Raw genomic sequence first — 1135130 nt, 5'->3', positions numbered from 1 at the left:
CATAGCTTCTGGACTGGGCGAGATGGTCAAGCCATCTGCCGTGGAATAAGGCAGATTCCTTGGAACAGGACAAAGGGTCTGTCAAAGAATCTGACTGCTCAGTCGGTGGAGCAAGAGACTCTCAATCTCGGGATTGTGGGTTCAAACCCCATCTTTGGAACAGATTCCTGCATTGTAGGAGGTTGGAATAGATGACCCTCGTGGTCTCTTCCAGCTCTACAATTCTATGATTCTGTGAAAAGAAGATAACCACAAAACCACAGCAATATAGGAGCTGGGACTCAGCTACATTAGTGAAGAAAATGTGCTTTATATGAGTTATAGCACTGGGACACCAGGTGGCTCTGTGGAGTCCTGTCTTTCGCCAGCGTGATTTCCCTTAATGAAGTTTACAACGCGTTTCCTGAAACGCATATTTTTATGGGTCTAGATCCAGCCTTACAGTTGATTCCAAGGTCCTTCTCTGCACAAAGGGAAACCTAAAAAGGAACTGAAGTTTATATGTCCCTGCACCCTAAAATAAGCTTTAATCTATCTCAATAACACAAACATCCCATGCCCAGTCAAACTGGGGGGGCTACAACACCAATTGGTACATGATGAGCCCAAATGACACTTACAAAGAAGGAGGGTGCACCTCATGATAAGCTTTGGGCCACCCCATAAACCTTAGTTCCTTTCAAAAAGTTTACTGACTGAGCTCTTTTTGAACATTTGTGCAAGTACGGAACTGGGAACTAGTAACCAAACTCATAATAGCACACATAGCTAGGTAGGGATAGGAAACCTGTGGCCATTGAGAGGTTAAAAAAGGGTAAAGGTAAAGGACCCCTGACAGTTAAGTCCAGTCGCGAATGACTCTGGGGTTGCGGTTCTCATCTTGCTTTACTGGCCAAAGGAGCTGATGTTTGTCCGCAGACAGTTTTTCCGGGTCATGTGGCCAGCATGACCATGCCGCTTCTGGCGAACCAGAGCAGCACACGGAAACGCCATTTACCTTCATGCCAGAGTGGTACCTATTTATCTACTTGCACTTTGACGTGCTTTTGAACTGCTAAGTGGGCAGGAGATGAGACCGAGCAATGGGAACTCACCCCGTCGCGGGGATTCGAACTGCCAACCTTCCGATCGGCAAGCCCTAGGCTCACCATCCCTAGCTATTGGCCCTAGTGACTACGGCTGATAGGAGCAGGAATCTAACCACATCTGGAGAGGCAGAAGGATCCCACACCCCTGCAGTAAACCTGCCCTCTAGCACCTGCCACCCAAACCACTCAGTCACTCCCCAAACCAACATGGCATCCTCTGGAATGAACAGGCTATGGAGGCAGATTCTCCCAGTTCAAGGCCTCCACAAGGCTGGCATCCCTGCCTAGCCTCCTCCAGCTAACCTTATCTTTTTTTCTGGTTTAAGAGGTTTCAGCCTTCCAGCAGGCCAACAGCAAAGATTCAAAACCAGTTCCGGGGTTCCAGAATGCTGACTCCGCTGCAAGGGAGGGGGATGTAGAAGATGGGGAGATTGCCAGCAGGTGGAGCCAGAGCCAATGGCACACAGAACCAGCTCATTGTCAGAAGCGAGCCTGCAGCAAATCACACAGAGTGGGTGAAATTAACTCCTTATTAGAAATGCAGGATCCACACAGGCATACTGGGCCTAATGAGCAGGTAGGTCTTGCCCCCCCCCCCATAGGAGGCAGTTGCAGAAACTAAAGTTCCCCACCTTCCCACAGCCGCCTAAGTCTATTCCCCTCCAGGGTTTTTCCCAAGCAATATGAGACTATGCCAGCATACCTGCCTTTGCTCCTTCCGCTTCATGCCTCTCCTGGTCCCGGGGGACCAGGAGGGAGGCGAGCTTGTTGCAGCAGGAGGGGAGATCCCCGTGCTCCTTCAGCAGCCTCTTGGCCTCTCACCTTCCCTGCTTCTGTTTCTGCTTCTGGACTTTAGTTTACCGCAGATTCTCCCCGTTACCTCTTTTTTTTAAAGATTTTTATTAAGTTTTCAAAAGTTATATAAAAACAAAACAAAACAATTATAAAAACAGACAAAAAAAAAACCAAGTATAATTTCAATCCCTTTTTTTTTCTTATAACTTACTTCCCCGACTTCCTCATACCTCCCCTCTCTGTATTCCAATTTCTATTTTATTAATTCAGCAAATCCTTTCCCTTAATTTTCATTTAATTTTTGGCCTTTCTTTTCTTTTTACTTATCCATTACGGCTGGAAACCACATAATTTCTAAACCAACGTCATTCTAACATTCATTAATTTTGCAATGTTTCTTAAGATAATCCTTAAATTTCTTCCAATCTTCTTCCGCTGTCTCTCTCCCCTAGTCTCGGATTCTGCCAGTCATTTCAGCCAGTCCCATATAGTCTATCACCTTCATCTGCCATTCTTCCAAGGTGGGTAGATCTTGTGTCTTCCAATATTTTGCGGTAAGTATTCTTGCTGCTGTTGTAGCCTCCCCGTTACCTCTTCAGTTTCCAACTCCTCCTCCCAGTCTTCTCCCTCTGACCACTTATTGACGTCCTACCACCAATTCCCTGGTATTGAGCCTTCTTCCCTTGGGGGTTCCCCAGCTGCTTCCATTCTTCTGTATCCATCGTCCAACCAGTCAACGTTGTCGTTAGTCCTGTTGACATTTCCATTCCACCTTAAGGAACAGACATGGAATTGTCATGTGTCACATGTCTGTTTACATTCCAGCACAGTATGCTGGGAACGTCCACTGGGTGTATAGTTTTTGCTTTTAGCTGTTCTCTCTGAGACGACATGAGAGACGACATGTTTCTTTGTCCTGATTTATGATTAATAAATCTGTAGTTGTAGTATGCTTCCACAAGCCTCACGCCTATTCTGTGTGCACAGTTCGAACTGCTGATAGTGTGCCTGGCTCTCAAACCCGGGTCGCTGATTTACATCGGAGCTGTGGCAGGTGTCTTCGCAGCGGGACGGCTGGAAGGGAATGGCCCAGCAGAGGCTTGCCTCCCGGCCCTCTGCATGTTGACAAGTCCAACCCACTGATGTAGTTAGGTTACGCTGTGTTGTTTAGTCGTTTAGTCGTGTCCGACTCTTCGTGACCCCATGGGCCAGAGCACGCCAGGCACTCTTGTCTTCCACTGCCTCCCGCAGTTTGGTCAAACTCATGCTGGTAGCTTCAAGAACACTGTCCAACCATCTCGTCCTCTGTTGTCCCCTTCTCCTTGTGCCCTCCATCTTTCCCAACATCAGGGTCTTTTCCAGGGAGTCTTCTTTTCTCATGAAGTGGCCAAAGTACTGGAGCCTCAGCTTCAGGATCTGTCCTTCCAGTGAGCACTCAGGGCTGATTTCCTTCAGAATGAATAGGTTTGATCTTCTTGCAGTCCATGGGACTCTCAAGAGTCTCCTTCAGCACCATAATTCAAAAGCATCAATTCTTCAGCGATCAGCCTTCTTTATGGTCCAGCTCTCACTTCCATTAGGTTAGGCTATATAGACTTAAATATCTTACAGGAGAGAGGCTCTTCAGAGGATGCTGAATCTTACTTTGCTTACTTCAGAAGCCAGCCCCACTGCATTTGGGGGTCCACCAGCTCATTCTGCTTAGTGGAGCCTGGGGCCTTCCCCCCCCCCTGCAGTCCTACCCTGCCGGCTCCCTCTTTCAGTAGCACACGCAGCCCTTCAGTGAACCACATGCAAGGTAAATGCCATTCCCTGTCCTGCCATTAACAAGAAAACTGCAGAGGTTTTAATTAAGTTGCCTCTTTGGAAGGGTCTCTGGCTCTGCAGCATCTCTCCCATTTATGCTGAGATGCAGAATAGACAGAGAGCTATTTGGAGACCCCGGTAATATTTGCAGTTCCATTTGCCAATCACCTTGTTGCAGAGTGCCAAAGATTAGCTAGCATCCTGGGGGAAAAATTAAGTTACTGAAAGTCCCGAGGAGTGAATTGCTTTTCCAAATAGCCATTAAAACGTGTTTCAGAGCGCTTAGTTGTTTTCATAATGGTTTTTTTCGGGATATTCCCCAAAAGCCCTCTACCTCCATCCAAAAGATTGCCCTTCCCAATGTTCTGTGACCTTGAAATGCATTGAGATGGCCAGGGAGACTGACCCAATACCTGTATATAGGGATTGGGAGTAAATCTCTTTCAGATTGCTTTCATAGGTGATCCTACCTAATTCACACTTTGCATACCGAAACGGTACAGTGGTACCTCTGGTTAAGAACTTAATTAGTTCTGGAGGTCCGTTCTTAACCTGAAACTGTTCTTAACCTGAGGTACCACTTTAGCTAATGGGGCCTCCTGCTGCCGCTGTGCGATTTCTGTTCTCATCCTGAAGCAAAGTTCTTAACCTGAGGTACTATTTCTGGGTTAGTGGAGTCTATAACCTGAAGCATCTGTAACCCGAGGTACCACTGAATTTGAAATTTGCACTTCTCTGAATTTTGCAATTCGGTTCTCTAGGCAAGTAATGTGTACAAAAATATATATGCTAGGGCACTAGTCTCTGGCCATTTCAGACCACTTTTAACCCAAACATGCACTTAGGGTCCCATGTCTTAATCTTTTACCATATTTTGCATGGTGGTAGTGCTCCTGTTGCAACTCACCTTGGATCAGGCCATGACCCCACTAGTGGGTCTCAACCTACAAGCTGAAGCCCAGTGTACCAGGGACAGTGGGCTTAAACATGCATATTCTGGCATACTACCCTGGACACGCCTGATCTCGTCTGACCTCAGAAGCTAAGCAGAGTCAAGCGTGGTTAGTACTTGGATGGGAGACCGCCTGGGAATTCTGGGTGCCATCAGCTTGAGCATAAGATAGCTCAGTCAGTACGTAGTGCATGAGATTATTAATCTCAGGGTTGTGGGTTTGAGCCCCACCTTGGGCAAGAGATTTCTGCATTGCAGGGGGTTGGACTAGATAACCCTCAGGTTCCCTTCCAACTCTACAGTTCTATGATTAGCAAATATATGTTTCATATATGCATATATGAAAATACATAATATACAGAGCAATTGTTTGATAACGTAAATATAAATTAGGAGAAATTGCATAGACACATGTATGTGCATATTCTATGATTAGTAAATGTATAACGTGTTTCATATATGCATATATGAAAAGACATAATATAAGGAGAAATTGTTTGATAACATAAATATAATTTAGGGGAGATTGCATAGACACGTGTATGTGCATATTCTATGATTAGTAAATGTATAACGTGTTTCATATATGCATATATGAAAATACATTATATAGGGAGAAATTGCTTGATAACATAAATATAAATTTGGGGAAATTGCACAGACACATGTATGCGTTTATTGGAAGGAATCCTCACTGAAAAGCTAATGAATGTTAATTTTCTAATTGCTAACTGATGTGGAACTATGGAGAACTGAATTTAAGATTGGGGAGAAGATGGGAAATGGAGGGAAACCAACACTGACAGATTCACCCACCCTGAATGAAACATCAGTACCCCACGGTCAATTGCAGGCTTGACTCAGCTCAGCTCGGTTCATTCTTTGGCAGCAAAGCTCTGCTCTCAAGACACGGTAAACAAGACGGGACGATGGCACAGTTGGTTGCCAACGCTAGGTTCTCCTGGTAGACAGGTTGGGCCTCTCCACCCTGGGTGACCTGCGCCTAGTCGCTCTAATCAGTGTGCCAGTGTGGTGTAGTGGTTAAGAGCGGTGGACTCGTAATCCGGTGAACCAGGTTCGATTCCCGGCTCCTCCACATGCAGCTGCTGGGTGACCTTAGGCTAGTCACACTTCTCTGAAGTCTCTCAGCCCCACTCACCTCACAGAGTGTTTGTTGTGGGGGAGGAAGGGAAAGGAGAATGTTAGCCGCTTTGAGACTCCTTCAGGTAGTGATAAAGCGGGATATCAAATCCAAACTCTTATTTTCTTCTTCTTCTTCTAATCTGTCCAACAAACCTACCTCACAAGGTTGTTGTGAGGAAATAAAAGGGGGAAGAATTGTGAGCTCCTTGGAGGAAAGGGAGACTCAAACATAATAATAAAAAAAAAACATTGAACGCTCAAGTTAAAGCCTTTTTATTCTCTCAGGCTTTTGGCGAGCGCTGACATGATCCTTCTGTCATCTGTCGCCTGCCCACTTTGCTGCTGCCTGTTCTTTTCCTATTGTGTGTGAGGGGGTGGGGTGTGTAGGGTTATCATTTCACCTTATATGGCTTTCCATTGTCATTCTTTTATTTTGGGATTCTAAGGCATGTGGTATGGTTCTCAGAGTACTGGCCTAAGGCTGGGAAGAGTTGGGTTCAAATCCCTGTTCAGCCACAAAGCTTGCTGGTTGATTTTAGGCCAGGCACAATCTCTAGGGATAAAATGAAATGGAGGAGGACAACGTTGGTGCCTTCAGTTCCTTAGAGGAAGGAATCCAAATAAAGCATATTGCATTCACAAGGCTACAATTCCCAGAGTTCCCTGTGAGGAATCATTAAACCACTATGTCAACTGGAACTCTATGAAGGGAATGGGAGTCTCCTAATAACTATCAGCACCCTTAAGAAACTGCATCTCTCACAGTTCTTTGGGGGAAACTGTGACTGTTCAAATTAGTATCATAGTATTTAAAATGTATGGAGTGAATGTGAGCAATGTTGAGACAGAGGAACTAATAAGTCTGACTTGGTCTAAGGCAACTTCCTATGGCTAATCAGATGACTTTGTCTGCCAGCACGGAGGACCAAGGATGGCTGATTCCCATTGGGGCTGGTAGGGCAGAATGTGTTGGTTTTCGTATTTTTGTTTGGTTAAAAGAACAAAGCACTAGGTAGAAAAATAAAAAAGAGAATTTCCTGGAAGCCTAAATCCAGGTTAGGGGCAAGTACTCTTTGGTGAGAGAGTCCCAGCAGAGATTTAAAATCACAAGCCATGCAGCAAAGTAAATGTGAGTGGACATATAGGCTTAGACCTTTAAAATATTCCCTACTAAGTTGCTTCCAAAATTCCCCACCTCCCTTAGCAAAGAAAGAGACCGCACATTTGGTAAGTTAAAAATGGTTTACTTGCAAATAAATAAGTAATTTTAATTTATATCCCGCCCATCTGGTTGGGTTGCCCCAGATACTCTGGGCGGCTTCCAACACATATAAAAACATAATAAAACATCAAACGTTAACAATAACCATCTGATCCAATAGAAAAAGTCACAATGACTTTAAACAACTTATATCAAATATAACAAATATTAAATAATCCATTAGAATTTCAAACGCTTCAAAGGCCAGATTCATGTTCTTTTCCATACAGTAGCAAGATAGGCAGAAAAACTTAGGTCAGTTCCAGAGTGATAAATGTTTCTAAATTGTTGGTACAGAAACACGAAGGTGGCTTGCTTAAACCATGTGGTCTAGATTTGGAGCATCGAGCTTAGACCTCCTACTGGTAGGGTTCACATAGTAGAAGTGAGATTGGTAACCCTTCCTCCCAAGGAAGGAAGTGTGACTTACGTAGGCCTGGCAGAACAGCTTACTCTATGGTCTTAACCCCTTCATGTATTAATTAGAATTAAGCATGCTGATTTATCCCAAAAAATTCCATTCTCCCTCCCTCCCACCTAGTTTTCTGCTTCCCCTGCCTGCCCCAACAGCCGGCCAGTATCCCACATCCACTGAGCATGCTCAGTGTGTTCCCCCTTCCGTTCCTAGGATTTCTCCTTGGAGTCTTAAGATTATTTACTAATTTACTTTCAGAGCACATTTATATCACTCAAGGGCCCCATAAGAGCAATTTACATAAAAGAACCAAGCAACAAAACAAAACAAAACCCCAAACCCCCGCTCCCATTAATTAACAAGAATGAAAAGGAAAAACCTTAAAATCAAATGGAGCGGAGCTAAAACCTTCACTCCTATATTAAAAGCCATTAAGAACCACACAGAATAAGAGTATTTTTACTGCCCACTGAAATGCTAGCAGGCTTCGGCCTAGCCTCACCACTTAACAGATTAAAGGCATTAAAAACTTCCCTAGACAGAATTGCCTTCAGACAGCTTGGGGGGTTGGACAACTCCATACCCTCCAGCATTTCTCTAGTGAAATCAGGGACATCCTAAAGAAAAGTGGGACATTCTGGGATCAAATCAGAAACCAGGACGGCTTCTCTAAATCTTGTGTCTGGGTTTTCACTTTTCGAAATATGGCAACCCTAGTTACTATGCAACCCAGCCCTCTCTATTAAGCCCTCCATTCAGGCAAGCAAGAGGAATTATCAGAGGAACCTGCAGCCAGGCAGAGGAAGGCCAGCAGACTAAGGTCTGGAGAGGGAGATTTTGGCTGGGGAGGGGTGTGTGGCCTGGAAAGAGACCCAAGAACAAAGCACAGGAGGGCTGCATTTGGCAACTGTTAAGTTGTGGGTGAACCTACCAGATGACACAGCGATTCTTCAAACAGCTCTTGTTTATTCACAGGCCAAGACAGAACTGAACTGAAGGGTTCAGCCAGCCTGCTTATATAGAGCTCCGCTAGAATGCAACAGTAACCATTTTCTGTAACTATCCAATCACTGAACGTCACTTTCGATCCCTTATTTGCATATGTGGACCTGAACTATCTACAGCAGGGGTGTCAAACTCAAATTCATTGGGGGCAGCATCAGCAGTTTGGTCACCCTCAAAGGGCCGGTTGTATCTGTAGGAATGCATGTAAAGTGGAGGTTTCCTGCGTAGAATGGCCGGTGCCGCTAGAGGGCAGACGTTCTCTGGCTTGTAGGCTGCCGCGCATGCACTGAAGAGGCGGCTTTCTTGTGTCAAAAAAAAAAAGCGAGAATAAAAGGTGAAGGCTGGTGGCCGGCGGCAGCTACACGGGCCACATGACAAGGTCTGGCGGGCCGGATTCAGCCTGCGGGCCTTGTGTTTGACACCCGTGATCTACAGTATCCCCCTGCTGGCCCAGGGTGAGAACTTCAGTACATAACACCCCTCCCCACCGTGATAAGTTGTTAGTTACAATGGTAATGGTTTCCTTATATACAGCACTACACGTAATGGTTCAATTAGGCACAAAAACATATCGGTTACATTTCACCTACTTCCATTAGACCAACAGTATTACATGTCCAACAACATAGTCCTTTAAATAAGTTGGGCACTTGGAAACCCTGCCAGACTGCCGGGGAGCGATACCCAGGTCCGGGGGGGGGGCGCCCGATTCTTGCTGAGGCTGTGGTGCAACCCTAGTTGGCGTTGAAACCAAGTCCCCTGGATCCGCTGCTGTGGGTGGAACAGTACATAACAGCAACTGTGGCTCCCCACTGCCAGCATGTAAGGTCTGGCCTACACCAAAGACACACGGCTGCCCGAAGCTTCTACATACAGAAACTGACTGGACTGGTATTCAAACCTTCCTTCAAAACTTGCAGTGGAACAGCTACTGCACCCAAACGCAGCATGGCAGCTTGCAGGGCCCTGTGCTCTGTCCTTCCATGCCTTGACTCCCTCCCCAACATCCTCTGCTGCCCGAGGCGGTTGCCTCCCTCTGCCTAATGACAGAGCCGGCCCCGTGTTCCTACATGGATGCTCCATTAGCAATAATGTCTAAAAGCTGTTTTTCAGGCCCCCTTTTCCAAAAGCCGTCGGGGCTAATGGCTGCCTTCAACCGCACCCTGTGGTGGTGCGCATTCCTCGTGCTAATTGTGCATTCTGTAACCGACTTTCATGGGGTTCTGGTACAATGAGACAGAAGAGGGGAAATCTTCCCGATCCGTGGATGGCAGCCAGAGATCTTGGTTGTAGCCCAAGTTCTGCAGAGAGTCTTTAGGAAAACCAGCATTCACTGCTCTTGACATAAACTACAAATAGAATCAGAGAAGGGAGATGCAATTCTGCTGCAGACAGAGCAAGACTTTTTTCCTTCACAGACTGCTGAGCTGAAGGACTGCCTGCTTCCCCTTGGGTGGATCAGAACCTCCCAACTGGATGGAGCTGCTTCTTTCATCCTGGCCCAAGCAACAGCTTTCCTATTGATAAAGTATCATTTCCTGGAACCAAATTCTTTCCCCGCTGCCAACTTTGTTCTCTTCGCCACCGACGTTTTCGAGCCAACTCGCAGATCAGAATAAGCACAGCGCAAGTGTGGCCTCTCTTTGTGGAGGTGTGCAGAGATGCCACATGAAGCAAAAAATAAATGGTGCATCTCTTTCTCTCTGTGCCGCAACTCAGCCCACGTTTGCCGGGACACAACTGTCTGCTTTGCAAAGTAAGCCTTGCTGTGGTGTAGTGAAACCCGATGATATTTGCCAAGCAAGGCAGGCAGAGGAACTACTGGTTAAATCAGATGTGATGTCAAGTAAAGGTGCGGCTGCCATTGCCATAGGAGCAAGCTCCTAGGGGCCAAGGTACCTTCAGCCTCCCGCCCCCCATAAAAATAATCTAGGGAGATGGACTCCCCCAAGTTGATGGACATTTCCAGGTTGTTGTGTTTTTAAAGCAGGAACTTGGGGATACTTACCATTTTAAAATTACATATATATTTGTTGTTGTTTAGTCGTTTAGTCGTGTCCGACTCTTCGTGACCCCATGGACCAGAGCACGCCAGGCACTCCTGTCTTCCACTGCCTCCCACAGTTTGGTCAAACTCATGCTGGTAGCTTCGAGAACACTGTCCAACCATCTCGGCCTCCTTCTGGTCTCCCACCACACCATCAGCCAGATGTGGAAGGGAAGTGATTGACTGGTTGGCCCATTGCCATGGATACAGTTGCCATGGAAATAATGGTCCATGTTGCTGCCCTAGCCCCTTTCCTCCGTAGAGCTCTCCCAAGCATGGGTTCAGTGGCTACAAGTGGTGGAGGCTGGGGCAGCTGGGAATTCCAGCTTCTCCGAGAGTCGCAAATGAGTTATTGCATGCTGCTGGGAGAAAAGGCTGGAAACGTAGAATTTCATGTTCTCAGCAGGAAGAAGATCAATGAGTCACTATACATCAAGGGGAAGGGGAGGGGGAGATGAGAGAATTGGGACTCCCGAGTTCTCTGAGTGTGGAAGGAAAGCAACCTAAGGAATTTCCTCAGAAGGGATTGCAAGTTGTAGGTCTGGGAGAAGAAAGAGGGAGAGAATAGGTGGAAGGCAGAGAAAAGGTTCAGGACAATTTCCCCAGGGTAGGCGTTTGATCGATAACCTCCAAGTGTCCTGATTTTCCAGGGGTAGTCCCGGAATTACGAAAACCATCCCGGCTTCTGATTTGATCCTAGAATATTCCTATTTTCTCTGCCAGTGCTGCTGCAGCAGAGCTCAGGGAAGAGGATGAGCTGGTACTTGTCCCCAGTGGTGGCGGCAAGGGAACGTCCTGTTGCCTCTCTGTGGTTGCTGCTGCTAGCCTCCTCACCTGGGCAGCTTGTAGTGGCTGCTGGAGAGCAGGAGAGGAGCAGGAGCATAGCTGTCAACTTACAGATTTGAAAATAAGGGACCAGCTGCTTAGAAAATAAGGGATAAGCAGCCAAAATAAGGGATTTGAGTCAACCAGCAGCCAAACAAAGCCTCAAGTGGTGGTTCCCATAGCGCAGCAACCCAGCAAAGGGGATGCAGCAAAGAAAACCACCGCCACCTCTCCGCTGGGAAGCGCTGAGCAAAGGCGAGTCCCCAGGCAACGCGGCCGATTTGATCGGCACAAGGCATGCAAGCTCCACCCCCCAGTTGTTCTTAGACTCTTATTGGGTGAGCAACAAGGCCAAGCAACACAGTTGGAGCCTTCCTCCTCCCTGGCCAGCAGGGAAGGAGGGAGAGGAGCTGCTTCCTTTGAAACCCGAGAAATTTAAGGGACATCATCAATAAGGGACAGCAGCGGGACACTGGGATAAGGGACTTTCCTGCCAAATAAGGGACACCTGACAGCTATGAGCAGGAGAGGCTGCCATTGCTGAGGCCCAGCTCCATGTGATGCCCTGTCTCTGAGGTGCAGGCAGAGAGCAGGGTCACCCTGGGCAGGAAGAAAGGGGGAGTGGAACAGAACATAAAGAGTTTAATTTTTTTAAAAAAATGCTTTGTGCATCCGTGTCTAATCTTGACCCTTTCAAAAAGTTATTTATTGGTGTGTGTTTTTCTTGTTGTAAATCTGCCAAAGGACAAAACTAAAATGCGATAATCTTTATTGTCATTGTCCCATACAGAACAACGAAACTGAAAAAAATCTACATTAGACATTCAAAAACCAACAAGCCTGCTATCCCAGCTATCCCAGCCTGGTTAACCCCCTAAAAACTCTGATACCCCATAATTAAATACAATATACTCCCACAGGGACTACCTTACACTGCGTTTAAAACCAAAATCGCATTTGGATAGAAACTGTTTCTCAGGCGGCTAGTCCTAGTCTTTATAACCCTGTACCTTCTTCCAGAAGGCAGAAGCTGAAAGAGATCATTTCCGGGGTGCGTACTATCCTGCAGGATTATATACTATCAGGATTATTATTATTATTAATCATTTTAATTTGATTTTACAAATATAAAATTTTCACAATCCAAATGCATATCCATATATTGAGATTACTCTGAATCTCGCGACTTTCCCCCACCCCCTCCATGGGGTCTATTCTCAACATTTACAACTGCATATGATTGGTTTATATCAATCCATATTATCCATGGTATTTGTTACAAAACAAGCCAAATTAAAATCCTGCTAATGTTTCCATCTGCTTAGAGTGGCCTCCTAGGCAACTTATAATTTTTTCCCATTCTTTTTTTGAACATTTTTGTCCTCTTGGTTCCTGAGTTTTTCCAGTCAGCTTTGCCATTTTGGCTTGGCTTGCCATTCCTCTCTGGTAGGGTCTTTGTCTTCTTTCCATCTCTGGGCTAGTAACACGGATTCTGAGCGGCTCTTGTCCCATACATAAAAAGTCTTTTCTGCTCCTTTGGGATGTCGGTACCTATAATACCTAATAAGAAAGCTTATGGGTTTTTTTTGTAACAAAGGTTATTGTAAACATTTTTTCCCCATTTCATTATATTTAATCTCCCAGGCTGCTTTTATTACCTTACAAGTCCGCCACATATGATAAAAGGTACCTTCTTTTTCTTTACATTTCCAGCAGGTTTTTGTACTAACATAGAATAACATCAGGATTAAGGGGTTTTCTCAGGACGGTGGAGGGTGTGTATTCTGCGTCTTGTCGGTGTAACTCACCCTTCTTCTGATAGGGAATGCTCTGCAGTGAGATTAGAGGGACAAAAATTGGAGGTCGAGGAATCCAGTTGCAGTGAAGTGACCATCAGCTATCCTACGCGGGGGCTGTTGATGGGAGCTGGAGAAGAACAACAGCTACAGAAACGCAAATCTCCCAGCCCTGATCTACTAGGGGAGAATGGAAGTGGATGGAAGCCTGGATTTTCTGGAAGGCATTTTAATCAGGAGTGGGTGGCCCTCCAGACGGTTTTTGGACTCCAAATCCCATCATCCCCAACCAGCATGGTTGACGATGGTGGAGTTGGTGCTGTTGAATAGGATCCAAATTGCAGCAGTCTGATTGGTCCTAGAACAATAGGTTCCAGAATGCAGCAGTTTGATTGGTCCGCAGGAGCCACCCAATCCAACTTGAGGTGGAAGTGAATCTGCAACCTGATTGGCCTACAGGAGAATCCCAGAATTAGCCAATCACGTGGGAACCATTGTGTAAATAATGTATATAAAGCAGACAGTTCGGGGAAACTTCCATTCCTCACTACCATGAGCTGAATAAAGAGCATGAAATCCACACTCAACTCCGAGTATATTTCAGGTGCCTAGCAATGTATGGAAGGCTGCAGTTTCCCCTCCCGATCTAAAGCTTCGGAGGGACAGCCCCATGCTCGAAATGGCTTTTGCGGCCTGCAGCCATCTGAAGATGTCCAGTTGAGCTCCTCTTCGCCATCACCCCCGCTGCCCCTTCGCTCCTCCCAGAGTTCCCATGCGTGCTTAGAGTAATTGCTCTTTCCTGTGGTAACCTTGCCTGCCAGGCCTGTTTGTCGGCCAGGATTAGCCTGCGATGTGCTGACATGTGCCACAGGGCGGCGGCGTGACAGCAAGGGACAGTGACAGGCAGGTGCCTGTAGCCAAAGAGCTGCCCTCTCGTCTTCCTGACATAATGGCTCCATGCAATTTCCTGCTTGTAATAGTTATGCACGGGCGCATGTATACCCAATATGTATATTCACATGGGGCAGGTTGTGGCGTTTGCCTCCTAGGTGGGTCATAAGGAAAGGGTTAAAATGAGTGTGATGTGATTGGCCAGTGGGAATGCAAGGGGGGAGTAAAAGTTAGAGTGGGAGGTTTAGAAAGTCAGTTGAGGTTTGGGAGATGAAGAAGGAAGAGGGAGGATTAGGTGTGGGTTGGTAGAGTTGTATTGTGAGAGAGTGAGAGGAATGGTTAGTTAGGTGGAGTCAGATAGATAGTTTGAAGTTGTTAGGAACTAAGATTTAAGAAACTGACAAGAAAAACTAACTGAAACAATAAGCTTGTTCCTGCATTTAAAAATAAACTTGATTATTTGTTTATGTTAACATCTGTCTGGACTCGGTGTCCCCCCGTGAGAAGCGGGGTGGTGGCAGCGGAAAAAGCAATTTCAGTGGTGGCACAGGGTCAATAGACCGTCAAACGTCCGGTGGCCCTGTGTGATCGCCACACAGATCTTCAAAATGCAGGCAAGCCGGTTGAGTCAATTTATAATCCGTTTATCATGAATCAAAGGACTCCGTTATCCCAAATCCTGAGTTTTATAATTCTGCAGAGAAAAAGGGCTTCCAAAATGGCAAAACCAGTTTCTTGATTCAACAAATAGACTAGTCAGGTCTGTTAAGCATCTGCTTTGCTAAGTAAACTTGGACCAAAGTGTTAGCAGGGGCGGAGGAAGGGGGTGAGGTGGGTGCGGACCGCCCCAGGTGTCACCACTGAGGGGGGTGACACAATGCCGGACAGCACTCACCACGAGGCCTGCAGTGCGCCCAAGCCATGCATCTCTTCTGGGAGAGACATGGTCGCTTGGGCATGTGCAGGCTCCACACTACCCAAACCATGGGTAGGCAAACTAAGGCCCGGGGGCTGGATTCGGCCCAATCGCCTTCTAAATCCGGCCTGCAGATGGTCCAGAAATCAGCGTGTTTTTTACATGAGTAGAATGTGTCCTTCTATTTAAAATGCATCTCTGGATTATTTCTGGGGGCCTGCCTGGTGTTTTTACATGAGTAGAATGTGTGCTGATCGCCGAAGAATTGATGCTTTTGAATTATGGTGCTGGTGGAGACTCTTGAGAGTCCCATGGACTGCAAGAAGATCAAACCTATCCATTCTGAAGGAAATCAGCCCTGATTGCTCACTGGAAGGACAGATCGTGAAGCTGAGGCTCCAATACTTTGGACACCTCATGAGGAGAGAAGACTCCCTGGAAAAGACCCTGGTGTTGGGAAAGATGGAGGGCACAAGGAGAAGGGGAAAGCAGAGTACGAGATGGTTGGACAGTGTTCTCGAAGCTACCAGCATGAGTTTGACCAAACTACGGGAGGCCATGGAAGACAGGAGTGCCTAGCGTGCTCTGGCCCATGGGGTCACAAAGAGTCGGACACGACTAAACGACTAAACAAAAACAGAATGTGTGCTTTTATTTAAAATACATCTCTGGGTTATTTGTGGGGCATAGAAATTTGTTCATATTTTTTAAAAAAGGTATAGTCCGGCGCCCCACAAGGTCTGAGGGACAGTGGACCGGCCCCCTGCTGAAAACATTGCTGACCCCTTGCCCAAACGGTCCGCCCATTGCCTCCCTCCCAGCTGTAGGGAGGCTGAGTTCCCAGGCAGATTCCAGAGGCCCCACCCTCACCCCACCCCTATGTGCGGCTTGCCCCACCCCTGGGCGCACCATCCCAGGCACCCAAGTGCTTTCCTCCACCGCTGAGTTTTAGCATGGGTGTACATCTGTAAATAAGCTTTGCGACCAGGGGAAAAACAGGACTCCATTACCTCAGTCTACCTTAAAACAATATTGCCTGCACCTTTCTGGATGACCTGACTAAGCATTCATCTTGCTTTGTTTGCAGGGAGGTTAGACAGTGTTCACAATTTATTGAGCATTTATCCTGGTTTGTCATCGGGGAAGTCAGGTGACATGGCGTCAAGCGTAATCCTACAGTTTCCAGGGCATTTTCCTTATCACAACAAAATCAAGTTTTGGGGAGGAAGGAAGTATTAACTTTAATTGTGCGACCTGAATCTGCCAATATGTGGCTGAATTGCACCCCCAAAAATAGTGGCAGTCTGGAAGTACCCTGATAGGATTATCATACTGATATTGTTGATGGGAGTGTGAGGCTTTGGGAGACTGGCTTGCCTAAACCCAGCTATTCAGCATATGGCAGAAGTGGGATTTGAATTGAGGAATTCCTGACTTGCAGCTCAGTCTCCCGTTGCTTGGTCCCAGCTCCTGCCCACCTAGCAGTTCGAAAGCACGCAGTGCAAGTAGATAAATAGGTACCACTCCGGCAGGAAGGTAAACTGCGTTTCCATGTGCTGCTCTGGTTCGCCAGAAGCGGCTTAGTCATGCTGGCCACATGACCCAGAAGCTGTACGCCGGCTCCCTCGGCCAGTAAAGCGAGATGAGCGCCGCAACCTCAGAGTCGTCTGCGACTGGACCTAACAGTCAGGGGTCCCTTTACCTTTACTCTTAGTTGCTACATGCACAGAATGTGTGTGACTCCAGTAATGGGCTAATGTGTCCCTTGAAAGAAATTGGGGCTGCATACACACCATAAACCTAAAGCATGTGCCTTCCCCCAAATTTCTTTGGAACTGTAGTTCACCCTCAGAGACCTACAGTTCCCAGTACCCTTAACAAACTAAAATTCCCAGAATTCCTTGGAAGGCATGTGCTTTAAATGTATGGTATGTATGCAGCCTGAGAGTTGTATCCTACTCAAAAAGTTGATCCATTGAAAATTAATGGCTCTGCATTCGCCATGCCCATTAAATTCAGTGGGTCTACTTTGAGTCTACTTTGACTGCAACCCAGTGTGGAACCAGAATTTTTCAGGCAGCATTTGATCCATCAAAATCCTCTGTGAAGCAAGGAATGGGGGCCGAGGAGCTAGAACTCACTCAGCCAGTTATGAAAGCAGCCATCCCTTACTGGTTGCTGGCAGGCGCCGGGTCCTCTGAGCATGCACAAAACGTTTCACATTCCAGAAAAAGTAAACACAGCTGGCCTCATAATCTGGGTGTTGGAGCATCAGAAAAAGCAACTTCTAAACAGACATGTGTCCTTGGTTCCTTTTATTTTAGAACTGGCATGTAAGTGCATACGAAAGAACAGCTTGTGGAGATGTGAGTTGATCACAGTGTCCTCTCTCTCCCTGCTTCATGTTAGACTCTGTCCTCTGGACGCCAGAAACCACATGGCCACAGAGAGTGGCCGGGCAAGAGCAAAGACATATGTTTCAAGTCAGCATAGCCCAAGGGCTGTCTCTGCACAGAGCAAGCTCAGAGAGACAAGGCGATCAGGAGCGAGAGACTTCTCTGGTGAGCCTAGGCATGCTGAGAAATGAGTGGCAGGTGGTGCATGCAGTTTGTGGCTGCAAAGGCGCACGCCAGCCGAGCATGTGTGCGATGGGTGCACTACGGGGGGGGGGGGACGACACACAGAGCTGAACCCTCATTTTGGAAAACGAGATTCCAAAGACTGCCTGCTAAAATCAGAACAGTCACAAAACTTTCATCTGGAGGGCCCAACTTCCAGAGCTGAAAATTATTTTTTGCTCTATAAGACTCACTTTTTCCCTCCTAAAGAGTAAGGGGAAATGTGTGTACGTCTTATGGGGCGAATGCAGGCTGTGCAGCTATCACAGAAGCCAGAACAGCAAGAGGGATTGCTGCTTTCACTGCACAGCGATCCCTCTTGCTGTTCTGCCTTCTTGTGATCTGGTGCGTCTTATAGAGTGAAAAATATGGTAATTGTTGAGTGTGTGTACACGTAAGAAGACCTGCGCCTGGGAGGGTTGAGCTGGGGTTTGAACTTGAAGTGTAGAATTGTGTCCTGGACATGCACACCAACCTTCCCTGTGATATCACAGTCTTCACAACATAATCTGCATGACAATGTGTTCTGTATTTTCCTCCTTACACCCTTTGAAACGTAAAGTGTTTATGACCAAACTTGAAATGGGTAATGAAATTCATAAACAAGCATATACTGAGCTCTCAATCTTTCAGTTGAAAATTGGGTTGTAGCTTTTTTACAGTTTCCTGCCTCCCCTTGAAAATGGACACGAAGCTGGGAGGGCTGGTGAATTTGAAGCATGCAGTCGTGTTCCCAATGTACACACCAAGATTTGTTCAAATGTCCCAGGAGTTCAAAGGAGACACCAGGTGTTAGGGGAGGGGCAGTGCAAGGGGGAACGTCATGCTCCTTGTGGGGTAGTTTGTCCACTTTTTCTCCCTATCCTGCACTCAGCTCTCACTCATGGCTCCTAGAAGCTATCAGCATGTGACAGCAGCAACACTCTGGGAATGGCTTCGACTGCCCAGCTAAACCAGGTGAGGGTGTCAGGAGCTCGTCCTACACTTGAGTAGGACCCTGGCAGAGACACATGCCCGACTGGCATGTTCTCTCCCTCCTGGTTGTTCGTTTGGGAGCTTTAAAAGCTTTCTTCTGCCTGAACATCACAGTGACCGATGCCAAGAGACATCGGCACACTTAGGGATCCGCAGAGTCTTCGTAGTTATGTAACAGACCTCAGCAACTCAGCATTTTGGCTAATCTACTTTATTTACACACGGAGCACTGCAACATGGCTCCCTCTCTCTCTCTCTAGCATCAGACAGCAAAGAGAAAAAGAACAAGGCACAATAGTCCACATCACGGAACACAGTAACACAAACATCCTGTCTCCGTCACTTCCCACTCTGTGGAATCAAAACACACACCGTCATGTCATAGACAAAAATCCCATGACTGCAATCATGGAGCAGGAATTCTAACAGAGGGTTGGCTGATGGGTCTCAAAGGCTCAGTGAGTTAGCGACTTACCCTTGCATGCAAAGACAGGCTCTGGCAGATTGAGCAGACAGGACCAATAGTGGGTTCAACAGTCAATGAGGCGGTTTCTGCATGTGCTGTAGAGGAAAGCGAGGGGCAGATCTGCCGCAGATGGGGTTCATCAACCTGGGAAGGTAAGCAGCCCATCTAGGAGAAAGAAAACTCTGATCCTGATTCTTGCACTAAGCCTGGCCTGATCTAATAATAATAATAATAATAATAATAATGTTGTTGCTGTTGTTGTTTAGTCTTTTAGTCGTGTCCGACTCTTCGTGACCCCATGGACCAGAGCATGCCAGGCACTCCTGTCTTCCACTGCCTCCCGCAGTTTGGTCAGACTCATGTTTGTAGCTTCGAGAACACTGCCCAACCATCTCGTCCTCTGTCGTACCCTTCTCCTTGTGATGATGATGATGATGATGATGATTTATACCCCACCCTCCTCAGCCAAGACCGGGCTCAGAAGCGCTGAGTGTATGTTGACATTCCTGAGAGCATTTTAAAAAAATAAATACTGGAAGCAATACTTGAGTGTTCATGGGTTTGGTTTTTTAAAGGAAGTTTCTAGTTCATAAGAATGCCAAGATTGGCTTGGAAGCAAGCAAGAAATACATGTTAAAACTGCAGAAGCCAAACAAATGTCTCAATGAATCAATTTTAACACTCATTGGGCACAGCCTCAGTGTCTCACAAACACTCGCAACTTGTGCAGAATCATTTTTTTAAATTCAAAATTCTGACAATGAGAGATTATACAAACATATGTGTCATGCCGGTTGCAGAATCCAGCTTATGTCGATGCAGAATTTTATTTCTGCGTGTGGACACACCCCTCTTTCCAGTAAAGATGAACCACAATGCAACTATTTCTGGGGGGAGCTGCGCACACTTTTATTTTTTGATATCCTAGCTTTCCTCCTCCTGCCAACCTAGCAGTTCGAAAGCACATCAAAGTGCAAGTAGATAAATAGGTACCGCTCTGGCGGGAAGGTAAACGGCGTTTCCATGTGCTGCTCTAGTTTGCCGGAAGCGGCTTAGTCATGCTGGCCACAAGACCAGGAAGCTGTACGCCAGCTTCCTTGGCCAATAAAGTGAGATGAGCGCCACAACCCCAGAGTCGGCCACGACTGGACCTAATGGTCATTGGTCCCTTTACCTTTACCTTTCCTCCAAGGAGCTCAAGCTGGTAAACATGGTTTGCGCCTCCCCCATTATGCCTCCACAACAACCCTGCAATGTAGGTTGTGCTAAGTGTCGCCCAATGAGCTTCGTAGCCGAGTCAGGATTTGAACCCTGGTTCTTCTGAGTCCTGGTCCAACACCAACCACTACACCACAGTGGCTTTGGTGCAGAGATGCACTTTTTCTTGAGGTTGGGCCACTGGGACAGTTTGCTCAGCAATGCTTGGTCAAGTTTCCCACATTCACCCTTGATCTGGTTCCTGTGACACTACTGGGGTGCCCAATGTAGTGCCATTCAGGTGAGGGGAGAGGGACTTTGCGCTGGCCATCAGTCAATGGCTTTCCCCACCTGTCTTGCCCCATCTTCCAGCCCTAGGAGTCTCTGTAAGGGAGAATGTTAGAAAAATGTTGGAATGAAGTTATATGGCTTTAGCAAAAATGTTATAAGGAACTAAGTACAAATAGATTGTTAATGCATTAAAGGGAAAAATAAGGTTAGAACATGTTAAGATAAATTTCAGGACAGAAAACAGAGGAAGATGGAAAGGAATTGCTGAAACAGTTAATTGAAGTGGAATACAAAAAGGGAGGTATGAGGAGGTCGCTGAAACAAGTGATGAAAGATAAGTTATCGAAATTACTGGATGTGTTTTTAATTGTTTTGTTTTGTTTTGTTAATTTAATGTCTTTTGTTAATTTAATGTCTTTTGTAGTGTTTTTTGTTTTTGTAATGTATTGTTTTGTCTTGTTTAATTTTCTTCTTCTTTTTGTAATCTTTAAATTGTTAATAAATATTATTTTTTTAAAATATATATATATATAAGGGAGCTGTTTCCAGAGGAAAAACTGAGGGGAGGAGAAAGGAACTTTCAGAATAGAATTGCTGCCACAGAGTGCAAGATTATGGCCCAGGGAAAGGGGGAGTATGTGTGTGTGTGCACAAATTCAATTGTGCTTATTTTAGGGTTGCCATACACCTGGAATTTTCCCAGATATATCTGGAATACCGTGGTACCTCAGGTTAAGAACTTAATTCGTTCCGGAGGTCCGTTCTTAACCTGAAACTGTTCTTAACCTGAAGCACCACTTTAGCGAATGGGGCCTCCTGCTGCCGCTGCTGCGCGATTTCTGTTCTCTTCTCATCCTGAAGCAAAGTTCTTAACCCGAGGTACTATTTCTGGGTTAGTGGAGTCTGTAACCTGAAGTGTCTGTAACCTGAGGTACCACTGTACTGCAGTTGGTAGCAGTGTCCTGGCAGAAAACAACATATGGCAACTTTCCCATAAAAAATAGCTCAAAAACGTCTACTTTTTAATGTGATTTTGCTCAACAACTTTGGCAAAAAACAAACAAACAGTGAAACATATTTCACTGTTTGAAATATGGCAACCCTAGTTGGGTTGCTATTTTGTCGTTAGTATTGTTTTATAGATTAAAACAAACTAAGGCGGGGAGCACAGAAGGGGCAAGGTGAATTTCTGGTGAGACAACCCTCTCCCTACATGTTAGATTTCTGAAATAGAGAGATGAGTCCATTATTATTATTAATATACAGTAGTACCTCAGGTTACAGACACTTCAGGTTACAGACTCCGCTAACCCAGAAATAGTACCTCGGGTTAAAAACTTCAGGATGAGAACAGAAATCGTGCTCTGGTGGCGCGGCAGCAGCAGGAGGCCCCATTAGCTAAAGTGGTGCTTCAGGTTAATAACTGTTTCAGGTTAAGAACGGACCTCCAGAACGAATAAAGTTCTTAACCCGAAGTACCACTGTACTGCCCTATACCCGCAGGTCTCACTTCAGAACCCCAATCCTGATATCTCTTCTCTGAAGTCGTGGAAGCACGTTTAGGATTATAGTAGCCTGTGTTTAACCTCCAATTAAATGATTCGGTTATAATGAGCTATGATGGAAATTAATAAATCCTCCCTTCCAGTAACCACAAACGTCCAGCCACGGGGCAGGTATGGGGCGAGTTATTGGCGAGTTATTGTTGTCGTCACCCCCTACCTACCCTTTAACTCTCCTGTGGCACCAGCAATGCAGAAATTAAGGAATCATGCTGAAATTAAGCGCATGAATCTCCTTCCCATCAACGATAGCAGGAAGGGCTCGCAAAGCTCAGTTCCTGCACATGAAACCGCTTGTTAAAAGCAGGAGGCGAGGGCGAGGGAAGAAAGGTCCGCTCCCCAAATGCGCAAAGCTCTCTTTGCGCACGTCGGGGGTGCAAACTGGGGGAAGGAGCAGAGAAGCAACCTGCTTGGCCTATTACGCGCTTCACAGCAAATAAAAATAAAAATAACCAGGCAGCAGCGTAAAGGCTGTCTTGGCCCTGCTAATTCTTTCCCCAGACCCAAAGGCACCGCTGTGGGGACCTCTTGCAAAGTTGGCAATCCCCGGGGCACCTTCTGCCTTGCCGGACTCCCCTTCCTCGACCCTCCCCGTAAGGGCACCCACCACCTGCGCCCATCTGCACACCCAGCGCTTCCAAGATGCTTTTGCAAAACCGGGGGCTGCCCCAGTTCCCGCCCCGGAACCCAGAAAATGCACCGCCGCTCCTAGAGCCTTGCTGGGCGTGCGCGCGCACGCTGGGCCATGCACACCGGCGATGCACAGCCCGTGTACACGCGCAAGGCACCAGCGCCGCCGTCCAGCCTCCGCTTGCAGCCTTTCCACGCGGGGACCCCCCCTTCCCGCCACCCCTTGACCCACCCGGGTTTGGGGAAGAGGGCTGCCTGCTGCAGCTCTCTTTGCCCACCACCGCCCCACCTCTCCTCTTTCCTCTCCTTCCTTCCTTCCATCTAGCCATCCATCCCTCCCTTTCCAGGACGCGCGCCCTCTAGCGCCGCCGCTTCGGCCGGCAGCGCCAGCTCCCGGGCAGCCGGGCGAGGGAGGCGGCGGTCGTGGAGCTCAACAAGGCGCCCGCCCTTCGCGCAGCAAGCAGCGGCTACTCCGCTGCCGCCTCTGTCCTGCAGGTAAGGGAAAGGCGACTCCGGACGGGCGCTGCTGCTGCTGCTGCTGCTGCTGCCGCCGCCGCCGCCCCTACCGCGGAGACAGGGCGCAGGGCCGGGCGATGCGGTCGGGGGTTGGTTGCTTTGCTTTCCCCATCGGAGGAGGAGGTGGTGTTGGGAGAAGAGAATAAGGGGTGCGCTGAGAAGAGGGAGGTTGCATGGTCGAGGGGACCCCCCCCGACCCACGGACATCGCTGCAGAGAGGAGGAGGAAAGTGCGGTACAGGTGGGCCGGGTGTAGGGCGAGAGCAGAAAGGGGTGGTCCGTAGGGAGAAAAGAGGGGTGCACTTTGGGGGGCAGCGGGGGGGGGGGCTGTGGAGGCATGCAGGGGGCTGGAACGCGAGAGGGGGTGGGGCCAGGGAGCATTTGATTGAGGGGTGCATCTGGAAAGGCGGGGGGCGGGCTGCAGGCTTGGGGGCGAGGCACAGGTGGGGGTAAGATGAGAAGGGTTAGGGTCTCGGTGGGGAAGCCTAAGAGCTGAGGGTGGGAGGAGGGAAGAGAGAAGGGGGCAATGTCTGGGGTGCAGTGGAACAGGGGTGCAAGTGTTTTAGGGCCAGGTTAAAACGCTTTGCTTCTTTTTTTGCGTGGGGGGGGGAAGGGAGGAGGAACGTGGATGCGCTGCAGCTGCATGCAGCCAGGCAGCAATGTATGGATACTGGGCCCCTGCTGGTGCTTGGCGGTGGGGGCGGGTGATGGGGGCAGCACCCATCAGGCTTGCACGGGCCTCCCCCGCATGCATGCACACAGACACACACACCCCTGCCTGGCATAGGGTGTAATTAGGAGGCGGTTGGCAGGGCTCGGCACGTCAGGGCACAGACAATGGGCCAGCCTCCCCGGGGCGGCTGTTGTGCCAACACGCTGCTAATGTGATTAAGGGAGCATTTCGGCAGCCAGAGCTGGCCTCCTGTGTATGTGTGCAAGCTCGTGTGCAGGGGGGAGGCAGCGTGGGTGCGAGGCAAGGCGAAGGCTTGGGTGCGAGGAGGAGAAGGGCTGCGAGGCAGGGAGGAAGGTCAGTGAAGGCCGCGTCCCCTGGAGCAGAAGAGGGCAGTGAGAACAGGCGTGATAGCCAGAGGCGTTCCGTAGAGCTCGAGAACAGAGGGAGCTCACACGCGTGTGCACGCATGTGCATGTGCCTGCCCCGACGAGGCAGAGGGTGTGATTTGCACAAGGGTACCTGAAGCACTGGTCCCATGCAGCGTCCTCCCCTCTCCCCCAGCCTTTTGCGTGAAACACGTGTGTCAACAGCCATCCCGTGACCGGGCGTGTGTAACACCACCATAGCTCGCGCTTGGTTTGTGAACGCACCAAGGGTGCGAGTGCGATAGAGCAGCTGTTTTTCTGTGTGCAATAAATAGGATTCTAGTAACACCCTGTGCGTTTGCGCTGCAGCTTCGCAACTCACGTTAGAGATGGGAGATGTTAACGTGTGCGTGCGTGTGTGTTTGTGTAGCTGAATGGGGAAAACGTGCCTGGGAGATTGGGGATACTTTTATTCAAGCCATGAGTAGTTGGGGATCATCAATCAAAAATTTTCACACTTTACCTGCATGCATTCTGTTGGAAACTGTGATGGACATGCATGTCTGTTTTGCCTTGTGCATATTGGGCCTAATAGACTCGTGTGCCTATCATGCATGTTACAGGTGTTCATGCAGAGTAAATGTAACTTTCTGTATCAGGCCGTGGAAAACTAGGTCCTGGTAAAAGTTGCTGGACTCCAACTCCCATCTTCCCCAGTCTGTGCGGCCAGGGATGATGGGAGTTGTAGTCCAGCAACTTCCAGAGGGCCACAGGTTTCCCACCCCGGTCCCGCAGAAAAGCAGTATCCACGTGGGGAATTTGTCATGCATTAAACAAAAATGAATGCATCCACAATATTTGTCTCGCGAACTACAGCATTATGCTATTTGCTTGGTGTGTGTCCTTTGTATGTATATATGCATGTGTGAAGTGCATCGTGTGCTAGTTTGAGGAAAGTATGAACTGTTTTCTCCTATGGGGGAGCCTGTGGCCCTCCAGATATTCTCATAGAATTGTAGACTTTGGAGGAACCATGAGGGTCATCTAATCTAACCCCCTGCAATGCAGGAATCTTTTGCCCAATGTGGGGCTTGGAACCCGTGAACCTGAGAGTCAGAGTCTCATGATCTACCAACTGAGCTATTGCGGGACTCCTACTCCCATCATCCCTGGCCACTGGCCCTGCTGGCTGGGGATGATGGGAAATGGAGTCCCAACAGAATCACCTGCCTTGCTCCATCTTTGCTTCTTGATTTCAGATGCTTTGCTTTGGACCAAGTATGGCCTGTTAGCCGCCAGGTGTTGCTGAGGCTCCAACTCCCATCAGCCACAAGCAGTACTGCCAATGGTCAGGGATTATGGGATTTGCAGTCTTCTCTGCCCTGCTTGTGAATATTAGAGCTCTCACTCACCCCACTAGGCCCCACCCCTGCCTGCTAAAAAATCCTGCCTCCCAGCTCCCCACCCACCATCCCAAAACCTCCTGGAAGAATTTCAGGAGTTCTGATTTGCAACTCCTTTCCCCCCCCTCCTAGGAATTCTGTTCCCATTTTGGAGAAACGCAGCAGTCGTTCCCCACTCCCGCTCACCCATTAATGAAATTAGAAGGAAACCAGTATTAAGAATCAGGGGGGAGGGGATATATGGATTCCACACACCCCTCCACCAATAGGCAAATCGAATGGCAATCACTTCCGTCAAGGGGGTTGCGGGAAAAGTTTGCGGGACGGTGTTAGGATTCCTCTTTCTGGCAGCGACAAGGTGTCCTATCGACCCGACACGGCTGTGGATGCAACAGGGGTGGGTCATGTTACCCGGAGATGCAAGCTCTGGGAAAGGCAGACTTGGGGAGGGGAGGGACTCATCGCTTTATATATGTGCAGGGTTGGGGCCTACCAGGCGAGAGCGAATGAGGGCAGCTGGACTCCTGGGAGGCCGGATTCCTGGGTTCACTGGACGACGCATGAACAAGCCAGCAGGTGAAAGAAGCCCGTGGTGGTTAGGTCATTTTAGACTCTCCACGACTGTTTCTCCACTGTTGGAGGGGAAAGTACAGTTGCTCTCAGGTCCTGCTCTGTGAGAGCAGGATCCTCAGTTAGATGTGCCTGATCATAGAATTGTAGAGCTGGAAGGGATCACAAGGGGGCATCTAGTCCAGCCCCCGCCAATGCAGGATCTTCTGCCCAAGGTGAGTCTCGAACCCACAACCTTGAGATAAGAGTCTTGTGCTCTTCCTATGCCCCCTTGGTGTTATGAAGATGTGGGTGGCTGTTTAGATAGCGATGTGTATTACTTGTTTTTAAATTGCAGTCTCCCCACCTTTTGACTGCAAGGTAAACAGTGCAAATATGACGAAGGGCTGCATCTCACAGGTAGGTCATCAGCTTTGTGTGCAAAAAGTCTCTGATCCATCCAATCACTGACATCTTTGGGCAGGCCTGGGAGTGACTCCTGCCTGAAATCCTGTGAGCCCCTGATATTACTGAGCTATTGGGACCAGTGGTCTGGTTCCTATGTGTATGTCTGCACTTATCTTCAAAATATGGTAAGCCAGCATTGCTGCATATGGGGAATGGGGGGCTGCACTTTCTGTTGGGTGGGACCTGGACCTCTGCCCCAGGGTCCTGCCCTGATAGCATTACTTGAGAGGAGGAGGAGAGGGGAAAGTCGTGACTCTCGAGTTCACAGGGTATGGTTCTAGGTCTGATTCTGGGTAGGGCTGGGTGATATATCGCCCCAAACTGGTTTGACGTCCGTATCGTGTTATCGGTTTCGTAATTTTTGACCTGGCAATATATCACAAATCATGATGCGTATGCATGTGTGCTATGCAAAAAATCACGATGCGGGGAAAACCGTGAAGCCAGCCAATGTCTCTGCGTAGCTCCATCCTTAATTCAGATATCGTGAAATATTGGTATTGCAATGTTTAGCTGGTGATATATCACAGTGTTGGAAACCAGGTGTTTCCCAGCCATGGCTTTTTTCCAGCTGGACTCAGTTCCGGCACCTCTCAGGTGGGCACTATTGCCATTCAAAGAGAAATGAGCGAGGTGTTCATGGTGAGTTAAAGGTAAAGGGACCCCTGACCATTAGGTCCAGTCGCGGACAACTCTGGGGTTGCGGCGCTCATCTCGCTTTATTGGCCGAGGGAGCCGGCGTACAGCTTCCGGGTCATGTGGCTAGCATGACTAAGCCACTTCTGGCGAACCAGAGCAGCGCACGGAAATGCCATTTACCTTCCCGCCGGAGTGGTACCTATTTATCTACTTGCACTTTGAGGTGCTTTTGAACTGCTAGGTTGGCAGGAGCAGGGACTGAGCAACTGGAGCTCACCCCGTTGCGGGGATTCGAACCGCTGACCTTCTGATCGGCAAGTCCTAGGCTCTGTGGTTTAACCCACGGCGCCACCCGCGTCCCCTTCATGGTGAGTTACGGCACCTCTTTTCCTAGAAAAATAGCACTGCTCCTAGCCATAATGCTAGGTTGTGAAAGCCTGCTTCCCTCCAATTGTTACTGGGACTACAACTCCCATCAGTCCTGGCCATTGGCCATGCTGGCTGGGATTGATGAGAGCTGCAGGCCCTGGATTATAACACAAGCAAAGTGGAGCAAAGGGTGTGCAGAAACAGTCTCCACCATCACCCCAAGATGCCAGGAAGGGATGTGTTCCAGTGGGGCTGGTCCTCATGAATCGTAGCAGGTGAGAACTGCTGCATTGGGGAAAGAGGCTAGGCCGGAGTTGCGGGATCTGCGGCCCCAGCCCTCATGACTAGTGGTCAGGGATGATGGAGGTTGTAGTCCACCAGTATATGAAGGGCTACAGGCTTCCCTAATCCCTCAGTTAAGCTGAGGTAAACTTGAGGAGCCAGGGCCCAAGGCGTATTGCTGCCTGAGGCAGAACAGCAAGTGGCAGTCGATCCCCCGCATCCTCCCAGCTGCCAAAAAAAGAAGAAGTCATGGTGCCCGGCTGGCCAAGTTATTTTGGCACCTGGGGCTGAAAATCTCACAAGCACCTCTATTCCTCCCTGGCAGCAAGAATGATAATAGTTTTAATTAACAGATTACTTGCATGATGCTCAAAACCGGCTGCTTGAAGACATGGCAAATGGTAGGGCCTTCTCTGCGAAGTCGGGAGGAGTCCTATGATTTGGCGGGAGTGAGGGGTGGGTTCACGCACCTTCATTTTCTTGCCCCTGCTGGGTGAAAGAAAGCACTACCTCGCACTGCGCCTTGTTAAAAGTCTGGAATGCTCTCCCACAAGACACCATGATGGCTTGAAAAGAGAACCGGGCAGATTTGTGGTGGGCAAGGCTGTTTGTGGCTGTTCCTGTTAACTGCTGCTTCCTCCGCTGAGGGAGGCAACATGCCTCTGAATCAGTGTTAGGAACTCAGATATATAAGCTAGGTGCCAAATGGCTCCTTAAACCAGGGTTACAGTCACCAAAACGGAATATCTAGTTGCCATTTTGACGCCGAATGGCTTGAAAGTCGTATTTTCAAAATACTACTTTTTGGTTCCTGAAATTCATTCTGATTGTGTGGATAAAATATAACCGATAGAATTCCAAAGGATGTGTTACTAGTGTGTGAAAATAGTCAGGATCCAAGGATCCCCCAAATAGTGGAGACATCCTAGGCATCTTCACATGTTCTTAAGTAGCCAATAAGGTAAAGGTAAAGGGACCCCTGACCATTAGGTCCAGTCGTGGCCGACTCTGGGGTTGCGGCGCTCATCTCGCTTTATTGGCCGAGGGAGCCGGCGTACAGCGTCTGGGTCATGTGGCCAGCATGACTAAGCCGCTTCTGGCGAACCAGAGCAGTGCACGGAAACGCCGTTTACCTTCCCACCGAAGCGGTACCTATTTATCTACTTGCACTTTGAGGTGCTTTCGAACTGCTAGGTTGGCAGGAGCAGGGACTGAGCAATGGGAGCTCACCCTGTCATGGGGATTCAAACCGCCGACCTTCTGATCGGCAAGTCCTAGGCTCTGTGGTTTAACACACAGCGCTACCCACTAGGTGTAAAATGCGCCTGGCGAATTTCGAACCCTGACCTGAATTCCAGCTGCTCAAAACCGCAGGAGGGGAGAGCACCATTGCCCTTGGGTCCTGCATGCAGGCTCCCAGCAGGCATCTGGTCAGTGTCTGTGAGAAACAGGATGCTGGGCTATGCTGTGCCATTGGCCTGATCCAAAACACCCTTACGTCTTGCCCGCCTGCCTTCCCCTCTTCCCATGTGAGCAGATGGTGGCAGATTCCTGCCTGGGTTATGCCGGCTATTGTTCACCTGCCCGGGCCTCATTAGCACTGCTGCCATGTCTCTCTCTCCCTCTCTCTTCTCTCTCTCTCTCTCTCTCTCTCTCTCTCTCTCTCTCTCTCTCTCTCTCTTTCTCTCTCTCTCTCTGCTACCTTGCCAGAGATGCTCTGCTTTTTCTCTGCTCCTCCTCCAGCAGACACAGACACATAGGGGAGCCCTGTCTGGAATCGCAGCAGCCCCAATTAGTCAAGGCCTTTTTGTGTACAACACAACAGTGCCCCACAAGCTCTCTCCACGCAGCCGAAGGAGGGAGCAGCGTGGAGCTGAAGGAAACAGCTTTCATGTTCAGTTGTGCGCGTCGTGTAAACTGCAAGGACTCCTGGACGGGGACGGGGGCCTTAAAAAAAAGAGTGCTGTTTCTGGCGCACAGTTGGGGCTGGAGATGTGCTAAATCGCAGCATTGGCCGTGGCTCCTTCCTCCCGTCTCCCCCAACCCTTCCTTGCTGCGCTGTGTTCTCTTTTTAAAAAAATGTATAGAGCTGCCTTCATGTCGGTTTGGGTTCCCACACCTGCCTTCTTTCCCGTTCCCTTCCACCCCCAGCCTTGGAGACCCTGTAGAGGAGGAGTCTTCTTCCTGTCCCCTGTGCACTTCTGCACTGACGTGGGGGCGGTGGCACTAGCACACTGCTCCAAACCACCTTTGTGGAGGTTCCCTCGAAAATCCCCGGTTCTCTTGTTCCTCCTCCTCATCTCCTTCACACACAGCACAGTGACTCATTGCATGCGGGGGTGGGGAGTGGCGAGTGATTGAAGCAGTCTGATGTGGGAGCTGGGGAGCTGAAATCCCCGTGTCTCCCCCTGAGAGCGTGCGCACGGCGCTCGGACACACGCTTTCACGCACGGACACATCTCTCTCTCCTGGCTTCCTTCCTTCCTTCTGCGTGGCATCCAACCGGCGGTGAGCAAGACAGCAGATGAGCGCCTGCCGAGCGTGCCACAGGTGTGTGTGTGTGTGTGTGTCCTTGCACATTTGCAACATGCCCATGCTGGGTGGGTGTTCGACATTTGCAGGAGGGTTGGGTGACATGCTTTCCTGAGTCTCAGCGTATGTGCTCAGCAGGGGGTGGCGGCGGGCTATTGTGAATTTCTCTCGAAAGCAGCAGGCCCTGTGCTAATTGTCGCCCTGGTGGAGTTCCGTGTGCCAGTTCTGTGCGCGGTGAGCACTAAGTGAGGTGGGCGTCGGCGTTCAAAGTGCTTCAAAGCAGGTGCTTTGCCCGTGCGCTTAACGCCAAGGCAGGTTTCGAGGGCTGGGTGTTATCGGTGGAAGTCCCAGTTGGATGCTGGGCAGTGGACCAAGTGGAGCGGAATTAGACTGTTGCTGCATCCTTTTTTTGCCCAGCCAATGAGCATGTGCGTAATGAGCGAGGGATGATGTGCAACAGGTTGGTGGAGGTGTGTCCGGTGCTGGGGACAAACTGTAGAGGATGGCTGTTGCTTCCATGCTCCGCTTATGTGCTTGCAGAGGCATCTGTTGGAAATTGAATGCTTAGCTAGACAGACCTCAGTCTGCTCCAGCTCGGCAGCTTGCAGGATCTCAGGTGAGGCGTGGGAAATATTTCAGCAACAGGGAGGGTACTGCGACCTGCATGGATGTCTGCATGCTGCTGGGTCTGCGTGTGGATGCGTGCAATTCAGCGGCGCATGTACATGCAATGACAGGAAGGGTCCCGCGACAAAATGCTGCAATTCGGAGTGCTTCTGTACAGGATCCCAGGCATGCCAATTTCCTCCAGCTCTGCCCCATTTCCCTTTCTCTCTCTTTCCCACAACCAGGCAGCATTCTGTGCCCACTGAACACACTCAATATTCATTGGACTTGCTTCTTATATTGACGGCGAGGGCAGAGATCAATTTTAGATGAAGAAGCAAGGTGGGGGTGGGGGTGGGACGTTCTTGTGCCTGATTCCCGAGGGCAGAGATCAATTTTAGATGAAGAAGCAGGGTGGGGGTGGGGGTGGGACGTTCTCGTGCCTGATTCCAGGTATATTAAAATCTTGGATTTCTCCATTGGTTTCTATGGGCAGCTTTCACTGCCATCCCTGGAGACGTTGAAAAATAGTTTGCCAGTGTGAACCAGGAACCTACCTATCCAAGGCAATGAGAGGATTCTCTACACCTTTTTTATGTCTATGGTTCTTTCTTCCTTCTTGTCCAGCTGCTCCATTCCATCCTCCCTCCCCCTTGGTTGCCTTTTCTCTCAGCATTGGGCTGTTTGGGATTCCCCCCACCCAGGTTTGTGTGTGTTCACTTCTGCAGACACCAGGTATACCTTGAGCCTGCTGATACCTTTCTCTTTCTTGTGGGTGAGTGGTGCTGATTGGCTACATTTATGCAAGCACACAAAGACTCAGAGGCAGAAGGAAGGTTGCATTGACATGCTCCTAATTTGCACTTAAGTTTGTGCAGTGGAGGTGAGTTTTTGTAAAATTCCACATGGAGCACTGCAACGGCTTGGAAGAATACAAGAGCTGGATCAAGGGACACTTTCTTGGCCTTAACCTGCCTGTCTCTGAAATGGGGATATTCCTGATCTTTGCCAGGTGCAAATGAACCAAAGAAATACAGGGACACTCTCTCTCACACACACACAAACATGTTTCCTGTTATAGGGCTTTCAAAAGGATGATGATGATGATAAAAGAAAACGAGAAGAGATCCATATGCCAAAACCTCACAATTAAAAATAGAAAGGATATGGAAATTTGCCAGCACAAATGGTCCTATTGTTCTGTCTGCTCTTGGAGCTGATACTTAAATTGCTTGAAAGAAGTATGTTCCAGAAAGACAAACTGCATTAGTCGGTTGCCTTCCCACCGCCCCAAAGAAAGGAACTCGGAAGAGTTGTTCTTTAACACCTTTTAATGTGGCATAAACAGGAGCCTGTTTCATCAGATGCAGAGATGCCATCAGGGCTGAGCAAAAGGACCCCAAACCCAGCAGGGCTGGGTTGCTACATTTTAAAGTGAGTGAACTAATACGTGAAAAGAGGCCCGCCCTTGCCTAGAGGCCATTAAGCCTCGAGTCTAAAATTACTTAAGTGCACCATCTGGTCTGATGCTGCGTGTTTACGAAAGTTCGTGCCATAGTATGACTGCAATCCTGTACCTAGGAGTAGTGGATGGGGGAAGAAATTCTGTTCCGTTTGCTCTTGAAGGCAAATCGGTCAGATGTGCACTTTTGAAAAACTGTATGAGGCCCGTAGCAACGGCTTTCCTTCAAAATTTGCACTTGTCCAAATTTTGTGATGTTGTTGTTTGACCAAACTGTGCTTACAAAGTTGCATATATAAGGGGGTGGGGAAAGTGTGTGTTAAAATGAATATGTTCCCAAAAACAACATACCAAAAAGCATTGCATTATGAGAAACTGCTTACAAGAATAAGTACATCACTCAAAACTGCATACAAAGATGTGTTTATTGGGAGAAATTTGCAAAAGTGCTGATGAATTTTCTTGAAATTACAAATTTCAAGAACGGAATTCAAGGTTGGAAAAGTGAGAACCGAGGGGACCAAAATTGGCAGATCCTGGGAGCAGGTCCCGTTGAGTACAGTAGGACTTACTTCTGAGTAAACATGTGTAGGACTGCGCTATTAAATGTGTGAGCCTTTTAAAAAAAATTATTCAAAGTTATAACAAAACATATTATCCAAAAACATATCCTTATTTCGCCCGCATTTTTCCTCCCCCCCACAGAACCCATCCCCCCACCCCACCCCCTGACTTCCCTCAGTTCCAGTCTTTGGTTTCTCCAATAATGCTATTTTCTGCATGTTACAAAATTGTATAGATCCTCAAACTGTTTAGCTGATTATTATCAGTAAAAAAAATGTGAATCTTTATTCAGAGCCTGCCAAGGAGTCCAGAAATGTGTGAGCCTTAAGGTGCCTCATGACTCTTGAAAGTTAGGAGGCATTCCTATTTATCTTCCTGCGGAAACGTGAAACAAACAAGCATCAGACATGTTGCCTTACTAGGAAGTTTCCTGAAGGCTTGGAATGCCCAGACACAAACAGAGGTGAAAAAAATCAATGTCCCTTTCAGATATTTTATCTGTGACATGCTTGATCCATATCTGGCTTATGCTGAGAAAAGATGATGATGATCACAATTCTCATCACAGGCTAAAACTGGCCATAAACTGTGGCACAGAAAAGACTGCTTTGCAAAAGGCTGAGGAGTGCTAACTTAAGCAAATACAGTGGTACCTCGGGTTAAGAACTTAATTCGTCCTGGAGGTTTGTTCTTAACCTGAAACTGTTCTTAAACTGAGGTACCACTTTTGGTAATGGGGCCTCCCGCTGTCGCTGCACGATTTCTGTTCTCATCCTGAAGCAAAGTTCTTAACCCGAGGTACTATTTCTGGGCTAGCGGCGTCTGTAACCAGAAGCACCTGTAACCCGAGGTACCACTGTATGCATAATGCAACTGGCCAACCTGCCGAGGGTTCCAGGCTATTCCAAGAACTAGGGTGGCCGTGTGCCCTATTTCACAGAGACAGTTCTCTATTTGAAGGAGTCCTCTCTAGTCCAGTTTCTAGCTAAAGACCAAAAACCATAAGAAGGGAGCCACAGAGGTCATGAAACTGCCCACCAGCAGTTAGTGCGCCCTCAACCACTGACTGAACAGGACTGCAGATCACAGTCCTCCCCGCAACATTCAGATATATAGTTCTATTTAAATTGGCGAATGGGGAACCTGTAGCGTTTCCAGCAAACGCACCTCACTAGGGACAGTCCCTCCAAGTGTCTCTGTTTTCCAGGGACAGTCTTGGATTTACAGAAGCCGTCCCGGTTTCTGATTTGATCCCGGAATGTCCCGGTTTCCCTTAGGACGTCCCTCTTTTCCTCGGAGAAATGTTGGAGGAGGATGTCTCTATTTTCATCAGAGAAATGTTTGAGGGTATGTAGGATAGGGTGGGGTATCTCACAATCACGGAGCCACCAATGAAAGGCTCTGTCGAGGGCCAATGCCAGCTGGGCAACTAACCAAGCCGGGTGATGGCTTCAGTGCCCCATTGGTCTGACATTGCAGGGCTGTTCCTCCATCCTTATGAGCTTCTCAAATCCTCCAGGCCTCCTAAGTGGGGCCACAGTTCTTTTCGCGGTCAAACTGCATTATATGTTGGCCTAGTCCAAGTCAGGTACAGTGGTACCTCGGGTTAAGTACTTAATTCGTTCCAGAGGTCCGTTCTTAACCTGAAACTGTTCTTAACCTGAAGCACCACTTTAGCTAATGGGGCCTCCCGCTGCCGCTGCACTGCCACCGCACAATTTCTGTTCTCATCCTGAAGCAAAGTTCTTAACCCGAGGTACTATTTCTGGGTTAGCGGAGTCTGTAACCTGAAGCGTATGTAACCTGAAGCGTCTGTAACCCGAGGTACCACCGTACCATGATTCATTTTTAAAAGCAATAGTCTGCCACAAAAGAATGCACCTACCCTATTTTGTATCCTACTTAGAGCCAACCTTCGGTTCCCAGTACACCTTGCAGTTTAAAAGAATAAAATGGTATAATAAAAATTCATTAATCTGAAATGCAAAAAACAAAACAAACCACAACTCCTGGCAGCATCAATTTAATTAAATCAGACTGGACAATAAAGCAACACTTAAAACCAGTGCTTTTTCTGGGGGGGCGGGCGCAGAGGGACGCATACCCCTAAACATTTTGTATATCTAAGTTTGGCCTCATTGAGGGGAAGTATTTCAGTATGAGTAGGAAAATGAGAGTACCCCATAACATTTATTTTTATTTTTTAAAGAAAAAAAGCACTGCTTAAAACTAGCTGTATAACACACTGGAATGTCTGGATATTATTATTATTATTATTATTATTATTATTATTATTGAAAAGCTATAAGAGCAGGGGCCAGGCAGGCTTCTTCGAAGTGAGCACTCCAAAAGTGAAGCGCCATGACTTAGAAGAACCTCCTTGCGGTCAACAGCCACCTAACCACAGATAGGGACATAGAATTGTAGAATTGGAATGGGACCCCAAGGGTCATCTAGTCCAACCCCCTGCAATGCAGGAATCTTTCACCCAACGTGGGGCTCAAACCCACAACCCTGGGATTAAGAGTCTCCTGCCCTACCAACTGAGCTATCCAGCAGGAGATTGTAAGGTTTGGTACAGACTCAGATAGTGTGGTTAGAATATGGTTCTAAAGAGGTCCCTGGCCATTCGTTATGCATTCCCCGCCGCTGTCTTTCATTATATTTTTCATTTATATTTTTAATTCTCTTTGAGGAGTCTGTATTTGAGCATGTGCAGACTGGCATTCCCTTGCCACTAAATCCTCCTCCTCTTTTGTTTGTTCATTGCCTTTTAAAAAATTAAGCACATCACAAAAATTAAATAGTGTATACGGCTCACTGGCACTGTTCACCCGCAATCCTCCCAGTTTGTAAAATCGCTTTCTCTCAGAATTCGGCCATCTTTTCCAAGCCAGCCCATGTTGAAGTTTTGTTATTTGTTACATTTTTATCCCGGCCCTTCCCCCGAAAACCTTGGGATGGCATATGTAATTCTCTCTTTCCCCCACTTTCCCTCCAATTTTATCCTCGCAACAGCCCTGTGACGTAGATGAGGCTGAGAGCTGAGGTAATTCAGTAAGTGTTGCGGCTGAGTAGGGACCGGAACTCAGTCCCCGCCCCCCAATGTAAGTCTGACCATTGCACCATACTGCCCTTCTGTGGACATCTGCCGTGACTTGTAGGGCCCGGCTCCTGAGAAAGGGAACACGGGTTCATAGGTAAGATGAGTGCTGGAACTTCCCTTTTCGCGAAATTAAGCATTTCTGCTCCCACAAGCATGTCAGAATTAATTAGCTCCTTTTAAGCAGCTTTGCGTCAGAGACATGGCGGCACCAGCGCGCTTTTGGTGTTCTCCCAGGTTGTGTGACATATTCGGGGCAAAGCAGCGTGGCTGTGCTTGGAGAAAAGGAAGCTGGCTTCTACCGAATCAGACTCTTTGACCATCAAGCCTAATATTGTCAGCTCTGGCAGGCAGCCGTTCTCCCAGCTCTCTAGCAGATAGGGGGTTTTCCCCGCTTAACTGCTGCCAGATCTTTTAAACTGGCGATGCCAGGGACTTAAACCTTTGCGCATGCAGATAAGGTGCTCTGCTATCGTTCCCCAAGGAGTCCTTTCATCACTCGGGAGAACGGCGGGCATTTGATTTGCTAAACAGAGGCATGAGCGCGTGGGCCAGCTTCTCAAAGAAAAACGTGCTTGAGCAAATATGTGCGCGGACCCCGGAGCCACGCACACGGGCACGGATTGTACCGCATCTGGGCTGGCGCTGCAGACAGCTGGGTGCTTTGCGTATGTTTTCCACACGCTCCCTCTGCCCTGCCTTCATCCCCAAGCGGACTGGCAGAAGGCTTGGGCTGGCTGTGGCCTTGTTTGCAAAGGTTTCCCTAACGTGATGTGGCAGGGACCATCTGGGCGCCTGGCATTGATGGGGTCTTCCTGCTAACACTTTGACCCGGAGCGCCAGGGGAGAGGATTTTCCGGAGTGGGTCACCGTCCCAGCCCTTGAACTGTGGCTGCCTACACAAGGTGTGCTTTGCTTTTACTCCTCAGAGAACCACAGTCCCTGGGATTTTTTGGGGGGGGGGAGTGGTGTGTGTTAAATGTAGACTACGTAAGCAGCCTCTGCCAGCCGGTCCAATGGTGTGAACACCTTCTCAGGCTTGTCCTCACTCCCTGTCATGGACTGGCTGGATGCAGAGGGGTGGGGCAGGAGTCAGTTGGGGAACCCCCCAAGGGAACCCCCAGGGGAAGAAGGCTCAGAGCCAAGAGATTGGTGGTAGGACGACAATGAGTGGTCAGAGGGAGAAGAGGGAGGAGACTGGGAGCAGGAGCAGTGTTCAAAATTAGCCAGGCGCGTTTTGCGACTGGCATGGGTCCAATTGCGACCACGTGGAGGTCTCTGGAAGTCAGGTTGGTGACTATGGAAAGCAAAATGCCACTTAGAGGAGGATCTGAAATATTTTCCTTAAAGCCTGAGTTGTGTTTTACAGTGGTACCTTGGTTCTCGAACTTAATCCGTTCTGGGAGTCCGTTCGACTCCCGAAACGGTTCAAAAACCAAGGCACAGCTACAGGAGCTTCTTGCACTCAATCGGAAGCCATGTCAGATGTCCGGCTTCCAAAAAAACGTTCGCAGACCAGAACACTCACTTCCGGGTTTGCAGCGTACGGGAGCTGATTTGTTCGGCAGCCAAGCCGTTCGGGAACCAAGGTACCACTGTATTCTGGATTGTTTTATTTGATGTTTTAATGTGTTGTAAATCGCTTTCAGATTTGTTCTTTAATATATATATAGAGAGAGAGAGAGAGAGAGAGAGAAATGAAATTAAGAATAAGAATAAGAGGTTTCATTGCAAAAACAAAAAATGTGGCACCTAGAGGTTCCGTTGTGGCGACCATAACCTATATACCTGAATTTCTAACACTGAGGAGGTGTCAGAAGCTGAAGAGGTAACAGGGTTTAGTGAGCAGGAAGAAGCTGTGTCAGAGAGCGGTCTAGAACCAGAGGCAGAAGCAGAAGCAGAGGCTGGAGAGGAGTCAAGAGGCAGAGTGGAGGCAGGTTGCTGAAGAAGTTAGGGGTCTCCTCCTCCTGTGGCACTCAGCTCCCTGCTCCCCAGTCTCCAAGAACCCAAAGAGGAATGAAGAGGGCAGAGCAAAGAGAGACAAGATGAAGGAGCCTCAGGTTGCTTGGAGAGAAGGAGACTTGGGCAACTGTGGGAAGGCAGTCCTCACAACTGCCACATTGGGGCAAGATCTACTCACTCGGCCTGAGCTGCTTTTGGTTTCTTTGAATAAAGAGTTAACTTCGCCAACACCTTGTTCATCACTGCTGACCTTACACCGACACCCGCCCTGACACTCACTTCCACATGGCGAAGGGAAAGGTTTAGGGTGTCTCCTAAGTGAGGGGGCCTGTGAAGAACCCAACATTTTGGGGCAGTTCGCTTCAGAGAGATTTGGGCGCACGGATGCGCTTTCACCCCAGAGGCCTTTGGGATCTGTTCTTCCCCATCTCCTCCTCCCCGTAGCTGAGTGATTCCTTCTGGAGCTGATAAATGAAGGCTCGGGTGGCAAAGCAGGGTGTTGCAGGGTGGCGGGAAGAATTGAGGAAAACTGGGAGGGCGGAGATGGTAAAGATGTGTGGCAATTAGCCGTTCGACCGGGGAAGGTGCGAAAGGTGCATGTGTAGCAGCAGAAATCCTGTAGATAAGGCTGGGGGGCTAGACAGGAAGATATTATCAACAACAATAATAATTAGATTAGCTTTGGCCCAGAGGAAGCTACTTAGCTGGGCAGGAGAGCAAGAAATAAATTGAGGGAGGCAGGAAAGGGCATGGGGGGAGACCCCAGGTCTGTCTGATAAGGATGCCAAAAATAATTATTAATGATTTGTGACGATCCTGGAAAAACCAAGAGGACAGGGGGTGAGATAATGAAATGGCTGAAACCTGCTAATTTGGGGTCTGCCGAGGGCAAGGCTGTTGCCAGACATGTGCCTTTCTTTCTCGCCTCAGCCCCCGCCACCTGGTCGAAACGCTGTCATGTTTACCTGCCTTTTTGAAAAGAAATGTTTATAAATGGTGGCAGCAGTACGGAAAGAAGAACCGGCTGTTTTGGGGGGTGGAGAGGAGCTGCCAAAGATGGGGTTGCACGGGGGGTGATTTTGGTCCGGGTGTGTGGGCGAGGCAGGCCGAGGGCCGAGAAAGATTGAGATCACAGCTGTAAAGACTGGGGAGGAGGGGGGCAAGGGGGGGATATGCTGTACTATCATCACCCAGCCCTTGGTACTTGTTATTCTGGGCAGGAGCGGACGCTGGCGACTCCAGCAGAGATGCAGAGGAAGAAGCTGCAGCGGTATTGGCGGGGTGGGGGAAAGCTGAGGACCTGGATATCATATCCCCACCCTCATGACTCACTATTTTCCGGGAGAAAAGGACTCTCCCATGGTTAGCCCTCTATAGAAAAGGGACAAAGGTGGAGAATGAGAAAAATTGCTTTGTGTTCTCTCTCTCTCTCTTGCACACAAAAACCATTGTGCTTTCCAACCTTCCAGTCTCTAATTAGGCCACACACAATCACACACTGTTCCTCAGTCTGGAAAGGCAGGGAATTCTGTGATGGAATTTATATTTGGGGGAGACCCCCCCCCCACATTTTTCTCAAGAGCGCAGTGGCACAGATTATCAGCAGGTGCCTAATATACCCCATTCCTCGCACCCGTAGGGCGTCTCAGATTCCCTCGCCTGAATACGCTACATCACACCCAGGGGTGTTGATAGCGGGTGGCCTAGGGGAGAGCCAACCTCTTGTGTGTGTGTGTGTGTGTGTTTAGCCCCATCTCTCTCTTCCCCACCCCCAAAATTTATTTACTTAATTATTTGCGCTTTGTTTACGGGCCGGCCCAGCACACTGCAAAGTGCCCTGCCGCTCAGGGTTCCAGGCTACCCACCATCTTCATTGACTTTTTGGCCGTGGCTCCGATTGTGTTGATCTGTGGTTGCTGGGCATCCCGTGTGGATGGTATTGACGGGCGACAGGTGACTTGCAAGCACTGGAAGATGCGGGTGGCACTGTGGTCTAAACCACTGAGCCTCTTGGGCTTGCCAATCAGAAGGTCAGTGGTTCAAATCCCCGTGACTGGGTGAGCTTCCACTGCTCTGTCCCAGCTCCTGCCAACCTAGCAGTTCAAAAGCATGCAAGTGCTAGTAGATAAATAGGTATCGCTGTGGTGGGAAGGTAAACGGCGTTTCCTTGCACTCTGGTTTCCGTCACGGTGTTCTGTTGCGCTAGAAGCGGTTTAGTCATGCTGGCCACATGAGCCGGAAAGCTGACTGTGGTCAAACGCCAGCTCCCTTGGCCTGAAAGCAAGGTGAGCACCGCAACCCCATAGCCGCCTTTGACTGGACTTAACCGTCCAGGAGTCCTTTACCTTTTCTTTTACCTGCAAGCGCTGGACAGGGTGGAAAGGGGAAATGGGTGCCTGTGAGTAGGTGCGGGAGAGAAGTTGCATTAGAGGTTCGATGAGACTTCAAAGTTTTAATTCTAATATGTACCTAAGCAGCAGCTCTTACCAATAGATCGCAGGTGGGGCAGAGGTCCCACTTAATGTATAGTGAGCCCAGAAAATGCTGCCGGCACTCAATAATGTAATACAGGCTTCCCCAACCTGCGACCCTCCAGATATTTTGGCCTACAACTCCCATAATCCCTAGCTAACAGGACCAGTGGTCAGGGATGATGGGAACTGTAGTCCAAAACATCTGGAGGGCCGAAGGTTGGGGCTGCCTGATGTAATAGAGTAATCTTTGACAGTGAGAACCTAAGTTGTCTTCCCCCTCCCTCGGAAACTCTGCACCTGTATAAATGGATGGACTGTATCCAACCAAGTCCTACTCACAGTAAACCTGTGTGGAACCCAAAAGGATCCAAGTCAGCAGTTTCCATTAATTTCAGTGGGCCTGCTCTGAGCTTGACTGACGTTGGTTACAGCCCTATAGCTGCCCACTCACCTTTAAAGAACATTCAAAGCACATTCTCTACCCTCGAAGAATTATGGGCACTGTCATCTGTTGAGAGTTGCTGCGAATTGTGACTCCGTGAGGGGCAAACTACAATGCCCAGAATTCTTTGAGGAACATAATGGGCTTTGAATGCGTCTTACAGTGTGTATACAGCCTATATCTTGGAAGCAGGCCCCAAGTCTTGTGTGTACTTAGCCCTGATCACACTCTTGGCTTAGAGAATCTGGACATTAATGCCTTTCACTGACTGCCACCTCTTAATTCTTCTAAAATGTTGCCAGCGTTTTTTTAGGCCCGTGAATATGCTCCAGTTTTTGAGTGAGAGCTGTAGGTCCCTCCCCCTCTGATCATTTCCTTTCTCCATCCCACAACTGAGACCCGTAACACACAAACACGCTGCCTCCTCAAGAGACAGAAAGGGAGAAAATGTGTGAGCATTTCGCTTTTCCAAGGGATCTGGGTAAAAGGTGGATGGTAGAACCATATATTTGTAGAGTTGGAGGGGGCCGCGAGGGTCAGGAATCTTTCACCCAGTGGGGGGCTCGAACCCACAACCCCTGGATCAATAGTCTTGTGCTGTACTGGCTGAGGTATATCGATGCGAGCCTCGAAAAGCACATCTAGCTGAAAGAGGAAGTGGGAAAGAAAGGCACTCCTCCAACTTCCTCCTTCTGCTTGATGAAGAAAAAGGTAAGCACCTTCCCTATCTGATTGCCAGGGGGGCAGTGAAGGGCGTGGCGGGGCCTCAGAGGCTTTGTGGGCACCAGGAGGGCACCATTGTGCCCATGGGCACCACACAAACAGTGTTTCTTTTGTGAGAATCCTGGCATAACCAATTCCCAGCACTAGAATTTGGATTTCTCTTACTCTGCGACTGCCCAATCCCACCAGACAGCTCTCAAGAAACCCGGGTGTCCTGGCTTCCACTATTCTTCTTTTCAGCCTGTTGGAAGAAGATGATGTGCCAGCTCCAGCAGAGGAAGAAACTTAAACACGATGCAGAGTTTTATAACATAGACCAGGGGCAATTGTACTTCATCCAGCAGAGCTTTACTGAAGGCAAATGAGCATAATGGTCACGGATCCCACACATTCAGGATTGGCACAGTCCGTGAAAAATCCAGTTCCAGCACTTACAATGAAACTTGCAATACTTATAATAAGGCCAAACCTTAACATTATAGCATACAGAACACCAGACTAGAACAAAGAGACAGAAAAGAGAAAATAAGTGAAACTCAGGCTCCTTCTGGCCTCCCTATTATAGTCAGCATGACCTTGACAGAAAGATAACAGAACGAGTTTAAGCCAGCTGTACTCAGCTTCACAGAAGGAAATAACCCAAACAACAAAAACCTTCCTGCTTCTTTCACATACAAACTTCTTGAACCTTCTTGTATTAAGTAGAACAGGAAAGATCTCCACACATCAGATCAATACTTTCTGTACTAAGAAATGCAAACTGACAGAAGAAGCTGTCTTTGGGCTTACAAAAATGATGTTGGCGTGGTGGGGGCACTAGAGATCCATGTGCTCTGTTCCATCTGATGTGGCTGGGGGTGGCCATGGGAAGAATGGGAGCAACAGGAAGAGGGAATGAGCCCACCCCAAATAACTAGCCTTTGTCTCCATTCAGGTACCTACGGAACTAAAGAGGGTGGCAACTGCAGCGGTGCAATTTCGCTAAGGACTTAAGACAACAGCCCCCTCCCGCCATGAAGAAGCCCCCCAAGGACAGCTGGGGACTGGGCACGCCACCCAGGCATAGCAAAGCCAGCCAGGACTACTGACCCTCTTCGCCTCTGCAGATTGTTCCCTCGTGCATCTAGCAGAGGGCGCAACCCCTCTCACCCTGCCGCTTCCCCACTTGGCGACCCATGGACCCAGCAGCTCGCCGGATGGCAGATTGGGTGCCCTGCTTCCGGCTTGCAGCTGCTTCCACGCGGACTCGGATCCCCAGGGACTTGGTATTGGCGTCTTGCTGGCATTGACCTGGACCAGTTGGCATCCTGGATCCGGCAACACGGAAGCAACCTGACAGCCATCCCCTGAACCAGTTTGCTGACCAGGTGAGAGCGCAGAGCGCCAACGTTCATTTTCCAAAAGGGCGGTTCCTGCCTCCCATCTCCTTACTTCCCTGTTTCCCCCTGTGTTGAATGTTTGGTTGTAAGTTCCTTGGTGGGTAGGGACCTGCCAGTCATCTTGCGCTCTGCAAAGCAAAGAAAAAAAATGTGCATAGACACCAACTGCACTTATGGGACCAGAAGTACTGAAACAACTGTTTTTAATGCTTAAAATTAGATCCAGTGGTGATCTAACCTTGAGGGAAAGCCCGTAGGCCTATATCTGTAGGGAAATGTTCCACTGTCTTTCCTCAACGTGATGTCCATCAGCTCCACACACGGTCCTGGGATGTGGGGCAGCCATTGGCTTTTCTCCTCCAGGGCCAATCTCCCCATCTTTCTTTCTTTCTTTCTTTCTTTCTTTCTTTCGCGATTACTCGTAGCTGAGTAAGATTGTCTTCCATAAAGACGGTTTTAACAGTGAGTCCGTAAGTGGCTGTGGAGGCCAATTCTGGATCCACACGTCCTTCCACAGTGGGGACATTGGTTTCCAGGCAGGAGTTGATCATGGTGTGGATTTGCCAAGTGTGCCTTCCTCTTGGCATATTTCTCCCTTGCGTCCTGAGTTCGATACCTGAACCACATAACAGCAGCGGTTGGGGAACAGGAAGTGATGTTTAGCGAATCCTTTTCTTCTCCCCTTCTTTATACATTTATTTATCTGGTTTTTCAAATAAAAGTTTTGCAATCACATATCCAACATACATCATAAAAACAAGATTCCAAATAATCGTCCCTCCTCCCTTTTGTGGGTCCTGTTTTTAGTCATTTCCTCTTGCATCTTTTATAATAATCCAAATCTTTTACATCTCCATTATATCCAAAATCCACCATTAAACTCCTTTGCTTCCTTAGCAACTGGCCATGTCCCTTTTGGAAAGGCCTAACATGCTCTCCATTTTATATGCCTTGTTGACTGTGTTTCACCTCAGTGCCCCATCTGGCTGAGGAGAGCCCTTCAAGTCGAACTTACCTATAGGAAATGCCTCCTCAAAACATCTAGCGAGCGCAGGTTTGCCAAGGCTGCCTGGGAGGGACTGAGATCTAAAAACTGATTCTGCTTTGCAAACGTGGCCCCCATGCAGACCTGTTAACGTTACAAGAGAATCGAGCTCATTTCCCTGGTCAAGGTCCAGTTTGGCTCCTAGTCTCCCTTCTGCAATTCTCTGAAATGGGGAATCCCAAGCTTGGATTGGACAGGAAACCAGAAGCCCTTCCTATAAATGCCTATTACCCTGAAAAAAAGGTCATGTTGCTTCTCCTGCTGTCTGCCCTTGTCTGCCTGCCTTTCTATTTTCTGCCTGGAATAAACAGAACACAGGCTGACTGCATTTGACGCTTCTGTCAGGGGTTACTGGAGGAGAAGCCTTTCAATCTAGACTACTCCACATTCCCTTCACCGTATACAATGTACATCCCAGCTCAAAAGGAAAATGGGGTGTTTGCAGGAAGGGGTGAGGTTCATACACTGCAAATCTAATTGCCCCCCCCCCAATACTTTTCCTGAGGGGACGTCACATAGAAAAGCCACTTACAGCCCACCCTTTCCTCCGGGGAACTCAAAGGTGGCACACGTGGTTCTCCCATTTTATCCTCGCAACAACCTTGTGAGGTAGGCTAGGCTGAGAAAGAATGACTCATAGTTGCTTGCCCAAGGTCAGCCAGTTAGCATGGCTGAGACCCCACTGAGCTGCTTGGACCTGGGTCTGCCCAGATATATTTTGGCTTAATTTCATGGAGGGAAAACAGAAGGGTTAAATGCGTAGCAGAAACAAAAGAGCAAGAATGAGATGGCAGAGAAAAAGGAGGTTCACACCCCACTTCTGTGCAGCCCCCCACAAATTATCCTCATGGCCTTTGGCAGAAAGAAATAACAAGTTTTATTATTTATGCCTCACCCATCTGACTGGGTTGCCCCAGCCACTCTGGGCAGCTTCCAGCATATACAAAAACATAATAAAACATTAAAAACTTCCCTACACAGGGAAACTGCCCTGTCACTGCTCTAACCTTTATACGGTACTGCTTTTCTGGGTAAAGTAAGTTGGCATGCCAAGTAGGCCAAGTAGGCCTGTAGGAAATTGGGCAAGTTTTTTTAGGTGGGGAGGACCAAAGCTGGTCTCCCCACAAGGTAACTCTAAACAGAGGCCCAGGACGGCTTATTCTAAGGCAGGCTTCCTCAACCTCAGCCCTCCAGATGTTTTGAGACCACAATTCCCATCATCCCTGACCACTGGTTCTACTAGCTAGGGATCATGGGAGTTGTAGGCCAAAAATATCTGGAGGGCCGAGGCTGAGGAAGCCTGTTCTAAGGGGTGACGGTTTTGTCACATCAATGGATGAGGCTTCCCTTTTCTGCTAGGGAAGTGAAGTTGAGGGCATGCTGAAGGCGAATGTGGAAGAGAGCAGAACCCCAATGGAACAGATGCAGCCATTTCCAGCAGCAGCCCAGTTGCCCCCAAATAATGAGCAGACATAGGACGCATTTCTAGGAACACAGGGAGCTAGCCTTATTCCAGGCCAGACTAGTGATGTCCACTCTGACTGGCAGCCACTGTCCAGGGCCTCAAGCAGAGAATCTTTCCCCCCTACCTGCATACCTAGAATAGTATCATAGAATCATAGAATCATAGAGTTGGAAGAGACCACAAGGGCCATCGAGTCCAACCCCCTGCCAAGCAGGAAACACCATCAGAGCACTCCTGACATATGGTTGTCAAGCCTCTGCTTAAAGACCTCCAAAGAAGGAGACTCCGCCACACTCCTTGGCAGCAAATTCCACTGTCGAACAGCTCTTACCTGTTTACCAGGGGATGGTGGGGAATGAACCCAGGACCTTATAGGCAGTAGCCTCTTGTGAACCCACGTCTGTGAGCATTGGGAATCAGTGTCGCGCTGAAAAGTAGCCACATTGAACTTCGGTTCTGAGGTAACCGTGGCCCCAAAGACTTGCATGACCTTGGTTGTCCCCCTCCCCCCTTAAATATATGTTGAAAAATATTTTTTGTGTCCTGTCTTCAGGCACCATGTCGGGAGATTATGATGAAGACAGACACCGCAGGGCAATGGAGCTTCTTCATGTGCTGTGTTCCAACACATGCGCTGCCCAGGAACGCGAGAAGTGTCAGGAACTGACAGGCCATGTGGGTCCCATCAACTCAGGTGAGGAGCCTAGAGGTAGGGGAGGATATGACCCATATCTAGGGGAAGGATCTCAACAGGAGGAAGAATCGTGCCCTAGGCACAGCCAGGAGTCCATGGAGGTGAGGGGGAAGGCACAGGGACTGTTAGGGTAATATCAGATTCTCAGTGTTGATGTTGGCGCTCAGGCAAATGGCGTGTCAGGTGGTCCGTGTTTACCAACCAAATGTGAAGATGCAGCCTTGACAGGATCTGCAGGATCCTGGCAATTGTATTTTAAAACAATCAAGTTTCCAGTCCTCACTGCTTTTGCTGGAGCCAAAAAAAAAAACCCCGTGGGTGGTGGGGTGGGGACAAATGCTTTGAATTGAGAGGTGTAAACATGTCAGTTCTTGCTGCAAAAACGCAAATTACCTCCAGTTTTATTTTTAAAAATAAAACAAAATTCAGGAAGTTTTTTGTTTAAACTTTCGTTGCTGGGGTATTTATTAGGGCACGGGTTGTGCTGGCTGTCTCTAGCAAGAGTAGGATTTAATGGGAGGCAGTCTTGGCATATTTTAGCAATGGAGAAATCTGGAAGGCTGGATATACAAGAGAGGCCTTTTGTTCAAGATGCCAGCCAGTGAGCCATATCTGTTTTCCAGGGGACTCCATTCCATTGTCTTCCATCCGTTTTCTTCCCTCAGCAGATGGCCCTGCGGCCATCGAGCATGCTCAGTCCTCAGTAGATTGTTTTGGGTCTCTCCCCCATTACCCTAATTTATTACTATCATTATTACTATTTCCACAGCTTGAGGGGTGGGTTTCCCCGTAGCCCAATGATACCTCCCTCTTGTGCTTAGATTCATAGAATTGTACCATCTGGTCCAAACCCCTGGAATATTCAGTTGTCCCATACGGGGATTGAACCTGCAACCTTAGTATTATCCCCACAACACTCTAGCCAACTGAGCTGCCTAAGACTCTACCCTTGGCAAAGTGAGTTTCCTAATTTATTATGTACGATTTATTCCATTCATATCTCGATTTCAAGACAAGTGGCCCCCAAAGCATCTTTTCTAATAAAACCTGCAAAAGATGCATATTATTATTATTATTATTATTATTATTATTATTATTAAAAAATTCAATACTGCTCTTCATCTGTAGATCTTGGGGCGGTTCACAGTATCATTAGGGGTTATGTGGATTTGTCTGCCAGGGTGTCAGGGGCTGGACTGAGGAGGAAAGGTGGAGATTGCTATCCCCCCCTCTTTTTGAACCTTCCCGAGAAGAGGACAGTATAGATTTAGAACAGTGGTTTGCAGAAGGGCATAGTTCACAGGCTGCAGAGGGGAGAAGCTGGGGAATATTGGGAGAGGAGCAGCAGGAAGAAGCAGCAGCACCAGGGGAGAGACAGTTGACAGACTCAGGGTCTTTGGAAAGCATTCCTGACCCCCACCCCCAAGACCAGGTGAGCCTTGAGAGTAGTAGAACTGAGCGCTCTGAGGCAGAAAGCTCAGATTAGCTGATGCAGGGGTAACGTAGAATAGGAGAGACCAAGGGGGGTGGGACTTTACTCAGAACAACACCATTATCTTTGGGAGACTGAATTCCTTCGTCTCTCTCTCTGTGAATACAGTGGTACCTTGGGTTACATACGCTTCAGGTTACATACGCTTCAGGTTACAGAATCCGCTAACCCAGAAATAGTACCTCGGGTTAAGAACTTTGCTTCAGGATGAGAACAGAAATCGTTCTCCGGCGGCACGGCAGCAGCAGGAGGCCCCATTAGCTAAAGTGGTGCTTCAGGTTAAGAACAGTTTCAGGTTAAGGACGGACCTCCGGAACGAATTAAGTACTTAACCTGAGGTACCACTGTATTGAATAAAATTACTTGGTAAAAAATTATTCTTGTTTACCTGCTTTTTGGCTGCCAGCGCGGGAGGGATCAGATTCACAAGGCCTCTACTGGCAGTTGGTGACATCGCCCAGGTTCCGGGCTGTTCCGTCCTGAGTAGACGAGGCCCCAGAGGGTGCTGGAGATGGTTGCTGCATGAGGCCATCGCTGGCTTGACAGTGTCAACCAAGTCATACAAGCGGCCCTGCCATTGACCTGCAGAGCCCCCTGGCCTGCGGCCATTGGCAATAATAGTTCAGGTGTCCTGGGCAGGGTAGGGGACAGGGTCCAGCAGAGGAGAGGGGACGCGCCTGGGCCGGTGACCAAGATGCCAGGCGCCTACAGCAGCCACCTCCCTGCCGTTGACCTCCCGTCGTGGTATCTGCCCCTCCACTTTTCTCCCCTAGAGATCCTGGTCAGCCTGCTGTCAGTGATCGTGACCTTCTGTGGGATCGTGCTGCTGGGCGTCTCCCTCTTCGTCTCGTGGAAGCTGTGCTGGATCCCCTGGCGGGACAAGGGCTCCTCTTCGCAGACGCAGCGCAAGGAACACCCCCTCCATGCTCACCTCCACCATTCGCCTTTCGGGGACCTCCTGGCTGAGCGGGTGGAGCTGGGTCCCGAGATGCCCGAAAGGTCCTACCTCGATATGGATTCCTACCCCGAGGCAAACCTCAAGGTCAGCCAGACCTCCCCTGACCTCCCCGTGGAAGGCCAGACCAGCACCAAGGAGGGCACCATGCCCAACGCCCACTCCCATCAACAAGTTGCAAGCTTGGTACCCACGCCCAGGTGAGTTGTGAAGCTGGGAGGGTTGCCGGGGGCGGTGGGCATAAGGATGAAAGAGGGATGGGCGGTTTAAGAGGTTATTGGGACTTTTCTGTGAAATTCTGTTCTTATCAAGGCAAATGGCGCCAAGTCCTCAGATAAGCTTGTGGATCAGGGCAATTAAAACACACACACACACCATTTTCTGTATCCAGAGGAAATGGGGCCTCTCACCTCAAACCCCAGTCATAGTTGGCAAAGCACCCCACTGTTTCAAAGAAAGAAAAAAAGGTTAAGGAGCAGACCAAATTAGTGAAAAACGTAGGAAAGACTGAAGCAACCTTAGACAATATCAGCAAAGACTAATGAACTTCCCTTGGGTTACAGAAGATGAACTGGCTAGAGGGAAAGGTAACAGTATGAACGCTCCAGAATGTTAATATTCTTCTCCTTCATGGTGGTGGGGGGAATCTAACAGCCCAAATGCTTTTGCAGTGAGCACTCCATCCACTGGGTTGACATCTGTTGTGATCACCTCATTTGAGGGTTTCTCCATTGGAATTCCTGGGTTCAAGTGTCATATTGATCCTTCAAGTGATTGAGTTCAATGGGCTGTGACTGAACCTGGAATCCTAAGAGTCCTAGGGGGAATGTTTGCCTGTGTGTGCAAAACTCCCATTTCACACCCCAGGAGAAAGTCTTGACACATGATCATCTTTCTAGTAGAAGTGAAGTGCTGTTTTCCTGTTCCATCCTTTTGTGTCGTGTCCTCTGGTTTGTGGGCAGAGACAGCCTTGTTTTAAATCACTGCAAGCCATTTGGGAAGACTTTTCAGCGAGTTTGTAGCCGAAGAAATAAATGGTTCTCGTGTCATTGCAGGAGGTGGTTGTGAGGGAGAAATGGGCAGGGTGTGGTATTTCTGTGGAGAGCAAACACTTAATGATGAAGCAAGGACAGCTCCAGGTTTGAGGGGCTCTCTCCGGCATTTGTATGGGCTCTCTCCGGCATTGGTTACTTGAGGATCGGGGACAGCACTCTGACGCTGGGAGCCGCCATTTTAATTCCCCGTAGTGCCTGAGAGCAGGGTCAGGCCTCCAGAAGCTGGGCGCCAGCTCCCATCAGACTCAGCAGTATGGCCAACAGCTAGGGATGCTGGAAGTTGTAGGATGAAGGCATTCTCAGTGGTGGCCCCAAGCAAGGATGTGGGGATATGTATTTGAGGGGATGTGTGCCCCTCTGATCTGTTCGGCAGAGTTGGATACAAAATCTGGGAATACCTCAGACTTTGGGGCTCTGGGTGGTGCTGTGGGTTAAACCACAGAGCCCAGGACTTGCCGATCAGAAGGTCGGCGGTTCGAATCCCCGCGACAGCGTGAGCTCCCATTGTTCAGTCCCTGCTCCTGCCAACCTAGCAGTTCGAAAGCACATCAAAGTGCAAGTAGATAAATAGGTATCGCTCCGGCGGGAAGGTAAACAGTGTTTCTGTGCGCTGCTCTGGTTCGCTAGAAGCGGCTTAGTACGCCGGCTCCCTCGGCCAATAAAGTGAGATGAGCGCTGCAACCCCAGAGTCGGCCACAACTGGACCTCATGGTCAGGGGTCCCTTTACCTTTACCTTTTTAGATGGCACCATCTCTGCATATATTTGAAAGGCTTGCAAAGAAGGGGCACGTTTTTTAACCTAAGCATTTGGGAATCTTTGTTCATCTTACTGATTTTCTTTTGTTTGTGCTGTTGTTTATAGTTGGTTTGATTGTTTCCTATACTGTGTTTCTTATTGATTATTACTGTGTAACCTTCCTTGGGACCTTCTGGTCCAGGGTGGGTGATGTATGCATTGAAGACATGAACCTGGGAGGCCTGGTATGTTGAATTGTAACAGACCCCTTAACTAAGCCCCAGGCTCTTCCTTCCCTTGACCAGGAAAACACCCGAAGCAGTTGCATATTGAACAGCTATCTAAGAATACTGGGGGTTTTTTAAAGGGGAAAATTGCCAACAGATATGGGGCATAAATTCAACAGTCGAGGCTCAACGGGCAATGAATAGTGTGGCAAGTAGGATCCAAGTGTTGCCTCCGTTGTGAACTCTTTGGAAAAGTTGCAATGTGGCACAGAAACTGTGGAACTCACTGCCACAAGAGGCGGTGATGGCCGCCAACTCGGATGGCTTTAGAAGAGGATTAGGCAGATTCATTCATCCAGTGTTGGAGGGAGTGTGGCTCTGAATTCCAGAAATCACAAGAGGGGAGAGTGCTCTTGTGCTCAAGTTTCGGGCTTTGCTTTCGGGTTTCCCGCAGGTATCCGGCTGGCTACTGTGAGAACAGGGTGTTGGACTACGATGGGCCTCTGGCTTGATTCAGCAGGTTCTTCTCATGCTCTTATTCCTTGGCGTTGCGCCTCAACCCTAAAATGAAAATTGTAGGGACAACCCACAAGGTTGTTATGAGGACAAAGAAAATAAATAGTGTTTCCAGGTGTCTGGAATCTAGACCATCTGCTTTTAAAATCTTTTTGGACTATCTGAGAAATTGTTAATGTCAAATGAAATCGCAGGCAGGTCCAGAAATATAAGCAAAGGAACGATAAAGGAATGTGATGTAGGGTATATATTATAGAAATAAGTATTCTGTTTAAGGCAGTGAATAAAAGGACTTGGAACATACTGTATGAAACTCAATTGAATTTGTTAAATTGGGTGAAAACCATTAAAAAAAATTATGACCAAATCAAAAAAATCTCTAAAATGAGGAGTCACTCTATCTCTCTCCTCAGATGCTTTTCTTCCCTGGCCAAGGGCAGAATTCAACTTAGTGTTGAGGAGATTGCTCCATAAGCACAAGCATTTTAAATAATAATAATAATAATAATAATAATAATAATAATAATAATATATATATATACCTTGTCCATCTGACTGAGTTTCCTCAGCCACTCTGGGCGGCTCCCAACAGAATATTAAAAACACGATAAAACATCAAACATTTAAAAACTTCCCTAAACAGGGCTGCCTTCAGATGTCTTCTAAAAGATAGTTGTTTATTTCTTTGACATCTGATAGGACGGTGTTCCACAAGGTGGATGCCACTACCGAGAAGGCCCTCTGCCTGGTTCCCTGTAACCTCACTTCTCACAGTAAGGGAACTGCCAGAAGGCCCTCGGAGCTGGACCTCAGTGTCCGGGCTGAACGATGGGGGTGGAGACACTCCTTCAGGTATACTTGCTTGATGGAACAATGTCCCCTCTCCTCACGCCAGCCTGTTGGAATTTCTCTTGACCCCCGCAGAGGTGATTTGGAGGTGTGGGGGGACGAGAGGGGGAAAACCCTATTGCACTAGTGGAAGTCTTTTCATTGACTTCCATTTGCAGGACCCCTTAGTTGAATTTGGCCCAGAAGATTCTCCATTTCTCCGGTGAATCTGCCCAGGGTGGATAATCTATACGGTCACACAAGCCACTGTCCCCCCCCCCCTTTCTCCCCAGGTACAATACGCTGCCACGCCCTGTGACACAGCAGTTGAGCAGCCCGGACACCGGCGTCCACGTAGGGGAGGAGAAGGTGGAACAAGTGACTAGCATTGGGCAAATAAAGCCCGAGTTATACAAGCAGCGCTCGGGCGAGTCGGACTCCAAGAAAGGCGAGGCCGCGAGCTGTGGAAGGATCAGCTTTGCCCTGCGCTACGCCTACGGCACCGAGCAGCTGGTGGTGAGGATTCTGCGGGCCTTGGACCTGCCCGCCAAAGACGCCAACGGCTTCTCCGACCCCTACGTGAAAATGTACCTGCTGCCCGACCGCAAGAAGAAGTTCCAGACCAAGGTGCACCGCAAGACGCTGAACCCCATTTTCAACGAGACTTTTAACTTCAACGTCCCCTTTGCCGAACTGCCCTCGCGCAAGCTGCACTTCAGCATCTACGATTTCGACCGCTTCTCCCGCCACGACCTCATTGGCCAAGTGGTGCTCGACAACCTGCTGGAGATCGCGGAGAGGGACAACGACGCGCCCCTCTGGAGGGATATCATGGAGGGACATTCGGTGAGCGGGGTGATAAATCTGGGGCGGGGATGTGGGGGGTGGGCACCTCCTCAAAACGACAGCGTGTGCCCAAATCTGGCCCTCTTCAGGTACTTGATTTAATACAGCAGAGTTAAAATGAGGGGCAGGGGTGCGCATGCAAGCCATGCCCTCTGTGACTCCCCATATTTCTGCTCCTTGGTGTAAGCTAGGGCTGGCCGATATATCGTCCAAAACTGGTTTGAAGTCCATATCGTGAGAGTGGTTTCCTAGTTTCTGACTTGGCAATATATCATTGATCAGGATGTGTGTTAGGACTGGGCGATATATCGTCCAAAACCGGTTTGAAGTCCATAATTTTTGACCTGGCAATATGTTGCAAATCATGGTGTGTGTGTGTGTGTGTGTGTGTGCGCGTGTGTGCGCGTGCTCTGCAAAAAAATCACAATGCGGGAAAATCCGTGAAGCCAGCCAATGCCTCCACATAGTTCCATCCTTATTTCAGATATTGCTATACAGTATAGTGGTACCTTGGGTTACATACACTTCAGGTTACATACGCTTCAGGTTACATACGCTTCAGGTTACAGACACCGCTAACCCAGAAATATTACCTCGGGTTAAGAACTTTGCTTCAGGATGAGAACAGAAATCGAGAACCAGCGGCAGCGGGAGGCCCCATTAGCTTAAGTGGTACCTCGGGTTAAGAACTTAATTCGTTCTGAAGGTCCGTTCTTAACCTGAAACTGTTCTTAACCTGAAATACCACTTATCTAATGAGGCCTCATGCTGCCGCCGCGCTGCCTGAGCATGATTTCTGTTCTCATCCTGAAGCAAAGTTCTTAATCCGAGGTACTATTTCTGGGTTAGCGGAGTCTGTAACCTGAAGCATCTGTAATATCGGTATATTGCGAACTTTAGCTGGTGATACATCATGAAGTTGAAAACTGGTGGAAACGCACCAGTAGGAGCACCAGATTTGTTCCACTGGTGCATTTGCAGTGTGCCAATCTTCCTTCTGCCTCATCCTGCGTCTTGGTAAGCAACAGTGAACCCACCTGCTGGCAAATTGCTTCCGATGATCATTAGGGCAACTGAGACTGGAATGCAGGGCCCAAGTCCAGGGTCCCACTTAGTAATCACCCAGAACATGGCAAAAGCTGTGGCTTGCAGCAAACAGGTCTGTGGCCAGCCCGCTGGGGCTGGTCGCTATATAGCCTTCTTTCTCTCTTCCTTTTAATTTCATAAAATGTTTTATAGTTGGGGGACAGCCAGCTTGGCACATACACGATTACAGATGCTCAGTTTATTATTTTTACTTTCAAAACGTATCATCCTCTTTTCTTTTCTTTTTTTCTGGCGCAAAATGTCCATGCTTATACTCTAGTGAACACATCTAGCCTGTAGCAATAATGGTGCTGTGATTGAAAATGAGTTATAAAATGTGAAACTACACATGCTGAGGGTATTTTTTCCCTTCTTTAATCAGAGTTGGCAAGCTGGGTTCTCTCTCTTTCTCTCTGTTCCTTGCAGGCGGGGGAGAAGAGAAATTTTAATTGTGTCCTCCCCAACTGAAGCGACAGAGATAATACATACTGCTCAATCTAATGCCCCTGTAGCCTCCATGTAAGTCCATTAGATTCAGGGTCCAAAATTACCAAGTTTCACCTCCGAATGTGATGTAGGAAGCATTGCCCTCAGTCTGATTTTGCTTTGCTTGAATACAATTGATTGATTGATTATTTATTTATTTATTCATTCATTCAATTTACATAGACAAATCTGACTGGCTGCAGTACGTCATCACTCTTCCCGAGAAATGTGACGCTCCCTTCTCCTTATTAAGGGGAAACTGCCACTTTAAAAAAGGCCCTGCGCAACACAGTCTCTCCTCCTCTCTTGGCAAAGGGAGATGGGTTGATTTCATGGCAAGCAGCGATCAAACGCTGCTAGCCCCGAAATGCCATGTCTCTTAATGAAACAGGAATCCTGCAAAATTTCAGCACAGCCCCAGTATGACTGGTAGGCACTAGTTCGTAAGTGCAGTATTACCCCCTAATAGTATCATACATGAGGTCTACGAGAAAAGAGGCATCCCTAGTAAATTTGTGGCTGAGGCGAGTTTTTTGCTGAGTGTTTTTGGTTCACAAGCCCTGCTCTTAGCCACTGTTCAGAGCCAATACCCAGTTCACTCTTGAGTATAGAAGACTGATGAATAAACCCCGTACTCCGTAGGCTCCCCACTTCTGAAAATGCTGCGCCTAGTACAGCGCTGCAAACCCATCCCTGCAGCTCAGCTGTTGAAAAGGAGAAGGGCTTGTCAGCTGGTTATTTATTTATTTGGGTAAAGTTTTAAATTTCATTTCATTTTATAACGTATATAAAACAGAGAGAACAAACAAAAACTAGAAGATGAGAAACAAAATTATAAAATAGGTACGTAGAATGAGTAGTTGCACATGAGTTAACAAAGTCCAAGTATAGACTATTAACATTATCAGATCATCAAGTCTAGCTCCAGGCTTGTGATGAGTATAATCAGTTTTAATGGCAGCCATTCAACACAGTCAAAAGCCTTACAAATATCCAATGCTACTATACAAGCTTTCAATTTATTTCTTATTATATCTATTTTATTCAGCACTCTTCCTATTAAGCTAGACACCTGGGTCTTCCTGCTACAAAGTCACATTGGTTTTTATTTATATATTTATACATAAAATTATTGTGGCCAATATTTTAGCATCTTGATTTATTAGGGAAATCGGCCTATATGATCCTGGGTCCTTCAAATCTTTTCCTGGTTTTGGAATTAAGATAATTATTGATGGTTCCCACAATGGAGGAATCCTCTCACCCTCTATTACTGAATTATATAATGCTTTTAATTTAGGAACCAATATTTTTAAAAATACCTTCTAATATTCTGTTCCCAATTCATCTGCTCCTGGGGCTTCTCCCCCTTTTAGTTTCCCTATAGCTTCCTCGCTTTCTTTTCCTGAAATTAGCTGTTCCATAGCCTCTCTATCCCTGCTTTCTAGCTTTATCTTCCAGTGTGTCTCGATATATTCTTTCATCTTCCCCACAGAATATGTTACCTGCCGAATATAACTCTTGGTAAAACTCCTTAAATACTCTCCACTTATCTTTCATCAGATTGTGAATATTACCCATTTTATCTTTTATTAGGCTAATTGAATTCTTTACTTTTTTTGACGGTACAGCTCTCGCCAGCAATTTGGAATTTTTATTACCATGTTCAAAAAATTATCTTTTCAAGCATATCAAATCCCTCTGCACTTTTTCCATATCTTTATTTTCTAACACCTTCCTTTTTGCCTGTAATTGTGCATAACGTCTTTTATGTTTATCATGAATATATTGATTTTACAATGTTCTAATTTCTTCCTCTAACTTTTTCATCTCTTTTTGTCCCCCCCCCCCCATCTCACCCTTCAATTTACTGGATTCCCTAATGCCAATTCCCCTCATCACCGCTTTCATTGCATCCCATATGATTGCTTGAGTGCTTTGGCCCTTCTCATTAGTCTCCCATATGTCTAATAATTCTTTCCCTATCTTATTTACTGTTTGACTATCATTGAATATCCTCGTATCTAACTGGGACTGGTGATTCAAACGCTTCATGCCATGTGAGTCAGGGGCAGGGCAGTCTCTGGGAAGCCCCTTTTCTCCACCACGCAGCAAGGAATTGGAGCATGTGTCCCTGAGAGAAAGAGCTCGTTTTGTTCCTCCATGAGCTGTTCTCAGGGTTTCTGTTCTGCATTTTGGGGAAGGGGAGGCCTAATTCATCCGGCTGCTGCACAGCAACCCATCAAACTGAGTGTGTCTTTGCATGTGAGTGTGCATGCATGAGAGAACAGTACATGTGCGCATACATGTGTGGCGTTCTCACATCCATGCCACACTCTTGTGTCGCTTTAAGAGTCACGATAACCCCTCTTCAAAATGCCCCAAAGGCCTGTCACAAAGAAGCGGGGCAAAGACTTGCTCTGCTACTGCTTCAAACGAAAGGACTAGATCAACAGTTCTCAACCTGTGGGTCCCCAGATGTTGTTGGCCTACAACTCCCACCATCCCTGAGCTCTGGCCTTGCTAGCTAGGGGTGATGGGAGTTGTAGTTCAACAACATCTGGAGACCCACAGGTTGAGAAAGGCTGGACTGGATCTAACAGGCTTAAATGCCAGGAGGGTAGATTTCAGCTGAAGATTCAAGAGAGCTTCTTGATGGCAAGAGCAGGTCAGTCACATCTACACCATGTGTTTAAAGCACTCTTGTGCGACTCATGACGCTTTCCCCCAAAGAATCATGGGACCTGTAGCTTTAAGGGTCTCCTTAACAACTCCAAAGGCTGTCACATGGAAGATGGAGCGAGCTTGTTTTCTCCTGCTCTGGAGGGCAGGACTCGAACCCATGGCTTCAAGTCGCAAGGAAGGAGATTCCGACTCGACACCAGGGAAAAACTTTCTGGCAGTAAGAGCTGTTCCGACAGTGGAGCGGTCTCCCTTGGGAGCTTGGGGACTCTCCTTCCTCGGAGGTTTTTAAGCAGAGGTTGGGTGGCCATCTGTCACGGGTCCTTTATCTGAGCTTCCTGCATTGGTCCCAATGGCCCTTGGGGTCGCTTCCAACTCTATGAACTCTATGATTCTATTAACTCCTCAGCTCCCAGTCAGATGGCTTTGAAGGGGGGTTAAAAATAAATAAATCCACAGAGAATAAGTCCACCAGTGGCTGGTACCCCAGATATATGGATATGTTCCACTGTCGGAGAGGGGGCCAGTTTTGGGGAGACGCAAGTGGGGAGGGTGTTGCTGCCCTCAGGTGCTACTTGCAGGCTTCTTTTAGGGATCTGGTCGGGCACTGGGAAAACAAGATGCTGATTTAACAGGCTTTCGGCCTGATCCCTCTCGGCTTCTCCCTCCTTGCCACCCTTTCCCTTGGCGTCAGCACAAAGCAGGTTTGCTTTGCCCAACTCCCTGGTGCATATTTTTAGCTGGATTTGTTATTCAGGAAGCTGGTGGCTAATTAGGGCAGTCAGGTGTGAGGCAGACAGTCCCCTCTCCCGCCTCCTTCCCTGTGTCATCCCGGTGCCCCTTCATCTCAGTCTCCCTGGTTATGACAGGTGCTTTGATTTACCAACCCCCCCCACCCCACCTCCAGTCCAGACCTGCAGCCACCGTCTTTTACACCCGCTCACCTTCAGAGCCCTAAATGTCCTCCTGGTTGAATGCAATTGTCATTGATTGCAATCTTGTTCCTGAGCTCCGGGAAATCAGCTGATGTCGGTAGCGGGCAGGGCAGGGAGGGGGGAGAACCGAGGAGAGAGACGGGCGGCGCTGTGTGGATGTCTCCACTTTGGGGGGTGTGGAGAAGGGAGAGGCTTACCCACAAGCCAAAGGAACTGGAGTGCTAAAGACAGCTCAGGCCTGTGAATTGTGGAAATAATTTCAGCCTAACAGAAATCGGCGGTGCCACTATTTCGACCCACAGATGAGCCGAAACACGCCCCCCCCACCCCACCCTTGCTGCCCGGTTTCCCACTTGCCTTCCTTCCCGATGTGGCGGCCAGCGCCCTCGCTCCGAACTGGCTATGCTTGTCCTCAGTGCCAAATCTGATAGGACTGTTTGGCATGAGGGATGTCATCACATCCCTAAGTTGCTCTCTGATTGGCTGGGGTCACATTTTTAGGAAGAAGCAGCTCAGTGGAAGGCCAAAAAAAATAAAAATACAAGCAGCAAAGCAGCTGCCCAGAAAGGCAATAAATACTACTACATACTTAAAAACACATACCCACACAGATTTTGAAACACTTTTGAAAAACATTCCTCCTCCTTTTTTCCATGCAATACAGTGGTACCTCGGGTTAAGTACTTAATTCGTTCCGGAGGTCCGTACTTAACCTGAAACTGTTCATAACCTGAAGCACCACTTTAGCTAATGGGGCCTCCTGCTGCCACCACACTGCCGGAGCATGATTTCTGTTCTCATCCTGAAGCAAAGTTCTTAACCCGAGATACTATTTCTGGGTTAGCAAAGTCTGTAACCTGAAGCATATGTAACCTGAAGCGTATGTAACCTGAGGTACCACTGTATCTCTATCTCTATCGCTATCTCTGTCATCTCTATCCAGTGTTGTTGTTTTTCTGGAAAAAAGGTAGGGGAACTCACCATGAAATTTGTTTGTTTGTTTGTTTGTTGCGGGCTCAGTCACAGTGCCAACCCCCCACCCCTGGGCAATGGCAAAATGTAAGATGTGATTGATAAACTCAAGCAGACAATGATCTGGATTAGAAATGGCCACAACTTTATTGATTACAGATAAAGATGGATTCTTTGACTCAGGCATTGGGTGTATATCCATTCCAGCCCTCCTCCCCCACCCCAACAAAAACAATAATTATTTAATTTTTGAAAGGTAAGGGAATTCAATCCCCCTGAGTTCCTTCTCAAAAAAACCCCTATCTATATCGGTATCTATGTTGTTGTTTAGTCGTTTAGTTGTGTCCGACTCTTCGTAACCTCATGGACCAGAGCACGCCAGGCACTCCTGTCTTCCACTGCCTCCCGCAGTTTGGTCAAACTCATGCTGGTAGCTTCGAGAACACTGTCCAGCCATCTCGTCCTCTGTCGTCCCCTTCTCCTTGTGCCCTCCATCTTTCCCAACATCAGGGTCTTTTCCAGGGAGTCTTCTCTTCTCATGAGGTGGCCAAAGTATTGGAGCTTCAGCTTCACAATCTGTCCTTCCAGTGAGCACTCAGGGCTGTTTTCCTTAAGAATGAATAGGTTTGATCTTCTTGCAGTCCATGGGACTCTCAAGAGTCTCCTCCAGCACCATAATTCAAAAGCATCAGTTCTTCGGCAATCAGCCTTCTTTATGGTCCACTTCTCACTTCCACACATCACTAATCAGTATCTATAGCTATAGCTATTCACTGATGAATGTTTGTTAAAGCCCTAGTTGTTAACTCAGGATTTGCCTGAGGCTTATAAACAGCCATTCACTTTGTTGTGAATGACAAGAATAGCCTCCAAGTGACCCGTCAAGGAACCATTTCCAAACAAGGAAAGGATGACTAACATAGCACCTGTTCTGGAGCTGTTTTTGTGGGGAGAATAATATGCGGGTCCATCATCCCTTGCATCTCCAGGTAGGACGCGGAAATACTCAATGGTCTGACTCTGTATCAGGCAGCATCCAGCGCTCCTTCTCAAAGTGTGTTTCTGTGTGCCAGAGTGATCAAGCTTCAGCTTGAAGATCCCCAGCTAGGTCCCATTGTTGACCTGTGTCAAATCCACTCTTCAAAGAATCCTGGGGATTTCAGCTTATTAAGGGTGCTGAGAGTTGCTAGGAGGACCCCCGCCCTCACAGAGCTACAGTTCCCATGATTCTTTGGGGGAAGCCATGATGCTTCAAGTGTCACAGGAGTGCTCCAAACACATGGTGTGGATATGACTGATCTGCTCTTGCCATCAAGAAGCTCTCCTTAATCTTCAGCTGAAATCGACCCTCCTGGCATTTAAGCCTGTTAGATCTAGTCCTTTCCTTTGAAGCAGTAGAGAGCAAGTCTTTGCCTCTCTTCTCTGTGACAGGCCTTTGGGGCATTTTGAAGAATGATATCATGTGATATCAGTCTTCTCCTTCATCGTGTTGAATTTAAAGGAGGCGACACGAGAAATGACTGTTAGCTATTTAGGACTGTGTTCAGTGCTGATCTTTCTTAGGGAAGAGCCATTGAAACTAAGGAACATGAACTAGCAGGGCATATATTGTACAAGTACCTGTTGAGAAACTCTCTTCCAGCCTTGCTTGAGTAGTTTTTTAGGGGCGATACAAGCTCCTCTTTGGGTCTGCTCCATGTTTTTGTTGCACCATTCCAACCTTCCTCCAAGGAGCTCAGCACAACATATTATATATATTTAAGTTATTTATCAAATTTACGCACGCACACCTTTTCTCCTGGGATCTCAAGGTTCTCCCCCTCCCCATTTCATCCTCACAACAACCCTGTGAGGTAGGTAGCTTAGACTGGGAGATAGTGACTGGCCCATTGAGTTTATTGGCTGAGTGGAGATTTGATCCTTTATATCCCAGGTCCTCCCAGTCCAACACTCTAAACCAGGGTTTCTGTGCTGGTCCCGTGGGTCAACCGAGAGGCGAGGTCCGAGTCCAGTCCGAGGTCGAAGGTGCAATATGGAGGCAGTGCGTAAAAGCTGGAACTGGGTGCAGGACAGGGAGTCAGGTGAAGTCAGGAACACAGGACAGGGTTGAGGTAGGAACTTGGCAACCTACAAAGTTGCTCCCACAACCTGGGACTGGGGCCGACTGGTTTTTATCTGCCCCAGATTGTTACAACAATCCTGCTAACGTTATTAAGTGTACACAGTGGTCTCTAAGATATTCTATAAACTTTTTTCACTCTTCTTGACTGAATTTCATATCATCTTGGTGCCTGATCCTCGCGGTCATCGTTGCCATTTTCGGCATAGTCCATCACCTTGGTTATCCACTCTTCTTTGGTCGGGACTTTCTCTTCCTTCCACTTCTTTTGTGTGACTTTTGCAGTGGGCAAAGTGAAACAGGTGGAACTGCTCCCCATTTGCCTTAATGGACCAGTCTTCTCTGGCTAGCGGTATATCTATGAGGAGGAGGAAATGGGGTTTGGGGAGGAGGGGAACAGGCTGCATGATGCGAGTCTTCACCTGCTGCCTAAAGGGGCAAAGCCCAGGTACAGGTTTATCATCACCTGGCAATATATCGCAAATCATATAGGAGTATAGCATCTAGATCAAGGGAAGTAATAGTGCCACTGTATTCTGCTCTGGTCAGACCTCACCTGGAGTACTGTGTCCAGTTCTGGGCACCACAGTTCAAGAAGGACACTGACAAACTGGAACGTGTCCAGAGGAGGGCAACCAAAATGGTCAAAGGCCTGGAAACGATGCCTTATGAGGAACGGCTAAGGGAGCTGGGCATGTTTAGCCTGGAGAAGAGGAGGTTAAGGGGTGATATGATAGCCATGTTCAAATATATAAAAGGATGTCACATAGAGGAGGGAGAAAGGTTGTTTTCTGCTGCGCCAGAGAAGCGGACACGGAGCAATGGATCCAAACTACAAGAAAGAAGATTCCACCTAAACATTAGGAAGAACTTCCTGACAGTAAGAGCTGTTTGACAGTGGAATTTGCTGCCAAGGAGTGTGGTGGAGTCTCCTTCTTTGGAGGTCTTTAAGCAGAGGCTTGACAACCATATGTCAGGAGTGCTCTCATGGTGTTTCCTGCTTGGCAGGGGGTTGGACTCGATGGCCCTTGTGGTCTCTTCCAACTCTATGATTCTATGATTCTATGTTGCACATGCTGTGTAAAAATCACAATGTGGGGGAAAGTCGTGAAGCCAGCCAATACATAGCTCCATCCTTATTTCAGACATCATGATATACAGTGGTACCTCGGGTTACATACACTTCAGGTTAGATACACTTCAGGTTACAGACTCCACTAACCCAGAAATATTACCTCGGGTTAAGAACTCTTCAGGATGAGAACAGAAATCGTGCAGAGGCAGCGGGAGGCCCCATTAGCTAAAGTGGTGCTTCAGGTTAAGAACAGTTTCAGGTTGAGAACAAACCTCCAGAACGAATTAAGTACGTAACCAGAGGTACCACTGTATTGCAATGTTTAGCTGGTGATATATTGGAAACCAGATATTGCCTTGCCCTGGATAGCGTATGTTGGCCAAACGTGCTAGGAGGAAAGCACGCTTGGCAAATCCACACCGTGATCAACTCCCACCCGGAAACCAATGTCCCCACTGTGGAAGGATGTGTGGATCCAGAATGGGCCTCCACAGTCACTTACGGACTCACAGTTAAAACCGTGTTTATGGAAGACAATCTTACTCGACTATGAGCCGAAGAAGAAGAAGAATGTTGGCCAAACTCATCCTGTGACTGAAAAGACTCTACAGCAAAGTTTCTGCACAAACACACACAAACACCACAGCTGCATGACAGGAAGAAAGTGAACCGATGGCTTCTGAACCACAGGCGTTTGGTGGTGGAAACAGCACCTGTGGCATTCCCACCTGCTAATAGGGTTGCTAAAAAGCACAATGGCCCTTGCCAGGAAATGAAAAAGTGGGCATGCAAGCCTAATTTCTGGTGGGGTGTCCAGAGAGACAATCCCACTGGAGAAACTTCCTGTGGTTCTCCAATCCCTTAACACAGGTGAGCCCTGAACACCCCTCACCCCACCATAAATAATGTCTGGTATCAGAGGAGGGGGAGGCCAGGAACCTGAGCTATTTGGTAGAGGGGCAACCAGAGGATGCCAAGACTCCCGGTCTTACCAGGCAGCGTGTTGTTTCCTGCGTGAATATTTCATACCCTTTTACCAGCTCGATCCCATTTGCAGCCGCATCAATATTAATGAAGCCTTTCCCCCCCCCTCCTTCCTCGCCCCCCCTTGCCCCCGCTCCGGCCTGCTTTGCCAACTCACTTGTTCTGGGGCAAGCGAGGGCTTTGCTGGCCGTTGTTCAGGCCAAATCCCAAAGGGGCCTGAGGCTAAGAGAAAGAAAGGCAGAGCGAGAGAGCACTGGCGGCGGCCGGGGTGGGGGAGCATGACAGGGCACGGATGGGCCCAAAGCAAAAAAAAAAAAAAAAGAAGGATAGTTGGAGAAGAAGCAGAGGCGGCAGAGAGGAATGAATCAGTGAGAAACACCACCTTGATTTAGACAAGGCCTGAGATATGTGCATCGATGCCCTAAGCTGGGGCAGTAAGGTTTTATTTTATTCCAAGAGCGTGCAGGACTCCAAACACCGGTAGCTGGAAGACTGGCCGCTAGCAAAACTGTCCACCGGCACTGTCTCTTCAACATTTTCCCTGTCTCCTTCAGGGAGATGCCTCATGCCAGCAACCCAAATGCAGCCCTCCACAGCCAAGAGCCAGGGAGGCACAGTTGAAATCCTGGCCTTTTGTAACCGGGGTTGCCGGGTCCAGGCCTGCAATGGGCATGGTTCCTGAGGATGTCTTTAGGCCCGTGGTTCCCAATTAGCTAAGTACAGTGGTACCTCAGGTTAAGAACTTAATTTGTTCTGGGGGTTCGTTCTTAACCTGAAACTGTTCTTAACCTGAAGCACCACTTTAGCTAATGGGGCCTCCTGCTGCTGCCGTACCGCTGGAGCACGATTTCTGTTCTCATCCTGAAGCATAGTTCTTAACCTGAAGCACTATTTCTGGGTTAGCGGAGTCTGTAACCTGAAGCGTCTGTAACCTGAAGCGTATGTAACCCGAGGTACCACTGTATTGTGGACCCCCTGTTTTTCAAAACCCAAGCCATGGACCCCCCCCCTACTTTTGAATATTTTGAAATCTCAGTGGTAGTTTTTGTTATGTGAATGGGGCCACAGGCGTCCGTCCCCCCCCCCCCCGGTGGACCACCAATTGGGAACGGCTGCCCTAACTGCCAAACAGATGTACCATCTTTGCCAAAACGTGCTGGCGGACATCAAGGGAAACGTTCCGTGGCAAATCGTCCGTGAGGACTTAATTCCACATGAGTACCTCATGACTGAGAGATGAACCAGCCCAACGTAGCGCCAGGGTGGGGAACCTCAGGACCAGAAGCCTAATGTGGCCCCTGACATCTTTATGTAGGCAAAATTGCACCACCAGGGGAGATATTGGCAAGTCTGGAGAAAACCCAGTGTTTTCAGAAATGCAAAACAAATTATGACAAATCTTCAGAGAAAATGCCAGGAGGGGAAACTCACAACAATATGGAAATGGCGTTGGAATGGAGTATCCTGATCAGGAGCAATTCACGCTGCAGCATGTTTTTCGCAGGTCACGCTCAGAGTAAGCTGGATGCCGAGGAGACAGGTCAGAATCCTACTGTGCCTGACATGTAATTTTCTATATGGATGCAATATTTAGACTGAATGCATAAGTGGGTTTTAGATAACCAGCCTCAGCAGGAAAGTTAGGCTCCAAGGAGCACTGTCAACAAGATTCTGGCTCGTGAGGAATATTAAAGACTAGATTTCCCCTGAAGCATTGCTGGGGTGGGGACTTGGATGAGTGTGTCCTCTTCTCTGTATGAAAATATTCCCTCCCCGCCAAAAACCCTGGATTTGGGGGAGAAGGGTCCTTCCCTAGTCTTCTCTCTGAGATGTTCACTGGAAGCTGCCTTTTCTAGTGTGTTGTAATAGAACCCAGACGATGGTGTAGGAGGAGGCTCATAAATTGATGATGACGATGATACAATTTGCCACCTCAGTGAAAAGTAGGCCTAAGGGGCCACTGATCAGAGGAGGCCTTTTCCTTCTCACCATGTTGCCGCGCTCATCCTTCTTGGGAAAGAACAGCCACCCTGGGGACAAGGTCTCAAATATCTGCAGAGTTTCTGAACATATGTGTATATATATATGCACGCCATCAAACACAGCAGCTGATCCTTGAAAATTCAGCGCTAATTATGCAATGACTCACTAGGCCCTCCGTACTCATAGAGTCTGTGTGTGTGTGTGTTTAATACACGCACATGCATGTACACGCACAAACATATATTTCTGTTCCAACCCTGGTGTGTGATACTCACAGATACTCCATGTCTTGGTCACCCACTGAGTATCTGCACAGAATCTGTGTTTGTGTGTGTGTGTTAGCATCCCCCATCCCCGAACAAGAAGGTCGCAAAGAGCAGCAGCAAATCATCTTGCCTGCGGATGTGAAATTGGCATTAGCTGTCTACCATCTTGTCAATTTCACCTGCGCTCTTTGTGGTCTTGGTACACAGATCTTTCAACTTATGAAAGATGATCTGCTCCTAGCCTTCTGATTTCTCCCTCCCTCCCTCCCTCCCTCCCTCCCTCCCTCTCTCATTTGTGCACCGCAGCTGCTTTTAAAACGCTTTCCCCAGGTGATAATAACCTGGGATAGAAATTGACACCAGCAGAGTCCAGGGTATCTGTTCATCCCAGCAGAATTCCAAGATCCATGTTGGTATTTGAATTCCAACTACATTGGGAAATACCGTACTTTTCTGTGTATAAGAAGCCCCCGTGTATAATACGCCTGCTATTTTGGGGGACTGAAAATTAAGAAAATGGGGAGAGATTGCCCAGAGTTGTTGAGCTTTTTTGGGGAGGGTGACCCAGAAAATCACCTGCCTGACCAACAACGCTAACACCCAATCAACACCACCCCTTGCCACAGACACCAGTAACATGCTGCAGACCATCTCCGGTTCGTGGCCTCAACCAATCCCACGTCACCCCTAGGCACTACCCATGTATAAGACGACCCCCTATTTTAAACCTCATTTTTTAGTAAAAAAAAAACCCCATAGTCTTATACACGGAAAAGTACGGTATGCCTGTGTGCTGATACTCTCGCCTTTTCTGCTTCAGAGGAAATGAAATTTATTATATTTCCTCCCCAGCCCATCTTTGGAACACTGAAATTCTTTGTTCTGAGATTTTGTTTTCCATGGTGCTTTTCCTAATGCAAATGTTGGTTAGATTTTTGAAGCAACATTCCCTTCCAAATACACACACGCGTTAGGGCTGTTAAAGCTTTTAAAGAAAACCAGCAATATTCCATCAGGTTTGTATCCATAAGGTTGTAACTTGTAATGTGAAATTTGGCGAAATCCAGTTGATTCCAACATTATTATGAAATATGGTGTGTTCCTTGTGTATGTCTCTCCTGAGGATTGTGTGGCTGCACAGATTTTCCTTGACTACCTTTTTGCAGAAGGAGAATAAATGTGCCAAGCTTGTTCTTCTTGCATTGTAGGGAAGATGCTAAGTAGCATATATGTATTTATATATGTATGTATTTGAGAGATTGGATAATATAAGTAAACAAATGCCCATTGACAGCATGAGGAAAAGGGGCCACTCGAGGGAATGCATTGGTGATAACAGATTCATTATAGTAATTATGAATATTCTGAATAAATCAGGTATAACTCAGATAAGAGCAGTTTGAAACAAAGCCTACAACATGCTCTGATTTGGGGCTTGCCATGTGGCTTATATCAGATGGGCAATGTATTAATGATACAATTAATTGGGTATATGAGGGGGGTTATGTTAGTTTCCGATATGACATTTTGTCATATTGTTGAATGGTGCACAACTGTGCAATGCTGCAGCCAGACCATTGACCGGGCCTGGTTTTAAGGAGCACATGACACACATACACAACAGCGCAACTTTGGACCAGGTCACAGAATCACAGAATTGTAGAGTTGGAAGGGACCCCAGGGGTCATCTAGTCCAACCCCTGCAATACAGGAATCCTGCCCACAGATGTCCCTGGGTAAGCTCGAAGCACCACCTTCAGGTTAACAACCAGATACACTTAACCTGTTATGCCACTGGAGGTTCCATCTGAAAGCCTTTACTCTTCATTATTCAGCATTTTACTGGATGCCTAATAACATGGTTTCTCTGGGCTGCTCACAATGATAAAATATTAAAATATTGGGTTGTAGCCAACTAGGTTTTACTCAGAGTAAGCCTATAGAAATCACTGAATGGGTCTGCTCTGAGTAGGACAAACCCATTATTTTATATTATACAGCCGTGCCTCGGAAGTCAACTGCCTTGTGAGTCGAACATTTTGGCTCCTGAACACCACAAACCCAGAAGTGAGTGTTCCAGTTTGTGAACGTTCCTTGGAACCCGAACGTTCGATGCAGCTTCCTGCAGCCAATCGGAAGCTGCACCTTGGTTTCCGAATGTTTTGGAAGTCGAACAGACTTCCGGAACGGATTCCGTTCGACTGCCAAGGTACGACTGTATATCATGCCTCTCAGCCACCATATTGACTGATGCTGCCAGATTCCAGCAAGGCGGCCTCCTCTATGCTGGGATTTCCTTCTCCCCCAGATACTTTTACTGACCACGTTGTTTTCTTCTTCATCTTCTCCCATCTCACAGGAAAAAGCGGATTTGGGGGAGCTGAATTTCTCTCTCTGTTACTTGCCCACCGCTGGGCGCCTCACAGTCACCATCATCAAGGCCACCAACCTCAAAGCCATGGATCTGACTGGATTTTCTGGTGAGCCGGCGGGGAAGCCATGGGGGAAGAAGGGCTGTAGCAGGGCCGGCCCTATCATTAGGCTGAGTGAGGTGGGTGTCACAGGCGGCAGGTGCTGGCAGGGGCAGCAGGGGCGAGGTGTTGGGGGACATCGCTGTCTCCCTGTGTGTCACGGAGTCACGGAGTCAGCTTCTATTTATGGAAGTGTAACACACGCCGTCTTTTTCTTCGCTTTAGGCGGGAAAATGTGTTGACCAGTCCCATGTGTTGGCTGGTATGTTGGCCAATCCACTGTGTGGTTGGAGGCTTAAACACGTTCGGATTGAATCAAGCAGTGGAGCCCTACAGTGGGGCTCAGCAAGGGACCCCAGAAAGGGAAAGGGCTTGGAGGCAGGAGAAAAATATGGGCAAGTAAGATGAGGAGAAAAAAAATACAGTAATGCTGAAAAGGAGCTTGTGGTGTTGAAATACATTTGGCAGCTAGGATAGAGAGGCACCAATAGTGTATTGGGATCCGGTGATCAGTCTGTGGCTTATTTGCAGTAAGTTGACCAGGGTGGTTTAACAGCAGCAGAAACAACACAGCTCTTCCCCCCCACAAATGGCAGCGGGTGGGGGGACCAGGAGCGATTTTTGTGTGCGAAAGGATGTGTGAGCTCAGGGACAAACAGCATGTGATGTTAAATGAAATGAAATAATGTCTTTGCATTTTATGGTCGCATTAAAAAAAAGGCAAATAGCAGCTGTGGGGCTGGGTGTTGATGCTTAAGAGATTACAGCAGGAGGAGACAGGAAGTTCAACCGTTTCCTTCCTTGTTGTGCTGCTGAAGGAAATCACCCCTCCAAAGCTTCCTTTTGTAATCCGCCTAATGGTGCCTGCTATAATACAATAATTGTTCACCACCACTCCAGCAGCTGCTATTTGCATTACAAAAAACCATTCATGTGAAATGCAAGGATATGTTTAATGCCATGTCTAGCTAGGCCTATCCCTTCCAGGGCTGAAAACAACCTCCTGGACTGAGCATGTGCTCAGAGGCACCCTGTTTCTTATTTCTGTGTATGTGTGTCCACCCGTCTGAGGCACTGTTTTGCACCTGGACCTGATTGGTAGACTTTGGAGCTCCTGGAAAAAATAGGTCACACCAGCCTGATAGCTGCCCTCCCCTTGGCTAGGTTTTAGCAGGGTGACACATGGTGGGTGAGGTGGATAGAACTGTGTCTACTGTAAGGGTGGTCCTGTAGTGGGATAAGGCAGGATTCGGGGTCTATTAATAGGAAGAAGGCAGGACACAAAAGGTGGCTGTATGGTTGGTGAGAAGCAAATGGATGCTACCAAGAACACGGTTGCATCTCTATGGTAGTTGCTGCAAGCAGCCTTTGTGTAGTTGACATAGAGGGGTGGACTTTGAAAGTCATAAAATGTGAAATTGGCTCTGGCAGGCTGGGCCTCAGTGCTTGGGGAGAGGTGTAGACCTGAAATATTCTGGGGGCAAGTAGGTTTTCAGCACGCAGCATTAATAATAATAATGTCAGGGGTTCAGAAGGAGAGACACAGGAGGGGGAGCAAATGGAGAGTGAGGAGGAGGAGTACGAGGGGGGCGCAGGCAGTGACAGTGGCCAGAGTTATTCCACAAGCCTCTCTAGCGAATCGGAGGACTCACAGAAGGGAGCGCCGGTGGCCAGAGCAAGGGAGATTCCAAGGGAGAAACCTCAAGAGGGAGGGGCCAGCGGGGAGTCTCTGAACAGCAGCTGGAGATCAGGGCCAGCGTCTCCACCAGAGCGCAGTGGGGAGGGGGAGTCCCAGGAGTCGGGACCAGTGTCCTCACCACCAGAGGGAGGAGAGGAGTCAGGTTTGGCAACACCCACATCAGGAAGCGGGGAAACGGTCAGAAGGAAAGTCACCGGCTGGGCGCGCGCGCCAAGTTCAAATGTACAGGAGCGCGGCACAGCGGGGAGCCCGGGAAGGGAGCCAGGTCCTAAAGCCCGCCGGAGGGAGGGGCAAGACTCAGGAGGCTCCGCGTCAGAGGAGTCCAGGAAGGAGGGAACCCCAGAGGGCAGAAGGACCCAACGCAGGAAAGAGCAGCGCAAGAGGTGGAGCCGGGCTAGAATCTTAAACTGGTGTGGGTGGAGCAGTGAGTCAGAGGGGACTTAGCCGGTCTAGCGTTAAGACGTGGGCCTGCGCGCCCAGAGCTTGAAAATGGAAACTAAACTTCAATAAAGACTTTTGTATATAATATCCACTGGGCGTTGGTCCTCTGTGAGCTGGGACCTAGCGGCAGTCCTGACAAATAATAATAATAATACCCTGCCCATCTGGTTGGGTTTCCATTCTGGGTGGCTCCCAACAGAATATTAAAAACACAATAAAACATCAAGCATTAAAAACTTCCCTAAACAGGGCTGCCTTCAGATGTCTTCTGAAAGTCAGTTGTTTATTTCCTTGACATCTGATGGGAGGGCGTTCCACAGAGTGGGCGCCACCACTGAGAAGGCCCTCTGCCTGGTTCCCTGTAACATTACTTGTTGCAGGGAGGGAACCACCAGAAGGCCCTCGGAGCTGGACCTCAGTGTCCGCGCTGAACGATGGGGGTGGAGACGCTCCTTCAGGTGTACTGAAGTCCCCCTTCTCTCTCCCGGAAAACACAGTTGTATGGAGTTGGACGAGGTTGTACCCACTGACCCTCACCCAAGTGTCACATCCCATCTCGGGCATCCAAGCATTGGAGCAAAAACAATTGGCAGGCGCTGTTCCCCAACCGCTAGAGGTCATCTCTGATGGGACTGGGGAGCACTTCCTGGGACTGCCCAGCAACCGGAAAGGCCAAGCATATCTTGGGGCAGCATCCAAAAGCAGGAATGGGGAGAACGGTGGCAAGTAGGCAGCATGGGCCGGGCCTGGTCTGCTTCTCCCATAATTCCATCAGCCTCCTCTCTCCAGATCCTTATGTCAAGGCATCCCTCATGTGTGAAGGAAGGCGGTTGAAGAAGCGCAAGACGTCTATCAAGAAGAACACGCTCAACCCCAGTTACAACGAGGCCCTCGTCTTTGACATCCCCCAAGACAGCATGGAGCATGTCAGCATCACCCTGGCGGTCATGGATTATGACTGGTGAGGCACAACGCACACAGGTGCGCACTCTGCCCCTAAGTCCCTCTTTTCTCCATTCAGCAGATGAGTCTCTTCTGGGCAGCGGTGATTCCCACTGTGTTTCTTTGCTATCCTGCCAAAATAAGGCAACTCTGGGATTCTTAGCTCTGACCAAAGGGATGTGTGGGGTCTTAAGGGCTCTGGCAAAGGGGACACTAGGAACCAGGACCACACGTGGAGGAGGAGGAGGGGTTTGGATTTGATATCCAGCTTTATCACTACCTGAAGGAGTCTCAAAGCGGCTAACATTCTCCCTTCTCTTCCTCCCCCACAACACTCTGTGAGGTGAGTGGGGCTGAGAGACTTCAGAGAAGTGTGACTGGCCCAAGGTCACCCAGCAGCTGCATGTGGAGGAGCGGAGACGCGAACAGGGTTCCCCAGATTACAAGTCTGCCGCTCTTAACCACTACACCACACTGGAGGCAGAGACCCAGTTTTCCTAGGCCAGGGAATGGCATGATGTGCGGTACAAGAGGCAGCAAGAGAAGACGTCCGGCTTCTCAGGAAAAGGCAGCGCAAGCTAGAGGAAGAGCTGAGATTTCTGCTTCTTCCAAAAGGGGTGTGGAAAATTCAGACCAGGTTCTCCTGGGAGGAATCTGGTGTCTAGTGAATGGCAAGATGCAGGGGGTTCAAGGGAGGGCCCCCACTTCTCAGGAAAGGCAGTGCAACCTACAGGAATGCTGGAATTCCTGCTCTGACTGTGCAAAAATGGGAGCTGAGTTCTCTGCAAGGCGAGTGGGGGCTTTTAAATGAGGGGAGGGGGCTGAGTGCCAGGATTCCTTGCTTCTCTCGAGGGATGGGAAGCAGAGCACAGAATGGGAGTCTGGGAGCCCGGATGCCTCGGTTCCATCCTCTTCTCCTTGACCTTGAAAGGAAAACGTTAGTGTGGCAGGTATTGTTGTTTTTTAAGAGCTGCTTCGATGTTATTTCTGCATAGGAGCCTTGCAGTGCTGAATCAGAGACGAGAGTCTGGCTCGTTTGCACAAAGCAAGCTTTCCTTGTGTCGCCAGCCCGCTGCCCACAGCCACAACCATTTCTTACTGCAGAGATGGGGAACTTGCAGCTCTCATCAGCCCCAGCCAGACTGGCCAGCGGTCAGGGATGATGGGAAGTCTGGAAACATCTGGAGGAGTTCCTCATCCCCATCTTAAACTATTAATTCTTTAAGTGGGGAAGGGGCATAGCAAGCTTTTTTAAAAAATTGCCTTAATAGTCTTTCTCCATCCCCAGTCCCAAGATTGCAATGCTAGTTCTACCCAGAGGAAGCCCATTGACGCTAATGACTTAGATTCAGTTATTTTGGTACTCTGAATAGGACCAGCCTTGGTTACAGCCCAATGTAAATAAGTTAAACTGATTTATAACACACGCGCCGCAATGCTGAAGTCCCATCGTGCCCCCTTCCCCACCCTATTCATTGCTCATCCTCTTCTCTAAGTTGGTGGAGCATGAGACTCTTCATCTCAGGGTCGTGGGTTTGAGTCCCACGTTGGGCAAAAGATCCCCCACATTGCAGGGGGTTGGACTAGATGACCCTCGTGGCCCCTTCTGCAATCTTTATGATTCTATTATTCCACAGCATTGGGCACAACGAGGTCATCGGGATGTGCAGAGTGGGCAGCGACGCAGACGCACCCGGGAGGGACCACTGGGCCGAGATGCTGGCAAACCCACGCAAACCCATCGAGCACTGGCACCAGCTAGTGGAGGTGAGTCTCGCATTGCAGCGAGAGCAGGAACTACAATTCCCATCATCCCTGCTAGCTAGGGATGATGGGAGTTGTAGTGCAAAATCAGCTGGAAACCCAAGTTTGGGAGACACTGGCTTAGAGGAAGTGGGGGCGTGGCGTTGAAAAGCCAGGGGTGTGATCTGCTGGGTCACAACGGGAGAGCAAGGACGCCTCGGTCCTCTCTGGGAAAAGCAGGCAAAGGAGTAGCATCCAGTGGTTAGAGGGCAAGGCTGGTGGCTTCAAAATGCTGTCAGTGGGGTTTTGGATCATGGTGGGAGCTGAGAGCATCCCGTTTGCTCCTTTGAACACTTCCTCCTCTTCCCTTCTTCAGGAGAAGACTTTGAACAGCTACATTAACAAGAATCCTCCAGCGCGGGACAAACCCAGCATCGTAGTAGAAAGCGTTCAATCGGACTAAGGCAACCACCACCAGCCCTTTGCCACCAGGGACTGTGAGTACCTATGGCAGAAGGGGGCATGGCAGCGGGGGCGGGGGAGAGAGAAATGTACCCACAAGTCATAACTTTAGTGCAATTTGGAGATGCTTCCCTGGTTACTTTTTTTTTTTAAGGGGCAAAAAAAAAAAACCTGCACTGAACCACCGAACTGTTTTTATTTTGATTCTATATTTTGTGGTTTTATATTTTGGTTTTGTTCTGTGAACCGCCCAGAGACCTCTGGGAATAGGGTGGTACAGTGGTACCTCGGGTTAAGTACTTAATTCGTTCCGGAGATCCATACTTAACCTGAAACTGTTCTTAACCTGAAGCACCACTTTAGCTAATGGGGCCTCCCACTGCTGCCACGCCACCGGAGCACGATTTCTGTTCTCATCCTGAAGCAAAGTTCTTAACCCAAGGTACTATTTCTGGGTAAGCGGAGTCTGTAACCTGAAGTGTATGTAACCTGAAGCGTATCTAACCTGAGATACCACTGTATATAAATTCAATAAATAATAATAATGGTGATGGTGATGATAATAATAATACAGTCGTACCTCTGAAGTCAAACAGAATCCATTCCGGAAGACAGCTCAATTTCCAAAACGTTTGGAAACCAAAGCGTAGCTTCTGATTGGCTGCAGGAAGCTCCTGCAGCCAATCGGAAGCGGCATGAGCCCCTTCAGATATTCAGGTTCCAAAAGTAGCTTGCAAACCGGAACAGTTGTGGCATTCGGGAGCCAAAACATTTGAGAACTAAGCTGTTGGAAAACCAAGGTACGACTGTAATAATAATAATAATAATAATAATAATAATAATAATAATAATAATAATACCAGTACCTTGGTCACTCAGTTTGCTTGCGGTTCCCCCCTTTGACCACCTGAGGGAGTCAAAGGCAGCTCTTTTACAGCTCCTCTGAAGCCCCTCCCCTCCCCACTTTGAGCAGGTCAAAACAGGCCTGTGGCCAAGGGAGGGCTATTGGCTGCATTGCTCCACCTGCAGTAACACTTTGCCCCACTTAGGTTTTTATTTTAAAAAAACAAACATACACAGAGGTCTTCATTTGTCACCTCACAAGCTGCCCATTTGATAAATGAGGTTTTAATTTTGGAATGGAAATTTGGCCCACCCAAGAATCCTGTCCCCTTGCTCACCGTGGGTTTTTCAAGATCACGTTGCTGTACTAACGCTTTCAATCCCTACTTTTTTGTCTAACTGGGAACATGCCTGGGTAACTTAAGAAAGCTCTAGTTTATTTACAGTAAGGAAGGCATTTGGTTTTAAGAAACCAAATGCCACAATCAGGACGCGGGTGGCGCTGTGGGTTAAACCACAGAGCCTAGGACTTACCAATCAGAAGGTCAGCGGTTCGAATCCCCGCCACTGCGTGAGCTCCCGTTGCTCGGTCCCTGCTCCTGCCAACCTAGCAGTTCAAAAGCACGTCAAAGTTCAAGTAGATAAATAGGTACCACTCCGGGGGAAAGGTAAACGCCATTTCCGTGCACTGCTCTGGTTCGCCAGAAGCGGCTTAGTCATGCTGGCCACATGACCCGGAAGCTGTATGCCGGCTCCCTCGGCCAATAAAGCAACATGAGCGCTGCAACCCCAGAGTCGGCCACGACTGCACCTAATGGTCAGGGGTCCCTTTACCTTTACCTAAAACACCTAGAGATCTGGTTGGATGGTCCTTTCATTTTCTTATATTGTGGATTATGTTTATATGGGATTTGTAGGATTCCCCCCCCCCCTTCAATGCCAACCACTAAGGACTAAACCCTACACAAATCCAGAGTGGAAGTCCCTAAGAGGGTGGGATGGCACCTTCTGGCAACTCTTGGTGCCAAACGTTTTGCTCTGCTCTCCTTTGGACCACATTAGGGAGGCCAGGGCAAGGGGGGAACTTGTCATCTGGGCGGCCCAGGACTTCCATGCACCCTGCCCAGGCTTGTGCTCCGGGAAGGTGACTTTGGGTGCTGTTAACTCAGCGGTTTGACTTGACTCCCAGAGGCACACTCCCATTTCCCTTGAGACAGACAGATGCTAACAAGTCCAGCACAACCCAGGTGGATTACCTGCGCTGAGAGATAGACAGAGGATGTGTAAATATGTTGGTTCTTGTACACTTCTCAGCCATACCGTCAGCCATACCAGTCTCTGCAGCCACAGCTGGTGCTGTGATTCTCCAACAGTTTGACTTCACCCTCGGAGGCACATTTCACTGTCTTTTGAGAAGACAGATGCCATCAATAATACAGTGGTACCTTGGTTCTTGAACTTAATCTGTTCCCGGATTCCGTTCGACTCCCGGAATGGTTCAAAAACCAAAGCGTGGCTTCCGATTGGCTGCAGGAGCTTCCTCCACCCAATCAGAAGCCGTGTCGGATTTTTGGCTTCTGAAAAACGTTCGCAAACCAGAACACTCACTTCCGGGTTTGCAGTGTTTGGGAACCGATTTGTTCGGGAGCCAAGGCATTTGAGTACCAAGGTACCACTGTACCAACCTGTTTCTAACACACACCCAAAACTAAACTAAACCACACTGAAACCACAGTTAAAGCAGTATACAAATTCCAATAATTAGAGAAGCAATATCACTGTTCAGAGCAGGGATGGGGCGTCTGTGGCCCTCTTACATGTTGTTGTACTCCAATGCCCATCATCCCCAGCTGGCATGGCCAGTGGATGATGGGAGTTGTCGTCCAACGGCACCTGGAGGGCCACGGGCTCCCATCCCTACCAGCCGAACTCCCAGTTCCATCCTATCCCAAATGCTGCTCTCTAAAAGGTACCTCCCCTTTTGTCTCTCTCCCATTATGCCCAACCTAGACTAAAATGTGGGTGGCGTTCAGGGGGAGAAGGAGGAGCAGCAAAGAAACCAACATCAATTTTCCTTTCCTTTCTTTAGGGTTCCAGTGATGTGCGCTCAGCCTCGGAACTTTCTGGACTGTTGTTTCCTCCGACCCCACCCCACAGGAACTGTCAGCAAAGGGAAGCGGGGACGCCTGATATGGTGGGGTGTGAGATTCTGCCCTTCTTCGATCCCCCAGGAAACCGCTGCCTGTTGCATCTTATTTATTTTTTTCCAAAGCCATAAAGGCAGCCACCAAGGAGCATTCTCCACGCGGGGCAGGAATTGTGCGTGCTGGGCGTCTAGAGCGGAAAGACATTCCCCTTTCCCCCCCTCGTCCTTTTTACACCGGGGAGGGAGGGGAGGTGGCAGTCGGTGACATGCATGTTTTGGGAGTCTTTGCTAAGAAGGGTCAGGCTCGGGCGCGCCACCTTCTTGTTTTCCGGCGGAGGTCCCGTACCTTTTCAACAAGTTGCATGGCAGGCAGGAATCCAACAGGTGCCCCCTTCACAAAACACACCTGTGGGCCAGGCGACTGCTCTGTTGGGAGTTTTGACAGCAAAAGCAACAGAGACTCCAGGAAGGGCAGGAGGAACATTCTTTGACAGGTTTCCAGATTTAACCTTCTCCCCTCTCCCTCCCCAATCCCAAGTATGGGATTTCGCTCTCTTCCTAGCTGTGAATTTTGGACAAAGTGACTGTTTACCCTCTGCTGGGGAATGTGGATGTTTTTTTGTGTGGTGGGGTAGAGGGAATATTCTGGGCTCCCTCTCTGTTCTTTGCTTTCTCTCGTCACAATAGGCCTCTTGGATGAGGTAAGAGTGTTTCCTTCTGCTGACTCGTTGGGGGGCAGAGAGGGAAAAGGTCCTCCCATTTTGCGAGAATGCACGCGGGATCCTTTGCTCCAGTCTGCATGAGGGGCAGGGGGAGACCTTGGGGCTTTCCTGCCCTGGCTACTCTGCCCAGAGGGGCAACAGACAAAGAGAGGGTTAAGGCGGGGGGCACTGCCAGTCGCGTCCGACTGTGCCCGCCCATGCTGAAAAATGGCCGCGGCATTTCTCAGCGCGGATTAGGTGGCCTGTAGTCACCACAAAAGGCTCCACAATGGACAAAGTTTGGAGCCCATGTTTTGCTCCTCCTTTAAACTGGATTGGGGCCTCCCTGAACTCCCAGCGTAGTCAACTGATTCTGGACTGTTCGTGTGTGTGTGTGTGTGTGTAAGTGTATGGGGGTAACAGTGTCTCTCTTCCCCCCTCCTTCCCCAAACTTTGTTAATTTAGTTCTTCTGTAGCTTGCATGGTTGCCTCCCGCCTGGTTTGGGTAGGCGGGCTGGTTCCCAGATTTAAGCTGGGGGAGTGCCTGTTCAGAGAACCCAGGTGTCCTAGTTTTGTCTTATAAAAGTCCTGCTCGTGTCGCTCTTTCTCCCTGCTTCTCTCCCCGCCCTCCCGCCCCGCCCCGGAATTTCTTCTTCTTTGGAATGTCAAAAGGTGTTCTGTTTTCCCCGTCCTTGCCCTCCTTCTATGCCCCCACCCACCCAAAACGCACGTCCATTCGTCATTTTGTCTTTGTCCGTCCTCTCGTTTATTGAGATTCTGTCCTGTTTATGGTTGGGTTGGTTTTTTTGGGTTATTTATTTATTTTAATAATATAAAAAGTGTGTGAAATGAAAGTGGGGAGGGGAACAAAACAGGAAAAACAGCCCTGCTTCCTAAACCTCTGTCCCCCTTTTTTTTGGAGAAGCCATATACCTCCCCCCCAATTGCTTGGGTACCAACCCGCCCAGCACGAGTGGGGGAGGGGAGGGGGCCGGAAGGTGTTCTCTCTCTGCAATAGGTTTGGAACTTGAAGCTGCTGCTAAAACAAAACAAAACCGTGACATCAATAAAACTGGATAAAAACACCATCTTTAAGACAAATGAGTTTGAAGCAGTGGAGGGCTGAAGCTGGGTTTGTGGATTCCAAAAAGTTTGGGGCTTGTCTCTCTCGGAAACATTCTCCTAAGTCCAGTGTTTCCCAACCTTCGGTCTCCAGCTGTTGATGGACTACAACTCTCATCATCCCTAGCAAGCAGAACCAGTGGCCAGGGATGATGGGAACTATAGTCCAAAAGCAACCCAAGAAACACTGTCCTAATCATTTCCATATAAATCCATTCTACCAGCAAACCTGGCGACTGAACGGCACTGCAGACAACTGTGGCATCTTAAGCTTGGGGTGGGGTGGGCAGTGGCGTAGCATAGGGGGGCACAGGGGCAGTTGTCCAGAGTGCAAAATTGTTAGGGGGCCAAAATTTCAACACCATGTGTTGCCTCAATAAAGCTGTGTGGTTCTCTTGCTGGGCTCCTGGAAAACAGCTTCCCCATGTGAACCAGGAAGTGATCTCTCCAGATAACAGAACAACTCTTCTTATGTGTACTCTGCCCATTTTCCTCCCTAGCCCCCCTTCCACACGTCCCCGGACACTGGCAGCCCACGCTACACCACTGGGTATCGAGTGGGGGTTTAGAGCCTGACACTGTAGAGATGGGGAACCAGCCCCCCTCCAGCTGTTGTTGAGATTACAACTCCCACCCATGACTAAGCAACCGGCAGGAATCTGAATACAACATCTGGAGGTCCACAGGTGCCCCATCTCTGCCTATATAGAATGATCATGTTGCAGACTGCGAAATCTAGCACGCATCTAGCACAGTTGCTCTGACTTTTCAATACACACTTGTTTTCTTTATTTTTAAAAAAATGCATCAGCTGATCTGTATGAAATGCCTCAGCCAGCCACACAAGAACCAGACTTTATGTAGCCATGGCCTTCAAAACAGGAAGAGGAGATCCTGTTCTGCCAGTTTGCGTCTGTGTTTTGGGGTGAGCATGTGTTATCCAGGCTAATAGTTGTACCCAAGTCCCAACCAAGAATGTAGACAGAAATGAAGCTCCCAAGGGTGGCTGAATTTGGGGAGAAGTACATTGCAGGGACGTGGGTGGAGCTGTGGGTAAAACCTCAGCGCCTAGGACTTGCCAATCGTCAGGTCGGCGGTTCAAATCCCCGCGGCGGGGTGCGTTCCCGTTGCTCGGTCCCAGCGCCTGCCAACCTAGCAGTTCGAAAGCTCCCCCGGGCGCAAGTAGATAAATAGGGACCGCTTACTAGCAGGAAGGTAAACGGCATTTCCGTGTGCTGCGCTGGCTCGCTAGAGCAGCTTCGTCACGCTGGCCACGTGACCCGGAAGTGTCTGCGGACGGCGCTGGCCCCCGGTCTCTTGAGTGAGATGGGCGCACAACCCTAGAGTCTGTCAAGACTGGCCTTCGGGCAGGGGTACCTTTACCTTTTTACATTGCAGGACCTCAGACAAACCCGGTAAAAAGGGCCAGGTCAAAGACCACTGAGAACACCGTTCCCGCTTCTCAGGAAGACCACATTTGGAAGGGGGGGGGGGCTGTACCATTAAGCTTTATGTCAAGAATGCCCCCAGATAGAAAACTAGACATTGGGGAGAAAGGTTCTGGCATCCCCAACCTGCTAGCCTGCTGCACACAGCCAACTTCAAAAATTCCATTAATCAGGAATGGGAAACCTATACCTCCAGGTGTTTTTGGACTGCCAACTTCCAGCAGACCTAGGCAGCCCAGCAGCAGCAGCAAGAGATACCGTATTTTTCGCTCTATAAGACGCACCAGACCACAAGACGCACCTAGTTTTTGGAGGAGGAAAACAAGAAAAAAAATATTCTGAATCTCAGAAGGCAGAACAGCAAGAGGGATCGCTGTGCAATGAAAGCAGCAATCCCTCTTGCTGTTCTGGCTTCTGTGATAGCTGCGCAGCCTGCATACGCTCCATAAGACGCACACACATTTCCCCATACTTTTTAGGAGGGAAAAAGTGAATCTTATAGAGCAAAAAATACTGTATGCTGTCAACAGGTGAAGGGGGCTACAGGTCACCCCACCCCCAGGCCGCTAAGCAGCAAGGGCTTTTACAGTTGCTGTTTATTTAAGGACTTGCTTAATTATGCAGCAACTGTAGCCATAGGAAGCAAGACAATTACTTTGAGGTGCGTAAGTAGGCAAAATGCTCGGCACAAAAGTACAGTACAGCAGGTTTGGTGGAGGAAGATCTCTCTGTCCCTCCGCTACCAGCCCCCTCTTGGGGTTTTACTTACAAAAGCTGGCCTTGTAAATGGTGCCCTGACGCTGCCTGCATTGCAATGTTAAGGAATCGGGCTCAGTAAGGACTCTTCGGGTCAGATATAAATAAAACAGTTGTAAGGTAGTTCAGTTCTTGACCTTGTCTTGTTCCAAGGACAAGGGGCTCAGGAAGCTGGGCTAGCAAAGGAGCTGGAGATCCCACTAGACCAACAGATCAATACTTCTCTGATCCCAGTGGGTAGAGTCTGAATGTACTTAAATCAGCAAGAAGGGAAAAGACTGGGGTTCTCTATGGCAGAGTAGAGTCCATTGGACCCTGCATCCGCAAGCAGGCTCTTCCTTTTGTCCTAAAACACAAGCACTGCTTACGTGAAAAAGAATAGAAACCCACTATTCATCATTCTTGCCCAGTGGAGCGCCCAAGTTGCAGAATCCGTCACAGCTATGAGCAGGAGAGATGTGCTGCTGCTGCAGCTGGTTATCTTTATTTAAAGTGCAGCAGTCTGGAGCCTGCCGAAGAGAAATGGGGCAGGCTACGTAGTTGCAGGTGCAGGACTGCAGAATCAGCAGCCTAAATGCCTTGGCCTTCCTCTGCAGGGAACAAAAGTTCCTCTGGTTTCTAGGTCCGGTGATGCAAAGAAAAGCTCAGGGACACATGAGCAACATCAGCTGAAACCTCATGCATCCAAAAAAGTTTTTTTGAAAAACCCCTCAAGTAAAACTCCCTGCACAGCATTCACTTCCTTCCATAGGGGCATTTTAATCACCCCCTTGGCTTGCATCCAACTCACCAGTTCCTACAACTGCCCCAGTGAACCGCCTTGGAAGCAGAATTATACAATACAAGCAAAAGTGCAGTCCTTCAGTTTATTCCAGGCAGACTGTTGGGGTAAGATACTAGCTGTGTGGAGGCTCATAGCCTACTCGCCATATTAAACAGACATGGGGCCTTGGCTTGACTCCTAACTCTAGCCCAATCTGTTTCACAGACTCTCCTTCACACAGCTCCAAGCTCTCATCCCCACATTCAGTCACACGACCCTCCTGTTCCCAAGAGTTCTGGGTCCAAGCTCCACAATTAGGCCACACCCCCTAGGAAGCCAAATACCTTCTGCGTTTGCCTTCCTGTGCATCCCACATTCTAGAACTCCTCCCCACTCCCAAGTTCTGTTCCTTTGTTGTTGCTGTGGCAACACAGGGACAGGAAGCTACAGGAAGCCCAGCTGGGCCACAAGAGTGACCCACAATCGTGAGGGACGCAGCATGGAAGAACACCGGCCAGGACCACCACAACGGGGGATCCATGCGTTCTGGGTTCTGGGTCGTAACAGGTAGGCAGGAAAGTCTCGGCCGGCGCTCATATGGTTTACGGTAGTTGCTAAGAACTGGGAGTGGCTCATTTTGCCCAACAAGCAACAGGGACTTACTGTGTGCCTGTCTTACCTATAATACCTATAATATCCTCCCTCTCTTAACTACTACAAGGCAACTAACCTGGAATATTTGGAACTATCTGGCAATGGTGCAGAAAGGCCCTGCTCTCTGCCTTGCCTTAGTTGGCTGTAGCGTCGAGGAAGCTGTTACTGCTATCTTGGCCCTTGGCTCTTCACCTTTTTGTCGATGCACATTCCTCACATAAGGGACCGGGGCATTCAAAGTGTTCCAAGGAAGTAGCACTTCACATTCCAGCCACAAAATCTAGCATGACTCAATGGAGGAGGAGACAAAGTTCCTGATTAAACAAGCACACCAGCTCCACTCAAAGCCAGACATCAAGTCTGCAAGTTTCTCCAAGATGTTTCATCCATCTAGCTGAATGTTCTGCCTACTGAGTGTTTGACGCAAGGTTGGGCAGGAGCCTATTAGGAATGGGTTATTGACCTTATAGGCCAGCCTGGGAAACTAAAGGGTGAAGGCAACATTGCATAGCTGATTTGTTCCCCTGCTCATAAAGAGACAGGCTGCCTTCTTACAGAGGCCGCTTTAACCAGCAACGGTTGATGCTGCTGCCAAAGCAAATGAAGTGTTTCCCACCGGCCACTTGCCAAAGCCAGGCTCAGTAAAGCAGCAGCATGAGGCCCATGGTAGAAATGAGCCCATTCACATAGATGGGAAGGTAAACTCCCAGAGCCACTTTTTGAAAGAAAAAAAAACTACTGACTCTTCTGCTGGATACTTCCTGCCCTTGCCTGCAACAAACAGCATCCAAGATTCAATTGGGATTTAAGTCCAGCGAGAGCAGTTCCCATCTCTGCCCCTGACCTCTAGGACAGTTTTTCCAACCAGTGGGCCTCAGTGGCACAGCCGGCACAGTACTTCTTCCTTGCCTGCCCTGCTCTCTAGCCCTGCCAATGCCTTTTGGTTGAACTAATGCCAGCAAGAGCCACTCCTTACATGCTGAGCAAAGGTAGCCAACAGAGAGAGGTTCAGAGGCAGGGAGGTTCCCCCCTTCTCAGGAGAAAGGGCCGGAAGTGTTAAAGGAAATTAAAATGTGAGATAGAAAGGTATTATTGATAAAATAATACTCACCACCACCAAACCGGGAAGAGAAAGGGAAGAGGATTACAGGGGCTGCCATGGGAGGTCGTGAATGTAAAAGGACCAGAGAGGATGGATGAAATGGGCAAGGTTGTTGTTTTCTTAGGAAGCGAAAGCAGAAGCTACAGGTGACGGCTAAAAATTACTTTGAGAGGCACACAGAAAGGGGAAAATAGCAAAGACTACACTTCTCTAATTAGGGCCCTGGGGTGAGCAAATTCTGCCTAAAATGTCGAAGCTGCATCGCAAAACTCCCAGAGTGAATGCCTGTGCTTGGCTTGAGAAAAGCTTAATTATGAAACTCCTTACCACAAGGAAACCACTATGGCAAATAATCTATAGCAAATTCAATAGATTAGATAACGGCATGATGCTGGTCATTGCTAGTTTATGCCCAAATCTGCCTCCACCTGCCTCCATTTTGTGACCGGCTGTGCCCTACACTACCAGTTTGTGGCTGACAATCCCAGTAATCTTTAGCCATCTCAGGCAGGTCGGCATGGAAAGTTTGAGAATCCTTGCTCTAGAAAATGCACAGAAGCGGATGGCTTGAATCCACCTCTTTCCTTGTCAGGACGGGAATTGGCAAAAACACACTCGGTTCCATAGACAGAGCTGTGGCACCTGGTAACTGGGTTATTTTGAGCATGCTCTCGGTTGTTCCTTTTGTTTTCAGTATTATCAGGAGAGCCAGCTGTAACTTATTGATTCCACCTATACATCTCTTCCCTGTACTACTTTTTTCAGCCTCATCTCCTCTGCTAGTAACAAAGGCATCCTACAAATATCTTCTACAATCTTTTTTTTTTAACCCAGCAAGCTCCTAGTCCTCATGTTTTCAGGGATAAAACAGTCTAGAATTGTGGGCAGTTTCAACTGCAGGGCTTGGTCAGATGACCATTTCCTGTTCTGAATCCTGAAGGCAAAATTTGAGTCACTCGGACATAAATATTAGAGTGCCCAGGGACACAATGGTGTGGTTACTTGGGAGCGAATCTACCTGGGTTGACAGGAGGGCAAACTGGCATTTCCCCTCAAACTCCAGCGGCACTTATTTCATGATCGATCCTGGCCCTGCTCCCCCACAAATCAAAACTAGGAGAGATGCCATTTTCCTCCAATATTATTTATTTACACGATTACTTCCCACAACGTAGGAAAGGCAGGTTCCCCTCACCGCCCCCCTCCCCCGGCACTGCCTCCATTGCCCCCTCCTTGTCCCCCCGCGTCAGGTGCTCCAGACATCATGAGGAACAGAACAATGGGGATGATGTACATCCACTGTGGGAGAAAGAGAAAGAGGTTGCAGCTGAAAAGAGGCTCTCCCTCCTGTGCAATGCACCTGTCCCTTCCCTGAATTCTCCTCCTGGGCAATGGCAACAAGTGCCCCCACCACCCTCAAGGTCTGCCCACCCCCATCAGCCACTTCGCCTCCGGAAGAGAGTTCACTTGAAAACCAAAACGCCATTCTGTGTTTTGTATCCCTCCCTCCCCAACGGCACGCAGACACGGTCCCTTTTTCCAAATCCCAATCACAAGATTCCCACCACCAGGGATTAAAAATGGTTAAGTCTCCGTGACAGCCAGTGGAAAGGGGGTTGTGCTCATGAAGTAGGAAGGACCTTCCACCAGAAATAGGGAATTTTGATTCTACCATGCTTTGGTGGGGTGCAGGGGAGCGAGAGCCTGGCAGGACGAAACGGAAAAGGACACAGAGGAAGGGCTAGACTCCCATTTCCATAAAATGAGCCTGGCTTTCTTTTCACAAAGAGTTAGCTATCCAACCAGGCAGAGAAGGCATGTTTCTTGACTCAAGCAGGGCAAGTGGTAGGTAAATGAAATCAAAACAAAACATGGCAACAAGCTTTTGAAGGCTTTGGCTGTTCTTGGAAAGGCCTTTTTTGTGGGGGGGGGGGGTGTCCTTTCAGGGAGATATTGGCGAGGGTGTGGGAGGGAGGGAGAAAGGGGAGCACCGAAAAGTATTGAAGGTGTGCAGGAGGAAGGTGGAAGCAAGATGAGCTGAGTGTGGCTTTACTTTTGCTCAGGGCTGTCGTCCTGGCTCCCGAGGGGCCGTTGCAGAGCTGGTTGCTAGGAGAAGCACTGCCCCGCCCAGAATTAAATGCCACTGCAGGGATTGGGGAGAACAGATATCAGAGTAGGGAGCAGGGATCGCCCTCCACCCTCACCCAAGAGCAGTGCTTTGACCAGATTCAGAGTCAAGCCAGCAGTCGGACTCCTGAACTTATTCTGTATTTTTGTATGGAGGGGAGAGGAAGAGAAGGGAGGAGCTGGGCAGCTGCTCTTCCCCACCCCCACTTACATATTTGGCAAAGAAAGATTTCTGCTCCTGCGGATTCTTGGCTTTCTGAGCCTGCTCTTGTTCCATGCGTTCAATAAACGCTGCCGTCTCAGGGCTGGGGAAGAAAGCAAAATGCAAAAAAGAAGTCAAAGCCAGAAAAGAGAGAGAGAGAGCGAGCGGAGGGAGGTGCAAATCCTCATGCTGCTGCTAAAAATAAATGGACTATTATTACAACATGTGATATGCCCAACACATTTCAATACAGTGGTACCTTGGTTTACAACCATAATCCATTTCGGAGGTCCGGTTGTAAACCAAAACAGGTTGTAACCCAAGGCACGCTTTCACCAATTGGGCCTCCCCCCAAAAAAGGGGGGGTTGTAACCCAAAAAAGGGACACGCACTTCCGGGTTTGACATGGTTGTAATCCAAAACGGTTGCAAACCAAGGTACCACTGTACAGTTTTCTCCATGGACCAAGTAATAATATTAATAATACACAAAGCAATGTTCTGCAGTCCCTCCCCTCATTTATACAAGACATCTAAGCAAGTGTCCATCACCACATCTTGTGGCAGTGAGTGCCATGCATTCGTTACCTACTTCACGGCCTACCAGAACCCCTGCTGCCAGCCCCACCTTAACTGCACACAGAGACTCACACAGCTGCTGGTATGGGCTGCTGGAGGAGGACGGTGGTATTGAAGAGCTCCAGGTCCACATCTTCCACCTCAGCCCCATGGCAGGAACTGGGCATGGTGACAATGGAGAGACCAATGATGTTGCCAGCGACATCCGTGTGAACAGTCAGCCTGTCTGACAGATGAGACTCCACCATGGAGCACTGCAAGGAAGGGGAAGACAGACAGAAGTTGTTGACCATCTTACCCTTTTCTCCAACGCAAACAAGCGATGGACGCAAGCTGGCCTTCCTTGGCTCAGCTAAAAAACCACTGGTGGTGAGTAAATGGAGCCCACAACAGGCAATGCTCTGTCCAGAGACAGACTCATTTTGAACTTGGCCACTGTCTTCCTACGTTCTGCCACATTCTTAAGATTAGAGGATAATAATGATCAAACCCCAAGTGCATGTGGGAGTTGGGTTCTTGGTAGCTGTGCCAACAAGGAAGGAGTTCCTTTCTTCTGGAGCCAAATCAGCCCCCTAGCGCCTTTAGGAAGCATCACAGACAAGTTTCTAACTTAGGAACCAAGCCAATGTTTCCCCACATTTCTGGCTCTCCCTCTCTCAAACCCCCACAAAAGATACATGTACCCTCAACCACTTCCAAAGCTGTCATGTGCCTAGGCTAGATACTTATTTAGCAAGTTTTTAGACCGCTCTTCCTTAAAACAATTCCAAGGCGGGATACAGTGTAAAATGTAAACACGTAATACACAATGAAAACCAAGTACAGAAAACCTGTAAAACAATAGGCTCATCTTCACATACAATAATTCAATGGGGCAAAGAGGGGCAGGCTATGCAACTCCACATTCAGTGTGGCCAAAGGCCTGAGCGAAAACGTTTTCTTGCCTGGCACTGAAAGCCCATCAGGGTTTGTGCCAGTGCAATCTGTGAAGGGAGGGGGCTCCAAAATTGAGTGTCAGTATTGAGGATGCCCTCTCACATGTTGCCTACAGTGCTGCTAAGAAGTCACCTCTACCCGACTGTAAAGTCCAGGCAGGTGTATATATCTGAGAAAGAAATCCACCCGTTTGTGGGTATTCTGGCAAAGAGGTGATGTCGGTCCAAAATGCTGGGCAGAATTCAGCTTCTCCATCTGCACTCTCTACATGCAGAAAAGTAGGACCCCTGCCCAGGGTTCCCCATGAATGGCACTCACCGCTCGGATGAAAGAGGTGACGTATTCAACTCCAGCCTCCTCCATGCTGCCTAGGGGCCGTCGTGGGATCCGCACACGGTACATCCCACCCTCTGTTGCCACTTCCTGGAGTTTGTGGAGAAGAGACACATAAGGAGAAAGAAAGCACAAGGAGCCCAACTCCCCCAAACCCCACCCCAGCTAAAGGAACCATATCAAGGTTGCACAATCAAAACTCAATGGTATTGGAATACATTTGATTAGTTCTGCATGGCTTATTTTGCTTTCAGATAGTAATTTAGAGCCTTTAAAAACATACAGAAGGAAATAATGGGAAAGTGAAGTATTTACAAACTTCTATCAGGAAGAGACAGAAATCTGCTCCTTTTAAAAAAAAGGGTCCTTGGGATGCTACAATTCTGTTTCAGAGGCACAGCCACCATAAAAAATGTAGCATAAACACCAACAACTGGGAAACACTGGCCTGCAAGCGCTCCAATTGGAAAACAGCCTTTACCAAGGTGTCATGGGCTTTGAAGACGCTCGAACTCAGGACGAAAGGGAGAAACGCACTAAGAGGAAGGCACACTTGGCAAACCCTCACCGTGATCAACTCCCGCCCAGAAACCTATGTCCCCATTGTGGAAGGATGTGTGGATCCAGAATTGGCCTCCACAGTCACTTACGGACTCACTGTTAAAACTGTGTTTATGGAAGACAATCTTACTTGGCTACGAGCGATCGTCAAAGAAGAAGACACACTATCCTGCTGGTAGCTGGCAGGTGCATGGCGCACAACACACACTCCAAGTGCAGCATCACCAAAGTCCCCCTTCCATCCATGAGTCACCCTCACTAGAAGAAAGTCACTCTCTTTCAAAGTGCCCCTTAGCTAACTGAGACTGCTTCTCCTGGTGAAGGCAAGGCTTCTCCTCTTCCACCCACACTCACCCTGAGTTTGTTGCGCTCTTCCTCAGACAACTGCTTCTGGCTTAGTGAGAGGCTGGAGTCGGGGCCCACACTCCACAAGAGGGTGCCCCGCTTTTTGAACCGGATGCTGTCATCTGAAAGAGAAAGAAAATCCCACAGGGCCCTGGATCACGGTCAAACTCCTGTAGGATGAATCCCATGCCTCTTTCTGTATATACCTCCTGACCAGCAAGGCCCAGATCTGGAGATCCCAAGCGTCTTAGTTCCAACTAGACCTCCCATCAGAAATCCACTGGTGCGACACATCTCTGTCCCTTCAGAGGTGGAATGCACACAACTATCAAGCCAAGCCCTACCAACACAATCTAGACCCCAGTGCAACACAAACAGAGAACAGGTGCGCACATAAGAGTTTACATAGGCAGGCACTGTTGAAGACTGAAACAAGAAATTGCTTGGTGGATTTTAAAACACGAATTTTTTAGGAACTTCTATTTCTGGAAGACAAATGTAGTCAAAAATTCTTGGGTGAAAGTGAATGTGCTGGACAGCTGCAGATGGACTCTTCTTTAATACTTCCTCAATGAAGCAGTTGCCCCAATTGAGGGCAGGGGTGCTTCCCTTCACCTTTCCCAGGAACTGGGAACAGAATAGAGGGGACAGGGCTTTCCCTCCTCTCAGCTAGCCTGGGAAACTTCAAGGCTTTCTAGTGACAGTACTGCTGGGGGAAACGGAATGGACAAGGGCCAGGGTTTTGCAAGAGTGCATGGAAGAGGAAAGTTATGATTTATGCTTTCATGGACTAGATCCCACATTCTGAAGGAGAAGGCCTTCTCAAGCCTCACTTGTCATACCCAAAGCAAAATCCATCTACAAAGTAATCTCTTCCTCTTCTGCTTCACATACAACATTAGGGGTGACTTACACCCAACATCGCCTGTGGCAGGAGATAAATTCCAAGCTTGTATCTGGGAGGGACACAACAGCAGAAGCAGCAATGTGTGGGGGTTCGTTTTTTAATGGATTTTTTTTCCTGTTCCATCAGTTCATTAGTAATAGTGAACTGATGCCAACTTCAAATGCATCAGCCAAGCCTGGCAGTTTCAAAACTTTTAGCTATGTTTACAAGTAAAATAAGCATACTAAATCAAATCACTTTCTGGGATATCAGATTTCCCCCCCAAAGTAAACTGAAAATTCCCCAATGCCTACTACCTCATGCAAATTAGGGAAAATCTCCCCAAAACCCACATTAATGAACAAAATGCACGCTTCCTGAACCCAGTAGGGCCATCAGACCAGGAATCTCATAATAATTCTGCAATGCCAAGCCACCATTATCACAAAATATCCAAGGTGAGCCACATGCATACAACTGCACACAAATAAAAAGATCCCCACATGTATACATTTATGAACACATGGAACGGACTCCCTCAGGTTGTTGTAGACTCTCCTTCATCAGAGGTTTTTAAGCAGAGGTTGGATGGCCATCTGTCATGGATGCTTTAGTTGAGATTCCTGCATTGCAGGGGGTTGGGCTAGATGACCCTTGGGATCCCCTCCAACTCTACAATTCTATGGTTATACAATATAGACATTCAGCTGAGCGTGTGTAGGTTGTGGATGAGCCTGATGCCATGAACCTTCACCCACCCTGGGTATGTTGCCTAATCAGGCTTCACAAACCCTTGGGTCCATTCCTAACCCATCAACTCACCCAACTCAAATGAATGCTCCAGCTGCAGGTTCAGTCCACAGGCCTCAGTGTCACGGGCCTCACCTGGCTGGAAGGAACAAAGGTAGATCAGAGAGTGATTCTGATATTCTTTCGGCTTCTGTCCCCATCCTCTGCTGTGCCCCTGTTCTTTCCCATTTCCCACATGTATAACTATTTAACAGGCCTGGCACCTACTTTCTTAAAGAGCACACTGTTGATTGCCATGAAGCAAATACAACAAAGCTTCTCTATGCCAGTATACACAGCATGTCTTGCTTGGGAACAGACTCTCAGAGATTTGGTCGCATACACCGATTACAAAATACTGATACTTTCATTCTGGGTGAAAACAATGGTCAATGCCAGAAAAAGCAGATTTATGACATGTAAATAAAACTAAATATTATAGTACCTAAAAGACTGATTCATTGTGACAAACTTTTTTAGACCAATGCTCACTTCAGATGCATAAAATGCCACTTGAGACGTTATAGTGTGTATGCAACAGGTTTTCCACCCATTTTAAGTGACTTGCAAGAAGTATGACACAGACTTTATTAGGTAAAAGTTCTGCTAAGTGCAAAGAAAAACACCTCTAGCCCCACAGCAGCCAGTTCAAGTCACTGGAAATTCACCTGTCCCAACCTGGTGATGCCAACCACACCCTGTGGAACTCATTTCTAAGCAGGAGCTCATTACGTCTGAAGAGAAAGCGGACAAGAGAGGCTGTTTTCCCTCTCTTATAACACTCAAATCAGCCAACCAAGTTTCTCAAGCCCTCCGATGAAGCTGAATGCTAGGACTTTCAGGACGGGCAAAACAATGTACTTCCTCAGAAAGAAGAAAGCTAAAACCTCTGGAACTCACTGCCACAAGACACTGCAACAGTCACAACCTGGCGCAGATCCAAACGTGGGGTGGGGCTAGACAAATTCATGGGAGTTAAGGCTACTAGTCATTGTAGCTCTATGTTACCTCCAGAATCTATCTGTATACAGTATACACTATACATTGTAAAGCACACCATGCTTTACAATGGGAACTGTAGTAAGGGTCTGGAAGTTAAGAAAACTACAGTTCCCAGGATTCTTTGGGGTGCGTGGAGGGGAAACGTGATTAAGCGTACGTGGTGCGTATGCAGCTCTGAGAGGGCCGCTGCCCCCGTGTCCTGCCTATGGGGCTTCTCGAGGGCCCCTGGCTGGCCGCCGTACGAAGCCAAGCGCAGGACTAAGCAGGCTTCTCCTCTGACCCGGCAGACGCTCTTGAATACTAATCAGCCGGTCTCCCGGCAGCCAATCCCCGCTCGGCCCTCATTGCATATTAATTACCCACCCCTCAGGAGACTCACTCTGAGGCCAGACTCCCCCCGGCAGCTCCCGGGTCCGGCGGCCCGGGCGAGGAACGGCGGCGACAGCAGGAGGAGGAGGGCGAGGAAAACCGGGAGGGAGAGGCGGGAGGGCCTTCCAGCGGCCCCCACGGCGGCCATTGCTCCCTTTTCCCCCTGTCACGTGACGGAGCGGGCCGCAAGGCACTATGGGAGGAGGAGCAGGCGTGGGTTAACCGAGGCGTCTCGGCGAGTCGAGAAGAGCCAATCGGAGGCCGCCGAAGGTTTGGCTCTCGCGCGCGTGCGCGCAGGGGCTGGACCTCCTCCCCGGTTTTAAAAAAAGGCGGGAAGCTTGTTGGGTGGACGCAGAACAGGTGGCGGCGGAGGGGAACCTGTCGCCTCCCAATAAATGTGCACTATTTAGGCTGCGATCCTATTGACTTGAAGCCAGTACCAGATTTACATATAAGCTAAACAAGTTATAGCTCAGGGCCCCACTCTCTTGGGACCCCCCCAAAAAAAATTAAGGAAAAAAAATAGATGTACATTTCCAAAATATAAGTTAAAAAACTAAATAAAATAAAACCTACATACAGCAACAGTGTTTTATGTTGTGTAGGCTCCTCTGATGTAAGTCATGGGCCCCACCTGCTAGCCTGCTCCCTGAAATATCACTGGTTTGCTCATTTCTAGATATAGGCTGCCTACATTCTGCATGTGCAAATGGCTTTAGATACCTATTAGGTCCATAAATTACCATATAGCATATATTCAACACACCAAAACAGCGACAATCTGTTGTTGACAAAGGACAGCTGGTCATATAAAGGGCCCCATTACCTTCAGTAGCTTAGGGCCTCAGCAAACCTAAATCAGGCCCTGCTTGAGGCAAATTCTTTTTGGGGGGGAGGAGAAAGAACAAATGGGGGGTTTTGTGCATCAACATGCTGCCTCCTCTACTGCCTTGCAGAGCAATGAGCCCTTTATTACTCTCCTTTTATTTATTTATTTATTTATTTATTTATTTATTTATTTATTTTGCCCAGCATTAGCCACTGATGATTGGGGAGCAGTCTGCGGTTTCCCCGATGTCTGGTCAATCAGATGAAAATCGAGACAGAAGGGGCTACTGTCTGTATTTCTGTTGCTTCTGTCCTTGCTGCATATGAATTCAGGCACCAGCTGCATTTTTAGGGGTTTCAGAATCAGTTTTTCCACAATTGTTCCTCCCTCCGCTTCTCAACATCGCAATGTCTCACCATATTGTGATGTTTGGCTGGTGATACATTGCAATGTTGAAAAGCTGACTTTGTTTCCCAATTGTCTTTTGTGACCAGAATAGAATTTCTTTTTCCCCCTTCTTTTCTTTTCTATAATTTTTATTAATTTTTGTGTTTCACATTTTAGAATATTCATTGAAACAACCTTAAAATATCATGGACTTCCCTTCTCTTTCCATGGTTCATTTTGCATTGTAGCACCTTCCTTCAGCATAACATAAATCCCTGCATATTTTACATAAACTAAACCATTCAGTACTGTATTCCATTATTACATCCATCAAAACTCATCTACACTGTTGAATTTATCTTAACGCTGCTAAGATTTTCACATCTGTACACAATTATTTCCTATATATTCAATAAACATTTTCCAGTCTTCTTTAAACATATGTTCTTCTTGTTCTCTTATTCTATATGTTAGGTCCGCAAGCTGCACATATTTCATCAGTCTTAAGTTGCTATTCTTTTTTAGTTAGGATCTTGTTCATTTTCCATTTTTTGGAAACAAAACACGGTCCGCAGTATTGGCATACATAAATAACTTTTATTGACACCTGGGAATTTCCATCTGAATTATCCCCAACAAAAAGGACTCTGGTTTCTGTTTTGTTTTTTTGGAAAAGTACTTTTAAACATTTTAAACATTAAAATAAAACACCAGAATAGGATTTCTTGGCACTTTCAGACTTTCCCCATATCCTCCTCCTTCTCCAAACAGGTTCTAGGCTGCAGTAGCCCGGACCGCTTTTGTGCCCACTGGATGTCCCAAGTTTTGGAATGGGAGACCTGCAGAGGTGCCTAGCTACCGGGGAATATGGCTTGCTGAAGGATTGTCCCCTGTTTGAAAGCAATTTCATGCAGGTGAGTTCGGTACTTGACTCGCAGTGGAGGCTGCCCCATTAGAGCAAACCCAGGTCTGCTATCAGCCAAATACACCTGCCTGCTTCATACTTAAGAGCCAATGCAGTGGGTGGCTCAGCCTGTCAGCTCTCAGGGCTGCCCTTGTAGAATTCAGCAGGGTGGGGGGGACAAAGCAAATTAGTTGGTTCCGCCTACTGTTGGCTTCCCTATTTTCCACCCCACCAAACACCACTGATATAACCCTGGCAGGCCCACTTGACTAAAAAAAAGCTTGGTCAAATGTGTTGCAGTTGGTTCATCAACTGATTCATCTACATAAATATGTGTAGGATTACAATACAGGCTGGGTGATGGCACTTTTCCTCTCCACAACATATTTTATGATCTTCAGGATTATAATGATTCTAAGTACATAAAATTCATAAATACATCATGTGGATTTTTGAAAAAGTTACTCTGAGAATAAGATGGAGAAAAGAAGGTATGTAATAATTATAATATGCAGCAGTAATAGATAATTTGAGGAAACCACGGAAGGGTGGAAGGGAAGTTGATTACCAAGGGAAAGAATATTCAAAAATGTTTGACTAATTGTCTTATATTTTTGGAGCTCATACCATCGCACACCCCATAGCCTCCTTTGACTGGACTTAACTGTCCAGGGGTCCTTTACCTTATTTTTGTAAAATTTAGAAATGTTTTTTTTTTAAAAAAAGCATCTGCGTCACCCAGGAGATTGCAGCCACAGAGATAAGAAAATAAGATCCATTCTGTTGTCTGGAGAGGTCACTTCCTGCTTTGCATAGAGAAATCTTGCACCCAATTTTGCGCCCAGGGCAACCATCCCTATGCCCCCCCCATACACATTACACCACTGGGTTTCCTCGCCTGTGTTTCAGCTGCTACTAAGTGCTTGGGGAATTCCCTGAAGTTTGGGAGGACCAGATGTCTCTTTTCCTTGCTTTTAATAGTCCTGATGTGAATGCCGCCCTAATATGTTCTTTAGCGACAGTTGCTGTGAAGGCATGAGAAAGGGAGTCTCTCTCTTCCCAGGTTACCAAGACAGGAGACATAGCCAACAGGGTGACCGTGGGCATTGCTGCCACCAGCCCAAGCCTGGAGCTGCCAGATCTCATGTTGCTGGCCCGACCCGGCTCATGCTTAACAGGGCAGTACCAGTGCGAGTGTCCCAATCCTGAAGCATCGCCAGGCCCCGACGATGAGCTGCAGCTCTTTGGGTAAGTCCCTTTCTCAGCACCCACAGCACTTGCTGCCCAGCCCTGGAGCATCCCTATAACTCAGAGGTAAGTCCCAAAGGTTCCAGTGGGTTTTGCATTTAAGACACTGTTCTGTTTTCAAGCCTGTGTTCCTAGGGTTCCACCTTAAATCATGGTGTAGGAGGCGTAGAGAAGGTCTGGAATCTCGAGGCTGCCTGGAAGTTTTGCTTCCAGATAATGTAACCCTACCCACTTACCATAGACCAGGAATGGGGAACCTGTGGCCTGCCAGATGACTCCCAGCATAACCTAGTTATGTACCTACGGACGCCTCTCCCCAGGCACTGTGCTTGTCATTCTTTGTGTTCCCCCCTCTCTCTGAGATGCTCAGAGGGTGGCCTTTTCTGTGGTGGCTCCCCATCTGTGGAATGCTGTCCTCTGAGAGGCTCACCTGGCAAGATCATTACAGTCATACCTCATGTTACGTCCGCTTCATGTTACGTTCTTTCAGGTTACGTCCCGCGGTGACCCGGAAGTACCGGAAAGGGTTACTTCCGTGTATCGCCACTCGCGCATGCGCAGACGCGCAAAATGACGTCACGTGCATGGGCAGAAGCGGTGAATTGCAATCCGCACGTGCGCAGACGCGCTGCTGCGGGTTGTGCTCTTTTCATGTTGCAAACAGGCCTCTGGAACGGATCCCATTCGCAATCAGAGGTACCACTGTGCATGTCTTTAGGCGCCAGGCGAAAACATTCCTCTTTACCCAGGCCTTTGGCCATTAAATAATCTATGGCCTGTTAAATGTGGGGCAGAGGGCTGTTATTATAATAATAGTAGTAATGGTAATAGTAGTAGGAGTAGTAGTAATAATAATAATAATAAATTTATATGCCACCCATCTGATTGCGTTGGCCCAGACACTCTAGGCAGCTCCCAACCAAAAAGAGTAAAAATAATAGCAATAGCAGAAAAGAAAGAATATTAAAAATAAATAATAGTTTTTAAAAGTAAAAATAAAATAAAATCATTTTTTATTAGTATGCTGTCTATTATTAAGGTCTGTATTATGTTGTTGTTATTATGCTCCATAAAATATGATCTTAATGTGGTACACTGGCCTGGGATCTTTTAATAAAGGGCGGTATATAAATCGAATAAATAACTAAAATAAATAGTACTTGGCTGTGCTGCCTGGGGCTGGTGGGAGTTTTAGTCCAACCACATTTGGAGGACCACAAGTTCCCTATCACTGCTTTAGATGGACAGAGCCTGGTTTCAGTTGTGTGTCAGGATCCTCTGCACATGCTCAGAGTAATTCTCCAGCCTTTTCTCTGAGTGTGTTCAGGAAAACAACCCCAGGCAGATGCTTTAGAAACAGATTCTGGATACAACCAACATATTCAGGTTATCCTGTTTCTGTAAAAAGAACTGTGGAGCTTTAAAGACTGAACAGTTCCTGTGGCAAAGGCTTTCATGGGCTATGAATTAAGTGGAAGAACATGAGTCATGGGGAGTGTGTGAATTCAACAGTCCTTACTTTGTTTTTGTTACGGTTGTTAATATCGTTTTGTGGATTATGAGTGCTGTAATGCTTTGTGAATTTCACAATTTCTTGTGGCTGTGCTATGTAGCATCTGGAGGGGTGTTTTCTTAATAATGTATTATAGAAGGTGGTTGTTTTACTGATGGTTTGCAATTGTTCCACTGATAGTTTGCTAATTATTTTATACAATTTATGTTGCGATCATGATCTTCCATTATGTCATTATTATTTGTTGTTTGTAAGCTGTTAACTCGCGCGGGTGAAAACTGGAAACATAATAAATAGATAGTAGAAACATAATAAATGAAATGAAGTTAATTGGACCAGAGGGAACCTTATTGGTTACCCAGACATAGAATCTAAAAAACCCTGCAGACCGGAGGTTCCTCACGACTGAGGTAGATGGATCAATGGTACATAGCAGTTTCAGAGGACTTGGGGTACAGGTGGCAAAGATGACATTTCTGGGCCTTCTCAGAAGGCCCTATGGATAAAGACAGTCTCTTAACTAAGGTAAACCATTATAACTGTAATTACAGGTCAACCTCTTTCTCCAAATCCTGCCTTAGCCTTGCTATCTTTGGACATAGACTTAAGCTCCACCCTGCACCACAGAGAACTACAATCATCATACCTTGGAAGTCAAATGAAATCCATTCCGGAAGTTCGTTTGACTTCCAAAACGTTTGGAAACCAAAGCGCGCCTTCTGACTGGCAGCCAATCGGAAGCCGTGGAAGACATTCAGCTTCCAAAAATAGTTTGCAAACCGGAACAGTCAGTTGCAGGTTTGCAGCGTTCAGGAGCCAAAATGTTCGAGAAGTAAGCTGTTCAAAAACCGAGGCACTAGTGTACTAGGTTTCTTACTGACCACAGCACCATATGCAATAGCTGAGCAACGGAAGATCCAAACTGAAATACCCCTGAATATACGGGAGAATAATATCTGGGATACAGTGATGCCCAAGTGTCTCACCAGACGCAGGAGGGCAGTTAAAGGCATCTTGAATAGAGACACCTTCCAAGACACAGGGGCCCCTTTCCTTAACTACGTTAATGACCCAAATCAAGACCATGTTATACCAACCACTCAATACTCTCAGTGGAGAGGTTATGTTTGAATGTTGAGTGTGTAAGTGTATTTCTAAAGACAATGGATACAACAAGCACCCTTAGATGTAATAATAATAATAATAATTTATTTATATCCCGCCGTCCTCAGCCAAAGCTGGGCTCAGAGCGGCTAACAACAATAAAAGTAACACAGAATTCTAAAATCAATTCATTCTAAAATCAATTCAAAATCAAATTAATGGCAACCATTGGGCTAGAGATCTATGAGGATTACCAAAGGAGGGGGTCAGCCTGCGCCTTGGCCAAAGGCCTGGTGGAACAGCTCTGTCTTGCAGGCCCTGCGGAAAGATGTCAAGTCCCGCAGGGCCCTAGTCTCTTGTGACAGAGCGTTCCACCAGATCTGGGGCCACAGCCCAAAAAGCCCTGGCTCTGATTGAGGCCAGCCTAACCTCTGTGTGGCCTGGGACCTCCAAGATGTTTTTGTTTGAAGATCGTAAGGCCTTCCATGGGACATACCAGGTACAAGGTAGGTAGGTACGAGGGTCCTAGGCCGTATAGGGCTTTGAAGGTTAAAATCAGCACCTTAAATCTGATCTTGCTCCACCGGGAGCTAGTGCAACTGGTATAGCACTGGGTGAATGTGAAAACCCCGTAAGGAGTCTCATCGCGGCATTCTGCACCTGCTGGAGTTTCTGGGTCAGTCTCAAGGGCACTGCTAGGTAAGTATTTAATGGCTATTGTGTTTGTTTAAAAGCAAATAAAAATTGATCCCCACCAGCACTTTGAGCTGAGACTACAGTGCAGCGGGGAGCACCCAGGTGGAATGGCAACCGGTGACAACGGCCTGATTTCCGGAGCTGCCGCACTGATGTGAGAGTGGCCCTTTTGTGCCACAGGAGGGTCTTGGGGAGCAGGTGTCTCACCCTACCTTCTCCTGTAGGGATGTGGGTGGCGCTGTGGTCTAAACCAGTGTTTCCCAACCTTTTTTGGGCAAAGGCACACTTGTTTCATGAAAAAAATCTCGAGGCACACCACCATTAGAAAATGTTTAAAAAATTAACTCTGTGCCTATATTGACTATATGCCGCTTGGGGCGGCAGCCTGTTGCCCGAAGCACAGGGAGCCCTACGGAGGGCTCCCCGTGCTTCCGGCGAGTGTCTGCAACCCTGCGCGCCCGGCAGCAGCTCCTGCCAGGCGCGCAAGGCTTGGGGCGGCAGCTTGTTGCCCGAAGCACAGGGAGCCCTACGGAGGGCTCCCCGTGCTTCGGGCGAGTGTCTGCAACCCTGCGCGCCCGGCAGGAGCTCCTGCCAGGCGGCAAGGCTTGGGGCGGCAGCCTGTTGCCCGAAGCACAGGGAGCCCTACGGAGGGCTCCCCTTGCTTCGGGAGAGTGTCTGCAAGCCTTGCGCGCCCGGCAGGAGCTCCTGCCAGGCGCGCAAGGCTTGGGGCGGCAGCCTGTTGCCCGAAGCACAGGGAGCCCTCCGGAGGGCTCCCTGTGCTTCGGGCGAGTGTCTGCAAGCCTTGCGCACCCGGCAGGAGCTCCCGTCGGGCGCGCGAGGCTTGGGGCGGCAGCCTGTTGCTCTAAGCACATGGAGCCTGCCTCCCTCCCACGGCACACCAGGCAAAGTCTCGCGGCACACTAGTGTGCCGCGGAACACCGGTTGGGAAACACTGGTCTAAACCACTGAGCCTCTTGGGCTTACCGATTGGAAGGTCGGTGGTTCGAATCCCCGCGACAAGGTGAGCTCCCGTTGTTCTGTCCCAGCTCTTGCCAACTTAGCAGTTTGAAAGCCTGCCAGTGCAAGTAGATAAATAGGTACCACTGTGGCAGGAAGGTAAATGGCATTTCCGTGTGCTCTGGCACTTGTCACGGTCCTCCGTGCACCAGAAGCGGTTTAGTCCTGCTGGCCACATGACCCAGAAAGCTGTCTGCGGACAAACGCCAGCTCCCTCGGCCTGAAAGCGAGATGAGCAACGCAACCCCATAGTCGCCTTTGACTGGACTTAACTGTCCAGGAGTCCTTTACTTTTACCCTTTACTACCTTCTCCTGAATAGCACACTTCCGTCTCCTCCGCCAGGCTTCTGCCCTTGAAGTTTGTCCGGATCTACATCCATGACGAGACGCGATACCAGCTCAAAATCCGCCTGGCCAACGGCCGCACCTTTTACCTGCAACTTCTGGCACACCCCCTCAAACAAGAGCATGTCTTTGGGCAGTGGGTACGGCTGCTCTACCGCTTGCGCTTCCACCAATCTGACGCTCCAGTCGCTTATGAGCAAGTGAACCAGCAGAGCCGGAGGCCCAGCAGACAATAGTAGGTGAGTCTTGGCTCGCTTCCCAAACAAGCCAACGGATCCCTGGGTCCCAATTCACCAGGTGCACCAAATAACGAGGAAGCATCCAGATTCCTGGGGATGATGGGACATCAGGGGAGAGAGCAGAGGAGAGCGGTGGCTGCTCCTTTGGGCAGAAGGTGGCATGTGTGCAGAAAGTCCTCCACCAGCAATGAGCCTGGGAGTGCATACCCTCCAACATTTCTCTGAAATGGGGGCATCCTATTTATTTAATAATAATAAATAATAATAACACCCCACTTATCTGACTGGGTTTCCCCAGCCACTCTGGACAGCTTCCAACATATATAAAATATAATAAAAGAGCCAGTGTGGTGTAGTGGTTAAGAGCGATGGACTGGTAATCTGGTGAACCGGGTTCGATTCTCCGCTTCTCCACACGCAGCTGCTGGGTGACCTTGGGCCAGTCACACTTCTCTGAAGTCTCTCAGCCCCACTCACCTCACAGAGTGTTTGTTGTGGGGGAGGAAGGGAAAGGAGAATGTTAGCCGCTTTGAGACTCCTTAAAGGGAGTGTAAGGCGGGATATCAAATCCAAACTCTTCTTCTTTTTCTTCTAAAACACTAAAAAAACTTTCCTATACAGGACTGCCTTCAAATGTCTTCTAAGGGTTGGATAGTTACTTATCTCCTTGGCTTGGAGGGTCGCATAACTCCATACCCTCCAACATTTCTCCAATAAAAATAGGGACGACCTACGGAAAAGCGGGACATTCCAGGATCAAATCAGAAACTGGGACGGTTTCTGTAAATCTGGGATTGTCCCTGGAAAATGGGGGCACTTGGAGGGTCTGGGAGTGGCTATGTTCACATCCGCACCTGGCATTTAAAGCACTCCTTTACCACTTCCCAGTGGCGTAGCGTGGGGGGTGCAGGGGGGGCCAGCCACACTGGGCGCAACATCTGGGGGTTAGGGTTAGGGTGCGCAAATCCACGGGTTAGGCGGCGCAAATTACTTGCCTTGCCCTGGGTGCTGACAACCCACGCTACGCCACTGCCACTTCCCCCAAGGAATCCTGGGAACTGTAGTTTGTTAAGGATGCTGAGAGTAATTAGAAGGCCCTTCACAGGGTCTACAATTCCCAGCACCACTCTGGGAACCAGTTGTGACCACTCTGAAGAACCAGTTGATGAAGCTTCCAAGTTCTGAGGCCCAGCAAACCATAGGCCATGGCCAGGCAGTCAACAAAGGATCGCTAGGCCTAAGAGTATTATAGCTTCTGGGGAATTGCGACTTCTCAAGTGCGCTTTAGGATCTTCTCTATTGTTCGTCTGCCTCCTACATCTCTGTCTCCCCCTCTCTCTGTTTTCCTTTGTGCTTTGTATCAGGAGGAAAAGAAAGCGTGTTCTCCAGGTGATGAAGAAGACAATGACTCTTGGGGAAAGCAAGGATTTCTTTTATCTGTCCCCCGAAACTAATACAGAGGAAGGTCCCCCTCCCTGGCAGGCTGCCTGGCCCCAGACACCGTTCCTCCTCATGTGAAGTCGTCCCAACACGCCCAAGGAGGAGACTGCACCCCCGTTTCTTCCCCCCTCACACACACAATAAAACCAGTGAACACAAATGCTGTCTACTCGGCTGATCTTTGGCCGTTCCATCCCCTCAGACCAGCCTCAAAACTCAATCATGGATCCCCTTCCGCAGCTGTGCCCTGCCAAACAATTTTAGTCACTGCTCCCCTTTCCAAAACAACTCCCTGAAAACCAGAGGGACAAGAGACACACACAGGTTATCCCATCAAGGTCACTTTATTGACGCAACAACGGACCAGACAGGCACACGGACAGATACAGGGGTGGGTTAGCTGGTCTGTGGTAGCTTCCTTCTATCCAAGCATGATATGTGTAGCTTCTTCAGTGGGGTGAGGAGGTGAAGACGCCTCAATCCCCTTCCCCACTTAGCATCTGCACGAGGTGGGAAGGGACACCGTGGAGAAAAGAAGGAGGGTGATCGTAAGCTGTTTGGAGAGAGCAGAGCAGGAATTAACACTGTTGGCTAGTGGGTAAAAGGTAAAGGTACCCCTGCCCGTACGGGCCAGTCTTGACAGACTCTGGGGTAGTGCGCCCATCTCACTCAAGAGGCCAGGGGCCAGCGCTGTCCGGAGACACTTCCGGGTCACGTGGCCAGCGTGACATCGCTGCTCTGGCGAGCCAGAGCCGCACACGGAAACGCCGTTTACCTTCCCGCTGGTAAGCGGTCCCTATTTATCTACTTGCACCTGGAGGTGCTTTCGAACTGCTAGGTTGGCAGGCGCTGGGACCGAGCAGCGGGAGCGCACCCCGCCGCAGGGATTCGAACCGCCGACCTTTCAATCGGCAAGTCCTAGGCGCTGAGGCTTTAACCCACAGCGCCACCTGCGTCCCTGTGGCTAGTGGGTAGGGCGAGGCAAACAGATTCATCCAAGTAAGCACACTCAAGCATCCCTCCTCCATTTTGTAAGCATGGCTTCTGTGCGCGGTTCCCGCACATTCGGTCTTGCTTCGGACCACGAGGCTCTGTTCCTGCCAACCAGGTCCGACACGAAACGTACACAGCTCTCTCCCTCTCCACCCCAGCCCAAATTCTAGTCACCCAGCAACTCTTATCCCAGACTGCCACAGCCCCCATCACCAGGCTGCTTCCTCCACCCTCCAAATTGCAGTTGTTTCCAGATTTATAAAGGAATTCCGTTTTCTGCCTTGAAATCCAAATAACTGCTTGTTCCTCTTCACCCAGCTTGGTGTGTTCCGTGTTACTCACCTCTTCCAGGTATTGGCAGTTGTGGCAATAAGATTACTGTGGCGCTGGGGGGGGGGGGGGGAGAGAAGAGAAGAGAGGAAAAGAGTATCAAGCAAGAGTTTTGGCGGACACATTTTTACTCTCTGTGAATGAGAAGGGATTGTGTTTTCCACTTCCACCAATCCCACTTGCCTATGCATGCATGTGGGAAATAAGTATGGAGTCCTCCTTTCTGCACTTCTAAGCAAACATCTTCCTGCAGAGGCTGTTGAACTGCAACTCCCATCAGCCAACAGGCATGGATGACGGGAGCTAAAGCTCAGGAACATCTAAAAGAACACATATCCCTCACCCTAAAGGTACAAGTGGAATTGTCAGGTTTAAACCTGGCAGTCTATATAACAACCGTAACTTCTACCCATTTTAGGGATGTGGGGTGAGCTTATGGGATGGTTGAGAGAAAACTTCCCTTCACAAATCAGGGTTCTTGAACATTGCTGTTCAAGTTTCAGTTTCCGAAACAGATCCTGGGACTAAAGCTCTCCCATTCTCTCCTCTGTGCTGCACCATCCCTAGGCTGGGTATGTCGTTATTTTTAAAACAACGGCAGCAAAAAGGAATCTGAGCAATGACAACCCATTTCCCTTTCATGCTGTAGTCACCTTTGACCTCCAGCTTGCAGTCCACTATGGCCTCCCCCAGTTCATTGACGGCCTTGCAGGAGTAAGTGGCGCTGTCAAAAGGGCTCGGCTTACGGATGTTGAGGGTCAGCACGCCCTGGTTGTTTTTCTGCAGGAACTTTGGGTCCCCGCTGATGTCCATTTTGTTCTTCATCCAGATAATTTTGGGCTGGGAACAGACAGAAGAGATTAAAAGGAATCCAGATGAAAAGAATCCTGATCACCACACACTCCGTTCTAAACCACGTTGTCATGTATCAAATTGTACCGCATCATACGCTCAAGGGGGAAATGATTGCAACCAAAATTGCGTGCAAAAAATCCCCAACCTATCAGTTTTAAGTATTAGCATTGAAAATGTTGCCAGCCTTTTATCCCTGAAAATGAATCTTTGTCACCCATGTGCTTAAAAAAAACAAAAACCCAAGTGTGCCAGATTCTGGGTGTCTTTCCAGAATTCAATATCTAAAAAGAGCTCATATTTCAGCTTGACAATGCATCCCATCTGTATCAGATCCAGGCTAGACCAACCTCTGCTTAAAAACCGCCAAGGAAGGAGAGTCCACAACCATTTCCACCATCAAACAGCTCTTACTGTCAGAAAGTTCTTCCTGATGTTTAGTGGGAATCTCATTTCTTGTATCCTGAAGCCATTGGGGTTGAGTCCTAGCTTCCAAAGCAGGAGAAAACAAGCTTGCTGCATCTTCTACGTGACAGCCCTTAAGATATTTGAAGATGGCTATCATATCTCCTCTTTTCCAGGCTAAACATACCCAACTTCCTCAACCGTTCCTCATAAGGCTTGGTTTCCAGACCTTTGATCATCTTGGTCGCCCTCCTCTGCACACATTTCACCATGTCTATATCCTGAAATTGTGGTGCCCAGAGCTGGACGTAGTATTCTAGATGCGGTCTGCCCAATGTTTTATTGAGCATTGTGATTCGTTTGCAGGGTGGTTATAGGACATTAAGCACTCGTTCTGATTTGCTTGCAGGGAGTTCACATGCCTTCCTATTAAACATTCATTCCTTTCATGCCTTTCAGTGCATTTCTGCATTGCTTTTCCAAACTGCAAAAAAACCTGGGCTTTTTAAAAGTGGATTTGTTGCTCCAGGGCAGCACTTTAATCCACTTTAACTGTGCAAACCTCAAAGTGTGCTAGATTTCCTCCCACAAATTACTGACTGACACGCTGGAGGAACTCTTGGAGAAAATCAATTAAAACATGCCAGCAGAAGGGGGGTGGGTGCTAGCAGTTGAGAGAAGGCTTAATCACCTCCCTCACAACACACTAATTATCACTGGTGGTACCTTGTCACCCTCCTTATGTGGAACAAAAAAAATGAATGGCTGGAGGCAGGGTGGGGGGGAAGCACAGGCATGTTTACGTTAATTAAATTAGCAGCATCTTCAAAATCATATTCACAGTATCTGACAATTATTGAGGCGTTGGTGTGTGTTGCTATTAAGAAAAATCCACCGTTTTAATACTGGTTATAATTTACTGAATCTAAGGTTGTTTTCTCTTATTTGTAGCAACACTTTTTTTAAAAAAAAAAAAGCCCAACATTTTGGAAGTACCATCCTTAGTCCACTGTTCACTTTCCCCGTCTTCATGCTTTCCCCTCCTCCAGTTATCTCACATCCCTCTCAGCGCCACATTCCTAGTTTTTTGATAGCAGCCACTCCAAACAACTTGACATCATCCCTTTCCGCCTCCTCACTCAGCACTTACTTTAGGAAATCCTCTCACAGCACAGTTCAAGGCAGTGGTATACCCAGCCACGACTGTCCGGTCTACCAGTGGCGTCATGAACACAGGGGCATGGCTGAAGTCATGTTCCTTGTAGTTTAGCTGTTTACAGATTATTCCTGAAAGAGGAGGGGAGGGGAGGGAAACAGCAAATCCATCAGCGGATCTTAGGGATGGGCAAATTGGGCTGCAAGGCCAACTATACGCACAGACCAGGGAGTAAATCATAGAACTGGAGAGTTGGAAAAGATCCCAAGGATCATCTGGGAATCTCAACTGAAGCATCCATGACAGACGGCCATCCAGCTTCTGCTAAAATGAGAGCCCTTTGAGGGAGACTGTCGCACAGCTCTTAGTGTCCCACTGAAGCTTTCTGTAAACCGCTTTGAGGATTTTTACAATCAAGCAGTGTGTATGAAATAAACTCAACAGGTTTACTTCTGAGGCAGACATGCATAGGATTGTATTGCCAGCTAATTTCTAGTCTGCGTCATTCTCACGTGTGTTGGCTTTCGTGTTTTTGGGTACTAAACTGCCAACGGCAGTTGCATGAAAATTCGCATTTAAATATGCATTCGTGAATATATTATTTTCCCTCATAATCTGGTGACTCGTAATCTGGTGAACCAGGTTCGCTTCCCCACTCCTCCACATGCAGCTGCTGGATGACCTTGGGCCAGTCCCACTTCTCTGAAGTCTCTCAGCCCCACTCACCTCACAGAGTGTTTGTTGTGAGGAGGAAGGGAAAGGAGAATGTTAGCCGCTTTGAGACTCCTTAGGGTAGTGATAAAGCGGGATATCAAATCCAAACTACTCAAAATATTATTATTATTATTATTATTATTATTATTATTATTAACATTTGTTAGTCACTTTATCTTGCCCAAGGCAACCCAGAGCGACTTACAACCAAAACATCTAGCCAGTATGCATTACATGAAGTAGTCCAGGTTTCAATCCTATACAGGTTTCAATCCTATACAGACTTAACCTGGGATAAGTCCTGTCTCCAGCTGGCCCCGAACCACAACTCCCATCACCCTTAGCCAGCAAGACCAGTGGTCAGGGACGATGGGAACCGCAGTCCAAAAACAGCTAGAGCCCAGAGCCTGAAAAGCCCTGGTTCGACTGAATATTTCTCCTCAAAATATGCATCTTAATGTCTTTTGATGCCTTTTTTTTTAACCAAGAACTGCATCAGAGCATTCAGAAGGTGACTGCAGCCCCTTCTGCTAAGCCCTGGTGGTCTCATTCCCTGACCGCTAGAGCAATTGCCAGCCACCATCTGGTTCCACTGCATTTACCAGATTTCTGAATGTTGGCGGTGTTTTTGGAGACCCCGGGAGCTTCGCTAAGCCCACAGATGTTCTCGCTGTAGACTCGGAAGTAGTATTCGTTGCCGATGATAAGGTCAGACACCGTGCAGCGGGTGAGGCGGTTGTGCTCGTATACTGTGAACCACTCCTGCGGAAGGAGAGCAGGAACAGTCAGAGAAATACTGTATTTTTTGCTCCATAGGGCGCACCTGACCATAGGGCGCACCTAGTTTTCAGAGGGGGAAATCAAGGGGGGGAAATATCACCCCCCCCCAGCTCTGGGAGCAGCGGACAGGCTGCGCGCAGCCTGTGTGCTTCTCCCAGACCTTCTCCCTGCTTTTGCGGGAGGTGGGGGAATTCCACCATCTCCCGCAAAAGCCCACAGGAGCCGCGTGCTCTTTAAAGGGGCTGTGCGGCTTCTACTGGCTTTTCTATGAGGTGGGGGAATTCCCCCACCTCCCGAAGAAGCCCGTAGAAGTCGCACGCTCTTTAAAGGGTGCATGGCTCCTGTGGGCTTTTCTACGAGGTGGGAGAAGGGACTGATGCGCCCAGTCAGTCCCTTCTCCCTCCTGGGGAAAAGCCCGCAAGAGCCACACGGAGCTTGTGTGCGGCTCTTGGGGGCTTTTCCTGCCTGCCTCCCCCCCTGCATTCGCTCCATAGGACACATACACATTTTCCCTTGCTTTTTAGGAGGGAAAAAGTGCGTCCTATAGAGCGAAAAATATGGTAGCTGCAGGGGAGGAAGGATCTGAGCCACAGGTGCCCCCCCCCCCGAAACAACAGAGAGGTATGCAGAGTCCACAGAGAGGGAAGGAGTAGATGCTCAAGAAGTGGGATGAGAGGCGATGCAGGATTGAGGCTCCCTGGTTGTGCATAAGTGCTTTATGCAGCTTTGGCAGTAGGCAAGGGAACGATGTTCTTTTTTATTTTTTAAAAAAACAGCCCGACTTTTCTGTTTTATGCATTATTTTATCTAGCTGAAAGTTTCTCCTGCCGTTGCTGTTTTTTACATGCTCTTTTCTGTGCTGTACTTCTACATATCTGTCATTTGGGTTTTTATTTTTACTCTGAAAGCTTGTAGCCTAAAATAAGAGGATATAAATCATATATATATATATATATATATATATATATATATATATATATATGGAGGTAACTACATCATGTCCTCCAGAAACAAGATCTGTGCTCCTTTGATGCTGCTCTTGTAGCAGGCTTGGAACTGCTGCCTGGTCTTCCTGCTGTGAATTTTGCCACTGGCTAAATGTGAACCTTCACAGTGGTAGGAGAAGTTCTCTTTCTCTCTCTGATAGTGTCAGCAGTAAATGAGCAATCTGAGCATGTTTGTATGAATCAATTCTAACTGAATTGGGGTCACTAACTTAGGATGGGAGGCTGCTTCCCTTTTGCACAACTATTCAGGATCCGTTTGTCGCAAGTGTTTTTATACTAACCAACTCACAAAAGCAAGCAGCAGGGTCTAAAACTACATCGACGGCTGGGTACGCACCGTATATTTAAAGCATGTTTAAAGCACACGAGTTACCCCACCTCAGGAATCCTGGGAACCGTAGTTTGTGAAGGGTGCTGGGAGTTGTAGCTCCATGAGAGGCAAAACTACAATTCCCGGGATTCTTTGGAGAGAGTTGTGTGCTTTAGATGTGTAACACAGCCTAAAGAACTCACGGGGGAAAATGTTAAAGCATTTACCCCTGCCAAAAAGGAGGTCAGCACCGAGCAAATATTTCTAGGGAGAGCATTCTGCAACTGGTGTGCTGTCACCAAAAAGTTCTTACTTCTGGTCACCTCTCAATTTAGATGGCAGGGGCACCTATAGGAGGCCCACCGCAGAAGATCTTCATGTCAGGTAAGTACAAGACAGGTGGTCCTTCAAATGACCCTATCTCATGAAGGGCTTTAAAGACCAGTGTTTTTGTTTTTTGTTTTTTTAATGTATTTTTATTAAAGATTTTCTTGGTTTGCTGAAGTATGTGCAATGCCTCTCTTCCCCCCCTTCTCTAAGTAACATTTTTTACAGATCAGTTTCATTTGTTCAGACATTAGGAAGAAAAGGGGGAAAGAGGTGGAGGGGGGGAAGGTGAGTGGGGGTGGGGTCGGGTGGCGATGTTTCTATTATACTTAATATATACAGGGTTTTGTGTCAGCGTCGCTTGTGCAGGTTTTCTGCTATTCACTTGTGTTCCTTTGGTGGTGAGAGAGGTTGGGGTTGGCCTAGGGTGTGGTTGTTTGTTTGTGAATGGCTGTGGTGATCTTTGTTTTCATGTGTGAGTGGGGTGGGTGGGTGTTTTGGATCAGGTCAGCCATATTGATTTGTATGCTGTTGGTGGATTTTTGTCATTGTCTTGTTGGGCTGTGTATGTGATAAAGGGGAGCCATACCGGGGTGAAGGCGTCTTCTTCTATTTGTCCCAGTGTCAGTTTCAGTTTATTGGCTAATTTTTCTAGTAAGGCTGTTTCCCATACTATTTGGTACCATTGGTCCATGCTTACTCCTGACAGGTAAAGACCAGTGTTTTTGAGCAGGTCTTGGAAATGGACTGGAAGCCATTGCAGTCATTGTCATTAATGGACCTAGTTAACTCTACTAGTTGATTTCAATGGGTCTTCTCTGAGTAGGACTAGCACTGCATACAACCCACAATGTCCTGCCTCAGTTAGACCCTTGCAACATTGCAAAGTAGCCGCTGGCACACATTCTCAGCGAAAGCCAGGGGAAAAACCAAGCCCATTACTAGACTTTGATTCATCATTAGTAGAAGCAGAAGCCCAATAGGGAAAGGGAACCTTACCATGGTCTTCTTGTCAGCTTTTTGGATGGAGTAGCCGGTAATCTCCGAATTCCCATCGTCCTTGGGAGGCTCCCACTCGACTAAGGCATTGAAGCCCCACACTTCCTTCACCATCACGTTGTGGGCTGGACCCGGTTTCTCTGCAGGAAGGAATGGGAAACAACAAGGGCTGCTGCATCACTATGAATAAACAGGGAATGGTCCCTTAGCCAAAACGATGTAAGCAAAGGTTCCCTGCAATTGCTAAAATGATGTAAACAAATACAATAGACCTAGCAGCTCTCTAGACCATATTAAATTATCAGATTATCCTCCACCAGGGCCAGGGCCTTCTCAGTGATGGCTCCGACCTGGTGGAATGCTCTGTCCCACGAGACCAGGGCCCTGCAGGATTTAACTTCCTTCTGCAGGGCCTGTAAGACAGAGCTATTCCACCTGGCTTTCAATTTGAACTTAGCCTGATCTTTTATTCCCCTCCCCTCCCTCCCCTCCCCTTTTTATGACAATTACCCAACTGGGATCCCACAGCTAATTCTCCCCTGGTCTCCTTGCTGGCCCAAATAGGACTAATTTAGCCAGCTAGCCCTGGTGATCATCTAATGTTTATTGGATGGATTTCCCCCTAAACTGATTTTTGAATTCTGAATTTATTGCTTTTCACGTTTTATACTGTATTTTATGCTGTTTTTTGTTGCATCAATTAAATGTTTAAAATTTGTTGTTAGCCGCCCTGAGCCCGGTTTTCTGAACCGGGAAGGGCGATGATGATGATGATGATGATGATGATGATGATGATGATGATTATTAAATGGGGATAGCATGAGTAAATCATTGAACCCATCTTCTTTAACCTGCTAAAATGATGTCAGCAGGCTCTAGGACAAAAGTCCAGGGCTCCACTCAGCAGACCGAGCAAATCCAGCACATTTCAAAGTTACCGTAGATTCCGGCATATAAGATGACTTTTTAACCCCAGAAAAGAAGTTAAAAAGTCAGGGGTCGTCTTATACGCCGGGTACGGGCAGCAGGCAGCGGGCTCCGTGCCAGGAGAAAGACTGGGCTTATAAGACGAACCCCCAAATTGCAGCTGCCAATTTGGGGGGTCGTCTAATACACCCAGTCTCCTAATACGCCGGAATCTATGGTAAGTAGATAATACACAATATCATCTCAAGAGGGGAGCCCGTTAAGAATGGTAAGACAAAAGACTGAAACGACCCAAAGGGACCCTGCTGAAGTGTCTTTGCACCCCTGGCTGAAACGGATGCAGGAAGCAGCTAATTCAATACATGGTGGATACATGCAACACAAACACATAGAGATCCAGCCCTGTCCGCTGGCGCTACGGAGGTGGGGAGGTGGATTTGCGGCTAGCACCTTCTCCAGCGTGCTCTGCTTTCAAAGGCAGATTCCCTGAAGGCTCTTGGAAGATGCTAAATTTCACTTCAAACATTCCGCCAGCCAAATTGGGATTAGAGGAGGCGGCTGATCAGAAAGTGGCCGTGTCTGGGGAGGGCAAGGGAGGGGGGCATTTTTCGGCGGTGTCGGGAGAGGTGACATCTGGCTTAAACCATCAGGGGGAAGCTTAAATATAGAATGGAAGAACATGATCTCTCTCCCCTCTTACTGTGGGGGAAGGGTGGGAGCTGATAAGAAATGGTGACACAGGCAGAGAGGGGGGAGGAGGGGGTGGGGAAGGGGTAAGGTAAAGGTAAAGGTACCCCTGCCCGTACGGGCCAGTCTTGACAGACTCTGGGGTTGTGCGCCCATCTCACTCAAGAGGCCAGGGGCCAGCGCTGTCCGGAGACACTTCCGGGTCACGTGGCCAGCGTGACAAAGCTGCATCTGGCGAGCCAGAGCCGCACACGGAAACGCTGTTTACCTTCCTGCTGGTAAGCGGTCCCTATTTATCTACTTGCACCCGGAGGTGCTTTCGAACTGCTAGGTTGGCAGGCGCTGGGACCGAGCAGCGGGAGCGCACCCCGCCGCAGGGATTCGAACCGCCGACCTTTCGATCGGCAAGTCCTAGGTGCTGAGGCTTTAACCCACAGCGCCACCTGCGTCCCCTGTGGGGAAGGGGTACCAGGCACCAAATAGGTCAGGACAGGGGGGGCAGGGCGAGGGGGGATAAGAGAGAAGTTATGGACACCAAGTATGTCTCCCAATGGAAGGGGGAGAATTAAAAAGTAAAGGAACCCCTGACCATTAGGTCCAGTCTTGGCTGACTCTGGGGTTGTGGTGCTCATCTCGCTTTACTAGCCGAGGGAGCCAGCGTACAGCTTCCGGGTCATGTGGCCAGCATGACTAAGCCGCTTCTGGTGAACCAGAGCAGCGCACGGAAACGCCGTTTACCTTCCCGCCGGAGCGGTACCTATTTATCTACTTGCACTTTGACGTGCTTTCAAACTGCTAGGTTGGCAGGAGCAGGGTCCAAGCAACGGGAGCTCACCCCGTCGCGGGGATTCAAACTGCCAACCTTCTGATCAGCAAGTCCTAGGCTCTGTGGTTTAGCCACAGCACCACCCATCCACACTACGGCCATACTACCCTGAACACGCCCAATCTCGTCTGATCTCGGAAGCTAAGCAGGGTCAGGCCTCTTTAGTACTTCGATGGGGGAGAATTAGGGATGGACAAATCAATCCATTTCAGTTTCTCTGAGTTTCTCTTTCCTCTGAATTCTTTTGCACGATTCCACATCAGTGTGCAGAGACTGGTGGGTGTGAAAACATGAGGTTCTTGTGAAATTTCATCTGCTTTTTAGTGCAAGTGCCTCCTAATACACGCATTTTTGTATGCAATTTTGCCTAATGTTTGAAGAGCGATTTCTCCTATTATCATGCCTTTTTTCTAGCACAAGGTTTGACGCTTTCGGAACTGATTGAATCATAGAATGGTAGAATTGGAAGGGACCCTGAGGGTCATCTAGGCCAACCCCCCTGCAATGCAGGAATATGCAGCTGTCCCATACAGGGATCGAACCTGCAACCTTGGCGTTAGCAAAACCACGCTCTAACCGACTGAGCTACCCAGGCTTTATTATGGTGCGGGTTTATTATGTACATGGCTAAAAATGTAAACAGAGGACACCCCTCACATTAGGGCGGGAAATGTTTAACATAAAATGTTTATCGCCTTCTGTACAAATGGTAGTCTAGGGGTAAGAACTTATTGTGTTCTTTGGATGTTATATTGCATTTATTGCCCAGCTTCTGGGTTAGGGTAGGGTATTTCATTACTTATCTGTATTGTGCTGCAGTAGGTTGAAAGAATTTAATTTCAAAAACACAATTTTGAATGTTATTTTCACTTACGTATGCATTTGCTTCACCCTAGCACAGACATTGTTTTCCCAGTAGTGATGTATGGAAGTGAGAGCTGGACTATAAAGAAGGCTGATCGCTGAAGAATTGATGCTTTTGCATTATGGTGCTGGAGGAGACTCTTGAGAGTCCCATGGACTGCAAGAAGATCAAACCTCTCCATTCTGAAGGAAATCAGCCCTGAGTGCTCACTGGAAGGACAGATCCTGAAGCTGAGGCTCCAGTACTTTGGCCACCTCATGAGAAGAGAAGACTCCCTGGAAAAGACCCTGATGTTGGGAAAGATGGAGGGCACAAGGAGAAGGGGATGACAGAGGACAAGATGGCTGAACAGTGTTCTCGAAGCTACCAACATGAGTTTGACCAAACTGCGGGAGGCAGTGGAAGACAGGAGTGCCTGGCGTGCTCTGGTCCATGGGGTCACAAAGAGTCGGACATGACTAAACAACTAAACAACAACAACAAAGCACAGACATTTTTGTACACATTCCTTGGCAGGAGAGCTGCGCTGCAAAATGCAGGAAAGGGTGGGTTTTTGAAGGACGGCCGTGTTTCGGTTTGTGCATTGTTTTGGAATGGGGGTCTGTAGGGATGTTTGCTTTTAAATGCTAACTGAATCCAATTATTTTCTCCTCTCCCTAGACAGAACCCCAGTGGGGCAGAGGCCAGGAGGCAGCTGCCAGCCCAGCCAGACGAAGAGGTGCCTTGCTTCCATGGGTAGCATCTTCTGAGGTCGCTGCGCAGCTGGCTGAAGGCTGCCTAGTGCCCTGCCAACCCTCCTGTCTCTCTCGCAGGCCTGGGAGTTGAGAGCATCTCGGTCTCCCACGGGGAGAGAGGAGACTGATGGAGCAGGCCTGGATTAAAGCTTGTTAACAATTTAGCAGCTGCAGCAAGAAGGAAGGGGGAAGGGAGGGGGGGGAGAACAGAGACTGTGCCCACCCGTTGCTTCCCTCTAAGTTGCCAGGCCATCTTCCAACCGCCCTGGGACAGCAGAGCTGAAGCGAAGGAAATTCTCGCCTCTGGGGTTTGGGTTTAGGGCCACTGGTTGTCTGCACCTCTTGCCTTCCAGGAATAATAATAATAGGAAGAATTTATTATTTATACCCCGCCCATCTGGCTGGGTTTCCCCAGCCACTCTGGGCGGCTTCCAACACAATATTAAAATAAAGTAATGCATGAAACATTAAAATCTTCCCTAAACAGGGCTGCCTTCAGATGTCGTCTAAAAGTCTGGTAGTTGTTGTTCTCTTTGACATCTGGTGGGAGGGCGTTCCACAGGGCAGGTGCCACTATCGAGAAGGCCCTCTGCCTGGTTCCCTGTAACTTGGCTTCTCGCAGTGAGGGAAGATTATAATGGAATTATATTATATAATGGAATGGTAAAGACCAGCTCAGCCCCACCCGTTGGCCAGATAAGGGAACAGCAGAACAGCTGTTCCAGTGCTTGCTTCCCTCTTACCTCCCTGCTCCTTTCACCAGTCGATTGTGAGCCTGTGGGAGGAGCTGGCTCCACACATTTAAAGCACATGGCTTCCCCCTGAAGAATCCTGGGAACTGCCATTTTGCTCCCCAGCACCTTTTAACAAACCACAGTCCCCAGGAGGTGTTGAAGTCATGGGCTTTACTTATATGGTGTGCGCACACTCAGCTACTGCCTTCCTTTTGAATGTCTGCACAACACTTAGAAAACGTTAGGCCTTTTATAAGTGTTTCTTCATCTCCCTCTCTAACTACCTGCACCAAGGCGAGAGTGGACCTCACCAAAGACAAGATTAAGATTCTCTGTTACAAGATTTGTGCATTGAGCCGGGTGGGCTGTTGAACTAGACCAGTGGTTCCCAAGTAGCTAAGCACCCCTTGTGTTTCAAATGCCAAACAGTGGACCCCTTACTTTTGAAAATTTTGATATCTCTATGATATCATTAGACCTTTAAAGCCCTAAACAGCCTCAGCCCAGTATACCTGAAGGAGTGGACCCACCCCTGTCGTTCTGCCCAGACACTGAGGTCCAGCTCCGAGGGCCTTCTGGCGGTTCCTCCCCTGCGAGAAGTGAGGTGACAGGGAACCAGGCAGAGGGCCTTCTCAGTAGTGGCGCCCACCCTGTGGAATGCCCTCCCATCAGATTTCAAGGAAATTAACAACTATCTGACTTTTAGAAGACATCCAAAGGCAGCCCTGTTTAGGAAAGTTTTGAATGTTTGATGTTTTATCACTTTTTAAATTATTATTAATATTCTGTTGGGAGCAGCCCAGAGTGGCTGGGGAAGCCCAGCCAGATGGGCAGTGTATAAATAAAGAATAGTTGTTGTTGTTGTTGTTTTATGGTAGTTTTTGTGTCTGGTGCCATGGACCCTTTGGGTGGGTTACACAGGCCCTCTAGGGTCTGTGGACCAACAATTTGGGTACCAAAATAGACGTTAATTGATAGACGCAACTAGATGACCGCCAATGTCCTTTCGGCTCTAAAATCACATGATTCTAAGAAAACTCGAGACAACACACAAACATCCCCCTCTACACAGTCTCCCCCATATTCGCTGCACCCCCAAAACATGATTAGCTTTTTTAAAAAAATGTAAATTTGCTGTTGCAACAATGAAATCTCAGAGGAAGGCCGGTCCTCCTTACCAACAACCCGGATCTTGATGACGGCCTTGTCCTCCATGTTCTCAATCTTAACCGAGAGTTCGTAGAAGCCAGAGTGGTGCCGTTGAGCTTTGCGTATGAAAAGGATGGTGTCCAAGTCGGAGGTGCGGATGTTGATCTCTTTGGGGTCCAGAGGCTTCCCGTCCTTTGACCAGGTGACTACAGGGCGGGGTTTACCCTGGAGATAATCAAATGCTTGGCATTGCCACAGAGGCCTTCATTCTAGCGGCATCCCTTCCACCCGCCCTTCCCCACTTCTCCCCACATTTTGCTCCAGAGCTGGAAGCTTTTCCCAGCTGAGTTCTCGGTTGGCGCATGAATAGTTTTATGCAGGCATAGTCAAACTCGGGCCCTCCAGATGTTTTGGGACTACAACTCCCATCACCCCTAGCTAACAGGACCAGTGGTCAGGGATGATGGGAGTTGTAGTCCCAAAACATCTGGAGGGCCGAGTTTGCCTATGCCTGGTTTTATGTGTCTAAAAATCAATAAATAAAAGGAAGTTGTGTTTGTCCATAAGGGGAGGAAGTTCAAAACCCACAGCTGGCAAACCTTTTACAGTTGTACCTTGGAAGTTGAATGGAATCCGTTCTGGAAGTCCGTTTGACTTCCAAAACGTTCGAAAACCAAAGTGCGGTTTCTGACTGGCTGCAGGAAGCTCCTGCAGGAATTCGGGAGCCACAGAAGCCCTGTCAGACGTTCAGGTTCCAAAGAACATTTGCAAACCAGAACACCCCCTCCTGGGTTTGCAGCGTTCAGGAGGCAAAACGTCCAAGTACCTAGGCATTCGGGATCCAAGGTACAGCTGTATTAGGAGTGCCAACCAAAACGTCACCTAAAAAATGAGTTGCTTTTGGACTTCTCCTGCACTCTTCAACGAGGAAAGACCCCGCAAAATATGAGGAAAATAAACTGGCAGGATGTTGTAGGCATACATTCTGCATTTGGGCTTGGTCCTGAATTGGAGACTGCAGGGGGGATGTGTCTGCAAACACTGCAGTTGGATCGAATACTCCTAGGATGCTGGGATGTGGAGGTTCTGGCTGTTTTCCGAAAACAAAGTTTTTCAGTTGCTTGGGGCAACCTTCCTTTGGTAGGAAGGCTTGCAGGCTAACGGGGCTGACGTTTCCTCAATGGGAGATCATGGTTGGGAAGTATCCGGAGAGCTTTCAGAGGTTAGCCATCAAAGCTCAGAGGAGAGTTTTGACAAACCCAGACACAGCACTGAGAGGAAGGGCTGACAGAATAGACTGTGTAGGCAAGTTGCTGTTTGTTTGTTTGTTTACTTAAAACTGTGATAGGAACATGAAGCATGATGCAGAACCTGGATGAGGAAGGGCTTCAAGTGAAACTTCAAACCTCCCTCAATGTTCTTCTGGGTAAACGTGAATTCCAGGGTGGGTGGAAGCCCAAAGCCAGCTGCTCACCTGAAATGGGATCACCAAGTTAACCTGTTCTCCAACTCTCCTGATGTACGTCGTCCGGAGATGGCGAGGAAGGCGGATCTTGGGCTGCTCTGTAAGGCGAGAGAGAAATAAGTGGGTTGGCTTGGGGGGAAATGGAGGACACCAGCAGGAAAGGCAGGGGTGGAATAAGAGGGAGGGAAGAATAGGAGTTGTAGGCACCTAGGTAAAGCTAAAGGTAAAGGTACCCCTGCCCGTACGGGCCAGTCGTGTCCGACTCTAGGCAGTGGCGTAGCGTGGGTTGTCAGCACCCGGGGCAAGGCAAGTAATTTGCGCCGCCTAACCCGTGGATTTGCGCCCCCTAACCCTAACCCCCAGATGTTGCGCCTGGTGCGGCCGGCCCCCCCTGCACCCCCCACGCTACGCCACTGACTCTAGGGTTGTGTGCCCATCTCACTTAAGAGGCCGGGGGCCAGCACTGTCCGGAGACACTTCTGGGTCACGTGGCCAGCGTGACGAAGCTGCTCTGGCAAGCCAGCACCAGTGCAGCACACAGAAACGCCGTTTACCTTCCCGCTATAAAGCGGTACCTATTTATCTACTTGCACTTAGGGGTGCTTTCGAACTGCTAGGTGGGCAGGAGCTGGGACCGAAAGACAGGAGCTCACCCCGCTGCGGGGATTAGAACTGCCGACCATACGATCGGCAAGTCCTAGGCACTGAGGTTTTACCCACAGCGCCGCCCGCATCCCTAGCACCCGCGTAGGCACCTAGCCTATAAATAATAATAATAATAATAATAATAATAATTTTATTAATTATAACCCCACCCATCTGACCAGCATACTCCTGGCACCAACTTAATATTTAGGAGGAGGACTAGGTGTAGAAGCCAGGCAAGAGGTCCTGGTCCCAATTAGACACCTCTACTCATTCCAAATCAATGTGGGGGCTTAAATTATAAGCCCACCCATGTCAGACAAATACAGTTTCTCCCACAGAGGTGCAGGGGCAAAATATCACCTCTTATTTGCATCATAGCCTGATAGCTTCAGCAGCTGCTTTCAAAAAGAAAATAAGGAATGGGCTGAAATGGCCCCGATCCATATTGTGGCCACAGTGTGGGTAAAGTCCCTCTCCCACCACTTCCACCAGGGATCCTGATCTGGATTGTACCCCCTCACCCCAGCAATTTATATTTAAAAACCACTTGCGTGAATGGTGTAATGGCGCCAGTTATATATTGAAAACGTTTGTACAGCTTCTGATGGCATGAATGGTGTGTAGTGTCTGGTTTGAGCCTCGGAGAGACCAGAAACTTCTCAGCCTTTAGCCTTAGGGGGCTAATAAATTAAAGGCTAGATCGGAAAGCAGGTTCTTTGGTCAATGGCAGAGCACGGGTAAGGAAAGACAAACGAACCTCACGGGGCAGGAAATTCCACACGCTGGAGGTCACCACAGAAAAGGTCCTGCTGTGTGGCCTTACTTACCACACTTCAGAAGTTACAAGGGTTGCATATAGAAATATGTTCCTAATTCAAGAACCTCAGAGGACAGGTAAGTCCATATGGGAGGTGGTAATCCTTTGCCAATTGAATTCCTAATCTATTTAGGACTATAAGGAAGACATATAGGGCTTTAATGGTGTGGTAAACAGAGACATTACTAAGTATTTAAAGGAAGCAGGGCACAAACGCATGACTCAAATCTGCATGAAATTTGCATAAGATGGCAGGTGATTGGGATCGAGACTTTCCAATGTCAGTTTAGGCACACACTGGGTTGGATCTAGATTAATGTGTGGTACTTAAGAGCAGACCTACTGAAATAAATGGGATGACTTCAAGACAACTAAGGCCAGTCACTGATTTCAGTGGGTATATATTGAGTATAACCTCTGCCCCCCTTTACCTGGGAGTAGGCCCTATTGAATTCAATAGGACTTACTTCTCATCAGGCATGGTTAGGATTGTGCTGTAAGTCTACACTCAAACCCTTCAGTGTTTTAAGTTTATAAGTTGGCAACGTCCTTTAACATTCCAGCCTTAAATCCAGTTCTCCCTATTTCTGCAGCAATTTGCGGTTTTTAAATCCTCACAAAAATTCTTCAGCATTTCAGTTTGAATTTCTCCTACTAAACACATTTACATGTACCCCCCTTTTTTGCAAGCCATTTCTCCTAGTTCTTGTATACTATTTTCATGGCTATAATAACTTTCATGCACACTTTCACCTAACATGTGCGTTTTGTAAACTGTGGTAGGAGAATCACATTGCAAAATATGGCTAAGTACGAATTCCAAAGGATGGCTGCACGCCAGTTCTTATTTTGTTTTGGAAACTGCAAATTTGACAGATCTACCTCTAAATGCCAATGGAATCAAGTTTCTCCCCTCCTCCTAATTCCTAGTGACTTGGAGCAACAAGCACATCTAGCCCACGGACATCTTCTCAGTCTGGCTCTCCAAGAACCTTTGGAGTAGTGAAACTAGAAGCTCTTGAATGTTCTGTCTCTGCAGGCTCCCTTTATAAGGCAAAAAGGCCCAGGGGACCGGGTAGGGACATTGAGGGAGCTCAGGATTCACAGCTCAAGAAATACAACTTGACTCACGGACAATCTCTCGGATAGTGACCGGCTGCGCAAGGGTGGCTGGTAAACTCTTGCCAGCAATGTTGACCGCAATGACCCGGAACAAAAGCTTCTCCCCTGTAGGAAGTCCCTTAGCGGTGTAGCCACAGCGTTCGACCAGCTCTGTGTTGGCAGCTACCCATTCGTCGGCTGGGAGCAGAGAACACAAGGTTAGAAGGTAAAAGGTGTTGGATGACAGGAGCGAGCCAGCAATAAATCACACTGTGAAAGTTGGAGTTAACTCTTTATTAGCCAAAAAAAACCCCAGCATGTACACAGGAGTGCCAGCCCTAATAAGCCCAGCAACTCATCTCTGGTAGGTCTTGCCTCCATGAAGCAGTTGCTGAGATCCTTGCCTCCCCACAGCTCCCTAAGTCCCCTTCTTTCCAGGGTTTCCCCCAAGCAATTTGAGACTACGCCTATGTAAAGCTAACTTATCCTCCACCCTCTTCATGCCTCTCCTGGTTCTGGGAGACAAGTGGGGAGGGGATATTGTAACAGCAGGAGGGGAAAACACCCATGCCTCTTCACCAGCCAGAGTCATCTCTGCCTCTTGGCCTCTTTCCTCTCCTGCCTCTGATTCTGGAAATCTCTCTGCTACAGACTCTGCCAACTCATTGAGCCCTGTTGCCCCTTCAGCTTCTGACACCTCCTCCACCCAGTCTTCTCCCTCTGACCACCTCAACATCATCCCACCACCAACCCCAGGCTCTGAGTCCTTTCCACTGCCGAACAGCTCTTCCTGACGTTTAGCTGGAACCTCCTTTCTTGTAACTTGAAGCCATTGATTCGGGTCCCACCGTCCAGAGTAGCAGAAAAGAAGCCCGGTCCATCTTCCATGTGACCGCCCTTTAGATATCTGGAGATGGCTACCATATCTCCTCTCAGTCTTCTCTTATCCAGGCCAAACATAACCCAACTCCCTCAACCATTCCTCAATAGGCTCGGTTTCCAGACCCTTGACCCCCTGATACTCACTTCCTTCCTTGCACCACTCAATGAGGTAGCCATCAATACCCCCTGCACCAATCCGGTCTGGAGCACGCCACTTCAAAGTGGCTGTGGTGTCTGTTACATCCTCCAAGGTCAGGTGGAGTGGCTCACTAGTGGGGGCTGAAGGAGGAGGGAGGAAGCAGAAGAGCAATTACACACATGCACAAACATACCATTGGTCTCTCATCTACACTGACAAATCCACAACTTCCAGTTGGTCTCGAATGCCAAGAGCCTGCCATTTTGTACTTTTTGTCAATGCCTTCTTCTTCTCCTCCTCCTTCTTTTTCTCCTTTTTCTCCTCCTTATTCTTCTTTTTAAAATGTAGTATAAACACCAACAACTGGGAAATACTGGCCTGTGAGCGCTCCAATTGGAGAACAGCCTTTACTAAAGGTGTCATGGGCTTTGAAGACACTCAAACTCAGGACGCAAGGGAGAAACGCGCTAAGAGGAACGCTAAGAGGAACGCTAAGAGGAAGGCACGCTTGGCAAACCCTCACTGTGATCAACTCCCATCCAGAAACCTATGTCCCCACTGTGGATGCAGAATTAGCCTCCACAGTCACTTACAGACTCACTGTTAAAACCGTATTTATGGAAGGCAATCTTACTTCGCTACGAGTGATTGCCGAAGAAGAAGAAGAAGAAGAAGAAGAAGAAGAAGATTATACTCTCCTAGTTTTCAAAGTTACTCATGACATCATACAATGCAAAGGACAAAATGATAATGAAATATATCGGGGGGTTTATTATTAATATTTTATTGAAAAGTTTTCAGTTATAAAGAAATAAAGTGATATAAAGACAGGGAGGAAAGAAAAAGTCACAAAAATGTGTAGAGAAAAAATATGTGAATAGATACCAAAAAATACCTGTGATGGGATAGTGAGCTGCTTGTGCGTAAAAGCTTGATCCCTCTGGGGTTTGGCTGGTCATCCAAACCGAGGCACTAACGGAGCCCCCAAAGCATGACTCTGTCAGTCGCTGGTAGAATCTGACAGTGGGCGTCTACGGAATTTACGCCAACATAAAAGCTGTTTGACGGACATGCGCCTTTGTGACTCTCTGCGTGACAGTTTCCGGCGAAGGGTGGGAGTTCCTAATGGGGGTCTTGTTACCTCTTCGCTATTCTCACTAGAAGTATCCCAGAGCCTCCCCTCCGCTGTGACTCCTGCACTCCCCCTGCTGGTTCCTTCCTCTGCTGCCGATTCTCTCCTATTCTCCTGGAGCCTGTCCACCACCTGTCCCTCCGATGGCAGTTCCCTGACAATACCCTAACATTTATTTATAAATCAGATATTATTATCCTAAAACATATGCAAATATTAATAATAAAATATAGAGCGATCCCTTGAAAAATCACCAATATTGACATCAAAACTAGGTCCCTACAATGAAATCAAGAACAGCCAGTGAAATTAAGGCATCAAATAATTACCAGCAGAAAAGAGAACAGCCAGGTAAAAGCATTTTTGAACAGCCATGTTTTTACTAGCTGCTTCAAGCAATGCCCGCACTTGGCAAGGCACAGAACAGGCAGGGTGCCACAACTAAAAAGGCCCTGGCCCTGGTTACCGCCAGCTGGGGTAAAACAATCTGCCAATTACAGTTCTCTCAATTTCTCATTTTCCCCAATCATAAATTTGGTTCCCCACATTTTGCAGCAATTTGTATTTTTTTTATTTTTAAACCCTCATAAAACTCCACCAGCATTTCAGTGCAATTTTTTCTCCTAACATACACATTTTCATATGCAGTTTGGACTAACGTACACATTTTTACAAGCACTTCTGCCCCCCCCCCCAACGTAATGCATTTCTGTATGTTATTTTCACCAGTGCGTTCATTTTTATGCCCACTGCCCCCTAATGTATACACTTTTGTAAACACTTTTTGGCTGCTGAGCTGCACAGCAAAATGAAGATAAGCGCAAATTTCAGAGGATAACTGTGTTTTTCAGTTCGTATATTGTTTTGCAAAGTGTGAATTTGATAGATTCGGCTTCAAAACGAGACCCAAATCAAATTTCTCCTCCATCCCTACCGCCAACTAGCTTCCTTTTCTCTTTGTCAGTCATTCTGCAGGCAAGAGAAGAAGGAGCAAGACACCCTTGCAAAGCTAAGCAGGGCCCAGTATGATTTCACTCACCTAAGGTAGGAAGAAGGGATTGTTTGGCTTTTACCCCACACACATTATCATTACTCCATAGCCTCCACATTTCATACCCTTGTCTCTTTCCACCTCCTGATCAATAGCGCCCTCCCCCATAAACACACAACATTTACTCACCGATAGGCATGAAAGGTTTGGTATTCAGGCTGGGCTGAGAGACTCCGATTGCGTTGACGGCAAAGACTCGCATCTCATACAGCACCCCCTCAATCATCTTGGTGGACTCATAGGTTGTCTCGGTGAAAACGTCGAAATTCAGCTTCATCCAACGCATGCTTCCTTTTTTCTTGCGCTCTATCAGGTACCCTGAGGCAGAAAGGGGGAAAATGAGGTCAACGGAAGGAGATACCAGCTCCCCAAAGATTGTCCACAGAATGGAAGATGGCAGGATCCCCAAGGATGTGCTGTATGAGGAACTGGCTTCAGGCACCAGGCCAACTCTTGAGTTACAAAAGGTGTCTGCAAACATGAAGGCTGGCAACATCAACACCATCATTCTTGAGGGTGACCACAGTGTCTGGAGATATGTAGGCAGCCATGTTGGGCATCAACAGCAGTGACCAGAGGAGGAATGGCCGCTGGGAGGAGCACAGAGAGAAGAAACGCCATGGTGCATCTGCAGCAGCACAACCGGACGCCTTTATCTGCCGCAGCCACAACAAAACATGCCTCTCCCATATCAATCTCTACAGCAGACGCTGCAACCTTCCAACAGTTTGACTTCACCACCGAAGATGCACTCTTTCATCGTTTCTCTGCCAACAATAACTGTCCCCACAGATCAGGGATCCCCAGTGATCCAGCTAAGCCATGGGTAGGCAAACTAAGGCCCAGGGGCCGAATCCGGCCCAATCGCCTTCTCAATTCGGCCTGCGGACGGTCCGGGAATCAGCGTGTTTTTACATGTGTAGAATGAGTGCTTTTATTTAAAATGCACCTCTGGGTTATTTGTGGGGCATAGGGATTCATTCATTTCCCCCCAAAAAATATAGTCTGGCCCCCCACAAGGTCTGAGGGACAGTGGACCGGCCCCCTGCTGAAAACGCTTGCTGACCCCTGGCTCTAGTTCATGGGTAGGCAAACTAAGGCCCGGGGGCCGGATCTGGCCCAATTGCCTTCTAAATCTGCCCTGCAGATGGTCCATGAATCAGCATGTTTTTACATGAGTAGAATGTGTGCTTTTATTTGAAATGTATCTCTGGGTTATCTGTGGGGCACAGGAATTCGTTCATCCCCCCCCCCCCAAATATAGTCCGGCCCCCCACAAGGTCTGAGGGATAGTGGACCAGTCCCCTGTTGAAAAAGTTTCCTGACCCCTGAGCTAGGCCATCTCAGGTTCATTTGCAGGTAAGATTCAGAAGAACTTTATGCTACTGAGAAGAAACTATACAAGGCGATGGAGTTGTGAAATCGACTGGGCCAATTTCTCTCCCAATGGGGAAAGAACCCAAACCAAAAATGCAAATGCTTTTGAATAGGCACGTGCAAGAGTGATTGATGGAGGAGGACACATAACCATTAAAAAAATGATTTTAAAAAGAAGGGACATGTTCTTGTAATCTGTGATGATGCACATACCCATTTTAAAGGTATAATAATAATAATAGGTATGGGCACTCATCTGAATAAGAGGGATATGCACATATCCTGAACACACAGAAACACTAATAATAATAATAATAATAATAATAATAATAATAATAATGTGACCTGACCAATGGAGAGTGAGGGTTTGCTACTCCCCAACAAGGCATGTGAAGGGCATATTTTTATTATTATTATTATAGCCACAGTATCATAGCAATATGCACAATTTTTACGCCACCTTATGCCACAGGTCTCTTACCAGTCACAGGCATGCCGCCGTCGTATTTGGGCACATCCCACACCAAAATGGCCCAGTCCTCTCCCACCGAAGTGATGCGCACGGATTCCGGAGGATCGGGGACGTCTGCCAAAGACATGGAGCAATGGGAGTAAGATGGGAGCAGTGAGACGGCGGGCCACCCAGGACTAAAAGTTTTGCCCCGCAATTGCAGCCGGCCAGGTTACTCACCCACCACCTTGATATTGAGGGTCGCTATGTCCTCCCCCACCGGATTGGTCACCTTGATGGTGTAGCTCCCTTCATCTGAGCGCTCGGCACTCTCTATCACGAAACTGCTCAGCTCGTTCCTCTCCTCAATACGGACCCGGCCTTCCTTCTCCGCAAAGACCTGAGGAGTATGGGAGAGCAGGCAATGATGAGTCAAGCATTGAAGTACGCATAACTTCCAATGAAAACAGGAACATCCTAAATACTACTACTACTAATAATAATAATAATAATAATAATATTTTTGACAATCATTTTTATGAATTTTCAATTACAATAATCCAATGGTAGCCACATTATAACAACGCCAAAACACAATGCAATTACAGTGGTACCTGTGGTTACATACACTTCAGGTTACATGCGCTTCAGGTTACAGACTCCGCTAACCCAGAAATAGTGCTTCAGGTTAAGAACTTTGCTTCAGGATGAGAACAGAAACTGTGCAGTCGCGGTGCGGTGGCGGCAGCAGGAGGCCCCATTAGCTAAAGTGGTGCTTCAGGTTAAGAACAGTTTCAGGTTAAGAATGGACCTCCGGAATGAATTAAGTACTTAACCCGAGGTACCACTGTACTAATCCCAAACATTCATATGCCAAATTGTATAATTTAGGTGGCCTCCCACATGCCAGAATTGATGGTTTGATAATTTACTTTGTTTCTGCATTCCAAGTTCTTATTCCTCTCAATTCCATTCCATTCCATTCAAAATAACAATCCCTTATATAACAGCTGCCATATTAACGACATCCATTCGTCTTGACGCATTAAACGATTTATAAACTTATAGGTGAAGCAATAGCCTTATTCCTCCTGTGTGTGACAATTATTCTGCCTGCGGTGTTCCTACCTGTCTTTGTAAAATGTTATGTCTATCTTTTTCCAGCCGATACTTCCATCATGCCTTGGGCAGAGCTAATATCAATAATAATAATAATAATAATAATACCCCCGCCCATCTGACTGAGTTGCCCCAGCCACTCTGAGCGGCTTCCAACTTATAGAAAAACGGAATAAAACATTGGAGGTTGTGCACTCTCCTTCCTTAGAGGTTTTTAAGCATAGGTAGAATAATAAATAATAAATATAATAAATTTGTATTTCTACTCTGCCCTTCCCGGTTCAGAAAACCGGGCTCAGGGCGGCTAACAACAAATTCAAAACACTTAATTGATGCAACAAAAAACAGCATAAAATACAGTATAAAAAGTGAATAACAATAAAATGAATGGCCATCTGTCATGGATGCTTTAGTTGAGATTCCTGTATCGCAGGGGGTTGGGCTAGAGGGCCCTTGGGATCCCTTCCAACTTCACAATTCTATGATTAAACATTTTAAAAAAACAGGGCTGATTTCAGATTTCTTCTAAAGATTGTAGATTGTATAGTTACTTAACTCCTTGGCTCAGTGGGTCCATACCCTACAACATTTATCCAGCGAAAATAGGGATGTCCTAAGGAAAAGCAGGACACTCTGGGATCATGGGCATAGCCAAGGTGGGGGCAGGGGAGCAGCTGCCCCCCATCAAATAAAACAATAGAACTAACTGACCAATCACATCAGTTCTGCCCGCCCCCCAACAGAAGTCCTGCCCGCCCTCCCATAACAAAAATCCTAGCTACACCCACGTCTGGGATCAAATCAGAAACAGGGACGGCTTCTGTAAATCCGGGACTGTCCCTGGAAAATAGGGACAACTGGAGTGTCTGAATAAGCTGCGCTGTGTAGAGTCGATACAGTGGTACCTTGGTTTACAACCACAATCCGTTCCGGAGGTCCGGTTGTAAACCAAAACAGGTTGTAACCCAAGGCACACTTTCGCCAATGGGCCCCCCCCCAATAGGTTGTAATCCAAAAAAAGGGACACGCACTTCCGGGTTTCACGTGGTTGTAATCCAAAATGGTTGTAAACCAAGGTACCACTGTCTATGTATATATCGTCAAAAGCAGAAACAAATCTTGAGCTCTCACGATGGAGCAAACTGACTTCTAAAACGTGCTCTTCCGAAAAAGAGCACATGTGGTTGGATCCAGACTAAGTTAGCTGAGATCAATGTGTGTGTGGGGGGGGGGGGGAATCAGTCCGGGTTTAAATGTGAAAATGAGCCAAGGCCCATCGATTTCATTGAGTTCTAAGGCTGCAATCCTAACTGTGTCTACCCAGAAGTAAGTTTCATTGAATGGGGTGTGCAATTCCACAGAATTTAGTGAGTCACGGTGGTTAGGATTGTGCTGTTAGTGCAACTAGCAAGGCACTAAGACGCAGTGGTGTGGCTATTCCTTAAAAAGGCTACCCTGGACCCAATGGTATGCAATTACTAGAATTTTTTTGGTAGGGGTTAAAATGTTCTTCTAAGTGTTCTTGCCTGACAGCCACAGCTGACTTCTGCTTTGGTGTTGTTTAAACCAGAGGTTCCCAAAGTGAGCAATACCATCCCCTACAGGGCAGAGGGGTCACCTATGGGGTGCCAAGGAGCAAGGGGGAACCAGAGGCATAAAGCTGATATCACTGGATGAAGTCCATCATTTTTGCTGAACGAATTGAGCTATATCATTTTATCTGGATTCTAAATAAATGTGGTATTAATCGTTACCATTTTGAATCTCATTGTATTATTATCTTGGGTTGTACAGTGGTACCTCAGGTTAAGAATTTAATTCGTTCTGGAGGTCCGTTCTTAACCTGAGACTGTTCTTAACCTGAAGCACCACTTTAGCCAATGGGGCCTCCCGCTGCCACTGCGCCGCCGCTGCCGTGCGATTTCTGTTCTCATCCTGAGGTAAAGTTCTTAACCTGAGGTACTATTTCTGGTTTAGCCGAGTCTGTAACCTGAAGCGTCTGTAACCTGAAGTGTCTGTAACCCAAGGTACCACTGTATTCCAAAGAATGCTTTTTATAGACTAGGGGCACTGGGGATGAGTATATGAAACCAAGGGGGCAGAACCCCCACACAAGTTTGGAAGGGGGCAGTGGGGAAACATCGCAGAACAACTAATGATGTGGAACACCATGCGGACACAGGACAGTCCAGTTTCAATCCGCCACTAATTCACTAGGATTGCATCAATGTTGTTGCTGGCATCTGTCTGCCTTGGGAGACAATGAAGGAGTGCCCCTTTGAGAGTGAAGTCAAAGTGTTGAAAGGTTGCCTCAAAGACATGCTATAGAATACCTGCTTAAAAAGTAAGTAGTAAAGTGTGCAAGTAGGACTAGACAAGTTCTTTTGCGGCCAGCTTGAGAGATTTCAGAGCTCCATCTGGTACGCAGGCTGAGACCCTACCTGCCCGCAGACTGTCTCGCCAGAGCAGTGCATGCTCTAGTTATCTTCCGCTTAGACTACTGCAATGCGCTTTATGTGGGGCTAGCTTTGAAGGTGACCTGGAAACTATAACTAATCCAGAATGTGGCAGCTAGACTGGTGACTGAGAGTGGCCTCCGAGACCACAACACACCTGTCCTGAAAGACCTACATTAGCTCCCAGTACATTTCCGAGAACAATTCAAAGTGTTGGTGCTGACCTTTAAAGCCCTAAACGGCTTCAGTCCTGTGTACCTGAAGGAGCATCTCCACCCCCATCGTTCAGCCCGGACACTGAGGTCCAGTTCTGAGGGCCTTCTGGTGGTTCCCTCCCTGCAAGAAGTGAGGTTACAGGGAACCAGGCAGACGGTCTTCTCGGTAGTGGCGCCCGCCCTGTGGAACGCCCTCCCACCAGATGTCAAGGAAATAAGCAACTCTCTGACTTTTAGAAGATATCTGAAGGCAGCCCTGTTTAGGGAAGTTTTTAATGTTTGATGTTTTATCGTGTTTTTAATATTCTGTTGGAAGCCGCCCACAGGGGCCGGGCCATACCTACCTCAGTACCCCTCATCCAGGTGGCCACAGGTGCTGGTTCCCCAGTGATGGACACATCCAAGCGCAGCTTGTTCCCAGCAACCACCACAAGGGTGTTTTCATTAGTCTTTCCGGAACAATCCAAGTGGATCTTGGGGGGCTCTGGAGAAACCAGAAATGACTTGAGGGGGGAAATGAGAGACAACCTCTTCTCCACACCACCACATTTAATACCTTAAATCAAGACCCACATTTTCCCCACAGCACAGCTATTCACTGCCTGCTGCCCCAGAAGGCCGCAAACAATTGGAAGTTGCCTTCTATGGGTTTTACTTCTTCGATTTTCCCCATTCCCTCCCTCATTTGTTTCTGAAAAATTGGGAAAATCAGGAAAACATAATTGAAATTTTTCCCTGTGTCCCGCCCTCCCCCCCCCCCGGGCTTTCACATCTCTACTCTCTCTTTCTTCTGTTTTTAAAATAATTTTTATTAAATTTTCCATTTTAACAATCCAATCAAATGACATTAAATATTCCAAATTATACAAATACATATCATATAGTCCGAATATTCTGCCAAATTATAAATTTGTATTGGGACTTCCCATGCTTCAAGTTCGGGGGGGGGGGTCTGATCTCTACTCTCTCTTTCTTAATGGATATTGAAAAAAATCCTCCGGCTTTCATACCCACCCACCCACAAAGGATGGCAGGGCCCATCCAGGACTCACCTTGCTTGGGGACATATTCAATCTTGATTTCTAGAGTGGGAAGAGAACAAATGGGGGAAATGAGAAACAGCCGTGAGTACCTCTGGCCAGCAATACCTGCTTCCTCCCTCCCACATTATTTTAGAATTAAAGTGCAGTGGGATTCCACACCAGCAGTGTCCCTGTGAGAAATGGGGACATCAAACTAACTGTGTCAGGATGCTGTCAGCGGCTACTGTCTGTAAAGATTGAAATCAAAAAGGAGAGTAAGAAACTTTTCATTGTCTTTATACTTTCCTGGGAGGTTTCCCAGGAAAGTATAAAGACAAGGAAAAGTTTATCATCATCCTTTTTGATTTCTGAAATATACTCAGAGTTGCAAGGTGATTTCATGCTCTTTATTCAGCTCATAGTGGTGAGGAGGAATGAATGAAAGTCCCCTCAAAGTATCTGCTTTATATACATTATTTACACAATGGGCTGCACATGATTGGCTAATTCCAGAATTCTACTGTAAGCCAATCAGGTTGTGGATTCACTTCTATCTGGAGCATGATTGGGTGGTTCCTGCCAACCAATCATACTGCTGCATTGTTCTAGGACCAATCAGACTGCTGCATTCTGAATCCTATTGTTCTAGGACCAATCAGACTGCTGCCTTTTGGATCCTATTGTTCTAGGACCAATCAGACTGCTGCAGTTTGGATCCTATTCAATTCAGTACATAACAATTTCAATCTTACAGAGGCTATAGAACCCAGCCTCAGGGGCAGAAGAAGGGGGGGCAATCCGCCCCGGGTGTCATCGCTGAGGGGGGTGACATTCGGCGCACCACCCACCCGCAACTCCCAAGCCTACCCCAAGCCGTTGGGTTAAGGGGTGGATCTGCGCCGCCTTGCCTAGCAGCCCTCCCTCCTTCGTTCTGACAGCTCAGGGGAGGCTTGGGAGTCATGGGCTCGCGGCGCACCACTGTCCCCCGCTCCAAGGCTGCTTTCTGAGGAGGGGGAAGCCTCCCCCGAGCTGTCAAAAGTAAGAAGGAAGGGAGGAAGGCTGCTGGCAAAGCAGCATGGCTCCCTCCCCCTTTGCCCAGGAAGCAGCCCACCATGGGCCGCTCACTCCACCCCCCATGGGCAGCTCGCTCTGCCCCCTAAGAGTGCTTCGCCCCCTGGGATGCTTGCCCCACCTCATGGCTCTGCCCCCAGGTGCATAGCATGTCCGCCGTTCCGGGTGCCAGAGAAGAAGAAGAAGCAGAGTTTGGATTTGATATCCCGCTTTATCACTACTCAAAGCAGCTAACATTCTCCTTTTCCTTCCTCCCCCACAGCAAACACTCTGTGAGGTGAGTGGGGCTGAGAGACTTCAGAGAAGTGTGACTGGCCCAAGGTCACCCAGCAGCTGCATGTGGAGGAGCGGGGAAGCGAACCTGGTTCACCATATTACGAGTCTACCGCTCTTAACCACTACACCACACTGGTTCCGCCTCTGCCTAGCCTCTTGGATAATGGCTTTGTCCCAAGTCAATCTCCGCCCCCCCCGTTCCTCTCACTTACTCATTTGTCACTTCTATGGGTGCTGAAACATGCCCTCTGTCTTTGAGCTCTTTGCTCTACTTCTTTTAAAGCTCGCTTGGTTCTGGGAGATGGAGAGTCTGGAATGCTTTCTAATGACAACATGTCAGCCGGGTGTTGTTCTGGCTCTCCCATGACTTCCCCAGCTTTCCCCCTCATCTGCCTCTGAGCAGAACCCCTGTTGTAAATCTACACAATGTCTTCCTCTTCCTCCTCTATGGAAGGGTCAGGATGAGGAGACGGTCTCCACCATTCCTTCTCCTCTGCCCAGTCCCTGACAAACGCCTCCTCACAGCGAGGGAAGATCCATAGGAGCTCAAGTCCCTGAGCATGTCATTGAGCAAGAAACATGGGTTCTGCAACAAGCGTGGAAACTGGTATGTTTCACCTCAGGGCAGAACCTCAAGGCCTTTTGTACACTGACCCAGGAAGTTGAGCTTGGCGGACAGAGAAAGAGCATATCCATCAGGGACGAAGGTGTAGTCTCCCTCATCCTCTGGCCTCACGTCATCGATGACCAGCTTGTGGAACCTGAGGGGTGAGAGCATGATTAGGGGCAAAGCAGGTGGAAGGGTGGAAGAGGCTTCTGATCGCAGTCACTGAGAAATGCCCTGTTCATAGCGGAAAGAGGAAGAAATCCCGACGAAAGGACAATGGATTTTAAAGTTAATGGACTAGGCGGAGATGGCAAAACGGACAGCAACAAAAACCCACCAAGAGATCCAAAAGATGAGAACTCTGTCGAAGAGTGGGGGTTCTTTTCAGGCCGTTTGAGAAAAAGCTGTGGCCAAATGAAAACGAAAGCAGGATTTGAATAAAAGGCAAGGGAAGGAGAATAAATAAATGATTGTAATGTTAGTTATAATTCAACAGAAAATAAATGGCCGTTATGGCAGCCGATAAAGGAATACAGTGGTACCTTGGTTTAAGAACAGCTTAGTTTATGAACAACTTGGATTAAGAACGCTACAAACCCAGAAGTAGGTGTTTTGGTTTGTGAACTTTGCCTTGGAAGCAGAACATGTTGAGTGTGTTCCATTTATAAACTGAGTCCCCCACTGCTATGGGAAAGCACACCTTGGTTTAAGAACGCTTTGGTTTAAGAATGAACTTCCAGAACAGATTAATTATTAATTAATTAATTCAGTGTTTGTAGGGGGGAGGGAGGCTCGGTTAATTTCATTGTACACTGATTGTACATTGACAATAAAGGTATTATTATTATTATTATTATTATTATTATTATTATTATTATTATTTCCCCTTCCTCTCAGGAAATCAGAACATTAACAATATTTTCAGCACCTGCTAAAAACATTTCTGTTTAGACAAGCCTACCTGGGTATGTAGAATATTGACACGTGCTTTAATCTGTTTTTTTAGCTCATTGTTGATTTTAACTCTTCTTTAAATTGTATGAAATAAATAATATTCCAGTGCAATACATTAGACCAGTGATTCCCAAACTCTGGTCTCCCACTGTTTTTGGACTACAACTCCCATCATCCCTAGCTAGCAGGACCCAGTGGTCAGGGATGATGGGAATTGTAGTCCAAAAACAGCAGGAGACCAGAGTTTGGGAAACATTGCATTAGACAGAGAAGTGATGGCTGGCTTAAGGCCTTCTCATGAGATCTGTGACAGGATTCGAAGCTGGATTTTACAGTCCAAATGTGATACTCTACCCACAACACCACAGAAGCGTCACCTCTGCTTACAAAAGCAAAATGGCGGCCGCCAATGGAGCCGCAGAGTCTGCAACTACCCCACATAACACGCTTGGCCCTCAGAGAATGCTGGCTTCCCTTTAGGCTCACCTGCCCTTGTGAGAGATGGTGATGCGTTTGCTGGGTCGGACCTCGACTCCGTTTTTGTACCATTTGCCGGTAACCTTCTCATCTGACACTTCACACTTGAAGACGGCCTGCTCCGCAGCTTTGACGGTAAGGTCAGCAATGCCCTGAAGAACCTCCAGCTGTTTGTCTGGGTGGCAAAAGAGAGAGAGATGAAGAGGACTGATCCCACAGCATCCCACGTGGGGGTGGAAGCCATCCAAATCTCTTTCGGAGGCTATCTACCCGCTGGTCCAACCAGTCCTCACAAACCTTCAACTATAAGGTCTGCCTCTGACTGGCCACCGTTGGTCATGATCATGTAGCGCCCAGCATCCTCCTTGGTGGCTTCGTTGATGATGAGAATGTGCTTTTTGCCATCCTTCTTGAAGCGGTACTTGAACGTCTCTTCACGGGTCAGCTCTACACCATCCTTCGACCTGGAGGCAGAAAGAGGAGACTAAGATAGAGAGGGGGCAAAGCTGGGAAGACAGTTGGTTGTTTGGTTGGTTGGTTGGTTGGTTGAAATGGGATTCTGTCAGGTTTGGTTTCTTTCCATTTCTCATTATTCCAGCCATCATAAGTTCAGTTCACCACAGTTCACCATCAGTTTGCAATTTATTTATTTTTTAAAGGTAAATCACCAGCATTTTAGTGTGCCTTACTCCATATATATGTTTAATGTCATTATCATCGATATCATCGATATGTGCCTTTCCCTAACACATGGATAGGCAAACTAAGGCCCGGGGGCTGGATGCGGCCCAATCGTCATTTTTTTCACAAATTTTATAAAACATAAAAATCACAAAAGACACACACACACAAAATGGATACAAAAAAGCAAAAAAACCACGTGTATAACTTCATTCCCTTATGTTCATGAAACTTACTTTCCCGACCTCCTCATGCCTCTCCTTACTGCATTCCATTCTCTAATTAATTCTCTTCAACAAATCCTTCCCTTAGTTTCTATTAAATTTTTAAGCTTTCTTTTCATATATACATAATAATTACAGCTAGCAACCCCTTAATTTCAGAAAAAACATCGTCTTAACATTCGGCAATAGCTGCAATTCGACCCAACATGGAAAGCTTCAACTTCGACCAGATTTCTAAGTCTCTTTTCACTTCTGTCCAACATTTTTCATAATTGTCTTTAAATAAATTCAAATTTTTAGCCGTCATGTTAATCCCCAAATATTTCACTTTCTTAACCACAGTTAAACCTGTCACATTCTGAAACCTCTCCCTTTCAATAGGTTTTAAAAGTTTCTCCAATGCCTTAGTTTTAGTTTTGTTCAATTTAAATCCTGCCACTTGACCAAATTCTTGAATTAGTTCTAAAGCCCTTTTTGTACTAGATTCTGGCTCTTGTTTTTTTTTTTTTTTTTATTAATATTTTTATTAAGGATTTTCTTGTTTTACAGAAGTGTAGTGCCTCGTATTTTTTTCTTCTTCTTCCATGTAACGTTTTTACAAATCCGTTTCATTTGTTGAGGCATTAGGGGGAGAAGAAAACAGAAAGAAAAAAGAAAGGGGGGGTGGGGAGAGGGAGGATGGATGGGGGTGGGGTCGGGTGGCGGTGTTTCTATTATGTTTAATGTATGTAGAGTTTGGTGTCAGCGTTGCTTGTGTTGTTCACTTGTGTTCCTTTGGTGGTGAGAGAGGTTGGGGTTGGCTTAGGGTGTGATTGTTTGCTTGTGATTGGCTGTGGTGATCTTTCATGTGTGAGTGAGGTGGGTGGGTGTTTTGGATCAGGTTAGCCATATTGATTTGTATGCTGTTGGTGGATTATTGTCATTGTCCTGTTGGGCTGTGTATGTGATAAAGGGGAGCCATACCGGGGTGAAGGCGTCTTCTTCTGTTTGTCCCCGTGTCAGTTTCAGTTTATTAGTTAATTTTTCTAGTAGGGCTGTTTCCCATACTATTTGGTACCATTGGTCCATGCTTACTCCTGACAGGTCTCTCCAGTGTCTGGTTATGATGTTTCTGGTTGCTGAGAGCAGGTGGGTTATAAGTTCTTTGTGGTGTAAATGGGCATTGTTGTCTTGGAAGATGTTTAGTAGGGCCAATTCTGGGGTGATGTCTATTACTTGCTTAGTTATTTTACATATTTCTTGTATGGCTGTTGTCCAGAATAGTTGAATTTTGGGACACTCCCACCACATGTGGAGGTATGTGCCTGAGGAGGTGCACCCTCTCCAGCATTTTGGTGAGGTTCCTGGGTGTATTAGCGCTAGTTTCCTTGGTGTTAGGTACCACCTGTAGGTGAGTTTCAGTGTGAGTTCTTTTCTTTTTGTTGATATGGATTTAAAGGGGGGTTTAGACCACATTCTGGTCCATTGAGTGGGGTTAATCTCATAGCCTATGTCATTCTCCCATTGTTTTTTGATTGTGTCTAGGGGATTTGCGGGATTTTGGAGTAGTATTTTGTATATTGAGGATACCGTCCCTTTACCATTTCCCTTTGTTGTTAGGAGGAGGTTTTCGAAGGTTGTCAGGGGCCTAGTTGCTGCTGATTTTACTGTTGGGTTGTTTAAGAAGGCATGTAGTTGGTGTTGTGTTAACCAGGTCATTTGGGTGTCTTCTAGTTTGTCTTGTATTTCTTGTGTTGACAAGGGTTTGTTATTTTTATAAAAGTCTATTAGGCGATATAAGCCTTTGGTTCGCCAGGTTTTTGTCTGGAGGTTTTGTGCTGCATGGTAGAATAATGGGTGGTACGCCAGGGGGATTAGTGGGGATGGGGTTGGGGATAGTTTGCCTATTTGTGTTTTCCATGCTTTGAGCATGGTCTGTGTGTACCTGTTAAGTGTTGTGGGAATTTTCTTTAGTTTGTTTGGGAGGAGTAGGTATGTTGTGGTGCAGGTGTTTTCAATTGTATCCCTCTCTAGGTGTACCCATTGTTTTGTCTCATCTTCTAGTATATATGGGATTATATGGCGTATTTGGTTGGCATTGTAATATGCTTCTATGTTGGGGATTCCCCATCCTCCTTCTGAGGTGGGGAGGTGCAGGTATTTGGGGCTTATTCTTGGTTTTTTATGTGAGAAGATGAAAGAGTGTAGTTTTCTCTGCCAACTGCGAAGTTGGGTTGAGGGGATCCAGATTGGGAGGGTTTGGAATAGGTAGGTTAGTTTTGGGAGTGTGATCATTTTGATCATGGCTATTTTGTCTGAGAGAGTGAAATTCGTGTTATTCCATCTCTTTAGGTCTTTGTTAATTTGTTGCCACAGGGGCTTGTAGTTGTGGAGGTACAGTTTATTGAGGTTTCTGGTTATTTGTACCCCTAGGTATCTGAACTTGGTGTGGCAAAGTTTTATTTTGGTGACCTTCGTGAGTTCTTTTTGGGTGTGAGGAGGGGTGTTGAAGCACATTGCTTCTGACTTTGTAAAATTTACCTGTAGGCCCGACACCATTGCAAATGTGTTGAGTTCTCTGATTAGGGAGGTTGCTGTGCTTATGGGGTCTGGTGTTGTGACCATTAGGTCATCTGCAAAGAGCCCTAATTTATAGGTTCTGCCTTTTATTTCCACTCCCTTGATGTCTGTGGCTGCTCGGATGCGGATTGCTAAGGGTTCCAGAGCCAGGATAAATAAGAAGGGAGACAGTGGGCATCCTTGTTTCGTGCCTCTTTGGATAGCTATAGTATTAGAATCCATATTGTTAGTTCTGCATTTTGCTGAGGCTTGGGAGTATATTTGTTTGAGGATTTGTAGGAAGTTGGGGCCAAATTTCATGTTAGTTAGTACTGCTAATATGTATTTCCACTCCAAGCAATCAAAGGCTTTGAGGATGTCTAGGGACATAATTGTCAATGGGAGTTTGGTTGCCTTGCTGTGTTCGATCAGGTTCAGTAGTTTCCTGATGGGGTCTGTTATATTGCGGCCAGGGACAAAACCAGTCTGGTCTGGGGCTATTAACTTGTGTAGGAAGATTTTTAGGCGGTTGGCCAAGATTGATGTGAATATCTTGTAGTCTTGGTTTATTAATGAGATTGGACGGTATGATTCTACTTTGAGGCTGTCTTTTAGTGGTTTTGGGATGGAGACTATTTTGGAGTGGGTCCAGGTTTTGGGGATGGGGGCCCCTTTTATGATGTCGTTGAATAGGCGGGTCATGTAGGGCATCAAGGGTTCTTTGAATTTCCTATAGAATTCTGCTGTGAAGCCATCTGGGCCTGGGGCTTTGTGTGGTTTCAGGTTTTTGAGGACCACATCTATTTCCTCTGGGGTGATAGGGCTGTCCATGAATTCCTGTTCCTCATCAGTTAGGGTAGGCATGGTCAGTCCTGCTAGAAATGTTCTGATTTCCTTCTCTGGTGGGTTATGGGAGGTGTATAGGTTGGAGTAGAATTCTGCAAATTCTGAGGTTATTTCTTCGGGGGAGAATGTTATGTTGCCGTCTTTTTTGGTGATGCAGTGTATTCTTGTTTTGAGTGCTTTTTTCCTACATCTATTTGCTAGTAATCTGGAGTTTTTCCCTCCATATTCGTAGAAACGTTGTTTAGAGTATAGAATGTTGATCATTGTTTTGTTAATTTCTAGGGAGTCTAGTTCTCTCCTTTTTTGTTCTATAAGTTTGAGGAGTTTTTTAGATCCTGTTTGTTTGTAGCGTGATGAGAGGGCTGTGATGTCTTGTTCTATTTTGCTAATTTTTGAGGAGGTTTGTTTTTTAAGGAATGTTTTCTCTTTTATGCAAGCTCCTCTGGTGACCGCTTTCATTGCGTCCCATAGGAGGGGGGTTGTTATATTGTTTACATCGTTTTCCTTGAAGTAGTTTTGGAGGGTTTTTGTGAGGCTCTCTCTAATTTGTTTGTTTGTAGTTAGGATGGGACTGAAGGACCATGATGGGGTGGTTTGTGTTCCTTCTCCTATTTTAACGATGACTTCTACTGGGGCGTGATCTGTGATTTTAATGTTACCTATGTTTGTTGATTCCACTGAGGGGATCAGACCCTGTGTGAGTAGAATGCTGTCCAGTCTGGACACTGTATCATGGCGTCCTGATTGGAATGTATGGCTGATGTCTCCCGGGTTTTGCTCACCCCAAATGTCGTAGAGACCCCTGTTTTTTAGCATTTTTAGTAACTTGTAAGAGTTCCTAGTTGTTGGGGGTTTCCTTTGGAGGAAGGTTGCCCATGGGGTTGTGGGGTGGATATCTTTCAGGGATAAACCTTTCATATTTAGATTGAGGTCCCCTCCTAGGATTGCTTCCCCTTCAGAGAAGGAGAGGAATTTGTTTAGTGTCTTCTGGAAGAATTCTAATTGTTTCGTGTTTGGGGCATATATGGAGCCGATTGTCAGTTTGATTTTGCCATCTAGTGTCCCTTTAGCGAAAATGAATCTGCCTTTTTTGTCCTTGAGGACTGTTGTGGCAGTGAAGTTCAGGTCTCTACTGAGTATTATGGCTACACCACGAGCTTTCCCTGAGCCTTGTGCGACCCACTGCTGACTGAAGCGGGGGTCGCTCAGGAGTTTGCTGCCTTTGGGTGGGTTGTGTATTTCTTGTAGGAAGGTGATGTGTGGTTTCATGGTGTTTATGTATGAGGTGATGCGTTTTCTTTTGATGGGGTTTCCCAGCCCCCTCACATTTAATGTAATTGCTTTTAGGTTAGCCATCTTGCTTATCTATTATGTGGGGCGATTCCCTGCCAACCCGTTCGGGTTGTCTTGTGTCTCTCTCTTCGTGTTGTTTAAAGAACCAGTGGGGTTGCGCTGACCTAGGGTGTGGTGGGTGGGGGGCTAGTGGGAGTAGAGTGAGATTTGGGTTAAAGAGTAGGGGGTAAGTTGTAGGGAGTTTCCTATATGTAGTCATATAGGTGTTTGTTTGGGGTATTTTGGGCCATCTGGCATTTAGCCGGTTGGTCCTAGGTCTCAGCTGGTGTGGAAGGCCATGTTCAAGGACAGGCCATCCCCCCTGTTGTCTACGATAGGGGGTGATCAGCGAGACAGTGTGAAGTGACTTTGTAACGTCGCTGTCAGGTATAAGGTTCGTAAGCAATGTTGCCAATGTTATAAGCAACATTGTTGGTGTGTTGGGGTGGGGATGTGGGTGCTGGTACGCTCTGGTGCCACCATATTGCTGGTTGGGTATCAGATTTTAGCCTGATTGTGGGTTGTGTTATTAAGGTTGGAGTTGTTTTTCCTTAGTATGGAGTATGAGGATGTTGAAGGTGTGGGTGATGGGGAATGTGGTTGAGGTCGTCTGGACTGGTGTTGGGGTGGGGGTTTCTGTGGGGGTGCGGGGCTGGGGGGGATGTTGATGGTGTTAACTAAATCTATGTTTTGGGGGGGGAGAGAGAGGGGGAAAGGGGGGGGAGAAATCACCAGTCCTTCGGTTTGTGGGTTTTTTTTTCCTAGTTGCTTCATTCAGCTGCAGTTGTTGTTGTTGTTGTTGTTGTTGTTGTTGTTGTTGTTGTTGTAGGGTTGTCCATCTGCGATTAATTGGTTTGGTTAATCTTGGTCTGGTTTCTTGTGTCGTATGGCCGGCGGGACGGTTCTGAGCGTTGTGCTTGCCTGTATTGGTTTGCGTTGTTCTGCCGCTTCTGTTGTTTCTTTTTGCTCTGTACCGTCGTCCAGTTGCTTGCTGTTGTTTCCTCGTGGTTGGGGCTGTCACTTGGTGGGTTTGTCGGTTGCCATTCCGGTGGGAGGTCAAGTTCAAGGTTCTTTAGTAGTTGCAGGGCCTCAGGTATGTTGGTAACCATGTGTTGTGTTGTATTGGTTGTTACAATGAGACGGAAGGGGAAGCCCCATCGGTATTTGATCCCTGCTTGTTGGAGACGCTGGGTGCATGGGCGCAGGCTTTTCCTCCGGTTTAGAGTATCCTGAGATAGGTCCTGTAGGGCCAGAATGGGGGTTTCTCCATATCGAAGGTTGGTTGAGTTTCTGAGGTTGTTCCATACCTCTTCCTTCTTTTTGTAGCGCGTGAAGCATACAATGATGTCTCTTGGGGGGGCGCTGAGTTTTGGCATAGGTTTTAGGGCTCTGTGAGCCCTCTCCAAGTCATCTGCCTCAAGTTTCAGGCCTGGGATTGTGTTTTTCAGCCAGCGTATAATTAGGTCTGTTGGGCTTTTCTCCTCTGCTTTTTCAGGAAAGTTGCGGAAGCGGATGTTACAGCGTCTATTGTGATCTTCAAGGTCGGCTTGCTTAATTTTCATCTCTCTGTGTTCTGCTTCCATTTGGTTTACCAGTTCGTCCAGTTTCTTGTTCACACGTGCGTTCTCCTCCCGGTATTGCTCTATTATTTTTTCTTGCATTTGGTTTTTGTTCTCTAGAGCTTCCACTTTGGAGGTTAGATTGTTGATTAGTACCTGCATGGGAGCCATTGTGGCCTTCAGTGTTTCTTCTAATCTTGCTTCCATTTCCCTCAGATCTCGTTTCGTTATTGGGTGGTCATCATCTTGAAGGGGAGTGGCCATCTTAGCATTGTTTGCCATCTCCCTGGTTGGTGTCATCTCAGTCTCCCTGATAGTTTTGGTTTGAGGTTGGCTTGGCGTCCACTTGGGGTAGGGCGTGTGGTGGTTAGGAGTTGTGCCAGTGGTGATTCCGGGGTATTGTTGGGTTGTTGAGCTGATCAGGCTTTGTTGGCTGGTGGCTTTTACAGAGCGTTTGGATTAGGCGGTCATTTGTGTCACTTCTAGCCTGTGTTTTAAGAACTTCTCTTGGGTTTTCTGTAGTTGCCTCAGCGGTGCCGCCGAGGCTGGGGGGGAGGGCAGGTAAGCAGAGGTGGGTAGACTAACGGACAGACAGTTCATATAAAGGGAGGGGGGTTAGCAGGTAGAGATGCAAGAGATTAGAGGGGTGGGGCCAGGGGGAATATGTGTTTAGGAGGGGGTTGTATATACCCAAAAGGGGTACTGGGGTCCACTTAAGGTGGAAATTGGGGTTGGGAGTGCGCTTAGAAACAGAGACAGACAAATAGGCTATATGTAAAGGGTGGAGGGAGAAAAGGGAAGAAGAAGAAGAAGAAAGAGAGAAGAAGGGGGGAGGCGGGGGGAGAGGGGAGATTGGAGTAAGAGAGAAGAGAGAGAGAGAGACAAAAAGAGTTGAAAGAGAGGAGAGATGGTACAGTAATATCAGAGGTATTAGATTGCAGCAGTAGTTTTAGCTATAGTATGAGGGGGCAAATTATGATAGGGTGATATGAATGTGTTTATGTGTTTCCTTTAGGGGAAGGGGGGGATAGAGAGAGGGTGGAGGGAGAGAGAATGAGAGGAGGAGGGGGAAGGGTGGGGGAGGGAAGGAGAAGAAAAGAGAGGGGGAGAGGGGAGGAGGGAGGGAGGGTGAGCTGCTGCAATGGTATGGGGGAAAGTCTTATTTTAAAAGAGGGGGTGGGGGGAAAGGGCTCCCCTCTCAAAAACAAACTGACGGACAGGCTAAAAAAGGGGGGGGGGTTGATTTTAAAAAATAAAAGGGATAGAGAAAAAAAAATTGGGGATGGAAAATGAAAGGTGGGATAAGGGGAAAAAATGAGGAGGGGTGAAGAGAGAGAGGGGAGAGCAAAAAGGGAGAGAAAAATAAAAGGGGGGAGTTGAGGGGGAGAGTATCAGTAACAATAGCAGTGATCTAGAGGAAATTTTTGTTTTAAAAGAGAGTGGTGGTCGTAGCTGGGGGCGAAAGATTCCCCCCTCAAGAACAAGCCAACAAATAGACAAGAACGGGCTTTAAAAAGAGAGAGGGGAAAAAATGTGTGGTTTTAAAAAAATAAAAATAAAAAAAAATAAAATAGATAATAATATTTCCTCCTAATTATTGTTATTATTTTTTATTTGTAAAAAAGTAATTAAAAATGTACAGGTAAAAGATAAAAATGAGAATTAAAGGTAAAAAAAAGGGGGTTGTCTTTAGATAGATAGATAGATAGAGCTTTTTATTTAAAAAAGAAAATAAAAATGAGTAAAGTATAGGTAAAAGAGGATAGGTAAAAGAGAGTGGAAAGTCTGGGGCGAAGTGGCAGTCCCAGGAAATGGCCTGTGATGGTTCAGGGCTGTTTTCTGGGTACTGCCATTTTAATTCTTAAGAGGGGAGTTTGAGGTGAAAATAAAATGAGGTTTAAATTGAGGGGGTGTGTGTGTGGAAAAGTGTGTCTTTAAATAGTGTGTAGAAAAGATAGAAATAAAAATAAAGATTCAAATAAAGGGTGGCTGCAGCAGCAGTGGCCCCTCTTTTAAAAAGAAAAATGATAAAAGTAGGTATATGGGGGGGGGAATAAAAAAGGATTTCTTTTTAAAAAAGGGGGAGAGGGGTAGGAAGGGGTTAAAAAAGGGTTTTGTTTGTTGGTTGTTGTTTTTTATAGAAAAAAGGAGAAAAGAAGGGGGTAGTTTCTTCCTTTCTGTGATCTCCTTTGTCATGCGGCTTTGCATGGAGGGGTAAGCTCTGGTCGGCTCAGCCACGTGTTTTTTCGCAGCGTCCTTTGCCTTCCCGTGTTCACCTACCTCCCCTCTTCCTTGTCGGCAAAGCTAGGGCTCCTCTTTCTTTCTTTCTTTCTTTCTTTCTTTCTTTCTTTCTTTCTTTCTTTCTTTCTTTTTTTCCCTTCTTCCTTCCCCCTTCTCTTTTTCTCCCTCTCTGCGTTAGCTCCACTGTCTTCCTGGATTTGGAGCTCCTCTCGGCTGTTGGGGGGGGGTCGGGTGCCTTTCCGGCTCAATCAAGGTCGTGGGGGGTGTTTTGGCTCCCTTGAAAGACGCCCCGGGCACACCCTGTTCCTCTCCGTTGGCAGTGTTGGCAGCAGCAGACCTGGGAGCCCAGGAATCGGCCAGACAGAGCCTTTCACTCTGGCTGGCTTCAGGAGCTCTTTTCTGCTGCTGCAGCCGCCATGCTGCCTCCGGAAGTCCAGATTCTGGCTCTTGTAAAGTAAATACCAAATCATCTGCAAATGCTCTCAATTTATATTGTTTATCGGGTTATATCGCTTCTCGGCCCAATCGTCTTCTCAATCCAGCCCGTGGACAGTCCGGGAATCAGCGTGTTTTTACATCAGTAGAATGTGTGCTTTTATTTAAAATGCATCTCTGGGTTATTTGTGGGGCATAGGAATTTGTTCATCATTATTTTTCCAAAATATAGTCCGCCCCCCCACAAGGTTTGAGGGACAGTGGACTGGCCCCCTGCTGAAAAAGTTTGCTGACCCCTGCCCTAACATATACTTTCTCTTTTCTTGTTGGAAAACTGCACCACAAAAAGTCGGAGAAGGGTGAATTTCGAAGGATAGGCTGCTTTTGATTCACATATTGTTTCAGGAACCGAGGCAGGTCTCACATTAAAATGTGAACTGAACTGAATTGCTCCTTTGTGCCTAATAATATCTAGACACGCTAAATGGGAAGGGAAGGAAAAGGGTGGGGGGGAATAAGTCTGCCTTGAACATGGGACAAAAATCTGCACCAAATTCAGTGTCGTGCTTGTGTGTGTATAGAAAAGCCTTAGAAAGGAGGAAATTTGTCCTGCAACCAAAAGTCTCCTCCAAAGGCACTGCCTCTTGCAGAGAGGCACCTTCAATATATTTTGTGTGCAAACGATACATCCATTGAAACATATGATGCTTCCTTTTTTATATATATATATATAATTTTTATTAAATTTTTGGCTTCACAATTTAAAGTACTCATTTTTTATATCCTTAAGATATCAGTGACTTCCCTTCTTCTCTTTCCATGGTTCATTTTACATATCATAAATCCCTGCATATTTTACAGAAACTATACCGTTCAGCATTCCATTATTATTGCATCCATTTATCTTAATGCTGCCGGCGTTTACAGCTGTACACAGTTATTTCCCATACACTGTGGTACCTCTGGTTACGAACTTAATTCATTCCAGAGGTCCATTCTTAACCTGAAACCATTCTTAACCTGAGGTACCACTTTAGCTAATAAACGTTTTCTAATAATAATAATAATAATAATAAATAAAAAAACAACGTTTTCCAATCTTCTCTAAAAGTATGTTCTTCTTGTTCTCTTATTCTATATGTTAAGTCTGTAAGGTGCGCATATTCTGTCAACTTAAGTCGGCATTCTTTGGTTGGGACCTCGCTCCTTTTCCATTTTGGGGCTAACATATGATGCTTCCTGATACCGGTACAAGCATCTAGTCCAGGGAGGTCCAACTTTTCACACTATGTGGGCCACAAGAGTACTTCAACACAGAACCCACGGTCCGGTCTGCACACTGACCTATGGCACAGGGAGTGGAGAGTGAGGCCAAAATTTGACACCTCCCCCCAGCCCTCCTGCTGCCTTCTCAAAGATAAGTAGGCTTTGGGAAGGAGGCGTGAGGCTCTGGCAGCGTCCTAGAGCCCTCCCACCTCCTTCTCAAATCAGGGAAAACACTAACTAGGCTTTGGGAAGAAGGCAGGAGGACTCTAGAACCCTGTCAGAGCCCTCACACCAAATAGGTGCCAATAGGACCACCACAATCTAGTCATCTATTGTGACAGACAGCAACTTGCCAGGGCCTTTCACCTTGCCTGACCATTTTAACAGGAGATCTCTGGGATTGAACTCAGGACCCTCTGCAAGCATCGCACATGTGAGAAGGTTCAAGAGGCAGCTCTACGGAAGCCAGGTCTGGAGTGGGAGGGGGTTGTTCGGATGACTGTCTGTGTGTGTGGTTTGGGAGCTGCACAGCCAGGGAAAAAACAATGCTATCCAGGGTTGTAAAGACTGCAGAGAGAATAATTGGGTGCACTCTTCCCACCTTAGATCAAATCTATGCTGCCAGGTGCCATAAGAAAGCGGCAGAGATAGCGCAGGATAGTGCGCACCCCGGAAATTATCTCTTTCAGCTTCTGCCTTCTGGAAGAAGGTATAGGGTTATAAAGGCCAGGACCAGCCGCCTGAGGAACAGTTTCTACGCAAATGCAATTCTGGTCCTAAACGCAGCATAAGGGGTCTCTATACTATAGTGTATTTTAAAATGGGGTTTCAGAGTTTTTAGGGGTTGCTGAATGTTTTATGAAGTTTTGTAGTAGTTTTATGTAGTTTTTCAATTTCATTGTGCTGCACGGGACAATGACAATAAAGATATTGTATATCGTATATATCGTATGACAACGGTCTGGGCAGGGGAAGTATGGGCAGGGAACTTACCATATCACCTGGGCTCCTTCCTCAGACACTTCCACTTCCATCTCCACCTTGTCCCCAACGAACACTTGCTGGTCATCCAGGGCACCCACAATCAGGACAGGTGGCTCTAGGGACAGACAGACAGAATGGCAAGGGCACAGCTCCAGGGCCAGCATCAGGTGGTCCCAAACAAACCTCTCCATCCCATCCCCTCTACCTGCCCCCAGCCACCTTGGCATCTCCCTAACTCTGCTAAGTTTGTCGTTTTCTGCATTTGCAGCATGAAGTGATCTCTCTGGGGGAATTTGTATATCACTTTCATTGTAAAAAAAAACCCTCTAAGTTGTGTGTGTTTGGTATTATTTTTGCTGGCATCCATCCTTCTCGAGAGACAGTGGAATGCACCTGGAGAATCACAGCACCAGCTGTGGCTGGAGAAGTGTACAGGAACCCACATGTTTGCATGTTCTCTGTCCATCTCTCAGCACATGTTGTGCAGGGGTTGTTGGTATCTGTCTGTATCGAGAAAAAACGGAATGTGCTTCTGGGAGCAAAGTCAAACTGCTGAGCTAGCAACACCCAAGGGGCGCAAGCCTGGGCAGGGTGTATGGAGGTCCTGGGCTGACCAGAAGACAAGACCCCCTCTCTCGGCCTCGCTGATGTGGTCCAAAGGAAAGCAGAGCAATACACTTGGCACCAGCTTGGCTGCAGGAATTGCAGGAAGGAGGCATACGAGGTGCCGTCTTAGGGACTCGTTTAGAGTTTACTCTTTAGACTTCTCTTCTCCTAAAGATGTCCCATAAGGCAGTGGGTATGAATTGTTCCTCAGAGTTTATTCCCAAAGCCTTCCTCATGAACAGAGGTTCAGGATCAGTGTTTTCCTTCTCCTAGATGTGCTACCTTCCCAGTTGGACGACCCCAATCTGCCCCTCATTCGCCTCCAAAGCTCCTGCAGAAACCACCTTCTTGACTGTTGAATCCGGTCTCACCCGCTCAATCCGTGGGAGTCTGTCTTTGCATGCAGAGGGACTCCCTAACTCATGGAGGGTTTGGAATAATCCATCCTCTCACCCTCACCTGGTTTAGCCGGCCAGTCGAAGCCATTCCCAGGATGTGGCTGCTGTCACTGGCAGCTTCTCAGAGCCACAGATGAGAGCCGAGCGCAGGGGCAGAGAGGGTACCATCGGTCGACAAACTACCCAGAAGGAGCGCAACATGTTCCCCAACTGAGATACTGTCCCTCCCTTTACACACACACTCTCTCTCTCTTCTTCCATCACCCTCACCTTTAACAAAGACCTCCGTGAAGCACCTCTCTTCTCCGCAAACGCATTCATAGGCTGCGTCGTCAGCCAACGTGGTCTTAGTGATGGTCAGGATGCGTTTCTTGCCCACGTTCTCAAAGATATATCTGCCCACGGAGAAGAGACGCCACGTCACAACTGAGAAAGACTAATCCAGAGTCCGTCTGTCTATCCGTCCGTCCATCTCAGCAGCTGTTTTCCCATTTTCCCCACCCAACAGAACCCAACTCTGCTCTTAGAGAATGCCAAAAGCACCATTGGTTATCCATCCACATTCAGACTCACTTTCCACTGGGCTTGATCACTTGGCCGTTCTTCATCCATTTGATAACAAGGTCTGGGTCGCTCAGCTCCACATACATCTTGATCTTGTGCCCTTTGTCAACTTGGTAGGCTGGGTCCAGTTTTTTGATAAAGGCTGCAAAAGAGACGGGGAGAGGACTACTAAAAATGCCTTTGGGGCCCCAGCCTGCTTCCTACTTCCTTGCTGCAGTCATGCAGTTTCTGCTCCAAGTACAGCCTCTTCCTGTCCTGAGAGCTAAAGATCTCCACTTCCACCTCAGGGGGAATTTCTGCGCTCCTGTCACTAAAGTGCATGGATCACAGCAGCCAGCTGGCATATTGCTTCCATCACTTCAGCACAGAATGCCACCTTGATCTCCTTAGGAGAAAGGCGGGATAGAAACACGGCGAGAAAAAGGGAAATGGATGGAAACCGCAGCAAGGGAATGGTACCTGGAAAGGGAGTTGGGTTCAAATCCCCTCTCGGCCAGGAAGCTCACTGGACGACTCTGTGGGCCAGTCACCGTCTCTCAGCCTAAACTACCTCACAGAGTTGTTGAAGGGACAAAATGGAGGGGTGAGGGGAAGAATTGTGCATGTTGCCTTGAGCTCTTTGGAGAAAAGGCCCAGTATAAACATAATGCACATATAAAATGGAAGGAAGGAAGGAAGGAAGGAAGGAAGGAAGGAAGGAAGGAAGGATGGGGCACCCTCTTTTTCTAGAAAAACAGCACTGAGGGGGGTGCTGGATGGCACTGTGCTGAAGGACCCCCTCAATCCTAGCGCCATCTCCCTCCACCACACACACATACAGCACCACAGATAGTCAATGTAGATGTGGCCTCCTCCTTAAATTTCCCAGAAGGTCTGATACGGGGTCCAGGCCCACCACCCACTCCTAAGATACCCTGCTCCCAACCAGTGACCTCAGCAGACTTGGCTCCCAGGCCAAAAGGCAGAGAGTCCACACATTCTGACTGACCTTCGCTCTTCTTGACTTCCACCTTGGCTTTCTTGAGCCTCTTCAGCATGCCACGGAGGTCGGTAATGCCATACTCAAAGGCGATGCGCTCGTACTCGCTCTTCTTGGTCACGCCTTTAAGCAGCTCCCAGATCTCTGGCGGGATCCCCAAATCGTCGTCGTCATCCTTCTTCTTCTTCTTCTTCTCCTCTTCCAACTGCTGCTGGCCCTCTCTGCACAGAGAAGGAGGAAGGACTTTTTGAGGTGTAGCTTCCCGTAGGACCGTCGTTCAACCCCTGCACCCCACTCACAATGGGTGACGTGGATAAGGGACTACGCTGCATTCACAGTCGTGCGCTCCTCAACCTCATACCCGTGCATCTCTCACGGGGAATTAATTCTGAGTCCAACCCAGCCTCTCAAGCTACCACAAAGTGCATGTTGACAAGAACTTCTAAGAAATTGCAAGGTGACAAGATGAAATGGTGGAAGAAGCACAATTTAGGCCTGAAATTATTCCCCTGGTAGGTATGGTCATCTCTTCCACATGGAACTTTGGGGGGTGGGGTGGAGGCTGGACAAAGCATGGAACTGGGGGGAGGGCAGAGGAAGTGGGAGACTCTCCCCTAATGTCTAAAGTTGCTGTCCTCAGCCTCTGATTGGCTTCCAACCTGCCCTCCTCCAATGCCAGCCACCTATTACAAAAAGCTAATCTCCTGTCCATTTGCATCTGGACTCCTGCCTGTCGTTATGAGCTGCGTTCATTTCTGCCCATGCTTGACCATTTTTGACCACCACATCGGCCTAGTGGATTCCCCCATGACCAAATTCGGTTTCTAGACTTCATCCTACACCTACAAGGGTCTCCAAGCAGGTTAAAAAAAAAAGGTAAAGGACCCCTGGACGGTTAAGTCCAGTCAATGGTGGGGTTGTGGCGCTCATCTCGCTTTCAGGCCGAGGGAGTTGGCATTTGTCCACAGACAGCTTTCCAGGTCATGTGGCCAAGCATGACTAAACCGCTTCTGGAACAACGGGACACCGTGAGAGAAGCCAGAGCACAAGGAAATGCCGTTTACCTTCCTAACACAGTGGTATCTATTTATCTACTTGCACTGGCGTGTTTTCAAACTGCTAGGTTGGCAGGAGCTGGGACAGAGCAACGGGAGCTCACCCCATTGCGGGGATTCGAACTGCCAACAGTTTTTCTAAAATTGGCTAACACAACATGCCATAATTGCTTGTGCTCTGAAATGGAAGCCGCTGAGGAGCAATATTTCATTTGCCCAAGCATGCCTTGTAAATGATTTTCAACCCTTGCCCAACCATTTCCCTTGTGTCTCCTGTATTATGCACTAAGCTGGCGGGTAGGACTGCTGTTTCCCCACCTCTTAAGGCACTCCATCCTCTGACGGCCACCAACTGGGATGGCTTCAAAAGATTAGACCGATTCATGCAGATGAGGATATCAACAGCAACCAGCTATGCTCTGACTTGCTGGCGTGCACTAATCGGGAGAATTGCTCTTGCGCTGAGGTCCTGCTCGCAGGTTTCTAATGGCCATGGATACTGGGCCTTTGGTCCGATCTAGGAGGGCTTGTATTGTGTTCTTATTCTCCATTCTTCACCTACCTCTTCTTCAGCAACCCGCTGAAGTCCAGCTCTCCAGCAGTATCATCTTTGCCGCCTTCCCCTCTGCAAGGAAAAGAAGTGGGGAGATATAACCCCAGATCAGCACCCAATGAACTGGCTCAGCCTCCCGAGCAGCAGATGTTTGCAGCAAGTAAGGGGGCTGTGAAGATCAAGGCACAGCCTAAGAGTCTGTGCTCTAACCAGCGACACTTACGTCCTTTTGAAAGCCTGAAGCACGCCGCCGCTTTCCTCTGTCCTTGGTGCTGGAAGAGAAGAAAACAGACTTCTAAAACTGGTATCTTGAACCTAGTTGGCTCTTCCCTTGATAGAGTGTCTCAGCTTATTCCAACCTTTGCCAAGCTGGCACCCTCTATGTGTTTTGGACTACAATTCCCACCAGTCCATTTTGGACCACACCTCCCATGAGTCCTGCGTGGCCGTATTGGCTGTGGCTGATGGGAGTTGTAGGCCAAAATACCTGGAGGGCGCCATCTTGGTTAAGGCCGGATTAATACCTTAGCAAGCCACATGCAGAAAGGGAACTCAGCCACCCACAAACACCTCCATCCTCAGGGCACCTCAGTAACATTGTGCTGTGTGGGATCCAGAGAGTTTTTATTCACCTGGTGCAGTGGATGAAAGCTTGCCCCTCCACGGATCTTTTAAGGTGCCACGGAAACTCTGGGCTGCCGTGATTCATTCTGCCATTTTTACTATTTTTCACAAATTATTCTACTCTTGTTACTCAGAGTAGGTACAGTACTCAGGTGAGGTACAGTAAAAAATGTAAAGGCGATTAGGGAATTACAATAAACTCATGCCACTGCAGAGCTCTGCACATTTTTAAAAGGCAGGAATCATATTTTGGAAAAATAGTGATGATGATGATGATGATGATGATGATGATATAATTGTTTGCTTGCTTGCTTGCTTGCTTGCTTGCTTGCTTGCTTGTTTATACCCCACCCATCTAGCTGGGTTTCCCCAGCCACTCTGGGCGGCTCCCAACAGAATATTAAAAACACAATAAGACATCAAAAAACTTCCCTAAACAGAGCTGCCTTCAGATATCTTCTAAAAGTCAGATAGTTGCTTATTTCCTTGACATCGGATGGGAGGGCGTTCCACAGGGTAGGCGCCACTTACTGAGAAAGCCCCTCTGCCTGGTTCCCTGTAACTTCACTTCTCACAGGGAGGGAACCGCCAGAAGGCCCTCAGAGCTGGACCTCAGTGTCCGGGTTGAACAATGGAGGTGGAGATGCTCCTTCAGGTATACTGGGCCGAGGCCGTTTAGGGCTTTAAAGGTCAGCACCAACACTTTGAATTGTGCTCAGAAATGTACTGGGAGCCAATGTAGGTCTTTCAGGACCAGTCTTGGGCCTTGGATAGTTTTCTCAGACTACAAGTACATCAGGGACAAGGATACTGTACCTCTACTACCTGCCATGAGCCCTTGGGACAGGGGGAATAGACTAGGAATCCAAATAGACAAATATAAGAAATAAATATCCAGGGGCAGGGAGTTCCAGAGGTGGAAAGCAGGCAGCAAGAATCCCGCTCAGTGTGTTCTTGTGGTTCAGATTTCACAGGTGACGGGTTCACACTCACAAGACCACAAGGAAGGATGTTACCTCCAAAGGATAAGGCTATTTAAGGAGCAATATTATATACGATAAGCTGGCAGGAAGCAGGAATGGGGTGACTGCTGGCTGAACCAGGCTCAGCCTGGCAGAGGGAAAGCAAACCTTCAAAACAGTATTTGCCAGCTTAATTTATGCCAGGTTCCCAGGTCACACCCCTAGAATGCCCCCTTTTCAAGACGTATGCCAGTTTAAGATCCGCTAGGCTCAGTTCAGCCAGCTGGGTCCCTGTGTACCTGCAGCTTAGCTGATTATGGGGTGGCCCAGTTGTGCTGGATCCTAACCCCACTTGCTCTAGGATGACTCCTTTAGCGTTTACTGAGTTAGGGCTCCTGGTGGTACCTTCCACGTCGATGTTGAAGGTGCAGCTGTCAAACTTGTCCTTGGCTGCCACCTCAAAGCGATAGTCCCCTCGGTCTCCGATTACCACTTTGCCAATTTTTAGCTCATAGGTGTAAACCTTCGGGAGCAAGCAAAGAATAAGCAGGAGGATTAAGGTTCGTTAGTGGCGACTATTTCCGCCGTAGCCTTTTGAGAATGATCCGGACAAAGCCTGGCATGCCTCAATCTCAATTAACAGAGAATTCTCAGTCACCTTTGCAAACTATAATTCCCAGGATCCTTTGCAAGAAAGCATAATCATGTAAAAGGTGGTTTACAAATGAATAAATAATTGCAACAGTCTGGTATGAGTTTAAGAAGGCAACAAGTCATAGGAGAGATGAATCGCCCCTGGCCTAATCCTTCACTTTTCCTTCTTCTGGGACTCACGTTTTTCTCCTTGTCGAAGCTGTCCTTGAACTGGAACCTCAGTCCGCTCTTGATACCCAGCTCCAGCCATTTCCCCTTGAACCATTTGACGGTGGGCTTGCAAGGCAGCAGAGCTCCGTTCACCTGCACTACGATATCAACATCTTTCCCTGAAAGACAAGACAACACACATGGAAGTCATGATTTCCTCCACTTAAGATGGAATCGCCTCTCATCTAAAGTCAATGCCTCCATGGGGCTTTTGCAGAAGAAACTGCTCAAGCACTAGCAGATGGTGCAAAACACAAAGATGTCACAAGATGGACGGGGCCATCATTCAGTGGTACAAGTTTGGTCTCTGGCATCTCTAGGAAATGCCCATCTCTCTTAAACTCTGGGGAGCCTTTGCCAGTGTTGACAGTAGTGAGCTGGGTGGACCGGTGGTCTAAAGCAGTTTACGAATGCCATTTGCCTCTGAATTCATTAGTCCACTGTAGCCTTCAAACACTGGCTCCAAAAGAACCCCACTTCATTTCTTTGACCGAGAACAGCATTTTTATTGTGCATTCATGACGATTTGTGCTCATGATGCTATCAGAGTGGTTACACACACACACACACACACAGAGAGAGAGAGAGAGAGAGAGAGAGAGAGGATTCCAATTTCAATACTGTTTGTGCCTTCAAAAGACATAGGATAGTCACACCGCTTCATTTCCAATCAATACCTATCCTGCTGGAATCCCAGGACCGTTCTGGTTCGTTTTTTGTCCTGCTTTTGTTGCGCTATAATGCCTCCAGATGCCAATCACAGAACAAACCAAAGCAGGTTAAATTTGCCGCCAACGCACCACGTTAAAGAACACATTACAGAATACAGTGGTACCCCTGGTTATGTACTTAATTCATTCTGGAGGTCTGTTCTTAACCTGAAACTGTTCTTAACCTGAAGCACCTTTAGCTAATGGGGCCTCCCGCTGCTGGCGTGCCACCGAAGCATGATTTCTGTTCTCATCCTGAAGCAAAGTTCTTAACCAGAGGTACTATTTCTGGGTTAGCGGAGTCTGTAACCTGAAGCGTATGTAACCCGAGGTACCACTGTACTCCTGTGACAAAAACACCACTGGAGGGGTCCTTGTACATCAGATGATTAGGACCAAACTGAAAGTGATGGGGCCACCCATGTCTGCTTATTAACTTGCCTATCTGGTCCACCTCCAAAGTAGCGTCATGGTTTGAAGTTTGGCACTAGCTTCAGTCACGTTACTGAAGGTGAGCCAGTCAGAGTCTAATCTGTAACTGGAGGACAGACTGCCTGGGAATCCCACATATACCCCTTCAAGGCAGCCTCCTCACTGTGCCTAATGCTTGGGCCGGCCGCCCGGTGCAATTCTGCTCTGCCACTTACCACTTTCTATTAAGGCGCTTTCTGGCTTCTTGAGGAAGAGTGCATCGGACTGAGTGGAGGGTTCCCCTTTACCTTCATCTGAAAAAGAGGGAAGGGAAGGCGAAGAATGAGTCACGCCTTGCAGGTGAGCTGGAAGCCGAAACAGGGTGATTTGGGAGTAGCGGGGTTCTTGCGGGAAGGGGGTATGGGCATTGTTAGAATTCCTGTTCCATGATTGCAGTCATGGGATTGTTGTCTATCACATGACGGTGTATGTTTTGACTCCACAGAGTGGGAAGTGACAGAGACAGGAAGTTTGTGTTACTGTGTTCTGTGAAGTGGGACTATTGTCCTTTGTTCCTTTTCTCTTTGCTGTCTGATGCTAGAGAGATAGGGAGCCATGTTGCAGTGCTCCGTGTGTGTTTTTATGTAAATAAAGTAGATTGGCCAAAATGCTGAGTTGCTGAGGTCTGTTACGCATGATGCACAAACTCTGCGGATCCCTAAGTGTGCCGGTGTCGGTTGGCATCGGTCGCTGTGATGTTCGGGCTGAAGAAAGCTTTTGAAGCTACCGAACGATCGACCAGGAGGGAGGGAACAGGCCAGTTGGGCATGTGTCTCTGCCAGGGTCCTACTTGAGTGTAGACTGAACTCCTGACAGGCATGGCTGTCCTGGTGGTAAGAGGAGGAAGGGCCTCAACTCAGCAGCACAGCACCTAACTTGTACGCAAACATTCTGCATTCAATTCCTGGCATCTCCAGGTAGGCCTGGGGTATTCTGTAGACAATAATAAGCTAGGCCTGACTCACTATAAGGCAGCTTCCAATGTTCCCAGGGGACAGGGCACAGGTAGGTCACAGTCCATGGGGCCTACTCATGAGTAGTACAACTCACATGGGATTAAGAGGCCAATGAGGAAATGTTCTCCTGTATCCCTCACTGACACAATGGAGAGTCCCAGATGGTTCAGGCATGTGGCTATATTTTCATTGCTGGTAAATATAAAGGACCCCTGGACAGGTAAGTCCAGTCATAGGTGACTATGGGGTTTTGGCACTCATCTCGCTTTTAGAGAGCCAGTGTTTGTCCACAGACAGCTTTCTGGGTCATGTGGCCAGCAGGACTGGCGCAACGGAACACCATGACAGAAACCAGAGAGCATGGAAACACTGTTTCACTGCTGGAGGAGGTATCAAAAGGCAGTAGTAGCAGTAGTAGTAGTGGCTTAGTGGTTTAGACCACAGCGCCACCCGCGTCCAGTAGTAGCAGCGACAGCAGGCAATAGGTATTGGGGTAGGATATCACTGAAGGGTAGGGATAGAGCTCAGGGAAGATGCTGAGATTTATTCAAAGCCCTCCAGAAGCTATGAGTAGGCATGGGACAACTTATTGATGGAAGGTGGGACATCTCGACAGGTAGCTGTCAGAACTTCTATATACAAGGAGTGGTACGTCTCTGGGGACAGAGCATATGGAGACACAGATAACCAAAATACAAGCAATACCAGCAGATGTTAAGGACATTTTCCTCCAGGTTGCAACCTCTAGGCCTCACCTGATGGTGCCTGTTCTGCCGGAGCCTCTGCTAAAGAACACAGAAAGGGGGAAAATATAAATAACGTTAGAACCTTGACCCAAAACATGGGTGGTGTTTCTCCATAACTCAAAGTATATTTCCCCATTGCCTGAAGCTTGTAAGTCTGGTGAATATTCTTTAGATCTGGAAGTTTGTACAGTTGTACCTTGGAAGCCGAACGGAATCTGTTCCAGAAATCCCTTTGATTTCCAAAATGTCTGAAAACCAAATCGCGGCTTCCGATTGGCTGCAGGAAGCTCCTGCAGCCAATCAGAAGACACAGAAGCCCCGTCGGACGTTCAGGTTCCAAAAGAAAGTTCGCATACCAGAACAATCTCTTCTGGGTTTGTGAGCCAAAACGTCTGAGTTCCAGGGCGTTCGGGATCCAAGGTACAAATGTATTTTACTTTTGTTCCTGTTCTGCTCCAGGACATCCCTTATGAAGAATAATCAGAAATCTGTGCAGCTATGTTTTCATATCAGCTCACATGGTGCTTAAAACGAACCAGTATGTTTTGTTAAGTATGTGATGGTCAAACCTTTGTGTAGCAGCTGCATTTATGGCTTAAGGATCTGAGGTCTAGATCAGTCTTGTGTCTTGAGTGACTGCCTGCTTTAAATACATATTGTCTAATTTTGGCTTTTAAATTTTTTTTTTTAAAGGGCAGTAATGTCCTTCTCAGTGCCATGAGGGAAGGTTGCAAAATCAGCAAAGCACCACTTTTTTACTGGGCCAGCATTTCCAGTAAAACATATCATCTTACCTCTGTGCCATTTATTTAATTAAAACAGTCTGGCGGAGGCCTGCAGTTTATTAGTTGGGAGTCAGAGCTTTCGACGGCAACACGCCAGAAGATAAAAGTTTAATGCTGGCCAGGAGGATGGGCAGAATATCTTTGTGTAGGTTACAGGGTGCACAAACTCTCCCCCTCTCAATTCTGGAAATTTAGGAATAATATTGCCCTCCTGTTCAACTAGAAATCTAATTAATGAAAGCAACTGGTACCAAAAACATGGCCTTTTCATTCAAGGCAACAGTTACATGGCACCATGCAACAGGATTTCCAGGGAATCAAAAACAAAGACTTCAGCAATGGCCCCGTCTGTATCATACATTTAAAGTAGTATCATACCGCTTTCAACAAGCATGGCTTTCCCCCAAAGAATTCTGGGAACTGCAGTTTGTTAAGAGCGCTGTAGGTTGTTAGTAGACTCCAATTCCCCGCATAGAGGTACAATTCCCCAAGCTGTTAAAGTACGCTGAGAACTGTAGTTCTGTGGGGGGAAATAGGGGTCCCACAGCTCTTCATTCTCCCACTCCCCCAAAATTATGACTGGAGCATGACTATCTCTGCTAGCCAGCATGTGTCTGAACATTCCTGGCCCCACCTTTCGCCTCTTCTTTCGCCTCTTCTTTCTTCTCCTCTTTCTTCGCTGCCTTTGGGTCCTCCTTCTTCTTCACCTCTTTCTTCTTTGCGGCTACAGAAGAATGAAAGTAAGACTGATTATGAGCCAGAATAGAAGTAGGGGGATAAGGAGCCGCTTGAGTTTGGTATATAGTCAAATATGCACAGATTCCAAAAATATGGCAGTGGTGATATGCATCCCAGGCACGCAGAGCTTTACGAAGTACCCCCGCCTCCCCACATCACACCAAAAGACAAGTACCCTATTTTTTGCTCCATAAGGCGCACCTGACCGTAAGATGCACCTAGTTTTTAGAGGAGGAAAACAATAAAAAAAATATTCTGAACAAAACAGTGGATGTATGACTTTTGTGGTCCACGCTGTGGCCCCAGACATGTGATTTGATGGCGAGTTTGGGGTAGCCCAGTGCAAAAATCCTGAGGATCCATGTGGATCCATGCTTTGTAACCACGTTTTTGCGCCATTGCAGCCCCAGGCAACAGTGAGTGAGTGATTTTTGGGGGGGCAGGCTGTAGGCATGGACATGCTATGTGATCTGATGGTGAATTTGGGGTGAATTTGGGGTGACCCAATGTAAAAATCCTGAGGATGCATGGGCTTTTACCTCCCCCCCCCAGGCAGCCTCCTTTATCGCTAGCGTCCCTTATCTCTCTCCCGATCACTTGCAATCAGTGGCTTTGTTTCAACACCCACTTCCCTCTTTTTTTAAAAAAAAAAAGCATGATCTGCTTTTTGCCCCTGGGCAATTCGGCTCCAGGGACCACGCATTCGCTCCATAAGACGCACAGACATTTCCCCTTACTTTTTAGGAAGAAAAAGGTGTGTCTTATGGAGCGAAAAATACGGTACTTGCCCCCAAGGAACACAGTCTAAACGCTGAAAGTGGGGGAAACAAGAAAAGGCGGGGAGGGGGAGAAGAAAGGGGATCAAGAGATGATTGTGTGAGCAACTGCATACGCATACTTGTCTTTATTTGGATTGTGGGTTGTGTTATGACTGAAGGGTTCAATGCCAGTCCAATACATTTTGCCACCTAAAGCAAAGCCCAAATTGCAGGTACTCTCCTGCATGAAGCTGAGCTGAAATTGTGGCTCAAAACTTGTTGCACCATTGAGACATCAGTTCCTGCCTTCATTTCTCCTCACGGGTCACTTCAGCATGGAAGGTCCAGCAGGGTTAAGCTGGATACTTCTGAGAAATGGGACATTTTGAGGAGGGAGCTGAAGGAACTAGACAGAAAAGGTGGATCTGATCCATTTCTTCTACTTGAAGGCTCCTCCAAAATTTGTGTGGTGGTTAGGTTGTACCTGGTCCTCATGGAACATTCGTTCTTATTTGTTTAGAGGAAAGTTATATACAACAATGAGTTATATACAATTCTTCCTGCATTCGTCCTGATTTGCTTGTAGGGTATTTATCCATCTTTCTGCTAACCATCAATCCATTCCACACTTTTCAATCCATTTCTCCATCACTTTCCTAACTGCAAAAAAGTCTGTTTCTTTTCCTCTTCTTTTTAAGTGGATCTATTGCACTTTGGTCAAAGGAGGAACGCCAATGTGTCCAAAAGAGAGTGTAGAGAAATCTGGAGCACAGGAGGCTTAGCGCTGTGGGTTAAACCACAGAGCCTAGGACTTGCCGATCAGAAGGTTGGCGGTTCGAATCCCCACGACGGGGTGAGCTCCTGTTATTCGGTCCCTGCTCCTGCCCACTAGCAGTTCGAAAGCACGTCAAAGTACAAGTAGATAAATAGGTACCGCTCCGACGGGAAGGTAAACAGCGTTTCCGTGCGCTGCTCTGGTTCGCCAGAAGCGGCTTAGTCATGCCGGCCACACGACCCGGAAGTTGTACGCGTGCTCCCTCGGCCAGTAAAGCGAGATGAGCGCTGCAATCCCAGATTTGGCCACAACTGGACCTAATGGTCAGGGGTCCCTTTACCTTTACTTTATTGCACTTTGGTCAAAGGAGGAAAGCCAATGTGTCCAAAAGAGAGTGTAGAGAAATCTGGAGCACAGGAGGCTTAGTAAAGTTATTAAGAAGCAGGAGTTTTGTTGTGTCTAGTACAGAAGAGCAAGGTGGAAAAGAAATATGGAAGAGTTTTCACACACGAGTTTGTGGAAAATGTGACGAGACATTTTGAGGTGAAAAAATGCAAGGCAACGGAGTTTTTGGACCTAAACTTTAGGACTCAGAAACATCAGTTTTGATCTTTGAATTTAGTGGAACCCACACAATGTAGACCATCTACTGGCATATATTGCACACCCAACCCCACGTGTTGGGCATGTTCCATCCCGTCCCTTGCAGTGCCTTCCAGGCTTTAGGCTGCTCTCCAGCTTTCCATGCCCCTTATGTGTAAATGCGTCTGCTGGGGGTGTTAATCCCGAGCGAGGGCCCTAATTACCACCTATAGGAGGAGGAAGGAGGTGTGGATTTGGGGGCGCAAATAGGGGGACTGCAGAGGAGAAGCAGAAAAATGGAAAGGATGAGCCTGGAGGAATTGGGGTTGTTGCCACTGGCTGGTTAGGGGACCCAGGAAGCAGGGAGCTAAGGGAGATAAATCATGACTGTGGGATGGAACCAACGGGGGAAGGAAGCACAGGAAAAGTGAGAACGTTACAGCTCTATCTGTAATGAAGAGCAACCATTGGTGGCTGTCATCAGGAAAGAATAAAAGAAGAAAGGTGAATGAGGGTGAAACGCTTAACTCTTTCCATGCCTGTATCTCTATTCTCAGAATTATCCTCCCCTCAGAATGCCCACCTGCAGCAGAAAAGAAGTTCTGGGGCTGAGTTCTGGCATGCATTAAAAGCAGGCCAGATACAAACACTATTGCCTCAGTCCGGATATCATGGCAAGCCATGGCCGTGGAAGCTTTAGTGTGAAGTCTAAATTGGCAAGCCATGGTTTCCAACCATCCATCAAACCAGGATTGGAAACCATGGCTTGAGGTGGATACAGGAACCATGATATGTGCAAACTATGGTTGGCATTATCTCTGAATCGATCAACTGTGGAGCTGCCAGACTTGTTATGTCTCCAGAGCCCCTGCACTTAGAAAGAGGAGTTGCAAAAATGAAAGCAGAGATGCAACTATAAACTATGGTTTGCCTGTATATTTGGAAGCTCAAACCATGGTTTGCTCAAACCATGGTTTGCTCAAACCCCAGTGACTGTACACCATGGTCTGGTACAATGTCTCAGTTAAGCCCATATCATACTTGCTGGTGCACAACATAGTAAGCTGTCAGTTATTTTGTCCATCTACTCCAGTATTGTCCACACAAACTACCAGAAGCCCTCCAACGTTTCAGGCAGAGTTCTTGTGCATCACCTGCTTTCTGTTCCTTCTAGCCAGAGATGCAAAGGAATGAAAGGGCCTGTTGATTTAAACAATTTTGTGTGTTTTTAATATTGGTTGTTAAGATGTCCTGTATAGTGGTATCTCTGGTTACGAAATTAATTTGTTCGGAAGGTCCATTCTTAACCTGAAACCGTTCTTAACCTGAGGTACCACTTTAGCTAATGGGGCTTCCTGCTGCCACCGCGCTAGTGGCACGCAATTTCTGTTCTCATCCTGAAGTAAAATTCTTAACCTGAGGTACTACTTCCGGGTTAGCAGAGTCTGTAACCCGAAGTGTTTGTAACCCGAGGTGTTTGTAACCCAAGGTACCACTGCATAGTACAAGGCAACGCAAAATATAAAACATTAAATTGAAAATGGAACTTTCAGCATGTGTTGCAGGGGTTAGACTAGATGACCCCCTTTGGTCCCTTCCAACTCTACAATTCTTTGACTCTATCTCAGGATTGTGCTCTACCGGTGAACTATGGCCCCTACCCATAGTTCCCCTTGGGGAAAGGGAAGCAAAAGAGCACCATGTATAATACAAGGCCCTGGTCTTCCTTTCGAGCCAAGGTTTCAGACCCAGGTTAAGCAAAAAACTAAAGGGACTGCATTTATGGACGTTATAGCTGATTCACTTATTTATGCCATAAAATAACAAAAACCCAGACATTTAAAGCAACAAGCAAGCCATAAAGTTGCCAGGTCCATTAAAACAGCAAGCCTCGTGCTTTGCCAACAGTATAAAAAGCAATAACATCACAATGGAATAAAAGCACCTAAAATCGATACGGAGCAGCCGTCCGCATCAGAAATCATCAAGTAGTTTCCTATTGATCCAGACAAGAACCAAGAACATTTAGAGAGTTTTTGCCAAGCTGGAAAGGCTCCCGTCCAACAAGGCAACATCCAATCCCATTTTAACCAGTGCTAATGCAAAGGTGGCCTGTTACAGTCATTTGCATGCAAGGAGGTAGCTTGCTCATATTCACAACCTTGTACGGGAGCAGAAAATGAATGCAATCGTCCTAATGATGGGAAATAGCTCCAGTTAGGGAAAAATAAAAACCCGCTATCTAAAAGGGTTATTAAACACGTCAAGAGACAACTGCTAAAGGCGAGATCCAACTGCTTGTACCAGTTAACTCTCTGAACATTTGTGAATCAGCATTGGAACTGAGCTAGATTTGCTTCCAGGTTACTGACCTGCTTTTTGACATTTTGCAGTACTTGCTCCCCAGACCGTTGAATGAAATATCAGATAAATTAGTGTAACTGACTGTAAAGGTGCCTCTGATGAATCACCATTTTTTAAAGAATGTATACGTGTTTTCAAATTATATTATATTCTAATTCAGGCAAGTACTAATCTTTTATAAAAGTAGCACTTATAAAAACTGCAGATTGGAAGCACCACATTTTTTAAAAATAGGCGTTCCCTCCTGCGTGACAGAAAACAGGGTATGTGTCCCTTCTAATGTGTTCATTGACACCTGTATGCATCATCTAAACACAAACAACAAACATGACTTTTCCCTTTAGAATAGTTTCATTTCATCAGCTTTACAAAGACTCTCCTCCCTGAAAGAGAGGGGAGTGGTTGTGGGCGGGAGCCCGAGCACCGCCCAGCAGGGGGCGTTGCCCCCTGCCTCCAGCTCACCTGGCTGGCACTCACGCCCCCCCGGTGGCCACCCAACCAGGTGCCGCGGTGGGGGCGTGTTCAGCAGCCTTTTGCTGCAGTGCCAGCCTTTCCCTGGCCTCATTCCTCATCGTCGTCCCGTCACGAGTCACCCACCCTCCACTCCCTTTTAGTTAGGGCCTAGGTCATTGGCCTTGCTATGGACCTTAGGTTGGTCGCCCTGGTTGCCCGGGGGGCCTGGTAGGAGTTTTTCCATTTGGCAATAGGCTTTTTGGTTTTTTCGCCTACCTCATAGCAATCGTCACAACTTTTGTGGTATTGGTGGGTAGGTTAGGCATTGGAATAATGTGTTGTGGTGTGTCGAAGTGCTAGGTGTGGCCATCGCCTATGCCTTCAATTTTTAGGGGTATTCCGTTAAAGGAATCAGGCGGTCGTGTATTCTGTCCGATGCCTGCTTAGCGGGAGGCCATGGCACGACCCGCGGTGACAGCAGGGGTGAGCCTATAGTTGGATTAGCATCAACAGGTGATGAACCCCTGGTGAATAAACCCACTTGTTTCGATCCAATGCCTAAGCCAATACCTTTTCATTGCTGTAATCAATAAAGTTGTGGCCTTTTCTAGCCCATTAACCTTATATCACGTGTCCTTGTGTCTTCATTTCACTTCGCAGGGGTCGGGCCCTCGAACCACAATATATTTAACATTCCAAAATTTGACTTCCTTCCCCCTCTTTCTGTGGTTTCTTAAATTTGTTTTTTAATATCTTCTGCATATCCAAATTCATTTAACTTGCTCATTTAATTATCTACTGTAAATATATACTTTGATAAAACTGCAGGTTATTACATTAATCGTGCTAATGTTTTGTTTATCTGTAAATATCCAATAATGTTTATCTGTAAATATCCAATAAACAGGGACGCGGGTGGCGCTGTGGGTTAAACCACAGAGCCTAGGACTTGCAGATCAGAAGGTTGATGGTTCGAATCCCCGCGATGGGGTGAGCTCTCGTTGCTCGGTCCCTGCTCCTGCCAACCTAGCAGTTCGAAAGCACATCAAAGTGCAAGTAGATAAATAGGTACTGTTCCGGCGGGAAGGTAAACGGCATTTCCGTGCGCTGCTCTGGTTCACCAGAAGCTGCTTAGTCATGCTGGCCACATGACCCAGAAGCTGTATGCCGGCTCCCTTGGCCAGTAAAGCGAGATGAGCGCTGCAACCTCAGAGTCGGCCACGACTGGACCTAATGGTCAGGGGTCCCTTTACCTTTACCTATCTAATAAACCATTTCCTTTCTTTTATTAAAAAAGGTTTGTTATCTTGATTTCTTATTCTTCTGGTAAGTTTTGCCATTTCTGCATATTCCATAAGTTTTTGTGTCCATCCTTTACTGGGACTTCTGCTTCTTTCCATTTTGGGGCAAGTAACATTCTTACTGCTGTAGTAGCATACATAAGTAAATTTCTATAAAATTTAGGTAGTTCTGTCCTTATAATTCCCAAATAAGTAATATTTTACACAAGTGTTTTCTATTTTCTAAGGCATGGGTAGGCAAACCAAGGCCCAGGGACTGGATCCAGCCCAATTGCCTTTTCTATCCAGCCTGCAGACGGCCTGGGAATCAGCATGTTTTTACATGAGTAGAATGCATGCTTTTATTTAAACTGCATTTCTGGGGCAAAGGAATTTGTTCTTTTTTTTTTTCTTCCAAAATATAGTCCGGCCCCACACAAGGTCTGAGGGACAGTGGACCGGCCCACGGCTGAAAAAGTTTGCTGACCCCTGTTCTAAGGTTATCAGTTGCTCCGCATCTCAGCCCTTTGCTCCCCCCCCCCCCCCGTCCCTTGTTCAGGTGATCGTTGTCCAACAGAATCAAAATTTGTCCTTCTGCCACTCCAACAGCCCCCCAAAACCTGTGTGTTATGTACTGAGTTGAATAGGATCCATAATGCAGCAGTCTGATTGGTCCTAGAACAATGCAGCAGTCTGATTGGTCCGCAGGAGCCACCCAATCCAGCTCCAGGTGGAAGTGAATCTGCAACCTGATTGGCCTACAGGAGAATCCCAGAATTAGCCAATCACGTGTGGCCCATTGTGTAAATAATGTATATAAAGCAGATATTTTGGGGAAACTTTCATTCCTCGCTACTATGAGCTGAATAAAGAACATGAAATCCACACTCGACTGTGGGAAAGGCCTCTCGGTCCAAGACAGGGCCACCGAGGCAGGCCTGAGTCCTGGCACCTCTCATTTTGGAAAACGAGCCCTTCTGTATGATGTCATTCCTGTTCCATTCCCACTATGCGCTGAGCCCACACCGCCCGCCTCCCAATAAAGCCACCAGCATCGACTCCTTTTTCCCAGCCTGTCCTGACCCCCTAATATAGCCAGGTGCAGAGTGCTGAGCCATCACGACCGGCGATCAATAATAACCCAACCTCCGGGGCCAAAGGAGCAGGGAAATGAGCGACGGAGGGGTCCAGCTGTCGCCCGGTCTCCGCCAGAACCTTGCAGGGCTCAGCTTAGCTCCAGGATGCTTTGCATAGCTCCCGTTGGGAGACAGGACCGTGGAAGATGGAAAAGTGGATCCCAGAGGCTTTGGGTCTTCCTTCTGCAAGCGTGACGACACACCGAAGGGCAATGGGAAACAAAACCCACTTTTTCCTCTGCAGCTGTCCACACCCTATAGTTCACGGAGGAGGCTCCCCTCATTCTTGGAGAAAGCAGAGCTCTGAGGAAACCACGGACCACTTCATGGTATCAAACTCCAACTCCCATCATCCCCTGCCAGCGATGGTTGGGAAAGATGGGAGGTTCAGTTCGACAACAGCTGGAGGGCCACAAGTTCTCCCTCCTCGCTATAGAGCAGGCATGGCCAAACTTGGCCCTCCAGATGTTTTGGGGCTACAATTCCCATCACCCCTGACCACTGGTCCTGTTAGCTAGAGATGATGGGAGTTGTAGTCCTAAAACATCTGGAGCTCCAAGTTTGGCTGTGCCTGCTATAGAGGTTGGCAAGATCCTCAAACTTGCATACAGTGGTACCTCAGGTTACATACGCTTCAGGTTACAGACGCTTCAGGTTACAGACTCCACTAACCCAGAAATAGTACCTCGGGTTAAGAACTTTGCTTCAGGATGAGAACAGAAATCGTGCTCCGGCGGCGCAGCAGCATCAGGAGGCCCCATTAGCTAAAGTGCTGCTTCAGGTTAAGAACGGTTTCAGGTTAAGAACAGACCTCCGGAACGAATTAAGTACTTAACCTGAGGTACCACTGTACTCTCTGACATTTCTTCGATGAAAATAGGGACATCCTATTCCTTAATAACATTAATCATAATTTTGCTATTTATACCCCGCCTATCTGACTGGGTTGCTCCAGCCATTCTGGGCAGCTTCCAACATATATAAAAGCATAATAAAAGATTAAACATTTTTTAAAAAAAACTTCCCTATGCTGCCTTCAGATGTCTTCTAAAGGCTGCCTAGCTAATTATCTCCTTGGCTCAGCGGTGGCGCAACTCTGTACCCTCCAACATTTATCTGATGAAAATAGGGGTGTCCTAAGGGAAAGCGGGTCATTCGGGGATCAAATCAGAAACTGGGACAGCTTCCGTAAATCCCTGGAAAATAGGGACAGTTGGAAGGTCTGAACTTGTCCTAACTCACTGCTGACTAGAATGCAGCCTCTGTCTCTTGAAGCACTGCTGTATTTCAAAGGGCTTTGGTTTCCACTTGCTTTTCCCAAGCAAGTTAACTTCACACATTATGGGGATGGGCATTATTCTGCTCTGCTTTTACACAGGGCTTACGATCTCCATTGCCTGTCCTGAAAAGCCCCCAGAACTGGAGGAGGGGGGTGTGCTGTACTGAACTAAAAATATGGTTAGGAGTCCACAGTGGGGATGTTGTGAAAGGGCTGCAAATTGTTATTTATTTCATTTTATTATAATTGTATTTTTACTCCCCGGGAGAGGCGATTTTTCTGCCGCGGGTGCCAAAATACTTCAGCCGGCCTCGAGTAACAAGTCTATTCCACCTCATGCAGTGAAAATCTCAGGCCCTGGCAGCGGGCGACAAAAATGGCAGGCCTGCAAATCAGCACCGCAAAGGAAACAAGGAAGAGGAAAAGGAAGAAGAGAGGGCAGCTTTCCTGTTCTTAGTGCGTTTAGAAAGCTTGTGGAACTAGGGGGAGAGACGTCTACTAGGAGCCTGCCCCAGTCTGGGCATTTGGAAACTTGCAACTGGTTGCCCAACAACCAGAAAAACAAGCAAAACATTGCCCTGGTCATTTGGAAGAGTAGATGGCTTTGCTTTTCAGTATGGGCCAAGTATTCAAAATGGAGGGACCTAAAAATGCAAGCCGCCAGGCTTCCATGGAAGGCTCCCAATTTGAGATCGGCCCAGCTCTCCTTTGGACTGGTGCAAACTCAAAGCAGGCTCTCACCCTGGGATTTTTTTCAGCTGAGATTTGCCAGAACTCGGTTCACAGCTTGTCTTTCATCGAAGAAAGGCTGGTACCTCGCTTCATTTAAAGATTTTCAGAGACTTTGAGACTAAAGGTTTCATTTTGTACTTGTTATGGTTTGAAGGAATTCTATAAAGATGGTCTATTGCTTATGTACATGGTCATCGTGTTGCCTAGTCATTGCTGAAGAACTCAGTTCCGGCACTTCTCAGGTGGGCGCCACTGCCATTATAAGAGAAGAAGGTGAGTTCATGGTGAGTTCCGGCACCTCTTTGTCGAGAAAAATAGCACTGCTCTCGCACTCACCTCATCTACTTCCACACCCTCTCTTCTCCAAAGGGAGCAAATAGTTTTATTTTACAAAAGCAGGGGGCAGTGGGAAGGAAAGCAGGCTAGGAAAAGGCTTCTCAGCAGCAAACTGCATGCTCCTTGTTTGCCACCAGATGTGATCTAGTCCCATAATCCCTGGCAGGATATGAAGGATGGAGCGTGTGATTTGCCACCACGAAGACGCCATACAGAGTCTCCCTTGGCACCCTTCCTCTCTTCTTCCCCGAGTTAAGGATCCTTCTTTTGTTTTGGGGTACAGTGATACCTCGGGTTAAGTACTTAATTCGTTCCGGAGGTCTGTTCTTAATCTGAAACTGTTCTTAACCTGAAACTGTTCTTAACCTGAAGCACCACTTTAGCTAATGGGGCCTCCTGCTGCTGCTGTGCTGCTGGAGCCCGATTTCTGTTCTCATCCTGAAGCAAAGTTCTTAACCCGGGGTACTATTTCTGGGTTAGCTGAGTCTGTAACCTGAAGCGTATGTAACCCGAGGTACCACTGTATTTGATTTGTTTTCAGCACTTGGATGTGGGTTAAACCCAGCCGAGCACAACTGCTTCAGGGCTTGTTGAGCCTCTTCCGGGAGACATTGATTTAGCACTTTCCCACCTGTAAGGCCTTCCTGAGTGCCTGCCTGACCTTTCCTGGGCTCCGTCTCACATTGCCTTTTCGGGGACCCTGTGTCCTATTAGGGGCAGGGAGAGAAGACTGGGCTCCGTGCTGCTCCGAGGAAGGAGGCAGGGCCAAGAAACGTTTATAATTAGCTGCCTGGTTTTGAGCGGCTCTTGCCCAACCGTTAAGGTAACCCAACCCCCTGGCTGCAGCAGAATCCCCTGGGATCAGCAATTTAGGCCAGGCGGGCCTCTCAGCTTACCCCTTCTTGCTTCTGTTCAGGGTGTTTGCTGTCACTAAGCCAAGACTCCACATACAACACCCTTGTAGGTGAGAGAAACAGCCCCCCTGAAACGCATGTGTCTGGTCGGGGTGCCGTACATCAGCCGCAGCGATGAACTCTACAGAAATCTGCACCTAAAACGTACAGCGGTTTTCTCTCTTTGCACACCAAGAGAGCACACTCAATACACCCTCAGATATGCACTGTGATTACCCATCTACCCCACAGAACTATTTGCAGTCTCACAGCAAGCCTGAAAGATGCAGATGACGTTTAAAAATGTTTTTATAGCATGCGTGTCTAATGCCTAACCCAAATTGTCCACTGCCCACCTTCAATATTACAGGTTCTAAATTGGACGCCCCACCTACAATAAAACAAGCACCACACTGTGCGTGATCGCAGAGCGCACATCAGGTTGTGCATATCAAACATGTAGATTCAAAAACTGGAGCTTTTTGTGTTATTTACAAGGATCAGTCCTGGAATATGTGAGTGACAGGAAATCTAGGAGTGCCACTGAACATGTGCAGAGTGATATTCCATGACGACTGAATAGCCACAGCCTGACTCCATATATACTTGCAATTAGAGACGCAACTTTGGGGCTGAAGGATTCCTGCTTTTATTGCTTTAAAAAATAAAATATAAACACATCTCTCAGTCGTATTAAGATTTTGCAATGTAGCTTTTTAATGTTACCTTTAGTCACCGTTTTATACACACATATCCTACGAAAATGCTTAAATTACCAATGGGTAGGGCAGGGCATGTTGCCTCAGGCAGCAAATGTCGGTGTACAGCAGTAGATTGTCAAATATAGTATTATTGTTATCACCAGTGGATTGTCTGCCCTACCCATTAACACATTTTGAACTGTCTATGTTCCAGTAATAATAAAATACATAGCCTTGAACTCCACATGTACGAAGGACAACTGAAATTCCATTTCTACAAAGTATGGCACTGCACAATTAACATTCAATTACCAACAGGCCCTAATCTCTCGCTCTCACAAGCATGCGCCATAACACGAACGGCATCTAACATGCTGGATATCACCATATGGATCCAGTTATACATACCGTTTTAGTGTTGCAGTTACTCTATATTGATTATATTTCATTTTGAGATGTTGTCGGCCACCCTGGGAAATACTTCCTTGAAGGACAGGAAATAAACCTTAGAATAAATCAACTGACATACGGGGAAACGCAAATTGTACACTGCAAAATATATAACAACTTCATAGAGACTGATCGCAGTCTCAAAACCCGGTGCTTAGGTAGTACTCAATACTCAGGCAGACAAAACATCCACACACAAGATGTACTTGTTAATGAGCTCAGGGGAATCCCAAGGTTTGCAGAAGTTAAAAAAAGAAAGGGGGCTCTTAATTGAGGCATGGGGGACGTACACTCAAAAACGGCTCGGCGAGGACTGTATGTGCTTGGTGGCCACAGAATGCTGACTAATAGTTTGGGGAAGGATGGAAAGCCAGGTGGGAGGGGGACAGAAAGGAGTATTCGCAGCAGCAACATGCTGCACTGCAACATTTTGTTGCAGATCCCACGTGTACTTTCATCCCAGAAAAAATAGGCACCTATGGTGCATGCCTCAAGACTTGCACAATCCACATACCCACTTTAGGTATCAAGCAAAGTAGATAGCACAGCAAGACACACACAATATTCCTCCATCTGCAAATATATAAAAATGTCCTGGAATGCACCCTAGTGGCCATTAAGCTGCTTACTGCGCGCGCGCGCGCGCACACACACACACACATTTAAATGTACCTTCCAAAGTGAAGAAAATCCACGGCTAACTATAATTATGGGCTATGTATACACTATATATCCATGCGCACAGCAGAGATCACAATCCAGTGCACAGCAATCAGGCGCACTGAAGTCCCACTGAAATGAAAGTGGCTTCCGTAGGCCAAAGGCTACGTACACACTGTACATTTAAAGTGCATGAACCCCCCCCCCAAGAATCCTGGGAATTGTGGTTTAACACCCAACAGCTATAATTCCCAGCACCCTTAACAAACTGCAGTTCCCAGGATTCTGTGGAGGGTGTCATGCGCTTTGAGGGCAAGCCGTATCCTTTAAATGTATGGCGCGCACATGGCCTAACTCTGTGCTCGATGGTGACTCCAGCCTGCACATGCCTTGACATAACAGCTTTTGTGACAAATATAAACACATTCACGATTGTGACAGTCATCCGCTATGACACTTGCCCACGCTGGTTGCCTACCACACTACAATCAGCATTCCCAAAGTGACAAGTAAATCCATGTGGCACAACAAACATCCCCGGACAATCTTACAAAGCAGCGCAACCATATTTTAACTAACAAGTGGCCTGGAGAACGTCCAGAATATTCAGAGAATCCAAAGACCAGATAAATGATGGGTCTTGTTTATGCTAGCAGTTCTTCCTTTGCTTAAGTGCTTGCCCCGGCCTGTCTTCAAAGGCCGAGGTCCTCAAGTTAGCGCAGACCAGAAAAAGACATCAATAGATATTCCATTTCTTCCTTTATTTCTGCTCCCTAACTGCTCACAAGAGCAAACAATCCATTTATTTCGCGCTATTACATTTGATAGCGCATCTTTTTTCCATCATGGAAACCAAGGCAAATATATGTGTAGGTTTTCGCCTGTCATCCGTCCAGATAGTAACCAGACCCGGCCCTGCTTAGCTTCGGCAAGGAGGTGACATCATGTGCCTTCCCCCAAAGATCTTATTATGTACTCTCCACAAGTCATATCTATCTATCGACAACCACACAGGTGCTAACCTTATCACCTTGCAATAAAACGGACACAGCCCCCCCCCCCAGGAGTCCCTATTTTCCATGGCTGAGAACATTGTTTTGCAGGATGGAGAGAGATTGGCTGCTGGATTGAAAACTGTGGTTACTGGGGGGGGGGGGGATGCAAGCACTACCCCAAAAAAGTACAGTGGTACCTCAGGTTAAGTACTTAATTCGTTCCAGAGGTCTGTACTTAACCTGAAACTGTTCTTAACCTGAAGCACCAGCTAATGGGGCCTCCTTCTGTTGTTGCGCTGCCGGAGCACGATTTCTGTTCTCATCCTGAAGCAAAGTTCTTAACCCGAGGTAATATTTCTGGGTTAGCAGAGTCTGTAACCTGAAGTGTATGTAACCTGAAGCGTATGTAACCGGAGGTACCACTGTAATTCATTCTGACTCCCTGACTCCACTGCCCCACTCACTTTCCCATGATTACTCAACAGAAAGGTATTCGCCACAAAAACTTATGGAATATGCAGCAATGGCGAAACTTACCGGAAGAATAAGAAATCAAGCTAAGCTTTTTATAAAAGAATGGAAATGGTTTGTTGCAGAAGAATTGTAAACAGATAACAACACTGGCAGGATTATTGTAACAACCTGCAGTTTCATAAGAGTCTATATTTAAAGAAGATGAATAAATGAGCAAATTAAGTTAATTTGGATATGCAGAAGATATTAAAAATAAATTTAAGGAACTGCAGAAAGAGGGGGAAGGAAGCCAAGTTTTGAAATGTCAAAGTGAATGTAAAGTTAGTGAAATGTATAAACCTGAAAAGAAGGAAGGAAGGAAGGAAGGAAGGAAGGAAGGAAGGAAGGAAGGAAGGAAGGAAGGAAGGTAGGTATTCTGCGCATACTAATTATAACGTCATAATAAATGCCCAGGAAACAAAAGTCCTACTGGGCACCTTAAATATAAATATAGTAAATAAAGAGCAAAATAAACTGGGTGTTAAAATCAGCCTGCAGTCCTAAACCAGCGTACTTAAAATTCATCTCCATCAAAATCAATAAGACTTTGTCAGAGAAAATATATTAGATGGGAGCCTGAATGTGAAATACACCATTATTTCTTTAACTTGTACGGCACGGTTTGGTTGACACCACCAGAAGCACACTTTGCCCAGAGGAGGGTTTAGGGGAGCACGACCGGTTCGCCCGCACTGCCCACCAAGCTGAGAGGGAGCTGCAACAATGACGAACAGAAGGCGAGGGGGGGTGCCCCAAATTTTGGCATTACACAGGGCACCACTGAAATTCTAAAGCCCAAAGTCCACCCCTGCTTTGCCTATCCTGTGCCCCTTTGATATATCCCCCATAACGCCTCCGTTCCAGCTTGCATCTCTCCTATTGGCTCCTCTGAATCAGGGCTCGTCAGAATTTTGCTAGTGAGTCTGCTAAAGCTGTCGTTCTGCCAGCTTCAGAGCTTTCTCTCCAGGGTGTCTATAAGTTATAACTCTCGACGGGGTTGGAACTGGATGCATCTTGTGCCTAATGCACATGCATTTAAATGCTCACAGCAGGAACATTGAGATGCCAACAGCACAAAACCTGCCATCTGGCCATTACACAATGCTGGTGAGAGGCCCATCTTAAACTGTTGATAACAGATTAAAAGACAATCATTATGTTTTTCTTGCATCTCTTTAACCATTATATATATATATATATATATATATACGCACGCACATGCACAAATGTTATGCAGATTGCCAGCATCTTTCGTCCTCTTTTTTTGGCAATGCATTTATTGCAAGTGGCCACTCTGCCAAGTGCCCTCTGATGAGCCCTCTGTAACATTGATGGGCACCTTTCAGTCTTATTTTGTAGTGACAGCAGCAAAAGAACTCAAAAAAAATGGCCGGGGGCTGCCATTTTAATTCCCCCCAATTTTCCCCAATGTCGCAAAGCACCTAATGTAGTGTTACTCCAGGGCATTGAGGGAAATTCCCCTATGAATCCTCTCAACAGAATTAAGGAGAATCCTGATCAGCTGCTCAGAATGGGGTTGGTTAGGGCCACATGGCTGACGGCAGAGAACATAGAATCACAGAATTGTAGAGTTGAAAGGGAACACAAGTGTCGTCTTGTCCAACCCCCAGCAATACCTTTTTGCCCAGTGTGGGTCTCAAACCTACAACTCTGAGATTAAGAATCTCATGCTCTACCAACTGAGCTATCCCAGCTGGTTCATCTTCATCATCATCCCAGCTGGTTTCTCATCCCCTCTGCTTCCAAAGTCCATTGCCTCTCCCAGCAATACGTCTATCAGAGGCGATGACGGATCAGGAAAAGCCAAGTGGTGAGCTTTTCCAGGACTGTTCCACTTCAGAGTAAAGGGGTGTGCTTGTGTGATGTATGGGAAGAAAATTCCATAAAGCAAGCAAACGTAAGCATAGATATAAGGGGTTGGATGCAACACCAGTCATACTCATGGTCGACCCATTGAAATTAATGGGCATGAACCAGAGGCTTTTTTACTAGGAGTTTTAGGCACAGAGATACCAAAGGAACAGAAACGATTATTTATGTATGCGACGACAACAGCGCGGATACTGCTGGCCCAGAGATGGAAAGAAGATAAAGCCCCGACCAGAGATGAATGGCTGATGAAGATGATGAACTACGCCGAAAAGGCGAAAATGACCAGGAAAATCATAAACCAAGGAGAGAGGAACTTTAATAAGGAATGGGGGGAAATTACAATTTGCTTAAGAGAACACTGTAAACAACTAAAAACTTTGGCAGGATTTGAGTAACGCTTCTTATGTACTAAAAACTAAGGGAAAAATTGGACTATTTAAGTCAGAGAACCCTACAGTGGTACCTCAGGTTAAGTACTTAATTCGTTCTGGAGGTCCGTACTTAACCTAAAACTGTTCTTAACCTGAAGCACCACTTTAGCTAATGGGGCCTCCTGCTGCCACCACGCCGCCGGAGCACGATTTCTGTTCTCATCCTGAAGCAAAGTTCTTAATATTTCTGGGTTAGCAAAGTATGTAACCTGAAGCATATGTAACCGGAGGTACCACTGTAAATGGTGATGATCAGGCGTGTCCAACAGGTAGACTGTGATCCACTGGAAGATCAGTGGATGTCTGTGGTAGATCACTGGTAGATCACTGGCTCCCCCCCCCCAAAGAACCCCAGAAACTTTGGCTCCCCTAAAAATAGCTCTACATCTTTGCCCTGCACCCCTAAAAACAGGGCTCTCCTCCTCCCTAAAAAAGCTCAATAACTTTGACCTGCACCCCAAAAAAGGGAGTAGATCACTGCCAGTTTTTAACTCTGTGAGTAGATCGCAGTCTCTTGGAAGCTGGCCATCCCACTGCTGCTGATGTTTAACGTTTGAATTTAAATGTGTAGTGTAAAACTCAATAAAAAAGATTATACAAAAAAAGAAGAAATTAATGGGCATGACTAACTTATGCTCATGGATTTCAATGGATTGGCTCTGATTATGCTTAACATTGGCTAAAACCTGATAAGCTATTCCCCCCGCCCCATAGGTTGGAAAGGTTGTGAAGTACTCCTCCCCTTGTAGCCTGAAGTGGTACGGTCCTGAAAAAGCTTCACCTTTTGGCTCTAAAGCACCTCTTAGAATCAAGCTGTTCCGAGGCAGTTGCCAATTTAAGCATCCTGCTTGCCTCTGCCGCATGAAAGATCTGGCCCAACTGCGCAAACAACTCGGCTGGTTGCTTGGGGCAACTGTGTATGTGTTTAAGGGCATCGTTCCAACGAAGCACCAGGCAGTCTGAGAGCTGTGATGCCGCACAGGGTGCTGGTCTGTAATGCTCGGATCTCGCAGCACAACTGCTTCAAGGGGGAAAATCTCCGCGACATAGAGAGTCGGGGCCTTTTTGGCAGCTCCTAAGCCAGGCTAAGGGAACAGCCTCAGACTGTGGCATCCCTTTGGGTGTTGCTACTTCCCCTGGCATGGACATAGCCAGGGGGGCAGCTGCCCCTCCTAAATCAAGTAAATAAATAATAATACTTAACGAAAAGTAGAAATAATCAGAATATTTGAAATTGAGATGCCCTACCACAAAAAAGGCTCTGCTCATCTCTCTTGCTCAGCCGTACACGACAGCGGTCATTCAGTACCTTGCAGGGAGTGAAGAACTGGCTAAGGTCAACGATGATAAGGGAACGTCTCAATGGGCTACGTTTAATTGCTGAGGTTTTCAGTAAATCCAATAAAACTTGTTCAGATTTTTTTTAAGATGAGAAAAGGCATGTTCTTTGTAATTTTGCAAAACATACCCGTTAACAGCATGAAAGCTACTCTCTGGTGTTAATTTTGATGGTTTCATTTTTATTTAACTTCCTAGTTTTCCAGTGACTGAAGATTTTGACAGATTTTTCTGAGAGCTTGGGGTCAAAAGAAAGTAATTTAAAACAACTGTGGTCGAGACATTTCATTCTGATTCGGCTAGACAGAGCCAGACAGAGGATGACAACAGGTGGGTGTCCTGCTCTCCTCCCCCCCCCCCCCACTAACATAAATCCTGGCTACACTCATGTCCCCTGCGTTTGATCCCTGATTGTTTATATCCGTTGCACTATAACAGCACTGCATTGCAGAATCATAGAGTTGAAAGAGACCTGCTCCATGCAGCTTACAGCATCTTTGACAAATGGCCTTCTATCTTTCAAGGTCGTCGCTTCCACTGTCAAACAGCTCTTTGAAACATCCCAGTGCAGATGATAGCTGTTACCCTTGCAACAGCCCTGCAGGGCAAGCCGGTAGTACTATCCACACCATGGGTAGGCAGACTAAGGCCCGGGGGCCGGATCTGGCCCAATCGCCTTCTAAATCCGTCCCGCAGACAGTCCGGGAATCAGTGTGTTTTTACAAGAGTAGAAGGTGTCCTTTTATTTAAAATGCATCTTTGGGTTATTTGTAGGGCATAGGAATTTGTTCATTCCCCACCAAAAAATATAGTCCGGAACCCCACAAGGTCTGAGGTACAGTGGACTGCCCCCCTGCTGGAAAAGTTTGCTGACCCCTGAGCCACACAATGCAGGTTGGAGGGCTAACCTACAGGACATGGAAGTATTTCAGCTATAGCTCCCCCAGCCCACTTTACTCTATGGACCAGGCTCCCAACTCCAGTGTCATCACTGTCAAAAGGGCCCAACCAATCAGCGCTCTGAACAGCTGGTTCATCCTGGAAAAAAGTTTGGTTCTCTCGGGATTTGTAAGGTTGTATGTCTGCCCGAAGAGTGGTGAGTGCGGATCCTCGACTGGCTCTCCACTCTGCCTCTCACGGGTCTTTAATGGAGGTGAGATTCGAACTGGGAACTTGATTTCCTGATAGGGTGCATTTCCCAAAAAGGGCATTATAGTGCTATTAAAAGGCAGAGACATCACCTTGCCGACAAAGCTCCGTATAGCTAAAGCTATGGTTTTCCCAGTAGTGATGTATAGAAGTGAGAGCTGGACCAGAAAGGCGGCTGATCGCCGAAGAATTGATGCTTTTGAATTATGGTGCTGGAGGAGACTCTTGAGAGTCCCATGGACTGCAAGCAGATCAAACCTCTCCATTCTTAAGGAAATCAGCCCTGAGTGCTCACTGGAAGGACAGATCGTGAAGCTGAGGCTCCAATACTTTGGCCACCTCATGAGAAGACTCCCTGGAAAAGACCCTGATGTTGGGAAAGATGGAGGGCACAAGGAGAAGGGGACGACAGAGGACGAGATGGTTGGATAGTGTTCTCGAAGCTACAAACATGAGTTTGACCAAACTGCGGGCGGCAGTGGAAGACAGGAGTGCCTGGTGTGCTCTGGTCCATGGGGTCACAAAGAGTCGGACACGACTAAATGACTAAACAACAACAAAAAGTTATGTGTATAGATGCACATTCAGAAATAATAGCTGTCATTTAAATAGAAATATCTCTGACCCATCTGATGCCTGGGTGCTAACTGCTGTTGGGCAACTGAGGCTCCCATTCTCCCTTCCTGGGGTTCTTTATCCTTAAACTAGGTGGACGGACAGCCCCTCAAATAGAGGATACTTTCACATATAAGATTGCCCTCTAACAGTCCTTCAAACACATGGGACAACCACTTTCACTACCTCTGAAACAGAGGCCTGTCCTCAAGTAGAACACTTGGTTATCCTACTTCCAGGCTCAAAGCTCACACTTTCTTCCTTTTTTAAAATTACATCTTTATTGGTTTTTCAGTTAATTTACAGCCATCGTTTTCATACACGTCAACATTCACAATAAACAATTGAACACAATAAACATTCCACCATTGAACATGTATGCATAAACAAAAAGGAAAATAAAAATTATGTGACTTATCTACTTATTTTGTTGTTATTTTGTTTGAACCAGACTTCCTTCCACCTCTGTACTTGAGTCCATAGAATTCTATGTTATATGCCTTTCCAACAGTATCTAATATTCCATTTACCATCTTTTCCACTGTTTCTTCTAGTTATCTTTACAAGGGTCATTCTAGCCCAGCCAAAAATTGTTAAATCGCCACAGTAATCTTCCAGATTTTTTTTTAATTTACTCCAATTGTTGTTAAATTTCTGGTACTCTTGGGTCTCTTAACTGCCCTGTCAACTTATCCAAGCTCACACTTTCAACCAGCCATGCCAGCTCTCAAGAATTCATTTCTGTTTTAGCCAACCAGCCAACTCTTTTTGCTTTCTGGGTATTGTTCTCTCTTTGTTCTAGCCAAAATTATGTCATCAGCAATAAATAAATAAAAAATTAAATACATTTAACTCCTGCCCTTGTCTAGCAAATACACATGCGCGCGCACACACACACACACACACATACACTGAAGGCCTCCTTCAAAAAATAATCTGCAAAAAACTGGCCACCTCTTCCCTCCCCTTACCCCCTGAAAGATGATGCCTTCTTCCTGGTCTCGTGCTCCCCAAGTACTGTAGAACTGCACCGCTTTCCTGCTTACCCCTTTATGCTGGGCTGATTGCACCTGCTCAGTGATACTGATGTGCGATGCATCTTGGCACAGAGGCATGGAAAGGCTGGCTCCATCCCATTATCCACCCCTCCCAGGCACTGACGCAATGGCTGTTGGTCCTGGGGTGACATTCCCTCAACCTCATCCACACCACCTTCCTCCAAACCACTCCCACTGGAATCTTGCACCCACTAGCAGAAGGCATTTCTGCTCCACCGATTGCATAAGCACTAGGCGAGAATCACATGTGATGTCCTGTGTGGCGGGAGGTTGCAAGAAAGGTCATCGATCCAACCCTCTGCTCCAGTGATCAGCCCACAGTGGGTCAGGAGCAGAGAGCAGGAGCAACAGTATACAACCATGAGTGTCTGCAGAACAGAGAGCTTAAGTAAGTGAGCCAGGTTACGTGCTCCGAAGTGACCTCTAGGGTGAAACCAAGGTATTGCACTTCCCCCAAGCAAAATTGGAAAAGTACATTTCAGGATCCCTTGCACAGTGTCTCAGAGGAGGGGGGGGGCAATTTAGGTTCTCCTAGGTCTGTGACAACTCCCACTTGTAAGTGGATGGGGTTATTTTAGCTGCATCAGGACACAAATTTGGAGAATGAGCCCGATATTAGCATATAGGTTCTGGGGTCATTACAATCAGTAACATGGATTAAGTTTTCTCCTCCGCTTGTAAAGATGCGTTGTAAGAATAACAAACGTCTATCCTTTCCCCGCTCTTTTAATAATAAATAATAATTATTATATTATTATTTATATGCCACACACCTGACTGGGTTGCCCCCGTCACTCTGGGCGGCTTCCAGCAAAATATAAAAACATAACGAGTTGGATCCCACCTTCAAAGTGTAATCAAATAATCAGCTAGTTTAACCGATTAGAAAAACATTCTATCGACTAAAAAGTTAATGCCAAAAGGTGTACCAATTAATGGGGTGGGGTTCAGTTGTTGTTTTAAGTCACTTTTGATACAATTATGGGGACGCAGGTGGCGCTGTGGGTTAAAGCCTCAGCGCCTAGGACTTGCCGATCGAAAGGTCGGCGGTTCGAATCCCTGCGGCGGGGTGCGCTCCCGCTGCTCGGTCCCAGCGCCTGCCAACCTAGCAGTTCGAAAGTACCTCCGGGTGCAAGTAGATAAATAGGGACCGCTCACCAGCGGGAAGGTAAACGGCGTTTCCGTGTGCGGCTCTGGCTCGCCAGAGCAGCGATGTCACGCTGGCCACGTGACCCGGAAGTGTCTCCGGACAGCGCTGGCCCCTGGCCTCTTGAGTGAGATGGGCGCACAACCCCAGAGTCTGTCAAGACTGGCCCGTACGGGCAGGGGTACCTTTACCTTTAATACAATTATGGCAGATGGGCAATTTTAAAAAGGATTTGCTTTTTTGCTTCAGAACGATAGTTTTCACTCAAACGCAGAATTATGCATATATAACTGATTGATTAATCAGCTACTGGAATGAACTAAAAGTCATGCAACCGAGGCTACAGTCTCCCCAGGGAGTAAGTCCCATGAAACTCAATAGACTTCACTTTGCAGTGAACATGCTAAGATTGCACTGTAAGACTTTTGTGCAAGCTGCTTTGAGGTTTTCTACAATCAAGCGCAGTATATAAATTTTGTGAAGTAAAAAACATAAATAAATACGACTGCAATCCCTGTACACACTTCTCCGGGACTAGCTGAGCTGAGCGGGAAATTGCGGTGTGAACCCCTCTTAACTACTAGTTCGCTTTTGGTTTTCCTGAAGGAAAAAATCTGGTACTTGGAGACTTAGAGAGGAGTTAAATATAAAAGGTTTTAAATTTACAGAACAAAATTGGTAAAACAAAGGATGTGTCAGGAGACAGAATTCTTCCTAGAAACACTTAACTTATATTTATATATTAAATTCAGTGGATTTCACAGACTTCTAAACAAGATGGTGAACATACAGCTTCTTTTCAGTTCTTTCACTTCAGTTCCTTAGGTGCTACAGCTTAATAATACTTTGGTTCTTATACAAGGTGGTACTTTCTGTCAATTTCCCAGCTTTCTATAAAACACACTCCCAAGGCTCCTCTAGCAGTATAAAAGACCCAAGGGATCACCAAACCCTCTCCTCACAGTTTGGGGGTTGCACCGCGAGGTTTCTTGTAACTGGGCGACATTGCTAGTAAATGCAACACGGCTAGTCAATTTAACCCACAACAAATGCTTTCCCCTAACTTGAGAAAGGTTCAAACGCTGCAAAGGAACCTGCTCTCAGAACCTGCTGCCCCATCCTGGGATCGTGGGTTTGGCTTGGCTTGCCTGCAGGAGTGCTGCTGGTTACTATTATGAGAAGGGACTTCGCTTTGCACATTTTGACCGCTAGATTAAAAATTTCCTGCAGTCAGACTTTTCTAGTGATCAGGATGCCGGTGGGTGACTGACATCCAAGCGCCTTTATATACAGATACGAGAGATGATTTATTAGCTGTGAACGAAGGATCGGAGTATATATCGAGGCAAAGAAGTATCAGCTATCATAAATGATGTAGCCATCTGTTGACGGGGGAGGGGTGCAGAAAGGAGGCGAGATGGTTGCCCCTCATCTCATTATTTGTATATGTGTCAATATATGTGTGTGGGCAATATTGAAATTTAATTTCCATCATAATTTCCATCATAATTTTATTATTATTATTATTATTATTATTATTATTATTATTATTATCATCATCATCATCATCATTATTATTAGCAATGGCCACACTAATATCAAAATATCCATTTTACAAAATAACACTGAAATTAAAGAGGGGAGGCAGCACCGGAATATAATTTATTCAGCCTGAAATGTTCCAGTCAAAATATTTTCAAGCGACACCGAAAAAGAAAAGTGGAAAAAGCAGACCTCTCCACATGCTCTGTTCTTAAGAATTCACCTTGCTTTAAAGTTTAATTGAAATTTCTTGGGATCCATAAAGTATAATAAACACAAAGAAGCATAACCACATATACAAAAGAGAAGCTCAGAGGGGAAGGATTTGAACCCGATTCCTTTTCTGACAATCCAACCACTACTCCACACTGTTTTTCTTGATACGTCTTTTATAGGGAGGCGAGATTCTTAGCTAGGGGAACAAAAACTGATACGAGGTCTCTTCCCTCTGTTTCTCTCATATTTTAAGGCATATTCCTAATTGCAAACAATTTGCTCTTGCTTGTTTCAGCCTCTTAGAATGCAATGATGGCGGGGGGTGCCTTGTCTTGAATTTGAGGCGGCAATAGAGCATCCATATTTTGGGGCGTTTTAGAGCCATGCTTGGCACTCTGCCACACCTCTTTGCAGCCCGTCTCTAGTTGCCCCTTCCATGCGGGATGTGAGTGTGTGTGTGTGTGTGTGTGTGTGTGTGTGTGTGTGTGTTTGCAAAAGACCCACCTTTGGTGGGCCTGATGTGCCGTTTCCAAATATTTCCTGGAGCAGCTTGGGAAGGAACACACACGAGAGAGAGGCAACGAGCGCAGTTCTCTGCTTAACATTTGTCCGAGATCTGAACACACCAGGCCCGCACGATCTAAGAGTGGCTTTATTCCGACCACAGATTCTTCGATTTCCATTCTTCGTTAGCAAGGGCCGCACAAGGCAGCTCAGAAGCCTCACACGGAAGCATGCACAAAAGGCAGATTCTTACATGCACAGGAGAACCCAAAGACAAGGTGATGAGGGACCCAGGGACCAAAACCACCCTATTGTTTCTCAAAGCACTGTGAGATTGTGGGAAACATCCAACCATCACCACCCTCAATGGGTGCCGTCGGGACAGGACTATAGGGCAAGGGGTCCTGGGCCCCACTCAGCAGAAATATCGCGAGGGTCCCCAAAACACCAGCAGGGCTGACTTTACACACTGCAAATTACATAATCGAATACACCACAGCTGTCAACCTTCCCTTTTTTTGCAGGAAATTCCCTTATTCCAGTGCCGTTTCCCGCTGCTTCCCGCTGCTATCCCGGATTGTTAGATATCCCGTAGACTGTCCCCAGGACAGGTGAGACTGCTGATCCCTTATTTTCGGGGCTGCTGATCCCTTATTTTCAAATCTGAAAGTTGACAGCTATGAATACACTTTCTATAGAAGCCCCCTTCCCACTGTACGGTTATTAAATCTGGAGTCTAAAATTACCAAATTGCACCACGGACCACCCTAATAGGCCCAACATCCACTTTTCTCTCTCTCCCTCCCTCCCTTATATATTTTATTAAAAAGGGTTCTTCAGCATCTCTGCCTAGGTGACCTTTATGACACACCTAAGGACCCTTACCAGGCTTGGCGGGTTCAGGCATGGCTGTAATCTCTGGGCTGATACGCTGTGCCTGTCTGAGTTTGGGATCTCCCTGGAGAATGCACTTGGCTGGGTCGCTTTAAAGACCCAGCAAAGGGGACACTGAGAAGGCGTCACCTGACCCCCAGGGACCATTGCCAAATTCCAGAGCTGTGGCATAAACGTCTTCAAATCCCGGGCTTGGCCTTACTAGAAAAAGAACCCAGCTGGTGGGATGGGAGGGAGAGGGAAAGGCGGCCAGGAGCCAAGTCAGACTCAGATTTGTTCAAGGGAGCAGAACCTCCATGAAAAGGGGCATAAATATTTCTCAAAACATTGCTCCTTTAAGACACAAAACAAAGGAAACCATAATGGCCACAAGAAAATCCTTTAAAAATAATATTTTTAAAAATGATATTTTCCTAATAAAAGAAAGAAAGAAATTCCTTTTAAAACCCACTGTTTACATACCCACCAACATTTCTACAATGAAAATAGGGTCTTCTATTATTATTATTATTATTATTATTATTATTATTATTATTGACACAAAACAAAGGAAACCATATTGGCCACAAGAAAATTCTTTAAAAATAATAATCATAATTTTTTCTCCTTATAAAAGAAAGAAATTCCTTTAAAAATCCACTGTTTACATATCCATCAACATTTCTCCAATGAAAATAGGGACTTCCATTGTTGTTGTTGTTGTTGTTGTTGTTGTTGTTGTTGTTGTTATATCTATATCTGACCCAGGTTGCTCCAGCCACTCTGGGCAGCTTCCAACATATACAAAAACATAATATAACATTAAACATTTAAAAAAACTTCCCTAAACAGGGCTGCCTTCAGGTGTCAAAGGTTGTATAGATTAATTATCTCCTTGGCTCGGTGGGGGGGTTGCAAAACTCCATATCGGCCAACACTTCTCTAATGAAAAGAGAGATTTTCCAGGATAAAATCAGAAACCAGGACGGCTTCTGCAAATCTGGCACCGCCCCTGGAAAATACACTTGGAGTGTCTGTGTTTATCATAAAAGAGCGAGCAAGCTTTCCTGAGTTCTCCAGAATTCTCCATCATCAGCCATTACCCTGACAAAGAACTCTGGATAATTCAAAAGCTTGCTCTCTATTTTGCAACGTTTTGGTTTGACCTAAAAAGAAAAGGTATTGCCCATCTGCAGACATTGGAGCCCCTTAAGGCAGTGCTTAATAAACTAAAGTTGTACATTTAATTTTGATTATTTGTTTCCCCGCCATCCCACAGTTCAGAGAACCTAAAGGTGGCTTAGGTAAAGGTAAAGGGACCCCTGACCGTTAGGTCCAGTCGTGACTGACTCTGGAGTTGAGGCACTCATCTCACTTTATTGGCTGAGGGAGCCGGCGTACAGCTTCCGGGTCATGTGGCCAGCATGACTAAGCCGCTTCTGGTGAACCAGAGCAGCGCACGGAAACACCTTTTACCTTCCCACCGGAGTGGTACCTATTTATCTACTTGCACTTTGACGTGCTTTCGAACTGCTAGGTTGACAGGAGCAGGGACTGAGCAACGGGAGCTCACCCCGTCACGGGGATTCGAACCACCGACCTTCTGATCAGCAAGTCCTAGACTCTGTGGTTTAACCCACAGCGCCACCAACTTACAGACTTCCAAAGCAGTCTAAAATGCCAGTAGCAAAACAAATCAACACAGCCTTAAAACAGCAAATAAATTGGTGGAGAGCAGCTAGGAGCGAATCAATATGAATGGCCATTAAACTCTAGGCCCAAATTAACAGGGCAGCATTTGAAAGATAATAATGATAACGGGCAAGTGCAGTTATTAGGGCAAGAGTTTACTCTCTAGGAGTGTCACCACAGAGAAGGCCTTACCTTCAGCAGCCAAATATCTGATCTCTAGGCAAGTAGGACATATAACCTCCATGGAAGATCTTCCTTCTGGTGCAAAGGTCCTAGACGTCAGTCACAGGCAGTCTTGCCAATAGACAAGTGCTAGGTTGTGGCTGGCCCAGGGTGAGAACTTCAGTACATAACAACAAGAATGATGGCAAATGGAGTTCTCGGTCCCCATGGCCTGAAAAACTATCACCTTCCTTTCTTCTTCAGATAGCATTTGATGGTGCATTGTTGTTGTTGTTGTTGTTGTTTAGTCGTTTAGTCGTGTCCGACTCTTCGTGACCCCATGAACCAGAGCACGCCAGGCACTTCTGTCCTCCACTGCCTCCCGCAGTTTGATCAAACTCATGCTGGTAGCTTCAAGAACACCATCCAACCATCTCATCCTCTGTTGTCCCCTTCTCCTTGTGCCCTCCATCTTTCCCAACATCAGGGTCTTTTCCAGGGAGTCTTCTCTTCTCATGAGGTGGCCAAAGTATTGGAGCCTCAGCTTCACAATCTGTCCTTCCAGTGAGCACTCAGGGCTGATTTCCTTCAGAATGGATACGTTTGATCTTCTTGCAGTCCATGGGACTCTCAAGAATCTCCTCCAGCACCATAATTTGGTGGTGCATTAGCCCTGGTAAAGAAAAGGTCACTCGCATCCACGCCAGACATTTAAAGCACTCTTATACCACTTTAACAGTCATGGCTCCCCCGCCCCCAATAATCCTGGGAAATGTAGTTTGTCACAGAGCTACAAACTCCATTTCCCAGGATTCTTTGGGGGAAGCCATGACAGTGATCTGTTTTTCTAAGACAGCCTTACTGTTCCTGAACTGCAAGCTTAGCAATTTCCATTAAAACAATGCATTTGTGTGTGTTTTATGCGTTTTCAGGCACACTTCTGCCTATTAAACACATTTTTTTTGAAACACGGGTTGCAGACCCTCTAAGTGTCCCTATTTTCCAGGGACAGCCCCGGATTTACAGAAGCCATCGCAGCATCATGGACTACTGCCATGAAGTCTTGCAATGATAATAACAATAACAATAATAATTTTTATGCCACCAGCCACTCTGGGTGGCTTGCAACAATTTATTTTAAAAAACCACAGTAAAACATCGAACATTAAAAACCTCCCTAAACAGGACTGCCTTCAGATGTCTTCTAAAAGTCAGATAGTTGCTTATTTCCTTGACATCTTTTTTTTTGGGGGGGGGGCCTTCCCAAAATCATACTTTATTTAGAGTTCAACGATAACCAAAAAACCCCACAATAACTACTACATCAATTCATTACAACTGAACAACTTTAACAATAAACAAACAATAACTGAAAAATTACAAAACATCACTTTTAACTGACTCGTTTTCATATTTAACTTTTATCTCTTTATCTCTTTCTTAGCAGGTCCAAAAGGAAAAGACCAAAGAAAGAGGTAGAAAAAACGAAAAAAATAAGAGAGAGAGAAAAATAGAAACAATTAACAAATTTGGAAGATTGGCAGGATTCAAAATAAAGTTTATTTCCTTGACATCTGATGGGAGAGCGTTCCACAGGGTGGGCACCACTACTAAAAAGGCCCTGTGCCTGATTCCCTGTAATTTCACTTCTCGCAGTGAGGGAACCATCAAAAAGGCCCTCAGAGCTGGACCTCAGTATCTAGGCTGAATGATGGGATGGAGATGCTCCTTCAGCTATGCACGGCCAAAGCCCTGTATAATGGCCCTAGTACTCATCCCCTTCTCTGCGTGAGGTCCCACAAATGCCACAGCCAGTCAAGAAAAGACAGTTTGGGGCAAGCAGCAGCGTAGCGTGGGTTGTCAGCACCCGGGGCAAGGCAAGTAATTTGCGCCCCCTAACCCGGGGCAAGGCAAGTAATTTGCGCCCCTAACCTGCTGCCGCTGCCAGCTTCTTCTTGCTGCTGCCTGGGTTGGGGTATTTACGGTAAGGTAGCCACGGCGGCGGCGGGTCTGTGTCAGGTGATCTGAGGCGAGTTGCCACTGGCGCTGGCGCCCAAACGATGCCGCTTGCCCGGAGGAGGAGGGCAGAGAGGCGAGGAAAATGCAACATGGCCCAGCAGCTGCAGCGGCAGCGGCGGGGCTGTGAGGAGGGGCTGCCTGGCGCGCCCTCCACTGCGAGCGCTGAGAGCCGCTGCCTGCCGGACGCCTTCAGCCCGGACGCGCACACAGCTCGTCGGTTCCGCGAGACATGGGGCTCTGCTACAGCCTGCACCCGAGGCTCTTCGGCGACTCCGGAGGCGGCGAGCGCGCCCCCCCCAGATGTTGCGCCCGGTGCGCCCGGCACCCCCTGCACCCCCCACGCTACGCCACTGGGGGCAAGACAGGTCCACAGAGTGACTCGGTAGAAGGCAGCTTCGTTCACAGCCCAGCTCATCTCCTTCACCTGCATGAAGAGTGACGCCAGGTAAGCCTTACAAATGTGACAGGCAAGGCCAAGAATGTAACACCATTACAGAGAAGGGCCTGTCTGTTTCAAGAGAGGCCAGGAATAGCCGGCATTCTCGCTCTCACTGCCAAATTATGGGACAAGGATTTGAAACTTCCTCTTGGAGAAGATAAACGTATTGAAGGGTTGGTGGTGGAAGAAGGGAAGGAGTGGGACAGAACAAACAGCCACATTTGCTCATTCCCATTCCCTGCCAGGTTCCTGTCAGACCGCCATTGAAAGAAGGGATTCTGGTTGTGGAAATAGCCTTCTTGGTACACACAGTTTTTTGGAATCCAGACTTCTGCGAGGGATTGTCTCAGGTTAGGATTTAGTGCCCCCGTGTGGCCACATGAGAGCATCTTGTTGGGAAGTAAGGGCATGCAAAACCTAAGGCCAGTTTCTTGTACGTATAGCAGAAGAATCAAGTGGTAAGAAGTTTCCTAGGTTCCTGATGTATATGCTACCAGGCATGGTCCCTGCTTTCTAGCAGCTATTCCTGATTTACAACTGACTTTACCCACTTTAAGGGACGCAGGTGGCGCTGTGGGTTAAACCACAGAGCCTAGGACATGCCAATCAGAAGGTCGGCGGTTCGAATCCCCTCGACGGGGTGAGCTCCTATTGCTCGTCCCCTGCTCCTGCCAACCTAGCAGTTCGAAAGCACGTCAAAGTGCAAGTAGATAAATAGGTGCCACTCCGGCGGGAAGGTAAACGGCGCTTCCGTGCGCTGCTCTGGTTCGCCAGAAGCGGCTTAGTCATGCTGGCCACATGACCCGGAAGCTGTACGCCGGCTCCCTCGGCCAGTAAAGCGAGATGAGCGCCGCAACCCGAGTCAGCCACGACTGGACCTAATGGTCAGGGGTCCCTTTACCATTACCTTTACCCACTTTACAGAAGACAATAATCCTCTTTTGGAGGGGTTTGCCGATTCAAGTCTGCTTTGAACCAGAAGCGCAAAGCTAGAACCTAGAAAACAGGCCAACTCGCCTGGTCTCTGTTTTCTGCCACAATGGTAACATGAATTGTAGTCCTGTTTAATTGATGCCCATTGTGTCTGTGTTTGCATCTATGCAAACTGATGTTCTCTTCTCTCTTTGGGGGGCGATGCCTTCATTTTATAAACCACTGCTCCTATTTTGACTTTTTGGAAAGACTGCCAAAGTCTTCCTTCCTCTACACGCCAGATAAAACTCTGCCTCGTCACTGCATATGCACTATATATTTAAAGCACATTGTTGTTGTTGTTGTTTAGTCCTTTAGTCGTGTCCGACTCTTCGTGATCCCATGGACCAGAGCTCGCCAGGCACTCCTGTCTTCCACTGGCTTCACTCAACTGTAGTTTGCCCCTCACAAAGCTACAATTTCCAGTACCCTTAACATTCTAAAGTTCCAAGAATTTATTTTTTTTGTTGGGGGTGGGTGGGGAATGTGTTTATGGTGTGTATGCAATGTAAGAGTAGTTCAGCTTTTTCAATCAATGCCTCCAGGGAGCTGTGTGACCCAAGTGAGTGCAGTCACACACACCCCAACATGCACACATTCTATGTTTCCCCTCCCAGCTCATCCTCAGCTGATTTGTACAAATCCGTAGCATTGGGGGTGGGGGAGAGAATTATTCCCCCACTGCAGTGCTAGCCTGGTCCAAGAGGGTCTTCTCCATTCAGCCCAGCATCACAGAGAGAAGGGGAAAGTGCCATCTCTGCTTTTCACATCAATCTGAAATTTCCTCCTCGCTAAGGCAATGGGTTGGGAGGGAGACAGTAACTTCTCTGCCCAACCCGCTGTGTAGATGCTAAGTCTCAGGATATCTCCCAAGGGACAGCGGGAAAAGCTCGTGGTCTTGCAAGGATGCCAAGAAGTCTTTGCACAATCTGCTCTGGAGCACTGAAAGCATATCTAAAGACAAGTTAATCCATAAGAATATTTTTGTAGTCTCGCTCTGCAAAAGATCTGGAGTTAGATGTAAGCTGGGATGGAGTGCAATGTTTAAAAAAAGAGTCCCCAAAATAGAATCCGTTACATGCAATGGTGTAGTCTTGAGCGACTAAGCATCTTGTTCAGAGCTCGCCTCTGCCATGAGTGTACGAACCAATTCCTAGGGGCCGAGGAGGTCTCTTCACCCCCCCACCTCATAAAATATTTGAGGGAGCTCACCCCCCTCCAAAGTTGATGGACACTGCAATTCACAGCCTCCCACTCCCCATCGCTCCAGAACAAGGTTTTAACGATCCCCTCCAAATTAGCCAAACTCCTTAAAAATTTATTTGCAAATTTTACAATTTATACAGAAGAGATCCATTTAAAAAATAATAATCAGATTTTGTACAAAAACAAACAAACCCTTCAGGAGACTGAAACCCAACCAAACCTCCAGACCTATAGCATTAAATAAACATCTTGCCTACATATATATATACATATACACACAGACAGAACTCCTGGACAATAATTTTTGGTTCCTCTGCCACACCTAAGCAAAACAATATGCTGCTTCTAGAAATCCCAGCACCTTGCATAAATACTCACAAAAGCTCCTTCTGTTTTAAAACTACCAGTTTTAAACTGCTAGCCAGGGTGGAGGGGGGGCAGAGAGTGACCTCAGTGACACCCCTCTGACCAAACTTTGGCCCCAGCCCAGCAGAGCAAATCTACCAACCCACACAGAGTACCACCCCCCACCTGGTTCCTATTTCACAGCGTAGTCCCCCACCACCTCATCAGAAGGTAACCACATGGACCCCTTTGCTCCCCCCTGTACTGTGATTAACCTCCCCACACCCCCTTTTTTCTGTGCTCCACCAAGGAAAAATATGGACCAGGCCCTGCTGAATCAACCCAGGCAAAGCCAACAGCCTCCTAAGGATCCCAGAATGCTTCGCTCCACCTCTGCTGTATCATACTTTATCCTCACCCTACCATGACAGTCCAAGCAGCCCGATTTCTGCTAAAGTGCATATCCCCACCCCTCTGGTGGAGGATCTCGGTGCCTTCACACCTGGCCTCCCTGACTGCAACCTACTGGAGCCCACCCCACCCTGATTTGGGTCTTCACATCTCTTCCCACCCAGCCTAGATTCTTTCACACAGTTTGGCTGAAGGCACCAGAAAGCAGGTGGTCTGGAGAAGGCAAAGAATGGAGGTCCAGTCATTATTATTGGCCCCAGCCCCGTATTCTTGCAGCGGGCGGGCGGGTGAGTTTAGGAGGTGGCCGACTGCGCCAGCAGAGTGGTCCCAAACTGGTAGGTGAGCTTCTTCTTGACCTTGCGAATTTCGCCCGTCTTGCTGTAGTTGCGTAGCGCCCGAGCCATTTTCTGATAGGTCATCTTCTTGCGGTTGCCCTTCTGCTGTCCCCAGCGATGCGCCAGGAGCTCCTTGTGCTTCGAGGAGAACTGGAAGATCCCTGCGTCGCGGTGCACCCACCACACGCATTCCTTCATGTCGCCGCGCTCAAGGAGCTCCAGCAGGAACTGGTAGAGGCGCAACTTCCGTCGGGAGCCTGCGGAGGGCGACAGACAAACAAAAATCATCAGCGCAATGCTCTCCATGCCCAGCAACTGGCGTTCAGTGGAGGTTAAGAAAATAGCCATCATGCCTATTGAGGGTACCTGAAGGAGCGTCTCCAACCCTGTCATTCAGCCCGGACACTGAGATCTAGCTCTGAGGGCCTTCTGGCGGTTCCCTCACTGCGAGAAGTGAGGTTACAGGTAACCAGGCAGAGGGCCTTCTTGGTAGTGGCACCCACCTTGTGGAATGCCCTTGCATCAGATGTCAAGGAGATGAATAGCTATAGAACCCTTAGAAGACATCTGAAGCCAGCCCTGTATAGGGAAGTTTTTAATGTTTATGGTTTTATTATGGTAAACGTAAACATAAAAAGGCGACTATGGGGTTGTGTTACTCATCTCACTTTCAGGCCAAAGGAGCCAGCATTTGTCCACAGACAGCTTTCTGGGTCATGTGGCCAGGATGACTAAAACGCTTCTGGCGCTACAGAACACCACAAGGGTAACCAGAGCGGACGGAAATGCCGTTTACCTTCCCACCAGAGCGGTACCTATTTATCTACTTGCACTGGTGTGCTTTCAAACTGCTAGGTTGGCAGGAACTGGGCAGAGCAACAGGAGCTCATCCCATCGCGGGGATTCAAACTGCCATCCTTCTGATCGGCAAGCTTCAGGGTTTTGGGGGTGCTCAGACAAGGCACCCTCTATGGGCCCACTTTAGCTGGGAGATTGGAGACTGCAGACTCAAAGACTCTTGGCAGTATACCCTATAAGTGCTGGCTCTTTTGGGGGCAGGGGTTAACACACAACCCCTGGGCAGCAACATCCTCTCAACTTCGCCGATTTACTTCTTGACATACAGTGAGTATTTCTGCATGTGTGCGCAGAAACATACACACAAGATGCATGGTCTTGCTGGGTGCTGAAAACACGGGATGGAGGCACCCACCTGAATCAAAGCCAGGCGAGAGATTCTCATCCAAGTCGCTGTCGGAGGACACCTCCAGGTTCCGACTCTCCCCGTGGAATTCCTCTTCTTCCGACGAAGGGCTAGGCACTTCCCTGGGAAGAGGGTACTGCTCGTAGGGGAGGTAAATCTGTAGATGTCCATGGGATGGAGGATGGAGGGGTAAAAAACCCACAGCATTCGTTAGCCAAAGTGGAACGTCCTTGCCCAGGAAGTTAGGACCAAACTACATGTTACACAGGAAGGCCATGGTGGGATTCCCCTAATGTTCTCATTCATTCATTCATTCATTCATTCATTCATTCATTCATTTAATGTCTATAGTACCCTTCATCCGAAGATCACAGGGTAGTTTACAATATAAAAACACAAAAATACACAACACAGTAACAATCAAAAACAACCCCCCACCTGAGCCTTTGGGTGATACAGGAAGGGAAGAAAAAGGGGTTATTTATTCATTCCCCATACAAGACTCCTGATCTAGGCTGGCCAGAGCCCTGGCTGAGTTCTCTCATTAGGGACTAGGAACATTTTGTTGAGTGCCGCTATGTGTTAGGACCCAAATGATACATTAGGCAGGAAAACCGTGATAGGATCTCCTAGGTGCTTTGTTTACTTTTTGACAAACAGTAGCAGCAGGGGGAGAATGGGAGATAGGGCGACTGGGGAGGATAAGGCTATCAGTTGCTGCTAGCCAAGATGGCTGTCAGAGGCAGTAATCCTTCTGAATACCTGTTCCTGGTATTCTTAGGAGGGCAGGATGTTTATTGAGCTTGGGTCCTGCATCTCAGTTTACCGCAAGCATCTGACTGGCCACTGGGAGGACAGGATACTAGACTATAAAGGAACCATTGGCCTGATCTAGAAGGTTCTTCTTGAATGTTATGATGAGAGGACCTACCAATTTGATCAGAGCAGTGGTGCCTGGGGGGAGAGAGTAGTTAATCTTTCCCCTCAGATGCCATTTTCCTCTTATCAAAACCACTCACCCCCCATGGCTACAGCTTTGGACTACAGCTACAGAACCCAGATAAGGCAAAACAGATAACCCCTTTTTCTGTTTCAGATTAATCTGGGGCCACATCTACACACCAGTACATTTAAAGCATGCATATGCCGCTTTAAACAGTCTTTTATAGCACCCTCATACCACTTTAACAGCCATGGAGATCCTGGGAACTGTTGCTTGCTAGAGGTGCTGATCTCACAGAGTCATAATCCCCAGCAACAAGACCAAACTACAGTTCCCAGGATTCTCCGTGGCTGTTAAAGCGGTATGAGAGGTCTGGGTTAAATGTAAAGGTAAAGGTACCCCTGCCCGTACGGGCCAGTCTTGCCAGACTCTAGGGTTGTGCGCTCATCTCACTCTAGAGGCCAGGAGCCAGTGCTGTCCGCAGACACTTCCGGGTCACGTGGCCAGCGTGACAAGCTGCATCTGGCGAGCCAGCGCAGCACATGGAACGCCGTTTACCTTCCCGCTGGTAAGCGGTCCCTATTTATCGACTTGCACCCGGGGGTGCTTTCGAACTGCTAGGTTGGCAGGCGCTGGGACCGAACGGCGGGAGCGCACCCCGCCGCGGGGATTCGAACCGCCGACCATGCGATCGGCAAGTCCTAGGTGCTGAGATTTTAACCACAGCGCCACCCGTGTCCCCTGGTTAGGGCTGGGCAATAGATTGATATATCATCCAAAGCCGGTTTGGAAGTCCATATCGTGCTATCGGTTTCATAATTTAGATGGACTTATAATGTGAAGTTGAAAAAGTTACTTAAAGAACCCATGGAGCGAAGGAGGGAAGCCCTAGGATTTGGACGAATCGTGTGTAAAGTTTTAATATCTGCAAGAACAGCCACCTCTATTGGTCTGTCACACACACCCCCCAACTGTATTACCTGGGTTATGAAGGCACCCTAAAGATGTTAAAGCAAAGATTATGGGATAATGCACACAGTGACTTGCGATCTCAATCACACGCAGTCTGTGGTCCGCTGGCAGTAGGAGTACAATATAGATAGATAGATAGATAGATAGATAGATAGATAGATAGATTCTTTATTGTCATTACACAAGTGCAACATTGCACAAGTGCAACGAAATTGGATGCCATCCCTTAAAAACAACAAAGCAATATGGGCATGTCTTTAAGTTATCATCTTACATTAAAAACCTGACAGTACCAAATTATCAAAGGCTTTTCACCAAAGCCAGACTAAACGTCTTTCCTCCTGCAGTGTTGGATGGCAGGTTGAGAGGAGTTCCCTACCAGGACAGACTTTGCTCGTGTGCTCAAGACATCAATTCCATAAAACATATTTTGTTGCACTGTGCAAAATATGAGCAAGCCAGGGCTGAACTGATATTACCCTTGCTGGTACCTTTCCCAGGAAAATCAGAGGCTCACTATGTCAGGTCCCTATGGGAAGACCGGACAAACACTAGAACATTAGCAGTGGCAAAGTTTTTATCGGTGGTTGCAAGAACCAAGGATCCCTATCTTTTGAACAAAATGCTTGTTTAACCTGGAGGTAGGCTGTATGAATTGTGTATTGTGAATGAACTTGTAAAGTCAAATAAAAACTTTAAAATAAAATAAAAAGAACTCATTGGCACCCAGCAGCACTTTGTCTTACCCACCAAGCTCCAATACCAGATCTGAGAACCCAGGTCTCCTGGCTTCCCATTCCCAAAACCCATAGACCCCACTCCCTTCCCAGGTCCTGGCTCTCTGTCGCCCCACCCCAAATGGACTAGGCGCCACCTTCACCTGGGTGTTGTAGTCGTCCTTGGGTGCGAGGCACATGTTCTGCGTGGGTACCACTCCCTCCTGGCTGTAGACAGAATCCATGGAGAGCTGCGGGTAAGAACTATGCAGGTAGGAGACTTGGACATTCTGCAGCTGGGCCAACTGTCCCACCTCATAGCCTTCATAGCCAGGCTCCTGCATCTCCAGCCAGTTCATGCAAGACTCTGAAAAGCAAGGCCTTGACGTCAGAAAGGAGACCCAAGAGAACAAGCCAATGAGTCAGGAGCAGGGGACCTTTCATAGCCCGGGGGCCACATTCCCTGAGCTCAGCAAGCTTTCAGGGGCCGCATGATGGACCATGACAGCGTCAAATGTGGGTAGGGCAATGGATGTAAACGTTGTACAGTAGGCTAGTTTACATGTACACAAACAAGCACTCCTCTAACCCAGGCAAGTAAGAGATATTCTCAGAGGACCTATTCCAGCCAGGCCAAAACACACACACACACACAAAAAACACCGGGAATACGGTGTCCAATTCTGGACACCATAATTTAGGAAGGATGTTGTCAAGCTGGAATGTGCGCAGAGGAGGGCAACTAAGACGGTCAAGGGTCAAGAAGCCAAGCCTTATGAGGAATGGTTGAAGGAGCTGGGTATGTTTAGCTTGTGAGAAAGGAGACACAATAGCCATCGCCAAATATCTTGACAGCTGTCATGTGGAAGATGGAGCTAGTCTTGTTTTCTCCTGCTCTGGAGGGCAGGACTTTCATTTCATTTATTTTCATTTATTGAATTTATATACCACCCTATACCTGGACTTTCTCTTCCAAGGGCTTCACGTTACAGTGGTACCTCGGGTTACAAACGCTTCAGGTTACAAACGCTTCAGGTTACAGACTCCGCTAACCCGGAAGTAGTACCTCGGGTTAAGAACTTTACTTCAGGATAACAACAGAAATTGCATGGCGGTGGCAGCGGGAGGCCTCATTAGCTAAAGTGGTACCTCAGGTTAAGAACAGTTTCAGCTTAAGGACAGACCTCCGGAACGAATTAAGTTCTTAACCAGAGGTACCACTGTACTAGAAAGGTGATTCCAACTACAGTGGTACCTTAACCTGAAACTGTTCTTAACCTGAGGTACCACCTTAGCTAATGGGGCGTCCCACTGCCGCCGCCACACGATTTCTGTTCACATCCTGAAGCAAAGTTCTTAACCCGAGGTACTATTTCTGGGTTAGCAGAGTCTGTAACCTGAGGTAACACTGTAAACATCAGGAGGAACTTTTGGACAGTAAGAGCTGTTTGGCAGCGGAACGGTCTCCCTCAGGAGGTTGTGGGCTCTCCTTCCTTGGAGGTTTTTAAAGCAGAGGTTGGATGGGGCCATCTGTCATGGTTGCTTTAGCTAAGATTCCTGCATTGCAGGGGGTTGGACTAGATGAACCTGGGGGGTCCCGTTCCAACTCTACAGTTCTATAATTTTACTCAAGGAGGGTGTGAAGCAGTGGGCAGTGCCCCATCTGTTCTAATGGACCAGACTCTGCCCTTCAAAAGGTTGCCTTGGTAGTTTTCCTTCCTCCTGTTTCCCCTTCTCTGCTTTGTGAATCCTGGAGCCATCGCTCCCAACACCCACTTGGATCTCTTGGGTTTAAGAGCAGGAGGGTTGAGGTTTGTGTTACTCAGCTCAGGCTACAAAGGCTTTTCTTCTGTGTGCAAATGCCTTAAGCCATCGATTTTGCATAGGGAACAGCAGGAACATACAGTACCGGCTGCAGGCCCGGAATCTCTCCTCTCTCCATTGGAGGGCACAGTTTTTGAAACCAATATCCAGACCCTATTTCTAAAGAGTGAACTCAGTTCTCTGAATGTGAATTCTTATCCAATCAAAATGCCATACTGAAGAAAAAGATATTAGAAGGCTTAGGAGAGCCCCAGGGTTTGTAGAATACATTTGGGGCTGTATTACCTTGAAGAAATAGGAGAACAGAGAAGGAAAGGCAAGGAGTAGAGGCCAAAGCCTTGGGAAAAGACATACCTTGTAAATGCTATTTATTTTTTAAAAAATGCTGTGTTAGAGGGGGCAGTAAAGCCAGGGGCAGCAAGCAAAAGAGGAACCTGAAACAGCGTAGTGCAAAGTTTAGGCCGCAATCCTAATCCCATTAAGCAGGGAATAAAAGCCCCATTTAATTTACTAGGATTTACCTCCAAGTAAATATGGATAGGTTCCTGCCAACCTAGCAGTTCGAAAGCACGTCAAAGTGCAAGTAGATAAATAGGTACTGCTCTGGCGGGAAGGTAAACGGCGTTTCCATGCACCAGAAGTGGCTTAGTCATGCTGTCCACATGACCTGGAAGCTGTATGCCGGCTCCCTCGGCCAATAAAGCGAGATGAGCACCACAACCCCAGAGTCAGCCACGACTGGATCTAATGGTCAGGGGTCCCTTTACCTTTACCTTTACCTTTACCTCCAAGTAAACATGGATAGAATTGCTCTGTTAGCCGTGATGAAAGTATCATTTACTTAAAATACTTATGTCTCACTTTATATAGCCCAAACATGCTCTGAAAAGCGGCATTACAAAACAAAACAAAAGGGTCTCTAAATAAAATTGCACTAAAGACGGATGTGACAGCTGTACTTCAAAGTTGCCAGCATGAAGACCCACCAATCATTGCTGAGTAGTCTGAAGATCTTACTCCCCCTTTCTGCAGTTGAATGTATATCTTATCATTGTCAGTCTACATTAGATATCTATTTGGACACACACACATTTTTGTTGCAGGATGGATTATTCTTAACGTGAGCCAATGCTGTTTCATAGAATCACAGAGCTGTAGAGTTGGGAGAGATTTTGAGGATCATCTAGTTCAACCCACTGCAATGCAGGAATATGCAGCTGTTCTTTCTGGGTTATGCCAACAATAAAAAATAGGGGGAGGAGAAGATGGGAATGAGATGGAGCCCGGATTTTGCAGGCAGCATTTCCTGCCCTCATCCTCAGTCTTCCCTAGTGTCATCGCAGAAAGCAGCTTCCCGCCAAAATCCTCTTCTGAGGTAAGGGAGTGGGGCTGAACTGAGAGAATGACAGAAGGCAAATAAAAGAGAGATAAAGAAGGAGCCAAAGAGCGAAGGGTTTGAAAAAAACAAAAAGGAAGAGTAGCAGATTAAACCCGGATCAGATAAGAGAACGGAAGCCTTAGAAAATGGTGAGGAGGATGAGCAGAAAATGGTAGCAAGTCAAACTGGGAGAGAATATTTATTTATTATTACAGCTATATTCCTCCAAGGAGTTCAAGGTGGCTGGCTCAAAGTCACCCAGCAGGTTTCATCGCTGAGCAAAAATTCGAACCCGGGTCTCCCAGGTCCGAGTCCAGCACTCTGGCCGCTATTGTTAAAAAAAAGACAATCAACCAGTGCCACCGCAGAAGAAAGGGACAAGAAGAAAAGAATGGGATTTAGCAATTGGAAAGATTTGGGAATGGCAAGTTACTTTTTGCCTTTTCCTCAAGGACTTCCTCTCCCCATATGAAGTGACCTGAACCCAGCAATTATGATTTGAGGCCCGTCTTCGTGTGCCTCCTCTGCGAGAGGTCCGGAAGGTGGCAACCCAAGAACGGGGCCTTTTCCACATTGGCTCCCTATTTGTGAAATGCTCTCCCCAGCGAGGCTCTCCTAGCACCTTCATTACATACCTTTAGGCACCAGGGGAATACATTTCTCTATAACCAGACCTTTGACTGATGAAACATTTCACAGCCTTTTAAATGTTATTGTGGTGGTGGTGGTGGTGGGGATATTGGTTTGTTTTTGTTTGTTTGTGTTCTCATTTTGTACTTTTATGTTGTGATCTTCGGATGAAGGGCAATCTAGACATTTAATTATAATTAATAATAACACATTTCTGGAGCAGGGTCCAGCAGGGTAGAAGGGAGTGGGATGGAGAACTCTCATTTTTATGTTTTGCAGTAGCTTGAACAGAAAAGGGAAGGTTTGGGGGAAGGAAAGACTGAACGCGAGCCCCCAGCATGAGAGAAAAGGAAAGCGAGGAATAATTATTTTCTGGACAAATGAAGCTTAAGATAACGAGAGGGCATCTAGTCCGAAATGGTAGTGAGATTAGAAAAGGAAGGTGTAGAGCTGCAGACCATCAGCATAAAACAAGTCCATTGTGGGCGTATTTGCCCCTTAAGGCGGGCAAGACTAAAGGAAGTCCTGGGGCATGGCTGGGAGGCAAGCGATGAGGCCAAACTGCCTGAAGCTAAAGCAAGTCCAAGCCTGGTCAACGCCTGGAGCAGAGACTAAGTTGTGTGTTAACTTTGGATACCGTAACAGAAGAAAGGCAAAGTAAATAAAAAAACAACAACATAGGGGTATGTGTGCGGAAAACCACAGAGACACATTCTGGAACGGTTTGATCGCTTCAGTCCACTCTCTGCTTTTGGAAAAGATCTTGCAAGTTCACTCCCTGTATGGGACAGCTGCATATTCCTGCATGGCAGGGAGTCGGACTTGATGATCCTCCCAAAGCTCCAATTCTGCAGTGCCATATACTGTATGTATTCCTCAGACTGCATTTATACGCCTCGCCTTCCCACACAAGGAGCTCGAGGCGGCGTAAATGGTTCTCGCTCCCTCCTGGCGTAGCCCACAACAACAACAACCCTGCGAGGTAGTGACTAGCTCAAGGGCAGCCAGTGAGCAGGGCCGTCTTACCCATAGGTGCTAGGGGTGCAGGGCACCCGGGGGTCAGGCTCCCAGGCTGAGAGTCCAGGGCCCGAGAGTTGAGTCAGGGAAGAGCCCGCCCATCAGTTGGAGCCCTGTGGCAGGCTCTTCTGCTGTGGGCAGCTCTGCGCTGCGAGTTTGGGGGCAACCGAGCCAGTGAGACGCTGAGGCGGCTGACCAGGTCCACCCTCCTGCGTGCCTGGGACTGGCCAACCTGGGGGGGGGGAACGGGTGGACCTTTGAACCCCGTGCCGCATATGCTTAAGACAGCCCTGCCAGTGAGCTCTGTAGCTGAGTGGGGTTTTGACCCCTAGCCTCCTCAGGCCCTAATCCTGACACTCTTAAGAACCCGACACACCGGCTCACTTATGCAGAGGCCAGGGGTGGGTTGGTGTGTGGAGGGTGTTGCTTGAAAGGCGGAAGGGTTCAGCCCGAACGCTGAGATCCAGCTCTGAGGGCCTTCTGGCAGTTCTCTCCCTGCGAGAAGTTGAGGTTACAGGGAACCAGGCAAAGGGCCTTCTTGGTAGTGGTGCCCACCTTGTGGAACACCCTCTCATCAAATGTCAAGGAAATGGCCTTTATAAGACATCTAAAGGCACCCGTGTATGGGGAAGTCTTTAATGCTTAATGTTTTATTATGTTTTGTTTGTGCTGGAAACTGTCCAGAGTGGCTGTTGCAACAAATAATAAAATTATTATTATTATTATTATTATTATTATTATTATTATTATTATTCACTGCTGAGCAGGAGTGGGAAAGCCCATCAAACTAGCCAGGCTGTGAGCTTCTTGGGTGAAAGGCAGAATAAAAAAACCAAACAAAGAATGCATACAGTGGTACCTCGCAAGACAAAATTAATTCGTTCTGCGAGTTTTTTCGTCTTGCGAATTTTTCGTCTTGCGAAGCACGGATTCCCATAGGAATGCATTGAAAATCAAGCTTGCAAGACGTTTTCGTCTTGCGAAGCAAGCCCATAGGGAAATTCGTCTTGCGAAGCAACTCAAAAAACAAAAAACTCTTTTCGTCTTGCGAGGTATTCGTCTTACGAGGTACCACTGTACTGATAAGCTGCCAGATCTACACATCAGCTCTGCCTTGCCACCCAATGCAGCAAAACTAACTGCAGATGTGGCAGGAAGCAGATGCTGGGTGGGCGGTCGATCGCTGGATTATAATAATTTTATTATGTATACCTTGCCCATCTGGCTGGATTGAACATTAAGGGTACACCAGAGTAGATTGGCAACTTGGTGCCAGAGATCAAAAGTGGCAGGCCAGCCCCAGATTGGATTATCCTGATCTTCAGGCAACTTCCAGCAAGACTACAAAGCCCAAACCCAGTATCTCTCTCTCTCCCTGCAAATAATACAGAGTGCCTATCTGTGGCAGGCCCCCACCAAGACCTGTATAGATGCAAGCACATCCCAGAAATCAGATGGCAGCCGCTGATTAAATGCAGATTGCGCAAGCGAGCGGGGCAGGTGGGGAGGGGGGAGGAAGGGAGAGAGAGAGATTCGTCTGTTCTAAACAGGAAAGCTATGCATGACTCTTCTGCAGGCCGTCTTAACGGCTAGGCAAAAGAGGGTCACATGCAAATCGGCGAGTGAGAGAACAAGAACTTACTTTTGTTCATTCAGTATGTAGAGGAAGGGTAGTCAACCTGGTGCCCTCACAACACTGGGACTCCCTATTCCCATCAACATGGTCCAAGTTGTACCCACGTGGTATATAATATGCCTCCTACAATTAGTTTGCATGCGGCTGTGCGCACACCATACATTTAAAGCAATCCCCAAACAATTCTGAGAACCGTAGTTTGTAAGGGTGCTGGGAATTGTAGTTCTGTGAGAAGTAAACAGGATTCTTGAAGACGGGGGCGTGGGCATCATGTGCTTTAAATGTATACTGTGTGTGCAACCCTGGTCTTCTGGCTCCTGTAGTAGTCATAGCAGTAGTAATAATAATAATAATAATAATAATAATAATGGCTTTTTTCATCCAGAGCTCAGCTCCAGTACCTCTCAGGGAAGAGAACATGGGAGAAGTTAATGGTGAGCTCCAGCACCTCCTTTTCTAGAAAAATAACACTGATGATGATGATGATGATAATAATAATAATAATAATAATCCCTGGGCTCTGAGCCTTCTTCCCTTAGGGGTTCCCCAGCTGGTGTCTTCCACCACTTCTATGACACTGACCCTCAGGAGTCTCCCAGGGCCAGGCCCTTTACAAGCCCTGCTTGTGATCACCTTCATCCAGTAATAATAATAATAATAATAATAATAATAATAATAATAATAATTTATTACTTATACCCCACCCATCGGTTCAGGTTGCCCCAGCCATTCTGAGCAGCCACTCCCCAGCACTAAGACATGCCTTACCTGGGGAGTTCTGGGGGTCTCCAAGGCAGGAAGCAAACGTGGGTTCTTGTTTGCAAGAGTCCAGGTCATAGATGCAGCCGCTGGGAAACTGGGAAGACGACAAGCAGGCCTGTGAGCAACATTAAAACCCCTTCACTCCACACCCTCAAATGCAAGAAGAACCCAGGAAGACTCCCCATCTCTAAACCCACCTTCTGCTTCCACTAAGAAAACGAAAGGAAAGCCTGTGGTTAAGAGCACATGCGAATGGCCCCAGATTCAACCCCCCCAGTATCTCTAGATAGGGCTGGGAATTCCCCCCGTTTGGAACCCTGGAAAGCTGCTGCCAGCCAGTGTAGGCCATATGAGCTAGATGAGCCAATGGTCCGACTCAGTGCAAGACCGTTTCTTATGTTTCCATCTTGGCTTCTGAGCTACACAGCTCTCAACAAAATCCCACTTTGAAAACCTCTTCTCACACTCAAACCAGTAAAATGCAAGGATTCTGGGCCACATACTTACCATATAGCCATACTGGGACCCCTCAAACCTGCCAAGATAGAAGGGAAATTGGTTAGCAGATTTTAGCATCATCATCATCATTATTAACAGACATGTTTACAGCACCATCCTATATATTCCACCAACAGAAACTGATGATCAAGATTTGAGTGACAGCCCTAGTCGCTGCTAAACTAGCAATTAAACCAATTAAGGCTTGCTGTTCTGCTAGTTACTAATTATCTAAGTGCCACTTCTTCCTTGCAAAGGGATTTATTATATTTATCGGGTTTGAATCTTTCATCCCCACAGAAGAGGAAAGAAACAAGGAAGCATTGTTCCCATTTTACAGACGGAGGCAGGTATATTGAGGTTTGTAGCACAGGGGCATGGGATGCGGGTGGCACTGTGGGTTAAACCACAGAGCCTAGGACTTGCCAATCAGAAGGTCGGCGGTTCAAATCCCCGTGACGGGGTGAGCTCCTGTTGCTCGGTCCCTGCTCCTGCCAACCTAGCAGTTCGAAAGCACGTCAAAGTGCAAGTAGATAAATAGGTACCGCTCCTGCAGGAAGGTAAACGGCGTTTCCGTGCGCTGCTCTGGTTTGCCAGAAGCGGCTTAGTCATGCTGGCCACATGACCCGGAAGCTGTACGCTGGCTCCCTCGGCCAATAAAGCGAGATGAGCGCCACAACCCCAGAGTCGGCTATGAGTGGACCTAATGGACAGGGGTCCCTTTACCCTTTACCTTAGCACAAGGGCTGCTTGGTCAAATTGCACTGCACATTATTTTTCTTGAAAATGCATAATTATTTCTTCAGGGATATGTTCCCAATAATTCATACACCCTCAAAAAGAGGGCACCTACACAGTAAAGCTCAGGAAACTTGAGGGGTGGGGAAGCTTATACAGCAGGTGTGGGAAACCTCCAAATGCTGCTGAACTACAACACCTATCAGCAAGGAAAGTCAATGGCCAGGGATGATGGGAGTTGTAGTTTAGCAAGAGCTCCCCAGATATAGTCTAGACCTACCCTGTCACACCAAAATTGAGACTCAGGTCAGAGCAGGGAACTGAGTGTGCATGTGTGAATCATAAGCGCTCCTGTCAATAGACAGGTTGGGAACCTGTGGCCTCTAATCAGAGGCCATGTTGCCTAGGGCTGATGTACTTACTATACAGTGGTACCTCGGGTTAAGTACTTAATTCATTCCGGAGGTCCGTCCTTAACCTGAAACTGTTCTTAACCTGAAGCACCACTTTAGCTAATGGGGCCTCCTGCTGCCACCATGCCACCAGAACACGATTTCTGTTCTCATCCTGAAACAAAGTTCTTAACTTGAGGTACTATTTCTGGGTTAGCGGTGTCTGTAACCTGAAGCGTATGTAACCCGAGGTACCACCGTACAGGTTTGCCATCCCTACAACCCACAATGTTGAGTACCCAAATGTTAACTAAGCCAAAACAACTTCCCTTCTTTGTTTTCCAAGTGAGAGATTTGTGCATCTAGGACAGGGGTGGCCGACTCCCAAGAGACTGCGATCTACTCACAGAGTTAAAAACTGGCAGTGATCTACCCCCTTTTGGGGGGTTCAGGTCAAAGTTGGTGAGCTTTTTTTAGGGGAGCCAGTTGATCTACCAGTGATCTCTACCAGTTGGATGTGCCTGATCTAGGAGACAGAACACTGAGTCTTCACAGCAGATGTGGATCTCTCCCGTAGCCAAATACACTGCCTTGGCCACTGGAAATTTCTCTTTGGCATGTCCTGTTTTGTTCAGGAGCCACGCCTGAAAACATTGTGAAAACCAGGTGTGTGTGTGTGTGTAAATACTGATATTTCCTGGAATACATCTGAAAGCACAACACTTGTGTGGGTCCAATCTCAGAGCCCAAAGGTAAAAAGCCTCAACAGTTCCCATTAAATCATACCTATATTCTCAGTTTGTGCAGCAGCCTAAATGTTGGCTTTGGGCCCAGTTTCAAAGCCCTGATTGCGAAACCCCCCAAAATATTGTTACCTGCCCCAGAGATATGTTGGGCTTCTCTGGCTTAATGATAACCCGTACCCAGAAGGCCTCATATCCTCTTCCCTACACTGCACTAGGGACAGAGATCCCGACACACGCTAGGCATTTTTATAGCTGTGTGTGTTAAGCCAAAGTCAAATGCATCTAGAAGGCCAGCCTTGAACAAGTCACCCTCTCTTGGCCTCAGTTCCTGCCATAAATCTGCAAAATGGGCGTACTAAGTGACCTGCCTCGGGCCACTTTTGTAGGATTTGTCACAAAGCACTTTTGGGAGCCCTGAAAGTACTAGAGAAACAAAAATGCCAAGCGATAAAAGTCAGACCTCTTCAAAATGTCTCTGATGGGAAATAGAGATACACAGCAAAGAGAGGGAGGGGACTTTAGATAAAGATTAAAAAGGGAAACAGACGGGGAGGGGAGGACAGATAAAAGGAGATCACAGTCAGAGGTTAAACTGGCAAATACAGTGAAGGCAAGACGTGTCAGGCAACTTACTTTCATGCTGCACACATTTAAAGTGTCCCCTCACACACACACCCCAGGAAAAAAAAGTATCCTAGGAATTTTAGTTTTAAGCACATAAGAAATTTGCACATCTCGGAATGTGTGGTGCTGTTCTCCAACCACAAACCCTCCAACATTTCTCTAATGGAAATAGGGATGTCCCATTCCATAATGAAAATTTTACTTATTTATACCCCACACATCTTATTGGGTTGCCCCAACAGAAATATATGTTGTTTTCCAGGGACAGTCCGGGATTTGCAGAAGCCGTCCCGGTTTCTGATTTGATCCCGGCATGTCCCGCTTTTCCTTGGGACTGTCCCTATTTTCATCAGATAAATGTTGGATGGTGTGGAGTTAGGCAACCGCCGAGCCAAGGAGATAAGTAACTTGGCAACTTTGGGAATACATCTGAAGGCAGCTCTGTAGAGGGAAGTTTTTAAAATGTTTTGTGTGTTGCACACACACACACACTAAAACATTTGTAAAACTTCCCTCTACAAGCCTGCCTTCAGATATATTCCAAAAGTTGTCAAGTTACTCATCTCTTTGGTTCAAGGGGTCGAATAACCCCATTCTCTCCAACAGTTATCTGATGAAAATAGGGACTGTCCCAAGGAAAGCGGAACGTGCCGGGATCAAATCAGAAACCGGGACGGCTTCTGCAAATCTGGGACTGTCCCTGGAAAACAGGGACAACTTGGAGGGTCTGCAGATGCCTGTAGAAAACCAGCAAGCAGGATTTGAGCACAAAGCATTTTCCCCTCCTCCTGTGGTGCCTAGCAACTGCTATTCAGTAGCATTATAGACATCATGGCCTTATCTTCCATGAAGGGTGTTCAGGTTTTGAAGCTCTGTGAGGGGCGAATTAATGTCATGGAAAGGCAGCCCATTGTTATTTATTTGTACTATTTTTTTTTCCTACTTCCAGAGAAAAGGTGGGGTTTTTTTTCTGCCTCAGGTGCCAAAATAGCTCCGCTGGCCTTCATGCACCTTGAATCACAGAGTGTGGGTGGGTGGAGACCATTTCCTGTTCTACCTCAAGCTGCAAAATGTCTTGGGCCAGCGCTGGAGAAAGTGGTGGCAGTGATGTCAGGCGGAAATGGGGTATTCTTGGTTATGGAGAAATGGGACAGAGGTAGGATAAAATATACCAGATGGGGAAATCGGGGCGATGGGCGCCTACCCCTTGTGTAATTCAATAGCTGCAACAAGAGGAAGACCCTAAACAAGAAATAAACAGGGTTTATTTACCTCGAGGGGCTCTCTACAGTGGTACCTCGGGTTGCATACGCTTCAGGTTACAGACTCCGCTAACCCAGAAATATTACCTCGGGTTAAGAACTTTACTTCAGGATGAGAACAGAAATTGCGCGACAGCAGTGGGAGGCCCCATTAGCTAAAGTGGTGCTTCAGGGTAAGAACAGTTTCAGGTTAAGAACGGACCTCCGGAACGAATTAAGTACAGTGGTACCTTGGGTTAAGTACTTAATTCGTTCCGGAGGTCCGTTCTTAACCTGAAACTGTTCTTAACCTGAAGCACCACTTTAGCTAATGGGGCCTCCTCCTGCTGCCACGCCACCGGAGCACGATTTCTGTTCTCATCCTGAAGCAAAGTTCTTAACCTGAAGCAATATTTCTGGGTAAGCGGAGTCTGTAACCTGAAGCGTATGTAACCTGAGGTTACCACTGTAATGGGAAGGCACGTTGTCCCTCTCAGTTATTTCACAGGGTGCTTAAAACCAGATCAGTTTTTGGTGGCCCATAGGAAGCTGCTGCCTCATACTGAGTGAGACCCGTTTGCTCCATTTAGACTAGTATTGTCTACACTGACTGGCAGCCACTCTCCAGGTTTCAGGCAGGATTCGCTCCGGGAGCTGATGGGGATTGGACCCTGGGACCTTTGGCAGACCTCTGTTCCCTTTCCAGAGCTCCGATTCCCAGCGAAGAAGAACCAATTGTTAAACCACTCTGAAAATTGTAGGTCTGCAACTCTCAGAACCCTTGACAAACTACTGTTCCCAGAATTCTCTGAGGGAAGCCATGGCTGTTTGTAAAGGGGTCTCAGTGGCACTTTAAAACATACAGTGTCAATGTGGGCCTAAGTTGGCAGGTATTAAAACTGGCTCAATCAATGTCAGGAGGGCTGTGGATAATACTGTATACACAACATTTGGGATGGAAAAAGCTGGACAAGGAAGCTCCACACCCTCCCCTCATACAAGGCGCCACCCCAACCCCCTCACAGTCACACTCTTGTGAGCCGAGGAAATATTCAAATCTAGCTTTCCCCACCTCAGCATTTGCATAACAGGCAAGAGGAGGGGAAGGAAAGTGAGAGGAGAAAGTTGAGGTTGGGGTGCGCTTGGGGTGGGGCGTTCAAAAGCACCCAATATTAGATTGCAAGTAAATTGGGGCGGAAAGGGGCTGCTAAATTTGGAGTAGGGTGGCCGTATTTAAAGCGGCAAAGTCTCTGCGCCTTTTCAATGTTGCAAAAAAAGGGGGGGTGAGTTGGAATTCAGCAGCTGAAGTTTTTGCCCAGCATGGTTGGTGGGAAAAGTTATACCAGAGAACTTTTCTCCTTACAGCAGGTCCTGCCTTGCAAAGGAGCCCCGTTTGAAAATGTTGGCGGCAACCAGCCTTAAGAGACAAGCAGCAGCCCTTAATACTGGCGTTTCCAGGAACATTCCAGGAATAAGGCACGGATCCTGTGCACAAAGTGACCAAGGATAAAGCCCCCACAGCATAAAAAAATTGACACACACGCTTCCCAGTGCGTGTTCTTTCTCCTTCAGCCCCTTACTTTTTACAACTGACATTAAATTACAGAGACCGTGTGGTGAGTCGTGTTGGACTTAAGCACAGTGGCGTAGCGTGGGTTGTCAGCACCCGGGGCAAGGCAAGTAATTTGTGCCCCCTAACCCGTGGATTTGCGCCCCCTAACCCTAACCCCCAGATGTTGCACCTGGTGCAGCCGGTCCCCCCTGCACCCCCCACGCTATACCACTGCTTAGGCAGGAGACGTCCTGGGTTCGTATCCCAAGTTACAGAATCATTGAATTGTTAAGAGGTGGGAGGGATCCGAGGGTCATCTAGTCCAACCCCCTGCAATGCAGGAATCTTTTGCCCAACGTGAGGCTCGAACTCAAGACCCTGAGATGAGCAGTCTCATGCTAACACTATCCCATGAACCTCATTGGGTGATCTTGGGCAAAAAGCTAACACTCAGCCTCGCCTTCCTCCCAGGGCTGTTGTGTGGATGAGAAAAAGCTTATGGATTGCCCTGAAGTCCTAGGAGGAAGGGTGGGATCCAAGGGTAACAATAATATGAAGTGATAGCAGCCTGGTTGTCTTCATACAAAACTGCTCCCCCAGCCCAGAAACGCTAGGAATCCAAAATTCTGGCTCTTGAGCCTTTTTGTGGACTCACAACTTGTGCGCTTGATGCAGTTAGTTTTTAGTCAGCTCTGTTTTGAGGTCCGTTCTCGGCTTTAACAAAATCGCTGTTCCTATTAAGAGAATTCCGGGGTCCGAACAGGCACCCCGCTTCCCCTGGCCGATTTCCCTCCCGCAGAGAACCCAGGAGTTCGGGAACGCAGCCAACCTGCCCCAACCTTACAGGAGTCCTCTGCTCCTCTCGGGCGCCCCTCCCTCCCCCCCTTGTATGAGCCTCGGGGCAAAGACTTTTTGTCCAACTTTCGCAGCCGGCAAGCAGCCTCCGACGGAGAAGCGACCCAGGGATCAAAGTTTTAAAAATGAAACAACGCCCCATCTCCAAATGCGGGAGGCGTAGGCAAATGGGTGCTTTGGAAAAAATACTCTGCACATGCTTGGAGATCACTTTAAAGAATTAAGAACACAAAAAACCAGGGCAGATGATTCCATATATTTGTGTGCGCGCCCCTTTCTCCACAATCGAAAACATTTTCCCCCCCAGTTCACTCACTGCGCGTAGTCTACGTCCAGCATCCTCAGTCCACCACGATCGCTGCGCAAGCCACCGATCCTAAACTTTCCGTCTCCGTCTGCCGATTGCAACTTGGCGGGGGGTGGGAATTATATAGCATCTCGCGGGCGGCGGCGGAGGGAGTGATCTCACAACCGCGAAATTCCCCCCCGGTGGGCGTGGCCGGCCCGGGACTCTTACGCAATGTGAGGTTTCCAGTCCGGTGCGAGGAAAGGGGCGCGAGCGAGGGAGGGGAGGAGGAGGAAGGAGAGAGAGAGACAGAGGCTGGGCTGGCAGCGAAGAGGGCACGCGCTTCCCCCTGCGCGATCCTTGCCCAGCAAAAGATTACGAAGCACATTAGTGCCTTTTTTTCGCCACCCATTAAAAAAATCGTGTCCGCGCGCCCAGGGATTTGCTGACCATTGCTGTTTTTAGACCACTCTGACGATTTGTACTTTCTGTGTGTTGCATTCCGTGTTTTATTGGATTTTTAAGCAACACTTGGTATAACTTTATACTGATGCAAATTGTGTCCCTACTTTTTTGGGGGGGGGAATTTATGTATTTCATTTTATAATGTATTATAAAACAGAGAGAATCATTATAGGAACAGAGGAAAATGAAAAGGGGGGGACCCCAAAACTGATAGTGTGTTGAAATAACAAAGGGAAAGTAATGGCTGTCGGTGTTATCAAGTATCTTTCCTGATTAGCCGTGACGGGGAGGTCTTGAAAAAGATGGTTCCACTGTATATGTCAAAAAGCCTATTAAAAGTGCCTGGAGGTTCTAGTAAAGGTAAAGGTACCCCTGACTGTTAGGTCTAGTCACAAACGACTCTGGGGTTGCGCGCTCATCTTGCTTTAGTGGCTGAGGGAGCTGGCGTTTGTCCAGTTTTTCCGGGTCATGTGGCCAGCATGACTAAGCCGCTTCTGGCGAACCAGAGCAGCGCACGGAAGCGGTACCTATTTATCTACTTGCACTTTGACATGCTTTCAAACTGCTAGGTGGGCAGGAGCAGGGACCGAACAACGCAGCTCACCCCATCGTGGGGATTCGAACCGCCGACCTTCTGATCGGCAAGCCCTAGGCTCTCAGGTTTAGACCACAGTGCCACCCTCGTCCATGCCTGAAGGTTCTAGCCCCTGTCAAAATCCTATATATACTCTTTAGAGTTTTGGGGGCAGCGCATAAATACTAAAATAAAATAAAATAAGCTCCCCCAGCTGGGTGATGAAGTTCACACGGAAAGATGCCCCTAGTCAAATATCCCAAGCAAAGTTTGCTTCTTGCTTTGCAACAGGTGGTCAAGGACTAGATCCAGACCATCAACACTATACCTAAACATGCCTTACTTCAAGAAATAATTTGCCAGTGACTTCAGCGGCGCTTGCTCCCAGAGTGCAGTGGGCCATACACCTGTCAGCAATCGTGCTGCAGCATTCTGCACTGACTGCTGCTTCTGGATCAAGCATGAATGGAGCCCCGCATAGAGCACATTGCAGTAATCCAGTCTTGAAGTAAGCAATGCACGAAACTACTGTGGAAAGGCTTTTCAGGTCCAGGAATGGCTGCAGCTGCCAAACCAGCCGCAGTTGGTAACAGGCACTTTTCGCCACTGAGGCTACCTGAGTCTCCAGCGACAGAGATGCATTCAGAAGCACTTCCAAACTGCACACCTGCTCCTTGTGTGCAGCACAATTCAGCAGTGCTGGATTACCAAATAGGTAGAGTAGCCACCGGCCTATGGGCCTTTTAGGGGCCCCGCGACAACGGATCAAAACAATATTGATTTGATCTTGAAATAAATTGCAAAAACATATCAAGGAGATCATTTGCAAGATAGGCCCCTTCCAAGATTTCAACTTCCTTGGGGCCTCCACAAGGTTTAATCCAGCACTGCCATCCAGGGTTGGCAACTGACCAATTGCTCGGATGTGGGAGCTACTCACCCACAGTGCCAGGATTCAACCTTAGCTTGTTTTTCACCATCCATTTCACCACTGCATCCAGGCAACAGTCTGGAGACTGCACAGCCTCTCTTCATTCGGATGTTATGGAGAAATAGAAGCAAGTGTTTCTTTTTGGTTTTCACGGCTTGTTGTTACCGTTGTTTAGTAATAATGGTGGTTGCTTTTTCAAACTGTGAGCCGCATTGAGACTTTTGGTAGGAAGACAGGGGGAGGGGGCAATTAACTTTAACTAACGAACTGTACTTCTTTTAAAGATTGAGGGTCTGGTGTGTGGTCAACTGACCCAATGCCACAAAAGTGACTTTGCATCAGCTGCCAAGGGTAGTATAAAAGCTGAAATGCACTCGCATTTGTCATCCTGTGGGTTTCACATACAGTGGTACCTCTGGTTACGTACTTAATTCGTTCTGGAGGTCCGTTCTTAACTTGAAAATGTTCTTAACCTGAAGCACCACTTTAGCTAATGGGGCCTCCCGCTGCTGCAGCGCCGCCGGAGCACAATTTCTGTTCTCATCCTGAAACAAAGTTCTTAACCCGAGGTACTATTTCTGGGTTAGCCGAGTCTGTAACCTGAAGCGTATGTAACCAGAGGTACCACTGTACTGAACATGCGGGAAAGCAGAAAAATGCGAGGGTACTCTTGCTCACTAAGAGACAAAACTGTTAACCTGAGCTAAGGGTGGAAGGGGAACCCACGGCTAAGGATAAAGCTTTATGCCACGAAGCAAGAAAGTTTACGCCGCCGCGAATCTGCTCTCTTTAAGCTGCTACCGGACTTGCAAAACCTTCTAATGGGTAGGCAAAGGAGCTTTGCAAAAGTCACTGAGCACCACTAGTGGCGAGTTTGGCTTCCGCTGTGGAGGCAGCACAGAATCCCAGAATTGTAGAGTTGCAAGGATCATCTGCCGGGATATGCAGCCTACAATCTTGCCGTTATCAGCACCACGCTCTGATCTGAACTGTGCTATCCAGTCCAGGTATGTGCCCGAATACCAGTTTCTGGAAACCAGAAAGAACCATTGCACTGAGGATCTGCTTGTGGGATCTGTTCGGCCACTGCGAGAATAGATGCCGGACTAGATGGGCCGCTGGCCTGACCTGGCAGAGCTCTTCCCTTGTGGGTACAACCTGGCACCATTCTGCGCCCTCCCCACCTCATGAGAGATGCTCACATGAGCGGCTAGGGAGTCACGACTTGCGAAAGAATCTGGAAGATTGCTTATCTCCTTGAGACACCTTTCCTCATTATCTCCGCTGCCCTGACTCCTCCATCTGGATTGGGGGAGGGCCCTGACTCAATAGAGAATGGGGGGAAAGTGTGTGGGGGGGGAGAGAGCCTGCACCAGCCCCGATTTACTGCCTCCCTTTAATCTCTCCCCTCCCCACTCCTTGCTCAAGTTTCTAACTAACTGGTGACATCCCATCTTCAAGGGAGTAGGGCAGGAAGATGTTACCACCAGCCGCCAGCTGCGGTCAGGCCAAGTTATAAGGAAAGGTCAAAGGTCACTGCCGGAAGCCCCAGTTACTAGCTGAAGTGTGCAACACGGCATTTCGTCACATTTTTCATGCCCTGTGAAGCCGCCTTCTTCGCCACAACCCTGCAAGCCTGAGACCAGGTTGGTCCACCCATGAAGGACACCAGGTGACCTTGAGCCAGTTGCCAGCTCCCAGCCTGAACTACCTGGTAGGGGTGTGGAGGATTAAGCAGGCAGAGAACATCCCATGCATGCACCCATAATTCAACGGTGGACCTGGGGGTCTCAAATTTCAGCGCACCCTGTGTGACGCCAACATTTGGCACCCATCTCTCCTGCTCCATTGGGTTTTTTCTTTTTAGCAAAGGGAAGGAAACCTTTTATTTCCATTTATTCACTCTTCTCCTGCTCCTTTCTAAACAACAGAATTGCAGAGGTGGCAGGGACCGCGAGTCATCTAGTCCAAACTTCTGCATTGCAGGACTCTTTCGCCCAACACGGGGCTCAAACCTACGACCCTGAGGTTAAGAATCTCATGCTCCACCAACTGAGCTACGCATTATGGTTGCGGTGTCCCCGAGGCTCCACGGCCAGTGTGACCGAACCGGTTGTGCTCCCCTAAATCCGCCTCTGCCCGATTCTCTTGGAGGAAGGGTAGGATAAAAATTAATGATTTTACAGCTAGGAAACTGAAGCCGAGAGGAAGGCAACTGGGTGTGGGAAGGGGAGGATTGTAGGTCAGCAGCTGAAGACATACTTTGCTGACCTTTGGTCCTCCAGATGTTGCTCCCATTAGGCCTGGCCACTGGCTATGTTTGCTGGGGCGGATGAGAGTTGTTGTGTAGAAACATCTGGAGGACCAAAGCTTCCCCACTCCCAAGTTAGAAGAACAGGGGAGCAGCAGGTACTATTGCCTGAGACTCTGGACTGCTTCAGTATACAGTATTGGGCTAGAATAAACAGACTGACCTGGTAGAACAGAGCTTCTTCCTATCTTCCAACTTGCCCCAGAACGACACGTCCTGGCTAAGCTGGGATTTGAAGCCTGGCATTCCTGCGCGCTTAAAAACAAAAAAGCAACTCTCTAGCCACCTGAGTTAACTGCTTTTATTTGCGTTATTTTGGTCGCACACTAAGGTTGACTGCAACCACCTGGTCATGGAGTGCAAGCGGGCGACACCATGCACTCAGCCGGCGCTAAATAAATGTTTAGGAGTAATTTATGGTCCTCCTTATCTCGTTTGGCAAATGACCGTGGCAGTGAAGGAGGAGGGGATCATGAGAACTGGGGTGTGCAGAACACGGCAAGGGCAATGCTATGTGCCATCTCGAAATGCCGTCAGGAGATTGCCTTGATGCCCAAATTTCCATGTTTACCCTCCATCATATAAGACAATAAAGTTGCAAGCACAAATCTGATTTCATCCTGCTTGGGCATGGAAAGTGGGAGAGGGCCATTGCCCTCTTGTTTTGCTTGTGGGCTTCTCACAAATCTCTGACCACTGTGGGAAACTAGATAGGTCTTTGCCATGATGCAGAAGGACCCCTTTTACGTTTGCTTGTTGAATGCATGCTGATCATAGAATCGTAGAGTCAGAGGGGGCCACCAGGGTCATCTAGTCCAACCCCCTGCAATGCAGAAACCTTTTACTAATGTGAGACTCGAACCCATGACCCACAGATTAAGTGTCTCAGGTACAGTTCTCCTAGGAATAAAGCAAAAGCAATCCTCAAAACGTTAATGCAACACCTGGCAATAGAGGTCAGCGGTGCCACCTTTATAGCTTCCGTATGGCAGGTGTTTCTTGAGCCTAGCGGTCCCTGCAGTCACCTGCTCCTAAAACACATCTAATTACACAAAACAAATGGAAATGCCATGAAAATCCCTGAAACAAGATGTAATCAACTATAGAGTTAAACTAAATAACAAAAATCAGAAAGTTTAAGGAAAAAAATTAACCTAGAATTAAACAAAGACTTAACGAGATGCCGGCTACAAAACTCGTTTCACTGAACTAATCAACTTGAGGAAGATTTCTTTTATAACCGAATGGCTAATCCTTATTTTGATGAAATACTCATATATAAGAGATTTGTGGATGACCTTTTCTTAGTATTTAGGAACGTTAGTAATATATAAAAAAAAAATTATATGGTGTCAGAAAATTCACCCTAATATTAAGTTTACAACTCACTTTCATAGCCAACAAATAACATCAGGGATTTTCACGGCATTTCATTTGTTTTGTGTAATTTTTTGGTTCCGTGACTGTCTTTTTTCCACTGGTTTCTATCCTAAAACACATCTGGCTTCTGCTATCCTTTAGTCCTCCTCCTGTAGAACTCAAGAGCAGCTCAGGTTACCCCACATACACCACTCGCATGTAGAAAAAAAGAAATCTTTATTGGTAGAAATTCATACAAAACATAGCCCCCGCAATCATCTCCAGGGAGCTTTCCTGATGGTATCAGCTGTTGATCCTGGCAACAGAAGCGATGCCCAGAGCAGAACTGGGCAAGGGGAGGGAGCAATTTCCCCTGCAGCATAACCGAGCCTTGCTGCGCCTTTAAAAGGGAATAATGGGTGGTGGTGGGGTTCAGTCGGATGTACGGAAGGCAAAGAGGTATCACCACGTGGGAGGGCCAAAGCGTGAGATCAGCACTTCCTGGTCATCAAGGTCCTTCTGCACTTTCTTCCTCATGTAAAAGATGGGGCAGTCACGGCTGAAAGGAGTTGGGAGAAAAATTCGTTCAGGGGTGGGAGTGACACTTAATTGGCAGCCTGCATTTAGGAGACTAACAGAAGAGCCTGATGATGCTTGGAAACACTAGGGGGGAAACTGAGTCTCCCCTTCAGGAAAAGGGGCCCAACAGAACCCAGAAATCTGCGCTCACATAATCGTTCCCTGTTTCTGTCAATTTGTATGAGGTGGTAGAATGGGCTGTACTGCTTTAGGCTGCAGGTTTGCGGGTGGGGCGGGGATTCTTGTTTTGGAGCGTTCCTCTCTAGAAATACCGTATTTTTTGCTCTATAAGACTCAGTTTTTCCCTCCTAAAAAGTAAGGGGAAATGTGTGTGCGTCTTAGGGAGCGAATGCAGGCTGCTCAGCTATCCCAGAAGCCAGAACAGCAAGAGGGATTGCTGCTTTCACTGCGCAGCGATCCCTCTTGCTGTTCTGGCTTCCGAGATGCAGAATATTTTTTTTTCTTGTTTTCCTCCTCCAAAAACTAGGTGCGCCTTGTGGTCTGGTGCATCTTATAGAGCGAAAAATATGGTACTCTGCAAGGAAACTAGTGCGGCTGGGCTTGTCATGTATTTGCAAGGAATTTGTGTTGGGGGGGGGGGAGTTTAAATGGAACATTCAGAAACGGTACCCTATTCATGCAGAAGAATATAGTGCAGCCCACTCTGCCAGCCTCAGGACTTGCTACCTGAGCACACCAGACCGTGGTGGCCGTTGTTTCCCGATTTACACACAAGTATGTCCCACTGGTATATCCAAGCAACCCCAGCTGATATCTCATGTGCTGGAGCAGAAGGCTCTCTCTCTCTCTCTCTCCACACCCCTGGCTGCTGCCAGCATCTGACAGGTGTTATATTTATAAAGGTAATAAACATCTTCAGGAGTACTAGCACCCCGCTAGCTCTCTGCGGGAGCCATCTGTTTGCTGTTCTCAAACCGGCCTGATAAGCAGCTGTAAACACCCAGGGGTGGCGTAAAGTCATATTTTAGCCCATTATCCCGTGGGAACGGGCAAGAGCTGGTGGCTGCTCAGCAAAGGTGTGGTGAGCAGCCAGCCCCTCACCTGGTACACAGCACATCCTCGTGGAGGCTCCCTTGGCACCGCTGGCACTGCGTCCACAAGCGCGAGAACTTCTCCTCCAGAGAGCTCAGATGGGTCACCTGTGGGGAGAGGGAGAAGAGGAGGTGGGTGGCAGGACCAAGGCATTTGGACCCAATTGTTCCATGGCCCTCTCAAAACCCACGCAGACTGCGGTTGTGGATCCTCACAATGTCTACAAGTAGTTCAGCATCATTTGTTGCAAGATAGACTTAAGGCTGTGGGACGCGGGTGGCGCTGTGGGCTAAACCACAGAGCCTAGGACTTGCCAGTCAGAAGGTCGGCGGTTCGAATCCCCATGACGGGGTGAGCTCCTGTTGCTCGGTCCCTGCTCCTGCCAACCTAGCAGTTCGAAAGCACGTCAAAGTGCAAGTAGATAAATAGGTACTGCTCCGGCGGGAAGGTAAACGATGTTTCCGTGCGCTGCTCTGGTTTGCCAGAAGCAGCTTAGTCATGCTGGCCACATGACCCGGAAGCTGTACGCCGGCTCCCTCAGCCAATAAAGCGAGATGAGCGCTGCAACCCTAGAGTCAGTCACGACTGGACCTAATGGTCAGGGGTTCCTTTACCTTTGACTTAAGGCCACCCAGTGAGTTCATGGCAAAGCGAGCTTCAAACCGGAGACTTCCCAGGTCAGTGCACGGGCCACACCACCAGGAAACCCCATTTCCTATCCACGTAAAATTCCCAGTGGCTTGCTCACAGCCCCATTCCTCTCCCAATGAAGGGAGGAATTTCCAAGGTACAAGTTTAATTCAGAGGCTTGTGCCTCAGTATGCAGGCCACCTGGGCTCCTCCTCTGTCTTTGCTGTTGGAGTCCCTTGCTCTCCCACTCAACCCAGTAGGCTCTACCACCTACCTCCTTCTGGTAAAGCTCAGACTGGCGGCCCAGGCAAAACTTGCACACAGCACCTGATGGAGGAAAGCACATCAGAAAGCCATTTTCCTCCCTATCCCATTTCCACTTTGGAGTTCCTTCCCTGCCGCCCCATTCCAAAGGGAAGCCACAATCAGGATGGAACGACAAGGCAGCCTGTTTACACTTGTGCTGAGACGATGAGGTGGAATGAATTTTTGCTCATGCCCAGGACCTGACCAGCCGGGTCCGGGGAGGAATTTTTGCTGTGTCGGATTGATCTAAAATTACTCATTCTGCCATCTCCTTGCTGCTAGGTACCTGCTTTCTGGTACAACGCGATCAAGTTTGCAGTCAGAGAGGGCTCTTGTCACAAAAAACTTCTGTCTCTTTCTCTAGTGCATGTAAGACGTTTGGGAAATCTCCGGTAAGTAACCAGAAAGAACCCAGGAATTAATAATAATAATAATAATTTATTATTTATACCATGCCCATCTGGCTGTGTTTTCCCAGCCACTCTGGGCAGCCCCCTACAGAATATTAAAAACACGATTAAGCATCAAACATAAAAAACTTCCCTAAGCAGGGCTGCCTTCAGATGTCTTCTAAAAGTTACAGTTGTCTTTGACATCTGGTGGGAGGGTGTTCCACAGGGAGGGTGCCACTACCGAGAAGGCCCTCTGCTCCCAGCCGTTCTCCAAACCGCCCACAAGAAATTACTCCCATCCCAGGGAATTCAGGCATCCTGGCAGAGCCCACCCCCTTTAACAGTGCCACGTATCTTCAAACAAACCCAGAAACGTGGTTTCAGATCCTCTCCCACAACTTGCAAGTAGCCCCCCCCTCCCATCTGCAAACTTGAGAAAGAGGGAGAACAGGGAAGTAAGCAGAGGTGCCCAGAGGTCAGTGTGTGTGTGTGTGTGTGTGTGTGTGTGTGTGTGTGTACAGCAAGGTTTTCCTGCTGGTAACAAAAGCTCAGCAGAGGCACCGTTTTGTGACACACGCTCCATCCACTCTGTGGCAAATTCCGGCAAAAGGAACTTGCAACATGCGCTGCTGGTTAGAAGCGCCTGATGGGGGAGGGTAGGGGAGGGGACTTGTTTTTGACATAAGGCTCTGCAAAGCGGAGGCCAGGAAAGACAGGCGGGGACAGGATCTCACCATGGTGGTTGAGCACAGCCCGGCAACCGATGCAGGTGCTCCGTTTAGTAGCAAACGCCATTAGCCCTCCGACTTTGGCTGTCAGGACTGTTTTGCAGCGAGTGTGTTCCCCCTCTGCAAAGGGAAGGAAATGAAGGGTCAAGCACGTACGCCACCTCCAATACATTGCAGCAGTGGGGAGGAGAGGGTAAAGATCCGTATTCCAGCTGTCTCTTGCCCTGTCCATGGAAAGGGATTGGTACCCAGATTTCCCTGGCAGCACCTCCCGTAGAATAAGCCACCTGTGCCTGCATACTCATAGAATTGTACCCAGGGGTCATCTAGCCCAACCCCCAGCATTGCAGGAATCTCAGCTAAAGCATCCATGACAGATGGCCACCCAACCTCTGCTTAAAAACCTCCAAGGAAGGAGAGTCCACAACCTCCCGAGGGAGACCGTTCCACTGTCGAACAGCTCTTGCTGTCGTAGGAGGTTTTACCCCCTTTTCTGTGACTACGTGAAGGAGCACGAAAGCAGCAGAAGGGGGAGCAGGACTGGGTGGCGGAAAACATATAGCTTCTGCCAAAACAGATGAAGAAAGAGTCTGGGGTAAGAGTCTCTTTCCGAAAGATGGCCCATACTGCTATTTCCTACTAATCCATGGGGGTGGGGGTCAGGGTCAAGCAAGGGAGACTCTTGTTTCTCTAGAACAGCGTTTCCCAAACTCTGGTCTCCCGCTGTTTTTGGACTACAACTCCCGTCATCCCTAGCTAGCAGGACCAGCGGTGAGGGATGATGGGAACTGTAGTCCAAAAACAGCTGGAGACCCACGTTTGGGAATTCCTGCTCGAGAAGGATAAGTTCCTGGTGGAGTAAAAAACGTAACAGAAGAAGTAAATAAACAATCCCTCCTGAGAAGACCTGTAGGGCTCCCCACTGAGATCACTCCCCTGCGGCGGTGAGACACTGCTTGGAGTTCACCAAGCGCAAAGAGGGTGGACCAGACGCAGATACACAGCGACAGGGGTTTGGTTATGGATGCCACCAAAATTAATCCCAATTTAGGATGAGAATGATTATGGGCTCTGTAGCCTTTTTGTAGGATCACGGGGTCTCTTCCTCTCTCTTCTCCAGAAAGCAGGACTATATGGAGCTGGCGGAGATGACTGGCAGAATCCGAGACCTAGGAGAGGAGCTGGTGGAAGAGGACTGGAAGAAATTTAAAGACTATCTACAGAAACAGTGTAAAATTTATGAATGCTAAAATGATGTTGGATTGAAAATAAGTGGCATTAGTGATAAAGTTAGAAAGAGTATGCAAAAACGAATTGATGGATGAAAACATTTGAGTTGTGATATGTTAAGATACAAAGTTAAAGATGATAAATTGAAAGAGGGCAAGGATTTGCTGATTTGATTATGTAAACAGGAATACAAAAAGGGGAGGTGTGAGGAGGTCAAGGAAACAAGGTAATGAACTTTAAAGTTAAAAAAAGAAGAGAGGGGTTTTTTCTTCTTTCTTTTTCTTTTTCTTTACTTTCTGCTTTTTGTATCTTGTATTTCTCTGTTTTCTTTTTTCTCTTTTTTCGCTGTATTTTGTTACGATTCTGTAAAATCTCAATAAATATTTATTTAAAAAAAAACCCACAGAAAGCAGAGCCAGCGGCCACACTCACTCAGCAAGACGTTCTGCGCCTTGCCCTCTCCCAAGATGGGCTCGAAGATGCGCAAGAGGGGCTTGGCAAGCTGCTGCTCTAGGTAGTACTGCGTGTCAATGGGCAGGTTATTCTCCAGCACGTAGATGGGATCCTGGGGAGACAAACAGGGGAAAGCCATAAAAGCAGGGAAGAGGTGGGTGTCGGGTTACGAGTGCACCTTAGCACCCAGGACATACCCCTCTCTGCCTCTGCAGTCTTGTTGCCTAATCACCCTGGAAACCTGAAGGTAGGCAGTATGTATGGAGGTGTCTATGCACAGGCCATAACATGGGAAGTTCATGGTAGCAGCAGTCAGTTTGATTCAATCAGTGCTAGAGGTTTTGTCCTTCCTTCCCCGGTTCAGCAGGGAGGAAGAGAGGATACGAAAGTGGTAGAAACAGACCTAGTTATGCGCCAACCCACAGATTAACTAACCCCAAACAAGATCCAGCAGAAGCACTAAAGCCAACCTAGTGAAAACTGGTGGGGAAGAGGGGCTCCAAAACTCACATCAGAAATGGTTTAGGAACGCCGGAAGCAGCCTTGTACAGTCAGGCCACTGGTCCATCCAGTTCAGTATTGTCTACACTGATTGGCAGCAGCTCTGCGGGGTCCCCTAGCCCAATCTGGAGGTGCTGGGGTTGAACCTGGCGCCTCGCAGGCCTGCAAAAGCAGGTGCTCTTATCACTGAACTACGGCTTCCTGAGCCCCACTTTGAGTTCCTGTTTCCAAAAACCTCTTCCTCCTTGAAGCCTAATGGTGAATGGCCATCTCCGCCCCCCGGCAAGTATTTTGCAGTGCTAGCGCTGCACATTTCAATGCAGCTTTGCACCTGAAGAAGCATATACTGTATTTTTCGCTCTATAAGACGCACCGGACCACAAGACGCACCTAGTTTTTGGAGGAGGAAAACTAGAAAAAAAATATTCTGAATCTCAGAAGCCAGAACAGCAAGAGGGATCGCTGCGCAGCGAAAGCAGCAATCCCTCTTGCTGTTCTGGCTTCTGGGGTAGCTGCGCAGCCTGCATTCGCTCCATAAGACGCACACACATTTCCCCATACTTTTAAGGAAGGAAAAAGTGAGTCTTATAAAACAAAAAATACGGTATGTACAAGCCTGTATCCTTCCCCCCCCCCCCAGTTACTAGTCCCTATTGCCCATTGCATCCCTCTCCCCATTACTCACTTCAGATTTCATGTAAGCTGCTACGCCTTTGGCAGCACCGATAATAACGTACGGAACCCGGTCCCCCAGGTTGGGAGCGCTGCCAGGATCCCGCCGACGCATCCTAAGGGGAGAAGCCATGAGGAGGTGTCACATGATGAGCCAGACTGGAAGGTGGCGCGCCAGGATCGAACCAACCCCCAAGGATGTATTAAGCAGAAGGAGGCACTGCAGAGAGGGACTGAGGAATGTTTTCAGAGCCAGAAGGGATCTGGGGGTGCATGTGCGTGAGAGCAGCATGACTTTAAAAGCAGTAACTTTGTTTGTTTTATGCTTGATGCACTAAAATTGAAAACCGGGTCACCTCAAACACCAAAAGAATAGCTGGCAAAAATCAGGAAGGTAGCAAAGATGAATAAACACACAGAACTGATTGGAGTGAGAGATTATACAGTGGTACCTCGGGTTAAGAACTTAATTTGTTCTGGAGGTCTGTTCTTAACCTGAAACTGTTCTTAACCTGAAGCACCACTTTAGCTAATGGGGCCTCCCGCTGCTGCCACCATGCGATTTCTGTTCTCATCCTGAAGCAAAGTTCTTAACCCGAGGTACTATTTCTGGGTTAGCGGAGTCTGTAACCTGAAGCGTCTGTAACCTGAAGCGTCTGTAACCCGAGGTACTACTGTATACAACTTTTTATATGGTTTCATGTATTTTTGTTGTGAACTGCCCTGATGCTCTGACATATTTTTATGAAATAGCGGTCTATGCATTTTTATAAATAAACTAAAATAAAAAAGAGAACATTTTAATTATCTATGAAATCCTCCAACTGCATTGATGAAGAATAAATATAAGTGTTGACAAATGTAACAGCTTTTCTATGTGGCAAAACATGAATCTATGTATCTGAAAGGTATTTATAATGTGTACGTATTTAGCATTCTGGTGCGATTACTGGACGTTTTTTGAGATTTAATAAAAGCTGACATTACTGAAAATAGACGCATACAAAACAGGACGAGTCCCTCAAAAGGTGCTGGAAGAAGTTAAAACGTGAGATGCCGAAAAGCCCAACATGCGACCCCAGGTGCGATAATAACGCTATTAACATATTTTCCAACAGCGGAGGCACCGCTGAGAAACATCTTGAAAAAGATGATGGTACAGAACGAAGCACGAGGGCAAACTGGTACCAGCCCTGTCCCGCAAAGGCGGCCCCACCGGGGACACTTTCGCCACCCAAACTTTTGTTTGTCAAGAGGCAGCGAAGCAAAAGGAGCAGGTCTGTCGCACCGGAACGTGTGCCTGTGCGAGGGAGATGAAGTGGCGGCAGTCAGACAGGAAGCCCAGAGCAGGAGGGGTGGGCGGCACAGAAGGTTCCACTTGCAGCTGCGCTGGCCATAACTATTTCTGCCCTTCCCTTCGGTCATGCCTCACCAGCCGCCCCACACCCACACACCTTTTTCCGCTGTCCTAAGGGCAGACGGGCCTCAATAACTCAGGGGAAAGAAAGTCAAAGGGGAGGGAGGAGGGGGAAGAGGAGAGACAGAAGAAGAAGAAGAAGAAGAAGAAGAAGAAGAAGAAGAAGAAGAAGAAGAAGAAGAAGAAGAAGAGTAGTAGTAGTAGTAGTAGTAGTAGTAGTTTGGATTTGATATCCCGCTTTATCACTACCCGAAGGAGTCTCAAAGCGGCTAACATTCTCCTTTCCCTTCCTCCCCCACAACAAACACTCTGTGAGGTGAGTGGGGCTGAGAGACTTCAAGGAGTGTGACTAGCCCAAGGTCACCCAGCAGCTGCATGTGGAGGAGCGGGGAAGCGAACCTGATTCACCAGATTACGAGTCTACCGCTCTTCACCACTACACCACACTGGCTCCCATAATACCCTCCTGCTCTCATTTGAATGGCAATGCCCGTCAATTCTGGGGAAGCCCAGCCCCCCTCAAATATTTTATTGCGGGGGGAGAGGGCAATGACCCCTGAGGCCCTAGGAATTGGCTCCTATGGGTCCAATGCACGGCGTCTCCAGTTATGAGGATCTCAGGTGGCAGGGCTGGAAAAGACTCTGCTTGAAAACCTAGAATCATAGAATTGTATAGTTGGAAGGGACCCCAAGGGTCATCTAGTCCAACCCCCTGCAATGCAGGAATCTTGGCTAAAGCATCCATGACAGGTGGCCACCATCCAACCTCTGCTTTAAAACCTCCAAGGGAGGAGAGTCCAGAGCATCCCAAGGGAGACCGTTCCACTGTCAGACAGCTCTTACTGTCCGAAAGTTCTTCCTGATATATAGCTGGAATCTCCTTTCTTGTAACTTGAAGCCATTGGTTCAGGTCCTATCCTCCAGAGCAGGAAAAAACAAGCTTGTTCCATCTTCCATACGACAGCCCTTCAAATATTTGAATATGGCTATTATGTCTTCTTTTTCGCAGGCTAAACGTACCCAGCTCCTTCAACCGCTCCTCATAAGGCTTAGTTTCCAGACCCTTGATCATCTTGGTTGCCCTCCTCTGCACACGTTCCCGTTTAGCACCATCCTTCTTAAATTATGGTGCCCAGAATTGGACACAGTATTCTAGGTGTGGTCTGATCAAGGCAGAATAGAGTGGTAGTATTACTTCCCTTTATCAGGAAACTATAGTTCTGTTGATGCAGGAATAGCATCAGCTTTTATTTGCTGCTGCATCACACTGTTGACTCATGTTAAGCTTGTGATCTACTAAGACCCCCCTTGATCCCTTTTACATGTACAGTGGTACCTTGGTTCTCAAACTTAATCCGTTCCAGAAGTCCGTTCCAAAATCAAAGCATTCTAAAACCAAGGCACGTTTTCCCATAGAAAGTAAGGCAAAATGGATGAATCCATTCCAGACTTTTCAAAACAACCCCTAACACAGCAATTTAACATGGATTTTACTATTTAATGAGACCATTGATCCATAAAATGAAAGACACACAATCTATCTATCTATCTATCTATCTATCTATCTATCTATCTATCTATCTATAGCCGAACTGGGTTCCACAGTCATGAAAACAAACCAAAAAGCCACAAAAACACAAAAGAAGTAGCAAAAACAGAGCGACCTCAGTGTAACATTCAAAACAGAAGAGTGGCACTCAAATCAGAAGCATAACATTCAAAACAGAGCACATTCGGCTTCCGAAAAACATTCTCAAACCGGAACACTTACTTCCAGGTTTGCAGTGTTTGGGTTCCAAACTGTGTGTGTACCAAGGTGTTTGAGAACCAAGGTGCCACTGTACTACTAGTAAGCGTCCCCACATCTCATATTTGTGCATCTGGTTCTGCCTAAGTGCAGAACCTTGAGAGAGATGCTGCCAGTTAAATAAATGATGGTCAGACCTAACATAAAGGGAGTTTCATGTTCAGTCTAAATATGTGGGGTGTCTTGGGGCCAGGACCACCACCCTCGCTCTCTTCGGAAGTGATGCATTTCTTTCCCCCTGCCCCCAACCCAATAAGATAAGGTGGGGAAAAGTGCCGCCTCTTCCTTTGCTGTACTCACCGCTCGGCCAGCTCCACATGAGCCTGGCGACCTGCATATTCATCTGCTGTACGTGTCAGTTCCTTGGTGATCACCAGCTGCGAGATGTCGACTCTGTTGCAAAGCAGATCGGAGATCACCTCCTTGGCATGGGCCACTGCACCTGTAGGGTCCCTGCAGAGAAGGAAGCGTGGAATAATCTGAGCCCCTCCTCTCTTTCCCGCAGAAGAGAACCATCCCAGAATGAATCAAGGTTCTGACCCTTCAGGGAGGCTACAGAAAGCTGGGATGCTATAGTCGGGTTTGCCATTCGTAGGAGCCCGTTTCTAAGAGTTTTGTCCCAGCATCCAGGAATTTGAGATAAATATTGTTCAGCCTCGGATCATGCCCACAACCGCTCAGCAGACCAGAACGGGGCTTCGTCTTAAACAAACACCTACAGACCTATCTATGAGCAGCTTCTGTAGGCAGGTGTTGATGAGGTTTGCCACTAGGGGGCAGTTGTCTCGGCGCACGGTCTCGATGCCCTTACAGTCCATCTTGTCGTGGGTGTCAGGGTTGGAAGAGAAATAGAGGCCAGCATAGCGTTTCTTGTTGATCAGGAGATAGGGGAAGTACACCTGGTGCGCGGACAGATTGAGAAAACAGTAAAGGTCTGTGTTATCACATAGGAGCCTTCAGGCACTAAAGTTGAAACTTATTTCAGAAGGTTCATGTTGGGCAGCATCTGGAACAGCTAATTCATTAGAGAATGAGATTTTTAAATCTCAGGGTTGTGGGTTCGAGCCCCACATTGAGTGAAATATTCCTGCCTTGTGGGGGTTGGACTAGATGACCCCTGTGGTCGCTGCCAACTCTACAATTCTGCGATTTTATGATTCTAGGATGAACAGACTTTCTTTTTCAAATTATGATTGCTTTTTCAGCTGAAACAGTGGATGTTTCAAGTACCTGTTCAGTAACTGCACAGGGTTTGGATGCCACGGGAGGCTTGCTTTGAAATTAAAATAGCATTTTTGAAGCGCTCAGTTTCCCCCATTAAGCTCACACACCCTTTGCCCATTCCATGTGGTCTCGAGGGTGCTCAGGCTTCCCCTCGGCTGCTTATTTACATTAACAGAAGATGGGTGCATTAATTGGGGTACACTAACAGAAGATAGGTACGTTAATCCGTCATGGATGCTTTAGTTGAGATTCCTGCACCGCAGGAAGTTGGGCTAGATAACTCTTGGGTTTCTTCTCTCCCAACTCTATGATTCTAATTGCGCAGCAGACATCACGTCTAGTTTAGGCCCACACAATCACAGGGAGGGACGCGGGTGGCGCTGTTGGTTAAACCACAGAGCCTAGGACTTGCCGATCAGAAGGTCGCGGTTCGAATCCCCGCCACGGGGTGAGCTCCCGTTGCTGGGTCCCTGCTCCTGCCAACCTAGCAGTTCGAAAGCACATCAAAGTGCAAGTAGATAAATAGGTACCACTATGGCGGGAAGGTAAACGGCGTTTCCGTGCGCTGCTCTGGTTCGCCAGAAGCGGCTTAGTCATGCTGGCCACATGACCTGGAAGCTGTACACCGGCTCCCTCGGCCAATAAAGCGAGATGAGCGCCGCAACCCCAGAGTCGGTCACGACTGGACCTAATGGTCAGGGGTCCCTTTACCTTTAATCACAGGGAAGATGCTATCAGTGTTAACAAGCTTCCTCGACATGTACCAGTGTAAAGGTATGTGCCCTTGGTCTTCTTCATTTCCCATCTCCTTCCTCCCTGCCCATCCACTCCAAACGTCATCTCTGTTTTCCACCTCTTACGTCAAGGCACTTCCTAGCGTTATATGGGAATCTTATGGCCGAGGGTTTCCAAAGTTACGAACCCAGCGGGTGGCGATGGGAGATGGAGAGGCTTTTCTGAGACTCACCTTCTCAAACTCTAGCTTGATGGGGGGAATGAAATGGCTGGAGACCCAGGCAGCTGCGTCCCTGCCTATCTCCATGGCCTCGGCGACTGACGGCACACCCAAGCGGCACATGACGGAGTCTGTGTCCCCGTATACTACCTGTTAGGGGAGAAGGCCGCAATGAAACTCTGGAAACTGCTACCCGTCTCTCCGCGTCTCACAGCTTCTCAGCCGCAGGACAGCTATGCCAGCTGCCTCCACCACAAGCCACAGTGTGTCGCTTTCTCTTCCTCTTGCAGCTTCTGTCTGGTTCGTCCCCTGCCCCATTTCCCTGCCTGTGCCACTTTCCCAGCCACAAGATCTCTTTCCCTTCTGACTGTCCGGTGGCCTCCCTGCTGTGACTCCTCCCTTACCAACGGCCATTGCGAGCATGATAAATGCCGCCGAACAGACTTTAAAAATGACACAATATCCATATGGAAGACTGGGGAAAATTGTGGAAAGTCAATTTAAAATTTACTGATTGTCCATATAATTAAAGCCAAGGTTTCCCCTGTAGTGATGTATGGAAGTGAGAGCTGGACCATAAAGAAGGCTGATCGCCAAAGAATTGATGCTTTTGAATTATGGTGCTGGAGGAGACTCTTGAGAGTCCCATGGACTGCAAGAAGATCAAACCTATCCATTCTTAAGGAAATCAGCCCTGAGTGCTCACTGGAAGGACAGACCGTGAAGCTAAGGCTCCAGTACTTTGGCCACCTCATGAGCAGAGAAGACTCCCTGGAAAAGACCCTGATGTTGGGAAAGATTGAGGGCACAAGAAGAAGGGGACGACAGAGGACGAGATGGTTGGACAGTGTTCTCGAAGCTACCAACATGAGTTTGACCAAACTGTGGGAGGCAGTGGAAGACAGGAGTGCCTGGCGTGTTCTGGTCCATGGGGTCACGAAGAGTCGGACACGACTAACCGACTAAACAACAACATACAGTGGACCCTCCAGATATGAACTTAATTAGTTCCGGGGGTCCGTTTGCACCACGAAAATTACGTAAATAGAGACACGCTTCTGCGCATGCGGCGAAACCCAGAAGTATATACTTCCGGGGTTGCCGTGGCCATAACCCGAAGATTCCGTATCCAGAGGGATACGTAAGTAGAGGTACAACTGTATTGTTAAAAGAGAATTATATGAAAATGATGTATCAACTCCTGCAAAAATGTACAGAACAAGCTCCAATAAGTGTTGGAAATGTAAAGAAAAAGAAGGCACTTTTTTTCATATGCGGTGGAATTATAAAATAATTAAAAATTATTGGGTAATGATTTATAATGAAATGAAAAGAATGTTTGAGACAACATTTGTTAAAAGACCAGAAGCGTTTTTGCTAGGCATTTCAGGTCAAGATTTGCCAAAAGAGAAGAAGAAACTTTTTATGTATGCTACAACCGCGGCTAGGATATTGCCAGTCCAAAGATGGAAAAGCGACAAATTACCAATTAAAGAAGAATGGCAAGAAAAACTGGTGGAATACGCTGAAATGGCAAAGCTAACTGAAAGACTTAGAGACAAGGGTAATAGTGACTTTAAAAAAGACTGGGAACCATTTATGCTGTACCTACAGAAACAATGTAAAGAAATGGACTCACTAGCAGGATGTGAGCAAACACTTACAATTAACAAAACAAATACAGGAAGTATAAAGATGATGGTAAAATGACAAGAGTATAAAATTATTGAATTTAAAGAATTTAATATTAAGATATAATAAAGAAAGCAGGAGAAGTTATTATATAAAAAACTAGAAAAGGAAGTTGAGAGAAGTTGTGGGGGGAGGGGGAAGCCTGGGAACTGCATTTTTTGTTATGATGTTACTATGATAAAATGTAAAAGTCAATAAAAATTATATTTAAAAAGATAAATGCTGCCAAAGACAGTGTGTGAGGTGCCAGAACAAGGCCCCCAAACTGAGGTCAGACAGCTTTAGTGCTGGTCATCTTTAACACTGCCGTAGATGTCCTTCTAGGGCTTTCCCCAATCTGCTCCACCCAAAAAAGAGACACATTATCCTGCATTCCCCCTCCAACCTTGGCGTCAGAACTGTAACCGTTGGCGATTGTGTACTTGGATTCCACCAGCTGCTTCGTCTTCTCAATCATCTGACGCCCAAACCCAGTCACACTCTGGAAAAGAAGGGTTAAAACGATGTATTTCAGAGGACAGACAAAAGGGCTGAAGGAGACTTTTGCTTACCGCTTCCTTAAAAGCTTAACCTGAATCCCCAGCCATACTTTGCTAGCTGTAGGGTTTTCCTGAGGCTCACAGATGCTACCAAGTTGCATTGCTTCAGAAACAGGAAGCAGTGCTCCCAACACCCAAGAACCACAGAAGCAGATCCGAACATCCCTTCCTGTCTCCAGAGTGCTCAAGGGCACCCTAATCTGCAAGAAGACGCATGCCATTTGCCCCAGATACTGCAGATTGGATCGGAAGTGGGTAAGTCACCAGAAAATACTTTGTGGGCTGGATCAGGCCTAGTTTAGACACGGCATTGTTGGAGATGCTGTACCCATTACACCCAAACATTTCCCTGCTGACTAACCTACCCTACAGAAATAAAACTAGGAAAGCGAAAATCCATGAAATTCAGTATTTCGCTTCCAAAAGCAGCCAACCAGATACCTCTGAGCTGCAACCAGCAGGTAACGACTGGGCAGTGGGCTTACCCTGCTGTTTGTTCCCAGTATCTGAGCACTCACGAGATCTAGGATATGTTGCTTCCATTTATCTGTCACAGTTTATAGCTAGCCTGTAGATAGCAGCTCTCTGCCCTGCCTGGGTTTATCTAATCTTTCCAAAAACTAATCTAAGCGACTGGCAAGCAATGCCTCTTTGTAGCGGTGGATTCCATGAAGTTTAAATTGGGCTTTTTGCGAGCAGTACTTCCTTTTGACTTCCCTGAACTCGCCACCCATTAACTGCAGAACCTTGTTTCGTTTTCAAAGGGTCAGAAAGTTTGCTTCATAAATTATAAGCAGACCACGAAGATCAGCACAACAATTCAGTCCAGTCAGCTCGCGATAGCAAATGAGGGATAACTTAATAACCGACTGATCTGCCCCGCGGCTGATATGCAACCGGCCGATCTGGTAAACAGGGAATCTGTAATAGGTGTTTTCCCTGTCTTTCGTTGACGCTTGTGCATTGTACTATAAAACCATAACCTGACAACTCCCCTGAGTTTGAAGGGGGTGGGCAGACTTACCTGAGAGATCTCAAGGCAAGGCAGTTTGCCCACCTGGGCGCCAGTGAAGCCGTACACAGAGTTGGCGCTGACCTTGAGCGCCAGCTGCCGTCCGTCCAGCACTTGGCGCTTGAATGGGTCAGTCTCCCGCTTCAGCTCTCCCTTGGCCCTGAGCCAAAAATGGGACAGAACAAAGAAGGAGTGAAGAATGACCACAACAGTTCTGTACTGGCCTACCAGCCACCAATGTGCACATCGGTTAAGTGAAACTCTTTTTAGCAGCCTTCTAAGCCCTCTGGATGGTGAAGACGATGAATATACCACCCTTCATTAAAAGATCTCAAGGCAGTTCACAAGTTAAAAATACAAGATACCGTTTCCATTAAAGTTTTCAAATATACATTTCCACCGTTAAATATCCATCATTGTAATATCTTTAATAAAACTTTTTTTAAAAAAATTACAAGATACTATATTACATCTGCCACACCTGCGTTAAAAGAATGTAAAAAGAGTACAGTGGTATCTCGGTTTTCGAATGTAATCCGTTCTGGGAGACCGTTCGAGTTCCAAAATGTTCGAAAACGGAAAACTGAATACGGAAGCCTCAATACAGAAAACTCAAAACAGAAGCCATAGGGCACGTTCAACCTCTGAGCCATGTTCAAAAACCGAAGCATTTATTTCTGGGCTTACAGCGTTTGAAAACCGAAATGTTTATAGCATATGAGAACAATAGGTTGTATGACTTGCTTTTGCATTCATAATTTGATGAAAAATAAAAACTCTCTTCCCCAAAAGCAACAGAAATCTAACATGAAAGATTCTCATTGGAGAAGGATGCAAAAATAAAAAGGTGTCCCTTCTTCCAGTGGTTTGCTTTTTTCCTCATAATAGGGCTATATCCTACCTTCCTTCCCCAATCCCCAGCACTGCCTCAAGTTTATTCAAGTGCCATTCCCAAATTCTAGATGATGTATGCCTTTGCCAGAAATGCACTTTGCTTGCCACCCGCAAAGCCAAGCTATACTCCTTTCCATACCAAATCTCTAAATACCTCCAGGGTTCCAAGCACTTAAGGTATCTCACCTTCCTCCCTCCTGCCATGCATCCCAGACATCCTTCCCTTAGAGCACGCTTGCAAATAAGCCTACAAAAGTTACTAGCCTGAAACAGAACATCGCTAGCAAGGAGAGCTCCACTCCTCTGCCAGCATAGGAGCCTTTTGCATTTCTATGCTGTGTAAGGAGGAGAGGGCCTTCTTTCCTCTGGCATCTCCCATGTGGGTACACAGCAGGCAGCAGAATAATTGGTCCTTCCTCCACCAGCCTGATCACTCACCAACGTACAGTTCCATGCACTCGCCAGCATCCAATTCCTTGTCCCCTGTGGCTACCAGGTGAGTTCTTTAATACAAGGCTGCTTAAACCTTATTTCCAAGTCAGGAAACCAGAACTCCTTCTCCAGGTGCCTGGTCTTGCACAGGAAGATGCCTTCCTATGAGCTGGATTATCGGCCCCTCTAAGTCAGGTATTGTCTACTAGGACTGCCAACAGCTGCCCAAGGTCCTGGTTCTGCTATCAGCTGGAGGTGCTGGGGGATTGACCCAGGAACACTCTGTGTGCAAGGAAGGCGCTTGAACCCCAAGTTATGGGCCTGCCCTCCTTTCTTCCAATTATCTTACACCCGAAAACTCCCCCACCGCTCCAGACATGTGCCTCCTACTTCACCTCTTGCGGGCAGCCAGGAGGTTCTCCAAGATCTCAGGCAGCAGCCCTTTGCGGACGGACTCCTTCACAAAGTGGTCCCCAGTCGGGGTGCGGATGAACTGCTCTGCCGAAAGCCTAGGAGGAAAAACTGACAATCCATCAGAGCCTAGCCACCCCCTTGGACACACAACACCACCCCAGTCTCCAGCCCCTCCCTGCTATATACCCTCCACTATTATTGGGGTCCACTAATATATGCCACTTGGATAGCTTCCATGGTCACTCGCCCCAGTTCCCTGCTCCCCTAATTTTATCTCCCATAAGACCATGTCAGGAAATAAAATAGCTCTCCCCCTTCTTCTGGGACATCAGTGATACAGCCAAGGTGGTCTCACACATTTATTATTATTATTATTTATTATTATTATTACTATTATCATTATTATTACTACTATTATTAAAATTTATATACAGCTCTATAGCCGCAGATCTCAGAATGGTTCACAACATAAAATCGCAATATAAAAAAACACAAATACATAACAAAAACAAAGACAACCTAATAACCCCCCCGACTTTTCATCTTACTTAGGATCCCCCATGTAAGAAAAAGTAAAGGTAAAGGACCCCTGGACAGTTAAGTCCAGTCAAAGGCAACTATGGGGTTGCGTCGCTCATCTTGCTTTCAGGCTGACGGAGCCAGCGGTTGTCCACAGACAGATAAACTTCTGGCGCAACGGGACACTGTGATGGAAACCAGAATGCATGGAAATGCCATTTACCTTCCCGATGCCGTGGTGCCTATTTATCTACTTACGCTGGCATGCTTTTGAACTGCTAGGTTGGCAGAAGCTGGGACAAAGCAATGGGAGCTCACCAGGGAGGAGCACTCCCCCACCACCCCAGGGCTGCAAAGCTGGTTCCTTGACTCCTCCCTGCAGTTTAGGCTGTTGTTCCCTTCAATTAACTCTGCAGTCCTTTGTATCAGATCCTTTTCTACTCACCCATAGCGATCAACCGCCCCCTGTTGCAGCAGCGTGGTATAGCACAGGTTGTGAGCCATCATGATGGAAGGGTACAGGGAGGAGAAGTCCAAGGTCGCTATGGGCACGTCGTAATAGCTAGAAGAGAACAGCGGGTCTGTTATGATCTTCCGCCCCACCTTCGTACACAGAAACACAGGAAGCTGCCTTGTAACACTGATTTGGGTCACTGGTCCATCAAGCTCAGTACTGCCTAAACTGACCGGCATTGGCTCTCCAGGACCTTAACCAAGGGTCTCTCCCAGCCCTCTCTGCAGATGCCAGGGATTGGTTTCTTCTGCATGCAAGCTATGAGCCATGGCCCTTTCCTGGCTCCGACAAACTGTACACCTTACCCTAGGCCCCAATCCTTGGTTCCATCTCTCCCACTTCCAGCCCCATGACTCATTCTCATCAGAATCCTTCTCCCAAGGTAGAACTTACAATAATAATTTATTCTTTGTACCCCGCTCACCTAACTGGGTTTGCCTCAGCCACTCTGGGCGACTTGCAGCAAATTAAAACGTTAAGGCACAGTAAAGCATCAAACATTTAAAACTTCCCTAAACAGGGCTGCCTTCAGATATCCTCTGAAAGTCAGGTGGTTGTTTATTTCCTTAACATCTGGTGGGAGGGCGTTCTACAAAGCGGGTGCCACTACTGAGGAGGTCCTCTGCCTGGTTCCCTGTAACCTCACTTCTCTCAGTGAGGGAACCACCAAAAGGCCCTCGGAGCTGGACCTCAGTGTCCGGGCTGAACGATGGGGGTGGAGACGTTCCTTCAGGTATACAGGGATGAAGCCATTTAGGGTGTTAAAAGTCAGCACCAACACTTAAAATTGTGCTCCTAAATGTACTGGTGGCAAGAATACAGAGGAACTATACCAGAAAGAAATGGATGTCTCGTATACCCCAGGTAGTGTGGTTGCTGACTTTGAGCCAGACATCCTGGAGAGTGAAGTCAAATGGGCCTTAGAAAGCACTGCTAATAGCAAGGCCAGTGGAAGTGATGATATTCCAGCTGAAGTATTTAAAATTTTAAAAGATGATGCTGTTAAGGTGCTACACTCAATATGCCAGCAAATCTGGAAAACTCAGCAGTGGCCAGAAGACTGGAGAAGATCAGTCTACATCCCAATCCAAAAGAAGGGAAGTGCCAAAGAATGTTCCAACTACCGCACAATTGCACTCACTTCACATGCTAGCAAGGTTATGCTCAAAATTCTACAAGGCAAGCTTAAGCAGTATGTGGACCGAGAACTCCCAGAAGTGCAAGCTGGATTTCGAAGGGGCAGAGGAACCAGAGACCAAATTGCAAACATGCGCTGGATTATGGAGAAAGCTAGAGAGTTCCAGAAAGACATCTACTTCTGCTTCATTGACTATGCAAAAGCCTTTGACTGTGTCGACCACAGCAAACTATGGCAAGTTCTTAAAGAAATGGGAGTGCCTGATCACCTCATCTTTCTCCTGAGAAATCTCTATGTGGGACAAGAAGCTACAGTTAGAACTGGATATGGAACAACTGATTGGTTCAAAATTGGAAAAGGAGTACAACAAGGCTGTACATTGTCTCCCTGCTTATTTAACTTATATGCAGAATTCATCATGCGAAAGGCTGGGCTGGATGAATCCCAAGCCGGAATCAAGATCGCCTGAAGACATATCAACAACCTCAGACATGCAGATGACACAACCTTGATGGCAGAAAGTGAGGAGGAGTTAAAGAACCTTTTAATGAGGGTGAAAGAGGAGAGCGCAAAATATGGTTTGAAGCTCAACATCAAAAAAAACGAAGATCATGGCCACTGGGCCCATCACCTTCTGGCAAATAGAAGGGGAAGAAATGGAGGCAGTGAGAGATTTTACTTTCTTGGGCTCCATGATCACTGCAGATGGTGACAGCAGTCACGAAATTAAAAGACGCCTGCTCCTTGGGAGAAAGGCAATGGCAAACCTAGACAGCATCTTAAAAAGCAGAGACATCACCTTGCCAACAAAGGTCCGTATAGTTAAAGCCATGGTTTTCCCAGTAGTGATGTATGGAAGTGAGAGCTGCACCATAAAGAAGGCTGATCGCCAAAGAATTGATGCTTTTGAATTATGGTGCTGGAGGACTCTTGAGAATCCCATGGACTGCAAGAAGATCAAACCTATCCATTCTTAAGGAAATCAACCCTGAGTGCTCACTGGAAGGACAGATCATGAAGCTGAGGCTCCAATACTTTGGCCACCTCATGAGAAGAGAAGACTCCCTGGAAAAGACCCTGATGTTGGGAAAGATGGAGGGCACAAGGAGAAGGGGACGACAGAGGATGAGATGGTTGGACAGTGTTCTCGAAGCTACCAACATGAGTCTGACCAAACTGCGGGAGGCAGTGGAAGACAGAAGTGCCTGGCGTGCTCTGGTCCATGGGGTCACGAAGAGTCGGACACGACTAAACGACTAAACAACAACAACAAAATGTACTGGGACCCAATGTAGATATTTTCTTCTCCATTGCTCCCAAAGTGGAAGAACGTGGGCTCCAGATGCCTTATCCTCAGCCCTGCCCCTTCCTCCCCTCCTGGCCTCCATCCCTGCTCCAAGATGTCACCCCAGTGCTTTTCTGCACCAACTCACAACAGGCTGTGAAAAACCCCCAGCCTCACTCTTGACCCTGGCTTAGGGAGGCAGATTTCCCCAGCTTCAGGTCCTGCTGGCCTTACCCTTTCAGAGGTTCAATGACGGTAGCCCCAGCATAGTCTTCCCCGCCTTCTGACTTCACCACCGGCATAACCAGATTCTGCTTCATGGCCTTTGGGCAGAGAGAAGTTGTTAGTTTGGGATTTGCCTTGGCGCTCTCCCATCAACCACAGTGTTATGCCCAGGTGGGTCTGTCCCACTTGCCTCATGTGCTGCCTGCCAATCCCTGCACTTCTTATTATATCAACAGAAACAACAAAGAGAGCACTTTAGAAGTTAACATAATTTAAAAAGCAGTTTGGTGCAGGGGTTAGAGTTGGGGAATTAAAAATCACTGCTCAAACGTGAATTAGGTGACTAGGCCCTAGTAAAATGTCTGGGTGGAGGGAAAGCGGAGCCAATCTAACAGGGGTTTTGTGAAGAATGAGAGTTACATTGCAATATTATCCATGTCTACTCAAAAGTAAGCCCCACCAAGTTCAATGGGACTTGTTCAGAGGTGAGTGAATATAAGACTGCTGCCTTGGAATGCAAAGTGCTTTGCATTTTAGAACAACCACGTGCATGTTTATTAATGGAAAGCTTTCAAAACTCAAATGATTTCTGTGAACCCCTCTCTGACTATTTTTTTTTAATGATACTAATGTATATAAGAAGAATTGGTCTTATATATATGATCTTAGCAGCCTGAAAAATAATTGCAACTCTGTGGAAAACAGCCCCGAATCCAAAACTGGATGCTTGGTGCCACTCACTCTGGAATATAGCTTTCCCTTGCGTCCAAATCAAGAGAAAAAGCCAGGAACTCTCACCTGCCGCAGGAGCTGGGAGACAACCTTGATTTGCTGGCCACGCGCCAGGAGGTAGCTGAGAGGGACACCTGTCACTCTGGCCATCTCCATGTAGTTGATGACACACATGAGCTTCTCCAAAAGCCGCAGGGGCAGGTAGGCGTCCTTGAGGCAGTACACAGCCAGTCGCCGACGGGACTGGTCCGAGCCATTCTGCAAGAGGAGAGGGGAGAGAAAAGGCTTTTGGATTTGGAAAAGGCAGGAAAGAGACCTTTCCTTCTGGATGAACAGAAACAAAGGGGAGGTTCAGTGTGAGAGAACAGGTTCAGACATCTCCAGGTAGGGCTGAGAAAGACCTCTCTGGGAAATCTGCAGAGCTGCCACCACTCAGAGTTGACAACACAGAGTGAGAAGGATCCATGGGCTGACATTATATCCATGGGCAGCTTCCTCTGAAGAGACAACGGTTATTTGCTTGAGGGATATGGAGAGCAAAAGCTTGCAAATTCAGAAAAAAGCAAATACTTTTGGATAGATGGGAACAGAAGGTGGATAAAGTTATTGGTTGTTCCATACTTTCCCCCATTCTTTAAGAGCTATAAGCAGACAGGCTGTTGACGATTCCATTATTTAGTACAGTGGTACCTCGGGTTACATACGCTTCAGGTTACAGACTTCGCTAACCCAGAAACAGTGCTTCAGCTTAAGAACTTTGCTTCAGGATAAGAACAGAAATCGGGCTCCAGCGGCGCAGCAGCAGCAGGAGGCACCATTAGCTAAAGTGGTGCTTCAGGTTAAGAACAGTTTCAGGTTAAGTATGGACCTCCGGAACGAATTAAGTACTTAACCCGAGGTACCACTGTACAGTGTTTCCCAAACTTGGGTCTCCAGCTTTTTGGGGGTGCCTACAGCTCCCATCATTATAGTCCAAAAACAACTGGCGACTCAAGTTTGGGAAACAGTGATCTAGTAGATTAACAGCCACCAAGAAAGTAGATTAATCTAGTAGATTAACAGCCACTCTTGGTGGCGGGCCTCAACATTATGAACCAGTTGCTGGTTAAGAATCACAGGATTCAGAATCTTGGGCTAAAAAACCCTAACTTTTGGACAACCCATTTCTTGTAGTTTATATGCCTTTTGGTTTTACTTGATCTTATTGGCTGACATTTAGAGTTTCATCACCACCCTTATTGCTCCTTTTGGGGGGAAAACATTTTTAAAATGTTTTAAAAGTTCATTTTGTTTGGAAAGTCAGGTTATAAATTTTATAAGTGGAGATAGCACAGGAAAGAACAGATGGATACGGGAACACCACTCCATAAACAAGAGGGCCTTCTGATGATCAGTGTATACAATTAAATGAATTTCCACAACCATAAGAGTTTTAAAAATATGCCTTTTAAAAAAGTTAAATTTCCCTAAAATCTAAATTACTGCTTGCAAAGATAATGGCTTTTCCAAGAGTCTCCCATAAGCCAGGCACTAAACCTTAGGTACTTACCCTGCCTCAGACAAAACCAGTATGAATCTAGCTTGTGCACTAATAAGAATCTCAGGAAAGGAGCAGTTCTCAAATTCTGTCACATAGTCCTTTGTAAAGACCCTAAACAGATACAGCTTCATGCCAGCCCTTGAGCCCAGGAAACCCCAGAAAAGGTCGTTCTGGGAGGCTAAGTGTGTTGAATTGGCTAAACCTAGCACTTCGGATATTTCAGGCATCAGAAGAAAAAATACAGTGGTACCTCGGGTTAAGTACTTAATTCGTTCCGGAGGTCCGTTCTTAACCTGAAGCACCACTTTAGCTAATGAGGCCTCCTGCTGCTGCCGCACCGCTGGAGCACGATTTCTGTTCTCATCCTGAAGCAAAGTTCTTAACCCGAGGTACTATTTCTGGGTTAGCAGAGTCTGTAACCTGAAGCGTATGTAACCTGAAGTACCACTGTAAATGTACAGTCAAGAATAAAAGTCACCAGACGTTTGTTCTACAGAGGAAAGCTGCTAGGCCACAAGGTCTGGCTGCTCACTGTCACCTGCAAATCTGTGATGATAGAGTGCTGTACGTCTTCCTTCTGCTCTTGCAAAAAGTGATAGCTGACAGCATTCAGCGTGTAGGAGCGCAATTTGTAGTCCCGCAGCAAAACCTGGCGAGGGAGGAAGAGAAGAAATGGCTAAGATGGGGAAGTGAACATGGTCCAGTGGGCAAAATGCTCACGCACCATCTTTGCTCACTCACCATCTTTCAGCACTTCATCTGCAAAACGGGTCTATCAGCCTTGCTTACCTGAAGCAGATCAAACTGGATTCTGCCTTCCATGTTAATGACTTTATTCTCTCGCCGGCCCATCTGCTTGGACTGGAAGGAAGAGTCACGGATGACAGACTTACGTGCAGGAATACGGCCCAGAAAGGGAAATGTGGTAACCTGGGATGGGAAGAGATGCAGAAAAGAAAGCTGTGAGCCATGGCAGGAAGATAAAAGGCAGTGCAAGGACGCTTATACGCAAGGCTGCAACGTTTAATCATTTAGCTGGTTAGATTCAAAAAGTGCACCTGATTACCTGGGAATCAGATTTTCAAAACCGTTTAAAGTACAAAGTATTTGTAAAAAGTTCAGAGGGCAAACGCCATCTCATGTACGCAGACCTCTAAAGGGAAAACCTACAAAGAGGTACACATAAGCCTTTGTGAGTGTGACAGTTCACGCATTTGGGGTGGGGAGGGTGGGGGCAGTGGCCAGTTTCCGCAGTTTCAAAAGATTCCACACTCCTGGCCTGGAACCTGTCAGTCAAAGCAAAGCGTGGCCTGTTTTAATGCAGGAATAGCCACAGAACTGCACTTGCAGTGGCAGGCAAAACATGTACTTGGTCAGAGAAAGCTAGGCTCACCTTGAGGGTCTGGGCACGGGTGATGAGGTACGGGAAGTCAAAGTTCTGGATGTTATAACCAGTGATGATGTCCGGGTCCACTGTCCGTATGAATTCTGCCCAGGCCTGGAAGAAAGTTGTGATATTTGGCTATATGGAGCTGTCGTACGCAGAACGTGTAATTGGGTCTGTCTAGCCCACTACTGTTTCCTCTGTCTGGCAGAGGCTTTCAGCAATCCAGGATCTCAGGCTGAGGCCCTTCTAAGCTTTTCCACTTGTTTGCAGGGGAAATGACCTGCGCCTCCATGGACAGCTGTGAGTTACCCCGTTCAGGACCAGGGAGTCCCCCACACCTGCCTGCCCTCTAGAAACAGTACTTCTGTCTTGTCAGGATTCAACCTCAATCCGTTAACTGCCACCCATTCTCCAACCCCCTCCAGATACTCGAACAGGACATTCACCACCTTCACTGGTTCCGATTGAAAAGAGAGGTAGAATTGGGTATCATCCGCATACTGGTGAACACCCAGCCCCACCCCCCTGATGATCCCTCCCAGGGGCTTTATATAGATGTTAAAAAGCATGGGGGAGAGGACAGAGCCCTTTAGTTCTAAAATTATTATTATAGTATATTATAGTATAGTATGTTTAATATACTTATAGGAAACCCACTGAAGACAGCTTCCAGTATGTAATTCATGAGAATATACAGGATAAGTTTAAAATCATGTAACACCATCAACACCATTCGCAACCAGAGGTACTGCTGTACATGTTGTTGAAAACAAACAATCATCCCCACAGACTAAGCCAGATAGCTTAGTACGTAACCTCCATATACAGCATTCCACTGCAAAACACCCAGGGGCCTCCACCGCTGCTCAGATCCTCCACACACTTCTCAGGGCATTTTCTAGCCCCGATATTGCCCCCATTACCTTGAGCAGCTCCGCCTCCTTTTGGAAGCAGAGCACCTGGGAACCCACGATAGGGGCACAGCTCTGCAAGGTGAAGACATTGCGCACAAAAGGGTCCTTCTCCCCCTGGCGGAGGACCATATTGGCGATCTGGATCACTGGGTCCTTCTCCGGTTCAGGGAAAATACCTGAACAGGGAAACGAAACAAAATGCAGAATGGGATCGTCAATGGAAAAACTGACAGCTCCCCACTGCCTTTCAGGGACTGTAGAAGTGGCTATCTGTTCTGGATTGTAGCAATGATGAATCCATTATTATGGTTTAACCCCTTCACTTATAACACCTGCCCACACCAATTGTTAATCTCACAAGTTCTTCTGAGCTCATACACTGCCAGGGTGTCTTTTGCCAACTCTAAGCCTAGACACCCTGCCCTTGATATTACAGTAAGACTTAGGTAAGTTATTGTTCGCTCTGAAATCTAAGGAACAGCCGCCTGCCCAGGAAAAATAAGAATCCCCAGCTTGTCAGGCCTACTGCACAAACGACCACGTATTAATACACTATTTCTAGTGGGCTGACTCAGATTGCCTGCAAAAATGACCCCAGGAAGAGGCGTTTCAGTGTTGAATGTATGTCTTGCTGAACAAGCCCATTTAGACCGAGATAAGTTTTAGATTTGTAAAACCTTGTCATTTGTTATAAAACTTAAGAAGTTACTCAACAGAGTAATTAATTATTATTACTATTATTATTATTTATACCCCGCCCATCTGGCTGGGTTTCCCCAGCCACTCTGGGCGGCTTCCAACAAAATATTAAAAACAATACAACATCAGACATTAAAAACTTCCCTAAACTAGGCAGCCTTCACTTGTCTTTTAAAAGTAAAATAGTTATTTATTGCCTTGACATCTGCTGGGAGGGTGTTCCACAGGGCAGGCGCCACTACCGAGAAGGCCCTCTGCCTGGTTCCTTGTAACCTCACTTCTTGCAGCGAGGGAACCACCAGAAGGCCCTCGGTGCTGGACCTCAGTGTCCGGGTAGAACGATGGGGGTGGAGACGCTCCTTCAGGTATACAGGACCGAGTCGGTTTAGGGCTTTAAAGGTCAGCACCAACACTTTGAATTGTGCTTGGAAACATACTGGGAGCCAATGAAGATCTTTCAGGACCGGTGTTATATTGTCCCGGCGGCCACTCCCAGTCACCAGTCTTGCTGCCGCATTCTGGATTAATTGCAGTTTCCGAGTCACCTTCAAAGGTAGCCACACGTAGAGCACATTGCAGTAGTCCAAGCGGGAGAGAACTAGCCTCCCACCTACCAGGACCTAAAAACTTTCTCATCATGTCTTGTTCCGCCCCAACTTTCCTTGATACCTTTGCGTCCAGCACATTCAATGTCGAAACTGAGCACACGCAAGGGGGCAATGCGCTGCCACTCTCCCTCGGGCGGGTGGCTCACGAAATCCATCCAGGCGATATCAGCCTCCAGTTGACACAGCGACACCTAGGGGTGAGGAGGAAAAGGAAGAATTAATGAGGTATTCCTACAGCCGCTAACATGAAGTTGTCAGCTCTGAAGATTTCCTATCCTAAGACTGCACACACTGTGCTTATATCTTCCAGAAGAAAATATCCCCCACTAGGCATCAAACTCTGCTCAGGTCCAGCCAGCTAAAAGTTATGCCAACTCAGACATCCCCAAACACACCTTTCTCCACCAGCTCAACTCTACACCTTCGGAAACCTGCCCTCTCCCCAACCCCAGCACCTTGGGTGGGTTATCCTTGCTGGATTCTCCAGCAGGTTGTTCTTGTCGCAGGCGGTACTTTCCAGCAGGCAGTTCAATCCAGTTGCAGCCAACGACATCCCGATCCACCATGAACCTAAGTTGGGAGAGAAATCTTGGGTTTGATGGGAGCTGGGTAGAGAAAGACTTGGAAAGAAATCACACCTTCCCCCATCTGCCTCAAATATAATGCAGGAGAGGAGGGAAAGTAGATAGGAGTGTTAAGAGAACAGAGTCAAACAGAATGTTTCAGCAGGCGCCTCATACTCAGACTCTATCCAGGTGTGCTTGTAACTCACTTCTACCTATGTCCCACACTGCAGGTTCAAGGTCATTTGATTCTGATGGGGAAGTAACGGCATCTTTGCAAACATACCTGGATATGTGTGTTAAGACCAAAAACTCGCCTAGTCCTCTCATATAATACTACTACTACTACTACTACTAGTAGTAGTAATAATAATAACAGTAGTAATAATAATTTATTATTTCTACCCCGCCCATCTAGATGGGTTGCCCCAGCCACTCTGAGCGGCTCCCAACAGAATATTAAAAACACAACAAAACATCAAACATTAAAAATTTCCCTAAACAGGGCTGCCTTCAGATGTCTTCTAAAAGTCAGAGAGTTGTTTATTTCCTTGACATCTGATGGGAGGATATTCCACAGGGTGGGCGTCACTACCGAGAAGGCCATCTGCCTGGTTCCCCGTAACCTCACTTCTCACAGGGAGGGAACCGCCAGAAGGCCCTCAGAGCTGGACCTCAGTGTCCGGGCTGAGCGATGAGGGTGAAGACGCTCCCTCAGGTACACTGGGCCAAGGCCGTTTAGGGCTTTAAAGGTCAGCACCAACACTTTGAATTGTGCTCGGAAACATACTGGGAGCCAATGCGGATCTCTCAGGACCGGTGTTATATGGTCTTGGCGGCTACTCCCAGTCACCAGTCTAGCTGCTGCATTCTGGATTTGTTGTAGTTTCCGGGTCACCTTCAAAGGTAGCCCCATGTAGAGCGCATTGCAGTAGTCCAACCCTATGCGGTCTGAGCCTCTGCATATGCCACACATTCCCAAGCAACCGTGAGGTCTAGAAACTGCATTCTGCTGAAGCTGTTTAGCTCTGGTTGAACAGAGCAGAGTGAAAAGTGCCAGCTTTCTGAGGAGGGAAACATGCAAACACGGAGTTGGACTGTCCTACCTGATTTCAAAGTCAATGTTCGATTCGTAGGCTTGATAGTGGAGCACTCCCAGCGTCCCACAGCGTAGTCCCTGTTCCAGCAACCTCTTGGCTGGTGCAATTAGCCGGGGCAACGCCATAGTAATTTTCAGGAAGGGTGCAAGATGTTGCCCGTGGTAGCCATACATGTCTAAGTGAACAGGGGAAGAGTCTTAAGGCCCTGGGGGAATTCAGACTCCTCAAACCTTATCACAAATCCCCATCTCCTCCCATTCCTGACATCTACAGCTTTCAGATCTGCATCTTACTTCTTCCCTCCAACCCTGCACATCTGGCGGAGACTGCAAGTGCTCCAAGCAGGAAGTTCATAAACATTACAGCTGTAATGTTTCATAAAGATATTTACAAAAATAAGGACCAGGATCGGTCAACAACTTTAGAACTCTTTTGCTCCTATTATACATACAACACAATCTTGCCTATTCAGGCCGGACTCAACCGCTACAAACAGCACAGAGAACTGAGAATGAAAAGGCAACACTGTTCCGGGTGCTAAAAGAGCAAGGCTGGTGTGATTTTAATGCTCAGCAGGCATCCCAAATCTGGATCTAACACAGGGTTTCCCAAACTTGGGTCTCCAGCTGCTTTTGGACTACAATTCCCATCATCTCTGACCACTGCTAGCTAGAGATGATGGGAGTTGTAGTCCAAGACCCAAGTTTGGGCAGCCCTGGTCTAACCCAACCATCTTTCCAGACAAAGGGGGTGCCTACACACAAACTCTCTTGCTCACTTTGCTTGTTGCAGATCTCCACTGCCAAAACAACTTGGGTCAGACCGTCTTTGTTGGATCGCATGTCCCGGATGACAGCCGCATTCAGTTCCCGCTGAAAGTCAGCCAGATGTTCTGCTTGGAATCCTGGGAGAAAAGTTAACAGAAAGAGGAAGGGGAGCAGGAGACTGACTAAGCTGCAGAAGGAAGGAGGGTGGTTTGGGGAGAACCCCTCCCTCTGTAGCCAAACACTCACCAGCCTGGGCGGGCACATAGAAATAGGGGGCAAAGCCATGGATGTGGCAGCAGATACTGTTGCCAGCTCCAGTGACTCCAAACATCCGCAGGACAGGAACTGGACCCTGAGTGGATCCTGGGAAGCCAGGGAGGTGAGCGCCTGCCTCAAGAAGAAAGAGAGGTTGGATCAGTTGCTGAATGTTGATAATGTACGATTAGTATTTAACTATTTAAATTACAATTGTCTTTCCACTAAAAAAACATCTCTACTGAACCATGTATGATATGAACTTAAAAAATGCTCTTTTAGACCACTTCTAAATTTTTTAATATACAGTGGTGCCTCGGGTTACATACGCTTCAGGTTACATACGCTTCAGGTTATAGACTCTGCTAACCCAGAAATAGTACCTCGGGTTAAGAACTTTGCTTCAGGATGAGAACAGAAATTGTGCAGCGGCGGCACAGTGGCAGCAGGAGGCCCCATTAGTTAAAGTGGTGCTTCAGGTTAAGAACAGTTTCAGGTTAAGAACGGACCTCCGGAACGAATCAAGTACTGAACCTGAGGTACCACTGTATATTTTAGCAGAATCAGCCCACATTATTTTGGTACATTTTCCATTCCATAACCTTAAGGGCTAGCAACTTAGCATTTATTTTCTTTCAGAATGAAAGACTTCACAATACTTTGCACACAGATTTCCAAATATACCTTCCTACAAGCTTGCCATGATACCTTTCCTCATCCCAACAATCAGGAAAATGGGACTACAATTTCTCTGGGGAATTCCAGACTTTATCCACTCTGTCCGGCAAACAGGGCTAAGAATATTATGGGGCTATTGTAGCTATCAAAAGCCCCAGGAAGTATAACAGCTTCAGACTTCCCTTTCTGTAGAAGAGTTATTGTTCAGTAAGGCAAAGGGAATACCTAGTTCGGCAAACCCCTTCCCAGAAGGAATGGAATCCATTCTGCAGCACCTTCAATACCTTTTCGTCAGCATTTTATTGGCTTATGTACTCACCCACATAATAATCTAGTTCCACTTGCTGGAAACACAGAGCTTCCTCTTTCGGGTTTATTTTGGGAGGCGGTGGTCTCTGCCATTTTGGATTCTGCACCGATGAGAAGAGATTACCTGAAGGGAGCAGAGAAACTCACATCAATCACAACCATCAATTCTCTTTTGACCAACTACAAATTTGGAGCGGCTAAAGATCTTGCAGGACGTGGGTGGCGCTGTGGGTTAAACCACAGAGCCTAGGACCTGCCGATCAGAAGGTTGGCGGTTCAAATCCCCGCAACAGGGTGAGCTCCCGTTGTTCAGTCCCAGCTCCTGCCAACCTAGCAGTTTGAAAGCACGTCAAAGTACAAGTAGATAAATAGGTACCGCTCCAGCGGGAAGGTAAACAGTGTTTCCGTATGCTGCTCTGGCTCGCCAGAAGCGGCTTAGTCATGCTGGCCACATGACCCGGACACTGTACACCGGCTCCCTTGGCCAATAAAGCGAGATGAGCGCCGCAACCCCAGAGTCGGCCACGACTGGACCTAATGGTCAGGGGTCCCTTTACCTTTACCTTAAAGATCTTGCACCTTCCAAGTTCAAACTGCTAGTTGCAAAGAGTAGGAAGAAAAGAGATGAGGCAGCACCAAAAATAAAAATATAAAAGGAAAGGCAAAGTTTCACAGTGGTTTCAATTGAACACAAAATGCAATGTGCTCAACATTACTCAGTGCCACATCTAGAAGGCCCATGATTCCCACACCTGGTTTATTGCTGTAATTCAGCATTTGGCTTTTTTTTTCATGTTCCATTGAATGCTGAATTACAGCAATAAACCAGGTGGGAAAGCATGGGCCTTCTAGATGTGGCTGAACTACACTGGCCATGCTTGCTGGGGCTGATGGGAGCCTGTTCAGTAATATCTGGAAGGCCAAAGGCTCCCCATACCACCACCAAACATACATTTTGCTTTGTCAGTCCGCTGCCCAACCTTTCTGACTCATTTGCCTAGGCAGTCTGCTCCTTATCTGGTAGCCATGTAACTCACCAAAGGGGATGACATCAGGTACCAACTGTGCTTCCTTCGCCTCCAGAGCCATCTCAGCCTCTACCTCATCCAAAAAGGCCAGTTCCTCTTCAAACTGTGAGGGGCCATCCTCCTCCCAATCACCTCCTCGCGACTTCTTCCTCTGGGAAAGAGTAGGCTCCCCCACAGAAGCCTTCCGTTTGCTTTCCATATTGGCATTCCTAGAAGAGAGAGAAGAGTGTCCCACCTCAATAGCCAAGCCAGTTCCTCATAAATGTCACAGTCTTCCCCAAAGACTTCCACAACTCCTGGTTACACTATGAAAGCAGACAGGGATCTGTCAACCGGGGTAACCCATGTGGTGCCCTCCAGATTTTCTTGGACTACGACTCCCATCAGTCCTAGTCACCATGACCACTGATTAAGGATGATGGGAGCTGTAGTCCAACAATGCCTGGAGGATTATCCCTCATTGGCTATCGCTGACCTAAACTAGGAATACTCCTTAGCCCCCTTTGCAGCCATTGTTCACATTATACATTGCTAAAGGGTCCAGTACTCTCATGGAATTGTCCTTCCCTGCCAGGACACCCACCCACAAATGTGGCACCAGTTTTCACCTACTCCCCTGATATGGTGACAACCATACACTTTGCTTATAATGATGCACAGCAATAATATGTAAATCCTTTCTGCTGCATGCATTCACACTGAAAGACTAAGCTCAAAGGCCAGTGATTATAATTAAGGCCTTACTCATGAAATAAATAAAAACAAAATTATGTTTGTTTTACTGAAAGGCAACCTCAGAGGTTGCAATGAGCAAGCTAAGGGAGACTGTTTAACACTTCCCCTGTCTGTCATTTATCCACTCCAAACTCTTGCCCTCAAATGTTTCCCCACCTGCCAGGTAGAGGCTATTCTGGGCAGATAAACAGCAGGAAGAGAAATAGTTAAGCAACGCTTCATCTTCCAAATTGATCCTCTGCTCAAAATGACAGCTGCAATCAGCTGTTTTTTCAAAAACAACCACCCACCCCAACCTGCAAACATATATGGAAACCTTCAGGAGAATATATATTTTGTGAGTTTGGCTCCGAGTGCTCTTTAAAGCATATAAGGATGGTCATACTGAATCAAAGTAATGGGTCATGAAGATTAGCATTATTTCACCAATGGCTGGCCAGATGCCCCCAGGGAAATTCACAGGCTGGGTTGACAGAAACAGCCATCACCACCTATGGCTTTGCTCCTTCAAGGCTATCAGAGGTAGAAGACACAACAAAAGCTGCACTGCATGAATTTTACACAATTCTTTTTAAAGCCATTTCCCAGCAGCAATTGATGAACCATTGGGTTTGATCCAGAAGGGAAGTTCTTCAGAGCAATCACATTACCAGAATCAACCACCGACAAGAGCACTTACCATAGGCCACCTAAGGTTGTCACTTCCCCGCAACCCCACCCCAGGGGTGCCAGCTTGAACAAAATATATGGGAGGGGAGTGAGGTAAGTCCTGCCCCACATAATCAATCACAAGACACCCTTTGAAAGGAAATGCCTATTAACAGGGGGAGGCGGTGGCCCCCTCAACTATTTCATTGAGGGGGCCAAAAGGACCTTAGGCCCTGGGAGCTGGATCCTATGCCCTACCCCCACATTAACCTACTGCCCTCTTTTTTCACTGAATCCTGCTCTAGTTTAATGATAATAATAATAATGGGGGGGGGGGGGAGGATCTGATTTCTTTCCACAGGGCCTGTAAGACAGAGTTGTTCCACCTGGCCTTTGGCTTAGAATCAGTTTTATTCCCTCCCCCTCTTTCTTTTTCCTTTCTCCTCCTGTCCAGAGGCTGCATCCTAATGTTTTAATGTTGTATTTTATTCTTGTTTTTAAGTTGTATTTTAATCAACTTGTTTTTATTATTGGTTGTTAGCCGCCCCAAACCCGGTCTTGGCTGGGGAGGGCGGGGTAGAAATAAAATTTATTACAGTGGTACCTCGGGTTAAGAACTTAATTCGTTCTGGAGGTACATTCTCAACCTGAAACTGTTCTTAACCTGAAGCACTACTTTAGCTAATGGGGCCTCCTGCTGCTGCTGCGCTGCCGGAGCACGATTTCTGTTCTCATCCTGAAGCAAAGTTATTAACCTGAAGCACTATTTCTGGGTTAGCAGAGTCTGTAACCTGAAGTGTATCTAACCTGAGGTACCACTGTATTATTATTTATACCCCGGCCATCTGGCTGCGTTTCCCCAGCCACTCTAATTTCCTTTTCCACATTCGTTTCCCACACGAACCTTCTCCCAGGAGCACCCACACCTTCCATGCCTTCAGCACCCAGCACCCACCCCACTCCCAGTTGCTTCCAAGAGCCTCCAATAGTTCAAGGGGGCCTGCAGATGCGGCTGGACCCCCAACTACCGTCAGCCCCAGGCTCCCTGCCTCAGTTTCTGCCCCCAGGGAACCCCTATGGGCTCGCTCACGTCACCCACCCTCTCCCCATACCGGCACCCCACCCCACCCCAAAACCACTTCAAACCCGCACACTCTCACCTCACTACCCCGACTCCCTCGACCAGTCTCCCGCCAACAAGTTCAGGGGAGGAGCCTGCCACTCCAGCCCCTTGTTGCCATGCCAACCCTCTTCCCATTGGCCACCGCCTCTGTGTTTTCTTCATCCGGGTAGCGGCGGGAATCCAAACTCAGACTTCGGCGAGTGGTCGGATGGAACACGCATGCGTAAGTCTCACTACCCTCCGGCCGGCCGCCGCCGCCATGTTTAGAGGGGCGAAACGGTGGGGGGCGGGGGCAGCCATACCTAACTGAGCATGCGTAAATGCTGCGGCCGGGTTTCGGCGGGTGGGCGGGGTGACTGGACTTGGGCACAGGCGAACTACGCATGCGTAGCGTGATTCGCGGTGAGCGCCATAAGGAGTGTGGCTTCAGGTGGGTGGGCTGAAACGGCACGTTGAGAAGGGCGCTTAAGATCTCGCCCTATTTGTAGAGATTCAGCCTTTAGCCCTTCTGCCCTTTTTAGTTCCTGTCTGGAAATGTTGCTGACGGCGTGAGCACAGAGCAGGTGCAAGGGTTCAGGGCATCGCCACGTTCACCCAGCCATTCATTGTCACTTAATTACGCTTATATCCTTCCCAGGGATGTAGTGGCAAGTTCAGAAGTGCAGGGTCCCTTCATCATTGTCACAGCTACACCCCATTCTAATATTATACAATAACCTTCTAACTGCACAATAGGAATAAATCTTATGCATAGCAACAATATATGCAGATCCCGACGTGCTAGATCTTCTATTTTCTGTGTACATATGGGGGCATGTTGGATCAATCCATCAACCTCTGATAGATGATTTAGAAGGATTGGGTCCAGCATCACTTTCGCTGCTGGGTGTCCTCGCATAGACAAAACAATCTCTGCCTTCTGCTACTTCTTGAAACTTCTCTATTCTTCTGTTTCTGGAACAAATGATTCTCTCTCACACAGAGAGAGAATACCCACCAAGGCAAATGATTTTGAGTGCTCCAATGTCCTTTCCCCCCCAAGCAAGTTAAGTTAAGGTTACCAGATTTTTTTTCAATGCATCCGGGGACACTTTTCAATTTCAATGGATTTTGTATGGGGACTGATTTGTAAATCTGGGGACTGTCCCTGGGAAATGGGAACGTCTGGTAACCTTAAGTTGAGTTATGTTTCCTCCAATCGACACACTGGACGAACGCAGAGTGGCTCCCCTTTCATGCTGAGGGCATGCTGAGTATAAATTGTAGAAAGGTTTTAACAGATTTTCCTGAGCACTTGGGGTCAAAAGAAAGTAATTTAAAACAACTGTTGTTGAGACATTTCATTCAAAATCTGCTAGACAGAGCCAGACAGAGGATGACAACATGTGGGTGTCCTGCCGCCCCCCCCCAACATAAATCCTGGCTATTCCCATGCCCCCCCAGGACTGACGTTCCCCATCCTGGGTTTAGATAAAGCAGCTTTGAGGAAGCTAGTCTTTCCACTTCCTCTCCAGCAGTCTTTCCCCTTTCCTGCTTCCCCCTGCCCCCAACTGAGTAGTTAAAATGACAGCACTTAGGTAGGAAGTTGAGCAATTGCAAAGCACATGTTGTCTCTTCTCCTGCTCCCCCCCCCCCCAAGTGCTGTAGTTGTAGTAGCATTGTAACTCAGTTGAAAATGTTGAATGAATTGCTTCATATAACGTGGGAGTCGCCAACTTAGCAGCCCTTGGGCTGCATTTGTCCCAGTCTAACTCTATACTTCCAACTTGACAGCCCACATTCCTCAACTTACGCACACATCTTTCGCTTTAAGGCTAAGATACAAAAACGCTTGTGTGTGTAAGCACACACGCTCCCTGATTTCCCCCGTCAGTTGTGATAGTTTTCATATCAAACCTTCAGCTTTCTACACAGTTACTGGGTATAAACAAGACCTTGCACTGATCCCAAGAAGGCGAAATGGAGATGTAGTGTTGGGGAGACCGTGTGGCTCAGCATTCCATCCAGAAAGCTGGGATTGGGATTCTTTTTTGCACTCATGCAAGGCTGCGACGCGGGTGGCGCTGTGGGTTAAACCACAGAGCCTAGGACTTGCCGATCAGAAGGTCGGCGGTTCGAATCCCCGTGATGGGGTGAGCTCCCGTTGCTCGGTCCCTGCTCCTGCCAACCTAGCAGTTCGAAAGCACGTCAAAGTGCAAGTAGATACTGTAAATAGGTACCACTCCAGCGGGAAGGTAAACAGCGTTTCTTTGCACTGCTCTGGTTCGTCAGAAGCGGCTTAGTCATGTTGGCCACATGACCAGGAAGCTGTATGCCGGCTCCCTTGGCCAATAAAGCGAGATGAGCACCGCAACCCCAGAGTCGGTCATGACTGGACCAATGGTCAGGGGTCCCTTTACCTTTACTAAGGCTGCCCTTCAGAAGCAGGAGCAGTGAAGCACAAGACCAGTGCCAGCGAAGAGCTTGCTGGACAAAAGACACACCCCACCAATTATAAACAATCATTTTTCATGTCTATACAGTGGTACCTTGATTGTCAAACTTAATCCATTCCAGGAGTCCGTTCGACTCCCGGAACAGTTCAAAAACCAAGGCGCGGCTTCTGATTGGCTGCAGGAGCTTCCTGCACTCAATCAGAAGCCATGGAAGCGGTGTCGGACGTTCAGCTTACAAAAAACCTTTGCAAACTCACTTTCAGGTTTGCGGCCTTTGGGAGCCAAAACGTCCGAGTACCAAGGCATTTGACAACCAAGGTACGACTGTATTGGATATGGGGGAGCCTCTCTACACAGCATAGGCATCAACTGTTAGGGGCGAGGCAGTTTTGGGGCCCCGGATATTTTTATGAGAGGGCCGTGCCCCCTTAATATTCAGAGGACATTGCGTCAGGCCCCCCTGACCCTCTGGAGAAGCATGCACCTCTTATGCACTACCACAAGAATTGATTCTTGGAATGCATTCTGCGTGGGGCAGCCATGGCTCCAGAGATTCCAGCTGGGTAAAAATGCTGCAGCTAGACTGCTGATTGGGGACAGACCATCGCCAGCACATGACTCAAAAGCATGGATTGGCTGCCCAGATGCTACTGGGGGCCAGGATCAAGATTCTTGTGTCAGATTACATTGCCCTTAACAACATGGGCCCCAGGTTACCTCAAGGTCCAACTGATTCCTTATTTCCCTACCCCGTCACCAAGGCCTTGGAGGGAAATCTCTTAGGTGGCTACAGTACCTGTGGCTTGGACCACAGAGCTCATAAGTCCTAGAAGCCCTGTGCTCAGTATTAGGGGCTCACTTCTGTGAAACACCCTCACAGCTGAGATTGGTGTAGACCCCTCCTTGCTGAACTTCCAGGACCTACCAGAAACTTATAAAAATATATTTTAAAAATCCAGCAAGTATTTTAACTCCTTTCTGATTTTATAATTAGTTTTTAATGTGAGTAAAAAAATAAAATAAAAAACTTTATTGCATTTGTTGGGCTTGATCTACACCACTTAGAGCAGAGCTTTCCAAACTTTTCACGCTGGTGACACACTTTTTAGACGTGCATCATTTTGCAACATGTTAATTCAGTTTTACTAGCAACCCGGGAGGTTAAACTAACTCCTTTTAAGACATAAGGACACATAATGTGCAACACACCTAAACACCGCAACCGACACACGAATGTGCCGCGACACACAGTTTGGAAAGCTGTGACTTAGATACAGTGGAACCTTGGTTCCTGAAAGCCTCCGTTGTCATACATTTCAGTTCCCGAATGCCGAAAACCCAGAAGGAAATGCTTCCGTTTTCAAACATTTTTCAGAACCCGAACATGCGACGCAGCTTCTGCTGAGTGCAATAAGCTCTTGCAACCAATGGGTAGCCACGCCTCGGTTTTCGAACGTTTTGATAAATGGTGACCTGTTTTGATAAATGGTGTGAATTTTTGTAGACTTGCATACGCAATACATTTGTGTGTGTTTTTCGTGTAAACCCCCGAATTGTGCAAAAGGTTTTTCTTTTTATTTGCCACTTCAAGTAAAAGCACTTCCTTTTTTCCCCCCTTTCTTTTTTGTTTTGTTTTTTGGTGTACTTATGTGAAAAGCTTTACAGTACTCGGAGTGAGGGTGGGGCCTAACTGGTAAGAATTACGTGTAGGAAGGTTATGGGTTCAGATGTTCCCTGTTGCTGAGTGATTGCCAGTATGGCTCAGTAACTGCTTAGGAAATCAGATTCCCCTTCCAATCATAAACCTCACAGGGTTGTTGTCAGGATAAAGTGGGGTAGCCCCTATCAATGCATGCCACCCAAACTGTTGTGTATTGAGTCAAATGATTTTATATCTGTATTATTATTGTCTGTATTTGCATTAAAGGTAAAGGTAAAGGTACCCCTGCCCGTACGGGCCAGTCTTGACAGACTCTGGGGTTGTGCGCCCATCTCACTTAAGAGGCCAGGGGCCAGCGCTGTCCGGAGACACTTCCGGGTCACGTGGCCAGCGTGACAAAGCTGCATCTGGCGAGCCAGAGCCACACACGGAAACGCCGTTTACCTTCCCGCTGGTAAGCGGTCCCTATTTATCTACTTGCACCCGGAGGTGCTTTCGAACTGCTAGGTTGGCAGGCGCTGGGACCGAGCAGCAGGAGCGCACCCCGCCACAGGGATTCGAACCGCCGACCTTTCGATCAGCAAGTCCTAGGCGCTGAGGCTTTAACCCACAGCGCCACCTGTGTCCCTGTATTTGCATTAGGGTAAAGTAACTGCCTTTTGGTTCCAGAGGGTACAGCTACTATTGGTTCATTTAAGCTGCTGTATTTGGATCCTCTGTCTTATTGGTTCCCTCCAAAAGGCAGGACTGAGATTGCCTGATATTGTTCCCTCCAAAATGTATCCTTTCTAGCTAGTTCCCTGTCCCTATAAATGTAGCTCTCCCCTCCTCAGGTCTCAGTCTTGTTTGCTTTAATAAAGAAGTGTTACTAGAGAACTGTCTCCAGCATATTATGTCAAGAGAGCTGAAATCACAAACCCCACCTCACAACACAACACAAACTTCACTGAAAGAAGGCTGAAATACAAATGAGGTGTTAATGGAGGAAACTGAGGGCTCCCTTGGACAAAAAACAAGGACACCAGCCAGGAATACCAGAGCAAAACAGCAACCAGTAGGCTTGGTCTTTATTGAAGACTCTCGCGACAGGACTCCCACCTGCCACAAGGTGGAACAAGATGGAAGCCTCCAAAAAAGCACCCAAACTTTAATTAGCTGCTAATCCCCATGTTACACCCCCCCAAACTACATCACTCATACATCACGGTTACATCATGAAAGGGGTGGTCTGGTGGCAGTAATCTGAGCATCCTGGACCCTGTCCCATGGTTCTCCTTGCCCTCCACCAAACACCCATCAAGTGTAACAAAAGAGATATTTATATTTCCCTGTTTCCCAGCCAAGTTAATCACACCATTTTGTCTTCATCTGGGTTTGTTACTTCTGGAATGGCTACCTGTCTGGCACTCAGGTATCAGGGTGCCAGGAATTATCACTCAGGCAGAGGGGCTGCTGAGTAGCTGAGCTCACATGTCTATATGAATTTCTGAAGTTTTCTCAGTGAGCCAGTACTGTACATAGATACATTTATCAGTGAATTATTACATTTGGTATTGTGCAGTAGAGGCCCTTTGAATAGATAGGAAGAAACTGCGATGAAGTGTTTTGTGGGGACAAATCACAAAAGTCACAAAAGTGATTATGCTGATTTTGGTAGTGGGCTGCATGTGCCTGATATCTACTGGAGGGGCAACCTATACATAAATTCCTGCAACAGAGGTTAAGAGTCATAATATGAAGGATGGTGCATGTGATCAATTTTTGTATCTATTCAGCTTTAAAAATGCAGCGAGTGTCCTTGGACAATCCATTCTCTCATCCACACCATAAAATGAAACCACTCAAGCTGGGGCAACCCAGTCAGATGGGCAAATAAAATCATCACCATCATTGTTCCCAGCAATAAATAAATAAATTCTAGGAACTGTAGTTCGTAAGGATGCTGAGAGTCCTTAGAAGTCCCCTAACAGAGCTACAATTCCCAGAATTCTTTGGATGATGTCATGATGGTTAAAGCAGTATAAGAGTGTTTTAACTACCAGTACATTTAGGTAGGCGTATACTCTTTATGCATTGACAAACCTAGACAGCATCTTAAAAAGCAGAGACATCACCTTGCCAACAAAGGTCCGTATAGTTAAAGCTATGGTTTTCCCAGTAGTGATATATGGAAGTGAGAGCTGGACCATAAAGAAGGCTGAATGCCAAAGAATTGATGCATTTGAATTATGGTGCTGGAGGACTCTTGAGAATCCCATGGACTGCAAGAAGATCAAACCTACCCATTCTTAAGGAAATCAGCCCTGAGTGCTCACTGGAAGGACAGATCCTGAAGCTGAGGCTCCAATAATTTGGCCACCTCATGAGAAGAGAAGACTCCCTGGAAAAGACCCTGGTGTTTGGAAAGATTGAGGGCACAAGGAGAAGGGGACGACAGAGGACGAGATGGTTGGACAGTGTTCTCGAAGCTACCAGCATGAGTTTGACCAAACTGCAGGAGGCAGTGGAAGACAGGAGTGCCTGGCGTGCTCTGGTCCATGGGGTCACGAAGAGTCGGACACGACTAAATGACTAAACAACAGCAACATACTCTTTATATTTCTGTTGGACTATTAGCAACTGGGAAGCAAGGGAAACAAAGATGCTAACTTTTAATTCTTCCCTTTTTTCATTTATTTGGAAAGTCTTGTGTGTCTACTTGCATGGAAAATATGGTAATTGTTTTCTGCATATTACATCACTTGTGGTTTTAGTGCTTTTTTTGTAAAAACAAAACAAAACAAAACCCTCTTTTGTCATAATTTAGAGGTTTTAATGAAAATAAAGAAGTGGGGAGTGTTTAAAATGTATGGTGTGGAGCTGACCTGATGGTTGTGGGGGAAGCTCATGCTGCAATCCTTTCCCCCAGAGAACTTGGAATAGGTCCTACGCGTACTAACCTTTGTGTAAACATTTATCCTGCCAGGCTGTAAATCACCCTCCTTACTTAGTTAACCGAGGAAGGGCAGGACACCCTGGTAATTTAAAAAAAGCAGCTCTAAAAATCCACTTTTCAATTTATTTATTTTTAGAAAGAGGTATAGTTCTGGGGGTTTTTTTTGGGGGGGTTGTTACAGGGGGAAAGGTTCCCCACAAATATGTAGGGCCTTTGTTAATCCGCCTACTTAATTTAGGGAATTAACAGGGAACAGATGATGCAATGGGCGCTGGCTTAAATGGCTTGAGAAGGTGTTAGATAAATTCATGCAGGAGAGGTTTAGCAATGGCAAAATGGACCCTCAAGGTGAAGAGGCGGTTTATCTCTGAGGACCAGTTGCTAAGGAGGGGGCAACAATGGGGTAAAGCATGCTGGAGTAGATGAACCTATGTTCTGTTCTAGCACTGTTTTTCAGTGGGGAAAACTGGATGGTATCCACCGAAAGACATTTTTGGGCTGAGACACAGGATGCATTTAAAGCACATGACTTCTCCCAGAGAATCCTGGGAAGGGTCGTTTGTTAAGACTGCTGGGAACTGTAGTCCTCTGAGAGCAAACTACACTTCCCAGGATTCTTTGCTGCCCTGTGCTCCTGTGGGAGCAGGGCACAAATCACATGAATACATAAACCATAGCTGTCAACCTTTCCCTTTTCTCGCGAGGAATCCTATTCGGAATAGGGGAATTTCCCTTAAAAAAAGGAAAAGTTGACAGCTATGACATAAACTCATGTGCTACATGCATTGAATGTGCTTTAAATGTTCCCCAGGCCTTTTCCTACCCATTTTAAAAAGCTTATTCTCTCTGTGTTTCTCCCCATCATTCCTCCAACCCTATCCCACAATCGGCGGTATTCGAGTAGACCTATTGAAATTAATTGACCTAACAGAAAACGTGGGTGGGTGGAAAATATTACTACATTATTATAGGCTTCACAGCAAGTGACATGTTCTTTTTTTACAACGATGAATATTGGCGGGGGTGGGATTTTTGTTGAGTGCGTCATGGTCATTACTTTCAATGGGTCTACTTTGAGTAAAGCTTAGTTGAATGCCATATTATGTGCTACCTTTCCCCAGCAGCCAAGCCCATAGATGATTTGTTTTTCTAAAAGACTGGCTGCCAGCGGAAGCCCCGTCCTAGATTTCCCTCTTCCATGGTACATAGTGTATGGCGCTATTATCTGATAAAGCAATTATTATTGGATAAATTATTATTTGATAAAGCAATTGTCAGCAAAGCATCCTTGCCGCAAACGGTGTCCTCACCGCAGGCTTTGTCTGCAGAAGCTCTTAGGTCACATTTACGCAACACATTTAAGCCAGTTTTGAAGCAAGTTAACTGTCACCGTTTCCTCCAATCAACAAACCAAGGAAACTGACGTTTTGGGAAATTTCTAGTTGCGTTCGAAAGGTGTACACCTGACCTTTATATATAGATCTTACAATTCCCAGGGCTCCTTTTTAAAAAGTTTATATTTACACTTTCTCCCCCCACCCCTTTCTGCGGTTCCTGAAATTTATTTTTTAATATCCTCTGCATAACCAAATTCATGTAATTTGCTCATTTGATTATCTACTTTAAATATACTGTATACTCTTATGAAGGGGACGCAGGTGGCGCTGTGGGTTAAAGCCTCAGCGCCTAGGACTTGCCGATTGAAAGGTCGGCGGTTCGAATCCCTGCGGCGGGGTGCGCTCCCGCTGCTCGGTCCCAGCGCCTGCCAACCTAGCAGTTCGAAAGCACCTCCGGGTGCAAGTAGATAAATAGGGACCGCTTACCAGCGGGAAGGTAAACGGCGTTTCTGTGTGCAGCTCTGGCTCGCCAGATGCAGCTTTGTCACGCTGGCCACGTGACCCGGAAGTGTCTCCGGACAGCGCTGGCCCCTGGCCTCTTAAGTGAGATGGGCGCACAACCCCAGAGTCTGTCAAGACTGGCCCGTACGGGCAGGGGTACCTTTACCTTTACCTTTATACTCTTATGAAACTGCAGGTTATTACAATAATCCTGCCAATGTTTTTACCTGTTTGCAATTTACCTGTAAATATTTGATAAGCCATTCTTTTTTTAAAAAGTTTGTTATCTGGCTTTGGAATTCTGACAGTTACAACCATTTGACAGTCTGGGATGCAGCAGAAGAGCATTTGCCTCGTGCGCAGAAGATCACAGCTTCAGTCCCTAGTTTTTCCCAGGTTGAATTGAGACACTCTGGAAACCTGTTTGGAGAGCTGCTGGTAATTAGTGCAGCCAATATTGAGCTGAATAGACCAATAGTCGGACATTAGCATGAGGCAGCTTCCTGTGTTCCTCTGGTTTGCAGTTGTGGCCTGTAGACCAAGGCCAGAAAGACGAAAGAGGAAGCCTGAAGGGTCCTTTTCCTCAGCCTCCACACCCACTTACGGTATTTGCGTTCTGCTGGCTTTGTTGTGGTTTTGATGTGCATAATTCATGTGGATTGTGGCATTTGATGGTCAAAGGAGCTTAAGACAGTGGAAAAATTTTCCTCCCTGTTTTATCCTGTGTGGAGTGGGCAATACCTGGTTTTAAAAATTGTGATATATCACCAGCTAAACAATATACCGATAGAGCACGATGTCTGAAATAAGGGTGGAGCTATGTAGAGACACTGGTTGCCTCCAAGGTTTTCCCCACTTTGTGATTTTTGCATAGCACACAAACATGATTCGCAACACACTGCCAGGTCAAAAAGTTATGAAACCGATATCACGTACAGTGGTACCTCAGGTTAAGTACTTAATTCGTTCCAGAGGTCCGTTCTTAACCTGAAACTGTTCTTAACCTGAAGCACCACTTTAGCTAATGGGGCTGTTAACGCTGCCGCCGCGCCGCCAGAGCACAATTTCTGTCCTCATCCTGAAGCAAAGTTCTTAACCTGAAGCACTATTTCTGGGTTAGCGGAGTCTGTAACCTGAAGTGTATGTAACCTGAAGCGTATGTAACCTGAGGTACCACTGTACAGTCATACCTTGGGTTACAGACGCTTCAGCTTGCCTTTTTTTGGGTTACGGACCACCGAAACCCGGAAATAGTGGAATGGGTTACTTCTGGGTTTCGGCAGTTGCGCATGCGCAGAAGCTCTAAACCGCACTTTGCGCATGTGCAGAAGCGCCAAATTGCAACCCGCGCGCAGACACGCCACTGTGGTTTACGAACGCTGTGGGTTGCGAACATGCATCCCACACGGATCATGTTCGCAACCCAAGCGTCCTCTGTAATGGACTTCGGACAGGTTTTGGATGATAGCTCAATTGGTTAGAGCATAACCAGTGCTTTTTTTCTGGGGGGTACGTGGGGGTACGCATACCCCTAAACATTTTGTGAATCTAAGTTTGGCCTCATAGAGGGGCAGTATTTCAATATGAGTAGGAAAATGAGAGTACCCCTAAACATATTTTCTTTTAGAAAAAAGCACTGAGCACAACATAATGCAAAGGCAAAAACCGCAGGAGGATAATGTGTGTTGGCGAGTGCCTCCGATGGCGCATAAATGAGCAAGATGTTGAAAACACGGGGGGGGGGGGTGGAGAATTGGTCTCCATGGAGGCCGTTGATTAGTTTCGGTGAACCTGACAACTGCTATACTCTCTCAGATGGAACAAAGCACTTATAATAAAAGCAGAATTAGCAATATAGAATGCACAAAAGGTTGGCTTGTTGTTGCAGAAGAGGGGGATTAAAATATGGTCATAGACAAGAAAGTCCCTCAAATCTGTGTTTGCCAAGAACAACCTCTTCCTTTCGCCTGGCTTTCTGCCCAGTGGGCACCTGTGCTCTGCTTATCTCGCTTGACCTTGTCATCTGACCCACCTGAAATCCCTTGTTAATCTAGTGTAGCTCTTTTATAGCTTGAACGCCTTTGTTCTTGTTGAAATTCACCTTATCAAAAGATCTTGGCTGTTAGCATCACGTTTCCCTTGCTATTGAATTCATTTTTTTAATTACTTTTCTCCCTTGCCAACCAGTTGAGACCAGTCTGGTGATTATAGCGCTTTTGAGTTTGGTCATCACAAACAGACAGCCTATTGCAAAATACGGGACCAGTTGATCTCAGGAATCAGCTCTTCTCAGAGGGAGCTTCTCAAAACTTCGCTCCGCTTCAGAGAGACACCCTTATTGTTGCCCCCACCCCCTGACAGAAGTCTGGCCCCAGTTTAATTTAAAATGAAAAAAATGTGGTACTGGATATAAGCTTTGAATACATATTTATTTGCATAGTTTTAAATACTGGGTCCTCTGTGTTAAGTTGTTGGTGAACATATCAGACGACACAGTGATTCTTCAAACAGCTCTTATTTATTCAGAGGCCAGGACAGAACTGAACTGAAGGGTTAGTTAGCCTGCTTATATAGAGCTCCAGTACAATGTTACTGTAACAACTTTCTAAAATTATCCAATCACTGAACGTCACGATCCCTTATTTGCATAACTATCTACAGTATCCCCCTGCTGGCCCAGGGTGAGAACTTTAGTACATAACACTCTGGGCTCAGGCACAGGGAGATGCCCCTTTTTACTTGTATACCACTGAATAAGACTTTATGTTGAAATGCATTTGGATATTCAGAACACATCTGGTTGCTGCAGTCAATATTTTCAGATACAGTATTGACATGTGTGAATCTCTTTTACTTTTAATTCTAATTATCTTTAAATATTTTATCTTTTTTTACTATTTTGATTGGTAATTTTAATATTTCTTGTAAACTTCTTAGAGGTTTTATTTCAGCCAAGTGGCAAATATATATATATATATATATATATATATATATTAAGCAGTTAAATTTAAAACAGTGTTTATGGAAGACAATTTTACTTGGCTACGAGTGATCATCAAAGAAAAAGAAATAAAATAAAATAAATAGTTTTGTGCAATTCTGTACAATTCTTGCATTTTAGTAATGTGCCATAGTTATTCTTTTCAGAACGTATCTGGTTGGAGCAGGCATTATCTTCAGAATACAATTGTTTTGTGCCACTACATCCATTCCTTGTATTTTGTTCATGTGAAGCTACATTTTATTGTTTGTTAATGTATGCATATTTCACTTGTTATTAGGCTATAGGATTGTCCTTGCAAAGGGTCTCTGTGTGTTTGTGTCCTGTGCAGAAATAAAATTTGCATTTATTGATCATCTTGACTTCATTTTTTGCATTTATCAAGTGGTCAGGGAATATATTATCTAGGTTGGTATTGTTTGCATAGTATATACCAGCATAGCACAGAGTGTTTCTCTGCCCTAGCAGACAAAAACAATCTTGTACATGCCTGCCTGAGAGTTAGGTCATGATGAACTCAGCGGGACTTGTTTCTGAGTAGACGGCCACTGCAAATCCTCAACAGGTTTGACAGTTATGTTTAGATTAGAAGTTGTGAAACAGCGGAACTAACTTTTTAAATGGAATGCACCATTCCAAATTTGACAAATGTTAGGCAACGTTTCTGTAAACCAGGAACCTCTGGAGTGCCAGATGTTTATAATCTATATCTATCTATCTATCTATCTATCTATCTATCTATCTATCTATCTATCATCTATCTATCTATCATCATCATCTATCTATCTATCATCTATCTATCTACCATCTATCTATATCTATCTATCTAGCTATCTATCATCTATCTATCTATCACCATCTATCTATCTATCTATCTATCTATCTATCTATCTATCTATCTATCTATCTATCTATCTATCTTGTTGGACTCCAACTCCCATCATCCCTGACAACTGGCAATGCTGGCTGAAGCCGATGGGAATTGGAGTTCAGCACCATCTAGAGGACCACAAGCCCCCCACTCCTGCCATAAATACTGCATTAACAATTCACCTGTTCCCTTATATGTCAGAAGCCTCCAGGTCAACATTTTAAAGGAGCATCACCCCTGTACAATAAAGCCCGACCTGGAAGGATTGTAAAGGTTTCCAGGTCAGACTTGTACTTTTACCGGTGGATAGCAACAACAGCAGGGGGCAGTAACCTTTTTCAGCCATGGGCCAGTCCACCATCCCTCAGACCATGTGGTGGGCCGGACTATATTTTGGAAAAAATAATAATGAACCAATTCCTATGCCCCACAAAGAACCCAGAGATGCATTTTAAATAAAAACACACATTCTACTCATGTAAAAACACACTGATTCCCGGACTGTCCGCGGGCCGGATTGAAAAGGCGATTGGGCGCATTCAGCCCCCGGGCCTTAGTTTGCCTACCCCTGAACAACAGTATCTTCTCTGTTTGGCCTAGCATCTTGTGGGCAGCCTGTAGACCTTCTGAGGTTGTTGTACTCCAACTCCCATCAGCCCCAGCTGGCTTGGCCAATAATCAAGGATGATGGCAGCTGTAGTCCAGCAACACCTGAAGAGCCACAGATTTCCCCATCCCTGTGGCTCTAGGCTTGTAATTTATGGCTTCCAGTTGCTGACTCTCATTTCAAACCCTGATGAGATACCAGAAGGGGCAAGAGCACCAGAAAGAAGACAGCTGCCAACAGGGCAAACCTTTTCTAGCAAAGCTAGAATAGTTCAACAGACATATTATGCCTGCCATAAATCAATTCTGGCTCCTGGTCTGTGCTCCACTATGCCCCACTTAATCCCACACCTTTTCTACAGAATCTAGGAAGCCCCGGCCAACCTCATTCAAGGCCATGAAGTGAAATAACAAGCACAGCAGTTTGGAAAGTCCCAAGTTGCAGAGTTTGGGCAGGGAAGAGGGAGGGATGAGGGGGATCCCCTGCTTTCTTGAATTCCCAGAAAGGGAGAAATTGCTAAGAACGGTAGGAGAGGATTAAAGACATAGGATCAAAACCGAAACATGGGCATTGCATAAAAAAACAAGGGAGAGGAGTGGGCGGCCATTGATTAGGTCTTATCAGAGAATCAGTACAATGCCACAGTGTTTTTACTTCCACGAAAAGGAATGTAAGTGATTCCAAAGAGCAAGCAGGGTTATTTTAATATTGTAAATAAATTAATGGTATAAAACAGGGTGTGGCAACCTCAAGTTGTGAATGTGGCCCTCCATGCATATCTGGCCCCTGGCATTCTAACCAGAACACCCACACTCCCTAGACCACCCCCTTGTCCACAGACTACACCTCTCGCTGGCTGTGCTTTGAACTCACCCGTAAACGTTTGTTGTATGGCAGGAATGTAGCCCATTATACAAAGAGTCACATTTTTTGCTCTGCTGACCACTCTTTGCCACCCACCTTTTGCCTGTGGCCACTCCCAGCGCCAATGTGCAACCATGAGGGAAGGAGGCCCCCTGGCCCAAGTCCCCCATCCCCCCCATTATAAAGCAACTCCATCCTTTCCTCCAATATTCAGGTGAATGCGCATTAAAAGACCTGTACAGCTGCATGCACATTATACCTTTAAAAGACAATCGAAGCACATTCTTTTCCCTCAAAGAATTATGGGCACTGTAGTTTACCCTCTCACAGTTTACATTCCTCAGCAACATCCTTAACAAAATACGGTGCCCAGAATTATTTTGAGGAGGAAAATGTACTTTGACGTTATGTTCGCAGCCTAACCACTTTTGTAACAGCCATAGAGAAGGATGTTATGTTCTTTCCCTTTCAGTCCTCCATCTTCAGTAGCTGCATTATTTTACAATTTGTGCCATTTTCTGTTTTCTCTGGAAATTGCGGGTAATGGCACTGAAGTATACTTTGTCTAGGGCTTTCTTTTCAGGGAAACCAAATGAGAATACTTTGAAGCAATTTTTAACAGTAGGGGAATTCAGTATGCTGTGGTAGTTAAGAGAGTTGTTAGACTAGGGAAACTCAGGTTCAAATCCCCAGCTGACCACAGTGCCAGACCCTGCAAGTGTCCCTATTTTCCAGGGACAGTCCCAGATTTACAGAAGCCGTACTGGTTTCCAATTTCCCGATCCTGAAATATCCTGTTTTTCCTGAGGACTTCCCTATTTTCATTGGAGAAATGTTAAGAGTAATGTAATGGGTGATGTTGAACCAGCCTAAAATACCTAACAGGGTTGCTGTTAGCATTAAACAGAGGCAGAGGGAGAACTATGAATGTTGCCTTGACCACTTTGGAAAAAAAATACAGGGTATAAATGTGGTGAATTAAATGAACACCAACCGAAAAGTCATGAGGAGTTGATATTTTATTAGAAAGACCTGAGAAAAGAACAAGTGATATTTTGGTTGATCCTAATAAAACAGCTGCAAGAAGATCAAACCTCTCCATTCTGAAGGAAATCAGCCCTGAGTGCTCACTGGAAGGACAGATCCTGAAGCTGAGGCTCCAATACTTTGGCCACCTCATAAGAAGAGAAGACTCCCTGGAAAAGACCCTGATGTTGGGAAAGATGGAGGGCACAAGGAGAAGGGGACGACAGAGGATGAGATGGTTGCATAGTGTTCTTGAAGCTACCAGCATGAGTTTGACTAAACTGCAGGAGGCAGTGGAAGACAGGAGTGACTGGCGTGCTCTGCTCCATAGGGTCACGAAGAGTTGGACACGACTAAACAACAATAAAACGGCCTTTGCACCCTCATAATGATAATGGACTGCAACACCCATCAGCAAGTTGTAGTTCAAAACTTCTGTAGGACCCCAGCTGCAATAACGGCACTGGTAGGCCACGAGATTTTCATTTCCCTCAGTGGCGCAATGGAGCGGTCCACAGCTTTGCTCCTGTATGCTCCAATGCTGGCTGGATCGACAGACATGGTGTGCATATATGCATGTGCAAGTTGCTTCTTTTCTTTGTCTGAGACATATTTATAACAGGAGGAGTCCTTCCAGACATTTTAAAGCACAACCCAATACACATTGTACTCAGAAGTTAAGCCCTGGTATGTTCAGTGGGGCTTATTCCTTGTACAGTTAAGTATGCACTGTATAGGATCCCAGCCTTAGAAGACAGAAAATAATGGATTGAGTGTTTCACTTTCATGCCCCAAGAAGAGAGCAGAAGACCAGAGACCAAAGTCCAAATGGATGAATGCCTTCTCCTCCCCCCATAATATCTGTGTTTTCTTTCCCCTTACAGCTGGAACAATGAGATTCGGCTTGGCTATAGATGTTGGTGAGCTCACAGCTGGCCCGCAAAACTGTGGACTTTCCCTAACTAGGCCCTTGTCCTCTGTTTCCCTCTTCCTGGTTAAACAAAGCCCTTTTTCTAACTGACCCCTCCCTCTGCTTCCTCTATCCATCCCTGGCCCAGGTATTCCTCTTCTCATTTTCCTTCTCACACAACTGTGTGCACCGCACTCACAGTCCGGCTGCATACACACCATACATTGGAAGCACATTTCCCCTCCCGCTCCACAGAATCCTGGGAAAAACTTGTCTTTTATCCTTTGCTGAGCTACAGTTCCCAGCATCCTTAACAAACTATAGTACAGTGGTATCTCAGGTTAAGTACTTAATTCATTCCGGAGGTCCGTACTTAACCTGAAACTGTTCTTAACCTGAAGCACCACTTTAGCTAATGGGGCCTCCTGCTGCTGCCACACCGCCGGAGCACAATTTCTGTTCTCATCCTGAAGCAAAGTTCTTAACCTGAAGCACTATTTCTGGGTTAGCGGAGTCTGTAACCTGAAGGGTATGTAACCTGAAGCGTATGTAACCCAAGGTACCACTGTACTTAGGATTCGGATGGGGTGGGGAGGCATATGCGTTAAATGTACAGCGGTACCATGGTTTACGAACTTAATCCATTACGGAAGTCCATTCTTAAACCAGAACTGTTCTTAAACTGAGGCGCACTTTCCCTACTGAGGTTTCGCACCGCCGGTGCCCTTCCACCATTCAGCTTCTGTTCTTAGACCAAAGTAAAGTTCGCAAACCAGGACACTGTTGGTTTCTGCTCTCTTTCACTGTGCAGCGAAGTGCTTGTCACGAGACAGGTGTTTACATTCCACAGTCAGTTGCTGTTGGGTTTTCCCACGGGAAAGGGAGACTGGATGTGAGGTACACTGGTTTCCTGTTTTTCACTGTTCCTTGCAGTTCAGTTTCTTCTCTCCGTGCTTCAGAGGAGAGAGGATGCTTTCTCTGCTCCGGCAGAGGCAAGATGTTTTTCTGTAACCTACCAGCTTTGAAGTGTAAATAAAGCAATATAGAGTATGTGCACGTACTCCTCATCATTCCGCTGTGCACGGGACACTGCAATATCAACAGACACTACTTCCGGTTTTGCAGAGTTCGTAAACCAAATAGTTCATAAACAGGGCTGTTCTTAACCTGAGGTACCACTGTATTGCGTATGCAGCTTTTCTCTTGGGCAGAAGCTCCTGGTCAGCGTCTTTTCCTCCTCACTGTCTTGGCCTTAAACTTTGCATAGTTCTACAGCAACCAGATCTGGCCAAAGACATTTTGCTGCTCGAGGCAGAGGACAAACTGAGGACTCATCCAAACCTCCCATTGCGCTGCGCTTGCCAAGCGCGGGTTGACGCTTTGTAGCTCTGTGGGTGAGCAGATTTTTTTTTTTTGCTTATCCCGGCATTTCCCTCATTTTCCAGTTTGGGGGTAAAACACAAGTTTTCCCAGGAGAAACATTGGAACAAACAAAAAACAGAAATGCTCAGAGCTTTAAGGCCTGGCCCTGTGCCTAGAAATGCAGTACAAAACGAAGTTTGGATGATCCCCAAGAGCTGGAGTCCAACATTGTTATGTACTGAAGTTCTCACCCTGGGCCAGCAGGGGGATACTGTAGATAGTTATGCAAATAAGGGATCGAAAGTGACGTTCAGTGATTGGATAGTTTTAGAAAACTGTTACAGTTACATTGTACTGGAGCTCTATATAAGCAGGCTGGCTGAACTCTTCAGTTCAGTTCTGTCCTGGCCTGTGAATAAACAAGAGCTGTTTGAAGAATCGCTGTGTCGTCTGATATGTTCACCCACAACTTAACAAACATCATCTGAACGGCCACAGGTTCCTCACTCCTGTTCTGCGGTGCTAGAGTGGGGCTGGGGGGGGGAATGCCCTCCCCAAGGAACTCACTGCCCCACTTGTTCAAACCCCCTTTTTCTGAATTCCTGTCAGATGCAGCGCTTACTTCATCAGTTCTGATGTGAGAGGCCAGATCCACTGGGCAACTCCTGCCCCTGAACTGTGCCAGCTGCTCATTATAGGAACCACTGTTTAGAAAGTGGTGTCTGAGTTTTGAGTTTCCTCTTCCCTCCCTGTCCTTTCCCCCTTGTGTGCCATGTTTGTTTTTAGACTGTAAGTCTGTTGGGGCAGGGACTGTCTTGATTGTAGGAGAGCCACGCTGGGACTGGGAGCAGTGGTGTGCGGTCAGTGAACTAGGGGGGCTAGGCTATTTCCCTAAATGTTCCCCTGTTGCCTCCTTCCCCAAAGCTGGGAGCGCTTCTAGGAGGAAGATGCGATGCTCATATGCGCAATATCTGTACCCCCCCCCATCGTCCTCGCAAGTGGCACCTCTGGCCCAAACTCAGGCATAGGCAAACTCCAGCCCTCCAGATGTTTGGGACTACAATTCCCATCATCCCTGACCACTGGTCCTGTTAGTTAAGGATGATGGGAATTGTAGTCCCAAACATCTGGAGGGCTGGAGTTTGCCCATGCCTGCCCTAACTGTTCCCCTACGAAAAATTCCACTGCACACCACTGTCTGGGAGGTTTTTTGGCCGCAGAGAAGGGTGCAATTGCTCCAAATAAGAGAGGAAAATAGCTTCACTCCTATGGCAACAGTGAGAAATCTGTGGGCCTCCAAACGTTATTATAGACTCCAGCTCCTATCATCTTTATTTTCTATGCTGGAACTGATGGGAATTGGAGCCCATCAACATTTTATGCATATATAGTAGTACCTTGGTTCTCAAATACCTTGGTTCCCAAATGCCGAAAACCCAGAAGCAGTGGCGTAGCGTGGGTTGTCAGTACCCGGGGCAAGGCAAGTAATTTGCGCCCCCTAACCCATGGATTTGCGCACCCTAACCCTAACCCCCAAATGTTGCGCCCGGTGCGGCCGGCCCCCCTGCACCCCCCACGCTACGCCACTGCCCAGAAGTGTTCTGGTTTTTCAATGTTTTTTGGAAGCCAAACGTCCAATAAGGCTGTCTGTTATTTTTATTGGGGCACCTGCACCAATCAGAAGCTGCGCTTTGGTTTTCGAACATTTCAGAAGCCAAACACACTTCCAGAATGGATTAAGTTTGGCACTTTTGTTTTTGCTATTTATTTAGCGTTCCCCCCCCCCCGCCCCGGCTTTTTCTGTTAATTTGTTTTTGTGACTGCATGGAACCCAGTTCAGCTACTGATTGATTGATTGATTGATTGACGGCGGAAATGGATAAAAGCCCCCCAAACAAACAATGACTATCATCAGTGCAGGTAAGAAAAAAAATATTTAAATTTTTAATCATCTACAATACTGTCATATTTACTTTATAGTACAGTACATTGATTATTGCTTTCATTTTATGAATCAATGGTCTCATTAGATAGTAAAATTCATGTTAAAAGGGGTGGTTTTTAAAAGTCTGGAATGGATTAATCCGTTATGCATTACTTACTGTGGGAAAGCATGCCTTGGTTTTGAAACGCTTTGGTTTTGGAACGGACTTCCAGAACGGATTAAGTTTGAGAACCAAGGTACCACCGTATCTGCTTCTTTTTAAAAGTCTGGTGATTCTATTGCTATTTTTAATGAATACAGTGGTACCTCAGGTTAAGAACTTCATTCGTTCTGGAGGTCCGTTCTTAACCTGAAACTGTTCTTAACCTGAGGTACCACTTTAGCCAATGGGGCCTCCCGCTGCCACCGCGCCATTTCTGTTCTCATCCTGAAGCAAAGTTCTTAACCCAAGGTACTATTTCTGGGTTAGTGGAGTTTGTAACCTGAAGCGTATGTAACCTGAAGCGTATGTAACCCGAGGTATCACTGTACTGTATATTTTGAAAGCTGTTTACAACTCAAGTGTGAGACATCTGCCCAGGAAGGTCGTACTCCTCATGTTCGTAACCAGGGGGTAGCTAACCAGGGGCAGCTTAACCAGGGGTAGCTAACCAAACATTGTACCAGCATGATCACTCACCAGTGGCACTGGAAGCTGTAGTCTAGCAATTTCTAGAGGATCGCAAGTGAGCCACCCCCATTTTAAACCCTGAAGGCAAAGTTTGCAAAATGAAAGGAAATAACTAAACCCACCACTAACAGAGAAAACCATATATTCCCTGTGTGCATCAAATCGTCCCCTTTTCCCCAAACAGTAATTCCATATTCTGCAGAAAACTTTCTCAAAAGCTTCTATATAATTGAGCAACTTTAGGGGGAAAACTGGTATTTTACTTGCATAAATTGCTGAGCCTAGAAGCCTGATCTCATTTTTTCAGAAGAAGAACAGATGCTGCCCGCCTGAAATTTTAGGGGCATTTCTTTTCCACTTACATTGGCAAGAGTTGTAAATTATTAGCACAAAATAATGCAGCCGCTAGAGAGCTGGGGGAAATCCCAGCTGCTTCCTCCGTGGGAACCCAATAGACTTGGTAAAAAACTGTGGAGTTTGAGTGCCTTCTAGTGGTCACTGTTATAGCCAGGAAGAGGAATTCCCCAAACTCCCAGGCAGTGTTGGGTTTTCCACACCCATTGCCAGCTGGGGAGTTCCAGGATGGGAACAGCAAGGGTGATTTGAGAGCCTGGAGATTTGGAGAACACTTAAACAGTTATTGAGTGATTCTGGTTTGGATTTAGCTTAGCTTTGGGGTGTTCCACTGAAACAAATGCAATATGAAAGGCTACAACTGCATCTTACATTTAAAGCACTATTATGCTACATTAAAAGGACGCGGGTGGCGCTGTGGGTTAAACCACAGAGCCTAGGACTTTGCCGATCAGAAGGTCGGCGGTTTGAATCCCCGCGATGGGGTGAGCTCCCGTTGCTCGGTCCCTGCTCCTGCCAACCTAGCAGTTTGAAAGCATGTCAAAGTGCAAGTAGATAAATAGGTACCGCTCCGGCGGGAAGGTCAATGGCGTTTCCGTGCGCTGCTCTGGTGCGCCAGAAGCAGCTTAGTCATGCTGGCCACATGACCCGGAAGCTGTACGCCGGCTCCCTCGGCCAATAAAGCGAGATGAGCGCCGCAACCCCAGAGTCGGTCACGACTGGACCTAATAGTCAGGGGTCCCTTTACCTTTACCTAATGCCACATTAACAGTCATGGCACTTCTCTGCTCCCAGTTTGAAAGGGAGCTGAGAGTTGTTAGGAGACTCCCCTATTCCCCCTCAGATAACCCCTCAGAGGCCTACTAGTGGTTTAAATGCATGGTGCGGATGTGGCCTTAGTCAAGAAATAAACTTGAGTTCCATGGGAATCAGTGGGGCTCAACTAAATTACAGTCGTACCTTGGTTGCCAAACGCCTTGGAACTCGGACGTTTTGGCTCCCGAACGATCGAAAACCGGAAGTGAGTGTTCTGGTTCCTGAATGATTTTCGGAAGCCGAACATCCTGTGTGGCTTCTGATTGGCTGCAGGAGCTTCCTGCAGCCAATCAGAAGCCGCGCTTTGGTTTCTGAATGTCTTGGAAGTTGAACGGACTTCTGGAATGGATTCCATTCGACTTCCAAGGTATGACTGTAATGCAATCCTAAACAGGTAAATCTTAATGAATTCAATGGGACTTACTCCCTAGTAAGTATGTTTAAGCACGGATCATTAACCTGGCCCAAACCCACTGACTCCAAGGCCATTCCAGTAAGCTAAGAGCTTTTATCTCTCAAGTGTTGTTGTTTTTTGAGAAATCTAGGACTTCTGGATCCCATTTCAGTTTTTATCTTGCCTCTTCTCCAAAGAACGCCAAAGAGTTGGAGAGATTCCTCTCTCTCTCCATCTATTGCACCTTCGCAACAAACTTGTGAGGAAGCTCACGCTGAGAGAAATTACTGGCCCACCAAGTGTGCTTCATAACTGAGTGAGGATTTCAACCAGAATCTCACTCGTCCAAGACTCCACTCTGCACTGACATATACATTATCTGCATCAACTAGATCTCTTATAGCTGCCAGAAAACCTGCTATTGCTCTGGAGGACGTACACCAACCACCACCAAGGCAGGCTCCAATCCTCTTTGGCCTACAGGCCTCAAATATTTCTTAATAACAACACAGGGAGAGCCCTGTTGGATCAGACCAAAGGTCCATCTAGGCCAGCATCCTGTTCTCACACTGACCAACCAGATTCAAAGTCTGCAAAGAAGACCCAAGTTCAAAAATGCTCTCTCCTAGCTTGTGGTTCCCAGATACTGGTATTCAGAGGCATACCGTCTCCAATAGTGGAGGAAGAACTTAAGCTTTCTCCTCCACAAACTGATCTAATTTTCTCTTAAAGCCATTAGTAATGTCTCCCATCCCTACCCTCCAAATTTGTCTGGGCTTCTGCTCTCAACCCATCCCTCAATGCTATAGGCCAAACCTTTAAAACCCTAAACGGTCTCAGCCCAGTATACCTGAAGGAGCACTTCCACTTGTTCAGCCCAGACACTGAGGTCCAGCTCCAAGGGCCTTGTGGCTGTTCCCTCACTGCAAGAATTGAAGTTACTGGGGATCAGGCAGAGGGCCTTCTTGGTAGTGGCACCCTCCCTGTTGAAACACCCTTCCATCAGATGTCAAGGAAATAAAGAACACAAGCTTTAGAAGACACCTGAAGGCAGCCCTGTATTGGGATGTTTTTAATGTTTGATGTTTTTGTATGTGTTAGAAGTTGCCTAGAGTGGCTGGGACAGGACAGCCAGGTGAGCGGATGCAAACAGTAAAATAATAATAATAATAATAATAATAATAATTATTATTATTATTATTATTATTATTATTATTATTATTATTATTGTGGTACCTCAGGTTAAGTACTTAGTTCGTTCTGGAGGTCCGTACCTAACCTGAAACTGTTCTTAACCTGAAGCACCACTTTAGCTAATGGGGCCTCCTGCTGCAGCTGCGCGGCCGCAGCACAATTTCTGTTCTCATCCTGAAGCAAAGTTCTTAACCCGAGGTACTATTTCTGGGTTAGTGGAGTCTGTAACCTGAAGGGTATGTAACCCGAGGTACCACTGTATTATTATTATTATTATTATTATTATTATTATTATTATTATTCTCTTTCCATTCACACATACCATCAACACCAGGCCAGATGCTTGGTTTGTCATGATCGGATTTATTTTTTATTTTTTCTGGGCATAGCCCCCCATACCAGGCCACCCCCTCCCCAGTGGGGCACACCTAGAATGTCACGTAGGGCGGGGGGTGTTCATTCTTCAAGAGCAGGAGAAATGAGTCTTTGTGGGGAGGGGGCAGCCCCCTTGCATCTTTCCCCTACACACCCCAGAAGCACAAATGTGACCGACACCTCCCCAAAACCAGAAGCGGGGAAGGCAAGCTCTGTAGGAAGTACAAGTATATGGGGGTTGGGGAGGGGGCGAGACGGGAAAAAAGTGCTTAGTAAAACCCCCTTGATGCAGTTCCTCTGGTGGGATGAGTCCATCAGTTTACAAGTCCTAATGCTGAGGTTCAAAAGAGTCTGTGGAAGGATTCCAAGAAAAGGAGTACGTGCGTTAAGAGAGAAAAAGAGAAACAGAGAGAGAGAGAAGGAGAGACGTCTGTACGCTCCCCCATCTGTCCCCTCCCACCCAAAAAAATGTCTACTCGTGTACATCCCAGATCTCAGAGAGAAGCGGCGGAAGTTTCTTGTCTTGAAGACGCAAAGCGAAGACCTGCTCAGAGTGCACGCTGCTCAAGGTCCGTAGGCTGACCAGTTTCATCAACATGCGCGGAAACATCAGGTGGTCCTGAAAAAGCCAGAGGAGAGGAAAACACAAGGGTTGGTCAGGCACCCTGCCACTCACGTTTACGGATGGAGATGTAATAGGGACACCGAGGTCCAGCTCTGAGGGCCTTCCCTCACTGAGAGAAGTGAAACTACAGGGAACCAGGCAGAGGGCCTTCTCGGTGGTGGCGCCCTCCCATCAGATGTCAAGGAAATAAACAACTACCTGACTTTTAGAAGACATCTGAAGGCAGCCCTGTTTAGGGAAGTTTTTAATGTTTGATGTTTTGTTGTGTTTTTGATATTCTGTTGGGAGCCGCCCAGAGTGTCTGGGGAAACCCAGCCAGATGGGCGGGGTATAAATAAATAAATAACAACAATAATAATTATTATAATTTCAGGTTCATTCCCCCTCAGGCAGGGCTGAGAAAAGCTCCCTTCTGAAACCCTGAAGAGGTGACGCCAGTTAGAATAGACAATACTCAGCTAAATGGACCAGTGCGTCAAGGCAGCTCCTCCTCCTATTCCCCTGTAACCTCAATTTTAGGGCCCACTGCTATTTTCCATCCCTTGCTATTCCTTTCTCTGCAGCCAAAGGGGAGGAGGTGACTTAAATTATGTTTTTTTTCTTCCCACCATGCAGGAGACGTAAAGGTTTCAGGATTAGGAATCTCTCTTGAACCCAGCAGGGGAACCAGCGGCTGTCTCGGCGGTGCTTGGCCGCAGCCCAAGAGCAAATTCTGTGAGGCGTCCAAATATTTTTTGCCTCTTCGCCTGCTCAAACGATTTCCCATCACAGCAACTTCACCACCCGCCCTGCACATTCATTGCCCCAGTCTTCCATGCCCACACACCCCTGGACACCTGTGGGCGGTGGAGGCGGATATAAGAGCTGAGGGCCTCGATGTAGGGCTGTTGCAGAGCTTCCACCAGGCCGTGGTCCTGCACGTTGGGCCGGTCGGCTGAGAAGATGTTGATAGCGATGAGGAGGGCGTATTCGGCATCATCCAGCTGCAGCTGCCGCATGGCCCGAGAGAACTCGAAGATGGGGTTGATGAACTCTACCTGCAGACCTGATGGTAAAACGAGGAGGAAGGAAACGAAAGCCGGAGCGTCAGGGAAAGAGAACGCACCTCACTCATGGCCACACAGAGACATATATTGTCATTTGGTTTCACCAGGCCAAATTAGGCCCACCATTCAACCCCAATTCGCCTGCAAAGCTATTCTGACTGAGCCACAGCCCCCTGGTCTATAGCTGATGTCACCGTCAGGTGTGAGGCAGGTAAAGACATGGCCGGGACTAAAGGCGGTGTTGTTGTTGTTGTTGATTACATTTGTACACTGCCCTTCATCCATAGATCTCAGGGCAGTTCACCACATAAAATTGCCATATAAAAACACAAAATATATACAAGAACAAAAACAAACCAATACAGTGTAACCTTGGTTTTCGAACGCAACCCGTTCCGGAAATCTGTTCAACTTCCAAAATGTTCGAAAACCAAGTATCAAAGGCTGTCAGCAAGTTCAACGGGGAAAATTGAGAAATGTGCTTTGGAAGTTGTTCGACTTCTGAGGCGCGTTCAAAAATGGAAGCATTCACTTCCGGGTTTTCGACGTTTGGCTTGCGAAACGTTCGGCAGTGAAGACGTTCGAAAACTGAGTTTTGACTGTAACCCCCTCTCCCACAACACATTTAAAAGGGCATCAGTTGTCAAACAGGGCCTGTATACCTGAAGGAGCATCTCTACCCCCATTGTTCAGCCCAGACACGGAGATCTAGCTCCGAGAGCCTTCTGCCTGGTTCCCTCACGGCAAGAAGTGAAGCTACAGGGAACCCAGCCAGATGGGCGGGGTAGGAAGGAGGAGGAGGAGGAGGAGGAGAAGGAGAAGGACTGGCTGAAGAGGAATGTTTCGGAAACCAAAGCACGGCTTCTGATTGGCTGCAGGAAGCTCCTGCAGCCAATTGGAAGCTGTGGAAGCCCCGTTGGAAGTTCAGCTTCCAAAAATACTTCGCAAACCGGAGCAGTCACTTCCGGGTTTGCAGCATTCAAGAGCCAAAACATTCGACTTGCAAGGCGTTTGGGATCCAAGGTATGACTGCATAATGAAGGAGCCAGCTGAACCTCCCTGGGGAGAGCATTCCACAAATGGGAGCCGCTGCAGAAAAGGCACTGCTGATCAGAAGCACCCGAAAAGCCCTGCACAAAATCCTGAGCACGGCACTTTGCTAGCTCTGGGACAAAGAAAAGCAATAGTAAGGGAAGCCCCTCACAGAGCTACAATTCCTAGAGTTCCCTGGGATTGGTGGTTAAACCACTCTAGGAATTGTAGCTCTGTGAGGGGAGTAGAGGGTCTCCTAAGAACTCTCAGGACTAAACTTCCCAGGATTCCTTGGGGAGAGACTGTTTAAAGTGGTATGATACTGCTTTAAATGTATAGTGCAGATGGAGCCCGACTTGTGCCTGGGAAACATCTGGGAAAGCAGTGCAAGCAAATCCTCGCCAGAAACAAACTACAAGCAGAGACAGGAAGCATGGAGATTGTGAAGCCATATTTACATATTTGTTTCCCTCTGGCAGAAAAGGACCTCCCCAGAGTGTGATGCATAACAAACTGCACATTGAACAGGCAGAACAGAGAGAAGCCAAGCCAGAGGGTCTGAGATAGACACACCCTTTATTTGCTTTTAAATAATACAAAATACGAACTGGAATCAACCCTAGTAAGGAAACCGACTGGATTTCAGATCTCTTAGTGGTTACTTCCCCCTTGTCAGGCCCACTGCTGCAGAAAGAAAGGCGGCTAAAAAGGAATGCAAACTCGTGTCAAACATGCCATGGCAACACAGCCATCCTTAGGCTGTCCTTTCACCTGACTTGTAAGTAGATAATTGTTGATACGCAAAGGAATTAATGGTGTGAATCACCTGAAAAGCAGACCAACTCTTGATGCCCCAGGCCAGACAAATGTGCAACCTTGAATGCATATGAAAATCCTCAAACTGCCTTCTTAAAAAAACAAAAGAAGTCCCACTGCCCCCCACAAAAAACCCTTCAACTTTCAAATCGACCCCAAAAAATTGGAAGAAGAAAAAAATGCACCTGCTACCTTTCCATTCAAAATAAGACTTCTGTACTTGGCCAGAGAGGGACGCAGGTGGCGCTGTGGGTTAAAGCCTCAGCGCCTAGGACTTGCCGATCGAAAGGTCGGCGGTTCGAATCCCTGCGGCGGGGTGCGCTCCCGTCGTTCGGTCCCAGCGCCTGCCAACCTAGCAGTTCGAAAGCACCTCCGGGTGCAAGTAGATAAATAGGGACCGCTTACCAGCGGGAAGGTAAACGGCGTTTCCCTTCCCAGAGCAGCGATGTCACGCTGGCCACGTGACCCGGAAGTGTCTCCGGACAGCGCTGGCCCCTGGCCTCTTGAGTGAGATGGGCGCACAACCCCAGAGTCTGTCAAGACTGGCCCGTACGGGCAGGGGTACCTTTACCTTTACCTTACTTGGCCAGAGTCTGCCAAAGCTTTGCTAATCTCACTGCAAAATCAGTGCTAGCAAGGAGATTCTTTCGGGAGGGGAGTTGCAACTCTGTTCAGGCATGCTGGGTGCTGCGATGCCCTGTCATTTCCACATCTAGCGAGAGGAATGAGCCTTGTGTGTGGCAATAGCCTGGATGAGACAACTGCTGGGGCTCCCCAACCCCTTGCTGTGCTTATTTATGACCCCCTGGCAAAGTGAAAGCAAGGGCAAAATGCAAAAGGCGTAACATAATTTTCTTTAGAAAGAAGCTCTTTCTTGAGCAGAGGCAGCTGTTCTGGAGAGAACATGACACAACAACACACAAAAACAGATTTTGTTGATGTGAGCTTAATCTGACCTGAGGTCTGGGTGTGTCCTTGATCTGTGAAGTAGGACAGAAACGCTCACATACACCCTCAAAAGGTATTGATCTTCCTTCCTGGTACTTGGTATTCTTCTGGCCTGCCACTCCAAGGGGAAGAATTTTCTGGAAGGAGCCCCTCACAGCCCACACATACCTTCTCCTTTCCCACCTCACCTGCACGGTGAAAGTCGTCCTTGCTGTAGGTGAAATCCTTAAGAAACGTGATACACTGGGTCTCGTGGTTGTAGCGTCTTGCCGTCTCCAAAAGCATGATCTGTGGAGGCAGAGCAGGGGGTGAAGTTGTACCCCTCTCTTGGAATAAAATTGTCCAGCATACATGGCACAGACATATATGGACTAACTGACTAGGCCACATAAGTTCCAGGCACCTTTCCCTCCCTTTCCTGCCCTAAGTTAAACCCATTCTCTTCCTTCCTTCATCGTTTCCCACATTTCCAGTATGATGAAGTGGCGAGAGCAGCCTTTCTCAGCCTTGAGTCCTCAGATGTTCTTGAACTACAAAACCCATCATCCATGACCGCTGGTCTTTCCAGCTAGGGATGATGGGAGTTGTAGTCCAACAACCATCTGGGATCCCAAGGTAGAGTCAGTTCCCAGGTAAGTGGGATTGATGGTTAAACTGCTCTTGAGAACTGTAGCTCTGTGAGGGGAATGGAGGCCTCCTAACAACCCTCAGCACTCTTTAGAAACTACAGCTCCCAGAATCCTATGCGGGAAGCTATGACTGTTGCAAATGGTATCATAGAGCTTTCAAGATAAGGTGTGAAGGTGGCTAGAGTTAGTGAAACTTCGGTCCCATTTATTTCAGTGGGAACTACGTTAGTAATGACTTGATTTTAATTGATTCAATGGGACCTGTGTTCCACCATCTCGGTTTGGAATCAACACAATAAGAAGAGTGGAAATACATATCAAACACAAACTGTGATTCACATTGGTGGCGTTAGACCATTGTTTAGCATGGCAATCCTCTAGTGCGGCTGCAAGAAGTTGGGAAGCTCCTGTTTTTCATAGCTACAGTTTATTATGCCATCGGTGGCGCTGTGGGTTAAACCACAGAGCCTAGGACTTGCCGATCAGAAGGTTGGCGGTTCGAATCCCCGCGACAGGGTGAGCTCCCGTTGCTCGGTCCCTGCTCCTGCCCACCTAGCAGTTCAGAAGCACATCAAAGTGCAAGTAGATAAATAGGTACCACTCCGGCGGAAAGGTAAACGGCGTTTCCATGCGCTGCTCTGGTTCGCCAGAAGCGGCTTAGTCCTGCTGGCCACATGACCCGGAAGCTGTACACTGGCTCCCTCGGCCAATAAAGCGAGATGAGTGCCGCAACTCCAGAGTCGTCCGTCACTGGACCTAACTACCATTTGAATCTGGCTTCTTTCAAACAAATTGAAATTAATATTCATTACAATTTGGGCCAGCATGACACTGTGGTTTAGCAAGAGCATTAAGCAATGGCTTCCAAACTCCTCTTTGTGGCTGTGCCTAAGGAGGAGAGGCGCAGGGGGAGCTCATAGGTTTCAGATGCAATGAAGTTTATCCCTGTTATGCTAAACTATGGTTTAGAGCAAATCTAGATCCAGGCATTCTGTTCCCACAATAACTTTAAGACATTCACTGAGCCGGTAAACACATGTGCGGACTGTACCACTTCAGATTCATTGGACTGAATTGTGCTCCACCAAAATAATAATAATAATAATAATAATAATAATAATAATAATAATAATAATAAATCAATGCATTCGGAAAGCTAACATTTTAGTGCTAAGACAGAATCATTCTCCCTGAAATGCTGGCTTTCCACGCCCACCTCCACCCCCGGATTCAGTCACGTGAGCATCCCAACCTACACCATGCTAAATCTAAAACCATCACCAGTGAGAAATCCAGCCTCTTGTCTTGCGCTCATTTTTCTCCCACACACTGCAATTACCCTCAGGTTGCTTTCACAGTAGAATTTCAGGCCTTGTTTGTCTCTGGAAGCAGCATGCCTGCTGCCACTTGGATTAGGAATAAAGGAAACTGCTGCATATTAAAAGCAGAAGATCTGTCCCTATAGCATCTCGTCAGATTGCAGTGACTCTCCAGGGTTTAATAATAGTAATAGTAGTAGTAGTAACAACAACAACAACAACAACAATAATAATAATAATAATATAATATTCTTTGTACCCCGCCCATCTGGCTGGGTTTCCCCAGCCACTCTTCCAACAAAACACTAAAATACAATAACCTATTAAACATTAAAAGCTTCCCTAAACAGGGCTGCCTTCAGATGTCTTCTAAAAGTCTGGTAGTTATTTTTCTCTTTGATATCTGATGGGAGGCGTTCCACAGGGAGGGCGCCACTACCAAGAAGGCCCTCTGCCTGGTTCCCTGTAACTTGGCTTCACCTAGCCCTCGGCGCTGGACCTGTGTCTGGGCAGAACAATGAAAGTGGAGACGCTCCTTCAGGTATACTGGACCGAGGCCGTCAGGAAACTCTATTTGTAACATCGATTAAGCCGCCCTTTTTACCGACAAATGCCGGGAACTGAAGCTGCAGACTTTAGCATTAAAATCACTGGCTCCCCTACCAAGATTCTACTTCCTGGTTCTTCACTGCTGTGGGATCTGCCGGTTCTTCCAAGCCTCTTCAGCTATGTAAAGAGAACCAAAACCTCCCGGACGGGAAGCAATGTTTCTAGCTGGCTTAAGATGCTAATGCTGCAGTCCTGACCCCACTTACCTGGGAGCAGACCCCAGGGAATTCAGCAGGACTTACTTCTGAGCAGATACGGTTAGGATCGCGGCCATATAAATTCGTAAGTGAAGCAGGAGACGCTCTACCCCGCTCTTGCTCACCTCGATGGTGGAGGCTTTGAGCAGCGCGATCTGGTCCTCCCGCGACAGCTGTAGGAAGCCAGGAACCTGCTTGGCAAAGTCCACAATCTCCTGCACCGAGATTATGGCCAGCTCTGTGAAATGGGCGAAGCGCTGTTGCCGTGCTTCCCGGCTGTTGGGGTCACTGCCCATAGGCCAGGGCTGGTAAGTAGAAGGCAGGCAGGGGCAGGAGGAGAAACATGGAAGGAGACAGAAATAGAGAAATGAGGTCAGTCTAGGGCAGGAGACCCTTAACAATGCACAGGTTTCACCGATGCAATCCTAAGCCTTACCCCCAAACTGCTCTCCAAATCTCTCACCCACCCTCTATGATTGACAAAGGGGGTGGGAATCAAGAAGACAAGAGCCTGGGATCCCTTCCAAACAAGATCCAGAAACCCACGCTCTCCAACTCTCCCCTGGTTATTCTTCTTAACCACCAGGATTACCATGACTCTCCCCACACGTCCAGCAAAATGTACCCATTCTGAGTACATTGAACAGGGCCTGGATAGCTCAGCTGGTTAGAGCGTGGTGCTGATAACACCAAGGTTGCAGGTTCGATCCTCATAAGAAACAGCTGCATATTCCTGCATTGCAGAGGTTTGGACAAGATGATCTAGAATTCTATGATTTTATGATTCTTGAGTCAAGAAAACATCTTTTGTGATGGGGGGTGGTGGCAGAGGAAGAGGATTGAAATGGGAGGGAAATCAGGGGTAAAAACAGATTAAACAAACTTAAACATCCTGGCTCCAAGGACCCCCAAAATTATGCGAGGTGTTCTATACATCTAGTAAGCTCAGGTGCGAGTCAATGTTAAACATGGCACTTGCTGTGTACATAACTTGTTTAACTAACCTATCAAGGCAGACTGAGCAAGGCAGGCCAATTCGAGGTTTGTTTTTGTTTCTTCTTATCAGGATAAATAAGCATCTTGGTTTGAGACAGGAAATGGGGATACTGGTCTGGTTCAGAAGTCGAGCCTGCCTTTTATTCCCATTTGAACACGTTTACCGTATTTTTCGCTCTATTGGACGCAGTTTTTCCCCTCCAAAAATTGAGGGGAAATGTGTGTGCGTCCTATGGAGCGAATGCAGGCTTCTGCCATAGCCGCGCGCAACCCCTCCGGCAGGGAGAGGCTGCACCGGGCTATGGCTTCTTTAGCCCTGCGCAGCTTCTCCCGGCAAGGAGAGGCTGCACGGGGCTAAAGGGGAAGCCAAAGCAGTGAGTGGGATCCATCCTGCTCGCTGCCTTGCCTTCTTCCATAGCTGCGCGCAACCCCTTTGGCAGGGAGAGGTTGTGTGCAGCCTGTACGCTGCTCTTTGGGGCTGGGGGGGGAATATTTTTTTCCTTGATTCCCCCCCCCCTAAAAACTGGGTGCGCCCTATGTTCCGGTGTGCCCTATGGTGCAAAAAATACGGTAGTTGTGTTGTGTTGGGGTAAGGAAGACCAGCTACAGAGCCCATTCCGATGTCTCTAGAACCAGTGAAAATGGGTGCAGAAGTTGACTTCCGGGTCGGCGCCATCGCCGAATGGCGGACTCCCTCCGAGCTCCGGAGGGAGCCTGCTGGGTAGGGGTCGGGTCCTGCCGCGCCGGCGACGCGGGGACCCTCAAAAACCATGGGCGGAGATGCCCATGGACTTGGTAACTCGGCGGGCACCGTTTGCGCCCCCCTGACCCGCGAAGGAGCCTTTTTAAAGGCTGCGGAGCGGGTGACGGGGGGGGTGTGTGGTGCTATGAGTCCACTGCTTCCCCTGCCCAGCGAAGCCGCATGCCATTCGGCGGAGAGCAACGACTTCTTCTTTGGAAATTTCGGATTTGGATTAAAAAGAACAACCCGTGAGTAAATTTATTGGACTTAAAAGGGAAATTTGATCTACGAATTTGGAGCGATCGGGGGAGGTGCAAAAAGGAAGTCCCCCCCCCCCCCGTTGTAGATGGCTTAACGCAAGGATTTGACAACTAAGATCGAGAGATGAACTTGCTTACTTGAAAAAATTTAACTTCACGAAGGGAAATTACAATAATTGTGCTGGAGGAGAAGATTGGTTTGTAGGAACTAAAGTGCAACCCCCCCGGGAACCGGGAACGATCCGCTATGAGAGACTGGCGAAGAGACACAGAAACTTTGACAGCTGTCAAAGTAGCTGTCAAAGCAGGAAAACAAAAGAGAACTTTGTTACGATGGCTTTGCTGGTTAGATTTGTTACAATTTGGACATAAATTACTGGAAATAAAGGCAACAAGTTATTTGACTTTTGGGTCTGATCTGGAAAGAAATTAAGTTACCATATTCCCTCTAGAGGGAGGATGGGACATTGCAACAGTAGCAGCAAGTGGAAAAATACCATGAATTTGAGCAGGATTTGTTATCTCTTGGGAAAGCTGCAAAAACGAAGCATTATTTTGTCTACAGAGGTCTCTATACTAAAGGAGACAATGGATTTATCTATTGAAGAAAGGAAGGGACTTGACGTAAGTTTATGTTCCTGAATAACAAAAGCCTCTGTGGAGAACAAGAAGTTTCTGAATTTGAAGGTTTCTGCAGCAGAACAGGAAAAAACAACCTGAGGAATAAGAGCTGGACTAAACTTGAAGTTGGAGCATTTGGAACATCCAGACTTTAAAAGGATCAAGAAACAGAATTTGAGTTATACTCTTAAACATAGAGGTCTGGATGGAAGAAGAATGAACTTTTCTGAGAGTTTCTCCGAGATTGGACTTTCTGAAATTAAAAGCTATCAAAAGACGGCAAAGTGGAACTGAGATATAGACGTGGATGCACCAGGCTGGCAGTAGATAATGGATGAACTTTGGGGATCGGAACCGGGGATGGGGGGGGGGAGAGATTTGGAACCCAAAGGCTGTAAAATTACATATCTTTTCTTTCTTTTCTTTTTTTCTTGTCTGTTGTTTGAAAATAGGGGAATTCGTGGAAGGGAAATGGGTTCGACCTTAGGGAAGTATATAAAATATAAGGAGAAATGGTTAATTAAGATAAATAAGATAAATTAATTTGGAATAAATGGGTTATTTAAAATTATAATAAGGCTTTAAAATTCGGGGTAAGAATTTGTGGAATCAACTTAAGGGAAATGGAATACAAGAAGGGGAGGGGGGGAAGTCCGGGAAAGATGTTACTGAAACTAAGTGTAAACTATATTTTTCTTTTCTTTCTTTTCTTTCTATCTTTCCTTTTTATTCTGGAAAATTTAATAAATATTATTTAAAAAAAAAAAAGAAAATGGGTGCAGAAGTTGACATGTTTGCCACATGCTCCTGCATCCATCCTTTAACGAAGGATGACGTCCTCCTGAGAGAGCCCAGATCCGCCCCCCCCCCTTGAAACTCACAGCCCTGCTTCCATTGCCAGAAGGCTTCCCCAGCCTGACAGCCCTCTCCACTTTCCTTGCAAAAGTAAGGGCAACAGAGAAGTGTCTGCTTCTTATTCTCCTCCCCCACATGCAATCTCTTTTATAAGCTTGCTTTGGTGCAGGCAATTGAAAAGCACCAGTCATCATGTGTTGGTGAGCAATGAGGGGGCGGGAGTCTGCCCTGGGACAGGCGACTGGATTTGCAGGGAAGAATGCATTGTAGCTGGAGCTGGAAAAGGGGAAAAGATTGGGGAAAGAAGACGTTCCACAGACAGGGTGTACGGGAGCATCTGGGAGATGGGTGGCAGCCTTAGAAATAAAACCACAGAAGTTACAAGCCAGCAATGTATAGATTGTTTGTTGCTGCACTTCCATGCTGACTGTGGAGAAGAAGAAACTGCCAGCTCAGCAACCGGCATGGAAATGCAGGCGACTAGTCTCTTAGCAGGCTGGTTAAAAATAAAATTTAAAAATTGGCTTTCCACCAAGCTGACTAGTGGAGCAGGGAGGAATAGAGTGATTCATCCCCTTTCTTTCAGCCTGCTAAATTTTTTTTAAAATACTTTTCAGGTTTATATTTCACTGATTTTACAATCATTTTGACATTTCAAAACTTGACTTCCTTCCCCTTCTTTCTGCGGTTCCTTAAATTTATTTTTAATATCTTCTGCATATCCAAATTAACTTCATCTGCTCATTTCTTCATCTTCTTTAAATATACAGTCATACCTCTTGTTACGTTTGCTTCAGGTTAAATCTCTTCAGGTTGCGCCCCGCAGCGAGCCGGAAGTACCGGAAAGGGTTATTTCTGGGTTTCATCGCTTGCGCATGTGCAGACGCTCAAAATGGCGTTGTGGCGAATCGCGGCATGCACAGACGCGGGTTGCGTTCTGCTCATGTTGCGAACGGGGCTCCGGAACGGATCCCGTTCACAACCTGAGGTACCACTGTATACCTCTATGAAACTGCAGGTTATCACAATACTGTAATCCTGCCAGTGTTCTTACCTGTTTTACAATTTATCTGCAAATATTCAATAAACCATTTCCATTCTTTTTATAAAAAGTTTGTTATCTTGATTTCTTATTCTTCTGGTAAGAGTTGCTATTTCTGCACATTCCATAGAGTGACTAGTGGGGTGCCACAGGGTTCTGTCTTGGGCCCGGTCTTATTCAACATCTTTATCAACGACTTGGATGATGGACTCAAGGGCATCCTGATCAAATTTGCAGATGACACCAAACTGGGAGGGGTAGCTAACACCCCAGAGGACAGGATCACACTTCAAAACGACCTTGACAGATTAGAGAACTGGGCCAAAACAAACAAGATGAATTTTAACAGGGAGAAATGTAAAGTATTGCACTTGGGCAAAAAAAATGAGAGGCACAAATACAAGATGGGTGACACCTGGCTTGAGAGCAGTACATGTGAAAAGGATCTAGGAGTCTTGGTTGACCACAAACTTGACATGAGCCAACAGTGTGACACGGCAGCTAAAAAAGCCAATGCAATTCTGGGCTGCATCAATAGGAGTATAGCATCTAGATCAAGGGAAGTAATAGTGCCACTGTATTCTGCTCTGGTCAGACCTCACCTGGAGTACTGTGTCCAGTTCTGGGCACCACAGTTCAAGAAGGACACTGACAAACTGGAACGTGTCCAGAGGAGGGCAACCAAAATGGTCCAAGGCCTGGAAACGATGCCTTATGAGGAACGGCTAAGGGAGCTGGGCATGTTTAGCCTGGAGAAGAGGAGGTTAAGGGGTGATATGATAGCCATGTTCAAATATATAAAAGGATGTCACATAGAGGAGGGAGAAAGGTTGTTTTCTGCTGCTCCAGAGAAGCGGACATGGAGCAATGGCTCCAAACTACAAGAAAGAAGATTCCACCTAAACATTAGGAAGAACTTCCTGACAGTAAGAGCTGTTCGACAGTGGAATTTGCTGCCAAGGAGTGTGGTGGAGTCTCCTTCTTTGGAGGTCTTTAAGCAGAGGCTTGACAACCATATGTCAGGAGTGCTCTGATGGTGTTTCCTGCTTGGCAGGGGGTTGGACTCGATGGCCCTTGTGGTCTCTTCCAACTCTATGATTCTATGATTCATAAGTTTTTGTATCCATTTTTCCTTTGCTGGGACCAGCCTGCTAAATTTCTGGGCTGGCTGGGGAGGAAGAGACTTGCCTTGTGCTGCAGCAAGCACAGAAACAATGAGCTGATGGGAGACTGCTCAAAGTGCCCCAACTATAAAATTGGAGAAATTGAGAGAGAGATAGTCGCACCGGCAGCATATCTCTTCTTTCTCGTATCCAAAAATGCAAGAAGGGCCTTTACACTCGCCAGAAGCTCAGCTCTGCCCTCGCCGGTCCTGGAAGGATCCTTTAAAAAAGTCCCATATGCTCAGAGACTTTGTGCCTGTTTATTGGGGGATATAGGAAGCCCAGAGCACTTGTTCTTTAGGTGTCCCTTTTATGAAGAGGCACGTAGTGAGACCATTGATCCCCTGCTGGTGAGGCTCCCAGACCTCCTGGAATTGCAAAAGATTCAACCTTTTCCTGTTAGGCAAAGATCATAAGATGACCCGAATGGTCGCCAGATTCCGTGTACAGATCTGTAGACACAGACCATCCCCCGACTCAAACTAGTTTGTTAAGAAAATCCCCAAACTCTGTTCCATGGGTGTCTCTGGGTCATCTCTCCATGGTAGCTTATCTTAAAGTTTTAAGTGTCTATGCGCTTATCACATTTATAAATTTTAAATTTATTGTTGCACATTGTTTTAAATGTTTGTTTTCCTTCTTCTGGGATTGTACCCCCAAGTGTGTTTTATAAGCTGGTCTCCGACCGTAATAAATTATCTATCTATCTACAGTGGTACCTCGGGTTACATACTCTTCAGGTTACATATGCTTCAAGTTACATACTTTACTAACCCAGAAATAGTGCTTCAGGTTAAGAACTTTGCTTCAGGGTAAGAACAGAAATTGTGCTCCGGCGGCGCAGCGGCAGCAGGAGGCCCCATTAGCTAAAGTGGTGCTTCAGGTTAAGAACAGTTTCAGGTTAAGAATGGACCTCCGGAACGAATTAAGTACTTAACCCGAGGTACCACTGTATCTAATAAAGTCAGACATTTCTGGAGCATCTGAGCTGGGATGAGATACGAACGAGAGCTGAGCTTCACATAACCCGCACGCCCATACTGCCATTGCTAATATCGTCTTCGATTACCGTGACTTTGGGCTGGTCACTGAAGCTCCTCTTGTTGCACTGCTGTTGCGCTGCTACCAGCTGCCGGATCATGCCCTCCTGCTGGGGCGTGAGGGGAGCTGGTTCGGGCTGGGGCAAAGAGGGGTCGCAAGGCAGAGGCGGCACTCGAAGAACCTCGCCTCCGCCCCCCTCGCCTCCCGATGCCCCTTCTCCCTCCTGCTGTTTACGGATTTTCTTCTTACGGATTTGCTCTTCCGACAAAACACCTAGAGAGAAGGAGAGGGGAGGAGTTATTGAGATCAGGTAGGATCACAGAGAGAATCTCAGTTGTTCCTGCTACATCCCGGTATGACCCACGGAGGACCTTAAGGTCCATAAATAGCAACACCCTAGAGGTCCCGGGTCCTAAGGAATATGATTAGCCTCAACCACAGCCAGGGCCTTTTCAACACTGGCTCCGGCCTGGTGGAATGCTCTGTCTCATGAGACCAGGGCCCTGCGGGATCTGATTTCTTTCCACAGGGCCTGTAAGAAAGAGTTGTTCCGCCCTGGCCTTTGGCTTAGAATCAATTTGATTCCCTCCCCCTCTTTCTTTTTTCCTTTCTCCTCCTGTGAAGAGGCTGCATTTTAATGTTTTAATGTTTCATTTTAATCTTGTTTTTTAAGTTGTATTTTAATCAACTTGTTTTTATTATTGGTTGTTAGCCACCCTGAGCCCAGTCTTGGCTGGGGAGGGCGGGGTATAAATAAAATTTATTATTATTATCAGCATCCCCAATCCTCTGACTCATCCTCTGAAGTCCCTGGCTGTGAAATGTCTCCCTGAACTCTGCCTCCTGCAACCATTACTAACGTTTAGACACGATGACACATCTTCCCTATTTGTCCAACTCTCTAATTAACATGAACTGCTTTTAGAAGTGTGTTTTTTTGGTAACCACATTGCTGGCTTCTGTGTGGCTCAGACTCCAGATCCCATGAGTCCCAGCCAGCATGGCCAATGGTCACGGATGATGGGAGCCATAGGTGCCATCTATGTGGGGGGCCATGGGTACCCGGCCACCCACAAATTTTCCAAGAAGGGGCCGGCCACCCACAAAGTTCCACGTAGCACGTCGCGCAGCCCTGGGCATCCGCTGCTGCGGGGGCAAGCCGGCGCACCTGATGGGAGTTGTAGTTTAGCGACATATCTGGAGGGTTACAGATTTCCCCCCCCCCCGCTCTGTATTATTTTAAATCAGGCTTCCTCAAACTCGGCCCTCCAGATGTTTTTGGCCTACAACTCCCATGATCCCTAGCTAGCAGGACCAGTAGTCTCAAAACATCTGGAGGGCCGAATTTGAGGAAGCCTGTTTTAAATCTTTTTTTTTTTTTTTACAAGTTGTTTGTCGCCAGCAATTTACAGTGGTACCTCGGGTTAAGACCTTAATTCATTCTGGAGGTCCGTTCTTAAGCTGAAATTGTTCTTAACCTGAGGTACCACTTTAGCAAATGGGGCCTCCTGCTGCTGCTGCCGCGCGATTTCTGTTCTCATCTTGAGGTAAAGTTCTTAACCCAAGGTACTATTTCTGGGTTAGCAGAGTCTGTAAACTGAAGCATCTGTAAACTGAGGCATCTGTAACCTGAGGTTCCACTGTATAATGTTTTGCTGGGATCAAGGATCTACAGATGCACTTTCGCTCCGGCGAGAGCGCAGCCCCCCCCTTCCCCTGGGCTTAGAAAAGGCAGAGTCTGAGAAGACGGGCTGGTTTCAGAACCAGAGATGAATGGCAGCAGTTCTCCCTCGTGTTGCGCTGATCTTCGGAGAGCTGTGGGACTTCTCCCTGCTTTTTGAGCACATCTGAGATGTAGCAGAAGGAAGATGAGCTCCCATCTCTCTCCTCAGCTGCGGAGGAGGTCAAGGGCTCACCAAACCCCCATCCCACCCCCCAGTTATCTTGGGTGACAGCATTGCATAATGCCATAAACCCCTGTCTCCCTCTCTCTGGAGGGAACACAAGCAGGGGAGGGTCAGAACAAGAACAAGAGTTGCCAAGAGTTACTGACAACCAGTGCTTGCAATCTTAGCGTTGTATCGAACCAAGTTCTACTCAGAGCAGGAACTACTGAAGTTAATGGACCTAGGTTTGTCACGTGGGCCTTGTTCACTGTCCAATTGGGCGCTGATGCACAACAGGGCCTTTCAATGGTGGCCCCCTGCTTGTGGAATGCCCCCTCTGGTGAGTTGCGCCTGTCTCCATCATTATTCACTTTCGGGAGTATTCTGACAACATTCCTGTTTACCCCGGCGTTTGGTGGCTGAGGAATACTGACCCTAGCAACCCCAAGATTGTTGGACTGAAGCACATTTTTAACCATTAACTGCTTTTGGACGTTTAATAATTGAGTTTGTTTTTAGAATGTTTTAATTGTTTTATAATTGAGCATCTGTTTGCCACCCTGGGCTCTTTGGGGAGGAAAGGTGGGATACAAACCTAATAACAATGCTGATTTACTTGAATGGCTCTGATAATGGCTAAGCTTGGATACAGCCCTTAACCTTAAGGATACCTTAAGTGTCACCTCTTCCCATACAAACTGAACCGGACCGTGTGCCTGTCCTCTGAGGCCCTTCTCTATATCCCCCATTGCAGAGAGGTTTGGAGGGAGGCAACAAGAGATCAGGCCTTATCTGTGGTGGCTCCCTGACTGCGGAATGCTCTCCACAGAGAAGCTTGTCTGGCGCCAGAATTACATGTCTTTAGGGGCCAGGCGAAAACATTCCTCTTTGCCCAGGCCTATGGCTATTAAATAATCTGATGGCCTGTGAAAGTGTGGGGGAAGAGGACTGTTATTACCGTATTTTTCTGTATTTTTCGTTCTATAAGACGCACCTTTTCCCTCCTAAAAAGTAAGGGGAAATGTTTGTCCGTCTTATGGAGCGAATGCAGGCTGCACAGCTATCCCAGAAGCCAAAAAAGCAAGAGGGAGAGCTGTGCAGCAATCCCTCTTGCTGTTCTGGCTTCAGCGATAGCCGTGCAAAGCCTCTTCAACAACATTTGATTCAGAGTATTTTTTTTCTTGTTTTCCTCCTCTAAAAACTAGGTGCGTCTTATGGTCGGGTGCATCTTATAGAGTGAAAAATACGGTAACTATTTTATTAGTTGTCTGTCTGCCATAATGGTTTTTTTATGCTTTTATTACTAATGTTCTGTAATGCGTTTTTAATGTTGTACATCACCCTGGGATCTTTTGATGCAGGGTGGTATATAAATTGTAATAATAATCTGGAATATGTAAACTACGCTTAAGTCTACAGTAGTGGAAAGGTGGGATATAAAATATTTAAAACAGGGCTGGGGAACCTCTGGCCCTCCCGATTTTGCTGGACTCCAACTCCCATTATCCATGCTGGCTGGGGCTGATGGGAGTTGGAGTCCGGTAGGCTTCCTCCCTGGGCCTGCTGAAAAAAGAAAACAAAGCAGGCAAACAAATTCCATTTTTGCCCCTTTCCCCCAAGCCTTTGTCACCCCAGATCTCAGCTGTGCCTCTTCGCGCCAACTACTCACATTCCTCTCGCATGCCCGCCTGCCGGCACTTCTTCAAACGGCACTCTTGGCACTTCCGGCGCATGTACATGTCCATGTGGCACTGCCCACTGCCCTTGCAGGTATACTGCGCCCCCTTGATGACGCTGCGCCGGAAGAAGCCCTTGCAACCCTCGCAGCTGAGGACGTTGTAGTGGAATCCCGAGGCTTTGTCCCCGCACACGCTGCACACTTCATCACCCAGCATCTTGGGGGCAGGGCCCTTCTTGCGCTTGCGGGTCGGCTCTTCAGCTGTAGGGGGAAGAAAAGTGGCTTAAGAGATGCCTGCGAGCTTCACACACACACACACACACACCCGGCTTCTTGGTTACGATGTCCACATTGGGCACCATGCTAAACTATGATCTGGCACAGGAGCAGGGAACCTGTGGCCTTGCAGATGTTGCCCAACTTCTGCTCCCACAAGTCCTTGCCGGCATGGCCAGGGATGATGACGAGAGCTGTAGCCTGGCACCGACTAGAGGGGTGCAGGCTCCCCATTCTGGGTTTATTTATGGAGTTGTGAACCAGCCTCATCTCCTCACAGGCTCACCTGTTGCCTTCCTCCTCCCACTTGGCTGAAGGGTGGAGTTTGGGGTCTTTCACTTCCGTGTTTGGCTAACCACAGTTTTGTTGTGTTGTCTGACACAGGAAACCATGGTTAACATTAACCAGGCAGAAGGCCTTCTCGGTAGTGGTGCCCTCCCCTGTGGAACACCCTCCCTTCAGATGTCAAGGAAATAAACAACAATCTGACTTTTAGGATACATCTGAAGGCAGTCCTGTTTAGGGAAGTCTTTTAATGTTTGATGTTTTATCATGTTTTTATTATTCTGCCACGAGCTGCACAGAATGGCTGGGGAAATCCATGTGGATCGGTGGGGTATAAATAATAAAATTATTATTATTTATCATTATTATTGCTATGTTTGGTTCCAACAAGCCAACTTCAGAACCGGAGGCTGAAGTAAAAAGCCGCTGGCATTATTATTTGCTGACACTGAGCGATTGTTAAACTCACATTTGTAAAGGCCTTAAGGAATAGAAGGACCACAGAATCACAGAAATACATAGTTGGAAGGATCATCTCGTCCAACCCCCTGCAATTCAATGCAGGAATCAACAGCCAAAAAAATTCAATTAAAGAAATACAAAGCCGTCTACATTCTTCTCAAACTCACCCGCACTGTGCGTAGAGCTCTCTCCATCGTCTGTGCAAACCACCTCGATTTTCACAGTGCTCTGAGACTCTGGCTTTTCCTTTGACCACTCGTCTTTGACCTGAGAAGCGGGCTCCCCATCTTCTGTGTGTGTGGTGTGGTGTTTTTTTGGGGGGGGAGAAAGAATAGCAATGGAGAATGAGGCAAGGAAGTGAAGAAAAACCAAAGAGTTATATTGTTTTCTTTAAAAAGCCCGCTTCTGTTGTCCATTTGGTAGTAGTGGGCTGTTTGGCGGGGGGGGGGGGGGGAGAGGGTAGGAAAGGGTAAGTAGGTTTCAGTAGGTGGCTTACCCAGTGGTAACTGAAGTTCATTGGTGCCCGTTTTGGCCATCTCAGGGTGTCAGCCACAGCAGCATTGCATAGCCAGCCCTGGAATCAGGCAGACAAACAGAGGCAGTTCAGCCATTTTAAGAAACAGCTATATACCAAGTTAAACCATCTACCTCAGTGTATTCTGCTCTGACCGACAGCAACTCTCTGGGCTTTCAAGTAGGGGAGATTCCCAGTCCTCCTGAACCAGGGACCTTCTGCACCTCTCTTTAGCAAGCATTAACCAGCAAGTTTCACAAAGGTGGTGTAACTCTTGAGCAAGCCCCAAATCCCCTCCTCAGAGCTCAAATTTCTAGAGTGGTTTAATACTCAAGTCTCTCTTTATAGGGAATTCTGGGAATTATATCTGTGGGAGGGGAGGGCAATAGGGGGCCTCCTAACCATTTTCATCACCCTTAGCAAACCACAGTTCTCAAAGTTCTTTGTGGGGAAACCCAAGGCTGTTTAATGTGCTATGAGACTTTTAAAAATGGATAGTGCCATTGTAGTCCTCCATCAGCCTGCTTCCTCATTTCTCCTCCATTTCCATGGAAAAGGGAGAAAAGCAGCATTTCCTCATGTTGCATCTTCGAGGGTCGGGGGCAGGGAGGAGGTGATTTAACTTGATGGGGAAAATTTGGGGGTGCTGCAATTTGGTCCTCCTGCTATTTATTTCTGAAGGGGTGGCAAAAGAGCCGTCCAAATACAGCACCTGCTTCCCGTTAACTTCCTACGTTCAAGGAGGGAACGAAGGGCCTCTTCTGGCCTGCACCTGGTAACTCCTACGAAGGCCAGCCCAAGGCATTTTGCTGCCTGAAGCGGCACAGGAAATTAAACCAACTTCTGTCTCTGAGTCAAAGGCCACAGCAGCCCAAGGCTGGCCAAATTATTAGATACCTGAGGCAGGAAAATCCCATAGGGGCTTTTGCCTGGGAGCAAAAAAGTATGACGACAATACATTTGCTGCCTTTACATGACACCCAAAAGAAGCCACCCGAGGCCATATTTCTCTGCCCAATGGTAGGGCCAGTCCTATCTCCTGCCATGCTGGTGTCCATCACCCATAAATTCAAACTCTGGGTCACCCTACGCACTTTAAAAACCATCGATTCAAGAGGGATTAAAGAAGGTACTTCTGCGTTCAACTTCTCCTAAAATTAAGGTAGGGAGGCTGCTGCGTCAAGATGCAAAGACGGTTACTAGTTTAGACATCTCTAAAAGAGGATTTGCACAAATTCATGGCAAACAAATTTACAACTCTGAGCTCTGATGGTTGAATGAAGCCTCCATGCTCCATATATATTTGTGGAGCTTCAGTTACTGGGAGGCAACAATGGGAGAAGGCTGTTCCCTGCAATACCTAACATGGGCTTCTCAGAGGCAAAGCTCTCCTTACGCTCTTATTTTCTACTCCAGAAGATTTTTATGGGGCTCTGAGTCTTCTTCACACACTTCTGGAGCCTTCTCCCCAAAATGGTCAGCACAACGTCAGAAGGTATATTATTTATAAGGGAAGAGGCGTGATGCATTTTGACCTCTCTGTACCCTATGCAACTTGCCCATCCTTTCGTTCCACTTCTCTTTTCTTAGCTGAGATTAAACGAGTTTGGATTTGGCAAACCTTGGGCTTTTCCAGCTCAGCCGGAGTCCAGCTGAATCGTAAGTCCCTCACTCCGCTGCAACTTTGTGAGTCCCTGAAAAGGTGTGTTCCAGGGGCGTTGTGAGGGTGAGGCAATGCAAGGAGAGACTTAACGCCTGTTCAACTTGGCCATGCAACCTAAAAGGACCCAATCCTCAATGCTTGAGTCCACACTCGCCTGCTGGCTCAGTTGGCAGCAGCCTCCTCCCCAAAGGTTCCTGGACAGAATTTGCAACAGGTTAACTTACACTGGCCTAAGATACACCACCTTCCTAGAATTAGGATTGCTCTGACTGCCTTTTGGTTCCATATTTCCCTGCCCATGAAGTTTCCTCTCTCCTACTGTTTCACTCACATCTTTTACAGCTTTTCACTGATATACACACACACATATACGTGTTCTCTCTGTGTGTGTGTGTGACACACACACTGAAACATTTCCCACCCACTTTTCCCCACGTACGATGAGAAAATGCAGATGAGGGCCACTTGCCCTTAAAACTCACCTTTCTCCCCACAGTGGGGAAGAGACTCAGCTATTTGACAGCCACATGGCAGGGCTTATGGGGCAGAAGCACGGCAGTGGGGAAGAGGGGCAGTCGGCCAAACAACAGACCTGGGGGCAGGATGTAACCTGAAAGGGAAAGAGGAGACAGGTATCAACATATTCCCCTCATTTTCCCATGCGTTCTATACATGCTGGATGAAAGAGGGAAATTCCCTCTTCCTCCTCCAGTTTGACACACTAGCCTTTTACATTTCCCAAAATGTAGAGTTGGAAGGGTCATCTGGTCCAACTCCCTGCGATGCAGCAATCTTTTTGCCCAATGTAGGGCTCAAACCCACAACCCTGGGAGTGAGAGCCTCATGCTCTACCAACTGGGCTATGTTAAATGACATACACAAAGTTCTGAGCTAGCTATGGAGATCCCGACAATCTCAAGAAATACGCACAAGTCAGGGGTTGCAAATATGGTACATGCCAGCTGTTTCTGAACTACAACTCCCATCATCCCTGCCCATTGGTCACGCCGGCTGGGACTGATGGGAGCTGGAGTGCACCATCTGGAGAGCACAAAGTTTGCTACCCCAGCTGCAAGGAAACTCAGCAATACAGCTGCAGAGATAGCGCAGGATAGTACGCACCCCGGAAATGATCACTTTCAGCTTCTGCCTTTTGGAAGAAGGTACAGGGTTATAAAGACTAGGACAGTTCTACCCAAATGCAATTCTGGTTTTAAACGTAGCATAAGGAGTCTCTATAGGAGTATATTGCAATTTAAAATGGGGTTTCAGAGTTTTTAGGAGTTTTTGAATGTCTTACGTAGATTTTTCAATTTCATTGTTCTGTATGGGACAATGACAATAAAGATATTGTACTGTATCATATCGCCACCCCCTGTGAGTTCAGAGGTGAGTCAAAATGGCAGAAGAGGGAGGTATGAGTAAATTTAAGGGAATTCCAAGCTTTGCAGAAGTGCAGGAGCATCTTTAGAAGGGGGCGGGGGGAATCACAACAGGCCAAAGAAGACTGTGCGTGCTCAATGGCTGTGAAATGCTGACTGGCTGGGGTGTGTTGAAGGGACAAATGTTGGGGTGAGGGGGTTTAATTTATTATCCTGGAAGATGGCCGACATCCTGAACAGAAGTTGCACTTCACACTGCAACATGGTGTTGCAGTTCCCAACTTATTCCTTCCGACCCATACCCAGTATTCCAGATGGTGGGGGCTTGCGTAAAGCGGATTTGTGGCAGAGGCGAGACTCGAAGCAGGAACTCCCAGATTCATAGCTCAGCCTCTTGACAACTGAGCTGCTACTCAGCATGGCATTTTGTTCCAACGCCACAAACCAGAGCATGTTCCATTTGCCTACAACCCTGGGCATAGCTTTCAAACGCTCTGCCATTCCCCACAGCAACTCTCTGTTTCTCTCCAGGGCCTTTGAGGACTTATAAGGAAATCAGCCCTGAGTGCTCACTGGAAGGACATATCCTGAAGCTGAGGCTCCAATACTTTGGCCACCTCATGAGAAGAGAAGACTCCCTGGAAAAGACCCTGATGTTGGGAAAGATGGAGGGCACAAGGAGAAGGGGACGACAGAGGACGAGATGGTTGGACAGTGTTCTTGAAGCTACAAACATGAGTCTGACCAAACTGCGGGAGGCAGTGGAAGACAGGAGTGCCTGGCGTGCTCTGGTCCATGGGGTCACGAAGAGTCGGACACGACTAAACGACTAAACAACAACAAACTGACATCTCTTCTTTCCACTTCCTCAGTGTGCTTGCTGGGGGGGGGTCTCAAACAGGGGCAGGTGGTCTCTTGCGGATCAAACTGAAAAAGCGAAGCCTATTCTCCCCCAGCTGCCATTGTCCTCCTTGGAAGTGAGGCATCCCCCACCCCTGGGGATAGCTGGGTGGGTGGGGGGTAAATCTAGTAAATAAAAAATAGAAATTGTAGGAAGGTTTTGACAGGTTTTTCTGAGCGCTTGGGGTCAAAAGAAAGTAAGTCAAAACAACTGTTGTTGCTGAGACATTTCATTCCGAGCCAGACAGAGGATGATGATGACAGGTGGGTGTCCTGCCGCCCCCCAACATAAATCCCGGCTACGCCCATCCGCCCCCCGCCCGAGATCCTTGCTGCGCAAGTGCCATGATTAGGGACCCTCGGTGCTCGCGAGTCTGCGATCCTAAGTATAAAGCCCCTCTGGACACGGCGGAAGTTGCCTCCGAGCAAACCTTGCAAGCGATGGCGCAGCAAAGCGCTGAGATCGACTGCCCGCGCCGAGCCCCCGGGGTGCGGGGGTGGGTGAAAAGGGGGGGGTTCTCTCTTCGCCAGATGTTGGCACTTTCTCGCGGGGGAGACCCACGCACTTGCGGGTGTGCGTGTCCGGCGGCCCCGATCCCAGCCCTCTTCCCCACGGATCCGTCCCGGACCTCGCGGCCACCTCTCGTGCGTCGCAGCCCCGACTTTTACCTGTCTTTTCTGGCTCTCCTGCAACCTCTCCGCTTGGGTATCCAAAAAAAGTGAAAACACTGTCTCGCACACAGGATCAAGGCGCTTCCGGGAACCCTTGCTAGGCGTCACTTCCCTTTCCAGCCTGGGAAACCACCCCTTCTCCGGCAGGCGCCTCCCCACCTTCCCGGCCAGCGCAAGGAGCCGTGGTCTGCGCGCACCGGAATATCCCGGAGAGGGAGAAGAGAGCTCCTCGGGTGCGCAGTTGCATTGGGAGCAAGTCGCAATCCTGAAGGGCCATTGCATATTTTTTCCCCAGTCACGCAGGAAAGCGGCGATTCGGTGGCTCCCTATGATAATGTCGATTTCACGTGGATCCGTCTCCCAAAAACGCTGGCTGTGTAACTGCGCGCACAACATAACCTTGCAAGCGGACGGCTTGCTCCCAAAGAATCCTGGGAAATGTAGTTTGCAGGCGTTGGGAGTTGTAGCTCTGGGACGGGGCTAAACTACAGTTCTCAGGATTCTTTGGGAGAGAAGCAGTGTGTTTTAAATGTGTGCGTGTCCTTGTTTGTGTAACCGCTTTTTCTGCTCGTAAAACTGCCCAGAAGCCTGTTTTGGCATTAAATGGTATAAAAATTCATAATAATAGTAAATAGCAATTCACCCTCTTCGAGAATGGGCACCATGATGGGGAGAAAAATACATATTATGGACTCTTACGGGTTATGCTGCTGAAATTTCAACTTCACGGTTCCTGCTGCTATTGTGCAAAAACAGCCAAGTCCCCTGACACTCAAAGGGTTGCTTTAAAATGCGATGGGGAAGAGTGACGCATGCAAGCCTGAGCTCCCCGGAAGAAAAGAAGGATTTATTAAAAATCAAAACTCCTCTCCAGTTCAATTCGGTCTTTCACACTCACCTAATGGTGCAAAAAGTCTTCCAGAAGCTTTATTGTTATTACAATTCTTTCTCTTACTAAGCCCTCAGTGAGCAACATCAGATTTTATCTTATTGCCGGTTGTTCTATGCACAGAAATGGAAAGATGAAGAAGTTCCTACCAAAGAAGGATGGAGAAACAAAGTCACGGATTGTGCTGAATCAGCAAAGCTAAAATAGAAGAACTTAATGATATTTTATGGAAGAATGGAAGCCTTTTTCGGGCTATTTAAAGAAATGTTATAATATGATGAATTCGCGAGCGGGATTTGAACTATGAGCAAGAGAAATAATGAGAGATTATTGTTAGTATGGTTATGATATAAATAAGTGAAGATCGGGTGTGTGAGATAGAATAAAAAAACACGGGAAAGGGGATGGGAAGTCGATAATACAAAATAAAAAAATGTATTGTGTATTGCAATTCTATGTGAAATTTGTGGAAATTTAATAAAACTATATCACTGCCAGTCGTTCTAAATGCCAGCGTTTCTTCGATTGAGATGGAGACGTCTCAATTGGCAGACAAATTACATCATTTTCTCAAGGCCACCCAGTGCTTTTTGTTCTGTTTTCGTCTTTTTGGACTTTGCACGGCATTGATCTCTGGATACCCAGCCAGCTCAGCTCCATAGGTTTTATACAGTATTCTGATTTTGTTCTGTGAACCGCCCTGAGACATTCGGGTACTGTATAGGGAGCTGTATAAATTCAATAAATAAAAATAAATAAACAAATAAACTCCTCACCGCCCTCTCCTCCAAGCGCAAAGGACACCCTCCACTTTCGAGGATTCCTTTTTCGCGCACAATTCATTCTGTGGATTCCCGCTTTGATTCTAGAACGCTACACGTCATCGCAACGCCCAGCAGGGGTTAAATCGAAGCCCCGCCCCCGACAACTGTACAGCCCCCACCCCCACCCCCGCCGCTATCAACGAAAGCGGGACCGAAACTGAACTTAAGGTGGCGAAGGCGCATGTGCAAATCTTTCCTGCTGCAGAAGTGGCTAGGAAGTTTGCCGGAGGAGCATCAAACTTTTGCCGGGCTTCTGTTTCAGGTGCGGACCGAGCGAGCCTCCGGGATAGAGACGCGACCGTGGGATTCTAAGGTAGTGGGGGAGTCTCCCACACGCAGCCCCCAAATTCTGGGGAGATGCGATGGGGGAAAGTGATGGGAGAATTGGGATAGGCAGAGAAGGTGGGAGTAATTCAGGCTTACTACCGAGTAGACATGTCTAGGAATGTACTACCAGGCTGAAAAAAACCGGGGTGTCTGGTGGTAAGGGGGCAGAGGCGGTGGGCTGGCATAGGTGTGGGGCATAGGAGCCAATTCCTGGGGGCTGCCCCCCATGAAATATTTGAGGGGTCCGGGCCCCTAAAGCTGTGTGTGTGTGCCAAGTCTTGCAACCTGCCCCACCCCCAATATTTTATTCAAGTTGGCACCCCTGGTGTGTGTGTTTGGGGGCGGGGAATGGCTGGTGCTTCTATGGATCGGACAGGAATGATATTATTGGTTTATTTTTATTTATTTCATTAAAATTATATGCTGCTTGAGTGGGGGAAAACCCCAAGACACCGGTTGAGGTTAGCAAGGGCAGGGATTGCAACCTGGCTTTAAAGAAAGTGTTAGGTGGAGGAGGAAGAAGAACACCTGTTTTTGCTGGAGTGAGGTACTTTCCCATAGGATGTACCAACGGAGACAACAGCTTGTTTACCATACTTGGCTTACTTAGCTTGAAATGTCTGGGGTTATTTTGTGCTCTGCAGTGGCATGATTTGGGTCTGGATTGCATGGGTTAAATCCGGGGGGGCTGGCTGGTGAATAGATTGCCTTGTGTTTGAGCAGGCAGCTGAAATGGAAGCCTCTGAAATAAATCATATGATTCCAGTGGGGATAGAAGAACGTGAACGAAAGGTCCTTGGTGTATATACAGTGATACCTCGGGTTAAGTACTTTATTTTTTATTAAATTTTTACAAAAATTTCTTTTACAAATTATTCAAGCATAGCCATATTCACCAATTTACAAATTTTTGACTTCCACCAGCTCCTCCCACAATCCTCATATTTTATATTTGTTACGCATTTCCTTTATAATATATTGCCAGTTAGAATATCCTTTCATATCATTTTTGTTTTACAATACCCTTTAACATCACAAAGCCTCTTTAAAACCGACTAGCGTTGTCTGTTCGTCACAGATATTTTCCAGATAAATCGTAAACTTTCTCCAGTCCTCAGTGAACTTGTGATCTTTCTGGTATCTAATTTTCCCAGTCATTTTGTCCAATTCTGCAAAGTCCATAAGTTTCAGTCTCCACTCTTCCACTGTCGGTAATTCCTCTTGTTTCCATTTTTGGGCCATTAAGATTCTTGCCGCAGTCACTGCATATTGGAAAAGTTTGTAGTCACTTCTGTTAATCTCTCTTCCTGTAATTCCTAACAAAAAAGCTTCTGGTACCTCAGGTTAAGTACTTAATTCGTTCTGGAGGTCCATTCTTAAGCTGAAACTGTTCTTAACCTGAAGCACCACTTTAGCTAATGGGGCCTCCTGCTGCTGCCACACGATTTCTGTTCTCATCCTGAAGCAAAGTTCTCACCCTGAAGCACTATTTCTGGGTTAGCGGAGTCTGTAACCTGAAGCATATGTAACCCGAGGTACCACTGTACAAAGGATATGTGTTTGGGGGGAGGGGGAGGGGAGGTATGGCAATCAATAATATGAATGAAAAGGAGCAGGATAGAAGGGGCTGTGAGAAAAAGGGAGGGAAGGCTAATGTGTTGTTGTTCTTTTTCTTCCAGGGCTGCTGGTAGGTGTGGCAAGAAACCTGTCTCCTCTCTTTGAACGCCAGCCTATCTTTGCAGCACTATAGACTCATGGCAGGGAGCCCGCTGCCGCCAAAAAGGCAGGTGGAAGAAGAGACCCGGAGGGTGCTGGAAGCATTCCTGCAAAGGGTGCTAAGAAATGGAGAGGTGGAGTCCCTAGGTCACGTGGGCGGGAGTTATTATGATCCTACAAGTTACATGCACAGGTAAAGGAGTCTTCGGAGGAGCGATGTTATGGTTCAGCTTGGAGGAAGTGAAATGTGGAAAATTCAGGGGCGAGTCAAGGCAGAGGTTCTGGGTTTCCTGGAAGGGGACAAGACCTTCTGTTGTGTCCAAGAATCAAGGCAGCAGAAGTGAATCACAAACACTTTTTTTTTCTAAAAGAAGTCGCAGCCACATCAATATGGATCACACACGCCAAGAGTTAGCAATTCCCCATAGTTACTCCCCATCTCTGAAAATTTATTATTCCAAAAACGAAACCTTCATCTGGTTGTAAATATTAAGATTATACAGTGGTACCTTGGGTTACATATGCTTCAGGTTACATACGCTTCAGGTTACAGACTCCGCTAAACCAGAAATAGTACCTCAGGTTAAGAACTTTGCTTCAGGATGAGAACAGAAATCGTGCTCCGGCGGCACAGTGGCAGCAGCGGGAGACCCCATTAGCTAAAGTGGTGCTTCAGGTTAAGAACAGTTTCAGGTTAAGAACTGACCTCCGGAATGAATTAAGTACTTAACCTGAGGTACCACTGTACCAGCAAGAATGAGTCTTTCTGTAAAAAAAAAAAATGAATGTTACTCCCAGCTGTCTTAAAACAAGGCTTAAAAGAAAACTCCATACTAAACTACCATATCTTCCGGTGTCAGATTCTGAGGTGGGATCTGGGCTGCATTCCTGGGAGAAACGATTATATTGAATTCTCCTGGGCGGGAGAGATCTGGGAAGAAAGTTGTGGTTTTCAATCTGGGAGGTAAGAAAAGTGGGAGCTAGAATAAAACATGATATATCACATTCAAAAGCTCTTTTTTTGGGTCACCTTTGAGGTAAGGCAGGTGGTGTCTTGAGGTCAAGGCTGGCCCAGGACTGTTTGTTCTTTAGCAAAATGCCCTGGCCTAACCCTGGCTTCAAGACACCACTTGCCTCAGGTACTTAATAAACATCGCGTGTTTCCTCCCTATACCATAGGTATGAAAAGATTTCAAAACTTTAAAAAGAACAAGTCTACGGCAAATGGACTATACAATAATGACCAAACCATTTTATGTGGCTTCGCAACACTGAAATTCAGACACTGCGCACCAATGTAGTCTGCCCCAAACCATAATATCTTGATTATGAAGACTGTTTACAGTGGAGACGTTTCATGTTCCCATTTACAAAATCTTCTGTGGCATTTGGCTTCTTTTTGTGTGTGGGCTAAGAGAGTAAAATTAATATCATAATATTATGCTGATGCAGACTTCCGTAGTTTTAGGTTGTTCTGCAGTACAGTGACTCTCAGCTTTCACCTTTTGTACGAAAGATCCCATGCTGTGTATCTTTATGACTAGAGCGGAAACATTTTTTCTGTCTGAGGAAAATGGCAAGATGGCGGTGGACCCGTCCAATCCAAATGCAGATAGTGAGTGGACTGACAGTTGAAACTTACTTCACTGGTGATGGGACAGCATCCCTCTGCTGTATCTGAGGGGTAGCAGGCTAATTTAGGGGCTCATGTGACACACACACTTCTCTCTTTCAACATTTAGCTGCTACTCTCTGCTCCTCAGAATGTGCCGCCAGAGGTGACTGTCTCACTCTGTCTAATGGTAGGGCCAGCCTTACTTGAAGTAGGACCTTTTCAGTGTTGGCACCCTATCCTTGAAATCCCTCTGCTTGAAGAGTCCTCTGTGGTGCCAACTTAGTTCTCTTTTCAATACCAAAGGAACACATTTTTATTTGCTAGATAAAACTTCTAGATGCTGTCAATATGTTTTTTATCTTACTGCTATTTATTTTTTGTTGGGGGCGGGGAAATAATATAGCTGCTGCTGCTGCCGTTCTTATTGCTTTGCTGTTTCAATGTGTAGACTTAACTGCTTTAGTTTAATTGTTAGCTATCCTGGAAAACACATGTTGGCAAGGAAATAAATATATGAAAAAAAAGAAAGTACTCGGTGGTGGTGGGTCAAAGGTCCAAAGCTAGAGTCCTGGATCCAATTACCTTGGAGTAAATCCCATTGAACAAAGTGGGATTTACTTCTGAGTAGATGTGCTTAAGATACCACATTTTCTTTCTCTCTATAATTTTTTTATTTGATTTTGAAAAGTATAAACATGCAATAAAAAAACAGTTCCGAATCCAAATATCGAGGTTACTCTGAATCTCCTGACTTCCCCCCATCCCTTCCATGGGTCCCAACGGTATTGTTTACAACTGCATATCAATACTTATCCAAATTTTTAATCCTTCTAAATTATCTATACAGTGGTGCCTCGCAAGACGAAAAGAACCCGTTCCGCGAGTCTCTTCGTCTAGCGGTTTTTTCGTCTTGCGAAGCAAGTCCATTGACGGCTTAGCGGATTAGCGCTATTAGCGGTTTAGTGGCTTTTAGCGGCTTATAGCGGCTTATCGGATAAGTGGCTTAGTGGCTTAGAAAAAGGGGGGGAGGGGAAAAACCCCGCAGGAACTCGCAAGACATTTTCGTCTTGCGAAGCAAGCCCATAGGAAATTCGTTTTGCGAAGCACCTCCAAAACGGAAAACTCTTTCGTCTAGCGAGTTTTCCGTCTTGCGAGGCATTCGTCTTGCGGGGCACCACTGTACTTTCCATTTCTTTACAAGTGTGGTTAAAATCCAGCTAATGTTTTAACCTGCTTACAGTGGTCTTGTAGATAAATTATAAACTTTTCCCATTTCTTATTAAAGTTTTTGTCTTCTTGATTTCTGAGCTTCCCAGCTAATTTTGCCATTAACTTGCCGTTCTTCTCTGGTTGGGGTAGTTTCTTCCTTCCATCTCTGGGCTAGCAGCATCCGTGTGGCTGTTGTCACATACATAAACAATCTTTTCTAGTCCTTTGGTATCTAGGTACCTATAATTCCTAGTAAAAAGGCTTCTGGTTTTTTAACAAAAGTTATTTTAAACATTTTTTTTCATTTCATCGTATATCATCTCCCAGAATTTTTTCATTACTTTACATGTCCACTACATAGGATAAAAGGTACCTTCTTTTTCTTTACATTTTCAGCAAATATTTGAACTTGTTCTGTACATTTTTGCTAACCTGACAGGTGTCAGATGCCACCTATACATCATTTTCATCTAATTCCCTTTCAGTGAACAACATGCCGTGAATTTCAATTGTTTTCCACAGCCTCTCCCAATCTGCCATTTTCATATTATGTCTCAAGTCTTTTGCCCGTTGTTTCATTACAGATTTAACCTGTTCATTTTTTGTACACTGCTCTGAGAGCCAATTATACATTTTAAAATACCACGTTTTCTTTTCTTTTCTTTAAATATTTTTATTAGGAATTTAAACAGAACATATTATCTTACAACATATCATCCTTAATTCCCCCCTATAAAACAATTCTCTCTCCCCCCCCCCAACTTCCTTCAGTTCCCATCTCTGGTTTCTCTGTAAATGCTATTCTCTGCATGTTACAAAATTGTATAAATCCTTAATTTATCTAACTGATTATTATCAATAAAAAGTTTGTGAGTGTTTCTTCAAAACCTGCCAAGGAGTCCAGTTCACTTTGTTGCTTCTTTAAATACTTTGTAAAAGGTTCCCATTCATCTTTAAAGTCACAGTTATCCTTGTCCCGTAGTTTATGTGTCAATTTTGCCGATTCTGCATAGTCCATCAGTTTCTCTTGCCATAATTCTTTAGTCGGGGTTTCTTCGTTCTTCCATCCTTTTGCTATTAAAACTCTCGCCATAATACCACGTTTTCTATCGCTGTTCACTCCCCACAGCTCCCCAACAGAACACTTCCAGGATTGTCCAGCCTGGAGCTCTGCCCATGAGGAAAATAACTGTGCCGACGAAAAAAAGCATAGCTTCCGCACCAGCATCAAGCGTCTACTGCAGCGGCGGCCTAGTCCGCGAACCCCGCCGGACAACGTGCCGCCTTCTATGGGCTCCTTAAAGAGGTCCAAGGCAGGAGGGGAGGTTGGGGAAGGCGGCCGCCAGAAGCGCTCCTTCTCCCTCAAGAACATCCTGCGGAAAAAGGGATCTTCCTTGGGGGAGACGACAAGCCCCGGTGGGACTCTCCAGCGCCCGGACTCCCTGCCTGTTGTCAACTGCTACTGTCGGAAACATCCATCGGAGCAACGGGTGCCCCAAGGGAGTGGTAAGGAAATGCTACCTCTCTGGCCTTCATTTCTTTATCTAGATTCCTTCTTGCTTCAGAGACAGAGGTCCTGGCTCCATGCCTCACCCAGTTATAAACATTTTTAAAGGGGTTGTGCCTTGGACTTCTTGAAGGAAGGGTAAAGTGGTGTTTCCGCTTGCCAAAGTCCACATTGAGCAAAGATTTGATTCTGGGATGTCGAGCCTTCAAGTCCAGAGGTAGTCAGAACGAAATTGCTTTCTCTTGCTATTTGAAGCTGTGCTAGTTAGTTAGTTTGTTTGTTTGTTTGGGAAAAAAACAGACAAAAGCTCCCTCTTTATTGCCTATTTGTGGGTAGCGCCACCAAACCTAGTGGAACTTGCTTCGAATGAGTCTTTAATGAGCGGAATCGCTGTACCGCTGGGCTCCTAATTTCCAAAGCTGATCCAGTAAGATACTATGAAATCAATGATATCAAAAATTGTAGAGAGATCAAGGGAAATTAACAGGTTTGCAGTCCTCCGCTCCCTCTCCCAATAAATATCCCTGGTCAGGGCAACCCAGGCTGATTTGGTCTCAGAACCAGGCCTGGAACCAGACTGGAATGGGTTCAGATAATCAATTTTATCCAAGAGCATTTGAAGCTGAGCAGCCAACCCCCCTTTTGAGCAGCTTCCCTAAAAAGTGGGTAGGTAGCAGTTGTCATAATAATCATAATTTTATTATTTGTACCCTGCCCCAGTCACTCTGGGCGGTTTCTCGCATATGCAAAAACATCATTAAGCATTAAAAACTTCCCTATACAGGGCTGCCTTCAGATGTCTTCTAAAGGCTGTATAATTACTTATCTCCTTGATATCTGGTGGGAGGGGATTCCACAGGAAGGGCGCCACTACCGAGAAGGCCCTGTGCCTGGTTTCCTGTAACTTCATTTCTTGCAATGAGGGAACCGCCAAAAGGCCCTCAGCGCTGGACCTCAGTGTCCGCATTGCACAATGGGAGTCATACACTTCCAGGTCCAGTGTGGGTTTTTTGTCAAATGCCCACGGGGGGGGGGGTCTGTGGGTGAGAACTGACTTGCCTTTCTTTTTCTGCCTGTTGAAGACTCCTGTGCAACTCAGAAGCTTGCCTATCCTTTCACCAACAGAAGTTAGCCTTGTTGCAGATACAGTGGTACCTCGGGTTAAGTATTTAATTCGTTCTGGAGGTCCGTTCTTAACCTGAAACTGTTCTTAACCTGAAGCACCGCTTTAGCTAATGGGGCCTCCTGCTGCCGCCGCGCCACCAGAACACAATTTCTGTTCTCATCCTGAAGCAAAGTTCTTAACCCGAGGTACTATTTCTGGGTTGGTGGAGTCTGTAACCTGATGCGTATGTAACCTGAGGTACCACTGTAATCAGCTTTTGCTAGCACGTCACATAAGCTATCCTTTCTCGCCTTGCTAACCGGTGGCTCTCTCTGCAGTGCAGAATGTGGCTTTCCTTTGCTCCTTAACAGCTTTCTGTTCTTTTGTTGCAGGTGGTGAGGCTGAGAATGCTGAGTTGTATACCTTGGTGGCCCAGAAACTGGACCACTTGGTCAAGCAGCAACAGCTGACCAGCCCTTTGGTGGCCAAAAGCTTGCCTTTTCCCACAGATGAAATCAGCATACTCCCCACGGGCGGCACGTTACCCAGCACTCCAGGTATGGGATTGAGTTTCTTGTGGTTGTAGCCTTCACCGTTGGGTAATAGAGATTGCATCTTAATCCCTTCTTCTTTCCTGGCCAAATATGTCATAAGAATTAGCACCTACAAGCATCCTATTAGATTGTGCAATGCTCCCTGTGTTGCTGCAACACGGGGAGGGCGAGGAAGGAAGTAACAAGGGGAATCCATTGGGGTGGATTTGATTTAAATCAAATCGATTTAAATCACAATTTAAATCACTAGTCAGTAAGACTTGATTGAAATCATTTTTTACAGAAAGACTCATTCTTGCTGGCATAATCTTAATATTTACAACCAGATGAAGGTTTCGTTTTTGGACTAATACATTTTCAGGAGTAGTTTTTACAGTTATATCAAAAATTACTGATTTGGTTATACCATTAGAAATACAAAGACACGTAATTATGAAATTGTTTATATTTGGACAACTTTTCTGCTGTACTTTATTAGAAGGAGAAAAATAATCATTTCTTTAATAACAATTTATTTAACTAAAACAATAACGTTATAGTATATGTATCTATGTTTGTTAACTGATGTGGTTAAACGATTTTTTTAAAAAAACACACCTTAGACTGAGTTTTAGCACACATGAAAAACTTAAAACAAATCCTTATTTCCTGATGAATAGCCTTTGGACTATAATGTAACTTAAATAGAAAACTATCTTTAGAAAGATTTCTCCTCCAAAAGCATTGTATTTTAAAAGTCCGATTTAAATAAAAAAATCCGATTTAAGTCTAAAACATCCAATTTAAATTTTAAAAAAAATATTTTTATTGTTAAAAAATCATTGATTTTTATTCACCCTGGAATCCATAGTTAGGTCCCACCACTTCAGAGAGGCTCCAATGAATAATGATGCTCCAAATACATTATCTAGGCCCAAAGCCATCTTCGGATCCTTTCCTTTCTGTGTTTTGTCACGCCCACGTTGCATCTCTGAATTGGACTGGTTTTTTCTGCTCACAGTTATTTCGGAGGAGCTGCCAGGAGACTTGGAGGAGAAACAGAAAGAGCAAATCCTCCAGAAACTGGTTGCCCTTCTGGAAGAGAAGGCCGGAATCATCAATAAGGAGGTATAAGACAGGCCTGTGACAAAACTGTTGCAATGTGGAATGTTCCTGTCTGCTAGCCCGGCCCTTTTTCAGGATATGCCGTTCTATTCTGCTCCTTTGCCTTGCATCCCAGTTTTCTTCCTGCAACTCTAAAGAATTACCCAAAATTTTGTGGTCACTGAACCCTCATTAGGCTTTTTGGAGAATTCCCCCCTCCTTCAGGCTTTTTCCTAAACTTTTTTTGTACATCTACAAATCTTGGGGTTTCCCCAAGCCTGCTGATATTGCCCTCTTAATAATGGATGGCTACTGAAAGACCAAAAGGGACGTGGGTGGCGCTGTGGGTTAAACCACAGAGCCTAGGACTTGCCGATCAGAAGGTCGGCGGTTCAAATCCCTGCGATGGGGTGAGCTCCCATTGTTTGGTCTCAGCTCCTGTCCACCTAGCAGTTTGAAAGCACATCAAAGTGCAAGTAGATAAATAGGTACCGCTCCAGTGGGAAGTTAAACGGCGTTTCCGTGCGGTGCTCTGGTTCGCCAGAAGCGGCTTAGTCATGCTGGTCACATGACCCGGAAGCTGTACGCCGTCTCCCTTGGCCAATAAAGCAAGATGAGCGCTGCAACCCCAGAGTCGGTCATGACTGGACCTAATGGTCAGAGGTCCCTTTACCTTACTGAAAGACCAGCACTTAGAGAGGAAGCTTGCTATTATTTTATAAGGTTAGCAAGTGAAAGCAAGTGTTGTCCCTGCTCTCTACTTACCTATTAGCATACCTTCTTCCTCTTCTTCCAAGCAAACTCACCCCTTGTGTTTTCTCCCCATCCTCTTCCCATGTTTACTTAGAGGTGTGTTTTGGGCTTACTATTAAGTTAAGTATGCATAAGATTGCAGCCTAGGAATCATCCTGTTGTTATATGTAGCACTGTGGGTTAAACCACTGAGCCTCTTGGGCTTGCTGACCAGAAGGTCGGCGGTTCGATTCCCTGCGACAGAGTGAGCTCCCGTTGCTTTGTCCCAGCTTTTGCCAACCTAGCAGTTCAAAAGCACACCAGTGCAAGTAGATAAACAGGTACTGCCATGGTGGGAAGGTAAACGCCATTTCCGTGCACTCTGGCTTCCGTCACTGTGTTCTGTTGCAGCAGAAGTGGTTTAGTCATGGTGGCCACATGACCCGGAAAGCTGTCTGTGGACAAACACTGGCTCCTTTTGCAAGGCCTGAAGTGAGATGAGTGTCACACCCCCTAGTCACCTTTGAGTGGACTTCACCGTCCAGGGGTCCTTTACCTTACCTAAGGCGAAGACATTGAAGCTGCAATCGCCTAGGCACACTTACTCGGGAATAAGACCCACTGAACATCATAGCCACAGGCTTCTGGGTAGCCACAGTTCAAATAGCTCTGCACATGCCTTTTTCATTGCTATCTTTATACGCCCCAGTCTGCTTTTGCAAAGCTTCTCTTGCTCACATTGTTGAGCTAAACTTTTATTTACCAGTTTGCAAAGGAGCTGTGTTGTTGCAATTTTGTCAATGCCCCTTCTTAGAATGTGCCACCCAGAACTGATAGCCAGCAGAATTGTTGTCTCCTGTCCCTTCTGCCTGTCATATGCACAGCTGCCCTGACGGCATTGATTCCTAAGAAAACGGGGCAGGCTATGGGTCTAGCCAAAGGCGCAGTAGGGGGGCAGCTGCCCCCCAAATCAATACAAATCTGCAGTTCTGTCTCTCCTACCAAAAGCCTGCCCGCCCCCAGCAAAAAAACCTGGCTACACCAATGGGGCAGGCTAGTTCTTCCTTTTCCACTCAAGGCATTTACAAAAACTATCTGGGTCTGGAAATAGCTCAAATGTCCCTGCTTGTACCTCTGTAAGGAAAACCACCTCCCACTTTACAGTGGTACCTCAGATTACATACGCTTCAGGTTACATACGCTTCAGGTTACAGACTCCGCTAACCCAGAAATAGTGCTTCAGGTTAAGAACTTTGCTTCAGGATGAGAACAGAAATCGTGCTCCGGCGGCGCAGCGGCAGCAGGAGGCCCCATTAGCTAAAGTGGTGCTTCAGGTTAAGAACAGTTTCAGGTTAAGAACGGACCTCCAGAACGAATTAAGTACTTTAACCCGAGGTATCACTGTATTTGGCTTTTCAATGGGTGGGCATCTCGCAAGTAGCACATGAAATTTTGAAAAGTAGCAAAAATGCAAATCAGCCCTAAGGCGGGCCTGCGCACCTTATCTAAGCACCTTATTGGTGCTCAATGAATGCTTAGGAGCCTCTTTCTGATTGGAATTCGCAGCTGTCCTTCAGGCGAGTCACTCAGGCAACGCTTAATGTTTCTTCCCCCTTTCTGTGATTGGCAGATTGAGGCCGACCCATTGCTACGCAACACCTTATCCCGCTTGTCCTACCGCAGCTTTTCTCGCCTGGCCGAGGCCTTCACCTCACGTGCCCCCCCTGGTCTCCCCAGCCCCCAGTTGGCTAAGCTGGCCCTCACCATGGAGCTCACGCGAAAAGTGGCTGGTATCAACAGCCATGCAGTGCACACCCTCATGGGCTACAGTCTCCAGTATATGGACATGTTTGTGCCCTGGCTACAGCAGCAAGGGGGCTGGGTAAGTGTCATGGCATGTCTGGCTATGGATTCTTCATAGGTTGGGCTGGAGCCCCAGTTGATAGTGCATTAAAAAGTCGTAAACATTTTTAAAAAACAAAAGAAGAAGAAGATGGGACACGGGTGGTGCTGTGGGTTAAACCACTGAGCCTAGGACTTTCCGATGAGAAGGTCAACAGTTCAAATCCCCGCGACGGGTGAGCTCCCATTGCTCGGTCCCTGCTCCTGCCAACCTAGCAGTTCGAAAGCACGTCAAAGTGCAAATAGATAAATAGGTACCGCTCCAGCGGGAAGGTAAACGGCGTTTCTGTGTGCTGCTCTGGTTCGCCAGAAGCGGCTTAGTCATGCTGGCCACATGACCCGGAAGCTGTCTGCAGACAAATGCTGGCTCCCTCGGCCAATAAAGCAACATGAGCGCCGCAACCCCAGAGTCGGCCGCGACTGGACCTAATGTACAGGGGTCCCTTTACCTTTATCACTACCCGAAGGAGTCTCAAAGCGGCTAACATTCTCCTTTCCCTTCCTCCCCCACAACAATCACTCTGTGAGGTGAGTGGGGCTGAGAGACTTCAAGAAGTGTGACTAGCCCAAGGTCACCCAGCAGCTGCATGTGGAGGAGCGGAGACTCGAACCCAGTTCCCCAGATTACGAGTCTACAGCTCTTAACCACTACACCATGCTGGTAGTCCAAATGCTGTCCATAAGGCAACTTGAATCAAGACTGACAAGGGGTTCTGGGAAAATGCTTGGCTATGATCTCACCATAGGTGGCAAGATGTAGCTTTCTCTCACAAGAAGATGCACTTTGTAGCTTAGCCTTTTCCCTCTTTATCCTTCGGTTCCACATCTGTAAAATGGGACTAAGTGATCTACTGAACAGGAGCGTCACAAGTGTCCAGCATTATAATTATTATTTATTGAATTTATATACCGCCCTATACCCGGAGGTCTCAGGGCGGTTCACAGAATAAAATCAAAATATAAAACCACAAAATCCATAATCAAAATAAAAACAACAATCCAATAACTCCCCCCCCCAAAGAGCCACATTTTAAAAGGGTATAGGATGTCAATCTGATCCACCAAAGGCCTGGTTAAAAAGGAACGCTTTTGCCTGGTGCCTAAAGGTGTATCATGAAGGCGCCAGGCAAACTTCCCTGGGGAGAGCATTCCACAGACGGGGAGCCACTGCAGAGAAGGCCCCGTTCTCATGTTGCCACCCTTTGGACCACTGGAGGAGGAGGCACATGAAGGAGGGCCTCAGAAGATGATCTCAGGGTCTGAGAGCCTGCAAAGCACAATGGCCTGAGTGCGAGTTGAACCCCACTTACCTGGAAATAAGCCCCACTGAACTGAACAGGAATTACTTCTAAGTAGACATGGTTAGGATTGCAACTGTTCGTCGATCCAGCAGCAAGTAAGATCAGTACAGTACTTAAGATTGCTCCAACAGGCAACCTCTTCCAACAAAGCTTGGAGTATAACCAAGGCTTTCAATTCCTCTAGATCAGGTGCTCCCGCAATGTTCTGAACTACAGTTCCCATCAGCCCCAGCAAGCATGGCCAGAATTGATGGGAGTTGCAGCTCAGCAATATCTAGAGAGCCAATGGCTGCCTGTTTCTCCTTGGCTCTGCCCCACAATTGGAGAGCCTTAAATCTGTAGTCATTTGGCCTGGAGCCTATAGCTCTGTTGCCTCTCAGTCAGTTCTTGCCTTCTACACTGCCTGTGCTGGAGGGCAGGTACTAAGCAACACCATATAAAAGGGTCCAGTTCTGGCTGGCTATAAAAGGATGCTGTCTCTGGGGGTCCCAGTTTGTAGGTGTGAGGTGCTCCTGGCTGAGAAGTGTGATGGTTAGGTCTGGGCGATATGATGATAGATTGTTGAACACCGGTTTTAAATCCACATCATGATAACCAGTTCAAAATATTTGCCCTGATGATAAACTGCTCGAGGCCAGAGGAATGTTGGTCTGTTGCTCTGCCGGCTCAGCTTTCGCCTGCCTCCTCCAGGTGGCAGCAAACCATAGAGCAGGCGCAGACTGGGAAAATCCCTCTGGTTATGATGCGGCTTGCTCAACTAAGGCACAAAAAGGCTGAGGCCAGGCGATGTGGGAGGAAGAAGCAGCCGAGATGCATTCCAGACATGGCACTATATTAGCATATTGCGGTATTTAGCTGCTGATATATCACAATGCTGAAAACCAGATATCACACAGCCCTAGTAAAAAGATGCAAAATGCATTATAGTAAAGGCACTATGGAAACGACTGATGATTTTTCTTTCTTTCTCTGTAGGAGAGCATTGTGGCCCAGGAAGAGATATTTGATCTGCAGCTTGACTAGCCATTCTCCAGTACCATGAGCCAGTGCCACTGCTCTTAAAACTGTGATGAAGGAGTGAATATGCTCTTGAGACTTGCCTGGGCAAAGCTGACTAATGGGTGGGCTTGTTCTTTTTCCCCAAATTCTCCCTGGAAAGTCCCATCTTCTCTCTCCGGCAGGGAAATACCACTCAAGGAAAGTTATGTCCTTACAACAATGATCAGAATGTGACTTTTAAGCTAGCCCCGGGATCTAGAAATCCACACTAATAACTCCCAAACTTCTGGACTTGGAATAAATGGCAGAAATTGATTTTATTTATTTTTTTGCACTACTTGTTGCTGCTCTGTTCCTGTGGGATTTGGAGTCCTGTTTTTAAAACTTGGCAAAGGAAAATAAGGGTCAGAGAAAAATAAGATAGTTGAAATAAGTAGGCATTGGTAGGGAACAGAGGCTATAATTCAGATGCCGGTCATTGAAGACAAGGTTGCTGGAAATCCAAGGGTAGGGCCTTATAATTGGTGACTCCTTATCTTTGAAATGTTCTTCTAAAGAAAACTTACCTGGTTCTGACACTGTTATCTTTTCAGCACCAGGTGAAAACATTTTTTTTTAAAAAGAAGGATATTTAGATACTGTTTTTGTTCTGGTTTTGATATTTAATGTTATTGTTCTGCCGTTTTGTAATTATTTATTGTATTGGGGGGGTTGCTTGTTTTTTAAATTTTCTTGATTTGTGAGCTCCTCTGGGGGTTGAATAGTAGGATATACAAAATAAATAAATCCTATGCGAAACTTGTTCGCAGATCAGTTTGTATGAAAACTCAATGGCATCATCTTGCAAGACTGAGTTGCAAGGTTCTGAGAATAATGTAACCCTCAAACTCAGGGATTTGAGTATGTTTACCAGTAGCTTAACTGAAGTGTTTCAGTGACTGAGAAACACTCTATTTTTTTAAATAAAACTTTTCAATGAAAATACATATTTCAGTATCAAGTACTTTGGTTGGTGTCTGCATTTTTGTTTGCTTGGTGTTCCCTTTTCCCCCCTCAACCTTCTGCCATACCCATCTCTTTAAATAATTTGTTGCAGGTAGCATCCTGAATATGAACATCCACTGAGGAGGTGTCTCTCCCCCCCCCCCCGCCCACTACTCCTGCAGCAAAAGTCTTCATGCAAGCTCCTGCCTGCGTAACTCTGTCAGTGATCCTATACCCACTAACTCATTAGGACTTCCGAGTAAATATGTAGGATTGAGCTATCAAAAAGGGACCACGTATAGCTTGTCTCTTTATTACATTTTACCTGCCACCTTTCACTCAAGGAGCTCAAAGTGGCCTACATCCTTTCCCCCCTCCCAATATTATCATCACATCAACCTTGTGAGGTTTGACTGAGGCAGTTGGTGACTGGCCCAAGGTCACCCAGTGAAGTTCATGTCCGAGAGTGGATTTGAACCCTAGTCTCTCACATCACTACACAATACTGTTTATGTTGATTAAACCCCATCCCATGCTAAAGCCACTATGTTAATATAGATTATGTATGGTATATATATGAACACACACAAAGGGGGAAGGAGACTGGACAAGATAGCTTACAGTGGAAGCGTTCCCAGATAGGGAGCAGTTAGCTGCTGCATCAAAGTGACAGCTATTCTAAGAGGTCCCATGTTTTTGAACTGGGAACCAAACTACAGTGGTACCTCGGGTTACATACGCTTCAGTTTACATATGCTTCAGGTTACAGACTCCGCTAACCCAGAAATATTATGTTGGGTTAAGAACTTTGCTTCAGGATGAGAACAGAAATCGCCACCGCGCTCTGGTGGTGCGGCAGCAGGAGGCCCCATTAGCTAAAGTGGTGCTTCAGGTTAAGAACAGTTTCAGGTTAAGAACAGACCTCCAGAACAAATTAAGTTCTTAACCCGAGGTACCACTGTACCTAAAATAAATCACCCCCTACTCCAGTTTTTGTTTCGTCGTTGTGTTCAATAAAACCAATTTGAGCCCTGAAACAATAGTGTGGTGTTCTTACGGGCAGTGTGGCTAAAACTTTCTGAGGCCTGGAAGAACGAACTGCGTCCCTGGCACAGAATATGCATGGCAGAAGTTCTAGGTAACTTCTAGGTTAGATTACTGCAATATGTTATATGTGAGGCTACCTCTGAAGTCGCTTTGGAAACTTCAGCTGGTACAGGTTGCTTGCTGGGGCAAGACGATTTGAGCATATAAGGCCGATTTTGTATGCATGATGTTTTAGGGGGGGCTTTGGCTAAGGGATTGGGCGATGTTTCAAGTCTTTAAAGGTTCCTGCACACTTTGTTCATGGTCTCTCACCTCCTTGCAAGGAGGTGTGCATGTGTGGCGGGGCAGCGGATCTAGTTGCAACAGAAAAATAAAGATCCGCCTTGCTTTCACTTGATCCTACCTCCATCTATTTTTCTATGGCTGATAATGGGCTTTGAGGACACTAAATCCCTTGGGGATGACGTCCCGTTTACATCATGGAGGTGGGCAGCAAAAGCCAACCCATAATTTTTCTGCGACAGGTTGCCTTGGGCAAGATAAAGTGACTAAATAATAATAATAATAATAATAATAACAACAATAATAATAATAATAGTCTCTAGAGACAGGCGGACGCCAAACAAAAATAAAAATAAAAATAAACAGGGATCTGTGAACCAGTGTAAGGTGGTGGCCAGAACGTTTAAAGTTCCTTCAAAACCATCCCCCTCTCCCACGTTTCGGACTACAACTCCCATCAGCCCCAGCGCGGCTGCGGGAGCCTAGTAATCCGTCGGGAAAGCTGGCGTTAAGGGCCCCTCTACAGGGAGGAATGAGCTGGAGGACCGGGGCGACAATAGAGGTCAGCTAGAGCGGCACCCTCCGTAAGGACCGCTTCCTGTTTCCGGCTTCTGCTCCCGGGCTGCTGAAGCTGTTGGGGCGGGCGGAGCGGGCTGGTGCTTAGAGACGGCGCGAGACTGAAGCAGGAGCAGCAGCAGCAGCATGGCAACCGCCGCGGTGAGCGACAAGCCCCTTTCCCTTCCAGGAAAGAGACCTGGATTAATCGAAACTTTTTTGGGTGGGGAGGAAGGGGGGTCCGGGGCGCCCCCCTGCCCTCCGTTTGCCTCCGTGCGTCGCCCTAGGGCTGCCCCCGGAGCCTCACCGGCCCCATCTGAGGGGAGTGGGGGTGGGGAATCTCCTCAGAAGTTTGTGGGACTCCCGACCGCAACCTGGGACAGCTCAGTTTGTCAGAACAGGAGACTCTGAATTTCAGGGTCGCGAGTTCGAGTCCCACGTGGGGGGCAAAAAATGGTCCTGGCTTTGCAGGGGTTCGGGCCAGATGACCTTCGTGGTCCCTCCCAACCCCTACAATGCTGTGGTGATTCCCATCAGCCCCGGCCCCCCATGGGATGGTTCAAGTTGCAAGAAAGGAGATACCGACTAAACATGAGGAAGAACTTTCCGACAGTGGAATGGAGTCTCCCTTGGGAGGTCATGGGCTCTCCTTCCTTGGAGGTTTTTAAGCAGAGGTTGGATGGCCGCCTGTCATGAATGCTTTAGCTGAGATTCCTGCATTGCGGGGGGGGGGGGGTTGGACTAGATGACCCCTGGGGTCCCTTCAAAATCTACAATTCTAAGATTCAGTGATGGTGTTAGTCCAGCAAGCGCTGGAGGACCACAGGTTTCATCCCCACCCCTTACTAAAGACAGATACATCCATCTCATGCGTTTTCAAATCCAGACTTTTCTCCAAGGAGCTCCAGCTGTGATAAAATTGTAGAGTTGAAAGCCACCCCAAATGGTCACCTAGTCCAACCCCTGGCAATGCAGGAATTTCAACTAAAGCGTCGATGTCATTCGGTGGAGGGAGCCTGTTCCACTGTGGGAAAGTCCTTGCTGTCAAGAAAGCTCCCTGTGTAGTGTAGCGATAAAAGTGCAAAGCTAAGCAGGATCTAGTATGGCTTCAAATTGGATTGGGGCCCGCCTGTTGGGATTCCTGCCTTGCAAGTGGTTGGGGATCCTATCCAACTCTACAGTTCAGTGATTCTCAGAAAATTCTTCCTGGTGTACAGTATAGTCAGAATCTCCTTTCTTGTGACTTGAAGCCATTGATTTGGGTCCTGCCCTCAAGAGCAGGAGGAAACAAGCTTGTTCCACCTTCTGTGTGACAGCCCTTTAGATATTGGAAGCTGGTTATAATATCTCCCTTCAGTCTCCTCTTATCCATGGTTAACTTTCATTTCCCTGCATCAGTTAATTTGAGGCTGGTTGTCGTTAGTGAATTTCAAGGCTGAGCTGGATGGTGATGGTCATTAAATGGCTGAGTAAGGGGTTTTCTGTCACGCCAACCACTGCACCCCTCTTAAGGACACAACATGGGCTCTCATATAAGCTTTGCAGATATAGCCTGCAAACATTTACGTTTTGTGGTTTTACCGTGTAAACCTTGAGGCCCAGTCAAGGAAAAAGGCAAGGTTTTCTCTCCTCCATCTTCGTCATCCTTCTTTGCTCTTTCTATATGCATCACTTGATTGTTTCAGAAACTGGGTATTCAGTAGTTGTGGAAAGTCACATCCAAATACGTGAAAGGATTTAGAATGCTTGTGTTTAGCGACTTCCGGGTCGGCGCCATCGCCGAATGGCGGGCTCCCTCCGAGCTCCGGAGGGAGCCGGCTTGGCAGGGGCTGGGTCCTACCGCACCGGCGATGCGGGGACCCTTAAAAACCACGGCCAGATTGAGGCCGTGGACATGGAGACTCGGCTGGCACCGTTAGCGCCCTCCCGACTCGTGAAGGAGCCTTTTTAAAGGCTACGGATCGGGTGCCGGGGAGAAGCGTGGTGCTTTGAGTTCTCTGCTATCCCTGCCGAGCGCAGCCGCATGCCATCCGGCGGAGAGCGCTGACTTCTTCTATTGAAAATTCGGCTCTAAAGAAGAACCCGTGAGTAATTGGAATATGGACTAAAAAAAAAAGGGGATAAATTTTTAAAATTCGGAGCGAACGGGGGAGGTGGAAAAAAGGAAGTCAGCCTACCCCTAAATTGTAGAAGAGCCAAAACAAAGGACTGGACAACTAAGATCGAGTGTAACCTTATCTTGCCGAATCAGCAACTTCGCGAGGGAAAATTATAAGATTGAGCTGGAGGAGAAAAGTGGAATTGTTTTTAAAAAAAAGCAACCCCCCCGGAATCCCTGGAGCGATTCGTGAAACTGCCTGGAGAAAAGTGATGGAGGTTTTGACAGCTGTCAAAGAGCTGTCAAAAAGGAAGATTAAAATAGAGACTTTGTTATGAGGACTTTGCCGGTTATATTTGTTACAAATTGAATACAAACTGTTTTAAATATCGGTCAACAAGCTACTTGGTCTGGTGGATGTGATTCTGGAAGGGAACTTTGTTACTGCAATCCACCTAGAGGAGCCGAGGGACATTGCATGTGTTTTTCACAGGAAATGTGAACAGTTGAATGGAACTTTCAATCTCCTGGGAAACTGCAGGAATGGAACACTATTTTGTCTACAGAGGTCTACATACTACAGGAAACAATGGAACTATTTGTTGGAAAATGAAAGGAACATGATGTAATGCTTTGCTTCAAGAATAACAAACCTCTGCAGAGACACTAGAAACTTTTGGAAAAAGAACATTTCTGTGGGAGAACAGAGAAATAAAAAGGAGGAGAATGATTGATAAGAACAAGGAAACAACAAGAACTGGACAGAACTGGGGGAACATTTGGGATATTCAGGTTTGACCAGCTTATGGATACAAAATTGGAGTTTTTACTCCTGGATATAAAAACCTGGATAGAAGAAATGGGCCCTTATTTGATAGACTCCTTCTACGATTGGACATCCGTAATTAAAGACTGGCAAAGAATCGGAGGGATATAGTATAATGTGGGAACTCCAGGAAGATATTAGAAGTGGAGGGATAGGTGAAACGCAAAGGGGAAAGAGGGGAGGGAAAATTGGAATCCAAAGGCTGTAAAATTATTATTTACATTTATCTTATTTTCATCTGTACTATGTTTGAAAGGGGGAAACCCGTGGAAGGGTAAAGATCGATCTTAGGGGACGAGAATTTGGATAAATTGGGTTATTGACGAAGAGTGTAATTTGGGGATAAGAATTTGTTGAATTTAATTGCTTATTTGGAAGATTTGGAACACAAGAGGGGGTAGGGAGGGGAAGTCCTAGTTATTGGCAATAGATTGGATTTAATTTGCTTTGATTTGTTCTAATTTGGAAAACCTTAATAAAAATTATTATAAAAAAAAATAGAATGCTTGTGTTTAGAATGCTTTGTGGTGATGAGGTATGAAACGTAGTGTAACTCTTCCTCCGAAATGTGTCCACTGATACCTGGATTTTGGCAGGCCTCATTAAGTCATTTTCTCTTTCAGGCTACCAAGGTCCCTGAAGTTCGGGATGTCACCCGGATTGAACGGATTGGTGAGTTTCCATTGCTCCTTGACCTGGGATTGTCTCCCATTTTTGCCTGGCGTTCCAATTTATTATAACACTTTTCAGGTATTTGTCTAAACACATGGGGGTTAAAAGTGTATAAAGAACTGGGGGCATGCACATGAAAGGGACTTTGTATGCCTGACCAAACATGCTGAGGAGCCTTTGTGCTATTGGGAACTCTGCGTTATTTGGATTCTAAATTGCACAAGAATCTTCTATGCATGTTCAGTTGAATGTGCATAGGTGCTCCTGGGCTCAGCGGACAGGCACTGCCATGCCAATGGACATTGGGGCAGGTCTTCCATCACTGTACACTTTTAACCTTTGGATGGCATCTTATACACCTCCTTTCGGCAGCCAACTGGCAGCCAAGCTGGTGCCAAATGTATTGCTCTGCTTGCTTTTGGACCACATCAGTGAGGCTGAGAAAGGGGTCGTGTCATCTGGGCAGCTCAGGACCTCCATACACACTGTTTGCGCCCTGGAGAGGTTACTTTGGTGCTGTTAACGCAGCAAAAACAATGCGGGAGGCAGAATACGAGTTACCAGTCTCTGCAGCCACAGCGGGTGCTGTGATTCTCCAGTGGTTTGACTTCACCCCTGGGGCCACACTCCATTGTCTCTTGAGACAGACAGATGACAACCGAAAGAGTTGAAGCAAATGCCTGAATAGGACCTGTCAAGTTCCTCAGTGAAGATTATGCTACTTTCTCCATGGAAGTAAATGCTTTAAAAAAGCATATTTGATCAAGGGGCAGGACAAGGACAGATGGGTTTGTGGGTCGTTGTTGTTGTTGTTTAGTCGTTTAGTCGTGTCCGACTCTTCGTGACCCCATGGACCAGAGAACGCCAGGCACCTCTGTCCTCCACTGCCTCCCGCAGTTTGGTCAAACTCATGCTGGTAACCTCGAAAACACTATCCAACCATCTCGTCCTCTGCCGTCCCCTTCTCCTTGTGCCCTCCATCTTTCCCAACATCAGGGTCTTCTCCAGAGAGTCTTCTCTTCTCATGAGGTGGCCAAAGTACTGGAGCCTCAGCTTCACAATCTGTCCTTCCAGTGAGCACCCAGTGAGCACTCCTTCAGTATGGAGAGGTTTGATCTTCTTGCAGTCCATGGGACTCTCAAGAGTCTCCTCCAGCACCATAATTCAAAAGCATCAATTCTTCGGCGATCAGCCTTCTTTATGGTCCAGCTCTCACTTCCATACATCACTACTGGAAAAACCATAGCTTTAACTATACGGACCTTTGTTGGCAAGGTGATGTCTCTACTTCTCAAGATGCTGTCTAGGCCTGTCATTGCCCTTCTCCCAAGAAGCAGGCGTCTTTTAATTTCGTGGCTGCTGTCACCATCTGCAGTGATCATTGAGCCCAAGAAAGTAAAATCTCTCACTACCTCCATTTCTTCCCCTTCTATTTGCCAGGAGGTGATGGGACCAGTGGCCATGATCTTCGTTTTTTTGATGTTGAGCTTCAGACCATATTTTGCGCTCTCCTCTTTCACCCTCATTAAAAGGTTCTTTAATTCCTCCTCACTTTCTGCCATCAAGGTTGTGTCATCTGCATATCTGAGGTTGTTGATATTTCTTCCGGCAATCTTAATTCCGGCTAGGGATTCGTCCAGCCCAGCCTTTCGCATGATGAATTCTGCATATAAGTTAAATAAGCAGGGAGACAAAATACAGCCTTGTCGTACTCCTTTCCCAATTTTGAACCAATCAGTTGTTCCATATCCAGTTCTAACTGTAGCTTCTTGTCCCACATAGAGATTTCTCAGGAGATAGATGAGGTGATCTGGCACTCCCATTTCTTTAAGAACTTGCCATAGTTTGCCGTGGTCGACACAGTCAAAGGCTTTTGCATAGTCAGTTTGTGGGTCACTGACTATCTAATAATAGTCTGCATGTCTCTCACACAGGTGCCCACTCCCACATTAGAGGACTTGGCTTAGATGATACGTTGGAACCCAGACAGGTACCTGGAAAAAGAGCTTTCAGAGAGTTGCTAGATTGTGTGTGTGTGTGTGTGTGTGTGTGTGTGTGTGATTGGTAAAATCTAATCAAATAGAAAGTGGAATACTAGGAGCTTTCAAAATATGTAATAACAGATGAGTGGTACAGAGGTTGTTGCTATGCATTGTGGATATAGAGACACTTGTTTCTGGGGCCACGTATGTAGTATGATCATGTTTTGTCTATACACATAACTTTGAAAGTGCCAAAGCTTCCTGGGTTTTAACGCTGACTCTCTCACCCTGCTCTGCCTCTGGTTATCTTTGTCCAGCCAACTGCAGTGGAAAATAAGGGATTTGCCAACATCATATAAACTATAGATTAGCCCCTTTCCCAGCATTTTCCATGCAAGAGGGGGATGCGAGTGGGTTGCTGGAGGGTGATGAAATGGGTGAAAGCAAGTGGCTCAAATGAAAGCTATACGTGTTGCCATTGGGATCATAAGCCTTTATGTAGCTTTTTAATGTTTGTGGGTGCATTAATGGACTTACAGGGGGCAGGGTGAAATAAAAAGGAATAAATAAGGGATAGTACAGAGTGGGAATGGGGAGGAAGGTAGGGTGCTGTGTATGTGTTTGAGAGGAATACAGATCTGTGATTGTGGAAATGAAGGAATAAAATAAGTGTGGGACCTTTTGGTTTTCCTGTTCCTTCACTGTTTTCTCTCCCTCTCCCCACCACCTGGCTAGGTGTCCCAGGGCATGGTAGGCCAACTAGCTGCCCGTCGAGCTGCTGGTGTGATCTTGGAGATGATCAAGGAGGGGAAGATTGCTGGTCGGGCCGTCCTGATCGCTGGCCAACCAGGCACAGGAAAGACCGCTATTGCTATGGGTAAGTTCCAGACACAAAAACTACTTCTGCTGACACTTGAAGTAGGGATAGTGCCAGAGGTAGCATTATTATCAATTTACAATGCAGTGGAAGGTTCACAGGCTATGAAGGACTTGTTCACAAATTTATTGACACCTGCACAAATTATTATACGGTGGTAGCTCTAGTTACAGACTCGATCTGTTCTGGGGTGCTGTTCGCATCTCGAAAAGTCCGCAAGTAGAGTACCGCTTCTGCACATGCACACGGTGCAATAGAGAGCTTTGCGCATGTGCAAGACGCTCAGAGCGCTTCTGCGCATGTGCATGCGGCGAAACCCAGAAGTATACACTTCCAGATTTGCCGCGTTCGTATCCTGAAAAAACGCAACCAGAGACTGATGTAACGAGGTATGACTGTAGCCAGGAAGTAGAAGGGGCAAGCAGAATATAAAATGGAAGAATGGTATAAAGAGGTGTGGGATATAGCTATTAATGATAAATTAACATGTGCCATTAAGTTAGGACAGGCAATATGCAGAAATGATTTTGAGGAGATATGGAAGGTGTTTGTAGAATTTGTACTGTTAAAATGGAAAGGGATCAAACTATCGCAAGGGGTGTTGAAATTTTGGGAGGTTGGATAGTTACAATGGAATGGTCTTGGCGGGCTGCACATTTTTATTCTTATTTATTTATGAATCTTGTCAAAATATTTTTTAAATGTATGAAAGAACGTATAAAATATAAATAAATGTATAAAATGTAAATAAAAGAATGAAAAAGAGAAAGAAGTCATGTGTTGTAAAACCAAGTTGCCATTTCTTCTCTCAGGAATGGCGCAGGCTCTGGGCCTTGACACCCCTTTCACAGCCATTGCTGGCAGCGAGATCTTCTCCTTGGAGATGAGCAAGACCGAGGCGCTGACTCAAGCCTTCCGGCGCTCCATTGGCGTCCGCATTAAGTGAGAAGCAGCCGGGAGGTCTTTTGTTCTCTGGGGGTGGCTTGGGAGTTTAAAACAGGACGTTGAGGCTGGGCACTGGAGGATTCAAACAGAAGTGAGGGGAATCAACAAGGAGGATTCTAGGAAACTTTGAAAAAACTTGTTGAGTATGAGAGCTGGGGAGCAACATATTTGGTGGTTGATTTTGGCTTTTGTAGCATAAAATAGGTCTTCAGAAAATAAACTAGGAGCCAGTGTCTTAAATTCTCTGGCCGGAGAGCGGAACACACAGCGAAGCAAGGCCTGTTGGATTCCTCAGCTGCATCTGAAATTATATTTCCTGCTCTTCTTTTTGATGAAAGTGAGGTATTCTGCAGTCTACCCTCTTTGCCTGCTGAGATCAGTTTTATCCCCTTATTCTTGCAGGGAGGAAACAGAAATCATTGAAGGTGAAGTGGTTGAGATCCAAATAGATCGCCCGGCGACTGGCACTGTGAGTTGAGGCCGGAGTATAACGTAGGGGAGATGGCAGGCTAGCTATTACCCAGTAATGGCAGCACTGCACACTGCAGCCCATTTATCAAGGTAATAAGCGCTGGAGGGATGTTGACTGTGTCCTTCTCATTGCAGGGTGCTAAGGTGGGGAAGCTGACACTGAAGACAACCGAGATGGAGACCATCTATGACTTGGGCACCAAAATGATTGAGTCCCTGACCAAGGAGAAAGTGCAGGCTGGGTGAGCCAGGGCCGGGTATGGAGGTGGGGCACAGGTGCGAAGGGAAAGCCAGTGGGGAAGGGCACAGAGTTAGGGTTCCTGAGCTGTCTGGTATCTGTGAAGGAAGTCAGGATTGCTGGTTTCTGAGGACAACAGGGAAGCACACTCGAGTGACAAATCAAAGCAGGAAAGGATGGGGTGGGGAATGTCTAACACTGAAGGAGTGATAAAGGTGAACACAGTTCGTGAATAGCGCAGAGGAGTATTTAATACGTTACCTGGAAATTAGAGGACATTGCTTGGGAAGGCCTGAAATTCAGCAGTCTTTATACTTTGCCCCTACAGGCCCACATAAATTAATAATAATATTAAGGTAAAAAGGTAAAGGACCCCTGGACGGTTAAGTCCAGTCAAAGCCAACTTTGGGGTTGAGGTGCTTATCTCGCTTTCAGGCCGAGGGAGCCGGCGTTTGTCCCCAGACAGCTTTCTGGGTCATGTGGCCAGCATGACTAAACCGCTTCTGTCGCAATGGGACACCATGACTGAAACCAGAGCATACGGAAATGCTGTTTACCTTCCTGCCACAGCGGTATCTATTTATCTGCTTGCACAGGTGTGCTTTTGAACTGCTAAGCTGGCAGGAGCTGGGACAGAGCAATGGGAGCTCAACCCGTCACAGGGATTCGAACCGCCGACCTTCCGATCGGCAAGCCCAAGTGGCCCAGTGGTTTAGACCACAGCACGGCCCATGTCTAATAATAATGATGATGATGATAATGATGATGATATCCTGCCCATCTGACTTGGTTGCCCCAGCCACTCTGGGCGGCTTCCAAGATATAGAAAAACATAATAAAACATTACACATTAAAAGCCTTCCATATACTAGGCTGCCTTTAAATGTCTTTTAAATCTGCTAACTCTCTTACAGAACCAACACACAGTATGTGTATCCCACTTACATGAGAACATTGACTCAGAATCATTAATATCAGAGGTCCACAAATTACAGCTAGGCTTGGCAGCCAAGCGTTCATTTCTACTTGCCGGCTGCGATGTCCGATCCCACCCTGATAGCGCAGCAGCGTTATATAGCAAGATTGATATTGTCTGATGAAGTTATGCAGCTCAGGCTTGAACAGATTGACTAGCTCAGCTGCCTCTGGCTCCACCCCTTTCGAATTTCACGTAACCATCATAAAACTGAGGATCCTCCTTAGCACTGCATTTTCTCCCCAGAGCAGAGAGAGCCTTGGCAGAGCTACCCTTGCTGGTGGAGTTATTGAAGCTTGATTAGTGTAGGTTAGGCTTCTTGTCACCCATAGCCATGAATGGAAAGAAATACAGCCTACCCTACTAAGTGCTCTTTAACCCGTGCATCAGTTTTGAGGAGAGAAGATAAATTAACTTGCGATGGCGGGTGGGTCCTTTGCGAGGTGTCTTCCACCCAGAACCAAAAGGCAGGGCCCAGTCCTCATATTTCCTCCTCCTTTTTGTGTCCGCAGGGATGTCATTACCATTGACAAAGCCACGGGGAAGATCACCAAACTAGGACGCTCCTTTACCCGGGCAAGGGACTACGATGCAATGGGTTCGCAGGTATTTGCAGTGGGGGATGAGAAGTGCAAATTGATGTGAGGTGATGGGAGATCCCAAGGCTCCGTTGATGGTGGCTGCCTGTGAGAGGCGACCTTTGCATGCTGTAATTAGATGCCATAGCTCAGTGGAGCACCTGCCTCGCACACAGAAAGTGCCCAGCTCATTCCCCAACATCTCCAGGTCAAAGGATCTCGGGGAGATGGACCTGAGACCCTAGGGCAGGGATGAAGAACCTGTGGTCCTCCAGATGTTCTTAGACTACAACTCCCATCATCCTTTACCATCTGCCATGCTCGCTAGGGCCAATGCAAGTTGTAGTCCAGCAACATCCCGAGGGCCGCAGGATCCCCATCCCTGCCTTAAGAGAGTTGCTGGCTGTTAGAGCAGATAGATGGACCCACAGTTTAATTTCACGTAAGTTAGCTTCGTATGTGCCTGTCTTGCAAGAGTTTTCTGCCCCTGGGCTCGAGCGCGAATGGGCTTGGGTGCTAGGCACAAGAAGCATTCAGGTCTTCCAACTGCCTATATTATTCCCTGTCCCAGACCAAGTTTGTTCAGTGCCCTGACGGGGAGCTGCAGAAGCGCAAGGAAGTGGTGCACACAGTCTCGCTGCACGAAATTGATGTCATCAACAGCCGCACACAGGGCTTCCTCGCACTCTTCTCTGGTATGATGATATGGATGAACTGGAGGGAGTGGGGTGGAAGTAGTTCATTGGAAACCTGGAGTTGGAGCATGGGTAGGCAAACTAAGGCCCGGGGGCCGGATCCGGTCCAATCGCCTTCTAAATACGGCCCACGGACGGTCCGGGAAGAATGTTTCCTTTTATTTAAAATGCATCTCTGGGTTATTTGTGGGGCGTAGGAATTCGTTCATTCCCCCCCTTTCAAAATATAGTCCTGCCCCCCCCACAAGGTCTGAGGGACAGTAGACTGGCCCCCTGCTGAAAACGTTTCCTGACCCCTTACTTGGAGAGTTTTGCAGAAATTTAGGCTGCTGCATCATTGTATCTGGACTGGGAGTGGCCGCCGAGACCACATAACACCAGTCCTGAAAGGCCTACATTGGCTCCCAGTATGTTTCCGAGCACAATTCAAAGTGCTGGTGCTGACCTTTAAAGCCCTAAACGTCCTCGGCCCAGTATACCTGAAGGAGCGTCTCCACCCCCTTCATTTAGCCCAGACACTGAGGTCCAGCTCTGAGGGCCTTCTGGCGGTTCCCTCACTGCGAGGAGTGAGGTTACAGGGAGCCAGGCGGAGGACCTTCTCGGTAGTGGTGCCTGCCCTGTGAAATGCCCTCCCATCAGATGTCAAGGAAAGACATCTGAAGGCAGCCCTATTTTTGAAGAAGCAGCTCTTCATGCCTCTTCCTCCCCCTCCCTCATCTTGTGTATGCTCCCAGGTGACACAGGGGAGATAAAATCCGAGGTACGAGAGCAGATCAACGCCAAGGTCGCCGAGTGGCGAGAGGAGGGCAAGGCCGAGGTGATCCCAGGGGTGAGTCCTGTTTTAGATCGTGTGTTGCACCCTCCGCTGCTCTCTTCCATGCTTTCCTCTGGTTTGAGTGTCTTGCTGGTGGGCAATGCCATTCTCCTCCTTTTTTCCCCATTTCCCTTCCAGGTATTGTTCATTGACGAGGTCCACATGCTGGACATTGAGTGCTTCTCCTTCCTGAACCGGGCCCTGGAGAGTGACATGGCACCTGTCCTCATCATGGCTACCAATCGAGGCATCACCAGGTTGGCAGAGTTCAACGTGGGGTGGGGCATGGCACCATATCACCGGGCACCGGGCGTGGTGGCGTTTTGGCGTTTGACTAGTTGCTCATCAGAATCCCATTTCTCAGTGACCCAGGCAATGACGTAATTCTTCCATGCCTCCTGTAACTAACTGCACCTGCCATGAGGCAGAGCACACAAGCTGGGCAGAACACTGAAACCTCTTTTTTTGCTTCTGAAAAGCCTAGCCAGGTCCTTATTCACTGGCAGAGGTGCCTAAGCCGGGCTAGAGATAGGCTTTTTCTCTGCAGTCAAGAATGCAGGCAGGGTGGTGGTAGACAAGGGCACCGTGGGAAGATGCCTTGTGGTTGGGATGGGGAGACTGTGAGCGACATCTGCAGAGGCACCGGCACCCCACTTCTAGAGAGCAGGTGATGGAGATGCCAGCCATTGCTGATGAAGTCACAACTAGATTGATGGAAAGCTGTTGGTATTTAAGTAAGTGGTTTTTGAAGGCATGGCTCTACGTCACTGGACTGAATGCAGCAGCGATATGGAGGACCTGCCCTGCATACAGGGAGAGGCTGAGAGGAATATGCCTGCTGCCTAGAGGAGATTCCTTGCCACCATGTGTCAGGGAATGGTCTGAATCAGAGGATTGGGGAACGCATTCTCAGGCGGATAAGCTCCTCTTTGAAGAGGAGGAGGGGGAAGGGGAAGATTTGCTTCCCCCCTGTTTCCAGTGGTTTCAGGAGCAGAGAGAGAGACAGACACTGAGCAGCTTCAACAGGAGTTGCCTAGTTATGAGATAACAGAGAGAGAAACGGGAGGGAGGGAACAGCCAGCAGAGACGTCATTAGAGGGTGTGGGGGACATAGCTGTCAATTTTTCCCTTTCCTTTGAGGAATCCTATCCAGAAGAAGGGAATTTCCCTTTTAAAAATGGAAACTTTGACAGCTATGGTGGGGGACCCACCCTCCCCAAGAACTAGGAAGTCGTCCATATTAGAGAACAAAGAATGCAGAGGAGGAACTTCCCGTTGGCGCCAGCATGTTGCGGTAGACGGACGGGGGAGGATTTAGAGTAGCCAACTGCTCTCCTTGTGGAGAGATGTGGATTTTTGCTCGCAACCAGGTAACTGAATGAAAAGGACTATAAAATATAAACTGCTCATTAATTCTTGTCTGCGAAGTTACCAAAGGGAGGGGAGGACTCTCCACGCCTGACACCAGGCTGGCAGGAACGGAGGTCCTTCAGCCGCATCCCATTCTGGGTCTGTCCTCTCCGATGCAGGATTCGTGGCACCAACTACCAGAGCCCCCACGGCATCCCCATTGACCTCTTGGACCGCATGCTCATCATCTCGACCTCCCCTTACAGCGACAAGGAGACCAAGCAGATCCTTAAAATCCGGTGAGCCAGAGGGAGCTTGAGGGCGCAGCAGTTCCTGCCTCGGAAGGATGCTTCCGCCCTGCCCGTCTTACCGCATCACAGTTTTGCTGTTGCTGTTCCGGCGTCTTGCCTTGCGCTGTGGAAGCTTTCCTTCTTCTGAGCTGGAATATCTCTTGCAGGTGTGAGGAGGAGGATGTCGAGATGAACGAAGACGCCTACACCGTGCTGACGCGCATCGGCTTGGAGACCTCTCTGCGCTATGCCATCCAGCTCATCACAGCCGCCAGCTTGGTGTGTCGCAAGAGGAAGGTGAGCTCTGGCACTCTGTAGAGGCCGGGGACTTCCACGGGGCAGCACAATTCCTGTGCTGCCATTCTTCAAAAGGCCAATAAATCCTTACTTTTTCTCCCTCTCTTCTCAGTCTGACCCGCAGCTTGCAAGAACACCCTACTTGTGCCCTAGTGTGTGTGTGTGCATATCAGGAGCTTAATTTTCCATAATAATCATAATTTATTACTTATACACAACCCATCTGGCCGGGCCTCCCCAGCCACTCTGGGCGGCTCCCAACAGAATATTAAAAACACGTTACAACATCAAACATTAAAAACTTCCCTAAACAGGGCAGCCTTCAGATGTCTTCTAAAAGTCAGGTAGTTGTTTATCTCTTTGACATCTGATGGGAAGGCGTTCCACAGGGCGGGTGCCACTACCGAGAAGGCCCTCTGCCTGGTTCCCTGTAACTTCACTTCTGGCAGGGAGGGAACCGCCAGAAGGCCCTTGGAGCTGGACCTCGGTGTCCGGGCTGAATGATGGGGGTGGAGACGCTCCTTCAGGCGTCTATCCCATTGTTCTAAAAAGGTCTATCCCATCCTTCTAGCGCCTGTGTGCTATGCTCACAACCGTTTCAAATCCCCACTGTCTTAAAAAGCGATCAGAAGCAGAGGGGCACAGATTACCAACTGCATTTGCTCCTGGACTGGAGATGGGAGCAAGAAAGTTTCAGTGCCATTAGGGCAGCATTTGCCAATGTGGCTCCCTCCTGATGTCTTGGACTGCCAACTCCCATGATGGGAGGTATGTTGGGAGCTTAGAGCAGGCATAGGCAAACTTCGGCCCTCCAGATTTTTTGAGACTACAATTCCCATAATCCCTGTCCACCGGTCCTGTTAGCTAGGGATGATGGGAATTGTAGTCCCAAACATCTGGAGGGCCGGAGTTTGCCTTTGCCTGGCTTAGAGAGTCAGTGGCATCTCTTTATCAAAACCCCTAAGCTCTTGGAGAAGAGTTGAGGGGGAGGCATAAAACTAGAAGCGTTTGGAAGCCCATAGTCGTCCTCAGTTCTCATTCCCAGGACTAGTTGGAGGGAGTTGTCTGGAGTGGTGAAACTTTGCTGGAGTTTGTGCTGTGCTCTTCTCCTGCTGGGAGCCCTGACCTCTCTCCCTCCCCATTCACAGGGCACAGAGGTTCAGGTGGACGACATCAAGCGCGTGTACTCGCTGTTCCTGGACGAGTCACGCTCCACTCAGTACATGAAAGAGTACCAGGATGCCTTCATGTTCAATGAACTCAGTGAGTAACAATTTGAGGCAAAGGGATGTGTGGGTTGAAAACCTCCTCCAGCCGGGGGCTAGGCCTGGCCATCCTCGCTAGAGCTTTTGAAGTGTATGTAGGGCTTTTGCAGTAGAAAAACGCAGGAGGCACTTGGAAAAAATGGAGAGCTCTGCTTTCGTCAAGGCCAGTAAAGGACAAGAACAGAGCAGTTGAATTCCTTTAGATCAGTTTGGGGAACTTCAAGCCCAGGGCCAAATAAAGAAGCCCTCTCTATCTGATTAGAGCTGGGAGCAGGTCAGCAATAACTCACAAGGTGACAGAGAAGTTAACAGCAACTCTTCCCAGTAGGCCTTTCCCCGAGGCAGCTGTAGAGACTCAAAGGTCCCTGCCTTCCCACAGCTCCCTAAGTCTCTTCCTCCTCCTGGGTCCTTCCCAGGCAACCTGAGACTTCTCCACTCTCTCTGTCTCTGCTCCATCCTCTTCATCCCTCTTCGGGTTCTAGACCACCAGGTGGAGGAGAGCTTGTCACAGCAGGAGGGGGAGACACCTTGGCTTCTTCACCAGCCTGCCATATATCTGCCTCTTGGCCCCCTCTCCTCTCCTGCCTCCACTTGCTGCTTCTGGACTGCTCTTTGCCACAGACTCTTCCTACTCACTAAGCCGTGTTACCTCTTCAGCTTCCAACGCCTCCTCTTCCCAGTCTTCTCCAACCACTCCAACCACCACCAGTCCCTGGGCTCTGAGCCTTCTTCCCTTAGGGGTTCCCCAGCTGGTGTCTTCCACCACTCCTCTGCACCCAGCCAGTCTATGACACTGACCCTCAGGAGTCTCCCAGCGCCAGGCCCTTCACAAGCCCTGCTTGTGATTACCTTCATCCAGTAATAATAATAATAATAATTAATAATAAAATTGCTATTTATACCCTGCCCATCTGGCTGAGTTTCCCCAGCCACTCTGGGCGGCTCCCAATCGAGTGTTAAAAACAATACAGCATCAGACATTAAAAACTTCCCTAAACAGGGATGCCTTCAGATGTCTTTTAAAAATAAGATAGCTACTTATTTCCTTGACATCTGATGGGAGGGCGTTTTACAGGGCGGGCGCCACTACCAAGAAGGCCCTCTGCCTGGTTCCCTGTAACCTCACTTCTCGCAGCGAGGGAACTGCCAGAAGGCCCTCGGCGCTGGATCTCAGTGTCCGGGCTGAATGATGGGGGTGGAGACACTCCTTCAGGTATACAGGACCGAGGCCGTTTAGGGCTTTAAAGGTCAGCACCAACACTTTGAACTGTGCTTTTTTTTGCTTCACTTGAATACATTCTGCAACTGTGATATTGCCTCTTGCCTGACCAATTTCCCCTCTGGCTTTGACCACCATGTGGTATGTGGCCCCCATAAGGTTGTGCTTCTCAGGCAGAAAAGCACTGCCACCCCCTGCTTTAGATCCTTGTTTTGAGGCGATCCTCAAATGCGCATTCCGGTTTGTTAAGACGTAACTTCAAAATGCCTAGTGCAGTGCTTCTGTCAAAAATGACATGCATGGGTTGAGTTCTCTTCTTCCTCTACCCCCTTCCCAAAATGTTTGGGCAGACTTTTTAGTGTTGCTGCCTCTCGGTCAGGCAATAACGCAGTGCAGAGTGGAGAAAACTTCCCAGGCAAGTCTGACTTGAAAAAGCAGGCGAGGAAGGATACTTGACGTGGGAATGCTGTTCTTGGCAATGGGTAGCAGCACTGAGCATATGATTCTGCCTTCAATCCATGCTGAGAAATCTTCAAAGGACGTCTAGCCCCAGTTGCAGCGTACAAACTCATTCACAGGATGGGTTCAGTACTGTATCTGCAAATCCACTGAAAAGTCCAGTTGCACGACAGTAATGATCATGATGCTTCTCATAATTGAAAGGGGGCAAGAATAAGCCTGGTTTTTGCTTTTCGTTCCGCGGTTATTGGTGCAGTGTTCATTGACCAACGTATGCTAATGGCTTGGGACCCAGAAAGTTGGTTCTTCTGGGGATGAGCAGTGATGACACTGGGCGACTTTCATAGGATCAGAATTACGAAGAACCTGTGGGGCGGGTAGAGGATAATCCTCAACTGTTCGATTGTTGTGCACTACATAGGGTAGGCCTTCCTGCTCTTAATCCCCTCCTCTTCCTCCCAATCCTCTGTCCTCAGTACCTGCAAGAGACGCATGCAAGTAGGAAAATAATGAAAGTGTGAGTAAAGCAGTGTTTGCTTTTAGTTTGAAAGCACGGAGGTCGCAGTGCAGCAGTTGCTCCCCCAGTAGCCTAGCGAGTAACCCAATTTGGGCTGGGGGTGGCAGAGAGGTAGCAGGAACTTTCAAAAATTGTGGTGGTACATCGCCCCCCCCCCTGCATTTCAGTAGACTTCCTGCCTGCTCTGGCAGCTTTGCAGTTGTACTTGCCCTTGAGGGCTCACTGCTCCCTTTCCTCACCCAGAGGCCCCCCATTTGTGCCCTACAGCTTTCTAGGCCAGAGTGGAGTGCCAAGCTAGCAGCATTCAGTCAGCTACTGGGGAGGAGTTAACCATCCCACTCACGTGTTGACCACCTTGTGATCAATGCTATTAGCCGCCTTTGCCAGGAAGCCAGTTCAGCCTACAGCATGGGCTTGCAGAGAGATGGTTTCACGTCCTCTGGTCCTTCTTCTGTGCGGGGTCTCTGTCAGCTTGAAAGGTTGCAACTGGGGACTCTTAAAATTCACAAGTGGCAGGGATGATGTTCTTTGTTTTACTGAGGAAGACCTCTTTGAGATCCTCTTTTTTCGGGAAGTGGGGAGTGTGTTCTTCCATCTTGAACTCTTGCACCTGCTTTTTGTTTTCCAGAGGGAGAGACCATGGACACGTCTTGATGGGCGTCCTCGTAATACCTGCCTCAGGTTGTGTGTGTGAATGGATGTTCTTGTATTATTATTTTGTAAAATAAACCTTTTGGAGAATTCCTGCTGTGATTACAGTGGTAGGGCAAGCAGCAGCAGAACGAGGGGCGGTCTGGTGTTTCAGCAAACTCCTTTGCCTTGTGCAGTAAATGGGAAGGGCCTCTTTGGAGCTGCGTACTCTGTGGCTCATACAAAAAAAGGTGATGCTTTCAAGTACATTTCAGTTCTCAACTTCACATTTAATTTTGTCACCCTTCTTTATCTGGTGTGCAACGTTGGCTCTGCTGAGGGGCAGGGAATAAGTATAACCAGACTAGTGCTATTCTGCAGGAAGAGCTAATTTGTCACCAGTCTTTTATCCTTCTCCAACTGTTCCCTGTAGTTCTGGGCATGCTAGCCCAAGAGCAGAATTGCTTCCAAAAACAAGTCTTAATGTAAATTCCCCATTCTGGCTTTATTTGGGTGACAAAGAGGCCTATAGCTCCCACCTGAAATATAAGAGGACAACTGTTTGGGTTCCAAAACTTTTATTTCTCATTGTTTCTAAAATGCCTTCTCACAGGGGAAAAGGGAATCCTATTATATAGTCTCCACTCCCACTTTCAAACAGCCTGAGGACGTTCTACAGCCCAAAGCGAGGTTCCCCTTTGACCAGCAGGGGGAGCCATCACACTTAAGTATACCTTCCTTTGGCAACAAAGGTACATTTCGAAAAAAAGGCTCTGTCAGATGGGTGCAAATAGCAAGACACTGTCATCCCTCAGAAAATTGCCGGTAAAGTGACTCTAGTTGAGAATCTGCAAACTGAGGCACAAAGTGAATCTTGAGGATTTCAGAGAAACCCTCGTCCAACGATGGTTCCACAAACTTATTCCTAGCAAAGAGAGAGAGAGAGAGAATATTAAGTGATGTTTCAGAGATGGGGCCTATTCAGTCCTCAGCCTATTTTCTGGAACTAAGTTAGTGTTAAGTGCATATATTTTTACTTGGGTGTTTCATGGCAAAACTTAAAAATGAAAATGGACTTGGGGAGAAGTGGTCTAACTCTCCACAGTTCATCTCAGGGTTGAAGTTCAAAACAGGCCATTTCCCCCTTTTTTTCTACACAAACCACCTTGAGAGCTAGTAGTTTGTTTTTATCAGGTGAGAGCTGGGTGACGGGGACATGCAATATTTGTGCATAACAAACACAACAAAATATAGTTTGTTCAACGCAAGTGTACAATTCTGCTTTCTTCATTCTTTAGCGGGTGCTGGCCAGGTGCCAAAGAAATCGGGGTGGCGGTACAGAAACAGCCTTCCCCAGAAGTGGCCGGACCTACATTTGGGGGCCCCTGAAACTTGAATTGTTTGGGGGCAGCTCGCAACCAGCAACGAGATCTGGGCAACCACCACTGCTATCTTCTTCAATGGGGTTGTTCCACGACAGATCACCACACCTTTACAACATCTGTGCTACTGACTCTCAAAACTTTGAGACTGCTGAAGAATATAGAACAAAAAATCAATTTGAGTTGTGCGACTCAGATTGGGTCTACTAGAAATTTTAAGCAACGTGGCCTAAAGTCGCTTATAGGGCCACTGGGATCAGGGCCCCCAAAGCTTAAGATTCATTAGTTTCGTAGGAACTGCACCCTTTTCCCCTCCCCATGCTACTACAAGCTTCCCTCCCTCCTATAAGTAATTCAGAAACTCACTTATAACTGTTCAGGACGATATCATTCACGGGCACATGCCCCTTTTCCGTCATTTCCCGGAACTGAAATGAAGAAGAAAAAGAGGTTGCTCTGTAGTCATTCTGGGGGCTCCTTATCTGAGCAGGATGTGGGGATGTTCCCCTTGGGGGCAAGCTGGCTGGTGTCAGAGCATGAAGAAACAAGGAGGATCCACTTCAGAAGTGCTTCGCACAGCACACAGTTAATCTACACTGGCCAATAGCCTACACAGCTATCAAAGAGGACTGGGTAAGTTCATGAAGGATGTGCTTTGATTATTAGGCACAACAGAAAGACAGAAGTAAAGAAACAAAACACAGGGGAGGCAGCACTAACTGGAAAGAGACAAAGGGAAACTGCAGGAGCTTGGGGGCACATGTCACGTAGCAATCTATTTAAAACGTGTCCTGTCCCTCCCACAACACATCAGAGTAAACAGAAATCCAGACTTCACTTTCAGAATAGTTTCGACTACAGTTGTACCTTGGTTCTCAAACGCCTTATGACTCAGAACATTTTGGCTCCCAGGCGCCACAAACCCGGAAGAGTGTTCCGGTTTGTTAACGTTTTTCAGAAGCTGAACATCCGACGCAGCTTCAAACTGAGTGCAGGAAGCCCCTGCAGACAATCGGAGGCCACGTCTTTGTTTTCGAAAGTCAGACGGACTTCCGGAATGGATTCCATTTGAGAACCAAGGTACAACTGTATAAGATATGGCGGGTTAAGAATGCTGTACATCACTTCTGAGAGAGGCCATTCATAAACAGAAGAGGTACACGTCACATCTTAGGCTGCTGAGTTAGAGCAGGGATGAAATAACTTTTGGCGGTGGGCCACATGCCAGTGATGTGCCAGAAATGGGTGCTCCCTCCATGTCACATGACATTAGGTCGAGGGTCGCAGATGCCTCAACCCTTAACAATTTGGAAAAGCAGGGGCTCAAATCCAGCCATCTCTCCTAAATCCCAGGGCTCTCATTTACTAAACTATTGACACTGTCCATCAAGGCACTTTTCCAAAGTCAGATGGCTCGTTTCAGGGCTCCTTAACAAACCAAAGTTTCCTATGGGTCACCCTGTGGTACAGCTCTCAGAGAAGTAGGCATCATCTCCAGCCCGGGGAAGGGGCAGCCTGACAGTTTGGCTAATGATAAGGCTGACTATACGAGACAGAGAGAGAAATCCTTTTGCAGTCTTGATTTATTTCTCCAGAACTGGGGTGAAAGTAGAAGAGTGGGGAACATGAGTTCAAACAGGTGATCTGGTCCCTCCTCTGGAGAAAAAGCAGCGGAAACTTTTTGATAACTTTCCTAACAATCTACTCACTCTGTTGTTGTGCTTGGCTTGTTCCAATGAAGCAGTGAACAGGAAACAGCGGCAGGGAACGCCGGCTTCCTTGGCGCAGTCAATATACCTGGTGGGGGGAAAAGGGCACAATGGTTTTTCAGAGAACTTTGGAAGCCTCCTGCCTGCTGGATGAGCAACCTCACCACATCTGCTGACCAGAGAAGCCTCACCTGGATCTCGATTCCAAGTCCGGATTGGTGTTGTCCACTATTACGCTCTTCCCTGCCTGCAGTGCTGCTTGGCATGTAGCCACACACTTCTGCCATGAGCCAAGTGTGTCCTGTAAAGGGGAGTGGGAGAAGATGGGTTACTAGAGAAGAGAGGAGGGAGGAGAGGAGGAGGAGGAGGAGGAGGAGGAGGAGGAGGAGGAGGAGACGACGACGACAGGCAGGGCCATGCTCAATGCTTACTCCCAGGCAGCCGCTGTCTCCTACTTACCCGGTTGGCATAGGCGTAACCAGCAGAGGCCAAGTGTCGCTTCAAAAAAGTTGACTTGCCAGCTGGAGCGAGAAAAGACGACGGTGTTAAAAGCAGTGTTAGAATCTGAGATATTAAAGCTAGGAGCTAAATGGCACCTTAAGCCAAGGTTGTGGCCGCAACAACGGAATGTCCAGGCGCACTTTTTTTTTTTATAACAAGAATACATAGCTGAAAATGAATGAACTGCAGCTAAAATATTATGTTCGTTTTTTCACATGGTCTAGTCCTCCTTCCCCTGCCCACTCCCTAATATTCTTAAGAGGGTCTCTTCTCCAATCTTCAGAGAGTGGCTGGAAGTGGGGAGGCAGAAAAAGGTCCTCCTTTCCTTCCACACTGCAGTTTTAATCTGAAATCTTAGGCGCAGTACTAAGAAGCTCAGAAACTGCTCGCGCTAATGAAATTCCCTGTCCAAAATGCGCCGAGAGCAATGGGAGTTTCAAACTCTGGTTAAAAGATAAAACAGGGTAGAGCAGCGTTTCCCAGGCATTTTGACCCAACGTCAAGATGTGGCACCGAGCACTTTGCTAGCAATATTTGCATCCATCTCAAAGGTCCCTGTTGCAGACACAGTTTTGATACTTTGCTCCCTTCATTGTCCTTGCAACATCCTATCACAAGGCCCTTATTTTCTTTCTGAACTAGCCAATTTCCCTGCCTTATAACTACTGGAATGGCTTTAAAATATGAATTTGTGAAAGATAAGGCTATAGAATTTTAGAATTGTATAGTTGGGAGGTAACCCTGAGGTTCATCAACCACATGCAATTCAGGAATCCTGCTGAAAGTTGTCCTTGGCTAGGCTCGAACCACCAACCTTCTGGTTAGCAGCCAGATGCCAATGGCTACTAACCCAGTGTTCTGCTTCTGTTGTCAGGGGAAGTTTGCTTCTGAATACCAGTTTCTAGAAACTACAGAGGGGAGAATGCTGCTCTTGGCTCAGGTCCGGCTTGCGGGTTTCCTGCAGGCACCTGGGATGGCCACTGTGAGAGCAGGATGCTGGACTAAGTAGACCATGGGCCTGATCCAATGTCAGGGACCGTGCTGCGGAGGGCTGCACTGAGGAGCCTTCCCCTGCTCCTCCTCCATATCCTGAATCTTTGCAGGAGCAGGAGGACAGTATAGATTTGGAATGAAGGTTTGCAGAGGGGCATAGTTCAGAAGGCAGAAGCTGGGAAATACTGGATGGGGAGCAGTGGGGAGAAGAAACACTGGAAGGGAGAGGGTTAACAGGGTCACAGTCTCTAGACAGCATTCCTCCACCGCCCTCCCCAAAGTCGAGAAGGGCTCAGAAAGTGGCAGAACAGAAAGCACAGAGGGGACAAGCTCAGATTACGAGACACAGAAGTGGCATAGGTTCATGGAGACTGAAAGGGGTGGGCTCTTTAATTGGGAGCACCGCCATGACTAGGAGATGTGTTCTTTGTTCTCTCGCTGTGATTATTAAAGTTTCGAACTGGTAAGAAGACTCCTTTTCCTTTGTTCTGCTTATCTACGGCCATGGGGGGGAGGAAGCCAATTCCCTGAAGCCTGGCATCCAATTGGGCTGTTAGGAAAGGTGCCTTATTTCACAATTCTACTGCTCTGTAGCATAAGCCTCTCTAGCGAAAACACAGCCCCATCATTCCGAGCCTAATTCCCCCAGCCTTTTGACTAGGGGTAAGCAACCTAAGGCCCGGGGGCCGGATGCGGCCCAAACACCTTCTAAATCCGGCCCATGGACGGTGCGGAAATCAGCATGTTTGTACACGAGTAGAATATGTCCTTTTATTTATCTCTGGGTTATTTGTCGGGCCTGCCTGGCGTTTTCACATGAATAGAATGTGTCCTTTTATTTAAAATGCATCTCTGGGTTATCTGTGGGGCATAGGAATTCATTCATTATTATTTTTTCCAAAATACTAGTCCGGCCCACCACATGGTCCGAGGGACGGTGGACTGGCCCACGGCCCACGACTGACCCCTGCTTTTGACTAACCAAGGGAGGAAAAAGCCTGACAAACAGTCTGGGTTTAGCAAAAAAGCTAAACTCCAGTTGGGAATTGAAGCGCATGGAAGCTCCCCAGGGAAAGGCATCTGTTGCCCATGAACACTTTTTGAGACCGGAGGAACCTTTTGCACAAAGTTTTGGAAAACGAAGCTTAGATAAGGAAGGTGTGAATGGCCACTCACCAGCAGGGAAGCCAACAGCTACAACCACCTCTGGGGAGGACGAGGTCAGGCAAGCATCTGGGGGGTCATACAGCCGTGCCTTGGGGTCCAGCGTTCGCTGTGTAAGAGGAGACAATAATGGCAAATGTATGAATAGAACAGACACAGAGACTGAGACTTTGTAGGTAATAGTGTTAGGCGAGTCTGTCAGCTGTGCCTATTAAACCCTCTGCTTTTGCAGATCTTGCCGGGCCCAATTTCAGTGGAGGGAGAGAAAAGGGGGGAAATGCACACTCTAAATTGGAATAAGGTGCTGAAATAATGCAACTGTAAAACTCTGCAAGAATAGCCAGGTGACTATGTGCAGGTTTTCTCAGCAAAAAATAAATAAATCACAGTTGCTGACTCAAAAGCTGCTTAACTGACTAGCAGGGAAGCCCACTGCTCAGCCACAGTTTAGGATAAAGTTCTGGTCCTGCCACCCACATGACTTTCCTTTTTTAAACGGTCTTCTGAGTAGGCAGAGAACATGCTGGCATGCAACACTTTTTTTGCCTTCAGCTTCCCACAATTCTTGGAAGTGGGGAACCACAAGCAGCAACAGGCAAACCTTTTCAGTAACTTTCTTTGGAGGTCTATAAAGGTCTTCTTTTGTTCAGCAATCAGTCCCCCTGCTCCTGCCACTTGTCCCCCATAAAGAGGACCTGGGTTCAGTCATATTTTTGAGCAAAGTTGCCCTAGAGCAGGAGCGAGGAACCTGTAGACCCCCAAATGTTGATGAACTAAACTGCTATCGTCCCCGACTATTGACTGGCCCTGCTAGATGGGTCTGATGGGAGTTGGAGTCCAATAATATGCAGAGGGCCAGAGGTTTCCCCATCCCAGAGCTAAGAGACTGCTGGCGAGAATCCAAAATCCCCCAATTTGAATCTCACCCTCTGTCATGAGCTCATTAGGTGGTCCCAGGGAAGCCCATTCTCTGTCAGACTCAAAAGCCCCCTCTCCTCCTCCAAATATCAACCTGCAAAGATCGTTTTGCAGATCACAAAATAATAATAATAATAATAATAATAATAATAATAATAATAATAATAATAATAATATTTTTTTATTTATATCCTGCCCTCCCCAGCCGAAGCCGGGCTCAGAGCAGCTAACAACAGTAAAAATAACACAGTTTACATAAAATCATAATTATTTAATTGAAATACATTCTAAAATCAATTCATTCTAAAATCAATTCAGAGTCAAATTAAAGGTAAAGGGACCCCTGACCATTAGGTCCAGTCGTGGCCGACTCTGGGGTTGCGGCACTCATCTCGCTTTACTGGCAGAGGGAGCCGGCGTACAGCTTCCAGGTCATGTGGCCAGCATGACTAAGCCGCTTCTGGTGAACCAGAGCGGCACACGGAAACGCCATTTACCTTCCCGCCGGAGCGGTACCTATTTATCTACTTGCACTTTGAGGTGCTTTCGAACTGCTAGGTTGGCAGGAGCAGGGACCGAGCAACGGGAGCTCACCCCGTCGCGGGGATTCGAACCGCTGACCTGATCGGCAAGCCCTAGGCTCTGTGGTTTAACCCACAGCGCCACCCGCGTCCCTCTCAGAGTCAAATTAATGGCATGCAAAAAGGCAACACCCGGTTCTATATGAACGGAAAGCAAAAGCGAGCCCAGCTCTAAAATAAAGAGAAATCATTCACCGGATCAAAGTTGGGGAGTGCAAACAGTGGCTCTTTCCAGCCCAGGAAATACACTTCAGGGGTGCGGAAGGGAAGCCCAGCATTCAGAGCGAACTGTGAGAACGGGCAGAAGGGAGAGTTGTTAACGTGGGGAAAGGAGCCAAGGAGAAGTGTGAGCTGATGAGAACGACTTTGCAGATCGTTCTTGGCAGCCAGAACGCACACACTCCGTGGCCACAACAAAAGTACACCCAGTACGTGCAATTTGCATCTCGGCCTGTTCATCTTGTGTCATTTGCTTCCAAACTCGCCTAAGGGTTTGAAATCCTCTGTCTAGGATTGAGAGAACGAGGAGAATGAGAAGAATAAGATAGCTGCACCACCAGGAAGGGATAAAGGGCATTGACGCTCTGTCTTCGCTTCCCTTCTTAGTCCCCCGCTGACTTCTAAGATTTTGCTGCCTACACATTTTCAGGTCTGCCCCACCCCCCTCTGCACCATGAGGGCTAGAAACTCGTTTCAAAAAGAGAAAGCAGATACAGTGGTACCTCAGGTTACATACGCTTCAGGTTACACACTCCACTAAGCCAGAAAAAGTGCTTCAGGTTAAGAACTTTGCTTCAGGATAAGAACAGAAATCAGGCTCCAGCGGCGTGGTGGCAGCAGGAGGCCCCATTAGCTAAAGTGGTGCTTCAGATTAAGAACAGTTTCAGGTTTAGAACGGACCTCCGGAATGAATTAAGTACTTAACCGGAGGTACCACTGTATTCTCGGGCCCGTGAGTTCCTTACCATACACAATTCAAACACATCGTTTTGTGTTTCTAAAACATCTGGTGCACAACTGGTCACCGAAGGCAGCAGTAGCGCAAGTAAGCCGGTTGGCTAGTAGCTGGCTGCTAAGTGCTTGATGTGGGCTGCCGATACCAGCCCAGATTTTTGTGTAGAAAGCACATCGGTACAACTTTTTTCCTTTTTCCAGCTCAAACGCTTCACTGCAAGGCACCACTTCCTCAAATAGCCAAAACCAGAAGCCAGCAACCTTTTCCAGCTGGGGGCCAGTCCACTGTCCCTCAGACCTCGTGAGGGGCCGGACTATTTTTTTTTGGGGGGGGGTGAACAAATTCCTATGCCCCACAAATAACCCAGAGATGCATTTTAAATAAAAGGGCACATTCTACTCATGTAAAAAACACACTGATTCCTGGACCGTCCACAGGCCGGATTTAGAAGGTGACTGGGCCGGATCCAGCCCCCAAGCCTTAGTTAGCCTACCCATGGCCAAAACATTCCTAAGACTAGTGATGTGAGGTGAGAATATTCTCCACAAACTGTAAACTCTATTATAAGAACCCGCTATTTTCTGGAAATAATAGCATTCATTTTAAACTTTATATTGTTTTTATTAGTATTGCACTAAAAATACCGTCCCATGTAGATATGCTTGTTAAAGAATGTACTCATGTAGCAGACCTGAGGTTTTTTTTTTATATTCCTTTTACTTTAAAAGCTACATTTCATATATACACAACATAATTAGAATTCAAAGTTGATGGTAAATATATGGTTAGCGGCAGGCTTAGTGATTGACATGAGTCATTCACGTTGAATTTTCAATTTCAAGTTTGGTAAAAAAAAAAATCAAAGAATGTTAATTCACTGCATTACCCCATTAAATAAAAGTATCTGTACAGTTTTTGGTTGCCATCTGAACAAGTTTACCCATTAATAAAGATGTATATTGATTAATTATATCATTTTCAATGCATTAAAATGAATATTCTCCTGTTTTAAATGAAAATTCTTTAAAATTCTCATTAATCAAGAATATTCTTGAAACTATTCCCCAGAAGATTATTCTGGAGAATTTAGCATCACTACCTAAGACCTCCAACTACCTCCCACCTTCGCCAATTTTAAAACTGTAAAAGAACATGCAAACTAGCTGTGTAACTAGGTGGGTGGATATACAACTTGCCTAACACGGAGGATAGAATTGGGGCAAAATCCAAACCAGAACTGCATTCTGGGTCTGCCTTCAGGTTTCCAAATTATCTGTGGGATTTGAGGACATCCAGAAAGGTGGTAGAGGGAGAAAATGAAGTGAAAGGCATGCCCCCCCCCCCTAGTTTTCAGTGGAGGACTATTAGAAACTGCCACCTTGAATTTTTGAAGGAGAGGTGGGATAGAAATGTTTTAAATACACAAAAAGTTTGCTTTTAATTTTTTTTTTTAAAGGAGGAATTCCATGAGTGCTAGAAACTTGGCTGATATTCTAAGGATGCTAAAGGGCAAGTTCTGTGTATCTGGTATTTACCTGGGCACAAAATACAGTCCTGAACAGCATTTCCATGACAGCAATCACATCTTGCCCAAGTAAAAACAGGAGGGACCCTTCGGGCAGGTTGATGGCAATGACTGTTCTGCACTGTTTAATGATTACGCACTTGTTTCAATGATGTTTAATTTCTGCACGCCGCCCTGATATTGCAGCATATCAATGGCGGTACGTAAATTCTTTTTGAAATAATAAAAAAAAAACCTGGCAGAAGAGAAGAGGGGGAATAGTGGGTGCTAAACCAGAGCAGCTGTTCTTTAATCCAGGGGGGCCAAATTTTCTGCTTCGTGGTTAAGGGAAACTGGGGGAGAAGACAGGAAAGAGAAGAATTGATCGCATACCAAGCGGTCACTGCATGAGAAATCCTTCTTCTTGTGTCCCGGAGCCCAGTTTGGTGGTCGCCCAGCTGCATCTATGGAGGGGGTGGGGAAGGAGCTATGAAAACACAACCAACAGCAAAAGGTGGAAAACTCAACAGATCATTGCTAACGCTCACAACTGGGGCATGTAAATTCCGTGTAGGGGAAGCACAGAAACAACTTTCCCTGCAGTGAAGATGCAGAAGCCTGAAATTGTTTCTTGCTCCCACCAAATGAAGGTACTAAGCAAATTGCACCCATTCTCTCATTATACAGTGGTACCTCGAGTTACATATGCTTCAGGTTACAGACTCCGCTAACCCAGAGAACTGCTTCAGGATGAGAACAGAAATCGGGCTCCTGCGGCGCGGCGGCAGCGGGAGGCCCCTTTAGCTAAAGTGGTGCTTCAGGTTAAGAATAGTTTCAGGTTAAGAACGGACCTCCAGAACGAATTAAGTATTTAACCCGAGGTACCACTGTACTGTGAATAGCATCCCATAGCATTGGAGTGGGGAGTGGGGAATTCGGCCTAATTTCATGCGGCCCTCTGTGTGTTCTTGATCTCCGGGCTGCCTACAAATCGCCAGTGTGGCGAAACGGTTAAGAGCGCTGGACTAGGGCCTGGGAGACAGGAGTTCAAATCCCCGCTCTACTATGGGTGATCTTGGGGCAGCCACCATCTCTTAGCCTAACCTATCTCGCAGGGTTGTTTGTTGTGATGGGGAGGAGGAGGAGGGGAACCAGTCACACCACCTTGAGACCTTGCAAGATGAAGACGCTATATAAATGTAATAAATAAAGCGAGCACAAGAGGGGGTGAAAGGATGGGCTTGTGCAGAGAGTAAGAAATGGAACTGTGCAACACTGCAGCCTCTGCGCTCTATTTCCCTGTTAAGTGCCAACCGTTCTTAGGATTCCCAGCTCAGTTGAGTGTTTGACTCACCTCCAACATAGACGCTTTGCTGCAAAGAGACTTCTAGGCCACCGTTTGCCTTGGAAGAGAGTTTGGGAATGAGGGGTGGGAAGTCAAGACTTGGAGTGATACAGATCTCTCCCTCTCTCTCTCTCTCTCTCTCTCTCTCTCTCTCTCTCTCTCTCTCCTTCCCACCCCCTGCACCCTTGTACCTTTTTCCTTCCCTTTCAAATTTGTATGCTACCTTTCTACATCGCGATACACAAGGCAGATGACAAAATCCACAACAAAGACCACCCCCTACACACACCCCCGTAACAATCTGATCCAGCCACACTGGAAAAAATGTGACCTTTAAAACTTAAACTGATTAAAGTAACCTTCAGCAACCCACACCTTGGTTGTCGAACTTAATCCGTTCTGGGAGACCGTTCGCAAATCAAGGCGCGGCTTCCAATTGGCTGCAGGAGCTTCCTACGCTCAGTTGGAAGCCGTGGAAGCCCTATCAGACGTTCAGCTTCCAAAAACTGTTCACAAACCGGAACACTTACTTCCGGGTTTGTGGCGTTTGGGAGCCGATTTGTTCAGGAGCCAAGCTGTTTGACAACCAATGTACCACTGTACAGTGGTACCTTGGGTTACGTACGCTTCAGGTTACATATGCTTCAGGTTACAGACTCCGCTGACCCAGAAATATTACCTCGGGTTAAGAACTTTGCTTCAGGATGAGAACAGAAATTGGGCAGCGGCGGTGCAGCGGCAGCAGGAGGCTCCACTAGCTAAAGTAGTGCTTCAGGTTAAGAACAGTTTCAGGTTAAGAACAGACCTCCGGAACAAATTAAGTTTTTAACCCGAGGTACCACTGCATTTGAAATATGAGGCACGGTGGAATCAAAATAAGCGGATGACGGAAAATTCGCTCCCAACCAATCACAATGCAAAATGACCAGAATACAGAAAATAAAACTAACAGTGAAGTCGCAATACATGAAGTCTCAAGTCACCTTCTTGCACAGGTGCTCCCACATGCCGAGGACAGGTTTGCGGTAAACGCCAGAAGCAGTCGCCACGAAGACCTGGGAGGGGAAGGATGGCAGCAGGGTGAGATTGTCCCATCCTTGTCCAGATAAAAAACATCCTGGCGTTTTATTTTCATAGTGTTTTCAATCTCTCCTTCCCTTCCTTGATCAAACAGCTCTGGGCCAAAGTCTGGGGTGTCTCTACTGACAACTTTGACACCCGGCAACTTTGGCTGAGTCCCATCCCATGCCCAATGGGGGACGAGGCGAGATATATTAAACTGGCTGGAGAATGAGAAATGGGAACAGTTCACCGTTTCGATTTCGGCATCGCCTTGATCTTTGCGCATGGCTGCAAATCCCTGGAAACTACAGCAGAACAGCAACTGAGGGACTTAGGCTTGGGAATGAGATATTTTCTCCCCTAATTGCAAATTTGTGGGGGCTGAGATGGGGAGAGAAGAGAAAGAGAAATTAGGGAGGAGAGAGCGAGAGAGAGAGAAAGAGAGAGGGCGTGCGCTGGGCGAGAGGAGGTTTAAATAGAGTTGGACTAGATGACCCTTGTGGTCTCTTCCAACTTTACAATTCTATGATTCAATGGCTGCTCTGTGAATGTTGGGGAGAGCATGTGAATGCATGTATGCGTGTGGATTAACTTTGTCTCTGTCTACTGCTAGGACGTGGCCCCTGGGCAGTTACCCACAAGGCCCTTGGAGCCCCCAAAGCCCTTCACCTGTTTTTAACTCTTTCAGCTTCATTTCCTCTTTCTCTCTCTCTCTCTTAAAAGTTTTTATTTATACTTTTCGAGTTTATACGTTTCATTAGTTTGACAATCAATTTAACATTTCAAAATTTGACTTCCTTCCCCCCACCCTCTTTCTACGGTTCCTTAAATTTATTTTTTTTAATATCTTCTGCATATCCAAATTCATTTAATTTGCTCATTTAATTATCTACCTCAAATATACACTCTTACGAAACTGCCGGTTATTACAATAATCCTGCTAATGTTTCTGTTTGCAATTTATCTGTAAATATCCGATAAACCATTTCCCTTCTTCCTCTTCCTCTCTCACACACATACACAAACCCACCCCTCTTCTATGCTGCAGGTGGCATTTATACCATAAAATGTTTGCTTCCAAAGCCCACTCCACTTTCCCTGCTCAATGGGCAACTACCCTTTTGCAAAGCATTCTGGGAGATACGCCGTCCTCCCTGCCCCAACTCACCTGCATGGGGATGCCAAGCCGCTCCACCACTGCTTCCACCTTGGCTTTGAAAACTTCGGGCCTGAGGCGCCCGCGACTGATGCCCATCTGGTTGGTAAAGATCACAACCTGCCGGGTTGGGGAGGGGTGGGGAAGAGAGGGCAGAGATGCAGGAGAGAAGAACACAGAGGTGAGAAGAGGAGAAGAGAAGCTGGAGCGAGTAACATGGTTTGGGGAAGGTGCATTACCTTGTACCCCTCGCTCTGAAGCTGCTTCAGCTTGCGGGGAACCTCGGGGTACAGGATTCTGCAAAACAGAAAGGGGTGAAGGGCAATGACTGAGTGCTGGTCTCCCTAACCCAGCCAGCCTGTCATGCCCCGGGGGTTGCTGGATACCAACTCCCACAACAAACAGCCCAAGCAACACGAAGACTGGTATACTAGATAGCACTGCAATTCTTATTCCATGATATACATGATTTAATACAACAAAAACAAAGTAATAGATGCATATCCTCATGATCACTGCTCCATGTGCATTTTTCTAATCTATGGGTTGTACTGAAGAAGATTCCAGCGAAACAGTCAGAACAGTGAATTCTGGTGCTGGAGGAGACTCTCGAGAGTCCCATGGACTGCAAGAAGAACAAACCTATCCATTCTTAAGTAAATCTGCCCTGAGTGCTCACTGGAAGGACAGATCGTGAAGCTGAGGCTCCAATACTTTGGCCACCTCATGAGAAGAGAAGACTCCCTGGAAAAGACCCTGATGTTGGGAAAGATGGAGGGCACAAGGAGAAGGGGACGACAGAGGACAAGATGGTTGGACAATGTTCTCGAAGCTACCAGCATGAGTTTGACCAAACTGCGGGAGGCAGTGGAAGACAGGAATGCCTGGCGTGCTCTAGTCCATGGGGTCACGAAGAGTCGGACACGACTAAACGACTAAACAACAACAACAACACTTCGGCATCATGAATGCCTAAAAATGTTTTACCGCTTAGCCCACAGGATAGCATCTATTACTTTGCTTCAACTATAGACTTATTATACTTTCACGGACTTTCAAAGATTGACAGACGTGTGTTCATTTGATTTCAAATATATTAGAGAATTTACAAGTGTACATATTCTGTTTTTGTTGTACTAAATCATGTATATCACGCAATAAGAATTGCAGTGCTATCTAGTATACTGGTCTTCGTGTTGCTTGTATTGTTTGTTGTGTTAAGTTTGCAACACAGGGGTTTGTGTTCTGTATTGATGGACACCAACTCCCATCAGCGTCAGCCAGTCTGGCCATGTAGGGATGATGGGAATTGTAGTCCAACTCTGTCTAGAACATAGCTTCCCTAACTTGGGTCTCCAGCTGTTTTTGGACTACAGTTCCTATCATCCCTTACCACTTGTCCTGCTAGCTAGGGATGATGGGAGTTATAGTCCAAAAAAACAGCTGGAGGCCCAAGTTTGATCCCAATACTGATGGCATGTTGCTATGGATGACATTAGAGCGCAAAGCACAACCCTGAAACACCAGCACAAGCCCCCGTTTTAGTGCCTTCGCCCTACAAAAGCCTGATGTCACTCTTAAAGAATCACAGGAATGTAGAGTTGGAAGAGAACCCCAAGGATCATTCAGTCCAACCCCCTGCAACGCAGGAATCACAACCAGGGAGCTCTTCTCACTTTCCCCCATATGAGTAGGAATATTCTCCCTTCTATTTATTATATTCCTTAGCTTGCCCTTTCTCCAAGGAAATTAAGGCAGTGTCCTCGGCTTTCCTCCCCACCCTTTACTCTTACAGCAACCCGGTAAAGTAGGCCAAAGTGTGTGTGTGTGTGTGTCTGGGCTTCTTTTCATAAACCACTTTGAGGTTTTATTACGATAAAGTGGTATATACGTGTTGTGAAATGAATTAAAATAAAGAAACAAACACAGGTCTCCCTTGTCCGAGCCTGGTGCTCTAACCACTAGGTCACAGTCTCACTTTTATTACTCTCCACGCCCCCGTCTTTCCTCCAAGCAGCCCATGGTGGCATATGTGGTGACTTCCCCCCCCCCCAATGCCTGACTCACACAATAACTGTTGGGAGGTACATTGGGCTGACAGAATGAGCTTCATGGTTGTGGGGGATTTGAACTCGGGTCTCTCTGCACCTAGATCAACACAGGTTTTGCCATGGACCACGCTGGCCACCCATAATTCCCTCCCCTCCCCGGTATCTTGCCCCACACTCACCTCCAGTCATCGGGGCTCGTAGGAAACACCTTCCCAGACTGCGTGGTGATTATGGTCCCGTCCAGATCGAAACCTGCAACCTGGGCAGAGAGGCAGAAAGAGGGCCAAGGATCACCTAGGCTGGCGTCAGGCCTCAACGTCCAACTATCCCCCAAAAGCAACATTGCTTCCCCACTTCCTGGTTTTGAGTAGCCCTACCGAGATCTCTCAGGTGAACCTGCACAGGACACCTTGTTTTAAAGGCTGGAGAATATTAATTAAACAAAGGCCTGGTTGAAGAGTATACAGTGGTACCTCGGGTTACATACGCTTCAGGTTACAGACTCTGCTAACCCAGAAACAGTACCTCGGGTTAAGAACTTTGCTTCAGGATGAGAACAGAAATCGTGCTCCGGCGGCGCGGCAGCATCAGGAAGCCCCATTAGCTAAAGCGGTGCTTCAGGTTAAGAACAGTTTCAGGTTAAGAACAGACCTCCAGAAAGAATTAAGTACTTAACCCGAGGTACCACTGTACTGCCCAACCTGCCCAGATGATGTCCTGTAGGCGTTTTACTTTAGACATTTGTATCACGTCTTTCTAAAAAAAAAAAAAGTACCCAAAGAATCTTGTGGCAAAAAGAATACAGTGGTGCCCCGCAAGACGAACGCCTCGCAAGACAGAAAACCCGCTAGACGAAAGGGTTTTCCGTTTTGGAGGCGCTTCGCAAAACGAATTTCCCTATGGGCTTGCTTCGCAAGACGAAATGTCTTGCGAGTTCCTGCGGGTTTTTTCCCCTCCCCCCCCTTTTCCTAAGCCGTTAAGCCGCTTATCAGCTGATCCGCTAAAAGCCGCTAAACCGCTAATAGCGCTAATCCGCTAAGCTGTCAATGGGCTTGCTTCGCAAGACAAAAAAACCGCTATACGAAGAGCCTCACGGAACGGATTAATTTCGTCTTGCGAGGCACCACTGTAAGCTACAAAATACAATAAACAGACCTCCATGTTAACAATTAGAAAGTTAATTTGACAGAGAGTTGAGTTTTACTCAGCGCTGGTTATTCATCCCGTTTTACCATTTTCTGATGTTTTAATTATTTTAAGCTGGCTTTCGGCCCACGGTTCCAGGCAACTGATGCCAAAATTTGCCCTTCTTACATTAAAGAAGGGGACAGGGTGGGGCGCAAGATGGAACCAGAACCTTTTCCCAAAGCAGCCTCCTGCCACCTGTGTTCTCCTGGTGTTTTGGACTACAATTCCCATCAGCCTCAGCTAGCACATGGGCCTAAACAACTCTAACACAGCCCACAAGAAGCAATGTCAGCTCCTGCTGAGAGCTGTAGGCCTTACTTTGGCGCTGGGCACCACCCCTTTCTTTGTGAAGACCAGGAGCTTGCCATGGTCCTCCCAGGAGTCGTGTGGCTGGGGAGCCTGATGCGAGAGCTGCAGCTGCCGGGGAGGCTGGCTCTGCGCCCGCTGGGCTTGCGCTGCCGTCTCCTGCAACTGCCTCAATTTCTCGGCCACCGAGGGGTTGACGTCGTCGTCTTCCTCGTCCTCGGAAGGAGAGGAGGTCTTGGGCCGCTTGGCAGGCTGGGCCTTGCCATCCTCCTCTTTTTTCAGGGGGCGCCGGGGACTGAAGAACTCCAGCAGGGTTTTCTTTGGGGAGCGCGAATCTTCCTCGAAACGGATGCGGTAGGGATACAGCCCATTCACCAAGCAGAGAGTCTCTCCCTCCTGGAGCGTGGTGCTGTCCCCACAACGCAGGTGTATCTCCTCCACCGACGTGGGGTTCACCCCTCGCTGTCAACACACCAAAATACATTAGGGGGCCTGAGTGCGACCAGACACCCAGAACAGCTGCTTCACCCTCCTAGGGAAACAAGGTTCCCGTACGAAGCAGAGCCACACACACAAGGCTCGGAACTGGGACAATCTGAACGCTCCCTGTCTTACCTGCGTGACTCGGACGGATCTATAGGCATAATTGGCCAGCAACTCCACTGCGAGGAAACAGGAAGAGAAAACAGGGCTGGTTACACCCGCAAGGCATGTCCAGAAGACCCAGATTTCACAAATGGAATCATTAATTGACAAGACTAAATCATTTTATTTTATGAAAAAGAAATTGTTGTTATTATTATTATTATTATTATTGGTTTGCACATATTACTTTACAATACAGATGTACCAAAGCCAACACCATTTCCTCCCCATCCCCCCCCAGACATTTACATTTCTATTTCCTCGATCCATCATATTATTCTTTTCTCCTTCCTCCCACTTCCCTCTGCCCCCACTCGATTTCCTCCACATTATACAATTTACAATAATCTTTGCATTCTACAACCTTCTCAAATCATCTATATATTCTTATTATCTTTCCTTACTAATTTTTGTTCCATCCAGTACTTCACATTTTACTCTAGGCATATTAGCATATCTTTTTTTGAGCAACATTTTGCCATATATTCATCAAAACACAAGACTAAATCAGAACTGGAATTGGTGGTGCTGGGCTTTTTCTTTTAAAGGAGTTATGGGTGGGTGGGGAGGGAGAGGAAGGAAGGCAAAAGGAGGAAAGAGAAAATGGAGGAAGTAATAATAAAAAAGCAGTACAGTGGTACCTTGGTTGTCAAACTTAATCCATTCCAGGAGTCAGTTTGACTCCCGAAACAGTAAGAAAACTAAGGCGTGGCTTCCGATTGGCTGCAGGAGCTTCCTGCACTCAAATGAAAGCTGTGTCAGACGTTCAGCTTCTGAAAAACATTCACAAACTGGAACATTTATTTCTGGGTTTGCAGTGTTTGGGAGCCAAGCCATTCGAGAACCAAGGTACCATTGTATCAAGAAACCAGAGGGAAATTAAAATGGGTAGAAAGCAGAAATAATTCAAGATTATTGCATTCTATCTCTCTGCTGAATCCTATATTCACTCTTTTATATCATAGCCATAATAATTATTCAACAGAAATAATTACCATGGAAATTATTTTTAAAAAACCACTACGGATAATGGGATGGGAAGTCGACAAAAGAAAAAAAATATTATGTACTGGAATTTTATGTGAAATTTGTGGAAATTTAATAAAACATATTATCTACAAAATGGAAAATGGATAGAAAGCAGTAGAAAGGAAAAAGAAAGAAAGAAAGAAAGAAAGAAAGAAAGAAAGAAAGAAAGAAAGAAAGATGAAAGCCTCCCACTGGCAAAGCAGGCAAAGGGAAGGCACAAAAAACAAAGTCATTCTACTGCACTGCATGCAGAGTTCCACTGGCAAAGGTACTGCCTGCTCTCCATCCCATCATGGCAATCATTCCGTTTCCTACAGTGTGTGTTGTCCGGGTGGACCAGCTAAGAATTGGGATCATCAGCTCAGAGGCAATAAGGTGGTGAAGTGTGCGTGTGTGTTGACAGGGTGGTGGTGGGAAAAGTGCTATTGCTGCTCCCGCTTCTGGCTCACTTTGCCCAATGACAGGGCCGGCCCCAGTGGCTGGAAAGGCATGCACAGGCATCAGGGAAGGTAGCATTTCTAGAAGTTGCAAAGGAAGGGGCATGTATTGATCTCACTTGCATCCAGCTTTTCGCTCAAGGGTGCTCAAGGTAGAATATGTGGATTTCTCGTCTCCACCACCTCCATTTTAATCTCACAACCAAGTAAGGCAAGTTCTAGGCAGGAAAGTTACCGTATTTTTCGCTCTATAACACGCACCTGACCATAACACGCACATCGTTTTTAGAGGAGGAAAACAAGGGGAAAAACATTCTGAATGAAACAGTGGATGTATCATTTTTGTGCTTCATGCTGTGGCCACAGACATGTGATCTGATGGTGAATTTGGGCTGACCCAATGCAAAAATCCTGAGAATCCCTGTGCATCCATGGTTTGTAACCACGTTTTTGCACCATTGCAGCCCCAGGCAACAGTGGGTGCGTGATTTTTGGGGGGCAGGCTGTAGCCATGGACATGCTATGTGCTCTGATGGTGAATTTGGGCTGACCCAATGCAAAGATCCTGAGGATCCATGTGGATCCATGGTTTGTAACCACGTTTTTGCACCATTGCAGCCCCAGGCAACAGTGGGTATGTGATTTGGGGGGGGGGCAGGCTGTAGCCATGGACATGCTATGTGATCTGATGGTGAATTTGGGGTGACCCAATGCCAAAATCCTGAGAATTCCTGTGGATCCATGCTTTTTAACCACATTTTTGCACCATTGCAGCCCCAGGCAACAGTGGGTGCGTGATTTTTGGGGGGGCAGGCTGTAGCCATGGACATGCTATGTGATCTGATGGTGAATTTGGGGTGACCCAATGCCAAAATCCTGAGAATCCCTGTGGATCCATGCTTTTTAACCACATTTTTGCACCATTGCAGCCCCAGGCAACAGTGGGTGCGTGATTTTGGGGGGGGCAGGCTGTAGCCATGGACATGCTATGTGATCTGATGGTGAATTTGGGGTGACCCAATGCAAAGATCCTGAGGATCCATGCTTTGTAACCACATTTTAAGTGGGGAGCGAAGGAAAAACAAAGAAGGGGCATTAGAGGGGTGTGCAGAGAAGCAGCTGGCTAAGAATGCAGGAGAGGGATTTAACGGGAGGGAGGAAAGAAAGGCAAAAGTTTCCCCCCACCCAAGCCAGCCATCTCTCTCTCTCTCTCTCTCTCCCTCCCTCCCTCCCTCCCTCCCCCTCTCTCTCTCCCTCCCCCCTCTCTTTCTCCCTCCCCCTTCCCCCTCTCTCTCTCCCTTCCCCCCTCTCTCTCCCTCTCCCGCAGCAGCACCGGAGCTTGCCTGGAGGGGAGGGGCTTTCCCTGCTCTTTGTTCCGTTTCAGCAAACACAGCAACGAAACAGAGAAGGGTGGGCAGTAAGACCCTGAGGCAGAATGCAGGAAAGCAGCCGCTTCCTCTTTTCAGGTTTCGCTTCTCCGTGCAGCGCCGCGATTTGATTTTTGCATGATTTTTCGGCTCCAGGGACCACACATTCGCTCTATAACACGCACAGACATTTCCCCTTCCTTTTTAGAAGAAAAAATCTGCGTGTTATAGAAGGAAAAATACGGTAATGACTGGCCCAGCAGGGATTTGAGCCCAGGTCTCCTTGACCTGTCCAGCATGGTGGACATTTACACCGCATTGGCTCTCTGTAGTTCCTGATGCCTGGAAACTCTTGCAACTACTTCTCCCCCCGGGAAGTGCTCAGATTTGTCATCCATATCTGCACTTAGTTCTGTTTTCGTTCTGTGGCTCCCGCAGAGCAGCAGACATTAAACCCATGGGGTGCAGTCAGGCAGAACAAAAAGAAAAAAACACATAACTTCACTTGGAGGAGTTCCAGGAAAGTAGAGCATTACTAATAAAGGAGTGTAGGCCAGGCCTGTCCAAGTCCCAAGAGATTGCGATCTACTCTCAGTGTAAAAAAACTGGCAGTGATCTACCAATTGTCATTGAGGACTGACCAGAATTGTTGAGCTTTCTTTGGGGAGACCAGAGCTCTTGAGCTTTTTGGGGGGGAGAACACAGTTGTTGAGCTTCTTTTAAGGGAGAATGAAATACTTCACTCATCTCACACTCTACCAATAACAAACGCACACACCACTAAAGTCAATCACCATATTCCACACCACAATGATAAAACACTGAACTCTGCCCACTTGGCGTGACAGAGGGACAGAGTGAGAGGGGCGGAGGCAGAAACATTCATTCCAAAGTTTTTCTAAGCTCGTGATCAATAAGGATCCCGCAATCAACCAGGATCACCAGGGGACCTACCTGTCGATCACAGTCAACCAGTTGAACATGTCTGGTGTAGGCTATAGGGTCACTTGAGCTAGTCATATACCAGAAGCCTAAATATTTTTACTCTCTCTCTCTTCAGGCCACACATCTCACCAGGCCTACTGCTGTTTGCCTGCATTGAGGAGTGTGAGCCTGCATGCAAACCAGTCAATTATACCTGGTTAAAATTCATATTTGTTGCTGCATCTGCTTTTACATCTGGCCCCGCCCACTGCTGGCATGCAGAACTTGGAAGGCTGTGCCCCCTGAGAGTGACCCAATCAAAGGGATGAACAGGAAGGAACAGTCTGTCCAATGCTGTACAAAGAATCCCAGAAAGTTCAACATTAGACCAAGCACAATGATTGGAGGGGATTGTATTAGCAGGAAAAGAAAAATTCCTAACAAGAGACAAATTACTCACCTTGTGTCCGGGAGCATTTTTTATCGGTGACGAGTGTCTCAGGTCCCCTGCCCAGAACCACAGTCACACCATCAGGCAGAAGAACTGGATCATGTCGCTTGTCTTGGCTGACGAGGAGGCACCGCATGGCACTGGACAGCCTGCGGATGAAAAAGAATGGTTTTGGGTTTTGTTTTCTTTTTTTTTAAAAAAAAAAAGCTTAGAAGGCTCTCACAAATCTTCCCAATTCTCAATGGTTTATCCATATTTGGGGATGGGGGTGGGGGCTAGAAGTGTCCTATTTTCCAAGAGATAGTAGATACCATCCGAAAGAAGAAAAACATGTTTCACTGAGAAAACTTGGCTCCTGAACTCCAAATGGGAGAAGGCGATGTTAGAAATCATATATTGTTTTGAGAAGGTGAGAGAGACTGGTGAAATGAAAACAAGGGTTGGCGCGTGGGGACTGCCCTAAAAGAGCCAATAAGGAGAGGAAATCGAATATTTGAATCCCATAGTCATGAGAGAACCTATATTTAACTTTGGGTAGTGGCAGAGCTTAGAGGAGAGGAACATAAAGCACATCATCTCTACTAGGTGTCTGTATGGGATGTTTGTTGAGGAAGGAGACCATTTCTCACAAGGAGCAAAACTGCCCCCCGCTGAAATGCATATGAAACAGCAGGTACCTCAAAATGCCTGTCTCTTTCACAAATATAAGCTGGTACAAAAAAGAAAGGAAGGAGAATTTGGGTTTGTATTTCTCAGGGGGTCCTCCTGTCCAGACAGAGGAGCTGGCCCTCCTGCACTGAAGGAGCAAGAACACCCCACTGCTGTTGCTACGCGCAGCAGAAGAAACGAGGACCCACATTCAGCAAGCTCGTCCCTAAGCAGGAAGTCTGAAGGAGGGCTATGACGCCTTTTCCGGTGGCTTAACCGGAAGTGTATCCAAGCCCGGGCAGCTGAAGTCGAGGCAGGACCTTGCCCTGATCCGGGGAATAGAGACAGGAAAGTTAAGAGTCACACGAAACGTGAACTTTCGGGTTTCGTTTTGAGTTTTTGTTTGTTTTTTTTTAAAAAAAAGCCGGGATTCTCTCTTGGGTGCAGAAAGCGGCGCCGCTCGATCGTTTGCCAGCTCTCAGGGTGGAATTGGAAATGAGAATGATATTCACTGCTAGAACGGCGGTGCATGGCTCCGTGAGGCTGCTATCCTTCCTTGGCACAGTTGTGGTTGGCAGGTTTCCTTTTTTTTCCGTCAAGAAGCACAACTTAAGTTTAGCGGTCAGTTTAGCGAGGCAACGCGGAAATATTCCAGACCAATCCGACACCTCGCTGGCGGTGCGCATTCCTCTATACTTTTTCTATCTCTATGGTTCGGAACGAGAGACAATGCTTCCAAGCGAGCGCTCTGCCGAAAGCGGTCCGTCGCTGACCGCTGACCGTTGCGAACGCGTTCCGAGGTCGAGTCTAAGGCAGCCTCTCTCCTCTCTTCTCCCCAGTGGGCGCCCAGGTGGAATCTACTCCGGTGGAAGTGGCTGACTGGCAAAATAGCATCCGTTGGTTGTTACTGTTATTATGCTTATTTTGTCCAGTTTGCTGTGCCTTGCTTCCTCTACACTCTTCAGAAAGATAAATGGAAGTGTCAGAATGCAAAAAGCCTCTTAATAGGATCCCTAAAGCAGAGACATCACCTTGCCAACAAAGGTCCGTATAATTAAAGCTATGGTTTTCCCAGTAGTGATGTATGGAAGTGAGAGCTGGACCATAAAGAAGCCTGATTGCCGAATAATTGATACTTTTGAATTTTGGTGCTGGAGGAGACTCTTGAGAGTCCCGTGGACTGCAAGAAGATCAAACCTATCCATTCTGAAGGAAATCAGCCCTGAGTGCTCACTGGAAGGACAGATCCTGAAGCCAAGGCTCCAATACTTTGGCCACCTCATGAGAAGAGAAGACTCCCTGGAAAAGACCCTGATGCTGGGAAAGATGGAGGGCACAAGGAGAAGGGGACGACAGAGGTTGGACAGATGGTTGGACAGTGTTCTCGAAGCTACCAGCATGAGTTTGACCAAACTGTGGGAGGCAGTGGAAGACAGGAGGGCCTGGCGTGCTCTGGTCCATGGGGTCACGAAGAGTCGGAAACGACTAAACGACAACAATATTATGCGACCAAGAAAGCAACCCTGGGAAACAAGAAAAGGAGTTATTCTGTATGGAGCCAACAAAGATGCTTCAAAAGCATAGGGCAAAGCAGGACCACGCCTCCCCCCCTTTTTTTTTGCTACCCAAGGCAAAAGGTGCCCGCCCTCCATGTCACATGCAGAAGCCAGCTGGGCTATCTACATTTGACATTCACACTTCCCGGCAGGACAGCCAACTCTATCAAGCCACATAACTCACACAGCTCCATCCTCCCAACACCTTAATGTCACGCTCACCTGCAGCTCTGCCTGACACCTACTCGGCTCAAGGAAATGCTTTAATAGTACGGCAGCGGCTGGCAAGCATCCCATGAGCAGAGCAACATGTGTGTTTGTGTGCAAGACGGCTGCTGGAGTCTGTGGGCTGGGCTGACTGGCCTGACCCTAATGGCATTGCTGTCGGTGATGTGTTGGGATAATCATCATCATTTATTTATTTATTTATGCCCTGCCCATCTAGCTGGGTTTCCCAAGCCACTGTGGGTGGCTCCCAACAGAATATTAAAAACACAATAAAACATCAAACATTAAAAATTTCCCTAAGCAGGGCTGCCTTCAGATGTCTTCCAAAAGTCAGATAGTTGTTTATTTCCTTGACATCTGATGGGAGGGTGTTCCACAGGGCAGGTGCCACTACCGAGAAGGCCCTCTACCTGGTTCCCTGTAACCTCACTTCTCACAGGGAGGGAACCATCAGAAGGCCCTCGGAGCTGGACCTCAGTGTCCAGGCTGAACGATGGGGGTGGAGATGCTCCTTCACGTATACTGGGCCGAGGCTGTTTAGGGCTTTAAAGGTCAGCACCAACACTTTGAATTGTGCTTGGAAACGTAGTGAGAGCCAATGCAACAAGGCAAGACAGCACAGCAACAACCAGTCATCATTACCCTGGTACGAGCGCAGGAGAATGTAAGTCGGCAAGGGGCTTCGGGGACACAGCTTTGGGGCTGCTGCTTCACTCTGCCTAATGGCGGGGACAGCCATAGGGTAAAGTTCCCTTTCAGGATCATGGACCCTCCAAAAGTCATTTCCAAAGTGTATTTCCATATAATTACCCCAGTGTGATATGATTACCAGCATGTCATGGTTTGGGGGAGAGGGAGGGGAGTCATGTGCTTAAAGTGCATGGCTATGACAACAGTCTCCAATGTGCTAATATTGTAATACCTCGGGATTTAATTCCCTCTCCAGCATTTCTGGAAGTGAAATCTTCTTGAGTGGGTGAGTGAATCTTGTTTCTAGGGCACACCGTGTAAACATGCACCCAACATGAAGTGCATATGGCGCCTAAGGCTGCCTACAGTAGATCAGACATATTTTTCTTTAACAAAAGAAAAATGACAGATTAATAGAGCATATGACAGGGTGCAAAGAGACACCAGAAATCTCTAACAGCAGAGGAGGGTGCGGTTCACAAACTGAGAATTCTGACGGTAGAAGCAGACTTTATTTCTATCTTTTCACTGATTTTGCCCCATGTTCGGGAAAGCTAAAGCCATTTCTTTTTAGACTTCGGGGAAGTTTACCATGATGATTGTCAAGAACTCAGGTTCTAACATAGGCTTCTAGAACATGTTTTATTAACACTATTATTATTTTTTTATCAAATGCATTTAAATCTATTACAAAATATCAAAATCTATGAAAGAGCACAGCAGTTCCCTTCTGTTATTTGCTGCAGTCCTGAGAACAATCAAACACCACTGCATAATACTTCTCTAGCGGCACTAGAAAAAGTAGTAATTCTTGGACAATGAAAGCTGCATTTTTGATGGGGGGGGGGATCTGGCTCTCTTAACAGTTTTCATTCATGGAGGAAGGCCATTCACAAATCAAAACATACAGGAAAACATTCTTTTTCTGTCATCTGAAGGACACATTGCCATAATCATTCTCTCCGAATGGGAGCTTGTCTTCCAGAAGCATAATACAAATATTTTATTTTTTAATAATGAAAAAAACAATCCAATTGTCCTACACACCCTTGTTAATTACACACAAGGATAAAGAGCATGTCATTATAAAAAAAATCTAACAAAAGGAGTCAGCAGCTGATTGATGTTCTGGCCTGCATGTAAAATATAATTATAATCTATTCTATTGCACTTCCATCTTGCAGAGGTTTCTTTTTACTGTCCATGTATCATTCATTCTCACAGCAACCCTGAGAGGTAGGTCATTCTTTTCCCCATTTGCAGAAATAGAAATGAAAGACTGAAACAGGCCAAGTTCATGACCAACATGAAATCTGAACCATCTCTCTCTCCACAGTCTCCTAGTTAAGTTCTTCAACCCGAGTTGAAGAAGTCCTGAATGGTTCAACAGAAACAAGAATTGTCGATTCAAGAACCTTAGCATGTCTGAGAGGTTACGGGTATGTAGATAGTCTATAGCAATGTTTTCAAGTGAAAGTGGGTGTTGGTTCTGGGCTATCTTCTGTTTCACTGTAAACGTTGACAGGTAGACTGCCCAGGACACTGGGAAATTTCAAGTTTCTCCATCATCTGTGGCAAAGCCTCTGGTAGCCAAGGCTCTGCCGACTTCACCCAGGCCCCAGGCAAATATGCCTAGAGTTCTGTGAGTGGCAAGTGTTCAAAGCAATTCACCTTTCTTCAGGAAAAAGGGCTGATTCTTCTTGGAGGTTCCATGGAGAATTTTAGGCTGCAAGGAAAGAAAGCAGCATGTGAATTGCTAATTGTGATGTGGCTGCAGTTTTTTCTTCTGCTGCTGCAGGGTTAGAATAGCTCCCAGCTGTCTTCAGTTTCAAATGGCAGATAGTGGTTTAAACACTGATTCCATTATTAAGTCTTGCCACCATCCGGTAAGCTGTTCTGTTTTGCTTTTTTAAGCATCAGACATGTTCACCTTGGTGCATCTAAAAAAATAATCAAATGCACAAACAAGTCCTAAAATGTTGTAAGGGATGGAAGGATGGATGGGACTGTGACGTCACAGCCGCCAGGCAATCAGTGCTGTGCACAACCGGATTTTGCTGCAAAACAGCAGGACTAGGCTTCTTCCCTGAGCTCCCTTCTGAAGAACAATACAATGGTCTGACTAGAACGTAGTTAATGTGCTTCCAGGGCACAGGAACTGCTGATTGAGTGTACATAGCGTGGATACAAATTAACATTTAAGCAGCAGTTGCTTTCTGCGTCTGCTGGGTAAACTGTCTGCTTTGGCTTTTGGTACAAAAAGTCTTAACCCTCCAAGACTGACCATATTTAAAAGAAAGAAAGAGAGAGAGAAATGCTTCTATGCATCTATGTGTAGTTATCCTTCCACTTGCATGAAAAAGTATTGAGAGCATTTTAAACCAGCTGCAAAACTCCACGGCAGCTGGGGGGATGGTAGTGGTAGTTGTTGGAGAGGTTTGTTCGTAATGTCACGAGTGCTAGCCAATAGGCACCAAGCACAGGTCTACTATTCCCCAACTGAATCTAAACCACATTGAAAATTTCCTGAAATATGCAGAAGTTTCCCAGAGTATTTCCCCCCACAGGATAGAAAAAAACATGTACATCTGTTTTAAGGATGGTAACTTGGCTGGGAAGGGGGAATAAAAAGGAAACAGTTCAGGCCATGTAAGTATGAGAGAGAACAGACTGCCTACCAAGAGCTTTGGGGGACTAATTCAGCACTAAAGCCCAAATACTTTCCCTCTACACCCCCAGCCACCCTCCCACCTATAGAGATAGAACCAGGCTTTAGTGTCCTGGCAGGATTATTGCAAACTTACCCTTTTTCTGAGTGGGAGGAGCCTGCCTCCCTTTCGCAATGTCACTCTGGGCCAAGACATCCACCATCCACGACAGAGCATTGGTGCAGTACTCCATCTAGTGGAAGCAAGTGAAGAAATGGCAGGAAGATGATGTCACAGGGGGTGGGACAAGTCGGAAAGCTGCCATCTTAGACCATCAACACAAAAACAGACACGCCCAATCTCCCCCCTCCCTTTGCCTCAACTCCCCATCTTTTGCCTACTCCCATTTGGAACGTCTGTGCACCTCATCATCTCCCAGTGGCTTCCCATTTCCTTCCTCCTGTCAGGGACTGTGCTGAGGAGGGCTGCATGGAGGAAGAATGGTGGAAGCCTCTCCCTCTCCCTCCCCCTGCTCCTGCTCCGGATCCTGAATCTTCCCAGGAGCAGGAGGGATAGTATGGATTTGGAACAGTGGTTTGCAGAGGGGCATAGTTCACAATGCAGAAGCTGGGAAAAACTGGATGGGGAGCAGCTGGGAGAAGAAACACTGGAAGGGAGAGGGTTAACAGAGTCACAATCTCTGGACAGCATTCATTCACACACACACACACACACACACACACACCGTTTCCAAAGTCACGGAGAGCTCAGAAAGTGTCAGAACAGAAAGCACAGAGGGTACAAGATGTAGGAGTGACATAAATTAATAGGGATGGCAGGGGGTGGATTCCTTAATTAGGAGCACCGCCATTCTAGGAGATGTGTTCTTTGTTCTCTTGCTGTGATTATTAAAGTTTCTAACTGGTAAGAAGACTCCCTTTCCCTTTTTTTGCTTATCTACTGCCACAGGGGTAGGAAGCCAATTCCCTGAAGCCTGACACCTCCCAACCTTTCAGCTCCACTCTTCATACCTGCGTCTCGAGGGTCCTTAGGCGCCGCTCCGATTCCTTGATCTCCGAAAGCTGCTTCAAAGCCTGATCCACCCTGCAGGGTTAGAGGAGGGAGGGAGTTACAAGAGGAGTGTTTTTACCTGCCCGCCTAGAGCCTCTCTAACCATCTCTCTCCCACCTTCTCTGACCGCTGCCTAGATCCAATTCCTGTGCTGGTCTCTTCGCCAGCACAAGAATGCCCAAAGTGCATTGGATCATCTCTCCAAAAGGTCATAATGAAAACTCTTCAATATCCATGCCCAAAGTTGCATGTTTGGAATGTACGGAGTGGAGTTATTGATGGGAACCCACTTCCACCAGAAGGCAGGCAGAATTCTTTCTGAGTTCCTTCTGGACCCTGCGGTCATCATCAGAGCCTCTTCCTTGTGTGCCCCCCACCGCAAAAGGTCCTGAGGGTGGCAACATGAGAACAGGGACTTTTCTTTGGGGGCCCCCCATTTGCAGAATGCTCTTCCCAGGGAGGCCTGCCTGGTGCCTTCATTACAGATATTTAGGGACCAGGCATAAACATTCCTCTTCACACAGGCCTTTGGTTAATAAAACAAGAATAGAATCATAGAATTGTAGAGTAGCAAGGGGTCCCGTAGGTCATCTAGTCCAACCCCCTGCAATGCAGGAATCTCTTTTTAAATTCTTTTTATTTTCAATGCAACATTACAACAAAAATTACAAACATTGAATCCAAAACAAAACACAAGAGAAAAAACACAAACAAAAACACACATCTACAAATAAAACCATATCATCATTCTAATCATTACGTACAAATACACATATTGACTTCCTTCCTTTGTTCTAAGACCTCGAAATTTTTACTCTTTCTAAATTGTTGTGTCTAATGTAGATTACCTCTATCTTTATACTTTTTGCACCATTTTTCTCTTTCTTTAATCCTGCAAAGCTTCATTCATTACATACCGATATGCTTACTCCAGAACAATGTTTTTTCATCTACTCTTTAGCACATCCCCATTCTTTTAATAATTTTTGGTCCGCTTGTCCCCTTATCCATTCTCTGATCCAACTAAAACATGCAGCATCATAGTATATTCTCATGTCTGGGAGTCCAATACAGGAATCTCAACTAGATCATGCATGACAGATGGACATCAAACCTCTGCCATGCTATGCCCTTTTAAACTGTTTTTTACTGTTTCGTTTGTTATTATGTTGTGTATTTTTGTGTTTGTATACTGTACAGTGCCCTGTCATCCTCGGATGAAGGGTGGTATATAAATTTAATAAACAATAATAAATAAATTTAGTACACAATAATAAATAATAATAATAGTATATCTCAGGAGTTGTACTAGAGCCTTCTTTTTCAGCAGACATGGGAGCAGGTCTATGTGTGCCAATATGTCAAAGGTTAGCAATGCAGGTATTTTAATTAACTAACATATATCTAAAACCCCTGACTTCTCCCAAAGTACCCTGGGAACTGTAGTTTATTCCCTCACAGAGCTACAATGCCCAGCTCTTGTAAGAAACTATATTTCCCAGGATTCTTTGGGGGGAAGTCAGGTGCTTTGAATATATACTGCCGCTGCAATTCTGAAAGACATTATCTGCATTGAGGAACAGGGTTGGAGGAGAAATTGGGTTTCGCTTCGTATCTTAAATGCAAACTTACCCACTTCACGATTCCTACAACAATTCATGAACTAAAATCTTTCAAAATCCGCCCTTCTCTGAATTTTGCAGCGCAGTTCTCCAACCAAATAATATGCACAAAAATGTGCAGTGTGTGTATACACACTGTGGGGAACCATGCCTTAAAATGCTTATATTAGTGAAAGTAAAATACAAACATGCCTTAGGAGAAATTGTATTTAAAAAGTTTTGTATTGGGAAAAATGTGGACTAACGAATTTTCATGAAGACTTTAAAAAAAAAATCTGCAAACCGAGGCATTCTGAATTTAAGATTGGAAAAATGAGAAACTAAGAGAAACCAAAAAGGACAGATTCAACCACACGTGTGCAGAAGAAAAATAGCAGTTGGAAGGGTCCCTTCCAACATTCCTATGATTCTATGAACAGTCCTTGAACACCGTGGCGAACTGAATGTGTAACCAGAGCTTTATTTGAGCAAGAACTCACTGGAACTCAGTTCCTGCACATCTCAGGTGGGCACCATTGGTGTTCTAAGAGAACGAGGGAGGTGCTCATGGTGAGTTATGGCACCTCTTTTCCTAGAAAAATAGGGCTGTGTGTAACTAACTACTTCCCAAGCAGACTTATGGCATTCCCTGGGACGTTACCCCTCCATCCCAACCCGACTGCCCCTTTCCCTTCAGTTCCCTCCCACATTTCTTCCTTGCCTCCACTCCCCACAAGCCTTACTTTTGGGAAGTTCGCCGGAGCCTCTCTGTGTCACAATCGCGTTTCTGCCGGGCCTGAGCAACCAAGTAGTTTTCTTTCTGCACCGACTCCCAAGTGAGCAGCCGTTCGTCTTGGGTAACGGAGAGATCCAGCACTGCCCAAAAGACAATCGGAAAACAAGAGGAGAAGCGGGGAGACCTGGGTGAGAAAGCTGTGGATTGGGACGACTGATACTTGTTCACACTCATAAATGACCTATAGCCCAAGGAGGTAAAGGTAAAGGGACGTTGGTGGCACTGTGGTCTAAACCACTGAGCCTCCTGGGCTTGCCGATCAGAAGGCTGGCAGTTAGAATCCCCACAAGGGCTGAGCTCCCATTGCTCTGTCCCAGTTCCTGCCAACCTAGCAATTCAAAAGCACACCAGTGCAAGTAGATAAATAGGTCCTGCTGCGGCGGGAAGGTAAACAGTGTTTCCGTGTGCTCTGGTTTCCATCACGGATGGTGTTCCGTTGCGTCAGAAGCGGTTTAGTCAGGCTGGCCACATGACCCATGTCTGTGGACAAACGCCGGCTCCCTCGGCCTGAAAGCGAGATGAGTGCTGCACAAACACTCCAGTACCCCAAGAGTCAGTGGAGTGAAAAGTGAGTCCGGTTATCCAGCAACCAGCTACTGCTTCAAAGGCAGGAGTGTCAGGGACCGTGCTGAGGACGGCTGCACTGAGGGGGAGTGGTGGTAGCCACCCCCTCACCCTGCTCCGGATCCTGACTCTTTCCAGGAGCAGGAGGACAGTATAGATTTGGAACAGGGGTTTGCAGAGGGGCATAGTTCAGAAGGCAGAAGCTGGGAAATACTGGATGGGGAGCAGCTGGGAGAAGAAACACTGCAAGAGAGAGAGTTAACAGATTCACAGTCTCTGGACAGCATTCAACCCCCTTGTCCAAGGACACAGAGAGCTCAGAAAGTGTTAGAACAGAAAGTACAGAGGGTACAAGCTCAGGTTACAAGACGAAGGAGTGACATAGATTAATAGGGACGGAGCGGGGGTGAGTAACTCTTAATTGGGAGCACTGCCATTTCTAGGAGACCTGTTCTTTGTTCCCTCACTGTGATTATTAAAACTGAAACCGTTCAAAAACCAAGGCACAGCTTCTGATTGGCTGCAGGAGCTTCCTGAAGTCAATTGGAAGCCTCATTGGACGTTCAGCTTCCGAAAAATGGTTGCAAACCGGAACACTTACTTCTGGCTTTGCGGAATTCGGGAGCCAAAACATACAAGTACCAAGCTGTCCAAAAACGAAGGTATTGTAATTTTATGTTGTGGACTGCCCTGAGATCTATGAGTATAGGGCGGTATGCTAATAATAATATTGATAATATTGATAATATTTGGCGTAAGCAGCTGAGGCTTTTTAGCCAGCAGAATGAATGTGGCGTAGTTTCTGTGGGAGTGCAAAAAACCCACACCAGAAGGTGTGAGAGTGGGAACAAGGGAAAGGGCAGCTGTGCGCTCTTTGATTCTGGACAAGAATGTCCCTTCTACCTTCCCCATTCCCCTGCCTCCCATCCCAGCACTCACAGAAGTGTTTTCCCTTTGCCGACTGCACTTTACGGATGTGTCGCTTGAAGAAGAGGTGCAAGTGGCTGATCAGGATGAACGGCGGAGCCAGGGCAGGGCGGCTGTGATACTCCAGGATCAGGTTGTAGCGCTGGGATTTCCAATAAATGTCGCTGTTGCCTTGCACTTTGGAGAATGTGTAGCTGTTGTCGAGGGGAGTGGGGTGCAGGAGGGATAGAAATATCATAGGTGAAATTGTAAACCACAAACAGACAAACCTCAGCTTCCCTCTGCCTGAAATCCAGTAGAGGAGGCAATGTTGGACTGTATGGACCACTAATCTGACTTGCTATACAGGCATTTCCCCAATATCTGCCGCTTACTGAAATACTTTATTGTCACTTGTACAACTTGTATACAGTGAGATTACACGAGCACCTCCACTCAGCTCTTTTAGTCTTAATTCCCCTCGTTTACTGACGCACACCCACCAAACCCGAAAGTCAGTTGCCCTGTTGTTATCTTTTCATTCAGCAGCCTAACAGCCCACGGATAGAAGCTGTTCTTTACCCTGTTGGTGCGACTAATCATGCTTCTATATCTTCTGCCTGAGGGCAGGAGATATTGAAAGTGCTGGCCAGGGTGTGAATCATCCCTGAGAATTTTCCTCACTCTCCTGAGGAAACGTTCTTCTGCTTTTTCACCCAGCGGATTCCCGGAACAGCCCATAATATCTTGTGCTGTATTCACCACCCTCTGTAGGCACTCCCTATCAGATGATGTCAAACCAGCGTACCACACCGTGATGCAGTATGAAAGGACACTTTCTATTGTGGACTGGTAGAAGGAGATCATCAAATGTTGATTGACATCGTTTTTCCGCAATACTCTGAGGAGATGGAGTCTGTGTTGGGCTTTCTTCACCACCTGGGTTGTATTTATTTTCCAGTAAGGTTGCGGGTGGTACTGTGGGTTAAACCACAGAGCCTAGGGCTTGACGATCAGAAGGTTGGCAGTTCGAATCCCCGCAACGGGGTGAGCTCCCGTTGCTCGGTCCCTGCTCCTGCCAACCTAGCAGTTTGAAAGCACGTCAAAGTGCAAGTAGATAAATAGGTACCACTCCGGCGGGAAGGTAAACGGCTTTTCCGTGCACTACTCTGGTTCGCCAGAAGCAGCTTAGTCATGCTGGCCACATGACCCGGAAGCTGTACGCCGGCTCCCTCGGCCAATAAAGCGAGATGAGCGCCGCAACCCCAGAGTCAGCCACGACTGGACCTAATGGTCAGGGGTCCCTTTACCTTTAAGGTCTTTACTGAGATAAACTCCTAGGAATATGCTTATGCATATTTCGTATTTGCACGCATTCGCTTTTGAACCTCGTCTGCCTGTGGGTTAAACTACTGAGCCTAGGGTATGCGCCGATTCACGACAGGTGCCGGCGACCGCGGTAGGTACCTGAACATAGCGATGAGCAAGTTGAGAAGCAGAATATTGGCTACCAGCAGGAAGATCACGAGAAGAATAAGCACCAGCCAATTGGCATAGGTGTTGGTGCAAGGCTCCGCGTTTTCCATCAAGATGGCCAAGGGATCGTAGGTGCAGTTTGATGCTCTGATCAGGGCAGCTGGAGATGGAAGGGAAGAATGAGGTGGGAGTTCCTTATAGAGTACAGCTCTCTGCAGCCCCTAAAAGCAGGGGCGTAGTGTGGGGAGGGCGGGGGGGGGGGTTCATTGTCCAAGCACTCTTAAAGCTCATTGTCCAAGCACTCTTTTTTCTGTGCAGCCTGCGCTTTCCCTGCAAACGCCTACTCTTTGCAGCCGAATCAGAACAAATGACAAGGTGTGGGAGACCCAAATTGCTGTTCCGATTTAGCTTTAAAGAGCAGGTTTTCTTGGAGAAAGCTGCGGGGCAAATAAGGAAAAAGCTCTTGGATAGAAAGCATGGAATGAAAAGTGAATCTGAAAAGCCTCGGCAGTCGTAGGGGAAAGCTCTCCGACTCCTTGATTATTTTGGTTGCGCCCTCCTGTGTTTACTCTATTGCTTCCCTATCCCTTCTGGGTTGGCAAGGGTGGGTGCCAGTCTAGAATGGAAGCCAGAGCCCCCTGGGACACCCACCGTCAATCTCATCCAGTGGGATCTGCCCGAAGATTTGCAAGTAAGGACGGTAGAAGACACGGCGGAAGATCCAGGGGAGACGTCGGTCGTGGGGGAGCAGCAGCCCCTCGGTGGTGACCCCGTAGGCCACTAGCCACACGGCAAGGAAGAACAAGAAGAGGAAGACATCCTTCATCTATAGAGAGACGAAGGGGAGAGCAAAAATTACCCTTTTGACAGAAGAGATGAAATAAAAGAGAGGGTTGGTTAAAATAAAATCTGCTAACTCGAATCAAGTTTAATTTCTTATCTGTATTTTGCAATGCACTCTGTTAATCAAAGGAAACCGATGTGCCTACGTGGTGAAGTGTAAAGGGAAAAGGAAGCTGCCGGGGAAAGCAACTTTTGCAACACACAAATGTGCGTAAAACAAAACGCATCTCCAAGGAACCCCAGATTTATCTCTCTTGCTCCTCCTTTCAACTTTCTCGTCCTTTGCACCCTCACTGCCTTTTGCCTATTACATTCACAGCTAAGCTCAAAATCCTTTGCACATTCATCTGCGTTGCATCCGAATCAGGGCCGGATTTAGGTTTGATGAGGCCCTAAGCTACTGAAGGTAATGGGGCCCTTTATATGTCCAGCTGTCCTTTGTCAACAACAAATTGCTGCTGTTTTTTGTGTTGAATATATGCTATATGGTAATTTATGGACCTAATAGGTATTAATAGGACGCGGGTGGCGTTGTGGGTTAAAGAACAGAGCCTAGGGCTTGCTGATCAGAAGGTCGGCGGTTCGAATCCCCACGATGGGATGAGCTCCCATTGCAGCCACCGTCTCTTAGCCTAACCTACCTTGCAGGGTGGGACACGGGTGGCGCTGTGGGTTAAACCACAGAGCCTAGGGCTTGCCGATCAGAAGATCGGCGGTTCGAATCCCTGTGACAGTGTGAGCGCCCATTGCTCGGTCCCTGCTCCTGCCCACCTAGCAGTTCGAAAGCATGTCAAAGTGCAAGTAGATAAATAGGTACTGCTCTGGTGGGAAGGTAAATGGCGTTTCCATGCGCTGCTCTGGTTCACCAGAAGCGGCTTAGTCATGCTGGCCACATGACCCGGAAGCTGTACGCCAGCTCCTTCGGCCAATAAAGCGAGATAAGCGCCGCAACCCCAGAGCCGGCTACAACTGGACCTAATGGTCAGGGGTCCCTTTACCTTTACCTTTGCCTAAAGCTATTTGCACATAACAAATAGGAGCCTACACAACATAAAACACTGTTGCTGTATGTAGCTTTTGTTTTATTTGTTTTTTATCTTATATTTTGGAAATGCACATCCAGGTTTTTTTCCTTTAATTTTTTTGGGGTCCCCAAGAGAGTGGGACCCTAAGCTATAGCTTGTTTAGCTTATATGTAAATCCAGCACTGATCCTAATATCCCAATTTGGGGCAGATGCTCTTGCACACTCGAAAGGCCCGCTCTTTGCAACACAAATCGCACATGTGTCTGCTCACCATCTTGCCAACGATGATCATCTTGGGCCCCAGCTGCTTGTTGACAGCAAAGATGTGGATGAGACGAAGGGTGAATACCATGAAGTCCAGGCAGAGAATGGTGCGTCCAGATTCATATGACTTTGGAAACAGCCTGAGGGACATACAGTGGGGTAAGAAACTGATGAAAATAATGTTTCCTTCTCTGCAGACAATCCCTTTTCCCTTCGCCAGAGCCAGTCAATTCCCAACCTCACAATCGGTGATGTAGCAGTGGTAGAACCATAGGGGCAGTTGCCCCAGGTGCAATGGGGGGGGGGCAGACAAAATTTCAAAAGGAAAAAACACCACTATCTGCCCTTTGCAGAAACAACTGAAAATATTATTGTTCTGACAGGCATTCTTGGCTGGATAAATGGGTCTTCATGGCGAGCGTCTACTTTGTATAGTTTTTGCATTGCTTTAAATATGTTTGGAGTTTTTAGGGTTTTTAATGGTTGTTATTATTATTATTATTTTATTTTATTTTGACAAAGTAGTAATCATACATAGATAAAAATCAAAATGTGCACCCCATCATCAAGACCATTCCATTGTAACTATCCAACTTAACTAAAGTTTCAACACCTCTTGCGATGGATTGACCCTCTTTCTGTTTTAACAGTACAAATTAGACAAACATCTTCCATATCTCCTCAGAATCGTTTCTCCTGCATATTCCCCGTCTTACCTTAATGGCACATGTTCATTTATCATTAATAGCTATATCCCAAACCTCTTAATACCATTCTTCCATTTTATATTCTGCTTGCCCCGTTCCACTTCCTACCTATCATAATTCGCACAGCTGTCAATAAATTTGTGAGGAAGTCCTTCATAGCCTGTGTACCTTCCACCCCATCGTAAATTGATAATAATGCTACCTCTGGACTTTCAGTCAGCTTTAACCCAGTGATTTCTGCTATCTCCTTAAGCATCCTTTGCCAGAAAAATTGTACATATTTACACCCCCTAATGATCTTCAGTACAAATCGCCTTGAGACGGTTGTTTAGAAGGCGATTAACAGAATGTATAAAAAGGTTTACTCTACCTGATTATTTTGTGGATAGGCTACAATAAAATATAACAGCAGAAATTGGTACTCATACAGCTGATGTGCAGGGAGAATGGAAGGAATATTATTGCAGGTATAAATATGTGGGAAGTCAGTTTTAAATTTATATTCCATTTGTATTAATTTGGCGACAATTTGTTAAAAGTTAAGGAAAATCAATAAAAATATTTGGCAAGCCAAAAAGAGAGAAGGCAATGAATAAACCAATTGTGATGATGATGATGATAATCATCATTTCTGTTTAATTCCTGGAGTATTGGGGAATGATATATAATGAATAGAAAAATATGTTTAACAGCACCTTCCACCAAAAAACAGAGTCCTTTTTGTTGGGGATAATTCAGAGGGAAATTCCCAGGGGTCAAAAAAGACTGTTTATGTAAGTTACTACTGTGGCCTGTGTTTTGTTAGCCCCAAAGTGAAAAACGAGCGAGGTTCCAACCAAAGAAGAATGGCAACTTAAACCGATGGAATGCACACAGCTTGCAGATTTAACATATAGAATAAGGAAAAAAAGAAGAATGTACATTTAAAGAAGACTGGAAAATGTTTACTGAATATATGGGTGAAAATTGTGTTCATTTAAAAACACTGGTAGCATTAAGATAAATTCAACAGTGTAAATAAGTTTAGATGGATGTAATAATGGATTATTGAATGGTTTAGCTCATGTAAAATATGCAGGGATGTATGGCATGCAAAATGAACCACAGAAAGAAAAGAAGGGAAGTCATTGATTTAAGGTTGTTTAAATTAATAGTCGTACCTTGGAAGCCAAATGGAATCTGCTCTGGAAGTCTCTTTGACTTCCAAAATGTTCAGTAACCAAGGCGCGGCGTCCGATTGGCTGCAGGAAGCTCCTGCAGCCAATAGGAAGCCACGGAAGCTGCGTCGGACATTTGGGTTCCAAAAGAACATTTGCAAACCGGAACATTCACTTCTGGGTTTGTGGCGTTCGGGAGCCTAAACATTTGACTTGCAAGGCGTTCGTTAACCAAGGTATGACTGTATTTTGAAATGTAAATTAGAAAATGTAATTAAAAAATTATGTGCATATATAATAATTTCTGCCCAGTGCAGAAATTCCTCTGACCTGCAGACGAGTCCCAGCATGAAAAGTAACAGAGCCGTGATGTCAAGCTGGTTCCAAGTGTCCTGGAAGTACCGCCGTACCCTCAGCGGCAAGGGGAGCGAGCCCACGAAACAGCCTTGGCGCACCTCCTCGCAGACCAGCGTGAAGACCCAGATGTACAAAGCGATCTCTGTGCCGGAAGGGCCTTTGGGAGGCGGGGGATCAAAGTCCAGAAGCAAGACGTAGGAGAAGAGGAAGAGGAAGAGCAGGTACATCACGACGTTGCCCAGGAAGGCCGTCACCGGAGCCACCCAGAACTGACGCCACCGTCGTAGCCAGGACGGGCGAGTGGAAAGAGAGAAGGGAGGATTTGGATTGCTAGGAGAGGGCAAGGAGTGGAAAGGACAAGAGGAGGTAATGAGTGGGACAGAATCAAATTACGGCTGCCACCCAAATCCAGTGGTTCTCAAACTTAACCCGTTCTAGGAGCCCGTCTGACTCCCTCAAGCGCATAGCTGTCAACGTTTTCCTTTTTTTAAGGGAAATGCCCTTATTCCGAATAGGATTCCTCGCAAGAAAAGGGAAAAGTTGGACATTTGGCTTCTGAAAAACATTCACAAACCGGAACACTTACTTCTGGGCTTGTGGCATTCGGGAGCCGATTTGTTCGGCAACTAAGCTGTTTGGGAACCAAGGTTTGACTGTAAAGGAATCTTAGTTGATTCACCATATGGGTTTTGGTCAACTAATCAATTCATCTATCAATTAGCACCCATAACAAACTACAATTCCCAGGATTCTTTGAGGAAAGCCACGGCAGTTAACGTTGGTATAGGAGTGCTTTAAATGTAGGGTACAGATGTGATTCCTTCCTCTGCTTGAGAAAAGGGAAAAGGCTTCTTAAGGTGGTGTTTACCACCTGCAGTTTTTATGTGTACCTGTTTTACACACGCTCACATATGCACACACACACACACACACACACACACAAACACGCAAACAACATCCACATTGCCTAATTCAGCAAGCTAGGTGCAGTCAAACCTTGGTTTTCGAATATCTCGGCTGCTGAATGATTTGGAAGCTGAATGCCGAAAACACAGAAGTGAATGCTTCCATTTATGAATGTACCTTGAACTGCTTCTGAGGCGTGTTTTTCATTTTTACCCTTTGACTTTGCAGCCAAATGGACTTCTGGAACGGATTACGTTTGAAAACCGAGGTTCCACTGTAATATATTTTAAACTGATTATGGTGTAGTGGTTAAGAGCGGTGGACTCGTAATCTGGTGAACTGGGTTCGATTCCCCACTCCTCCACATGCAGCTGCTGGGTGACCTTGGGCCAGTCACACTTCTCTGAAGTCTCTCAGCCTCACTCACCTCGCAGAGTGTTTGTTGTGGGGGAGGAAGGGAAAGGAGATTGTTAGCCACTTTGAGACTCCTTAAGGGGAATGAAAGGCAGGATATCAAGTCCAAACTCTTCTTCTTCTAACCAATTCATATATTCAGCCTTGCACCCCAATCTGGAATGTCTCTCCTTCTGACCCCTCCTTCAGGAACAGAGAAATAAAAATGACCTGATTCTAACCATGCTTCCTATCCTTCTGGCATGCCTGCAGCTGTGTTTAAAAGCCCCTGGTCAGTGTGTGTGCTAAAAAGTAGTAATAATGTTAAAATGCACCAAGTCCCAGAGAAATCCATTGGCTATGGCAGACTATGTTGGACACTCAAAAAGGGGACCTGGAATATCGCTAAATCAGAGATGGGGAACCCTCTTAAGATCCCTGACCACGGATGATGCTGGCAGGGCCTGAGGGAACCTATAGACCAATAGCATATGGAGGGCCGCAGGTTATGCAAGGAATCCAGCCTTCAGGCTCATTTGTGGCAGCAGCGCTGAAAGTTAGGGTCTCCCCTCCCCGCTCCCCACACCTTCCCAAGGATATGACCGTTCCCCCTACTCAAACAGCATGTCTCCGATGGTACTTTTCACATCTGTGTCAAGGCTGTCCACCTCAGCTTGGCGCAGGTCCTCATCCATGGCTCTGTCGAAAGAGGAAGCCACGCTCAGGTTCGGAGCAAGCAGGGTTAGCATCAAGTCATGGTCCTGACTTCTGCCTGAATCCAAGTCTGTGGCTCCCTAGAGAAGTGAGGCCTTCTAGGGTGTTAACGCTGTGAGCTCCTCCATCGTAGGCTCACGTTGTATATATAGTGGTACCTCTGGTTGCGAACGGGATCCGTTCTGGAGGCCCATTCACAACATGAGCAGAACACAGCCCACGTCTGCACGGGTCACGATTCGCTGCTTCTGCGCATGACGTCATTTTGAGCGTCTGCGCATGCGCGAGCGGCGAAACCCGGAAGTAACCCTTTCCGGTACTTCCGGGTCGCCGTGGGACACAACCTGACAAGATTTAACCTGAAGCACACGTAACAAGAGATATGACTGTATCCGTAAATAAACCATATATCATAAAGACACCACAGTCTCTGCTGTCCCTCATTCCAGAGGAAACCGAGCCCTGAGTAATAGCCTGGAACCCCGAGAAACTCGCACTGCTCAGAGACTGGGGTGGCCTGCAACAACCACAACAGTCTTTTGGCAACCATTTTAGTTTCAGACAGGGTTCACCCACCTGTACTTGATGAGGTCGGTAAAGATGAGAGGGGGGCAGAAGAAAGTCAGGAGGAGCTTCCAGACAGCGGTGCCTCGGTCCATCTCTCCCCACCAATTCTGGGTGAGCAGGGACTGCGGGGACAGCATGGAAGAGAATTAGCAGGGGTTGGGACCCCTCAACCTCCCAAGCCTTAACAATGTGGGGCCAGTTTACCTACAAGATCATCGTACCCCACATGTGCCCACTCGGCTTCGATTGGCACAGCTACAGGTGCCACAAAACACCCGTCCCGCATTTGTAAGGACCCGACACAGCTTCCCGCGCTATAGGGGTTGCTGTTGATCCTGCTAAACTGAGCATAGGCAAACTCAGCCCTCCAGATGTTTTGGGACTACAATTCCCTTCATCCCTGACCACTGGTCCTGTCAGCTGGGGATCATGGGAGTTGTAGTCCCAAAAACATCTGGAGGGCCGAGTTTGCCTAGGCCTGTGCTAAACGTTAGCTGCTTCACAAAACTCTTAGAGCCAGTGTGGTGTAGTGGTTAAGAGCAGTAGTCTCGTAATCTGGGGAACCGGGTTCGCTTCTCCGCTCCTCCACATGCAGCTACTGGGTGACCTTGGGCCAGTCACACTTCTCTGAAGTCTCTCAGCCCCACTCACCTCACAGAGTGTTTGTTGTGGGGGAGGAAGGGAAAGGAGAATGTTAGCCGCTTTGAGACTCCTGAAGGGGAGTGATAAAGCGGGATATCAAATCCAAACTCTTCTTCTTCTTAAAGGGAAAGAGGATTCAGCAGCGCTGTAGCAGATGCTCGAGCAAGAAGCATCCTTGCAACCATACCTGCACACCATCATGTGCAAAAAACAGGCGGGCGTCAGCCTGGTGAGCGAGCTGGAGGACAGTGGCTCCTCCCCAGAGTTCGGAGCGGCGCACCAGCAGTTTGTAGGCCCGGGGCTCCCCATTTCGGTAACATTCCCCAAATACACCTGGAGTTGGGGTGGGAGGAGGGTGGGAGAGAAGAAAGTGAGAAGGAGAGGCTTGCTTACAATGTAAAGGAATTTCCAACACATCCCACAAACCGCACTCATTTTTAATAGCCGTTTTCATTGCAGTAGACTTAACACTGACATATCACTCTTGCGACAATGCAAAAATGCTTTCCTCCATCCCCTCTGCTATCCAATGGCGACGTTCAAGTGTGGGCAGCCTTTGGCCCGCCAGATGTCACTGAACTACAACTCTCATCAGCCACAGCAAGCATGGCAAACGGCGAGGGATGATGGGAGCTGCAGTTCATCAGTACCTGGAGGGCAACGGGTTCCTTGGTTCGAAACAAACAGGGAGTGACCTAAACGCTCTTTAGAAATCGAGTTTCCCTGGAGTCTGAACCGGAAAGAATTGAGGCAGCTTTGCGTTCGTTGACTGCAAACAGCCTTCCCTTCCTGACCGTTCCTCTCAGGTCCCTCTTTCCCACCCCAGCCTCCACGACCTCAGCATGTCCGCACCAATGGCCAAGTTCTCAAAGCGCATGGCGAGGTCCTTCATGGCGGCCTCTTCCTCGGCCTCCTGCTCCAGGTGCGAAAGCTCTCGGAGAATCCGTGCTGCTGCCAAAGCCCCAGCCACAGCGTCGGGTGCCTGAGTGGGAGAGGAAAGGGTGGCCATCAATGGAGACAGAGGCAAGGAAACAGCCCTCCAAAAAAGCTGCAGGCAGCTGAGAGCCAGGAGGGGAAAATACTTTCATCAGTATCCAGATGTGGCAAAAGCACTGCCTGGTTGCCCTGCATTTTCAGCCAGTACCTTATTATTTCAACTCTGGCTCCTTGGTTTCTCCCATTATGAACCCCATACAGGAGCCTATCTATTTGTTTGTTAGCTCTGTCACATTGAGGTTGCTATATAATAATATAATAATAAAAATGATTTTTTTTTTATTTATACCCTACCCATCTGGTTGGGTTTCCCCAGCTACTCTGGGTGGCTCCCAACAGAATATTAAAGGTAAAGGGACACCTGACCGTTAGGTCCAGTCGTGGCCGACTCTGGGGTTGTGGCGCTCATCTCGCTTTATTGGCCGAGGGAGCTGGCGTACAGCTTCAGGGTCATGTGGCCAGCATGACTAAGTCGCTTCTGGCGAACCAGAACAGCACACGGCAACGCTGTTTATCTTCCCGCCGGAGCGGTACCTATTTATCTACTCACACTTTGATGTGCTTTCGAACTGCTAGGTGGGCAGGAGCAGGGACCGAGCAACGGGAGCTCACCCTGCGAGGATTCGAACCGCTGACCTTCTGATCAGCAAGTCCTAGGTTCTGTGGTTTAGACCACAGCTCCACCTGTGTCCCTCAACAGACTATTATAAACACGATAAAACATTAAAAACTTCCCTAAACAGGGCTGCCTTCAGATGTCTTCTAAAAGTCAGATAGTTGTTTATTTCCTTGATATCTGGTGGGAGAGAGTTCCACAGGAAGGGCGCCACCACCGAAAATGCCCTCTGCCTGGTTGCCTGTAGTTTCACTTCTCGCAGTGAGGGAACCGCCCGAAGGCCCTCGGAGCTGGACCTCAGTGTTAACTATATTAATAATAGTCATCATACACACCATTTCCCAGAAATACATGGCCATCTCTCTGCGGTTCAGCAACACAGCCCATATGAAGAGGTCAGTCCAAGGGTTTGGCGAAAGTTTGGAGCGGTACATGGGGTCTCCGTTGAGTAATGATCCTTTGCTCTTGGGAGAGGAGAGAGAGGCACGATTAGCAAGAGACAGAAATTACTCACACTTAGCTTAGATCTTTGGTTGATATTCAACAGCTGCCCAGAATCTATCACCCCCTAACTTTAGCCTCAGCAGCTTTCCAAAATTTTGCCGAGGACACGAAAATCCGAAACAAATTATTTCGGTGACCAGGTGAACATTGCCTTAATGTGTACATGTTGCTTCTGGTAAATGAGACACTGTAGCCGCTAGAGGGCTGTGAAAATTTGTGCCCCATGCTTTTTAGACTCATCTACCCATGTCTTATCTGAAACCAAAGGGGTGTATCAATTGCCAGATGTGAATTCCCCCCCCCCCCAGCTCTCCTACCCCGCTACAGAGACTCTCAGGACCAGAAAATGGGGGAAACCACTGCCTGGGGTGAGGGATAGTTAGCAGAGACAAAAAAGACCAGAGTTTCAAGAGGGTGAGGCAGAATTGCAGGGGGCGATGAGGTAAGCGAACAGGAAAAAAGTGTCCCCTTTGCAAGCTGGAAAGTGGGGGCAGAGAATTGAGGCGGACAGTTTGTTTTATGCTGCAGAGATGGTCAGACATTATGCCTGGGGTCTCTAGGAATCTGAGGGTTCAGCGGAAGGAACGGAACCCTCTCGGGTAGTGAATGCTGTGGATTCTCTTCATCTCAGCTCAGGTTGTATATATGTGTAAATAAACTACATATCATAAAGATAATAGGGTTGCCACCTGTCCTGTATAAAACAGGATTGTGCTACATTTCAGTGAAAATGCTATGTCCTGTATGGATACAGTTCTCTCTCTCTCTCTACACTACACCAGTGTGGTGTAGTGGTTAAGAGTGGTGGACTTGTAATCTGGTGAACCGGGTTTGCTTCCCCGCTCCTCCACATGCAGCTGCTGGGAGACCTTGGGCTAGTCACACTTATTGAAGTCTCTCAGCCCCACTCACCTCACAGAGTGTTTGTTGTTGGGGAAGAAGGGAAAGGAGATTGTTAGCCGCTTTGAGACTCCTTAAGGTAGTGATAAAGCGGGATATCAAATCCAAATTCTTCTTCTTCTCTTCTCTCTCTCTCTCTCTCTCTCTCTCTCTCTCTCTCTCTCTCTTGTGTGTGTGTCTATGTGTGTGTGTGTTCCAAGTTAGGGATCCTCTCCAAATACATACGCTTGAAAGGAGTTGTGAAAAATCATGTATTTAAGCTCTAGATAGCCAAGCACAGACATATTTACAAATTTTTGTGTGTGTGTGACAAATTCAAGAGGGATAGTCTGTTAGGCTGCAATAGATTGTAATGGATTGCTTTGAAGTCACTTCAGCACAAGATGGGGAAAACACAAAAACCCCAGCCCTGCCTGCCCTGCCTTATATTTTGCCAGAACAAAGGTGGCAACCCTATAAAGATCCCACATTATCCACTGTGCCTCTTTGTTCCAAAAGGAAAGGCAGACCCTGATAAGCACACCTGGCAACCTGGAGATTGAGATGGCGTGTATCAATATATTAAGGGAAAGCATGCATAAAATGCACACATTAGGAAAAACAGCCTTCAAAAAATTATTTATCAGTTTGCAAAATGTGCACATTAGAAGGGGCATTTCATTGAAAGATGAGCCTTTGGCCTGGTTCACCTACCCCTGTCCCTCTGGCGGGGTGCAATCCGTCATAAAAGGGAGCACACACATCCCCCAGTAGGTCATGGAGGATGTGAGCCACCTGGGGCAACTGGCACTCAGGCAGCGACCGATCCAGCAGCAAGTATTCAGCAGGTGAGGCGGGCTCAGGGCCTGCGACTTGGCGCCGCTCCAGCAGCTGATGCAGAAGCGTGCCGCTTGGGGTCCCTGCGTAGAGCTGCTCCAGCTTCCCCCACGTCAGGAACTGCCCAATGTCCAGTCCGTTCTCCACAAAGAGGCGCACCAAGGCCGGACGGTCACCCACCAAAGCGTCGTGCATCGGGTCCATCAGCAGGCTAGGCTGCAGAAGAGAGATGGGATGGCGGTAAAAGGAGACGGGAGGATAAACCCCATGAGAATAACGGATGAGATACTCCTGTTGGTCATGTGCAACCTGCTATTCATACACATACACACTGGTGTCTCTGGTTACGAACTGAATTCGTTCTGGAGGTGCGTTCTTAACCTGAAGTACCACTTTAGCTAATGGGGCCTCCCGCTGCCACCGGCGTGCGATTTCTGTTCTCATCCTGAGGTAAAGTTCTTAACCCAAGGTACTACTTCTGGGTTAGCGGCGTCTGTAACCTGAAGCATATGTAACCCAAGGTACCAGTGTGTGTGTGTGTGTGTGTGTGTGTGTGTGTGTGTGTACGAGAGAATATCTCCTGCACATTGCCATTTGCCATTGTCCTTTACCTTTACTTTTTACAGAGCATAATTCACAATATATAGCCAGGTCAAAAATTATGCAACCCGATATCATGATATGGATTTTGGTTTTGGATCATATAATTGTTATAGGAACTCTAGGGTCTTTTATATAAAAATTAAATGTTCATAAATGTACAAGGCAATCACATACATAAGTACATAAACCAAATGTCTGAAGTAGCACAGGAGAGCAATCCTGAGGCCATTTTGACTCTCCCAAATTGACCTCAAATGTTTCTCTGCAAGGAGGGAAAAGCTTTCCAATTGTCTTTGGACTGTAGGGGCTTACACTAACAATATGTGTAAGAGATTCAGGAACTAAGTATTTACCACCTCAAAAGAATGGCCAGGCTACCCAGAAAAGGCAATCAGATAAGGCATTATCAGGTATCCTGGCAGACAGGAGAGAACCAACACACTCAAATTTCTGCTGGGGACCACCTCTTTCTGTGATGTATGTATGATGTTTTTTTTTGGGGGGGGTCTTGAGCTACAGGGTGGGCAATTTCAAAAGTCTATATAAGAGCTTGCGCACTGATGTTCTGGGTTCCTCTCCTCCCTCCCTGCGTGGGGTGAGCAGGGGACCCTGTTGCAACAGTTTAATAAAGATCAAGCTTATTAGCTGCTTTGCTTCTCAATATTCTCTGGTTGGCCTCTGTTAGTTTCTCCTACTGATAGAGAACCAACTTAAGGACTCTATATGGGCTCTTAGACACCCCATAAAGGAAAGGGAGCAATATTTTTCTCATAACATATTGACATATCACCCAGCCCTAGTCTGCACCCGGCCTCCTTGCTGCTCCCCAAAAGTCCCCTCCTCCATGTCTTCTCTGCCTTTGCTTTCATCCTCTCGCCTCTTTCTCTGCTGACTCACCTCCCAGTCAACATCCCCCCGGAACAACTCGGTGCTAGCAATGTCCACACGGTTCCAGGCCACCGCCAGGTGCAGCTCATCCAGGTAGCAGGTGGCCTCGCGCGATTGTTTACAGGCTGAAATGAGGGGAGAAGGAGAGACCTCCTTAGCCTTGGATTCTGTTGTCTCCCTCTGCAGCACCGTAAATGGGGAGAGGGTGGTGGGTGTGAGGAGAAGGGAATCCTTGGGAGGGAGAGGATAAATTCTCAGGAAAGGGAGATGAGATCTTTGCAAGGAGGAGATGTCTATGGGAAAGACTTAGTTTTGAAATGAAACACCAGGGTTACTTGGCTTGGATTAGCTACAGAAATTGAACCCCAAACTATATAATATGAAATAAGACGATGGGGTAGAAACTTTTTTTTAAAAAAAAACAACTGGGATGGATTCTTAAACTGTTTTAACAGATCTGATCAAAATGTTTATGGGACATTTTGAGTACTTTTGTGGCTTACATTGATATAATAATTGATACCATGCCAATATGTTGCTTACAATGCGTCAACTTACACTGGTGGCTTGCAAGATGAAATTAATCCGTTCTGTGAGTCTCTTCGTATAGCGGTTTTTTCGTCTTGCGAAGCAAGCCCATTGACAGCTTAGCGGATTAGCGCTATTAGCGGTTTAGCGGCTTTTAGCGGCTTATCAGCTTAGCGGATCAGCTGATAAGCGGCTTAGCTGCTTAGAAAAAGGGGGGGGAGGGGAAAAAACCCCGCAGGAACTCGTAAGACATTTCGTCTTGTGAAGCAAGCCCATAGGGAAATTCGTTTTGCGAAGTGCCTCCAAAACGGAAAACCCTTTCGTCTAGCGGGTTTTCCGTCTTGCGAGGCGTTCGTCTTGCGGGGCACCACTGTATTTTAATTATTTGATTTCTATATTGAAAGCAACATTTAGGGTTGGCGTGTCATCAATGCTAGTCCAACTCAGGGTAAACCTATTGCAGCTTCTGGACAGGGTCAACTTATGTTCATTAATTTCAGTGGGCTAACTCTAAGTAGAACTTAGATGGCTACAACCCTCAAACAATTAAATGCAAGTTGGGAATGTTCAGCAAATCTCAGTCCTGGCTGACTTCCTTTTGTGGTTCATATCCAGCCCATGTTAACTTTTAAAATATTGCAAGGGCCAGACAGGCACCACATCTGAAGGTCCCTTCTTTATGATGTTGGTGCCGCCCCAGAATTTCCCTCAACCACCGAGCAAAGGACTTTCTGGAATGTTAGCTAACTTCCATGATTGGGTTATTTTTCAGAGCTCAGGACTGAAGGTTAGTAGGAACCATTGACTGAAAAGGAGTTTGTATAAAACTTCTACAGCCCACTTTTATATTTAGGAAATATCCAACGCGAGAAGAGGTTGATTGGGGTGGTAAACCCCAAAGCCACGGATCAGCCAGAGTTATCTTAATTTTATAATGAAATGATTTTAGAATGTTGTACTATTTTATTGTTGTTAGCTGCCCTGAGCCCGGCTTCGGCTGGGGAGGGCGGGATATAAATAATTTATTATTATTATTATTATTATTATTATTATTATTATTATTATTATTATTATTATCTGCTGTAGGGTATTCACCTTTCACCAGCGCTTGGAGAAGGACAGTCTCAAACTCCTCGAGACCCTCCTGGTCTGAATAGACGGTGACCAGTTCCCTTAGAGCCCCAATTTGCTCCACCTGTGAAGGGGGAAAAAAGAAGAAGCATTGTCTTGGAGATCTATGAGAGAAAACAAGATTCCCTTCCCCAGAGAGAGATCTTCAAGTGCCCACAACCCTGAGGACTGGTAGTGGGAAGTCTCAAAACCTCATAGGAAGGAATGTGAGCTCTGGGAAGCCCATGGAGAAAGAGTAAGTTGTGAAGGGGCGAGGAGTTGCAGTTCTGGATCCTACCTCCTCTGCCAAGTCCTCCAGTTCTTCGGCGGGGAACTTCCCCTGCATTTTTTTCATCGCCAGGGCCTTCATGGGCTCTCCAGGCTGTGTCTCCTGCAGCAACCCAGCTAAGCAGTCAGCTGCTCCTCCGGTTCCTGCCAAGAGCAGGCAAGGGATGGAGGCATGGACCGCATCAGAGACGCGCTGAGGGAAAGAACAAGACAGAAGATGAGCCCCTCAGGAGCCTACAAAGCCAGGGGCCATGAATTGTTTTGGGCCAGTGGACACTAGGGATATTTCAGGTTCTCTCTGTTAAATGCAAAAATGCAATAGAACCTCAGCTTTCGAGTGTCTCGGAAGCTGAACGTTTCAGTTTTCGAATTCCAAAAACCCATAAGTAATCACTTCCATTTCTGAATGCGCCTCGGAAGTCGAACGTCTTGTGCGGTGTGTTTTTCTATTTTCACCATTGAAATTGACATTCTCCCTTTGCGCCTCGGTTGTCGAACATTTTGGAAGCTGAACGGTCTTCCGGAACGGATTACGTTTGACTACCGGGTTTCCACTGTAGATCTGGCTAACCTCGAGTCTGTCCACCTCACTTCCTACTGCCCCTTTTACCACGTTCACAGCGACCTCTTCACCTGCGTCTCTCCTTCCCAACAGCTCGTTCTTTTAGGACTGGGTGTCTCCTGCAAGCCCATACCCTCCAACAGGTCCAGGCCAAGAGCCAGGATGGAGCTTGCGGGCCACACTCCTGGGCGAGTCACGTGATCCCGTGTGAGATTGCAGTCCTTCCCAAAAGATTCCCCCCCCCCAATGCAATATCACAGCACCCAAAATGGCTGACGTGCTCTCGTGCAAAAAAGCAGGGTGTCCTGTTTTTCCCAGGACAGTTGAGGGGTATGCAACTCTCTCCCCGTCCCACTTCCCTTCACAAGCTCTCACGCCCATTACCTTGAACATAGCCGAGTCCCCGCTGATGAGCAGCAGCAACACAGGAATTTCAATACTCCCAGCACCTGCGGGCAACAGCAGTGAGATAAGGAAATTACACAAGAGAAACCTAATGATACAGGGCAAAACAAGGGACCAATATTTTGGGATAAAGGTAAAGGGACCCCTGACCATTAGGTCCAGTCATGACCAACTCTGGGGTTGCAGCGCTCATCTTGCTTTACTGGCCGAGGGAGCTGGCATACAGATTCCGGGTCATGTGGCCAGCATGACTAAGCCACTTCTGGCGAACCAGAGCAGTGCATGGAAACACCATTTATCTACTTGCACTTTGACGTGCTTTCGAACTGCTAGGTGGGCAGGAGCAGGGACCGAGCAACGGGAGCTCACCCTGTCATAGGGGATTCGAACCGCCGACCTTCTGATCAGCAAGCCCTAGGCTTTGTGGTTTAATCCACAGTGCCAACCGCGTCCCATATATTTTGGGATACCAGGATGGAAATCTATCAGAGGGGAAGCTGGCCAGGGGTCTGGAAGTGTAGCAGCCACAGAATTCGGGGTACAGTCATACCTCGGGTCACAGACGCTTCAGGTTGTCTTTTTTCGGGTTACGGACCCACCGAAACCCAGAAGTACCGGAACGGCAGTCGTGCATGCACAGAAGCACTAAATCACAACCTGTGCATGCACAGATGCGCAGATCCGGATTGCGAACGCTGCGGGTTGCGAATGTGCATCCCGCACAGGCCATGTTAACGACCCGAGCATCCACTGTAAATGCGTACAGTGGTACCTCGGTTTTCGAGCGTCTCAGAAGCCAAACGTTTCAGTTTTCGAACGCCGAAAACCCAGAAGTGAATGCTTCCGTTTTCATACGCGACTCAGAAGTTGAACGGCTTCTGAGGCGCATTTTTCAATTTTCTCCATTCCCTTTGCCGGCAGCCCATTGCGCCTCAGTTGTTTCGGAAGTCGAACAGTTTTCTGGAACGGATTACGTTCGACAACCGAGGTACCACTGTATTAGTTAATGAGGCAGCAAACTCTGGCCTCGCTAAGGTGGCAATACTGTGCCTGAACCTGCTATTTCAAACAACAGATTGGGGGGGGGGAGCACAAACTGAATATTCCTCCAATACAAAAAACAACAACAACATCCTCCGTGTAGAAACTTTGACGTTAGAGAGTAAGGTCCTCCTAATCTTCAGCCTTCTCCTGAGCTGACAAAGTAGTTTGCTCAAGAAAACATTCCGTCATTTATGGGCTAAAGGGATACAGAACAGGTTTGCCAAGTTGGAGAAAAATCAGGCCTCACCCCTAGGGATGTGAGAGACAGGCCCTTTTCCTAAGGGGGCACTGCACCAGACCTTCCCACCACCAGGTCTGGCACCGCTTGGCTCATTTAAGCGATACGAGGGCTTTCCCTCTGCAAAGGTTTGTGTCTCTGAGGAAGCTCACTGCTGTTGTCGCTAGGCTAACATAAAACAGAAGCAGCAGTAATAAGCGGTGCAGCTGAGGACACCTGGGGCAGGAACCTGAATAAACTATCTGACGTTTAGAAGACATCTGAAGGCAGCCCTGTTTAGGGAAGTTTTTAATGACTGGTGTTTTAATGTATTTTTAATCTTCTGTTGGAAGCTGCCCAGAGTGGCTGGGGAAACCCAGCCAGATGGGTGGGGTATAACTAATAAATTATTATTATTATTATTATTATTATTATTATTATTATTAAACAGAATTTCAATTGGTCTACTCTGAGTAGGACCAGCATCACACACATCCCAATGTATTGTATTTGAATTTAACTTTCTTTTGTTTTTCGTTTTTTTAAATTTTTATTTTATTTCCATGCTTATTACATACCCCCCCCAAAAAAGTGAACAATACTGAAAAGGGGGTACAACTTAAGAGGGGAGGGAAAAGGAAAGAAAATGAAATTTACACAATCTGTTATTAAGATAAAATTTTTGACAACAATTTATGATTACAATTTCATGCTACAATAAAAGTAAAAAAAAATCTCATTATCTTTTATACCTTACTTGCCATTTATTCCTTAATTCTTTTTACATAAATTTACTGCCATATCGAAATACCATTTTTTATGTTTAATATTTTCACAATTTATAAATGTTTATATTCATATAAGCAATTAATAAAAACTGCTGGGATCACTCAAAAGATTTTAACACGGTATAATTTTGTTTAAGGTATGATCTGAAGGCCTCCCATTTTGATACAAATTCAATTCTCGGTTTATTTTTTCAGATAGACTATCTATGAATTTAAATCTAAATTACAGAAATCACCTCTAAATCTGCAACTGTACAAATACAGCATCATATGCAAACGTTAACTTCCTTTTCTTGAAAGAAATAAACTTGGCCTCTCCTCCTCATGCAATTCCTCTTTTGAGGCTGTGGAAGTTGCCACCCACACCAAGGTAAGCCAAGGAAATACAATCCTTGCGTTCGGGGAAAGTGCCTTACCGCCAGCTCCCACTTTCTGCTGGGCAATGTAGCGTTCCAGGCGGGCACGGAAGGAGGCCTCGCCACCCACCCTGCCCTGCGTCCCGTTGTCCACCAAGAAGAAGGCAGAGTGGTTGGCATCCAGAGGGCAGTAAGGGGCAGAAGGGACTGTCCTGGGATAAAGTGCTGGGAACAAACCCTGCAGAAGGAGGGAAAAAGAGGGAGCAAATGAAGGAAGGTGCCAGGGAAATTGAAAGTGACCCAGAAACTACAACTAATCCAGAATGCGGCAGCTAGACTGGCGACTGGGAGTGGCCGCCGAGACCACATAACACCGGTCCTGAAAGACCTACATTGGTTCCCAATACGTTTCCGGGAACAAATCCAAGTGTTGGTGCTGACCTTTAAAGCCTGAAACCAGCCATAGGTAAACACGGCTCTCCAGATATTTTGAGACTACAACTCCCACCATCCCTGACCACTGGTCCTGTTAGCTAGGGATGATGGGAGTTGTAGTCCCCAAACATCTGAAGGGCCAAGTTTTCCTATGTCTGCCCTAAATGGCCTCAGCCCAGTATACCTGAAGGAGCGTCTCCACCCCCATCGTTCAGCCAGGACACTGAGGTCCAGCGCCAAGGGCCTTCTGGTGGTTCCCTCACTGTGAGAACTGGGGTTATGGGGAACCAGGCAGAGGGCCTTCTTGGTGGTGGCGCCCGCCTGTGGAATGCCCTCCCACCAGATGTCAAGGAGACAAACAACTATTTGACTTTTAGAAGACATTTGAAGGGAGCCCTGTTTAGGGAAGTTTTTAATGTCTGATGTATCGTGTTTTTAATATTCTGTTGGGAGCTGTCCAGAGAGGCTGGGAAGACCCAGCCAGATGGGTGGGGTATAAATAATAATTTCTTATTAATATAATAGTTGGATGCAGAGGAGAAGTGGGAGGCACCAGATGGGGAACCCCCAAGGGAAGAAGGCTCAGAGCCCGGGGGTTGGTGATGGGGTGATGATGTATGGTCAGAGGAGGAAGAGGGAGAAGACTGGGAGCAGGAGAGGTGTCGGAAGCTGAAGAGGTAGCAGGGTTTAGTGAGCAGGGAGAGCCTGTGGCAGAGAGCAGTCCAGAAGCAGAAGCAGAAGCAGAGGCTGGCCAAGATGCAGAGAAGAGGCCAGCTGGTGAAGAAGCCAAGGAGTCCCAGCCCAGATCCCCTCCTTGCTGGCATCCCAGAACCCAAAGAGGTGTGAAGAGGACACAGCAAAGACAGACAAGGCATGGTAGTCTCAGATTGCTCCGAAGCAACCCAGGGAGGGAGGAGACTTGGGCACTTGTGGGAAGGTGGTGACCTTCACTCCTGACTACCGCATTTTTCGCTCTTTAAGACGCACCTTTCCCCTCCTAAAAAGTAAGGGGAAATGTGTGTGCATCTTATGGAGCGAATGCGGGCTGCACAGCTTTCGCTGAAGCCAGGAGAGCAAGAGGGATCAGTGCGGACCGATCCCTCTTGCCCTACTGGCTTCAGGGATAGCCGCGCGAAGCCTCTTCAGGGCAACAGGAGGAACGCTCCCCCTGCCCTGAAAGGGGTTGGCACAGCTATCCCAGAAGCCAGAACAGCAAGAGGGATTGCTGTTCTAACTTCGCTTCGCTGGAGAGGCGCTGCGCAGAGAGGGAGAGCTACGCAGCGCCCCTTCAGCAAAGCGGCAGGAGAAATGGAGCCCCTTCCATTTCTCCTCCCGCTTTGCTGGAGAGGCGCTGCACACAGAGAGAGAGAAAATTTTTTCTTGTTCTCCTCCTCTAAAACTAGGCGCGTCTTATGGTCAGGTGCGTCTTATAGAGTGAAAAATACAGTACTTGCTTCATTTGGGCAAGATTGACCGGGAAGAGTTGCTGCGCTCACAAGACCTATCCTCCTGAGCTGATTTCATTTCTTTGAATAAAGAGAGTTCACTGACACCATGTGAGTTATTGCTTGGCCCTCCCCGCCCTGACAGAAAGACCTAAATAACCTGCTGTGTCTTCCATGCCCATCCCATCACCTCTGTACCATTTGCGGTCTTCTCTGTCATTCCCCTCTGCAATACCTTGGGGTTCACAAGACATTGGCGCTGCTCGACGATGCCCCACGGAGCAATGCCCATCGCCACCACATGGGTGCTGGGGTTAGAACTAGCGGTCGTGTGGTCCCTCACAGCTTCCCCAACATGGCGTCCGACGCCAGCCTGCAATCCACCAGTCATAATCCAGGCACCTGTGTAAAAGCGGCAAAGTGTGTGTGCATTATAAAAGTGGCGTATGTTACGAAAAAATAAAAATAAAGTATGGTCTTGGAAATAAAACATTATTATTATTATTATTATTATTATTATTATTATTATTATTATTATTGTTATTATTATTATTATCATCATTTTGCCATTTTACAAATAATTTTACACAAAATTACATAGCCAAAATTGCATATCTGTCCCTATAATTTGGGAATTCTAGGGACAGAACTACCTAAAATGTATAGGAACTTATTCATGTATGCTACTACAGTGGCAAGAATGTTACTTACCCCTAAATGGAAAGAAGCAGAAGTCACAGGAAAGGAAGAATAGATACAAAAACTTACGGAATATGCAGAAATGGAGAAAGTTACCGGAAGAATAAGAAATCAAGATAACAATTATTATTTTTTACAAAAGAATGGAAATGGTATATTGAGTATTTACAGATAAATTATAAACAGATAAAAACATTATTGTAATACCCTGCAGTTTTATAAGAGTATATATTTAGAGATGATGAATAAATTAGTAAATTGGGTTAATTTGGAAGATATTAAAGACAAATTTAAGGAACTGCAGAAAGAGGGGGAAGGAAGTCAAGTTCTGAAATGTCAAAATGATTGTAAAATTAGTGAAATGCACAAACTTGAAAAGAATAAACAAACAAACAAACAAACGATAAAAAAATCCAATAGAAATAAACAAGTCCTTAAATTGGCTCCCCTCCCCCCTTCTTTGCTTACTTACGTTTTATCCTTTATTACTGCTGTGATAGGAATTTTATGGTTTTAGATATATGGCAACGTTCATAACCACATGTACATAGATCAGCACAGGAAAGCCAACCTGGAACCATTTTGATTCCTAAACTGAGCAAATGTTTCTCTGCGTGGTCAAAATGGAAAAGTCTCCCCATTGTCTCTTTCCTCACAAATCCTGTCTTAAGGACACATTTAAGATACAAGGTGTGAGCCTGTGACCTGGCCCAGGAAATAAGTATTTTACCACTACAAAAGAATGGCCAGGCTCCCCAGGAAATCCAATCAAGTAACCTGCCAGACAGGAGATAAACAAGGACAAGAGAAAAACAACATTTAAATTTCTGTGATGTAGGTGGGATGTATCTGAGGGGTGGTCTTAGGTTACACCCCTTCTGTGATGTATGCATAATGTTTCTGGGGGTGGGCTTGATCTACAGGGTGGCAATTTCAATAGTCTTTATAAGGCCTTGCAGGCCATTGTTCTAGGTCCTCTTCCTCTCCTGCGTGTGAGGGGAGCACCCTGTTGCAACAGATCAATAAAGATCAAGCTTACTAGCTGCTTTGCTTCTCAATATTCTCTGGTTGGCCTCTGTTATTTTCTCCTACCAATAGGGAACCTATGTAAGGACTCTATATGGGCTCTTGGATACCCCATAAGGGAAAAGGGCATATTTTTATTTACAACAGATGGCGACCACGCACGAAGGGACTTTTGGTTACCCGGATTCTGGAAGCGAGGAAGGACTGGTTATCCAGCGCGCACCAGGCAGTTTGCCAGGAGGAATAGCCAGTCTTCCATCGATCCCAGGGTCTGGAAATAACTGGAGGTTCAGCGGGGCTAACCAGAGGAAGCAACGCTTGATCAGGCCGGCCTTAAACAACCAGTCAGTGGGTTGGGTTGGGTTGGGTTCTCTAAACCACAGCAACCAAAATTCTTTAACTCTTCCTTTTCCCTTCAAATCTAAAATTTCTACTTTTTCCTCATCTAAAAATTGCCTTCTCCTCCTTTCTGTCCCCTTGATCTCAACACCAGCCCTAGCCCTTCGGAGTATGCCCAGGCAAAAGTTGTGTGTGACTTCTTTCATTTCCCTTCTACAGTCTATATGCTGACCTATTCCTTCGGAGTTTTGCCCAGAAAAAAGGTCGTGCTTTTTCTTCTGTAATGAAAACTATAACTCCCAGGTGCAGCCGCACCTCTGCCATGGCGATCTTTGTTAGAGATGACCTGTGAGCAGAGAAAGCAAGGGCACCTGATTCCTTTCCTTCTTTGTCATTTCTGAGTCCCAATCTGGCACTGCGCTACGCAAGCGTCCAGTAGGGAACTCTCAGGTTAGATTGTAAGAGGCAGGAGGTTGCTGTGGGCTCCCTGGCTGAGTAATGACCAAAGGGGGGGTTTGAGATCGCTGACCGCACTGTTAGCTTAGTAGCCAGGAAAGGCCAACAGCTGTACCAGCCTAGTAAGTCAGGCCAGACGAACGGCGGTGTGTCACAGTACTAATTCTCGGAGTTGTCCAAATTGAGTCTACTGTGGGTTATTTATTGTGTTTCCTGAAAAAGTGGGGATAAAACCCCGGCTGCAGTATAAAAGTAAAAGCTAGCGCTATTAAAATTCTTAAAATGGGTGCACCTCAATCAAAAGAAATGAACCTGCAGACTCCTGATGGGAAAGAAGCCCAGTTGGTGCTTATTTCTGGCCTGGACTCTGACAGTCCCCTTCAATTTGTGTTTAAGAAACATTTTTCCAGTGTTTAAATTGTACTTAGGTAACATCCAGCAGCTGCTTATCTTAAATGTGCCATCTAAAATAAAAATGCAAGCTTGCTCCAAAATTTTAAATCTAAGAAAGCCATGTTGGGCCTTATCAATCTTAAACAAGACAAAAATGAGAATGAAGTGTTTGTTATTTGTTATGTTTTATATATATATATATAAAAATACCGTAAATGTTTGTTATTTGAGAGAGGCTCAAAAGAGTCTTCCTCCTTGTATGTACTTCATTAAGCATATGCCTATGAAAGTATGGTCTTCCTTCTAAGAAAAATATCTGAGTCCAGTTTTAACTTTGATTTGGTTGGACAGAAGAGTTATTGTAAGGCTCCTGATATCAGTCTCTATAAGACTTCCTGGCCTTTTTTCTTAGAAAATGCCCCCCCCCCCTTATTTCATTCTGTCTCTTTCAGGGTTTTTTTCTTCTTACTTCTGTGCCAGGTAATTTTACACCCGAGTAAGCTTCCTTTAAAGGAAACTGCAAAAGGGGGAGGCATAGATTACTATTCCTCTGCAAATTCAGATTAGGCTTACTATTCCTCTGCAAGTTAAGGAAAAATTGTCACTTTTGTATTCCTTTTAAATCAAATCTATGGCTGTTTTAACTATGCTTTATAAGAGATCCTCTCCCTATCTTGGGAAATCATTTGTCTAGGAACTTGCACTCTAAGGAACTTGCACGTCTAAGGAAGTAAACTCAAACTAGTCTCAAGATCTGCTAAAAGGGTTCTGTATAAAGTTGGGTACTTTTATTTTCCTCTTCCTTAGTACATGATAGGCGCATGGCTTGTGATAGGCGCATGGCTTGTGGTCTCTTCCCCAGTTGTGTCTGTGTACATAAGTATGTGCGTGTTTCTGGTAGTACAAATCTTGCTATGAACCCTGTATTTTAGGGTTGGACTAGATGACCCCAGGTCCCTTTCAACTTTCCCAATTTTTGGCTGATGAGTTGAAATTTAGCCCAGATTTGCTCTTTGTTTTTTAAAGGTGAGAGGTGAAAGCCGTGATGTTTTGAAGCAGAACTAGTGATATCAGGCATTTAAGTGATTACAGTGTTTATCATTTTGTCTATTATTTACAAAAATCAGACTTAAAAGTCTACTCAAAGTTTAAGCACATACAAATTCATATAATCAAGTAGAGTAGCCTTGACCAATCCTGTAAATAAAGGGCAGGAAAATTTTGTCTGCAAATGGTAAGGCTGAAATGACAGAATGTTAAAAATCTTATGAAGTCTGACTCTCTGGCCATTTTTTCCCCATATATAAGGGCGTGGCAGATAGTTCCGCGAATGGCCAGAGGGATATTAGCCCTTTCCTGTACACAAAGGAAGCAGTCCCTTTTGCTTCAGCTACAATTGCTAACTTTATTGAATACTTTAATTGCTCAGTTTCTCTTTTTTGTTTAAAAATCTAACCCTATTTTTAAAATCTACTCCATACCCTTCCCTTCCCTTATTCAAATGGTAATTTAGCCAAAGGATTCATTTTCAATAGTATATAAGGTTTGCTGAGACATGAACTCTGCACATGCACAGAGGCTAAAAAAGAGAGAGAGAGAGAGAGAGAGAGGAAGGAAGGAGGGGGGGAAAGGGGGGAGAGGAGGTTTGCAGAGCGTGTCCTTGCAGGGAGAAACCTATCCAAATTTCCTTATGTAAAACTTGGAACCATTGAGGGAAATCACCCTTAATGTGTCTTTTGCTCCAAGGGCTACTTAATCAAGAGGTTGCCAAGTTTCAAATCTAACATGCCAAATTCTTTTCACAGGTAAATATCAAAGCACTCCCACTGTGAGTTCCTCTCTTGAGTAGTTTGCCTCCCCAATGGGATTTAAATTTTATAACAGGTTTTTTTGTGTGTGTGTGTATGCCTATGCATTTTAGGAACAGCATTTCCTGACTGACTTCTCACATGAAATAATTTTCCCTTTTAACAGGATATGTGAACCCCATTAACAAAGTGTTTGTCCCTTCTTTTCTCCCACAGCACGAATGATAATGAGGGGATGCAAACAGTGATTTAAATACTGTATAAAAAGTAATTGCATTTGTATTTCTTTTCATCTTTCTTCCCTTAAAGCCAAACAGTCACTTTCTTTCTTTTCAGCAAAACAAGTCTGAATCCCTGCTATATTAGTTTATTTCCCTCTATCTCTTTGTGGCTTTGACACTTTTTTAGGTTACAAATAATCTGTTCATTTATTAATCAGTTTTTCATTGGGTTGTTAGAATGCCAAAACAGATTACTTCAGGTTACTTCAGGTTTCTTTAAAAAATTGTGTCTTAGCATTTATTTTTTGGTTCCTCATAGGTCAGTGTGTGTGTGTGTGTGTGTGTGTGTGTGACTTTGGGGACATGTCCATCACATGTTGAAAGTCATTTTCATCAAGTTCTACTTATCAGATAGCACATGCTGAATTTTAAGCCTTTTTCCATTGTTTTCCCATTTTTTAGTCCAGTAGTAATCTGTGTTGTTTTGATAATATCTTTGTATTATTTAATAACAATTCTTTTCTGAATCTGATGCCTTTCTTGTATTGTTTATAGTTCTCTTTCTCTACATGTGGAGTAATTTTTTACTTTATATGAAAAAAAAACCTAAATGAAGGAAAGCAAACAAACTTAGCAGATAATAACAGTAATTATATGAAAATGTGATGATAATAATAAAATAAGTAAAATGCTTAACGTGCTAAGATACCACAAGGAGATGCGGGGGGCTTTTGCCCCTTCTTTTTCTAACTCTTTTAAGTCCCCCAAACCCTGCCCCTTACAGGATGTCACTTCTACAGATGTGCTACTACAGACCTATGATGAAAAAGCTTCGCCACCACCTGCAGCAACAGACACCAAAGTTTTCAAAGTGCCCACAGCTATCTCTTTCAAAGGATATAGACTGACGGGGGAGTGGGGCTGACAAAGGGGGGAGGAGTTGAATTGCAAGGACATTTTCTCACTTTCGAACCTCAAGAATGTGCTCCAGCATTGAGAATATACATGCATAGAAGATCACAATTGTCTCAAGATAAGCAACTGATATTTAATTAGTTTTTTTTGTATTATGTATTATTACGTAGGAATGTTGAAATGTGTCTGACAGTGTGTTATTTCCACAAAGGGGGGGGGGGCTATTTTTGTGTGTAATTGTTTTTATGTTTAATGTCTTATTCCTTACACCCCAGTGGAGGATTCTCATACATTTTATGCGTTCTAATAGCTCACACTATTGTGTAGTCCAATGTTTAGATCAATTTATAACCACATTTCATTGTCCCACCTGGCACTATGCCAACCTTCCCTACCCATTTTAAAATGTGCTAAAACTCATTTTACCAAGGAGAAGCTTCAGGATCCATGAAAGCCCAGATAACAAGAAAAGTGTATATGCCTTTATTTAGCAGGAATGATCCATTATAGAGTTAAATTTACTTATTTGGACAAGTGCCCTTTTTAAGAATGGTTTTCTTTTAACAAGATTGGTTTGAAGAGTTGAGAACCATGAGGCAATACAAATTCAAATTGGACTCAGTTTGAATTGGGCAAGTGTATCCAGGCTGCAATTAGCTTTTTGGTCCTTTAAGTGCAAGTGAGCAACTTCCCATGAGTGCAAGACCACAGCCTAAAATAAAATCCCATAGAAAGGCCAGGGCAAAGACATCTCTCTCATGATATGTCCAAACCTGTGGCAGCTATGGTGAATGCCAGGCGACAAGGTTAAATGAAAGCCCCGAGGGGATTCAACAGACAGGATGTGTTGCTGTAGCACTATGCCAGTGTGAGACCACAGAAGAGCTAGCTTGACACCTGAGAAACACACAAAAATGGTGAAGGACAAAACACCAACTGCATTTTTCAGTCAGTAGTGGACCTTCCTGCTAAATGTAAAGCATAGCCACTATTGAGAAAATGTTTCTCCCAAGAGCTAGAATGCCACAAGTAATTTAGTAACAGAATGCAACATATGTTATTTTTATATGATATATTTATACAAAGGCATCCATTTACAACATACGATGTTATTATTTGTGGGGCAAAAATTTTTAAGAAAAATTCTAGCCCCAAAGGGGGGATAGTGTGATAGGAATTTTATGGTTTTAGATATATGGCAACGTTCATAACCACATGTACATAGATCAGCACAGGAAAGCCAACCTGGAACCATTTTGATTCCTAAACTGAGCAAATGTTTCTCTGCGTGGTCAAAATGGAAAAGTCTCCCCATTGTCTCTTTCCTCACAAATCCTGTCTTAAGGACACATTTAAGATACAAGGTGTGAGCCTGTGACCTGGCCCAGGAAATAAGTATTTTACCACTACAAAAGAATGGCCAGGCTCCCCAGGAAATCCAATCAAGTAACCTGCCAGACAGGAGATAAACAAGGACAAGAGAAAAACAACATTTAAATTTCTGTGATGTAGGTGGGATGTATCTGAGGGGTGGTCTTAGGTTACACCCCTTCTGTGATGTATGCATAATGTTTCTGGGGGTGGGCTTGATCTACAGGGTGGCAATTTCAATAGTCTTTATAAGGCCTTGCAGGCCATTGTTCTAGGTCCTCTTCCTCTCCTGCGTGTGAGGGGAGCACCCTGTTGCAACAGATCAATAAAGATCAAGCTTACTAGCTGCTTTGCTTCTCAATATTCTCTGGTTGGCCTCTGTTATTTTCTCCTACCAATAGGGAACCTATGTAAGGACTCTATATGGGCTCTTGGATACCCCATAAGGGAAAAGGGCATATTTTTATTTACAACACTGCATATCCAGATGAATTTAATTATTGATATTCCCCTTAAATTAATTCTTACGGCACGTTTTTATATTAATCCTGCTAATGTCAGTAGCTCACAGCTGGTTGCCCAGGAAAATATAAAGACAAGGAAAAGTTTCTTACAGTCCTTTTTTTATTTCAAACTTTACAGAGAGAGGTTATAGAGGCATAGGTAAACTCTGGCCCACTTGATGTTTGGGACTACAATTCCCATCATCCCTAGCTAACAGGACCAGTGGTCAGGGATGATGGGAACTGTAGTCCCAAAACATCTGGTGGGCCGGAGCATGCCTATGCCTGCTCTTGGATAATGGTGCTGTCCTGAGTGAATCTCCGCCGCCCCCCCCCGTCTCTCTCACTTACTAATCCATCACTTCTATGGGTGCTGAAACATGCCCTCTGTCTTTGAGCTCTTTGCTCTCTTAAAGCTTGCCTGATTCTGGGAGATGGAGAGTCTGGAATGCTTTCTAATGACAACATGTCAGCCGGGTGTTGTTCCGGCTCTCCCATGACTTCCCCAGCTTTTCCCCTCATTTGCCTCTGAGCTGCGACCTCCCACAAACCCCTGTTGTAAATCTATACTGTCTTCCTCTTCCTCCTCCCTGGGTCAGGAGGGGAAGGGGTCTCCGCTGCCCAGTCTCTGACGGCTAACAATTTACAATAGTTCCTCAGACAGCCCACAAAATTCCCCCCATTGTTCAGCCCGGACACTGAGGTCCAGCTCCGAGGGCCTTGTGGCTGTTCCCTCACTGCGAGAAGTGAGGTTACAGGGAACCAGGCAGAGGGTCTTCTCGGTAGTGGCGCCCGCCCTGTGGAACGTCCTCCCATCAGATGTCAAAGAAATAAGCAACTATCTGACTTTTAGAAGACATCTGAAGGCAGCCCTGTTCAGGGAAGTTTTTAATGTTTGATGTTTCATTGTGTTTTTAATATTCCGCTGGGAGCCGCCCAGAGTGGCTGGGGAAGCCAATCCAGATGGGCAGGATATAAACAAACAAACAAACAAACAATTATTATTATTATTATTATTATTATTATTATTATTATTATTATCTCCTCTTGCTTTCTTATTTTTCTGGCAAGTGTCGCCGTTTCTGCATACTCCATCAGTTTTGTCTGCCACTCTTCCTTGGTTGCAGCTACATTTGCTTTCCATCTCTGTGCATATTATTATTATTAAAATATATTTTTCAATATTCATTACACATTTCATCAATATTTATTTAAATATTGAAAGGTGGTGTGCTTGCCTGGGACTGTTGAAAGCAGCCGTTATGCTGCCTGCCCCTAGGCCACCCCCTTGCTAACAGGTGTAACCTGTTGTTATATTTGACAACTGACCACAAAAGACAGAGGAACTCAATCGTTTCACTTGAGACACACCTATTGGACAAAGATCAACCCTGTGACCCATACATAAACTGACTATCTCACAAATTAAATGCACTCAAGCCAGGCTGAGAATGTCCCACTATGTACCCAGGCCCTCTCTTCCTCTCTCTCAATAACTACACCCATGCAGAGTGCATGCAGTACACTCACAAATGCTGCTATAAACACACCCCAACACAGCACTCCTTCTCAAAAATAAACACCGGCAGGAATAAGAATAAGAAAAGCACACAAAACACCCTTCTGGAAGCAGCAGCTGTCGCTTCCTTCTCCTTCAGCCATGCACGCAAGCTTTCTTTGCAATAATCACGCCTTCCACAATGCAGGCAGGTCCCTCCTCCTTGTGAAATGTACAAAAGCAACCTCCTGTTTGAGCACACTTCTGCAGCCGCGGAAACACATACCGCCTCCAAAGTACACCCCAAGTACAGTGGGACCTTGGTCCTCAAACGCCTTGGTACTCAAACAACTTGGAACCCAAACACTGCAAACCCGGAAGTAAGTGTTTCCGGTTCGCAAACTTTTATCGGAAGCCAAACGTGCTCTGTTTTAAGTGTCACGCTTCCGATTTGAGTGCCACACATCCGTTTTGAGTGCCACAGTTCTGTTTTGAGCTTTATGCTGAGGTGTGTCTGTTTTTGTTACAGTCGTACCTCAGGTTATAAACGCAACTAGGGTCAGGGCCTTTTCAGTACTGGCCCAGACTTTGTGGAACGCTCTGTCACAAGATACTAGGGCCCTGTGGGACTTGACATCTTTCCGCAGGGCCTGCAAGACAGAGCTGTTCCGCCTGGCCTTTGGTTTGGACTCAGTCTGACCCTTATGTTTCCCTCCCCTTATGGTTTTGATTTATGGGCTACGACTAAAATGAGGCTGCATTTTAAATTGTATTTTAACCCGTATTTTAATAAACTGGTTTTTTGTTTGTTTGTTTGTTTGTTTTCCCCTATTGTGTTTTATTGTAATTTTATTGGTGTTAGCCGCCCTGAGCTCGGCTCTGGCCAGGGAGAGCGGGGTATAAATAAAAATTTATTAATATTATTTATTATAAATGCTTTGGGTTACAAACACTTCGGATTACAAACTCCACTAACTCAGAAGTAGTACCTCGGGTTAAGAACTTTGCTCCAGAATGAGAACAGAAATTGCGCACTGGCGGTGCGGCGGTAGCGGGAGGCTCCATTAGCGAAAGTGTGGCTCAGGTTAAGAATGGTTTTGGGTTACGAACAGACCTCCAGAACGAATTAAGTCCGTAACCCGAGGCACCACTGTATTTATTTTGCGTTTTCGTGGCTCTTTTTGGTGTTACTATGTGGAACTCAGTTCAGCTACTGACTGATTGATTGTGTGACCACAGTACATTGTTTATTGCTTTCATTTTACAGATCAATGGTCTGGTTAGATGGTAAAATTCATGTTAAATTGCTGTTTTAGGGGTTGTTTCTTAAAGTCTGGAACGATTAATCCATTTTTTTGCATTACTTTCTATGGGAAAGCGCGCCTTGGTTTTGGAACACTTTGGTTTTGGAAAGCTTTGGTTTTGGAATGGTCTTCCGGAACGGATTAAGTTTGAGAACCAAGGTACCACTGTACCAAACAGAACTATGAAAAAGATTTTATATCCAGTGGCACACAAAGATTTGATCACATGCTCCAACGTTTTGCACGAAAAGAGGGACGTTCTCTTGCTTTAGAGTAGAATGTCCCTATTGTATTAATTCTTCTACACAAATAACCCAAACAGTAGCTGGCAGGCAACAGTCTCCTCCTCTGTTGCCTCTCCTGTTCCTGCCATTGTCTTCCCCTTATTGTTTATACTCCAACCAGAGGACATTAAAAGTCGTTGTAAACTAAGAAAGAAATCCAGAACAAAAGGAATGCACTAAAGCCAAGTAGAAGTGCACCGGGTGGGAATAATTAATCACACAGGAGGAAAGAACAGCTTATTTTCTCGTTTTGAAGGGCAGCCTCATTAGAATTATTGCAGAATTATTGCAGAATTACATGGAATTATTGCAGAATTACATGGAATCATTGCAGAATTATCTAGCAACGGCTTTCATTTTAGCGAGTTTCAATTAAATACTTCAAGTAATAGCACCAAGACAGGTGGCACTTGTAGCCTTAGTGCCTTGCTCAGTCACCTATTTTTCCTAGAAGTCTTCCCCCAACCCCCCAACCCAGCCTGCTGTCAGATTGCTTTTTATTGCCAAATAAACTTTTATTTCCGTGTATTTGTCCAGGCTTTTTCAAGCATCAACTGTCATTCTGCCCTTCGGAGGCTTATGTATGCATTTACTGCCACCTCTGCTGTTTTATATGTTTATTGCTGTAATAGTTGTTTCATTGTTTTAGTTGTTTTGCTGAGTGAGGTTATTGTTGTTGTTTACAGCTCCGAGGGCCTTCTAGTGGTTCCCTCACTGTGAGAAGTGAGATTACAGGGAAACCAGACAGAGGGCCTTCTTGGTAGTGGCTCTACACCCTGTGGAATGCCTTCCCTTCAGATGTCAAGGAAATAAACAACTCTCTGACTTTTAGAAGACATCTGAAGGCAGCCCTGTTTAGGGAATTATTTAATGCTTGATGTTTTATCATGTTTTTAATGTTCTGTTGGGAGAGGGTCAGAGCGGCTGGGGAAATCCAGCCAGATGGATGGGGTATAAATAATAAATTACTACAACTACTACTACTACTACTACTACTACTACTACTACTACTACTACTACAACTACTGTGCCGTACAAAAAACACTGAGTAGGAGGGCATTGCAGACGACCCTTGGGTTCCTTCCAGCTCTAAGATTCTATGATTCTAAGAGCAGCCCACAATAAGATGCTGCAGCAAACATCCAAAGATGCCTTTCTACAAAAGTTGATAATATCATTTTACCCTCAGCAAGAGTATTGTTAGCCCAGAAATGGAAGCAAGAAGAAATTCTGACAAAAGAAGAATGGCAGACGAAATTAATGGACTATGCAGAATTGGACAAAATGACGGGAAGGATTCGAAACCTGCGGGACCAGAGATTTACAGAAGATTGGGAAAAGTATATGAATTATTTGAAGAGCAATTGTAACCAACAAATTACGCTAGTAGGACTACAAGAAGTTTTGTAAGGAGAAATATATGAAGTGTTACAAAGTAGATAAAGATAGAGATACTGGTCATGAGTTTTAAATGTACAGTAGTACCTCGGGTTAAGTACTTAATTCGTTCTGGAGGTCCGTTCTTAACCTGAAACTGTTCTTAACCTGAAGCACCACTTTAGCTAATGATGGGGCCTCCTGCTGCGCCGTGCCGCCAGAGCCCAATTTCTGTTCTTCTCCTGAAGCAAAGTTCTTAACCTGAAGCACTATTTCTAGGTTAGCGGAGTGTGTAACCTGAAGAGTATGTAACTCGAGGTACCACTGTAATAGGGAAAGTAAGAAATGGATACTAAGAGATTAGATTGGAGAATTTTCAGACAGGACTGATGGAAGTCAAAAAAATTGAGTAAGATGTAAAAGTATCTGAAGAAGTGTGCATGCACACGAAAGCTCATACAAAGAACTAACTTAGTTGGTCTTTTAGGTGCTACTGGAAGGATTTTGTTTTGTTTTGACTATGGTAGACCAACACAGCTACCTATCTGTAAATGTAAACGTATGTTTAATTACTGTTGAAAATGGTAGGTTAAAAAACTATATATATATATATATATATATATTACCCTGGAAATCATATATCCATACCACCCAACATTCCCTTGATGAAAATTAGGACGTGTGTTTTCTGGTGCTGCAAAAGTCAGCTGTTTTGCACAAAAGAGTGACACCTCTGCAAGCTCCAGATCATCCCCAGGACATTCTGGGATCAAATCAGAAGCCAGGGTGTAATTCTGTAATTCTGGGAATATCCCGGGAGAACAGGAACGGCTGGAGAGTATGCATCCCCACACCCTAAAACCCACCAGCACAATAAGTAACTCTCCCTTTCTTTTTGCGCCTCCCAAACAATTACTTTATATAAAAAGTAAGCTTTGCAGCCTGATCTAGGCTGGATCTAGACACGGGGGGACGGGGGACGGGGGGGACCCGCTATAGATAGTCAGAAATTAGATTGTTACAGTGCTTAAAAAAAATAAAAATAAAAAAAATGTTTAGGGGTACTCGCAAGAAAATCACCATTTTATAGTTCAAATTGGGAAAAATAAATACAGCAAATGGACAAAAGTACAAAGGACATGCATATACGCAGCAAACAGCTCACATATAAGGCACGCAGGGCCGCAGCTGTCAAAACTCTTATTAAAGACCCACGTGCAAAAACAGCACAAGCACCTTGCCTTTTGCTACGACGTTTTGTTGTGTGCGCGGGAGGGGAAAACTATGCGGGAAACTGGCACTGCATCTTTCAAGCTATCTTTTAAAAATACGTCTATAGATGCAGCTACACGGTGCTTCCAGGACAGCCCCACAGAGTTTTCCAAGCATGAACGGGCCTTGAGGGAAGGGGGCAGGAGCTAGCGGCGTGCGGCTAGGAAGGCTCTGCTTTGTGATTGGTTCCCGTAGCGGCAAGGAAGCCCGGGCTGCGCTCCCCCCCCGCCTTTGTTGTTACTGCTGGAGGAGGCAACAGAAATGGCATAGACGAGCATACTGGATCCTAAGAAGCTTGCTCCTGCAGCTGAAAGCAGCTTTGCTTCTTGGCAGAAAGAATGTCAACAAAAATGTTTAGGGGTATGCGTACCCCTGCATTCCCGCACTGGATTGTTATCACAAAAGAAAGAAATCCCTATGGAAAAGTGTGTTTTAAAATTTCCTGCCCTCTGGCGCCATCTGGTGTTGCGTGTTTATAGCGCATCCAAATTGCTGTTTCTTTACCAACGTCGAAAATTCCTTTAACATTTTTTTAGTTTTATAAAAACACAGTTTTATAAATACACAGCAGGGGTCAGCAAACTTTTTCAGCAGGCGGCTGGTCCACTGTCCCTCAGACCTTGTGGGGGGACAGACTATATTTTTTAGGGGGGGTGCGAACGAATTCCTATGCCCCACAAATAACCCATTTTAAATAAAAGCACACATTCTGCTCATGTAAATACACCAGGCAGGCCCCACAAAGAACCCAGAGATGCATTTTAAATAAAAAGAAACATTCTATTCATGTAAAAACAAGCTGATTCCTGGTCCATCCGCTGGCCGGATTTAGAAGGGGATTGGGCCAGATCCGGCCCCCGGGCCTTAGTTTGCCTTCTCATGGTACAGAGTATCAGCAGGACCAGGAATCACACTGGCCCCAGTGCAGTGTTTTGATCACATGAGTCTGAAACATCAGCGATGAAAGCGCAAAGGTGTGGAATGAAAACAGGCCACAGGGTGGTCCTTACCTGTGCTCTGGGCGGCTTTGACGAGCCCTTTTCTCAGCACATCCTTAAGCCAGGCCCTCACCCGTACCTCGCCTTCGCCCCCTACCACTGATACCACCAGGTTGGGGCGCGGGATTTTCCAGTGGTGCATTACCAGGCCATAAGCAGCAGCGGGGTCAGACGTGTCAGACAGGCGAATGAACTGCAGTGGGAAGAGTGAGAATGTCAGCCTCAAGATCTCCACCCCCATCGTTCTGCCCAGACACTGAGATCCAGCTCCGAGGGCCTTCTGGCGGTTCCCTTGCTGCTAGAAGCCAAGTTACTGGGAATCAAGCAGAGGGCCTTCTCGGTAGTGGCACCCGCCCTGTGGAACACCCTCCCACCAGATGTCAAAGAGAAAAACAACTACCAGACTTTTAGACAGGCAACCCTGTTTAGGTAAGCTTTTAATGTTTAATAGACTATTGTTGGAAGCCGCCCAGAGTGGCTGGGGAAACCCAGCCAAATGGGCGGGGTATAAATATATTATTATTATTATTACTGTTGTTGTTGTTGTTGTTGTTGTTGTTGTTGTTATCTTCGCTCATAACTCTGCCACCTCCACAATCTATCCCCTTCCAGGAAAAACCTTACCTTGCTGGGTCTGCGGCCGGTGCCCACAAACTTCACCTCGCCATAGGCATCGGTAGGACCCTCTGTTGTGTGCTGGGCCGAGTCCCATTTGCTGACAATGGCTGCTCCAAAGGCGTCTTCCGTGGCTACAGCGATGTGCTTGCTGCGAGGGCTGCCGCACTGGCACAAACAAGGACCCCTACGGAACGGGAAAGCACAGAGGAGAGATCTGAAAAAGAGTTTACCCCTAAGTTTTTTGGGGGGGCATAGACAAAAGACTGTTCTCCTTTGGGTCCACACCTTGGGTCAAGAAGGGCCCCGGCAGCTGAGAAAAAAGTATATATCTATAAAAAAATGTACGCGTGGAGTTAGGGATGGTGGAGCAACTCCGTTTGCTTTTAAATGCAAATCTATCGAATTTGCAGTTTCCGAAACACTAAGAGAACTAAAAAAACAACAACAGCCATCCTTCAAAATTCACACTTTTCCAAGTTTTGTACAAAATCTGAGGTCCACGGGGCAGTTTACAAAATCAAAACACAAAAACACGTACCATAGTAACAAACAAAAACAATACCCTCCCAGTTACAGGCCGTCGATTGTTTAATTAGCCTAAGGCCTGGGGGGAAGAGGAATGTTTTTGCCTGGCGCCTAAGATTATGTAAGAAAAGGAGCCAGGTGAGCCTCCCTGAGGAGAGTATTCCGTAAGCGGGAAGCCATTGCAGAAAAGGCCCTGCTCTCAGGTCGCCTCTGAATTCTGCTCCAGATGAAGTTCTTAAGATACTGTATCAATGACTTCCTCTTTTCTCTTTCCATTGTTCATTTTACATATCATAAATCCCTGCATATTTTACAAAAACTATACCATTCAGTTCAGTGGTACCTCGGGTAACATACGCTTCAGGTTACAGACACTTCAGGTTACAGACTCCGCTAACCCAGAAATAGTACCTCAGGTTAAGAACTTTGCTTCAGGATGAGAACAGAAATCGTGCTCTGGTGGCACAGCGGCAGCAGGAGGCCCCGTTAGCTAAAGTGGTGCTTCAGGTTCAGAACAGTTTCAGGTTAAGAACGGACCTCCGGAACGAATTAAGTACTTAACCCGAGGTACCACTGTATTCATTATTGCATCCATCAAAATTTATTTACACTGCTGAATTTATCTTAAAGCTGAATTTATCTTAAAGCTTTCCCATATACTCAATAAATGTTATCCAATCTTTTTTAAACATATGCCCTTCTTGTTCCCTTTTTCTATATGTTAAGTCTACAAGTTGTACTGTATACAGTGGTACTATACTTTGGTTCTCGAACTTAATCCGTTCCGGGAGTCCGTTCGACTCCCGAAACGGTTCGAAAACCAAGGCACAGCTTCTGATTGGCTGCAGGAGCTTCCTGCACTCAACCAGAAGCCGCTTCTGATGTTTGGCTTCCGAATGGCGTTTGCAAACCAGAACACTCACTTTCGAGTTTGCGGCATTTGGGAGCCAATTTGTTTGGGAGCCAAGCCATTCAAGAACCAAGGTACCACTGTATTCTGTCAACTTTAGTTTCCACGCTGTCTTCAGAGGCAGCCCCACGTATAATGTGGTGCAGTAATTTGGCCTAGAGGATATAAGAGCATAGATGACAGAAGTCAGGCTATTCTAGTCCAGATAGGGGTGCAGCTGGACCACTAGCCAAAGCTGATGAAAGGCACCTCCCACCACCAAGGCCAGGCGTCAGCAAACTTTTTCAGCAGGGGGCGGGTCCAATGTCACTCAGACCTTGTGGGGGGCCGGACTATATTTTGAAAAAATAAATAAATAAACGAATTCCCTATGCCCCACAAATACAGTGGTGCCTCGCAAGCCGAAAAGAATCCGTTCCGCGAGTCTCTTTGTCTTGCGGTTTTTTCGTCTTGCGAAGCAAGCCCATTGATGGCTTAGCGGATTAGCGCTATTAGCGGCTTAGCGGATCAGCTGATAAGCGGCTTAGCGGATCAGCTGATAAGTGGCTTGTTGTTGTTGTTGTTTAGTCGTTTAGTCGTGTCCGACTCTTCGTGACCCCATGGACCGGAGAACGCCAGGCACTCCTGTCCTCCACTGCCTCCCGCAGTTTGGTCAGACTCATGCTGGTAACCTCGAAAACACTATCCAACCATCTCGTCGCCCCCTTCTCCTTGTGCCCTCCATCTTTCCCAACATCAGGGTCTTCTCCAGGGAGTCTTCTCTTCTCATGAGGTGGCCAAAGTACTGGAGCCTCAGCTTCACAATCAAAGGGGGGGGAAAGGGAAAAAAAACCCACAGGAACTCGCAAGACATTTTTGTCTTGCGAAGCAAGCCCATAGGAAATTCGTTTTGCAAAGCACCTCCAAAACGGAAAACCCTTTCGTCTAGCCGGTTTTCTGTCTTGCGAGGCGTTTGTCTTGCGGGGCACCACTGTAACCCAGAGATGCATTTTAAATAAAAGGACACATTCTACTCATGTAAACACACCAGGCAGGCCCCACAAATAACCCAGAGATGTGTTTTAAATAAATAACCCAGAGATGTGTTTTAAATAAAAGGGCACATTCTGATTCTATGATTCTACTCATGTAAAAACACCAGGCAGGTCCCACAAATAATCCAGAGATGCATTTTAAATAAAAGGGCACAGTCTACTCATGTAAAAACATGCTGATTCCCTGACCGTCCACAGGCTGGATTTAAAAGGCGATTGGGCCGGATGCGGCCCCCGGGCCTTAGTTTGCCTACCCATGACCAAGGCCTTCTGGGCAGCAATGGATTCAGAAGTGCTCCAAGCTGCATACCTGCTCCTTCAGAGGGAAAGCAAGCCCATCAATACCAGGCAACCTTCCTATTCATCTGATCTAGTGAACCACCCACCAACAGTGTCTCCTGCCTTATCTGGCTTGAGCTTCAGTTTATTGGCTCTCATCCATTACCAAGGAAATGCCCTGGGGGACTTAGGTACCTTGTGTGGGGACCTGATATATCTTGTCTTTCGCGCACACGTGCATTTTCATGTACACGAACACTTAAGTTCTCCAGTCATGTGCAGCCTTTCATTCTCACCCATTGGCGAGAATCACATTGAACTGTTACCTATAACTTCATTGTAGGAGAAGTTTGCTTGTTTAATGCTTTTGAGTGCAAATAGTATCAGACCTAGGCTGTGTGCCTAGGCAAATTAGGTATTTCCTAGCTTAAATGCACGGTGCTCACCTGCACCAATTCGCCTCAAGCCAGCTCATAGTGCACTGAGACACCGAACATAGAAAAATGTGTTTTGAGTCGATACAGTTCTGCAGTGGACACAAACAGAGCCAACAACATAACTTATGAAAAAAGGAAACTCTTGCGATCAAATTACTTGCACCACTAGTGCAAGTCGGTCATTTTAGACTCTGGACTTAAGACAGTGGTACCTCAGGTTACATACGCTTCAGGTTACATATGCTTCAGGTTACAGACTCTGCTAACCCAGAAATAGTGCTTCAGGTTAAGAACTTTGCTTCAGGATGAGAACAGAAATCGGGCTCTGGTGGCGCGGCAGCAGCAGGAGGCCCCATTAGCTAAAGTGGTGCTTCAGGTTAAGAACAGTTTCACATTAAGTACGGACCTCCCAAACAAATAAAGTACTTAACCTGAGGTACCACTGTAGTCTTCCCCCCCCCTCAATAATTTTTATTAAATTTTCCACAATTATAACAAATATTGCAACAAACATTGCACAACCGAAGTGCAAACCAGAACAAACACAGGAAACAACATCAAAGAAAAAGCAAGCAAACAAACAAACAATAAAAACGAACTTAATTGTTTTTAAAACCCAACCTTATGAACATATTAATTGACTTCCTCCAGTCCCTCCTTTCTGAGTTTCCTTGTATCTGAATGTAACAGCTTTCCAATATCATTATTAAACAACAATATTCCAATTATAATCAAATTTATTCACTTTCCTTACTGTGGACTTAATAGTCTTAGGTCACGTCTGCAGCATATATTTAAAGCGCTCTGATGCCCACTTTAACAGCCATGGCTCCCTCTGCCAAGAATCCTGGGAACTGTAGTATGCTGAGGGTTATTAGGAGACATGCTGCAGAGGGAAGTGAGGGGCAGATGGAGCTCGTCCACCTAGGAAGGTACCCCATCGAGGAGAAGGAATACTCTGATCCTAAACCTTCACTTCCTTGCAGAATAATCGTTTGAAGAAGAAAAGGCTAAGTAGTAAACCCTACCCAAATCTAAAGTGGAGTCCCTAAGATGGTTGGGTGGCACCTTGTACGCCTCCTTCGCGCAACGTCTGCAACTAAGCTGGTGCCAAACGTATTGCGCTGCTTTCCTTTGGACCACATCAGCGAGGCTGAGAGGGGGGTCTTGTCGTCTGGGCAGCCCAGGACCTCCATACACACGTCCCAGGGAGGTCACTTGGGTCCTGCTCATGCAGCTGTTTGACTTCACCCCCGGAGGCTGACTCCATTATCTCTCGAGACAGATAGTTAAAAGGTAAAGGGACCCCTGACCATTAGGTCCAGTCGTGGCCAACTCTGGGGTTGCGGTGCTCATCTTGCTTTATTGGCCGAGGGAGCCGGCGTACAGCTTCCGGGTCATGTGGCCAGCATGACTAAGCCGCTTCTGGTGAACCAGAGCAGCACACGGAAATGCCGTTTACCTTCCCGCTGAAGCGGTGCCTATTTATCTACTTGCACTTTGAGGTGCTTTCGAACTGCTAGGTTGGCAGGAGCTGGGACCAAACAACGGGAGCGCACCCCATCGTGGGGATTCGAACTGCCGACCTTCTGATCGGCAAGTCCTAGGCTCTGTGGTTTAACCCACAGCACCACCCGCGTCGCTCTCTCAAGACAGAAAGATGCCAACAAAAAATTACACGGAACTACGATTCCCAGCATGCTTAACAAACTGCATTTCCCATTATTATTATTATTATTAGACAGCTGTGCATGAAAGCCATGACAGCTAAAATGACATTAAGAATGCTTTAAATGTGCAATGTGGGTGTGACTCTAGGCACTCATCACAACCTTTCGAAGGTAATATCACCTCCTGGCCTCCTGCTCCAAAGTCCTGCTCTGGTGGCACCAAGGAGTCTACTAATCCGTTTACTAACACACGCCCTTCTTCAGGAATCAATACCAGCATGATTGCAGAGGAGGCTACATTTTTAAGCAAGCTGTTAACAGGCTGTGTGTGGTAACGGTGTGCAGCACAGCCACAGTTCCTTGGAATGAGAGTTGCAGCGTTGCAAGCAGAGATGAGTTTCCCAGTTTTCGTTTGTAAAATGTGTGTGTGTGTGTGTAAAGGGGAGAGATGACGGAAATTGGTGTATGCATACGTATACACTGGTCCATGGGGTCACGAAGAGTCGGACACGACTAAACGACTAAACAACAACAACATACGTATACACACACATATGTATACAGTGGGGTTGCCATGTGTCCCACTTTACAAAAAGCAGTCCTCTCTTGGAAAGGCTACCTGATCCAAGTCTGAATTAAAAACAAAGAACTATACAAAGGGACAGCAAGGGCCTTGAAGCTAACCATCATTACCATATTATTTGCTCTATAAGATTCACTTTTCCCCTCCTAAAAAATATGGGGAAATGTGTGTGCGTCTTATGGAGCTGCGCAGCTATCACAGAAGCCAGAACAGCAAGAGGGATTGCTGCTTTCACTGCACAGTGATCCCTCTTGCTGTTCTGGCTTCTGAGATTCAGAATACTTTTTTTCTTGTTTTCCTCCTCCAAAAACTAGATGCATCTTGTGGTCTGGTGCGTCTTATAAAGCGAAAAATACAGTACTTAGCAGCACCTAGATCAGCCTTTCTCAACCTGTGGGTCCCCAGATGTTGTTGAACTACAACTCCCATCACCCCTAGCTAGCAAGGCCAGAGCTCAGGGATGATGGGAGTTGTAGTCCAACAACATCTGGGGACCCACAGGTTGAGAAAGGCTGATCTAGATAGTGCAGCAAGCAAGCACTCAGGTCACCTGGCCCCATTCCCCTTCCCCATCCCACAAAATGCCCTGCATTTGTATTTAAAGTGTAGCAATTATTTCTAAATTTGCATCTAAACTTAAAAAAACGTCATACACAAATTATGTGCCAATTTAATGCAGATTTGGGTCCTCTTAAGATACATTTCCTCTCTGGTTGTTGTTGTTTGGCGATGTGTAAGCGGTCATCCTAACACAGAGAAACCACTGGAGGAAGCTGATGCTGAGAGGTGTTAGGCAGAAAACGCAACGGATTGGGAACAGGATGCGAACAGGAAGAATCACAGAGATGCAGCTAATATCTGGCAGTGCTGGGAGGAAGCAGAAAATAAGCTAGGAGTGCAATATAGAAGTGACCAAGAAGTAGGTAAATATGTTTGTTTCAGTTTCTCATCTTTCCAGTCTTAGGTTTGCAGATCAGTTTGTGGGGGAAAGAAGTTTTTAAAAGTTTCCACATCAGTTTTTAAAAGTCCTTATCGGCATTTTAGAGCAAATGTTCAATTCATCAGAATTTTAGTGCAATTTTCTCCCAAGCTACACATGCTTCCATGCAATTTCCCCTAAGTATTCATTTTTGCAAAGCAGTTCCTCCTAATTTTTTAGTATGTCATTTTCACTAACATAGGCATTCACCTGTTAGTGTGTGTGTGTACACACACACACACACACACACTTATTTGTACATGCCAGAAAACTGCATTGCAAAATTCGGAGAAGTGAATATTCTGAAGGACAGCTGTGCTGCTGTTTTTATATTGTTTCAGAAGTGCAAACCAGCTAAGTTTGCCATTTAAAAGAGAACAGAATCAGATCCCTCTCCCACCTATAGCAGAGGCACAGGAAAAGGGGGGGTTATGATAACACAAACCCTAGGAGCTGGAAGTTGGGGTTTCACACTGTTGCCTATTCTGAATCTTGACGAGGGCGATAAAACCAGGCTTCACTCACCCAAGTTCCCCCGGTTGCTCGATAAACGTGGTGCAGACTTTCTTCTTGAAGAGTTTGGGGATCCATGCCTATGGAGAAATCGGGAGTTATGGACACAACACTCCTGGAAAACCTACAGCCCAGGCCCATGATTTGGATCGCCCACAAAACCGGCACGGTCTGAAGAGGGATCTGTACCTGGTCTTTCTTGATAGAATTGGCCATGGAGCGGAAGAACGGAGCACAGCAGCTGCCAGATTGCAGCCGGCGTTTCTCCAGGCACTTTCTCTGGTGTCTCACCCGGAATGAGTAATTGTAAGACCGAGCAAGGTAGAGACAGCTTCAGATCCCACCCACAGGCGGCGGCAGAACCCCACCCTACCTTGGAACTTGCCTGACCGGAAAAACGCTTCAGAGAGAAGTATAGAGTTCACCGGGGCAGATTTTGATCACAGTTACTTTCACAGCAATGCTTGAATTATTGGGGTGCGTGTGTGTGATTCCAGGGAAAGCCACTCCTTTAGTCCTCTTTGTTTTCGTCACAATCACACCTCCCCTCCCGCCGGGCATGTTCGGTTCAACTCATTCAGCCAAGTTTTGAGAAATGGAGATAAATAATTATGTGTGAGTTTGATGTTCACTTTCCTACTTTTCCACCACCAAACCCCACAATTTGCTTTAATTGGATGAGGAGTGTTGTGTTGAGAAGTGGCCAAGTTTCTAATTCTTTGAATATATCTCAAAGCCTCTGGCCGCTGGGAGGGTACACCTCTTCCCACTAGGAAGAATATACAGTGGTACCTCGGGTTACATACACTTCAGGTTACATACGTTTCAGGTTACACACTCTGCTAACCCGAAATAGTGCTTCAGGTTAAGAACTTTGCTTCAGGATGAGAACAGAAATCGGGCTCCCATTGGCGTGGCAGCAGTGGGAGGCCCCATTAGCTAAAGTGGTGCTTCAGGTTAAGAACAGTTTCAGGTTAAGAACGGACATCCAGAACGAATTAAGTACTTAACCCAAGGTACCACTGTAATGGCATGGTAAAGACGAGGCTGGCCCCATCCATTGGCTAAATAAGGAACAGCTCGCTTTCCTCTTCCCTCCCCAGTCCTTTTTCCTTTTGCACTGTATTCACAACCACGCCATACATTTGAAGCACATGACTTTTCCCAAATAATCCTGGGAATGAGAGCTACAATTCCCAGCACACTTAACAAACTACAGTTACCGGGATTCTTTGGGGAAAGCTATGCAGATGGTGTAAAGAAGTCCCTTGTCTCACCTTCTTTCACAATCCTCTGTCATCAGCTATGTGCCTATTGCCTTTTCCACTCTGCTCATAACTTAAAAGGTACAGGGACAGTCACGGACGACTCTGGGGTTGCGGTGCTCATCTCGCTTTAGTGGCCAAGGAAGCCAGTGTACAGCTTCCGGGTCATGGTTGCCATATTTCAGGAAGTAGAAATCAAAGGTTGTTGAGCTTCCCCCCCCCCCACTTTTTAGGGGCCAAAGTTGTTGAGTCCCACCCCCAAAATGAGCTTTTTTTGCATAATCTCTCCCCCCCCCAAAAAAAGTTGTTGAGCCATTTTTAAACATTTTCAGCATAAAACCCAACTTCCACAATGGGTTGCCGGACATTTAAATCAGCTGACGAAAATTCTGCCTGGACGTGACTCTTAACGAAACAATTAAACCCGTGTGTTGCAAACAATTAGCAGTAATTATCAGAAATCTTATAAATCTCTGAAAATTTTTGTTTTGCAGAGAGTGCATAATTCATATATTTCATACTGTTCAGTGTTCTGTATAGATTATATAAAGAGTTTATATTGACCGCATTGTTGTACTTGGTCATCGTGTTGCCTTGGATATTACTGGACGTGACTCTTGGCAGCCAATCCAAAAAACTTTATTGTACTAGCCATTGGCCATGACAAATTTGAATAAAAAATAAACACAAGCAAAACGGGTGTCGCTACACAAATAATGGTCTCTATTTAGATATCTGCGTCTCCCTTACAGTTCACTGCTATATTGCCCAGGGTCTTCTTACAGTTCACTGCTATATTGCCCAGTAAAAGCGAATCTAAGTGAGCCTAGCTGGAGATTTGACAGGTAATTGGCTCTAAAATGGACTGTTTTTAGAAGGGGAAGCCAAGGAGCATTTAGAGGATTTGATTGCTTGCAGAACACATAGTGACTCTGTCCAGCCTTTCGGCAGCCAAATCCTGGCATTGTCTGGGAAATTCCGCATGTATGGCAGCCCTATAACTTCTTCCACCTTCACTTTACCTTCTCACACGTTTCAAGTCATTCAAAGAAGCAAAGAGAAGGTAGAAGGTGAGAAGTAAAGATTCAAACAAGCCCCGAGCCAAACTGAGCACATTTGGAAGGCTTTGGGCCTTGGATGAGTTGGGTACACACAGCCACAAACTGATGTGAGTCTGGTTTGATTGGTCCAGAGAGATCCATGGCTGTCAGGGGGGGGAAGGAAGGAAGGAAGGAAGGAAGGAAGGAAGGAAGGAAGGAAGGAAGGGCAGAGCAAGAAAACCACACAAAAAGACCCAGAGTTACCTGACCAGCTGTTGCATCTTCCTAGAAGGTAGGCCCAATATTGCAGCTCTCCTTCCGGTCTGATTCATAGCTGTCAACTTTTGGATTTGAAAATAAAGGATCAGCAGCCTCACCTGTCCTGGAGACAGTCTACAGGATATCTAAAAATCCAGGATAGCAGCGGGAAACGGCCCTGAAATAAGGGAATTTCCCACCCAAGAAAGGGAAGGTTGACAGCTATGGTCTGATTTGCTGCCCTGCAGGTTCAGTGCCTCCACTTGTGAAAACGCACCACACAGGGTCATAGTCTCCTGCTTAACTCATAATAAATCTTGGTTTGAAGTGCAAAAACAATAACATTTGTTAGATAGAAAACTAGGCCCAGCAAACATTTGGGCATTTGTGAACCTGATAGATTGACATATGGGCCTCCTAATTTTGAGGTCTGGCGACATCACTAATAATTGTAAGAAGTAATTTTAAAAAATACCAGTCTCCTCCAGGAGATAAAGCCAGGCTGGTAGATGCTTAGTTTAAAAGAAGCTTCCTTGTGTCTCAAAGTAGTTGGGCTCAAATACAACTCTCTCCCCCCCCCCTACAAAAAAAGCAAATGGAAACCAGACCTGGATGTAAATTACCAGAGAGGCTGCTAAGAACATACATTGACTTGGTCACAAATATCCTTTCAGCATGTTGCCTGTTAAGTTGTGGGTGAACATATCAGATGACACAGCGATTCTTCAAACAGCTCTTGTTTATTCACAGGCCAGAACAGAACTGAACTGAACTGAAGGGTTCAGTCAGCCTGCTTATATAGAGCTCCAGTACAACGTAACTGTAACAACTTTCTGTAACTATCCAATCACTGAACGTCACTTTCGATCCCTTATTTGCATATGTGGACCTGAGTAAAAACTATCTACAGTATCCCCCTGCTGGCCCAGGGTGAGAACTTCAGTATATAACATTGCCCACTCAAAAAGGCTGATCAATTAAACTTCAGAGCACAGCTAAAGAAATCTGCACAGCCAAGTCAATGCCTGCTTGCAGAATGACGTGGGATTGAGGCGAACTAGACTGTGCCGCATCAGATTGCAGGTTGGCAAACTGCATTTTTTAATGCTTCCCCTACATTAGAAGCTTAAATAAAAATGTAGAGAAGGCTGGAGGAGAACCATTCTCCTTGATGGGCTCATTTTCTACTTGCAGGGAGCGCTTCCAGGGGGGGACATTAAAAAACCCCGTAACTTTTGCCTGCAAGTCTGAAATGGTGCAGTCCCTTTCCCTACCCGTTACATGCGTGGACTGGGTCTTAGTGTATGAATCATACAAGTTTTAGTTGATTGATCTATTAAACCTGCATAAATATGCATGTGCATTTTTAAAAAAGCCATCCTTGTAGGTGAGACAATGCTTCCTGTGTGAAGAGAGAAAGGAGCATGTCTCTTCCTTTTTAAAAATGCCTCGTTGTTTTTTAATCTGCCTGATGCATCAAGGACCTGCTTTTGCTCAGGCAAAAGGCCTTTAAAAGATTAACCGAGTCATTGACTTGCATGCCGCCTCCCAAATTCAAAGGCGTTGTATCGGTATAGTAAAGTGTTCTGGGCAGAGTACATTTCCGCCTTTACTGTTTTCAAGAGCGACAAACCACTGAGGCAAGGCAGCAGCCAGTGCTGAGGTACCTTTAAAATTCATGGGATCAATTCGTTTCAGTTAAATGGTTGTTTCCTTCTGCTGTGTGGAAACATGTTCTCATGTTTCCATGAGCTTCTTTCAAAAACCAGCAATAACGCTCCTCTTTTGAAAAGAAGACTCACAGTTCAATCCTATACAGTGGTACCTCAGGTTACATACTTAATTAGTCCTAGAGGTCCGTTCTTAACCTGAAATTGTTCTTAACCTGAGGTACCACTTTAGTTAATGGGGCCTCCCGCTGCCGCCGCGCGATTTCTGTTCTCATCCTGAAGCAAAGTTCTTAACCCGAGGTACTGTTTCTGGGTTAGCGGAGTCTGTAACCTGAAACGTATGTAACCCGAGGTACCACTAAGTTAGTTCTTGGTATGAGCTTTTGTGTGCATGCACACTTCTTCAGATACGTTGGTCTTTAAGGTGCTACTGGAAGGAATTTTGTTTTGTTTTGACTATGGCAGACCAACACGGCTACCTATCTGTAACCGAGGTACCACTGTACAGGGAGGAGTAAGTAGGGCCCTATTCTGTAGGAGCCTTGGCCGTTAACCCCATAGCACTTGCTCCCAGGTAGGTGTCTGTAGGTGCCATCCTTTTTGGTAGCCCACTAGCCCCTGTCCTCATTGTAGTGCGGGTCTCCTATCAGATAAGCACTCTAGGGATCAACGTGGGATCTGTAAGCTTGGTGTGAATTTGTAAGGCTGGGTGTGCAGGAGGGCAGAGCGCTGTGGACCTGCATGTATGCTTGAGAATCAGTGTGTGCAGCTCCAGACCTAGGTCTGATGAGGCCCTAAGCTACTGAAGGTAATGGGGCCCTTTATATGTCCAGCTGTCCTTTGTCAACAACAAATTGTCACTGTTTTTTGTGTGTTGAATATATGCTATATGGTAATTTATGGACCTAATAGGGACGCGGGTATCTAAGGGACGCGGGTGGCGCTGTGGTCTAAACCACTGAGCCTCTTGGGCTTGCTGATCAGAAGGTCAGTGGTTTGAATCCCCACGATGGGGTGAGTTCCCGTTGCTCGGTCCCTGCTCCTGCCAACCTAGCGGTTCAAAAGCACGTCAAAGTGCAAGTAGATAAATAGGTACCGCTCCGGTGGGAAGGTAAACGGCATTTCCGTGCGCTGCTCTGGTTCGCCAGAAGTGGCTTAGTCATGCGGGCCACATGACCCAGAAGCTGTAGGCCGGCTCCCTCAGCAAATAAAGCGAGATGAGCGCCGCAACCCCAGAGTCATCCGCAACTGGACCTAATGGTCAGGGGTCCCTTTACCTTTACCTAATAGGTATCTAAAGCCATTTGCACATAACAAAATATGTATTTTATCAAAGTAATTGTTGAACTGAAATACAATTAATACTGTTTTTCCCCCCTTGAAATTTTGGGGGGGCCCTCAAGAGAGTTGGACCCTAAGTTATCGCTTGTTTAGCTAATACGTAAATCCGGCACTGAGTGTGTGTATGCGGTGGTGGTGAATGAGTGAAATGTGAGAGTGAGTTTACATTTTGCCATTTTGACGATGAGAAAGGTACGCGACTTCTGTTTCATTGTGCAACATCGCAGCCTTCACTTCCTAGAAGCGTTTAGCACACAGCTCAAATAAAACATTTGGGTCTAGCACAGTTCTAACACTCTAAGCCTTAATTAAATTCTAACACTAGGTTGATCTGGAATTTAGGGTGTCCTGTGCACCCAGAAACACGTAACAGTGGGTAAACTTTGTCTCTGCCTTCACTTCCTAAGCTCTGTTTCCGTTCCTTGTATCGCTTGATTCCTCATCATACAATAGGGTTTTTCGAGGGGATTTAGCCAGTCACGCAAGATAACACCTGCTGAAATTCTCTCTCCACAACTATAAAAGGTGCAGGAGCTTGTCCCTCTCTCGTGCCTGATGACTGCTGGGTGTTTCCCGGATAAAGGTGCAAACTGTTGGAAAGCGTTGCCATTTGAGATCATACGGAGGTGTAAATAAAGTTGCAACTCCCCCTTTTCCCCTCAACCACACACACACACACACACACACACACACACACACATATATATATATATAAAATTTTATTTATACTTTTCAGATATATACATTTCACTGATTTCACAATCATTTTAACATTTTAAAACTTGACTTCCTTCCCCCTCTTTCTGCGGTTCCTTAAATTTATTTTCAATATCTTCTGCATATACAAATTCACTTACTCATTTATTTATCTTCTTTAAATATATACTCTTCTGTAACTGCAGGTTATTCCAATAATCCTGCCAGTGTTTTTATCTGTTTACAATCTATCTGTAACTATTAAATAAACCTATTTCCATTCTTTTGTAAAAAGTTTGTTATCTTGATTTCTTATTCTTCCGGTAAGTTTCACCATTTCTGCATATTCCATTTTTGTATCCATTCTTCCTTTGCTGGAACTTCTTCTTCTTCTTCTTCTTCTTCTTCTTCTTCTTCTTCTTCTTCTTCTTCTTCTTCTTCTTCTTCTTTTTCTTTCCATCTTTCGGCAGGTAAAATTCTTGCCTCTGCAGTTGCATACATGAATAAATTTCTCTACAATTTAGCTAGTAAAAAGGTAAAGGTAAAGGAACCCCTGACCATTAGGTCCAGTTGTGACCGACTCTGGGGTTGCAGCGCTCATCTCGCTTTATTGGCAGAGGGAGCCGGCGTACAGCTTCCAGGTCATGTGGTCAGCATGACTAAGCCGCTTCTGGTGAACCAGAGCAGGGCACGGAAATGCCGTTTACCTTCCTGCCAGAGTGGAACCTATTTATCTACTTGCACTTTGTGCTTTCTAATTGCTAGGTTGGCAGGAGCAGGGACTGAGCAATGGGAGCTCACCCCGTGGCGGGGATTCGAACCGCCGACCTTCTGATCGGCAAGTCCTAGGCTCTGTGGTTTAACCCACAGCACCACCCGTGTCCCTAATTTAGCTAGTACTGTCCCTATAATTCCCAAGAGGAAAGCTTCTGGCGTTTTTGTTTTTTTTACGAATGTTCTTTTAAACGTCCTTTTCATTTCATTGTATATCATTTCCCTCAACCCTTTACACTTATTTATTATTTTTACGTTTATGTCTTACACACATGGCTGCAAGTTCAGGCAGGATGGCCTGTATGATGCCTGAGACGAGAGGCGCCATCTTCTCCAGAAGATTGAGGAAGCCCATGCACAATGTTGTGCGATGTCCCAATGTGACACAGGGGGCCCTCTGAACACTGAGGTGACTCTCCACCTCCCAGGTGAAGACCCAAGGCCAATCCAGGAGGGTTGGGAGGTAAGACCAATCTGTGAGTTCTGGGCATTCTAGTTTCCCTTTGCCCCCATGTGGGGACGTCATTTCTTCATGGCTTCTTGGTGTGAAGGGAAAGAGGAGGGCCTTTGCAAGCTCTCCAACTCCTTAGCACCCTCCTTCGTCCCCTTACACACTTCTGACTAAGTCTCTCAGTATTTTGGTTGTGTGAGTGCAGCATCCCTGACTGAACAGTTCCCAAAACCTGACTTGGACAACCTTGGTTGTAGGTGCCTCCAAGAGTCCCATTCGGTTCGGCCTGATTGTTTGAGGCGATCGCGATGGACAAATCTGTCAATTTTGGTTCTCTTCTATATCAGTCTTCAGTTACCCATGTTTGTGCATCGGATTGCATTAAAGGGGGAGGAGAAATCCTCTCAAAGAATTGTCAGCATTTTAGCACTCATTTCTCCCAAGGGTGTGTGTGTGTGTGTGTGTGTGTGTGTGTGTGTGTGGAGTTTCGCCTCATGTGCACATTTTTGCAAGCCATGTTCCCTAATATAACTCTGTTTAGTACATGCCCCCCCCCGCAAAAAATATACAGTATTTTTCCGTGTATAAACTGGGTTTTTTTTCATTAAAAAGTTATGCTAAAAATTTGGGTTCATCTTATACACGGGGCAATCTCCCTCCATTTCCTCAATTTTTAGTCCCCAAAAAGAGACGTCTTATACACGGGGGCGTTTTATACACGGAAAAATACAGTACTATATGCATCTTTAGACACACTTTCCCCTAATATTCATACATATTTTTTTGCGCACACAGTTAGAAAAGTGCAGATTTCTGGTTTGGGAGTGCATGCTGTTTCTGGACACATGGATTAGATAGGATCACGTTAAAAGTTGGACAAAACCAGGTCTCACCCCCATCCTCCTCCTGAGGGGATTGTGACTTGTTCAGGGGCCGTTCTTGCACTGTCATCCGGAGAACAGGACACCAGCAGGAATGATCCAGGTCACTGCAGGGCTGCGCAGGTATTTATAGATCTCGGCCAGCTCTGTGGATTCGGTTTCAACCGCTGCGACCCATCAGCACATTCCTGAGGCTGCAAGGAACGCTGCCTCTCAAAAAAATAAAATGCTCTGGAGCATCACCTTGGCTCCTGAGTAGCGCTCCTTTTCCTCTCTGAAAAGCAGGGGTCCGACTTGCCTCCCTGTAAGCCTCCTCCTATCGCTATATCCTTGGGCTTCCTTTAAAAATTGATAAGGCTGCTGACTTTCGTAAAACCCAGAGATGGCATCTTTCGTGGTGGTAGGGAGTTCGGCCTAGCCACTTTAACCATCCAAAATCGGAGGGGATAGATGATAGACTGTCTGTCTATCTATCTATCTATCTATCTATCTATCTATCTATCTATCTATCTATCTCTATCTATCTATCTATCTATCTATCTATCTATCTATCTATCTATCATCTATCTATCATCTATCATCTATCTATCTCATCTTTATCTATCTATCTCTATCTATATCTATCTATCTATCTATCTATCTATCTATCTATCTATCTATCTATCATCTTTATCTATCATCTATCTATATCTATCTATCATCTATCTATCTATCTATCTATCTATATCTATCATCTATCTATCTATATCATCTATCTACCTATATCTATCTATCCTCTTTATCTATCTATCATCTATCTATCTATCTATCTATCTATCTATCTATCTATCTATATCATCTATCTATCATCTATCTATCTATCTATCTATCTATCTATCTATCATCTATCTATCTATCATCTATCATTTATGCTTATTTGTTTCAGTGTAGGTGCAAGATAAAATCGCTCACTTCCCAGAGTTTAGACTGAACGAAACAAACAAACAAGCAAGAACAATTTCCACCAGCAAATAATAAACCACGTGGATTAAAAGGGGCATTTTCTGTCCTCCCCCTGCTGTTCTCCTGATTCAATAATATCCGGACATCAACCGTAAACACATCAGGCCTTCCTCTCCTTTCAGGAAACAGGGTCTTAGGCCTGTTGCTCTAGCTCCTAGGTGCCAGATAAACCAAGATTCTGAGCTTCCAGTTTCTCTAGCGCACTAAACCACGCATGCACACATGCATATATGCCCTCTCTCTCAGAGAACCCAGGAGTCCTGGCTCTTATTTCTGCCTCCTCTGAACTGAAACCCTGCTGGCTTCCCTGTCACATTGAGGGAGTGAGGCACAGTTGCTCCGAACGGCTAAGAATAGCCTTGCACTATGGCAAGCAGCTTAGATACCTCTCCTTTCCTCCCCACCCCCTCCAGCCCAGCCACTTCATATAAGGGCACGGCAGGGCCCATGGCTTGGTGCTCTCATCTATCTTGGAGGCTGGGCTGGGCAGCCATTGGCTGTTGGCTGAAGGGCTAATCTAGGCCAGCTGTAGACGTCGCTCATACAAACGGTGGGCTGGAAACTGTATATTCCTACCCCTTAGCTCTCCTTGTGGGCTGACGGCCTTTCCGAGTTGCTTGCCTCTGAGACTTCTGAGTGTGTTGCTTCCACCCACCCCCTTCTACCATGGCTTCTTGGAAGGCCCTGACAATGGGCCTCCTTCTGGTCCTGCTCTGCTCATTCAGGCTCCCTAGAGCCCTGGGAGAGGAACAGCACCACCACCACGAACACCACCACGGAAGCCAGCATGAGGGCGAACACCATCACCACCATGGACAGCATGATGCTGATGACGATGACGATGATCATTATCACCATGCCAGCCACCTTCATGAAGCAGGGCATCACCAAGGAGGCCACCATCCTCACCATGATGATGATGATGATGATGACGACGATGATGAGGAACACCATCATCACCACACTGGACATCACCATGCAGAGCACCATCATCACCACAGTTCCCACCACGATGATGATGACGACGACGATGATGATGATGACCACCACCATGGCAAGTATCATCAGCACCATGAACATCATGGTGACCATCACCACCATCATGACGATGATGATGATGACAATGATGACGACCACCATGACCACCATGGCAAGCATCATCATCACCATGAACACCATGGTAACCATCACCATGACGATGATGATGATGACGATGATGATGATGACCACCATGACCATCATGGAAAGCATCATCGTCACCATGAACACCATGGTAACCATCACCATGATGTTGATGATGACGATGATGATGACGACGACGATGACCACCATGGCAAACATCACCACCATCACGAACATCATGGTGACCATCACCACCATCACGAGCATGATGATGATGAAGATGATGACGATGATGATGATGATGAACACGACCACCACCACCAGAAACATCATGGTAGCCACCACCACCATGATGATGACGATGATGACGACAGTGAGGAAGAGGAACACCATCATCATGAACATCATGCTCACCACCATCACCATGAGGATGATGACGACGACAGTGAAGAAGAAGAAGAGCATGCCAGTCATCACCATCACCATCACCATGATGACAATGACCAGGAAGAGGCCCACGGGCACCATCACCATAAGGAAGCTGACGAGGGCAAAGAGCACCACCACCATCACCATCACCATGGTGACGAGGAAGACGAGTCTGATGAAACAACGTCCAAGGAAGAAGATGAGGATGAAGGGCACAAACACAAGCACCCCAGGCACGAAGGCCATGACAAGGCCAAGAAGCACCACAAAGAGGGAGAAGGTGAGAGAAGCTTATTGGGTAGGGTACGGTGGGATGAGGCCATGTTGGCTTTCATTAGGGTTAACCAACCCTTGGCTTTCACAAATGTCCCCAAGGGCCCATAAATTGTGGCTGCCCTCCCTTCCCTTCGAAGGACCCCGTGCTTTTTGCCACCTAGCCCACACAGAGCTCTTGGCTTTCCCCACACACTTGGCGTCCCTCTTTGCTTAGCCCAACTTTCTCCCCTCTAGCACCAACATGCTGGGCCCCCAGAACCACCTGGGGGCTCCCAGCTGCCCTCTAGAACCTCCTCCCTCCCCCACCGGGAGGGACCCTTCTGGGCATCTGTATCTATGTCTTTCTTTTCCATTGAAGAAGAGGAAGACGACGAGGACGACGAGGACGAGGAAGAGTACGAGGCAGGCTCTCTGTGCCACTACTGTGCCTTCTGCAAGGTAACGAAGGAGAAGCCTTCGCCCGCATACCTGCTCAACTCTCCAGGGTGGGATTTGACCGCCCAAACCATTTGTGGTCGAGCCTTAAGGGTCTCTTCCTGCATGCCTCATATCTTCGCCTGTTCCTGCTTTAGTCCGGTCGCCCATTAATCCGCAACATGACTGCTTTCCCTGCTCCCCCTGAAGCAGGCATAATTTTCCTTCTCATTGCCTTCTGATGAGACACCCTATCGGCCGGTGTGTGGATTTTACAATACGTCATCACACTTTTCCTTCCCTTTGGATCTCTGGAGGAGGAAGGTCTGCCTTCATCTCTCCATGGAAGCAGCCTGGGCTTAACTCTGCCATGGCTTCCCCTCTTCCTGTCCTTGTTTGCCGTTATGTCTTTGATGAGAGTCTGCCTTATTTTGGCACAACCTATTACATGCATGCTCATTCTGAAGGTCTGGCTCGGAGATGGGTTGTTGTTCCTGTGTTCTTCTTTGCCTGGTCCCTGCCTGCAACTCCCTCTTCCTCCCCAGATGGATGGATACGGTGCCAAAACTATACATGAGATAGAGATCCATGGTCTAAGGAGGCCTCATCTTCTACTTTACAGTCTTCTACTTGAAGGTGTCCTCTGTTTGAAGGGCTACCTGGTCCAGGTCTGTTTTAAAGATACAGAGCTACAGGGCCTTGGAATTGCCCATTGGTAGTTGGTACAGCTAGGGATGTGGGTGGCGCTGTGGGTTAAACCACAGCGCCTAGGGCTTGCCGATCAGAAGGTTGGCGGTTCGAATCCCCGCAACAGGGTGAGCTCCCGTTGCTCGGTCCCAGCTCCTGCCAACCTAGCAGTTCGAAGGCACGTCAAAGTACAAGTAGATAAATAGGTACCACTCCGGCGGGCAGGTAAACGGCATTTCCGTGAGCTGTTCTGGTTCGCCAGAAGCAGCTTAGTCATGCTGGCCACATGACCCGGAAGCTGTCTGCGGACAAACGCCGGCTCCCTCGGCCAATAAAGCGAGATGAGCGCCGCAACCCTAGAGTCGGTCATGACCGGACCTAATGGTCAGGGGTCCCTTTACCTTTACCTAGTTAGTACAGCTAACCTGGGTCTTCCCCACCATGTTAAGATAGAACCATAGAATTGTAGAGTGGGAAGGGAATCATTCTAGTCCAACCCGCCTGCAATGCAGGAATATTCAGCCGTCCCACAGAGGGATAGAAAAGAAGTTGGAAAAGAGGTTTACGAGCTACAGTATGGAAAATTTAACCAGGAACTAAGAGCTTCCAGAATAAAGGGCATGTGCAGAGTGCACCTCCCTTGGACCTCTGTGTTTAATATGACAGTTTGGCAATACAACAGTATTCCTTCGTGGGTGTGTGGGTGTGTGGAGGAAACATTTTATGATTCCTGGTATTGGTGGATGCACGATTAACAAATGCTGATTATATATCAATATTTCTTGACTCTGTTTGCATCCCTCCGAGTTTGGCTTTGGGTCGATGTCAGTTTATTTGCTCACCAAGGGGTCAATGAACTCAAAAATCTGCGCGAGCATGGCTTTTGGGCCAGTGGTCTGACAGTTTCGTATGTACTGCTGTAAAATAGTTTCATAGCCTGTTGACAAGGCGACAGAAAGGAACTTCACCCACGGGATTTCTGCTTTGCTGCGCCTGTTAAATACACAGGAGCCTTGGTGGGCGATGGGGAAGGTGCCAGCCGTATCTTGAGGACTAGGCAGTTGGGGCACAGGGAAGAACTAGGAAAGGGAGAGTACGTTTTGTGAATCACAGCCTGTCTCTTTAAAAAAAGTAGAATTGCACCTCCGTGTCACTTTCTCCTGGAACTTCATGTGACTGCAGGAGTTCTACATACAGTACAAGTCTATGCCCTCCTGACGCTGATGAACTTCAACTCCCACCAGACCCAGCAAACAGGGCCAGTGGGCAGGGCTGATGGGAGTTGTAGTTCAGCAACACCTGGAGGGCCAGAAGTTATCCCATAGAGAAGGAGAAGAAAAAAAGATGGATGCAGAACTCAGTGCAGGAAAGCGAGCTGTTTTGATTGAGCAGCCAATTGAAAGCAGCTGAGGAACCTGCAATTTGGCAATTTCAGATCTTTTTTGCAGGGGCAAACAGGCTCAGAATCCAGAAACTGAATAAACTAAAAGTTTTTAATGTGTAATTTTAGTGTTTTTTTTGTTTCTGTGGAAGCTGCCCAGAGTGGCTGGGGAAACCCAGCCAGATGGGCGGGGTACAATAATTTATTATTTGTATACCCCACCCATCTGGGCGGCTTCCAAAAATAAAATTAAAATACTGTAATACATCAAACATTAAAAGCTTCCCTAAACAGGGCTGCCTTCAGATGTCTTCTAAAAGTCTGGTAGTTGTTGTTCTCTTTGACATCTGGTGGGAGGGCGTTATACAGGGCGGGCGCCACTACCGCGAAGGCCCTCTGCCTGGTTCCCTGTAACCTCACTTCTCACAGTGAGGGAATAGCCAGAAGGCCCTCCGTACTGGACCTCAGTGTCTGGGTAGAACGATGGGGGTGGAGATGCTCCTTCAGATATACTGGACCAGGGCTGTTTAGGGCTTTAAAGGTCAGCACCAACACTTTGAATTGTGCTTGGAAACATACTGGGAGCCAATGTAGGTCTTTCAAGACCGGTGTTATATGGTCTCGGCGGTTGCTCCCAGTCACCAATCTTGCTGCCGCATTCTGGATTAATTCTGGAAATATAGAATGAATTGCAAAATAATATTTTCAGTGGGGTTCTGGTGATGGTGGTTTCCTATGTGGTGATGAGAAGGATAACTATAGTGTTGTGGGACCGGATGAATTGGGGAATTGCCACAGAACTTCTTGACATGCAGATGGTTCAGTCTCCCAGTAGGGTTGGCAAAGACCCCTGTCTGATGCCCAGAAGACTCACTGCCAGTCAGGGTAGACTAATCAAAATGGACCAAAAGCTCCCTGTGGTTCTATTGGGACCCTCCAGGGTTATTGTGCATTCACGATTAGTTGTGCCCATTATGATATCGGGGCAGTTACACGTGACCCCGCCTTCAATACTGTTTACCTCTGCAAAAGTTTTGGAGTGCTCATACTGCATACCCCACAAATGTCCTGGGGAAACTGGGACACCCCATTTTTTCATGCAACTGCATGAGGGCCATTTTGGGCGCTGAGATCTTGCTGCGAGAAAAGTGCTTTTTCAGGGTCACGAATCTTGCACAGAGCCCCAAAACGTGCATTTTGTGGGGAGCGCATATTTTGGCCTCTGTGATCTCGCATGAGTCACATGACTCATGCACAGCCACAAAGATGCGCATCTCGGTTTGGGGATTCAACATGTTGGAGGGTATGATACTGCTTCATTGAATACCTCTTTTTTGGCATAAACCTTATTAGGGCTTATCAAGAAAAATACAATACTTAATATCAAATATATTTCCCTCTCCTTTTTTGTCCAAACTAAGGCTGTGTTCGGGGACGCAGGTGGCGCTGTGGGTTAAAGCCTCAGCGCCTAGGACTTGCCGATTGAAAGGTCGGCGGTTCGAATCCCTGCGGCGGGGTGCACTCCCGCTGCTCGGTCCCAGCGCCTGCCAACCTAGCAGTTTGAAAGCACCTCCGGGTGCAAGTAGATAAATAGGGACCGCTTACCAGTGGGAAGGTAAACGGCATTTCCGTGTGCAGCTCTGGCTCGCCAGATGCAGCTTTGTCACGCTGGCCACGTGACCCGGAAGTGTCTCCGGACAGCGCTGGCCCCTGGCCTCTTAAGTGAGATGGGCGCACAACCCCAGAGTCTGGCAAGACTGGCCCGTACGGGCAGGGGTACCTTTACCTTTACCTTTAAGGCTGTGTTCTAAATACCATTAAAAAAAGCATAGTGATACTGCTTCATTTCCAACCAGTGCATGCCCTGAAACTTCCTGCTGCAGCTGTGTGACTTTTCATACTGCAAATGTTCTTGTTTGGGGTGGCTGTAGTTGTTGTTTTTGGCCCTTTTTTGTTGTGCTATTGTCAGTGCTTTGTCGGGGGGGGGGGGGAGACACGGGGAAGCATACCCCTAAACATTTGGTGAATCTTTGTACTTTTGCCCATTTACTGTATTTATTTTTCTCGATTTGAACTATAAAATGGTGGTTTTCTTGCATCAAAATGAGAGCACCCCTAAACACCTTTTTAGAAAAAAAAGCACTGTCTGTGGTGCAAGGTTGCCCTTCCAGATGGCAAGAATGCAAGAATGTCAGGGAAGCATCACGGAACAACTAATAAAGGGATATGTTGTATGAATTTACCACTAATGCACTAGTATTGCAACAGCAAGGATATACGATATCTTTATTGTCATTGTCCCATATAGAACAATGAAATTGAAAATCTACATAAAACCTTCAAAAACCCCTAAAAACCCTGAAACTCCATTTAAAAATACAATATACTATAGAGACTCCTTATATTGCGTTTAGAACCAGAATTGCGTAGAAACTGTTTCTCAGGCGGCTAGTCCTGGCCTTTATAACCCTGTACCTTCTTCCAGAAGGCAGAAGCTGAAAGAGATCATTTCCGGGGTGCGTACTATCCTGCGCTATCTCTGCAGCTTTTTAATGCACCTGGAAGCATAGATTTGATCTAAGGTGGGGAGAGTGCACCCAATTATTCTCTCTGCAGTCTTTACAACCCTGGCCAACATTGTTTTTTCCCTGGCCGGGCAGCTCCCAAACCACACACCCAGACCATAAGTTAATACACTCTCCACAGTACAATGGTAAAATGCCATCAACAGGTCCTTTGAGAGATTGCCAAATACGCCTGCAAGAAACAAACAAGAAATGCACCATTCTGAAGGTGTCACATGGGCAGAGTGGTTTGGTTGTGGCACGCAGGACAAGGAGAGCTGTTCTGAGGACTTGCCACCCGAACAGACCCAGCTAAGTTTTTCTGAATTTCCACCCCCAGGATTGCGACAAGTGTGACAAGTGCCCCTGCAAAGAAGGAGACAGCAGTGAATACTGCGCAAGCTGCCAGGTCGGTGCTCCTCCCTCCTCCCCACCCCTCCCTTTGCCCCAGACTTGCTGCTCTGGTTTCGTGAACCTTAACCACAGCAGTGCCCTGCCGGCGGTAACTCCTTTTATCTCTCTCTCTCTGCAGTATTGCCATTTCTGTTACGTTTGCCCTGTGTGCGAGGCGGCCTGTGCACCCGGTGAGTTGGTTTCCCCCTTTGCGGCTTTTGTGTTGGCGTGGGCAGGTGGGATCTACTGGCAGACCTCTTGCATGATTTGTAGGAGAGCCTGCAAGTTAGCAATGAGGAAAAGCCTCTTTTCTACGTTCGGCTGCTGAGGTGAAGAAATATGTGGGTGGGGAGGAAGCAGCAGCGGATTTTTGTATGGTAAATCAGTGGCCAGGACACAAAACAAGTCCTTGGCTAAGGACAGGGGTCAGCAAAATTTTTCAGCAGGGGGCCGGTCCACTGTCCCTCAGACCTTGTGGGAGACCGGACTATATTTTGAAGGGGGGAAAAATGAACAAACTCCTATGTTTAGGGGTACGCGTACCCCTGCGTACCCCCACTGGATTGTTATAACAAAATAAAGAAATCCCTATGGAAAAGTGTGTTTTAAAATTTCCTGCCCTCTGGCGCCATCTGGTGTTGCATGTTTATAGCACATCCAAATTGCTGTTTCTTTACTAACATTGACAATTCCCTTAACGTTTTTTTTAGTTTTGTATACAGTACAGAGCAGGGGTCAGCAAACTTTTTCAGTAGGGGGCCAGTTCACTGTCCCTCAGACCTTGTGGGGGGCCGGACTATATATATATATATATATATATATATATATATATATATATGGGTTTTGGTGTCCTCGGGTGTCTTCCCGTGTAAAAGTTGGGGTGTCTAGGCGACGTTTCGACGAGGTCTCACTCGTCATCTTCAGGCTGGTGCTTTCGGCTTCTTGTTACTGGAACAGAGCGGGATCTCAATGTTTGAGTTCCTATAAATACTGTAGAGGGGGTGTGGTGTCTAGCCTCCAATGTTCTGGGCAGAGAGGAAGTTCCCAGGCTAGTGTGCCTTTTCTTCTTTTGTTCCTTAATTACTTGAGAGATACCTTGAGTGATTTCTTGAGTGATATCCTGAGTACCACTTAGGTGGGTCACTCAAGGATATCACTCAAGAAATCACTCAAGGTATCTCTCAAGTAATTAAGGAACAAAAGAAGAAAAGGCACACTAGCCTGGGAACTTCCTCTCTGCCCAGAACATTGGAGGCTAGACACCACACCCCCTCTACAGTATTTATAGGAACTCAAACATTGAGATCCCGCTCTGTTCCAGTAACAAGAAGCCGAAAGCACCAGCCTGAAGATGACGAGTGAGACCTCGTCGAAACGTCGCCTAGACACCCCAACTTTTACACGGGAAGACACCCGAGGACACCAAAACCTGCATATATATATATATATATATATTTGCTTTCGTAGATTTTCACGGGTACAGGAATGCAGGTTTTGGTGTCCTCGGGTGTCTTCCCGTGTAAAAGTTGGGGTGTCTAGGCGACGTTTCGACGAGGTCTCACTCGTCATCTTCAGGCTGGTGCTTTCGGCTTCTTGTTACTGGAACAGAGCGGGATCTCAATGTTTGAGTTCCTATAAATAAATATATATATATATATATATATATATATATATATGGGGGGGGGCAATGAACGAATTCCTATGCCCCACAAATAACCCAGAAATGCATTTTAAATAAAAGGGCACATTCTACTAATGTAAAAACACACTGATTCCTGGACCGTCCATAGGCTGGATTTAGCTTGCCTTAGCTTGCCTATCAATGGCTAAGGATATGCTCAGAGGCACCCTGTTCCTTAATTTTAGGCTACATGCACACCATATGTTTAAAGTACACCCCCCCCCGAGTAATGGAAACGGTTGTTTGTGAAGGGTGCTGGAAACTATATCTCTGTAAACCTAGGAATCTTTAATTTAAATGTGCTCTAAATGTATGGTGCGTACTGAGCCTAAGGGTATGTTTGCACCTGGCTCCAGTTTGTGGGTCTTGGGTTTTTGAGTAAAAATGGAAGTAGATCCCGGAAGCCTGCTGTCTGACCACCTCTGGGTTAGCGGATCAAGTGTCAGACTTGGACTGAGTGTCTGGGGGTGCAGGTGGCAGTGGCTAGGAAGGACCTGGGTTCAAATCGCAGCTGAGCCCTCTAGCTCACTGTGTCGTCTCGGCCGAGCCACCACGTCGCCACATATTCCACTCAGCCATTCTCCACCCCCAGAATGATTGTGAGAAAATAGGCTGAACGGTCTATGTCCCTCATGCTCCTTGCCAAGAAATAAGCAATAAACACAGCAATAAACAACTTCATAAAGCTTGTTTTAATGGGGAGACGTATGCTCAAGACGAGCAGATGGTAAGTGCCCTAGGAACAGCAAATTCCTGATTTGTTCTGTTTTGTGTTTTGCAGGGAGTATCGTGGATGAATTATCTGGCGCCTTATTTCAGTAAGTAACAGCCCTTGATCCCATTCAAATCCTAAGGGGAGGCAGCAGCTGAGCTCCAAAATCTACTTCCTCCCCTTTCCTTGTGTTGCAGCCTCTACCCCTGGAGAAAGGACAGCCAGGATCCAGCAGAGATCCTGCAGCTTTAACCTCCAGTCTTGTCTCAGCTTGCCACATAAAGCTGGGGAAACACTTTTCTTTCGGCCCTCAGTTTTCTTCGTCTGTGAAATGGGAACAATATGATGTCTCTCTCTCTCAAGGCATTCAGATCTAGGACAGGCATTTGTTTAGAAAGGAGACCGCCTGCTCATTCCATGTAGGCAGCTGTGGCCCCTTGGAGAAAGTGCAGGATAGATGACTGTTGACCAGAAATAAGCAAAAAGATTGTAATGAAAGACCCTAATTTAAACCCTTTCTTCTCTTTTTCTTTCAGGACATTTGCCACCATCTTTGAGCAGCAGGAGCATTGAAGTGCCCCCTGGTGGAGAAACCAAAGTTAGGAGGGGGAGGGGGAACCAGGTGACCCTTGATTATTATTTTTTTGAGCCAAACTGCATGTGATGGAAGATTCCACAATTTTTTTCTTCCGGAGGTTGTTTCCCTGCCCATCATTGTCCTCTCAAAAATGTACCCCTGTTGTTTTTCTCCCTTGGGTCCTATTCATCCCCCACATCTGGAAAATCTGCTGGGAGTTGGTTTTGAGAGGATACCCGATGGCAAGAAGGGAGAGGGTTAAGCAGCTGGACTTTACCCAACCCCCTACTTCCAACTTCTGCCTCTCACAGGACTTTTCATTCTTAAAAAAGCAGCTGTTGGAAGACACGCAATTTCAGAACTGGCAGTCATGTGTAGTCTGGCTTTTATAATTAGCCAGGAGGCCATTCCAGGTAGGCTGCGGCCTGATGAGCAAGAAGGGTGACCCGCATTTACTGAGCAAATCCACCCTGGGGCAAGGGATTACTAACGCCTCAGTGATGCACATTTCCCCAGCCTTTGAATAAGTTTGAGCGATAGCTCTCCTGAGCAATAGGTTTCCTGCTCATGCCTCAGCCCCCAGGCAGGGAATCTGTGGTTTTCTGGATGTTATTGGACTCCAACTCCCATAATCCCTCATATTGGTTCTGCTGGCTTGGCCTTGATGGCAACTGGAGTCCAGCAACCGTGGGGCAGCTTCAGGTTCCCCCTCTCAGCCTCAACTGAACAGGCAATGGGGCAACTCACACCGTGCAATTTTGAACCTTTGGGCTACTTGCTGCAGAATTGCACACCGACCAGCTTCTAGATGTTTCCCTTTGAAATGTCTCTTCGGAAAGGTTTGTGCCCGAAACCTTTTGAAAGCTTGATCTGTGGTGATGGTGTGGCATTGCTTTTTCACAGATGGGTGTTGCATGCTCTGCAACACTTCTTCGATGAAAACAGGGTGTCCTATTTAATAATAATAATAATAATAATAATTTCATTATTTATACCCTACCCATCTGACTGGGTTGCCCCAGCCATTCTGGGTGGCTTCCAACATATATAAAAAACATAAGAAAACATTTTGAAACTTCCCCATACAAGATTCAGATATCTTCTAAAGGCTGTATAGTCACTTATCTCCTCGGCTCAGGGATCATTTAACTCCATACCCTCCAACATTTCTCCGATGAAAACAGGGATGGCATAAGGAAAATCAGGGCATTCCAGGATCAAATCAGAAACTGGGACAGCTTCTGTAAACCCGGGACTGTCCCTGGAAAATAGGGACACTTGGAGAGTCTGGTGTTGATAACTTGAGTTATAAGGAATAAATGCAACTGGGTGAACCAGCTTCTAAACAGCTTTACAACGGCCTCATCACTCTCTTCACTGCCATTTTCTCCCCAAGGAATTCTGGGCATTGTGGTTTTTATGAAGATGCCAAAGAGTCTGTCGAGTGTCGCATTGTCTCCTTAGCATTACCACAGTCCCTTTCTGATACACCATGGGTGGGAAACCTTTGGCCCCCTTCCTCCAGTGTTAGGTAAAAGGTAAAGGGACCCCTGACCATTAGGTCCAGTCGTGGCCAACTCTGGGGTTGCAGCGCTCATCTCGCTTTATTGGCCGAGGGAGCCGGCATACAGCTTCCGGGTCATGTGGCTGCATGGCGAACTAGAGCAGCGCATGGAAACGCCGTTTACCTTCCCGCCAGAGCGGTACCTATTTTTGTACTTGCACTTTGACGTGCTTTTGAACTGCTAGGTTGGCAGGAGCAGGGACCAAGCAACGGGAGCTCACCCCGTCATGGGGATTCGAACCGCTGACCTTCTGATCGGCAAGTCCTAGGCTCTGTGGTTTAACCCACAGCGCCACCCGCGTCCTCCCTCCCCCCAGTGTTAGTCAACTACAATTCCCATCATCCTTGGCCATTGGCCATGCTTGCCAGGGCTGATGGGAGATGGAGTTCAGCCCTATCTGGAGAGCCAATGGTTCCCAATTCATGCGATAAGCCATCCCATGGCTCAGGCTACACGGGACTTTGCCAGAAACCCAAAAGCTGTTTTTTGAATGATGTTAAGGGCTCCTGTGCATTTAATAAGTTCTCTAAAGCAGGGAATTTTTAACAGGTGTGTGATAAATTGCCCTGCACTGCAGAAATGGCGAACCTGCTGCCTTTTGAATGTTGTTGGATTTTGGCTTCCATCAGTCCCAGCCAGCATAATGAATGATCAAAGAGAATGGGAGTTATAGTCCTTTGATATCTGGAGTGCTGCATCTTCCCATCCTTGCTGTCTTGGCCATGTGTCTTGAATGCTTTAGTTGAGATTACAGCATGACAAGGGGGGTTGGACTAGTTGAGTCTTGGTGGTCCCTTCAAACTATACAAATTTATGGTTCTATTCTGCACTGGCCCCTTTTCTCCTTGCACGTCAAGCTGTGCCTGGCAAATTCCCTTCATCCACACAAACTGCTAGAGATACAGAAACGTTCTCCGCTTTCAAATGTAGAGTTTTGTACAGATGCAGAACATTTTGCCTATCTTCTCCCAGGGCAGAATAAGCCAACGTGAAGGCCTCCCCCCTAGCTCTCTCATAGAATCATAGAGTTGGAAGAGACCACAAGGGCCATCGAGTCCAACCCCCTGCCAAGCAGGAAACACCATCAGAGCACTCCTGACATATGGTTGTCAAGCCTCTGCTTAAAGACCTCCAAAGAAGGAGACTCCACCACACTCCTTGGCAGCAAATTCCACTGTCAAACAGCTCTTACTGTCAGGAAGTTCCTCCTAATGTTTTTTCTTGTAGTTTGGAACCATTGCTCCGTGTCCGCTTCTCTGGCGCAGCAGAAAACAACCTTTCTCCCTCCTCTATGTGACATCCTTTTATATATTTTAACATGGCTATCATATCACCCCTTAACCTCCTCTTCTCCAGGCTAAACATGCCCAGCTCCCTTAGCCGTTCCTCATAAGGCATCGTTTCCAGGCCTTGGACCATTTTGGTTGCCCTCCTCTGGACACGTTCCAGTTTGTCAGTGTCCTTCTTGAACTGTGGTGCCCAGAACTGGACACAGTACTCCAGGTGAGGTCTGACCAGAGCAGAATACAGTGGCACTATTACTTCCCTTGATCTAGATGCTATACTCCTATTGATGCAGCCCAGAATTGCATTGGCTTTTTTAGCTGCCGCGTCACACTGTTGGCTCATGTCAAGTTTGTGGTCAACCAAGACTCCTAGATCCTTTTCACATGTACTGCTCTCAAGCCAGGTGTCACCCATCTTGTATTTGTGCCTCTTTTTTTTTTTTTTGCCCAAGTGCAATACTTTACATTTCTCCCTGTTAAAATTCATCTTGTTTGTTTCGCCCCAGTTCTCTAATCTGTCAAGGTCGTTTTGAAGTGTGATCCTGTCCTCTGGGGTGTTAGCCACCCCTCCCAGTTTGGTGTCATCTGCAAATTTGATCAGGATGCCCTTGAGTCCATCATCCAAGTCATTGATAAAGATGTTGAATAAGACCGGGCCCAAGACAGAACCCTGTGGCACCCCACTAGTCACTCTTCTATCTGACCAGCATGGCCAACAGTCAGGGATTTTGGGGGTTGGGAGTCCAGCAACTTTCAGATGGAGCTCTGCTGGCTTACACTAGGGCTGTGGTCTAAACCATGGAGCCCCTTGGGCTTGCCGATCAGAAGGTCGGCGGTTCGAATCCCTGCAATGGGGTGAGCTCCCGTTGCTCTGTCCCAGCTCCTGCCAACCTAGCGGTTTGAAAGCACGCCGGCTCAAGTAGATAAATAGGTACCACTGCGGTGGGAAGGGAAACAGCGTTTCCGTGTGCTCTGGCTTCCGTCACGGTGTCCTGTTGCGCCAGAAGCCATTTAGTCATACTGGCCACATGACCCGGAAAGCTGTCTGTGGACAAATGCCAGCTCCCTTGGCCTGAAAGCGAGATGAGCGTCGCAACCCCATAACCGCCTTTAACTGGACTTAACTGTCCAGGGGTCCTTTACCTTTTTACCTTATTAAACCAACATGGGAAATCCCAACTGAAATCTGGGTTGTTATTGCTGTGCAAGAGGAGGATGGAATGCAAATAGAATCTGCCAAGAGATGCACATTTGGCAGCTTTTTTAAGGAGTTCAGAAGCAAAAAGATGCAGGGCACTTTCCAGACAATCTGTTTATTGTGTTTATTCGCTCGGATTTGTCTGTGGGAAGGTTAGATGATGTCATTGCCTTGAAGCACTTTCATTGTGGTTTCCCTTCATCACAACAAAAGGCATTTTTTTTTTTTGTGGGGAAGCAGGTTTGTTGCACAATACCTTCCGATCAGTGGAAATTGTGCAACCCCTGAGTTTGCCATTATGTGCTTGAGTCCCACCTGGAACTTGTTAGTCTGGAAGTGCCCTAAAGGTACAAGCAGGATACTACCTGGCAGCGTATTTTTTCCAAGAAGCAAATTCTGTGTACACGAAGCCTGAAGACAAAACTGCATGTGGAAAAACACTGATTTCGTATTTTGGGACTATCCTGCTATGGCTCAGTCCAAAATCCCATCTCTCCCCCTCTCCTATCACGGATACTCCACCTCACCTGCCTTTTTTATTCTTAATTTATAGCCATTGCTTTGTCTTGTTTCCATGGAAAATAAAAACACGTCTTCTTTTTTTGCTTCCGACATAGTTGCTGTTTTTTCCAAAGTCTCTACCTATGGTAGAGTGAGAAATTGGGGTGAATGGGAGGGTATTTCTCCAGGTTTTAGAAAGGTTGTAATTAACACATCTCCCCCAGGCTCTTCCCCTCTATATGTTCCCTTCCCCAGTTTTTATCTCTTTGCTAGACAGACACTGCTATCCCACAACTGCCTGGAGTGGAATTCTGAACACCACGCACTCAACACATTCTTATGCCATTTTACCTGTCATCGTTCTCCCTAAAGAATCCTAGGATCTTTAAGTTAAGAGTTCTTAAAGAGACCTTCCTAATCCCCTAAAACAAAACCAAAAAACCCTACAATTCCCTGGGAAGAGGGAGTCATTGCTAAACCACTCTGGGAAATGGGGGTTTCCTAGCACCCTTAACAAACTACAACTCCCAGAATTCTTTGGGGGAAGCCATGACAAAGTGGTACAAAAGTGCCTTAAATGGAATGGTGCAGTTGTACAGTGGTACCTCAGGTTACAAACGCTTCAGGTTACAGACTCTGCTAACCCGGAAGTAGTACAGTGGTACCTTGGGTTAAGTACTTAATTCATTTCAGAGGTCCGTTCTTAACCTGAAACTGTTCTTAACCTGAAGCATCACTTTAGCTAATGGGGCCTCCTGCTGCCACTGTGCCGCCAGAGCACGATTTCTGTTCTCATCCTGAAGCAAAGTTCTTAACCTGAGGTACTATTTCTGGGTTAACGGAGTCTGTAACCTGAAGCGTATGTAACCTGAAGTGTATGTAACTCGAGGTACCACTGTACCTCGGGTTAAGAACTTTATCTCAGGATTAGAACAGAAATTGCGCAGCGGCAGTGGGAGGCCCCATTAGCTAAAGTGGTACCTCAGGTTAAGAAGTTTCAAGTTAAGAATGGACCTCCAGAACGAATTAAGTTCTTAACCAGATACCACTGTAGTTCCAGCAGTGCTTTTTTTTCTGGGTATGCATACCCCTAAACATTTTGTGAATCTAAGAATGGCCTCACTGAGGGGCAGTATATCAGTATAAGTAGGAAAGTGAGAGCACCCCTAAACATTTTTTTAAGAAAAAAAGCACTGAGTTCCAGACATACAATGCTGTATCCTTGTTAAAATCTCAATATTCTCATTCACACATCAAAGGCAATTGTAGGCAGTGCTTTGCTGACTGGGACATTTAACACATTCTCAAAATACTTTCCTCTGCTAGCTCCCCCTTCCCTCTTTTAATGGCTTGAGTCTAATGTCTCTGCACTGCCCCCCTCCAAAAAAATTCAGATGATAAAAAAATGGTCAGCCTTTTAAACTGGAGATACACAGAACGCCTTCACATTGGTATTTTCCTGGTGGGTCAATTGCTGGGTGCGATCCTAATTGCTGCCTCTCTGGCTCACTCTTAACCAGGAGTTCGATAATAAATGGACTACTGCAAGATTTATTGTGGATTTACTGCTGTTTGAAAGAGGCAGGGCAAAGAATTCAGGAATAACAGCACCATTCCTGTCCCACCACCGACAAAAATTGCCAAATTGAATGTCTTTTTCTAAAGGCAGAAAAATTTTTCACTCAAGCGAGGCAGGAGAATATGGGAGAACCTCCACTTTTCTCCTTCATGTGATGGGAGCAAAGCAGAGAGGGGGCTCATCCGGACTTCCTCTTGTGCTGCCTTTCTAGGCACGGGTTTGCCCTTGAAAGAGTTGTGCCTGAGCACTTTTATTTATTTAAGTATTTATTTGGCCGTGGCGCTTTCCCTGTGGCCACTTGCTCTATACCACTGAATCAGAGCAAACCGAAATCCATGGGAAACCCAAATTGCCATTTGTTCCAATTCAGAGGTAAAGAGAGGGGGGTTTTGTGGGGAAAGTGTCGGGGTTGGGGGGGAAGTGCTCAGACAAAGAGCTTTAAAAAGTGGGCTGGGATGCCTAGGAACCGTAGGGGAAAGATAAGTGTGGATGAGCCGTAGTTTAGTCCCCTTAGTGTGAATAGTACAGAAGTGAGGTACTTTACCACTGAAGTTAACACAGGAGTAAGCTACCGCTGTTTGAAGAGGCGAATGTGAACACACCTTCCTCTCGATAATTTAATTTAGGTTCTGTGGGATGTGAGCTCATTCGCCTTTGTGACTTGTGTCAGTTCAAATAGGTGCCCAGGTGCTGATGTTTCCCCAGAAGGAGCAAGCCTCAAAATCTGGGCGGATTTTGGCTTCAAGTCACCTCCCTCTCCCTCCTTCCCTTGTTTGTTCTCCATAGGATCTTGGATCCGTGCAAGGCCCTGGCAGGGGGATGGAGACACGCTGCAATGTGTTGTTGCCCCAATTATCCTGCAAATGCCCCCTAACTAAGCAGACCACACGTCCTTGATGCTACATGGACCCAGAAGACTTGCTATGGATTGGGCAGACACAACCCAACCCCAGTAACTTCTCTTTATAGAAAACCTGGCAAAACACTCAACTTCCTTATGGACAGAGGAGTGGTTGCAAAGGGAGGGGCCTTTAAGGTGCAAAAAGCCTGGGGCGGATTTTTTTTAATTTTTGCACAGCATATCTGTGTACCTTGGCAGTGGAGGCTATTTTCTGCTCCTGTGGTGATGCGGTTTCCAAGGGCACAATTTTATTTTTGTTTAAATCCAAACAGGAAAGGAAAAGCAGCTGTTCGTTAAAAGGGGAGGAAATAAGGGTGTTTGTTCAGGAACACAGCAAGGAAAAGTCCAACCCAGTTTCCTGGGTGTTGTTGTTGTTGTTTGCACCCTCAGCTGTATCCTAAAATGGAACCCGTTCGTATAGACTCCAATGGGTGCCACTGAGAACTGAACCAAACTCCTGGCCACAAAACCCCATCTCAGGTTCTTTTTTGTTATAATGCAATCCTGTGGTTCAGTTATGGCAGCTGGAGGTAGGATACCAATCAAAGTTCATTAGGCAAATGCAAATTGTAGCCAGGATTCGGGACACCCCCAAACGAGGGTAATATTGCAACAATGTCAGGATTGCACTGTTAAAAATCACAACGCTGGTGCGACCTTGGTGGCATTGCAGGGGCCCCAAATGTGGTTGCTACCAGGACTTACTTCTGAGTAGACAAATAGTTAGGGCTGCCCTGAATTCAACAGGTCTGATTCTCAGGCAAGTAGGGTTCGGATCGCAGTCTCGGCATTGTAGTGATTTCCCTCAAACTTTGGCTGGTCTTGCTAGAATATAGAAGATTTGGGGGTTTATAAAGACTGTGACAGAGAACGACATTTTGGGGGTGTTGCCCAGTAAGAGAGAGAGATCCTTCAGGCAGTGTTCCTTGTTGTTCAGAAGAGAGTGCTTGCTGTCGAATTAAACAAAAATCTGGAGATCCTAGAAAATCTTTTCAAACTTTTTTTTCTTTTTCTTTTTTTAAACATTTCCTATCACTCGCTCCCCTGCGGCCCCGCCATCCTCTCCCCTTCACCTTGAGGTAAACTGGAGTTGAGGCGAGCAGGAGATCTCTTCTGCACCACCTCCGCTTCCTGTTTGCCCCTCACAATCTCCCTGATAAGAATTATTATTTTTTTGTCAAGGTTGTATTTTTTCTTCTTCTCCCCCACCCTCCCCACTTTCATGCAAAACAACCCCCTTTGGTTTGCCCCTCACCCTCGCACACCCTCCCCAGGAAAAAACAAAACAAAAACAAAAAAGGCAGAAAATAATAAACATCAAATGAAAATTATGGGCGTGCAGGGGGGAGGGGGTGGGGGGGAGAGAAGGACACATTATTAAATTAACAGAGAACTTGTAACGGCGGTCGAAAAAGAAATTCAATTTACACAAGATTCCACAGCACAGATATACACAGAAAATACAACTCTTATATTACAGTAGTCTTGGAGGGAAGGGGGGGGGTCTGTGTGCCATATTGTAAAAGTCCAGAGTTCAATTGCCCACCCCAGGCTGAGATCTCCCTCTTCCGGTTTAAGCATCTCAAACTTGAAGTCCTGACTCCCTGCTCCTCTTAAGAGAAAGAAAGAAAAGAGCCCACTGTTAGCTAGGATACAGTTTTGTCCTACCACTGAGCCGGGATTATAGCGTGGATAGGTGTTGGGTTTTTTTTGGGGGGGGGTGTCCCACCGCCCTCTCCATCTCACATCAAAATCCCAGGCCCTTCCTCTCAGAGGGAAAGGGAGCTGCATCTTGGTGGCCGGGTGAGAAAAAGAGGGAAGCTGTTTTTAAAAGGGGACTCGCCTGGGCCAAGATGCAGCCGCTTCTGGGGAAAGGCAGCGGCAAAGTATACAAGCGTCCCCAGCTCAGAGCTCTGCGATTCAAGTAGCTGCTGCGGGTGAGCCCTGGCTCTTTATCCACCAGCTCTTCTCTTCGCATTTCCCACCGTGAGTCGAGAGTCCGGAGCGGAGGGAGGGAAACCAGGCCCCCCTCGTACCTGTGCCGCCACCCACCCATCCTCCACCCTGTTCTCCCCGCTCTCGTTGAGAAGAGGGGCAGGAGAGTTAACGTGAGCAGCAACGTCCTCCCGGCAGCCGCGAGCTGGAACCAGGTACACCTTTGTAGCAGCAAGGCAGAAAAAAACCCAAAAGTAAAAAAAAAAAAAGTGCCAATGGATGTTTAGCACCCTTAGGAGGGCAGGGAAAGGAGGGCAGGTGGGCTGGTCAGTCCGATCCGTGGCAACAGGAGGGCGATGCAAGATGCCCCTGGATCTACTGGGAATCAGAACAGGGAGAAGCTCAGGCTGCCGTGGAGGAGTGGGGTGGGCAGGGCTGGGCGTACATTTTCTTTCACATTCTTATGCCCCTGCCTGGAACGACAACAACAATAAATAGACACCAGAGGCGGAGGCCCACAGCCCCTGCAGATTTGGGGATGGTCACCCTCCTCAGCTTGAGTTCTTCGAGGGTTTGCCAGAGAGCACAAGCCACTGCTGCTAGGAGGAAGGGGTGGGATGGGGGGAGCTCGTTCGTTCCCTCTCCTCCCCTCTCTCCAGCCTCCCCGCGTGGTCCCGTTTTCTCCTTCTTTACAACAGCAGCGGCTCCTCACAGTCTGGATTGGCGCACATGATGAGGAAGGGGCAGCAGTGGCAGGGAGTCCTCCTGTCCAAGGCGTGGTGGCGGCCAGATGCACTCGGGGGCGGCATCTGCGCGGAAGGAGAAGCGGCGTTATTGCCTCGAGGGCAGAGCGAATGGGCATCTGCGCTACAGAAACAAAACACCAAGTTTCCTTTTCCTGAAGTAGCAACGGGGAGCCCCTAGCCTGCAGGCCTAAGCCAACCAGCCTGCCCTTTCGATCCGGCTCCCCACCAACACGCTCCCGACGCCACTTCGCCCTCACTGACTCTGAGCACAATTCAAAGTGTAGGTGCTGACCTTTAAAACCTTAAACAGCCTCAGCCCTGTACAGTGCTACCTCTGGTTACGTACTTAATTCGTTCTGGAGGTCCGTTCTTAACCTGAAGCACCACTTTAGCTAATGGGGCCTCCCACTGCTGCCGCGCGATTTCTGTTCTCATCCTGAAGCAAAGTTCTTAACCCGAGGTAATATTTCTGGGTTAGCGGAGTCTGTAACCTGAAGCGTATGTAACCTGAGGTGCCACTGTATACCTGAAGGAGCGTCTCCACCCCCATCGTTCTGCCCGGACGCTGAGGTCCAGCGCCGAGGGCCTTCTGGCAGTCCCCTAACTGCGAGAAGCAAAGCTACAGGGAACCAGGCAGAGGGCCTCTTCGGTAGTGGCTCCCGCCCTGTGGAACACCCTCCCATCAGATGTCAAAGAGATAAACAACTACCTGACATTTAGAAGACATCTGAATTCAGCCCTGTTCAGGGAAGTTTTTAATGTGTGACATTTTGATGTATTTTTAATCCTTGTTGGAAACCCAGCCAGATGGGCGGGGTACAAATAATAAATTATTATTATGATTATTATTGCCATCGCCAGCCTGTTCCTCTCCTTTAAGGATTGTCCCAGCAGCTGCGAAATGGACTCTGGAGACAGTTCTGGAAGAGGGGTGTTTTGTTATTTTATCATATTTGCTTTTAGCGCTCCTCCAAAGGACTTGTGGCACCTCAGAATCACAGAATTGTAGAACTGTACAGTTGGAAGGGTCATCTAGCCCAACCCCCAGCAATGCAGGGATCTCAACTAAAGCATCCCTGACAGATGGCCATCCAACCTCTGCTTAAAAACCTCCAAGGGAGGAGAGTCCACTTCCTCCAAAAGTAGTCTGTTCTATGATTTATCAGCTCTTGCTGTCAGAAAGTTCTTCCTGATGTTTAGTTAGAATCTCCTTCCTTGTAACCATATACAGTGGTGTCAAGGGAGACGTTCGAGAAGCAAGGTACCACACTGTATACAGTGGTACATACGCTTCAGGTTACATACGCTTCAGGTTACATACACTTCAGGTTACAGACTCCACTAACCCAGAAATAGTACCTCAGGTTCAGAACTTTGCTTCAGGATGAAAACTGAAATCGTGCAGTGGCGGCGTGGCAGGCCCCATTAGCTAAAGTGGTGCTTCAGGCTAAGAACACTTTCAGGTTAAGAACAGACCTCAAGAATGAATTAAGTTCTTAACCTGAGGTACCACTGTATGGACTTGTCCTCCACCCCCTTTATTCTCACAACAAGCCTCCAAGGCAGGTTAGGTTGGCCCAAAGCAGCCCTGGGTGCTCTGGGACTGAGGAGAGACTTGAATCCAGGTCTCCCCGGTCTACATCGGATACGCTAAGTCAGAGGTCAGCAAACTTTTTCAGCAGGGGGCTGGTCCACTGTCCCTTAGACCCTGTGGGGGGCCGGACTATATTTTGGGGGGGGAAATGAACGAATTCCTATGCCCCACAAATTACCCAGAGATGCATTTTAAATAAAAGGGCACATTCTACTCATGTAAAAACACGCTGATTCCCAGACCATCCGCAGGCCGGATTTAGAAGGCGATTGGGCCAGATCTGGCCCCCAGGCCTTAGTTTGCCTACCCATGCGCTAAGTGCTACACCACATTAGCTCTCGAGCATGAGACTCTGGTTCGGCACGTGTTGCTTTCACAGTACCCTGCAGGTATGTAGTCAGTGTCAAAGAGCAATAGCACATACTGACCTTAGTCGTCTTGGCGTTAACAGGAGTACGTTCGCACTGACATACTGTCTGCCCGTTGGCTACCTAATGAGTTCCCTGTGAAAGGGACCAGGGTGGGGAAATGAAGGAAACAAAAAGCAAAAGAGATCAAACAAAACGGTCCTAAGCTTTCAAAGATCACTCACTGGCTGGCCACATGTGCAGTACCTGGGTGTTTTGGCACAGGAAACTGTCCCCGCCCATCTGTACTCCTACCACCCCACCCTGCACCGCTGAAAAGTACACCCTCCAGCAGGTTTCCCACATGTAGGTCCGCCATATTCTGAAGAGCAAAAAAGAGGATGCTATGACACACTCTCATTCCAAATACCCCTACTCCAGGCATAGGCAATCTTCGGCTCTCCAGATCTTTTGGCCTACAACTCCCATGGTTCCTAGCTAAAAGGACCAGTGGTCAGGGATGATGGGTATTGTAGTCCAAAACATCTGGAGGCCCGAAGGTTGTCATGCCTGCCCCACTCTATGTAGGCTATAGAAGCTGTGATATATTGCTGGGGGAGGCAGGAGAAGAGAGGAAGAAAGCAAGTCTTCAGCCACCAGTTGTGTCTATGTCTCATCCAGAAAGTATAGCCAGAGACATTTTGGCAATATTTAACAAATCCACCTGGACGGAAATTTTACCCCTGAGAAAGAGGACGCATCCTGGAAAAAGAGGACACACGGCAACCCCACGAGCACCAGTGACCTTGGTGATTCCAATGCAGCCTCCTGTTTCACACTTTGGTCCCATTAAAATCTACGTCAAATCAGAGTCTCTGCCATTCCAGTGGGAATGAAGAATGGACTGGCAACAATTGGGATGTGGACGCGGGTGGTGCTGTGGGTTAAACACTAGGACTTGCCAATCAGAAGGTCGGTGGTTCGAATCCCCATGACGGGGTGAGCTCCCATTGCTTGGTCCCTGCTCCTGCCAACCTAGCAGTTCGAAAGCACGTCATGTGCAAGTAGATAAATAGGTACCATTCCAGCGGGAAGGTAAACAGCGTTTCCGTGTGCTGCTCTGGTTCGCCAGAAGCGGCTTAGTCATGCTGGCCACATGACCTGGAAGCTGTACGCCGGCTCCCTCTACCAATAAGCAGGATGAGCGCCGCAACCCCAGAGTCGGTCATGATGGTCAGGGGTCCCTTTACCTTTATCTTAGAGCAGCTAACTGGGCTTGGAAGGGTAGCAAAAGGTGTTGCAAAGATAGATACCTTTGTTGAAACCTGGTCTCCTTTCTTTTCATATGTAAGGGAAGGAGATAACAATTCTCTCCCACCAACTACTCAAATTTGTCTGTGGAGAGGCTATATTAACCACTAATGTCTTATGAATATGCTTGAAATGACACAAAAACTCAGTGCAATTTTTGTGTGGAGATTATATAACTAGACTTGTATCCAGTCACTGTTAAAAGTTATATTATTTTGGAAAATAAAAATTTCATTGCAAAAAAGAAGACGAAGAATGGGCCAACTTAGTTGGTACAGTGGTTAGAACGGTAAGGTGCTAAACAAGCCAGCTTTGCAAGTTGGGGTTATGGAGCAAGGATTAGGGGGTACAGGGATAACGGTTTAGTAGTGAGGGAACCATTTTACACATGTTCACAAGCATTCTTCTCGCCTGCTAGCAGCCTAAAGATGCAGAGGGGGGAAACGGACATTGCTGACACCAGCAAGTGCTTAATTTTGTCAGTTTTTCTAATGTTCATTTTATTTATATCATGTAAACCTGAGGAGATTTATACTAAAAGACAGCGCAGGCGTTTTAATATGCAAATAAATAAATAGCGGGGAAAGAAGCACAAGGCCTGCTCCTGACATTTTGCGCTCTGGCTCATAACCCAGCTCTCCCCATACAAGCCCCCTGCGCTGGGGAAAAGGGTTTCTCCACACAGCGGCTCATGTACCCTCTGGCTGCATCTTACGAAGCTGCACCCCGGGTGAGGTAATGGAGGCCACGGAGGCTGTGCGGAAATTGGCCGGCAGCATCTCGGCCGAGTCGGGGCTGACACCGCGGAGATCTTTCTCCCGGAACATCTTCCGCCAAGATGGGGAACGACTGAAGGTCTTGGCACTGTCCTGTGAAGCAGAGAAAGAAGAATGCATAGGTGGGCGCACAGAATAAAGGTTGGAATACGTCACCAAGCCAGAGGCTCTGGAAGGAGGAGATGCTCACCTCATCCAGCCGCCGGTCGGTTCCCATAGTGATGAGGTTCCCAAATTCCTTTTCCAACATCTGCCGAGCCTAAATTGAGAGAAAAAAGAAGGAGCTCCTTTCAGGCTTGACCCCTTGCAACTGCTCCACAAAGTACTGGTCCTTCTCTGCTTGCAAAGGATCAAGGAGAGGAGAAACAGAGTCTGGGGATCTCATTAGTAAAGGGACCCCTGACCATTAGGTCCAGTCGTGGCCGACTCTGGGGTTGTGGCGCTCATCTCGCTTTATTGGCCGAGGGAGCCGCGTACAGCTTCCGGGTCATGTGGCCAGCATGACTAAGCCGCTTCTGGCGAACCAGAGCAGCGCATGGAAACGCTGTTTACCTTCCCGCCAGAGCGGTACCTATTTATCTACTTGCACTTTGACGTGCTTTCGAACTGCTAGGTTGGCAGGAGCTGGGACTGAGCAACGGGAGCTCACCCCTTCGCAGGGATTCGAACCACCAACCTTCTGATCAGCAAGTCCTAGGCTCTGTGGTTTAACCCACAGCGCCACCCGCGTCCAGGGATCTCATTAGCCAGGGCATTATGGTCCCATAGAGAAGGGGTGGGGAAGCTTTTACACTCCAGGTGTTGCTGAACTCCAATTCCATCAGCCCCAGCAAGCACATCCAATAGACCAGAGGTTATAGGAGTTGTAGTTCAGCAACAGAAGAAGAACAGGGCGTGTGCCACTACCCAGAAGGCCCTCTGCCTGGTTCCCTGAAACTTCATTTCTCGTAGTGAGGGAACCGCCAGAAGGCTGTCCTGGCTGGACAGTGGGGATGGAGACGCTCTTTTAGGTATACTGGGCTGAGTTTAGGGCTTTAAAGGTCAGCACCAAGACTTTGAATTTTTTAATATATAATATTTTCTATTTGCTTTTCTGTTATATCTTGCCATCAATACGTACTCTGTTACATTTAAGCATAAAAAAACCATAAATGTAAAACATGGACATATAATAATAATGGCTGTTGGGATACTGCCGGGGAGACGGGGGCATTCGGCAGGTCCCCAGCTAGCTCTAGCCACTGGCCGGCAGCCAGGCGATATCCAGTACAGCATCAATCAGCGACACGAGCCTCAGATACGTTTAGAGACTCAGCACGCTCTTATCAGCAGTGTGAATAACTTCTCACAACGGAAGTGGCGGACAGAGACATGTGTAAGCATTATATACAGGCGTTTTATTCAGCATAGTTCAGGAACAAAGGAAAAACATGTCTGCTTCCCTTCGTGTCCGGCAAACAGGAACATAGCAAAAGCAATATATAAACGGAAGTTCCCAGCAGACTGTGCTGGAAGTAAACAGGCATGTGACACACAATAGTTATGCCTGAGCCTTTTAAGGTGGAACGGAACTATATCCTAACATATCCAAATTCCTCCAGGTTGTTTAATCCCTATATATCTTTACTTTTACTTCCCTCCCACTCTTTCCGAGACTTTGAATTGCGCTCGGAAAGGTATTGGGAGCCAATGTAGATCCTTTAGGACCGGTGTTCCCCATATCTGCAACAGAGACTGATGATGAGGGACCGTGTGTGTGTGTGTGTGTGTGTGTGTGTGTGTGTCCCCCTCTTAAGTCAGGGGAACCCACTTGCCACACTGAAGGCACCTAAGAGGGGTCCAAGGCCAGGTAAAGCCAAGGCTCCAGGGTTTGCCCCTGCACGAGGCACCCTTCATTTTGCCTCGTGCCTCAGGCTCCCCCTCAGTCCTCCCCTTCCCTCATCCGGCCTTCCCAGGCCTGCTCCTCACCTGTGTGCTCTGGGTAGGGATCTGCAGCAGCAGGGCCAAATCGTTGCAATCAAAGGTGTCGTCCAGGGCCAGGAGGGCCCCGTGCACCCCGCTTTCGATCAGGTTGTTGGCGAACTCCTTCAGCCCAATCATTTGCACCCAGCACATCACACGCTCGTTGGACCACACCATCACATCTGGAAGTGGGGGGGAGAGGAGGCAGGTTTAGCAGCAAGCTCAGTCCCGCACACCCCAAAATCCGTTTGTCGCTGTCCCAATTTACACTATTTGTAGACACCGCCTGAGGATGACCCCGGGCCTTTGCTTCCTGCTGCACGCCTACCTTTGATTTGGTTCTGGCTCTCTTCCCGTCTCCTCTCCAGTTCCTTCCGGTCATAGTTCAGCCGCTTCAGGCACATGATCCCATAATGGAGGCTCACCCTGAGACAGATAGAAGCGGAGGTTACACCTGAGATATAAGTGGAGTGGCTAAGACGGGGCTAGCTCCGGGTTCGAGGGGCCCCCTTTACTGGACTCCTTCCTGTGTTGGTGGGTGATGGTGGGTTCATCTGGTGGCAGCGGCAGCAACATTCTGTTCAGTACTGGGTACAATGGTAGAGGGAGTCGCCATTTAAATTTCCCACAATGCCCCTGGCACATCCTTGCTCTACGGCATTGTGGGAAATGAAAATGGTGGCTCCCACACCTGGCTGCCCAGTACTGTTTGGGGTGCTGAAGTGCCACAGGCATCAGCTGGGGCCTTGTTAGCCACCTGTGGGTGCCACATGCCGATTCCAGATCTGGACTATGAGTGGGCAGGTTCTTGGTTCAAATTTAGCTTCTTGTCAAATGCTCAGAGAACCCCATTGAAAGCTTCCAACCTTTAGGTTTTAATGCAGAAGACAGAAAACGATTTGGGAGGTGGGCACTTTGGTGCTTGTTTATTGCTATTCTGAGCACCCTCGCCCTTCCCAGAATCCCCTGCAGCGGGTGTGTGGAGCCATTACAGGAAGCTTTATTCGCAACAATGGCTGCTCTTTCGTACAGGAGTAGGCCCTCGCTCCTGAGCAAACAGGTGCAGGACTGCTCTGTAAAACTACCTTTTCAATGTGGATGCACACATCTTATCTGCAGAAGTGTGATGGCCTGGGATTCGGACTCGGAGGCTGAACCTGAGGAATCCCAGCCTGCACAGGAGTCCCCGCCTCCAGAACCAGCTGAGCTGGGGCTGGGGCTTCAGCCTGAAGGGTCCTCACCTGTGCTGGATCCTCAGGTGCAGGCACCAGCTGAGTCTGCTCTGGCTCCTGAGAGGATGGAGGACCCATTGCCTGCAGGTGCTCCAGTCTCAGCCCCGTCAGGGGAAGCTGAGGTTGCAGAGGCTCAGGGCAGAGAGGCGGAGGGAACTAAGTTCCCGCAGGAGGAGTGCTCGCCTCCAGGCCAGGAGAGGTGAGTCACCTGTGGACCGGGGCTGCCCTATGCCTCGGGGCAGATAAAAGCCAGCCAGCCCCAGTCCCAGGTTGTGGGAGCAACATTGTTGGTAGCCTGTTCCTGCCTGCACCCTGTCCTGCTCTTCTGCCAGAGTTCCTGACCTCACCCAACTCCCTGCCTTGGACCCAGCTTTGACGGACAGCCTCCATACCGCACCCCCAACCTCGGACTGGATTCGGACCTCGCTGCATGGTTAACCCTTGGGACCAGCACAAGAAGGTTCAATCAAGCCCTTGGGTTCCCCTTCTTCACCTGTGGAAGCTGTCCACCATCTTGAGCTGGCCCCGCAGTTCCTTCTTGTTGAGGTGGTCCAGCATTCGGGCATCGACGAGCGACTCCATGAAATAGCTGCGGTACTGGGGCAAGCCCAGGCTGGGCAGCCAGTCATTCCCCACCCACTCGTGGTTCATGTCACCGTATGCCAGGATCTTTGGAAACAGAGAAGGGAGGAAGACCGTGTGAGTGAGAGGGAGGTGCGCACACACAAACACACCATATATGTTTTGGGTTTTGAGCAATTAGCAATGCTTGTTTAATTAACACAGTTGCAAACCTTTCCCCAATCCCCCTCACCTCTCTCAGGACAACCCTTCCTTCTGAATTCTGTGCATCTACTGTCTTGTATTTATTTAGTTACTGCATTTATAACCTGCCTTTCTTTCATGGAACCAATAAGCTGAGATCTTTGGGTGAAGGGTGGTATATCATCATTATTATTATTATTATTATTATTATTATTATTATTATTATTATTGCTGTTGCTGTTAATAATGTCCCTTAGGGAGTCTCCCAAGCCAGATACTGTACTGGACCTAGACCTGCCCAGCTTCAGCAAAGTTGCTGTGCATGTCCTTAGCATTAGGTTTCCCATTTCAGGACAAAATGGAACCAGGAATTTAAAAAGTGCAAACTTTCGGGGAGGTGGATGGGTAGGAAAGCAGCAAAAAGCCCATCAGGCCCTCCTCTCTCCACTCTAAAAATGGGGAAACTAAAATTTCTTCTCACTTGCTCTTCAAATCCATTGGTTCTCCGATCCCCTTTCTTTTTCAGCTTATAGACTTAGTGGACGTTACAGTGCAACGAAGGTAGCAGATCCCTGAGCAACAGACATTAGTGCCTTCCCTAAATTCTGGTGTGATTCCCGGAGAGCGGAACATGCCCCTCTCTCTTGCGACAAGATGGCGTGGGTTCTGGGCACTGTTGGAACTTGTGCATTTCAGCCCAGGGCAGATGGGCAAGTTCCCCTTTCACCCATTCCCCAAAGCAGAGTATTATGTGTCCTGGATTCCCCCACCTTTTCCCCTACCCCTGGTGGTGTGTGAAGCAGCTCTCGCGCCATCTCATCACAGATGGCCTCTTCCAGAAAGCATAGAAAGAGCAGGCGGATGCTTGCAATACAATGAGAGGGACAAAAGAAAGGAAAGGGTGCAAACAGATCTGTAATGCTCTTTCTCTGTCCCAAAATGCAGCCATCCCGGATTAAATAGACATGGAACACAGGGCACCTGTGCTAATAATATTGTTCAAACAAAACACCGCACAGAACATCCTTAAATGTGTTATACAATGGGAAGTCCTTTTGGTTTAAGGGGAGACGGCCATTGAATTCAGTGGAACTGTTGGTTCTGCTACAGACTGAAACAGAAGAATCTACACAATGGGAGAACCAGCCATTCTCTTGAAGTACTGCAGATTCCCCCAGCCCCACGCTCTCCAGTAACAACAAAAAACAACCCGCACCCCCTCCTCTTCCACAGACAAGTAGGCATGCAAGGACAGAGAGGGCTATTGTGCAGATCCCTCTCATACCTGCTCCCAGCTGATTTCTTTTGTCTCCTGGATAGAGGTTAAATGGAAAGCAGGAAGGAAAGCAGAAAGGAATTGTTAAGGCAGGGTTAAACACAGTTTGCTTGCACATGTGACCACTGACAGCTCAGAGTTAAGAATTTCTCACTTGATCTCAGATCAAGCCTACTCTGCACATGCAGAAGAATGAACTGGAGTCTTCATTTGGCAGAATAGGTTACATCACTTAAAAGACAGCTTGGATCATTCTGTTTGTTCACAACACACATACACGCCACCATCTCCCTACAAGCAGAAACCTAGCACATGGTGCGCTAACCTTTGACCTGCAAGCTGCCTTTATTTAAAAAGCACACCCAAGCATTAAAAGTGGCATCCTGCAACATGAAATGACCATGGACTTTTCTGATCTGTCCACCCGCTGGATTTGTACCAGAAATAAGCTAGAGTGCTATCGTCAAGCACCCTCCACCTGCCTCCATATGCATGAAGGAAGCACAGAGCCCACCTTTGCAAAAACATAGCGTCCGCTTGCAAGAAGGACCCAGTAAGTCTCCAGAGAAATAGGCAAGCGCCATCTTCTGACCTCCCAGGTGCATACAAGCGCCATCATATGCACACACAGGGCCGGCCCACCTATTAGCTGAGGTTAGCCCCTTGCCTCAGGCGGCAGGTAGAAGAGATAGCAGATTGGTGCCCCCACCTACTCTGTCTGCTTCTACTGCCTGCTTAGCTGCCCACCACATATTTGCTGGCTGGCCAGCCAGCTGACCACCAACACCACTGGCAAAGCAGCCACCATCTCCAGCTCCGCAGCTGCTCTTAGGACTCTTAGAGTGTTGCTGCTGCCCTGCCACTGCAGCAAAGGAGCTGCCAGGCTGCTAAAGTGCCGTCCGTGTCACTCAGCTGCGTCTTAACATGAGGAAGGGGCCTTCCTCAGAGCAAGGCGTGTGTGGGCATGGTGGCCTTGGGAAGCGCCTGCTCAAAAGTTTATCGCTCTGAAGCTTTTCAACAGTATTTGCTGCCGCAAACGTGGCAGCGGCGCAGGCATTCTCCCAAGGCTGCCTTGCTTACAATGCCCCACTCAGAGGAAGGGTCCACAGAGTTCCTTGGAGCGAGATGACCCCAAAGGCAGCAGGCAGCAGAGGAAGCTGCATGGGAAGACCTTGGTAATATGCCACCCTGTACAAGGCCAACATTGGATGCCTTCCCCACAGCCCTCGCAGCACTGGCTTAAGCCCAGTAAACATGTTCCAGGCTTTGGGGGGTGGGGGTGGAGGCGCAAGGCTCTGGCAGGGTCCTAGAGCCCTCACTGCTCCTTCCCAAAGCCTGGTAGACGCTTTCTTGGCTTTGGGAAGGAGGTAGAAGGGCTCTAGGGTCCTGTCAGAGCCTTCACGCCATCTTCTTCCCAAAGCCGGGCGAGCATTTACCGGGCTTTGAGAAGGTGCCCATCTCAGCTTCATACCCAGTGCCACCACAATGCCCTAAACGCCACCTCTGGAAGGAGGAGGAGGGAGAGGCAACTGCAGGAAAGAGACGAAGAGGGAGCAGTTTTGGTGGCTAAGGTCAGTGCAGAGGAAGAAGGCCGCTGCTAGTCTTGCCTGCTACTCAGGAACAGCAAGGTAAGATCCTGGAACAGGGAAACAAGTGGGTACGAGGGCAGCATGCACACAGCTGCGCCACTTACTGGCTTTGTTGTGGCGGTGAGAGATTCCATCTCTTCATGCGTCATCCACACGTTCCCAGTAGACTAGCAAGAGCAGCAGCAAAAGAAAGGAGATGGCTATCAGTATTAGTATTATTTTTTAATGAAAGAAATAATTCCAACTTCACTGGTTTCAGCTCCTCCGACAGAAAGGGAGACGGAAGAAGCAGGCCCTCACTCACCGTGCGGGAAGTGGCGGGGGCTGAGGGGCTGGTCAGCGACACCATCTCCTGAATGGCCAGTCGCAGCTTGAGCCGGTGCAACGGGTTGCTGATGCCAATTTCCCGCTGGATTTCTGTGTCCGACAGGTTGGCCATAATGGCGCCGCTCTTCACGTTGGCGCGGCAGGCGGCCACGTACCAGGCTGGCATGCCGACCCACAGCTGTCGAGAGCAAACGGGAGGGGAAAGGTAGTTAAGGAGAGGCCATGCAGCTCTGGGGAAAGCAGAACCCCTAAAATCTCTCTTCTTTTGCTCTGTTTGAGATCCCCACAGCTCCCCTTCTAGCAAAGGTCTGCCTTTAAGAAACAAAGTTAAGAAAATAACTGACCTACTAAGCACCAAAACTAGCAATGGCATCATCATTAAAATGGCATGTGCGGGAGTCCTGGCTAAACTCTCCTATTTTGACCCTACCAGGGGGCTCAGTCTGAATTGTGCTCAACACACCAACTGCTTGCTCTAAAATTGCTAATCGTGTAAAGAGTACACCCAGTTTGGCCCTACTGAAAAATACAGGCAGCAACCATTTTGGGCGTGTCCAATTGATGCGCCATTGCCGCATTGATTTTGGACCCAAAAGAATGCAAGAGTGGGAGTGGGGTGGAACGGGAGCGGGGCAGAATGGAGCGTGCTCATACATGCTCTACCCACACACATGGGGGCTGGGTACAGAACCCCCATGCAAAATGGTCGCAGCCTGTACAATACTTGGAAGTTGCAAGTGATCTTTTTAAAAACGTAAATGCCATGCGCTGGAGGAGAGGAGAGAGGGAAATCAGGAATGGGACTGGAGGCAGGCGAGATCCAGACTTTCCTTATGTGCTGCAGTCCCGACAACTGCACCCCACCCAATGGCGGAGCTTCATGCTCCAGCACCAGGGCAGAGAGCAGACAGGGTGGCGCTGGTGCACATCACAGGGGCGTGGCACGCTGCCTGCAGGGGAGGCAATGGCACCCCACCGGGATCGTACTGCTGGGGGCTGTCTGCTCCTCCCGCACTCCTCTTCCTCCACCAGTGCCCACCCCTAGCAGTTATTTGGCTATATCTCTTTGTGGAGTGTATCTGTTCAGTGGCAAAGCAGGGTTTGCCGCCATGCAGCATGGGAATAAGGCCTTCAGCCATGCTTTAACTGGTGCCCAAAAGATTCTGCTGGAACTGGGGCTGGGGCTGTTTTTCACTTTGCGTCCCATGATTAAACATCTGCCTTCTCTGCCCCATCCACATAGCTCAGTTTAAATTCTCCTTGCTGCAGCCCGCATTCCCTTCCCTCCTCATTACCTCCAGCCACGAGACAACAGTGGGCCCGTCCCAGGCAGCAAAGGGCAGGCCTTGCCGGCAAGCTTCTTCTAACAGCTCATGCCTGCGAGAAAGAGAAATAAGAAGATCTGAAAATCCAAGGGGTGTCTACATCCAATTATATATTCTCTATTGGTTGTCCCACATGGCTCAGACCTACGGCCTGTATGTACCCAGAGCTGTGTGTTCCATATTGTTTGAACTTCTGTTGCTTGACAAAGACTTTTAAAATTATTTTACTGGGCATTTTAAGGAACTTTTTCTGCTTCTATTATGAATTTTAACTGGATTTTCTCTACAGCATCTTTTGTGGGGGAAATATTATTGTGCGCCGCTTCAAAACCATGGTCTTAAGAGAGAGAGATAAACATGGATGAAACAACAATAAAAATAATTAATTACAAATTCCCCTTTTCCCAAATCCAGCCATCAACGCAAATGTACTTGGATGCTCAAAGCGTTCCTTTTGGAATTTTAAAAGTTTGACATTACAGTAGTCGTAACTTGGATTTCAAACGCCTTGGCCCCCAAACAAATCAGCTCCTGAACTATCGAAACCCGGAAGTGAGCGTTCTGGCTTTTGAACGATTTTTGGAAGCTGAATGTCCGACAGGGCTTCCGCAGCTTCCGAATGGCTGCAGGAGTTTCCTGCAGCCAATCAGAAGCCGCGCTTTGGTTTTCAAACATTTCGGAAGTCAAACGGACTTCCGGAATGGATTCCGTTCGACTTCCGAGGTACGACTGTACAGTCCTTGTTCATCAGCACAACAAGCCCAAGTGAAAACTTACACTCATGCTCAATTCACAGGCAGGAAGCTGAGGGGGGCAGGTGTGTGGCGTGTTTGTGACACATCCACAAACCAGCGCAACCAGGTCTCGCAAGCCCATGTCCTGAGAAGCTCTTCACCCTGCTAATCTCCCACCCCTTTGCCCTATCCCTGCCACCTGCAGCCAGTTACCCCTGCCCACGTCTCACTTCTTTTTGTTCCTACGGTCTTTGTCCACTGGTCCCGACAGTTTGGAAAGGCCCAGGGGATCTGCAGGCGACATCTCGTCTGACGGTGTCCCAGCTAGGGAGAAAGATGGGCAAGTTACGAACAGAGAACGGCATGCGGACCCTAGACCATCTGCTCTGGTAATCTCCTCCATCATGAGGGCAGTAGCCCCATTCAGGAATTCCCAACGACTCATGCGAGAGAGCTGGGGTGGCGAAGGTGAATGTGCTAGTTCTGCCCTATACCCCAAACTGCTGCTGTTGCCCCCAAGTTGGAGGGATGACATCTGTCACAGGGAGCCTTTCCAGCTCGTGTGGGTTCCCCTGTGTGTTCTAGAACCCAGATTTCCAAGGGTTCTAAATGGCATGGGGGCAGTGGCATAGCAGGGGGGCACAGAGGTGGTTGCACCAGGTGCAAAATGTCAACATTCGGTACTGCCTCAATGCAGCTGTGTGCTTCTGTCGCTGGGCTCTGTTGAGAACAGCTTCTCCATGTGAACCAGAAAGTGACCTCTTCAGACAATGGAATGACTCTTCTTTTCTTACCCCTGCGGCTGTGATGTCCAGGGCGATGTGGATGCTGTTAGGCAGTTGAATGCACATGCGTACTCCATCCATTTCCCTCCCCTCTCTGTGCAGCCCCGGGGCACTGGCAACCCACGCTACACCACTGCACAGGGGGTGGAATTACAGGAATGTTCTCCACTTAAGAAGTTATCCCTCCAACTTGGGGACAGGGATGGTCAGTGGTGACAATGGTGAAGCACACGCAGAACTAGCATGCTCACCTCTGCTCTCTCTCTCACTGCCTGAGAGATTTAGAAGACCTGAACAGGGCTAGTATTTCTGAGTGTTCTGGCGCAAGCAGGATCAAAGGCCAGAGAGAGCTGCAACTATGGGAAAGGATCCCTGGACATTTTTGCTATCATTCAGTGCCAAGGTTTTTTGGGGTCCAGAGGCAAGAGATGTATCAGCGGGCAGAATGGGGTTGCTATGGAAGTCCCCTCCACTTGCTGCCTACCAAGTCCTCTTGTGTTGCTCTAGGGTCCTTTGCATGACATAGCGATTGTGTGTGAGTATGGTCCCTTATGACATGGAAGACTCTTGAAGAGTTCATAGACAGCGTGAATCTCTCCAGAAGCCTTGTGCAAAGGAACAGCATCCTTCTCCTCCTATCTGCAATGAGCTGATTATTTGGAAAGGGCCCCAGGGACTGGGATTGAGACCTACAGAACAGTGGCGCTCACAAGCGAAGCCCAGCTCAGAAGGCCACAATGCTTATCCGAGGCCTGGCATGTGCCCAAAAAACTGGAATTTTTGGTGCCAGGCTCGACACTGGATTCAAAAATCTCGAGGGCTAGAAACTTAAAGGATTCTATAATAAGCGCACAAGTAGAGGTTGCTGAGGAGCAACATTCTTGTGGGGAGACAGAGGGGCAAGAGGTCTCTTTGCTAGTTCTTAATACTGATAGTTGGAACAGCCAAGTTCCATAGCAGGCAAGGCTGCAATCAGCCTTAGCTGGCCAGCAGGGTCAGTGGTTAGTGATGATGGGAGATGCGACTCAGCAACACTGGGAAGGCTACCCACAGGTTCCTGATGCCTGGTTCCACAGGGACATGTGAAATAATTCTTTTTTGAAGGGAAAGGCAGGAAGTGGATGTGAACAGCGGACAGGAGGGCGGGGGAACGACAACAGAACTGAGGCTCTGGGTTGGAAAAGGCATACCAAGCGAGGGGGACTCACGGCCCAACTGCCCCAGCCTCCCTTTCTCCTTCTTGCCAAAGAGACGCCCGATGGAAGATTTGATGCTCTTCTTCTTGGTGGATTTGTGCAAGGAGTCCTGACTGCTGTTGGTGGCATCAGACCCCAGGCTGTGACAATGGAAGGAGGTGGGTAGACAGAGAGAGAGATGGACAGGATAAGAAAGGGATTATTTTTAAATAAGAAAGGCTTGCTCCTCCAGAAAGGATCCTACCCTAAAATGAGAAGCTAAAAGGAGATCTTCCTCCCTGTCAATTGGCCTCATCACTCCAACCCCTGCTAAGCACAATCCATCAAAAGAGGTGCGCTTTTACCTGGCGCCAAAACCACATTAATGATAGAAATACTTTATTGTCACTTGTATACAGTGAAATTACACGAGCAGCCCCCACTCAGCTCTCTTAGTCTTAATTCCCCTCATTTACTGACGCACACCCACCAAACCTGAAAGTTAGTTGCCCTGTTGTTATCTTTTCATTCAGCAGCCTAACAGCCCACGGATAGAAGCTGTTCTTTACCCTGTTGGTGCGATTCTATATCTTCTGCCTGAGGGCAGGTGAATCATCCCTGAATATTTTCCTCACTCTCCTGAGGTAACGTTATTCCGCTATTTCATCCAGCGGATTCACGGGACAGCCAATAATAATAATAATAATAATAACTATGGTGCCAGGTGGACCTCACTGGGAAGAGCATTCCACAAGGAAGAGAGCCACAACTGAAAAGACTCTCTCCTTCGTTGCCCCACCCAAAAAAAACCTCCATGATAGGGGGGAACCTGGAGGAAGACCTCAGAGGAAGACCAAAGGCTCCAGATATGTTCACACTGGTAGAAGTGGCCTGAATAATATGTTAAAAGATCCTGTCCCACCCCTTGCAACCTACCTGGTCCTCAGGTCCCTCCCGTCTTCCAGGGATCCAGCCTGCAGAGCTAAGGCTTGGGTCATGCGCTCAAGACGCATCGTGCGGGGGGTGGAGGGAGCTGGGGGCTCGCACAAGGCCAGGGCTTTCTCCTCGGACCCTCGCCCCTCTTCCTTGGCAACGTGGTTCTGCTGGGAGGGGAAAGAGGCAGAGAAAAGATACTTGCATGGTGCTGCTAGGGAAGAGGGAAGGCTGCCATTCTGGGAATCTCTCAAGCCAAAAGAGGCTGTTGTGGAAACGCAGAAAACTTTATGACCCTCCCAACCTGAGAACTCCAGCAACCAACCAAAGCACTTGAGGAACCCGTGTGTGCCCCTGACTACCTGAGCGCCTGATTCCGCCTCAGCGGCCTGCTGCAAACATTATGGAGCCCACTCATCCACTCACCCTCACTTTCCTAATCTCGTTCCTACTCATGTCCATAACAAATGAGCAGGCCCACTGGACACAGCTGTCAACTTACATATTTGAAAATAAGGGACCAGCAGCCTCAAAAATAAGGGATCAGCAGCCAAAATGAGGGATTTTCCTAGCACAGGTATGTTCACTTCTGAGCCCCTCCGAGCCAAAGGCAGAAAGCCCAGCCAGCAGCCAAACGAAGCCTCAAGCGGTGGTTCCCACAGTGCAGCAACCCGGCAAAGGGGATGCAGCAAGGAAAACCAACGTCACCTCTCCGCTGGGAAGCGCTGAGCAAAGGCAAGACCCCAGGCAACCTGGCCAATTTGATCAGCACAAGGCATGCAAGCTCCACCCCCCAGTTGTTCTTAGACTCCTTATTGGGTGAGCAACGCAGACAAGCAACACAGTTGGAGACTCCTTCCTCCCTGGCCGGCAGAGAGGGAGGGAGAGGAGCTGCTTCCTTTGAAACCCGGGAAATTTAAGGGACATCATCAACAAGGGACAGCAGTGGGACACGGCGCTGGGATAAGAGAGTTTCCCGCCAAATAAGGGACAGTTGACAGCTATCCCACTGGACCACCCTGTTTCCTACAATGACCACCCAGATATCTCCAGGAAGCCCACAAGTCGTTCGGTCAGCTGCCACCCAGGCTTCTATTATTCTGAGGCACACAACCCCTGAGTGGGCTTCATTTTCTGGCACCTTTAATTGAAAGATTACTGGCAGAAAGGCCCAGAAGACCCTCGACCTGAGGCCTTGAGGGGCTGCTCTGCTGAGACCATACTGGACCAGATTAACCAATCATTTGCGAATGAGGGGCTTCCATGGGCTCATTTAAGAATAAACACACACAACACAAAGATTCCTGAGGGGATATCTTTCAAAAACAAAAGCACAGAGGAAGTGGACAAAGCCCACCATGTCCCTGGCCCACCTCCCAACACACCATTTTTTCTCCATCGCGAGCAGGGCTGTGAGGTGCCAAGCGGGGAGTAGAATGGCCGCTGCTGGGGGGAGACGGGCTGGCCAGAGTGGAACTGGTGACAGAGGGAGGGATGGAAGTGCCTGAGCGGTAGCGTCCCAAGGACCCGTCCAAGCTGGCGCTGGTCACCCGGCTCTCAATTTCCTCTGCCCGCTGTTCTGTGGATTCCTTTTCCTCCTGGATCAGCCTTGCAAGGAGAGCAGAGGGGGAAAGCGTGAGCAATACTGGGGTAATCATGGCCATCTGTTCTCTCTCTTTGTACCTTGCCCTTTTCGAAATCTTCACTCAGTAAACAAAGTGGATCTGAATACCTTTTGCTTCATTTATTGTGCTTTCCTAATCCAGTTTCCCAAATAAATTTGCAATCATGAGTTCTAGAAACTTACTGCTTTCTCAGCCTTTGCTGCTGCTGTGTGTGTGTGTGTGTGTGTGTGTGTGTAAAGGGACCCCTGACCATTAGGTCCAATCGTGACCGACTCTGGGGTTGTGGCGCTCATCTCACTTTATTGGCCAAGGGAGCCGGCATACCACTTCCGGGTCATGTGGCCAGCATGACTAAGCCACTTCTGGCAAACCAGAGCAGCACACGGAAATGGCGTTTACCTTCCCGCCGGAGCGGTGCCTATTTATCTACTTGCACTGGCATGCTTTCAAACTGCTAGGCTGGCAGGAGCAGAGACCGAGCAACGGGAGCTCACCCCGTTGAAGGGATTCGAACCGCCGACCTTCTGATCGGCAAGTCCTAGGCTCTGTGGTTTAATCCACAGCGCCACCCGCGTCCCTTCTGTGTGTGTGTGTGTGTGTGTGTGTGTGTGATATTGCTTGCCAAATTCAGCACCGGATAGGAAATTCAATGCTTGCCAACAATGCACAGGTACAGAAGAGGCACGCAAAACCAGCTACAACTGAACAAGTAAACAAGGCACTAATAAATATCCATAAAGACAGAACAACTTGCAGTGTATCAGTAATCTACGTTAAGATGACCTGAATAATGTGCGTTTTAAACAAAAATCAAAACTTCTAGGTTGTATCCAGACTAAGTTACTTGCCCTGAGGTCCCACTGAAATTAATATGAAAAGTTAGTTGTCATGACTAACAAGGCTCATTGATTTCCTGAACACCAAATCAACTCTGTCTGAATCAAATACCCTAAATTTAGGAATAAACAAGGCATTATCACAGGACCCCCCCCCAAGTGTCCCTATTTTCCAGGAGCAGTCCCGGATTTACAGAAGCCATCCCAGTTTCTGAACTGATCCCAGAATGTCCCACTTTACCTTAGGATGTTCCTATCTTCATCAGAGAAATGTTGGAGGATATCTCCCCGAGCCAAGCAGATAAGTAACTATACAAGCTTTAGAAGACATCTGAAAGCAGCCCTGACTAGGGAAGTTTATTAATGTTTAATGTTTTATTGTTTTTATATATGTTGGAAGCAACCCAGAGTGGCTGGGGTAACCCAGTCAAATGGGCAGGGTATAAATAATAACATTATTGTTGTTGTTATTGTTATTATGGAATAGGACGTCCCTATTTACATTGGAGAAATGTTGGAAGGTATGCAATTATCTATGTTCAATGACAGGAATGCAAAGAGGTGCATCATGGGAAAATACTTGCGCAGGCTTGCTGCAAAGGGCCGAGACAACTCACTTGATTTCTTTGTTGATGGCTTCTAGCTGCTCCTGTAGCATAATGGCCAAGGTTTGCACATCAGCCTGCCCACTGGGGGAGAGCAGGTCGGCTGAGCTGAAGAGAGGATCCCGCTCGTCTTCATCCGAGCCATCCAAGCCGCCTTCGAAAGGGCCTCCAGCTGCCTGTTGAGCGCGTTCCCACTCCTGAGAGGGTTCCACCTGCAGAGGAAAAGCAAGAAGAAGGGGAATGGAGGGGGTGTGGTCCATTTGCCCTGTAACATATTCGGATATCCACCAGAGAGAACAGCAAAACCCCTCAAAGGCAGCACAGACTTCAGTTGGGTGGTGATGGGACCATGGTTGCTATGTGTCAGGGAACTGCCATCAGAGCCAGAGGGAGAGGGAGGGCTCCAGAGGGATTCCGGAGAGCATCCCGGGAGGAAGAGAAGCAGCCCATCTTCTGGGGAAGGAATTCAGCGTAGCACCAGTGGAGAAGGGGGGCAGATGGGGGAATCGGCGAGGTGGCTCCATGACTCCTCGCCGGGGACCAGCGAGGAGAGCATGGGTCCTCCGCTGCCCACACCCTCCCTGCGCAGAAGGCTTCCGCGCAGAGAGAGTAGGCGGAGACTAGGTGTCAAAGAGCTTCTTTGCTGGAAGAAGTTCAAGAAACGCCCACTGACGGATTCTGCCAGTGACTGAGACAGCCACGGGTGAGTGGCTGTCCGGACAGAAAGGGTTCACTCAGGCAACCCAGCCAGGTGTGGCACCGATTTACTCACAAGCAACCCCTAGAACCATTACACTATGGAAACCAAGGCCCTCGCCTCGCCCCCTGCCCTGATTCCTGGCACTGCACTGCTGTGAGCTCAGCCTTTGCCACAAAAACAATGTCAAGAGGGAGACTCACCAGGCGGGTGTCCAGTGGAAATTGACGTTGAAAAGAGAGAGAGAGAAAGAAAAAAAATATGAGGGGAGAAAGTGAATGTAACTACTGCTCTATACCATTTGCCCTGCCACAAGCAACAGTTCCTCCTGTCAGGCCCCATTGCACTCTCCATTTAAAGCCATGCATCCACAAGACTGTCTAGGTCTGGCATTTTTCTTCATTTCCGCCCCACTTTTCTGTTTAGATCATGCACACACATACACAAAGAACCTTATAAAAACACGCCATAAAGAATAGCGACATGGACAAACGTTAAAAGGATAATCGGGATGAAAACAGACGCCTTAAAACAGCAGCCACATTAAAAGCAGGATACAGCAGATTAGCAGGCTAAAAAAAATTGCATGTTAAAACGCACACCAGAATAAGAGCATCCTTAACGGATGTCTAAAAACTAAAATAGGAGGAGTTTGGTAGGCCTCCACATTTGGAGAGGGCATCCCACATTCTCAGTGCCACCACTGAAAAGGCATAGATGGGGAATGGAAAATCACAGGCTCAAGAAGGAACGAAAATGAATTGTCGGATGCAGGGAGGGTGGTAGGGCCTGGAAAAGTTTATCGTAGCAATAGATTTGTTGCTCTGGAAATCTCCATTGCCACCATTGCCAATTGTGGCTCCTACTGTAATGCAACTGGAAAGTTAAGTGTTCTAAGCCAGTGATACAAGCACTAGACCTTTGCTAGTAACAATTATAATAAATTTTATTTATACCCCGCCCTCCCCAGCCAAGACCGGGCTCAGGGCGGCTAACAACCAATAATAAAAACAAGCTGATTAAAATACAATTTAAAAAACAAGATTAAAATACACCATTAAAACATTAGGATGCAGCCTCTTCACAGGAGGAGAAAGGAAAAAGAAAGAGGGGGAGGGGATCAAACTGGTTCTCAGCCAAAGGCCAGGCGGAACAACTTTGTCTTACAGGCCCTGCGGAAAGAAATCAGATCCCGCAGGGCCCTGGTCTCATGAGACAGAGCGTTCCACCAGGCCGGAGCAAGTGTCGAGAAGGCCCTGGCTCTGGTTGAGGCTAATCTAACTTCCTTAGGGCCCGGGACCTCTAGGGTGTTGCTATTTATGGACCTTAAGGTCCTCCGTGGGGCATACCAGGAGAGGCGTTCCCGTAGGTATAAGGGTCCATCCCAGCACTCCAAACCAACTCCTTTCTCTTTTTTGGGGGTGCCCCCAGGGCCAGCCCACATATGAGGCAAGGTGAGGCAACTGCCTCGGGCAGCAGGATTCGCAGGGGCAGCAGATCCAACCTCCAAGGAATGCATCACCCATGGCTGCTGCCATGGTGGCAGCAACAGCTGCGGCACACTGCTTGAAGGCCGGATGTGCCCACCCTCTTGGCAGCCCCCTTCTCCCAATCAGTGGCGTAGCGTGGGGGGTGCAGGGGGGGCCGGCCGCACCGGGCGCGACATCTGGGGGTTAGGGTTAGGGGGCGCAAATCCACGGGTTAGGATTGCAAATTACTTGCCTTGCCCCGGGTGCTGACAACCCACGCTACGCCACTGCTCCCAATGCAGCCTCTACAGCGGCCATTTGGTGAATCGGAGGCACCGATGGCCTCTTCCCACCCTTGTTCCTGATGTTGATCTTCTGCCACCCCCTTCTTCCCTGGTGGGTGGCGGCTGCCATTTTGTGATTCGCCCCACATGCCAAAATGTATGGGGCCAGCTCTGGGTGCCCTGTCCTGCTCATGCCTAGCCCTACGCAACAACCCCGTACCTTGGTAGCTTCGTCCTTGACGGTCCAGCGGCCCTTCTTTGAACGTCTTGCCACACCAGCGCTGCTGTAATGGTCCACGTGGGCCCCCACGGGCAGCGTGGGCGCCTGGGAGTAACGTAGCTCCAACGCGCTGCCCGGCAGGGACCTCCGTGGAGCAGGAAAAATGAGAAGCATGAGCAAGGATGGTCAGGAAGAGGGTCTCCACCATGCAAGTAAAGGGGTTTGATCCCACCAGTCCCCCCTGAACCAAATAAGACTTTCAGGTACTCAGCCCGTTGGGAGCCAGGTAACAAGATTTTCTTGAAATCCTGACATTTTGCGGGTAGGGCTGCACTAAACCGGTTAATGTAATTTGAGAGGGGGAGGAGCCTTCTTACCGGGAGTAGGTAGAGACAGGTCGCCCGCGTAACTGGTCTATCTCCATGTGCATCCTCTCAATTTCAGCTAAGAGTTGTTCCTGTAGGGCATGTGCAAAGAAGGTCATCAATACTTGGAAGCAACCTATTAGCTCTGCCCAAGGCATGATGGAGAACAGCAACAACCAGGAAAAGATAGACATAATATTTTACAAGGACAAGAAGCAGCATCAAGGACAGAATAACTACCGCACACAGGGAGAACAAGGATATCGTTTGAATGCTTCACCTGTACGTTTATAAATCATTTAATGTGTCAATACAAATGGAAATCGTTAGAATTGCAGTTGTTGTATAAGGGATTGTTATTTTGACTGGAATGTAATTGAAATTAATAAGATTTTGGAACGCAGAAATGAAGTAAATCATCAAACCATCAATTCTAGCACGTGGGGGGGCCACCTAGATTATATAATCTGGCATCTGAATGATTGGTATTAGTAACTGTATTATAATTTGGCATTGTTATAATGAGGCTATTATTGGATTATTGTAATTGAAAACTAATAAAAATTATTATTAAAAAACCTAGCAGACTTCAAAGCCCTCTATCATATTTATTTTTTTAAAGATATAGTACCGTATTTTTCGTCCCATAGGACGCACCTAGTTTTTTTGGGGGGGAAATTCCTTTATTTCCCCCCCCCAAAACCAGGTTGGGGAACAGCGGGATGGCGGGGCTCCGGAACGGATCCCGTTCGCATCCAGAGGTAACACCGTAAGAGGCTAAGGAGTGAAACTGTACACAAATCCCGAGTCCCCAAGATCGTTGAACAGTGCCTTGTACACCTCCTTCCGGCAACGCCTGCAGCCAAGCTGGTACCAAAGGTATTGTTCTGTTTTCTTTTGGACCACATCGCTGAGGCTGAGAGGCGGGTCTTGTCGTCTGGGCAGCCCAGAACCTCCATACACACTGCCCAGGGAAGTTACTTTGGTGCTGCCGCCGCAGAAGTTTGACTTCACCCCCAAGACAGATGGATGCCAACAACATATGACAGAGGAAGGGTATTACACAGAATATGGGCAAGAGTGGAAAATGCCCATCTCTAGGTGCTCAACTCAACAACCTGGCCACATCATTCTGAATGAGTCTCAAGGGAAGCCCCATACAAAGTGCATCCAATCCCCACACAGTAGTCCAATCGTGAGGTTACCAAAATGTGAGTCGCAGTGGCAAAGCTACTCATGTTCATGAAAAGGTGTAGTTGCCATACCAACTTATTGATAATAGGGGCTCCTTGCCACGGAGGTTACCTGAGCCTTCAGTGAAAGAGATGGATCTAGGAGCACCCCAAAAACAATGCACCTGTTTCTTCTGTATGCATTCGTGACCCAAAGTGATAAACTCTCCAGCTTGCAAACATGCAAATCAGTCACCCACAACGCCTCCATCTTAGCAGGATTCTGCCTCAATTTGTTAGCCTTCAGATACTCCCAGAAGTTTCCCTTCCTCTTCCTCTAGCCCTTAGCTCACCCTGCAAATTCAGGACATTCTTCTCCCTTCTAGATTTAATGACTAGTGAATTTCACCCTCTCTGATAGTAATTCAGCCACAATTAGCCTCACCTTGTTTGCCAGTAGTTCATCCTGAACCTTCTTCATGTTGGCTATTTCTTCACTCAGTGTGTTCTTGATGGGGGGGGGGGGAGGAAAGAGTTTAGTGAGAGCAAGAGAATGTTCCTCCCTCCCTTCCCAAATGCCCCATATTCTCCATCACCCCACATGGAAGACTCAACCCAGGTGGGTTTTCTGCATCAGGTGACTGAAGCTGCTTTGAAGGGCTGCGGCCTCTTCTCTGCAGTTGCCTCTGCTGTTAAGACCAACCCCAATGGCAGACAAAACCATCACAGCAATTGCCTAACACTGAGAGTCCTAAATGTCCCTCACATGAGGGCCCTTGGTGGAGAACCTCCTGGGCTCTCTTCTAGCTTGGCATCTGGGTGGGTGGTTGCCATGATTGGAACTAGCAGTTGTTTTCCTGAAGTACATGGAAACGGAAATTTTGGTGCATTATGACTAAAAAACACATGGCTGCCATCTTGTTTTTGTGATGGTGGCCATGCTTCTTTACTCACAATAATCCAGAACCAGAGTTCTCAGTAAAAGGACCCCTAGAATTCCAGTCAAAGGCGACTATGGGGTTGCACTGCTCATCAGGCTTTCAGGCTGAGGGAGCTGGTGTTTGTCCACAGATAGCTTTCCGGGTCATGTGGCCAGCATGACTAAACCGCTTCTGGTGCAACGGAACTTTGTGACAGAAATCAGAGCGCACGGAAACGCCGTTTACCTTCCCGCCACAGCAGTACCTATTTATCTACTTGTCAGTGGACTGTATTTCAGAAAACCAACATGGCTGCCGTAGCTGTGGTTGCTGAGGGAATGTGAATAGAGCTGTTGGCCTTTCATCTGGTCAAATTGTTAGGGCAAGGCTTCAGATAGTACCACCTTTCAAGACCTCAAGAGGTTCAAACAGGTGAAGTCTGTGCTCCAGAGACACCTCATCTTCTTGCCTTCCGGAGGGCCAATCCTTATCTCCCCATCACATATCCTGGCTCTGACAGTTCCTCCCTTTGATTTCCACCCACCGGACGAGCACAGGGACAGCAGACACATGGCTGCTCCGAAGCAGCTCTCCCCAAACCACGTCCCTACCTCTCACCACAAGCCCACACACCCTACCTTCTCCTCCAGGGCCCCCATCCGTTCCTTGAGGTGCAACTGGAGACGTTCGTTGGATTCCGAGAGCAGCTTGTCTACCGTTTCCGAGAGGCGCTTGTTGTGTTCGTCGTTCATTTTCTCCCTTTGGCGTGCCTGTTTGTTTGGGTTTTTTTTTTAACAAAGGAGGCAGCAGGCATTGGAGACAGGGCAACAACCCCTTTCTCACTCACCTCCCAGAAACCTTCACCTCTGATTCCACCTCCCACTATCTTGCCTTGCTCACATCCAACAGCCCCCTCTTCCTTACTTGATTTTACAATGCTTTATTGCCTCTATATCCACAAAAGCTCTCTAAAATTGGATTCCAGGAAGCTGTCTTACACTGAGTCAAACCACTGGTCCATCTAGTTTGGTGTTGTCTACACTATGTAGCATCAGCTCTCCAGCATTTTGGATAGGGGCCTTTTCCAGCCCTACCTAGAATTGCCAGGGATTGCACGTGGGCAGGAGTGCCAATTTGAACAAAATATTGGGGGGCCCAGCCCTGCCGGAAGGTTGCCGGAAGGAGGGAGGGAGGCAGGCCGGAGCCAGGTGAGTGTAGCCCAGAGTGGGGGTCCCCAGCCTGGCATAGGCTGTGCCGCCTTCCTCCCTCCCTTGCCCAGGAGCTGGGCTCCGGGCACGGGAGACAGCATTGCCTGGGCTGGGGATGGCGCTGAGAGGCTGAGCCAGTGGACTCACTGGGGGACAATGGCTTGCCCAGGAGCAATCCCTTGTGCGGTGGGGGGCCCGTAGGGCGAAGGGTTCAGGCCAAGGCCTTCAGAGGGGAAGAGGGGAGGGAGAAAGGGAGTCAGGTGGATGATCAGGCAGTTTACCTGCACTCTCATGCGGTGGTGGCAGAGAGGGAGGCTGGGGAATCTCATCACAGTCAATTGGGGAGGGGGTCTGAAGGGGTCTGGGCCCCTTAGAGTTGGTGCCTATGCACCTGGGCTCTTTTACACACAGAGCAACATGTTCCACCAATGAGCTACTTTATAGTCTTTCTTCCAATTCCTGGTACCCCATTTTCCCATCAAACTCCTGCCCTACGTCCCATCATGACCTCACCCGTTGGAGCTCCTGGTTTTTCTCCTCCAGCTGGGCCTCAAGCTGACGCAGGCGCTCCTCAAAATTCCCGTGGCGCTCCTCTGCCTAAATAATAATAATAATAATAATAATAATAATAATAATAATAATTGTTTATACCCCGCCCTCCCCAGCCAAGGCCAGGCTCAGGGCAGCTAACAACCAATAATAAAAACAAGTTGAATGAATACAACTTAAAAACAAGATTAAAATACAACATTAAAACATTAAAATGCAGCCTCATCACAGGAGGACAAAGGAAAAAAAGAAAGAGGGGGAGGGAATCAAACTGACTCCAAGCCAAAGGCCAGGCGGAACAACTCTGTCTTACAGGCCCTGCGAAAAGAAATCAGATCCTGAAGGGCCCTGGTCTCATGAGACAGAGCGTTCCACCAGGCCGGAGTCAGTGTTGAAAAGGCCCTGGCTCTGGTTGAGGCTAATCTAAGATGAGAGTGAAGGGGAGTGTTAAGCCATGACTCCCATTTGATCTCCTTTTTTTCTGATTCCAGCAGGTGTGCCTCATTGCCCACTTCCTCCACCAGCCATGTGGCGTGCTGGCCACTTCCTCCCCGTTGCGCAAGTACCTTGTTGAGGGCTGCCACTCGCTGGGCCAGCTGGGCCTCTATCTCAGGTAAGGTCTCGGCCTTCTGGAGGGTCTGCTGAAGCTTCTGCTTGGCATCTTCCAGCCAGTCTTGTAGCTGCCTGTTCTTCTCTTCACTCTGCGCAGGGTAAAAGGTTAAGTCCGATGGCCTTGTCAATGAACAGCTTCCAAGCAGGGACCCCAACAAACTTGGTGCTTTGGACAAGGGCAGGGCAGGGAAAGAACCAGGGAATTTGAGTGCTTTATGCACCTGGAGGGGAACTTAAACCAGCCCCAGATGCCTGTGCAACTATGGAAGGTGATAAAACAGCCTGGAAATGAGATTTTCCAAGTCCACCAAAGCTGAGCTAGAGGAGGAAGCTGCAATGAACCTCCGTCATTTGGAACTGCATACACCAATAGGGACTCGCTGGAAAGAGAAAGGGGCAATTTCTTCACAACCCAGACCGGCATGCGTAGGAAGAGTAGAGAGAACATGCCTGGGACAACCAGGTTTAAGGAGGGAGGTGTTGGGGACAGCCAAGGTTACTCAGCCAGGAGAGGACACAGAGAGACAGGAAGTAAGGGACTCACTTGTCTGTACAGGGATTCCTTACTGGCCAATTCGTTTTCCAGCTTGTCGTTGACATCGTGGAGAGAGGTCGCCTCCCTCTGAGCACTCAGGTAGCGTTTCTCCAGAGTAGTGATCCGCTCTTCCATGTCCTCCCGCTGGGCTAGAGCCTGTCACCCCCCGCCAGACAAGAGAAGGGAATGAGGGAGAAGTCACACTGGGAACTCCCACACATCTCCTTTAGTTGCCAGTTGTGGAAGAAATGAAGGTTCTTGGTGCCTTAAAAGGTAAATATAAAGGGACCCCTGACCATTAAGTCCAGTCGTGGCCAACTCTGGGGTTGCGGCGCTCATCTCACTTTATTGGCCGAGGGAGCCGGTGTACAGCTTCAGGGTCATGTGGCCAGCATGACTAAGCCGCTTCTGGCGAACAAAAGCAGCGCACGGAAATGCCGTTTACCTTCTCACCAGAGTGGTACCTATTTATCTACTTGCACTTTGACGTGCTTTCGAAATGCTAGGTTGGCAGGAGCAGGGACCGAGCAATGGGAGCTCACCCCGTCGTGGGGATTCGAACCGCTGAACTTCTGATCGGCAAGTCCTAGGCTCTGTGGTTTAACCCACAGCGCCACCCGTGTCCCTCTCAGTGCCTTGCATGCACTAAATAACATGTGGAGATATCTCTCTCTCTCTCTCTCTCTCTCTCTCTCTCTCTCTCTGTATATTGTCTACTTGAGGGAGCAGCAGTTTGCAATCCTTTAATTAACCCCACCCAGCAATCTTATTGCTTGTCGCTTGAGGTTTTAGTGTAGAGATGGGGAATCTTTGGCTTCCCAGAAGTTACTGGGGTACATCTCCCATCATTCCTGGCCATCAGCCATGCTGCCGGGGGCTGATGGGAGTTGGAGTCCACAACATCTGCAAGGCCACAGGTTCCTCATCTCTGCTTTAGTGAAACTGAGGTTTTAGTAGCTTTGAGACGGAGTACTTATTCGCTTTCCCTACGCTGTTCATAATTTCACAGACTTCTGTCATACCCCACCTTTGTGGTCTTTCCCCCCCTTTTCTAAATCAAAAAGCCCAGATCTGTGAAGCAAGGGATGACCAAACCTTGCGCTCTTGGGAGTCCGCCCTGTTTTTTAGGCAGTGGTTTGGGGTCCAGAGTTGTATTCTGCTGCACAAACAGATCCCCCTCTGTGAGTCGTCATGCTCCATAGCAAAGCTGGTACCAGTTGTAAGAATAAGCTTCCCACACAAGTGCAGGCATCGCTGAGGCGTTAATGCTAGGCTTCTTTTTTGGATTTTCCACACAAATCTCTTGTTTCTTACAAACTGAAAAGCCTTTTTCTTTTTCTTTATGAGAGACTGTGGGCAGACTTCTTAACACACACTGATTAAAATGTGATGTAAACTGCCAGGGAGAAATCACATAAAATTGATATGTGTGTGTGTGTGTGTTGTCATTTTTTCAATTTCCTTTAAACAAAAAAACTCCATAATATTCTTTTGGAGAGAACCAGAAATGTACGCACTACAGTACTCTACATGTGGGTGCCACCAGTTTATATACTAACATTACATTCTGTTGTATTTTCCAATCTCTCCTCAATAGTTCCCAACACTGAATTTGCCTCTTTTGCGGCCATAACATATTTGCTGCCATATGAACCGGCCTGGAAATTAAGATTTTCCTCTGAGGCCTTTCTCTGAGTGACCCTACCATCAGAAATCAGGTGAGCAGCTCTAGGGCTGTAGTAAATTGGGGGGGGGGGGGAGAAAATCAAGCCTTTGAAAAGCTGGGGCACAATTTTGCCCCTGAGCCATTATGTGGAAGTTCAGGGGAATAGGGTGTTTACCATGGTACTGTAACAAAAAAGCAACATCAAACTGCAGGGCTGCCAGGTTTCCTCCAATTGTATTTTCCCTGATGTTGTTATTGTTTTTTTAAGCTGCCATGACAAGCTCCTCCATCTGTGGTATTGGGGGCAAAACAGTGGGCAGTGTGAAATGCTTCCCCTCCCATCATTCCAATTCAACAGTTGAGAATTGGGTGGCAAATTGAAAGAGGGCATTCTGAGCCAAAGGCTCCCAGAAAAAGGACCTTTTAAGTAATAGCATGCAAGTTGGGCACCGGCCTCCTCAGAAAGGCTTGCCTGACCCCTAAGTTGTGGCCTATTTTGGCATCAGGTGAAGACTTTTCTTATCTTCCCCAGCTTGATAGTTTTAAAAACACATTGTAGATCTTTCAGACCTTGGACATCATTAAAAAGCGTGCGGAGCGTGTGTGCAGCTCTTGGGGGCTTTTCCCGCCTGCCTCCCATCTGTGTTCGCTCCATAAGATGCGCACACATTTAGGGGGTTGGACTCGATGGCCCTTGAGGTCTCTTCCAACTCTATGATTCTATGATTCCCCTTACTTTTTAGGAGGAAAAAAGTGCGTCTTATGGAGCGAAAAATACGGTAATAATTATAATGTATGGAGTGTTCCAGCTGCGGCCATCTACCTCCTTGAGGTCTCGTTGCAGCTTGGCGTTGATCTCTTCAGACTTGATGAGGTCCCGCTGGGCTGTAGCCAGCTCTTCCTCCAGCTCTGCCATCTGCCGGCAAAGCATGGTCAGTCGCTCCTTTAGCTGAGAAAGCTCTCCTCGCTGGCGCTCCAACACCTCCTCTAGCTCGGATTCCCGGCCACCGCGCCCCAACTCAAGGGATCCATTGGCCTGAGAAACAGAAGGAAGGGAAAGGGATTATGGCATGCCACAAACACTGAACCTGCCAAAAAAGCTGAAAAACATCTTCATGTATGCGACAACGGCCGCGAGAGTTCTAAAAGCACAAGGATGGAAGACTGAAGAAACCCCAACTAAAGAATCATGGCAAGAAAAAATGATGGACTATGCAGAACTGGCAAAACTGACTTATAAGATGGCTGGCTTTGACTAAACATTCACAAACTTTTTTATAGATAATAATCAGCTAAATAGTTTGAGGATCTATACAACTTTGTAACATGCAGAAATCAGCATTCTCAGAGAAATCAAAGAACTGAAGAAAGTTGGGGGATGGGTGGGTTTTGTGTGGGAGGGTGGGGGAGGGAGGAAAAATGAGGAAAAAAATAAGGATGATATGTTTCTGGATAATATGTTTTGTTTTAATTTTGAATAAAAAAACAAAAACAAACAAACAAACACTGTCCCTGACAACCTCACTGAAACAAGCAAGCATCTATATCCACCTCCCACAGGCAAATAAACCCCTCACACAAGAGAATAGTTGGTGATAGCCATGTGCTTTGCCCGTATTCCCTTCTGCGCCACTTACACAAATCTGGGAGTCTCCCTCTTTGCTGGGGTCGTCCAGGCCAGATCGGCGTCGGGCAAGCTGCTCTCGAAGAGAAAGAGACTGCAGACAGGAAGAGGAAGAAAAGGAAGAAGATGCACTAGTGTTTAAAATGAAAAATAAAAAGCCGTTTTTATTTTATACAAGTATTTATGTCTGCAACAACAGCAGTGCCCAGAGATGGAAAGAAGACAAAGTTCCGACCAGAGACGGATGGCTGATGAAGATGATGGACTACGCCGAAATGGCAAAATTGACTGTGAAAATCAGAAACCAGGAAGAGAAGAAATTAAAGAAGGAATGGGCAAAATTTATAATGTATTTATAAACTAAAAACTTTGGCAGGATTTGGGTAATGTTTGTAATGTACAAAAAAACTATGGTAAAAATGGATTCTTCTTTTTAAAAATAAAGAAAATAAGGGAAGCAGTTGAAAAAAGATTGATAATGGTAACCAGGGAAGGGTGGAGGGGAGTCGAAGGATTCAGAGAATCCTAAATGACAATGTTGAAGTTTAATGTTTGAATTTAAATTTGTTATGTAAAACTTAATAAAAATATATTTTAAAAAATAAAAATGAAATGAAAAATAAAATTGAGGAATGAGAGGCAGGTGTCAATCAGAGTCGGGCAACAATAGTATCTTCAGCCGAACCAGGGAATCATTCCAGTCTGGGGAACCTATTGCCCATGTTAAATATCAGCCGTTGCGCTGCACCAAAATGTGGGATGTTAGCATGCAAAATGCATATGTAAAGGGTTATTACTTGAAACGTTTTATTACATTTATATATGTGTTGGAAGCTGCCCAGAGTGGCTGGGGGAACCCAGCTAGTTAGATGGGGTAATAATAATAATAATAATAATAATAATAATAATAATAATAGGCTGTAGAACCCTGGGATGTCATACACTCTGTGGCCATTATTTTAGTTGGTTCAGTTATTAACAGTCTTGTGAGTCTTAACAGTTAGAGCAGCAGGTATGTTGTGTGGTGCTGCTGCTGTCTGCCTCAAAGTCAGAGTATCAGTCAATCTGTAAATGTTAGTTTAATTTATGTAAGATGCATTAGCAACTTAAAAAAACATCTGCCTGCATTGTATATTAAATTCTGACAACTGCAAGTACACGAAGCAAAAGTTACATGTTCTTTAAACTTTAAATGAGAGTGTTCTGCTTAGTTTTTATAGGGGAGAAAAAAGAACTAAAGAGTCAAACGACCAAGGGCTATTGACTCTGTCAATGGGAACGAAAATCTAATTCCCACACAAAAGACACAATGTCCATCCTCTGTCACTCTTAGGGGTTGCTACTCAGGACTTGATAAGACTTCTCCCCGCCCCCCAGGTAAAGTGACTACCTCTCAGCTGAGCAGTGGCTTCTGGGAGGAGGGGAGGCAATTGAATTGGCTCAGGGCAGGGCAAGGCCTGAGGTTAGTGATGCAAAAGTTTCAACCTTGTTCTCAGGTACATTCGTACCTCAGAAGTCAAATGGAATCTGTTCCGGAAGTCCGTTCAACTTCCAAAATGTTTGGAAACCAAGGCATGGCTTCTGATTGGCTGCAGGAAGCTCCTGCAGCCAATTGGAAGCCACAGTGGATGCTCAGGTTCCAAAGAACTTTTGCAAACTGGAACACTCACTTCTGGGTTTGCGGCATTTGGGAGCCAAAATGTTCAACTCCCAAGGTGTTCAGCTTTCAAGGTACAAATGCATAGAGGATGAGAGGAGTAAACAGGTGTCTTCCGCAGTTGGCTACATTCGTCCCGCAAAGAACCACCACCGCTACTCTGCTACTGTCAATGGGGCAGCAGAAGGTGAAGTTAAAGGACCCCTGGACGGTTAAGTCCAGTCAAAGGTGACTATGGGGTTGCGGTGCTCATCTCGTTTTCATGCCAGGGGAGCCGTCCTTTGTACACAGACAGCTTTCTGGGACATGTGGCCAGTATGACTAAACTGCTTCTGGCACACCAGAACACCATGACAGAAGCGCACGGAAATGCCGTTTACCTTCCTGCCACAGCGGTACCTATTTATCTACTTACACTGGCATTCTTTTGAGCTGCTAGGTTGGCAGGGGCTGGGACAGAGCAATGGGAGCTCACCCCGTCGCAGGGATTCGAACTGCCGACCTTCTGATCAGCAAGCCCAAGGGGCCCCAGACCACAGTGCTACCTGCGTAGGAAGATGGTTCCTAGGTACAGACGACTCCCCACTTACATGGGGGTTACGTTCTGGGCCCCTGTGCGCTTAAGTGAAATTGCGTAAAGTGGGGGGCACCCTCCCTGCCACTCTCTCTTCTATCCATACCAAAAATACTGTATCCAAAAATCACAACTAGAATTGAAGCTCTGGGGCCAGCAGAAAGCCGGACGGATACAGGGGAAAACAGTTGCTGCTGTGGTGCTACCCCACACATCAGCTGTTAGGCGAGGAGGCTGAGCAGCATAAACAAAACCCTGCTGCACCTCCAGTCTCTTCGGGGCTTCGTCTGCCCTTACTGACATCCTTTTCGGGCTCCGGGGGGGAGGGGTCTCCTCATGAGCCACAAGGACTGTGCAGCTCTCTCCCATCATTTCCAAGTTTGAATTTAATTATTTCCTGGCGCCGTGCATATATGCAATTGCACTCAAGTAGAATTCACGTAAATGGGGTGGAGAGGGGGCAGGGAATGCCTGCATCTACTTTGGACCTCCATCAGCATTCGTAGAGAGAGTCTGTGTGCAAGTCAGTAAAGGACCATCAAGTATGAGAGGCAGGGCCTGGTTGGTGGTGGTGCCTGAACAGCAGGATTCTCTCCCAAGAGAGACTCAGCTATCTCCTTCATGAATGAGGCGTGGAATTTTGTTCCAAGACCAATCCCCCACATCGACTTGCAAGTTGCATCCAGTTATGCCCTTTCTCTGCTCATCTCTGGGGGCTGCCGTGTCAGTAACACACACCAGCACCCACAAACCCATGGTCCCCTTGTGGGGAATCTCAGCTCGCAAACCTCTGGGAATCGCCGGCTGAGTCTGGCTCACAGTAGTGCCTGAGGGTCACAGCACACATCTCAACCAACCTCCCGCTGCAGACGGGAGCAGAATCTCCTTCTTACCTCCTGATTGGACATCTCCAGCTCCTCCTCCAATACTGCAACCCGCTCTAATGCCACTCGCAGCCGTTCTCGAACCTGCCGTGCACCAGAGAGAGAGTCGAAGAGGCGTTAGTCAGGCAGGAGAGAAACAGCCAGCTTCCTTTATCCCCACAGTCCCTGCCTCCCCCAGTATGCAGCTTTGCTAACCACGGTATTTCCACACCTTTGGCAACAGACCAGATTTTCCCCTAACCATGTACTGCTTCCCTGATGGTCTCATTCTGGCTCCTGCACTTAGTTCAAGCCAGGAGAAATAGTTGTGGCTGGCGGCAGAATAGCTGCAGTTATGATTTAAATATGGCACAAGTGACACTACCCCTAAAGAAGGGATGGGGAAACCTTGCCAGTGCTGGTTGAATACAACTCCCATCATTCCTGACTATTGGGCCAAGCTGGCTGGGGCTGATGGGAGTTGAAGTCCAACAGCATCTGCAGGACGCAGGTACCCAGTGTTCAAAATGAGCCAGGCACCAGACACATTTTGCACCTGGCTTTCAACCACCTGCAACCAAGTAAAGATGCCTGGGCTCTAGGATGGCGGCTGGCATCTCCACCAGCAGGGGATCATTGGATCTGGACTGTTTTCACACACTAACACCCCATCCCGTAGAATTCTATCCGTTATATTTTATCTGCACAATGGGAAGGAATTTCTGGGACCAAATTGGTTTTTCTGTGCAGCCTGAGCAGGGGCAGTCGCCATTAACGAAGAGAAGTTGGAATAGGCCAATATATATGTGACTTATCCCTGAATCAAGTGACTTTTCTTCTTTAAGTTCTCAAAGCTTTTCTTCTTTAAGTTCTCAAACCTAGCCCAAGGTTGTCGTCTGAACTAGCCGGATGTATAACTGAGAATCAATCACAATCAGTCCATCGTTTGCAAAGCAAGACTTTAGAGCCGTTTTGCTTCAAAATGGCAACTTGACCTTATGTTTTGGGGACTACAACCTTGGTTTAAGGTAAAGGGACTCCTGACCATTAGGTCCAGTCGTGGCCGACTCTAGGGTTGCGGCGCTCATCTCGCTTTATTGGCCGAGGGAGCCGGCGTACAGCTTCCGGGTCATGTGACCAGCAGGACTAAGCCGCTTCTGGCGAACCAGAGCAGCACACAGAAACACTGTTTACCTTCCTGTTGGAGCGGTACCTATTTATCTACTTGCACTTTGACGTGCTTTCGAACTGCTAGGTTGGCAGGAGCAGGGACCGAGCAATGGGAGCTCACTCAATCGCAGGGATTCGAACCGCCGACCTTCTGATCAGCAAGTCCTAGGCTCTGTGGTTTAACCCACAGCGCCACCCATGTCCCTAACCTTGGTTTAAGGAGCTATTATTGGCCCCTGGCTTATATGAGTTTCTAACACTGCAGATACCCAGGCTTGGTTCTTGGGACAAATTCCTAGAACACCCCCACCAGCCCAGCTCCACTGCCTTGTCAATAGTTACTCTGCCCTCTCTTCACCTTCTCATCCAGGGCCTTGTGATGCTCAAAGAGAGACTTGAGGGCCTTCAGCACTTCCACCTCGCTGGAGACACCGGCCGGTGACTGGGCCTGCCGCTTCACCACCGTCATGCGGAGGGAGCGTTCGTGTCGCGATACAAGGCATTCCAGGTGTTCTAGCAGCAACTAGGGAGAAGAGACAGACAGGTATAGCGTTGCTTGAGGATTGATGGAGATATAGCAAGGCTGCAGGTACATAGCTAGGGGCCCAAATTTCAACAGACACAGATTGTAACACAGATCCCTCTCTGCTTTTCTAAAATGGCTTCCTCTGCCAAATGGCCACTTTTGTGCCAAACAGGGGTGCAGGGAGTGAGTTCTCAACAAGCAGAGATGGGGGCGAGGGGGAAAGCAGTTTTGCTATCACATGTGGTGGGAGGTTCTATCAGCGAAAATAATAACAGAAGGGGGAATGAAAGAGCGTTCCTACCCTAATAGGGGGGGGGAAACAGACCTTGGGGAAAAAGAAAAGAACACCCCATAAGGAACATAAAAATAACAGGCCTCTAATTTAATGCAACAGACCAAAAAAACAGCAACCCCAGAATGATTAGTACACAAATTATGACTCTGTCAGAACATTCAATAAGCAGTGACAAACACTCCAGTGTGCTTTGAAAACCAGTCTTAATGTGACTGCACACATGATCCAAGCTCATTAAACGCAAATGCATCACAGAAGAAGCAAATAAAAGAATATCCAGCTGGAAGAATGTTGCAACTGGAAGTTGCGACAAACTTCACGCGCTCCAATTACAGAGGTAACTTTAGAAATTCTCATAGGCAAACCAGAACTCAAGAGTGATGAACCAGAACAATGAAAATCTTCTCAATGCAGTGCCCTTCAACGTAAGCGCAAGAAAACCTATTTTGCTTGTCCCTTTGAATGAATCAGACAGATCAAGTACTCAGCTATGGTCAGGTTCTGACTGACAATATGGCCTGACTAACATTCAGCCACGGTTTATTCAATTGTGGTTTATTAAACAATGGCTTAGCATTATGAGTGAGCCCTGCCTAGTAGCTTAACTGAAACCATGGTTTGTTGTTGGCTTATGAAACTTGATTCAATACAATACAATACAAATACCTTTACTGGCATTAGAAGTTCAGACATTTCAAATCACTGGGATAAATTTAAAGGGGACAGGAGTGAGGCTGTCAAGGGTCACTAGGCATGTTCTGCTTCACCCTAGAGGGATGATTCATTAAGAACCCTTTTGGGTAAGATGGAGAATAAAAAGGAAGCCACTGAGGCAGTAATGTCCTTGTCCCTATCTGTTAGGAGGAACCTCATCTGTTTGCAGAGTATGCTGTCCAAAGGGCAGTCCAAGAGAATATGGTCCAGTGAATCTGGTATTCCCTGATTGCAGGCACACAGGCGGGCTTGATAAGGAATCTGCAAGTATCTAGCTGTGGTCACTGCGGAGGGGAAAGCATCTAGTCTTGCGAGCATAAAAGCTCTTCGTTGGGAAGGAAGTAGTAGGTCTTTTAGGTAATTCATTTAAACTGTGTTTAGGACAGTGTTTCCCAACCTTGTGCCTCCAGTTGTTTTTGGCCTACAACTCCCATCATCCCTAGCTAGCAAGACCAGTGGTCAGGGATGATGGGAGTTGTAGGCCAAAAACATCTGGAGGCACAAGGTTGGGAAACACTGGTTTAGGAAGACCCCCAACATTGTAGGCAGCCCTACATTGAACGTGAACTCACCAGGCTGCAAAGGCACAAGGCAAGAGCAGCTGGAAATCAAAACAAGCTTCAGATAAACAAGTCATTTTTTGTTTGATCATCGTGGGACAACTCATGCTTAACTCATGCCTTAGCGTTATCTGTGAACCAAGCCTATGCACAGTGGTGGATCTATTGTAAGGTACCTTTATGGTTTCATTAGCAGCTTCCTTAGAATGAGTTCTTCCCTAGTAAGCTTTCCACAGCTTTGCTGCAGAAGAAGAACTTACCAGTGAGGGATGGTGGTGGAAGTACTAGGCTCCACACAATTCAAGTTGCCTGGTTGGCCTTGAAAACAGGCCAGGTAAGTGAGATTGGTAAATCCACAGTACCCTAATTCCTGTTCCATCTGAGCTTTGGACCCAAGTCTTCTGTTTCCTGCTGCAGCAAAAACAGTTGAGCAGGAGATACCTCATTTCTCCCCCTAAAGCCATCTGTCCAAAAAGGATGTTCAACTGTTGCTAAAACACCAAGATCCCACCATCCTCCCACATCCACCTCTTAAAAATCTCACATAGACCAGTCTTCCCCAAACTGGTACCCTCTGGATGTTTTTGGGTAAAGCAAATGGGAGTTGTATATCAAAACATCTGGGTACAACCAGGCTGGGGATTTCTGGGAGAGACTCTGTAACATGAACACACAAAATGCGACACTGTCAGGCAAGTTCTGGATTCCAAAGCAAAGTTGAGAGCCTTCCCCTGCTCACCCGTGTGTTGTTCCGTTCTGCCTTCAGCTCCGAGATCTCCTCCTCTCGCTCTGACAGCTGTTCCCGGCATAAGTTCAACTCCTTAGTAAGCGCTGCAAATTCCTGGTGGGGAGGAGAACAAGTGGTTGTGAGGTGGGGAGACAATGGAGGAGAATTTAAGGTTCTTTGGCCTCAATTTGCTGCATTAATCTGGAGTGTGGCTTCCCCCGCTTGCTTTCTTTAAAGCGTTCTGAGAACATTGGCCCCCAGTGGAATTTCCATTTGGGACAACTATACTGTTCAACCGCTAGATGGAGCCAGCCATATGGACCAAGACAGTACTGCGTTTCGTACCAAAGCTCAGACTTGGCAACTTTACCTGAAAGCAGTGGTATTTATTAATATTTTCAGAATCCCCTTTCAATCCCAGTAGCACACCACACACTTCAAATTTGGTTGTTTTGTTTTAAATGTCTAGGCCAAAACAGATGTGATACAGGAGATTCAAGTTTGGGCCTTCCCATGTTTTTGGAAAACTTAGCAGCCAGTGGAGGAGAAGGAAAAGACAAGAAGACAAGTCAGATTAGGGCAGTGGTGAGGTGATGGGGAAGACAGACTCTCCAAGTGTCCCTATTTTCCAGAGATGGGCCCAGATTCTCAGAAGCCATCCCGGTTTCTGATTTGATCCCGGAGTGTCCCACTTTTCCTTATGATGTCCCTATTTTCATTGGAGAAATGCTGTAGGGTATGGAATAGGATATCCCCATTTTTGTCTGAGAAATGTTGGAGAGTATGGAATAGGATGTCACTATTTTCATCAAAGAAATGTTGAAGGGCAAGGGAAGGCGATACACACACACACACACACACACACCAAATAACAGAAAATTAAACAAAAAGAAAAAGAATTTCAGCAATGATGGGGGGGGGAGAGAAATGAAAAAATAAATGAAAAAAACCTCAAAAACAAGCATTTTCAAATATACTTCTTCATAGGGACTACAAGCCATCTTTTTTCAACTTCTGGCTTGACTCCTTGATTCCTAACATGACTTCCTGCTTCCTATGAATATACTTGATGATTCCTTTTCCTAAATATCCGTATTCAGTCAGTAAGTCTGTGGGTGCGTCCTATGGGGCGAATACAGGCTTTCGCTGAAGCCTGGAGAGCTTCAGGAAGCTCTGTGCAACCCTCCGGAGCCTGCCCTACTGGGGTCCGCGCAGCTCTACGTGACTCTCCGGAGCCTGGCGCCAAGCTGCGCCAGCCTCTGGAAGCTGCCTGCATTCCGAAGCCTCGGGCGCGCTGAAGAGCGCACCTGGGCTTCGCACAGCTGTCCGCAAGCCTGGGGAGACCGGCGCGGCTGCCTAGGCTTGCGGATAGCAGGCTGTTCTGGGGGCTGGGGTTGGGGGAAGTTTTTCCTTTATTTCCCCCCCCCCCCAAAAAAAAACCTAGGTGCGTCCTATAGGGCGGTGCGTCCTATGGGGCGAAAAATACGGTATTCACTTAATTTTAGCACTGGATAAGAAATATTATACCAACAAGGGAAGGCTGTATTTAACCATTTCCCAGTTGACAGAGGGCAGGTGAGAACCCCTAAATAAACTAATAAATGAGGACAGAGACAAAGTGCTAGTCTACCCTGTCCCAAACTGAGGCAGAAATGTTGCCATCAAAGTTGGACTCTCATCTCCTATTGGGGCATCTTCATAAAATTAGTTACCCAGTCCAATCCACTGGTCCAACACATGGCATCACTATTCCTAATCCCACAATACACCTCCAACGTTTTCCTTTAAATCCCCCAGGACAGTGAATCTTCATGCTACCTAGGCAGCTGCTTGCTTGTACTACTGAAAATCTTACGGTGCATGTACAAATATACCTTAAAAGCGGGACTCTCTCCATCCTCACTTTATCTCCACAAACAAAATCTGTGAAATAGGTTAGGACTGAGAGACAGTGGCTGGATCAAGGTCATCCAGTGAGTTTCATGGCTGAGTGGAGATTAGAACCCTGGTCTCCCAGATCCCTGTCCGACACTTTAACCGCTAGGCCACCCTGCTCTGTGCATAGGAGATTTCTACTGCAAACACCCAGAGATAGTTTTACCAGAGCTTGATTGTGCTAATCTTTTCTAGCCTCCCAGACTCCACTGTTTAACCACACTGGCATCCTCCCGGGCTTGCTTGTACCTCTTCTAATCCATGTATGAATTCTGAGGCTCTATTACAGCGGTTTTAAATTGCCTCCAAGCTTCCTGAAAGGATATGAGCCTCCTAATTGCAGTTCCAGTTCCCTTTAACCAATTCCCTCTCTTGGTAAAATTTCTCCTTTCGAAATTAAGTGACTGTTGGACACTCTGGGCAATTTCCCACTCTCCTGCGTTTAATTTGATAGCATTGTGGTCACCATCTCCAAGCAATTCAACGACACTTGCAACTGGTGCTAGACCTGACACCACCAAAAAGACTCAACTGTTGCCCCTTCTCTTGTCTGCTTCATGACTAACTGTTCCAAAATACAATAACTAATTGTATCTAGAAATAGTCTTTTGTCACTACGTGAATTTACATTCATCCAGTCAATCTGAGGGTAGCTGGAAGTCATCCATTATCACACTTCAGCTGTCTCCCTGATATTCATACTTCATCTGAGAAACAATGCTCCTGTTTTTCTGAGTCCAACGAGAGTCCTTTGTAAAAAAAAAAAAATACCCACACTACAGTGGTACCTCGGGTTAAGTACTTAATTAATTCTGGAGGTCCATTCTTAACCTGAAACTGTTCTTACCCTGAAGCACAGCTAATGGGGCCTCCTGCTGCTGCCGCGCGATTTCTGTTCTCATCCTGAGGTAAAGTTCTTAACCCGAGGTATTATTTCTGGGTTAGCGGAGTCTGTAACCTGAAGCGTATGTAACCTGAAGCATATGTAACCTTAAACATATGTAATTTGAGGTATCACTGTATACTGATTTCAATTCAGTTCATATAGATCCATTATAGATAACGTTTCCTTCTGCTGTTCTCTGGCCACTTTGTGTATCTGCAAGGTTAGCATCCTTTATGAAGCACTTAAAAGGAGGGATGGAGAACCTGTGGCCTTCAGGTGTCGTTGGACTCCAATACCCATCAACGCAAACCAGCATGGTCAATATTCAAGTATCATGGGAGTTGTAGTTCAACAACACCTAAAGAGCTGCAGGTCCGTCTGTCCCCCAGCTTAACGTTTCAGAGACTGGGTTAGCGGAGTCTGTAACCTGAAGCGTATGTAACCTGAAGCATATGTAACCTTAAACATATGTAATTCGAGGTATCACTGTATACTGATTTCAATTCAGTTCATATAGATAACGTTTCCTTCTGCTGTTCTCTGGCCACTTTGTATATCTGCAAGGTTAGCATCCTTTATCAAGCACTTAAAAGGAGGGATGGAGAACCTGTGGCCTTCAGGTGTCGTTGGACTCCAATACCCATCAACGCAAACCAGCATGGTCAATATTCAAGTATCATGGGAGTTGTAGTTCAACAACACCTAAAGAGCTGCAGGTCCGTCCGTCCCCCAGCTTAACGTTTCAGAGACTGCAGGATTGCTATAACTGTTCCTCGAAAACACAAGACAGTGGCACTCGGGTTACATACGCTTCAGGTTACATACGCTTCAGGTTACAGACTCCGCTAACCCAGAAATATTACCTCGGGTTAAGAACAGTTTCAGGTTAAGAATGGACCTCTGGAACGAATTAAGTACTTAACCTGAGGTACCACTGTATATTATTTTTCTAGATTTTGTGTAGTAAAGGTAAAGGGACCCCTGACCATTAGGTCCACTCGCAGACGACTCTGGGGTTGTGGCACTCATCTCGCTTTACTGGCCGAGGGAGCCGGCGTTTGTTCACAGACAGCTTCTGGGTCACGTGGCCAGCATGACTAAGCCGCTTCTGGTGAAACCAGAGCAGCACATGGAAACGCCTTTTACCTTCATGCCAGAGCAGTACCTATTTATCTACTTGCACTTTGACATGCTTTCGAACTGCTAGGTGGGCAGGAGCAGGGACCAAGCAACGGGAGCTCACCCCGTCACGGGGATTCGAACCACTGACCTTCTGATCGGCAAGCCCTAGGCTTTGTGGTTTAGACGACAGTGCCACCCGCGTCCCTTTGTGTAGTAAGTACCTGCTAAAATCTAAAACGTCCACTCATATGCACAGTCTATGGCAGAGATGTGATTCTGTCAGCCGCAGGCACGTATTGGATAGTAACAACGATGTCACTACTAATACAGTGGTACCTTGGTTCTCAAACTTAATCCGTTCCGGAAGTCCATTCTAAAACCAAAGCGTTCCAAAACCAAGACATGCTTTCCCATAGAAAGTAAGGCAAAACAGGTTAATCTGTTCCAGACTTTTAAAAACAACCCCTAAAAGAGCAATAATGAATTTTACTAACAAGAGCATTGATCCATAAAATGAAAGCAATAATCAATGTACTGTGCTATAAAATAAATAAGACAGTAATATAGATGATAAAAATCAAAATTATTATTTTTTCCTTACTTATTTGGATGGGGGGGCTTTTATCCATTTTCGCAGTCACACAATCAATCAGTCATCAGTAGCTGAACTGGCTTCCACACAGTCACAAAAACAAAATAATCAAAAAAGCCTCAAAAATAAATAAATGAAAAGTGCCAAACTGAATCGTTCCTGAAGTCTGTTTGACTTCTGAAATGTTTGAAAACCAAGTGGCAGCTTCTGATTGGTCCAGGCGCCCTGGAAACAATAGCCTACAGCCGCATCAGACGTTCGGCTTCCGAAAAATGTTTGAAAACCGGAACACTCACTTCCGGGTTTTTGGCGTTTGGGAACCAAGGCGTTTGAGTACCAAGGCGTTTGAGAACCAAGGTACCACTGTATAATGATACATTTTTTTTGTCCATGCATTTTTGGAACCTTTTTTTAAAAAGGTAGTTAGCTAGTATTCTAAACTTGAATCAGTAGATTAGCCAACAAAAGCCATGGTTGACTAATCCAAAAGGACAATTGGGGTAGGATTGGGGTTACGGTCATAGTTAAGGATCACAGCATTGGGTTAGGGTCATAGCTAAGAAATAAGGGTATACTTATTTGATAACCGTTCTTGGATCTGGTACAAGTGTAATAGAGAACGAAGAGGAAGATACTGTATTGAAAGAGCAATAGCTTTTGCTTATGTATCAATTAGTAATCTCACTCTTCCTTCAGTATATTATTAAAACACTTGTATTCATCTAAATATTTAAAGTGCAATCTGATGCATTTCTGCTCAGAAGTAAGTCCCATTGAATTCAATGGAATTTTCTCCCAAGTAAGTTGTATAGGATTGCAGCCTGGTTAATCGGTTAAGAAAATGTTGCTCCTATTCTTTCTTTAATAACGATGATGATGATGATTAATAAGTGAGGGGCTTTTTTATGCAGGTCAGAAGAATGAGGGGTGGTGTGATGGGAGGTTATAAAATCACCAGTGCATTACAAAAGTGAATACATTTGCAATTTTCTTCTTCACTTCAAAACTAAATCGGGAAGCAGAGATGACCAGCAGTTAAAATAGCAATAGAAACATAATAAGTTAGGATGGGCTAATCATCTGCCTGAACTTTTCGAATGTCCCCAAAACCTTAATTTAAGGATTACATAGGGAATGGAACACCTGATTAACTCCAAGGGCCCTGAAAATCCACATAGCTGTGATGGAATCCAATGACTCTATTAGAATTCAGAAAATGTCAAGTTGCCTCTTCCCCACCCACCCACCTTCCCTGTCTGGCTTCAAAGTAAGTCCTAAATCTCAGAAGCAAAGAAGAGGCTGAAAATGTATTTATTGGCAGTTCTAGCCAATAGAACTGGATGGGCGTGTTCATATAGCTGTTTCAGCATGTGTAGATAATATGAGGCATTTCATGTTAATTATCTTCATATATTGCCCTCATTCCATGTGCAGAATTTGGGGTTGTTGTTTTTCTGCAGCACAGATAAAATTGTTGAATACAGTGGTACCTAGGGTTAAGTACTTAATTCGTTCCGGAGGTCCGTTCTTAACCTGAAACTGTTCTTAACCTGAAGCACCACTTTAGCTAATGGGGCCTCCTGCTGTCGCCATGCCGCTGGAGCACGATTTCTGTTCTCATCCTGAAGCAAAGTTCTTAACCCGAGGTACTATTTCTGGGTTAGTGGAGTCTATAACCTGAAGCGTATGTAACCTGAAGCATATGTAACCCGAGGTACCACTGTACATCCCACACAATAAGAGGAAGTCAAGAGCACTTCTATACTTCTCAAAACACATCATCTATATTAAGGATGGGGAAATCTTTCCGGCCCAGGGGGTCAGATATTTATCTCCCCACCCATGAGCCAACTTTGACAGTGGGAAGGATAACCAACCAGTCATTTACCTGAACTCATAATGAAACCAGGCGATTGACAGGGAGTTATCCCACCCACCTGTCAAAGTTGGCCCATGGGGGTTGCAGGAGTGGTCAAGCAGAATTGAATTCTCTGACCACCAGCTGATGGCCAGTAAGCTCAGTCCTGCTTTCCGAGAAGACCATTCCAGCACATTCCCCATGCAGAACTAGTTTGTTCTGCCGAGATCACATAACACCAGTCTTGAAAGACCTACATTGGCTCCCAGTACGTTTCCGAGCACAATTCAAAGTGTTGGTGCTGACCTTTAAAGCCCTAAACGGCCTCGGTCCAATATATCTGAAGGAGCGTCTCCACCCCCATCGTTCTACCTGCACACTGAGGTCCAGTGCTGAGGGCCTTCTGGCGGTTCCCTCATTGCGAGAAGTGAGGTTACAGGGAACCAGGCAGAGGGCCTTCTCGGTAGTAGTGCCCGCGCTGTGGAACGCCCTCCCACCAGATGTCAAAGAGAACAACAACTACCAGACTTTTAGAAGATATCTGAAGGCAGCCCTGTTTAGGGAAGCTTTTAATGTTTGAGGCATTACTGTATTTTAATATTGTGTTGGAAGCCACCCAGATTGGCTGGGGAAGCCCAGCCAGATGGGCGGGAAAGAAAGAAGAAAGAAAGAAATGATGATGATGATGATGATGATGATGATGATGATGAACAGTATTGACCTCTGCACACATCAGCTGGGTAAATCAACATGTTTTCTGCAGGTCTCGACTCAGCAAGCAGTCAATCCAGTCGTGTCTATACCTGCGCCGTACTGGACATCACATAAGGAATCAGCTGTGAGGTTGACGGCCATGATTTGGGGGAGAAACGCCTCAGGGATCAAATGTGGGCCTGGTGGGCCAAATCTGGACCCCAGCCCAAAGACTCCCCATGTCTGATCCAAATAAGCTCACTGTGAACATGACTTTTCTGTGTTCCTTTCCATCAGTTTCCCCTGGCACCCTGAAATAACAAGAAGCTACTTCTAAGATGGAACAGCAGCACCTAAAAAGTTATCCAGGACTCTACCCAACCCCATCTCCTACATCTGAAGCTGACATCTGAGTTTCCAGGAGGCGCCAGCATCGAAATGACATTAAAAAGTCAAACTTGCTACCTATGAGTAATGAGTTGGTGGTTTAACATCTGCGAGCAGGAACACTGAAGGGGTGTGGTGGTAGAAGGGAATCTAGCAAAAGAAAAAACCTGCAGCTGCTGTAACCCTCCTACAGTTTCTTGTGTATGTCGTATCTTTTAAGATTGTAAGCCTGAGGGCAGAGACTGTATTTTTCTTCTGGGTGATCTGTAAGCCGCTCTCGGAGCCTTCCCCCCCCCTCCCCGAAGAGTGGGATAAAGGTTCCTTAAATAAATGAATATAGCCCCATCTGCACTTTAGCATCACGGTAATGATGCAGAATGAACACGGCTGGATCCTTCGTTGCTTCTCAGAATGAATCTATATACCTGAGGTAGGACTCAATCTGTCCGAACCATAAAGAATGTCCCAGACTCTCTCACGTCCAGAACACCCCCTTTCCAATACCACAACTATGCCTGGTGTGGGGAAATTGAAGGAGCGTCTCCTCCCCCATCGTTCTGCCCGGACACTGAGGTCCAGCTCCGAGGGCCTTCTGGCGGTTCCCTCACTGCGAGAGGCCAAGTTACAGGGAACCAGGCAGAGGGCCTTCTCGGTAGTGGCGCCCGCCCTGTGGAACGCCCTCCCATCAGATGTCAAAGCGATAAACATCTACCTGACATTCAGAAGACATCTGAAGGCAGCCCTGTTCAGGGAAGTTTTTAATATGTGATGTTTTAGTGTATCTTTCATCTTTGTTGGAAGCCGCCCAGAGTGGCTGGGGAAACCCAGCCAGATGGGCGGGGTACAAATAATAAATTATTATTATTATTACTATAGACCTCAACATCAGACCCAAAAAGCACAGCCAATGGCCAGGGATAATGAAAGTTGTAGTTTAGCAAGATCTGGAAGGTCAAAGGTTCCCCAACACTTAAACCATACCACTCCTTTCTGGGATGCAGAGTACAGTGGTACCTCAGGTTAAGTACCATCTTTTTCGCTCGATAAGATGTAGCAGACCATAAGACGCATCTAGTTTTTGGAGGAGGAAAACAAGAAAAAAAAATATTCTGAATCTCAGAAGCCAGAACAGCAAGAGGGATTGCTGCGCAGCGAAAGCAGCAATCCCTCTTCCTGTTCTGGCTTCTGGGATAGCTGCGCAGCCTGCATTCGCTCCATAAGACGCACACACATTTCCCCTTACTTTTTAGGAGGGAAAAAGTGAGTCTTATAGAGCAAAAAATACAGTGCTTAATTCGTTCTGGAGGTCCATTCTTAACCTGAAACTGTTCTTAACCTGAAGCACCACTTTAGCTAATGGGGCCTCCTGCTGCTGCCGCCGCGCCGCCGGACCACGATTTCTATTCTCATCCCAAAGCAAAGTTCTTAACCCAACGTACTATTTCTGGGTTAGCGGAGTCTGTAACCTGAAGCGTATGTAACCCGAGGTACCACTGTACAGGCGTCCCCCCACGTAGGTGAGGGTAATGTTCCGGGCCCCCACACATATAAGCAAAATCATATAAAGTGGGGAACATCCTCTAAAAAGCCTCCAAATGCCAATTTTCACCTGCTCTCTCCCCACACTTTCTCCAATCCAGACCATACTATCTAGAGTTGAAGCTCTGAGGCTGGCTGGAGGCCACAAAGGAATGCAACTGCTGTTGTTGCTGCTGCGCTACCCCGCACATCAGCTGTTAGGCGGGGAGGCTGAGAAGCTTAAACAGGTCTCTTCAGGGCTTCCTCCACCATCAATGACACCCTTTTTTGCCTCCAGGGAGCGTCTCCTCACAAGTCAAGTGGACTCTCCAGCTCTCTCCTGCTATTTCCTGGTGTGATTCTATTTATTTATCTATTTTCCTGGCACCATGCATATATGCGGTCACACCTATAAGTGGCTGCTGATTTCCTGGCTTGGCCTGCTTTCTGGCTTGCCCATGTGGGGTCAGCTGCTTGCGATTCCTATGGACCGGGAAATCTGCACCAGTGTTCAACTAACAGAGGACACTTAATGAAATCCACGAACCTCACCCTCCGATTCCCGTCCTAAGGAAAAGTGGGACATTCTGGGATCAAATCAGAAACTGGGGCGGCATCTGTAAATCTGGGACTGTCCTTGGAAAATAGGGACACTTGGGAGGATCTGCCACTCCTCTGCTTCTGATATAGTGTCATCTCCCATTTTGTACACTTGTGGTTTGTCCAGTTCTAAAGCAAACCAAGTTACACAGAACCAAAAAGAACAAAAACAGGAGCTTCTGGGGTCACCACAGAAGAACTAAGAACCCTTCTAACCACCCCACTTGCAAATGAAACATTGGTGCACACTATTGGCGCTGTGGGTTAAACCACAGAGCCTAGGACTTGCCGATCAGAAGGTTGGTGGTTCGAATCCTCGCGACGGGGTGAGCTCCCATTGCTCGGTCCCTGCTCCTGCCAACCTAGCATTTCGAAAGCACGTCAAAGTGCAAGTAGATAAATAGGTACCACTCCGGCGGGAAGGTAAAAGGCGTTTACGTGCGCTGCTCTGGTTCGCCAGAAGCGGCTTAGTCATGCTGGCCACATGACCCAGAAGCTGTACGCCGGCTCCCTCGGCCAGTAAAGCGAGATGAACGCCGCAGCCCCAGAGTCGGCTACGACTGGACCTAATGGTCCCTTTACCTTTATTCAGTGGACACGGCCTCCTCTTGCTAAAGTTACACCAGAAGCCATGCCTTCAGCACAACCCATCTGCATGCCCGACCTTCACAAGCCACATTCGCACTGTCCCTTTAAATCACGACCATGCCACTTTGAACAGTCATGGCTCCCCCCGAGGAATTATGGGAGCTGTAGTTTGTGAAGGGTGCTGAGAGCTGTTAGGAGACCCAAATTCCCACCCACCCCCAGAATTACAATTCCCAGAGTAACAATCAATTTCTCTTCACAGGCAACTCTGAGAACTTTAGCTCTGGAAGGGGAACTGGGGCCTCCTAACAACTTTTCAGCACCAGCGTTCGAAATTAGCCAGGCCCATTTTACGATTGGCGTGGGTCCCATTTCAACCATGTGAAGATCTCTGGATGTCAGGCTGGCGACTGGGGAAAGCAAAATGTCGCTCAGAGAAGGATCTGAAATATTTTCCTTGTTGCTTTAATTACCGTACTTTACCGTGTATAAGACTACTAGGTTATTTTCATTAAAAATCATGCTAAAAAGTGGGGTTCGCTTTATACATGGGTAGTGCATGGGGCGGATGTCTGACTGGGTGCTGTGAGCGATTGACAGCTTCTGCTGGCGAGGGGACAGACGGGAGGCGGATTTTGTGATTCGTGTGGGTGAGCGATTTTCGGCATCCCCAAAAATAAGCTCAACAACTTTTTGCCATCTCCCCCCCCCAAATAGTCTTATACATGGGGGTGTCTCCCGGTGGAGTACAGGGTCAGGTTTAACGTGCTGCTTTTGACCTTTAAAGCCCTATGTGGCCTAGGACCCTCGTACCTATGGGACCGCCTCTCCTGGTATGCCCCGCCGAAGACCTTAAGGTCCACAAATGACAATATTTTGGAGGTCCCAAGTTGCAAGGTGGTTAGATTGGTCTCAACTAGGGCCAGGGCCTTTTCAGTACTGGCCCCGACTTGGTGGAACACTCTATCACAAGAGACTAGGGCCTTGAGGGGCTTGACATCTTTCTGCAGGGCCTGCAAGACAGAGCTGTTCCGCCTGGCCTTTGGTTTGGACTCAGTCTGACCCTTATGTTTCCCTCCCCTTATGGTTTTGATCTATGGGCTACTTTTAAAATGAGGCTGCATTTTAAATTGCATTTTAACCTGTATTTTAAATTGGGTCCGTCCCCCCCATTATGTTTCTATTGTAATTTTACTGGTGTTAGCCGCCCTGAGCCTGGGGTATAAATAAAATTTATTATTATTATTATTATTTTATTTTTATTATTATTCTTGCCGGAAAGGTACAGTAGTTTTCTCCTGGATTTTTTTTTTTTGTCATTTTAATGTGTTGTAAACTGCTTTGAGATTTGTTATTTAAAATATAAAGCGGTATGGAAATAACATACACATACATACATACATTGGAGGAGGAAAACAGTTCCTAGACATTCCATTGTAGTGACCACAGTTTAGGTTTAATGTGCCATTTGGAGATTAGATTATATATCTGACTTTCTAACACTGCCCAGCACTCTTAGCGGACTACAGCTCCCATAATTCCTTGGGGGAAGCCATGACTGTTCGAAGTGGTATCGTAGCGCTTTAAACGGATGGTGTGAGCAGCCAACAACGCTTTGAACTTCCAGCCAGTGACTCCTCTTCCCAGATCTCCCAGCAAGCCCAGCCGTCTTCCCCCACTGTCCTTCACACACACAAATACCCCCCAGCCCCATTCCTGACCTGTGGGAGGGCAATGTTGAGCTGGCGCTGCAGGGACTCCTTCTCGTGGCCCAGTTCGCGCAGTCGCAGCTGGGAGGTGGCCAGGCTTTCTTGCGTGTCGCGCAGGGTCTCCAGCAGCCGCTCGCGCTCATTCAGCATGTTGACCATGAGCTGCTCAAAGTTGGCGTCGTCGGCACCATAGGCCGAGCCGCGGCGGTTGTCCTCATTGATGGTCGGCATCACCTCGCACATCATCATGCCAAGTGGGGTGGGGAGGGCTGCCCCCAGGGGGGCTCCTCAGGGAAAGACTGGAGGCTCTCAGGGACGTTTAGCCCCAGATCCTGGAGAGAGAAAGAGAAACAAAGGAGGAAAGTCCTTTTTAAAAAAAATCATTTGATTTGTATGCCGCCTTTCCAAAGTCAAAACCACATAAGGAGTCTTACAACACACACACACACAATTTACAGAACTACAAACATAACAAAGGTAGTCATAAACAGTATTTAGAATCTGCCAGGTGCTGGGAACATTTTGTGTTCCCATTTCAACCACATGGAGTATAATGTCTTTTAGAGAAGGATCTGAAATATTTTCCTAGGAGTTTGAACTAGTTTTATTTTAGATTGTCTTATTTGATGTTTTAATGTGCTGTAAACCACTTTGAGGTTTGTTTCATTAAACTATAAACCAGTACGGAAATGGAATAAATTAATAATAATAATAATAATAATAATAATAATAATAATAATAATAATAATTTATAAATAAGTAAATCCCACTGGGGTGGGGGAACGCTACATAGACATTCCATTGTGGTGTCCGCAGCTTAGGTTTAAGGTTCCATTTGGCAATTTAGATTATATATCTATCATTAGTCCTAAACAATAAGCAAAACATCAAAAAGTACACAACCAGTTTCCACGTAAATCATAAGATCCGCCAAATTAGCATCACCACCATCAACAACAAAACCCTCCAAATAATACCCCTGAACTCTGGAGTTCTATAGGTGAAAAGTAAGGAAATGTGTGTCTGACTCAAAGGCAGGGGGACAAGGAAACCAGAGTATTTCATCCCAAAAAGTTGCACAGCTGACATCACAGCTAAAGGACACACTGTGCATGTTGAAGAACCCAGGTTCAGTCCCCAACATCTCCTTAGGTAGGTGATGGACGACACCTGAGAACCTGGACAGCACCTGTCATTCTGAGAAGACAATACTCAATACCTGATAGAGAAATAGTCTGACCTAATATATATAGAGCAGCTTCCCATGTCCCAAGGCTCCATGAATTCCAGAAGTGGTGTGGTGTCTGGCTCTGGGAAGAGCAGGCTAAGCTAAAACCCGAGGGCTGGAACTGTGAATCTGCACCCACCAGAGTTTCAAGCACTCAGCTATATGGGAGGAGATATATATGCATACGAACTCAGGACGACAGAAGATCTGCACTGCCCTTGTGGGGAGGGGACAGGGAGGAGAGGTTGGGAGCCAGGAGTCCGGGAAACAGTCAAAGAGATGACACACCGACTAACTTATTATGAATGGAGATAATGGGAAACTGGAGATGTTACTATAGCAAGTGTGACGTTCTTGTCGCCACCTCCCGAGCAAAAACATTGGTTCGGGGGAGCAGCGCTGGGTTGGCTGGGGGGAAGGAAGAGCTTGAGATTTAACTCTGTGGGTGGATGGGGAGATCAAGTGTAATCACGGGGCAGGCATGAAGCTCAGCCGGTTGGGGAACTGGAGTTGCCAGAAAAGAAACCCTGCCCCACCCTAACATTTATTTTCTTTCCCATATGGGGCAACCAGTTCCCTAGAGCAACACCCTCAATCCTGTCTCAGCTAGGGCCAATTCAGTCTGACTTCAGTGCCAAAATGACCCCTGCCCCTAGTCCTCCCCCCACAACCGTTAGCTGAAGGAAACAACAGTCCATGCAGGACTGTTTCGTTCCCATTCCCCACACAATAAGGCCTAGTGGTCACGGATCTGCGTTGCCTAGATTCAAAGCGTAGCTCAGTTCACAACAGAAGCTGTCAGGCGACCTTGAGCAAGCAACTTCTCTGCCTCGCTTTTCCCAATCTGTAAAATTGGCACAATGCTCAGCATTCGCATGGCTGTCTTTGAACGTTCACAACACTTCACACGGATTGTGCAAGGAATAAATGGTCCCTTCTTACAGTCTAGGAGAGCAAATGAGATGAAGGAAGGTTGGTGGTGGTGGTGTGTTGAAAGTAAGTAAATGTTTCCCCCCCCAAAAAATTGTGCTGAGTTATGAATTATGCAAGTCTGCTTAACTTGGTGCCAGGGAGGCTGTTTCCATACTTTTCTTGACTCAGCATTAATTTCACCAGGACGTGCTAGGTGCTGTACAGAACACTTAAGTAACATGGCTGCTGCACAAGGGGCCTACATTCTTATATGCAAGGTGGAGAATTGAGTTTCACCTCCACACCATATTCAGACCCTTCAAGTGTCCCTATTTCCCAGGGACAATCCTGGATTTACAGAAACCATCCTGGAATGTCCCACTTTCCCTTAGGATGTCCCTGTTTTCATTGGGAAAATGTTGGGGGGTATGGAATAGGACATCCTTGGAGCCCTTTTTTCAGCCAGAACTTGCCGAAACTCAATTCTGGAACCTCTCAGGTGGACGTCACTGCTATTCTAAGAGAATAAGAGAGGTGTTTGTGGTGAGTTCTGGCACCTCTTTTCTAGAAAAAAAAGCACTGGACACCCCTATTTCCATTGGAGAAATGTTGGAGGGTTTGCATATATATTAAGCACATTTAAAGCACGCAGCTTCCTGCAAATAATCCTTGGAATGGTAATTTGTTATGGTAACTGTGGCTCTGTGAGGGGTTAAACTACACTTCCCAGAATTCTTTGGGGGAAGTCCTGTGCTTTAAAGGATGTGACCTGATGAGTTGTGGGGATGGAACTGAACCTGAAGCAACAGCAAGGGCAGCTAAAATTGGGGAAAGGCACTTCTGTTTATCACAAAGCAATGGAGGGTGACAGAACATCTTTAGACACTCCCTCATGGGTCTTTAAGCGGGTCTCTTCAGTCTTCAGAGAGTAGCTGGTCCTCCTGGTCCTTCCACTCTGCAGTTTTAAGGATGGGGATCTGGACTGTTTTCACACACTATTACATAGAATTCTATCCATTATATTTTATCTGCACTTGTAGGAGCAGTGTAACATCTCATTGATGCCACCGACTTCCAGTTTGTGTGCAATTCAATACAGTGCCATTGATTACTTCACCCCTTCAAGCCTGTGACCAGTGTTCGAAACTCCCATTGTTCTCGGCGCATTTTGCGACAGGGAATTCCATTAGCGCGAGCAGTTTCTGAGCTCTGGGAGCAACACTTAAGATTTCAGATTAAAACTGCAGAGTGGAAGGAAAGGAGGACCTTTTTCTGCCTCCCCTGCTTCCAGCTATTTTCTGAGGACTGGAGAAGAGACCCTCTTAAGAATATTAAGGGGGTGGGCAGAGGAAGGACTAGAGCACGTGAAAAATGAACATGATATTTTAGCTGCAGGTTCATTCATTTTCAGCTTTGTATTCTTGTTATAAAAAAGGCGCGCCTAGACATTTCTTAAGCGGGTCTCTTCAGTCTTCAGAGAGTAGCTGGTCCTCCTGGTCCTTCCACTCTGCAGTTTTAATCTGAAGTCTTTTGTGCCTAGTATTTTGACCATCTACGACCAAGCAAAGCGCCTGACATCTCCACCATCTGGGGATCATTGGATCTGGACTGTTTTCACACACTATTACATAAAATTCTATCAGTTATATTTTATCTGCACAATCAGAATCAATTTCTGGAACCAAATTGCTTTTTTCTGTGCAGCCTGAGCAGGAGCGGTGAACAACATTATAGTTAATTGTTGTCACTTGTCTTCACTTACCAAACCTGCCCCCCCCCCAATACTGCACTGTTGCTCACAGTTGTGAAGAATATTCCTATGTTATGAGTGGTCCATGTCACCATTAAGAAAAAGAGGTTGGAATGGGCCAATATATATGATATGGATCGAGTGCCTTTTATTCTTTAGGTTCTCAAAGTTCTTAACCTAGCTCAAGGTTGTCATCAGAACGAGCCAGATGTTGAATGGAGAATCAATCACAGTCAATCATTTGGGGGGGAAATAAAACTTTATGGCCGCCTTGCCCCAAAATGGCAACTAGACATTCTGTTTTGGCAACTGCAACTTCGGTTTAAGGAGCTATTTGGCACCCAGCTTATACAGTGGATGCTCGGCTTGTGAACGTGATCATCCGTGCGGGATGCACGTTCGCAACCCGCAGCATTCACAACCCGCAGCTGCATGTCTGCGCACGCACTGGTTGTGATTTGGTGCTTCTGCACATGCGCAAATTACAATTTAGCGCTTCTGCGCATGCGTGACTGCCGAAGCCCAGAAGTAACCCATTCCGGTACTTCCAGGTTTGGGTTAAACCACAGAGCCTAGGACTTGCTGATCAGAAGGTTGGCGGTTCGAATCCTTGCGACGGGGTGAGATCCCGTTGCTCGGTCCCTGTTCCTGCCCACCTAGCAGTTCGAAAGCACGTCAAAGTACAAGTAGATAAGTAGGTACCGCTCTGGCGGGAAGGTAAACGGCGTTTCCGTGCGCTGCTCTGGTTCGCCAGAAGCGGCTTTGTCATGCTGGCCACATGACCCGGAAGCTGTACGCCGGCTCCCTCAGACAATAAAGCGAGATGAGCACTGCAACCCCAGAGTCAGTCACGACTGGAACTAATGGTCCTTTACCTTTTAACATGAAAAAACGCAACCGGAAGCTTCTGTAACCCGAGGTATGACTGTATATCGAAGTTTGTAACAATGCCCTCGCCCCATTCTGCCAATGCAACTAAGGATAAGAAGAGTCCTTCTGGATCAGGCATCTAGTCTATCATCTTGTCCTCCTAGTGGTCAAGCAGATGCCCACAAGCAGGACCCAAGTGCGACAGCGGTTTCCAGCCACTGGGATTCAGAGGCATATTGCCTCCAACAATGGAAATAGAAGCTAGCCATCGTGGCCAGGAGTAGCCACTGCTAACCTTACCCCCTGCGAAATGAAACACGGCCGCAGAACACCTTTCCAAAGCAGCGATGGAGAGTCTGCCTGTTGCCAATGGTCAAGGATGATGGGAGCTGCTATCCAGCAACACCCGAAGGACTACAGATTCATCACCCCATTGCAAACTCTGTGCTCTCACTGAACCGCATTGCCTCCTCTACCTTTCCCTTCTTGCTTTGCAATCCAGACAGAGAACCTAACTTGGCGTGGGAAGCAGCAGCAGTAGCAGCAGCGCTTTGAATAAACTGCAGCCACCTCTGCTTGCTGGGAGTCAAGTCTGTGTCCTAAAATGTTACCCCGTTTTAATCAAGTCACACGCTTTCCCTGCCGTCACAGCCGCCGTCCCTCTGTTGCCTCCTCACGCCTGCCTCTTTACCTTCTGCCAGGCTGCTCCCTCTGCCTGGAACAGCCTCCATATTTCAAGCTCTTCCTCAAAACCTTGTTTTTCCTCTCAGAATAATCGTCCCTGGGCCAATGCAGATATACTGTACTCTTTTTCTGCGATCTCTCCTACCTTTTCCCTGTTACTTTGCAAGACAACCCTGGTTCACATTTTACCTCAGCCATGGCCTTACTAAGTAGCCTAAGACAAGGCCGTGTGCTTAGCTGTGGACAACCAGGGCCACAGCCAGACTGGCAAACCACTACGGGGGGGACAGCTTGGTCTCCCAAGGGTTTGATGCTGACCCCAAGGCTCGTCTATGATCCTTGAGAGTTTGCTGGAGAGAGGAAATAAACACTAAGCAGCTGTCTCAGAGGGAGCAGAGCGAACCCCTGTGTTTCCACAGCTCAGGCCTAGCTTGGGCTTCCTCTAAGTCTCAGGCATCCAGCTTAAAGTTGGGCCCCTTGTTTAAAGGTCCATTGCATATTGTATACTAGATGGCGATGGAAGACTATCAGGAACGCTGTTTGCTGACTCCCCTCCACTGTTGTCACTAAGCATAGGAGCCAATTCCAAGGGGCTGAGGGGTCTTTGCCCCTTCCTGCAAAATGTCGATGGGCATTGCCATTAAAATGGTGCCTGCGCATCGCATCATGTGATCGATTATGCAGGGCAGGGTTTACTTGTCCACCCCCCCCCCCCAATATTTTATTCAAGTTGGCACCCATGTTGCTAGGGTAGAGGAAAGAGTGTAGTGCATAGCTGTCAACTTTCCCCTTTTCTTGCGAGGAATCCTATTGGGAATAAGGGAATTTCCCTTAAAAATGGGAAACAATGACAGCTATGGTCCCAGAGTTTGACAGCTACGACAAGGTATGGGGCTGGCTCATCACTCCTTACTCTTCTCAAATAGGTCCTCTAGGAAAAACGGATTTATATTGACATTTCACTCATTCATTCTCACAAACACCCACTATGGCCACTCATAACTCTTCGCTCTAGCATGGCTAATAGTCAGGGATGATGGGTGTTGTAGTCCAACAACATTTGGAGGGCCATAGGTTTCCCAAGCAGAACAATTGTTTCAGGATAGGAATCTATGCCTATAGGACTCCCAGTAGGTTCCTGTGGGATCTTTTTTTGGAGCACCTCCAAGGAAGGAGATTCTACAAGCTCCATAAACACTCTGTTCCATTGCTGAACTCCCCTTAGCAATAGTTCTTGCTAATGTTTAACCCCTGGAATTTGAAGCCACGGTCTAGACCCAATACTCCCTCCTTCTGCACAGAAACATTCAAATTTAACACACACAGATACACAGACCCTCCATGTGTCCCTGTTTTCCAGGGACAGTCCCGGATTTACAGAAGCCATCCAGGTTTCTGATTTGATCCTGGAATGTCCCGCTTTCCCTTAAGACGTCCCTATTTTCATCAGAGAAATGTTGGACAATATTACAAACAAGCTAAGAATTACAACTCTACTGTGGCGGACGAGGTTTTATGCTCACCTCCTCTGGAACAAGAACACAAGAACAGATTTATTATATTTTTTTAAGAAGATGGGAGCTGAGGGAATCAAACCTATTTAGAAGTGGTTCCAGACTTGACCAAGAGGTCCTCCCCATTAAGTCCCACGTGCAGTGGTACCAACAGAGCAGGACTCTGCGGCAAATGTTCCTAGCCCCCCACAGCAGAACGAGCAGGGGGCCCCCAAATACTGTACCACAGAGCTGGTTGCCACATTTTGAAGTAAGTGAAGTAGTTCATGCTAACATCTAATTTCCCACTAAGTCCAGAGGTTAAAATTACCTAACTGCATCAGAGGTACATGGAAGTGCCTCGCTGCTTAGGGAAAGATGCTCTGTATATGTCCTAAGGGGCAGTTTCCTGCCAGCCAGGCAGAAGGTGCAGGATGAGGCTTTGGCTTCAGGTATTCGATAAAGACTGCTCAAACTAGTCAGAAGTCCATTGTCTATGATGGACTTAGCACTTAAAAGCATCTCTCTCTCTCTCTCTCTCTCCCTCTCTCTATGCCCATATTCCATCTCCCGTTGGAGAGGTTCAGTTTCCCTGGAACAACAAGATAAACAGATTCCCTTAGAAGTGCCTAGAAAAGATGTGAACAGGGCTCGTAAGATAGAAATGCTTTTGAATGGATAAAAAGAAAAGAGCTCTCACCTATTCAAGGGCCGAACCTTGCCACTGATAAGCTCTAGGGTTGAGCAATGTGAAATCCTGGCCAAAATCAAACTCTGCATATAAAGACATGCAAGAAAATACTCAACAGAGACGTGCCATAGGTCACTCTCGTTGCCTAATATACCCTCTTTCTCCACCAAGCCAAACAAATGGAAACAAACAGCCCATCAAATGGGGGTGGTGAAATCTGAGGATCCCCAGAATCTTACAGAATTTGAAAAAATATACACTTTCTAGGCCAAGACAGGCCCACACATGCACAGTCACTCTCATGCTTTCAGAAGACATTAAGAACTCATATTAGCAGCTGGTCAGGGGAACAGACATACAAAGTCTAGGATGCAGCACAAATATAGACAAAATGGTCAGAGGCTTGTGGATGGCATTAGACTGCTCTGCTCTTTTATGTGCAACCACAGACCGCAGACGGTAATTCTGGCCCATGGATTTACACAGCTTTTACACCTGAGAAGCGGAGAGAGATTGAGACATCTATGGATATTGAGGCTGCTATGAAAGAGACACCAAGGACTGAACATTCACATTCCCTGCCCCTCTCTCATATACTCACACTCATAGACAGCATGAGCAAAGGAGCTATATATGAACACATGCATTGGAGATACATAAAACAAGCTCAGAATCCAGATTCTGGCACAGTAGTAGACATTCTGAGCATCTCCCGCTCCTATTATTTTTTTGTTGAAAACCGGTAAATTTCTAACCTTCATGACTAGTGTCTAGTGAACACTCAGAAATCAAGGGAGAGAGAAGCCACATTCCCCTCCACAATAACCATCACGTCCCTTTCAGCTTGTCATCTCCCCCACTTGCTGTCAAACATGGTAGATTATTTGAAGAAACTCTTCTCCCATGGAAGCAACATTATGAGAAGAAGTAAAATTAGCCTAAACCAGACTTCCTCAACCTCAGCCCTCCAGATGTTTTTGGCCTACAACTCCCATGATCCCTAGCTAGCAGGACCAGTGGTCAGGGATAATGGGAACTGTAGTCTCAAAACAACTGGAGGGCCGAGGCTGAGGAAGCCTGGCGTAAACTATGCTAATGTAACTTCACAGTAGCATAACATTTGTTTAGTTTGCTTTAAGGATTTGCATCTCTGGGGAGCGGAATATAGAATTTCACCAACACTGCACTAGTGTTTAGGCATTTGTACATTCACAGACCCTGAACGCAGCTGCACACTGCTAAGATTGGGGCATGGGTGGTGGTGCTCACAAAGCACAACGGGTTCTGACTTCTGTGCATGTACACGGACATCTGTGCATGCAATAGCACAGGATGCACTCACAACAGGCCTTGCCAAACCCATGGGCAGTGTACAAACTTATTTGCAGGTCTATGACTAGCAAAGATGAGCATGTGCATGCAAACCAAAACAGTGCACCACTGTACATGCGCAGCGCAAACACCACCTCTGGTGCTCCAATCCTTTTTGTATGCAGCTATGATGTGACACATAAGATTTCATGCTCATCCAAAAGGTGCAAAGAAACAAATATAACAACGGGCACATGTTGGCACAAGTGGAACCACATCTGTACAAAAAACCACTGTACAAAATCCCACACATGTGCTGTAACTTCTATGTAGCACAGCTGGGCTTAGAAAAAAGACTGGTTTTTCCCTGTCACACTTCAATCTATTTAGAATCTCACCACATTCATCCATGTTCATCTTGACACATTGATTACATACACCCCACACCTAGTGCAGCTATACTTCTTTCCACAGCACAGCCACCTGCAACATACATATTCCAGTGTAACTGTGTGCACACACACAAAAAAGCTTGTAGCGCCTACATACTTGCCCTAACAGATGACACTTTGGTATTTCCCCATGCTTCTGCACATACAACACTTGTTGTCACAGCTGCCTACACCAGCATGTCATCTCTGGCATTTTTGCGAGTGGTCATGAGCATGTTGCACGTGTGACTAACCCTCCTGTTTGCACGGCTGCCCTGCATGCAAACCTTTGTGCAGTATTATAACACCTTTGTACTGCAATGCATATGCAGACAAATATGCACATAAGAATGGATCTCGGTCAATGAACGTGCATTATCTCCTGCCCCCGGGAAGCAGAAAGTGCAGCACTTACTGTTGCTTGTGCAAATGGGTTGTACATCACAGCTTGGAGCATGCTTGTGAAACAGGGATGGCGCATGTTGATTGTTATGAGCTTGCCTAACATGTGTCTGACCACAGCATCACGCACACACACAGGCAGTCTATGTTTTTCACCTTCTTTTACACACCTGCACCTGAGCTGTATTAAATATAGCTATGGGTGATCGCTGAATTTGGGAGAATGAAAGTGGGAATCACACAAATTATAATCTTATCATTAACCCATCCAATAGATAGCCTTACTTCAGTTGTAATACAATAGCTTCTTGCAGATAGGAAAGGTAGGCCTGGAAACACATAATAAAGGACCCCCAATTTTTAATCAACATATTAATAACTCTCCACCTTTGGGAGATATATAATGTGATGATGCCTTATAGCCTGATACTTTCTTTGTCTATAGGCACCTCCATTTTTAACAGAACCAACATCCTGCTTCCTTTTTCTTAGCCATCATGTATTTCCATCTCCCAAACACTTGCACTGGATTCTCTTCAGCTATGTTTCCACATTGGTCCTCCACTCCCTGCAACATCTACTTCGAAATCCCATCCCTGCACCGTCAAACTGGCACCTGCTATTCCGATCTCCTGCCTCTGCTAAGACCCCACTCTGCAAAATGTTAGGCCACCGTTTCGTTGTGTTACGAGGTGCAGAAAAGACAACCCATGGGAATATATTGATAACACAATATATTAAGGGTTTGGGTCGGAGCCTCAGACTCTTATGCTCATAGGACTGTGTGGTGTAGGGTAATGAAGAAAAATCAGGCAGGGTGCAAGACACACAGGAAGAAGCTGTTGGAAAGAGATTTGGTGGCAAGGCACAGGTTCAAAACAGCAGGAATCTAGGAGACCATAGAGGTAAGAGTGCTGGGGGCCACTGAGTAGTATGGGCAAGAGGGATGGAATTGTGGGTATGGGCCAATTAAGAAAAAACTAGAGGGGGCTGTGGGTTTTTTAAAAATCTGATGGAGTAGCATTGGGTGGAGTGGCATAGGTTTCTTGGTGGATATGAGGTGGAACAGGGTGCAGGTTCCCTAAAGGAAAGAGCAGAGGGGTTGCCTAGAGATAGAATGTGGGTTGCTTTAGCCAAGCAGGGGCGAGGAATGGCTGGGCAGAATGATGGAGCTGGAGTGATGTCGGCTGTGCCTGTGAGCAATGTTGAAAATTGACAGCGCTCAGGGAGAATGAGTGTTTGGGGGTCTTTAGGGGGCCCAGATGGGAACAAAGTCGGGGCGGGGGGAGAGCGCACGCTGTAAATTACTGGGTGTGCAAAATGGAAAAGAGAACTTGGTGGGAAAGGGGGGGTCTGGTGGAGCTGGGTAGATTGCTTGGGTTTTCCTTTAAGTGGGGGCATCCAAGGCTCAAAGGGTAACCAGGGACAGCGGAGCAGAGCTACAAACAAGGTTGGTCGGGGGATATGGGAAGAAATGAGTGGAGGGGGAAGACTTCTGTGCTTGGGGAATGGGCAGAAGGAAGGCGATTCTGGAGGAGAGAGGCCCCTGGAGAAACAGAGAGAGGGCCTTTGGTGAGCTGCTGCTTCCATGAAACAGACGACTGGGGAGGGGGTTAGAGGCTACAGGCGCCTCCCCAGCTTTGGCGGTGGGGCACCCTGTAGATCGCCAGCGCTGGCCATCACGGCAGGTCGACCTACCTATCTGGAGAGGCTCCAGGGCCCGAGTGGGTGGAGAGACGGAGGGGACGGGAAGGTGGGTCTCTGGGGCTGGGTGGAGATGGCTTGGAAGGTTCCAGGAGAAGGGGAGCCCGGAGCGAGGCTGCAGGGCTTTCAGAGAGGAGCCGGAGAGGAAGGAGGAGGAGGCGGCAGGCAGATGGACTGTGCGCGGCTGGGCAGAGACGAAGAGGCAGGGCGCGATCTCGTGGGAAAGGGGCTCGGAGAAGGCGCCAGGGCGCACCGGCGGGGAGGCTGGGTTGGGCGGAGGAGTTGAGTTGCAGGGAGCGTGCCGGAGAATCGGGATGGGCGAGGGCGCGGGGTGGGGTGGGGGGCGGCGGGTAGGGAAGGAGAGGCTGTGGGTGCCGGGGGGGGTTGGTGGCCGGATCCGTGCGGAGCGCACGGGGGAAGGTGCGGGTGGTTGGAGAGAGTAGGCAGCGGCGGGTGGCAGCGCAGGGGGTGCGATGGGGAGCGGGGAGCCCTGGGATGCGGGAGTCAGAGGCGCATTGGGGAAAGGCCGGCGGGGAGGGAGGGAGGGATGCAGAGACGGCAAGAAGAAGCTGCCGGACGATTTGGGGGCAGCTTTGGAGACGATGGAGCAAAGGCTCCGGACGGTCCCCTGGTGGAGAGGTGGCGCCCCGCTGGAGAGGGACGCGGAGATCGGGTGCAGCGGGGCGCAGCGCGGGGCTTCCCGGGAGGAGATGGGGGTTCCTGAGCTCGGCGCTTACCTGCCTTTGCAGCAGGCGGGGGAGGCTGCGGTGCTGCTCCTGGTGGTGCTGATGCAGGAGGGATGCAGGAGGGAGCCTGGATGCTGATGCTGGGCCCCCCCCTCCGGCCTTCAGGGGCGATTGCCATCCCTCAGGGGGACCCCACTCCCCAGCCCCGGCATCCCTCCCTCCCGGCCGGCCGGTCGGCCACCGCCTGGCGCCCCCCTCCAGCCCGCCCAGGCAGATCCAGAGAGCGAAAAGAGAAGCAAATCCCGCCCCTTCGCCCAGCGCAGAGCTTGGGCGCGCCTGCCCCTTTAAGAGATCTCTGATTGACAAGCGTTCCGACCAACGAGCCTGCGGCATGGTCCGGGACAGCCCTTTAGGCACCGCCCACGCGTGGGGAAGGGAGGGGAAGCTGAGCTCCGAGTGGCAAGGTGGCAGAGCCAATGGGGTGGGCGAGCTGGTGGGCGGGGGGGCTGAGAGAAGCCAATTGGGGAAGCCTGTGGGCGGGGCTCAGTTTTAGGGTGATGTCATCCGGTGGTTCTTTAGGAAAAAGGAGGGGGGAAGGAACAGGAGGAGGAGAAAATCAGATGCATCGCAGGTTAAAAAAAAAGGAAAAAAAGCGCGGGGGGGGGGTGTGAGTAACAAAAATGCACGAAATCCGTGCAATGACCCAAGGAAGCGTCCCAGCCCGTGTTAAATAACGCAACAGTCCGGTGAGAAGAATGAGACGTTGCATCACGGGCGGAAAATGCACCAGATGCGTGCATAGAGAGAAAAATCGAGACAGTGAAATGCACCGATTCATGCAGCTCAGAGAGGATATTTATGCATGTACCACCTGGAGATACACCTACAGCTGAGAAAATGCAGCAACCTGGCGGAAAGCACCAAGAGGAGACACTCCAGCCCCATCGCCCCCGAGATGCACAAACTCTCTGCGAAAGGAGCCGGTGGGCTACAGAGGAGTGAAAATGCACCGGCCCATGCGACATAAAGAGAAATAAATCACGGCGCCCCGTTAGGAGGAGATGCACCAGTTCATTTCACCCGGGGGGGGGGGGGACAGCAAACCGTGAACCTCGAGAGAACCTGGAAGGGGAGGAAAGGGGTGACACGCCAAACCACGTGCTGCTGAGAAATGCACCACTTCATGCAAGTCGGTGTAAAAAAAAAAAAATGCATCAGTCCAAAAAATGCGTGCCAATCGGCATAGCCTAGAGAAATCCATCCACCACCCTAAGGAAATGGCCATGCAACAACCTAGGAAAACTCGTTTGTGCAAAAGAGAAACGTGAAACAATGCCCAGCAAGGTAAGGAAGCGGTTTGGTTGCTGAGCTCTCCGGATGAGATGCGCTTGCTTAAGAGAACCCAGGAAAGACATGGAAATATATCAAGACATGGAGCGGTAGGCGAAGGTGCAAAAAATCAATGCATGCAGCCAAATCGGAACAGCAAATCATTGCAAGGCAGAAGACGGTCCAGGGAGGGAGCAGCAAGCGAGTATCATTAAGGGCCTTTCCAGATGGCAGGGGAGGGAAGTAACACATTTTATTCTTGGTCCTCTGTCAATGCTAGCTCTGAATAAACTCTGGGATATGCTGTTTTGTCCTCACTGGTAACCTTTCTGATGTTTTCTTTATTTTTTAATTTTTTTGCATTTCCTTGGCTGGAGAGGGAAGGAGTATGCAGAACCTTAAAAGAACACAATCTTTTAAAAAAAAGTTAAAAGAGAAAAAAGGAATAGAAAAAGATTCATGAATGGCAAAACTGCAGGAGGATGGTATATGTCCTGGGGTTTGTCAGTTACATTGGTGGTGCAACTGGGAAGCAGTTTCTGAAGAAAGGAAAGCTTGGTATTAAATGATTTACAAAAGTGCAGCTATGCACAGGCACTAGCCAATAGGTCCTTGTTCAACCACAGTCCATGACTATAGTTGGGAGGGGAGTTGTGGATCATCTTTGCCCAGTGACATAATATTTTGCTTTTAGTACTGGCCAAATGCCGTTGCCCTGAAGGGAGTGAGTTGCAACTCACCACTTGAAAAGTATTTTCTGGAACGGCCCGAAGAAATGCGCCGAGTCTATGACGAAGATGTGTCAAATGCATGTAGGTAATATTCTGATCATAACAGAGACCTGTGATGAACTTCCGTCAGCACAGACTGCCTGTCAAGGGCAAGGAGATAAAACTAGGGACGTTCATCGCAGTAAGGGTGCAAGAAACATCAGATTGCAGGAAAATATCCCTATTTGGTAATTCAGAGACTGTGGCCCTGTGAAGGCAGTGACCAAAGGACGTGGGACCCTGTGTAGCCTTACAGAGAGGTGGAAGAAGAACCAAGGAACTACAGACATCAGTATTAGCTGCTCATCTTCAGCAAAGCTGTAGCACCCATTCCTGTGGTCAGTGAAGAATGAACTGCTAGGAAGGTAACACAACCCAGTTGTCTGATCCAACAGTGGCACGTTAGCCAGTTCTTGCGCACAGGAGAGAATTCTACAACACTGTGCAGCCCATCGCAAAGTACACACTCTAGCATAATTAGGCATCCCAGAGCGAAGCGTACCAGTATGTAGACACGCAATCTGTAGGAGGATCTGACCAGGGGTTCCAACTGGTCCAACATCATTTCCAGTAGCACTTACAGATCATGGGCTGGTCCCTCTCCCAGGGGCTTCGTTATTACATAGTATACCTCCTGTGTAAATGGGAGTTCATTAAGCCATTGTAGAATTGGGAGGGACCCTGAGGATCATCTAGTCCCAAGTCCCTGCAATGCAGGAATATGCAGCTGTCCCATACGGGGATCGAACCTGTAGCCTTGGCGTTATCAGGACCACGCTCTAACCAGCTGAGCTATCATAGGTCACAGCCAATAGGTGTTCCTAGAAACATTCTGTGTTTGTCTAAACCAGGGATGAGGAACCTGTGGCCTTACAGCCTCCCAAGTCGCATCAGCCTCAGCTAGCATGGGCAATGGTCAAGGATGATGGGAGTTGTGGTCCAGCCTCATTGGGAGGGCCACAGACTCCACACCACTGGTCTAAACCATGAGAAAAACAACTATGCTACAGGGACGATCACTGCTGTTTTAGTAACAGGGAATCTATGGCTCTCTGAAGTACAACTTCCTTCATGCTTGATCATTGCCCATGCTCGCTGGGGCCAATGGGAGGTGGAGTGTTTGTTCATATACAGGTACAGTGGTACCTCAGGTTAAGTACTTAATTTGTTCCGGAGGTCCGTTCTTAACCTGAAACTGTTCTTAACCTGAAGCACCACTTTAGCTAATGGGGCCTCCTGCTGCTGCCACGCCGCCGGAGCACAATTTCTGTTCTCATCCTGAAGCAAAGTTCTTAACCTGAAGCACTATTTCTGGGTTAGCAGAGTCTGTAACCTGAAGGTACCACCGTAACCTGAGGTACCACTGTAATGTGTCTCAGAAATTTGAAAATGCCTCTTGCTTGCCAGAATGGAAACTACAGAGGATGCGTTAAGCGCTTGCAGAAACTAGATACATTGGTACCTCGGGTTAAGAACTTAATTTGTTCTGGAGGTCCGTTCTTAACCTGAAACTGTTCTTAACCTGAGGTACCACTTTAGCTAATGGGACCTCCCACTGCCACCACGCGATTTCTGTTCTCATCCTGAAGCAAAGTTCTTAACCCGAGGTACTATTTCTGGGTTAGTGGAGTCTGTAACCTGAAGCATCTATAACCTGAAGCGTCCGTAACCCGAGGTACCACTGTAAAAATGTTGGAATTTGGGTGTTTTTATATATTTTTGTCATTTGTGTGTTTGCTACCACTGGTACATGGCTGTCCAGAATTGGGGGGGGGGTCTCCACTCCAGGGCTATAGCTTAGTGGAAGAGAACTTGCTTTGCATCCATGTTCAGTTCAAAGGATCAGTCAGCAGGTGAAGGGAGAGTCACTGCTAGACAGCCTTGAGCTAGGTGGAGAACCAGTCTGTCCCCAAGTTAAGACATTTCTATCATCCCCGCTGGGAATACTGCGTTCCCTATAGAAATCTTCGCATCTCCACACTTCCCCCAAGTCTGAAAATGCACCCCTTTTGCTAGACATACTCAAATAAAATTCCTGCTCCAAACCTTCCTGTAAACCGTTCCTGGGTGGCTTTTTATCTCTGTCTGGTTCTTTTAAAAATATCCTACACCCTATCTCCATAGCAGCAATTGGTTAATTTTAGACAACGCTCACTAAAAATTCCTTGATGTGGAGATGGCTCCCTTCTGGATCACTGGTCCGTGTGACATTGGGGACCTGTTGGTCTGTGGTCCAAAGGGTTGGTGGCTACAGCAGAAGGGCTCAAACTTGAGCCAGGATAACGCCCTGAAACATTTTCTTGCTGCTTCAGGAGGCAGGAAAAATGATATGCAATTGTGATGGGGATATTTATTTGTGCTTCCTGCTTCGGGTCTGAACTGAGAGCCATATTGTTCGTTGGAAGGAGGAATACATCAGGGATAGTGATCTGACTCACTGTACAAAGGTAACGTTTACGTTCATTGCTCCGCCCACTTTGGCTTCTGGCTCTGCCCAACATTGGCATGTGGCCCCCAGAAGGTTGCACAAAAGGAAATGTGGCCCTGAGGCTGGAAACGGTTTCCCGTTGCTGACATGAGATAGCTGCATTTGGACAATGGTAAAAAAGAAATAAGAACAACAATAATAACTAACACCATTTTTTAAGCCTTTGTATCTTCATGGGGCTACAGAATACAGTGGTACCTCGGGTTACAGACGCTTCAGGTTACATACGCTTCAGGTTACAGACTCCCGCTAACCCAGAAATAGTACCTCGGTTAAGAACTTTGCTTCAGGATGAGAACAGAAATTGTGCTCCATCGGCTCAGTGGCAGCAGGAGGCCCCATTAGCTAAAGTGGTGCTTCAGGTTAAGAACAGTTTCTGGTTAAGAACGGACCTCCGGAACGAATTAAGTACTTAACCCGAGGTACCACTGTAGACTCTACCCATCGGCCTCACTTTTAGGAAAATAACATGTACTGTAGCCTAGTCACTTTCCCAGCTAGCATAGAAAAATCATTTCATACACCGGCTTTCCCGCGTTGGGCATCAGAAAACAGTGGTAATCCTCAGAAGTCTGTGGCGCAGCAATGAAACTGCTATCACATTTGCAAAGCTAAGCAGGGCCCAGTATGGTTTCAAATTGGATGGGGGACCTCAGGTGGAGATTTGGGGGGTGGGTTTGAGATTCCTGGACTAGATGACCCTTGGGATCATTTCCAACTCTACAATTCTGTGATTCTATGTTAACTTGGCCAACTCTCGGAAGCCTGTATTATAGGAGTGGGTAAACTTTGGCCCCTCCGCATGTTGCTGAACCACAACTCTCATCACCCCTGGCCACTGGCCATGCTTGCCGAGGCTGATGGGAGTTGTAGTTCAGCAGCATCTGGAAGGCCAAAGGCTCCCCACACCTGTTAGAATAGACTGCTCCTTCAACCTGGGCTTAGATTTCACCAGCGTTTACCAATCTGGTACCCCCCGGATGTTTTTGGACCTCAGGCCCCAGCCTGCGCATGATGAGAGTTATAGGCCAAAACACCCAGAGGGCACTAGGTTGGTGAGCAGAGTTTCTGACTTAGAACTGCAGGTTCATTAGAATTGTGCCATGGAACCTCTTCCCCCATAGCTGAAGCAATGAGCCTAGCCAAGGGTTTGGTGCTTTTGTTGCCATGGCACTTGGCTGACTTGATGTGCCTGCTCCACAGCACCCACTGGCAGCTCCAAAGCTCTTTCTGGGAACGGACAACAGGAATCTCTGTATTCTTAGATTGATCAGAGCAGTCAGCACCCGACTTCTTCTTTTATGCCTTCAACATCCCCTTTTCATCTGCTTCAAAGGTTCAGCAGAAGCACCGCAATAATCATTTCTGGGCCCTGCTGCACTATACAGTGGTACCTCGGATTAAGTACTTAATTCGTTCTGGAGGTCCGTTCTTAACCTGAAAATGTTCTTAACCTGAAGCACCACTTTAGCTAATGGGGCCTCCTGCTGCCACTGCGCCGCCGGAGCCCGATTTCTGTTCTTATCCTGAAGCAAAGTTCTTAACCTGAAGCACTATTTTTGGGTTAGCAGAGTGTGTAACCTGAAGTGTATGTAACCTGAAGCGTATGTAACCTGAAGCGTATGTAACCTGAGGTATCACTGTACATCTAAAGCAGGTATCATGCCACTTTAAACAGTCATGGCTCCCCCTAAAGAATCCTGGGAACTGTAGGTTTGCTAAGGGTGCTGAGAGCTCTTAGAAGACCCCTGCTCCCTTCATAAAACTAAAATTCCCACTGTGGTTTAACAATCATCTTCCCACAGAAGTGTAGCTCTGTGAGGAGAAAAGGGAGTCTTCTGCCTCCTTTTGTGCCACTGCATACTGCTGCATGCTTTGGGTGGGATGGGCACACCATGCACATGGCTTCTCCCAAGGAATCCTGGGAAATGCAGGCTTACAATTCCCAGCATCCTTAGCAAACCACAATTCCCAAGATCCAACCTGGCCTTTGATCGATTTGACATCCGATGCCCTTTTAAATGTGTTGCGGGAGGGGAATATTTTTGGCTTGTTTTTGGTCTCATTTTTATTATGTGTTTTGTTTTTATATTGTAATTTTATGTTGTGATCCGCCTTGAAATCTACAGCTGTAGGGTGGTGTACAAATTTAATTCATATAAATTAAAAAATATGTTATTTGCACTGGCATACTTTTTAGTGTTTGTTTTCATCAGACCACCGGGTGAAAATTAAAAACTCAGGAATGTTGAAGCGCGCCAGAACTGCAATCGAATTATAGGCAGGCAGGCAAGCAGGAGCTGGGGAAACCGACACAGAGATGTGAGCAGAGACTGCAACATGAACTGACATATAAATGAATAGAGGTTAAACCAAGATGATGGCGAGTCAACTTAAATGCACACACGCACACGCTTCCCCTACCATCAAAATGCCCAAGGCTGGAGTTAGCCCTCAACTGTCTTGCAGAGTGAGAAGCTGGATACCAAGAGAACCTCACTGTGAGTGTGCTTTTGTCCCAAAAAGGGCTGTCTAAAGGGTGCAACCAGCGGTGGACGCGTTCAATCCATCAGCTGATTGGGGGCGATTACAGCGATCCCCGTCCAACTTTGACAGGTGTCAGTCACCTGGCATCCTTAACACACTAGGTGGTTGACATGAGGGGCGGTCTCACCCTACAATCAAAGTTGGCCTTCACAGGGTGTGGTACTGAGGGGAACTGGCCTCCCCCCGGCCGGATCCAGTTCCCCACGGCTGTGTTCAAAGGGTGCAGCGAGGCCCTGAGAAAGCTTGGCCCCTGGGGAGAGGGACATGCTGCAAGCGTTAGTAAGAGGTGGGCATTTTACCCAGTCCCAACCCACCTGCACCCCTTGCAGAATTAGACCTAAATTTGTAACCTGAGAACGTTTCAAAATCTTACGTTTTGAAGTTACACATTTTGATTCCAAAATTCAAACGTGAGAGATAAAGGCGTTTACTGTATAGTGTTGGGACGCGGGTGGCACTGTGGGTTAAACCAGAGCCTAGTACTTGTCAATTGTGGAATGCTGATTGGCTGATTTTATTTGTGGTTGCACACGTGTTGTTGATTTTATATAGACATAATACATAAAATTGGGAGGCGGTTGGCCCTGTGGGTTAAACCACGGAGCCTAGGACTTGCTGATCAGAAGGTCGGCAGTTCGAATCCCCGCGACGGGGTGAGCTCCCGTTGCTCTGTCCCTGCTCCTGCCAACTTAGCAGTTCGAAAGCACATCAAAGTGCAAGTAGATAAATAGGTACCGCTCCGGTGGGAAGGTAAACGGCATTTTTGTGCGCTGCTCTGGTTCGCCAGAAGCGGCTTAGTCATGCTGGCCACATGACCCGGAAGCTGTACACTGGCTCCCTCGGCCAATAAAGCGAGATGAGCGCCGCAACTCCAGAGTCGGTCATGACTGGACCTAATGGTCAGGGGTCCCTTTACCTTTACTGGATAGTGTTAAGACCAATAAAAGATGATGGATGTGACTAAGGTTTACCAGCTTCAGCACATCTACTCTGAGTAGGGCTTAGCTTGAATACAACCCCTTGTTGACTGACTTCCAGGCAACTTTGTTAAATATCGGGCCTCCAGATCTAATGTTACTTCTACGCTTTTGTGGCTGTTGAAACCTCTTGGGCTTAACATTAGAATGCTGCATTCAAACAGCAGAAGAAACTGCACGTTTTATTTTTTGCAGTTTGCCTGAGAACTACCTCCCCCTCTTCCCGATTTATTTCAGTGCTGCTCCTGAACGGCAACTTTCCCAAAGAACCCAGAAATCCTGAGTTCCTGCTCTTCCTGCTAGGTTCTCTCTTGCCCTGCGAGAGAAAGAGGCATTGCTGGCTTGCAGAGTCCTAGCTCCCCACCCTTTCTGGTAGATGAGTCTCCAGAGGGCAACCCAACCTGTAAAACCAACTCTGGAAGCGTAGTGGGGTGACTCACATACCCATCGGGCAGGGAGCAGCGTTTTTCTCGTCTTTCTGGAACAAGACCGAGACCTCAATTTGTAGCAGTAGGTGGCAAACACACAGCAATACAGAGCCATTACTTCCCCTGCTCCCTCCTTTGGCCTATGAAGGGAATGAGGCTTAGCGCATGAGACTGAGGGGTGTGGTGCTGGGCACATGTGTGGTTTTTTTGCCTGTGGCTCCCCTCACCTGCCTCTCCTGAAATGGCACCTGTTCCATTAAGCAAGCACAGACCTGTCTTTTTTTTTAAAAAAAACATGACCTTGTATTGGGATCAGGGAGTGATGGCGGTGAGGGAACACACTGGAGGAACGGCTGGGAACCTGCCATTAAAAACCTATTTGGGACCTGAAATGTGTTGCGCCCAAAGGCCTGCTTGGAGGCGATAGGAAGCAGCAAGCAAAATGGAGGCAGTTTGGAGCCAGGATATACCTGAGTCTCCTGAGGGCCTTGAGGAACTGGAGATGCTGTTGAGACTCCAACTCCCGTCAGCAAGAATGTGGTCAGGGCAGAATTAGACTGAACCTTGCATTGTATAAATATAAGTTTGTAGGGAACTTAATAGAAACTACATCAGAAATATGTAACTGTGCGGTATAAGATAATCAACAGATAAAGTACAGTGAGACTAATTGGAAGTCATTTTTAATTTCTTGTTTTACAAGTTTTGCAATCGTTCACATCACTGGGAGTACAAATGATGTTAGTTATAAGAATTGTGTTGTTTCATATACAGTGGTACCTCAGGTTAAGTACTTAATTCGTTCTGGAGGTCCGTTCTTAACCTGAAACTGTTCTTAACCTGAGGTACCACTTTAGCTAATGGGGCCTCCTGCCGCCGCCGTGCGATTTCTGTTCTCATCCTGAAGCAAAGTTCTTTACCTGAGGTACTATTTCTAGGTTAGCGGAGTCTGTAACCTGAAGCGTATGTAACCTGAAGCGTCTGTAACCCGAGGTACCACTGTATTCCTATTGTCTGTTTGTCAATTTATAGTTTGTTTATTTGATTGTATGTTTGTTGGTTGGTTTGTCTGCTTTCCTGGCATAAACGTATCTATTTTAAAACAATAAAGATATATTTTTAAAAAAGAAAAGAAAAAAGGATGTGGTCAGGGACGATGGGAGTTGTGGTCCTGAAATACCCAGGTGCACGTTCCTTCTTGCGATTCCAGCGGCCGCAAACTCTGCGTTAGAGAGAGAGAGAAATAACTTACCTTCCTAATGTGTCATGTTTTCTTCACTTTCAGGCTGCAAACCCTGAGAATTGCATCTAGCACCCTCAGGAAGCTGCTGAGGCCATCGCAACCTGCCAGGGGCCACCTCCAACAGCTGTCCTGGACTCCCATTTTTAAAAAAATTCCCATGGTGCTTAGCGTTAGGCAGCTGCCATTTAATTTCCCCACAAGGCCCTTGACACAGCCTCACTCTGTGGAAAATTTCCATGGAGGAGTGCTGCTAGGCAAGGAGGGTATAGGAAGGGACACACGCACCCCACTGAGGGTATTACCCTCAAAGGGCTGAGGCTGGCCCTGCTGGAAACCTCTGTTATTCATAATTTATAAAAACAGAACCTAGAAATTTTAGGGAAACAAACAAATATGATAAATATAAGAGGGCACGAAAAGAAACACACCACCGTTCTTTTTTAATGTGAACACAAAACATCAAATAGTCAGATATATCCGCTGATGATCACATATATTAGAAGGGATGAGGAACCAGCGGCCAGGCATTGTTGGACCAATTCTCATTGTCCCTGACTACTTATGGGGGCTGATGAGAGTTCACATACCAATGAACCATACTAGGTTCACATACCAAAGGCACTCATTCCTTTACTTAAGAACGTAATAAAGGAGCAACTGATAACTAAGCAATATTTTCAGCACAGATCAGAACCTTTAAAAATTGAAGCAAAGGGATCTATGCCTTTGCCATGCATAAAACATGCTGCTTCCCTTTACCATTTAAACGTATCCGAAAGCAAGCCTTGAAAAATATTGCTGAGAATTTGAAGGCCAGTTTGCCATCCTTGTTTTGGTCAATTTCACAGTGATCACTGAAGCATACTAAATGTTATAGGGATTAAATTAAATGATTAAATGCGACTTCCCCCAATAGCTGAGCTTGCAAGATGAAAGCAAAACACTTTGGGATCAGCTCACTTGTGTTCAAGACTGCAAGAGCTTAGTATATTTATCATTGGTTTGCTTTTAGCAAAATCATCCAGCAAACTGAAGGTTTCATTGTTTTAAGTAATTTGAAACATATAATTGCAGTTGCTGACTGACCATTCCTTTGCTAAATGGGTTGTTGATGAATGGACCACGATAGTTAGTTGATGCCTCATGAATGGGATCTAACAGAGGAGCATGTCTCATTCCTCCCTGTTTTGGTGTTTTGTTTTGTTTTTATATAATATTTATTCCAAGTTTAAGATTTACAAAAAGAAAAAAAGAAAATAATACAAAATACAAAAAAAGAATACAACAACAGAGAAAAAATAAATAAAAAATAAAAATGCATTCACTTAAAAAAGAAAAAAGAACAGATTAAACCTTTACATCTTTCTTCCTTTACTTATTTTCTTGACCTCCTCACACTTCCCAATTTTGTATTCTAGTTCAAATCGTTTTTTCAGCAAATCCTTCCCACCTTATTTTCATTTAAATAATTTAATTTATTTATAGTTAACGTCCTTACTTTCATCAATTTCATCAACTCATTTTAACTTAATCCTTTATATCATTTCTACCAAAACCACCTAATTTTCTTTTTCCAACATCTTTCTAACAGTCCTTAATTTTACAATATTTTTGAAGATATACTTTAAATTTTTTCCAATCTTCTTCCACCGACTCTTCTCCTTGGTCCCGGATTCTGCCAGTCATCTCAGCCAATTCCATATAGTCCATCACCATTCCTCCCTGTTTTTGAATGAAATCTCAAGTTTGGAGATGGTGACGAGGGAGGAAGCAGGGGTGTGCACCGAGTTGTGCCCTTTGAAGACAAGACGGAGCTCAGGAGCCTTGAAGTTGCCCATTGAGTTCCTAAATAGCAAACTAAGTACGCATGCAGGCCACAGCTTTCTCTGTGATAGTGAGGTGTTCTGTATTTCTATTTACAATTATAGTAATTATTTCTAAACTTGCATCTAAATACAAAAATCAGCATATGCACTTTTTAAGCAAATAACCATCCGCTTCTGGTGCCATGGCTGCCTTAAGCTCAGTTTGATAGCTGCCAGAAATCTTCCCTGTGGAATTATTTCCAAAGGAGTCCATCCAACTCCATTGCCTTCAGATTGTTAGGAAAGATCCCCTCTCCCAGACTTCTGAGATTGCTCCCCAATTTTAGTTGTTGCTTATGTTAGGTGAGACAGTGCTCCATTTTGTGTGTGTTTGATGTTAGCGTTTTGCTTTCTATATTGTTTCTTTTTTATAATACTTTTTATTAAGTTTTCCATTTTAACAATCCAATCAAATCACATTAAATATTCCAAATTATACAAATACATATCATAAAGTCCAAATATTTTGCCAAATTATATCTTTCTATATTGTTTTGATGTTAAAATTTGCCTTGTGAACCTTATTGAAGGCCAAATGACAGGATATATTTTAGCTTTATTTTTTTTTAATAATTAAAAAAAAATACATTTAACCGTTTTTCCCTAGATCAAAACTCACCGTGTTCCCAGGATCCTACCACCACCTTGGGGCACTTCCATCGTGTATGTAACCAGGATCCCATTGCCCAAATCAGATATATCAACTCAGTAATGTGGCAGGACAAAGCTGCTGGTGAAACAGATTTTGCACCTACAATGGCTAAAGCAACATCTCTATTCCAAGAGATACACGTACCATGAAAATGCTCCTTACACACACTCCTGGAATGCAGCGCCAGCAAGGCACTAAAGGAGGTGTAAATACACCAGAAACCCAGTAGGGGGTGCTCTGCCAGCCATAAAGCCCTAGCCACTGTTTTTATGAACCTTGACCTTGCAGACATCTGCTGGCTGCCAATAAGCTATTGGGTCCAGTTTAAGGTTTTGATCTACAAAGCCCTTCAACTGGCAATCAGGTTACCTGGAGCATCACCTTTCTCATTCACTAAGATCAGCTGAGGAGACTTCTCTTGGTTGTGCCATTTTGGAGAAAAACTTGGTAGTAATCAGACAGAAGGCCTTCTCGGTGCTGGCCCCTCTCCGTAAGCTCAGATAGTCACAGACACTATTGATTTTGGCATATTCTCAGGCCTCTGCTGATATTTAGTCCCAGAGGTTTCGTTATGTCGATCTGCCCTAGCTGGATGCTGTATTTTAATATTTGCAAAGCAGTTTTAATATCTTAAATTATGTCACTTAATTGTACAGTATTAGGTTTTCTTTGTGAATGGTGAACGAACCAACAAACGTGACAGAAAAGTGCCTTTGGAAACCAAGTTTGCCAATATTTCATCTAGTCTGCTTTGGAATCAAATCTTCCAACATTTCTTCTACGGCAAAGGGCATAGTTGTGCATGATAAGCACCATAACACCACATATTATTGACAGAGAGAAGAGAGGCCCTTGATGTAACAAATGCCTTGAGTGTTGTGACACAGAACCAAGCTGGGGGTGTACTAGGGATGGGCAATATAGCGTCCAAAACTGGTTTGAAGTCCATATTGTGATATCGGTTTCATAATCTTTGACCTTGCAAAATTTCACAAATTGTGTGTGTCTGTGTGTGCGCGCTACACAAAAATCACATTGTGAGGAAAACCGTGAAGCCAGCCAACGCCTCTACATCTACATGGCTCCATCCTTACTTCAGACATCGTGATATGTCATTACGGTGGTACCTCAGGTTACATACGCTTCAGGTTACGGACTCCGCTAACCCAGAAATAGTACCTCGGGTTAAGAACTTTGCTTCAGGATGAGAACAGCGGCAGCAGGAGGCCCCATTAGCTAAAGTGGTGCTTCAGGTTAAGAACAGTTTCAGGTTAAGAACGGACCTCCAGAACGAACTAAGTTCTTAACCTGAGGTATCACTGTAAATTGCCATGTTTATCAGGTGATATATATTACAATGTTGAAAACCAGGAATCGCCCAACCCTAGTGTGTACATTTGCATAATCATTCTCCAACTGAGGTTCAAACACCCAGGGAGGGAGGGGAGTCGCGACTCGGCAGAGTCAAAGGGAATGTATGGCATTAATATGGTTTGTTAGAAAAGAATATGTAAGGAAAACAATAAAAATTTACTTGAAAAACAAACAAACACCCATTTTAAAGAGCAGAAAGGGCGGGGGGAGAGAGATGCAAAAACAGACTGTAATACGAAGTGAGGCTTCTCAAACACTGTGCTTTACTAGTTTATTGATGTATTACACTTAAATCACACTCTTCTTTTGGAACAGCTTACACAGGAGTTCCCTGTCACTCTTCCCTTACAGCGCTGATCAACCTGCTAGTGGTATAATCACATGACACCCATGGGGACCGGGTAGCTGGCAAAAAGGGGTTCTGTTAAAGGAAGACAGATTTTCCTAGAGAGAGTTAATCAGCTATTAGGAGGAGCACAACACTTTCGGCTGAGCCTTTGGGCAAGGCGGGGTGGGGTGGGGGGTTGACTGGGTCAGGAAAAATATATTTGCACCCACTCTAGCAATGGCGAAGTGTTGCATGTGCTCCCCAACAACAGTGTATTATTAGGGGAGCTTAATGCCCCAAGCAAGCTATTTGGTCCCTCTAAATCAGTGGTGGCCAAACTTGGCCCTCCAGCTGTTTTTGGACTACAACTCCCATCATCCTTATCTAACAGGACCAGTGGCCAGGGATGATGGGAATTGTAGTCCCAAAACAGCTGGAGGGCCAAAGTTTGGCCACCACTGCTCTAAATCAAGTGTGGCAAACCTGTAGACCTCCTGATATTTCCTGGACTACAAGTCCCATTTACTATGCCAGCTAAGGCTGATGGGAGCTGCGTCAAATCGCATCTGGGAAGCCACAGGGCTAGCCCAGTGTTTCCCAATCTTGGGTGTCCAGCTGTTTTTGGACTACAGTTCCCATCACCACTGGTCTTGCTAGCTAAGGATGATGGGTGTTGTAGTCCCAAAACAGCTGGAGACCCAAGTTTGGGAAACACTGGGCTCGCCGCTCTCGTTCTTGACCATGGCACGGCATCCTGGACCATTTCAGCAATCTGAAGAGCCAACGAGTCCAAGGGAGCCTCTGAGCTTGCGTTCTCACTCATCCAGACTCCGTGGTGCATGGCAAATTGCTTTTAAAAAACGGAAGCCTGGGAGTGCCGTGAAACATGTCACAAGAATATGCTGATCAGAGATGGGAATACAGAGTTTTAAACAAACCCAAAACTAATGGACAGACTGAGCAAAGGCATGAATCCAAGGAACCCCCAACAGAGACTGTGAGCATCAATAGCCAGGACCTGAAAAGTTGTATTTACCGTATTTTTCACTCTGTAAGACGCACTGGACCACAAGACGCACCTAGTTTTTGGAGGAGGAAAACAAGAAAAAATATATTCTGAATCTCAGAAGCCAGAACAGCAAGAGAGATCGCTGCACAGTGAAAGCAGCAATCCCTCTTGCTGTTCTGGCTTCTGGGGTAGCCGCGCAGCCTGCATTTGCTCCATAAGACGCACACACATTTCCCTTTACTTTTTAGGAGGGAAAAAGTCTTATAGAGCAAATAATACGGTATTTGCTTTTTAAGGCGCTAAAGCATATGTTCTTTTCATGACCTCCTCTCAGAGCCAAACTAGACCTGAAGTTAAAAGCCTTTTGCAAAAAAAAAAAATTAAATGCAAGTTAATTACAAAATCCTATCAGCATACTTAGGGGGCTGATAATTAACAGGATCAGAGCAGATGTAGAAAGGAAATTTAACCTTTTCCTCCCATGCAGCAGTCTTGAAGCAAAGCCCTCTTGAACATGGCATGAGTTTGTTGAGGATGAGTGGGTAAAAACATCATCCTCCAAAAGCAGATGAAGTGAGCCCACCACTTGTGAACCTTTAACTTGTGCACCTTCAAGTTTTACACGCGTGGGAAAAATTAAAAAGAGCGCAGGGTTCCAGGAAAAATGACGTTGGGAATCCCAGCCACCACTGAAACCAATGTGTTTTGACTATACGCAACTCTGGCTTTTAGACGCGATCGCCGGAACGTAACTCCTGCATAAACTTCTGGTTTACAGCCCCAATTACAGAAGATTTTTCTCCGGACTGTGACATGGGAGGAATTCGCTCTCCATGCCTGCACTAATCCCGTTAATTATCAGCACCCTCTGCCCCCACCCCTCAAAGCTGATGCAACCTGCATTTTAAAAAACCAGCACGTCAAGTCTGTGGCTTGGCCCTGAGCCCATATTCTGCGCATATGTGGGGTGGGTCCCAGTTCTGCGAAGAAGTACAACTTGAAAGTAGGGATGTTTTTGGAAAAAACTCAGTTTTTCATTTGAGCTCAGGGGAAGTACTGTATGCAGAGAACCGATCCGGAAAAAAGCAACACCGTATTCAAATAAATCTAGGCATTTACAAGGAGATTTGACACTCCTTTTGGATTATTTTATCGAATCCCAGCATCCAGGAAACTATTTCTTTTAAAATTTTTGCAATTTGACACATTTTGCCGTCGTAAATACAACCAGCTTGGACTGAACACAAGAGCTGGACAACTCTTAAGAGTTGCATTTTAGCATACAGGTATGCTCTTGGGATTAAATGAAAGACTAGTTTGAAAAGCCTGCTCAGCTATCTATTTCGCTGCAAATTAGGAAGTCGCCTTACAACAGGGGCAGAGGCTTTTCGTCCATCTGTTCCCATCCTGGGAGATTTATTTTATTTTGTTTGCACGCAGAGCCTATCAACATGAGGCATTCGCTAGTGCACGCTTCGTTTTCTGCGAAGAACCTGCCTCACACAAGGTCAGAAACAATTTTGTCCATCTAGGCCTGGGTGGAGAACCTGCACTCCTCTATATCAGGCATGCAGAAACATCTCTGGGTGTTCCTGAACTACAACTCCCACCATCCACCCCTACAGTGGCCATGCTGGCAAGGGCTTTTGGGAGTTGTGGTTCAGCAACAAATAGAGGGCTTCCCCCATCCCTGGCCTAGCATAACAGTGTTGTCTATTCTGACCGGCAATGGCTCTTCCTGTGTCTCAGGTATCATCCGATCCTTTCAGCTGAAAAACACCAGGGCCTGAACCTATCCTGGAAGAGTCGCCCAGAGCGTCTGGGGGCAAACCAGTCAGATGGGCGGGGGTACAAATAATAAAATTATTGTCATTTTTATTAACTACTGCAGGCAAAGCATGGACTGTACCCACTGAGTTATGGGTCTTCTTCCTAAATTGTACCCTATTGACACATGAAAAAGGCAGATTTCACGCAAACCTGTGCCAACTCCCAGCCTGGGAAATCTTTTTGCACATACTGTATTTTTCCGTGTATAAGTCTATATTCTCCCCCCCCCCAATTTTTTAAAGCTTAAAATTGGGGGTCGTCTTATACATGGAATGTTGCAATTAATTATTTCTTAATTTGGGGCTCAAAAAATTGGGGTGGTCTTATACATGGGGATGTCTTATACACAGAAAAATACGGTAACTCTTTGGCTTGGCTTTCTGAATGTCACGACAAGTAACAGTGGGTTTCTCTGACCCATGCCAACTAAATCAGACTAAAGCAATCAGGTGACTTCAAGTAAAGCATGGATCAGCTGAAAACTACAGACTTTCGCATTCTGATGGGGCTGGGAGCCATGATATTTTATGTAAGCATTCTCAAATCATTATTATGCAGCAAGAGCCACAACATCTCCCCAAAATTCACCCAAACATTACTTTTTCAAAAATCCTGACCAGAGATTCATTAAGTGCTCCACCTGCTGGTCAAAGGGTCAAACTGCACTGCAGCTTATTTCATTCTGATTTTTTCCCCTTTCTGCCAACGCTCTGATGGAGCTTTTGCCCCTGGAACTAACTGAAAGCACACCAGTGCAGGTAGATAAATAGGTACCACTGCGGTGGGAAGGTAAATAGCATTTCTGCGCGCTCTGGTTTCCCTCATGGTGTCCCGTTGCGCCAGAAGCGGTTTAGTCATGCTGGCCACATGACCCGGAAAGCTGTCTGCGGACAGGATAGTCATTTAGAGTCCTGTTAAGAGAAATCTAAAATAGCGGTCTGTTGTGATTGTTGTGGGGTAAGGGGGATTATATTTTCTTACTTAGTATAATCTGGACAGACATTATTTACATACACGTCGTGTTATTCATAAAACTCCATAGCGTTTTGCTGTTTTTTATCTCATTAATCCTCACAGCAACTTTGCAAGGGAGGCCGTTCCAGCCCCCATTTTACAGATGGGAGAATTGAGGCTGAGTTTACACAAGTTTACCCAAAGATCGCCAGTGAGCTCTGCAGCTGAAATTATTGTGATTTCCCACATCCATATCCAACCTTGTTTTGCTTTTTTTCTTAAAAAAATCACATTCTACTATGGGTTGCTATAGGGAAAAAAAAATGGTTTGGCTTGGTAAAGTTGTAGCCCTAGAGTTCTGGGACAGTTCTCTCCTTCCAAGGCTCTTATCAGTATTAATTGGCAAGATATCCCAAGGAACACAAGGGCACCAAACATGGGTTTTCACTGTTCTGTCCTCACAACAACCCTGTGAGGTAGGTTAGGCTGAGAAGACAGAGGGACAGGTGATATGGTCAGCCAGGTAGATTTGAACCCAGGCCCAAAGCCAGGGCTACACCACGCCTTCTCACCAGTGTTGGCGTTTCTGTGTCTAAGCCCTATACGGCTTAGGACCCTTGTACCTACGGGACCGCCTCTCCTGGTATGTCCCACAGAGGAACTTACGGTCTCCAAATAAAAACATCCTGAAGTGCCCAGGCCACAGAGAGGTTAGGCTGGCCTCAAACAGAGCCAGGGCTTTTTCGGCTGCGGCTCCAATCTGGTGGAACGCTCTGTCACAAGGGACTAGGGCCCTGCGGGACTTGACATCTTTCCACAGGGCCTGCAAGGCAGAGCTGTTCCACCAGGCCTTTGGTCAGGTTGGCAATCTTCACAGAACTTTAGCTTAATGGTTGCCATCAATTTGATTTTAATTAATTTTTATAATGAATTGTTTTTAGAATGTTGCACTATTTTATTGTTGTTAGCCGCCCTGAGCCTGGCTTCAGCTGGGGAGGGCGGGATATAAATAAATTTTATTATTATAATCATTAGGGTGGGAGGCTGGCTAGCAATGGAAATGAAACCATCCCTAAAGGAGAGTCATTATATGTGGGAGCTTTCCATTTTCCTCTAATTTTTTATAGCCCTGTACATGATAGGCAGCAAAGAACAGGCTCTTGGGGGCTTTGTACCTTCTTCAGCTTCACAAAGGGTAGGGACTCGCACAGATACACAGTCACTCACACAGAACATCTTTAAATAAGAGGATTGTAAAGAATAAATACTGTACATAGGAGCCCACCTCCTGGAAAAGAGGAGGAAGGCAGATAAATATGTTTCCCTGCTAAAACCATCGGGGAGGGTGCGGTGGGGTGGGGGAAAAAATCGCAGGCCAGCCCAAACAAACCAGATAGATAATGATGCAAATTATCCTCGGGACTCCAGGGATCTGAAGAAACAAAGAGAGACAAGAAATACCAACCGTGAGAGCAAGCAGGGAGGCAGGCAGCCACAAAAGAAGTTTTTCTTACAACTCTGAGAAAGGACTAATTTTTTTTTTTTCATGTGGCCACTCTAGTAAACTAATGCGGCTGGTGCTGTGGGTTAAACCACAGAGCCTAGGACTTGCCGATCAGAAGGTCGGCGGTTCGAATCCCCACGACTGGGTGAGCTCCTGTTGCTGGGTCCCTGCTCCTGCCAACCTAGCAGTACGAAAGCACATCAAAAGTGCAAGTAGATAAATAGGTACCGCTCCGGCGGGAAGGTAAACGGCGTTTCCATGCGCTGCTCTGGTTCGCCAGAAGTGGCTTAGTCATGCTGGCCACATGACCCGGAAGCTGTATGCCAGCTCCCTTGGCCAATAAAGTGAGATGAGCTCCACAACCCCAGAGTCGGCCACGACTGGACCTAATGGTCAGGGGTCCCTTTACCTTTGTCTAAGAGCAAGCTAGGATGTGATGATGGCAAGGGAGAGGCAGGAAGAGGTGGGTGACAAGAAAGCCAGATCGCTTGGTTTCTGAACAAAGGTGAAATAATGAGGAGGAGGAGCTAAGGGCTTTGCATTGTTCATTTCCTCTGTTCCTTATACCACAACCATTTTTTGTAAGCTTTAAAATCATATATAACTATTAAAAGGGTTAAGGGTTCCTGGTTAACATTGCATAGTTATGATGCTGCCTCTTTGCGTTACTGTCGGTCACCTGCTTCAGTCAATTTCTGAAGACACCTCCTCCTCGTCTCTGACCAATCATTAAAGCCAATCATCTTCTGCATGTTATCGAGAAGTGAGGTGATAGGGAACCAGGCAGAGGGCCTTCTCGGTGGTGGCGCCCACCCTGTGGAACGCCCTCCCATCAGATGTCAAGGAAATAAACAGCTATCTGACTTTTAGAAGACATCTGAAGGCAGCCCTGTTTAGGGAAGCTTTTAATTTTGACGTTTTTTATATTCTGTTGGGAGCTGCCCAGAGTGGCTGGGTATAAATAATAAATTATTAATATTAATATTATTATATTATCATGCTTTATTGCATTTATGCACTTTTTACTGATGTTGTCAGTACTTTGCATTGATCGTTTTATTGTACAGTTGTACCTCTGGTTGTGAACGGGATCCGTTCCGGAGGCCCGTTCGCAACATGAGCAGAACGCAACACGTGTCTGCGATTCTGCAGGTTGCGATTTGCCGCTTCTGCGCATGACGTCACTTTGCATGTCTGCTCATGCACGAGTGGCGAAACCTGGAAGTAACCCTTTCCAGTACTTCCGGGTCACCATGGGACACAACTTGAAAACACTCAACCTGAAGCAAACGTAACATGAGGTATGATTGTATTGCTTTTGGTAATTTGGGTTTGTTTGCTTTTTTTAAGTTGCCATTTACTCCTTAGATATATTTAAAATAAATGGCCCTAAATAAATTAATACTGAGGCTTCTGCACCCGGATTTCTCCTCTCTTCTGTGCCTGCATTTTCCCCTTGCCATCACCCAACTGTGTCAATTGCAAGATGCTCTCTGGGAAGTATCAAATATTGATCTCTCTCTCCCTCTCTCTATAGGGACACACAGATTAATAGAAACCAGAGGCAAAGCATGTATTCCTTACCCCAGTTCTAGATTTGCACATGTTGATGAGATACCAGGAAGATTTCAACATTGGGATTTCAGATTTGATGCCAGCAATGGGGATAAATCAGGTTCCAAAAAGAAACCCCAACTTCTCTCCCAAACCTAATGGCTGGACTTGTGTGACTCAGCTGACACTGTCAGCCACCTGGCTTCAAGCTACCGTATTTTTCGCTCTATAAGACGCACACTTTCCCCTCCAAAAATTAAGGGGAAATGTATGTGTGTCTTATGGAGTGAATGCAGGCTCCTTGGCTTCAGCGATAGCAATGCGAAGCCTCCGAAGCGCAGAGGGAGCGTTCCCGCTGCGCTCCAGAGGCTTCGGGTTGCCTTCACTGAAGCCTGGAGAGCGAGAGGGGTCAGTGTGCACAGTGCCCCTTCAGCTAAGCGGGAGGAGAAATGGAAGGGGCTCCGTTTCTCCTGCCGCTTTGCTGAAGGGGCACTGCGCAGAGAGGGGGAGATTTCCCCCCCCCTTGTTCTCCCCCTCTAAAACAAGGTGTGTCCTATGGTCGGGTGCGTCCTATAGAGCGAAAAATACGGTACACCTGCTGCCATCTCACCTTCCAGGCGTGGCAGCCCCGCCCTCTTCTGCCCCTGGCCACCCAAACTAACCCCCCGGAGAACCACTTGGAAAGCCCCATTTCCCGGCCCGCTCTTACGAGTAGCTGTTATGCTGCTGCCGGCGCCGCGCCGTCCGCATCTTCTCAAAGCGCGCCTCCATTTCTTCGAGTACTTTGGGCGTGTAGCGCACAACCAGCTTCACGGTACCCTGGGCTGCTTTCAGGAGCTCCACCGCCCGCTCGTGTTGCTCGCCCTCCACGCTCTGCAGGAAACAAGGAAGAAAAGCAACGCCACAAGAGCTGTAAGTGCATTTCCTGATTCAAGTCTCCACCTTTCGCCTCCCATCGTCACTGCTGAGGTCCGTGAGAAGCAGCCTTCCCTGCCTCAAATGACGTATTTACGCAAGCGGGACTAGCAGGAAAACGCTGCAGTGTGAAGCCAGCCCTGTTTTCCCTCTCCTTAAATGACTCAGGACCGCAGCACCTCAAGGACCGCCTCTTTCCATATGAACCTACCCGGACCCTGAGATCATCTTCCAAGGGCCTCCATCGTGTGCCTCCTCCTTGAGAGGTCCAGAGGGTGGCAACACGAGAACGGGGCCTCCTCTGCAGTGGCTCCCCGTCTGTGGAATGCTCTCCCCAGGGAAGTTCGCCTGGCACCTTCATTATACACCTTCAGGCACCAGGCGAAAACATACCTCTTTAACCAGGCCTTTGGCTGATTGACATCCAATGCCATTTTAAAATGTGTTGGGGAGAGGGGATTATTGGTTTGTTTCTGATCTTTTTATTATAGTGGTACCTCGGTTTTCAAACATAATCCATTCCGGAAGACCGTTCAACTTCCAAGGCATGTTCAAAAACTGAAGCACTTACTTCTGGGTTTACGGAGTTCAAAAACCGAAATGTTAATCAACGGAGATGTTCGAAAACCGAGGTACCACTATATTTCTATATTTTATTTTATTGCGATTTTATGTTGTGAACCACCCTGAGATCTATCTATAAATAATAAGGAAAAAAATAACTATCAGCTGGAGTAAACCTTCAGATGAACAGCACACATTTTTTTTGGAAACCATGTAATTTTATGTATTAAAGGTAAAGGGACCCCTGACCATTAGATCCAGTTGTGGCCGACTTTGGGGTTGCAGTGCTCATCTCACTTTACTGGCCAAGGGAGCCAGCGTACAGTTTCCAGGTCATGTGGCCAGCATGACTAAGCCGCTTCTGGCGAACCAGAGCAGCGCACAGAAATGCCGTTTACCTTCCTGCGGGAGCGGTACCTATTTATCTACTTGCACTTTGACGTGCTTTCGAACTGCTAGGTTGGCAGGAGCTGGGACCGAGCAACGGGAGCTCACCCCGTCGCAGGGATTCGAACCGCTGACCTTCTGATCGGCAAGTCCTAGGCTCTGTGATTTAACCCACAGTGCCACCCGCCTCCCAATTTTATGTATTATGTCTATATAAAATCAACAACATGTGTGCAACCACAAATAAAATCAGCCAATCAGCATTCTGCAACTGACTGAGCACGTTCTGTACCTCCAGAGTTGTTTTGGATCTCCACCCACCCCATCTATTTCCGCTTCCAGCAAACCCTTATCCCGCTTCCATACACCCAAAAAGAAACCTTTCGTATCGCCTGCCCCCCAATATACACACCACGCCATTGACCGACAGCAACTGATCTCCTCGCTTGAGGCCGCCATGGCGGTCAGCCACGCCCCCTGGGATGATGCGGGAGATGTAGATGGGCGAGTTCTGCTCCTTGCCTCCCATGATGTTGAAGCCCAGGCCTTCGTCTGTCTTGGGCAGTTCCACAACCCGTGGGTGCGCGTGGCCTTCGCTCGCTGCGAAAGCAGCCACCGTCGCCTGGATATGGGGAGGAAGCAGAGAGGATTCTGCACTAGTATTTAGGACTGTTTCGAAGACTTCTTTAAAAGTCAGTGGCAACACCCTTCCCCTCGTGCCCCAATTCCCTCGGGTTTTCGTTTCCGACTCATCCCTCATCATCTCTCTTTGAAGGTGACCCGGAAACTACAACTAATCCAGAATGTGGCAGCTGGACTGGTGACTGGGAGCGGCCGCCGGGACCACATAACACCGGTCCTGAGAGATCTGCATTGGCTCCCAGTACGTTTCCGAGCACAATTCAAGGTGTTGGTGCTGACCTTTAAAGCCCTAAACGGCCTCGGCCCAGTATACCTGAAGGAGCATCTCCACCCCCATCGTTCAGCCCAGACACAGGTCCAGCTCCGAGGGCCTTCTGGCGGTTCCCTCATTGCGAGAAGTGAGGTTACAGGGAACCAGACAGAGGGCCTTCTCGGTAGTGGCGCCCGCCCTGTGGAACGCCCTCCCATCAGATGTCAAGGAGATAAGCAGCTATCTTATCTTTAAAAGACATCTGAAGGCAGCCCTGTTTAGGGAAGTTTTTAATATTTAATGCTGTATTGTTTTTAACACTCAATTGGGAGCCGCCCAGAGTGGCTGAGGAAACTCAGCCAAATGGGCGGGATATAAATAAATTATTATTATTATATCATATCATCATTTATATGCTGGCTATCTAACTGGGTTCCCCCAGCCACTGTCAAATTACTCAAATTAACCCATGTGCATATTTCTACCCAGGGTTCTGCATACAAATTCATGCTAAGAATTTGTAAATAAATTCAGTGCCAAGATAAACTGAATTTTACAACCCCATATAAGTTATGCAGATTGCTCAGCTACCATGTCATCACTTATATTGTAAGACCTATTCTTTCTTTTCTTTTTTAAGTTACTGGGGCAGGCGCTGCACAGGGCCCTAAAGCCTCACTTCCAATAACTGGAAAACGTATTTGTCCCCAAACTTTCAAGCATATATTTGGGGCTATAAGGACTAGAAACGAAATGAAAGAAATGAAAGCAGAGAATCTCAGAAATTAGATTTTGAAACTACAGTAACATTCTGTGTTCCCCCTCCAACCCCATCACTTCCTCCTCCTCCCTCCTCCTCCTCTTTTCCTTTCGTGCCATGCCTTTTAGATTGCAATATTGCACACATAAGGACAACCTACTTTCCTGTTGCTTTTACTCATCTTATGCAAGCCGCTTTAGAACACTATCAAGCAGAAGAGCACAGGGAGACCACTTTATAAACAGCCCATTTCAGCAATTTTCACATCATATATGAAATACAGATATTAGTTCTAAGGAAGCTCCATTCAGTTGACCACCCTGTTTCCAGCACAGGGCACCCAGGTGCCTCAGGGAAGCCAAAAGCAAGGCAAAACAGTCCTCTCTTGCTGTTGTTCCCAGGAAACTGGTACCCTGAGAGTTATACTGCCTCCAAACCCAAAGGGTGAATATAGCCATTATGACTAATAGCCACTGAAAGTCTCTTTGCTTCCCGGGTTGGTCTAATCCCCTTCTAAAGCTATTTAATCAGGGCCGGACTAAGCTGTTTTTGCTGCTTGATGGCATCTTGCCCTCATCCCAGCCCCATGTCAAGGTGCTTGCAGCCAAAGGCCGGTCAAGTTATTTTGACACCTGACGCACAAAAATCCCACTGGTACCTCTCCCCGGGTGTACAACCATTGCATAGTAAATAATAGTTTAAAAAAGCCCAGCAAACTAAATATCAGGTTGCTGTAATTCCGTGACATTGAAAATGAGCTGTCTGAGGCATCTGCCTCACTCTGTCTAATGAAAGGGCTGGCCCACAGCCTTTTAAGCAGTGTTAGAAACTCAGCTATATAAGTTAGGCACCAAGTGGCTCCTTAAATGTTTAGTTGATTTTGGGGCCAGACAGCTCGGAAGCAGTATTTTTCAATACGACTTTGTGGTTGGTTCCTGAAATTCATTCTGATTGTACAGTTAAAATATAACAGATTTAATTCTACAGGATGTGCTGCTAGTGTGTGAAAACAGCCAAGATCCAAGGTTCACCAGGCAGGCATCTCCAGATGGTGGAGACGTCAAGCACCATCCTGGCACCTGGGAAAGTCAGATGCAAAATGCGCCTGGCTAATTTCGAACCTTGCTTTAAAGCTATCTAGCACCATTACAGCAAATTCAGTAAGCTGAACGAAATATGAATTCAAGGAACTAGCAACTTCAGACCAAGCGTTGCACAAGAATTCTAAGGAACAGAATGATAAAAAAATATACAGTGCAGTTTTGAAACCTGCAGTTGAAACCAATGCCGTTTTGCAACCACTGGTTAAAGTCAGTGCAGCTTTGAAAGGTTCAGCCAGCCACCTCTGTTCAAATTGCCATCTGGCTGGATCGAAACATAGACCAAAATCGTATCGCTTGATCATGCAAAATTTGGTTCAATTGTGTTAAGAGGAATCCCAACAAGCAGGCAAACAACTTCCCAAAACACATAGCAGGTGGAGGAGGGGAACCTACACAACTGAAAACAAAGCAACGGGTTTCTTCTCATACCTTAGCCGTGGCATGCGCCCGAATTTCAGCACTCCCCGTGATATCCAGTGTGTCGTACAACTGCTCATAGACCTGTTCAGAAAAGAGACAATAAAAGGAGGGGGGTCAGGGAGATTTGTCCGCCGAGTCCAGAGTTCACACCATTTGGAACACAGATGCTAAGGAGGATACTTGAAAAAAGCATCTGCTGTGAAATGGGAATATGGGATGGACAGAACAGGAGATAAGAGGGCATGGAAGCAAGACGGGGGCGGGGGGAGCAGGTAGAACATCTCCTTTCATGGTGCTATGTTTCTATGATTCAATCCTCGCTACCTACGAGTAGACATGAGAAATACTCCAGTCTGAATCCCTGGCGAGCTGCTGTCTGCCAGTGTAAACAATAATGCTCTTAATGGGACCTATGGTCTGAATAAATATATAAGGCTGCTTCCCTTCTTCCTAATACAGTGGTACCTCGGGTTACAGATGCTTCAGGTTACAGACACTTCAGGTTACAGACTCCGCTAACCCAGAAATAGTACCTCGGGTTAAGAACTTTGCTTCAGGATGAGAACAGAAATTGTGCGGCAGCAGCGGGAGGCCCCATAAGCTAAAGTGGTACCTCAGGTTAAGAACAGTTTCAGGTTAAGAACGGACCTCCGGAATGAGTTAAGTTCTTAACCCGAGGTACCACTGTCTTGACTTTGAGGGGATACAGAAGGGATTAGGAGTGTTTAAAGGAGAGTCCAGACAGAGGCCATTTCAGACATTTTCCTGTGTGAGGCAGCAAGTGGTGTCACCCCGCTGCTATGAAAGGCACACAGTGCATCAAGGCCCATCAAGTTATTTCGCCACCTGAGGCAGAAAAATCCCACAAGCACCTCTCCCCTTTGCCTAACATTAAAAGCGCAAATAATAATACAGCTAAGTAATTAATGATTTGAAGCTCTTTTTAGGAAACCTGAAATCAGCTCTCTGAGGCGAGCACCTAACAGTAGGGCCACCTTGGTTCAGAGGCGGAGTTAACTGGTTTGCCCGCCCTGAGTGGGCGCTGCAAGAAATCATAAAAAACATGGAGTTGGAAGGGAACCTGAGGACCATCTAGTCCAACCCCCAGAAATGCAGCTGTCCCATCCAGGTGTTATGATCACAGTGCTCTAACCAACTGAGCTATCCAGGCACCAGCATGATGCAGAGTGGAAGGCAAGAGGCTAGATGCACCAAATTTTGGCGTTGTGCTGAAATTTGAAAGCCCCAAGTCTGCCACTGCCTGATTGCAAACATAGGAAATAGGTCGGGGTGACAGGGGAGTGACAAGAAGCCAGATGCGTGTGACACAGGTGCAACTCGCAGTGACAGGTGGGGGAAGTGGGTGACGAACTTGGTATAGAGGAAGAAGGCCAGGCAAGGAGCGCGGGAAAGGAGAGGAGGCGAGGAGAGACGAAAGTATAAATGAAGGAAAGGAGAAGCGTCTGTCAAGGAAGGAACTAGGAAGAGTGGCTCGCTCACCTCCCTGATGGCCGAGCAGAATTTGCTCTGCAACACCCTCTGGAGGGCTTGGAGTTTCTGAGGCGGCACCTCCCCGCTGCGCTGCAGCCGCTCCAGCAGTTCAACCGCCCTCGCCACATCTGAGGAGAGGGAGAAGAGACGGCGGGGTTGTCAGCGGAGCGGGAGGAAGCCCCGGGCCGCCTCGGGCGACGCGCCTCAGCCGCCCCGGCGAACATCGCCTCGCGCTTCCCTTGCGCTCTCGCCGCGCGTAAAGGAGAGCGCGCGAAAGCGAAGATCCGGCCGAGCTGCGAGGAAGCAGCTCCGATCTCCTCCTCAGCAGCCATGCCGAGCAAGGGAGGGAGGGAGGGAGAAAGGAAGGAGCCACCCGCCACCTCCATCTTTCCGCGGGATCTCGCCTTCCCGCGCGCGCCCCGGCGATGCTCTCTTCCCTCCCCGCCATCCCCCTGGGACGCAGCGAGGGCGCACGGCTCTTGCTCGCTTTGGTGCGTCGAAGCTGGCGGATCCATCCGCCCCGATCCTCCTCCTCCTCCTCCATGTACGCGGGAATCTCCCCCTTCCAGCCACCCGCCGATCTCTCCCACTCCAGGCCAGGAGATGCCCACCCCTCTCCAAGACCATGTCTCCCCTCCTTCTCCACCGCCGGTGCAGCTTACCCCTCTCCAGCCCCAGAGGCTCGGCCAGGGCTGCCATCTTCGCTCTTGCGAAGCCCCACCGCCGCCTCTCGCACGTCAACGCGCGGAGAGCGGCGAGGGGAGGGAAGAGGGCTTTGCAACCTGATACGCCGCAGCCCTGCCCGCTGGGCTGCTGGTGCGCGTGTCTGCCGCGGCACGTGCGGAGGGCGCCCGGCCCCCTCCCGTGCACCGCTTAGGCCTGGCGGCCAGGAGATGTGCCCGGGCTGCGCCGCACAAACGCCCGAGCGAAGCAGCCCGAGGAGCCATCATCCTGCGCGCGCCTCTCCACGGATTCCCCCCCCCTCCTTTTCCACCTACGTACCGCGTCCGACCCGCAGCCGGTGGGGCACCATGGTGGACTGGCCCGGCGAGATCCTTGGTCGTTGCAGCAGCAGCGCGAGGCGACGAGGGAGATCCGCTCACCGCTGCATCCCCTTCCACGCGTGCTCCCACCCGTGCAGGATGCGCAGCGACTTCCTTTTCTCCACCCCCACCCCGCGAGAGTGCCTTACGAGGATGTTAGCATCGCTATTAAAGCGCATCGCAGGTGAATCAGCGCTTTGAACTTGCCACTTCTAGGCGCCTTTGAAGAATCGGACGCAACCCAACCTCCTCGCAGAAGTCCCGTGCCTTACGCACACGTTTATTACAGGTTTGGAAAGCGTTGAACAGGAAAATATCTTTGTTAATGTTTCAGGCCTCTTTCCTGAAGCTCGCACCCAGAGCGAAGTGGAAAGCAGCGGTCTTGTCAGCAGGTGACTCTCATTGTGTCGTCTTCCCCCCTTTTAATTTATCCAGCTGGTCTCAAGTATTTTTTATAGTGGGCGATTGTGTAATGAAAAGCTAAGGGCGAACACCTGACAAACATGTTACATTTGCACAAACTATCTGGAGCATAAAAATTATACACGCTGGATTTCAATAGGATATATGGGAAGGTAGACTGCATCCAAAGTGGGCTGCATTGCAGTTCAGGATGCAAGAGCCAGGGAGAGGAGGTAAGATGGGGGCTAAGAGCCTACCTGTTTCTCTTCCCCACTGACTCATGCAGATCCCACGGGTTGAACCGCTATCACCATATATTGCACAAGATGGATGTGAAGATCAAATGGAGGAAGCAATCACGTTTACCAAAATTAGCTCCCTGGATAATTTTTATTTAACAAAATTTTCTGCTCGACTGTAAGAAAACCACTTACCCACAGTGCCTCCATCTTGCCAGGGTTCAAGTTCAGCTTATTTTCACTCATTCATCCCATCAGTGCATCCAGGTACTGACTGGTCCAGGGCCTGCAAGGCCTCCTGATATAGATGTTATGGAGAAACAGGGCTGAGTGGAAGAGATTGTGAAGAGCGCTAAAAGGACCTCTCCAAACTGAGGGAATGGGCAGTAACATGGCAAATGCAATTCAATGTGCCATAATACAATTCATGTCACATAAACATTCATGGGGTGACTGACCAGGAACGAGACCTTGGATAGCTTGATGAAGATGTTGATCCATTGGGTGGCAGCTGTGAATAAGCTACTTCCACATCAGGAATCATTAGGACAGGAATTGAAAAACAAAACTGCTGATATTAAAGAAAGCTATGGTGTGGCATTTGGAATACAGTGTACAGTTCTGGTCATCTCAAAATATTGTAGAGCTGGAGGCGGTTCAGAAAAGGGCAGCCAAAATGATCAGGGGTGGAGCAGTTCTCTTATGAGGGAAAGTTGCAGTGTTTGGAGAGGTAAGAGGTCACATTATTGAGATTTACAAATTCATGCATGGCATGGAGGAAGTGTATAGTTTAGTTTTTCTTCCTCTCTGCAATGGCCATCCAATGCAGCTGAATGTTCAAAGATTATGGGCAGACAAAAGAAAGTACTGGTACTTCTCCACACAGTACAGTAGAACTATGGAACTCATGGTTGCAGGTGGCAGTGATGGCCAACTTGGAAGAGCGTTAAATAAACTTAGGTTGGCTATGCTCTGCCTCCAGAAGCAGTATCCTTGAATTATCACTTGCTGGAAATAATACTAATATCCCACATTTCTGGCTGTGTTTCCCCAGGCACTGCAGGTGGCTTCCAGAAGCTTGTGCTTGGGTCCTGCTTGTAGGTTTCCCATAGGCATCTGGGTGGCCACTGAGAACTGACCCAACATCCTTGCAGAGAAATTGCCACCACTAGTCCAAACCTTCAGAGGTAGACTCCATCAAGGGTGTGCCCTTCCAAATCTTCAAATGTTGGACCAATGACAATTTGAGACGGCCCCATGGTTGTCATGGGACCATGACTGGCCCAGCAGCAGAATCCACATGGATACTGAAGTCATCCAGGACTATTGTCCTACGATCCTCTTAACACCATGTCGGAGACATGCCAGCTTGGTTAGGGATGCCACTAGGCAACCGGGTAGTCAGTAAACCCCCAATTTGTCCTTTGAGCCTACCACCAGATGCAGACCTCTAAGATCACCCCAACATCAAGAGGTATTCTGGTAAAGGAGATGGTGCTTCTATGATAGCCAACACACAAACACGACCCAGTCCAGATTGGTGTTGTATTGAGTACCCATATGGGCACAGCTGAGTTAGGTCAGTGGCACCCAGTGCACCCCCTTCATCCACAATTAAGCCATGGATGCGCATGGTCCTATTGTGGCATTCATTTATAACACCACCGAACCAGAGGAGCCAGTAACCTATGAAGGAGTAGGAAGGCTGCAACAGGGGGCCATCTCTGTCCCAGATGGTGGTCAGCCCTTCCATTCCAACTATAACTTCCCTGGCCCACCACCACTGAAACTGGGGCATCTTCTCAACTCCCTGCTATCTGCCGACCCAGATACAACTTAGTGCCATCATTAAGTGTCACCTACAAAGCTGGGAGATTAGGCCACAGGCCAAGTAGAAAGTGCATGCCATACTCCTCTTTGCCTCACTCAAGGGGAACCTGCCAAACAAAAATTCCCCTTCCTCCAGGCTATTGCCAGGTCATGGGCCTGTCTCCTGCAATGCTTGACCTACAATTCCCTATCTTGATTGACGGGTGCGTGCCCCTTTACCTCCCCAAAGGCAGCAACCCCACCACAGTCAACTCTGCCAGATGTGTCAAGTCTGCTGCGACAGTAAGGCAGGCTCTGGACCACCCCCATGCCTTAGCTGACAGGCAGTCAGTCAACATTCAAAGAGTATCACTGCAATCAGCACATACTTTAAGCTGCAGGCAGGTATCTAAACAGGACTAACCGATGCAAGGCAAACTCTCTCTTGGTAGCTGGGTGAGTACATCAGGTAGGGGCCATGGAAGTGGCAAACAGCCCCTCCCTGCATCATCCCCCTGCAGATCTCCTCTCATGAGATACAATTTTCTTAAAATGGAAAATGATATATATATATTAGTCCGCCAGTGGGATTTTCATATGGGATAAAAATGTTCTCTAGCAAAGCACTCAATTTTTCTCCAACAAATGAGCCTGCCATGGTGGCAGGCTTCCCACACAAGAGAAAAATAGCATGGTAAACAGCTCAGACACAGACCAGCAGATGGGGCTTCTAAGCAAGAGTTCCACAGCCCATGCTCATAGCCTACATTTCTCCCACACACTCTGCTACTGTTCCAGGCATCCTTACGCAATTCTCTACTCCAGTACCAGTTTGGGCTAGCAGCTGTATGCAGCTTGCCTCCTTGCCAAATTCTGCTTGTAGGAGCCTGCCGTCCTATTAAATTAAGCTGCAGTAGAGATGCAGTACGTGAAGGACGATGAGCCATGCAAATGTCTACTTCCCTAAACGAATGATATTAAGACCCTGCAAGAAAAGTAGGACCCTGCTGAAGAATCATAAAAGGTATTTCTTAATACCTCCATCTCAGCCTAACCATTCCTATTAGCAGATATATTTTGTATCCAGGGGAGGTGGTAGCAAGGGCACAAAAAACCTTTGATTCTGCTCGTCTAGTGTAATCTACTCATCACCAAAGCTTTCAGCTGCCACCTCTAGGCCTTACTGCCAAGCCACGACTCCAGCTTCTGAGCTGCCAGTGCTAGCAGGGTTATGTGTACACTAGGGTTTCCTAGGAATCTCTGCTTTCATATGACTAAAACAGGATTCTGGGCCTTCCCAACACAGCTTCAAAGACATACAGTGGTACCTCGGGTTAAGTACTTAATTCATTCCGGAGGTCCGTTCTTAACCTGAAACTGTTCTTAACCTGAAGCACCACTTTAGCTAATGGGGCCTCCTGCTGCCGCCGTGCCGCCAGAGCACGATTTCTGTTCTTATCCTGAAGCAAAATCCTTAACCTGAAGCACTATTTCTGGGTTAGCAGAGTGTGTAACCTGAAGCGTATGTAACCTGAAGCATATGTAACCCAAGGTACCACTGTACTTGAAAGTGCATGGAGAAGTACAGTGGTACCTTGGGTTAAGAACTTAATTCATTCTGGAGGTCCATTCTTAACCTGAAGCTGTTCTTAACCCGAGGCACCACTTTAGTTAATGGGGCCTCCTGCTGCTGGCCCACCGCCACCCGATTTCTGTTCTCATCCTGAAGCAAAGTTCTTAACCCGAGGTACTATTTCTGGGTTAGTGGAGTCTGTAACTTGAAGCGTCTGTAACCCGAGGTACCACTGTACTGGCAAAGATCTTGAAAGACAAGAAGGCTGGCTAAGACATGCCCAGTGAGTTGCAGGTATAAATCTCGTCCTTGCCTATCACTTAGAATAAGTTATTAAAAATAATTTTAAAATGCATACTTCTGAACATACAAATTGTGACAGTCAACTTTTCTTAGTGTAAAATCTGGATTACTTGGACAAAGAACTAGTTTCTTTCAGTAGAAAATATACAGCCTTGACAACACTGGACCTAGACTTTCTTCCTATTGCTGGGCTCCAAATTAAATACTCCCAATCCTTGGCTTTTATCCACAACAAAACCTAAACTTCGTAAAGTACCTTCCTCACAGATGCCATCATTAGGCAGAGTCTAAATAAACTTGAGCTTAATTTCAGTGCAGGGATGAACCCTGCTTGCCTTTTGAAATACTTCCTCCTAACCTATTTTTAGCATTTGGTCACGAACTTCCTATTATACCACTCCTATAACTGAATTCACAGAATGAAGTTCTCACTGCCTTTCGGTTCATTTCCAACTTCTGCTGCTTCCCCCCTACTTTTCACTGCAAGCGAAAGGCTGAATCATTACTCCATTACCAGTAAAGGTTCCAGCAACAGTAATGCGTTTGACATATAACCAAGACCTTCTTTGTGGATCTCTGAGCCGCCGACAACCTGGAATCCAGCAGAGCCTCTCTTTAAACATGTCAGTTCCAGACACACTTCACATGGAGAAGAAAACATTAACACCACTTTATTCTTGTTTAAAGAAAAATATCCAAATACACAAGGGATCCGTGGAAGGTTACATGTTAAGAAGAAATGGGGTAGGACAGGCAGAACTGAAACAGACTTACCCTTCTAAACAAAACCAGTTAAAATCAATTACATCAACTGGCTGATGGGGCCTCATTGGTTAAGCAGCCCGGGAGACAAAAGCCTCACCTGACTGGACCACATGGGGCACGGAAGCGTCTCCATTCATCACTCCATTGGGGGCTCCATCATATATCCATTCTCAGTGGACAAATAGCCATCAGCTGACTGCATGGATTCTTGGTCCAGGAACATATCCTGGCTGGTTTCTTCCAAGGCCTCTCCCATGCCATTGTCCTGCCCCCTCTCTTCCCGTTTCTCCCCTCCCCGCTCCCCCCGCTCCCGCTTGTGCTCCCTGTCACGGTCCCTGTCTCTGTCCCTATCACGACGACGCTCTCTGTCACGATCCCTGTCTCTGTCTTTGTCGCGATGGCTGCGCCGCCGATCCCTCTCTCTATCCCTGTCCCTGTCCCTTTCTCTGTCCCTGCCCTTCTCTTCCCCCACTTCGGGCTTCACCTCCAGCCCATCTACGCCCATCTCGCCAAGGGTGGCCTCATCAGGCGGGGCCTCAGCCACTTCTGGCAGCTCTTCCTTCTTGTCTCTATCCCGGTCCCGGTCCCGCTTGCGATCCCTGGAACGGCTGCGGCGCTTGCGCTCCCGGTCTTTATCCTTGCTGCGCTCCCGGCTGCGCTTCCGCTCATCTTTCTCTCGGCTTCGCGTCCGCCGCCGGCGCTCCCGGGATCGGCTGCGACGGCGTTCTCGCTCTTTGTCTCGGTCTCGGCTGCGGTCTCGGCGATCCCGCTCCCGTTCGCGGTCTCGATCCCTGTGAGCCGGGGTGGTGATGAGGGGACAGAATGTACTTTCTCAAATGTCAAGTAATTGTCTTTAACTACTACTTTGGCACTGTACAACACAAGAGGAAACCCATGACTGAACATGGCATCTATACAAGGACACATCTGCACTACAAACCGGTTTAACTGTCATGTCTTCCATGGTCCAGCATTATAAAAAAGCAACACACAATAAAAGGCTTGCAATCCAAACTACCTTAATCACAGAATCTGGTATAATACCCTTATCTTTACAATCAAGGGGGGTGGAGGTTGAGAAAAATTATACAAATCTATTCAAATCTGTCTCATTTTGTGTGTATTTAATTTTTAAGAGATACAAGAGGAGGGTCTGGCTGCAATTGAAAAATGTTCTAATTTTAAACGCTAGGATATTTGCTTTTGACTTTAAGCCTATAAGCCTTCTGTACATTTAGCACACAGTTGGTGCTAAGTAATACTTTGAATGGGAGCTGCCACCAATCATTCTCTTGTATTAGAAATGAAATTCCTACAACAGTATAACTTTTTGAGGGGAGAGGGAGAATGGCAGTGATACCGCTCTGTTCTACTTTATGCAACTCAACTCACCTTTCATCGTATCGGGAGGTGTCATCCCGGCCTGAATGTCTGATGTTGACGTCAGCACCTCCTCGCCGGGTGCCACCGAGACCACCACCTGCAAAGGAGGGGAAAGAAGAAGAGTTTGGATTTGATATCCGCTTTATCACAACTCAAAGGAGTCTCAAAGCAGCTAACATTCTCCCTTCCCTTCCTCCCCTACAACAAACACTCTGTGAGGTGAGTGGGGCTGAGAGACTTAGAGAAGTGTGACTAGCCCAAGATCACCCAGCAGCTGCATGTGAAGAAGCAGAGACGCGAACCCGGTTCACCAGATTACGAGTCTACTGCTCTTAACCACTACATCACACTGACAATGTTGGGTCTTTCCAAGCTTGTTCACAATTAGAAGGCCAGGGCTGGAAGAAACATCGTCCTTGTATGCCCAGTGTGTGCTGTTTTTGTTCTAATATATCTTGTTTAAATTGATCTCATTTGAAACCAGAGGGAGGGAAAGGATCTCTCCTGGTTTCTGAGCCACATATGCAGTGAGAACAATTCCTCCTGCCTCGCAAAAAACTTACAGAAAGCAGGCCTTGCCAAATGGAGGGATCAGAAGGAAGGATGAAAGCACCTTGGAACGGTTCATGTTCATCTTTCCAGAAACTGACTAAGAATCGAAAAGTACCTCTGGCCCAACACAACAACCTTCAGAGAAAACATCAACAGATGCCTATCCAGCATTATTTTGAAAACTTCTCAGGCACAGGGGATTTCTCTACCTTTCAAAAGCATTTCTCCACTGGCAAACAGCTCCCACATGTAAGCAGGTTTTCAAAGAAACGCTTAACTCAAGTCTACTTTCCTCTAGTTAAGACCTAACCAGTCTTGGCCCACCCTCAGAAAACATAGGGAATAGCCACTTTAAGTACACAACTCCCTATGTTTCAGTTTCCTTCTTTCTGGGCTGGACATATTTAGTTCCCTCAGTTTGTCTTCTAGATCTCCACTTACTAAATGTCAACATCCTTGGTGGCCAGAATGCAGCAGTCTAGCAGCACTGATGTCTGCCCTTCACCCCCCCCCCCCGCCAAGACTTCTTGGGGCTTGCAACTATCAGGGACAAGGGTGGGGCAGAAAAACTGGCAGCAAGCACGGTATAGCTCTCTGCACACACTTACCAAGCCTGCGTGGGCGCCATCCCTTCACCGTGCGGCCTCTCTCTACGTCCACCAGCACCCGCCTGCCATCTATTTTTTTCCCATCGGCGTGCTTGTATGCCGCTGCAACAGATTAGGAGGGGTATCCAGGGGGGCGGGGAGGGCAAAGGGAACTGCCATTATCCGGACTGCACATCAACAAGCCCACCCGCCCCCAAAGACATATACCACACACAAAGGATTCTGAAGGAGGCTCCCATTGGCCCCGCTGCCCCGGGCGAGGGATTGCTCCACATCTGCTTGGGAAGCGTTGCCTCAAAGCTCGTCCTGAACACAAGAGCTTGCCTTGATTAAAGTAGCTGGGCAAAATCCACATCATTGTGGGAGTGTGTGGGTGGGGTTGGGACACAACCGGCAAGTAAACTTTATGGGCTGCCTGACCACAGCTATCCCAGAGCCCCAGAGTTGTGGAGCAATCCCCAGCACCACCTCACAATGTAGCCCCCTGGCCTCTGCTGCAAAAAGAAGGAAGGTTATTGAGCAGTCAAGACTCACGCTACATACATCACTTGCCCAGAAGGAAAAAGGCTGGGTACACACAAGCAAGCCCTCCACCCCAGCCCTCCCAGCAAACCTCAGAGTGGGCCAAGCTCTGCTGCTTATTTGTACCCCCAGCCAGCCAGTCCCAAGATTGGCCATGCCCCCAAACCCAACCCAAAAGCAAGAGTTCCTGCCATCAAAATAAATAAATAAAAGTAAATGGGGGGGGGGGGGAGGAACCAAACAGGTGAAGGGGAGGAGGGAAGAGGGATATAGAAATGCTTTCTAGGTTACAGGGGAGTGAAAGGTCTGGTGGGGAAAGAAGAGGGTAGTACGCACAAGGAAAAACACTCAGGGAACTGGCTGGCACCCTCGCTCAACACTCCCAGCCCACTTTAACCCACTATCCCCCCCCCCCCGCCCTCACCCATGCCGCTTTCAAACCCACTGCAAATCTCTAGGACGACTTTAAGGGGAGAGGAAATGTTCTCAAGCCACTTGCTAAAGGAAGGGTGGGCGAGCACAGCTAACAAGTAAAAAGGAAATAAAAGCATTTACCTGGAGAAACTACTTACAAAACCATTGCAACTTTTAACTCCTCAAACTCACTGCATCGGGCTGCTAGCGCTGGGGCCCGAGGCGCAGCTCCCCCCTGCCCGGGAGCCCCCGGCTGGGGCGGTATTTTGGGTTTTGCATTTTAGCTGCTGAGCCGACCTTCCCTGCCTTACCTGTCTCAGCAGCGGAAGTCGGACACTCAGATCCCACCCCACCCTTGCCAGCCCCTCCCCAGTCCCCCCAGCCTCACCCCACTCCCCAAAACTACACAAAACTCTAAAGAGCTTGAAGATAGTTTATGTCTTAAGGGGTCCTTGCAAGCTTGGTGGCTCCCACGCACCGCCACTCCTCAAATATACTAAAGGCACCTATATGTGGTCAATAATGCAGGCGTGGGCAGTAGGTCCCATGGTCAGTGAAGCAGCTCTAGACACTACCAGAGGACTTCAATCCACAAATTTCTGAAGTATTCCCTTTTAAAAACATGCCCATCACCAAATTCAGAGAGCCAAATGTTGCTATTGTTTATTATCAGTTATCAAAGTGCTGGGTATCTTTTAAAAAATAGAGCAAGATAGTTGACTGTATGTCTTTTGGGGGACACTTTCAGGAATGAAATTTTACTTTTATTGAACATGCAAAGTTCAAAAGAGTAGGGGAATGTGTGTACAGTTATTTTTAGATAAAAATGCAGGGTCTGTATTTTGTTGAGAAGCACAAAAAATTAACTATAATGGTTTAAAGCTAACCACGTGCATAAACTGTGCATTAGAGAAAAAATAAACACATTACCCTTAAGCATGCACATAAAAAAGATAAGAGATAATCTCTCTCTTCGATGTGGGTAAATAGGATTTTCCCCTTCCTCACTCATGCATATATGCTCAAGGAGGATGTTCTCTTATACGTAACTGGAAAAAAAGGGTTGAAATTCCCTTCTTATAGAAACAAATGGCAAAAATCTTCTGATGTACATACATTTAATGGGAAAATATTACTTCAGAAAAAAAGACTTGGAAGCTCTCCATTTCAAGCAGAAGGTTCCATGAAATAAAGAAAAAAGTTACTGGCTCTAACTTATTATGGCACAAAACATTTTCACCTGTTCTGATTTCACCTGTTCTAAATCCTGATGCAACAGTACACAGCAGAAAAGCTCTGATTTTTTTTTTTAAAGTCCAAAAATCGGTTTCTTTGAAGGAGGATGTATTTTCCAACGGTCTGCCATCCCCCTAACCTTCATTTAAAAAAACAGAACCAAAAGTGGAGATTGTTCAGCTACTAGAGAAAGCTGTGGAAGGCGGAGCTTGACAAGATCTTCATCGTCAAGTCAGGCTTTGTCGAATGACCAATGGCAAAGATGTCATCCTGGGCCTCGAAGCCCTGAGAATCAGAAGCCAGTCACAGTCTTGGGGCACGATGACAGACCGCCACCCCCTACAAATTGAGTCTCCAAGTCAGCCTCATGGCTCATTTCCAAAATGGGCAGCCAGTGGACCAAAGTCAGCAAGGAGCAGCGTCCCTGCCCCCCATATTCACCACCATTTTATTGAAGATGGGAGACGAAGATGGGCCTTTTCTCCAGTGAAGAGGTCAGTCCATGGTTGGGCGAGTCCCAGATTGCTTACCTGAAACCACCCTCTGCATTGCATCTTACCTTCCTGGGACGTTTTATAATTAAGCACAATGGCCCTAGCATAAAAATCCCCAAGCTTTTCTCAGGGCGTTCAAGGGCTTTGAGCAGCAGCAGCAGCAGCAGCTGACATGTTGGGGAAGCTCACCTAGAACAGCTCTGTTGTCACATTACAGTTAGGCCTGAAAAGTTACTATTTCAAGCCCTTTCTGGTATCCCATCAATGACCAAGCCCTGGGTTTTCAAAGCTTTTCAATGCCAAGTTAGACCTTCAAACTTTTCTCTCTAGGAGAGGCCAGTTCACACGTTACTCTGGATAAATTGGTGAATTCATTTTTTCATACAGAAATCTCACCACAAAGAGATTCCTAATAATTCTTCATGCTTTCATGTGCTTGCCCAATTAATAAGAAGAGGCAAGGACACGCAGGGTGTGCATTTCCATTCACTGTACCTCTCTCATCCTTTTTATAAGGGCACACCTTTATGAGAACAAATCAACAGAGAAGAATGTATAAGGAATCCCTCCATCTTGTGACAAGATTGCTATGTAAAAGATGAGTATGAGACTCTCTGTAAGTAGCACTTACTTATCAGATTTTGGCAAAGTAACACTCTGCTCTGGATTGCTGGAGACACATAATCGCAATGCTGGGGAGGGAGCTTTCAGAATTTACCAAGTCCCTCAAGGAGCCAACAGCGAGCACCTGTTAATCAGCACACTAAGCAGTTTATAGCTCCAATACTAAACTCACAGGCACTCTTGTTTTTTCCTGTTCTTTAACAGATCCAAGGGCAGCACTTACCGCTTTTTCCCTAGGATTCAGAGGTCAGCAGTTAAGTTTCAAGGGCAAAGGTGGGGTTTTCTTTGTTTAATTAACTTCCCAACCTTGTCAACAGTGCCCCAAAGCAAAGCAGAGGTGGACAGTACGTGCACATTGGCCTGTATGGTTTGCGATTTAGCGATATACTGCTGCCTTTGACATTCTAGATCTTGCCTTGCAGACGATGGCAAGCTGAAGGGCCCCATCTAAATCCTTATTAAGTTTCAATACTCCAAAACTTAAAGGCCTCTGACGGAACACATCCTTCCAACGTAAATACTGGGAGGCAACAGGATGGTCCTTTTCAGGTTTAAGTCCTGAATTTTACCAAGCCTCCCCCCACCTTGGCATTCCTAGCTATAGCCTGCATTAGGCAGGGTTGAGGGCTCCAAATACTACACAATTGAAAGATCTAAGCTAAAGGAGCCAGACAGAAAAGAAGATAACAAGAAAGAACAGCAAGGTATGTGTGATGTCTCTGAACTGCCTTCTCTAGCAATAATTAGGAACCCAGCAACAGTGGTATAGTTGCCTGCTTGCATGTTAAAACCCACATTGGGGGATCAACGATTTAGAACCTCTGTTGAGACAGACATCCCAACCGTGTCCCACTTTGCAGGTCCCATTACGGCCTTGGCAAGCCCTGCAAGGGTAGCCAGAGGAATTACTCTACATAGCTTTGTGCTCCCACTCTTGCTAACTACCCAACCACCCATCAGCTTCCTAACTAAAAGCAGAGCTCAAATATCCTCAGTCCTGGTTGCTATCAATCAAAGAGCACAGGCATAAAAATGCACTCCCTCCTAAGAAACACACATCAGCCTACTCAGGGATTATGTACATTAACAGGAGCATCAAAAGATATTTGCCTCCAAGTTTGGCCAGGGGCAAGTTGCAGTGGCTCATGGTAAAACATTGTTAGTCAATGCAATTTCTGTACCTAGAGATAAAGCACCAAAGCCAAAAGATTTAAAATGTAAGGCCCCGTGTGTCTCAATCTGATTCAAGTGACCCAATAACTGGGAAGAATCCTCCATTCCACAAATGTACAATCTGTTAAAACTCTTAAATTCAAGAACTGACTCAAGTGGTAGTTGATATAGATGTTTGCTCTCCCCTAATACAGCTGTGCAAATAATTGTTCAGAGGATGGCTTCCCATTCATTCCTAAGCTTACCAATACCACTCTCACTGCTACCAGTCACTCCACTGCCCAGGCACCTAGTTCGGGTGTCTGTCCAAGTAAAGTGAGAAGACAGCCAGGTACACATGCTTTATGATGCTACCTTGTTTTCAAGATAGAATAATGGAGCTTATATGTGAGTGGCTCTATCCCTCTGGCACTGGAGGTGCTTCTTTGGGCAATTGTCACTGGCCAGAAACATCAGGCAAGTGCTAAATTACAAAGCTACCTTAATGTGCTGCTTAAGCTAAAATGCTTAAGAATGATGTAGTCTGGGGTTTTCCCACCTTTCCAAAGAGGACTAACACAATCTAACCCAGGTCTGTCAGGATATTTGGGAGCCTCGTATTAGCATCAGATATTACCATCTCTTGTGTCTACGCTATTAATGTAAGCAGTGATTGAAAGTGGAAAGATTAACATTCTCATGGCGATTTCAGAAAGTGACCTCAAATACTGTGATGCTTTCTTATGTGTGTTAATGATTGAGAGGAAGCATTTTGGTCTAGCCAGTCTGAAAAGGACTGAGGAGCCCCTACCTACTTGGGGCAAACATAATAAAATGATATTTTTGAAATAATTCTCACTCGCCAACTGTTTCTGCCTGCGTTGTTTAATGATTGCCAATCCAGCCTCACAGACTGCAGAGCGTAAAACAGCACATGTGTGTCTTGGAGGGGGAGGGTTCACTCAGGATATTTGAGCCCTACTGGAGAGGGCTGACCTATTATTATTCTTCCCTCCCTCCCCATTATATTTATGCTGCAAAATATAAGGCCAACAACCAAGCATAAGGAACCCATTTCTCCTTCTCCTTCCACACAGCAAGAGAACAGCGCAGAAGCCAGAAGAGAAACATATTCCTCTTCCTTCCTTCGCTCCACCCCACCTCCACACTAAGTCATGTCACCTAGCATCTGCCTTTGACCTGGCTTGTGTATAGAAGTGTGTTGGGTACTGCGGTTTCTTACCAATTATACAAACCCTTATACCAACCATACAATGAGATGTTGTAAAGGGGAAGCATAAGGATCAGCTGCAAGCCAGCAGTGGCAATAGCCATCAGAAAGGTGGCTGCAGTGACAATAAGAACACAGAATTAATACACCCCACTCACAACAACAGCATCTTTTCAAAACACAGCTACAGGTCAAAGTTACACTTGCTTTAGAAGAACTACTTCTTCACAGCATTCATTCTCCCTCTTAAAAAAATATTAACAGAAAGGAGATGGGCAACAGTTCAGTGTGGGGGGGCAGCCTTTATGACCCTGCTGGGTTCTGCAATGCAAGCAGGAACTCCAGCCTGCCCAAAAAGATGCTGGCATGACTAGTTAGTTGCCCACCCTCGGTCTACAGGGTTCCCCCCAACACAAGGGAATCTTGAGGGGTAAAGATGAGAGCTGTTGAACTGTTGCCTGTTACTTTAGCATACACACGCACACACACATTGCATTTGCAGCACCCCAGCTACGTTAATTTCTTTTTTCAGAACTAGACAAAGAGATGGAAGTGATGCTCTCGAAAGAGAGCAAGCCTACCTAGAGTAAAACTGAGATTCCCAAGTCCAAACCCTACATGAATGACAAAATATATAGGGAGCAGAGGGTAAAACTTCCTCCCTTCTGGATTCTACTGTTGATGTGAATGGAAGGATTCTCTCCCCCGCCTCCCCCTCACTTTCTATTATTGGTATGACTGGAAGGGTCCTCACTCGGAAACCCAACAGGGCCAGATTAACGGAACTTGGGTGCTTGCCAAACCAAGCCAGGCTCCCCCACTCTGTACTTACCTGTTGGGGGGAGCCCAAGCCCTCAAATAACTCAAGGGCTTTGAAAAAACATGCTTTCGTAATAGAAAAACTAATTTATAAAAAGACAAAACACACAAATCATAAAAACATCCCAGAAAACTATTGTACTTACAGTGCATGTCACGTTCATGTTCGTATTCAATGAAGGCGTAGCCACGTGGCTTGCCGGAGTGCTTATTGTACACCATGTAGATCTGGAATGGAATTGAAGTGGCAGCAAGGGTTAAATGTATAGCCCTAATACCTTCTTAGGACCCAAATGAAGTCCATCTCCTTATAAAACCCCATCACTTGAGACCACAAAGAGGAAAATGGTCAGTACACATTCAACTCTTGGCTGACCATGCCTGCTATGGTGTAATTAAAGGGGCATTTCTGCAAAAAAAAAAAAAAAAAGATACCTAAGTGATATAGGAAGCTCCAGATTCCAAAGCCCACATTACATTTTGTGTGAATGGAGCCTAGAAATTCCCACTGTGCCCTCTATATAGAGTAGCTGTGAGAGCACTAGAGAAATGAGGAAATGATAGCAGAGAGATGAGGAACGTAGAAATCTCAGGGAACAAGTTCTGTCTTCCATGTATGTGCTTAAAAAAAAAAAAAAAGAGAGAACAGTGCTCCAATGAGTTCAGAGATAGAAACAGCTTTTTCCCAGGGGTCACTTGCACCTCTCTCCACCCCAGCATTGTGAATGTCTTTGATAAAATGATGTGAGAGACAGGAAGCACTGGAAAGATAGCAATGTTAAAATCAAGTTGGTTTATCCTAAACCACAGAACTAGAGATATGTTCCAAATATATGAAGTGCTTCTGATAAATCAGAAGCATTTGAATGCAAAACAATTATCTTTGAAATGAAGTAAAACGATGTGGGAAGAAAACGAAGATTAAAACTTGCTCTTTTAGAAAGAGGTAAACGGGGATTAAAACAATGAAATTAGGGCAGAAACCACTCCACCCACCCACCACAAAATACTGGTCTACGCAATTCATCACTGGGAAATATGGTGATAATTATGTTCAATAAATTATTATCTAACAGCTATTGAATTTTATTGATTGATTGCCAAACAGATTCAAAAATAACCTTTCTACTTACTCTTTTGATAGGGCCATAGACTTCAAACTCCCGCCTCAGCTTGGATTCTGTTGTGTCATAGTTCTGCAAGGAAAATGGGAAGTCAAATAAGGAGAAGGCATAGAGATTATAACTGGTAGTTGTTTTTGTTTGCTTTGCAGATATGACTTAAAGGACATAAACAAACTGACAGAAGCAATTAAAGGTTCACAGAAGAGAACCCATTTCTCCCCTCAAAGAGCAATATTTGATGCAGACCGCATGCTACACAATACAGTATGCACAAATTCTGAAATACCCTGGGAACCCTTCTGTTATTTTCTCATTTATGTGTATGAAATAAAACTTTACCAATCTGCATAGCTTTTCAGCCAGACTATTTGAATTCCAAATATTCATTGTAGCTCCAGATTCTTCCACAATTTTTTTGCAATCACTGCTCTCACCAAATAACCAATTAAGGCCCTAATTTTCAGACCATCATCATTATTATTTAAAAACAAATGTAATATTTATTTCTGGGGATTTCATAATTTGTTGGCTTAGTTGTTTTGAAAATTTCCTCAAATATCTCATCCCTTATGACATGTCCACCACATGTGTTTGAAATACCATTTGTCTAAAAACCTCTACAACATAATGCTTATGCATTGTTGTGAAGTAAGAAATTCCTAAGGGAGTTAATTATCATTTTTGTGTTGTCCCAGTCCTGTTTCCCAGACTTTTCTTAACTCTTCAGGTGACTGCATGTCCATTGTATTAAGAACTAATGCAAGCTGGAAACTAGCCCTTTACATCTTTGTCACTTACTTCTAAAATTATCTTCTCATACTGACCCAGGTCTCTGGTTGCTTGTCCCATAATGTGGGGCAATCTGAAAATGATCCTACTTGCTACCATGAAAGCCACATAATGTTGGGGTGGTATAGGTAATGCTTCCACGGCTCCCTAGAGCCACATTCCCATGTAAAATTCCAATAGTTTATGAAGCTTAGCCCATTTCTGTGATTCAGAAATTGCCTGTTTCTCTCAAGAAAATCAGAATGACCTTGTATCGGGATGAATGGGGAGATCCCTGGCACGAGGGGTTCTTTGTGCTCTTTCTGTACTTTTAATACCATCTTAAAAGCTGTGCCATGATTTTTAATCCTGGTTTTTATAAGTTTATTTACATAGGAAAGTACTGTTGGCAATGGTGGAAATTGCTAAAGCAGCTGTTTGTTTCCATCTGTAATCTAACCTCTCTTACTGGTAAGGACACTAGCAATTTATTTTAAACAAAGCGTTGGCAGAAGAAAGAAGGTAACTTACAACTCTGGCGACAAAGAGAGTCTTGAAGGCATCTCCTTGAGCATTGGGATCATTGTGCGGGTCCCCTGATCGGAAGAATAAGGTAACGGATAAGAAATGAAGGAAAGGGGGGGGGGTCGTTTGTTCTTTCACACATGTGAACATGAGGCCCATCTTAAGATGAATAAATGAAACATTGAATTCATTCATGGTTAAAGACCAAAAGTGGTGCGACTTTCACAAAGTTCATTCCTTCCCCCACTGCTCCTCTCCCTGACTTACACATCTTCAGCTCAGTCTCAACCTCTTGTTGCCGGCGCTCAATCTTCTCTCGCCTCTGCAAGGAAAGGTGTCAAGGACAGAATATTAATGCTTACCTTCCAGTTCAGATGAACTACCTGAAGAAATACATCCCTTTGAAAACAATAGGGACCCATAAACCCCAGCTTCTAAGGAAAAAAGCTACCAACAAACAGTCAAGGGTGGAACCTGAGGCATTCCCCCATGCAATCTAGGAATCCTGGATCAGAGCTACTGTTGCAATAACCCACAAATTGCTATGCCCTGTACATACCTTCCGTTCCATTCGTTCCTCACGCGTCTCTGCGCGGGTAGGAGGAGGAGCATCACGTGGGTCCTGTAAGAGAAAGAGCTCATTTTTAATAAAGGACAAAGTGTTGAGAAATAAAAGCTGTTCTTGCAACAGCCAAATTCTGCAGGCACTAGGCAACGTTCTAACAAATTACAAATCAGGCCAATTCTTATAAGTACTTACCTCAAATTCTCGAATGTAGGGGGCAATGCCACTGTAGGGCTGATTATGGTGCTTCTCATGGGGTAGTTTCTCCAGAGGAGGTAGGTAGGGTATAGGATCACGGGGGGCAAATAGTGCCAACAAATTTGGGGGCAGGAATTGCGTCATCTTGGAAAACCTGCTACACATAAGAAAAAGAACAGACAGTTTGAGAACAGGATAAAGACAGCTGGCTTAAACATTCCCTAAGAAGTTCTTAACATGGCACAAGAACTGTTAGTAATCTACATCCTTGCACAAATCAGTTAAAACAAAACACTTCTGAACATCGAAGGTTGGAAGCTGGACTTATAGTACAATCCTATGTCCATTTACTCAGAAGTAAATCATACTAAGCTCAACTCAGTATCTCTCAGGCTCCCTCCTCCCTATACTACACCTCTCTTATCAGTTGGTGCAGCAGAGAGTAGTGTTGCAATACTATACACACACATCTGGGAGTAAGTAGACCCAGAGAATGCCACTGCTAAGGGACTGCTTCAAAGCAGGAAGTCCTGTTTTGAATCTGCTCTGATCTAAGGCCTGCTCCAGACCCGCAGCAAATGGGTGGGTGGGTGGGAAGGGGGTAGAGTGGACTGTACCATTCCACAGTGCAAGTGGGCAATTTATTACTGTCCAGTGCTCCTTGGGGCACCTTCTCCCTGTGTACAAAACCACTTGCGAGGAGTGAAAACAAGCAAGCAAGTTTTACAGACCAAACCGCTCTCTCTCTACAATGCACAGCTCTTCCCATCTCCGTTTTCACAATACAGGAGAGCATTCAAAGAACGTGAGCGCACACATACACACACCTGCAGTTTGAAGTGGTACAGTCTATTCCACCACCTTAGCCCTCCCCGTCCCGTCCTCCCCCCCCATAATGCATTGGTAGAGGCCTCAGAAAGTGGCCTTATGGAGGGGGTGGGAAATAACCATATGGTGACCTACCTTGAAGGGCTGCAATAGAAGCAGTCACAGCACTTAAGTGCAGTGCTTTGAGAACGATGTGAATACAGTACCACAGTTACTACTACTACTATTACTATTATTATTATTATCCCAGGAGGCTCCTGGATCCCTCCCCCTCTTCACCCAGAATCACAGCCTCTCCTCTCCCTCTTTTTTTTTGTAATCAGCCTTTGCTTCTCTGCCCCCCCCACTTCATAAAATCGCTGCCCTTTAACCTCCCCCCCCAAAAAAACACCCGTTATTCCCAAGCCCCTCCCCTCTGGCCCAACCGCACACAGACACGCGCGCGACAAATGTGTGTGTGTGGGGGGGTAGAAATACACCACCACAACAACCCCACTTCTTCCTCTCACACAGCGCCCCCCCCCGGTTACTGCCCCCCGTCCCTGGGCTGCGACCACGTTCCCTCACGTACTCGCCGCCTTTCTTTCACTGCGGTGGGCCGTGGGCACTCTTTCCCTCAGATGCCTCGGCGCCCGCCGCCGCCGCCGCCGCCTCTGGCTGGGCCTAGTCCGTGCTGCCTCTGCGCATGCTCAGCCTCCAACATCCAACCAACCAGTCCCCCGCCTCCTCCAGTCAGCATGTCCAGATCCTTACGCGGCCGGCTCTTCTTTATCTTCTTTTTAAAAACGCGTTGATCCCTCCGCGCGAGTTTTACGGTTGGAAGAAGCTGAGGGGAGGCGCGAGTGGGGGAAGGGCTAGGGAAGTAGTCCCGTTAAGAATAATAAAATGTTATGTATTAGGTGCGCTGAGGGCATTCGAGGGTGGGCGAAGGTTTGGAGTGTATCGCCTCGGGGCTATAGAGGGGAAGCTGCACATTTTGAATGTTTCTCCTCTGAGAAGTTTTAACACCCCACCAAAAAAAAAAACCAAACCCGCTCCAAAGTCCATGTGGCATTTTGCTACCTTGAACCCTTCCTCCTGACGCGACAAAAACCCGCGCGTAGGAAAGCTTTCGTTGCTGGCGCATGTCAACGTGACTGTGGTAAATCTCCCGTGGAAGGGAGTTCCGTCGGTTACCTCTGGCCAGAAGGACGACTAGAAGTTTTTGCCCAGATTTTCCTGATCATGTTGAATACAGAGGGCAGGGGCAATCTTTTCCCACCCTCAGATTTGATGCAAGAAGCTGTTTTTCCGTTAGCACCGCCGCATAGCAAAAAGTGTTTACCGATTACAGTAGAGTGGTTAAAGTTAGATTAGGTGCAGTCTTGGGAAGAAAGCCACACTAAAGGGAGGAGCAGACTGGTTTCTCACAGAAAGAGAATAGGACCTCTTCATTTTGCCTCATATCTCAGGTTCTACAGAGGCTAGAAATCTTTTTATTTTTAATATAATGGTACCTAGGAGCCAGTATAATGGTTCGAATGCTGGACTTTCCCCACTTTTGAGCCATGAATCTCACAGGATGACCTTGAGTCTCTCAGCCTAACCTACCTCAGAGGATCGTCGTGAGGATCAAATGGGGAGAGGGAGAACCATGGACACCACCTTTGCGTCTTTACGCCAGCAGTTCTCAGGGACAGGAGTTTCTATCACATTCATGGTACCAGTGTAAGTAACTTCCTTTGCTGCATTGCAATGCTGCAAAATGAAAATAAAGATTCCATGTTCGTTCCTGCATTGCAGGGGGGTTGGACTAGATGACCCCAGGGGTCCCTTCCAACTCTTAGGATTCTATGATTCTATGTCAACAGCACAACATCACCACACAACAAGCCCACACAAGGCAGCAGCTGCACATATATGCACATAAACACAGACGTGAACCCAAGTTAGGGTAAGTGAACAGGACAGATCAAATTTCATTTGGGGAGTAGGATAGTGTCTAGCAGGCAAACCAAAGCAATAACAAGAAAGGGAAACGATCACAATCATCATCATCATAAATTTTATATATCCCATCCATATGATTGGGCTGCCACAGTCATTCTGGGTGGCATCCAACAAAAATACAAATAAAGCTTTTTTAAAAAAATAAATAAAAATCAAACATTAAAAGCTTCCCAAAGCACCTCACCAGAACCTCAATTACTGCACAGCAGTTTGCAGAAAGGAATATATCTGAAGTGAATTGACTGGCAGCAGGTGGCACTGTTAGATAGAGAATGTTTCAGAAATATTCATCAGGAGAAGATCTGCCTGCTTGTGTAAGGTGAAAGAAAGCAGCAATACATAACTTTTCAAGATTTCTTTCCTTTATTGGCATAAGTTAAAACAGTAAAATCATAAAATTAATACAAAGTCATCCAAATACATTGCTAATCCAAACACAATATATAAAAGACTAGATAACCACCATTGAATAAATCAGGCAACTTTAGATTTAGCTTTAAAGATTTAGGCTAAGTACCCCAAAACAATCTTGGTAGTTTTGAGAGTATCATCCCTCAGGAAATATTGGATTATAGACTCTTTGCAAATCAATATTTTGAGCTCTAAGGAAGTCGGTAGGAGATCTCTGCGATGGGTGTTGAGAAGAGGGCAATCCAAAAATATGTGATGTATTGGTGTTTTCTTATTACAGGAACAAAATCTGATCTGGAAGGAGATTTTTTGAAACCTTCCAAACAATACAGATGAGGGGAATGCATTTAGACGAGCTAGCACAAAAGCTCTGCTATACGATGGAGTATCTAAATTATAAAAGTAATTAGGCATTACTCCATGGTGGGGCAGCAATCCTTTTCAAGACTCCAAGGGATATGGTGAACCTGCTCTCCTTGCAATATGGATGTAAATTGAATTCTGAAAACAAGTTAAGCCCTTGTCTGTTTTAACAATCCACAGTACAGTGAAAGGTGTGGCCATAAACAGGGCAGAGAAACAGTTTGAAAGTGTCAGCTCCAGATACCCTGTTCCCCTCATGGCCTAAAACTGCACAGAGCAGTAGTATGCTGTCAAGGCTCACAGCATACTAAGAGCTACAGTTCTATGTAAATAGGTGTGATTGTAAGGGCACAACACAAAGACAACTGGAGGCCTCATGGATGATGATATTGTGCTCACAACCATTACAAGTTAAGGAAACACAGCAGTCTGTGGTGTAACTTGGATGGGGCAGAACAGACCAGATTCTTTAGACCCGAGTGTGTAAAACACACCCAGAAGCCTTTAATCCTTTTTCTTACTGTAGGGATGAGGAACCTGTAGTTCTCCAGATGATGCTTACAAACCACTTACAAACGTGTTGCTATGAGAAATTCACAATAAAATCCTGATGCTCTTTAAAAAATTTTTATTGAATATAAGAAGAAAAACAAACAATAACAGGAACAGACATAAAGACCCCCAAAACCCTCCTGCTGATGGTACAATGGTACATTGTAATTATACAATGGTACATTGTAATAAATTCAAGTTTTCACATCAACATTTGTTTCTACAGCATAAAGGGTAGAGCACAAAGTCTGAGCAGCAGTCAGTTCATCATTCACAAAGAAAGAAAAGTTATTTTTCCTGGAAGGAGATGTAGTCTGTGATTACAACATCCAAATTTGTAATGCTGCTGCTGATAATCAGTATGTAAGTCCAGTATTGTTGGTGTATGTAATAAATTGCCAAAATGCTGATGAATTTTGATGAGGATTTTTTTTAATGCAAAATGTAGAGAACTGAATTTTAGATTGGAAAAATTAGAAATTAGAGAGAACCGAAACTTATCGATTCTTCCATCCCTTGCTGGCTGGAGTAACTATTATGATTAGTAAGCTACTGATTAGCTCATCCCACCCTGCACTGCTACTATTTCATTATCTGGGACAGAGGCTTTCAAACTTCCTTCCAGAAAAGCCTGGGCTTCCCTCAATGTTTATCAGGCTCTTCAGTTAGAAGACCGGTAATGGTGGCAGTATCCTCGAAACACACCTTGCACGCCACTATCAAACTTCCATGCCAAGTGCAGCCATGGGAGAGAGCTAGTCATTGTCCCAGGATGCATTCTCAGTTTGCACTAAGCACCAGTAGTAGGGATAAGCGAAACTGCCCATTTCAGCTTTTCTCAGTTTCTCATTTTCCAATTTTTTCTTTAAAAAGAACCGGACTTTTTGAAGTTTGGAAAGTGATAGGGAAATGCATTGAAAAGTGTGGGGAAAGTGTAGGAAGATGTGCAAAGACTTGGCAAGCAAATCAGGATGAACGCAGGCTGAATACACATGCTGTATATAAACCCCTTACGCTGGCAAACAAATCAGAATAAATGCTCAGTAAGAAACAGATACAATCTGAGCCCCGTATATGCTTTGTGCAAACAAATCAGGGTGAATGCTCAATAAATAGGTTGTCTGGAGGAGCTGGCTAGCAAAAATACCTGAATGTTTATACTCTCACTAGCATGAGGAAAATGCTTGAGGTGCATACATCATCATCACTGCTTAATATTGATAAATGCATCTAAAATATACTGGCTGTTGTACATGGATAAAGATTCCTGCCTGCTGACTCACAATCGAAAACACATGAGACAATTTTGTATGCACCATACATTTAAAGCACATTTACAGCACATCTCCCACCCCCAATAACCCTGAAAACTGTAGTTTACCCCACACACAGCTATAATTCCCAGCACCTTTAATAAATGACAGTTTATTGCTTCAAATGTGCCATAAGTGTATGTTGTATCCACAGTCTTAAGGAGAGGGGCAATGGAGAGAATGGGAAACCTTTGTATTTGTTGAGTGAAAAGCAACTTTTTTTTAAAAAAAGAGTTAAATCCTGAACAGTTATGAACCTAGCAGTAGGAAGGAAAATAATTGAAAAAATCAAATAGAATATCCAGAAGGAAATGTGGGAGAGAGACATTTTGAATCAGTTCTTAAAGGAAGACAAAGAAAAGGACAGAAAAGGAACAAGAGAGCAATGCACAAGGGACTGTGGGAGAAAAATGCAAGGAAATTAGAAATAACATAAAGGGAATGAATTCTGAGGATGAAGCTTTGTTTTCGGTGAAAGGAGAAGAATACAGAAGCAGCAATAAAAAGATTAGAAGAACAACTATCATGAAGAGGCATAGAAGGTGTTTAAACTTAATAAAATGATGAGGGGTGCCATTTGTGCAGGGCCAGGACATCTTGCTACTTGAGTCAGAGCAGCAAATCCTCCCCCCCCCCCCATCTAGAACCCAAGTCTGGTTGAGCTATTTCGGCACCTGAGGCAGAAAGCCCTACAAGTGCTTCTCTTCCCCCCACACCCTCTGCCGTAAAAATACATTAATAATTAAATATAACTTTGTTGCCCTATCATGACTCTCAGCCACTTGTGGCAGCTGCCTCACTCAGGCTTATGGTAGGGCCGGCCAACCCTGTGTTGGTGTGTCTGCATTTTCTTTGAGAGTGATTACTGGCAAGCAAGGATAGAGCTAGTTTAGCTGTCAGAGAAGCCTGGGGCACTAAATATGATTTAGTGTGGCGTCTCCTTGGCTGCTGATCCAAAGCTCACAACAACCCTTGTCCTCCCAAGTCTCTCAGCCTAGCTCACGAGACCCCGCTCTGTTCTCAGAGACCCAGGTGTTCTGGCAGAAGCACCACTCCTTTCTAGACAGCACAAGAGTTCTGGCTGGCAGGCCTCCCTACCATCTTGAAGGTGCCCTGCCCACCCCCTTCTCTGCCCCGGGCACTCTGCCTGCCCCTATGTCACCGCCATTCCAGTTATTTTTAGCTCTCCCCTCCTCTGATCAGTGTACTGCTGGGGATGGGGGCGGTGCTGGTTTTTTTGGCAAGGGGGCCAAGAGTCTGTACCGTCCTGGGCAACCTGATACCTCTAGGTCTGAGGAAAGTGTTTACAGGCAGAAACCTTGGACGCTGGCACTAGAAGGCAGGGGTGTTCTCAGAAAGGGGACATAGAGAAGGGCAGTGGGGAGGGGGATCTAGATTGCGGGTCTAACCCCTTTGCAGAGAGAAAACCAGAGGAAGCTTGAATGCAGTGGAGCAAGAGGGGAAGAGTAAGGGAGGTGGCACGTGGGTGTCAGTGGCAGGAGACTGGCATTACAAAAACAAGTTCATGCCAAGAAAGGAAAGAGATGGTGTGAAGTAGGGAAGGGGTAATAAGCAAATGAGAAAGAGAGAGAGAGAATCAAGCCAGAAGCGAGGTCAGATATGCTTGAAGTAAGGAGTGGATCAGTGAAAGGAAAGGAAAGGAAAGGGAGCTAGAACGGCAGGAAAGTAAGAGAGAGAAGATGCCATCTGAGATTCAGATAACGGCGTGAGTGAACTGATATTGGGAAGTGTACAGATAGCTGAACAGCCAGAAACCATTCTCTGGAGAGGGAGAGGGCATCAGGGTGAAGTCCAGCTCATGGCTCCTGACCTCATGCTAGGATCACTGTAGCTGCAAACCTGCCATGGAGAAGCTATTGCCACCAACAGCAGTGGACAATGAACCCATTGCCAACGGCGGGGGGTGTCGGCACAAGGACTGCTGTGAGCGGGTGGTGATAAATGTTTCGGGCCTACGCTTCGAGACCCAAATGAAGACCTTGCTCAGGTTCCCTGACACCCTACTAGGTGACCCGCGACGCCGCGTGCGATACTACGACCCACTGCGTGGTGAATACTTCTTTGACCGAAACCGGCCCTGCTTTGACTCCATCTTGTATTATTACCAGTCGGGAGGGCGGCTCCGACGACCAGCCAACATCCCCATTGATGTTTTCCTGGAGGAACTCAAGTTCTACCAGCTAGGGGAGGAGGCACTCAGCAAATTCCGCGATGATGAGGGCTTCATTAAGGAAGAAGAGCAGCCCATGCCTGATAGGGAGTTTCTCAAGCAAGTGTGGCTGCTCTTTGAGCATCCAGAGAGTTCCCAGGCTGCTCGCATTATCGCAATAATATCAGTGATGGTCATCCTCATCTCTATTGTGATCTTCTGCCTGGAGACCCTTCCTGAGTTTCGAGATGAGAGGGACATGACGTTGCCGGTGAGTGACTAGTTCCACATTGATCTTTCTTCTCTGCACTTGCTTCCAACGTTTGCCTTCTCTTAGTGGCACTGCCATAACATTTTTAGTAGGTTCCAAATCAGGGTGAGGTCTAGAGGGTGGCAATATTGGGCATTTGCCAGGGCTCCAAGTCCAGCAGAGGGCCCACCACCCTAGCAATGCTACCATTTCCAGTTTGTTCAGAGTATCCAAGAAGGTCAGGTATCAGAGAGTTCTCTCCCGGTGGGACGGGCACTGAAGGTGCCATTCCTGAGTCCAACATCCTAGAGCCAGCGGCATTAAAAGGTATTCTTATTTCCTATCCCTCAAAATTGTCAGATTATAACTAAGCCTTCTCCAAAGTTCCCACATTCTATACAACTTTCATATGAGTCCTGCTTCACTACTGAGATTTGGAAATAAACATCTACCACCACTACCATCAAGATAGTAGTTCCACTAAAATATAAGGGTATTTTTTCAGAAGAGAAGGCAGAAGAGAGGGAGAATCAATTGATGGCAAATATTAAATTTGACGTATGAAAAATGTCAAATGTGACTTTCATATTTTATTTTTTAAAACCCTTCTTTTTATTTCCCATTCACCACATTACTTTCACTTGGAAACCTGAGATTTAGGATGTCTCCTTGTAAAGAGTGATAGAGCAAGTCTTCAGTCTATGAACCCCCAAGGCCCCAATATCACATAATATAAATTCCCCAAATAAACTGTTTCTTACCTATAATTGCAGAAGCTCTTTAGTGGGAGTCACATATGACCAGCTGTGAATATTGGGGGCTGCTGTCTAGTATTGGAAGAAACAGGAGGCAATTCAAAAAACTACTGATGAGTCAAATAAGTGAATTTTTGGGGAAGAACTTCAGCATTCTCTTCTCCATCCCCTACTATCCCTCAGAGATATAGGTCCATATTGGCCTTTCAGGGCCATCATTAAGATGAAAGTAGCAGAAATAGGGATAAATCACAAGCTATAATATTATGGATTGGTAAGTATATCTCCTGTGAGGCTATGACATCCTGGAATTGTGGAACAATGTCTTAGCAATGAAATACATCCCACAACCCTGCATGCTATGCTTTCATATTATTAGCATTTTATCTTTATATTTTAGAGGCAACCTGAACACCTTTGAGAAGGGTAGTAAAAGTGGATTCATACAGCTTTGGTTGCCATCATCTAGCCATAAATACATGTAGAAAATGATAGTGGGAAGGGTCCCATTCCAATACACATGGAGATTAATGTTGATGGGCCTACAGCCTCACCATACCTTGGGCCCTTCCGATGTCCCACCTACACATGTGTCTCTATTGGGAACAATCCTGTGGCAGTGGGAGAAACATTTGCATGAATTCACACTTGGAGGTTTAATGTTATGAAAAGATGCCTTTTCTAGTCTACAGCCCCAAACTGCAAACCTTCAGAAGCCCCAGATCATGTTGCCATCTCCAGTGCCTACACCATCTGTGTGATATTTCTAACCCCCAGTCACTGCCGGGTGGTTATAATCAATCTTCTGATGCTGTGGAATGGGCACACTGTTTTCACTCTTTACTAGACTATGTCCCGTTCATCTTCCATGACCACTGGATCTGCTTTGACCTTGGTGGAATGTAAAGCAACAAATACATTGTACTGAATGTAACTCAGTACATATTGGCTGATTTGGATTTAGGTCCCATCTGCACTGTGCATTTGAAGCCTATCGCTTTAAATAGCCATGGCTTCCCCAAAAGAATCCTGGGAACTGTCATTTGTTAAGAGTACTGATAATTGTTGGAAGATTCCCTATGCCCCTCAGAAAGCTCTAGTTCCCAGTGTGGTTTAACAATCAATCCATTTCCCCCAAGGAACTCTGAGAATTGTAGCTCTGTAATGGAAATAGGGGTCTCCTAACAATTCTCAGCACCCTTAGCAAATTACAGTACCCAGGATTTGGGGCTGGCGGGGACAAAGACAACCCATTGCTGTTTAAAGTGTATGATATTGCTTTACATTTATAGTGCAGGTAGGGCCTTAGACCTGGAGATCAGGAATGCCAGTGTGAAACTGGTCAGAAAAATAGGATCCATGTGGTAGGATCTTTAAGTGGTTCTTAAGGAAACCTGCAAAAGAGAAGAACTGCTGTGGTGGATGAAAGCTGGGTGCTACAGGGCTTTGGAGTGAGTAATCCCATAACAGTGGCTAGTAAGATCCCTGTGTGGTATGATTAGATCAGGTGACTTAGAAAGAACAGAGAGATTCCATCATCCTGGGAATAGGGAGGGACTATGTTGAGGCTCATCTCTAAAACTTGTGGAGAATGCATTTCCCACATCAGTGAGCTAACATAACCTATGTGCTAGGGACTAAGAGATTCCAGGTTGGAAGATATGGCTTTCAAACAGAGCTCAGCAGTTTATGCTTTGAGGCAGAGTGAAGCAGCCACCTCAGGCAAGTGATTAGGGGCATCATGAAAGGGCATCATATAAATTATTATTTCATTATCTCTGTTGTATTTTTGCCACCCAGGAAGAGTGTTCTTCTAGGATTTTGTGCCTCAAGTACCAAAATACCTTCACTGGCTTTGGGTACTATACACCTTGAGCTGAAGAACACCAATTGCTGCTTTCCCCATCAGGCAGCAAAATAGCTTAGCTTATTAGAAATAACCGCTGACTAGAGAGCTTGGCCATAACATAATATTTTACATGGAAGTACCGGAGATAGCTGAGTCCTGTTTCTGATCTCTTTTTCTTCTCTCTCTTCTCTGGTCACATCCACACCATAGATTTAAGGCATTCTTAAAGCACTTTAATAGTCACGGCATCCTCCAAATAATGATGAGAAGGATTCACCATCACAGAGCTACAATTCCCAGCTACAGTTCCCTGGATATTTGGGGGGAAACCATGACTGTTAATGTGGCATAAGAGTACTTTAATTGTATGGTATGGATGTGATAAATTTATTTTCCCTCCCCTAAGACTGCATATCATGGAGTTCCCAATCCTGTATTTGTCCCTTTATCATTAATATGAAGATGGGAGATGTTTGCAAGCAAGTATAGTGGACAGGAAGTGGATGCTTAACTCTTCCTCTCCTTGTCAATTCTCCCTTACAGTCTCTTCCCCCAGATGTTTCTACCTAGGCCCTCCCATCACCACTCATCCAGCACTGAGGCCAAAAAATAAGTTCATGTGTGCCTGTGTAATTTGTAGCTGTACAAAAGTTAAGTGATGGGGATGGGATGCAAGAGTCCTGATTTCCACTCTCTCTCAACCCATTTAACCTCCTTTCTAGAGAGCCATTTCAAACCTCTTAGACCTTCAGAAACATGCACTCAAAACTCTGCAGGAGTATTTGGCAGAGAGAAATCACAGCAGGAAATTAGAGGGCAGATAAAACTGGGAAGTTGCGGCAGGAAAACATTGGGCTGAGAAAGGGTTAAGCTGCCTATTCCCCCTATTACAGTATTTATCCAGGCAAAAATGTACACTGTCAAAGTTGAGATGATTTGCTAAAGGTCGTCATAGTACACGCATTTGTGTCCCACAGTTAGTTTACTCTAAACCACTAGACACTTTCCAAGAGGGCTCTGGAGTTCTGGCTCCCAGCTGTCGTATTTCTCTGCAGGAATTGAAATAGGGTGTATGTGTGGTGGGTGTTTAACTTTGCAGGGGGATTAGACCCATTACCCTTGATGAATGTGGACTCAGCTGTATGGCAGCATGTGGGAGAGGGAGCCGTGACTATTTAGTTAGATTTAACGGAAGAAGGTTGACTTAGAGTTATCTGTATTTACATCAAGGGTGTGGCATCTGTGGCCCTCCAGATGTTCTAAGACTACAACTCCCATCATCATTGACCATTGCCCATGCTTGCTTGGGGCTGATGGGAGTTAGAATCTGGCAGTATCTGGAGGGCCATAGGTTCCTCTTTCCTAACTTACACTCTTCTTGTTTTCTTGTTGGAACATTGCACAACACAGCAAATGAATTTCTCAAATGGAGTGTGCTCTTTTTCAGTCATGTGTCTGGTAGTTCTGGTCCTTCAACTGATCTAAGCAAATTCCTTCACATGATCAGGCAGAAGATGACTTATTTCAAAACATAAGACTCTGTTCAGTGATGAAAACTAACACCGAACTGTCGTTGCTGTGGTTGGAAGCATTTATTGATAAATTTGCGTAAGGATTTATACCTTGGGGCAGTTTACTTCTAGTGTTTACACATCACTTGGGGCAGTTTACAACAATTAGTTGTACTGAAAGTTTAATTCCCAGTGAAATCTATGGGAGTTTGTAACTAACTTGTCCCATTGATTTTAATGGGACCCAAGTACAGCTAACTGAGTCTGGATCCAACTGATAGTACCAAATGATTTTTTTCCTTTTCAACTAAAAAATTACAACACAACAGCCATATGTACGTTACCAGCTTAAAATGCAGCCAGGTTATTCTTTTTCTCAATGCAGATCAAATTTAGTTTGGGGTTCTTTTTTTGGGGGGGGGGACATATCTATATGCAGTATTTCATAAGAAATGACAGGATAGATATGGATTATGGCTGACATTGTGCACACCACTTTCCAAATAATTGGTGGGAGCACACTGGATACAGAGTAAATGGGAGCGTGTACACAGCCTGAATCTGACTAATTTGTCCACCTCCATCCTCTTTATAACCACTGTGCATCGTTCCTAAAAACTTTCTGCTCATACCTTGCAAATCCCCATCCTCTCAGAGATAGCCTAGGCGCCCTAATTGGCTGTCCAGCAAGATTTCTCTGGCGCCTGCCTTCCTGCTGGTGTGACTGGCGTTAACCTGCTGCTGGCTCTGCAGCAGCGGCTGGCGGGGGGTGGGAGGGGGCATGAGCAGGTGGGCTGGATTAACACCCCTGGTGCTGTGTTCACTATCAAGGGATCCTGACAGCAGCAGGATGAGGGGAGGCAGCAGGAGATAATTGATGTGATGTTTCTAGCTTCAAAGGCCAAAAGGACCTGGCTTCTGAGGCCAAGAGGGGAATCCCTATGGGGCACGCTGCCATGCAGAGCCCCCACTGCCCCTCCACATCATGGACTGCCCAATGGACTGCATCACACAGACCCTTACCTGATACCTGTTTCGGTGCAAGCATGGAAGCATCTACATCACCAATAGAAACACCTGCATCTAATGCCGCCTTCCAATAACATTTTGCAAAGAGAAGCCATTTTCTTCTTTCAGAGCAACCAGTTCTCTTTGGGCCCTTTTTAAATTCTGGAACCTAAATTTAGGGAGTTTTACAATAAAGCTTGGTGTTTTGTACATTTCCCCCAACCCACTTGCAAGGAAGGAGTCGTCAAAATTGGCAGATGGGTGTAATGGGGCACTAACACTGTGATGTCTACTCATAAGCAAGGCCTGTTAAGTGCAGTGGAACTTGCTCCCAGGTAATTGTGCTGTATAGGGTTGCAGCCTTTGTAGGCAGTAAGCCCCACTGAACTTAGCGGGGCTTCCTTTTGAATATACTTGCATAGGATTGTACTGAAAGGGACCTTCTTCCTCATATTGCCCCCATGGTTCAACAGCCCCCAGCCTCCTCTGTCCCTGGAGCCTGTGGACAGTAAGTCTCTAGCTACACTTCTCCTTGTCATCTCCTCTTTCCCCACTGCACGCCCCCTCCCTGCACCTTTCTCTCAGGCTCCAGTTTTCTCCATCTATACTTCTTTCAGGTCCCTCCTTCTCAGCACACTTATTATTTTCTTTGCATGAAGGCCCATAGCTTAGTGGTAGTTTCACATCTGCTTCAGGTTGCAGGTTCAATCCCTAGCATCTCCACATAGGACTAGGGGAGAACCCTGTCTAAAATGCCAGAGAGCCATTGCCAGGCATCAGAAAATATTATTGAGCTAGATGGACCAATTGTCTGACTTCATATAAGGCAGTTACAGATAGGTAGCCGTGTTGGTCTGCCATAGTCAAAACAAAAAAAAATTCCTTCCAGTAGCACCTTAAAGACCAACTAAGTCAGTTCTTGGTATGAGCTTTCGTGTGCATGCACACTTCTTCAGATACACTGTATCTGAAGAAGTGTGCATGCACACGAAAGCTCATACCAAGAACTGACTTAGTTGGTCTTTAAGGTGCTACTGGAAGGAATTTTTTTTTGTTTTCATATAAGGCAGTTTCCTATGTTCCTATGATCTCTTCTTTCATTCACCCTTCCTCTGTGCTTCCTATGTTTAGCTCCCCCACCTCTTGGTCTTTATAATCTGTCTGATTAGCCAGCACCCCACCTCTGCTTTCTCCATCAGTCCTGAAGTGCCTAGTCAAACTGACTTTTCACATCCCTTGCAGAGCAGCTGCAATGTTTGAGAATATTCTGTTGCTGATACCAGCCCCCTCAGATGCTAAAATGCTGGTGGTCACCAGCTATATATGGTAGCTGAGCCAATCATTTGCAAATGACAAAAGTTTGTTTAGCTATGGAGATGAGATACCTGGTGCATAATGCAGCTCGGAAGGGTTTTTCTTCCCCTTCTGCCTGGTTTTTACTACATAAGTGTTTTTGCTTTTAAGTGATTAATTGAGAACTGATTACAGTTAACAATTCCATATTTCAGTGCGATGAGGTTTTGACTTTTTTTAATAGAAGTAAGCATTCATTTCAATTACCAACACAAATTTTTGCTTTCTCTTCTGAGACAGCAGCTATGATTAAAACCTTTAAGCAAAATCCTGAACATCTCCACACCCATTTGTTTCTAGTCCTCATGGATTTCAAAGGAAAATCTAACCTAGAAATTAATGAATGTCTGGATAGGTGTTTGAGGCGTCTTGTGGAAGGAGAAGCCACTTAACCTACCTCACAAGGTCATTGTAGGGAATAACTGAGGAGGGGGGTGAACGGTGTACTCTTTGGAGAAAAAGTTGGCATATAAATGCAATAAATAAGCTCTTTTGCTTACCTGCTTATAAGAGGGATCAGCCAGATGGAGATGTCGGTTGCGAACCCCAGTATTCAGAGATCTCCACTTGGTTACAACTGGACCCGCACCGGTTGCAAAACGTGCCTGGCACCAGGGGAATTTTGCACACTGGTGAGGAGAGAGCTTAACCCCAAGTCCTGGTTTGAATGACATGCAAAGGCAAACCTTGCCTTAGCTAAGTGCAGCATTAAAAAGGTCTAGGGAGAAGCAAAGCAGCTAAGAGCTCCTCTCCAAGAGCCCACACAGTTGCACAGTCCCAGCAAGTGATAGTTTAACTTATTGTGTTGTATGAACTAGGCCATTGCTGAACTGGATGAACCAGTGGTCAGACTTGGTATAAGGCGGCTGGCTTCCTTTATGTTCTATGTTTCCTTTTATTGACTATGACCTGCTTCACAACTGCAATAAGATCAAGTAAAAACAAAACACCAAAAAAAAAACCCCATGATAAAACAGCATGTAAAGGTGTGAACCCAGCCAATGTATCCATCCCTTACACCTTATTCATATCCAAGAGGAATAACAGATATGCATTCTATTTTTTATCAGAAAAATATTTATTAAACAATCAACATTAACTTACACGACAATACAATATATACTCCACACATTGCAAAACTTACTACATACACCTACTTTACAGAAAATAAAATAAAAATAAAGAGAAAGATAAAAGATTATAATAAATAAAATAGTTTAAAATATTTTATAAATATTTTATAAATATTTTATAAATATTTTATAAATAAAATAAAAACAGATATGCATTCTAGTCTCCTATGTATGTTCCCTTTTCCCTATCCTTCTCACTCCTTTTCTTTCCTCTGGTCCCCATCTTTCTTATATTGCTGTGTACTTTAACACAAATGTATTCACACCATACATTAGTTTACCCCTCGGAGAGCTACAATTCCTGGCACCTTTAAGAAATCACAGTTCTCAGGATTCTCTGTGGGGAGCAACATGCTTTAAATGCACAGTTTGGATGTGACTAAAGGCTATGTACACACTATAATACCTTTAAAGCACATCCATCCATAGCACATTCTTTCCATGAAAGAATTCTGGGCATGGCTGTTTGTTAAGAGCTGCTGGGAATTGTGACTCTGAGGGGTAACCTATGGTGCCCACAATTATTCAAGGCAAAGAATGTGCTTTGAACGTGGTTGTCATGCCTTGAGTGTGTCAATAACACCAACCTCTTTCAAAGGTTTCAGTGACATTTTAAATGTGGGGTAAGCTGTAACTGAGTTGCATCGTGAGCAATCACGTGACCACTTACTTTACTACAGGATGAACTGCAGGTTGAACAGTGTCAACTTGGAAGTTAGCCCTATTTAGTTCTGTGGGGCTTAATTCTCCAGGTTGCATCCAACTTTAGTCAAGTTGGTGGGTTGCAAATGGGTTGCATCCAACTTTAGTCAAACTCAGAGCAGACCCATTTAAACTAATGGGCATGACTAAGTTAGTTTCAGGGACGCGAGTGGCGCTGTAGTCTAAACCACTGAGCCTAGGGCTTGCCGATCAGGTCAGCAGTTTAAATCCCCACGACGGGGTGAGCTCCCATTGTTCGGTCCCAGCTCCTGCCAACCTAGCAGTTCAAAAGCATGTCAAAGTGCAAGTAGATAAATAGGTACTGCTCCAGTGGGAAGGTAAACGGCGTTTCTGTGCCCTGCTCTGGTTTCACCAGAAGCAGCTTAGTCGTGCTGGCTACAAGACCCGGGAAAAACGTCTGCGGACAAACGTCGGCTCCCTCGGCCAGTAAAGTGAGATGAGCGTCGCAACCCCAGAGTCGTTCATGACTGGACTTAACTGTCAGGGGTCCTTTACCTTTACCTTTTTAAGTTAGTTTCATTAATTTCACTGGACGTACTCTGAGTAGGATACTTACTTGGATACAACCCAGTGTGTATACAATATAGCACCTTATATGAACAGGATGGAAAGAATAGCTAAATTGAAGTAGTTTTGCACATGACACTAAAATCACTTTTGAGCCTTTTGTATTATTAGTGTACATATTGGGATGTTGTTGGGAGTATACGCATTAAACTTAATGGACATGCCTCTAACTTAGGACCATTACTTTCAATGGGTCTACTCCTTGTATAAACTTTGTTTGGTAGAAAGTGGAAGATAGACTTCTTTAAAAATGCACGTTCTGTTTTGTGTAGTTGTAGAGAAAATACAAATGACAGATATGGCAAATGCAAAAAGAAAACCCCAGCCTAACAATTTAAGTATCACATGTGCAAACAATCAAGGGTTTTGGAGCCACATGGTGATCTTGGGCAATTTAAAGATCTGAATTTCAAGAAATGAACAAACTGAGTGTTGAGAGATGCTCATCATACACATATATGCATCTGGTAACTCAGAGGGCCCTGTCCACTCCCTGACTTATGCAGGGAGGGGCTGGATCCTGGTGGTAGAGCACATGCTTTTCATGCAGGGTGTCCCACAACCCATCCTGGCATCCCCAGTTAAAGGATATCAGGTGCCAGACCTTGGAGAACCCCATGGAGGCGGTGTTGGTAGAGCAGCTGTCTAAACTCGGGGGCTCAGGGTTGGGGTTCTTCTGGGTTTATGGACTGAACTGGGGGATAAAAAAACAGGCTTGTACAGTGCCTGGTGTGGTGGAAAAAACAGAGCAGGGGTTTAGGTGAGTTGTGGGGGTTGAGACTGTGCGATTGCTTGTAAGAACACATTGGCCTGTATGTGGGTTTGGAAAATCGGAATACGACCACAGTCTCTTGGGAATTGAGCTGCAGGAAACCCAGAGACATTTACCCAGGCTGGGGTTGATCCAGACTATGTTAGTCAAGCTTGAGTCTAGTGATGGGGAGCCTGTGGCCTGCCAGATGTTTTTGGATTCCAACTCCCATCAGCATAGGGTTGATGGGAATTGGAGTCCAGCAACATCAAGAGAGCTGCAAGTTGCCCATCCCTGTCCCACTGAACTCAGTGGGGCATTGGACACGACAAGCTTCCCAATGTTTTCAATAAAACTAAAGTGCTACTAACTTAGTCTGGATCCAACCCAGTCTCTTTTAGAGTAGTCCTATCTCATAAGATTGTTTTTACTTCATATATATTTATTATGCTTCCACATACCCTTCCTCCAAGCAGTGGTGGACCTTGGGGTCTCAAATTTCAGCGATGCCAAAATTTGACATCCCCACTCCTCTTTCCTTCCATTCCACATCAATGTTGCGGTGCCCCCAAGGCTCTGCACCCATCACAACCAAACCAGTTGCTCCAAGGAGCTCAGGGCAGCATTAGTGGTTCTTTCCCCTCCTCCAACAACCTCAAGAAGTAGGTAAGACCGAACACAAGTAATCAGTTCATATTTACGCAACCTGTTTAAAAAACGGAGTAGCAATTTGTTACTGATTTAGTTACAGTGTAATATATAGCAAAGAGGGATGTGGGTGGCGCTGTGGGTTAAACCACAGAGCCTAGGACTTGCCGATAAGAAGGTTGGCGGTTCGAATCCCTGCGACGGGGTGAGCTCCCGTTGTTCGGTCCCAGCTCCTGCAAACCTAGCAGTTCGAAAGCACATCAAAGTGCAAGTAGATAAATAGGTACTGTTCCGACGAGAAGGTAAACAGCATTTCCATGCGCTGCTCTGGTTTGCCAGAAGCGGCTTAGTCATGCTGGCCACATGACCCAGAAGCTGTACGCCGGCTCCCTCGGCCAATAAAGTAAGATGAGCGCCACAACCCCAGAGTCAGCCACGACTGGACCTAATGGCCAGGGGTCCCTTTACCTTTAATATAGCAAAATGTATCAAATACAGGCCTTTCGGAAGGGGGAAGAGGATTAGAACAAATATAAAATCATGATAAACTTTTTAAAAACATCCGCAAGACTTTTCCTATTATTGACAGGGGGGAAGTGCGTGTGAGTGTGATATCTTAAAGTTTGTAAAGTTCCAGAAGTCTTCTGTTACTGTTTTATGTACTATGGGATCAGCCATGCAAAATGTAAAGTAGCTTGAGCAAAGGGACGGGGACAAGAGGTGTAAGTTATACTTAAAAAGTAGTGTTTCATAACTGCTTGAACCAAAGCCCTTTCCTGCAAATTTAATATAGGGTTCTCTGTGTTCCCATTGTGGGACTCCTTCTCCTGTAGGGGCACACAGAGCCTGGAGGTGGCTGTTTTCCTTCCACAAGACACAGTTAACCCTTATACAGGTCACTCACAAGATATTCCTTTCACAGTCTTAAGCCCAGCACCCCCCCATCCCCTCGGAAACTGAGAAGCTGACATATCTGTGGCGTTTGTTGTCTTATTTTGGTCACCTCCACTGTCTAGAAAGCCATCAACACCACAGGCTAATTACTTGGAACTATATTCAGCAGAGCCGTTTTATGTAATGCCCTGATGGCAGCCGGCGGGGGTTAAACTAAGGCACAGTTATTGCTGCGCCAAGCTAGTTCCCTTGAGTAGGAGTTTCCCACACCCCTAATATACACATATATACACATAGCTAACTGAAGAGCAATGTATATTTAGTTGTTAAGGTGAACCTGAGCAGGACCAAAACAGTTGTTTTGAGCCACTCAAACGAAAATAAGGGCATAGTAAATTTAGCAAGCTCATACCTAAAACCAGAGCAATTACCGTAACACTTACTGGTGTGTGATTAACATTTAAAAGCATCCCTAAAACTCAAATGTTGAGGTTGGAGATCTGGAATTGAAAATTCTGCTCAATTTGATTTTTGTTTCAGTTGTATAGCTATGTACACACCATACATTTAAAGCACATGACCCACCATTAAATCTTGGGAACTGTAGTTTATCCCCTCACAGAACTAATAATTTTAATGGATCATATGTATAGTTTTAATTCTATTAATGTTTAATTCTTTTTAATGATGGTTCCCCCCCCAATGTTTTAGCTGTTTCTACTTTATCTGTAGGTTGCCTTGAGTCCCAGTCAAGAGAAAAGGTGGGATGTAAAAATAATAATAATAATAATAATAATAATAATAATAATAATAATAATTCCAACCACCCTTAACAAACTACAGTTCCCAGGATTCTTGGGTGGAAGTCATGTGCTTTCAATGTGTTTTCTGTGTACAGTGTGTACATTCCTCTGTTGCATCCCTTGCTTCTCTGATTTTGTGCCATGATGAGGCTTGTGCCAATGGCCTCAGTTTGGATTGCAGTTTGGTTAATTGTTTATTGAACATTCATCCTGATTTGTTTGCAGTGAGATTAGAGAAAGTTGGCTATTTATTGAGCATTCATTCTGATTTGTTTACAGGGAAGTTAGATGATACTGTGTCAAAGCCACTGTTGCCCCACAATTTCCAGTGCATTCCCCCATCACTGCCCTTATCACAAAAAAGTCCAATCTCTTGAGGAAACAGGTTTGCTGCACAAGACTTCCCAATCAACTATAATTTCACAACCTGAATTTACCTGGATGTGATTGAATACTACCTGAAAATGGTGACAATCTGGAAGTTTCCTTAGTTTATTTCCCCTCTTTTCTCGTGATGACCTCTGAAATGTGAAGAACCTCCATATGTTTGAGGCTAAAGTTGCTTCCTAGATGACCTGTTTAATCAAGCCTTCATCCTGATTTGTTTGCAGAAAGTTTGTGTTAGGAGATGAGGTGATATCAGCTATTTATTGAGCATTCATTCAGTTTTGTCTTTGGAGAGGTTAGGCAACATTGCAACAAGCAAATGTTATCCCTCTTTCTCCAGTACATTTCCTTATCACTTTCCTTCCTGCAAAAAGTCTGATTTGGGGGGAAGAGGAAGAGGTTTTGTTGCGCAAGAGCTGCAATTCAACTTTAATCGCTGAATCTGAATGTGCTGATAGGCAATTGAATCTCATCCCAAAATGCTGACAGTCTGGAAGCGCCTTCAGTTTCACCCTCCTCTCACCTTGGCTGAAGTACTCTTTTTCCAGATCTGGAAGGAGCTTTGTGAATTACCCTTTTCATGTTGTAACTTAATGACTTAAACCGTCAAGAGCCTAGGAAGACAATATTTAATGTCTTAAGTACTCTGAGGCCAGTTCGAGGACGCCCTTAGCATTAAATACTCAACAGACTTTTCTCTGTCAAATAGTAAGCTCTGAAAAATCCCTATCCCTAGTTCCCAGAGGAGTTTTCAACTGTTTTCATTAGTTTGCTTTTTAAGGTGTAGGATCAATATTATATGGCTGTTTAAAATAAATGTTTTTTAAGTGCAGGCAGCACACCTCAGACGTGAAGGGAACCAGCATTCAGCTTGCTGGTGTGATTATAGGGCAAACTAGACCAGCCCTACAATTCAGAAAGGGTGAGGCAGCCCACCTATGGCACCATTTAAATGACATCAGATTGCTGCATGCACACCATACCTTTCAAGTACATCACTTCCCCCCTCCCTTGAATTCAGCACACCACAAAAGCTGTAAAATTAATGTCTGTGATGCACCTCCGTTGATCTTAACCTTTGAGAGCATCTGTAGGGAAGGAGGCGGTCATTCAGATATTTGGGACCTAAGTCACCCAGAGTTTTAAACACTAAGGTGAGCACCTTAAATCAGGCCCAGAAATACTGTACACAATTTCTGCACTCTGGTTAGTATAGAAATATGTGCATTGCAATCAAGAAGAGGCTAAATACAGTGGAAGTCCCCTGGTGGAGTAACAAGCTACGCATCTGCAGTTTGAATCATTGGAAATCAGTAGGATCAATATGTCTGCGTAATCTCATAATGGCAGCAGGATTTGATCCTCTACATGAGGCCTAACACAGATTATTTGTTTTATTTAAGCCTAAAGCCTGTGCCTTCTAAAGAGTGAGAATGGATAATAAAATTGCAGAACAAAGGCAACTTCAGTCCTGTTTCCTCCAGGGCAAATGTGGGTAGGATGCTTGTGTCACTTAATTAATTTCCTGTTGGACCAAAAATGGTGTGAATTGGGACAGTACCAGGCTGTTGCCAAGCGTCCCAAGTATTAGCTGCACGTACCCTCTGCCCTCCAACACACTGGTGCCTCCTTCCCAAAGTCCAGGAAGCTCATGCGCATGATGTCAGAATGTTGGGACATCACATGTGCAACTCATTGCCCTCACAAACTGGCACCTCTGGCCCTAACTGTTCCCCTACGAAAAATTTCACCGCATGCCCCTGATTAAGCTGTAACTGGGCTTTCTCTCTCCACCTTTAGGATTCCCTCCAAAAGGTTTTTTGTACTTTTGCAAACTGCTGAGATGTCCTAAGCTGGTTGATGTCTCCCTCTTGCATGGAGGATCTAGCTTGGAGAATATTTTCGCTATTAGTATGTAGGATGTGCTATGGGTTTTAGAGAGTGGTCTCTAAAGGCAAATGATGCAGTTCCCTCTGTAGACCAGAGTGAAGTAAATCTGAGGCCTCCCAATAGCTGGATTAGAGATTGCTTGACAGCTGAACTGATTCCACTCTGAGCTGTCCGGAGAACAGTAGGCACTAAGGAATCGACACAGGTTGCGTGGAAAATGCAGGATTTCTCTGGAGACTGCCGGGGTTCTCTCCACCACAAATGCAAAAAAGCCTTGCTTGCATCTAAGCCAGTGTCAAGCAACTAAGTTCTATTCAGGGGAGGACCTTTGAAATGAATGGACGCATGGTAGTCATGTTCATTAAAACATGCTCTGCGCATGCCTAACATTGAATGCAGCTCTTAAGTATGCTCTCTACACATGGGCATCAGACAGACTGACCTAGTCCAGGGGCTATTCTGAGTCCAAACAGATCTGAGACAGAATTCCCGTTAACCCACTACACACCTCACTTGCTTGCAAAGCAAACAAGTCCTTCTTATATAGTGAACAGGAGTCAAAATTAGCGAGCCAGGAAATTAGAGCTGACCAGAGGACAGAGCTGGGAGGGGTGTTTGACCTTGACATTCGGCTTTTCTCCAGACTTTAGAAACAGCTTTCATTCTCCCTGAGAATATATAGGCCAAGCTGGTATGTGTCCCTGCTCCCAATGGGCAATATATACATTTTTATATGACCCTTCTCTCCCTACCCCACTGTGGATCCATGTGGTTCCCCCAAAGAACCCCCCAAAGTAGATTACTTGCTCCCACAAAGGATCATGGGAACTGTAATTTACCCCTCACAGTGTGCAATTCCCAGCAATCTAAATAAGCTACAACTCCCAGGTTTCTTTGAGAGAAGCCATGTGCTTTAAATGTATAGTGTGTATGCAGCCCAAGTCACAGAATCATAGAGTTTCAGAAGGGGTCTAAATCATAAAGTTTTAGACGGGACATTCTAGGCCATCTACACTAGTCCCATGCTCAATTCAGGATTTACATTGTAAGATGCAGCTATTTATCTTCTGCTTAAATACCTCCAGTAAAGCAGATCTCACCATTTCCAGAGGCAGTTTGTCCCACTGTCAAACAGCTCTTACCATAAGGAATGTTCTGCTAATGCTTAGCCAAAATCTGTTTCTTTGCAGTTTCCACAAGTTTGTTCCCATCTGCTGTCTGACAGCTCTTTGGATATTTGAAGACAGTTACCCTGTGGCTACATACAGACTGTATCTTTAAAACACATTCAAAGTACATTTGTGCCCCCCCCCCCCCGAATTCTGGGTACTGTAGTTTGCGCTTCACAGAATTACAATTCCCAGCAACTCTTAACAAACTGTTGGGCAGGGTGTGGGTGTGTTCTGAACATGTTTTAAAGGAATAGTGACACAGCCAGAATTTTCTCTTCACTGAGCTAAACGTACCCAGAACTTTCATTCTGTTCTTCACAGGTTCCCTCAAATTGCTTTGATTCCCTCAAATTGCTTGTTTCCAGTGAGGATGGGAAATGGCCAGCTGTGGAAACAGAACAGGAGACCTGAGTTGCTTAACAGAACTCACTTGCCAACTTATAAAGGATAAAAATAAATAGCTCTTCCATCTTTCTCATTTTCTTGTATATGCATATCAGTAAAGGAATGTACCGTTTCTGTATACTCCATAGCTTTTCAATTCCAAAGCATTAGAAACAAAATACCATCCATTGAGAACAAAATGTGCTGTTCATTCAACTTAATTCAATTGAAGCATTCAGAGTGAATAGTAATAAAATAATATTTAACACCAGTATACAGCTTGTAAGTGCTCAAAGTGCTTCCTGTGTGTATCTAGCTACAATTCTTACCATAACCCTTTAAGCCAGGCATGTCAGTATTATTGTCTTCCACATTGCAGATGCAGAGAGAGGGGGTTGTAAAGGCTGAGAATGTGGCTTGCCTATGGGTTCGTATCGGGACGCGGGTGGCGCTGTGGGTTAAACCACAGAGCCTGGGACTTGCTGATCAGAAGGTCGGCGGTTTGAATCCCCACAACGGGGTGAGCTCCCATTGCTCGGTCTCAGCTTCTGCCAACTTAGCAGTTCAAAAGCACATCAAAGTGCAAGTAGATAAATAGGTACCGCTCCGGGGAGAAGGTAAACGGCTTTTCCATGCGCTGCTCTGGTTCGCCAGAAGCAGCTTAGTCATGCTGGCCACATGACCCAGAAGCTGTACGCCGGCTCCCTCGGCCAATCAAGCGAGATGAGTGCCGCAACCCCAGAGTCGGTCATGACTGGACCTAGTGGTCAGGGGTCCCTTTACCTTTACCTATGGGTTCGTGTCAGTAGCAAGATTCCAACCAGGGACCTGCAGTTAGAATAAATCTGCCCATTCTGGCTTCCCATTTTCCTATCTTACACATTTGTTTGATATTCACATTTTTGTATTAAATTTTGCCTGATGTACACCTTTAAGCAAACATTCTTGTATTTCTTTTCACTAACATATGAATTTTTATGCACACTATTTGGTTGAAGAAGTGCAATGCAAAATTCAAAGAAGTGCAAATTTCAAAAGGTAGCTTTGGTTTTGGTTTGCATATGAGAAGGTGCCAGTTAAATGATAGGTAAAGGTAAAGGGACCCCTGACCATTAGGTCCAGTCATGACAGACTCTGGGGTTGCGGCGCTTATCTCGCTTGATTGGCCGAGGGAGCCGGCGTACAGCTTCCGGGTCATGTGGCCAGCATGACCATGCCGCTTCTGGCGAACCAGAGCAGCACACGGAAACACTGTTTACCTTCCCGCTGGAGCGGTACCTATTTATCTACTTGCACTTTGACGTGCTTTTGAACTGCTAGGTTGGCAGGAGCAGGGATCGAGCAATGGGAGCTCACCCCGTCGGGATTTGAACCGCCAACCTTTTGATTGGCAAGTCCTAGGCTCTGTGGTTTAACCCACAGCGCCACCTGCGTCCCTAGTTAAATGATAGGTTTGCATTAAAATCTGAACAGAATTCCCCTTCCCCTTCCCTCCTTCCTGATTCACAGCCAAGTCTCTTAGCTACTATACTCTGTCATCTCTCCGTGTATGAATGAGTACCTCACAGTGATGGCCTGTAAACCACCAAACTCTGTATCATGCACATGCCTACCTCTCTTCCCGGTTTCCCCATTATTCTGAACCACCAAGAAGAGGTCATCTGCAGGACGGGGTGCGTAGGATGTCATGGATTACAATGTGAAAGCACAGCCTGAACTGCTCTCTGTGGTGCAAAAATTGTGCAACTGTGGTGTCATGTACAGAACAGGAATTATATGGGGGGAAGTTGAGGAAGTCTTTTGGGAAAAGTGAGAACTTCTCAGTTGCTGCATACAGACCATGCATTTAAAGCACACACATTCCAAGCCCCCTGGGAACTGTAGTTTGATGAGGGTGCTGTGAATTGCAGCTATGTGAGGGGAACTACAGTTTCCAGGATTTTGGGGGGGGGGGTTCATGAGCTATAAATATATGATGTGTACTTAGCCAGTGTTCATATTGTGGATTATGAAGCATTCAGTGGAATGTAGTTTCTAAACTAGGAAAAGAAGGCAGGATAGCAGGGAGCAGTGACACAATTAAATCTGCTGAGCAAAGGTTTTTGGTTTTTTTAATGTTCTAGACCTAGCTTCACATTTTTCATTCCTCCTGCTTTCGTTCCTTTCTGCTTTCCCTATTTTTATAGGTCAAAGTCGCTCTTTTTTGCTGCCACCACCCAAAGTCAGCTTGCGCCTGTTGCTTTCCTCCTCCTGCCGAAGTAGCTTTGGATGGTTTCCAAGTAAAATAATAATGAACAACAACAGTAGATTTCTTACCTGCCCTTCATCATGAGGTCCAAGAGTAATTTCAAAAATACAATTTAACACAGTTAAAATGGATTTCGATCAAGATAACGAAGTAGGGCCTAAAGTATTGTTACACCTTGTGCCAATAAAGGCTAGTAGTAGTAGTAAGTATTGTTACACGCCACCCTCAATCTCTGAGCAGTTTGAGATTCCAGGGAGTTTCAAGCATACTTACAAGGGTCTCTGTTTCCTTTTGGACAATGAGGCACAGCAGAGACTATGGTGTCTTTGTGTTATATGTTTCATTTACCCATATATACAACCTGAACCTGCCATAGAGAGGCTCAGAGCATCAGCATTCCATGCAGGTCCTGCTTCTCCCCTAGCCACAGCAGCATTATTGCTCTGTGCCCTGCAGCTTGCCTCGCTTCCAAAGTCACATCCCAGCCTACTCTCCTCCCTATCCTAAGCACTGGCCTCTTTTAACAGAGGCCCCACTTCCTTTGATCTTCTTGTGTGAACGACCCATTACCCCAGGCTATCATCTCAAGGGCACTCCCATCAGCATCCTTCAGTAGTACCATGGACAGATGCCCCATCTGCCCGAGTGGAGGACTGGCCACAGCCCTTGTGATGGAACTAGTGTGAATGCTATGGTAGTGATGTGACTTGTATGTTTTAGCTGTGATTGTGTTAATGGAAAATGTGAAGAAGGCAGGAAGGCTTTGTTTCCATTTTCTGTGCTGGAGGAGGCGATGCAGTGGTCTTTGGGGAAAGGTTGACAGAATGGCACAAAATATATCCAGGGATGCAAGTCCTTGCATCTTACTTTGAAGAAGTGGACTAAACACTTTGCCTTGACCCTAATGCTTTGTACTATACAGATATTTTTTGTTATAATTCTGTTGAAACAGAGTAAGAATTTCAAACAAAACCAAAATCAGGGGGTAAAAACACATATGAGCAGTGTAGCTTGGTAATAAGCATCATATTTGAGTCCAGCATGACAGCCAAATTTCTCGCTGTGCGGCAGATAGTTTTGTGAACTCATTCAGGTTTAATAAGTCATATTAACACAATGATGCCTTAATGTCTCTCTCTTTCTCCCTTTCTCCCACCCCTTCCTGCTTTCCACAGATGGTTCATCACCGTTTGAACAGCAGCATAGTACATCACCTGCCACCACAAAAGTCCCATGCTGAAGACCCTTTCTTCATCGTTGAGACCATTTGCATCTGCTGGTTCTCCTTTGAGCTCCTCGTGCGGTTCGTCGCCTGTCCCAGTAAGCCCGCCTTCTTCAAGAACGTCATGAACATGATTGATTTTGTGGCCATCATCCCTTACTTTGTAGCCCTCGGCACGGAGTTTGCCCGCCAGCGGGGTGTGGGCCAGCCTGCTATGTCTTTGGCAATCCTCAGGGTCATCCGGTTGGTGAGGGTCTTCAGGATCTTCAAGCTCTCCAGGCACTCCAAAGGCTTGCAGATCCTAGGGCAGACACTCAAGGCCAGCATGAGGGAGCTTGGCTTGCTCATCTTCTTCCTCTTCATCGGAGTCATCCTGTTCTCCAGCTCTGTCTACTTTGCCGAAGCTGACCACGAAGGCACAAGCTTCACCAGCATCCCTGCGGCTTTCTGGTGGGCCGTGGTCAGCATGACAACCGTGGGGTACGGTGACATGTACCCTGAGACTGTAGGTGGCAAAATTGTAGGCTCCCTGTGTGCCATCGCTGGAGTGCTCACCATCTCCCTCCCAGTGCCTGTCATTGTCTCCAACTTCAGCTATTTCTACCACCGTGAGACAGAGTGCGAGGAGACAGGGCAGTACATTCACATTACCACCTGCCCATACACCCCGCCGCCCTCCCCTGCCCCTGCCGCTATCCGGGAGAGGGCCCACCTCAAGGAGAAGCATCACCATGGGGATACCCCCCATACTGTGCCCAATTCGGAACTGCTAGATGGCGTGGTGCCTATGGGCAACTCGGAAAACCCCAGCAAACGTCTCGTAACCCAAGTGTGACCCACCTTACCTATCCAAGTGACCGATCCCCACACCCCGACCTGACTTAGCCCTGCACCTCATTGTCTTAACTGGAAGGCTCTGCAAAAGCAAAACCCAAAATACCAATTAACCCAAACGCCGGTCTCTGGTTTGGCTTTCGAAGCCAAAGACAGTACATTGGGTACAGAGAGAACCTTTTGCATCACTTTTAGAGAGGAGACTGGAAGAGAAAGACAGCTGTGATTAAATTTGGGATGGGGCAAGTCACAGTGGGTTGCCGGCGGAGCACATGGCAGGACAGAAAATAAGGGGGCATCACGTGAACTCGGTCGCAAGGAGACAGTTAGACAAACAGACACACCCTTTTGCTCTGCTCCTTGCTTGGTTGGCTGAGGGCGCAGTCCATCCAGGAAGAAACAGTCCCTCCTGCCCTCCTCTGCTCCTTTTTACTCCCCTCTCCCTCTGCCTTGTCACACGCCGCTACCCTTCTGTGAGTCAAAGAGGCCCTGGCATGAAGATGCCTCCATGAAATCACAGCAATGCGTTCTTGGGTTACATCTGTTGGAGCGCACAGTGGAACATACCCAGAGCGACCCGGTCCCAAATAGCAAGAGCGGGGGATAAATAAGGGAACGCCATCAGCCACCCGCTTCTGAATCAGGGTATCATAGGGAACACTGTTAGGCGAGGGGACTGTAAATACATCTCCAGGATACAACTGGCAGAAGCAAAGGAGTTGTCAGCATCCATCTGTCCCTCTTTATAGGATCCCCTTTCATTAGGTGGCTATATTTCATTTTGCTGACAATCCACAGTGAAAGGGATAGGGGCAGACACATGTTAATTTCTTAGGCTACAACAAAGGTGTAATTCTTACATAACTTTTGTTTTGTTGTGAGCATAGCTCACTGGTAGAGCATCTGCCTTGCATGCAGATCCTATGACAGCTCTCCCTTTTCTTCCAAGACTCAGCCCCAAACCATTCTTCCATTTATTACAAGGTGGTAAATGCCAAGCCTGTCCTCTTCTGCTTCGGTGTCCCTCCCAAGAGGGCAGTTGAGTGCAGCACAGCCAAACCTTTTGCCCCATCTCTAGGACTGACTCCCTACTGATCATTAGGGCAAGGCAGCCTACATCATGCTTCAAATTTTGGTGATACCCATGAAAGGGCAGCAGCTGATCAGTTACCGAGTTCAGGGGTGGCCCACTAGATGCTATTAAACTACAACTCCCATCAGCCCCAGCTAGAACAGTCAATGGGCCAGGGAGAACCACAGGACAGCCATCTTGATTTAGATAGCATTAAATGTTTACCACCAAGGAAAGGGGGAGAGTGAAGAATACTGCTTGAACATTCTGCCTCTGGCACCAGAATGTCTTAAGCTTAGAATTCTGCCTCCTGCTGAGTCAAACCATTGGTTCATCTAGTTCAGTACAATCTGCCCTGACTGGCAGTGGCTCTCCCAGGAAATCTTACATAACTAGCAGGTAGAAATCGCAGGTAGAAATCTTCCCAGCCTTACTTTGAGACACCAGGGGTTGAAACTGGGACCATCTGCATTCAAAGCAGTTGCTCTACCACTGAGCTACAGCCTTTCCACCTGCATAACTCAAAAGGGGATTGCCTTATTGCACCCTCTGAGTTGACCCTTCTTCTCAGCCCAGTCACAATTCTCTGGTATCCTTGGGCAAAAAACCACCTTCCGTTCAATCATTTTCAAATCCACTCAAGCCGCAGCATGGCCCTCTTCCACCCCAGTCTGGCTAGCTACAAAACACTTAGCCACGTGAGCTCAGTTTGGTCTTCTGCCAGCTGAAGAGCACCCTTCACTCCCTCCAGGGAATCTCTGCTCTGATAAGTGATGTCTCTTTCAAAGTCAACCCCTATGATCTAGCCTGAGATATTTGCGCAGGAGGGGACAGCGAAGCGTTTCTCAAAAGTCTTAACCCAGCAAGTATCCAGCAAATGATCCCTACTCTCCCAGCCACCTTTCTTGTCTTAATATGTATTGTTTCCTGCTCCATTGGTCTTACAGGCTGGGTAGAGCGAGACCTAAGGGGAAGTTTACATTCATTCATCCACAGTGACATTTTCACCCTGTCTGGCTGCAGAGAGAATGCAGAGCAGAAATGCTTTACAAATGAAGAAGAAGAAATCCATAGCTACTTGGGCTTCATTAGGATGGGCATAAGACTTATGCCATAAGAGAATAAAAGCTATTGTGTGAGTAATGTGTGTGAGTAAGCTGAAGGTGTCTGGGTAGAAATGAAGAGCAGTGCAATTACCTTAGAAAAGAGTGATTGTGGTACCTATAAATAAAAGGGTAGCTACAGTTATGCCAATACTGCCTCCCCACCCCCACTTCTTCAATCAGATTTTGGTTTGCAAGGTAATTGTAAGTTATGTCAGAGTGTTAACTTACATTGTAAACCACAGCGGATGAAGATTGTAACTGGTGTGCAGGGACAAGACAGGACCCTGTGATCATTCAGGTGGCGTTCCGTCCATGTAAGTATGGCTCCAGCAGAGCTCCGCTGGGTAAGATCAAAAGCCCATCTAATCCAGCATCATATTTCCCACAATGGCCAAATAGACAACTCTGGGAAGCCTACAAGCAATTGTAATCCTAGCAGTGGCACACTGCCATGGTCTTCAGCAGCACACTGCCTCACTTGATGCTGCAAGCAGCCATTGTGACCAGCAGCCACGGACAGAATTGCCCTCTACGAATAACTTAGGCCCATTTACTTCAGCGAGTCTACTCTAGGTAATACTTAGTTGTGCACCATCCACTTTTATCTTGGGGCAATGTGGATTAATGCCACAAATTACGTACTGCACAAAGTTACTGCTTCCTCTTTGCCTATGGTCAAATCTCCTGCCGTATGCTTTCAGTGGCATGCCCTGGGTTCCAGTTTTATGAGAAGGGAGAGAGAAAAATTATTTCCACATTCTCCAAACTGTGCACGTGCACTTATTACAACAAAACTAGGTGTCAGGATATGTACACATTAGCAGCTTGAAATGCAGGGATGTCACCCCTTCCCATTTGTGTTTCAAGACTCTTTTTTTACATTGCTTTACACATCAGAGAGAGGAAGAGGGATGTTTTTCACCCAGAGCACATTACCTGATTTGATCTCCAATTCGCTGAAGCTGATATCTGTGCATGTGCTGACATCTGCACAGGCATGATAGCTGGTTTCCAAAGTATACAACCTCACCTTCGCTGCAGCTTTTGTTTTCTAATTGGATGGAAGCTGGTTTTATAGAATCGTAGAACTGTAGAGTTGTAAGCGAGCCCAAAGGGTCATCTAGTCCAACCCCTTGCGATGCAGGAATTACAGCTAAATAATCCCTGACAGATGGCCAGCCAATCTCTATTTAAAAACCTCTAATGAAGTCCTCCACCTTCCAAGGTAGTCTGTTCTTCTGTCAAACAGCTCTTATAATCAGGGAAAGCACCTCACAGAGGACCGTTTTTCAAGAATGCAGGCTACATAGTCATTGCAGTCCTGTGTACTGAGTCTCGAACCATTGGTGGGAGCACACTGGAACTGGAGTGAATGGAGTAAACTCCCATTTATTTTGCACCCAGCATGCTCCCACTACTGGTTTGGGAAGTGGTGTACTGTACAACATTAGCAGCAATCCTTATCTATCCCATAATTCCTTATGAAATACTGTGTTTTGATGCTTCCCCACCCCACCCTCCCAAACTGCAGCTTCAATCCGAATTGAGAAAAGAAAGCTGCATTTTAAGCCAGTGTACACAGCTAAGAAGAAAAAAAGGTGACTCTTATTTAGGTTGTCCCCTTCTTTTCTGATTGCTGCTCTGTGCCTTTACCAGAGGAGGAACTTCATAGCTGCACACTAGGCAAACCTTCGATCTCATAGTGGCTGCATTGTAGCTGTTTAACAACCAGGACCACAAATATAGGTGGCAACCATCTCTGTAGCAGCTGTGACCTCGCATGTATGCTGCATTTTTCGAACATCCGAGTAGCATGTAATTTCTCTGTGTAATCCAGTAACCGCAGTGTGATTTGTGTACAGAATAGCTGCACTGTCGTTGCTAACCAAACTTGTGCTGGCTGCGTCGCTGTTGATATTCAGTTACCTTGCAATTATTACTCTGCTGTTGTGGACACACAAGTCACTGTTTAAAGAACAGATACATTTCAGAAGTTATAGAAGCAGGGGCTTGTTATTGTGTGGATCCAGACAGCTGGAACCCACGTGGAAACTGTTGCATAAGTTTATCATGTAGAAAAGTGGTCATCTGTTGCCCTCAGACACATGCTTTCCCATACACATTTTCCTTGCCTGTGCAGAAGATAGACTTGCTTTCCCCTTAAGAGCTAGTTTTCTACGTGCAGATTACAACCCGGTCTTAGGGGAATGTTCAGAGATGCTGCTCCTCTCTTGCAATCTTGTCCAGGAAAGGCTACCATGTGATTCCGCTGCATGAGTAGCTTAGTTCAAAGTCTTCCATTACCATTGCAGAACTGCAATTATGGTGAATTTTATAAATGCCTTATGTGCACCTGCACAAAAACGGCATTAGAGATGGCCGCTGTCATGTTAAAAGTAAAAATGACATGTAAATTGCTGAGAATGACTCTCTGAATGGGTGCTACTGTTGAGTGCATAGTGTAGTAAATAAGAGTGACAGCCATTCTCTCCCCACCCCATTGAGGTTCTGGGTCTTTAACAGCTGCATCACAGGTAGAAATCCCACAGCCAAAAGCTGCACCTGTTAAAGATACAGTGAGAACGGCCTCCGATGACTTGCGCAGGGTCTGGGTCGGTTCATATGGGGAGAGGCAATCCTAAGATATTAGAGCCGTATAAGTTGTCAGAGTTGCTGTTAGTTTAGGGTTACCAGACAGCCCTGGTTCCCGGATTTGCAAATTCTGTCCCCGGAATATCCCCAGATTTGCAAATCTGTCCCTGGGAAGGGGGCAGTGGCAACCTCAGCAGCCCAGAGCCAAGCTGGTAGTGCAGTTGGCTTCAGGAACCGCTCACTGTTATGGCGCCCACCATTTTTCCTTGCTAGAAGTCCCCATATGATGTGTCATGTGCGCAACACATCATATGGGGACTTCCGGCGAGGAAAAATAGTGGGCGCCATAGCAGTGAGCAGCTCCTGATGCCAGCCAGAGGCAACTGCGCTACCAGGCAGGCTCTGGACTGCTGATTGCCGCTGCCGCCACCACTGCCGAAGGGGAACTGGGGACATCCGGTGTACAGATCTCCTGTCCCCTTCCCCCTTTGTTTTGACTGGGCAGGGGAGGTTCGGGAGTGGCGGGCAGGCGGCCATTGCCCAGTTTTTTAAAAAAACTGCACATTTATATTTCACAGGGTGTGAAAAAAGGGCTTTGCACCTTGCTTGGCAGAGAAACCGTGCGCCTTGTGCCCCTCCTGGGCAACGGCCGCCCGATCAGTCAAAATAAGGGGGAAGGGGGGCAGGAGATCGGGGGAGGCTCAGGAGGTAAGGGCACACAGCGCACCATTGCCCAGTTTTAAAAAAACTCTATGCATTTATGTTTCACAGGGTGCGAAAGAAGGGCTTTGCACCTTTATACAATATGCATGTGTGCTTGGGCCCAGGGTCTTTTGCCTCACCATCCCCACTACTGACTCCCTGTTGCTACTCAGCTTAAAAAAAAAAGTGTCCCCGGATTCATTGAAAAAAATCTGGTAACCATATGTTAGCTGCTAGTGCTATTCATACATCATAACTGTTGTGCATGGAATAGTAATATGCATGTGATTCACTCCATAGTACAGGGATGGTGAAACACTGTGCCCCACCAGATGTTATTAGACTCCAATTCCCATCAACCCCAGCCAGCCTGGGATGATGGGAGTTGTAGTCCAATAAGTTATGGAGAGCAACTGGTTCCTCACTCCTCCCATAGCAGCACCATTAAGGCTGCAGTGGTACACATGCTTCTAGGAAAGTAAGCACCAGTGAGCCCAGTGGGACATATTTCTGAGTAAACATGGAAATGATTGGACGATGGGGGTGGGAATTCTTCAGAGTAAGAGATTGGCAGTTTGGTTGTTCTCAGCTATGTAGCAGCTATACCTGCTGGGGATTGTCCACACACAAGGATTAACTGTGGAACTATGCTGTGAAGCATCTCCCATGACAGCTAATTTGTTAAATGTGAACTATACATAGCAATTGCTTGATTCTGTGATACAATACCCCATCAAATTTCAGAGGCGGGGTTTAATATACCTTTGGCAAGGAGGTCTTCTGACCTTCTCCATACATGGAATCTCCCCATCCTTGTCTTGAAACCTCAGAAGAAAGGGGGCTTCAAGTGGACACCAACCGATGTTTTGCCTCTGTTGCCATCACACCTTTCAGCAGTGGCACAAGGTCTGCTCTCTGATAATGCCTCTACCCCATATTGTGGAAGTGGAAACGCTTCCTAGTTCCTCCAGCTTGATCAGCCCCTTGCAAAGATAATAGCCAAGCAAATGAACCTCAGGTGCTGATGCCTATTTATCTGACTTACTAGCCCCATGGTTGCTCACCAGAAGTTCTGTCGCCTTCCAGCGGAAGTTAAGTTGGGCCTCTATCAAAGAAACCATCTTCCTATGTACCTAGGCAACTGGCTTCTGTCAGCAATGACAGGCTCACGATGAGGCCATTTCTTCTGGGGGAATATTTGGACACGTTTCAACATTTGGAGAAGTTACCGATTTGCTTGCCAAGTGCCGTTTTGAAAAACTCACACTTGACGTTCAAGAGGACTCTCAACCAGACTGATGAATCCAGTGACTGATGCAATGGATTACTGGGATTCTGGATTTCCACCTGATGTAAGAGGTTGTGTTTTTTACAGAACACTGCTTTTGCTTTTCGCTACAGAGAAGTCTCTCTCTCTCTCATAGAAGAACTTCCCAGCTGCTATCTTGTATGTTGCCGTGAAGAGAAAAGGTCTCTCATCCCGTTTTATTTATCTACAATAAAGTACACGGCACTTGTTATTTGTTGAGAACAGAGAAGAGTTTTCTATTCCCTTCCCCACTGGGGATCCTCTTCAGACTGTGTCAACAAAACCCAGGATGAGGTGAAGAAGCCTTCAATTAGCTCAGGAGCAACCCAGAATGAACCCCCTGCTAGCCCCTCCTCTCAGCTTCTCACTCATGGTACATAAGCCTAGCTCCATCCCTGTCTTGGGAGGCCCAGTCATCACCTCTGGCCCGCTGAGGTGGCAAAGTTTAAATATAGGCTTCCAGAATAGCCTGGATTCCAACTAGGCTCAGGCAACAAAAAAATTGGCTGGACAAGCAAGACTTTAGGGGAGCCGAACACTCTTTTAAAAAAAGGCATAATGCAGGATGGCATCTATGAGGGCGAGGGCGTCCCCTTGTGGAAACCAGTTGCCCAGATGAAGCCTTGGCAAGAGGTTACCTTGGACCAAATCCTAGAGAGGGAAAGACTGCATTATTCAGCTAAATTGAGTTTGGCTTGGCTAGCACATAGAAAGCAATGAACGTGGCGACAGAAGAGTTTGAAATTTTGCACTGTAAAGCTTCAGGGTGCATGCACACACACAAAATGAATCCTCCCCTTTGTACAGATTTACAAGAAAACAGACATATATTATGTTTAGGGCTTTTGGACAGGGTTTCAAGTTTGGATGGATGTCTGACAATACAGACAGAGGGCCTTCTCGGTAGTGGCGCCCACCCTGTGGAACACCCTCCCATCAGATATCAAGGAAATAAGCAGCTATCTTATTTTTTAAAGACATCTGAAGGCAGTCCTGTTTAGGGAAGTTTTTAATATTTAATGCTGTATTGTTTTTAACACTTGATTGGGAGCCGCCCAGAGTGGCTGGGGAGACTCAGCCAGATGGGCGGGGTATAAATAAATTATTTTATTTATTATTATTATTATTTTATTATTATTATATTTTACATGCACCACCACCTACCATCACAGAATTCCTTCGATCTGTCCCCTTTTGTCTGTAGTATCTAGGGATAGAAGAGGAGTAGTACCTGCTCCAAAATTTAAGATCTGCAGAACGGGGCCTTTTTCCAAGTGCCCTCTCCAAGAACCCAAGAAGAACTCTGCTGGATCAAGCCAGTGGCTCATTTGTCCAGCATCCTATTCTCACAGTGGCCAGCCAGAGTCCTGTGGGAGGCCCGTAAGCAGGACCTGAGAACAAGACCCCTCTCCCCTCCTGCTGTTCCCAGCAGAACCACTACTGCCTGTGGCTGTGGAGGCAGAGCAAAATAGCTATGGTGGCTAGAAGCCATTGATAGTCTTAAGGTAAAGGTAAAGGGATCCCTGACCATTAGGTCCAGTCATGACCGACTCTGGGGTTGCGGTGCTCATCTCGCTTTATTGGCCAAAGGAGCCGGCATACAGCTTCCAGATCATGTGGCCAGCATGACTAAGCCGCTTCTGGCGAACCAGAGCAGCACACGGAAACACCGTTGACATGCTTTCGAACTACTAGGTTAGCAGGAGCTGGGACAGAGCAACGGGAGCTCACCCTGTCGCGGGGATTCGAACCGCCGACCTACTGATCAGCAGGTCCTAGGCTCTGTGGTTTAACCCACAGCGCCACCTGCGTCCTTCTTGATAGTCTTAACCCTCCATAAATTATGGCCGTGTGTACACATTAGCAGCCTAAAATGCAAGGAGGTAATTTTCCTCATTGCATTTTGAACCACATTTATACCATACTGTACACAACCAGAGAAGGGGCAGGGAAGTTTTGAAGGAAGCCTAAGAACAATTTCTATGGGGCAGACAATGGTGGTGCCCTTTGCACACCTCCCAGCGTCAGATCACCTGTGCTGGGTTTCCACCTTTATCTCCCCTCAGGGCTCCTGGGCTTTTTCTAGAGCTACATAGCGGGACCATGACATGGTAAATATTGTGTGTGATATAAGGAGAGTGCTATTCTTACTAATCTTCAGCTGAGGGATCATTGGCTGATAGACCACAAGTCCATCTAAAATGGCTACCGGGGCAGGCCCTACTATTAAGCAGAGTGAAACATGTGCCTCAGGTATCTAATTCTGGGTGTCCCAAAAGGCAGGAAATGGATTCCCCTGCCTTTTTATTTACTTGCCTGCTTCAAGAGAGAGGTGCTTTGGGGGGGGGATTTCTGTCTCAGTTGCCCAAATAACTTTGTCAGCCTTGAATACTGTGCACCTGGACTTGTGACCAGGTGGGGTGAGGGTGGTAGGCACCATTTGCTGTTCTGCCTCAGGTAACAAAATGTCTTGGGCCGGCCCTGGTGGCTGCAGCTGAACACTTGTCCGAAGCTGATGCAAAACTGCAGAGGGAAGAAAGAAGCAAAAAGCCACAGAAAAAAAGGACGAGGAAAGATGGAAGAGAAAGGTGCTGCTTCTTCTACTACTACTACTACTACTACTAATAATAATAAGCAGCGTAAGAAGTAGATCCCTTGCTAAAAGTAGAAGGTGAGACTCCTGGATCCAGAAAGATTCGAAAACACTTGTATGCATAGTATTAAAGATAATGTTTGCTCCAAGTGAGAAGATGAAAGGATGGAGGGATGGATAGATAGATAGATAGATAGATAGATAGATAGATAGATAGATATGTAATTCTGGAGGCAAGTAGGCATCTGAGAGCAGGGTCACTGGAGGCAGCAGTGGCAGATGTCACACGCCCCACCCCAAATGGCTTGTGCTAACTTTGGGTCCAAGGAATCACACGTGGTTCCCCGTCAGCTGAGGGCAAACTTCTGTCTCCAACGTAAACACACTGCATCTCCAGGTAGCTAAGAATAGCCTGTCCTGGTAACATGAGAGATGAGCGGAGGAGAGAAACAGGGTTTACCTCCTCCTTGGCCTTGAAGTGGGAAAAGCCCAGAGGGGAAAGGAATGTCCCGCTGAGGGACAGTAATTCCTGACGGGGAAACTTCACCACCTTCTTTGCCCCCAAGAGGGGCTCCCATGCCACTCAATGCTGCGCAAGAGAGAGGGAGGCTTTTGGCTGAGGAAAGATGTCTCAACAAGCAGCCTTCCTGGCCCACAGGAGCCCCCACCTGACCTTAATTCAGGTAATCCCAGGCTCTCGAGGCAGTGCTGGGGGAAAAAAGGGAATTCTAGAGTCCAGTGACAAGAAAGGAGTGGTTCCCGTTGTGTACACCAGGAGGCAGTGCCTACAAAGGGAATAAGGACTAGCAAACCCAATACAGTACAGTGGTTCCTCAGGTTACATACGCTTCAGGTTACAGAATCCGCTAACCCAGAAATAGTACCTTGGGTTAAGAACTCTGCTTCAGGATCAGAACAGAAATCGTGCTCCGGTGGCGTGGCAGCAGCAGGAGGCCCCATTAGTTAAAGTGGTGCTTCAGGTTAAGAACAGTTTCAGGTTAAGAACGGACCTCCGGAACGAATTAAGTACTTCACCTGAGGTACCACTGTATAGCCGGGGTCAGCAAACATTTTCAGCAGGGGGCCGGTCTACTGTCCCTCAGACCTTGTGGGGGGCCGGACTATATTTGGGAGGGGGAATAGAAATGAACAAATTCCTATGCCCCACAAATGACCCAGAGATGCATTTTAAATAAAAGCACACATTCTATTCATGTAAAAACACGCTGATTCCTGGACCATCTGCGGGCCGGATTTAGAAGGTGATTGGGCCGGATCCGGCCCCCGGGCCTTAGTTGGCCTACCCATGCTTGATCAACAATCTGTCATGGTCCGGTTCACGGGCGATCAAAGTCCCGGCTGGGGACGTTAGGACTGGGAGCAAGATGGCGGGGTGGGAGCAGGAACGGGAGTCCAGAAGCCAGGAGTCAGAAAGCCTTAGTTTGCCGACCCATGCCATATAGGGTGGCAGTTGAAAGTCCCAGGTATCACTCAGGAATTCTAAGAAATAAAAATTAACGAGAGTTATAAATAGTGTTTTCTGTTAGTTTCTAGGGCTGTGGCTGTTCTCCTGCTGGATCAAGCCAGGGATCTGGGGAACACATGATCTGGATCTGGAGTCAGGCGGGGGTGAGGGCAGCGCTAATGTCTACTAATAAGAGGGTTTTTTTAACCCTGTACAGTCAAGAGGTGTGTGGTAAGGAGATGCATCTTTCCTCCCTGACTGCCCTGCAGAGAGCAGGAGGGTTCAACTCTGCTGGGTGCAGAATTCCCTGCAAGGAGAATGCTAGCAAAACAGACCCCTGCAGCGATAAGAGAACCGAGTGTCAGTTCAGCTCAGATTGGCATATGTGTGTGTCTTCCTCTGCTGGAAACAAACAGCCACAGTGCAGTATAAGGGCTGTTCAAAGGCCTTCTTGAAAACAGCCCCACACTGCGCTTGGCAGACACTGTCTACTTCTCCTTCTTCCTGTCTGACACCCTGCACCCTGACGGTTGCTCCAGGCTGTCCAACCTAGAGCAATTCAGGGCTTTTTTGACCTGACTCAGTCAAAGCACAGATCCGCCTGAACTGATTCACAGAATTGTAGAGGGGGAAGGAACTCAAAGAGTACAATGCCTTACAATGCAGGAATCTCAGCTGAAGAATCCTGACAGGTGGACATTCAGCCTCTGCTTAAAACCTCCAGCGAAGGAGAGCCCACCATTTGAGGGAGTCCGTTCCACCGCTGAACAACTGAATTGGCCTGATTCAATTCAGAGTTGCAGCTTCGGCTGAATCTACTGGACAGTCCAATACATTTCCTGCAAAAATTGGTTCAAATCAATGCAGTTTCGAAAGGTTCAGTCCAAAAGCTTGATTCAAAATCTTATTTTTATGAGGTGTGCAAATGCACGTCATTTGGAACAGTTCAGTCCATCATCTTGATGCAAAATGGCATCCATTGGTATTGGAACATACACACCCAAACCCAGTCCTTGATCTTGGAAACTATCACACCACATTGGTAGGCAAAATCTTCAGAGGCGTCCAAATTAGTGCCATTTGGAACGTTTCATTCCACCATCTTGATTCAAAATGAGGTCCCACGTCCAAACATAGGCTCCCCGATCTCAGGAATCTTCATGCCAAATTGGGCAGCAATATCTTCAGAGATGGGATGCAGGTGACGCTGTGGTCTAAACCACTGAGCCTAGGGCTTGCCGATCAGAAGGTCGGTGGTTCAAATCCATTCGACGGGGTGAGCTCCCATTGCTCAGTCCCTGCTCCTGCCAACCTAGCAGTTTGAAAGCACATCAAAGTGCAAGTAAATAAATAGGTACCGCTCCGTTGGGAAGGTAAACGGCATTTCTGTGTCCTGCTCTGGTTCGCCAGAAGCAGCTTAGTCATGCTGGCCACATGACCCGGAAGCTGTACGCAGGCTCCCTCGGCCAATAAAGCGAGATGAATGCTGCAACCCCAGACTGGACCTAACAGTCAGGGGTCCTTTAACCTTTACTTATCTTCAGAGATATACAAATCAGTGCGATTTAGAGCGGTTCATTCCACCATCTTGATTCAACATGGCACCCAACAGTTTCTAAACGTAAACCGAAACCTGCTCCTCCATCTCAGAAACCTTTGTGCCAGTTTAGTCTAGTCCATCATCTTGACTGAATATGGCTTTGGATAGAAGACCAAAACCCTCTCCTTGAAATAAGGAACCGTTGTGCCAAATCAGGCAACAATATCTTGAGAGGCACATGAACACCTAGAGAACGGATGGACAGCTAGCGAGACTGACAGACAAATTGCTTTCCAAAATATATAGTCAACATACGTATATTCTGGCCATACTCCTGAAAAATCAGTATTCTTGCAAGCTCTGCCATGCAGCCTTCTAGAGAAAGTGGGCATGCCATAATTTCCCTGGCAGTTCCTTCTTGTTCTCACATCTCTTCCAGCCAAAAATCTTTTATTTCTTGAGGACCCATGAACCAGAGCTGGCATCCTTGGTCATGCCTACATCTGAGGCATGCGGTACTCCTCCCTTCATTTCCTCCCCTCTCAATTCAGCTGTTGAGCTGTCTCACTTCAGGATTCCTGTGCCATTCACGGAGTCAGAAATTCAACACGAGAGCTCTCTCTACCACTATCTCAGTTCCTGGAAAGCTTCATCTGTTGAACATCTGCCTGGCATGCACGCAGTTCTTAAAGATACAACGATCCATCTTCCAGGACCACGGATCGACCATTTTGGTCTCCCAAGGAACCTAGACCTGTCTTGGAAGAATGTGAGATACATCCTTCGCTTTGATCTTACCCAAGGACCCCGGACTCCACCTTCTCCTCCACCTCTCCCCAGCCCTAGGCCAAATAAACTCCTCTCTGTTTTATAGTTAGCTCTGTTAATCCCTTTTCCTCCTGGACATATTCATGACCAAGGAGGGAGATTGCCAACTTCCCACATCCCTCCAGGGCCTAAAGTGGGAAGAGGATGAGGCCAGCTGCCGCACGATCTTTTCACCAGTTATTTTGTGCTGCTAATCTCAGCCCTGACAGCCAGCCTCAGATGCACCTCTACCAGGTGAGAGAGTGAAGTGTGTTGACACAGGGAGTCTGCCCTTATGACAGCACAGGCTCGATATTTGCAGGCGGAGAGAGCAGCTGTACCTTTAAAAGTTGCACAGGACGTTCTGCCCAGGTGTGTCACCTGTCATCACCTGCCTTTTTTATAATAAGTACCAGGTAAAAAGCTTACAAAGAAGCGTGCAAGCTTTTAGGTTCATCAAAACTCTTAGTCATATACCCTTGATGAGCAGTTCTGATGTAAGTAAACATTTGACTTTTTTGCAGCATTTTCAACAGCCTTTATAAAGGTCCTTTTGGTCCAGCATGGCTACCTGCATTTTATTATGATTATTTTCCGTGCAATTTATTACGATTATTATCCGTGGTCCTGTTGTTTAGTCGTTTAGTCATGTCCGACTCTTTGTGACCCCATGGACCAGAGCACGCCAGGCACTCCTGTCTTCCACTGCCTCCCGCATGCTGGTAGCTTTGAGAACACCGTCCAGCCATCTCGTCCTCTGTCGTCCCCTTCTCCTTGTGCCCTCCATCTTTCCCAACATCAGGGTCTTTCCAGGGAGTCTTCTCTTCTCATGAGGTGGCCAAAGTATTGGAGCCTCAGCTTCAGGATCTGTCCTTCCAGTGAGCACACAGGGCTGATTTCCTTAAGAATGGATAGGTTTGATCTTCTTGCAGTCCATGGGACTCTCAAGTGTCTCTTCCAGCACCATAATTCAAAAGCATCAATTCGTCGGCGATCAGCCTTCTTTATGGTCCAACTCTCACTTCCATACATCACTACTGGTTTACGATTATTATTCCCCTATAAATCACAATGTACAGTATAATAAAAATCCTAATAATATTTTCCTGTTTACTGCTTCCTTTATGTGGGGAAGCTTTGATCCTCTGTATATTTATTGAACTACACTTCTCACCAGCCCCAGCAAACATGGACAGGGAGCTGTGGTATAGCAACATCTGACGGGGCAAAGGGTCCTCATACCCACTTTTTGATTTTCCTATGCCATATTTTAGATTGTCAGCCCCATGGGGGGGGGGGCAGGGTCATTTCCTCTTTGGCCAGGTACACCAAGGGCCTTCAGGCCATTGCCAGACTAATATTTTTTTCCTTTTTTCATAGCTTTGTTACAAGCTTTGTTGATCAGGGGAATGCTGTATAAGTAGCATATCTCAATTGTCTGAGAGGTGATATGACAGCCATCTTCAAATATCTGAAGGTCTGCCATATGGAAGATAGAGCAAGTTTGTTTTCTGCTGCTCCAGAAGGCAGGATCCAAACCAATGGATTCAAATTACAGTGGTCCCTCAGGTTACATACGCTTCAGGTTACAGACTCCACTAACCCAGAAATAGTGCTTCAGGTTAAGAACTTTGCTTCAGGATGAGAACAGAAATCGGGCTCTGGCGGCGCGGCAGCAGCAGGAGGCTCCATTAGCTAAAGTGAACAGTTTCAGGTTAAAAACGGACCTCCGGAACGAATTAAGTACTTAACCCGAGGTACCACTGTACAAGAAAGGAGTTTCCAACTAAACATTAGGAAGAATGTTCTGACGGTAAGAGCTGTTCAACAGTGGAATGGACTGCCTCAGAAGGTGATGCCCGGTGTACAAAGAGTTATCTCTTTTCCTGAGCTTGGATTTTGTACTTGGTAAGAGCCTGCCTTAGCATTACACATCTTACTACAGAGAGGCATCTGCTAACTAACTAAGCCTTTTATGGGCAGACAACTTCGGCAGCAACCAACCATGCCCATTTTTAAAGTTTGCTCTTCCCCCGCACCAGCCTCCAACAATATAAGTCTCATTTCCCTACATCTGCTGCATCTGGCTTTTACTGGCCAGAATGCAATTTCCGCCCATAAAAGAAGAAGAAAAGAAGGGGGGTGAGCAATCCTCCCATTCCAGCATCTGTTTGGAACCCATCTAGTTGGGCAGACAATTGACACCTCCAGACAGAAAAGAGGAGTGTGCAGGAGGGCTTCGCTCTGTGAGATATCTCCTTTTGAAAGTTCACATAGCAGGATGGGAAGGTAAGAGTGGGAGACCTCTAAGTTACATAAAAGGTAAAGGGACCCTGACTGTTAAGTCCAGTCGCGGACGACTCTGGGGTTGCGGCACTCATCTGATTTTACTGGCCAAGGGAGCCGGCGTACAGCTTCCAGGTCATGTGGCCAGCAGAGCAGGGCACGGAAATGCCCTGCTGGAGTGGTACCTATTTATCTACTTGCACTTTGACATGCTTTCGAACTGCTAGGTTGGCAGGAGCTGGAACCGAGCAATGGGAGCTCACCCCGTTGCGGGGATTCGAACTACTGGCCTTCTGATCGGCAAGCCCTAGGCTCAATGGTTTAGACCACAGTGCCACCCGTATCTGCTTGGTTACATACATACCGTATATTTAAAGCCCATGACTTCCCCTCCAAAGAATGCTAGTTTACCCCTCACTGAGCTACAATTCCCAACACCAGTTTGCAAACTACAGCTCTATACAGGGGGCAGGTGGTCTTTCAGGTTAGCCTGGTGTGAATTATTTTAAATTCTGCTTTCAATTAAAGCACATTGAATAATGATGAAACGAAACATCAAAAAGCCCTTTTTTCCTTCAACAACAACAATATATAAGCAAGCTTGCAGAGAGTTGGAACCCAAAAACCTTTCTATTTTAATGGTCCTAGGAAAAGGTGATCCCTGGGCTGGGCACCCTCTCGCCGTACGTTTCCCCTTCCAGATCTAGTTCTCTGGTCTGGTTTTGATCCTATTAGTTAGAAAACAAGTGTCAATCTGGGATTAGGAGCAAGATTCCCCCACTCTCCACCCCCCATAAAGCATCTTTTCGGCATCTGGGAAAAGCAGGAAGTTAGGCAAGCAGGGCAGCAAGGCAGGGGCACATCTGGGTGGAAAAGAGGGGAGACAGAAGAGATTCCCTCCCCTGAGAAGGAATACATGTGTTCACTCCTCGTACAGCTCCTAGGCAAAAAGGAACATTTCAGTAATGAGTTGGATGAGTTCAAATGTGATGCAACGCATTAAGCTGCCCAGCAAACCTTTTTGCAGCATGTCTGTGTCCCTTGTTTTCTTTTCTTTCTCCCTGCTGCCCCCTGCAGCTCATAGTTTCACACTGCTCCATTTATTTCTATATGTAACCACAGTGCCGACCACTTACAAGTCTAGCCATTTGTGGGAGGGATTGCATCACAGTGGCATAGCGTGGGTTGTCAGCACCCGGGGCAAGGCAAGTAATTTGCGCCCCCTAACCCCTAATCTGCCGCCGCTGCCAGCTTCTTCTTCCTGCTGCCTGGTCTGGTCTGGTGTGGTTCTCTCCTGCGCTCAGCGCTGCGCTGGGCGGCCGCTGCACTGTCCCTCCCCCAGATAGTCCCTCGCTCTCTCTCCGCACCGCACGCCTGGCACCCACCCCCTCCACAGTGGGCGGCGACCCGGCGGCTCGGATCGGATTCACACAGCCAGCACTGCAGTGAGAGAGAGTGAGTGAGTGAGCCAGGTAGGGGCAGAGAGCTGCGAGTGCGAGCGCCCCCCCAGATGTTGCGCCCGGTGCGGCCGGGCCCCCCTGCACCCCCAAGCTACGCCACTGTTGCATCAAAGTGGATTAACATGCTATGTTGCTCTAGATTAGGAGTCAGCAAACTTTTTCAGCAGGGGGCTGTTCCACCGTCCCTCAGACCTTGTGGAGGAATAAATGAATTCCTATGCCCCACAAATGACCCAGAGATGCATTTTAAATAGAAGCACACCTTCTACTCATGTAAAAACACGCTGATTCCTGGACCGTCCTGGGGCTGGATTTAGAAGGTGATTGGGCCAGATCCCCCCCCCCCCGGGCCTTAGCTTGCCTACCTATGCTAGATGAACAATCTGTCACGGTCCGGTTCACAGGCGATCAAAGTCCTGGCTGGGGACGTCGGGACTGGGGGCAAAATGACGGGGTGGGAGTCCAGAAGCCAGGAGTCAGAGAGCCAAAAGAGTCTGAGGGTCAGAGAGCCGGGAGTCACAAAGTCAGGGGTCTGAGGGTCTGGAAGCATGGAGTCACGATGTCAGGGGTCTGAGGATCAAGACGCAAGAAGTCACGAAGTCAGGGGTCCGAGGGTCAGGAAGCAAGGAGTCAAACGCAGCAAGGCAGAGAATGTGTTACTGTGGCAAAGAGCTGAAGGGAAAATGCCGACCTTATATCCCTTCCCGGCTCTTGCCACCAGGCAATTTAATTTTTTATTATTATTTAAATCAGTTTTTTTTTAATTTAAATCGGATTTTTAAAAATAAAATGCTTTTGGAGGAAAAATCTTTATAAAGATAGTTTTCTATTTAAGTTACATTATAGTCCAGAAGCTATTCATCAGGAAATAAGGATTTGTTTTAAGTTTTTCATGTGTGCTAAAACTCAGTCTAAGGTGGGGTTTTTTTAATCGTTTAACCACATCAGTTAACAAACATGGATGCATATGCTATAACGTTATTGTTTTAGTTAAATAAATAGTTTAAATTGTTATTAAGGATATTATTTTTTTTCTCCTTCCAATAAAGTACAGCAGAAAAGTTGTCCAAATATAAACAATAATTTCATAATTACCTGCCTTTGTATTTCTAATACTATAACCAAATCAGCAATTTTTGATATAACTGTAAAAACTACGCTGAAAACTTATTATTCCAAAAATGAAACCTTCATCTGGTTGTAAATATTGAGATTATACCAGCAAGAATGAGTCTTTCTGTAAAAAAAAAAAAAAGATTTAAATCAAGTCTTACTGACTAGTGATTTAAATCAAGTCTTAATGACTAGTGATTTAAATTGTGATTTAAATCGATTTGATTTAAATCAAATCCACTCTGGTTCAAATCCTTGCTCAGCCCTGAAACTTTCTGGGTAACCTTGGGCCACTCACAGTGCCTTAGCCTACCCTAACAAGAGGGTAGTTATTGCCTTAGCCTACCCTAACAAGAGGGTAGTTATTGCAAGCATTGCAAGCATGGGGAGGAAAGATGGGGTATTCATGCAATGAGTAGATACGTAAGCTTGTGAGTTATTCACACAACCTCCTGTTAGTGACAGTGGCGTAGCGTGGGTTGTCAGTACCCGGGGCAAGGCAAGTAATTTGCGCCCCCTAACCCGTGGATTTGCGCCCCCTAACCCTAACCCCCAGATGTTGCACCCGGTGCGGCCGGCCCCCCCTGCACCCCCCACGCTACGCCACTGGTTAGTGGTCATTCATTCCCCCCACACTTCCAAACCGCAAGAACCCTGGTTCTTTTAAAAAGTGGCTTTGTTGTGCTAGGCCACAGAGCCTTAACTGCAGACACACAAATTTCTGGTTTGTGCTCTCAAATCCCCCCCCCCTCGAAACCATGACAAATTCGAAAGCAATCCAGAAGTGGACCTCAACACAGTGCTGAAAACGACGGCGTATTCTTGAAGCTCTAAAATGTGCAGCATAACTGTGCTGCAGTTCGGAGAGAGCACAATGCATAGCCCAGCCAGCCTTTAAACACAATCTTACTTTATTTGAAACATAAGTAAACAGAGAGAAAAGCTTTACTTAGCAGCTGGAAAAGAATAAGAATAATCAGGCCAAAAAGCGTTAACATGGCTTACTAGCATACACAATGTATTTCAAGATAACCAGTGAATCTTCCTATAAAATATCAGCGATGGCTATAAAATATCAGGGTATGCCTGAACAAACATTAACGTTGCTAATAAACCGAACGCTGCCATATCCATTATCCTCTTTCACAGGCTATCGGTTTTCGTCATCTGGGTGTGTTGTACGACTCATTTACGACAAGCGAAGGCACCAATCGCTTTTTGAAAGACATGAGAGGGGGGGAAACAACATCTGGCCTAACCCCATTCAGCAACTGTTTTCAGGCTCAAGTATTGCAGCATCTTAAAGGCTAACTAATTTATTGTAGTGTTTGCTTTGTCAGACGCATCAGACTCACACACGTTCTCCTCTGTAACGTCTTTATAAGGTCATTTCCCAGGTGGCTACTGGGTCTGTTTCAAACAAACCACCGGGAAGCTGTGCTTCCACAGGCCATTAGACAAGAAGAAATGTACACTGAGGGAACTTCACCACACGCAGGAGTGCTAATGTGATTTACATCATCGGGTGTCTCTGTGATGGATTGCGTGTGGGAAAGAAGACTAGATTAGCAGCAGGACAAAACAACTAAGCATGGCTCCCAGTATGTTTCCGAGCCGAGGTCCAGCACCGAGGGCTTTCTGGCAGTTCCCTCGCTGTGAGAAGTGAAGTTACAGGGAACCAGGCAGAGGGCCTTCTTGATAGTGGCACCCGCCCTGTGGAACGCCCTCACCAGCAGATGTCAAGGCAATAAACAACTATTTTACTTTTAAAAGACAACTGAAGGAGACCCTGTTTAGGGAGGTTTTTAATGTCTGACGCTGTATTGTTTTTAATATTCGGTTGGAAGCCGCCCAGAGTGGCTGGGGAAACCCAGACAGATGGGCAGGGTATAAATAATAAATTATTGTTGTTGTTGTTGTTTAGTCGTTTAGTCGTGTCCGACTCTTTGTGACCCCATGGACCAGAGCATGCCATTCATTCCTGTCTTCCACTGCCTCCCGCAGTTTGGTCAAACTCATGCTGGTAGCTTCAAGAACACTGTCCAACCATCTCGTACTCTGCTGTCCCCTTCTCCTTGTGCCCTCCATCTTTCCCAGCGTCAGGGTCTTTTCCAGGGAGTCTTCTCTTCTCATGAGGTGGCCAAAGTATTGGAGCCTCAGCTTGGCGATCTGTCCTTCCAGTGAGCACTCAGGGCTGATTTCCTTCAGAATGGAGAGGTTTGATCTTCTTGCAGTCCATGGGACTCTCAAGAGTCTCCTCCAGCACCATAATTCAAAAGCAATTATTATTACGCTAGGCCAACAAGGCTATGTTCTTGCCTATCCCTTCTGCATTTCGCAGGAGGAGTGTGCCTCTCTTTTTGGCAATGGAGAAAACTCTCGGGCATAATGGCACTTCCCTGTGCATTTTTCAGTCAGGCCACATACAACACCACATATTTACGGCATACCACTAGAAACAGTCACAGCTTTCCCCAAAGGATTCTGGGAGCTGTCATTTGCTAAAGGTGCTGAAAGTCAGGTGTTCTAACTTCCTAAATATTTGTGGGCAGGGGGTCTGGCCCCCTCACTGTTGAAGGGACCTTCCTGCCAGCACACCCCTTTAATGATCATTAGGACATCTTCCTGGCGATCTCCGCCAGGGATGTGGCGGGGGCCATGGCGAAGCATCTTCTCCCTGGCGTGTCCCTTTGATGATCGCCAGTTCTTCTTCCCACAGTCCCAGCGCCCTCCTTTTTCATTCTCCGGCCTCTCTCTTCAATGCCATCTGGATTCTTCACCTCTCGCTTCCTCCGCGCTCGCTCTGTTTTGCTCCTATCAGATGTCAGGTATTAAATAATTTGGCAGTGGCAGGGAAAGTCAGGTCAATCCGAAATCCACGCCTGCCTCGCGGAGGATAGCTTGAAACGGGAGCAGGCTCCTCCATCCCCTGCCTACCAGAGAGTCGGCAAGCAGCCTTGAAGGAGGCGTCAACAGGCAAAAGGCTGGCAAAGATGTGCTCTCTCTCAAGCCCACATTCCTAGCACGTTCACAGCGACCTCTACATTGGCTTGGTCGTATCCATAGAATGAAAGATGGCAGGATCCCCAAGGACAGTCACCCCCCATGTACCGTATTTTTTGCTCTATAAGACTCACTTTTCCCTCCTAAAAAGTAAGGGGAAACGTGTGTGCGTCTTATGAAGCGAATGCAGGCTGCGCAGCTATCCCAGAAGCCAGAACAGCAAGAGGGATTGCTGCTTTCATTGCGCAGCGATCCCTCTTGCTGTTCTGGCTTCTGAGATTCAGAATTCCCCCCCCCCTTCTTTTCCTCCTCCAAAAACTAGGTGCGTCTTGTGGTCTGATGCGTCTTATAGAGCGAAAAATACGGTAAATGGGGAGTCGCCTGCATAATAAGATCCCTTTTGGTATGAAGAACTGTGAGCTCCGCAAAATGATTGGAGTATTTGGAGGCTCCTTACAAAATGTTTTAGGGAAACATTACTGAATTCCTCATTACAGTGGTACCTCAGGTTAAGAATTTAATTCATTCTGGAGGAATTCGTTCTGGAGGTCTGTTCTTAACCTGAAACTGAATTCCTCATTACGGTGGTACCTCAGGTTAAGAACTTAATTCATTCTGGAGGAATTCGTTCTGGAGGTCTGTTCTTAACCTGAAACTGTTCTTAACCTGAAGCACCACTTTAGCTAATGGGGCCTCCTGCTGCTGCTGCGCCGCTGCTGCGCGATTTCTGTTCTCATCCTGAAGCAAAGTTCTTAACCCGAGGTAATATATCTGGGTTAGCGGAGTCTGTAACCTGAAGCATATGTAACCTGAAGCGTATGTAACCTGAGGTACCACTGTATTGCAATTGAAAGGTTAAAAAAAAAAAAATGGTAAAGGACCCCTGGATGGTTGAGTCCAGTCAAAGGTGACTATGGGGTTGCAGTGCTCATCTTTTCTGGTGCAACGGAACACCATGATGGAAACCAGAGCGCACGGAAATGCCATTTACCTTCCCCATTTATCAACATATTTATCGACTTGCACTGGTGTGCTTTCAAACTGCTAGGTTGGCAGGAGCTGGGACAGAGCATTGGGAGCTCACCTTGTTGGGGGATTTGAACCGCCGACCATCTGATCAGCAAGCCCAAGGGGCTCAGTGGTTTAGACCATAGCGCCACCCGTGTCCCTTTAATTGAAAGGTATTATGAGCCTTAAGGATGGTATCTACAGTACAGTGGTACCTCGGGTTACAGACGCTTCAGGTTACAGACTCCGCTAACCCAGAAATAGTACCTCGGGTTAAGAACTTTGCTTCAGGATGAGAACAGAAATCACGCGGTGGCAACGGGAGGCCCCATTAGCTAAAGTGGTACCTCAGGTTAAGAACAGTTTCAGGTTAAGAACGGACCTCCAGAACGAATTAAGTTCTTAACCCGAGGTACCACTGTATAACCAAATGTTGCAGGAGGGCAAACCTAGGGTCAGAATGTATAGCATTGTCAACCGTATTTCCTGTACCCTCCCACTTGTCTCTTTGCCAGCTCCCCGATGCCTCTGGATTTGGAAGAAGATGGTTTGCATTACCTGCTACAAGAGCACCCATTGCCCCCTTCTTTGTGGAGATGGCCTTGCCTTTCTTCAGAGAGAACAGAAGCCCTCAAAAGCCAGGAGGTTCATTTAGTCAAGCACTCCCACCCAGGCCTAGCAAGTTAGGACCTCTGACATTTCACCTTTCATAGTTCAGTATATCTGGCAACTATGGACAATTAGATTTAGTTTATTCATAATGGGTTGAGGAGAAGAGAAATCATAGACAGCAGTAATCACTTATAAAATTTCAACCTAGTACTGTTTAGCTAATATAAACATCATGCCTACTTTCCCTCATCCCAATACAGTGGTACCTCAGGTTAAGTACTTAATTTGTTCTGGAGGTCTGTTCTTAATCTGAAACTGTTCTTAACCTGAAGCACCACTTTAGCTAATGGGGACTCCTGCTGCTGCCATGCCGCCGCAGCACGATTTCTGTTCTCATCCTGAGGCAAAGTTCTTAATCTGAAGCACTATTTCTGGGTTCTGTAACATGAAGCATATGTAACCAGAAGCGTATGTAACCTGAGGTACCACTGTAAATATTACGGTGGTACACACAAAAGTCAATTTGGCATTAATCAAAGCAGTATATGCAGATATAACATTAAGATGACCACCTTTATAATTGCACACACCTCTAATTACCCTGTCTGTGGTAAAATGGGTCAATGCATCTGGCTGCTAACCAGAAGGTTGGTGGTTCTTTTTTATACATATAACAATTTATTAATTTTCCAGAAAATAAAAAACAGCAACAGCACGATTAAAAAAGTAAAATAAAAAACAGTAAAAAACATACATAAATTTATGTAGTTTTTTTTACATTAGTATAACTTTTAAAAGTCACTTGTATTAAGATGAAGAAGGTTTCAAATTGGATTATTAAGAATTTTTATGAAATTATATTAAGGTTTTTACGAAATTAAAAGATGCCTGCTTCTTGGGAGAAAAGCAATGACAAACCTAGACAGCATCTTAAAAAGCAGAGACATCACCTTGCCAACAAAGGTCCGTATACTTAAAGCTATGGTTTTCCCAGTAGTGATGTATGGAAGTGAGAGCTGGACCATAAAGAGGGCTGATTGCCGAAGAATTGGTGCTTATGAATTATGGTGCTGGAGAAGACTCTTGAGAGCCCCATGGACTGCAAGAAGATCAAACCTATCCATTCTGAAGGAAATTAGCCCTGAGTGCTCACTGGAAGGACAGATCGTGAAGCTGAGGCCACCTCATGAGAAGAGAAGACTCCCTGGAAAAGACCCTGATGTTGGGAAAGATGGAGGGCACAAGGAGAAGGAGACGGGAGAGGACGAGACGGTTGGACAGTGTTCTTGAAGCTACCAGCATGAGTTTGACCAAACTGCGGGAAGCAGTGGAAGACAGGAGTGCCTGGTGTGCTCTGGTCCATGGGGTCACGAAGAGTTGGACACGACTAAACGACTAAACAACAACAACAACAACAACAACAAGGTTTTATGGAAGTGCATGAATAAGGGTTAAACAATGAAGCCAAGAGGGGGAGTGGAGGGAAGTCAAGAAGGTTGGTGGTTTGAGGCCACCCAAGGACAGATGTGGGCAGGATTCCTGTATTGCAGGGGGTTGGGCTAGATGACCCTCAGGTTCCCTTCCAACTCTATAATTATGTGATTCTGCGACTCAGCTAAAAAGTAAGGAATTGAAATAGTAATGAGGAAAGAGTATTGTGACAATTACATTTGCTGGAGGAATGGCATGATATCACAGAGCCGTCTATCCTCTCTCTGTGCTTCTACATAGAAAGGAAAATGAGCTTCTCTCTATAGAGCAGTGGGTCCCAAACTTTTTTCTCCATGGGCCACTTGAAAATTTCTGAGGACCATTTAAGGATTTTTCTTCTGCCTGTTGGAGCAAATCTAATTCAGGAGACGGTGCAATTGAATCAAGAGAGGTGATTGTGCATCTCTAGCCTGTCACTAATTTGCAGGAAGGATTCCAGAAATTTAGGTTTGTGCACTCTGTTGCCCTAGCACAACAAATTCACTTTTTTTTATAAAAAAAACCCTCAGATTTTTTTTTCCTGATTAGGAAAGTGACAGAGGGTTGTACAGTGTTACCTCGGGTTACATACGCTTCAGATTACATACGCTTCAGGTTATAGACTCCGCTAACCCAGAAATAGTACCTCGGGTTAAGAACTTTGCTTCAGGATGAGAACAGAAATCGTGCTCCGGCGGCGTGGCAGCAGAGGGAGCCCCCATTAGCTAAAGTGGTGCTTCAGGCTAAGAACAGTTTCAGGTTAAGAACTGACCTCCGGAACGAATTAAGTACTTAACCCGAGGTACCACTGTACTGGAAAGTGTGGGATGGGACAAACAATTAACAGGAAGATGTGTTAACACCCCACAAGCAGATCAGGGAGAATGCTCATTGTCATATATCTGCCTCGTGAGCAAATCAGAACGAATGAGTGAAAAATAAAGTCCCGACACAGTCCAAACTCTGCATAAGCTCAGTGCAAACAGATCAGGGTGGATGCTGAATAAACAAGTTGTCTGGAGCTGCTGAGAGAGATAATTCAATAGCAATATGGGAACCGATTTCTTTGTGGTAATTGCATGTTATGAAAGTAACACACTGACTGCCGCGTGTAATGAGATTTATATTAATTATACTGTGCGTCAGAAACCCTTTTTTGTTGTTGCTGTTCTTCGTGTTACTCTGTAAAGCCACATAATTTGATAGTTGCTAATAATAATAATAATAATACACAACAGCAATTATCTTCTAGGCATCAGTTTTAGGTACTTTTTATTTTCCCGGCTTTCTAACAGCTTGCATTTTAGGTGCTAGAAGGCTACTGTATTTTAAACACCAGGAATCACATTTTCACTGCTGCTCTCCTTGCTATCCCATTGTGTTATTTGTTTTTCAGAGTTTGATTATAGGTTATAGATGGAAGGGTGACTTAAAAATATAATAAATAATAGAAATTGTATGATATCCTGTTATGTATGTTTATGGGATAAAATGTGATATTTTAACTGTTTTAGATGGTTTTATTGTATTTTATGGAGATTTTATTTCTATGTGGTTGTACACTACTTTGGGAGGCAATTTTGCCTACAAAAGCATTTTAAACGCCTGTTAAATAAATGTGCTGTTTAGCTATCAATTTATTGCATAACGTTCATTTGCTTTCATTTCCATTGCAAACCACCTTGGGATAAATAGCACGATGGGAGGTATTTAAATGCCTTAAATAAATCAGTAACCAAAATGCTCAAGGGTGTTCGAGCAACTCTCCTATGATATTTATTTATCATTATACCACACCCATCTTGCCCCTGCCACTCTGGGTGGCTTCCAATCTCTCTCACTCTCTCTCTCTATATATATACAATAAAAAATTAAACACTGAAGGAAAAAAAACCACCTTCCCTATCCAGGGCTCCCTTCAGATGTCTTCTAAAGGTTGAATAGCTACTTGTCTTGGGGGTTGCAGAACTCCATACCCTCCAATGAAAACAGGGATGTCCTAAAGAAAAGCGGAACATTCTGGGATTAAATCAGAAACTGGGATGGCTTCTATGAAACTGGGATGGCTTCTAGGGCTGTCCCTGGAAAATAGAGAGACTTGGTGGTTTTGCACATATAGACTCAGAAAAAAGGGGGAGAATAGACTTAATAGCAAACACACAGACACAACATTTTCACTCCCCATGGTGGTGCAGCTATAGGAGGGTAGGTAAAGGTAAAGGGACCCCTGACCATTAGGTCCAGTCGCAGACGACTCTGGGGTTGCGGCGCTCATTTATTGGCCGAGGGAGCCGGCGTACAGCTTCCGGGTCATGTGGCCAGCATGACTAAGCTGCTTCTGGCGAACCAGAGCAGCGCACGGAAATGCCTTTACCTTCCCGCTGGAGCGGTACCTATTGATCTACTTGCACTTTGATGTGCTTTGGAACTGCTAGGTTGGCAAGAGCTGGGACAGAGCAACGGGAGCTCACCCCGTCACGGGGATTCGAACCACCGACCTTCTAATTGGCAGCTTACTACACCACTTAAGTCTACTTGTTGGTCCATCCACCCAACCACCTTCCTCATATGTGCCTCCAGAATTTCCTGGATGTAGCCAGGATTCAGCCTTCGTGAACAGCGTCTTGGAAGAAATTGCTTAAATGTCCGGGAAAATCCAGGAAGTGTAGATTTTGGCAAATTTCCTTAAAAATAGCTCAGAAATTCATTTTATTTTATTTTGAGATTTTGGGAAGAAGAAGAAAAAAAAGCTCAACTCTTGTGTTCGGATTTTCACTTTTTGAAATATGGCAACCCTATCTGAATCACCACCCACCCCACGCTTCTTAAGGCAGGGGGATTATGCAATCATTTTAACAGGCTTCCCTTATTTCTGGGAAATAGCCTTGTCCTACGGGCAGCAACAGATGTCACTTATCGTGCATACTGCATTGGCTGCTGTTGCAATTTTTGTTTTGACCGAGTAGCCCAAATGCATCCCCACACAGAAATCCGTCTGTCTGCCTATGCTGAACAAACCTCCTTCCTCCTCTTTCTCACTGACTTCCCTACACTTGGGTTATGCACACAGTCCCTGACATCTCCAGGTCAAACTGGGAAACCACAGTCAGAAAGCCTAGCAGCAGTCGGTATATTGACAAAACTGAGCTGGATGGGCCGGTGATATAAGGCCTTTTCCTATGTACTTACTTCTGTGCAAGGCCCTAGTCCTCATTGTTCACACCCATTCCCTCCTCCTTCCCCCAGTTTCCCTCCATCCATTTCCCCCATATCCATCCATCCATCTATTCTTGTAGAATTTATTGCGAGGTACAAATGTGACACTGTGAGCCTAGGGCTTGCCAATCGGAAAATCGGTGGTTCGAATCCCCGCGACGGCGTGAGCTCCCGTTGTTCAGTCCCAGCTCCTGCCAACCTAGCAGTTTGAAAGCACGTCAAAGTGCAAGTAGATAAATAGGTACCACTCCGGCGGGAAGGTAAACGGCGTTTCTGTGTGCTGCTCTGGTTTCGCCAGAAGCGGCTTAGTCATGCTGGCCACATGACCCGGAAAAACTGTCTGCGGACAAACGCCGGCTCCCTCGGCCTGTAAAGCAAGATGAATGCTGCAGCCCCAGAGTCATTTGCGACTGGACTTAACTGTCAGGGGTCCTTTACCTTTTTACAAATATAACATGGGGTCTTTTGCTCTCTCTCTCTCTTTTTGCATTTCTTTGGTCCCTGTGAATTACAAGAGGGCTCAAGAGTTATCAGGTTTCTCTCGCTTGTTCAGCAGATGTTACAACCAGGCCATCAGTTATTTTTAATTTACTTGCCCGCTCTGTTCCTCCCTTTCCCTCATCCATCCAGTCGTCTATCCATCCATCTAAGAGGGCTGGAAGGGAAGACTTCAAAGCCCTCGCAAACATATCCCTTCAAGCACAGTCATTCCCAGCATCCCTTTTATTAATTTGGAAAATGGTTTTTTAAAAGGGCAAAATGAACAATAAAAGAATTGTTCATATGTCTGTGCACTGGCGGATTAGGGCACTAATATTTACCAAATGTGGGACAAACCCCCCCCACCCCCTGCAATTTCCTCTCCCTCCCACCTCAGCAATCCTCTTGATTGGTTCATTCATCCTTCCCCCCTCACCCCCAGCAAACCCCTTAAAAACACATGATTTGACCCATTATTTCACATTCTTTGTCCAAATGGTGTGTTTCTGTTTGTGCTTGAGACAAAACGGAGGGAGGCAGGGATTCAAACTTGAATGGAACAGGGTGTGCCAAGCCACCAATCCTGAGTTCTTTTGCAAGAAGAGGGTGGCAAGTGGTTAGGGACACCAGGCCGGAGACCATGAAAATTTTCTGCCAAAGTTATCCAATATTAAATGTAAAGGTAAAGGACCCCTGACTGTTAAGTCCAGTCGTGAACAACTCTGGGGTTGCGGCAGTGCTTATCTCGCTTTACTGGCTGAGGGAGACAGTGTTTGTCCGCAGTTTTCCAGGTCATGTGGCCAGCATAACTAAGCCATTTCTGGCGAACCAGAGCAGTGCACGGAAACGCCGTTCACCTTCCCACCGGAGTGGTACCTATTTATCTACTTGTACTTTGATGTGCTTTCGAACTGCTAGGTTGGCAGGAGCAAGGACAAAGCATCAGGAGTTCACCATGTCGCAGGGATTCAAACTGCCGACCTTCCGATCGGCAAGCCCTAGGCTCTGTAGTTTAGACCACAGCACCTCCTATTTTTTTATTGTGTACAGCATCCATTCCCTGCCCTTTAGCCCCAAAGCCTCAAGTGGCTTGCTGGCAAACCAGTATTAAGGTATAGTCCCTGCCCTCAGGCTTACAATCTAAAAGGACATAACGAACGAGGAAAAAAGAATGGGAGGGAGGAGGGAAAAACAAGCTCAATCAGTGGTACCTCAGTTTTCAAATGTAATCCATTCCGGAAGACCATTCGACTTCCGAAACGATTGAAAACTGAAAACTCAATGCGGAAGCCTCAAAACTCAAGGTAGAAAACTCAAACAGGAAGCCGCCTCGGAAGTTCTACTTCTGAGGCGTGTTTGAAAACGGAAGCATTTACTTTCAGGTTTACGGCGTTCCAAGTTCCGAAACGTTCGTCAATGGAGACATTCAAAAACCGAGGTACCACTGTACTGAGTTGTAGTTCTTTTAATATAATTTTTTTATTTTTATTAAGTACAAATTAGAAAACATACCGTATTTTTTGCTCTATAAGACTCACTTTTTCCCTCCCAAAAAGTAAGGGGTAACATGTGTGCGTCTTATGGAGTGAATGCAGGCTGCGCAGCTATCCCAGAAGCCAGAACAGCAAGAGGGATCGCTGCTTTCACTGTGCAGCGATCCCTCTTGTTCTGGCTTCTGAGATTCAGAATATTTTTTTTTCTTGTTTTCCTCCTCCCAAAACTAGGTGCGTCTTATGGTCTGGTGTGTCTTATAGAGCGAAAAATATGGTACATATTTACAACAAAAGAAAATACAAAAGAAAAAGAAAATACATATAACCAAGGGAAAAAAATAGATAATACTTTGTCTCTTTTCATATTTACAGTTATTTATACCTCTATAAAATGCTATTCACAATAAAGGAGTGAAATGAAATATAAGATATCAGAAAAAATAAAAAAAGAACAAAGAAAAAATAAAGAAGTAAAAGAAAAAGATCATAGGTGAAATTTTTTAAAAGTAGATAAGTATTCACTATTCATAGCTGTTTCCCATCTATATTTATATTCAATTGTATAATTTCATCTTGTCCTTATCTACCTTAAATAAAGTGTTGTTTTTTAAAAAAGACTTCCACGGTGAGTTGCAGTTCTTTTAACCTCTAGCATAGATTAGTGGCTGCAATGAGTTATACGAAGTTGGTTTGGAAACTTCAGCTGGTGCAGAATTCAGCAGCCAGGTTGCTCATTGGAGCAAGATGGTTTGAGCATATTACACCATAGAATCATAGAGTTGGAAGAGACCACAAGGGCCATCGAGTCCAACCCCCTGCCAAGCAGGAAACACCATCAGAGCACTCCTGACATATGGCTGTCAAGCCTCTGCTTAAAGACCTCCAAAGAAGGAGACTCCACCACACTCCTTGGCAGCAAATTCCACTGTCGAACAGCTCTTACTGTCAGGAAGTTCTTCCTAATATTTAGGTGGAGTCTTCTTTCTTGTAGTTTGGATCCATTGCTCCGTGTCCGCTTCTCTGGAGCAGCAGAAAACAACCTTTCTTCCTCCTCTGGTCTGACTGCACTGGCCGTCAATTAGTTTCTGGGCCCAATTCAAAGTGCTGGTTTTGACCTATGAAACCTTAAACGACTCAGGACCACAATACCTCAAGGACCGCCTCAGCTCTCTGGCCACTGACACATACGAAGTTTTGAAATCCTGACCTGTATAGTATTTAGGTCACGTCGAGATGAGCTGTACGTTGAACATTTGCCCAGATTTTGTTTGCAGGAGCTTAGATAGGCAACGTCAGCTATTATTTCCTGAGCGTTCATTCTGATTCATTTGCAAGTGTTATTATCCCACCCTTTCCAAAGCATTTACCCATCAATTTCCTTGTGCGAAAAGTTCCTTTTGAGAGGGCAGGGAGTGGAGCACAAAAAGCTCAAAATCAACTTTAACGGCACAAACCGAGCTCGTTGGTATGTGATTGAATTCTACCCGAAAATAAGGGTAGTCTGGAAGTGCCTTCAGATACACACAATTTGGTGAGAAAAAATAGAATGTGATATCTAAATAATAAATAAATAAGAGTTTTCTTCTTCTTCTTCTTCTTCTTCTTCTTCTTCTTTACTAGCAAGTGGTGTATAAACTTTATTCTGCTGCAATATCAGCACTTCTCTCTCTGATGCAATGGAAGTTATCATGGGCAATAGCCAGGAATTTTGTTGGTGGGGGGGCTGGACTTTGGTTGGAAGGGGAAAGAACCAAGCTATCTGTGATGCGACCAGTCCGTTAGTTAAGTATTTTTATTTATTTACTTGATCTGGGGGGGGCAGCTGCCCCCTGCCACCCTCTGGCTACAGCCACGGAGGTTTAAGTCCTGGTGCGTGCTGGCACATCGAAATACTAAGCAGGGTGTTTGAAATGCTACCAGCTGCAATATTTCCTTCATCCTAGCACAAAAGACACCATCATCCTTTTGCATCAGAGCTCAGAGATGCCTTTCCACAACTTCAAACAGGCTGTTTCCAGATGGGCAGTTTTGGGCATGCTATTAATCATTGTTTTTCCACAGTAAACTACGAGCAGAATTGTAAAGGGCTTCCTACACTATCAGGACTATTGCACTGATAGCAATATATTTCACTATATACCATCCACATGAATGGCAAAGAGACGATGTGAACATACCCTCCGATGTTTCTCCAATGAAAATAGGGATGTCCTATTCCATAATAATAATAATAATAATAATAATAATTTTATTACTTGTATGCCACCCATCTGACCGGGCTGCCCCAGCCACTCTGGGAGGCTTCCAACATATATAAAAAACATAATAAAACATTAAACATTTTTTTAAAACTTCCCTGCACAGGGCTGTCTTCAGGGCTGGATCTAGACCAGGCTTGGGCAAACTCAGGCCTCCAGATGTTTTGGGACTACAACTCCCATCATCCCTGACCCCTGGGGTCCTGTTAGCTAGGGATGATGGGAGTTGTAGTCCCAAAACACCTGGAGGTCTGAGTTCGCCCGTGCCTGATCTAGACACAACAAAGAAGCAAGTCAGTTAAAAGGGAAATCTCACTGGCGAAAAAACGGGATTCCACAGTGACATCTGGTGTCACAGTGTTATAACGCATATAAAGCGCTTTATCTTTACAAATGTAGATGAGTCCCAAATGGTTGTATCTCCTTGGCTGGGGGGGGGGGTGTCACATAAATCACAGCGAAGGCAAAGGAAGCCAGTTACAAATATTCTCTTACAAAGATCTTTGACAAACACTCCCCCCATCTTCTAATTTGTATTCAGATCCTCATTTATGGCTTGCTAGGGTCAGGTGGAGAGGCTTTCCCTCTTAGCATGCATATGATTTGCTTGTGTCCTTTTCTTTGGAGGTGTTAACTGTTAAGTTGTGGGTGAACATATCAGACGACACAGCAATTCTTCAAACAGCTCTTGTTTATTCTGAGGCCAGAAGAGAACTGAGCTGAAGGGCTCAGTCAGCCTGCTTATATAGAGCTCCAGTACAACGTTACTGTAAGAACTTTCTAAAACTATCCAATCACTGAACGTCACTTTCGATCCTTCATTTGCATAACTATGCACAGTATCCCCCTGCTGGCCCAGGGTGGGAACTTCAGTACATAACATTAACTCTTTCCACCATTATAGGCAGAATGTCAAGGTGGCATTGAGTTCAAATCCTACAGCGGTCCCGAATTTCCGGGGACAGTCCCTATTTCCTGGCACCCGTCCCTACGCTATCACTATCCCTACTTCTGCACCTACCCCTTTGCAGGGTGGGGTGGGGGGAGATGTCTTCTTAAATTTATGTTGGTGTGATTTGCTTTAGTTATTCTCTAGGGTTTAGCTCCGTCTCCGGATTTCTAGAAGTGAGCAAAGCAGTCGCACACTGCAAATACGCCAAAGAGCGAGAGAGATATGGCAGCAAAACTACACTGGCGCAACATTCACCATATCCTCTAGCGACGATGGGGGGCTGCAGGCCCAGGATCTGAATGAGGCCCCTGGGCCACGCCATGTGGCCCTCGAAACTCTCTCTAGGCCACACTCTTCACTGGCCCTACATTTCACCCTCCTGGCATGTTTTTGCCCAGCTGAAATTTGCCCTCAAACTCTGAAAATGCTACTTGCTTCCCCGGATGGAGGTTAGAGAAGGATGCTTCAGTTACGTATAGAAACAAGCCTACTGTACAAAAGGGGGGGGGGTGAGAGACATTTGCTGCTGTTTCTGCCCCTTCACAGAATCATAGAATTGTAGAGTTGTGTTATAAGAATTTTAAGGTCTCAAACATAGAATAAATATTCATAAATGCACACATATCTAAATATATGAGCCATGTGTCTGAAATAGTAAGGGAGAGCAAACCTGATGGCATTTTGACTCTCCCAGGGACCTCAAATATTCCTCTGCAGTAAGGGAGGCAAATGGGAAAAGCCTTCCCCTTGTCTTTTTGCTTGCAAATCCTGTCTCAAGGGAATATTTGTGTATGAACAGGGTGAGCCTATGACCTGGAGTCAGGAACCAAAGTATTAACCATCACAAAAGAATGGCCAGGCTGCCCAGGTAATGCAATCAGTGACCATTATCAGGTATCCTGGCAGACATGATTTCTGCAGTTAGACTGCCTCCTTCTGTGATGTATGTATGATGTTTTGGGCTACAGGGTGGGCAATTTCAAAATTCTATATAAGGGCTTGTGCACCATTGTTCTGGGTTCCTCCTCCCTCCTGCGTGTGGTGAGCAGGGACCCTGTTACAACAGTTTGTTTCCTTTAATAAAGACCAGGCTTACTAGCCGCTTTGCTTCTCAATACAGTGGTACCTCGGGTTAAGAACGTAATTCATTCTGGAGGTCCGTTCTTAACCTGAAACTGCTCTTAACTTGAGGTACCACTTTAGTTAATGGGGCCTCCTGCTGCTTCCGTGCAATTTCTGTTCTCATCCTGAAGCAAAGTTCTTAACCCAAAGTACTATTTCTGGGTTAGCGGAGTCTGTAACCTGAAGCGTCTGTAACCTGAAGCATCTGTAACCTGAGGTACCACTGTACACTCTGGCTGGCCTCTGTTATTTTCTCCTACCAATAGGGAATCCACTTAAGGACTCTGAAATACCCCATAAGGGAAAGGGAGCAGTTTTTCTTTTAACAGTTCGAAGGGACTGTGAGGATCATGTAGTTCAACCCGCTGCGATGCAGGAATATGCAGCTGTCTCATACGGGGATTGAACCTGCAAACTTTGGCATTATCAGCACCACGCTCTAACCAACTGAGCTATCCAGGGCCTTGCAAAGCTGAATAGAAGGGAATGTGGCTTTTGGGCATTTAAAAAGGAGGTTCCCCACCCTGTCTTGCAGCTCCTCAGCTAGTGTAATTAAAGGAAAGGATTGTGTCCTAAATCTTTGTGTGGGTGGACACGCCTAACACAGATGTAAGCATGCGCATACATGTACAAAAGGCGACATGACAGCATATGAGCACAAGGCCTGTAGGTAACATGTTATTCTACTATCTTTCACCAAAGTGGCGGGGGGGGGGGGGGGAGACTGCAGAGTAAAAGAATATGTCTGCCAGCCAGACAAGAGCCTTCAACACTTAATAGTGGAGGCAATGAGGATCGTAAAGCAATGTTTGTTTTGAAATCGGGATATTATTATCTGCCTCAAATATTAGCATCTGTGAAACGTTGGGAGAGAATTGGACTTGTACCCAATAAAAAATTATTTGGGAAGACTTTGGTGGGATTTATTTTTATTTTATTGTTTTGCTTGAGTTCAGGGCCCTCAGGAGTGTCTATATGACAAATGCCTGCTGGTTTTATAGAAGGGAGGTGGGACCTACAATAAAATGTTGCAGCGTGGTGTGTCAGGAGTGCAGCCACTCTATTCCATTCTAACATTTTCTGTTGTTCCCGCTCCCATAACATTCAGCATACCCTCCAACATTCCTCTGATGAAAATTGTTGTTGTTGTTTAGTTGTGTCCGACTCTTCGTGACCCCATGGACCAGAGCACGCCAGGCCCTCCTGTCTTCTACTGCCTCCCGTAGTTTGGTCAAACTCATGCTGGTAGCTTCGAGAACACCGTCTAACCATCTCGTCCTCTGTCATCCCCTTCTCCTTGTGCCCTCCATCTTTCCCAACATCAGGGTCTTTTCCAGGGAGTCTTCTCTTCTCATGAGGTGGCCAAAGTATTAGGGCCTCAGCTTCAGGATCTGTCCTTCCAGTGAGCACTCAGGGCTAATTTCCTTCAGAATGGATAGGTTTGATCTTCTTGCAGTCCATGGGACTCTCAAGTGTCTCTTCCAGCACCATAATTCAAAAGCATCAATTCTTCGGTGATCAGCCTTCTTTATGGTCCAGCTCTCACTTCCATACATCACTACAGAGAAAACCATAGCTTTAACTATATGGACCTTTGTCAGCAAGGTGATGCCTTTGCTTTTTAAGATGCTATCTAGGTTTGTCATCGCTTTTCTCCCAAATAGGGACGTCCTATTGCATATCCATCCTAATAATTTTATGATTTATACCTCGCCCATCGGACTGGGTTAGATATACCCAGCCACTCTGGGCGGCCTTCCAACATATAGAAAAACATAATAAAACATTAAACATTAATTTTAAAAAAACAACCTTCCCTATACAGTACAGGGCTGCCTTCAGATGTCTTCTAAAAGTTGTATAGTTACTTATCTCCTTGGCTCAAGGGGTTGCCTAGCTCTATACCCTCCAACATTTCTCCGATGAAAATAGGGATGTCCTAAGGAAAAGCGGGACATTCCGGGGTGAAATCGCAACCGGGGCGGCTTTTATAAACTGGGGCTGTCCCTGGAAATTAGGGACATTTGAAGGGTCTGCACCTGTTCTTTTTGTGGCAAATTCTTGACTGAGCTGTAGTTAAGCTGGGCAGCGTATGGCTTTGCCTTTGAATTAGGGATCGGCTCAAGGGTCTTTGTAGCCCCTTCTGTATCCACAAACCAAAGTAGTCAGTTTATGTAAAAAAAAAAACCAACGAGCTGGCTTTCCCCTTGGGTGTCAGAAAGTTCTTTTCACAAACTTCTCTGTGTGGGACATTCTGGCTTTTGAACGTAGAGAGGTGCTTCAAAAGAAAGCATCGAGTAGGCCTCCTTTGAAGCCTTTCATTATTATTATTAATTATTATTATTATTAAAACCCTCTTTCCAGCAGGTTTTGTTTCCACCTGGAACGAAACCGTTTTCGGAGAAGCGAAGGGGAGGCGAGGACGATGTCTTTTTCCCTCCCTTCGATATTGTCCTGGGTAACTGGAGAAGCCCATCGCAGATAATTGCCTGTGTCTCTGTCCTCTTCTTTGAGTCAGACAAGGCCGCCTATTCATGCTAACAAAAGCCAGGGAAAGACAGGTCTGGGATTTGCTCGGCCCTGTTTGAAGTGAGGTGCTGAAAGGGAGCAGCTGGCTTTGTTGTCATGACAAAAGCGCAGTGCCTTTCCGTGCCAGGAGGACCCAGCCCAGGGAAGAGGGATGTCGGGGGTTATTCTGGCTCCCAAAAGGCAAGAAAAGGTTGGACTTGGGCCCCAGAGATAGGGAAAAGCATTCTGAAACCAGCCATGTCCTGCTGAGACTCCCTAGCATAGCACATGGACGGAAATATATTATTATTATCAATAATAATCATAGAATCATAAAGTTGGAAGGGACCCTGTGGATCATCTAGTCCAACCCCTTGCGATTCAGGACTCGAACCCATAACCCAGAGTCTCATGCTCTGCCGACTGAGCTATCCCAATCCCCATCAACCTCAAATAAAAAACCTTCTAACGGGGGTTCAAACAGTCTTTGTAGTGCAGAGGCAATATATAAGCTACTTGGGGGCGACATTTAGCTATCTTGATCAGAAGGCAGAATTATAAACACACAGCTCAGATTCTCTTCCCTACCACAGCTAACCGCCAAGAGCGCTTCCAGACTGTTGCTGTTTCTGCGTGGAAGTCAGTCAGATGCCGGCAGATTCAGGTTGCTCCATTACAGTTGATTGGCAGGTCCTGCGTGAGAAACCCACTCCCCACCCCTCCCACCAATCAGACTTTTCCCCCCGTAAGGAAAGTAGGGGGGAAATGGAGTGGCAAGTGTAGGGGGGGGTGGCCTGATCCACCAGCCCAAAGGAGGGCTTGTGGGAGTGGTTTGGTGCAGGGATATCGAAGAAGGGTGTCAAAAATGGTGGGGAGATGAATTCTAGTGCCTTATTATAAGAAAGAGCAAACTTGCAGCACAGCCTGCAGAGCCCACGGCCTTTACAGGTGCACGATGGACACAATGAGAGATCGTCACCTAGGCAAATGCACACCCTCCAACATTTCTCCAATGAAAATAGAGGTGTCCTAGGTAAAGGGTAAAGGGACACCTGACCATTAGGTCCAGTTGTGGTCAGCTCTGGGGTTGCGGCACTCATCTCGCTTTATTGGCCGAGGGAGCCGGCGTACAACTTCCGGGTCATGTGGCTAGCATGACTAAGCCGCTTCTGGCGAACCAGAGCAGCGCACGGAAACGCTGCTTACCTTCCCGCCGGAGTGGCACCTATTTATCTACTTGCACTTTGACGTGCTTTTGAACTGCTAGGTTGGCAGGAGCAGGGACTGAGCAACGGGAGCTCACCCCGTCGCGGGGATTCAAACCGCCGACCTTCTGATCGGTAAGTCCTAGGCTCTGTGGTTTAACCCACAGCGCCACCCGCGTCCCCCTAGGGATGTCCTATTGCATATTGATAATACTAATAAAATAATAATTATACCCTGGCCATCTGACTGGGTTGCCCCAGCCACTCTGAGCAGCTTCCAACATATTAAAAAAACATATATTAAACATTTAAAAATGCTGCCTTCAGGTGTCTTCTAAAGGTTGTACAGTTACTCACCTCCTTCGCTCAGAAGCTGCATAACTCTATATCCACCAAAATAATTTCGCAGGTGAAATTAGGGATGCCCTAATGCAGGCATGTCCAAAGTAAGTCCTTTTTGGGGGCCTTATCCAGTTTAATCTCCCCCCCCCCCATAGCAGCTCAACAACTTCAATCCTAAAAAAAGGTCAACAACTTAGGTGGGCCCTCACGCATGTTCACTTAATCAAATATGGCTCTTTTTGGAAAAAAATTGGGCACCTCTGTCCTAAGGAAAACCAGGACATTCCGGGATAATATCAGAAACGAGGACAGTCTGTGTAAATCCGGGACTGTCCCTGGAAAATATGGACACTTGGAGGGTATGAAAATGTGTATTAATTACATATACAAAAAGCATCTTATGCCAGCTTGGCCAGAACCTCTCATCAGCCCACCTCACCCATGAGGCAACTATACGAAGTTTACAGATAGCTCCCTTCTCTGGGCCAAAAGCGTAGCACCCCAAGGTGCACAGATAAGCAAAGCATCAAAGCACGCCAATTAGCACATATCAAAGCAAATGAATACAGACGTATATGAGTTCATTCCTGCAGCAGCTGCCAATTAGTTTTGGGGTTACCTTGGCTACCAAGATGGCATCTGCAGGCCTTCCGGAACACTCCACCTATGGTTCAAGGCAGGTAACAGCGACGCAAAACATCATCCAATCTCCCTGCAAATGAATCAGGATGAATGCTCAATAAACAGGTCATTCGGAAGCGCCAAGAAGTCCTGTTATCAAATTGTGCCTCTATCGCAGTTTTGCTAGGTGACTAGTAGGTCTTGGGGCAGAGCTGGAAACGAGGGTGGCAGCTCTGGGCGACTTCTGAGAAGTTGTAAATCAAAGGGGAGGGTGGTTTTAAGTTGAGAGACAGTGTGGTATAGTGGTTAGGGCAGGGGAGACCCACTCGGCCATGAAAATAACCGGGTCAATAATTATCTGTCAAGTCTACTGCAAGGGGCTGTTGTGAGAATAAAACGTGGCAGGGGGAGGAGTAGAAACTTGAACTCTTGGGAGAAAAGGTAGGGCATTACCATGAATGAATGAATTGCAATGCTGTGGGTGGGAGGAGGTGAAGAAGCAGGTGTCAACAATTGCAAGTCAATGGGTCGATTTCTTGTGTCAGGCTATAATGATTGAAGATGGCTCTTTGCAGATGGTTCCACAGCAAGGGCATAAATCATGCCGTTATGACCCAGGCAGGATAGCACATTGGTTAAAATGTGAGCAAAGTGTGATGAAGAAGATTAAAAGTGTGACATATTTTACGAACGATCCAGAGATTTTGGCTGCCTAAGGTAGAACAAAGTCCCACCAGGGACAATCAGAACAAATTAAATGCCCTTTACAGGGAAAAAAGGAAAGAAAAAAAGAAGACGTTCATGATGCCTTTTTTGTGATACTCCAAATCAGCCGCCTGAGGCAACAGCCTCACTCTTTCCAATGATAGGGCCAGCCCTGGGATGATCACTTGAAAAATCACTTTGCTGTCACCTGATTTGCGGCGAGGCCACTGTCCCCAGTTCCCATCCCTTCTGTGTGACTGCTTTTTCACTACCTTGAATGTTTTTAATGGAAGTGAGAAAAGAAAGCCAATGTTCAAATCAAATGCACATGGCAGGGTGTGTAAATTTTACATTCACATTACAGAAGCTGAGAAACTTCTTTAGGTCTCAAATTCCAGAGGGGTAGCCATGTTTGAGTTCTTACATCAAACTCAGTGTCGTCTGGCACTTTTAAGACTAATAGATATAGCCTACAAGCCTAAACACCCTTATTGCAGGAGTAAAATCTCATTGAACGCAGCAAAGCCTCTGAATAAAATATGCTTAGAATTGCTCTGGTATGCTCACATATTGCTATCTTTATTATCTGATGACTTAAGGATGCTGCACGATCCTAGCCATGCCTATGAAGAAGTACCTATTGAATCCAGTGGGATTTGCTTCCAAGGTCTGTGGGTTTAGGATTTCAGCCTTACTCCCTACAAAGGAATGGAGGACAAATTTGATTCCTTCTGTATTTGAAGCCAAATCGATCCAATTCACACTTTCTGAAATAATTTGAAGACCGAAACACCACCATCCTTCAAAAATTTGCACTTGTCTGCATTTTGTGATGCGGTTCTCCGACTAGCCAACGTTTACAAAAATGAATATGTTGGAGAGGAAAGTGTGCGTGGAAATGAATATATTGAATGAAAATGGCATACAGAAATGTGTTTATGAACAGAGAGTGGCATGAAAACTTTTGGGGAGGGGTAACTGCTATATTTTGGGGAGGGGTAAGTGGGTGGCACTGTGGGTTAAACCACAGAACCTAGACTTGCCGATCAGAAGGTTGGCGGTTCGAATCCCCGCGATGGGGTGAGCTCCCATTGCTCGGTCCCTGCTCCTGCCAACCTAGCAGTTTGAAAGCATGTCAAAGTGCAAGTAGATAAATAGGTACCGCTCCGGCGGGAAGGTAAACGGCGTTTCTGTGCGCTGCTCTGGTTCGCCAGAAGCGGCTTAGTCATGCTGGCCACATGACTCGGAAGCTGTACGCCGGCTCCCTCGGCCAATAAAGCGAGATGAGCGCCGCAACCCCAGAGTCAGCCACAACTGGACCTAATGGCCCTTTACCCTTTTAAGTGCTGCAAAAAAAAAGGAACTGAATTTCAGATTGGAAAAATGAGGACTGGAGAGAGCTATAACAGGACATAAAATTTCAAGAACCCATAGTCCCTTCTAACAGGACTGATCAGAGACATGTTGCTGTACCTGGCAGGGCGGCAATCTCTCTGCCCAATTTCCCCCACCCCCACTGCACTGTCCCCTAGCAATATTGCATAATATCCCTGGGTGGCCAAGTTATGTTGACCCCCTGTGGCAGGAAACCACACCTCTCCCTGGGAGTACAAATGCAACAATAATAAATTCAGGCTGCAAACCTATACACACTCATCTGGAAGTAAGTCTAATTGAACTCAGCGACGCTTGTTTCTGCCTAGGATAGCACTGTAAATAACTATTTGCAGCCCTTTCATAGGCACCCAAAATCAGCTAGCTGCCTGAGGCGGCTGTCTCACCCCAACGGTAGGGCCGGCCATTCTGCCTCAGATGCATTAAGCATGAGGGTGCGGGAACTTGTGGCCAAACTCCCATCAGCTCCAGCCAGCATGGCCGATGATCGGAGATGATGGCAGCTGCCGTCCAGCAAAACCTGGAAAGCCACAGGTTACGCAGCCCTAGCATAAAGTGTGTCCCTAGCTATGTGCTGCACACACTTGGGTACAGAGGCAAACACTGTCAACTGCGGAGGTCAGAGGGCCCTGAACGGCACAAGGCACGGGCTGCGTCAGTTCTAATGCGAAGCCTGAATGCATACAAGGTACGCACAGAACATGTAAGCTTTACACAGAACTGACACCAATTGTGCCCTGTACATTTCAGGGGCACGTGGGCCCACTGCTTACACAATGGAGTACATATTGCTCCACACATCTGATGAAGTCAATTCTGGCCCACAAAAGCTCCCGTCGTAATAAACCAGTTCATCTTCCTTATCCTTCCTTTCTTAGATTTGGAATCATTGATTCATAGAATGGTAGCGTTGGAAGGGACCCGAGGGTCATCTAGTCCAACCCCCTGCAGGAATCCTGCCCACAGCCGTCCCTGAGGGGGGGGGGGCGCAAACGACCAGCATTACAGGCTTCACTGTATTCATTTACATTTGCACCCCCAAAAGGAGCTCGAGGCAGCATACGTCGTTCTCCTCCTCCCCATATCGTCCTCACAACAACCCTGTGAGGTAGGTCAGGATGAGAGCAAGCGGCCGGCCCAAACCCATGGCTGAGTGGGGATTCGAACCTTGGTCCTCAGGCTCCGAATCCGAAACCTTAACTGCTATCAACACCGTGCTGGCATTCCCAAATCGGGGTTTGGGTGTCACTGTGGGAAATGCCCTTTCTGGTCGTCGAGGCTGTTGCTGGCTCAGCTCGTCTTCTGGACCACAGAATTGCAGTCTTGGAAAGGACCCAACTTAACATGCAGCGGTCCCACGTGGGGATCGAACCTGCAACCTTGGCCTTTTCAGCACCATGGTGCTCTAACCGACGGCGCTCTCCCAGGCTGGGTTTTTCTCTCTCCTTCCTTAAACCCTCCTCCTCTTGCAGATTTCAGGGGCTCTCTCTCGGAAAGGCGAGCCCCGACGTGGCGACGAAAGATGAAGGAGGACATTAGCTTAGATGCCTCGACGGGGTCCCGGGGGGGGGGTCTCTTCTCGGACTTCCTCCCCCCCCCCCCAGCCCTGGCGCCGGGAGTTCGAGGAAACCCTCTGGGCGGGAGACTAGTCCGCGGTGAAAGACGCCGTCTCGGAAGGCGGGCATGCGCGGGGCCAGGTCACGTCTGCGCCTCGACGGGCGCCTGGCGGGCCCTTTCGGAGAGCGAGCGCGGCGCGGCGGGAGAGGCGGGCGTCGGGGAGGGCAAGACCGGGCAAGCTGCAGGGAGGAGGGAAGCCTCCAGAAGCGGGAAGAAGAGCGCAGCGCAGCCTCGACGGTCTCCCCTCCGTCTAGATTCTAACACCCCGCTCCCTCCTTCTGCCGATCTTCACTTTTCTTTCTTTCATTCTTTCTTTCCTTCCTTCCTTCCTTCCTTCTCCGGCACCTCCAAACCAGTTCCTCCGGTCCTCCTCCACCTGGGTCTTTCCCTGCTCTCCGCGCCGTCCCGTCCCCTTCTCCCCCCATTTGGGGGAGCGGAGGAGCCTCCCTCTCCCTCTCTCAACCCCCCCCCCTTCCAATCTCCAAGTCGTCTCCAGCAGCCTTTGCGCTCGCTTGAACAGCAAAGCGGGGAATGGGATCCCGACGGTCAGCGGCTCCCCTTGGGCGTGCGGAAACCTGAAGGCGCCCGTCTGGCTGGGAGAGGAGGAGGAGGGGTGCCCCCCTCACCCCCGATGCCAAGGGGCAGGAGGACGATGGCCCGGGGCTCAGCGAGGGCGCCGTAAAGGTAAGGAGGCAAATGGGCAAGAGAGAGCTAGCCTTGGTTACTCGCAAGGAAGCCAGCTTCCTAAGCTGGGGGAATCCAGCTTCAAGATCCCACTCCCTCACTAGAATTGACTTCCCTCCCAAAGAACCCAGGCGCCCGAGATTCCAGCCCTCCCCCTCCCAGTGCAACACGCACGCACCTTTCTGCCTAGGACCCAGGCGTCCGGGATTCCAGCATGCTATCCGGGAGCCTCCAACGTTCAGTGGACTGTTACTCCAGAGAACCCAGGCATCCAGGATTGCCCTAACTCTCCCCCCATAACTCACCCAACATTAGACCTCACTCCCCTCAGAAAGAACCCAGGAGTCCGGGCACCTCTGAAGCCCTTCAGGGCTTTTTGGCCCCCACTTTGCTGCCCGTCCGTCCCACCCAGGTAAAGGGGGAGGGGAGGACAAGTTCATGGTCAAGGGAAATATGCCACCTTACAGACACACACACACACGCTCACATATTTGCCTATGAGTTGGGCTAGATGGGAACCAGCTGGAGAGAAGACGAACGAACGGAAAGGCGGAAATATCCCTTGCATGTTCGCCCCTTCACCCGCCTGGTTTGGATTACCTGCTGGTGATGGAAAGCAGGACGCCTGGGTTCCCTGGAAAAGAGGGTGATGCAACGCACAGGGAAGCCAGGGTCACCCCCTTACACAAACACACACAATGTTGCCCCTTTTCTCCCAGAGTCGCAGAACCCAGGAAAGGTGGATTAGAATCTTGACCTTTGAAAAGCAGAAACCCCACTAGGAAGGAACCACCCAGATTGGTAGCCTTGGGAGAGGGGTTAAAGGCCAGCCTGTTCGGATCTCAGCAATCTCCGTCCAGGGCTTACCTGGAATGAAGCGGGCTCCTGGTGCAATCAAATACTGTTTGACTGCTGCTCCTGAGCAAGGTGGGCAAGAGAAATGATGAAGAACATACCAGTCAACTCCTTGATCTCCAGATAGCATTGCACTATTTGGTTATTTTCTAACAATTCTCCCATCGCAGATCCCAAGACATACTTGTAGGTCCTAGGCTGTCTCCCATCCCAGCACAGACCAGACCCAGACCTGCTTAGCTTCAGCAAGGTAGTAGTTTCTTATTCCATTTAACTAAGATTTACTCTTGGACTGTAGAGGCAAGAATTACAGGTGCCGGCTTGGTTATTTTGCGTTATGCTTCCATCCCTAACATTCTCAGGCAGTCTCCCACCCAAGTACTGACCTGGCCTGGCCCTGCTTAGCTTCAGCAAGGTGGCTGCGTGTTGTGCCTCTGCGCCTAAAGTTTCCTCTACCCTCCATCCTGTTTCCCAGAATTACACAGGCAAGACTAAGCTTTTGTGAATGGGACAGGAGTTTGCACATCTCTCCCACACAGAGATGCACAGGGGGATTTGTATCTTTGTAGATTCATTTTCTTGTATATCGTAATAGCCGGTAGAATCAGCGAGTTGTCTGAGAAAATAGATGCTCATAGGGAATAAACACATGGAATGCTCTCCCCAGGAAAGTTCACCTGGCACTTTCATTATACACCTTTAGGCGCCAGGCAAAAATGTTCCTTTTTAACCAGGCCTTTGGTTGATCTGATTTGCATCCCATGCCTTTTTAAAATGTGTTTTTTGGGGGGGGGCTATTGGTTTGTTGTTTTTATTCCCTGAGACCCCCAGGTATAGGGCAGTATATAAATTCAATTAATAATAATAATAATAGTCTAAAAATTACCTTATCCTAAAAGGGGTCCCCAGGAGTAGATCCCAACAGTGTGGGAACTGAGTATTATGACTCGTTATGATTTTTTTCTGAATAAGGCCTAGTCTTCAGTATGTCAGGCCCCAGCACCAGATTTAGCCCAAACATACATTCTTCTTGTTATTGTTCTTGTTTTACCATATCTTTGTTAGGGGGCAATGCTGCTGTTGCAATCTAGTTTAGGTCAACCTGGGATGGAAGACTGGATCCTGATACATCAGCTGAGAACCAGGCTGTGTACGCAGTGCCCTCCCACCCCTGCTTTGGGAAGCATAGTACACAGAGCTGTCAATACTTCTGGAATTTCCTGGACATAGCCGGAATACGGCAGTCGGAAACAGTGTCCGGGTGGAAATCGCTAAAATGTCTGGGAAAATGTGGCACTCCTAATATTACACGTGGTGTTAGCCACACTCTGTATCTATCCGGTTTCTGTCCTGCAGTTTCTTACAAAATACTGCCTTTTGATGTGTTTTCCCACCAAAGCAGCTTTGATAGAAATGGAGGGGGAAGCAAGCAATCGAGTTGTGCTTTCAGCTGTTAAACGTCTAGGTAAAGGTAAAGGGACCCCTGACCGTTAGGTCCAGTCGTGGCCGTCTCTGGGGTTGCGACGCTCATCTCGCTTTATTGGCCGAGGGAGCCGGCGTACAGCTTCCGGGTCATGTGGCCAGCATGACTAAGCCGCTTCTGGCGAACCAGAGCAGTACACAGAAATGCCATTTACCTTCCCGCTGGAGCGGTACCTATTTATCTACTTGCACTTTGGCATGCTTTCAAACTGCTAGGTTGGCAGGAGCAGGGACCAAGCAACGGGAGCTCACCTCGTCGCGGGGATTCGAACTGCCAATCTTCTGATTGGAAAGTCCTAGGGTCTGTAGTTTAGACCACAGTGCCACCCACGTCCCCGTAAAAGTCTACACAGCCCCAATGGCTTGTGGGTTAATTTGCTCTGAGTGGTCATAGTAGCAGGGATGCCAACTTGAATAAAATATTGGGAGCCCCATGTAATCAATCACAAGACGTGGGGTGCACACAGCATTTGAATGGCAATGCCCATCAACTTGGGGGGGGCTTGCCCCTTAAATATTGGGGGGGGGCTGAAGGGAGCTCAGCTCCTAAGAGTTGGCACCTGTGAATTACCCAGCCTAGTGGCTTAGGTTCCTGGGTGCCCAATCTCATAGCTTAAAGCCAGCTGTATTTTTCTAGAAAAAAAGGTGACCGAACTCATCATAAATGCCTCCCTTGTGGTGCCAACACTGAGTTCCAGTGAGTTCCAGCTGGGGGGAAAAGCCCTCCTTAAATCCCAGGCAGGCAACCTGCAGCCTCCATTCTTCTCTCCAAATTCCTTCCTTCCTGTTCCCTCCTTTGGGAACATTTGAAGGAGGCAGTATTTATGTGATAAAACAAGACAATAAAAAGCAACAACCACACACACACAAAACCCTTGTTGTATGGCTTGGGGAAAAGAAGCTCTCCACCCCAGCTGTCTGACAACGGATTAGTAGGTTTCTGCCATATATCTATGTTTGTGTGTGTTGCAGATCAAAGTGAAGAAAGGAATTACTTTCACTGGCTTTCCAGAAGAGTAGCTGAGCTGTTTTTATTGTGGATTAGTTAATCCAGAACACTTTTGTCTGTGCTCATCATCAGCTGTGGCTCCACCCGTCATCAGCCTGGGCTTCACCTAGTAGTTGCTTACCTGCTACACACACACAAAACACACACACACGAAAGCAACCCCCCAGAGGGAAAACGGTTCTCCACAGTCACTGGCTTAGTAGGTAGAAGCTATCTGAATTCTTTTCGAGGGTCAAAAAGATGTCAGGACGCCTGGGTTCTCTGGAACAAATCGGATCTCCTCTTAGCCCAAGTCTCTGGGAGATTCTTTAGTCACGCGATCCAAAGGCTGAGAGGCCTTCCTCTCCGCGGCCTTTTGTCCCAAGAGCACCCTCAGGTTCTGAATTACGCCGGTTCCCTCCAGCTTCAAGACTTGCTTTCCTGGGGCAGCAATCACACTAAGGCATCTGCTTTCACTTCAGGGTGAATTCAGAGCTGCTTGATTGACAGGGCGAGGCATCCAAGTGTTGCTAACGCCTTCAGTAGGAGAGAGGAATGGGGGCAGGTGCTGCGATGTTTTCGCACTCCCGGGCGCTTTATGGCTCAGAGCTGCCAGCTAGGCAAGGCTGTAAAATCTCCTGGAGGGGAGATGGGGCGGAAAGGTGGCTTCAGTGCGGAGGTTTGTGGGGATGGGGAGAATTCTGGACCTCCTGGGTTTAAAAGGTTAATTTAAACAACATTGAAATCCGGGCGGTCTGCATTTCACCAGGTCTTAGGGTGCCTGCACCAAGGATCCACACAGGGCTCAGAATCCTGGCTTTCACTTTAGCAAATGCAAGTTTCTAGTCCTCATGCACGGGCGGCAGAGTCAGGGCTTGGGTTGTGGGCAGTAGTCATACAAGAGGGCTTCAGCTCTTTGCATGCTGCTTCTTGTCTCCCCCTCGAGTACTACCGTATTTTTTGCTCTATAAGACTCACTTTTTCCCTCCTAAAAAGTAAGGGGAAATGTGTGTGCGTCTTATGGAGCGAATGCAGGATGCGCAGCTATCCCAGAAGCCAGAACAGCAAGAGGGATTGCTGCTTTCGCTGCGCAGCGATCCCTCTTGCTGTTCTGGCTTCTGAGATTCAGAATATTTTTTTTCTTGTTTTCCTCCTCCAAAAACTAGGTGCGTCTTGTGGTCCGGTGCGTCTTACAGAGCGAAACATACGTTGCTTGCAGGTCCTATATAACCCGCTTCTCGTTGTTCACCCCCTTTCCTCCTTCTCCACAAGCCTACATGCATGTGTGACAGAGGTGGGGGCGAAGCTTCGATTTTAGAAATAGGAAGGGGAAAGGCAAAAAAATAAACAAACCAAAAACCCAGCAATTTCCAGGCTGCGGGAACTGGATTGTCTTGCACAGAGAGCTTGGGGCTGCCTTCCTGCAGAAGCTGTTCTGCTACTGCCTTTGGGTGTGGGCAAAAGAAGGCCGAGGCGCCCCACCGAGGGAGAGGAAATAATGAATGGGACATCGGGAGCCCCCTCTGTGGGAGCTGCGGGCCAGAACTCTGGGCATCCTCCACAAAGCTGCAGCTTCCTGCTTGCTGCTCGGTGCTCGCGCTGCTCGGTGGCAGGTCGCAGCCTGCCCGGTGCTAAGCTACGCATACCTCCTCGGAGCAGGGGCTGGTTCCCCTGCGCTGACTGCCTGCAGCTTCGCGCAGCAGCAGCACCCACAACCTGCCTCCCCCTCTTCCGCACGGGAGGGGGAGAGGTCACGGGCACTGGGCACTGTGGGGGGGGGAGAACAGATAGATGCTTCTGCCAATAGCCCAAGGGTCGGGCTTAACTCTCTTCAGAGTTGTTTGCTTAGCCACTAGGCACCACTCCCCTGCCAGGAAAGCCAGGAGCCCAAGCCTCGCCCTGCTCTAAGCCAGGGAACACTGGCTTCCAGAATCCTTTCCCCAGGCTGCCCAGCCACGAAATAACACCGTCCTCCCCTACCCCAAGGGGGCTCGATCCCCCATCCCTCTGCCCTAACCTGTTTGGATTCCAGTTTGTTCTTGGAGACCCTTGAGCTTGTAGCCCCTTCTTTTCTTCCTTCCTCTTGGTAGGGAAAGCAGGAGTTCTATAATCGTAGAATTATCGGGTTGGAAGGGACCCGAGGGTCATCTAGCCCAACCCGCCCCCTGCAATGCAGAAATCTCAGCTAAGGCATCCATGACAGATAGCCGTCCAACCTCTGCTTAGAAACCTCCAAGGGAGGAGAGTCCACAACCTCCCGAGGGAGGTTCCACTGTCAGAACAGCTCTTAGCACCAGAAAGTTCTTCCTGATCTGGATTTCCGTGACTTGAAGCCATGGGTTGGGGTCCTGCACTCTGGAGCAGCAGAAAACAAGCTTACTCCATCTTCCACGTGGCAGCTCTTAAGGTATTTGAATATCGCAGGTGGCGCTGTGGATTAAACCACAGAGCCTAGGACTTGCCGATCAGAAGGTCGGAGGTTCGAATCCCCGCAACAGGTTGAGCTCCCGTTGCTCCTGCCAACCTAGCAGTTCGAAAGCACGTCAAAGTGCAAGTAGATAAACAGGTACCACTCCGACAGGAAGGTAAACGGCATTTCCGTGTGCTGCTCTGGTTCGCCAGAAGTGACTTAGTCCTGCTGGCCACGTGTACACCAGCTTCCTCAGCCAATAAAGCAAGATGAGCGCTGCAACCCCAGAGTCGGCCATGACTGGACCTAATGCTCAGGGGTCCCTTTACCTTTACTTATCATGTCTCCTCCTCCCAGTCTCCTCTTTTCTAGGCTAAACATACCCATCTCCCTCAAGCTTAAGGCTTGGTTTCCAACACATTTGATCATTTTGGTTGCTCTCCTCTGTACCCGTTTCCATAGCCCTTTGTGATCGGGGTGTGTGTGCAAAAGATGGAGGACCAGAGTGGCACCAGAGTCGAGCCAGCCCATCACAGATTTGCCCCCATCCTCTTCCTCCTTGCTGAGTTTATAGAACATAGAGTTGGAAGGGATCCTGAGGATCATCTAGGTCAGGGGTCAGCAAACCTTTTCAGCAGGGGGCTGGTCCACTGTCCCTCAGACCTTGTGGGAGGCCAGACTATATTTTTTGGGGGGAAATGAACGAATTCCTATGCCCCACAATTAACCCAGAGATGCCTTTTAAATAAAAGGACACATTCTACTCATGTAAAAACACGCTGATAACCAGACCGTCCACGGACAAGATTTAGAAGGCGATTGGGCCGGATCCAGCCCCTGGGCCTTAGTTTGCCTACCCACGATCTAGTTCAACCCTCTGCAACGCAGGAATATGGCAGATCTCCCCTACAGGGATCGAACCTGCAACCTTGGCATTATCAACACTGTGCTCTAATCAACTGAGCTATCCAGGCTGAGCTCTATAATGGCAACACTAAGGCTAAGGAGGAAGAAGGGAGCAGCTGGTGCCGCCCCTGGACAGGATGTAAGGAGGCCAGTCAGTTGGGTGCTGGCTGAGATTGTGGGTCATCATTGTCCCATCTGTCCTAATGGACAAATTGCCACTTTATGGGGCCCTAACTGCGTCCCAATTCCTTTCTGGCTTCCCTTAGTCTGCCCATGCCTTTCTCTGGATGTGGGAGTTCAGGAGATGCCAGTGCAGTGTGTCTTGTTTGTGTCTCACACAGCCTGATCCCCGTAACCCCGTTCCATGCGATCCCTCCCAGTCCTTCACAGGCAAAGAGACGGCTTTTCCCCCAATTGCCTCCTAGTCCCTATCCCTCCCCCCCCACTCCACCCCATTCTCCTGTGTCCCCTACAGGATGAATGGCAGGGGTGAGGAAGGTAAAGGGATATAGATTCAGCTCAGCCAAGATTGGCTGCTGAAGGATGGCAGGGGGTGGGGGGAAGAAAGGGAGAGCGGGTGGGGGGGGGAGTTAGAGCTCCATCAGTGTCAGTTTCAAAGGCAAGAGGGATTAGCTACCCTCCCAACCCCATCCCCCACGTGGCTGTCCTCCCCAGATGTTGCTACATCTGGATCCCATTCCCCTGGCTCCCGGCAGCAGCTGCAGGATTCACAGGCGTCACCTGATGTTTCCCAGCTGCCCCTGGGGTGGGATGGGGCGGCGGCGAGCGTCTGAGTTAAAAAGGTGTTTCGTAAGCCTCTATATCCACCCGGGAAGTGGCTTAAGATGGAATCAGACCATTGGTCTGGCTGCAGTTCTCCATGGGTTCCAGACAGCGGTTGCCTCGGTCTAAACCACTGAGCCTCTTGGACTTGTTGATCAGAAGGTCAGCAGTTCGAATCCCCTCAACAGGGTGAGCTCCCATTGCTCAGTCCCAGCTCCTGCCAACCTAGCAATTTGAAAGCATGCCAGTGCAAGTAGATAAATAGGTACCACTGCGGCGGGAAGGTAATTGGCATTTCCATGCACTCTGGCTTCCATCACGGTGTTCCTTTGCACCAGAAGCGCTTTAGTCATGCTGCCCACATGACCCGGAAAACCATCTGTGGACAAACGCTGGCTCCCTCGGCCTGAAAGCAAGATGAGCGCTGCAACCCCATAGTCACCTTTGACTGGACTTAACCATCCAGGGGTCCTTTACGTTTCCCTTTACTTTTTTCTCTCACATCCTTACACCTGAGACGTCTGGGATCGAACCTGCAACCTTCTGCATGCAAAGCAGAGGCTCTACCACTGAGCCAGTCTTTGGGTGGAAGTGGGTTGCTTGTGCTTAGACTTCAGGGTCAGCTCAGCATTACAGCATTTCAGTTCCAGGAGCAATACCTATTTATCTACTTGCACTGGTGTGCTTTCGAACTGCTAGGTTGGCAGGAGCAGGGACCGAGCAACGGGAGCTCACCCCGTTGTGGGGATTTGAACCACCAAAGAGGCTCAGTGGTTTTAGACCACAGCGCCAACCACGTCCCTTCTTTACCTTCTAGGTAAAGGTAAAGGTACCCCTGCCCGTACGGGCCAGTCTTGACAGACTCTGGGGTTGTGCGCCCATCTCACTCAAGAGGCCAGGGGCCAGCACTGTCCGGAGACACTTCCGGGTCACGTGGCCAGCGTGACATCGCTGCTCTGGCGAGCCAGAGCCGCACACGGAAACGCCGTTTACCTTCCCGCTGGTAAGCGGTCCCTATTTATCTACTTGCACCCGGAGGTGCTTTCGAACTGCTAGGTTGGCAGGCGCTGGGACCGAGCAGCGGGAGTGCACCCCGCCGCAGGGATTCGAACCGCCGACCTTTCGATCGGCAAGTCCTAGGCGCTGAGGCTTTAACCCACAGCGCCACCTGCGTCCCCTTCTTTACCTTCTACTGTATGGCAAATTGTGATGTTCTCTTCCACTGTCTGGTAGGGGGATTACGATCAACAAACGTAACCCAGATAGTTTTGCAATGGTCTGACGATTATCAGCTTGCGGTAACACAGAGGCAGGATATATCACTCGTGGCACCAGCGTTGTGAGTTGCTCTCCCTGTCGAAATACAAGAGACCCCCATCGATATTGGCATCCTGCCAGCTCTTGACAACAGACCTGTTTAGACAAGCATTTCCCTGATCTCCTAACCTGAACCTCCTGTTTTAACTGCTTTAATGGACTGGTTTCCTCACACATTTTAATTGCGGATGTTTATTTTAATGTTTCGGCAGGATCGTTTTATTGTGTCTTTCAATTACGCATGTTTATGTTCTTTTCATAATTGCTTTTATACTTGTAAACTGCTGAGTAGCCACTTTGGCAATTATAAGTGGTGTATAAATTAATTAAATCGTCATAAATGAGGGGTATGTTCTGCATGATCTCTTGGGTGTCTTCCAGCGCCCTTGGAACATAAAAAAAAATAAAATTGTTCTTGATGTTATCATGTGGATTAGAGCAGAGGTAGCCAACTGTGCTGCATTCCAGATGTTTTGTCCTCAGGCAGCATGGCCAATTATACAGGATGATTGGCAGCTGTAGTCCAGAACATCTGCATGGCACCATATTGGATTAGGAACAAGAGCTGGGAAGGGCACTCTTATGTTATTTGCCAACTGGGTGGGATCCAGAGCAGGTGTTATGTAGAACCACGTCTCTATTCTGAGTTCTTGGGGAGGAGAAAGATTGAGTGAGCTTTAGCCATGGCACAGAGATCCAGAACGTTCTGGATTCGGTAAAAAGGCAAGAGAAATCGCAAGGTTCTCTGAAAACACAGAGCACCTGTTGCAGTGTAATCTTACCTCCTAGTAGTTCTGCTGTTCAGTATTCCTGTCAGCCAGTCATACCCTCCCTGAGGTAACTGGGATAACCAGCCTCAAACATGCTTAATTCTATTTGATGCATAAAAGGGTTAAGACCATAGAGCAGAGTTTTCCAGACTTTTCATGCTGGTGACACATTTTTTAGATATGCATCATTTCGTGACACTAGCAAACCGGAGGTTAAACTAACCATTTTCCAGCCCCGGGAGGAGCGCAGGGAGCGTTTGCATGGCACACCTACACACTGCAGCCAGAGCACTAATGTGTCGTGACGCACAGTTTGGAAAGCTCTGCCATAGAGTAAGCTGTCCTGCCAGGCTTAGCTCACCTTGGGAGGGACTAGATAATCAACGTGTGAGGTCTGAACTGCTTGCTCCACTTCAGACCGCATGGCTCTCACAAGCCAATAATTTAGGAGCTTTCATCACTTTAAAAGGTAAAGGGACCCCTGACCATTAGGTTAGTAGTGGCCGACTCTGGGGTTGCAGCGCTCATCTCGCTTTATTGGCCGAGGGAGCCGGCGTACAGCTTCCGGGTCATGTGGCCAGCATGACTAAGCCACTTCTGGCAAACCAGAGCAGCGCACGGAAATGCCGTTTACCTTCCCACCGGAGTGGTACCTGTTTATCTACTTGCACTTTGACGTGCTTTCGAACTGCTAGGTTGGCAGGAGCAACGGGAGCTCATCCTTACATCTGAGACGTCTGGGATCGAACCTGCAACCTTCTGCATGCAAAGCAGAGGCTCTACCACAACAACAACAACAACAACAACAACAACAACAACAATAATAATAATAATAATAATAATAATAATAATAATAATTTATTATTTGTACCCCGCCCATCTGGTTGGGTTTCCCCAGCCACTCTGGGCGGCTTCCAACAAAGATAAAAGATGCACTGAAATGTCACATATTAAAAACTTCCCTGAACAGGGCTGCCTTCAGATGTCTTCTGAATGTCAGGTAGATGTTTATCGCTTTGACATCTGATGGGAGGGCGTTCCACAGGGCGGGTGCCACTACCGAGACGGCCCTCTGTCTGGTTCCCTGTAACCTGGCCTCTCGCAGTGAGGGAACTGCCAGAAGGCCCTCGGAGCTGGACCTCTGTGTCCGGGCAGAACGATGGGGGAGGAGACGCTCCTTCAGGTATATTGGACCGAGGCCGTTTAGGGCTTTAAAGGTCAGCACCAACACTTTGAATTGTGCTCGGAAACGTACTGGGAGCCAATGTAGGTCTTTCAAGACCGGTGTTATATGGTCTCGGCGGCTGCTCCCAGTCACCAGTCTAGCTGCCGCATTCTGGATTAGTTGTAGTTTCCGGGTCACCTTCAAAGGTAGCCCCACGTAGAGCGCATTGCAGTAGTCCAAGCGGGAGATAACCAGAGCATGTACCACTCTGGCGAGACAGTCTGCAGGCAGATAGGGTCTCAGCCTACGTACCAGATGGAGCTGGTACACAGCTGCCCTGGATACAGATTTGACCTGTGCCTCCATGGACAGCTGTGAGTCCAAAATGACTCCCAGGCTGCGCACCTGGTCCTTCAGGGGCACAGTTACCCCATTCAGGACCAGGGAATCCTCCACACCTGCCCGCCTCCTGTCCCCAAAAACAGTACTTCTGTCTTGTCAGGATTCAACCTCAATCTGTTAGCCGCCATCCATCCTCCAACCGCTTCCAGACACTCACACAGGACCTTCACCGCCTTCACTGGTTCTGATTTAAAAGAGAGGTAGAGCTGGGTATCATCTGCATACTGATGAACACCCAGCCCAAACCTCCTGATGATCCCTCCCAGCGGCTGCATGTAGATGTTGAAAAGCATGGGGGAGAGGACAGAACCCTGAGGCACCCCACAAGTGAGAGCCCAGGGGTCTGAACACTCATCCCCCACCACCACTTTCTGAACACGGCCCAGGAGGAAGGAGCGGAACCACTGTATGACAGTGCCCCCAGCTCCCAGCCCCTCAAGACGGTCCAGAAGGATGTTATGGTCGATTGTATCAAAGGCCGCTGAGAGATCCAGCAGAACTAGGAAACAGCTCTCACCTTTGTCCCTAGCCCGCCGGAGATCATCAACCAGTGCGACCAAGGCAGTTTCAGTCCCATGATGAGGCCTGAATCCCGACTGGAAGGGATCCAAATGGTCCGCTTCTTCCAGGTGTGCCTGGAGTTGTTCAGCAACCACTCGCTCAATCACCTTGCCCAAGAATGGAAGGTTTGAGACTGGGCGATAATTGGCCATCGTGGCCGCATCTAAAGATGGTTTTTTAAGAAGTGGTTTAATAACCGCCTCTTTCAGCGGGTCTGGGAAAGCTCCCTCACGGAGGGAAGCATTCACCACCCCACGAAGCCCATCGCCCAGTCCTTCCCGGCTAGCTTTTATAAGCCAGGATGGGCAGGGATCCAGGAGACAGGTGGTTGGCTTCACTCGTCCAAGCAGCCTGTCCACATCCTCGGAGGTAACAGATTGGAATTGATCCCACACAACTTGACTAGACAGGACTCTAGCACTCTCCCACCCCGGCCCCGCTCCCACGGTGGAGTCTACTTCTTCCCGAATCTGAGCGATTTTATCTGCAAAAAACTTTGCAAAATCATTGCAGGAGAACATGTGGCCCGTACTGGGCCCTAATGTTGCAGGTGGTTCCGCTAAATTGTGAACCACCTGAAAAAGTCTCCTGCTGCTGTTTTCTGCAGATGCAATAGAGGCGGTGAAGAAAGTCTTCTTCGCCGTCGCTATCGCCACTTGGTAGGCTCGACGTTGAGCTCTAACCTGTGTCTGGTCAGATTCGGAATGAGTTATCCGCCACCGGCGCTCTAGCCGTCTCAACGATTGTTTCATTGCCCTCAGATCCGTGGAAAACCACGGGGCTCTCCGGGCTCCATGCAATCGGATAGGGCGCTTCGGAGCCAAACAGTCAATAGCCCTGGTTAACTCCACATTCCAGCGGGCCACCAGGGAATCGGCTGAAAGGCCATCAACATGGGATAAAGCATCCCCTACCACTCTCTGGAAACCATTTGGATCCATTAAGTGGCGGGGGCGGACCATCCGAATCGGTCCCACCTCCCTGCAGAGGGGATGGGCCAGTCTTTGGGTGGAAGTGGGTTGCTTGTGGCATGAGCTTAGACTTTAGGGTCAGCTCAGCATTACAGCATTTCAGTTCCAGGAGCAATACCTATTTATCTACTTGCACTGGTGTGCTTTCGAACTGCTAGGTTGGCAGGAGCAGGGACTGAGCAACGGGAGCTCACCCCGTTGTGGGGATTCAAACTGCCAACCTTCTGATTGGCAAGTCCTAGGCTCTGTGGTTTAACCCACAGTGCCACCCGCGTCCCTCTGTGGTTTAACCCATAGTGCCACCCGCGTCCCTTTGGAACTAAACTAACAGTTCGCAGGATTCTTTGGGGGGGGGAGGTAAAGCATGTTAAATGTATGGTGTGCCTCCCTCTTCTTCTTTGGCAATCACTTGTAGCCGAAATAGATTGTCTTCCATGAATATGGTCTTAACAGTGTGTCCGTAAGTGACTGTGGAGGCCACGTCTGGATCCACACGTCCTTCCACAGTGGGGACATAGATTTCCGGGCCGGAGTTGATCATGGTGAGGATTTGCCAAACATGCCTTCCTCTTAGCATGTATCGTCCTGAGTTCGTGTTTATGGTGTGTACACAGCCAACTGAAACAACGGAAGGTTGGAATATGTCACAGAGGGGATTTTATGCAAAGGTGAAGGTACTAAACCCCCTGAGGATTTTTGCAAGGAAACCTGGGACTCCTCAATCTTGTCCGGGGGTCGGCAAGGTTAACCTTGCCTGGGCCAGTTCATTCAAGCAGAGATCCCTTCGTGGGCCAGATTGCACATGTGTGTGAGCGCGCCCACCCGCGATTTCCAGCTTTTGCGTCTCCATAGACGCGATTTCTGGCGCCGCAGAAGCGAGTCCCTGCACCGTGCTGCGCCAGTTTAGCACAGCGCACGGGGACTCGCTGAGCAGGCGGCTCAGTTTGGGGGCAGCTTGTAGACCGGTTAAACAACCCCTGTGGGCTGTTTGTGGCCCATGTTCCTTAGGTTGCCTACTCTGATCTTGTCCATTGAAGAGTTTGTTTTTTTGTCTCCTCTGCCAGATGCTGTGAGTGGCATCAAGCCCTCAAGTGAATGACACCCCAGAGCATCTTCCTGTCCTCTGAGACAGAGACGAAACACTTGCTTCCGTGAGAAAGGTCCTTTCTTCTTGCTCATCCCGTGGAGAAGCAAAGATGCAGCGTGAGATCTGCAGACGTCCCAAGGAGCCTAGACTTCTGGGAACGTGAGCTGCGAGGAAGCACCAGCACCTATTAAGGGACAGGGCAGCAGAAAGCAGCTCCTGCTGCAGAAACAAAAGGATCCCATCCTTCCCAGACTGGCTTACATCAGGGAGCAACACAGCAGGACGCCAGCCTGGAAGGTCATGATTAAAACCTGGAATCTGCTTGGCTGTGATTGAAGAAAGCATTGAACCCACAGGTAACTGTCCCACCACCCCATCTACTCCCATCACCATCAATTGAATTTACCATACTTTTTCATGTATAAGACGAGTTTTTTTTCTTAAAAAGTTACATCCAAAAATTGGGGTCGCCTTATGCATGGATAAGGGACGCAGGTGGTGCTGTGGGTTAAACCACAGAGCCTAGGACTTGCTGATCAGAAGGTCGGTGGTTCAAATCCCCGCGACGGGGTGAGCTCCCGTTGCTCGGTCCCTGCTCCTGCCACCCTAGCAGTTCGAAAGCATGTCAAAGTGCAAGTAGATAAATAGATACCACTCTGGCGGGAAGGTAAACGGCGTTTCCGTGCGCTGCTCTGGTTCGCCAGAAGCGGCTTAGTCATGCTGGCCACATGACCCGGAAGCTGTACACCGGCTCCCTCGGCCAATAAAGCGAGATGAGCGCCGCAACCCCAGAGTTGGCCACGACTGGACCAACAGTCAGGGGTCCCTTTACCTTTTATACATGGATAGTGCATAGGGTGGGATGTGGGATTGGTTCCTGCTGCGAGCCAGAGATCGTCAGCGGCTATTGGGCGTGTTGCGGCAAAGGCTGGGGTTGATTGGTTGCCGCTGTGGCAATAGGGCGGGCAATTTGTGGCTTTCAGCGTCAGGCAGATGGGTGAGCGATTTTCGACAATCTCTGAAAAAAGGCTTAACAACTTTATGCCACCCCCCCCCCAAAAAAAGCTCAAAAATTGGGAAATCCTCCCTCCCCCACATAGCTCAACAACTCCTGGCAATATCCCTTCATTTTCTTAATTTTGAGTCCCCAAAAATAGGGGGCGTCTTCTACATGGGGGGTGTTATACACGGAAAAGTATGATATATGTCTCTCGCTGCCCAAATAGGCTTCTGGCAGTACAGTTTCTAACCATGTCTGCCCAGAAGGAAGTCCTGTTGTGGTGCAGCAGTAACACAGCAAGTACATTTGCAAAGCTAAGCAGGGTCTGGTCTGGTTTCAAATTGGATAGGGGACCACACGTTGGTCCTTGAGGTTCTCGTATAGCTCTGTGATTTCTGTTATTCTATTGAATTCAGTAGGTCCTACTGAAGAGCTCAACAACGTTGCCAAAAGAAGCTCAGCAACTGTCTGAAATATGGCAGCTGTAAACCCCATCAAATAGCTCTGTGCCCTGTCCATTTGTTGCTTTGTGGTGTCAAAATACTTCTGACCCTGCTTTGAGCTAACCCAAAGGCAAATTCTGCTGGTATTTTTAATTTGCCATTTTCGCTGCCAGTGTTTATATTTGTACTGATTCACTCTGCTAGTGTCATTTTTACCTGTTGATGTGGCAATATTTTTAAAGAGGTTTATTATTTATCTTTTGTGTAACACAATCGTTATACCGCTTGATTGTATAGTGGACGCTTGGGTTATTTATGCGATCCATGCGGGAGGCACATTCGCAACCCGCAGCACCGTGTCTGCGCACATGCAGGTTGTGATTCGCTGCTTCTGCGCATGCGCAAAGTGTGATTTCAAAACCTGGAAATAATCCATTCCGGTACTTCCAGGTTTCGGCGCATCCGTAACCCGAAAAACACAACCTGAAGCATCTGTAACCTGAGATACAACTGTATTAAGATCTCTCTAAGTGCCTTGCAATAGGTAATAAACTGATCTTTTTTTAAAAGATATACAAAAATATATACCCATTACAAAGTACCTTTTTAATAATATACTACTGAGATAAAACAGCTACTTAGTCTAGAAGAGAACAAAGTCAGAAGGAAGAAAAGAGAAGGAAAGGAGAAATCAAAAGAAAGAGAACATGAGAAAAAAATAATAAATAATAAAATTATCTATTAAAAATAGTGAAAATAATGACGGGGATCCATAGCTCTGTCTCATTTTCTTGAGCCCTTTGTCGGCAGGCATGCAGCATTTCTGGAGGCTCATTTCTCTCCCTGTCTTCCCAGGTCCCCGCCGTGCAGAGAGTGATGCTTGTTCTGTTCCATGCCATGGTCACGCCACTGCTCTGCGTCATCCATGCTGCCCCCCTTCCCAGCGCCAGTACCCAGTCCAACGCCACCGATGTCCTCTGGGCCGAGACCCCCCTGAGGGACTGGGACCTCTTTTCTCCGCGCGTCACTCTTTCCAACAGCGAACCGGCAGAGCCGCCCTTGCTTTTCCTCATGGAGGACTCCAGCACCCAGCCGGCGCAGGCCGCAAACCGGACTCTCAGGTCCAAGCGGTCGTTGGACGGATCCCTCCGCCGGGGAGAAATGTCGGTGTGCGACAGCGTCAACGTCTGGGTGACCAACAAGCGGACAGCCGTCGACATCCGCGCCAAAACCGTCACGGTGCTTTCCGAGGTCCAGACCCTGACCGGCCCGTTGAAGCAATATTTCTTCGAGACCAAGTGTAACCCGGCTGGGGGCACGGCGAGTGGCTGCCGGGGTGTGGACCGCCGACACTGGATCTCCGAGTGCAAGGCCAAGCAGTCGTACGTGAGGGCCCTCACCATGGATTCTGACAAGATCGTGACCTGGCGCTGGATCCGCATCGACACCGCGTGCGTCTGCACCCTGCTCACTCGTACTGGTCGGACGTAGGGAGACAGGCGACTGGTAATCTACCTTTGTCACTTTGGCTACTGAAGAGATGGAGCAATGGGACCGCTAGGCCCAAGATGGCCGCCCTTTGGCCAAGGGAAATGTGCATGGTTCCCATTGGACAAGAAGAAAGGCGTGTGGTCCTGGCTGATTGGCAGGCCTCAGGCAGCCTTGTCTGGCTCTGCTTGTGCCCCCTTGAAGTCCCTGTCAACAGGGTTCATCGTCGCAAACGTGGCCATTTGCTGGACGGGAGAGACATTGTTGCTGCACTTCTACAGTGGAGAAGCAAACTTTAAGCATTATTGAGATGCAGCCAGGCAGACCTTGTGGACTGGAGGGGCCATGATGGGGCCCCTAGTGGTCAAAACTTCATACCTACCACATGTGTCAGGGCACTGGGGTCTTGTGGGTGCTGCTTTAGAGTCACTACAACCTGCCTTTGGCTGCCTCTCTCTCACACACACCAATGCTGCCATTGCACCCTTGCGGCACACAGCAGACTCCAGAGTCCTTCCCTCAGCGCAGTCTGCGAGATCAGGGCTTTTCGACTGCCTACCCTCGGGGAACCTGTTCCATCTCGGCGCATTTGCCAAAGATTCCCTGCGTGTGCACGGCAGGTGGATCCTAGGGAATGTTTTAGGGCGTGTTGTCTGTACACACACGGGCACCAACCACGCCTGCCAGGCCTCACCGCTGCTTTGTGGATACCAGACGCACGCAGCCTCGATGCAGGTGCCGAATCTGCCACTTTGCATCCGCCCCACTTTCCCTTTCAGCTGCCGATTGGAGTGGGAGATCCATTGAATCTGAAGTCCATCACGACTGATATATTAATTGAGGAGCCTGGGATAAGCGTCTGAGAGATCCCTAGAGTTCTTTTGGAACATACTTTTTTCGGGGGAGGGGGGGATTGCTAGGTGTAAGGTTCCTTCTGGAATCTCCCTTCCCTCATTCTCTTTCCTCTCTTCATATTTATTACCTCCCTTCCCTCCAGCTACAGCCTGTGTCTGACCTGATCCTGTCGTCTTAATTATTAACTTATTTGCATTCATTACTCTGGAGGGGGGGGGATGATTTCTAGGAAAGTGTGTGTGATGTCTGTGTGTGGAGGATTAAAAAACAAAAAGACATGTCTGCCTGCTGCTTGGATTTCCTGTGTCCTGAATGTCTTCCTTTTGGCTGGGGGGGGGGGGCGGGCTCCTGGGTGGGGGGAAGGAGCGTGCGGAAAGCAAGACTCATGGGAAAGAAATGTGGGTGGCAGCCAGCTCCGCCCTGGCAGCCCAAGCCTTCCTAGTTTCTCTCTCAGGCTGCATACACAACATACATCTAAAGGCACTTTTTGCACAGCCCCAAAAGAAGCCTGGGAATTGTAGTTCGCTCCATGCAGAGCTACAATTCCCAGCACCTTAACCAAGTACAGTGGTACCTCAGGTTAAGTACTTAATTCGTTCTGGAGGTCTGTTCTTAACCTGAAACTGTTCTTAACCTGAGGTACCACTTTAGCTAATGGGGCCTCCCACTGCTCTCACGTGATTTCTTTTCTCATCCTGAAGCAAAGTTCTTAAACCAAGGTACTATTTCTGGGTTAGCAGAGTCTGTAACCTGAAGCGTATGCAACCCGAGGTACCACTGTACAGTTCCTGGTATTCTTTTCAGGTGGGGAGCCTTTAAATGTGTGGTGTGTTATCTCCACAAGCTGTGTTTTGCACATCCACACTATCGTCCAGGGGTCAGTAAACCTCTTCAGCAGGGGGCCAGTCCACTGTCCCTCAGACCTTGTGGGAGGCAGGACTATATTTTGGGGGAAAGAATAAGAAAAATGAACAAATTCCTATGCCCCAGAGAGAACCCAGAGATGCATTTTAAATAAAAGCACACATTCTACTCATGTAAAAACACCAGGCAGGCCCCACAAATAACCCAGAGATGCATTTTGAATAAAAGGACACATTTTACTCATGTAAAAACACTCTGATTCCCAGACCGTCCGCGGGCCGGATTTAGAAGGCGATTGGGCCGGATCCGGCCCCTGGACCTTAGGTTGCCTACCCATGCTATTGCCCTCCACTTCTGCGGCTTTGGGACGCAGGTGGCGCTGTGGGTTAAAGCCTCAGCACCTAGGACTTGCCGATCGAAAGGTCGGCGGTTCGAATCCCTGCGGCGGGGTGCGCTCCCGCTGCTCGGTCCCAGCGCCTGCCAACCTAGCAGTTCGAAAGCACCTCCGGGTGCAAGTAGATAAATAGGGACCGCTTACCAGCGGGAAGGTAAACGGCGTTTCCGTGTGTGGCTCTGGCTCGCCAGATGCAGCTTTGTCACGCTGGCCACGTGACCCGGAAGTGTCTCCGGACAGCGCTGGCCCCTGGCCTCTTAAGTGAGATGGGCGCACAACCCCAGAGTCTGTCAAGACTGGCCCATACGGGCAGGGGTACCTTTACCTTTTACCTCTGCGGCTTTGAACTTTGGAAGGGGAAAGTGTCCTTTGGCCCTCAGCGCCACCTGATGGCTTGCTGTGGAGTTGCAAGTCCTTATGAAGAGTTGGACTGCCTTTGGGCAATGGTCTCCAACTGTTTTAGACCCGTGGGCACATTAGCAAACCAGAGAAACCACTGTGGGCACCACACGCGTGCCTGCAGTACTTGCCACCCTCCCCAGCTGTAATCTCCATTAAATGCCAGAGCTGTGATTCGACAGAGGCAAGTGCCTCTATATAGTCATACCTTGGAAGTCGAACAGGATCCGTTCCAGAAGTCCGTTCGACTTCCAAAACATTCGGAAACCAAAGCGTGGCTTCTGATTGGCTGCAGGAAACTCGGAAGCCGCAAAAGCCCCATCGGACGCTCAGCTTCCCAAAATAGTTTGCAAAGTGGAACAGTCACTTCCGGGTCTGTGGCGTTCCAGAGCCAAAACATTTGAGAACTAAGCTGTTCGAAAACCAAGGGATGACTGTATACAGTGGTACCTCAGGTTACGTATGCTTCAGGTTACAGACTCTGCTAAGCCAGAAATAGTGCTTCAGGTTAAGAACTTCGCTTCAGGATGAGAACAGAAATCGTGCTCTGGTGGCGCAGCAGCAGCAGGAGGCCTCATTAGCTAAAGTGGTGCTTCAGGTTAAGAACAGTTTCAGGTTAAGTACGGACCTCCGGAACGAATTAAGTACTTAACCTGAGGTACCACTGTATATCTAATAAGTTCTGTCAGATTCTAGTTTAGTGCAGCCAAATAACTTTAGGCCCGTGGCCCTGAGGAATTCATGAAACTACCCAAATGTTCTCTTCAGCAGATTCTAGTTGGCCACAGAAGGACAAAGTCCTAAAAGGCACAATATCCGGGTACTTTGACCTCTTGTTTGCTGTAGCCAAAAAAGAGAGAGCTCTGTTGACTTACGGTGGTCTGCAACGGCAGCACTGCAAATGTCATCAGAACAGAAAGGGGAGAGAGTGATAGAGCAAGAAAGGGAGAGGAAAGAAGAGTGAATCAAGAAGTAGAGGAGAGAACAGATCCTGGTAGGTAAAGGTAAAATTTTTTACAAAATTAAGAAGAAAATTTCCCGCGGTGCAGGTTGCTGTGTTAACAATTGGGCCCTGGGTCTGGCAGAAAGGTTGGGAAAATCACTTTTATAAGAGGTGGAGGGATGGACACAATATTTGTGAAGTTCAGGAGGAAGTGCTGCTGGAGTGCTGGATTAGGGCCTGGGAGACTGGGCTTCAAATCCCTGCTCAGCCATAAAGTTCCCTGGGTGATCTTGGGACAGTCGCGATCTCTCAGCCTAACCTACCTCACGGGGTTGTTGAGAGCCTAGGAGCCAATTCCTAGGGGCCAATATATCTTTGTCTCCCTCCCCACCCATAAAATATTTGAGGGGGCTGCCCATCCGCCAAGTTGGCACCCTTGGTTAAGATGGAGAGGAAGAGAACCATGTACAGTGGTACCCCAGGTTACATATGCTTCAGGTTACATACACTTCAGGTTACAGACTCTGCTAACCCAGAAATATTACCTCAGGTTAAGAACTTTGCTTCAGGATGAGAACAGAAATCGTGCAGCAGTGGTGCAGCACCAGCGGGAGGCCCCATTAGCTAAAGTGGTGCTTCAGGTTAAGAACAGTTTCAGGTTAAGAACAGACCTCCAGAACGAATTAAGTACTTAACCCGAGGTACCACTGTATACATTACCTTGAGCTTTTTGATGGAAAAGTGAGAAATAAATGTAATTCAATTTTTTTTTAATAAAAGAGGTATCAGCAGGTTTAGGGGAGCTCCAAAGTTTGCGAAAGTACGAAAATTATTGGGGGGCAGGGAAGCTAGGATTTGACCTAAATCCATGAGGTTGATGTGGCCTTGGGGGGGGGGGACCACGTGCTGGCAACCTGTGTTGTGGATGGGACGTTTTATTGGCGGACACATTTTCCCAGGCTCGCATTTCCCCACTTCCTGCGCAGGTTCATCATCATAGAGGAAGCCATGCTGATTACTGTGGTCACCGCATGGCTTTGCGTCGTCTCTCATGCCACCCCGCTTCCCAACGCCGCTGACGTCCTCGGCACTCATGCTCCTCCAGTCGGGGACGAGGAGTTCCTGTCTCCCCGTGTTGTGCTTTCTAGAAGCGAGCCGACCACCCAACCCTTGTCGGATGCTGCTGAGGTGACGTTGGCCGTGTGTGACAGCACGAGCGCTTGGGTGGCAGACAAACATACAGCTGTGGACATCCGTGGCAGGAATGTGACGCTGCTCTCTGAGTTTCAGACGCCTCAAGGCCGGCTGAGGCAGTACTTCTTCGAGACCAAGTGCACACCCAGAAGGGGAACTGCGGGCAGTTGCCACGGGGTGGATCGAAACTACTGGATCTCTGAGTGCCAGACGACCCAGACCTATGTGAGGGCTTTCACTATGGATTCCAAGAAGACTGCTGCCTGGCGCTTTGTCAGGATAGATGCAGGGTGTGTCTGCAAAATACGACCGCAGCAGCAAGACGCAGCGGAATATGGCGGGCAGGAGACATCATAACAGGCTTTACTGGGGCAGCGGGCGACCCTAGGAGGCCTTAGCCACAGGTCTTTGGGGATAAGAGCCCACAATGCCTTCCCTTTCCCCTTTTGAAACAAATAAACAAATGGGGCCATCCCACCCCCCATCTGTGCCAGGCAGTAGCCAGATTCCAGAGTCATGTTTCCATTGGGAATCGAGACCTGTTGGAGATGGTCATGTCTTTAAGAAAAACGGCTTCTTAACACCTATTCACGCCCGAGTCTCCTTTGGAGAGCATTAGATCTCAAGAGGGGCTTGTTTCCCCAGCAACGCTGAGATGAACCCCATCTCCCTGCCTCCATCCCAAGCTGCCACGATAGCCGTCACACACTCTCTCAATAGGTTCTACATATTTCCTCCTCCTTGTTCCTAGAACACCTCTTGCCCCAAGCAATTCCTCCTCACCTACCTGCTCGCTCCCCCTACCCAGTTCCAAGCCTAGTTTTTCAAAAGGGCATGTTTTTCCTGTGTGACATCACACCACAGGCACCAACTCTTAGGGGCCAAGGGGGTCTTTGCCAATAACATATTTGAAGGGGCCGGGGACCCCCAAAGTTGATGGGCACTGCCATTAAAATAGTACACATTGTCAGTGTTTGGGGGGAAAAAAAGGTTCTGACCTCCTTTTTACTCCTTTGCCTAGTCCTCAAGCCTTAGTTGGCACAAAAGAGTCTTTGAGAAAGAGTACTTTGCAGAGTATTGCTGCTTTTATTCCTAAAAGTCTTCTTCTCCAACCACGACCGACAGCTTTGTACATATCAAACACAACCAGCTTTCTAACATCCAACCAACTCACACCCAACACTATCATTGAACACTCTATATATACAGGTACAATTTGGTGAAAGGTTGCATGAGTCATTGTAAGCCGCTAACTCATGCTTAGTTCTTTTAGCATTAAAGAAATAGCGGCCAATTTTTAGCCGTGACACACATGCACTGTGTCATGTCATCAATTATGTGGGGCAGGGCTCCCCCCCCCCCATTTTAATTCAAGTTAGCCCTCACTGGTTTTCAGGGTTGCTAAGAACATGCATGAGTCCCCTGGATATAGGGCGGTACAGTGGTACCTCGGGTTACATATGCTTCAGGTTACATACGCTTCAGGTTACAGACTCCGCTAACCCAGAAATATTGCCTTGGGTTAAGAACTTTGCTTCAGGATGAGAATAGAATTTGTGCAGCAGGTGTGCAGTGGCAGCAGGAGGCCCCATTAGCTAAAGTGGTGCTTCAGGTTAAGAACAGTTTCAGGTTAAGAACAGAGCTCTGGAACAAATGAAGTACTTAACCTGAGGTACCACTGTATATAAATTCAATAAATAAACCAATAAAATGCACCCCACCCTCTCCAAATCCACCCCACCCACCTGGAACTCCAAAAGTGAAAGTGTGCTCTGACCCTGAGTGCCATCGGATGGCTGAAAGTAAAATAGCAAGTCTTTATTTTTGGAGGTGTGGGTTGCAGTTGATGGGTGCTCCGTAGGATTGCACATGAGCTTTGGGCATCAGAAGCCTTGGGGGAGTCCCTTAGCTCTTGCAGAAGTACAAAAGCCCTCTAGAATAACATCATAAGGAACCCTGCCTCCAAGTAGCCTGCATGTTCACTGACTATTTATGGATTGATTATATTCATATCCTACCCTTTTTCTCCAAGGAGCTCCCGGTTTTGCCCCCTCCTCATTTGATCCCCACAACAATCCTATGGGGCAATGACTGGCCCAAGGTCACCCCGTGAACCTCATGGCTGAGTGGGGATTCGAACCCTGGACTCCCAGGTCCTAGTCCGATGCTCCAACTGGGAAAAGCAGGGAGGAAGAGGAAATGGAATGGAGCGGATGGGATTCTGAAATTCAGCTCTCCACTCTGCAACGTTTCCACTATCCACAACATCTTCCACTCCTTAGAAGATATTCCCTTCACTGGTCCCTGCATCTGGAGGGACCAAGGTTCCCCGCCACACCTGTGATAGCTGGAAAACACACGATTTGAAGAAAGCACCCAACTGTAAAATTGCAAAAGGTTCTCCTTTTTTAATTTCTAGGAAGGATTAACTGCAATGTTCTTTATTGCAAGGTTGCCCTTTGAAAAGAGCCCGGAAACTTCAATTAGTACAAAACGCCAGATTGTTATCCGGCGCTTCAAGATCAGAACTGATTCCATCTGTACTGATTGCCTGTTTGTTTCCGGGCTCCATTTAGCAGTGCCAGCAATGACCTTTGAAGCCCTAAGAAATGGCTTAGGACCAGGTTACCCCAGAAACCATTTCCTCCCTGTAATGAACGTGTCCTGGCTTTTAAGATCCACACAAGAGGCTCTGCTCTCTTAAACAGTCCATACCTGAGACGGGTCTCTTGCAGCCCTAGCAGACACATTGTTGAAAATGTTCTTGCTTCTTTTGTTGCGTTAAAGAGCTTTCTCCTATCCAATTTCTCTGAGCAGGGCTGTCTCTGCCCGCTGCCCCTTGGAAGGCCTACACAAAAGTATCAATGGTGCATGACGTATCTCCCTGGGAGCTAACAAGGCTTGGGGAAGGTTGGAAGAGCTGACTCATCAAGGTCTCTGCCCGCATACCCTCCAACATTTCTCCAGTGAAAATAGGGAAGTCTATTCCCTAATGATAATAGCAATAACATTATTATTTATACCCTGCCCAACTGCCTGGGTTGCCCCATCCACTCTGGGCGGCATCCAACATATATATATATTAAAACATTAAACATTTTAAAACGTCTCTACACAGGGCTGCCTTCAGATGTCTTCTAAAGATTGTATAGTTACTTATCTCCTTGGCTTGGGGGGCGGGTATGCGTAACTCCACACCCTCCAACATTTCACTGATGGAAATAGAGACATCCTAAGGGACACGGGTGGCATTGTGGGTTAAACCACAGAGCCTAGGGCTTGCCAGTCAGAAGGTCGGCAGTTCGAATACTCGCGACGGGGTGAGCTCCCGTTGCTCGGTCCCTGCTCCTGCCCACCTAGCAGTTTGAAAGGACATCAAAGTGCAAGCAGATAAATAGGTCCCGCTGCGGCGGGAAGGTAAATGGCGTTTCCGTGTGCTGCTCTGGTTCGCCAGAAGCGGCTTAGTCATGCTGGCCACATGACCCAGAAGCTGTATGCCAGCTCCCTCGGCCAATAAAGCGAGATGAGCGCTGCAACCCCAGAGTCAGCCACGACTGGACCTAATGGCCAGGGGTCCCTTTACCTTTAAGGAAAGGTGGGACATTCTGGGATCAAATCGGAAACAGGGAAGGCTTCTGTAAATCCGAGACTCTCCCTGGAAAATAGGGACACTTAGAGGGTCTGTCACACCCTCCAACTTTTCTCCAATGAAAATAGGGATGACAATAACAACAACAATGGGTTTGCTGATCGTAAGATCGGTAGTTCAAATCCGAGTGATGGGGTGAGCCCCTGTCTCTTTGTCCCAGTTTCTGCCAACCATACCAGCACAAGTAGATAAATAGGTACCCCTGCAGCAGGAAGGTAAACAGCGTTTCCATGAGCTCTAGTACTCTTCTCGGTGTCCCATGTGCCACAAGTGGTTTAGTCATGCTGGCCACATGACCCGGAAAAGCTGTCTGTGGACAAACACCGGCTCCCTCGGCTTGAAGGCGGAGATGAGCACCACACCCCATAGTCGAATTTGACTGGACATAACCTTTCAATAATAATATTAACAACAATAAAAATGTTAATAATAAATATGTCTTCTAAAGGCCTTTGAACTGCAATAACTGCTTGCTTTGATCAGTGGCCATGGGAGGCAGGCAGTGGGGCGTGTGGAGACAGAAAACAGAGGTGGGACGTGATCAGATGTCCTAGAAGAGGCTGATGGGAGTTGGCATCCAACACCAATGGAACGGGCACAAGTCCTCTGCCCCTGCCATACTGCAACATTATGTTGCAGCTCCCATTTGTGCGTGCATGCAATGAAGGATAATAAGAACCATCAGCCTCCGACTGAAGTTACAGTCCCGATGCAGGCTTACTTGGGAGCAAGGTGGAAAGGGCTGAGGGACCGGGTAGGGGCTTACTCCTCAGTAAACACGAATAGGGTGGGCTGCACACAACAAGGGATTGCACCCCACCCGTTAAGCCACGGCCTTTAGCACTCAGTAGCAACGATCCTGAGCAGGCCTTCCGGCTCCCAGGAAATCCAGGTGCAGCCCTGGCTCCCCCTTCCACAGCGGTCCAGCATCCCATTGGGACTCATTAGGACCGGACCGGATGGAATCCAGGACTCGATCAAAGGGGGCGCTAGAACGCCCGGCTGCCGAGCGTTCCATCTCCATGGCGACCTTTGTCGCTAACGTTCCAGGGGCCCCGCCCCTTTCCTGGTGCCCAGGGTACCAGCCTCCTCCTCCTTCTCCTCCGCCCGGCCGCCCGGCAACCATGTCCCAAAAGCGGAGGCGGACATGGCGGGCACTTTCTCCGCCTTCCCCTTCGACTGGGAGGTGGACTCCCCGACGCTAGTGCCCCGGCAGGGACGAAGGCATGACTGGAGGCTGACCAGCAGCGGAGTGGGGCTCAACTACAGCCCCCCACTGCCCTTCCCGCCGCCCTATGCACGAGTGAGCCAAAGCTGGTGACTTTCAGGGGGATGGCCGATGCAATTCGGATTAGTGGAAGCGATGTGGTTTGTAGCGGGGGACTGACACCCCCTCCCGCTACCTCTAGGCATAGCTGTCAACGTTTTCCATTTTTTACAGGAAATTCCCTTATTCCGAAAAGGATTCATCGCAAGAAAAGGGAAAAGTTGAGAGCTATGCCTCTAGGTCATGGGTAGACAAACTAAGGCCCGGGGCCCGGATCCGGCCCAATCGCCTTCTAAATCCGGCCTCCAGACAGTCTGGGAATCAGTGTGTTTTTCCATGAGTAGAATGTGCCCTTTTATTTAAAATGCATCTCTGGGTTATTTGTGGGGCCTGCCTGGTATTTTTACAGGAATAGAATGTGTCCTTTTATTTAAAATGCATCTCTGGGTTATTTGTGGGGCATAGGAATTCATTCATATATTTTCCCACAAAATACAGTCCGGCCCCCCACAAGATCTGAGGGACAGTTGACCGGGCCCCTGCTGAAAAAGTTTGCTGACCCCTGTCTAGGTACTCTGCAGGCGGGCTAATGCTGCCTGGAACCAGAACTCCTGCGGGAATAAATGGGTCTTACGGGGGGGGGGGCAGGGTCTTGGTTCTATTTTTTATCCATGCACCCATTTTCCCATTTCCTGATGGTTTGTCCCATTGCTGCCCTTTACGCTCTTTCCCCCACCTCCTCCCTCGCACCCCCGTTTCGCTCATCGCCAGTCTACAATCTATGAGCCGCTGCCCCCAGCATCTGAGAAAGTCTTCCAAGATGAGGTCATCCCACGCTTGACAACCACCTCACAACTCGCTTATGGCCCGAAAACCCACGGGGGAGTCCTGGCTCACCCCCGCTACTCTGTCGCCTATCCTCACTGGGACGTCCTCTACAACAAAGATTTGAGAGAGAAGGTGAGGGGCAAGCAGGAAGCTCTGAGATCTGGGAAGGGGAACAGAAGCCCAAATGGTCAAGGGGCGCATCCAGATGACCAGTGTAGTGAGGATTTGTCCGCATTTGTTTGCAGGGGGATTAGACAAAGTTGGCAATTTAATCTGCTTTTGTCATGATTTGCTTTCAGGGAGGTCAGACGGTGTTGTGTCAACCCAAGTGTTATGGGAACTCCCACTGTGTTTTTCCATGCCACTTTGCTTCTTGCAAAAAGTACGATCTTTTGCAGAAGCAGGTTTGTTGCACAAGAGTTTCCAGCCAACTAAACCGCACACCCTGAATTTGTGACTGAATCCCACCCCCAAATAATGACAGTTCTTGAAGTTCCCTAGGCTTGGTGGCTTTACTGAGGAGGGAATGGGTGGAATGAATCCAGTCTATAAATTACAGCCTGGTTCTATGTGAGCTTACTCAGAAGTAAGTTCGATTGAGCCTTGGCATAGCCAGGATTCAGGCGGAGCAGGACCGAGTTACCTGCACCGCAATTGGCCAGTTCACAGAAGCCATTCCTATTGCTTTGTCAGGTTCCCAGTTGCATCACTAGAATGCGTCACAACATCACCCAAGTGACCTCAGCAGCAAGCATTTCAGTTTCAAATATTCTGGTTATTTCTACTTTTAGCTAAGTATTTTTATTTACTTACTTGCAGCCTACTTGGTCTGAAAAATCACAAGCCCCCCTTTCTGTTCATTACGAAACATGATAATATTAAGATTAGAAGCATCTGCTCCTGTATGCTTTTCTAGGGTTCCTTTATTTTAATTTAAAGATGTATGCAAATGGGTACAGAAGTATTCGCATGCATGCCCAGTAAAGTTAAAGGCAGTGGGTGACACACACACTTAAAAATCCCCCCCAAAAAAACCCAATTGGACACATTCTGTCAAACTCCGCCCACTAGTGTCGATGAGCAAGCAGTGGTGGAATAGCAGTGAATACCTGTGACTGAAAAAAATGGGTATGTATGCCAAATACAAAACACACAAAAAATCAGACCTGAGGAGCAAGTTTGCTGTATAAAGCCCCAATCTAGAAAGACACTGAATCAGCTGAAAATTCAGGGAGTAATCTCGAAATATCATTGATCGAGCCCCACACACCCCTTACTCTGCGATTGCAGTCCAGGCAGAAGAACGGGACAGGGGGCTGAGGATTCTGCAGAGAGTTTTCCAGAAGCCCCTGTTCTTTTTCTTTAATAACTTTTTTATTCAAAATTAAAACAAAACATATTATCCAGAAACATATCATCCTTATTCCCCCCCCATTTTTCCTCCCCCTCCCTCCCCCCACAGAACCCCACCCCCCGACTTCCCTCAGTTCCAGTCTTTGATTTCTCTAAAAATGCTGCTTTCTGCATGTTACACAGTTGTATAGATCCTCAAACTATTTAGCGGATTATTATCAATAAAAAGTTTGTGAATGTTTATTCAGAGCCAGCCAAGGAGTCCAGTTCGCTTTGTTGCATCTTCAAATACTTTGTAAAGGGTTCCCATTCATCTTTAAAGTCACAGTTATCCTTGTCCCATAGTTTATATGTCAGTTTTGCCAGTTCTGCATAGTCCATCAATTTTTCTTGCCATGATTCTTTAGTTGGGGTTTCTTCAGTCTTCTATCCTTGTGCTATTAAAACTCTCGCGGCCGTTGTCGCATACATGAAGATGTTTTTCAGCAGAAGCCCCTGTTCAAGGAGAAGAACGAAGAGCCTCAAGTGGCAAGGTGATGGCGAGACAAAGAATCTTTCCTCCATGGCTCTGTTCGAAGACACCGGGCTGGAGGAGGCAAACTCCTCGAGGCAAACGAGGAAACATTTGCATGAGAGGGTGTCCTTGTGCAGTCATGGTGACTGTTCCCCAACCCCTTCTTCTCTATACCCCTGTTTCTGCTCTTCTCCCCGACAGCTGCAGCTGAGAGCATGGAGGTTCCCGCTGACCATGGGCAACCAGAAGAGCGAAACGAGGGAACGCTACCCTGGCTGGCCCAATCTCCCACAAGAGCCCACTTTCCATGCTGGGCCTCAGCCATTTGGCTTGGCTGACCATCACCTGGATGGACCATCCAAGGTATCTGGTGTTTCTGGAGCAGAGAGAGGACATCCCCCCTGTGCTGGACATCTTCTTCCTTCTGGCCAAGACATCTTTGTGTTCTGTTTTAGGTTAACCAGTTGACAATCTCTACCTAAAGGATGCTTGGTTTTGCATAGCTTACAAACAATTGCTTGCATATATATTTAGGGTGTTAGGGAAGGGGGTAGTGCCTTTGTTAGGGGACATGTTGTGCTACCTCTGGGGTGCTTTGTTCACCTTTGGTCCCCACCTGCACTCAGCTCTCACCTGTGGCTCCAAGAAGCTGTCAGTATACGACAGTGGCCACACCCCAGGAATGCCTTTGACTGGCCGGCTAAACCAGGTGAGGGTTGGCTGATGGGTCTCAAAGCCTCAGTGAGTTAGGGGCTTTAACATGCATGCCAAGACAGGCTCTGGCAGAATGAACAGATGTGAGCAATTGGGGGTCCAGCGGTCAAGACGGTAGTTTCTGCACCATCTGTAGAAGGAAGTGAGAGGCAGATGGGACTTGTCAGACTGGGAAGGTAGCCCATCTAGGAGAAGGAAAACTGATCCAAACCTCTGCTGGCTTGTGGGATATCTTCAGGAGTAGAAAAGGCTAAGGAGTTGAAATATACTCGCAGTCGAGTGTGAATTTCATGCTCTTTATTCAGCTCCTAGTAGCAATGAATGAATCTTTCCCCAAAACATCTAGCTATATATACATTATTTACACAATGGGCCCCGCGTGATTGGCTAATTCCGGGCTGCTCCTATAGGCCAATCAGGTTGCGCATTCACCTCCTCCAGAAGCCTGATTGGCTGCTCCTGCAGGCCAATCAGGTCGCTGAGTCACTTCATCCAGGAGCCTGATTGGCTGCTCCTGCAGACCAATCAGACTGCTGCATTCTGGATCCTATTGTTCTAGGATTCAGCTCAGTACATAACAGGAGTGAAGTAAACCCTACACAAATCCAGAGTGGAGTCCTTAAGACACGTTGTGCACCTCCTTCCGGCAACTCTTGCAGCCCAGCTGGTGCCAAATGTCTTGCTCTGCTGTCCTTTGGACCACATCAGTGAGGCCAGGGGCGGATGGATCTTGTCATTTGAGCAGCCCAGGACCTCCATACGCACTGCCCAGGCTTGCGCCCCAGGGAGGTCAATTTGGCTTCACCCCCAGAGGTGCACTCCATTGTCTCTTGAGACAGATGGATTCCAACAAAAGCTTGCACATCTTTCCCTGCTACCCATGGAATCAGACCAATCAGTATCCATTATTTCCTGGCGTGTGGGGAAAGTTGGTGCTGCCTGCTTTTAGTGGGAAGGAAAACCTGTGTCCCTCCAGATATTGTTGGACCCCCGACTCCCATCAGCCGCTGCCAATGCAGTCAATGATGTGAGAGGTGATGGGAGCTGTTGTAGTTCAACAACATTTGCAGTTCCTTCTCTATCCCTGGCCTAACTGCTTATACAGTGGTACCTCTAGATACGAACGGGATCCGTTCCAGAGCCCCGTTCACATCTAGAGGTAAACTTATCTAGCGACGGCACGTCTGCGCATCCACGTGTCGCTTTTCGCCACTTCTGCGCATACACGTGATGTCATTTTGAGCGTCTGCACATGCGCAAGCGGCGAAACCCAGAAGTAACGCACTCTGTTACTTCCAGGTTGCCGCGGAGCACAACTCGAACGTGCTCAACTTGAAGCAAATTTAACCCGAGGTATGGACTGTATTTGGGTTATCCTCGGTGCCTCTGCAGCAAGTTCGAGGTGGGATTCTGATCTTGGCATTGGGCCTTCCCTATCCCTTCCCCATCATGCCTGGTCTTTTCTTTGACATCCTTCTTTATTTTGCTGGCCTGCCAATCAAATGATTTGTTTGATATCTTATTGCTGCAGTTAATTTCGCCAATTCTAGAAATTCAGCTACTTTGAATGACCAGTCCTCTTTTGTGGGTGGCACTCAAGAATGTTGCGTGGTAATACCAGGCTTGGTTGGGGTTGTCCGCTATGGTGGGCTGAGGAGTTTAAGACTTCCACGCACAACAGAGGCTTTGTTCTTTTGCTCTCCGCAGTCCATTGTGGCCAGCACACGGAATGAAGAGATGGCAGGCAAACCTTTCTACATCCGAGACAAGGCAGTTCTGCGGCTGAATGACCCCTATTACTCTGTCACCAGCCGGGACTTCCATCCCTTCACTGAGTAAGTAGCACTTCCAAGGTTCTTTCCCCACCCCTTCACCCACCCCAGACACCTCTGCCACTGCCTACACTCCCTTCCCATAATCCTCTAGGGTGCAACTGCAAGAAGTGAGGTTACAGGGAACCAGGCAGAGGGCCTTCTCGGTAGTGGCTCCCTCCCTGTGGAACACCCTCCCATCAGATGTCAAGGAAATAAACAACTATCTGACTTTTAGAAGACATCTGAAGGCAACCCTGTTTAGGGAAGTCTTTAATGTTTGATGTTTAATTGTGTTTTTAATGAGTGGCTGGGGAAACCAAGCCAGATGGGTGAGGCATAAATATTATTTCATTTATTTATTCATTTATTTATTATCTCGTCTCTGAACCCACATTCCACTCTTTGAACTTTGTTTGCTACCGCTATGACAACTTGTTTACAATGGCACAGAACTTGTCTTTTTTAGGTTGACAACCATAGTTAACGTGCCTTGACAGCTGGATAGCTCAGCTGGCTGGAGCGTTTGTGCTGATAACGGCAAGGTTGCAGGTTCGATCCCCATCAGGGACAGCTTGTATCTTCCTGCATTGCAGGGGGTTGGACTAGAAAAACCTCAGGGGGCCTTCCAACTCTGTGATAGCTGTGATTATGGCAGATGTTGGCTGTTGCCCAATATATGTATGGTATCCCTTTTGCTGTCGAAATAATAATAATAATAATAATAATAATAATAATAATAATAATAATAATAATTATTATTATTATTATTATTATTATTATTATTATTATTATTATTATTTTATTTCTATCCCGCCCTCCCCAGCCGAAGCTGGACTCAGAGCGGCTAACAACAATAAAAGTAACATAGCATTCTAAAATCAACTCCCTCTCGCTATTCTGGCTTCTGGGATTGCTGCACAGCCTGCATTTGCTCCATAAGATGCACACACATTTCCCCTTACTTTTTAGGAGGGGAAAAGTGTGTCTTATAGAGCGAAAAATACGGTAAGTTATTCCCAAATAATATCATATTCTGCAGCGCCAAGAGTAGCGGTGTGTACACAGGGAGCCCTTCCAGACAGTATTCTCTCCTTTAAACTGCTTGGTTTCACCCCACTTTCAGCGAAATGGACACATTTTGATCCCTCCTCCCTCCTCTCTCTCCTGCAGCAAGGAACGACAAGGCTATGCTAGGAAGGATGCTCTCTCGCTTCAGCGGTGTGGCGAATACCCCGTGATCCGTGATCCTGAACCAATGCGGGACATCAAGGTGTTCCTCAAAGCAACCCGAGTGCCCCGTCTGGGGCCACACATACCTGCCGTTCCCCACCGGGGTCTGCTTCCCCTGACCCGAGAATCCTACCAGCCTCCCCATGACTACAAGCGCACCTGGGACCGCTTCTGCCCGGTGGAGAAGCCTCCCACGGTCTCCTGCCGGGTGCCTGCGGTGGAGATCATGTGCGTTCCTCTCATGTATGAAACAGAGTATAAATGCTATGGCAGTGGCAAGCCCATGCCGGTGTGAGAGGGCAGGGGCAGCGAGCATTTTGCAAGGATCAGGCAGAGCAAACCTACAGAATCCATCATATCTAGCATTTGTGTCCGTTTTGCAGAGATGACCACAGAGGCTCTATTGATATTGTTAACGCTGCACATATGGGCAGAAATTTGGATGAATAAAAACAAACTCTTCTTTGAAATAAAAATTATCCAGTCCAAAAATACAGTTCGGAAAGCTTTACTTGCAGAACTCAAACTTCATTCGACTTCAAGCAATAAATTTACATCCAGTTTGTTGCATAATATACTGATGCCGGCATAGGTGAAATGTCTTAGATTATGAATATCTTCCAGAACTCAAAATTAAAGGTTCTTCTCCATTTCAGCCTCCATTCAGCTGAGGCTGTTCTACCAGAGAGAGGGAGTAAAACATCTATTCTCTCCAGTAGCTTGAGAACAAAGATACACTCCTCCCAAGATAGAAGACCACTGAGTAGCATGTGCTTGTAACACATACATATTTCAGGTGTTTTAAACACCATGGGACTGAGCCACGTAGATATACTCACTAATTATTAACTTGTTAGGTTCTCCTCACAGTTTTCTTTCACTTCAATGGAAATTTTCATGCCGTGCTTTACAGTATACATGCAGACACATTATAGTGTTATTTTCCATTTCAATGTTCATTCAAGAATTATGCTTCACAGTCTGGCATTTAGAAGCATTCAGAAAACAGCACGGATCTGAGATAGAAATCTTCAGTTGTTTTCCATTTTGTAATTTATACTTTTAGCTTTAGGAGGGCTGTCCTTGCATTCTCACCTGCCCATTTTAACTCACACAGGTGGGTGTGGAAGCAGGGATGGATTTGACAAACTGGAGCAAATCATGCTCAAGCCCATCATTCCAGAGCCGATATGAGGTTGTGGGTGCAAGTATTGGATAAGGGCTGGTGTGATCCATGTTTACATCTTGACTGCTGTGGATCTGATTGGTTGACCATGATCCAGTCACATGCATCCACACATCCTTCCACCTTCTTCGGGGGGGGGGGGGGTTGTTATGACGACAGTGTGAGGGGAAGAACTATGTATGCTGCTCCCTTGAAATCCTTGGAAGAATACCCATCAACCTCAGCTGGCAGAGGCTGATGGGAGTTGTAGTCCAAAACACCAAAAGTGAGTTGATAAATATTTTATGAAAAACTGATTTGAAATTCACGGCATGCTGTCCGTTGAAAGAAAATTATATGAAAATGATGTACCCTTGGTATTTAATACCAAGTATGTGGGACGTGGGTGGCGTGTGGGTTAAACCACAGAACCTAGGACTTGCCAATCAGAAGGTCAGCGGTTTGAATCCCCGCGATGGGGTGAGCTCCCGTTGCTCGGTCCCTGATCCTGCCAACCTAGCAGTTCGAAAGCACGTCAAAGTGCAAGTAGATAAATAGGTACCGCTCTGGCGGGAAGGTGAACGGTGTTTCCGTGCGCTGCTCTGGTTAGTCATGCTGGCCACATGACCCGGAAGCTGTACGCCGGCTCCCTCGGCCAATAGAGCAAGATGAGTGCTGCAACCCCAGAGTCGGCCACGACTGGACCTAATGGTCAGGGGTCCCTTTACCTTTACTTATGTTAGCAAAAATATATGACAGGTACAAATACAGTGGTACCTCGGGTTACACACGCTTCAGGTTACAGACACTTCAGGTTACAGACTCCGCTAACCCAGAAATAGTACCTCGGGTTAAGAACTTTGCTTCAGGATAAGAACAGAAATTGTGCGGCTGCGGCAGCAGTGGGAGGCCCCATTAGCTAAAGTGGTACCTCGGGTTAAGAACAGTTTCAGGTTAAGAACGGACCTCCAGAACGAATTAAGTTCTTAACCCAAGGTACCACTGTACCTGCTGGAAATGTAAAGAAAAAGAAGGCTCCTTTTATCATATGTGGTGGACATGCAAAGTAATAAAAGCATTCTGGGAAATTATATATAATGAATTGGAAAAAAAATGTTTAAGATACCCTTTATATAAAAAAGAGGCTTTTCTATTAGGAATTATAAGTGCTGAAATTCCAAGGGAGCAGAAAATACTTTTTATGTATGTGAGGACAGTTGCGCGGATGCTGTTAGCTCAGAGATGGATAGAAGATAAAGTCCCTACCAGAGAAGAATGGCAAATGAAGCTGTTGGACAATGTCGAAATGGCAAAACTGACCAGAAATCTCAGGAACTAGGAAGAACAAAACTTTAATAAGGAATGGGGAAAATTTACAATTTACCTTAAAGACCGCTGTAAGCAGCTGAAAACATTAGCAGGTCTGCAATAACACTTGTAATGTAACGAGAACTATGGACACAATGGAGTTATAAAAAACCTGGATTATTTAAAAAAGGTGCAATAGAAAAGGTTTATTAACAGAACCCAGGGAGGGGAAGAAGTCCAGAGATTCGGGAGACCCTTGTAACTTTGGATGTGTTGTGGTACGATTGTAAACTTAAATATGTAAAACCAAATAATATATATATATATATGTATATAAAAGAAGTGAGTTAATAAATACATTTTAGCTTCTACATCAATTTGGCATTCATTGCTTCAGTGTGTTTTCGACGTACTGCTTCAGCAGGTACCAGCTGGTGGACCAGGGGGCATTTCTTAAAAAGCACCCAGCACAAGCTCTTCCATACTGCTGTGTAGTTTAACTGTTTCCAGACACAGGTTATGGAGCCAGCTCTAATCAACAGCGTGTGTTTTGAAAAGACCTTTCAAAAGGTACGTGTGCGTAGATAAAGGCATCCAACAGCACTTTGCAGAAGCTTGCTCCATATCCCTTTGGGGACTGGGATTTAGTTACTGTAATCACTAAAATAATATATGTGTAACTGTGATTTAACAAAATCAGGGTTTTATTTATGTGGCAAAATGTTTCAGCTTCAGCCTTTGTCAGACACATTCTTCTGAAACCTTTTTTCCTCTGTTAATCGCAGCAATGTGTTTTGTGTGCACACAAACATATACAGACAAGTTTCAGTGCATTTTTAAAGCCTGTGTTTTAACAAAGCTAGCTAGGCGCAGCGTTAACTTTGGCTCTTTGGAAGTGTAGCTGTGTAAGAAACCTACTATAATAAACCGAAAAGGAAGACAAGGAAGACTGTTTGGCAGAATAAAGCAGCAACAGTTTCCATTGTCAATTCCTTGCTACCTTCCCATTTGATCAGAAGTTGAGTCTCCCTTTTTCAGGGTAATTTTTTACCCATCATTGTTCCATCCTGTTTTATTTGCACTTTACCCATCTGCCAAAACAACTCACAACAGCATACACAGGGTAATCCAATTTCAGAGAAGCTTGCTCCAAGGACATATACTAAGCTGCATTTCTGATAAACAGTGCACTGAAGAGGTGCCTGTTCCTGAAACAGCTCAAAAACTGCCTTCCTTCCTTCCTTCCTTCCTTCCTTCCTTCCTTCCTTCCTTCCTTTCTTTTCATCCATCCTTCCTTCCTTCCTTCCTTCTTTTTTGCAATATTAAATTTATTCTATGTTTGTTAAATTTATCACAGTCATTTTTTAAAATTTACTGACGTGCTCTGCATTTTTCTTATATTTGTATTTCGATGTTTTGAATGTTTGCTGTAAGCTGATTTGGGCACAGCTCATGGTAGAAAAGCAGCAAATCAGACCCTCCACGTGTCCATATTTTCCAGGGGTGTCCTTGATTTAGAGAAGTTTCTGATTTGATCCCAGAATGTCCCACTTTTCCTTACGATGTCCCTATTTTCATTGGAGAAATGTTGGAGGGTATGGAGTTATCTGGCCCCTGAGCTGTCTGAAGGCAATCCTGTATAGGGATTTTTTTAATAAAAAAAAAGTTTAATAATGTTTTATACAGTGGTACCTTAGGTTAAGAACTTAATTCGTTCTGGAGGTCCGTTCTTAACCTGAAACTGTTCTTAACCTGAGGTACCACTTTAGCTAATGGGGCCTCCCGCTGCCGCCGCGCCACCGCCGCACTATTTCTGTTCTCATCCTGAAGCAAAGTTCTTAACCCGAGGTACTATTTCTGGGTTAGCAGAGTCTGTAACCTGAAGCGTCTGTAACCTGAAGCGTCTGTAACCCAAGGTACCACAGTATGTTGGAAGCTGCCCAGAGTAGATGGGGCAACCCAATAAGATGTGCAGGGTTTCATGGAATGGGACGTCGCTATTTTCATCATAGAAATGTTGGAGGATATGGCGTATAAGTGGGGACGCGGGTGGCGCTGTGGGTTAAACCACAGAGCCTAGGACTTGCCAATCAGAAGGTCGGCGGTTTGAATCCCTGCGATAGGGTGAGCTTCCTTTGCTCGGTTCCTGCTCCTGCCAACCTAGCAATTCGAAAGCACGTCAAAGTGCAAGTAGATAAATAGGTACCACTCTGGCAGGAAGGTAAACGGCCTTTCCCTGCGCTGCTCTGATTCGCCAGAAGCGGTTTAGTCATGCTGGCCACATGACTCGGAAGCTGTACGCCGGCTCCCTCGGCCAATAAAGCGAGATGAGCGCCACAACCCCAGAGTCGGCCATGACTGGAACTAATGGTAAGGGGTCCCTTTACCCCTTTACCTTTTTTATGGCGTATAAGTAAACTCACTCAATAAATTTTATCCTTAAAATTTGTGATCCCTTTCGCACCTGGCACTGCCAACTTCCTTTGATCTCTTTGTAGAAAAAGCCCATCGTCAATCATTATCAGCTCATCTCTGTTAAGGGGGGTCTCAGCCCAGCACCGATCAAGATTGAACTGCTTGCATCCCAGTGGGCTCATGTCTCTTAGGAAACCAAGCTCAAGCCTAGTTGGCACTTGGCTGCTTTTCAAGGCAAGCTGCTGTCCTCCTACACTTTCCGCCATGAAGGATTGGCTTCAGGGACACCACTCAGGTAGAAGGGATGTGTCAAAGGAAGCAGGGATTTGTCACCTAGCAACACACCTGGTGTGGCCCAGAGCTAATGGCCTTGGACAAGAAATAGGAACCCATGGCCTAGGAAAAAATCTCTAGCCACTTCATTTGTTTTTTGTTCCTGCTGGCAGCAGGAGATGAAAACTGCTTGATTTCATCTTGAAATGCAGATTACATTACCTCCAATATGTCCTGTTTTTTTCCAGAACACTTGTGGGGTATGAAATTAGTTTTTTTAATTATCTGCCAGCACCCCCAGGATTAATTTGATCTCTATCTCAGGCCTAGACAGGACTGTCCCCACCAATAGGCAGAGTGAGGTAGCCGCCTCAGGCAGCTGATCTTGGGTGCCCTGAAGAGGCAACAGGTTTTGGGGGTTTTTTGCGATTTAACTTCTTGTAACTTTATAAATTAAATTTTTATTGAGAAGGTTTCAAATTTGAAGAAATAAAGTGATGCAAAGGGGAAAAGGGGGGGTCTAAAAAATGTGTAGAAAGAAGCAATATACTAATACAGTGGTACCTTGGTACTCAAACGGCTTTGCTCCCAAACAAATCGGCTCCCAAATGCCACAAACCGGGAAGTGTTCTGGTTTGCGAACTTTTTTGGAAGCCAAACGTCCAATGCAGCTTCCGCTTGAGTGCAGGAAGCTCCTGCAGGCAATTGGAAACTGTGCCTTGATTTTCGAACGGTTTCGGGAGTCGAAGGGACTCCCGGAATGGATTAAGTTCAAGAACCAAGGTACCACTGTATTTACAATATATGAGAAATGCCCTAACCCATACATTCTCATATAAATTTGATATTATTATCCTAATACATATGTAAATATTAATAGCCTGCTACATTTTGCATAAACTCATTCCATATATTGTCATATTTATCCAAACAAAGTCTACGTCTGTAAGCAGTCTATTTATTAGTTGCGAGTGTTATCATGTTGTCAATCCATTTATTAAAGGTTATCATATATTTATCCTTCCAGTTCATCAATATCAGTCTCTTGGTTACCATTAGAGCGCATAGAATCCATTTTCGTTGTCCTGTTGTTAACTTCCACACAATAGGTATACAGTTCTGAATAATGTTCTCTGCTGAAAATTTCAGCTTTTTCTGGATGGTCAAAATTATACAATCCAGCACTTTCCCCAAAATTTAGAGCATTGTACAAACATAAGTTTCAGGGGAAATGTGGGGGGTTTTTTGGGGGGGTTGTTATTGTGTTGTTGTTGTTTATGGAAGTTGTGGTTTTATATTTTGATTTAATTCTGTGTACCGCCCCGAGACCTCTGGGTATAGGGCGGTATATAAATTCAAAAAATAATAATAAGGGAGGCATTATTATAACTGTATATTTATTGCCAGAGAGTGGAGAGGGGGATTGTGGGATTCGCTTCCTCAGGTGCCAATAAAACGTGGCTGGCCTGAGGTACTATATGTATTGTAGGACAGGTGGAATTTGTGGCACTGCTTCAGGAAACTAAATGTTTTCAACGGGCCCTGAGCCTAGAACCTGCTGTTAACCTGCTGAGCTTTTGTCTGTCATGAGCAGTGGCGTAGCAAAGTCAGGTGGTACCCAGTGTGGAAAATTTCTTGTCACATCCCGCCCCCCATTGAAATCTAGTTGGGCTCCCAAGAGACTGCAATCTACTCACAGTAAAAAAATACAGTCATACCTCAGGTTACAGACACTTCGGTTGTGCGATTTCGGGTTGTGCATTGCGCCGAACCCAGAAGTACCGGAACGGGTTACTTCCGGGTTTCGGCGCTTGCGCATGCACAGAAGTGCTAAATCGTGCTTTGTGCATGTGCAGAAGCACCGAATTGCGACCCATGTGTGCACAGACGTGCGGGTTGCTGGTTGTGAACGCTGCGGGTTGTGAACGTGCCTCCCGCACGGATCATGTTAGCAACCCGAGCGTCCACTGTACTGGCTGTGATCTACCCATTGTCATCATTGCCAGGAGTGGTTGAGCTTTTTTAGGGGAAGGGTTGGCCAAAGTTGAGCTTTTTGAGGGAGGACTCGTAATTTGGTGAACTGGGTTTGCTTCCCCGCTCCTCCACATGCAGCTGCTGGGTGACCTTGGGCCAGTCCCACTTCTCTGAAGTCTCTCAGCCCCACTCACCTCACAGAGTGTTTGCTGTGGGGGAGGAAGGGAAAGGAGAGTGTTAGCCACTTTGAGACTCTTTCGGGTAGTGATAAAGCGGGATATCAAATCCAAACTCCTCCTCCTCCTCCTCCTCCTCCTCCTCCTCCTCTTCTTCTTCTTCCTGTCATCTCCCTGCCTGCCTGCCTCCTCCATGTCAAAGCGAAGGGGGAAGGCCGCTGGCAAAGTGGCGCAACTCCCCCCTTCCCCCGACAGGTGTGCAGCATGCTGAATGTCACCCCCCTCGGTGATGACACCCAGGGCGGTCCGTCCGTCCCCCCCTGCTCCACCCCTGGTCATGAGCTCTGTGGAGACACCTTGGTGGGACCAGTTAGAGAGGGAGGAGGAATGGGCGGGAAACGGCTGCGATTAGACTCTGGAGATGCCCCCAGCAGGCAGGGGAAAATTGACCCGGACCCCAGGGAATGGGCAAAAGGACAGTCAGGGCCGATGCCCAAATTGGGGCCTTCAGGCACTTTGGGCATCATATTACATTGCCATGGCCTTTAAGGCTCTGAGACCCACCAAGTTAAGGTTGCCATATTCAAAATGTAAAAACCAGGACAGCCTGGGGTTTTTTTAAGGGAGCTTTATTATTATTATTATTATTATTATTATTATTAACCACCGAAATTGTTGAGCTTCTTAAAAGAAAACCCAAAAATTGTTTAGCTTTTTTTCTACAAAAACGCCACAAAAAAACATGAATTTTCTGTTGCCTTGCCTAAGATTCAGGACAATGCGCCACATTTCGGAACTTCTCTTTGGCCTTTGAAATCCTGGATGTATGGCAGTCCTACTGCAAGTGTCCCTATTTTCCAGGGACGGTCCCGGATTTACAGAAGCCGGTTTTGATTTGATCCCGGAATATCCCGCCTTTCCTTAGGAGGTCCCTATTTTTCATCAATTCGCCGAAGAATTGATGCTTTTGAATTATGGTGCTGGAGGAGACTCTTGAGAGTCCCATGGACTGCAAGAAGATCAAACCTATCCATTCTGAAGGAAATCAGCCCTGAGTGCTCACTGGAAGGACAGATCCTGAAGCTGAGGCTCCAGTACTTTAGCCACCTCATGAGAAGAGAAGACTCCCTGGAAAAGACCCTGATGTTGGGAAAGATGGAGGGCACAAGGAGAAAGGGACGACAGAGGACGAGATGGTTGGACAGTGTTCTCGAAGCTACCAGCATGAGTTTGACCAAACTGCAGGAGGCAGTGGAAGACAGGCGTGCCTGGCGTGCTCTGGTCCATTGGGTCACGAAGAGACGGACACGACTAAACGACTAAACAACAACAACAACACATTTTTCATTGGAGAAATGTTGGAGGGTATGGTAGGACGTCCCTTATTTTCATCAGATAAATGTTGGAAGGTGCTCTTCTAGGCTGAATGGAAAACGGCGCTTCCCAAGAGAACAGTGAAAGTGCCTTTTTGGCGTTGTTTGATGCTGCAACCTGCTTGGCAACCAGATATCATCACACCCCCCTTTGCTTTGTCCTTGAGGCTTCTGTGGGTTGGGTGATGGGAGGGGGAAGATCTTATAAAAGGAGGTGTAAGGTAGGGGGCGGAGGTACTCCGATCCAGGCCAGCCCAGGAGACGAGATGAAGTTGATCCAGGTAGGTGTAAACGAATAAGGCGCCCACTCAAGCAGAACATGGGATCAGCATGCGGTTCTTGCTCATTCACTGCTGAGGGAAGCAACTTTAGAATAGCATGAACTGTTTATTGAGGTTGCAGTGCAATGGTTACTGCTTGGGTATTTCGAATGCAAGATGGGTTAAGCATTTCAGGGAGTGCGACGGCAGCAAGGGTATCGTGCAAGCTACGGGCAAACCCTCCAAGTGCCCCTATTTCCCAGATTTGCAGAAGCCGTCCTGGTGTCTCATTTGATCCCGGCATGTCCCAATTTTCCTTGGATAAATATGGAGATACGTGACCCAACCCACCAGGTCAAGGAGATAAGTAACTATACAACCTTTAGAAGACATCTGAAGGCAGCCCTTTATAGGGAAGTTTTTTAATGTTTAATTTTAATTTTTTAAAGATGTTTTTATACATGCTGGAAGCCATTCAGAGTGGCTGAGCGGGGTATAAACTAATAATAATAATAATGATGATGATGAAGATGACGTTCCTATTTTCATTGGAGAAATGTTGGAGGGTATGCTATATAGTGAAAAAGACGCTAGCAGGGCTAAGGGAATCTTAAGGTTTACAGAATTACAATTTTTTGTTGAGGGAAAACGCTCAGGAGGCAATTCCCTGCCCTAATCTCAGTGCCCTAGAGCATGGCTGGTGTGCCACTGAGGCAGTGTGAGGTGACCTGTTTTGGGAGGCATGCTCTGAGGGGGCGAGAGGTCCCAATCCTGACTCGGTTTCGGGTAAGCCAAAGGAGGCAGCTGAAAACCGAAAAACAGTGGTAACAGCTAGTGGAATGCCCCCTTTCTGCCCAGAGCGGCTGCATTGATCCTGGTCTCCTCCCATCCTGCAGGAGTGTGAGCCAGGATTTGGGGGTGGGTACCCATGGCATGTCTTGCCTCGGGCGTCAAAATGTGTTGGACCAGCCTTAAAGTGGGAAGCATTCCTGTTCACAGTGGCATGCTGCTGCTTTAAATGTGCTGGTGGTGCCTCGGTTTTGCCCTTGTAGAACTCAGCAGGGAGGCGAGCCCAACACCACTCTAGGTAATTGTTTGTGTTATAAGAAAAACTGCTCCCTTTCCCTTATGGCAGGGTTTCCCAAACTCGCCATTTATTTTTGAACAACAACTCCCATCATCCCTTGCTAGCAAGACCAGTGGTGAGGGATGATGTAGTCCAAAAACAGATGGAGACCTAAGTTTGGACAACACTGCCTTATGGGGTATTCCAGAGCCTGTATAGAGTCCTTAGGTGGGTTCCCTATCGGTAGGAGAAAATCGGTAGCCTGGCCATTCCTTTATGGTGGTAAATACTTAGTTCCTGAATCTCTTACACATATTGATAGTGTGCTCATCTTAACAGATACTTCCCAAACTGTATTTGAAAAGGGAGGTGCAAGCCCCTACAGTCAAAAAGACAATTGGAAAGCTTATTTGGGAGAGTCAAAATGGCTTCAGGGTTGTTCTCCTGTACTACATTCATACCTCGGGTTACAGCCGCTTCAGGTTGCGTTTTTTCGCGTTGCGGACCGCCGAAATCCAGAAGTACCGGAACGGGTTACTTCCGGGTTTCAGCAGTCACGCATGCACAGAAACGCTAAATTGCGCTTCGCGCATGTGCAGAAGCGCCGAATCGCAACCCGCGCATGCGCAGATGTGGGTTGCGAACGTGCATCCCGTACGGATCAAGTTCGCAACCTGATCGTCCACTGTATTTCAGACACGTGGTTTATATACTGTACTTACGTATGTGTTTGCCTTGTATATTTACGAACATTTATTTTATATGTGAGAACTTAGTATTCTTAAAGCGGTTGTGTTGTCGCTCCTGCTGTCAAGACTTTTCTCCTGATGCTCAATCTCTTCCTGCCGCATTAACTCTAACCTTGCCTCCTTCTGGTACCCCTACCCACCCTCCCAACCCCTTAAAACCCTCATGAGGCTCCAAAAATAACAGATTGGCAAATCAAATTACAGGAATTGGTGGAGACGGCTCAACTGACTAGTAAACTCAGAGGAAACTCAAAGCAAAAATTTGCAGAAAAATGGGATGGTTATATAAGATATGTTCAAAAATACAATAATAGTTGTGACTCCGTGCTAGCGTTCGAGTGATAAAGGAACTAAAAGGAGGTGGACAACAATTAAGGATTTATTATGTTTTCAGAATGTATTAGAAAAATTATATAGAAAGGTTTATTGTTTTGTGTACATTCAAATGTAAGATAAAATATATGCAAAGGGACTTGGCAGGAAGTCAAAGTTGAAGAAAAGATTTTGGAAGATAAAAGGGGAAATATATTTACTTTCATTGTTAACATTTTCTGTGCTAGTGTGGGTGTGTGGGTGTCTGCACATATGTGTGTTGTTGTATGCAATGTTTGGGAGGAAATAAGACGGTAAATAACAAAAAACAAACTAAATATCGATGTATGTAATTTTTATTTCTTAATTATATTTAGTGGTAGTATGGCTGTATTGTTTTTTGTAACATAAAACTATTCAATAAAAATTATATTTTTAAAAAACACCATGGCAACAATTTCACCAACACCTTGTATAGACATCAGACTAGCCTTGCTCTCAGACTCCTCAATCCCTGCTTCTCACCTCTCCCTCCTTTTACAACCAGGGAAAGATCCTCTTGCTGGCAGCCTTCTTCCTCTTGGTGGCTACCCCCACCGCCAGCCGCAGGAGCAACGTGGGCATCGCCAGCCATACCCCTGCCTGCCGCCCCATCAATGTCACCATCGCGGCCGAGAAAGAAGACTGCCTCGTCTGCATGCCCATCACCACCACCATCTGCAGTGGCTACTGCGAGACCAGGGTGTGTATGTGCGCGCTTGTGTGCATATGTGGGGCGTTGTGAAGCGGGGGAATGGGGAATGCCATTCTAGGAAGCCAGGCACCCATTTGAAGCTCAGAATTAGGCATTATTGACCTGAGGGGAGCACGTGTTGCTAAATCAAGGCAGCCCACCAGATGGCGCTGGCACTGCAGCTCCCATCAGTCCCAATGGCAAGGTGCAATGGGAACTGTAGTCCAGTGGCATTCGCTGGGCTGCATGTTCCCTATTGCGGCATCAAGCGCATCCGATTGGGCAAGCTAAGAGAAAATCTCGCCTGCCATCTCTGTGGTGGACATTTTAACAGCTGAAGGCACTTGAGGAGGTTGTGGAGACCAGGGAAAGGCACGGAGGAAGGGTGCATCCTGGGAAGAGAGGCCCAGAAGGTTCCATTCAGGGCTTGAACCTAAATTTCCCTATCCCTGGTCTACACGATTGACAAACGTCTTTCTTGAAAATTAGAAGGCGCACAGGTGAACTCCTTTTTTTGGGCTTTAGCACTGAACCCCAAGTGAGTAAGCATGTCACTGTGTCCTCCAAAAAGCAGTGCTAAGAAAAGGGCAGATGAGAATTTTGTGCTGGCACGATGCCTCAAAAAAAAAAAAAAAAAAAAAAAAGAAAGGAAGGAAGGAAGGAAGGAAGGAAGGAAGGAAGGAAGGAGAAGAAAAGAAAGATAAAAGGATGTGGGTGGCATTGTGGTCTAAACCACTGAGCCGCTTGGGCTTGCCGATCAGGTCGGCAGTTTGAATCCCCATGATGAGGTGAGCTCCCTCTGCCCTGTCCTAGCTCCTGCCAAGCGAGCAGTTAAAAGCACGCCAGTGCAAGTAGATAAATAGGTACCGCTGTGGCGGGAACGGGCGTTTCCATGCGCTGCTCTGGTTTCTGTCACAGTGTCCCGTTGTGCCAGAAGCGGTTTAGTCCTGCTGGCCACACGTCCCGGAAAGCTGTCTCTGGACAAACGCCGGCACCCTCGGTCTGAAAGCGAGATGAGCGCCGCAACCCCATAGTCGCCTTTAACTGGGCTTAACTATCCAGGGGTCCTTTACCTTACTATGCCTCACCATCTGTGTTTGGGGCTGCTACTTACATTTGGCTCAGCCACGGCCAGTGGGCAGGGCTGAAGGGAGTAGCAACCCAGAACTTCTGGAGTGAAGTTGGGAAAGGTTGACTTATGGGGGAAAGAACACAACTGTCCTTAAGAATGGCATGCACTGAGGATCTCTGTAGCTGCAGGATGCGGCAGGCGTTGGGAGCCCATCCCTGTGCCAACCTGTTCCATGCCTGCTCTGCTCAGTGAGGAGAGAGGCGTAATAGGATGGAATTCAAAGGTGCACTCAAGGCCAGGCCCATATCTGACAGTGTGCTAACAGTGGGCAGAAGGCCAAGCCAGTGTGTCAGTCAAGGGTGTTGTATTGGGGAAACCTGGGTTCAAATCCCCACTCACTCTTGAAGCTCATTGGGTGGCCTCAGGCCGGGCACTAATAATAATATATTATTTATACCCTGCCCATCTGGCTGGGCTTCCCCAGCCACTCTGGCCGACTCCCAACAGAATATTAAAAACACAATAAAACATCAAAACTCACTCTCAGCCTGACCTTCCTCACAGAGTTGTTGTGAGGGGAAAAAAGGGGAGAATCATGTAAACCACCTTGGCTTTCTTGGAAGACAGGAGGGGTAGAAATATGTTAAGTGTGGCAATGTTAAAGGTTGATTTGTTTCGTGAAATTTATACACTGCTTGATGGTTAGAAAAGAACTCAAAGTTTACAAAGTTCCCTGTCAGGTTTTTCATTTTGGTTGCTGCCCTGCTCCTCCTATGTTAGCAAGGGCGAGTCAGACATGTCTATAACTTCCCTTTATTGTCCTCCCTGCCCGGCGACTTCCTCTACAGGAGATGTTGCTGAAGGACGAGCGAATCGTCTTCAACCAGAGAGTCTGTACCTACAGGGAGGTCCGCTACGAGACCACGCTGCTGCGCGGATGCCCAGCAGGTGTCGATCCGATCTTCACGTACCCTGTGGCTGTCAGCTGCCACTGCGACCTCTGCAAAGTGGCCTCCAGCGACTGCACTGTTCAGGGCACTGGGCCCAACTCCTGCAGCAACCCAAACCCCTTTATCTAAATGGAGGGGGGCAGCTAATAAATGCCATCCGGAACCAACAGCAGCAATGCATCTCTGTGAGTGTAGGGGTCAGATGGGATTACCATGAGGAATTATAAAATAAACGGTACATCAAGCCATTGTGTCCAAGATGAAAGCATTGTGTTGACTGGGTTTGATATATTGACGATAATTTCTGATTCAATCCCATAAGATTCTACATTCATGCCTTTTTGATGCCCTTTTGCCTCTACTGCCCATTTCTCTCTCCTCACATGTCACTTACACAGCAGTTGCTTCGCCAGGCAGGCATCCTGGGCCAGTTTCTTTGATGTATATTAATCTTAGGATGTTAATCTTAGGGCCTGGAAATAGTTTCACAGGAAGGTGATAAAGATGCTTATCTCCTTGCCATCCTGCCATCCTCTTGTTTACTCCTGTTTGTGATCTCTGGAGTTTCTCTAGTCCTCTTTTATTTACTCTCAGATTATGTATGCATGCTCAGAGTAGTAGTCTTTGTAGTTAAAAGAATTTCTTTTGATCTAACTTTCTCCCCACGTGGGTTTGATGAAATGCTCAGAAGAAATCTGATTGGTTCTTACGAACGCTCTGTAAAATGTTCTTTTGTGAATAAAAACTAGCTGGGCCAGGGGGCTGCACTCGGACAAGCACAGAGAGACACGATTATACGCACCCTTCCCAGAGTCTTGCTGGTTCAAGCCTCTGTGTGTATTCTTATTAATCAGAGTTCAATCCTTCCTTTAGTTTGCGAACGCAACAGTGAGTGATTCAGTCGATAGGTACAAAGAACTCAGGAGTCCTGGCTTCTAGTCTGTTTCGCTTGTTCTCTGCCCATTCTGTTTCCCTTTCCACTCCTCTCTAACAGGGCACACCTTAGCTTTCCTAAAGAACTCTTGAGCTCCAATCGCCTCCTCGCTCTTAGTTTTCGCCCACAATGAACAACATTAACTCCTAAAAAAATTGTGGCTCTTAACCTCCTTCCTCAAGCCACTGTTATCCACAGAACTAGATTTCTGCACTAAGAAACCTTAACATTTCAGAAAATGGGCAACACGACCCAGTTAGGTAGTCTGAAAACTGGTTTGAATGTGTACTGCGATGTTTTGTGCAGTGATAGTGGAGAATGAAAGTTAGGGACACAGGATAGTTGTTTTCAGAGGGACAGTCATGCTAGTAACTTGAAGGAAAAACAAGGTCTTAAAGCACCTTAAAGACTAGCAGAATTATTATAGTGTAAGCAAACTCCCATCTATTTCATGCATGTATTCAAATTAGAAATCTCTGAGTAACTTCAGGTCATGGAATCTAATACAGTGGTACCTCGGGTTACATACGCTTTGGGTTACATACGCTTCAGGTTACAGACTCCGCTAACCCAGAAATAGTACCTTGGGTTAAGAACTTTGCTTCAGGATGAGAACAAAAATCACGTGGCAGCGGTGCAGCAGCAGCGGGAGGCCCCATAAGCTAAAGTGGTGCTTCAGGTTAAGAACAGTTTCAGGTTAAGAATGGACCTCCAGAACGAATTAAGTACGTAACCAGAGGTACCACTGTATAAAACACTAAAACCAGCCAGCAGAATTGCACAACAGCAACCATTTAATACTCTATATTTTACAAGTAAGGAACACTGAGGATGAGATAAATGATCATCACAAGTCTAGCTGTGGCACAGAATTATCATTTTGTAGTAGTGGTTGTTGTTGTCAATCTCCCGAGAGTCAGATACCCTTACTGATCTACTGTATCGCCTACAGATCCCGATTTATCACCCCTGCTCTTACTCATTCAATCCCACATCTCCCTCTGGGAGCCTCACAATTCTGTGACCCTCACCAAAGCTGGCATGGGAACTGCTTCTTATCCGCCCCCATCCATCTTAACCCTCCCAAATTCTGTGAAGGGCCGGCTGCATTTGAACTTCTGAAGCTGAGCTAATGTGCAGGGTCCCTGAGTCCACTGCTCAGCTCTGAGCCTGGTTGAAGGAGGGAGGGAGGGGCAGGCAGAGGAGCTGGCAGAGATGCTGTGGACACAAACCTGTCTCAGGAAAGACCAAGACACAAAGGGAAGAGGATAACATTTATTAACAAACGGGAGGTGGGGGGGAATATTACACACAAAGAAAGGAAGATGGCAATGTTTTCTGGAAGAGCAGCACTGTCCACAACGCAGAAACAATCTCTACCCGGGGTGGCGTTGGACCCTCCGCCATCAGATGAGATCTCGGAGGATGTCATCTTCCATGATGCTGGGGGCAGGAACCTGCTGCAAACCTGGCTGGGAGACTGGCCCCCGGGGACCAGCGTTCATCAGCATTTGACCTGGGAGGGGGAGATACAGCAGGGAAGGCCATTATAGACAAGGAGGAAGGTGGAAGCAGATTATCTAGACCTGTTTCAGCCTGGTTTTGCCACCGAGAAAAGCTTTGGTTGCCCTGACTTGAGAGGAATGTGGGGAGCGTAACTCTTGCCGATTCTTTCTGATCAACTATGGGGTATCTTCACGGGTGGCGCTGTGGGTTAAACCACAGAGCCTAGGACTTGCCGATCAGAAGGTTGGCGGTTCGAATCCCCGCAACGGATGAGCTCCCGTTGCTCAGTCCCAGCTCCTGCCAACCTAGCAGTTCAAAAGCACGTAAAAGTGCAAGTAGATAAATAGGTACCGCTCCAGCGAGAGGGTAAACGGCGTTTCCATGCGCTGCTCTGGTTCACCAGAAGCGGCTTAGTCATGCTGGCCACATGACCCGGACGCTGTACGCCGGCTCCCTCGGCCAATAAATCGAGATGAGCGCCGCAACCCCAGAGTCGGCCACGACTGGACCTAATGGTCAGGGGTCCCTTTTATCTTCCAGTACTGGCTCTGTAAGTTGGGGGGGGCGGGACTGCTTCTGCTCATAGGAGCAGACTCCATCCCATGGCAACTGTGTTGTGGAGTTCTGCAAAGATCAGCTCCTTATCTTATAAGAAGTCGCTGAGTGCCAACATCGGGGAAGTTGGGGTGAGGCGTCATCAAGATGCTGATGATCTCCCTGTCTCTTCCCCGCCCCTCTCTGGGCCAAAGCCTTTAAAAACAAAGACCCTCCCCCCAGCTCTTAGATACAGCTGCTTCCATAGTGGGAAAGGTTGTTTGGTTCTAGGCAGATTTCACGCATCCTACCTGGCAGCGCCGCCCGCGGTCCCATCTGGCCTGGCCACGCTTGCCCTGGAGCTTGGTGCATGAGGGTCTGTCCGGCGAGCTGGAGCTGCTGCTGTCCAGGAGGCTGGTGCCCCAGAGCTGTTCCCATGGGCTGGTGGGGCAACATTCCCGGAGAACCTTGCTGGAGGTGGTGGAGGGGCTGCTGGGATTGAGGAACCCCTGCCTGGGGCTGTGCAGGAGGGAAAGTAGAGAAGATCAGAGGGCAAGAGATGATTCGTTCACAGTGGGAAGAGGAGACGAGTCTTCAAACAGATACACCTTCTGAGCAACACTGCACAGCAGACAGTGCAAAGCGATTGCTCCTTTCCATCTCGCCCTCATCATCCCACCTTCCAAACCCAACTACTTCCATCTTTAGAAGTCTCTATCCCTTCCTCTCTCAAATATTGCTGCCGCTACCTTTCTCCTAGGTACCCGGGTCTGTCCTGAGTGGCTAAAACAGGGCTATCTCTCCACATATGAGAGGCCGTGGGGCTATTTTCTCCCTCTACCAGAAGGTGATTCCATTCCCTTCACCCACCTGGCCAGCACTTCAGGTGTGATGCAGTGTGTACCTGCTCAGTATAGGCTTTGGACCCTGGTTCCTGTTATAAACAAAATCTGCCCTTTGGGGGGGGGGCAACTCCCAAGAGACTGCGATCTACTGACAGAATTCAAAACTGGCAGTGATCTACCCCCTTTTGGGGGGTTCAGGTCAAAGTTGTTGAGCTTTTAAGGAGGAGGACAGCCTCATTTTTAGGGGTTCAGGTCACAGCTCGTGGGAGAAAGGGGATCAGCCACTCACCAACAGATCGCTGGGGAAACAAACAGCCTCACTGAGTAAATTCTGTCTTCCCAGACCGTGCAACAATGGAGGGCAGGGTGATTTGGCGGGGCAGGATTCTATTTTACCAACGCTAAGGAAAGGGACCCAGCGATTGACCGCAATGTACCAAAACCTCCCGGGGATCTACCAGTAGATCGCAATCGACCTGTTGGACACCCCTGCTCTAAAAGAAGCAGGGGTGGGGTGGGGTGGGACTCCGGCGAAGGATTGAATGTACATCTAGGTTAAGAGGAAAAGCTTCGTGGCCGATGGCCCTGGAGATTATACAAAAGGTCTCCGTTTCTTCTGCCAGTGAAGGCAGGACAGAACCGGACAGGGAGATGGTGGTGGACTGACCTCTACTGGAGAGCAGTATAGCCGTTTACTTGGCCCTGCTTTGGATATTCCTACGGAGGAGTCGCCCTCTCCAGCAGGCTTCCTCCACTGAGAGAGAACGGTTGGTTAGAATACGGTGCTGATAACACCAGGGTTGCAGGTTCGATCCCCGTATGGGACAGCTGCATATTCCTGCATTGCAGGGGGTTGGACTAGATGATCCTCAGGGTCCCTCCAACTCTATGATTCTATGTCCAAGAGAATCACGGTGCACCCTCCTATCGGCAGAGCTAAATGGGGAAATCTTGTCATTCCCAAAACAGAAGGATCCAACTCTTGCACGGTTCCAGATCAATCCAGATTCTTGGTGAAGTTGCCTTGAAACAGCTCAAATGCTGCTATGCAGAAGATTGGACCGACTCATTCTCTTGCACCAAAATCACAGGACTTGAACTGAGCAGGGCTGGGCTATTATTATTATTATTAATTAAATTTGCAGGCTGCCCTTCTTCCATAGATATCAGGGAAGTTCACAACATAAAATGAATATATATAAAAAAACAAAATACATAATAAAAATAAGAACACAAGCAAAGCAATAATCCCCTCTCCCACAACACATTCATTACTATTATTATTATTAAATTCGTATACCGCCCTGCACCTGCAGGTCTTGGGAGTCCACAAGATAAAAACATAAAAATACAGAATAAAAACAAAAACAAGAGCAACCCAATAACACATTTTAAAAGGGCATTGGATGTCAATCAGTCAAAGGCCTGGCTAAAGAGGAACGTTTTCGCCTGGCGCTAATGACCAATTCGAAAGTTCTATGGTTCTAAGTAAATGAATGGGGTTTTTTTAAAAGCAGGATGCCATGGGAGAGAGGAGGGAGATTGCCCTTACCGGCTGCTGGCTCAGGAGGAGGCTGCGGAGCTGAGGATTGGCTCCAGGGTTCTGGGGTCTAAGCATGGCGCCTGCTTGTGTGGCCTGGGGCCCGGCCTGGGGGGGGCCTTGTGCCTGCGGAGGCTGGTTGGTGGCTGGAGCTGCTGGCTGAGGCTGCTGCACTCGGAGCTGCAACTGGGGGGCGGGAAAAGAAGGAAACATGGTCAAGCTTGCCATTCTGGCTTCCCAGGGGGTGGAGAATCCCCTTTCGGCGCTTGAGGTGAAACAGGCCGTGCTGCCTTGCCCTGCCCTGCTGTTCCCACCCAGTGAAGTGGTGCTGCCTGGCGAATGAGAGACACGTGAAAGGGCAATGCAGAGATTGACCCACAAGATGGGCTGCCACCCAAACCCCTTTGCCGAAATGGAGGGAGGCAGCTAATAAAACACCATCCGGGACCAACAGCAGCACATGTGTCTCTGTGAGTGATTCAGTTGATAGGTACAAAGATCGGCAGCCACCCAGAGCAGGTACGCATATTATTTGCAATGCTTCTGCAGCGGCCAGATTGCAAAAGGGTATTATAGGTAAAGGTAAAGGACCCCTAGGGACGCGGGTGGCGCTGTGAGTTAAACCAGAGCCTAGGACTTGCCGATCAGAAGGTCGGCGGTTCGAATCCCCACGGTGGGGTGAACTCCTGTTGCTCGGTCCCTGCTCCTGCCAACCTAGCAGTTCAAAAGCACGTCAAAGTGCAAGTAGATAAATAGGTACCGCTCCGGCGGGAAGGTAAACGGCGTTTCTGTGCGCTGCTCTGGTTCGCCAGAAGCAGATTAGTCATGCTGGCCACATGACCCGGAAGCTGTACGCCGGCTCCCTCGGCCAATAGAGCGAGATGAGCGCCGCAACCCCAGAGTCGGTCACGACTGGACCTAATGGCCAGGGGTCCCTTTACCTTTACCTTTAAAGGACCCCTGGATGGTTAAGTCCAGCCAAAGGCAACTATGGAGTTGCGGCGCTTATCTCACTTTCAGGCTGAGGGAGTTGGTGTTTGTCCATAGACAGCTTTCCGGGTCTTGTGGCCAGCAGGACTAAACCACTTCTGGCACAACGGAACATCATGACGGAAACCAGAGCTCACGGAAACACCGTTTACCTTCCCGCCAGAGCGGTACCTTTTTATCTACTTGCACTGGTGTGCTTTTGAACTGCTAGGTTGGCAGGAGCTGGGACAGAGCAACGGGAGCTCACTCCGTTGCGGGGATTCGAACTGCTATCCTCCCGATTGGCAAGCCCAAGAGGCTCAGTGGTTTAGACCACAGAGGTTTGCCTGAAGGGAAGACCGGCTGTTGTGAGAAAGCGGGGGTTTTTTCTGGCAAAAAAGTACTCATGGGTAAAAGAACTGTCTTATTACCTCACGCTTAGACTGCTTCTGCCAGCCTGAGACAGCAAGAGAAAAACAAGTGTGGCAGAGATAAAAGTTAGGCCTGTTGGTGTTGCTAGAGTACTGGGTTTTCTAACTGAAGTGCCGCATCAGTTAGTAGTAATAGTAATAGTAATTTATTATTTGTACCCCGCCCATCTGGCTGAGTTTCCCCAGCCACTCTGGGCAGCTTCCAAAAAAGATTAAAAATACATTAAAATGTCACACATTAAAAACCTCCCTGAACAGGGCTGCCTTCAGATGTCTTCTAAACGTCAGGTAGTTGTTTATTTCCTTGAAATCTGATGGGAAGGCGTTCCACAGGGAGGGCGCCACTACCGCGAAGGCCCTCTGCCTGGTTCCCTGTAACCTCACTTCTTGCAGGGAGGGAACCCCCCAGAAGGCCCTTGGCGCTGGACCTGAGTGTCTGGGTGGGGGTGGAGATGCTCCTTTGCGTGTACTGGGCTGAGGCTGTTTAGGGCTTTACAGGCCAACACCAACACTTTGAATTTTGCTCGGAAGCGCTAGGATATTAGGCAGCCAGGTTAATCCCCAGAGGTATCCCCCTTACCCTATACATCTCCCTTTGGGTTTTAGGACTCAGCCCCAAGGGGTCAGTGAGGTTGAGCTGGGGCTCTGAGGGCGGCATGAGCCACCATTCTCAAGACACTTCTGCAAAATGACTCACCAGGCCCTGCTGCCGTTGCTGCTCTTCCATAATCCCCACCTGAGGCATGCCAGGGCTCACCTGCTGCCCACCCATCTGCAATAAAAAAGGGGGGCATTATGCAGGGAGGTGGCCAATGAGAAAGGAGCACAGGCAGTGTGATGCCAAGGTTGCCAACGGATAGGCTCCCTTCATTGCTCCTCATGACGGCTGCTTCCCGCTCTCGCCGGGCAGACAACTAAAGCAAACTCTCTTTTTCCCTCCCCCCCCCCTTTAAGATTATTTTTATTAAGATTATCCCATAATACAGTAAAATCACAACTGCAGAAGATACAAATCGAATAAGTAAAAACAGAAAAGTAAGAGAGAATAGAAATGAAGGAAGGAAAGAGAGGGAAAAAGAAGAAGAAGAAAACATTAATGAAAGAACGATTTTCCATCTGGTGGTTACATAAGAAAACCAGAAAATATGATTACTTAAAACTTTCGATCCGTACAAACATCCACTTTCTGTTAAACAATATTTCTTTTAAGCCAAGGTGTCGCATAACCATTCATTTCTTTTTCCTACGAAAAGTCCAAGATAGGTTCCCTAATTGTATTATTATTATTATTATTGATAAATGTTAACCATTTTTTTTTTCTTTTAACTTTAACTTCCCACCACCATTGCTACATATTGAATAATACTACATTCTTCCATCCATGTCTCTTGTACAGACTCTCTCTCTCTCTCCCTTTCTCATCCCCCTTCTTACCTGTTGCTGGACGCCCTGTGTCACCGGCAAAGCGCCAGGCTGCTTTGCCAGGAATGGCTGTGCGCCGGCCGTGGATCCCAGGGGCTGCGACCCCCCCATTTGCTGCAAAGAGAGGAAGAGACAGGAGAAGGATGAGCACTTGAGGAGGGGGGTAGGACCCGCGATGGGAACGAAGAGACGGGGGAGATTCCAAAGCCAGGAGAGAAGACCTTCTAAGTTGGCCAGGCACCACCTAAGCCAAAACAAAGAAATAAAATAATAGCCTGTATCTTTCTGTCACTAAACGCTTATGGAGATTGAGGCGGTCGTTTGAGCAAGAGGCATGAATCTCCACCTCTGCACAAGGAAGTACGCGGTTCGCTAGCACACATAAAAGCCATACAACAAATAGTTGGAGTGAGGCTAGAAACTTCAGTTGATGTGCCCACAAGTCATTTCCATGGCCAAATATCTTAATGTTGGAGGGTCTTCTCCCCAGGCTTACAGGTCAGAGGCAGATGTGGAAACAGGACTAGAAATGGCCTGTGATGTTGGGGCTTTTTTTTTTTTTTTTTTTTTGGCTGTGGCACCCAACTTCAGATGGGAGACAGTGCGCGATGCGGTTAGAGAGAGTTATAGAGATTTCAACATGTGGCGATCCAATGTGCCTTTGGGTGGGGGTAAAGAGAGAGACAAGGAAAGAGAGGCTGTAATACAAACTATACATTTAAAGTCCATTTGAACTTGTGGACTTTTTGAACAAAAGAGAACGTGAACTTGTAATATCTGGATCTGAAGATCGGAAAAAATACGGGTTTATAGACAATAGAATGGTTGGATCTTAATGAGTGAATACTATATTTGGCTGCAGGACAGAGAGCCAAATTCTTTTTCTTTCGCTAAGCTTTTCTTTTTTTCTTCTCTTGCTTAGGGATGGGTGACATATCATCCAAAACCAGCCTGAAATCCAAACCATGATATCGGCTTCATAGTTTTTGACCTGGCAATATATTGCAAATTATTATGTGTGCATGTGCTTTGCAAAAATCACAATGTGGGGAAAACCGTGAAGCCAGCCAACACCTCTGCATAGCTCCATCCTTATTTCAGACATAGTGATATACTGTATTGCAATGTTGAAAACCAGAAATCGCCCAGCCCTACTGTCTCTGTACAGTCATACCTCGTGTTGCGTCCACTTCGTGTTGTGTCTTTTCGCGTTACGTCCCGCAGCAACCTGGAAGTACCGGAACGGGTTACTTCCAGGTTTCACCGCTCGCACCTGCACAGAAGTGCCAAATCGCGCTGTGCACCTGCGCAGATACAGTGCTTCGAGTTTTGGGCATTTCATGTTATGGGCAGGCCTCCGGAACGGATCCCATCCGTAACACGAGGTACCACTGTATCTATTTAGGCTATTCTTTTTCTTTTCTCCTTTCTGCCCTTGTTCTTTCTTTATATTAGGCAGCTGTTTTATTTCTGTGTATTATAAAAAAGATACCTTTGAACAAGTATCAATAAATAACTATTAAAAAGCACATTTGAAGCATGTTTTTCCTCTCAAAGAATTCTGGGCCTTGCGGTTTCCTCACATCGCTACAGTTTCCAGAAACCCTTCTGAACCAATCGCCGCACCCAGAATTCTCTGAGGAGGAAAATGCGCTCTGAACGTATCGTGTGCACACAGCTGAAGAGAACAGAGCTGTCCCTTCAGGGGAAACAGCTGCCCGCACCTTTTGCTGCTGGACTTGCTTGTGGTTCGTGATGACCTGCCGAATGCCGTTGACAAAGCCACTCTGGTCGTAGGGGATGAGGCCCATGAAGATCTTCTTCTTGGAGGAGTAGAGCAGCATCAGCACCCGCACCTCGCAGGGCGTCGTGTGAGGGAAGTGGACGCAGCCCGCCTGCTCATGTGACGACGAGAAGGATGCATCTGCTAAAGCAGGGGTGGCTAACCTGCGGCCCTCTGGGCGCAGCTGAGGCGCCAACTCCCAGCAGCCCCTGGGGCCAGCAAGGCCAATTGTTGAGGCGATGGGAGATGGAGCTCAGCAACGCCTGCTGGGAAGCCGCAGGTTAGCCACCCCTGTGCTACAGAATCTGGCCCACAGAGAAAATTATCTGCCCCCAAATCTCCTCCTCTCCTCCCCTATCGTTCAGCCTGGATGCTGAAATCCAACTCCGAGGGTCTTCTGGCGGCTCCCTCACTGTGAGAAGTGAAGTTACAGGGAACCAGGGAGAGGGCCTTCTCGGTGGTGGCGCCTGCCCTGTGGAACAGCCTTCTGTCAAATGTCAAGGAAATAAGTAACCATACAACCTTTAGAAGGCATCTGAAGGCAGCCATGTATAGGGAAGTTTTTAACGTTTAATGTTTTGTTATGTTTTAAATATGCTGGAAGTTGCCCAGAGTAGCTGGGGCAACCCAGTCAGATGGGCAGGGTACAAATAGTATAATAATAATAACAACAACAACAACAACAACAACAACAACAACAACAACAATTATTATTATTATTATTATTATTATTATTATTATTATTATTATTATTATTATTGCTGCCTGATTCAGAAGATGATGGTTCCGTCCCCATAACCAAGAAGCTCCGCCTATAAATGGGAGGTTCTCCCTCCGGGAGAAAAACCCACCTCCTACCATCAGGGATGTTCAAAACTGAACAGCCACTCTGGCAAGAAAGTAGTGTGGTGGGGGCAACTGGGAATCAATCCTGCATTTGCCTTGTGTTCTGCGTATCCTCAAGCCCAAGGGTCATCTAGTCCAACCCCCTGCCATGGAGGAATCCTGCCCGCAGCTGTCCCTGGGTGGGTTTGTACCACCAACCTTCTGGTTAACAGCCAGACGCGCTGATCGTTTGGTTGGTTTGCAGAGAGATATGAGAGGCTTGTATAACCATGTTGACTGACCTGACCTGCCCAACCCACCCTGAGGAGATGCCACCCGAATCACCTGAGTTACGCCCCCCCCATCCCCTATAGTGCCTTACAAATCCGTTGCCCATAATGCGGTAGAGGCCCTTGAGTGATTCCAGGTCCTTGTTGGTGAAGTGGAATTGCACCATGCGCGAGTTGCGGAAGAGGTGGCCCAGAGTCGTCTGAAGAGGAAAAGGACAGTTAGGAGCCTGAGCTTGCGCATGGCAAACCAAACATTTTTTTTGGTGAGCCCATCTGCTATCTGTAACTCCACTTTGACAACCCACCTATGTCCCATCGCCTGACACCACTGTATCGCAGGATAACTAGGATACGGCCTAGGACCCTCGTACCTACGGGGCCGCCTCTCCTGGTATGTCCCGCAGAGGAATTTACGGTCTTCAAACAAAAACATCCTGAAGGTCCCAGGCCACAGAGTGGTTAGGCTGGTCTCAACCAGAGCCAGGGCTTTTTCGGCTGTGGCTCCGATCTGGTGGAACGCTCTGTCGCAAGAGACAAGGGCCCTGCGGGACTTGACATCTTTCTGCAGGGCCTGCAAGACAGAGCTGTTCCACCAGGCCTTTGGTCAGGGCACAGCCTGACGCCCTCCTCTGGCAATCTTTACAGAACTTTAGCCCAATGGTTGCCATCAATTTGAGTTGAATTAATTTTATAATGAAATGATTTTAGAATGTTGTACTATTTTATTGTTGCTAGCCGCCCTGAGCCCGGCTTCGGCTGGGGAGGGTGGGATATAAATAAAATTTATTATTATTATTATTATTATTAACTGGCAGGTGGGCTGCAAGTCTCTTGCACGGTGCTTCCTAAGCACCCAGCAGCCAGCTGGTTGCTGGGTGTCTGGGAACTGCAGTGCAAGATGTCGGCCAAGCTGATAAAGCCTCATTTTCCTCCGGCCGAGCCTTCGGAATCGCCTCCGAAGAATAATTAACGACCTGAGCCTTTGATGAGGCCTCAGGCACGTTCCCATTAAGCAGAGTTTCCAGCAGCATGCGGAAGTGATGAGATTTGTGGCTACATTGCAAAGAGTTTTATTTCTAAGCTACGCAGACAGAAAAGACATTCTCTCTCTATGAAAGCAGAGAGCAACTGAAACAAAGTAACAGGAAACCAGTACGTCACATCCGTCTCCCGTCTCCGTGAGACTTCCAACAGCCTGGAAGGTCTCTGGAATGTAAACAGAGTCCTGTGACTCCAAGCAGCTGCACAGTGGCACAAAACAGAAACTAACACAAGAGACCTGGAAACAGCCAAGCAAGAGGCCTGGACTGGCTGTTTTCTGCAGGGATTGGCTGCACAAGGGAGTTTCAAACTCAGCCGTGCAGCCGATCGAGTGCAGCACCTGATGCAGCATAGGTGCAACTTATGTTGCTCCTGTTTGATCTCTCAGTAGCTTAAAGATATCGCTGACCAAGTTGAACAAACAAAAATGATACGTTAAAAACACGGATGCTGTTCAGAATTGGCCATTAGGAGATTGGGGGCGTGATGTCATCAATGTGCTCATGGTGCCAAGCTCTCTCTCTCTCTCTGTGTGTGTGTGTGTGTGATTTGAATCAGGAGAGGAGGCTGTAACTGTCTTAAACTGGTGCTTGGCTGCACTGGTGGGCTGGATGAGGGCCTTTCTCTTGCACAAATGAATAGTAGGGAGTGACAGTGTTTGAAAAAGAAAAGGTTCTGACCTCCTTTTTACTCTGTTGCCTAGTCCTTGGACCTTAGTTGGCACAAAAGAGTCTTTGAGAAAGAGTATTCTTGGACTTCCGGGTCGGCGCCATCGCCAAATGGCGGACTCCCTCCGAGCTCCGGAGGGAGCCGGCTTGGCAGGGGCTGGGTCCTACCGCACCGGCGATGCGGGGACCCTTAAAAACCACGGCCAGAGGAGGCCGTGGACATGGAGACTCGGCTGGCACCGTTAGCGCTCTCCCGACTCGTGAAGGAGCCTTTTTAAAGGCTACGGATCGGGTGCCGGGGAGAAGCGTGGTGCTTTGAGTTCTCTGCTATCCCTGCCGAGCGCAGCCGCATGCCATCCGGCGGAGAGCGCTGACTTCTTCTATTGAAAATTTGGATCTAAAGAAGAACCCGTGAGTAATTGGAATATGGACCAAAAAAAAAGGGAAATTTTTTTTAAAATTTGGAGCGAACGGGGGAGGCGGAAAAAAGGAAGTCAGCCCACCCCTAAATTGTAGAAGAGCCAAAACAAAGGACTGGACAACTAAGATCGAGTGTAACCTTATTTCGCCGAATTAGCAACTTCGCGAGGGAAAATTATAAGATTGAGCTGGAGGAGAAAAGTGGAATTGTTTTAAAAAAGCAACCCCCCCCCCCCCGGAATCCCTGGAGCGATTCGTGAAACGGCCTGGAGAAGAGCAATGGAGGTTTTGACAGCTGTCAAAGAGCTGTCAAAAAGGAAGATTAAAATAGAGATTTTGTTATGAGGACTTTGCCGGTTACATTTGTTATAAATTGAACATAAACTTTTCAAATATGGGCTAACAAGCTACTTGGACTGGTGGATGTGATTCTGGAAGGGAACTTTGTTACTGTAATCCATCTAGAGGAGCTGAGGGATATTGCATGTGTTTTTGACAGGAAACTTGAACAGTTGAATGGAACTTTTAATCTCCTGGGAAACTGCAGGAATGGAACTTTATTTTGTCTACAGAGGTCTATACACTACAGGAAACAATGGAACTATTTGTTGGAAAATGAAAGGAACATGATGCAATGCTTTGCTCCTGAATAACAAGCCCCTGCAGAGACACTAGAAACTTTTGGAAAAAGAACATTTCTGTGGGAGAACAGAGAAACAAAAAGGAGGAGAATGATTGACAAGAACAAGGAAACAACAAGAACTGGACAGAACTGGGAGAGGGAACATTTGGGATATCCAGGTTTGACAAGCTTATGGAAACAAAATTGGAGTTTTTACTCCTGGATATAAAAACCTGGATAGAAGAAATGGGCCCCTCTTTTGATAGACTCCTTCTATGATTGGACACTCGTAATTAAAGACTGGCAAAGAACCTGAGGGACATAGTGTAATGTGGGAACTCCAGGAAGTTATTAGAAGTAGAGGGATAGGTGAAACGCAAAGGGGAAAGAGGGGAGGGAAAGTTGGAATCCAAAGGTTGTAAAATCACTACTCATATTTATTTTATTTCCATCTGTACTATGTTTGAAAGGGGGAAACTCGTGGAAGGGAATAGATCGATCTTAGGGGATGGGAATTTGGATAAATTGGGTTATTGATGATGAGTGTAATTTGGGGATAAGAACTTGTTGAATTTAATTGCTTATTTGGAAGATTTGGAACACAAGAGGGGGTAGGGAGGGGAAGTCCTGGTTATTGGCAAAAAGTTTATAAATTGGATTTAATTTGTTTTAATCTGTTTTAATTTGGAAAACCTTAATAAAAATTATTATAAAAAAAAGGAGAAAGAGTATTCTTGCAGAGTGTTGCTGCTTTTATTCTTAAAAAGTCTTCTTCTCCAACCACGACCGACAGCTTTTACACACACCAAACGCAACCGGCTTTCTACCATCCAACCAACCCACACTCAATACTAACACTGACCACTCTATATATACAGGTACAATTTGGTGAAAAGTTGCGTGAGTCATTGTAGGCCGCTGACTCATGCTGACTTAGCTCTTTTAGCATCAAAGAAACAGCGGCCAATTTTTAGCTGTGACAGGGAGGGATGTGCAACTGTGTGTTGAAACCAGCATCCTGTACAATGGGCAAGGTTTAGTAGTTGCACTGGCTATTTATTTATTTATTGCCTGTGACCTCTACCACCTCTGGCATGCGGCCCCTGAAAGGCTGCACAGAAAGCAATGTGGCCCTTGAGCTGGAAAAAGCCTTCCACCCCTGGGTTATAGCCTAACACTATGACAGGCTCTGCCTACAACCACCTCGATCTCGCCTCTTACCAGAAGCTGCTGGGGGATCAGCTGCATGATGAGCTTTTGGGGCCACTGTTCCGCCTTCCTGGAATGGAGCAAAAAACAGGCAAGTTAGAAGCATGCCCTGCCCCCTGCAACGCCACAGCATACAGTGGTGCCTCACAAGACCAAAAGAATCCGTTCCGCGAGTCTCTTCGTCTAGTGGTTTTTTCGTCTTGCGAAGCAAGCCCACTGACATCTTAGCGGATTAGCGCTATTAGCGGTCTAGCGGCTTTTAGCGATCAGCTGTTAAGCGGCTTATCAGCGGAACAGCTGATAAGCGGCTTAGCGGCTTAGGAAAGGGGGGGAGCGGAAAAAAACTGCGGGAACTCGCAAGATTTTTTCGTCTTGCAAAGCAACCCCATAGAGAAATTCGTTTAGCGAAGCGCCTCCAAAACGGAAAACCCTTTCGTCTAGCGGGTTTTCCGCCTTGCGAGGCGTTCGTCTTGCGGGGCACCACTGTATTAACCTGGTGTACTAATTGCTCCTTAAAATAAGTCTACGCGCAGCCGCAAAATATCTAACACGTTTAATAAGCAATTAGCAATGACAAAAATCCAACGAGGAAACACGCCAATGGGAGATATCACGCATCCACATAGCCACCAAATTCAGCTTAAAACTCCTGGGGACGGGGGTGGGTGGGGGTGGAGATCTTCACAACATGTTGACCATCAGCCAGGGGGAAAACTCATTGGGATTCCCTAAGGAGGCCACTCGGCAGCTGCAACCACTGAGAAGGCCCTGCTCCAAGCAACCTGATAAGATCTACCATATTTTTCCGTGTATAAGACTATGTTTCCCCCCTTAAAAATAATGTCCAAAATTTGGGGGCGTCTTATACATGGGGGCCATCTCCCTCCCCCCATTTTCTTAAATCGGAGTCCTCAGAAAGAGGGGGCATCTTATACATGGGGGCGTCTTATAGATGGAAAAATACGGTACTTTCTCAAAAAAAGGAAAGGAGCCTTATCCGGCGATTTTCAGGACTGACAGCGTTAGTGGCGAACTTGTAGAACCTCCAGATTTTTTTAAAAAGACTCCGTCTCCCATCAGCCCCAGATAGCATGGCCAAATAGTCAGGGATGGTAGGATCTGGAGACATCTTGCCACCCCTGGTTTAGAGGCTCTCCACCTCGGGTTACGACAAATGTATCCTTCCCCCATTAATTTTCACAAACCAGGGAGGCTGCTATTCTTTTGGAATTTAAAGACAGCTGCACCCGTTCTTGCCCCCAGATCCTTCCCAAGCACCCTTAAAAAACAAAACAAGAGCATGGCTGAGATGGGATCAGAAGCTCCTTGTCCACTTGTATTGCTGGCATGCTTTCCGAAAACCTACCTAACTCTGACCCACGCCCCCCATGCCCATTCCTCCAGTATCTTAAGTCTGTCTTTACTCCAGCATGGCTGCCTCACCACAAACAACGCCTCTCAAACTTAGCATTTGGAAAAGCCCCGCTAAGGTAAAGTAAAGGGACCCCTGACCATTAGGTCCAGTTGTGACTGACTCTGGGGTTGCGGTGCTCATCTTGCTTTATTGGCCGAGGGAATCGGCATGCAGCTTCCGGGTCATGTGGCCAGCATGACTAAGCCGCTTCTGGCGAACCAGAGCAGCACACGGAAATGCCGTTTACCTTCCCGCTGGAGCGGTACCTATTTATCTACTTGCACCTTGACGTGCTTTCAAACTGCTAGTTTGGCAGGAGCAGGGACCGAGCAACGGGAGCTCACCCCGTCGCGGGGATTCGAACCACCGACCTTCTGATCGGCAAGTCCTAGGCTCTGTGGTTTAACCCACAGCGCTAGATCGGGCCAAATGCTCATCTGGTCTCCTCACAGCAGCCAAAAGAAGGGCAGAGCGTTTGACCGCAGATCGAGAGGCCCCTGGTTCAAATCCTGACGCCTTTGAGAGGCAGTGTGGAGCAGTGGTTAGAGTGCTGACCTAGGGCCTGGGAGATCCTTAGAGAAGAAGATGGGATACAAATGCAACCACTTGATCCATCAGATAATTAAACAATATGCCTATGGGAAACCCCGCAAGCAGCCCCTGATCACAGCTGCGTCCTCACTACTTCCAGTGCCCAGAAACTCAGTGCCTCTGAGAGTGGAGGCAGAATATTGCCATATTGTGCCCCGTAGCAATTGACAACCGCACTGTCCCCCTCCTTTGGTGACCCACAGACAGGCACTCACAGGTTCTCTCCTTGATTGACGTACACCTGGCAGGGCAGGGAACGAGTCAGCTTGGTGTTGGAATCCACTGAAGCTGGCTTGGGCTTCTGGGGGAAGAGGGATGGGGCAGACTGTCAAAACATGCCAGGCAAAACCAGTTCTGTGCTCTCGGCTCACCCTTCCCCCCGCGTCACGAGTCAGCTCTCACCTCCTGCCACTCCAACACGCCGCTCCATGCGATCACCTTGTTCGTGACCGACTGCTGCGTGGCCCCGATTTGTGTCTGCGCTGGCTGGGCCACGTTCATGCTGTTGGGAGGGACGCCACCAGGCTGTGGGGTGGGAGGAGAGGGAGAGAAGGGAGAGACATAATGTTTGAGAGCCCAGGCTGTGTTTTATCAGGGTCTGGAGCCCAACGCTCGAGACCAGGCCTTGAGGCCATTGATTTCCGGAGGGCTCTCTCTCATGTCTGTAAACTTTTCTTCTCTTTTTATAATGATCTTTCATTTTATTTCCATTCGTTACCCAACAATTATACAGTCGTACCTTGGATCCCAAACACTTTGCGAATCGAATGTTTTGGCTGCAAACCCGGAAGTGGGTGTTCCGGTTTGCGAACGTTCTTTGGAACCTGAACGTCTGATGCTGCTTCCGATTGGCCGCAGGAGCTTCCTGCGCCAATCAGAAGCCGTGCCTTGGTTTCTGAACGTTTTGGAAGTCAAATGGACTTCCGGAATGGATTCAGTTCAACTTCTGAGATACCACTGGACTGCAGTTCAACAAAAGTGACTTCCTGCTCACCCAACATCAATGTCTATAACCCAAATTACATACAATTGCGTCTTAAGGTTCCACCTTATTTCATTTCATCCCTCTTTATCATGTTCCTTAATATGGGTTTCTGCTGTTTTCAAACACTTCAAACCCCGCTATGGTCTTCGAATGTGGTCTTTTTACATAGACTAGAAAGGGTTTTCAGTCTTCTTTAAAAGATTCTAAATTTGTATCTTTTATCAACGCCATCAATTTTGCCATCTCTGTGTATTCCAAGATTTTCATCATTCTTCCTTTGAGGATGTTCTCTTCTCCTGCCATTTGTGAGCACACAGGATTTGTGGTGTAGTCACAGACATAAATACTGTCGAGGCTTCCTTTCGGATTTCGCTGTCTAGTATCTCCAGCTGGAAGGATCCTGGCCTCTTGGGAAAGTCACTTTAAGATTGTCCTTAATTTCATTATATATGCCTTCCTGCAAGTCCGCCGCATATGACAGAATGACCCCTCACAATCCTTAAATTTCCAACACGTGTTTGATACATTTCTGTACATTTGAGGTAGCTTCTTTGGGGTTAAATAGCATCTGTATATCATTGAGAATATCTGTTCTCAATGAAGTTTTATTATTCTTATTCTTTTTATTCTTATTCTTATTAATATACTGGCCCATACCCAGAGGTCTTAGGGCGGTTCACAGAATAAAATCAAAATGTAAAACCACAAAAGACATAATCAGAATAAAAACGACAACCCAATAACCCCCCCTTTGGACCCCCCCTCCCTCTTTTGTCTCAGCTTCAATATTTCATACCTGTTTTTTGTGATTTTGTTTTATTCTTGAGTTTGCATTTTAATTAAGAATCATTAAAGAAAAGAAATTGGATCTCTTGGCATTATGTCCTATGCAGAGGCAAGTGTGGGAAGGTGGAATAAAGCAACAGCAAAATGAACCAGTTGCTTGCAGCCGGTTTGAGAGCCAAGAGGAGAATTTGGCACACTCCTTTTCCAAAGCATTCCCTGCAAACTGAGTGCTCTGATAGTGTTTCGGCCATCACCCTTTGCGCGAAGCATGCATCTCACAACCACTTCTCGAAGGACAAGGTGGCCTCCCCCCCCACAAAGATATGCACACCTCTCCCCTCCACACGCATCTCACGCAAAGACCTCTGGGGGCCTACCGTACATACCATGGCTGAGGGCCCAGCCGGTGGCGGGGCCTGTACTGCTTGTGGGACCAGGAGGCCGGAGCCTGTTGTTACCGTGGAAACCAGACTGGCCTGCGAAGAAGCAGGGAGCTTGGGAGGCAGGGCTGGTACGGAGCCTGCGGGGAGGGTCGGTGCGGGAGCTTGGCTGAAGGCGGGCTGCATGGGGTTCAAGGAGGCAACTATGGAAGAGACAGAAGGAAATACGGTCACGGGACCAGCCACCATGAATCCCAACATCAGGACATTTCCTCTCCTTACCCCAATCGCCCTTGCAAGCTGGCACCTCTGAACCTAACTACAGTGGTACCTGGGGTAAAGTATCGTATTTTTTGCTCTATAAGACTCACTTTTTCCCTCCTAAAAAGTAAGGGGAAATGTGTGTGCATCTTATGGAGCGAATGCAGGCTGCACAGCTATCCCAGAAGCCAGGACAGCAAGAGGGATTGCTGCTTTCACTGCGCAGCGATCCCTCTTGCTGTTCTAGCTTCTGAGATTCAGAATATTTTTTTTTCTTGTTTTCCTCCTCCAAAAACTAGGTGCGTCTTGTGGTCTGGTGCGTGTTATAGAGAGAAAAATACGGTGCTTCATTTGTTCCAGAGGTCCGTTCTTAACCTGAAACTGTTCTTAACCTGAAGCACCACTTTAGCTAATGGGGCCTCCTGCTGCTGCCGTACTGCCAGAGCACAATTTCTGTTCTCATCCTGAAGCAAAGTTCTTAACCTGAAGCACTATTTCTGGGTTAGCGGAGTCTGTAACCTGAAGCGTATGTAACCTGAGGTACCACTGTATTCCACCACAAAAAATTCCACTGCCTCACCCCTCTTTAGCCTGCAGCCTCCTCCCCTCCCCAAGAAATCCCAATCCTGGGGGAACAGACAAGGGACTCACAGCGGTTGCTCAAGCTGGCTTTCTGGTTCTTGGCCGCCTCCACAGCAGACTGAGCTGCAGCCTGGGCCGCAGTGAGCGTAGCCGATGGTGTCACCTAAAAAGAAGAGATGGGCAAGGTTGGAGAGGGATGAACCTTCAGGAGGTGGCATCCCACCACCACCGCCTACCGGGGCAAAGAATGTACCTGGTATGGCTGAGAAACTGCTGGCAGGGCCTGAGGTGGGGTGGGAGGGAGCTGGGGTGGAACCGTGGGGAGCTGGGGCTGGGGCACGGCTTGCTTGGCCTGCAGCGTGTTGGCGGCTGCTCCTCCGCCTACTGCAAATGGAAAAGACAGGGGAGATATTAGTCATCAAGCACGAAGTGCGCAACAGACACTTCTCTCCCCACAACCCCCATACACCAGGATGTGCGCATTGACTCAACCCTCCTGCTGCCAGTAACAGAAGAGGGACTAACATTCCTCCGCCCCATTTTCTTTTTTTGAATTCCTTTTTGAATTATTATTTTTTATACTTTTCAAATTAATACATTTCATTAGTTTTACAATCAATTTAACATTTCAAAATTTGACTTCCTCACCCCTCTTTCTGCAGTTTCTTCAATTTATTTTTTAATATCTTCTGCATATCCAAATTCCTTTAGCTTGCTCATTTAATTATCTACTGTAGATATATACTCTTATGAAACTGCAGGTTACTACAATAACCCTGCTAATGTTTTCATCTGTTTACAATTTATCTGTAAGTATTCAATAAACCATTTCCATTTTTTAAAATAAAATATCTTGATTTCTCTTTCTTCCAGTAAGTTTCGCCATTTCTGCATATTCCATAAGTTTTTGTATCCATTCTTCCTTTATGGGACCCCTGCTTCTTCCACTTTGCGGCAAGTAGCAATCTTGCTGCTGTAGTGGCATACATAAATAAATTTCTGTACAATTTAGGTAGTTCTGTCCCTATAATTCCCCGCCCCATTTTCTGCTGTTAAAATTATCTTGATCTTCGTTTAGCCCAACTTCTCTAGTCCAAGTGCTGCTCAACACCCCGAGTGCAGGGGATGTTTGAGTCCTTTGTTCCTTGATAGGGACAGAGCTGACACACACGTCTCAGTCCTTTCTGCAGATCAGAACACAGTTATCCTTCGGGTTTCCCGCTTCTCCAAATGTTGCAATGCAGTTCTCGGCTCAAGAAATGTACCAAAATGCATACTAGAATGGCTGTTGTAGGGTAAAATATGTTCAAAAGCGGCATTTAAATATGTGTTTTGGTGCCGATTAGACGGTTTGTGGCCAATCACTGCAGAAATGAGTAAGAACACAGTTCTGAATTGACAGGTGTGAAACCAGCACAGGCTGGAAGGAGCCTGATCCTTGAGCAGACTAGCGGAAAGGCAAAAAATATCAGTAAACAGAAGGTTTACCAAACAGGGTTTAGCAAACTTGGGTCTTCCAGTTGTTTTTGGACTAAAACTCCCATCATCCCTAGCTAGCAGGTGGTCAGGGATGATGGGAATTGTAGTCCAAAAACAGCTCTCTGTTGCACGGCTATCACCCTGCAGTAAACAGACTTCCAAGACCCTTTCTTGACTCCAAGGGTGCGTGTGACGCTTCTTGGCGCCTGCCCACAGCTAGTTCCCAGGCCAGTTCTTACCTGGAAGAGCCATGCCGCGTATGAGGATCATATGCCGGGGGTCCTGGCTGTAGTCCTTGAGTTGGCCTTCCATCATGCCCCCCGTCACGGCCTTTTCAAAGAGAATGCGCAGCGCAGGGAGCTTCCGGGGGGAGATAATGGAAAAGTGGATCCCACGCTGTGGAACAGAGACGGAGCAGGTGAGCAGAGGAAGAATCAATTCCCACATTCCCATGTTGAAAGGAGACCCCTAAAAGCTCCCCAAATCCCCCAAACTGTCTAACTCCGACTGGTATGTGGGAAGTAATCCTTGGCAGGTGTGATCAGACGAGGGCATATGGTGCAGCCCACCTTTCATTTCAATTTCATGTCATGTTTAATTTATATGCCGCCATTCTTTCTTTCTTTTTTAAATAATTTTTATTAACCGGCCAATCAAATCAAATCAAATCACATCACATCACATAAATTCCGAATTACAAAGCCGAATTTTAAATTTTGTTGAGGGGACCCATATTTCAAAATCCGAAGGGGGATTCCGATCATCTTCTTGCTACTGCGTTAATGTCCAAATCAGTCCAAACAAAGTTCATAATTCTATCCAGTCTTATCTTGCTGTTTCCACGTCACATCTTGTTCATATATTTTCTCTTTTTTCTTTATGATCTCTTCTGATAGTCTCCTTAAGTCGATAAACACCAATAATAATCCTGTGTGAATTTTTCCGTTCTTCCAATCCTCAAATCGAGATGGTTTCCATATATCATCGCCTTCATAGATAACATCGCTCTTTCCATCATTAATTACAGAACTGTCGTTCTTAAGTCCCTCTGATGAGTTTCACCCAGCTCTATTTCTCTATTTCTCCTCCCAGACTTAAGTCCTCCGACAGAACTTCCCAATATGGCGACGGTATTTTTAACTGCATCATTCCAAAGCCCTTATACATTCCACGCTCTTCTTAAAACATGCTTTGGTTCGAAAGTTTATCTCCACACAGCCTTAAATCCACAGCTTAAGTCCTTAAAACGACATTTCTGACTTGGGGGGGGGGGAATTCTTGTTTAATCACAAAAAGGAAAGAAAGGAAAGTTTTTTCCCCCTCCCCCATCAATCCCTTTGCCATACTGAGTCTTGGCGTATCTTCTCATGATTTATACTTGTTCCTCCGACTCGTCTTGTTCTATCAGAGATCTCTTCTGTTAGCAGTCTTTACTCCCCCTCCTTCCTTGAAATATGTGCATTCGCTTCATCCAAATTGTTTCTTTTGAAGTTCTTGCAGCTAGTGGCGGATCAGAGATGGCGTCCAGGAGCGCCGAAATCCCACAGGAGGGCATTGTGCCTAGTGCCCCCATCCCCACAAATTCAGGGGTGGTATAGGGCACAGCAGGCAAGGGGAGTCCCCCACACACAATCCTGGGGGGGTAGGGAGGCTATTTACTCCCATCAGAGCCTCCAAAATACCTCATGTGGGTCAGAGAGATGTTATTGTCAGCCATCTTCTGATGCGCCCCTAGTGGCCCCCTATATGCCGCCTTTCTATATTGCTACACGCAAGGCGGTTTACAAGCTGAAGAAGCAACAGAATAGACAGTGAAGATCATCACATGCCTCATAACAAATCTGATCCAACACACACACAAAAGCCACAATAAAAACGTAATTTTAAAATAAACAACTTAGATCAAATAAAGCAATATTCAATAATCCATTAATGTTCAACAGCAAATGGTAAAACTGAATATCGGCAAATAACAATCAAATGGTTTACACTTAACAGTTACGACAAAGACTAAACTATAATGATAAATAAAAAGTCACAATGCATAAAACACCACAAAATCTTAGAAAGCTAGAAGTAACACAAAACGTGCAAAACCACGTAAAAGGATCAAATTGAGAAACAAGGACGCATGACTTATAAAATTATTATTTTTAAAATATCCCGGAACTAAGCCTATCTTAGTTTGGTTGTGAGGATGAACTGAGGAAGAACAATAAACACCACCTTGATCTCCTTAGAAGAAAAGCTGGTATACAAATGTAAGAATGAATGAATGAATGAATGAATGAATCTGGAGAAACGAGGAGTCTAGTTTCAACCAAGCTTCTTCTACTCACATCACCAATCTTCTGCACCAAATTCTCTGTTGTGTAGCCAGAGTATGTGGTACTCTCCACAGCTGGAAGCAGGTAGGGCGGGGAGTTGCAGATTAGGATGCAGACTTTATGTGTGGGACCTCTGTTTGGGGGAGAACATGGAGAGTGGGGAGAGAAACAGGTGAGTCTTGGGGACCAAAAGGTCCAAGCGTGCAGTGCTTTGATACAGTTAGGCTGTCAAAAGCAATGTAGCGTTCTGACGGCACTACTAAGATGCTCAAAGAACCCATGTGGGAATAGAGTGAGAAGGGATTGTGAGGAGGTGCACATCAGCCCATTCGCAACGTCCTGCTGACCTCAGCCTCAAGCGTCCCACCTGGAGATTCCCCAACCCTAGCTTTCAGGAAAGCAATTGCCTTCAACTCTGCTTCGATATTTGCAAACTAAAGCAAGTACAGTCCCAGCTTGGAAGTCGAACAGAATCGGTTCCAGAAGTCTACTGACTTCCAAAACGTTTGGAAACGAAAGCGCAGCTTCTGATTGGCTGCAGGAAGCTCCTGCAGCCAATCGAAAGCCGCGGAAGCCCCGTCAGACATTCAGCTTCCAAAAGAACGTTCGAAAACTGGAACACTCACTTCCAGGTTTCGATCGTTCGAGAGCCAAGAACGTATTTCCAGTGCTCTCCCCAAAAATAACAATTAGGTTATTTAAAAATGCAGAATGTATTGTTCTGTAGTCAATTTCCACTTGTAATTTTTTATACTGAAGTTTAGAAGATGCTTTGTTCAGTTAACTTGTTCTAAAATGTGGGATTTCCATTGTATTTTTGTAGTCAACTTTCACGTCTAATATTTATTCTGATGTTTAAGAGGATGCCCTACTTAACGGTGATGTTTTATAATACAGGTACTTTTATAGCATTGTTTGTATTTGATCTTTATTGAGGATGTTAAGATATATTGTAAACTGCTTATATTCCCTCCCTAAAATGTAAGCAATTTGTAAATTATCTAAAAACACCAACAGCCGGTGTAGCTGCCCCAGGAACTCTGAGCCACTTGGGGAGACGGGAAGCACATAATTTAAAAAACAAACAAACAAGGGCATGAAAAAGCTTCCATAGTTGGCACAGAAGCTCAAGCGTCACCCCCACCCATGAGACCTTTCATTTCTAGGTATCTTATGACTTTCCAAAGGAAATCACAAATGGTTCTGAAAAACACCATGACAAGAAACACAACCCAGTAGAGTCATGCCTTGGTAGTCAAATGCCTTAGTTGTCGAACAAATCAGCTCCTGAACATCGCAAACTCGGAAGTGAGTGTTCCGGGTTGCGAACGTTTTTTGGAAGCCGAATGTCCGAAGCGGCTTCTGATTGGCTGCAGGAAGCTCCTGCAGCCAATTGGAAGCTGCACCTTGGTTTTTGAACCATTTTGGGAGTCGAGCAGACTCCTGGAACGGTTTAAATTTGAGAACCAAAGTACGACTGTAGTGATCAAGGTATGCTCTTGGCTTACTGCTTGGGATCTGTTTGGAGTTCAGATGTCATAACAAGCTGGACTAACATTTGTATCCCAGCAGCAGGAGGAAGGGAGTAGCAGAGCAAGAACATTACAGTACAGTGCACCAGCACACTGCTCGATCACATTAAACAGAAGTAGTTTGTTTTCAATATGGCATGCAACCTGGACTGATGTTTTTGCCCTTTTTCTGCAAAACAACTCCAAATCTAGGGAAACCACAAAGCAAAGCGAAAAGGTTTCGCAATTTTAAACATCTAATGTTCTGTAAGTATTAAACACAGATGCACACCCATTGTATCCTTTCTGCCCTCTCTTCACACAAAAAACCACTTACATTTGCTCTCTCATCTTTTTGAAGTCATCAAAGAGCTGCAGAGCGGTGCTGAGCCCTTCTGAGATGAGACTGCAGCTCTCGCCGCCGCCACCCACAAATCTGAAATTAGGGGAACCAAAATGATAAAGAGGACCAGTGCAGGGAACCAAAGGTATCCTTCTCAAACCCCAGAGCCCAGGCATACACAAAAATGCTAAATACCATCAAGCTTTTGGTCCAGGTAGTCCAGTACTGGCCATTCCTGTCTTCCTCAACCTGACCCTGATCACTTCCAAATGTTTTGTAGTACAACTCCCATTATCCCCAATCTTTTGTCTCGCTTGCTAAGGCTGAGAGGAGTTGTAGCTCGAAACAGCTGGTGGGCACCAGCTTGGAGAAGGCTGGTCTACTCCAGTTGGCAGCGGATCTCCCAAGCTTTTATGCAGAGATTCTTTCCCAGGTCCACCACCCAAATCCTTTAAACTTGATTAAGTTGAAAGAGCTAATAAAATATTTGTGAAGCCATGGAGTCTTCAAGATTCAGATATAGTATGTCATATGTTTCCCAGGAATCTTGGAAGACCTTGGCTACCAATCCTAGAAAACCCAGAATCTTTTCTTCCATTCCATCATCCAGAATTGGATGACCCATCCCTCTCCCAACCAGGCCATTCTATTCATAGATGAACCTAGGCCTCAGCATGCTACACAAGCAAGAGGAGAAAAATAATTGTGAGGCAGGCCATGGACCCAAACTAAGGGCAACTGACTATTAATACCCCATAACATTTGCTGTGCTGTTTTGCCGAGACCTATTTCCTGATGGCAAAGTCACAACAAGACATCAGATTCCTCTTCAGTTCTAAGCCTTTACACACGAAAATGCATCCCTAGTGTAGCACAATGCAGCCAATAAAAGAACATAATGTACTGTCCCAGACTCACTGAATGCTATCAAGCCATGTGACAAACTCGAAAGCGCTGCTAGTTGGTGCATGGCACTGCACATACGACTCAGGGGCGCAGTCCACTGTATTGAACACCACCAGGCTGTATTGGGTACCACCATACTGTAGATGAGGATGGGAGTCAGAAGCTGGTTAGATAGGGTAGCTCGGGGCCAAATGAATTTTCAGTACCCTGACCATCATAAGCAGGGACATTGGTCTTCTGCTTGGCTGTGTCGCTAATCGGGAGCTTTGGTTTCCATTAAAGTAACCAACACGTGCCCGCTAGATGATATGGAGGGTACAGCTCCCATCATCCCCCACCAGTTTGGCCAATGGTCAGGGGTGATGGGATTTGTAGTCTATTAAATCCGGAGGGCACCATGTTGACTATCCGCCAGTGCCTTGATCAATCTTCATGAGAAGGGAAGCTGTCCGTTCTCATTACTGAAAAGGCCATTTTAAACAATGACAACATTACCAAAAATTGTATGATTAGAGATTTGGGCAGCCAGGGAAAGAGACTCCATTGCTTGTTACAGCTCCCCCCCAATATCCCTTTTCCTTTGACATTGTGTCTTTGTGAGCTTTAGGGTTGGAACTATCATTTAATCTTTTCAGTTGAAGAGTAGGGTAAAAATGCTTTAAGTAAATAAGTAAGCAAGCAAGCAACTAGGTAATAATGTAGGTATACTCAAAGAAAGGTGATCTTCAGAGCCCACAAAATTCCTTGAATTCATTAACAAATTCAAAAGTGCATCCACACACTTACGTCTCCTCCAAAGTCTGTTTCAGCAGGGGGACCACCGTTAAAGTACCTGGAAATAAAAGAGATGATTTGACAAAAATGCAGAAGGGTTGGCTCACGTTAGAGAAACTGGAATGCACTTGAGGATGTGAAATCACAGGATTATTTTTTCTATTATCACTATTCCCAGTTTAGTGACTTGCCATGTTCTACTTGCCTAGTTGCTGGGGCAAACATAAATAAAATTATTTATGATAGTTTAATTCTGCAAATGTATATATTTTTTTATTTAGATTTCTCTCCATGCCCCAAAATTATGTCATTTGGGATCAGGAAAGTTAACAAATCTTTCTACTTACAGTTGTTTCTTCAGCTGATGAAAAATCTTGTTTGGACTATATTTTATTCCTGCACTCCCTCTTCCAATGCCTCTTACTAAGCATCAAATCTCATCGATTTCAGTGAAGCTCATTTCCAAATAGGATGCAAAGCGAATGATTGCAGTCCTTCCCATGAAAAGAGTATTCCCCCAAGATTTCCCTCCCAATGAGTGTCTCCCAAGAGCCTCTTCTTTCTTGCAACAAAGCTACTACTGCAGTTGCGTCCTGGGGCCATGCAAAACACTCACTCAATGGCAGGAAGAAGGTAATGCTTGCGCAAGGACTCGAAGTAGGGCCCGAGATTGGCAGTGCCCTCGATGACGAAAACCACATCAGCAACCATCCCCATGGGCTGAGCAGGCATGTCCAGGGTTGGCACCACCATCTCCTCCAGCTACCCGTGGTGAGGTAATGTGGCAAAAACATTAATAACAGAGGCAAGGTTGAAATCAACGGATATTTAACATTTATTCCACAGCAAAGGGACACATGCTGTATAAAACACAGAACCTTGTGGTCTCTTTAAGGGGTCACTATTTTTTCATTAAATAAGCAGGGCAGAAGAGAAGGAAGGAAGGAAATGAGAAATGGGTAAGATAGAAGCAAGTCAAATGGAAGTGGATCTGAAGGTAAGGTAGGGTCAGGCAGGTGGGTGGGTAGTAGATACAAAAGACCTGCTCAATCACAGCAAAATTCTAGGCCAAGGGTGGGGAAATTCCAGGACATGTCAGATGCAACCTAAGGGCTTCTCCTTAACCCCAACCCCAGCCCTCCATTGCCTTTCTCCCTTTCCTGGGCTGTAATCCAAATAAGGTGGTAAGGCGAGAAGATAATTACAGGGAGGGAAAGTGACAGCTCAGCAGTAACAAAGGAGGTTGCCATGTGGTGAGAAAGGGATTCTAGTTCAACATCCCACTTCCCACACTGGCTGGCTGGATACTTCCCATGAGCCTACAAGCCTCTGACAGCAGAAATATATATTTTAGGACCCACCCTATTCTTCTAGCTTGCTTTTAAACTGATTTCAGCATTGCCTTTTTATATTGCTGTAACCTCACAGTGCTAGGCCAATGAGAAACCTAATAACAACCCCGCCCCAAACCGGTTTTCAGAAACAGCCTTCGTTTAGGGGGTGGGGCAGCAGCAGCCACTTAGCTGTCATGCTTAGCACCAGTTGACAGTTCCCCTTTTGAAAAACAACATTAAGCCATCTATTTCTGTTTAAATAAAACTGCACTTTCTCCCTCTTCCATCTTGTTTCAGCGAGTTCCTTAAATGTAATAACACTGCACTGGGCAACACAAAGGCTTCTCGCTTGCCGGCTGTGAATCTGCAGCCCAGAAGTTTCCACTGTTTGGCCTCGAGTTCTGGGGTGGAAGGGAGGAGGACACACACCCCATTTTCTCCCCAACGTGCAACATTATATTTGGAAATCATTTTTATTTGATTTTACAAATATACAGCTATAACAATACCAAATACATATCCATATTTAGAGATTTCCCTGAATCTCCAAGCTTCCCACCATCCCCTCCATGGGTCCCTTTGTCAACCTTTCCAACTGCATATGATTCCATAATCCATTTTTGTTTATCTCTCCATATTGTCCATGATAATTGCTACTTTACAAGTGCTATGAAAATCCTGCTAATGTTTTCACCTGCTTACAGTGGTCTCCTGAACAAATTAGAAAGGAACATTTTGGCTTTGCTGGAGAAGAGGAGAGTTTGGGGGCGAGGGAGGGACGATGGAGGGCGGGAGGTGCGCCTACTAAGAAAAGCAGGGAGGGGAATTGTAGCTTCAGCCTCTGTGCTCTCCTCGGACCCCCCCCCCCAAAAAAACCCCCACCTGTCCTAAGCAACGGCCCCCCACCTCCAGCCCCACCCCCCTTCCAATTCCCATACCCAACGCAGACATCCGGCTTCTCTTCCTCGCTCTCCCTCTGAACCGCACGGAAGCGATTTCCTTCTGGTCCGCTCCCCGGCGCGCGCCGAGGACGCAATGCGTAGGCGCCCTCCCCTCCCCTCTGGATTGACAGCACCGCCTCCCGCCCCCTGGTCCCAGGAGGACCGAATGGAAATGGAAAGGGGAAAGGCGTGGCGGGGAAAGGGAAGGGGAGCGAACGAGCCAATCACTGAGAGGCGCCTGTTGCCACGGCGACGGCGTCGCTCGCGCCCCAGCGTGCAGCGGGCTCCCCCAAGATGGCGGCTGATGTGGTCGTGCTGGAGGAGCGGAAAGAGCGGCGGAGAGACCTGACGGGGCGTCGGCGGTGATCGGGGGGGGGGGTGTTTCTTCCTTTGCGCAGAGCCGCTGACGGAGAAGAGCGAGTGGAGGAGCCCCCAAGATGTGGGACGAAGCAGGAGGTTCCGTGACTTTGCTGTGCCTCACGGCCAGCAGCGGAGTGCCTTTGTATTGCAGGAGCCGAGGTGGCTCTTCCAAGCAGCAGGTGGGGGGTTGTGGCCTCTGCTCCCACCCCACTGCGCCCTTGTTTTTATTTATTAGATTTATATACAGTGGTACCTCGGGTTACAGACGCTTCAGGTTACAGACTCCGCTAACCCAGAAATAGTACCTCAGGTTAAGAACTTTGCTTCAGGATGAGAACAGAAATTGCAGCGCGGCAGCAGCGGGAGGCCCCATTAGCTAAAGTGCTTCAGGTTAAGAACAGTTTCACGTTAAGAACAGACCCCCAGAACGAATTAAGTTCTTAACTCGAGGTACCACTGTAAAGGTAAAGGTACCCCTGCCCGTACGGGCCAGTCTTGACAGACTCTGGGATTGTGCGCCCATCTCACTTAAGAGGCCAGGGGCCAGCGCTGTCCGGAGACACTTCCGGGTCACGTGGCCAGCGTGACATCGCTGCTCTGGCGAGCCAGAGCTGCACACGGAAACGCCGTTTATCTTCCCACTGGTAAGCGGTCCCTATTTATCTACTTGCACCCGGAGGTGCTTTCGAACTGCTAGGTTGGCAGGCGCTGGGACCGAGCAGCGGGAGCGCACCCCGCCGCAGGGATTCGAACCGCCGACCTTTCAATCGGCAAGTCCTAGGCGCTGAGGCTTTAACCCACAGTGCCACCTGCGTCCCCTATGAGGTACCACTGTACCGCCCTTCATCTCAAGATCTCAGGGCGGTTCATCAAAGAGAGCTCAGTCAGTAGAGCAGGAAACTCTTAATTTGAAAGTCATGGGTTCAAGACCCCTTTGGGGCGAAAGATTCCTGCATTGCAGGGTGTTGAACCAGCTGGCCCTCGTGGTCCCTTCCCACTCTACAGTTCTACGATTCTTTGTGGGTACAGCACATACTTTGTGTATGGAATTAGCTTTGGGAAAGAGCAATGCCTGAAAAGATGCTGAAGAAGTGTGCATGCACACGAAAGCTCATACCAAGAACTGACTTAGTTGGTCTTTAAGGTGCTACTGGAAGGAATTTTTTTGTTTTGACTGGCAGACCAACACGGCTACCTATCTGTAACTGAAAAGATGCTGTCAGTCAAAGTAGAGAGCCTTGGGGTATGTTGCCCAGTGGTATGACATAGCGACTTCATAGGTTTGTACGAAATATCCATTTTTCAGCAGTACAGCAACATGCCTTGAAGGTGGTTCCTGCTACAACCCTTGACAATCTGCAGCTAATTTCAGTTGGCTGGCCTGGGAAAGACCTCGCTGTCTCTCTCTGCCTGATATCTTGCGGGGGTCATTATCAGTCAGTCAGTACTGAATGATCCGATATGGTATTATTTGCTCATCGCCTTCTACAAAAAAATATCAAGGCAACTTAAAATCAGAGAGGAGCAATTCAAATACAAAGATTACATAACAGATTAAAAACATGATAAAGTTAAAGCAGCTTTCACCAAACTGCAGCTGCCTTGGACTACAATTCCCATCAGCCCTTGCTACCACTGGCTGGTGGGGGTGACAGAAGTTGAAGTCCAAAACAGCTGCAGGGCACCAGGTTAGCAAAAGCTGATTTAAAACCCCTTCCGTTAGCAGGGCAAAAAAATAAGCCTCCACACTGACTTTGAATTGCTACTGTCAGTCTGAATGGGGAAAATTAGGAGTCACGCAGGTGGCGCTGTGGGTTAAAGCCTCAGCGCCTAGGGCTTGCCGATCGAAAGGTCGGCGGTTCGAATCCCTGCGGCGAGGTGCGCTCCCGCTGCTCGGTCCCAGCGCCTGCCAACCTAGCAGTTCGAAAGCACCTCCGGGTGCAAGTAGATAAATAGGGACCGCTTACCAGCGGGAAGGTAAACGGCATTTCCGTGTGCGGCTCTGGCTCGCCAGATGCAGCTTTGTCACGCTGGCCACGTGACCCGGAAGTGTCTCCGGACAGCGCTGGCCCCCGGCCTCTTGAGTGAGATGGGCGCACCAACCCCAGAGTCTGGCAAGACTGGCCCGTACGGGCAGGGGTACCTTTACCTTTATATAACATCTTTGCATATTAATATATAGAATACTAAAGCTTACCTTTATCCCACAGCTGCCATTCTCTGTGATTGGCTCCCTGAATGGGGTTCATATGTTTGGCTCCAACCTGGATGTCCTACTGACTGCTGCCTGTACAGAGAATACTCGAGTGGTGTGGAAAGTGTTTCATAACAGGTGAGGTTCCATGCCTTCCTCAGGGTTCGTTGCGGTAAGAGGGATGCATTTTGCTTCCAGCAGAGGGCAGGAATTTCAGTCTAGCAGGAGCAGTGGGGACAGAGGGACAAATCCCTCTCATTTGTAATGTCTCATAAGACCTGTGCAGCGTTCTTATATATTTTATTCAATCCAAGGGGGCCTTCTTAAAACCCCAATAACTGTATTTAATTATTGCTTTCATTGTTGCAAAACTCTGTTCTAAAATGTAACACAAAAATACTAAAGAGCTGAACAGAAACACACACACAAGCTTCTTTTCATTAGGCTTTTCAGCCCTAATGATCATTTTAAAAAAAATGTAGCAGCAGATACCTAGTAAATTAGGGGCAACAGTTGCTAACTTACATAATTTTTTCCTAGTCATTTGCGGCTGTCAGAGGAAGGAAAGTGGGCTGCGTTACTATGCTTGTCCTCCTTCCTCTAGCAGCCTTATCACTTTCCTGCACACAGTGCCTTGCCATCCATGGCTTGCAGGCTACCACATAAATACAATATTGCCTTTATAGGGTTCACTCAAGTTTTTCACATCTTCTTTTGTGATGGCAAACCAAATCAAGTTGCTAGCCATCATGGTTGTAGACAGCTGTTTGTAGGCTGCATCTCTGTTGAACATGGTGGCATTTAAGGTGAAGAGTTCCTGTAGATTTCCTGTCTGTATTTATACCCTTAACATTTTTGTGTTTGGTGTTCTCAGCATCACCCTCATTGTCCTGTCCTCAGATGAAGGTGCCAGTGACTTCAGCCTTGGAAGACTCCTTGAAAATGTCTTCAGTGCCATGGTGAGCAGTCAAAGGTGGTGGAATGTCATTTCGGCCTTAGTATGTAACAGGAAAGTGGGAGGCAAGCCAGTGCATTGGAATGGTACATAATTCCAAAGGGAGCAGCTGTCTCAGTTGAGTGGCATTCAGTTTTAAGCAACTGTGCTTTCTAGTGTTTCTCTGTGTTTGTTAAATAGTTATATAAACTTCATAGCGTACTGATCCTCTTCAGCCAAGGTATCTTAGTTGTGATGTGAGCCTAGAGCTACTGCTGCTGATTTAGAGAAAACTTCTGCAAACTGGCTTCCTCCAGATATTTTAGACTACAGCTCCTTGTGCTGGCTGGGGCTGATTGTAGTACAAAATATCTGGAGGGCACCAGGTTGATGAAGGCTGATGCGGAATAGCAAAAAAACCCACAAGCCCACTCTGGTGTCTTACAGGAAATGGTCTATTTCAGTAAGATACGGAAAAGGAAAGTTTGTTTCCCCTAAAATCTCCCCAACCTGTCCTACCTGCTAAGCCTTTCGTGCAGTTTGATTGCTATTTGTGCATTAGTTAACCATAGCACACCTTAACCATCCTTTCGCATTTGTAGAAAGAATGGCAGAGAATGCAAATTTGGAACCTGGAGGGTGGGCACCACTTCCAGGGCACCCTTAGGTGTGGAGAGGAGACTTGCAGGGGGTTATTTCTAGATAAGCTAATCTGAAGGCATAAAGTGTACATTTGAGGCCAGAGAAGTTTTGGCTCCTAAAATACACGGGTGTTCTGTCACCACATCTTGTGATCCACTTGAGCACATGCCTATCAAGCTATGTCTAGAAACCTGCCTGGCTTATGCAGGAACTGGGCGCTGTGCTTCTTTGTGGCAAGCTGGTATATACCCTCTTTGGCAGAAGAGATAACCAGAGGATCTTTTTCTAAGAATCTTTAAGCAGAAGGAATAACCAGAGGATCTTTAGGAGGCAATTGTGTGTTTTACTGCAGGTGCTGGTGTTGGGCTTGGAGGAGCTGGTGAATGCACGCAACATTGAACGTCTCAAAAAAGACCTGAAGGTAACGCCTGACCCGAGGATGGCTAGCGACTTGGAGGTTGCTGTAACAGCTAAAAAGCTCTTCCCTCCGAATGATGTTGCTGAAAAATATTGCAGAATGGGTGGAACCAGTAGTGGATTGTTTCATGGAACAACTTGATTCTTGTTCTGGTTGCAGATTCCTGGGTTTAACATATGCTCAAAGGCACCCTGCTTTTTCCCTCGTACCTAAGCTGTCTTGCCCTGCCTCTAATAGGTGGACCTCGGTGTTCTAGTAAAAAACTAGGCAAAGCCTGAATTCTTAGCTGCAGATTTCTTTTTATTTCACACATTACACTTTTATCATTCAAATATTTAAAAAATGGATTTCATTACCTATTCCATGTGTTTGGAAGTCGGTTTTTATCCCTGGTAGCTTAAATATGAAATCTCTCTCCCTCCTCCTCCCCCAATTTAGGCATGTTACAAATTGATTGACAGTTTCCTGGAGCCTGGCAAATGCAGTGCTGACCTGACCCAGTGTGTGGAATGCACAGTGGTGCCCTCCAGGGCAATACTGCAGGTGAGACTGGCTTGTTCTTGGGCTGAACGTTGGGGGTGGAGCTGCTCCTTCAGCTATACTGGGCTGAGGCCGCTTTAAAGGTCAGCACCAGCACTTTGAATTGTGCTTGGAAGTGTACTGGGAGCCAATGTAGGTCTTTCAGGACTGGTGTTATATGGTCTTGGCAGCCACTCCCAGTCACCAATCTAGCTGCAGCATTCTGGATTAGTTGTATATATCAGAGGCTGTATGTCTCTCAATAACATTTACTGGGAATCGCTCATGGGAAGAGTGCTGTTGTGCACTTGTGGGTTTCCCCTAGATGAGAACAGGATGCTGAATCAGATCAGATGGAACTTTGGTCTAATCCGTCGGGGCTGTTCTTACATTCCCTGTGTTGCCTTGCTCTTTCCCGATTCAGGAGTGCCTGGAAATCTTTGCCGCTGCAGCAGAGTCGCGGTTTGGCAGCCTGCTTGTGGGCGGTCAGGTGCTGTGTGCAACAGAGCAGTGGTGGCAGCTGGCAGCCTCGGAGGCCATGCTGCTGGTGTGGCTGGTGCGCTCGCTGCCCCCTCACACCTCCCGCGATCTGCCCGTTTACCTTCCTCATGGCAGCCCCACGGTGAGCTGGTTGGCGATTCAGGGAGGGGCCAGTAGAGGAGTGTAGCTTTCTGATTCTCTGTGTCCCTCACTCCCAACAGGTCCCCCACCGCTTCTTGACGCTCCAACTCGTGCCTGGTTTGGAGGTGCTGCTGTTGTGTGGGCCTAAGCCCTCCTTACAGTTTTTGGCTGATGAGGTGAGAGAGAGCAGGGTATGGACCTTGGAAGTGAAGCAACTAGGATCATAGAATGGTAGAGTTGGGCGGGACCACGAGGGTCATCTTGTCCAACCCCCTGCAGTGCAGGGGTCTTTTGCCCAACATGAGGCTTGAACCCACAACCCTGAGATTAAGACTGCCATATAGCTCTACGGACTGTGCTATCCGTTTCCTGGCCATTCCCTTTAGGCAAGAACGAGAAATTCAGTGTTTTGCCCCTCCCCTTGCAAAGGGCTGACCCACCCATTGGTTGCCGTCCTCATCCTCTCACTTCTGGTCTGCATGGGGCAGCATCTCCTGGTATGCTCCATGGAGGACCTTACGATCCCCAAATAATAACATCTTGGAGGTCCCAGGCCTCAAGGAAATTAGACCAGGGTCAAGGCCTTTTCGGCTGTGGCACCCTGGCCTGGTGGAATGCTCTGTCACACGAGACCAGGGCCCTGTGGGATTTAACATCTTTCCACAGGGCCTGCAAGACGGAGCTATTCCCCCAGGCTTTTGGCCGGGGTGCAGTCTGACTCCCCCTCTCTCCTTATAAGAACCTGCATGAAAATGGCCCCCCCAACCTTTCTCACAGGCTCATATAAGATCAGTATAATCAGTTAGGCCTGGTGAGCATTTAAGGCCCATCCCTATTTTGCGGGCTGCCATCTGATTGGATTTCACTTTGATTCTGAGTTGATTTTAGGATGTAGGATGTATTTTAACTGGCTTGATTTTATGGTAATGTGTCATATATTTTGATGTTTTGGCCGGGGAGGGTGGGGTAATAATAATAATAATAATAATAATAATAATAATAATAATAATAATAACAACTATTATTCAAGGAAGAAGGGAGGCTTTGGGGTTTTCCTTGCATAGGGCATGCTCTCTGTCCCTCCAGAGAATTGGAACCTAGTGGTGCTACCAAGCCCTTTCTCTTTCTTCCTATAGTTAGTGAAGCGATTTTGGCAGCCGCTGCTGGATCTTCTGAAGGCAAGTGCCAGAGCCCCTCCTCGGTGCCTGCCTCCTGGCATCGCTCTTGCCCCTGGGATCCTGGGGTGAGTCTTCTGGGAGAAGAGAGCACTTTTGAGGATCTGAACCCCTGTAGGGGCTGGCTTCATGTTTGTTCCACCCTTTTGAAAATTATACTGCCAGCCTTGCCAGCGTTTCCCCTGGCTCCATTATAACCCAACTGTTGTTCACAATCTCATCTCCTACAGGCTGCTGCTGATCAACCAAGATCTGAGGAAAAGCCTCTTCACCGTGCAGCCTCAGGGCACTTCAGCTGAAGGTATGGTTCAAGCTGCATTGCACTGGGAAGGCCGGAGAGAGCCCACCCTTTTTCTCTTTTTTTTTTTATCATAATTTTTTTATTGTTTTTACAAAACGAAAAAAAACAGGGAACAAGGGTATAGGAAAAACAAACAAATCACAAACAAATACATAAAACATGACTTCCCCATACCTCCCCTTCTCTGCATCATTATTTTATATTGTGTCAGCAACCCTTCGGTCAATTTCTCTATATGTTCTCATTAAGTTTCCCCCTTTAATTTACGATTTACAGCTGTAGTTCTTTGTTTCTAGCCTCTCGACATCTTAACCGTCCAATATTTTACAATAGTTCTTAAGGTATACTTTGAATTTTCTCCAATCTTCCTCCACCGCCTCCTTCCTCTGGTCACGGATTCTTCCGGTCATCTCTGCCAATCCCATATATTCGATCACCTTCGTCTGCCATTCCTCCAGAGTGGGTAGTTCTTGCATCTTCCAATACTTTGCTAAAAGAATTCTTGCTGCCGTGGTTGCATACATAAAAAAAGTCTTATCCTTCTTCGGTACCAATTGGCCCACCATGCCCAGAAGAAAAGCCTCTGGTTTCTTTGAAAACGTCCATTTAAGGACTTTCTTAATTTCATTATAGATCATTTCCCAGTAGGCCTTAATTTTTGGGCAGGTCCACCAAAGGTGATAGAAGGTTCCTTCAGCTTCCTTACATTTCCAACATTTGTTATTGGGCAAATGATAGATCTTAGCAAGCTTGACTGGAGTCATGTACCACCTGTAAATCATTTTCATAATATTTTCTTTCAAAGCAGTACATGCCGTGAATTTCAAACCGGTGGTCCATAACTGCTCCCAGTCAGCAAACATAATGTCATGACCAACATCTTGTGCCCATTTAATCATAGCTGATTTTACCGTTTCATCCTGTACATTCCATTTCAGCAGCAGGTTATACATTCTAGATAAGTTTTTTGTATTGGGTTCTAACAGTTCCGTTTCTAGCTTTGACTTTTCACTCTGGAATCCTACTTTCCTGTCCAGCTTAAACACTTCATTTATTTGGTGGTAATGTAGCCAATCTCTAACTCTATGTTTTAATTTTTCATAGCTCTTTAATTTAAACTTTTCTCCATCCTTTTCTAACATTTCATCATATTTTAACCAATTTGAGTCCATGTTAAGTTTTTTAACTGCTTTTGCTTCCATTGGTGATAACCATCTGGGGGTTTTATTTTCCATTAAATCTTTGTACCTAATCCAGACATTATACAATGCCTTCCGTACCATATGGTTTTTAAAACTCTTATGCACTTTCACCTTGTCATACCACAGATACGCATGCCAGCCGAGGTTATTATCATAACCTTCTAGATCTAAGATGTCTGTGTCCTCAAGAAGTAGCCATTGTTTTAGCCAGCAAAAAGCTGCTGCCTCATAGTAGAGCCTCAAGTCCGGCAGGGCAAATCCCCCTCTATCTTTTGCGTCTGTTAAGATCTTAAACTTAATTCTGGGCTTTTTGCCCTGCCAGACAAATTTAGATATATCTTTTTGCCACCTCTTGAAACACTCCATCTTGTCCAGAATTTGTAAAGTCTGAAACAGGAATAACACTCTCGGCAATACATTCATTTTGATAACAGCTATACGGCCTAACAAGGAAAGTTTCAGTCTAGACCATATATCTAGATCCCTTTTGACTTCTGTCCAGCATTTCTCATAATTGTCCTTAAATAAGTTAGCATTTTTTGATGTTAAGTTTACCCCCAGATATTTAACTTTTTTAACAATTTCCAAACCCGTTACGTTTTGAAATCTATCTTTTTCTTCCGGTATCAAATTTTTCCCCAACACTTTGGTTTTTTGTTTGTTCAGTTTGAATCCTGCCACTTGACCAAATATCTCAATTAGGTCCAACACTCTTTTCGTACTCTCCTCTGGCTGTTGCAATGTTAGAACTAAGTCATCTGCAAATGCCTTTAATTTATAATGTTTCGCTCCGACCTGAATACCTTTAACCAGCGGGTCCATTCTAATCATGTTTAACAAAACCTCCAGGACAGATATAAACAGGAGGGGAGACATAGGGCATCCCTGTCGTGTACCCTTTTCTATTGATATATCATCCATCACCCTACCATTCACGATTAATTTTGCTTTTTGTTCTGCATATATCGCACCTATACCATTTTGAAATCTTTGGCCTACCCCCATTCCCTGGAGATTCTTCATCATAAAACTCCAATTGATATTGTCAAAGGCTTTCTCCGCATCCACAAAGATCAAAACTGCCTTTTTGTTAATGTCCATTTCCAACAGTTCCAAAATGTCTAAAATATTTCTCACATTACTTGACATATATCTCCCTGGGAGAAAGCCTGTTTGGTCCTTATGAATCTCCCCTACTAGCACTCTTTTAAATCTTTTTGCCAGAATGTCTGCAAAAATTTTATAATCCACATTCAACAGTGATATAGGCCTATAGTTTTTTACTTGGCTTTTGCCAGTCTCTGTCTTTGGTATAAGTGAGATGAATGCCTCTTTCCACGATTCGGGAGCCTTTTTCCCCTCCAAAATTTGATTGCAAACTTCTTTCAATGGTTGAATCAACCATTCTTTTAACATTTTGTAATATCCTGCAGTTAAACCATCCGGTCCTGGAGATTTCCCCAATTTCATATTCTGAATGGCACCCTCTATTTCTTGTTCTGTTATTCTCCCATTTAAGGTCATCTTATTCTGTTCTGAGATTTTTGAAAGTCCATATTTTCTGATGAATTCCTCTATTTCTTGCTCGTTTGTTGGGCCTTGCGCATACAGTTTTTTGAAGAAGCTTTGAAAACAATTGCTTATCTCATTTGGTCTAGTAATTATTCTTCCATCTTCTTCCAAAGATGTTACAGTATTCAGTTTTTGTCTTTTTTTCAATTGCCATGATAGCAGTTTCCCGCATTTATCTGCCGATTCAAATGTCTTTTGTCTCATCTGCTTTATCTTCCATTCTATTTCTTGATTCATCAGTTCCATATATTGCATCTGATAGAATTTTATTTCTCTTAATATTTCTTGTGACTTTGGTTTAGATCTTAACTTCTTCTCTTCTTCCTTTATTTTTTCCAGGATTTTCTCTTCCCTCTCCTTTTGCTTCTCTTCTCTCTTTTTCTCTCAACAGAGCATTTAAATATGTATCTTTCTGCACTTTTACAGGATCTGAGATGCCCCTGAAAAATCGCCTCTCTGCCCTCCGCTCCTTCTATTCCCTCACTGTCTCCTTGTACTTCCCTTGTGAGAAGTTCGAAGAGAGTGCAGGTGAGTTCTTGATTCTTTATCCCAAAAAGTTCTTCTGTGACATTTCAAGTTGTGGCAAGTATTTGCATGTTGGAACATTTTATTATTATGCAAAATTCAGGTTCTTGTGACAGGTGGAACTTCCTGGTGACTGAGCAAGGCAGTAGCCATAGGGGCCTTTTCCAAATAAATTTTTTTTACTGTAGCTTCAAAGGCTTAAAGTTAGTTCCCCTCCTTTGTTTCCGTAACCAAAGCCGACATTCCCTGGTGGCAGATGCACAGCCTGGGAGTCATTTTGAACTCACAGCTGTCCATGAAGGTGCAGGTGAGTTCTGTGCCAAGGGCAGCTGTCTACCAGCTCCATCTGGTACGCAGGCTGAGACCCTACCTGCCCACAGACTGTCTCACCAAAGAGGTGCATGCTCTAGTTATTTCCTGTTTGGACTCCTGCAACACGCTCTCTGTGGGGCTATGTTTGAAGGTGACCAGGAAGCTACAACTAATCCAGAATGTGGCAGCTAGACTGGTGACTGGGAGTGGCCGCCAAAGCCATAGAACACCAGTCCTGAAAGACCTACATTGGCTCCCAGTACGTGTCTGGGCACAATTCAGTGTGTTGGTGCTGACCTTTAAAAGCCCTAAATAGCCTCGGCCCAGTATACCTGAAGGAGCGTCTCCACCTCCATCTTTCAGCCCGGACACTGAGGTCCAGCTTCGAGGGCCTTCTGGTGGTTCCCTCACTGCGAGAAGTGAAGTTACAGGAAACCAGGCAGAGGGCCTTCTCGGTAGTGGTGCCCGCTCTGTGGAATGCCGTCCCATCAGATGTCAAGGAAATAAACGGCTATCTTATTTTCAGAAGACATCTGAAGGCGTTTAGGGAAGTTTTTGATGTTTGGTGTTTTGTCGTGTTTTTAATATTCTGTTGGGAACCGCCCAGAGTGGCTGGGGAAACCCAGCCAGATGGGCGGGGTATAAATGATAAATTATTATTAAAAATTACTATTCTGCGTGTGGGGCCAAACTTGCCCTCCAGCCTCTGTTATATCCTGTGGAGCTTGATATTTGTTGTCCTTTCCTCAGTCCCTCTGCAGGAGGAGTTCCAGGCTGGTTTCTCCCACTGTCCTCAGCACTGTTACCTGGTCTACTCTACGTATAAGGCCTATGCCATCCAGGGGAAGCGGCACCAACTGTTCCTGATTGTGAAGCCAGATGTGCCTACCTTTGCTCTGCGGTCTCTGGCAACCAGCACCCTCCAGGCCCTCACAGCTGAGGACTCGGCCTTCTGAGGGGATGTTCCCTACTGGACTCCCAAGATGAGATGTGGGCACTGAGACAGAGCCCTTGGACCTCCCAGGCAAGCTGTGATTATCCTGCCGGAGAGATTCTACAGACTAGAGTTAATCCACTCACTCCCTGCTCTTTATGGAAGTGAGAGGCCACTGGGTTAGCAATGTCGATGAGTACCAGTTTACAGTGGTGCCTCGCAAGACGAAAAGAATCCGTTCCGCGATTCTCTTCGTCTAGCGGTTTTTTCATCTTGCGAAGCAAGCCCATTGACAGCTTAGCAGATTAGCGCTACAGCGGTCTAGCAGCTTATCAGCGGATCAGCTGTTAAGCGGCTTATCAGCGGATCAGCTGTTAAGCGGCTTATCAGCGGGTCAGCTGTTAAGCGGCTTATCAGCGGATCAGCTGTTAAGCAGTTTAGGAAAAGGGGGGAAAGCGGGGGGAAACCGCGGGGACTCGCAAGATTTTTTCGTCTTGCGAAGCAACCCCATAGGGAAATTCGTTTTGCGAAGCGCCTCCAAAACGGAAAACCCTTTCGTCTAGCGGGTTTTCCGTCTTGCGAGGCGTTCGTCTTGCGGGGTACCACTGTATGTCTTGCATATCTGTTCCTCACTCTTGGGAGGAAAAAATGGAAAGCTACCATTGTCTAGACATGTTTGTATTAAGGCATCAGTGTGGCTGGCGGGGCTGGCAGGAAGACCAATATTAGGGGCAGCCAAGTAAATTCTAGTTTTGTCTCCCATTCTCCTGAGTTCCACAAGGGCAACAGTGAAACGGAGGAGGAAGCTGATAGCAAATACTTCACCCTGGAATGGTTGACGTAAGAAGGCAGACAGGTGGGGCAGTGCCCTAAAAAACCAGTCTCTGCTGGAAGGCATATCAGTTCAAATGCTGCATCCATAAAATTTGTTTGTACCCGATTCTGGGGAGAGTTGAGATTGATTTTTCTGAACTTAACCTGTGGCAGAGGTAGGGTGCTGAAATGGTGCCTTCTATCCAATTAAGTACACCTCAGTACAGCCATTGTGTCTAGTCTGTCTGTCGCATGCTGAGTATTACAGCACCATGGGATGTTCGATAATGACTGAAATTGGTGTTGCCAGCTTTCAGTGTGGTATTTATAGCACTGTGCTTTTGCTGCTGCTGTAATTTCTTTGCTTCTATTTATTTCCCATACTATTCCTTCCTGATTTCACCCTTTCCGGTAGGAATAGCTCTTTCCTTCTGCAGCAGTGCAGCATCTTCTGATATTCTCCCTCCTCCCCCCCCCCCCTCTCTGAGTTGATGTGCTGGTGGCCAAGGCTGAACTGGAATTCCCCAAATCTTGCCTGTCATTAAGCAAGTACTGATTCCTTAGCCTCAATCACCCTAAACTACTTGACCTCTATTACAAGTCGTCTGTGCGTATTAGTGAAATGATGGCCATAAGGCACTTTGAACACTGTAAAAGCAGGGCAGGCTAATCTCTGCGTCTCCAAATCTTGGACATCAGCTCCAGGCAAATAATCAGGGATGGCGGGAATTGGAGTCAAACAACATTTGACTTTAAAGTAATACATAAATATTAAATTCTAGGCAGGGCTTCATTGATCAGGCTGTTAATGAGCCACCTTGCAATATAATTTGGGTTTGTAAGAAGACTAGGCTCTTGTTTTTTCTTAAGTCATTAAGAAGTCATTCTGAAAATCTATGAATTGAGCCACACAAATTTGTGTTACTTTGGTAAGTAGGTAGTTAAGATAGAGACAGACAGCTCTAGTGGAAAAATGTATCTTGGGAACAGAGCTGTCTAGTAGACATCCACTGATCTGCATTTGTCACTTATATGGCCCATAAAATTGTTGCCTTTCAGCTGTAATTTCTTGGAATTCAGTTGTGGGTAACAAAATGGTGGCTGAAATTCAGAGGAGTTGAATTTCAAGAATGCTTGCTGGGGAAAAGCTCTTTCTCCGATCCAGATGGTTTGTATGCATTTTTAATTCAGTAGAAGCATGCTTAAATTAGTATTTTGCTCAGGCTTTATTTATTTTTAATCTATTCCAATATTTTAAATGCATGTTTCTAGTCTTGGCTTGCAGACCTTTGATGGCCAGTCCCTCTAAAACACCCTTGGACAAATGATTAGGCTCTTCACTTAGTTTGCAATGTCTTTCCTCCAACTTTAGCATTTTCCCTAGCCCCACGAAGACTCTAAGTTGGTAACCAAAATAAGAGGCTTGCACATCAAATACGTTTATGCAGGTGATCTGCATAATTTATTCACACCACAGAATTAAGGGAGGGGCTTGTTACAGATTTCAACACCCACCAGAAATGGTATATCTTAGGGAAGCGAACATGGTCTCCTAATCTTTAATTAGCCCCCTCCATTCCCCACTGCTTTGAGGCTTTGCAGGAAGGTGAGAGATTACAAAGGTAAATGCATTGTGCTTCTGAGGAAGAAGTGGGCCTCCTCCCTCTTTTTAAAAAGTCTTGCCTTCAGTCCCACGGCTGGGGTACCCCAGAAAGCATCCCTGCATTCTAGCCCCAACAAAAAGCACACTCTTTGTGTCTTGTGCCATTGACATAACGGAATGGTTGCACTTCGGCCGCAAAGTGTTTCGACCGCTTCTCGGCCTACCAATTCCATACAGCTGAACCCCCTCTTCTGCAGGTGTCGGGGCAAACCACCCCCACTGGAAACATAGCGGGTTCCAACTGTGAAGACAAAGCTGCCCTCGCGTCCCCATAGCTAGAAGCCCGCATGGAATAAATACCAGATTCTGTCTCACACAGTCATGGCTACCTCTGCTCCAGGGGGCTGGGGACACCCTCCCGCCCTGCCATTTATCCACATATTAAAAAGCAGCACACAACGAGTCAGTCAGCGGTGTGGGGGTGACCCAGCCTGGCTTGATCCTGGCTCTCCCCCGCCCTCACGGCTTTATTAAGAGTCACATGGAGATAGATACAGGCATTCAAAACCCAGATAAAACTAAGATGCGCTAGATAACACCTACACAGCAGAGTAACATGGAGCCCGGGCCGGCATGGAAGCTGGGACACCCCCAGTATAGCATGAACTGAACCTTCCCTCCCCACTTTTCCAAAATGCATGGAGGGCAGCATTCCAGAGTCTCCAGGAGGGAAGGGTGGGGTTGAGGGGAGTCGGGAGAGGAGTCGATTAGGCATCTCTTCCTCACAGCCCTCCCCACCTTCGTGCAGTTTTTCCTTCTAGGAGGTGAGGGAAGGGGCGGGAGACTCTCGACTTATGGTTACTTCCCCACAAAAACACACGCAACTGTAACACTGGAATGGTCCATGACAAAGGAAAGGAAGAACGCCCATGCCCACCCCACCCCGGGGAAATACACAAGGCAAAGAAAACACAAAAACAACCCCCCCTACGAGCAGTTCCCTCCCCACAAAAAAACCCACACGCACCCCATTCCTCTCCCCCAACCCCCCCCCACAGCCAGCTCAGGGGAAAGCGGGGGGAGTTAACCTCCCCCACAGAAAGGCCTTGTCTGGGGGGAGAAGGGGGCGAGGATTGTAAACAAAACCCAAAAATGCCGGCCGATATCGTGGGGTTAGGGGTGGGGATTAAGACCACAAATCTCAGCCTCACCCCGAGTTGGAAGGGACAGGCAGATGGGATGGATGGGAGAGGTCTTGGCTTTCTTCCAGGGGGCCACCCTCCGGGCAAGGGGAAGATGACTCCCAGAAGGATGCCCTACCCCCACGCAAATCATCCCCCCCCTCCCCACCGTCCCAATTCTACTTTGTCCATGCCAGGGACCCCATTTCTGCTCCCCACCCCGCCCACCTTGCTTTGTATTCCTTGGTGCTGGCCCGGGCTAGGCAATGAGAACACAGAGGTCATCACAACAACAGGCAAGGGAGCAGTACAGTCTTTCCGGAGGCCCCTGGTTTGGAGGGAGGTGGGAGGGGGCAGGTGTAGGCAGCCAGGTGTGCAGGAACAGCCTCCCCTCTCCCCGGTGCAGCCCGCCCTCCCCGCCTCCTCTGGTGCGGCCAATGTCTCAGAACTGCTGAGAGAGCAGCTCGCAAAGGTGCTTCGAAACGGACTCCTTGCTGGTGCGCAGGGTCAGCCGGTACATCTGCAGGGAAACGTAGGCAGGTAAACAGTCGAGCCAATTCAGCCTTTAAGCCTGGCTTCAGAAAGCACTCTTGGGGCAGCAGAGCTTTCAACTTCTCCCCGCTCCTTCCCTCTTTGGGCAACCCAGGAGTCCCAACTGCCAATTCTCTCCCACTGCAGTATCCTCCTTTCCACTCTGCTCTGCTCCCAGAGCTCAAGCATCCCGGAGCTCTTGCCTCCTCACCTGTGCCTGGGCGTTGGGCTCCAGCCGCAGCAAGCATCCCACCTGCAGCGCCTTCGTCTGAATGATCCCAGCTCCTACGTAGTTATCGGGGTTTGGATCCACCTTCTCCAAGAGCGCGCTGCCGAAACCTAGCAGCTGTGGAAAGAAGGGAATTCAGCTTAGTTGGGCTCCTCTGCTTGGCTGCCGTGGGGAAGGCAGTCGAGGGGAAAGATGTACAAGGCGAGGGAACAAAATGGGGTAGGAAGATGCTGGCATCCTAGCCGGCAGTACAGCTCATGTGGTCTCTAGCTCTACATCCACCTGCCACCCAAAAGATTTCAGTCTCGGTGACACAGGTGTCTGCACATTGTGCAAAAGCACTCTTTGTTGGATACCAAGGAATGGGAAAGCCTGGATGTTTTATACCCTGTCTACTGACCCTGATCTCCATGCCTATTTACCTCTGTCACTGTTCCAAAGAACATTTGCGTTTCATGTTTATTTGCCCAAACCTTAATTTTCCACGCTTCCCACAGTGAACGCAAACACATGTGAGCGTGCTCACCTTGGCCTTGGTGACTTCGGAATCCATGGGGTGGTTTGCCTTGAATATCTTCTGGGCTTCCTGCTGTGGCCTGCAGAAGGATTTGGGATGGGATAGCATCAGATCAGTGACAGCGCAAAACTTTCTCTTCCTCATCAACCTGCCACACAACCTAGTTGTGCCTCGGCCATTCACCAGATGTTGCATCTGCCGAGTCACTGTGGCAATTAAAAAATATGTGCCCCTGAGCCAAGGCTAAAATAAGTCCCCAGGTACAAGCAAAAGCCCTTGGGCCTTGCAGGAGAGCTCTGGGCACCTCCTCTAGGCAGGTTGTTTGATAACCAACAGAAATGTTCATGGTAAAGCAGTATCTAGGCCGTATTATGCAGTACGAGAGATGTTCTAAGCCACCCTTTGTCATCAAGTACAGCTGAGCTGTCTTGCTGCTCATAATCCTTGCTCAGGCCCCAAAAGATGCACCTTCCTCGAAACATGGCTTGGGAAGCCTATGGAGCTCTCCAGAAGTTGCTGGACTACAACTCCCATCAGCCCAGACAATAAGTTGCGCTGGCTGGAGCTAATGAGGGGTTGCAATCCAACACAGCTGGAAGGTAGAACCAGGTTGGCAAAGGGAATTTCAAACACTGATCTCTCAAGTAGGCCAGGAGAAGTGGGGTAGATCTCTCAAAATGCCCATCTTTTGAGACTGACTGATTTCAGGTGATATGGAAGCAAAGGAAGATGCCACAAGCAGGATCTAACTAACAGTCACTCCAAAAAGCTTTGACTAATACCTTAAAATCTCTGACTATTTCCTTATCTCTCTCTCTCTCTCTCTCTCTCTCTCTCTCTCTCTCTCTCTCTCACACACACACACACACACACACACACACACACACACACACACACACACACACACACACACACACACACACACATACATATAGATGATTGCTGGGGAGAGAAATTGCATAGGCAGCAGCATTTATGAACAACAGACACAATTAAAGCAATCCAATTCACACACCTTTCGACTAGCTTGCTAAAAACCACAGCATCTGCTTACAACGCTGCTGCTCTTAATCTAAAGGGAAGTTTTTGCTATAGGTTCTTGACAGAGGGCCAGCACTTCTACTGAGCAAGGCTCACCAGCACAAAACAGACCAGCTCACAGGTACAGATAGGTAGCCGTGTTGGTCTGCCATAGTCAAAACAAAAAAAATTCCTTCCAGTAGCACCTTAAAGACCAACTAAGTTAGTTCTTGGTATGAGCTTTCGTGTGCATGCACACTTCTTCAGCTCACAGGGTCATGCCCACCTGATAAGACTTGGCCAAGTGTGCATTAGCTGGTTAACTGATCCCATTGCAGGGGTAGGGAAAGGCACAAACTTTCAATCCTCCAAGCATTTGTGGTGGTGGTGGCAGAATGTCTGGGGTGCCACCACCCCCTAATAGTAGTTCATCTGGAAGTAAAAATATTGTGCCATTTATGGACACAGGAAACTGTCTTATACTGAATCAGACCATTGGTCCAGCTAGCTCAATATTGTCTACTCTGGCTGGCAGTGCCTTTCCAAGGATTCAGGCAGGCATTATTTTCCAGCCCTATCTTGAGGCTGGATTGAAGCTAGGACCTTCTGCACGCAAGGCAGGTGCTGTTCCACTGGGCTACAATCTCTCCTGAACAGAAATTTGGTAAAGAGGACGACTGCTGCACACCGACAGTCACCTAAAGAGACTTTAAGGCTATACCAAGTGGCTCAAGAAAGGAGAAGGTTCCTGGGATGGACTAAGCAAACACAGGGAGGGGGAGAAAGCACAAATGATGGGAAATATGTTAAGTCTTACTGAGGAAGTTTCCTGAGTTGCTCCCTCAAACGCATAAACAGGTGCTGGTAAACCCAACTTCTGATATTAAAATCAGCTCCACCGATAACATTTCTCAAAACTCGTACTATATATTCCCCCACTTACAGGCTGAGCTGTTTCCAGCGCTGGAAGAAGTCTTGTGATTGCATCTCTGTTGCCTGGAAAAATTTGTTGACCGTTACGGGCAGTTTGAGTGTGAGGTTCTGCAGTGTCCCACCGTACCTGGCAGAAACATGGAGGAGAGAGACCCATGAAAGGGGGCATGGGGGGGGGGGCGGGAAGAGACACTGAACTCCCCATAGCACAGCTGTCCCTGCACTTCAAGAGGATCGGCTGGGACATGGCCGATTCCCCAAGTCCACTGAGCACAGGATCTTCTAACTGCCAGTTATGAAACATAGCAATTGCTGGAGGTCCGACATTCCTGGGAAAACTGGAGAGGGATAAGGTCTGTCAGTGGCTACTGGTCATGATGGCTATGCTCTGTCTTCACAGTTAGAGGCAATATCCTTCTGAATGATAGCTGCAGGAGACTGCAGGAGAAACAAGTGCTTTTATGCTTAGCTCCTGCTTGCGGTTTCCTTCCCAGGCATCTGGTTGGCCACTGTGAGAACAGGAAGATGGAACAGAAGGGCTATTGGCCTCATTCAGCAGCCTCTTCTTACACTCTTACAAACAGAGGGAATAACAGGGTAAGGACTAACCATGCAAACGGCAACTACCGGAACTATGACATGGATCTCAGCTCTGCTCATGTACAGAATTTCTCCGCAACACTGAGGGCTAGAAACATTTCGTGCGCTTTTCAAACCATTACGGAACCGTTCTGCGTCATCATTCCCTGCTCCGATGCAGAGATGCGGCTGGTCACGCAGGCTGCCCCAGCCCCAGCCCCTTCTCCATTCATCCCATTGCAACAGCCCTTCTCTTCCGGGTACCCATGGCGCCCCAAGATCCCCTCAAGTTGGGGACAAAAAGGGGAAGCGGGGAGGGAATTGAGATGAGCCACAACGCTGGAGAGGACTGAAAAGCCTAAACCTCCCTATCCAGGGCAGGGGACGGATAGGAAAGCAAATGACCCCATTCAACAGATCAATCATTTTTGACGAGTGAAGAGGGAAGCCTGCTGGCTTGGGCCTTGTGTTTCAAGAGAGAGCAAGAGTGCAAGTGGAAGCCATGCCAACAAGCTGGCATTCAGTCCCCAGAGGGATGCTGTGGACTACAGTACCGGAATTTTATGTTGATGAGGGGCGCCTCTGTGAAGTCGCTCAGGCACTCGATGTTCAGGACCTGCTGCACTTGAGCGCCTCCCTCCACCAGAGGCTCCACTGCTTTTGTCTGGATGTTGAGCTGTGAGCGGTGCTAAGGAAACAAAGTGTTATCCTCCCCGAGGAGCAAAGGGAAAGAAAGCCTCTAGTGCCGCAAGTCTACTCTGAGATGCCCCTGCCCCCAGTAAAGGTAAAGGTAAAGGGACCCCTGACCATTAGGTCCAGTCGTGGCTGACTCTGGGGTTGCTGCGCTCATCTCGCTTTCAGGCCGAGGGAGCTGGCGTTTGTCCACAGACAGTTTTTCTGGGTCATGTGGCCAGCATGACTAAGCCGCTTCTGGCAAACCAGAGCAGCACACAGAAACGCCGTTTACTTTCCCGCCAGAGCGATACCTATTTATCTACTTGCACTTTGACGTGCTTTCGAACTGCTAGGTTGGCAGGATCAGGGACTGAGCAACAGGAGCTTACCCCGTCGCAGGGATTTGAACCGCCGACCTTCTGATCGGCAAGTCCTAGGCTCTGTGGTTTAGACCACAGTGCCACCCGCATCCCCCCACCCCCAGTAGACGTTTACAAAAGGATATGGCTCTGCAGGTCTCCTGGGTAGCTGACTGTAGGGGTAAAGCTCTGGAACTGGATGGACGTTTTGTTCCCGTAGAAGAGATACATCCGGCCTGGAGAAAAGACATTTTTTAAAAAAAATGTGGAGCTGCTCAGCATCTCACCTTGGCTGCTCACAACACCAGCTCAGGGCCCCTCGACACCAGGCATGGAGAATCTGTGGTCCTCCAGATGTTGCTGGACTGCAGATCCCATCGTTCCTGCCTACCGTCAATGCTAGCAGGGGCTGATGGGAGTTGGAGTCCAACAACACCTGGAGAGCCACAGGTTTCCTGTCTCTCCCCCCACACCAACAAGTTTAGCCAAAAGGCCAATAACTAGCACAAACTGTCTTTTCCAATCTTCTCCTCAAGAGACACTTGTGCTGACACAACAGCATGCATCCCTCTCTAATTTTGGCAGGAGGAGATTTATTAACTTTTATAGATGATAAATATTTTTACACCCTGGCTTCTTCCTCCAAAACAGAGCACAGGGCGGCTTCACATAAAAAAACATTCACTGACTGTCTCCTGGAAGCAAGTCTCACTAGAAGCAACAGGAGAAACTGTGTGCCTCCCTTTGTCTCCAGCAAAAGGCAACACACACATTCCATTCCATTCCATTCCATTCCATCCATCCATCCATCCATCCATCCATCCATCCATCCAAATGCTTAGATTTTGGATTCCCAAAATCCAAGTACCACAATTTGTCAGAGACTTGGGCACCTACTTCTCCCTGCCCCGCAGGCAAAAATCTAGTAAGTGTCAACATGCAAAAGGACTTGAAGGGAAAGGATTAAAAATTAGTTTAGAGAGGTGGGGAGCCCACCAAGGAAGCTGATGTGAGGAGCATCTCCTTGAAGTAAGGCCAATGAAATGCAAAGACCAGCTTCCTAATATGCACGCTGGGGGAGCTGGTCACCATCCTGCCCACTGTCCCAATCCCCACTCACCCAGGTTCTGCCGGAACTCCGATTTCACCCCGATCTGCAGCAGCTGGTTCTCAAAGAGCACTCCGTTGTTCTTGCACACAAACCTGCAATGGACCACGGAGGGTTGGTTAGAGGCAGGCAGGTATCCAAGATCTTCCTTCTGTTTTGGCTTCTAGCACCCAGGGCTTCCCCACCCCACCCTTTCCGCTGGTGCTGGTCTCTTTTGACATGCAGCTGGTCAACCCTAGCTTACCTCTTGCTATCTAAGGGCTTAAGGCTCAGCTGACAGCAGGTCAGTGAATAGGAAAAAAACCCTTGTTCAGAGGAGACCCTTTTCTTCCCAACTGCCATGCCTGGGAAGCAGAGGAACTTCAGCACATAGCAGAGAGTGGTGTCAGGTGAAGCTAAGACAACGCTGGAAACCTCAGGCCCGGGGCGGAGGTTCCCTCTAGGCCTTTCTATCTGGCTCTTGGGGAGCCTCCCCAGGCCACGCTGTGTTGAACCAAAGGTGAATGCCATCTTGGTAGTCAAGATAACCCCACCAGTAATTGGTATTGTGTTGTAGCAATCAGCTTCTACATATTCCCTTGCTTTGATATATAGGTTAACTGGCTTGCTTTGGTGTTATCCTTATTTGTGGATTTCTGAGCCCAGAAAGGGGAGCTATCTACAAGGTTTGGGTATTTGCCACCTAGGCCCTCATCTTACCAGGTTGGTGAAGCAATAGGAAGGTCTGCCCAAAGTGACATATGCTGCTTTGTGCATAAAGAATACATGAAGGTTTGTTTGGGCGCAAACAAGCCATCTCCTTGCTGCGGTGTCCGTCCCACATCTGCAAAGGCTGGGAGACCTGGCAGGCTGCTTTGCTGTTAAGTCTGCACTTTTCTTTTAATAAAGCACTAGAACTGATCACTCTGGTGTGGTTGGACATCCTTTCTTTGGTATCCCTGCACGCAACCATTCCCACAAGCCCTCCTTTGGGCCTGAGGTTCAGGACACACGCCCCTTAACGGCCTCGCCCTGCACCCTCCTTTGCTGCTTTTTCCTGGCTGAAATGTATCCCTAAACCATGGGTAGGCAAACTAAGGCCCGGGGGCCTGATCTTTTGCTTTCTAAATCTGGCCTCAGGATGGTCCGGGAATCAGCGTGGTTTTACATGAGTAGAATGTGTCCTTTTATTTGAAACGCATCTCTGGGTTATTTGTGGGGCACAGGAATTTTTTTTTCTTTCCAAAATATAGTCCGCCCCCCCCCCACAAGGTCTGAGGGACAGTGAACCAGCCCCCTGCTAAAATAGTTTGCTGACCCCTGTCCTAAACTGTGATGATCTCACCTGCTTGCCTAGATGAAGGTGTGTGGAAAGCTTCACTGTACAGAGGTTAAGAGCTGCATCCGTTGTCCCGCCCACTTTCACCTCCACCCACATGGACCCTGGGAGGTTGCCCATGAGGAAATGCGGCCCCCTGGGCTGAAAACGCTTCCCAACCCCCTGAGCTAATAGCACAGATGGGATCAGGCTGGTGAACCAGATAAAGCCTCTTGCGCCAAGGGGGAAGAGACTTCCAGTCTGCCGCTGCCGCTGCCGCCACCCACAGCCCCAAGCCTCTGGGAGCCACAGTCCCACTGCAGGATCTTACTTGTGAAGCAGTTCATCGGCCTCAGCAATAGGCAAAGCAGGGTCCTCAGAGACAGATGCGGCAGCCCCTGAGCTGAAGGTGGTGGCAAAGGCCATAGCAAAGGGGACCAGCGGTTGGCAGGGGGGGTGGGGAAGAGAGAGAGAAAGAGAGAGCAGAAAAGTTGAGTCACCAGGGCGCAGCACCAGGTTAGTACCAGAAGGAGGCAGAGAACAAACACACACGCACACACAAATATATAGACACCAAGCCAGCATGCAACATAGCAGGTGAGGAGGCAGTGGAAGGACCAGGCACTGTTCCTAAGCAGCTTCTAAAAGAAAAGGTTGGGAACCTTTGGCTCTCCCAGTTGTTGCTGAACTGCTATGTCCATCATCCCATTGGCTATGCCTGCTGGGGGTGGTTTAGCAACAACTGAGGCAGGGGGCAAAGTTTTCCCACACACACCTGCGCTAAAAGGACAAGAGCAAAACGTATTTGCATCGTCAACACCTTTGCTAAGATACACATAAAGGAGAGCCCACCAGATGAGACCATCACAGTCTTGCATCCTGGTTCCCTAGTGGCCAAGCAGGTCCCTATGGGAACCTGCAAGCAGCAGGGACCAAGTACGGCAGCACTTTCCCTACCTGTGATTCCTAGCGATTAGTTTCCAAAAGCATGCTGCCTCTGACAGTGGAGCGACAGCACATCCATCAGGGTTAGCAGCCACTGCTGGCCTTATCCTCCGTGATTTTGTCTAATTCTCTTTTAAAGCCATCCAAGTGAGTGACTTTACGCATAGGCAGACTCTTCTTCCTTCAAAAATCACGTCTGCAAGCAATTTAGGTGCCCTGACAAGCTAAGAAGCTCGCCTTCCCCTCAAAGCCCAAGAAACCCAACTCTGCATTCCTTGACTCAGAGACACCTGCCACCCCAAGGGAAGCCACGACTCCTTTGTGGTAGGACCTACATCTGCACCAACCTCCCACACTGCTGCCACTGATAGTCCAGGAGATCTGGCCACCAGTGGCTTGAACCTACCTGCTTTCTCAAAGAAGCAGGATATTCTAGCCATGGGCCTCCACCCCCTGGACCCTGTGGTCCTCACTCACATGAAGGATGTGAAAGGCTTAAGGCAGTTAAAAGTAACCCCCAATTCCTCAACAGCCCCGGGATGCAATGGCCTCTCTGGCCTTTGCAGTCTAGAGGCCCCAGAGGCGACACTCATGTCAGAAAAGAGGAATTCCCTTTGGGCTGTTTGCTTCTGTTCCACAGCCACCTCCACCCATCTGCTTGCTTGGAACCATCTGTGTCCATGGCACTTTGGAACACAAGAGCAGAGGGTCCCTGCCCCAAGGAGCATCCAATCTCAAAATTCCACCCAGAGGAGAAACAAGAGGACAGGGAGGCAGTATGCAGTTGTTTCGGCTGCATGTGCATAGGCTTAGTTACAGCGTGATGTGGGGGACGAGGGGGTGGTGCGGGTTTCATAGCAGGCAAGAAGGGTGGTGTCAGGCAGGTGTTCTGGGACGCCATCGCAGGCGAGAAAGGACGGAGGCACTGATGTTCAGAAGATGGAGAGTGGCGGAGCTGGAAGACCGAAGATCACTGGCAGAGATGTATCATGATATGGGGGCGGAGAGATTGCGGGCGGGACAACAAGGTCGGGAGGGGGGTGGCTTTGAAGGCAAGGACAAGGAGCTGGAGCTGAACTAAGGCTCTTTTGCTGACACAGCACCGTACAAGGAATAAGAGCCCTGCTCAGACCAAAAGCCCATCCCAGTCCGGCATCCTGTTCTCTCAGTGGTCAACCAGATGCTACATTCCCAGCAGCTGGGCTTCAACTCCCATTGGCCATGCCGCCTGGGCTGATGGAAGTTGGGGTCCTGAAAGACCCAAGGTTCTCCATCCCTGTCACAGAACATCATTTCAGCTTCCATCATCCTTCTCCTTTCACAGAGAGCTGAGGTGTAATCAAACACACAGATGGGTTTTTTTTAAATTGCTAGATGCCCTCTCCTCCTTTCAGCTGATGGGAGACCTAACAGAGAACTGGGACTTATTGAGAGGTGCCCCTGAGGAGGTTGGGGAGGCAGGGTAAATAGCAGGGTGGGCAGTATTGGCAGAGAGAGAATTTCAGCCCCTTACTCTGCAGGCAGGCCAGCCTCCACCAAGAGGGATGAAGGACTCTCGGGAGGAGCCTCCAAGTCACTGCTTCGTCCAAGGCAGAGCGAGAGAGAGAGAGAGAAAGAAAGAAGAGAGAGAGAGAGAGAGCGCGCACCAGTCCCGAGAGGCAGCAGACAGAAAAAGAGAGAGAGATATACACACACGCACAAAAGAGGGCAAAGAAACAGAGAGCAAGACAAGGCCACGAGGACTAACACATGCCCCTCTCCCAAAGGACAGAGAAAGCCCATAAGGTCCCCACCATCTTGGAAACAAGCACCCTCAAAATCCATCTAGCCTGCCCAAAGCAAACATGAACACGGGAGGAAAATCCACACCATCCCTTCTGAAACACAGGACCAGATACCAGGCCAGGCTTCTTCTCGACTTTCTGAGCTAGTAGTGGATCAGTGTTACTATTCCTGGCAACGGGAAAGGCCCCTATATCCCCGTTCTGTGAGTGACTTTCCTCCGGGGAAAAAATGGCTTGCACCCTTTTGACGGAGAGAGCATTCAGTGGGCCTTGTGTCTACAGGAGTCCGCCATTACTCGCCGCAGCACCACTGCCCAGTTCCCCTGGGAAAGCAGAGGGCAAGAAAAGCCTGTGCCCACATCCCACCAGGGCCCCCTCACCTCAGGAAGTTATCTTCTGCGCCAGACACAAGGCCAGTTGCGGATGAGGGGCTGTCCGAGAAGACGTCCACTAAAAGGTTGCCAGCACTGGATGGGACGCCGGAGGCAGCTGCTGGGGTTGCCCGGAGGCCGAGGAGGTCGGCAGAGGGGGATGGCGTCGACTGCGGGGAAGCGGGAGGGAGGGAGAAGCCAAGGTAAAGGTCCTTCCATGCACCTGCCTTGAGAACTGAACCCATGAACCCTGGTACCTACCTTGGGGGCAGAGGAAAAGGCACCGGGCCCTGCGCTGTGGGAGCATGCTTTCTCTCTACTCCTGCACTAAAATGTGTCCAGAAAAAAACAAATTCTGCAATTGGAATAATTGTGCAAATTGGACACATTCGTACATCAGATTCATTAACACCTCCTCATTTCTGCGGGGAAGGGACAAGCCTCTCGGTGCTGCCTTTTACGAATTCCGTTTTCTATACCTATTATTTCTTTACCATTTCTAATTTACAGATCTGCATTTCTTTACTAATTCTAATCTCTAGATCTACATAACTCTATACAGTATCCATCCCTGCTGCCCACCTCTCAGATTTGCATTTTATCTTTTGGGCAAGGCCCAAGGGAAGGGAAGAGGGGTGCACTGTGCGCATGGCAGCGCCAGGACACCAACCAGCTTGAGACATCACAACTACATTTCTCCTGGTTGGCAGATCTGGCAACAAGCTGACAAATTCTTAATGGAATTTGTCAGCCATCGCAGAATCCACCCACCCACTTTACAGCACCACAGGCTTTCTGGTAAATGGTTCTTGCCCTGGGCTTTGACTCCCGAGACCTCCCTTCTCCAAAGAGCCCCGGTCTCCCCCACACAAGGCACCATTTTCTTGCCAGGGGACACCCCAAGTCTCCAAGCCCCGGACCCTCCCTCTCTTTGGCACTCACGGCAGTGCTGGCTGAGGGTTCCATGCCCCCATTGATTTCGGAGTTGGGGTCCTTCTTGCCGTCGTCCAGCTCGCTGCCAGCTCCGGGGCCCTTCTTCTTCTTGAGCTTAGCCAGGATGGAGGACTCGCGCTCAGGGAATGGAGGCATCTCCTCCAGCACCGTTGCCTAAGGGGCAGAGGTGGGGAGACGGAGAAGGGTTCGAATGACGAGTTATTCGTCTGCTTTTCATTTACGGCTTGGTTATGTCCGCAGAATGGAAAGGTGGCAGGATTCCCAAGGATGTGCTCTAGGGGGAGCTGGCTTCAGGCACCAGGCCCATTGGCAGACCAACTCTGGGCTACAAAGGATGTCTGCAAATGTGATGTGAAGGCTGGCAACACCAACCCCACCATGTGGGAATCCCTTCCAGACAACCACAGTGCCTGGAGGCAAGACAGTCATAGAATCATAGAATCATAGGGTTGGAAGAGACCACAAGGGCCATCGAATCCAACTCCCTGCCAAGCAGGAAACAGTGATCGGAGGAGGAATGACTGCTGGGCGGAGCGCAGAGAGAAGCAACGCTGTGGTGCATCTGCAGCAGCACAGCTGGACGCCTTCATCTGCCCCAGCCGCGACAAAACACCCTCAGCAAGGGCTGTAACTTTTCAATAGTTTGACTTCACCCCCAAAGGCGCATTGTCCCCGAGACGGACGGATGCCAACAACTTTTTCCTTCATGACACTTCTATTCTGCCCCATAACAACAGCTCTCTTGCCAGCATCCAGTTTTGTTTTTAAATGCAGCGAAAACAATAAAATACCAACCCAGTGCCCAAAACAAGCAAACGGCAGAGATAAAATTTAAAAAGCCCATACAGTTCCTCTTGGAAAAGGCAGATCTTACAAAAAAACTTCAGGGAGCCAAAATGCTGGAATCCTCAAAGGCTCCAGAGCCCTTTTCGGCTCAAGGGTCAGGTTCCTTCATGTGCGGCGGACGTACGGCCCACCCAATGTTGTTGGACTACAACTGCCATACACCCTGATCATTGGGTCCCACTGTCTGGGGCCGATGGGATTTGGAAAGGGAGCTGTGGCTCAGAAGGTCCCAGGTTCAATCCCTACCACCTCCCGCTTGCTGAAACCTGCTGAAACCCTGGAAAGCTGCTGCCAACCAGTATAGTCAGCGTAGGCAGGGGAAAGAGAGGTCTGACCCAGGTATATAAGGGAGGTTCCTTTTCCTGGCTCCCCATTGTGGCCTATGGTGAAGGGGCAGAAATGGGCTTCTGGCGCAGCACAAAAAAAATCCCAAGAGCTGATTTCAATTCACAGATCGAAGCCTTACGTCTCCCCTTATTTGATGCAGCTGCAACCAGTTTCTCTTTCAGATCAGCCAACTCTCTTCCCCCACCCAGTCTCCCCAAGATGAATGGCTGACTTAGCTACCAGCCCACCCGTCTCTCGCAACATTCCCAGTTTCCCCCTCACCAAGACATCGGTGCTGGCAATGGAGCTGAGCTTGAGGTACTCAACCGCCCGCTGCTGCAGCTCCACATCGGCGTTGCGGATCTGGCTGTCGGAGCGCAGCACTTCCTGGATGGTGCCCTTGGTCTCAGGGAAGAGGTTGATGAACTTGATGTAGGTGGAGAGGAGCAAAGCCCGGGTGGAGACACTGCAGAGGTGGAACTTGGAGTGCAGGAGGTTGAACTGCACCAGAGGGCTGGAGGAGGGGAAAGAAAGAAGGAAGGAAGGAAGGAAGGAAGGAAGGAAGGAAGGAAGGAAGGAAGGATGATGGTAGCTTGGTTTCTCAAACGGCTTGGCTCCCAAACAAATCGGCTCCCGAATGTCACAAACCCAGGAGTGAGTGTTGCAGTTTGCGAACGTTTCTCGGAAGCCGAATGTCTGACACAGCTTCCAATTGAGCGCAGGAAGTTCCTGCAGCCAATCAGAAACCGCACCTTGTTTTTCGAACCATTTTGGGAGTTGAACGGACTCCCGGAATGGATTAAGTTTGAGAACCAAGGTTCCACTCTATTATACTTTCTTTCTAATACCCTGCCCATCTGACTGGGCCCCAGCCACACTGGGAGGTTTCCTACAAAAATAACAACAAAACAATGACAAAATCAAACATTAAAAGCACTCTGAAATAGGGCTGGCCTTCAGATGTCTACGAAAATTTTTACAGATTCTAACATCTGCCAGGAGGGCGTTCTGCAGGGCAGGTGTTACTACCAAAAAGGCTTTCTGTCTGGTTCCTTGTAGTTTCACTTTGTGCAGTGAGGGAACTACCAGAAGGCCCTTGGTGCTGGACCTCAGTGTCTGGACTGAGTGATGTGGGTGGAGGTGCTTCTTCAGGAAGGAGGCACGGGTTGAGGGTGGCACCATTTTTAGCTGCCCCACTCCAAGTCAGCATAGCAGAGGGGAGGGGACCTGAAGCAAGGCATGCCAACGTGCCTCACCAAGCTAAGAAAAGAAGGGGGAAAAGCCCCTGCAAACAGAACTAAGCCCTAGTTCTCTGTGAGGCTGCTAACCTGTCCCTGGGCTGTACCATTCATTTCAGACTGCAGGTGGAGGCTCACGTGTTCGAAGGATCATACCAAAAAAATTAAATATAAATCCCACCTCCCAAAAGAATCTACATGCCAGAGTCCTAGCCTTGCCATCTCCCTGACATGCTTGGCCTAGCGCCCACTGGAATGGTAAAACAAGGGCTTCCAGGGTTGAGAACCACAGGGTTGCTGCCACAGGGATTGGAGAGAACCAGCCCACTGAATGGCCTTGAGGAGGCATCTCACTCAAGAGCTGTTTTGAGGATCGGTGGATGGAGAGAAAGAACCTGTCACCAATAAGGTGGGCTAGTGGGTCCCTCTCCTAGGTGCTGCCCACATCCCTTCCTCCCACAGTTCCCAACCTTGAGCGAGGATCTCCAGCGATGAGGTTCCCAAACTCCCCTAGGATGTAGCCGCCAACTTTGACCATGTTCTCGTGGCAGGCGGGAGCCTGTAGGGCCTATGGAAAACAAAGGAGATCTGTAATGTGCTGTAGGGAGGCAGGGAGAAAAAATAAGCCCCCATTCAGGCTCCCATGCAACCATCGGGCCATGATTTAGCCCTTTTCCTGACGTGTCTCAAAAGGACTAACACCGCAATTGCCTCAGGCTCTTTTAGGTTCATTCTGGGTCTCTAACCCAGAAAGAACTGTGGCTGAATCGAGACGCACAGGCAACTCCCAATTTATGTGGGGGTTGTGTTCCAAGGAACCATGCGTTTAAGTGAAACTGCGCATACTTGGAACACCACTGAAAAAGGCTGCAAGCACCCCATTCAGTCCCTGCCCCCCTTTTAATATTTATGATTTTCAGGTTTATACATTTCAAAAAAATTACAGTCATTTTAACATTTCAAAACTTGGCTTCCTTCCCCCTCTTTCTGCGATTCCTTAAATTTATTCTTAATATCTTCTGCATATCCAAATTAATTTAATTTGTTCATTTATTCATCCACTTTAAATACATACTCTTATGAAATTGCAGGTTATTACAGTTACAGGTTATTGCCCCCTTCTGTGACATTTTCGGGTCACTTCCAGGTTTGAGGTGCGGTTGCGCACATACTGGACATGCTTAAAATGGTCGCTGCCTGTACATAAATTCAGTGATGAGCCTGCTGTAGAAGCGCATTCATCACAGCTTGTGACACATGGACTGCCATCTCCCCAGGACTGAGCTTAGGGCAGACTTCTCTCCCTCCTCTGCAGTTTGTGACAAAGACTGATTCGCACAGAGCTGGTTGGTTGTTCCTTGTGTTTATAGGTCTTGGAACTGCCCCCCGCCCCCCGTTCTTGTTGACAGACACATCTAGACGTACCCTTTGTGACAGACACTTTATTAATATTGCAAGATCAACTCACCTAGATTTGCAGAATTCCTCTTGGGCCGTTTTGTATCAATTAGCAGCCCTCTAGTGAGGCAGCTGGACATACATCTCACCCACTCACAGACCAAGCAGCACTGGGAAAACTGTGGTCCTGTGGATGCTGTTGGACTCCAACCCCCATCATGCCTGATTGCTAGCCATATTCTGGCTGTGGCTAATGGGAGTTGTAAAGGTAAAGGTACCCCTGACTGTTAGGTCCAGTCGTGGGGTTGCGCACTCATCTCGCTCTATAGGCCAAGGGAGCCGGTGTTTCTCTGCAGACAGCTTCCGGGTCATGTGGCCAGCATGATTAAGCTGCTTCTGGCCAACCACAGCAGCGCATGGAAACGCCGTTTACCCTCTCGCTGGAGCGGTACCTATTTATCTACTTGCACTTTGATGTGCTTTCGAAGTGCTAGGTTGGCAGGAGCTGGGACCGGGCAACGGGAGCTCAGTACGTCGCGGGGATTTGAACCGCCAACCTTCTGATCAACAAGCCCTAGGCTCTGTGGTTTAGACCACAGCGCCACCCATGTCCCAATGGGAGTTGTAGTCCAACAATATAGAGGGAAGTCTTCTCCCCAGAGCGACAGGGCAGGCAAAGAAGAAACGGTCAATGACTCTGACCAACCCCACCCACCTCAAAGACTGTCTTGGCAGCATAGCCTTGGACGTCGTCTCGGTTGATGACGATCTGGATGACGCGGTACCAGACCTCCTCGCTCACATAGTCCCCGGCGATACGGATCAGATTGAGGATGGTGTCCACATACCAGCTGTAGTCCACTGCGTATTTCTCAGCAAGGATAGCCACCTTCAGCACCTGGGAGATATGGAAAATGAAATATTGCCCTGCCCTGCCAGTTCCTATCAGGCTTTAAGCCACTAGGGGCTATTCTTCAGTACCAGCAAGGCTGACCAGACACCTTGATGCTGATGGTGCTGTGCCCCCTTCTCCTCCCCACCATTCCACATACAGAAGCCGATCAGAATGGCAGCTGAATATTACTTCAACACTGGCGAAGGGAAAACATCTTTCTATGCAGTCGGGCATACACACCTCTGTTCTCCAATCAAAGGGAATGGCTAGTGGTTGGGAGATCTCAGGGCTGCCACTGTTGCCTCCCTCCAAATTTCCATCATATGCCAACTGAGGCAGCTGCCCTGCTCTGCCCAACAGTAGGGCCGCCCTGCACGCCAAATCCCTCTAAGAGGATTTGGAAACTCCTGGCCTCCCCCCCCCCCCCGCCCTTCCTGTTTCACAGAAATCTACCTAGATGAAGAAATAAGCTCCCACAGCTCTCTTTCCCACGAGCTGAAAAACCCACTCACAATCTCCTCGCGGATAGAGTAATCTGCCGTTTCCAGGTAGCTGAGCATCTCCGAGACGATCTGCTTGGCGTTGGTGCGGTCGCACATGGCGTAGAGGAGATCGGCTGCCCGCTGGCGCACGCTCACATCCCTCTCCGTCTGGGGAAAGGAGGCCGGGAGTGTGAGACTGGCAAGTTCTTGCCTGCGGCATAACCCCAGTCTCCACTCTTGCCCTGGCTGGCTCGCACACTTACAAACAGAGCATCGTCTGCAAGCCCACTACAACAACCAGCAGTTGGACAGGATGAGATGAGCAAGAAGAGCATGCAGGTGGTACCAAGCTGAAGTGATGCTCCATTGCTTTCCAGTGGCTCATTCCCTGCTATGCTCCTCAGTCCGCGGATGGGAGGCTGTGGCCTTTGAGATGTTGGCAGACTCCATCTCCCAATGGGGAATACCCAGTGAAATGCTCCCCCCCTCCAAATTTCACCACCAGCACATGGGGAGAGGATTTGGGGAGACCACACTCTCTCAGCCCTTCAATCTCATTCCGCGTGCAAACTACCTCGCCCCTCTGCTCTGCCCATGCCTTCAATGGGTTCTGACCTTGAGGGCGTTGATGACGGTCTCAATGTGGGTCTTGACGGCCTCGTGGGAGAATTCAGAGCTGGCCAGGGTGCACATGCTCTCGAGGGCCAAGTATCGGAGGTTGGTCTCCCGATGCTGTAGGAACTGGCCGAGTTGATTACATGCCCGCACCAACAGGTTGGGTTCGCTGTGAGTCAACAAAGTTAAGCCCCATCTGAGCATGGCAGGAGGGTCATCCCAGCGGAGCTCAGCGGCTGACTGCACACCTCTCAAATCAATCAGATTGTCACCCAATGTCCCCCAGTTTGGGGAAAAGCCATAGCTGCATATCATAATTATTCTATGCCTTAACTCCTCTTTGATGTTCTCAGATATATATTTTACTGCTGTTCTTACTCAAAACCTACGTGCATTTTAACCTGTTTACATTGATTTTTAAAGTAATCTACATACACTTTCCAATCCTCCTTAAACACTGCCTCATCTTGATCTCTAATTTTACTAGTTAAGCTTGCTAATTATGCATATTCCATCAATTTCAGCTGCCTATGTTCTTTAGATACAGCCTCGTTTCACCAGTTTTGCACATCTAGCATTCTCGCTGCAGTTGTTGCATATTAAAATTAATTTGTCTGATTTTTTTGGCACAACCGTAGAAGAAACGTTTTTGGGAGAGTTTCCTTAAATATTTTCTTTATCTCATTATAAATCATCTCCCAAAATCCCTTAGCCCCTCTACACGTCCACCGCATATGGTAAAATGTAGCTTTTCACATACCTGCCCCTTCCTTTCTCTGGTTTTGCCCTGGTGCTGCCATCTAAAGGTTGCCAAGGACCACTGAGACACTTGCACAGTGAGATATCTTTGGAAAAGCACTAGCCATTTCCCCCCACCATCTCATTTAAAGGGTCTCCGTGCTAAGGAAGAACAAACGAGGGTGAGGTGCTCACCTGTCGTAGTGGATGATGAGACTGATGGCTTCAAAGAGGATAGCATTCTTGGCATTGGAGTGCTGGACCTTCTTGGACTTGGGTGGCTCCTGGGCCTTGTTGAGTATAGTCTCCAGGCACTCAACCAGACGTCCTTTCACTGCTGCATCTTCTACGGGGAAAAGCAGAGGGTGCAAAGGCCAGGAAGCAGCATATTAGAGCAGGTCCCAGCAAGAGGAGAACCCAAGGTTCACAGCTCCCAATGACCATTCACATCTCCTTAGACTTTCCCTATGGATAGACCAATCTAACTCCAGCCCATGTTAATTTCACACATGTTCATTCAAAAATCCCTTCCCTCCCATTTCTGCAGTAATCTGAGCTGCTTTTTAAAATCCGTACAAAAAAATTGTCCTTGAATACGTAGCACAAAATACGTCATTAAATACATGTTTCATCTCAGTGCATGGATTTCTAAGTGCTTTTCATCCTAAACATGCATTTGGGCAAGATTTTTTGAGAGTATTGAAAACCCAAAGGTTAATGATGTTCTGATCCGTGTACTAGTCTGGGAGGTGGGAATTAGGTTGGTTCTTGGCTCCCAGACAGCCTCCAAGTGTGTTGAAGGCCTCCAATAAAGATGTTTGAACAAAAGCTATGACATTTTGTGATGCTATATAAATGTTAGGTCTTGGTCCCCTCCTCTGACATGCAGAAAAGGAGATGGGGAGGGGAAAGGGGAGTAGCATAAATTTGCGGGAGACTCATTCGCATAGCAGGGAACTGAGGTTTCCTGTTACATCTGAGCCAGGCCTCTGAGAAAGAAGAGATGAGAAATAGATAAAGTGACCTCTTTTACTGGGTCAGTTCAAGGCCAGCATTTCATCAGCTAAGCTGGACCAAGTGAGGTCAAGCTTTCAAGTACCTACCCAATGAGAAGTTCTATAGAACAAGGAAGTTCACCTGCTAGAGAATGCGGCAGCTAGATTGGTGACTGGGAGCGGCCACCGAGACCATATAACACCGGTCTTGAAAGACCTACACAGGCTCCCAGTACGTTTCCAAGCACAATTCAAAGTATTGGTAAAGGTAAAGGTACCCCTGCCCGTATGGGCCAGTCTTGACAGACTCTGGGGTTGTGCGCCCATCTCACTTATGAGGCCAGGGGCCAGCGCTGTCCGGAGACACTTCCGGGTCACGTGGCCAGCGTGACAAAGCTGCATCTGGCGAGCCAGAGCCGCACACGGAAACACCGTTTACCTTCCCGCTGGTAAGCGGTCCCTATTTATCTACTTGCACCCGGAGGTGCTTTCGAACTGCTAGGTTGGCAGGCGCTGGGACCGAGCAGCGGGAGCGTACCCCGCCGCAGGGATTCGAACCGCCAACCTTTCGATCGGCAAGTCCTAGGCGCTGAGGCTTTAACCCACAGCGCCACCTGCGTCCTTTAAATCCCTAAACGGCCTCGGTCCAGTATACCTGAAGGAGCATCTCCACTCCCACCCAGACACTGAGGTCCAGCGCCGAGAGCCTTCTGGCGGTTCCCTCGCTGCGAGAAGCCAAGTTACAGGGAACCAGGCAGAGGGCCTTCTCGGTAGTGGTGCCCGCCCTGTGGAACGCCCTCCCACCAGATGTCAAAGAGAAAAATAACTACCAAACTTTTAGAAGACATTTAAAGGCAGCCCTGTTTAGGGAAGCTTTTAATGTTTAATAGGTTATTGTATTTTAGTGTTTTTTTGGAAGCAGCCCAGAGTGGCTGGGGGGACCCAGCCAGATGGGCGGGGTATTAATAAATAATAATAATAATAATAATTATCATCATCATCATCATCATCATCATCGGGCTATAACACCAGGATTGGATGCAGTAATGCCTCCAAACAGCAATTGCTGGGAATCATAAGTGGGGAGAGTGCTTTATGGAGTCAGACCCCCTGGTCTATCTAGCTCAGCAGTGTTGACTAAGACTAGCAGGATTTCAGATTGGGGTCTCTCCCAGCCCTATCTGGAGATGCTGGGGGTTAAAAGCTCAGACCTTCTGTATGCAACGCAGATGCTCTACCACCGACCTATCGCTTTTCCCCTTTTGCTCATGTCCTGCTGACAGGCTTCCCATAGGCATCAGGTTGGCCACTGGGAGAAGAGGGTGCTGGACCGGATAGGTGTTTGGTCTGAAGGGCCCTTCTTGTGATTTGAAGGCCAACATGAAAACCACTTAATTCAATTTCTGGGATTTAGAATGAGATGGGAGGAAAGCGGGACTGCTGGGAAGTACGAGTGCAGCACTTCAGAACAGCAACATCTGATAACCTTGGCGATGAACTTCATTATATTAGCAGAGAGATCTGGATATACCTGGCTGCCAGATCCCATTAATCCGCTAGCCTCTGCCTGCCAGAGAATCCAGAATCCCCAGCTTTCTGTTAACTAAACAGAGCCTACAGGCAGCCTGGAATAATTGCCCAGAGAGAACTACTGGACACAGCCTTGCACACAATCCATCTACTGTATTGGCCGGAATATAAGTCGCACCTTCTTTTTCCAAATTTTGACTGTGAAAAGTTAAAGTGTGGCTTGTATTCAGAACCGAGCGCTGCGCACCCGCCTCTCAGCACTACCATCCTGAACAGGGGGCGGGGGCGGCTGGCGCCAGCTTCAGGAGGTAATGCCAGGAGTCTGTAGTGCCAGGAGGTGAGCGCGCAGCACATTTGTAATCAAGCACTGGCGCCGGTTTGGGGAGGGGGGCGCTGAGCACCGTCTGCCCCCCATTCAGAGTGGTAGTGCCGCACCCTCAAATAAGCCTTGAATGCTAAATGTGCGTCTTATTTGTGGGTGCATCTTATATTCGGACCAATAATAATAATTTATTATTCATACCCCACCCATCTGGCTGGGTTTCCCCAGCCACTCTGGGCAGCTCCCAACAGACCATTAAAAACACGGTAAAACACCAAACATTAAAAACTTCCCTAAACAGGGCTGCCTTCATTTGTCTTCTAAATGTCAGGTCGTTGTTTATTTCCTTGACATCTGGTGGGAGGGTGTTCCACTACCGAGAAGGCCTTCTTGCGTAGAAGGGCTTGGGTGCCACCCAAAGTGGCTGCCCCCCCCAATTCCAGGCCACCTCTTACCTGGGGGAGGATAACACTGCAGCAGCCGCAGGAGCTTGACCGAGAGCCAGGGGGCTGGCACAAAGTAATAGGTGTAGTCCTGGAGGTCTGTGGAGGCTGACGACACAATCTGCCAGAGGGGCAGGGGGTGGGATGTAAAAACACAGCACACAAACCACCAGTGAGTCAGCTATATTAGAACATCCTCATTATTCTTTGGTCCAGGGGTGGGGAACCCTTTTCAGTCCAGGGGCCACTTTCACTTCTGGGCAATCTTGTGGGGGGCCACATGGCAGCGGTGTGTGGGGGTCAGTGGCAAAAGTGGTTGGAGCAAGCGGGTGGATTCCATCCAGGAAGAGTTCAAGGATACATTCTGGGAGTGAGAAGCGGGGCCAGTGAGGAGTATGGGCTTCCAAGGGCCAGACATAGAGGCTCGGAGGGCCGCATTTGTCCTTTAGGCCTGAAGTTCCCCACACCTACGTAAACCCATTACCACAAAGCCCTGGCAGGGGAACTAGATGTGCTTAGAAACAGTCATGGGGAGAAGCGGGAACCAGATTGTAGTGATCAGATGGGAATCAGAGTCACTTTGCCAGACAGTGGGGTTCATTCCCCCCATGCTGTTTTCCCAATTTAAGTACCACAGCTCAAATCTGTACAAAATACAGCAAAACAACGAGAGAGAGAGAGAGAGAGAGGGGGGGGGGGAGAGAGAGTCGTAGCCTTTGTGGACAGACGCAGAGGAACTGATGCGCTTAATGCATTACTTCCTGCTCCATGTTTCTTTCCTTAAACAACTGGAAGCAGGTGCAGAGCAGCCACTATTTTCACTGGGGCTGCAGCAAACAGAGGGATTTTTTTTGGGGGGGGGAGGTTAACCCTTTCTCTCCCCACTATAATCCTAATGAAAATCACTCTGTGCCTGCTCTCAGCCCTGGGAGAGAAGCACCCACCTAGTTTAGGGGAATCCTAGTTCCCAGAAATAAGACTTGCACAAGTACAACCAACTGAAGCAGTAACTAAAAGGCAAAATAATTGGTACCCTGCTCTCTTCTGTGCACACACCCCCCCCCAAACCCAGACCTCACCCTGCTGAGCCTGGATACAGCCAACGAAACGCATGTCTTGAAGTCATCGGGATTCTTCTTGCAGAGGCAGGCAATGAGGCTGACGGCAGCTGTGACCACGCCCTGTGGTTTTTTTTTGGGGGGGGGGAGGTGAGAAAGATGGTGTGCCAAGTGAGACCACTTCGAAAGGGGCTAAAGGAGGCACAAATGCACCCTTTCTGGCTCCCACTTTGCATATGATAGAAGGAGAAGTAAAGGATGTGCCAAGTCCGGTGTGCATCGCTACTACATAGGAGCATTTTGGAGCAAATAGCATGCTTTAGTTAAACAGGGGCATAGCTGTCAACCTTCCCTTTTTTTGCAGAAAATTCCCTTATTCCAGCGCCATTTCACATTGCTATCCCGGATTGTTAGATATCCCGTAGACTGTCCCTCGGGACAGATGAGGCTGCTGATCCCTTATTTTCAAATCTGAAAGTTGACAGCTATGAACAGGGGTCTGTTGGTGGCCAAAGCTTTGTATAGACCAATAAAACCTATTGGTTATGAAGAACCTTTACTCTCGGCAGCGTAACTATCCGGCTACTCTTATTTTGAGCTCTGGGTACAAATAGCTCAGTGTTCCCCGAGCGATGGGCCATGTGATAGATAGTGTCTGAGTGGATGTGGAGGGCGTACCATATGTGTATTATTGTGGGGGTGGTTCCATATGTCGGCCCTAGGAAGCAGAGGCTGGGGGGGGGGGTTACGTACCATGTGCTGATCATTCAGAAGGTGCACCACCCGCGACGTCCACTCTCCCATGGGCACCAGGTCGGGTGAGGTCTTGTAGAGGCGCAGGAGGCAGAGGGCAGCACTCTGCTTCACGCTATCCATGGTGTCACTGAGGGGCAGTTGCAGACAAATAGGTGGATCAAGACGGGTGAAGGAAGGAGAACAGAACAATAGCAGAGCAACTGATGATCCATAATGAACTGAAATAAATGTTTAAAAGTACTTTCCCAAAAAATCCAAGTCCTTTCTGTTAGGGATAATTCAGATAAAAATTCCCAGGTGTCAAAAAAAGGTTATTTATGTATGCTAGTACTACGGCCTATGTTTTGTTCACCTCAAAATGGAAAATGAGTGAGGTACCAACCAAAGAAGAATGGCAACTTGACAGAATATGCACAACTTGCAGACTTAACATATAGAAGAAGAAAACAAGAAAAACATATGTTTAAAGAAGATTGGAAAATGTTTATTGACTATACGGGAAATAATTGTGTTCAGCTGAAAACGCTGGCAGCAGTAAGAAAAACTCAGCAGTGTAAATAAGTTTTGATGGATGCAGTAATGGAATACTGAATGGTATAGTTTTTGTAAAATATGCAGGGATTTAAAATATGTAAAGTGAACCATGGAAAGGGAAGAAGGGAAGTTATTGATATCTCAAGCATGTAAAATGAGCGTTTTAAATTGTAAAACAGAAAATTTGAAGAAATAACAGTGCGTTAGCAGTGGATTGATATTGGGACCGTCCACACTGTTCCGTTTTGTTAGCTGTTCTGCGATACTTTCCCTGTGTTACTGCTGTCTAGCTAGAGTGCAAAACATGGGCAACAAAAAACACCACCCTGAACATTTGCGGCATAAAAGGTTCCAGGGTTTTGGGAGGAAACTACAGGACAGGCACCAACTGGGAATGAAGCAGGATGGCTGCCACAAAACCTTTGGAGGCACAAAGAGCACTGAAAGTGAGATTGTGCATAACCGCACAGAAGGCATCAGATCAGATCACAATACAGTGGTAACTCGGGTTACATACGCTTCAGTTTACAGACTCCGCTAACCCAGAAATAGTACCTTGGGTTAAGAACTTTGCTTCAGGATGAGAACAGAAATCGTGCTCCGGCGGCCTGGCGGCGGCAGGACACCCCATTAGCTAAAGTGGTGCTTCAGGTTAAGAACAGTTTCAGGTTAAGAACAGACCTCCGGAACGAATTGAGTACTTAACCTGAGGTACCACTGTAAAAAGGATGCCTGGAGACACAAACCAGACCTGTATACAGTGGTACCTCGGGTTACATAAGCTTCAGGTTACATACGCTTCAGATTACAGACTCCGTTAACCCAGAAATAGTACCTCGGGTTAAGAACTTTGCTTCAGGATGAGAACAGAAATTGTGCTCTGGCGGTGCGGTGGCGGCGGGAGGCCCCACTAGCTAAAGTGGTGCTTCACGTTAAGAACAGTTTCAGGTTAAGAACGGACCTCCGGAACGAATTAAGTACGTAACCAGAGGTACCACTGTATGTTCCTTGCCTCTTGTGGATAGACTCCCTCTGAGCAAACGCTTTTCTCTAGTGGGACTGGCTTACCCGGCCACCAGGATGCGGGGGATCTCAGAGGCAAAGGCCTCGGCCATCTCACGGCTGCCCACATTGGCAATGCAGTGCAGGGCCAGGCACATGAAGGTGGGGTTGCGGCTCGCCAAGTCATTCTTGATGGCGTTGTTGATGAGGCGGATCAGCTCGCTGTTGCAGTTCACCAGCACCGAAATGAACAGGTAACCCTAGGGCAGAGAAGAGGCGGATAAATACACATGCAGGCACATTCTGAGCTAGGGGAGAGGCATGGACACACAACCCACCAAATCATAGAGGCTTTTCTCCACTCTGTCCCACAGCAGAAAAGGGGCCAGAACGAAGTTGGCTGGCCTCCCGAGGCAGACAAAGATCGTGTGCACACCGCACATGAAAAGCATGTGGCTTGCCCCAAAGACTCATGGGAACCGTAGTTCACCACACGGAGAACTACAATTCCCAGCACAAACTACAGTTCCCAGGATTATCTGCGGGAGGGGTGGGCTGTAAATGTGCGGCAAATGTATGGTGTGCATGCAGCCATATAATGTGCTGTACAGTTCAGCAAACAGGAGCTCCTTTCTGCACTACAATTCCTGCAGCGACACACCCTGGCAGCCAAACTGTTTCCATTCAACGCATTTTAGAGTTGATTGTCAGTGCCATGGGTCACTTCCTCATTGATGCAAATAGATCAAAATACAAAGAAGAAGAAGAACAATACCATGTGAGGAAAGTGAAAGAGTGGGGAGAATTGGAATGTTGTGGGTGTGGATAATCATTGGCCCAGAGGCCAATGCTGCTAAGCTTCAACTCCCATCATCCCTGGCCATGCTTGCTAGGGCTGATGGGAGTTGTAGTTCCACAACATCCAGAGAGCGAAAGGTTCCCCACATATGGGATACAAAGGCCTAGACTGAAACCTCTATCTAGGCGTAGTTCACATAAAACACCAGAAAAGGTGGGAAACTTGTTCCTGGATGACACCAACACAGAGGTGTGTGTATGTATGTTGCACAACAGAAGAATAAAAGGTAAAGGTAAAGGTACCCCTGCCCGTACGGGCCAGTCTTGACAGACTCTGGGGTTGTGCGCCCATCTCACTTAAGAGGCCAGGGGCCAGCGCTGTCCAGAGACACTTCCGGGTCACGTGGCCAGCGTGATAAAGCTGCATCTGGCGAGCCAGAGCCGCACACGGAAACGCCGTTTACCTTCCCGCTAGAAAGCGGTCCCTATTTATCTACTTGCACCCGAGGGTGCTTTCGAACTGCTAGGTTGGCAGGCGCTGGGACCGAGCAACGGGAGCGCACCCCGCCGCGGGGATTCGAACCGCCGACCTTTCGATCGGCAAGCCCTAGGCGCTGAGGCTTTTACCCACAGCGCCACCCGCGTCCCTACAACAGAAGAATACTTGTCCGTATTTTTTTTATTTTTTAAAAAATCCCTAGATGTCCCAGGGGGAGGGGGGAGGACTATAAGTGAGATATAATATCCTGAACCCCTTGGAGTGAATAACAACAATGTAATGAAAATAACTAGCACAGCCTTCCCTAATAAATTCCTTACAGATTTGGCACTCTGACTTCTGATGATAACATTGGGAGGTAGCTGCCTGTTGCTCCTTTATATCTATTTATACAGATGGGGAACTGAGACCAAGGGAGAGCTGGAGCCAGTTTAACAGGGGGGGAAAGGGGGGAGACCCCCAGCCTCCCACCCCAGGCCCCTCAAGCCTACTCACAATTTGCTTCTCTGTGTACTTGTTGGAGCTGAGCAGGTTGACAGCCTCCATGTGACCAAAGTCGATGTCATGGCCCAGCAGGAATATGAAAAGCAGCTTGCAGACATATTTTTTCTTGCTGTAACCATCCAAGGCTTTATCTCCTGAGAGGGGAAAGAGCAAGAGGGAGAGGGTAGGGGGAGGTCACTGGCACTGCTGGAAGGAGAGAGGTGTCTTGCAAGCCAGGAGCGTGGGAAGGGAAGGAGGCAGGGGCAAAAGCTTTCCAGCCTAGTACCATCAAGCCTTCGGAATGCTTTCCTATTTTGAGCTGCCCAGGGTGGGCTTGAGAAGGAGGCAGGCGTTCTCAGAAAATTTCTTCTAACTGTCGCAGAGAATTTCAGAGAAGGGAAACCTGTGAAACACGCTCTCCCCCCCCCCCCAATTGTTATTGTTATTAAAAGAATTTATGTGATACCTTTCAAATACCAAGGAGGTCCACAAACAAATGAAAGCCTATTCTCAAAATAACATGAACAAAACCAATAATAAAAATACAGCTGCCACTAATTGAAACACATAGGAAAACAGCCACATTACGACATTCATAATTGATAAACAAACCCATTAAAAGAGCATGACAATTAAAACAACAATAAAAGTAGGAGGTTCGCGTCAGGAGATCAGAAAAATGATCATCTCAACAGGGGTGTTGATGTGCTGTTGGACTCAAAGTCCCATCAGCCCTAGCCAGGATGGGAAATAGTCAGGCATGATGGGGGGGGCCCAGCAACATCTGGATGACCACTGGTCATTTTACATGGCCCCTGCAATTTCACTCTGGGCCAGAACAGACCATTTTGCTGCCTGAGGTGCAGAAGCGAATGCCCGCCCCCTCCTTAAGGGAAGGTACAGATTACTCAAGGCCAGCCGTGTTATTTTAGTTGACGCAGCCAATCCCACAAGTCCCTTTCTCCAGCTAAAAGTACAATACTAATAAATTAAAGTTGCTAGCCATTCGCTGCTCTTCCATAGCACCCAAAAATGCTGCCTGAGGTGGCCACCTCACTCTGCCTAACAGAGATGCCTGACCTGCTTAATGGGCATAGCAAGTTTACCCATGGGATCCCCTTACCCCATATATGCACTGTTACAGAGGCCAAATAGTGCCCATTCCACACTTGTAAGTAATCTATATTTTTAGTGTGGAAGCACCCACACTTTGGATCTCCTGCCTTCACTGTACAGTACAACCTCTACTTACAATCATAATCCGTTCCAGAGGCCCATCCGCTGGGCGAAACCGGATGCTAGTAGAGGCGCCGTTGTGCGCATGAGCATTCGGTGGCAGCGCACTTCTGCGCATGCATAGAGGCGTCAGCCACTTGTGTGCACGCATAGATGGCAGAAGCTGCTTCCGTGCATGTGCGAATTGCAGCAAACCCGATGTTTACTTCCGGGTTTGCCAAAGTCGCAACCTGGAACGTCCGCGAGAAGAGGCGGATGTAAGACAAGGTTCCACTGTATTCTTTTTCAGTGCTATCTGTCATGGATGCTTTAGCTGAGATTCTTGCATTGCAGGGGGTTGGGCTAGATGACCCTTGGGGTCCCTTCCAACTACACAATTATACGATTCTATGTAGACGTTGCATGTCTTTCATCTCTTTTTTTTAGCTATTGCTGACTTTAATATTTTTTAACATTTTTGCTTAAAATAATGGTTTTAACTGGTTTTTTAATAAACAATTTGAATGTTTTATTTTGTATTTTTGCAAACCGCTTAGAGGTTGGTTGGTTTTTTCAACACTAGCGGTATTTCCCCCTCCCCAAAACCGCACAAAGTCTATGACAATTGTGTCTCATACCGAATGTAAACGGACTGTGAAAAAGACACTATGACTCAAAAGTGGAATCTCTGTTTCCTGTTTGTTTTGTAACACAATATTTAATAAAAACCAATTTTAAAAAGCAATAATAAAATGGCATATGGATTTTGTTAAATAAGTAAATGACTACAAACTTGATCCCCTTCCCATCTCAAGGATAGAGTTTCTCAGGCTTGGATTCTGTTCCATCTCAGCAGATTCTTCCCACTGGTGCAAGTGGGCTCAAAAGTGCCAGAAGTTCTGTCCACAAAATCTCTGGATTCCACTTTGGCCTCTGGCAAGTGCTATACTAAACATCCCTTTTCAGGTAAGGGAAGGAAGATTGTATCCCTTTCCAGGCTACTCTAACCAGCACTGCAGAGAAGAAGAGGACTCTCTTTTTCTCCAGTCTCTTTCCAACAAAGAAGGAATTGCTTAGGAAGCTCCTGGTATGCCCCGCAGAGGACCTCAAGGTCCACAAATGACAACATTTTGGAGGTCCCAGGTCGCAAGGTGGTTAGATTGGTCGCAACTAGGGCCAGGGCCTTTTCAGTACTGGCCCCAACTTGGTGGAACGCTCTGTCACAAGAGACTAGGGCCCTGAGGGGCTTGACATCTTTCCGCAGGGCCTGCAAGACAAGAGCTGTTCCACCTGGCCTTTGGTTTGCACTCAGTCTGACCCTTATGTTTCCCTCCCCTTATGGTTTTGATCTATGGGCTACTTTTAAAATGAGGCTGCATTTTAAAATGCATTTTAACCTGTATTTTAAGTTGGGTTTCCCCCCCCCCCCATTATGATTTTACTGTAATTTTACGGGTGTTAGCCGCCCTGAGCCCAGCTCTGGCTGGGGAGGGCGTAAATAAAATTTTTTATTATCATTATTATTATTATTCAGAGTCAGGTCATTGGTCCACCTGTCTCACTATTGCCTACTTTGACTGGCAGCAGCTCTCCAGCATTTCAGGTAACGCTGTCTCCCAGCCCCATCTGGAGATGCCGCAGATTGAAGGTGGGACCTTCTGCACAAAAAGCAGGCACTTTGAAAGACTTGCCTCCAATGTATGCAGGCATGACTTAGTGTGTTTGCGTGCATGCGTACATACATGCGACATGGGGGAAAATACTGTGCCCAGGGGTATCGTAAAACACATTTGTGATGCAACCTCGGGGGCAATGGAGCTCACGGAACATCCATTCCTCTCCTGCAACACTAATGCAGGAAATTACGACAATATATTATAAAAGTTCTTCAATTTGAAATTGCAAAGGAGCTGTTCATAGAATAGAAGGTCAAACTGCTGTCGCATTGTGGTTGCGCCATTCATTCTTCTCCCCACCATCTGAGCTATTCTTGATCAGAACTGAGGAAGACGTAACTGTTTCGTAACACGCGGGGACGGGGAGCGAGAGGGATCCAAAGCAACACTGAGCAAAGGAACTCTACCCAGGTAACCATTTCTGCCAAAAGACAACATGCTGCCAAATAATGAGAGCTAGAAACTTTCCCCTTCGAATTGAAACGAACACTCAGTTTCAAAGGATTCTGCAGGCAGTTTCGAAACTGCAGCATGCAGTTAACATCCACAGAGATTCCCAGACAGCTAGATCATGCTGTGCTTCAAGGAGGAGGTTTGGTAGAGAGGGCCAGTGTAAGGAAGGAACCAAAATGACTGGATTTTGGGGGTTGGGGTTCTGGGAACCACAAGGTTCTCTGGAAGTAGACTAGTGAGAGTTGGGTGGGATAAAGAGGATCTAAGCAGCGTATGCATTTGTGGTAATCACTGCTATCTGCCACATGACACAAAGTGAAATAATCGGGGTTGGTTGTCTAGTCCTTAACAACATTCTTGTGTTCCCAGGGGTGGGACGATAAGTGGATTGTACCTGAAGGACTGCTGGTTTCTGTCATGCTCCTAACTCAAACATGTTCCTCCTTTAAAAGAAACTTGTCACAAATTGCACAACTGTGCACTTTTGACTGCCCTACCCCGCCCTCCTTGTTTAATGCCCTGACCACAAAGACTGTTGAGGAACTGAGCTTGTTAAATTCTGCTAATCCAACCAGGAACACCGTTTGGGTTTCTGTTCCAAGCCTCCCCTCTTTTGTTTTGCGGCGGAAGCAGAGAAAATTGCCCTTCTCCAGCAGCACAAATAGCCCTGCAACACCCACCCACCCCAGCATGTTCCAGAAGCTTCAAATATGCAAAGATCAATATCTGGATCCAGGTTTGGGTGGGGAGGGAGTTCAGTGGACCAGAAGCAAAAAGGTTGTCGGGAGAAATGAATTCCTGGGCCACATTGGACGAGACTGGTTTAAAACAGGACTGTGCACGGTGCTGGCACAAGCAACTCCCGGATTCTCGAGCTACCAGTCAGAGCAGAGGGCCTGGGAATCAGACCTTTTCAAGTTCATTTCAATGTCCCAGCTGGAGGCAGTCCAGCTTGTGGAGGCAGCCCAGCTGGGACAGTCCAGCTGTTTAGCATTTCGACCCTGAGCACAGGGTCATCCCTCATCTGTTGCCTGCGGACGGACTACATAAAGCACCTTTCTGCAGAGCATTGCTGACAGGGTATTAGGAAAAGATGGACGGCGAGAGCTGAACCAACCTGGGCAATGACTACAGATAAGCACAGTCGTGGAGGAAGAAAGGGGGGGGGGAGGAAAAAATGAGAAACCGTGAGTAAGTCAGGCTGACTCATGGAGCTGCTGTCGGGATCTATGGTGTGAAATAGCATATCCTGCAGATTGGAAGAAGGGAGAAGGGGGGGAGAGAGAGAGCTGAGGAAGGACTTACCCTTGAATTTGGACCGGATATTGGCCAACTCTTTGTTGATTCGTTTGATTTCAGCCTCTTTGCTCTTACCTGGAATCAAAGACAAAGGCATTCAAACAAGGGACAAGCCAGCCTTCTCTATCCAACGCCCACTCAACTCACCTGGATACGTGCTTGGTACTACTAAATACCTACCAGTACGTAAAGGGAACAAAGAAATAATATTAGGGGAGAGAGAAAGAGCTTGGAAAAAATACCAGCAAATGGAAACGTTCATGAACAAAACATAATCCAGCAACACACCAAAAGGACAGAGTCATAGCCATTTTGCTGCTTTGCCATCACTTAAGGGCCAAAGTACATGAGATGCAGACAACCAGATCTGTGATCAGAGCTCCCAACTTTTCCGGAAATGACACCTTAGAAGCCACCAGGGAACTCTGATTTTGATCAGAGCAGTAGCCCTTGGGAAAAGGCGGGATTTAACCCCAAACAGCTATTTACCCAACCAAAATCTAACACAAACACACTGGGGGGAAAAAGCTACTACTCTTTGCCCTGATAGAAAACACCCAGATTCGGGAAGTGGTATAGGAAGAAAGGATTAATACCCGCCCACTGCTCTGATCCAATTTTGGGGTCTGCTTTTAAATGAAGGGAGGGGGAATTGGACGATTCAGCCATGGACCTCCCACATCTGTGGGTCCTTACAGGGAGGGGGGAAGCCCACAGAGGTCACCCACAAAAGGCAACTTGTACTGCTTTGGAGGTAGCTGTGTGAACCAGTCAACCCCATACTAGAACTGGCAAGAGAGGGCAAACAGGTCTGTACACGGGAGCACCTGAAGAGAAAACACTCATTTCCTGGTTGGCTCCTGAGTGAGCGAGAGCCAGATTGAAGACAGTGCCACCCTCAGAAAAGGGAACCCCATCTCTTATTTCCACAACAGCCACTTTTAATGACAGGACCTAAGAAGGATTTGCCAGGTGTACCACCAAACAACCCATAAACGGGGAGAGGGGGCGAGTACACATGGATCCCTTGCATATACAACTTGTTCTGGTGTGGGGCTGCTTTTTATATATGGGACACAGTGGTTGACCCCTTTTGGGGAAGGAGGCAGGTGCCCAATGGCAATAATAGGTCACCCACTGGGATCGGAAGGCATGGAAACCAGCAGAGGGTGGAGTCAGAGCCAATGATGCGAAGAGCCAACTCATGTATAGCTTTGCAATCCCATCCTCTTCCCTGCTGAGTTCTGCACTACCGAAACTGAGGAAGAAGCTGCCAGCTGATGCCACCCGTGGACTGATAGAAGGCAGATAGAGGTTGGTTGGGGAGTGCCCCATTCACCATAACGGGATAGTCTCCGCTGGTCCTTCCTTGCTCAGGACTGAAACATGGTAAGTTCAAAGCTAGGAGAAACCATTAAATGGAAGGGCAAAAGACATACGGGCTTCTTAACCCAACAAAACAGAAAGCCGGAGGAGCTACTCTGGAGGGTGGTTGGTTGGGTGGCAATTATTATTTAAACTATAGTGCAGGGTGATGCTCTCTAGAGAGTGTGTTCCCTTATATCCCCACCATATGTTTTAACTTAAACAGGGGACAAATCCAAACTAGATGCTCGCTACCACTTTTACCTGACACAAACAGGTAAACGCACAACTCCTTGCATTTGTTGTGAATGAAGCAGGAAAAACAACTAAGTCCCTTAGTCCAATTTCATTGCCAGGAGTCTTTTTAAAAATATAGGTAAAGGTAAAGGTACCCCTGCCCGTACGGGCCAGTCTTGACAGACTCTGGGGTTGTGCGCCCATCTCACTTAAGAGGCCGGGGGCCAGCGCTGTCCGGAGACACTTCCGGGTCACGTGGCCAGCGTGACAAAGCTGCATCTGGCGAGCCAGAGCTGCACACGGAAACGCCGTTTACCTTCCCGCTGGTAAGCGGTCCCTATTTATCTACTTGCACCCGGAGGTGCTTTCGAACTGCTAGGTTGGCAGGCGCTGGGACCGAGCAGCGGGAGCGCACCCCGCCGCAGGGATTCAAACCGCCAACCTTTCAATTGGCAAGTCCTAGGCGCTGAGGCTTTAACCCACAGCACCACCTGCGTCCCTTTTAAAAATATATAGATGTATAAAAATAGACAGTGTCATGCAGTTAAACAGTCTGGATTGCTCTCTCCTTTTGTCCCAGTAACACCCTGTCAGGAGGGTGTGAGCAGTGCCAAGTGAACGGTCCAACATCACAATGCTTAAGAGGTGCAAAAAGAAAGGAAGAACCTGAAATATAAGGGCCCATGACCCCCCTCTAGGGTGGCTTTGCAGATGTTGTTGGACCTGGACCAGAACTCCCACCTTTCCTGGCTGGTGGGAAGGGAGCTGGAGTCCAGCAATTTAGGGAAGGCCACAGGTTTCCCACGAAGATCTATCGCCTCTAATAGAAGACTCACAGGACTATTAATACCTGCATGACTGTATAATATGAGGAAATCAGTAACAAGCAGGAATGTCTTTGCGACAGACCTGTGAAATGTGTTAACTATTGCATCCTGCTCTTGCTTTACAAGCCCAGAGACTTTTCCATGAGGCTCCCACCCCCATCACTGATCTCATCCACATCTCCTTAGCTTCCCCACTGATGAAGGATTCAGTGTCCCACTCCCGAGGCCAAGCTCTCAGCCCATCATGGAATTCCAGATTTCACAGGTCTGCATTAATGTTTCCCACATGACATCCACCCACATATGCAACTGCTGGAAGGACTCCTACATCTTCAAAAGCATAACATATCAACTGGTGCTGAGATGCAGCCTCCTTTCCGGCTCAGACGCAGCACTGCTGCCCACACATTCCCTGGTGCTTCCCTGGCTGCCTGTTCCTTCTTTCTCTGGTGCTGGAGAGAGACTCAGGAGGCCTGAACTGTTGCTCCTTTCAGAAACTTCTCTAGAATTCTCCCAACCCTCAACACACCATTTCTGTCATGTCAATAAAAGAGACACCTGCGACTCAAAACATTTTGCACACAACATCCCGTCCCAAAATATTCATCCTAAGGCCTTGGGGAAACACCTCTCTGACATTTCCTAAACACTGATGTCTCTGTTAACAGTTTGTGGCTTGCAACTGCAAATGATTTGCCCTGGTTCGCTCATTTGTATTACCTTCAGTCAAAGTCCCCTTCAGTCTTTGCCCATTTTACAGATGGAAATGGAGGATAAGGGTTCGCTTTTCACAAACAGGGATGTGGAGTTTCCTGAAACTAGAATGGCTGGCTGCCAAAAAGGGCAGGCCCCCTGCACCTTTAATAGTTGTTTGCCAGGGAATTTTGGCAGCTGCTGCTTTTCTCATTCCTGCAGGACATGTTGCACCTGACAAAATGCCCTCCTGCACACAGTTATTAAAGGCGCAGGAGGAACCACTCATTTAATTTGGCTATTTTTAGGACATAAGCACTGAGGAGGTGTGTCAACAGGAGTTCCAGAAATGGACCACCCACTTCCAGGTTTTAATTCAGAGAAGAACTGACAAAATACTGGTGTCTCCAAATTGTCAATGTGATACAGTAGGCATATGGGTCTGTATAAATATGCATAAAGCCACCTCAGTAAGAGGCCCAAGCTGAGGCTTAAGCTGAGATTCGAACTCTGATCTTGCAAGTTTAGATCCTTAGAAACCTAGAAGATGCCTTACTTATACCAGGTCTGACTGCTCATCTAGCCTGTATCATATACTCTGATTGGCAGCAGCTCTGTAGAATCTCAGGCAAAGAAAGGCTCTCTCATCATCTGTTACCTTATTTGTTTTTAACTAGGATTCTAGCAATTGAACCTGGGATGTTCTACACACAAAGCACATGCTCAACCACCGAACTATAGTCACTTCCATAATATTTATTTTCAGAGGTGCCAGGGCCAGCTACAGTGTTCAAAGGCAGCCTCGAATCTAGAACATCACACACACACACAAAACCTCCGTCTCCAAGCAAAGACATAGGGAAAGAGGCCTGTGTCTCCACTTACCCTTTGCCAATTCAGACATTCTTTAAGCTCTGCTGAATTTCCTACAGCAAGGGTGGGGAACCCATGGTCCTCCAGAAGTTGCTGAAGTGCAGCTACCATCAGCCCCAGCAAGAACACCCAATGGCCAAGGAAGATGGGAGTTGTAGTTCAGCAATAGCCAGATAGCCAAAGCTTCCCCACCTCTGCACTACAGGATGATTCTCTCCTCCCCTCTCCCCTATTAATTTTCAGTGCAATGAAGTTATCTCAAGAATGTTCCAACATGTCACATAACTACATTTTGTCACGGCCTGGTCAATTTCACTTTTTTATAATATTTTCTATTATGGTGATGGGTTGTGCTCTTACACTCAGACTTCTTTGCTAAACCTCAGTGGTGGGAGTAGAAGGGAGAGGAATAAGTTTTAGGAGATCTGCTGTCTAAAAAATGACGATGTGACATTAACCCTGCAAGCTGTCGCCCACAGAGTATTGTTCTGGTGCCCGCTACTTGTATTGTTCTTGCAAAATTGATGTTGCACAACACTTGTGGGTTTCTTTGCCAAGGAGAGGAAGGGTGGAGGGGGAAACTAGGATTCAAGAGAAGGAGGTGGGGAAAGTGGGCTGAATCAAATAATTCTAGCCTCTGGCCACACAGCATCCCCATATAAGCAGATGAAAGCTGGATTGGGATCTCCTCGGTTTCAAATATAACACCCTTGTTTCTGTGACCACTATAATCTCTCCGAAGATCATAAAAGCAGTTTGAAAAACGACTTGCTAAATATTTGCTACTAAGCCCAGAAACTGGAAATTTATGTGCTCGAGAGTGTCAAATAATGCTAGGGTTTTGTAATGAACCACAAATATGTGCTCAACAGCCATGCTCTAACAGAGCCACACATTTGACCTGTTAACTGTTGCTCCTCTAGACGCCAGCCAACAGCCATGGGATACGAACCCCATGGAAAAGATGTCCTACCCAACAAGAATCAGAAGCCCTGCCACAATTTATTTTGTCATTTCAAAGCAGAATCTCCTCCTCCCACCATCCTTTTTTTTAAAAAAAAAAACACACACACACACAACACAGGATGTACATAGCTGTTCCTCATTTGCTGGCAACAACATTCCTTACGCTGCCAATTTCTGGAGATCCGTTTCAACCCTACACGCAACACAACGCTCCCCAAAGAAAGGCAATTCATGCAAAACCTAACTCAGCCCAAGGGAAGTTCTGGAGCCAGTCCATCCAATCTGCCCTGGCAAGGCCTGAGTACCAGCGCCTGATTCACCTGCAACCTCTTCAGATGCCCTTGCGTTAGCAGAGAAGGAGAACCCAACTCCCGCCTGGACAAAGCGGGGAACCTCTCCACAGTCCTCCTATAACCTATCTCCTCTTCTCATTGCCCCCAAAGCCTCACCTTACCACACCGCACCCCCCTGCCTTGCAACTTCCTGCTCATCACCCCCCCTTCGCCTTTCTCCAAGGCCTTAAGTCCTGGAGTCGGGGAACACCTGGCGCTGAAAACGGCACATCCCACTGGCAGCATCACCTGCGTAGCCCTTGGGTGGGGGAGAGCCTCCAGTCAACCCGGCATCCCCCAGTCATTCAGGCCACTTCTGTCTCCCTCCAGCTGCACCCCTCCCCCACAACGATGCCCATTTCTCCCAGTGCCCCACGCGGCCCACTCTCTTGGCGGGCATGCCCCAAATGCCAAGCGTGTCCACTCTTAACCCATCACCCTGAAGTGGCTCGCTCGCTCCCTTTCCCCCCGCCCCCACGCCCACACTCGCCACGACCCCCTGCGAGGAGGAGCCCACTCCGTCCCTGCCTGCCTTCGCCCTCAGCCAACGGCCGCCCCCTCCGCCGGCTCGCCCACCCCCCTGGCCGCTGCCCGACCCGGCCCCTCCCCAGTCCTCCCCGCGGTCCGACGCCCGCCCCCCGACGCCCCACAGCGTCTCTCTCCCTCCCTCCCTCGCTTTCAATGCCTCCCTCTCGCCGCCCCCCCGCCCCACTCCACACCCCGCGGTACGGTCTTCCCCAAGGTCCGCGTCCCCTCACAGTTTCGGATGTCGGAGATGAACACGGCCAGGCCCCGCATCCCGTCTCCCTTGGAAACGGCCGGCATGGTTGCGGTGGCGGATCGGGACCCCCCCTCGGGCGACGCTACCCCCCCGTTCCGCTCTCCGCTCCGCGGCCCCGAACCTGGCCCAGCAAAGCAAGCAAGCAACCGAACCCGACCCGGACCGACCCGATTGGCCGCTCGCTCCGTCCGTCGCAGGGACGCTTCGCCGTCCTATTGGGCCGCAGGGCCGCCCCTCAACCTTATCCCTGCCCCTATTGGTGGAAATCAAACCAGTCTCTCCCGCGATTTGCCCGGCAGGTTTAAATCCCGCCCTATTGGATCCAGTGGGCTCCTTATGTCAAATAAGTCCCGGACTGCTCGGCATTTTCCATTGGGCGGGAGTCACGGCAAGTCCCGCCTGCAGCTCCTTTCCTCCCGCCCCTTCAGATAGTCTCTCTCTCCCGGTGGCCTCTCATACATGTCGCTCAACAGATGCTCCGCCCTACCCCTCCTCCCAGCTCCCCATTTCTGGTACTTCTTGCGAAATCAGCAAGCTAGAGGATTTTTTTTTCGGAAAAGAAAAAGAAAGGAAACCTCCGCCCAACTGACAGGCGGTGCGGTCAACACTTCTTCTGGGCTCTTATTGGACGGGAAACCCCTTGTCCTTCAAGCCAAACTCCTTGTCGCATTGGCTGACTGGGCTGACAGGGGAACGGCGGCAAAAGGAATGGTGGGGGGCGGAGGCTTGGAGACTAGTCTGCATTTCCGGAGAGGCGGTGCGAATGTCGTCACCACGTTTGAGCCAATAGGCGCTAGGAGTAGAACGTAAAGGGGAAGAACGCGGTGTGTGTTCTAATCCTTCACCTTCTGGGGGGTGAGTTCGAGTCCTGCGCGCCACGTTCCGACGCGTTCTTTTGCTTTAAGGCTAGAGAGTATTGCTCCTATAAAGAAGTAGGTGACCCTTTAAAGTCCATTTTTTAATAAAAGTCATAGTAAGGTAAATCTTTATGAAAAAGAAGTAACGTGTCATAAAATAGTGAGCAAACTTTTGCCTCTTCAAACTCGCCTGCTTCCAGGGATACACTTCTGGCAATTCCCCCACTAAAGCAGTTGCAGGCACAGGTATAATTGCAAAAGGTCATGGCCTGGGCTAAGCAGCTACTTCCACACATAATGAAAAGAAAACTATGCCATATTATTTTATATACTGTGGTACCTCGGGTTACATACGCTTCAGGTTACATATAATTCAGGTTACAGACTCCGCTAACCCCGAAATAGTACCTCAGGTTAAGAACTTTGCTTCAGGATGAGAACAGAAATCGTGCTCTGGCGGCGCGGCAGCAGCAGGAGGCCCATTAGCTAAAGTGGTGCTTCAGGTTAAGAACAGTTTCAGGTTAAGAATGGACCTCCAGAACGAATTAAGTACTTAACTTGAGGTACCACTGTACCCCACTTTTTATACCCAAAAGGCTCTTGAGTGCAGTAAAAGATTTTCAGCATAAAATGAGGTTGGAGTCTAGGATCAGGGCTGCATTTCCTTCTCTAGTCATTGGCCTTCCTTTGGCCAATGCCTGTACACCACGCAAGTCACTCCTACTAAGGATCTCAGAGGCAGGGAGTAAGTGCTGAGTATCTGAAACTTGGCCTACATGGACTTGGGCTCCATGATCACTGCAGATGGTGACAGCAGTCACGAAATTAAAAGACGCCTGCTTCTTGGGAGAAAAGCAATGACAAACCTAGACAGCATCTTAAAAAGCAGAGACATCACCTTGCAGACAAAGGTCTGTATAGTTAAAGCTATGGTTTCCCCCTTAGTGATGTATGGAAGTGAGAGCTGGACCATAAAGAAGGCTGATCGCCGAAGAATCGATGCTTTTGAATTATGGTGCTGGAGGAGACTCTTGAGAGTCCCATGGACTGCAAGAAAATCAAACCTATCCATTCTGAAGGAAATCATCCCTGAGTGCTCACTGGAAGGACAGATCCTGAAGCTGAGGCCCCAATACTTTGGCCACCTCATGAGAATAGAAGACTCCCTGGAAAAGACCCTGATGTTGGGAAAGATGGAGGGCACAAGGAGAAGGGGACGACAGAGGGTGAGATGGCTGGACAGTGTTCTTGAAGCTACCAGCAGGAGTTTGACCAAACTGCGGGAGACAGTGGAAGACAGGTGTGCCTGGCATGCTCTGGTCCATGGGGTCATGAAGAGTCAGACACGACTAAACGACTAAACAACAACAATCTGAAAGTTGCTCAGCTGGTGGCTGAAGGACACCTTTCCTTTTGCTCCTCATAGGTACTGAGGACCTCACAGTCAAAGGCACCTGCAATTAGTGTCAATTGGAACCTGTAGGGAGGAAGGCAGGGAGACCCAGGAGCAAGTGGAGCCCTTGCCAATGGCAGGAAGAGCCAGCTTAATTCTAGTTTTGTTCCCATCCTGCTTATTGCTGAGTTCTACAGTGGCACCGCGGAGACTAAGGAGGAGGAAGCCAGTGCCACCCTTAAGTCTGTTTGTGAGGCGCCATTCACACTGTATCACCACGCTATGATACCACTTTAAAGAGACATGGTTTCCCTCAAAATTCTGGGAACTGTAGTTTGTTAGGAGGACACGCCCTTCCCCTATTTACTTCACAGAGCTACAGTTCGCAGAGTGGTTTAAAAACCAACCTCGCTTAAAGTGCTTTCATGGAGCTTTAAATGTATTGTATTGTGTCAATGGGGCTGAAGTAAGAAGGCAGAGAGAAGAAGAAGAGGAGTTTGGATTTGATATCCCGCTTTATCACTACCTGAAGGAGTCTCAAAGTGGCTAACATTCTCCTTTCCCTTCCTCCCCCACAACAAACACTCTGTGAGGTGACAGAAGAAGTGTGCATGCACACGAAAGCTCATACCTAGAACTAACTTAGTTGGTCTTTAAGGTGCTACTGGAAGGAATTTTTTTATTTTGTTTTGTCTGTGAGGTGAGTGAGGCTGAGAGACTTCAGAGAAGTGTGACTAGCCCAAGGTCACCCAGCAGCTGCATGTGGAGGAGCTGGGAAGCAAACCCGGTTCACCAGATTACGAGTCCACCGCTCTTAACCACCACAGCACACTGGCTCTTAACCGCTCTTAACCACTACACCACACTAGAGGTGTGGGCATTCTGAGCTTGGGCCGGTGCCCCATAATGAGGTGGCCTTCACTGCTCAAAGGGATGGGACTGAGCAGCTAGAACTCCTGCTATTTTGGACCACAACTCGCATCAACCCCAGCCACTCTATAGAATAGTCAAACCTCGGCTCCCGAATGGCTCCATTTCCGGAAGTTTCCACTCCTAAATGCCAAAAACCCGGAAGTAAATGCTTTGGTTTTCAAACGTTTTTCGTAAGCCAAACATCTAACACAGCTTCCGCTTGAGCACAGGAAGCTCTTGCAGCCAATCAGAAGCTGCGCCTTGGTTGTAGAACGTTTTGGAAGCCGAACGGCCTTCCGGAACGGATTACGTTCGACAACCAAGGTTTGACTGTACAGCGGTACCTCTGTTTCCGAACATATACACTGACAAACATTTTGGTTTTCGAACGCCGTATACTTGGAAGTAAGTGCTTTGGTTTTTGAACACACCTCAGAAGTTGAACATGCCATGCGGCTTCTGTATTGAGTTTTCCGTATTGAGGCTTCGTATTGAGTTTTTGGTTTTTGAACATTTCGCAACTCGAATGGTCTTCCAGAATGGATTACGTTTGAAAACCGAGGTACTACTGTAGTAGAAAGCATGTGGAATCAAACCAAATGTCTGTCTAATCTGACTCTGGGATGTTTTGCACATATAGTAATGCTAAACTATGGTTTAGTGTTACAAGGGCACACTGCAGCAAGCCTCTGGCTTCTCTGCTCCCTTCTCTGGTGTAGCGCTGAGGAGGAAATCAGAAATTTCCATAGTTTGCTTTTTAGGTGACTCATAGTTTAATGTTGCATCCAAGCCCTAAAACCTGGGGAATCTTAACTGTTGAAGCAAGCCAGCTTTTTAAACTATGGGTTGAAATTTTGGTTTTAAAGTTTGTTATGTTATGACGACATGACAACCTTTGGTTCCTGAACTTATAACCAAGCCAGGGAGGGAGCAGTGGCTCTTTCATGTAACGCTAATCTGTGTTTTAGTATTCAAGGTGAATCAGAGTAGTATCTGCAGCTCACAACTGATATTAGTGAGTCAGAAACTGTGGTCCCTGGCAAAGCAGATTCTGTGTTGGCGTGGAAGAGCATAACAATAACTGGCTCCTCCAACATGTAGCTCATGTGTGGGTGTGAGACACAAAGCACTGTGTCATTCACTATTTACTTACTGCAGGCTTAATAGCTGTGGCAGTGAAGGCAGATGTGATACAGGGAGATGGAGCACAAATCTCAGAAATAAATACAATACCTGTGACTGGTTTTGACAATCCAGAATTCACCTGTTCAGCTGCCAAAAGAAATGTATTCTGATGCTATCAGCGTCACCAGAGGATCTCTGCCAACTGAACCTTAATGCCAAGACAGATGGTTGCCAAAAGTTGTTCATCATCTCCATCATCTGGTGATCAGACTCTGAAAACGCAGATTCCATTTCTTGCTGTTCTGACTGATGAGGGAACTAGGCTGGGTGAATACTTCACATTTAAAGCACATCCCTTCAAAAACAAGAATCCTAGCAACTCACAGAGCTTCAGCCCAGTACCCTTAACAAACTGTGGTTCCCAGGGTATTTTGTGGAGGGGAAATATGCTTTAAATGCATAGTGTATACGCAGCCCTAGACTCCATTGTTTTATCTAATCCTGTTTTTAATTACAGTGGTACCTCAGGTTACATACGCTTCAGGTTACAGACTCCGCTAACCCAGAAATAGTGCTTCAGGTTAAGAACTTTGCTTCAGGATGAGAACAGAAATTGTGCTCTGGCGGTGCGGCAGCAGCAGGAGGCCCCATTAGCTAAAGTGGCGCTTCAGGTTAAGAACAGTTTCAGGTTAAGAACGGACCTCCGGAATGAATTAAGTACTTAACCCGAGGTACCACTCACTGTACTATAACTGCCTCATTGACACTTATGCGTCTTGCTTGTCTTCTCTAGTTTGCACACATAACGTTTTGCCCAGCTGCAATGTGAAGTCTCGTTCCTTGCCTCACAGATAATAAACTTTCAGGAAAAAATTCCTGCAGGCTTGTTTCCAGAGGCAGCCTATGCCATGACTCCTATTGCAGCGGCAAGTAGGTTCTTCTCTGTGTTTTGGTTCGGCCTATTAGGCAGACAAATCCTGACACCAAGCAATTTAGTAAAAATCCTAAATCAGCAAATGAAAGGCTTGTCTGCAGCTGCAGTTTTGTTCTGCTCTTGTACCTTTCAAAGAGGCAACAAAAAAAAAAATTAATCTGCCAAATATGTAACGACAGAAATTTATTTGTACAGCCTGAAGGAAACACAAACTCCTTCACTCGAAAAACAAAGTGAGATCTTGAAAATTCAGAAGGGAAAAAGATGGAGCTCAAACCAGAGCAGAGAAACAGTTCTTGGGAACTGTAGCTTGTTAAAAGTTTTGGGGGTTGTTAGGAGAGCCCCTGGAAAATATTGATTATTAAAGCAACTGGGGTATTTTAGTTCTGTAAGGGGAACAGCGGGTCTCCTAACAACTCACAGCACCCTTAACAAACTACAGCTCCCAGAATTCTTTGGGGGAAGCCATGCATATTTAAAGTGGTATGATACTGCTTTAAATGTATAGTGCAGATAGGGCCTTAGTGCCCTCCAGATGTTTTGGACTACCACTCCCATCGCCCCTCATGATTGGTTGTGCAGGTTGGGGCTGATGGGAGCTGAAGTCCGAAAAACTAATCGAGAGCACCAGGTTCTTCTTTCCCATGGCGACAGCACTGACATCACAGAACGTTGGCGGCGCAGGGCAAAGATAGGAAGGTGGGGTCATGTGATCATGGGCGCCACGGCAACTGTTGTGAGGTCATGGGGAGCAGCTGGGAGGCCCCCGCCCTCCCTGGAGTGCCGGTTGGCTTGGAGGCGGTAGATGTTCCCTGTCGTGGCACAGGAAAGGAAATCCGCGCTTGAACCAGATAATCCATACCCAACCCAGGAATGGCCAACATTGTGGTGAAGACCATCTGGCAGTCCAAGGAAATCAACGAAGCTGGAGACACATCGACGGGGACGGAGAGCCGGGCTCAGGGCAGCAAGGAGCAGCTGGGGAAGTCGAGCAGCCTGAAGGGCTTCCCCAAAAAGAAGAAAGCCGTCTCTTTCCATGGGTGGGAGCCCTGGGAAGGGAAGGGGTGGAGGTGGAGTTCAATGCACTACTCGGGACATGCTGGAATCTGTTGGGAGGGATTGGAGATCAGTGGTGGAACGCATCTCTAAGTAGGTTGTTAGTGGGGAAGACCCTTCTCCACTGGCGACCCTGCACGAGATGTGGCCAAACTACAACTCCCAGCAGCCCAAGCAAGCGTGGCCGGTGGCCAGGGATGATAGGAGTTGTAATTCAGCATCATTTAGAGGGCCAGAGCTTCCCCCACCCCTGGTGTAGACAGTCCTGGGCTAGATGGAGAAGCAGCCTAAAGGTTCCCTCCAGAAATCCATTTTATTGTATAGACTCATGACGCTTCGTGCTCGTGTATCAGTTCGGTTTTCCTTTCAACACGCTTTGCGCCTGCAGAAGTTTCAGGGTGGCCATGTTGCTTCGTTCCCAATCAGTGCATGTGCTTCAACATCCTGCTGAAAACCTGTCATTTTTCGTACCGCAAAGTATCGGCACGGTGGGGTTGTCGTGCTATAGCACAAGCGTTCCCTTCCAGACACCAATAATGCAATAAAACTTCAGAAGCTTCGCAGAACTAATAAAAGCGGAAGGGTGTGTGAATAGCCTGGTACAAATCCTCCACTAATGTGCTTCTTATTGCATCGATGACATGTTGCAGAATGACCACCCGAACCCACCTAGAGTCTAGAGAGGCCCTAAAGGCATTTTCCCACATTCCTGTGCAAGGAGTTTTGTCTACAGTTCTAGAAAGCTGGGTGGATGAGTGTGCCACACCAGAATCAGTGTGGTCTGACTCCTGATCTTTCAGCAAAGATAAGATGCTAGAAATCTTCCCTTCTCTGAAAACTCAGGGACCCAGACATCCCTGCTCCAGTACCCTGTGCCCCCTGAGCCCTTCCCATGGAATCAGAGATTTCCCAGTCCCAGAAAACCTTGCTCTAGCCACCTCAGTTCTCGCTGAGCCACCTCAAGCCTGTTCCTCTGTCCTCTTTGCTCTTAGCCAGCCCACGCCTCAAGCAAGTATGGTGCTTAGAAAGGAACATCTTTAGCTGAACTGCACTGAACTGCCAGGCAAAGATGTGCTCAAGAGAGTTGTTGTCACTGAGAACCCAGGAACCCTGGTTTTGTGTCTGCCCACCCCCTTTAACCTACCTGATGCCTTCCTCTCAAGACCTAGGATTTCTGCTTTCTTTCTTTAGGTATTTGGCTCAGAAAAGGAGTTAGAACTTGGAAACTGTAGTCTTGAGAGACCAAATTGTGACTGGCCAAGAGCACCCTTCTCTTAGAAAATGACCCCCTTCTCTCTGACCCCCCTTACAACTGATGCCACAATAAATCTGTTAGCCTCCGAGGTTCTGCGAGTCCCTTTTTGCTGCACCAGATGAACACAGGTGCTTCTCTGAGAGCCAACGTGGTGTAGTGGTTAAGAGCGGTAGACTCATAATCTGGTGAACCGGGTTCGCGTCTCTGCTCTTCCATATGCAGCTGCTGGGTGACCTTGGGCCAGTCACACTTCTCTGAAGTCTTTCAGCCCCACTCACCTCACAGAGTGTTTGTTGTGGGGGAGGAAGGGAAAGGAGAATGTTAGCCGCTTTGAGTAGTGATAAAGCAGGATATCAAATCCAAACTTTACTTCTCTGAAATCTGAAAGTGATCGCCATGGGGTGTCATCTTGGCTAATGTATGTGTTTGCCTTTTTCTCCCCACACACACACCTCAGGGTTGAGCCCACTGTGACCAATGAAAACCCCAACCTCAACTTGAAGCGTTCCTCCGCCTGCACCAACGTTTCACTCCTGAACCTAACGGACGGGGAGCGCGATGACTCCACCACCACTGAGAATGAATCCACAGATGACGGGGGTCCTCCGGGAGGAGCAGGTGGCGAAAGAAGGGATCCTTTGCTCCCCATCAAGTCAGCGTGGTCCGAGGATGAAGACGACACCTCCAGCCAACAGGTAAGGAGAGCAGTTCTAAAGACGCATTGTTCCGTTGTGAGGGTGGCCAAGGAAACCACACTCTTCCCAAACAGAGACTCTCGCCCTTTCCAGGCCTGGTCATACATTTCAGATCCATAGCCCAGCCTGGATAAGTTGCTCCCAAACCATACAAACCACAGAGCAAGCGGTTCCCAAACCATTTTGGGGAAGTCGCCCTTTGGTTCCCTGAACTCATCCCCAGTGCCCCGTAAAGGTAAAGGGACCCCTGACCATTAGGTCCAGTCGTGACCGACTGTGGGGTTGCGGCGCTCATAGCGCTTTACTGGCCGAGGGAGCTGGTGTACAGCTTCCGGGACATGTGGCCAGCATGACTAAGTCGCTTCTGGCGATCCAGAGCAGGGAAACACCGTTTACCTTCCCGCCAGAGTGGTACCTATTTATCTACTTGCACTTTGAGGTGCTTTCAAACTGCTAGGCTGACAGGAGCAAGGACCCAGCAACGGGAGCTCACCCCATCGCGGGGATTCGAACCGCCAACCTTCTGATCGTCAAGTCTTAGGCTCTGTGGTTTAACCCACAGCGCCACCTGCGTCCCTTAGTGCCCCATACAAAGCATAACGGTTTGCACAATCTGCTAAGGAATAAAATTAAAAACACTTAATTGCACACTTATTCAGAACCCAGTGAAAACCGTTTAGTTTAATTCATTCAATGAAATTGATCGACAGCTTTTCAAAGTCTGATAGTCGTTTGCATCTCTCTGCCACCCTCTTGCCTTTCCCTGGTAATCTCACTGCCCCCTAGCGGGCGGGGCAGCCTACTCTGGTAACCACTGCCCTAGAGTGCTGCAAATGGACCGGGGTTGGTACTGCCTGAAAATTTGGGCTGAAGTTCAGTTGCAACAACCAGGCATAGGGTGGGCTGTTTATGCATCACCCTAAAAGGGGAGGTGTGTCACCAACCCCCCCGGGCACCCCACAGACAGGCATAAAAAATTGTATGAGGTTGTCTATATGCATTAGATGTGGGTTTACAAATAAGTGGCATAATTTAGATGCAATGCATCTCACCGTAGTGGGAAAAGCTGTGGGGGAGATTGTGTTGCTGCTCAATCCTGCTAGGCAAGCACAGGCTGTTGATGGGAAACTTTGAGGTCCCTATTGCTCTCCCTTTATAGAATCATAGAATTGTAGAGTTGGAAGGGACCTTGAGGATCATCTAGTCCAACCCCCTGCGATGCAGGAATATGCGGCTGTCCCATAAGGAGATCCCACCTGCTACCTTGACATTATCAGCACCATGTTCTTTGTTGTTAAACCAGACTTGGACCACACAGCCCTTCAAACAGAGGACGCCATCCTCTGTAAAGTAGGGCACAGGGCCACCCTTGCCAGGCAAGGCCAGGTTTTTAAACCTGAGCAGAAGCTACTCTGAACAAACATCAGGCGGATGCAGAACCCATCGCTGACGCCACCTCAGGGTGGTGCTGTTTCTGCAATGCACCTTGGTCAGAGGCTGCAACGGGTGCAGAATGTGGAGTTTCCCCTCCTGTGGGTGTGGGCTGTTGTGGGTCACATAACTCAAAGGCTGTAGATCAGGCAAAGGCAAACTCCAGCCCTCCAGATGTTCGGAACTACAATTCCCATCATCCCTGACCACTGGTCCTGTTAGCTAGGGATGATGGGAGTTGTAGTCCCAACTATCTGGAGGGCCAGAGTTTGTCCATGCCTGCTGTAGATTTCAGCTCCAAGGGTCAACATAGGCGTCTTCTTCCAGCCATTTGGGAAATACTCCTGTACCTTTATGTAAGGGTTGGCGTTTGGTTAGTAGTGAGCTTAAGCAACTCGGAAGTTTGGTTTAGAAGAAGAAGAAGAATAGTCTATTGGTGACCCTGAACCTCCAGGATAAGATGAGATTCTTGTCTCTGGGCCAGACCCGAGGTGTTGGAGCAGCCACACATATTTCTGCATGCATCTGAAGCATTCACACATAAGGTGCAGATGGGTAGCTTACATAAAAATGAGTGTGGGGGGCTGAGGGAGCTGAGTCCTTCTACCACTACCTCATTGCATTGCGCCAATTGTTTTTGTGTGGTTTTTTTTACTTATATAAAAAATCAGTTTTCTTCTCTGCCTAGCTAATTTCAAGTAGGAGAGCTGGACTCGGAGCAAAGTGCTTTTCAGGCAAGGCAGTGTGGAAAGGCAGGGCTAGACAGATCTGTCCATTTTTCCACCTTAAATTGAGTTCTCTACATTTCCATACAGTTTGCAATAATAATAAAAGTCCTTGCGAAAATTCTTCAGCATTTTTAGTGCAAATTTCTCCTAATATTACATGTGGGTTTTTTCCAAAGCAATTTCCCCCAATACGGTGCATTTTTGTACGCTATTTTTCACCAGTATAGGCATTGTGAACCACCTTGAGATCTATGGAGGAAAGTTAATAAATAATAATAATAATTTTAATGTTCACTTTACCCTAATACGTATATGCATTTTTTGTCCCTGTGACCTGCATTGCAAAATTTAGAAAAACTGTTTATTTCAAAGGATGGCTGTTTCAGTTTGCATATTGTTTCAGAAAGTTCGAATTAGGGAAGTTCACCTTTAACTGCGAACTGAATTGAATTTATCCCACATCCCTCGGTAAGGCAAGGCAGGAGATGAGACGGGTAGCCTCCCTCTGCCAATGCAGTCCTCTGGTATTAAAAAAAATAGACTCACACACATGCCCCATATGCATAGAATAACCACTTTTGGAATGCTTGAGACACATTGGTTGAATTCAGGCAAAATGTAAAAACCACGCCTGGCTTAATGGTGCATGAATACCCATAGAACTAAGGAAGGGCTTGGACTGGCATGTCACCTTCATTTCCTAGGGTGGCCAAATCATAATGAAGATATTGGGACAGTCACTCTACTCCACCCAGCTCTCCATTTTGTGGAAGAATAAGGGGGAATGGCAAGGGCAAAGTGCACAGAGGTTGGGATCCCTGTGGAAACCAGCAAGCCTCCTTTCTTGGATTTCGGTTGGTCTTACATGTTGCTTAGAAATAATCCAAATGAGCAATTCCAAGGATTTGCTTTATTGTTAAGAAGAGTGCCGGATTTAAAGGTAAAGGGACCCCTAACCATTATGTCCCGTCGTGGCTGACTCTGGGGTTGCGGCTCTCATCTCGCTTTATTGGCCGAGGGAGCTGGCCTACAGCTTCCGGGTCATGTGGCCAGCATGACTAAGCCGCTTCTGGCGAACCAGAGCAGCGCACGGAAATGCCGTTTACCTTCCCACCGGAGTGGTACCTATTTATCTACTTGCTCTTTGACGTGCTTTCGAACTGCTAGGTTGGCGGGAGCAGGGACCGAGCAACGGGAGCTCACCCCGTCGTGGGGATTCGAACCGCCAACCTTCTGATCATCAAGCCCTAGGCTTTGTGGTTCCACCCACAGCGTATCTAGTATCAACTGATAAAATGTAGTTTAATCATAATTTCAGTGGTTACTAATTCATATATGTGCAATGGTGTTATTTGGGATGTCATATATTCCTTGTAAATCTAATCAGGGCACATATTTGAAAAAAGGTTGTTGTGGCTCTTCTCTTGTGCCTTCACTAACAGGTAAAAATGTAGCAGCTGTAGTTTTTTTGTAATTTTTTGAAAAATCTTTGTTCCAAAAAACAAACCACCCCACACTGCATTTTCCAAATTTCTGCATGTCTCGTTGTTCGTGGCATGGGGTTAGAAAAAAGTTGACTACTCTGTTTTGGATGGAAATGTGTGCTTCTTGTGTCCGATGGCTTTGGGGCTGGGTTGAACATGGAGAAGTGGTAGGTCAGAGGTGTGGCTATTGCTGGCCTACCACTCCCATCCTCCCTGACCTCAGGCCATGCTGGCTGGGGCTGATGGGAGTTGGAGTCCAGCAGGCTCTCTATGTTAGGGGTGTGGTCAGTCCAAACTTGCAAATTCAGGCTGTGCTGTATTCTCTCAGATGTGGGACTGTGTTTGTGTGTGTGATTCTGAATTACCTTGCTCTGAGCAAGAACCCTGCCACCCTCGCCCCGATTCTGCAACGGTTACTCTTAAGCATGTTTTTAAAAGCCTTGCCTTTAATATATAATTAAATGTCCGAGTGTTATTTAGCAAATTCTGTGAGGATAATATTCCCTCTGGCAACTGCTCTCCCTACCTTAGATTCCTTCTCTGGCAAGGGCCGTTTCCTGGGGTCTCTTGCTTCTGTCACTTGGGGTTGCAAACCTTTTGAACTGACCCAGTCAGCTTCGCCCTGAATAACTGCCCCTCGCTTTCTCCCATTTAATTGCGACACCAGGAAATTCATCACTGTGCATGAATTGTGCCCTTGCCACCTTGGGAGCATTCAGCCTCCCTGTGGTTGGCGGTGGCATCTGCCTTCAGGCGCCCACCGGCGTTGTAAAGTCCTCGAGTTGAAATAAATGCCCAGGAAGTGTGGAGAGGTCAGGAGTTAAGCTGGACTATTCACCTGACCCACCCCCTTCTTACGCTCTCCCCCAGCAGGTAGTGAGCAATAGCGGCCTATTGCGAGCCAAGGACTCCATCACCAGCCTCAAGGAGAGGACGTTCAAGGTCAACCGCCATGTTCAGAACCTGCAGGTCTGGAGATTGTCCCCCTCCCGACGCCAGTTCCGCCACAGGCCACACCAGCTAACACCACCCCAAGCTTGCCCTGTTCACCTCATGCAGCCATGGACCGCTAAATCACTGGTTCTTTAACTTGGCTCTTTTAAGGGCTCCTTGTTCTATTTTGCTAAGTTTTGAGGAGGTTTGTTTATGAAGGAATGCTTTCTCTTTTATGCAAACTCCTCTGGTGACCGCTTTCATTGCATCCCACAGGAGGGGGGTTGTTATATTGTCTACATCATTCTCCTTGAAGTAGTTTTGGAGAGTTTTTGTGAGACTCTCTCTGATTTGTTTGTTTGTAGTAAGGATGGGACTGAAGGACCATGATGGGGTGTCAAGTTTCTGTACTGACCGCATTTTGTTAGCTTCTGTCCTGTGGGAGGGGGCCCAAAAGGCTTCTGAATTCACTGTCCGCTGCTGTGCCTGACACATGTGGTCACAGTTCGGGGAGCCAAGCATTTTTATCCCCCCCCCATAATTTTTTGGGGGGTCCCCTCTCAGTGTTCTCTACTGTCAGGGAGCAGAGGAGGCCAGGTGTAGAGCTGAGTGCAGCTTCAGTGGCTGGCTGGCTCCTCCTTCTACTGTGGAAAGCAGGTTGTAATCATCATCATCATCATCATCATCATATATTTAATGTATTTTTAATCTTTGTTGGAAGCCACCCAGAGTGGCTGAGGAAACCCAGCCAGATGGGCGGGGTACAAATAATAAATCATCATCATCATCATCATCATCATCATCATCACTGTGTTTGGCTCTGTCCCCTGGCTCCTCCCAAAATGTCATATCTTGCATGACATAACACGCACAACCCAGCCCACTCAATATTGGGCGCAAGTTGGCACCTCAGTTACAGTCCAACAAAACTCTATGCACACCCAAGGAGAACAGCCCGCCACTGGGGTTTCCAGTGAACTTTACACTTCAGCTGCTTTTACTGCTGAAGAGTCAAGCTGTTTTTCATTTTTATGTTTAAAGTGACTTGCCCCTTCGGCCTACGGTGTATTTTTTTTAATGTACTTTGGCTCTTCAGCCTTTCCCTTTACTGTTTTTGTTGGCTAAAGATACACCAGGACCACAGTTTAAGAACCAGTGAGCTAGGCTCCTATATCCACCTCAGTGCCTTCATCCTTTTCACATCAGAGGCATTTCTAAGCTGTTGACTTGATGCGCCACCCTCTTGTGATAGCAGCCTGATTTGCACGTAATACTAAACCATGGTTTGTAAAGCTGTGGTTTATCAACCATGGCTTAGTGTTGTGTGTGAACCCACCCCAGTTTATTAACCATGGTTAAAGGTATCTTGTTAACCAGGACTTGTTTATAAACTTTAATTCATATTAACCATAGTTTAGCATTGTGCATAAACTCAGATATTCTCCTTAGCTATGGTTAAGGGGCTGTCAGTGGCCCAAAATTGCATGTGAAGACTTGGCTTTTGTCTCCATTAATAGGGAAAGGATGTAATAAACCAAGGTTTAACTGAACGGCTGTCAGTCACCTCAGATTTAACTATGGTTTTTGAACTATGGTTAACATTAACCATAGCTTAACTTTATGTGTGAACCAGAAATGTACCGTATTTTTCGCCCCATAGGGTGCACCGGCCCGTAGGACGCACCTAGTTTTTTTGGGGGGGGAATAAAGGGGGAAAATTATTTCCACCCCAGGCGCGGGGCTGGGGCGGGGGATGCCCAACCTTCCCCCGACCCCAGCCCCCAGAACAGGCTGTTATCCGCAAGCATAGGGAGCCCGGCGGGAAGTTGCACCAGTCTCCCCAGGCTTGTGGATATCTGTCTCCCAAGCTTGTGGGGCTGGCCCTGGGGAGAAGCCCGGTTCTCCCAGTGCCAGCCTCCAAACCAGGTCGGGGAATAGCGGGATGGCGGCGCTCCGCCTCCCCGCTGTCCCCCGAGCTTGTGGGGCTGCCCGATATCTGCACGAAGCCCGGGGTGCGCTGTGCAGCGCGCCCCAGGCTTCGGGATGCAGGCTGCTATCCACAAGCCTTGGGAGCCCGATGGGAACTCCCGCGGAGATCCCAAGGCTTGCGGATAGCTTCCTGAAGCCTGCATTCACCCCATAGGACGCACACACATTTCCCCTTCATTTTTGGAGGGGAAAAGTGCGTCCTATGGGGCGAAAAATACGGTATGTGTGTTGAAGGGGGGTTGTGATGCCCAGGATTCTTCAAGTATCATAGGCCTTAAGATGCCTTCTAAAAATCAAAATTGCTTCCCTGACATCCAAACTTGGGGGTTCTGTATCTTTAAGAATTCTGTCACAGGAATCAGTGGTGAAAAAAAAATTGGAAAAAGGTGTGGATTCTAATTTGGGGTTTTTGATAAGAACATGATTGAATTTCAACTGTTTTATGAATTTATGTGTCTTGTGTTTGCCTGTTTCATGTGGGGGTGGGGGACACATGGTAGTTCTGTATTGTTTAGCCTGAAAGAATACACAAAAAATAGCAAGCTCTTCTGTCACCAGTAGAGCTTCTATATAAAGGGAAGATGGAACAGGGGTTTATCAAAATGTCTTCCCTTGCAGCCCACTTGAGAGAGCTAAAAAATAACTGAGGCACAAAACTGAAGTGCAAGGGCAGAACCAGTCACAAAATGGTAGCAGTTAAGGATGACATATGGAATAAGCAGCTGGCAACCACTGATATCATTTTCTATTGATACCTACCATATTTTTTGCTCTATAAGACTCACTTTTTCCCCTCCTAAAAAGTAAGGGGAAATGTGTGTGCGTCTTATGGAGCGAACGCAGGCTGTGCAGCTATCCCAGAAGTCAGAACAGCAAGAGGGATTGCTGCTTTCGCTGCGCAGTGATCCCTCTTGTTGTTCTGGCTTCTGGGATTCAGGATATTTTTTTTCTTGTTTTCCTCCTCCAAAAACTAGGTATGTCTTATGGTCTGGTGCGTCTTATAGAGCAAAAAATACGTAATTCTTCGGAAATGTCGTCCCCCCCGCCCCCAAGCAATTTCCTTGTGGCAAGGAGCTCCACAGTTCAGCTTTCCTCAAACAAAGTACAGGCCTTGGCTCTAGAAGTAACATGTCTTAGCCTCCCCATTTTAGGCAGAATTTGCTGACCCAGAGGCTCTATGTGGGGCAGGCAATTCATTTTATGTTTTCCCTCCCCACCCACCATGCCTCACCCAAGTAATTTTACTCATCTATTGTTATTTCTGTTCCCCCTTCCCTTTTCACATTTGATTTGTACCTTTGCAAACCGAAGGTTCATTCCTCCTCCCTGCCCCTTTTATGTTTCACCTCATCCTTCTTTTATTCTGTTCGTTTATTTCCCCGGCTGTTGCTGTTACTGAAAAATACCAACCTTCTCTCTGCCTTTCTAATTTCCTTCAACATTTCCTCTGGTCCTTTCCCCTCAGAGGAGCAAGACCCTCCCATTTTAATCTCTCCTCCGCCCCACAGTGGCAGATGTGGGGCTTTTAAATTTCATCAACGCCAACATTTGGTACTCTCCCCACGCCTCTTGCTTCGGCGCCCTGAAATCCGCCTCTCCCGTAACTTCTCAGTCTCCTGAACCTCTTTAATTGGTATTCAAGGAGCTTATTTTAGCAAGCAGCAAATCTAGCGTTGGTCCAAACTACATGGCCAGCGGGCAGGGTGGGCGAGCAAGGAGGCAACTGGGTGCGTGGTGGCGCTGCGGCCTGCCATCGCTTGAGAAACGCTGTGCTGGAGTGATTTAGGGAAGTTTTTAATATTTAAGGCTGTATTGTTTTTAACACTCGATTGGAAGCCGCCCAGAGTGGCTGGGGAAACTCAGCCAGATGGGTGGGGTATAAATAATAAATTATTATTATTATTATTATTATTATTATTATTATTATTATTTGGTCACAAAGCTGCTGGAAAGGGGGAGAGGTGGGGGCTGCTTCTTTGCAGGGACAAGGCCACCTATTGCACGTCAAGAACACCCTCTCCGCCTTCTCAGCCGTTCCCCTTCTGCTCTGTGTGCAGAGTGAGTGCACAGTGCTGTGCGAAAACCTGGAGCGGCGTAGGCAGGAGGCTGAGGACCTGGAAGAGTACTGCACCCACCTCAAGGTGAGGGATGTGTTAGCCGGCTCCATCGTAGACTTGGAGAGTTGGAAGTGATCTAGAAAATATAGGGGTGGTTGGCTTTGCTGCCCAACTCCCCAAGGGGCTGAGCTCCATGATTGGTCAGAGGTGAATGGATGGAGGCAGGATCCGGTCAGTGGCGGGGCTAGCTGCTCAGGCACCCAGAGTGGCGCACAGGCACCTGGGGGCGGGGCGATCGGCCCAGGGGGCCAATTGGCACGACGGCGATCTGCCGGGGGGGCGGATTTTGTCACCCCCCCCCCTCAGGGATGACACCCGGGGCAGACCGCCCCCACCTATGCCCCTGGATCCAGTGAAGGCAAGGCAGATCTTTATTTTTCTGTTGCAACAGCGTTCCCTCCCCTCCTGGTAAGGAGGCGAGAGAGACCCCGAACCAAGAAGAAACATCTCTTTTTAAGGGTTTGCATTTTTTTTTAAATGAATATTTATTAGCTTTTTCCACAATAGAACAAAATAAAAATAAACAAAAAATAACAAACATACAAAAATACAAAACTTAAAAACAGTTAAAAAAACACATAAAATTTCAATTACTTAATTTCTTTTGACTTGTTTCTCAGACCTCCTCACAACTCCCCTTCTTGTATTCCAATTCAAATTATTAGCTCAGCAAATCCTTATTACTTACAGTATTTCTCAACTTCATCTTAATAATTTATCTTAACATATTATTATTTTACTTTTTCTCCTTCATCCCTTTCCTCAATTTATTTTTGCTAACCTTATTTTCATTTAATTTAATTCATTTTAAAGTCCAATTCTACCTTATCCAAACTTAAACATCAATACTTATCCATCAATTCTTATTCTTAAAACATTTTTTCTAACGTCGACCAAGATTCCCTTCCACGAATTTCCCAATTTTCATACTAATAACAAACAAAATAAAAACAGATTAAATTGTAATTATGATTAAGGGTTTTGGGCAGAGAAGGACAGTCTGTGGGGTTGCTGTGGCTCGGGCAGGCCAAGGTGTGAGATCCGTGAGGATTTAGCAGGTTTTACATAGTTCCAGACACAGTTTACACAAAACATTAGCATTTGGTAAGGATGCCCGTCAGACGTCCCTCAATGCAGAGCATTTGGGCAAACAATGACAATTAATATACAAAGGGGGTTCATAGATATAGGAGAGGAATTCCTTCAGGATTGCTGTCTGCCTACCTGTTCTCAGGCAAGGGGAAATTAAGGAGGCAGAGGACACATTGAGAGTCTTTAGGAGAGCTAAGATGGCTTTTGGGTTGCTCTCCTGCACTATTTTAGACATGTAGTTTATATACTTATTTATATGCGTTTACCTTGTGCAATTATCAACATTTATTCTATATTTAAGACCTTAGAATTCCTGTAACAGAAGGGACCTCGTGTTCGGGGTTGTTGGGTGGGAATCAGCTGTGCCAGGCAAACCCAAGCAACCATTTCTGCTCAAAAGCAGAGAGATCTTTACTAAGAAAGGCTGAACAAAGAACGTGAAAAGAGACACCAAAGGTCTGCCTAGTCCAGCATTTTGCAAACCAGATGCCCCTTTGGGAAGTCCACAAACAGGTATGGAAGGCAACAGTCCTTCCCTACTGTTGCCCCCACAACAGCCAGAATTTTGGGAATACATTGCCTCTGAACAACGCCACTGACTTACCAATTTGCTGTGAATTTGTCTACTTCCCTTTTAAAGCTGTTGAAGCTAGTGCCTGTTGCCACACCTTGTGGCAGTGAGTTCCATATAATAATTATGCACTGCAGTCTGTCTTGAACCTACTGCTGATCAGATTCATTGGAGGTCCCCAAATTGTAGAGGTCTGCATCTATTTTTTCTACACCACACCTAATTTTTACAAACCTCTATCACGTCTGTACTTATGATCTAATGATGTTCATGTTATGTACTGAAGTTCTCACCCTGGGCCAGCAGGGGGATACTGTAGATAGTTTTCACTCAGGTCCACATATGCAAATAAGGAATTGAAAGTGACGTTCAGTGATTGGATAGTTACAGAATGTTCTTACTGTTGCGTTGTACTGGAGCTCTATATAAGCAGGCTGGCTGAACCCTTCAGTTCAGTTCTGTTCTGGGTCAGTGAATAAACAAGAGCTGTTTGAAGAATCGCTGTGTCGTCTTGATATGTTCACCCACAACTTAACAGTTCACCAATCTTATATGTGCTCCCAAAACGTTAGCTTTGTCTTGCATAGAAATGTGCTTTGACGTTTCGAATCTTTTAAAGCTACAATTCCTTGAACGTTTATCAATGGCAACCATTGGGCTAGAGTTCTATGAGGATTACAGAAGGAGGGAGGAGGTCAGACTGTGCCCTGGCCAAAGGCCTGGTGGAGCAGCTCTGTCTTGCAGGCCCTGCGGAAAGATGTCAAGTCCCGCAGGGCCCTAGTCTCTTGTGACAGAGCGTTCCACCAGATCGGGGCCACGGCCGAAAAAGCCCTGGCTCTGGTTGAGGCCAGCCTAACCTCTCTGTGGCCTGGGATCTCCAAGATGTTTTTATTTGAAGACCGTAAGGTCCTCCGTGGGACATACCAGGAGAGGCGGTCCCGTAGGTACGAGGGCCCTAGGCCGTGTAGGGCTTTAAAGGTTAAAACCAGCACCTTAAACCTGATCCTGTACTCCACCGGGAGCCAGTTCAACTGTTATAGCACCAGGTGAATGTGACCCTATAAGGAGTCTCGCCGCGGCATTCTGCACTGGAGTTTCTGGGTCAGTCTCTAGGGCAGCCCCACATAGAGCGAGTTACAATAATCAATAATGAGTAAAGTGCCCAAGAGCCATTCTGACCTCCCCTTTCATCCTCTCATTAAAACCCGCCTTGCAAGACCATAGTTTACTTAACAAGGAAATAAAGTTAGGCATTAGTAAACGGCGGCTAGAGCGCTTCGATTTTGCCTTCCATTAGAATTTTCAAATGAAGCTGGAAAATGATGCTTTTTCATGGGCATAGCCAAGGGGCAGCTGTCCCCGCCCCATCAAGTAAAACAACAGAAATACTGAACTAATTGACCAATCCCATTGGTTTTTTCCCCCTCCCCAAAGTCCTGCACCCCCTAACAAAAATACTGGCTATGCCCATGTGCTCTTTGCTTTTGTCATGCATTTAGCAAGATGGTCTGAAAGAATGTAAATATGGAAGTTGTGTTCCTGTTTTATTCCAATTGGTGGGGACTTGTAAGTTGAAGATGGGGTGTGTGCGCGCGTATGGACTTAATTCTTTTGGCTCTGCCAAATCGGCAAGGATTACACAACTAGCTAGATTTCAGAATGACATCCATCTGAATGAATTGGCGGGAGAGCGTCAAGGCAGTTTGTGTTTGTTTCCATGGCAACGGGAGTACTGCCAGAGGCCCAGGACAAATGGAAAAATCCCCTTCTTTTAATGCAGATTTTCAGGGGAATCAACATGCTGCTAACAAAACAAAACAAACTAACATAGCATTATTTGTATACTTTATGAGGTGTAGATATGGAGTAGATATTAATGGGTACCATTCATTCAAACTATTAAAAAAAATAATTAGTGGGATAATTATGGTTAATAATCACAGTTTTATTATATCGTAATGTATTCCGCTTTGTTATCATAATGCCATTTCACTGCCCTTTATTGTGCTCTGTGCTACTTCTTATATTTTAATTGGTATTATTCTAGAAGTAATCTAAATAAGAACATACGGAGATGGAGTGATATTGAGTGAATTATTGGGTGTGGCCAGGTTTTTTAACAGTCTGTGTGTGGATGTTCAATGTGGGTGTGATAAAAATCAGCGCCAGGGCAGTTCCTGCCCTCAGGCTCACAATCTAAATTCTAAAGAGACAGGACACTTGAGGAAAAGCGAAGAGGAGGGAGGAGGGAAAAGCAAACTCCGGCACAGATTCTTACAAGTCACAACTCTTATAGGCTAGTCCATGAGGGCAAATGGGGCAGTGCCCATTGCCTCATATGTACCCTTTTGCAGGTGCCACATAATATCCACACTGCATCTATAAAATTTGGTCATTCAGCTTAGCTGGCAGGACCTACACTTCGGAACTGCCTGCATATTGCTATCAGACAGGCACCTTCACTGTATTGTTTTTGGTGTTTGCTGAATACATTCTTGTTTAGACAAGCCTACTCAGATGTTTCAAAAAGTTTGTATGAGTATTCATTTGTTTTGGTCTACTTTATTGTGGCTTTAACATTCTGTATGTTTTAAATTATGGTTGTAATTTATTTATTTTTAGTGCCACATTCGTTGTTTCCTATTTTTTTGTATACTGCTTTGAGTCCCCTCCCCTACAATCAAGCGGTATATAAATTTTATGAAATCAATAACATAAACAAACCTCAGGTAGCCTCAGGCCAGCGTTTAAAATTCACCAGGTGCCAGGCAATTTTGCACCTGGCTATTAGCCACATGGGGACGCGAGTGGCGCTGTGGTCTAAACCACTGAGCCTAGGGCTTGCCGATCGGAAGGTCCCCACGACGGGGTGAGCTCCTGTTGCTCGGTCCCAGCTTCTGCTCACCTAGCAGTTCGAAAGCACGTCAAAGTGCAAGTAGATAAATAGGTACCACTCTGGCGGGAAGGTAAACGGTGTTTCCGTGCGCTGCTCTGGTTCTCCAGAAGCGGCTTAATCATGCTGGCCACATGACCCAGAAAAACTGTCTGTGGACAAACATTGGCTCCCTTGGCCAGTAAAGTGAGATGAGTACCGCAACCCCAGAGTCGTTGGCGACTGGACTTAACAGTCAGGGGTCCTTTACCTTTTTTTTTTATTAGCCACTTGCGACCAAGTGAAAATGCCCAGGCACCAGGATGGTGCCTGAAATCTCCACCATTTGGAGGTGTTTTCCTGGGCATCCTTGGATATTGACGGTTTTCATACATACATCCTGTAAAATTCTATCCATTATATTTTAACTGCACAGTCAGAATGAATTTCAGGAACCGAAAAGTCGTATTGTGAGAAATATGACTTTTCAGCCATCTGGCCCCAAAATGGCAACTAGACATTCCATTTTGGCTACTTTAACCCTGGTTTAAGGAGCCATCTGGCCCCTAGCTTATACAGTGGTACCTTGGTTCTCAAACGCCTTGGTGCTCAGACAACTTGGAACCCAAACAGTGCAAAGCAGGAAGTAAGTGTTCCAGTTTGCGAACTTTTTTCGGAAGCCAAACGTGCTCCATTTTGAGTGTTATGCTTCTGTTTTGAGTGCCACACTTCCGTTTTGAGTGTTACACTGAGGTTTGTCTGTTTTTGCTATTTATTTTGCGTTTTTGTTTTTGCGGCTCTTTTTTTGCGGCCCAGTTCAGCTACTGGTCTCGTCGTTAGATAGTAAAATCCATGTTAAATTGCTGTTTTAGGGGTTGTTTTTAAAAGTCTGGAACCGATTAATCCATTTTGCATTACAGTGGTACCTCGGATTAAGTACTTAATTCATTCTGGAGGTCTCTTCTTAACCTGAAACTGTTCTTAACCTGAAGCACCACTTTAGCTAATGGGGCCTCCTGCTGCCGCTGCGCCGCTGGAGCACGATTTCTGTTCTCATCCTGAAGCAAAGTTCTTAACCTGAAGCACTATTTCTGGGTTAGCGGAGTGTGTAACCTGAAGCTTATGTAACCCGAGGTACCACTGTACTTTCTATGGGAAAGCATGCTTTGGTTTTGGAACGCTTTGGTTTTGGAATGGACTTCCGGAACGGATTAAGTTTGAGAACCAAGGTACCACTGTATACCTGAGTTTCTAACACTGCTTCAGGCAGCCCATGCACTGCCTGCTTACTTACTTACAACCAGTTTAAGAAATGGCACTTCCTTTCAGCTTCTTCCTCCTTAGTCTGAATGTTGCCCTTGCAAAACTCAGCAGGGAAGAAGAGGATTTGCTATGCCTGCCTCCGTTTACTCTCAATCGCCAGAGTTTGTGGACGCTAGAGTCAGAGATATAGTTCCTTCTATGCAGAAGAGCAGCAACTTGTTGATGATGTCAGTGGCATTCTGGCTTTCCGGCTCTTGATGAAGACCAGTTCCTCTCCGGCAACAAAGGAGGTGACATTGTCCAGGCCAGGAGAACAGGGTAGCTCCTGCCTCACAAATCTTCCCTCAGATAGCTGGCTTGAAGGCAGTTGATTTGATTGTCTGTGTCATCCAGACCAGTCGTTCTGGATAAATGGTACACAGATTGAGTGATTGAATTATTGTTCTCTTTGTATAATGTGCCAGGTTTTTTTAATGCAGACTTAGCTAGATAAAATGCATAGATTTTGTAATTATTAGTATATACGATTTACAAATTAGTTGATTCCATTTTCTTAATATACACAGTATTGATGTACAGTAAGCCCACAATTTATACACACTTAGCTTGCACGCATTCAGCTTGGCAAATAAATAAAATAAAATAAAATAAAAAGGGGGGCGGAAAGTGGTGGGTGCCTGGGAAAAGATACTTCCGCAGTCCCATCCACCATTGAACCCAATGTGTTTTGACTATACAGTGGTACCTCGGGTTACAGATGCTTCAGGTTAATTCGTTCCAGAGGTCCGTTGTTAACCTGAAACTGTTCTTAACCTGAGGTACCACTTTAGCTAAAGGGGCCTCCCGCTGACACCGCACCGCCCACCCGCAATTTCTGTTCTTATCCTGGGGCAAAGTTCTTAACCCAAGGTACTACTTCCAGGTTAGCAGAGTCTGTAACCCAAAGTGTTTGTAACCTGAGGTACCACTGTAAATAAGTCAGAAATTACCGGTAGATCAGGGGCTGTCAACCAGGTCCCTACTGCCCACTAGTGGGTGTTTCAGGATTCTAGGTGGGCGGTAGGGGGTTCTACAGCACAAGCTGAATCCTCCTTCCATCGAGCACTGGTGGGCGGCAAGGAAATTTTACCAAGAAAGATGCGTTAGTGAGTGGTAGGTATAAAAAGGTTGACTACCCCTGAATTAAAGGGACGCGGGTGGCGCTGTGGGTTTGTGGGTTAAACCACAGAACCTAGGACTTACCAATCAGAAGGTCAGCGGTTCGAATCCCCGCGACAGGGTGAGCTCTCGTTGCTCGGTCCCTGCTCCTGCGAACCTAGCAGTTCGAAAGTACGTCAAAGTGCAAGTAGATAAATAGGTACTGTTCCGGCGGGAAGGTAAACGGTGCTGCTCTGGTTCGCCAGAAGCAGCTCAGTCATGCTGGTCACATGACCCGGAAGCTGTACGCCGGCTCCCTCGGCTAATAAAGAGAGATGAGCGCCGCAACCCCAGAATTGGCCACGACTGGATCTAATGGTCAGCGGTCCCTTTACCTTTACCCCTGGATTAGATCATTATAACAAAAGGCGGAAAAAACCCTATGGAAAATCGTATATAAAAATTTTCCTGCTCTCTGGTGCCCTCTGGTGTTGCATATTTATAGTACATTCAAATCATTGTTTCTTTACTAATGTAGCTGAGTCCATAATCTCCAGCTGGTGAGGGGCAAGAGAGAGAAATCCATGCTCCTTTCAGCTCACCTTTCCAAAGTGTCTCCAGCTACTCTTTTTCTGACGCTGTTGCCCCAACTTACGTGACAAAGCAGATACTAAGCAGACCTGACTGACAAGGACCGTTTCTTCAACAGAGAAACCGGTGTGAACATTTCAGCAGTCCCCTTTTCTGCAGGCATTGCATCTTACAGCTATAAGGTCACAGGCTTGGAGGCGACCCCAAAGGAACATTTAGTCGAACCTTATTCTCCGCACTCAATGAAGAACCATGTTAGCTCACTCTGTTCCCTTTCCTGTTAGTGGGCTAGTGTTTGAATCTCTTGCGATCTTTTCCCCTAGGAGAGCTGCCGGAAGGTCTCAAAATCAGTAGAGGATGCTGAAATCAAGACCAATGTGCTCAAGAAGAACTCGGTGCTGCTGGAGGTGAGGGGGATGCCAGGAGGTCCTAGAATAAACTGAGGACCAGGCTACATTTTGCATGCCAGGCTCATAAGAATTGCCTATATGTGTGTCACAGGGCCAACCTGTAAGATCAGGTCATTTTTATTAAGAAAAAAAAATACAAGGAGGCTCATAGAGGCCGTTTTCTATGTCCCCCATCCCAGAGAGGTTCGGAGGGTGGCAACAAGAGAACAGCTGTTTTTGGGGTGGCTCCTCGACTGGAATGCTCTCCCCAAAGAGGCTTGGCTGACGCCATCATTTCATGTCTTTAGGTACTAGGCAAAAACATTCCTCTTTACCCAGACCTATGGCTAATAAATAATCTATGGCCTGTGAAAGTGTGGGGGTGGGGGTGGGGGAGGATAACTATTTTTTGATTAGGCTGTCTGTCAATATGCTTTTTATTATGCTTTTATCACTGACGTTCTGTGATGTGTTTTTAATGTTGTACACCCTCTTGGGATCTTTTGCTAAAGGGCAGTATATAAATTTATTATTATTATTATTATTATACATTAGGGTTGCCATATTTCAAAAGTGAAAATCTGGACACAAAAGTTATTGAGTGTGTGTGTGTTTGTTTTTTAGCCAAAGTTGTTGCAGGGTTTTTTTTGCCCAAAGTGGTTGAGCATTTTTTTGCCAAAAAAAAAATCCCAGACATTCCAGCGATTTCAGCCCAGACTCCGCTTAAGAGGGCCGAATACTGGCTACGTCCAGAAAATTCTGGACGTATTGCAACCATATTACACATGAATTTTATTTCCTTGCAAACTAACAAATGAATAGATAGATAGATAATTTATTACGGTCAGAGACCAGCTTATAGAGCACACTTGGGGGCACAATCCCAGAAGGGAAACAAACATTTAAAACAATGTGCAACAATAAATGTAAAATTTATAAATGTGATATGCCTATAGACACTTGAACTTTAAGATAAGCTACCGGAGAGAGATGACCCAGAGTCACCCATGGAACCAAGTTTGGGGATTTTCTTAACGAACTAGTTTGGGTTTGGGGATGGTTTGCGCCTACAGTTCTGTACACAGAATCTGGCGACCGTCCGGGTCATCTTATGATCTTTGCCTAACAGGAAAAGGTCGAATTTTTAACAAATGAATAAATGAGCCAAGCAACAAACAAGCGTCATTTCCCCCCCTGTTCCCCAAACGCGGCCTCCATTTAGGAGAAGCTGCGTTTCTTGCAGCGGCAGGTGCAAGCAGAGGACCTGGGTCGGCAGGAGCGAGAGTGGCAGGAGCTGGAGCAGCGGATGGCGTCCGGGGTCTCCAAGCAGCTCCTCGACTTGGTGGGCGGCGCAGCAGCCTCGCCCCTGAGAGCCCCCAGCCTGGAGGAGGGTGACCTGCAGCGGGCCACTGCCGCCATCCTGGCGTCCATCAACAGCCTGCGAGGAGCGCTGGAGAGCGGCCAGCCACGAGCAGGACCAGGGGACGAGGGGGGCGCCGACGGAAAGCTAAACACAGCCGCCACCTTGGCATGCGTGGAAGAGATCAGGTATCGAGCAGGAGTGGGGAAGGGGGCGCCTTGTTTGATAGAGCCCTCCCTGCCTCTCAACACGGCTATCTTTTTTTCTTCTCGCTTCCCACGTTTTAGGAAATGTGTGCTGGAGCTATCCGGGAGGTCTCAGCGGGATGGGCTGACCCAAAAGGAGGTGCTGCGGTTGCTGGCCCAGCTGGGAGTACGCTTGGAGGGGGTGCTTCCCCAGTGGGAGAGGACGCACCTGGAACACGGCCAGGCGCTCAGGATGCTGCGGGAGGAGCTGGATGAGGTCTCTGCCACGTACGTGTCGTTCCCGAGCCAAATCAAGGCCCCCTTTCTCAAAGGACCTCTGGCCCACAGGACAAAAGGTGGCCCTCCGAGGTTCTCTCTCTGGCCCTCACGACTCTCCCTGGGCTAGGATCCCACTCTCCTTGGGCCCCACTCCTCGCTAGACTTCCCAAGTCCTTTGTTTGTTTTAAAAAAATTATTAGATTTTCCACAATAATAGCAAAAGCCACAAAGCAGAATAACACACAAAAGCAGAAAAAAGAAAAGAAAAAAATACATCAATGAATGGGGGGGGGGGAGAGTAACAATAAACAGATAAACAATAACCAACAAACTTAATTCTTTACAAATCCAACCTTTTAAACATCTTGGTTGACTTCCTCTAGTCCCTCCCTTCTTAGTTTCCTTGTAGTTGAAAGTAACAGCTTTCCAATATCATTATTGAACTAAAACAATTCCCAATTATAGTCCATCTTATTCACATTTCTTAATATTCTAAATCCCATTTATTTAAAACTTAGTTTAATCCTAGGCCTATCTGTTTCTTTCAAGTAATTTCTAATTTTTTATATTACAATATTTATTCAAATACCGTATTTTTCGCTCTATAAGACGCACCAGACCATAGTCCTTAAATTTCCTCCAGTCCTCTTGAAACTCCTCTTCTTTCTGGTCGCAGATTCTTCCAGTCAGGTCAGCTAGCTCCAAAAAGTCCATCATCTTCATCTGCCAATCTTCCACTGTTGGTAGTTCTTGTGTTTTCCAATTTTTAGCAAGTAATATTTGGGTGGTCGTTGCCCTCTGGCCAGCTAAGAAGTGCCTTTGCGTTGTTGGTAATGCCCAAATGGAGACGGGAATGAGCACGTAGCCGCCTTCATGCTGTTTGTGTGGCTGGAATGTTGCCTCATGTACCAAGGCAACCATTACTCCGCCCACTAGGGCAGGGGTAGGCAGCCTAAGGCCTGGGAGCCGGATCCAGGCCAATCGCCTTCTCAATCTAGGCCGCGAATGGTCTGGGAATCAGCATGTTTTTACATGAGTAGAATGTGTCCTGTTATTTAAAATGCATCTCTGGGTTATTTGTGGGGCCTGCCTGGTGTTTTTACATGAGTAGAATGTGTCCTCTTATTTAAAATGCATCTCTGAGTTATTTGTGGGGTACAGGAATTCGTTCATTTTCCCCCCAAAAATATAATCCGGCCCACCACATGGTCTGAGGGACGTTGGACCAGCCCAGGGCTGAAAAAGGTTGCTGACCTCTGGGCTAGGGTCTCTGGCCCTTCCTCACCACGGGGATGTGATTCCTGGATGCTGGTCCACAAGGGAGTACAGTCAGTGCCGGATTTACGTATAAGCTAAACAAGCTATAGCTTAGGGCCCCACTCTCTTGGGGGCCCCAGAAAAAATTAAAGGGGAAAAACTGGACATACATTTCCAAAATATAAGGTAAAGGTAAAGGGACCCCTGACCATTAGGTCCAGTCATGGTCAACTCTGGGGTTGCGGCGCTCATCTCGTTTTATCGGCCGAGGGAGCCGGCGTACAGCTTCCAGGTCATGTGGCCAGCATGACTAAGCCGCTTCTGGCGAACCAGAGCAGTGCACGGAAACGCCATTTACCTTCCCTATTTATCTACTTGCACTTTGACGTGCTTTCGAACTGCTAGGTTGGCAGGAGCAGGGACCGAGCAACGGGAGCTCACGGGGATTCGAACCGCCGACCTTCTGATCGTCAAGTCCTAGGCTCTGTGGTTTAACCCACAGCGCCACCCGCGTCCCAAAATATAAGATAAAAAACAAATAAAATAAAACCTACATACAGCAGCAACAGTGTTTTGTGTTGTGTAGGCTCCTATGATGTAAGTCATGGGCCCCGCCTGCTAGCCTGCTCCCTAAAATATCACCGGTTTCCCCCTATCTTCCTCTTCCAGGGCCAAGCGGACGTCTGTGTCTCTCACCCAGCTCCGCGCTGACCTGGATGGCCTGTGGCAAGTGAAGTCGCTCATGGAGGATGTGTCAAGGCACCTCTCAGCACTCAAGCCCCTGGAGACACCCGACAGGCACCCTGCTAGCTGTGCCAGATGTTCCAGGTGCCGGCTTCAGAGACACACAAGGGTGGGGGAATGAAAGCCGAGCCAGGAGCAAGGATGCCGAACCTGGGATAAGTGCGGGCAGGAGGCTGGGCACAGCACATTGGTGGAAGGGCTCCAAGACCATTCATCAGCCTTTCTCACCTGTGGGTCCCCGGATGTTGTTGAACTACAACTCCCATCACCCCTAGCTAGCAAGGCCAGAGCTCAGGGGTGATGGGAGTTGTAGTCCAACAACATCTGGGGACCCACAGGTTGAGAACCGCTGGTTCAAATGATATAGCGGTGGCAGACTCTCACCATTTAGAAATCCCTGCACACGCATGTTATACGTTGGAGCAGCGTAACGGCAGGGCCACAAACACGCTCAGTATCACAAGATCACTGGAAATTCAAGGAAGAGATGGGGGCAATATAGTACACAAGCTTGCTTCCGTTTCTTCACAAAAATAATGAACCAACAAACCTCCAGTCTTCCTGGTATTGGTATGTATGTTTGGAAGTACTAAGAGGAGACCAAACCACTGTGCCTTAAGCGGCTGATTATTTCCCTGGTCTGTGCTTCTAGAGATAGGAAGAGCTTTGCTAGATCAGACCAGTGGACCGCCCAGTCCTGCAGCCACAATGCAGTGGCTAAACAGATGGCGGTGGGAAGGTTGCAATCAGGACCGCAGCGCAACAGCACTCTCCCCATTTGCTGTTCCCAGCAATAATAATAATAATAATAATAATAATAATAATAATAATACTTTATTATTTGTACCCTGCCCATCTGGCTGGGTTTCCCCAGCCACTCTGGGTAGCTTCCAACAGATATTAAAAATACATTAAAACATCAATCATTAAAAACTTCCCTAAACAGAGTTGCGACTGATATCCAAAGGCAACCTATAACCGCCACAACCTTATCCTCCCTGAGCGGGCCTGTACCCATCTAATCAGCCTGCATAGCTCAGTGGGCTAGAGCGTGGTGCTGATAACGCCAAGGTTGCAGGTTCGATTCCCCATATGGGACATCTGCATATTCCTGCATTGCAGGGCGTTGGGCTATAGACGAACCTCAGGGTCCCTTCCAATTCTACGATTCTATGAGTCCATAACTGGTTTTCAGAAGCGTTGAAGCCTCCAACCATCTTGGCTGGTAGATGTCGATAGCCACCACCATGCAGTTTGTCTTAACCATCTTTTAAAGCCATCTAGATCTGTGGCCATGACTGCCTTCCCCCCTTTTTTTTAAACCTAAGCAGGCAGAGATCCTTCAGGGAGCGCAGGATAGGAGAAGGGAAGGAGCTCCCGACCTCTTGTCCTTGCATGAACCCTGCTCCATCTTTTCTCTCCCGGCCACAGCTACAGCTTTGTGAACACGGACGCGCTGAGACAGATGGTCGAGCATGCCATGGCGCCCGTCCTGGAAGAGCTGAAGCAGAGGGCGGTCCCCCCGGGCCCATGCCCCAGCTGCCAGCGCTTGCAGAAGAAGATAATGGTACCGTGATCCCTCTGCACCCCCCACCCCACCCCCAATAAAAAGATTCCAGAGTGCAGCCTTGCTGGAGCATTCTTCTGCCCTGGGGCCAGATAAGATGGCCCTGGACCTCCAGAGACCTGGGCTCAGGTAGATCCCTCCCCCCTCGGTGGTGGGCTCACTCCCCAGAAAGCTGCCTTACATACGAGCCCAGTATCGTCAACTCAGACGGGCAGCAGCTCTCCCAAGGTCTCTGGGCAAAAAGGTCTTTCCCCCATCCTGATTTACCTGGGATGCCCTGAACTAACAAGAGTTTGCGATTGAAGCCAGGGCCATCTGCCTATGAAAAAGGCTATCTCCTCCAGGGCTGGGCCTACTCTCGTAGCCTGTAGGGCTAATGCTTTTCCTTACTGGGCGACTGCCTCCCTTGCTGCATCACTCTCTTTCGCGTTTTTCTCTGGTTTCCATAGAAATAATAGTGGCCTTACATTGTACAAAAAGGAGGATATTCATTCCAGCAGGGGAAAGGGGTGGGAATTAAAACAAAGGAAAAGTATCGACTTCTCACCCCTTAAAATTCCAGGGTTTGGGGTGTGTGAGATGAACTTACCGTATTTTTTGCTCTATAAGACTCACTTTTTCCCTCCTAAAAAGTAAGGGGAAATGTGTGTGCATCTTATGGAGTGAATGCAGGCTGCGCAGCTATCCCAGAAGCCAGAACAGCAAGAGGGATTGCTGCTTTCACTGCACAGCAATCCCTCTTGCTGTTCTGGCTTCTGAGATTCAGAATATATTTTTTTTTCTTGTTTTCCTCCTCCAAAAACTAGGTGCGTCTTGTGGTCTGGTGCATCTTATAGAGCGAAAAATACAGTGCATTTATATTTTGGAAATGTTTCATTCCCTGGCCATATACCCTTCTTTCTGTGTGCAAACTTCAGGTTTTCTGGAAAGCAAAGCTGGGATCTCTTTATAGAAGGGTGTGTTTGTGTACGTATACCCCCAGCAGTTGCACCTAGAGTGCTCTTCTGGAAGTTGAATAATGGGTGCCTGAAACAAAGAGAAATGTAGCTCTGCCGTCTGTAGTTTTGGACTATAACTCCCATCATCCCCAGCCAGCCTAAGGGAGAGAGCGTTTTTGTTTCCCTTCCATCAATAGGTGTCAAGCCAGTGAAATTGCCAAGCGCTGGTGGCACAGCCATAGGGCAAGGGGCTGGCTAGCCTGTTGCCTTCTGGATGATACTGAGCTACTGTCTCCCTTCATCCTCAGCCACTGGCTGCGCTGGATGAAGCCAATGGGGAATTGTACCTTTTTGTGCAATTGCTGGAGGTCACAGGCCGGCCACCCCCTGCCTGTAGGGCTTGAATTGGGAAGGTGCTAAATTCTCGCTCAGCCTTGACAATCAGAAAGTGGCATTTAGCAGCTCAATTTTCCAGCCAGATCTTTTACAAGGTGGCTCCAAGCATCAAACAAATGCATCGAGGCTGCAGCCTGATTCTTACTTACCTGGGAGGAAGCCCTACTGGGACCTCGCAGTGGACCTGTATAGCAAGGTGTGCCATTGGGCTATCTATGGGAGCAGTCGGTATAAAAATATTTAAACAATTTTTACAACAGAGGGAGGCGAACTGAGGGGCCTTTTAAAAAAACCTCTGACATCACAGTGGGAGATGCATAGGAGCAATAAAAAAGGAAGTGGTTTTAAAAATAAAATAAATAGAATGCAAGGGGCTTTTTTGGGGGGTGAAGAGGTGGGGTAGGGGTAGTTTTTAGGTGGCCACCAAAATCTTTTTCGGGGGCACCTGTCACCTGTGGCTTTGCCACCTGTTTTAAAGAACAGTGTTTCGTTTTAGCCCTTATTAGCGCCTTTTGGGGTTCCCAACCCCCCCCCCCCCAGCACAGCTTTTTCACGTTGCTCCTTTTCGGCTGCAGCGCATTACCCTGGCTGCACCAGAGATGGAGGCCTCTGTGGTTGCCATGGGTGCCTCTCGCCCATGCTGCTAGCCCCCTTGAAGGAAGCAGGCCCACACAGCCTTCCTTAAAATAACCTGAGCCATGCGCTCGGTGCTCAACACAAGCTAGTATCTGCCCTGGGAGGCGGCGCCTGGGCCCACATTCTCAGCAGCACATACCTGGCTGCTGAAAAAACATGCAAAATGTCTTTTGCAGCAAATACCAAACTTACTTCTGCCCCTCGTTTATGGCCGAATGAGACAGGTGGCAGAGCTTGCTAGACCAGCAGCCCCTAGCTGTAGCTAGCAGCTGCATCTTTTGATACCAAATTATCTTGGTCGGCAACCTTTTGAGATATCAGCTGCTACCTTGCAGTATCTTCTGGCCCTGTGCACCTGGTTTTCTCATCCTCAGCTGGCATCCCATTGCTTTAGGATCATGCACAGCCACCAGGGGGCGCTGGAGGAACATGAGAGGCTCAGTAAACTTCCCACTGAAATACCTCTGCCGTTTCCAAGTGGACCCCTGTCCTATCACCATCTCCTAACAGCCGAAGCATAGCAAGCTGGTATGGCTCGCCAAATCGACAGCCGTAGTTGGTGGTGACCGCCGGCAGCCCTAAATTGCTGGCTTGCCCCTACCCTGGTTGGGTGATGGCTCTGTAGTCCTTCCTTCTCTCTCTCTCTCTCTCTTTTACCCACCTCCAATTGCTCTGGTCACTGGGAGGCAGGATCTGGAACACACGGCTGTGGACACTCGCGCACGAGCAAACGCCCTGAGTTCGAATGTACGCCTGGCCCAGGATGATGCCCTGAGAGCCAAGAACTATCTGGAGCGGGCCAAGATCGCCACGGAGTGAGTAAGCAAGGGGGGGAGCTCTACAGACAGTGCCAGCTCTGCCTTGCACATTCTATAGACCCATGGAACTCCCTGATCCTGGAGCCAAACCCTTGCAAAATTCCTCCTCCACCATGATGAAGGTGTCTCGGCCCAGTATTCCTGAAGCAGCATCTCCACCCCCATTATTCAGTCTGGACACTGAGGTCCAGCTCCAAGGGCGGTTCCCTCACTGCGAGAAGTGAGGTTACAGGGAACCAGGCAGAGGGCCTTCTCGGTAGTGGCGCCCACCCTGTGGAACGGCCTCCCATCAGATGTCAAGGAAATAAACAACTAACTTATTTTCAGAAGACATCTGAAGGCAGTCCTGTTTAGGGAAGTTTTTAGTGTCTGATGTTTTATCGTGTTTTTAATATTCTGTTGGGAGCTGCCCAGAGCGGCTGGGGAAACCCAGCCAGATAGGCGGGGTAAAAATAATAATAATAAATTATTATTATTATTATTATTATTACTACTATCATCATCATCATCCAAGGGTAAATGCATTAATTAGGGCTATCAGCTGATTGAAGACATTTTAACCGACTAACCAAATGAGTTTTACTTAATGATAAATTAAATTTGCATGCAGCTAAACCTAACTTGGTGGGTGGTTAACACACAAAAAAATTCCTTCCAGTAGCACCTTAAAGACCAACTAAGTTAGTTCTTGGTATGAGCTTTCGTGTGCATGCACACTTCTTCAGATACCAATCTGAAGAAGTGTGCATGCACACGAAAGCTCATACCAAGAACTAACTTAGTTGGTCTTTAAGGTGCTACTGGAAGGAATTTTTTTTGTTTTGACTATGGCAGACCAACACGGCTACCTATCTGTAACTGGAACTATTGGTGGGTGGTTGTTTAAGATAATGCTTAGCTTTCCACATAGGCCACACCCACTCAAAATTTAAAGTGCACAGATGCTTGCACAGAATCCCAGGAGCTTTCGTTTACTCCTCACAGGGCGACGGTTCCCAGGATTCCTTGGGGTCGAGTGCTTTCAATGTGCTCTTCCCATCAGCTGAGTTGGGAAAGCCAAACCACAGAGTGGCCGCCTGAGTCAGCGCTCGTGGTTCGTTCTCGCCAAAGAAACCACCGCTGGGATACTGAAAAGCAAACCTCGACTTCGGGTTGTGGTTTGTTTAGAAATAAAAGCAAGCCGCAAGTGCCGGTTCGGATGTGATGGTAAAAGCCAGCCACTCTGCGGTTTGTTTCGCTGCTCAGCTAAGGGAAAGGCTGAGCAGGAGAGTTCAGGCTCCCTGCACCAGTGCACAGCAAAACTCATGCATGGTTGCGGTTAAATGACAGGCTCAACTGATGGGGCAGGAGGGACCCAAATAGCTCATGACGGGGTGCTGGTTAGTAAGGCTGCCTATCAGCCGGGATCCGGTGGCAGGGGACACACACAGAATGGCAGGTTGTGGGTCTATAACCCTAATAAGCAGCCATCTCGCATGCTTCTCCCTCTCCTTTCTTGCAGGGATAAAGCCACTGCCCTAGATTACCTCCAGAACAAGCTGAGTTCCCTCCACTCGCAGCTGTCCTTGGTCTCCCAGGAGGGAGGGCCCCAGTCCCCAGCGGCCTCCACCACTTCCTCTGTAAGCCTCGCCAAGCGGAACTCCTGCCCGTCTGAATTAAACCGTGACCCCCAATAAAAGAGAGATGGCTGTGACTTAAAAGCCGTCTACCTCGTCTGTTTGGAAGCCAGGGAGCGGCTCCAGGGGAGGAACCAGAGAGGGGATCTCTTTTGTATTTGCTCCAACGCCGAGCCTGGAGGGAGCCAGCCGAGGAACTGGCTGTAGAATTTAGGGGTGGAATTCAGTGCATCTTTATGATTTGATCATTTGCTGTCAAGCATAAGCATTCCCACTTTCCAAGACAGAGTTGCTCTCCCATCTTTTCCTCCTGCTGGCTTTCTGGGGGTTCTCCCACCCACCCGCTCCCAGCATGAATTTGGGGGAGACACAAGAGTAGCAGGGTGGCGGAAGCCCCGCGGCACCATTGGGATGGGGTTAGTTGAATGTGGCCCTATGTGCTGGGTGCATACATTTTTATTCCAGCAGACCACAGCTCAATGCGGGAGGCAAGGGGATGGATGGATAGCAAGGGAAGTTGTGGGGAGGTGTAGATGCACGGAGCAAGATAAGAGAAGCTGCAGGTGAGGCTTGCATGCTTCAATCTTCCTCTGCTTGCTGCTGCCCTGCTCCAAATCCCCAGCAGCTTTTGCCCTGTGCCTCATTTTCCAACACAGGGAGCGTGCATTTTAAACCCCGCCAGGGGGTCCAGTTGCAGGCAAATGTGGAGTGGTGAATAACTTAACACTCATTGCTTCTCCCTGTCTAATTTGCTCCCTCTGGGAGTGGCTTTTCCTCTTCGAAAAAGAGCATAGCCTGCAATTGCCATCTTTCTCACAATAAGGCTCTGAATTTTGCACAGGATGCAGTTTGCTCCATTCACAGTGTCTGGGGAAGGAGTCGAAATGTGGACCTATTTTCCTTTGCTTGATAAACGTGGCAGAGAGACTCAGCTCTGCACCTGAGCTGGCAAGCAAACATGAGAACCGTCACGCATGCAGTGATAGCAGTCGAGCCAGCAGGTCCCTCTGTAGGAATGGCTTTCCCTACCATTGCCTCCTATGAAGGCAGCAGACCACCTTTTTGAAAGCTGGCTTGGCACATGTGAACCAAGTACAGTTTCACGTGGACGTTGAGAGACCTGAAGGATGTGTTTTGCTACGAACTTGCATTCTCAGAAGGTGAGGCAGTGTGGTGAGGTCCAGTGCAGCCACTTCTCCTGGCAGCTGCAACAGATAGTAAACCTGGGCATTTGGGCACATACGAAGGAGCTGTGTCTAGTTCCAAACACCCAACACACTCATACTTCCAACCTGCTTTGCGCTGTAATTGCACAAGCACAAACACTGCTTCTAAATACCCTTCGCTGCCCGTGAGGGCAGCCTATAAGAAACCAGAATTCCCAAGATTCAGGCAGCATCAGAGGTATATAAAGCACACACCACTTTAATTAGCCCATGGCTTCCCTAAAAAGAGTCCTGGGAACTGTAGTTTGCTAAAAGTGCTAAACATTGTTAGGAGACCCCTGTACTTGGAGAGATCCACTTCTCAGAGCTCCCTGGGAAGAGGGATTGATTGTAAAAGAAAGCACTCTGGGAATTGCAGCTCTTTGAGGAGCATTGGGGTCTTCGTTAACAACTCTCAGCACTCTTAACAAACTACAGTGGTACCTCGGGTTAAGAACTTAATTCGTTCTGGAGGTCCCTTCTTAACCTGAAACTGTTCTTAACCTGAAGCACCACTTTAGCTAATGGGGCCTCCTGCTGCTGCCACTGCGCCATTTCTGTTTTCATTCTGAAGCAAAGTTATTAACCCGAGGGAATATTTCTGGGTTAGCGAAGTCTGTAACCTGAAGCGTCTGTTACCTGAGGTACCACTGTACAGTTCCCAGGATTCTATGTGGGGAAGTCATGGCTGCTTAAAGTAGTGCGATAGAACCTCAAACTCTTCTCACTGAATCACAGCCCTCCCTCTTATGCTCTTCTACTGTAATAAAAGGAACAGGACCCTCGCTTCCTCACCCCATCCTCCCTTATCTTAGGCACTAACATTCCATTTCACATATTGCAGCATCCAAACTTTGCATTGAAAAAAGGCCTTTGGCTTCAAACTAAGCCTAAATTGCAAAACGGAAAGGAATAGTGAGCAGTGTTCTCTTGCGACAGAAGGTGCCACATTCTGCCACACACTTCCCGGAAGTAGAAAATGCTAACTGGGGCAACATGCTGTTTCCCCAGAGCTTGGGCTGCTCTGTCCCTCCTCTTGGCTCACGCCACCCCCCAGCCGCAGCTGACAACCTGCACCGACCCTCACCTCCCAGTTGACAAAAGGCCACACGCGATTCCGTTTTGTAAGATCTCCCGCCCTGTGGTTTTATTCAGGTTTGTGACGCTAGCAAAACGAAACAAAACAAAAAAGACCCACCCGTTGTTCTTCTGCCGCTCCTCGCAACTCAAATTTCCCCAGAGGCGTACAAAACCCTGCAATAAATTAAGACCAACTTTCCCTCCCTGCACCAACTTTGTGGGGATTCCTGGATCCCCAGAATTGGAGGAGAGGGGGTGCCCCTCTAAATATCACCCATCACCCCATCCGCAGTGCCTCAGGGGAACAGAGGGTCAGTGGCAGACACAGGGAAGAATCCTTTGAATGGGAAGTGCTAGAAAGGGGACGCAGCCCAGCTGCTGTGGGTGGAAGTGGTTGGAGCGGGCAAGGAAAAGAGCTTCTTAGCTGCTGGAGAGAAGAAGGGGAAAGGGAACTGCTGCTTCTAAAACACCCTGGGATGGCCACAATGGGAGCACTTAAGATTTCCCAAGAGCCAAACTCTTCTAAGCGAACCACAGTCCTCCATCCACACATGTGCCCTAGAAGAAGCAAGATTTTGCTACCAGCCGCAACCCGTTTTAGACTTCTACCAACCCAAAAGCAGGGAGATGCTGAGCAGAGGGAGAGGGTCGTTTGCCTACGTGGCATCTGGCACAGGGTCCAAATCTCCCAAATCCGAGAACGGAAGAGGGGCGTGCCCGTCCATTGTGCTTGTGGGAATCCTCAGGCAAGCCCGGCCCCTCTTCATCCCCCGCTTCAAAATGTTCCTGCGGATCAGAGGACAGAAAACACACACACACTCCAAAGTGTGTCTGGGGAGCTGGCTGTGTAAATCCCGCTGGCGTTTATTCAGTCACTGGCCACGACCGGCAGGGGAGTTTTTGTCCAGTTGGAAAAGGGCCAAGACGTCCACCATGGCCTTCCGGATGTTAAGTCCAAACCGGTGTGCGTCCTGGAGAAAGAAGCAGGGGAGGGGAGGTGAGATCGGGGAACTTGACACGCCTAAAATATTTCAAAGCCTGAGCTTACTTAAAAAAATGGAAAATCTGGTGTGGAAAGTTTCTTGCTCCGAAAAAGAGCAAGTTGCCCCAGTTATCCTTCCAGATGACTCAAGCAAGTAAGCAGTGGGGAAAACCAAGGGAAGAGTAACCAAGAGTTACTAAGCAATCTTAAGCCGAGGGAGAAATCAGACAGGAGCGAGGCAGCAGTAAACCACACTGAGCAAGTTGGAGTTAACTCTTCATTAGCAAAAACAGGGGTATCAGGCCTAATGAGCACAGCAACTCTTCTTTGATACGTCTTGCCCCCATGAAACAGTTGAAGACAGAAGATCCCACAGCTGCCCAAGTCCCCTCTTCAGGGTTTTCCCCATGCAATCTGAGATTATGCCCATGTGAAGCTAACTCCTCCGCCCTTTTCATGCCTCTACTAGTTCTGGGAGACCGAAGGGGAGGGAGGCTGTTTGCAGCAGGAGGGGGAAGACACCTGGAACTCTTCACCAGCCAGATTCTTCTCCTGCTTCAGCTCTGTCTTCTGATTCTGGACTTCTCTCCGCCACTTGCACAGCTGTCTAAGTCCCCTCCTCTCCAGGGTTTCCCCCCAAGCATTCTGAGACTGCATCTGTGTGCCCAGCCTTTGCTACTCCCACTTCATGCCTCTCCTGATCCTGGGAGACCAAGGGGAAGGGGAGCTAGTTGAAGGAGGAAAAGAAGATACCCATGATTCTTCACCAGCCAGACTCATCTCTGGCTCTTGGCCTCCCTCATCCCACTCTACTTCTGCTTCTGGCTTCTCTCTGCCACAGACTCGCCCTTCTCACTAAGCCCTGTCACCCCTTCAGCTGCTGACTCCTCCTGCTCCCAATCTGCTCCCCTTCTCCCTCTCGCCAATCATTGCTGTCCCACTACCACTCCCCAAACTCTGAACCTTCTTCCCTTGGTGGTTCCCTAGCTGGTTCCTCGCACCATTGCTCCGCAGCCAACCAGTCCGTGACAAAATATTCCCTGAGCCAGTGAATCCCCGCGGACGATACAGGCAGCTTGTAAGAAGCTCACTGCCTACCAAGCCCTGCCTGCAATAATAATAATAATAATAATAATAATAATAATAATAATAATAATAATAATAATAATAATAATTTATTATTTATACCCCGCCCATCCGGCTGGGCCCCCCCAGCCACTCTGGGCGGCTTCCAAAAGAATATTAAAATACTATGATACATCAAACATTAAAAGCATCCCTAAACAGGGCTGCCTTCAGATGTCTTCTAAAAGTCTGGTAGTTGTTGTTCTCTTTGACATCTGGTGGGAGGGCATTCCACAGGGAGGGCGCCACTACCGAGAAGGCCCTCTGCCTGGTTCCCTGAAACTTGACTTCTCGCAGTGAGGGAACCGCCAGAAGGCCCTCGGTGCTGGACCTCAGTGTCCGGGTAGAACGATGGGGGTGGAGACGCTCCTTCAGGTATACTGGACCGAGGCCGTTTAGGGCTTTAAAGGTCAGCACCAACACTTTGAATTGTGCTCGGAAACGTACTGGGAGCCAATGTAGGTCTTTCAAGACCGGTGTTATATGGTCTCGGCGGCCGCTACCTGTCACCAGTCTGGCTGCTGCGTTCTGGATTAGTTGTAGTTTCCGGGTCACCTTCAAAGGTAGCCCCACGTAGAGTGCATTGCAGTAGTCCAAGCGGGAGATAACCAGAGCATGCACCACTCTGGCGAGGCAGTCCACAGGCAGATAGGGCCTCAGCCTGCGTACCAGATGGAGCTGGTACACAGCTGCCCTGGATACAGATTTAACCTGTGCCTCCATGGACAGCTGTGAGTCCAAAATGACTCCCAGGCTGCGCACCTGGTCCTTCAGGGGCACAGGTACCCCATTCAGGACCAGGGAGTCCTCCACACCTGCCCGCCTCCTGTCCCCCAGAAACAGTACTTCTGTCTTGTCAGGATTCAATCTCAATCTGTTAGCCGCCATCCATCCTCCAACCGCCTCCATCCATTGAGGCACCCTAACACCCCAGCATGGCTTATGTGCCCCTCCTGGCACACACTTACCGTCTCCTTGCTGGAGAATTTGCACGACACGTGGAAGTTTATGAGATCTTCGCCCACGATGACGTACGACACACCATAACCATCGTCGTCAACCTGATGGGTGGAGAGAAAGGGAAAAAACAGCCTGAGAAAGAAACTTGGATCCCAGACCTCTGTCCTCTCCCACATCCGACAGAGCAGCATTCTTAGAGGATGCAAGAGAGTGCTGGCTCTCAGACCACCAGCTCTAAGTCACTCGGCCGCCACTTTCCACCCCCACCCTCCAGAGAACCCTGGAGGCCTGAGCTTAATAATAAATAATAATAATAATTTATTATTTATACCTGCCCATCTGGCTGGGTTTCCCCAGCCACTCTGGGCGGATCCCAACATAATATTAAAAACATGATAAAACATCAAACATTGAAAACTTCCCTAAACAGGACTGCCTTCAGATGTCTTCTAAAAGTCAGACAGTTCTTTGTTTCCTTGACATCTGATAGGAGGGCGTTCCACAGGGCGGGTGCCACTACCAAGAAGGCCCTCTCTGCCTGGTTCCCTGTAACCTCACTCCTCACAGGGAGGGAACCGCCAGAAGGCCCTCAGAGCTGGACCTCAGTGTCTGGGCTGAACGATGGGGGTGGAGACGCTCCTTCAGGTATACTGGGCCGAGGCCATTTAGGACTTTAAAGGTCAGCACCAACACTTTGAATTGTGCCCAGAAATGTACTGGAAGCCAATGTAGGTCTTTCAGGACGGGTGTTATGTGGTCTTGGCGGCACTCCCAGTCACCAGTCTAGCTGCTGCATTCTGGATTAATTGTAGTTTCTGGATCACCTTCAAAGGTAGCCCCACATAGAGCGCATTGCAGTAGTCCAAGATAACCAGAGCATGCACCACTCTGGCGAGACAGTCTACTCACCGGTCCAAATCCACCCCCAAAAGAAACATAGTCTGGGTGGTTCTGGAGGTCAAAGAGCTCCATCTGCTGAATGGGAGTCTGGCTGGTGGAGAGTCGCCACGGCTCAGACAGCACCTGGCAGAGGGGAGAAAGGGGCCGAGGATCAAACGGGTGAGGGGCTCTGCCACAATGGGTACCCTCCCCCCTTGCTGCTCCCTGCAGAACCTCTCCCCTCAGTGGAACAGTGGACGCTCAGCTTGTGAACGTGATCCGTGCAGGATGCACGTTCGCAACCCGCAGCAGCACGTCTGCACATGTGGGGGTTGTGATTTGGCGCTTCTGCGCATGCGCAATTTAGCGCTTTTGCACATGCGCGACCACCTAAACCTGGAAGTAACCCATTCCGGTACTTCCGGGTTTCGGCGGGTCCGTAACCCGAGAAAAAGCAACCTGAAGCATCTGTGACCCGAGGTATAACTGTACTGCTTAAAGTTATCTCCAAGCTAACTCTAACAGCAGCAGTAAAGGTGCACAATTAAAGCGTCAATGCAAATGACTGATAAATAGATATGTATATAAAGTTTCCTCTTCGGATACATGTCCCCACTTAGCACTTTTCAGGCTCCTGGCTCTCGCCCAGGCGCGCCCCCCCCCCCACTGGTGCTCACTCAGGGCCCAACAAACTCACTGATCACCCCCCCCCAAAAGGGGGTTTCTAGAACCTACTGGCTATCACCTGACTTCCTCACCCTAGGCTTGCTTTTTACACCACTCACCCTGTGAGCTGTGGCATCGGGATGTCAGCACACCCGGATGCCTGCGACCACCAGCTTTCCAGATTTTGTTTTCGATAAGCAAGGTTCTAGCCCTCAACGTTTCAGGGGAAGAAGACCCTAGCAGCAACCAAAGGTGAGGATCTCTCCTATTCCCTTCACTGGGGCAACAGGCTCCTGCTGCCACCTATGTGAGGGAAAGCCGCAACTCTCTGAGACATGTGCGCACATTGCTCAGAAACAGTCCCAGTTCTGCACACGCAGCAAGCCCATCCTGACATGCACCATTAGCGGCGACTCTTGCACAGAAGCTGCTGACATGGGGAAACTGGTGAGACGAGTGTTGGATTAAATCTTCCCCTGTTTCTAGTGCATTCCAGCAAATACCACTCCCGTAGATCCTTCTTTTTTAAAAAAACTTTGGTAAACTTCTGAAACATGCCTGGCCAGGGTGTAGGGTGGAACTGACTTATGGTGAGGAGGATTTCTAGGGGAGAACCCGTGGATAAGGACCGGTTCACTAAACAGTCCCCCCTATCGCAAGCCCTACCACTGCATTTTCTTCCGTCTCAGCTGATGGGTTGGACTACACTGTTGCCCAGATAACATCTGGTTTTGCCTAGCTGCTGCCTCAAAAAATAAGTTACGCCTTTAGGGTGAAAATTTGAGTTTCCAACCCTTTCTGCACCTGTCTATCCTTCACCTGAGGGACGCGGGTGGCGCTGTGGGTTAAACCGCAGAGCCTAGTACGTGCTGTTCAGAAGGTCGGCGGTTTGAATCCCCATGACGGGGTGAGCTCCCGTTGCTCGGTCCCTGCTCCTGCCAACCTAGCAGTTCAAAGGCACGTCAAAGTACAAGTAGATAAATAGGTACCACTCCGGCGGGAAGGTAAACGGCGTTTCCGTGGGCTGCTCTGGTTCGCCAGAAGCGGCTTAGTCAGGCTGGCCACGTCACCCGGAAGCTGTACGCCGGCTCCCTCGGCCGCAACCCCATAGTCGGTCACGACTGGACCTAATGATCAGGGATCCCTCTACCTTTACCTGTCCTTCACCTGACTCTAGATCTGGGGTTGTCAAACCTTTTTCTGCCCGCAGGCACATTTGCAAAGTGTAGAAGCTGCCAGGGGTCTCCACCACCACTGCAACCTGCTCTATTGACTACAACAAAAGGCTTCTTTCAAGCCTAAATCCAACAGGGAAATGCAACCCTGCAGGCACCAGAAAAAGGCATCTGTGAACAGCTGTGTGTGCCAGCAGGCACCACACTGGCAAATCTCTGCTTCAGATTCTTTGTGGTTCTTCACATCCTAGCAAGGGCTTCCCAAACTCTCCGGCAGACTGAAATTTGAACCAGTCAGCTGTATGAGTCAACATGTCCCCAAACTGCTGGGTGCCCCATGGAAAGTGGAAAAATAAGCAGACTCGCTAGCGTTCCAATTATGCCATGACCCACCCAGACAACAAATTTGAGCATGCACGATTCGCAGCTCGTGTTGGCAGTGAAATTCAACACCAGTTGAAGACCAAAACGCAAAATATCAATGTGGATGACTAACAAAAAATGACCAAGGCAGATATGTGTCTGGTTAACGCCTCTGGATAGAGCAGCCATGGCATGTTTTAAAACTCCCGGGAAAAGGAACCAGAGCAAGCAAAAAAAAAAACCTCAGTAGAAGGCAGAATTTTTTGTTAAAAACAACCAAGGTACTGTAATTCTAATCAACAGTACAGTGAAGCCAATTTCTTGCTTTTCTTCGATTGGGCAAGAACATGTTAGGTGGGGGACTTTCACACTCCTGATTGGTTCAAAATACACCCTGGGAATAAATGTGTCACTGACTATGCCCACATTCCCTAGCCTTATGTTTACATACACGTACCCTAGCACCACACAAACACACACACCCCTGACTCGACAACACTTACCTCGCGCAGAAAGGGGGATTCTAGGCCGAGATATTTGGAGACGACATACAGACAGAAGAGATGCCTGTCAATGCCAGCACCTGTCATGGCGTGCCGGTAAAGGTTCTGGTGCTTCTCAGCTGCCACACGCAACAGACGTAACCTTGTGCCATCCTGGGTATGAACAGATGAAGATGCTGAGAAAAGCTGATGCTGTACCTTCCACATTTTCTGGTCTCTGCTGATTCCTCCTTTCCTATTGACCTGAAGGATCACCTCTCCCCATGTGGCCAACCTACAAGAGGCTCTCCTCCGCTGACCGCTCCCCCCCAGGCGAGGGGAAAATGAGTGGCTACTAGGGGCAGGGCCTTGTCCGTGGTGGCACCCCAATTGTGAAAGCCTTCCCCAGAGGGGCTCACCAGGTGTCTATGGTGTAAGCACACACTGCTCTTTCCTATCAGGGTCCCATGCATCTATTTGGTAGTAAGGACACTGGGAATGTGGATGGCGGAAGTCACAACATCCAGCAGAGCATCTAATCTGGTGGTAATGGCCTAACTCGCGAGAACACCTGCCTCCCACTTAGTATCAAGTTTCTAGTCCTCATTGAACTAGAATTGGCACTTAGAAGATAGACAACATCTGAAGTGGCACTGTACGTATGGGAGAGCAGCTCCTAATCCTCATGCTATGGTCTCTCCTATGTCTCTCCTATGTCTGTAAGCGGAGTCTGTAACCTGAAGCGTATGTAACCTGAAGCGTATGTAACCCAAGGTAGGTACCACTGTACTGAAAACATTAAAGCGTGGCTCATTTATGCAAATCTGACCATTTTGCTGACTTCATTCCAGAAGGCAGGGTTATTCTTAACGTACACAAAATTTTGGATCTGATTCCTCTGGCAAAGGCTGCATTTCAAGACTTACGTTCTGGGTAGGATCCATCATGGCCTTGACAAAGTTGCAGGACTCAATGGTGCAGGAGCGGACTGTTTCTGTGCGGCCCTCCCGGAAGAGACGGGTCATGGATGCCTCGTAGGTGAGGCAGAACTTTTGCTTGTCCTAAAAAAAGGGAGAGAGGAACGCTTGGCTGAGTATAGGGGACAGACTTGTCTCTGGATCTGTGGGTGCAGTGAGATGGGAAAAGATTTAATCTATAGCTAAGCTATAATGCAAGGGACGCGGGTGGCGCTGTGGGTTAGACCACAGAGCCTAGGACTTGCCGATCAGAAGGTCGGCAGTTCAAATCCCCGCAACGGGGTGAGCTCCCATTGCTCGGTCCCTGCTCCTGCCAACCTAGCAGTTCGAAAGCACATCAAAGTGCAAGTAGATAAATAGGTACCACTCAGGCAGGAAGGTAAACAGCATTTCCGTGCGCTGCTCTGGTTTGCCAGAAGCAGCTTAGTCATGCTGGCCACATGACCCAGAAGCTGTACGCCGGCTCCCTCGGCCGGTAAAGCGAGATGAGCACCGCAACCCCAGAGTTGGTCACGACTGGACCTAATGGTCAGGGGTACGTTTACCTTTACCTTAAGCTATAATGCAGCTGCCACAAATTGTAAGCACAGAACAACAGCCCTGCTAGGCCAGGGGAAGCTGAGTTGCCACCATAAAATCAAAGAACTCAAATTATCCCATCCATGCAATCACAACCAAGAGAGGTGGTGTACTCTATTGCAGATATTAATACTGTACAGCTTGAAGCAAATGGATGCATAAAAAGATTCCTCCTGGAATAAAAATTGTCCAGGCACATAAATATGATTCTGAAGCTTTACAGAATCTTCTTCAAAATAGGTACAGAAACAGATAATGATACATCCAAATAGTTAAATAAGACACATGCTTGTCAAACTATAGGTTCACCTTAGTGATAATAGATTACTCCAAACAGACCTTAAATCTCTATAGCCTTCATTAGCCTGGAGCTGTTTCTCTCTCCTGGAGAGACTCCTTTGAACATCTTTGTCCCACTGTGGTTGAGGAAAAAAGGCCCTTCAAAATGGTGATTTGCAGCTAAATACCTTACTCACGTGATCTAAAGTCAAACACCACGTGAAAGGGCAGAGAACATCAACAGTTAATTGTCAACCCATCTAGGAGCTTAGAGAGCTCTTCCTAACTTTAGTATACCTCAATGAAATTTTCCAGTGTTAAACCCTTAGCAATACACATAAGGGCATTTTCCATTTTGGTGTGCAATTAAACATTAATTATACTGAGCGCCACACCCCATAGTCGCCTTTGACTGGACTTAAACCATCCAGGGGTCCTTTTTTATACTTAACATACTCTCCTTCCCTGGAGGTTTTTAAGCAGAGGTTTGATGTCATGTATGATCTAGTGGAGATCCCTGCATTGCAGAGGGTTGGACTAGATGACCTTGGGTGTCCCTTCCAGCTCTACAATTCTATGATTCTATGAAAGCTTTTAAAAGTACCGTATTCTTCACGCTATAGGACGCACCTGACCATAGGACGCACCTTGTTTTAGAGGGGGAGAACAAGAAAAAAAAATCTCCCCCTCTCTGCTCAGCGCCCCTTCAGTGAAGCAGCAGGAAAAACGGAGCCCCTTCCATTTCTCCTCCCACTTGGCTGAAGGGGCGCTGCACAGCTCTCCCTCTCTGCTGAAGCCGGGAGAGTCTTGCTCTCCTGGCTTCAGTGAAAGCAACGCGAAGCCTCCGGAATGCGGAGGGAGTGCTCCCTCTGCACTTCGGAGGCTTCGCGTTGCTATCGCTGAAGCCAAGGAGCCTGCCTTCGCTCTATAGGACGCACACACATTTCCCCTTAAAATTTTTGGAGGGGGGAAAGTGCGTCCTATAGAGTGAAAAATACGGTAATAAACAGCTCCGGCTGGTTCCTACTGATGGGGAAAAAATCTCACCAGAGCTACCAGCCAGTCTGGCTTGGGGAGAAGAGGCTTTGGCTCCCGTGCATTTGACTGGTGGTTGTGACAGTTTGGGGGCTAGCCAAGCCTAGGGACTCTGCCTGCTTGCTTGCCTGCCTGCCTCTCTGCCTGCCAGTACCTTCATCTCGCCAAGCGACATACCCGAAAATGTGCGAGCTGAAGGCAGAGCTGGATGAAGCTGTCTGGGCTGGTGCGGCACTTCTTGATGAGCCCTTTTCCAAATTCCTTGAAGGGGAAGGCGTTGAAGTCTATGTCATTAGCCAGAGCCAAGGCCACGGACAAGGACTGCAGGATTACCTGTTGGCACTGTGGACAAAAGGGGAGCAACAGGAGGCAATGAGGACACAGAGCAGACAGTAGGGGAAGCAGTAATCAACAGTCAGGGCTCACCTGCCAGGTGAGATGGTGCTCAACACAATTCCAGATGGAGTTGCTCTCTTTGCAGCATTTTTTACCTTTGACGCTTGAGATGTGCATTTTCAGCACGTATATATTTTTTGTGATTTTGGTTGGCTACTCTCAGTTTCTGAAACAGTTTTAATGCATTTTGAAACTGTTTTACAGAGCCTAGGACTTGCCGATCAGAAGGTCGGCGGTTTGAATCCCTGTGACGGGGTGAGCTCCCATTGCTCGGTCCCTGCTCCTGCCCACCTAGCAGTTCGAAAGCACGTCAAAGTGCAAGTAGATAAATAGGTACCACTCTGGCGGGAAGGTAAACGGCTTTTCCGTGCGCTGCTCTGGTTCGCCAGAAGCGGCATAGTCATGCTGGCCACATGACCCGGAAGCTGTACGCCGGCTCCCTCAGCCAATAAAGCGAGATGAGTGCCGCAACCCCAGAGTCAGTCACGACTGGACCTAATGGTCAGGGGTCCCTTTACTTTTGCTTCGGAAGCAGAAGTCCACTCGACTTCCAAAACATTTGGAAATCAAGGCGCAGCCTCTAATTGGCTACAGGAAGCTCCTGCAGCCAATCGGAAGCCTCATTGGATGTTCGGGTTCCAAAGAACGTTCGCAAACACTCACTTACGGGTTTACGGCGTTCGGGATCCAATGTACGACTGCATTATAAATCACTGTAACCCACCCTGGGACCTTAGTTTGAAGGGCGAGTAAATAGTAATACCTGTTGCCATTTTTTCCCTTTTGTATAGTAAGCCAGTTTCTACACAACTCACACTCTATTCCCCACCCAAGCATGATGCACTGTTAAGAGTTTAAGGACACCTTCTAGCATGGCAAAAAAGGAGAGGGTGGGGAAGGGCCTATAGGAAGTGTGACCTGGGGAGGTTCCTCTGCCCACCATGTTTTTTGATGCAACTCTGTCACCAGAGGCCCAGGTGACATCTTTGGCATTGGACCTTTAGCTGCAGCCCTGCATGACAGAAAAAGCCTGGCCATAGGTACCTTCCTGGTACCCGTTCATTACTTTTCTTGCACTGCGCAACCCCCCTTTTATTATAAAAATAGCGAATAAAGCACGGCAATAAAGACAGAACCATGTGGCATGCCACTTAAGCTCTTCCTCCAGGCTGACAAAGAGTCAATAATTAGCATCCGTTGGCTGTGGTTGTTCAGCCATATGTGGATCCACCCAATCTATCTCAGCCCACGTTACCATCTTGTAGCAAGCTTAGCATGGGAGACCTTGTGAAATGTCTTCCTAGAATCAAGATATACTGTGTCCCCAGCATTCCCACAATCTACCAAATTAGCAAGTGTCAAAAAAAGAGATAAGATTAATTTTGAATGATTTGTTATCTGTAAACTAAAGCCGGCTCCTAATAATCGATGCGTTCTTTTCTAAACGCTCACAAACTGACTGCTTTGTCATCTCCTCTAGATGTTTGCCCAGTTTCAACATCAAGGATGACAGCTGCTGATTTTCCAAAACTTGCTTTGCCCCATCTTTTTGAAGATAAGGACAAACTTTGTCCATCCCCAGTCTTCCAGTGAATGGATAAATGCACAATTGTTACAGTGACACTTTTTCATTTTAAAAGCACAATCTGCCAATGAAACACTGAAAAATGCCCTGGGTGGAGGGGAGAAGGGAATACAGCTGTCATCAGCCAGCTCACATTGTACAGAACTGGCCACCAGCCAGGGACTACTATCTGCAGCCAGTCCTGCAGCAAAAAGCTCAGAAACAGTAAAGATGGGTGAAAGCCATGCTCACCTCGACAGAAAAGATGGAGATGGCTGCCGTGTCTGTATGTACCCTTAGCATACCGCAACAGTAACAGAAGGAAGAAACCTCCATCTCTCTCGGGCATCTCCAAGCTCCCACACTGCTCATAACAATATCTGTGTCCTCTGACGCTTCCTCAGCTGAGCTTAGGCTACTCAACGCGGGTGGCGCTGTGCTCTAAACCACTGAGCCTCTTGGGCTTGCCGATCAGAAGGTCGGCGGTTCGAATCCCTGAGACGGGGTGAGCTCCCGTTGCTCTGTCCCAGCTCCTGCCAGCCTAGCAGTTCGAAAGCACACCAGTGCAAGTAGATAAATAGGTACCGCTGTGGCGGGAAGGTAAACAGCATTTCTGTGCCCTCTGGTTTTTGTCATGATGTTCCGTTGTGCCAGAAGCGGTTTAGTCATGCTGGCCACATGACCCGGAAAACTGTCCGTGGACAAACACGGGCTCCCTCGGCCTGAAAGCGAGATGAGCGCCGCAACCCCATAGTCGCCTTTGACTGGACGTGACCATCCAGAGGTCCTTTGGCTTTACCTTTACTCACATGGATCCATGTTGTCCTTCCTCAGCCAAGCTCACCTGCCTCAGTTTTTCTTGTCCCACTACCTCTCTGCACTCACCTCTGGTGGGATATCCCATTGTAATTTCTGGGGCGGGGGGATGCTGGAATCCATGTCCCCTTTGCAGTTCCCGTTAGCATCGTACCCCAGCGTAAATGCATCTGTGGCAATGGTGTACTGTGGGGTGGGGGGAAAAGAGCGTCCAGGTGAGAACTATTTTGCTTTTCATCCCTGCACCTCTTGCCCCAAGCCCCCCACCCCTTAGAGCTCACCTCCAGAAGATCCAGGAGTCCTGGCTCTCAGTCCTTCACACCCCCCACCCCTCCCAAAGTTGGGCTTTTACCTCCCAGAGATGTGCCACAATGGGGGCGTCAGCCCACGAATGCTCTGCATTGATGCCGGACTTCCCATTGCGGTAAACAATCAGCGTGAAGGATTTGTCAAACCACCTGTGGGGAAAACGGGCTTTGAGTGAAAGGGTGGACGCCATCCTGCAAGCCTTACTCTTCGCGCCATGATGCCATTGCCTCCCAAATATGCCCATGAGGTCTCCCGGAAAAAGGGAACCAAGAGCATGAGTCAGCACACTGAGCCTTACAGACCCCTGGCTGGTTCTCTTGAAGTGGAGGGACAGCAGAGAAAGAACCATGAGAATGCTCTAGTCATCCCACTTAAAAGAAAGGAGGAGTAATCGAAAGAAATGGACTACAGAGTGAGAAAATGATGCTCCAATCAAAACAGAAAATTCATTTGCTAGGTGAGCAAAGGGTTAGGACACATGGAGTTCCTTGTGCATTCCTAGAGAGGGCACTCTGTGAGGTCATATCCTCTGTTTGCCCAGGCAAGACGGGTAAAAATAGGAAGATAATTCTTACCACTTCCTCCCATCTGAGGAACAGTCTCTTTTTTTGTCATGTAGCTGTAGGGATAGGATGCATAGTCTGTGCCCTCTTGAGGAGAGGCACCATCTTTGACCCAAACCATGTATTTTGTAACATAGATATTTTGCCTGACTCGTTTCAATACCATTTTCCGCTTAAATCAAGTCTGCAACTTTATGTAAGTAAACACTATTTTTACATTTTTACATTACAGACTTCTGTCTTGTTATTTGGTTTAGTGGGGTAATCCAGTCTGCCAAAGGCATCCCGGATAATTATGGAAAGCTACATAGTTTTGTCACAAGTTTCCTTGTTTTATGCTGCAAAGGATGGTATATATTTTTTAACTCTGCTAAACTAGACACTAAACTTACTCAAGTAAGAGGAAGGAGAATTCATAAATAATACGCCCTATCCTACCTTCCAAATCCATCCCAACAAAAAGGAGAGCTAATCTGCCTTATAGCATTTACATCAGAACCCTCTCCAGTTCTGTTAACTCCAGGTGCCGGTGGAGAGATGACGATTTGACCCAGTGGGCCAAAAACCTGTCAAATAAAAAGTAAAGTTCTCTTGCATGGTGTGTGTGTGTGTGTGTGTGTGTGTGTGTGTGTGTGTGTTGTCAGGGACACTATTGAGCCCTATGAAGTGGGGTATAGTTTTTGGTAGTACTTGCAGGATGGAGACAGATGAGCATGCGATGCAATTTCAGACAGCCCAGAGAGCACCCACCTGTCGCAGCAGCGCCCGTGCAAAAGGGACTTTGAGTAGGCATCCAGCGCCTGACTTGGGTTGGGTCCCTGCAGCCCCTGCTCACTGGTGTCCAGGGTGACGAAGAAGGCAGCTTTCTCCACTATGCTCAGTGACTGCTCATTCACCCCAGACCGGAAGTATGTTTGGCGGGCCCGGGCCCAGGGGTCTCTGCAAAAAGTTAAGGGAACCATGACTTGGGGCGGTCTGCCTGTCACAGGACAGCCAGTCGGGTGGATAACTGACTGGCTTGATGGCAGCAGGTGGAAAATAATTGCCCGTCACCTGGAATCTAAAAACCACTCTATCTCCATCCTCTCTTTCCCCCTACCCAAAGTCTGCAGCGTTTTGTTAAACTCGTTGAATAAAGTAACAGCATTCCACCAGCAGATCTCAACGATCAAGCTGAATGTATGAAGGACCCAATATGTTACAGGATTTGTAAATTAATATAAAGGCCCTAAGTTTGGCTTGGAAACATAAAAAGGTAAAGGTAAAGGTACCCCTGCCCATACGGGCCAGTCTTGACAGACTCTGGGGTTGTGCGCCCATCTCACTTAAGAGGCTGGGGGCCAGCACTGTCCGGAGACACTTCCGGGTCACGTGGCCAGCGTGACGAAGCTGCTCTGGCGAGCCAGCACCAGCGCAGCACACGGAAACACTGTTTACCTTCCCGCTATAAAGCGGTACCTATTTATCTACTTGCACTTAGGGGTGCTTTTGAACTGCTAGGTGGGCAGGCGCTGGGACCGAGCAACGGGAGTGCACCCCGCCGCGGGGATTTGAACTGCCGACCTGACGATCGGCAAGTCCTAGGCGCTGAGGTTTTACCTACAGCGCCACCCGCGTCCCATTTTACAGTGGTAAGGTAAAGGTAAAGGTACCCCTGCCCGTACGGGCCAGTCTTGACAGACTCTGGGGTTGTGCGCCCATCTCACTTAAGAGGCCAGGGGCCAGCGCTGTCCGGAGACACTTCCGGGTCACGTGGCCAGCGTGACATCGCTGCTCTGGCGAGCCAGAGCCGCACACGGAGACGCCGTTTACCTTCCCGCTGGTAAGCGGTCCCTATTTATCTACTTGCACCCGGAGGTGCTTTCGAACTGCTAGGTTGGCAGGCGCTGGGACCGAGCAGCGGGAGCGCACCCCGCCGCAGGGATTCGAACCGCCGACCTTTCGATCGGCAAGTCCTAGGCGCTGAGGCTTTAACCCACAGCGCCACCTGCGTCCCAGTGGTACCTCGGGTTAAATACTTAATTCGTTCTGAATGTCCGTTCTTAACCTGAAACTGTTCTTAACCTGAAGCACCACTTTAGCTAATGGGGCCTCCCACTGCTGCCACGCCGCCGGAGCACGATTTCTGTTCTCATCCTGAAGCAAAGTTCTTAACCTGAGGCACTATTTCTGGGTTAGCGGAGTCTGTAACCTGAAGCGTATGTAACCCAAGGTACCACTGTATTATTATTATTATTATTATTATTATTATTATTATTATTATTATTAACATTTGTTTATTGTCCTTCACAACAGAAAAATAGAAAATGAGACTACAAAATACACAATAAAACAAAAACAAACCAATAATCCCCTCCCATAAAAACACTTAAAAAGTCATAGAATGTTAATCAGGTTGAAGAGAAACGTTTTCGCCGGATGCCTAGGGGAGGCTCCCTGGTCAGAGCATCCCACAAATGGAGACACCACAGAAAAGGCCCATTCTTGTGTTGCCACACTCCACTTGTGGAAGAGGCGCACGAAGAAGGGCCTCAGAAGCTGATCTCAGGGTCCGGGTAGGTTCATATGGGGAGAGACGGTCTTTGACGTATTGTGGTCCTGAGCTGTTTATAGGTCAACAACACTTTTAACTGTAGACATTAACAGGGTAAAGGTAAAGTAAAGGGACCCCTGACCATTAGGTCCAGTCGTGATCGACTGTGGGGTTGTGGTGCTCATCTCGCTTTATTGGCCGAGGGAGCCGGCGTACAGCCGGTCATGTGGCCAACATGACTAAGCCGCTTCTGGCGAACCAGAGCAGCGCACGGTTTACCTTCCCGCCAGAGCGGTACCTATTTATCTACTTGCACTCTGACGTGCTTTCGAACTGCTAGGTTGGCAGGAGCAGGGACCGAGCAACGGGAGCTCACCCCGTCGTGGGGATTCGAACCGCCGACCTTCTGATCGGCAAGTTCTAGGCTCTGTGGTTTAACCCACAGCGCCACCCGCGTCCCTTATTAACAGGGTAGCGCAGAGGAATATCAGGGAAGGCTGAGTATGTCTCAAGTTCCCACCCGTCCCAAATCACTTGGGTTGACCAAAGTCTTGTGTGATCAGAGTCAAGTTAAGGGAGTTTAGGCTCACCTGTCAGCTGCAGTCAGGGCACCCAGTTTTTCCTCGCCAGGCAGAGGAGGCGTGGGGTCATCTAGGATCTGCTGAAACTGTGCCTGAAGTTCGCGTGGGCGCATCAGCCTCCCGTTGTGGTATAGCCAGACCCGGAAGAAGCGGCCAGCATGGTACACTGCAATGTGCTTGCTATCCCTCAGGTGCTGGATGGTGTCTATGGAGCGAGGAGCATCGCATCAGGAGAGTTCTGCAGCCTCAGATCAGATTCCCAGAGGACCATCCACACCATACAATGAGGGAGACCCCTCCCAGCACCCTTAACCAGCCACAGTTCCCAGGAAATCTTGGGGGGGGGGAGAAGCCATATTATTAAAGTAGTATAGGAGCACTCTAAGGTGAGGGTGCGATGGTGTGGGGTGCCCCACACAATCAAGACAAGGCTGACGCTGGTGCCTGGTTTCCTCTTTGCAAATCCTGGTTGCCCATTTGATTTAATGCCACAAATGAAGCCCCCTGGGTGTTAAAAACACCTGTATCCATGGCATTGATTGGAACTGAAGGGGTTCTAGCAATAAGGTTAAGATTGGATTCATAATAGATAAATAGATAAATTAAATAGGGTTGATGAATTTGCTGAACCAAATTTCAAAAGGGATACAAAAAAGGGAGATGTGAGGAAATCAGGAAAATAAGTTAATCAAAGATGAGAGATTAAAAAAGAGGGATTTTTGTTTTTTCTTTTGTTTTTTTTCTTGTATGTGTCCTTTTTTCTTTCTATCTTTTTTCTTTTTTATGTTTAATGTCTGTATTTTTGTATTTTGTGATTTTGTCTTTTTGTCTTTTTGTACTTTTCTTAATTTTTTATTCCTAAAATTTAATAAAATATTATTTAAAAAAATAAAAATAAAAACACCTGTATCCAAAAAAATGGTTTTGAACCATCACAAATCATACGTCCCCCTTCCCAAAGACTGTTCCCATTCGAGTTTCTGAAAGGACCGCCTGGCCCCCAAGCCTCCTTGGGTGTAAACTTCCTTCAAGTGGGTTGCGCCCAATAACAATAACAATAACAATAATAATAATAATAGTATTTTTAGGCACCAGGCGAAAATGTTCCTTTTCAACCAGGCCCTTGGCTGATTAATATTCTACAGCCCTTTTTAATGTGTCTGTGGGAAAGGAGGCAAGGGTGTTTGTTTTGTTGTTTCGGTTTAATTATTTACTTGTGTTTGATCTTGTATTTTATTCTGAGATCTCTTGATGAAGGGCGGTATGCAAATTTAATAAATTAGTAAAATAACAACCGCAGATAAGGAGCCGATCTGTTTGCTTGTCCCCTGTCCCAATTTTGGGGGACTGTCAAAGCAATCACTGTGGGACGTAGGGGGCCAGTGTGCCAGTTTTGTGTACGAATATTACAGATTTTAAGGATGGGCACAGAGACCTTAAGCCTAGCCTCCAGCATTTGCTCTCAGAGGGTACAGGCATTTGGGAGGCACCAGCTACAGCCTTGTTTGCCGAGGGGCATTAATAGCATAAGAAGAGCCCTGCAGGGTCAGGCCAATAGCCCACTGCTGGCCAGCCATCTGCTCTCACCATGGCTGACCAGAGGCCCAAGGGAAGCCCAGAAGAAGGCAGGCCCCAGTGCAACAGTGTTTTCCCCACTTGTAATTCCCAGTGGCTGGTATTCAGAGACGCCTACTGCCTTAGGCAGCCGAGGGAGAACATAGCCTAATCTGGCTAATCTTTGTTTTACTGTTTCTAGACGGCATTAGAGAATCACCACCCTGGCACCCAATGTTGGCCGACTATTCCCAGGCCAGATTCTTCCACCTTCACCCTAAAATTCCACTCGGTGATCTATCCTAATGCCACCAGCTTCAGTGCCACCCATTCTGACTCGGGTCTCCCATCTACCAACTCTGTCTTCTACAACTTTGCCTACACAAAAGTCCTGGGAGAGTTCTCCCCAACTTAGAACCATAGAATTGTAGAGTTGGAAGGGACCGCAAGGCTCATCTAGTCCAACCCCCTGCAATGCAGGAATCTTTTTGCCCACCGTGTGGCTCGAACCCGCAACCCTGAGATTAAGGGTCTCCTGCTTTACTGACGGAGCAACCTAAAAGAGGTGGAACATTCTTGCCCTTTGAAATCACCTCTGCTGCTTGGCGGAAGGTGGGCAACGGAAGACATTGCCCTGCATCTGTTTTCCCATCCCCAGGATGCTGCTGCCGGGAGGTTAACTAAATTCCCCTTTCCTTGTAAAAGATAAAGTAAAGAACCCTTGGATGGTTACATCCAGTCAAAGGCGACTATGGGGCTAAATCACTTCTGGCGCAATGGAACACTGTGATGGAAGCCAGAGCGCACAGAAACACTGTTTACCTTCCTGCCACAGTGGTACCTATTTATTTACTTGTACCGGCATACTTTCAAACTGCTAGGTTGGCAGGAGCTGGGCCAGAGCAACGGGAGCTCGCCCCGTCGTGGGGATTCAAACTGCTGACCTTCTGTTCGGCAAGCCCGAGAGGCTCGGTGGTTTAGACCACAGCGCCACCCGCATCCCTTCTTGTAACAGTTAAGGTTACAGAGAGGGTTAAATAGGAATGGGAGTGCTCATTCCACAGGTAAGAATGAGTGTGGATACTTTGGGGTGATGATGTCAGGGAAGGGAAGCAAGGGTTGCGAGAGCATCCTACCTCCCTCCATGCCTGGGACACGGGTTGTATTAAACATGCGTTCGTACTGAGCTGAGCACATGGGAAGGCCGCCTTGAATCATCAGCTGGAGAGGCATGGGAAGCGAAGAGAGAGAAAGAGAGAGATTGAGGAGGAGATGCGCCAGCCAAATGACTTGGGGAAGAAAGAAAGAAAAATAAGGAGGGCAACCATCAGCTTTGAGCAACATTGAAAGTCCTTCCGACACGGAACTGAACCGGGTAGGCAAAGCTCAGATTGCAAATTCCAGGCTGCCATTCCTGATTTTGTAACCCACAGGCTGCAGGCAAGACAGGGTGCAATAGATCCTTGCTGTAAGAAGGAGCGAGAGAAAGACTGTAGTGACCGCCAGACCAAAGAACCTCAAAATCCAGTAAGAAGTTCTGAAATCCCAGAAAAGGTGGGAAAAGGTGTTAGGACCTGGACTAGGTCAGAAAACCCACCAAGAGACACCATGAAGCAGACTCGCCCTGCAAAAGGCCCTACAGTGGGTGGTGGGGGGAGAAGTGTTTCATAATACCCCCTGATTCACTTACCCTTCCCCACCCCAGGCAACCGGGTGGTATTGAAGAGACGTTCCCATTGGGCCGCACAGAGGGGGATGAAGGAATTTGGGGTGATGTTCTGTTTTCAGATGGGAGGCAAGCTCAGGTTTAGATGCAGGGGTTAGGGAACCAAACATGGAAGAGATCTGCGGTTATTTTTAAGACACTCAGTGAACCTAGCTTGGTTGGGGAACTTAACAAAAAATTAAAAATCCAGACGTAAATACATTTCTTAAAAGGAGGGCTGGAATTATAAAACATGTGGGAATTCCAGGCCAGATAATAAGAAAGAGGAAACTGCAAATGGATTTGATATCCCGCTTTATCACTACCCAGAGGAGTCTCAAAGCAGCTAACAATCTCCTTTCCCTTCCTCCCCCACAACAAACACTCTGTGAGGTGAGTGGGGCTGAGAGACTTCAGAGAAGTGTGACTGGCCCAAGGTCACCCAGCAGCTGCATGTGGAGGAGCCGGGAATCGAACCTGGTTCACCGGATTACGAGTCCACCGCTCTTAACCACTACACCACACTGGCTCTAGTAGCATGACTGGCAAGCAGACCATTGTACACAGCACCTAGGGCAAAGCTTGCTCTCTACCCAGGTGGGAAACCTCAGGCATAATACTGGCAGCTTTGGGTTCATGTATAAGCTGGTCACCTCCAGCCCTGCCCTCACCAAGTAGCCTCTCTGCCTTGTTTCTGTGCTGTCTGCTTCCAAAAGACCAAAGCAAGCACAGTACAGTAGAGAAGAGTGCTGGACTTAAGGGTCAACGCAAAACACTCACGGTGGAGGGAATCTGCTTCGCTTCAAGTTTTGTTTTTACTTTTCGGCAGCTGTCGGAACTCCATTTTGCATAGGCAAACTCAGCCCTCCAGATGTCTTTGGGACTACAACTCCCATCATCCCTGACCACTGGTCCTGTTAGCTAGGGATGATGGGAGTTGTAGTCCCAAAACACCTGGAGGGCCGAGTTTGCGTATGCCTGGTGTAGGAATACGGATTCCTTTATCCCAGGGGTGAGGAAGCACAGGCCCAGGGGCTGAATGTGGCCCTCCAGGACACACTATCTCACTCTCTGAACTTTCCCCAGGCCACACTCCTTGCTGGCCCTGCTTCAATCCCCTGAGTGTTTTGACTTGGCTAGACCACATCCTTGAACTCTAGCACCTTTTGCTTCTCCAGAGGAAGGATAGAGAGTGCTGCGTGCGGAAACAAAGTCTAGTGCACAAAGGTAAAATTTGCATATGTTGTCCTGCCCATTTTTCCTTCTGGCCCCGCCCACCTATCACATACGGCCCTTGGGGGGCTGCCCAGAATGGCATTAGAGCCCCCAAGCTGGAAGGGTACCCCATACGGACTGTATGCCCAGTGCCTTTTGCAAGTCACTGTCTCTCAGCTCAGCTTAACTCACAGGATCCCATCCTGAGCTCCTTGAAAAACGGGTGGGATGCAAGAATATTAAATAAAGAGCAACTGTTGCTATGCCATAGCCAGCAACGCTGGTGTTTGCCAGCCCAGTAGTCTTAGTCCATCCTGCCAAGCCAACAAAACATTCTATATCTACACTTTGCCACACCCCAAGTTCTTGTCTTTGATCCTGCTTGCTCCTTTCACAAGCTCGGACCAGCATTGGTCCAGGAAGAGAAAACAATGAGAAGGAGCTAATTGCATTCCATTCCATTGCAATGCAATGTAAGGTGCAATTTAATGCAGGGGAAGGGTGGTTTAAAAAAGCGCACTAGCAATAAAAGCACCCTTGTACCACTTTAATGGCCACAGCTTCCCCCAGAGCATCCTGGGAACTGTAGTTAGTTGAGGTTCTCCTAACCACTCTTAGCACCCTTTAAAAACTACAGTTCCCAAGATTCTTTGGAGGAGGCTACGACTGTTGCAGTGCTAGAAGAGTGCTTCAAAGGTCTGGGTGTGGTCTGGGTTTATACAGCTACACTAGCCAGCTAGGCATCTGCTATGCTTCTATCCTACACACACAAACACACAAACACACCCCAACAAGTTGACAGCAACCCCAGTCGTCCTACTTCTCAATCTGACTTCCAGTTCCCCATTTAGGGAGAGGGAGTTCACACTACCTACTGGCTGTGCCCTCCCATCCCATCATAGACTTTGATTTCACTTACCGGTTTGATCTCTTCCCGAATGAGTTTCCGTCGGTACAGCAACATGGCGTAGACGAGATTCCCAGCACGAGCTGCCTGGATTGGGGTTGGGGTTACGTAAATGAAATCCTAAAAAAAAAAAAACATGGTACGCAGAAAGTTAAAATTCACAGCATGTTATACGTTGAAAGAAAATTCTATGAAAATGATGTAGCATTGGTATTTAACTCCCAGTAAATTAGCAAAAATTAATAAAACGGGGTCAAATGTATGCTGGAAATGTAAGGAAAAAGAAGGCACCTTTTATCATACGTGGTGGAAACGTAAGGTAGTAAAAGAATTTTGGGAAATGATATATAATGAGTTGGGGTTAAAATAACCTTAAAAACCCGAAGCCTTTCTTTTAGGAATTCGAGGTGCTGAAATCTCAATGGAGCAAAAAAATTATTTATGTATGCGACCATGGCTGTGTGGATGTTATTGGCCCAGAGATGGAAATAAGTCCTGACCAAAGAAGAATGGCAGATCAAATTGACGGATTATGCCGGAATGGCTAAAATGACCGGAAAATCAGAAATCAGGAAGACCAAAATTTTAATAATGAATGGGGGGAATTTGTAATTTATCTTAAAGACCATTGTAAACAGTTAAAATCATTAGTAGGATTGGAATATGACTTGTACAGTGGTACCTCTCGTTAAGAACTTAATTCGTTCCGGAGGTCCGTTCTTAACCTGAAACTGTTCTTAACCTGAGGTACCACTTTAGCTAATGGGGCCTGCCGCCGCACCGATGCTGCACGATTTCTGTTCTTATCCTGAAGCAAAGTTCTTAACCCAAGCTACTATTTCTGGGTTGGCAGAGTCTGTAACCTGAAGCGTCTGTAACCCGAGGTACCACTGTAGTTTAATGGTGAATTTTGGAGACAATGGAGAGATAAAAGATTTGGATTATTATAAAAGATGCAGGAGGACATGATTAACAATGGGGCCCACAAAGGGCAAGAGGGAAGCCCAAGAGATTCCTTGGAATTTTGTTTTTATGTTGCATGCTGGACTGTAAAATTTTAATCTGAAAAACCAAATAAATAAATATATATTTTTAAAAAATGGTACGCAGAAAGGGTGTGTGTGTGTGTCAGCAGAGATTAAAGAGAGGCATCCCTCCCCTCCCCACCCAAAAACATTCTTCTCCCAGTGTCTTGAAACTCACCATGCCGTAATAGTTGCTATTTACCATCAGGGGACCTCGGCTACGGAGATAGACGTACTCTTCCCACCAGTCGCTCACCTGGGCAAGGTATGAGGTTCAAAAAGGAGAATTAAAAAGACCCACACCTTTTCCATGGGCAGCACAACACAGCTGAAGGAGCTGCCACCACCCCGCCCCGAAATCCCATTTTAGGGGCCACTCACATAGTTAGATGCCCACCAAGACTTAAGTTTCAGGTACCACTGCAAGCGCGGCCCCAGGGTCCGTTCAAAGTCACGGGCCAGACCCGCCATCCGCTGGAACTCTGCATCTGTTTTCAGGGGTCGTACGGACTCGAGAAACTAGTGGGACGAGAGAATTATGGGATTAAAAGGAGGCTGTGTTCGGTATGGGTTCTGCAATTGCTCTTGCTCACAGCCTCACTTTCTAGAGAGAACAACGGCTGTCGTGCATTGCCTGCTGTTGGGCAATCCTCTGCAAAGCCCCTTTAGACAGGAAAACCCCGTAGAACTGAAAACCAAGGTCCCCATGAATGTGCGGCCATTCGAAAGAAGATTGGAGGATGAAATTGATGGAGTATGCAGAATTAGACAAACTAACAGGAAGAATTCGAAACCTGCAGGACCAGAGATTCACAGAAGATTGGTGTAAATTTACGGACTATTTGAAAAGTAATTGTGATGACCAGATTACATTTGTAGGTTTGCAAGAAGTTTTGTGAGGTGAATAATTTGAATTATTACATAAGGAAGACGTTAGTTAAGATAATTAAAGGCAATATGAATTTAAGAAATGCAGAAGAAATGATAAAAATGGGGGGTCATCAGAGGTGCTGATGGAAGTCCAAAAAGATTGTATAGGATGTGAAACTTTGTGGTATGTATGACAATTAATATGTTTTAAAATGAATAAAAATTATTTAAAAAGAAAAAAAAGAATGTGCGGCCATTCAGAGAGAGGGAAAAGGAATGCAGAGGCTTCATATCAGAAAGCACCCAAAACAGGCACCCGCAAACTCGGCCCTCCAGATGTTTTGGGACTACAGTTCCCATCATCCCTGACCACTGGACCTGTTAGCTAGGGATGATGGGAGTTGTAGTCCCAAAACATCTGGAGGGCCGAGTTTGGGGGTGCCTGATCCAAACGTTCAATCCTCCACTTTCAGCCTGATGTGCTAGGAAAGCAGCGGCAGATACTAATTTCTTTGCATCCTCGAATCACAGCAGGAAAGGGGGAAAAAACCAGACTCACCCTCTGCATGGTGTCCTTGAGGGCTGGAACAGGCAAGCGAGGCAGCGAGGCTTGGTAGCTGTATAGCATGGGTTTCCGCCCAGCAAAGATTTTCACCAAAGCCTGTGATGGGGCGGGGGGCGGAGAGAAAGAATGCACTTTATCCTACTGTGTTACGGATTTGTGAGTGTCCTTGAGTTTCCTTGGGGAAATTGGGTGAGATTAAAAAAAGGAAAAAGGGGGGAAAATGTGGAGCCACAAAGTCTGAAAGAGGATTCTTTGAACATAATTGGAATTCTCCCTACTATCAGGACCTAAATGCACTCAGCGGAGAATGCTTAGAATCCTCCTTTTTTTTTTCTTCCCAAAAAGAACTTTATTGAAACTCAGAGCAAATGAACCAAGTCTGCATTTAGAAGAACGTGTTTGGTCTCTTAATGGTGAAGCGTGGCTTGTGTTGACGACAGAGAGAACTTGATTTTGGAATCATGGCAGAGGGAACTTAATTTGGGAATCATGGAACTGTTTGACAGCTGGCCTGCTGCACTTGCTAGCAGCGATCTCCTCAACCTTCATGATCTGAACTGAGTGAGCATGAGCTCTGTGATGGGCTCCTGTATCGCGATAGCACCGTGTAACAGCTCGTGTTATGAGTTCCGCTACAGGCATCATAGCACAGCCAGATACCAAAATTTTCCACCTTCAATGGAGCCTTCTCAAAAACCTGTCCACAGTACACAATTTCCCCAGAAGATTTCTTCATCTTCTTCAGCTAAGAGACAAAGTACAGTGGTACCTCGGGTTAAGTACTTAATTCATTCCGGAGGTCCGTTCTTAACCTGAAACTGTTCTTAACCTGAAGCACCACTTTAGCTAATGGGGCCTCCCACTGCTGCCACACCGCCAGAGCCCAATTTCTGTTCTTATCCTGAAGCAAAGTTCTTAACTTGAAGCAATATTTCTGGGTTAGCGGAGTCTGTAACCTGAAGCGTATGTAACCTGAGGTACCACTGTACCAGAAATGGGACTTTGCAACAACATGATTAGGAGCAAAGATGCGCATACGATAGAGAAGTGGTGTTGGGCACTTAGGAGTGGGGAGCAGTGGCGTAGTGTGGGGGGTGCAGGGGGGCCGGCCGCACCGGGTGCAACATCTGGGGGGGGCGCGCTCGCCGCTTCTGGAGTCGCCAAAGAGCCTCAGGCGCAGGCTGTAGCAGAGCTCCATGTCTCGCGGAACCGACGAGCTGTGCGCGCGTCCGGGCTGAAGGTGTCCGGCAGGCAGCGGCTCTCAGCGCTCGCAGTGGAGGGCGCGCCAGGCAGCCCCTCCTCACAGCCCCGCCGCCACCGCTGTTGCATTTTCCTCGCCTCTCTGCCCTCCTCCTCCGGGCAAGCGGCATCGTTTGGGCGCCAGCGCCAGCGGCAACTCGCCTCAGATCACCTGACACGGACCCCCCGCCGCCGCCGTGGCTACCTTACCGTAAATACCCCAGCCCAGGCAGCAGCAAGAAGAAGCTGGCAGTGGCGGCAGGTTAGGGGTTAGGGGGCGCAAATTGCTTGCCTTGCCCCGGGTGCTGACAACCCACGCTACGCCGCTGGTGGGGAGGCATCTCCCAACAACTTTGTACTCCCTCAGGGTGCCCAGCGCCTTCATGGTGCTGCCTCTCTCGCTGCCACCCAGTAAAAAACGCTTAGAATCCTCCTTGAAACCGCCCCACTCCATACATTAAGTCCAGGGTGGAGCTAGTAGAGACAGAGACTTTAGGAGTGGGGCTGAGGCATGCAGCCTCTCCACCCATGATGTATACAGATGTCCTTTGAGTGCATGAATCAAGCCTCTCTCATGCCTCTCTGGCCCTGTTTACCAGCCACCACCATCCAGCTTTCCTGACCTCTGTGCCCATTAGTGGTGAGGATTTTCCAGCCCCACTGGCAGACTCTAGCCCCAGCCCCTTCTATACTACAAGGTGTGACTGGAAGGTTCGATGAATGGTCACTGATATTGGACAGCGGGTGGCGCTGTGGGTTAAACCACAAAGCCTAGGACTTGCTGATCAGAAGGTCGGCGGTTCGAATCCTCGCGACGGGCTGAGCTCCCGTTGCTCGGTCCCTGCTCCTGCCAACCTAGCAGTTCGAAAGCACGTCAGAGTGCAAGTAGATAAATAGGTACTGCTCTGGCGGGAAGGTAAATGGTGTTTCCGTGTGCTGCTCTGGTTCGCCAGAAGCGGCTTAGTCATGCTGGTCACATGACCCGGAAGCTGTACACCAGCTCCCTCGGCCAATAAAGCGAGATGAGCGCCGCAACCCCAGAGTCGGTCACGACTGGACCTAATGGTCAGGGGTCCCTTTACCTTTTTATTGGACAGCGAGAAACATTCAAACATACAATCAGCATCGGAAACCCATGAAATGCTCTCAGTTGTGTACAGAGATGAAGCTGTAACGCGAAAGACAGTGTATGAGTGGTTTAAGGTGTTTCTGTGAAGGGCGGCAAACCATCGAAGATGACCCTCAGTCTGGCAGACCGTCAACGAGCAGAACGGCAGCAAATGTCAACATAGTCGTGATTTATTGATGTGGGATCAGCGTTTGTCCGTCCGAATGATGGCGGAAGAATTGCATATTCCACTTGAAATCGTTACTGAGGTTACTGAGTTGTCCCACCCTCCATATCTGGCCCCGCCAGATTTATTTCATTTTCCAAAACTGAAATCTGCACTGAAAGGGCACAGATTTTCCAACATTTCACATGTCCAAGCTGCTGTGACGAGGGAACTGAAAGCAGTACGAAAAGAGGACTTCTCCAGAAGTTTCCAACCGTTCTATGAATGTTGTCAACATTGCATTGTATCAGAGGGGGCCTACCTTGAAGGCCTGTAATGTATGCATGTTCGAATATTTTTTTATGTCAGGTTTCTGTGACCATTCACCGAACTTTCTGGTTACACCTTGTACAAACTACACACAACTTCTAGCCCATCCCAGGCTAACATATTCCAGAATACCCAGAGGGCAAGGTGGCCATATGTGGTTTACTGGTGCAGACCACCATGGTGACACAAGCACATAGGAAGATGCCTTCTACAGATTCAGATCATTGGGTGCATCCAGCCCAGTACTGTCTACACTGACAGTGGCTCTCCAAGGCTTCAGGCAACCCTTTCTAAATGCCTCTGGCATAAGTCTCCTTCAGCCCCATTTCGATTCCCCATAGCACAAAACCAGCTTGAACCCAGCTGCTACTGTCTGATTCTATCCCACAGCATTAGGGCTGGGCGATATAGCGATATATCATCCAAAGCCAGTTTGAAGTCCGTATCGTGATATCAGTTTCATAATTTTTGACCTGGTAATATATCGCGAATCATGATATGTGCGTGTGTGTGCAATGCAAAAATCACAATGTGGGGAAAACAGTGAAGCCAGCAAATGCTTCTCTCGATTCCTGCAGCCCCTGTTAACTCTGCTGGGTCAGCTCTCCCCTGCTTCCTGAAGGGAACAGTGAAAAGAAGAAGAAGAAGAAGAACCAGACAGAGGGCCTTCTCGGTAGTGGCGCCCACCCTGTGGAACGCCCTCCCTTCAGATGTGAAGGAAATAAGCAGCTATCCTATCTTTAAAAGACATCTGAAGGCAGCCCTGTTCAAGGAAGTTTTTAATATTTAATGCTGTACTGTTTTTAACACTTGATTGGGAGCCGCTCAGAGTGGCTGGGGAAACTCAGCCAGATGGGCGGGGTATAAATAATTATTATTATCATTATTATTATAAGAAGAAGAGGAGGAGGAGGAGGAGTTTGGACTTGATATGCCACCTTTTACTCCCCTTAAGGAGCCTCAAAATGGCTACCAATCTCCTTTCACTTCCTCCCGCGCAACAAACACTCTGTGAGGTGAGTGAGGCTGAGAGACTTCAGAGAAGTGTGACTGGCCCAAAGTAACCCAGCAGCTGCATGTGGAGGAGCAAGGAAGCGAACCCGGTTCATCAGATTACAAGTCCACCGCTCTTAACCACTACACCGAGCAGGCAGAAATCATGATGCAGGAAAAACCATGAAGCCAGCCAATGCCTCTACATAGCTCCATCCTTATTTCGTACACTGTGACATATCGGTTTAGCTGGTGATCTACCACAATGTTGAAAACCAGATATCGCCCAGCCCTATGCAGCATGCTCCCTTCTCTCAGCCTGTTTCCCAATAGTGCACCTTCTTCTGCGATACATACCAGCCAGATTTTGGTGGTGTTGGACATCTTGCCGTGCTCCTCAAAGATCCAGCCATGGTAGCACAGCAGCATCTTGAGAATGCTACGCATGGTCACGATGAGGGCCAGCCATAGCCCTGTGGAAAAAGCCAGGGCACTGAGGACTGTCAGGCCTTGATCTGACAGGTAGTCACTGAGGACAACATGGTGGGGAAGGGGAGGAAGAGAGAGGGAGAGGGAGAAAAATGTACAGGCCTTAAAATTAAAACAATCGATTTTCCAAGAGAAGAAAACCTAATTCTGTCTTCTAGTCTGATGTCTCCAAACTAACACACATGCACACAAACGCTTAAGGGTTTAAAATGTGGACTTGCTGTTTTAAACTCAAGGTCTGCCTCGGCAAGTCATCTCTCTCCAAAAGCCGCCAATCAAATGCCCCCTCTCTGTGAATATGGATATTCCATCATGTTAATGCAAGACAGAACTATCTTCCATATGTGTTTCTAAAGTCATCCAAGCAAGGGGCCATGAAGTAATGTACTTTCCAAAGCCTGCTGCCAATCAGAGATGTTATCCCCTTAAAGGGAACCCTAGGTGCATACATCCTTACATGAGTCAGGCCCTCTTTAGGCTTGAGGCTGATTCCATGGTACCATGGCTGGAACATGTGGGGCGATCCTATTCAGGCATAAAAATCCCTTCACGTGTTCACACTGAACACCTCAAGAGGACTCTTTTGTCACTAGAAAATTGTCTCCCAACCACAACGCCTCTGGCCAAAAGGACCCTGGCAGTACCCAAGTGTTTCTGACCTGAGGACAACTTCCAGAATCAACAAAATGCACTCTCCCCAATGTGTTTGATGCGGACACATCCCTGGACTGTGTTTGAGAGTGGTTTTGAAGCAACCCTCCAAGAAAACCATTTAAAATAACCTGGAACCATGATTTCCCACTATGTGAATAAGCCACAGCAAGCCTCGAATTTGTAGGCTCCCCAGTCTTCCTCTCTCATTCTCCAGGAGAAGGAGTTTGGAAGCACCTACTTCCAATTTTAAACAAACCATAGTACCCCATCATGTCTAAACACAGAGAAATGTAGTTTGTTTAAACAATGTTTTCAGGACAAGATGGGAAGTGAGTCCACAGTTTGATTCTGGGTAGTTCTTGTAAGTGTGAACAAACCACAGTTCTCGTAACTTCAGAGGCCACCATAAACAAGGGTTTGTCTAAAAGCAAAGGCTTCCCATTTCCTCCTCATTGGCTTGAAAGGTGACAAGAGGGGTTGGAGAATTCATACGAGCCTGAGATGTGCTGCTGCCTGTTCTCGTAGCAGGAAACCATTATTTCACATAATGTATGAAAACCAGGCCTTAGTTTTAGTCTCCTTCCCCCTCATTGATTCATCCGCAACTCCCACCCTTCTCCCTTCCCATTTCCCATCTCCATACCTGACTGGCAGGTGTTCCTTGATCTTTCCAATCATGCCCATGGAGGGGTCAAGTCGAGAGTACTGGGTTACTAAGATGGCAGTAACCATGAACAGCCAACTGGATGGGCTGGCAGGATACACCCCAGTCACAAAACTGTTCTGTTAGGGGAGGTCACAAAAAGATGAATGTGAACAGATTGCTGCTATCGTCATGAGTCAAATCTTCTGTAGTTTTGAAGGCACGTTGCCCTTTCTTTGGAAAATATGGTACAGGGACTGAACTTTGCCCAGTTCCCTAAACTGCCCACTCACTTCCTTTCCCTCAAACACTTGGCAAAACTGCTGGTGTGCACTTTTTCTTGAAGAAGCAGTATGGATTTGTGGAGAGCAGGAAGGCTATACTTGACAACATAGGTATTTCAGCCTTAAAAATCAACCAACACATTGTTTTCTCAGAATGTAAGCTGCATTGGATGTGCTTTGAACTGTTGGATGCTGATTAATGGTGCCTGTTGCTTATAACAAATTAAACAGGTCCCAACATTTTATAAGCTGGCTCTCTCATTTTTGCTCCAAGCAACCCACCCCCAATTTCTAAGCTACACCTCAGCATCAAACATCTTTTTACACAAGGGCTCTATTTGCATGTCCTTCACATTAAACCATAGTTAGGAACAAACCATAGTCTTAACAAGTACAAGCATGCTGCTCGTTAGTACCAGTTTCTGTCTTTGCTGTACTGGGAGGGAAACAAACTAAATTGTGGTTTAGTATGATGTTCAAATCAGGTAACTGAACTGCTTAGATCACCTGCTGAGTTCATGATGGAGATGCGATTTTAACAAGGACCTCCTAATTCATAGCTCTCTTTTATCCTTACAACAACCCTGTATGTCATTGTCCCTCCATAATAGAAATGGAGACAGCATCTTCACAATAAATTTATGGATTATTGACTAAAAAGAAACAGGCTGTCAATGTTATTGAACCTTAATTATTGAAGAACAAGCACCGTGATCTCTCTGGGTGGGGGGCACTTGGGCACTCTCCACTCTCTGTTAAACCCTTGACTTGAGGGTTAGTTCTAAAGTGGCTCCCAGAACCGCCTGTTCTGATTTGGCCAAACAAACTTTCATTCGCACCATACCCTGAACCTACTGGACTCAAGTCCTTTCTGATAACCTGGGAGGCCTTACTCTCATGCCTAACCCAGGACTCCAACTGCCTTGGCTTCCCTAGATTACAGTTTAATTCTTCCTAAGGCTCCAATGTGGAAAGGTTGGGTTCCCAAGAGTAAACTAAGAGCTGGGCTCTCAAGACGTTGAATGTCGCCGAATCATAGAATTGCAGAGTTGGAAGGGACCAAGAGAGTCATCTAGTCCATCCCACTGCAATACAGGAATCTTTTTGCCCAACCCAAGGCCAGGACCTATGACTGTCTCATGCTCTACCAACGGAGCTATCCCTCAGATACAAATTAATTCCAGAGCATTTTGAGCAGGTGCTCATTGTTAAGTTGTGGGTGAACATATCAGATGACACAGTGATTCTTCAAACAGCTCTTGTTTATTCACAGGCCAGAACAGAACTGAACTGAAGGGTTCAGCCAGCCTGCTTATACAGAGCTCCAGTACAACGTAACTGTAACAACTTTCTGTAACTATCCAATCACTGAACGTCACTTTCGATCCCTTATTTGCATATGTGGACTGAACTATCTACACAGTATCCCCCTGCTGGCCCAGGGTGAGAACTTCAGTACATAACACTCGTTATCCCTATCTTACCCGCAACTGGTTGAATTTCTTCTTCCAGGACCGCAGGCCTGAGAGGTAAACCTCCTTGAGGGCTGCATGGCTCAGCTGTAGGTCGATACCCTCTGGAGAGACCGTGAATTGGAACGCCACAGCCTGGTGAGCCTCCGCCATCTTGGGAGGGTGCTAGCTTGTTGGCTAAGAGAAGAGAGAGAATGAGAGGATGAACACATCCCTTTAAATCTGTACTGAAAACCCCTCAAATTTATACATTTACAATTATTATTTATACCCTGCCTTCCACCCCCACCCCTCCAACAGGGACTCAAGGTGGCTTACACATAAAAGGCAGAAAGGTATTGTGCCAGTAGTTAAAATGGCACAAAACAGCACTAGGTGGTGGACTGCATTCTGGGGACTTGGAATATCCTCCACTAGTATCGCAGTTTTACCTGGCAAAAGGCTGACATCACAATGACAAAGGTGAGTGTCATTGTGTATTTGGCTGAGACCTGGCCAAACAGACAGCAAAGGTTTGGTGCGAGTTCTGGGAGAAGCCTTGTGTTCCCTATGTTCCCTCGCTATAAATGAAGAACTTGAGGAGGTGTGAAAGAAAAATGGGTCTTCTCTGTGGTGGCACCGCAGTTATGGATAATGCTCCCTATAGGATCCTTGCTTGTCACCTTCGCTTTAGTCGTTCTGGAACTGGCAGTTTGAATGTGCGCAACAGGGTGAGCTCCCGTTGCTTTGTTCCAGCTCCTGCCGACCAAGCAGTTTGAAAGCCACCAGTGCAAGTAGATAAATATGTACCACTGCGGCGGGAAGGTAAACAGCGTTTCTGTGCTCTCTGGCTTCCGTCAAGGTGTTCTGTTGCGCCAGAAGCAGTTTAGTCATGCTGGCTAAATGACCCGGAAAGCTGTCTGTGGACAAACACCGGCTCCCTCGGCCTGAATGCGAGATGAGCGTTGCACCACATAGTCGCCTTTGACTGGACTTAACCATCCAGGGGTCCTTTACCTTTTTACCTTTACCTTCTGGTACTAGGTGAATACCTTTTTTATTTTCTCAGGCTTTTAAATCTTGAAATTGTCTAGTAAATTATAGGATTGGACTAGGACCTGGGACACCAGGTCTCTACTCAGCCATGAAGCTCACTGGGTGACCTTGGGCCAGTCACCATCTCTTAGCCTAACCTACCTCACAGGGTTGTGGTGAGTATGAAATGGGGAGAACCATGTACACCACCTTGAGATCCTTGTGAGGTAAAAGTGGTATATAAATGCAATAAATAATAAAATAATAATAATAGATCTTTTGATATTTCTGAAGTTTGTTTGTCTTTGCTTCTACTTTTGTTTGATACTCTGCTGCTGTTTTTTATGCTATATTTAGATTTTATGGCTTTGCCTTTTTATATATGCTTTATTTCCACTGTTAGCCACCCAGAACATATACACTGAGTAAATAAACAAGAAATTATTATTATTATTTCTCAATTTGAGTTGAAGGGATATTTATTTTGCCACCAGCTTTAATTATTTTGCCACCAGCTTTACTGCAGTTTACAACAACGGTAAAAACAATAAAATACAATGAAGGAAGTACAAGAACAGCAATGAAACCAAAAAATAAAAGCAGCAGAGAAAAGAACTAGAAAACCTTTCATCTCAAAAAGGGTTCAAAGTAGAGAAGGATAGCTTTTCTCTGGTACTCAGGGAAAATGAAGGTAGTGTCAGGCAAACATACCAAAAGAAGCACATTTTACAATTTGCACTCCACCACACAGGCCTGATTTGCACATAATGCTAAACCATGGCTTATTAAACTGCATGGTGCACTGAATCATCACAAACAGCCACTTGAGAAACCTTGGTTGTAATAAACCATCCTTTTAAAAAAAGATTTAAACAGATAACGTTGTGATATTAACCTCAAAAAAGGCAGCTGGGAAAAGGAATCTCCACAACCAAAGCAGCTCCACTGCTTCAGGCAAGAAACATCTGGAATCCCCTCCCTCCAGGGAAAAAAAAAATATGTGTTGGTTTTCACTAAGGGAAAAAATGGATGAATCGCTTCCAAAGGAGGGGTGTGGGCCTTCTGCACAAAATTTACCACATACCTCATTGCACATTGCCAAGGCACAATACAGGTTTGGCTGCCATGACAACAGTTTTCTGTTGCCAGGGAGTTAAGGGGAGTGACAGGAGAGCTGTCAAAAGAAGGGCAATAACATCTGGCGTAGTAACTCGAAAATATGAGAAGTCTGAGCAGTTTTAACCCACCCCTTATGTGCGGTTTTGGGAATACTTTCCCTTGTCAATAAGAAGATACTATCCTCTTACCAGATAATCAAAAAATCTGGGCTACCAACCACAACTCTAACCATTGGCCCTCACCACCCCAACTGGCTTTCAGCTCCTTCAAATCACTACCCATCCCATTACCACATATGTTCCAGGACTAGGCTGGAGATTGGGGGGGGGGCTTTCCCAGCTGTGAACAGATTGGGCAGGGGGGGCATCCCCTAAGCCAGGGATTCCCAGCTGTTGTTGGACTACAATTCCCATCATCCCTGACCACTGGTCATGCTAGCTGAGGGTGATGGGGGTTGTAGTCCGACAATAGCTGGAGACCCAAGTTTGAGGAACCCTGCTGAAATAGACTCGGAATCGAGTGTGAATTTCATGCTATTTATTCAGCTCGTAGTAGCAATGAATGAAACTTTCCCCAAAACGTCTAGCTATAAAGACATTATTTACACAGTGGGCCCTGCGTGATTGGCTAATTCCGGGCTGCTCCTGCAGGCCAATCAGACTGCTGCATTCTGGATCCTTTTGTTCTAGGATTCAGCTCAGTACATAACACCTGCCCTAAGCAGAGCTCTCGATTGGTTTATATGGTACAAAATGGCGGGTTGTGCTTTCATCCGCAACTCCAGTCGTAATATAAGGTCTGGAAGGTGTGGGTGAAGAGATGGGGGGGAAGGTAAGCTGGCTCCAGGGAAGGGCTAGGGAGCCTGTGGTCCTCTTGATGTTGGTGGACGACACCTCCCTTCCTCCCCGACCTTTGGCCATACACCTGGGGCTGATGGGAGTTGGAGTCTAACAACATCCAGAGGGCTGCAGGTTCTCCTCCCTTGGCCTAGGGAAGAAAAATCCTACATGCAGCCCATGCAGCCCTCAATGGTGTCTTTCAGCAACATTTGATGCCCCATACTCCCTTCCCAAAGCCTAGATAGCACTTCCCCAGCTTTGAGGAGGTGGGAGGGCTCTAGAACAAGCAGAAAGGTAATAACAGCTCACCTATTCAGGAGATCCTTTCTGTGCGTTTTATATACATTTTACACTGTTGGGCTTATCTGGAAAACGTTCAACTAAAACGCAAGGGTTTTCATTGCTGTTTTAAAGGGGTGAGCGAGATGGAGGCAGGATTCGGAGATTCAGCTCCCTCGCTGCTTGCAGCTGTGCTTCTCTACAACCTCCCATCAGCTTGCTCCCTCAGGCTGCAGTATTGCTCCCAAAAACTGTGAGGCTCTTCCCATGGGAGCTGCCATGCTGGGGTTAAGCTAGAGCATGGGTAGGCAAACTAAGGCCCGGGGGACGGATCCGGCCCAATCGCCTTCTCAATCCGGCCCGTGGACGGTCCGGGAATCAGCGTGTTTTTACATGAGTAGAATGTGTCCTTTTATTTAAAATTCATCTCTGGGTTATTTGTGGGGCATAGGAATTTGTTTCATTTTTCTCCCCAAAATATTTTCCGGCCCCCCACAGGGTCTGAGGATCAGTGGACCGGCCCCCTGCTGAAAAAGTTTGCTGATCCCTGAGCTAGAGAGATCCCAAGTGGGTCACTGCCTTGCCTTGCCTCAGATATCAAAGCAGGAGGCCATGCTTTGATGGAGAGCTTTCCACACCATCAGAGTGATTCAGGCATGAGATAAGAGAAACAACTGGCACAGCTACCCACCATGCAGCCAGAGGCAGATTTACGGTATGTTTTATCGTGTTTTTAATATTCTGTAGGGAGCTGCCCAGAGTGGCCGAGGAAAGCCCGCCAGATGGGCGGGGTATAAAGTATTATTATTTTATTATTATTATTATTATTAAGATGTGCTGAGGCCCTAAACTACACCAAGTCAAAGGGGTCGCATAGAATCTGTCCATAACCTTAATAAGCAAGGGCAATGAAAATAGAAATGACATCGTTTTATATTTGCATTTATATATGCACACAGACAAGGATGCAACTAAAAACTAAAAATCTTGATACCAGTGTTTCCTGAAGCTCTTACAGCGGAGGCATACAATCATATAACACCCCCTCGTCAAGGTTTTAGAGGCTCGCCTTATACACATCTGTGTTAGTCACTATTCTGGTGTGCCACCACATTGTGAGAATGCAAGATCAGAAAAGCAAGTCATGGAATACGCAGCCTCCCCCAAGGGCAGGAAATTATGATAATGCCTTTGCTAAGTCTAAGTTATTGATTTAATTACATCAGAGGGAAAGAAGAACTAAAACATTTTGATTCCCTGCTCCACCCAGATATAAGGCTGTCCCAAACAAGCCACAAGCTGTAACCAAGTCTTGATAGGAATGTGTTTTGGGGAACTAAACCACAAGCCCAGGTAGGGCTGGGCAATACTGTTTATCAATATAGCATCCAAAACCAGTTTGAAGTCCATATCAGGATATCGGTTTCATAATTTTTTACCTGGCAGGTAAAAAGGTAAAGGTGATTCAAAGGCGACTATGGGGTGTCAGCGCTCATCCCGCTTTTAGGCCGAGGGAGCCGGCGTTTGTCCATGGACAGCTTTCCGACTCATGTGGCCAGCAGGACTAAACCGCTTCTGGCACAATGGGAGATCGTGACGGAAACCAGAGCACACAGAAATGTCGTTTACCTTCCCGCCGCAGCCGTACCTATTTATCTACTTGCACTGGCGTGCTTTCAAACTGCTAGGTTGGCAGGAGCTGGGACAGAGCAACGGGAGCTCACTCTGTCACGGGGATTCGAACCGCCGAGCTTACGATCGGCAAGCCCAAGAGGCTCTGTGGTGTAGACCACAGCGCCACCCACGTCCTGGCAATATATTGCGAATCATGATGCATGTGTGTGTGTGTGTGTGTTATGCAAAAATCACAATGTGGGGAAAACTGTGAAGCCAGCCAATGCCTGTGTTAGGGTTGTCATATTTCAAAAAGTGAAAATCGAGACACAAAAGTTGTTGAACTATTTTTTTTTTTAGGAAATTTGCCAAAAAAAGCAACACTTCCAACATGGCTTCCCGCGTTTTCCTGAACATTTTTACTGATTTTGGGAAATTTCGCCCGGATGGATGGCAGCCCTACTCACCATAAAGGTAAAGGGACCCCTGACCATTAGGTCCAGTTGTGACCAACTCTGGGGTTGTGGCACTCATCTCGCTTTATTGGCAGAGGGAGCCGCGTACAGCTTCCAGGTCATGTGGCCAGCATGACTAAGCTGCTTCTGGCGAACCAGAGCAGCACACGGAAACGCCGCTTACCTTCCCGCCATGCTTTCAAACTGTTAGGTTGGCAGGAGCAGGGACCGAGCAACGGGAGCTCACCCCGTCGCAGGGATTCGAACCTCCGACCTTCTGATCGGCAAGTCCTAGGCTCTGTGGTTTAACCCACAGCGCCACCCGCGTCCCTACTCATCATAGCTCCATCCTTATTTCAGACATTGTGATATATCAGGATGTAGCGATGTTCAGCTGGTGATATATCATGAAGTTGAAAACCTGCTCCATCTGGTTGGCCACCGTGAGAACAGGATGGTGGAGTAGATGAGCCACCTGATGAAGGAGGCTCTTTTTGTGTTCTTTTTTCCTACAGCAGAATGATAAGGAGAGATGATGTGCATCTCTGGAAAGACCCCCCCCCCCAAAAAAAAGGCTTCTAAAGCTCAGCAGTGCATTAGGAATGTCTGATCAGATTGCTTTTGTAAGATAAGAACCACAGTCAGGATCCACAATCGCTTTCCCAGGAAAACAGGGCGTTGTCCCAGGTGTTCTGGCTAGATCCCAACTGGGCGAAAGTTGACAATGCTCTGATCTAGAAACCTCCCTAAAGTGCGCCTTGCACAATCCTATTATTCTCAAGGTGTTTCGGCTGCATCATCACAAGCTAGGAGAAGCACACCTCAGAGCATGGGACCAGGTTCCACAGGGGAATGGGAAGGCAAGGCCTGCCCCACGCAAGCATCCCTCTCCAGGGGGGCCAGAATCACAGTGTGAAGAAGAAGAGGAGGAGTTTGGATTTGATACCCCGCTTTATCACTACCTGAAGGAGTCTCAAAGCGGCTAACATTCTCCTTTCCCTTCCTCCCCCACAACAAACACTCTGTGAGGTGAGTGGCGCTGAGAGACTTCAGAGAAGTGTGACTAGTTCAAGGTCAGCCAGCAGCTGCATGTGGAGGAGCAGGGAATCGAACCCGGTTCCCCAGATTACGAGTCTATTGCTCTTAACCACTACACCACACTGGCTGTGGTGTCCCTCGCTGTCCAAGAGGAAAGACTTCAGCATTGTCCGCCTGCTCAGGCCTAGGCATAGTCTAACAGGCAGGACCTATTGTCTTCTCTCCCTGTTACCAGACATGGGTCTGGGGACCCTGGGACAAGCAGGAACTGGGACTCTTGAGAAATGTGCAGACCTCTGCAGGGAGCAGGACTGGACTGTCACCAGCTGGTGAATCATAGGTCCAACCCCCTGCAATGCAGGAATCTCAGCTAAAACATCCATGACAGATGACCATGCGACCTCTGCTTAAAGACTTCCTGAGGGAGACCGTTCCACTGTCGAACAGCTCTTGCTGTCAGAAAGCTCTTCCCAATGTTTGGTCAGACTCTCCTTCCTTGCGACTTGAAGCCATTGGGTTCGAGTCCTAACCTCCAGAGCAGGAGAAAACAAGTTGTCCATTTTTCCACGTGACAACCCTGTAGACGAGTGTTTCCCAACCGGAATCCATATGGCCCCCCAGGGTGCCCCAAGATATTCCAAGGGGGGGGGCACAGGTGAAAATTACATAAATGGGAGAGGGGGCACAGGATGAGGCTAAGGAGCCATAGAAGGAAGTGAGAAGAAATGATTTTTTAAAAAAGAAAATTCTGATTGGCTGATGATCTGCTTGGCCAATCACAAGCAGGTAAGGGGGCGGCCCAGCAGGGGGCAGCCTAGCACTTTTTTTTTGCCACATACATTTTCTTGGAGCAGTCCTGGTTTGTTTCCAGCAGGAGGGGGCTATCTCTGAGGCTCCTGTTTTGACCACTGCTTGTAGCTGCCGCCAGTGCTGGCCTAGCGCCTAGCAGATTGGGGCCTTCAGATGTTGACTAAGGGTGCAGGGCCCGTCAGCAGCATCGGCCTGGTTCTGCAAAACATGGGGCGAAATCCACCCCAGCGCTTAGCCCAGCAGGGTCGTCTGGTGCTTCTGACTTGCATCTAGTAAATAACTAAGCGTCTACTCAGAAGAAAGCCGCACTGAGTTCAGTGGGCCTTACTCCCAGGTAAAGGTGTGTGGGGCTATAGTGTTTTATCTAGGCAGCCAGGGCTCCTCCGGATGACAAGATCTTTTTGCACCACGTCAGTGAGGACCACTTGCTTTTTAAAATTCTCCCATATATACAGAACTCCCTGTGCGCCTTTTGCAGACCCTCCAAGTGTCCCTATTTTCCAGGGACAGTCTCGGATTTACAGATGTCGTCCCAGTCTCTGATTTGATCCTGGAATGTCCCGCTTTTCCTTGGGACGTCCCTATTTTCATCAGAGAAATGTTATCCAACCCCTGAGCCATCTGAAGGCAGCCCTATATAGGGAAGGTGTTTTTTTTTAATGTTTAATGTTTTGTTATGTTTTTATATATACTGGAAGCCACCCAGAGTGGCTGGGGCAAACCAGTCAGATGGGTGGGGTATAAATAATAAAATTATTATTATGGAATAGGACATCCCTATTTCCTTTGGAGGGTATGTTTTTGAACTGTTATCTGTAGGTTTCTTCCTCTGTGTCAAATAACTGGGGTCAGAAAAAGTGTTGTTTACTTTTTATAACACATGGAAGATGGATCTCCCTCGGGAGGTTGTGGACTCTTCATCCTTGGAGGTTTCTAGGCAGAGGTTGGATGGTCATCTGTCATGGATGCTTTAGCTGAGTTTCCTACGTTCCAAGGGGTTGCACTAGAAAGATTTACCCTTTGAGTCCCTTCCAGCTCTCTGATTGTTTTTTCTGCTTCAACAATATTTCATTATGTTCCTGTCGTTTTAAGTAACTGTATTTTTATAAATTATAAAAAAATATAAATAAAACATGTTCTAGTTACAAACAAAACATTTAAATAGCTACCTTTCTACCAGTAGGGTGGGGTGGGGTGCAGCACAGAAAGAAAACAAGGTTGGAAGGGGGCCAAGGTTGGAAAAAGGTTGGGAAACACTGCCCAGCTCCTTCAACCGTTCCTCATAAGGCTTGCTTTCCAGATCATCTTGATCATCTTGGTCTGGACTTCACTCCTGTTTTGTGCTGCTTCACCAGCATGTTCCCTGCAGGATCTCCCACCCCAATTTAGTACAGTGGCACCTCGGGTTAAGTACTTACCGTATTTTTGCTCTATAAGACGCACCAGACCATAAGATGCACCTAGTTCTTGAAGGAGGAAAACAAGAAAAAAAATAATATTCTGAATCTCAGAAGCCAGAACAGCAAGAGGGATCGCTGTGCAGTGAAAGCAGCAATCCCTCTTGCTGTTCTGGCTTCTGGGATAGCTGAGCAGCCTGCATTCGCTCCATAAGACGCACACACATTTCCCCTTACTTTATAGGAGGGGAAAAGGAGGGGAGTCTTATAGAGCAAAAAAACACGGTAATTCATTCCCGAGGTGCATTCTTAACCTGAAACTGTTCTTAACCTGAAGCACCACTTTAGCTAATGGGGCTTCCTGCTGCCGCCACACCGCCGGAGCCCGATTTCTGTTCTTATCCTGAAGCAAAGTTCTTAACCTGAAGCACTATTTCTGGGTTAGCGGAGTCTGTAACCTGAAGCGTATGTAACCCGAGGTACCACTGTAGATCTAGGCTGGTGAAACTGGTTCGACTCCCTGCTGAGCTAGAGATATCCAGAGTGGCCAGGGACAGACTCCTCTTTCTCAGCCTCAGTTTCCCATCTGTATGGGAACGGTAATACAATCTACTTCGCACGGTCGCTGTAAAGAGCAACAAGTGCTATTATATAACAAGCCTGCCTTTTCCTAGGCCCCCATCCCCAAACACAATGATGTGACCTTGCATAAAATCCTATGCTCTCTACCCCAGAAGTAGCTGCTGCTAAGCATTTGGTAGGAAACCCACGGGGTGTTAATTGGTTAACGTCTGCCTGAAAGGACCGGATGCAGCTGGGCATGAATATAAAGGAAGAAACTGGGTTTTCCCTCCCCCCTTCTAGCGTAAGCAAATATTGTTGCCTTGGGCTCCGGCTGCAACTACAGCAGATTTTAAAATAGTTAATGTTTGCTGCGCGGTAGTAGGGGTGCATGCAAACTATGATACAGCACGGGAGTATCAGGTGTTAGAGATGGAAGGCCGTTTCAGAAAGTAGGGCAGGATCTAAATTACAACAACAACACAGACCGACAGGCACCTTTTAATTCAGGTAAACTGCCCCCTTTTCCAACTGTTACGGAAGGGGGGGGCATGTCTTCCTCACCTTCTTCTTCGCTACAATATATCAATTTATTTCCAATTGTCAATGTCGAAAGGGACTAAAATCTATAAAATTCATAGAAAATCAGCGTGCCAGTTTGCTCAATTACTCTAGGACTCCATCACACCTCCCCTGTCCAGCATAATCCCTCAAGCAAGGTGTCAAGACCCTAATCCTTTCAAATTGCTCTGATCAGCCTTTCCTCCAGACAATGTCAGGTGGCAGACTATGCATATTTGGGACTATTGTTTTCTCATCCCCAGGAAGTGTTTATCTGTGCATATCTCCAGCTCTGCATATTCCCCCCTCCCTCCTCCTTATGTTAATCCGGTGTAGCTCTGCATATTCCCCCCTCCCTCCTCCATATGTTAATCTGTAACCCAACCTCCCTTTAATATATTCATGATGTAATCTGTGTAACCAAACCTCTCTTTAATGTATTCATGACGTGTTTTGCACTGTATTCTGGGACATGGAGGGAGTTTCAAAAACTCATGTCACCCCTTTCTCACTGTTCAATCTCGCCTTGAACCTGTTGCGCAATAAACTTGGATCTTCTGCAGTTTGCTCCTGTCTCCGGCTGAGCTCATTTTCCTCCGCAGGGACCCACGGACTTAGTCCGATGAGCTGGGTGGCAGAGCAGCCTCGCACCCAGATTTTTGCCGTAACACAACTCAAAGCAAGATACCATAGGTTAGGAATTTGTTCCTTTCACAGGGTTACACTGCAAATTTATGTCAGGGACAGGTTGGATGAAGAGGTCTGGTGGAAGCCTGCCCATAGCTGTTAACGTTTCCCAGTTTTTAAGGGAAATTCCCTTATCCCAAACAGGATTCCTCGCAAGAAAAGGGAAAAGTTGACAGCTATGAGCCTGCCTCCCAAGAGCCCCCCAGGGAGGGCTCCGAAGAGGACACCTTAGAGCCCAGGGCCTGGTGGTGGGACATAGTGGAGCCATCAGCAGAAGGGAGGAGCTGGGAGCAAATAGAAACAGGAGACTTGAGCGATTCAGGGGGCGCAGGAGAAGGAGGGTCCTCCAGGACAGGAGAAGAAGAAGAAGAAGAAGAAGAAGAAGAAGAAGAAGAAGAAGAGTTTGGATTTGATATCCCGTTTTATCACTACCCGAAGGAGTCTCAAAGCGGCTAAAAATCTCCTTTCCCTTCCTCCCCCACAACAAACACTCTGTGAGGTGAGTGGGGCTGAGAGACTTCAAGAAGTGTGACTAGCCCAAGGTCACCCAGCAGCTGCATGTGGACGAGTGGAGACGCGAACCCGGTTCCCCAGATTACGAATCTACTGCTCTTAACCACTACACCACACTGGCTGCGAATCACAGCGTGAGCACAAACAGTCCCTGTTATGTATTCACTGGTCTGTGTTTGCCTGAGCTTGAGTCTGGCCTATGGATTCTGAGCTCCTGTATTCTGATTCAATACATGCTATCCAATCACAGAACATTTCAGGATTTGGGCCTCGGCCATTGGCCCTTGGGCTCTTGAGTCGTGATTCGCAGTTTGGAAGTTTAGACAGCCAATCACGTTGGGAGTGAGAGTGGCCCAGGCTTTCAGAAATGTATCTAAGCAGTTGCTTTGCCTCTTTTCCCAGTTATGTACGGTGGTACCTCAGGTTACATACGCTTCAGGTTACAGACTTCGCTAACCCAGAAATAGTGCTTCAGGTTAAGAACTTTGCTTCAGGATAAGAACAGAAATCGGGCTCCAGCAGCGTGGCGGCAGCAGGTGGCCCCATTAGCTAAAGTGGTGCTTCAGGTTAAGTACAGTTTCAGGTTAAGTACGGACCTCCGGAACGAATTAAGTACTTAACCCGAGGTATCACTGTAGTTCAATAAAGGCTCTTGCTGTTATCACTGTGTCTTGCCTCGGGGGAACCCACCTATACTTCAGTCCCAGTCCTCCTTATTCTCCTCCCCCTGACTCCCCATTCCAGAATGGCCCGGTCTTGCACAACACACCTGACATGCCCAGAAGAGACTTTTTCTGCTTGGGAGGGATCCAGAGAGAGAGGCTAGAGGGGAAAGGTCATGCCTAGAGCTTAGTTTCAGCAACACCTTTGTTGAGTCAAGGCTAATAAGGAACATTGCTGCATTGTTGTTTCTCTGCTAATAAAAAGCTAACTGCATTCCACCTTCCATGTGTGTGCCTGCCCAGTGGATGACCTGGCTCCTTGACAGCTCCTTGACACCTTAGTTAATGGCACTTGAGTCCCATTGTTCTCAGTGGAGAAGCAAGTCTGCAATCCTAACCCCACTTGCCTGGGAGTAAATTGCATTGAGTTTAACAACACTTAATTCCAAGTGGACATGGGTAGGCTTGAACTGTAAATCATTACTAAGTGATCCCATTAACTCCTATGGGACCTATGCGCAACTAAGGTTGTGATCCTTTAGGCACTCTTGCCTGGATTAAGCCTCATTGATTTCGATGGGAATTTAAATCTAAATTTACCGTAATCTAAATCTAAATTTAATCTAAATCTATAATAGAAGTGCCTGGAATTGTGCTGTTAGTCTAGGCCCAACCCACAGAATTTGGCAATGCTGTGATATCTTGTCATGATCTAGATTAACCCTTGAAACCTCTGAGACAGCTGGGAGGTTAATGTTAAGCAAGATGTGAGTTGTGATGTGATAATTAATTTGGAGAGGGAAGAATCCCTGGTTTCCTTAGAGAGAAGGTGGGAAAATGCAAAGATTCTTGTTAGAATACGAAGGATGTGAGCACAGGACTTCTGAGCTAGAGCAAGAATGCAGGGAAGAAAAGAATATGAGCATTTTCCGAGGCAAGAATGGCGGTAGCTAATCTGTTCCTCAGGAAGCAGTGGACTGGAGCACAGAATCATTTGGATATAGGGAAGGTAGAAATGCAGCTCAGAATCATGCACACACCCCCACTCAAAATCATACGATTGCAGAGTTGGAAGGGACCCCAAGGGTCATCTAGTCCAACCCTCTGCAATGCAGGAATTTTTTTGTCCAACGTGGGGCTCAAACCCACAACCCTGAGATTAAGTCTCGTGCTCTATCGACTAAACATTCAGATGTCATTCTAAGGCAGCAATCCTAACCCTACTTCGCTGGGAGTAAGTCCCATTGAATTTAATGAGACTTGCTTCTGTGGGAGAGAGCTAGGACCGTGGCATAAATTGGCAATAGAGGCACCCAGACAGGAAGCACCTCGCAGTTGCAGGTTTCTCTGGTTTTAAAACATAGGAAGTTGTCTTATACTGTACTAAGTCAGATCATTGGTCCATCTTTCTCAGCGTTGTCTAGACTGAATGGCTTCATCAGGGATGGAGGCAGGAGCCTTGCTCAGCCCTGGATGGAGTTGCTGGGAGTTGAACCTGCAACCTTCTAAATGCAAGGCAACTGCTCTGCCACTGAGCTACATGGCCCTGCCCTGCTGACAGATCCATCTCCCATGCAAATCTTGCTTCTCCATTGAGGACTTTCTCCCTTCAACATTTGGATTTCGAGGGTGTTCAGCACTCTGATTCACAACAGGGCTCATGCGCAAACACCTATCTGCCCTGTGGCAAATCCACCCTGAGTATCGCACTCTCAAACTCTGTGATCCTCTCCTCCGTTCAAAGTCCGCCAAGCTCAGCAGCTACCTCACAAAGACAAAGAACGTCATTCCCCAAACAGAAACTAACCACCATCCAAAAGTGGGTGCTCTCTTTTTTAAAATTTAATTTTTTTTGCTCTTTGCATAATACCTTTGAAAAATAACTTTTGCATTAAGAGAGACTTAAAATAAAGGTTTGCAGAAGCTTTGCTTGTGCAGGAGCCTTTTCATATAAGAAGTCAGGTCTGTTAACATGCTACTAGGTGCAGATCGTACTTTGAAATTACTGTATTTTTCCGTGTACAGTGGTACCTCGGGTTAAGTACTTAATTCATTCCGGAGGTCTGTTCTTAACCTGAAGCACCACTTTAGCTAATGGGGCCTCCCGCTGCACTGCCAGAGCACGATTTCTGTTCTCATCCTGAAGCAAAGTTCTTAACCTCAGGTAATATTTCTGGGTTAGCGGCGTCTGTAACCTGAAGCGTATGTAACCCGAGGTACCACTGTATAACACGCCCCCATGTATAAGATGCCTCCTATTTTGCGACACTCCAGATTAAGAAAATGGGGGGAGACTGCCCATATTTTTTGAGCTTTTTTAGGGGGGGGGTTGCCAAAAATTCCTCACCCACATGACCTGCCACTCGCACGCGTCGTAATAGCTGCTTATTGTCAGTCCTTTTGCCGGCAGATGGTGCCAATTGCCCGCCCAATTGATGCAGAAACAGCCAATCAACACCAGCCCTTGCCACGACCACTAATAACATGTCCAATGACCGCTGACAATCTCCAACTTGCGGCAGCAGCCAATCACACGTTCCGTGTATAAGATGACCCCCAATTTTTTATCTTATTGTTTAATAAAAAAAAACACCTCTCCTATACATGGAAAAGTATGATAATGCTTAAGCTTCAAGGCTCCTAATCCCAAAAGGGCCCCAGAAGAAAATACAGTCCATATTGCTTTAACAAGCGTATCATGCACATAGATATAAAATTTCCTACTTTTCACCTCCCCAAAGCTCAGAAACTATGAGGCATAGGAAATTTTAATTCACACTAGTGACTTTGATGTGTGAGATAATCCAACCCAGTGGTTTTAACCAAAATCTGAGATGTGGTAGTTAATTTTTTTAATATATATGAAAAATGTGGCAATCTGTTGTGGAATAACCCCATGGAAGAAGATAACAGTGGTTATTCAGACCACGTTGCTGGTTGTGAAGGAGTCCAAGCTTCAGGCCCCCCAACATGTAGGTCCGTTGCTGCAGGATACCTGTACATATGTAATACCAGGCTTCTACAAATGCCATTTTTTCTCCCCTATATGGAGATAATTTCAGCACAGAAGAACTGTTTTCCACAAGACACAAACAAATCTATTTATGCACAGCAAGACTTCATAATAAAGCCATTGCTACCCAGTAATAGGAAGAACACCCGGGCAATTACTGACGAGGCATGCCCCCTTGGCAAAGTATAGTTATGGGTGACAGAACCAGGGCAGTCACTGCCAGAGGGCAATTTCTTCAGGCAGGGACGGCCAAAGGGAATATAGCAAATTGTATAGATACTTAAGAAACTGCATGTGGGTTAGAGGCAGTGGCCAGCTAACAGGTTTTCAGTCGAGTGAGAAACCTGATAAATTGCACATTTCAGAGTTATCCTTTTCCTTGCATCCCTATTTGTTTAAAAAAGCACGTCGTTGCGCCTGCAACCCAAATACTCGCTCTGTTGATTGTACATCTTTTGCAACCAGGTCAGTGGATTTTTTAAAAAATAGTAACTACTCCTCCAGGCGTGGAGGGCGATTTCCACAGGGACTGCAATGCACATGTATGGGGAACTTAACCCTCCCCTCCCCAGCTGTGATCCCAATAAAAATAAATTCTGCCCCCCAACACCTGTGCTGCAATGGCACCAATGAAGGCTTTATAATAATAATAATAATTTATTATTTATACCCCACCCATCTGGCTGAGTTTCCCCAGCCACTCTGGGCGGCTCCCAATTGAGTGTTAAAAACAATACAGGGGTACCTCGGGTTACATACGCTTCAGGTTACAGACTCCGCTAACTCAGAAATAGTGCTTCAGGTTAAGAACTTTGCTTCAGGATGAGAACAGAAATTGTGCAGCGCCGGCGCAGCAGCAGCAGGAGGCCCCATTAGCTAAAGTGGTGCTTCAGGTTAAGAACAGTTTTAGGTTAAGAACAGAACTCCAGAATGAATTAAATTCTTAACCCGAGGTACCACTGTATTATTATTATTATTATTATTATTATTAATTTTTATTGAAGATGTTCTTTTGCAACATTGCATTTTAAAGAATTCTGGTGTGACTAAGAGCCACACAATTAATACAGCATGCAGTTAGGCCCTGAGTTTTCTTGGTCCCTCCAGTCCTCCGTCTCTCCAGTCAGCACTTGCTTGGAGCTTTGTTCCATCAGCACAACCCGACTTGCTTGGCCTGTCCACAGAAGACGGAAGTTGCATGTTTTGTAGGGGGTGCTGTCCACAGACAGCTAGTGCTGATCAATCCCAAGCACCGTGTGCCAATGAACCATACTGAATTACCGTATTTTTTGCTCTACAAGACTCACTTTTTCCCTCCTAAAAAGTAAGGGGAAATGTGTGTGCATCTTATGGAGCGAATGCAGGCTGCACAGCTATCCCAGAAGCCAGAACAACAAGAGGGATTGCTGCTTTCACTGCGCAGCGATCCCTCTTGCTGTTCTGGCTTCTGAGATTCAGAATATATTTTTTCTTGTTTTCCTCCTCCAAAAACTAGGTGCGTCTTGTGGTCTGGTACGTCTTATAGAGTGAAAAATACAGTAGCTAGCTTGGGGAGGGGGAGATGGTGGCAAGGGCTTTATCTCAGCAGTTGCCTCTAAATGGGTTTTCTTGCATTGCAGCAAAGCACCTCAAATGCAATTTGGCAAGCAAAGAAAAACCACATAAACAAAATTGCTCCGTACTGACAGATTTTCCAATTGTGCTTTGCGTTTTGAAGAGAGCAAAGAAGCCAGCTTGTTTCTGTTTTCCCCAGTGGGGGGGGGAGAAGGTAATTGCATCTTTCCCAATCCCAAGGGGCCCTTTTCTTGGGTTAAAGCAGCTGCAAATTCAGGAAGAGTTGCCCGGTCAAAGAGAAACACAGAGGCTATGAACACTTTCCCTAAAAGCTGTAGATCAATGAATCAAAACATCACACCGGCTGCGAGGATCCAGGTTGAGTTACAGCCGCCACACTCGTTCTCCTGATTTTAGCAGTTTGCTTCCGTCTAACACAGAGCTAGCTCACTCCTTTCCCCTGCAGGGTCAAGCCTCAAAATATGCAATGCTGAAACAAGATGTTATAGAAAGGAGGAGCATAGCTATATAGGTGAAATGTCAAGCCACAACAGGAATGTTTTATTTGCGCTTGCCGTTTTGCCTGGGGGCCCAGACTATCTCATCACCTAGGTAGAAGAAGAGTTTCAAAGGACCCCAGGAACCCAACCTACCTAACCCAACCTGTTGGTCCACTGAGCAGCGCAGTATATATAATCTGCAACCCCATAAAGTAACTTAAACCTGTAATTTCAAATGCAATCTGGGAATAGCTGTCTTCTTAGTAAGCACCAGCAAAACAACCCAATTTCTGCAAACTTAATTACTTGCGTCAAGTCTGCAATAACAGCAGCTACAAATTGAGGCTCATTTGCTTATTCTACCCTGAATTCTTGCAAAACTGCCCGTTTTTGTGAACATTTTCTGCGGTTTGCCTGGGGGGGGGGGAATGCTCCCAGTGCTAGGGCTGCCTTATTTTGAAGAGCAAAAAAGAGGACACGTTTGCCGACTTCTGCTACGGATCGCTACGACGACTCTACCCATGAAAAAGAGGGCGTGTCCTGGAAAAAGAGGACATATGGCAACCCAACGTAGGCACTAGACCGAATGGATGCTAGTTTCCCCTTGCAAAGAGAAGGTGTGGGGCTCCCCCTCAGATGTGGGACCACAGCAGAGGGTAGAAGCTTAAAGCTCCCTCCCACCCTCCACAAAGACACCCCCCAAGATCCTGATCCACGCTGGACATTTTGAAAGGACACTACTGCACTCAAGGGCAAACAGTGTAGTTAATGTAATGAGTGGTTTTACTCTAATTCTTTGGGAAGGAAATCACAATTCATAGTTAGAACAAGTCATTATGTCTGATGCTGTACTGTTTTTAATATTCAGTTGGAAGCTGCCCAGAGGGGCTGGGGAAACCCAGCCAGATGGGCGCAGTATAAATTATTATTATTATTATTATTATTATTATTATTATTATTATTATTATTAGGCTGGGGGCTAACCTGAGGCTCTTGTGTGCTCCAGCCCTCTCCACTGCTATGGAACAGTAATGTTGCCAAATGTCGTTCAGTTTTTCTCTTGTGAGTCCCACCCTGTGAGACAGACACTCTGGAATGAGATTAAATCAGGAAGTGCGCTTCCTTTGAGGTATCCACCAATCAGCCGCCTACTCACAAATGAACAAACAAACGGACACAAGCACACTTTCCAAGAGAAAGCATGGTAGGGCGGAAACCCAAGGCAGTGACAGGGAAGAGACACACTGGGGTACAGGTTCTGAACAGTGGGACCTGGGAATCCTGGCAATCGGCTCTTTGCTAGACTCTACAGCCCCACCCAAAGTGTTGGCAAGACACCACTTTCCCCCATATCCACACAAACCAAAACACCAACGACACACACAACCCTGTTTTCCACCAAAACGTTGGGAATATTAAAACATATTTTTACGGAACCTAGAAGACTTCAGTCCCTCCCAAATATTGCTGGGCTGCAACTTCCATCACGTCCAGCCCAGCAAATGGTCAGGAACAATGGAAGCTTTACAGAATCCACCTCCTAGTCTGTTTCCACCATGCCAGAAAATCCAGCCCTCTCCTGCACTAGATCTGGAATCGCAGCCCTGTTTGCCCCAATCTTCACACGCTCCATCCCTCTCATTCCTTCTCCCATACAACTGAGTTGTGGAAGAACCGCCAAGGAAATTCCACTATATCCTCTGAGGCTGCCCTAAATCCTCTGTTAACACAACCACCCATTCCCTGATCCAATTTCCTGCGTGTTCTTTGCTCCAGGACCCAATCCTACCTGCGTACAGCGCTGGATCGCCTAAGCACAGATGCAATCTGCTCCTTGCAGCCTCCTCTAAGAAATGTGCTGGCTGACTCTTCCGCTCAAACTCCCTCCCACTTCAAAACTGGTTGTACTGGTTTGTAATCAGCCTGGCAAAATAGCTAAGACTTCCCAATTCTTGCCATGGGAGCCTACAGGGAACTAAATAATAAGAGCCAGATATTTACCTCTTGGAACATCCCTCCAAAAGAGGTTAAATGGGCACCTTCTGTACCAGCTTTTAAAAACATGCTGAAAACATTTCTGCTCTACATTCCATACATACCCGGGCAATTAATGGTCTACTGGTGTTGCTTTGAATTCTTCTGTTCTTAATTGGTTTTAAATATGATGTTACTGTATGGCTTGTTTTAAACTCCTGTGGCATATGTCTATGATATGGGGATATATAATTATTTGTATAAATATATGCCAATGCATCCCAAAAGGCCAGCTCTGAGGGATGACTATGTGGGGCAAAGTTTTACAGTGGTTCCCCTCCAGTGTGGTGTCGTGGTTAAGAGCAGTGGACTCATAATCTGGTGAACCGGGTTCACTTCCCCGCTCCTCCACATGCAGCTGCTGGGTGACCTTGGGCCAGTCACACTTCTCTGAAGTCTCTCAGCCTCACTCACCTCACAGAGTGTTTGTTGTGGGGGAGGAAGGGAAAGGAGAATGTTAGCCGCTTTGAGACTCCTTCGAGTAGTGATAAAGCAGGATATCAAATCCAAACTCCTTCTTCTCCAACCTGAGAATAACACTGGGAACTTGGGTTTTGGCCTCACGATCCTTGTGCTAAAGTGTTCTACAGGGCACTAACTTATAACCACGAGAATCATCTGGTCCAATCCCTGCAACGCAGGAAGCTCAACATGTGGTCTCCCATTCAATTTGAAACCATACCAGACCCTGCTTAGCTTTTCAAATGTACTAACAGTTTGGTGGTTTGTTTGTTGTTTTTTAAAAGAGAAGAAGGCATTTTAAGTTCAGCTTTCCTGATTATCTTTCAGCTCACTGTATGCAGCATTGCTTGTGTATCCCTCCTGTACCTATTTGTAAAGGGACCCCTGACCATTAGGTCCAGTCATGAACGACTCTGGGGTTGCAGCGCTCATCTCACTTTATTGGCCAAGGGAGCTTCTGGGTCATGTGGCCAGCATGACTAAGCCACTTCTGGCGAACCAGAGCAGTGCACAGAAACACCGTTTACCTTTCCGCCAGTGTGGTACCTATTTATCTACTTGCACTTTGACGTGCTTTCGAACTGCTAGGTTGGCAGGAGCAGGGACTGAGCAATGAGAGCTCACCCCGTCCTGGGGATTCGAACCGCCGACCTTCTGATCAGCAAGTCCTAGGCTCTGTGGTTTAACCCACAGCGCCACCCGCGTCCCTATGTATCTATTTGTACACTGCTTTAAAAGGAGAGAAATTAAAATAAACAAACAATAAAATAGAATAAGCTTTGGCCTTCCCTATACCAGGCTGGGGACTCTCCCCGTTAAAACTACAGCAAGCCCCAAGTTACACACATTTTACATGTGCACATTCAGCTTTATACGCGTGGCAAAATAAATAAATAAAAGTAGATAAAAAGGGGCTGGAGTTCTGGGGAAAATGACATTGGCAATCCCTGCCCTGCACCCCCCCACCATTGGATTCAATGGGTTTTGACTATATGCGATTGGCTTTAGGCGCAATCCACAGAACATAACCCCCATGTAATTTGCAGGCTTACTGTACGCAACAGTTGTCCCTAATCAAATCTGTTTTTCTGTTTTTCTTTTTTAAAAAATACTTTTTATTAAGTTTTCAAAATCAAAATCAAATAAGAACGTAAGTCAGATTTCCAAAAACAAAGTCCAATTAAACATAAACTCTTGCATCCAGCATCTTAGTGTTTTCTTATTTACACTGCGCTTTGTCACGCTCAGACTTCCTTCCTTCGGCTTTCACAAATTAACACCTACTCCACATCACAAGATTTAAGTTAATCCTGCTACAGTTTTTAAACTTCTACAATTATTCCATATATACACAACAAATTTATTCCACTCCTCTTCAAACTTTGTTACTTTTTGATGTCTAATCTTATTAGTCATTTTCGCCAACTCCGCATATTCAAACATCTTCACTTGCCACTCCACTAACGTTGGGGTCTCCATTTCTGGGCCACAAGAATTCTAGCGGCAGTCGTAGCATACATAAATAACCTACAATCCTCTTTTTTTACTTCACCTCCTATTATCCCTAGCAGGAAAGCCTCTGGTTTCTTTGGGAATGCATATTTAAACAGTTTTTTCATTTCGTTATAAATCAGGTCCCAAAAGTTTTTCATTTTTTTCGCAAGTCCACCACATGTGGAAGAGTTCACCATCTTGCACATCACAGAATCATAGAATTGTAGAGCTGGAAGGGACCCTGAGGACCATCTAGTCCAACCCCCTGCAATGCAGGAACATGCATACGGGGATCGAACCTGCAACCTTGGCGTTATCAGCACCATGCTCTAACCAACTGAGCTGTCCAGACAGTCTCTAATCAAACCACCTTTTTAAAAAAACGTGTAAAGATTCCAGATGACAATTACATATAAGAAACTGGGGTGTGCAACTCAACGAACTCAAATCATACACAGCCACCTTGGGGAGGAGGGAGGAGAATGGCCTTTGCAAGCTGCATCTAAGCCAACACTATGCTTGGGAGCTAGATAAACATGGTGCCCCCATGCCAATAATACTCAATGTAAGTACAGTGGTACCTCATGTTAAAAACTTAATTCGTTCTGGGGGTCCGTTCTTAACCTGAAACTGTTCTTAACCTGAGGTGCCACTTTAGCTAATGGGACCTCCCGCTGCCACCGCCGTGCAATTTCTGTTCTCATCCTGAAGCAAAGTTCTTAACCCAAGGTACTATTTCTGGGTTAGCGGAGTCTGTAACCTGAAGCGTCTGTAACCTGAAGCATCTGTAACTCGAGGTACCACTGTAGAAACAAATTAGGGCCCAGAGTTTACATGCACAAACATCACTGGGCCCCAGAAGGAGCACAGCTTCACATCCAGCCCCTAACGGTTTGCAGAAGAAGGAGAGAGGGAGAGGAGAAAGTAAGATGAGGAACCCCCTGGAGGGTATCAAACCAGGGATGGGGACCCTGTTCAGAGAGCCACATGCCACTGGTGGGCAGGCCAGAGACAAAAGAAAGTGAGGTAATGGACTGGACTCTTACCTCTGTTGAAGCAGGATACTGTCCTCCAGCCACACACAGTCAGAGGTTTTCAGCATCACCAACTCTAAAGGTAAAGGGACCCCTGACCATCAGGTCCAGTAGTGGCCGACTCTGGGATTGCGGCGCTCATCTCGCTTTATTGGCCAAGGGAACCGGCATACAGCTTCCGGGTCAGGTGGACAGCATGACTAAGCTGCTTCTGGCGAACCAGAGCAGCGCATGGAAACGCCGTTTACCTTCCCACCGGAGCGGTACCTATTTATCTACTTGCACTTTGACGTGCTTTTGAACTGCTAGGTTGGCAGGAGGAGGGACCGAGCAACGGGAGCTCAGCCTGTCGTGGGGATTCGAACCGCCGACCTTCTGATCGGCAAGTCCTAGGCTCTGTGGTTTAACCCACAGCACCACCCGCATCCCTCACTGACTCTACATACACACAAATCCTTCTGCCCCCCACCCAAGCAAGGAAGAGGCATTGTCTCAGGTCAAGAACAGGTCCCAGACAGGCAGAAGCACTCGAATAAGATGCACAGCAGGGCCAGTGAGAAATGTGACCTAGAGAGAGGGAGGCACAGGGAGTCCTGTTGGCCAGAGAGGTCTGAGGTTCCTCGCCCCTCCTTTAGGGAGAGATGCAGGAAGCAGCAGGCCTCCTCTAATGCCATCACAGAAAAAAGAAGCACTGCCTGCTTTCTAACCACCAACACTTCTCAGGTACTGTAGATTCGCTTCATTCCTGAATGACATCCACCCATCCAAGAGAGTCTTATGTTTTTACAACGAACAATTAAACTGGAATGCTAGCTTCTCAAGAACACCACACAAAGGACTTTATCCATTAATTATATGGATATAGTTTAGCCTAGGTCTTCTGCCCCCACTGAGCCTTCCTGGAAGCAAATATCTCTCTTTATAATCTATTGCCTGAAGCAGAATTAGAAAATAGCCTGAAAAGTAACATTATTTTAATAACTCTCTGGGTTGCATGATTTCTGAGGCCCATTTCAGATTGCTATGTAGGTGGCACCTAGGATATGTATTCCTTTTGACCTACTTGATCCAGTAGACTCCACACACACACACACACACACACACACACACACAAACCCCTACATGCCTGATATTCTGGGTTCTATTGAGTGACAGCTGTCCACCAAAACTGGCATGGCTAGTGCTGTTGTTTAGGCATCAAGCCATTGCTCAATCTCTCTCTATCTCATATGCATGAGGTGCACATTTGCTGGTTTCCTGACTTAAGACTTTCTACTTACAGGTTAAGGGGGAAGGTTTGAAGTGATAAAGATGTACAAGTGTATGGCAGCCAGCCACAAAAATGTGCTTTCTGTGGTATCAGGAAGTGCCTTTTAAAGTTAGGTATTGAAGGAGGAGAGGACAGGTTAGGATACCCTAAAACCTGTGTAAGTCACACACACACACACCCCGCAGGCCTCAAAACTGTCCAAAATTCCATGGAAATGTCTCACTCAGTTAAACAAGACTTTGCTTAACACAAGCAAGCACCAAATGAGCACCAAACATAGCAGGCAGGCAGACCAGTTTACCATAATTAAGAACAAAAAGTCAACCAGTGGAAAAGTAATGTTGGGAGGCTGATTTTAATCATAAAAATCACCTGTGGGAAAATGATTAAGCATCAGCCTTCTGGTTTAAATTTGCAGGCTCTTGCGGCAGATTTTCATTTTTCTGGCGGAACAAGGAAACATTTGCAAACTTTAAAAAGGGGGGGGGGTCTTTTCCCCCTGCCTCCCCTATAGCCCAACAGCATTGCCACAAATAACTAGCAGAGGAGGAATATAAAACCAGGTAAGCTAGTATACATATTTGTCAGCTAGTAATTTCTATGGAGTTATATGTGAGGCTGCATGATCTGACATGGAATAAAAGGGTGTGATCCTTTGAAGATACTTTGGCCTCCCGAAATTGCTTTTCCACCCACAAAAGAAAGCATGCTTGCTAAAATTAAAATGATTACAACATTGGAGAAGGGGTGCGTGTGTACGAGAGGAGCCAAGTGAGGAAGGGAAACAGAAGGCATCCACCCCCCACGCAAAAAAGTTTTAACTGGTCTTCATGTTATTTTTGACAGAGGAAAGGATTAACTAACTTCCTCACTTCCAGGCACTGCCCATCCCCAAACCTACTTAAGAAATTGTTGTGATTATTATTATCATATATTTTTACTCCGCCCTATACTTGTAGGCCTTAGGGCGGTTACAGCATAAAACCACAATATGAAAAACACAGATGGCTGCTTCATGTGACCTCAGAGGATCCAGGGCCACTGACCTCCTTACCTTCTAGAAAGTTGAACATGACAGACGCCGTTTCTCATCTGGTGGAACGACTTGGGAGTGTGTGTACAAAGTGGCATAAGAAAAATCCTATTTGCCATTTAGGTTTTGGAAGCAAGCAATTATCTCTGCCCCCACCATCTCATTACAGTAGCAAGCCAAGCAAAAGCAGCAAAGGCATAAATCGATGCCTGCTGGAGGGGACAGCTACTCGCCTGCTTGCCATTTCCTCCCCAAAGTCCCCCCTCCCCACCCCACCCCCTCCAATCTCTGTGTGCCAACAGATCATTGATCAAACCCCAGCCTTGGTATCTGCACAGGCTTGTCTATAAATAGTACCCTATGTAGTGGATGCCCTCAGGAAGCGGCGTCCAGCTGTACACTGACGAGCGTCCATAAACCTTGACCCCCCCCCCCGAGACCACCTTCCTTCAGCTATTACATACCTGTTCCACCAGCAAGTCTCATTGGGCTCCTCCGGAGGGGTCAGGCTGCCAACTCTGGGAAAATTTAAAAAAACAAACAAACCGCACCTCAGGTTAGATTGGGACCCTGGGCCTTTGGTTCTTTCAGAAGAAGGCACCCCCAGCCCACACAGCTACTCCCACTAGGCTCCGCTGCTCCCTCAGGGAACCCATAACTCACCGCCACTAACCCATAAACCAGCCCCCCGTCCCAGTGTCTTCCTCCCCCCCCCCCCAGTTACTACGGACCCGGGTTGGTCTCGCCTCCCCAGCAGCCCCCAGAAAGAAGCCCTGTCTTGCCAGCAGCACCTACTAGGCCGGGGTGGGGGAAGGGAGGGCTCACCTTGCAACCTCTCTGGGGTGACCCCCCGGCCAAGAGCAACCGGGGCTGAGCCATGCGCCGAAGCTCAGGGCTGGGAAACAGGACCCCCCTGGCGACGGGCAGCCTTTCGGGGGTCCCCAGCGGCACCCCAGCTCCTCCTCCTCTTCCTCTCCATCCTCTCCGTTCTCTCCTCCTTCCCGGGCCGTTCCTTCCTCGCTCCTCCGGGTCCTTGCCCCTGGCGGCCCCCTGCTCCTTTACCCACTAGTCCGCCTGTCCTCTCCCGCCTGCCCGCCGGCCTCCAGCATCTCCCCTCCTCGTCGCCGCCCAGCTGGCCATGCCGGCTCCGGCCGTGCAAGGATTTTCCCGAAATGCCCCGCGCCGCTTTATTGATGCTGATGCTGCTGGAGGTGGTCGGGGCTTCCGGAGCCCCCGCCTTGAAATCTTTGGTTCCGGAGGCGCCACCGCTGACCCCCCCTTCTTTTGGAGCCGGAAGGTGTGTGGGGGAGAGGTTTCCCCAACCCCAGATTTCCAGTCGTCTTCCCCCCACCCCACCCCTCCACAATAGCCTCAAGTCTCCCTGTTTCACTACTGTACTCACAAGAGCTCCAGTTTTCTGAACCTCGTTTCATTTCACCTTTCATTGCCTCCTTGTTCATGGAAGCAGGAGTTGCAAAATGAGTAGAAAATGTTAATGTGTGGTGTGTGTGTGGGTTCGTTTGTTTTTTAATAATAATCTTAATTTGTTTGTATTTTGTGAACCGCTCTGGAATGAGTCAGATCATGCCTAAGGCCTGAATTTCACTCCCCCGAGAATCCCAACCCAACCTGGTTTCCCAGTCCTCCCAGGCACTTGTCCTCTCTTCATTCTTTGTCCTGCTACCCCTTTTCTCTTTCTGTCGCTTCCCTCTTTCTTCTTGACACTCTAGTTCTCTCGCAGCCTTCCTCCCCCTCTTATACAAAGAGAGAGAGAGAGCTGCTGAAATTTGTGGAGAAGAGACAGGTCATTTTAGTATGTCTGAGGTGATTGCTTGCAAAGGATTCCCTTCCCTTCTTGCACCACCCCCCTCCCACACCTACCTTGTCTTTTGGGATCCCTCCACCCCCACCATCCACATGAAATTATGCCGAAGAAGGCCACAGGCAGACCTTTGGGTGCAGGTCGCCCACCCCTGCTCAAAGAAAACAGGAAACCTCATACACATTGACACATGCATCTAGCTCAAGGTTTGTCAACCTTGTGCCCTCCAAATGTTGGACTACAACTCCCATCGTCCCTAGCCATTGACTGATGGGATATAGAGTGCAACAACATCTGGAGCCCACTGCATTGGCTAGCCCTGGTTCTTGATTAATTACCATCTCCACCTTTCCAAGAAACCAGCAGGTGTGGCTCACAGTTCCATTGATCTAAGCCACCTCTCTTCTTTAGGAGGAGATGGAGTATCCTAGTATTTTCTCATTCTTTGCATCCCTTTAATATATATTTTTTTCCGGTGGTTACAATGGCCAACCTGGACTGGAGATACCCAGGTCCAAATTCCCACTCAACAATGAATGGCCAGTGTTGGGCCATCAATGAATTGGGCAATGTTGGGCCACCCTAACTTACCTCACAGGATCGTTGTGAAGAGATAAAAGGTGGAGGCATGAACTATGTATGCAGTTCCTTTGAGGATGGAGGTGATTAATTTGCAAATAAATGGTAATGGTGAGTGGGATATAGCCACTTATGATAAATTAACATGTGCCATTAAGGAAAGACAGGGAATATGCAGGAGAAATTATTTTGAGGCGATATGGAAGGTGTTTGTAGCATTTGTCCTGTTAAAACAGAAAGGGGCCAAACCGTCGCAGGAGATGTTGAAATTTTGGGAGGTTGGATAGTTACAATGGAATGGTCTCGGGGGTGGGGTGCACATTTTTATTCATATCTATTTATGATTAGTATTTTGTCAAAATAGTAGTAGTAGTAGTAGTAGTAGTAGTAGTAGTAGATGGTAATGACAACCTGGGCAGAAAAATACAGAAATTCCAGCTGCTTATAGCTCTCAGTGATCAACAAAATGGCAGCACAGATTATGCTCAGGTTATATTCAACCAACCAATGGGTTTTTTTAGGTGAGTGAAAAGCTTTGTAACCCCCTTCTTTAGGAACAACAACCAGCTCAGAGCATCTCGGAGGTCCCAAGAGCCAAAGCAGAGTGCTCAGGAGCCCATGCCATTCTGTAGTTGTTCAGAACAACCAAGGCTTGGGAAAGGATTTCACCAGCTTGCAGCAATCCTTCACTGAATAAGGAGTATAACCACACCTCTGGCAACCAAACATGGGACTTCATCCACACTTCCTAGTTCCACCTAGGCACAAACTGGACTACATCAGTGCCTGCAGGAAGTGCAACAGGGCAGTACCAGGAAGCCTAGGATCTCTCAGAGAGGTGTGCCATTTAATTAACACCAGAGGGCGGCAGGAGGCGGGGACAAGTTTGCATCCATTCCCAACCACTCATTTCGCCTAGCACACTTAGCAACCTCACCCGAGCCAAAGCACCAAATAACACCACAAACAATTCCAGGTGGACAAATCTCTTTACTTGAAATCTCCTCTTGATGCGACTCCAGATGCATAAATGAAGCACAGAAGCCAGGAATGCCCAGGAATCCCGCCACCCTGCCTGCGATGTCACATAGCCGGTGAAGTCCATTTGTATTTTGCAGAGGAGCTATTCTGCAACGCCGAGATGTTCCAGTGTTCTTTTCCCGGGGGGGGGGGGCGCATGACCACTTTCCCATCCTCTTCCTTGGCTTCTATAGTATCCTCCTCCTGCGTTCTGGCAAAGAGCTGCTGCCCCGTTGGAGAAGGGGCTCTTAGCTTGACCGCCGCTGAACACAACTCCATTGAACACCCTGTGAGCCGTAGCAGCTATCCGATCTACAGCCTTGCATCCCTATGAAGCTTTGCCTAGGCACCAGTGGCCCAAATCGTGAACTGGGATGGGGGGCACTAAAATGCTGGAGACAGAAGAAGACCCACAACCATCCCATGATGGTGGCCACGCTTGTAGTTGCCCATTGCCTCTGAGCGCTCGGGGTCACTGAGTGTGTTCTGTTGATCCTTGCTGCTTCTCAGAGCCTGGTTCAGTTAGTGCCCATCTTTCCCCTCGTCAGCATGGTGTCTCTTAAGTGGGAGTGGGCAAGCCATGCTCAGCTGCCCGGCGTCTCCTGCGCCCATAGCCCATGGGATCGGCTGTGTCCTTGTTGTTCTTGCGGGATTCGTCCTTCTGGTTGTTGCCCCCGTAACGGTACAGCAGATTGGCCAGGTTCTGCACTTGGCAGGTGCCAAGCTGGCATCCGCGCATGGAAGGCAAGGCCAGCAGGTGTCGGGGGACACGATGCCCAGGAGAGGAGCTGTGGGTGGGGAAAAGAAGTATGAGGAACACTAGGGTCTTGTAGAGGACCTATATAGGGCCTGGAGCTGGAGGAATGATCTCTTGAATGGGAGCAAAAGGCACAGCCAGGCAGTGATGGGGGGTGATGTGAATTATAGTCCAGCTATATCTGGAGAACCACAGGCTCCCTATCCATGCTATACTAGAGCTGAGGCTTCGAATCATAGTTAGAAGGGTACCCCAAGGGTCATCTAGTCCAACCCCGCGCAATGCAGGAATCCTGCTCACAGCAGTCCCTGGGTGGACTCGAACCACCAACCTTTTGGTTAACAGCCTGGTGCTCTGACCCATCGCACCACCCGAGGGACTCAGGCTAAGATTGTCATGGGGCTAGGAATTGGCTTTCGCCCAGCCAAGAGATGGCTTCATCTTGGTCTGGTCCAGTTTGGGGCCGTGATTAAAAAAAAGAGTAGTGAAAGGCTAACTTTCATACTGGGGGGGGGGGGGGACACTCAGTCTTCACTACCATCCAAATAACTACACCCTATATAGGGACACAGGAAGCTGTCTTATACTGAGTCAGACTATTTGTCTATTTAGATCGGTATCATGCAATTGCAAATCAAGACTGGGTCAAGCCCCAAACGTGTAGGAGGAAAAATCAGTTTTGCCAGTGAATTCCACCCCCCCCCCCCTTTCTAACATTCTTCCACTGTTTTAATAGGAAGATTCCTTACGAGTTATTTCATTACTGCATCAGAAAAAGCTTCACCAGCAAAATTTCTGCCTATTGGGAAGCAAAACACCTCCCAGGTTAATTAAAAGGGAGAGGGGAGAGACAGTTTGGCAACTTCTGTCTGTAGGACGCATTTTACATATTTTCTGCCTGACACAAATAGGTGTTGTATGGTTAGATGATACGTTTAGCTTGCCAGGCTGTTTCACAAGCTCTAACCCCAAGGGGAAAAAATGAAATTTAAATTGTAAGATAGAGCGATTTTGTTCTTGCGAAATACAGATCAAGCAACATCAAGATTATTATATTCTAGATCAGACGTAGCCAGCGTGGTACCCTTCAGACTACAACTCCCATCATCCCTGGCTAGGGTTGATGGGATTTGGAATCCAGCAAGATCTGGAAGGCAGCACATTGGCTAGCCCTGTTCTAGATCTATTGTCGCACAGGTTTGACTGGTTGAAAGACCATGCCCTGACCCCCATGTTCTCTGGGAAGGTCTGAGGTCTACTGCGCTGGAAGACACAGCTCTAGAATCATAGAACTGTCGAGTTGGAAGGGACCTGGTCCAAGTGCCTGTAATGCATGAATCTCAGCTAAAGCATCCATGACAGATGATCATCAAGGGCCATAGCTCAGTAGCAGAATGTCCCAGGTCCAAAATCCAACATCTCCAGGTAGGGAAGAGAATGTCTTCTGTCAAAAACCCAAAAGACCTGCAGCCATTACTAAGCAAGATGGGTTGATGGTATGACTCAGTATAAAGCAGTTCCCTGCATTCCTGGACGGGTGTGAGATGGAAAGCTGAAGGTAGTGTTCTCTGGAATTAGAGGGTGATCTAGTGGCTATATCTAACGGGGCTAGTCTGCTCTGAGTGCAGGGATGTTGTCCTTTCAAGGTGCCACTTACCTCTTCAACAGGTTCAGCTGGCTTCTCACTCCCTCCAACTGCTCCCACTTGGTGGACCTTTCTCCTGCTTCCAGCCCAGGCTCCTGCAAGGCTCTACCATCTGCTCCTTCACGTATCTTCAGGAGCTGATTCAGGAAGGAGGCAAAAGGAGGGGGCTGCCGCCTGCAGAAAATAAGGTAGCAGGGAAGTAGGGTGGTTATAACACATTGATGATGGCCATAAGATGGGAGGATCCCTCACTTTCTCATCAGAACATCAGAATCAGGCCAATGGACCATCTGGTCCAGCCTCCTGTTCACACAGCAGCCACCCAGATGTGGCTGGGAATCCCGCAAGCAATACCTAAGTGCATGGGCAAGTCCCACGATTGCAGTTCTCAGCAACTGATATTCAGAAGAACACTGCCTCTGACAGCAGATATAGCACACAGACATCATGGGGAGCAGCCATTAATAGCCATCAAATTGCCTAATCCTCTTTTAAAGCCATTAATGTGCTGAGACCACATAACACCAGTCCTGAAAGACCTACATTGGCTCTAAGTACATTTCCGGGCACAATTCAAAGTGTTGGCGCTGACCTTTAAAGCCCTAAATGAAAGAGCGTCTCCACCCACATCGTTCATCCCGGACACTGAGGTCCAGCTTCGAGGGCCTTCTGGCGGTTCTCTCACTCCAAGAAGCGGAGTTACAGGGAACCAGACAGAGGGCCTTCTTGGTAGTGTTGCCCGCCCTGTGGAATGCCCTCCCACCAGAGGTGGAAATAAACAACTATCTGACTTTTAGAAGACATCTGAAGGCAGCCCTGTTTAGGGAAGCTTGTAATATTTGATGAATTATTGTATTTTAATATTTTGTTGGAAGCCGCCCAGAGTGGCTGGGGAAACCCAGTCAGGTAGGCAGGGTAAAAATAATATATTATTATTATTATTCAAGTTGGTGACCCCATTGCTACCTCTTGTGGGGTGGTGGTGGATTTTGTGGTTTATGCATTGTGTTGCCCTCCTCCTTACTCGAAACCAACCACCCTGAATCACCGCCTGCCCATTTCCCAGCTGCTCACCTGTCTGGTGCTCCAAATGCCCTCCAGGGCTGACATGAAGACGTCATCAGCAAACAAAGCATCACAACAAACCTTCTTGAATCCATGATCCTGACCTGGGAAGAAAAGGGCAAAGATGAAGCTGTGCTATAGTTCATTCTGGCTCCGTTCTGGATTCCGTGTTCAAGGGGACCTGCTCAGGTATATTTTAACAAAAATATACCTGAGCAGACTGCCTTTCCTTTCTCACCAACAACCACAACCCTCCACATATCTTGGATGAGGGTGCGATTTCAAGGCAGCCTGAGACTCAGCAAAAGCAACATCTCTCCCTTACGGTGAGGTCTACAACAATGCATTTTTGGTGCTCACAGAACTCATCCATGGGATATTTTAAATTGGATATGAATGCATGTAAATAAGTATTTTAAAATGAGGTGGTACCCCTGGCAGGTAATTACTGCAATGTTTTGTTTGACCAATCAATTAGATTGATCAATTTTTTAAAAAATAGTGACAAAAAATGTGCCCCCAATTAATTTTTAATTCAAGTTTATAAATTAAGCCCCAGAAAGGAATTTAATTAATCTGTTGGAAAACAGTGAGCCATTTTGAACCTTCTCCGATCCCCTTGGAAGTAGCCAAGTGATGCTCACATCCAGTTCATACTCTTCCCTCCCCAAACCAGAGGAATATATTGCATCAGCTATTGATAGATCATCACAGCCTACCTGATCAGTTCCATCCCATCCACACTTCTGGGTTGATAACATCTGCTTTACCTCCCAAAAGCCAAGAAAGGCTCACCAAAGCCCTTCTTAACGCAAGCCTATCATCTACCCGAGAAGCCACAAAGCCTCTCTAAATCCCAGAGCACTCAGAAGTCCTGAGGAGATGGAGACACTTACCTGATATCTCTAGCGGTTCAGTCGAGTTGAGTCTGTTCTGGTCACTTTGACTCTGAGGCTCTGTCCAGCAGTAGCTGTTTAGTGTCCAGTCGCTGGTGTGTGTGTGTGGCTTTTATGCTACTGTTCAGGGGGTGGGACTTTTGGAGGAGCTTCCGAGACCTTCACAAGCAGACAGGATGGGGGTGGGTCTTCCTGGCTTGTTTGAAGGATAGGCAAAGGGCTGTAGCCTATTCCTTCCCACCCTCAGCCCCCAGCCCATGCCTTCCTTTTCATGCTTTCTGTCATGCACACATATTCACACTGGCTCATCCTGTCTGACTCTGCAGGGATTCTTCTCCCCGCTCCTGCCTCCCCGCCCTCTGTTGACCTCCCAGACAGACAGACATGTCCTCAGACACACACGCACAAACACACACACAGGTCTACACGTAAACGCCAGCTTTCCTGGTATTTTCCCTCCTCCCATCTTGAGATCTAAGAGCCCTTGTATTCTCGATTTCTCCCACCACCCGTTGCTATCCTTCCCCATTCCAAAGGATGACTTAACATCAGCGGCCAACTGATGAGGAAGGCAGTACGAACACTTTGCCCAGTTTGTGTTTTGTGTCATCAGAAAAGCAAGGGGGCAGGGTTTTTTTAAAAAAAAACTGCATCAGGTGAGTGGGCAGTTTTGCATTGGGCTCACCTGTTAGGTCGTAATGAAATCTGCACTTTTCTGAATGTTGCAATGCAGTTCCACCACCATGACATATGCAGAAATAATAATAATAATTATTTATTTTTATTTATACCCTGCCCATCTGGCTGGGCTTCCCCAGCCACTCTGGGCGGCTTCCAACTAAATATTAAAATACAGTAATACATCAAACATTAAAAGCTTCCCTAAACAGGGCTGCCTTCAGATGTCTTCTAAATGTCTTGGTAGTTGTTGTTCTCTTTGACATCTGGTGGGAGGGCATTCCACAGGGCAGGCACCACTACCGAGAAGGCCCTCTGCCTGGTTTCCTGTAATTTGGCTTCTCGCAGTGAGGGAACCGCCAGAAGGCCCTTGGTGCTGGACCTCAGTGTCTGGGTAGAACGATGAGGGTGGAGACACTCCTTCAGAAAGGTGCATATGCTAGGTAACACTGGCAGGGGGAAAAGGTAAAGGTAAAGGACCCCTGGATGGTTAAGTCCAGTCAAAGGCGACTATGAGGTTGTGGCGCTCATCTCGCTTTCAGGCCGAGGGAACAAAGTGGCACTAATAAAGAAAAGTTCCAGGGTGGCAACAGAAAGCAAAATAAAAATGCTTCTGCAGTTCATCAGAACTATCCAGCAATATCAAGTTTTAGGAAAACTGGTGCTATTAACAGTAACCCTTCTAGTTGGTTAATTGATTTGGCAACTTCCAGGCACATGACGTCTGATGCTAATCCCCCCCCCCAAAAAAATTAAATGATAACTCGTCAGAGGCAGCTTTAGTGGAAACAAAATATGTGTGAAATGAAGAGGAACAGGTTTGCTCAAGTGTGTTGCATGTAGAAATACTGTTTGTAATGAAGTGAGAGCAGTAGTTGTGCAAATTAACAAATAAAAAAGTTTTGAGATTTTGCATGCTACATTAAAATTGATTAATTCATTAAGAAGGGTGTTGTAAGAAAAACACTGGGGCCTAATTTGAATAATAGAGTGCCTGCTTTCTGGTGGGCATTCTCCTCCTTTATTTCCACACTGTGGCTGCAGACCAAATCACCTTGTCAGGAGAGCTATGAGATTCAGGTGAGGGTCATATGCCTTGTCAATGCCAGCAGGTTTGACCGGCTTACCCAGGCAGATCTCGGGCCAGTTCTGGATGAGGCCTGTGAGGAAGGTTGCCCAGTTGCAGACAGTGAAATTAGGCAGCCACAAATCAAGCCTTTTAGTTCAGATTCCTGGGATTCTCAAAGAGAGGATCTAGCAGTTGTTGAAAACCAGGATGTGCAGGTTTACCCTTTCCCCTTCAACCTATTCTTAGCCGTGGGGACGTGCAGATGTGCTGGAAGCCTTGGCCAGCTGCTCGTGCCTGAAGGCTGACTCACACCTTTGTGAGTAGAGGGGGGGCGTTTACTAGGAGATGTGCCTGAAAACACAGGTCACAGCCGGTAGCAGAGGAGGAAGAGGAGCTATAGCTACATAGCAATGGGAATAGGGCCAGGCAAGTGGGATAAAGTTAACCAGGATACAGGATGCATGCAGGAAACAATGAAAGCCAGAGCCAAGACTTTTGTTCAAAAAATGAGGTGTCAGAGTTCAAACCTACCTGGTAGTTCTGCTCTCTGATGGGAAGCCTTTCTCTTTTATCCCAAATGTAAGGATGCTGGTTGTGGTTGCTCTGTGGGTGAGGTGAGGAAAAGGCCCTCTTCATGTCATCAGGAACAACCTTTTCTTCATGATGGATCGCTGTGGTTAAATGCAGGTCTTGGAGCTCAGCCCCATCAGGGCGGAAAACGCACCATACATTTATAGCACATTTAAATCACATGAATTTGCCTGAAGAACCATGGGAACTGTAGTTTAAGGGTGTTGGGAGGGATCCTTACAACTCCCAGGATTCTCTGGGGGAAGCAATGCGCTTTAAATGCATGGTGTGTTCTCTGGGAAGGTACTGAAGTGTTTGAGGGATCCAGGGGGAATCGATCTTTAAGGATTCTCCAAACAGAGCCCCGTTCATTCCTAAGTACCACAAAATCCGACTTCATTCCTGACAGACTCCTCTGTTGACTTACCTTCTCTAAGAGAATGTAGAGGGCCTTAGCTTCTCGTTCTGCCTGTCCTGATCTAATGAGTTAGAGAAGGACACCTCAAGAGCATTGCTAAATATAAAATGATGAAGCATTTATCCAAACCCTCCAAGTGTCCCTATTTTCCAGGGGTAGTCCTGGATTTACAGAAGCCGTCCCAATTTCTGATTTGATCCTGGAATGTTCCGCTTTTCCTTAGGACATCCCTATTTTCATCAGAGAAATGTTGGAGGGTATGGAGTTATCCGACCCCTGAGCCATCTGAAAGCAGCCCTATATTGGGAAGTTTTTAATGTTTAATGTTTTATTATGTTTGTGAATATGTTGGAAGCCACCCAGAGTGGCTGGGGCAACTCAATCAGGTGGGCTGGATAACTGTTGTTGTTTTTGTTGTTGAATAAGACACCCCTATTTTCATCGGAGAAATGTTGGAGGGTATGAAAATCTCACTGAAGCAGGACTAGTGCGGCTTGTACAACTCTAAGCCCTGTCTCACTAAGCTCTAAGAGTGCAGCAAGCATTTGAATTTGGGTGATCCAGGGGGCATTGTGTGCTAAATACCTCAACAAAAATTCCTGAACTATTTAAGCAGATATAAGATAAGAGGACAAGCCCTTTTATGAAGCAGTAATTAGTTGTAGAACAGGAATTACAGAATAACAAAGAGGAATAAATGGACAGTTCTCATAAAAAAGAGAGATGTAAGAAGTGGACTGGTGGTTTCCAGCATTCATAAATGATCTGGAATGTGGTTAGAGCCATGAGGTGGTCAGGTTTGCTGATAGCACTGCATTATTCAGAGTGGTAAAAAGAAAAGGGGATTGCAAAGAGCTGCAAAAGATTTCTCCAGCTGAATTGGCATGGCATGTGATTTATTATGAGTAAGAGGTGTTGCATGTAAGGTTGCGAATACTAACTTCACATGTAAACAGATAAGGTCGGATCCTGTGGCAACGGACCAGAAAATGAATCTTAGGATCAACGTGGGAAGGCAGTAAAAACATCAACCCATGCAGCACCCATGAAAAACGTATATTTGATGTTATCGTTAGGAAAGGGATCAAAGGTAAAACCCTCAATATTGCAATGCCTTTACACAAACCTGAGCAGCGACTACACTTTGAATATTGTATAAAATTATGGTTGCTGTATCTCAGAAAGGGCATAATAGAACTTGCCATGTTGCAGGAAAAGGCAAATGAAGAAGCTGGAACAACAGTTCCCTGATGAAGAAAGTTGACAGTATTTGGGCTTTCTTAGTTAAGAAAAATTGTGAGTAAGGGGGACATGATAGAGGTTTAATGATGTATGTGTGGTGTGGAGAAAGTGGATAGATATTTTTCTTCTCCTCCTTTACACAGCACATAGTTAAGCTATTGAATTCATTACCGCACTCAGTGGCTCTTTGAACACCTCACTGTTCATTACAACCAGCCTCTATCCCATTGAGGGTGATATAAATATTAGGTCCTAAGTAAATACAGTGGTACCTCAGGTTACATAGCTTCAGGCTACATACGCTTCAGGTTACAGACTCCGCTAACCCAGAAATAGTGCTCCAGGTTAAGAACCTTGCTTCAGGATGAAAACAGAAATCGTGCTCTGGCAGTGCGGCAGCAGCAGGAGGCCCCATTAGCTAAAGTGGTGCTTCAGGTTAAGAACATTTTCAGGTTAAGAACGGACCTCTGGAACGAATTAAGTACTTAACGTGAGGTACCACTGTACATCTTTCACACACACACACACGGCATGTGGCAATTGGCAATTGGCACTGTCACCCAATGGGAGTTTCTTTCCTAATGCAAACTGCTGTTTAGATGTGTTAAATTTCACCAAGTGTGTTGACTGAGAAGCAGAGTCTTAAACTTCCTCTCTGGGCAACCTGTAATCCAGATTACAATCTCCTCAACCCCTCATCTCCTAGTTAATAGTTATTTTAAGAACCACAGGGTGACTGCTAACCGCCTTCTTAATCCCAGGTGTAGCTAGACTGTCATATATCTGTGAAAGGAAATTGAGCAAATTCCATGGAGGATTAATGCTGTCAATTACAACTATATATAGTACCTCCACTGGTTGCTGGGGAAGCACAGTGGGAAAGGCTGTTCTGCTCTTGACTGAATTATGGGCTTCCAAAAGGCATCGGGGTTGGCCACTGTGAGGAAGAGGATGCTAGCCTGGATGGCCCTTGGCTCCAGAGTTCCCCAAACCTGGGTCTCTAGCCGTTGTTGGACTACAACTCCCATCATCCTTAGCTAGCGGGACCAGTGGTCAGGGATGATGCTGAGTTGTAGTCCAACAGTAGCTGGAGACCCAAGTTTGGGAATCCCTGCTCCAACCTAGCAAGGGTCTTCTGAAGTTCTTAACTTTTGGATGTATAATTAAGACTTTTAAAGTGTACATTTTCAAATGTGGAATGATACGAAACACCTATCATGTTGGAGCCAGGATTAAACAGCAGCGCCCCATCAACTGTACAGTCAGGTGCAAATCCTAGGCCCCAGCTGCACCACAAATTTAAAACTGTACGATATGGCTTTAAACAAAGAGTCCTGGGCACTGTAGCTTGTTAAGAACACCAGGAGACACTTATTCCCCTCACATAATAATAATAATAATAATAATAATAATAATAATAATAATAATAATAAATTTATATCCCGCCCACCTGGCTGGGTTTCCCCAGCCACTCTGGATGGCTTCCAACAAAATATTAAAATACATTAGTCCATTAAACATTAAAAGCTTCCCTAAACAGAGCTGCCTTCAGATGTCTTCTAAAAGAACTACAATTCCCAGAGTGGTTTAACCATCCATCCCTCTTCCCAGGGAACTCTGGGAACTGTAGCGCTGTGGGGGGAACTGGGGGTCTCCTAACAACTCTTGGTACCTGTAACAAACTATACTTTCCCAGGATTCTTTGGGGGAAGTCATGGCTGTTTAAAGTGGTACAGTACTGCTTTCAAGGTTCCTTTTGTGGGAGCAACAAGAGAGAAGCATAAGGCAGTTTGTTTTTCATTCTGTCCTTGGCTGTTTATGATTTTCCTTAGCATCTGGAAGGAGCCGGAAAAAATATATATGACGTTTGTGCCGATGGAACAATGGGAGGGGGCAGGAGGAGGAAACAGCTGGTGCTCAAAGTGGGGAAGGGGGCAGGTGTGGGTGAAAAACCAAACAGGGAATGTTTGGGGCTGGGAGAAATCTGAGACAAGGGCACTGGTGTATACCTCCTCGCTCCAGCAAAGGAGACTGAAAGGATCAAGGAGAGGCTTCCTTTTTTGTCAAGTGGATGATCACAGAAAGGAGATCAGGGTGGGGAGAAAGGAAGATGGAGAGTTGATCATTATCTGAGAAGATGGAGGATAAGAGGCCAAAGGGCTCCTAGGAGCCTTGTTTAGCAGCAGGCCAACAACCAGAGGTTACAAGTTACCCTTTTTGTGCCCCATCCACAAGTCCAGTTTACTCATTGCTTCTCGAAATTCCCGTGATCAGGAAGCCAAAATATCAGACAGTAGGACCAAGCATGTAAACAACCAACTCAACATTCGTCATCACGAAGAGAGTAAAACCCAGAGGAAAGGTACGAACGATGGGCGTGTGGAGGTGACTCACCTGCTCTGCTCTGGTACCCAACTGCCAATTATTAAATGTTTGCGTAAACACTTTTTCATTTAAGCCCGTTAACGTATTTTTCTTTTGTAATAAATCCTTTGTCTGTACATAGTGTGTAAATAAGTAAATACACACACACACACACACACACGTAGAGCTAAAGATTACGATGTCTCACGCTTCTTGCTGTGTTATGCTAGAAGATTAGTGTGCATACAGTGGTACCTCAGGTTACATACACTTCAGGTTACATACGCTTCAGGTTACAGACTCCACTAACCCAGAAATAGTGCTTCAGGTTAAGAACTTTGCTTCAGGATGAGAACAGAAATTGTGCTCTGGCGGTGCGGCGGCAGCAGGAGGCCCCATTAGCTAAAGTGGTGCTTCAGGTTAAGAACAGTTTCAGGTTAAGAATGGACCTCTGGAACGAATTAAGTACTTAACCTGAGGTACCACTGTATATCATTTGATATATGTCGCTGAAGCGCACTGGAGAAGGGAAGGGAAATGCATTTTCCAGAGCTGCGCACACCAGAGGACACTCGGAGTTCGGGGGCTGCAGGGGCACCCCAGGGCGTTTTCCAACAGTTTGTTCTCTCTGTGCTCCTCCCAGTGGTCATTCCTCCTCTGGTCACTGCTACGGATATACGACTTGACTGCCTGTCTCCAGGCACTGCGTTCCCCTGCAAGGGGTTTCCACACGGCAGGGTGTTTCCGAGCACAATTCAAAGAGTTGGTGCTGTCCTTTAAAGCCCTAAACAGCCTCGGTCCAGTATATCTGAAGGAGCGTCTCCACCCCTGGACACTGAAGTCCAGCACTGAGGGCCTTCTGGCAGTTCCCTCACTGCGAGAAGCCAAGTTACAGGGAACCAGGCAGAGGGCCTTCTCAGTAGTGGCGCCTGCCCTGTGGAACGCCCTCCCACCAGATGTCAAAGAGAAAAATAACTACCAAACTTTTAGAAGACATCTAAAGGCAGCCCTGTTTAGGGAAGCTTTTAATGTTTAATAGGTTATTGTATTTTAGTGTTTTGTTGGAAGCCGCCCAGAGTGGCTGGGGAAACCCAGCCAGATGGGCGGGGTAGAAATTTATTATTATTATTATTATTATTATTATTATTATTATTATTATTATGTCACCAGCCTTCATGTCACATTTGCAGACATCTTTGAGATGAGCTGGTCTGCCCATGGGCCTGGCGCCTGAAGCCAGCTCCCCACAGAGCGCATCCTTGGGGAACCTTCCTTCTTCTTTTCTGCGGACATGACCAAGCTAGTGTAGACGTCGCCCAGACAGGAGTGCAAACATGCTGGGAATGTGGTCTTGGGAGTTGATCTTTGAGGCTCCGTCCTGCCATGCAATGTGCAAATTCTTCCTCATATAGCACACCTGGAAGGTATTGAGGCGTTGCTTCCTAGAAGGCTTACATTGCCCACACCTTCACTTCCATAAAGAAGCTTGCTCAAAATGGATGGGGCAATTCACATTTCAATTGAAGTTGCTCAAGTATTGAGCACCTCACACGTGTGGCCATAAACTTTGCCATTCCTTCTGCCACCAACCTCTCCTTGTGCTTTCGATCCCAGGCTATCACCAGCCTTGGGCTTCAGGCCAAAAGTGGAGTCAACCACGGTGTGTGTGCACGTGTGGATTTTAAGTATTTGCTTGAGGGTGAGGTGAGCAGGGCCTTGGGAGAGGCTGCTCACGAGACTGCAGGAACTGTGGGAGGTGGATAAAGAAGCACACACAGTGGCGTAGGAAGGGAGTGCGGGTCACCCCAGGTGTCGTTACTGAGGGAAGTGACAAAATGGAAGCTCCCGGGCTGCTTCCTGGCGGGGAGCCATGCTGCTTTGCTGGCGGCCTTCCCCCTTTGTTTTGACAGCTCAGGGGAGGCTTGGGAGTCGTGGCTGGGCTGTGCACTGCTGCCCCACACTCCCGGGCTGCTCTCTGGAAGTGGGGGAGCCGTGCCACTTTGCAGGCGGCCTTCCTCCCTTCCCCCTTCGTTTGGACAGCTCAGGGGAGGCTCCCCCCCCCCCACCAGGAAGCAGCCTGGGAGCGTGGGGCAATGGCGCGCCACCCGCCCACGACTCCCAAGCCTCCCCTGAGCTGTCAAAACATCAGGAAGAGCTTTCTGCCAGGCAGAGCTATTTGACAGTGGAAAGAACTCCCTCGGGAGAAGATGGCCAAAACACAACCCATCGTGTAGATTTAAGTAACTGTCTACAATCGCCTGCTTGTTATCAGAGGCCCAGAATCCACATTCATTTCTAAGAGAATATTAAATAAAGTCAAATCATTTTTGCAGGCAAAAGTAAATATATTTCAATGTCGGGGGGGAAGAAATTTTCTGCACCGGGTACCACCTGACTTTGCTACGCCACTGAGCACACACATCAGGTCACCTTTTCCTCGGAGGCCTTTCCTTGCCGGATACGACACCTTAAGAGTCCCAGCTCATGTGCCATAGTGACACGTTGCTCTCCAGAAACTGGAAAGGAAGCAGAGTGCCCTTTTCGCTTCCTCTATTTAGAAACCACCTGCGTGTTTTGTCACCCGTAGTATTGTGGTGGCTATTTCCAGAGCCTGGGACCTTGTCTATATTTATGTTGACTCCGAGCATGTCCCTTGAACTTTAAAAAATGAATGTTTGGAGGGACAAAGGAGCGGAAACGGATGAGGAAACTAAAAAAAAAAAGTGCATCAAGAGAGAGCCAATTGTGTTCAGTACAGCTTCTCGTAACCGGGGGACTCTTAGAAGGACACATTCCAGCAAATGCAGTGTGTGAATTTTGGAAGAGGGGGCATTTTGCAGGGGTTTCACAAACTTGCCACTTAGACATTATTGTCCTTTCAGGGGGAAACACCCTAAATGTGCATTTTTAAGAAATGTGATCGGATGTGGGGGAATATTTTTCTTGATTTCGCTCCCCCTTCAACCTTCTGACTTTTGGACTCCCTCCCTATATATATATATAGAGGGAGTCCAAAAGTTAGGAGATTGAAGGGGGAGGGAAATATATATATATTGTGGATTCACGATGATTTGTGCTCATTATGGTGTTGGGGCAGTTGTAAGTGATTCTGCTTTCAATACCCAAGGAGTGAGGAGTGGGGATTCGAAGCCTGGTCTCCTAAGTCCTAGTCCAGTGCTCTAACCATTACACCGCACTGGCTGCCATTAACAATTACAAAGCAGCAAGCGAGAACACCACTATCTTGGTCTATTTTCCAGGTTTACAGCTGAGAAGGCAATGAAGACAGATGCTCCTTCTACAGGTCCTAACAGAGGATTCCTTCAAACAGAGGACTGTCCTCTGAGAGCCCTACATATTCAGTAATCTGTAAAGTAAGACACACCCAACACCTCAGGAAGGTGATTCTGAGTGTCATGAAAAGGCAGCAAGTTATTTCATTTATTATTCTTGTATTTTGATGCATTCCCTCTTTTTTTTCTTTTTTCTTTGCAATACCTAAGTGTCCGTCTAACAGTAGGGCCGGCCACCTCATGAGGTGGCTAATGGTAGGGCTGGCCAGCTCAATCAGGAGCCCTGTCTTTGTAGGCGTCCAGCCATCTTATTTCAGATCCTATTGCCAAAACTGGGGGTGGGAAAACAATTGCAATACACAATATACAACACCACATGCCCCATTACACACAGATCCGGAAAAGGGTTAGCAAGACGGTAGGAGACACTGAGTTGATGTTGATTCAATAAAAGGACGCAGCTCTAGAAGGTGAAGTAGCTGGAGCTTTTTTGTTTGGAAGAAAAGGGAGTGGGGGGGCAGGATGGAGGTGCATAAAATTACACGTTGTGCGGAGAAAGTGGACAGTGAGAAGTTTTTCTCTTCTCATTATCCTAGAATCTGGGGCTATTCTATGAAATGGATTGTTGGGAAGTACTTCTTCAAACATCATGTTTTTAAACTGCGGAATTCACTGCTGCAGGATGTAGTTTAAAAATATATATTAGAGTTTATCAAGAAAAACACAAATATTGTTTTCAAATATCTTTTTTTTGTCCAAACATTAATCCAGAGGCAAAAAAAGAAAGAAGAAAGAAAGAAAGAAAGAAAGAAAGAAAGAAAGAGGAAGAGATAAATTAAAAAGGCAGTGCTTTTTTCGGGGGGGGGGGGATGCAGGGGTAAGCAAACCCCTAAACATTTTGTGAATCTAAATTTGGCCTCGTTGAGGGGCAGTATTTCAATATGAGTAGGAAAATGAGAGTACACCTAAACATATTTTTTTTTAGAAAAAAAAGCATTGAAAAAAAGGAATAGAAAAAGAATTAAAAGATAGAAAAAAGAGGGGGGGGGAGAAATTAATAAGCTTAAGAACTTCTGATTCTTTCTCTGTCTGCTCTATATAAACATTATTCACTTCATCCACTCCAGTGTAACACCGGTAATAAAGACACTTTCCACAAGCCATTATCTTCAGTTCTCAAATCCGAGTGTCATTCTTTTTCACGCAAATTATTCATTATTTATTTTCCCACTGCCGCAGGATGTAGTGATGGTTGCCAACCTGGGTGGCTTTAAAAGGGCATTAAAACAAATTTGTGGAGGATGAAGCTCTCAAGAGCGACCAGCTTTGATGGCTGTGTTCTGCCTCAGCGGTCAGATGCCTCAGAATCCCACTTGTTGGGGAATGTATGTTGTCCTCATGCCCTGCATGTGAGCTTCCCAGAGGCACCTAGCTGACCCCCGTGAGGCAGGATGCTGCCCAGATGCCACCTTTGACATGATCCAGAGGAGCTCTCCTTACATCCTTATGTAAGAAGTGGGAAGAGCACCCAACAAGACAGCGCAGGTTGTGGAGGAAATAAGGAGGATGCAAAACTGGTCGGTCTCTAGGTCAGTGTGCCTGGTCCTTGGTGTCATGCTCCCTGTTTTTGGCAAACTGCATGTTTGCATGTTCCCCCTTCCCAGTAGCTTTTCCCAGAACCGAGAGGAAACAAGTCACGACGCCTCCGATCAGCTGTATCCAGCGGATAAATATTTATTCTAGGTGCAAAACACGGGACCTGACTCACAGGATGCCAGGGACGTGTGAGTATTGGGCATGCGTTTCCCCATTTGAGACCAGTTGAGATAAGGAAGCATTTTCCTCATGGAAGAAACGAAAACACACACCCAAGAAATCACATGTTTTGAGGACTGAGGTAAGCGGAACTATTGGTATAGCTGTAGGATCGCTTGTCTCATGACTGTGAAGTGTATTTCTGGAAGGTCTTCCGTGCGTGCTCTGAAGTCACACACATCTCTTTGTCCAGGATCTGGTAAGCAAGAGGCATTGTCTCAGTGCAAGGACAACAATCCAGTCAGACAAATGCACTCGAAGGTGCAGGTCAGGGCCAGTGAGGGTTGTCACCTGGGGAGAGGTGTGGCCAAGGGAGAGTCCCAAGGCCAGACATATAGGCCAGAACCAAAAAGAGATTGCACACAAACACACACTTATAGATTAAAAAAATTCCTTCCAGTAGCACCTTGCAGGCCAACTAAGTTTGTTATTGGTATGAGCTTTCATGTGCATGCACACGAAAGCTCATACCAATAACAAACTTAGTTGGTCTCTAAGTGGCACTGTGGGTTAAACCACAGAACCTAGGGCTTGCTGATCAGAAGGTCGGCGGTTCGAATCCCCGCTACGGGGTGAGCTCCCGTTGCTTGCTCCCTGCTCCTGCCAACCTAGCAGTTCGAAAGCACATCAGAGTGCAAGTAGATAAATAGGTGCCACTCCGGCGGGAAGGTAAACGGCCTTTCCGTGCGCTGCTCTGGTTCACCAGAAGCGGCTTAGTCATGCTGGCCACATGACGCGAAAGCTGTACGCTGGCTCCCTCGGTCAATAAAGCAAGATGAGCACCGCTCATCTCATTCTCTACCGACTGAACTATCCCAGCTCAGCTCATTTTGTTGTTTCCATGATAAACAACTGGGCACCAGAACTAAATGCTGATCACCCATAGATCTACCAGTAGATCTCAAACCTGCCTTCTACCCAGTGCTGGATTTACGCATAAACTGAACAAACTATAGTTTAGGGCCCCACTCTCTTGGGGCCCCCCAAAAAAAAATTTAAGAAAAAGAAACAACTGGATGTACATTTCCAAAATATAAGATAAAAAACAAATAAAATAAAACCTACATACAGCAACAGTGTTTTTTGTTGTGTATGGACCTATTAGCTCCATAAATTACCATAAAGCATATAGTCAACACAAAAAACAGCGACAATTTGTTGTTGACAAAGGACAGCTGGACATACAAAGGGCCCTTCAGTAGCTTAGGGCCTCATCAAATCTAAATCCTGCCCTGCTTCTACCAGCAAGAAAACCTGCTACCCTGAGGTACACAGTTTCATTGCCAGGGCTGAAGTAAGAGGCAAATGGAAATGGGGGAGTGGGGCCATCTTGTCCTTTGCCTCAGATGGCAAAACATCTTGAGGGGGCCCAGCTTCCATTGATTGCAATGGGTTTTGCATGACTGCTTATGTGCTTAGGAGCACAGCCTTAACAGATCAGGGCCTTGGCTGGCAGTGAAAGCCCAGGGTCTTGCTATTCTTCTGAGCTCATGATGAAGGCCATTTGGGGAAATAAAAACGCATGGATCATGTTGGGAAATAAACAGAACATTTTGCCCAAAGCTGGTGGGAGAGGAAGAGCGTACAGTATTATCTCCCAACCCTACCTTCTCCCTAATTGCTTGGTCTGGAAAGTCCCTTCCAAAGGAGAATGGACTTGGAAGCAATTGTTCTTGATTCCCAGAAAGGTAACCGGGAAATGGACTTTGAATAAACTCTGCATTATTCCGTATATACAAACACACACGAGTCCCCATGGAGGTCGGAAAACTACCTACAGTCACATTTCTGATTCCTGGGAACATCAGTTTCCCCACCACAGACCTCCAGTTCCAAGTAGCCTTAACAAACTACAGTTCCCAGGATTCTCTGGGGGGAGGTCATGTGCTTTAAATGTACACTAGATGTTCTTTAAATGTATGGTGTGCAGGGTGGATTTGATTTAAATCAAATCGATTTAAATCACTAGTCAGTAAGACTTGATTTAATTCCCACCCCACCCCCTGAAAGACTCATTCTTGCTGGTATAATCTTAATATTTACAACCAGATGAAGGTTTCGTTTTTGGAATAATAAATTTTCAGAGTAGTTTTTACAGTTATATCAAAAATTACTGATATAAAATAATGTTTAGGGGTACTCTCGTTTTCCTACTCATATTGAAATACTGCCCCTCAATGAGGCCAAACTTAGTTTCACAAAATGTTTAGGGGTATGTGTACTCCTGCATCCCCCAGGGAAAAAAAACATTGCATAGATAGATGAGTATGAAACTATCATGAAGTTTAATAAGTTAACCGTTTATACGTTGTACCTTGGTTCCAGAACAGAATTCTCTGGAACAGAATGGAGTCTGTTTCACTCCCGGAACCATTCAAAAACTAAGGTGTGGCTTCCTATTGGCTGCAGGAGCATCCTGCAGCAAATCAGAAGCCTCGGAAGCCGCACAGGACGCTTGGCTTCGGAAAATCGTTCAAAAACTAGAACACTCGCTTCCGGTTTTCGATTGTTCAGGAACCGAAACATACGTGTTCCAAGGGGTTCGGCAAGCAAGACTGTGTCTGGACAACTTTTCTGCTGTATTTTATTGGAAGGAGAAAAATAATCATTTCCTTAATAACAATTTAAACAATTTATTTAACTAAAACAATAGCATTATAGCATATGCATCCATGTTTGTTAACTGACATGGTTAAACAGTTAAAAAACAACAACTTAGACTGAGTTTTAGCAAACATTCCGGCCACCGGGCCTTGCATTTATTTGTTGCAGAGTTTGCATTTTGAACGCATGCCTGCCTTACCCATAGGAAGAGGAACGTCATTAAAATATTCCCAAGCTGGGTCTCTTTTGCAGTCCACTGCCATTATAGATTTTCTCCTCCAGGGAGAGAATATTGTGATAAATCTCAGGCTATATACACACAAATGTAATGGAATCTCAGAGGGGCTATATCTCCCAGCAGCCCTGGCTTTGGAGAGGCTGGCCTTCCTTTTTCTATAGGAGAGATACAGTCATGCCTCAGGTTGAATGTGCTTCGGGTTGAGCGCGTTTGAGTTGCGCTCCGCGGCAACCCAGAAGTAATGGAGCGCGTTACTTCCAGGTTTCGCCGCTCGCGCATGCGCAGATGCTCAAAATGACGTCACACGCCTGCGCGGAAGCAGCAAACTGCGGCCCGCGCCTGCGCCATCCTGTCTTACGTTGCGTTCAGGATGCGAACGGGGTTCCGGAACAGATCCCATTTGCATCCCGAGGTACCACTGTACTGTGGCAACGTGCTCAGGGAAGCCATTTTGAGAGTTAAAATGTTAAGCAAGGAAGCCATTTTGTTGATCTAGGCTAGGCCCCAATATCCAATACATACACTCAGACACCCACTACGCAGAGACACACAGAGATAGGCTGATAAGGATTACTAAATAAAGACATGGAAGGGTAATGTCCTCGTGCCTTATCTCTAGGCGGAACCTAATGTATCTATCTGAGTATGTGCAATGCTGTAACTTTTGATTGGATAAAGACCTGATTCAAGAATGTATAAAGAGAAGCCTCCCCTGTTGGGAGGGGCTGGACTTTGCAACTTATTCAACTCCTTGCCATTGATTGCTGCCAGCAAACAATTGCTTTATTTCCCTGATTGCTGCATGGTCGTTTGACTGGCCTACCCAATTGCTGCAATACTGGTGGTAGGCCTAGGCTGGAACAGGCTTGCAGAATGAACAGGCCGAGTAGAGGCATGCTGGTGGAAAGCTGGAAAAGGGGAACCAAGGACTGGAGCAGCCCTGGGAAGAAGGGCCTGGAACCAGTGAACTCTTTATTAGTTGACTGGCAAGTACAGTGGTACCTCGGGTTAAGTGCTTAATTCATTCCGGAGGTCCGTGCTTAACCTGAAACTGTACTTAACCTGAAGCACCGCTTTAGCTAATGGGGCCTCCCGCTGCTGCTGCTGCGACGCCGGAGCACAATTTCTGTTCTCATCCTGAAGCAAAGTTCTTAACCTGAAGCACTATTTCTGCGTTAGCGGAGTCTGTAACCTGAAGCGTATGTAACCTGAAGCGTATGTAACCCGAGGTACCACTGTACTTCAAGGTATCAGCAAGGACTTACAGATCCCAGTTACTATTTCCTTCACCACCCCTTTTAGATTTGCTTCTACATTCAGGTGCCTATTCTGTACAGCTAAGTATTACTGCAGTTGTTGGAACCCAGTGGGATTGGGAAGAGGTTGCCAGGCCTGAAGTGCCTTCAGCACTTGCCTCAGGTTTTGAGTTGCACAAACATGCAACCGACTTGCACAATTATTACGCAAAGATCCCAAGACCTGTGGAGTATTCTGCTCACAAGGCTGCACTTTCATTTTTACTGCTTCACACTTAGCTACTTGTGCAGATCTATTCCACTCCAAACAATCTAGTCATTGAACCTCTTGGAACTTAGCATTTAAGCTTTTAATGGGAAGCTTTTAATGTTTGACAGACTATTAAATTTTAATATTTGTTGGAAGCCGCCGAGGGTGGCTGGGGAAGCCCATCCAAATGGGCGGGGTATAAATAATAAATTATTATTAAGATATAAGGGGTTGGTTCTGTGTATATAAATTTGCAAACAATGGGATTGAGGTTTTTTCCTCAACTGTGTGTTTATTTTATAACATTTTTCCCGTGAAGAAAAGGCATGTTATCTCTGCAGACACAAATTCACACTTTTGAGAACTGCAAAAACAAGCATCTTCTCGTAAGAAAAACTGCCCCAAATGATCTTACAGAAACCTCTGGAAGAGCATGGCATTGTGAATGCCTTAATGGAACTCATTTACCAAAAAATTTAAATATTGCATATAAAGCCTCATGCTACATAATTAAAAATAAATCTTTATTTCCTGATGAATAGCCTTTGGACTATAATGTAAGTTAAATAGAAAAATATATTTAGAAAGGTTTTACCTTCAAAAGCATTTTATTTTAAAAAATGCAATTTAAATTTTAAAAATCTGATTTTAAAATTGATTTTTATCCATCCTGATGGTGTGATTCTCATACTAGAGAGGGAGAAAATCTTTTCTGAACATTGACACTCTAATTGTCCCCATTTTCCAGGGACAGTCCCGGATTTACAGAAGCTGTCACTGTTTCTGATTTGATCCTGGAATATCCTGTTTTTCCTTAGAATGCCCGTTTGCATCTGTGAAATGTTGGAAGGTATAGTAGGATGTCCCTATTTTCGCTGGAGGGTATGAAATTAAGTGACACCCCACCCCCGAGTCAAGGAGATAAGTAGCTATACAACTTTAATAAAATATCTGAAGGCAGCCTTATATAGGGAAGTTTTTAAAAATGTTTTATTATGTTTTTATATATGTTGGAAGCTGTCTAGACAACCCACTCAGAAGGGTGGGGTATTATTATTATTATTATTATTATTATTATTATTGAATAGGACATCCTATTTTTATAGGAGAAACATTGGAGGGCATGACACACTTTGAATGTGAGACAGGACTAAGACCCTTTGCCCCCTCCCTTTTTTTAATAAATATTTATTGAGTTTTCACAGATTATATAAAGACAAAACAAAAACAACCATACAAACAAATACAAATCAAACAAAAACGAGTATAATTTCATACCCTTATTTTCCAAAAACCTTACTTCCCCGACTTCCTCACACCTTCCCTTTCTGTATTCCAATTTCTAATCAATGTTCAGCAAATCCTTTCCTTCAATCCTGTTTAGATCTTTACTTTTCTTTTTCATACCCATTACAGCTAGTAACCACATAATTTCTAAACCAACATCGTTTCAACATTCATTAATTTTACAGTATTTTTTAAGATAGTCCTTGAATTTCTCCCAATCTTCTTTCGCCGTCTCTCTTCCCTGGTCTCGGATTCTGTTGGTCATTTCTGCCAGTCCCATATAGTCTATTACCTTCATCTGCCATTCTTCCAGAGTGGGTAGATCTTGAGTCTTCCAATACTTTGCAATAAGTATTCTTGCTGCTGTTGTTGCGTACAAAAAGAAAGTTCTGTCCTTCTTTAGCACCAATTGGCCGACCATGCCCAGGAGAAAGGCCTCTGGTTTCTTCAGGAAGGTATACTTAAATACCTTTTTCAATTCATTATATATCATTTCCCAGAAAGCCTTAATCTTTGGGCACGTCCACCAAAGGTGAAAGAATGTACCTTCAGTCTCTTTACATTTCCAACATTTATTGTCAGGCAAGTGATAAATTTTAGCTAGTTTGACTGGTGTCATGTACCACCTATATACCATTTTCATAATATTTTCTCTTAAAGCATTACATGCTGTAAATTTCATACCGGTGATCCATAACTGATCCCAGTCAACACTCATGATATTATGACCCACATCTTGTGCCCACTTAATCATTACAGATTTAACCATCTCATCCTCAGTGTTCCATTTTAGCAGCAAATTGTATATTTTTGACAAGATCTTAGTATTGGATTCCAGCAATTCTGTTTCTAGTTTAGATTTTTCCACCTGGAAGCCGACTGTCTTATCCTTATTATAGGTCTCCAAGATTTGATAATAATGGAGCCAATCTCTCACTTTATCTTTTAATTTCTCAAAACTCTGCAATTTCAACCTGTCTCCTTCATGTTCCAAAATTTCACAATATTTAGGCCATTTTGCTTCCATGTTAAGTTTTTTTCAGGGCTTTTGCCTCCATAGGTGACAACCACCTTGGGGTCTTGTTTTCCAAAAGATACTTAATCCAGACATTGAACAGTGCTTTTCTAACAATATGGTTTTTAAATGTTTTATGTAGCTTAACCTTGTCATACCTTAAATATGCATGCCACCGAAAAACATTGTTGAACCCTTCTAGATCCAAAATATCTGTATCTTCAAGAAGTAACCAGCTTTTCAGCCAGCAGAAAGCTGCTGCTTCATAGTAAAGCTTTAAGTCCGGCAGGGCAAATCCCCCCCTCTCCTTCGCGTCAGTTAAAATCTTAAATTTAATTCTGGGCTTTTTGCCCTGCCAGACAAATTTAGAAATATCTTTCTGCCACTTCTTGAAACAGTCCATCTTGTCCACAATTTGTAATGTTTGAAACAAAAACAACATTCTAGGCAATACATTCATCTTTATCACTGCAATTCGGCCTAACAAGGAAAGCTTCAAACTTGACCAAATATCTAAATCTTTCTTCACTTCTGACCATATTTTTTTGGAATTATCTTTAAATAAATTCACATTTTTAGCTGTCATGTTTATCCCCAAATATTTCACTTTCTTAACCACAGTTAAACCCGTCTCACGCTGAAACCGACCCTTTGCCCCCTCCCACTTCCCTCAGGAGACCCAATCGTTTATGGGCTCCAGGTGACTGACAGGGCAAACAGGCCAGTGGGTACAAAAGGAAACAGGAAGCCTCAACATCCAGCTTATTCAAAGCTACAGGAAGGCAGTGCTCTGTGGCTGGAGTGGCAGTGGAGCATCTTGAGTGGCAGCAAGGGGAGGAGGTGCTTACATGGATTTTGACCTAGTGGAGAATGGCAGGGGTGGGGTAACAATCAGGAAGGTGTGTTCGCTCAACCTCAAGCCCCGCCCTCCATTGGAGAAATGGAGGCAGATACATCATGGGGCCGATTACTCTAGTTTCCACCAAAGTCACCATGTGAGCTCTGCTTAACATTCGGAAATACAGTGGTGCCTCGCAAGACGAAATTAATTCGTTCCGCAAGTCTTTTCGTCTTGCGAGTTTTTCGTCTTGCGAAGCACGGTTTCCCATAGGAATGCATTAAAAATCAATTAATGCGTTCCTATGGAAACCGCCTTCAGACCAGGTCCGGGGACAGTCTGTCCCCGACTTCTTCTGAAGGCCGGCGGGGGGCGAAAGTCTTTGCTTCCCCCCCCCCCCGCCTGCCTTCCCGGGAGAGCGGAGAAACCCAGCGCTGCGTTTCTCCGCTCTCCCGGGAAGGCAGGCAGGGGGGAGCAAAGACTTTTGCCCCTCGCCCGCCTTCAGAAGAGGTCCCTCTTCCGAAGGCAGGTGGGGGGCAAAAGTCTTTGCTCCCCCCCCCCGCCTGCCTTCAAAAGCCCCCGGGAAGGCAGGCAGGGGGGGACAGAGACTTTTGCCCCCCGCCCGCCTTCGGAAGAGGTCCTGGACCTCTTCTGAAGGCTGGCGGGGGGCAAAAGTCTTTGCTCCCCCCCGCCTTCCTTCCCGGGGGCTTTTGAAGGCAGGCGGGGGGGGGGGAGCAAAGACTTTTGCATTTAAAAGAGGTCCCCGGAGATTTCCCTATGGGCTTTCTTCTTGCGAAGCAAGCCCATAGGGAAATTCGTTTTGCGAAGCGCCTCCAAAACGGAAAACCCTTTCGTCTAGCGGGTTTTTCGTCTTGCGGGGCACCACTGTAAGGACAATTGGGGGTTCCTTTCAAGGTGCAAACAGAACAGGGGGCACTTTGCCCCCACTAAGAATCAAATGCTACCTGGAAATCTGTATTTGGGCCCTGGAGTTGAGATTCCCAAGTCCTGCAATAGGATTAGGAAGCAGGACAATGAATAAGGAGATTACCATGATCTTGGAGAACACTTGGAGGTGATCTAATCTTTCTTCAGGTCCTTCCTTGCTTCTCCTGTTGCAATTTTGCATCACTTTCCCAGTCACCTGACGTTCGTACAGTGGTACCTCTGGTTACGTACTTAATTCGTTCCAGAGGTCCGTTCTTTACCTGAAACTGTTCTTAACCTGAAGCACCACTTTAGCTAATGGGGCCTCCTGCTGCCGCTGTGCCGCTGGAGCACGATATCTGTTCTCATCCTGAAGCAAAGTTTTTAACCTGAGGTACTATTTCTGGGTTGGGACGCAGGTGGCGCTGTGGGTTAAAGCCTCAGCGCCTAGGGCTTGCCGATCGAAAGGTCGAATCCCTGCGGCGGGGTGCGCTCCCGTCCTTCGGTCCCAGCGCCTGCCAACCTAGCAGTTCGAAAGCACCCCTGGGTGCAAGTAGATAAATAGGGACCGCTTTATAGCGGGAAGGTAAACGGCGTTTCCGTGTGCGGCTCTGGCTCGCCAGATGCAGCTTTGTCATGCTGGCCACGTGACCCGGAAGTGTCTCCGGACAGCGCTGGCCCCCGGCCTCTTGAGTGAGATGGGCGCACCAACCCCAGAGTCTGGCAAGACTGGCCCGTACGGGCAGGGGTACCTTTACCTTTACCTTTTACTATTTCTGGGTTAGCGGAGTCTGTAACCTGAAGTGTATTTAACCCGAGGTACCACTATATTGAAATGCGGATGGCGCTGTGGGTTAAACCACAGAGCCTAGGACTTGCTGATCAGAAGGTTGGCGGTTTGAATGCCCGTGATGGGGTGAGCTCCCGTTGTTTGGTCCCAGCTCCTGCGAACCTAGCAGTATGAAAGCACATCAAAGTGCAAGTAGATAAATAGGTACCACTTTGGCGGGAAGGTAAACGGCGTTTCCGTGCGCTGCTCTGGTTCACCAGAAGCGGCATAGTCAAGCTGGCCACATGACCTAGAAGCTGTACGCCGGCTCCCTCGGCCAATAAAGCGAGATGAGCACCGCAACCCCAGAGTTGGCCACAACTGAACCTAATGGTCAGGGGTCCCTTTACCTTTACCACTATATTTGAGAAAACAAGGGTGGGCAGCCTTACCCTGCACCCCCCAGAAGCCCCAAGCAATGTCTGTTTACTCTTTGCTTCCAGGATCCCGGAAGGCCCCGATTCCTCTCCTCGTTTTCTCAGTTCTGCAGTCTCAGATGCGGAGAAGCTTTTCCCTGAATTCACAGCCTGAGCTATTGCCGGTTTCAGAAAACTGCAATAGGTGAACAGTATTATGAGATGCATTTTGGAGACCTGCACCCAGGCTTCCATGAGGAATGATGAAGCCCCAGCCTAGTCTGAAGGAGAACCACCTCCTGCCCAGGCAACCATGGTGAGTGAGGAGATGCATGAGGTGTCCAGCGGGAGGGTGGGCAGGAGGCCCCAGGGATGGTATTTGGGGGGTGTTATGTGGAAGGAAGGCTTGTGGGTCTGGCTGAGAGGACGGCAAGCATTTAGAATGAAATTAGAGAGAGAGAGAATATAATATAAATAATAAATTTATTGTTACACTTTTAGTGGACATCTGAAAACAGATTTGTTCAGCGAGGTTTTTAATGGTTGATGTTTTATAGTTTTAAAAATATTTTGTGGGGAGTCACCCAGAGTGACTTGGGCAACCCAATCAGATAGGTTAGGAATAATTCAGACTGAAATTCCCAGGTGTCAAAAAAGGTTATTTGTGTGTGTGTTTTGTTAGCCCAAAAATGGAAAACGTGCAAAGTTCCAACCAAAGAAGAATGGCAACTTCAGTTGACAGATTATGCGCAGCTTGCAGACTTAACGTATAGAACAAGAGCATACGTTTCGATTGGAAAATGTTTATTGAATATATGGAAAATAACTATGTACAGCTGAAAACGCTGACAGCATTAGGATAAATTCAACAGTGTAGATAAGTTATGATGGATGTAATAATTAAATACTGACTGGTATAGTTTCTGTAAAATGTGCAGGGATTTATGATACGCAAAATGAACCATGGAAAGAGAAGAAGGGAAGTCACTGGGGTAAAAAAATGAGTACAGTACTTTAAATTGTAAAACAGAAAATTTAGTAAAAATTATATATATAAGGTGGGTTGCATATAAATAATTAAATTATTATGTTAGAAAATATTATTATTAAATTGCCAATTCCAGTTGAAATTGAAGTCTGGGCCTGGAATTTGGGCCTGGAACAGTCCTCCTGGTGTCCGCAGGGAACTTAACTTATCTCTTTTGCTCTTAGGTCTCTCTCCGGACATTATGGGATATTGGGCCGGTTTTGAAGAGCATAAGTGCATGGTAACAGTGGCACTTGGAAGCCATCTTCAGGGTGCAGAAGACTAGTTTTTCTGCTTGGATGGAAACGGTCTTCACAAATCACCTGTCAGTCTTATGCTTAGGGGTCTTTTATCTGTGACGCTCCGATCACTAGGAACTTGTCAGAAGTAAGTGTGTTGATGGCATCATTGCTTGCTTTATCTAAGGAGAGCCTTGCAGGGAGAAACTACTACCTGGCACCCACCATACACTCCTTGGGCCCGGCCCCTCTTGGCAGGCAAGCTGAGCATCATCATACCACTTTTCTGGTGACAGACAAAGCCACTTCCGTGTAAGGAGGTGGTGGAGTTGCGGGCTTCACGGCCCCTCCACGTGCGCGGTGGGCGGAGCCAGCACATGTGATTGGGGCGATTCCCTGCCGCATCATCCCCTGGCTGGCCAATCATCTGGCTCAGGGGCGTGGCCTGCCCTATTTAAGGCAGGACGCGGCCGGGGATCTCCCTCTTTGCCGCCTGCCAGTGAGACCCCCGATACTGAGCTGCTGCTTCCTCCCACAGGACCTGAGCGGTTACACAAGGAGCAAAACACGGAAGAAATTGTTCAGGCAGTTGGAAACCCCTGTAGGCTGCAGGCACAATATGGCCAACCCAAAGGCAGACGTTTCGCCTTTATTTATTTGGAATCCTTGCATCTCACTTTATAGCTCCTAGAAACCGGCTTACGAAAGATACTCCCAGTAGTATCTGGAACACAAATAATGATAGTGCCAGGATTATTCTGGTGGCGTTTCGTGCCATCTTTCTTGGTGTTGTTCTTCAACCTCAGCCTACTAGGCCTCGGGGCCTATTGAGGACAGCGGCGGAGCTGGCCTCTTGGACACCTGGAGTGGCACACATGCTGATTGGGGTCTGATCGGCGCAGTGGTGATCCACCCAGGAGGATTTTGTCACCCCCTCTCGGATGACACCCGGGACAAACCGCCCCCCTTTCCTACACACCTGGGGGTGGTTGGGTAAGGGATTGGGGCCAAGCAGATGGATCTCATTCAGCCTATGAAAGAGAAGTCTTTCTTTACATCCTTACTATGGCTTGGTTATGTGTCAGTGTTAACTTACACCCATTATTTGGGGAGGCATTATTTGCAAAAGCTTGCCAGTTCTTCCAGACCTTTGCAATGACACTTGAAGCCATCTTCAAACTGTGGCATATTGTTTTTATACATATCTTTTTAACGTTATAAAGAAAATTTGTTCCAATGTTGCATTCGTCCTTCCTTATGATCTCTGTTGTGTTCGTTAGATGGTGATGCTTTGGGCGGCTGTGGCTGCAGAACGAGGGGCTGGAAAGGAGCTGGATAAATGTTTGTTCTCGAAAATAACTCGGTTTCTTGGCTGGGGGTCCTTGTCCACCAGGGGCTGCTGCAGCCTCCAAAATGAATGAGATGCTCAAATGGTGGGACAAAACTTTTGTAACTTTTGATAGCTCTTTTATGAACCTTTTCTAGTTCTGCAATATACTCTTTTGGGTGCAGCAGCCAGAAAATTACACGGCCACACCATGGATTGGTATAGAGACGTTATGGTATTGACAGTTTTATTCTCAACCCCTTTCCTAAGGATCCTCAACATGGAAACCAGCTTTTTCACAGCTGTATTCAGCTATCGTAGATAGCAGTTGCTGGCCAAAGATCTCCAGAGTTCCTTTTAAGAAAAAATAAAACCCGTCTTGCAAACTCTTTAAGCTCCTATGCTTAACAAAAAGCCAAAAAGTTAGGGACCCCCCCCAAAGTCTCTTAGACCTTTTGATCAGTTCCAAATACTGTAGCAAGAAGTTCCAGTGTTACTCCAGCCCTCCACTAGAACTCAGATATTCACACAAAAGTATCTTTAAGCTTCTTGAGTTTGATAAAAGCAGGGATTTGCTTAACTCAAAACTTATTCTGCTTTTCCTGCTCAGCCACGAAGGTCCCTGGGTGACCTTGGACCAGCCAGTCTTTTAGCAAGACCAACCTCACAGGACAAAATGGGGAGGGAGAGAACTAGTTATCCCACCTTGAGCTCCTTGAAGGAAAGGTGCGAAATAGATACAATAAATTAGTAAATGTTCGTCAACCATTCCCCTCCTAGTTAAATAGATCAAGACATCATTCCATCTCTCCATCCAAGGTAATATTGAGGCTAAAAAGTGAGTAATAGCCCTGACGGAGCTGGCCTGGGGAAAGGAGAAAGGTCTGCTTATGGAAAGTAACTGTGGCGCTTACCAAGCAACGGTCAGCGGGACAGAATGAGAGGCAAGGAAAGGTTATGTTGTGATCCACCTATGAATTACCTGATGCAATTTGCTAGGAAGGCCACTCGGTGGCAGCACATTACAAGAGACCAAAGCGAAATTACTTGAGACATGAAAAGAGGGTGCCCCGATTGTTTGCAAGGGCAAAAGCCCACCTGCAGTTTAGCTGAGCTCTTTACTTTGGGACTTGTGAGCTTACTGCCAGGATGGAAAAAACATGAGTGAATAACACAGCATCAATGTGCTCCTGTGCGTGTACAGAGTGCATCCCCCCCACCCCTGAACAACCTATCCATATACAGTGGTACCTCGGGTTACAAAAACTTCGGGTTACAAACACTTCGGATTACAAACTCCGCTAACCCGGAAGTAGTACTTCGGATTGAGAACTTTGCCCCAGGATGAGAACGGAAATCGTGTGCCAGCGGTGTGGCGGCAGCAGGAGGCCCCATTAGTGAAAGTGCGCCTCAGGTTAAGAACGGTTTCGGGTTAAGAACGGACCACCGGAACGAATTAAGTTCATAACCTGAGATACCGCTGTACAATCTGGCAGGTGCTGGGAATGTCTCAGTGGGCATGAGGCCCAGACATTAAGCTGAAGAGGAGGAGGGATTAACATTGTGCTCCCTCTATGGCACTGTGGCATTTTTCAGTGTCTGAGGGCCCAAATTGAAACAGTCCTAGGGAGGGGTGCATGTGTACATCTGCTGTGAACTGCCAAAGCAAGATCTGGGCGATCAGATGCGATAAAAGTGGTGCAGGGCAGGTGTTCTCCCCTTTAACACCTGTATAATGTGGCTGGTGCTGTGGGTTAAACCACAGAGCCTAGGACTTGCTGATCAGAAGGTCAGCGGTTTGAATCCCCGCGACGGGGTGAGCTCCCGTTGCTTGGCCCCAGCTCCTGCCAACCTAGCAGTTCGAAAGCACGTCAAAGTGCAAGTAGATAAATAGGTACCGCTCTGGTGGGAAGGTAAACGGCGTTTCTGTGCGCTGCTCTGGTTCGCCAGAGGCGGCTTAGTCATGCTGGCCACATGACACGGAAGCTGTACGCCGGCTCCCTTGGCCAGTAAAGCGAGATGAGTGTTGCAACCCGAGTCGGCCACGACTGGACCTAATGGGTATGGGTCCCTTTACCTTTTCAGGCTTTCCCTAGCTTTCCAGTAGTGTCGTGTATAGGGTAACCCAAAAGAGGTCTTCTTTTCATAGCAGGAAAACTCGGAGTTTAATTGAGGGGTCCTCCTCCTTTCTGTGGCTAATGAATGAGTTGATAATGCGACTTTCAGGTTTCATTATTGATTGTGACAGATTAGCATCCAGGAAGTAGGGCTGGGCTGGCAGGAATAAGCAAAGGTTGGATAGCTCTTTTCTTTTATTCAACAGGGCTGCTTCTTCACCTTAAAGGTAAAGGGACCCCTGACAGTTAAGTCCAGTCGTGGCCAACTCTGGGGTTGCGGCGCTCATCTCGCTTTACTGGCCAAGGGAGCCGGTGTACAGCTGGTCATGTGGCCAGCATGACTAAACCACTTCTGCCAAACCAGAGCGGTGCACGGAAATGCTGTTTACCTTCCCACCAGAGCGGTACCTATTCATCTACTTGCACTTTGATGTGCTTTCAAACTGCTAGGTTGGCAGGAGCAGGGAACGAACAATGGGAGCTCACCCCGTCGCAGGGATTCAAACCACCGATCTTCTGATCGGCAAGCCCTAGGCTCTTCGATAAAGGTAAAGACCACTGGACGGTTAAGTCCAGTCAAAGGCAACTATGAGTTGCAGTGCTCATCTTGCTTTCAGGCTGAGGGAGCCGGCGTTTATCCGCAGACAGCTTTCCAGGTCATGTGGCCAGCATGACTAAACCGCGTCTGGCGCAACAGAACACCGTGACAGAAACCAGAGTGCATGGAAACGCTGTTTACCTACCCACCACAGCAGTACCTGTTTATCTACTTGCACTAGCGTGCTTTCAAACTGCTAGGTTGGCAGGAGCTGGGACAGAGCAACGGGAGCTCATCCCGTTGTGGGGATTCGAACCACCAGCCTTCTGATTGGCAAGCCCAAAAGGCTTAGTGGTTTAGACCACAGCGCCACCCGCAGCTCCTTTGCAAGATTGTTGGCATTTCTAATTAAACGGGGGGGGGGGGGGGAGCTCAAACTGCTGGGCTCGATCTCATCAGCCGGAGCTGGCATGGCCAATGAAGTGGATAATGAGTGTGGCAGTCCAGCAACAATGGGAGGGTAACTGGCTCCCCGATCCTAAATGAAATACTAAATGTTGAATTTCGGCTGGCTGAATATATTCCTTTAAAGTTCAATGTGTCTTGCAATAAGCGAAATCTTCATAGTCAGAGGTTGCTAGCATCAGTGAGATGTGCGGCTTACACCCAGGAAACTGCATAGGACTGCAGCCCTGCAGATAATAATCACAGTGGGTGTTGAGCTATGTATGGGAGGCCGCCAATATGGTGCCCTCCTGGTGCTGCTGGACTACAGTTCCCATCAGCCCTGATCACTGGCACTGAAGACAGCTGGAGTTCAACATCTAGATGGCACTTCTCTTCCAGATGTAGGTAACCAACACAGCTACCTGGATTTTCAGATTTGGGGTGCCTGCCTAGCACTGGGAGCAGTCAGGATGAGCTCCTGGAATTCAAAAACACACCACTATGCCACCAACTGTGACATGGCACATTTCCCCCACCAATGGTTTTAATTAATAAAAATGTTATTTTCCAAAATAATAAAATTTTTAATGACAATAACTGGGTACAAGTCTGTAGTTATACACATCTCCACACAAAAAAAGACTTTAATTTGTGGTATCATTTCAAGCATATTCTTAATACATTAATGGTTAATATAGCCTCTCCACAGACTAATTTAAGTTTTCCTAGAGCACAGGGGCCTCTAACTTCTATGTCACCCAGTGATGCTAAACGTGCTGACAATTTCGATTGCTTTGTGTTTCTCATTTTTTCCGATCTTTAAATTCAAGTCCTCCCCACTTCCACATTTGCATTATTTTTTTAAAAAATTAAATCCTCCTGGTGTGAATTTCTCCTAATACCCACATTTTTGTTCTGCCTAACATAACACATTTCTGCAAAACAGTTTACTTAAAAAATGCATTTTTGTACGTCATTTTCACATGAACACAAACACACACTTCATTTTTCTATGCATTTATTGAATATTTCCATGCATTCATTTTTCTATGCATTTATTGAATATTTATTGAAGGCAAACTATATTTTGGTTCACGTTTTTGTTTCAGCAAGTATGAATCTGTGGCTTTTTCTTTAAATGAGAACTGAACCCAATTCCTCCCACACCCCCATCGGCAGCAGAGGATGACTGTGACTAAAAAAACAAGCAGCAGCAAGTGAGCCTAAGTTAGAACAGTCACAATGTGTTTGGAGCAGGGCTGCTATTTAGAGAAGTGGAAATGGAGGCTGCTAGGAAGAGTTCATAGGGGCTTGTCAGCATGGAACGGAAAGGTAAACAGGCCTCAGAGATGCATGTGGGGACAGAACGGGACTGCAATGCTTTGAGCCAAAATGCTGAAACCATTGGAACCCAGTGGCAGTTTTTATCCCACAGTTGGGACTACAGTCCCGCTAGGATGGAAACTTCCCCCAAAGCACAGGATCATGCCAAAGGGACTGGCAAATCCTGCAAATTATTCTGCTTTTTGAGAGTGATCGCCCTGCCAGCATTTGCAGAATGATGTCCGCTAAGAGTACGACTGGCGCCAACGCTACAATCATTTCGGAGCCGGGTCAGATTTTATTTAATTAACCAGGCATTTTCATATTAAAGCTGTTCTTCAGTCTGCTCCACTTGTTTTTCATAGAGCAGGGGTGGGGACCGTGGGACCCCCCACCCACCCAGAGGTTGCTAGGCAACAACTCCCATCATTCCTTAAGACTGGCAATGGTTGGTTGGCGCTGAGACAAGTTGGAAGTCCCAACAACACCTGGAGGGCCACAAGTGCCCCACTGCTGGTGTAGATGGGAGGATGGCTAAAATCTGTTTGAAAAATAAAAGAATAAATACTCCTCGGCCCCAATGCCCTGGGATTCAGCTCCACGCTGCCTCTATAAACATGGCGGCTTCATTTAACCATCATGGCCAAGAGCCGCCAGTAGCCTTTTCCTTCATGAATTTGCCCAACCACTTTTACAGCCACATAGGCCAGTGGCCATTGCCGCTTCTTGAATTCCACCAATCGGGGATGAGGAAGCTGTGGCCTCCGAGGTGTTGGCTGGACTTCAACTCCCATCAGCCCCAGCAAGCAGGGCCAATGGCAATGGATTGTGGGAGATGTGCAGACCGGCATAAGTTACCCCAACCCCAAATGATGCATTTTGCGAAGAAATGTTTCTGTGTGGTGAAGTAGTCCTGAATCGGTGGCCAAGCCATGCCGCTGGGCGACCTTGAGCCCTAAGAATAACGAGAGAGAGAAGCGTATCCCCAACCCACTTAATCCAGAGTTGGCATAGTAAAAACTCTTTCTTTCCCTGCACACACACACAATCCTTTACATCTGTTCTCCTCAGTGCTTTATTTCTGGGGGGACACAAGGGTACGCATACCACTAAAATTTTTGTGAATCTTTGTACTTTTGTCCATTGGCTGTATTTATTTATCCCAATTTGAACTATCAAATGGTGATTTTCTTGAGTCAAAATGAGAGTACCCCCAAGTTTTGTTTTGTTTTTGGTTTTTTTTTAAAGGCACTGGTTCTCCTCAAGAAGCTGACTTGAGTGTCATGAAAGGGCAGAAAATTGTTCTGTTTATTTAATTTTATTGTTGTTGATTTTTTTTTTACTGCCAGAGAGGCGTGCGTGACGTCTTCTGCCTCAGCCGCCAAAATGACTTGGCTGGCCTTGAGTACGAGGCACCTTGACTTTGTAGGTGGCGCCGTTCGGTTTTTCCGCCTCAGGCGGCGAAATGTCTTGGACGACTCTTATACCTTGCCATCTTGCAGTCCCATCTTTCCCATTTCCCCTCCAGCTTCCCCCACAGAGAGAGAGTGCTTTTCCCACCCTGCCATAGACTTGCAGCCACTAACAAAACAGGCTGTCACAAACACCTTCTCCAGTCGCCCCATTCCTAGTTACTCACTGCCCTCTCTCTAACCCCAGTCGCATCCGCACTGTTATACCTCTTTTAACAATCATGGCTGCCCCCCAAAGGATTCTGGGAACAGTCATCTGTTAAGGCTGCTGAGAGTTGCTAGGCCACACTATTCCCCTCAAAGAGCTACTATTACTTAGCATTCCCCGGGAAGAGGGATTGATGGCTATGCCACTCTAGAAATGGTAGCTCTTTGAGAGAAAAAGTAGTCTTCTTATAGCTCTCAGCATGCTTAACAATCTATAGTTCCCAGGATTCCTTGGGGGAGACATAACGGCTAAAAGTGGCACCATAGCGCTTTAAATGGCAAGATCCAGATGTGGTCTGTGATTGTGTTTCATATCCTGCTAGAGTCCCCAGCGCAGCTCCAGTTCTCCCTCCCAAAATCAGTCTGCAAAAAAATGACAATCCTTCCGATCATGTCGAGAACAATTTTTAATTTGGCCAGCCAATAATAATAATAATAATAATAATTTATTTATACCCCACCCATCTGGCTGAGTTTCCCCAGCCACTCTGGGCGGCTTCCAATTGAGTGTTAAAAACAATACAGCATTAAATATTAAAAACTTCCCTAAACACGGCTGCCTTCAGATGTCTTTTAAAGATAAGATAGCTACTTATTTCCTTCACATCTGAAGGATGGGCGTTCCAGAGGGCGGGCGCCACTACCGAGAAGGCCCTTTGAAGAAGAATTTGTGTGAAGCTAGGAAGAGATGCTTTCCTTTGGCTAAGGTTGGGCTTAGCAGGCAGAGGTCCCTATTATTATTATATTTATTATCATCATCATCATCATTTTGTGCCCAGAGTGGGGAGGGGGTCACATTTGGAAATCGCATTACCTGTCATGGGTACCACAAAATTTCACAGAAGAAAAAGTGCCAATGCAAATATAAAATAGGCAAGGCTCCTATACCCCTTTCCCCCACAAAAATCCAGAAGGCAAAACCAAAAACCAAAATAGGCAACTGTCCAAGAGAAGGGTAGGAGGCCTTGATGGGCTCTAAAGATGTCTGAGGATGACACGTTGCGAACGCCATCAGTAGAGCCACTGGTTTTGAGTGAAGGCAGGGAGAAGATGAGGCCACCTGGCTTTCAGAGCTGGTTGAAGGGAAGATGGTGCTGGTAGATGCTGGCTTACAGCTGTCATCAGAGTTGGGGAGGGAAGACTCCAAAGGGGACTGTGTCTGTGCACCACCCTCCCTTCCATCCTCTGTACCAGTGGGGGACACATTTGGCACTGGTACAAGGGTTGGGAGAGAGGGGGGCGAGAGTTCTGCACGCTCCCTTCCTTGTGCAGTGGGCGGGAAGAGATGCCCGTCCGAGTGTAATGACCTGTAGGGGGATTATAAAAAGAGAAGAGTTGAGTACGGTTAGCAAAGTCTGGGCTGCAAGAGAGTAGCTGCAAGGGCAAAACAGAAGAGGCAGAAAATGGAAAGCACTCTTCAAATGCCAACAATCCCGTGACCCTCCAAACGTTGTTGGACTACAACTCCCATGTCCCTAGTGGTTGGCCATGCTGGCTGGGGCTGATGGGAGTCCAACAGCATGTGGGGACTTCCATAGCTCTAGTTACTGGTAGGTAGCCGTGTTGGTCTGCCGTAGTCGAAACAAACAAACAAACAAATTCCTTCCAGTAGCACCTTAGAGACCAACTAAGTTTGTTATTGGTATGAGCTTTTGTGTGCATGCATCTGAAGAAGGTATCTGAATAAGTGTGCATGCACACGAAATCTCATACCAATAACAAACTTAGTTGGTCTCTAAGGTGCTATTGGAAATATTTTTTTTTTTTGTTTCGAGCATGTGGAGGGTCTATTATTATTATTATTATTATTATTATTATTATTATTATTACCAGCCCTTCACCCTAAGGTCCCAGGGCAGGTTACAACCAATAAAACACAATCTTAAAAGAGTTCAAAACAATTTACAATCACAGAAATAAGGTGGGTCCTAAATATCTAAAGCCGGCTTAAAGAGGTGTGTCTTCAGCATTTGTTGAAAGGTTGTGCAGTGGAGAAGCCAGGCACACCTCTTTTGGGAGGTTTGCCACAGAAAAGGCTCTCTCCCAGGTTGCTGCCGCCACCCCGAGTTTCTGAGGGTGGTGGGACAACCAAGGGAGACCCCTCTGTCGATCTTAACACCTTGGGGGGGGGTCTGTATTAGGAGTTGGTCTTTCAGGTATTTGGAGCCAGCTCTGGCTTACAGTATTGGACCAAGGATTGGAGAGGCCCGGATTCAAATCCCCACTCAGGCGTGAGGGTCACTGGCTGACGAGGGTCAAGCCGCTTTTGGACTTCATCGGAACCACTCATTCAGATGACCACCACACACGTGCTACCTAACCTCGCAGTGTCCTTCTATTAGAAAGACGGCTGGGTTTTCTCCACCGAAGGCCTTCACCAAAGGTCAGCAAAGCGTGATGAACTTGGCACAGATGTAATATTGGAAACACTGAGGGGGAAACCGCAAGGTTTCTGTATGAGGTTGGATCGTTTTGCCACAGAGGCATTTAAATTTGGCTCTGAGGGGGGCCAACTTTGTTATTCCAAGAGGATTCTGGGCGAAGGAGATGGACCAGGCGGGGAATGAGAGGAGAATACGTGTTTGGGAGGTCTTCAGCCAAAACCCTCCTTGATCCAAAATCTCCTGAAGGGCTCACACCACAATTCAAATCTTAAAGGGTGTGTGTACGAGAGAGCGAGAGAGTGTGTGCAGTTATGCAAAACTGTCTCTATCTCTAGATCTCTGTGTAACCTGGCACTTGGCTGCGAGCACCAGGTGTTTCCTTTAGGGCTACTAAGAGTATATCAGGCGAGGCTTTTGTTTTTTTAATTTTTGTTTTTAAAAAAACCAGTTTGGAAGATAACTGAAGCACCATCTACCTTCAAGGTGGAGGAACTGAAAGGAAGTTTGTGAGTTATAAATTTGGCAAGAAGAAAAAGAAAGCAGCTCTGCGATTCTGCTTTATTTTTTAATATCGTGCGCTAGGAGTGCTGTTGCAGTCGCCACTTTGGTTTGGAAGCTCTGTTTGCCTATATATTGCTTATTATGCTTCTTGTGTGTGGTGCTGCAAGGCAGGTCACAGCTTCTTAAAAGAACATTATTGTTATTATTAGTGCTATTTTTCTAGAGAAAGAGGTGCCAGAACTCACCATGAACACCTCCCTTGTTCTCTTATGATGGCAATGAAGTTCACCTGAGAGGTGCTGGAACTGAGTTCTGCTGAGTCCTGATTATTATTATTATTAATTAGATTTATATACCACCGTTCATGATAAGACCCCATGGCGGTTCACAGAATAATCAGGGCAGGTTCACACAATAAAATCACAACAAAATAACCAAAGCTAATGAACATTTAAAAATAAACCACACAAATTAGTAAAGGATCCTAAAAAGTCGGATTAAGAACAACATGCTTCAATTAAGTTTGTGGGTTTTTTTAACAACTGTTAAATGCCCAGGCAAAAATTAAACAGGTTTTTTAAAAATGCTGGTGCTTAAATGCTAAGGAAGTAGGTTGTTCTCTGCCTATCTGTGCAGCAACAGGCGTTAAAAAATCATGAAGATTTTTTCCCTGCAAGAAACTGGTCCTGCACCCTAGAATGCTCTGCTGCCCAGAGGAACATGAAACTGTATATGTATTCAATAAGATTCAAAAAGTTATTAAATATATTTAATAGAAATAAAAGAGTTCAAATTACAGTAAAAACAAAAGCAGATGAAATTAAGACAATTCATATTGGCCCATAAAACCAAAAAGGAGGCTAAAATAACTTAGCATAAAAACAAAGAATTTTGCCCATATTGACAACTTTGCAGTTTTTGTTTTTTAAAAACATATTAGTGGCTCTCTTGAAGTTTAAGAGCTGTTTCTGGGTAGGATTCAGTCACATGCCGGCAATCTCAGGCTGTGCAATTATAGTTGTTTGGGAGTCTTGCTCAGTAAACCTAATACCCCAAAAGATTGGTTTTGCAATAAGCAAAGGGATGGGAAGATGCGCTGGAAAAGGTAGGGTAACACTCTGACCTCGCTGCAAATAAATCAGAATGGCACCTCCCCCCCCCCCCCAAAAAGAACCACACAACCAGGTTGTCTAGAAGCAGCCTAAAACAGAAGGAACAGACCAGATTTCTGTAGTTCATGGTACTGTAGGAAAGAGGTCGATGCTGGTACTGTATATGGGATTTTCTTGTGAGGGAGGGGCAGAGTGTCTCTCTTGCAGAAGATAATGGGTCGTTTTCCTCATAGCCATATGCAGAAAAACTCTGTCTTTCTGCCAGATGGGGGAAAGGATTCTAGCCTTGCTGGGACTTTGCCAAAAGGGACCAGGATATAAAAACTCAAAACATCCCATTTTTAAACAGAAAAAGGATGTTGGGGGGGGGGGAGCACCAGGATTTTACAAAGCAGGATTTTCCTGCAACCATAAGAATTTCCTGTAAAGTCGTGCTCCAGTCCAAGAAATTCACTGTATTTATTATATTTAAAATGAGTCATCCCCGCTCCCTCTGGTTCTACCATGTAACAGCTTACAGGTTAAAACCCAATTAAAACAAATTAAAATTGATTAATTGTAGGAGTTGAAGGCTGCCGTCAAATGCACACTTAATCTAGGAATAAGTTGGCTGAATTCAACAGGACTCTGAGTAAACATGCATAGGATTGTGCTGTACGTATTTAATGACAGTGCAATCTGCGATTTATCTACTCAGAAGCAAGTTCCATCGAGTTCAGTGGGACTTACCCCCAGGTTAAGTGGCTATAGGATTCCAGTGGCTTAAATTCCACATATTCCCCTGATTTCACAGAAAGGACAAATTGCTTCCTTTTAAAGAGGTTTCCTGCCATCTGCAGTTTTTAATAAGCACCGCTGTAAAACAATTTTAGGGGGGGAAACAGAACAAAAAAATCGGCTGTCTGGTTAATTGGGGGCAACCCTTTGGTCGATAAACATGTTTTGCATTGATAACACCAGTGAAATCAGCCAACCGAATCACACAGCCCTAGTTGTAATGCACTTTGCTGTTCAAGAAATCCGACAACAAATACTTACCCTTACCTCCCGCAATCACAGGGAAGTTAAGTACTCTCCCAAAGAGACAGGCTTAAGTCCAGAACTCTGCTGGGAGGCAGGATAGCCCCAACTCGAAATCATCTCTGGCCTTGCGAAGATGAAGATGCTGTAAATCCCATTTGGGAACTGATCGGCTCTCACGATTTAGGAAATCCTTTCTGAGCTATTCAGCTTAGAGGTGCAGCACCGAAATAAATTCTTGCACTCCCAACCCTCCGTCTATAATGCAGAGGCAAAGGCTGCATTGGCTAGCATGTAAATTCGAGGTTTGGTTTGAAAAAAAAAACAACAACCACTTTCCGTCCCGCATTAGAAACGGTCGCGCATGTACACAAATAGATCCGAAGGCTTGCCTCTAGTGAGCTTGCGGCAGAGGTGAGATTTGAAATGAGGTCTCCTCAGCTCGGTCTCAGCCGCTATGCTGCACTGCATCGCTGTGGCTATTCACAGGCGCATGTATGAAAATGCTTTGCAAGCATAATAGCTCTATGCACACAGGTCCCAAGTCTTGGATTGCCTACACCAAGAGTAGCCAAGGTCGTTGATGGACTCCAGCTCCCATCAGCACCAGCCAGCATGGACAATGGGCATGGAGGGTAGACTCTGAAGCAGAGCTTAATCTCAAGGTTGTGGGTTTGAGCCCCATCTTGGGCAAAAGATTTCTGCATTGCAGGGGGTTGGACTGCATGATCCTGAGGGTCCCTTCCAACTCCACAGTTCCATGATTGTTGCCCATCACTTGCTATCTGTCCCTCTTAACTGGAGATTTATTTGTTGTTGTTATTATTACTTTTACCCCATGATCCTCCAAGGTCAGGGTGCATTCATGCTTCTTCCACCACCATCCCTTTTCATAGCTGTCAACTTTTCCCTTTTCTTGCAAGGAATCCTATTCAGAATAAGGGAATTTCCCTTTAAAAAAAGGGAAACGTCCCTTTTGTTGCATTTAATCCTCACAACAACCCTGTGAGGGAGGTCGGGCTGAGAGACAGGGTCAGGCCCAAGGCTACCTAGCAAGCGTGACGGCCAAGTGGGGGTCAAACCTGGATCTCCCTGGTCCTAATCCAAACGCTCTGCCCACTAGACCACACTGCCCAGGAGTTGAGCTGGGGGTCTTCTGCATGCATGGCATGTACCCTGCGACTGAGCTAGAAACCCTGTACTCATGGTATGGATCTGCACTGGCATTCACCCTGCACATGGGACCCTCTGGGTCCAGCTCCACAGCCAAAATGGGTCGGGAATTGGATGCAAGCCGGTGGCAGCAATCGGTTGGAGCTTTTAAGTTTGGGCAGGCCAAGGAGAAAGGAGGTTTCTAAAATTTTGCATAGCATGGAGGGCGGACAGAACATGGAGAGCCAAGGTGGTGCCTTTGAGATGCTGCAGGGCTCCAGCTATTGAGGAAGGAGGGGTGCCCAAGAGAGCGTTTACTGAGGTTGCCAAACATACACACTTCAGTAGAGGGGAAGCAGGCAGAAGGTCTAAACCAGAGTTTCCCAAACTTGGGCCCCCAGCTGTTTTGGGACTACAAATCCCATCATCCATAACCACTGGTCCTGATAGCTAGGGATGATGGGAGCTGTAGTCCTAAAACAGCTGGCGGCCCAAGTTTGGGAAACCCTAAACAGAGTGCAAAATAAGGCCAAGCACTGAGGCGCTACGACTGAACTAATCCTAGTCTATTCACTACACTTGCCCAAGTTCGGTATCCTAGAACTGCAGAATCGGAAGGGACCCCGGAGCTCATCTGGTCAACCCTCTGCAATGCAGGTTTCAGGCATGGGTCCCTCCCAGCCCTACCTAGAGATACCAGGGATTGAACCCGAGGCCTTCAGCATGCAAGGCAGATAGATGTGCTTTTTGGACAGTTGGGAGATACCCTGCTTTTGGATTTCTTGCAAACGCACCCTTTCAACTCTCCGATTCAGAGGTTAGCGACAAGATGGAAGACTTTGGCTGTCTGCCTCTCTCTCTGTCTCTCAATTTCTCTCTCTCTCTCTCTCTCTCTCTCTCTCTCTCTCGCATGCACAACCATCTTTGAAGATGGGGAAGATAGCGATGTGCTAACCTGCCCTTCCTCCACGCTTTGCGGCTCCCCACAGCTTATTTTTAGCAATGCACACAAGGTGTAAGCAAAATGTGTGTGTGTGTGTGTGTGTGTGTGTGTGTGTTGCAAACACAGGTTGTGCAGCAGGGCCCTGAGCAATTGTTATTTGCCTCCTTCCCCTAACCTCAACCACAGAGCACTATTTGCTTAAGCACACATGCTTGGCTTGCCAGGGGCAGAACAGACCTGACCTCCAAGGGCTGTGAGGAGCAACAGGAAAAGGAAGACAGGGGTGGGTGGGTGGGTGGTTGGGTGGGATGGATGACATCTAGTCCAAGCCCCTGAAATGCAAGAATATGACACTGTCCCATACGGGAGTCGAACCTGCAACCATGGCGTTATTAGCAGCATGCTCTAACCAGCTGAGCTATCCCCTCTCCCTCTTCCCCAAGCTGCACAACCCCAATGATTGGGGGGAGGGATATATGGGCATGCCTCCCCTGGTTCTACTGCAAGTTTAACAGCCACTTAGGGGTGGAAAGAGTGGCTCCAATCAAAATGGAAGCTCCCCAACATCAGTTCAATGTTAAAAAAAAGAAGGAGGCCCAGTCACAGGACTTCAGCATCTCCTCTGCGTCAGACCCCAGAAGATACTTTGCTTTGCCGGTTTCAAATCAATACAGACTGATGCACACAGTGTGGATTTGTACAATTGTGTTTCAAGCCAGCCCTCCGGTTTGAAGTTATTGCCAGATAACATTTGCTGTATTTGCTAGAATCTAGGACAGGCCTAGGCAAACTCGGCCCTCCAGATGTTTTGAGACTACAATTCCCATCATCCCTGACCACTGATCCTGTTTGCTAGGGATGTATATCAGGCTAGGGATATGCCTGATGTAGGAGATGCTAAGGATGCAGGTGAGAGAGCAAGGAAGAGACAGGAAAGGTTGGACAGAGATGGAGACACTAGGCAGATACAGATGAGGGATGGGGAGGGCATTGCCCTTCACATCTTGCTGGACTCCAACTCCCATTAGCCCTAGTCAGCATGATGGGAATTGTAGTCCAAGAACAAGTTCTCCACTGCCTGAGACAATCACTTCTGTATTGGTACACACACACACACACACACACACACACACACACACACACACACTAAAGAGAGCACAGGAAGGTGAATAAAGCAAAGAACTCAGGTGAGAGCTTCCAGAAACTCTTTGCAATCCCAAAGATGCCTTCTCGGGAGTAAGCACCACTGAGTTAAACGAGACTTGGTCCAAGGTACATGGTGTGGGTATGATTTCAACTACATATTTACATGCGGATCTCAAGTGGCGCAATGGAGTCAGTGTGCCTGGCTGTTAGCCAGAAGCTTGGTGGTTCGAGGGATGGCTGTGGGCAGGATTCCTGCACTGCAGGGGGTTGGGCTGGATGACCCTCCGGGGTCCCTCCCAACTCTGCAGTTCTATGGTTCCTACACTAAGCTGCTCCTGCAAGGGATCACTCGACTTTTGTTGCCCGTGAATAGACTGGGAATTATTCCTTGGCTGGTTGCAGATAATAAGGCCCTTCCCATGCTGTTTAAAGAAGAAACCACCACCACCACTAGGATTTTATCCTGGCCACAGCATTTGCACCAGCCCCAGTCTTGCGGCAGCTACTCATGTTGGTCTCTCCCAGTCAACGGAGACATGCAATGCAGCACTGCGAGGTTGTATGATGTGGAGCGGCCTGCACTCAAAAGGAAGGGAAAGGATAAAATGGTAAAAGGCAGAGATTAGTCGGAGATACAGGGCCAAATGAGATGGAGCCAGGATGAGCTCTAACAGGTGTGGGAAACAATGGGTCCTCCAGGTGTTGCTGAACTACAACTCCCATAATTCCTGGCCTTGCCTGCTGGGGTTGATGGGAGATTCAAAACGAAAAACCAAAACTTTTCTTATTTTGATCAAAGCAGCGATACTGGAGAAGGGGGGTATTAACCTCTTCCCACCCCACCCACAATTTTCCTGAAATGAATTACACTCCTAAACCTGGTATTAGCCTTGCTAGGGGTAATTAATACAGAACACACACACAAACAGTTTAATTATACAGGAACCTGTATCATTCTTACATCATTTCCCTCTGTGAGGATAATAGATCATGGAGGGGAGTGATTCAGAGCAGGAAAACAGAATGGGGGGGGGGCAGATGCTTTTTAAAAAGTAAAACAAAGTGGGGGAAAGAGATTCAGGATTTTTTTTATTTACATCAGATTTCTTAAAATTTAAATCAGGTTTTTAAAATAAAATGCTTTCTAAAGATAGTTATCTATTTAAGTTACATTATAGTCCAAAGGCTATTCATCAGGAAGTAAGGATTTGTTTTAAGTTTTTCATATGTGCTAAAACTCAAAGTTTTGTTGTGTTTTTTTAAAAAAGTTTAACCACATCAGTTAACAAACATGCATACATATGCTATAATGTTATTGTTTTAGTTAAATAAATTGTTTAAATTGTTATTAAGGAAATGATTATTCTTCTCCTTCCAATAAAGTACAGCAGAAAAGTTGTCCAAATATAAACAGTTAACTTATTAAACCTCACAATAATTTAATAATTATCTATGTATTTCTAATAGTATATAACCAAATCAGTAATTTTTGATATAACTGTAAAAACTACTCTGAAAATTTATTATTCCAAAAATGAAACCTTCATCTGGTTGGAAATATTAAGATTATACCAGCAAGAATGAATCATTCTGTAAAAAAATGATTTAAATCAAGTCTTACTGACTAGTGATTTAAATCGATTTGATTAAAATCAAATTCACCCAGTCCACATCCCAGTCTTAAATTATACCCACCTATTTTGGGGGAGAGAAATGGAACTGATTATTTGGGGATGGAAAGGGGAAAGAGCACAAGAGTTTTGAAGCCAAAAGAAGAAGAGTTTGGATTTGATATCCTGCTTTATCACTACCCGAAGGAGTCTCAAAGCGGCTAACATTCTCCTTTCCCTTCCTCCCCCACAACAAACACTCTGTGAGGTGAGTGAGGCTGAGAGACTTCAGAGAAGTGTGACTAGCCCAAGGTCACCCAGCAGCTGCATGTGGAGAAGTGGAGACGCGAACCCGGTTCCCCAGATTACAAATCTACCGCTCTTAACCACTACACCACACTGGCTAGATGGCGACTTAAGGACTGATGCTGCATCAGGACCAAGGCAGCCTGCCTGCCTGCTGCTATTCTCTGCTCCCTCACCTATGTACCACAAAAACCCTACAGGCATTCAGCACTCTCCCCTTGCAAGGAAACCGACTTTGAACTTCCTAGCTCTTGAGGAAGTGGGGTGCTCAGCACAACGATTGCTGGATGTTAAGCGATGATTTTCTCTCTCTCTCTCTCTCTCTTTTTAATGTGGCTCGGCAATTTACCATGTTGAAGAAACAGGTTTCTAAATGAGTCGTCTCTGTTGCTATAGAGCAAGCTGCGTGAGAAATACCTGGCAGAACTATCCCGACCAGAATTTGGCAAACCTGTGTGCATTTCTCCAGCAATTAGAGAACACACTGTTTTTTTGGGATCCATCTACTTGCTTAGTGGTCCATCAAGATATGTCTCCAAGACTTACGCTTTTTAAAGCTTCCAAAATCTGCAGAGTCTAGTAAATTCTTAGATCTCCTACACCAGGAAGGAAAGGGGGGTGGGGTATCCTTTTAGGTAAATTTATGTGAACATTATTTTTCAGCTGCCGGAATCTATACTGCTGTTTTATTTTGTTAACTGCCCTGCGTTTTCAATTAATTATCATTTTTGTACTGCTGACAATGAAATTATCTAGCTTTCTTTTGAATTGTGTTTTTCTGTTATGTCAGCTCCCTTGTAAGCCCAGATGATGGTCTGAAAATAAGTCCATTGAGCCATCGAATATTACATCTATATCCCAGCCTTCCTTCAACAAGCTCGAGGGGGGAATACATAGCTCTCCCCACCAATTCCATCCTCACAACAACCCTGTGAGGTGGACTAGGCTGAAAGTTTGCGATTGGCTCAAAATCGCACAACAGACATCACAGCAGAGTAGGTCTGGTGCCTTCAATAGTAATTTAGCAAGTGACACTTTTCACAGCGTAAAGAGAAGAGTATTGGGGAAAACGATATCTGATCGGTTTTGGTACATCAGTCTGCCGTCGGAGACACAGGAGCAAGGCCAGAGGCGAAAGGTGGCAACGTTAGCCATGATCATCTATGGCTCAGGTCCTAGACAGGGGGCAGTCATCACTGCAGCTCCCAATCTTTACATCACAGTTCAAGGGAGTCACAAGGAAAGGCAACACAATTCGAATGCAGAGCAGGGTTTCCCAAACTTGGGTCTCCAGCTGTTTTTGGACTACAACTCCCATCATCCCTAGCTTGCAGGACCAGTGGTTAGGGATGATAGGAATTGTAGTCCCAAAACTGCTGGAGGACCACCACCACCCCAATACTGAGGAGCTGCTTATTACACCAACACGATAAAAGGAAACATACACCTCAAGCATACGTCTTCCCCCGCAGAATCCGGGGACTGCAGTGCTACATTTCCCAGAAACCCCAGCAAACAACAGTTCCCAGAATTCTTTGGGGTGGGTAGGTGGGAAGCTAAATGGGCAACAGATGTGCTCTAAATGTCTGGTGTGCAAGGAGAAGGATCTAGTCCACGGTTTCCCAAACTGGGGTCTCCAGTTGCTTTTTGAACTACAACTCCCATTATCCCTGACAAGCAGGACCAGTCATCGGGGATGCTAGGAATTGTAGTCCAAAAAACAAATAAATGTTTTGAGTACATTTGTGCAAATAATATATTGTGCTTGCATGGGAGGCAAACAATAGAGTCCTGTGGCAAAAGTGTCCAGACACTACAGCATGCTTCTGGTGCTAGAGAAGCTCCCATTCCAGGGCTTATTTGCAGCTGTGAAAGCCGCAAGACATGCACAGAGCTGCTCTGTGCTTCAGCATTTGCCAGAGCAAAGGGAAAAGCTGGAGCCAGAGGGGAAGGGGAAGCCCACTCGCTGGCAAAGCTCCTTCACCCACTAGTAATGGCAAGGTCAAGGTTAATGCCCACAGAGCTCAAATGGCAGAGAGCAAAAGCACTGGTGCAGTTCTATTCTGAAACTGTAAGCTCAGTGAGAAAGACTCTTGCCTGAATTCCTGGAGAACTGCTGCCAGTGAATGTATTGGTCATATACTGAGTTAGGTGGACCAATCATGGTCTGAATGAGTACAGTGGTACCTCAGGTTACATATGCTTCAGGTTACCTATGCTTCAGGTTACAGATTCCGCTAACCCAGAAATAGTGCTTCAGGTTAAGAACTTTGCTTCAGGATGAGAACAGAAATCGGGCTCCGGCGGCACGGTAGCAGCGGGAGGCCCCATTAGCTAAAGTGGTGCTTCAGGTTAAGAACAGTTTCAGGTTAAGTACTGACCTCCGGAACGAATTAATTACTTAACCTGAGGTACCACTGTATAAGGCAATTTATTATGCTCCTGTACAGTAAGACAGGGCTGGACAGCCACATCCCAAAACCCAAAACTGGAGTGGATTATGCCTAACCATTTGAAAATGAAAATAAAAATGTGACTTCCAGCTTTCACCCAGTAACCTGGCTTTGGGGAGCCTTTTGCAGAATTCGAAATTCCATGTTCAGTATCAGTCGTCGGGGATGCTAGGAACTGCAGTCCAAAACAACAACAACAACTGGAGACCCAAGTTTGGGAAACCCTGATTTAAAGGCCGTGCAAACTTTCCCTGGCAGCGAGCCCCACTGGGGTAATAAGGTGCTGCTGCAAAGCTGCGACCCTAGAGCCCCTTTTTCTTTTTAAAAGTTTTTTTATGAACAATTTCAAGATAACAAAATATCAAAACAAATTGGAAAATTAATAAACGCTCTAAAAAACATATCATATTCATTATTTCTCCTTTTTCCCACCTCCCCATCAAACCCCCCCCCAATTTCCCTCTCTGATTTCTTAACACATATTGTTCTCTGCATACTGTAAAATTGCACAAATCCTTATATTGTCTGCCTGCTATGTTAACCATCGATAAATTTGTGTATGCTTATTCAAAACCTGCCAGGGAGTCCAATTCATCTGGTTTTCTTGACCCTAGAGCACCTTTCGCACTAAGGAAGGAAGTTTCCTCCAGCACAGCAACAGGTTTGACTTCTGAGAAGGCAGAGACCGAGAGAAAACTGAAGGCGCCATGGAGGGGACACCCCCCACCCACCCCCCGAACGTCCTGGGCAAGAGGGGAAAGCAGCCAGTCCAAGCCCCCCACCCCACCCCTCCCCTCCAGCTCCTCTTACCCTTCCTGCCTCCTCCAGCCTTTGGCGGAGCTGCTCCCGCATGGCAAGCGAGGCTGCGAGGCTCAGCCCTTTAAAGTCCGCTTCCCCGCCCGCCTGCCCCGAGCTCCTCTGCCCTCTACCCCACCCCGGGGTGGCGGGATGGGGTGTGGCGGGAAGCCGTGTCCTGCAGGGCTTCCTGTTGGGGGGGAAGTGAGCTCAGAAACCCACTGATGAAAGGCGCCCGCTTCAGCTGGTAAACAGGAAACAGCAGCTGGGGAGGGGGAGCCAAGGGGGGGGGTGAAGGGCAGGGCGGGTTAAGCTGTGTCCTCACAAGGGCAGGGGGGTGGGGAGGCCTAGGGGTGCCTCTGGCTGTAAACTTCAGCTCCAAATTTTTATTTTATTTTATTTTATTATTTTATTTTATTTTAAACATGGTGTTTTAATGTTGTCACTCACCCCTGGGATTTTGAGTGGGCAATGAATTGGATATGGAGGCATGCTATTTATTTTGGGGTAGTGGAGGCCATAGCAGAAGTCACACACAAGACAGAATGAAATGACATGGCATGGTTGAAATAATTATTATTAAAAGCCAGGCATTCCAAAGAATGTTAACTTAGGGTCACCACAGACATTTCTCCTTGAAAAGGCGAAAACACTCTGATAAGGTTGGTTTATGGAAAGTGGTTTGGTTGGATGTTATGTTGGAGAGGACGAAGTGACTAATGTTTATATATAGCAGATAGATGAAGAACCAGAAGTTCTTTAATTTCTGTTTTATCTTTTCTATTCTTTTTTTAAGTTCTTTTCTCTCTTTTTCTCTTCGTCCTCCTTTTTCTTTCCCCCCATTTCTCTGTGTTTTAATTCTATTTAATGTTGGACAAAAAATATATATTCAATATTAAATTTTGTATCTCTCTTTATAAACTCTAATAAAATGTGTTCAGAAAAAGGTGAAACACTTTGCTTTTGCAGAGGGGTAGGGACACCTGTCCTCTAACCAAAAGCTAATCTGATACCCAATTGATCTTCCAAATGGGAAATTTAAATCTTTGAACAAGGCTACTCTTACGTCCTTGCAGTTTGGGCAAACCAGAGGGGTAAATTTTCAGGTGCATTGTGTGTGGATTGAGACCATTCTCCCCCTCCCCTCTTTGTGTGACTTTTTAAAATAGAAAAAAAAGCTGCCTAAGAGGGAATTAGCATGTACACTAATGTGTTCAAAGTGAGTGTACATAATGCAAGTGACATGCAGATGAACACAAAGATGTGTTAGTTTAAACCAGGCTTCTTCAACTTCCAAGAGACTGTGATCTGTTGTTGTTTAGTCGTTTAGTCATGTCCAACTCTTCGTGACCCCATGGACCAGAGCGCGCCAGGCACTCCTGTCTTCCACTGCTTCCCGCAGTTTGGTCAAACTCATGCTGGTAGCTTCGAGAACACTGTCCAGCCATCTCGTCCTCTGTCGTCCCCTTCTCCTTGTGCCCTCCATCTTTCCCAACATCAGGGTCTTTTCCAGGGAGTCTTCTCTTCTCATGAGGTAGCCAAAGTATTGGAGCCTCAGCTTCAGGATCTGTCCTTCCAGTGAGCACTCAGGGCTGATTTCCTTCAGAATGGAGAGGTTTGCTCTTCTTGCAGTCCATGGGACTCTCAAGGGTCTCCTCCAAGACCATAATTCAAAAGCATCAATTCTTCGGCGATCAGCCTTCTTTATGGTCCAGCTCTCACTTCCATACATCACTACTGGGAAAACCATAGCTTTAACTATACGGACCTTTGTTGGAAAGGTTATGTCTCTGCTTTTTAAGATGCTGGACTGTGATCTACTCCCACAATAAAAAAACAACTGGCGGTAATCTACCCACTGGATTGACCAAAGTTGTTGAGCTTTTTGGAGGTGGGTGGGAGGGGTCCCACAATCTACCGAAGGCATCCAGTGATCTACCATCAATTTAATTTGACTTAAAACACTCAAGATTGGTTTCAAGCCTGCCACATGCGGGCAAATGGTGCAGGCGCATGTATGCACCTAAAGGCACATAGCAAAGGATGTGTTGTCTTCACCCTGGAGTAGTGGGGGCCATATATCTCGGTGGCAGAGCAAGTGATTTGCATGGAGAAGGTCCTGGGTTCAAATCCCTGGCCTCTCCAGGGAGGGTTAGCAGTGTCCCCTGCCTGAAACTATAGAAAGCCGCTGCCTATGGAGAATGCAGATCTGAATGGACCAATGCTGTGACTGATTGAGGTGTCTTCTTGTGTTCCCATCCTTGCTAACAGCTGATGGGATGGGGAAAGAACTACAGCCCAGTGCTAGAGCGGGTCTCAGAAGATCCCAGGTTCAGTCCTTGCCATCTCCAGCTGGGGCTGAAAGCGTCCCTCCTGAAATCATGGGAGATCCACTGTCTGTAATCACAACCACTTCTGGTAGCAAATTGCATCTTTTAAAATCTATGTGCTGCTGTGTGCTTTCTCTTGGGAACCCTTGGGTGTCTTCTAATGAAGAGTCATATCCTCTAGAGCACAATAAAACACATAGTTTCCCCCCCCCCAAGCATCCTGGGAACTGTAGTTTGTTAAGGGTACGGGGAATTGTGGTCCTGTGAAGGGTAATCCACAGCTCCCATAATTCTTTGCAGGAGCTAGGTGCTTTAAATTTAGGACATGCGTGTGACCAGAGATTAAAAAAAAAACTTCCATCCATTTTCTCTATATCGTGAATTATTTTACACACTTACGCATGATTTTAGGCACCTCTAGCTTATCGTCAATTTTAATTATTTCTGAAGGTTTTTAATTGTTGTTGGAAACTTGTTTCATTATTTTGTAATTTGCCTTGAGGGCTTGCCCCCCTTTCAATCAAGCAGTATATAAATTTTATAGGGTGGGGCAGGGGTAGGCAACCTAAGGCCCGGGGGCCAGATGAGGCCCATCGCCTTTTCAATCCGGCCCACAGATGGTCAGGGAATCAGCATGTTTTTAGATGAGTAGAATGTGTCCTTTTATTTAAACTGCATCTCTGGGTTATTTGTGGGGCCTGCCTGGTATTTTTACATGAGGAGAATGTGTGCTTTTTTAAAAAAAATGCATCTCTGGGTTATTTGTGGGGCATAGAAATTCATTCTTTTTTTCCCTCCAAAATATAGTCTGGCCCACCACATGGTCTGAGGGATGGTGGACTGGCCCACAACTGAAAAAGGTTGCTGACCCCTGGGGTGGTGATTCCTTCCCTGCTTATTTTGATATTATTTTTCTAAATTTGAACGCCCTAGTCCTCTGCTCCAATTCTCAAGAGAGTGTTCACAGAGGGCACATTCCTCCCACAACCCTTTGCAGCGATTCCCAAGTTGGCGGTACCTTTTGGGAACCGGTGCCCAGTCCCTGCTTCAACCGCACCTTGGCGCATACTCAAAAACACATGCACAAAGTGGTCCCCCACCCTTGGCCAACTGCCTCCAACCACTTCCTGCTTGCAGGTGCTCCAATCTCAGGAGGGTGTGGTGTTTTGTGGTTCTCACATCTTGCTGTTGGGAGGACGGGGCGGGGTGGGGGGTCTGCGAATAAACAGGAACTAAGAATAGACCCAGCCATGAGAAGAAAGACATTGCAAACAGTACCAAATTACCTTCCGAAGAAAATAGGACCCGACGTTACTCTGAGCACAGACTGAGAGCCTAGGATTTGGAATTGTCGATGTTACTGCCAGTTTCCCAGTTCCCCCTTCCACCTTTTTAAGGAATGGCGGCTTTTCTGACTGGGCATCTTGCGACTTGTATTAAATAAGCTTGTCCCGAATTCAGCAGGTACAGTTTTCCCTCCAGCATGGATGAGCAGGGATGGGAACAGCTTCACTTATTGAACTTCTGATTGTTGTGTGACTGCTGAAGCCTAATAGATTACATCCTTATAGAACAAAAAGAATGGGGATTGGATGGGAGATGTTCCCCTCCTTTCATCCCACTCCTTCCTGCATAACATCTATACAGATTTCCTTGCTTGCCTCATGGTCTGCATCACAATGTTGTCATTTTTGTAAACCGCTTTGGGGTTCTTTATTTGTATGTAGCATACAAATCTTGCAAAACGAATCAATGAATGAATGAATGATGCAATTTTCCCCATTCCCCTGGAAGCAGCAGGTATGCTGCGCTTTAAGGCAACTCAGAAACTTCAGTCCAACCGCTTCAGTCATTTACTGCTCCTCACAGAGTTACTCTTCCCAGCAACCTTTAACAAACAGTGCCCAGAATTCTTTGACTGGGGTGTGAATGTACTTCAAACGTGCTTTAAAGATGGTGCATGCCAGCTGTGTTAAAAATAATTGCTACGAATCTTGCAAACTGCCTGATTAAATGGGGCACCCTTTTTTAAAGTTGCCCAAAACATTTTAAAATTTATTACTGTAGCTGATCATTGATAAAAAAAAAATCCCCTTAAAGTTATCACCTATTTTGTCAAGGCTTATTTAATTAAGGTCATGTCACAGCCTACGACTGATTACCCGAGGGCACAAAAATGGTGTATTTGTAAGATGCCTCTTCTGACCTAATGGCTGTTGCAACGCAAGCACAGAGCGTTTGAAAAGCAAATAAATGTTTCTATAAAATAACGTTTTTCTCACATGAAAATTTAACCAGCTAACTAGTCTAGTAACTTCTTAATCAACTAAAACTCATACGACTCACTGAAAAAGATGTTTTTAATCAAGCAACTGTCCTAGAAAGTGTGTGACACCCACCCCCAAAACTCTTTCACAATATTCTCAAGATGAAGGCTCGCAATAATACCTATAGGTTTTGTGTACCAGCTGCTGTTCCAAGTAACGTACTCCTTACACCCATTTAGCATCAAAACTTTAGTGTCCAAAATCAAAGCAGCAATTGAGGTTGGCGCCAGGGATAGGCATTACTGAGCAGCAGCAAAGGCGTATACAGCTGCAAGTGGCCAACCCCTGGAACTTCCTGTCCTGCTGCTTCTCTTCTGTGTTGTCACTTCCTGCCTACCTGCCCTCTCTAATCATGCACTCTAATCAAGAGTGAGATGGATGGGCATCATCTACTTGCCTTGGGTAGTTCCATGGCCCAGATTTAGATGTAGAGGTAGAGGGCAGCAGGGTTGGGTACAAGTATGAGGTGAGGGCCCACTGAGGGCATCGTGCCCAATAGCTGCCCCAAAGCTTGGAGCTGGCACTGGCACCAATGGGGTGTTATGGATCTCTCTTCTCACATTGAAGCTCTTGTTTGTGTCTTCACAATGAGCTAAACAGGCAGTTGTTTTACTGTAGAGTTGCAATTGTCATCTCTGTGAAACCTGGAAACAAACCCCCCTGCAGCCAGGGTACAAACTGAAACGCTTCAGGTTACATATGCTTCAGGTTACAGACTCCGCTAACCCAGAAGTAGTGCTTCAGGTTAAGAACTTTGCTTCAGGATGAGAACAGAAATCGTGCTGCGGTGGCGCGGCAGCAGCAGGAGGCCCCATTAGCTAAAGTGGTGCTTCAGGCTGAGAACAATTTCAGGTTAAGAACGGACCTCCAGAACGAATTAAGTACTTAACCCGAGGTACCACTGTATTTGCTTTTCCTAATTCAGTCAAAGCTTCTCTGGGTTGCAGCCAATGCTAGTCGTTTTCAGAGCAGACCTGTTGAAATTAATGGACACAACTGACTTAGGCCTATCAATTTCAGTAATGGGACAATTGAGTTGGTAACAACCCAACAAATTGAAAAAAATCTGGATTCTTCAATTGCACAGCTTCCTGAGAATGCCGAATAAAAGAATAAAAAATAAATCAAAGGAAGTATTTGTCTCAAAATGGGAAGTCTTTAAAATTTATCTGAAAAATAGTAATGACAGTATGAAGTCTGTAGCAGCATTTGAGTGACTTCAGTAGGAGTTTTAAGCCTGATGGAAAACCTAGGATAGAATAAATAATATCAAAACAAAAACATGTTATAATATGGCAGTGAATAATTGATGAGAAATAGAAGGAGTAGATGGGAAGTCAGTTATATAGAAAAAGTCATTTTTATGTTAAATATATTGTGAGAACTATTTAATGTATTATTGTTGTTGTTTTTCTTTTCTTTTCTTTTCCTTTTTAGTTGCTAGGAGGTGATGGATATTTCTTTCCTTCTATATCTTCTATATTTCTTTTTTGTGTGTGACATATTAAATATATATATATAATGCCTTCAACCTATCAAAGTCTACACGTGGTCCAGAGCCATGAGACACACAGCCCTCGCTGCTGTTTAGCACCCCAAAACCACAGGCACAGTTGCTTTTCCTTCTCATGTGCTCAAGGAAAAAACACCACCCCAAAAAGTGGGGGGAGTCAAGGGCAGGATGCTTGCTGAGCAAAGAGTATAGGACAAACAGAAAACACCTTTGAAATAGCTATATATGTGTTGATGCACAAGAAGGCATCAGAAAGAGAACAACAGCAAACTGTAATAACGGCATGTAACGGACAGGGTTTTCAAAGTTCACACATGATATCCAAAGCTATAATCCAACCGCATCCATCTCAAGAGCTTTTGAGTTTTGCTTTGTTTTAATAAATCTTAAAACTTGTGTTTGTTAAATTTTGCTGCCTCCCTTGTTTTATCTGGAATGATCTGCCAATATGAGTTCTCTCCATTTCTCATTCCCCACCCCTCAATCTGAAATTCAGTTCTCCACATTTTGGCAACAATATGCAATTTGTGGGTTTTTTAAAAAAAAAAATTCTCATGAAATTTATTCAGTATTATTTCTCCTAATAAATACATTTTTTGTATGCAGTTGTGACAAGTGTGCACATTTTTGTGAGCAGTTTCTCTTAATAGGATGTGTTAATGCACACTTTCCCCTTATATATACATTTTGTAAATTCTGGTTGGAAAACTGCCACACAAAATTCGGATAGGTGTGAATTTGGAAGGATAGGTATGTTTTGGTTCTTATGTTGTTTCGACAAGTGCAGATTTGATCGATTCTGCTTCAAATGCAAACTGAATCGAATTTCTCCTGCATCCTTATTTTGATCATCAGTACCTTTGTATTGGGACGCAGGTGGCGCTGTGGGTTAAACCACAGAGCCTAGGACTTGCTGATCAGAAGGTTGGCGGTTCGAATCCCCGCAATGGGGTGAGCTCCCGTTGCTCGGTCCCTGCTCCTGCCAACCTAGCAGTTCAAAAGCACGTCAAAGTGCAAGTAGATAAATAGGTACCGCTCCAGCGGGAAGGTAAACGGCGTTTCCGTGCGCTGCTCTGGTTCGCCAGAAGTGGCTTAGTCATGCTGGCCACATGACCCGGAAGCTGTACGCCGGCTCCCTCGGCCAATAAAGTAAGATGAGTTCCACAACCCCAGAGTCGGCCACGACTGGACCTAACGGTCAGGGGTCCCTTTACCCTTACCTTTGTGTCAGAGATGGGAACCTTCTGCCCTCCAAACGTTGCTGTACTACAACACCCATAGCCTTCGGTCATGCTGGCTGGGGCTGATATTAGTTGGAATCCTGAAACATCTGGAGAGTCAAAGTTTCTTCTCCTATTTACTCCTATTTACACTCAGGGTGCCTACAAACTGTCACTATTTCACAGGAGGGATTCAGAGCACAGAAATTTAAGCTTTGCACAAATTAAAGAGGAATAAAGTGCAACAAACCTTTTTTTTTTTTAAGGAACTCTGTGCAGATGAGAAACTGTGGAACTAACGAAACAATTAGTGGGAAGATGTATAAATATCCTGCAAGCAAATGAGGCTGAATGCTTATTGTCATAGAACTGCCCCATAAACAAACAAGAGAGAAGGCTCAATAAAGACCAGGACAGTCAAACCTCCAACTAAGTCCTGTGCAAATAAATCGGAATGACTGCAGAATAAACTTCTGAAGGAGCTCACAACTGTTTCCAATTTTGTTTGGCATGCTTCTCCCAAATGAATGACCCAGCAGCCATGGGTGTAGCTAGGATTTTTGGCGTGGGGAGGCCATTTGTTGTGGGGGGGGGGCAGAACCTCAGTTAGCTATGTATTTTTATTTATGGGCGGGTCCCTCACCGTGAGAAGTAAAGTTACAGGGAACCAGGCCGAGGGCCTTCTTGGTAGTGGCGCCCACCCTGTGGAACGCCCTCCTGTCAGATGTCAAGGAAGTAAACAACAATCTGACTTTTAGAAGGCATCTGAAGGCAGCCCTGTTTAGGGAAGTTTTTAATGTTTGATGTTTTATCGTGTTTTTAATATTCTGTTGGGAGCCGCCCAAAGTAGCTGGGGAAACCAAGCCAGATGGGCGGGGTATATATATTGCCTATGCCCTTGCCAGCAGCCACAACTGTCCCAGCAAGTTCAATTTTCTTTAAAAAAACAGGTGCCAAAACCCCACGAGCATCTCCCTTGTTCTCTTATACTGTGGTACCTCGGGTTATAGACGCTTCAGGTTACAGGCTCCACTAACCCAGAAATAGTACCTCGGGTTAAGAACTTTGCTTCAGGATGAGAACAAAAATCGTGCGGCAGGGGGAGGCCCCATTAGCTAAAGTGGTACCTCAGGTTAAGAACAGTTTCAGGTTAAGAATGGACCTCCAGAACAAATTAAGTTCTTAACCCGAGGTACCACTGTAATGGCAATGGTGCCCACCTGACAGGTGCCGGAACTGAGTTCTTGTTGAGTTCCCGCTTGTTCCAGACCTCACATCTATAGGTCGACCACCTTCTCCTCCCGGAGGGTCTAGACTCTGCCACTGTGCCACACCGGCCACAACTGAGATAGCACAGCGGAACCACACAGACTCACACGCAGCGTTATTTACATGGGTCCTTTATTAACACACGTGAAAACAGTTTGCGCCTACGGGTGGTAGCGTGCATGTGTGGGTGGTCAGAGGGCCATTTTGTGCAGGTCAGAGAGAGAGAGGGGGGTCCCTAGCCCTTCGGGATCCGTGTGAAAACGCAGCTAAGTGAAATCCATGCGGGGAGCGGGGAGAGGAGAAGAGGGGAACGGAGAAGGAGAGGCAGAGTGAACGAAGAGACAGGTGGGGAGTGGTTTATAGGACCAGTTTGCAAAGGGGAAGAGCGACTGAACTCTGCGCACCCAGGAAGTAACGCTACAGCAACGATTCCCAATCTGCAGGGGGGACCTCCAAGGCCTCGTACAAAGGCCATCTATCCCAAAAGACTCTACAAGGGGGCAGAAAATGGGAAGGGTCAGTGCTTGGCACCAACTGACAAGGGTCAGATTTAAGAAACTTCTGTCGGGTGGTACATCACGGTGACCACAAAATCTGTTGGTGGGCATTGCTGAGCGGTTAAGCTGCTCCCTGTGCTTTTTCCAGCCGCCGTGGGTGGAGACTGTCCGTTGGCAAGTCCTATCCAACCGAGAGAGAGAGACAGAGAGCAATGCAGAAGAGCTGTAAAGAGCTGTCTGATCTTCGGCTGGCAGAGCAGCCAAGGAGACACGAGTGGATTTGGAGGTCTAGAACTGATGTTGCTGTGAGTCTAGCAATATATTTTGTCAGAAGTTGCCCAGAGTGGCTGGGGCAACACAGTCAGATGGGCGGCATATCAGTAATAAGATGGTGATGGTGATTCTTCCAAATCACCAGTTTTATTCCGCCCACCCTCCACCCCTTGCAACAGCTTGAAAGGGAACTAGTGTGTAATTTTCCCCATGTGATCCTTCGCTGGTACTCAATTAGACCATTATTTTCACAGGATTCCAATGCGGCCGTTGCCAGGTTTCTTCTCCCGGCACTTGCCCCGATGTTTGCTTTAGATTTCAAGGTTTGTCCGGCCTTTTCAAGGTTCAGTCTTTCCTCCAGCTCCTCAAAGGGTCATCGGCTCTCTCCCCGGTCTGCCCCAAATCCTCTAGGCTGAATCCCCAATGTTTCCTCTATCTTCCTGCCATACTTCCAGCAGTTCCCCTTTCCCCCCCCCCCCCGCTCCCTTTCCCCGCTCCCCTAGCTCTTAGTGCCATCTAAAGGGCAAGGTGGGAGGTGGAGAGGGAAGAGAGGGAAGGAGAAAGTCCCGAGACGGAATGTGGATTGGGAAGAAAGAGACAAGATGACCAAAGGACGGTCCCTACTCCCCCGATGGCGCACGCATGATGCGCACATCGAGGGAAAGAGGAGGCCTGCCACCAAACACACAGACGTGGTTGCCTAACATAGATACACAAAGTTGAGGAAGGCCCTCTCCAATGCTCCTTCCCCCAGATATTGCCATTCCCCTCCCCGCTGCGGAAGGAAAGTCCCTGTACGTTTAAAGCACATTATGTCCCCCAAAGAATCCTGGGAATCATAATTTGTTAAGGGCGTAGTGAACTGTAGCTCCGGCAGGGATGAACTAACACTTCCCAAGATTCTCTGGGGGAAGTCATGCGCTTTAAATGTGTGACGTGTAAGCAGCCGATTCATCTCCCCCTTTCCTTCCGCCGTCAGTTTCCGCCCCGCCCCACCCCACCCCCGTCCCCAGCCTGTTCCACTTCTTTCCTCACTGTAACCTTGGCCAATACTGGGCAAGGTCAGGGTCCCCACCAGGGACTTGCACAGGAACAGACACTCCTGGAGAGATTAACCCTAGAGAGAGAGAGACAGAGAGAGAGAGAAGAGGAAAATAGTCAGGAAATAGAAGGAATCCCCTCAAATGTGATAGGCTGCAAAGCCCAGTCTTTTCAGTTCAGCAAATAAATGTACAGTGGCATCTCAGGTTACATATGCTTCAGGTTACAGACTCCGCTAACCCAGAAATAGTACTTCAGGTTAAGAACTTTGCTTCAGGATGAGAACAGAAATCTTGCTCTGGTGGCGCGGCAGCAGCAGGAGGCCTCATTAGCTAAAGTGGTGCTTCAGGTTAAGAACAGTTTCAGGTTAAGAACGGACCTCTGGAACTAATTAAGTACTTAACCCGACGTACCACTGTATAAATATTGGGTTGCAGCACTAAGTAGCTTGTTTCATTGGTGCAAAGCGGTTGCACAACCAAATTCTCATACCCCACAAGTGTCCCGGGACATCACACTCCCCCCCCCCTCACAAGAGCATGGCAACCATTTGGGGTGCCACAATTTTGCACCCTTTTTTCGGGCATGGCTAGAAAAAAGTGCTTTCTTTGGTCTCCCGTGATCTCCCACAGGTCACATGACTCCCGTGGGAGCACGGACAGGAAGCCTTGCGTCCCAGTTTTGAGACTCAACATGTTGGAGGGTATGAACACTGCCTACTCTTCTCCCTGCTGCATGCCCGCCCTAATCTGTTCCAGGGGCTCCCCCAACCCTCCGCAGCAAATTTGGATTTGCCCAAGCATCCATCTGTCCTTGCATGGACAAAGTAAATATGTTGGGTACCACCCTTCATGAACCAACTGTGCCAAACTGAAAAATGTTGGCCTATTGTAGGCAAAGCATTTAGGATTTGAGGAGCAAACCAAGTTTTTGCCCTAGTGAACTACCCTGACTGCAAGGAAGGCAACGCAAGAATTAATATTCTGACAAAAGTTAAGGAAGGACAAGTCCCTTGCAGAGGTTTTTGAGGCCCTGAAAGATACGTTGGGACCTGCTCCTTTGATTTCAACAACTGTCTTGTTAACGGCAATTTGTGAAAGGAAGGGCAGGTCCGTATACTACCCGCTGCTGTCTAAATCAAGACAGCCAGGAAGGAGGTGAAATGTCCCCTCCCAACAGCTCAGTACTTCCACACAAACGCCTGCCTCCTGCTCTGAGAATCCAGAGGTTATAGACAGACATGGCTTCACTAGGTGGAAGAGGGTTTTCTGCTGCACAGTCTAGGTCAGGGGTCAGCAAACTTTTTCAGCAGGGGGCCAGTCCACTGTCCCTAAGACCTTGTGGGGGCCGGACTATATTTTGAAAAAAGAAAAAAAAGAAATCCTATGCCCCACAAATAACCCAGAGATGCACTTTAAATAAAAGGACACATTCTACTCTTGTAAAAACACACTGATTCCTGGACCATCCATGGGCTGGATTTAGAAGGCGATTGGGCCAGATCCGGCTTCCGGGCCTTGGTTTGCCTACCCATCGTCTAGGTCAGGGGTCAGCAAACCTTTTCAGCAGGGGGCCGGTCCACTGTCCCTCAGACCTTTTAGGGGGCCGGACTATATTTTTTTTTGGGGGGGGGGAAAGGAACAAATTCCTATGCCCCACAAATAACCCAGATATGCATTTTAAATAAAAGAACACAGTTCTACTCATGTAAAACACGCTGATCCCCGGACCATCCGCAGGCCAGATTTAGAAGGCGATTGGGCCAGATCCGGCTCCCGGGCCTTAGTTTGCCTACCCATGGTCTAGGTACTCCTTAACTGACTCCTGAAATATCTAGCTTTCTTTCTTTCCCTCCAAAGCTTATGTGTACACCTGATTTGCAGAGTGGTCCTATTAAGACGCTTCCCACCGGAGTGGTACCTATTTATCTACTTGCACTTTGACATGCTTTCAAACTGCTAGGTTGGCAGGAGCTGCGACTGAGCGACAGGAGCTCACCCCATCGCTGGGATTCAAACCGCCGACCTTCTGATCGGCAAGTCCTAGGCTCTGTGGTTTAACCCACAGCGCCACCCGTGTCCCTAATTGTATTGAGTACACTTCTGCAAATAATATATTGTGCTTGCATGGGAGGCACACAATAGGCATAAGTGTCCAGACACTACAGCATGCTTCTGGTGCTTGAGAAGCTCCCATTCCAGGGCTTATTTGCAGCTGTGCAAGCAGCAAGGCATGCAGAGAGCTGCTCTGTGCTTCAGCATTTGCCAGAGCAAAGGGAAAAGCTGGAGCAAGAGTGGAAGGGGAAGCCCACTCGCTGGCAAAGCTCCTTCACACACAAAGAATGGCAAGATCAAGGTTGATGCCCACAGAGCTCAAATGGCAGAGAGCAAAAGCACTGATGCAGTTCTATTCTGAAGCTGTAGCTCAGTGACGACGACTCTGGTCCGAAATCCTGGAGAACTGCTGCCAGTGAATGTATTGGCCACATACTGAGTTAGGTGGTCCAATCATGGTCTGAATTAGTATAATTTCTTATACTCCTGTGCAGTAGGACAGGGCTGAACAGCCACACCCCAAAGCCCAAAACTGGAGTGGATTATGCCTGACCATTTGAAAGAACGAAAAAAAGTCACTTCCAGCTTTCACCCAGTTGCCTGGCTTTGGGGAGCCTTTTGCAGATTACGAAATTTCACGTTCAGTATCTTTTCCTTCCTGGGGCTGACTATTGGCTTGTGGTCTCTATAAAGGAAGAGTCTAAGTCAGAGTGCGGTAGCTGAAATTATGCTAGGCGTATGTGTACACCAGCCTTGACAAGTGAAAAACACACTGTGTTTGTTTTAGCAGAAGCTGACAACACATGTTTTTAACTAGCGCTCCAAGATCGCAAGACCTGGAAAGTTGCTTTATTTACACTTTATGCAGAAGGTGGGATTTCTAAAAATGCATACTAGAAGCCACATTATGCATTTCACAATATAATCACTGCCCAGGAAGGATTCCAGCATTCCTTGTGCTTCTTCCTACATGGTTTTATATGGTTGGCTTTTTTGGGGGGGTGTTACTTCCCATGGCTGTTAAGCAACTGTGGCTGACCAGTGCCCCACCAGTGCCCCTTCTCTTCCCCACCAGTTGCTGCAAACCCTGCTTTATCCCAGATCCCTAGTGTCAGGCTCCCATCCCTTCCCTCGCTCCACACCGGCCATTCCCCCAGCCCTTTTGTTACCAGTAGAGGCCCCGTTGCTGGAGCTCAGGTTATGAGAGGAGAGCTGGGAGGGCGTGTATGAATCATAGCTTCGCACAGACGAGCCGCCGGGGAGCATGCAGGAGTAAGACGACGTCTGGCTGGCCACGGGGGGCACGGCCTGCTGTGGGGGGCAGACAAGATGCGACAGAGGAAAGGAGATTAGCAGCAGCAAAGGATCTCAATCAGCCTTCCTGCCTGCCTGGCCCTGAACATGTGTCTTTAAGGCAGGTGCCTTCAGCTCCAGGGAGTGGCACCTCAGGCCACGTCCCTCTCCCCAGGCCACGTCTCCTCTCCCCAGGCCACACCCCTCGCCGGTCCTGCTTCACATCCCAGGTGCCTTTGCCTGGCTAGGACATGGAATCTTGAACTCTGATAATGCCTCTTCCTCGTCTGGATGGAAGACCTCTGAAGATGGTTCAGAAACTTCAGCTGGTGCAGAATTCAGCGGCCAGGTTGCTCACTGGAGTGAGATGGTTTAGCATATTACACCGATCCTGGTCCAACTGTACTGGCCACCAATTAGTTTCCAGGCCCTATTCAAAGTGCTGGTTTTGACCTGTAAAGCCTTAAATGGCTCAGCACTGCAATGCCTCAAGGACCGCCTCTTTCCATATGAACATACTTGGACCCTGAGATCGTCTTCTGAGGCCCTCCTTCATGTGCCTCCTCCTCAAGAGGTCTGGAGGGTGGCAACACGAGAACGGGGCCTTCTCTGCAGTGGCTCCCTGTCTGTGGAATGCTCTCCCCAGGGAAGTTCGCCTGACGCCTTCATTATACAACTTTAGGTGCCAGGCAAAAACGTTGCTTTTTAACCAGGCCTTTGATTGATCCAATTTTACATCCTATGCCCTTTTAAAATGTTTTTTTTGGGGGGGCTATTGGGTTGTTGTTTTTATTTTTATTAGGTATTTTGTCGTTTTATATCTTGATTTTATTCTGTGAACCGCCCTGAGACCCCCAGGTATAGGGTGGTATATAAACTCAGTAAATAATAATAATAATAAATAATAAACTAGCCCAGTGTTTCCCTAAGTGGGCAGGGCGAGGGCACTGGAATGATCCAGGGGGGCAGTAGTAGCCTCAGGTGCAATTGCGTAGCATTGGTTCCCTCATTGTGAGGAGTGAGGTTACAGGGAACCAGACAGAGGGCCTTCTCAGTAGTGGCGCCCGCCTTGTGGAACGCCCTCCCTTCAGATGTGAAGGAAATAAGCAGCTATCTTATCTTTAAAAGACATCTGAAGGCAGCCCTGTTTAGGGAAGTTTTTAATATTTAATGCTGTATTGGTTTTAACACTCGATTGGGAGCCGCCCAGAGTGGCTGAAGAAACTTAGCCAGATGGGCAGGGAATAAATATTCTTATTCTTACTGGATAAAAATAAGGGGGCAGTGGAAGCATTAAGAAAGAAAAGAAGAAAAGAAAATTAGGAAAAACCATTCGTACATTTTTCATCTGTTGTGTAATGACACTTAACCGCCAGGTGAGGCGCCGTTGCGGGATGGCAAAAAATGCCTCCCCTGGATCCTGCAGTTGTGCTGGAGGCGAGGGGCTTTCCTGGGATTGGGTGGGCCCTTTTTGGCTTCACCCAGGCCTAGGTAGCGGACCGCCACTTGCCTGCCTATTTGTCCAATGGCAGGCAGGCTGCGGCTTCAAGGTGTCTGGTTTACAATATCTCCCTTTGCTACATCCCAGGACGTAGGACGTAGAAATACAGATACATAAAAGAATGCACATTTGTCACTGCATCTTTCTGTTTGTTTGCTTAAAGAAGCTAGATTTCCAGGGGCGGGGGGTAGGCCAAATAAGTTTGGGAACCTCTGAACTTTCGCCTCTAGCAAAACAACCTCTAACAATAGGAAAGATTCTCATCTGTTGCCCCACCCACTTTTTGCCTTTGGCCCCACCCACCCCGGCATGTGGCCCTCGGAAGCTTGCCCAGAAGGGAATGCATAGCTGTCAACTTTCAGAATTGAAAATAAGGGATCAGCAGCCTTGAAAATAAGGGATCAGCAGCTTCACCTATCCCGGGGACAGTCTACAGGATATCTAACAATCCGGGATAGCAGCGGGAAGCAATGGGAAACGGCGCTGGAATAAGGGAATTTCCCACAAAAAAAGGGAAGGTTGACAGCTATGGGAAAGTGGTCTTCAGCCTGAGAAGGGGTTCTGAGAAGCTTACCTGAATAGGGAGGCTGTTGGCCATAGAGAAGGTGGGCAAGGGTGGAAGGGCGCCATAGTTGTTGCTGAGGGCGCTTTCCGTACGGCCCAACATGGTGCCTGTAACAGAGAGAGAAGTCATGTGGTTGTCAGTGGTGGATAGCCCTTCTTACTGGGAGCCAGGGTCATGTTCAATAGGGCCTCCCTGAGACAGACAGGGATGGGTTAGCCAAGAAAGAATGGGGGAATGGGAACGAGTCAGCCGGGTCCACGGCCCTCACCTGACCCCGTTGGCTGGGGGAGGGACTGGTAGACAGTGCTGCCCGCGGAGCCAAAACTGCTGTTTATGCTCAGGTGGCCCCCGGTGCCCCCCGCCTGGCGCCTCTGGTTCCTCAGCTTCTCCTCCCGGCGCCACTTAGCTCGGCGGTTGGAGAACCAGACCTGGAAGAGGGGGGGAGAACAGTGGAATGGAATCAACGGGGAATGAGAAGGAAGAGTAGGTTGGCCTGTCCCACAGCCAAGTGGATCCCCTTGCCATACCTGGATCCGGGCCTCTGGGAGGTCGATCTTTGCTGCCAGGCGTTCACGGGCAAAGACGTCGGGGTAGTGAGTGCGCTCAAATTCTGAGGAAGATGGGAGGGCGAGGGAGTCAGAGTTTGGGAGACATGTTTCCCCTGTTTCCCCATCATTTATAGCCCCTGATGAAGTAGAACATTGTCCCATGTTCTTACACCCTATTATAGCATGCCTTAAGGGGCATAAAAGGTAAAGGGACCCCTGACCATTAGGTACAGTCGTGACCAACTCTGGGGTTGTGGCGCTCATCTTGCTTTATTGGCCAAGGGAGCTGGCGTACAGCTTCTGAGTCATATGGCCAGCATGACTAAGCCACTTCTGGCGAACCAGAGCAGCGCACGGAAACACCGTTTACCTTCCTACCAGAAAGGTACCTATTTATCTACTTGCACTTTGACGTGTTTTCAAACTGCTAGGTTGGCAGGAGCAGGGACCGAGCAACGGGAGCTCACCCCGTGGCGGGGATTCGAACCGCCGACCTTCTGATCGGCAAGCCCTAGGATCTGTGGTTTAACCCACAGCGCCACCCGCATCCCCTTAAGGGGCATAGGACTGCCATATTACTTTGTCAGTGCTCAAATTCCTTATCACGCCAGCAAAGTATATCTGAATCGATCTGCAAAACTGTACCATGGGCTCAGGACTATTTCTTAGCTGAACACAAGTAGAGTATGTATTGGAAGGGTGGCAGCGTAGAACAATCTCCATCATGCCCACTAGTGGAGCACAGGGGTATTGCATTCTCCAGGTAGCTCACACCTGCTGTTCACTTCCGCAGAGATGCTCTCAATCTTCTGCTGGGGTTTAACAGCCCTGCAGATGTCATCCACTGTGTCACGTACTGTCATGCCCACAGGATCTCACTTCCCCTCTTGAGGGGATGAGACCTTGGGCTTTGAGGAATTGCCCATGGTGATAGCCATGATTAGGCCTGCTTGAACCAGTTGAGGAGGAAGCCTCTCTGCCAAGCAGCATCGCTTCTCTGACTCCGAGGACTCTGGTCCAGGAGCTCTGCAAGAACCAACATTCCCTGTGCCGTAGAAATCTACAGCTGCCGAAGCAGGCAAGTCCCCTTTGATCAGAAACAGGGGGTGTCCACTGACTCCCCACTCCCGCAGCTGCTTCTTCCTTCTTGTCTTCTTTTCTGGCTTCCTGGAACTATGTTACACAGAAAGACTAGCACCTACTACCAGAAGCAGGGGGACGCGGGTGGCGCTGTGGGTTAAACCACAGAGCCTAGGACTTGTCGATTATAAGGTCGGCAGTTCAAATCCCCGCGACGGGATGAGCTCCCGTTGCTCGGTCCCTGCTCCTGCCAACCTAGCAGTTCGAAAGCACGTCAAAGTGCAAGTAGATAAATAGGTACCACTCTGGTGGGAAGGTAAACGCCGTTTCTGTGTGCTGCTCTGGTTCGCCAGAAGCGGCTTAGTCATGCTGGCCACATGACCCAGAAGCTGTATGCTGGCTCCCTTGGCCAATAAAGCGAGATGAGCGCCGCAACCCCAGAGTCGGCCACGACTGGACCTAATGGTCAGGGGTCCCTTTTCCTTTACCTGAAGAAGGCGGCATGGGCTGCAGATTCTCTGCTTCCATTACATGAGGGCCTGGTGGGAAAAGACAACTCTCTCTAGAGCAGCCTTTCTCAACCTTTGGGTCCCTAGGTATTGTTGGACTACAACTCCCATCATCCCTGAGCTCTGGCCTTGCTAGCTAGGGGTGATGGGAGTTGTAGTCCAACAACATATGGGGACCCACAGGTTGAGAAAGGATGCTCTAGACCAATCTGTCCAGCTCTTGACCACACACACCCTGCTCTCCTCAGGCCTTCCTCCACACCTTCCTTGAGTGTTTTTGCCTGGCTTGAATGTGCCCTTGATCTCTGCTCCTGCCTCTTGTTCACCCAGATGGAGAGTAAGAGAGCGGGGAATGTGTGGAAACTAGCCTACGGTGCAAAATTCACATCCATAGCTCTGGCCACTGGCCCCGTCCACCATGCTCAGGTTGGCCAGAAGAGAATGCAGCCTTCAGGGTGCAAATGGTCCCCTATCCCTGCAGACCAGATTATTGTTTAAAAGTGGCACGGCTTTCAAGGCAAGGTCAAGAAAGCAAGCTGTGCATCAAGGCTGCAGTACCACTCTGGCCCACCAGATGGCCACACACATCTTCTCCTCTTAGGTCCCACCTTGATATAACAAGACTGCCGCAACTGATTAAAAAAATTATTACATTGTCAGCGAAGTGCCTCTGAACATACGCAGAGTTACCGTTTCTCATGAGAGGAGCCTGTTTTTTTGGAAAACAAAATATCAATCTAAATCACACCGTCCAGTTGTTCAGAAGTTTAAGGATATCCACTGTGTGAGATTTAGTGCGATCCATACTGAGTGTAACTGTCTTCCCACAAAAATTTATTCTGCCGCCACTGACAGTGCCAGAGGAGTTTTAAAAGCTGTACTCGTGGCAGCACTGGCGCCTTTTCTGCAACTCCTGTTTGAAGGGGACGTTCTTAAAGGTAAAGGGACCCCTGACCATTAGGTCCAGTTGTGGCCAACTCTGGGACTGCAGCGCTCATCTCGCTTTATTGGCCGAGGGAGCCGGCGTACAGCTTCCGGGTCATGTGGCCAGCATGACTAAGCCGCTTCTGGCGAACCAGAGCAGTGCACGGAAACACCGTTTACCTTCCCGCTGGTGTAGTACCTATTTATCTACTTGCGCTTTGACATGCTTTTAAATCACTAGGTTGGCAGGAGCTCACCCTGTCACGGGGATTCGAACTGTCAACCTGCTGATCGGCAAGTCCTAGGCTCTGTGGTTTAACCTACAGCACCACCCACGTCCCTAGATGCATCAAAAAGACCTTGGTTTCCCTCCTCCACCTTCTTCACCTGCCGTCATATAACAAGTCAGTGTAGGTAACAGAAGGAAGAGACTACAGGAGTCACCCTGTTTAGCATCGTGATGACACAAAACCCATTTGGAGGGAACTGCAACTTGGGAAGAATTGAGAGGCTATACCCATGGAAGACTAGCGCGGGTCATGGGGTCTCCCACATCAATAAAACACACACGCACAATCTCTTCCTAATTCCCTTCCTAATTCACATGTACACGGTGCAGGCTATCCAAGTAGGAAATCAAATATGGATGGAATAAGAAGATTTCCAGCCATAACCTGCCTGATAAGAATGGCAACCCCTCAGCTGAGAGGCACCTCAGGGTGAAGGTAAGAGGACTCAAGTCTTAGACTCCAAGCCTAACCGGCTGCATGGCTCTCTGGATAGCTCAGTTGCAGGGCTGGCAATGCCAAGGTTGCAGGTTTGATCCCCGTATGGGACAGCTGCATATTCCTGAATTGCAAGGGGTTGACTATAATTAGTTTGAATTGTAAGGTGGCAAAGGCACATATGTGCAGATAGAAAGCGGTGCTACCCACCTCTGCACACCGTTTATCAGAGGCAATTGCCATGTGTTCAATGTGGGATGGATGAGTCTGCATTGTTTACCTTTAAGAAATGCTCTCTCAGTTGCACCTCAGTTAATGCACACACACAATGTGCACACACATCTGCTAACAGTGCAAACAGCAGGCGCCGTTTTTCTTTCCCTCGCTCAAAATGCTCCAGTTCGGGCTGCTAACCAGAAAGATGAAATTCTAGCCAGCTGGCAACCTCACCTGTTGTCAGCCACCTTCGTCCCTTCCTCACCTTTCTCCAGCGCCTCTATCTGCTCCTGGGTGAAAGACGTCCGGTTCCTTTGCAATTTGCGCTTCAGCTGCAAACGGATTTGGGACTCATCTAGGTCTTGGGTGCTTGCACCTTGCGGGTGCTCAGGGTCCAAGCCACTCTCCAGCTGTTGGCAACTATCTGGTGGTTGGATTGCAGAACGGAGATATGTAGAAAGGAAGGCAAACACCCCCACCCCCATCCACCCCCCTTACATCATCTTCATTTATAAATCATGATTCCTATGGCATGTTAAATGTGCAAGGTGGTTGTAATTGTTATTGAGAATGAACTAGTATGGTAGGCTAGGACTGGGGAGATCAAGGTTCAAATCCTGGTCAGCTATAGTATTATTATTATTATTATTATTATTATTATTATTATTATTATACCATATTGTATTGTTGTTGTTGCTGTTGCTGCTGTTAGATTATCATCATCATCATCATACCATCCTTTATCCGCAGATCTCAGGCCAGTTCACAACATAAGATTACAATACAGTGGTGCCTCGCAAGACGAAAATAATCTGTTCCGCGAGTCTCTTCGTCTAGCGGTTTTTTCGTCTTGCGAAGCAACCCTATTAGCGGCTTTGCGGCTTAGCGCTATTAGCGGCTTAGCGGCTATTAAAGGCTTAGTGGCTAAGAGTCTATTAGCGGCTTAGGAAAAGGGGGGGAGCGAAAAAAATTGCAAGACTCGCAAGACGTTTTCGTCTTGCGAAGCAAGCCCATAGGGAAATTCATCTTGCGAAGCGCATCGAAAAATGGAAAACCCTTTCGTCCAGCGGGTTTTTCGTCTTGCGAGGCGTTCGTCTTGCGGGGCACCACTGTATACAGTGTGGTACCTTGGTTCTCAAACGTCTCCCTTGACAAACATTTTGGAACCCAAACGCCGGAAACCCGGAAGTAAATGCTTCCGTTTTCAAACGCGTCTCGGAAGTCAAACGGCTTCCGCTGTGTGTTTTTCAGTTTTCTCAATTGAATCTGCCGACAGCCCTTTGTGCCTCAGTTTTCAAACGTTTCAGAACTCGAACGGTCTTCCGGAACAGATTATGTTCGAGAACCGAGATACCACTGTATATATAAAAAAATACATAATAAAAATAAGAACAAAAGCAAACCAGTAATTCCCCTCCTCAAGTACATTTAAAAGGACATTTCTTGCCAAAGGCCTGGTTGAAGATGAATGTTTTCACCCAGCGTCTAAAGGTGTATATCTCACCACTTCTTTAAGGTGCTCAAGTCAGTAGTGCGCGTGGTCCCACCTCCCCCTATGTTATCCTCACAACAACCCTGTGAGGGAGGCTAGGCTGAGAGACAGTGCCCAAGGTTGCTCAGTGAGCACTATGCACTGATTTGAAGACAAGGATCCACAGTCCTAGCCACACGCTCAAAGTACTAAACCGTGCCGGTTCTCTCAGCACATCAGTGACCCACTGCAAATCTGAACCCAGGACTTCTGAGGAAGGGCTACAGTTCATTGGCACAGTGTCTCATTTGCATACAGAAGATTCCGGGTTCAACCCCCTGCATCTTCAGTTAGGCCTAAGAGAAGCCTGTCTGAAACCCAGGACAGTCATGAATTTGTCCGATCCTCTTTTAAAGCCATTCAGGCTGTCACAGGCATTTAATATACCTTACTTACCCCAGTTCCTAACCACCCTCCCCAATGAAAACAAATTTCCTGTGTCAGGTGGGAAAATAGCCTATCCAAATAACATTAGGCAAACTCGCCAAAGTCAGACCAGAATCGAACCTGCATAATTTTTATTCCAACCTCGGAAGGGGAGATTTTAGGGGCGGATTTTTGAACCTGAGGAAACCCCTGATTGCCTCTGCAAAAACTGGCACAGTTGGGCAGTTGCCCCAATAGGCGCTCCATTTTGATTTCCCATGATGCTCTAGTGTACCATTTCTCTGGGGCACTATGAGACATTAAAACGTCGGCTGGATGCACTCGGTTACTTTGGTTATTATGTGTTTTAATAGAGTGGTACCTCGGGTTAAGTACTTAATTCCGTTCTTAACCTGAAACTGTTCTTAACCTGAAGCACCACTTTAGCTAATGGGGCCTCCTGCTGCTGCCGCCGGAGCACAATTTCTGTTCTCATCCTGAAGCAAAGTTCTTATCCTGAAGCACTATTTTTGGGTTAGTGGAGTCTGTAACCTGAAGCGTATGTAACCCGAGGTACCACTGTACTATAAACAGCTCTGTGAACTTCGGCTGAAGGGTGGCATTTAAATTTAATTAATTAAAAATATATAAACGTATTCCCTTCCGCACCTCTTGTTAACTCTGCCAAGGCCTTGCTAACCAAGCCGGGCCACTAGAGGGCACCATGCCCAGGGTACCCCCACACCTAGAGCCAGGCCACAGGGGGTTACACCCCTAAACCCCTCCACCCCAAACCCCCCATCTTCCATCTCAGGCCTGCACCCCACATGCCTTCATCCTACTGACCAAGAGCGCCAGCTCCTGGGGGCCAATGCACTTTGGAGTCCCCCAATCTTTTTTTGAGGGACACGGCTTCCTCGGTGTTCAGAGGGCTCCATGTCACGACATCGCGTCCGGCCCCCTCAAACCTCCAGAGAAGTTGGTGCCTCTGCTACTGCTCTAAGCCTTGCTTTCCACACACACACACACACACACACACCACTCCTCTCTCATCCTGTCTCTTCCCCCCCAGGGCTAACTGGTATGGTTGCTTGTTCGCAGTGACAACTGTTCGTTAATAGTTTATAAAGAGTTAATGAATGATTAATTAGTCAGTGTTAAGAATTCGTTAATCCATCGCTGCACACTCAAGGTGCAGAACTGATGCCGGTTGCAGCACTCGGTGTTTGTGTGTGTAGAGAAATAGCCAGAGTTTTCTTCCACTGCAACCCCAAGACATATGGGGTTAAGAGTGGGGGAGAGGAAAGCCAACAAATGGAGGCAGGAAGGGGGGAGAGAGAGGCTGAGCCGATGAGGCTGAAGAGTTCAGGCCTCTTGCAAACAAGAAGTTCTCATTCAGCGAAGCGTTTCCTGAGTTGGGCACGGAAGGGAGGGGGACACTTCTTTGTGGCTGGCGCAGTGCAAGGGAGACCACGGGTTTGGGGACCGGGGTCTCCAGGAGAGGGGGACGGTGGGCGGGTTCGGGGAGCCCACGAGGGTTTAACCTTTTTATCCCAGGGGAGATGTGGTCTGAACGGTGACCTTTCTTCTGCCGCCGCGAAGCCAGGCACTCAGATCTCCGCAGGCGACGCACAGCCACGGCATCAGCCGCAGTGCTCTAATGCGAGGCGACACTGCCTGCTCCCTTGCCCCCCCTTCCCCGAGTCCTTTGCAGCCCCCGAAGCAATGAGATCCAAAAGGCCCCCTTGGTGAAGAGTGTCTCTGCTTGGCCCGGGCCCAGACATAGTGTTGTCAGGATCCCTTCCCCCTTTCCCCGCTGCTCCACTTTCCGCCTCAGCCCCCAACGCACCCCCCCCCCACGACTCGCCCCGGCTCTGTCCCCACATCCCCATCAGCTCTGCTTTCTCTCTCTCTCTCTCTCTTTTTTTTGCTGAGAGATCTTTGCAGAATGCAGAAGGAGGAAACACACTTGTATAAGCCTGGAGGGGAAATGAGGCAGGAGGGAGGGGCGGTGGTGGTGGTTGATGTGGGGGGGCAGAGGGGGGAGAGGTTGGGGAGTGAAGGGAAGTCAGAAGAGGGGAGGCCATGCATAGGATCTAAAAACAGCACAGATGGACGAACACATACAGAGAAAAAAACACACACAGAGAGAAACAGCAGTAGCATGGCCTGTCTTTGTAGATGGGGACCACACAATAACAGAACCCGGAACATCGGGGTGGAAGTGGTGTGGGTTGTCAGGAACAGGGCAGAAATATGTTCAGACGCGACCCTATCCAAGTTGCACTGAGAACCCAAGCACAGCTGTCCTGCAAAATTTGTGCTTTTCTGCATTTTCAAACGCAGTTCATCAAACCCAAAAGAATGTGAAACCCCCCCCCCCCAAATAAAGAGGTATAAAATGGTACCTCGGGATGCGAATGGGATCCGTTCCAGAGCCCCATTCGCATCCTGAATAGAACGGAAGACACGACTGCGCATCTGCGCATGTCGTATTTTGCTGCTTCCGCGCATGCGCGTGACATCATTTTGAGCGTCTGCGCATGCGCAAGCGGTGAAACCCAGAAGCAACGCGCTTCGTTACTTCCGGGATGCCGCGGAGCGTAACTTGAGAACGCTCAACCTGAAGCACATTCAACCCGAGGTATGACTGTATATGTGCGAAAGCATGCATAACAGTGGGTGTGGTTTTTGGGTGGGGGAATTGTAGAAAATGCATTGTGTTTGGGGAACTTGCTTGAGAAGGCGCATCTGTTCAGAGAGAAGGAAAACGAAAACGCACACAAATTTCCACATTGACGTTTTCGAAAAAATAATGTTTGCAAACCGATGCAGAAACGGAGTAAAATGAACAAAAAGGTTGGAATCAGGTTGGAAGAAAGAAACCCAAACAGGAGAGATTCCTCCAGACTGGGTGGGTGATCTAGCGGATCAAGGGGATCAGAAGTAAAATAACCAGGGTGGGTCTATAGGCGCCAGCTGGACAGGGACACAAAACGGGCCGCAGAGATTGTGCAGCATATTTAGAGTTAGCTCAGTTGCTGGAGCATGAGACTCTTAAATTCAGGGTTGTGGGTTCGAGCTCAACCTTGGGCAAAAGATTCCTGCATTGCAGGGGGTTGGACTAGATGTCCCTCGTGGTCCCTTCCAACTCTACAATTCCATGAAATCACAGGCTATTTGGTTATCAAATAATTTGGACATGTTTTTCAGACAAGAGATGAAAAGCCATATATTTGCTTCCTGGAAGTCTTGGTGGGGACAGACTTGGCACCCACCAACGTTTGGTTTAGCTGCTGGAAGGAAATAAGGCAGAGGGCCTTCTCGGTAGTGGCACCCGCCCTGTGGAATGCCCCCCCCCCCGATGTCAAAGAAATAAACAACTATCTGATTTTTAGACATCTGAAGGCAGCCCTGTTTATGGAAGCTTTTATTATTTGATGAATTATTGTATTTTAATATTTTGCTGGAAGTCGCCCAGAATAGCTGGGGAAACCCAGCCAGATGGGCGGGGTATAAATAATAAATTATTATTATTATGTGTGACACCTGACTCAACCACATGAAGGATAGCAGCAGTTGTCAGGGGTTATCACAACATGAGTTGTTTCATTATTAGAGAGCAATAAGCCACAGGAATAAACTTAGAATTTCAGCAGCAATTGTCTTAAAGTTATCCTCTGATTAATTTTATGCTGTATGCCTGTAAGTCGCTTTGAGTTACTTTTTGTAAAATAAAAAAGCGACTAATAAGTTTAAGTAAATTTATTATTATTATTATTATTATTATTATTATTATTATTATTATTATTATTAATAGGAAACCACTCAAAGCATCTCCAGATGTTACCAATCACTCTCCACAAGGGACAATCTGGGGCACTTCCTCTTTCATCTACATATGATAGATAAACTCTCCCAATAAACAGGATGGACCTCCTGAAACTCTGTGGCCTGGGAAAGGAGGGGGAGGAAAGAGCAGTATATCTCATCTAGATACTAGGCTGGGCGGCTCACAAGGCTGGTGTGGGAATTGAGGCTCTAGGCAGGAGTGTTCGATGCTCAAGTGGTAAGGGATCCAGTCCAGCCCCCTTTATGTTATGCGATGGCAGTTCTCATCGTTTTAGAAGGCTGCACAACCTCATGGGTTAGCAAAAAGCAAGAGGAGTCAGGAGGCTGGGGCTGAGGATTTCATTAAGGACCCCTCCACCTTGCCAATAAAGTCTGTATAGTTAAAGCTATGGTTTTCCCAGTAGTGATGTATGGAAGTGAGTGCTGGACCATAAAGAAGGCTGATCGCCGAAGAACTGATGCTTTTGAATAATGGTGCTGGAGGAGACTCTTGAGAGTCCCATGGACTGCAAGAAAATCAAACCTATCCATTCTGAAGGAAATCAGCCCTGAGTGTTCACAGGAAGGGCAGATCCTGAAGCTGAGGCTCCAATACTTTGGCTACCTCATGAGAAGAGAAGACTCCCTGGAAAAGACCCTGATGTTGGGAAAGATGGAGGGCACAAGGAGAAGGGGATGACAGAGAACGAGACGGTTGGACAGTGTTCTCAAAGCTACCAACATGAGTTTGACCAAACTGCGGGAGGCAGTGGAAGACAGGAGTGCCTGGCGTGCTCTGGTCCATGGGGTCACGAAGAGTTGGACACAACTAAATGACTAAACAACAACAACCTCCCCCCACAAAAAAAATTCCAAACATTGGGGATGTTCATCCACCCCAATGAATGAATGCCTCACAACTTAGCGGTACTAAGTACATTTGATCTGGCATCAGAAAAAAAAGGAACAGTCTGCTCCTGTCAAAGATTGCTGGCGCCCAACAGCACCACCGAGGGGCAAATGCTCAAGTGAGATTGGTGATTCACTGAGGAGTGCAGTGTCCCTCTAGCCCAGCCTTTCTCAACCTGTGAGTCCCCAGGTGTTGTTGGAATACAACTCCCATCACCCCTAGCTAGCAAGGCCAGAGCTCAGGGATGCTGGGAGTTGTAGTCCAACAACATCTGGGGACCCACAGGTTGAGAACTGCTGCTCTAGCCACTTTCCAAACAGATCTCTAGAGTGATGAGGACTAGTAACATACTATTTATTTAATTTTTTAAAACTATGAAAAGGAAGATTCTATTCTAGGATTCTAGGACCCTAGTTCTCCACTTCTGGGATGTGTATGTGAGATGTGAATGAGAACATTAGTCTACTTATGGGTAGGAGTTAAGAAGTAAAATGGAAGAGAGGATAAAAACAAGTGCTAAGGGTTGGTTATAAAGGAGAAACTCGCCTTAGAGTTGGCCTTAGAGCTCAAAGTTGAGTTGGCCTTAGAGCCATCTTCCTTATTTTCGGGAGCAGGAGAGCATCAAAGGTTTGGGACTTGATGCTGAATGGGCCTCGAGCCTGTGTTGCTTTCCTGACCTTTTGCCAACTTTGCTTTCTCATCAGAAATTGGATGAAGTCCTCCAACTCTATAGCTGTAACATTGCTAAATAAGCAAGCAACTTAGCAGAGATCTCAGTGACAGCAAGCACTGCATGGAACTCAGCTTGAAGAACCATTATGGGTAGGACAATATGGAATAGTTATCCCATATTATTCCAATTGGGTTCAATGGGTAATAATTTGAAGTCTGTGGTATAAGAATATAAGGAAAGTCCAAAGGTCTGTGCAGTCAAACATCCTGCTTCCCAAGTAGCCAAACAGATGCCACTGAGAAGTCCATGATGGAGATGTGAAGGTGCCAACCCTTCATCCCACTTCCCCAGCAACTACAGAGGCATTTGTTGTTTAGTCATTTAGTTGTGTTGGACTCTTCGTGACCCCATGGACCAGAGCACGCCAGGCACTCCTGTCTTCCACTGCCTCCCGCAGTTTGGTCAGACTCATGTTCATAGCTTTGAGAACACTGTCCAACCATCTCGTCCTCTGTTGTCCCCTTCTCCTTGTGCCCTCACTCTTTCCCAACATTAGGGTATTTTCCAGGGATTCTTCTCTTCTTATGAGGTGGCCAAAGTATTGGCGCCTCAACTTCAGGATCTGTCCTTCCAGTGAGCACTCAGGGCTGATTTCCTTCAGAATGGATAGGTTTGATCTTCTTGCAGCCCATGGAGTCTCCTCCAGCACCATAATTCAAAACGATCAATTCTTTGGCGATCAGCCTTCTTTATGGTCCAGCTCTCACTTCCATACATCACTACTGGGGAAACCATAGCTTTAACTATACGGACCTTTGTTGGCCAGGTGATGTCTCTGCTTTTTAAGATGCTGTCACTGCCGCCATATCTTCTACAGAGTCATACTGCTCCATAAAGCCACTGTAGAGGCATATCCTCCATAAATCAACCCAATCCCAGTTCAAGAACATAACAAGAGCTGGCTGGACCAGGCCAATGGCTCGTTGAGTCCATCATCCGTGTTCTCACAGTGGTCCACCTGTGGGAAACCTACAAGCAGGACCCAAGCACAACAGCACTGTCCCCTCCTTCGGCTTCCACCGACTAATATTCAGAAGCATTACTACTTCTGACTGTGGTCACTGGAACCAATGGCTACTGCCGCAGCTTATGACAGTGGGCCCCGTACCTGAATTATTGGATTGCGGAGCATGCCTTCTATGGACTCTGTGTGAACATGCCAGATTGCATCCAATGCACAGAGGTGAGCTGGTTACCCCTTGAGATAGGGGCATGGGAAGCTGCCCATATACGGAGGCAGAGCACTGGGTCCACTTAGCTCAGCACTGTCTACACTGATTTGACAGTGGCTCTCCAAGGTTTCAGACTGAAAACCCAAACTGTTGCCAGGTAAAAGGGCATCACTTCCTTAGGTAAGGACTTTGAGGGAAACCCAGAGCTTGCCTGTTGTTACAAGAGTATACCCACATCTAGGGATGGGTGAATCTCTTAGCTTTAGCTTCTGCTTTTCCCCATCTTCAGTTCAGTTCTCCACATTTTTGCATCAGCTTGCAATGTCTTTTGCAAGTGCTCACAAAAATGTAGAGTGCACATTTCCCTGAGCAATCTCCCCCTAACTCCATGCATGTTTCGTATGTTGTTCTCACTTAAGTGCATTTTTAAACGCAATTTCCCCCCTAACATGCAGGTTTTTATGCACATCGCTCGATGGGAAAGCTGCGTCACAAAATTCAGAGAAATGCAATTTTCGGGCAACAGCTGTGTTTTTGGCTTGCGTTTTCTTCCGGCGAATTCAGTAGTTTCGTATTAAAAAGCAAATTGACCTGAACTTCTGCCTCAAACCAACCCAGCACTGATATTTGACACAATATGCAGGCAGTTCCAGAAGCAACAATTCTCTGAGCAGGACTAGGCGGCTGGCTTCAGCCACTGTAAACGCATCCCACAAAGTCTTGGGAGTTGCAAGGGACATTTAAATGGTGGCTAGATCTAAGCACCTGTTGGCCCTGGGCAGGTGTCAGCACACAAAGGGCAGTGGGCCAGGGTACCAGCTGTTGACACTCGCCCTAGATGTAGAACAAGCAGCCCTGATTGGTTGGGAACTGCAATGGACTGCAAAGTCCTGGGACATTCCCTCTTTCCTTGACTGCTGTCTCGAGTTTCTCTGGGGGACTAGCTACTTGTTGTTGAAACGAAAACCCGGAACAGAGCATTGGGAACCTGAAAGGAGCGAAAGTCACAAAGGAGACACAGCTTAAACTGGAGAAAGGGATGAGAGCACAAGCGTGAACACCTCGCCACTTCTCTACTCTACATCCCCTTCTCCCAAACCTGCTTTTCTTATCGCTTACATATAAAGCACATGGTTCCCCCCCCAAAAAAAGCCAATAATCCTAGGAACTGTAGTTTGGTAAGAATCCTGGTACCTGTAGCTCCCTGAGGGGTAAACTACAGTTCTCAGGATCCTTGGGGAGCGGGGATATGCTTTAAATATATGGCGTAGATGTAAGCACACCAACATTTAGCTAGCCCAGAGATGGAGAACTCTCCTGTGCCCCCTCCCGAAGTTCTCCAACTCCCATCAGATCCAGCAAACCTGGTAAATAATCGAGGATGATGGGAGTTGTAGTCCAGCAAGATCTGGAGGGTCACGGATTCTCCACGCCTGATCTAGCCCCTCAGGAAGCCTAGCTCATACTCTCCAGACTGCAGGAAATGGCAATCTTTGTGTGTGTTTGTGAAGCTCAGTAAGTAACCTTGGGCTGCTCACTCTCTCCCAGCCTAGCCTCCCTTCAAAGGTTGTTGTGAGGAAAAAATTAGGAGGGAAGAACCATTTGCACCACCTTGAGTTCCTGGGAAGAGCAGGCATATAAATAAGCATTAATACCTAGAACTATACAGACAGAAAGAGGCAGGCAAATTTGTCAATCTGAGTTTCTCATTTTTCCAAACTTCAGTGCAGTTTACACACACACACACACACACACACATACAAGTCCTCATGAAAATTTATCAGCATATTAGCACTAATTTCTCCAAACATATATGTTTATATGCAATTCCGTGTAACATGCACATATTTTGATGTTTGATGTCTTGTTTTTATAATGCCTAGAGTGGCTGGGGTAACCCAGTCAGATGGGCAGGGTATCAAGCAGCTAATCTGCCCTCACTGCTCAGCCTTGGCCTCAGGCCATGCCCCTTCCCCACATGCTGCTTGCTTGTGAGTACTGGTACTTTTATAGGGTAAAAAAAGCCTTGTTTTCTGTTCATGTAGGCCCAGCTACGCCCCTATCTGGACAGGGATAGCCTAACTACTGTTGTCTGTGCTCTGGTAACCTCCAGGTTAGATTACTGCAATGCGTTATACGTAGGGCTGCCTCTGAAGACGGTTCAGAAACTTCAGCTGGTGCAGAATTCAGCGGCCAGGTTGCTCACCGGAGCAAGACGGTTTGAACATATTACACTGATCCTGGTCTAACTGCGCTGGCTACCGATTAGTTTCCAGACCCAATTCAAAGTGCTGGTTTTGACTTATAAAGCCTTAAATGGTTCAGGACCGCAATACCTCAAGGACCGCCTCTTTCCATATGAACCTACCCGGACCCTGAGATCATCTTCTGAGGCCCTTCTTCGTGTACCTTCTCCTTGAGAGGTCTGGAGGGTGGCAACATGAGAACGGGGCCTTCTCTGCAGTGGCTCCCCGTCTGTGGAATGCTCTCCCCAGGGAAGTTCGCCTGGCACCTTCATTATACACCTTTAGGCACCAGGCAAAAACGTTCCTTTGTAACCAGGCCTTTGGTTGATCCGATTTTACAACCTATGCCCTTCTAAAATGTGTGGGTTTTTTTGGGGGGGAGCTATTGGGTTGATTTTGTTTTTATTATGTAATTTGTGGTTTCATACCTTGATTTTATTCTGTGAACCACCCTGAGACCCCCGGGTATAGAGCAGTATATAAATTCAATAAATAATAATAATGATGATGATGATGTATCATTTTAGAAACTGCAATTAAGCAAGTAAACGCAAACTGAATCAAATTCATCCCCCATCCCTTCATACCAGGGTTGGGTGGTCCTGTCACCAAACTGTCTTGGTACCACTCTTGGCGGCTGCCCCACGTGCTGTTCTGTATGTTCAGCATTCTGCTCTTCTCATACATGCCATCCACCCCCATGGAATGGAGCTGAAGGCCAGAGGGGTAGGGAGAAGGGAAGTGGGGCTGCTGGATGGATGCCCCCCACCTGGAGGGACACGAGCTGCAGGGCACACGCCCTGCCCCAGATAAACCTGAAAGACAAGAGAGAGAGAGAGAGAGAGAGAAACCATTAGTCCACAGGTGCTGAATACAAAGGTTAAAGGGGGATGCAGTTACAGGGCCTAGAATTCAGGAATTCGCCCACTAAGTCTGCAGTAAGTTCCGCACCCCAGAAATGATCTCTTTCAGCTTCTGCTTTCTGGAAGAAGGTACAGGGTTATAAAGACTAGGACTATCCAAATGTGATTTTGGTTTTAAACGCAGTGTAAGGTAGTCTCTATGGGAGTATATTGTACTTAATTATGGGGTATCAGAGTTTTTAGGGGGTTAACCAGGCTGGGATAGCAGGCTTGTGGGTTTTTGAATGTCTGATGTAGATTTTTTTTTCAATTTCATTGTTCTGTATGGGACAATGACAATAAAGATTATCGTATCGTACACGCATCATACATTTAAAGCACATAATAATCCTGGGAACTGTAGTTTGTTGAGTGTGCCTGGAACTGTAGGTCTGTGGTGGTGAACTATAGTTCCCTGTATTCTTTAGGGAAGATACGCGCTTTAAATGTATGGTGTATATGCGTCCACGTTCAACACCTTTAACACACAGAATTTTGTACCAGGCTTCGGTGGAGTGAGCGAAACAGTGGGTCCAACGGTCTAGAAGGCATTTTCCAAGATAATAATGCCCACTCACATCACAAAGACCTCATAACCCATCTACTCTCAGCAGCCAGAAGCATCATAGCCAGACACTGGAGAGACCTGTCAGGAGTAAGCATGGACCATTGGTATCAGATAGTATGGGAAGCAGCCTTATCAGAAAAACTAACCAATAATCTGAAACTGACATGGGGACAAATAGAAGAAGACGCCTTCACCCCGGTATGGTTCTCCTTTATCACATACAAAGTCCAAAACGGCAACAACAATAATCTGCCGACAGCATATGAAACAATCTGGTTAACCTGATCCAAACACACACACACAGAAGAACAATCTCACTACAGCCGATCAAAGACAACCACACTCTAGGGCACCCCCAACCTCTCTCACCACCAAGAAAATACAACAAGCCAATAGTAAGAGAACCCACACAAGTGATGCTGACACAAAACCCCACACATACACTAAGTACAGTGGTACCTTGGGTTAAGTACTTAATTATTTCCAGAGGTCTGTTCTTAACCTGAAACTGTTCTTAACCTGAAGCACCACTTTAGCTAATGGGGCCTCCTGCTGCCACTGCGCCACCACCGCATGATTTCTGTTCTCATCCTGAAGCAAAGTTCTTAACCCGAGGTACTATTTCTGGGTTAGCGGAGTCTGTAAACTGAAGCGTATGTAACCTGAAGCGTCTGTAACCTGAGGTACCACTGTAGAAGAATAGAAGCATTGCCACCTGACCCCCACCCCACTTACCATTCCCCCCTCTTTCCCCCTATTTTCTTCCTAACCGAACACTGTAATGCTAATGTCTCACAACAAATGAAACTGATCTGTAGAAAACACAACTTGAAAAAAGAGACAATGCACACATTTTTTGTAAACTAAGAAATCTTTAATAATTTTTTTTAAAAAAATAAAAATAAGGCATTTTCCTAGGTGCCAGAAATCCCCAGCTACCAGAAAAAGTGTTCTGTTAGCCCCAAAACGGAAAGTGAGCGAGGTCCCAACTAAAAGAGGATTGCCAACTTAAGTTGACAGAATATGCGCAACTGGCAGATGGAACATATAGAATAAGAGGGCAAGAAGAATATTTTTAAAGAAGATGGAAAACGTTTATCGAGTATACGGAAAACAACTGTGTACAGCTGAAAACACTGGCAGCTTTAAGATAAAGCAAACAGAGTAAAAAAAATACTTGATGGATATAATCAGTGCTTTTTTCTGGGCAGGGGAAGCAGGGGGTACGCATACCCCTAAACATTTTGTGAATCTAAGTTTGGCCTCATTGAGGGGCAGTATTTCAATATGAGTAGGAAAATGAGAGTACCCCTAAACATTTTTTTTTTAAAGAGCACTGGATATAATAGTGGAAAACCGATTGGAATGGTTACTGTAAAATATGCAGGGATGAATGAATGAATAGACTTTATTTGCGTAGCCGACAGGCCATAGCATCAAAGGACAAACACCGACAAAAATACATTACGAATATAGTTACCATAAAATCTTATGACCTATTAAAACCCTAGGTAGAAGCTGGAATATCATTCATCCATGACCCATGCAGGGATGTAAGATATGCAAAGTGAACCATGGAAAGAGAAAAAGGGAAGCCACTGGATATTTGAAAGTATATAAAATGTTTATTTGAAACTGTAAAATAGAAAAATTAATAATAATAATAATAATAATGTCTATAAAAAAGAAGGCGTTTTCTGCATGTGCTGTGGGGGGGAGTGATGGGCAGGTGGGACTCGTCCACCTGGGAAGGCAGCCCATCTAGGAGAAGGAAATTCTGACCCTAAACTTTCACTGCCTTGCGGGACATCTTCAGGAGAAGAAAAGGCTAAGGAGTAAACCCTAAACAAATCCAGAGTGGTGTCCCCAAGACGGTTGGATGGCACCTCAGACACCTCACTCCAGCACCTCCTACAGCCAAGCTGGTGCCAAATGTATAGCTCTGCTTTCCTTTGGACCACATCAGTGAGGCCAAGAGGAGGATCCTGTTGTCTGGGCAGCCTAGGACCCTCATACACACTGCCCAGCCTTGCTCTCCCAGGGAGGTTTGGTGCTACTAACACAGCAGTTTGACTTCACCCCTGGAGGCAAACTCCATTGTCTCTCGAGACAGACTAATGCATGGGTAGGCAAACTAAGGCCTGGGGGCCAGATCCGGCGCAATCACCTTCTAAATCCAGCCTGTGGACAGTCCAGGAATCAGCGTGTTTTTACATGAGTAGAATGTGCCCTTTTATTTAAAATGCATCTCTGGGTTATTTGTGAGGACTGCCTGGTGTTTTTACAGGAGTAGAATGTGTGCTTTTATTTAAAATGCAACTCTGAGTTATTTGTGGGGCATAAGAATTCATTTATTTTTTCCCCTTCAAAATATAGTCCGGCCCTCCACAAGGTCTGATGGACAGTGGACTGGCCTCCTGCTGAAAAAGTTTGCTGGACTAATGCCAACAACCAGTGCCCACCATCCCCGATCGACCGAGAGCCAGTGTGGTATAGCGGTTAGAGGGCTGATCAAGGACCTGTGGTGATCCAGGTTGAAATTCCTGGCCAGCCCTAGAGTTTGCTCACAGGGTGGAATTGGGCCTGTTCCCGGCCCTCATTCTAACCTACCTCACAGGTGAGGACAAAACGGGCAAGAAACGCCATGTATGCTTTGTCAAATGCCTCAGAAGAAACACAGGATGCAAATGGAAAGTGTCGTAATAAGGTCTCCGTTACGTCCTTTTACAGAGAAGGGAATGAGGAGGAATGAGAGCTGTTTTCCCAGAGAAGAGGGATTTGAACCCAAGATTACCAGATTCAAGTCCAGCAATAAAACCCACTTGACAACGTTGGCTGCATTAAAAGAATCACCCTGGAGGCTGTTCCCTGCCCTTATGTAGGGCAAATTGGTTATACAGTGGTACCTCGGGTTAAGTACTTAATTCGTTCTTAACCTGAAACTGTTCTTAACCTAAAGCACCACTTTAGCTAATGGGGCCTCCTGCTGCTGCCATGCTGCCAGAGCACAATTTCTGTTCTCATCCTGAAGCAAAGTTCTTAACCTGAAGCACTATTTCTGGGTTAGCAGAGTCTGTAACCTGAAGCATATATAACCTGAAGCGTATGTAACCTGAGGTACCACTGTATGGCTATTAACTAAACACCCACCCACCCACCCTTTTAAGCCTGTTTTGCACTGTTCATGGAATCCCCCAGGGGTGGGAAGCTCAGACCCTTCTTGATGGTTCTTGCCTAGCTAGAATGTGCCCTTTAACTTTGATCATGCCTCTCAGTTGTCTGGGTGGAGGTTACAGAGGCATGTGTGTAGAAACTAGCCCACTGAACAAAGGCCAAATTCATTGCTCCACCCACTCCTGCCTCGGGCTCCACCCACCAGGGGCATGCGGCCTCCACAAACTTGTGTGAAAGGGAAGGTGGCCCTCAGGTTGAGACTGGTTCCTCATCCCTGGAATGGAAAGCTGTCAGGAGCAGAAGTATTGGGGTTTGTTACTAGCATACAGTGGTACCTTGGGTTACATACGCTTCAGGTTACAGACTCCGCTACTCCAGAAATAGTACCTTGGGTTAAGAACTTTGCTTCAGGATGAGAACAGAAATCGTGCTCCGGCGGTGCGGCGGCAGCAGGAGGCCCCATTAGCTAAAGTGGTGCTTCAGGTTAAGAACAGTTTCAGGTTAAGAACGGACCTCCAGAACGAATTAAGTTCTTAACCCAAGGTACCACTGTACTGTAAAGGCTTGAGATGCTGCTTGTTTTTCTATACTCCGAGCTTGTTGAGCTGCAGAGAATTGGTGCCTCAGGTTCTCCCTGAGCTGCTGCAAACCATCTCACTCGGAACGCCATTGTGGTGTGGCGTTTCGAGTGTTGAACTAAGTCCTGGGAGACCAGAGTTCAAATCCTCACTCAGCCACCAAGCCTAACCAACCTCACAGGGTGGTCGTGTGGGTGAAATGGAGAGGGGAGAGAACCACATTTGCCACCGCGAGCTCCTTGAGGGGGAAAAAGGTGGGGTGTAAATTTAATAATCATGAATTCATTCCTTCTCAGCTGCACAGATACACACACACACACACAAACAAACACAAAGGCTTATGAATATAAAGGAAACTCCCCATTTTCACAGGGTGAGCAGTCATGTGTAAGCCCATTTCACACCTATTCTGCCCTGTTCCGCCCCACCCCGGCTGCTTCTGGGGTCAAAAGCGGTGCGCCTGTCAGTGGTCGTGAATCAACTGGACATACACATTGCCTAGAGAGAGAAAGTCTCTAGGGCTGAAGGAAACTGATTTCCTTTCTTTCCCACCACTCAAGAAAGAGGGGAAGAAGTAAAGAGTATACAGTGGTACCTCAGGTTACATACGCTTCAGGTTACATACACTTCAGGTTACAGAGTCTGCTAACCCAGAAATAGTGCTTCAGGTTAAGAACTTTGCTTCAGGGTGAGAACAGAAATCGTGCTCTGGCAGCGCGGCGGCAGCAGGAGGCCCCATTAGCTAAAGTGGTGCTTCAGGTTAAGAACAGTTTCAGGTTAAGAACGGTCCTCCGGAACGAAATAAGTACTTAACCTGAAGCACACTGTACTTGGTCTCTGGCAATAAAACATTTGAACTAAGAAAAGATTGTATACAGTCTTGGGCATTGCTATTTTTCTAGAAAGCAAAGTGCTGGAACTTCACCCTGAACACCTCCCTTGTTCTCTCATAATGGCAATGTCACCCACCAAGGAGGTGCCAGAACTGAGTTCTGGTGAGTTCCGGCTGGAAAAAAAGCCCTGGATTTGAATTATAAACTGCATACCCCCCCCCAACATTTCTCCGATGACAATAGAGACATCCCATTACATAATGATAATTTTACTATTTATAGCCCTTCCACATCATATTGGGTCACCCCAGCCATTCTGGGCAACTATCAACATATATAAAAACATAATAAAACATTTAAAAAAAACCCTTCCCTATACATGATTGCCTTCAGACGGCTCAGGGGTCAGATAACCCCGTACCCTCCAAGATTCCTCCAATGAAAATAGGGACGTCATAATAAAAAGCTGGGCATTCTGGGATCAAATCAGAAACCGGGACAGCTTCTCTAAGTCAGGGACGTCCCTGGAAAATAGGGACACATGTAGGGTCTGAAACTGAGAGTTGTGTGTCTTTCCCTCTGATTTCCTACCCTGCCCCCATTTTTATGCATGGCTACCGCATGCCAGGTTTATTAGTGGTGGAGTGCTCAAAGAGGCCACACAGAGAGAGCAATGTGTCTCCATCCGTGCACACTGCACAGCCAGAGATCTCCTCCACCGCAGGGACATGCTGTTCTCAACATGTCAAGAGCCGCTTGCCGTGTCCTTGAAAGCAGCGGCTGCAGATGCAGACCCAGGGTGTATCAACAGGGTCTGGCTGCCCAGCCTTTTGTTCTGGCTACCCAGCACCACCTGATCCCATATCTCCGGCAGGTTCCCTTTCCATGGGGCGTAAAAGCACTCAATTCTTGCCTTTGTCAGTCCTTCGTGTCAGCCAAAGCACCCTGATATTCCTAGCACTAAAACCTCATTTGCCGCTCTCTCTCCCTCCAGGCTCTCTAGGTGATGGTGGTCCTCAGTTGCTACCTCCATTCATCCCAGCCTGGTTCCAAGCTAAATATTCAGGCGAAGCAGAAATACCAGGGTACTTGGAAGGAGGGAGGGAGGGAAAAGCAGGAAGCAGACCCAAGCAATATGAATGGATAAAATTGTAGTAGCTGGATAAGTAAGGGAGCAGGCAGGCAGGCAGGCAGAAGCTGCATGTGGCTGGGCAGATGAAGTGTTTGTGGATCATGAATTTGGGAGACAGGCATCTGTTGCATGAATGTGTTGATATCAACCCTCCTACCCCAGGTGTCTCCGGCCATACTGACCTGTACCGGCCCTAAACAGCCAATAGCTTGACACCAAGCCTCTCAAACTGGGGTGGGGAACCTTTCACCCTCCAGACGTTGTTGGACTACAACTCCCATCATCTCCTGGTCATGCTTGCTGGGGATGATGGGAGTTGTAGTTCAACAACACTTAGCAGTCCAGAGGTTTCCCCACAACCTTGACCTTAGCTTGCTACCACCAGATTTTTAGAACTCAAGTGTGGGCAATTGTTTTGTTGACTCTTTTTAAAAGCATCCATAGTTACTCCGTAGTGCAGCAGCGTTGGATAAGAACTGCAGTGAAAGTTTTGAAGAGGGCCGTCCTCACCCTTTGCCTTCCCTATCCTAGGAAAAGCTGAGAGCGAGAACAGAAAAACAAGGCAGTACCTAGATTAGGAACAGAATAGGGAGCTGTTCCCCCTAGAGTTTGTGTAGCCCAACTGTCAATGGTACCCTGGAATCATCACATCTCAGATGCCTAGGCTGTAAAGCTGAAAAGTCAGAATTGCAAAATTGCTGTATTAGTGCAATAAGAGACCAGAGTAGGAATAATAATAATAATACAGGTGTGTACTAAGGGGATGGGATGCGGGTGGCGCTATGGTCTAAACCACAGAGCCTAGGGCTTGCTGATTGGAAGGTCGGCAGTTCGAAGCCTTGCGATGGGGTGAGCTCCCATTGTTTGGTCCCAGCTCCTGCCAACCTAGAAGTTTGAAAGCATGCCAAAAAGTGCAAGTAGATAAATAGGTGACGCTCCGACGGAAAGGTAAATGGCGTTTCCGTGTGCTGCTCTGGTTTCGCCAGAAGCGGCTTAGTCATGCTGGCCACATGACCCAAAAAAACTTTCTGCGGACAAACGTTGGCTCCCTCGGACAGTAAAGCAAGATGAGCACACAACCTCAGAGTCGTTCACGACTTGACATAACTGTCAGGGGTCCTTTACTTTTTTTTGTACTAAGGGGATGTGCAGGAGAATTGTGACAGCCTGACAACACTGCCTCTATTAACTCTCCAAAACTGCAGAAATGAAAACCGGGACACTTTATTTTCACACCAAAACATCACTGTACATACACACCATACATTTAAAAGCGTTATTACACGCCACCCCAATCCCTATGATAATTGAAGGAGTTCTAGGTGTGCTTTACCCAGGGTCTGTGTTTTCTTTGGAAATGGGACAAAGAGGAGACTGGGGTGTCCTTTGGATATGTGGTTTATTTGTAGATATACAACTTGACTCTAGTTGGAGAGTGTTCAGAACATTCCCATTTCCAGATCTCTGGCTTCTCCCATAGGCTCAGCAGGCTTCGGTCTCAGAACAGAGAAATCAACCATGCTCTCTGTCTCTTTGTTACAGCCCACCCCAGTCAGCCCACATGACACTCTTCACTCCGCTGCCTCTGTCTTCTCCAGGGTGTCAGGCAATCATTTGCTTTTCTCAGTCCTGCCTGGAGAGATTGAACCCAGAGCCTTCTGCATGTGAAGTGTGTGCTCTCTACTGGGCTAAGCCCTTCTTTACAAATTGTAAACTGCCCTGATGGCAAACCACCCTTAAATCAAATTTATTTAGGGAGGTGCATGTATGTTTAAAACAAACAAGCAAATAAAAATGCCTTTGGACACTCAGTCGATCCATTCCTGGGAGCATTCTTGTGCTTATATTCCAAATAGCTCCCCAGCTCTGTGAAACAGACATTCTGACTTCTGGAGAGTGTCAAAAATAACCTGCGGCTTGACCACATCTGGGAATTTCGGGGTCCCAGCCCAAACTGGAAACTTCGTTATCTGAAACTGGGGCTTAGCTTAGTGAGCTACCAAATTAAGCATGATTTCCGTCGTTTTTGATCCTAAGTGCAAGCTTTTTCTTTTCAAAATAATCAGTACAGGGCCTGGGACCCAGACGGGGACATCCCCCACCCCGTGTCCCCAAATCCACATAGGGACCTCATGCCTGCAATCACATGCATGGGGAGATTCTAACTGCAGCAAATGTGAGCCCCACAATCCGATTTGGGACCACAGTGTGTGTGTGTGTTTGTGGGTAAAATGTTACACCACCCCATGCCAGGATCCCAATTCTGATCGGGTACCTGACAATGGCTGCAGAGACAGATTTAGGGGAGCATGACCAGTTCAGCCACACTGGGCACAGAGCATCAGGGGCACCACTGGGGATGCCACAACTATGATGCAGAATGGAAGGTGGGGGGCACCAAAATTTGGCACCACCCAGGGCACCCCTGAAATTTGAGATCCCCAAAGGCCACCCCGATGGCTGCTTGTAGTGTGAGCCTCTGGCTTTCCTGTACAGGTGCAGAAAGGAATAAGGTTGTGCAGCAACAGCCCCTGTGATTGGCAGCCAGTAAGGCCTGTCTTAAGGGACACGGGTGGCGCTGTGGGTAAAACCTTAGCGCCTAGGACTTGCCGATCGCATGGTCGGCGGTTTGAATCCCCGTGGCGGGGTGCGCTCCAGTCGTTCAGTCCCAGCGCCTGCCAACCTAGCAGTTCGAAAGCACCCCCGGGTGCAAGTAGATAAATAGGAACCGCTTACTAGCGGGAAGGTAAATGGTGTTTCCGTGTGCTGCGCTGGCTCGCCAGATGCAGCTTGTCACGCTGGCCACGTGACCCGGAAGTGTCTTCGGACAGCGCTGGCCCCCGGCCTCTTAAGTGAGATGGGCGCACAACCCTAGAGTCGGACACGACTGGCCCGTATGGGCAGGGGTACCTTTACCTTTACCTTTTTAAGGCCTGTCTTTGCCTTACCAACAAGTATTTCTGACTCTAGTTCAAACAAACCACTGATCTCAAGTCAATATGGAAAAGGGTGAGTACCCAGCAGTCTTGCCCCAAGGATCTTGCCCCAAGGCTGGCAGCACACTTTTAAGTATTTTATTCTTAACGTTTGCTGCACCTAATCTGAGGATCTTTTGTACCGGTACTTCATTTAAAGAATCCCCCTCTACTTTAGAATCATATAATTGTAGAGTTAGAAGGGACCACATCTACTCCAACCCCCTGCAATGAAGGAATTGAACCCATGACCTTGGCACAGCGTTCAAAACTCCCATTGTTCTAGGCACATTTTGCGACAGTGAATCTCATTAGCACGAGCAGTTTCTGAGCTCTGGGGGCAGTACTGTGCCTAAGATTTCACATTAAAACTGCAGAGTAGAAGGAAAGGAGGACCTTTTTCTGCCTCCCCACTTCTAGCCACTCTCTGAAGACTGGAGAAGAGACCCTCTTAAGAATATTAGGGGGGTGAGCAGGGGAAGGACTAGAGCATGTGAAAAAGTTTTAGCTGCAGTTCATTCATTTTCAGCTTTGTATTCTTGTTTTAAAAAAGCGTGCCTAGACATTCCGTTGTTGCGCCCATAACCTAGGTTTAAGGCGTAGGCAAACCAAGGCCTGGAGGCCGGATGCGGCCCAATTGCCTTCTAAATCCAGCCTGCGGATGGTCCAGGAATCAGTATGTTTTTACGTGAGTAGAATGTGCCCTTTTATTTAAAATGCATCTCCGGGTTATTTGTGGGACCTGCCTGGTGTTTTTACATGAGTAGAATGTGTGCTTTTATTTCAAATGCATCTCTGGGTTATTTGTGGGGCATAGGAATTCGTTCACACACACCCCAAATAAAATAGTCCAAATAGTCCGGCCCACCACAAGGTCTGAGGGACGGTGGATGGCCCACAGCTGAGAAAGGTTGCTGACCCCTGGCTTAAGGTGCCATTTAGCTGCTAGCTTTCATATTTCAGTTTCTAACACTGCCTTGGCATTATCGGCACCACGCTCTAACCGGCTGAGCTGAGGTTTTTATTAACTTTGTTCAAGAGCATCAGAGGAGAGCCAAGAGATTGACTCCATCACTTTATATCTATTCTTGACCCTTATTATTATCAACCTCCCACCCCCTTCTCCATAGCACATCCTGGGGGGTGTGTGTGATTATAGCAATTTAAATTTCAGAATTTTAAAACAGATGACAGTTGCAGGAATAGGGTGGGCCCTGAAAACACACATCACAAGTGTCATAGGCCAGGGAAAGGGGTGTGTCTTCAATGTTCACTGATAGTGAAGAAGCCAGATGCAACCTCGGCCAGGAGGGAATTCCAGAAGTTAGGGGCTGCCACAGAAAATGCCGTCTCCAGGGCCACCAGCACCCCAAAACTCTAAGGGAGGTTTCCACCTCTTTCCAGATGAACCTACCTGGACACTGAGATCAACTTCTGAGGCCCACCTTCATGTGTCCCCTCCCTGAGAGGTCCGGAGGGTGGCAACACAAGAAGGGGCCTTCTCTGCAGTGGCTCCCTGTCTGTGGAATGTTCTCCCCAGGGAAGTTCACCTGGTGCCTTCATTACCAGGGCTGTCTTAAGCATATGCGGTGCCGGGGTGCAAAGATCCGCCCGGCACCCCCCCACCTGGTTTCCCAGTCCTAGTCACGCAGGAGAGCAGAGCTGGCCAGCCACCTCAGCATCTCGCTGGCTCGGTTGCCCCCAAACTTGCGGCGCAGAGCCACCCGCAGCAGAAGAGCCTGCCGCAGTGCTCCAATCGACAGGCAGACGGGCTCTTCCCCAGACTCAACTCTCGGGCCCCATACTCTTGGCCTGGCGCCCTGAGACCCTGGCATCCGGGTGCGTGCCCCACACCCCTAGCGCCTATAGGTAAGACAGCCCTGTTCATTACATACCTTTAGGTGCCAGTCAAAAACATTCATTTTTAACCAGGCCTTTGGTTGACCTGATTGACATCCTTTTACCCTTTTAAAATGTGGCTCTTTTTTGGTGGAGGTTATTACTGGGTTATTGTTCTTATTCTGATTTTATATATTGTGATCTTTTCTGTGAACTGCCCTGAGACCTCTGGGTATAGGGTGGTATGAAGGTAAAGGGACCTCTGACCATTAGGTCCAGTCGCAGCCAACTCTGGGGTTGTGGTGCTCATCTCGCTTTACTGGCCGTGGGAGCCAGCGTACAGCTTCTGGGTCATGTGGCCAGCATGACTACGCCGCTTCTGGCGAACCAGAGCAGCGCACGGAAATGCCATTTACCTTCCCGCCAGAGCGGTACCTATTTATCTACTTGCACTTTGACGTGCTTTCGAACTGTTAGGTTGGCAGGAGCAGGGGCCGAGCAACGGGAGCTCACCCCGTCGTGGGGATTCAAACTGCCAACCTTTTGATCGGCAAGTCCTAGGCTCTGTGGTTTAACCCACAGCGCCACCCGGGTCCCCCATAGGGCTGTATTGAATTTATACAGGGCAGTATATAAATTCAATAAACAAACAAACTACCAAGAGGACCCCCCCCCTTTCTGCTGATCATAACACCTGGGAGGGGCTGTAGGGAATGAAGAGGTCTTTCCAATCTTGGGGCCTAAGTCATGTACAGCTTTAAAACTAGCATGAGCACCTTGGAATAGTCCTGGAAACAAACCGGCCGCCAGTTACAGAAAGCTCACAGTCATATTCCTGAACAGGTGCGTCACAGCAGTGTGCAGACCCAACACTGGGCTTATTCCATGTGGCCTTCTGCAAGCTTTCAGTGCAAGGCTCCAGTAAGGAGGCAAACCAGCTTGTCCCCACGACTGAGACACCCAGTCATGCGACATGCTCGCATCATACACACGCACACATGCTGTGTGACGTGCGCATGTCGTGCATGCACAAGTGTGCACATGTTGCTGCAGAATATTGAGGGGACCCAGCCCCCCTCCTTGAAAATTTGAGGGGCCCTCGGCCCCCTTGTCAGCAAGTGAAAGATCTTTCTTTCCCCTGCAAGTTGTAAAAGGAAGAGAGGGACAGAGAAAAGGGAATGTCAGGAGAGAAGATTTACCCACCCGGGAAGAATGGCAGGTGAAGTTGATGGACTATATGGAACTGGCGGAAATGACTGGCAGAATCCAAGACCAGGGAGAAGAGTCGGTGGAAGAAGACTGGAAAAAGTTTAAAGATTATTTACGGAAATATTGTAAAATTAATGAATGTTAGTAAAATGATGAATGAAGTTATATGGCTTTAGTAGAATGTTATAAGGAATTAGGTACAGACAGATTGTAAATGTATTAAAGGGAAAAAATAAGGTTAGAATATGTTAAGATAAATTACAGGACAGAAAACAGAGGAAGATGGAAAGGAATTGCTGAAACAGCTAATTGAAGTGGAATACAAAAAGGGAGGTGTGAGGAGGTCGCTGAAACAAGTGAATGAAAGCTATGATATCGAAATTATTGGATGTGTTTTTAATTGTTTTTGTTTTGTTTGGTTGATTCAATGTTTTAGGGTTTGGGTTGTGTGGTGTTTTTGTTTTGTTTTTGTATTGTATTGTATTTTATTGTTTAATTCTTTTTCTTTTCTTTTGTAATCTTTAAACGGCTAATAAATATTATTTAAAAAAAAAAAAGAGAGAGAAAAGGGAATGTCAGGAAAAGCAAGAAAAAGGAGGAAGGAGTAGGCTCATATGAGCTTTTGGTTCTGGTCTTCTCCACCGCTGGTTTGGGCCCAGCTCATAGCGGCCATTGCAACAAAACAAAGCAGAAAGGTTGTACACCCTTGCTCTGAAGTCACTACCACATCTGCGCACTGAGGACTCGGCATACAGAGAAAAACACATTGCGCCGTATTCCCCAGCCCAGACTACAGTGTTACATGGATACCATAGCATGCGGATGCCAAAACACATTACACAACATAGGGTGCTTCCAGACCGTCGCTGTTTTTGGTTTGGATTCAATCACATGCAGGCCAATTCAGGCTGGGCAATTAAAGCTGAATCGGAGTTTTCGTGCAATGAAAGTGCTTCCTACACACACACCCTGGGGGTGGTATTTTTTACCGCAATAGGAAAAGGAAAGGCACTGCAAAGTTCAGGGTAACATTTGCTTGGCGCGACATCACCTTAAGCTCCCCTCACAAACAAATGCTCAATAAATCACCGACCTCGTCTAACCTGCCTGCAAACATTGTGCATACAAATCAGGATGAATGCTCGATAAAGAGGTCGTTTGGAAGCGACCAAAGGCACAGGATACCACACTGGGCTTCACAAATAAGAAATGTACTCAGTTTACAAAGCACATGTAAAGGGTAGCAAGTGTTTTGAATACGGCTCCTCTGCAGATTTGACAATAGCACTTCCTTCGTACATTGAGGTTTCTTTCTCCCCCTTGACGGCTTCAGACTTGCGGCCAAGTTTAAAATGTTTGCTTCTTGCCTCTGGGCAAAGTTTTCAACCTCAGATGCCAGGAGGGAGCAATGCATAATGCGCACACAGTATCCCTGGCTTGGTTTTAACTTCTCTTTGAACCACTGTTTACATGTTGTGTATTTATAGTCCGGCTGTAAAACTGGTTCTGTTGCTCACTTCTCGCTCGCTGCCGCCTATTTTTTATGCTGTAGTTTGTTGCTTTATAGTTTCGTGTTTTATCGTTTTACGATGTGAGCTGCCCGAAGTATCAGGTGACCCATATAAATGACGCATATAGTTATTTTAAATTAGAATACATTTGAAAGAATTGACAGGGTGGACCAAGGGAATTTTTCTGCACAAGGCAGAAATTTTAAAAAAGGCATCTGCTATAAATTTTAAGAAACTTGATTTCTTCTTCTTCTTTGGCGATCTAAGGCTGCAACGCTAACAGTGCCTATTCAGAAGTAAGTCCTGTTGAATTCAGCAGGGGTTAATCCCAGGTAAGTGGGAAAGATGGAGGGCACAAGGAGAAGGGGACGACAGCATGAGTTTGACCAAACTACCAGCATGAGTTTGACCAAACTGCGGGAGGCAGTGGAAGACAGGAGTGCCTGGCGTGCTCTGGTCCATGGGGTCACAAAGAGTCGGACACGACTAAACGACTAAACAACAACAACAACAACAACAACAACAAAGTGGGGGTCAGAATGGCAGCTCACTGCACCTCCTGGCAGGGCGAAGCCAGCAGAATTAGTATGTGAAAAGCGAAGCAAGGATCAGAAAGTCCTTTGCACGCACCCTGTATTTAGGAAAGGCCTATATACATGCATTGCAAGAGAATTTGCCTCACAGCGACATACAGAGAACACAAATCTGCCAGACACACGGGCACAACAGTCAGGGCATATGCTGCACACATGACTGCACACATGACAATTCTTACCAAACATAGGAAGAGGCTTCTCAAGCACAGGGCTGGCAAAGGACTTTGCCGTCGCTGCAAAGCCCCGTTTGGCCAATCCCTAGCTTCACCTGCCCCACACCTGGTGTCAGTTGTAGGACAGGTGGGTGTTGCTTGCCCAAAACGGTGTCTCAGGCCAAATGGATAGGGCTGGAAGCCTGGATTGGGCTCATGGGCTTGGAAGTTCATCCCTGCACACACACACCCCGGTCTAGAAGGAACATATGAGTCTTTGATAACGTCATGTGCACAAGCAACAATTCCCAGCCAGGGACACGAACCCTGATTGACCAGAGTTCTCTTAGAGGAAACTATACCCCTATTGGAACAGCTCTGTTCAGCCTGGGCCAAGTATCAATTAGCAGATGTTGCAAGCATGTTCAGCATCTTTGTTTATTGGCTTGTTGTTGTTTTTTGTTCTTGCTTTTATCTTGCATTTTGTGCTTTTGTGCCGTGTTTTTAACGCTGTGAACCGCCCTGAGATCTGCGGGTGGAGGGGCGGTGGACAAATTTAATAAACAATAAAATCGCCACCACCATCTTTGAAGGGAGAAGTGCGAATTTTTTGACGGATGGCTGTGTTTCACTTCACACATTGTTTCAGAAAGTGCGAATCCCGAAAGTTCACCATTCAATGCAAACGGAATCAAATTTCTCCTCCATTCTTAGAGATCAGGCTCCCCAACAGTTTCTCTTTGCTTGTTGGAGTCTGAAACAGCCATTGGGGAAGGCCTGGGAATTGGATCGGGACCACGGCACTAGGGGAGGGGCTTAACCGTATCCTCATGCTGTTCTGCCAAGTTGAAAACAACTCTATTTTCTCTATGGGAAAAGCAGCTTTGGTCAGAAAAGGAGGGGATGCAATCTGTATGTTTTCACATGCATAGCAAATAGCAGTTTCAGGGGTGGGTTTTAATTGGAAAAACGGCACTGGGTAAACAATAGGAACAACCCACACCTAGTACTGTGGTCCTGTCCAAATTTAAACCCCCAATTCTCAAAAAGCCCCCCCCCCCTTTTAAAAAGGAGGTCCTGATTACAGATCTCTTGCATAACATCTAGTCTGGCTATTCTGGGGGCAATCTGAGGGATTTAACCAAGTTCTGAGATATACAGAAATTTTGAGTTTGGAGGCTGTGTTGCTTGAAGCGCGTTATTGTAAAAGAGCAAGAAAGCAAAATAAAAGGCACAGTAAAATTAAGAATATTGATGAATCAGTGTTGATGAATGTGCAATATAGCCCCATAAGCGACAGATGGAAATCACAAATCAAATCAGCAGAAAGCTTAGTTAATTCAAGCAAGTTTGCATTTGTTCCTCTCTGAACCTTTTGAAACAATGCACTTCAGACAAACCTCTTGGGATAAGATGAAAGCAATTTGAAAATACAAATGCAAAAGGAACGTTACAAGAATGGGATTCATTTATCTGAAAGTTGCTATGTTTTCGGACTGATAAACGTCGCATACCAGACAAACAGCAGCTAACAGAACCTGATAGTATATAGATGAAAAAATATCCATTACAACTCAGTTTAACACAGAGTAATAATGCATAGCTCACTGAGTAGGAGCAACACAAATGCAAAGGCGCAGCTACAGCAGGCAACACATTCATAATACTTTATGATATGCCATAGTCCAAATCAAAAAGCAAAGGGATACAAAATGGACCAAAAATATGATGGAGCTAAGTGCAAATGAACAGGAGTGCAGTACAGAATCAGAAAAACATCAGGGTTTTAAATAAAAGAAGAGGAAAGACACAACCTCATGTAAAATTTGTCCGATCCCCTGAAAGACAGGGTATTTCAGAGTTTCTGCTTCAAAATTTATTGTTTAATTTTTCCAAACAGAAATCTTACATGCCTGCATCATTAGGACATCAGAATGGATAAAAACTCATTGCACCGAATAATCACGCCAGTGTCTTATTGTTGGGGGGGGGCCTTCCCTCCCCCCCCTTTGAGCTGTATTTTTATTAACTAATAAAGGAAGCTTCCCCCCTGTACCTTGCAAACAGGCACACACAAATGTCTTTAACTGTACAGCAAAGCAATGGAACCGCCACATTTTTAAGTTGCACGTGTAATTTCAGATTGGAGAAGCCAGGACAAAGAAAATAATGCACATATGACTCCACATTATCCAACAGCAAATTCTACACCCTGAAATTGGTTTCTATCAACCTTTCGGTATCATTCTTGTGCTCGGTCTTCATCCACCTTTGCGGGGGGGGGGGGACACAAAATTTTTTGGTTTTTGGTGTACCTTCAAAGAGAAAAGTCATTGGATTGTGTCAAAATTTTGTGGCAGCCCTGCTATTGTTCACCTCGCCAGACTTTCCCTTCATCCACCTTTTGTAGTTGGAGGCTATCAAAATCATACCTCCAGGCACTGCTATATGTTTTCTCCCCTTCCTACCATCACCAACAGCACCACCTGCCTCGCTGAGAATGTAAACGGGACCCTTTCTTACAAAAGGTCAAGGAGAACATCAGCTTACAGAATTCTCTGTCTCAATATGCCGTGGCAGCTGGGGTGTTGCTAGGTACTTAAAAATAAGTCAGACACAAATTGGTTGGTGGGTAGGCTTTGCAGGGGCGTCCTGAGGATGAAACTGAGAGGAGGAGAAGGACACATGCCTCTTTGGGCTACTTGGAGGAAAGGTGGGATAAAAATGTAATTAATCAACCAATAAATCTGCCTGTAGGTGGGGATGGGAAAATCTGTCAGTTTTGGTTTCTCTCCATTTCGAAATTTTTCTCAACCCTAAGTTTAGATCTCAACATCAGTTTGTGGATTTGTTTAGGGGGAAATCCAAATTGTGAAAATTCACCAGCATTTTAGTGTAAATTCCTCCTTACAGGGGGAAATTGCATGCAAAAATGTGTCTATTACACAAATTTTTGGAAAAGCACTTTTCCCTAATATAATGCATTTTGGTCTGTTATTTTCACTAATATATGCATTCATTTTCTTCACACTTTACCCTGGTGTTTTTGTATACATTGGCCTGGAGACCGCATTGCAAAATTTGGAGAACTGCACATTGCGAAAGTTCATTGTGTTTTGCTTCGTGTTTTGTTGGGGGAAGTGCCAACCCAGTACGTTCACCTTTAATGGGAACTGAATTGAATTCCTCCCCTGTCTTTACCTCTGGGTATGTTAAGAGTGTAGCTGTGGTCTCAGCTGCATTGCAGTTTGCAGTGAGCAGAGCCACTCTGAAAGCAAAGGGTTTCTTTTTTTGCCTTTAAATGCTATGAAACAAATACCTATTGTAAAAGATGTGGGGCTCAGGCTACCTTGGGCCACTCCTGAGCAACACTGCTGGTCAGTGATGGCCACTAGCTTAGAAGGCTTGAAATGGGGATGAGTCAGATTTATGTAGGATAAGGCTACTAGCCACAATGGCTATAAGTACCCTTCAGGTTCAGAGGCAGCTTGTCACTGAATAACGCTTGCTAGGAGCAACAACAGGCTATTATTGTTTCCATGCCCTGCCTGCAGGCTTCCAAAGTGCATCTGGTTGGTGTTGGAAATTTAGAAGGCTAGCCTAACTTTGCTTATAAGCCCCATCGAAGTTTGTACTTCTTCTGAGTAGGCATGGTCAGAACTGCCCTGCTGCTGCTGCTGCTGGGGTACCAAATCATGGGGAATATCCCAGAATGCATTGGGCACACCCATCCAGGAAGAGGCCACACCTGACATGCACCATCACAGCTTCTCCATAGCACACAATGCAAAAAAACTGACGAGATACACAATAACATCAAAACAACAGTCACACAAACACTTTCAAAATCCACAGGCTTTCTGCTGCATTGCTGTCTGGGTCCATATTTTAGAATTTCAGGTTTTATTCAGAAAAAAAGCAAATAACTAGTCTTCAGGGTGTATTTATTTGTCGTTATATTTCCTGCCCTGCCTCCACTACAATCAAGGCAGCAGAGATGGGTTTCCCAGCTGGTCTTCCATCTAGGTACAGGCTGGCCCCAGGCTGCTTAGCTTTGGAGAGATTGAATCTACATCACGGACCCCCCGACCATTCTTGGAATTGCCCTTCTCTCCTTTTCTGCTGTCGCAAAGTTATCCTATATAACAGAAGCAGATTCAATAATGCAGAGCCTAGACTGCGGGCGCACATATCCAGAACTTAAGTCTGCATCTCGAAGGTCAGCTGGTCCTAGGACTTGACCTCTTTGAGGGGCAGAATGTGCACAGGAACACACACGCCTTTTTCTTTATATGTGTGTTCCTCACACACAAGCCTTTATTGATGCACTAAATGGTCTGAAGGCAGAGACCATTTAGTGCATCAATAATGGTGCCAAGGCAGAAATATTGCTCAAGCTAAGAAGGAATGGGCCTCATCTGCACCTCCATGGGAGACGATTGGGAGCCCCATTATCGGTACAAAATCAACAGGCACACCTCAAGGTTTGCCTCATGCACACATTCAGAAACATAGCACCCTCTTCCATTTAAGCCCCCGCCATGTTGCATGCGCTTGTTATGGCAGCCGCTGTGCACAAACCTATTGCAGATGTTATATAAACACACAGAGAGACTCCGGTATATGCCGCCAAAGCCAAAACTTACGCAAATTGCAGAGTTTTCTCACTGACTTACGTGCCTGCCTTCCATCATGTACGAACATACCCACTGAGGTGATAACAAAATGCTTGCCCGTGTGACACACAAGGGCAACACACATAGACACACACCATTTTCGGAAAACACACAACATCCCTTTTATAAGTATACATGGAAATACTCATCTGTCCCCACATACATTGCTTAAAAAGTTGTAGGGATTTCACTTTTCGGGTTCCTCGTCTTCTTCCTTGAACCCCCACCTGAAACCCATAGGAGCTCTGGATTCAAGAGTTCCATCTCACAAAGGTACCTCAAAACCCCATATGGACATTTTCCTCAGAACAGACAACCTCTTTCTTCACCCTTAGTTGGGAAGCCGGCCACCCGCTTCCCAACACTCACACACACAAACTCAACTGTAGCAGTCCACACTAGCAAGGGTGAGGGTTGCTCCCAGACTGATAAACACACACACCCAAAATGGCTGCCCTCCCTGTCCCATTGCACAGTAATATGGAAGTAAAGGATCCTTCCAGACCTAAGATGAGGAGATTTGGGGAGGAAAGACTAGGGTTTGAATTACGGACACAATCAGGGAAAGGTTTGACAGAGCAAAAGTAAGCATGGGGTAAGGGAATCACACAATAACATTTTGAACAGAAACGAAGCGTGGGATGTGAGGTTATACAACAGTTCACTTCCTCAAACATATATCCCCCCACCCCAAGGATCTCGGGAGCAGCAATGTCTCCTCCAGTCCTAGTCCCTTAAATTGGTTTATCCACCGGATTGAGCTCCATTCTCGCCTTTGTCCCAAGTGTAGTTGCTTCTACAGAATCCACAATCTATTCCAGCGTGCTTCGATCCACAACATATTTGGATGTGTTCGAGTACCAACAAAAAATTCTGCCCCTGAAACAGCTGCCTTCTCCCGAAAATTATTTGGCAAGTTTTTTGCCAATATTCCACTCCCTTGCCCAGATAACAGATTGTTTTTATACACAGTAGACATTAGCATAATTAACATAACCGTAATTACCTGGAATCCTCTGGTTCTGAAAACTACAATCAGGCAGAACAGAGCAGAACTTGATAGTAAACAATCAGTGCCTGGCAATATCCGGGTCAGTACCAGTTGCTTGCTTAGTTAGTTAGGGTTCGATCCATCTGCAACGAAAGAGAACATTTGTGAACTGGGGAGAGAAAGATATATTCTCAAGGGCTGTCATCCTGTACATGGCTTCAATGCCATGAACCGATGGGATTTCACTGGGCTGCTGGGCTGCATCTTGAGACACTGCCCAAACCCAACCTGGGCGTCATGTTGGCTGGAAGAAAGAAAAGGGAAATTGTCCACCCACCCAAGAAGGAACTCTACCAAGCTGTCTCGCAGTTCGGGAATCAACGGGCGTTTTGTGCTGCCTCTGTGCTAGGAAATGAGAAAAGCAGTTCGAGAAAAACAGCTTCATCCCACTCTTGCCCCCAGACCTATCGCCCTCTTCCCCTGCCCCTCCTTTGCCCCGATACCAAGAGCCAAGTTCCTACCAAGCTTGCAGGAGTAATTTCCCCAAAGCTTCCCTTTGTTCCCCACCTGTCCAGTTCTAGTTTCCCTTCCCAGCTTGGGCACCCCAGACCTTAAAGCTTCTTTTCGCAGTACCTGAATCTCAGCAGGATACCCCTTTGGGTATGTGACTACGACACACCCTTTGTCTAGGCAGTGCCCACCACGTTGTGCCCGCTTCCTTCTTCCCCCTTTCACCCAGTGGCCAGGCTACACCCCACCATCGAAACCTATTAGTTTCCACCCCTTCCGTTCCTTACCCTCGCATCGTGTCAGGCACCCCCTCAAATGCCCCTCTTTCCTCTGTGGCTACTTTTAGAAGATCTCGCCCCGGCCTTTGGTCCGTTGCCGTCCTGTTTACATGGCCTCCCAACAGTGGGTTTTTATGCCTCTCTTTCTGCAGCGCCTAATGCCCATATACCCACACGCTCTTGTTTCGGCACTGAGAATGGCTTTTGGGCGGGCGTTGTACAGGAATAAATATCATTCCTGGGCACTGAGACTGGGGGGGGGGGTGGTTTGGAGGATAGGGATGCGCCAAGGGGGGGGGGGAGATGCAATGCTGCTGTGACATTTGTGCTAAGTTGTCGTGTCAGATTTGAACTTAATTCCCTCCAATGGATCGGGGGTGGGGGGTGGGAGAGAGCAAAAGAGAGAGAAGTCCCCAGTTATACGACCATGCGCCGTTGCTTGCAGAAATCATAGAGAAGGAGCCTGTCATAGCCGGTCAGGGCTACGGGGGATGGGGAGAGAGGGGGGAAATGGGACAGGCGCCGTAGAGAGAGGCGCGAGCTCCACCTTCAAGTCAAAGGCTGCAGGGGTGGAAAAAATGAGAAGCCAGGAATCTTTGCTCCCAGCCCCTTTCATCTTAGGCCATCAGCCTCTGAGCACCAAGTTCACACAGGCCCCGCTTACTCCAGCCAAATTACAGGAATGGATGGCTCCGTCTAGTTCCAGCCAGCGTCAACCTCACATGTGTTGTTTGTCCGTATTAAGCCTCTCCTCCCCCATTCCCGCTATCTGTGATTTTTTTTAATCCATATGAAAATTCAGTATTATTGAAAATACATAAATAGATACATATTTCATCGCAAAATGTTTGGCGAAATGCACATATTGGCTCCCAACACACACATCTGTTAATGCAGTTGGTCCTAAAAATACACATTTTATATGGTTTCTGAGCTGAAAACTGAATCACAAAATTTGGGGCAGGGTGAAAAAGCCAAAGAGTAACTGTTTTCCGATTCATGTACGAACCCAGGAGCTGCAAATTAGGTCTGTTTGCTTAAAAATCTGGACTGAGCAACATTCTCCTCCGTCTTGAACTGCCACATAAGCCCTAGAGAATCCGCTCTCACTGAGAACCTAGGAGTCCTTGTTCGCCACTTCTCATACTCAAGTCTTCTAAAGCATGAGTGGGGTGGGGAATCTCAGACCTGAGGCATCCAGGCCTCTCTTGTCTAGCCCTCAAGATGTTCCTTAAGCCACACCCCAGCCTTGCTTCACATCCTCCTTGGGTGTTTTTGCCTGGCTGGAATATGCCCTGAAGTTTGATCATGATTCTTGGTTGTCCGGATGAAGAATACAGAGGCCCGTGAGAGTGTGTGTAGAAATGAGCCTACTGCATAAAGGCAGACTAAAGAAACATTCAGTGTCATTCCCAGAGAAACCAGGGGTGCTGATTCCCAACCCTGTGTAATGACCAATTAGGTTCTTTTAATGTACTTTTTAAAGGTTGTATTAATGTACAATTAGGTTCTTTTAATGTACTATTTTAATGTACTATTAAAAAGCAGAGACATCACCTTGCCAAGAAAGGTCTGTATAGTTAAAGCTATGGTTTTCCCAGTAGTGATGTATGGATGTGAGAGCTGGACCAAAAAGAAGGCTGATCGCCGAAGAATTGATGCTTTTGAATTATGGTGCTGGAGGAGACTCTTGAGAGTCCCATGGACTGCAAGAAGATCAAACCTCTCCATTCTGAAGGAAATCAGCCCTGAGTGCTCACTGGAAGGACAGATCCTGAAGCTGAGACTCCAATACTTTGGCCCCCTCATAAGAAGAGAAGAATCCCTGGAAAATACCCTGATGTTGGGAAAGATGGAGGGCACAAGGAGAAGGGGACAGCAGAGGACAAGATGGTTGGACAGTGTTCTCAAAGCTACCAGCATGAGTTTGACGAAACTGCGGGAGGCAGGGGAAGACAGGAGTGCCTAGCATGCTCTGGTCCATGGGGTCACGAAGAGTCAGACACGACTAAACGACTAAACAACAACAACAATGTACTATGCCGTGATCTTCATTCAGACAACCAACAAACTAGACCAGATTCCATTTCAGCCAGAGACCCAAGGGAAGATTTTGCTCCCATCCTACTCTTCCATCCATAAATGTCAATCCCAAGTCAAAGCTGGGAACAGAGGGAACGAATCCTTAGGGCCTTAGGAGAGCGGCGAAAGCTACTGGATTTGATTGAGCCAGAGATCCGTGACTTAGCCTAAGGGAGACGACAGGCAGGTAAGCGCGGTGGGGCATGGTTTCAAGATGAAAGACAGAAATTGCGGGTCAAGCAGCAGCAACAGATCACAACTAATTAGCTAGAGCAAAAGGGAGGAAGTGAATGGGAGATGGGAAATCAGGTCAGGACTGAACACCTTGAGAAAGGAAAAGCAGTGCTAAATCAGACGTAATGTGTAGCATTCAACTTCCATAAATTGATCCACCAGATGTCTCTGGGAAGCCTGTAACTAGGACCCTCCTCAGTGCTTCCTCTAGCAACTAGTAATCAGTAGCAGATTGCCTCTGAAGATGGCAGTATCTATGAGAACATAAGAGCAGTCCTGTTGGATCAGGCCGAAAGCCCATCTGGTCCAGCATCTTGTTCTTACAGCTACTAATATTCAGAGCCATACTGTCTCCGACAGCGAAGATAGTACATACAGTAGCTATCATGGCTGGTAGCATCCATTTTGACTAACAATCACTGATGTTAAACAAAACAAGCAAGAAGAAAGGCAAAGCAGGTTGGGTCAGAGCATTGGGTCAGAACCTACCAACTTGCAACCAAAGAACAGAAACAGCAATCCAGTTGGGTCAAGGCTGGAAAATTTGTGAGAGGCGAAAGGAAGGAAGGTAGCCTACAGCAGGTTTTCCCAAGCTTGGGTCTCCGGCTGCTGTTGGACTACAACTCCCATCATCCTTAGCCAGCGGGACCAGTGGTCAGGGATGATGGGAACTGTAGTCAAAAAGCAGCTGGAAAACCTGGCCTACAGGGAAAGGGTTGATCTGGGAAACAAGCCGAAGGAGAAAAGAGTAGGCAATTAGGACATGACTCTGGTAGGGATGCAGGAGCAATCTGACTTTGTACTTTAATGAGAAACTACTGAATTCATATGTCTCATACCAGTACATGAACCACAACACAGCTATATTTTGAAACCTCCCTTTCTTGCAAATATCCAATAAAAAGGCCTTAAAAACAACCCATCAATGGTTCTTGACTCCAGTCCGCATTATACATATAACTGGAGTCGGCTCCCCTATTTGTTGGAGAGAATGCAATGAAAGAGGGACTTATTGGTGCATGTGGTAGTCTTGCAAACATGTACACAAATTTTGGAAAGAGGTATTGAAGGAAGATTTTGGAATAGTAGGTATATCGTTGACTTTAACCTCCAAGCTGTGTCTTTTATCAATTTTTGATCGATCAAATAATATGGACTTCATATGGAAACAACTTTTAATTTTTCTAATAACAGCTGCTCGTTTGACAATAGCACAGGACTGGAAGGAATCTTCAGGTTTTTTCTTTAGCTATGTGGTTCAATACAGTAATATTTATTATTATTTCTGAGAAATTGACATAGTTAAGGCTATCTCATGGTGCCTTCATTTGGTGGCCTCCATTTCGTGGCCATGTGTTACTTATATGACAGGCCAATTACAGGGATGGCAAATCCCAATGAAATATGGCTTTATTTGCTGCTCATAACATTTGCTTTGCATTATTTCTGTATCAGGTCAGTTTTTGTTGTAGCATATAATTCACTGTGTGCTTTATGAGATAATGTCACTGAACCCTGTTGCTTTTGTACAGTTGGTTTCACCCCCTCTTCTTTTTTTATTTTATTTCATATTTTAAACTGGATAGTGGCTTAACTTCATCATAAAACCTTAAAAAAAAATAAAAATTGTACTTCTCTGAATTTTGTGTTACACCTCCCTAACCAGTTCGTACAAAAATGCATATATTAGGGGGAAGATGAGCACAACCTTTTGCATTTGGAGAAAATACCACAAAAATGCATTAGGGAAAATTGCAAAAATGTGTAAATTAGTCGAAGCTTGGCACAAAAATGTGTATATTGGGATAAATTTGCATTAAATTCTAATTGATTTTCATATGGATTAAAAAATAATAATTGCAAATTCTCATGGGAATGTGGGGAACTGAAATCAAAACTGGATAAATGAGAAACAGAGAAAGTGAAGTTGACAGACTTATCTATCCCTATTTGGGAACAGCACATAAGGACCCAGTAGCCCAAAACCAGCAATAATGGTGGTGATGGGTTAAGCCCAAAGAACCTACAAGACAGAAAAGGGAGTCAGGAGATGGTCCAAACATCAGGCATGGTCCAAACAGCCCAAGTGGGAGAGGAGACCTTGTAATTCTCATTAGCACTGGGTCAGAATTTAATGATGAACCCTGTGGGGACAAATGGAAAGAATATGCTTAAGAGCTATGGAAGGAATCACGAAGAAGCAATAATCTCCCTAAAACTGATCAGCGGTAAGGAAAGTGGGGGACATCATGGCATGTTATTTGGGACGGAAGAGCACAAACAACGAAGACAGGAATGCTTGCTGTATATTGAAACGAAAAGAAAACTGGTAAGATGCAAATGATGGATATTCTCAGCACGGTGTTTATTTATTACATTCAAATCCCCCTCCTTCCCTGAAAAGTGCACAGGGCGGCTCTCCGTTCCACCATTTTATCCTCAGAACAACCCTGTGAGAGGTAGGTTAAGCCGAGAGACAGTGGCTGGCTCAAGGTCACCCAGCAGGCTTTATGGCTGACTAGGGATTTGAACCCAAGTCTCCCAGGTCCTAACCCAACAGCGTAACCACTATGCCACATTTGTTTTAAAACAGGATATTTTATATGACCATGCAGTGGTACCTCGGATTAAGAACGTAATTCGTTCTGGAGGTCCGTTCTTAACCTGAAACTGTTCTTAACCTGAGGTACCACTTTAGCTAATGGGGTCTCCCGCTGCCGCCGCGCCATTTCTGTTCTCATCCTGAAGCAAAGTTATTAACCCGAGGTACTATTTCTGGGTTAGCGGAGTCTGTAATCTATAACCTGAAGCGTTTGTAACCCAAGGTACCACTGTATATGATTTAAAGGTATACTGTAGCTAGGGACTTTAGGCAAATGATCCTTTTAAAATATATATTTTAAAGTTTTGGTATGAAATAACGATAATGATAATGAGCTGCAGGACTGAACAGCACTGAAGAGGGCTCATCAGAGCGGATGGTTTTGGGCGGCGGAAAACAACAGTGTCCTGGGGTCAGGACTGAGAAGCCCAAATGAGAGAATGCAGGCAGTTATCACATCAGGACCAAGCAGAGAAAAGCGAAAGAGAGCATCCTGGGCATTTTGGCAGAGACCATCACTGCGAGGTTAAAACTGAGGGAGCAAAAAAAAAAAAAAAAAAAATCGGGGCTCTCTAGCAATTCGAAGGGACCTCGTGGTGCACAGCACAACTGGAAGCATCTCTGTGAAGAGAAGGAAGAAGAGAAGGCTGTCCACATGGTGGCCCGGGGAGTCGGAAGGGTGGGAGGGGGGGCGAGCTAAGTACAAATTTCTGTTGCTGCGACACGCCGTCAATTAAAAATGCAAAGCAGATTGACTCATGTGTGAAGGGGGCCTGGGGGGAGCCAGGGACTGTCAGGGCCGATCTATCTGCCCGGCGACACACACGATTGTAGGGTGGGTGGGTGGAAGTGGCATGGGGAAAGGGGTGGGTGAGAGGATGCCTGGAGGGAATGGATTGCCGAGGAAGTCTGGAGCACAGAGTCCCTCGCGCTTCTGTTCCTTCTGCACGCACCGCCGCCACCCCCTTGAGAAATGCAAAAGCAAAGCATCTCCAAATCTATCAGGGCTTGGACTCCCCGAGTCCCAAATATTTCTTTGGGTCCAGTTACGGGGTTATGGAGACCTCAAGACCCCTTGCGGTGCTGCCTAGCCACCCATACTTGGCTCCACAGAATATATCCCCCCGCCGATAAGCTAAGCCTCAGCCTGCCCCCACGGTGAATTGGGGGGGCCGGCACATCCCCTGCCTTGACTCCCTGTCCTTCGCTGCTCTCCCTTGCCCCCTCCCCTCAGCTCCTTCGCTTCCGATTATCTCCTGCCACTGACAGGGCCCTGATTTCGTTAATTGCGACTTTAAGGTGGTTCTATTCAAAGGCATGCCTTTACCCCAGCTAATGCATCTCAAGGCTGCCCCAGAAATAGCAGTTTGGACGGTGTGTGTGTGTGTGTCTGGATTTGGGTAGCAGAAGATCCTCAGCCACATCCCTTGAGGCCAGAGATGGAGAGAGAAAGAAGGAGTTTTAACAGTAGCCAGTGATTTCCATAGGTCCAGGTTCAGAAATATGAAACTAGAGTCACAACCAGATAGGGAGGGGTGTCATATGGTGAGGGCCAGACAGGATAATGGAGGGCCACAAGGCTGAAAGGCAGCAAACAGGCATCTTCGGGGAAATCTGGTGGAGAACGGAGCTGGAAATATTTCCTTGCGTTGCTTCCACACTGCCCCCCCCTCCCCACGTCAAGGAACCTCCAAGCAGAGGCCAATACAAGGTGGCACCCATTGCTTGCTGTCACAAGGCCTGAGCCCTCCCCCCAAACCAGATCCTTAGCACGTGTCACTTCGATGTGAGGCAGGGGCTGGGCTGGGGCGATCCAGCGCGGCGGAGCGAGCTGCTGCTGCCCTCCCCCAACCATCTCTCAGGGTCCTGGAGAGTGGGGGTGTGTGTGTTGGGGTGCCAAGCACGTCAAATCAAAAGGGAATGGAAAATACATCTCTCCCCATCACCCACCCCTGAGGCTTTCTCTACCGTTCTGCTAGTGTGCCCCTCTCCTTCAGCCTTTCCCAACCTGGTGCCCTCTCCAGTTGAGTTGTAGCCCAAAACATCAGGAGGCCTGCAGTTTGAAAGAAGGCTGCTCTAAATGGAGCCATGGGCTGGCCGAAATCCCAAGCTTGGGGTCGTGGGACCCACCCCCAGGGCTGGCCCGATACATTTGGCAGCCTGAGGCACAGCAGCAAACAGTACCCGCCTTTGCCAGTTAAGGCTCGCCACGTTACTTTAGCACCCGAGAGAGAAAACCCCACACCTCTTGCCTTTGCAATAAGAATACATTCATAGTAACAAATAATCAGGGCATCTAAAAGTCAGTTCCCCAAAGCAACTATCTTCGGGTGTTGCTAGGTCCTTGAAAGCCTCTCTGGGCAAAGGTACATATTTGCACAAGCTAATATAGACATATTGATGCAAATTTAGGCCAACATTTTTGGTGAGGGAAGGAAATGACTTCTGCTGAATTATGGGGTGCTGTCACACTCCAGGGGTCCCCATCTGGCCCCAAACCAGCTTCTCACCAAAGGACGCAACAACACAGACAAGGTTTCTGGGGGAGCACGGTGCAAACAGACCAAGGTCAAACATAGGGAAGTCGTATAGGTCAGCCATATGTCTGGAATTTCCCAGACATATCTGGCATTCATCTTTTGGAAATGTTTGGGCAGAATTTCCTAAAATATCCAGGCAAACCCGGGCGTATGACAACCCATGTCAGAAGTGTATTTCCTAACAAAATAGCTCAAAAATGTCTTTTTTTGCAAAAAAAAATCTCAACAACTTTTGTGTCCGATTTTTACTTTTTGAAATATGGTAACCCTAAACTAGGCTTGAGAGGCAAGGTCAAGAAACCATTGAAGGTCTATTTTTTGCCAAGTAATTCACAAAGTACAACACAGTAAGGGTGGCAAAACTAGAGTCTGCTACAAGAAACCAGAGGCCTGTTGTATCAAGGCACTGGAAGGCTCAAGAAGAAGACCTTAAACCACCACTGCTGGCCATGAAGAGGTTATCACGGCTTGCTTACTCACGGGTAGACCCCTTCCTCACAAGTAAACCAATGATTCTAGATCCCAATACACATACTGTGCTGTTGCTCTTTGGCCTGGACCTGAAGCTTCTGGAGGCCTAATCTCAAAGCCTGTGGGGCGACTCCACCTCCTCTTCTGACATTTCCAGAGCTTCTTCCTCAAGTATCAACACAGTCCTACGTGCTCCTCTGGCTCCTTGACCTGCGGGGTTCATCCTACGACAAAACCTACTCCATACCTGGCACCAGGTCAGGGCTAGAAAGGGCAGCATCCGGCCATGTGTTTTAAATGCACAATGCATAGGCAGTCCCCGTTACAGAGCTTCACTGTTACTTTCCTATTTATAAAATGGTGCAAATGTTTTCAGGAGCGGCTTTTTGATTGCTTAAGCTCTTGACGATAATATAAGACGAAGCATGCCTGACTAACTTCCTCGCATTTGCACATAAGGCCTTTTTCAGCTTTGCAATGGATTATGGGATATTGCTTTACTTGATATAAGTTGTTTATTGCGCCTTTTTTTGTATTGGATCAGATTGCTGTGAGGCGTGTGGTCTTTACTATCTGATTTGTTATTTCTTCAGCTTGTAAACTGCCTTGTGTGTTTAGAAAGGCACTATACAAATCAAAAGGAAAATAAATGAGAAACTGAGAGGAAGCAAAACGGGCCTATTCACGCACCTCCGTCCTTGACTCACATTTCTGCCTCAGGGGCATAGCCGGGGGGGCAGAGAACGGCAGCTCCCCCCCCAAAAAATCAATTTAAATACATAGTAAACTGAGATTCTGCTCCCCACCAACAAAAGGCCTGTCCCCCCTTAACAAAAATCCTGGCTATGCCCATGCTCTGCTTTGCTACACTGTCTTAACATGACCCTCCCCTCCCCATGTCAATTTAATCCCCACGAATTTTGAGCTTTGTCCAATTTGTGCTCCAGGCAACTTAGTTTCTCCTCCTTTGCTATACACACACAAACCCACAAAGACCAATTCCCCCCCAAGCAAAGTCTGAATTCTGTCGCTGGAAAGTTCCACACCTGCCCTGTGGGCCATGGGTTTATCCTGCCTGGGGCTGGCCCAGAAAATGCAGCTGAAGTGAGGGCACACGGCAAGGGGAGGGGAAGAGAAGGATATATTTCCAGGCTGGAGCGGATGCCATCAGCTGGTGTCGAAGGCCCCTTGGGAAAGCTTGGCAAGAGCATGCCAGATGGCGCCCGGCCCTCCATGTCCCCACTCTCGGTAGGAACGGAACAGGACCGCAGAACCAGATGGGAAGGAGCGGCGGGCATAGGAGCAGTCAAGAGAGTTGAGACGAGGAACAGCACATCAGGAGATGAGGTGGGGTGGGAAGCTGCGCCGTGGGTTGGGGAGGGGGAGTTGGGAAGCGAGTTAAAAGCAACTGTGATAGGAATTTTATGGTCTTAGATATATGGTAATGTTCATAAGCGTACCAACCAAGCACATACATAGATCAGCACAGGAAGGCCAACCTGGAACCATTTTGATTCCTAAACTGACCAAATATTTTCTCTGCAAGGTCAAAATGGAAAAGCCTCCCCATTGTCTTTTCCTTCACAAATCCTGTCTTAAGGGTATGTTTGTGTTTGAATAGGGTGTGACTCTGTGACCTGGCCCAGGAACGTAATGATAAATACTTAATTACAAAAGACTGGCCAGGCTACCCAGGAAATCCAATCAAGTAACCTGCCAGACAGGAGATAAACAAAAACAGGAGAAAAACAATATAAAAATTTCTATTTTGGACCGCCTTTTCTGTGATGTAGGTGTGATGTATCTGAGGGGTGGTCTTAGGTTACACCCCTTCTGTGATGTATGTATGATGTTTCTGGGGGTGGTCTTGATCTACAGGGTGCCAATTTCAAAAGTCTTTATAAGGCCTTGCACACCATTTTTCTGGGTCCTTCCTCTCTCCTGCAAGTGAGGGGAGCACCCTGTTGCAACAGTTCAATAAAGGCCAAGCCTACAGGCTGCTGTTTTGCTCCAAGTAATCCTGGTTGGTGTCTTTGTTTTTGTCCAAGGGAGCCCTCAGATTTTTCCATTAACACAACCAAACAGAGGAGATGGAAACAGAAGCAGACCATCTGTCCCCATTAGGCTCACTGTTGCATGCACCAACCGGCAGCAGACCTCCAGGGTTTCAGCCAGAAGCCTTCCTTAGCCTTATGCAGAGATGCCCTATGCGGCCTAGGACCCACGTACCTACGGGACCGCCTCTCCTGGTATGCCCCACGGAGGACCTTAAAGTCCACAAATGACAACACCTTGGAGGTCCCAAGTCGCAAGGTGGTTAGATTGGTCTAACTAGGGCCGGGGCCTTTTCAGTACTGGCCCTAACTTGGTGGAACGCTCTGTCACAAAAGACTATGGCCCTGCGGGACTGAGCTGTTCCGCCTGGCCTTTGGTTTGGACTCAGTCTAACCCTTATGTCTTCCCTCCCCTTACAGTTTTGATTTATGGACTACTTTTAAAATGAGGCTGCTTTTTAAATTGCATTTTAACCTGTATTTTAAATTGGGGGGGGTTTATTGGTCTCTCCCCCCCCCCCAATTATGTTTCTATTGTAATTTTACTGGTGTTAGCCACCCTGAGCCCAGCTCTGGCCGGGGAGGGCAATAAAATTTATTATTATTAAGGGTTGAACCTGTGACTTTGGGCATGCAAAATATGTTCTCTGGCCCTTCCGTAGACTTCTTCCCAAAGCTGTACCTCCAGCTTTGACGCCTTCCAAAAACCGAAGGGAAAAAGAACACCCCACCTCATTCAAAGCAATGCTTTTATCTCGTCTCACCCTGCCCACCAGGAGGAGCACTTTTAAAGAGTTGATCTCCTGAGAACCCACAACTAATCCGTTGAGACCTGGTGGCTCTGCTGCTGGCAGCTGCATGCTTTGAGAGTGTGGGTTGCTGCAAGAGAGCTGGGTTGCCCATGAGAGGCTGGTTGGCTAAAATATGGGACACGGCTTTGTCGGAAAGAATGGCTTACCAGAATCATGTTGCCAGAGGGATAGCTAAGAAAGATGTCATATGGGTGGCCCTTTATATCCTATGCAAACAAGGGTGGATGATTACTGCAACCCTCTATTGAGGCAAGTTACACTGTCGAGGGCTTGCATTAGCCAACTAAATCTAAACCACTGAGCCCAGGGCTTGCTGATCATAAGGTCAGCGGTTTGAATCCCCGCGACGGGGTGAGCTCCCGTTGCTCAGTCCCTGCTCCTGCTAGGGCATTTTTATGCCCTAGTAGGTGCAAGAATGAGGGACGCGGGTGGCGCTGTGGGTTAAACCACAGAGTTTAGGGCTTGCTGATCAGCAGGTCGGCGGTTCGAATCCCCGTGACAGGGTGAGCTCCCGCTGCTCGGTCCCTGCTCCTGCCAACCTAGCAGTTCGAAAGCAGGTCAAAGTGCAAGTAGATAAATAGGTACCACTCTGGTGGGAAGGTAAACGGCGTTTCTGTGCGCTGCTCTGGTTTTGCCAGAAGTGGCTTAGTCATGCTGGCCACATGACCCAGAAAAACTGCCTGTGGACAAACGTCAGCTCCCTCGGCCAATAAAGCGAGATGAGCGCCGCAACCCCAGAGTCGTTCACGACTGGACTTAACTGTCAGGGGTCCTTTACCTTTTTACACTATGGAGGGCTTGCATTAGCCAACTGAATCCTGCCTAACGGATTCTGTTTGTACTTTTCGTCAGTGCCGGCTCCTCCCCGAGTTCTCTTGCATTTTGTTTGTTAATTTAAATTGTGGCGTTTTGAAGTACAGTGTCATATTACGTTACTCGAATGTGCTTTGTCTGTTCTGTCAATTTTGTTTCATGCCTGTTTCCTATGAAATCTCAATAAAGATAATTTCTTTAGAAAATAAGCTATGCTTTTATCTATTTGTGAATGGATACAGATTTAACCGGTTAATAAACCAATTAGTTGCAAGGTGGTTAGATGGTCTCAACTAGGGCCGGGGCCTTTTCAGTACTGGCCCTGACTTGGTGGAACGCTCTGTCACAAGAGACCAGGGCCCTGCAGGACTTGACATTTTTCCGCAGGGCCTGCAAGACAGAGCTGTTCCACCTGGCCTTTGGTTTGGACTCAGTCTGGCCTTTATGATTCCCTCCCCTTATGGTTTTGATCTATGGGCTGCTATTAAAATGTGCCTGCATTTTAAATTGTATTTTAAGCCGTATTTTAAATTGGTCCCCCCCAATTATGTTTTTATTGTAATTTTACTGGTGTTAGCCGCCCTGAGCCCGGCTCTGGCCGGGGAGGGTGGGGTATAAATAAATTATTATTATTATTATTATTATTATTATTATTATTATTACAACTGATAAAATTAAGCAATTAAGCCCTGCCAGAAGCCTACCCCCGCTTTTAAAGGGATAGTGCTGGTGGTTGATTTCAGGAAAGCAGCAATCCTTTAAGAGACTCCGTTGAAGTAAGTCCCATTGAACTTAATAGGACTTGCTTCTGAGTAGACAGATATAGGATTCCATGGTGACTCATTTAATCTTGAGGGTAGAAACCAAAGGCTGAAGCTCCTTGAAAGGGAGGAAACCAGTAGCAGGGGTGGGTACTTTTGCTGTTCCCTCTAGAGCTCTCTGTAAACAGGAGTAACCTGAGAATTATATAAGGAAGCCAAACACTTGGGAGGCATTTCCCAGTTTAAACAGGAGCTGTTGACTTTAGGATAACCTCCAAAAAAGCTCAGTGACATAAGATGCTTCTTTGTGGCTAGAATCCCAAAGAGCCCTACAGGCGTGAGACCCGTTGTGGGTCCAGATCCTGGCCTGAGTGCATCCAGCTGGAGGGGCAGAAGTAGTTGTAAATTCCAGTATGAAAAACTTACAGGGCACAAATGATGTCTGAAGGTTTCCAAACTGAATTTGGAGTAATCCAAAAACCATGAATTACTTCCTAAATCAGGGATGAGAAACCTGTGGCTTCCAGATCTCCTCAGACTCCAACTCCCATCGTCCCAGATTATTCTCCATCTTGGCTGAGGCTGATGGGAATTGGAGTTTAGCAGCATGTGAATGAGAGCCACAAACTGCTAATCTCTGGGTTGGAGTCAGGAAGACAGAAATTAAATCTGTGGGAATGTTTACAGTGTTCAATGCCTGCTTTTGAGCTTCGCCATAGCATAAGGTGCTCTAGGCAGAATATCGGTGCCTGCAGGGTCATAATCGGGAAGTGGAGGAGAATTACAATATGTTATATAAAGAAACAAAGCAATTTTCCCAGTAGCAACAAAGGGAAACTGGATTATGGGTGCAAACAGGTTCAGAAGTTGAAGTTGTGGGCCAGGGAAGGTGGTGCTAGTCTGACACCTTGTGGAAACAACCGATACTACAGGAGCTCAAAGGAGAGCGCAAAATAGGGTCTGAAGCTCAACATCAAAAAAACGAAGATCATGGCCACTGGGCCCATCACCTCCTGGCAAATAGAAGGGGAAGAAATGGAGGCAGTGAGAGATTTTACTTTCTTGGGCTCCATGATCACTGCAGATGGTGACAGCAGCCACGAAATTAATAGGTGCCTGCTTCTTGGGAGAAAAGCAATGACAAACCTAGACAGCATCTTAAAAAGCAGAGACATCACTTTGCCAACAAAGGTCTGTATAGTAAAAGCTATGGTTTTCCCAGTAGTGATGTATGGAAGTGAGAGCTGGACCATAAAGAAGGCTGATCACCAAAGAATTGATGCTTTTGAATGATGGTGCTGGAGGAGACTCTTGAGAGTCCCATGGACTGCAAGAAGATCAAACCTATCCATTCTGAAGGAAATCAGCCCTGAGTGCTCACTGGAAGGACAGATCCTGAAGCTGAGACTCCAATACTTTGGCCACCTCATGAGAAGAGAAGAATGCCTGGAAAATACCCTGATGTTGGGAAAGATGGAGGGCACAAGGAGAAGGGGACAGCAGAGGACAAGATGGTTGGACAGTGTTCTCGAAGCTACCAGCATGAGTTTGACCAAACTGCGGGAGGCAGTGGAAGACAGGAGTGCCTGGCATGTTCTGGTCCATGGGGTCACGAAGTGTCAGACACGACTAAACGACTAAAACAACAACAACAACACAGGAGCTCAGTTGAGACAGCCACCAAGATCCAGAGAGATGTTTCTCCAGAAAGAGATGTTTCCTGAGAGAAGGGAAACGAGCATAGCCCCAAGGAACTGTGGAGAGGGGAGGATAACAGAGCAAGAGGCAAATGACAATGTTAAGAGGCGGTGTCGGAAGCTGAAGGGGTAACAGGATTTAGTGAGCAGGGAGAGTCTGTGGCAGAGGAAATCCAGAATTGGAGACAGAAGCTGAAGCAGGATTTTGAGAGGAGGGAGGCCAAGAGGCAGAGATGAGTCAGGCTGGTGAAAAGTCATGGGTGTCTCCTCCTGCTGCTGCTACCAGCTCCACTTCTCTTGATCTCACAGGACCAGGAGAGGCATGAAGTGGGAATAGCAAAGGCAGGCACACAGACGCAGTCTCAGAATGCTTGTGGGGGAAACCCTGGAGAGGAGGGGACTTAGGCAGCTGTGGAAGTGGGGGACCTTCAGTCTCCCCAGCTACCTCATAGGGGCAAGACCTACCAAAGAACAGTTGCTGCACTCATTGGGCCAGGCACCCCTGTGGATATTGTCTTTTTTTTCCTAATACGGTAGTACCTTGGAAGTCGAAAGGAATCCGTTCTGGAAGTCTGTTCAACTTCCAAAGCGTTCAAAAACCAAATTGCGGCTTCTGATCGGCTGCAGGAAGCTCCTGCAGCCGATCAGAAGCCACAGAAGCCCCACTGGACGTTCGGGTTCCAAAAAAATGTTCGCAAACCAGAACAATCACTTTGTGGTTTGTGGCGTTTGGTAGCCAAAACGTCCGAGTTCCAGGGCGTTCGACAACCAAGGCACGATTGTAAAGAGTTAACCTCACTTACTCTGTGTAATTTACTGCTGGCTTGCTCCTGAGCACTGCAGCCTACTTCATCAGATGTATGAAGCCTCGTTTTAAATTGCAGGCTGATATACACAAGGTTAAGGGACGTGGGTGATGTTGTGGGTTAAACCACAGAGCCTAGGACTTGCCGATCAGAAGGTTGGCGGTTCAAATCCCCACAACGGGGTGAGCTCCTGTTACTCAGTCCCTGCTCCTGCCAACCTAGCAGTTCAAAAGCACATCAAAGTGCAAGTAGATAAATAGGTACCGCTCTGGTGGGAAGGTAAATGGCGTTTCCGTGCGTTGCTCTGGTTCACCAGAAGCGGCTTAGTCATGCTGGCCACATGACCCGGAAGCTGTATGCTGGCTCCCTCGGCCAGTAAATGGAGATGAGCGCCGCAACCCCACAGTCGGTCACGACTGGACATAATGGTCAGGGGTCCCTTTACCTTTACCTATAAACAAGGTTGCTGGGACACGGGTGGGACTGAGAACAGTGAGATCAGCAAAAGAATGAAAAGCAGAAAAGCAGCCGTGGATAATTATGTTAAAGTGGCTGTTCACAGAAACCCCACACAAATGGGTTGGAGTTGATAGCGCAAAGATCCTGTCATTGGTCAGCTAATTTGCATGTATAGTGTTGCTGTTTTTTTACCACAGGACAGAGCATTAAACCTCTTGGTGAATTGTGAAATCATCAGCTTCACAGGTGCAGCCTCTCTTTGAAGTTCCTTGTTCCAGGAATGCCCACCTTAAGGTGAATTACCGTACAAAGCGTCCTGTGAGGTTGAAATGTCCCCCCTCCCACTCACTTTTTTCGGATATTGGCATTTCTGCTGCTTTAAATACCGGCTGCTCACAAACCATTAGCACCCACTACTTGCTACATATGCATACACACTGTATACCCTGAAGGCTACACCTTCATTGTTGTTTCTCACTCAGAAATAGAAGCATACTTTGGAGAAAGGTACAGTGGTACCTTGATTAAGAACTTAATTTGTTCTGGAGGTCCGTTCTTAACCTGAAACTGTTCTTAACCTGAGGTACCACTTTAGCTAATGGGGCCTCCCGCTGCCACCACGCGATTTCTGTTCTCATCCTGAAGCAAAGTTCTTAACCCGAGGTACTATTTCTGGGTTATTGGAGTCTGTAACCTGAAGCGTCTGTAACCTGAAGCGTCTGTAATCTGAGGTACCACTGTATATGCATTTGTTTCAATCAGCAGTGTGTGGGGGAGAATATTTTTCATATAACTGTAGAGTTGGAAGGGACCCCCAGGGCCCATCTAGTCCAACCCCCTGCAATGCAGGAATGCTTGAACCAACCCAAGGGCCGCATTGTATTATGGTAAGCCTTCTGGGGGCAGCATGCCAGTGGTGTGGGTGGGGGCACAGAAGAGAAAGCGACAAAGCAGCAAATGAACATTTTGCCTCTGTATACAAGTAACCTAGTTTCTACGCACACTCTTACACGGCTGGTGAGGGGCACCTCTCAGGAAAAGGATGTGTGCCAGAGGAAAGGGTGTGGATTGTGTCAAGTCTTGAAGGTCAAGTAGAGAGGCGTGGAGGTGCAGAATTAGCACCAGGGCCTGGGCTCCCTCATCCCTTGTTTAAATAGAAGTTGATGGAAGCACCAAGCCATTTCCCTCTGCTGCCCTCTTGCTAGCTCAGGTCCTTTCCAGTCCAAAAAATCAATCTTTCTAAAGGGTGCCTTGCATGTGAAACAAAACTCTTTCTAATCTTCCTTCTCTGACCCAGTTCTACAATAAAACGTCCCCAACGGCCACCATCCCATAATGATGTGCTTTTCTACCACCTTTGTGGAGTATCATTCTCCATATATCCAGAATGGTGGGTATGGATGAGCATTTGCAGACAGATGTAAGGCAGAAAAGGAATCAGTACACTTTTGGAGGGCAGAAAGATGCAATCCCACGGTTTGGGAAGCAAAATGGCTGCCCGCACGCATTTTGGAATCAGTGTTGCTTTCCAAAACTCACCTGTACATATGGAAGGGAGAAGTGGGGTTGGGAGGGAGAGAGTCACTTTCTGAGCTGTTACTGTTTCACACAATGACAAACTTGGGTTGCACAAGTACAGTGGATTGGGAGGTCTTGCGCAACAAACCCACTTCCCAAAAAAGAAAGAGGCTCCCCACCTGTGGCTGCTGGGGCCTCCTGCCTTGTCTTACCTTAGACGGCTTTGTCCTCAAACACTCTGGTGTGGGCCCAGGATGTATCAGGGCTGTCACTATTTTGTGGGTGAGATTCAACAACATACCTGTAAATAAGGAAGGACCACAGCTCACTGGGCATGCGGAAAGTCGCATGGGCACTTCTGAGCAGGGCTGGGGAGACCTCTGCCGAAAGCCCTGCAGAGCCTTTGCCAGCCAGTGTAGATGGACGGTTCTGAGGTAGACAGACCAGGGATCTGACAAGCCACAGAACTGATTCCTACATCCCTAAGGAACTAGCAGCCGACTTGAGTCTTGTCACATTCAACCCACTACACTTCAAAAATCCTCGAGAGTTGGCATCCGTTTCGAGAGACAATAGAGTGGGCCTCCAGGGTTGAAGTCAAGCCACTGGAGAATCACAGCGCCTGCTGTGGCTGAAGAGACGGGCAACTTGTAACTGCTGCCTCCTGCATTGCTTTTGATGCATTCACAGTACTGATCTCTCGGGGGCACATGCCTGGGCAGTGTGTGTGGCATTCCTGGGCTGCCCAGACAACAAGACCCCTCCTCTCAGCCTCGCTGATGTGGTCCAAAGGAAAGCAGAGCAATACATTTGGCACCAGCATGGCTGCAGGAGTTGCCAGAGGGGGGTTTACAAAGCGCCATCCAACTGTCTTAGGGACTCCACTCTGGATTTGTGTAGGGTATAATCCTTAGCTGTTTTGCCTCCCGAAGATGCCCCACAAGGCAGCGGGTAAATCCTACAGAAATATTGGACTTATTCTATGAAGACTTAAGCACCACCTAAACCTATTCAGATCAAACCTCTCTTCCCTCCTTTGACTTCTGATGCCAAGGACTTGATCCTTACTATGAAGGACAGTGAAGTGTTGGGTGGTTGCTGGATGCTGGGGGGACAGGTGGTAGTAACCCCTGCTCTGTTCCCTCTAAGCCTCTAGCTCAGCGGTAAAGCCTCTGCCTTGCATGCAGAAAGTCCCAGAAACTCTGAACCTGATACCCTACATGTCTACATGGGTAGGCAAACTAAGGCCCGGGGGCCAGATCCGGCCCAATCGCCTTCTAAATCTGGCCTGCAGACGGTCCAGGAATCAGTGTGTTTTTACATGAGTAGAATGTGTGCTTTTATTTAAAATGCATCTCTGGGTTATTTGCGGGGCATAGGAATTTGTTCATTTTTTCTTTCTCCAAAAATATAGTCCGGCCCCCCACAAGGTTTGAGGGACAGTGGACCAGCCCCCTGCTGAAAACGTTTGCTGACCCCTGCCCTAGAGAGCTGCTGCAAGTCAGAGTACACATCACTGTGCTTAGACAGAAACAATGGACTGACTCAGGCCGCTCTTGGTGCCAGTGTCAAACTAAGGTTAAAATGCCAAGCAGATCAGTTTCAATGTGTGCAGATCAGGTTGATGTGTGTGCGCTTACTTTTATCTTATCTTGTCCTTTGCCTCAGGCAGCAAAACTTCCTGGGAGGTGAAAGGGAGGCATCTAGGGATAGGAGCTGGAAGTTAACGGGCTCCTGAGTATCTCTAAGCCCAACCCAACCAGGGAAAAACCAAAACTGATTTGAGTTTCCTGCATTGGACTAGATGACCCTCAAACTCCACAGCCCTGTGATTTTTCATGATTGCACTCAATGGGGTTTGCAAGCTCGCTGTGCTGAAGGCTGCACCCCCCCCGCACCCGTCCACGCTGCCCTTTTATACGCCCCAGGCCCACATTTCGTACCTACTGAAACCCCGGAGAGATTGCCAAATGGGGTGGGGGTTGGGATTAAAGGGCAGCGGCGGATCATTGGGGCTGGAGCGTCCTGGGGGGTGGGGGCCGGGGTAGGTGTCTTTCTGCCGTTGGTCGACAAGAAGAGGGGGGCGCCCGGAGGAAACCAGAACCCGCCCTGCCTTGCCTTGTAACGTGGAGGGGGGCGCGGAGGAAGATAAAAAAAAAAAAACTGTGAGAAGAATGGAACTTTGTGTCAACGTGGCGCCGGCCGGCCAGTCCCGGAGCCCCTCGGCCACGCCCCTGGGTCGACGGCGGCCTCCGATTGGGCTCTGCGGGGACGGGGGGCGTCGCCCTGGCGGGCAGGAGGGCGGGGCGGGGAGACACCAGCCGCGCTGAAGATGAGACGGGGCGGCACTTGCAGAGGGAGCATCCATCGCGCGGGCTGCTGCTGCTGCTGCTGGTGAGCTGGGCGAGGGGAGAGGCGCATTTGCAAGAGGTTTGCATGCTGAGGCTGTGGGGCGCGGGGCTGAATGCAAGGAGGGGCTCAGAGGAGAGGTGGGGCGGCTCGACTTAGGAGAGGGGAAGGGGCCTGCTGGAGACCCTGAGGAAGGGGGGGGAGCTTTAATAGGGAGCGGAAAACGCGTGTTGTCTTGTTGAAGACACGCGGGCATTGTAATGCACGGATTGTGCTTTTTTTCCTTTTTTGCAGGGTGCAATGCCCGGCGGATTCAATTAGTCGGGAAATCCTGATAGTTGCTGAGCTTGCAAACTACCGCGATGCCGCGGTGGACGGAAAGAATTGTGATTTTCCGCCCCCGCCAGCCCCACAACTAGCCTCTTGTTTCCCTCGGAAAAGAGCAGCGTGGCTGCGCCTTGGGTTGTTGCGGCTCTTGGGTCAGAATTGGTGCTTGAGGATGGGCTAAAGGAGACGGCACTGCTAAGGCACTCTTTGGGGGTGGCGTAGGGGGGGCTGTATTGGCCCAGAAGTTTGCTTCAGACCCGTATCCTTTATGCCACGGACATTTCACTTGGTGCCTTCGGGGAGTTTGTTGGTCTTGCATCTCCCAACAGCGAGCATGGCCTATAGTCAGGGATGACCACGTTGGCTACCTCTGCCGTATAGCCCGCTTCTCCATCCGGCCCGTTTCCTGATGAGAGATGCCAATCCCCCCCCCCGCCGCTTTTATCCTGGGGTTAGACATGTTTCCCTTCCTTTCTTCAGTGTGGGGTGTAGTTACCAGTGTCCCCTTACTCTGAGACACTGTCTTTGTTTAAACTTGTGGCTTCCAAAGTCTTTGCAGTGTTGGACGAGAAAGTCGCTTGTGTTTTCCTTTTCTCTATCTTTGGCATGTTAGCTCTGCTTCTCTTATAAGGCAAATTGCTTTGTATATCTGGAAAGGCTCGGTTTTAGTTTTGCACATTTCACAGCGGCGTGGTAGTCTGCCAGAGTGGGTTAGGGAAAAGCAGTAACTGGGAGATGGAGGAGTGGAGTGGTGTACAGCTTGTTTCGAGCCCCAAAGTTGTCTTTTCCTAGTGGTTTAAATAATTTGGCATCGGATGTGTCTTCTTTGTACCGCAGCCCAGGAAGTAATGTGTTGTTCTGATTCTGCTGTCACTTTCATCCTCAATAAGCTTTGTTCCCAGCAAAGTGGGGACAGCTTTAATTCAGATGCCTCCAGGAATTGAACATTCTGTATTTTGGGCAGCACAGTTGGGAACTGGCCTAGTTCCCCTATGCTGCTGGGATTACTGAATTTATTCTTCTCCTTTTTTTAGTTTGCCCTCGAAATAGCAGGCGCAGTCCTTGTTTCAGAACTTCATCTCTCACTCCAGGTCCTTAGAGCTCAAGAGATCCAGTGGTGTTCTGGGTTAAAATGTATGTAGGAGAACAGATTACAAGCCGGGACTCCTGGGTTCTCTTTGTGGGTCAAAACTCCCAACGCTCTCTAAAAAAGAAACTTGCGTGCATGGCTGGGTGAAACGGAATCAAAGAAGGTGGAAACTCCTTGTTTCTTTGGTATGGGAGAGTGGGAACAATTGATGAGCTTGGGGGCATCTCATCTATGGTGTTTGAGATCAATGGTTAGAATCAAAATTAAAAATTAAAAAATAGTCCAGTAGCACCTTAGAGACCAACTAAGTTTGTTCTAAGTATATAAGCTTTCGTGTGCATGCACACTTCTTCAGCTGAAGAAGTGCTTATACCTAGAACAAACTTAGTTGGTCTCTAAGGTGCTACTGGACTATTTTTTATTTCGACTGCATCAGACCAACACGGCTACCTACCTGAATCTAGTGGTTAGTGTTGGACTGAGACTGGGGAGAACCAAGTTCAAAACTGAATATTGGATGAGCTTACGCCAGTCATTCTTATTCAGCCCACCCTACCTCTCTGGGCGTTGCGGTGATGAAACCGGGGTGCTGGTTCTGGTAAAGAACCATGCATGTGGTATTGAGCTCTTTGGGAAAATATTGAGAAGTCTGTGAAGTTTGCTGCCCCCATGTAGACTCTTCCAGTAGAGATTCCATAGACATCCTCACATTTGACTTTCAGCCACCTCTTGAAGACTCCCCCCCTACCCCACGAACAGATCTATGCAGTTGTTAAAAATCTACTCAAGTAGCCAGTCATTTTAGTAATTGTTTTTGTCCTGCTTTTGATGCTTTTGTTTTGTTTTTAATTATATTGCTGCGTTTCTGAGAGGGCAATATTTAAATGCTTATATAAATAATAGGAAGAGTTCCCTACCAGAACTGACTTTGCTCATGTGCTCAAGACATAGATTCCATAAAACATATTTTGTTGCACTGTGCGAAATATGAGCAAGCCAGGGCTGAACTGATACAACCCTTTTATCAGTGGTTGCAAGAACCAACAATCCCTATAGTCTGAACAAAATGCTTGTTTAACCTGAAGGTAGGCTGTATGAACTGTGTATTGCTTTGTAATGATTTGTTGGGTCTCTGGACCGTAATAAAGATGGATGATGCTGATGATAATAGGAAGAAACTGTAATAAATAAATACTTGTTTAAAAGGAGTGTAGTGGGGTGAAGCATGTAGCAAATGTTGAGAATCATAGAATTGGAGAGCTGGAGGAAACCCTGAGGAACATCTTAGTTCAATGTCCTGCAGGAATATGCAGCTGTCCCATGTGGGGATCGAACCTGCAACCTTGACGTTATTAGCACCACGCTCCAATCAACTGAGCTAAGTCAGACAATTTTGAAATGTAGGCAGTGGGACTTCCTGGCATGTGAGGAAGTGGAATAGCATTCTTTCTCCACCGTCAGTTATACTGCATTTTACAGAGTATAAGAGGACAGGTCCCTGCCCACAGGAGCTTACAAGCCAAAATTGACACAGGGCAGAAAAGGAGGGAAAACGAGCAACGAGTTAAACACACGATGAACAGGTCTTTACATTGTCGTCCATAAATCTTTCCCTGGCTTTCATGGCCTTCATCACAAAAACCGCTACCACATGGGTAATGCGTGGGTTTGCATCAACTAACAAAAATTTTACTCTATCTTTTCTATTTTGTGGGAAGAAGGTTTTGTTGGCATAGTATGTAATGAATTTTAATATTTTTAACTATTGTAGTGTTGATTTTTGTGCACAGGCATGGTCCTCACAATAAACGGATTTGTTGTTGACACAGGGCAGATGACGGAGAAAGGGGTAAACAGGGAAGCGATATATAGGTTGCTTCAGTTGCACGTGCTTAGACTTAGTTATGGGCTGAGTTGCAGCAGGGCATGGGAACCAGGGGTGTGCGCCAAAGGCTTTGTGGGGGGGAGTGGATTTTGAGAGGGCGTTTGAATGAAATGAGAGCGGTGGCTCCAGGACAGGTGTACTCAAAGGCAGTTCAACGTATCTGGGGCAGCGAAGGAGGAAGGACAGAGCCTTTTGAGGGAGCAGAGGACCTTTGTTGGAGGGGGGGTGAAGCTAAGGAGCAAGGATATCTCAGGCAGGATTGTATCAGGGTGTAAATGTCAATGAAAGTAGTGGGGAGACTCTGGGAACAAGGATTCAAGTATTGCGGGACTGATGTGTGTGTGTGTGTGTGTGTAAATAAGAGGATAAACAGGGAGGCAGGCTTTCATCTTTTTTAGGTTGTACAGTGGTACCTCAGGTTAAGTATTTAGTTCGTTCCGGAGGTCTGTTCTTAACTTGAAGCACCACTTTAGCTAATGGGGCCTCCCGCTGCTGCTGCGCCGCCGGAGCACGATTTCTGTTCTCATCCTGAAGCAAAGTTCTTAACCTGAGGTACTATTTCTGGGTTAGCGGAGTCTGTAACCTGAAGTGTATGTAACCCAAGGTACCACTGTATTTGAATATTTCCAGGCTGTGGTTTCATATGAAAATATTGCTGGATAGCTCTGTTTGTTAGAGTGTGGTGCTGAAGCCAAGGTCGCAGGTTTGATTTCCATATGGGACAACCTGCATTGCAAGTGGGGGGCATGTTGGACTAAGAAGATCCTCAGGGTCCCTTTCCAACTTTGATTCTATGAAATATCACAAGGCAGTATACCAACCAAAAAATACAGTATTGCAGTGAAAATAAAGAAACACATCAGTAAAAGCTGGATGTGAAAGAATCTCAGATTTGAAAGTCCAGAGTAGCACAGTTTTTAGAAGGCACCTGAAAATGAGCAGAGGCCCTCCTGCCAAACTTCTATTGGCAAGGAGTTCCACAGGACAGGGCTTGCTAAAGGCTTGGCGCTTGGTAAAGGCTAGTGAAACCGGGAGGGGGGGCACATGGGATCCCAAAAGCCAACAGATGGCGGCTAATATTCCCTTGTCACCTTCCTGTCTTGGAAGCGGTGTGGAATGTAGACCCATTTGGAGCACAGCGGGCTGGCTCATGATTTATATATATGCACCCTGTGTGTTTTCTTTCCTTGCTGACCTTTCTTCCTTGTTCCCAAGTTGTGTACAATGGCTTGGCCGAAGATGCTGTTTTCCTCCTGCCTGTTGACTGTGTGCCTCACGTGGGCCTTGGCCAAGCCTCCCCCGGACAAAAAGGACCGTGTCCACCATAACCAAGACTTGAGCGACCACCCTCACGATGACAACCAGGATTTCCAGTATGATCACGAAGCCTTTCTGGGCAAGGAAGATGCCAAAACGTTTGACCAGTTGACTCCTGAAGAGAGCAAGCAACGGCTTGGGTAATTGGAACTGGCTGTTGGGTGAAGAATTTTGCATCTTGAGGAGCTGAGGGAGGAGAAGCAAGCTTCTAGTCCCCTAGATGTTTGTGGTTGATGGCATCTCATGGGTTAAGTGGGGGGGACACACGTGAGTAGCATTCCCCATGTTCTGTGGGTAAGGCTTTAGTGCCTTGCATAGTACATTGCCCATCTTCACAAGCTAGTGAAACTAGAATAAATTTTGCACAGTGAGCAACCTTAACTGGGATGCGGGTGGCGCTGTGGGTTAAACTACTGAGCCTCTTGGGCTTGCTGATCAGAAGGTCAGTGGTTTGAATCCCCACGACGGGGTGAGCTCCCGTTGTTCAGTCCCAGCTCCTGCCAACCTAGCAGTTCGAAAGCACGTCAAAGTGCAAGTAGATAAATAGGCACCGCTCTGGCGGGAAGGTAAACGGCGTTTCCGTGTGCTGCTCTGGTTCACCAGAAGCGGCTTAGTCATGCTGGCCACATGACCCAGAAGCTGTCTGCGGACAAACGGCGGCTCCTTCGGCCAATAAAGCGAGATGAGCGCCACAAGTCGGTCACGACTGGACCTAATGGTCAGGGGTCCCTTTACCTTTAAGCAACCTTAACTAGCATTGATTTAGGTCAGCTTTCCACAACCTGGTACTCCAACTCCCATCAGCCCCAGCCAAAGGTCAGGAATGATGGGAGTTATAGTCCAAAACATATCGGTTGGGGAAGGCTGATTTAGACAGGCTGCATAATCCAAGTGTTCTTGATACAGAATGTGGGTCATCCCAATGCCATTCACAGGCAGTTTTGGAGCACCTGAGTATTGCCACTTGCCTGCCACTAGGGCTTCCAGCGCATTGTTGATATGGCGGATAACCTTTGACCCTTTCCAGATGTTGAACTCCAGCACGGCCCGTGGTCAGGGCTGAGGGGAGTTACAGTCCAGCAACATCTCAAAGGCCGCAGGTTCTCCACTCCTGCTTAATAGCATAACACAAAGACCCCATTACAATTAGACAAGACATTATGCAAAACGCAGCAATCTGACAAGTGTGCAGTGCCTTAAATTTCATCGCGTTGACCAGAGACAGCACTTGGCTTTCACCATGTTACTCTCTTTTATTATTGACCAAACACACACGAAAGTGTGCTGCAGAAGTCCTGTCACACATTCCTCAAATGCGTAAATGGGCATAAAGTGTTCAGGGGTGGGAACACATGGTCCTACCTGCTCCGTGTTAAGAGGGAAGGTCTAAATGGGTATCTCAGTGTCTTCTGCTCAACATGCTTAGAAGCCCCTTTAGACCATGGGTAGGCAAACTATGGCCCGGGGGCCAAATCTGGCCCAATCACCTTCTGAATCCGGCCCATTGATAGTGCAGGAATCAGCGTGTTTTTACATGAGTAGAATGCATTCTTTTATTTAAAATACACCTCTGGGTTATTTGTGGGGCCTGCCTGGTGTTTTTACATGAGTAGAATGTGTGCTTTTATTTAAAATGCACCACTGGGTTATATGTGGGGTATAGGAATTGGTTTGGGTTTTTTTTTTCAAAATATAGTCTGGCCCCCCACAAGGTCTGAAGGACAGTGGACCAGCCCTGTGCTGAAAAAGTTTGCTGACCCCTGCTTTAGACCTTCCTGATCAATGGAGGAAAGTTTGGGGTGTGGGCAGTCTGTGTCCCTGATGTCCAGGGTGGAATAGGGCGTGCACACCTGCTTGTCCCCCCCCCCCATTTCATTCCCACATGCTTTCCTTTGGATGCACAAAGAGGGATTTTGTGTTCCCACTAAGCCAGTCTTTGGTGTTCTTCCAGAGAGGCCCAAAACTTAATTTTAGAGATGAGACCTCCCAACCATTTCAAACTAGTTTCCTTAAGGCATCAGGTTTTCTGCCCAGCAGAGCAGAAAACTGACTGGGCAGTGAGGCATTCTGCCTGGAAGGGGGAGAGCCAGTGTGGCATAGTGAAGAGAGCTGTAGCTTTCAAACGTCCTGCCTCAAGCCAGGCCTTTCCTGTGCTAAAGCACGCCCAACATGTCTGCCACAGGAACTGCTGTGAATTCTAGAAGTTTCCAGGGTATATTATAGGCCATATATTTGGTTCGTACAGGGACCTGGTCTGGCTTTTTGAGCCTCATCACTTGCCCTGTGTGAATTAAGAGGATGTTCTGTGAACTACCTCCATGCTTGTGTGTGTGTGTGTGTGTGTGTGTGTGTGCGCAAGGTAAGGTTGGTAACCGTGGATACACTAGTTTCCAAGGAAGCATGTTCACCATTACTGGCTTTTAAAACTGAGGAACCCCTGCTAAAATTCCAGTTTACCTCAGGACTTTCTGAAACCCTTAGGATCTCTTGGTCTGGGAAGACTTGAGTCCAGATTACCATTGATTATGGGTTCCAGTTATAGGCTCCTTTGAAGGAAGGTGCAAAGTATAAATTAATTAATGATGATGATATTAAATAAATAAATGCCCTCGGATCCAATGTGGTGGTGTGGTTAGGGTGTTAAGTTATAACTGAGGACACCCCTCAGTTATGATGCTTCTTGGCTGTCCTTGAACCAGTCACTTCCTCTCAACCTAATGTACCCCAGAGGATTGAGGTGACTTTAAAAAAAAAAAAATGAGAGGGGAGAATGATGTCCCTTGCCTTGAGCTCCTTGGAAGGAGCGTGGGCTGTAAGTGTAATAAAAAAATTTCCTCGGGTTGAAGTCTACTTCGTGCCTCTTGAATATGAAGCGCCCTGGGTGGCCTTGGACAAGTAACTCTCACAGGTTGGTTGCAAAGATAATGAGGGATTTAATTCCCATTAGTGCTAACCTGCAAGCAGATGCCCCTTATACCTCCACCTCTGATGAGGATACCGTGTGTCTTAAGGAGTGGATATCTTAAGGAATGGAGAAACTGGACGGGGTGGGGGGGAGTTTTTCTCCCTCTGTTATAATACAGTGGTACCTCGGGTTAAGTACTTAATTCTTTCCAGAGGTCCGTTCTTAACCTGAAACTGTTCTTAACCTAAAGCACCACTTTAGCTAATGGGGCCTCCTGCTGCTGCCGTGCCTCTGGAGCGCGATTTCTGTTCTCATCCTGAAGCAAAGTTCTTAACCTGAAGCACTATTTCTGGGTTAGCGGAGTCTGTAACCTGAAGCGTATGTAACCTGAAGCGTATGTAACCCGAGGTACCACTGTACTAGAGCCAGGGACCATCTAATGAAGTTGAATGTAGCAAGATTGGGGACAGACAAAAAGAGGTACTTTTCCACACAGTGCTTAGCTAAACTGTGGAGTTCACTGCCAGGAAATGTACTAGCTCCTGCCTCTCTGAGCTGAAGTTTGCTGCCACCAGCTCTTCTCCTCCCTCTGACTTTGATGCAAGGACCATTCTCAAGGCCTACAAGTGATGAATATGAGTTATTGAGGTGAGGGAGCATCAAACACATACCTGCCCGCCCTTAGAGAACAGGGTGCTTGCTTTCATCCATTCTCCTTAGACCCAAAGAGATATAGCATAGGACCAAAGAGATGCTGGAACAGTAGAGAGAGGGGGGAAAGGGTTGCAGTCAGTCAAGATCTTCTCACAGAAGACCCACTGAAGTTAAAGCATTGAAGTTTTTCATGCCCATTCACTTAAATAAATAAATAAATAAATAAATTGTGAGGTCATAAACATAAGCACTCACAGTAAGATGATAGAATCCAACTCATATAAGAGTCTGTCGTCTATCATCTATCTATCTATCATCTATCTATCTATCTATCTATCTATCATCTATCTATATCACATTCCCATCACTGTGAGAATATCTTTTACTTTGTGTATTGGGAACGTGGCAGAAGCTACATGGTCTGTCTGCCTCTAGAAAATGGAAGCTGAGTGAATGCAGATCTTTAAAGGCTGGGGGTAATGCCAGATGCAGGTGGCACTGTGGTCTAAACCATTGAACCTCTTGGGCTTGCCGATCAGAAGGTTGGCGGTTCGAATCCCTGTGACAGGTTAGCTCCCGTTGCTCTGTCCCAGCTCCTGCCAACCTAGCAGTTCAAAAGCATGCCAGTGCAAGTAGATAAATAGGTACCACTGTGGCGGGAAGGTAAACAGCATTTCCATGCGCTTTGGTTTCTGTCACGGTATTCCGTTGTGCCAGAAGCGGTTTGGTCATACTGGCCACATGACCCAGAAAGCTGTCTGTGGACAAACGCTGGCTCGCTTGGGCTGAAAGCGAGATGAGCGCCGCGACCCCATAGTTGCCTTTGACTGGACTTAGCCATCCAGGGGTCCTCTGAATACTAGCTATTGGGACTCACAAATAGGGACAGGTCCGTTGTGTTCAGTTCCTGTTTTGGAACTTCTCAAAGGCATCTGGGTGACCAACTGAGAGAACAGGAAGCTGGACTAGATTAGTTGGGCCTTTGGAGTGATCTAGCAAGTCCTTTCTCATATTTGTATTATGGACATAAACCTTCCCTCTGCAGAAAGATCGTGGATCGAATCGACCGGGATGGGGACGGTTTTGTGACTCAGCCTGAGCTGAAGGAATGGATCAAGCACACTCAAAACCGCTACATCTACGAGAACGTGAACAAGAACTGGAAGGACTATGACAAGAATAGTGATGGCCACATCACCTGGACTGAGTTCAAGAACGCCACTTATGGCTTCTATGAAGGTGTGGGCAGAGGAAGTCTTGTGTGTACGCACAGAAGAGTGGGAAGGGGGTGTAGCGGATGTAGGCCACCTGGGAGATTTCAGCAGGTTCTAGTTCAACTCTGGAATCAGGTGGAAGAGCTATTTAGCAGGAGGGAATGGCTGACATTGCAGCATATATAAAAAGCATCTTGTGTCCGAGTAGTGTTGTGGAGTAGCCTGAGACCCCAGGCCAAAATACGTCTACATTATTTAAGGAACTGGAGTGAATGGTAAAATGCTGGTTCATGCATTCCCCCGTAACATCATCCTAGAACATTGGAAGAGGGGAATGCACCCACCCCCCACCAAAATTGTGGAGGATATTTGAAGAAAGTTCCTCTTTCTAAGAGGGCAAGCTGAAAAAAGGGAAAATCTCAGAAATCCTCTCTGGTGTTGGGGGAAGGCCTTTTAGATTCCTGAGGGATTTTAGCTTGGCTCTGTCTTAAATGTCCAGTTAGCTGGGGATAACAGGCTCCAAATGCTCTCTTATCTGTTTACGCCAATAAGATTCCAGCGAAATTGGCTGATGGGCACAAGGACAAGTGCTCAAGCTAATCTGCTTGCTCTCCATCACTTGTTGCTAGCAACCTAGTTGTAGTTGGCCAGGGCTCCCAGGGCTGGCCTGCTGCCTTGGGAGGGAGGGAGGGCAAAACATTGGCCTCTCTCTGCTTCTGGCAGTTTTGTGACCTAGTGCCAGCTCTGAGGAAGCAAGCTGGCTGGGTGTGAGAAGCCAGTTTCATCTCCCAGAAATGCACAGAGGACTCACTGGCTGACGGCTGGTTGGGAGATGGCTACATTGGCCCCATTAACCATCAGCATTATTAAAAAAACCAGATTTGACAGCACAGTCATATCATTGGTGCTGCCCAGCTATTTGGGGGGGGGGGACCTTTGCTGAACCAATGAAAAGGTTGGTGTCAGGCAGGCCTTCCTAGAGAGAGCATTCCATTAAACAAGGGGCTACCACAGAGAAGGCTTGTTCTGTTGTTGTCACCCTCTGGGCCACCGTTGAGAATGGCCTCGGATGATGATCTTGGGTTTGTCGGAACACGCCAGGGGGTCACATGCAGCCCCCAGGATGAGACAAACCTCTTCGGTGTCTTCCTGATGAAGCACAACCCCGGGACACTTATAAATCATCAGTCCTGGTGCACACCAGCGACACATATCTTGAAGACTATGTGCACACTCTTATCAGCAGAGTTTAGCAGAGTTTTGGTGTGTGCATTCTAAGTATTTATTAAGCAGTATATACAGCACAAAGCAATCATGGCATCTCTCCTCTTCTCCAAGAGAGAGAGAAAGTAAGTAAGTAAGTAAGTACAAAAGTACAGTAGAATGAAAGAGATAAGACGAGTTTCCATTCTCACACTTCCCAAGCCTAGAAAGTAAACACAGACATGTGATATCGCAATCACACATCCAGCAACGGAGGAGTGAAATGCTAAGAGTGTCCTGGCAGGTTCATATGGGGAAAGCGGAACATCTGCAGCAAGGACTGTCACCTAGTCGTGTAAAATCCCACTGTGATTTAGAACCCTGGAAAGCCAGGGTTCTAGATCGTGCAGGGAGCAGAAATAGCTCCCTGCTGCAGGTGCTATACTCCCAACGGTGGGAGAACCAGTGATGCAAGCCCTTGCTCTCGACCCCCCACAGTGGGAATGCCTGTGCATGGCACCCTTGGGCTTCACGTGTACTTCTTGTCTTGGATGCTGTTAGGAGAGGAGTTTGGCGATCTGGAAGACAAGCACTCCTACCGGAAGATGCTGGCCCGGGATGAGCGGCGGTTCAAGGCAGCTGACAAGGATGGGGACATGACCGCGACGAGGGAAGAGTTCACAGCCTTCCTCCACCCCGAAGCATTCGACTACATGAAGGACATTGTGGTGACGGTGAGTCTAGAGAACTCTTGGTGGGAGGAGAAGGCTCTGGTAGACTAGGGTTGCACACACACTATGCCTTTATAAAGCACATTCAAAATGCATTTCTCCCCTCAAAGAATTCTGGACATTGTAGTTTAACCCGCACAGAGTTACAATTCACATAAACCGTTAACAAACTACAGGGCCCTGAACATAGCTGTCAACTTGAAAATAAGGGATCAGCAGCCTCACCTGTCCCGAGGACAGTCTATGGGATATCTCACAATCTGGGATAGCAGCGGGAAACGGCGCTGGAATAAGGGAATTTCCTGGGGGGAAAAGGGAAGGTTGACAGCTATGGCCCTGAATTGACTCTTCCCTTGTGGCTTTCAGAGGAATCAGCCAGCTGGCAGGTTCCTGCTAGGGGGGTCTACCAGACTTATCGCTGCCATGCCAAGAACACCTCATGCGTCCCAGTCGACCAGGGACTACTGCCCCGGGCCTCAGACAAGCTCTGCACAGGCCTAGATGGCAGCCATTTTGTATCGCTCTTTGTCTCCCTGCATCCTGTCCAAACCTCTTTTTTCCTCTCCACAACTGGCCGTGACTTCTTGTGAGGGTGGAGCTACCCCACCACTACCACAACGTCCTTCTAGGTGAGCTGTTAAAGCAGGTGGAAAGCAGCTGTGGCTCAGAGGCAGAGCACTTTGGCAGAAGGTCCCAAGTCCAATCTCTCTGCCATCTCGAGGCAAGGCTGGGAAAGAACCCCGCCTGAGACCCTGCCAGTCAGAGCAAGCAATACTGAACTGGATGGAGCAAGTGACGAGAATAGTCTCTATTCTGCATAGCAAGAAACCATTTAGTCCTCCCCAACTCCACCCCATTCACTTTTCAGGACCTTCCCACGTTGCTGCGGACGTCCCGTATCAAATACCAGCAATGAATACAAATCACCTCTTGCAACGGATGCCGTTATTTCTTGAGTTTGGCAGGGCTCTGCTGTCCTCCATGCACAGGTCTGTGTGGGGAGGAAGATGTATCTCCTTTTATAATGATCAACCACACTGGTGTAAGCTGCTTTCCTTTCCCCCCTGCAGGAAACCATTGAGGACATTGACAAAAACGGGGATGGCTTTGTCGAAGTAGAAGAATATCTTGGTAAGGTGGAATGAAGGGCTGTGAATGCACAGAATTTGTTTCTTTGACACCTGCCTAATTTGGCTCCTAGGAAAGTGCCCTGGTCGTAGGACAGAGCATAATAATTGTTATTTAGGACATAGGAAGATAGATATTTATTTTTTTAAGAAATAATAATAAAATGAAGAAGGGTGCTGCCAGACTGTCAGTATTCTGCAGGAGGCAATCAACAACTACAGAAACTTTGCAGTTTGAAGCGACAAGGAAATGGCATGGAAAAGTAGGGTGAAGAGATGATAAATGGGAATACATGTAAACACCCTACAAGCAAATTGAGAGGAATGCTTACTGTCATAGAACCACAACAAAATGTTCAGTAAAGACAGGGCATAGTCTAACCTCCACATAAGCATTGTGCAAGTAAATCAAGATGGTGAGTGTTGAATAGAATGCCACCTGGAGGAGCCTTTCAGTAAGAACGGCAATACAAAAAACCTCCAAAATCTGGTAGAACGGGTAACTTAGCTGATTTGCTAAGACGAATCGAGTCAGTCTTTCCAAATCATGCTGAGTGTAGCCGGTAGTTGTGAAAGGCTGTCCTCCATTTTCATATATGCTATTAAACAGTGTCATTGTTGTCCAAAGTCATCGTCCAGCCCTTTTGCTCTCTCATCTAAGTTGTTGGTTTCTCTGGGGCAGGTCTCTTATGGGGAGAGGGAAAAGGTTGTCTGCCCCCTGCCCCTTATTGAACAAGGACTTGGTTGACTTGAGAGAGAAGCAACTTGCTTTGGTCTTCCCAAATAATGGTGGCAACTGTCTTTTAGAAAAATAACACGTTTATTTATTTGATATCCCATTTTTCGTCCAAATATCTCAAAGTGGTATGCATTCCCTCCCCAATTTCATTCTCACAATAACCCTGTGAGGGTAGGATGAGAGATTGTGACCAGCCCAAAGTCACCCATTCTTGGCAGAGTTGGGATTTGAACTGTGGTCTTCCGCGTCCTAGTCTTAACACGCTAACCACTACAAGAAACTGTTTTCTGTCTTCTGACCAGGCGACATGTACAGTCCTGAAACAGGGGAGCCCGAACCTGACTGGGTGAAGACGGAGCGTCAACAGTTCTTGGATTTCCGGGACCTCAACAAAGATGGCAAAATGGATCGGGAGGAGATCGGGCACTGGATCTTGCCAACAGACTATGACCACGCCGAGGTGGAATCAAAGCACCTCCTTATCGAGTCGGACAAGGATAAGGTGAGGGTAGAACCAGGCACGGAAAGGAAACCAGAGGGGGAAAGCAATAGGATTGTTTTGCTTTTAGTAGACAAGGAAAAGAGAGAAAGATGGGTGAGTTACAGGCAGAGTTGGATGGGGTGAAGTATTAGAACAGGAGAGGTGAAGACCTATGTGCAGGTAACATGAGCTGAAGCTTTTTAATTCCTAGTACTGATAGGGTGACTTTCATTCTAAATCTCCTGCCCGGTAAGTGGAAATTTAGAATGGATGAATCTCACCAGAAGGGATGCTTAATCCTTTCCCCACCAGCTATTTCTCTGCTTCCAAATTGTGCTTGATTCCCATGGGGTTGTCCATATGCCTGCACCTTTATAACGCTACAAGGGAGCAAGCCCATTTGGCAGAGATGAGCAGAAGCAGAGAAATGGCAGGTAGGGAAAGGATTAAGCACCCCTCCCCTAGGCACTTTCCCCACTCGAAATTCCCTCCTCCCATAGTTGCCTTTCTTACATAAAAACAGAAGCGAGACTCTTGACAGCTGGAGCTGCCATCCCCATACTTTCTCATCCAAATGAAGGGAGAACCATTATTTTTTTTGGAGGGGGGTGCCTCACCATTCCTGACCCTGACCTAGCCAGAACTCCTGCTGCTGCTTGTCATAGCCATTCTGCCTCAAACCAGAGGCTATATTTCTCGGTTTGAGAAAGATGGAAATGGGTCTGCGGTTGCTAAGCAACCACAGAACATATTTCTTATCTCTGGAAAGTCAGAGCTAATGGGCTTGATCTGGGGAGAAAGCACACAGTCAGACTCTATCTATGGGTACAGGTTTGGCTCAGTTTTGACTAGCAAGGGAGAGCTTTCCTGTTTGAGTATCCTATTTTGGTAAGTGGCTCAAGGCTATAAACAAAGCCAGTTTCTGGAGCAGGAAATCTAGATCAACAATGTTCAGTCCTGCCTTTGATGGGTTTTTTCCCCCCAGTTCCCTAATGTCAGACAAGAAACGGATTTCATCCTAAGGAGGGAGATTTTCAATTTGCCCATCAAATGAGCTCATTAATATTTGGACTAACTATGCTTTGAAAATACCTTTTTGGTACCCTCTGCTGAAAGCCTCTGCACTTCTGCCCAAGGGAGAGTAGAACACAGGATCTCAAATAGTTCTCTTGATGGGGAGCAAACTATTCTGCTGGGCTTAAAATGCAATACAAATTTTATCAGGCTGTCACAGACCTGGTAAAAACAAGTGATAACCATACAGGGTTTTTTTAAACTCTGCACATAGTTAAAAATATATGGTACTTATATGAACTAAGGACAGAAGCAAGTTAAGGTACAATTAAAATACCGAATTCCCTTTATGGGGTAAACTTTGCTGCAGAAAGAAGAAATCTAGCAATGTTGTTCATGCCAGACAAATATATAGGCCAAATACCATTCAAAAGTCCTTCCTGGCTATTTTAATAGGACAGGAATAAACAACCTATTTCATTATCTTTGTAAAAGTTGCATACAAAAGGAGCATGTGTTAATACCCCAAAACATGTATTCGTACCCCAAAACAGTAATCTAGAACAGCAGAAGGCAGGCAATTAAATCTAGCCCTAAATTTGTAAGGAGTTAAATCGGAACATTGAGGATTTAGGAGGAAGCATAATCTGCCTGCCTTCCATTATAGTGGACATTTTGTCCAAGGCTGTGGCAAGCTGCCCAAGTTCCTCTCCCAAGTTGTCCATTCTATAAAGAGGCAGAGGGAAGCTTACAAGTAACCGAATTAGCAACCCTTAGATCACCCTCCACAATTCTCTTCCTCAAAGAAAAATACATGCCTACACAGGTGTACGTCCCATGGAGTTCAGTGCAGTGTATAACCAGGTAGGTTGGTAAAGGATTGCAGCCCTGCTAGATTGGACCAAAGGCTCCTGTTCACACACTGGCCAGCCATATGCCCATGGGAAGTCTCCCAATCAGGGCATGAGTGAATAGTGCTCTCTTGTCCTTGATCCCAACAACTGGTATTTGAAACACGCTGCCTCTAATATAGCCATCAGGACTTGTGGGCATTGTTAGGTAGAATTCACAGAGGGTAAGGCTAGCCCCCTTTTTACAGCTGCCCAAGTTGGTGGCCATCTCTGCATATTGTAGTGAAATTCCAGAGTTTATCTAAGGACCTAAAACAGCAATCCCACACACCAGGGATGGGGAATCTGTGGCCCTGCAAATGCTGATTACTCCATTCCTATTGGCAAAACCTATTTGGTGTTTCGCAACTTTCCGACTAGTTGCAGTACCTTAGCCAGACCTAGCAGAGTACACGCAGAATCCACGGAAGCAATTGGCGATTTGGCTGCAGACAGGATAGACGAAGCAGGAACCAGGAACTTGTAGTTAGGTGTTTATTATATACAGTGGACTATTTACAAGAACAGAAGACGGATCTTTAGCTAGCTCTCTCATACACGACTCACAACTCCCACACTGAAGTACAAAACTCTGAACACTGAACTAACATTCCAGTTAGTGGGCCATTAATTATCACTCCTTTGAGAGAGCTTGACCAGTCAGGGAGCTGTCTCCATGCCTTTGTTATCACCAACAGACTTACTCCTTCATGCGACCTTTTGGCTGTCTGCCAAACCTTAATTGACACTGTATGAGTAGCTGCATGTTTTCAGATTCCCAACAATTCCATCGTCCCTGACTGCTGGCTGGGGCCAATGAGAGTTGTAGTCTAGCAACACCTGGAGGGCTGCAGGTTCCCCATCCCTGCTGGACACACACAACCTAGGAACAAATCCTACACACATAGGATTGCACACATTCTCAAAGCACGCACATAGGATTGCAGTAAGTCTTAAAATGAGGGAAGAATAGGTTTTATAGAAGGTTCTTTCTGTATTTCCTGGTTGTTGAATGGTGTGTGTGACATAGCTAGGGACTATTAAGTGTGATGGTGACATTCCTGTTTTCTCTCATCTTCCTTCAAATCTTGAACAGGTAACTCAAATGATTCCAGTAATCGAGGCTATTGACTAACATAATTGACTAACAAGGCAAATGCAATTTAGGGGTGGGGAGTTCAGAATAAAATTATCAGGGGTGTTAATTGGGTTGTAATTCTGTCCTTCTCTGCTTGCCTCCCTTTTCTCTCTCTCTCCTCCTCCCTTTCCTTCCCCATCGCAGGATGACAAAATAACCAAGGAAGAGATTTTGGACAATTGGAACATGTTTGTGGGGAGCCAGGCCACCAACTACGGCGAAGACTTGACAAAGGATCATGACGAGCTGTGATCCGAGCGGGAGGGGAACATACATTAGGGCACCCTTCTGCAACTGAGGGCCAATGGGTGGGGTGGGGGACAAAGCACACTCCAGAAGGAAATTTTGTTCTTATTTATTGGTATGAGGGCCTGCTTAAGCTTTCTGAGAAACCTAGTGGTGGCTGGCATACCTGGGTGGGTTTTCTTTTACACTCCATTCCTGCTCGCCTGCACACTCCCACCTCGACAAAGCACTGTGAAGCTTGCTACATTACAAAATTGTGTCTTACACTCCAAAGGACGAACAGAAGGCGGCAGCTTAAACATTATGCTCAACCCACCTCCCCCCTGGCTATTGTGGCATTCAATCTATTCTGCAAGGGCTAATGTTGTGTTCAGTGTTTGCGGATCTCAAGGGACCCACTGACCCTCAGATAGGCTCCTGCGCCTGCTTCTCTAAGGGGCAAAATTCTAACACACACAAACACAGTGCTTCCCACAAACTCGTTTTACCTTTCTAACACTCACCTGGGACCCTCTTGAGGGCGCAGATGCCCTGAAGAGGGTCAACCGAGAGCAGAAAACCAACAGCTGGTAGTGCATACTAAATCACCTCCCACAAGCTACTTTCCGTTGATGTAAAACCAGTCGCGGGCGTGTTGCCTGCAGCTGCGTTGCAATGTCTAGTTCGCCCTGTGACTTGGATTAAGCACTGCTCTCTTGAGGTTCTGTGGTTCCTCTCTGTTTCCCCTTCCTCTCTAGGATGGCAAACTTTCGCGGGAGGAGTTTGTGGAGTTCCTTCGGCAAAGTATCGCCAGTGCCAAAGACTATGAAGAAGCAGTCAAGACGCTGAAGGGCCACCAAGAGCTGTGACCTCATGACTGTAACACTCTGGATTATTAATAAAACTATTCCCCACCCACTCCTTGATTTTTATGTGGTATGGAAAGACTTAATGTGGAGGGCCAAAGGGAGAATAAGGCTGCGTAGGAGTTTGGAGAGAGTTTGGATTTGATATCCCGCTTTATCACTACCCGACGGAGTCTCAAAGCGGCTAACAATCTCCTTTCCATTCCTCCCTCACAACAAACACTGTGAGGTGAGTGGGGCTGAGAGACTTCAAAGAAGTGTAAGTAGCCCATGGTCACCCAGCAGCTGCATGTGGAGGAGCAGGGAAGCGAACCCAGTTCACCAGATTACGAATCTACCGCTCTTAACCACTACACCACTGGAGCTCTTCCCCACCCCCACCCCCCTAGAAGTGTTTGTTTCAAAAAGGACACACTTCCTAATCCTCATCCTAGTTTGAGATGGAGGTGGAGCTGTTCACCACAGCTCTGAAATTTTACAAAGGCAACAGCCCACAACCCTTACTTGGGCAATATATAGCAAATTGTGCTGTGTTCTATACAAAAATCACAACATGAGGAAAACCGTGAAGCCAGCCAATGCTTCTCTCTATTCCTGTTGCCGGCTCATCTTTCCCCTGCCTCTTGCAGGGGTAAGCAAATCACAAGCAGGTGTCAGCAAAAATCATATTGCGGGGAAAAAACATGAAGGCAGCCAATGCCTCTACGTAGCTCCACCCTTATTTCAGGCATTGTGATATATCAGTATACTGTGATGTTTAACTGGTGATATAGCATGATGTAGAAAACCAGATATCACTCAGCCCTACTTGGGAGTAAGTCTTCTTGAACTCCAGGGGGTCTACTTCCAAGTAGACCTGTATAAGACTGCAAGTAGACTGTATAAGTCTCCTTGTCCTTGCATTAAGAACTTCATTTATTCTGGCTTTTATTACCAGCACTGGTGCATTTTTTTTTGGGGGGGGGGACATTTCTCTGTCTTTTGAACATGTAGAGCAAGTATCAAAACACAGCAGACACTGACTTGCACCCTGACACAGTGCTGTTTACAAATAATTTTTAAAGTGCGTTGTCACCGTGGCAAAACATATCCACTTTAAAAAAATAAAAGGAGACTTTGCATGGTTAAGGAAGTGGCAGAAATGCACTGAAAAGTGTGGGAGGAACGGAGATATATAAACACAAGTGAACTGCCCCGTAAACTAATCCAAACAAGGGCTCAGGAAAGACTGAACTGAGTCCAAACAATGCAATGTTCGGCGCTTTCAGGGAGCACGTCTTGGGCAGCCTAGAGCGGCATGCTGGCTGTTCCTCTCTTCCACAAAGACAGTCGCACGAACATGTTACGCTTGCATAACAGGGCGGGACTTCTTGGCCTCCAGCTCCACGCCTGACCCTGCAAATCCTGTGCCACCCTAGAAGAAGAGAAGACAAGGATGGATAGCAGCTGTAGAACTTGGAATTTGCTTTGCCTGTGGGACATGCAGTGTCTCTGTTCTGCTTCTGAATGCTTATCTACCCGTTGAGAGGTTCTGGGACCTCAAGTCCCAGGTGAAGCCGTGCAACAGGCCCTGATTCCAAATCCCAGATGAATAAGGCAAAGCAAGAGTCTCCCAATCTCACCTTGCGATGCTAATGCATGTGAGAGGTGCATTTGCAAAGGGAAATTGGGAGCCTGAAGGAGGATGCTTAACCATTCCCCCTTCATTATCCCTTACAAAAAAAACAACCTCCAGACATCTTAGGGAGCTCCTGTGATCTCTCCCTCTCTCCTGAATCTGCATCTTCCCCAACTAAAGCTTCCCTTCCACTCATGTCTCCCTTCCATAGGTGCCTCCCTGCCATGTTGCCATGAAACCTTGGTTTGCCTTTTGTTGCATGAGGGCCAAAATACAACAAGATCTAAGCAGAGATGCAACCAGAATTATTATTGCCCATGTGTCAAAAAGCACTGGCAACTAATGTTTTGTAACTTGCCCAAGAAACATCAGTTCAGCTTCATAAATGGGCAACGGGGCATGCAGAATTTCAGGGATCGCCAAGGCTTTGGGTTATATCCAACTAACATTGGTTGTATGACTAGCATTAGCACACAACCCTTTATTTTTGCATCGTGTTTGTTGACACACAGGAGACTATGGATCTCTGGCTAGCTGCAGGATAGAAATGGCTAGGACTATCGAGTTCTCTAAATTCACATATCTTAGGGATATTTGGGGGGCGTGTTAAGTAGTTTGGGAGTCCCTAATAATGCAGAACACTTCTGGATTTGGCTTGCGGAGAATATCTTGAACATTGCTTACGTTGTAAACAAATACATGACTGGAGTAAATTGATGGTGCTGCTTGAAGCTAAGTTCAGGGGGTTATCCTGCGAACATAGCATGCCAACAGTACAGTGGTGCCTTGGTTCTCAAACTTAATCCGTTCCTGAAGTCTGTTCCAAAACCAAGGCGTGCTTTCCCATAGAAAGTAATGCAAAATGGATTAATCCGTTCCAGACTTTTAAAAACAACCCCTAAAACAGCAATTTAACATGAATTTTACTATCTTACAAGACCATTGCTCCATAAAATGAACGCTATAAACAATGTACTGCAGTCACACAATCAATCGATCAATAGCTGAACTGGGTTCCACACCGTCACAAAAACAAAACAAAAAAGAGCCGCAAAAAGAAAAGAAAAAACGCAAAATAAATAGCAAAAGCAGACAGACCTCAGTGTAACGCTCAAAACGGAAGTGTGGCACTCAAAACGGAGCATGTTTGGCTTCTGAAAAAGTTCCCAAACCGGAGCACTTCCTTCCAGGTTTGCAGTGTTTGGGTTCCAAATTGTTTGAGAACCAAGGCACCACTGTACTGAAGGGATTAGCAATACTGAGGAAAACCTGGATGTGTTGATCATCTGTAGTTTCAATCATATGGGGCAGGGCTATGGGGCATGGAAGAAGTGATTCCTAAAGCATGGCTAAAGAGCTTCAGCATCGTGGAATGGCTCTTCCTGCAATGCCACAGGTGACAAATAAAGATGGGATTAATTTCTCAGAAGGTGAAATCAACCCTGAATTAATGATGCCTTTTGACACCTTGGCTACAGCACTGGGAGTTGATATTTGTTTGAGGATTTGTAGGAAGTTGGGGCCAAATTTCATGCTAGTTAGTACTGCTAACAGGTATTTCGACTCTAAGCAATCAGGATGTCTAGGGACATAATTGTCAGTGGGAATTTAGTTGCCTTGCTGTGTTTGATGAGGTTCAGTAGTTTCCTGATGGGGTCTGTAATATTGCGACCAGGGACAAAGCCAGTCTTAGGCAGCTGGCCAAGATTGATGTGAATATCTTGTAATCTTGGTTTATTAATGAGATTGGGCGGTATGATTCTACTTTGAGGCTGTCTTCCATTGGTTTTGGGATGGAGACTATTTTGGAGTGGGTCCAGGTTTTGGGGATGGGCCCCCCCTTTCATGATGCCATTGAATAGGTGGGTCATGTAGGGCAGTGTTCCCCAACCTTGGGCCTCCAGCTGTTTTTGGACTACACCTCCCATCATCCCTTGCTAGCAAGACCAGTGGTCAAGGATGATGGGAATTGTAGTCCAAAAACAGCTGGGGGCCCAAGGTTGGGGAACACTGATGTAGGGCATCAGGGGTTCTTTGAATTTCCTATAGAATTCTACTGTAAAGCCGTCTGGGCTTGGGGCTTTGTGTGGTTTCAAGTTTTTGAGGAAGCACTGGGAGTTTATGAAGGAATGGCAGGAGGTTAGACTGTCACTCTCACCCGCTGTAGAACGATGATGTCCTTGTCCGTCAGCTTCTCTCCATTCACTGGATCAACCATGTCCTTCTTGATGAGTCTCTCCACACACTCTAGAGTCACCACAGAGCCCCTTTGGGGAAGGAAGGAAGGACACACCTATTATTTGCTGCTAAGTATAAGGCCTGGATTCCCACACTTTGCTACTTACAACTATTCCACATCCAGCATACATGCAGAAGACCTTCCATCCCCTACAAAATTTACATAATGTTATGGTTTAAGGGAAAATTATATGAAAATAATATATTGTTGGTATCTAACACCAAGTAAATTGGCAAAAATGTATAAATCTAACTTATAACTCCATACTTACCCCAGCTCAGTTCCCAACAAAGAGGAAAGCAGACAGCATATCTGCTAAATAAGTCTTCTGGGAAAACAACTTTGTCAGTGGCTAAATTCCTTTTCCTGGCACTCAAGTGTCGGAAACGTATATCTGAATGCTTTGATGTGGGTTATCTGTGAGAGGTCTAGTACTGCGGTCCTACCTTATTTATGTACCCCTATGATGTTTTAGTTTATAATTCTGTATTGTGTAATGTTTTATTTCTGAGTATCGGTCGAATAAAGGAAATTGATTGATAAATCTAAATCGAACAAATGTTAGAAATGTAAAGAGAAAGAAGGTTCTTTTTATCATGTGTGGTGGTCTTGTAGTAAGGTTAAAGCTTACTGAGAAATTATATACAATGAACTGAAAAGGATGTTCAAAATAACTTTTTTTAAAAAAACCCCAGAAGTTTTCTTTTGGGAATTTTAGGGACAGAACTACCTAAATCGTATAGAAATTTATTCATGTATGCTACTACAGCAGCAAGAATGCTACTTGCCCCAAAGTGGAAAGAAGCAGAAGTCCCAGTAAAGGAAGAATGGATACAAAAACTTGTGGAATATGCAGAAATGGCAAAACTTACCGGAGGAATAAGAAATCAAGATGACAAACTTTTTTATAAAAGAATGGAAATGTTTTACTGAATATTTACAGATAAATTGTAAACAGATAAAAACATTAGCAGGATTATTGTGACAACCTGCAGTTTCACAAGGGTATATATTTAGGTAAAGGTAAAGGGATCCCTGACCATTAGGTGCAGTCGTGGCCGACTCTGGAGTTGCGGCGCTCATGTCACTTTATTGGCCGAGGGAGCCGGCATACAGCTTCCGGGTCATGTGGCCAGTATGACTAAGCTGCTTCTGGCGAACCAGAGCAGCATACGGAAACGCTGTTTACCTTCCCGTCGGAACACTACCTATTTATCTACTTGCACTTTGATGCGCTTTCGAACTGCTAGGTTGGCAGGAGCAGGGACCGAGCAATGGGAGCTCACCCCGTTGCAGGGATTCGAACTGCTGACCTTCTGATCGGCAAGCCTTCTGATAGGTTTAACCCACAGCGCCACCCACGTCCCATATATTTAGAGTAGATAATTAAATGGGCAAGTGAAATAAAATCGGATATACAGAAGATATTAAAAAATAATAGGTAAGGAACCGCAGAAAGATGGGGAAGGAAGTCAAATTCTGAAGTGTTAAATTGATTGTAAAACTAATGAAATGTATAAACTTGAAAAGTATAAATAAAAACTTTTTTAAAAAAGAAGACCTCCCATCTCTGAAATGTCCCATCCCATCACTCACGATGGACGCAGAACAGCACACGGGACAGAGTTTCCAAGCATGTCTCGTGTGACGGCACACACGTAGCGGTCCTGTCGGTTGATCAGCCCTACTCGATCCACGCTAGCATCCACTGGGGTGAAATGCACTGGGATCAGGTCCTTCAACTTCAGGGGCTTCATACTCATGGGACAGTACACACACTTGTCCTAGATTGACAAAGAGCACAGCAAGTGGAGAGGCAGAGTATGAATTAGAAACAATAGAGGCAAATGGCTTACAGCAAATATTGACACTCTGTCTGAAACACACACACACACCCATCAATTCCAGGACGCTACAGAGCTTGGTCAAATATTCAAGATACTGAAGATTTTGAAATGCAAGGTATTAAAATCCTGGGAATAAACCTGGAAGCAGAAGCTACTCGTGGCCAACGAACTGGGCACACTCCAGCCTGCGCTGATCAAAGTGAACAAAACTCAACAGAAACATCCCCGTGGCCAAACTCTTCCCCTCCATAAGGTTAACTTTTAATCTATCAGAAAAGAAAAAACTCGGGCCAATAAGAAGACTCCCTCACCCTCCCTCCTGCACAGGACATTCAAATATAAAGTTATGAAAGTATTTTGAAGCAGAGGGAAGGGGAACTTAATGCGTGGTTGGAAAAAATTATTTCGGCTTAAACCTTAATACAGGTAACTTGCATCTTATGTGAGGGTTTGTTTCTGGAGGACCATGCAGAAAACCATAAAACCAGGGACTCCTGGAACTGGCCCCCTGCCTCTGCAAGGTGGAGGGCTGTTTACCTGGCTTTGGAAAGGCAATGTGAGGGCTGAGTAATCCTGCAATCACAGCAGTGTGCAGGTGGGTTGGGGAAATAAATACAGTCGTACCTTGGAAGTCAAACGGAATCCATTATGGAAGTCCATTCAACTTCCAAAACATTCAGAAACCAAAGTGCAGCTTCTGATTGGCTGCAGGAAGCTCCTGCAGCCAATCAGAAGCCACGGAAGTCCCATTGGACATTCAGCTTCCAAAAATAATTGTCAAACCAGAACATGGGTTTGTGGAATATGGGAGCCAAAACATTCGAGAACTAAGCTGTTAGGTACGACTGTAACTGGAAAGTGAGTTTCCTCCTCTCCCCATTTATTTATTTATTCCTCACCCCATGCAAGTAAAGTAAGAGTACGATGCATGTTACTTATATTATCATTTTGTATAAAAAGAATGGGGAAATAGTGATGAAATCAAATAGTCATGACTTTAAATGCTGAAAAAAGGTGAGATGTGGGTTTTACAAAAATCAGAGATATCAGAACATTTTCAGGGAATTTTCTTCTGATACTAAAATTTATTACGATCTAGTGTAGTGTTTCATTTGGCTTTAGTAATCAAATCTAAAATAAAAGTATGCACTATAGCTCATTCTCCCCACCCCTCTCAAATTGCCAAAAATACTGTAAGTGAAATATTTTATTAAGGGTGGGTGGGTGGAAATCAAAAGAGTAGATTTTATGTGGTTTAGATGGTTGAGCAAATTACAAGTTTTGGTAGGACATTGTTTTAATTGAATCACTTTTAAGACACGTCGGCTGAACAGCATAAAAAGTAAACATTATAAGGAAGTAAAAGAAAAAAGCATTGCATTGGAAATTGGTTTGTCAACAAACAGCTGTGTATTCATCTGCGGGGGGGGGGGGAGAGAGAGAAAGTTAATTCCAGTTTTGAAACCACGTAATTTTACTAGAATTGTATCCATTATATTACAAACAAGTTTTAGGAAACAATGCATTTTCAGAAATCAAAGATGTTCATAGAAAAGTGTAGCAGCAATATGCCCTATTGGGGAAAATTTTCCAGCTCACATTACTGGGACTGGGTGGAGCTTCCTGGGTACCTTTGAAGGTGCATGTTACCCAACCCAATCCTTTGCTGCTGCTCACCATAATACATTGGAAGTGAAAAACCTATGGCCCTGCAGATGTTGCTGAAGTACCGCTTCCATCATCCCTGACCATGTTGGAGGTGGGCTAATAGGAGCTGTCTACTTGCAGATTAAGCCTGCAGAACACTCTTAGGCGGCAGTCCTGGACTCGCTCACCTAGGAGTAAGCCTCCATGAAATTAACTGCATTTACTTCTTAGTAGACATATGTGTTGTGCTGCCAGCTTCACAGCAGCGGAATACACTAGTTCAACCTTCTGATTTGATTATTTCCTTCTACCAGTCCACAATAGAAAGTGTCCTTTCATACTGCATCACGGTGTGGTACGCTGGTTTGACATGAACTGATAGGAAGTGCCTACAGAGGGTTTTGAATACAGCACAAGATATTATGGGCTGTCACGTGAATCCGCTGGATGAAATAGTGGAAGAACGTTGCCTCAGGAGAGTGAGAAAAATTCTCAGGGATGATTCACACTCTGGCCTGCACTTTCTCGATCTCCTGCTATCAGGCAGAAGATATAGAAGCATGATTAGTCACACCAACAGGGTAAAGAACAGCTTCTATCCATGGGCTGTTAGGCTGCTGAATGAAAAGATAACAACAGGGCAATTGACTTTCGGGTTGGGTGAGTGTGCGTCAGTAAACGAGGGGAATTAAGACTAAGAGAGCTGAGTGGAGGGTGCTCGTGTAATCTCACTGTATACAAGTTGTACAAGTGACAATAAAGTATTTCAGTTTCAATTTCAATACCTTTCAACTCCACAGCCACACAGGAGGGAAAAACCAAATGACAAAAAAGGACCATCTCAACTGCAAGACACTATCTTCCTAATCTCAAAGACAGCAACCAGCTCAATGCAGTTAATGCCTCAGGACTTCTCCCAAGAACTCTGGAAGTGCAGTTTTGTGACCATGACGGAAGTTCTCTATTCTAAGAGTTTCACTTTTCTGGGTGTGTTGGAGACATTGTGACAGGTAAATTGGTTTAAATTTGTAGTGCAGACACTCCCTAAGGAAGACGGGGCAATGCGTGAGCCGGGAAAAGGAATGACAAAAGGAACTCACTGGCTTCGGAATGACTTTGGTCTTGGCCTCTGGGGTCAGCGAAGGAATCCAAAAGCTGGGCAGTTGTTTGGCTTTCTCTTCATTGCTGGGTCCAGGCTGAGCATCTCCTGTAATCCACAGAACAGGGCAGTTATTAAGTCCCATAGTTTCCCAAGAAAGAGGTGAAAATCTAAGGTGGTGTGTGGGAAGACATGGCTCTATAGCAGGAGCAGAAAACCTTCAACATGCAGGCCAGTCTTGGCCCATGCGGACATTTCTCCCAAACCACAGCCACCTGCCAATCAGTGGAGGCCACTGGGGGATATCAGCCAACAAGCAGGGGAAAAGGTTCAATCCTGCAGAGTGCTAAATAAATAAATAAATTATTATTATTATTATTATTATTATTATTATTATTATTATTATTATTATTATTATTATTATTATTATTATTATTATCTATACCCTGCCCATCTGGCTGGGTTTCCCCAGCCACTCTGGCCGGCTCCCAACAGAATTAATGATAATAATAAAAAAGTGATTAAACATCAGACATTAAAAACGTCCCTGAACAGGACAGGGCTGCGTTCAGATGTCTTCTAAAAGTCAGATAATTGTTTATTTCCTTGACATCTGATGGGAGGGTGTTCCACAGGGTGGGCGCCACTACTGAGAAGGCCCTCTGTCTGGTTCCCTGTAACTTTGCATCTCGCAGTGAGGGAACCACCAGAAGGCCCTCGGAGCTGGACCTCAGTGTCTGAGCTGGACGATGGGGATGGAGATGCTCCTTCAGGTATACTGAGCCGAGGCCATTTAAGGCTTTAAAGGTCAACACGAACACTTGGAATTGTGCTTGGAAATGTATTGGGAGCAATGTAGGTCTTTCAGGACCGGTGTTATATTGTCTCGGTGGCCACTCCCAGTCTAGCTGCCGCATTCTGGATTAGTTGTAGTTTCTGGGTCACTTTGCCATTGTGTTCACTGCAGGGAACGTGCTGACACAGCGACCCCAGAAGAGAGCAGGATTGTACCAGCTAGTGAGCAGAGAGTTCAGTCCTGCTGCTTCATTCCTTGTGGGGAATGCACTAGCGGAACAGTCCCCTCCCACCTATCAGACCCCTGAAAACATCGTGAAGTCAGATGAATAACAGGTGGGTGGCCCCACCCACCTGTCGAAGTTAGCTTGCAGGCATGCAGGGAAACAAAGATCTAGCCCTCCAAGTGAAAAAAAGATTCCCTAACCCTACTGTACAAGATTAATGGCACTGGAGCTCACCTGCAGACTTGCCCTACTGAGTTGTTGACAGGATCCAGTACTGCCTTAGGGATCCCTGAAGCTGAACCCTAGCAGTTCAGTTGACCACAACCCCCAGCAAAAGTTTTAAACACCATAACAAAACTCAGCAGGTACCCAGGACCACGCAACCCTCTTTGCTCCATGCTTGGGAGAATGGTTCACACCTCATTGCAGCCACCCACAATTCCCCCAGGAGTTTCACTTCACACATGAGGAGTTGTGTGGGTTTGAGACAAATATTCAAAGAGGCTGACAGCCGGAGAGCTACAAAGAATAGGGAGCGCTGTGGAGATGTGGGAAGAACTTTAAACCAGGGTGGAAAAAGTGTGACTGTGGCAATGGGAGATAAACTGTGGACAGCATGTGATCCAGCGACACTCGAGCCACAGTGCTGTGTTTTAGGGCACTGCCAAAACCCAAAGAAAACCAAAGAGCATCTCTAAAAATACTTCATCGCTGCCGAACAGATAGGACCGGAACGCAGAAGGGTGGGGAAAATATTACTATGAAGCACAGGAAAGATGTACATGGCTCTGTCTAAGGAGTAACTGGGAGGTGTAATTCACTTTCTTTACACTTTTCTTATTTCTCATACTTTTGTCGCTCGGCCCTGTCCCAAATCTTCACACTTACCTGCCTTGCGATCAAAGGGGTTGAGAGGTTTGCTGACAATGCTCATCTCTTTGTCGAGGAAATTCTTCACCTTGGACTCTTTGGCAGCCTTGCTCAACTCCGCCAACTCCGTCTTCTTCTCATTCTTCTGCTTTTCGTAGGCCTGCAGTTGGGCACAGGAATAAAAACTGTCATGACAAAGACAAAGCTCTCCTGCTAAAATACGGAAGGGGCACACTCCTTGCTATGATCCAAGTGAGAGAGACGCGATGAAAGTGAAGAGAGAAAACAGGCATTGGGCATGAAAAGAAATCAGCAAAAAGCACAGAGCAGCCTTCAGCTGTTTTGGAGTACCACCTCAAGCACTTTACATTAAAAATTTTTTTGAAAACCACCCTATTAAGCAACAATTGGTGCTGTGGGTTAAACCACAGAGCCTAGGGCTTGCCGATCAGAAGGTCGGCGGTTTAAATCCCCACGACGGGGTGAGCTCCCGCTGCTCGGTCCCTGCTCCTGCCAACCTAGTAGTTCGAAAGCACGTCAAAGTGCAAGTAGATAAATAGGTATCCGGCGGGAAGGTAAACGGCGTTTCCATGCACTGCTCTGGTTCGCCAGAAGTGGCTTAGTCATGCTGGCCACATGACCTGGAAGCTGTACGCCGGCTCCCTCGGCCAATAAAGCGAGATGAGCGCCACAACCCCAGAGACATCCACGACTGGATCTAATGGTCAGGGGTCCCTTTACCTTTTTAAACCATCACAGTTCTAAAGTTCTCACTACACTTTCTGTTATACCCTTCTGTGAAGTCCTCCCTTTAGACTTGTAGGCCCCACTGAGCAGATGGCATCAGTGGCTTCTGGTTCTTAGAGGCAATTCCTGTTGAAGCAAGAGGAATGATTTAAGCGCCATCTTCCCTGCCCTATATGGCAGTCTTGCACTGGTTCGGAAGCAAGGCACACAGGAGAGCACCCCCAAAGGAAGGGTGCTACACGAGGCGAGCCTATTTCACACAGGTTCTTAACAAAGATGGAAGCCCCAGCCTGAGCTCCTTGGAGGCAGGGGAGAAAACAAACACAGAGATTAAAAAGATCTCTACTTCAACTAGCCTGGTTTCCATGTGGCTTGGCATATATATTTCATTTTACCAGTTATCTTGAGTGCCACCTCCTCCCCTTTTGTAAAATATTGATGCAGTGCTCTCCCACCCACCTATTAAACCAGCTGACAGCTGTGAACATACAAATCTGGCTCTTCAGATGAGCATACTAGCCACTTCTCTGGTTACCTTCATTTGCCGGGCAATCTCCTTTTTCTGGTGCAGGATGTACTCTAAGATGGCTTCTTTCTCATACAGGTATCCATCAGGGCTGGAGAGGGACACAGGCAGGATGAGAATCACAATTAAATTTCATTTCCATAAAGGCTCCCATGCAAGCTGCAGAGCACCAAGGTGTATCCATATGAATCTCAAAGGTCAAGGGTACACCTGGGAGGTCATGCCACCAAACCAAGATATCATTCTACAGCAGAAGGGGACAATATAGTCCTGTGATAAATACTAGACTTTGCTTGGGGTTCAAGTTCCTGCTCAGTTATGGACATGTTAGCCACAATTTGCCATCTGTGAAATGGGAATGTAATCACCGTTTCCCAGCGGCAGAAGAGAATTTGACTCTACAGTCATACCTTGGAAGTAAAACAGAATCTGTACCGGAGGTGCGTTCGACTTCCAAAACATTTGGAAAACCAAAGCGCGGCTTCTGATTGGCTGCAGGAAGCTCCTGCAGCTAATCGGAAGCCGCGGAAGCAGTGCCGGATGTTCGGCTTCTGAAAATCATTCGAAAACTGGAACACTCTATTCCAGGTTTTGCTCATTCAGGAGCCAAGGCATTTGAGATCCAAGGTACGTCTGTGCAGGAATTTGCATGAAAAAGAACATAAATAATTATTATCTCAACAGAGATATATAGCGAGTGAACAAATAATTTCACTTAACTCTGCGAGTCAATGAAAGAAGCAACTTTGTGTGTGTGTGCGCATGAATGAATGTTGGATCCAGGTTTAGAGATCCACTGCTTTATTAGCGAACTACAAAAAAGGCAAGTGGTTAAGTAGTGTAGCAGATCTCCAGTTTAATACACTGAACAGTCTCCTGTGGGCCTTGCCAGATATTTACGTCACAACAGGGTCCTTGCAGGGCTGCAGGGAGAGGCAGCAGCAATCAAAATCCTTGACAGCATCTTTGCTCAGACGGACGTTCTGGGTCCCGTATCCAGAGGCAGCTGGGGAAAGGTGGGCGGGGGGGAGCAATGGTCACATTAAGGCCGCATTAATGAAAAGAGCCTGCCTGCCTAAGTGGCTCTGCTAAATCTCTAAATCCAGAAAGGGAAAACAGTTGGTAAAATATCTGCCCAGAGAAGCCCAGGTTGTCAAGTGACCTGCTCAGGACTGCTCACCTGATTGCTAACAGTTTAAGGGCTGGCAAACCCATAATCTCCTCCAGCAATAGAGAGAGAAGGTGGAATTAGCTTGGAGTTGCATAGCTTAATTTCCACCTGAGTTTCAACGAAACACTGGGTGGTGTTAAATCAGACCACAGGGTGTGCCCAATACTCTTGACTATCCCAGAGCTTCTCCCAATTCTCACCTGGCTATAAGCAAACGTACCAGTGATTTGCCTCCCTGTTTTGACCTTTATTCTCTCACTGCACTAGGCCTGGAGCAGTGCTCAAATTCCATAGTGGTGAAAGGGAGGCTGCTGGTCCCAGGCTTTTGTGGTACCTCCCTTAAACCACTGCTTTTATGAAGGCTAAGGGAAGGACAACCATTTTCATAATTAGGGAGAGTTGGATGGTAGTTGGGCTTGTAGATTGCACTAAGGCCCCCCCAGCTTCCCCTGTAGATTCAAGTACTGCCTCAACTTCCCTATCTAGCAACAGTCCTGGTTTTAGTTGCCCCAACTGACAATTTTGTTCTCCCAAACCTAGCCAGGGTTTCCCCTTCATTCAGAATCCTGGGGTCCTCACCTGCAGCCCCCACCACTGCCATTGTAGCACAAGGTTCCCCCTGCAGCACTGCTGAAACCCTTCAAGTCTCTATCCAGTCCTACAGAAAGCAGCCTCCTCACCTGTGTCCTTTTTCTTTTCATGGTAGGTGTAGACAGCTCCTGCTGTGCAGTTCTTGCCATGGCGCGTCATGCCGGCTTAGATGGGCAATCCAGGAAGAAGCTGGCAGCTCCTCCCTGCCTTCATAAAGATATGTTTTGGTTAAGCACATTGTCAGGGCCTGATACAACACAGTACTAGACGCAAAGAAGCTCATGGACTGTGTTGGATACGGATGCAGGTTAGAAGAGCCACAGGGTTGGAAGGGGGAGAATTAAGGAGGGGGGAATGGGGTAGATGGACAGAAAGCTCAGGAAATGGTCATGGGGTGGCTCAACAGGCTGCACCCACCTTCTTAACTGGAGGATTCAAAGATTCCTCTCTGGATATTCAAGAAACCTACTTTTGACATCTCCAAATCTATTCCCTCACCACATTCCCAAATCTACTGCAGGCAGACTCATGTCCCATAAAATATTCATAAAATATTTTGCTAAGGGTTCCTGTACCTTTAATTATTGTGCAGCAGAGTGATTTTCAATAGGTACAGCTTTACACCACCCCCCGAAAGACAAGCTGCGCCTCCTGCAATTCCCCAGTGTTAAACAAACAGGATGAAACTGTCTATTCTTTTTTTCCTGCTCATCCTAAATACCAAGGAGCTCTCATTGTCATGCCAAGGTAAGGTAAAGGTAAAGGGACCCCTGACCATTAGGTCCAGTCGTGACCGACTCTGGGGTTGTGGCGCTCATCTCGCTTTATTGGCCAAAGGAGCCAGCGTACAGCTTCCAGGTCATGTGGCCAACATGACTAAGCCGCTTCTGGCGAACCAGAGCAACGCACGGAAATGCCATTTACCTTCCCGCCGGAGTGGTACCTATTTATCTACTTGTACTTTGACGTGCTTTCCACTGCTGGGTGGGCAGGAGCAGGTACCGAGCAGCGGGAGATCACTCCGCTGCGGGGATTCGAACCGCCGACCTTCTGATCAGCAAGTCCTAGGCTCTATGGTTTAACCCACAGCGCCACCCACATCCCTGTCATGCCAAGGTATCAATTACCAATTGTCCCACAACCCAGCCTGTTGTTCTCAAATGTGCCTTCTTTCATGGGATGACAGCTCTCAAGTTCTCCTTATTTTGAAGTCTAGGATCTCAGTCATACCAAGTCTTGACACCACTGAAATTCACCCCTCTTCACATGAGGGGGGGGGGTACATTCATTATGAGCCACACTCCCAAGAAGGAAAGGTCAGATACACCCTAAAAAACCAGCAACAGAAGTGGTTTCTTCTGTTGTTTAATGGCACAAGATGTACGACTGCCACCTAGCGGAGGTTAGCTAACCATTTCGCTAGCATCTATATATGGGGGGGGGCACTGTGGCCCTCCAGAGGTTGCTGGACTACAAGTACCACCATCCTTGACCACTGCCCCCTCCCAATCCCTTTTCCCTTACAAACCAAGTAGCGGTTGGGAAATAATTGCTCTCCATGCTATCTTCCTGTAAAAATGCCCAAAACGCATTTACCAGTGACAATACTACCTGCTATTCCCAAACAAATACAAGAATGAGAGTCTGCGGCAGAATTAAGTCTTGCAGGAGAAACATCAAATGATATCACTAATTAATATCAAGAAATTGCTCCCAGACAACTTCATTCCTGCCTGTGTTCCCATTTCCCCAAAGAGTGTTCTGACTTAAAACTCCCAACACACAACAAATCTCAAACTCCCCTGCAGAGCAATTAATACAAGGATTATAAACATTATGAATCCTGTTCTTAAAAAGTTCTGGAGAGGTATAAGCAGCATAGTACCTGAAAGTCTCACAGTTCAGTGTCCCTCAATGAAAGACACAAAACACCCCAACTGACAACTCACTATAGCATCCCTCAACATTTTAGTCTTTCATAAATTATTAGCTTCCTCCTTGCCACTGCACTAGGTCTCCATTTTGCACACCTTCTGCATTACACCATATCCTCTCTGCCAATTTTAAAACACTTCCCACCTCAATATCACCGATTTGACAACTGCGTTCTCCTCTACCGCTCAAAGCCTTATCTGGCTCACAAGTACTCTGACTTATTTACCTTAGGCTGCAATCCTACACACACACTTACCAAGGAGTAAGTGAAGGTTCAGTGGGGCTTCCTTCTGATTGCACCCTCATAAGCCTTCTTTCTCAGTGATCCTCCCTGCTCCCCTTCCGGGCACCCAGATGCAACCCCTTTTAATCATATTGAAGGGTGAAATGTCAGCCAGTAGCTATAACATTGCACGAAATGCTGCAAGCGCTTAAACCGTCTCTTCTACGCAATGGTTTCAGGTGCTGGAGCCCTGGCCACTTTTTCACCTGGCCAGCACATTCCTCACCCACCACTCACCCCCACACCCGCCACAAGCTCCATCTCTTCCCAAGACGGTTTCCCCAGCAAGTTTCCAGTCCTCATTTGCACCTGCAACGTAATCATTCCACCAGAAACATGAACATAAGTTGCTCTGTCACCATCTCCATCCATCTCTGGCGCCAATGTTTCTCTCACAAGAACCCGGGCTGCCCTTGCCTCCCTCTGGCAACCTTAGACTAGTATTTTTGTTGTTATTGTTATTGTTGTGGTTGTTGTTATTATTATTATTATTTGTTTATACCCCGCCCATCTGGTTCAGTTTCCCCAGCCACTCTGGGCGGCTCCCAATCAAGTGTTAAAAACAGTACAGCGTTAAAATAAATGTTATTTCATAAATAACATGACTGGGCTAGGAAACGACGACGCCAGTAGCCCAGCCCTGCCCTTGCGCCTTCCCCATCTATAGCGATACGTGGAATTCAGTCGGTGAAGCTTTTCAAGGAGCGGAGACCATGTATTATTCAGTGCGAAAGGCACAGCTGCAGCCACGAGTTCAAAACATGGCAACCCCGCCACCAACTCCTGGTCCCAACCCACACCCGACACCCGTGCACCTTCCTCTCTGCCGAGCATAAGGGGTGGGGGGTGGGGGTTTACCGTAAAACAGGCAACGTTTCTCTCTCCCCCACCTCGGCCAAGGGATCCGGAAGCAGGAAGTGCACAACCTCCGGAAGTACTTTGAAGTCCTGCAGCTCTGGAGCTGTGCATTAGCCAAATTGTTCCCGTCACGGAGGAAACAAGGTGCGGGAGGCAGAGGGGCCGCGGCTTTGAGGTTCCTCTGCAGAAAGGAGGCATAAGCCGAGGCTTATTATTGTTTAATGCCTTCAGGGAGGGAGGGAGAGAAAGAGAAAGACACACACACACACACACACACACACACATATATATATACATACACGCACACACATGCACACATATATATGTATCCCTTATACATATACACACATGTATGTATGAATACATATATACAGGTTTTGGTGTCCTCGGGTGTCTTCCCGAGGACACCAAAACCTGCATTCCTGTACCCGTGAAAATCTACGAAAGCGAATACATATATAATATATATACTTTTCATAAACGGTGTGTGTGTGTGTATATATATATATATATGCAGGTTTTGGTGTCCTCGGGTGTCTTCCCGTGTAAAAGTTGGGGTGTCTAGGCGACGAGTGAGACCTCGTCGAAACGTCGCCTAGACACCCCAACTTTTACACGGGAAGACACCCGAGGACACCAAAACCTGCATTCCTGTACCCGTGAAAATCTACGAAAGCAAATATATATATATATATATATGAGAAAAGTATTGAACACACACACATATACAGTTCATATATATGTGGTAGTCCTATGCGCTGGGCGTACCCCATTTAATGCAGTGGTTCTTATGTTGTTGTGGTGGTTTAGTCGTTTCAGGCATATCCGGCGCCGTGGTGCAAAGCTCCTTCCGGCTCCCCCCACCCCATTTCTCTCTTCCATGCGACGGTCATCTCCAGGCTTGACTACTGTAATTCGCTCTATGCGGGGCTGCCCTTGAAGCTGTCCCAGAAACTCCAGCGGGTACAGAATGCTGCAGCGAGGCTCCTCACGGGGTCTCTGCCATGGGAGCATATTCACCCAGTGCTTTTCAAGCTGCACTGGCTCCCGGTGGAGTACAGGGTCAGATTTAAGGTGCTGCTTTTGACCTTTAAAGCCCTTCACGGCCTAGGACCCTCGTACCTACGGGACCGCCTCTCCCAGTATGCCCCACGGAGAGCCTCAAGGTCCATAAATAACAACACCTTAGTGGTCCCAGGCCCTAAAGATGTTAGATTGGCTTCAACCAGAGCCAGGGCCTTTTCAACTCTGGCTCCGGCCTGGTGGAACGCTCTGCCTCATGAGACCAGGGCCCTGCAGGATCTGATTTCTTTCCGCAGGGCCTGTAAGACAGAGTTGTTCCGCCTGGCCTTTGGCTTGGAGCCAATTTGATTCCCTCCCTCTCTCTCTCTCTCTTTTCTCCTCTTTCTTTCTTTTCCTTCTCCTGCGATGAGGCTACATTTTAATATTTTAATGTTCCATTATTTTAATGTTGTATTTTATTTTTGTTTTTAAGTTGTAATCATTCATCTTGTTTTTATTGTTGCTTGTAAGCCGCTCTGAGCCCGGCCTTGGCTGGGGAGGGCGGGGTATAAATAAAAAATTATTATTATTATTATTATTATTATTATTAATAATAATAATAATAATATTTTTTATTATTTTTAGCATACAAAATTTTTTAAGACATACCACACAAATTATTATACGTATGTCCTTGTTTGGACTTCCTTCAGCATCTCTGATAGCCTTCCGTCTTGATTATTTCTCCTGCAATTCTTAGCTTAATATTGCCTTTACCTTTTCTAACAAATCAATTCTCCCTTTCCATTTTTACAATATTTCTTAAATTACTCCTCACAGAACTTTTTGTAGTCCTACAAACGTAATCTGATCATCACAAATACTTTTCAAATACTCAGTAAATTTAGTCCAGTCTTCGGTAAACCTCTGGTCCCGCTGGTCTCGGATCCTTCCTGTTAGTTTGTCTAATTCCGCGTAGTCCATCAATTTCAACCTCCATTCTTCTAATGTTGGTAGTTCTTTTTGCTTCCATTTTTGGGCCAATAATATTCTTGCTGCTGTAACTGCATATAAAAACAACTTACAATCTTTCCTGTTTATATCATTTCCAACAATACCTAAAAGTAATGCTTCCGTTTTTTTAATAAAAGTATATTTCAACATTTTTTTCAACTCATTATATATCATCTCCCAGAAGCATTTCACCTTTTTACATTCCCACCACATATGATAAAATAATCCTTCTTTTTCTTTACATTTCCAACATTTATTACTGACTTTATACATTTTTGCTAACTTAACTGGTGTGATGTACCATCTATACATCATCATCATGTTTTCTTTTAATGCATTACGTGCAGTAAGTCCTAAACCTTCTTTCCATAATTTGACCCAATCACTTAACTGAATATTATATCCTAAGTCTTTTGCCCAATGAATCATAACTGATTTTACCTCCTCATCTTTCAAGTGCCATTCAAGCAGTAATTTATACATTTTTGACAGAATTTTAAAATCATTATTCAATATTTCTTGTTGAAACCTCGATTCTTTTTCACAGAAACCATTTTCTTTGATATCTTGTTTAAACACTTAATTCACCTGATAATAATGTAACCAATCATTAACATGCTCTTTCACTTCTTCGTATGGTTTCAATTTCCATTTTCCTCCTTCTTGAATCCCCCCCCCCAATTTCTCAGAGTTTTTTTAGGGAGGATGGCGGAGCTGGAGGAGGCAGATAGCAGCTGGAGGGCGGCTCCTCTGGAGGAGAAGAGGTGGAGGCTGGATGCGGTGCCTCCTGGCTCAGCTGGCCACTGCAGATGGAGGCTCTGGGCCCGGCACTGCTTTGGCGCAGCATGGCGGAGGCGGGCAAGGGCGATGAGCTGATTCCAGGAGACACTGCATCCAGCCTCCCTGGCACCCTCCAGAACTTGGCACCCTGGCACCCCGCGCCACTAGCCTCTATGGGTAAGACGCCCCTGAGTCGTTTAGTCGTGTCCGACTCTTTGTGACCCCATGGGCCAGAGCACGTCAGGCACGCCTGTCTTCCATTGCCTCCCGTTATAGTACTTCTAAATAAACATGCATAACATAGGGGGAAAATATTTCTTGCTTAAGGCATTTGTATTGCAACTATTTGCAATATAAGAAGTGCAACCAGATCAGTGGAAGGTTAGTAATAAACCTTCAGTTGTATCTTTCCAAAGGAAACCAAACCTGATTAAGTGGTGTACCTCGGGTTACATACACTTCAGATTAAAGACGCTTCAGGTTACAGACTCCACTAACCCAGAAATCGTGCTTCAGGTTAAGAACTTTGCTTCAGGATGAGAACAGAAATCGTGCTCCAGTGGCGCAGCGGCAGCAGGAGGCCCCATTAGCTAAAGTGGTGCTTCAGGTTAAGAACAGTTTCAGGTTAAGAATGGACCTCCAGAAGGAATTAAGTTCTTAACCCTAGGTACCACTGTACTCCTGAAACTTAGTCCTGCTTAGTGGGACACCTTTAACAATATAAAGGGGGGGCGGGGACAGGGGCAGAATGGTGTTGATGAAAGAAAGAAGAATGGCAGAAACAAAGTTACCCTTAGTCTAATTTATGCCTCTGTGCTGAGCTTCCATTGTGCAGCTAAACAGAGAGGTGTGTGCATACATGGTTTTGTTGTGTGTTTTTAAATCGATTTTGCTTCACTTTAAACATGGATTAGGGATGCCTGTGAGTGTGAAGGGGTGGAACTGTGGAGGAAAAGCATTAAAAGAACTTGGAATCTGGACGGGGGGGCAGGGAGGGGCAGATGCCGCTCCCTGTGTCCCCTTAAATCAATGAGAATCAATAAAAATACATAGCTAAGGTTCTTCCCCCCCACCCCAACAAAAGGCCTTCCCCGCCGCAACAAAAATCCTAGCTTCGCCCATGACCCAGAGTATCAAATATCATTCCTTATATGTGCGAATGAGCCATTACAGAACTGTCATATCATTATATGTTGCCTTAAAACACAATTCAGTGGAACCAGCTGACACATTCTGCTGCAAGTCCTCATCAGGTGGTAGTTAGTAGTCAGAGATAACCGAGGTTGAGTGATGCACACAATTGTCTGAAACAGCCCTAAGTGTTATCTAATTTCAAAAATCAAACCTTGGCAGGTAGTTGCTATTCAAAAACACAGACAAAATACATTCTACTTATGTCTCAGCTCATGTTCCTGGCACTACAGACCTCAAGAGATTCTTGAACGCTGAAAGCCTATAAGGAAGGACAATCCATTCCTATGGCTCACTGCCCCCCACCCCCGGGCTAAAAAAACCCGGCTGATTGATTGAGCAATCAAAACTGGAAAGTGCTGGCGTTTCTAGACAAACAACTGTCACAGAAACACTATACACATCAGTAATACAGAAAAGCCACAAGCTGGATCCCTGCCAAAAAATAAGATTTCTCTCCACAGTGAAATATGCAGAATTTACATCAGTGTACAGGTGTAATCAACACCAGCTTGCTGACAGAATACAGCTACCGGATTGTGAGTGATCTCTCCACCCAGACAATTAGAACAGCTGACAGTGTAGATGGTTTTGATCGTTTGATCTGTGCCTCCCCATAACTGGCTGACACAAATATTTGGCTGGAACATAGAGATTCACAGCACGATGAGATCTGATTTGCTTAGTCAGCAATCTGAGATGCTTTTGTTAAGGATGAGTAAATCTGTCCATTTCGGTTCTTCACTTTTCCAATCTTAAATTCAGTTCTTCACATTTCCACATTAGTTTGTGATTTATTGATGTTTGTTTAAAGTTCTCGTGAAAATTCATCAGCATTTTAATGCTGATCCTAAAATACACATTTTTGTAGGCAGTTTTTCCTAACAAGCATATTTTTGCAAAGTCATTTCCCCTACTGTAATGTATTTGTGTGCGTAATTTTCACTAATATTTGCATTTTTATTCACAGTAGGTGCATTTTTATGCCCTAGTAGATGCAAGAATGAGGGACGCGGGTGGCGCTGTGGGTTAAACCACAGAGTCTAGGGCTTGCCGATCAGCAGGTCGACAGTTCGAATCCCCGCGACAGGGTGAGCTCCCATTGCTCAGTCCCTGCTCCTGCCAACCTAGCAGTTCGAAAGCACATTAAAGTGCAAGTAGATAAATAGGTACCGCTTTGGCAGGAAGGTAAGCGGCGTTTCCGTGCGCTGCTCTGGTTCGCCAGAAGCGGCTTAGTCATGCTGGCCACATGACCCGGAAGCTGTCCGCCGGCTCTCTCGGCCAATAAAGCGAGATGAGCGCCACAACCCCAGAATAATCCGCGACTGGACCTAATGGTCTGTCAGGGGTCCCTTTACCTACGTGCAAGAATAGTGCAAAGTGGTGGATTTATACTGGACCATCCACATATCCTTCTGTTTTCGGAGTTGTTCTGTTATGCTTCCCCATTGTTACTGCACCAAACATTTAAAGTATGATCTTACCACTTGAAACAATCACGGCTACCCCCAAAAAACCCTGGGAAATTTAGTTCGTTTAGGGTTCTTCAGGGTCTTAGCGCACCAAAGGAAAATGAGCAAAGCGAACCCAGAAGAGGTTCAAATATGCTTATTGGGGGCTGAAAGGTAAAATGGAAAGTGGGAGAGCTAAGTCTGGGTTCTTTTCCCTGCATCATGGTACCTGCCTCTATGACACCAAAGTCAGATGTGGGGCAGGGTGGGGGGAATAAACCACAGCAAACATAAAGCTCAGCGATGTGAAAACCCTTGGTACCAAGCCTTGCTTGGTAAATAGACCGTACAGGAAACTGAAGAGCAATATTTGGTTTCAGCGACACAAACATGAGGAAGTGGAACTCATAATATGTATTATAGGTCAGGTTATGACCGTAACAGCTGTCTTGCTGAAAAGGAGTGAAACCGTGAGCAAAAGGGTAAGAAAAAAAGCATGTCATCACAATAGGGAAGGGGCTTCTTCAAGTGTTTGACCACATGCTTCTCCTACTCATAATGCAGTACTTTTAACTTCAGTATCCAACACCGCATCACCATAATTAACACATTCCCCCCCCATTGTTTTAGGTGTATGTCCTCAGCTTGTCGGGGACACAGGTGGCACTGTGGGTTAAACCACAGAGCCTAGAACTTGCCGATCAGAAGGTCGGCGGTTCAAAGCCCCGCGACAGGGTGAGCTCTCGTTGCTTGGTCCCTGCTCCTGCCAACATAGCAGTTCAAAAGCACGTCAAAGTGCAAGTAGATAAATAGGTACCACTCCGGTGGGAAGGTAAATGGCGTTTCCGTGCGCTGCTCTGGTTTGCCAGAAGCAGCTTAGTCATGCTGGCCACATGACCCAGAAGCTGCACGCTGGCACCCTCGGCCAATAAAGCTGGATGAGCGCCGCAACCCTAGACTCGGCCACGACTGGACCTAATGGTCAGGGGTCCCTTTACCTTTACCTTTTACCTCAGCTTGTCAGTAATATGACTGTTGTATGCAACCCCGGTCTCTGAGCAGTGAGAGACTCCTGTGCTTACCCAGGGTTCCTGTTTCCTTGGAATGAAGGTCAGTGAAAACGGTGGTATCTTTAGGATATATTGTTCTGAGTGTAGGATAGAGGGGCTCATAGCAGGAACACCCCAATAGGTCTTGTACCTTGGAAGTCAAATGGAATCCGTTCCAGAAGTTCATTTGACTTCCAAAACGTTCAGAAGCTCCTGCAGCCAATTAGAAGCCGGGCCGGACATTCGGGTTCCAAAGAACGTTCGCAAATTGGAACACTCACTTCCGGGTTTGCGGCATTTGGGAGCCAAAACGGTTCGGCTCACAAGGTGTTTGTCAACCAAAGTACGACTGTACACAATAAAAGGGATATGTGGAGAAGGCCAAGGATCTCAGGCAAGGGAGGGGGAAGCCCCAAACAGCATACGCAGAATACTGTACGATTTCTAGCCTCTGAACATTGCACTGCTTCTTTCATTTCAGCTCTCTTAAAAGATCCCCACGCAGACTTTGGATGTGATATATTATCAGCCTTAAGACCAACCATGCCGCTGATGGATCCTCCTAGAAAACGGACAGTATGTGTACAACTGCTTGTGTGGTTTAGCTGTGCCTTTGCTTTAGGAAACCGGCCTCGAACAAAGAGAAAAATGGGAGGGCAGCCAGCTCACTTCACACCTTAGCCCTGGAACCTGTTTCTAAAGCCTCGGAACTTGTGCTGTATTAAACAAAGATTCCTTCACTTCCTAGTAAAGCGACGATTTCTATTATACCGTGAGGGCTATGTGTGCGTAGGCTCTCTCTGTAGAAGTGGCTAGACAAATTTACAAAGCAACACTCACACAGGAATTCTGGCAATGGAACCTTTAGACTCCTCCTACGACTTGCTCTCCCCCTCCCCGCTTTACCTGTCTCTCCTCTGACCATGTGACCTTTGGACCCACCCACATTCACCTGGAGCACTCCAGCAGCTCCTGATTCTCTCCAGGAGACCTCAGCTTTGTTCCGGAGAGTTTTTCCTTTGCACTGGACTGCCATGGACAGAGGCTATATGACATTTCTTCCCTTCCCCTCTAACCGTTGACACTGGGGTCATCTTGCAGCTATTCCCACCTGTCTTTCTACTGCGGGACAGCAGAACCAGGGACTCTTTGGGAACAGCCAGGTCATCGGCGTACCTGTTTTCCACCTGCGATTTCCACACAGGTGAGTTGGCAGCATGCAGGCAGCTTGGAAACCAAGCTGGCTTAAAAAAGGAAAGGGAAAAAGGACGCTTTGCTTTCCAAACGGATTGTGATTTGTTTTGGTTTTTGTTCTGTGCCTCTACGGTCCAAGGAATTGCTATGTCTTCCTGGACCTGGATCTGAAACAGGAAAAATAACTTTTAGAGAGTTTTCACATTTCTGTAGCTCTTTTGATCAGAAGCCAGGGGTTCAATGCTTAGAGCTAGACAAAGGTAAATTCAGCATCAGCCTATAATAATGATTGTATGAAGACTCCATACAAATTACTCCAGACTTGAAAGAATCATCAGAATGGATCATCAGAATGCTTCAATAAACAGGATGCTGAATCTTTTTAGTCTTGTGTTGCTCCGACACAGGGTTTCCCAAACTTTGGTCCCCAGCTGCTTCTGGACTACAATTCCTATCATCCCTGACCACTGGTCCTACTAGCTGGGGATGATGGGAGTTGTAGTCCAGAAGCAGCTGGGGACCCAAGTTTGGGAAACTCTGCTCTAACAGCACAATATTGCATGTCTAATCAGATGTGAGCCCCATTGTTTTCAAAGGAGCATACAGTACTTCCAGAAAGATGTGCATGGGACTGCAGCCTAACTTGGTTTGTGTGAAAGGAAGTTATAGTCTCCCTGGGGCAGTGTCTACCAGGGCTGCTTACCTGTGGCTTTCCAGGCACTTTTTGAAACTCCCATCAACCCTACCTAGGGTCCAATAGTTAGGGAGGGCAGGAGGACACAGGTTAGCCATCCCTACTTGGGATTGTATTCTCTATGATCACACCTCTATACCCTACCTTTAAAGCACTCTTATACCATTTTAACATTCATGAATCCCGGGAACTGTAGTTTGTTGAGGGTGCTGGGAATTGTAGCACTGTGACGATTAAGCCCAGCATCTTTTTGGGAAGATGCCATGACTGTGAAAGTGGTATAAAGGCACTTTAAATGTGTGGTGTGGATGTGATTGTAGTAGTTATTGATCTACGTTGCTGCTTATTGGAACAGAAACTCTCTAACCTAGAGGACTCATCCTCACAGCCCCATAGATTTTTTTTTAAATGGTGAAAGTTGGTAACCTGAGCAATATAAGAATGATAATAATACCTGCCTACCTTACAGGGTTGTTGTCAGGATTCGGAGATGATGTTATGTGAAGCGCTCTGAAAAGACTATATGATTGTTAAGTATTATTCTACACGTGGCCCCTTAGCAAACATCCCCTAAACCTACAGCTCAGAAATTTGTTAACAGGAACGTTATTTGCTGATGCTCGATTCTGTCTGACGCAAACCGTTGGGACTATATCCTTGGGCAGCAAGGGGAAGCGGTTGGTTTTCTTTCACTTTTGATTATGCTGCAAATAATTTCTAAAAATCCTAAGCACTCTTGTTTGCAAATAACTTCTGAAATCCTAAGCACTCTTGTTTGGAGGCAGGTCCGGGGTCAGTCCCTTCCGAAAGGCTTCCCAAGCCATCATTAGGGCAGTAATTATTTTTAAAGACTTAAAAAACAAAGCTGTGTGCAGTCTGATAATTACTTTACAACACTTATCTGTGACTTTGCAAAGGATCCTGGGAGGACATGCCTCTTGGATCGTGCAGAGCCTGGCACGACAGAGAGTGTCTTTCTGCCAGCCCGGAGGAGCAAGCCTTGCAGGGCGCAGTGGGATGACCTTTGGAGGAAATATGCACAAGTTCAGACTGCGAATGATTAACTTGCTTGATAAATGTAGGGGCAGAAAGCCAAGATCGTGCTGGTGGATTTCTGAAAATGGCTGAGTAACAGCTCTGCCCTGTTCCCTTAAGGGCTTCTCTTTAAGAATGGGCACGCAGGAGAGTGGCAATAGGGTTGTTGTTTTGTTACACACTCTGGTTTTGGATTCCTCCTAAGGCAGTGTTTTTCAACCACTGTTCCGCGGCACACTAGTGTGCCGCGAGATGTTGCCTGGTGTGCCGTGGGAAAAATTGTAAAATTCAAAAGATTTTTTTTAAAAAATGTCACATTTTCGCCCACTAGGCGGGCGCCGGACTGTGTCCACCCTATTTTCCATCCGTCCTGGGTGGGGATCAGATCGGATGGGATCGGATGAGAGCGGACAGGCGGTCCGCTCTCATCCGATTCCCCATAGAGAGCAGCGGGGCTCTGACATCTCCCTCTCCGCACACAGTGCGGAGACGGAGCTGTCATCCGCCGGCTCAGCGGGGATCAGCGGATCGATCCCCGCTGAGCAGAGAACGGTCCACAACGTTTTTGTTTGCCATTAAAGAAAAAAATATTAAACATTTTCTAATGGTGGTGTGCCTCGTGATTTGTTTCATGAAACAAGTGTGCTTTTGCCCAAAAAAGTTTGAAAAACACTGTCCTAAGGAGCGTACCGTATTTGTCGCCCTATAGGACACACTTTTTCCTCTCCGAAAATGAAGGGGAAATGTGTGTGCGTCCTATGGGGCGAATGCAGGCTTTCCCACGGCTTAGGGAAAGGTTCCTGCACCCAAAGCCTGGGGGTGCACTGAGTTCAGCGCCCCCAGGCTTCGGGCTTAGCGCAGCTCTCTGCAAGCCGTGGGAGGGCTGCGCGAAGTCACGCAGCTCTCCCACGGCTTGGGGAGAGGTGCCTGCACCCGAAATTTTTTTCTTTATTTCCCCCCCAAAAAACTAGGTGCGTCCTATGGGCCAGTGCGCCCTATGGGGCGAAAAATACGGTAATTACCACGCCTCCTGTGTTGTCTTGCTGGTCAGTTCCACTGATCACTTTTTGTCAAAGGAGACAGTACTCAAGGCCAGATATTTTGGTAGCAGAGGTAGAAAAACCCCACCTCCCCTCCCTCACTCCCCAGCAGTAAAAAGAACAATAATAAATCAATTTACTAACAGCTTGCTGCCTTTCCATGACACCCCAAAATCAACTGCCTGAGGCAGTTGCTTCACCCTGCCTAATGCTGGAGCGAATCTGTCTCTCCAGCTTTCTTGTTATATTGGGCTCTTATCAAGTTCTCAGCAGTTGTCCCCATGTTATCATTGCAGTAGAGCAGCAACTGTTTTCTCTGTGGGGAGGAACCAGTTGTATAATACCAGCAGTGTGTCCTTCCCAGAAATGGGGGTTTCCTAACAATGGGGGTTTCCCTAACTGTTGTTAGGAAACCCCCATTTCCTTCCCAGAAAGACTATTTTGCAGAGTTTCCCATGAAGACGGACCTCTGGGAATTGTAGCACCAGGAAGAGAATCAGGATCCCCTAACAACTCTTAGCACCCTTAACAAACTATAAGTCCCATAATTATTCGCGGGAAGCCATAATTGTTTAAAGTGCTTTGAATTTATAGCGCTTTGAATTTATGATGTGAATGTGGCCTTATTTGAAGTTGCTGACTCCTCCGTCCATCTAAGGCTGCAAATCCTATGCACACAGATTTGGAAGCAAATTCTGTTCAACTCAAGCTTTGGAGGAGTTACTTCTGAGTAAACAGAAGCAAGCAGGCATTGACATAATGGTGCTTACTTCTGAGTGAACATGCTTAGGTTCACACTATAGTACAGGTTGTAAATGCCCTCAGAAGGAAAACCAGGGGGGATGCAGTGGTTCACGCCTTGGACTAGGACCTCGGAGATCCGAGTTCAAATCTCCACTCAGCCATGATGCTCATTGGGTGATCTTAGTTCAAGTCATCATCTCTCAGCTTAACTTACCTCAGACACTATCCATTTAAAGCACATGGCTTCCTCCCCCAAAATCTGGGAATTGTAGTTTATCCCTCACTGGGCTACAGTTCCCAGCACCATTAACAAACTAAGGTTCGCAAGATTCTGTGGAGGAAGCCATGTGTGGGTGTCGTTGTGAGGATAAAATGGGGAAGGAGCCTTGAGGTACCTGGAGAAAAGGCAGGGTAGAAAAGTAATGAGAAATGCATAAATAAATTTCTGTATTCCAGCACATTTACAACTCCCAGCTTCTGAACCTGCTCCTGGTAAGCATTCTTTTAACTGCAGTTTCATCTGCAGCAATTAGCAGGTATTAATGTTTAGCACCATGCTATGAAGTGCTTCGCCTGCTGATTTCTACAGATCAGACTTCTGTTAACAGGAACCGGGAGTAAGCCAGACCCAGTTGGGAATCCAATTTAAAATGGAAAATGGTTAAAAAATAAAACCAATTACCTGGTTAGGCTCCTCATTGGTAATGCTTTTTTAACCACCTGGCAGATTCCCTCTCCACAGGCCTGGCCCGAGATATTTAGCTGCCTGAGGCGAAGAAGGAACCCCCACTCTCTGTCAAAGTAGACAGTACCCAAGGCCAGATATTTTGGTACTAGTGTCAGAAAACCCCCACCTCCCCTCCCTCACTCCCCAGCAGTAAAAACAACAATAATGAATCAATTTACTAACAGCTCGCTGCCTTTCCATGACACCCCAAAATCAGCTGCCTGAGGCAGTTGCTTCGCCCTGCCTAATTGCTGGAGCGACTCTGTCTCTCCAGCTTTCTTGTTAATATTGGGCTCTTATGAAGTCCCCAGCAGTTGTCCCCATGTTATCAAACGGTACAGCAGCAACTGTTTTCTCTGTGGGGAGGAACCAGTTGTATAATACCAGCAGTGTGTTGTGTCTAATGCCTGTGATGTTGTTTTTTCGTAAGTGAAGGCTGGCAGATAAGAGAGAGCTACTGTATCACGCGAATGGGTAGTGTTATCCCAGAATATATATTGCAGGACTCTCTTGAACCCAGATCTTTGGCACTGTCTCATGTCCTCCTTTCAGGACGCGTCATGTGGAGTCCTCCATGTCTTCTTTTGCTGTTCCAAGCTCTCAGCTACAGCTTTGCCGTTCTGCTCAAGCAGCCGGAACACCAGCAGACTCTAGAGGATCAAGGTAAGTTGAGGTTTGGGACACACACACACACACACACACACACACACACACACACACACCCCTCCTTGCCAGGGCTGCCTGCATCTGTTTTTAAAAGGAATCACACTGTGGGATAAAGCATAACCCATCTGCATTTATTCTGGGAATGATGAAGCCACTTTGTTGAGGAGCACATTTCAGGGGCAAAGATGCAACAGGGATTGTGTGTGTGGACTAGGTGGAAAAAAACAAGAACTTGCTTTTCACCGATTGTAAAAGAAAATGTTGTGTGTGCGGAGTCTAAAGGAACAAAGAGCCTGGAGGTCACAGGTGACTTCTTAAGGTTATTTGAAGTGAGGAAAATGCCTACATAAGAGCTGTAAAGTAGAACGAGTTCCCCCTAAATAGGCCTTTCTTAAGCCTTCTTTATCGACGTTTGTACCTTCCTCCCAAGGGATGCGGGTGGCGCTGTGGGTTAAACCACAGAGCCTAGGACTTGCCAATCAGAAAGTTGGCGGTTCGAATCCCCGCGACGGGGTGAGCTCCCGTTGCTCCTGCTCCTGCCAACCTAGCAGTTTGAAAGCACGTCAAAGTGCAAGTAGATAAATAGGTAGCGCTCCGGCGGGAAGGTAAACGGCGTTTCCGTGCGCTGCTCTGGTTCGCCAGAAGCGGCTTAGTCATGCCGGCCACATGACCCAGAAGCTGTACGCCGGCTCCCTCGGCCAATAAAACGAGATGAGTGCCGCAACCCCAGACTCGGCCACGACTGGACCTAATGGTCAGGGGTCCCTTTACCTTTACCTTCCTCCTGGCAGCTAGGATATCATGCAAGGATCTTCTCATCCCAGCCACCCATGTCTCCCCACCCCAGAAACTCTATGATTAGGCTTTGGACTTAGCCAAAGCCCTGCACTGAGCTTCATGGCTGAGTGAGGATTTGAACCCCTTTCTCCAGCACTTTAACCACTTCACACCACCACTAGCTCTCTTACTGTCTTTAAGAAATCTACGTCCAGCCAATGAGAGGTTTGTCCCATTGGCTGTGGCAGCAATGAGAAGCCCAAGCTCCCTGCACTGCTCCTCTCATTCCTAAACACAGACGTCACAGCAAGCAAATAGCCAGCTAGTGCATTGGACCCTTGCGGAACCACATTCCACATTTTCCAATGAATACAATATATGGGGGGGGGGGAGCATCTCATTTCCTCAAACTGTGTGCAATAAGCTTTTGAGTTCTAATGAAGGGTCATTCAACCAGGAAGTGAAGGCATGTGACTATGAGCAACAAAAAAAGCAACAATGCCTCATGCATAGTGTCTAAAACAGCTCACCTGGAAAGGTTGGGAAAGTATCAAAGCAAGCAGTGACATTTGAAGAAAGGAGAAGGACCTGATGGGTTCAGCTGTCAGCTCCCAGGCCTTTCTGGACCTCCCAGAAGCCTCTGCTATACCTGCAAAATCCCGTATTTTTCGCTCGATAACACGCACCTGACCATAACACGCACATAGTTTTTAGAGGAGGAAAACAGGGGGGGGGGATCTGAATGAAACAGTGGGTGTATCATTTTTGTGCTTCATGCTGTGGCCACAAACATGTGATTTGACGGTGAGTTTGGGGTAGCCCAATGCAAAGATCCTGAGGATCCATGTGGATCCGTGCTTTGTAACCACGTTTTAAGTGGGGAGGGAAGAAAAAACACAGAAGGGATAAGGAGCAGGAGAGGGGTGTGCGGAGAAGCAGCTGGCTTCAGGAGAGGGGTTTAACGGGAGGGAAGGCAAAAGTTTCCTCCCACCCACCCAAGCCAGCCCTCTCTCTCTCTCTCTCTCTCTCTCTCTCTCTCCCACCTGCATGTTTTCCGGCTGCCTGCGAGTCCATAGAATGCTGGACGAAGCAGCAGCACCGGAGCACAGAGAGGAGGAGGTGGTGGCTGTCGGCTGCGCTCCTAGCCGACGGAACCTGAGCCGATGCACGCAGTGTGACTAGGAAGGAATTAGAAGGAAGGACACGATCCTTTCCTTTCCCCTCTATTTGCCAGGAGGGCAGGGGATTTCCCTGATCTTTGTTGTGTTTGAGCAAACACAGCAACCGAAAACAGGGAAGGGTGGGCAGTAAGACCCTGAGGCAGAATGCAGGAAAGCAGCAACCTCCTCTCTTTAGACTTCCCTCCTCCGCGCGATCTGATTTTTGCCCGATTTTTGCCCCTGTACTCGGGCCAGTCGGCTCCAGGGACCACACATTCACTCAATAACACGCACAGACATTTCCCCTTACTTTTTAGGAGGAAAAAAGTGAGTGTTATAGAGAGAAAAATACGGTAAATGCTGCCATTCTCAGTCCTCTTCATATGCAACGTCCCCTAGAGGGTGGAAAGTGTATGCTAACTGGCTGGGGTTGATGGGAGTTGTCGTCAAAAACACCTGGAGGGCACCATGTTGGCAAAGGCTGGTGTATGTGAAAATAACTGAGGACTTCAGCATGACACACCCAATAATACTGGGAGCTGGTGTTTGCTAAGGGTGCTGAGAGTTGTTAGAGACCCTAGTTCCCCCTCCCAGAATTCCCTGGGAAGAGGGATTGGCTGTTAAACCACTTTGGGAACTGCAGAGGGGAATGTGAGTCTCCCATACCGTCCAAATTTTTACTACGTAAAATCGGGGTGAGAGTGCGATATTGCGGCACCCCAACAGCCACTGAGATCTCATACGAATGTCCCATTTTTCCCGGGGCAACTTGAAAGGCATGGGCTCCTAACAAGTGTGTTTCCTTGACAAATTACAGTCCCTAGAATTCTGTAGGGGAGCAGTCTAGCTTGGAGGGCACAGCACAGGGCAGAGGGCACACAGGGTCAAAGGTTCTCCACTTTGGTGTAGCAACAACTCCCCTTTCTTTGAGAGAACAAATGACTCTTGGTCCTAGGACAGTGGTGGCGAACCTATGGAGCCCTCTCTGTGGGCATGCACGCCATTGCCCCAGCAGGGCCATAGCTAGGGGGTGAAACAGGTGCTCCAGCTGGAGGCTCCTGGCTGCTTCCAGCATGGTCCCAGCGCTGCTAGGGCACCATTTTCACCCTTGGGGCCACGCTGGGGGGTGGAGGAGAGGAGGGTTTGTGCTGGGAAACTGCTGCTCTGTCCAGGCCTCGACTTTTGATGTGCCAGGGCCTCCCGCCAGTTTGTCGTTCCTACTCAAGAGTAAGCCACCTGGAGTTCAGCAAGGTTAGACAAATTATCAGCATGCGTACAACAGCAAAAATCACATTACTTGTTCAAAAGCATGCCAAATGCAAACTTTTACCTTAAAAAAAAGTTGTTTGTATCATTGAAAGCTCTGTTACTGTGTTTTTTCTTTTAAGACAAAAGATGTTAATGTATGTTTTTTTCTAAACTAAAACCTCAGTATTCAGGTTGATGCCGTGTTGGCACTTTGCGATAAATAAGTGGGTTTTGGGTTGCAGTTTGGTCTCTAAAACATTCGCCATCACTGTCCTAGGACATCTTGCCTTCTCTAAACTCCGGGATAATATTTTATGGTTTCTGTTCTCAGTGATCCTGGATGACTCTACTGCACATCGATTCCTGAGCCGTAAGCCTCTTTATAACCACTGGGATTTTGAGCTGTTCACGCCAGGCAACTTGGAGCGCGAATGCATAGAAGAAATTTGCAACTACGAAGAAATGCGCGAAGTCTTTGAGGACGACTTCCAAACAGCTGAGTATGGGGAAAGCCTTGGGCTTGGGAGCATCATAGCATCTAGCATAGAGATTTTGAAACTGTTCTGCTGCACTTCTAAGGTAAAGGTAAAGGTACCCCTGCCCGTCCGGGCCAGTCTTGCCAGACTCTAGGGTTGTGCGCTCATCTCACTCTAGAGGCCGGGAGCCAGCGCTGTCCGCAGACACTTCCGGGTCACGTGGCCAACGTGACAAGCTGCATCTGGCGAGCCAGCGCAGCACACGGAACGCCGTTTACCTTCCCGCTGGTAAGCGGTCCCTATTTATCTACTTGAACCCGGGAGTGCTTTCGAACTGCTAGGTTGGCAGGCGCTGGGACCGAGCGACGGGAGCGCACCCCGCCGCGGGGATTCGAACCGCCGACCTTTCGATCGGCAAGTCCTAGACGCTGAGGCTTTTACCCACAGTGCCACCCGTGTCCACTGCACTTCTAGGTACTCGCAAAAAAACACACCCAGAATTATAGAGGGGGAAATGATTCAGGGCCAACAGGGATAAATGCCAAATTAAAATCTGATGCAGCTGTCTGTACCTGCTGAGTGAAAGGAGAACCTAGCAACACCTGCCTGCTACATAGCAACGTGTCTTCATGACTGCACCAGGGCGACTAGAGTAAAACTGGAGTTTCAATTTGATAGCCTTTCTAGCAACCTGCCAAAGGGCTATAATGTCAGGAATGTGGTTAGCAAAGAAGAAGCAAGTCAAAATGCAGTAGTTGTCTGCCATCGTACAACAAACATAAAAGCTTACCAAGGTAGTGGACTGGTTGCAGAGGGGGAGAGAGAGAGCATTCGAAAACCAGGACCTCTGCTTTTCCGGGAAGAGATTAAATAAATTAATAGCAAGAGGGTTGTTATTTATACAGACATGGGGGTAAAGCCTAATAGCTAAGTTCTCTACGAAGGAGTTTAATATTGGGGGCAGACCAATTCTGCCCCCCCCCATGCTAAAAAGGTAAAGGTAAAGGGACCCCTGACCATTAGGTCCAGTCGTGACTGACTCTGGGGTTGTGGCGCTAATCTCGCTTTATTGGTCGACAGAGCCGGCATACAGCTTCCTGGTCACGTGGCCAGCATGACTAAGCTGCTTCTGGCGAACCAGAGCAGCGCACGGAAATGCCATTTACCTTCCCGCCGGAGCAGTACCTATTTATCTACTTGCACTTTGATGTGCTTTCGAACTGCTAGGTTGGCAGGGGCAGGGACCGAGCAACAGGAGCTCACCCCGTCGCGGGGATTCGAACCACCGACCTTCTGATCGGCAAGTCCTAGGCTCTGTGGCTTAACCCACAGCGCCACCCGCATCCCTCCCCCCATGCTAGGCCCAACATTTTATATTAAAAAAATAAATAAACCACACTGACTGCACTGCACATTTAAAATATTATTTCCTGCCATCATCTGTGCACCTAGATTTATGAAGTTGAAAACTGAAAGGGCGGAAGCAGACAAAAAGCAGCTCTGAGTCATGCTTTACCTGCTGTACATTTGGAAACTGAAATTGTGCTTGATGTAAACTGAGGATGAGGAAAGTTGTGATTCTGTGTTGCATTCAGTGTGTGTGCAGGGTCCTCATACATGAAGAGGGGACAAGATTCCATGCTTCCCTTAGAAGGCAATAAAGCCCTGGTGCTTCAGAGCCAAGGAAAACCAGGGAACATCGTTTGTCATGAACTACAGTGCTCCATGTCAGGACTCGTCTAGGGAATTTGGAGCAGGTAGATTCCTAGCATAGTAAAAGAGCCACGTGCAAACAGGCCTCAGGCTTCCTATTACAGAGCTATGTCCTGGTCCCTGGATGGTTCAGGGCAGGCAGGGAGTGATACCAGCAGCAGCCAGAGATGGATTGCTGAAATAAATCCGTGACTAGGGTGGGGCTCGTTTGCATCTCAGTTTCCTGGGGGGAGAGTGATAAGGGCTGCATCAAATTGGGAAATCAGTGTGTGTGAGATCAGTTTAAACACCACCCTATTCTGAACTGTGAAGGTGATTCAAGATGACGTGTGCATGTGTTTGTGTGGTTTCTGGGATATCTTCTCCTTTGTATATTTAGATTTTGTGTCTCTTCCTATCTTGACAGGCTATGCAGTTTCCAACATTCCCATGTAACTAAACGCAAGAGAAGCCAAAGTAGATTCTCGGCAGAAACTGCCCAATATTATTTCTCTCTAAATACACTCTCTCCTGTATCCAAGGCCTTTCGTCCCCTTCTTTGCCATCCACACCAAGAGATCCTTCTCCTTTCCTCAGTCCCTGTGTTCCCCCACAATGGAGACTGGTCCATTGCCAACTGCATCCAGCCCTCAGCTTAGACCCCCACCTTCCTGCCTGCTTGCAACCAGTCCAGGGGCTGGCCTTGGCTGTCAGTTTTCTCCTCCATCATCTCAGTGTTTCCCTTGCACAGCTCGGCAGGGAGGAGGAGGATGACAAAAATGAGAAATAGATTGGCTCTCAGTGGCTCTAGCGCCACCTAGAGTTGGCCTCCCTGCCTTCAGACCCACCAATCCTAAATAGGCACCAGCCGTCACTGTTCCCCCAAGCTTTGCCCTCTGCTCTCATTGGTTGAGAGCATTTCTCTCATAAGTGCATCCCTTTAGTCTGGCGATGAGGACCTTGTGGTCCTTCAGACATTGGGCTGCATTCGCCATGTTCCCTGACCATTGGTCATGCCGGCTGGGGCTGATGAGAGTTGCAATGCGACAACATCTGGAGGGCCACAGGTTCCCAGTCCTTCCTTGCACCAGTCCCCTTAAATCCCCAAATACTGAATCGAATGTATGAATGCTCCAACACATGCCACAGAGGCAGGTCGCCAGCGTTTGAACTGGCTCAGTTAATACTTAGAACTTGTTTTCTGGGTTTCTGTGGGGAAGCATTTGCAGGACCATTTGGGGAAACTGCTATTTATAAAGATAACGTGTGCACCCTCGTGCACTCTTTCAAGTTTGTTTGCTGGTGCTGCGAGGGCATAGACACAGACAATAGAACTGGCTTATTTGCGCCTTTGTGCCAGCAAGCATTATCTCAAGGAAGCGCTGTGTTGTTTTCTCTGTAGTATTTATGTTTATTGACATCTTACATCTTTATTTCACACCAAATGCAGAGTACTACTTCATGGTAATCGTGATTCAGAACCCTTGTAGCCCAAGGTGATTTGTTTGTAGTTTAGAAACCAGAAGAACCGCAAATAATATGTAACTTTTCTTTACTGTAGTCAAGAGGTTAGTTATCACAGTATTCGCCCTTGATAGTGGAAGACCTAAACAGCCCTAGAGGGGCGAGTCTGTTGCAGCGGTGGTTTCCTGTCCCACTGCAGGTGCTAATTAGCTGAGCAATGCTAAGCTGATTGTGTTAATCAACAATTACTGCTGTGGTAAATGGCGGCTGAACTGGTTTCGCTTATATTTCAGCTTTAATTGAATTGTCACAGTCTGCACCTTCTGCATTTCATTACCATTTGCCTCTACTTTGTCTCTTCCCGCCCCCCTTTTAAACCTGTGTATGTTTGTCTGCCACCAAAGCTCATGCCACAATAAACCGGTCCGTTTTAACACCACTTCCCATACAGTGCTGGGGATATGTATATGTTTTGTTGTGACGTGGGGTTTGTGATTTCAGCTCTCTTGACATAATATGCTGGAGACAGTTCTCTAGTACATAACACTTCTTTATTAAAGCAACAAGACTGAGACTTGAGGAGGGGAGAGCTACATTTATAGGGACAGGGAACAAGCTAGAAAGGATACATTTTGGAGGGAACAATATCAGGCAATCTCAGTCCTGCCTTTTGGAGGCAACCAATAAGACAGAGGATCCAAATACAGCAGCTTAAATGAACCAATAGTAGCTGTACCCTCTGGAACCAAAAGGCAGTTACTTTACCCTAATGCAAATACAGACAATAATAATACAGATATAAAATCCTTTGACTCAATACACAACATGTTTCATGATTTCCTTTGCTTTTTTAAAAAAATGGATGTGCTCAAGGGTTGTTGTCATCGCCCACCATTTTGAAATATTGGGCCTTTCTGCACTTGCCATTTATAGTGGAATAGTCGCTATTTGCTCTGATGTTTTGAAGAGTGCATTTGTTTGCGGCACCCAACTTTCTTCCTCATGGTATCTCCATTTTCCTCTCCCTGTCCAAGTCTCCCAGCTAATTTCCCTTTCCTTCCTGCTCTGTTGGTCATTCTGTCGCCTACCTGGATCTTGAAAAGCATACAGTGGTACCTCAGGTTAAGAACTTAATTTGTTCCAGAGGTCCGTTCTTAACCTGAAACTGTTCTTAACCTGAAGCACCTCTTTAGCTAATGGGGCCTCCTGCTGCTGCGCACGATTTCTGTTCTCATCCTGAGGTAAAGTTCTTCACCCGAGGTACTATTTCTGGGTTAGCGGAGTCTGTAACCTGAAGCGCCTTTAACCTGAAGCGTATGTAACCTGAGGTACCACTGTTTGGCGCAAAACGAGGAAGTGGGAAAGTGTTGTTCTTCGAACTTCCTCCTCCAGCTCTCAGTACTTTTCAAGAAAGGGGTGGAAAGTAGCTATCTTTACCACCTGATGACGAAGGGGACACTGAGCGGAGGGGAGGTGCAGGGGCTTTGTGGGCTCTGGGTGTGACATTGCGCCCACAGACACCATGTTGACAACATCAGCATTGAATTCTGCAGAAGGGTGAATGCCAGGAGCTGCACCTTGGCAGCGCTGCACCTTGACAGGAGAAGCTGTTCCTGCTTTAATCCTTCTCCAGCATATAGGACACAGCTGCCAACTGCCCTATCCCTTACTAATATGACAAATCTCCCAAGTAATTGCAAGCAGAGGTTTGGGCTGTGCAGTTTTGCATGTCCGTAGGATTGCATGGCACAGTTTCTTATGTGCTCGCAGCCAGTTCAGAATTTGGACTGGTTTCAGCTCCTGACTCAGAGAGAGTCAACGCCTTTTGTATTAAAATTAACTTGTTGCGTACACGGTTTAAAATATTTACGGTTCCTTCAGCTAAACAGATCTGCCGAGATTTGACTTCTGAGGACGGGGGTTAAGTTAGCCTGTTGTTTGCGGCCAAGAATGCCAAGAGTCCTGTGGCAAAGATTAATTTAGTGCAAAAGGAACTTTCGTTAGCTGATTTCGTGAATCCGAGGGATTTGAGGTTGTCTCCCCTCCCGCCTTTTTTAAAGGACTTTCTTTTGCGATAGACTGATGCCCTCTAGAGTGCATATTAGAAAACGACAAGTGTGGAAATAAGGCAGCATTGCTGGAGAAGCAGTCTTAGGCTGTGTGCACACCAGGGTGTCATTGCACGTGTGGGCGGCACAGATGCCATTTTTCTGTGTGTGCTTCAGTCCACACCCAAGCCGGTTCCATTTAAACCTTGACTAGCAGGCAGTGGGGATGCAGGTGGCGCTGTGGGTTAAACCACAGAGCCTAGGACTTGCCGATCAGAAGGTCGGCGGCTCGAATCCCTGCCACGGGGTGAGCTCCCGTTGCTCGGTCCCTGCTCCTGCTAACCTAGCAGTTCGAAAGCACGTCAAAGTGCAAGTAGATAAATAGGCACCGCTCCGGCAGGAAGGTAAACGGTGTTTCTGTGTGCTGCTCTGGTTTGCCAGAAGCAGCTTAGTCATGCTGGCTGCATGACCTGGAAGCTGTACGCCGGCTTCCTCAGCCAGTAAAGTGAGATGAGCACTGCAACCCCAGAGTCATCTGCGGCTGGACCTAACGGTCAGAGGTCCCTTCACAGGCAATAACTGGTTGAGTGTATTCGCTCTGTTCATTATGGAAACCTGAGGTCTGTTGTTGGCGTGTGCATGAGTATTTGCTTACCTGTAAGTGCATGCACCTGTAAGGGGGGGGATTCATTTTGTGGTGGAACGGTGAAATAGTGAACTATACTCAAAGCCAAAGTGTCAAGCACGTTTCACAATGGGCAAAATGGCCATGTATTTATTTAGTCAGAAAGACATGTTTTCCAATTTACCAGATTTGTGCAAAACAACACTTTCAAAAATAAGTACCCGTTTGTTGTGTCGCACCTGGTCTTGCCAGGTAAGGAGCCAGCAGCCCAGTGGCGTAGCGTGGGTTGTCAGCACCCGGGGCAAGGCAAGTAATTTGTGCCCCCTAACCCGTGGATTTGCGCCCCCTAACCCGTGGATTTGCGCCCCCTAACCCTAACCCCCAAATGTTGCGCCCGGTGCGGCCGGCCCCCCTGCACCCCCCATGCTATGCCACTGCAGCAGCCCACCAAGAAGGGCCTCACCAGGGCAAAAAAATGGCCCCTCCTACAGCTACACTTCCCAGAATTCCCTGGGGAGAGGAACTGGTTGTAAAATCACTCTGGGGGTTGTAGCTGTGTAAGGGGAATAGGCGTTTTCAAAAACGCTCAGCACCCTTAACAGACTACAATTCCCAGGATCCTTGGGGGGAAGCCATGAATGTTTAAAGTGGCATGGTATTGCTTTAAATGTATAGTGCAGATAGCATCTAGTGGTTACCACCACCAGAACTCGGGACGTGGATTTCAAAATGGCGGGAAGGCTGTTACCGTATTTTTCGCCCTATACGACGCACTTTTTCCCCCTCCAAAAATGAAGGGGAAATGTGTGTGCGTCCTATGGGGCGAATACAGGCTTTCGCTGAAGCCTGGAGAGCGAGAGGGGTCGGGGCGCTGCAGGCTTCAGGAAGCTATCTGCAAGCCTTGGGAGCCCGCGGGAGTCCGCCTTGGGAGGCTTGCAGATAGCAGCCTGTTCTTGGGGCTGGCGTCAGGGGAAGCTCGGGCTTCCCCCTCCCCAGCCCTGTGCCTGGGGGGAAATAAAAAAACTAGGTGCGAAAAAGACTATAGGGCGAAAAAGACGGTATTTGCTATCATGCCATGTTAACCTCCCTTTTTTTGTTCTCTCTTCAGAAAATGTTTTGGGATAGCTACGAACACAACGGGAAAGGAGGCGCAAGTGAGTAAGGGTAGAAAATGGCAGCAGGAAATTCCCAGGCATGCCTCTTATTACTGCCCATTGTGAGTCAGCTAATGGCAGAAGGAAACAAACTCCTGTTTGGTTTCCCAGAGGCTCATCCTTGAGGAGCAAACAGGCCATAAACACCCACGCACATAATTTATTTTGCCCAATGTGGGGCTAGAACCCACAACCCTGAGATTAAAAGTCTCATGCTCTACCGACTGAGCTATCCCAGGCCAAATTTCAGTAGGGGGAAGCAAGAGCAGACTTTTGGCACTTGCGCCAGGAGCTTACTCTGAGCTAAGGGGTGTCAACAGGGTTTTCAAGGCCCAGTACACTCTGCGGATTGGGCCCTCTGCAAAATAAGTTGGTGGGCTCTCATCACCACTGTGGTTTGCAGCACTCCCAGCTGTCCTACAAGGAAAATATAAAGCATGTTATACTTCATTTTAAAAGGGGGATCAAAAGGGTCTAGTGAACATTTGGTTCTCAGTGTGTCCAAGGTTTCCTCTTGTTGCTGCTTTATTTTTCTAGTTGTTTCTAGTTCACATTCTGTTCCTTACAGTTAACCTTATTTTACAATAGTTTTTTGAACTTTTTATCCTTAAGCATCAGCTCTCCACCTGCCAAATCCTACATGTACAATATTTTACCATTTGCAATTTCCAGTCCCTTTTTCCTTAAAAAAACAAACAAACACCCTGTTTAGGGGTACTCTCGTTTTGACTCAAAAAAATCACCATTTTATAGTTCAAATCAGGGAAAGTAAATGCAGTAAATGGACAAAAGTACACAGACGCACAAAATGTTTAGGGGTATGCGTACCCTTGCGTCCCCCCAGGAAAAAAACAATGGCAATATCTACAAGTGAGTGCAAGGAATTTATTTTAGAAATGATTATTGCTCATTTATTGTGGATTTGATAATTTGTGATTATCAAATCCACAATAAATCAGCAATAATCATTTCTAAAACAAATTCCTTTCCTTCCTCCTACATGTGTGAAAAAGCCCAATAGTTCACTTTTACTAGGTGTTTTCCCTTTTCTTATCTGCACAGGCCACTCTGCCAAAGATCCTGCCCAGAACTCTTATTAAATTCCCAGCCGAAATATCTCCTGTTGTTGTCCCTTCTAAAATAGGAATTCCAAGGACGACCTTCTGCCTCAGTGTTTTCCCACGGCTGCTTCATAAACAGCCCATAATAGCAAGGGAGGGCAGATTGTACTTCCTGGAGAAAAGGCAACTTTGATATCTCTGAAGCCCCTCTGAATCAGGGTGGCAGTGCCCACAACAGGGCTCCTGTTAGGGCAATTTGCGGAGGCGGACACCAGATATCTCTACTAATCTTCCCTCAATCTCTCCAGCTTCCACAGTAAGACCTGGTGTTGACGTGGCCGGCCTGATGGCTGGCCTCGTAGGAGCGTTGGTGTCTGCAGTCATGTTTGTAATTGTGGGCATGTATTACATCAAATATCGGAGGAAGCAGAGGAGCCGTTCCAGGTACGGATCAGGGTCCAAGTATAGGTGCTCTGGGGGGCATGCATGCATCGGAATGAGAAGCAGTTCCAAGCAGCTTTCAAAATCAGGAGGTCAGGGAAGTTAACTCTTTATTCAAGGAGGTAAAGGTAAAGGGACCCCTGACCATTAGGTCCAGTCGTGACCGACTCTGGGGTTGTGGCGCTCATCTCGCTTTATTGGCCGAGGGAGCCGGCGTACAGCTTCCGGGTCATGTGGCCAGCATGACTAAGCCGCTTCTGGCGAACCAGAGCAGCGCACGGAAACGCCGTTTACCTTCCCGCAGGAGCAATACCTATTTATCTACTTGTACTTGATGTGCTTTCAAGCTGCTAGGTTGGCAGAAGCAGGGACCGAGCAACGGGAGCTCACCCCGTGGCGGGGATTCAAACCGCCAACCTTCTGATCGGCAAGTCCTAGGCTTTGTGGTTTAACCCACAGCGCCACCCGCGTCCCTCCTTTATTCAAGGAAACAGCATACAAATCAGCAACAGTTCCCAGTAGGTCTTGCCCCTGTGGAGCAGTTGCCAGGACTGAAGGTCCCTGCCTTCTGCCCCTTCTAAGGCTCCTCCTCTCCTGGATGTTTCCCAAGCAGTCTCAAATGGTATCTATGTACCTGTGGTCTCTGTTCTTCTCTCCTTATTATCCTGCACGTTCTTGGAGACCACAGTGGAGGAGAGCTTGTTGCAACAATAATAATATAATAATAATTTATTATTTATACCCCACCCATCTGGCTGAGTTTCCCCAGCCACTCTGGGCGGCTCCCAATCGAGTTAAAAACAATACAGTATTAAATATTAAAAACTTCCCTAAACAGGGCTGCCTTCAGATGTCTTTTAAAGATGGCATAGCTGCTTATTTTCTTGACATCTGATGGGAGGACGTTCCACAGGGTGGGCGCCACTACCGAGAAGGCCCTCTGTCTGGTTCCCTGTAACCTCACTTCTCGCAATGAGGGAACCGCCAGAAGGTCCTCGGAGCTGGATCTCAGTGTCTGGGCTGAACAATGGGGGTGGAGTGGGAGACTCCCTGGATTCTTCAGCAGCCTGACCCCCCTCTTCTGCTTCAGCCTCAGAGTCTAAACTGCTCCCTGCCACAGGCTCTTTCTGCTCCCAAACCCTCTGTCCCTTTAGCATCCAGCCCCTCCTCACAATCTTCTCCCTCTGACCTCTCTTCAAGTGTCCCACCACCAATCCCCTGGCTCTGAGCCTTCCTCCTCTGGAGTTTCCCTTGGGGGGTGTTATGTACTGAGTTGAATAGGATCCAAAAATGCAGCAGTCTGATTCAGAGTATATTTCAGGGGGGTTCCCTGCTGCTGCCTCCCATCACTCCTCATCCAGCCAGTACCTGACAGTCCTTGAGTGGATCTCCCACAGTTGATCACACTCCAGTGGGCGCCCTCAACATTGGGGTCCCAGCTCCAGGAGGTACAGTCCTACCTTGGAAGTCAAATGGAATCCGTTCCGGAAGCCCGTTCTACTTCCAAAACATTCAGAAACCAAAGCGTGGCTTCTGATTGGCTGCAGGAAGTTCCTGCAGCCAATCGCAAGCCACGGAAGCTCCATCAGACATTCGGGTTCCAAAGAACATTCGCAAACCAGAACACCCACTTCCGGGTTTACGGCGTTCGGGAGCCAAAATATCCAAGAACCAAGGTGTTTGGGATCCAAGGTACGGCTGTATAAGCCTCTTAGCAAAACATTTGCCAACAAGGGCAGGATTGCAAGTGCCGTGGAATCCAAACAAGCCAAGGTCAAGCGGAGAAGATCAGCCTAGGTCTAGAGCCCAAGGTCAAACAACAGCCCAAAGTCAATATCACAAGCAGGTCAGGGAAACTACCTGCACAAGGATGCAGAAACTTGTATTGTTCGCAGCTAGCAGAGGCCTTCCAGACCACACTAGGCTCCTTTGGGAAAAAGGATGGGATATAAATTCAGTGGCCAGGTTGCTCACCGGAGCAAGACGGTTTGAGCATATTACACCGATCCTGTTTCGACTATGTGGCTACTAATTAGTTTCCGGGCCAATTCAAAGTGCTGGTTTTGACCTATAAAGCCTTAAACGGCTCAGGACCTCAATGCCTCAAGGACCGCCTCTTTCCATATGAACCTACCCAGACCCTGAGATCATCTTCTGTAGCCCTCCTTTGTGTGCCTCCTCCTCGAGAGGTCTGGAGGGTGGCAACACAAGAACGGGGCTTCTCTGCAGTCTATGGAATGCTCTCCCCAGGGAAGTTTGCCTGGCGCCTTCATTATACACCTTTAGGCGCCAGGTAAAAACGTTCCTTTTTAACCAGGCCTTTGGTTGATCAGATTTACATCCTAGGCCCTTTTAAAATGTGGGTTTTGGGGGGGGGGGAGGGGAGCTATTGGGTTGTTTTTGTTTTTATTTTGGATTTTGTGGTTTTATATTTTGATTTTATTCTGTAAACTGCCCTGAGACCTGTGGGTATAGGGCAGTATAATAATATAATATAATATAATATAATATAATATAATATAATATAATATAATATAATATAATATAATATAATATAATAATATAATATAATATAATATAATATAATATAATATAATATAATATAATATAATATAATATAATATAAATAATATAATAATATAAATAAAATTAATTCCATCTGGTATGCCTCAGCGCCTAGGACTTGCCGATCGAAAGGTCGGCGGTTCGAATCCCTGCGGCAGGGTGCGCTCCCGCTGCTCGGTCCCAGCGCCTGCCAACCTAGCAGTTCGAAAGCATCTCCGGGTGCAAGTAGATAAATAGGGACCGCTTACCAGCGGGAAGGTAAACGGCGTTTCCGTGTGCGGCTCTGGCTCGCCAGAGCAGCGATGTCACGCTGGCCACGTGACCCGGAAGTGTCTCCGGACAGCGCTGGCCCCTGGCCTCTTGAGTGAGATGGGCGCACAACCCCAGAGTCTGTCAAGACTGGCCCGTACGGGCAGGGGTACCTTTACCTTATGCTGGCTGAGACCCTACCTGCCTGCCCACTGTCTCGCCAGAGTGGTGCATGCTCTGGTTATCTCCCACTTAGATTATTGCAATGCACTTTACGTGGGGCTACCTTTGAATGTGACTCAGAAACTACAACTAATCCAGAATGCAGCTGCCAGATTGGTGAATGTGCGTAGCCGCCAGGACCATATAACACTGGTCCTTGGATCTTTATGGGCTCCCAGTACATTTCCGAGCACAATTCAAAGTGTTGGTGTTGACCTTTAAAGCCCTAAACGGCTTCGGCCCTGTATACCTGAAGGAGCGTCTCCACCCCCATCGTTCAGCCTAGACATTGAGATCCAGCTCCGAGGGTCTCGTTGCAATAAGTAAGTTACAGGGAACCAGGCAGAAGGCCTTCTCTGTAGTGGAATGCCCTCCTGCCAGATGTCAAAGAGGTAACGAATTAGATGACCTTCTGTAGAGGTCTGAAGGCAGTCCCGTATTAGGAAGTTTTTAATGTGTGATGTTCTGTTGTGTCTTTGTATATTTTGTTGAAAGGTGCTCAGAGGAGCTGGGGCAACCCAGTCAGATGGGCGAAGTACAAAAATTATTATTATTATTAAAATAAATACTGCAGCTGCTGGTAGTTGAGGCATTTTAAGGATTGCTTATCAACAACCATTGGTTGATGGATGTTGGCGTCATGTATCACCTGGAAGGCTGGCAGTCCACCATCTCCATCTTAGATCATTCTTTCTGTAATTCTTGGGCTTAAGAAAGTATTTCTTTCCTAAGCCGTACATGAGAAGCCCTTCTGAAGTCAGTGTGTTATTTATGATGATATAACTGAGCTTGTCAGCAAGCAACCAGAGTCCATAGGAGTGCTTTGTGACATGCTCTCACCATTCTGACTCATCTCCTTCCCTCATCAGGGCTCAAAGCGACCTGTATCCTGCGGTGCCCCTCGCCACCTTTGGCGAGGAGCCAAAGCCAGAGTTGGCACCGGGACTTCCATCCTATGAGCAAGTGCTGGAAACTTCAGGTGTGCACGATGCACCTCCTCCACCTTACAACAGGTACAAGAGTTTTTCAGATCTTACCCCGAGCCTCTTGCCCAAGCTGCAACCCAAGTCTGTGTCAAGTGTGCAAGACAGAATGCTGAAATGGTCCAGCTTTTCTCAACCTTAGGTCCCCAGAGGTTGTCGGACTACAGCTCCCATCATCCCTAGCTAGCAGGACACTGGTCAGGGATGATGGGAGTTGTAGTCCAACAACCTCTGGGGGAACCCAAGGTTGAGAGATGCTGGTCTACATTGACTGGTAGTGGCTCTCCATGATTTTCAGACAGGGATTCTCTCCCAGCCCTCCCTAGTGATTGAACGTGGGACCTTCTACATTCCAAGCGGGTGCTCTCCCACTGAGCTATGGCCCTCTTCTAGCTTGTTTGGCGGAAGTGGCTGGAGAATTGGATTTGGGTCTTAACGCTGATCACGAATGGGCTGGGTCAGTGGGAAACAAACCCGTCTGTCCAGACCACATAGAGGAAGGGCAGAAGATTCCACATCTCGGCTGCAGCTTTGCAGCAGCATTAAACTACCCAGTGAAGATAAAAATGGGCTAGCTCCATGCGCACTGCCCTGAGCTCCTTGCAGGAAGGGTGGGAAACTAATGTGACATGACAGCAACTGACAGAATGCTACTATGCTAGGCAGTTAGTGCAGCATGGAACGGCTTCACGAAATGTAACTTTCTCTGTTGGCTCTGGCTGGGCTTAGCTAAAACCCAGGGACTATCCTGCTGTTTCTAATTTATCTTTATTTTAGAGTATTTTTGTTACTGTGAACAACTTAACGGCTGTGTGTACAGTGGTACCTCGGGTTATAGATGCTTCGGGTTACAAACTCTGCTAACCAGGAAGTGGTTGCTCCAGGTTAAGAACTTTGCCCCAGGATGAGAACGGAAATTGCGCTCCAGCAGCGCAGCGGCAGCAGGAGGCCCCATTAGCAAAAGCACGCCTCAGTATAAGAACTGTTTCAGGTTAAGAACGGACCTCCCGAACGAATTAAGTTCTTAACGCGAGGTACCACTGTATATGTTTATGAACTGGTAAAAGTGTAGCGCAGAAGGCAGCAGTCCATTTCCTCCTGCCCCTGCCCCAAACAGTGGTTTCCACGCACTCCCCTGTGCTCCTAAGTAGCCTCGCAGGCAGCTGGGAATTCAGTTTGTATTTATATGCGAATTTGCCCAGCTCACACTTTCCGAAATACACTGGACGCTTGGGTTGCGAACGTGATCCATGTGGGATGCACGTCCGCAACCCGTAGTGTCGTATCTGCACACGTGCGGGCTGCGATTCGGCACATGCACAAAGCGCAATTTAGCACTTCTGCGCATGCGCAACCACTGAAATCCAAAAAAACACAACGTGAAGCATCTGTAACCCAAGGTATGACTGTAATATATTAATCAAAACGCAGCTAGGCTTCAAAATTTGCACACCTCCAAATTTTGCAATGCAGTTCTCCAGCCAAGGAATGGGTCCAAAAATGCATATACTGGGGTAACTTTGCATTAAAATGCATACGTTCATGAAAATAGCTTGCCAAAAAAAATAAATGCATCCTATAAGGGAAGACTGCTTTGCAAAAATGAGTATGTAAAAAAAAAAACTGCACACAAAGATGTGTTTTTGGAGAAATTCACACTAAAATGCTGCTTTACTTTCATGACTTGTGTTTTTTTAAAAAAACAAAATCATAAAGTTATGTGGAAATGTGGAGGACTGAATTGGATTAGAAAACAGGAATTGACAGACTCGCCAGTCACTGCTCTGAAGTTTTTGCCTGACTCACCATCTCTTGTGTACTAGGCCAAGAGAGAGGGGTCAGTTTTCTTTGTTATTAATAAAGAAAAAGGGAGGGGGTGTTTGTCCTGAATATATGACGCAACCTTGCATGAATGTTTTAAGCAAATTAGCATCACCTACTACTGTCATTGTATGGCTTCTTGCTCACTGTTAAGAAACGGTGTTTTTCTTTTTCTCCACTCCCCACCCCAGGAATAGCACCAACACTGCCCCACCAACCTGAGTTGTCAACAGCAAGCAAGATCACCACTCTTGGAAGAAAGTGTACCCCCCTCCCCACCAATTTATGTGCAGAAAAAAACACTGTGAATTCACCTGCAGCATACCTGACGGGGAACACACACATACCCAAATAATGGTGTGGACCACTGAATTATGTATATTGCATATATGTGTGTACTATGTACAAAGAGAAAAAGTGTGTGTGTGTGTGTGTGTGTGTGTGAAGACAGAAAGCTGCATTATGTTGTTTGAGGAATAAGAATCTGAAATGTGAATAATACGGCTGTTCTTCGCTACTCTGGCATAAAAATGAATCACCAACTTTACAGCTCCGAATCCAGCATTTGCGCAGGTTTGTGACACAAACCCCTCTCTCCTGCCCACCACCTGTGTCATGTGAACAAGCCTTGTTATAGCTGTGCCTTTATTCTGTCATGGCTTGCATGTGCTTGCTAGAGTTTGACAGAGGGTGGATGGGATACCTGCTTGTTTTCATAAAATAATTCTCAGAGTATGATTGAACAATAACTCTTAGGGCCTTTAGGGTGTGTTCAAGAGCACTATTAAGATGCAGAAGGGAAGAGGAGTGTATAACATCTGCCCTTGTGGTTGGTTTGCGGTATGAAGTCTCTCCATCAGTATAAGTAGTGGTAGCTCGGCCTTCTGCCCCTGCATCCTCAATGGAGCAATGCCTGATCTAGAGAACATCCCGACCATATCTAACAATGACATAGGGCGCACAGGAAGCAGCCATGTATCGGGTCAGTATTTTCTAACCTAGTATTTTCTGCTGTGATTGGCAGTTGCTTTCCAGGGCTTCAAGCAGGAGGGCTTTTTTGCAATGCAAGTTGAACACCCCCACCCCCACGTATATTTAGAGAAGTGTGAAAATTAGGGGACAAGGAAGAAATACAGTGGGCAGGCAGGTTAAGAGACAAGATGGAAGGGTGTTTAAAAGGGAAGGGGGGACATAGGTTGATGAAAATGTACAGATCAGCTGTAGAAAGCAAATACACCTCTATGGTGATGTAAGGAGGAGCAAATTATGTTTACATGCATTGCCTGCAGCTGTAGTCAGACAATTTTGTGTGGATGTCCAGGAAGGGAAGATGATCATTCAGTAAAATGGGCACAAGGTGTTTGCATGCCCATATGCTAAACTCATATCCATTCATCCTTTTCCACTCACATGTCCTGAAGTGTTGCTTGCTTGACCCTGAGCACACCTTTATAACTTGAGCCATCTGTGAATCTTTTATTGTAGCATTTGTAGAAAATAAAATTTGAACTATTCTGTCATTGTCCTCCTTGTCTGAATAGCTCTTGGGACTGGGCTTGGCACAGGCAGGTTTCACTTACTCTTGGGAAGAAACTAGCCATAGAGTACCAGGTTGCCCAGGACTTGGCAGCTGAGACATTGCTCTAGCACAGGAGTTCCCAAATGGTATTCCTTGGATCACCAATGGTCTGCAAGCTTCATTCGGGTGGTCCGCAGAAGGCCGCTCCACCCATGAGGCAACCTCCTCAGGCAGCAGGATCCACAGAGCCAGCAGATCCTGATGAGGATCTTCATTCCTCCCCCCTTTGTTTGTGTTATAGACCTTCACTCACCCATTCTTCCCTTCCAGTAGCACCTTAAAGACCAACTAAGTTAGTTCTTGGTATGAGCTTTCGTGTGCATGCACACGAAAGCTCATACCAAGAACTAACTTAGTTGGTCTTTAAGGTGCTACTGGAAGGATTTTTTTTTTGTTTTGACTATGGCAGACCAACACGGCTACCTATCTGTAACCATTCTTCCCTGGTGAGGGAGGGAGGAATTTTGTGATTCACCTCCGATGCCAAAATCTCTTGGGCCCTGGGTCTGCATTAAACATACTGATCTTTAAAATTGTGTTCTTAGTGTGTTATACTGTTCTATGAAATGCAAATTGCAATGCAATAAAATGCAACATAAAAGAAGCAATAAAAATACAATTTGAAATCATACAGCATCTAGCACAGTGCATTATCACTGCTATGACAGGCGCAAATAACGTTAAGCAGCTCACCAAGACCACCAGCAGTTTTCAGGTGGTCTTAGGGGTACTGCAGCTCTCTTTGCCAATGTGAGGATTTGGGAAAGGGTGTATAATAGGGGGAAACACAGCATAGTACTCCATCATATCTGTGCTTTGGCTTGCTCCCAAGTGAAGCACCAACCACAGCTGTGAAACACGGCTAGAGATAAGCAGTATATTGTGTTTAGTCTTTACTAGTAGTCTAGTATATTGAGTGACAACGTATTCCAAATGTCAAGGGTTTAATCTCTTGAGGGTGTATTTGTTCCAAGTTTCCGAATAGTACAGAAGAGCCACAACTATGCTTCGATCTCTTGGCTAGTTTGTACCAAATTTAGCCACATGACGCTGCCTTCGGCTGTTGCTCCACCTAGCCTACTATTGTCAACTCTGACTAATAACAGCTCTTCTCTGCCTTCTGCTACTTGACCATTTAACTGAGGATGCAACAAACTGAACCTGTGTTCTGAATACAACACAATACAAAGTTTACCGCTGAGATTCCGCCCTTCCCTTTCAGCTTCCTGCTGTCTCTCCGGTAAAGACTGGTGAAAGAAACACAACATCCATGGTGGTGGCCATCATTACATCTTGTGGCAGTGAATTCTCACAACCAGAAGACACACACACCTGCCATGTCCAAGTTCTTTGTGTGTTAAGGGACCGGACTCTCACTGGCTTGTTCTGCACTGAATGGACCTTGATTATGACTTCCAAATAAATAAAAACTAGGAACAGCATTTAGAAACTTTAGTTCTCTCCCCACTACATTACACACAGGGATGCACAACTGCAGCTTTGAGAAAAGAGATGCAATTCTGGGCACCCCCCTCTATTTATACTTTTTGCTTAAGCAACCAAGGTGGTTTACTCAATCAAAGCAGTTGAAAAATTAACATAATGGCAGGCACCAGAAAGCTAATAATGGGAAGGCAATTAGGCAAGCATTCATGCAGGGGCCAAGCCAGGGAGTTGGGGTGGGAGAGCTGTATCTGAATCTCAACCTGGAGAGTGTGTTCTCCAGTTGAGTAAACTCTTTGATGTCAGCAGCTAGAGTGAGGCACAGGGAACATATTACATTGCTGACAGCTAGACAGCAGAGGGACAGGCCAATCCAGAGACTTTGTACAGCCTTCCAATCGCAGGAGCTGACATTGCACACCACTGTTTCTGTCTGCACCTATAGTGGGCTGAGCACACACAGACCCAGGTGCCTTGCTAGGGTGTATCTCAGCTTCAGGCCATGAGGTTTCAACCTCTGGAGTCCCTGACAATTAGTAAATGGAGGCATAGATTTAAACCACTCCTTTGTAGCCATAATACCTGCAGGGAGTGTTGTTCTGAAAACTAGACTCAGATTCTTTTGAATACGCTTTTTTCTGGGCAAAATCAGAATGCTGCTCTATACTGCAGTCAGTAAACAGGGCTTAGGTCTTTCCATTTTAAGATGATGAGTTGGGTGCTTTCAGGCCTGAATTTAAACGGCCTGTAGCTTGCTGTGTCTGAGACCAAGCAAGCTACAGGCCATTTAACTTCAAGTCTGAGCTGAAAATGGCCTGCTCAGGCCTGAGACCTGTTTTTACCTTGCGCTAAAGTCTTTTAACTGACCTGCATCCTCCCTCCAGCCGAAGCTGTCGATTGCTTACGGTCTATTAACCATTGCATCTTAAAACCAATTCACCTTCTGAGAGAAGCGACTGGCTGTGCATTTGTGTAACTTGCTCTCTTGTAAGGCTTCATTGTCAGATTCTACATTTGCTTTTGCACGTTAATATGAGTGATAATCAGGAGTGCATCAGGAAGCCAATAATTTTCACACGTCATTGGTATACCGCAGAGGGGGCTATTACTGAACTACAACTCCCATCAGCCCCAGCCAGCATGGCCAGCAGTTAGGGATGATGGAAGCTGTAGTCCAATAAAATAAAATAAAATCTGGAGTGTCACAGGTTAGCCACCTTGGCATACACTGTCATTTATGAAAATTGTGTGAGTGTCTATTTCGATCTGTGTTTGTGGACAGAGCACAGAGGGGAGTTTAGTATTTTAGTTTGGCACATAGTTTAGCTTCACTGTGTCCTTGCAGTGTACTCCTTGTTTTCATAGTGCGTACACAGGACGTGAGATTGAAGCCGCTTACTGGGCGCGAGAAAGTAGTGTCTCTGAAGTCATATTGGCCTGTCCCTCTGCTGTCTAGCTGTCAGCAATGTAATATGTTCCCTGTGCCTCACTTCTGCCTTCTATACACCTGTGCACACAGCTAGGATCAAACATCCAGCACGAACTACTGTTGTACCTTTTCCTACACCTTTGTGTGAAGCAACCCTGAGTGCCCTTGCACAGATCTCCTACTTCCCCACCAGCCAAGGCTTGACTCTCGTCTCCGCCGTAACGTTTTGAAGGGCATCCCCACGTGTCGGAAAACACACGCCCGGTGGGGTGGGGGGGGAGGAAGAGAGAAGCCTTAGCCAATCAGTGCTGCGAAGGCCGAGTTCACCGCGTCTTTTTAAGATATGCGAATGCCCTTCAAACATTACCGGGGGTGGGGAGTTAAAAAGAAAACAAAACACAAAGCCGCGACGGAAACGGCGTGGAGAGCTACCCCGCGCGCTCCACGAACTCCCAGCAAAAAGCGGTCCAACTTCCTGGCCCACCTTGTCGGCATTTTAAGTTCACACGTGGAAAGTAAAGCGGGGAAGACCTCGGCAAAAAAAAAAGGGAGAAAAGGTTCCCAGCTTTTGCTGCCCTTTCTGTCCCCCCACCCCGCCAGCCCTACTTGACCTGCCCCCCTCTCCATCCTTTCCCGCTTGTTCTGGCTCCTTCCCCCCCCCCCACCGCGACCCGCCTCAGCTCCCCCCACATCTCCCCTCCGCCCGTCCACCTCCCCTCCCCTCACCCCGGCCGGCTCGGCCATTGCCCGCTCCGACCGCCGCCGTTGCCTTTGTCCTTCGGCCCCTGCGGGCGCCCTCTCCGTCCAGCCTTGCGCCCCCCTCCCCGCTTCTTCTTCTTCTCCTCCTTCCTGCTCCATTTCCTGCGTGCAGACTCTCCCTCCCTCCCTCCATCTCCGGCGCCCCTGCCCCTTCCTCCCCGCCTGCCCACCATCCCCTCACAGCCGCCCGCCCGCCTCCTCCTCCTCCTCCTCCTCAGCACGGGATTGTGGGAGGAAGCGGAGCGGAGCGCAGACAGACGCCCAGCGAACATGGCTGCACCATGAGCCGCCTCCCAGAGGCTCGCCGCCGCCGCCACCACCACCGCCGCCTCTTCCCGCCGCCGCCGCCTCAGCGCTAGCGCCAGTCCGAGGCTTGAGCCCAGGCCGAGCGGCGGGGCGGGGCGGCGGGGAGCGCCGCGGCCGAGGGGGGGAGGCGGAGGCAGAGGCGGAGGAGGGACCCCCCCTCTCTCTCCTTGCCTCCCTCCCTCCCTCCACGGTCTCCTCCCCGATTGCCCCCCTTCCTCCCCCCGTCGACCGACGCCGCCGCCGCCGCCGCACGGGGAGGCGCTGTGGGGACCCAGACTGAGCGCGGAGACGGGCCGACGGACCGAGGCCGGCCCCAGGCGCCCGCTCCCCGGCGCCCGCTCCCCATGGATAGGAACTACCCCAGCGCCGGCTTCGGGGATCCGCTGGGCGCCGGCCCGGGATGGAGCTACGAGCGCTCGGCCAAGGCCAGGTCAGGCCGACGGACGGGGAAGGATGGGGAGGCGGGAGGGGGGAGGAGGGAAAGGGAGAAACAACCCCCCCCCTCGCAGTCCCGGGCAAGCGCTGGGTGGGGGGGGTCAAAGAGGGAACCCCCCCCTCAGCCAGCCCCTCCTCGCCTGCTGCTTCTGCTTCGCGGGCCTCCACTTCTGGGCCTGGGAAAGCGGGGTGGTGGATGGGTGGGGGGAAGCGGGGTGCAGAGTGCGGGGTGGGGGCCCGAGGGAAGGCCAGGAATACCCGGAGGGTGTGCGCTTTCTGCCCCCCCCGAAGGTATTTTGGGGGGACCTTCCTCGCGTCGGGAGGGTTGCCTTGTGCAAAGTGGGGGGAGGGAGGGAGGGAGAGAAGAGGCCTCTAGGCCATGCAGAGGAATGGGGGAGCCACTGAGGCGCACGGCTCCCCGCGGCGGCGGTTGGAAGTGGGGGGGGGGTGTTTTACACGCGAACGGGTGTGCAAAGGGTAAGGGGGTGCAAGGGAAGGTGAGGATCCTCGGGCTTCCCCCATCTCCCCCCGTGCAAGGCAACCCGGCAACCTCTGCAGGGAGAAACTGTGCTCGGTTCTATGCAGGTGAGAGAGGAGCAGAAAAGGCGCTGTGTGGTGGGGCTTTTTTGGGGGGGGGGGCGTCCTCTGCTTCCTTGCCCCTAGGGATACACACGCTGAGAGGTGTCCGGTGGGGGACACTCCTTATCGCCTTCCATGATGCTGGCGTTGCATCCCCTGGATTTCCTTCATGCGATGCAAGAAGCTTTTGCAACTCCCACCTACATCCGTGTTTGGGGGGGGGGGCAGGGAACGTGGCCCTGGGAAAATCAGCCCTCCTTGGAGAATTTTTCTCCTTTGCTCGGAGGACTGTGCAGAACTGATCTCCCTCCTGCCTTTCAGAAGGCTTTGCATTTGGGGACCTCTTTCCACATTTCAGCATTCTTTGCACCAGAAGAGAAATCCAGAGTCAGGGCCTCTGGCAAAGTGGGAGAAACTCCCTTTCTTTTATTCACATGGTGACATGTATGTACCCCCTTGTGCAGTGTTGAGGGTGGTTCAGAGTGAGGTACCTTTGAATTTGTGTGTGGATATCTGGTGTTGGAAGTTGTGGAATATAGGCGAAGCCCTTTGGTTGGGGGGTGGAGACGAAGATATAGAGGTGTTTGTAAAAGGCTTGGGGAGCTATGCTCTAAATGAAGGAAGGAAGTACAGGACATTGGGAACCCCCTATGTTTCCAGGGACTTCCCTGTGAAATAAGGCTCTGATGGGGGGGGGGGCAAAGATCCTGTGACCCTCTTTATGCTGTGCTTCTTAACTGGGACACATTATCATCTATGTGGTTTATGCCTGTGATGGCATCATTCAGCCGTAGAAGAGAGCCACAAAAGGGGGGAGTTGGCCACCTGAATCTCTGAGACCTAGTGGAGGAGGGTGGAGGCCTTTGAATCTTCAAACTTTAGATCTCTGGCGATTTGTTCCTGGGAATGCTTCTTAGGAATGAAAATAACTTGTGGGGGAGTTCCACCAAGTACAGATCTGACCTACCCCATTTACTAAGAAAAGTGGGAGAAGATTGGCTACACAAATCCCCATCCCCATTGATACAAGACACATCCCACGTGCTCTCTCAGAGAGAAATACAATAGCCCTGCCCCCTCCCTTTTGAAGAACCCAGTTATTTGGATCCTTATACCCTTTCATGCCTCTGCTCTGACAAATTAGGGCAGGCTCCCTGCAGATGTTTTGGACAATACAACTCGGACTGGCTGGGGCTGATGGGAGTTGTAGTCCAAAACACCTGGAGGGCACCAGGTTGATGAAGACTGTATTAGGCCTTGCTGCCTGCTAGGAGAACCCAAGAATGCTGATTCCAATAATTCCTGCTCTCTTTCTGTAAGGAGTCCTGTATCCCTAATCCGCCTCTCCTCTAAAGAACCTAGCAAGAGTGGAATGGTCTTTCCTCCCTTCCAGTAAGCGGGAAGGGTCATAGCTCACCTGCTTTGTATATGGATGGTCCCAGATTCAATCCCCAGCATCTCCAGGTAGCACTTTGTGGGAGAGACCCAATGTCTGAAAGGCCAGAGAGCCACCGCTGGTCCATGTACACAACACTGAGATGGGTGGACCTAACAGGCTGTCTCGGAATAAGGCAGCTTTCTATGTCCCAATTTTCTTTCTCATTTCCCACAACATTCAGGAGTTCCACCTCTCTCTTTTTTGCACCAGAGGCCAGTTTGCTTCTTCTTCATCCCCTTTCCCAGTAGTGCTTTTACAGGTAAGGAGTGCAGAAGGATGGCGTGTTGTGCCGTGTTACTTCCACACATCTTGTGCTAACTGTTTGAGGCAGCCCTCGTGCTTGTTAGCCTTTGATAAGAAAGTGGCAATCTGAGATTTCATTTAAATGTGACACTGGCCACAAGAAGTGCTTAACCCATATAAACATTCCCTGAGGCCGCCATCCATCTCGTATAAATGCACTTACTGCGTGTGCTGCCACACATGGGCAGAGCGCTAGTGTAGCAGTGGTCCACGCAGGTGCGTTGCTGGAATGCTTGTGCTGCTGGAACTTGTGTGTGCCAGCACATGCACACTTAAATGTGCATACTTGTGTCCAGTGTGCATTATGGATTTCCCTTGCAGCAAGTGAAGGATCATGGGAGAGGCAAGGTGGTGGGGCCCAGAATCCCTGGCTTCCCTTGAAGTATATGGTCCAGTGCTTTAAGAATAGGGGATTTTCAGAGGCAGCGCTCTAGAGTTTTCTGGGAAGGGGAACTGGGGTCAAGTGAAGGTGGAGAAATGAGGTATCAGATTCCAGACAAGCCACCTCAAAGATTCTTAGTGGGGCACTGCTCCAGTGTTTATTTGCAGGGGTCATGGCTTTAGACATGTACGTATGTATATATACATTAATCTGAAATGGGCCAAGGAGCAGAGTGAGACCACCTGGGCACAGATTGTCTCCAATGTACAATGTGCATGCAGACATACAGGCAGCAAATCAGGAGGCTACATTTATTACCTTTCACATTTATTGTTGCATTATCTACCCCAAAGGAGCCATCCTCTGGTGCGTACAAGCTTTTGGCTTCTCCTCAGCTTGTCTCCCTGAAGAACCCTCTTCCTCCTTTTTTTCTCCTCCTGCCCCTTGGATGAGGGCTGCTGAGGGATGAACTATATTTATTGTGCAGTTCAGTTACATTTGGGGAACATTGGAACAGTTGTGTTTGTGGCTTAAGGTGGGGGGGGGGCTCATCATCAGTATGTCAAAACATGGATAATTCTTGGCCTTTCTTACTTACTGCTGTCTTGGTGGGGGTGACCTTTTAGAAGCTGATTGGGATCACCTTCATTTCCTTTTGAAAGCACAGGTATGTATTTGGTACTGGGCATGGGACAGCAGCTTCTGCCCCTGCTGCAAGGTGCATGTGTGTGTACACAGAATACATTTCAGTCAAGTCTCTGTTCCCTTTGCTCCCAGTGCAGTAGGACTTTACCTGTCTGAGGCTAGCAACCAGAGTTTCCAGGTTGGAGGGCATGTTTTCTAGGTAGTCTTGAGGCCCTGGATTTCTCTCTTTGCCTTTGGGCCTGAGGTGAGTTGGTTCTGTGTCTGCGAATGATTTTGAGGCAGTCTTGAAAATAAATCTGTAAAAGTTGCTCGCCCAGTAAGTTTGTATTATCTGCCAGCCTGCATGCACAATCTTTGATGTCAGGCTCATCAGTAGTCTTAAGTGGAAAGTGCTCTTTTTCCAGTTGACAGAGGCTTTCTGGCCTTCCTTAGGAATCACAAGCAACCTAGACCAGTGGCTGTTTAGCGGCCTGTTTGGAGGCAGCAAGAGGCTGAGTTGGTGTGGTGGGCAAACTTTTTTGCCGGAGGAATCAAGCCTATAACATCCATTGCTTTGTTTCCTAGTGGAGCTTTGTACTTTGGTCTGTTGAGTCCCCCTCATTCGTAACTTAAGTTTTTGACGTGTTTCTCTGAGACTTAATTTCCACCTCACACCCAAACCTGCTTCTGGAACTCTGCATCTGACCTTAAAAAGCTCACACTCTCCTTTGCAGGTTTGTGATGCTCTTATGTCACAAGGCAGTGATACTGAGTGTGTAGGCTTTGGCTTTGGGGTGTGCTTCCTGTAGATGTTTCAGCCTGCAAGGTGAGTGCTCCTTCTTTCGTAAATTACGCTTTGACTACCGTGCGTGCACCTGAGTGTTATATATTCTGTCTCATAGCGTGATGACTGTGTCACCACCACACAAACCCGCAACAGATAAAGTTAGTGTGCTTTCTAATACAGTTGTGTGTGACGTTCATCTAGAGAGTACCCCACTGCTGGGACTTGTGTGCCATACGTTTATTTTTAAAACGTTCTCCGAGGCAATTCAGATTTTCTGTTAAGAAAAGCGGAGTTTGAAAACTTGCATAAATGATGCAGATTTGCATGTGTTTTGCTTATTTTGCCTAATTTGTGCAGCTTCAGATAAGGAGAAAGGCGAAGGAGCTACTAGGCAGGCTGCCCAAGCACAGAGATCCAACTGTACCAGCTTTGGAGACTTCGCTAGGTGCTGAAACCCATCTTTGCATCATCATTACGGGACAGATGTTTCTCAGGAGACTGTGCCCAGCACACAATATTAAATACTCTGTTTGCACAGTAGTGCATACTGTTCACAGCTCTTGTCCGCTGCCAGCTTGTATTCCTGCACTTGGGAATACTAGAAAGCTGTGTGGTGTGTTTATATCAGGGGTCAGCAAGCTTTCTCAGCAGGGGGCCAGTCCACTGTCCCTTAGACCTTGTGGGGGGCTGGACTATATTTTGGAAAAAAATAATAATGAATGAATTCCTATGCCCCACAAATAACCCAGAGATGCATTTTAAATAAAAACACACATTCTACTCATGTAAAAACACCAGGCAGGCCCCCACAAATAACCCAGAGATGCATTTTAAATAAAAAGACATATTCTACTCATGTAAAAACATGCTGATTCCCAGACTGTCAGCAGGCCGGATTTAGAAGGCGATTGGGCCAGATCCGGCCCCCGGGCCTTAGTTTTCCTACCCATGGTTTATATCCTGCCACATATGGATTGTTGGACTGGCAATCTCTTGATGTTACCCTTGAACTTGCAGCACTGCATGCACATTTGTGTTTGCCCTCCCTGAGATGCATCCTACCATAACTTAATTCCGTTCCCCACCGTCTCCGCTTCCTGTGTCCATGGCTTGCTTATTCCTGTGCATCATTTTGCATGGATCACACACCTTGTTCTGCAGGCATTTGAACACAATTAACCAATAGCTGTTGGATTTGTGGCTGCACCTGCAAGACCTGCATTTAGGGAGTCCACTTGCAGGCTGCACTCATGGATTGTAATACAAAAGTTCTGCAAGTAGAACATTGGGCCAGTTGTCCTTTCAGTTATGTTGTGGGTGCTTTTTGTGCAATGCATTTTCACCTGCAATGATTGTATTTGCGTATCATGTAGCTTCTGTGGAGGAACTAAGTGGTTGGGACAATGATGCATGTGTTTCTGTACAGTTGCATCTACAAAACCTTATGGCTATCATTGGGCTCCAGAGCTCTTAAGTGCACGTTCCATTAGCTTACATGGAATCCTGCATGTATGTGTGTTTCTCAAAAACTGCAAGTTTCTAGTTCTCATGGGGCTAGGGATTATTTGAAGAAAGCTCAAGTTCATTCCTTTCCTTGGGGGGGAAATCCTGCAATCTTTCTTTGCCAGCCACCTTCCTCTGTTCCTCTTTCCTTCCACCTTATTTGTTGTTCCTCCACACACACGCATACCATATTAAGAAAGACAGGGTGGCAAAGCATGCTCATTTGTAACCTTTTATTTGCTGTCAAAATTTTCAGGTGCACACTTCTGCAGGTGCCTGGCTGCATCCTGGTGGGGAATACCCCACCTTTGCTGTTCCTCCTTTCCCCACTGAACAGCTGAACATGCATCTTAGGCTCCAATCACATGTCGTGTATTCTCAAATAATTCCTTACAAACCCTCAATAACCACAACTCCCACCTGTATGATGCTGGAAGCAATCCCTGTAGAAACGTTGCCCCGCAAGAGAGGAAGAAATCTTGGTAGTATTCTAGGTTGTGGTTTCCTGGAAAGCGGGGGGTGGTGTCCAACTCTGATAGGTGGTGGTGTGTTTTTTTAAGTAAACAATCCAGGAGTAGGGATATCTATTTCACTTTAAACTGTAGTCTATATTATTCTCCTTCCTAACTTCAGCTTCTCTGTATTAGAAGTGAAGAGAACGGTATTTAACAGTTTCAACTAGTGTTGTTTGTGTGAACATGGTGCTTGCATTTAATGCTAATGATATTTTACTACTGTTCTGCATTTCTTGCAATAAAACAGGGGCTACATTTAAAGCAATATCATACCACTTTATTAACAGATCTTGCTTCTCCCAAAAGAATCCTAGGAACTGTAGCCTGTTACAAACTCTGAGAGCTTTTTAGGGGACTCTTATTCTCTTCACAGAGCTGCGGTTTTTAGTGTGATTTAACAGTAAGCCTCCCAATGTAAGGCAGGCATAGGCAAACTCCTGCCCTCCAGTTGTTTTGAGACTAAATTCCCATCATCGCTGACCACTGGTCCTGTTAGGCAGGGATGATGGGAATTGTAATTCCAAAACATCTGGAGGGCCAGAGTTTGTCTCTGCCTGCTGTAAGGGAAATAAGAGTCTCCTAACAACTCTCAGAGCCCTTAACAAACTACAGTTCCCAGGATTCTTTGGGGCAAGCCTTGGCAATTTTAAGTGGTATGATACTGCTTTGAATGTATAGTGCAAGTGGGTCCAGGGTTAGGTTTGTAGCCCTCTGCCACAAAGGATTTGTCCGTAACGTCATTCATCATCCTCAAGCTACTCTGGCAAACGGGTCACTCGTCTTCCTCAGTTACAGGTGAGGGAAACTGTTGCTCAATAAACAAGACCCACTGACTTGCTCAGCATCCTCTCATAGCTCCAAGAGGTCCAGTGGTTTATCAGCTGTTGCTTATGTCATCCTTGAGTTTTTTGGAAGGGTGCAACCTCTTTCCTTCTGCCAGGAGCTGTGTAGCTTATTAGTGGCAGGCCTTGTAGGCAAGATCCAGTGTCCTGAGCAGGGAGAGGGCTAGGATAGGTGGTGTTTGGGCCTGGGGGGGGGGGCTGAACTCAAGTGTTGACCCATGTTTTGTGTTTATTGTGTGGCCTCGGAAAAGTCACACACTCTCAGACTCAATCCCCGGGCTCTGTGCAGTGGGAACATCAGTGGCCTGCCTAACTGGATTGTTGTGAGACAGTGGCCTGCCTAATTGGATTGTTGTGAGAGTGAATTTAACAGAGGTCGTAAAGCACTCCTGCAAATTAAAAGTGTTACTATACTGCAACTGAAAATGGTATAGAGCAAAATTACATCCTTCTGCAGACACCCGAACGGAGCATGTCTCGCATGTGTGGATCCAATCATCTGAATCTTTCTGCCTAGTTACTAGAGTTCACTGGTGGTATATGCATTTGCTTTGCCATCTCTGCCAAAAGGGCTTTCCCCATCAGCTACTGTCTGCTTAAGTGAGGAATCTGCGCTTAGTGCAGAATTGGGAGAGTTCTCTGTTCTGTGCTAACCGTCACCGAGGGAGGCTTGATTTCTATTCGCCATGACGGCTGTGCTCTTACCTCCACAGTTGGAGGCAGCAGTGTCTCTGAACACCAGTTGCTGGAAATCTTAAGAGGGTAGGTTGCTCTTGTGCCCAAACCTTCCTTGCTGCTTCTCTCCAGGCAACTATTCGGCCCCTGTAGGAACAGGACGATGGACTAGACGGGCCACTGGCCTGATCTGGCAAGCTTTGTTTACGTTTGTGCGCGTCTATCTCTTTCTCTGCCTCGGGATGGTTTTCCATTCAGCTGTTGACACAGTGCTCTGTAGCAAGCGAGACAGTGAGGAGGGTGAATGAAAGACTCTCTTATTTCCTGTTTCCTGTAACCCTTCGCAGAATGGCCCTCTTGTGGTTGCTACTGTGCAGTCCATCCCTTGGCTGCAGGCAGGCATGCTGTGTGCAAAGGGGGGTTTGCCTGCTTTCACGGCCAGCCGCCTCCTTCCTTGCCCTCCCTGCCTTGCTTTCGCATTGCAACCTCTGTAGCTCCCTCGCAGCAGGTAGCAGGTAGCTGCATTCCTGAGACAGGCGCGTTTGCTGCTGCTACCAAGATCACTCGTACCACCTGGATTCCTCCCTGCAAAGAGGGGTGCACACCCCACGTGGCTTCTCCTGTCCCAAAGCTGTGCTTGCGTTTCCTGCACGGCACGTGCATAATTGTGCGTGTGTGTCGAGGCATGTGCCACAGAAAATAAGTAACGGTGGCAGGTTGGTTTGGCGCTGGGAGGAGGGGAGTGGCAGCGTTGTACATAATTAGGCACATGAAGTGTTTCCCAAAGGGAGTGCGGAAAGAGAGAGAGCATGGCCTGGGCGTTGTGTTCAGAAAGCTGGGAGAGTGGCGGGTGTTTCTGTGAAGGAATATCTCCCCCCCCCCCCCATAAATCTTGGCAAACCTGTGTGACGTACCAGGCCCTTCTGGCACATTATTTACTGCCCCAAGTGAATAGCTGCCTGCGGTTTAGGGTGCGGTGCTGTACCCTCTTAACCCCATTCACTTCAGTGGGACTTGCTTTGGAGTAGCCTGTACAGTGGTACCTCGGTTTAAGAACTTAATTCGTTCCAGAGGTCTGTTCTTAACCTGAAACTGTTTTTAACCTGAGACACCACTTTAGCTAATGGGGCCTCCCATGCTGACGCCACGCGATTTCTGTTCTCATCCTGAAGCAAAGTTCTTAACCCAAGGTACTATTTCTGGGTTAGCAGAGTCTATAACCTGAAGCATCTGTAACCGGAGGTACCACTTTATAGGATTAAATTGTAAGTGTGTTAAATCCAAGTGGCTTGGAGCTCTAGCACCTGTGATTTCCGATAAGAGCAGCCGAACTGTCAACTGGGCACATATATTTGGGGTGGGGGCAATGGGAGAGTATTGACTTTTTCTTTTCTTTTTTCTTTTAAAGGGGTGGTAAAATCCAGTGGTCTAGAGCAGGTGCTTAAGAGGCAGGGCCTGGGAAAGGGGATTTTTGCGGCTTAGAGCAGGGAGCTGGAAGCTCTCAGTTTTCTTTTGAGCTCTCAGTTTTCTTGACCTGGTCATTTTTTTTAAGAGTACATGTGTGAGAGAATATTTCTACAAATCATCCAAGGCAGAAATGTGTGTATGTGTGTGAAGAGAAGAAGAATTTCAGGTAAAGGACAAGAGTCAGCAGCATCAGGAGCAGGGCTGAACTGGCTGGGTTGCAGATAAGGAAAGAGAGAGAGAGATCTCAGCAGCACCTACAGCTGAGGAAGGAGGTCAGGAATGAGGGGCGTTCTTCTGCAAGCTGCGTTTGCTGCGTTTTGGCCGCTGGGCTATACAGCTGCGTCTTCCTGGGCAAGGCAGGGGAGAGGAAGGGATTCGGGTCACATGCAGAGGCTGTGGGAAACCAGGAGGTGGGGACTACATTTCCCATCATGCATCACTGGTTACACATTCCAGTCTTTTTCCCTGTCTATGTGAGTTGCTAATGAAAGAGGATGGAGTGTGGGGAGGGGGTGTATGCTTGGGGTGGGGGGAGGAGGTGCCTTGATCTTTTCCCCAAGCATCTAAACAAGGCAAGGCGAAACCTTCTCCTGGTTCCTGTGGTGTTTCAGTATTAACTGTGTGGCACTTTTGAACGTGCAGCGTGTTTTGGCTTAATGTAATTATTTCGTTCCTCTCGAATGAGGGCACTGGTGTGCCCATTTAATGGGTGAGGAGCTCACGCCCATGGCTGCGCAATGTCACCTAGAAAGTTAATAGCCAAGAAGGGTTCTGAACTCTAGAGCGCATGTGCTAGACCCCACAATTCTGTGCACTCGAAATTAAAGAATCCAGTATAATTGGGTTCCTTGACCTCAGCCACTACCAGACTTTCCGCTGATAAGCTTTGCATGAAACCTTTTGTGCATATAATCAGGACGTCCAAACTGCGTGAAGTGTGTCAAATAATCTCAGCCACATTCCCAGAGAAGTTGCCAAGTCTGACCAAGTCTTTTCTGTGTGTCTTGTCCTTCAGCCTGGTGTACGGTGGATCCCGGAGCTCACACCCAGACACGGATATCTTACACCGCCAAGCGTACGCCACCCCCCATCCTCTGCAGGGCTACGCCACAAACCACCACCCGGCAGGTACTGTGGTTCTGTTTCTCTCTCTCCATTGGTGTTTCTCTTTATACACATGTGTTTTAACCAAGCCTCCCCTTCCTTCCTCCTCTCCCCTCTAGCTGTGCGCTTGTCCTTCTCGTGCAAGTGTGAATGGCTGTCATGCCTACGTTCTCTTCCCCTGGTTCACCTTGACTGCACTCCTTTTGCCCTACGCTTTCAGGGTGATACTACAGGTTACAGTGATGCAGCCAGTGGTACTTCTGAAATGCAGTTGCTGCGAACCACAAGAGAGTAGGGTGCTCCTGAACTCAAGTCCTGTTTGCGGGCTTCCCACAGGCATCTGGTTGGCTGCTCTTGAGAGCAGGGTGCTGAATTAGATGAGTCAGATCCAGAAGGGCTCTTCCTCTTACAGCATTTTTTTAGATGTGCTTAGCGCGCAGGACGTTCTCTTTTAACCCAAAGCAGAGGATGAGAATCCAGATCAGAACTATGGCCTGGGAGAAAGGGGATCGAATCCTTTTCTCCATGCCCTTTCCCTGCCTCTCCGCCCAAAGCTATTAATTTTCTAGAACAAATAAACCACACTTCTCTTTCCCAGTCCCCACTGCTGTTGACTTCGATCAAGAAGTACCGTATTTTTCCGTGTATAACACCTCCCCATTTATAAGACGACTCCTGTTTTTGGGGACCACAGCAAAAATGGGGGGGAGATTGCCCAGAGTTGTTAAGGTTTTTTTTTTTTGGGGGGGGGGAGTGCCACGGCCACCAATCATCAGCACACTAACCACCGAAAGCCCATCTGCCCACTTGACGCAACCACAGCCAATTGCACGCACGACTCGCCGCTGTCGTAAATAGACCGCCCAGTTGCCAAAGCCAATCATCAGCAGGCCTTGCCGCAGCAACCAATCACACGCCCAGTTGCCGCTGCCAATCTCCTGCTGGCTGCTGCCACCAATTGCCCGTCCCCCCTGTCCGTGTATAAGATGACCCACAATTTTTGCCTGTTATTTCTAAGGAAAAAATATCGTCTTGTACACGGAAAAATACAGTAACGTGCCTGTGCTCAGCACACAAAAAGAAACAGTCTGGCCAATGTAAATTATAATTTGGCCCTCAGTTTATGGGTTTCCACCAGAGCCAGTTTTCTGGCCTTCCAGCCCGTCAGTTTTGTCTCAGTTCCTCATTTGTCCTTCATTTCCTGCTTTTTCTGACTTCTCCCCTCTCCCTTAGCAGCCACCTGTCTAGCTGTCTATAACTTCTCATTTCTCCCCCTTCTGTCTGTGCATGCCTTGCTCTTGGCTGAGTCTCCCCTTTGCCACCAAAACAAACAAACTAAAAAAAACCCACCCCCAACCCTCTGTGGTTGGTGTGTCTTCTAATGGTACCAACGTTTCTTCATCCTTTTGCTGTTCTGTACCACTGTGTGTCTCAAGGCTCTCCTGTCTGTTCAAAGTGGTGCTCCTCTTCCTGCCTGGTGCTTCAGGGGATTCGGCACTTCAGGCCCAGAGACCAACTGCGGCCCTCAAAACTCTCTTCAGACCACACCCCTGTCCCCTGACCCACACTCTTCACTAGCTTGCCTTCATACGCAGAAAGGTTTTGCCCTACTGGAAAATGTCATTGAACTTTGATAGTGTCTTGTGTTTCCTGGATGGAAGACAGAGAGGGGCATGGATAGAAACTAGCCTACAGTACAAAGATAAAATCCACATTTTATTTACAAGGATTTAATTTACCAAGATAAAATTTACATGGACTGAAAATTAAAGAGGATGGGACAGGAAAAATCTTGGACAAAGTGGGCTGTGCAGTTAAGAAGTAAAAGGGAAAACATCTAAAGAAAGCGAACTATTAGGTTTTCATACACTCAGAAAGAAGGAAAGGAAATTTATTTTAGAAATAATTATTGATCTTTTGTGGATTGACAATCTGATGAGCAAACTCCTAGATATCTGAAGTGTTACAATATTGTACGTGCAGGAATTGGCAAATGGATAGCTGATGGCTAAAGAAAAGAAGTTAAAAATGACCAAAAAAATTGTAATATAAGGTTAATTTTGGAAAATTGAATTTATTTAAATTTGTGGTTGATTTGTTGAAATTTGGAAAATTAATGAAAATGTTTTGGCTTTTTTTACATTTGTTGCTCTGCCCAGATTTGCCTCTGGCTATACCTACCACTATCATGTGGCCCTTGGATTGTTGCCTTGGGTAGAAAAAGCCTCTCGACCTCGGATCTATCTTTTCTTTCTCACTGTATTTCGGCACCTGACCTCCTTTCTCTGTCTCCTTGATTCCGCCCCCCCTCCCCCAGGTCTCTCTGGCCTGTTCGAGACAGGGCTCCATCATGCCAGCAGTGCCACCCCGGACGCCTCTGTCATGAATCTCATCTCAGCGCTGGAGTCTCGGGCACCTCAGCCGGGCCCTTCTGCCTCTTCCCTGCTCTCCCAGTTCCGTACCCCCTCCTGGCAAACAGGTAACTTCCGTAGCACACCTTCCAGTGGCACAGAAAGGACAGGGGCCTTTTGCTCGTCGTGGGCTGGGCTGAGCTTTCACGAGAGGGCTTTTGTTGATGCACTGATATACAAAACACATAGTGGCTTTGTTTTACCTCCACTATCGGAGCACTATGCCTCTGAACACCAGTTACTGGGAATCACCAGTGGGCAGAGTGCTCTTGTGCTCATGTCCTGCTTGCAGGCTTCCTACAGGCATCTGGTTGGCCACTGTGAGAACAGGATGCTGGACTAGGTGGGCCATTGGCCTGGTCCAGCAGGACTCTTCTATCCTTATGTTCATATAAAGGTAAAGGGACCCCTGACCATTAGGTCCAGTCGTGGCTGACTCTGGGGTTGCGGCACTCATCTCACTTTATTGGCCGAGGGAGCCAGCATACATGTGACCGGGTCATGTGGCCAGCATGACTAAGCCACTTCTGGCCAACCAGAGCAGTGCACGGAAACGCCGTTTACCTTCCCACCGGACCGGTACCTATTTATCTACTTGCACTTTGACGTGCTTTCGAACTGCTAGGTTGGCAGGAGCAAGGACCGAGCAACGGGAGCTCACCCCGTTGCGGGGATTCGCACCACCGACCTTCTGATTGGCAAGTCCTAGGCTCTGTGGTTTAACCCACAATGCCACCCATGTCCCTTATATGTTCATATAACACCAGTCTTAAAGGATCTGCATTGGCTCCCAGTATGTTTCCGAGCACAATTCAAAGTGTTGGTGTTGACCTTTAAAGCCCTAAACGGCTTTGGCTCTGCATACCTGAAGGGGTGACTCCACCCCCATTGTTCAGCCCGGACACCGAGATCCAGCTCCAAGGGCCTTTTGGTGGTTCCTTCTCTGCAAGAAGTGAGGTTACAGGGAACCAGGCAGAAGATTTCTGGGTGGTGGTGCCTGCCCCATGAAAAGCCCTCCCATCAGATGTCAAGGAGATAAACAGCTAGCTGACTTTTAGAAGACATCTGAAGGCAGTCCGGTATAGGGAGGTTTTTTAATGTTTGATGCTTTATTGTGTTTTTATATGTGTTGGAAGTAACCCAAGAGTGGCTAGGGTAACCCAGTCAGATGGGAGATGGGTGGCATATTAACAACAACAACCTCTGATGGGAGGGACCAGGTGGTAGAGTGTCATCTCTTGAGCAGGGGTCGCCTGTAGCATTGGGTCATGACTCTTGATCCCATCTTCCCAAGGCAAGGAGCCTTTCCCTTAATCTGTACCTGCTCCTGATCTTATCAGGAGCGAACATGGAAGCTTCTGCATGCAAATCACATGCTCTTATTGCTGAGCTGTATCCTGCATCGCAGAAACCCTGTCTCAACAATGAGGCGCAAGGTGAGCCTGCCTCAACATGTCTTTCAGGAGCGTGTTTTGTTGACTCTTTGGGCACAGCTTACTCCTCCTCTTGTGAGTAGGCCAAGCTCTGTGCCTTTACCCCCGCCTCCCGTGTAAGTGCCTTGCAAATCCTGCAGCTCTGTGCAGAGAAATCCAACTAACCCGATGCCTTTGTTTCTTGCAGCCATGCACACTCCAGCGCCCGCCGAGCTCTTCATCTCGGGGGCCCTCCCAGGCTCCGGCACCTTCCCCTCCTCGTCGGCACTCTCCGCTTACCAGCACCCAGCCTCCTTCAGCGGGCGCAGCTTCCCGGTCACTTCCTCGCTCACCCTGCAGGATGCCACCTTCAGCCCCACCTCCAATGGCCTCTTGTCCCCACATGACCCCCTGCTGCACATCAAGTCCTCCCAGCCCAGCGTCCCCTCCTCCCTCAGCTTTGACCGGCTGGGCAGTGCAGTGCTGGGCACGGGCTTGCCCTCCCAGAGCTCAGCGTACCGCAGTGCTCAAGAGTCTGCTTCCCGCCACCTGCCCTCCCAGTTCAACCTCCTGTCGTCCTCGCTGGGGCCCTCCGACCAGACATCCCAGCTGTACAACACCTCCGTCTTCTCCAGCTCTCCTGCCTCCTCCATTGACAGGGCCATCCCGCGCCAGGACAGTGTCATCAAGCATTACCAGAGGCCCTCCAGTGCCCAGCCCCAGCTGCCCGCCGCCCATTCCCTCCAGCACTACCTGAGCTGTGGGGGCAGCTACCAGCAGATGCCCCACCGTTCCAGTCTTTCGTGCAGCCCCTTGGGCGAGCAGTCGCCCGCCAGCAGCGAGGGCTCGCAGCAGCAGAAGACCTCCCAGGCCACGCGGCAAGAGCCTTCCCAAAGCTACCGCCCCATCATCCAGTCCCCCGGCTACTCTGGCACGGCCTCCTCTTCCAAGTCCAAGAGCTACTCAGCCTCCCGCCAGCCGCCACGCTCCACCGCCACGCCCAAGTGCCAAAGCAACTACAGCTCGTCCACTCCTAAGCCCAGCTCCGTCATCGCGAGCCAGTCGCAGGCCTATTCACCTGGGCAGCCCCAGAGCCTGCTCTCCATGAGCCAAACGCAGAGCTACTCAGTCAGCCAGCCGCAGAACCTGTCTTCAGTCAGCCAGGCCTCACAAGGCTTCAGCAGCAGCCAGGCCCAAGACCTCACAAGCGTGAGCAAGGCGCAGAGCTACTCAACGACAGGGCAGGCCCAGCAGGGCCAGGCCGGGCAGGGTGGGCAAGGGCTGCAGACATGTCAGAATCAGACTTACTCGCCAGAGCAGCTCCAGGGCCTGTCATACAGCGTCCAGGCCGAGCCTCATGTCTCCGTTAGCCAGACGCCGAGCTATGTGCCGGCGCACTCGCAGGGGATGCCCACGGCCAGCCCATCGCTGAGCTACAGCACCGGCCACTCGCCAGCCATGCCAGGGCACAGCCAGTCCATCGGCTACTCACACAGTCAGAGCCTCCCGGACTCGAGCCCTTCACAGATCATCCGACCCCTCCAGTCGCCCACCACAAACCGGCCCCAGAGCGTGGCATCGCCCGGGCAGTCTCAGAAGTACCTCACCTCCGTGCTGTCTCCTTCGTTCATGCAGCCGGCCCACACCCAGAGCTACCAGAGTTCCCAGGGAGGGCTGGAGAGGGCAGCGACCTACGGCAAATCCAAGACCGACTCGGACCTGCTGTCCTCGGAGCGGACGGAGGACGAGGAGTTCCTGATCCAGCACTTGCTGCAGTCGCAGAGCCCGCCCCGCGTGCCCCCCGAGGGCATGGTGGAGTGCGAGGAGAGGGCCGGAAAAGGGATGGGCTATGAGCTGAGCAAGACGGAGGAACGCTACCACCTGCAGAGCGTCATCCGGACCAACTCCAACCTGGACAACCAAGGCCTCGAGATGTCCCTGCAGGGCCTCAAGGACAAGAAGAAAGGGGAGCGGCAGAAGGAGTATTCACACACGCGCTCGACGCCAGAGTCCCTGGCCACCTCCGTGGTCCACTACAGCCACCAAACCGGCTCCATGGACTCCTACGGGCAGGAGATCAAGAAGTCAGTTGAGCAGCACCTCCAGGGAGGACATATGGACACGGGGGGCAAGGAGATATCGCAAGCACACTCGTACCTGCAGAAGACCCCGGAGCACGCCCCCCAGCCGCACCCCATGGAGCCTCACGGGATGATGCCCGGGCAGCAGGGGGGTGCTTTGATGTTGGACTCCCCTCCCGACCTGCCCCCGCTCTCCCTCTCGCAGCAGCAGCAACAGCAACAACAATCCCAGCTGCTCCAGTCGGTGCTCACTCACACACAGAGCCAGCTGCACTCGCGCGGGAAGGTGCGCACCCCGCTGGACGTCCACCTGATGGAGCCGCAGCGCATGCACCAGGCCGAGGCGCCCTCTCCGCAGCTCCAGATGCAGGCGCTGGAAGCCCACCTGCACCAGGCGCATGTGCGCTCGCAGAGCATGGAGGCGCAGCTGCTGGAGCCGCAGCAGTCGCCACAGCTCCAGGGCCAGCTGCAGCAGGAGAGGATGCAGTCGGAGGGCATGGAGGTGATGCCCCAAGGCAACCTTTCCCAGTCTCAGGAGATCCAGGATTTCCTGGAGCCCGAGCTGAGTCTGGAGTCCCACCTGGGGCAGAGTGGCTCGGTCCAGAACCAGCAGCACCTCCTCCCCGACGCCGGCCTGGACCCCGACTCCTCCCAGCAGGTCCCTCAGGGCCAGCTGGAGGGCAAGGACCAGTTTGAAAGCCCCAGCCCGCAGGGGGCCAAGCAGCGCTTTGTCCCCCTCACCTCCATCTGCTTCCCGGACTCTTTGCTGCAAGATGAGGACCGCAGCTTCTTCCCGGGCATGGAGGACATGTTCGGGCCTCCTCCTTGCGCCGGAGACGAGTTCCCCAAGCCGGACGACGGGACCCAAGGCATGGAGAGGGGAGAGAGCATGAAAGGTGGAGGCTACGACATGATGCAAGGGGGGCAAGGCTACCAGAGCTACTGCCAGTCAGAGAGCGGAGATGGGCAGCACTTAGGCCTGGACTCCGTCTCTGTGAAGCATGAGCTGCCTTCGACGGTCAACACAGAGCAGCTGGGCTTGATCCAGTCAGGGCAGCACGGGACGGCCCCCGTCTCGGAGTCCAAGTCTGGCCTGACGTCGCCCATCTTCTGCTCGTCCAAGCCCAAGAAGCTGCTGAAGACCTCGTCCTTCCACCTGCTCAAGAAGCGGGAGCCCCCCTTCCAGCCGCCCAAGAAGAACTACGCCCAGGAGTACGAGTTCGAAGACGACGAGGACAAGGAGGACGTCCCGGCCGACATCCGCCTCAACAGCCGCCGCCTGCCGGACCTGCTGCCGGACCTCATCTCCAGCTGCCGGACCAACCGCACCAGCCTCAGCCCCATGGGCGACATAGACTTCTGCCCGCCCAACAGCGGCCTCCTGGAAGGGCCCAAGCGCCGCGGCCGCAAGCCAACCAAGCCCAAGCGGGAGGGCCCGCCCCGACCCCGCGGGAGGCCCCGCATCCGGCCCCTGACTGAACCGCCCCATGGCGTGGCTCACGATGGCACCAAGAAGCCCCGTGGCCGGGGGAGAGGGAGGGGCAAGAAAGCCGGGGAGGAGGGGGTTGAGCCAGGAGCAGGCTTGGAGTCCCTCAAACCACTCAAGGTAAGCGGGGACTGGGAGGCAGCGGGGTTCATTTTTTAAGCGGCAGGGCTGGCGGCGGGGGTGGGAGGGCTGTGGCCCCTTTCTTTAGGAGGCTGGTTGGATTGGGACCCCCCACCTACCTCGGCTGAGGCTTTTGGGGGCTGCAATCCACCCAAAGCCCTGGGGGGTGGGACACAGCTTCCCCATCCCTGACTTGCAGTGGGAAAAGAATAATTTGAAAAATAAAGAGACCGGTTCTGAGACTAGGGCCGAAACGAGCTGTAGAGACGTGTGGTTTCTGGCTTCTGCAGAGTGGGCTTAGTGAGAGAACCCAGGGAGCTGCCTTAACACCAGCTGAAGCGTATTTGTGTTATCTGACCAGGGTCCTCGGGCAGAGAGTCTTTCCCATCACTTGCTGCCTGATCCCTTTTAACTGGAGATGCAAAGGACTGGTGCCGAGGCATTCTGCAGGCAGAGCAGGTGTTCTGGCGCTGAGCTGTGGCCCCAGCTCGTGTACAGGAAAGGGAGCAGGCAGACCTTTGAGGCTCCTGGTGTTGTTGGCTTTGGAGAGTCTGTCACAGGCAGTAAACTACTACTTGACTTGCCAAGCGCCGTTCATATGTACCTATAGTGGTGTGCTTGCTGCTGGAAATTGCTTATGCGCAATCCGGGCTCCATAGGGCTGCAGGAGTGTTTCAGCCTGCTTTCCAGGAAACACACCGGTGTCTGAACAGCTCCCATAGATACGTTGCACTGATGTCTGTACTTAACAACGCTCTCCGTGCAAACACTGGAGGGGTTTTCTGGGGGCAGGCACCATACCATGGGTACATGTGAAATGGCTCTCAGAATTCTCTTCTGTGTGGATTACAGTGGCGGCATATATGGAGCGGGTAGGTGAATTGTTGGCTGGAAGGATCCGTGAAAGTTTGATGGACATGGTACATATTTGCAGCCAGGTCTTTTTTCCATGTGTTGTTCAGTCAGGAGGGAGAACCTCAGTCCCGGGGCACTTGGCTGTGCTTGCTTTTTGCTTAGGGTTCCTGGCCTGTGGCCCAGAGAAGGTTGCCCCTAAGAGAATGCAGCCCATGGCCTGAAAAAGACCCCTCCCTCTATTGCACGCCAGCTTGTGAATACAGAAACCATTCAGATTCTGTGCTTAATGTTGTGGAAAGCAGCAAGTTGTTCAAAGTTGCAAGTCTTAACACATTTCACACTTTGAAGTGGTGACTCTAAAGGATGCTGCTCTCCTGTTCATTAAAAAAAAAAAGTAGAAGAGAGTGAATTTGGAGGCAGAAAGTGGCACACTCCTCCCTTCTTCTAAATCTGCCACCTAAAGTTCCTGTGCCACCCATAACCCTTGCCTTGCATATCTGTTTCAGCATCCAAAGCTCCTCCTTCTATTGAACAGCTTATTCTGTGCTCTTGCACTTACAGAATTTTGCATTAAGTTTGGCAAACGTCACGGAGGTTGCATTTTTACTCTGCAATCCAAGGCACACCTACATTGAACGCTGTGAGTGAGGCTTGCTTTGCGGTTAATTCGCACAGGATTATGCTGAATTAATCAGGGCTGTTGGGTCTTTTTTTCCCCTCTGCCCTCTTCATTATTCCCTTTGCTTATTTGTCCCCATCTCGGCTGTTATTGTTGCACAGAGAGGTTTGTGAAGATGCAAAAGGTACCAGATTGTGTCTTGGGCAGGGTTTGCCTTGGGTTGCATACACGCCTCCTCTCTATGGCCTGTTCTCCCATCCCCATGCTGGTTGGCTCTGGGTTTGAGGAGGGCCCTCTTTTTCTCCTACACCAGTGGAGCCCCTTGGCAGGCTTAGCTAGGGATGGCAATAGCCGTCTGGTAGAGGTCGTCTGGTAGCCACCATGTAAAGTTCCTACACTGAGATCACTCTGGGAAATTAAAATGACAGCACCTAGAACTCGTTCCACCCACCCTCAGGGCTTCCTGCCGCTCAAACGAAAAGGGAGATTTTGAGCAGCAAGCCCTTCCCAGGGCGCTGGTGCCAGGCCCGACAGCATGACTCCTAATATCCTGCACCTACTCCTTAATACCTTTCCTGTCTCTCCTGAAAACCATGTCACTGCCACTTCTTGAAAAACAGCCATGCAGCCAACACACCATGCACATTCAGAGGTGCACAGCATGGACATTTAGTAGCGTATTCTGATGGTAAAAATATTTGGGTCTTGTGCCCGTAAAAATTTCCTGTACTTTATTGCAAAAAAAGGAACTTACCTAAGAGGCCTTGCTCCTCTTGTAAAATCTTCAGTTTAACGGTGTTCCTATTTGATTCATTAAAACCGATGGTTCCTTGCCTTTCCATTAAATAACCCTCAAGGCAGCTTGCAGTATCAAGCAAAATCATCCTGCTACAAGTCAGGGTGGAGAATTTTGAGAGGCCGACACTCTGAATGGGGCCTGAGTCAAAACAGGCAGCCAGGGCTGCTGAAACAGCACTAAAGTGGTGCGGTCAGAACACTTTACTCCAGACAATAGTTTGGCTTCCGCATTCTGCGCCCACTGAAGCTGCAGTTCACTTTTCAGAGGCAGCCCCATGTAGAAAGCAATACAGTAATCCAATCGGAATATAAGCTAGAGCGTACATCACCGTGGCCAGGTCTTCAGGAAGAGATGTACCTGGTACGCTATCCCAAGTTGCTGAAATGCTGTTTCCGCCTGCTTGAAATTCAGGAGTAGCGCCAGATCCAGAAGCACTGTACCAGATCAGCAGACCCCCCCCCCTGACCAACAGTTCTTCCATGTTGTAGGGATTAAGCTGTGGATCCTTCCACATGTCCAGTCCGTCATGGACACCAGGCACCGATTTCAGGACTTCCTCCACCTCCCATGGGGCAGATGAAATGAGTGGGCATACTGACAGCACCAGCCCAAATCTCTGCAAAGCCTCACTCAGCAGCTTAATACACACATTATGGCAGATGAGATGGGAATTCTTTCTTAAGGACACTGCTCGGAATGCGTTCCTAAAAAAAGAATCCTTTCACCTAGCTGTTTGGTTGTTTTTAAAATCCAAGCGGAGTTTGAAAATAAATAAAACAGCACAAGTAAAATAGCCTTGCAAGCTGTTACTATTTGCACACTTAACATAAGCATGGCTGTTTCTTGGCACAAGAGTTTGGGTTTCTAGAGTGCAGGATGCTACTAGGATAGGATGGCAGGGTTGGTAGATGGTAGGGATCCCAGATTGATGTCTTGGGAGTGTGTGAAACTAGTTCAGTACATTGTGCATGTTTCGAGGACTAGTGAGTGAGGCGAGCTTGCCGGTTGCTAGATCTGTTTGTGAGCAAGCCACGCATTTCGCTCAAGCACAGAATTCGTTGCTGAATGTGGTACCTAGTGGATTTCAGGTTTTGTTTTTCAAAAATCTGGTTTCTAGTCCTTGTGTGAGTGGAGAAGATAGGCTTGTGTCTACAGTGGGGTGGCTTCAAAGCCAGAGATGAGCAGGGTGGGGCTTCCAGTTGGCTATGGGGTGGCTTCCAGTGCCGCACAGAGCTTTCCTGGTGTTCGCTTCCTTCTTATGTGAGCTGACTCCTGGGCATCCTGCAGTTCTCTCACTTTGTTCCCTTTCCATCTGCCACCCAGCTCCTTCAAAACAAAAAACCAAGCCAGAGCTCTCAGAAACCCATAATTTTGGAAGCAGAATAAATGGTGAAGATATATGCAAAATGTATCTTTGATTTGGTTGGAAAATGGTGGGTCCAGAAAGCTGGTGAATGGTGAAACCCTAAAAATAAAATAAAAAGGAGAGAGAAAAACGGAGGTCGGTTAAGTCAAGACGCAAAGCCAACATCGGGGGGCGAGTCCAGGAAGTCTCCCTGAGACTCCTCCTCCCCTCCCCCAATTCCTGTCCCTTCTCTTTTCCTCAGATCAAACTTCCAGTCCCCAAAGGTTTGGAGGGGTCTCAGTTGGAGGCTTCCACCCCATCTCATCAGCCCGCTCAAGAGAGCAGTCTGGATAGCAGCCAGACCCGAGAGAAGATCAAACAGAAGATCAAAGAAGTGGAAGAGAAGCAGCCTGAAATGAAGTCGGGGTTCATGGCCTCCTTCCTGGACTTCCTTAAGTCGGGCAAGCGTCAGACGCTGCCTTCCTCTGCCTCCTCCACCTCCTCGGCCGCCACAGTCGGGGCCCCCGGCACGGCGGTTACCATGGTCGCGCCTTCAGGCAGCCCCTCCAAGACGCCCCGTCCCCCGTCGGCCACATCCTCCTCCTCCTCGTCCCAGCCGCCGCCTCCCTTCAGCATGGCGCCCCCAATGCTGCCTGGCGGCTTGGATGGGCCCGAAGGGGACCCTGCTGGGCTCGTGATGAGCTGCACCAGCCCCTGCAAGCGGCTGGATGAGGAGCTGAAGCGCAACCTGGAGACCCTGCCCTCCTTCTCATCCGACGAGGAGGACTCCGTCAGCAAGAACCAGGACCTCCAGAAGAGCATCTCCTCAGCCATCTCGGCGCTCTACGACCCCACCGACCGCAAGGAGGGAGAACCCAATGGTGAGTGCCGGTCCCCTGTCCAAAAATTGAGTTGGGTCCCGGGCCATTGTTTATCTCCTGATTTACATAACCTATCTTGATTTCGGGAGGGCATTAGTTTCTGAGCAGGGTAGACTTCCGTCTGATATTTAGTATGCATTTTTTTCCTGCATTCTTTTAACAGTTCTTGCATCCTGAATGTAGACATTCTTCCCGATCAAATGCCTTTCTGCTGCACACAGCAGTGTTAGAAATTAGCCAGGCGCGTTTTGCACCTGGCGTGGGTGCAATTGCAACCACACAGCTTTGGATGTCAGGTTGGCAACCAGGAAAAGCAAAATGTCACTTAGAGAGGGATCTGAAATATTTCTTTGAAGCTTGAATTGACCGTAGTCCTAGGTCTAAGGTGACATTTGGCGATTACAGTATATCTTGAGTTTCTAAACACTGCACACATGCTCCCTTATATTTTCCTAAAATAACCTGTTTACTTACCAAGTTATGTTTCTCTTTCCCGCAAGACCCTGCCTCAAAATTCAAACTCTAGATAATTTTATGCAGTTTTGATATGAAGTAAAAAATAATAATCAAGAAAGCCCTGCTCTTGTCAGCATAAAAGGGAACACACTTACTAATCCAGTTCCAGGCAGAAAACTTTCTGGGGGATTTTTATTGGAAAATCAATAAAAATGATTTTTTAAAAAAATTAAAAAGGAAAAAAAAACTTTCTGGGGGATTTTCCACTACTAAATTTTTCTTCTGAAAAATGTTCCATTCTGAAAAGAATAAGATAAGGAATACACATAGAAACACAGAATTGTAAAGTTGGAAGGGACTCCAAGGGTCATCTAGTCCAGTTCCCTCCAATTCAGGAATCTCAGCTAGATCATACATAACAGTTGGTCATTAAAAAGCCCCTGAGGAAGGAGAATCCACGACCTCTCATGGGATCCTGTTCCGCTGGCATACATCTTAAAGACTGATGAATTTATTATGGCAGAATTTTTCATGAATTGCAGTCCACTTCATCATATGTGTGAGGTGTGATCCCTAAGTTACAAGTATATATGTGCATGGTTTGCAGGGAGGATTGGTAAATTAAATTCCAAAGTACCCATTTCTTTAATTGATGGATGTAGCTTTGCATCAATAAATACTCCCTGGGCATTTTGCAAGCAAAACAACGCTTTAAAAATACCATGTATAATAATTAAAAACCATCCAAGAAACAGATAAAAAACAGCAAAAAAAGCACACCAGCCAACCCACCCTTTCTGGTGATACAGACAGCATGGCATAGTCCTGATTTAAAACCACAATTAATTAAAAAGCCTAGGGCAGAGGTGAGGAGTCTGTGACCCTACAGGTGTTGCAGGACTACAGCTCCCATCATCCTGACCATTGGCCATTCTTGCTGGGGCTGATGGGAGTTGTAGTCCAACCACAGCTGGAGGACCATATCCCTGGTTTGGGGGAATAAAAAGGTATTTGCCTGAGTCTAGAAGGACTATAGAGAAGGTGTCAGGCAAGACTTTCTGGGGAGACCATTCCCCAGCTAGGAGGCCACTGCTGAGTAAGGTGGATTTCTGTTCTTGCTTGCTTGCTAACCCCTGCCGCTTCCCCCCCCCCCCCACCACAGATGTGCCACCCGTGGAGGAGAAAATCCCCAGCCCAGCTCCCTCAGTGGGGGCAGATGTCCAGTCAGAGCTACCCCCGCCGCCCATCTCCCCAGCTCCCTCGCCCAAGGAGGCTCCACCTGTCCCCGAGGAGCCACCTGTTCAGGCATCTCCTGAGCCTGAGGACCCTGAGGACACACGGCCTCTTCACCTTGCCAAGAAGCAGGAGACGGCGGCCATTTGTGGAGAGACGGACGAAGAAGAGGCAGAGAGCGGTGGGGAGGGGATCTTCCGAGAACGCGATGAGTTTGTCATCCGCGTGGAGGACGTTCAGGCCCTCAAGGTGCGTTAAGGAGATATTATTATTATTATTATTATTATTATTATTATTATTACTACTACTACTACTACTACTATTATTAATTTTATTAATTTTCAGTGAGCAAATAAAGAAGCAAGGAATAAAGCAAGAAAGGAAAAAGTGCTTGAGGTTTTAATACAATATGACATGTTGGTAAATAAGTACTACTATTACTACAGTCAGTATACAGTTATTAAAGGTAAAGGGACCCCTGACCATTGGGTCCAGTCGTGGCCGACTCTGGGGTTGCGGCGCTCATCTCGCTTTATTGGCCGAGGGAGCCAGCGTACAGCTTCCGGGTCATGTGGCCAGCATGACTAAGCCGCCTCTGGCAAACCAGAGCAGCACACGGAAACGCCGTTTACCTTCCCGCCGGAGCAGTACCTATTTATCTACTTGCACTTTGACGTGCTTTTGAACTGCTAGGTTGGCAGGAGCAGGGACCGAGCAACGGGAGCTCACCCCGTTGCGGGGATCTGAACCGCCGACCTTCTGATCGGCAATTCCTAGGCTCTGTGGTTTAACCCACAGCACCACCCACGTCCCATACAGTTATTAGCAAGTCATAATTTTTATAAATGCATTCCAAATAACATTTTATTTATCCATGCACAATCTGCATTGAAAACAAGTCTGTTCCTATGTTGCGGGTGGTGCTGTGGTCTAAACCACTGAACCTCTTGGGCTTGCCGATCACAAGGTCGTTAGTTCTAATCCACCTGACGTGGTGAGCTCCTGTTGCTTTGTCCCAGCACCTGCCAGCCTAGCAGTTCGAAAGCAGACCAGCTTAGTAGATTAATAGGTACCACCGCAGCGGGAAGGTAAATAGCATTTCCATGCACCAGAAGCTGTTTAGTCATACTGGCCACACAACCCAAAAAAGCTGTCTGCAGACAAACGCTGGCTCCCTTGGCCTGAAAGCGGAGATGACTGCCGCACCCCATAATCAAATTTGACTGGACTTAACCGTCCGGGCTCCTTTACCTTTACCGTATCTTCTATTCATTGATCAAAGCGGGCCATATTATTATCTTTCTGGGCTTGGAGCAGAAATAAAGCCTTAAAAGCATAGAATGTAAATGACATTTTCAAGTGTTTCACGTATTTCAGTGTCTTGAATTCTTACTCTTGGGTAAGTTTTAGTTTGAGCTTTTAAAAAACATCATAATAATACTTAAAATCAAAATGTTACATTGGATCTGACACTAGTTTCCCTTCTGAGGGACTAAGTAGGCTTACACAAGTTGGGCTTATAACCATGTGCTGTAAATCACAAGCGAAGAGGGTTTCTGATGCCCTCAGATTCTGCTTGCGGGCTTTCCATGGGTGTCTGGTCAGCTGCTGTGAGAACAGGGGTGTTCGACTAAGTGGGTCTTTGGCCTGATCCAGCAGAGCTTCTTATCTGCAGAGTAGTTGCATCGCAGCAGCTAGGCTTTTTGGGGGTTCTTTGCATCCCTGGTACCATCACCCCTTTCTCTGCCCTTCTGCAGCTTGCTCTTCAGACAGGGCGGGAGCCGCCGCCAATCTGGCGGGTTCAGAAAGCTTTGCTCCAGAAGTTCACCCCTGAAATAAAGGATGGGCAGCGACAATTTTGCGCGACCAGCAATGTAAGTGTCCCCATTACTCGCTCACCATGCAAAAAATCGTACTCTCAGTGAATGTGGGCAAAAGAACTCCCGAGGTGGGAGGTCTACATGAACTTTATGCAATTGTATTTGGCACAATGGCTTGATTTCTGGGTTTTAACCACCAGCGCCTCTACCATTTTGTATATCCCTTCTTTTCTTTCTCTTCCCGCTGCTGAGGAAATACATACTTCCGCACCAATAAGTTTCTCTCTCCACTCCCATTTCAGCAGGTTTCTGCCACGGCTGTGGCAGAATTTTTCCCCTATAGCTTTTATTTTATTGATTAGCATTGCTGCGTTATAGCATTTCCTGATTAAAAGTTTTGATGCAACCCTACTCTGGTATTACTTTTAGCAACAGAGAGTGGATAATAAATATTTAAATAAATAAAGCTGTTGTTGTTAATTGTCTGCCCTTCACTTTAAGTTTCCAGGGCAGGTGACGACATTAAAACACAATATTAAAACCTAAAACTGTTGGGTGAAGGGCGGACAATTAACAACAACAACAACAACAACAACAACAGGAATAATAATAATAATAATAATAATAAGCAACTTCCCTCACCCACCCCCACAAGATTTTATTAAAGTTTTCACAATACAGTAAAATAATATTTGGAATAAAGAAAATCAGAAAGACAAAAAGGAAAAGAGGGGGGAAACAAGAAAAGATAGAGAAAGAGCAAAAAGAAGAAGAGAGGAAGCAGAGAGAGAAGGAACATTAATAATAACACCAATAATAATCATAATAATAAACAAAAATTATATATCTAGCCCTCGTATCATAATTAAACCTTAATCTTCAACCCACATACAAAGAAGTGAGCCTTTCCAACTCTCACCTGAAAAAGCTTCCACCTTCCTCAGCCTCACACCCTGAGGAAAACGCACTCTCACCTGTCTCCCACCCAGGTTTCTCTCTCTTATCCAACACTTCTCTGTAAGAATATTATTAAACAACTTCATAAAAATTAGGCAGTTCCTAAAAATATACACCTCAAGGGTGTGAGGTAAGCCAGAGGCTGAAATACTTTTTTGTTCTTGAGGGAAGTAAATCCACTTGAACTGACTGATATTGTGGGCAAAGGATTGGGTTTCTCTGCTGTGTATCCCCTCATTATTTCTGGAGGTGGGAAAGAGCTGTGTTGCCGACATTCTCTCCCCGCCATCCCCATTTTGATATTCAATTCCTTCCTTCCCTGTCCCCCCTCAGTATCTGGGCTATTTTGGCGATGCCAAGAACCGGTACCAGCGCCTCTATGTTAAGTTCTTGGAGAACATCAACAAGAAGGATTACGTCCGCGTCTGCTCCAAGAAGCCTTGGCACCGGCCCCTGCAAGCTGTCAGGTAAAGGAGCAGGAAGGGGGGGTGTCTCCCATATGAGAGGCCAAACCCCCTTCCCTGTATTAAACTGTTCAGGTGACATGCCTGGGGGAGATTTTCCCTCAGATCCTTTACCTCCCCCTCCGCTGCCACCCTCTATTTCTACAGTTATTTTACCTGACACGCGGGAGAGTATTTAGCTCCTCACCTGAAGGAGCAAAGAGCCCAGCCTCTTTGTTTTCTCACCTGCCTAGTCATGAAACTTACTCCGTACCACGCCTCTTCCACCTGTCAAAGGAATGAGCTATTCCAGGCATAGGCAAACTCAGCCCTCCAGATATTTTTGAGACTACAATTCCCATCATCCCTGACCACTGGTCCTGTTAGCTAGGGATGATGGGAGCTGTAGTCCCAAAACACCTGGAGGGCCGAGTTTGCCTATGCCTGGGGTATACCATGACTGCCTTCCTCACTAGCCTGTGTTTTTCTGTGCCACGGCCTGTTCTCCTCTTGACTCCAGCTTGAACTGTGAATTGGATGGTAGCAAACACTCCTTTTTTCCACAGAATTAACAGTATATAAGGCCGGCCTTGTCCTCTCAGCTCCCCAGCCCTCCATCGCCCCACTTCTCCTTTTCCCCTTAAAGTCTCCCTTGCACCCCAACACACACACACACACACACACACACACACACACACAGACAGATGCCTCAGCAAACCTGTCTCCTGATGCAGAGCCTGTACAGTGGTGCCTAGCAAGACGAAATTAATTCGTTCCGCAAGTTTTTTCTTCTTGGGAGTTTTTCGTCTTGCGAAGCACGGTTTCCCATAGGAATGCATTAAAAATCAATCAATGCGTTCCTGTGGAGACCGTCCGGGGACAGAGGGGAAGCGCCGCACGCCTTCCCCTCTGTCCCCGGACCTGTTTTAAAGCAAGGGAAGGGGCAGCGGGGAGAATCGCTTCTCCCCGTTGCCGCCCCTTGGTTCAAAAGGGGTCCGGGGAGAGAGGGGAAGGCGCGCGCGCTTTCCCCTCTGTCCCCGTTGATTGCGGGGCTGGCAACGGGGAGAAGCGCTTCCCCACTATCCCCGGAGCTTGCGGGGCATGCTTCGTTTTGCGAAGCAAGCCCATAGGGAAATGCGTCTTGCGAAGCGGCTAAGAAAACGAAAAACTCCTTCGTCTAGCGAGTTTTTCGTCTTCCGAGGCGTTCGTTTTGCGGGGTACCACTTTATTTGGATCTCACGGTTATGTCTGTCCCACTGCAGGAGACAGAGCCAGCCCAAGGCGTCTGGCCCCAAGACCCCGGTGCTGCCCAAAGTTGAGAAGCCGGAGAAGCTGGAAGTCCCAGAGAAGGCCGAGAAGCCCGAGAAGCCCCCCAAGGCCGAGAAGCCCCCCAAGGCTGAAAAAGCGGACAAAGCCGAGAAGCCCCCCAAGGCTGAGAAAGCGGCGAAGCTGGAAAAGCCCCCCAAGGTCGAGAAGTCTGAAAAGCCCCCCAAGGCGGAAAAAGTGGCCAAAGTAGAAAAGCCCCCCAAGGCGGAGAAAACTGACCCCCCTGTTCCCGTCCCCACAAAAGCTTCCCCAGCCGGCGGAGCGTCGAAACCCAAGCCTAAGCCAGCCAAGGTGAAGGCTGAGCCCCCTCCCAAGAAGAGGAAAAAATGGCTTGCTGAGGCAGCGTCCTCCTCTGACTCAGATTCCAGCCCTGACCAGCAGAGCGAGGAGGGTGAGTAGACTGATGCAGCCCGGCATCCATTGGTGCTGGAAGATGAGGCGGTCCTTGAATTGAGTTGTGGGCCCACAGAGAGTTTTTGAGGGGAGAAATTGTCCATGGTAGAGTTGAAGAGAGAGAGCCTTTTGACTTGAAAGCTCAGGGAGAGAGAGAGAGAAATCCATGAAGGATTGCTCAGTTGGTTAGAGTGTGGTTCTGATAACACCAAGGTTGCAAGTTCGATTCCCAGAAGGATCAGCTACATATTCCTCCATTGCAAGGGGTTGGACTCGATCACTGTTTCCCAACCTTGGGTCTCCAGCTGTTTTTCGACTACAGTTCTCATCATCCCTGACCACTGGTCTTGCTAGCTAGGGATGATGGGAGTTGTAGTCCAAAAAACAGCTGGAAACACTGGACTAGATGGTCCTCAGGGTCGCTTCCAACCAATTTCTATGACAGCCTGATGTTTGTTTGTTTGTTTACTTACTTACTTACCGTATATACTTGAGTATAAGCCGACTTTTTCAGCACATTTTTTATGCTGAAAAAGCCCCCCTGGGCTTATAGTCAAGTGAGGGTCCTTTCGGGCTGCTCCTTCCTCCTCCACCGCCTTTGCCGCTGTTGGCGGCCGCGGAGGAACGAGCAGCCTGAAAGCAGCCCTTTCAGGCTGATCGTTCTTCCTCTGCTGCTACCGCCACCAGCCTCTGCCTCTTGGCAGTACCCTAGGTAGGCAGGGGGACAGGAGGGGCTGGGGGGGGAGAAGTCCCCTCTGCCATGTGTGCATGCATACACATGCACTCCGGCCCACCAGGAGGTTTGTGGTGTGGTGAACTGGCTTATACTCGGGTCAATACGTTTTCCCAGTTTTTTGTGGTATAATTAGGGGCCTCAGCTTATATTAGGGTCGGCTTATACAGTGGTACCTCGGGTTAAGTACTCCGGAAATTCGTTCCGGAGGTCTGTTCTTAACCTGAAACTGTTCTTAACTTGAAGCACCACTTTAGCTAATGGGGCCGCCTGCTGCCGCCGGAGCACAATTTCTGTTCTCATCCTGAAGCAAAGTTCTTAACCCGAGGTACTATTTCTGGGTTAGCGGAGTCTGTAACCTGAAGCGTATGTAACCCAAGGTACCACTGTACTTTAGTATGTATGGTACTTATTTACTTGCAGCCACTTACTTACTTAGCACTTCAGTTTCTAAGCAGTGTACAATGAGTTTTCAAATAGATACAAAGGATAGAATCTTAGGAACATCTCCCTTATTTATTACATTTATATGCCGCCTTTTCCTTCCAAGGATCAGCAAGTGGGGTACATGGTTTTCCTTCTCCCCATTTCATCCTCACAACAACCCTGTAGGGTAGGGTAGGCTAAGCGATGGTGACTGGCCCCAAGCTTCACTGCTGAATGGGGATTTGAACTCCGGCCTCCCAGGTCATAGTCCCAACCCTCTAACCATTACACCACACACTGGCTCCAGAGTATTATCTACACTAACTGGTGGCAGCTCTGCACGGTTTCATGCTGGGGACATTCCCCAACCCTACCTGGAAATGTCAGGCATTGAATCTGGGACCTGCTGCGTGCAAGGCAGATGCTGTATCACCGAGCAGCTTGTCTCCATAATTAAAATCTTAGCAGTTTAAATCAGCCATAAAATCAGAAGAGTGCACGTTAAGAGACTTGCTGAGATAAAGGTCGTCACCAGGCGCCTGAAGGTTTGGCAGGGAAGGGCCCACAGTACTGAATACCCGGGGAGCACAACTAACCACAACTCTCTCAGTGACCTTGGTGATCAAGCAGGGAGATTAGGCACTGAGCAGTCCTTGAGTTCTCCCTGGATCCAAGTTAAGGGCCTTGGAAACAATGGGGCAGGTGCAAGGAACCTTTTGAAGGTTGCTGAACTACACCTCCCACAAGCCGTTGACCTCGCTTGCTGCAGCTGATGGGAGCTGTAGTCCAATGGTGTCTGAAGAGCTAAAGGTTTAGAGAGCCGCACATTGTGTGTGTTGGTGTCTTCCTAGTGACCCTGGAGCCAGACAGGGAGATTCTTATAAAGACCTAGATGGTGAGGAGGGAGGAGTAAAAGAAGGAATTCCCCTGTCCCTAAATGGACTTGCCCAGAAAAAAACCACTTTAAAATACTGTTATAAATAAATGAATATGAAAAGTAATATCTGAAGTGCCAGGTTGTGGGACAACTCTGCTGCAGTCAGAATGATAGCTGGACTGCGCTCCCTCTTCCATTATTTTATTTGTAACGTTTTCCTGCCCTTTCATCGTGTGTCGTTTTTGTGTCAGCCGCCTCAGAACGTTTTTAGGAAAGCCCGGGATGTTAGTGCCTTAAATAAATGCTAAGCTAATGCTCCCTCTCCTATCTAGAGCGTGTGCCGACGGGCCGTATTCTGAACACACGAGCCATGAAGGAGATGTACCGCAGCTACGTGGAAATGCTGGTCAGCACTGCCCTCGACCCAGACATGATCCAAGCTCTTGAGGATACAAACGGTGCGCATTTGTGAATGGTGGTATATTGATCGGCCCTGTGGGTCAGTCGCCTGCCTCCACAAATGGCAGAGTTTATTCGCTCAAAATTGGCCAGTCCTTGGGAGATCTTTGGAGCCCTGCGCTTCCTCCTGCCTTTCTCTGCCAGCAGGGTTGAGCTGCTCACCTCTGTTATGTCATTGTTGGCCTCTTGGAGGTCCAGAGGCTTTTGCTCCCTTTAGAGATGCTTGCTTGGAAAACTCTGAAGCTGCCTGAATGATAGGCGTTCCTTTTCTTTGTTGCCATAGTAAAGGCTGTAAGTTTGCTCTTCTTTCAACATTAAATGCTTTAAGGCAGAGGTTACCAAATGGTGTTCTTGCCTTTAGCTTCATTCAGGAGGCCTGCAGCACCTTATACCTAGGTTGTAGGTTCAACAACGGAATGTCAAGGCACACTTTGTTATATATATAAAAAGAATACGAAGCTGAAAATGAATGAACTGCAGCTAAAATATCATGTTCATTTTTCACGTGCTCTGGTCCGTCCCCTGCCCACCCCCCTAATATTCTTAAAGGTCTCTCCTCCAGTCTCCAGAGAGTAGCTGGAAGTGGAGTGGCAGAAAAAGGTCCTTCTTTCCTTCCACTCTGCAGTTTTAATCTGAAATCGTAGGCGCAGTACTGTGCCCAGAACTCAGAAACTGCTCACGCTAATGAAATTCCCTGTTGCAAAACGTGCCTAGGGCAATGGGAGTTTCGAACACTGCCTGCGGCCTGTCTGTGAAGAATGCAAACTGCAGTACAGCAAAATACAGTGTAATAAATTAAAAAGCCAATAAGAATACCATTAAGAATTGCAATTGCTACAACGGGTGGTGTGTGTGTGTGTAAATCATTAAGTGGTCCTTCAAGTCCACCAGCAATTTTCAAGTGATCTGTGAGGTGGCAGGTGGAGTTTGGAAGCCACTGTTTTAAGGCCTAGGCCAGCTACTTAGCTGATACCTTTGTTGTTGTTGTTGTTGTTTTAATAGGTTTACTGTTGTAGAATTGACTCAAGAACCTCCACATCTCATGGGCTGCCTTGGGTGATGCAGTGCAGTGAGGTTACTCTTTATAAACAAACAAACAATAAGCATTTTTTTTTGTAAATAAATAATAACAAGTAAAAAATGATTTTAAAACACTGCATAAAGATGCCAGATTTCACACTGCGCAGCAGCCTTGTAAACAAGCCCACAAAATGTACTAGTCCACGTAAAATGTTTTACTAGCCTGCTAGGGGCTTCCTGAGAAGGCGACTGGGGGCTCAGTTCATCCTCCAGCGCCTCTGCATTTTTATGCAGGAGGAAGGTGGCTGTTAGTATTTGTAATGTAGTGTCATTGGGAATGTATTTCACAAAGAATAGATGGTACTGTCATTGGGAACAGTGGCGTAGCGGGGAGGGTGCAGGGGGGGCCGTCCGCACCGGGCGCAACATCTGGAGGTTAGGGTTAGGGGGCGCAAATCCACGGGTTAGGGGGCGCAAATTACTTGCCTTGCCCCGGGTGCTGACAACCCACGCTACACCACTGATTGGGAATGTATTTCACAGAGAATAGTTGGTGCTAGAGAAAGGAGGTGGCAGTTGGAAACTGGCAGTTGGGGTTTGGTTGGTTACTCTGCTAGTCCTCTCTTGACTGTGAGGGTGAGAGGTGTGTTGGGATTTCATGCAGACGCTGTCTTGAGGTGTTTGTAAATCATACTGACAGTGGCTCCTCTCCTTTGCCAGCCTTCTTCCACACCGTCATCATCATCATCAGATACTTGCCTGCATGCCACTTACCCACCAAATTCTGCCTGAACAAATTAGCATGACCACTCAAAATGCAGAAATTGCTCCATTTGGTAGGCGCAGAGGCAGGACAGAGAGATCCACTCCTCGTCTACCAGCTCACTCCCTCACATTAAATTTCCACGTCGCCTCTGGCTACCAGGCCTGTGCTTCAATCCAAAGCTGTTGCACAGTTTAATCACAGCTTTGACCTCTTGCAGGTTAAAGCCTTATGCTTCTCTGGGGCTGGAAATGAGAGATATGTTGCCACAGCTTCTCAGAGGAATCAAAGCACTAAATACCAGAAGACAAGAAGAGACAGTTGAATATTGTTGGCGTTTTCCTAAAAGTGAAATGATTCTCTTATTAATGTGTAGCACAAGCAGCTCCTTTCAAGGAAGCCAGATCCTGCCCAGGAGTTCTCGCACCATCAGAAAGCAAATGCGGCATTTTAAATATTTTCCTGTAACTTTCCCTTCTCCGCAGAATTCTGGCTGCAGAAAATTGGATCCTCTTAGTGCAAAATGCTAGACATTTCTGGCTTTAGTCACAGGTTTGTTTGTGTTCGATACTTGTTAAGGGCCTAGAAAAATTACATAGTGAAAATTACAGTAACCTTTTAAAATATACCAGTGTATGATAAGAACCCACAATAAATTTGAAATGCAAGCCACTATCTCCTCATCCTGATTTACAGAGCTGCAACCAAATTAAAATATAAATTGGCCTTTGCCAAGCATGTGCTGGCTGGGGCTAATGGGAATTGTAGTCACCATCTTTGGGCAAAGGGTCATATAAATCATAGGAGCTAAAAACGTGACCTGAGAGCAGTGAGGAAAACTACAAGAGCTACGCATTGAGATGATTCATTTGCTTTAAGGAAACGCCAACCAAAACATGGTTTTTAAAGCCCTGGGAGGTTAGAAAAGTCTTGGATGCTGGAAAGAACACAGTGTGGGTGTCAGGCAAGCTTCCGCAAGGAGTGCTCCATAACTGGGGGCCAAAACTGACCACTGAAATACCCACGAAGGACACTGTGCGTGATGTTTAAAATCTCTTTTGTCAATCCTCCCCCAGATGAACTTTATCTTCCGCCCATGCGAAAGATTGACGGGATATTGAACGATCACAAGAAAAAGGTGCTGAAGAGAGTATCTCTTAATCCGTCGCTACAGGTATGGAAATGGGGCAAGTGGAAAATGTTTAACTCTTCGCCCCACACCCTGCCTGAGATAGCATTGTGTAGAAATGCCTATTTTAGATATGTAGTTTGCTCTATTGCTAAGGCCTGTCTTGGATACTTTCTTCCAATTTACCTTCACAACAACCATGAGAGAGTGAAGGCCAGAAGATTTGTCGTGCGACCGTGCTTAGGTGAGGGTTCCCCAAATTTCTGAGTTCATTGATGCCATTGAGGAGCTTATAAAGTTGTCATTGACCACTTAGGAGTGCAAACGAAGTAAAGTCAGGGAATATCTGTATATAATCAGCATTTGTTAATGCTCAATCAGCATTACTAAGCTTCATAAAAATAAAAAAGAAAGAAATAAAACGTGAAAATAACGACACCAGACTTTTCATTTAGCAACATGGCCTGAGATACTGTTATGTTATATTGGTATCTTACTTGATACAGAGGCTCACAGTTCCTAATTACATTTTTAGCACTATACCACATAAACTACCTCTGGCCCTTTTTGGCACAGGAGGTCAGTCTGACAGCCACAGGTTATGTGAAATCTGCTGTCTCACAGTGAATATTTTTGTCCGTCATCCAGGAGGCTCTCCACACGTTCCCCCAACTCCACACCGAGACGTGCGACACCACAGTCAAGTTGCGCCTAGGGGGCGAACCTTACAACCGCAAGACACTCAACAAACTCAAGAAGAATGTATCCAAACAGCAGGTAGGTGGGAGCCAAGATGGAATCAAGGACCTGCAGCAAACTGATCAACACTGAGTACGGTTGTAGATGCTGTTTTTTTGAGTGGGAGAGAGAGAGAGTCCCTCTCTTCCTGTTTCATCCTCTCAGCCCTGTGAGGTAGACTTGAATCAGAGAGAGAGAGGGAGGCTCAAGGTCACCCAGGGAGAGCTTCATAGCTGAAGGAGGATGTGAACCTGGGTCTCCCCACCCCTAGTCTGAATCTCTACCAACTGCAGCATATTGCCCACGTTTGCGTGCCATGGTAAACTATAAACCATAGCTTACTGTGAGCGAATGAATCACTCTGCTCCTCCCAGCTTGCAGGAGGCAAACTACAACGACTGGCTTAACGTTAGGCCCAAACCAGAGAACGTGGTTCATGTCACTCCTAGGAAATCACAAGTAGTACGTAAGGAGCAAACCTAGGCTACAAATTGTGGTTTGTTGGGAGTGGAACAAGTCATTATCCCTGGTTCAGACAAAACATTAAGCCAGGGGGTTGTGGTCTGTTTCCTCTAGAATAATAGAACTAGAATTAATAATAGAATTAGATTACTAGCAATAGAATTATAACTTCCAAGAAAAGTCTTAACAGTTCAAATATTCATCCAAGAGAAGAGAATATTGACGCTGTTTAAAGCCATGCCATGGTCTCTGTCTGCCTCTCCTTCTCTTTCTTTCCCTCTCCAGCTCTCTTGCTCTCCTGTTACTTGGGTATGGTAGTTCTGTTATGTAGAGTGCTAGGGAATGAAGATTTTTCAGCACCCTTCCAAAAATGCAGTTGCCCAGTGCTTGGAGTGCAATCTCGCATCAGTCGCTCTTCCTTCCTGTGTTTGAAGGCATGGGCAGAAAGCTCTGAATGGAAACCGTGCAGTGGCTTATGCAAGAGACAAAAGAGGGAAACCAGGAAGTGCAGAAGCGCAATCCCTAAAGGCCCTAACTGGAATTGAGGGGAGGGAGAGAAAACCTCCCATTTTAGCGAATGAGAGGGCCCTACGCTCCCATCAGCGAACAAAATGGAAGTGGAGAGTGTTGACTTTTCTTTCTCACTTAATCAAGAAAGCCAGTTGGGCAAGGAGTGCCCCAAAAGAGGTTCTGTGCCCGGACGGTGCTCACTCTGGAACACCAACTTAACATTTTAACAGAACTTCTTATGGCGCCCATCTCCCAAAGGAGGCCTTTGTTTTATACAAGCGGGTCAGCTCTGTAGTGGAGCACAAAGGTGTGAAGTACAAAGTCCTTCCCAAAGACCTGTTGTTATTTCTTCACCCCACCCCGGCGGTGCACAGCTCAGCTGTGATGGCTTGCCTTCCATCAGCAATTCCACCACGATGGATTTTTAAACCATCAGCATGCAAGTCTTCAGCTACCCAGGCTACAGGAGACTCCCTTCTTCTAACCAGCAAGCAATGGTGGTGGTGGGGTCTCTAGTTCCTCATGCTTTTGTGCAGTAAAAATTCAGAGCATGGCATGCATCTCAGTCTAGGGATGGACAAACGGGCTAAGTCTGTTTTCATCTGTACCTGCATGTGCATAAAAGTGAGTGCACCGTTCTGGTTCAGTGTACATACTTTAGGTGAAATTCTGCAGCCGTTTCTCCCCTGCGAAATGTACCCAGGGGAGCTCACTCCAAACTAAGGAGCAGGCAAAATCCTCCCTCTTCATACCACTCTTTTTCTTGGATGCAACCAGACTGTGTTAACAAAATTAATAGCATCCACATCCTGCGCTGCAGTGCTTGTATTTGGAAGAAAAGAGGCATGGAAATTTCTAAAATATGCTATTTTGATTACACACCAGGAACCCACAGTGTGTTAAAACATATTTATATTTTTATTTTGGAAATGAGAACCGTTGAGCACTGCATCTTCAAACCACAGAACTCTAAGGAATTTATCATTTAGTCTGTATCTCTCATTTCCGGCTCTGAGGAATTGAAACATCCTCAAGGGAGCATATGTTCAGAACTCACCACTTTCAGTTTTGAAAAATAAATAAGGGGTTTTTGCAAACTTGAATATAGTTCTCCCACACCGTTCTCGTTCTTGGTTTCGGCCACAAGAATGCCTGTTGGGTCTCTTGCTGCTGTTGTCGTTTTCTGCTCTTTGCTGCCTGCAAAAGTAGTATGATCATAAGAACCTAAGAAAAGGCTGCCTGTTCAGTCCTGTTCTCACCATCACCAACCAGAAGTCTGTGGGAAAGCTCTCATTCTTTTTCTTTATTCTTTTTTGCATGGGAAGCATGCAGTCTTAAGAAAAATGGGCAAAGGAAGGAAAAGTAGGTGAAATTCAATGAAGCAACAGCAGCTGTCTAGGATAGGAGAGGGTTAAGAAGTTCAGAACAGGCCTTGTGGGAGGGAAGGTGTTCTGGAGGGGTGGTGGGCGGCATAGAGACAAGAAGGCCGTTCCTAGGGAGGGAGCAACAACATCACAGGAGAGGGGAAGAAGGCAGCCTTGGAGCAGATTATGATCTGTGGTGTGTGCCAGGAGAGGGGAATAAAGGGAGGTGAGTGAGGAAGCATGGGCCTGGTGGACACATGGAAGAGGATAAGCTGGATTGGACCACTTCAGATGGCAGGCAGAGATCATATTGTTGGAATATTTCCCTTCATAAGAAAATTCCCCGCAGGTAAAATAACTAATTAGGGAAACAGGATTCTAGTTCACCCCCACTGCCTTTCCACTTGCAGGGAATTGTTTCATTTTTGAAATGTTGGGAGGGGTTTGAATATTATTATCAATTAAATTCATTAATCTCTTCCTATGAAGCATCTCAAGGCAATTTCACAGTACGATGAAAATAAGTATAAAGCAATTGCATATGTAAGAACTGTTGCCACAATTGCATAAATAGAAGCAGTTTGAAATCCAGTACAGATACAAACTGAAGTAAAAAAACAACTGCTTGAAAGTTTTGTTGAAAGAGGAAAGTCCTCAGCAGATGCTTCCCAATAAATAACAGGAGATAGTTCCAAAGGAAATTTGATGTCACCCCCCACTCCAATCTGAAACATCCTATCAAACCACCTTTGAGTTCTGCTATTTAAATCCCTTGTCATTGTACTCATTTCAGGCCTCGGTCAGGGTTAGGGAGGTGGAGAATCTTGAATATTGACTATCTGTAAGCTAAGGCAGCTATCACCAGCCTTTTTGGACCAGTAGGCACATTCCTAATCTTGTGTGATTGCTGTGGGTGCCAGTCACAAAACGGCTGCCATGGAGTATTCAACATGGCTGCCAAGGGGTGTGTGACATAACACAATATTGTCACCGCTGCTGTTTCCCACCCCTAGTGGGGAGTCAGCCATGTCCTGCTAGGCCTGATTGTAGAGGTACAGCTGTTAAAGGCACAAAACCTTAAAACAAACCCTAGACTGCTATCCAGCACCTGCTTACCTGGCAGTAAAGGTAAAGGGACCCCTGACCATTAGGTTCGGTCGTGGCTGACTCTGGGGTTGCAGCGCTCATCTCGCTTTATTGGCCGAGGGAGCCAGTGTACAGCATGTGGCCAGCATGACTAAGCTGCTTTTGGCGAACCAGAGCAGCACAAGAAAACGCCGTTTACCTTCCCACCAGAGTGGTACCTATTTATCTACTTGCACTTTGAGGTGCTTTCGAACTGCTAGGTTGGCAGGAGCAGGAACCGAGCAACGGGAGCTCACCAAGTGGCGGGGATTCAAACCACCGACCTTCTGATCGGCAAGCCCTAGGCTCTGTGGTTTGACCCACAGCGCCACCCGCATCCCTTACCTGGCAGTGAGCTTTATTAAAAACAGAGACTTACTTATGAAGTACCCCTGTGTGCCCTTGTACTGTAAGTTAACCATACAAGGAATTTTTAAGGAGTGCCTGCACAGCAGCAGACACACCTGAGCCACTCTGTCAATATTTCACGTTTTGCACTTGCCGTTTTTTTCTTTTTTGCATGGGAAGAAAAATGAGCAAAGGAAAAGAAGGCCAAATTCAATGAAGCAACAGCAGCTGTCTAGGATAAGAGAGGTTAAGAAGTTCAGAACAGGCTTTGTGGGAGGGAAGGTGTTCTGGGGGGTGGTGGGTGGCTCGGCATAGAGAAAAGAAGGCCGCTTCCATCGTAGGGAGGGAGGGAGCAACAAGATCGCAGGAGAGGGGAAGAAGGCAGCCTTGGGGCAGATTATGATCTGTGGTGTGTGCCAGGAGAGGGGAATAAAGGGAGATGGGATTCTTTAATAGCCACACTTACGGTTAAGTAGTATTTTCAGAAAACAACTTCCAGGGAATGCATGATCTCAGACAAACCCACCACAGGAAAGATGTATCCTGGTTGCTATGTAAAAAGATAGGGCTACTAGAAAGGACTACTAGAGAGAAGCAAGAAAATTGCTCTTAAAGGTGGGGAGGGAGGGTGGCAGGGCGGGAACAGAAGCTCTTTAGGATCCCAGGAATTCCTCTTGCCTGTCGTCCAAGATGCTCAGTTATCAATCACAGCTCTTAACTTCACTCATTGGCTAACGACTCTGAAAGGCAGAAGAAGCCAGGCTGGCTAATTTCACATAAACTGATTAGGGTACTTGCACATTTTTTTAAAAAAAATGAAGTTATGATAGTGAGATGTACAGGACTCGATGGATTGTTTGAACGAAAGACTTTGTTCTGATATGCAAGACTAGATGCCAGGCAAGACCAGCCAGCCCCTATGGAAGGAAGAATCCTCAGCCAAAGAACATAAAAGAGAAGATTGGCAAAATAAATTATTGAACTATGCAGGACAAATTATTACAAAAGGGGGCAATTGTTCAATGCATATTTTTTAAGCTTTGTGTACAGATTTTTACATTAGTGTAACTTTTAAAAGTCACTTGTAATAAGATGAAGAAGGTTTTAAAATTGGGTTGTTAAGTATGTAAGGTTTTATGGACGTGCTTAAACAAGTATATTATAATGGAACCAAGAGGTGAAGTGGAGGGAAGTCGACTGAAAATTTATGGTTTAATTTGGTTATGATTTTTTTCTGTTTTTCCGTATTGTTATTTTTGGAAAATTAATAAATTGTAATCAAAAAAGGGGAGGTACTTGCACATTTTGCAACATAGCTTTCTTTCTTGGAGGGTTCGAGACTTTCCTTTTCTAAGACAGCTCAGAGTCTGGGGTCCCTTCCATAGGGGGCCAGTGAAGGCCTTTGCAGGCATCATGGGTTGGCAACCTCTGGGCTGAGGGGTAGCCCTTCAAAAAGTTGCTGGGACTCCAGTTCCCATCATCCCTGACGATTGGCCACGCTGGCTGTGGCTGATGGGTGTTGGAGTCCCACAGCAACCGGAGGGCACTGCATTGACTTACCGCTGCAGGAAGTTCCGGGCGCTGAGGTGAAGATGCCATAGCAACAGGAGGGAGAAATTAACTTTGCAGAGGCAAAAGGGGAAGACATGGCTGCGAGGGAAGAGATAGTAATGAGCAAGGGCAGGCAGACTTGTTGATTATTGTGAAACATTGAGGGAGGGAACGGTATGGTTCTGAGGTACTTTGGGTAGGTGAAATGGAGGAGCTTGTGAGCAGTGGGCTGTGATTTCTTGTAAGTGATTTCTCCCTGTTATTTCTTCGCCCTTATTGCTGACAGGAATTCAGTGTGGAGGTGGAGAAGTCCTTTTTCTACACTCTGTACCATTCCCTTCACCACTACAAGTACCACACATTTCTGCGTTGTAAGGATGAGGTGAGTAAGAACCGTACCATTTTACTTCCATCACCTGGGATCCCATTTTTCTACCGATAGAACTCCTCCCCACCCCCCGTAAAGCAGTGAGGAGTGGGCAGGTCTGAGGTGAAATCCAGGCTGCACAAACTCCTCCGTCTTTGCTGTGCTTATTTGGCGCAATGAAAACAGGTCTTACACAATAATTCCGGAGGTTGTTGCACAGAGACACTGCTGCATTCTCTGGGAGACAGGTGCTCTTGGGGGGAAACGGACAACCAAGGCGACTGGAAACTTGTTTCTTAATTTTTTAAAAAATAGTTTTTTGTGGCAGCTGGGCTTTCTGGAATACCTTGGGTATGCTGGCCTTCTTAGGGGCAGGGTGTCCCTTGCATTGAGGAGAAAGAGATCAAAAGGCTCAGTCATCTTTTCCAAGGTCATCTTTTCGAAACCGCTGCAGCGCAGGACACTTTTTGCCCAAAGTAGAACTCAAACCCACAATCCTGAAATTAAGAGTCTCATACTCTACTGACTTATCCATGGTATTCAGTTAAGGTTTACTCAGGGGTAGACCCATTGAAATTAACGAACACGGCTAAATTAGGTCCATTAATTTCAGTGGTTCTACTCTGAGGAGAACCTAGCTGAATGCCAAAAAAAAAAATATTTCCCATTGTCTTAACCCATAGCAGTGTGAGTTGACAACAGTATGGTTGGTGATACCGTGAGATGTCTCCTCAGTCCTTACGGTAAAACTTTGAGCTTTCACTCTTATACTGAGGATGATGTATATACTGCAGGGTGTGCAGATCATAGAGGTGCAAAGCCTGGAAATGGGTTTAGAATTCAGCTACTATTTTTAGGGGGGGGAAGTTTATTGCCCCTGTTGTTGCAAAGATATCCTTGTAACTTTGTGATCATGGCCTAGTAAAATCTAAAAAGCCATAGAGGTGGTAGGATAGGATTTCCAGTGGCTAGAGGGATCTGCCACGGGTGGTTTGCATTACATTTGTAGTACTCCTGTATCTAACAAATCAAGAATGAACTTGTGCATTGTAGGGGGTTGAAGTAGATGGTCCTCAGGGACCCTTCCAACTCTACAATTCTATGATTCTATGAAATTATTGAGGGGCGTGGGGAGTGGGGAATGGCATGAAGGTGCTTAACTCATATGGGTGCCTTCCATACCAGCTTTTCAGTGCTTGCTGAAAACTTTTCTATTCCCCCAAGCCTATGCAGACAATCAAGAGCACACAACGGTCTCTTGATGTTTGCTTTCAACTTCCTTTTGCTTCTAACTTGTTTATGACTTTATTGCTTGACTATGTTTTTATGGTGCTGTAAACCACTGTGCTAAGTTTTTACGACACAGCGCTATATAATTTTTTTTTATAAACAAACCAAACACAACTTCACTTTCTTCGGGTTGCAGAATTTGGTTTGCCTGGTTGCGGAATCCGTTTGTTTTCATAAGCCCCGCGAGTCCTGTGCTGCCCACATGTGTGCGCGTAATGAAGCCTCTTAGCTAACGTTTTGTCCTTCTCTTGGGGGGCGGGTGGGGCTCTCCTTCTGCAGACAACGGCGATCGAGGGTCAGGACGAGGACCTGGGCCAGGAAGAAGTGGTGCAGCAGTGCATGCGCAACCAGCCGTGGCTGGAGAAACTGTTTGACTCCTTCAGCGAGTTGCTGACTCAGGCACAGAGCAAATGTGCGTGACGCAGCCGCCGGAGCCACGCCCCAGGAGGGGCTACCTAACGCCCGCCCCTCTGCAGAGCCAGAGCAGGAAGTGGGGAGAGGAAAGTCGAGGGGTACCATCACAGGCAACGAGTTCAGACTCAGCTTACCATCACCACCACCACCACCCCTTCCCTTTTCAGGTTTTCTTTTCTTTTTTAAAAAAAATCAGGACCTGGGATGCGCCTCTTTATTTTTATTTTTGGTGGTGGGGTGCGCGGGAGGTTTGTGATGGCAGAGAGCACACGTTGAGGAGGGTTCTCATCAAAAGGAGCGGATGGCTGGACAGCCCCCTTTCCCTTTTGCCCTGGCTGTACAGAGAAATATTATTTATATATAAATGTATAAATGTCTAATTGGAGCAGCCTCGCCCCCTGCTCTGGTGGGGACTGAGAGTAGGAGGAACCCCATAGGAAGGTCAGAGGAGTGTTGGTGCCGGGATCTGGAGCTTGTGGGGATGGGATCCAGGAGCCGTGGGTTTCATCGGGGTGACGGGGTGGGAATGGGGATGCGTGTGTTTTGGTGGGCAGCGTGAATAAACACATACAAGAGGGTCCAGGGTACCGCCCTGCATCTTATCCATCAGGAACTTCTCCCTAGGGAAAGCTGAGTGTGTGTGTGGCAGGGGGTGTATTTGGCCACCCTTAACGCAGTGCCCAGATCCTTTCACCCACAGTCTGACCAGGCAATGAGACCCCACTTCCTCTCCCTGCCCGTAGACAACTCTCATCCCATCTCTGCCAAATAAACTGTTGCTTTGAGTTGAGGCTGGGGAGAGGCACTCCACTCACACACTCACAGCGGTTGCCTCTGTTACTGCTTCCAACAGGAATATTTATTGCCAAGTTGCTCCCTTCCCAACCAAACGGTTGCAAAGAGCCACACCTCCAACCCACTCCCTTAGGCTGTCTCTGGAGCACCTTCCTTCTTCACTCAGACATTTTCGTGGGGGCGATTGCTGCTGGTGGACCTGCCACGAGCCACTCTCCCCCCTTCTTTTCTTTTTGCCCGCTGAGTTTGGGGTTCTAGCTCTTTGGGACGTGTGGAGCATCTCTCCACCCATAACCCTTCTGAATAGGTAACCATAAATGGGGGGGGGGCATAGCGACACCCATAGCAACCTGTCTGTATCAAGGCTCCCTAAATCTCTCTCCTTCCCATCCCTACCACTTTCCCCCATTTTTTTAAAAAGACTGTTCAGACTTTCTCAACTGGCCCTCACACGGATCACAGAAAGGGGTGCACTAGGCTGTAGTTATGTCCCTCTGTGCTTTTCTTAGAACTGAGCTCCTTTGAGGAAAGGATAATTCCCTTCCACCCCCTTCCTCGTGGTGTTTGACAAGGCCGGATTCTGCTCCCCATCCCTCCCCTCAGCTGTATATACTGTATAGGATAAAAAGTCTATGTATCATATTGTATTTGACTAACTTGAACTTAACGATACGCAGGAGTTTCTCTCTCTCTCTCTTTCTCTCTCTCTCTCCTCACCTGTAGCTGTGACGTTATTTGGTTTGGACTGAAACTTTTCATTAGGAGGTCGTTATTATTATTATTTTTAATCACCATTATTGTTGTTGTTGTTATTGAGGGGGAAGGGAGATTCTGTGCCCCCCCCCCCCGCCCCGCAGCCTCCTAAGCAAAGATCCCTCTCTAACCCTGAGCTGAAATGCTAAAATAAACTCTCTTTAGATAGACAATTAGGTCCTTGCCCTGTTTCACACACTTTCCACTTGCAGCCCAGCCCGGTCATTCAGCCAGCCTCTCTCATCTATCACCAATAGCCCAGCCAGTTAACCAGTTTCCACCTCGGCATGTTTTCTCCTTTGGGTTTTCCTAGTGACCTCCCAGATCCATCACACATCTCCATGTAGATTCCCCTGCTAGATCAGATTCCCGCCCCGCCCCCCCAACCAACGTCTACCTCATTCCCACTCCCCGAGACTACTTCTGATTTCTCTGTACCAGCCCAGTCTCCCCACGGTTCTCTTTTTGTTTCTTCTTTGCTTTTCTCTACCGTCAAAAGGTTGCAGGTTTGATCCCCATATGGGGCAGCTTCATATTCCAGCATTGCAAGCGGTGCTGAAAGCACCCACCCACCGATTTGATTTATTATTATTATTATTTTTTTAATCATGGTTCCCACACACTTCCCATGGAGGAAGTGCAAAAAGGTACTCTAGGGTGGAGGAGAAAACAGATCCCACCTCAGAAGAGGGGTTGGTCCCATTGCCCCAGCAGAGCTTCTTCAGTTAAGTTTCTGGACAGCACAGAAATGTGTTGGGGGCCCATCTGGCTGTGTTAGATCAGGGTCCCATATATATACACAACTCTCCACATCCCCCTGGATCCTACCCTTTCCCCTTAATTATTTATTGTGGATGAGTAGAGGTTGGCAAGTGTGATTGTGAGAGTGCATGGAGGGGGGTGGAACTTGGTGTACACGAGCTCCACTCAGAATGGAGTGTTTTTAAAGGGGGGGAGAGGGTTGTCTGGCTTCCTTTTGGATATTTTAAAAGCTTGCAATTTAGTTCTTAACAGCTTTTCCCCTCGCAAACCCAGTTTACTGATAGCTGTTGGGCCTTAGAGGCGAAGGACTGTAGCTTGAACCTGTGCGTGGAGGTGGGGTTAGTAAGTTGAACATGGGGTTTGGGAAACGAAGGGATGGGGGGGACATACACGTGGTTTGTTTTCGAGGGACATTCAGGGCCTCGATACCTCCTGGAACGACAGACTCGCATCATCCATTTCATGCAAAATTTTGCTAAGGCGTTTGCCCCTGGACGGAGGGGCCAAGCAGCCCAAACCCTGTGCACCAGAATTGGAAGGGCCCAGCTCAGAGTTGTTTAAGAATGTGTGTGCTCACACACACACAAACACACCCCACAGCTTCCTGTGACGAAAAGACTTCTCCTCCTCCTCCCCCACCCGCCCCAAATTTGGATCTTGGAAGGCCCCCTTTTTTACGATGTGTATTTCTGTGTATCTTGTTCGCGCCTCAAGGGTATTGTTCTGAGATAATGGGATTTGTGTTCTGTATTATTGGATGTTCCTATATATTTTTATTGTTTATTATTAGTGTCTGAGACGTTTTTTTCTCTCAATATGTAAAACTCACATTGTATACTGTGTACACAAACAAAATGACAAAAAACACTTTTCTTTGCAAAAATCAAATGCCTGCTGTACAGCTTTATTCCTTGTTTTGGGGGTGGCAGGGGAGAGTTCATTTGCAGTGAGCAGTTTGGACAGTGAGAGACACCCAGGAGCTTTGCTTCCTAATTCTAGAGCAGTTGCTGCTAGAGAGCAGGACCTTTGGCCAACCAGATGTTGCTGAACTACAACTCCCTGATGCAGCTGAGAGTTGTAGCAACATCTGGAGGGCCAAAAATTTCCCATGTCCTAGAGGTTTGTCCACCATTTTGGTTCGGTGTCTGCCTAACGAACGCACAACCTCTGGCTTAAATAAAGCAATCTAAGTCCGTTTAGACCAGCGTTTCCCAAACTCAGGTCTCCAGCTCTACAACTCGCATCATCCCCAGCTAGCAGGACCAGTGGGAACTGTAGTCCAGAAACAGTTGGAGACCCAAGTTGGGGAACTGGTTTAGACTTTGGAAACCCCATTCCTTGCTCCAGATAGGTTTTTCCACCCCAAATCTCCAAAAGTCTAGTAATTGTGTCCCAGTATTCAGTTTTCTTAACTTCTGAAAGAAAGATCGCAACAAAGGACAGCATCACCAGTACCTGCCCCAAGTTTGATTTTATTTGCAGTACAAATACCTTTCTTTTCTTCAGGAACTAAATACAGAAGTTGAGACTCAAAACACTGTTGCCTGAGGATATGGGTCAATCTTTCCATTAAGTTTTAAGTTACAGGTGTTTTAGGGCCCACCCAAGAATTTGTTCAATTCCCTCTTAAAGCCACCCAAATGCCATAGTTAAGTGGTGTGCCCTGTATGTCTGTCCTCCATCCCTCAGGTGTAGGTTAATCATGGATAGATCACCTTGAGCACCTATGCTGGTCACTAAAGTCCTGTTGACCCGAGTGCCCATCGCACCTCACGGTTAGCCATTTTTGCCACGGTTGGTGTGAGCTGGATCCAACGTGTTTGGCGGGCCACCAATTCCCCATTCCTGCTCCCCGGGCTACATCCTGAGACTCCTGAGGCAGCCTGTTTACCCTTTAAATGTGGATGGACCATATCCAAGGGGCCACACTGAATGTCTACTTGGAAGAAAGTTCCACTGAGTTCAAGGAGAACTTGTTTCTCAGGTAAGTGTGTATAGCCTGAATGTCTCCATAGCCTACTCAGTGCTGCCTGTTTCCTGACCTGCCCAATTTTGTGCCGCCACCACAAAGAGCAACACACACTGATTTGGGAATGACTCCCTTTTATTCAAAACCACTTCTGGGTACGTGAGAATTTCACAGCTTCCTACCCTGACATTTCATGGCCCTTTGGCCCCACTGTTTGCAAAAAAAAACCACCCCTCTGTACCGTGTGTGTGTAGATAATTGCCAACAGAGAAGACTTCCTACAGCTGACAACGCAGACTCTATTCAAGGATGGCTTATGCCATAATAAATCTGTTTGTATTTAAAGTGCCACAAGATGATGATGCTTGAATAGGTGGTAACTCTTTGGTGTTTAACAAGCTGGAATGATCTGCAGCAGGATGGCAGGGGAATTGGCAGAAGTGACCTTCACACACATCCCTTAACTGCTTGCGGGGGGGGGGGGGAGATGCCTTGCATTTGGGCAGGATTTAATTTCATTATGCCCATTTGCTCGTTAGGTGGCAGGTAGAAGATCTAAAATGGGTAGATAGCCCTTGGGGTTCATTCAACCCCCTGTCCCAGACGGTTTTTGTGGGGGGGGGGTCACCCTCCCCACAAAACTTGATTTTTTAAAAAAGATTGTTTCTTTGGGTCCCCTACTGTAATGTGATGCCGCTAACCTGTTTTTGTTTTGGACTACAACTCCCATCAGCCCCTGCTAGCATGTGTTCTGGCTGGGGCTCATGGGAGTTGTAGTCCAAAGCAGCTGGAGGGTTTGAAAAAACAAGTTCCTTGCTTAATTTGTATTGACTGTTCCTATTAATCATGTGCTGTGCATAATGACGGCTGTGATTTTTTAAAAAATAGATAACACCCCTTTAGATGCATTTGTACAATACGGCTTTGAACATGTACATAAAAGTGTGTATGTGCAAAAAGCTTGCTGGCTCTGTCTGCATTGAAGGGTCTGAGCCCGTCGTTTTCCTGCCCACTCTCTCACCCATCCTATCCTATTCTTTCCAGATTTAAACCCACATTTCTCAAATTGCTCTGCCTTCTACCACCGGCAGATTTAGAGAAGCGGGACCGGTTCACCCGCACTGGGATTTGGGGCGGGGGGCACAGCACCAAATTTTGGCATCTCTGAAAGCCCCAAGTCCGCCTCTGCTCCTACCGCCTGGTGTAGGAGAGTCCCCTTCTTGCCAGTTTTCTCTGAAGACTTAACAGAGAAAGATGGGGGAACAGAATAGGAAGGCACTGAGCACTCTTCCCGCACCTTGTCCCAGGCTTCATGTATATAACCTATTTCCTGTCTATTTAGTGGGTGTTGAGGGGATACACGATTTATCTGCTTCCTGACCTGTTCCAGTTTGCAGGAACTCTTCTGCGCCAGACGTATTGTAGTATTTGGACACAACTGCAGAATACACATTGCCAGCCCTTGTTGCATAGGTGAGGGGGGTGAGAGGTGTGGGGAGGTGGAGATAAGAGAGAAATCCTGCCGCGTCCACTCCTTAGGAGGGAACCTGAGCAGTTGTTCTTCCCTTTCTGGGCTTTGTAGCTTGGTGTGGGAAGGCAGTTTACAGCAGGGAACAAGGACAGCCTTTGCTTTCTTTCTTCTTAGGGCTGGCAGCCGGGGCAGGGGGGGATTCCAGCTCATGAAACCTCCTGCAAATCGAAAAGAGGGAAGAGGTGAAAATTGAGACAAGAAGCAGAGAGAGAATACAGTGGTGCCTCTGGATGCGAACGGGATCCGTTCCGGAGCCCTGTTCACATCCAGAGCAGAATGCAACCCACATCTGCGCATGCACTGGTAGCAATTCGCCGCTTCTGCGCATGCGCGTGATGTCATTTTGAGTGTCTGCGCATGCGGCGAAACCCGGAAGTAACTCATTCCGTTACTTCCGGGTCATCACGGAGCACAACCCGAAAACGCTCAAGTTGAAGCAACTTCAACCCGAGGTATTACTATATAGCAAAAAAAAGGCAGCATAGCTCTTATCACCCGCTCAGATTTTCAGGAAAATGCAAATTTTTTCTCATAAATTCTGAGATTGCAGGGGGTGTGTGGGATGGATACCCTTCCAACTCTACAATTTTACTCTCTGACTAGGTCACAGGCAGCCCTCCAGTTGTTGTTGGACTACAATTCCCATCAGTCCTAGCCCCCATGGCCTTTGGTCAAGGTTGATGAGAGTTAGAGTCTAACATCTAAAATAACACCGTATTGGGTACCTCTGAACTTGGTAGCCAAATTTAGCAAGGCTCTTTTTGTTGGATCTTTACCCCTAGGCTTAGGGCATAGGGATAGATAGATAGATAGATAGATAGATAGATATAATCAACTTTCACCAAACTATGTTGGCTGGGGCTAATGGAAGCTGTAGTCTAAATTATTATTATTATTATTATTATTATTATTATTATTATTATCAGCAGTAGTAGTATTTCATTTATTTATTAAATTTGTATACAGCCCTATACCCACAGATCTCAGGACTGTTCACAACATAAATTACAAAATAAAAACACGGGATCCATAATAAAAACAAAAACAAAAACAACCCAATAATCTGAAACTTCTGGAGGGCACCAGGTTGAAGTAAATAATGAAATACAGTACAAATAGCCACAAACGACCTCCATATTGATGTTATTATCAAAGGAAACTGCTTCCCCCAGGCTTTGGGGAGCCAATTTTATTACATGGTACCTTGGGTTAAGTACTTTATTTGCTCCAGAGGTCCGTTCTTAACCTGAAGCACCACTTTAGCTAATGGGGCCTCCTGCTGCTGCTGCGCCACCGCACGATTTCTGTTCTCATCCTGAAGCAAAGTTCTTAACCTGAAGCACTATTTCTGGCTTAGCGGAGTCTGTAACCTGAAGCGTATGTAACCCGAGGTACCACTGTATTTACTTGGTCATTATATAGTCGTACCTTGGATCCCAAACACCTTGCGAGTTGAACATTTTGGCTCCCAAATGCCACAAACCTGGAAGGGAGTGTTCCGGTTTGCAAATGTTGTTTGGAACCCAAACGTCCGATGGGGCTTCCACGGCTTCCGATTGGCTGCAGGAGCTTCCTGCAGCCAATCGGAAGCCGCACCCTGGTTTCCAAACATTTTGGAAGTCGAACGGACTTCTGCAACCGATTCCATTCGACTTCCGAGGTACCTCTGTATTTGACACCCCTGCAAAAAAAAAGATTGTCTCAAAGCAACCAACTTAGTCATGTTAAGACACAGCACGTCCAGCTAGTCACCTGTCCTCTTACCTGATGGCCCTGACCAGCTCATAGAAAGATTCATCCACATTGAGGCGGATTTTGGCAGAGGCTTCCATGTATGGGATCCGATTCTCCCGGGCAAAGCTGAGGGCCTCCTCCTTGGGTACCTGGATAAGAAAGCAGTGATGAGAAATAGCAATGGATACCGTTACACTGCGGAAGAGTGTAGCTGCGGTGGTGGGAGGGAGGGAGCAAAAGGAGAGAAACAAAATGGCGGCTGACATTGGGTAGTTGTAATGTTTTGGTTGTACAGCATCCCACATCCACCTCATTTCTGACCCCTGCCCCACATTTTTAAGGGAAGTGGAAAAGTGGAGATACTGAAGGGGCATGTAAGGAGGCATAGGTGCCTCGTGGCAGCCAAATCTTCCCCACTCATTGCTGCTCACAAAAGATAAATTTTCTCTCAGCCAAGCTCTCCTAATTTTGGAGACCAACTGGGTCAAATACAACACTGCTCCCTACGCACCATATAAAACAGCCAGGGAACGGCAATTATTCAATTTTATTTATTATCATTTACAGTGGTACCTTGGGTTAAGAACTTAATTCGTTCCGGAGATCCGTTCTTAACCTGAAACTGTTCTTAACCTGAGGTACCACTTTAGCTAATGGGGCCTCCCGCTGCTGCCGTGCAGTTTCTGTTCTCATCCTGAAGCAAAGTTCTTAACCCGAGGTACTATTTCTGGGTTAGCGGAGTCTGTAACCTGAAGCATCTGTAACTTGAAGCATCTGTAACCCGAGGTACCACTGTATTATATTTATTAGCTGCCCTGATTTGGATGACCTTCTAAGGCAAATCACAGCTCAGCTCAGGGCAACAGCAGAACGAGTGCCGGAAGAACAAAGTGGTCATCATTTCCCTGTAGAAGTCCACTCACCTGCACACTCATCCTAAGCCATGTTTTGGCTTAGCATCATGTAGTCAGACCTTGCAGCAGAGGAAAAACAAATGTAGCAGCAGCAAAATATGTTAAATCAAAGATGGCTTAACCTGTGGCCTTCCACATGTTATTGGACTCCAGTTCCCATCAGCCCCTGCCAGCATGGCCAATAGCTAGGGATGATGGAAGTTACAGTCCAACAACATATGGAGGGCTGACGGTTCCTTCTCCCTATTATCCATTACAACCGGCAACGATAAAACTGGGTATGAAACACGCACAAAATCCTTCATCAAAATAAAAGCGCATCCCATCTCTGACAAAACGTAAAGAGGGAGCCAGCTGAAATAAAACTGGGGAAGCATCCAGGAGTTGTGGCACCACCACAAAGAAGGTCTCGTCTCGCAAGCTCATGCCTTGCCAAACCTCCCTAGAGCAAGGCATTACACATTTATCTTAATTCTCACCCAGGTCTATATGGGTTTCCCAAATTGAGACTGCAGAGAGAGGATTCAAAACATTATCGACTCGTGTACCACCCCAGAGTCCCACCACGCAGAGACTGATATCACGATAAGTGACTGAATGCTATGGAAGGCTCACCTGCCGATAAAGGTCAAGGTCAGCCTTATTCCCCACGAGGATCATGGGAAAGTCGTCACGGTCTTTCACTCGAAGTATCTGAGTGTGAAACTTGTGGATCTCATTGAAACTGTGGCAGAGAGGCAAAGAACACAGGTGAGGAAAAAAGAAGAAAACAGCATTTATTTATTTTGTTGCTATAAGAACCAGTAAGAGGTTGACTTAAAAAAAACCTGACTTTTTTCCCTCTCCAAACCATGTACAAAAAAAATGGGCTTGTCAAAGGCTTGAGGGGAGGGGCAAGGGTAGCCATGTTTACAGACAGCTGGGGCTGCCCCTCTTTTCCCAGATACATGGGTATTTGGGACCAGAGGGCAACTTAAAAAAAGGGGGGAGACATAGAGACAAAAAAGGAGGAAAAACAGCTGCAGGGATGGAATGGAAGTCACTCTGAAAGGGGTTCTGTATTTCCCCAAGTCCATGCCATCCCTACAGTCTTCTCCACCCTGACCCCCCCACACACACACAGAAGAGGGCACAACTTGCATTTACAGTGCTGCCATGGGGAGGGGAGGGAAGTGGCCAACATTGTGCGCAAGTCTGAATTGTTAGGGGAGGGTTAAAAAAGGAAGGGAAAACGTGGAAATTAAAAAATACATATATATATAAACACAGGTGAGACTTTTCAATAAGATACTCCCTAAAAAGGACACTGTTCTAAGTTTGGTTAAAAACTACTAAGGTTAGGGGAACTGGAAACATCGGGTGTGGCTAACCCAGGGTCAAATCCTTTATTAACTGTAAGCTTACTGGACAGACTAGAATAGGTTACTCTCTGTCTCAGTTTCCCCAGCTGTAAGATGGAAATTAGAACAGTCTGTTTTGATGTTGTGAGGATAAACAATATAGAATATTCTGCAGAGTATGTGTGCAAAACTGTTTTATTTCAAAACTAGATCTTTGCATCTTTTAAAAATGATTAAATGTGCATGTTATAACCTCATAATTAATTGAGGTTTTATTAATGTTTTAAATTTCATAAAATAAAAAAATTCCTTCCAGTAGCATCTTACGAACTAAGTTCGTTACAGTGGTGCCTCGCTAGACGAAAAGAATCCGTTCCGCGAGTCTCTTCGTCTAGCGGTTTTTTCGTCTTGCGAAGCAAGCCCATTGACAGCTTAGCGGATTAGCGCTACAGCTGTCTAGCGGCGTTCAGCGATCAGCTGTTAAGCAGCTTATCAGCGGAACAGCTGATAAGTGGCTTAGCAGCTTAGGAAAAGGGGGGGAAAAGCGAAAAAAACCCGCAGGGGGACGCAAGATTTTTTCGTCTTGCGAAGCAACCCCATAGGGAAATTTGTTTTGCGAAGCGCCTCCAAAATGGAAAACCCTTTCATCTAGCGGGTTTTCCGTCTTGCAAGGCGTTCGTCTTGCGGGGTACCACTGTATTGGTGTGAGTTTTCGTGTGCATGCACACTTCTTCAGAAAGCTCATACCAATAACTAACTTAGTTGGTCTCTAAGGTCCTACTGGAAGGAATTTTTTTTTATTTTGTTTCGATTACGGCAGACCAACACGGCTACCTACCTGTAATTAAATTTCATATATTGTGTATTTTATTGCTGTAAGCAGCTTTTGAGATCTACGTGGTAAAATGCAGGATATAATGTTTTAAATATACAAATAAGAGTCCTGTTGAGCATTCTGGCAACAGTCACTTCATTTAAGTAAATGTAGATGTTTAATTAGGCACAGCGAGGTGTTCTGTTGTACCTGGCATTATCAAAACTTGCTGTCCTAGCGAAGCGCCAACCATTCTAAACCAACTGCAAATTAAACACCCCCTCAGAAAAGCATCAGAAGAAAACACACCAACTCAACTCAGAACCCACAGAAAGTTCTTTCCCCTCCATCCTTTGACCACTGGACTGAGAGGACAGGACCTTCTACTGTAACCATGGGTCTTACCTGCCACGATCATTGATGGCATAGACGAGGAGGAAACCTTCCCCAGTACGCATATACTGCTCTCGCATGGCCCCAAACTCCTCCTGGCCAGCTGTGTCCAGAACTGAAATCATAAGGGAAGCAGTTTAGGTCTGAGTCATTCCAAATGTGATGGGTGTGAAACAAGAGACAGCCCCCTAGGACTGATTGGGTCCACCAAGCCTTCCCATTTGGTCTGCTATGATGCCTTGGCCTAGTTATGCTCACCTACCCTAAATGATGCCAGGTGGGGGGCAGGTAAATATGATGGACTCCAATTCTCATCAGCCCCAGCCAGGAGGGCCAATGGCCAGAGGTGATGGGATCTGTTGTCCAACAAACATTTGGAAGGCACAATGTTGGCTATCCCTTCCCTACATTCATGTGCTCTCCCACATCAAAACAGACAGACAAAATATTCCCTGCAAGTAAGAGACAACCAGCACCACCCCTTCCATCAGCTGAGGGAGAAACCACTAGTTTGTGGGGGTAATTTGCTATTTACAGAGTTTAGGGCACAGGCAGGCAAACTAAGGCCCGGGGGCCGGATCTGGCCCAATTGCCTTCTAAATCCGGCCCACAGACACTCCAGGAATCATTGTGCTTTTACATGAGGAGAATGTGTGCTTTTATTTAAAATGCATCTCTGGGTTATTTGTGGGGCATGGGAATTTGTTCATTTCCCCCCCCCCAAAAATATAATCTGGCCCCCCACAAGGTCTGAGGGACAGTGGACCGGCCCCCTGATGAAAAAGTTTGCTGACCCCTGGTTTAGGGTCATTGTCAGTGTGGTTTTAAGTGCAGAACTGGAACATTCACCTGGAGTTCAAAGTGGTACACTCCACTCTTATCACTTTATTACACTACATTTGCAGACCAGGCCATAACCATTATGACATCTTTATCTTTATTCTTTGTATATTGTATTGTTGTTTTGTTGCTATGGCCGGTGGCTGATGCAAATAAAGATTCATTCGTTCATTCCTATGTCCTTCTGATATTGACACGCACCCCTACTAAACATGTACCTCCTATTCACCTTTGAGAAAAAACATTCGTTCCAAATTCCTTTATGATTCCCCCACACCCAATAAGTACTTCCAGATCTTTAACCCTCCATGTAGTAGCATGGGCTACCCTTCTGTCCAATCAGATGATGTCATCAGGAAGGGACAGCTTTCTTGCGAGTTTGTTGCAATAAAGCACTTGGGACATTATACCTGTCTGAGCTCTCTCAATATGGCACATAATATTGTTCCTGATCATCCCTTTGTCGTTGAGTGATTCTCCTCTCCCAATACTTTCTGTCTAATTTCCCCTCCTCAATTTGCTTCTAATGGAGCCGTTTGTCACACAAACTGAATGTCTCCCCTTCCACTCATTTGACCACTGATGGAGGACACTGGAGATGGGGAATGCATAACAAAGCCCCGTCCCACAGAGCTGTGGTTATGATACACTCGACGTCCCTCCATCCCTTTGTAAGCAATGCTAAGGAAGGGTGCTGCCCATTGCAGAATGCAAGGATCACGTTCTCCCAAGCTTCTGCCTCCCTCAAAACATTTGCATGCAACCTCCATCCACATCACCTGAATAGGACCCCAGCCCAGTAATACTCACTATCCAGCCGTGTGGAGGTGCCATCGATGTTGCAGATTTTTGTGTATGAGTCCTCAATTGTGGGGTCATAGTCCGAGACAAAATATGACTGTGGCGGGGGGGAAGAAAGGAAGGATGTTAAGGATGACAGAAAAAAACTGAACTTGAAGACCCTTGCTACTCCATAAGAGCAAAAACAGGACACCCTACCCCCAGTATTGATCCTGTGTTCCCTATGACAGTGTTTCCCAACCTTGTGCCTCCAGATGTTTTTGGCCTACAACTCCCATCATCCCTGACCACTGGTCTTGCTAGCTAGGGATGATGGGAGTTGTAGGCCAAAAACATCTGGAGGCACAAGGTTGGGAAACACTGCCCTATGAGAACCATAGTTTTCCAGCACAAGAGTTCCTTCAGGTCTCTTTGACATCAGATCAGTAATTTGGTCACCAGAGGCGACTAGGAATTCCATGCAGGCGAGTGAATGGGCTGGCTGAGGAGAATGAGATTGCTTTCTGTTACTCCCTGGCCAGCAAGCAGATAAAGCAGGATGCTGGAGGGATGGATCTAGCGAAAGGCCGTTTTTTGAACTATCCTGCTAGGAAGTTAGTAGTCTGGTCTCCGTCCCCATGTTGGCTACGAAGGAGAACTTCTCTCCTCCATTGTTGTCTTGGGATAGCTCAGCTGATAGAGAATGAGACTCTTAAACTCAGGGTTTAAAGCCCCATGTTGGGTGAAAGATTCCTGCATTGGAGGGGGTTGGACTAGATGATCCTTGTGATCCCTTCCAATTTTATGATTCTATGCTCTCTTAAAGGTAAAGGTACCCCTGCCCGTATGGGCCAGTCGTGTCTGACTCTGGAGTTGCGGCGCTCATCTCGCTTTATTGGCTGAGGGAGCCGGCATACAGCTTCCAGGTCATGTGGCCAGCATGACTAAGCCGCTTCTGGCGAACCAGAGCAGCGCACGGAAATGCCATTTACCTTCCTGCCGGAGCGGTACCTATTTATCTACTTGCACTTTGATGTGCTTTCGAACTGCTAGGTTGGCAGGAGCAGGGACTGAGCAACGGGAGCTCACCCCGTCACAGGGATTCGAACCGCTGGCCTTCTGATTGGCAAGTCCTAGGCTCTGTGGTTTAACCCACAGTGCCACCTGCGTCTCTTACTCTCTTAACAGACCACTAAAATGAAACAGAAGCATGCTAATAACGTCTGTGGCTTTATTTGCAAGGATCTCTGCAGTCTGCTACACAAACCTTAAGATTCTGGTCCTTCCCTTCCCTGCATTCTTTAAAAAAATTATAAAAAGGTTTGCCTTTCTGGATCACATCCAAATTTATAAAATAATGCAAGGTTTGTTTTTCTGCATTGGAGCCAAAGGTCATCCGATCATTTGAAACTGCCTGGTCCATCTAGCCTGGGCACATCAGCTTGAACAGTGGCTCTCCAGGATCTGAGCAGAGATCTTTTTCCCGCCCTCGCATGCAAGATCCTTTAGCTGGAAATGCCATCCAGCCCAGCCCTTGTTTACAACAGGAGCCAGCTGCCTCTAGAAAGCACACAAGCACAGTGTGATGCTGATGGTCCCAATCCCAGGTACCTCCCTTTTTTCTCCTCTTGATTTGGACCTTTACATTCCATGCCAAGGATAACTCCCCTTCCCCAACCTCCTGGGGGCCAAGGTCCCTTCGCCCCCAATAAAATATATGAGGGGACCCCAAAGTTGATTGGCATTGCCATTCAAACAGTGTGCATGTGCCGTGTCTTGTAAGTGGGATGGGGCTTACCTGCCTCCCTCCCCAATATTTTATTCAAGCTGGCACCCTTGCCCACCCTCACCACCTGGTTCCCAATAGGGGAGGTTCAGGAGGACCCACAATCTCAGCCTCTCCAGAGGGAGAATTTGGGGCTGCTCGGGATTGAGCAGCAAACCCCAATCGCCCTTCCCATTCTCCGGGAGACATCAAAGCCCTTTTCTCTCTCACCGTGGATCTTGGTTATTTGGGGGGGGGGGGCAGCGACAGGATCGGCTTAGAACAGGACTGAGAAACTTTGTGGGACTACAACTCCCATCAGCCCCAGCCAGCGTGGCCAACGGTCAGGGATGATGGGAGCTGGAGTCTATCAAACATAGAGTCCACTTTAGGAGAAATCCCTGCCTCCGCCGCTAGGGGGAAACAGGCGACTGGGTTCCTGTGCACGTTTAATCGGAGCCCCACCGAACTTCCACGGGGATTACTCCCGAGTAAACGTGCACACAGCGTCGGCAGTCGGGACTTGCTCAAGCCAGGCGGCTACGCGCTGAAAGCTTCTCTTGGGGAGGGAAAACGTCCCAGCAAAGGTGGCAAAACCTCCTCCCAGTTAAAAAAAAAAACTCATCCTCATCAACAACACAGGATCTTGGCTCAGGTTTCGCTTTCACCACCGCCCTGTGTCACCTGAACGCGAACTTCGGCGCGGAAACATATGGTAAAGTTTGGGGAGGTTTTTAAATATATATTTTTGTCGCCATCTGCCCCCCCGGCCCCTCGCCGCCTTGGGCTCTCCATACCTGGATGAATTGGATGGTGAGCGCGCTCTTGCCCACGCCGCCTCCGCCGACCACCACCAGCTTGTATTTCTCCAGCGGCGCCGCGCCTTCCTTGGGATTCATCATGGTCGGGGGGTGGGGGATCGGCTGGGCGAACTCAGAAGCCCCCCAGCCCTGCCTCTGCCATCGCCGGCTACCGTCCCTGCCGCCCCTCGAAAGATGGCTGAGATCCGGGGTGGGCCCTCCTCCCTGCACTATACGAATCGGCGCTCCGAGAAGCGAAGCGCGGCGATTCCCGGCCGCTCCGCTTCCCTATTTGGCCAACGGGAGCCGCTGCGGGGCGGGTCCCACGTCCGGAACAAACTCCGCCGGCCCCCACACTCCGCCCCCGCCCCGGGGTGGTGGGCCCCGTCGCTAGTGGAGGAGGAGGAGGGCCGCTTCTCTCCGGTCGTGCGCTTTTCTCCCCAGGACGCACGGCGCGCCTTCGGAAGCGCTGCTTGCTACTCCCTTTCCGCCAAAGCGCAAAGCAAAAGCAAGATCGGGCCAAAACAACAACAACAACACGGTTACAACCCCGCGGTTTAACGATTCGCACTGACCCTGGAGTGACGGCACCCCGGGGAAAGAACAGGGACTGTGCGCAACAGGAACTAGTAACTTGACTACTGCAGCTTCCCACGTGGCGGCCTCGCGCTGACTTTCTAGGCGCGCCCTGCGCGTCGCCTCCGGCTCGGGATTTTGCTTTGCTGGGTGGCGGAGAGGTTTGGTGTTGGAAGGGTATGGCCGGACTCCTGGGTCCTTTTTGGCGCTCCGGCGGTGGGAGGCGGGAAGTGGATGCTGATCCTTTGGGTGTTGATGATGATGATGATTCGAGGTGCATCACAACGTCGGAGATTAGTCCGTGAGACTTTATTCCCAAGGTGGCGCACATAGGATCGGTTGCAGCCATAGCTATTTAGAATAGTTTGGGGCGGGGTGGGCTTAGGGCTGCCCCAAACCTTATAACACGCAGCGCGCATACACACCATTTGAATGGCAATACCCAGTGCTCTCCCCCCTAAAAAAAAATGTTTAGCGGCACTCTCATTTTGACTCAAGAAAATCACCATTTTATAGTTAAAATCGGGGGAAATAAATACAGTAAATGGACAAAAGTACAAAGGTTCACGAGAAAATTGGTTTAGGAAAACTGCTAAAATGAAATTCAACCAAGGGGATTTGAGGAAGTCACTTAACAATGTTACTAAGATTGGTTTAAATACGGTTGAGATTTATGTTTGTTTGTTAAAAAATTTTGGAAAATCAATAAAAAAATGGGGGGGGGGAGTACAAAGATTCACAAAATGTTTAGGGGTATGCGTACCCCCAGAAAAAAAGCAACTAGGTGGTTTGGGGGCTCAAATAATTTATGGGGCGGGGTGGCGAATGGACCTCGGCCCCTAGGACTCGGAGTCAGGATTTCTGGGTCTTTGGAAGCGCAGGGAATGGGCCAGCTTTAAGGCTGGGTCCCAACCGCTCTTCTCTTCTCGTTGGACTGAGCGCAGGGCGCTAGGACCCGGCGCGGGGCGGGGCTCGCGGGGCGAGGAGCCATGAGCTCACCACCACATTCCTTTCATGTGTTGTGCGAAGGAAGTCGAGGCACCACCCGCTGCTTTTTGCCTCCCTCCCTCCGCCCGCCAGCTGCCTGCACAGGACCCTCCTTGCCATGCACCGAAGAGGAGAGAGCTCAGGGATCGGCGGAATGCGCTGGCTTTTCAACTTGGCACCTTCTTCTAGCGCACAGGCTGGGCTCAGATTATGCAGATGTGGAAACAGCTGCGTTCATCTGGGAAACAACAGCAAGAGTTCCACTGAGCCTGGGCTGGTACTCAGGGAAGCACAGATCTATTTTAGAAATGTTTGTGCAAAACAAAGGGCCGCTTTACTGATGCCCAGAATAAGTTTTTTTCATACTGCTTAGTCTATTATTGAAGAGGGGCAGGAAATCAGGAAATACAACAGTAAAGGTAAAGGGACCCCTGACCATTAGGTCCAGTCGTGGCTGACTCTGGGGTTGCGACGCTCATCTCGCTTTACTGGCCAAGGGAGCAGGCATACAGCTTCCAGGTCATGTGGCCAGCATGACTAAGCTGCTTCTGGCAAACCAGAGCAGCACACGGAAACGCTGTTTACCTTCCCGCCGGAGCAGTACCTGTTTATCTACTTGCACTTTGACGTGCTTTCGAACTGCTAGGTTGGCAGGATCAGGGACCGAGCAACGGGAGCTCACCCCGTTGCTGGGATTCAAACCGCCGACCTTCTGATCGGCAAGCCCTAGGCTCTGTGGTTCAACCCAACAGTACCAAGGTATAATTGGAGTGCACATGGTTTGCACCATCCTTGGACATCCGTATCAAAGTGGATATCTTTGTTATCTTTTGTGATTTAGAAATACTTCTATAGATATATAATAAACCTGGCTCCCTGCAGATGTTTTGTACTACAACTCCCATCAACCCAGCCAGCGCATGTCCAAAGTACCTGGAGGGCACCAGGTTAGTGAATTAAGGTTTACAGAGCCAAAGATCAAGCGTTCAGGACATTGTAGGAAAACTCTGCACTCTCACCGTGTGCTACAGCAGGAGCAAAACTAGGCTTTATTTCACCCTGGTCAAAGACCCAGTTTGACACCCCACGGGAGGCTTCATTCGGGGCAAAAAGCCTGGTTAGCCCTTGCCCCATAGCTCTGGCTACAAACAAGTGGCCAACTCCTCTGGATCAGCACCACCCAAGACTTAAGCAGGATCTAAGAGGCTTGATTACGGGACGCAGGTGGCGCTGTGGGTAAAACCTCAGCGCCTAGGACTTGCCGATCGCATGGTCGGTGGTTCGAATCCCCGCGGCGGGGTGAGCTCCTGTCATTCGGTCCCAGCTCCTGCCCACCTAGCAGTTCGAAAGCACCCCTAAGTGCAAGTAGATAAATAGGTACCGTTTTATAGCGGGAAGGTAAACGGCGTTTCCGTGTGCTGCTCTGGTGCCGGTTCGCCAGAGCAGCTTCGTCACACTGGCCACGTAACCCGGAAGTGTCTGCAGACAGCGCTGGCTCTTGGCCTCTATAGTGAAATGAGCGCACAACCCTAGAGTCTGTCAAGACTGGCCCGTACGGGCAGGGGTACCTTTACCTTTTTAAGAGCTTGATAAGGGATGCGGGTGGCGCTGTGGGTTAAACCACAGAGCCTAGGACTTGCCGATCAAAAGGTCAGCGGTTTGAATCCCCACGACAGGGTGCGCTTCCGTTGCTCGGTCCCTGCTCCTGCCAACGTAGCAGTTCGAAAGCACATCAAAGTGCAAGTAGATAAATAGGTACCGCTCCGGCAGGAAGGTAAATGGCATTTCCGTGTGCTGCTCTGGTTTGCCAGAAGCAGCTTAGTCATGCTGGCCACATGACCCGGAAGCTGTCTGCGGACAAACGCCGGCTCCCTCAGCCTATAGAACGAGATGAGCGCACAACCCCAGAGTCGTCCGCGACTGGACCTAACGGTCAGGGGTACCTTTACCTTTTAAGAGGCTTGATAGGCTACAATAGTTCTTGGTAATCTTCAGGTCAGGAGTGTGTTATCCATAGCCAGTATGTGGCCCTCAGGTTAATTTCATATGGCCCTCGCCAAGCTGTTGGTTCAGACCTCTTAAGAAGAGACATCTGCGCCTCTTCCTACATTCCACCGGATAAAGAGAGAGGGGGAGAAAAAGGGAGAAGACGACTGAAAAGAGGGCACTGTTTAGCACTCTGCCCCCCCCAACTTCCACCAGACCCCCCCCCCCACATCTCACATTAACTAACAGGCAAACGGCTGCTCACCTATGCTTTTATTGGAGATGATCAACCAAGGACCATTGTGCAGAATGGCAGCAGAAAACTGATGGTACTTAGGGATGTTTGAGACTGAGAGGAGGAGTTGACAGTGACACATTCATTCACTTTGACCAAAATGAGATGAATGAAACTCTGGGAGTTGGGTAGGGAAAACTGCACTCAGGTTACCTTTTGGTAAGACCAGGGCCAAAAGGTCTATTTATTTATTTATTTATCTTATTATACCACTTCATAGTGGATTATATATCGCAGCTAAACTTAAGACAGGTGCCTAGCATCGTGAAGTTTAGGCACTGATGTGTAAGCTCTACTGAAGATAATTTGGTTTAAGAGAGTGACCCAGTCATTTATAAGATATTACTTGCTCATTTGGGTTTATTAACAAATTTTATTGATTTTCAGCATACAACACATAAAAAGGAAAGAAGATTCTACAGATATACTGAATTCCTCCTTTTCCCAATCATCCCCCTTAGCTCTGGTTTTATTGTTTCTTTTAGAGTTTGTAGAAAAAAGTTTTTATTGCTTTTATAAATAATTTCATTGTTTTTTATAATTTGTATATATATTTTGTATTTTATCTCAGTTTTATCTTAAAAGAAAATGAATCCAATACTTATTATTTTATTTTAAAAAGCATCACATTATAGGCTGCATCACCAGATTGCTTTAGGGCTACAGTTAATCTCTCAGCCCATATGCATTCTGTTTACAATGTTTCCTGCTTGATGTAAAAGCCATAGTAACACATCTGCGTTATTTATTGTATACTGCTTCAGTGCTCAGGCTACAAAGTGGTTTATCTTTTTTTTAAATGAATGAATGATATGAAAAATACAAAACAAATTCCACATTCAGAATGAAACAATTCCACATTCAGAATGAAACAATATTATTAAATAATAATAATTTCGCATATCAAGTTACATAATTAGGCAGCAGTAAGTATCTCAAAAACCTCACGTAAGTAAAATAAATGAGAACCGTAACAGCACATCGTATACAGAACTTCAGCATACATGAAGGTACAACATCAAAATGCAACATAATTACGGTGTATGTCATCCTGACAACCTCATAAACATAGCAAAAGCTACATATAATGGTACGATCACCAAAATAATTCACTTACACGTTCACACGACACAAAGTGAATCGAAATGCACAACTCCACTCTACAATCACACTTCCCTTACACCCACCACTGCAGTATAGTCACTCAGGTTCTCACTTCAGTAAAGCACTCCTTCAGCTAACGCACTAATCCTGCACAGAAAAATATTTCTGCTCAATAAATACAATCCAATAACAGCAGCAAAAAAATTAAATTCATTATGTATGATTGTGTGGAGCCCGACTCATTATATGTTCTGTACTCATTATATGTTCTGTTGGTTGTAATTCTTACAACTCAAAAATGTATAAAAATGTTTTGTTTAAAAAGGCTCCTCTGTTGCAATCTGTTGTACTTGAGTTGCTGTATATATCGTCTCAGATTCTTGTAAACTACTTTGGAAGGCTGTATACTTGAGATGCAGCATACAAATAAACAATATTTTAAAAAGCAAACTTTAATTTGATTAAAAAGGCACCCAAAACCAGGCAGATTTTATTTTTTTTAAGTTAAGGGGGTAGAAGTAATTAAAAACTGTCGGTCCTCTTTACCATACAGGAAGAAAGGGCATCGCAGCAGGCAGGATGTGTCTCAGTGTGGCTTTGGGCTGACTATGACACTGTGGTCAGCGACTACATAGTTCTATGAGTGGACTTCATTGAAGTGGATGACAATAGGCCCAGACTTGACTTAGCTTCCCCAAACGGACTCCCAGCAAGTTCTCTTGCTACTGCTGTTGCACTTTGCACAAACACAGAAAACCCTCTTGCTTTAAGTCTAGCGCCGAAGGCTTGCTGTTCATTTATCTTGCCATAGCCTTCCTGCAGTAGCTTTCAAGGTGGGGCAACTAATTCAGATAGGCCAGCGGTTATGGGAGGAAGCTGCGCACACTGAGAATCCATGTGGATGGATTCATCTGCACATGTGCTGGAATCCAAGACTTCGGAAGGAATCTAGTTGATTAGTACGCACGGCAACACCTTTTTAAAAAGACATTCCCTTTGTCACCACCAAAGGCCGAAGAATGTGGAGCAATGTTTCATCAATGATACAATAAAACAGGGACTGTTGTTGATGTATAAGGACAGCTGGAAAGTATGCATCTGTTGTGTCTATAAAGCAGCTAGCTGCGAACCTCAATTCAGTAGCTGCGGCAGCCAGAAACAGAAGACATGTTTAATTCTCGAAAAGCCAAGAATTGCCAACGTCTGAAGCTGAGAGCCTTCTCAGTCATGGCATCCTGGCAGTGGAATAAGCCTTTCTATGGTGGCTTGCCTAATGTCTCCTCCATAGACTTTTTTTGCTACCAGCTTTACCATTTTATTCATCCAGGCCTTTCTACATCCTGCATTATTTAAAGAAAGCTTTCAAGGTCTGAAATCAAGTATCACTTTGATAATCCAAGCTGCTAACTGGCTTCATTCTTTCTTTTATTTTTTTTTGCTGTGAGAAATGAAAGGGTTTTTTGTTTTGTTTTTAAAGCTGCATTTTAATCTTTGTACAGTAGTACCTTGGACGCAGGTGGCGCTGTGGGTTAAACCACAGAGCCTAAGACTTGCCGATCAGAAGGTTGGTGGTTTGAATCCCCGCGACGGGGTGAGCTCCCATTGCTCGGTCCCTGCTCCTGCCAACCTAGCAGTTCGAAAGCACATCAAAGTGCAAGTAGATAAATAGGTATCGCTCCAGCGGGAAGGTAAACAGCGTTTCCGTGCGCTGCTCTGGTTCGCCAGAAGCGGCTTAGTCATGCTGGCCACATGACTTGGAAGCTGTACACCGGCTCCCTTGGCCAATAAAGCGAGATGAGCGTCGCAACCCCAGAGTTGGCCACGACTGGACCTAATGGTCAGGGGTCCCTTTACCTTTACCTTACCTTGGGTTAAGAATTTAATTCATTCTGGTGGTCCGTTCTTAACCTGAAACTGTTCCTAACCTGAAGCACCACTTTAGCTAATAGGACCTCCCGCTGCCGCCATTGCGCGATTTCTGTTCTCATCCTGAAGCAAAGTTCTTAACCCGAGGTACTATTTCTAGGTTAGCGGAGTCTGTAACCTGAAGTGTCTGTAATCTGAAGTGTCTGTAACCCGAGGTACCACTGTATTGTATTTTTGTTGTTGTTGTTTAGTCGTTTAGTTGTGTCCGACTCTTCGTGACCCCATGGACCAGAACACGCCAGGCACTCCTGTCTTCATTGTATTTTAGGATTGTATTTTTATTCTTTGTTGTGAATCTCCCTGAGAATGTACATTGATTGGAGGCCATACAAATGTGGCTGGTAAATTAAACAACCTCCAGCACCATGTCAAGCATTGCCCACAAATCATTTGGAGAAGACTACCCTTGACAGGACTACTTCTGTGCACCATAATTTAAGAATATTGACAAGCTGGAACATGTGCAGAGGAGGGTGACTAAGATGACTAAGGGTCAGGAAATCAGGTTTCTACAACATGCAATGAGGATTCGTCATATAACATTAACTTTAGTGTTATTTCCAGGTTTTGATGAGTGATTTTACTGTACCGAACCCAATGGAATCCTGCATATGTGCCAATCAAGGTTTGAGAATTTCAATTTGGGTCTGGAAACTAAGCCTTATGAGGAACAGATGAGGGAGTGGTTGAGTGATGTTTAGCCTGAAAAAGAGGAGACTGCAAGGAGATAAGATAGCCATCTTCAAATACCTTAAAAGGGCTGTCACATGGAAGATGGAGCAATCTTATTTTCTGCTGCTCTGGAGGGTAGCTTCAAATTACAAGGAAGGGGTTACATCTAAGTAACAGGAGAAACTTTCTGACTGCAAGAACTGTTGAAGAGTGGAATGGACTCCCTCAGGAGGAGTGACTCCCCTTCCTTGGAGCTTTTTTAAGCAGAGGTTGGATGGCCATCTGTCATTGCTGCTTTAGCATCCATACACTGTAGGTGGTTGGACTCAATGACCCTTGATTATTATTATTATTTTGCATTTTAATTTAATACAGAATAAGCGTATTATTACCACTAGAGCAAAAGCAGGTGGGATTACACCAAATTCAAAAGTGACCAACAGCTGTGCTTGGACCCAGATTTATTCCACCCCCTTTTTAACTAGTTGCTACATCTCTCAATTCTAACCCTTAACTGTCAAAACAAAAACAAAACAGGTCTGTTCCAGGGACGCTTCGCTATTTCCTTCTCAACCACGTTAGTCTCGCAATTCAAGCATATGAGCACAAGTTTTAGAACACATCAGCTTCTGTCTGGGATCGTTTGATGGCCTAGGATCACTTGATCCTGGGATCATTTGATCCTGATTGGGAACCCATCATTGGAACATGTCAAAAATTCCTCCTTTATTTTGGGATGCCAACATCCTGAACTCAGCATTGCTGTGTGTCCCTTGGTGTTTGCCATGTCTACGATGTACAGTGGTACCTCGGGTTAAGTACTTAATTCGTTCCGGAGGTCTGTACTTAACCTGAAACTGTTCTTAACCTGAAGCACCACTTTAGCTAATGGGGCCTCCTGCTGCCGCCGCGCTGCCGGAGCACGATTTCTGTTCTCATCCTGAAGCAAAGTTCTTAACCCGAGGTACTATTTCTGGGTTAGCGGAGTCTGTAACCTGAAGCGTATGCAACCTGAAGCATATGTAACCCGAGGTACCACTGTACTGGTCTCCTTTTACACACTCCATTACAGGAAAGCCATCTCTGTGAAGGACTTTGGCTTGGGAGTTGCCCGCAACAAGAAGAATGACATCCCCTGTGCTACTATGCTGCAGAGACTTGATCTGGTGGCATTCACATGGTTGCAAAGATCAAAAAGCTTGAAGACATGCATCCATTCCAGCAAAATCCCAAAATCTAACACCATAGTCGTAGCCTCCAGTTATCAAATGGGCACTCGAGGGATCCATCCCTAAAGCAGAGAGTGTTTTTGTCCCATGATGCAGTGTAATTTCATGTGAGTCAGGAATCTTCTTGACGGGTACCCTTGCTAGTGAAATACAGCCCTTTCTCAAAGGTAAAGGGACCCCTGACCATTAGGTCCAGTCGTGGCTGACTGGGGTTGCGGCGCTCATCTCGCTTTATTGGCCGAGGGAGCCGGCGTACAGCTTCCAGGTCATGTGGCCAGCATGACTAAGCCGCTTCTGGCGAACCGGAGCAGCGCACGGAAATGCCATTTACCTTCCCGCCAGAACAGTACCTATTTATCTACTTGCACTTTGACGTGCCTTCGAACTGCTAGGTTGGCAGGAGCAGGGTCTGAACAACGGGAGCTCACCCCGTCGCGGGGATCCGAACCACCGACCTTCTGATCGGCAAGTCCTAGGCTCTGTGGTTCAACCCACAGCGCCACCCACGTCCCTAGCCCTTTCTCATATCTGTCCCTTAAAAAAGCTCTTATTTCCATTTTCTTCACTAACAGCCCAATCCCTCCAACTGCATGACCCTTGCTTCTATGACCCTTGATTCGATGTTGCTTGCAAGAGCTGCCTGCATGTGGTTATTTTGCAGGTGACTTTTGATTATTATTATTTTGATGTGGTTTTTCAGCAAGATCCCACCGATTTCTGCGTGTGCATATGTGTTTAATTACATATAAACACATCTCTAGCGATACGCCCACAGCACTCGGTGAATCGCCGGTCAAACCCAATCTCTCAGCGCGCCCCTGATGTCATCAAGGAGTGGCGTTTTCCTCCTATGACGACATGCCCTTATCTCTATGGATACGACATTGCCGCTGCGAACGGGACTTGCCCTACCCAGAAAGATTCCATCTCCCGCAACTCCCCAAAGAACAGCCCGTCGCAAAGCATTATGGGACAGGGCAGAGGCGCCTGGAACTCCTGCTCCACAGTCCCATTGCGAGTCGAGTTCGGAAACGGGCTGGTCAAGTGCCGGAAGTCCAACCCCCTCCATGCCTACGTTCGAGGAAGTGAGGCGTCTCACCCTAAGAGATATAGAAAAAGCAAAGCGCCTCAGGCAGCTCTCACTTCCGGCTCCCGTTAGATTTCCCCTCCATGTGCGGGGTGGGGGCAAAGGATGCCGGACACTATATCGGAGCCGATGTAAACAAACGGATCCGAGCTCCCTTTTCCTTGCAGTACTTTGAGATACCCATGCCCTGAGACACCTTCCATCCTCCACCCTTGCGGGAGGGGGGGAAAGGCTTATTTTGCGCCCCAAAGGAACATGCATGCTGCCCCCTTGATGGTTGGAATACAAGTATTTTGATTTTTTCTCTCAATGAAATGCTAAAAGTTAGGAAGATAACAGAAATATCAGAGGTCATCAAAGCTGGCACACCAAGTGTGGGCGTTAAATCCGATTCGTGCCACGAAGATCACGCGCGTTGTGTGTTTTTTTTTTTGTAAATCGATGAGCTCCCGTGTCTTTTCTGCCCTGGGATCAAGCGGACAGAACACTGATTTTATTCTGAGCCCTGTTTTGCTTTCGGTCGCTTTTCTGGGTGCAGAACAGATGCTTGCAAAGTCCTGCAACGAAACTTAAGGCGGTGGGGCAGAAAAGCGGCGCAAGCGTGGAAATGCATCCCCGCGTCGGGGGAACTGCTGCCTGTCTGGGAGAGGCGTCTGGAGAAGCGCCGACCGTGATCAAAAGTGCAGATCATGCCGCCTTAAGCCCATTTCCTTCACCTCCGATTCACCGAGTGCTGTGGGCGTATCACTAGAGATGTGTTTATATGTAATTAAGCACACATGCACACGCAGAAAGCAGGGGCATCTTGCTGAAAAACCACATTAAAAAATAATAATAATCAAAAGTCACATGCAAGATAATCACATGCAGGGAGATCTTGCAAGCAACACAGAATCAAGGGTCATGCAGTTGGAGGGATTGGGCTGTTAGTGAAGGAAGTGGAAATAAGAGCTTTTTTAAAGGGACAGATATGAGAAAGGGCTGTACTAGCAAATAACCCAGGTTCAATCCCAGGCACCTCCAGGATCCTGTCAAGAAGATTCCTGACTCACATGAAATTACACTGCATCATGGGACAAAAACAGTCTCTCCCACCCACGTCCCCGCTCAGCTAAGACTGCAGCCCCTCGGCCCTCGCAGTGAGGGGAGCGGCCTCCGCTCCATACAAGGCTCCGTCAGCGGCGCGGCTCGCAAACTACATCCCCCATCACGCCCTGCGCGCTCCCTACCCACCCCGCACCTTTTCCCCGTGCCGCCTCGAGGCATTCTGGTCGTTGGAGTCCTGGACTCCGTCGCGTTCTACGAGGGGCTCTCCGGGAGCGGACTTCATCTCCCAGAATGCCACGGGGCCCGCCCTCTCTCGGAGGCCCCTCCCTCTCCGCCGCGGAGCCGAGCGGAGTAAAATGGCTGCCGCAGAGGCCGGGCCCGGACAGTGTTGGCGGCGGCGGCGGCGGCAGCAGCGGCCGCGCCTCCTTCTCTTCCTCCGCCTCCTCCTCCTCTTGTGTTGAAGTGGGCGGGCGGAAAGGCCTAGCTTCCCGGTGGAGCTGGGTAATTATGGCAATGGCTCGGGAGGGGCTGCCGGCCAAAGGGTCTTTCGCGGGGCTGGTGTGCGAGCGCGCGTGTATGTATGTGTGCAAAAAAAAAAAAGTGTGTTTGTATACATATATTTATTTATTTTATTTGCGCCGGGCGTCTATTTGTGTGCGGGGGGGGGGGCGAAAATTAAGTGTACGCAATGCAGAGGCGAGGGCATAAAAAAATTATACAGTAATAATAATAATGGGGGTGTTCGGTTGTTTTAAAGTAGCGGTGACGGGCGGAGAAGGCCTCGGAGCGCGCCCGTTAAGGACGTGATGTGGGGTCGGGGGATCCGGGGGGCGGCGGGTTGGTCGGGGGTGTGGGGTGGGTTCATTTTGGCTTGGAGGCCATTCCCGTAAGCCCTAAAGGAGGAGCAGCTGTCGTGGGGGGGGGGGCGAGCCCCGTGCCTTGTCTTGTTTCAGTATTAAAACAGTATTGGGGGGGTCGTATTGTGAGGAGATCTGTGGGGAAGCGATGCTTGTGGGGCGGCATCCATCCTGCGCCCACCTAACCTGAGGAGAAGCGCTGCTGGGGTCAGTGGGGCTTGGCGCTCCCCCCTCACCCCCACTATACAGGCAGCGGATAGGGCTTTGTTTGCACCCCCTGGGAAAGGGGGAAGAGGGCAGTCAAGGGGGTGTGCGCCTGCTTCTGGGGCTGTACATGGAGGGAAACGGTGGAGCAGAGGGGTTTGAGGCATGTGGAAGAAGATGGGTGGTTGTGGGGGGTTGTTTTAGTATGGCTTAGAGACGGATGGGGGTTCATTTGGGGTTGTTGGTGGCAGTCAAGGTCCTTTCTTGTGTCACTTGGGTAAGGAGGAGCTGATTTGACCCTGGGAAAGGGAACTGGATAGCATCAGTTAGACTAAATAGAATTTATCTCGCCATTCCGGGACAAAATGTTTGGACACCTGACATAGCGTTGTCTACTCTTGAGAGAGTCTCTCGAATCGCAGGCAGGGATTTTTTTCTCTCATTGTCCGTTACTTTTGGACTGGAGTTGCCGAGGACTGAAGCCTAGGACCTTTTGCACGGAAAACATAGCCTCTTTATCCCTGAGCTGCAGCAGTTGATGGTCAGGTAAATTCTATAATGGGAGTTGTGGACCTGAGATGCGGCTATGGTTAAGGGTGCTTTTTGTGGCTGAAGATGGCATAGAAGGCTCGTGGATTGCCCCAAATGTGGTGTCATCAATGGGCTGTGGGATCTTGGTTGGTAAGCTGATGGAACGGCATGTCCAGGGTGAAATGACAGGAGAATTGTGAGGTTCCAAATGGAAAAATAAGAGAATGGGAAGGTTTTTCAGTGCCATGTGGTGAGAAGGTGGGTGGCAGAGGATTGATGGAAGGTTTTTAAGGAAATGTTGGATAAGCAACTTAATAGCAATTTTTAGACGTAGAATGTCTGAAGCAGAGGATTGGGCAGATGATCTGAAAGGTTGCTTCTAACTCTCTATGCTTAAAACTTTACCTGTCTTTTGGGTCTGTTAGTATTTAGAATCTAGCACAAAATTGTGCAATTTAACCAAATAATTGTTTAGGTAAATAGGGGATTGAGGATTAACAGGTCTTTTTAAGTCTCATTTATCCATACCTACTTAAGACTAGAAAATACGTTTGTACATACCTTCACACACCCCACATATCTAGGATTTGTAGATCTCCCAAAGAAACCAACATTCTACTAGTTTCAAACCTGGATCCTGGTCATTCTACCAAAGTTTCTATGTCTTGGGACAGCCTCAACATCTGATGCTGTTCAAGTTTATTCTGATTAGAAAGGAAATTAGAAAGCAAATTATTTAAGTCTAGGAATGGTGGGGAAGGCACTAGTGTTCTGAGCTGAGAAGATAAGATAAGGATCAGGGTTTATAAAACTTAGAGAGTCAGCTCTTGTGAAAGAATGGTGCAGCAGAGAAGAATTATTTATGTGTGGGTGGGTAGTCTGTGATGATTAGAAAGTGGGGGAATTTACTGAGTGAAAGTCAGACTCAGGGATGGGAAATATGTGGCCTTTCAGATATTGGTGAACTACAGCTCCCATCATCCTTGACCTCTCGCCATGCTGGTTGGGCCTGTGTGAGTTGGAGTCCATCAATAACTGGACGGCCACCCCATTCTTGGTGTAGGTGGAAAGGAACTTGGAATACTGGGCTCCTAACAGGCTACACGTATAATGACAACTTTATTTTAAAATAAGCAAATGCTTAAATGTATTGAACTATAAATCAGCTAATCAGCGGGGTTCTAGCACATTATCATTGTCGATCTTAAGGACACTGCAATCACTGTATTCGCTTCTCCCACTATCTTCACTTAAGAGCACACTGCTCCACACAAACAAAAGTAATTTTAGATATGCCCGCGTACACTCTTCTTTTAGTATTATGTTTATTACCTATTTGGTTCACAAAACAGGGTATGAAACCGAGCTGCTTTCTTGATGTTGAAGCTGGCTCAGAAAATAACCTGGAACATTTCCCTTCTCAAAGGGAGTGCTGGCAGGAGACTGTGATCTGGCTGTGCAGTAGGAAGCCTTTCCTCTGGCTGAGCCTGACTTAGGTGATGTCTTACTGATTTAAATATGCAAACCTCAGGTGAGGCAAATGGCTTATATGCTGCCATGGCGTTTTAGCTACTTCCATTGGGCAACAATTAGAAAAGCATAACTGGAACACTGAAATACCGTATTTTTCGCCCTATAGCACGCACTTTTTCCCTCTCGCTCTCCAGGCTTCAGGAGAGCCCCATCGCCAGCCCCACAAGCTTGGGAGACAGCGGGGAGGCGGAACGCCGCCATCCCGCTGTCCCCCAACTTGGTTAGAAGGCTGGCAGGGGGGGGGGGGAGAAGCCTGCTCCTCCCCGTCGCCAGCCCCGCAAACTCGAGGGACCTGGTTTGGAGGCTGGCGGAGGGCTTCCCCCTCCCCCAGCCCCGCAAGCTCCCAGAGCGATGCCAAAGCTGCACGCAGCTTCGGCATGGCTCTGGGTCGCGTTCTGGGGGCTGGGGGAGGGGGAGGGTGGGATGGGGACTTGTTGCGGACTGGGTGTCCGGAATTCAGAGTTCTATGCAAAGGGACTGTATTTCATCTAGTCTAATTGAACAGGCTGTATCTGAAGAGGATAGGTAGGTCAGAAACTGGATTGTCAGTCGCTAATGTCTCACTCCGTCAATATCTAGGATTTGCAGCTCCTGCAGACATGGAAGAGGAGGAGAATCGACGCCCCCCAGTAAGGGAGGATCCTGCACGAGGTGGCGAGAAGCCAGCCAGTGAACCTTCTCTCGATGCAGATTGGGACCAATCGGGTGCCCTCTGTGCTGGCCAAGCTATCATTCTGGTAATGACTGCTCGGTTTCTCAAGGGGTTGTGGGCTGGAGTGATGGGCATAGGCATTGCTTAATATTTATATTTTGAATGAGTAGTTATTGCTGGGAAGCCTGTGGTTCCTTGAGGTTGAGCACAAATAATAGGTCCATTTTGAGCCATTAGTGGTGGTTTTGCTCAGAGGATTAATTTGTATTACCGCATTGTGCTGCTTTGTAGATGCAGACGTGTTTACGAAAGTAGGACAGTTAAGTTAACATATGCAAAGTAAGCAGTTGGGTATTTGGAGATTCTCTCCCCTGTTTCTTTCTTACAAAAGTTAGTCCAGTGTATTTTCCAGTTCAACCCCTTTATGGGCATGTAGCAAGTACTGAAATTATGTATTGATTAAAGATGTACATGGCACGTTAATGAATACACCAAGAAGGGGTTGTGGCAATCTGGAAGAGGTTGACATTGGACTGAGTGGCTTCCTGCCATTGGATCAGGAATGGGCAGTGAGAAGGACCCCAGCTCCCATCAGCCCTAGCCAGTATGGCCAGTGGTCAAGCATGATGGGAATTGTAGTCCCAACAGCGTATGGCCCTTCCCTATTCTACACAGTCAGCTACAACCACAGGAATCTGAAAATGAAGTTCGGAGAATGTGGGACTAACATCCTCTTAAAAAGCAAGAGCTCTCACTCAACCTGTTCACACACTTTTTTTGATAGCTGCCAAACAGCTATTTGTTAAAGATACTGGACAAATAGCAAGGCTGGAGATCTTGAATGATGTGGTTTTGTTCTGAAAACAAGTTTAATGGACATTGTGAATGGGCTCACTGCAGATAAATGAGAATCATTATCATGCAGAATCATAATTCATATTGTTATCCCCCCTTCCTCTACCATTTTCAAGGTGCTGTATAGGAGTTCCGTCCCCAAATTTTTATGACCACAACGTATCTCAGCACAAAATAGTTTCCATGTGAAATAAGTCTGCTGGGCAATAGTAAAGAGAGAGTGGATACTGAAAAACGAGGCAGCCTCACAATGAGAAGGTTCACCCTCCACAGAGAAAGCAGTCTGTTAAGTTGACTCTTGCTTTCTTAATATGGAAAGAGTTTCATAGATCTACTTGCATGTATTTGGATACATTGCTAGACTTGCTTAGTTTTTTAACCTGAAAATAAAACTTTTCGTTTACTTTTGTGTCAATTCCTAAACATGAAAATTCATCATATTGGCTGAGATCCAAAAGGACCGTGCACATACTTGTGTTTTTGGGAGACTTCCTTTCCCATTGCAGCCTCCTGTGTAACCCAAACACCAAATTCCAAAGGGTTGTCATACAATTGCCCGATTCAAATGTAATGATAAACAGTGGTATATAGTTAATGTTTATGGGTTTATGCTTTTTCTGCTACACCTCTCTTCACTGGTGCAAAGGAGGAAATTGGAAGCTTATGTGTTCGATTGCGGTTAGCCACAGTTCAGGATTGTGTCTTGAGTGTTAGGATAAGTTTAAATGTGGCTAGTTAAAGCAAGGTAGCTTCATAAGCTATGAAGCTGGCTTATTTCAACAGATCATAGTTAATACTAACCCCCGTTTAGTGTCATGTCCAAACCCTAAACTGGGCTTATTTGCCATTGAAAGCAGTTCAGTTTCCTCCTGCTGGTGTTGTGTGTAGAGTGTGCGAAGTGCGATTTGAAGCTTATTGCAGCTCATTCCTGCCATGATAAAACCATGGTTTACTGTGGTATCCAAACGAAGCTAATATAGGCAGTGACCATTTTGCATGGGGGTTCTGTATAAGCCCACTCTGCCCCGTTCTCCCCTCTTCTGGTTCCAAAAACACCTGCACATCAGGACAATTGAACACAGCTAAAATGGTCACTGCCTGTATACGTGTATCAGGATGATTTTTTTTCTATCCATACGTGAAGTGTTTTTCTGGTTGCACATGGCTTTTTTGTATGTGTGTCACAGTAATTGCTTCCTCCCTAACAGTATTATAAATCAATCATTAGGCTTTCCTTACAGAAATATGTTTAGGCTGCTATGTTTTTCTTTTTTTTAAAGTACACATCACTGCCATGTAGAGTTTACTTGAATTAAATATTTTTTTCTTTCATTCCGTCCTACATTTGACTTCAGAAACCGTAATTTCTTTGTTTTCTTTTCCACCTCTCCCTCACTTGCGCATTGTTGTTCTTTTAACTTCTCTCTTGGTGCTTGCCAATTGTTCTGTGGAACTGTTTGTTTAGTTCTGCCAGCTGGTGTGGCGTTCCAGAAAGAAAGAAAAATCTGTAGAAGAGCATTAAAAAAAAAAAATTGGCCTTGCAGATAAGGATACAGAAATTGTAAAACTCGCCAGCCCACACATGTGGCTTCTTGCTTAACCAGCTTTCAGCAAAACAGGCTCCGCTTAGTCTTAGAGCTTGAAAAATAACGGTTCAGAAAACAACTGTTTTGGGTTTGGAGGGTAGAAGGAGTTGAAAAGCAGAGAAATACTGTCCTTCAAGAAGGACACTGACAAACTGGAACGTGTCCAGAGGAGGGCAACCAAAATGGTCAAAGGCCTGGAAACGATGCCCTATGAGGAACGGCTAAGGGAGCTGGGCATGTTTAGCCTGGAGAAGAGGAGGTTAAGGGGTGATATGATAGCCATGTTCAAATATCACATAGAGGAGGGAGATGTCACATAGAGGATGTCACATAGAGGAGGGAGAAAGGTTGTTTTCTGCTGCTCCAGAGAAGCGGACACGGAGCAATGGATCCAAACTACAAGAAAGAAGATTCCACCTAAACATTAGGAAGAACTTCCTGACAGTAAGAGCTGTTTGACAGTGGAATTTGCTGCCAAGGAGTGTGGTGGAGTCTCCTTCTTTGGAGGTCTTTAAGCAGAGGCTTGACAACCATATGTCAGGAGTGCTCTGATGGTGTTTCCTGCTTGGCAGGGGGTTGGACTCGATGGCCCTTGTGGTCTCTTCCAATTCTATGATTCTATTTCCCCATCGATGTAATAAGCAGCTCTTGCCAACAATGAATAAAAATTTTTTGCCCAGACATTATATGTGCAACCCAATCTTGTATACGATTGAAAGGAAGTCTGAACCATTTTCATTGGTGCTTACCCCAGAAAAGTGCGTATAGCAGGCCATTCATATATTATTTTAGTGTCCACATGGAAACTTGGACAAAGCTCTTGGATGTGTGACATTCACAAAGTAGTATGACCTTTTTAATGAAATTAAATAGTACCAGTAGAACACAGCAGTATATCACACACTAATTCTTAGGTTCTTCACAAGCAGTAGCATTTGTGGAAAACATCTGAACAAAATCTTTCAATATGTAGTGTGATACCTCAATATTTTCTTCTTCGTAAGAATTCTGCTGCGGTTAATTTCCCCTCCCCAGGAGTCTCACTTTTGTCAGAACAGAAGTTAGTAGAAAAAGAGATTCATTTAAAGCATTGGGGGCTCTACATACAAAATGTAGTAGACTATTAATATTTACATTAGTAATAGGATAATAATATCAAATTTATAAATTAATGTGTGGGTCAGGGTATTTTTCATATATATTCATATAATGCTCTCCCTCCCCCCCTTTTAAACAAATTTGTGGCTTTTTTTCTTTTGGAATCACTTAAATGCTTTATAGTTGAAAATTGTTCAATAAAATATCACTTTTTAAAAAAGCATCAGGGCTTCATTTTTTGGAAGACTTGCTTGCAGACATGTTTAAGTTCATGTAGTTAGATTTTTATCCTCTGTGCACTTACTTGGAAATAAGTCTCATCTTGAAACTTGGTGAGATTTCCTCTTTTATCAGCCATCCATTGTGCATTTAATACGCTTAATTAATAATTACTTCTAAAAGAAATGTCCTAGGGACAGGGAAGTCTGGAACCAACATGCATTCAGGAAGCGTATTTTGAAGCCTTTTCTCCTAAGAGATAAAGAGCAAACATTAAAATATACTTGGCCTTGGGGCATGCAGAAGAATGTAGCGGGAAGGGAAAAAACAGCCTACAGCTGCAAACTTGCACAACTAATTGAGCTGAGACCCTGATCTTGGATCATTGGATAGGCACAAGATAAATGAGACAGGTGACGGTGACAACCAAGCAGAAGGCTTCGGGTTCAAACTTCAAGGTATTGGCTCAGCCTTGGGTGCTGAAAGCACATTTGAGTGCAGAGAAGACCACATGCAATGGATTTTGGTTAATTTTTTAAAGTCCTGGCTACAAAGCTACAAAGCAGAAATTCTGGATCAATGCTGGCTTCTTAGGGGTGGTTTCTACTTGCCCCACATTTGTGGCAATTTGCAAGTCTGGTTTTAATAAAAATCATCTATCTCCGTTCAATTTTTGGGTTAGGTTTTTATTATATTATAATGTATATAAATCAGAGAACAGGGGTAACTATGGGCAAAAATTAAAAGACAAAAAACAAAATTATAAAATAGGCACTTGAAAGAGTTGAAATAATAAAGTCCAAGTGAAGACAATCAACGTTATCAGATCATCATGTGTAATTCCAGATTTGCCAGGCTTGTGACCTGTTGTCTTGAAAGTGGTGGTTCCATTGTATATGTCATAAAGGAATGTCAAATTGTATAAAAACTGAATGTTGTAGTCCTTGTCATAATCTGCAGCTGGTGATACCAAGCATCCAGTGTAAGATGATTCCATTGAATTGCAGTTACTATTCTTACTCCCAAGATCATATATATAAATCATTTTTAAACAATATATTTACATTGGTGTCATCAAAAATACTCAGCAACATTAATTCTGGACAACGAAAGATTTATTTTTGACAACCTGCACTGTTTCTAGCGAATCATTCTTTTTTAATGATGAGCCATTCATCACTCAATGTGTATATTTAACAACATCCTTAATGTGAGCTTTATGTCCAGTATTGCAGTTTAATAGCTTGCTTGTTATCATTTTTCTGACGTTTCTTAAAGTGGCGCTTAGGCTGGAAACAAGATCTCCAAAGTTCTTGGGCAGTTTTTGTTTTATTTTGCAAGATTCTCATGTATAAGATTTCTGTCTTGGTTTCATGTCAGCCTTTGAGTCTTGCCCCATTGATTGTCCCTGTGCAAACCCATCCAATGACTGCCATGAAAGCTAGCCGGTCACATTCAGTTGGGCTTCTGGCAGTTGCAGTACTGGATGTTTCTCAGCAAGAGCTAAGGTGTTTTGTTTTTTTTGTCCTTGCAGAAAGCTTTGCAGCAAGCTGTGGGCAGCGGCCTGCCAGGTGAACTGCAGGATCCAGCCAGTGAGAAAGGTAACTCAAAATCAAGAGGCAAACCAAGGAGCGAAGGGACCAATAAGTTCGTCGGGTGGATTAGTTGCACTTTCAGCAATAGGCGCCTCTGCTGTGAACATCACAATTCAATATGAACATAGCAAATCTCAGACCAGGCTTGAGGGATGTGAGCTTTTTGTGGGGAGGAGCGGTGGAGAACGAGAACTTGCCTTTTACCAAGTCGCATCAGTTGCCCATTTAGTTCAGTGTTGTCTGCTCTGATTGGTAGAGTTTCAGACAAGGGTCCCTCCCAGCCCTACCTGGAGACGCCAGGGATTGAACCCAGGGACTTCCAGCATCCAACAGGTGTATTCTTCCACTGAGCTAGTCACATTCTCCTTAAGTTAAAGCCACATGCTTCTTTTATTTACTAAAAAAAATAAAAATGTCTATCCACAAGGTGCCTGATGTTCACCAATAAAAAACCTGAACTAAATTATAGGTGCTTAATGCGCCTAATAATAATAGTAATAACAATATATTATTTTTACTCCACCCATCTGGCTGGGTTTTCCCAGCCACTCTGGGCAGCTCCCAACAGAATATTAAAAACACGATCAAACATTAAAAACTTCCCTAAACAGGGCTGCCTTCAGATATCTTCTAAAAGGCAGATCATTCTTTATTTCCTTGACATCTGGTGGGAGGGCGTTCCACAGGGAGGGAGCCACAGCTGAGAAGGCCCTCTGCCTGCTTCCCTGTAACCTCACTTCCTGCAATGAGGGAACCGCCAGAAGGCCCTCAGCGCTAGACCTCAATGTCTTGGCTGAACAATTGGGGTAGAGACGCTCCTTCAGGTATACAGGACCGAGGCCATTTGGGGCTTTAAAGGTCAGCACCAACACTTTGAATTGTGCTCGGAAACATACTGGGAGCCAATGTAGGTCTTTCAGGACCGGTGTGGTCTCGGTGGCTGCTCCCGGTCACCAGTCTAGCTGCCACATTCTGGTTATTTTCATGTGCCTAGTTTTCCAGGGCAACGCAAATATTCAGAATTGCTTCTCAGTGCCTGCAATGACTTCAAGACCAGGGAGCATTGAGCTTTCCAATAATACCAGCATCTTTCCCTTCAAGAGGCACAAACTGGCAAGAGATCTAGAATATATAAACATACATACATCTATGTCTGTATTTCTTAAAGCTGGTGTCTGCAGGGTTTAAAAGAGCACAACTGTTATCCACAGCTAGTCGAGAGGAGGTGGGCCCTGAAGGGGGAGGCTCATCATGCAGATGATCCCTGGTTCAGTCCCCGGATTCTTCAGGTAGAAACACTGCCAGTTAAAAGACATTACTGAGCTAGATGGGCCAATGGTTTGACTGTCAGAGCAGTGATGGCCAAACTTGGCCCTCCAGCTGTTTTGGGACTACAACTCCCATCATCCCTAGCTAACAGGACCAGTCGTCAGGGATGATGGGAATTGTAGTCCCAAAACAGCTGGAGGGCCAAGTTTGGCCATCACTGGTCTAGAGGAAGTTTCATGTGATCTTAGTAATCCTTGTTAATGCTTTTCACTAAATGCTCAAAGTCCTCCTCATACCAACCGTTACTGATTTATCTCAGGCTACCCAACAAGTTCTAGGGACGCGGGTGGCGCTGTGGGTTAAACCACAGAGCCCAGGACTTGCCAATCAGAAGGTTGGCGGTTCAAATCCCCGCGATGGGGGGAGCTCCCGTTTCTCGGTCCCTGCTCCTGCCAACCTAGCAGTTCGAAAGCATGTTAAAGTGCAAGTAGATAAATAGGTACCACTTCGGCGGGAAGGTAAACGGCGTTTCCGTGTGCTGCTCTGGTTTGCCAGAAGCGGCTTAGTCCTGCTGGCCACATGACCCAGAAGCTGTATGCCGGCTCCCTCGGCCGATAAAGCGAGATGAGCGCTGCAACCCCAGAGTCGGTCATGACTAGACCTAATGGTCAGGGGTCCCTTTACCTTTACTTTACCCAGCAAGTTCATGACCGAGCTAAGATCTAAGGATTCCCAGGGCATGACTCTTTAGTACTGAGGTAGAAGTTTGATTGTGGCCTACAGGTGAGCCACTATCCCATTTCTGGTGGATCTCATGGACGGGATCTTGATTTGATCTAGCAAGGCGTTTCATGTGCTCATAAGCAAAGAGTGCATCCTCTAAGATTTGTGGTCGTTCACTGTTTGTGATAAGCAGTCCTAGGGTATGGACTCTTTTTTAAATGAGAATTTGCAAAGCAAAAGAAAGAAAGAAGTCATCCAGTCTTTGGGCTGTGTAATGGCAAGAGTTCAGCTACCTGTATAGTTCATGTGCAGGTGCTTTTTAGAGTAGTATATCCCTGCAAAGCAGGCATGTCATACCTTTCTAGTGGGTTCCTTCTTGCTCTCATTGCCTCTCTTTTTTTCAGATGCTGAATGCAAGCACACAAGCCGGAGGAAATGGTGCAAGAGCTCCAGATCCGAAGGACTCGGAGGTACCTGGCTGGGAACTGGGGACCCTGCACTGGCCTGCGATAGGAATGCCACAATGGGTGAGGTATGTTGGCAGTTTCATACTGTAAACACTGCATCCCTATTATAATGTGTTAACACTGGAAAGTTTGCAGGTTCCGTTGCAGATCTGTGCAAGGGCCAAACAGTGTGACTGCTGGAGATTCCTAATGCACTGGGGTCAACTACACATGGGTTTGGTCTTACAGGGCAAATAAATTCTGGTGAATGGTGTGCTCACCTCCTTTCTTCAGTGATGGGGCCTGCTGAGGGCCTGAAGGGCCTCACCCTTGCCTCTTTCCGCCTGGCTTGGGGCAGGGCCTGACAGGCTCTTAAGGACTGCTGCTGCTTAGCACTGAGGGCTCCTTTGTAAAATTGTTTTTAATTTTTATCTGTGCTGTTTTAAATGAGACCATGTTGGCTGTGAGCCCTGGATGACCTGCACCCTGACTTACTGGCCCGTTCCCATGTGGCCTGGGAGAGTGGAGTGCTGACTGACTCCAGCTACAAAAGCTCAGGCTGTTGAACAGACTCTTGGACTGGAGTATTGTTTACGGGGGTTGAGAGAACTGATGCTGTTATGGATATTGTTGTATCTTTAGTTTTAGATCTTACAATTTATCTGGAAATTGTTTCCATTAGGTTGTGTACTTTTTGATGTGTTTTATTTATGTTTTCTGTTATGTTTGTAATTATGTAAATCTTGTCATGTTGTAAGCCACCTTGAGCATAGTTTTAATTGTGGAAAGGCAGCATAAAAATACTATAAAACGATGGTGATGATGATGATTGTTCATCTGTGAACAGTTGTGGGTTTTCTGTTGTGAATGTGGGCCTGTCATGGTGTTGTGCTTCCTTCTTTCCCCAGCATTCTTTAGAGGAGGAATTTAAGGTCTTGGCCTGTGTGTTGATGCCAGCTTCTGGTTACCTTCTGGCCTCTTATTATTATTATCATCATCATCATCCAAGAATACAAAAAAACTAAAAAATACAAAATTCTGTTAAAAAGAGAAAATATTACAAAGTGAAAATATGATTTGACTACAAAGTATAGTTGTTAAACTCAGTACATTTTGAGTTCATAGAATTGTATAGAGCAGTGTTTCCCAACCTTTTTTGGGCAAAGGCACACTTGTTTCATGAAAAAAATCTCGAGGCACACCACCATTAGAAAATGTTTAAAAAATTAACTCTGTGCCTATATTGACTATATGCCGCTTGGGGCGGCAGCCTGTTGCCCGAAGCACAGGGAGCCCTACGGAGGGCTCCCCGTGCTTCCGGCGAGTGTCTGCCACCCTGCGCGCCCGGCAGGAGCTCCTGCCAGGCGCGCAAGGCTTGGGGCGGCAGCTTGTTGCCCGAAGCACAGGGAGCCCTACGGAGGGCTCCCCGTGCTTCGGGCGAGTGTCTGCAACCCTGCGCGCCCGGCAGGAGCTCCTGCCAGGCGCGCAAGGCTTGGGGCGGCAGCCTGTTGCCCGAAGCACAGGGAGCCCTACGGAGGGCTCCCCGTGCTTCGGGCGAGTGTCTGCAAGCCTTGCGCGCCCGGCAGGAGCTCCTGCCAGGCGCGCAAGGCTTGGGGCGGCAGCCTGTTGCCCGAAGCACAGGGAGCCCTACGGAGGGCTCCCCGTGCTTCGGGCGAGTGTCTGCAAGCCTGCGCGCCCGGCAGGAGCTCCCGCTGGGCGCGCGAGGCTTGGGGCGGCAGCCTGTTGCCCGAAGCACGCGGAGCCCTCCGGAGGGTGCCCCGTGCTTCGGGCGAGTGTCTGCAAGCCTTGCGCACCCGGCAGGAGCTCCCGTCGGGCGCGCGAGGCTTGGGGCGGCAGCCTGTTGCTCTAAGCACATGGAGCCCGCCTCCCTCCCACGGCACACCAGGCAAAGTCTCGCGGCACACTAGTGTGCCGCGGAACACAGGTTGGGAAACACTGGTATAGAGTTGGAAGGGACCCTGGGGATCTTCAACCCTCTGCAATGCAGGAATATGGCAGATCTCCCATACAGGGATCAAACCTGCAACCTTGGCATTACCAGCCCCATGTTCTGTTACAATTGTTATATTTGGTAAATCGGTATTTTCTTTGGAGATAAGACACACATGATTCCTGTTAATTTACTCTTTATCATATAATTCATACCATTCAAAAGCACATAAAATATGTGGATGATCAGTAACATTATTCATTTTCAAAGTAGACCCATTAGGTCAGTGAAATTAAACAACTTGCATCCACTGTTTTTTTAACAATATAAGTCTGCTCTGAAAATGACTTTGTTGGCTATCACCCCATGACAATTACCAGCATTGCCTAATTCTTCCTTAGCATATATAACCGGAGGGTCCCAATTATTCAGCACTTGTTTATTTTCCTATTCCTTCCTCCAGGTCCTTGAGGCTCCTTCTTCTGGTGTGGTGCCTGACTTGGCTGGAGTCTGTGACTACCTGGAGTGGACTTACCATTTGCCGCAGGGAGTAGAGAGCTCCGTAGGAACTCAGGCAGTTTAGTAAGTGGGACTCCTATAGGGCAACTATCTCCATCTCAGGGAAGGCAAGTACCCATTCTTGTGGCTGCAGTCTAGAGCTTCACAGTAAAAGCTCTGAAATTCTACCATTCAGTAGAAGTTCTGTAAAACATCGGAGCTGCACAGCTGGCAGGATAACGGTAATAACGAGGCTTTTAGAAACATAAGCCTGTTGGCAAATTAAATTCAGAAGTGCGTCAAGCAGTAAAATGCACGTATCAAAGTATCCTTTTTAGGAACTTGGGAATTAAATCTGAGTGCAGTTGCAGATGGAGGGGAAATTGCAGAAGCCAAATGGCTTTGTAGCAGAAAAGGGGCTTTCATGAGCTACTGCCCTGGCAAATAGAATAGTATTGACTACTTCTATGCAGTCCCCTGTGGAAAGAGAGCTCAACTAAGGGGGAGAAGCTGCTGGATCATGACCCAGGTCCCCTCAAGGCTTTAGACACTGCCAAGCAGAGCTTAGGGATCACACTGGACCAGAGGGAACGAGACAAATTTCTAAGGTACGTGGGACAGAAATGCCTTGAATTATGTCTGCAAGTCAGTGGAGTTTAGTGCAGACCACAATAATACTTCCCTTATTTCTGATCAGTGTCCAATATCTAGGGGGCAACAGGTTGGGAAAAGGCTGGCTTAGAATGCCGTGCTGGAAATTGGGATCTCTGGGTCGCCAGTGCGAGATCCGCTTCCTAATTCTGTTTTTTGCCTCTTTCGACAGCGGGGATGAAGATATGGAAGAAGTGGAGGTGGTGGCTGAGGTGCGGCTGGGGGATGTGGCCGCCTTGTCTGGCATCTTGAGAAGAAATCTGTCTTGGAGGATGCAGAAGTCTGGTGGGTGTCTGCACATTTGCGAGAAAAAATGAGACAGATGAGGAAAGGGATGCAGGTGTGACTCTCTAGGATGGAAACTACATTCTATGGTAAACCATAGAGAGGGGGTCAGGCAGGATGTATTAGCAAGATCCAGGGTGGCGGTGCCATTCAGCAAGTTCCGTGTCTTGCCCATCCAGAGCCTGCCATCTTATACATAGCAGGGGGAAATGAATGGGCTGCCGTACTTGGTGGTAGGGTAGTAAAACGGTTTCTTTTCAGTGTTGGGTCTCTTCCCCCAGCCCATTCATAATTGCGTATGTGCTGATAGAAGATCTTCTATTTCAAGTGCTCCAACCCAGTTTCTCTTAGGCCCAGGACCCACAAAGATACTCATATTTCAGGGGACCCCCCACCCCTGCTGCTCAATCCTGCCCCAATATGACCTGCTGGCAGTCCCCTGCAATGGCACCTCTCCCTTTCTGCTGACCTTGGACCTTGAGCCCAGATATGGTGAGGATAAATCCTGCAGTTGGTGGAAACGCAGGTCTCTGTAGCTTGAGATTTGGACTGAGACTCTGAAGTTGCTGGCTACAGCTTTAGGCAGCTCCAGGGCTGGATGCCCGTACTGGCTAATGGAGTACAGTATGCTATCTGAGGCTTACACCCATATCAATAGCAGCAGAATTGGAAATATCGGAACCCTGACTCCTGTGAAGCACCAGTTGTGGAATGTGATACAGGGCCTTTATGTGTTTTTTTAAAAATTCCCATCTTCTTCCAATTTGGATGCACGCCTAACGATTTCCGTTTTTGCTCCCTGCAGCCTGCCTTGGATTATCTGCACCTTGCTGGAGAGGAAGTAACTCGTGTCCCCTTGGGCACCGTTCCCTTTCAGAGCAGCCTTATCCTCTGGACTCACACAGAACTCTGCCTGTAATGGACCTGGCTCCTTGGACTTCTCTTTTAGCCAGGAGCCAAGTTTCGCAGTCCCCTAAAGCAGACAGGACTTCTCCTTCACCTTGCTTGGGCATGACTCTGGGTACTGGCATGGGGGTATCCAGCGGGGGGCAGCAGCGCCCGCAGAGCGCCGCCAGCCGGGAATCTGAATCCCAGCAGCGTTCCCAGCCACCTCCTGCCAACTCCTTGGACAAGGCCGATTCCAGCACCTCTTCTTCATCATCCTGCTCTTCGTCGTCATCCTCAATCTCCTGCCACCAGGGCCTGCCGGGCGAAGGTGGCGGCGACTCTTCAAACCCCTGCCCCCCAATGCGCTCCCCAGACTTAGATATTTATGATCCCTTCCACCCGACCGATGAGGATAACCTCAATGGTGATTTTGCCTTTGGCGACTCTCCCCACAAAGAGGCAGAGGGTGGGCGGCATGACCAGAAGTACGACCCCTTTGACCCCACGGGCTCTAACCCCAGTTCCTCCATCAGCACCCCTTCGCACGAGGAGGATGACGAAGATGAGGACGACGATGAAGACGACAACGACCAACACCCTCCGGACATGTCCCACAGCATCAGTCGCATCTCAGAAACATTGGCTGGGATCTACGACGAAAACAGCCTGAGCCAAGATTTCCCCAGCTCGGACAAAGGGCAGGAAGATTCTGAGCCAGAGGTGGAAGCCGGCAGGGATTACGAAACGGAGGCAGCCTGCTCTGCTGAGCTTCCCGAGGGCAAAGAGCCCCCTGGCGCCGATTCCACTCTGCCTGAGGAGCTTCCTTCAGAGCAGGCGGAAGCTAAAGCCCCTGAGCCACGCCGCCGGGTCTTTGTGGTAGACTTGGCCCCCAAAGGACGCTTGGATGCTGAAACCAAGCCGCAGCTGGAAGGGAAAGTGTCCCTGGAGGTGGTGACTGTTGGAAACGCCAAGCTGAGGAGTGGTGAGAAGACATCCAAAGGAGGCGGGCATCATCGGGCCGGGCGCCGGTCATCCATGGAGTGGGACGGGAGTGGTGGCGGCGACTCAGAAATTGAGGAAGGCGAGATTGTCCAGCCAGAGGATGAGCGCTATAGCCCCATTCGACTTTTCCGGAGCAGGTGCCGGCCTGCCGAACAGCGCACCCTGCGGGTGGTCGAAGGAGACGACTTCCTGTCGCTGCATGCCGACTCGGATGACGAGGGAGCCCTACAGATTGACTTCAGCGAGAGCCAGCCTGACCCCCGTTGGAAGGGCGTGGACTTGAGGAGAAAGATTCTGACCCAGCGACGAGAGCGCTATCATCGGGCCCCCTCGCCCCTGCCTCCGCCACCGCCGCCTCCGCCAGCCCCCAAGCGCCCTGCCTCCAAGTCTCACTCCGGCTCGAGCTCCGGCTCCTGCAAGAAATCGAAAAGGGAGCGCAAAAGGTCACGTGAGCGCAAGGCCTCGAAAACCAAGGAGGCCTATGTCTCTCCGTGGAACCCCAAGAAGAAATCCAAATCGCGCTCGAAATCCAAGGAGCGCCGGCATTCGCACCACAGGGCTTCGCGGTCCCGCTCACATCACCGAGCCTCCCGGTCCTGGTCGCCGTCGATCAGCACCAGCTTGTCTGCGGTTGGTTCCTCCCATACCTCCGCCGAGCGGCGCAAGAGCAGGAGATCAAAGTCAAAGGAGAAGCGCCGCGGCCGGCGCTCTCGGTCACGCAGCAGCAGCCGTGCCCATCGCAGCAGACACAAAGAGAAACATCGGGGGGATGGCGGCAGGAAGAAGAAGAAACGCTCCCGGTCTCACTCGCGAGAGAAGCACCCTTCCCATCGGTTGTCCAAGGACAAGGAACGGGAGGTGCACCTGCAAGAGGAGCCCAAGTCTGAGAAGGTCCTGATGGAACGCCGTAGAGATGCACGGACTGTGGTGCCCCCATCGATCCAGGACCTCAACGACAACGACCTCTTCACCATCAAGAGGACCATCACGGTCAACCAGCAGGAGAAAATGGAAGGGCTCTTGGAGACGCCAGAGAGAGCTAAGCGGGAAGTCCTTTACGATTCCGAAGGGCTGAGCTTCGATGCTTGCTTCTCGGACCGCGAGCCCGCGGAGGAATCCAAATCGGGCGGGGGACGGCTAGCGTCCAAGGAGGACGTGGTCCCGTCCCGCAAGGACAAGCGGCCGGAGGAGGACATCAAGCAGAAGGTTCCTAAGGAGAAAGAGCGCAAGAGGGCCTACTTGGAGGAGCGCCCTGGTGCCCGCGATAAGTACAAAAAAAAGTTGAAGGAGGGACCGCCCTGTTCCGAACAGCAGGAGTTGCCCAAAGTGGAGAAAAAGGCCCGGCCGGATCGGGACAAGACTGGGAAAAAGATCAAAGCTGGAAGCCACAAGGAAAGTGGCAAGTTGGGCTCAGGCCGGAAGGTGAAGCTCCAGTCCAAGGTGGCTGTTTTGATCCGTGAAGGGGTCAGCAGTACCACGTCGGTCAAGGAGGTGGGTTCCATCGGTGTGAAGTTCAGCCGCGACAAGGAGAGCCGCTCGCCTTTCCTCAAGTCGGAGGAGAAGGTGCTGATGGTTGGGGCCTCGGCAGCCGGTCAAGGAGAGATCGCCGACATCAAGGAGCCAGGCTTCAAACCCAAGAAAGTCAAAGGGCTGAAGGCCAAGATGGGCGTGAAGAAGCTGAAGGGCGTCAAGCCCAAGGGTGCCTCCGAGCCCAAGAAGAAGAAGAAGCTCAAGGTGAAGACTGGGCTGAAGAAATCCAAAGCTGACAGCTGCAGTCAAGGCGCGAGCAGCCCCTTGAGGGTCAAGGAGGAGCCCTCGTGGTCTGGTTCAGAGAAATCGGAGGTCACCGCCAAACCACCCAGCCCGCAGCCCTTGGCCCCAGGCCAGGAGCTCACGCCCGACTCCCAGACGGTGGACAGCAGCTGCAAGACGCCCGATGTCTCCTTCCTTCCTGAAGAGCCCCCCGTCGAGCCCCCCAGGGTGCCAGCAGACGAGCCGGAAGCTGACAGCTTGTCCGAGACCAAAGAGGAACAGCCGTTGCAGCCACCCCCTCACCCACCTCGCAGCTTGCCCCAGCCACCGGCCCCCATGTCATGGAACCTGCAGGGTGGGGTAGACTGCACCAGTGGCGTGTTGGCATGTAGGTATTGGGATGGGGCCAGGGAAGTGGGGAGGGAGTGCTGTCGTGGAGCCCTACTCATTGGTCTTTTTTAACGCATTTCTACATTGCTTAATACTAAAACAGTTTCCAAGCAGGAAACTGTAAAGCAAAGCTAAAACACAACACAATGCAAAACAACAAAATCCTAATGAAGCAGAAACATATCAACACATTTTGATAATGTCTCGAGGGCCAGGTATTCCTTCCCTCTTCTCCCTTTTACCAAAGCACAGCCATTGGTGGTTTTAGTATGAATCTGAAATACGGCTGCAGACCCCTGTATTGCTTGCGTGCCATAATGGCATTGATTTTTTCCCTTGATGGATCTTTGCCTTATGGAAGCTGTCCCCGTCCTTGCCCAGAAGGTAGAGCCTCCTTTGTGTCCCCATACAATTGGAAGAGGTCTCAGAGTTCACCTCTTCCGCCACTCTGCTCAGCGCACGATGCAAGGGCAGCATCCCTGGCAGGTGCCCACCAGGAGCTGCTTAAATGCCTCCACCAAAGGAGGGTTTGCTGCCTCCCAAAGCAAGCCTTTTCCCATTTTGGACCGCTATCAGCATAACGTCCAGCTGATAGCTGCTTCCCTCCCAGTTCTCACCTGTTGGTTCTGATTCTCTGGAGCGACCAAGGGCCTAAGTCTGCTCTGTTTACTGCATGACAGACCTCCAGATATTGAAAGACTGCTGCGTCTTGAAGGATTAAACCAGTGTTAAGTCCAGGTCACCACAAAACCTCACTGTCCATGCACAAAATATTGAACGCAGCCAGTCTTCACAACCTTTTTGTTATGTTTCTTGGGGCTGTCGATAAAAGCCTGAAATTCTGCACTGCTCATCCAGTGAAGGGTAAAAATTCAGAGGACTGGGGCGGTGGTATGAAGTGTTTCTCTTCAGCCATAACTTGTGCGACCAAAAGTTCCCAATTCATTAAAAACCTGAACCTTACCAGCATGAGAAATCACATAAGGAAAGTACATGCCTCTGAGTGTAGGTCATTTTGCCTTAAAGGCACCTGGAACTTGTGTTCCTTGGAGCAGAACCTTCCGAGCTCTGCTAACAGTTGGAGCCAAGGAGCACAGCCCTTTTCATAGATCTGCTTTCATTTTTCAGTGCATCTGTGTTTTTAAACTCTGCAGAGCAGTGTTAAAGCCTTAACTATAGGTGTTGTAGGAGATCTGCATATTTTAAAGAGCACCTAGGGGTGGGATTGAATTTAGGCAGTGATAGGATGTTTAACCCCATCTCAGTTACAAGTTTATTTCTCCCCCCACCCCGGTGCTGTTTTTCCATGCTGAGTGGGCAGAGAGGGGGGAGAGAATGGAATTATAGAGCAGACCACCCCCCTCTTTGATAAGGGAAAACTCAGGACTTGAGTGCCTGTATATCAGGTGAGGAACCTCTTAATTGTCCGCCTGCACTCCCTTCTCCACCCCCACCCCATGCCTGTTTGGGAAACCGTTTCTGAGCCTCTTGTTTCTTAACCTAGTGACTGCCCTGCTTTTCAAGATGGAAGAGGCCAACCTTGCAAGCAGGGCAAAAGCCCAGGAGCTTATTCAAGCAACCAATCAGGTACGGAGCAGGTTTGAAATGGTTAAAACCACTGTTGCAATTCATTTTCATTGTGTAGATAACGGAGATTGGTCTACCCAAAAATCACAGGGTGTTGGCAATCGGGTTACAGCCACAAGTAGCATTTTCAGTACAAAAACCTCAAATTCAGCCAAGAGATCTGGCTGCGGCAACTGTTATTTCTGGGAATGCATGTGAAACTCCTTTATAGCCATAATGTGGGAGGGGAGGGCAGGAGGTGGAAGGTTGCGGGGCTGACTTGATAACACAAACGGGACGAAGTGCAAACCTCTTGGAAGGCAAGACAAAGATGACCATTGCATACTTAAGGGTTGTGTCAAAGCACAGAGCACTGTGTATTCTCGCGAAAGCAAGGTGTGCTGTCTAGCACAGAAGCTGGCACTTGTGAGAGTTGCAGCTCTTCCTTTTAAAAATAAAATTATTATTATTATTAGATTCCTGGTTCTCATAGTAGCAGGGACATGCTTAGATGTATATGGGTGTTTTCTGGTAAAGGACTTGCATACAGTGAGGGCTTTATCTTCTCCAGCGCGAAGAGATGGGGGCTTCATCTCTCCCAGGACAACAACTGGTTCTCCATCTCCCAAGCTGGCTGCCATGTCCTTCCTGGCCTCCCTCTGCCCCTCTACTCTTTGACAGACTAGTTCCCAAATTTAATGTGAACCTGCTTTTTAAAAAAGCAACAAAAAAAGCATGGTATATGCAAAATAAGATGATGTGAACATATCACCCATTTGAATAAACAAGCATTACTCAACAGAGACTCTAGCCCTGTAACCACTTACCTGGAAACAAACCCTAGCAAGCAAAGTTGAGTTTGCTTTCAGAATATACTTGGGCGATTGGGTTGTAAATTCTTTGCAATCTCAGAATGTATTGTTTGGGGTTCCCCCCACCCGGCATCAGTGACAACTAGATCTTCCTCTCAATCACGTGGTGTTTCGGAGCTGTACAGCTGTTACACCACATTCAGCAGCCAGTTTCTCTTCCTCCAAATCAAGTCTGGTCATTTTCTGTTTTTCTTGAATTGAAAGCCATCCAAAGACACTGAGGAAGTCGTATTGCTTTGAAAGTCCTGCTCGAGTGGTGATGCCGGTGTTTAGCTGTCATTGTAGGACCCATTGAACGCGTCTCCAATGCCCAGTTTGGGCTGAGAAGACAAATCAGCTTTGGGGAGGTTGTGTTTGTGGCTGTAGCAGGGGCATGGCTAGTGGCAATGCAGATTCCCTGTGTAAAGGGAGTTGGGTTTATCTCACTAAGAGTGAGGCACACATGGTCCTAGGCCCAATTTCATGAGGTTGGGGGGAGCCTCAAGGGGAAAGAAAGAAGGCAATAGAGGAAAATGGTGGTAGTAGGAGCCAAAATGAATAGGAGGAGAAGGGAATGCCCTCTGCAACCAACACATTCAGACCTCTGGCAAGTGTGAGCTGGCCCCACACACTTTGGCTTGGGGGCCTGACACATTGCCCTCAAAGAAATGCAGCCCTTAGCAAAAGAGAGGTTCCTCAGGCCTTGTGTAACTATTCCCTCAACTGCCACCGGTAGGTGTAGCTTCCTCTAAGCTCTTACAGGGAGCATCAGCCCTGCTTACTGATTTTGCAGTGTGCAGTTGCACCCAATTGGGGTATCTTTTAGGGAAGGGTGATTGACAGGTCGCCCTGTCCCATCCACAGCCAGGTATACCCATCTAGTTACCTGATTGCTTCTGGGTGGCATCCCAACGTCTAGCTCTTGAGTTTGGAGAAATGGAAGGCCAATGGCATGCCGTCTTAACCATCTCCTCCTCCCTTCCCCTGCCAGATCCTGACCCACACCAAGCCCACTGCCTCCTTGGGCCCCCCTCAGCCTCCAGCACCACCAGCCCACCCGCCTGCCTCGCACTTGGCTGTACCGCCTGTCTCCTACCTGCTCCAGAGCTCCCTGCCTCTCGGAGGCTGTGGCTCCACCCCCACCACTCCCACTGGAGTCTTGCCCGGGACGTTGAGCCAGGCTTCGTCATGCCCTCCCTCGGCAGCCATATTTGCCTCTTCCTCTGGCACCGATCTGGGGAGCACCAGCTCTGAAGGGCGCGGAGACAGCGACAAGGTAAGAGCTGGGGTTGGTTTTGGAACGAAGCAGCTGGTGCTTTAAGGCAAGCCTTCCCCAGCCTAGTGCCCTCCAGAAGCTGCTGGGCTCCAGCTCCCATCAGCCCTAACTACCATTGTCCGTGCCAGCTGGGTTTGTGTCATGGACTGGCTGGACACAGAAGAAGGATGGGATGTACCAGCTGGGGAACCCCCAAGGGAAGAAGGCTCAGAGCCCAGGGAGTGGTGGTGCCACGCCAATGAGCAGCCAGAGGGAGAAGACTGGGAAGAGGAGGGTTCAAAAGCTGAAGGGGTAACGGTTTAGTGAGCAGGGAGTCTGTGACAAAGAAGTCCAGAAACAGAGGCAGAGAGAGGAGGGAGGGCAGAGATTAGTCAGACTGGTGAAGAAGCCAGGGTGTCTCCCTCTCCTGCTTTGACAAGCTCCCCTGCCCCTGGTCTCCCAGGAGAGGCAAAAAGTGGGAGGAGCAAAGGCAGGCGCATTGGTGTAGTCTCAGATTAGGAAGGACCTTGGAGAGGAGGCGACTTAGGCAGCTGTGGGAAGGTGCAGGTTTCTTCAGTCTCCAAAACTGCCTCCTGGGGTAAGCCCTACCAGAGATGAGTTGCTGTGCTAATTAGGCCCGATACTCCTGTGCAGCTCCTGTTTTGCTAAAAGTTAACTCTGAGTGATTTCTTGCTGGCCAACTTACTTACAGAATGTCGGAAGTTTGAGAGTCCTGAAACATCAGGAGGGCCACAGGCTCCTCGCTTCTGCGCCAAGCAGCACAGATTGAGGCCAGTTGCCCAGCACTAAAATCAACAGGCACGCTGGTGGCGCTGTGGGTTAAGCCACAGAGCCTAGGACTTGCCAATCAGAAGATCGGCGGTTCGAATCCTCGTGCCGGGGTGAGCTCCCGTTGCTCGGTCCCTGCTCCTGCCAACCTAGCAGTTCGAAAGCACCTCAAAGTGCTCCGGTGGGAAGGTAAACGGCGTTTCCGTGCGCTGCTCTGGTTCGCCAAAAGCAGCTTAGTCATGCTGGCCACATGACCTGGAAGCTGTACGCTGGCTCCCTCGGCCAATAAAGCGAGATGAGCACCGCAACCCCAGAGTCGGCCATGACTGGACCTAATGGTCAGGGGTCCCTTTACCTAACATCACCAGGGATGTGAGAATCTGCCTTAGGCCAAGTCAAACCATTGGCTCATCTCGTTCAGGATTGGCAGCAGAGATCTCTCCCAGCCTTACCTGGAGGTGACAGGGGTTGAATCCCGGGACCTTCTGCATGCATTGAAAGCAGATGCTGCACCACTGAGCTAAAGCCCTCTCCTAGATATTCAGCAGTGGACCATGGTCCATAATCCTGGTATTGGGACAGGTGCTTTGACCCCCTCCATAGATGGTTTAAAGCACCTGTCCTGGGGGAAGAGAAAGAATGTTCTTACAGAGGTATCTATTTTGGCTAATGAACCGTTGCTTGCAAGCAACAGAGGAGCAGGGCTTGATCAGCCCACTCTCACACCTATGCCATGCCATCGACATACCTTAAAGATAAAGGGACCCCTGACCATTAGGTCCAGTCGTGGCCGACTCAGGGGTTGCAGCGCTCATCTCACTTTATTGGCCAAGGGAGCCGGCGTACAGCTTCCACTATTTATCTACTTGCACTTTGACGTGCTTTCAAACTGCTAGGTTGGCAGGAGCAGGGACCGAGCAACGGGAGCTCACCCCATCGCGGGGATTCGAACCGCCGACCTTCTGATCGGCAAGTCCTAGGCTCTGTGGTCTAACCCACAGCGCCACCTGCGTCCCACTCAACATACCTTAGAACTAGCTTTACTTCACCTTGCGCCCCGGCTTCAGCTGACTCTCCTGCCTCTGCTCCACTGCAGTACCTGAAAAAGCTCCACACACAGGAACGGGCAGTGGAGGAAGTGAAGCTGGCCATCAAGCCCTATTACCAGAAGAAGGAGATCACCAAGGAAGAATACAAGGACATCCTGCGTAAAGCCGTCCACAAGGTGAAAGAGGCTCCTGGGGTCACGCGGGAGACTTGGAAGTGGGGAGGCCCACGGTGAGAGGGCTCAAAGAGTATTGACTCTCTGTTTTGTCCTCCTCCAATTCTCCTCTAGATCTGCCACAGCAAGAGCGGCGAAATCAACCCCGTCAAAGTGAACAACCTCGTGAAGGCGTACGTCCAGCGATACAAGTACTTTCGAAAACACGGGCGCAAGATGGATGAGGAGCCAGGCCCCCCCAAGGAGATAGCGGGGCTGGACAAGTCTGGCTTGCCCATGCCCCCGCTCTGATTCCCCCCCCTCTTGACCACCAGGGGGGGGGAAAATCAAAAAGAATGGCCCTTCTTTATGCAAATAGGCTTGGCTGGGCCCCCCTCCCCCAGCCCCCTTTCCTGTGTGTGGGGCGTGTGGAAGGGAGGGGTTGGGGCGACCCGCTTTGTTTGGGGAGGGGTGGCATTTGGAGAGTGCGGTTCTTCTGCATCTGCTACCTGCCCCTCAACACTCAACAGTTTTAGCCACAAAGCGACTTGTGTTTTACCCTGTAAATACAGATGAGGATGGGAAACTAATTTTTAGTTTCATCATTCTCCAGACCCCACCACCCCCATGATAAAATGGGTGGATGTTATTCCCCCCCACCCCACCCCACCTTAGTTTTTACTCATTTAGCATGTTTTTAATTTGACGGTTTTATTCTCGCCCTCCCTCCCTCCCGTCAGGAGTCATGAAAGAGCAGTACTGTGGCCGGCCTGTAGATGGCAGCTTCCTGCCACACTGGGCGGGTAGCACATCCCTCATCCTCCCCCCAGTTGTAAGTTCGTCTACCATACTCTTCCCCACCCCCACCCCTTTCTCTTCATAAAACTGCATTTAGCCATCTAAACCGAGCTCTGTCTCTGTGGTCCTTTAGTGAGGGGTGTGTGCGTGTCTCTGTACTTTTTTTGGGGGGTGCACTCCCCCAGAACACAGATGGATCACATTTGTTGCTACAACTACCTTCTGGAAGAACTGCTTTGTTTTTTTTATTCTGTAAAGGGTGCTTGAGGCATCGGGCAAAATCTTGCTTTACAGATGGCAACCCTCTCCCTGCCCTATTCTGAGGGGCAACTGCATCTCTGCACCCCTATATAAGCAGTCACGTTAGAGGAGGCCTAGCAGTCTGGATCAGCTCTTCAGCCTTTTTTTCTTCTTCTGGAGTTCCCATTTTCTGAATTCTTCCTCCAGGCCCGAATGTTGATTCTTTGGGCTCATCCCTATCTCACAACTACCCATGAAATCAATATGACACATCGCCTAGGGCTGGGGCGATGCCAGCTTTTCAACATTGTAATGCAATGCCAGCCAAACATCATGATACAGTGATACACTTTGCGGTGTTGCAAAGCAGAGGAAGGAATGAGTTGCATCGGACACATCCCTGCGGTGAAACTGCTGCCTCTCCCGCTGAGGGACCTGAGGTAGCTTCACCCCAGCACCTTGTGAGGCTGCGGCCGTCGCAGCTTATTCTTCCGCATGGCGGAGGAGCTCAGGAATGGCAGAGGTTTCACCTGCGATATACTGCTGGGTGAAAGCACCGTTGCGGTCTGGCCCTGGGCGATGTATCAATGCATCACCCAGGCCTAGTGTTGCCTGGTACTTAGTTGAACCCGATCACATTGTATAGTAATGGGGGCTGTGGCCCTCCAGTTGTTGCTGGACTCCAAATTCCATCCGTCCCTGCCGGCATGGTCTGGCAAATTCTGGAGGGCCACAGCTTCGCTTTCCCCTTCCCTATGCTGTACGTGGTCGACTGTACCCTTTTGGTCATTGATGTTGCCATCCCCTGAGGATGCCCAGAGTCAGGTTGCCCAAGAAACACCTGAGAGGTGGGGTAATACAGGGGTAGCCAATGTAGTAGAGGTATTGGGAGAACTACAGTTCCCAATATCCCCTACCAGTGTGACAAATGGCTGAGGGTGAAGAGAGTAAGTAGGAGAGCACTACATTGGCTATCCCTGGAGGAAGTGTATAAACCAGGGTTTCCCAAACCAGGGTCTCCAGCTATTTTTGTGTTTTTTTGGACTACAATTCCCATCACCACTGACCATTGGTCCTGCTAGCTAGGGATGATGGGAGTTGTAGTATATACAACCACTGGTGGATCAGACTGCTGCTGAAAAGGGGTGGGAGGAGAATGTAAGGAAGAAACTTGCGAGGTACTGCGCGGAGAAGGAAGTCTACGTAACAGCCCTTCTGAGAATCTGGTATAACATTGCTAAAGGAGTCTTCTAAGCAACCCCCACAAACAGCTGCTGGCAAACAAAATTCTCATTTTGAAGAAGGTGGGGCAGTTTTCTAAGATTATGTTGCTGCTTCTGCTGCTGCTGTTACTTTGACTTCCTGCCCCAGGCTATGAATTGGAAAAGTTGAGAGTAAGAATGGGGCGGCAGCCTTGAGCCCAGAGAACCTGAGTTAATTTGCTCAGCGAGGTTCTTGCCCAAAGGGCTGCAGGAGCAGCCGTGTTAGTAGGGTGGATGCTTCAGCTAACCCTGCAGGGGCTGACACCAATTAGTGGGAAAGGTGCTATGGTAAGAGAGCAAAAATGGGAAATGTTGTCAGGGACAGATGTGGACTTTGTCTGAACTCACACCCCTTGGGCACTCGGGACTCCAGCTCAGATTAGCTGCAGCACCTTCTCTGTAAGAGCGCAACACAAATGTTTGGAAAGAACGTATCAGCTGGGGGTGAATAGCATCAAGCATATTGCAGAGAAAGCAGGTTGAAGTTTTTATCCCACATGAAACAGTCAAAGTTTTGGTCATCCAGTGAAACGAACTGGCAGGTTGTTTCAGAGCAGATGAGAGAAAGTGCCACACAGTGTATAATGATTCATGGGCTTCGCTGCCACAAGATGAGACAGCCGCTGGCTTAGATGGCTTTAAAAGGGGGATTAGAAGGATCAGTCTGTGAATGGTAACTGATCGTGATGGCTGCGTGGCTGCGTGGCGTTTCCAGGTTCAGAGGCAAGATAGTTCCTTCCCAGTACTAGTTGCTGGACCTCTGATCCGATCCTGCAGGCTTTTCTTGTATTGAATCCTTCCAACTCTTTGCTGCTCTTGCCTTCAAAATTATGGCAGGTTAGGGGTTGAAATGGTGTGTACATAGTCTTCTGAGTTTTATTTATGAAGTGCCTAAAATTACTATGTACTGCGCATTTTAGAAAAATCATTCCCTGCTTCGCAGGGTCACGCTTTGAAATCTAACCAGCATCATTAGGAAGTGAAGGGAGGGAAGAAACCGAGAGGAAGTACTGTATAGCCAAACCTGTAATGGCCTGTTGAAAGGAAATGCAGTCCAGAATAAATTGGCTTTCTAAAAGAAGAAACCAGAGAGGCAGAGGTAGGGAGTTCCATGCAGAGTTAGAAGCCAGTGGCCTGGTTCACACATAATGCTGAGCCATGGTTTGCTCAGCATACTTAGTTTGAACATCCAAACCCAACCCAGCAGACTAACCATGGTTTGTTTTCTGGCAACCATAAGGCAAAGCAATTGGGGGATTTTGTTGGCTTACAAACTGGTTTGTTCAAACTATGGTTTGGCATAATACCTGCGCCCAGCAGCCTTAACTATGGTTTGTTTGGCAGCTCCACCCTAGAGAATACCACCCAGCTATAGAAAAACAAGGCAAAAACAGCTGGAAAACAAGCCAGCACTTTGAGGAAACCAGTTGTTGCTTGTTTGCTTGTCTGTAAAACTACTCTTGTGTTTATTGAACAAACCATGGTTTAGAGGCGTGTGAACATAACCAGAACAAACGACTGCAGACAAGAGGAAAAAGGGAGGGGACATAACCAGAAGATGGTATTTTTAATTAAATCTTGTTCTACTAAAAGTACTCAGATCAATGAGTGCGTGGACTAAGGAGTGCATAACCAATGAAATCATGTAAGGAGAAATGGAGAGAAAGGAATAAGATCAAGGGAAGGGAGGAGACTTTAAAATAAGTTTATAACAAGATGATTAGCAGAGCTGAGGACTGAAATAAGGAAAAAGGCAGGAGACCAATTGGAGTTATATTAGGGCAAACAGGGTGAGAATTGGCAAAAACTTGCTACTATCTTAGCACCATCAAAAGGACTGGATGCATCTAATGATTTTTAAGAAAAACAGCAAGCCTGCATCAGAATTACTGTGGATTAAAAAGTGAGATAAAAAAACACACTAAGATTGCAAACAAGAAGCAGTAAAAAGTAACATTAAATCTTAAGCATAATTGGGACACTCAGAGATAATAAATCCAGTTTTTGCCATTATTATTATTTCTTAAATTTATATACCGGCTTTCACCTAAAGATCACATGGTGGTTTACAACATAAAAACACAAAGTGCATAACATAATAATAAAGAAAAAACCCTCACATTTTAAAAGCCAGAGAGTGTTTAACAGCCAAAGACCTAGTTAAAGAGGCGTGTTTTCGCCATGTTCAGCTGCTGATTGTGGTTGTGACGCCTACGACGAAACCAGCGAATGATATGAACAAGAACGGATGAAGCAAAAAACAAACGAAAAACCCCCACAAACTCTTGAATATCCTCTGCATGCAGGGATGCTAATAGAAACCGACAGCAGCTGCCAGCTGTCTCAGTGGAAGGTTTGTGCAAGTGAGCAGTGACTATCTTCACCAAAGGGGCTACCGGCAAGCCCCTTTCTCAGGAGTGGCAAAGAGGAGTGTCGATTCTGCTGCGTAAGAGAAACCCCGAAAGCTGCCTGAGGAAGAGGACCCAAATCTGCAGCTATCTCTGAAAGGGGATAAAAGTTTTGCGCGGCTAATTAAACTGCACCTCCATCTTCTCTCTCCATTCTCTCAGTTGGTCCAGAAAGGATCCTTGCAGCGAATCCGATATCCTTAGGTCCGGCTCTGCTCCCTTTAACGATGAGGCCCCGCTGGACTGGCTCAACTCGTAGAGAGCTTCCAGGGTCTTGGGGATGACCTGTAAAAAGGGAAGTGGGGAGAGAACGAGAACAAAACAGTTGCTGCTACTTGTGTTCCGTTCATTTAGTTCTTAGAACTGCCTACCGTGTGTGGCAGGGCAGAGACTATAGCATTTTCCCACTTTATCCCCAGGGCTACATAAAAGGAGGGAGGGCTAGGCTACCTTAGAGGGAACTGCTCTGCCCACTGCAGTGAAAACAGACTTTGGCTACAGAGTTTTGCTGATTAATGGACATACAGTGGTACCTTGGGTTACAGACGCTTTGGGTTACAGACACTGCTCCAGGTTAAGAACTTTGCCCCAGGATAAAAACGGAAATCGCATGCCAGCGGTAGCAGGAGGCCCCATTAGCGAAAGCACGCCTCAGATTAAGAACCGTTTCAGGTTAAGAACGGACCACTGGAACGAATTAAGTTCTTAACCCGAGGTACCACTGTATATATACAGTGGTATACAGTGGTACCTCGGTTTATGAACTTAATCTGCTCCGGAAGTCCATTCTTAAACCAAAACCATTCTTAAACAAAGACACGCTTTCCCTAATGAGGCCTTCCACCGTTCGGATTCCATTCTTAGACTGAGGTAAAGTTCTGAAACCAAGACCCTGTTTCCGGTTTTGCAGAGCTTGTGAACCAAATCGTTCTTAAACCGAGGTACCACTGTACATATTTATCAGCTAAAGAAGTACCCACAGTTGATCAGGTATCCAATTTTGCAAAAAGATAAGTCCTTATGAAAGCTATAGATGATGTAAACTATCTGTTGCAGGGATGGGGACCTGTGGTCCTTTGCATGTTTGTTAGGACTCCCAATTCCAGTTCTCCCACACCCCCAAGCTGGTTTGTATGACATCACTGCTTTTACCCTTACCACTAAATAATTTTATTCTCTAGCTTAAGCACAGGGAGTCTGAGGCTTTGATTTTTAAGATACTTACAAGACTTAAAGGACCTGTTACTCAATTCAAAAAATCACGATCAGTCAATCTTAGTTTTACATAATCCCGCCTGTGTATAAAACAGTTGTAAAGATTTTCTTATGTGCTTTGATTCCAAAATGATGCATGTGTCACCTTAGCCAATATCCTATTTCCCTCTTCTCTCAGTCCTCCAGATGTTGCTGGACTACAAATCCTATCATCCCTGACCACTGGCCTTTGCTGCCTGTGGCTGATGGGGACTGTAGTCAAACAACGTCTGGAGGTCCACAGGTCCCACAGTGAATCCTCAGACAAAGGAACCTTCACTGCTCAAGTCAACATTGATCAAAGTGGTAAAACAGGCTTCCTCAACCTCGGCCCTCCAGATGTTTTGAGACTACAATTCCCATCATCCCTGACCACTGGTCCTACTAGCTAGGGATCATGGGAGTTGTAGGCCAAAAACATCTGGAGGGCAGAGGTTGAGGAAGCCTGTGGTAAAGCTTTTCAAGGTGCGTTAGCAATATCTTCTTTAGTTATCTTTATGCCTGGGTCAAAGTATGATGGGATAGCCTTTTTGTGAGTACCTCAGATCCATACCAGGTTTGGAATAAACAGGAGGAAGATGGTGCAGGAGGACATGTTCCAAGCAATGACTGTGGCAGAATTAATCTCCAGGTCTTCCATCCCAGCTCATAGATGCCCCCTCAATAACAGACTAAAAGTATACCCCACTTTTCAAACCATGCATGAGCAACCCTGGTTGCAGCGAATCAGCTGTGTTAAATCAGTTGGAGGCAGCACTTGTAGATGTTTGCTTCTGAGCTGCGGAAAAGAGGGCAACGTATTGGATGGTGCTTAAGCAAAGCATGGAAAGGGACAGAAGTACTTACTTCCACCATGAGCAGTTTTTTCTTCCAGGGCCGCCGGGTGTCTGGCCAATCTTCCCCAAAGCATAACCACAAGGTGTATTTAGGAGATCCCTGTTTGCCTTCCATATATCCAACCAGGTCTGGAGAGGCAGGGACAGAAAGGGAGGAGAGCATTTCCTTCATATTCTAAAACCCTATCAGTTCCTCAGCTGATTACTATCTCTGTGGCCTTTAACTCCGTACGAGGGCTGTGGAGGGGTATCCAATGTTGCCAAGGTCCACCAAAAAGGCTGCATGTTAAACCACCCTGGTAAAGATGCTAAAACAGTACAGGGGAGAGGACGGAACCCTGCAGCCACTCTTGGAACACAACCCTGAAGGTAAGAACAGGACCACTGTAAAAGGTAAAGGACCCCTGGACGGTTAAGTCCAGTCAAAGGCGACTATGGGGTTGCGGCACTCATCTCGCTTTTCAGGCCGAGGGAGCCGGCATCTGTCCGCAGACAGCTTTCCAGGTCATGTGGCCAGCATGACTAAACCGCTTCTGGCACAACGGGACACCGTGATGGAAACCAGAGCGCACAGAAACGCCGTTTACCTTCCTGCCACACTGGTACCTATTTATCTACTTGCATTGGCGTGCTTTCGAACTGCCAAGTTGGCAGGAGCTGAGACCGAGCAGCGGGAGCTGACCCTGTCATGGGGATCCGAACGGCGGGCCTTCTGACCAGCAAGCCCAAGAGGCTCAGTGGTTTAGACCACAGCGCCACCTGTGTCCCAGAACCACTGTAATAAGTTGCTTTTGATGTTTTCCCCACTACATCAGCCCAGGAGGACTAGGAGTCTATGAACATCCGGGGAGCCACAGATTCCCCATCGCCGTCCTGAAGGCACAACCATTTACTTGTATTTCAGTTGGCATGTGAGTTGAGTACCTGTCCCTCTTGCAGTGGTGGAAAGAGAATCGAAACTTGTTGCAAAAGTTCTCTTAACAGTGAGGGTGAGCCCTTAAGACACCAACCCTTACCCAGGAGCCATTATGGGACAGGCAACATAGCCCTTGCGTACCTTGCACAAACTGATGCAGGCTGTAAATGGGACCCAACTGTTCCTTCAGTAGAGCACCGTGAGGCGTCTCGCCTTCAGGCATCTCTGACTGGCTCCAGGACACATGGCAATGGCCTTGGCGCATGCCACACAGAGTCATGCCCTCGATACGGAGAACCACCCCCGGAGCCACGCCTCGCAGAAGGCGCTGAGTGTAGGTCACTTGCAGACTGTCATTCAAGCAGGCTGGGTCAGGCAGGACCACGTCTGCCAAATCGGGGTAGCGGCCCTGGGAGCCTGGAGGCACGAAGCACAGGCCTCGCACGTTCTTGAACACGTCGGCGAGGACCAGCCGACCCCGATAGTAGACTCGGACCTCGAAATCTGACTCTGAGGAGGAGAGAGGGATAGTTTGGGGGAGCCAGGTGCAAAACACCACCCACTCTTCCTGTCTCCCAGCGGCAGGAGACACAGCCTTTGCTGTTCCCCGGGACGAGAGCGACTTATTGCTCTGCTCGTGCAGCAGCCAGTATCATTCTGGAACGACCGCTGAAAACAGAGAGCAGCAAATTGCCGCTTAATTGCCAAACCTCTTCCAGAGGAACCACCCATTCAATGTAACAGCACAGTCTTATACGGAAGTCCTCCAAAGTTCAGTGGTACCTCTGGTTGAGCAGAACGCAACCCTCGTCTGTGAGTGTGTGGGTCACAATTTGCCGCTTCTGTGCATGCACGTGAAATCACTTTTGAGCAGCTGCGCATGCGCGAGTGGCGAAACCCGGAAGTAACCCTTTCTGGTACTTCCTGGTCGCCGCGGGATGCAACCTGAAAAGATTTAACCTGAAGCAAACGTGACAAGAGGTATGAGTGTATGTGGCACTGCATTCACTCCCAGCTATGTGCAATAGGGACTCCAGACTATCTTCCCCAACTGATATTGTTCATTCATTATTGCATTTATATCCCACCTTTCCTTCAAAGAGCACAAGGTGGTCTACATAGCTCCCCACTCCTATAATCCTTACAAGAGCCCTGTGAGGTTGGGCACTTCTGCCCAGGAAGGTCACTTTGGTGATGCCAACGCAGCAAAAACATCATGGGAGGGAAAGGTTTTGGGTTATAAGCTCAACCTGATTGGCGAAATATACGAGCGCTAAGGGTTTCCTTCATCAGGGGGAGAGATCATGAGCGAGACGGATGATGGCTAGTGGGTCAGCTCCAGCTTCCAAGCTATTTTCACTGGGCTAAATATATACAGTGGTACCTCGGGTTACACACTTCAGGTTACAGACTGCTAACTCAGAAATAGTACCTCGGGTTAAAAACTTTGCTTCAGGATGAGAACAGAAATCATGCTCCTGCAGCGTGGCAGCAGTGGGAGGCCCCATTAGCTAAAGTGGTCTTCAGGTTAAGAACAGTTTCAGGTTAAGTATGGACCTCTGGAACGAATTAAGTACTTAACTCGAGGTACCACTATATTAAACAACAAGCCAATCGATTTTATTTTCACAACTTGTCAGATGGTTTCCCCCGCCTGCCAATCATCTGATGTCGAAGTTGGCCTAGGAGGGAGGGTGGGTGGGTATAAAGATCTGGCCCACCCAGCCAAAGGAGTTCTCCACCTGCTACTTTACACCCTGATTTCTACTACTTAAAAGCACAGCAGCACCAAGGGGACCAGATACTTCTTTTAGATTCAAGGAGCTCACCGAAAGTATCGCTACTCGAGAGGCTCTGCAGGGGAGATGCTGCAGTTGTGGGTGGAACTAGATTCAACTCGGATGGGGGCAGGCCTCCACAGAAAACGGGATTCTCTGCTCCTAGTGCTAAACATGGTTGAAGAGAAAAAGACAAAGCAAGCACTTGATACCCAACACAGACACAAAAAACAGAATCGAGAGAGAGGTAAAAAAAGCTAAAGGACCCCTGGACGGTTAAGTCCAGTCAAAGGCGACTCTGGGGTTGCGGCGCTCATCTTGCTTTATTGGCCGAGGGAGCCGGCGTACAGCTTCCAGGTCATGTGGCCAGCATGACTAAACCACTTCTGGTGAAGCAGAGCAGCGCACAGAAACGCCATTTACCTTCCCGCCGGAGTGGTACCTATTTATCTACTTGCACTGGCATGCTTTTGAACTGCTAGGTTGGCAGAGAGAGAAGCCTGACAATGCCGCAATTCCCACCACTTTCAGAACAAAAATCTACTAGACTGTTCCTAAGGAGATGGGAACTGTTTTTTGTTGCTGTTCAGCAACTGGGAGTCGGGAAGCCTACCACAAAGCACGCAGAAGATCTACCTTTGGTTCCTCCCACACTAGATGAAAGGGATAATGGTTGCAATCTCGGCTTGGCCCTGACAATATTTCCTCTAGATCCAAGAAGCTCACCAAATGTAGCAGCTCCCAGTATCTGATCCAGCTGTGGCTCTGCGATTACAGGTAGATTTGTATCCACGCTGAATGGGAGCTGGTCTCTAATGCAAGCTAGATTCTCTGCTCCTGGCAGCAAAAACAACATATTTCAGAAGAACAACAACAACAAAAAAGAAAATGTGATACTCGGCAGGCGCACACAGAAAGAGGTGGATCTAGAATGAGTGCCTGAGAATGCCAAAATTCTGGGATTTCTGGGGAGTTAGGAATGCCTAGTGCATTAGGGCAGAAGCTGCTAATGGTCAAAGGTTCTTTGGTTGTTGTTTTGGAGGGAATGGGGCAATATAGGGCTGGAATGCAGGACTCCTCTTTCAGATCTGGAAAGAAAACAGATTCTAGGGGTGGGATGGGAGGAGGAAAGAGAATTTCATTCACCAGCAGCACTCTCACAACTTTCTTCTCTACATCCCATCTGATACATGGAGCACAGGCTTGGGACAGCTGAATCCAGTGGCGTAGCGTGGGGGGTGCAGGGGGGCCCGGCCGCACCGGGCGCAACATCTGGGGGTTAGGGTTAGGGGGCGCAAATCCACGGGTTAGGGGGTGCAAATTACTTTCCTTGCCCCGGGTGCTGACAACCCACGCTACGCCACTGGCTGAATCAAAAAGAAAAAATACATATGCACAAAACTATGCAGTGAAAACTGATTAAAATGGTATGTGAAACCAGCCCCAAGGTTCTCTGTTCAGATGTCTCCAAGAAAAGTGAGCATCTATATATAAAATAAGCAAAACTAAGTAAACTAAGCTTGGTGGCCTGAGTGTTGAACGTGGCTTGATTTAGAATTTCCCCTTCATTTCTTCTCCATGTTTTTATTATATTTATTCATTTATTTGATGCATTTATACCTCATCTATTTCCTGCAGCATCCGAACCAATCCCTTTCCAGTATCCTGGATCACTCACCTTCTGCGGGGCTGCAATATTCCAGGGAACTCAGCATGCTCTCCAGGGTATCGCCCTGAAGGACAGGATAGAGAAGGTTCACAGACTGTTTAGTCCTCTTTCCCTGTCCTCCTCCCACTGGCGTCTCCCCTACAGGCTGCTCTGCTTCTTCTTTCCACTTCCCCATCCCATGGCTGCAGGGACTGGGACAGGGAGGAAAGTAGAAGCACTGACCTGAGAAGAGGAAGAACTGTCTCCGCACAGTCCTGTGCTCCCAGACAGGGTAGGCGAAACATCACCGACTGCTGCCCCCTGGGCAGAGTCATTCAGATCTACAAGATTACAAACAGAGGAGATTCTCGGTCTGATCCTTGGCTCCTCCTCGCATCTTTTGCCTAGCGATCCCCATCGGAAGCCCTCTGCTCTGTCCGATCTACCTACTTGGGGCATGCAGGATTTCAAACACCTTGTGGGGGTCTTCGGAGTCTGTGCTGTTATCCTGAAACATGCGGATCCCCTCCTTCCGGTTCAGGGCTGAGCGGAAGTTCCTTTTCCACTCAGAGGGTGTCCGCTGGTCAAAGCCTGGGCGATAGCGGCCTCTGGCAATGGCCCAGTCCTGGAAAGAAAGCAGTTAGGTAGGGAGATTTCATAGGGATGTGGGTGGCGCTGTGGGTTAAACCACAGAGCCTAGGACCTGCCGATCAGAAGGTTGGTGGTTCAAATCCCCACAATGGGTGAGCTCCCATTGCTGGGTCCCTGCTCCTGCCAACCTAGCAGTTCGAAAGCATGCCAGTGCAAGTAGATAAATAGGTACTGCTCTGGCAGGAAGGTAAACGGCGTTTCCGTGGGCTGCTGGGGTTCGCCAGAAGTAGCTTAGTCATGCTGGCCACATGACCCGGAAGCTGTACGCTGGCTCCCTCTGCCAACAAAGCGAAATGAGCGCCGCAACCCCAGAGTCGCTCACGACTGGACCTAATGGTCAGGGGTCCCTTTACCTTTACGGAGATTTCATACCCACACACAGCAGACTTCTAAGCCCAGCTATAGCACCCTGCTCACCCATAAAGACTATCTGAAAGGCTCACGGTCAACTCTTTCCCTCCTTCAACCCTTGTATCATCTTGACAGATGGATTTAGGTCAGCTGCCCCCAGGACTCTCCGACCTGCCACAAAACTGGAGGTCCCTCCAGATTTTACTGCACATTCTGAGTGATTTCTGCTCAGGATGTGGCCCAGGGAAGTCACACACTGCTTCGTTTCCAATCAGTGGTTATCCCGTAATTTCCTGCTGAAATCCCGTAACCTTTTACACCACAAATTATTATTATTATTATTTAATGAATTTATATACCGCCCTTTACCCGGGGGTATCAAGGCGCTTCACAGAATAAAATCAAGATATAAAACCACAAAATACCTAATAAAAATAAAAACAACAATAGCGCCCCCCCCCCAGTTTTGTTTTTTAAATCAGATCAACCAAAGGTCTGGTTAAAATTAAATGTTTGTGCTTAATGCCTAAAGGTATATAATGAAGGTGCCAGGCGAACTTCCCTGGGGAGAGCATTCCACAGACGGGGAGCCACTGCAGAGGAGGCCCCGTTCTCGTGTTGCCACCCTCCAGACCTCTCGAGGAGGAGGCACACGAAGGAGGGCCACAGAAGATGATCTCAGGGTCTGGGTAGGTTCATATGGAAAGAGGCGGTCCTTGAGGCATTGAGGTCCTGAGCCGTTTAAGGCTTTATAGGTTAAAAGCAGCACTTTGAATTGGGCCCAGAAACTACTGTATTTTTCACTCCATAGGATGCACTTTTTCCCTCTTAAAAACTAAGCCTGTCCGCTGCTCTTTGGGGCTGGGGGGGAATAGTATTTTTTTTCTTGATTTCCCCCTCTAAAAACTAGCTGCGTCTTGTGGTCCAGTGCGTCCTATAGAGCGAAAAATACGGTAATTGGTAGCCAGTGCAGTCGGACCAGGATCAGTGTAATATGCTCAAACCGTCTTGCTCCAGTGAGCAACCTGAATTCTTCACTAGCTGATGTTTCTGAACTGTCTTCAGAGGCAGCCCTACGTATAACGCATTGCAGTAATCTAACCCTGAGGTTACCAGAGCATAGACAACAGTAGTTAGGCTATCCCTGTCCAGATAGGGGCGTAGCTGGGCCACCAGCCGAAGCTGACAGAAGGCACTCCGGGCCACTGAGGCCACCTGAGACTCAAGTGACAGCAAAGGATCCAGGAGTAACCCCCAAGCTATGAACCTGCTCCTTCAGAGGAAACGTAACCCCATCAAATGCCCCAGTGCTGTGTTCAGTTCGGAGTGCCACAATTTAAGAAGGATATTGATAAGCTGGAATGTGTGCAGAGGAGGCTGACCAATGTGATAAAGCGTCTGGAAAGCATAAGCATGACCCAATCACGAAATATTTTGAAAGTGAATCTTGGGAGGGATGCGAATGCCCCGTGGGATCCAGTATCCTATCTCTGTTTGTGGATGGTGCAAGGCAGAGGGGAAGCCACGCAAGATCATTGGGGAAGAAAGGGCAGAGACCTTTGTTCTGCTGCTTTGTTCAGTAAATAATAATACAGTGGTACCTTGCAAGACGAAATTAATTCGTCCTGTGAGTTTTTTCGTCTTGCGAATTTTTTGTCTTGCGAAGCATGGATTTTGGAAAAGCTTCAAAAATCACCAAAGTCTTCAAAAACCTCAAAAAAGGCTACCACACCGCGTGCTATGAGTTGCTCCTCGAAGTCAAGTCGCAACGGCACCCCCTGAATGCACCCTGGGTATTAACGGTTTTAAGAAAAAGGAAACAAACTTGCAAGACGTTTTCGTCTTGCGAAGCAAGCCCATAGGGAAATTCGTCTTGCGAAGCAACTCAAAAAATGAAAACTCTTTCGTCTTGCGAGTTTTTCGTCTTATGAGGCATTCATCTTGCGAGGTACCACTGTACAGTGGTGCCTCGGGTTAAGAACTTCGTTCTGGAGGTCCGTTCTTAACCTGAAACTGTTCTTAACCTGAGGTACCACTTTAGCTAATGGGGCCTCCCGCTGCCGCTGTGCCGCCAGAGCACGATTTCTGTTCTCATCCTGAAGCAAAGTTCTTAACCTGAGGTACTATTTCTGGGTTAGCGTAGTTTGTAACCTGAAGCGCCTGTAACCCGAGGTACCACTGTAATTTGTTTTGGTCTCCCTTGAACCCCATTCATCCCGCCCACCTCCCACAACTATTCCAGAACGTTACAGTTAAAACACGAAGGAAACCTCTTCCCCAGCTTTCCCCAAGCTGACGCCCTGAAGACATTTTGAACTACAACTCCCAGCAGCCCAACCAGCATGGCTTGGGACGATGGGAGTTGTAGTTCAAAACAGCTGAAGGGCATCAGGTTGAGGAAGATGGGATGCGATGTGGGACACACACCAAAGGAAACACTACAAGATTACCTCAAAGAGCTGGAAATCCTCGTCGCAAATATTCTGCCGTGAGCCGTGTTTCCACGGCACTCGGAACAGGGTCCGTTCTGGGTTCAGCCATGACAGCCCCGGGTACCGCCGGGCATCCAACTGTTCAATTAGCCAGGGCACGATGAGAGGTCTTTGAGTACCCATGGGGGAACTGTGGGAGCAGGAGAGTAAAGGGGAGGATGTCACAATGAAACCTGATGGGGAGAGAGAAGGGTGTGGCAGGATACTGAGTCACTGCAACACAGCTGCAAGGCTGTAGGGAGAGAAAAGCTGTGTCTCTCTGTGTGTGTGTGTGTGTGTGTGTGAGAGAGAGAGAGAGAGAGAGAGAGAGAGAGATTGTGCAGATTGCCCCTCCTCTGGCAATCTGCACAGAATTTTGCTTAATGGTTGCCATCAATTTGATTTTAATTTGATTTTAATTAATTTTATAATGAATGATTTTAGAATGTTGGATTATTTTGATTGTTGTTAGCCGCCCTGAGCCCAGCTTTGGCTGGGGAGGGCGGGATATAAATAAAATGTATTATTATTTGTTATTATTATTGATTGTGTGCTTTAGCATGGGACCCCAAATTCTAGTTTGCAGACCACCATGAGCTTCATTCAGGTGGTGGTGCCTGCAAAAACACAATTAAAAACCATATAGCCCCTAGCACTGCATACGACTGGCTACAACAGGCAGAAAAATCATTAAGTGGTCCGCCAAGTCCCTCAGCCATGTTCAAGCAGTCAGGTGGGGAGTTTGGGGACATGGGTAGTGCTGTGGGTTAAACCACAGAGCCTAGGGCTTGCCGATCAGAAGGTCGGCGGTTCGAATCCCCGCCACGGGGTGAGCTCCCGTTGTTCGGTCCCTGCTCCTGCCAACCTAGCATTTCGGAAGCACGTCAAAGTGCAAGTAGATAAATAGGTACCGCTCCGGCGGGAAAGTAAACGGCGTTTCCGTGCACTGCTCTGGTTCGCCAGAAGCGGCTTAGTCATGCTGGCCACATGACCCGGAAGCTGTACGCCGGCTCCCTCGGCCAATAAAGCGAGATGAGCGCCGCAACCCCAGAGTCGCCCGCGACTGGACCTAACAGTCAGGGGTCCCTTTACCTTTATCTTAGAGCTTGTCCTTGATGGAGAGCGTTATGTATGGCTGACAGCGATTGTGTGTGTGTTTGAGAGAGACGGAGAAAGACAGCGCGTTACTTTGATCCTTGATCTTTTTAGAAGCCTTTTCAAAGTGCTTCCGATCTTCAGGAACACAAAGAGTCCCTTGCTGGATCAGGCCAGAAACAAACCCAGCAACGCCTCCTCCCAAGAGTCCGGGGCTGGATTAAGCTCAAAGATCCCTTCATTGCAGGGGGTTGGACTAGATGACCCTCGTGGTCCCAAGTCTATAAATTCTATGATTCGATAAGCAAGAAGAAAGGAAGACCGCAAAAGCCCCGCGCAACGGGCCTGTTTGCCTGGTTTGGCTGTAACCCAATAATATAGCAACTAGAGGCCGGTCCCACCGAAACCGGCGTTGCTGAATTCCGTGCAGTCCTGCATTTACTTCCAAGTAAACGCGCCTCAACGGGGCTTGAGGTGCCGTTCAGGATCCCTGCGAAACGGGGTTTGCAGCGAGGCCAGCTTGAAAAGTCTCCCGCTTGGGATCTGGAATGCGGAAGTCCAGGAAGGATCTCCTTTCGGAGGGAGCCCCTCGTTGCCCCCCGCAACCAAGCACCCACCTGTTAGGATCGCTTTTGTTCCGAGACCCCCGTCCAGACTACTTCTTCCTCTCCGGCGAGCCGCAAAACGAAGCCTCTTCGCCCTTCTCCGCGGCGCCACGTGATTGCGAAAGTAGCTTTCGGTTTTCAGTCCCGAGAGCCATTTTCGCCTGATTCCCCTCCTCCCTCGGCGGCGCGCAGAAAAGAGGGGATTTTCTTGTGGAGTTCCTGTGTTTTCGATTCGTTCGTTTCAAAAGAGAGAAAACGCCTTCAGGTGCAGGATAAGTTTTAATAGGAGATGATTTATTAATTGCAGTCTATCCCTCCAGGCTCACACGTGTGTGACAAGTTGTGCAGAGTTCCAAAGTCCTACCCCTGACAACAAAATTAAAAGCACAGGAATTAGGTTTTTGATCAAGTCCAGAAGTAATCTGGCTTCTTCCTCCTCCTCCTCCTCAGCCCACTTCAGAAATACTCAGGCAACAACTTCAAGAAATCTCTACAAAACACAAAATCTGTATTCCTACACAGTACTGAGCCCATAACCTTTGTGGGATGGGTTTTAATGGGCAGGAGACAATATATTAATTGCAATATATCCCTCCAACCCATTAAAACCCATCCTGCTTCAGGAATTGAGATGGTTTTGGTTGTCATTATGTCCCCCCCCCCTTTT

At 47.3% G+C, this 1135130-nt stretch overlaps 33 protein-coding genes, 6 long non-coding RNA genes and 1 pseudogene across 125 annotated transcripts; 17 read left to right on the top strand and 23 right to left on the bottom strand.

Annotated features, from left to right (window-relative positions):
• The first annotated feature begins 22887 nt into the window (after window positions 1-22887).
• On the top strand, window positions 22888-78173 carry SYT3 (synaptotagmin 3). Of its 3 annotated transcripts, none has more exons than XM_083709512.1 (10): window positions 22888-23174; window positions 42745-43177; window positions 46253-46393; window positions 48659-49040; window positions 52497-53049; window positions 67997-68117; window positions 71038-71209; window positions 72828-72957; window positions 73310-73430; window positions 76328-78173. In XM_083709512.1, exons 3-9 carry the CDS (start codon window positions 46258-46260, stop codon window positions 73394-73396), a joined length of 1581 nt encoding a protein of 526 aa, XP_083565638.1. In that variant the 5' UTR covers window positions 22888-23174; window positions 42745-43177; window positions 46253-46257; the 3' UTR covers window positions 73397-73430; window positions 76328-78173. The 3 variants fall into 3 exon arrangements, with proteins under 3 accessions (XP_083565638.1, XP_083565639.1, XP_083565640.1); XM_083709513.1 differs by lacking the exon at window positions 22888-23174 and adding an exon at window positions 30301-30492; XM_083709514.1 differs by lacking the exon at window positions 22888-23174 and adding an exon at window positions 41676-41798.
• A 3408-nt stretch (window positions 78174-81581) lies between these two features.
• GARIN5A (golgi associated RAB2 interactor 5A) lies at window positions 81582-100941 on the top strand. The gene is made up of 5 exons (XM_083709976.1): window positions 81582-81741; window positions 93046-93188; window positions 94242-94426; window positions 99101-99341; window positions 100706-100941. The coding sequence occupies exons 2-4, from the start codon at window positions 93105-93107 to the stop codon at window positions 99336-99338; spliced, it is 507 nt and encodes a 168-aa protein (XP_083566102.1). The 5' UTR covers window positions 81582-81741; window positions 93046-93104; the 3' UTR covers window positions 99339-99341; window positions 100706-100941.
• Window positions 84059-91259, bottom strand: EMC10 (ER membrane protein complex subunit 10). Of its 2 annotated transcripts, XM_083709876.1 has the most exons (8): window positions 91069-91259; window positions 89721-89787; window positions 88022-88134; window positions 87092-87196; window positions 85910-86091; window positions 85269-85362; window positions 84984-85073; window positions 84059-84229 (listed from the first exon to the last, which is right to left on the bottom strand). In XM_083709876.1, exons 1-7 carry the CDS (start codon window positions 91204-91206, stop codon window positions 84990-84992), a joined length of 783 nt encoding a protein of 260 aa, XP_083566002.1. In that variant the 5' UTR covers window positions 91207-91259; the 3' UTR covers window positions 84059-84229; window positions 84984-84989. The 2 variants fall into 2 exon arrangements, with proteins under 2 accessions (XP_083566002.1, XP_083566001.1); XM_083709875.1 differs by lacking the exon at window positions 84984-85073.
• Window positions 100942-101109: 168 nt separating the features above from the next.
• On the bottom strand, window positions 101110-181623 carry MYBPC2 (myosin binding protein C2). 4 transcript variants are annotated; one of them, XM_083709095.1, is made up of 30 exons: window positions 181511-181623; window positions 154850-154939; window positions 153440-153469; window positions 151905-151982; window positions 150518-150666; window positions 150089-150206; window positions 148321-148369; window positions 148107-148169; window positions 146499-146710; window positions 145520-145652; window positions 145217-145341; window positions 143952-144057; window positions 132134-132300; window positions 131846-132011; window positions 130453-130559; window positions 128482-128511; window positions 127774-127913; window positions 123880-124039; window positions 123670-123774; window positions 121941-122129; window positions 119634-119768; window positions 118638-118805; window positions 116051-116139; window positions 114606-114801; window positions 108655-108794; window positions 105834-105993; window positions 104512-104648; window positions 102758-102944; window positions 102117-102160; window positions 101110-101334 (listed from the first exon to the last, which is right to left on the bottom strand). In XM_083709095.1, exons 1-29 carry the CDS (start codon window positions 181560-181562, stop codon window positions 102150-102152), a joined length of 3492 nt encoding a protein of 1163 aa, XP_083565221.1. In that variant the 5' UTR covers window positions 181563-181623; the 3' UTR covers window positions 101110-101334; window positions 102117-102149. The 4 variants fall into 4 exon arrangements, with proteins under 4 accessions (XP_083565221.1, XP_083565222.1, XP_083565223.1 ...); XM_083709096.1 differs by having other exon boundaries at window positions 153440-153466; XM_083709097.1 differs by lacking the exon at window positions 181511-181623 and adding an exon at window positions 179639-179792.
• Window positions 181624-186207: 4584 nt separating this feature from the next.
• Window positions 186208-205554, bottom strand: SPIB (Spi-B transcription factor). The gene is made up of 6 exons (XM_083709895.1): window positions 205252-205554; window positions 198797-198824; window positions 198296-198383; window positions 191207-191409; window positions 188421-188568; window positions 186208-187464 (listed from the first exon to the last, which is right to left on the bottom strand). Exons 1-6 carry the CDS (start codon window positions 205272-205274, stop codon window positions 187166-187168), a joined length of 789 nt encoding a protein of 262 aa, XP_083566021.1. The 5' UTR covers window positions 205275-205554; the 3' UTR covers window positions 186208-187165.
• Window positions 205555-211081: 5527 nt separating this feature from the next.
• On the bottom strand, window positions 211082-244831 carry POLD1 (DNA polymerase delta 1, catalytic subunit). 4 transcript variants are annotated; one of them, XR_014557429.1, is made up of 27 exons: window positions 244596-244831; window positions 242062-242261; window positions 241035-241148; window positions 240029-240169; window positions 239794-239919; window positions 239022-239190; window positions 237808-237922; window positions 237414-237543; window positions 236055-236221; window positions 235138-235242; window positions 234534-234674; window positions 234283-234393; window positions 232271-232462; window positions 231482-231570; window positions 228756-228872; window positions 227773-227886; window positions 226064-226211; window positions 224886-224981; window positions 222821-222958; window positions 221353-221528; window positions 220930-221082; window positions 217419-217521; window positions 216212-216344; window positions 214556-214669; window positions 213398-213450; window positions 211975-212600; window positions 211082-211492 (listed from the first exon to the last, which is right to left on the bottom strand). XR_014557429.1 is itself a non-coding variant. In XM_083709108.1 (27 exons), exons 1-27 carry the CDS (start codon window positions 244718-244720, stop codon window positions 211324-211326), a joined length of 3465 nt encoding a protein of 1154 aa, XP_083565234.1. In that variant the 5' UTR covers window positions 244721-244831; the 3' UTR covers window positions 211082-211323. The 4 variants fall into 4 exon arrangements, 3 of the variants coding, with proteins under 3 accessions (XP_083565234.1, XP_083565235.1, XP_083565236.1); XM_083709108.1 differs by having other exon boundaries at window positions 211082-211420; window positions 212503-212600; XM_083709109.1 differs by lacking the exon at window positions 244596-244831 and adding an exon at window positions 244391-244591 and having other exon boundaries at window positions 211082-211420; window positions 212503-212600.
• Window positions 244832-267783: 22952 nt separating this feature from the next.
• Window positions 267784-291606, bottom strand: NR1H2 (nuclear receptor subfamily 1 group H member 2). 2 transcript variants are annotated; one of them, XM_083709632.1, is made up of 10 exons: window positions 291472-291606; window positions 289003-289130; window positions 286840-286917; window positions 286511-286633; window positions 285312-285581; window positions 281785-282029; window positions 275162-275341; window positions 272471-272570; window positions 269277-269485; window positions 267784-268434 (listed from the first exon to the last, which is right to left on the bottom strand). In XM_083709632.1, the coding sequence occupies exons 3-10, from the start codon at window positions 286877-286879 to the stop codon at window positions 268288-268290; spliced, it is 1314 nt and encodes a 437-aa protein (XP_083565758.1). In that variant the 5' UTR covers window positions 286880-286917; window positions 289003-289130; window positions 291472-291606; the 3' UTR covers window positions 267784-268287. The 2 variants fall into 2 exon arrangements, with proteins under 2 accessions (XP_083565758.1, XP_083565759.1); XM_083709633.1 differs by having other exon boundaries at window positions 286511-286630.
• Window positions 291607-293162: 1556 nt separating this feature from the next.
• On the top strand, window positions 293163-308223 carry BCL2L12 (BCL2 like 12). Of its 2 annotated transcripts, none has more exons than XM_083709734.1 (7): window positions 293163-293449; window positions 295194-295423; window positions 299184-299560; window positions 301059-301223; window positions 302221-302327; window positions 304666-304917; window positions 307214-308223. In XM_083709734.1, exons 2-7 carry the CDS (start codon window positions 295269-295271, stop codon window positions 307259-307261), a joined length of 1104 nt encoding a protein of 367 aa, XP_083565860.1. In that variant the 5' UTR covers window positions 293163-293449; window positions 295194-295268; the 3' UTR covers window positions 307262-308223. The 2 variants fall into 2 exon arrangements, with proteins under 2 accessions (XP_083565860.1, XP_083565859.1); XM_083709733.1 differs by having other exon boundaries at window positions 293298-293500.
• Window positions 308224-310113: 1890 nt separating this feature from the next.
• RUVBL2 (RuvB like AAA ATPase 2) lies at window positions 310114-327417 on the top strand. 2 transcript variants are annotated; one of them, XM_083709591.1, is made up of 16 exons: window positions 310114-310267; window positions 313653-313701; window positions 315636-315691; window positions 316419-316560; window positions 317373-317502; window positions 317908-317974; window positions 318112-318218; window positions 319703-319796; window positions 320340-320463; window positions 321198-321292; window positions 321416-321534; window positions 322807-322926; window positions 323085-323214; window positions 324363-324477; window positions 326634-326674; window positions 327303-327417. In XM_083709591.1, exons 1-15 carry the CDS (start codon window positions 310253-310255, stop codon window positions 326657-326659), a joined length of 1389 nt encoding a protein of 462 aa, XP_083565717.1. In that variant the 5' UTR covers window positions 310114-310252; the 3' UTR covers window positions 326660-326674; window positions 327303-327417. The 2 variants fall into 2 exon arrangements, with proteins under 2 accessions (XP_083565717.1, XP_083565718.1); XM_083709592.1 differs by lacking the exon at window positions 326634-326674.
• Window positions 327418-327865: 448 nt separating this feature from the next.
• On the bottom strand, window positions 327866-349908 carry PNKP (polynucleotide kinase 3'-phosphatase). Of its 2 annotated transcripts, none has more exons than XM_083709407.1 (17): window positions 349830-349908; window positions 348982-349121; window positions 344735-344781; window positions 344132-344581; window positions 342805-342884; window positions 340814-340871; window positions 340587-340694; window positions 339340-339411; window positions 338366-338414; window positions 337405-337475; window positions 334748-334840; window positions 333066-333162; window positions 330855-330916; window positions 330587-330696; window positions 330396-330483; window positions 329053-329114; window positions 327866-328229 (listed from the first exon to the last, which is right to left on the bottom strand). In XM_083709407.1, coding segments are annotated over exons 1-17 (1710 nt in total). In that variant the 5' UTR covers window positions 349832-349908; the 3' UTR covers window positions 327866-328108. The 2 variants fall into 2 exon arrangements, with proteins under 2 accessions (XP_083565533.1, XP_083565532.1); XM_083709406.1 differs by having other exon boundaries at window positions 349650-349874.
• A 2809-nt stretch (window positions 349909-352717) lies between these two features.
• Window positions 352718-403603, bottom strand: TRPM4 (transient receptor potential cation channel subfamily M member 4). The gene is made up of 25 exons (XM_083709094.1): window positions 403435-403603; window positions 403258-403325; window positions 396322-396499; window positions 395710-395890; window positions 381469-381635; window positions 379414-379591; window positions 376928-376992; window positions 375992-376174; window positions 375679-375778; window positions 374065-374180; window positions 372442-372780; window positions 370680-370808; window positions 369585-369714; window positions 368920-369065; window positions 368100-368212; window positions 367425-367508; window positions 365484-365840; window positions 363297-363429; window positions 361808-361982; window positions 361148-361316; window positions 359714-359895; window positions 358158-358290; window positions 355774-355846; window positions 354899-354995; window positions 352718-353820 (listed from the first exon to the last, which is right to left on the bottom strand). Exons 1-25 carry the CDS (start codon window positions 403459-403461, stop codon window positions 353816-353818), a joined length of 3528 nt encoding a protein of 1175 aa, XP_083565220.1. The 5' UTR covers window positions 403462-403603; the 3' UTR covers window positions 352718-353815.
• Window positions 397218-671923, top strand: LOC310830275. The gene is made up of 4 exons (XR_014557522.1): window positions 397218-397347; window positions 630457-630835; window positions 631771-633204; window positions 671909-671923. It is a non-coding gene; the product is annotated as an uncharacterized lncRNA (long non-coding RNA).
• On the top strand, window positions 413081-423839 carry HRC (histidine rich calcium binding protein). Its single transcript, XM_083709558.1, has 6 exons — window positions 413081-414454; window positions 414809-414888; window positions 419837-419905; window positions 420029-420080; window positions 422352-422388; window positions 422819-423839. The coding sequence occupies exons 1-6, from the start codon at window positions 413290-413292 to the stop codon at window positions 422853-422855; spliced, it is 1440 nt and encodes a 479-aa protein (XP_083565684.1). The 5' UTR covers window positions 413081-413289; the 3' UTR covers window positions 422856-423839.
• On the bottom strand, window positions 430877-494517 carry PPFIA3 (PTPRF interacting protein alpha 3). 21 transcript variants are annotated; one of them, XM_083709069.1, is made up of 30 exons: window positions 494276-494516; window positions 482075-482394; window positions 470187-470288; window positions 467711-467875; window positions 466213-466287; window positions 463102-463182; window positions 462288-462500; window positions 459808-459954; window positions 459218-459352; window positions 458616-458699; window positions 457533-457664; window positions 456420-456482; window positions 454815-454894; window positions 454438-454582; window positions 451780-451979; window positions 450087-450309; window positions 448705-448871; window positions 447784-447929; window positions 446039-446132; window positions 445045-445126; window positions 443727-443927; window positions 443527-443589; window positions 441843-441869; window positions 440286-440461; window positions 438889-438986; window positions 438567-438742; window positions 436789-436857; window positions 436520-436691; window positions 434593-434667; window positions 430877-432633 (listed from the first exon to the last, which is right to left on the bottom strand). In XM_083709069.1, exons 2-29 carry the CDS (start codon window positions 482309-482311, stop codon window positions 434609-434611), a joined length of 3612 nt encoding a protein of 1203 aa, XP_083565195.1. In that variant the 5' UTR covers window positions 482312-482394; window positions 494276-494516; the 3' UTR covers window positions 430877-432633; window positions 434593-434608. The 21 variants fall into 21 exon arrangements, with proteins under 21 accessions (XP_083565195.1, XP_083565213.1, XP_083565210.1 ...); XM_083709087.1 differs by having other exon boundaries at window positions 447802-447929; XM_083709084.1 differs by having other exon boundaries at window positions 448705-448868.
• On the bottom strand, window positions 508138-523248 carry LIN7B (lin-7 homolog B, crumbs cell polarity complex component). Of its 3 annotated transcripts, XR_014557500.1 has the most exons (7): window positions 522271-522499; window positions 521618-521736; window positions 520127-520198; window positions 517355-517564; window positions 515786-515949; window positions 508709-513450; window positions 508138-508563 (listed from the first exon to the last, which is right to left on the bottom strand). XR_014557500.1 is itself a non-coding variant. In XM_083709953.1 (6 exons), exons 1-6 carry the CDS (start codon window positions 522639-522641, stop codon window positions 513429-513431), a joined length of 618 nt encoding a protein of 205 aa, XP_083566079.1. In that variant the 5' UTR covers window positions 522642-523248; the 3' UTR covers window positions 508138-513428. The 3 variants fall into 3 exon arrangements, 2 of the variants coding, with proteins under 2 accessions (XP_083566079.1, XP_083566078.1); XM_083709953.1 differs by lacking the exon at window positions 522271-522499 and adding an exon at window positions 522611-523248 and having other exon boundaries at window positions 508138-513450; XM_083709952.1 differs by having other exon boundaries at window positions 508138-513450.
• On the bottom strand, window positions 527618-541501 carry SNRNP70 (small nuclear ribonucleoprotein U1 subunit 70). 4 transcript variants are annotated; one of them, XM_083709618.1, is made up of 10 exons: window positions 541357-541501; window positions 539955-540111; window positions 539754-539816; window positions 539462-539516; window positions 539201-539265; window positions 537911-537973; window positions 536924-537005; window positions 530286-530387; window positions 529135-529222; window positions 527618-528569 (listed from the first exon to the last, which is right to left on the bottom strand). In XM_083709618.1, the coding sequence occupies exons 2-10, from the start codon at window positions 540099-540101 to the stop codon at window positions 527879-527881; spliced, it is 1356 nt and encodes a 451-aa protein (XP_083565744.1). In that variant the 5' UTR covers window positions 540102-540111; window positions 541357-541501; the 3' UTR covers window positions 527618-527878. The 4 variants fall into 4 exon arrangements, with proteins under 4 accessions (XP_083565744.1, XP_083565746.1, XP_083565747.1 ...); XM_083709620.1 differs by having other exon boundaries at window positions 527618-528533; XM_083709621.1 differs by having other exon boundaries at window positions 527618-528533; window positions 539955-540114; window positions 541357-541494.
• On the top strand, window positions 541583-570291 carry KCNA7 (potassium voltage-gated channel subfamily A member 7). 2 transcript variants are annotated; one of them, XM_083709552.1, is made up of 3 exons: window positions 541603-542492; window positions 543466-547854; window positions 567085-570291. In XM_083709552.1, the coding sequence occupies exons 2-3, from the start codon at window positions 547279-547281 to the stop codon at window positions 567964-567966; spliced, it is 1458 nt and encodes a 485-aa protein (XP_083565678.1). In that variant the 5' UTR covers window positions 541603-542492; window positions 543466-547278; the 3' UTR covers window positions 567967-570291. The 2 variants fall into 2 exon arrangements, with proteins under 2 accessions (XP_083565677.1, XP_083565678.1); XM_083709551.1 differs by having other exon boundaries at window positions 541583-547854.
• Window positions 609290-628481, top strand: NTF4 (neurotrophin 4). Its single transcript, XM_083709958.1, has 3 exons — window positions 609290-610701; window positions 624376-624754; window positions 626697-628481. The coding sequence occupies exon 3, from the start codon at window positions 626718-626720 to the stop codon at window positions 627330-627332; it is 615 nt and encodes a 204-aa protein (XP_083566084.1). The 5' UTR covers window positions 609290-610701; window positions 624376-624754; window positions 626697-626717; the 3' UTR covers window positions 627333-628481.
• SAXO3 (stabilizer of axonemal microtubules 3) lies at window positions 636686-643839 on the top strand. The gene is made up of 5 exons (XM_083709802.1): window positions 636686-636930; window positions 637666-637854; window positions 639791-639952; window positions 642011-642138; window positions 643288-643839. The coding sequence occupies exons 1-5, from the start codon at window positions 636775-636777 to the stop codon at window positions 643640-643642; spliced, it is 990 nt and encodes a 329-aa protein (XP_083565928.1). The 5' UTR covers window positions 636686-636774; the 3' UTR covers window positions 643643-643839.
• On the top strand, window positions 646302-657335 carry LOC310830242 (lutropin subunit beta-like). 2 transcript variants are annotated; one of them, XM_083709982.1, is made up of 3 exons: window positions 646302-646390; window positions 654966-655160; window positions 657072-657335. In XM_083709982.1, exons 1-3 carry the CDS (start codon window positions 646340-646342, stop codon window positions 657300-657302), a joined length of 477 nt encoding a protein of 158 aa, XP_083566108.1. In that variant the 5' UTR covers window positions 646302-646339; the 3' UTR covers window positions 657303-657335. The 2 variants fall into 2 exon arrangements, with proteins under 2 accessions (XP_083566108.1, XP_083566109.1); XM_083709983.1 differs by lacking the exon at window positions 646302-646390 and adding an exon at window positions 652262-652312.
• Window positions 659369-686941, bottom strand: MED25 (mediator complex subunit 25). 4 transcript variants are annotated; one of them, XM_083709305.1, is made up of 20 exons: window positions 686824-686941; window positions 685168-685313; window positions 684564-684609; window positions 683790-683914; window positions 682866-682964; window positions 681030-681150; window positions 678930-679086; window positions 677465-677595; window positions 677281-677374; window positions 676375-676571; window positions 674620-674742; window positions 674433-674518; window positions 672225-672282; window positions 668345-668452; window positions 667079-667249; window positions 665367-665468; window positions 664630-664704; window positions 662545-662718; window positions 660459-660666; window positions 659369-659623 (listed from the first exon to the last, which is right to left on the bottom strand). In XM_083709305.1, exons 2-20 carry the CDS (start codon window positions 685302-685304, stop codon window positions 659514-659516), a joined length of 2322 nt encoding a protein of 773 aa, XP_083565431.1. In that variant the 5' UTR covers window positions 685305-685313; window positions 686824-686941; the 3' UTR covers window positions 659369-659513. The 4 variants fall into 4 exon arrangements, with proteins under 4 accessions (XP_083565431.1, XP_083565433.1, XP_083565430.1 ...); XM_083709307.1 differs by having other exon boundaries at window positions 674433-674515; window positions 686824-686932; XM_083709304.1 differs by having other exon boundaries at window positions 667079-667252; window positions 686824-686930.
• Window positions 686942-687127: 186 nt separating this feature from the next.
• FUZ (fuzzy planar cell polarity protein) lies at window positions 687128-698640 on the top strand. The gene is made up of 11 exons (XM_083709650.1): window positions 687128-687365; window positions 689397-689518; window positions 690255-690339; window positions 691309-691377; window positions 691813-691917; window positions 692318-692515; window positions 692595-692690; window positions 693651-693757; window positions 693920-693990; window positions 697191-697292; window positions 698352-698640. Exons 1-11 carry the CDS (start codon window positions 687264-687266, stop codon window positions 698555-698557), a joined length of 1263 nt encoding a protein of 420 aa, XP_083565776.1. The 5' UTR covers window positions 687128-687263; the 3' UTR covers window positions 698558-698640.
• Window positions 698641-700783: 2143 nt separating this feature from the next.
• Window positions 700784-739282, bottom strand: AP2A1 (adaptor related protein complex 2 subunit alpha 1). Of its 6 annotated transcripts, none has more exons than XM_083709152.1 (24): window positions 739088-739282; window positions 733043-733111; window positions 728406-728548; window positions 726680-726873; window positions 725075-725204; window positions 724343-724444; window positions 723276-723384; window positions 720169-720319; window positions 719236-719404; window positions 718651-718788; window positions 717959-718141; window positions 716316-716413; window positions 714890-715121; window positions 713423-713587; window positions 712742-712807; window positions 712490-712650; window positions 709712-709783; window positions 708096-708178; window positions 707123-707211; window positions 706496-706620; window positions 705373-705489; window positions 703419-703488; window positions 702875-703009; window positions 700784-702652 (listed from the first exon to the last, which is right to left on the bottom strand). In XM_083709152.1, the coding sequence occupies exons 1-24, from the start codon at window positions 739152-739154 to the stop codon at window positions 702575-702577; spliced, it is 2946 nt and encodes a 981-aa protein (XP_083565278.1). In that variant the 5' UTR covers window positions 739155-739282; the 3' UTR covers window positions 700784-702574. The 6 variants fall into 6 exon arrangements, with proteins under 6 accessions (XP_083565278.1, XP_083565279.1, XP_083565281.1 ...); XM_083709153.1 differs by having other exon boundaries at window positions 720169-720316; XM_083709155.1 differs by lacking the exon at window positions 709712-709783.
• A 5768-nt stretch (window positions 739283-745050) lies between these two features.
• TSKS (testis specific serine kinase substrate) lies at window positions 745051-773814 on the top strand. 12 transcript variants are annotated; one of them, XM_083709429.1, is made up of 11 exons: window positions 745051-745401; window positions 747100-747337; window positions 751854-751949; window positions 755960-756043; window positions 763869-763952; window positions 765157-765482; window positions 765582-765767; window positions 767685-767843; window positions 769191-769326; window positions 771987-772111; window positions 773616-773814. In XM_083709429.1, exons 1-11 carry the CDS (start codon window positions 745205-745207, stop codon window positions 773788-773790), a joined length of 1806 nt encoding a protein of 601 aa, XP_083565555.1. In that variant the 5' UTR covers window positions 745051-745204; the 3' UTR covers window positions 773791-773814. The 12 variants fall into 12 exon arrangements, with proteins under 12 accessions (XP_083565555.1, XP_083565559.1, XP_083565558.1 ...); XM_083709425.1 differs by having other exon boundaries at window positions 745052-745401; window positions 751851-751949; XM_083709436.1 differs by having other exon boundaries at window positions 745052-745401; window positions 751851-751949; window positions 771987-772115.
• CPT1C (carnitine palmitoyltransferase 1C) lies at window positions 763344-832589 on the bottom strand. Of its 8 annotated transcripts, none has more exons than XM_083709253.1 (19): window positions 825904-826059; window positions 807511-807675; window positions 805743-805882; window positions 804314-804485; window positions 800115-800216; window positions 799067-799204; window positions 798864-798941; window positions 797673-797780; window positions 795524-795611; window positions 792289-792484; window positions 789916-790104; window positions 788646-788751; window positions 788363-788479; window positions 785695-785859; window positions 783574-783708; window positions 782669-782821; window positions 779992-780105; window positions 779091-779183; window positions 776056-776986 (listed from the first exon to the last, which is right to left on the bottom strand). In XM_083709253.1, the coding sequence occupies exons 2-19, from the start codon at window positions 807649-807651 to the stop codon at window positions 776888-776890; spliced, it is 2334 nt and encodes a 777-aa protein (XP_083565379.1). In that variant the 5' UTR covers window positions 807652-807675; window positions 825904-826059; the 3' UTR covers window positions 776056-776887. The 8 variants fall into 8 exon arrangements, with proteins under 8 accessions (XP_083565382.1, XP_083565379.1, XP_083565380.1 ...); XM_083709254.1 differs by lacking the exon at window positions 795524-795611 and adding an exon at window positions 794970-795054; XM_083709255.1 differs by lacking the exons at window positions 795524-795611; window positions 825904-826059 and adding exons at window positions 794970-795054; window positions 807817-807942.
• LOC310830271 (large ribosomal subunit protein eL20-like) lies at window positions 800232-803615 on the bottom strand (annotated as a pseudogene). Its single transcript, XR_014568600.1, has 3 exons — window positions 801682-803615; window positions 801093-801180; window positions 800232-800865 (listed from the first exon to the last, which is right to left on the bottom strand). The product of XR_014568600.1 is annotated as a large ribosomal subunit protein eL20-like (transcript).
• Window positions 832590-834812: 2223 nt separating the features above from the next.
• On the bottom strand, window positions 834813-839976 carry LOC310830245 (pro-adrenomedullin-like). The gene is made up of 4 exons (XM_083709986.1): window positions 839226-839976; window positions 838339-838433; window positions 837277-837438; window positions 834813-835650 (listed from the first exon to the last, which is right to left on the bottom strand). The coding sequence occupies exons 2-4, from the start codon at window positions 838422-838424 to the stop codon at window positions 835422-835424; spliced, it is 477 nt and encodes a 158-aa protein (XP_083566112.1). The 5' UTR covers window positions 838425-838433; window positions 839226-839976; the 3' UTR covers window positions 834813-835421.
• A 17999-nt stretch (window positions 839977-857975) lies between these two features.
• Window positions 857976-862781, top strand: LOC310830289. The gene is made up of 4 exons (XR_014557544.1): window positions 857976-858348; window positions 859055-859483; window positions 860362-860590; window positions 861487-862781. It is a non-coding gene; the product is annotated as an uncharacterized lncRNA (long non-coding RNA).
• A 6579-nt stretch (window positions 862782-869360) lies between these two features.
• Window positions 869361-882587, bottom strand: LOC310830667. The gene is made up of 3 exons (XR_014557673.1): window positions 882409-882587; window positions 874013-874246; window positions 869361-870278 (listed from the first exon to the last, which is right to left on the bottom strand). It is a non-coding gene; the product is annotated as an uncharacterized lncRNA (long non-coding RNA).
• An 8580-nt stretch (window positions 882588-891167) lies between these two features.
• Window positions 891168-934333, bottom strand: LOC310830126 (paired box protein Pax-6-like). Of its 7 annotated transcripts, none has more exons than XM_083709738.1 (9): window positions 934219-934333; window positions 913655-913882; window positions 902544-902702; window positions 898804-898886; window positions 898545-898704; window positions 898286-898383; window positions 896087-896228; window positions 892864-892939; window positions 891168-891852 (listed from the first exon to the last, which is right to left on the bottom strand). In XM_083709738.1, exons 2-9 carry the CDS (start codon window positions 913767-913769, stop codon window positions 891603-891605), a joined length of 1083 nt encoding a protein of 360 aa, XP_083565864.1. In that variant the 5' UTR covers window positions 913770-913882; window positions 934219-934333; the 3' UTR covers window positions 891168-891602. The 7 variants fall into 7 exon arrangements, with proteins under 7 accessions (XP_083565864.1, XP_083565865.1, XP_083565867.1 ...); XM_083709739.1 differs by having other exon boundaries at window positions 896087-896225; XM_083709741.1 differs by lacking the exon at window positions 892864-892939 and having other exon boundaries at window positions 891168-891730.
• A 9688-nt stretch (window positions 934334-944021) lies between these two features.
• RCN3 (reticulocalbin 3) lies at window positions 944022-972047 on the top strand. Of its 5 annotated transcripts, none has more exons than XM_083709695.1 (7): window positions 944022-944267; window positions 958707-958948; window positions 963413-963606; window positions 965346-965518; window positions 966586-966646; window positions 967684-967883; window positions 971049-972047. In XM_083709695.1, exons 1-7 carry the CDS (start codon window positions 944082-944084, stop codon window positions 971154-971156), a joined length of 1164 nt encoding a protein of 387 aa, XP_083565821.1. In that variant the 5' UTR covers window positions 944022-944081; the 3' UTR covers window positions 971157-972047. The 5 variants fall into 5 exon arrangements, with proteins under 5 accessions (XP_083565821.1, XP_083565822.1, XP_083565825.1 ...); XM_083709696.1 differs by having other exon boundaries at window positions 944067-944168; window positions 971888-972047; XM_083709699.1 differs by lacking the exon at window positions 944022-944267 and adding an exon at window positions 954151-954234.
• A 990-nt stretch (window positions 972048-973037) lies between these two features.
• Window positions 973038-988566, bottom strand: NOSIP (nitric oxide synthase interacting protein). Of its 5 annotated transcripts, XM_083709853.1 has the most exons (10): window positions 988449-988501; window positions 987564-987670; window positions 985462-985579; window positions 984511-984616; window positions 983620-983701; window positions 982356-982497; window positions 980447-980553; window positions 977449-977636; window positions 975772-975880; window positions 973038-973409 (listed from the first exon to the last, which is right to left on the bottom strand). In XM_083709853.1, the coding sequence occupies exons 3-10, from the start codon at window positions 985529-985531 to the stop codon at window positions 973338-973340; spliced, it is 876 nt and encodes a 291-aa protein (XP_083565979.1). In that variant the 5' UTR covers window positions 985532-985579; window positions 987564-987670; window positions 988449-988501; the 3' UTR covers window positions 973038-973337. The 5 variants fall into 5 exon arrangements, with proteins under 5 accessions (XP_083565979.1, XP_083565976.1, XP_083565977.1 ...); XM_083709850.1 differs by lacking the exon at window positions 987564-987670 and having other exon boundaries at window positions 988449-988566; XM_083709851.1 differs by lacking the exon at window positions 987564-987670 and having other exon boundaries at window positions 985462-985575; window positions 988449-988561.
• Window positions 988567-990071: 1505 nt separating this feature from the next.
• LOC310830338 lies at window positions 990072-1000581 on the bottom strand. The gene is made up of 3 exons (XR_014557600.1): window positions 999857-1000581; window positions 997286-997845; window positions 990072-990514 (listed from the first exon to the last, which is right to left on the bottom strand). It is a non-coding gene; the product is annotated as an uncharacterized lncRNA (long non-coding RNA).
• A 348-nt stretch (window positions 1000582-1000929) lies between these two features.
• PRRG2 (proline rich and Gla domain 2) lies at window positions 1000930-1020536 on the top strand (the record flags this gene model as incomplete). The annotated part of the gene is made up of 6 exons (XM_083709954.1): window positions 1000930-1001032; window positions 1004552-1004715; window positions 1011634-1011679; window positions 1013049-1013184; window positions 1017087-1017230; window positions 1019213-1020536. The coding sequence occupies 6 exons, from the start codon at window positions 1000930-1000932 to the stop codon at window positions 1019241-1019243; spliced, it is 624 nt and encodes a 207-aa protein (XP_083566080.1). The 3' UTR covers window positions 1019244-1020536.
• LOC310830334 lies at window positions 1019209-1023477 on the bottom strand. Its single transcript, XR_014557595.1, has 2 exons — window positions 1021024-1023477; window positions 1019209-1020843 (listed from the first exon to the last, which is right to left on the bottom strand). It is a non-coding gene; the product is annotated as an uncharacterized lncRNA (long non-coding RNA).
• Window positions 1023478-1024762: 1285 nt separating this feature from the next.
• PRR12 (proline rich 12) lies at window positions 1024763-1068609 on the top strand. Its single transcript, XM_083708923.1, has 14 exons — window positions 1024763-1024967; window positions 1035103-1035215; window positions 1037509-1037670; window positions 1039223-1042701; window positions 1046582-1047200; window positions 1048819-1049138; window positions 1050647-1050763; window positions 1052000-1052133; window positions 1053372-1053826; window positions 1056197-1056322; window positions 1059183-1059280; window positions 1059884-1060012; window positions 1065620-1065715; window positions 1067270-1068609. Exons 1-14 carry the CDS (start codon window positions 1024882-1024884, stop codon window positions 1067408-1067410), a joined length of 6075 nt encoding a protein of 2024 aa, XP_083565049.1. The 5' UTR covers window positions 1024763-1024881; the 3' UTR covers window positions 1067411-1068609.
• LOC310830282 lies at window positions 1045097-1058656 on the bottom strand. Its single transcript, XR_014557536.1, has 3 exons — window positions 1057862-1058656; window positions 1057567-1057706; window positions 1045097-1046439 (listed from the first exon to the last, which is right to left on the bottom strand). It is a non-coding gene; the product is annotated as an uncharacterized lncRNA (long non-coding RNA).
• Window positions 1068610-1071796: 3187 nt separating the features above from the next.
• Window positions 1071797-1083232, bottom strand: RRAS (RAS related). Its single transcript, XM_083709959.1, has 6 exons — window positions 1082592-1083232; window positions 1080060-1080147; window positions 1078422-1078524; window positions 1076478-1076586; window positions 1074979-1075097; window positions 1071797-1073372 (listed from the first exon to the last, which is right to left on the bottom strand). The coding sequence occupies exons 1-6, from the start codon at window positions 1082694-1082696 to the stop codon at window positions 1073285-1073287; spliced, it is 612 nt and encodes a 203-aa protein (XP_083566085.1). The 5' UTR covers window positions 1082697-1083232; the 3' UTR covers window positions 1071797-1073284.
• Window positions 1083233-1093794: 10562 nt separating this feature from the next.
• On the top strand, window positions 1093795-1119054 carry SCAF1 (SR-related CTD associated factor 1). Of its 3 annotated transcripts, none has more exons than XM_083710409.1 (11): window positions 1093795-1094004; window positions 1097208-1097365; window positions 1102573-1102639; window positions 1105030-1105157; window positions 1107486-1107604; window positions 1108344-1108456; window positions 1109262-1112486; window positions 1113993-1114075; window positions 1115897-1116181; window positions 1118046-1118174; window positions 1118286-1119054. In XM_083710409.1, exons 2-11 carry the CDS (start codon window positions 1097228-1097230, stop codon window positions 1118460-1118462), a joined length of 4464 nt encoding a protein of 1487 aa, XP_083566535.1. In that variant the 5' UTR covers window positions 1093795-1094004; window positions 1097208-1097227; the 3' UTR covers window positions 1118463-1119054. The 3 variants fall into 3 exon arrangements, with proteins under 3 accessions (XP_083566535.1, XP_083566536.1, XP_083566537.1); XM_083710410.1 differs by having other exon boundaries at window positions 1093972-1094081; XM_083710411.1 differs by lacking the exon at window positions 1093795-1094004 and adding an exon at window positions 1094554-1095110.
• A 2830-nt stretch (window positions 1119055-1121884) lies between these two features.
• Window positions 1121885-1134899, bottom strand: IRF3 (interferon regulatory factor 3). 4 transcript variants are annotated; one of them, XM_083709559.1, is made up of 11 exons: window positions 1134476-1134717; window positions 1132743-1132914; window positions 1129741-1129915; window positions 1129534-1129631; window positions 1129321-1129375; window positions 1128789-1128854; window positions 1128369-1128479; window positions 1127694-1127810; window positions 1126006-1126374; window positions 1124959-1125077; window positions 1121885-1123143 (listed from the first exon to the last, which is right to left on the bottom strand). In XM_083709559.1, the coding sequence occupies exons 2-11, from the start codon at window positions 1132905-1132907 to the stop codon at window positions 1122979-1122981; spliced, it is 1440 nt and encodes a 479-aa protein (XP_083565685.1). In that variant the 5' UTR covers window positions 1132908-1132914; window positions 1134476-1134717; the 3' UTR covers window positions 1121885-1122978. The 4 variants fall into 4 exon arrangements, with proteins under 4 accessions (XP_083565685.1, XP_083565686.1, XP_083565687.1 ...); XM_083709560.1 differs by having other exon boundaries at window positions 1127694-1127804; window positions 1134476-1134712; XM_083709561.1 differs by lacking the exon at window positions 1128789-1128854 and having other exon boundaries at window positions 1134476-1134899.
• Between the last annotated feature and the right edge of the window lie 231 nt (window positions 1134900-1135130).

The sequence above is a fragment of the Podarcis gaigeae genome (assembly GCF_964106915.1).
Source record: "Podarcis gaigeae genome assembly, chromosome: 13".
NCBI lineage: Eukaryota > Metazoa > Chordata > Lepidosauria > Squamata > Lacertidae > Podarcis > Podarcis gaigeae.
This window is presented reverse-complemented; position numbering and strand designations above follow the sequence as displayed.

Bases quoted from the DNA above. Each gene is read 5' to 3' on its own strand.
- FUZ (XM_083709650.1), top strand. From the start codon at position 687,264: ATGTGGGACGAAGCAGGAGGTTCCGTGACTTTGCTGTGCCTCACGGCC. The intron at 687,366-689,396 runs GTGGGGGGTTGT...TTTATCCCACAG, and splicing joins GTGGCTCTTCCAAGCAGCAG to CTGCCATTCTCTGTGATTGG. The intron at 689,519-690,254 runs GTGAGGTTCCAT...TGGTGTTCTCAG, and splicing joins TGGAAAGTGTTTCATAACAG to CATCACCCTCATTGTCCTGT.
- PNKP (XM_083709406.1), bottom strand. From the start codon at position 349,831: ATGTGGGTCCTCGTTTCTTCTGCTGCGCGTAGCAACAGCAGTGGGGTG. The intron at 333,163-334,747 runs GTGAATGATTTC...CCTCTTACACAG, and splicing joins CACTCCCCAACTTTGATCCG to CGAACGCTGGACCCCAAGGC. The intron at 330,697-330,854 runs GTAAGTAGGAGA...TCCCCTTTACAG, and splicing joins GTTACGCCTATGCCAACCGG to GACACACTTGGCTCATGGCA.
- LIN7B (XM_083709952.1), bottom strand. From the start codon at position 522,307: ATGGCAGCCCTGGCCGAGCCTCTGGGGCTGGAGAGGG. The intron at 521,737-522,270 runs GTAAGCTGCACC...CCCTCTCCTCAG, and splicing joins GCCTCTGGGGCTGGAGAGGG to ATGTGGCGAGGGCGGTTGAA. The intron at 517,565-520,126 runs GTATGAGAAGAA...CCCCATATCCAG, and splicing joins GGGCGCATGCCACGGCTAAG to GCGACGGTGGCTGCTTTCGC.
- NTF4 (XM_083709958.1), top strand. From the start codon at position 626,718: ATGCTTGTTCTGTTCCATGCCATGGTCACGCCACTGCTCTGCGTCATC.
- NR1H2 (XM_083709632.1), bottom strand. From the start codon at position 286,879: ATGGCCAAAACGGGCACCAATGAACTTCAGTTACCACTGG. The intron at 275,342-281,784 runs GTAATCGAAGAC...TCTACTTACCAG, and splicing joins GTGACCAGCCCAAAGTCACG to CCCTGGCCTATGGGCAGTGA. The intron at 269,486-272,470 runs GTGAGGTGGGAA...TTTTACCATCAG, and splicing joins GGACGACTTTCACCGTGCAG to GTCTGCAGGTAGAGTTCATC.
- TSKS (XM_083709425.1), top strand. From the start codon at position 745,205: ATGGCCAACATTGTGGTGAAGACCATCTGGCAGTCCAAGGAAATCAAC. The intron at 756,044-763,868 runs GTGAGGGATGTG...CTTTTCCCCTAG, and splicing joins AGTACTGCACCCACCTCAAG to GAGAGCTGCCGGAAGGTCTC. The intron at 765,768-767,684 runs GTACGTGTCGTT...TTCCTCTTCCAG, and splicing joins CTGGATGAGGTCTCTGCCAC to GGCCAAGCGGACGTCTGTGT.
- CPT1C (XM_083709250.1), bottom strand. From the start codon at position 807,651: ATGGCGGAGGCTCACCAGGCTGTGGCGTTCCAATTCACGGTCTCTCCA. The intron at 805,883-807,510 runs GTAAGATAGGGA...CTCCCCTAACAG, and splicing joins AGAAATTCAACCAGTTGCGG to AACAGTTTTGTGACTGGGGT. The intron at 788,752-789,915 runs GTGGGTGCTCTC...TTTTCCCCACAG, and splicing joins CACGGGCGCTGCTGCGACAG to GTGGTTTGACAAATCCTTCA.
- MYBPC2 (XM_083709095.1), bottom strand. From the start codon at position 181,562: ATGGAGGTTATATGTCCTACTTGCCTAGAGATCAGATATTTGGCTGCT. The intron at 151,983-153,439 runs GTGAGGCCTAGA...CCTCTTTTTCAG, and splicing joins GGCAGAACAGGCACCATCAG to ATGAAGGTAAAGGGGAACCC. The intron at 124,040-127,773 runs GTAGGTATGGCC...CATACTCCTCAG, and splicing joins CCTGGATGAGGGGTACTGAG to GTCTTTGCGGAGAAGGAAGG.
- POLD1 (XM_083709108.1), bottom strand. From the start codon at position 244,720: ATGAAGAAAACACAGAGGCGGTGGCCAATGGGAAGAGGGTTGGCATGG. The intron at 217,522-220,929 runs GTGAGTACAGCA...TTCTCCCCTTAG, and splicing joins CATGTGGAGCTGGCCGAGCG to GATGCGTCGGCGGGATCCTG. The intron at 214,670-216,211 runs GTGAGTGTGGCC...TTCCCTTTGCAG, and splicing joins GGCGCAGAACGTCTTGCTGA to AGGGGGAACACACTCGCTGC.
- SPIB (XM_083709895.1), bottom strand. From the start codon at position 205,274: ATGCTGGACGTAGACTACGCGCA. The intron at 191,410-198,295 runs GTAAGGCATGTC...CTTGCTTTTCAG, and splicing joins AGACCCCCAGAACTCCCCAG to AGTCTTGCATGAACTGGCTG. The intron at 188,569-191,206 runs GTGAAGGTGGCG...GGACATCTACAG, and splicing joins AGGACGACTACAACACCCAG to ATTTACCTCCCCTACGAGCA.
- SNRNP70 (XM_083709618.1), bottom strand. From the start codon at position 540,101: ATGACGCAATTCCTGCCCCCAAATTTGTTGGCACTATTTGCCCCCCGT. The intron at 539,266-539,461 runs GTAAGTCAGGGA...TCTTCCGATCAG, and splicing joins TGAGACTGAGCTGAAGATGT to GGGACCCGCACAATGATCCC. The intron at 529,223-530,285 runs GTAAGTGTGTGC...CCTCCTTTGCAG, and splicing joins ATGGCGCCCACGCAGGCTTG to GTGGTGGTCTCGGTGGCACC.
- PRR12 (XM_083708923.1), top strand. From the start codon at position 1,024,882: ATGGATAGGAACTACCCCAGCGCCGGCTTCGGGGATCCGCTGGGCGCC. The intron at 1,042,702-1,046,581 runs GTAAGCGGGGAC...TCTTTTCCTCAG, and splicing joins AGTCCCTCAAACCACTCAAG to ATCAAACTTCCAGTCCCCAA. The intron at 1,059,281-1,059,883 runs GTATGGAAATGG...TCCGTCATCCAG, and splicing joins CTCTTAATCCGTCGCTACAG to GAGGCTCTCCACACGTTCCC.
- LOC310830245 (XM_083709986.1), bottom strand. From the start codon at position 838,424: ATGGATTCAAGAAGGTTTGTTGTGATGCTTTGTTTGCTGATGACGTCT. The intron at 837,439-838,338 runs GTGAGCAGCTGG...TATTTTCTGCAG, and splicing joins GCATTTGGAGCACCAGACAG to GCGGCAGCCCCCTCCTTTTG. The intron at 835,651-837,276 runs GTAAGTGGCACC...CCCCACCCACAG, and splicing joins CAGCTGAACCTGTTGAAGAG to CTCCTCTCCTGGGCATCGTG.
- SYT3 (XM_083709512.1), top strand. From the start codon at position 46,258: ATGTCGGGAGATTATGATGAAGACAGACACCGCAGGGCAATGGAGCTT. The intron at 53,050-67,996 runs GTGAGCGGGGTG...CCCATCTCACAG, and splicing joins ATATCATGGAGGGACATTCG to GAAAAAGCGGATTTGGGGGA. The intron at 72,958-73,309 runs GTGAGTCTCGCA...TCCCTTCTTCAG, and splicing joins ACTGGCACCAGCTAGTGGAG to GAGAAGACTTTGAACAGCTA.
- AP2A1 (XM_083709152.1), bottom strand. From the start codon at position 739,154: ATGCCGGCCGTTTCCAAGGGAGACGGGATGCGGGGCCTGGCCGTGTTC. The intron at 725,205-726,679 runs GTAAGCCAGTCC...ACTGCCCCTCAG, and splicing joins CCCCGCATCCTGGTGGCCGG to TGACACCATGGATAGCGTGA. The intron at 712,651-712,741 runs GTAGGTACCAGG...GCTTCCCCGCAG, and splicing joins CCTTTTCCTCTGCCCCCAAG to TCGACGCCATCCCCCTCTGC.
- EMC10 (XM_083709875.1), bottom strand. From the start codon at position 91,206: ATGGCCGCCGTGGGGGCCGCTGGAAGGCCCTCCCGCCTCTCCCTCCCG. The intron at 89,788-91,068 runs GTGAGTCTCCTG...TGTTCCTTCCAG, and splicing joins GGGGGGAGTCTGGCCTCAGA to CCAGGTGAGGCCCGTGACAC. The intron at 85,363-85,909 runs GTGAGTCTCTGT...TTTCTTCCCCAG, and splicing joins CAGCCCATACCAGCAGCTGT to CCCTGAGACGGCAGCGTTTA.
- RCN3 (XM_083709695.1), top strand. From the start codon at position 944,082: ATGCCATCAGCTGGTGTCGAAGGCCCCTTGGGAAAGCTTGGCAAGAGC. The intron at 944,268-958,706 runs GTGGGGTGGGAA...CTTGTTCCCAAG, and splicing joins ACAGCACATCAGGAGATGAG to TTGTGTACAATGGCTTGGCC. The intron at 965,519-966,585 runs GTGAGTCTAGAG...TCCCCCCTGCAG, and splicing joins TGAAGGACATTGTGGTGACG to GAAACCATTGAGGACATTGA.
- NOSIP (XM_083709850.1), bottom strand. From the start codon at position 985,531: ATGACGCGCCATGGCAAGAACTGCACAGCAGGAGCTGTCTACACCTAC. The intron at 984,617-985,461 runs GTGAGGAGGCTG...ACCTTTCCCCAG, and splicing joins TGAAAAGAAAAAGGACACAG to CTGCCTCTGGATACGGGACC. The intron at 980,554-982,355 runs GTAAGTGTGAAG...TGTGGATTACAG, and splicing joins CCCCTTTGATCGCAAGGCAG to GAGATGCTCAGCCTGGACCC.
- RUVBL2 (XM_083709592.1), top strand. The intron at 321,293-321,415 runs GTGAGTCCTGTT...TTTCCCTTCCAG, and splicing joins AGGCCGAGGTGATCCCAGGG to GTATTGTTCATTGACGAGGT. The intron at 323,215-324,362 runs GTGAGCTCTGGC...CCCCATTCACAG, and splicing joins TGGTGTGTCGCAAGAGGAAG to GGCACAGAGGTTCAGGTGGA.
- GARIN5A (XM_083709976.1), top strand. From the start codon at position 93,105: ATGGGAGACCTGCAGAGGTGCCTAGCTACCGGGGAATATGGCTTGCTG. The intron at 93,189-94,241 runs GTGAGTTCGGTA...CTCTCTTCCCAG, and splicing joins TTGAAAGCAATTTCATGCAG to GTTACCAAGACAGGAGACAT. The intron at 94,427-99,100 runs GTAAGTCCCTTT...CTCCTCCGCCAG, and splicing joins GATGAGCTGCAGCTCTTTGG to GCTTCTGCCCTTGAAGTTTG.
- LOC310830126 (XM_083709738.1), bottom strand. From the start codon at position 913,769: ATGGGGGTGGATGGCATGTATGAGAAGAGCAGAATGCTGAACATACAG. The intron at 898,384-898,544 runs GTGAGGGCCGTG...TCTCTGTTACAG, and splicing joins CCCCCAGCCAACGGGGTCAG to GCACCATGTTGGGCCGTACG. The intron at 896,229-898,285 runs GTAAGCTTCTCA...TGCCCCCCACAG, and splicing joins CCAACAGCCTCCCTATTCAG to CAGGCCGTGCCCCCCGTGGC.
- PPFIA3 (XM_083709069.1), bottom strand. From the start codon at position 482,311: ATGATGATGTGCGAGGTGATGCCGACCATCAATGAGGACAACCGCCGC. The intron at 463,183-466,212 runs GTAAGAAGGAGA...TCCTGTCTGCAG, and splicing joins TGGAGATGTCCAATCAGGAG to TCTCTTTCTCTTCGAGAGCA. The intron at 457,665-458,615 runs GTGAGGTCATGA...CCAAACAAACAG, and splicing joins AAAACCAGGAGCTCCAACGG to GCACGCCAAAGGGAGAAAAT.
- RRAS (XM_083709959.1), bottom strand. From the start codon at position 1,082,696: ATGATGAATCCCAAGGAAGGCGCGGCGCCGCTGGAGAAATACAAGCTG. The intron at 1,076,587-1,078,421 runs GTAAGACCCATG...TCTCTGCCACAG, and splicing joins GCCATCAATGATCGTGGCAG to TTTCAATGAGATCCACAAGT. The intron at 1,075,098-1,076,477 runs GTGAGCCTTCCA...TTTCTTATCCAG, and splicing joins ACCTTGACCTTTATCGGCAG to GTACCCAAGGAGGAGGCCCT.
- HRC (XM_083709558.1), top strand. From the start codon at position 413,290: ATGGCTTCTTGGAAGGCCCTGACAATGGGCCTCCTTCTGGTCCTGCTC. The intron at 419,906-420,028 runs GTCGGTGCTCCT...CTCTCTCTGCAG, and splicing joins AATACTGCGCAAGCTGCCAG to TATTGCCATTTCTGTTACGT. The intron at 420,081-422,351 runs GTGAGTTGGTTT...TGTGTTTTGCAG, and splicing joins CGAGGCGGCCTGTGCACCCG to GGAGTATCGTGGATGAATTA.
- SCAF1 (XM_083710409.1), top strand. From the start codon at position 1,097,228: ATGGAAGAGGAGGAGAATCGACGCCCCCCAGTAAGGGAGGATCCTGCA. The intron at 1,097,366-1,102,572 runs GTAATGACTGCT...TTGTCCTTGCAG, and splicing joins CTGGCCAAGCTATCATTCTG to AAAGCTTTGCAGCAAGCTGT. The intron at 1,112,487-1,113,992 runs GTAGGTATTGGG...TTCTTAACCTAG, and splicing joins CACCAGTGGCGTGTTGGCAT to TGACTGCCCTGCTTTTCAAG.
- TRPM4 (XM_083709094.1), bottom strand. From the start codon at position 403,461: ATGGCCAATTCTATCAAGAAAGACCAG. The intron at 372,781-374,064 runs GTGAGTCAGCAG...TCTCTTCTGCAG, and splicing joins GGGGGGATGTTGACTGGGAG to CCTAGCCTGCTGATGGACCC. The intron at 365,841-367,424 runs GTAGGGGGAACG...GCCCTCTCCTAG, and splicing joins ATCGGAGACATGCTGTTTGA to CAATCCAAATCCTCCCTTCT.
- KCNA7 (XM_083709551.1), top strand. From the start codon at position 547,279: ATGGAGAAGCTATTGCCACCAACAGCAGTGGACAATGAACCCATTGCC. The intron at 547,855-567,084 runs GTGAGTGACTAG...TGCTTTCCACAG, and splicing joins AGAGGGACATGACGTTGCCG to ATGGTTCATCACCGTTTGAA.
- LOC310830242 (XM_083709982.1), top strand. From the start codon at position 646,340: ATGGAGCCAGCTCTAATCAACAGCGTGTGTTTTGAAAAGACCTTTCAA. The intron at 646,391-654,965 runs GTACGTGTGCGT...TTTTACAACCAG, and splicing joins TTGAAAAGACCTTTCAAAAG to GGAAAGATCCTCTTGCTGGC. The intron at 655,161-657,071 runs GTGTGTATGTGC...CTTCCTCTACAG, and splicing joins GTGGCTACTGCGAGACCAGG to GAGATGTTGCTGAAGGACGA.
- MED25 (XM_083709304.1), bottom strand. From the start codon at position 685,304: ATGGTGGTGCCAACCCTGGACATGCCTGCTCAGCCCATGGGGATGGTT. The intron at 681,151-682,865 runs GTAAGTGGTTTT...TCCCCCAAACAG, and splicing joins AAAAAGATGAGAGAGCAAAT to AGGTCCCACACATAAAGTCT. The intron at 679,087-681,029 runs GTGAGTAGAAGA...TCTGTTCCACAG, and splicing joins TGGTGCAGAAGATTGGTGAT to CGTGGGATCCACTTTTCCAT.
- SAXO3 (XM_083709802.1), top strand. From the start codon at position 636,775: ATGGCGGGCACTTTCTCCGCCTTCCCCTTCGACTGGGAGGTGGACTCC. The intron at 637,855-639,790 runs GTGAGGGGCAAG...TCTCCCCGACAG, and splicing joins ACAAAGATTTGAGAGAGAAG to CTGCAGCTGAGAGCATGGAG. The intron at 639,953-642,010 runs GTATCTGGTGTT...TGCTCTCCGCAG, and splicing joins ACCTGGATGGACCATCCAAG to TCCATTGTGGCCAGCACACG.
- BCL2L12 (XM_083709734.1), top strand. From the start codon at position 295,269: ATGGCAGGGAGCCCGCTGCCGCCAAAAAGGCAGGTGGAAGAAGAGACC. The intron at 299,561-301,058 runs GTAAGGAAATGC...CTTTTGTTGCAG, and splicing joins ACGGGTGCCCCAAGGGAGTG to GTGGTGAGGCTGAGAATGCT. The intron at 304,918-307,213 runs GTAAGTGTCATG...CTTTCTCTGTAG, and splicing joins TACAGCAGCAAGGGGGCTGG to GAGAGCATTGTGGCCCAGGA.
- IRF3 (XM_083709559.1), bottom strand. From the start codon at position 1,132,907: ATGGGTACTCAAAGACCTCTCATCGTGCCCTGGCTAATTGAACAGTTG. The intron at 1,129,376-1,129,533 runs GTCAGTGCTTCT...CCTGTCCTTCAG, and splicing joins ACAGTTCTTCCTCTTCTCAG to GGCGATACCCTGGAGAGCAT. The intron at 1,126,375-1,127,693 runs GTGAGCTCCTTG...TCTCCTCCTCAG, and splicing joins CTCGAGTAGCGATACTTTCG to AGTCAGATTTCGAGGTCCGA.